The 1,125,698-nt window shown below is 41.8% G+C and overlaps 3 protein-coding genes, 1 non-coding gene and 1 pseudogene across 9 annotated transcripts; 4 read left to right on the top strand and 1 right to left on the bottom strand.

The window, feature by feature from the left end:
* Positions 1-192,664: 192,664 nt before the first annotated feature.
* Positions 192,665-192,780, top strand: LOC149865902 (U6atac minor spliceosomal RNA). Its single transcript, XR_016442177.1, has one exon. It is a non-coding gene; the product is annotated as a U6atac minor spliceosomal RNA (small nuclear RNA).
* Positions 192,781-271,395: 78,615 nt separating this feature from the next.
* On the top strand, positions 271,396-970,394 carry MGAT4C (MGAT4 family member C). Of its 4 annotated transcripts, XM_090042645.1 has the most exons (10): positions 271,396-271,687; positions 399,789-399,852; positions 619,999-620,076; positions 840,832-840,868; positions 842,396-842,490; positions 844,519-844,565; positions 925,011-925,057; positions 955,403-955,555; positions 962,654-962,801; positions 966,954-970,394. In XM_090042645.1, the coding sequence occupies exons 8-10, from the start codon at positions 955,427-955,429 to the stop codon at positions 968,108-968,110; spliced, it is 1,434 nt and encodes a 477-aa protein (XP_089898771.1). In that variant the 5' UTR covers positions 271,396-271,687; positions 399,789-399,852; positions 619,999-620,076; positions 840,832-840,868; positions 842,396-842,490; positions 844,519-844,565; positions 925,011-925,057; positions 955,403-955,426; the 3' UTR covers positions 968,111-970,394. The 4 variants fall into 4 exon arrangements, with proteins under 4 accessions (XP_089898771.1, XP_089898768.1, XP_089898769.1 ...); XM_090042642.1 differs by lacking the exon at positions 925,011-925,057; XM_090042643.1 differs by lacking the exons at positions 271,396-271,687; positions 399,789-399,852; positions 619,999-620,076; positions 925,011-925,057 and adding exons at positions 721,158-721,275; positions 723,511-723,596.
* LOC149865901 (transmembrane protein 45B pseudogene) lies at positions 916,972-917,630 on the top strand (annotated as a pseudogene).
* Positions 970,395-1,041,876: 71,482 nt separating the features above from the next.
* NTS (neurotensin) lies at positions 1,041,877-1,060,308 on the bottom strand. Its single transcript, XM_090041016.1, has 4 exons — positions 1,059,999-1,060,308; positions 1,054,875-1,054,936; positions 1,046,110-1,046,331; positions 1,041,877-1,042,249 (listed from the first exon to the last, which is right to left on the bottom strand). Exons 1-4 carry the CDS (start codon positions 1,060,066-1,060,068, stop codon positions 1,042,103-1,042,105), a joined length of 501 nt encoding a protein of 166 aa, XP_089897142.1. The 5' UTR covers positions 1,060,069-1,060,308; the 3' UTR covers positions 1,041,877-1,042,102.
* Positions 1,060,309-1,085,832: 25,524 nt separating this feature from the next.
* Positions 1,085,833-1,124,520, top strand: RASSF9 (Ras association domain family member 9). Of its 3 annotated transcripts, none has more exons than XM_090042639.1 (2): positions 1,085,833-1,086,021; positions 1,117,370-1,124,520. In XM_090042639.1, exons 1-2 carry the CDS (start codon positions 1,085,975-1,085,977, stop codon positions 1,118,643-1,118,645), a joined length of 1,323 nt encoding a protein of 440 aa, XP_089898765.1. In that variant the 5' UTR covers positions 1,085,833-1,085,974; the 3' UTR covers positions 1,118,646-1,124,520. The 3 variants fall into 3 exon arrangements, with proteins under 3 accessions (XP_089898765.1, XP_089898766.1, XP_089898767.1); XM_090042640.1 differs by lacking the exon at positions 1,085,833-1,086,021 and adding an exon at positions 1,086,034-1,086,254; XM_090042641.1 differs by lacking the exon at positions 1,085,833-1,086,021 and adding an exon at positions 1,086,262-1,086,515.
* Positions 1,124,521-1,125,698: the final 1,178 nt, after the last annotated feature.

Genomic DNA, 1,125,698 nt, shown 5'->3' with positions numbered 1-1,125,698 from the left:
TCATGCAGAATCTCCTACTTATTTAGCTCTGTGTTCATCACACCTGACAAAATAGTAAGCTATTGACAGATGATATTCTGGTAGCAATGATAGATGTACTATATGAATGTAAATTGGAACGCCAGCATCTTGAAAAACTTGAATTTCTGAAGCACATAAGTCAAATCTATTCCTTTCTCTTTTACCTGCCCCCAAAGACTTTACTAAAGTGCTATTGGATGCTAACAACTAGGTTTTAAATAAATTTTAGGGGACCTGCCTTATATTTGGATCAGGTGTGTTGGTCAGACTTTATTTTTCAAAAAAAGGATGATGAGAGCCAGTTAAACAGACTGAGCTGGAAGAAATGGCTGAATCAGAGATTGATATAAACTAAAATGTGATTTGAATTCTTGTTTAATCTCTTCTTCACCACAGGGCTAGTCAGTTAATTGACAATTTCATGGATGGCTTCTATTCTTTGTTATTTCAGCAATTTAATGTCATGTTTATTATTTGTTTATTAAATATAAATATTGCTGCTTGGATCTCCACTCACTGAAATATTACTTTCATGGCATATTTAGTCACATTTTTGTGGTTATTTCAGATTCCAGTGTGAGGTTTATTATGGATATCTTACATCCTCAGAAGCTAGTTTCTGAGAGGGCAGGGTTAGAGGTGGAAGCTAATAGAAAGGTGCCTTTTATAAGAGGAAGCTATTTCCACCAGCAATACTTCAGGTATAATTCTACCATTCTCTTACTATTTCAGAATGTTTATTCACTTTATAGGAGATGAGTCTATCCAATAGTTTAATCCAAGATACCTTTCTGCATCACTGCACTCTTTGTACATAAATTACATTTTAAAATGTGGATTTGCAAGGCTGGGCTTCCTAATCCAGATTCAAAGGTGTAAGAAAGAATGGCTTAATTTTCAAAGGTTCAGGCAGTAGTTTCTGCTTGACTTGTGTTTCTCAGCTGTAGGCTTTCTCAGAAGAGGTCACTGTTATTTGTACACCTCTAAATATATAGTAGCAGTGAAAGGTGAAAGTGTTACAGCCATGGTGTCCTGCACCTGCTATCTAGGTCTGGTTTAATTAATTTTGGATAGAGTGTGGCGGACTATTTGAGAGCTTCTGGGAATTGATCTTCATTCTGAAAACTGAAAACTGATGTCTGGAAACTGATAAAGATGCTGTTTGTTCTTTAGGCATTCAAAAAGGTCATTCCTTTGTACTTAATAAACCATAAAAAATTCCGATTGTCCCGATGGATGCTTCTAAAAGTACAGTTCGATTTCTCAATCTGATTCTTTTTAATGAAATTGTATTAATTTAATCTTAATACAATAAAATATATAGATAGTACAAGTTATATAATAATGGGTTCTAGGACAAAAAGTAAATAAACTCATCCAAAACTTGTTAAACCAGTTGAAAGATTTGTGTGGACATGGATGGCTTTGGATTAGGCCCAATGGGCGTTAGTGTAAACATGCTATTTTTTACTTTAGAACATTTAGATATTAATACTGCAAGTTACTATAGCATATATCTTGCAAAAATCCTCAAAATGAATTTTCACTTTCTTCACTGACTATAACTGATTCAGTCAACACTATAATATGGTAATAAATTAAACACAGAGCATTACCTTCTGAGAGAGGTGATTTTGCAAATGTATTTTGACATGTAATATTTAAATGAAAAGAATAGACAGTAGTGTTTCATTATGGCCAATTTCTCCCCTCTCAGTAGTGGACCCGGATTCCAGGTGTTTCCAACTTCCCAAGCTCAGTCTGAGTTTCTCAGACATACTTACACATACTTTATGCATCCCTACAGTCTAACCTTAAATCTCAGAACCAGTCCTTCATTGTCCTGAACTTCTACTTGTTCCATCTCAGACTCATCTAGCTTTGTGTGTTTTGGTTTTTTGATTAACTTTTTCATGAACAATGCTGTATGCAAGCAAGAAATGCAAGCTTAATAAAAGGAATTCTTGACCTTTCCCTTTAAACATCACTAGAGATATAGATCTTTGGAATATACCAAATGAATATGATTTACACTGTCCTTGGATATGTATAAATATTTGGTGCTCCCAGCCTATGATCACGTGGCTTGCTGTAAGCTGTGTGATCATCATATATAAAGATGTTCACAGGGACTGGCAGTCATTCTAGGAACCCAGTATAAGTAACTTAGAGAGGTGGGATATTGCAGGATGCGTGGGGAGTTAGGGGAGATGGGTCGGGTGGCATTGGTAAGAGCATGCTGTGGCTGGTAGGTTTGCAGAGTGGTTGGTGAATCTGTGGGTAGGGGTAGGTAGTGTTATTTATCCAGGCATGTAGAGGCAAGGGGCTATAAATAGCCTGATCAGGGTGGGGGTGGGATAGAAAGAATGCAGCCCCAGGGCTGCAACAAGTAGTTGAGCTTCCCCAGTCCTGGGGTTGCACTTTGAACATGTGCAGATGTTCACTGGACTGGGTTAATACATTCTTGATCAAATGAGTTCACCTACTCAGGTGAACTAACCTAAGTTAGGCCCACCATTTTTAGACTGATTTAAACACCCTGAATGTTTAAATTCCATATGCACAGATGGCCATTTGGACATTGGGATTGACCAAACTCTAGTATGTTTAGAGAAACAGCCATTTTTTAAATCAGTCTGACTTTTGTATATCTCTTGCGCGTCCATCAGGGAAATAAGTTACAGGCTCTAGCTTCTCTTGTCCCTTGAGGCTGCTTAGAAATGTTTTGAACTCTGTTATTCTCTTTTGGTAGAAGACCCATTGTTCAAGCAGGCAAAAGTTGTAGTCACTCAAAACTGATGGTCCTAGGGACAGCTTCTCAGCCATGAAGTGTGAATAAATGTCAGGTCTTCATTGAATATCACATGGTAATAAAGGAAAGGACGAAGATGGGACATAAGACCAGTAGGGATCTCCTGAGTTAGGGAATCCACACATATGAAATCGCATACCAGACAAGAAATGATATTCATAAACAAAACTGAAGACAGGAAAAAATGCACAGCATTTGATAGACGTATCTCAATCTGCCACAAATAGAAACACATAATGAATAAGAAAGTTGGTGGGCAATTTGAAGGGAAAAGGGAAAGAAGATCCATCTAGCTCATAAGTAAAACATGGTGCCTAAAAGTTATTGCAAATAGAGTATGTCAGTTCCTAACATTATATTAAAATGGCCTACATTTATCCTGGAGTAAATCAATATCCCTTCATTGCTTCTATTTAGCATCAACAATATTCAGTCAGGTGTAGGTAGAATTTAGATATTTTTAGATCTGATAAAACTAGTTTTAGAAGATATTTTTATTACATAATTTTATAAGTTATTTTTATAATGTATTTTAGATATTTTTAGATCTTATGAAAACCCTTCTGATTTTGCTACACCCAGTAGAGACTTAATCAGTTGTTTCTATAAGTCTATTACCTTGGCTTTCTATAATCGTGAGAAGATTCAAACTAGCTTAGTGTTGTTTAGGTTTAATGATTGTTCAGCATAAATCCTTTGCTTCTCAATTAAGTATTAATAAATTAGAGTATGGTTTTGAGAGTAAAGGTTGAGTAATCACTAACTATATACTGTTAATTACAATAATACAAATTGCTAGAGTATATTATGCTACACGGTATTTTGCATTCCTATAGTTCTTGTTATTTATGTTTTTAATTAAACAATAATAAAAAGTTGATAAACACTGCTTGATGTAACAAATAATCTTTGGCATTTGCACATACTGGATTATTTTACATTGGGCCATATTAAAAGCTGAGAGATTACCTCATGAAAGTTAACTGGGTGATAGCAGTGGTAACAGAAATTACGTGAATCATGTATTAGCTGCTCATTTACAAAAGCTTGTAAACCAATAGCAAACCATCCTTTACAAAAATCGTACATTTGGTATCCTGTTAACTGTCTTAAATGGAAACAAAATATGGATAAAACTTTAAAATGTGTCAGGTTTATCCATCAAAATATTACTTGTCTGAAAATTAGTGCTCTTAAACAGATGAGTAAGGACAGCTGGCAATAATATGGTTTGCAGAAGCAGTCTGCATAATAACAAAATGTTGCCATCATCATCATCATCATTACTATTATACTGCTATTATAATATTACATATTAATATGTATAATCATATCTTCTGAGAAGCCATTTGATTTGCAGAATGCATCATTATCATCTATTATTACTTTAAGAAAAAAACAAAATTGATCTCATTTTAGTTGGACTAGAAATGCTCATAAGCATTCTGATCCAGAAAAGGATTGAAATGAGTAGAATGAACAATCTGTTACATTTAAAGTGCTTTAGATCATTGTCCACATTTACATTTTTTTCTAAAATGCAAAAACCACATTCAAGCAACTATTTATACTGTGGGTAATGAGAGAGCATGCTGGTACAAAAGCAAAGGAAGTTATTTTTTGAGGTTTTTTGGAACTACTCAAATTTTATTCAATTTTCTGTACCGTTTAAAATAATATAATAATATATATTATTGGAGTACCTAGAATCTACAACTTAGATCAATGCCTTTCTAAAGGGATATCTTACACATGCACTAAGAAATACAGACTCATTACCTGAAGACCTGGCAGTCCAAAAAGACAGAGGAGTGGTAGGAGGAATTAAGTATTATTCTTATTTCACAGGTGAAGAACTAGTAAAGTTATAAAGAGTGGCATCCAAGTGTCATTGGGGTTGATAGCAAGACTTCTCTTGACTTTAATGGGGTCTTGATTATCCCTATATATTTTGTCTATTGTGAAGCAAGAAGTTTGTAGCAGAGCCAGTAGTTTTTGACTCCATCCAGTTTAAGTGCAATACCATCTCATTTTTTTCAGAACTTGCAGAGTATTGTTCCCTAGATTCCAGGGGGCAATATCATCACTTGTCAAGCATTCATTATTGGCTGAAACCCTTCAACAGATTAGTCTTTTAAAAAATATGGAATTAAAGACATATTTAATGCCTCTACTGGCTGTGCAGTCCCCATCTGGATCTGGCAGGTGGGCTGCAGGTCAAAGCCAGGCAGCAGCCCCCACTGCCAGACTACTGAAGTGGATAAAGGGTGCAGGGAACTCTTGGGGCTGCTTCAGCAGTCCAGCTGGCAAAAGAGGTAGTGTCCCCAGGTACCAATTGACGGGGCCCCAGAAGCTCCTGAGAGCTAGTAGTCTGGAGCTACTTGCCAGGGTGGCTTTTTATACTGCTGAGGACAGGACAGAGCAGCTTTTTATACTGCTGGAGACAGCACAGGTGCTAGCCCCAGGCTCTAGCTCCCCCTGGTTGCAGATCCAGGAGGAGCCAGCCAGGCAGTAGTTTGCCCCAAGTGGCACAATTTGCTCCACACCAAAGTGCATGTCCAAGCACGTGTGATGAAGCAAAAAGCAAAAAGTCCTGGCTCAAATTTGAACTGCTTCTATTTAAGCTGCGGAAAGTGCATGTGCTTGCATGTGTGGACACGCCCTACAAATGCATTTAAGTGCGACTAAATTTCATGCTCATTAAGTGATTATCTACATGTTCAGGGACTTGGCACTGATGTTAGGGCACTTGGAACTAAAATCAGTGCCAAGTCCCTGCAGCCCTGCCATGTGCTCTTAGTGGCTGGGCAGATCCTAACTAAAGTTAGTGCTAGGTCATGTCTAAATATGCATTAATGTGCTTTAACTAATCACACCTAAATTTAATACTTATATTTGCAGGTATTAAATGTAGGCATAATTAGCCTAATTTTGCTTTTTTAAATGTGCATTCAGGGTGTGCATGTATTGATGTGCACCCAAAATGCACATTAAATTAAGCTAAAACACATTAATGCATCTCGTGCAGATGTGCCATAAAGTCTTAAAGGACAGAGCTCTACAACCTCTATAGGTAACAGAATTGCCCTCCATAAATTCACAGATATTTTCCTCTTTCCATAATAGGGGCATTTATATGTTCATAAAAGGTTGAATCACTTCTACACAATAGTTGGACAAGTCAGAGTTAGTATCAATATAGACTGGTCATTCACTAGATATAGCAGAATTCTATCCTGTGTGTCCAGTTAAGTACTAAGGTTTGACAAAAGTGTGGGTAGAAGGGAAAGAGAAAAATAATGTGAGAAGCTATTTGTGACAAACTAGTAATGACACAAATATAATTAAGACCTTTCTAAAGGGAAAAATTCTCTTAATACTGTAACTAATACTATGGTTCAAAACCAATCTAAATTATCATATGACAATATTTAGCATTAGGCAAGTTGCTTGAACTTTCAATGCATTAGTTTCCTGACTTCCAGAATAGGGCTGGAGATACTTAAATATACTTGCAAAGATGTATGAATTGGAGCTACATATTTTGTCAGTATTAATATTAAGGAAGAAGCCAAAGAGGCAAATTTCTCAGTCTTTTAGTTTCTGATCTCATTAATGTAATGCAAGTAAAACTCCTACTTATTTCAGTTAATGTTATGCACACAATAAAGATTAGAGGTTCAGACAGAGTAGGATAAAAGGGGCAGGGGTGTAGCTCTCTATGTTAAGGAAAGCTACACATCCGTGCAAGCTGATCTTGGCAACCAGGGTGGATGACTGGAGACCCTCTGGGTTAAAATTCATGGAGAACATGGCACAAGGGGACACAATGGTGGGAGTCTACTACAGACCTCCCACCCAAAATCCTGAGCTTGACCAGGAGTTCGCCCAGGAACTGGCTGAGGCTGCATGCTCTAGGACCATGGTTGTCATGGGTGACTTCAATTACCCGGACAACTTGTGGGAGGATCACTCAGCAAAAAATGAGCAGTCGCAAAGCTTCCTCTCATGCATGGATGACCTCTACCTGACTCAAGAATTCTATGGGCCAATGAGAGGCAAAGTGCTGCTCGACCTGGTACTGGCTACTGGGGATGACCTAATTGGCGACCTAGTGATCGATGGGAAGCTAGGTGACAGCGACCATGAGCTGATCACCTTCACCATTCGCCGTAAAGCTGGCAAGTCAGTCAGCAACACAGAAGCCCTTGACTTCAGAAAAGCTGATTTTAATAAGTTCAGGAGGCTGGTCAGTGAGGCCCTAAGGGACCATGACTCCAGGGAGAGGGGAATTCAAGAAGAGTGGTTGCTCCTCAAGGGAGCAATCCTCAATGTGCAAGCTAAGTCTATTCCATCTCAGAGGAAAGGCAGCAAGAGGACACAGCAAGACCCCTGGCTCTCCAGGGACCTAGCAGACCTCCTGAGGCTAAAAAGAAAGGCCTACAAAGGATGGAGGATGAGATGGTAAGGAGGAGGATGGTAAGGAATCCAAGGAGGATTATTCTGCACTGGTCTGCTCCTGCAGGAAGCAAACCAGGAAAGCCAAGGCTGCAACTGAACTCCAACTAGCTTTGAGCATCAAGGACTATAAAAAGTCCTTTTTCAGATATTTCATAGATTTCATAGACATTAGGGCTGGAAGGGACCTCGGGAGATGATCGAGTCCAGCCCCCTGCCCAAAGGGCAGGAAGTCAGCTGGGGTCATAGGATCCCAGCAAGATAAGCATCCAATTTACTCTTGAAGGTGTTCAATGTAGGTGCTTGAACCACCTCCACTGGCAGACTGTTCCAGACCTTGGGGGCTCGGACAGTAAAGAAATTCTTCCTTATGTCCAGCCTGAAGCGGTCTTGCAGAAGTTTGTGACCGTTCGACCTCGTCATCCCTTGGGGTGCTCTGGTGAACAAACGTTCCCCCAGATCCTGGTGGTCACCCTTGATAAATTTATAGGTGGCCATCAGATCACCCCTGAGCCTACGCTTTTCCAGGCTAAAGAGTCCCATGGCTCTCAGCCTGTCATCGTAAGATCTGTTTTCCTGACCTCTGATCATGTGCGTGGCTCTCCTCTGGACTCTCTCAAGCTTCTCCACATCCTTTTTGAATTGTGGAGCCCAAAACTGGACGCAGTACTCCAGCTGCGGCCTCACCAAGGCCGAGTACAAGGGGAGAATGACGTCCCGGGATTTGCTCGAGAAGCATCTATGGATGCAAGCCAGTGTTTTGGTCGCTTTACTAGCCGCAGCATCGCATTGCAGGCTCATGTTCATCTTGTGGTCAATGATGACCCACAAGTCTCTTTCTTCTATAGTGCTAACCAACGTAGCACTGCCTAGCCTATAAGGGTGCTGCAGGTTTTTCCTCCCAAGGTGGAGAACCTTGCATTTTTTGGGGTTAAACACCATGATGCTTTGCCCCAAAGTTTGGTGTCATCGGTGAACTTAGCCAGTCCACTCCTGACTCCAATGTCCACATCGTTAATGAAGATATTGAACAGTATGGGTCCCAGGACAGAGCCTTGAGGAACCCCACTGGTCACAGGGCACCACAATGAGTGACTGCCATCAATCACAATCCTCTGGGTCCGACCACGTAGCCAATTTCCCAGCCAGCGGATTGTGGTGGAGCCAAGGCCACAACTGGGCAGTTTGGCCAAGAGGTGATCATGGGATACCAGATCAAAAGCTTTTTTGAAATCAAGATATATGACATCAACCTCTTCTCCCTTGTCCAGGTGATAGGTCACCTGGTCATAGAAGGAAATGAGATTGGTCAAACAAGACCTACCCGCAACAAACCCGTGCTGGCTGTCCCTTAGAATGTTAGCCTGGGCCAGTCCCTCAAGGATGGCCTCCTTAATAAACTTTTCTAGGATCTTCCCCAGGATAGAAGTCAGGCTAATGGGCCTGTACTTAGCCGAATCCACTCTCCTCCCTTTTTTGAAGATCGGCACCACATTGGCCTTCTTCCAGTCTTCAGGCACTACACCAGAGTAGTGGGGAGCTGGAGGAAAAGCAAGGGCAACGTTGGACCCCTGCTGAACCAGATGGGGCAACTGACAACTGACGCCTAGGAAAAAGCCAACCTATTAAATGGGTACTTTGCATCAGTCTTTCATCAGTCCCATGGGACGCCTATGCCCACTACAGGACAGGGAGGTCTGGGTGAGGGAGATCCCTTGCCCTCCATTAATGCTGACCTTGTGAAGGAACACCTTGAGAAGCTGGATACCTTCAAGTCAGCCTGCCCTGACAATCTACACTCCAGGGTACTCAGGGAGCTGGCGAGCATCATAGCCCAGCCGCTGGCTTGGATCTTTGAAAACTCCTGGCACTCTGGTGTAGTGCCCAAAGAGTGGAAGAAGGCCAATGTGGTGCCAATCTTCAAGAAAGGGAGGAAAGTGAATCCAACTAACTATAGGCCCATTAGCCTGACTTCTATCCTGGGGAAGATCTTGGAAAAGTTTATTAAAGAGGCCATCTTTAATGGACTGGCTGATGCCCACATCCTAAGGGATAGCAAGCACAGGTTTGTTGTGGGTAGGTCTTGCTTGACCAATCTCATTTCCTTCTATGACCAGGTGACCTATCACCTGGACAAGGGAGAAGAGATTGATGTCATATACCTTGACTTCAAAAAAGCCTTCGATCTGGTATCCCATGATCACCTCTTGGTGAAACTGGCCAATTGTGGCCTTGGGTCCACCACGATCCACTGGCTGGAGAATTGGCTCTCTGGTCAGACCCAAAGGGTAGTAATAGATGGAAGTCACTCATCGTGGTGCCCTGTGACCAGTGGGGTCCTCCAAGGCTCTGTCCTTGGACCCATATTGTTCAACATCTTCATTAATGATGTGGACATTGGAGTCAGAAGCAGACTGGCCAAGTCTGCCAATGACCCAAAACTTTGGGGCCACACCAGAAGATAGGCTGATGATTCAGGCTGACCTGGACAAGCTCAGCAAATGGGCAGATGAAAACCTGATGGTGTTTAACACTAAGAAATGCAAGATTCTCCACTTTGGGAAGAAAAACCTGCAGCATCCTTATAGGCTCAGCAGTGCTACACTGTCTAGCACTATTGAAGAAAGAGACTTGGGGGTCATCATTGACCACAAGATGAACACGAGCCTGCAGTGCGATGCTGCAGCTATTAAAGCGACCAAAATGCTGGCTTACATCCATAGATGCTTCTCAAGCAAATCCTGGGATGTCATTCTCCCTTTGTAATTGGCCTTGGTGAGGCCGCAGCTGGAGTACTGTGTCCAGTTTTGGGCTCCACAATTCAAAAAGGAAGTAGAGAAGCTTGAGAGAGTCCTGAGAAGAGCCACATGTTTGATCAAAGGTCAGGAAAACAGACCTTACGATGACAGGCTGAGAGGCATGGGGCTCTTTAGCCTAAAAAAGTGCAGGCTCGGGGTGATCTGATGGCCACGTATAAGTTTATCAGGGGTGACCACCAGTATCTGGGGGAATGTTTGTTCACCAGAGCACCCCAAGGGATGACAAGGTAGAGTGGTCATAAAATACTACAAGACCATTTTCAGGCTGGACATAAGGAAGAATTTCTTTACTGTCTGAGTCCCCAAGGTCTGGAATAGCCTGCCATCGGAGGTGGTTCAAGCACCTACATTGAACACCTTCAAGAGCAAATTGGATGCTTATCTTGCTGGGATCCTATGACCCCAGCTGACCACCTGCCCTTTGGGCGGGGGGCTGGACTCAATGATCTTCTGAGGTCCCTTCCAGCCCTAATGTCTATGAAAGCTATTAAATCTATACCTAAATGAGGAAACCTTTTTAAGTATATCCTTTTGAAAGACTTGTTTATGAAATATTTCAGAGACTTTTTGATAATTTTTGATTGTGTTGTTGCCTTTGGAAAAATACAAATAATGAAAGGAAAGTTTGTATCTTTGACTTAGCACTTCAGATGCAGTGTTTACTGTCTCTAAACAAGAGACAAACTAAAAGGATTGTAGTACTGCAGCAATAATATATTTTTAGCCATGAAAGCATCTCCTTAAGGAGATAGCTTCTATCTTCTAACAGTATTTTTTTTCAGGACATGATACACTGTCTAAGCAAATATGCTACAGATTCCCTGCATCAGAAGTAAAATAATACAATAATTTTACACAGTGTTTTCAAATATTTTCATATTTAAGGAGTAGATGGTGAACTTTTCAAGCCTTTACTGCTGAAACAAATAGAAATGGTCCAATTAACTTTAGTGAGGTTAGGTTAGTCCTGTAATTCTCCTGCTAGAAGTACTTACAAATTCAGATGATAGCACCAGCAGAATTTCTATGTACAATATGCTTTGGGCTAGTTTTCTTTTTTATCTGTAGTCTATAGGCAAGCTCACTAGAATTCAGATACAATAGCCAAAGTGACATCTATTCTTAGGACTGAATTGTCCAGATACATTTGGCATAGAAATTCTTAGCATACAAGGAACAGGCACTTGAATAAATGCTATCTCCAATAATACAGACACATTCACAGGCATTGGTTATACCAATGCTTTGGTACTTGATCCACATCATCTCCCTTCCCATTCAGCTACAACCAGATTCTATAGCTATTTTCACATATAGCTGAAAGATGGTTTGGATTGCAATTATGTGATTAGTACCAGTGACCATGGCTGAATTTCTTCAGGGTTTTTTTTTTAATGATATGTCATTGTTTTATGTCTGATTCCTCTAACAGTTTGTTCAGTGCAAGATATTGGGTTGATTACAAAAAATCACCATTAGTGGTGTCAGTAGCTAAACTGTTGTTGGAACCTCTGCTTGGCAGGCAATTAAATGATCCTTTCTACTGGTCTTGGAGAAGCATCTGTCCAGAGAGGTCTTGCTCCCCCTCTATGCGGCGCTGGTCAGGTCGCAGCTGGAGTACTGTGTCCAGTTCTGGGTGCCGCACTTCAAGAGGGACATGCAGGACCTGGAGAGGGTCCAGAGGAGGGCCACTCATATGGTTGAGGGCCTCTGTGGCCAGCCTTATGAGGAGAGGCTGAGGGACCTGAATCTCTTCAGTCTCCGCAAGAGGAGACTGAGGGGGGGATCTTGTGGCTGCCTACAACTTTATCAGAGGCCACCAGCAGGGACTCGGTGAAAGTCTGTTCACCAGATCCCCCCTTGGAGTCACCAGGAATAATGGCCACAAGCTGAGGGAGGATAGGTTTAGGTTGGATATTAGGAAGAACTACTTCACTGTAAGGGTGGCCAGAGCCTGGAATAGGCTTCCCAGAGAGGTGGTGCTCTCACCTTCCCTGGAAATCTTTAAGAGGAGACTGGATGGGCACCTGTCTGGGGTCTTATGACCCCTGCTACCCCCAGTGCTCTTTTCTGCCCATGGCAGGGGGTCAGACTAGATGATCTGTCTAGGTCCCTTCCGACTCATTGATTCTATGATTGTATGAAAGGTACCATTTACTTTTCATTCAGGGATGGTTGATTAACCAGAATAACTATCATAACTTGTGTAATGGGGACTTCTATCAGTACCTTGTGCCAACCTTCTGATCGCTACTTTTTTATTATACATGACATTTAGATTTGTTACAGACTATTAGCTTACAGCTGTGGGCTGATTAGATGAAATTTCACCAAAATATAAACCTCAAAAGATAAAAATCTGAAAATCTGAAATGACAAGGTTGTCACAATAACTTTATATTAATTAAAATACACCAGTGGAGGAAACTCATTGTGTAGCAGTGAAATGAAATCAGTAGCGACCGCCCAGTGGTAACACTCAGCATTACAGAAACTACAAAAATGATCTTCCTGTCTCATTGGTTTTGAAGCCCTGCTCCCTTTATCAAATTGCTGCCCAGCATAGTGTAAATGAGGTATGGAATGAAAACTGGTTGACTCAGTGTGTTCTGCTGTCACAGTTGTCAGTAGCAGACCATGACAAGAGCCACCAAGCCTAGAGGCCTTGATTCTAGAGGCCTAGAGGCAATAGATTAGAAAGGCATTGATTTATGAAGCGCATTTTGTGTTTCTGCATTCTCAGGATACTAATTTAGGCTGGTGGGATGCAGTTCTTCTCATTAACTACAGGCTTCAAGTATTGCTGATCAGTTTCTCAAAAGTTGAATATTGGCATTGTTTGCAAAATCTTCACCATCTTTTAACCAGCTGTAGACAATAGCAACTTTAACCACCACCGTTATTACACTCTATTGATTCTCTTCTTTTTCTTTCATTTTCTCTTGCCTATGGTTCTGTGTCAGAGCCACCACAAGCAGCCCAGGAACTATTGTGATAGGTACAAAACCTAACTGGAATCAAATAACTTAAGAAAATTTTCTCAGAATGTATTAGCAAACTAGAGAAATGCTGAAAACAATTTAGAGAGGGAGTTTCATAAAGGGGCATCTGGAGGTCTCTGAGCAAGAGCAAATGGACACACCTAACGAAATTAGAATGTCCTTGTTCATCTTTAAGAATAGTTTCAAAGCTATCAGGTCAAGAACTTCCTATCAACCTGCTTGAAGACATTCCAACTTTTCCCTATAAGATAACCTTGACTTACTTTCAAAGTGACTGCTCATACTGCAGTCACTTACTTTCAAGTGACTGCTCAAGTGGTGCTTGAACTTTCTGTGTTATTTCAAAGTCTTTTATTTTAGTGGGTCAAGCCCATGTAGGATTGAAAGGGTTTCATAATAATTTACACACAGAGCCCAGTTCCTGGAAGACTATTATTATTTATTATAAAGAGATCAATAAAAACAGATTTTCCTATGTAATGCCCTAATTAGTACTCTCTGCTGATATTGTTCTTTCTTGGGCAGTCTCTTTTGCACTTGCTGCAATGCTAAGGATCTCAATATTGCGCTGTTAGACGGGAGGGCATGGTATACAATTGCACATGCACACATAAAATCAATTAAGCACACATTCACCTACTAGGTGCTTACACCCCTACTAAGCATACACACTCACACTAGCAACTCAAATACATAAACATTCAAAATAACCAGTCTAGGTTCATGCACACCTATCACCAGTTTAAGCCCATACTCCCTACACACACCAAATTTAGACAGAATCCATTACTAACACCTGCACATCCAATACATATATGTGCATTACTATTTCATATACCACACACACACAATGATATCTATATATGTATATATATGTGTGTATTCACTAATGCACACACATCCACCCACCTATGCATACACACAGGTGATTTCCTAAGTTGGGTGTTGTGATGTGTGTGTATGTATGTATGTATGTATATGCTTGGTGTACTTGGGATACCTGGGGAAAGGTTAAGGTAAGACAGTAGAAGTATAGGGAGTGAAAGTTGCAGGGAGTGAAAGTCACCAGGACCCAGATTACAGCCAGTAGACTAGAGGGGCCTGAGCTGAAGAACTGAAGCTCGGGGGTATCTTTATGTTAATTGATCTTAATTGATTAAAAGACAATGCCCAAAGCCTACAGAACAGGGGAGCAATGCTGGCACAGAGGCTGGGACTGGAGCCAGAGCTACGGGAGAGGTGAAAAGGTAGGTGGGGGGAGGGAAACTGGGCCTAAGGGAAAGTGTGGGTGTTAAAGAAGGGATCTGGGTGTGAGAAGCCAGAGGATGGCTTTGGGGCAGCTTGAGAAGTTGCAAGGGGCGGCATTAGGTGCTCCAGCTGCTGGAGAAAACTGCAGAACAGCCACAAGGAGCTGGGAAGCTGTGGGGGAAGAGGTGGGGGATGACTACAGAAGGTGTTGGGGAAGCCTGAAAACAGAGAGACGGGCAGCAGAAAGTCACAGGAAAAGCAGCAGGAGAGACTGAAAGGTGGCAGGGTAGTGGGCAAGCAGAAAAAGGCAGCAGAAAGTCACAGGGAAAAGGGAGTAGGAGTAGGGGGAGAGCAGAAAATCACAAGAAAAGCAGCAGGAGAGACTGAAAGGAAGCAGGGCAGTGGGAAAGCAGAGAAAGGCAGCAGAAAGTCACAGGGAAAAAAACAGTAGAGGGCACAGGAGGCTGAAAGGCAGCAGGAACAGCATGAAAGCAAGGAGAGGCTGAAAGATGGCAGAAAAGGGGTAATGGAATTGGGAGAAGATCGGGAAACTAGTGGGGGGGGCTGGAGCTGAGAGAGAGAGGGAACAAGGCTGGAATTTAAAATAAGGAAGGGTCTGGGATTCAGTAAGACATGACACAACTTGGTTGCAAATGGCAGTGGTTTTATTGAACAGGGGAGATGGTGACACAATGTCTTATTGGTTCCCTTGCACCCATACACACCCACACCCACAATAGCAGCAGAGGTTAGAGAGGCTTGGTGCAGGGGCTGAACTCCACTGAAGTCTAGGAGGAGAGGGAGAGAGAGAGAGAGTCCAAATTGTAAAAGGAGGTGTGCAGGTAATATCTACCTATCCCAGGCTGGAAAGGGGTCCTTGTCCAGTAGATATTGTCCAGAGGAAGGTTGCCACCAGGGCCTCTGGGTGGATAGGTGGTGTGGCATGGTGTTGGTCCAGATAGAGAGGGTGTCCCACTGGGTCTGTCTTCACTGCCCCTTTTTATAGAGGCAGATCTTGTGTGACCCTAATGACAGGAGAAATGCCCAGGCAAGGGTCAGCCCCTGATGTACTGAGCATGTGTGCTCTATGCAGGGATGTGCAGTTCTGGGGGCTGTAATGGTGGGGTACAATGGTAGAGTTGCTGGTTCTGCAGGGTCTTTTGTCTTTCAAATGCTGGGTTCTTGTCTCTGTTCCTGGGTGAGGTCCATGGTTCCTGGATGAATCAATGCGAGATGATGGCCCAGTTGTGACAGGCCATTCAGTAGAGGCCTGCTACCATTTTATTTCAATCATTCCCAATCATTCTCATTCATCTGGGAACCAATTTACATGGGAGGGGTATGTGACTCATACAGTTGCAACATGGGATGCCCAGGCAGAGGATACAAGATGGAGGCTTGACATATAAAATGGAAACGTGACATGACTTTGGTTCACTTACAAAACAGGTCTAAACCATAAAATATCCATATAAAACAATAAAAATCAATATGAAAATAATAATACAATATACAACAGTAAAAATCAATACAAACCTAATAATTATACAAACTAAAAAAGTGGATATCCAAAACCAAAAACTTGCTACCAAAATAAAAATGTTAAAGCTTATCCTAAACTCGCTTATCTGAACTCGCTTATACTTATCATTAGGGAATAGAAAGGGAGAGAAAAAGTCAGAAATGGCTGGGGAAGGGAAGGGAATGCATTTTAAAATAAAAAAAGAAAAAGAAAAATTGGGGGTTTTGCTACACACTCAAGTACTGGAGTCATACAAAGTAGCTCAGACACCATAGTAATGGGCATAAATTACAAAACCAAAATTGGACTGTCAAATTCCCCTTTCCACACAAATTTGATTTCTCTCTAAGACCCAACTCTGTAGAAAATACAAAAATAGATGTGTCCTATAGCTGTTGCCTAAAAGAAAAGGGACTTGGGCTGTCTTTGAAGGAAGTTACAAAGCTGTGAAACCCTTCACAGACCACTAGCTTCTTCACTCCTACATTAAGGGAGAGTGAGCTGAAGTGACTCTGCTGGTCACAACTGTGATAGTTTAACATTGAGAGAGAAGTGGCCTTTCAAACAGCAAGATCCCAGATGGCTTAGGATAGGAAAGAAAGAAAGAAGCCCTTCATTTTAGCCTAGAAATTAACTGATAGCTGGTACAGATCACAGAGTACAAATAATGAATGCTGCCATTGGCAGCCCATGGACTGATAAGTGCGCAGGGCATTTTGAGATGAAATATAGCCTGATGTATAGTGTATAGCAATAATCATATACTGAGGTGGCAAAGACATGGATCATGGTAGTGATTAATATTCTTTTTGAGAATGTTATCATCTATGAATTAGTGTAGATAAAGTAGAAGCAAACAATATTATATTTACCCTTTGATCTATTATCAGACAGTAAGAGATGGAAAATTTGTGCTGGACCAGAGATAACTTTGCACAATCACATGAAGGTACTATAAAGTAGACTATCAGACTTACTTGGCTATATTATTATGTTTTCTATCTGATCCTGTGTGACTCTGTATGGCTATACAAGGTATTTTGGAAAGAACATTGATAAATCCTCTGTTGGTACACTGATGCATACCACGCTTCCTAACACCATTTCTTTCTTTGGATAAAAAAGTATTTTTTTGTAATTTGTTCACTTATGAAAGTTTTATTTGTTCTGAGTGTCATATATTGTGTGTGTAGCATTTCTCATCCGTGCTGGTACAGATCATCTACAGGAGCACTGCCATGAGAAAGGGTCATATGTCTACATTAAAAAGTGAAATAAATAAATAAATATAATGAATAATTAATCTCGGTTTGCGCCTGGCCTGGCATGACCTTTATAAATCTTTTTTTATATCGTTATTTTTCATGATCTTCAACAATTTGGTACAAACTGAGAATTTATCTTCATAATACCCTTTTAAACTGGGGAGGCATTGTTATTCCCATTTAATATTTGGTATCAGAGGAATTAAATATGCCTACACATGATGTTCCTTATCTGGAGGGTCCAGTCTGGGATGCATTCTCACATAATTCTTATTGGACTGAGCCTCACACAAAACACAGCTGGGGTGAAATAGAGTGTGTGTGAGAGAGAAATAGAGAGGGCATATGTTTCCATCACTTGGAATGTAGAAGTCGTATTTTCAAATGCTTACGCTAACTGATTTGGAGTACAGGTTTGAACCTTAGTATCCCATATCCTAAACAAACATCCTTCCTACCAGTCTACTGAGTATACTGGGATGACTTTCTCAAGGTCTCTTATTGGAGCTGCTATTATTTGTATAAATAGTTAAACATTCATTGGGTCAGGGACTTGAATCTGACTCTGCCAAGTCTTAGACAAATGTCCTGACCATGTTCCATCTCCCATTTTCTCTTTCCCAAGCCCCAGGAGTGCCTGTCCAGCCTTCTGGGTGCATCTCTGTAAGTGAGGAATATATCGCCCATTCCCCTACATGAACAATGATCAGGACAACAGGTGATATATGTTTTACCCAATGAAGTAACATATCATGGCACATCATATCATTTGGCAATGTCTGTTTATACTTATAGAGATATTTCCAAGTCATGCTTTTTTTCCCTGCCTTATTTTTTTAGGGGTAGTTATTACTTCTTTTAAATAAGCAATAAATTATTACTTACTTCCTAGACTTTCTCAACTAATCTGCCCAGTACACATAGGAGTGTAAATATTGCTTTGCCTCCCATTTATATTCACTGAGGAATAGGAAAACTGACTCTATATAATCCTATGAACTTACCCCCAAGACCTAGGTAACCAATGTTAGTGGGAGTTATTACTTTCCTTCTGTGGGTGAATAGTTTGAAATGAATTCTCTACTAGATTAGATGCCATCCTTCTGTGAGTGGAGAGTATAGCCTCCTGATAAATCATGCATGTAATAACACACCTCATCCTTACTATAATGTTAAGAAAAAATATTTCCTATGCAATGCATTTTTCCCAAGTAATACTTTTTTCATGCACGTAATGCTGAAGTGAAAAGAAATCCCCTATAATAGAGAACTGCACCTGAAAATGAACCAAAATAATGGCTCAATTCCAAATGATTTTAAATTATCTTCTATTTAATTCCAAAGATTTTTTTAGGTCCTCATGGTATAGAGATAGCAAAAGAATGGTGGATAGCTTTAGATTTAGTAAATCAACTTTGAAAATTCACCAACAGATCGAAAACTATCTGGAATTGTTTTTAAATGTCAGAAATGTATGTACACACACACAAACACACACTCTTCAAAGGAACAAGTTGTGCTTTTGTATTCCTGGTTTCCAACCTAGACACAAATATTAGTACGTTACTAGCACTTCAAACGCACATAAAACCAAAAGTTGTGGAAATATCATGAGAGAAATTATGCTGATAACCTTTCCAGCCCACTTACTTTTTAATTTCATTTTGCTGTGCTAGCTCAGCAAGGAGGAAGACAGGACAGAGTACTATGTAGACGGTGTTAATTTGCTTTACTTTATCTAGCAAAACAGCTACTTCAGCCTTTTAACTATAAGACTCCTTGAAATATGGTACCAGCTGACTGCATAATAGCTATTTTGTTCATTGGACAATAAGAACCATCTTGATGAAGACTGCCACTTTTCATGTCACCGATTAATGTGGGAATATAGGCATTAGAATAAATAGATCACTTTGGTGACCTTTCAGTTTTAAAAGGTCCATATACATTCACATGTCAGATTATGCTTTGAAAGCATGAAGCTTGAGGTTGTTTAAGTTTTTTGTGGTGGGGTACGTAGGCAGAAGGGTGTGGAGATTTGCATAGGCTGCACCTTTATTTATATTTTAATGCCTGATCCAAGGTCACATGACCTGATAAAAATTGTCTACATTACTTTGATTTTGACAGGTGTAAGAATGTCACTTACTACTTAATCAGTTACATAGCAGCTCATTTATGCATTTTTTTCATGAGAGATCCCAGTATTGCTTATAGAGCTGGTCAGAGGCATGGGGGGAGAGGCAACAACAAAAAACCCTTTAATGGAACAATTTGTCACTCGAGAATGCAGTTCTGTTAGGATGTAAATGTTGCATAAGGTCATGCTGGCTTTCTCAACCATTTATTTTGGAGAAAAATGAAAAGAAGTTCCTACAATGTTGGAACCTCCCATTTTGACATTTGCTAAATAAAAAGTCTTTAGAATACATATGCGTTATTATGAAAAGTCATCATTGTAAAGAAAAAAAAACACAAAACTTTGATTGACTCATTTCCTCCCTCCCCTCCCAAATTTACTTTCAGGATGAATTTTTAAATATTAAGGTTGTATTGGAGAACTATATAAGGAGACAGTCCAAGTGAACAGGGAGAAGAAAATAGGACAATTTGCAAGCAGTTTGTTAGTCAGTTCACAGGTCAGTTTGCTGCCCTTCTCTTTGAAGGAGAGCCAGAAAGGTAAGATTTTTTTCTTGTTATGTAATTAGGACTGACTATCTTACATAGGTTTTTTTTAGGTGCTAAAATGTAACAGGTAGGCCAAGACTTAAGCCCTTTATGTAACTAGAGTCCAGGGTGAGGGGGAGTTTGCTAAGGATTTTTCTTGGAAACTCTTTTACATTCCTTGACTGTAATCTTGCTGAGAGGAAAGAGGTTGCAGGCAAAGCCTTCAGATCAAGGAACAGCAAACAGACAGGGTACAAAGGAAGTTGCTAAGGAATTCTGTTTGGAAAGAGAGGAAATAAGTGAGAAGCAGCAAATTGCAAGACCTAGAGAAATGGCTGGAGGATGTCACAATCCTAGAGCCTACTGCTACTTCCAGCTGTTCCTCTGCTTTCACTTGTGAGATCTCTATCCAGGCCCACACACCATTGAGGCTTCCACCCAGGTCCTGGTTTGGTGCTGTGCAGATTGCAGCTTGAAGATTCCTTCCAGTGTCAGCCAGGTGGAGGAGTGCCTGCAATGTGAGTGGTGTCTTCTGGTGGTGTCTCTCAGGGAAAAGGCAAGAGAGCTACAGAAGGAAGTAACAAGGTGCCAAAACATCCTATGCCACGAGGACTTGATCAACTCCATGCTGGAGAAAACCTCTAGGACTGTGGAGAAAGGCCCACCAGAGGTGGTGCTAGAAAAAGAAAAGGGCTTGGACTCCCAGGTAGGTGGAAGCTGGAAGCTTGTATCTTCTGGCAGCAAGAAGAAGTCATTATTCCCATGTGCAGTGGTTTGCCTGGAGAACAGGTACGGAGTCCTAGCAACAGAGGAGGCGTGCATTCCATTGGTGGAACAGGTCAACCCAGGAATCCCCAAGGTGGGGGGGGGTGGGATTGGGGACCAAGACCACTGCCATGAAGAGGAAGCAATGGGTAGTGGTGGTTGGAGATTCCCTTCTGTGGGCAACAGAGGGATCCATCTGTCAGCCTAACCTTTTGTCCCAGGGGGTCTGACATTTGCCTGGAATCTGAATCTGAGGTGTCACAAAAGAATGGCTAAGACTCATCGGACCCTTTGACTACATTCTGCTCATCCATGTGGTCACCAGTAATAATGATGCAGTGAGCCTGAGCAGATCAAGAGTGACTACAGGGCTTGGTACAAGAGTAAAGGGGACAGGGCATAGGTGGTGTTCTCCTAAATCCTTCCAGTCAAGTGAAAGGGCCCTGGCAGGAGCAGATGCATCCTGCAGATGAATACATGGCTGCACAGGTGGTGTCTCCAGCAGGGATTCAGCTTCTTCTACCATGGGATTTTGTTCCAAGAAGGATCGCTAGGAAGAGGTGGGATCCACCCAATGAAGAAAATCTTTGCAGACATTCTCACTAACCTAGTGAAGTGGGCTTTCAACTAGGTTTGCAGTGAGATGGAGAACAAAGCACTGATGTAAGTGGGGAGATGGGGAATCCTGGAGGAAGCAGAAGCAGAAGGGATCAACATTCTTCCTGAGAAAGAAGGGCAATTGGCTAGTTACCTCAGATTCCTGTACATAAATGCACAAAACCTGGGAAACAAGCAGGATGAATTGGAAGTCCTCACACAGTCAAGGAATGATGATGTGATTGGAACAACAGAGACTTGGTGGCATAACTCATATAACTGGAGTATTGTCATGGTTGGATACAAACTGTTCAAGAAGGACAGGAAGGGGAGAAGAGGAGTTGCCCTTAATGTAAAAGAGCTCTATGATTACTTAGAGCTCCAGTGTGAAACCGGAGATAGGCCTGTTGAAAATCTCTGGGTTAAGGTTAAAGGGGAGAGCAACATGGGTGAAGTCTTGGTGGGTGTCTGCTGTAGACCACCAGGAGGATGAGGTAGATGAGGCTTTCTTCAGACAACTAGCAGAAGTTTCCAGATCACAGGCCCTAGTTCTCATGGGGGGACTTCAATCACCCTGATGTGCTGGGAGGGCAACATGGCAGGAAATTAAGGGAGTTTTTGGAGAGCATTGGAGACAATTCCTTGGAGTTGGTGGAAGTGTTGGAGAGACCCACTAGGGGCCATGCTCTTCTTGACCTGCTGCTCACAAATAGGAAAGAATTGGTGTGGGATGAAGAAGTGGGTAAGTTGGGCAGCAGTCACCATGAGATGATCAAGTTCAGGATCCTGACAGAAGGAAGAGAGTGGAAGAGCAAAGTATTGTCACTAGACTTCAGAAAAACAGACTTTGACTCTCTCAGGGAACTGATGGGCAGGATCCCCTGGGTAGCAATCTGAGGAAAAAGGAGTCCAGGAGAGCTGGTTGTATTTTTAACAAACCTTGCTGAGGTCACAAGAACAAACCATCCTGATGTGCAGGAAGAATAGCAAATGTGGCAATCGACCAGCTTGGTTTAGCAGAGAACTCTGGAGTGAAATAACTGGCTCTGTGGATGTGGATAAAGCAGTGAATGTAATATACCTGAACTTTAGCAAGGCTTTTGATAACATCTTCCACAGCATTCTTTCAAGCAAGCTGAGGAAGTATAGCTTGGATAAATGAACTGTAAGGTGGATAAAAAGCTGGCTGCATTGTCGGGATCAACAGGTAGTAATCAGTGGCTCAATGTCTAGTTGGCAGCTGATAGCAAGTGAAGTCTCCCTGGGGTCATTCCTGAAGCATTTTGTTCAATGTCTTCACTAACAATCTTGAAGATGGGATGGATTGCACCTCCAGCAAATTTGCAGATGACACCAAGCTGGGGAATGTAGTAGATAGCCTGGAGAGAAGGGGTAGGATTTAGAGTGACCTAGACAAATTGGAGGATTAAGCCAAAAGAAATCTTATTAGATTCAATAAGGACGAATACAAAGTCCTGCATATAGGACAGAACAATCCCATACACCAGTACAGCTTGGGGACAGACTGGCTAAGCAGCAGCTCTGCAGAAAAGGACCTGGGGGTTACAGTGGACAATAAGATGGATATGAGTTCACAGTGTGCCCTTGTTGCCAAGATGGCTAATGGCATATTGTAAGAACATTGCCAGCAAATTGAGGGAAGTAATTATTCTGCTCTATTCTGCACTAGTGAGGCTGCACCTGGAGTACTGTATCCAGCTTTGGGTCCCCCACTGTAGAATGGATGTGACAAGTTGGAGAGCATCCAGCAGAGGGAAACCAATGGTTTGGAGGGTGAGGCACATGACTGAGGGAACTGGGTTTAGTTAGTCTGCAGAAAAGAAGACTGAGAGGGTGCTAAAGCAGCCTTTAACTATCTGAAGGGTGATTCCAAAGAGGATGGAGCTAGGCTGTTTTCAGTGGTGACAGATGACAGAACAAGGAGCAATGTTCTCAAGTTGCAGCAAGGGATGTTTAGGTTAGATATTAGGACAAACTTTCTCACTAGTAATTCTTGCTTACAGAGGAAGGTGAAACCAAAGTGATCAAAAGCTCATACTGAAGCTCTTTGTGGGCATGTCTACATGTGCATTTACTGTGCAGTAGCTTACAGTCTTTTAAGCCAGAGTCTACATGTGCAGGCAGTAACACTGTGCGTAGAGTGACTTGGGAGTAAAGTCAGTCCCAAGTCAGCTCATACAGTGTTACTGCAGAGTAACGTGCCTAAACATGCATACCTGTGCAGTAACTACTCGAGTATATATGTACTACCTGCATCATGCAGGTAGCAAATTTATGCCCAAATCGGTATAAGTCACCATAGTTACTGGGCAGTATGGGCGTGCCTGTGTAGATGTGCACCCATACTGTGCAGTAATTTTTGGTTAAATTACTGCATAGTAAGTGTGCACATCTAGACGTGCCCAGTGACAACAAAATCATGTGTGGCAATCATAGCCAAGTATTTATTCATGGAACTTGCATCTTTCTAGGTATGTGCTTATGGTCTTCATCACTATAACCCCTATATTAAATTATGATAAAAATTATCATCTAAATATTGCAAGTTTGATTTCTAACTTTATAAAAATGGCCTTGTATTGATGTTAAGAAAGGAAGGCAATGACATTCCTCCTATTTTCCTTAGGGATTAGCATAGGTGTACCTTAGCCTCTTCTCCCAGATGTACAAGAAAAAAAAAGTCCTAAAAATAGTGTCTATGTTGGAATCTGGGAGCACATTATCTATTTCCAAAGCAAATTAAAGGAACATAAACATCTATGACCCAAGTTGGCCATCTCTTACTGCAGTACCCTATTCTGATAGGGTGACTCACCCAAGTGCAGAGGGCCAGCACTATTTAATTTCCAGTTAAGCCCTGAAAACAGGACTGTAGTAATTCATAGTCCTTCTGCATTGGACAATATTTCATCCTGAGTAAGTAGATCCTTTATCAATGCTCTAGATATAGCAGTGAATGTATTTTTTTCCGAAACAGTCCTGCCTTCTGGGTGAGTAAGGACTTCAGTTAGCCTTTCATTGAATAATGAGCATTGGCTAGGTATGATGACAAGACTGACAGTTATAAATGTGGCACATTCGGCGATGAGGTCTGCACTGACAGCAGTATCATAATAACAAACCTGTATCACAGCAATAAAGTTTTAATAAACAAATATATGTATTTTTTATAGTTTGTATGCTCTAATACTGAAAGAAAACTCCCCACCCCCCCTTATGATGCAGATGTTCCTTTCTCTCAAGAACAGCTTTTAGGGGTGGAGTGTGAGGTAAAAAAAAAGAGGGCAAATAATGTATCTGAGTGGAAATAGTACCTAAGTTTTTAAATGCATAGTATTTATGAGAAGCAAGATGCAATGTTTTTTCCAAGCACTGATTTTACATTTGTCACCTTTATTTTACCTTTGCCACCAATACTAGATTTTGAGATGGCCTTTCTACAAGGGTAGTCATTTTCACCTCAGCAGAAAAGACAAGTTTATGTCCATTTTGGAAAGAGGGACAATTGACCAGATTAGCGCAGGGGGTTAGCTTCAGTGAATAAAATGTCACACTGAGAACATGCTGAGGCTACAAAGAAAGGCAGTATTCAGGTTAACAGTAGATGGGCAGCATAGTTTGCTGGTTGCTCTAGAGTTTAGCAAACCTATATTCTTTCACTGTCATTGTTTAATACTGACATTTATCGGTTGACAGATAAGCTCAGAAGTGTTCAGCTGATAATCATTCATCTTTGAGGCCATTAATAGGCTAATGATGTTACTTTGGATCAACCTGGGTAGGGTGACCAGTAAGGGAATCTGGGATAGGGGGCACAAGCACATGCGGGCACACCCCCTCCACCTCACATGCAAGCCTCCCCAATCCAATGCATACACGTGTGCAGACACACACCCTGCCTCACAGACACACATACCCCACTGACCACATGCATATGCACACACTGATCCTCTCCTGCAGGCAGGAGGAATGGTGCCCAGCACAGCACAGCCCTCCTCCCACATCCAGCTGCTGCTCAGCAGCAGCCAGCCTGGGCACCGTGGGGTGGCAGCAGCCTCTGTCTATGTGTGTAGTATGTTGCTTCAATTTACACCAACTGTCTGGGATGCTGAGATAGCCTGTGAAATCTGGGACTGTCCCAGCCAATCTGGGATATATGGTAACCCTAAATCTGGGTGGGTAACTGCAACTTATACTTGATCTATTTACACTGGAAGCAGCACCCGTTGTTCTGGCTATAAATCCAAATACAAAAAAAGTCCTTGGAAATAACTGTTAAGCACCATTTTACTCTGTATTCCAGCATTTAAAAAGTATTTGTCTCTTGTAATAGGTTATTGAACAGGCAGCATCTTTTCAATCCCTGGTTAATGTCATAAACAGTGCTGGAAGATATTTGAAATATATGAACATTCAGCAGCTGCTACCACCATGTTTTGGGCCTTTCAATGACCTTTTCAGGATAGTATGTCATCATCAGCCTTATTATGAAATATAAGACATAAGCTTTATTATACAGCAAAGAAATATGGATGCAGAGGAAGACTCAAGAAAGAATGACATTCTCAGAGCTCTTGTTTCTACGGGCTCTGATATGCTCAGTAATGAGCATGGATCCTAGTTTTCTCTGGTTAAAAATTGCAAATACTCTGATTTTTAAAAAATCACAAATTCTCTGATTTAAAACCCCCAAATCCATGTTTTTTCCTATGATTAAAATGAAATGCCACTATACATATATGGTATCAGTTGAACACAATGTTTTATTTATATATTTAAAATTTGCAATTTGACGGCCTACCAGGGCCTCATCATTATAGTAAAATAAATTTTAAATAAAATTTGGCATTTGATTTTTGTGATTTTTATTATTGAAAATCAGGGCTCCTCTTCCTGCTTCACTTACCATGACATGGGTCCAGCCATGGCTGTCCTTCCCCCCAAGCCCTGCCAGAGGGGGTCTCCATCTGCTGGGAATATGGGGTCAGGGACCTGTGCCCATAGCCCCCAGCCCCCCCAGCAGTGCCAAACCCCATGCACCACCACCACTGCTACAACTTGCACCAAGCTTCCCTGCATTGCTCTGCCCTGCCTTGGTAGGTGTCATCTTCTGGGCCTCAGAGGTACTGAGGGGAGGGCAGCTGGGTGGGAAGCCTGAGCCCCCACCAGGCAGCCCATCCTGTGCAAAAATCTGGGGGACATGTGCCTCCCCGATCCTCCATGAGTACATACAGTGCCCCCCCCAGCCACCTCCCCCGGGTGAGGAACTCTTGGCCTTATTCCACTCCCTCCCTGGGCCCTGGGCCCCAAGCCCCGGTCCTGCCCAAGTCCCTAATTCCTTCACTATGTGATCTCACTTCCCCCTCCCCCGCAACACTTACCTGCAGGGACCTGCTCTCCAGTTTGCCTGGTGGCCGTGTGTGTGTGTGTGTGTGTGTGTGTGTGTATGTGTATGCGCATGGCACCCCCTGACTCTCCCCAGTCCTCCCACTCCCCCCAGTCCCTTGCAGCCAGCAAGCAAGGGCAACCTACCATTTCCTGCATTTTTCTCCTTTAAAGGGGAAAATCTGGGGTTTTCTCAATAAAATGAGAAAGTCTGGCTTTTATCATGTTTTTCTGTGGTGAACGGAAAACCCAGATCCCTGGGAATGAGGATAATAATAACTGAACTCAGCAACTGTACTCATCAGCATTGATTTTGGTCAGGGAGCTTCCATGGTTCAGGCATATTACTAGGATGGAAAAGCAATGAGTTACACAATGTATTTACCAAGGAATGCCAGTACAGCTTTGGTAGTCATGTGTTACCCACTCTGTTGATGCTCTAATCAGTTTTCCAGTGTCATATATTAATAAACATATAGCCTAACCATATTAAGATCACACTAGATACTAATCCAACTGGCATTCAATATACAAGGAAGTTGTTTCTTTGGGATCTGATGCTGAGAAAGATGATGGCGATGATTTACAGTTGGGGAGGCTACTATTCTTTTTTAATTTGTTTGTATTGCTCTAATACAGGGGCGGGCAATTATTTCGAGCAGATGGTCGCTTACTGATTTTCAGCAAGCCATTGAGGGCTACGTAACAGGCAGCTCAGAGCAGATTAATATGAATTTTCTAATTTTTTTAGGGGCCCTGCGGGGCAGATAGAATGGCCTGGCAGGCTGCATCTGGTCCCCAGGCTGCATTTTGCCCACCCCTGCTCTAATACAAAGTTGTATTTGCCATACCATTTTATTTCCTCCTTATATGTTTTTGTCTTATCAAATATGTTGCTTACCTTTTTGGTGTATGAGGAATGTTAATTTCATAATTTATGGGCATAATAGGAAAAAAAACCCTGTAATTTTCTCCTTTAAATTATGTATGAAAAATTATGCTAAAAATTAAAAGCCCCAAATAAACAAAGTCATTAACCTTCCACTATTCCTCATTGTTGTATTAATACATCAAGTCATTATATCTTAGAAACAGTGACCTCATATATAGCTCAACTTGGCCCTGCAAGTTTGAGATAATTGCAGCTTGCAGTATCTCAGACTGCAGAGTTTTTAGAAGAGATAATTTTGATTCAACAACTCAGTATTGTGTTAACGAGTAGTACACTTGTATATCAAATATGAACTGGCATACCATATATTTTTTCCTCCAGGCTTATGGAGTTTAGGCACACAGTTTTCTGTAGCCATGTACACACAAGGATGATATAGGTAGTATCACCTTTGGCCATTTTTAGACCCACAACCTGAATAAACAGGTACCAATTTACAGATGGGCCGCAGGGTGGAAAGGAAAAGGAGAGTGGTAGCTTTTGGCACAGGACTCAAACTTATGCTGCTGGATGTATAGCAAGATGACCTAACCACTCTGCCAACATACCTCTTCCTCCAAATAGAAACAATCCAAATTAACTATGTCCAATGAATCATTATGTTGTTGATTATTTTTAAAAGTATGTTTATGCTACTTATGTACTGAAAATCTTAATGTGGTGTTTATTGACCAGTGGTAGACATTTATTACAGGCAAAATTGGTGTTATTTATTATTTTCTAATTAGTTTTAGTACACTGACAGAACAATAGATCTGTGCAGATTTTTTTTCCAGCTTTGTGAAACACTGATGCACTCTTAATTAGGTGAATGGAATGCTGTATAGTAAATTATTCTTCGGAAACTGTTCTTTAAAAATGAATTTATTTTCATATTGTGAAGAGATGAAAGAGTACTTGAAAGTGCTACAGGCAATGGAGCTTTTAAAATATCATTGTTTCATGTAAATAATAATCCTTGCAACAACTTTTTTGGTTTATCATTTTAGAGTGGAAGTTTACACATTATTTTAAGAACAAAAAGGGAAGACAATCTATCTTTTTGAGTATTGCAATGAAACCAAATCTTATGGTCATATAGGTAATGTAAAGTTTAGAATTTTTTAAAGTATTGTAATGCAGACGATAAATAATAAATGAGATTTTTTTCTGGAAAACAGTGGTTTTTTTCAACTTATGCCACAAACAGACCTTCAAAAAGTCAGGAGAAGAATTGGTTTAAGTTGCACCGTTTTCTGTAAATGACTTAGTTTAGATTAGGAGTGAACAGTATACTTGTTCACCCTTGTGGGGGTAGGGGTTTGGGCACAGGCAGATGCTACCTGCTTTACCTGTGCTAACTAAGGCTGGCAGGTTGGAGGATGCTTCTGCATACCTCTCACCATGCCCTCAGGCCTCCCCAGGCTGCCAAAGATTGCTGAGTGCAGCCAAGCACCCAGGCCACCCCTGATTGGCTGCTAGGCATAGGCAACCATGCCCCCAAAGCCTGCCACCTCACATGCCTCCCCCCCCATGCCCCACCTACAGGCTTCTAGATGAGCCCCAGAAAAGGTGTCTTCCCTTGTTTATTGCACATGCCTCCGTGTCCTAGCCTGCCCACACCCTGTCATGGTGCTTCACCACCCATGCCCTAATATGTAGACCCAGGAGTTGTGGCATATCCTGCTTGTCACCCTGCATGACACTCACTGGTGACTGCAGGACATAAGGAACAGCCATCTGGACATAATCCAACACCTGGCCACCATTGGGACATGGCTTTCTCACCCTGAACCAGCAGCTGGATGTCCCAAGCAGGAGCACTTACCACACCCACCAAGCATCTTGGACTGGGCCACTGACTTCGAAGTGGCAGATGATGATGATGATGAGGCCTCCCACGATGCCATGAATGCTGGGTGCTCTGGCACCACCTCCAGATCATCGAGAATCATCATGGATCTTTTGTTTTACCAAGATGCCAATGAAATCCCATATCTGCCCGTGGTCCCAATTGTGTGACTGGGGTTGGATACTGGAGGAGGACAGAACAGTATCTTCCATAGTCTGTAGCAGTGCCCTTTGTTCCTTAATATCTGCACGTGGGTAAGTGTTCAACTTCCAGGACCACGGGGAGATATGGGATCTCATTGCCATCTTGGGAGGGACATGAGAAGATCATCAAGTCTGACCCCCTGCCATGGGAAGGAAAGAATGCTGCGGTCAAACAACCCCAGCTAGGTGATTGTCTAGCCTCCTTTTGAAGACCCCCAGGGTAGAAGCAAGCACCACTTCCCTTGGAAGTTGGTTCCAGCTCCTAGCTGCCCTAACTGTGAAGTAGTGCCTCCTGATATCTAGCCTGAATCTACCCTTAGTCAACTTATGGCCCTTATTCCTTGTTACTCCTGGTACTGCTTGGGGGAACAGGGACATTCTCATTGCCTGCTGGTCCTCCTTGGCCAGTTTATAGACAGCCACCATATCCTCTCTCAGCCTTCTCTTGTGGAAGCTGAACAGTTTCAGGTCCCATGGCCTCCTCTCATAAGGCCTGATTTGCTGCCCCAGATCATGCGAGTGGACCTCCGCTGGACCCTCTCAATGCTGGTCACATCCCTCCTGAAGTGTGGCACCCAGAACTAGACACAATACTCCAACTGTAGCCTGACCAGTGTCTTACAGAGGGGGAGGATCACCTCTTTGAGATGCATCTGTGGATGCATGACAAGGTGTGGTTAGCCTTCCTGACCCCGTCCTCACATTGGCCCATGTTCATCTTGGAATCAATAGTGACTCCAAGATCCTTTTCTGCCTCTGTGCTGGTGAGAAGAGAGTTCCTCAACCTGCAGGTATGCTGCTGGTTCTTCCTCCCCAGGTGCACTTGTCAGTATAAAAACCCATTCTGTTTTCATCCACCCACCCCTATAACCTCTCCAGATCTAGTTGCAGCCTGTCCCTCTCCTCTAGTGTACCCACCTCTCCTCACATCTTAGTGTCATCGGAAAATTAGAACAAGGTGCTTTTCACCCCGTCATGTAAGTCACTGATGAAGATGTTGAACAGTGCGGGCCTAAGGACTGAGCCCTGGGGAACCCCGCTACCAACATCCCTCCAGGTTGAAAATGACCCATCCACCACCACTCTCTGGGTGCAGCCCTCCAGCCAATTTGCAACCCATCTGACTGTCTAGACATCTATACCACAGTCACCTAATTTTTTAATATCAACTGAGTGTACCTCACACAAAGTCTTTCTTAGGTCACTTGCACCCTTTTTAGACTGGTCTATGTTCACTGAACTTCTGTACAGTCCCCCAGTTTAGATCAATCTATGTTTACTTAGTTTAGTCTAAGTGTAATGTCTGTACATGCCCTTTGATTTAAGTAATTACTACTGAATGAGTCCCAGATGGAACCACTGCAACAAAGCTATTAAAATTCAATGTAAACTTACTTTTAAATTGTGTGTGTATTAGCAAATATCTAACCAAGTGAGGAAACCTGAGTAAACGCTCTAATGAAGACATTAAAAATGCAGTTAATTCCTAGATATCTTGAATTTTACCTTGTTTGTTTACTAGATGACCCAACATAATTTATGGTTTCAAATTGAGTATTCTGAAATGCAATAGTATGTCAGCATGGTATAACCATGTATGGTAGACTGTTGCTTCAAAAAAATTTATCTTTAGAAAGTAAGCTGAGAATTTTTTTCTTGAATGTTCAGTCCAAGGATCTAAGCTAGATGCTTGAGATACCTATGAAAGTAAGATGGAAAGAATAGCCACTGGATAAATATAAACCTGAGTTCTTGTCTCAGTTTCTTTGTAAATGCCACCAAATTGAACAATATTTTAGAGATGGCACTTATATGATGTTTACATTTTTCCCAAAATGTGTTATGAAATCAACAAAAACTGACAGGAGTTGAGAAAGTATTCCATAAATTAGAAAGGAAAGGATGTGAGTCACATTTTCTTGCCTTTTAAAAGTGTTCACAATGGAGCAGAGAGACCATTTTGGTTTTTGTTCTTAGTCAGATATATTGGTCAGTTAACAAAGCCAGGATTTTTATGGAATCAACTGTATGCAAGTTAAATTTTATTGTTTTGGACTTCATTATTTACTTTTTTATGAAGCTTGACTATACTTCCTAGCCTAAAGCACTTACAGATTCTTATATACAAGAAGGGAGCTTTGACTAAAAGGATATTCATAGAAATAGCAACATACTAAAGACTCTTTTACAGGAGACAGACAATTAGGAAGAGTTGAGATTCATTGGTAGTTTCAATGGAGTAAAATATATCACAGGAACCATGATTTGCAACTTTTTCCCCTTCCTTTTCCATTTTTCACCTTTTTCATTTTTAATATAATAGTATTGTACATCACCATCTTAGATAATTCTACCAGTTTCAAAATTATAGAGAGTATAATATAAAGTATGTATTATACTCAAAATTATAGTGTATGGAGAGTTGGATCAGCAGTATGTTTTGCTAGATCTTTGTGTTTTTTTAAAAGAAGTTGTGCATATTTTTGTCTCTCTAGTCCTGAATGGATTAATATTTTTACATGCAAAGTTACTTCCTAAGGAGGAATATATTAATATTTTATGTGTCAAAGCACAAAAATCAGTAGCTTACCTTTTTTTTATTTATTCCTTATTCTTTATTCCTTCATTAAGATATATAAGAATATTTAACGGTTCTGCCATTCTTGCTATGACAACAGGATTTTTGTAAACATTGTCTGTAATAGTGTTTGTTTAATTCTAGATACAATAGGAGGAAAAGGATAATGGAAGTTAAGTATCTTATGAGAAAATTAGCTTGACTTCAGTGCTGTACTTTTAAGAAGCAAAAATGAAAATTAAGTTTCCAAGTCCTACAGTTTCCAGAGCATAAACTCCTTTACCTATACAAAGCTCTCAACATTGCATGAGTGTAGCAGTCCACCCTTATCCTAGAAACTCATTTTAGTCATGCTCTTTGATATTTGCACACCATTCTTTATTGAATGCAGTATATCTAACTAATAGCAGATCCATATGCCTAAGTTGGGGCTTTCAGTTTTATAAGAAACTCTGAAAATTACTAGGGGAAGATGTTTTTGTTATTTTTTTTTACAAAATGTATATACAAATTCTTCAAGATAATATTTAGCTTGGTGCCCTCAGTCCAAAATAGAAAAGAAAGTCTGATAACGTTGTATTTTAACACACAAAAGTTGGAAGTAACTTCTTCCTCTCAGGCTTTCTGTCTAGTATGGATCCTGGATCATTACTATTTGAGATACTACCAGTACCTCCCTCCTTTAGTACCAGGATGGGTGAGAGTTCAGCTACTAAGTGCTGTTTAGATGTGCAGTTTATTTTACATCAAGTGTGGAGACCAGGGATGGGAAGGTAGTAATAACCTAAGCTCCTGTCAGTTAAAGGGCCTTAGGAGTCCAATTCAATTATTCTAAGTTGGACTTTTTTTTATAACTACCTGATTTATAACTTGCTGCCTTTGGCCCTTCTGGGTCTTCTAGAAACCAGAGAATAGCTAGGGATCCAGAAACAATACTCTTGCTGCTTGTTTGTTGAATACTGGAACAATTTTCAATTAATTCTCTATTAAAATGCTTTACATTTCAATTTTTGCATAACGCTATATTTGAATAAAAATGTAACTACTCCCTTTCGGATACTGCAGTAGTCAAAATCATGGCCCTGAATTTTAATTTCAGATGAATATACATGGATATTGATAAAAAGAATGGTGCCAATAACAACTATGGTATTTCATTCTCATACATTAAAATTACACTTCATATGACCGCTCTGTTGTCTTAGAAAAATTTCCCTAACAAACAGAGGGTATCTCACTCTAGAAGTCTAAAACAGTTGCAATAAATTGAGTTTATATAGCCTATTATGTGGAAAGGTGCCTGCAGGATATTTTCAAGAAAAAAAAAATTATTAGATCTTGATCTATTGCTCGAAGCAGAATAGAAGAGGGTGGGTGAGTACAAATTTATTAAGAACAATCAGAGAACAAACTGGTAAACAAAAAAAAGTCATGCTCAGGTTTAGGCTATGTGTATACATTCATATCATCCAAGACAACTCTCCCAGGCTTATTTTCCTGAGAGAAAAACTGACCTGTACAAAAGTTCAGACTGAGAAGCAATGAGCCTGCAGTGTGGATGCTGAGCTGCCAGGAGTCAATGGAGCAGGCAACCCACAGAGCTTTGCAGGCTTTTTAAAAAATGGATCTAGGCAGGGATCATCAGGGTCAGCGAAGGTTGGGGCAGAGTCTGTGCCATGCACAGAAGCATCCTCCAAGTTTTTCCCTCCCCTATTCTTTGTTGGTGCTCAACTAAGGCTGGGCAGAGTGTATGATTGTATGGTTCCCTGCACCCAAGTGTTGCAGTTTCATAGATTTCATAGACATTAGGCTTGGAAGGGACCTCGGAAGGTCATCGGGTCCAGCTCCATGCCTAAGGGTCAGGAAGTCAGCTTGGGTCAAAGGATCCCAGCAAGACAAGCATCCAAACATTTCTTAAAAGAGTCCAGAGTAGGTGCTTGCACCACCTCTGGGGGGAGTCTATTCCAGGCCTTGGGGGCTCAGTAAAAAAGTTTTTCCTCATGTCCAGCCTTAAATGGTCTTGGAGGAGTTTGTGACCACTGGACTTTGTCATCCCTTCAGGTGCTTTGGTGAACAGATGTTCCTCCAGATGCTGATGCACACCCCTTATGTACTTATAGGCAGCCACCAGGTCTCCCCTGAGCCTGCGCTTCTTCAGGCTGAAGAGTCCTATTGCTTGCAGACTGTCTTCGTAAGGCCTGTCCTCTTGCCCTCTGATCATGCACATAGCTCTCCTCTGGACTCTTTCAAGTTTTTCCACGTCCTTTTTGAATTGTGGAGCCCAGAATTGGATGCAGTACTCCAGCTGCAGCCTCACCAAGGCTGAGTGCAATGGGAAGATGACATCCTAGGACTCTTCTGAGAAGCATCGGTGGATACAAGCTGGAGATTTGTTCGCTTTGCTGGCTGCAGTATTGCATTGGTGGCTCATGTTCATCTTGTGGTCAATCATGACCCCCAAGTCTCTTTCAGTCATGCTGCTAGCTAGCGTAGCACTTGTAAGCCTATGAGTGTGGTATGGGTTTTTCCCCCTGAGGTGGAGCACCTTGCATTTCTCCGTGTTGAATACCATAAGTTGTTCATCCACCCACCTTACAAGCCTATTGAGGTCAGCCTGGATCACCAGCCTAACTTCAAGTGTGGATGCTTTTCCCTAAAGTTTGATGTCATCTGTGAACTCGGCCAGTTTGATTCAGGCTGGGATAAGCTGGGAGCAGAATGTGCCCCATAACTGCTTTAGTACTGGGCTTTTCCAGGCTGAAGCACTCAGGGGCATGTTCTGCTCCCTGCTTGGGTGAGTCTGACATAGATCTCACTTCCCCTGTTGGAGAAGGGAGGGAGGAGAAACTCAAAGCACACCGGGATTGCAGAGGTCGGCTGTGCATCTGCTGCCTGTACAAAAGTTCTAGTTCCTGGGAGATATTCTCTGTGGATCCACTTTACTCAGATTGTTCCTGGGTTATTTTTTTCCCTGAGTGCCCACTTTTACTCTGGGAGAAAAATTATGAACTTCTGTATACTTGTGGTTTCTCCGTATAGAGCACGGGCTCTCCCTGGAGAAACTGAATGCCTGTCCAAGGCCTTAGCTGGACCGTCTCAGCTCAAAGTTCTGAGCAGCTCAAAACTTTTTTCCTTTAAGCTCATGCTTTGCATTATGGATTCTGGATCATTGCTACTTGAGGCACTACCTTCTGCCTCTATCTCAGTCCAGGATGAGTGAATTGAGCTACCAAGAGCTGCTTAGATGTCCAGCTTTACTTGGAGGATGGGAATGCCATCTGGTACTACCTTCCTCTAGGAACAATAATGCTCTCCCTTTTTGCTGTGGGAGGTAATTATAATCCCAAAATAAAAATCAATATATATTTAATGTTAACTATATAATCTAATATAAGAAATCTACCATTATAAAATATGAAGCTTTGTGATGAATATGATGGGAAAATGGTGATTTTATTCAATATATGGCCACACTTAAGCTTCTGACACAGCCAGTTCCCTGTTAGCTCTTGTAAGACTTTTTTTTTTTGCCATCAACAGACACACTGATATTATATTTTCTAAGAATAGAAATAATTTGTGATGAATATTTTCAGAAAAGAGACTATTACTTACTTGTAATTGTTCTCTGAGGAAATAAATTCCCACAGTACATTAACAAAGTATAAAAGTATATGCATAATTGTGTTTATATATGCATATATTCAAAATATGCAGGTAGGTATAATTAATTATATAGAAGTGTAGGTATGTGAGTCTTCTGTATTTATTTTCTGTAGGTGGCATTTTGAAAAGCTTCCTACAGATGTGAGGAGGAGCAGCAATAGGAGAATGCAGCTTTTTGGGGAAATGCTATACTCTATGACTGCTTACAGAAGTAAAAAAACCAACCCTCCCCCAACACTTTAAGCTTGGTAAGCCTCCACCAAACACAGCACATACCCAGAAGAGGCATTGCATTAGTTTGACCCAGCTCACCCAACATCTGTATAAATTGGGCACTTCAGTGGCGCTTTTTGACACTTTTATTTAATAGCTGATTGAATCAACTGCACCAGGCACCCTGAGGGTGGGAGCCATCAGCTGATCCAGTGCACCAGGATCACCTGATAGCTCCCAGCACCCAGTCTCAGGGGCACATGGTGTTCTTTCACATCTGAGAACCTGGATCAGCTGATGGAGCTCCCATGCTTGGGAGCTTGCTACTTGCCAGTGCAGGGGGAGCCCCAAATCAAGATTCTGGGTTCCTTCTGCACCGGCTAACATGATGGGATCTGATTCTCAGTCCCACAATCACACCTCCTGGCATGCATGTCTATGAGGGATCTAAAGTGTATCTCTACCCTGCCTTCTGCCTGACTTCAGACTGACATGGTTAACTCTCTCTCTCTGCAATTAAATATAAAGGCTCACATAAAACAGTGGGCAAATGAAAAAGATCAGAGACCTAACCAAACTGGAAATACTGGTGTATGAGAGTCTGGGCATTTTTCCAGTGAAAGGAAGTTCTCTACGGTTGCAGATCAAGTATAAAGACAACAAGAACCTAAAATGTGTTAACTTCAACGAGACCTACATTCCAAAGAAACAGCCATATCTGCCCAAAAACAATAATACTGTATCTGCCCAAATATTTTAAATTTAAGATGATCCTTCCAATAATTAGATTCTATATACAGAAGGTATAGAATTAATGAAGGGTCATCTTAAATTCATCCCGCTCCCCCTACTACAATGGGAAAAGGAAGGTCAGATGGCTTCTGGAGCAAGTGTCCTTCCCCTCAGCCTCTACCCCCTTACTCCTTCCTCTTCAGTCTGCTTTCCCACCCCTTGACACCTTTCCTGCACTGCTCCCCACAGCCTCTGGCCTTTCCCCATGCTCCCCTTATTGTCAAAGACAGCTCTGGTTTGATTCCTTCAGAACATGGAAGTGTGGCCCCTGCAGTGTCCATGTGCTCTATGCTCTGGAGGAAATCTAGCCATAGCTAGAGCCAGAGCCATGCCTGGCAGTAAGAGGGGGAGGTGGCAGAAGCTGAAAAAGTTTGACTGTAACCCCAACCAGCAGCTGCCTGCCTTTCCCCTCCATTTTGTACTCAAATCCAAGAGGAGGTGCTTTTATCTCCATGCTGAATGGGGAGAACATCCTCATCTTGAATTTGAGTAAATACAGCATGTGTGTTTTGATATAGGACTTAGTCACGTTAGAAGCTTTTGATAATGTTACTAGAAATCCTGGTTTTAGTCTAGATACTAAATCTAAGCAGAAGTAATGATGAGATGTTTATGGATTGTTGGCTGCTATACTACCCTCAGCAGGGGTAGAATTACTACCTTCTGGTGCAAGAAGCATTAGTACCACAGAAGGCTAAAGCTATAATTTCTTCTCATGGTAACAGACTAACTTGCCCCTGCATCCAAAACTGCATCCTTCAATTTTTTAATTGGCAAACTTAGTAATTTGTAATAATTAATCTATTCTTCATATACTACATACCTCTTTGCCAATTCATAAAAAGGGATAGGTCATAAAAAAAGTAGGCACCCAGGGAGTAGCTTCTATGTAAGGAGCTAGTGGAATTGGTTGGTATATGCAGTATCTTAATCATATATTACTGTGGTTAAGATACTGCATGAAGACTTTGGAGAAATGGATTCTGTTCCCAGCCATCAAAAACACCGTGAGAAACAAAAATTGCTTAATTTCTCTGTGCTTCACTAACCCACATGTAAGTTGGGGTAATAATACTTTTTATCATACCCTGGTATTGTTACTTTAGATCCAATCTTGGTTTGGTCCTTAAAAATATAAATTGATATAGTAAACAAATAGGATGTACATGCATTGAAGGGTACAGACAGAAGTGATAATTCTAGCCTGATATGGCCACAGAAAGTGGTCTGTAGCCATGACCAAACACAAGTGCACAGCTGCAGGCAGCTTAAAAAATGGCTGATCAGGTGAAAATCTGAACCCTCATTGCATTAGGGGTCAGATGAAGATGTTTCAAGACAGAGCATCTTGTGTAACTCATGTCTGTGCTGCCTCCAGGAGATGGTTGTAACTCAGAAGGCTTCCTGCAAAGTGTTCTCAGTTACACCAGGGAGCTGTACTTCTGTCAGTGCCCTAAGAGCCTTATCAAGGCAACATTGTACCTGCTAGTCTAATTTTTTTAATGAGCTAGGCTTTAGGGAGATGCGTGACTTTTATCCTGGAGGCAGTAGGAAGCTAGCAAAAATGTTTTTAATCTATGTTCATTTTCAGGGATTATATTATAAAGCATGTAACCCATATTGAGTGGCGTATATTTTGCAAATAACAGGTAGCATCCAACAGGAGGTGATATTCTTGTATATTACTTCAGTCCATTTACAGCACTTTAGCCAGGTGGCCTAGGGCCGCATTTCTGTTCCCCGTGACAACACTAGCCAAAATAGCATTCGGCACATCTAACATGAGCTTTAGCTAACAGTAGTCTATAAAACAAAGCCTCCATTTCTTTAGATGGTATATTATTTCATTTTCAGCTTTCTTATTCTGACAACAAGTTAGAATGGCTCATTTTTAACTTTGTAAAATCTGAATATGTTCTAAGGCATTATTATATTTTCATTAAGAGTGACTTAATAAGTGCATATGAGTAATTAGAAAACTAGAATTTGATATTGTGTTCTTTATTTGACATTTTTATATATTTTTCTTTTTATATATGTATAATAAAACTTTTCTTTAAATTCTGAAATACCTTAACAGTGAAAAACTGGAAGAAACTGATGAAAACACAATGTACCAGGCCTGCTTATAAATAATTAGGATTAACTGGATGTGAGCGAAAGTATACTACAGGCTTATTAAAAGTGGAATTTATGTATTGAGTGTAAATGGGAAGTGTTCTAAGTTCACCTCTCATAATTGAGACTTTTTATTTCTTGATAATCTTCCCACACCTCACTATTAAATCAGCAAATTAGGAGGAAGATTCTATGACCTACCACAGGGATGCACAGCTTTTTCCTGACTCCGAGTTGCACAATTCAGTATGAAGAAGATTTCTTTCTGCTGTCTCCAGCTGGCAGTTTCTTACTATTTTACAGGGGTTAGAGTCTATTCTCCAAGAAAATGGAAGTAGGAGACAGGGGTGGAAATAGGAAGAGGATTGCAATTTCTAGGTCTACTTTACAAGTAGGATTTAAAGCATAACACAAGAAAAGAATGTGTTCCTAACAAAGCTGCTAGATGTTAAGAATTGAAGACCCTTTCTTAAAGGTGATCCACAATTTTTTGTATAGCCTAAGGTAAAGTATTTGTCTCCATTTGTGGATTCCTGGGATTGTAAGTATAACACTTTATCTCTTTGTGTGACTGCCAGGCTAATCGTTTATTGAAAATATTTAATGAAATCAATTGGATTTTTGTTACTTTCAAGAATCTTTTGTTCTAAATCTGAAGAAATATTTGTGGCAATGTCCTGCACAATAGTTTGTGTCATAGTTCAGGCTATAAAGCAATGTGTTCAGCAATCAGCAGAGTAGAAAATAGGGCTCATCCTTTATTTTGAGGATAATATACCTATGAGGCAGGAAAGCCACTGGGCAACATCACAGCAACAGATGAGACCTTTCAATTTGACTCTATCTCCTTATTTATTCCCTTCTGCTGCTTAGTGAAAGGTTTTCATTGATGCATCTTCGTACTCTGAATCAGTCTTTATGTTGTAGGCCTGGACCTATTTGAGTCCTGGAAATGTCTAGGGAGCAAACCATTGTATAATTACATTTATGCTAAAGCAGAAGAATTCTTCAAGAAGTCTCATAAGCTGTTTTATCTTCAATGTCTGTCTACACACTAAGAAATATTTCTTTCTCTTGCAATAATCAAATTGCAATTCTCCTGCTTCCTAATTGTAAAATTAGATGAGACAGCTTAGGGCCATAGTTCCCTCTAAATGCGCATGTGCGCGGCTGTGCACAATAAAAAATGTTGCTGCGCAGCAACTGCACTGTGGGGATTGTTCCCACAGCTGGAGGAACCGGGCCTCCCCCAGGGCTGCAGAGGAGCTCCACTGTCTGCTGTAGCTGTGGGATGGCGGCCCCTGGTGCCGAAATCTTTCCCAAAGAGGAGCAGGGCTGCGGCTTCCCAGAAACTTTGGGCACTGCCTCTGGAGTGTGGCACACTTACCACTCTGCTGCGTGGGGGTCACTCCACTCCTCACCATGCAGGCATCCCTGCAGGGAGGGAGAGTGCAGCCCCAGCTGAAGCAGCCTAGCCAGAGCAGCCCCCCAAGGTGAGGCAGGGTAGGGAACAGGGCTGGGGCAGAGCTGGGCATGGCGCAGGATCCATTGGCTCTGGGGAACTGCTCGGCTCCCCAGCCCCTTTGGTAAAGCTTTGCTTTGAGCCCTGCTGGCTTCACCGTCAGGCAAAGGGGATTTGGCTGTTCTTCCCATTAATAAACAGCTGAGAAGTACTTTGCAGGCCAAGAAGGTCTCAGAGAGCATGGGCTTGCAGAGCAGGGCTCAAGCTCAGGATTTACAGGAGAGATTGAGATTTAAGATTAAGAAGAGGAATCTCATTCTCAGGGGAAGAACTGGAGCCACTGAGCAGAAAAGTTTCCATTCAGGGCAAGGGGAAGGTTTCTCAGCTTTGATGTGGAAACTACTGAGCAGAAAAGTTTCCATTCAGGGCAAGAGGAAGGTTTCTCAGCTTTGATGTGGAAACGGGAGGATTAGTGGGTTTGAGATGCTCACCAGTAATGTTCCCTCTAAGGTGTAGCGATCAAGGTTCCCTCTAAGAGGTGGGACAGAAGCGGCATGCTCATGGATTGAAGTGGCGTGCTCATGGACTGAAGTAGCGTGTTCATGGATCGCTACACCTTTGAGGGAACATTGCTTTGGGCTACAACTAGCATAGGGGCTTAAGCACTATGATACTTGGTATCTCAAAACCTACATTTTAGGTGCCTGATTCTTAGATTGGAATGGACAGTCTTGAGTTTGGGACTTTAGTGTATTTTAATCATCAGCTCTTTAATGTAAAAATCCCAAAACTATACTGGAATTCTAGGCTCTTAGGTGGGTATTCTAGTCACTGGACTACAGAGTTATGTTCCTCTCTCTTTCTATAGAATCTGGACATCAAATGGCCCATGTGACCTTTCTAGCTACTGAATTATTTTCAAGAAGTGAGGGAAGCAATACTTTTACTAGTGGTATTTTATGAGATCTACCCTTTTACTGGGTGTTTAGGCATGCTGTGATGGCAACAGTTTTGAAAATGTTCAGAAGCAAAACTCAAGGCAATTCAAAACATTTCTGACTTCATTGATTCCATAGACATTAAGGCTGGAAGGGACCTTGTAAGATCATCGGGTCCAGCCCCCTGCCCAAGGGGCAGGAAGTCAGCTAGGGTCAAAGGGTCCCAGCAAGATAAACGTCCAAATGTTTCTTGAAAGTGTCTAGAGTAGGTGCTTGCACCACCTCTGGGGGGAGTTTGTTTCAGGCCTTGGGGTCTCAGACAGTAAAGAAGTTTTTTCTCATGTCTAGCCTAAAACAGTCTTGCAGGAGTTTGTGACAATTAGACCTTTTCATCCCCTGGGTTGCTCTAGTGAACAGCTGTTCCCCCAGATCCTGATGCACACCCCTTATGTACTTATAGGCTGCCACCATGTCACCCAGGAACCTGTGCTACTCCAGGCTGAAGAGTCCCATAGCTCACAGCCTTTCTTCATAAGGCCTGTTTTTTTGCCCTCTGATTATATGTGTGGCTCTCTTTTGGACTCTCTAAAGCTTCTCCATGTCCTTTTTTAATTGTGGAGCCCAGAATTGGATGCAGTACTCCAGCTGCAGCCTCACCAAGGCCAAGTACAGCAGGAGGATGACATCTTGGGTCTTGCTCGAGATGCACCGGTAGATGCAACCCAGAGTTTTGTTCACTTTACCAGCTGCTGTATCACATTGGTGGCTCATATTAATCTTGTGGTCAATCATGACTCCCAAGTCTCTTTTGGTCATGGTGGTAGTGAGTGTAACATTGCTAAGCCTATAGGCGTGATGCAGCTTTTTATTCCTGATGTGGAGCACCTTGCATTTCTCCCTATTGAATGCCATCAGGTTTTCATCTGCTCACCTTGCAAGCCTATCAAGGTTGGCCTGGATCACCAATCTTTCCTCAGGTGTGGACACTTTTCCCCAAAGTTTGGTGTCATAGAATCATAGGGCTGGAAGGGACACAGAAGGATCATCAGATCCAGCCCCCTGCATGGGCAGGAAAGACATCTGGGGTCAAGTGACCCCAGCCAGTTGACCGTCCAGTCTTTTCTTGAAGACTTCTAGGGTAGATGATTGCACCACCTCTGGGGGAAGCTTATTCCTTAGCCTGGACACCCTAATTGTTCAGCCTGAAGCTGTCTTCTACAAGTTTGTGGCCATCGTTTCTAGTTTTTCCCCAGGGTGCCCTGGTGAACAATTGTTCACCGAGCCCCTGATGTATGCCTCTGATATAGCGGTAAGCTGCAATCAGGTCCCCTCTCAGCCTCCTTTTCTTTAGGCTGAAGAGTCTGAGATCCCTCAGCCTCTCCTCATATGGCTTGCCATGCAAGTCCCTGATCACGTGGATGGCCCTTCTCTGGACCCTCTCAATCTTTAGCATAGTTCCATAGTTTCATAGATGTTAGGATTGGAAGGGACCTATTAGATCATCGAGTCTGATCCCCTGCCCTGGGCAGGAATGAGTGCTGGGGTCAGATGACCCCAGTCTGGTGTCTGTCCAATCTCCTTTTGAATACCTCCAAGGAAGGGGACAGCACCACCTCCCTTGGAAATTTATTCCATATTTTGGTGACCCTCACTGTAAAGAATTTTTTCTTGATGTCCAATCTGAATTTGCTGTCTTTCAGTGTGTGGCCATTATTTCTAGTTACCCGGACAGGTGCCTTGTTAAACATTGTATCTCTTATTTCTTGCTGGCCCACCCGATGAGTTTGTAGGCAGCCACGAGATCACCTCTCAGCCTTCTCTTGCGGATGTTGAAGAGGTTCAGGTCTCCTAGTCAGTCCACATAGGGTTTTTTCTGTAGGCCTTTAACCAGACAAGTGGCCCTCCTCTGAGCCCTCTTCAGGACATTCACATCCCGAAGTGCAGTGCCCAAAACTGGCAGTACTCGAGCTGCGGCCTGACCAATGCTGCATAGAGGGAAATATCACTTCCCTAGATGTGTTTGTGATGCACCTATTTATGCAAGAAAGGGTGCAGTTAGCTTTACTTATTACCTCACTGCACTGGTGACTCATGTTCATTTTGGAGTTGACTGTGACTCCAAGATCCCTTTCTGCAGTTGTGCTACTTAGAGTGATACCTCCCAGGCTGTAGGAGTGTTGATGATTCTTCCTCCCCAGGTGCAGCACATGACACTTATCCTTGTTAAACTGCATCCTGTTCTGTTCCCATTTCTCCAACCTGTCCAGATCAGCTTGGATTTGCCCCCTGCCATCTAGTTTGTGTACCTCCCCCCAGAGCACCCCAAGGGATGACGAGGTCGAACAGTCACAAATTCCTCCATGACCATTTCAGGCTGGACATAAGGAAGAACTTCGTTACTGTTCAGGCCCCAAGGTTTGGAATAGACTGCTGCCAGAGGTGGTTCAAGCACCTACTTTGAATGCCTTCAAAAGACATTTGGATGTTTATCTTGCTGGGATTCTATGATCCCCGCTAACTTCCTGCCCCTGGGGCAGAGGACTGGACACAATGATCTTCCAAGGTCCCTTCCAGCCCTAAAGTCTATGAAATCTATAGTTTGGTGTCATCAGGAAACTTGGACAGGGTGCTTTCTACTCCTTCATCCAAGTCACTAATGAAGATATTGAATAGTACCGGTCCCAGAACAGAGCCTTTGGGGACTCTGCTGCCCACATTCCTCCAGGTAGAAACCAACCTGTCTACCATCACTCTCTGGGTATGTCCCATAAACCAATTTTGTTCCCACTGGACTGTGTAATAATCTACATTGCAACTGTTTAGTTCATGTATAAGAACTGGGTGTGACACTGTGTCAAAGGCCATCTTAAAATCTAAGTAAACAACATCTACCTCTATTCGTTCATCCAAGCATTTTGTGACCCGGTCGTAAAATGAAACCAGGTTAGTTAGGCAGGATCTGGCTGCTATGAACCCATGTTGATTGCCCCTTACCATCATTTTACCTGCTGGCCCCCACAAATGTGATTCTTAACAATTTTCTCAAAGGTCTTGTCAAGGATAGAGGTGAGACTAACCAGCCTATAGTTACCTGGTTCCTCCTTCCTCCCCTTCTTGAAAATAGGAACCATTGGCCCTTTTTCATCCTTTGGGACCTGTCCTGAGCACCACGAGTACTCAAACAGTTGTACCAGTGGCTCTGCTATAACTCCAGCTAATTCCCTAAGCACCCTAGGATGAAGATCATCAGGACCTGTTGACTTAAATACATTCAACCCCTCCAGATGCCTCTTTACTAGGTCAGCATAAACAGTTTGTTGTTCTTGAAGTGCGGTACCCAGAACTGGAACTCAAAACTTAAGCTGTTGAATAAAGTGGGAGAATCACTTATTTGGATTTACTGGAGATGCATCAATTAATGTATGCCAGAGTTTTATTGACCCTAGCAGCTACTGTATCACATTGCCAACTCATATTCATGCTAGGGTCTATTGTTACCCCCAGATCCCTTTCATGTGTAGTGCTGGTCAGGTGAATGATGCCCAGCCTGTAGGTGTGCTGGGGGTTCTTCCTTCCCAGATGCAGCACTTTGCATTTCTTTATATTGAACCTCAACTGGTTCTGTTCTGACCAACATGCCAGCCTGTATAGGTCTGTTTGTATCTGCATCCTATCTGTGGGTGTGTCTGTACAACCCCATATCTTGGTGTCGTCCACAAACTTGGTGAATGGGCTTTTCACCCCCTCATCCAGATCATTTATGAAGATGTTGAACAACACTGGGCCAAGTACCAACCCCTGGGGTATGTTGCTGCCCACATCTCACCAGGATGACACCGATCCATTCATTTGGACTCTCTGCATCCTACCCAGCAACCAGTTTCACACCCACTTGATGGTCCTACAGTTGAGCCTGATATGTTCCAGTTTTCTGATCAGTACCTTGTGGGATACCAGGTCAAAGACTTTCTGGAAGTTGAGGTATATGATATCAACTGCTTTTCTTTCATCCAGGTGACAAGACATCTGATCATAGAAAGAAATGAGGTTGGTCGGACAAAATCTGCCCGTGATGGAGCCATGCTGGCTGTCATTCAGTATCGTGCTTTTTGCAAGTTTGTCATACATAACCTCTTTGATGAATGTTTCTAGGATTTTCCCTGGAATAGAAGCTACTTGGTCTGTAGTTTCCTGGTTCCTCATGGTTCCCCTTCTTGAATATGGGCACAACACTGGCCTTCTTCCAGTACTCTGGGATTTCTCGAGGCCCATGATTTTTGAAAGACCTCTGCCAGGGGCTCTGAAATTACTTTTGCAGCACCTTTGGGTGGAGTTCATCTCATCCTGTTGATTTATACGTCTAATTTCTTTAACTGGTTGTACACCAGTTCTGTGGCAGTGATGGGAATGGTCAGTCCACTTTTGACACCAGTGTCCAGATCATTTGTGAAGACATTAAAGAGTACAGGTCCAAAAATGGATACTTGGAGGACTTGAACTTTAATGTCTCTGGGGTTAGGTTGTAGTTCAATGAACTCACTAGCAGATGTAGGCACATAAGTTCTGCTCAAGTTCCACTTCAGCTTCTAAAATCTTTTTACAGGCTCAGACCTTAATGTTTTACAGTCCAAAAAGTGGGAAAGGGTGATTAATGTCTCTATAATGCTCTGCTTCACACCTGACCAGATGATAGATTTGAATACCAACAGCAAAAAATATGCTACAGGTCACACAGGGGGGGAACCATCCTTTTTTAACAGGCTGTAACAGGGTGGCCTGGCCCCATAAAAGGAAGCAGATGGCCTAGCTAAGGGGCTGCAGATTGGTGAAAGCCAATAAGGGAGTAGATTACTGGGAATCAAAAATGGCAGCAGGCAGAATTGGAGGAAGTTGGGGAGGGTAAGAACCAGAGTAGGGATGTAAATATCATCTAAAAAATTACCCCTTAACCTCTTTTAATTAGAATCAATAGTATATACCAGGTCCTGGCTGAGGGATGCAGAGCCCCAGGCCAGTGCTTGCCTCACCCCACCCCACCCCACTGCGTGGGAGGTACTGCAGCAGCCTGCCTGGAGCAACGCGAGGAGCTGGGGGCCATGCACAGACCCACTTAGTCACAGCTGCTGCTACTCTCTGAGGCCTTTGACAGAGGGGGAGGATGTGGCAGCAAGCCTTGCTTGACAAAATAGCCCACATGCTGTGGGTGGCAGCAGCAGGCAAGGGGCTTTGCCAGCCCACTGCAGCTGCCAGTGTACTGGGAGACAGGGGGAAGGCAACATGAGTTTGGGACAGACTTAAACTTCAAGTGACCTCTTATCTCCGTCCAACTGGCTTCCCAGTGACTGCATGAGCAGCTAATTGCTTAATTGATAAGTCATTAGGCCACCCACTGTTTTCCTCTTTAATCTCATAGGCTATGTTTACTAGTCCCACCTCACCACTCCTCTCATTCTTCATAGATTCATAGATATTCAGGCTGAAAGGGACCCTGGAGGATCATCGAGTCCAGCCCCCTGCCCCAGGGGCAGGAAGTCAGAAGGGATCATAGGATCCCAGCAAGATACGCATCCAAATGTGTCTTGAAGGCATTCAAAGTGGGTGCTCGAACCACCTCCGGCAGCAGTCTATTCCAAACCTTGGGGGCTTGGACAGTAAAGAAGTTTTTTCTTATGTCCAGCCTGAATAGTTTGCGATGGATTTTGTGACCATTGGATCCTGTCATCCCTTGGGGCGCTCTGGTGAACAGATGCCCCCCCAGATCCTGATGAACACCCCGATAAACTTATAGGTGGCCACCAGATCACCCCTGATCAGCACTTTTTCAGGCTGAAGAGTCCCATGGCTCTCAGCCTCTCATCATAAGGTCTGTTTTCCTGACCTCTGATAATGCACGTGGCTCTCCTCTGTGCTTTCTCAAGCTTCTCCACATCCCTTTTGAATTGTGGAGCCCAAAACCGGATGCAGTAATCCAGCTGTGGCCTCACCAAGGCCAAGTACAATGGGAGAATGACGTCCCGGGACTTGCTTGAGAAGCATCTATGGATGCAAGCCAGCGTTTTGCTCGCTTTACTAGCTGCAGCATCACACTGAAGGCTCATGTTCATCATATGGTCAGTCATGATCCCCAAGTCCCTTTCATCTGTAGGGACTGCCAAGCCTATAAGCATGCTGCAGGTTTTTCCTGCCAAGGTGGAGAACCTTGCATTTTTCAGTGTTAAACACCATCAGGTTCTCATCCACCCACTTCATGAGCCTATCAAGATCTGCCTGGATTCTTACTCCTCCCTCCCTCCTGTCTACACTGCCACCTTCCTGTTCCTGAGGCACCCCACCACTTCCCATCCCCCCAGACTGTGCCCCATGCTGAACACTAACCTGTAATGCATTATCAGTATAAATATACAAATAATTAAATATTTAAATGTTTAATTTTTCACATCCCTACACCAGACATGGGAGATTTCTCGGCTACGGGAAGTGGGAAGGCTGGAGACACTGTGGACTACTCCCAGTATCCAGGACAATAAGATTTTTTTGTTTTGTTTACTTGCTGTATATTACTGGAGCATGCTGAGAGATGCTTCAGGGAGTAAAGGCCAGTTGGTTGAAATGTGCACTTGTATGCATGGTAAAAATGTCACTTTGTGGCTTAATGGCATCACAGTGTACACATGCAAGACTTTAGGGAGTTTTAAATGACTTTGCATTGTTGCAAACTAAACTGAAAATTGCAATGATGAAGCTATTAGCTCACCTCCTGGCCATGGGAAAGGCAGGCAAGCCCCGGCAAAAGAACGACTCAGGCCTCTTGCTGCTTCTGCCTTCAGCAATCCTTTTTTTTTTTTTTGGCAGAGTTCGCCCACGGCCACAAGGTGAGCTGTTGGTGGACTGAGTGGCCCCTGAGCTGCAGGGCTCCTGCTTCTTCCTTCCACTGTGGCAGCACCCTTTGGTCGTCCCCATGTGTACTGCTAGTGATCCAGGTGCTGCCTCAGCTCAGAGGCAGCATCCAGTTTGATCCAAGTGTTCCTCAAGGCCACTCAGTGGAAGCCCACCAGGCGCTGCTCCCCAGGTGGACTCAGGGAACAGTTGGATCAGGGTGGGTGCTACCTCTGAGCTGGGGCAGCCCCTGACCCACTAACAACCCACCCTTGTGGTCCCAGGGGGCACCACCACTGTGGAGGAAAGATCAGGACTCCCCGCAGCACAGGGATCACTTAGTCCACCGGCAGCTCACCTCCTGTCAGTGGGCAGGTTCTGCCTCTGGCAAAAAAAAATAAAAAAAGAGAGAGCCACTCACCATAACATGATGGAAAAAAATGAAATGGTGGTTTTCAATTAAAAACTCACCATTTCAATTTAGGGGGCATAGAATAAAACCTTGGGGATTAAACTCCCATCACATGTACAAGCACCTAAAGACTGTAATTACTGAGACTTGTTGACAGGGAGCATCTATCTGGTTGAAGAGGCCCTGAGGTGTAAATCTGCTACATAGGGGCCGCATCTACACAAGACACTGACTGCGTACTAGCTCATTGCTACTGAACAGTACAGTCATGTGGCAGGAACCGTGATGTGATGCTACTGCACAATAGTAATAAGCTAATGCAGTTGGCATCACTTAAAAGCCTTCCAGTTGTCCAGGCATCCAGCTCTGGTTACTGTGCATTTAGTACTTGTTTATACAAATACCAAAGTACCCTTGTTAAGTATAAGCAAGTAACAACTGCATAGTCAGTGTCTCATGTGGATGTGGCCAGGAGTGCCACAAAATAGGCCCCACACCCTCCCTGAGTGACACTCAGATACCATTTACCGACCTGATCTCCTACTTTCCGCTTCCTGCTTTATCTGCCCTGTATTGCCTGCCCCTCCTTGATCTGCCATGTGCCACACCCAGAGGCTGCCTGTTGCCCAAACTAGGTAAATTTACTTCATCTCTACTATTTAGAAGAGGAAAATTAATTAAAATCCTATGGGCCAGAGTATCTATTTGAATGAACCGGTGCTATAGTGGTATGACTTTACTAGGATAATTATTGCTTCCTTTATGTGATATATACTCTCATGGTCACCTTTTTTCATGATTCCTCCATTAACTAGCCCTATCATCTAACAAAAGGCTATGATAACACATCTCTGTAAATGAATGATTTTTTTTTTCATTAAGAAGGTTAATATTGATTTTTTTTAATATTTGTATGGGTAGGTATTATGCAGACTTAGACATATTAATATACATGTGAAAGATTGTTTCCTTTGTAAAATGTATGAGTATACAAAAACACTGAATTCCATTTAAGAAGAATCTATTAATTTTAATAACATACTCAGAAAACAGACCTATTTTAAAAAAAGAAAATGCAACAAAAGTTACATTAGCCGATGCTTATTTTTTCATATAACCAGAATGTATAATGCAATAACAGCAAAGTTTAGATTTTTTTTTTTACTTTTTCACCAGAGACTGGTTCGAGGGTAATTAGAAAACTTTAATTTTAATGGATTCTAACTAGAGCTATAGCAAGCTGATCATCTGATCACAAGCTCTGGTAAACACAAATGATGCTGGTTGCATGAAAACTACAGCTTTTCAGCTATCTTTTTAGCTCCTATTAGGCTCAAAGAAGGCTAGCCTCAAATGGAAATGCTTATTCTCAGATAATTGTCTTTTCTAATCAGCTTTGCATATTAACATGAAGAGGATGTTATATACCTATAGCTAAGCAGGAGGCAGTTTTACAGAGAAAGACCCAGATTATCAAAGATGTTTAGATACCTAGATAGGAATTAGCTACCTAAATATCTGCAAAGAGTTGGACCAAAACCAAGTATATTTTATAATATGGTGGAGCTGGAGTGGGATTGGGTATTTTGGCTGAGCTAGTCTGGGGTAACGAGGGACATGTAATTAAAATAACAACAACAAAAAAATAGCATTATGCGTAGAATTATAACCAGCTGAGAAAATGTGATGCAGAATGGAAATATGTATTTTTTTCATTTAGGATGAACCAATTGTATGCACAAATACAGACTGGGAAATGACTGGCTAGGCTGCATTAGTGAAGAAAAGGACATGGAAGTTATGATGGACCATGACCAAACAGTATGCTTTTGTAGCGGAAAAAGCCAGTAGTATATTGTGTATTATAAAAAGGAGTAGTGCTTGTAAATCAAGAGAGGTGATTCCTCTACTCTGTTTGTCACTGGTGAGAGGCCTCATCTAGAATACTGTGTCCATTTTTGGACCTCACACTTCAAGAAAGTATGGAAAAATTGGGAAGAGTCCAGCAGAGAGACACAAAAATGATTAGACTTCTGGAAACTTATGAGGGGCTTATGAGGAAAGGTTAAATTCATTGGAACAATATAGTCTGGAGAAAAAATGACTGAGGGAGGATTTGATAACAATCTTTAAATACCTGAAGGGTGGTTATAAAGGATATGGAGATATGTAATATAGACTAGCCTTCAGAAAGATCTCTTTGTTTCTTCATTTTAGCTTGGAAGAACAAAAGTAGATGGCACACTCTTAGGATATCTTCCTCAGAGTCATGTGCCTCCTTTTCTTCACTAATGCAGTGAAGTTTGGCACAAAAAACCACCAGTCTATACCCATAACAGAATGGCAGTTCAGTATACACAGACTGGTTTAAAAATAGTGGAATCTGGTCTGATTTGCCCCCTTCCACCTCCCAAGGGGCACACGTGTGTTCTGTTTGCTACCGATCTAAACCAGTGTTACCCAACCAGTATGCCGTCAGACATTACCAGGTACACCGTGGAATCGTGGGGAGGCTTGGCTCCTGGTGGAGCATGGCTCCTGTCAGTGCTACTACCGCGGCCCTGTGCCGCCACCGTGCTCTGGCCGGCCCCATGCCATCCCTTGCCCTGCCCTCCCCATCTAGCCAGTGTGCTGTGGGATGGAAAAGGCCATATAAGTGTTCCAGGGGATGAAAAAGGTTGGGAAACACTGATCTAAACTATGCTGCTTACAAAAAACCATGTGACTGATTCTGCCTTGGACTTTTTGAATGTCTGTACCGTGCCTATTTGTTTAAACTTGTTATGTGTAGGTGTTAACTCAGATTGAATGAGCTCAATACAAGCATTTATGGTGATACTGCAAGTGTTGCTTAAATTGAAATGGGCCTTTAAGATGAGAGAGGCTCTGCACAAAATGTGTTGCTGCTGAAGGGATCTGGGGGCCAAGTCACAGCTGTTTCAAATCAGAAAATCCCTAAGGAATCATGAAGGATTCAGAATTTGCCTGCTTGTAGAGCTAAAACACGAACCCCTTTTAAAGTTTCATGCCTTACTGATTAAAGAACGTTTTTGCCTTTTCTTTTTTCAGTTTGACTTTTGGATTTATCTTTTGTATTTTTCATTCTCTGAAACCAAATGTGACGTGCTGATACTAGATAAGTGTTTTAATTACTTTTTAATTTAGAATTAGAAACATAAGTCCCTGTAGCAATAGGGTAACAGAAATAATTTAAAGGCAATTAAACGAAAGTAAGCTTTGGACTCTTGGATGATAATACCTTTTTTTTTTTTTTAAACTGTCTGTAATTAGACTTTGTTTGGTCCTTCTGTTTAATCAAAATTCACTTACAGGTCCTTGAGGATAATTGATATTTTGCACCAAGTTTTGTTCAGAAAAAAAAATGGAATAACTGAATGAATGAATGAATGATTTGAAGAAGACATTGTTTTAGTAATGCAAGTTTAAATTTAAAAAGAAAGAAATTGAAAGGCATAGCTTTTTCAGTAAATAAGTACAAGACTTTTACTACAATATCTGTTCATTACAGAAGTTGTATGGATCAGGTAGAAATGGGATTCTTTTCACTGGGTCACTATACATTAGAATTGATAAGCTTCTATTTTCTTTGCTTTTTAAAAAAAACAAACCTTAAAGTCCCTCTTTCTGAACAGATCATTTTCCACCAAATAACATTCAGTGCAGTTGTCCTGGTTCATACTGATTCATGCCAAGTTGGTGCCAATGAATTTTCCATTATCTGTGACTGATTTTACCAAAGAGGAGTCCTTCGGCTTTGTACCTTCTGATCCTACAATACTTAAAAAACAGATTTGCCACAGCTGGTCCTGGTGGAATAATTTATTCAGCAGGAATCAAAAGAAAAGGGCTCAGTAGACTTTTACTCAATACTTACAGTAGGTATGTCTGTCCCAAAATTGAGTGTGTAGTCCAAAATATAATGTACACTACTTAAGCTACAAGCTTTGAAAGCAATAAATAAGTAACATTGTAGCTCATTGAAGGAAGACCTCAGTAAGGAGATATTGTACATTTAAAAAATATAAACTTTTAGCTCTTTTCAGTGTTGATCCTTTTTTAGTATCTTTGCAACTCTTTTTCTTGGTCCAGCACAGTTGTCAATGTTGAACTGCACAGCAAAACTGACAGCAGGACTGCCTTTCCCTTGTCAGACCTAAATCTGCACCTTTTAATAGTAAATCCAGAGAATGTGGGATAAAAACAAAGAATGAAAAAAAGTCTATACTGTAGACTTAGAGTGTGGATAGATGTTCAGTTTCTCCAGGGAGAATCCCTGCTCTCTATGGGGAAACCACATGTGTACAGAAGTTCATCCTTTTTCTCCCAGACTAAAAGTGGCCACTCGGGGAGAAAATTAATTTGAGAACAAATTAAGTGAAGTGGCTCCCTGGAGAATCTCCCTCAGGAGACAGAATTTCTATACAAGCAGCGTAGGAAGAGCTGACCTCTGCAATCCCAGTCCTTTGTTTTCCCCCTTCCTCCAGGAGATTTGTTAGTCTCAGCCAAGCAGGAAGCAGTATGTGCCCTTTGAATGCTTCAGGATTAAAAAGCCCAGCACTGAAGCATGGGCATGATCTGCTCCCATGTTGTTCCCAGCCTTAATCACATTGCAACACTTGGGTGCATGGAAGCATACAAGCATACACCCTACCCAGCCTTAGCTGAACTCCAATGCAGCTCAGGGGAGGAGAAAGGCTGACGGACTCTTCTGTGCATGTCACAGACCCCATCCGCACCTTCACTGACCCGGATGATCCCTGCCTACGTTCACTTAAAAAAAAGCCTGCAAAGCTCTGTGGGTTGCATGCTATATGGACCCCTGGCAGCCCAGCATCTGCACTGCAGGCTCATTGCTTCTCTTTCTGACCTTTTATACAGGTCAGTTTTTCTCTAAGGCAAAAAACCTGGGTGAGTTGTCCCAGATGATTTGAATGTGTATATGCAGTATTAGTATAGCAAGGGAAGAAAAGTAAAGTATAAAAATCAGTGTTGTCTGAAGCACAGCAATTTCTATTTTTTCTGAAGAAAATATTTTTCTACAATAATATATATATATTATTTGTGTTATAGTAAGACTGTAGAGACCCAGACTACTTCTATGTGCTGAGCACTTGAAAAATACCTAAAAAGAAACATACCCAGGTCTGGGGAAAATTCACTTGCCTTGTGGGCAATTGAACATGGGTTTTTTTTTTAAATTTTTTAAATATATCTTTTTAATATATCTTTAGGTTCCTAAGCATATCTTCTTCATTTTTTTTTCTTTGCTTACTTTAATGGTCTGACATTCATAAGCATAGGATCCTTTACAGGCACTGCTTCATTTTCTCTTTGTATATTTACATCTAACAAAGATATTAATGTGTTACATATACATATACATCTACATGTGTGTACACACACATGCATTTTTCATACGGCCTCTTGTTTATAGACTTACAGTCTATAACCTAAATTTAGGAAGTACCAACGCTTTCAACTTTTATTGTCTTTATTTGCAGCTCTTGACATTCAGTACAACAAACAGGTCCTAAATAGATGTATACTGTATGCTGATATGCAGTTCTCCATTGGTAGAGTTTCACCAGCCACAGGAATAGTGGAAGCTGTATTATATACAGGACTGTGGGGTTAGTGCCACCATGTTGCTTTGTTCTCTTCAGAACAAACCTGTCTTAGAGCACTGTGCTGAGATACCCGAGTCCTGACTTTGCTGAAGTTACTTCTGGCGGTCCTAATTTTGTTTATGGAGAAAGGTATCCTGCACAGTCATTAAACAACTTATTTGAACAGGGTTTTTTTTCCCTGGAAATCCTTTTCTTATTTACTCTTGAGCTCTTGCCCTTTGCTTTCAGAGATTTAGGGATGGGAAATAAGACAAAGTTAATGTGTGGTTATGTACATGGCAGTTTGTACCTTGAAATGTATATTTACAACTATAAGAGAAAGTTCAGGCAGGACTAAGCATTAAGATAAACTCTTTTATAAATATTTGAATTCCTCCCTTAATTCTGTTACAAAAGGATTGTATCATTCATCATATCTATAAAGCATTTCAGGCATTGCCTTTTGCAGGCTCTTATTTTTGCAGAATATTGTACACTGAAGGCTAAATTATGCCTCTTATACAGAGGAGGAAGAAGTGCACCACCCACATATGCTGTGATTTGGAACATTATCTTGTCTTTAGCTTCTCCCCAGAGTCTTCTTTCTGATGCATAGTTAAATGGGAGCATAGCACCTCCCCCAGAATATTCACTCTCAGGCTATCAGCTTTGATCTCAGTGCCAATCAACACCTCCTCCGAGAGCTCTTTAACTTATGACTACCTACCTTGATCTGGCCTACACCAGGTAGATTGCCAGCAGAACTCACATTCTGCTCACAAAACTGTGAGTGAGCGCACATTCACAGTTCCACCATGGTGATAAAACTCCTTTCTTTCTGCCCACGAAGTATTACTATCACCAACACCAAAAGAAAGTTTGTTCAGTTATCCAGCAACTGACATAAGTCATATGTAGCTATGCTTGTACTGTCAGCTACATTTTTTCAGAAGCTGGGTCCTTCCCAAGGTGTACTCCATATCTGCTAATACAGGTGCTTTAGTTGAAGTTGTGTGCAGCTGTCAGAAACAACAGAGTTTTGAACATGCTAGTTGCTTCCATGTGGCAGACAGTTAAGTGCCAAATAATGGGATTCACAACAAACAGGATGAAAGGTCAGCAATCAAATGAAGACACTGAAACACACTGCCCAAAAGATTTTGTCTTAAATTTCACCCTTTTCTGAGGCTGAGGCAATGTTCTACACTCTGGAGGGATGTCCCAAACCATTTTTTATGTATTTTTTTAAATTAGGCACCTAAATCTTTTATTTACAAAACCATACTATAATATAGTTACTTCTTTCTTTCAAAGTACAGCTTAAGGAAGAAGTGTCCCTCTTCCCTTTATCTGAGGTCTAAGTAGTAAGAGCATCCATGGAGAATGTGAGAGAACCTGGTTCAGTTCCTTCTTCTGTCTGAGACGGTCCCGCCCAACATCTCTCACATCTGAAGAGAGGACCGTGCCCATGATAAAAAGAAAGAGTGTTTTGACCCCTCAATCTTTCTTTTCTGAGGGTGTTTCAGAAAGTAGCAGCAGTTCAAAATAAAACCATTCGCTGTGGGAAACAATACAGGAGCAGGGAACACTGATGGTGGCACTGTTGAACACACCCATCGTTTATGACTACATAGAGATTGGGCTGTGTGAAACAGCATTATTTCATTTCAACATCTGTTTTGCCATTTCAACGGGACAGTGTTTTGTTTTGAATTTCCTTTAATTTTGAAGCACTGTTCTATTTAGTTTCGTCAAAACTGTTTCGTTGTTTTGACGTTTTGCCCATAGGCTACAATGGGGAAGCACAAAACTGTCTATAACTTTGTAATTTTTTGGCAGATTTGGATGAAAACAGCTGGCTTGATAGCCCCTTCTGAGGGCATGAAGCCTGCTATGTTTCAAGGAGACAGATGCAGGGGATTCTGGGAAACTGCACCTCAAGCTGCTAAGAAGCAAAACTCATGCCGAGTGACTGTGTGTTTGTTAAGGTATGCTCTCACTGATGCTGAGGCCTCTACATGACACAGTCATGTGCCCCAATGAGACCTTCTCTTCTCCTACAGCCTCATTCCAGTCCACCACTTTAAATAACAATAGGTAATAACTTAGTAAGCAGCACAGTAGCACTAGCAGCATCTTAGGCAGCTAAACTGTCATAGTCAATATCAGAGCAGTCCTTTCTTCCTCGTCCTCCTCCTTCTCCTTACTTTCTGTTTCCCTGCAGACAAGCCCAGCTTCAGCTTTAAAATTCAAAATACTCTGAAATATTTTGACTGCCCTTGTTTCATTTTGAGGCTGTTTTAAAGCCCTTCATTTCATTTTGATTTCGCTGATTTGAGCTCAAAATGAGTCGAAACAGCGTCAAAATGAAACAGCCCGTGAAATTTTGCACAGCCCTAATAGAGAAGTAATGTGGTTCAGTAAGTGATCATTGTAAACAAAATGGTTTTATTTTAAAATTGCTGTTACTTTCTGAAACATCTGTGCACATTGCACAAATCATTAAAACCTTATTGGGGCAGCAAAAGAATGGAAAAGAGAATGATTTTGTAACCCTGTAGTTAGGGTGTTTGCATGGTTGGAGGCAAAGAGAGGTTCCAGTCTCTGTTTCAATTATTAGGTCAACATTTTATCCAATAACTTTTTAATATAAAATATTGGATATTATCTGAATGATCCATGGCTCTAAGCCCAAATTAATGCATAATCAGATGGAAGCATTTTTTTTGTGTATCTCTGCAAAATGAACAATTCAAACATCTTAGATCTGCCAGTCTGGGCTGACAGTAGGTTTACTACAAGTCTTCCCGTCCCAGCCCTGGCCCCCAATTTACTTTACTTCATGTTAGGTTGGACACAGTTGAGAGTGATAGAGTTCCCAGGCAGATGGAAATAATCTGAATTGGATTCCTGCCTTAATTTATAAGTTTTCTGGTGCAGACATTTAAAGAAAAGGGGAAAAAAATAGGGTGGCTAACAAAGATTATTACATTTCTTTCAGGTAGCCAATAAATCTTTAAATACCATGAGAAACAGAGCAGTTACTGTTTGTAAGAACTTTCTTTGTTTGTGTTCTTTGATGGCTTCTTTTGAAGACTCTGCATATGTTTTGATTCAGCTGTAGTTAATTAGTAGAGAATCAGGAAAAAGCCCTAGGCTGGTCCCAGCTTAGGGAGGCACTTCCATGATGCAAATCAGAAACTCTGCTCTGGGATTTAAACCTATACCAGTAGCCTAGGAAGATGTTTTCTAGCTCTAGCTGAAGGAAGAGTAGGGTATGTATGCGATATCTGCTTGGAACTTGGCATTCAGGACCAAAGAATATGAGAAGTGTATTTTAAAAAAATAAAATCTCCCTCTGACTTTAATGCTTAATTACTTTTGCTTTGATTCATTTCAGTATTAGGAAATGAACCAAATTTAGTTAGTTCAAAGTATGTTTTTTTTTTCAATTGTGAAATGTTGTGGTTTTTATTTTCTTCTCTCTGGTTTTGAATTGTTCTTTATATGATATATTAATTGTTACCTTTAAAGTGTTCTATATAGTTCTATTGGGGGCATCCTCACAAGTGGGAATGTGCATATGTGCTGCTGCTTGTTCCCAGGAAACTACCACCCAGGTGTGGTAGGAGAGGCTGGGCCCAACACCTGGGCTGGCCCCAGCAGACTTACCTGGGGTCCTGCAGGCCTCTGCAGCAATCTGGCAGCACACAGCCTGGCTGGCAGCCAGATCATGGCTCCAGCCCGCTAGGCTCCAGTTCCCAGTGGCACATGCTGCCACAATGTGCACCACCCCAGTTTTTAAGGCACAAGAGGTTTTTGTGACACTGGGATCTCCCAGTGTTAACCTCCCCACCCGCCATGCTGCAAATAAGTGAGGGAATGCCTGCACGTGTACAGCACTTCAGACGGGTCTGTGATGCTGTATACTGCACCACTGCACTCATCTGGCTGTGCCCACTATGTTTAACTATTGTAGATGGATTTTTTTTCCCTCTAAAAAAAGCTAATGAAAGGATGGAAAACATGACAAGAAGCAGAACTATTGGTACTGGTATAGTCTTTTACATTTTCAAAGAAATGTACAAAAACTAACCAATCCTAATTAAAAGCAAGAGTTTAAATATGCCAGTTTGATTAAGTTGACAATTTTAGTAGATAACTAACATTAGCATAGACCTCAAGATTAAAAGAAAAGGTAGTTTAAAGTGCAAGAATAGGTAAAAACCAGTATATTCAACGTCTATCTTTATTATACAAATTTAGGAATTTAGTTTTAGCATATTTTAACCTCACAACCTGTGTTTTTACCCTCATAAAGGCTGTGCAAGTCTTACCTTGAAATTAATATGTATTTTGGTTAAATAAGGAATACAAACCCTAGACACTATTTCATAGGACTAAATATCTTTTCTACTGAAAGTCTACCTTACAAATGGGAAATTGTTTCGTTAAAAATAAGACTTGCTTAAATTGAAAGATTTTGTCAACAAGCTTTTGGTAAATTGAATTAATTATTGGGAATATATGCAAGATATTCAGTTAGAAAGTAATTACATTACTTTTCCTATTAAACTACCAAGATTTTCTTAGAAATTATAGTTAGCGATGTGCCTATTGCATAATTAATGTTTTTATTAAACTGATTTAATTACTCAGTGATTTAATTATCTAAATTCATAAAGCAATCAAATGTTTAACCCCTACAGATTAATATATTACTTTCAAATGTGGGGGAAAGAAGCATGACTGAGAGTCACCACCTTACATTGTATTTAGGCTTGGTGGTGTTAACAGAGTCAAGCCATTTGGTTTTCTTATCCCTGCTTCTGCTAAGCACCTTGCTGCAAGCTAACTCCCTACATGGGAGGGAGAACTTTCTGAAGGAACAATAATTCAGGACCAAAAATTCCATCTAAAGCCAGTACTTACAGCTGTTAAAAAATCCCCTCCAAAACAAACAACCCCCGCCACTTTAAACTTGATATAGTCCCATGCTGAATCCAGTGCATGTCCAGAAGAGTCATCGCATTAGTTGTTCCTGGTTTGCCCAACGTCTATATAGATTGTGCACTTTGGTAGGGCATTATTTGCACTTTTATCTAATAGCTGATTAAATCATCTTTTAGATAAAAGCTCCAAAACACCCCAATGAAGCACGTGATCCATACAGATGCTGCAGAGTCATGTTGAACTAAGGTGCAGCTTCTTCTGGTAAAGCACTTTTTTTTTTAAACAGCTGTAAGACACCAAGACCAGGCCAGAACTATCACTGAACGCTAGAGGGAAGCAGTTGGGATCTAGCAGGTGGCTCCCTTTCCTTTAGGGCAGTAGTCTCCAACATTTTAAAGTAGGAGATCACCTTTGCGTTTAAAAGCAACACAGCATCTACCATGCATTACCCCCCACTCCCACCTAGCAGGTAAGTCTGTGGGGAGGGAAGGGGGGGAGCAGATCGAGCCAGAAGGAGAAAGCAGGTATGCCACTCAGCAGGTAAGTCTGTTGGGGAAGGGCATGGGGAGGGGAAAGGGTTTTGAGGGGACAGGACAGATTGAGGCCCCAGTCTTAGCCTCACTTTGTCCCTCATTGCTGAAGCCTTGATCTGCCCCCCTCCCAATGGTGGTGAGGGAGGGAGTGAGGCTGGGGAAAGAGCAGGCCCTGCACAGCCGGGGCATGAGATGGGGCTGTAAGTGGCTCATCCAGAGGGTATGGGGGGGCATGCACCCCAGGAGGGCCTGGGGGGGGGGCTGTGCCCTTGGATTTGCACACCAGCCAGACCAGCTACCACTGTGGGCTAGGGCCAGGGTTGTGCCTGGCTGGGCTCGGACCAGGCGGTAATGGCACTGGGAGGGCACTACAAGGGGGCTGCAGGCACTTCAAAATTCACCATGTCCCCTTCATAGCCCCCTCCCACTGCTGCTCCCACTGCCTGGCCCAAGCACAGCAGGCCCAGCTCCCTGCTATGAAGAGGAATAAAACAAGGGGCAGATTCATAGGTATTTTTTGTGTGTGCCAATTGATCTATTCGACACTACACTCTAAAGCATGTGCTATGTTTTGTTAAGTTGTCTTTTTATCATCACACACAACAAAATGAGGCACTGATCCTGATTAGGACCTTCAAGTGATGAAGTAATCTATGATTTAAACAGCCATGTTTTTATATGAACATAACCTGACAGGCTGTAGAAATTTTTGCTGCTAGTATGTGTGCATAGGAATGCCCCAAAAACATCTGATGATATTTATCTGGTGGATAGATTTTGATGAATAGTGTAATTTATTTTGAATTTCACTTTCTGTCCCTTTGCAAAAGTAAGTGTTGATGCAAATTTGCTTCAGCCAGAAGATGGGGGGAAGGGAAACAGAGTCTCTATGCCATGCAAACCCAGCCTGGGGCTCAACAAGACCCGACTCAGCAAGTTTAGGAAAGTAGCCTCATGGCAGAGAGGCTCCATTTCTTTACCCCACCTGGCCTGGAGCAGATGAGCATCAGACGAGGCTAACAAACCATCCAGTGAGGAGTAAGGGGTAGTAGAATGTGACATACTTCCACTGAAGCCTGATGGATGTGGTACAGATGTTCAAAAAAGTGCCCTAACCTGAAGCACTTTAGTATAAGATCCATCAATGGTTAAATTAAAGTGGGATCTGCTATTTTTAAAGTGCTTTAAGTACAACAACAGTCTGTTCTGTTATGGATTTAAAGTGTATTCTGTGTGTTTAATGCACATTAAGAATGTTTGACTTCATGGGGAGTCTTAGAACATACAACCTATTTTCAAGGTTTTTTTTTTCCAATATAGAAAAAAATGGAATAATTTCTAACAGGAAAGAATATATATGAAGGTGATGCCTCTAGTGACCCTTAATATTCATATTTCTTCATCTCAAGTGACATGCATTATGGTCCATTTTAAAAATTCAACTGTTTAAAAAAAGAAAGAAAAACAGGCTTGCCTCTAACTCTTAAGTAATAAATAAAGAAAATCTGTTCTCTCTCCATTTTATCAACCTATTTAAACTAGTATGTAGCTAGTGAACAAATTTAATTAGCCTGACCTGCTTTTCCTGGGTACAATCCAGTTTTGCTACATTTTCTAAAGCCTTCTGGCTAGCTTTTTCCAAATAACACAAATTAGCAATTCTTGTCAATCTACCAAAACTGCAACTTGAAGAGCATACCACAGCACAATTAACGTTTTGCATGGCAGTAGCTTGCCATGTTTTCAAATTTTTGTCAAAAACATGTCTGTCTTCTGGTGTATTTAGGCTGCTAGGTAAAAGTTACTAGTTAAAGCGTGCTTGTAAGGTGCCCCTGTTTTGAAATGCTAATGGTACTTATATGTGAGTAAGATAGTGGAGAAATAGTCATCCAGGGTATCTGGAGTAAGGCTGAGTTTCTATTAATCCCAGAGGCTGGTACAATGGAGAACCTTGGTGTGTAAGCAGGGAAAGGGCTACTGGTTGCATGTTTACAGAATATAAATTTGAAACCCCTGACACAGATGAATAAGAAGCATGATGGATTTTATGGCATGTATTCCTCAACCAAATGTTTCACATAAGCTTGGATTTCTCCCTTAAAATGGTTTACACACTTCATCTATGAGATTGAAGGGCTAATTCACTCTTAGTTCTGGTTACTAATAAACCTTTTGTTCTTTGAGAGATAGGGTTAGATTGTGGTGTTTTTATGTAACTTTAGGATCAGAACCTGAAAAGATACTTTCTAAGGCATTGAAACATCACATCCTTAGGTGCCTGCTGTCTTTAGTGAAACCCACATCCCCTGAGTTAGGCAACAGTGAATTGGGAAAGTTAAGTGCCTCAGTGGATTAATAATAACCAGTAGCCTGAGCTTCCTAAAATAATCACTCAGAAGTGCTGAAGACAGTGCCCTCAGTCCTAATCATCTTCATGGTTTAAGTGCTGGGAGGTGCATCCCTGCATTTAGGATTAACAGCACTGATCCATTTCTTGGAGATAGAAGTTTAAGCCCTTTCAAAACCTGAAAAGGGGTTACTACTTTCTCTTGAAAGGCAGCTGCTGTCAGTGATGGTTCCTTTAACCTATAACTGAGTGGTTAGAGAATGCATGTAGCAAGATAGAATTCTGGATTCAACTTCTATCATTGTATGAGAGTGTTTCAGAAAGTAATGGAAATTTCAAAATTATTTCGTATGCAGTGATTAGGAAATTACAAAGTAGCGGGGGACACTGATGTCAACATTGTGTATGTGAGGTGATGTCGTCCCGTATATAATCATTGCACTCAAAATGGTTTTATTTCAAAATTGCCATTATTTTCTGAAACACCCTGATATTAGAAGGTTCTAATCAATATCTCCCTTCTCCTAGGAGAATATCAGAACAATCAAGCTAGAGAGGATTCTGCTATGGGGGCTTGCTCCTTCCTGTTGAAACTGTTTCACTTTGTGTGGATAAACAAATATTCATTTGGACAGAGAGACAGTCATATTTAAAACTAATGGATAGTAGGGCTGTGCAAAGCTTAGGTCTCTGATTCAATTCCACAGAGATTCGGGCTGATTCGGTGGCTGAATCTCCAAATCTGAATCAAATCAGGAGACCCTTTAATCTATTCAAATCAAATTGGAACCCTCTGAATTGATTCAGAGAGATTAGGAAAGATTCAATGATTTGGACATTCACAGCTTTAAATGTTTTTTCTACATGCCTCTGTCAAAGCAAAATATTATGGGTGCTGTCAACACAGAGAATTGGCTTTGACAAGGACTGACAGCCTAGGCAAATGGAACAGTCCATGGCCTGGCCTGTGTGTGTCCCTCGCACGACCTTTGAGCTTGTCAATCAACCATGACCCAGTTTTCTATGTTGCTTATGCGCAGTAATAACCACGCCCTGATCTGACACATGCTCAGTCCTTCTGCAGCATGAGGTAATCTGGTTAGAACTTTCTATTTGGAGAATGATTTGATTGGCTATTAAATTCATATTTAAGGTGAATGAGCCCCTCCTCTGGGGGGAGATCCGCTGAAACTGAGAGCAGAGGCTGCAGCTGCAGGGACTGCTCCTCAGCAAGGCTTCCTAGCCTGTTGGTCTCCTCCTGTCTGCAATCCTTTGCAGAGCGATTTGAATCATTTTCAGCTCTAATCTTTATTGGCTTCTTTGGTTATGGGACTGGTTTTTGCAAATGACTTCTGACCACGGTTTGGACAACTCCAACTCAACTTAACCACGATTTTGGCTCAACTTACCTGGCATTCGACTTCGGCATCATCCTCCGGTTATCCCATCTTGTTGTCCATTTGGACTGGCGTCACGCGTTCACCGAGTTACAGTTTCTGTTCTTTGTTTGAACCTATTAATGAGCTGTTGACCAGCCCTGGGACTAAGGAGTGGGCAGCCACACCTAGCTCTGGCTAGAAAGCAAGGGCCCACTCTGGAACCCTGTGGGCCAACAGACCCCTCCGTTGTTTGTATTCATTTACATTACTGTAACTGAAGAAAGCATCTCGGCCTCCACTTCCAAAGCGTGAGTAATAAAACCACCTGTTTGAAACCATTCACTTTCGTGCCACTCAGACTCCACCACCACAAATCCCACCTGTTCGTGTTCCAATCGCCACCCTGGCCCACTGTGACCTTGGGGCCCAATTCATTTGGTTTTACCCCGACAACCTCAAGGTACCAGATGGCTCGTGAATGCTGAGATGCTGGGATGGATGGAGCATCCCACAGAAGCGTGGCGAGGGGAGACCCAGCACACTCGGCAGAGGACCTGGAAGTGGACCAGAAGTACTTCCGGTCCACTTCCGGGTCTGCCAGGGAGCATGCAGGGGACCCCCCTGGCCCCCGGCATAGCGACTGGTGCTAATCGCTGGACTGGGGGACAGTCCCCTGCGTGCTCAGCAGGAGACCCAGAAGTGGACCAGAAGTACTTTTGGTCCACTTCTGGGGTCACCGCTGAGCACATGGGGGGGACCTGCACACTCCTGTGAGATGCTCCATCTGCTCACTATTGCAGCATTCACAAGTCATGTGTGGTATACCTCAAGGTACATATAAAAAACATTTAAAGCAGTGTCTATGGCCAAATTGCTGATTCTTTAAATCAGCATTGAATCTTCAAATTCTGATTTGGCTGAATCAAATCAGGACAGCGATCCAAATCCATTAATTGAATCACTGTCCCTGTTTCAGGCCGAATCTGAATCCAAATCAAATATGGCCCATTTTGTATGCCCCTAATGGATAGCATATTTATGTAAGAAGGGGGAATTCTGTATTACATTCTGTGCCCCAAAGAATAATTTTTGCAAAATACCTACAGAAACTACAAACAAAACAGCTCAACCTTCCTACATGAGTGCCAGAAGATTAGAAAGACATATTTATTTTTGTTCTTTTTTCCAGTGAATATATAAGATTGAAAGCTTGAGATTGCTTTTCATTTTGGAATACCCTTTTTCCTTATGGTGAGAGTACTTAAATATTCAGTAGAAGATTCAGATTTGAATCTCATCAGGCAGAGGAAATGGAACCTCAATCTGAAATATCCTAGAATAATGTTCTAGCTTCTGTAGTACTGGGTTAGAAATGAAGTCATTCTTTTTCTCTGTTTTGTATGGAAAATTATCTGTTGAGTGTGCTCAGAGAACACCTATGGAACTGAGGTTCTCAGCTGACAAAGGGAAAGAGTTTTGCTTTTAGGGGTCCTATGTGCTGAACTGCTCAGCACTGTCATGACTCAAGTGCTTGTGCCTAGAAATAGCTTTGGCTACCTGAGGGACTTAACTCTTGAAAATGGAATTTTGGTAAGCAAGAGTTCCTTATGTAACTCCACTGAAATCAAGAAAATTACAAGAGATATACTTGAGTTCCTAGTGTCAAGCTATCATTAACATGCAATATATTGGGACAGATATTGATTTAAGAAGTCAATACACCTATAAATCCATATAATCGAACATGCAATTATGTCTCTGCATAAAACCATGTCTAAAGTAAGGTTTGGGTAAGGTATAATATGAAAAAAAACACCAAAACCTATAACATTTGTTATTATGAGGATTTCTATCTCATACAGTATCACTTGGGCTTTAAACATGAATGCACAATTCTGCAATTATTCTCTACAGATTTCTGTAATGTTGATTTCAGGATAACACACTTTGTCTTTCCAGCTTCTATGGAAATTAAATGTGCAACTCTTTGGGTATGTCTACAAGTGCCCCTGACTGTGCAGCTGGTACTGGACAGTCATTCTGTACTAAGTTTAGCAAGTACTAAAGGACTGCACAGTACTCATGAATACTGTGCCATCCTGGTGGCGCACGGGCCATTTTCAACCCCACTGTGCAGTAGAAATGAGCATAATAGGTTGTTGCTACTGTGCAGTAGCTGTGGCATCACAGTTAGTGCCTGCTGGTGCTACGTCACTGTAGCTCATTGCTATAGTGATGTAGCATCTCATGTAGGCATGCCTTTTTATATAGTTGTTCACAGCTACCAAGCCTATGGGCAAGTCTATGGGCCAAGTAAGGGCATCCTAACACACACACACACACATTATTTGCCACAATTCAACTTCCATGTTTATTAATATGACAGAAATAAATGCTGACACAGCTTAACAATATTCCTCAGAAAAAAGCTGCAATTAGGTCTTTCATTCTATAAAACTAATACAGACTTTTCAAAATGGAAAAATCATTTGGATTGGCACTCAAATACTGCATAATAGTGAAAAATCACATTATATTTAAAAATTATCAGAAAGATGAATAGAAGGCAACAATCAGATATTTAATTATTTAATTCTCCTAATTGTTGATCTAAGCTTCTTGGTTTTTACAGTAGTTTGCATCTCCTGTTCGGTCTTGAACGTTAGTGCTACTAGAGTGGTTGCTATGGAAACAAAGATTCCTAGATTACATTAGGATCTGGTAGGTAAGGTTTTTAAAGTAAAATATATATCCTAAAATCAGATAAATACATTTCAAAATGATACATTTGTAAATCAGTCCACATATGCCATGACATGGGATCTTAAGTAGATTTTTGAAAATCTTAGCAGCTTAACAAGTAATCCATTTTGTTAAAAAAGGAAAAGGAGCCATCATTAGTACGTTTATTATTTTCTTTTTGTTCTTTTTAGAATAGGAGGGGAAGGGGTATAGTATAGAGCCAGAATGGAGAAAAAATACAGAACCAAAACAGGCACTTTTCACGTATTTTCTAGGATTATCTGGATTTTCATGAGATGATCTGATATCCTACAATTTGGTCCTAGAATTAAATTTAAGCAAATCTAAAATTACATTTGGGTCCCACATAATGTCCTTGTATGTCACAACATATATCAAAATGTAAAACAATATTTGCTTAAAACTTAATATTATGCCAATGTTTTGACATTTCCCTCATAACTTAGATGCCAAGATTTTATGATGCATGAGTTTGTCCTGTTGAACAAACTCTCCACGGTAACCATGTAGCAGCAAAATAATCATATCTATTGTTGCATCTAGTCCTTTTTGTCCAAGACATTTTGATAAATATGGAAGTGCAGGGTTTTTTAATATACCCTAGGGGTATGTAAAGATACACTCAGGGAGGCTGGCAGGGAGGAGAGTGCTTTAATAAGAACAGCTCCAGGAGCCACTCTAAAGTGCCCAGAGTATCATGTATATCAGTGCCCCCATACTGAAAAATCATGGTGGGGGTACTTTAACTAAAGCTGATCAAACCAGCTTTAGTTAAAGTGCCCCTGCCACCATTTTTCAGCATGGGGTCACTGATATGCATGACGTTGGAGTCTGCTGGAGTGCAGGAATTACCATGATCCAGCAGACTTGATTAATTGAGTTTGCTTCAACCAGAACAGCCAATCTGCACATGTATAGGCACCCTAGGTATCTGAGGAAGTGGTTGTTGACAGCTATTTTGTAAAGTCCAGTGGAAAAAAAAAACACAGCTAGGAAGTTATGTACCACCAGGACAAAGAATTTTTTGAGGAAAGGAAAAAGGAAACAGTTGTAAAAGAAAGAAGCTGAAGAGCATGGAGGATTTTCCATCTGAAATATAGGAGTACAGCTTAGAAATACCTCAGGTAAAACTTAAACATGGATATCAGTCTTCAATTATTTTAATATTGTATCTTTTCCTTTTGACACCATATATTTACCTCAAATTTCTTTCCTTTTTACTGTGCTGTCTGACTGCTGAAATACCTGTATCTATACCTGATATTTTCTAGTGCCATACAGCTTTCTTTTTCCTCTGGTGTCCTGATTCTGTCATTCTCCTGTCTTTATTCCCCAGAATTTGTATGTGTGCTCAGGGCTGGAGCACACTGAGGCAGGGTGGAGCAGCCCTGGGCTGGCAGGGGACCCATGGGGGTCAGCCTGCCAGCCTGGGTTGCTCCACCCTGCTCAATGTGCTGTGGAGGGGCTGGCTGGGTCATGAGGGTGGTACAGTGTACGGCTAGCTGGCACCTTCCTGCATTTTGGTACATGTAAGTACTGTACTATAGGATAATACTTGTCCTGGACAGTACTGTCTGACAGCAGAGTTAGTTAATTTAAGGCAGACTAATACAGGCACATGTGTAGACGGTAATGCTTTACTGTGGAGTGAACTAGTCAACTCTACAGTAAAGTGCACCTGTAGATGCACTCAGTGAGGCATCTGAGTCCTTGATTAAAAGAATTACTGCTGGAACTGACTGCACAGCTCAGAAAAGGGAGAAAGTGTTCCTGTATTTATAAAGGTAAGTGGTACAAAGTGGAGGATTGGCCTGTTTGAAAGCAGTCCAGCACATTCTTGGAGTGTGGTGGGGATAACGTTTTTGATACAGATGGTAGACAGACCAACTAGGGAAAATATAGTGCCCATCTTTGAGAAAGGGAAGAAGGAGGATCTGGGGAACAGCAGACCAATCAGCAAGGTCTTGATAACTGGAAATATCATGGAGTAGGTCCTCAACGAATTTACTATGAAGCACCTAGAGGAGAAAAGATGATCAGAAACAGCCAGCAGGGATTCACCAAGAACAAGTCATTCCTGACCAATCTGATTTACTTCTATAAGATGAAGGGCTAACTCTTCAGTAACCTAAATCACAAAAAGAAAGCTTATAAGAAGTGTAAACTTGGACAAATAACTAGGGAAAAATATAAGGTCATTGCACAGGCATGCAGGGATGAAGTCAGGAAGGCCAAAATGGAATTGGAGTTGCAGCTATCAAGGCATGTGAAGGGTAACAAGAAGAGTTTCTACAAGTATGTCTGCAGCAAGAGGAGGATCAGGGAAAGTGTGGGTCTCTTACTGAGCTGGGGAGAAGAGTGAGGAGGATGTGATGGAGGATTCAGGGAAAAAAAAAAAAGGTGGAGTGTTCAATGCCTCTTTTGCCTCCACCTTCACAGGCATGGTCAGCTCCCAGACTACAGACAGCACAGTGTGGGGAGGAAGTGAGCAGCTCTCAGAGATGAAAGAACAAGATAGAAACTACTTAGAAAAGCTGGATGTGAACAAGTCCATGGGTCCTGAGGGAGTTGGCTGATCTGATTGCAGAGTCATTGGCCATCATCTTTGAAAACTTGTGGTGATCAGGAGAGGTCCCAGATGATTGGAAAAGGACAAACATTGCACCCATATTTAAACAAGGGAACAACGAGGACCCAGGGAACTACAGACCAGTCAGCTTCACCTCAGTCCCTGGAAAAATCATAAAGCAGATCCTCACAGACTCCATTTCTAAGCACTTGGAGGAAAAAAAGGTGATTAGGAACTGTCAGCATAGATTCACCAAGGGTAAGTCATGTCTGAATAACCTGAGTGCCTTTATGATGAGGTGACTTGCTGTGTGAATGCAGGGAAACAAGTGGATGTGATGCACATTGTTTTAGCAAGGCTTTTGATATGGTCTCCTACAGCATTCTTGCAGACAAGCTAAGGAAGTATGGGTTGGATGAACGGACTGTAAGGTGGATAGAAAACTGGCTGGAGCATTTGTCTCAGAGAGTAGTAATCAATGGCTTGATGTCTAGTTGGCAGCTGGTATCAAGCAGAGTTCCCCCAGGGTCTATCCTGGGGCCACTTTTGTTCAAAGTTTTCATCAACAACCTGGAAGATGGCATAGAACGCACCCTCAGCAAATTTGAAGATGACATCAAGCTGGGGGGAACAGTAGATACACTGGAGGGTAGGGCTAAGATTCAGAGTAACCTTGACAAATTGGAGTATTGGGCCAAAAGGAATCCCATAAGGTTCAACGAGGACAAATGCAAAGTCCTGCACTTAGGACAGAACAAACTCATGCACCAGTACAGGTGGGGGGTGGACTGGCTGGGCTGCAGCTCTGCAGAAAAAGCCCTGGGGGTTACCGTGTACAATAAGATGAATATAAGCCAGCAGTGTGCCTTTGTTTACAAGAAGGTTAACAGCATACTGGGCTGCATTGGTAGGTGTGTTGCCAGTAGGTCAAGGGAAGTGATTGTTCCTCTCTATTCTGTGCTGGTGATGCCACATCTGGAGTAGTGTGTTCAGTTTTGGGCTCCCCACTACAGAAAGGATGTGTAGATATTGGAGTGAGTCCAGGGGAGGGCAACAAAAATAGGAAGGGCCTGGGGGACATGACTTTTGAGGAAAGACTGTGAGAACTGGGCTTATTTAGTCTAGAGAAGAGGAGACTGAGAGGGGATTTAATAAGCCTTCAACTACCTGAAGGGGGTTTCAAAGTGGATGGAGCTGGATTGTTCTCAGTGGTGGCATGACACCATGATAGATGACAGGACAAGGAACAAGGAAAGTTTAGGTTAAATATCAGGAAGAATTTTCTCAGGAGGGTAAAAACACTGGAACAAGTTACCTAGAGAGGTGATGGAAGCTCCATCCTTGGTTTAATCAATTACTCAAATGACTTACATGGTGCATCTACATGTGCATTTTACTGTAGAGTTGACTTGTTCATTCCACAATAAAGTGTCTGCAGTAAATTAAATAACTCTGCTATAGGATAGTAGTGTCTGGGACAAGACACTGGCTGGAATAATCTAGTTGGGGGTGGTCCTGTTTTGAGCAGGGGGTTGGATTAGATGACCTCCTGAAGTCTACCCTAACTTTCTATGATTATATGAAAGGCTCTGTGGAGGCAGGGAGAACAGTGAATGTGATAGACCTTGACTTTAGTAGGTTTTGGCATGGTTTCGTATAACAATCTCACTACAAATTAAGTTATGGATAGATACCTTGTGGATACCTACATGGTTAGACCTTCATGCTCAAAACGTAGTCATCTCTTAGGACCGATGGAAAACAATGGAAGATAGGTGCCTAAGTACTACCCGTTTTACTATGATGCTTATTGTGATTGACCATAACCATTAAAAATTCACTGAATTAGATGACTGACAATAAATCCATAGCATTTCACTTGTAAGAAACTGTAAGTAGACCACTTAATCTGCTAGCTTTCTGCAGAACTCATTTCCTTCTGGGGTCCACAGCCAGTTCTTCTAAACCAGGTACAATCTTTAAGCAAACAAACAAACAAAACATCATCTTTGTCCTCTCCAAGACACTTGGAGGGGGTTTCTTTTGCTGTGGTCTCAGCACAGCTGCTTGGCCTCATTCTCTTCACAGCTTGCTTCTTCCCTTCCCTTTTCTTACTCTTCTGGGAGTTTTTAAAGCCCCCAGTTGGACACTCCCTGCTTACCCAAATGTCCCACTGGTGGGCTTTCTCAATGGGGCTGACTGCCTCATAAAAGGACAGACTGGCTTTTAAAAAGTTACCATAACTTTTTAAAAAAATTATTAAAAGTCAATTAATTAACTGTACACATTAATGTGTATAATATTGCCCTTTTTTAAAATTAAAATGACTACTTATTTGATGGTTATTTGCCATTCCTAATTTTAATATATATGGCTTGGTAATATGGGCATTTTCCTTATCCCTTTTATTGCTGTCTGGGAATATATAAAGCTATGCGGCCTCATGATCCTGGAATACATTTCCTTTTAAATAAAGCACTTGAAAGGAGTGGTCTGTGACAAATGGATATTTAGGAGTAATCTGTCTAAGCAGTGCTGAGTACCACCTGCCAGAGTGCTGAAGTTGTAGATATGTCAGAAAAATACACCAAAATCCTTTAAAGCACCAACAGAACCTAGTAAAAATATTACAAGAATTGTGACATATTTTTTAAAGTGACAGATTTCAATTGGTATTTTTTTGGAATATATTTTATAAATGAAAAGATATAATATAATATAATGAACATTTGGTATATATGAATATTTTCTCTGTCTCGGGGGAGATATTTTTGCTGAATTTCAAAAGAATAAGTTTGTATGTTTGTTAAATTTAATATAAAATATATGTGAATGTGGCAGGCTTGCTGGGCTTCACCTGGCTCTCCAGCCTTAGGAGTCCATGAATGCAATTGGTGGGGCAAAACCCACCAATCAGAGCCAGGCAGGGGAAGAGCCACAAGGAGAGTCTTCTCCCCCTCTATTCCACAGGAGGGATCAGGACCAGATTTAATTGGGAACTGTAGTTGAAACCCCCCTAATTGGTTCATTTTTAAGTTGGGGTGGAGCCCCAAAAGGGGATATAAGCAGCTGTGTGCCGAGCATGCGGCGTAGTCTGTGAGGGATGAAGAAGGAAGGGGTCCTGGGGCCAAAAAGAGCTGGGAGAGCTGCCCAGTGCACATATTCAGCTGCCCAGAAGAACCTGAAAGATTCTGCTGCTGGATGGAAACAGTAGCCATCGCGGCACAGAGGGTCCACGAGGCACCAAGACCCTGGGAGCCATGGCAGGGTGGCTCAGGCCTCCAACCCTGGCATGATTTTGGGCTGCGGTGCAGGTGTCACTGCATGGAGGGTCTGTGAAGAACTGAGAACCTGGGAGCCACAGCGAGGTAGCTCAGGTCTCCAACCATGGCATGAGGCTGGGCATGGGAGTCAGCGCTACAATGGGGTGAGTCTTTTCAGGGTTTAAGACCCAGGAAAAAGAGGGGCCAGGTGGTCTGGGTCCCATTCCCTGCAGTGGATTTGCAAGGTCCCCAGGAATGGGGTGGTTCCCAAGTGTGGGAAGCAGCATTCAGAGCAGCACGGCCCTTGGTATGTGTCGCGATGAACCCGGCAGAGCTGGCAAGCCAAGCTCGGGGTCGCGGTCACGGTGGATTGGCCGGGTGGTGGCTATTGGCACGGACAGGTGGGATTAGTGGCTTTGGAGTCTGAGAAGTACCCAGGCGTATTGGTTTAACAAAGATGGTTTATTTTACTCACGCTTTGAAGCGGAGGCACACAGTTGCTTTCTTCAGTCACAGTAATAATGCACAGACAACAAAGGGGGTCGGTTGGCCCACGAGGTTCAGTCCGAAGACCTAGTCCCAGGGCTGGTCAACAGCTCATTAATGGATGTAACATAAAATGAACTGTAACGCGTAGGTAACGAGTCGCGTGACGCCAGTCCACAGCAATGGACAAATCGGGTGGTCGAATACGAAAAGCCGTGGTCGGTAGCCAGAAGATGAAGCCGCGAAGGTGTCAGGTTAGAGGGATTGAGCCGGTCATAGTCGAAAAAGGAAGCCAAGGTCGATGGTCCGGAGCCGGGTTAAACAAAGTCCAGTCGTAAGCCGTTAGTTCGTTCAAGGGTAAGTCAGAAGCCAGGTGAGTATAAAAGCAAGTATCAACAGAGTCGAAGGAGGAGATCAATAGGCCCTGAAGCCTGACTCAGAGAACAGTCCCTGCAGCAGCAGCCTCTGTCTCCAGTCCACGCGATCTCCCCCCGAGGGAGGGGCTCACAGAACTTTTATATCAATTTAGCAGCCAATCAGAGTGCTCTCTGCAGAGAAATTTCTAGCCTGATTACCTCATGTCAGGTTCTGACTGAGCATGCTCTCAGTCAGAAGCTGACACAGTCTGAGCATGCGTCTGTGGGGAAAGTAGGTCAACAATGATTGACAGGTCCGCAGCTCACCCAGGGGGCAAGAGCTGGGTGAGCCTTGGAAATTTCCACTCACAGCTTCAAACCGCGCGTGTCAGTTTAACCTCTTCTGTGCTGGCAGCATATACTCAAAGTTTTTTCCATGACAGTATGCATGAAGTAGCCTAGGTCCGCAACTCCCCCTAAGAAGGATCGAGCCACTGGGCAGCATGAGTGAGTCACGCCACTTCCCTGAGGCCTGGACTGAATCATCCCTGGAGAAACATTAGCCAGGCCAGGGAGCTTATGAACACTGCCCCACCCGGCCCCTTGAGACACTTGTGTTAGTGAGGAAACAGGTCTTCCACCAGGGACTGACACTCAGGGGAGGTAACCTCAATAAAGAGGCAGGAGGAAGAAATCCCTTAAAGGAGGAGAACCACTAGAGAACTCTTGCATCTTATATTTTAGAGTGTTTGTTGACTGTCTGATACATGCTGTGCATTTGGGGGTGTTTATTAACTGTTAACTGTACACCTTGTATTTTAGAGTGCCATTTATTGTTGTATTTATTTGTTCATAATGGTTGGGACCATCATGCTTACCATTTGTATTTGGGTGTGTATATAGCTGTTGTTATATGTATTTATATCCTGTAAATACTAACTTTAGTTCACTACTTTTATATGTATGTCTATATTAAATTTTGTAGCCTGGTTAAGACATCACTTTCTGTCCCTCCTCTCCTGAGATATAATAGGTGGGAGGGAACAGCAAGCGACTGCAGTTTTCACCCCAGCATATGTACCCTGATGGCTCTCCCTTTCTATTGGTGAGGGGGAACACTCATTTTAGGGGTACCTGGGTTATGTAAAAAATGAAGTCTCTTAAACCACTTCTGTGCATAACAGCAATCCCCCCCATGCACTTTTTTTCACCTACTACTCCCCAGAAATCCATTAATATTTTCTAATCAATCTAAAATAAATCTTATAGTTTGTAACACAAATGATTTGAAGTGTCTGACTTACCTTGCACATTTACAGAGTCAATTAAATTCATGCAGAAATCAAGTACCCTTTTCTCTTTGAGACGGGAAAAGGATTATAATTTGAAATGTAACATAATGTGGTTAAGAGATGTCACACTGCTTTGATTAAAAGTCTACACATCAAGTCAGCTGTCCTGTGGATGTAAAGCACTGGCACAGTAAAAGGTGCTGTTTTATATATGGAATAACTTTACAAAGATTTGTACATTTTTTATATGCTTGCTGTTCACAGGGTGTCAGCATGTAATATGTCTTCTGTTTAATAATTTGTACTGTGGTACAAGTGGAAAGAAACATTATCTGCCCATTATAAGTAACTACTTGTCCAGAGATCAGGGATCAAGATACATGCAGATATTTCAATCCCAGCTACTCTTTATCAGAGATGGACTGCTCCATATATCTTTCAGAAGGCAAGTTTATGAGGTTCTTTAATAACTTCTCCAGTAGTGCAACACCTTATCATGTAAATTATTGTGTAACTCTTCATTCTAGATATACAGCATATTTCTGCTTGCTGAATGTGAGAAGAGTCTATGAGATAGAGCAGGTATAATCAAATCCTTTCTCTGTTTCTGTTAAGGGCAATAATTAGCTGTGTGGTATCCTTGACCCTTTGTGTTTGTTAATTCTTCAACATTACATGACCAAAGTAATTTTTTTTTGCAGTGAACTCATAGCTTAATCATACTCTTGTGTTGTCAGGCAAAACCTGCTCTGCCAGTTTTGAGGACTCTATAACGCAAATTAACAGAATTTATCTAAAATATTTCAGTAATTTGAAGACTACACAATTCATCTTCTTCTGCAATCAAAACTGGGTAGCCTTATCATAATACATCTAACGCAAAGAATTAAAATACTCATTATTCATGTGCATACCTACACATTTATGAATATAAAACATACTTGTATGAAATTGTATTTATTAAAATGTATAAACAAAATAACTCATTTTGCATGCATGTTAAGTGATAAGGAAATGTCACTGTCTTGTATTTCTTCTATTATTTAGATCAGTCAACGCAGACATTACCTTAACTGAATATATTATTTATGTAGAGAGGTATGATCATAAATAATACATAGTAAACAGCATGAAGCATTTAGTGGGGATTTGGCTTTTTGTCTGTTATTTTTACTTTTCTTTCAGACCCTTAATGTTTAAGACTTCAAATGTTGGATGTAGTGGCATTTCACACTCTTGGCTTCACTACATAAAATTAATAATATATTCTAATTCCCAGAATAAATAGGAATTTGAAGTAAATGGCATCATAGTCCCTAGGAGAAAGGCTTCTAGCTGCTAGACTCAGTAACTGGACCTTGAAAGTTAGGAGAAAACTAAGGGTAATCTATAAGAGTTGAAGAGAGAAGAAAATATTGATTGATATGAAGAACCATGCAAAGGTGTGGCTGAGTGAGGTGAGTAAAAGTGTAACATTCATGGTACACTCATTTTGCTTTAGGACATCTTACTGTGAAAAGCAGCATAGACTTAGACTCACAGTTTTTCTTGAATAATGTCTTTGAAGTCTATAGTGTCATACCAGGGTAAGCAGGTAAAAATAAATGGAGCATCAGGGTATCAAGTTCATTGTACAATCAGGCCTCCATTTACATGGTGGTTACATTCTTGAAAAAACACCATGAAAATATACATCATGTAAAAAGATACCAAGGGTGTATGGGAAATAAGGGATTAGGTTCCAGATTCAGTCAATAATTTGGCTGATAAATACTAGTGCATGCACACAGCTGTAGCACAGCATGCAGACAGCGATGGGCAGAGCCTGGCAGCTTGGAGAGCTGTGTGCAGCTAGTAAATCTGATGTGGTAGAAGGGGAGGGGGAAGGAAAGAAGCATGTGGGGGGACAGTTCAGTGTCCCCTGTGGTTAGGGAAGAGTAGAGCAGGGGCAGATGCTGCCCAACCAGGGTGGGTTGGGTGTGGGACAGAGCCGTGGCTCATCCAGGGGTGTGTGCAGGGTGGTTTTCCCACTGCTGCGCACACCCCAGGAGGGCACGGGGTTAGGGAGGAGTCTCCTGGATCTGCATGGGGCACGGTGCACAGGCTGCAGCTGCAGGCTGAAGCCAGGGCTGCACCAGGCTTCTCTCAGCAGGGGCTGGGCTCAGGGCAGACAGTGGTGGCACTGAGAGGGGGCTACAGGGGAGGCTGCAGCCACCCCAAATTTCACTGTAGCCCCCACCATATCCCTCTTCCAGTGCTGCGTCCACCTGCCCCAAGCCCACCCCTTGCTGAGAAGAGCCCTGTGCAGCCCCTGCCCCACTCCCACTCCCACACTTACCACAGGGAGCATTGATCTGCCCCCCACCACACTCCTTCCCTCCCCTTTACCCTTCCACTACAACACAACGTACTTCCTGGCTACACTGAGAGCAGCGTGGTGGAGGGGGGGGCAGGAAGTGACCAGCTGCACCATGTAAAAGTGAATCCACACCGTGTACAAAAACAAAGGGTCGCAATTAATTGACAGTGCATAACTGAAACAACGCAAAAAATTCCGTGTAAATCAAGGCCCAACTGTATTCAGCCAAAGAACTGATCAGGAATTTTTTATGAAAGCTTTTGTGTGGCTTTTTATTATTATTATTATTATTATTATAATAAATAACTGATTCTTCAAGACTGACACTTTCAAAAATGCAGAATGACTAGCTTTAATCCAGACAGATTTTTTTCAAGTCTGCGATGAAATTTCTTCTCAAGACAAGAAACCTCAGAGTAGTCAATAACATTTACTTTTGGTTGTGGGAAACCCAGGGTCAAGTCACTGCTCTGCTTGAATCTCTTTTAGTTTTTACCCATTGAAAGCTCTTGGTTTCTTGATCATGCAGAACAGAGAAAGACTGGAAAATGATTTCCTAACTGGCACATTAAAGTGAGTATAGATTGGAAATCTCTTTTTATAAAAATAACTCTCCTGGCTAGTACAGGGAACAGAGAGAATATCACAATTTAATTTCTTGTAATATCTCAGATTGCAGGTACCAACCCTTGGTTGTCTCTTTCTGTAGTTAATCTGAGGGTAGTTTATCTACATGTGCACAAGGTTTAGAAAGATGCCCAATTTTTGCTTCACTCATTTTTCTTTTAAAATGCCTACCTACCATATATTGGCAAAGATAACATAACGATTTTTTAGGAAGATTACCATCAAATAGTTGGAAATTTGTTTTTCATTCATAAAGTAATAACATTAAATCAAAATCCCTCTGCTGAAACAGGGGAAAAAATGCAGCGCTAATGAAAACGTGTTTATACATCGATTTGGCTTGGACTTGCTTTTGTTTTTGCACAGTACAATATATATTCATTTTCATAATTCTGTATCAATAAAATCTTAAAAAACACAGTATAGGAATTCATGAATAAGAACAAAGTGATTATACATGAATCAATTTTGTACATAATATATTGTATATGCAGAAAGACTTCTTATTGTAGATTATTTTACATAAAAGAAGCAAAGGGAAAAGATTATGATTTTAGGAAAATAATCAATGTCCTAGAAGCAATGTTTGTGAAACAAGATTATAAAAGTTTAATCTGCCTGTTAGATGGAGAAACAAAACATTCTGAGTATTTCTGCTTACCTAAAAGCTGTGGAACAGAAATACCAGAGGTATTATCACTATTTTCTCATTTTGGAAAGCATTTACTTTTGTTGTCCATAGAAAATTAGTAGTTGAATATAGATAAAAAAAAGAAGTGTTGCAATTATTTCATGCATACAACTCTCAGCTAATGAGTTAATATAATGTCCTGCTTTGAATATATGTATATTCACTACTTTTCAGTGAAAATTGTCTATGATGGTGGTGAATAACTGTATGTATTTCTCTTGCACTATTTCAATATTTATAAATAAAAGTTATAGATTTATCTGTTTCCTTTCAGAATCATATAGACCTGAAAATGCTGTTGTCATACTTTGCTGTATCTTGTGTACCATATTTAAAAGCATAGGTGTGGTGTTAATTATTAAATCCATATAATACCCATGTTTAAGCTTTTGGGAGTGTGCACATGAGTAAGAATAATTCAGGTTTATACATTAAAAAAGGAGAAAAAAACAACAAAAATAAACAATTTGCTTCCTATATTTTCAAACTAAAAATTCTACCTTTTGAGCTGTTGAATGTCAAAAAGATGCTAATTCCTGCCTTATAGTATGAAAGTTTCTAAAGTCAGAGATTAATCTTTGTTAGAGACTACAGGTTTATCCTTATAAAACACTTGTAATATTCAAATATTTCTTCTCTTTTTTTCCCTGAAAAAAGGTTTCAAATACTATTGGTTTTTTGCTTCACATTCTGCTTCATTACACTTTATTTTGCTGTCGAGACAGCTATTACTAAAATCAACCAAGCCATGTTCCTCCCTTTTGATGTTTTACAGGACAGCTCCTTAGGAATGATATTACCAATTAATAAAATTTACAGAAACGATTAACATTTTTGTTTAAATATGATTCTTACATCTATAACTGCAGTTACCTATTTGCTACCTGTGACTATCTCGTTATTATCCTTCCCTTTCTTCATTTTCTAATAAAAGAACATAAGTATCAATACAATCTTTCTGCATCATACTCACCGCCTGCCCTCTTTCATCCTTCTTACCTATCATGGCACTAAGGTTTACTGGCTGGTCTCCTTTTTTATCTGTCTCACAGATATTCTGACCTCCCTTCTCCCAATTTTTACTTACATTTTCCCTTTAAACACTAACTTCTCCCTTTCAAACTGTGCATTCTGTGTCTTATTGTCCTCCACCTTTTTCGAATAAACTTTTATTGCATCCCATCTATATCTCTTTACAGGGATTTCTCTTCTCCATCAGCATCCCATACTGCTTTCTCTGTTTTTTGTCTTCATCACTGAAATAATTCTCACCAGATTCTGTAATGACCACTTCTTAACCAAAGTTCATGGACTGTAAAGTGATTTTGTATTCCTTGATTTCTCAAATGTATTTGAATCAGTGAATCATATCTTATTTCCTTAAACCTTGATGTTCACTTCTTTGATGCTTAGGAATCTATACTTTTTAGATCTCATCCTATCAAACATATTGTGTTCATTCCTTCAGTTCTCCAACTCTTCCATTCCTTCATAGCTGTTGACAAAACAACTGTAAGTTGTGCTAGGAAATGAATCATCACAGAAGTATCCTGCCCTGACTAGTGCAACCTCAGCTTATCTAAAAGGAGATATTCCATGATTCTTGCATGAACAAAAAGCTAAAAATTCTTCTGTTCCTTCAATGTGTTCATAAACCACAATAACTACCCATGTATATTTCAGTAATCCACAACTAGAGATTTTAGAATACCTCTAAGGAATGGTGGAACTTAGAATTAAATATATGGCCGTAGTTGAATGTAACATTGGGTCAAGGATGGTAGAAGGATAGATGGCATGGGGAAAGCTTTCAGTTCTTGGCAAAAATTGCCCAAGTCCTCCCAACTCTATCTTAGACTTGAAAATACTGGAGTGCCCTCCATTTGGTTCCTGCCAATTTTTTTATAACATTACTGACTTTGCCATATATATTACTGATTGAGAGATCTGCCATGACATCTCCAAACTGAGAGGGGTCAGCAGTCATTGATAGTTGCTTAGACATATAACAACTAGTGAATGCAGCACTTAAGCTACTTTCCAGTGGAAACATTGTCACCTGAAGAAGATGTTCATCACTTCTTCTGCACCATTAGCCCTCCTTTTACACGTGCATGTCTTCTTAAATCCTTTTCTGAGGCTGTATCTCTTTATTCTCTCTCTTCATAGCATATAACAGGGGTTCTCAATACCCGGGCTGTGGCCTGGTGCCAGGCCATGGTAGGCTGGCTGCCAGTTCACAGCATAGTTGGGTTCCGGACTGGAAGTGGCCATGGATCAGCAATCTGCAGCCCCCCAGAGCTGGGCAGAGAGGCCATTGGCTCCTTCTACAGGGCCCACAGCAGCACAGGACTCCCCTCCCCCACACCCAGTGGGTGAGGGTATCCTTACTTGTATTCTGGCCAGCAATTCTAGCTGCAGTTGGCTGTGTCTGCTGGGCCATGGTTTGCCAAGCTGTGGCCACTTCCGGTCCATGGTTTGCTGGGCCATAAAAACTTTGGGAACCCATGGCATAGAAGAAATTGTCTCCATAGGACCATAATTTATCAGCTGTTTTCAGGGACTCCAATATTAGTTCATTAATCAAAACAAAATTGTGTGAAAGTGATAATCCTTACAACAAACTCTCAGATGTAACATTTATAAACAGAAGAAGAAGTTGGCACTTAATGGTAGATGCTGGATAGGAGCTGGCATTGAAGTGGATTTACAAACTATGGCATGCCAAAGCCTTGACATGAAAACTAGTTATACCCCGGGCTGGTAATTCATTTTCTGTCACTTTTAATGTAGAGTTTTGTAGAGATGGCATCCATCCATACTGGCACTTGAAGGCATAAAATGGACAATATTATCATACAGTGTATTATGAAAATACAATAAATTACATAAGACATTATAGTGGATAATTAGTATACAACAGGCACTGTAGGATGGTCACATACACACAGCAAAGCAAATCTTTTATCCTATTATAAACTCACTGTACAGAGGAGAAATTAAATTATTGGCCAATTGAAAATTTCCTGTAATATAGATAACAAAATGTCACCTTACTATTATCATATTTCCAGAGTATGGAGCATGTAAGGGCAGGAGAGTGCCAGTGTCCTTTTTTTTACTGCATTAGTTCTTGGCTGTAATGATGGATTCTTGTGATCTTCTACCTGCTGGTACAATTCCAGATCAGCCCTGAAGACAGAAATTGGGATAAGGAGCTGAGACTTTGGGATAAGTAGAGTCAAATTAGGACTTTGGGAGAGAATGAGAGAGTTGGGAGGAAGGCATTTGAAGAAAATAATAAAAGAATCAATGATTTATTGAAGAGAGGGAAGCATCAGAAAAAGAGCAGAAAAAGGCATCATGCTGGAAGAGAAGAGAATAAAGACAAAAGAAACTCAAGCAATTTAGAGGATAAAAAGAATATAAAGTTGAAGAGGTAATGGTAGGAGATGAGAAACACATAATGCTTTTTAGAAGAGGAATGTTTAGCAGTTGAGGGAAGAGTTCATGACTGAGAGGAAGAAAAAAACATAGAGCAAAGAGATGTTTGGCTAGATTACAAATTGCATAGAAGAGACAAGAGACTATAGAGGATGTCTGTTGACAAAAATAAGGGGTGACTGGGATGTTTCTGAAGGTATTAGTAGACAGTATGAGAAATTTAGTGTAGGGGAGAGGTAGGAGAGGAACATCTTTCAGAGATAATGAGTGCTGACCGATCTGTGCTCCCTGCTGTAACTCATGGTGCTTCACAGGAAGCACCATGAGTTACAGTGATCCCTCCAGAGCCAACAACTGTTTTCTGTTGGGTCAGGAGATTGAGCGATTAAGCTGCAGTTTGGAGCAACTGCATGTCTGCAGCCATTTCCCCCTAGTACCAGAGCTGGGGGGAAGGGGTTGTTATCTTCAGAATGGGAGTGGGGAAGGGAGCTGAGGGAGTTCAGCCTGGGGTTTTCCTGACCTGTGCTGGAGGGTGGGGCAGGTGGATTGGTTGGAATCCACCCGCACCCACCCCACCATCCAGTGCATGTTGAGCAACCACCAGATGGAACTGTCTCCCATCCCTCCCCCCCTCCCCATTTCTGAAGACAACACTGGGGGCAGGGATGGGATACATCACCCCAGTCCTGCACCTTGCATGCACTGACACAAGTTAATGAAGAGTCACCCTCATTGTCACATGAGCAGGTACTTTTCAAGTGTTCTGCAGCTGTGCTCTTCTCTCAGGACACAGCTGTAGAGCACGTCAGGTTGTGGTCATGTGACAAACCACCACTTCTGTCAGCACCCAATATGGAGCTCTTTGTCCTTTCTCCTCTCAAAGAATAGATGGATTTCTAAGAGGGAAAGTGAGCTATTTAGAAACTAAAATATAAGTCAAATCCAGCTTCTGGGCCAGTCTGGAGAAGCATAGGGGAGGGCATTGTTTAACTCTTTCAAAGAACAGAGAAGAATGACTAACCCCAAAGTAAATGCTGGGCAACTAATAATATTGGGCTTATTGAGGTGGGCCCAGGTAATACAATGTGAGAGAGACTGACTTGGTTTTATTCCTACTCTCTTCCTGTTTCAGAAAACTAGTGGCATTGCTAAGCTTATACCATTGTCTGTAACAAATAATGTGGAGAAAATTAAATAAAACACAAATAGAGCTAGGTTGAAATGAATTTGAGCTCAAACATTTGAACGTTCCTATGCACCATGACCAATTTTACAAACCTATTTTGATCTCAGCATTGAAAACCTTTCATTTGAGAGAGAGAGAGGAATGACCAGAGATATACCATTAGCTATGTGCTTGGTAGACTAACTGCTCAGACAGTGCTGGAACTTTTGCTAGGCATTTAAGGTATGCCTTAGAAAGATGTACTTCCAGGAGAGTAAACTACCAAGCAAAGTGTTAGCCAGACAATCCCATTCTTTTCAGCCTTCTGCTCAGAAAAATCTGGGGAGTCCATATCATAAAAATATTCAGTAACTTAATGTGACCAGTAAATGAGTAGGAATCATAATCAGATTTTTGTTTTCATTATGATGAAGCAGCATTGATACAATCTACCTGAGTGTTTTTGTTCTGACTTGTTGAAAGCCTGGTTAATCTGATCCCTACATGAGGTACCAGATTTGGGCACATCCCACTATCCTAGTACATTACTAGTATAATCACTATTAGTTACCCAAAGTATTTATATCATGGTAGTTCCCCTATTTGTTTGGTGTACAAAAACATAAAAAATGGGCAAATCTGCATGGCAAATGTATCATGTCAGGCAGAGGTACCCTCAGAGCATGTAGAACAGTGCGTCTTGGAAGTGAAACAATTTAGCTGCATTCCTGAAGTGCCACTGGTAAGTGAATTAATGTGGTATCTTCTTTCATGTTGGGAGCTAGCATGTACAGAGAGAATAATACAGTATGTCTGAGTGTGCACTTAATTGTACATTATATTTGTGGTATAGACATGGTCATATATTACTATCAAAACAGGTGACAATATATTTGCAAAGGATAATTGAGCTGATTTAGAGTTTATGCAAATGTTGCTCACAAATTTATGGAGGACACTTTTATGACACAACTTCTAACTTGGGCTCACACCTTCTTTTGCACATGAAGGCCAGTGGAAAACAGTTGTGACTATTCTTGGTGGAGAGTATGGTACTGTTTCCCTCATTAAGAAATGACAAATCTTCTGCTCAGGCAACTATCACTCCAAATTGGCAGATTGGACAATTTTCACCTTGGGTATAATTTGATACCTTGAGCAAAATCATATTACTGGCTGGAGAACCTTGCAGCATCTAGAGGTCTTCAATTTTCTTCACTTTTGTTTATCTTAGTACAAAATTGATTATGATGCAGAGAATAGTCAAATTAGACATTGGCATAATAATGATATGTGAAGATTGGTTGTCCATGGTAATATTTTAAATATTTCAGACACCTTTAATAATTTGGATTATGTGATACTCTTATGTAATGACATTTCTCTGTTTATTTAAGATTTTATAGACAAATCCCAAGTTCAGAGTTCCATCTTCCCACTTACATGTGCAAAATAATATGCCCCTATTTTCCAATTTTTAAGAATAAATTGTTCACAATACTAAGAAAAGAGAGCCAGTGTTGGGTGTGACATTTGCCCCCCACAGTTCCTTGCTAATTGATGTATATTTTATCAGTCTTGTTTTTTTTCCAGTTAGTTGTTTGACCAAAGACATGTAAAGGGTAAGTATTTACATAGTGGGGTAATGTTTTAACACATTCAGTGTCTTCTCTAATAGTTTTTTTCAAGCCTAAATATTCATTTACATAATGATTTTCTCCTGTTGATGCAATGCACAGGATTTTTTTTTTATTCAGAACACAATCACATTTTAGAGTTGTTTTCTGTTGAAAAATCTGTAATTTTTAAATTATTTTTTTAAAAAAACCCTCAAAATCAATTGTATTTAAAAGTTATGTAAGAATGAATATGTGGGTTACAGAACATTAAATTCCCCAGCCTACATATTCTAGTAGGATTAGAAATTATGTATCACTTTTGCTGTTGCCAAAAAATGTTCACCATTACCTCTCCACCCCCTACTATCCCCACCTCCTGAAACTTCTGAAAATTAGATCTGTTCATTTTAAAATAAGCACCATGTATAAAACTACATGTTGAATAATATACTGTAGTGTGCCAATTTTTAGGAATAGGGGAATCCTCTAGTCTGCTAATGCCATTTACTTCCTTATAGACCGTGAAGATGGTCATTAACTAGCCTAAGATAGGCTAGTTAGCTTTAATAGGTAATTCTCCACTTCTAGAAAACTGGAAGAGACATCTCACATGGCATCTTTTCAAACTGGTCTTTCTATCCTAGAATGAGGTGGAAGAAGAGATGTTTTGGGATGGAACAGGTTTATGTCAAAATGCCATATGTGATCCTTTTCTGGTGAAGATTCTCCTAATGGCTCTTATGCAGGTGCTATAAATCAGGATACACACTAGGTAACACTACACTAGGTACACTAGGTAACTGAGTATTATGGAACCAGAAGCAGTTCCGAAGATATCCCAGTCTTGCTCTCCAGCTTAGTTTGAATAGTGAAGAAACAGGGTAAAAAGCTAGACCTTGCTCAAGATTTAGATTTAAATTACTTAAGATGCAGCCAGAGCCTATAAAGGAAAGCCTGGCTTTTGTTGTTTAGTCTTAGGGAACTTTAGTGCTGAAATGCAAGAGAGGAGAGGAGAAATTAAAGATATTTATCATCTCTATAAAAAAGCCTTCATTGAAATGGGTTAAACTCAAATGCCTGCTAAATTTATAAGGTTAACCATTAACCTGTCCTACTTATGTAGCTTTCATATTTCCGTAACAAACAAACAAACCTAGAACCAAAAGAAACAAACACCTTAGTCATGTTGTACCAATGGAATTTTATATTTTAAAGCCAATGGTTGTCTATAAAAACAGTTTTTAAATCAAAGAATTTATTTTAATGGATAGTTTAATGGATATTATTGATTTACAATTTTTTTTTTAGATGTTTCAGAGGCTTCAATATACTATCATGTTTAACAAAGGAATACTCCAAGGATAAAGAGGTCCTGCCCCACTTCACGTACTGAAGGGGATATTGGATACTAATCATGTTGTTTATACTATGTGTTTAGACTTCATGTGGAGGTGTTTTGGCTAACTGGAACTAAGAGAAGCTACAAATAAATCCAAAACAGGCTATATACGAATTTTGAGTGAAGTACACCTGTTATGCTGGGCTTAACCTATTCTTCCACTGGAAGGTGTTGTTACCATAAAACATTTGACAGACAGATGTGGTTGGATAAATGGTCTTATTTACAAAACACCTTGGCCTGGTTCATCAAGACACCCTCCCATACACTGGAGATAAGTATACACTGAAATCCAAAGAGGTAATTACAACTTGGAAAATATACTCAGGCTAGCTTTAAACTTGCTAGATTTGGATACTAATAGCAGTGTATTCACAGTAGAACATTTCAGTGTATGTTGGCCAGCTGAAAGTTTTTCCAACATGCTGTGTGGCTTTTGCATCCCCAAAACAACCTATGCTGCAGGGATTACACTCGAATTTACTACATAAGCAAATTAGCTAATTGGAGTGCATACAAATGAGCTATTGTTAGATCTCTAGAAGGTACAGAAGACACTGCCTGGAATAATGGCCCCAATGAAATTTTCATCATTGCAGTTAAATTTCTCTGTAATGAAGGCTATTTGGTTTAAGACCAAGACCTAGCTCACTTACCAAATATATTTTTACTGTTATATAAAATTTTAAAATATTGTCTATTTAATATATATGTAGTATAATTTGTGTGTGTGTGCATGTGCACGCATGTGTTGTTATTTAAAGATATCTGATGAACTCCCAGAGATGCTAAATTTTCTGTGTTTCCTGTAACTAGCTTGAGTGGAAAAGAATGAAAAAAGTGTTTTTTGGCAATAAAAGTAGGATTTATTATTGTGTTAAAGTTGGTATGTATTTATGATTCTTATTACTGCTCAAAGAACACCCAAAGATTTGGAGAAAGCCTTGGGTCAGATAAACACTCAATATTTGCTGCTTATCTATAACCATATCTTTTGGAGGTGCAAAATTCAGTTTAAATTAGTATGCATTTCTTATATACTATGTATTTCTCCATAATCTCTCGCATTACTTTTTAAATGTTATCCTGGCTAGTGTTGAAGAGCCATACAAACAGTGGAATATATTGTTCTTTTCAGAATTAAAATTTAGGTTCAATAGGGAGTTCAGTTGCAAGACAGTTACCATTTCTAAATTGTTTTTGTATATTTTAATGGTTTTTGCATATATATATATATAGGCAATACAGATTAGACAAAAGTATTTTAAGGTGGGTACCTAACTGGTTGGATCATCATACTCAACAAGAAGTCATCAATGGCTCAAGTTCTAGTTGGTTTTGAGTGGTGTTCCACAGAGGTCTGTCCTGGGTCCAGTATTTTTCAATATCTTTATTAATAATTTGGATGATGGAATTGAGTGCACCCTTCAGATATTTGCAGATCACACCAAGTAGGATAAAGTTGCAGATACTCTGGAGAATAGGGCTATGATCCAGAATGACCTGGAAAGATAGAATAAATGATCTGCAAATCAGTTATGTGAGATTCAACCAAGACAAGTTCTAAGTTCCGCACTTAGGATTGTATTTGTGCATGCAATTATTCTGATTGTGGAATGAGTGACTAGGTTGCAGTACAGAACAAAAGGAGCTGAGAGTTAGTAGGATAAACTGAATATAAGCCAATAGTCTGCTCTTGTGAAAAAGAAAAAAGAGCAAACTGGGTGGTATTAACAGGAATGCCACTTACAAATCAAAGGAAGTGATTCTTCTGCTCTATTCACAGCTGGAGAGGCCTCACCTGGAACAATGTGTCCAGTTTTGGGCCCCAGTCTTCAAAAAGGATGTTTAGATTTTGGAAAGATACCAGTGCAGAGTCACAAAAATGACTAGGAGCCTGGGAAGTAAGACTTATAAAGACAAACTGAAAGAACTAGAATTATTTAGTTTGGAGAATAGAAGACTGAGGTGGGGGGAGGGCTTGGTAGCAGTCTTCAAATACCTGAAGTATGATTATAGCAAGGATTGAGATGGTTCTGTGTGGCTGCAGGGGACAGGACTAGGAACAATGGTGTCAAGCTGCAGCAAAAGAAATGTAAATTGGAGATTAGGAGGTGCTTTCTATGTATAAGAGTGGTCAAGTATGATAATCCTGCCTTGAGCATGGGGCTAGGCCAAACGACCTTGGAAAGTCCCTTCCAGTCCTAATAGCCTATGATGCTAACTTTTTATGTAGGAAGAATGTGAATAAAATTTATTAGGATTTTGGTCTTCAAATAAGACACTGAGCAATGGGATAGCTAAGGAGTTTGAATTTCACTTTGTTCCAAATCTGAAGTTGGTTCCATCATGCGGGTTTTGGCTTCCTGCACCATGATCTGTACTTCTGTGCAAGGGACCTCCTGGGACATGATGGGCTTCATCTCTCCGCAAAAGGTAACGGTCTCTTTTCTTACAGGTTGGCTGACCTCCTACATCCAACTAAATATGATGGGAGACAGGGAGGCAGGAGATGGAGAGAGACTAGAAACTACAAACTGTGAGACATGCAGCAGTACACCTCAGGTAAGTACCAAGGAGCCCTTTGGGCAACAGAATGGGGGGGGCACCAAAGGCACCATTCAGAGGGCTCGAGTGCCTTTATACTAATGCTAGGAGCATGGGGAACAAGCTGGAAGAACATGCACTTCTGCTTGCAGGTAATAACTTTGATTTAGTGGGGCTAATGGAAACCTGGTGGGACCCTACTCATGACTGGGCAGTACACATTGAGGGCTACAGGTTGTACAGAATGGACAGAGTAGGGAGGAAAGGGGGCAGGATCACTCTCTATGTAAAGGAGCATTATACATCCACCCTAATCAAAAGGGAATTTTTCTCCATAGAAGGAGAAAATTGAGGCATTGTGGGTTAGGATACATAGAGGTGAAGGGGAAATGGACTTGGTGGTAGGGATCTACTACAGACCTCCACACCAAGAGGAAAAGCTAGACTTGGAATTCTTGAGGCAGCTTTCAGAGGCCATATAGTCTAGGGATGTGGTTGTCCTGGGGGACCTAAACTACCCTGACATCTCCTGGGAGGAGCAGTCAGCCAAATTCAATCGTTCATGTGGGTTCTTAACCTGCATGCAGGATCTTCACCTAATGCAGGAGCTATATGGTACCACTAGGGGACTGGATGTTGGCTATGGGGGAGAACCTGGTAGGGTGGAAGTGCTTGACTTTAGGAAGGCTAACTTCAATGTGCTCAGGAGTGTAGTCAGTACTACAGGATAGGAGTATTGGTGAGATGGGAGTCCAGGAAGGATGGTTGTTCCTAAAGGAGGCAATCTTTGGGCACAGAGGGAGACGATCCCAGTACAAGAGAAAAGGAGGAAAGGAGCCAAAAAACTTCCTTGGCTAAACAGGGAAATCCAGGGAAACCTAAGGCAGGGGTGGGCAAAATGCAGCCCACCAGGCCATTCTATCTGGTTTGCAGGGCCCCCCCAAAATTAAAACATAAATACTTATCTGCCCCTGGCTGCCTGTCATGTGACCCTCGATGGCTTGGCAAAAAACTCAATAAGCAGCCCTCTGCCCAAAATAATTGCCCGGCCCTGGCGTAAGGGCAAAAAAGAAGGCATACAAGCAGTGGAAGCATGGGGGAGCTACCAAGGAGAAGTATACCCTGTGTCATAGCTGTTTGACCACTAGTGTTGCTCGGGTCAGGTCCCAGAGGACTGAAAAAGTGTCAATGTAGTCTCTATTTTCAAGAAGGGGAGGAAGGAGTATCTGTGTAATTACAGGCCAGTCAGCCTCACCTCCATCCTTGGAAAGTTCTTTGAAAAGATTATGAAGGATCATATCTGTGGGAATCCAGTGGGAAAAATAATGCAGCAGGGAAACCAGCATAGATTCATAGCAGGTAGATCATGCCTGACCAATCTGGTTTGATTTTATATGGCGGGGTCACAAAAGGCTTAGACATAGGAGTAGAGGTGAATGTTGTTTTCTTGGATTTTAGCAAGGCCTCATCCTTTATCATAAATAATTTAAGAGGTTGTGATATAGATGTTTACGTGGTCTGGGGGGCGGCAAATTGGCTTAGTGGTCGTAGATGAGTGCTAGTAGCTGTGCCACCAGAGAGTGGTAGTAGATGGGTTGGTATTGACCTAGAAGGATGTGGGTAGTTGGGTCCTGCAGGGTTCAGTCCTTGGACCTGTGCTCTTCAATATGTTCATCAGTGACTTGGATGTAAGTGTGAAGTGTACTGTGTCCAAGTTTGTGGATGATACTAAATTGTGGGGTGAAGTGCACACTCCAGAGAGTAGGGAATTATTGCAGGGAGACCTGGACAGGTTAGAGAAGTGGGCAGTACACAATATGATGCAGTAGAACAAAGACAAGTGCAGAGTGCTGCACCTAGGGTGCAAAAATATCCAGCACATCTACTGGCTGGGAAGTGACCCTCTCAGCAGCACAGAATTGGAAAGGGATCTCATAATGGACTCCAAGATGAACATGAGTCATCAGTGTGATGAAAACATCAGCAAAGCTAACTGCACTTTATCATGCAGAAGCAAATGCATAACAAATAGAACCAAGGAGGTGATACTTCCCCTGTGTGTGGTATTGGTCAGACCACAGTTGGAGTACTGCATCCAGTTTTGGGTGCCGTCCTTCAAGAAGGATGTTGATAGACTCAGGAGGGTCCAGAGGAGAGCAACTCATATGTTCAGGGGCTTACAGGACAAGCCCTATGAGAAGAGACTGAGGAACCTGGACCTCTTCAGCCTCTCAAGACAAGGCTGAGAGGTGATCTTGTGACTACCTACAAATTCCTTAGGAGGACACAGCAAGAGATCAGAGATGCTCTGTTCACCAGGACACCTCTTCGGGTAACAAGGAACAATGGTCACAAACTGATAGGAAGCAGATTTAGGCTAGATATCAGGAAAAACTGCATGGTAAGGGTGGCCAAAATTTGAAATAGGATTCCAAGGGAGGTGGTGCTCTTCCCTACTTTGCAGGTCTTTCAGAGAAGGCTGGATAGGCATCTGGCTGGAGTCATCTGACTCCAGCACTCTTTCCTGTCGAGGCAGTGGGTCGGACACAATGATTTGTTGAGGTCCCTTCTGATCCCAACTTCTATGAATCTATGAACAAAAAACTAAATTAAATTCTCCAAAAAGGATATTACACCCCCCCATTTTGAAAAAAAATCATGCTCCCCCCCCAAAGTGGATTGAAATAATTTGGGAAAAGGTGCTCATTCCCAAATAAGAGATTTCATTGAGGATTTTAATCAGGGAAAGTTAATTTAGAATAGCTTTCTGGAAAGCTCCCTGTTTTTACAGAAGACTCACAGAAGTTTAGGCCTGGAAAAAAACTCATGAGATCATTGGGTCCAGCCCCCCTGCTCTGGAAAAACTGCTGGGGTCTAATAACCCCAGCTAGGTATGCATCCTTCAAAAGGAGACTGATTTCAAGGGTAGGTGCCTGCATCACCCCTGCTGGAGTCTATTCCAGAGTCTGGTCACACAAACTATTTAGACAATTCCTAACAAAGCCTCTACATCAACTCCAGCAAGCAACACTGATCATAAAAATATAGAAAACAAGATGGAAAAGGACCAGAATGCCCTAAAATAAAAATGTCTAATGAATAAATATCAGATTTTTGGAACAGTGTCTAAAAGAGTGCTGCTGTACTGTATAGTAACAAGATTGGCTTTCAATTTATGAAGTATCAGATTTACTTAAATTACTTCAGCAAGGAAATTAATGTTTCAGCCTACATATATTATCCATACTGGGCATGTCTACATGAGATGCTAAAAGCTCAGTAGGCTAATTCTACTCTGCATTAGCACATCACGATGAAAGCCAATGTTCTGATGTGTAGAATTAGTCTACTGTGCATTAGCATCACATAAAAGAGGTGCAGTAGCACTACTGTGCAGAAGCACCAATTAAGGTTGTCACAGGACAGGGTCCTTAAGGATGGCGGTGAACTCCCAAGGCCCATTGACTGTGCCAATTCAGACTGATAGGCACCCTTAGTTCTCGCCCGCCATGTCTTTGATGGAAATATAAAAATAGGGACGCTGCCTTTAAGTCTTCTTGGACATGGTTTGTTTGGACTCTCTGAACCCCATGGGTTCCTGGGCCCTTTGTGGGTCCCATTTCACTATGGGTGTTGGCAGGGGCACCCTAGCCTTATGGACTATATGTGTGGCTCCAACTGCCCCTTTACCATGCCCCAAGCCTCGCAGATGGTATTGGCATTGTCTTGCCTAGGTCTCATTACCTTGTCCTCGCTGGGCTCTCTGCAGTTCTGTCTCTGTGACCTCTCTGGCAACGGGGTCTGCGCCCCCAAATGCTGCACCCTCTCTGGCACCAGGGTCCCCAAGCTGCAGTGGGCCCCTAATGAGGCCTCCTCCTTCCCCAGATAGCCTCACCTAAACCACTGGTGTTGTGGAACAACAAACAAAACACAAGCCTCTGGGCCATAACATAATACAAAAGACAAGGGTATGCTCTGCCCCTTTAAAAGCATCGAACTGCAGCCACAGCCCTAAGTCTCTAGTGAGCAAGGGTACCTGTGGAGCTCATGGAGCCCCATTAGCCCTGGGTGCAGCATATTAGGTGGTTTCTGTGTCACTGGGCACTTCCTCCCTGGAGGCTCCTTCACCTCTAGCTGCCAGCAGGGAATTGAACGGCCTGGTCCCAGCCCTAGGGTTTATATAGGACTAGGGCCCTGCCTCTTCTGGCCAGATGACCAGGTGCAGGTGTGGCCAATTCCCTCATTAGTCAGTTACCATGGCAACCTGCACCTGGGCTCTTATCTGGCCCTTTGTGTTTCATCCCCAGGCAATCTCTACTCTAATAGGAGCAGGCACCTTAGTGCCCTGTAAGTTAGTACCTGTTATTAGAGGTTCTAAACTTAATGTGTTGTAATTTCAGTGTATTAACACACATGTAGATGTGCCCACTGACATCTAGACAAGGTATGGCAGGAAATGTGAAAAGTACAATAATGGATAGATTAATACATTTCCACTTGGTAACATCATAAGAATATTTTTAGATCCACAATTTAAATGCTTAAGGAGAACCATTAAATGACAATGGTGACTTTAACAAAAGGTAATGGAAACCTGAAATCTGGTTTAAATTATCATAGAATCATAGAAATTTAGGGTTGGAAGGAACATGAGGCGGTCATGCAGTTCAACCCCCTGGTCAAAACAGGACTACCCCCGACTAGATCATCCCACCCAAGGCTTTGTCTAGCTACATCTTAAAAACCTCCAAGGACGGAGATTCTACAACCTCTCTGGGTAGTCTGTCCCACTGCTTTACTAGGTGAGAAAGTAGAACAAGGAGCAATGGTTTCCAGTTGCAGCAAGGGAAGCTTCAATTAAGTATTAGGAAAAACTATCTGCCACCACTGAGAACTGCCTAGTTCCATTCTCCTTGTAATCACCCTTCAGGTAGTTGAAGACTGCTATTAAATCCCCCCTCAGCCTTCTCTTCTGCAGGCTAAATAAACCAGTTCCCTCAGCCTCTCCTCAGAAGTCATGTGCCCCAACTCCCTAACCATTTTGATTGCCTTCTGCTGGAGTCTCTCCAAATTGTTCACAGCTTTCCTGTAGTGGAGGGCCCCCAAAACTGGACACAGTATTCCAGATGTGAACTCACCAGTGCTGAATAGATGGGAATAATCACTTCCCTTTATCTCCTAGCAATCTTCCTACTGAATCAGCCCAGTATCCTGTTAGCCTCCTTCACAACAAGAGCACACTTTTGGCTCATATTCAGTTTATTGTCCACTGTAACCCACCCAGTTAGTTGCCAGTTTGTACCACTTCATGGGATTGTTCCAGCTAAAGTACAGGACTTTGCACTTGTCCTTTTGAACCTTATGAAATTTGTTTTGGGCCGATCCTCCAATTTTTCTAGCTCTCTGTGAATCCTAGCCCTCCTCTGCAGTGAATCTACTACTGCTTCATCTTGCAGTCATACATAAACTTGCATGAACAATCCCATTTCCCAGATTTTGATGAGGATATTGACCAAAACTGTCCCTAGGATTGACTCCTGGGGCACACCACTTGATACTGGCTGTCAGCGAGATATTGAGCCATTAACTATTACCCTTTGAGTATGACAATCCAGCCAGTTTTCTATCCACCTTACAGGCTATTCACCCAACCCATATTTCCTTAGCCTGCTTATAGTTTCATAGTTAGTAGGGTTGGAAGGGACCTAAGCAGGTCATCAAGCCCAAGCTCCTGCCATGGGCAGGAAAGAATGCTGGCTAGCTGATTGTCTAGCCTCCTTTTGAAGATCCCTAGGGTAGGAGGTAAGCACCACTTCCCTACAAAGTTGGTTCCAGCTCCTAGCCACCCTGACTGTGAAGTAGTGCCTAAACATACTCTCAGTCAGCTTATGGCTGTTATTCCTTGTAACTCCCAGTAATGCTTGGGGGAACAGGAATTCTCCCATTGCCTGTTGGTCCCCCTTGGCAAGTTTGTAGTTGGCCACCAGATCCCATCTCAGCCTTCTTTTGTGTAGGCTGAACAGGTTGAGGTCCCGTAGTCTCTCCTCATAGGGCCTACCCTGCTGCCTCCTGATCATACAAGCGGCCCTCCTCTGGACCATCTCTATGCTATCCACATCCTTCCTGAAGTGTGGCATCCAGAAATGGATGCAGTACTCCAACTGTGGCCTGACTAATGTCGCATAGAGGGGGAGGATCACCTCCTTGGACCTGCTTGTGATGCATCTATGGATGCATGACAAGGTGCGTTTAGCCTTCCTGACTGCGTCCCATGTTGGTGGCCCATGTTCATCTTGGAATCAGTAGTGACTCCAAGATCCTTTTCTGCCTCCATGCTGATAAGAAGGGAGTTTCCCAGCCTATAGGTATGCTGCTGCTTTTTTCTCCCTAGGTGCAATAACTTGCACTTGTCTGTATTGAAACCCATCCTATTCTCATCTGCCTACCTCTGTAACCTGTCCAGATCTAGTTGCAGCCTGTTCCTGTCCTCTAGTGTGCCTACTTCTCCCCATATCTTAGTGTCATCTGTGAACTTGAACAAGGTACTTTTTACCCCCTTGTCCAAGTCGCCAATGAAGATATTGAACAATGGGGCCCAAGGACCGCACATGTCCCTCCAGGTGAAAAATGACCCATCCACCACCACTTTCTGAGTGTGGCCCTCCAGCCAGTTTGTGACCCATCTGACTGTGTAGGCCACAACACCACAGTTGCCTAATTTTTTCATGAGGATAGGGTGAGAGGCAGTGTCGAAGGCCTTCCTAAAGTCCAGAAAAACTATGTCCACCATGACACCTGCATCCAGGGCTCTTGTGACCTGGTCATAGAAAGCAACCAGGTTGGTCTGACAGGACCTGCCTCTAATGAACCCATGTTGATTGCCTCTAAGCATGATCTCCCCTGCTGGTCCCTTGCAGATGTGCTCCTGGATAATTTTCTCAAAGAGCTTCCCCAAAACCAAGGTAAGACTAATGGGCCTATAGTTTCCTGGGTCCTCTTTCCTCCCTTTTTTGAAAATGGGGACCACATTGGCTTTTTACCAGTCCTCTGGCACCTCACCAGAGCACCATGAGTGCTCGTAAAGCTGTGCAAGGGGTCCTGCAATGACCTCTGCCAGTTCCCTCAGAGCTCTGGGGTGGAGATCATCAGGACCTGCTGATTTGAACACATCAAGTCCATCCAGAAGTTTCCTGACTAGGTCCTCGCTGACCCTGCACCTGGCTGCCTCTCCCTTGGGTCTGTCCGGATTCCCAGTGGGGGAATGTCCCTGCCCCTGCTCAGAAAAATGGAAGAAAAAAACTGTTAAAGAAATTAGCTTTGTTGCCTGGTGATACCAGCAGATTACCAAGCATGTTCTGCAGACCCCCCACATTACTTGGTACCTTCTTTTTATCCCATATGTATTTAAAAAAGGATTTCTTTTTATCCTGGGTCGCTAGCCCCAGTTCCATATCTGTCTTAGCCTTCCTAACAGCCCCCCTACAATCTCAAGCAATGGAGTATACTCCTTCTTGGTGAGGGCCCCTCCCTTCCATTGCCCCCTTCCTTCCATTTTACACCTCCTTTTTGGCTTTGAGACATTCCTGGATGCTGTTGGTGAGCCATGGGGGCTTTTGAGCACTCTTGCCCCCTTTGACCCATGTGGGGATTGTCACCCTTTGGGCTTGGAGGATTGTCTCTTTAAGAAACAACCAGTCCTCTTGGACTCCCAACTCCCTTCCCCTCCGCGACATCAGTGCCTCCCTGACTAGTCTCCTTACCTCATTGAAATCTGCCCTCCTGAAGTCCAGGACTGCTGCCTTGCTGCAGGTCTTTGAAAGCCTGCTTGCATCAATGTTATGGGATACTATATCAAAAACTTTGCTAAAGTCAAGGTATGTCATGTCCACTGCTCTCCCTGCATCCACAGAACCACTCTTCTTATCATAGAAGGCAATTGGGTTGGCCAGGCATGACTTGCCCTTGGTGAATCCATGCTGACTGTTCCTAATCACCATTTCCTTCAAGTGCTTAGAAATAGATTTCTTGAGGATCTGTTCCATGATTTTACCAGGGACGGAGGTCAGGCTGACTCATTTGTAGTTCCCCATATCCTTGTTCTTCTCTTTCATAAAGCTGGGCACTAACTATATTTGCCTTTTTCCAGTTGTCCAGGACCTCTTCTGATTGACATGAGCTTTCAAAGATAATGGCCAAAGATAATGGTACTGCAATCACATTGGCCATCTCCTTTACCACCACTTCCTGGGCACTGCTACATGTGAAATTAATGAGGCTGAATAAACTCCAACCTTTATTCCTCCAGGGTGCAGCATTTGCACATGTACCTAGGACCACAGCATCTTGAGCTGGGATAGTACAGTCTCAGCTGGCAGGGGGCTCTCGGGGTGTGCCTGCCATCCTTGTGCTGCTCTGACCTGGCTCAATGTGTTGCTGAGGGGTGGGTTAGAGCACTAGGGTGCTCCAGTGTGTGGCTAGCTGGAAGGAAGCCCAAACTGTAGCATCCTCATGCCCCAGCCAGCCTCAGCCAGTATCTACTGGTTCATTGCAGCAGAGTAAATAACTCCGTCATATAATTGTATTGGTATTGAGCAATACTAACTTACATCAGAGTTAATTAGTTTACTTCAGCCTAATAGCTCTGAATGTGTAGACAGAGATGCTTTCTTGAAGGATTTTGAATTTGGCTTTGGTCCAAATCTGAACAAATGCTTTACTGAGGAGCTAATTAGGCAACTGCAGTAAGCAGCTCATGTAGATGTACCTGTCACTACTGTTGGCTTCTCACCTCCTCCCCAAATTATGCTACCCAGTGTAGTAGTCTGAGAGGTGACCTTGCCTGTGAAGACAGAGATAAAAAAAGGCATTGAGTGCTTTAGCCTTTTCTGCATCATCTGTCACTAGGTTACCTCCCCTGTTCAGTAAGGGACCCACACTTTCTCTGATCTTCCTTTTATTGCTCCCATACTTGTAGAAGCCCTTCTAGTTACACTTCATGTATTTTGCTAGCTTTCACTGCAATTGTGCTTTGGCATTCATGACTTCATCACTACATGCCTGAACAATATCCTTATACTCTTCCCTAGTCATTTGTCAATATTTCCACTTCTTCTAAACTTGCTTTTCATGTCTTAGCTCATTAAAGAGTTCTTTGCTAAGCCAAGCTGGTCTTCTGCCATGCTTGCTAGTTTTTCTGTCCATCAGGATAGTTCATTCCTGTGCCCTCAGTAAAGTTTCTTTCTTTAAATACAACCTGGACTCCTTTGCTTATTAAAGACTGGCATTCCATGGGATTATGCCTATCACTACCCTGAGCAAGCTGAAGTCTGCTTTTCTGAAGTCCAGGGTCCTTACTGTGCTGCTCACCTTCCTTCTTTTCCTCATGATCCTCATGAACTCAATCATCTCATTTTCACTGCTGCCTAAGTCTACTTTTATGTTCCCCATGAGTTCTTAGCTGTTTGTGAGCTGCTGCAAGTGGAGAAGAAGACATCTTCTTACTGCCAGAGGTCACAAATTTCCAGCTTCCACCTTTCTGGAGTCCATGTCCTCTTTCCTCTCAGCACCACCTCTGACAGTCTTTCCTCTACAGTTCTAGAGGTCTCTGCCAGAATTGACTTGTTGAATGCCTCATTGCAGAGGATACTACAGAGGCTTACCATGTCCTCCTCCTGTAGTTCTCTCTCCTGATCCCTGAGGGACACCACCAGGAGGCACTGCTCATATCACAGGCATTTCCCTATCTGGCCATCACAGCACTAAACCAGGACCAAACCAGGTAGTAGCCTCAATGGTGAGTGGTCCTGCCTAGACAAGCACCTCACTACTGCAAGCAGAGGAAGAGCTGACAGTGGCAGTGCTTCTGGCATTGCAATGTCCTCCAACTTTTTATCTGGGTCTCTTAATCAGCTGCCTCCCTCTTCCTGCCCCTCTCTTCAAGCAAACTTCCCTAGCAAACTTCACTGTAAGCTGGTCTGTTTTGTGCTTCTTGGTCCTAAAACATTCCTTTCCACCAAGCTTGAATGAAGTCGAGAGAGTTTCCAGGAAAAAAACTCCCTAGCAAACTCCTTGCTCACTCATCTAACAGCTGATTTTTAATTACTTATGCTAAATATATGTAGGTTAGTTACCCTTAATTAGAAGAAAAACTTACCTTAAAGTCTCCCCTTCAAAGCGAGGGCCAGGGTGGCAAACTGACCTGTGAACTCACTAGCAAACTGCTTGCCAAGTTCCCTGTTTATTGTCCTACTTGTGTGTATAAAATACAACAAATTTATATATGTTTGGAGGCAAACAACTGAGAATTGTAATTAGACTAGGAAAGAGTTTTATTATAATCCATTGCTTATGAGTGTGACTCTGAGCCACATTCTTAGTTGGTGTAAATAAACATAACAGTATTAATTTAAATGGAGCTTTGCCAGTACATAGCTGTTGTATGTCTCTCCCAATAAGAAATGCTTAATGTCTTTTCCTATAATTATGAAAACTATAGGTTTTCCCAAGAGACTGTAAATAGATCCCATTGTGTCCCATTACACTTTGGGCTCTAGGGATTCAGAAAGAACATCGTTATCATAACAAAATCTATAGACTAGATGAATATCAATGAGCTGATGTTCATAGGATCATGGGAAAGTAGGGCTGGAAGGGATCTCAAAAGGTCATCTAGTTCAGTCCCCTGCTCAAGGCAGGTTCATCCCAATTAAACCATCCCAGCCAAATACCTGTCCAACCTGTTCTTGAAAATTCCCAAGGATTGAAATTCCACAGCTTCTCTAGGTAGTCTGTTTCTATGCTTGGCCACTCTCTTTCCTCCTAATATCCAACCTAAATTTCCTTTGCTGCAGCCTGAGGCCATTGCTCCTAGTCCTGTCTCCTATGGACACAGAGAAAAGGCCATCTCAATCTCCATCTTTATCTTTATAAAGATCTTTCAGGTATTTGAAGACTGTTACCAAATCACCCGTCAGTCTTCTCTTCTCCAGACTAAATAACTGGAGTTCTTTCAGCCTTTTCTCGTAAATTTTGCTTCAAAGGCTCTGAAGCATGTTTGTTACTCTGCACTGGCCTCTTTCCAAAATGTCCACATCCTTCTTGAAGTGTGGGGCCCGAACCACACAGATCACTCCAGGTGAGGCCTATTCACAATTCTTAAAATCACAAAGCATTTTTTGACATTCTTGCTTGTTTCTTTCTGAGAATACATTTACTTCAATTCACAATAAAGCAAAAGACTTCATCAGGCGCTTATCTTTAATTATATGACGAGTCCTATTGATGTCATGGGCTTCCTTAGAAGTTTAAATTAGTCTGGGCTTAAATACTGAGCTGGTCTGAGACCACGAAGGATACAAATACAGGATACGAAGAAGTTTTCTGCGCTCATCTCTTGTCTAAATTATTTCTGTTACACATACATCTTTTAGTAGCTTTTCTTCATGATTTAGTATTGTGACTCCTTAGATTCTGATCTTATCTTTCTTAATATTCCCAGAGCCAGATACTGTTTTGCCCCTGAGGGGCCTAAATGTTATCCTATTTCACTGTATTTGAGTCCATAGAAAGAAGTTAACAATAAATGGTTCTCCTACTCCCTGCTTTTTCTGACTCAGGATGAAGCTAAGATAATGGCATATAAGGAAAGTAGCTGTGTTACCAATATTTTAGGGACTCAAGCAAACAGGTTAGGATTGGATCACACTAAGATGGGACCAAAGTTTTTCTTAGGCACCTAACATCTGGAATAGGACCTGGCCTCAAATGTCTTTGGTAACAAGAATTTCTTCATAGGTCACCCATTTCAATATATAAATAAGAAGTCTATCTCAGTCAGTATTACAAAATTTAAGTTGCTTGCTAAATGATCTGTATTTTAATTACTTTTATGAATCATTAGTCTTACTAAAATATACAAATTAGAGGTTACATATTTTGCAATGTATAAGTCAAGGTTTGAACCCAAAATAATTATCCTTAAATTTCCACTTTGACTTATACACTGTATCCAGACTCCAGGGAAGTTGGTTTGGGGTCCTGGGAGCTCAGGCAGCAGCCAATCAGCTAGCAGCCCACCCAGCCAAACCTGAGGACTGTCTCCCTCCCCCACCCCAGCTCAGGAGCTTCCTAGCCCACTGGCATTTCACCCCCTCACTGCAGGCCAGAGGGGAGGGGTGGGCAGGCCCTGCCAAAAGCAGGATTGGGCCCCTCACCACTCCTGCCTGTGGCTGGCAGGATATCTGGCACTGCCTGGGAAAGGGCTACCTCACTCCCTGGGCAGCATGGTGGGGGGAGACTAAGGATGTCAGGCAAATCTGGCCTCCCCCCTCCCCAAGACCACACACTGCCCATGGGGCGATGCAGCCTCTCGCTGGGCAGCACCAGCCATCCTGCTGAATGCAGGAACCTACTGAAGTCAGAATATGTGAGGGTCCTGATCCTGCTTTCAGCAGAGCCTGCTTGCCCCCATTCTGCTCCCCATGGCTGGGGGGTGAGCTGCTGGTGAGCTGGGCAGCCCCTGAGCTGCAGGGCACCCCAGTCCTTCCCTCCTTTGTGGGGGATGGTGGGTAGCTGCCAGCAGGCTGCATGCTCCTGACTTCCCAGGGGCCCAATACAACTTCCTCAGAGCCCGCCAACATGCATGCGCCTGATCCTTTTTTTGTGATGAAGATCGAAGCAAAGATTTACTTATACTCCATATATATGAAAATCCTAACTTTTTTGATAAACAATTTTGGGTTGACTTATACACTGTGTTGACTTATACACTGTGAATAGGGTAATTCAATTTGGTTGTGATGGCCTCAAGGATTTAAAAAAAAAAATGCATACAATTCTGCACAATGAAAGACTGCCATGTTGATAAATGTTTACACTACTACATTAAGAGCAAATTACCTACTTTTGTAAGAGGTCACATTCTTCACTCACAGTGACAGAATAGGTAAATTTCTCCTAGATGTATTCTGACTGACTTTGGGCAGCTACAGAAATTGAAAAGAAGGATATAAATCTTTATCACTGACTCCAGAGATTATTGCTTGATTTCATTTTCATCACATTTTTTATGATGATTTAGTTATAGGCTAGAATACTCTGATGAAGTTTATGTAGACAGAAGCATAGACATTTCTGCATAGAGAAATGTGCTGAATTCAAAAATTACTTTTAACATAATTTCAACATTTTTAATCTAGAAAATTTTAATTTTAATCTGTAAATATAATGGTGAAAAATTTTCTTCATTAGATTTTCTTAAGACTCAGGAAAAACCACGTATTTTATATCTGCTAAGCTCTGTCATATCTGTAGACCACAACAGTGGAATATTGTACTGCAAATGGATACAGTTCATTTTCTACTTCTGCATATTAGGTTTTTTTATTTTCATGATGGAAAAAAAAAACATTTCAGGGGTGAGAGAAACAACATTTTAAAATTATAAATATTTTATAAAGTAAACATTTTAAAGTATGTAGTTTGAGAGAATTATTTTTGAACGACAGGAATCTCGGGTGTTTATTTCAGTTTTAAGAAGTATTTCAGTTTAAAAATTGATAAAGGAAAAAACACAATAATGAGTTTCTGTGTGAATACAGGGTTTTATCCACACATATTCACTGATACTTTTTGTGTCAGGAATCATCTTTTCATGCACAGTTTTATAGTGCCTAACAAATGTAAATAATAAATAGTAACAAAGCATAAATGAAAGGGTTGGAGGACTTTTTTTCAGGGTGGGGAGCAGGGGCTGGAGGGATCAAAGCGGCTTGTGGGCTAATGGGGGAGGTTGGCAGGTCCACTGGAGCTGGCAAATCTGTAAGTGGGGTTGTTTGGTTCTGTAGGGAGCAGGGTAGTTAGTGGGCCCTAGGCAAACAAACCTGTGAGCCACTACATTTTTCACTCATTAATTATAGTATGTAAAATGAGCACAGCAGGGCTTCTCCTTCACTTAGGGCCCTAGGCATGTGCTGTGTTTGCCTAAGCATTACTCCAGCCCTGCAGAAGGGTAAGAACAATGCAGCCCCAGGGTTTTGGTGGGTGGCTGGATTTCTCAGCTCTGGAGCTGTGCTGTGAACACATGTAGCCATTCAGTAGGTCAGGTTAACCCTTGCTAGATTAGGTTAACCCTTCATTGATCTCAAGTTTAAATTTTAAATTAGGTGCACCATTTTTTAGGGTGACCTAAGCCCTGTGAATGCTTGTACACCTGGGCAGTTAGATTAAGTTAAGCTTGGTTAGGTCAATGAAAATGTAACACTTGTACATACTCAGGTGTCCTGTGGTAATTGACCATGTAAACTATTGCAATGGGACAATATGGCAGTTTTTATGTTTTTTGAGAACATTCATATTTTTAATTCCATTGCCAAATTATCATTCAAATTGGTTACCCATCTCCATAATACAAAACTTCTCTTTCATTTCCAGTCTCTCACTTTTCTGCCACTGTCCAACCGGAATAATTTTTGTATATATCTTGTACAAAATTGGTCTAATTTCAAACCATAGCAAATGTGTGCTCTACATTGTATAACCATTAGTATCTTCAGCAAAGATCTGGAAAAGAGGATCTTCTTGAACCTCCTACCTACCTACTCTTGTCTAATTTTTTGGACTGTTTGGAATGGTCTTAGATGGTATGGAGATTTTTCTTTCCTAAATAGTTGGTCAAATGACATGTTTGTATCCAATTATGAGATTCTTTGCAATATCTTGCTGTACATTATAGCCTTATGGCACAGAACAGCATCATTTCTTACTTACTGTACTTTTCAGAACTTTGTACAGCTTTGGGTATAATTGTATCATTAAGAACAATTATTCTGTCATTCAGGGCACATCCGTACTAGTCTCAAGAAAATCAAGCCAAATTGTTGAAAGGTATGGATTAGGGTATGAATTTTACTGAAGTATATTAGTCAAAAGATGTTCAATCTTTTTTATAGGTACCCTTCCCCACCTTAAAATGGGAGTAAGCTACAGCTACAGAAGGAAATGCCACATTCCTTCTGAATGATATGGGGATTAACACATTTTATATTATTCATTAATCCTGCATAATTCTCCTGAATGTCTCTGTTTAGAGATATTTGGACTATAGGACATGGAATAAGAAAACAGTATAGTTTGAATTAAAAGTTTTTAATTACGCTATGACTTTGGGGAGTTACTACACATTTTACCATAACTTCCTTCATTAATTTTCCTTTGTCCATTTCAACTCTTTTGTCCTCATAACATCTAATGAATGACATGCTCTTCTATACTTCCTTTACTCATTTCCTTGTGCCTAAAATGGATTATGTCAAATAGGAGATAGAATACAGACAGTTATGAGATTGCAATAATGCTGATGAGCACCATAATAGAATCATGCAAAGAAAAATTCCATCAAACTCAAACACTGAATGGAACAGGATAGATACATGAAAATGGAATAGAAATAGTGACATTGAAAGTCTAAAAGGAAAAAAAGTGAAGAAAAGTTAACTAATTTAAATTGAAATGTGAAATACAGATGATAGCAACAAAGGAATTAAAATGCAATCATAATGTTTATTATGTAGCCCTTGGTACATAGTGTAACAAAATGATTCTAAAGTCAGTGGCCAACTAAATAGAGAAAAAAATGTAGTTTCTTCAGGCTTCGGATTAATGCCATTGGAAATATTTACAAAAAAGGCTAAAGAATCTAACCCTGATTAAATAAGTTGAGGAGAAGTATGGCTATCTGTGGAAGGAGACAGAACATGGGGCATAACTGAAGATTGAATATATGAAAGGGGCAATAGCATTAATACCTTGCAATGCTGGTAGATTCTGCATGGAAAACGCTAGAGTAATGCAGCTATGAAGAGAATTTGGAAGTGAATAGAAGGTGAAGAAATGAGGAGTGAAATGGGGAAATATTTTTTAACTGAATTTGGAAATGTAAAGGACAGAGAGTCATTTTGGGTTAAAATAAAAGGTCTGAGGAGATCCTGGGAACTGTTTGCATGGATGACCTCTGCACTAAATTCTCTGCTCTTACTTTTACCTTTTTTCTTTCCCTTCTTCTCCCTGCCCAGTCCCCATGTCTCTTTTCTGTCCCATATTAGCAGCTGATGAAGCAAGCTGCTGGTTAGGAAAGTGTATGTATCTTTGATTTAGTTGCTCTATAGGGTGCCAATCTATCCTGCCTTCTATCTCTTTCTTATTGGTATTCTTTCTCCCAGTGGGAGTTTAATTCACCTCAGAATTATGCAGAAATTTATAGATTTTTCAGGAAACTGAGCTCTCCAGAGTGCACTTGCCTCCCCACACTTGGCAAGAAACTTCTGTGTACAACCTTAATAAATATATTCTGTAGAGTTTCAGAGGGAGAGGCAGTAATATAGCTTCTCTACCACTAAGAAGGAGGGATCAACCTAATAGAAAATGTCCGAGGACCATTTTATTTCCTGATGCTAGTAGAGTTTTGTCCTTCTACATGCAGTTTTACATAACTAGCTAGTGAAAATATATGGCGAACAAATAATAGTCTGAAGATTTCTGTTAATCTAATGTGGCTGAAAACACAGAACATTTGACTTTAAATAGAACCACTAACATTTGATGAAAAATTCATCTATTGCTTTTTAGCTCCTGGGTTTATTGGTGCAACATTTGTGCTCAGTGCTGTACAGACAAAGAAGCAATACCACCAAAACAATTTTTAATTCATTGCTTAGGTTAGATCTTTAAACATGGAAAAAAAACCACCCTTGAATATCTCTGCATTATTCATGAAGGTTTAAAACTGGCCCTCTATGCTTGTGTAGGCTATTTTTTTTAATTTAAATTTAATCCCACTCTTATGTGCCAACATGTTTCCAAAACTGACAATAATGAACGTAGGAATTTTAAAGGAAGACAACCCTTAATGATCAACACTGTAGTTTATTGGATAAATTCAATAGCAACTCATTTCTACAGAAAATATTCTCTTGATGTTCAGTTGATGTCCTGCTGTTGTATTTCAATGAACTGAATTTTAATTCCTTTTTACTTTAAAAAGTGTCTAATCTTTTTTCTGAATTTCTAATGGGAAATAAAAAATTAGGATATTGTGATTAAGAATTCTACAATTTTAAAATCCAAAAAGTAGGTTGGATTGGGTGTTATGAGAGGTAAAAACAAAATGGAATTAATTACACTTTGAGAAATGAGAGAGAATTTTAAATTAGATAATTTATTTTGTCAGAGAAAAATGTCATGATTAGCCTTATTCACTTACGATTATGCTTGTTGAATAAAGTTAGTGAGCTAAATTATTAATGGGAACAGATCAGAATATTTTTACTGAAACAGTTCTCTATGGGAAACAAGCATTTGAATTACAATATTTTGAGAAATTATATTAATTACAATTCTATTTGGTTTGAAAACACTGTCAAACATAAGTGTCCAAATAAAAAACAAATATTTTAAAAGTGTGTGATCTATAAGTTGGAATGACATTTCTTTTTTCAGAATCATGCTTTGTGAAAAACATCAAAATGTTGGTGCTTGATCTGATTTATGATGAAAAATATTTACAAGAATTTATCATCTGGAACACTGTGTGCAGTTCTGATCCCCACATCTCAAAAAGATCCCCACCTCTACCTGCAGCCAGGAACCACATGTTGCAGCACAGAACCAGCCCAGCCTGGCCCATCTGGGCAGCACACAGTTCACTACTGCAAGACCAGAACCCACGGGACACAACATGGAGGGAATAGGCTGGCCTGCGCTGGCTCCATAATGTGCCATATGGTCCCTGGCCTTGCAGCTGGAACTGCATTCTGAAGCCAGGATGGGACAAGCGGGAATGGCTCCCCAACTCCCACCATACCCCCTAAACACACCCACACCCTTCCACAGCCCTCCACACACTCCCATCCCTCCACCCCTACCATACCCACACCCATGTCCTTCCATATACTTCCACCCCAACCACATAACCCACACCCACATCCCTCTACATACTCCCCACCATCCCCCACACACCCCACTCACCATACCCATACCCCACATACACAACCACACACTCCATCACACCCTCACACCCACTTCCCAACCACAGAGCCCCCACATACAACACTTTACCCCCCCACACACAGTATATTTTGAGCTGTTATGCAAACACATATAAATCAGGACAAACATTTAAAAAAATAAAATTAAAATAAGTTATAGTAGATGTTTGGTTTTTTTAGTATATGATTTGTTTTTGTTTTTTTCCAGTTTCAAGATGGCAACCCCTCCTTCCCCCCCCCCCCAGAAAAGGAGTACTTCTGGGACAAGGGGAGGGACTTCTGGTGGCAAAGTTCAGGGATTAGGGGCAGGACTTCTAGTCCTAAGATGACAACCAGGGTGTAGGGCAACTTTCAGGGGGCAGGGCTATGTGGCCCTTAACTGCTCACCAAAACTCATTAAGTGGCCCTCCAGCTGAAAGAATTGTCTGCTCTGCTATAAAAGATGTATTGAACTGGATATATTTAGAGCAGCAGTTCCCAAAATCTGACAGATTGTGCACCACCAGTTTAAAATGATACAAACCCCAGGTGGGGTTTGGGTAGTGTGTGTGTATGGTAGGGTGTGTGGGAGATTTGTGAGAGGGTATGGCTGTATGTGGGGGTGACCATAGGGCATGTTGGGGGGTTGTGTATACATGGGAGGTTGGAGGGGCAGGGTGTGGGTTTGTGGGGTGTGAGGGAGGGTTGTGAGCTGTGGGGACCCCCCCCCACACTCCCTTGATGGTACAGCAGTAGATGGGGGCGCTCAGGGTGCTGCGCAGAATGCAGCTCCAGCTAGCTCTGAACATTGCAGTGAGAGGTATATCCTTGGCCAGGCAGTCTGTATCACCGGAGTTCCCCTCACTCACCGGGCATAGGAGGAAAGCTCTGCATTCTGGAGCTAGTTGCCTTCCCTGCCCTGCAGGGGAAAGTTCCTTCTCTCTCATGCTGTACAGCCCCAGTGGGGAAGACAGCAAGCTCTAGAACATGGGGCTTCCCTCCCATACCTGGAGAGTGCAAGAGCTGCACATGTGCATGGGCAGCACTAACAACCCAGACAGCCCAGCAGAGGCTGTGTCCCTTGCTACAATGTGCAGCACTGGCCAGAACCATATCCCACCAGGTGTCTGTGCCAGGAAGGTGCCCTTGTTCCCCTGCCTACTGCTGCTACATAACACTAACAGGTTGCCTGTGTACCACTGGTGGCACACATACAACAGATTGGGAACCGCTGATCCAGAGTAATCTATCCCCTATTGACTACCTGTGATTCACCACTATAGGTTTAGAGATTACAGAGAAACATTTCCAACCTTTCTGTTCAGTAGGTATTACTAGATGTATCATCCATGAATTTATCTAGCCCTACTTTGAAACTGGCTAATAATCTGGCTAACAACATCTACCTCTGCCATCTCCTGTGGCAAAGAATTTCACTATTTAACTATACATTGCATAAAAAATTACTTTCTCTTGTTAGTATTAGATCTGTCATCTACTAATTTCAGTGGGTGCCCCCTAGTTCCGGTATTCTAGTTTACTTGGTCCACACCTTTATTGCCTTTATACATCTCTAACATATCCTCCTCAGCCTTCTCCTTTCCAAACTGAAAAGCCCTAGACTTTTTAATCTCTTTTCCTATAGTAACTGCTCCATGCCCCTGATCTTGCCCTTCTCTGTACCTTTTCTGATTCTACATCGGGTTATACTGGCTTCTGTCTGACTTCAAGGCCAGGATCTGTATTGTGTGGCACAGAGCCAGCCCAGCCCAGCTCATCCCCACTGCGGCGTGCACCTCCCAGCTGCAGACTGGAACCCATGTGGCATGACATGGAGCCAACCTGGCTCAGCCCAGCCTAGCCTAGCACAACCCCTCTGAGTCACACCATGGGGGTCCCAGCCTTGTAGCTGGGAACTGTGCTTTGCAGCATGGAACCAGTCTGCTCCAGTCCATCCTGGCAGCATGAGGTTCCCTGCTGCACACCAGGATCCACATGGTGCTGCATGGAGAGGATGGGATGGGCCAGGATGGCTCTGTGCCACACCCTGCAGTCCCTGGCCTTGCAGCTAGAACCATGTTGTGCTGAGCTGGGCTGGGCTGGACTTGCCCCGTGCCTTGCTATATGGGTCCTGGCCCTGCAGCCAGGAATTGCATGCTGCAGCTGGGGTGGGATGGACAGGGCTGGCTCCCTACCTCCCATCATACCACCATTTCACATCTGCACCCTCCCACAGCCTCCACACACATTTCTATCCCCCACAGTAACCACACACCCTACCATAGCCAACACACACAGTCCCACCCCCCCCCCCACCATAATCCCACGCACACTGCTGGAAATCTCCCTGCCCATTCTTACCTGAATTTCCTAGATGAGGGAGGGCTGGGGAAGAGCCACAGGGTCACCAGGGCAGAAGCCTCTGCTAGCCAGAAGCTTTCAGTCTCCAGAAGCTTCTGGAGGGTGGGGGCGGACTGGGATGGGGTGGGGCAGGTCAAGTTCGGGTTGGGTTGGTTGCATCTTGGTGCCTTGTTGGCTTTTGGACAGGCAGCCACTGGCAGGTAATAGTTGTTTACATTTTATAGGGGCTCTGCTGGCCAGACAGAATGGTCTGGCAGGCTAGATTCAACCCACAGGCCATATTTTGCCCTCCTCTGTTGGATAGCATCAACATCTGCCACTACTGGAGACAGAATACTGGGATAGATAGATCATTGATCTGACCTGGTACAGCACTTATGTTCTTAATCTAGAGAAACACCACTGAGGCTAAAAAGAGATGTTGCCAAATGAAGTGGATCAGTTGTGCAGGGATGTGTCCTAGCATAGATGATCTACTCCATTAGGCAAAACACACATTTCCCATTGTCCTGCCCATTGATGCTGCAAAACAATGGGTGATATGCTTTCCCAGGGCTTGAGGGTCTTGGTCTTGTGCACCTTGGGACTTCCAATTCAGTGTTGAGGCTTTGAAACTGTGGGAGTGTGGGACCAGTTTTCCTCATTCACGGTGACGTGCCTCAGGAGGAATTCCCTGGGTGTGCAGGACCAGATCCCTCAGCCCCTAGAGAAGCTGCCCAAGGTAGCTGGCAAGTGTGGGCAGCTCTGGGCTTCCTGTGCTTTCACAACATAAAGTAAGTAGGCTGCCATCACTAAATGGTACAAATTGATACCACCTTCATCATGGTTTAAGATTTTTGGCACTTGTGGAATGACAAGGAATATGGAGATCTGTTTGCTTGGCCTTTGCACTGCCATAACATTTTTTTGGTGGCATAAAAGTGATGAAAGGTAACATCTGTTTCCACCTGACTTCTATGAGATGTATAATTAACTAGTATAATTAAGTGCAAACACTTGTCTTGTATCTCCCTCTAACATTTTTAAAAGCTAGTTAATTTTTACAAAGTATATAATTTTTCCATCTCAACAATTTTTTATCCCCCAAACATTTTTACTAGTTACAGTGGTCTCTAAACTGGATATTTGTCCCCTCATGATTCTGCCTTCTACTTTCTTTTATCAGTATTGATTTCTTTGTGTCTTTACATTTTTTTCTTGTTGTTAAGGTATAATTCAGCCAAAAGACACATCTATATCTGCTGGCTTAGAGAACCAGGCAGTCTTCTTGAGGTAAGGGCAATAACCATAAACTGCTGACTCCTATAGGGTAGGCTCCTCTGTTTATATAATTTAAATCCCATAGTAGGCATTCCTTTCTAGCAAAGGAACCTGATATTTTAGTCATCATGCCTGAAGGTTACAGTTCATCAAGTAACAAACAATGACATTAGACATACCAGTTTTACTCTGTACTTAGAAACAGAAATAAGAATAGCATATATCAAATTTTCTGAAATTGACCATTACAGAGTAGTTCTGGAGTAAGATTGTCAGCTGGTGGAAGTCAACATAGCCCCATTTAAGAAAATAGATATATGCTGAGTTACCCATGCTGAAGATCTTTCCTGTCTTCTTGAGAATGACAACTGCACTCACTTACATCACTAATCTCCTGCTTTCTGTACAATATGATTTACTGGCTCTTTCCAACGTATTTTCCATTAAATTGATTGACCTTCTCTTGACCCCATGGAGTTTTTTAATCATTCTACTGCTAGATAAAATCAGACTTGTTATGAAGTATGCCTGCTGTAGGTTCTTGCAAGTAAGGACCTTGGTATCAGATAATGAGAAGTTTAATATTCCTCTAGAGGACAGTGGCTCCTGGGGTGGTGGCAATTATAGTACACAATTTCCAGAGGAAAAGACAGGAAACAAAAAGTGGAAGGGAGAGTAAACTGCTTACCTGAACTGGAAGTAAAAATACACAAAATGTATAAAACAACAACAACAAATCACATCCAAAGCTGTACTTCAATATTTCATTTATAGAATGTTAAAATAGGTACCATTAGTTGGAAGCTATAATTGATAAATGCCTGGTGTGCATGTGTGTGTGTGTGTTTCTATGTCTGCAAGCACACAATTTGATTCCCCCTCAAAAGTTCTTTCAAACAAGAAAAGACCAGGGATCCTGGTTTTCCCTGATAAAAAAATTAAAATTTTCTGATAAAAAACACAAAGTCTGTGATTAAAATGAAAAACCATTATATGCGTGTGTGTATAAATATATGTATATATGTATGTTTATATATATATATGTATATATATGTATGTATGCATGAATGTATCAATTGGACACAGTGTTTTATTGATATATTTACAATTTTAAAGAAGTTTGGAAGCCTACCAGTGCCTCAATCACTATAGTAAAATAAATTGTAAGTACTTATACATTTTGGTATTTGATGCTGGGATTTTATCATGAAAAATTAGAGCTTCCCCTATACCCTTAGCTCACCAGGATGCAGGTCCAGGCCCCTCACTCCCAAGACACTAACTCCTAGCCCTGCTAATGCCCCTCACTCCCAACCCAGAGCTCCCCTGGCACTGGCCCATCTCTCCCTGCCTACAGCCCTCTGGCCCCACCGGTGCCCCTTGTTCCCCACCTACAGCCCCCTGCTCTTTCAGGTCTACCAGGAGGGACCTCCAGCTGCCAGGGCTATGGGGCTAGGGACCCAGGTCTGGAGCCCCCTGACCCCTGCAGCATCACCTGAGCCCCAGCTGCTGCCTGCAGGAGGCTGCTGCAGCCTGAGCAAGGAGCCCAGCTCCTGCTCCCCCTCCCCCATGTGCAGCAGAGCCAAAGCAGAGCCTGTGGTGGGGGCAGGTGTAGCTGCCTGTTCTGGGCTTGGGCAGAGGGTTGGGCTGACTCCCTGGCACTGCACACACCTTTCAGGGCATGTGCCACCCTAATTTGTGTGCAGGGCAGGGGCAGATGTGGGTTGCCCACTATGGGCTTGTGCTACTTGCCCAGCTGCCCTCCTCCAGGGCCTCCATGGCCCAGCGGGTGTGAACTGGTGCAGCCAGGCCAGGCAGGGAAACCACTGTAATCTACGCACTACCCTGGTGATGGTCTCCCTGCCTGCCTTGGACAGCAGGAGTGGCAGTGCAGGATTGTGCCCCTTGCTACTGTAGGGTAAGCAGGGCATGTGTCACCAGAGTAGTGGGGGGCTTGCAGCAGCAAGAAGCATCTTTAACTGGCCCCACTCTGCCCTGCCCTGCTGGGTTCTTCTCACAAGGCCAAGGAGGTGCTGGAGGGGCAGCAGGGCAGGAAGCCTGAGCAGGCAGCCTCCCTTCACCCCCCACACACAAAGATCTGGGGAGCACATGCCTCTCCTTCTCCCTTGAGTGCACACATTGGCAGGGAGCCAGCCACCCCCACCCACCCCAAACCAGCCACCTGTGGTCCCATCCTGTTCCCCATGGGATCAGCCCCCAGGCTCCAAGCCCCATGCATTGCTTGGCTGGGTAGCAACCCCAGCCCTGCTATGCCCTGGCCATCTCCCTCCCTCCCTCCCTCCTTCCCTCCCTTCCTCCTTATGGGGGTCACAAAACCCCCCTACACAAGGCTGATTTGTGGGAGCTGCTCTCCAAGCTACCTGGCATTCCCATTCCCAGCCCCTTGCAGACTGAAACTCTGCAAAAGAGTAAAATCCATGTGTTCCTCTGATAAAATGAAAAATCCATGTTTCTCTCAGGTACAAGGAAAAATCCATGAGTTCTTTTTTCCATTTTCCCATGGGAAATGGAAAACCTGGATCCCTGGTGAGGGCATATGAAGAATCTTCTGGCCACATCTACATGAGACACTGACCACACAGTTGTTACTGTGCAGTCATTTAGTACTTCCATAGCCAAGTACTAAATGATTGCACAGTAACCAGCATTACTGAGCATTAGCATCCCGGCACAGTTGCCTAGTGGCACTTACTGTGCAGTAGCTTATTACTATGAGCAGTTGCATCGTGTCACGGTTCATGCCCGGTGACATTACTGTGCAGTAGTAATAAGCTACTTTGTAGTAGTAATGAGTTACTGTATGGTAAGTATCCTATGTAGACATGACCACTGTGTACCTACTAAATACTGTTAAATAAGCTGGGGGAACCAGGAATGTAAATCATAGAACAAGAAATGCAAAACACCACCAGTTTTAAAAAAAACTTTCTCCAGTTAACAATACTAACTCTACCTTTAATTCTTTCATTTATTTCAGGTTCTTACAACTTTTTAATTTCCTCAGTCCTGTCTTCCTTTTCTCTTTTTTGCCTATATTTTTCCATTTGTTCCCTTTCCATAGCACCAATTGTTCTCCATGATTCTTCCAACTACCCATATTTTCTTTTTTCCTATATTCCAAGAAGTACATTTTCTTCATTTATTCTCATGTATAATATTTACTTTAATCCTTTTTTCATGTTTCACACTATTGCTACCTTAGTTCTTCCCTTATTCTTTTTCCCATGCTGTTTTTCCACCTCTATTTCCATGCCCTTCTGCTCCCTTTTACTTTGTTTTCCTTTATTTTTATCTATCCACTTTTTTCCTTTTATCTTTCTCTTCAGTTCTACTCTCAATTTCCCTTGAGCCCTTTCTTTAGGTTTTCCTCCTGTTCTTGATGTCAGATTGAAGTTAATAAATACACTATGGCCAGGTACAGACCATACTCTTTTACCAGTATAAGTGATCAGAAACTGGTCAATACCCATGACAAAACAGAAATTTGACACAAAAACGGTCTAAACTCATAACAGAACAAAAGTTTGGTACACACACAAGTTCAGAGTAGTTTAAAAATGGCAGAACCTGTTTAAGATTTGCCTCCCACCCCACCAAAGGGTGAATGTGTATTCTGTTTGCTACTGATCTATACAGAAAATCATGTAACTTAGATCGATTCTGCCTCAGACTTTTTGAATGTTTGTACCTAACCTATGAGAACATGCATCCAGCACAGTATTTTCACTGCTGTAACTCTTTTCATTCATGCATATGCTCAAGCTTAAATTGAAATCAAGCTTAATTTTATGAGTTTCAGAAGGAACTGATCTATAGAAAAGAGAGCAAAAATAGATGAACAAAGGAGATGAGTTAAAACATAAGGAGGTAGATGGTCCAATTTAATACACATTGTGAAATTTGTCTTTGATTTTGAAATATACAGTATGGCCATCAAGGGCATACAAGTTAGTATCTCGATATAGTGAAAGAGAAAAACATAGAGGATAGCCAAGTCTGTATTACCTTGTTAAAGGTACTCCTTTAAAAAGATAAATGTCTGAACTCTGTGCAAGTCTGGTTTCAGTTTTACTTTTAAAACTTAAGATCAAGCATCTGCCAAAATGCATTATTCACAATGAAACATTTCACTGATTCTGCACTGTAGATACCTGGAGGCCTATATCTTCCGGCAGTATTACTGCAATAGCAGAACTGCCAAGATGTAAGGGTTATTTACAGTCAATGTGAACAACTCTTCCCTAATGATGGGTAGTTTTTTTAAACTTAACTTCTTCATGGGAAGAAGGAGAGGGTTCTCTTTGTATGTCTTATCTCTAAGGGCAATAGGGAAGCTGTGTAAATTTTTTCCTCTAATTTTGCTTTCTGGGTGTGGCCCATTTCTTTCATCCCATTTTATAGACTCCTTTTGTAGACTCTTTTTAAAGTCTAGGCCTATTTTATAGACGCTTTTTAGAAAAAAAGTAAATTTATAGATTTAACTTCATTTACCTTTTCTGTATTTACCATCCACTTAACTAGCATACAATTTCTGTTCTCATTTTAGTCAAGCGAAAGCAGTAATAATGCAATGGGAACTAACGGAACCGTAGCCCAGTCACCCACACGTACCTTCATCTAAACCAAGCCTGCGCTATAAGCTCTTGTGAATTAGAATGCAGGATATTTATTAACGTTCAAAAGATTCCTGTTGATTTAAAAAAAAAAATGTTTTACCCAGCTGTAGTGAGTACACTCTCACCTACTCTGAAATGTAATCCACACAGCCTCTGAGAATTCATAACTCAGCCCCTTTAATATGGACAAACAAGTGAGCGATAAGCAAAACAATAACAGCTAATGCTTTCTAAAGTGATAACTGATGCTACACATCTCATTGTTTTGTTTATCCAAATATATATTATCAGGCTATGGTTTTTATGAGTGGGAAGTTCCTGAAAATCAGGCCTCAGTTAGGTACTTCATGTTGGAAACTTAGTCTCAAGCAAGTCTTCTAAACACTGTGGAAAAACATGGTCTTTGAGTCCAGTCCTGGTGTTATCCCAAGGCTTGGTTAATTGAATTTTAAATTTAGCATTACTCAAAGGAAACCCATGATCTCTCTATATCCCTGACCAATGGAGCCTAAAATCTGTTTTCTCTTTTTTCTTAGCATCAAATTATATTCTCTCTATGTGGCAAGATATTAAGGCACTTGAAGTTTCAGCATTACCCTCAGAGGACCTAACCAGCATAATATGCAGAAGCACTAGTGATAGTTAGTGTGGAAGTGGGAGGCTCTAGGGATCTGGACTAGCTTTCTTATAAATAGATTTTTTTCTGCATTTTAAAATTTACTCAAGGAGCTGTGTCAGAGTGAAAATGAGACTAAAGCAATTCAAATGAGCTAGATGAGTTAATAAAATGCCAATTGCTTCTCACTAATTAACAAAATCTATTTACAGCTAGAGATTTTCATTAAATATGTTTAATATATATATGTATCATTTGCAACCCTTGCCTGTGTATGTGACAAAAAGTCATAGAATAGTCAGAAAAAAGACACACATACTAGTAGACAGAAATGCCAGATAAAGGATAAAGTTTAATCACAACATAGAGTATTTTTACCATAGTGAATATTTTTAAATATAGTAGGTTTAGCATAAAACTCTTATGATTAAATGCCTACTTAAATATATAATAAATAGAAAAAAATTAAAGTATCTTTCCTGGTGCTTTTGCTAAAAATAAATATAATCATGTCAGAAGTAAAGGCATCAGTTGCTTTTTGCTTGCAAATGCAAAAATAACTAACAATGATAAAAACTATGCTCAAGCAGAAAAAGAGAGAAAAAGAGAAAGAGATGAAGAAAGAGTGAATATATGTATGTGCATGTATGTATGTATCCAAGGCAAATCAGTTTAAAGAAAAGGACCTAATGCCACAACTAGAGAAACCTGATCCTCATTATCATGGGGCTTTTAATCGTGTAATATTTTAAACATTAAAAATCAAAATAAAACCAAAAATCTTTGGCTCCTATGCAGAAACAGCATATTGGGCTACTAAAGATGAGAAATCAGTGATTGTTTCATTCTTTTCAGATAATGACCTCATAATACAAATTGCCATTTTGCTGAAGAGATGTAGAACAAGGGGGCTGACTAGGGAAGTATTAAAATAAAACTCATTCCGATGCATGGGGAAGCATGGACCTTTAGAGCACTAAATCTGTTATTTAAATTAAATGTTAATTTATATTTAATGTTCTTAATTTAAAAGTGGGTTCTAGTTAATTTACTAGAGTTAAAAGCATAAGAAAAGTGTAGAGTAGAGTTTCCTTTACAACAACTTAAAACAGTTTGAATTTCCATATGAGTGAATTCTTTATTCCCTAGCCTTCAATATCAGGCTGGCAAAATGTCAGTTTCCCAGTTAATTGTAAATGATTACATGCATGTTCTGTTTAGTTGCTTGTTTGGACTTACATAGTTTCATAGTTGGTAGGGTTGGAAGGGACCTAAGCGGGTCATCAAGTCCGACCCCCTGCCATGGGCAGGAAAGAATGCTGGCTAGCTGATTGTCTAGCCTCCTTTTGAAGATCCCTAGGGTAGGAGGTAAGCACCACTTCCCTACAAAGTTGGTTCCAGCTCCTAGCCACCCTGACTGTGAAGTAGTGCCTGAACCTACTCTCAGTCAGCTTATGGGCATTATTCCTTGTAAGCGAACTTTCTAGAAAACAGAATTTTTTCTCTATTATAATGACAAATTCCTTTTTTTTACTTTGAGAAAAAGAAAACTACATTTTAACAGTTAAGCTTTCTGATAATTATGTTAGCAAGTGAACAGAAATCTAACCTGAACCAGGCTTCATTGCTAAAATATCTTTTACTGCCTTTGACTCAGTACCTGATGAGCCAAATCTCTTTTCAGTTCTATAAAGAGTGATTATTGCTTTTTGCATGAACTAACTCAGAAAAAAACATGACTTCTGCTGCTTAATAAATTTTTTCTACTCTACCCCTTATGAAGAATGATAATTGTCTGAGGTAAATTTTACTCACTGAGGGTGTCTTTAGGTATAGAATAAAGGATGCAGAACACAGTATACATTAGAACTAACTTAGAAAGCCTTGAAAAATGATTTTTTTAAAAGGAAGAAAGAGAAGTGTTAAGCACAAGTTTTGGAACTTGAAAAACAGATTTAGATTCCCATTTCCTGTCCATGCAATACTCTAAGAAATAGTGTTTTTAAAAGTAAGATTTTTTTAACAACCCCTAATGGATATCCAGCCACAGGTTACAGAGCAGTTCAGGAACTATTCAGATATCTATTGGATTAATTTAAGTTCCAAATTATTGTATCACTTGGCAAGGGTGAGTTTTCTTCTGAACTTCTCAATTGGATAACATGAGAGGCTAAAAGAATTCATTTCATACTGGGCAAATCTACATGAGATATTTACTCTAAAGTAGACTAATTAGCTTGCAGTAAACATTGCGCATCTACATATCTGCCCCTATCAGGAGGGAGTAAATTAATTTACTCTGCTGCAGCACATGCATAGTTACTGCCCGAGCTGGCTGGGGCACAGGAGTGCTTCAGTGCAGTGGGCTACCTGTCGGCTAGCCCCACACTGAAGCACCCTTGTGCCCCAGCCAGCCCCTTCACAGCACATTGAGCAGGTTGGAGCACCCCTGGGTTGGAAGGATAGCACCCCTAATCCCCTTGCTAGCCAGGGCTGCTCTTACTTGGCTGAATGTACTGAGGTTCCAGGCACACATCCAAATGGCAAGCCTGGGAGCAATAAGCTCCAGAGCAATAAGCGCCAGAGTTTATTCATGCACATTAATTGCACATGTAGACACGCCGACTATTTCTCTACATATTGTAGAAATGTATATTATGCACATAATGTGAATGTACATATTGTAGAAATACTTACTTAAATATTTCCATTAGTTGACTTGATTTTGGGATGTAGCCAGCAACACTTCTGCCGTACCTTTATCAAAATGTCTGCTCATGATTTTTGCGTATTTTTAGGGGCATAGGAAATTTCTGTCTAAATTTATTTTTAGTTTTTTATTGAAGGAAGGAAGGAAGGAAGGAATTGTTGCCCTGTGGGGTCAAGCCAACTTTCAGGATCTCAATATTGTGCTGTTAGACACGGGGGTGTGGCACAATTGTACATATACAAACACACAAATCAATTAGGTGCATACACACACACACTACCAGCTCAGGCACATACACTACACTATATACCTCAAAAGTCAGACACCAATTACTAATTCATATATCATGCACATAATGACATATATATAGCTATATGCACACACATTCTCACCAGTTCACACACATACAACTCACCTACACATGCACACAAGTAAGTTCCTAACTCGGATGGTACAGCATGTATGTTTGTGCTTGGGGTACCTGGGATGCTTGGGGGAAGGTGGCAAAGCAACAGGGGGTTTGGAGGTAGAGAGGAGGTCAGGACAGCTGTTGGAGGTGGGAGTGAGCTAGAAGCAGGAAAGGGAGAAATGAGATAAAGTTAGAGGGGTGAGGAGTAGAGACTGGAGCAGGGCCAAACCATAGTAAAGCAAAACCCAATTTAGGGGTCCAGATAACAGTTTTATTAAACAGACAACATGTTTGTTATTGGTTCACGCATGCACTCACACACACACTCACTCACAATGGCAGCAGGAGAAAGAGACTCAGTGGGAGGGTTGGAGTCCAAGTAGGGAAGAGAAGCAGAGTCCAAGTCTTTGGTTGAAGAGGGGTTGGAGGGTGATAGCTACCTGTCCAGGCTGGAAAGTGGTCCTTGTCCAGTAGATGTTGTCCAGAGGGGGGTTGCCAGCAGGGCCTCTGGGTGGATAGGTGGTGTGGCAGGTGCTGGTCCAGATGGAGAGGGCATCCCAAGGAGTCAGTCTTCACTACCCCTTTTATGGGGCAGACTACCTGTGATCTCCTATGGGGAGGGCCTGTCTAGGCAAGGTCAGTCCTGTTCCAGAGGGCTCCAGGTGTTCTTACTGAGCATGTGCAGCCATGGCACAATGGTGGGTTGCCTCATCTTTTGTTACTTGAATGCTGATGGGTGGTTCCAAGGGCTGGGTCATTGGTCCAGGTATTGGTGTTGATCATTTGGTCATTCAGAGGGAGCTATTTTTAGACTTACTGCCATTGTCTCTCAAGCATTCTCATTCATTCCCATTCATTCAGGAACCAAGTTACATAGGTGGGTAGTTGTGAGTCATGGGTTACACAACAAGGCCTGGAGACAGGATGGAGACTTGACAAACAAAATGGAAACTTGACATGACTTATGCTAACTTACATATGTAGGCCTAAATCATATAGTACCAGTAAAATAGTAATATAGAAGAGTAAAAATCAATATAAACATAACAATTATACAATATAAAGGAGAAAAAACAAAACAAATACAACTTGCCACCAAAATAGAATGCTGAAGCTTATCCTATGTCTTGGCTCACTTATACTTATCTATAGGGAATAGCAAGGGAAATAAAAAGTCAGAAATGGTTGGGGAAGGGGACGGAATAAATTTTAAAAGCAACCCCCCCCCCAAAAAAAACTGGGGATTTTGCTACAGAACAATACAGTGTATTAACTTTGTAAAAACAGCCATTTTGCAAGACCCTTGCAAAGCACCTAGTAAGTCTACTCTTACCCAGCAGTGTTTATAATTACCTTGATAAAAACATATTTTCTTCTTCATTGCTTTAGTGCATATAATTTATTATGAAAGAACAATATTTATTTCAAGATGAGTAGTAATTCAACATTAATAATGACTTCAGCTTATTCTCCCTCATGTGTAATAATGTGGCTACTTATAATTAAAACATTTTTAATTGTCTCTCTTTTTCAGATCTCTCTTTGCTTGTTTTGTACAACAAATTAAATTGTGTTTTAAGTTGAAATTTATACAGATAGAAAAGCATTCTATGATATTACATTTAGTTTGCAGAAGCAACACTGTACCTTACTACACTTTATAGGTGTTTTAGAATCCTGTATTATTCTGTAGATTGCATTTTAGGAATATAATTTTCCTCTTATGAAAATTCGTTGGCAAGAGATTTCAAAATATTTTTGCTGACCACAAACATAGCTCTGTGTGGTCTCAGAAAGAAGACTATTTCAATCGTCGTCTTCAATCGTATGTCTTAATAATAGGCAAATATTAACTTTAATTCAATTTTATTGGAAACGGAAGTAATAACTCAAAAGAAAATTGGCCGATATTTTATTAAGTTAATTTTATCTGCAAATCTGCACCACTTTTTTTCAGTAGCATACTAGAGGATGAACATTAACATGGGAATGGTCTGGTGTAAGTAAAATGCCTTATAAATTAGTGATCACCAATTCCTTATAAGACTTTTGAATTTTCTGTACATTTTATTCCTTTTTTAATGTTTAAGATGTTTAGGGAAAGAGAAGAAAAAAAACCCCATTAGACTGCAATAAGAAATCTTTAGCCTTTCAATAAACATAGCAATGTTTCAAAATGATTTACTATTTTAATGATCTATGTAAACAGCACAGCAAACTGACACAATTCCATTTAATTTGATTGCATTTATAGATACCCTATAAGTCAGAGCTCTCGCATTCCAAAAAATTCAGACCAAATTAAAAAAACCAATTCTGATTTAGTTGAGGGACGTCAATGAAAGAACTACTATGGTCCCCTGATTAGAGATTAGGCTCTGGATTAGTCTTACCTATTGACCTAAATTTTCAATAACCTCACATTGCTGTGTACCTGTAGCTGGATGATGACTATTTCCAAAGCCAGAGCTGACCCAAGCAGGGTGCAGAGCCCACGGCAAATAAGCCTCTGTGGGGACCCACCCCAAACCCACATGCCCTGGACCCAAAGAAGCTGCTGCTGCCATTGGCAGCATTGGCAGGGGTAGTGAATGGCAAGATACAAAGACAGTGGCAGCAGTGCAGAGTTGCTGCAGCCACTCCGCCCAGCTCTGAGGCACCCCCAAAAGTATGGGGCCCCGGCTGGTTGCCCTGATTTGCACCCCTTCCAGGGACGGCCCTGTCCAAAGCATATCCATTCCTAACTGTAATGCTTTTACAAGACATATTACTAAATAACTAAGGTCTATTGTATTTTAACCTCTGCAATATTTTGAATAATAGTTTTCTTAGAAATATGTGAAGGGTTATTTTCTTATAGGTACCAGATGATTACTTCAAGGTTAAAATGACACATCCTTAAAATTTTGGTTAATTTTTAAATATAAACTAGTCCATGAGGATTCAAAAGGATCCATTAGAATTTGTAGCTTTAAGTGCAGATACTTGGTTGAGGGGGGAAGTGTTAGGGGGAGGTTAGATAGGGTTCAGTCAGGATTGGGACAGGGATAAGCAGAGTTTTACAGGGGTAGGCAGAGCAGTAAGGCTCAGGAAGGGGACTGGGGTCCATGGGGGAGATCATGGGGGAAGAGGGTTCCATGAGAGTGGTCAGGGCTATGGGGGCAGGCAGTGTCTGCAGGAGTGATTGGTGGGATTGGGGATGCAGGCAGCATCTATGGAGGAATGGGGGGCATTCAAGGTGCAGGCGGCTTCTGTGGGAGGGATGGGAGGAGAAGGCATCCACAGGAGGGGCTGGGGGCAGGTGATGTTGGTGGGAGGTTGCTGGGGTCTCAGAGGGTCTGGTGGGACTTTCAGGGTCTACAAGAGAGTTTAGGGGGAACCAAGGACTACTTTTAGCCCCCTGAGTCCTATAGTGAGCCTGCACCCCCCACTCCCAGCTTTCTCCTCCCACTGTTACTTACTTGCTTGACTTCTGGCAGCAGTGAATGCTAATAAAACTGGTGGCACCTGGAGTGCCATTTAGGATAGAGAATTGGGGGAGTGGGGGGCAGTACTGGCTGGTCTGCAGTAGGCAGTGAGGGACTGGGGGCTGAAAATAGCTTGATGGTGGGCAGAAGGGATGTGAAAAGAGCCTGTGGCTGGGCTTTCCCAGCCCTGGATATGCATAGGTAACTGCACAGATGTTCTATGCACCATTCTCACCTAGATCAAGTGACATTGATCTTACATTGATACAGGGTCTATCTTAGACCAGGTTCCATAATTTTTAAGCCAGTCTGTGTGCACAGAAATCCTGTACCATTATAAGTTTAGATTGATTTATGATCACTGGCACTGGAGATGGATGAACTAAGTTAGATCAGGTGGCTGTTTTGAATCCAATATAAATGTCCCTTAGCCCCCACAAATGTCTTCACTTAGCTGTGGGTTACCATACATGGGATTTGCACATTGGAGGACTTGCATATGAGTGCAATATAAATGTGCTGGTGGTGACTGGAATAGTTTGAAATTATAATGTAAAGGCAAAGGGCAATGTGTATATCCTAAGTTACAGAACAGTTCATGTAAAGCAAAACTTACCTTTGTGTGTTGCTGTCATTAAAAATGCAAGAATAATTTTGCTGTATGTTAGCTCAATTCTAGCTGTGCATTTCACATACGTTACCTTCTGAAACAAATATCTGTTTAATATTAGAAAAACAGTTGTAGAAATTCTAACTTAATGCAAATTAAATCTCTCCCTGTTCAATTGAGTGCTTAAAATATATGTCTAGTTCCTTAAATTTCGCACATACACAAAGGCTATGGAGCTATGGTGCCTTAATGAAATTCTGCTAAAAAAAGTATTTGTGAATGTACTGTGAAAAACAGTTGATGAGGCAAACACTGAACTTTATTTGCATGTCCTGGCAAACTAAACTTTTTCTCTGCTTTCTTTCAAGGCTTACGTTCAATATATTGTTGAGTGAGGAGGTAGTTTTAAAAGTCTTCTGAAAAAGATTGTTTTGATTAAAGACATAAGAAGAATAAAACAGAATTTTTATGCATATGTGAAATGTGACATTCTTAAAACCTTCTAAATGTTTAATGGAGATTATATATTTAATGTGTGTTTGAAACTAGAGATGAAAGGAAAGCAGTTTGAAAGGGAAAATACCTAAATAGCAAATTTTTGCATCTGCTTAGATAAAAATAATTCTTAATGCATTAACACCACAAATGACTTGCAAGAGTAAATTTTGCATTTTTGTATGGATACTTCAAAGGTTGCATGAAATGAAGTTCTTCCTCTGATCCATATCAATTTGTAAAGGTAGGCAATTCAGCTTGCTTTATGAAATATATTCTTATGAAGCATAACAAAATCCAATTTACCAGTAAAATACATTTACATTAAAATCAAGGAGTAATCTTCATATGATTCAGTACTTGTACCATAATGATGAAATGAGATCAGATACCTATGCTATACACTTTTGTATCCTGATTAGTTTCAGCCTTATTCAGCAGAAATTATCCACAGTGTGAAAGCTACAGAAAGGTCACACGTCTTGCTTTTTTGCTCTGCCAAACTCTTCAAGCAAGAAACTATGCTGCAGGCTGGAGGGCAATGTTGGCAGAATTCTGCTTTGTTTCTAGACCTAGGTGGAGAGTTCCCTGTGTGAAACATTTTCTCTCTCTCCTAAAAGCATCAATTTTAACATAATATGCCGTATATGGCACCTATTATTGAACAGGTATTTTAAAACAAGTCTATGGAAAGTGACAAGTTTTATGTAAAAGGATCACATTTGTGGAAAGACCTGGAAAGCCTGGGGCCAGAGTTCAACAAGGTATTTTAGAACATGCTTAACTATATGTGTCTGTCATCAGTGGGACTATTTGCAGGCTTAGAGTAATTTAAATGCTAAAATAACTTTCTGTATTATGGTCAGTATGATTCCTGATGCCACCTCAAAATAAATTATATAGAGAATATAATCTGTAGCAGTCATACATAAATATGAATAGACAACTGTGATCCATTAGAGCAAAAGAGATTCATTCTTGCCTAGGCAATAATCACAATTTCACCATTTACTGCTATACAAGTCAAAACTTTGTTTCACAACTATATTACCAAACTTATTAATGCCCATTAGAGACTTATTGTTAATCATATTCCATCACAAAGCAGAAGTGTTGGTGACTACCTGTAATAGAAGCATGCTTGAAGCCAAGCTGAGGAAACAAAAGTTCTCAGAAAAAGCTATCTGAAACGCATTCTGTGTTGCCAGGCTCAAGATGGTACATGATATTTTAAAGGATTTGGCTCTATAGTTTGGTAGCAGGAACAGGGTGTAGAGAATATGGATTATGTAATGCTTAATGGTATTCAAAACTAAGCTATGTTAGCTGTACAAATGATTTTCTTGACCATAAATGCTTTGTATTTAGTCTATGTTTTTCAAAATTGTTTTTTTGGTGATCACAACTTGCTACCTTTAAATATTAAATGTTTTAATGTTTAAAATATTTTTGTACAACATGCAAGCAAAAGACATTAAAAGGTAGTCTTCCTATGATACCTAAAAATGTAAACAATAGTTAGTGTATTACTTTAATAGTTGTATAGTATTTCAGCTACATTACTGAATGGATGGTAAACTGTTTAATCTTAGCTGACACTGAGCCAAAACCAAAACCAAAAACACCCCAACCACAATCATTGAGCTCCAGTACACTGATGATACTGCAGTGTATGCTCGTTGAGAAACAGACCTTCAGGCAATTGTCTATGTCTTTATCGAGGCACACAAGAAAATAGGACTGACGTTTAACACTCAGAAGACTAAGGTCCTCCATCAACAAGCTCTTAATGTGAAGATCCCCAGCTCTGGTAATTCAGATTTATGGTGAGACTTTGGAGAACATTGAGTATTTCCCATACCTCAGAAGCCATCTCTCACAGAAGGCTGACTTTGATGAAGAAATGAAACATTACCTCAAATGTACAAGTGCAGCCTTTGAACATGCCCAAATGCAACATTGATTTCAGCTCATGGGAAACTATTACCCAGGACTGCCCTAAACGGAGGAAGAGCCTGCTGCAAGGATCTCAGTACTTTGAAACCTTACAGTGACAACAGGTGGAAAGGTGGGAATGGCAGAAACAGCTTTTTTATAGACTGAATCAAGAACCCAGAGCCACCCGCCTCACGTGGAAATGTGCTCGAGCTGCAACAGAGTCTGTCAGTCTTAGATAAGCCTCATCAGCCATTTTTGGATAAACAGATAATACACTCATGGAAGACAATCATCCTCAACTATGAAGGATTGCTGATGATAAGTATTTCAGCTATAGGTCAACTCTGGAGTCTTACTCTGCACATTATTCTGGGCATATCTGCACATGCATTTACTCTGGCCTAAGTTTACACCAGTTTAAACTTTCTTGATAGGTCAAAACCTGGCCGGGGGATTTTAGGGTCACTAACAATGTATTTCTGTGGCAAGCTGGTATTGGCCCAGGCTTCCATCCATTGTTCTTCAATGCTCTTGTTATCACCATAGAGCTACTTGGTGTATTTCCAGAGACTATTAGTGAAGACTACGTTCATTATAAGATTTCAGTAGTTAGTGACAAACCACACATAGGCAAATTCTTCAGTGGATTTGGGGAATCTTCCTCTCTTAGCTGGTGCAATACTAAAGATTTTATATGGATTTTGGCAATCTTTCTTATAATTGCTGCTGGACTGAAGAAGAGCAAAGACTTATGGAAGTGAAAAATAATGAAAAAGGAGAAAGGGAAAGTTATGGTAACTTTGCTGATTCAGACAAAAAGAAAAACAAGTTTTGTTTCAGTGGCTGTGTCCAGATGAGCGCAGCCATGCAGTATGTGGCACCATAGATCCATCTGCAACACCACGCACTATATATTCAGGCATTCTCTGCACTGCTACCTTGCAGTGCAGGGTTGGGGATTTTTGACCCCAGGAGATCCCAGGGTAAAAAAAAAACCCCTGTGGAAAAAAAGTGGACAACAGACATGGCAGAACACACTGCCTAAAACTGGAGCCTGGCTGGCTAAAGATACACTCCAGCTGCTGGCCAGGATCCCAAGTGCCAGAGTACTGAGGCTGCAGCTTCCCTGGCCCCCAGGACCCTGGGTAAAGCTCCTGGGACCAGCACAGTTGCTGGCCATAGCTTTCCTTACCCCACCTGAGGTAACCTGCTGCATGCCAGAGCATGCATGGCACAGGCATTCCCTGTAGCCAGGTAGCAGTGGTACAAGGTATGCCATTGCTACTTGTCCCCAGGGAACCAAACGTCCACATTCATCTGCACACGGTCAGTGGATGCATCTACAGATGCACTTTACTGCATGGTTCTACACATGCTCCCATATTAGGGCACAGTAAATTAATTAACTCCACCATAGATTAGTACCTTCTGGGACAATTACTATTCTACAGCAGAGTAATTTACACCACTGCAATGAGCATGTAGACAGTGACTGGGGCTGGCTGGGGCACCAGCGTATTACAATGTGGGGGCTACCTGCTGGTTACCCCATATTGTAGCACCCTTGTGCCCAGCCAGCTCCTCTGCTCCCCAATGCCACTACCTGAAGACCTGGGCTGACCTCCCAGGGCCGCTGCCAGCCCAGGGCTGCTCTGTGCTGACTCAAATTACTGTGATGTCAGGCACATGTGTAAATGCTGTGCCTGGGAGCAGCTACTAGCACAAACTGTATCAGAGTTTATTGCACCAGGGTAATCAAACATGTAGATGCACCCAGTTTGGGGTAAAGTAAAGGGATGAGTTCTTATCTGATCACAGAAACTTTAACTATATTTAAGAGAAAGCTGGAAAAAATAAGATGAATTATAACTTTATAATCTGGTTGAAAGTTAGAAATTGTTCTATGTAAAATTCTGAAAAATTGAAAAATGAAAGTATTCCATGTGTGAACAAAAAGTAGGAATGTTTTCAAAATTTCTTGAGAAAAGGAAACCCTCTCACTTCTCCACCCATACCCCTTGACAATCATTTTGGAAATAAAACATTTGTTTGGTTAATATTGAAATGAAAATCCACTTGATAACCTGACTACTGAGATTCCTAGACCTCTGGGCTCCTTGCGGTTCTGGGCGATCTAAGATATAATCATGAGTCTATACCCTGAGAGCTCTTGATGGAATTGTTGGATAGAGAGCATGGAAACTGGAGTGTTCTGGTGAGAGTCAAGTTTCTGGCTCAGTGTCAGCAACTTGGAAATCCTTTTACCACTGGCTATAGAATGGCCTGCATTGTGGACTGCAAGATACCAGACAGTCACGGTTCTATTTAAAGATTTATCAAAACATTCTAAGCAATATTTCAGTTTTCCTGAATCATAATTTGACAATGAAAAACTGGTCTGTCAAAAAATTGCTGATCTGCTCTAATAACAATTAAAACCCACCCAAAGTAATAGCTCTACACTTAATAATTTTATGTGAATTATGCCCAAATCCATGGCTGCAAGGCATTCGGATCACTAATATCTTATTTTAATGCTACGGCTGCTTTCTAAATATGTTGCTGAAATAGGAGAAATAAATGCTCATACTTTTTCTGCAAATTAAACAAAATTGATCAGATGATATATTAACTGTTGACTATTTGAATACATAACTGGAATAATCTAAAATATCTTCTCTCAACCTTTCTTTACAAAATACTTTAGTAAAGTATCTTTTGTGACACAAGATCAATGAACTAAATCTTAGCTGATTCCAGTTTCAGATGAATATTCATATACCTATCAAGGAGGTGTCAGAACATTTAGAATAATATCTGCTGTTTTTAGTGTCAGCTACATCTTCTAGTTAGTGGCAACTAGGACATCATTTTTAGTATGATTATGAGACTAACTCAATGCATTTTATTTTGTATCAAAATAAAAATGAAAGCATCACTATTATTGCTGTTTTAACTCTCCATATAAAAATCAGGGAAGGATTTTGAAAGGTTGCCTATGTGAATTTAAAGACGTATAAGTGTATGCATTAAGTGCTTCTAATTGTCTGGGCACAAAGTGGCTTAAGCTCAACTTTATTGCCTTGGTCTATACTGTGATGATGAGCTGTGAATGATGTATCTTGTCTGTTCCAAATTTTCAGGGAATATTTGTGCCATAACAAATAGAGGTCTTGGCACCTGTTTAGAAGACCTACCTGCTTCAACTACCTCTATGAGTTTCTTTAGCAATTTATGATGATCATGAAACCTCTTTTAGCATAATAATACTCCCAATCTCAGCTCAAAGGAGCTGAGGACTTTTACTTTGCTGTGCCCCAAGTCATTTAAGGTGCACTATACTGCCAAATTTCCTACAGTGACTGGAATTAATGCACAATACACCACCAAGGTATGCAAACACCACCTTAAACAGTCATGCACACATGACCCTTATTTTGTCTACACATGGCCTGAGTGAATAGAACTTATATTGCTGGTGGTGGACCTCAGAGTCAGGAAGGAAAGTATATAGACATGGAAGTAACACATGTTTAACTGCTGTCCTGAAAATAAAATAGGCCATATCTCCATGAGGAGGGGCATATTGTTACTGTGGGGGAAAAAAGCAGTAGCTCAAATTTGTGCTGCTGCTTTTTGTCTCAACACATGCCCCTGAATGTAGGGTTAGTGTGGTGAAAAATACTCCAAGTGGTGGGTAGAGGAGGCTGGGACCAGCATCTGGGCTGGCTCCAGAAGACTTATGTGGGGTTGTGGGGGCTTACCAGGGCTCCAGTGGCAGTGATCCAGCATGTGGCGCCTGTCCAGAAGCTGAAGTGTGGCTCTGTCTGGCCAGGCTCTAATTTCAGGTGGTGCATGCTCGGCGGTAAACTTGGAAGTGGTCTGGAAGTACTTCTGGTCCACTTCTGGGTCTGAGGGGGAGCATGTGGGGGGACCCCCCACTCCCCTCCTGGCTTGGCAATCAGTCGTGGGCAGACCTCAGGTGCTCCCCCAGACCTAGGAGGCCCCAGTCACTGAGCCTGGGGGTGCAACCCCCCCGCCTTCCCCTGCGGAACTGGAAGGGGACTGGAAGTGTTTCTGGTCCACTTCCAGGTCTACTGCTGAGCACACTGGGGAGCCCCCTGTGCTCCTGTGGGATGCTGCATCCACTCCACCATCTCAGCATTTATGAGCAACCTGCTACCTTGAGGTATGGGGAAAAAAAAACATTTAAAGCTGTGTTTATATCTGAATTGCTGAAACTTTCCAAATCTTTCTGAATCAATTTAGAGGATTCTGATTCAATCTGGAGATTTAAAGGGACTCCTGACTCAATTTGGATTCAGAGATTTGGCCATTGAATTGGGCCGAATCTCCACAGAATCAAATCAGCAACTGAAGCTTCACACAGCCCTAATAGCTACTTCAAGGAATTCAGCCAATGGTATGGGAATTTCAGTACAGTACACTTTATTCATGTGTAAAAACCTTTCAAGTTCTACAGTGTTAGCAGTATACTTACTAGGCTAGAATAAAAAGGAAGGAAAGCAATATCTCATGTTGGTAGTGATAATACTATTAGCAGCAATTCGTATGCTGTACTAATCTTAGGGTCATGCCGTAAGTTCATAATTGCCAGCTAGCAGCTTTAAGGCCTTTGCTGGTTCAGGCAACATCTAGAATGTCACTATAGCTAGTAAAAGGGTTCATAATGAACTCCCTAATGGCTTGTAGAGAAAAAAATATATTCATGGAATTTAAAATAAGGGCTGTTTTAATTGCTTGGCATTGCACAGTAAAAAATGGCAGGAAAATAAATGCCTATTAACAATAAACAGTCTTTTATTGGAGAAGGAAATTTAACTCCATTTTTAGCTGTTCCAAGCACCATAAAAAATGAATTATGAAGGAACATTTAGAATAGGTCTTAGCCTGCTATTGTTAGAGGGTGGCCAAGAGTGAAATTGTTCTCCCCCCCACCTGTTTCATGAACATTTTATAAACACTCAGTTAATACAATCCATATGTTTCTAAGATTATACGAAAGTTCACTATTCAGAACAGTGCCCCCCCCCACCAAAACAATTAAAATTTCATTTTTGAGGTATATGGAAGTATGTGGAGGTGCTGGATGCAGTTCTTCAAACCTGAAAGATCAGACTTCAATTTTTTATCAAATATTAATATGTGATAATAAGAACTAGTACCTTCTATCTCAGCTGTCAGATTTTGCTTATATTGAACTCAATGGAAGTTCTGAAATTGATGTTGATGACAGACTTTTTTTTCCAAAAGTGCTTTATAGATTTTCCTTATATAGGGACCATCTTCCTCAGAACTAATATTAATCTAGGGAGGAATGTAACCGCTATTTAATATCATATCACTTTAATAGTTTATGTCATTATTTGCTGTACAAAATGAAGACAGAAGAAGACAGCTGTAGTAAGTATTTAAGTAAGCAAAATTATATTTTCAAAAATGGGATTTTGCTTGGATACTAGCTAGTGCTATTAAACTTTCAAAGTATAATGCTATTTTCACTGAGCTTACGTCAATCCCTTCTCAGAATCTTTTCTCAGGTAACCTAACAGAAATCTTTTCACATCCAAGCATACTTGTCTTAAGTGGAGCTCCCTTTCTTAATGGGTACAACTTAAACAGGCTGAGATTTGTCTCTCAACATCTTCCAAACTGACATACAGTTCTCAATAATGAAGCTAAATAACAAGAAGTTATTAGACTGTTTCCCTGAAAGATGTGAAAGATATGATTTTTAAGTTTCCCATCAAGGACATGGAGTAACAGTGAGTTTGGACGTACAAGGAATGAAAATCAGCAGGTACTAAATTTCCTTTTTATTTCTTGTCCAGGATCCTTATTCCTGTAATGGGATTTAATTGACAGGCTTAATCCATTTCTACTATGTTTCATAGAAGAAGCTTGAGTCAAAGCCCAGTAAAATCAGTAGAAAAACTCCCATTGATTTGAGAGGCCTTTGGATCAGACTGATAGCTGTAAAGATGCTATGAGACTCTGCGGCTTGTAGGCCCCTTCTGCCAACATCCACATCCATCAATATGGGAAGAGCTTATGATGTTCTCCTAATTAATCCATTTGACTCTTTGCAGCCAATAAAGGGAATTCTTATCATAGATGTCCTGCATAAATGCTCTAAGTGCAAAATTAAGGACCACAACTATTTCATCCCACTCCAAGAATTTGCATTCTGTGGGTGCTTGCACACATGTGGGAAGGCTGTTTCGATTGCAATGTAATTACAACACTTTGGAGAGGACTCAATGAATTGAGTCTGCTGGAACATGCTAATTACTGCACTCCAGCCAGTCTCCACAACTCATATATCAGCCCCCCCCATGCTTCAAAATGAAGGCAGGGGTGCTCATTCAACAAGTTTTGATACCCCTCCCCCCCCATTTTGGAGCACAGTGACGTTGATACACAAGACACTGAGGGCGCTTTAATTAGAGCAGCTCTTGGAGCCACTCTGATTTAAAGTATTCCCCACCCCCAGAGCACATGTAAAAATGTCCAATGTCTAAATGTCAAAAAACTGATGTGTTTTGCCTGAGTGAGTGTGTTGCGTTTGTCCCATCTTCACCCCCAGATACCAGATGAAATTCACTGAAATAAAATCTCAGAATCTACTGATGTTTGTGTGGCGTACCACTTCTGTGTGCTTTAAAGAAAGTGTTCCAGAGGAAACTTTCTGTGTAGAGTTTTCTGGCAACACAACTTCCCTGGAACTTAATTGCCAAGGAACTGAAGGGCAGTTTGGACCTGAGTCCAAATATTCTTATGCCTTCAGCTGAACCTCAAGATCTGTGGTGCAATCCCTGCCCTAAATAGGAAAATTTAGAGGAAACTAAGAGCAAGGGGAAAAAAATCTTGGAATTTACCTTTTTTTAAGGTTGCCTCCTCCAGCTTTACATCTTATCCAAAACAACATGTAAACAACAAAACGCTGCAACATTTTTTTCAGAATTGATTAAGAAGGAATAATGACATCTGCTCAACTTCCAACACAACACAGTTTCCCTCAGGGCAGGACCCTTTATAGTTAGACATTGGACCCTGTTCTGTCTAGCCCAGTGATAAGTCGTACAGCTCATCTACTGTTTGCAGTTAAGATGCAGAATGAAATGAATGAAACAAATGAAAGTTCAGAAGCTTTAACAATACTTGGTTCAGAAAAACAAAAAAGGAAAAGAAAGAGATTCAGGACCTACGTACCTGAATTACTTAACTGATTCCTTCATCATACTGATCATGAACCTAGAATAGTATACAACCTTTCATCCACAGCAACTGAAAGAAAATCCTACTTTGTATGGTAACATAAACTGGCTGAACATTTCTCCCTTTTTACGTAACACTTTTTAGTACTTCCTTGCCTGGCTTGCCTTGTGACTTGCCTCTTTTGCTGCTGTTGTTCAAAGTCTGAGTAAAAGTAATATTCAAACCAAATGAAGCAGTACAATGTATTTGAATATTTGTCATGCTGCTTCACAACCATAGCCACCCACTCTGTGGTAAAAATTGTTTGGAATTACAATGAAATTGGCAAACATGCACTGGATAAATTTTGAATCATTCTGGTGTGATATCAGAAAAAAAAAATCCACCAATGTTGCTGGGTTTGCATTGTGCGAATAGACTCATGCAACTGTAATAGCTACATAAATAGCTAGGTATTAGTTCAATGAAGGAACCATTCAGTTTCCTTCAAAATGCAAACTGGGACACTGAAAAGTATTTTGAAGCTTCTAACATTAATAAACTAATTTAAACCATTCTAGGTTGTTTATATCTGAAGACGAACAACAGAGACATGCTTTTTCAATGACTGATAGATCTGAGGATTTGGTAAGACACTCACTTTTATTTAATGTCCCAACCAATTCTAGTTTGCATTAGTCATCTAAGAATAAATGCACTTTTCCCAGTTATTATTACTTAAAATTAAATAAACTTTTAATTTTCCTTAGTAAAGAGTGACAACCTTTTGGCTTCATACAGATATTCAAGGAGGCGAGGGAGAGGTTAGATGATATTAAAAATGGCCACCCAATCTAACTTAATTAGCCCCGGTGCAGACCTTATACTACTGAGGTAGATCTACATGTGAACTGTACAGAAATTCAGGACAATTAGATTGGTCTAAAAATGGCTGACCCAGTCTAAATTAAGTGTACCTCCAAGATAGTCTAACTTAGCTTGGGTCCAGCAAGATCAATCTAACTGAACATCTGTACAGTTTCCAGTACATCCCCAGGGCTTGGAAAGCCCAGCCACTGGCCCTGGCACCAAGCTATGCTTCACTCCCCCCTTGTCCCACCCACAAATGGATGACCCCCCATCCCATAGACCAGGCAGTCTCACCCCCTTCTAGCACACCAAACCTGCACATCCAAGAAGGCTCTCCTGCTGCCAGTTTTAGTAGTGTTCACCAATGTCAGGAGCTGAGGAAGTAAGTCAGGGTGTGGGGAGGGGTCTTGGGATGAGTGGTTGGATCACTGGGGAGGTGTTTGTCTGGTGGTTAGGGGTTGGGATGCTAAAAAGAGTCCTTAGTCCTGGGGGGAGAGGGAGCTATTCCCCTGCCTCCCTGCAGACCCCAGAAGACCCCCCTGATCCCACCAAACCCTCCAAGACCCCAGCACCCCCTCCCACCAACTCTGTATACACCCAATCCTCCCCAGACCCTATCTGCCTACCTGATCTCTCCACAGACCCCCCCAATTCTCCCTGGAGCCTGTTTGCCCTCCTGATTCCCCCAAACCCCAGCCTGATCTCCCCATCCAGACTTACCTTATATCAGGTGGCTATTTTTTACTTGATCTACCCTCACCCTAGCCTCTCCTAATGTCTGTATGCTGACTTTGAAAGGAAAGAAAAGAATATACAGGTTGCTCTGAGTTCTTTTTTATTCCAAACATTTTACATTTCTTTGTAAGGCTAGACATTTGTAGGGACAGAAATTACTCAGAAATCAGTTTAAGTGATCAGAAACCACTTCAAATCTGTAACACAACAGAACAACTGCCTCTCCCCATGGACACCTGGCTAGCCTTTGTCATGTTGAATCTGCCCACATGCACCAGCCTCTGCAAAATGGGCAACCTCTTTGGCATGGGCAAGGCCACCACTGGGAATGCTGTTCTGGATTTATACAGTGCATAGGATACCGTACTCCGTGTGCATAACCTTTGGTGGTGGTGGTGGGGTTCTATGCCCTGGGATTCCCATAGTGTATTGGGGGCCTCAATGGGACTCACATCCCCATCATCTGCCCACCCCCTGGTGAATGCCTCTACTACAGCTGGAGGGGCTTTCACTCTATTTTGCTCTAGGCTGCTGTCAACCACTGCAGCACCTTCACCAATGTGAGTTCAGGCTGGGCAGACAGTGCTCATAATGCCTGCAGTTTTTGGAACTCTGCCCTGCCAGCCCTGACACAGAGCAGACACTTTGTGCCAGGGGTACTGGGTTTGCAACTGGGCACTGTGGTGGTCCTGCCCCTCCTCATTGGAGACTCCACCTACCCCTACCTACTCCTCTCCTGGGTAATGCAACCCTGTGCTGGACAGCTGGACTCACACCAGGCCCATTTCAACTGGTGCCTGGGCCAGACTCATGCCCTGGTGGACTGTGCCTTTGTCTGCCTCAAGGGATGCTGGCACACCCACACCACACACCTCACTTTCTCTGAGGACAACATCCCCTGGGTCATCATCACAGATAGTGTGCTGCATAATATCTTTGAGGCCTCAGTAGAGCTATTTCGTGAGTCCTGGGTGGAGGACCCCTGGCAGCAGGAGAACCCAGCTATGATAACAGTGACAGCAGTGCTCCCTGCCCCTGTTCCTCCACAAAGCCCTGGGAAAGCTGCACACCTAGCCTGAAGGGCAGACCATGAGGTGAAGAGGTGCTGGCTGACCACCTCCTCCTGCACTCCCTGCTGTAGCCTGCCTGGGCAGCAGCCATTGACCCCTGCCCCACTGCCTGCCCCAGCACCACATTTATTGTGGACAGTTCTCATAAAAACACTTTGTTGCCCTCACAACAAACAGAATCCCCCTCTCCTCTCCCTCTGCAACACTAGGGCGTCTCCACCACACACCCCATCCATGAACAATAAAACACCCTCTTCCCTGTGCAAACTATTTAAAATGTGATTTGTCTGTGTGCCCTCTCAGGGTTGACATCCACGGGGTCTGCTTCCACAAGGGGGTCTGCTGTCAGGGGACAGGTGGGGCTAGGGTTTGAGGCAGGGCAGTGGATAGCATGCAGGTGACCTAGAATGGTGTCCAGCATCAGGTGGTTCTCCTTTGTGGCCTGCAGTGCCCTGAACATGACTACAACCTGCTCCCACAGGGTCTCCATGTGCTTGTGCTCCAGGACCAGGAGCTGCACCATGAACTCCAACTCTGTTTAGTCCCACACCCCTTTTTGCCAGTACTGTGCATCCTTCTGGGCAACATCCACCATCTGCCACCTGTCCTGGCGGGCAACATCCTCCACCCACCATGTCCACATGTCCACATGCTGGTAGTCTGTGGCCATCACCATTCAATCCTGGGTCCTCCTCCTGCAGAACTGGTTCATCCCCAGGGCTCTGGCTATGGGTGGCAGTGACCCCCAGGACACATTCTGGCTGCCAATAGTAACCTCTCCCCTTCATGCAGCTGCAGGACCTGCAGAGCTATGAGAAAGAAATGGTGAGAATTTGCAACATTTCTGAGATAAGATGCTTTGTACCAAGGGCCATGTAGTGTCAGGCATCAGATGGTTGTCCAGGCTGCAGGGCAGCCAAGACTTGCCCCAACACCATCAAATCTCAGTGTCCCAATACAGTTTTGCACTGTCTCCTGCATACTTGTGTGCTGTGTGGGGGAGAACCTTGGGGCCAGAGGAGTATGGCTGGCCCAGGAGGGGAGTGGTGCAGCAAGTGGGGGGGCAGGGGCAGAAGCAGGGAGGTCCCTCCCCACAGTGCAGGGCTCACCATGTATGTAGGACAAGCTTAAAAGATAGAAATGACCAAAAAGGACCTGAGAAGCCAAAGCTTGAGCATAAAGGACCTGATCCTCCTTTCATTAAAATAAATTGGAATTTTGCCAGTGCTTCCTTTTGGAGCAGAATTACAACTTGAATAAGGAGTCTAATTTATATGATATTACTGAATACACTTTTGCAATTGAAGAACAAGATCCCACAGGTCTTGCTGAGTAGCTAATCTCATTCTTTTATGACTTGATAATTTGTAATTTGTAAGACTAGGCATATCTTAGAGATGAAACATGAGGATAGCTTTGACTTTTTGAGTGTTTTCATGGATAAAGTTTATTAGATCAGAGAGTTAGCCTAGAGGAAAGTAGCTTTTGACCTTAGGTAAAGAAATTATTGGAGTATATGAGAAGAAAACACAGATGAATGTAAACCTAAAAATGTTCCAAGAGGACATTCCATTTCTATAGGTATATAAATTATATTTTCCTGCTGCCATGGGTAAGTCTGCATGCACTTCTCTATTCCTTAATCATGAAGTCCTTTAAAATGTACTAGAAATGATGTATGTTTCCTCTACAGGAGTCCATGAGTATGAGAACTGGAAATTTACTGAAGAGAATGATTACTTACTGCAGTGCATTGAAAAAAAGAGACTATGAAATGGAAAATGTGAACTGACAAACTGGGAAAAAAGATCCTTGTCCTTACTGGAAAGATTGTTTCTGAGATGCTAATTTACTTTGAACACAATGAAATGTACTTGCCACTGAGTTAAAGAAAGTTCTACAAAAGCCTTTCCCTGGAAAATCACTGTATGGTGACACCTGTGGATCATCAAACTTCCTTTAACATGATTAAAAAGATGTAATAGTTTATCTTTTGTACATGTTTGAGAGAATATAAGTCTGCAGTAGAGAATAATAGCTTGAAAATTGTAGAGATAAAACTAGCAAGTTAGAAAGTACATACAGACAATAATGAGAAATGGTTTCTATTAATATTTGTTAACTTGCTTCTCTTCAGTGAGTTTAAATGCTTATATTTTGCAGTGCCTTTGGCAGCCCACTGAGGATAAAGATCTTAGCTATATTTTTTCTAACAATAATATTGTTTTGTTCCTACTGCAACTACCTACCTTAAAATTATATATTATTTACAATACATATGCAGGGAAATTTTTATGCCATTGGCTGACTAAGTTATTTGAAAGTCTTACTTGTCCCTCTATAGTATTTTGTCCTCCTAGTGAATGCATGAATACTTGCAAAGCTTTTGTTACACACTCTACTGTAAAATATAGTCCTCATCAACTGAAATCTTTTTTTAAATCTAAAGGCATGGTACAGAGTTGCATTTCAAATCATAATCTGTTTCAACTTATTCTTTATAACACTTCCACAAATGGAAAAGAAAAATGTATAATTATTACCCCATGTGTGATTATCTCTTATAATTTTTGGATGATTGTTATCTACCTTGAAGTTTCAAAGCTTTGAGTTTGCATGTCCCATTTACTGATGGTTTCTCAACATAGTTTTGAATTTTGTTTTGTTCTGGTTTTTTTAAACAAATAAAAGAAGGTGTTAGACCTTTAAAATATTTTATCAGGGAGTGGAATAAAATGACTGTGATGTTTGGGCTTTAATATTATTTTGCTAGTAGAGTTCATGCTATTATTGTTAAGAAAGCAAAAGTGGAATGGGTAATGATTGTAGTCACTCGGCGTATCTACATGTGCTGTTAAAGATATAAAGACATATTGTGCAATAACATGCTGATCAGTAAGCCTTCCCTGGGAGCATAACATGTGTTCATTATTGAAAGAAAATCTGCTCCCAAAGGGGACAGCTCACCACAAGGCTGCTTCTACCCTGCTCTGATCCCCTGTAGCAGCCAGGGTGAGTTGCAGGCTTCCCTGGGTTGTTAGTGCATGAACTGGCAGAGAACAATGGGCGAGTCCCCATGTGTACAGAGCCAGGAGAGCTCTGCCAGCTGCAGTGGCAGCTGTCTTCTTGCCCCATACACTTCAGGAGTGATCCTGATGTGCAGAGGGCTGGGAGACAGCAGCCACTGAAGAGCTTTCCTGGCCCCCTGTACATGAAGACAAGTCCCATGCCTAGTGGGGCTTCCCTGTGGAGCCAGGGGCTGGCTGGGAGCTATCCCACTTCTGGGGCAGCTCTCAGCCTGGTCTGGGCTGAGCAAGGATATCTCTGAGCAGCCTGGGGCTGGCAGAGAGCTGTCCAGGACAATGGCACAACTCCTGGCCAGCCCCAGGCTGCTCGGGGATATCCCTGCTCAGAGGTGTGTTGGCTGGGATCTAGTTCAGAAGTGGGACAGCTCTGGGCCAGCCCCAGAATGTTTGGGGAAATCTGCACCCAGCCAAGGGCTGGTTGGAAGCTTCCCCAGAAATGGATCAGCTCTTGGCCAGTCCCCAGATGTTTGGAAGCTGCCCCAGAAGTGGGATATCTCCTTTTGAGCCCTTGGCTATGCAAGGAAACAGAAAGCTCCCCAATCCCTGTGCTGCTTGCCTTCCAGTTCCTGTAGGGAGCTGGAAGCTGAGCAGCACCAAGACAGGGGGCGGGGGAGAGAGGGGGGCAGAGATCTACCCTGTCCCAGTGCTATTCAGCTCCCAACTCCTGGGAAGAGACAGGAACTAAGCAGCACTAGAACCAGAGGAGTTCCCCATCCTATCTGCCCCCTTAGTGTTGAAGCTGACCTGGATCAAATTTGCTCCCAGTTAGTGTCTACATATGTGCTACTGCACAGTATCTGCTGCACAGTTAACTACATGTATTTACAGGTATTAGAGTAATTTACTGCACAGTAAATGGTGCATACATGTAGACAGTGATGCTTTACTGTGGAATATATTAGTCTACAGTGCAGTAAAGTGTCTCGTAGATAAACCCATTCTGTGCTATATATGGACTTAGAATGGTCTCTGAGAGGTATCCTGGAGATTAAACCAGAGACATTTTTTCTGTTAGGTTCTTGTATATTTTTCAGGAGACAGGAGTTCTCAAAAGTGATTTCATATTTTTTAGTTCTTTGAGGATAGTATGTCAACCTTTAGAGTATAGCTCTGGAAGCTCTATAGGAGGGTTACAGATATTTCCTAGTTAAATTGGTGGCAAAGGTGGAAACAACTAATGGTTGTGTCAAGACTGTGAAAAAAATAACAATAGGTCTTTTCAGTCTCAAGGTGAAATCTCCGAGGTCCTCACACATATTCATCAATTATAATGCTACTCTACACTGAAGAATATTTTAACAGCAGGATATTTCTCTTGTTTAAGGAAAGGGACAGAGAATAATAATGCTTGTCACTCAACATGAAGTCTCTCTGGAGCACACACACAACATTTCCAACTCCTTAATATTTCAGGGTATCCAGAATTTCAAGTACTTCAAAAGCAGTGGAAGGTTCACTGTACTAAAAAGTGTGCTTTTAAGATATGCAAATAATGTACTTTTTCATGAGAATACTTAGTAAAGTCTCCTTTTTTTCCCCTTGCTCCCCAGCTTTTGTCATGAAACTGAAAAGAAAGAAGACAATATTGGGGAAATCCCTGTAGTTCTAAATCAAAATTGTTCTACGTACCCTGCTAAAAATATCTCCAGAAAATACTTACAAATGGATATATCAGAAAGCATCCCTTTACATAGTTCCTCTCTTTTTTCTCTTTTGCAGTGTTTGGCTATTGTGGTGAACATAAGGCTTTCTTGGGGATTCACAGAATGCCAGATATATCAATATGCCATTTATATATAATGCTTTTCAGCTCTGTAGCAGGAAACCGGGCAACAGGGAGACTTAGGAAAGATTTAGGCAGGATCTTAACAGTGAAGAATATCAGAAAGGGAAACAGTGAAATTGAGGAAAATGTTTAATATCTCTTTTTCTAAACAAATGCCATACTGAGAGTATGAAGCAAGCAACCCTTCCTTTGGGACAGTTGTGTCTTTGCTCACTCTACATATGACTCAGTCCTTTCAGAGGATGGAGGGGAAAAGGGTCATATTGGAGGCTGATTCCCCTCCTACTTTTCATACTTCTACATGAAGAAGATAGAGCAGGATGGCACATTAAGCAGTGGTTGCCAAACTTTTTAGTTGAAGGCATTGTCTGTTAGATTCAAGACATCCTTTGGAAAAGGTCAGTTTTTAGCTTTTACTTGTTTTTGACTTCAGAAAAATAATAGAACAATTCTTTTATTGCAAACAACTCAGAAAGACCACAACGGGTCAGAAAGTTTTCGACAATATAGATTCCTAGTTGAAATCTCTAGGCATATCTAGACATGCATGGGTGTTTGATTCCCTGGGGATAAGTAGTAGCCGTACACCTTGTGCTGCCACTTGTCCTCAGGGAACTCCTGTGCCATGTGTGCTTTGGTGTACAGAAAGTTGCCCCAGGTGGCATAGGGGAGGCTGGGGCCAGAACTGTGTAGGGCAGCACACTGTGCAGCACCTGGTCAGGCCAGGCCCAACCAGGCCATATCCATTCAGGGTGTCATGGCTGGCTGAAGGTTTTTCTGTCACTTTGGCTGCAATACTAGTCACATAGCAGCTCCCTGGGAGGGAGGGGAAGGAGGAAGGAGAGGCCAGAATCAGGGTATGCTAGGATGCCAGAAGGCACCCCTGTATCCCCAATCAATTAGTGTTGTGTACAAGTGTTGAATCAAATAAGCGTACCCCAATCGATTAGCACTTGAACCTTTTCCACTGCATCAGCTGTTTTCTTAAATGGTTGAAGTGTTGTGAATACCTGTTCACAGAGAATTTCAACTGATGGAACTGCAATTCCATCATGTACCCTAAGGCACCACTCTGTCCTGCCTTCTGCATAACTTCAGACTAACATGGCTAACTATCTCTCTATATGTCTAGATGATAGAGAAGTTGACCTACCTGTGGAAGTGCCTCTAACTTCAAGTCTTACGGATATGTGCAAAAGGACCTGTGGCACAGTCCCTCAGCAAGCAAAATTCCTATTGAAGGTAATAGTCATTTTACCTCAGTAATGATAATTAAAAACTGTTTAAAAACTTCTGTTGAAGAACTGCATTGTTCTTCAATAGAAGTATTTGCTTTATATAGAATGGATAGCATTGCTTCCTCATCCAGTTAAGCTCCATTTGGAAAATGATAAACAAATATCTATCACATTGAATATGATGTTGTTTACTTGTTGTTTGGCATGTTCTAAGAAAACTAAATATAAGGGGAAAGGAAGTGTGTATTGTCTGGATGACTAATGGTTACATAAATCTCTGACTTCTGATTTTAAATAATTTCTATCTCTCAAGAAAAAAATGTTGATTTATTTTTAATACTGCATTAATCAGTTCTCTTTCTCTTTGGGTTCTCCTGTCATAGAGTAGTAATTTTATGATATTAAGTAGTGAGTAACATACCCAGATTTCAGAGTTTTTAGTTTCTTTAACAATTTATCTAGATTGATCTAGATATTAACTGTCTATCTTGTTTGACTTGTCTCACTTTTACAAATCTAGCAGTTTTAGGCCTTTTTGGAGAATGAAGATTTTCAGTAAAAGAGTTTTTTAAATGTTAAGATATTTTCTATTACTTAGCTATTTTTAGGGTCTGAACCTCTAATCCCATTAATTTCAGTGTAGCTAATCTTGTGGGTAACAAATTCACAACCAATACCATAGTTTGGTCTGCATGGATATAGGTGGAGATAAAAGAAAATAGTCTGTGATCATAAAATTAAAGCCTGGAAAAAACCTGTTGCAACAGAAAGCTTAATACAACTATTTCTCTACTTAAAAGCTTAACTTTTCAACCTAGAAGTTCTTTTAACTTTTTGCTTATAGCAATAATGACATACATTGAAAGGTCACCAGTGTATAAGAAATGGGACTGCAAAAATCTCCTTATGAGCTTACCAAAATCCAATAAGTTGAATTATAGGGCTGTTGGCTGAAGTTGTGTCAAAATCTGAGCCTAATTTTCAACACCCAGTAGATCATTGGAAGTTGCTCATTTTAGCATCTGGTAAAAAGTGCTTCATATTTTGAAGAAGTATTAAGTGCCTTTCCCTATTCTAATGAGCTGGATTGCAAGGCAACCTGTGTTCAGATATCTAGCTAGCTCCTGTACCTCATCTAAGGGACTGCCATAACACTTGATCTTAACTCTTGATCATAACTCTTGCCAGCACGGAGACGGAAAAGGATCTTGGAGTCGTCATTGACTCCACGATGAACATGGGCCGGCAGTGTGGGGAGGCAGTCAAGAAGGCCAATCGTACCCTGTCATGCATCCACAGATGCATCTCGAGCAGGTCCAGGGAGGTGATCCTCCCCCTCTATGCGGCACTGGTCAGGCCGCAGCTGGAGTACTGCGTCCAGTTCTGGGCGCCACACTTCAAGAGGGACGTGGACGATATGGAAAGAGTTCAGAGGAGGGCCACTCGTATGATCAGGGGTCAGCAGGGCAGGCCTTATGAGGAGAGGCTACGGGACCTGAACCTGTTTAGCCTCCACAAGAGAAGGTTAAGGGGGGACCTTGTGGCCTGCTACAAACTGGTCAGGGGGGATCAGCAGGTATTGGGGGAGTCCCTGTTCCCCCGTGCGCTGCCAGGAGTGACCAGGAATAACGGTCACAAACTGGCGGAGGGTAAGTTTAGATTAGATATTAGGAGGCGCTACTTCACAGTCAGGGCGGCTAGGGCCTGGAACCAGCTTCCAGGGGAAGTGGTGCAGGCTCCTAGCCTGGGGATTTTTAAAAGGAAGTTAGATGAGCACCTTGCCGGGGTCATCTGACCCCGGTGCTCTTTCCTGCTAAGGCAGGGGGTCGGACTAGATGATCTACCTAGGTCCCTTCCGACTCTAGCTACTATGAAACTATGAAACTATGAAACTATCTTTGTATGATATACAGAGCTGACTGTCCACAAGCAGCAATTCACCTTTGTACATCTTCTAGTTTTGTCTATTCTTCATTTGTTGTCCTTGATATGTGCCATCTGGTTCTTAGTTCTAGCTTCTTGAATTCTTAATTCTAGCTCATGACCTTGCATTGACTTTTCACTTTTTGGTTTCTGTCTCCTAACAACCTTTCCTGGCTATAGACTTAAAAGACAGCTGACTGCCTCTTGGTATATTGGTTCTCCTTCTTCCTTGGAATGGCATTTCTGACTGCTGATCCCTAGCTTTTGACATCTGCCTGGTTTCTCACCATCCAGCATGCTTCTTGGCTCTAGTCACTTGATGAAGGTATTCTTTCCCTGACACCTGGTAGGTTTGAACCCCCAAAAAGGAGTTGTTCTATATGTAAGTTACCTTGCTGCATGGCTTGAAGCTTACTTTTTTGTGTAATTAAATAGTAGATTCTTTGAAACAGTATAATAATATGTGGAATGATTTATCTGATGCATTGTATGAATGGTAGATATAGACTAGAGTTCATATTAGGTATTCATAAAGAAACAGTTATGACTTTAGAATCAACATTAGTGCTTTTAAGCTTATATTGATCATCTTACATTTTCCCCTGACATTTTTTTATCTCACTATATTACTTGAAAAGAGGTGTCTAAATCAGTCAAAACAGGTAGTGTTCTGGCCCGTTATTTTGGGGGGAAAAATAACAGAACTAGTACTGCTAGAAGGCATATGGAAATTAGAAATTACAAAGACAAAGTTTTATTTTACAATGACAGTAATCAAGCCATGCTTTTTAATGGAGAAGTCTGAATTTTCTGTGATTGCAATTAGCACATATGGGCCACATGCTATAGTAGAGTACATATAGGGGAAGGTTAGAGGGAAGTTAGGTTGAGTTAAAAATGGCCACCTGATCTAAAGCAAGTAAGGATAGGGGGCTAGCATTGGGGCTTTGGGAGATTGGGGGCATGTGCAATCCATGAGGGGGCAAGCAGGATCCCTGGGGAAGGGTTGCGGGGATCGAGAGAGCTAGAATGGTCTGCAGGGGGGATAGTGGGGATAGAGGGTACTAGCAGGGGCTTTTGTGGGGTGGGGTTCTGGGGTCTGAGAGTGTTTGGCAGATTGGGAGGTTGGTAGGGTCTATGGGAGGGGAGGTTGTGGGAATGGGGAGTTGGTAGGATTAGAGAGGCTCTCTGATCTCATCCAACTCCCAGGACCCCCCTCTCCAATGCCACCAAACTGCTCCTGATCCTGCAACCTGTTTCTAGGGCTGGTTTTACTAATACTCACCAGTCCCAGAAGCCTGATCAAAGGAAGTCAGGGTGCAGGAAGTGGGTTGGCAGATCAGGGAGGGTCATGGTTCTGCAGAAGGCAGGGCATTGGTGGGATGGGGTCTCTCCGCACAGGACCAGGGGCTGTTCTAAGCTCCCTGATGTCCCCTACCCAAAAAATGAAACAACTTCCCCCCATAAACCAACGTATCCCATCCTACCTGCCTTTCCGCCTACCCCAACTTGTTTGGTTTTTGGGACCAGAAAATACCTGTAAAACCAGTGCCAACAGCAGCTTGCAGGACTGGGGTCAGTTCACTGGAATCAAGGAGTGGTTTGCAGGGGCTGGCTAGTCCACGGGGTGGGGTGTTTTGTGCCTGGGGATGGGGGTAAGGCAAAGGGTCAGGGGGCTAAAAATTGCCCAGTGCTGAGGGAGGGAGGCGGATAGGAAAAACACATTGACCCAAAGTTGGGTCAATACTGAGTTTTCACAGTCCCAGAGCTGCACTGGGAGAAACACAGAAGTTATGTCAGTCTCACTGAACATGATCTAAGTTAGACTACTTGCAAGGTACAGTTAACTTATATCAGGTCAGCCATTTTTAAACTGATCTAACTTTCCTCTACTTCAGTACAGCTTGCACTTAGATCAACCTAACTAGGGATCTAAGAAAAAGGTCCACACCTGGATGAAGTTTGAGAGGGTGGCCATTTTCAACACAGTCTAACTGTCCCCTAACCTCCCAAATGTCTGTATATAGGATAACAGGATAACAATGCATGTACACTGTATTATCATAAACAATGTCTAGATCTGTTTTTAAAATGAATTGGCCAACTTATAGAACTCTAGGTACAAATTCATAAGAATGAGAATGTCTTTATTTTTACCAGTAAAGGGGAAATTGATAGAATTTCTGAGGGAAAAAATGCATATGATGCTTATTTTTTTCCTTTCACTTAAGCGTTGCAAATTTAAATGTCTGTCCCAAGCCTAATGATTCATAAGGCTAGCATTGTTACAATAGCACACAAGAGAGGGATACAGAAACCACACAACATTGATTCTATGAGCTGAATGACCAGGTACACCTAAACAGATGGGTACACCTAAATATGTCAATTATTTTTCAATAGAATTAAAGGACTTATATTTTTCTAGGTTTATTTGCTATTTACTTCAGCAAACACTCCCTGATTTAAGTATGAGATATAAGTATTACCGTACAAGAAGTTTTTTCTGTTCCTTATTATTAGTTAGCTATTTATCTCGGTACATGTGTGTGCCTAGAGATGCATAAATATTTGGGATTTTTTGATACTGAGGAGTTTGGAGTATGTCCCAATTTGATATAGCCTAGCCATCACAGTTCTCAATTTTTTTATTGAAGCAGTGCATAAGAATATTCTCCAAGAAGAAGAAAGGGTTTTTTTCAGCTTTGTCCTTTCTACATAACATTGTGGGCATTCTGACTTCCCTGAGTAGTCATATCAACCATAACTAGGCATATATTCCAAGACATCTCAATGTCTGTACTTCTAGCATTCTTGCCTCTCCATTTTCTGCTCCTTCCAGTATTACCTGAGTTCCTGAATTGCATCATGTCCTAGCTGCTTGCTAGTCACTAACTTCATGGACATGCCACAAGCCCACGGCAGGAGAAGGGTAATCATACCCTTGGTGGCAGGCCAAAATATTCAGATAGGTTACTGAAGAGGGCATATGTGAGAGGCAAGGATTTTTGTAGGTGATATCTTTAATTGAATCAATGCATGTTTTATGTTGGCTGTCATTAGGTATTTTTTGCAGTATGTTTGGGTCTAAAAAGGACATACACATTTAACCCTATTCAAATCTGGCATTCATTTTAATCCACACTAGAAACCCACCCCAACACTTCCATTTGCCCCCTCATGAAAATAGAGATCTGGGATTATACAAATAATAGCCATTTTAGAATAATCTATATTTAAATGTTAATTTAAGGAATGAAAGTAAAATCATTCTTTTTTTGCCCATCCATTGGCTGTGACAAACTGGAGAGCTATTTTATGGAGTCTGGCCTTTACTTTATACTTCAGGAAAATAAATTATATTTTCTTTGTGGCTACATTTGAGGACATGAAAAGCTCCAAGCTGAGGGGGGTGGGGGGAGCAAAAGAAAAAAAATAACTTACAGTTCAATTTAGCATACTCATTGCTACTTAAAGAATTTTCAAATAACTCATGCGTAATTCTGAAACAGTTTCCTACTATCCCTGGAAAAAACAGATTGGGGAATCTTCTATAATTACATGATAAGATCAATATTGATATAGTATTAAAAGAAGCTCATAAAAGCCATAATACTTTTATATAGCCTTAAAGGTGTCTTGGAGATTAAAACCAGTATATTTTGCCATGCTTACTCAGGACTTGTTCCACATTAGAAAGCCTTAAATAGATGACAGTCCCTGAGGCTAAAATTGAAAGATGTTTCTCTTCTGCTCTGCAGTATCTGTACTGGGAGGAAAGCTTTGGATATATGTGTGTTCTCAGACTGATTTACAGCTCTCTGGACAGAAATTTCAAATACATATAGTTTTTTTGGCAGTTATCTTAGAATATATATTTACCAAAAGGCGAACACAGAAATCATTTGGTTTTGCTGTGGGGCAAAAGTATTTGTTAGATCTAAAATATACAATACAACAACTTGGACAAACAAGTCATGTATTACACACTCTTCACAGTGGTCATTATTTAAAAAGTCATCATTTAACAGCAGAATCCATGAACTAATATCTCAGAGGCACAGTTTCCTTCTAGATTTAGAAAAAGAAGGAATCATATAAAAGCAATTGATAAATCCATTTTTTAAAAGATATCATCTTATTTGAAAGCTTGGTAAAGGCCTCAGAACCCCATTATCTCATAGACTACCTGAAGCATTTGAGTGTTTGTAATCATCTAAACATAGCTAGTGGAGAACGGTCTATTTGAAAAGGTACAATTGTATCTTGATATTAGCCCATTCAGGTTGGTATCTTGCCAGTTTTGGGGGTTGATCTAGATCATGCTCTATTTAATAAAAAGACTCTAATTAACTTCACCGTGAGAAGAATCAATCCATAGGACCTGATTTTGTATAGTTTTGAGAATGCTAAGCACCTTGCAGGAGCATGTCTAGAGTTTTAGACTGAAACAACTTCATGGAATAAACTCTCCACAGTATACACTTTGAATTATTTAAAGGATATCATGAAAATTCTTAAACTTATGAATACAGCTTCACTAGAGAAGTTAAAGCTCATCTTCATTAGCCATCTCATGATGACGATGAAGTCACTGTGTGACAGGGGGCAAGCTCAAGGCCAAGTCTTAAGTTGGCCTGCCCACCTGTCTATGTAGAGCAGACCACCCAGTGTGGCAGGGCAGCAGTGGTGTCTGCCACTTTAAGGGCTAGATCAAGCACTCAGCAGGTGTTTGATTATAGTGGCCATTTTAGAATTCTGGCCACCTATATAAACAAAAGCAGTTTGTTGCTGGGAGCCAGGCAAGAAACATCACCTGGCTGAGCTGCTGCATGGGAACATGTTGCAGGTAGGAGCAGGAGGCTCTGGTCCTTGGCATGACCTAAAACTGCACCCTGCCAGGAATGGGTGGTTTGGTGGGGCTCCCAGTGGTGTAGGAACTCCAGGAAAAAGCCAGGCCAGCTACCACCCCACTGAAAGGTGGGTAGAGGCACCTTAACCCCAGCTCTCACCTTCTGGTGGGTTATATGATTCATCTAATCCAGGGAAGACCAGGTAAGCTTCTTGAAGTGCTTGAGCCTAATGGGGGTTAGTGACCCTGTGGGGCCAGGCATGCTTTGTGAAGCACCTGAGCCAGGAACGGGAAATTCCAATCCCTGAGTGCAGGCAGGTGGCTTAGACCTAACCAAGGGACCCAACTGATCAATGCTGGGGCCAGGAGCCAGATAGAGGTCAAAAGGGCCAGGGGCCCACCACAAGGGATCCTAATATAGAGCAATGAAGCTTGGGGTCCTGACTGGCCTGAGATGAGGCCAGGGCTTAAAGGGAAACTGAAGGTCCAAGGGAAGGGGCCACAGCTAATGTGGAAAGGGGACAGTTGAGTTGGCTGACTGAGATGACACCTGCAAGGCTTGGGCCACAGTGTAGGGGTTGAACAGAGCTGCAGCTAGCCCCCTCAATAGCGGGTGTATAATGGGCAGCATCCTTCCTAATTATCACATCAATACTATTACATCAAGGCATGGTAGGAGAGTGAGGCGGGTGGCTGACCTGTAGATAGGGGGCAGGCCAGTGCTTGCACTGGGTATAAAAGCTGACCCCTGTCATGCTCAGTCTCACCTGGCACAACTTTGCTGTTACAATAAACTGGTGGTAAATGCAGGAGACTGCCCATTATGCTCCAATGGCAGGAGTGCTATTCACAGCTCTGTATTTTCCCTACACGGTGGCCCATGCCTCACAGATGACATCCCAGGTAGCTAAGCTATGGTCCCCTCTCTTAGACCTTTGGCTCCCCCTTAGGTCCAGGATCCTCCCTCAGGCCAGTTGGAATCCTAAGCCTCTTGCTCTGGGCATCCCTTGTGGTGGGCTTTAGTCTCCCATGCCTTTCCCCTGCACATTGCAGGTGTGGGTTCTTATCAAGCCTTGCCGTGACTCCTAGGACTGCATAGCCTGACTATTAGGATGACTTTGAGTCAGTCCCCCAGGGGTCTCACCTGCAATGTCTCTGATGATGGTGATTGTGGCACTGTACAGCTATGTGTAGGCATACCCCATGTGAAGGACATACATAGGCTGACCCAGAGAAATGACTTATATTGATTAGCCATCCTCAGTAATGGCATGCTATATTTTGCCTCAGATTCGATGAGCAACTTCTAACTTTATTTATAATGTTCTCCCTGTTTTTTCTGACTGACTAATTCAGGGAGAAGTAGTTAGTAGGCATGTATGAGCTGGTCCATGCTAGAGCCAGGACCCAAGGGGCATCAAAAAGACCAGGGGCCCATGTGAAAGCTTACCTGGAGAGACAGGGAGGTGGCAGGATGCCGTGCCAGAAGCTGATTGTGGCAAAAGCAAAAGTACGGTGGCCAGAGCTGCCACCTAAAAAGATCAAAGAAAAAAAAGCAGCAGAGTCAGGAGGAGGCAGGAGCAGCTCCTGCGTTGCCCTGGGTATGTTTTATTATGGCATGCCGGGGCCAATTGGTCAGGCAAATGCCCAATGCCAGCATAAAAAACCCAGCAGAAGAGAAGCCAGGAGAACCAGAAGCAGAGTCCTCAACCGGCCCAGACGGGCCAGAGCACTCAGGCAGTTCCAGTGAGGGGACCTGGTGGATTCTCCAGATGGGGGCTTTGATAGAGGCACAGGGCCAGGGAGGGCCCAAAGAGATAGCTACAGGGTTGACATTAAAGGAGCAACAGTAGCAACTGGAGTATGGCCAGACCCAGCAGGGCCAGGATCCAGACACCATGGATGGATGGCAGGTACCAAAACCAGGGAAAAGGCAACATGCCAGAGGATGGAATCCTGCAAAAGCTGGGCACTGTGTAGACATGGAAGGAGGAGCTGCAGGGGGCACTCGGCAAAGAAACATCACTGTTATCCTGAGGCCAAAGACTCTGAGAGACTGAGCATAAATAAGGTTCATATCATCGACCTCGACGATGCAGGTAATAACATTGTGGTTGGCGGTAGGCAGGGTGTAGGGGAAGTGGAGCCCCAAGAAGAAGGAACAATGGAAATGACTGAGTGAAGACACCAGAGGAGGCAGAACCAAACATCGTTCTCCCAGTGCCATTGTTACGACTGTCATTTACTACCTCCTTTTGGAGGTACTAACAGATGATGCAGTAACAGTCCATACTGCGCCCTGCCGGTGGCACATGGTTATTTTTGACCGCTATGTTGCTGTAACAACGTGCTATAGCAAGGGAGCACATTACTACAGTGGTATAATGGCGGTGTCAGGTTTCTGCGAATGGATGCTATGGTGCTGTAACTCATTGCTATGGCACTGTAGCATCTTGTGTAAATGCATCCAGGCAGAATTCATTAGACTTTCGTAGGAGCCCTGTGCATGAAGGGCTTCATGAATTAGTCTCTCTGTAACAATGGAACTTTGTTGCTGAGTTAAACTCCACTGAAATTCAGGCAACAAGAGGCTAACACGGGGGAAATGCAGTTAAGAAAGTGTTCTGTCTCCCCTTTAGGTTTGGATACAATTTTTAAAAATACCTGTGTGTGATAAAATGCTTTGGAGAATTTTTGACAATATCTGCATCCTAGTTTGTATTAATCAGGTTTTATTTTTAAATGTGAAAATACCCTAGATAGTCCACCTTCAGATTCTTTTCTTCCAGCACTCCCAGTTTTAAAGTGTATCAACTCTAAGTTTAAAAATCTTGTTATTATACATTTGGCTCTAATTAGGCATTTAGCTATTACTTTAAGTGATATAACTTGTTTAAATCATATAGTTTGAATTATATAGTTTTTTTGGATGGTTAATCAAATGATAAATCTGCAGAGATTCATGTATTAATAAGCATTATTATTTTCCCATATATTTCATGGATTATATGTGCTAGCTCTGCATCAAGAGGTTTTCTGCTGACATAAGTTTAATGTGTCTGCTGACTAGGGCATTGATTTTACAAGATACTTAAGTAAGTTTTTACATTTAAGCCTGTATTTAAGTGCTTTACTTAATCAGCGTGCTAGGGAATGCAGATGTTCCATGTTGCCCACACAGTAAAAAAAAAAAAATGCCTGTGTATCATGATGTTCCCAGGTGAAGTCATAGCTTAGCCGTAGTAATAAGGACTGGATGCTTCTCTGTGCCCACAATTCTTTCTCTCTCTTTCTCTCTCTCTCTTCACATTCACTAGACATAAAATATAACTAGTTAATTGTATGAGGTTAAATGAGCTCTAACATGTAGTCACATTTAATTCCACCTATAATATCTTGTAATTTCATGTTATGTAAAAACATCAACATGATGTACATAGTGCCCTGTATTCCTACATATGTCCATTGCCACTCAAATCTAAACAGAAAAAAAAGAAACCTATTTATCTTCACTATCATTACTAGGAAAAACAATTACTGTGAAACACTCTGGATAACTATTTCATAATTATTATTTAAGCTGTTTTTGCACTATAAAAGCAGTCTATATTTAAAGCAGCAATTCATTAACATAATTTTGATATTTTGAGCAAATTTTTCTTTTCTGAATATAAATCAAGTTCAGTAATTTTGCTTTGCCTATTTCTTGTGGCATTACAAGGGAATTGTGAAGTTAAAAAATTAACCTGGATTTTGAAAGAAGTCAAATGGCTTATTATACTGTAACAGGATGGTTTTCCATATCATACATAGGTACAGAGTATTTCATCTATAAATGAAAGGTAAAAGGACATGGAGCATAAGATTAATCTTGCAGCAGTGGGAGAGAGAGCAAGACCGAGGGGATCTTTGGCTTTATTTGTAGGGGTCAGCAAAATTAATCCTACTATCTATGTGTTCTCCAGTTCTGCCTCTCCCTTTGCTTTTGGTTCTGTTATGTTTGTTATTCTCTGTCTATCAGCAAATTAAAGTGCAGGATCTTGAAACATAATACTTCCCACTGAAAGGGAGTAAAATTACTGCTGATATATACTTGCTTTCCTGCACAGCTTCCATTTGCACTCTCACTGGAGTACAAGAAGATTGTGCATCCAGCTATATACTGCAGAAGAATCTAAAGACCACTGATGCACATAGAGTATAATAAGTTCTATTCATGGTGCACTAACTAATTAATTTTTAAATGAAAATGCCCATGGAGACAGATTCCAATGAAATTTTCATCAGAATCTTCTCCTTTAAAAAAAAAAGTAGTTTCAAAGGACACATTACATCTTTAAATTAGTCAGTTAATTTCTTCTTTAATCCTATTATGCTAGGAGAAGCAGGGGGAAACGAAATGAAAGCTTCTAACAAGCCTGACAATAGTTCTCCAGTTTCATGCTGTCCTGTTTATTGTAATGCTGCAATGGAATTTAAGAATCAGAGAATTTATTGGAATATTGGCCATATTACAATTGCTGAATAAAGTGAAACCTGCCATGAAGTGCATGAAATCCTCTGGGAATTAATAACGCCAAAGACAAGACATTGCCGATCTTTGTTTAAAACATTAACTGCTGAATCTTGTATGCTGATACACACTATAAGGTGTTAAGTGATCAAAGAACTAATTCTTTTTTAAGGATTACTGTTATCATCACTAAAAAAATGGGTTGTTGGTTTTGGACTCAAATACACATACATTTTTTCTGTATAATCTAATGCATGTTGTGGTTAGAAATAAAGTTTTTGAGTTAAATACTTTGTTGAATCTGAGGCCCCCTCTACACATTACAGGTATTGTAATTACAATAAAAACTCTAAAGTTAGCTCTCAAAAATGTAATTAACTTTATAGCAGGTTTCTATCCAACTTTATTCTGCAGGTATAGTAGGGTTTCCAAGCTCAGCAGATGGAGCTTCCAGCCACAGGGAGGCGCCATGCCCAGAGTCAAACTCAAAAGTCCTAGGGATCCTGGAATGGAATCCCCTGGGCTCGGGAGTGTGGGAAAACCCCAGACCCTGGGGATCATGGTTCCCATGAGACCTGGGGGCAGAGTATTGTGGTTGCTGCAATCCCTATGGCTTTGGCATGAAGGAAGCCCCCAGGGTCAGAGGATCATAGTGATCCTCTGGCCCCAGGGCCTTCCCACATCCCCAGGGTGGAGGTATCACCCTGTGGTGATCTTATGGCCCTGGGACTTTCCAACACCCCCAGGGCAGGATATTGCTGCAGTGGTGATCCTCCAGCACTGCAGCAATTTCTAGGAGACCTTCAACTGGGGTGCATGGGACTCCCAGCTGTGGAAGCTTGCCAGTGCATGTGGAGCCATGGGTTGGGCTTCTCCTGCACTGGAAATAAGGTGCAATGGGATCTAATGCATGATCCCACAATCACACCCCCTGCCATGCACATGTGGCCCCGCAGGAGGCACAACTGTGTGAATTGTGCATGAGATCCCATTGCACCTTTAGCTTCATGTGTTGAGGGGGCCTAGTAGATTTAAAAGCCATGTGGGACCATTATAACAAACCAATCTGATGTTCCAGATAACAAAGGAAGTAGAATTTCATCCAATCATTTCTGAACAAAGGCCAAAATTCCTGGTTGAAATTCAGAACAGCTTTTAAGAAGCCATTCAAAATAGTCTTGTTTTGAAAGCTCACAGATCTCAGGAAGAGCCCAAGTTCAGATGGAACCTCCATTTTGAACTGCGAAGCTCTCCAGGTGGCTTCTAAACAGTTTCAGAAATTATTCAGTTTTGTCACATAAATGTCTAAACAATAGCATCTCCAGCAACATTTTGGATTGCAACAGACTAATTTAATCCTTTAAGCAGCTGGCAGCATGCCTACCTGATGCCGACAGCACTGAGTTTAGTTAAAAAAACAGCATACATATATCATAGCAGTTAATCAGTTGCCCAGAAAAAGGGGAGACCTGGATTTTAGCTCCACTTCAGCCAAAGGGGCTTCAAAACCACATCTCATACCTTCCAGGAAAGTGCCCTAGCCTCTAGGCCAACGTTTTTCAACCTGTGTGTTATGTCCCAAAAGTGGATTGCAAGAATATATGAAAGTCATGAACAGACTTTAAAATGGTCTCTTTTAAAGGAGAAAAGCATGAGAAATGGTGGGTTTTCCCTTGCAGGTTGGTAGAAATCCAGCCTGAGAGGAGTTGCTTGGTGATGGGGGGAGCAAAAGGAGGGTCCCCCAGATTTGTGTGCACACATCAGGCATAGGGCTGAAGCATGACAGTGGCAACAGGAGCTGAGCCATGGCACAGGGTAGAACCATAGCCCAGTGTACATGCGGCTGGTGGTAGGAAGTGAGGGCACCACAACCCCCACACTGTCTGTTTCTTCTCATTCTGCTGGCATGGGGGTCATAGTGGCATTGATGATAGCAATGAGCCTCACTGCCCCACTCCACTCTCCCATGCTGGTTCCTGGCCTCTGGAACACGGAAGCTGCCCATGCTGGTCCAGCCAGGTTACAACCTCATGCCTGCTGGATGCACAAATCTGGAAGAGTACATTCCCCCCATGACCTATACACCCATTCTCTGCCTCACACACTGGGGGGGGAGTGTCATGAGGGCAGGGGGACAGCGGGTTGGGAGTGAGGGACACCAGCAGGGCCAGGGGGATGTTTTCTACCTAAACTATTTACTGGGTCAGGACTGCTCATCAATGCTTACAAATGGTCCTGGTCCCAAAAAAGGTTGAGAACCAGTGATCTAAGCTAGACTAGTTTGTCCTATATTAGGTTATCATACTGTTAATTTTATCTGCCTATCTTATAAATTCTCTCCTAAAGTTATGTTGGCACAAATAGGCAGCTACGCTTATACTTACTGAGTCCATTTGGAAAAACAGTGCCTGATTTAGTATTGTATAAGTCCAAGTAATGTTTTTCTTTCATCTTTACAGGCCAGCCTTCTGTTTGTCACTAAAAATATCACTAAGATGATCTACCCCCCAACATTCTAATCTCACAACAGTATGTAGATGATTTGCTTTTAGCATCTACCTCCCTTAAAGCCTACAAAGCTGATTCCTTAACTCTCCTCACTTCTCTTTCCCTAAAAGGCCATAAGGCATCTAAAGAAAAGCTACAAGTTTGTTTTCCCTGTGTCCACTATTTAGGTCATGATATTTCTGCTGGAGAGCAACTGCTTTATTCCTCCAGAATAGAAGCCATTCTTAAAGTCCCTAAGCCAACCACTGTGTCCCAAATGCGTACCTTTCTAGGTATGGCTGGCTACTGCCGTCAGCAGATACTGGGCTATGTTTCTATAGGCAAGCCACTACAAAACCTGACTCTTGTTAATACCCCTGAACCTTTACCCTGGACCTCAGAGGCTGAAGCCGCTTTTGTTTCTGTTAAACAAGCCTTATCACAAGCTCCTGCCTTAGGCCTTCTTGATTACATTAAGCCCTTTTTCCTTTTTTGTCATGAAGAAGATAGATTTGTACTTGCTGTGTTCACTCAAAAGCATAGAGACAAGCATCATCCCATTGCTTATTATAGTTCTGCTCTTGACCCAGTTGCTGCTGGTTTTCCTCCCTGCGTTCATACTGTAGCAGCAACAGCTATCACTGTTGAACTTTCCTGTACCCTTGTATTAGGCTCTCCACTCACTGTTGCTGTCCCACATGCTGTGGCAACCCTTTTGCTAAAGACTAAAACCCAACACCTTTCAAATGCTAGACTGACTAAATACAACATCTTGCTCCTCTCTGCTGAAAATGTCACGATAACTAGATGCCCTGTTTTAAATCCTGCTTCTTTGTTACCTACCCCTTCAGATGGTGAACACCACGATTGCATTACTGTCACTGCTCACTTAACCATACCCCGCACTGATCTAAAAGATACCCCCTTGCAAAACCCAGAGCTAGTATTCTATCTTGATGAATCATGTCACAGAAGCCCAAAAGGTTTCCTTGCTGCAGAATGTGAAATACGTTCCCAATATGATGTCATAGAAAGTCATCCCCTGCCTGATGTGCATTCAGCTGAAGTTGCCGAGCTTATGGCCCTCATGAGGCCTTGTACCTTAGCCTCTAATGCCTCTTTTAATATGTTTACTGATTCTCACTGTGCTTTTGGTATTGTACATGATTATAGTCAACTTTGAAAGCAAAGAGTCTTCCTCACGTTGAGAGGTACCAAAAGCAGTAATCGTCCATATGTAGAAGCCTTGCTAAGTGCATTACAATTGCCTTCTGCTATTACTATTATTAATTGCCAAGCCCACCAGAACCCTTATGATGATGCTGCACATGGGAATGCTCTGGCAGACTCCACTGCCAAAGCTGCGGCTATTTCCACTCCTCAGGCCATGCCTGAGTTTTTGTCTATTACAACTGCCCAGTCTCCATTGGCAAGTCTTCATGACATTGCCCTCCTCCAAGATCAAGCTCCAGAACCAGAAAAATGTTCATGGAGACTGGCTGAGTGTTTGTTACACCCTGACCATTTGTGGCGCTCCCCGGATGGCTGCCTGGTTGCCCCAATGGTCCTTGTTCCCTACCTTGCTCGCCTGCACCATAGCATGGCACATGTGAGCAAAGGGGGGATGAAAGACGCTGTTAAGCTTGATTAGTTTGCTCCAGCCTTTCTATCTGTAGCTCAGCAGTACTGTTATGCCTGCCCTATTTGTCAAGCACATAATGTGGGAAAATCTGTAAAGACTAAACAGACAGCGTATCCCCCACCTTGGAGACCATTTGTGAATTTACAAATAGATTTTATTCAAATGCAGAAATGTTGCTCTTATGAATATGTTCTTGTTATTGTATGTATGTTCTCTAGATGGGTAGAAGCCTACCCATGTGCAAAAGCTGACACCACCGCTATAAGCAAAAGATTGTATAGAGATTTATTCCAAAGTTTAGTATTCCCTTATCCATAAACTCTGATAGAACAACCCTTTTTACTAGGCAAAGAATGAAAGAAATCTGCAAAGTCCTGCAGATTCAACAAAACTTTCATTGTCCATACCATCCACAAACCTCAGGCCAAGTGGAATGCCAAAAAGGCATTCTGAAAAATAAACTAGCCATAATTTGTTTTAAAACTCACCTGAAATGGCCAGATGCACTTCCCATAGCTCTAATGAGTATGAGATCTACTGCTAACCAAAAGACTGAAATCTTGATGGGAAGGCCCATGAGGCTCCCCACCTCCCCACCTGTTGCCTCTCACCTTTGTGATGTACATTTACTTGATGATACTATTCTGGACTATTGTAAGGCGCTAATAAAGTGTGTTAAAATTTTCCATTCACCGGTACGTGCAGCTATCCCCAAAGAACCTGATGAGCCATGCCATTCTATCCTGCCTAGAGATTGGGTCCATATAAAAGTCCATTAATGAAAATCATCACTGGAACCTCGCTGGAAAGGCGCATTCCAGGTACTCTTGACCACCAACACTGCAATAAAGTGTCAAAGACTCCCCATGTAGATTCACATTTCACACAGTAACAAAATATCAGCCCCGTTAAACCCAGAGCCTCCTCTGTTTCAATTTTGTAATGAGCCTCCACAGACTGGTAGTAAGCCTAGTGTCTGCCAGCAGAAGAGCACAAGACCAGTAGTGAGCCAAGCGCCTACTGGCGAAGAGGATTTACCACTACAGAGCAAAGAGGATGTGCTCCAACGACACCACTATGCCCTTCGGGACAGGAAAAAGGCCTCTACCTAGTTCCTGGTTCCTGAAGTGGGGTTGGTTAGTTGCGACTTGGGTTATTCTCAGTTTTTCCAGTTGGATCATCTTATATGAACTTAAAGACTCACCAGCTAAAAAGAACTTTATAAATCAGACTAGGCTTCAAAACAGGTGAAGAAGATCACTCCCTCCACGGTTTTATCAAAATGTTTTTCTCCAACTATCGTACCAATTGATTTAAATGTTTCTCATTGCTAGATATGTAACTATGTCCCTCTCCATTCCATCAGAGAGATACCTGTGATACCAGTACCTTTAAATGCAACCCAAATGCTAAACCATTGCTATTCAGATCTATATGGAAACAAAACTTAGCAAGATGTAAATTGTAATCGATCTGACTATATACAATTAGCATATGCCACCCCAGGAAAATTTTACTAGACCTGTAATAAATCCTGTGTTGCAGTAAGAATCAATAAATGTGAAATAGAATTTAAGGTAAATAGTGCATAGCTCTCTAATAATTCCAAGATACCTAATTATTCTCCCCGAAGTGAAATTTGAGGTTATTAGTCACAATAGATGATGGCCCTACACTGTAATATAGGGGGGTTTACTGCACTAGCTGGTCACTATTTTGTAGGTGAAGATAAAGCCTATAAAATTCTTCCTTCCAGTTGAGAAGGAACATGCTATGTCTCTGCAACGCATTCTGCCTTTGCTATAAAATCTCACTTGCCTAAAGGAAAGATTTGCAATGTGTGAGAGATTACAGAAACTCAAAAGTTCTGGGGTATAATGTTCCCCAACAATGGCACAGGCTTAGCTATGTCCAAAATCAAGAAATTTGCAGCGTCCCTAGAGAAAATAGCAAATACCACTGCCCTTGGGTTTCACAACATAAGTAATGAAATAAAGGAAATAAGACGTGTGACTCTACAAAACAGGCTTGCCTTAGATTATATGCTAGCTAGCAAAGGAGGAGTCTGTACTTTAATCGATACAAAATGTTGCGCTTATATCCCTAATAACTCAGAAGAAATCCAGGATTTAGCTCAGCATATTCTAAGGGAAGTAGCCAAACTACATAAGTCAGACAGTTGGAATTTACGTAGTTTAGCTCCATTTTTAGTTCCTTAAGCTCTATTATTATTCATAGTTTGTTAATATTATTTGTTATTTTTATTGGAATAAGTCTAGTGCTTATGCTCATATGTTACTGCTTAAATTGTGCCACTAAGCAAATGCAAGATAGCTTGTCAACCTCTATGCAAAGAAACGAAGTGTATAACGTGTATGTTGAAATAGCTAACAGTAAAGAAGAAGAGTCAGAAGTCAAAAGATTAATAGCTACAAATATCTAGTATGTTGGGCCTTCCATACCAAAAAAAAAAAAGAGGGAATGTTGAAGTAGATCAATCTAGGCCTCTAACCTGACTAAGAAAAAAAAGTGAAGAAAAAAATGGTCTTGCTTCATATTTTAAAATGTTAAGATAAGAAAAACTCTTCTGCTTATTATGAATCCAGGCACAGTTCTTTAAAAACAAAAATGTGATAACAGTTTTCAAAACGAAACGTGTTGCTGAGCAAACAACTGTTATGATTTACCCCTGACTTTCTTTTCAAGGACGCTTTGTTTAAATCATGTCTGTTTTCACAATATGAAATATAAAAAGGTATGTTAACTTGTAGAGGGGGGGAGTTCTATTAGCTCTCCTCCCTACAATCGTATAATATAGTCGCCAATAAACTCAAACTGAGTCTGTGAATTCTAATACCAAATACAATGCAAAGTTTGATTTCTTCCTATATATATATATACACACACACACAATATCTATGTATATATATACTGTCTCTCTCTCTCACTCTCTCGCTCTTTCTCTATATATATACACATATATATAAATTCCATTTAAAACACAGAAAAACTTATAAATAAGCAAGACCGTGTTTCAAACCAAATTTAGGAAGTAGGGCCTGTGGCGACTGAAAACTCAAACCATTCACCTTTAAAATGGAAACTATGAATTCTTCCTATTTCTCCAGCAAAATATTTCTTCTACATCTCAAAGATTCCCTCACTTTATTAAACTCTTTGTTGCATCAGTTTTAAAAAAAAGAGAGCAAAAGGTATCTGTCATGAGTGTGGTCATGGATGTAATGTAATCAATGGCATAATTCCCATTTACTTCAAAGGGGTTGAGAACATATGAACATAAGAACTGTCATTTAGTGTGTCAGACTGGAGGTCTAGCTTGCCTAGTATCCTGTGGCACAGTGGCAGAAGTTCCTCCACAGAGCCATCTCCACAGATGTGTGTCTGGTGCATTTTATGGACACCCCAAACTTCTGCTTCTTTTGCAACAGAGGGAGATCCTGGCACATGCCTACCTTGAGTGTGCCAGGTTGGAGCCTCTGTTCTGCTTCCTCTAGAACCTCCTGTTGAACTTCTGGCTGCACTTCTCCCCACATCTTTTTTGTTATGCACTCACCATCTGTGGCCTCACCAAGCCCGAAGACCTCCTGGTCAACCTCCTCTTGGCACTGGCCAAGCTGGCTGTATACAAGACTAAGAAGGAGGCTTTAGGCAGGTAGAAAATGGGGGTGTGTGGAGCTGCCTATCTGTCACTCCTACACTCACATCTCTGGGCAGAGGTTCACTGGTTGGCATCCACAGACTCCCTTGACTCACTGAGGGGGCAGTAGGCACTGTCCAGTGTGTTTGAATTGGTGTCCCCTTCTGAATCCCTTGTTATTAACCTATGACCTCACTCCTCTTTCTGTTTTCTCTTTATTTGTCCTTTGAAATTAGTTCATGTGTCCTCAGTAGTCTCAGTATTACAGGATGCTTATAGTCTTTTGTGATGTGCTGAGCCCAGGATCTTAAAGGCCTGTGCCACAGTGGCAGAAAGTGGATGCTGAAAGGGAGAGTGAACTGAGTGTGACAGGGTTTTTGCCAGTGTTCCTCTCTCGCTTGCAGTCTCCATCATTTAGGGCATTTTTACATGTGTTTTGGGATGTGGTGCCGTGTGGTTTAATTAGCAAGCCATGCTAATTAAAAGCACCTGGACATCATGTATATCAGCATCCCTGTGCATTTGCATGCTGAAAAAATGTCAGCAGGGCACTTTGAACTAAAACTCATTGAGTGTGTTTTATTTCAAAGCACCCTGACACAATTTTTTCAAGGTGGACACTCATGGGGATGCTGATACACGTGACAGGGAAGGCTACCAGAGCACATCTATTTCCATGCTCCGGCAGACTCAATTAATCGAGTGTACTCTGATCTGCTGGATTTCCAGTGTGTTGGAGCAGGCTCCCCCATGCATGTAAGAGCCCTTAAGGTCTAGAAACCTAGACCTTAACAGTCATGCAATCCCTTTTTGAACCTGGCTAAACTATCAGTGGGTGTTCCCTGCTGTGATGCCAGATGGACTCGAGGGGAACCGGGTTAGAGAGCTTCTGGAGGGGCTGGACGTCTTCGAGTCAGCGGGTCCAGATGCTCTCCACCCCAAGGTGTTGAGGGAGCTAGCTGGGGTTATTGCAGGGCCCTTGGCATGACTTTACAAGCACTCGTGGTGCTCAGGCCAGGTGCCAGATGACTGGAAGATAGCTAACATGGTCCACATCTTCAAAAAAAGGAAGAGAGAGGACCCAGGCAACTATAGGCCCGTCAGTCTTACCTCTATCCCTGGGAAACTCTTTGAGAAGATCCTCAAGGAGCACATTTGTGATGGACCGACTTCAGGGATGATGCTCAAGGGCAACCAGCATGGTTTCATTAGGGGTCATGTCAGACCAACCTGATTGCCTTTTATGATCAGGTCACAAAGGCAATGGATGCAGGTGTTGCCATGGATGTAGTCTTTCTAGGCTTCAGCAAGGCTTTTGGCACCGTCTCCCACCCCATCCTCATTAAAAAACTAGGCGGCTGTGGCATTGATGCCTACACAGTCAGATGGATTGCAGATTGGCTCAAAGGTTGTACTCAGAGGGTAGTGGTGGACAGGTCATATTCAACCTGGGGGGAAAGTGGGCAGCGGAGTCCCCCAGGGCTTGGTCCTGGGGCCTGCTGTTCAATTTCTTCATCACCGATTTGGACGATGGGGTGAAATGCAACCTGTTTAAATTTGCTGATGATACCAAAATTTGGGGTGAGGTGAGCACGCTAGTAGCGAGGGAAAGATTGCAGCAAGATCTGGATAGGTTACAGGAGTGGGCTAACATAAACAGGATGCGTTTCAGTAGAAACCAGCAGCACACTTATAGAATGGGAAACTCCCTTCTTGAGAGCATGGAGGCAGAAAGGGATCTTGGAGTCATTATTGACTCCAAGATGAACATGGGCCGACAATGCAAGGTCACAGTTGGCACGGCTAACCAGACCTTGTCATGCATCCACAGGTGCATCTCAAGTAGAGCCAGGGAGGTGATCCTCCCCCTCTATGCGATGCTGGTCAGGCCACAGCTGGAGTACTGCGTCCAGTTCTGTGCGCCCCATTTCAGGAGGGATGTGGACAACATTGAGAGGGTCCAGAGGAGGGCCACCCACATGATCCGGGGACTACAGGGCAAACCCTACATTGAAAGACTGCGGAACCTAAACCTGTTCAGCCTTCACAAGAGAAGGCTGATGGGGGACCTGGTGACTGTCTATAAACTCACTAGAGGGGACCAGAAGGGTTTAGGGGAGACACTGTTTCCCCTAGCGTCCCCTGGCATGACAAGGAACAGTGGACACAAATTATTATAGAGTAGGTTTAGATTAGACATCCACAAGAACTACTTCACAGCTAGGGCGGCTAGGAGCTGGAACCAACTTCTTAGGGAAGTGGTGCTGGCTCCTACCCTGGGGATCTTTAAGAAGAGGCTTGATGACTACCTGGCTGGACTCATCTGAGTCCAGTCTTTTCTCCCGCCCAGGCAGGGGGTTGGACTTGAAGATCTACAAGGTCCCTTCCGACCCTACTTCTATGATTCTATGATCAGCCTCCCCAGCATCTTATGGCAATGAGTTCCACACTGTAATTATATACTGTATGAAAAATAACTATTTTTGTTAATTTTAAACTTACTACCTACCTGTTTACTTTTATGATCCCTAGTTCTTACAGTGTGAAAGATAGTAAATAAGAAATCCCTAATTCTCTTTAGCATTTAATATTTTGTAAACCCTTTTCATGTCCCCTTCTTCAGCCTCTCTTTTCTATAGAGCGTAGCCTCTATAGAGTCTCTTCATATGAAAGCCACTCCATGCCATTAATCGTCTATGTAATGATTCACTCTTGAACTCTAAATTTAATTTTTTTGGTAACTAAGTACTGTGGAAGACATCTGCGATAGGTACAGACATTAAAAAAGCCTGAGACAGAATCAGTCTAAGTTACACAGGCTACATCTACACAAGCCGCTGACTGTGCTCGTTATTACTGTGCAGTAGTATATTGTGGCATGAAGCATGACACAATGCTACTGTGTAGTAGTAACAAGCTACTGCAGTCAGCATCACCTAAAAACTATTTGGTGATGCTACTGCACAGTAACTCCAGATGCTGAGCAGTCATGTAGTGTATGCAAGTACTAAATAACTATTCAGCCAGCATCTCATGTAGACATGGCCACCGATTTCTGTAACAGGTGTAGTTTAGATTGGTAGTGAACAGAATGCATGTTCTTTGTTGGGAGGTGGGGTAGGGGGAACAAATCTTAGACCCAGTTCTGCCATTTTTAAGCAAATCTATATGTGTCAATCTTCTGAGTATAGACCAGTTATGAGTATAGACCATTTTTGTGTGGTGAACTTCCATTCCATTACAGGTATAGACCAGTTTCCAATCACTTGTACTGGTAAAAGTGTAATGGCTGTACCTGGCACTGGTAAACCTGTGTCCCTGGGCTGTGCTGGCTGATAGCTGAGGTGAGGAAGGGATTTTTCTCCTTACTGTAAATGTTTCTGACTTTTGGGGATGAGTAGGCATGGGGGCTACCTGAAGCATTTAGACATTGGTTTCAGCTAATCTGAAGACTTTTGAATGAGGTGTCCTCATGCTCTTGACAGTACTAAGAACTGCAAGCTTTCTGGCTAAAAAATCTTGGAATTTTTGTTCAGGATAATATTGATTGACATTAATTACAGTTGAGAAGAACTCTCTCCCTGTGTCAGATTGGGATGTACCATGAGGGTTTTGCCTTCTTGTGCAGTGTGGGGCTTGGTCCTTTTCCTGCAACCTTCTAAGGATATATGTACTACTTCCCTGTCACTGCAGTGGCAGGGCATTGGCAGTACCTTTATCACCCCAGCCTTTACCTGTGGCATATTATATGGTGCTTTTAGTGTTACTTATAATTCTTTGTGAGGATTTGAAGTGATGATTTTAGAGATTCATTTGCTTAATGTTATCCTAAGAATTCAGGGGCTGGATTTGATTATTTAGGCAGCCTCTTTGAGTTGTGCATTCCTATTTGCTTCTCAATGGTTTCAGCTTTTTAAGAGTGTATATTGTAACATGGGAGTTCTGTGGACCTGAAACTACTTAAAGGGAAGAAATGGGGAATACCGTCATACTATGAGTTTGAGTGAATTGGCTGGTTTAGTAATAGAAAGGGACAGTGGGAAGCTGGAGCTGTGTGAAAGTATCTACTTAATGAAACTTTTACTCTCCCCAAATAACAGAGTCATAAAAAGCCTTAAGGTTAATTTCTGACAGTAGGGAAAGTAGAGGTTGAGGCATTTTGAAATCCCTAAAGCTAATTTCTATTTCATTAGATTCTGTTTTTAATTGAAACAAGTGCTGAGCTTTCAAAGCAATCCAACAAAAGGTATTTTATTTGTCTGCCATCTGAGAACCCATCACCAGATGAAGGGTAATTGACACATTATGTGGCATTTGTGGCTGTTCTGCATCTCAAGTCATATTTGTACAGTTGAGTGTTCAGATTGTGAGAGTGTTTGTGTGTTGTTGTACATTTCTACCTCCTCAGGGTCCATTTTAAATGATACTCTCAGGTCAAAGTAATGGAAAGAAAATCAAATCCCATCTGTTTCTGCCAAAAGAAGGCAATTAATTCAGGGAATCAACAGAAAACTCTACGTGTTGTTAACCACTTGCAGTTCATCAATTGGGGCAGGACAGCTGGTAGTTTAAACTCAGCCCAGTTGGAGTCAGGTGTGGAAATAGGACAGCCCTGGAGGATGAGTAGTTGGGCTTATCCTGCCTTAGGGATGCACTGAAAACAAGTGCAAACATTTGAGAGATCAGATTAACCCTTGCCTAGACGAAGTTAACCTTTTCTTGATCTAAGTTAGTGCATCTCCTGAAATTGAGTGCACATTTTTTGGCCGAATTAATTCCTATGAATTCCTTCATGATTGATGACTTAGACCCTGGTTAGCTTGATCTAAATTTAATACCTGTATGTACCCATAGACAGGATGATGGTTCAGGTTGTGTTTTAGTGAACTCCAGCCATCTGCATTTCACCTTTTTTAATGTTGGTTATTCAGCATGATGTAGTTGCCAGTCTGACAACTACAAATCTGGGCTTGGGCTCCACACAACATTGGTCTTTGACATTTTTTAGGCATAGCCTTGCATAGTCCCAGTGAATAAAGTCAGGGCTAACACTTATTAAAGCTGGCAGATCTCTTGATTTTGCAGATAATCTCCTTGGAGAGTAATTAGTGAATACCACACAAAGACTTTCATGGTGCTATAAACCAAGAACACTAATGTGTTCCAGTGTGGCAGTCATGGCAACAAAAGAAACAGGAAGTGTTATTAGCAAAGTGGTTTTCTTTTATAACACTATCCATGTACCCAGGTATATCGCTAATACCATAGCAGTTATTTGTAGATCCAATATGCTTGTTCTCTTTCTTCTGAAAATGTATTCCTTTGTCTCTATATGCATATTATTTTTAAATTTTGCATATCACTTTCCCTTTGCCTGTTCTGTTTCCACTTTCCCCTTTTGACCACATCCAGACAAGCACAGTCTTGTATGTGGCACTGCAGAAGTCTGCAGTACCACATACTGCACATCCCACTCTTCTCCACACTGCAAGGGAGAAGCACAGGGGTTTTTGTTATTTTGTCAACAAAAATAAATGGTACACATTGGGACAACAAGTGCTGTTCAAAACTGGATCCTGGACTCCAGACTCCAAACTCCAAACTCCAGCTTCCAGCCCGGCTCTGAGCAAAAGGATTGCCACTGCTGCAGCCTCAGGAGGCCCCCAGGACCCCAGATAAGGCTGCTGGCCCCGGCCTCCCCTACCCCAGCTAGGGTAACCTCCCATCCTGCTGCTAGTTGTCCCTGGGGAACCAAACATCCACGTTCACGTTGATGTCACCTTTGAGTCCATGCTTACCTGTGACTATTTCAGCCTGTTCACATTTTCATCATTCAGCTAGGACCCTCCAATTCATATTTGCTCACAAGTTTTCACTTTCTAGGACACATTTTCAGACCTATGCTAAAATTCTTTTTCCATGTTATTTTGTGCCTAAGGAAGCCTTGAAAAAAACTATGGAGATGTTGTGAGGAGTTCTGTAACTATATTTCTTTGCACACTATTATGTGCTGAAATAGCTAGTCTTGCACACCAATTAGCTGCACATAAACAATTAATTGGAGTTATTTTGATTTATAATTCAGTGCCTTAAATGATGTCTGAAGACAGGGGTTACATACAAGTGTTACATTTAAATCAATCTAATCTCAATGGAGGTTAGGTCAATCTAAATGCCTTGTCATGTAGGTATTCATAGGGCTTAATATTACCTTTAAAATGGTGTACTTAATATAACATTCTAAGGTGAACTAATTTCAGATGCGCCTTTGGTTAACTCAATCTAAAATGGGTTAACCCAGCCTAATAAACACGTGAACATATTCACAATAAATTCTTAGGGCTGGGAAAGCCCAGCTGCTCACCTCCAACCCTGTTTTTATCCTCACTAAGAAGCTCCCCAGACCCTCCCTCTCTCACACCCCTTTTCTCCTTCTGACTTTTTGACCTCTGGCTGTCCAGCTGAACACCTGCAGGCAGCAAAACCCAATGCAGGTTTTGGTGAAAGTAAGCTTCCTAGCATGAGTCAGGTTGTTGGAATACTTGTTTCAACCCATGGAAAGGAATCTGATTCATATTGGAAATATATAGTTCTGTGTTGGAAAAGCCATTTCCATGGAAGATACCTGAATGTGATTTCTTTCATCATGGAGAAGCTCCTTCACATCTGCTTCTACATGGTTCTTAACAGAATGGGACCTTGATCTATTAGCAACAAGGCCAAGACAATTGGAGATCTCCCACTGAAAAATTCAGCTGCCTTTGCAGCTGTTGAGATGCTACCATTTTCTTCTGCATCTTCTAACATTTTCTTCATGTTGCATTTTTAGTGAAAAAAGGGCTAAGTATGTGATCCCCAATTTACTGTACAGAGCTGAGAAATGGACAATATACAGGAAACTTCCCACCTGCTGGAGAAGTACCATTAATGCTGCCTGTGGAACATCCTTTGGATCCAGTGGGAAGCCAGACACACCAACATTAGTGTGTTATTCTAAGCAAAAACCACGAGTGTTGAGGAAATGATGATCTGATGTCAACTTTGCTGGGTTGGCCATATCATCTGGATGTCCAACTTCAGATTTCAAAAGTTTTATTCTCCCAGCTCAGTCAAGACATAAACTCAACACGAAGAGAGAGAAGGCACTTCAAGGAGGTCCTCAAGGTCAACTTGAAAGAATGCAACATCAACATCTACTCAGGGGAGACTATTGTCCAGGACTGCCCCAAATGGAGGAAGAGTCTGCTGCAGGGAACTCAGGACTTTGAAACCTTACTAAGACAACAGGAGATGGAAAAACGAGAGAGTCAGAAACAGCCTATCATGGACCAAATTAAGAATTCAGAGCCACCTGCCTCACACAGAAACATGTACCTGAGTCTCAAAACAGTCTGTTGATCCCAGATAGGCCTTGGAAGCCATCTTGGACCCATAGATAAGACAATCAAGGAAGACAATCATTCTCACCTGTGAGGGATTGCAGCTGATGATGCTAAAGCTCTGCTGGCTTTAAAACAGTAATTCATAGTATGTGCCATTATACATCATACCCAAAATCCAACTAGTCCCATGCCCTGTTTCTGACAGCAGCCACTACCAAATGTTTCAAAAGGAAGTGTATGAACACCACAGTAGTCAAATAATGTGTCTCCCTCACAGTAGAGCAGGAGGCAGCATAAAGATCTTATTGATTATGTCATAAAGATTCATATCCCTTCAAACATTTATAGTTAATAATTATGATAATGATGAACTATATATCCAATTCCTATATCCAATTCCTTTACCTTTTTGCCAGTTTCCTAGTGTTTACAACCTCTTGTGGCAATGTGTTCCATGTATTTGTGGGGAAATTTTTTATCTTACCAGCATCTCATGTAGATGCAGCCATTGAGAACATATTTTTTCCTGCATGTCATTTGTTATTTTATATACTTGTATCATGTCCTAACTTCTTTCTAATCTGTCTGAATCTGAGATCTTTTCCATTCCTGTAAGACAAAAAAACCCTCATGTCTCTTACTTCCATTGAGTATCCTCTTGCTTGTATGTTCTCAGACAAATCAGTTCAAGTCAGTTCCAAGGCCACTGTAACTGTTGGCCTTAGATGCTCCTCAAGGCTTTTTTTCTTCATTGTTTATAACAGGGCTTCACTCCCTGTTACAGTGACATAAATGTTAGCCATTCAGTATTTTTTTTCTCATCCTTGCATAATCATAGTTGTTTTGTTTTATTTAAACTTATTTCACAGATGTGGATCAGGATGTTCTATTTACTGACAAGCTCTCTATTGCTGTAATAACCACTGCAAGCTAAAATGTAATTGGCATTACCAACTTGATTATGGATTAGGCTACATGATAAAAAAACTCCTTTTCTGATATAAGTCATATCTCCTCTATGAGACTTTTGCTATTTCAGCAAAATCTTTATAGTGTATACAATAGACCTTAGTCACTAAAAGACCTTTTCCTTTTTGCAGCAACTGGAATGATTAAGATTGCTACTGGCATGTGATATTGTTATGTAAAGCTCATAGACATGATTAAACTATAACTATAGCTTAGGGTTTAAATAAAAAAACCAAACAAACATTAATTTAAAAATCTACTGCCAGCACCAGTCTCCAGGCACCTACTCTCCTTCCAGACGCCAAAAGATCATTAAAATGTGTTGAAGGTGCAAATATATGTGTTAAGACATGCTAACTAGTTCAAACTAAACTGATTTTTAGGAACTGTTATTTTTTTCTTCTAAAAAGAATGTGTTTCCCATGTTTTGAGTGAATTGCTCCAAAAACCAATTTGGCAATATCCAAAGTTGGCAAACCTGCCTACTTCAGTAGGTTTGTAGCTTTCAGTCCCAAAGTGATCATTTATATCATACTGAATAAAAAGAAGATAGAGTTTCACTAGTATGAAGTGTCTATGCTTTACACAAAACTTTTTTTTTCTCCTGCTTATCATCTTCCTTCTTCTCCAAGGGAAATTTATGGCATGATAACAAATGTTTGTAATTTATTCCTTTTCATTTATGGTGCTATATACATTTTGCTGCTTTGTGTGAATGATACATTATGCTAAAGAGAGGGAGTCACATATGGAGGTAAGGGAAACGATATATATTGGAAGTGCGGAAATTGATTAACATTATTTCTTTCCTTTCAGGAATACAAAGCAGACTATATTTCTTTAAATAATTGAACTTTCAATGAAATAAAAAGAAGAACCTCCATTAGCTTCAGATTTCAGTTGTCCTGAAATAGTTGTAGGCTGAGTTTTCCTTGAGCTAATATTGTCTCCACATTTAACTTGTATGTTATACAAATGAGCTGATTATAAGCTATTTTGGGGACAGGTTGGGTGTCTGTATTTATTTTGTACAGTACTTAGCATAATGGAGGTCTGACCCTCATTAGGACTTCTAAAATAAAAATGTTTAATAATTTTAAGCAATATAGGGGTTGGGATAGGAATGGTACCAGTATGGACTTGGGTAAAGAACAGAGGAATTCCAAGCACATGCTTTCTTACATGGCTCTACCACTGTATCTGTACTGACCTGGAACCTTACTTTTCATTCTTGGCCCGGCCTTCTGTTCAGAGTATGAGCCATGTGGCACTCTGCCAGACTACCTGGAGGATTTGTGTTCTGCACAAATGGGTACTAAAAAGCAGGCTATAAACTAATTTTCCCTTTTGACCTATTTGAACTTAGACCTATAGCCAAATTGGTTAGCCACTGTAGTTCTTAGTTCTTCACCTTACCCTGTTCTCCATCTTTACTTTTAATTGAACCTGTGTGTATATGCTTTGCATTATTTTTAAAAAAAAAAAACAGCTTACATAAGATGAATTTGTTTAATATTAAGAGATATTGCCAAGACCCTTATAAACCTGCACTGGGCTTGTTTACATGAGATGCCTTTATGCACAATGGACTGTGCATTAGCACATCACAGCAAAAAAACCCTGCTAATGCACAATTAGTCTACTGCATATTAAGTATCACAAAAAAGTTGCCTTTTCTACTGCAGATTAGCACATCACCTTTAGCACATTAGCACATTAGCACTGCACCTTTATCTAGCACCTCATGTTAGAGGTACTAAACTTAATGCTCAGTAGCAAAGGCATTAATGAACATGTAGATGCACACACTGAGTACTTGACACAGAATTTTGCATACATATAATAGAAGACATACAATAAGGCAGTGGCCTTTGTGCCAAAATGCTACTCCAGAAACTTAATTTGCTGAAAATCAGACTAAATTAGAGCTTAAAATGAGAACATTGCTACCTTGCAATTCATGTAGCAATCCTGCATCCTAACAGCATGTAAGCCATCACAAGATTTAGAGCTCAGCTCAATCAAAGGCAACAAAATTAGAAATAAATAGAGAAGAATCAATACAAAGTGTTGTCTGGAATAATGAAACAGGCCTTAGCTGGAAAATCTATTTTATTTCTCTCTCACCAGCTGTACTCTGACAATTTCTGCCCCAGTCCAGTACACAATAGACCTATTTATATTATTGAGAAAAAATGTGAAGTTACATACCTTATATTCCAGAAATACTATATTGTTAATCAATAAGGTTGTTAAACAATTTAGTTTGTATTGTTAAAGATACTTTTATTAATGCTGTATTCTGTTATTTAACATAGCATAAAAACTACCTTGCATTTGATGCTACTATTTTGTCAAGCAGTATCTGAAGCTACTTTTATACAGCATTGGAATTTTTGCCAGAAACCAGAGGATAACACTAGTAAACAAAGAAAATTATGCCTGGTAGCAACACAGTTCATAAAACTCAGTGAACTCAGCTCAGTGGCTCACACTGGTTCCAAAGTATAGTATATGACTTTTATTTCTGTAGGTAAACATTCTGGGAGTATTTCATACCGAATAATCAAATGAGCCTTACTTGTTCTGGAATCTCAACTGCCCAAGCAATATAAGTATCTCTATATGTGCCATAAGAAATGAAAAGAATATCCAAAAAAAAAAAAAAAATTACAGAAAGCTCAAAGATAAGACTTAACTCTTAAGACTTAACTCAGCCTTAGCCACCGAGTTTTGTGGCTGTTTTGAGTGAACCACCTGCTGTTCAACCCTAAAGTTGATGCTCCAATACTTTCCCAGTCCTTAAAGTTCCTGTGGACTATCCTTTATGGACTATCCTCCAGTGATCTGGCTCCCTGCTGAAGTTCGTCACCATGCTAAGACTCCTGCATGATGATATGACCACCACTGTCTTGAGTGGAAGATCTGAAACTGACACCTTCTATATCCAGGCCAGGGTCAAACAAGATTGTGTGATTGCCATCACCTTGTTCACCATCTACCTGACTGTCATCATCACATCATCTGAAATGAACTACCATCTGGCGTCAGTATCCAGTATTAACTGGATGGGAAGCTTTTTAATCTTCAGTGCTTCTGGGCAAAAATGAAACTCACCACCAAGGGCATCTGTGACCTTCAGTTTGTAGTTGATTGCTGTGTGATGGCTCACTCTGCACAGGATGTGCAAGCAACCACAGATCTCAACGCTTCATATAAGAATCTCGGCCTGTCCCTAAACATCACCAAGATGAAAGTTCTCCACCACCCCTCCCCAGGCCAGCTGAACGTCCCTCATGCTGTCTACATAAATAGAGAGGGTCTGGAGTATGTGGAGCACTTTCCGTACCTCAGCAGCCGTCTCTTTCAATGGGCTATTGTCAATGAAGAAGTCTAGGTCATCTGTGCCAGTGCCACCTTCTTCAAGCTGTAAAACATGTCTTCAAAAATAGAGACCTTTGGAAATTGATGAAGGTCCTGGTTTATAAAGCTGTTGTGCTGACCACCCTCCTCTACCACAGTGAAACCTGACCATCTATCAATGCCACATTAAGACCCTCAAGAACTTTCACCAGATTTTCTTTTTCCAGGTCTCTGTTGGCCAATGCTCAAAGGGCAGCCAAAGGAAATGGTAGAAAGACATGCTCAAGTTTGCTCTCAAGCATGGAGGCATCAACACCAATGGCTTGGAGGAGCAAGTTGCTGGCCATTCAGCATGGTGCCACCTGGTCCACCAAGGTGTGTGCCACTTTGAGGCCCAAGAACTCAATATTGAGGCAGAATGGTGGAGAAGGAAAGCAACCTGGGACTGCGAATCCCCTCCCCTTTGCATCAATATGCCCCCATTGCTGAAGAATGTGTGCATCTAGAATTGGGCTCCTCACCCACCTGAGGACCCATCAAGCCTGAAGGACATCATCCTCAACTTCAAGGGTCTGCAAAAGAATGCTCCAAAACTTTCCCAGGCCCTAAACTTCCATTTTTGCACATGCACAGAAATGCCACAGTCTTTGTAATATTGAGTAGCTCAGGACCCTTGTTTTATCTAACGTTGGCTGAAAAGCATTCCACTGTCTGAATCCACCAATAGGGGTTTATTAAGTGTTCTTAAAGGACATTTAAGGTGTTTATACATGTGCTCCATGAGGTGTTTAGGGGCACCTTAATTAGCATGGTTCTGAGAACCACGCTAATTAAAAGTGCTGGGAGCATCACATGTATCAGCATCCCTATGATGAGAAATGGTGGTGGAGTACTTTGAACTAAAGCTTATCAGATGAGCTTTAGTTTAAAATGCCCCACCACTATTTTTCAGCACAGGGACACTGATACATGTGACACTGGAAGCTTCTGTAGCACATTAATTCCATGTGCTGGAATTACAGTGCATTGGAGCAGACTCCCTGCATGTGCATAGGAGTCCTTAATGCCCATCTATTCTGGTAGTCTCCTCACAAATGAAGTGGTGACCATTGCTTTATTTTAAAAATAAATACACTTGTACAGGTGGTGGTTCCCTCTTTAATAGTTAGTGGTCAGTGTACTTATCCAGGATGTAGGATTTAGTTCCTCCTCAGAGGATATGAACCTGCAGCTGACTTAATGACCAGATGATAGGCTGTTCTGGAATGGGGGTGGGGAGGAGCCTCTATACTCCTCCTGTTGGAATTGGTCCACTGTGCAGAGAGTAATTCAAAATCAATTAGGGCAGAAAGAGGAAGAGCAAGAGAGAGGATCCAAAACATGAAAATGAATTTCTAGCCTAGTGATTATGGAATTTTCCTTGGGGAGAGATTCCTACATTCAGGAGTCATTGGATAAAATCTTGTGTGGAGTGAGGACTAGAATCCAAGACTCCCCATCTCAGGGAGTGCTCTAACCATTATAGCTGGTGATAAGACACTATATTGAGAGGTAGGAGATGTGAATTTTAGTAGTATTGTGTAAAACAAGAGTCTGAACTGGGTTTTATACATTCAGGAAAGAGAAAGGATAGAGTATAAACACCCCTTTGTGCTCAGCAATTGCATTGGGTTGTTAGAGATGGCTCCTTTAACAGGGAGGTCTGTCCCTTTAAGAGAGAATTGCCAACTCTTTTGAGAGATCTCAGTCTCAGAGATCTTAGGGCATTTGGATAATGTGAGAGTGTCCCACTGAGAGCTTCAAACCCCAGGAGAGAGAGCAGAAGAGCAAGCAAGTTGTGAGCTCAACTGCTTGCTGCTAGGAAGGATTAGGGGCCAGAGACAAAGGGGTTCTCCCAATTTGGGATAGAACAGGAGGATGTTGGGGGCTTTTTTGTTTAAAAAACAGTTTTATTGGAGAGGACTGGATGAGGAGCTTCTCAGGAAGCAAATCCTTCCTGCAGAAGCCATCAGACTAGGCTATCCATTTTACAGTTTCCTTCCATGTGCACTGATTTATAGGCAACTTCCTGCTTAGGATGTATTAAGAAATGTTTCACTCTTCCCATGCAAAGTCTCTTCTGGATTTAACCCACAGGCCAAGCACAGACCATCAAAAGCCTAAGGCTGAATCAATTCCATCTTCACAGAGATTAAACCAACAAGCAAGTAAACAGACATTCACTTTTCAATCGGAAATGCAGCTACATGCCTCCAGTGGCCTAAGCCAGAAGCTGAGAAGCACTAGAGCATACCTTCCTCTTCAGCTGGAGGAGACAACTTGGGCTAGGGCTAGCCTGCCCACTTTGTAAGGGGGCACTTGTGGGGGAGGTGCAAAGCATCCTGAGATGCTGAGGGACTGTGAGTAACCTTGAATCTGGAGGGGATCTGGGATAGAAGTTCAATATACTGATTTAATCTAAATCAATTAAATCTGATACTACATTCATCCAGGTTCATCTTAATCTAGTTTTGGCCATTTTGAAAGTGGTTTGTGTGCCATGAACTTCTGTTACGTTACATATTTGAACTGGTTTCTGATCACTTATATCAGTTCATATGTAATTTCTGTCCCTATCCATAGAGGACCCTTTTTAATTTTTTTAAAAATTTTTAGCTTTTGTTGTTACAGTAACCCACTAAATAGGGTAGTGATTCCTAACATTTTCAGATTCCAGGCACCCCTTGAAAAATACTCAGCTTTGAGATTTCACTTGATTTTGATTATAGAAAAATAATAGATCGATTCTTTTCTTCCAAATAACTCACAATAACAACAGGTCAGAATGCTTTTGATACCATAAATTCTTAGTTGAAATCTTTGAGTTTAACTTGTCAATCATGTTTAGATGTTTGCACATGTAACAGTGCTAACATTATGTGGCATTCTGCAGCATGGCACTCTTAAAAGGATCTCACCACACCCAAGTTGAGAATCACTGGTATACGTTTTATATCTGCAACCAACATCTGTAGGCCAAGATTCACCTGACAAATGCCTTTTCAACAAAGAAGCCTTTTTAAAGTGTTCATGTGGACCCTCTCCACTGTAATTTCTCTTCATGTTTCTAGCACTACTGTCAGGCACGCCTTGGGCAAGCTTGATGCCACACCAATCAACAAAAGGAAATTAAAGTCTTTGAAATGAAATAAGACACAGTAGTTTGCCCTGAAACTGTCTGTCATTTTCATCAGTAACATTTTTTTCAGTGCTTGGAGCAATTTGAATTTCCAATTAGTTCGATAATAAAGTTTCCATATTCAGTTTACTATTGATGGTAAATCAAGGAATTTTAATATGTGATGAAGAAGTTAGTTAATTATGCTTTTAGGTTGTGGGGGGTAAGGCTATAGGGAGATGAGTTTGAGTGTATTCTTGTTATTGCACTACAACTTTCTATTATACAAAACCATGTGCATCTCAGGAAAAAAAAGTTTATTGCACTCTAAAGCTAATGTAGTTGCCCATTTTCAAAGTCCTGTTCAAAAAATCTTATTAATCATTCTGAACAGTCCCACTGGTTTCACGGTCAGGACTGTAGGACCAGCTTCTTAGCCTTGTTATATGACTTTTTTTTAACATGGGAGCTGAAATTCAGACCACCCACCCAAACTAATATTTAAGCATCTAAATATGTGGCCTAATTGTCAAGAGTACTGATTATTTTGCCTCTCCCAGAGAAATCTTGAACTTTGTAATTGAGGTAATTTAGGCTATTAAGGCCCCAAACTCAATGGATATAAAAAGTTCACATGGAAGACACTAAAATCAGCACTTCTGCCATTATTTGGACCCATTTGGTTGTATGTATAGTAGTTAACTGATCATGGATTGTGCATGTACTCTAATGGAATACAAGACAAGGATAATTCTTTCAATAAAAATAATTAAAATATTTGTTTTAAAGGAGTAGTGTGATCCTGTTGTCAAAAATTGGAATTTTTTGTGCTATATACAGTGAATTGACTAACTCTTACTTAATCTAGCAAAGCCAGATGCATACTTAATCCTTTACAGCAAATAAACAGTTTTTCAGTATTAATAGCTGAAAGTAAATGTTGCCAGCAAAATGTATTCATCTTATCTTTTACTGCTGCAAAGTCCATTAGAAAAAGAAGAAACAGTGCCTAATTACTCTTTTGACTATAGTTTGGTAGCACCTCAACTGTGGGTGATAATGGAAAACATCTGCCTAATTTTCATTCTCTTTGCAACAGCCTCCTGGGATATCACCTCTTCCACAGATACACAGAACCAGGTCATTATATTCTCAGATTTCTAAAGCACCATCTGTTAAGAAATAATTTTTAGGGGTAGAGGATTTACCAGAAACTGATGTTCTTCAAAGCTATCTGCCAAACCTGTCACAGGGAATCAGAAATCTAAAATGTCAAAATGTTATCTTTTTTACCTACAGACTTAGATCTTAATGTTTAAGCTTCTGAACAATCTCCAGACTTAATAAGAATCAGAAGCAATTAAAATGTGTTAGAGCCGCACAGGATACTTTCATCCTGTGGTGCTTTTTCTCCTTTCCCTCATGGTTCATTGTTTCTCTTTCACATCTCAGGAAACAAGTGTTCTGTTATCTCACAATGACAAGGCTTTGGGTATATTTAATAGTGCTCTCTCTCTAACTTTTACCTTTGGATAACTTTTTCAGTTGCCTTCTGCTGACATTGATGGTTAGTTTTTCATAATTATACAATGAACAGAGATTTTGCCTCCAGAGATATTGTCTTGCAATCAACTCAACTTTCTTAAAAAAAAAAAAAATAATGGTAGTTGTACATAGAACATGCAGGAAAGACACTCATGTTACTTAAAACATGATATCTCAGGGGTTTATGTCCCAGTTTCATAAGGAGTACGGGGGTAAACCTAAGCATCTAAGAGGTCCAATTAAGCAGATGGCAAGGCTTTGCAAAATCTGGGCATCAATATGCAAGAAATCCATTAATAACAGTGGTAGATGTGTCCACAGAGCGTTTCTAGATCTTGGCCCATGTTTTGTTCATCTTCATGTATATAAGTAGTTGCCCTGAGTACATATTCTAACTAAAATCACTTCTAATGAAAGGTCATTTCACTATCTGTTCTTGGGCAGTGGAAATAATGGCAATTTGGTATTAGTGTACATTTAATGTTATGTGGGGTGAACGCTAGATGAGTAAAGTCAATTTAATTTTCCTGTGTAAAGTTTGAAACAAAATGTTTTACTTTATGCTGTGATGTTGGGATAACCAGGAATAGAAAAAAAATGCACTCTAATTACATTTGTATAGCCATCATTGTGGTATTCTTGTAGAAATATTTTCCCCAAAGCTAATTTTATCTGCTGTTTATTTCTGTGAATAAATGCATCTCTCTCTCTCTCTCTTTATTAAACTGATTGTGCTTCACAGTATCATAAAAATTTTAGGACTAATATTCATTTTTTGCATACAATTCTATTTAAGAGTCTAAAATATTTTGGCAGTATCATATCTATATCACTTAGGGGGTTGCTTTCATCTTTACTGTTTTGTGAAGAAAAAAACCATATAAATTAGGAGAAAAAGAGAGGGAGAGAATATGAGGCCTTATATTGAAAATAATAGCTAGGAATAGATTTTAAAAAGCTCTTCATTCTTGGCTTTCTTACTTTAATTTTAAAAGGTGAATGAAATTTCAGTGATACAACTGCCATCAATATTAACGAGAGTTTATGTGGCCAACTCATTCAGCATTGCTGTGGGAAGTTTCTCACTATTTTTGTTCATTGTTATTTACAATGAAACAATATTTAAACCTGGAGATGTCAAAGACATCTTTTTATCATTTTGGCTGACAGCATCATTTTTATTCTGTTTTAATACTGAAATTCGCCATACGCAGAGCCAAGTATTCCTGCTATACATCAGTAGATCAAATAGGATTACACTGACTATGATGAGACCTGGTCCAGTTACATCAGTAGGAGCTTTTCCTGAGTAAGTACCAAACAAATCTGTAATTTTCTTTTAATTTTTCAATGTATTTTTATATAAGGCTCTCAAAATGATTTAACAGAAATAGAATGAATTCAGAGACAGATGATGCAAATGTTCAAATTCATGGGAGGAGTGGGAGAGAAAAAAAGCCTTTATGTCATGAAACCTTTAAAATATTGGTACTGTTAAGTATACATAGTGGATAGGGAAAATATACTGCGAAATGAGAATTGACCTATACAGCAATAAACATATAGACAGTCAATAACATTGAAAATTGGCAAATGTAGAATGAAAAAATGAAATTAGTTTTTCATGAAAGTCAGTTATTCTGTGGAATCATTATCGCAAGTGTGATAGGCTAGCTGGCAGTGACCTAGCCCAGGGGTTTTGAAAGGGCAAAAGATGATTGGAGGACTTGGGATTCCCTTTCTGCACCAATCAGGCCCCAGAGACTCACCCCCGTGTCTTGATTGGCCCCTTTGGGTGACCTGGAGGGAGATAAAAGGGGCAGCGTTGGACTGACTCAGGGGAGAGACCAGTGAGGGACAACAAGAAGGGGGTGTCACAGACCTGGCAAGAGCTGAGCCAGCGGGGTGGGAGCAGTGCCCTGGAAGAGCCTGAAAGAGCAGGACCTGCAGGCAGCAGTGGGACCCTCAGCAGTGCTCTGTGCAGCCAGCAGGAGAGGCTCCGCACTGGGCTCCAGGATCCCCAAGGAGAGGCTGCAGCCAGCAGGAAAGGCTCCCCAGCTCCAGGAAGGATCTGAGCAGTGACCTGAGGGGTTCCCAGCTCTGCTTCCAGCTCCTCCGATTAGATGTCAGGCAGCCTGAGGTGAGGCCAGGGCTCCAGGGAGATCAAGACCCCTAGCAGGCTGGAGCATTGGTGCAAGTGGTGGCTCTGTGGTAGTGTTCTTGCCTATGATGATGGATATCTGGGTTCAAGTCTCAGCAGAAGTGACTTGGGGTGAGTGAGATAACAAGAAGCAAATCTCCTTGCAAGGGAAAGGAGCCATTGTGTTTTCCCCCTCCAGGTACCAAGGCCCTATGTTTCCTTATCATTTGACATTTTGCATCTTGTGCCATTTTATGTTTCACCAACCCATATTGTTTGTTCTGCTGTTTGTGTTTTAATAGTAGACCATCCAGACTGTATAGAAGAATGTATGGTTAAACAAAAATAGTCAATATTGAAAGAAAATTGTTTAGGGATAAATATAAATCCCTATTTTTAATTATATAGGTAATCCTTTACCAATAAGCACCTTCCATGGGTTATTTTGTGAATTCTTCTACAGCAGCTAGTACAAGACATTGTTAAAGACAAATAACTGAACTAAACAGATCTCTGATCTAATTCCACGAGACAAATCCTACATAACAAACCAAAGTAATCTTTTCATATTAGCAATTACTCTAACTTTATGCCTTTTATGCAAACCTCCCCCATGTTTTATGACACATAGACTTGCCTTCTGGATTCTTTTATTGCTTTTTACCATTTTACTTATTTTAAGATTGCAGCATGTTACACCGTGTCATTATTTTAACCTTCAGCGTGTCAGAAATACTGTCAGAAAACAATGTTGTGTTCACAAAGGCTTCTGTAACCTTCCAGTAATTCCTTATTTTATTTTCAAGGTGAACACACATCTGTCTAATCAAACCTCTTGAATTAAAGGTAATGACTAAATAAAATGAGTTCTTCCTGACAACACTGACATCATCTTTCTTTTTCAAGCAATTCTCCTGGGAAACAAACACCTGGCATGAATTCTTTCAAGGTAAAGTATATTTTAGCTCTTACCCAACTTGTTAATAGCTATAGGCCCTAGTTCAGCAAAGCACATAAACCATGTGTTTATCCATTGGAATGATTTATGAAGGGATGTGTTGGCTTGTCCATCATCTTGAGTTATTCAGATCAATACCAGATGTCTTCCTAACTGTAGCTTAAATAGAAGTTCTGGGTTTGCTACAAGAAATGTTATGAGGTTATGTTACTCTTTCTTTCCAGTGCAATATGGAATTATCATAATGTTCCTTTCTGACTTAAAGAATCTGTTGTTGTTGTGGCTAAAAATGTGTGTTAATAATGTATGGTTTAACATTATGCAGTTGCTTAAGTATTCTTTGTGGATAGACATACTTTTTGAATTAGGGCCATACTTTGCCTATTGATTCTTTTTCTTCTCCTTTGGCTCCAGGAATCTTTTATAAGGATTGCACTGATGTCCAAAATTCTGTTAAAGCAAAACATTTTACTTTTTAACAAGTTTACATTATATCAAGAAATAGAAAATCCTTGATTTTACCCAAACAACAAACATAAATTGTGAACTGAATGAAAGGTAATTATTGCTGTTGAACCAGATGCTAAATATTGTGGATGTGCATGTGTTTACTGAAATACATCTGTTGTAAGCAAAACCATTCCAGAAATTTTACCCAAAAGCTTCATGGGAGAAGATTTTGCAAATGATCAGAATAAATTAAAGTTTACATTTGTTGAAGAGCAGACTCGTTTGCTGTAAATAGTTTACAATTAGTTTGTACATAAATATGTTCAGGGACAAAATTGCTAACTGAGTGAGAACAATACTTTTTGGAGTGCAAAGGCAGAACTGACTTGAAGGATAAAATTGCATCACTTATCAAAAGTAGAAGAAATCTTCTCTCACTCATCGTATGTTATTGTAAATGGTGGTAGTAACATATTGACTCTTGGCTTGCATGAAAATATCTTATAGGATTTTAAAGTTGCTAGAAAATGAATATTTATATTATCTAATCTAATCTAGTATCTGTCTACTTTAGGCAGAGTATTTTCGTTATCTAGTAAGCAAGGAGATGTATTAGTACATGTTTCCCTCGCTTTATGTGGGTTCTGTATATGCGAACTCGCTCTTATGTGATAACCCTTCTTATACCAAAAATTCTTTAAATGCAAGGTAAATTCATTCTTATGTGATTGGTGTGGTGGAAGCCTGCAGTCAGCTGCTCTGTGTAGTGCATTGTGGGAGTGATGCTCACCAAAATTATAGTCTTCTGTGTGGATCTGTGCTCCTCAGTCATTGTCTGTGATGTTTCAGTAGTTGCCATCCCCACTATGATAATGCTCTGTGTTTATGTGTACTGTCTGCTGTTGGTGAGTACCAAAATTGTCTTGTAAAAGTGGTAGAAATGGGTCTGGGGGTCAGTACAGTCAAGGTCTTGGAACATATCCCTATTTGTTACGTTGTAAAGTGGGTTCCCTTTATGTGAATTCCAGGAACACATGTACAGCATAAAGCAAGGGAAACCTGTATTGTATCAAATATATTAATAAAAGAAGTACCGTTCTAATGAGAGTATTCCCACCTTCAAGCATTCACATTCAGCAACCTTGTAGTTTACAAATGTTATGAACAGAAAAGGTTTTAACAACTACACGGGGATTCAGCTACCCAGTAGTAGTGGACTGTAGGAGAAGCCACATCCTTGGGTAGCATTTGTTTATAACAAACCAAATGGGTATTACAAAATAGATTCTTACACCAGTGGTCTCCAAACTTTTTGATAGTGCACCTCTATCAGTAAAGAATTTTTTGAGCACGCACCCCCAATATATGTATATTTATATAAATATAAATAGAAGTTCTAATATTTTCTTCCCGCACCCCAATGGATTGTCTTGTGCACCCCACTTTGAAAACCGCTGTCTTACACTTACACCAGGACGGTAGGATGATGCAAAAAGTCTGGACCACAGGTTGTATATTGGGCTCAAAAGTTATTGTTAGTTTCTTGGAGTTCCTAGGACTTCACTGAGGTCAAGTTGCAATTTTTGTGATTTTGCTTTTGGAATATTAATTGACACTAGGTAATACTTAAGATTTATAGGTCAGGAGGCACATCTACATGAGATGTTACCTCAACATAGCTCGTGTCTACAGCAACATAACACCGGTGGGCACTAACTGTGACTGCTGCTACTATGAAGTAGCAACAAGCTACTGTGCAATAGGGTCAGAAATGATCCATGTGCCACCAGGACTGTGCAGTACCAACTGCGCAGTGGGGTGCACATGTAAATGCACCCAGTATGATATATCATAATAGACAGGGCAATAGCAGACATTCTTTTTATAGCTAGCCTTGATACTGATAGTGAAAAGACTAGAAATGGGCAATGGTGCCTACTTGCCACCTATAGCCAAATAGTTGGTGCATTCATTTGTGGTCCAAGAGAGATGGTCTCAAATTCTTTCTTTCTTTGATTAGGAGTAGGGACTTGAATTTGTGTCTCCTATCTCAAAACAGAACACCCTAACCACTCATTATAGAGTATTCTAGATTCATTTCTTGTGTTGACATCTTTCCACTTGGTATAAATAATTATACATTTACTGAAACAGGGACTGCCATGAAATGGTACATTTGTTATCACTTGAATGTAAGATGACCCCCACCCCTCACCATCAACATAGGGAAAAAAGCACCTCGTATTAGATTCACAGAACGGGGCATGGTGGGTCTGGCAGCACTTTGAGCAGCACCTTGAGCCCAGGTCAGGGCCAGAGTCAAACCCACAGCAGCTGCCTTCCCCCTTCCACTTGCCCTCTGTAGCTTCTTCACTTCTGGCCCCTTCTCCCCACTTGTTGTCAGATGTAGCTTGAATCTAGTTGATCCTGGATTTCCCCCCAGGTGTGAAGCACATGGAAACTCTCTCCCCTGCCCAGGGAGTCAGTAGTGCTGATGCTGTTGCTTAGTCCAGTAGGAGATGTGCTTCTACATGCTGTGTACCATGATCCAAGAGAGACAAGAGCCTAATCAGTGTCTGACAGTAAGGGGAGGGAGGAGAGAGGGGTAGAGACTGGTGGGAGTGGGGCAGATTTTGGGGTTTGGGTGGGAAGGGTAGAGGCTGTAGGAGGCGGGGAAAGGCTGTGGGAAGCTGGTGCAGGTGGAGGGGTGGAGGTGTCAGGGAGAAGGAAGGCTGCAAGGAATAGCAGTGGGGGTGGGGGAAGATGGCAAGGAACTGCCTGACTCCCCACCAAAACCAGACTGGACTAGAGGCAGGAGATGACTTGGGCAGGAAACGAAGGGGTAACCAAAGATGCTGGAGGACATGTGTCACGGAGTCACGCAGGTGCCCCGTGACTGTGAGGGTGATTGGCAGAGCTGCCAATCACCCAGGCAGCTCAGGTGCCGGTTGCCAGGGTGACCAGCTGGGTCACGTGGCCAGAAGGGGGCAGGGCCCGGCCTTTATAAACAGCTTAGGCCAGAGCCTGTCTCACAGTTCCCTTCTGGCTGCCGCAGGAGCAGGAGCTCTGCGGCTGAGCTGAGCAGCCCGAGGCAAGTGGGGCAGCCTTACCAATCTTACCGGCTGCGATGATGCAGGGAACAAGATCACCTTCAAGGGCAGGTAGATTCGGAGGACCGGGCGAGGCTGTTGGGGAGTGAGGAGGCCTCAGCAGGGCCCCCCCCAACAGCTTGGGGGGTTCCGGAAGATCGTGCCAGGGAGGCACAGGCCCCAGAGGGGGCGAGGCCCCAGAGGGGCGAGGCGCAAGGTGCGCGGTATTGGGCCCCAGAGGGGGCGAGGCCCCAGAGGGGGCGAGGCACAAGGTGCGCGGTATTGGGCCCCAGAGGGGGCGAGGCCCCAGAGGGGGCGAGGCGCAAGGTGCGCGGTATTGGGCCCCAGAGGGGGCGAGGCCCCAGAGGGGGCGAGGCGCAAGGTGCGCGGTATTGGGCCCCAGAGGGGGCGAGGCCCCAGAGGGGGCGAGGTACAGAGGCGATAGCGCCGGCCCAATGGCGCCGAGACTAGGGCGGTGGTAAGGCCGGCCCAAGGGTGCCGAGAGTTGGGTGGCGGGGGCGCCATAGGCCCCGTGGGGCGCCAGGTGGCCGAGAGGCACCCGCAGTGATAGCGCCGGCCCAATGGCGCCGAGACAAGGGCGGCGGTAATGCCGGCCCGATGGCACCGAGAGTGGGGCGGCGGTGGCGCTATAGACCCTGTGGGGCGCCAGGTGGCCGAGAGGCACCCGACGGGCAAGGGACAAGACAAACGTCCCCTAGAACAGTTGCGAGGCTTGGGGCGTGCTAAAGGGGAGGTTTGGAGGCACGCGTAGCCCTTCAGGCAGGGCACAGATAGACACCCCATTGGGGAGCAGAGACAGGAACAACGATACCGTTCACCAGGGAAACAGGCAGCCTCCATACTATATATATTAGACATCAAAGTCGTGGCGGGCGAGATTCTGAGGGTGCTACGTTCACCCTAACGTGACGGTGAGTGGCGCTAGGGAGTTTCACGGCCGCCCTTAGCACCCGCTCCCTCACAACATGGAACTTTTGGGGCAGGTGAGCAAAGTAGGAAAGGTTTTCAGATGTTCATTATTTGTCTGTAGACTTGTGCATCTCTTATAGAATTCCTATCTCCACTTAAGTGAGGACCAAAAACTGGCAACTTGATGACCAGGGAGGACTAAAATGCTAGCCTAACTGGTATAGGAATTCCCTCTGTCCCTTGCAACTGTGACGAAGTAATCACAGAGTTAAATGGAAAGTCAGATTATCCTGCAAAATGGAGTTTGGGTAGGATAGGATGGGGAGACACTACTGGTCTTGCAATTACGGTAGCTGAACCATGGGTCCCAAGAAGGGACGCTGGTGTTGCTGCACGTATGGTAGGACTTTGCCTGAAAGGTAAGACTTCTAGAGATAGTGGCTAACTGTTAAATCTGGGGCTCTAAAAGTTGGATCCTACACCACAGTCTCATGAATGTCCACAAGGGGAATCTGTATTCCAAATTAACAAATTAGGCACCAAACACACCCTTTTGGATGTGTCATCACAAAAATGGCCTGTGCTTCTCCTGTGAGGATTGGTGTTTGCTTGTAAAGGAAGTCCTGCAGGTTTTGGCACCGTGCTTCTGGATTTCAGGTTTAAGCAGGTTAGTGAAACATTGGATGGTCAAGCTACTTGAAATCTGATCAGCACAATGGAAGCAGCCTGTGACAGATGAGAGTGGTTGCTGTCTTGCCTTCTTTCATAGCTGCCAGGACAGGCTCCCTTTAGGAGTTATTTTCTTGGCAAATTTTCATAATCTTGTGTCACTTAGCCAAAAGCTAATGCCGGTGTCCATATTAATTAGGATGTACCATTTACAAAAAATAATCATTTTTCATTTTAGATATACTTTGGAATATGTTACTGTAATTTTTACCCATAAACGGACTGTGTATTTTTTGACCAACATTCACATTTTTAGATGTTCTGCAGAAAGAAGGAACAATGAAAGCCATCAAATTAATGATGTGTTATCATCTGGTAACATGAGAAAGGTGTTACATTTTTAACAGGAAAGACTAGATTAATGTCATTTCAGCCACAAGGAGCTCAGAATCAATTTCAATGCTAATCAGTGGTTTAAAGAATAGATTAGTAGTGCAATGAATGCCATTAACCTTTCAAGCACTGCCATTATATGAAGCTTCCTGCAGAGGCATACAGTAGTGTGGAGGTGTGATATAACCAAGAAAATACTATAGTAAAAAATAATGCCTAAGAAATTTTAGAGATGACATTAAAATAAACTCATGCTCTGAATAATTCCTATTTTTCAGGTAGAAATACCCTCATTTTTCAGAATAAGCGAATATAATTTTCTAATGTACAGCATTTTGGATCACAGGAAAGTAGGGCTAGAAGGGACCTCATGAGGTCATTTAGTATAGCCCCCTGCTCAAAGCAAGAACAACCCTGATAAAATCATCCTAACAAAGTGTCTAAGAAACATTGGCATGTTCAAACATAAACTACTACTGAATCTTAAAAAATTGGTTTTAAATTGTATACATTCTAAGACTTCGTAAATTATTTTTAAATAAATAATTTAATTATTATTTGGATATATTAAATTATTTTTCACAGGACATATATGTATACAGATGTCATTTAAGATACATTTTAACATGATAGTAATGTATTTTCTCTCCTTTATTAATGAAGGCATTCTGATATTTTTTTTCAGGTAATACTAGTCACAGTCAGAGTTTCCAACTGTTCATAAATTTATGGGGAGTCTGTGAAAAAGACATTAAACCCCCCTGCTAGTAAATTCCAATAAAAGATATGTTCTTAAAAAAACACAAAAACAGTGAGCATCACTTGTTTAGAGAGCCATCGTCTTGTTACAATTAAACTGAAATGCAAGCATCCATAGACAGAGCAGGGCAATGCTGGGATGAGGGAGCAGGGATGGAGATAGAGTGTGGCATGGGGTGCAGCTGGGGGTGTCAGGATGCAGGGGAAATAGCAGCAAAGTGTAAAACCATCAATGCAGTCGCACAGGATTACCAAGCCAAGAACTATTTTTTCTGACAGTAGAAATGTGTCAGTAAAAAAGGTTAGTCATAGATAAAAAGTTTGAAAATTCCCAGTCAAAATATGTATCTTGGGGTGGCAATCCTGAGGTATTCCTCTCAATGGTATTCAATAGGAAACATTACCGCTGCAAAGCTAAAATCAGATCATGTAGTGTGGGATCCTTGAACATCATTGGTTTAATCAGTAGTAAGGTTAAAATTGGTTATATTGTAACTTTAAAGGGATAAACAGTTCTTTCTACCACTTCATACAGCACAAACTCAAAAGTTATTTGACCTTAAAGGGCCTATCCAGATGAGCATGCACATGCCTGTTGCAGAGCCTCAAAGCAATTTGAGCATATTTGCAGCACAAGCTCTAAATTTGATATTGGCAAATTCCTGTACAAAAAAGAAAACATGTTGGAAAAAAGTGGTACAGGGCATGCTCCTGGCATATGCCTTGAAGCAACCAATGTCTGGGTCCTCTAGAGAGATGCTCTAGCATGGAGCCAGAGTGTCTCTATGACTGCCCCATACCCTGCTGCTCCAACATGCTGCCTCTGTGCTGGGGAAAATAGGACCAGAGCAATGCTGCAGTGGTGGATTGACCCAGGTGCTATCCCAGGTATGTAGGGATGTTGGGGTGGAAGGGAGTGTGTGTGTGGGTTTGGGGGGATTGTGGGGGTGGGGAGGACATCTGGGGAGGGGTGCGTTCCACATCTGCCCCCCTGCACAGCCCACAGCCCCCTGCAGCAACAGCAGTAGCTGTCTAGGCATTGATGTCTGCTTCTTGGGCTCAGGGACTGGTCTGGGCAGTCCCCTTCCCTTCCAAGTCATCCTCCCCCTGCACAGGCTGCTCAAGGAGGGCAGGGAAGTCTCTAAGCCTGGCTCTGGTGGCCTCTCCTACATGGAGCTCTCCCCCATCCCTGACGCCCATCGCTCTCTCTCTTACACCCCTGCTGCTGCCTCCACCTGTCCCCCCAGCCCATCACACCCCCTAAATAGTTCCTGGTGCAAGGATCCCCACTAGACTGGTTCCACATGTCCCAGCACTGGTGTAGGCAGGGGAAGGACTACTGTGTAACAGTTGCCCCTGCAGCCATGGCTCCTGCCAGCAGGTCCTGTGTAATTAGTGGCTGGGCATGCAAGGTTTTAAATTTGTGGGGGGAGGGTTGTGGAGGGGTTTGTGGGGGTTAGGCTTCTGGGGGTGGGGCTTGTGTGGAGGTTTGAAGGGGTGTGGGGTTTGTTGCTGGATTATAGTGGGGGTTGTGGGTGTGGGGTTTGTGAGTGGATATGTGGGTGGAGAGGCTATGGAGGTGGTTTGGGGGTGTGGGGTTTGTGGGTGAGGATGTGGTGTTTGTGGGTGTCATGTAGGGGGCTTCTGGTTGTGAAAGGACTATGCAGGTGTGGGGGGAGTGTGGGGCTTGGGGGACTGCTTGGAAGGGGTGGGTCCTCCACCCAGCCTCCACATGGCACACAGCCCCCCCACAGCAGCAGCAGGGGACGTCAGAGTACTTGTGGCCCGCTATTGGCAAAAAACTCCGGCACCACCTCAGACCCAGCAGCTGCACATGGCTCTGGCCTGGCCACTGGCCTGTGTCCTCAGACAGGACTGGGTCTGTTCTTGCTGTCACCCGCAGCTCCTGACACTGCATGCAGGGGCCATGCTCCCTCAGGCTGGGCCGGGTTCTGCCTCCATGTGCCCTTCATGCTGTTGGGCTGGGTCAGCTCCATGGATACAAGACCCAGATTGGCCCAAAGGCACACAGCAAGAGCAGCCCAGTCCTGGTTGAGGGCATGCACCAGCGACTGGGCCAGCACTATGTGCAGCCACCAGGTCTGAGGCAGTGACACGCTGCCAGGGGTCCCCACCAACAGCAGGCTACAAGCTCCCCAATGGCTGCTGCTACTGCTGTGAGAAGGCTATGAGCCATGCTGGGGGAGGGCAGGGCACCCACCCCTCCAGAGCAGTCCTCCCCCCACCCTGACATCCCTGCTTACCTTGTACAAAGCCTGGGTCTGAGCTGTCGCTGCAGCCTTTGCCTGCTCCTATTTTCCCCAGCACTTTGAGGCAGTGTACTGGATCAGCAGGTGCACCCAGAAACCATAGAGATGCACTGTCTGGGTCCCAGAGCATCTGCTTGGAGGACCCAGCCTCCAGTTGCCTGTGCCACATTTTCCTGGCATGCTTTTTTTATTGATACCAGGATTTCTGGCTGTAGCATGGGGAATACTTTTTTTCACTTCTAGCAAGCCTCTTGTGGCATCTCAAACTGCTTTGAGGCGCCCCAACAGGCATGTGCTCGCTCATCTGGATGCAGCCAAATTGTAAAAACTTTAAGAACAGAAAAAATATTTTAACTGCAAACTGCCCAGTGTGGTTTTTAAAAAATATATTATAGTTCTTCCTGGATAGGCATGGGTATTTTGAGGCTGCTGTTTACTCTTGACTTTGAGTTCAACATGTGCATTCTAAGACAATACACATGAAATAGCTTGCAAGGTCTTTACCATTATGGTCATTAAACTGTTCCTATTATAACTAAGTCTTTAGAAACATGCACAAAGCTTCGAAATCTCAGTTTTACCTCTGCATTCAAAACAAGATTCTTCTTAGGAAAACCAAGTTCTGTCTCAATACAGAAAAATATTGATGTAAAAGCATAATAGGCTAACATCCCCTCTTGAATTATTTTTCTGAAAAGGGGCCTTTGACACTAACTGAACCTCTTATGTATCTATGTGTTTATATCAGAATCTGAAACTCTTCTAATCTAATTATGATACTCATAAAATCTAAAGCAAACCTAGAAATATTTGTGCGTACTGAGAGTCAGGAATGCTTCCACTGATTGAAATTGATTCAAACTTTACTAATTTCATTAGAGTTATATCTTCTTGAATTATTTGTGGATTGAACAAACAGTTTTAGATTTATTTAAAACTTGAATCTTATAAGTATTACTTCTTAAAATTTATCACTGGTCTTAAGTTTGAAAGTGTTTAAAGGAATTAATAATTTCAATATCATTAACTAAGAAAGCATCTTATTCTAATCAGCAATATGTACATGTTCATATATATGTCTATGGGATTGAAAGCTTTGCACGTGTTTTTTATAGATTTTGTTATAATAGGAACTCTGTTTAATTAACATAATGGTAAAAACCCTGCAAGCTGTCTCATGTACATTTGCTCAGAATACACAATTTGAACTCAAAGTTGACAGTAAACATCAGCCTCACGATATCCATGCCCATACAAGCAGAACATAAATATTAAAAAATAAAGAACTACATCAGACAGTTTGCACACACACACACACACACGCAAATACACATACACGTATGTAGTTATGAAAGTTTTTTTTGCAAAAACGTACACTTTGTAAGCGAAAAACATACCGTGACCTTGTTCAAAACATTTGGGAATAAAAACTTTAATTGCTGCTATCTTTTATTCATTTTTAATGTTCAATCAAAATGGGAAGATGATGATACATGATCCCCAAGCTGTTTTATTCCTGGTATTCCATCATTTTGAAAACGTTGTTGATACAATCAATGATGATAAATGATTCATCTCACTTAATTAGGCTGAGGAGGAAATAAAATATTTCAAACAAAACTGTTAAAACTATTTTTCTTATGTATAGAGCATTTGGGTTTCATATGTATTTGAACACATTTGCATTTTTTTCATCTTGCTCTCTATTAAGGTAGACATATTAATAGTAGGTAAACCTAAAGAAAAAAAGACTTGGGTTCCAAATTACAAAGTTATATACAATAGAATGGAATGGTGTAGCATTTAAACGCCCATATACTACCTCTTTTCACCATCTGCAGACAGAAATAAAAACATAGATTTGGTGAATCTTCAAATATTATATTCAGATCTCATTTGTAAACACTTTTATTCATATTAGATCTCATATATATTCAAGAAATCATGTTCTAATTAGCAAGGTTTCTATTGCCCCATACCACAGCATCAGACTTGATAATTAATTTGTATTTGTGGGTGTTTGCATTTAAAGAAAATAATTGTTATTATAAAATATTTATTTTTACAAGGTCCTTTATTAAGAATGTGTATGCATCTACAAACAGATCGCATGTTAGCTTTTAACAGTGAAATAGAAATATGTTATAACATTCCAAGTATAGTACTAAAGCAGAAGATATAAAAATGGATCTCTAATTGAGTTGCAATATTATCATGCATTGCATATTAATGCCATTGCATGTATACTGGACTCTATTAATAGGAACATCACTTGAAATTCAAGGGAAGGGTTCCTTCATTCCCATTTAGCACTTGTGAGGACTTACCTGTACTACTGTATCCTGTTTTGAAAGCTGCACTTGTAGAAAGATCTGGATAAAGATGTCTACCAAAAAGCAACAAAAATCATTAGAGGTCTGGGAAAGTTGACGTATGATGAGGGATTGAAAGATTTGGTATTATTTAGTCTGGAAAATACAAGATAGGGGAGGAGGGAAGGTTGATGAGTCTTCAGATATCAAGGGAATGAAGGGATTTATTTACAGATGGTGTTAGACCCATTGTGCTTAACCTTTTGTCCTTGTGGGGCACCGTGAACCAGAATCAGGCCTGCGTTTGGTCCTGTGCAGTCTCAGCTGCCCCCCCACATTCTGGGATCAGGGTCCCAGCTGCCCTGATGTGTCCAAATCAGGACTCCAGGGCACTGTTCTGCTCGTGGCCCCCTGTACTGTCCCTGCTTGGTTCTATGCATCAGGGTCAGGGTTGCAGAGGCCTGTCCTGCCTCTGCCTAGGCCCACATGCCAGGATTGGGTCCCAGGGGCCCTGCACTGCCCTTGCTAAGTCCCATGTGCTGGAATCAGAACATCAGGGCCCAGTACCATCCCCACCCAGTCCTGTGTGCCAGGCCATGGGGTACCACACAAGTTCTGTCCTACTCTGTGTGTCAGGATTGGACACTGCACTGCCCTGTATGCCTGATTTTAGTGCACTGGCTATGGCCCATGGAGCTCTCCATGGACTCCTGGAAAGCCTTTCAGTCCAGATGACATGGTGCCAGGGGCAGGATCTGGTCACTGTGTTGGGATTTGAGTACCCCTATTCTCTATGGCTGTAGAGGACAGGACAAAGAGCAAGTGGTCATTAGAAAACCCACCTACACTAAACATCTTAGGTACGTGTACACATGGAAGTCACCGATTGATGACTGGGAAACAAAACAATTATGTCAAAATAAAGCAATACTGGAGATTAAGACATTCAGTGGACAAAGACTTTCCTGTTGCTATCCTCTGAGATAAAACTGAAAGAAATTGAGACATTTGGATGGTCTACTGGAACTGAACTTTCTCAGAATAAACAAAAATAATATGACTTTTATCCATAATAGGTTCGATGCATTGTCAGAAGTGAAAGAGAACCATCTGAATGAATTTTCAAATAAAATGAAAATTATCGTGTCCAAGCCTCCAATGCACACAAACTGCTAACTCATTACCTGTTATTATCACCACAAAGCTGCCTGAGCAACAATAAAGAGTGAAAGAGAATAGCTTGAAATCTGAAGAGCCTGAGAACCTGGTGAACTCCAAAGGCAGACAAGATCAAACAAGACAAGAAGGAATACATACAGTTAAGTATGTGGAAGCTGATGATAGAGGTATTGTCATTTGTAGCAGTCCCTCGATACAAGAATAACAGCATTACAGCAAACAGGGAAGCCATTGGTGAGTCCACAGATGACAGATATGAGATTGGCATGTTTGATTTCAGACATGGCAAATAATTCTGGGAGAAAGGAACAGATCCTGTTGATGTTGGGTCCCAGCTCTTTCCTTTTGGTTCTCTCATCTATCCACCATAGTAAGATGAGTTTTCTCAAAATGGTCAATGCCTTGTAGTACATCATGAAGTCATTCAGGATGATTAGTGCTTGAGACCCCCAAGTATGGATGTTAATATCACATTTCTTCAAATTGGCCTTCAAGATGCCTTTGAATCTCTTCTTTTGTCCACATCCTTAGTGGTGATCATCCTCAAGTCGGAAGTATAGGACCTGTTTTGGGAGTCACTTTTGATGCATCCCCATGAGATGTCCTGCCCAATGAAGCTGATGCTCTACAAATATGGCTTCGGTGCTGATGGTATTTGCTTGATCCAGAGTGCCAGTGCTTGTTTTTCTGTGCTTCCAATTGATATGCAGGATTTTTCAAAGACGTTGCAGATGGTAAAATTCTAAAGCATTTAGGTGTTTCTGATATGTCATCTAAATTTCACACCCATACAGCAGGGTAGGCATCACAACAGCCTGGTAGACAAGATGTTTGGTTTCGGTTCATTTGCCATGATCATCAAAAACATGATTTCAGAGATGTCCAAAGGCAAAACTGACATATTTTATCTAATGTTGAATATTACCATCTGTGGTCGCATCTATAAGACATGCTTACTGCGCAGTAGCACACATCACACAGTCATCAATGTATTGAAGATCAGTAATAGAAGTGTTGGTTATCCTGGATTTGGAATGTAACCACCTGATGGTAAAGAGATTCCTATCCATGTGATACTGGATGCTGACTCCAGATAGAAGCCTGTCAGCAATGATATGTAGAATATATATGGAAAAGTGTTGGTGCAGTCACATATCCTTACTTGATTCTTGTTCTAATAATGAAGGGGACCATTTCTGAGCCATTGCTTAGGACAGTTGCTGTCACCTCATGAAGGACTCTGATGGAAGTAGTAAATTTTAACAGGCATCAAAATCTCATTAGGATTTTCCATAGAGCCTCTCTCTGAATCAAAGGCCTTAGGTCAATGAAGGCCATATAAAGAATTCAGTGTTGCTCATGGCACTTCTTCTGCAGCTGCCTAGCAACAAAATCATATCTGTTGTACCTCTCAGTAGTCTGAACCACACTGGGACTTGGGTAGAATGAGGAAGGGGAGTTTATTGAAGAGAGTGCAGGTGAGGATTTTCCCAGCTATGGACAGGAGTGCAAGACCACAACAATTGCTGCAAGCTGTTCAGTCTCCTTTCCTGAATATGGTAACAATTTTGGCATCTCTTGGGTCACTGGGAGTCTGTTTGTCTCTCCATATTTTCAAAATAAAAATGTGCAGCTGGTGAGAGATTTTCTTTCCCCCTTGCTTATAAATTTCAGCTTGACTCTAGCTGGACCACATGCTTTGTGGTTTTTCATCTGCTTAATGCCTTTCAAAGTCTCTTGATAAGTTGATGGATTTTCAAGGTAGTCCTCAATGAGGTGTTATAGAATGGTTTTGATAGTGTTATCTTCAGCGTTAGAATCTTGGTTCAGGAGCTCTTTCAAGTGTTCTTTCCACCATGCGTTGATGATAGAGGTGTCTTTGTAGAGTGTTATTCCATCCTTAGACTTCAGAGTGATGGGTCCTTCTGTTTGTCTCATATGTAATTTTGTTTACATTGAAGAATTATGCGTGTCATGGCTGTCAGCAAACTTGAATCACTTTTGCTTTGTCCTTCCACCACTTGTTCTTTTATTCTCAAATATTCCTCTGTGTCTCAGCTTTAATGTGGCAATAAGTGTCTTGCTTCTATTCAGAGTTGATGTCATTCTTTCAAGCTTTGAAGACTTTCCTTTTTCTGTCAATGAGAACTTCAATTTCCCTATTGTTCTCATTGAATCAGTCCCAATGTTTCTTTGTGGAGAAGTCTAGGGTTCTTTGCACACCTCATGGATGCCTTTCTTGAGGCTCTCCCAGTGATCAATGATGTCAGGATTATCAGGGAAGTCAGAGAGTTTCTCACTAAGGCACTACTAGAAATGGTCATTTTAGCAAGATCTTCCAAGCACTTGATATTGAACCTCTTCCTTGATCAATTCTTTTGTTTATATCATTTTGTGGCAATGCAAATGGATATGATAGACCATATCAGAGGATGATCTGGCCAGCAATCACCTGAGGTGGTTATTCCTCTAATGACATAGATATTGCAGTGGTCCTGGGCACACATGATGATATAGTCAATCAGGACTGTGTTCTGAACTGGGGTGAATCCATGATGTCTTCCATTTGTCGCTGGCAGAATAAGGAGTTTTTGGTGATGGGATCATGTTCTGAACAACTGCTTAGGAGAAAAAGCCATTGGAATTGACTTCCCCACCCCTTCCTTTCCATAGTTCAGAATCCCTGCCCACTCTAATAGTAGAATATCCAAGGATTATCTTAACTTCTTTGAGAACAGATGACAGCATTTGGTTGAGTTTAGAATAGTATTGTTCTTTTGGTTCATTTGCATCAAGGGTTGGGGCATATGCACTGATGACTGTTGCATGTTGTCTGTTGGTCAGTTGGAGACAAAAGCTCATGAGCCCTATGCAGTTTTCTAGTCGAGATAAATGAGAGACTATATTTAAGGCACCTTTTCTAGCCCTCTCTCCATACAAATATAACAGAGTGGATTCAAATTAAGCCTGTTCAGTTATTATTGCTGCTGCCAAAATGCGTGCCGTCCTCATTTCCAAGTACAAAATGACCATCATAGAACTATTGCCTCCAGGTAGGTCTGTGAATAGAGGCTTCTGGTAATCAGTAGTATGTGCTTTCATCACTGCTCACCAGTTCCCACAGGACTTGTTATCAAAGGAAGACACCTGTGTGTGTCTTCTTTTAATGTGGGGTGCCATTGTTCATCAGCAACCACAAAGTGCTTCACAGGAACAAATATTTAAGCCAGTGGCAAGGACAGCCTAGACAATTGGAGGTTTCTATCCCACAGCAGCTTTTATTCAGCTTTGTAGCCATTGAGAAATATTCTTGCTTTATCCTCCTACTTTACCATTAAGGACCTGGGTGGGGATTGATCAGAAGAGGGACCCCCAGTGATGGTCTGTTTTCACTTGTCACTGGCATGTTGTAGAAGGACACCAAGGTGCCTGCTACTTGGAGAGCCGGGATAACCCCTCAGGTGCCGGTTGCTGGGGCACCTAGAGAAAGCCAGTGACCCACACCTGCTAGCAGTCAGGTGACCAGAAGGGGCATGGCTTGGCTCCCATTTAAACCCCAGGGCTGAAGCCAGGCAGGCAGTTCCCTGCTGGCAACCAAGAGGGAAAGATCTCTGCCTGAGTGAGGAAAAGGAAGAGGCTTGAATGCCTGAACAATGCGATACTGGTGAGAGATGGAGAAATCTTGGAGTGGCTCAGATGTTGTTATAGCCAGATTGCTTAGATTTATGTTATAGCCAAGGAGCTTGTGCTTTATTTACTGTTAGACAGGAGGTTTGGAGGAGGGTATTAGGGGTTAGAGAAGGCCTCATACGGGACCCACGGGTGCATGGCAATCCCAGCCCCAGAGAGTGGGCAGCGAGAAAAGCCCCAGAGAGTGGACCGTGATTGGGAAGTCCCAGAGAGTGGGCCGTGATTGAGAAGCCCTGGAAGAGGGGGCAGCATCTGACGAAAGCCAAAAGGGAAACATTGGGAGTGTGCCAAACCCGAACACCAGAAAGGATGCAGTATAGGGAGAGTGCCAACTCCGAGCGTCAGAAGGGCATGGTACTGGAAGTGTGCCAACCCCATAGTCAGGAAGGGTGTAGTATTGGGAGAGTGCTGACTCCAAGGGCCCAGTAAGTCCGAGTGAGACAAGGTTGCAGAGAACCTGAGCGCCCAGTGAGGCACAGCGAGAGAGAGACGGGGCTGCAGAGAGCCTGAGCACCCAGTGAGGCGCAGCAAAAGACTGGGGCCATGGAGAATCTGAGTGCCCAGTTAGGTGGAGTGAGAGAGACAGGGTTGCGGAGAGACCAAGTGATAGAGAAGTGTCAAGTAAAACCAAAGAACTTCCAGTACATCTGCGAGGCTTGGGGCGTGGTACAGGGGTGGCTGGAGCCATGCATAGCCCATAAGGCCGGGATGCACAGAACACCCATTAGAAGAACAATGCAAGTGATAGCAGGAGAACCATGGCCAAGAGGATGAAAGACAGCCTCTCTTTAACAGATATAAGACCAAGACATGATGGGTAAAATAGAGGGTGCTTGTACACAGCTTGGTGCAGTACAGAGGGCAAGTAGGGGAAAGCAGGGTGCGCCTTAGGATGCCCCTCCTGCTACAGATGTGTACTGGATCTAGTGCAAAAAGCAGCGCAAAGCACAGTTTTCCTGTACTAGATCTGAACTATATCCATCTTTTGGCTGTCTAGCCAATAGGCAAGACAATCCACGTACCATTTTCTAATTTTCAGTTTCTCACAAGCTTCCAGAGCTAAAATTGATGTCACTTTGGTAGGTAACACAATGGATGCACATTTTATTTTTATACTAGATGCAAGTGATGCATCTCTGTTTCACTGGTTTATTTATTTTTTCCTGAAGAGCTAGCTATTTGGACATTTATTGGGCTCGCTTTTGGTCTCAATTTTAAATTTATATTTTCATGCTCTTGTCAAATATTACATTGAGCTGCAGTGTCCAATTTAAATTAAACAATTGTTCCTTGAACGTCCACTGGTGAAATCCAATCCCTCATTGGTACTATAGCTATAAAAATATTTTGGTATACCCCAACCTATGAACACTGGAGGCTTTTATGTTTGGGATATGCAGCACCCAGCAAAATGGTTTATCTTGTTACAGTTAGAACATAGCTTTCCAAATGCCACAGAGCATCCGGGGCCATGCTGCCTTTCACACTTGCTGCATAACTTGCTGTTCAGTCTGTCTCTCTGAGCAGTCTCCTTGCTGGTGGAAAATTCCACCATGTGAAGTCACTTCTTGCTAGTGAATAATACCACCCTGTGAGGTGGCTTTTTCTGGCCCCTTTTTTCATGTCTACTGTATAGATGATCCCTTTTGGTGTATCTAGCTCTGTAGCCTGAGCCTTCACATGCCTTGCACATTTGGACACCCTTTATTTTTAGAGACAAATCTCCCTCACACAATAGCCTGTCAAGTTCCCAGAAGCACAGTTCTTATTCAGTCCCTTTAGTTCAGTAACATACCACACTATCCGTTGCTCTGTTTTTTTGCACATAGAAAACCTGTATCTCTCAAGAGTCTCATTCTTTTTTAGCATGCAGTACTCCTCAAAGTCGGACAACATTTTATTTAATTTCATATTCTGACCTTTTGAAAAAGTAAAGGTGCTATAAACAACCCAGGTTTTCTCCCTCATAATAGGTAAGAAGATTGAGGATTTGATTTTTTTTCTCATTTTTTCTCTCCTGCCTCTATGGCTGTTAGGTACCACTCAGACCTTTGTTTGAACACCCTCCTATACTGACAGCAGATGAGCAGGTGGAAGTTGTAACATTTCCATGACTAACTGTCCATTTCCCTTGACAGGAGCAAGTGGATGGGGTTTGTTTCTCAGAGGTGATCTCAGGATTGCTATGAAAGCTAGCATAGGCATACCCTGGGAAATAAAGCAGAATTGTAAGGAAGCTAATACAGGAGCCAAAAATATGTGTGCAATGGTTATAATTCTAACAGTTATTTTCCCTGTGATGGAATATAGTAAAAGATCATAGTAGCAGAATATGAAGGTGAAACAAAGGAGAGCATGGATTTACAAATATCTGGAGGAATAACTGATGAATGTTAGCAGTCAATATAATTTTGTTAACTGCAAATCACGCCAAACAAATTTGTTGTTGTTATTTGGAAACAAAATAGGAGTTGGGTACATGAAGGGCATGCAGTTGCTATCTTATATTTGGACTTTAGTAAGGCTTTTGAAATGTGGCTAGGTAAAATAATTATAGAGTGGATACAGAACTGACTCAATAACTGTAACCATAGGGTAATTATAAATGGATCCATGTCAGAATGCAGAAGGTTTCAACTCGAGTCCCCAGGTTGTTCATTCAGGGTTTGGTACTGTTTATAAATTATATGGATGCCAGAAAAGAGAGTTCCCAATTTTGTACAGGACTCAAAATTGGCAAGAAGTGCAAACACTCTGGAGGATAAGAGTAGAATACAAACGAATCTTGATAGATTGGAGAGCTGGGGCAGAGGCCAGAGAATGAAGCTCAGTACAAACAAATGTAAGGTTCTGCAGCTGTGGAAGAATAACCACATTTACAAATACAGAATGGGAGATTAGGTGTAAAAAATGGGAGGTATCAACTCTGCTTGGAACTGTTTAGGCCTCATTTGGGGTATTGTGTGAAATTCTGGGCTTTACATTTTTAAGAAGGATGTGATAAGTTTGAGAGGTTCCAGATGCAAGTGACAGAAATGGTAAAGACACCAGCTTTATCTTGACCTTGTTCTGCCTGTGTTACCAACCCTGGCTCTGTTATGTGACCGTCATGCATGCATACATCATACCCACTTATTGTGGCTTTCTGCCTAGCAACATTGTCTTTAACATTTTATGTATATAGAACAGGGATTGGCAACATCTGACCCATAGAGCCATTGGCTCAGGCCCACGAAGTTAGGGGACTTTAGCTATGATATGGCTGGGTGGTAGGGGGATTTGCTACTGTCACAGCTGGGTGCTAGGGAGAAATGACAGCAGTTGGCTCCTAGTAGAGCCCACCTCAGACCTGAGCTGGGTTATTCGGCCTGTTGCCAGAAAACATTACCGATTTGCTGATATAAAACAACTGCCTAAAACTAGTGTAGGTAACGACTAAATGTGCCTTCCAAACATGCTGGTAACTTTCTATTATGGTGTTTCATCTGGTGCTACTAGAGCATCTATTGGATACAGTCTACTCAGGTCCCTTAGCCCTGCTATTGCATGCATCTCATTAATATTCATCACCTATTGAAAATACCATTCAACTCATCACTAGTCTCTACTGTCAACAATAGACAGTGTTAATAACAGTAGACAACAGCAAATAGTTTTTCACTGGGTGAGGAAAGGGTATATTCTGTCCCTAGACTCATCAATGTGTATAAAAAAAAAAAATGGTATTATGCTTTCCAATCTCCTGCCCCACACTGCTACCAGATCCCCCATGCACACTCCCAGCTCCACCACCCTAAGTGCTCCTGTTTGGTAGCAGTATAGGTCACAGGATCAAGCAGAAGCATGGGCTGGGGGATATGGGAGCAGCCATAGAGGAGTCAGGTATGAGGAAGGCAGCAGGGTCACAGGCAGGAGGGTATGTAGCAGGATGAAAAGAGAAGAGGTGGCAGGGGTACAAGCAGCCAGCAGGCAAGTATGGAGGAGCAAATGGGGGGTGGGTCATGCTGCTTGCTGCCCCCCATCCTCTGTGTTTGCGGACAAACCTAAGATGACCCAATAAAATTTTTTATTTTTTTATTTTTTTAAAAAAGTATAACAAATTTATTAGTTGCACATATAAAATATAATTAAAGGGGAGGGTCATCTTAAATTTGAAGTCATCTTGGATTTGGGTTAATACAGTAACATGTTGAGTTCTAAAAGATAACATTTTCTTTTGAATAGACACATATGTTGTGGTAACAGAATCCCCTTGGGCACGTTTTATGGACAGCAGAGAAAGACGCCTTACATTAAGCTTAAATTGAATCTGACTGGTATATTAGTAGTTACCTATAATGAACATAAATTGAGAAATGATGATATAATTGCTGGCTCACATACAATAGAAGCAGTAGTAGAAATGACCAATCCACAATATATATCAACTCTTTAGAGATTTAAAATGATGAGAAACTATTTGACAAAACTCATTCTAAATCTAACTACGGCCATTGCCGTCTTCAGTGGATTGTTGCAAAATAACGTTGCCTGACATTAAAAGAAGGATGATCTTGTTGATCTTGTTGTTAAGGCAATGAACTGGATCTCAGGGGATTTAGCTTCAACTTACAGTTGTACCTCAAAATGTCTTGTGTATTCTTGGCTATGTCACACAACCTCATTGTGCCTCAGTTGCTAATCTGTAAAACTGCAACACATTTCACTACCTCTTTAAGTGAAATTGGGGTTTGATCTATAGTCTGTTGTACACTAATAGTAGTTTTTACATAGACTTCAATAGGCATTTAATCTTGTGAGAGCTGCTTGTCCTCTGCCAGGAATACCATCCATATATATCCATATTTGATATCCCTGAATATGGCAAAAAGAAGCTGTAATGCTGGCAACTGTATTAAGCTATCTTAAAAGCTACAAATAGATGGTGCTTTTGTCCTGGGATAAAGTGCAGTCATTTAGAAGTCCATGCTTGTTGTCCTGGGATAAATCCTGAAAAGGTTATGGAATAAGAAGTACTAACAGTTTATCCAGAGTCATCACAAATGTGTCTGAATGGTTTTCCTGGGATTGTGTCATTGAATCAATGCCAGAAAAGTAACAATACATTCAGTTACTCACTAAACGCTGACTGGAAATATGCCTGTTCTAGGACAAGCATAGGCACAACTTGTCCAGAAACAAAAGCAGTGTCTGTTCATAGCTTTAAATACCACCAGCATCGAGGCAAGAAAGAAAAAAAATACACGCAGGGAGCATTTACACAAGATGCTTACTGTGCATTAGCCTAATAACAGTGAACAGTAGCACATCACATCACAAACTGTGCTAAGAGCCTACTGCACAACGTTAATAGGCTAATGCGCAGTAAGTGTCACTAAATAACCATGCACCAGGACTACTGATCAGTAACTCTAGGTACTGTGCATTTAGATAATACATATATAGTTTAGTACTTTCTAAATAAAGTACTATCTAAGGCACCTTAATGAACATGCAGACATACCCACATAAAGTTTTCCCAAACCACAGAGAAGTTATTGTTTTCAACTGAAGAGAGCTATGCTATTTTACACCTGCTGAAGATCTGCCCTCAGATCCTCACAAGTGCTAAACATTATGTTTTGTGTAATGCTGTATGCATAAAATCTAAGTTTTGTATTAACTTTTAATAGAACTAGCATTAGCTACTTATTAAACTGAGGACAGCATTAGGACACTTACATTAATTATCTGAGCATCCTTTTAACAGTGTCTGTTCTAGGTCTATCTAGGATTTTGAAGATTTCCATATCTCTGGTACTGCCCAGAAATATTTAATCTTTTGTCTTGAAAGTGTTGCGTTTTTGAGGTTTTTTTTTTTTAATTTCAGAACCAGCTAAGTCCTTGTGCTATACTATATATTTTTTAAAGTATAAAGTTTTATAACAAAGTCTGTTATTTTACTGTTAACTGAAAATTGGGTTTTTAGTTCCACTGGCAGAATTTTCCCTGTGTTAGTTATACATCAAGCAAAAAACTATTCATACCTTGGTAATCACCAGCAGAACATTACATACTCATGTGCAAAGAAGAAAATATTTGTAGCACATATGGTTAGATCATCTGCCCTTAGTCTTACTTTTGTCCCAAATAAATATTATAGGGCAGTGGTGCTCAAACTTCTTCCCCTGTGGGCTTAATGGATAGTGTCCAGTCTGCCTGCAGCACTATCTGGAAGGCTCAGCGGGTCCTGAGCTGGCCACACACAGAGGGATGGGGGTGGAGAGCAACTCAGTCCTGAGCCAGCTCTATGTGGGGGAAGAGGGGTGGGACCCAGCCCCAATCTGGCCACAGCCAAGCAGGATTTGGAAATTAACTGGGAAGAGTTAATTGCCACTGCTCCCCCACCACCAAATTTCCTGGCTTGTGGGGAGCCTGGATGTCATGGATCCATGAGCTGGGGTTGAACACTCCTGTTTTAGAGTAGTATAAAGAGACTTTAAAAGCCTTGTATCTAATGCTGGAAGAATTCCATAGTGATATGTTATGAATTTAAAATTTCTAACGTTTGTTAAATTCCTTTGGGCAAACTGCCCCCCCCATGCCATATAACAAGTGCTAAAATAATAAAATGTGATGGGATAATGTTTTTATTTTGTTCATACTTTCCTAGGTTGTAGGAAGAGGTGTTGGGGAAGTTTTAATTTTTTATTTGTTTACTGGACAACTGTCATGCTTGAGATCTTCATCCCTAGCAGTTTTAAGAGGGATTAAAAAAAAAAAAACTTAACCAGAATGTTTGCTATCATTTGCTTGTTGCTTGTTATCCCTTTCCCACATACCCCTTTAATAAAAATGCATTTTCAAGATCCTTGTATGAACATTTTTCGAAGACAAAAGCTAGTCTTGTTCATTACCATACTGTTTATTTGTTTCATAGATTTAATCTATTTCATAGACATTATGGCTGGAAGGGACCTCGGATCATTGAGTCCAGCCCCCTGCCCCAGGGGCAGGAAGTGAGCTGGGGTCATAGGACCCCAGCAAGATAAACATCCAAATTTCTTTGAAGGTGTTCAAAGTAGGTGCTTGAACCACCTCCAGCAGCAGTCTATTCCAGACCTTGGGATCTCAGACAGTAAAGAAGTTCTTCCTTATGTCCAGTCTGAAACAATCATGAAGGAGTTTATGACCCTTTGACCTTGTTATCCCCTGGGGCACTCTGGTAAACAGATATTCCCCCAGATCCTGGTGAGCACCCCGATAAACGTATAGATGGCCACCAGATCACCTGTGAGCCTGCACTTTTCCAGGCTGAAGAGACCCATGGCTCTCAGCCTCTCATCATAAAGTCTGTTTTCCTGACCTCTGATCATGCACATGGCTCTTCTCTGGACTCTCTCAAGCTTCTCTACATCCTTTTTGAATTGTGGAGCCCAAAACTGGACACAGTACTCCAGCTGCGACCTCACCAAGGCTGAGTACAGCGGGAGAATGAAATCCTGGGATTTGCTGAAGAAGCATCTATGGATGCAAGCCAGCGTTTTGCTAACTTTACTAGCCACAGCATCACACTGAAGGCGCATGTTCATCTTATAGTCAGTTATGACCCCCAAGTCCTTTTCATCTGTAGTGCTAGCCAGTGTAGCACTGCCGAGCCTATAAGAATGCTGCAGGATTTTCTTCCCAAGGTGCAGAACCTTGCATTTTACAGTGTTGAACACCATCAGGTTCTCATCCTCCCATTTTCTGAGCCAGTCAAGGTCAGCCTGGATCACCCTCCTCTCCTCAGGTGTGGACACTTTACCCCAAAGTTTGGTGTCATTGGCGAACTTGGCCAATCCGCTTCTGATACGAATGTCTACATCATTAATGAAGATGTTGAATAGTATTGGCCCAAGGACAGAACTATCCTGTACAGGGTATAGCCATCTATACCTGTGGTCCAGTCATGGGTGGAGTTCCACCAGGTCTCCGTTATCCCTATGACATCATCATTAAATGTTTTAAGCAGGAGAACAAGTTCCTCCTGTTTATTTCCCAAGCTCCTGGCATTTGTGTACAGGCAGGCACAACTCATTCCAGTGTTGGGGCAGGAGTGGGCTCCCCTAAATGCCTTGACCTGCTGGCTTTGCAAGGTTTGCTCAGTGGGCCAGCAGTGGTGGTGGGCTAAGTTTAAAGCCCAGTGGAACAGGTCAGCCAGTCTGGCTGAGAGGAGCCTCCTCCCCAGAAGGGAGAGGTGGAGGCCATCCCTTCCCAGCAGCTCACTGTCTATCTCACCAAAGAGTGGACTGTGGTCATGGAAGCTGAAGCCTTCCCAATGACACTAGCGCTGCAGTCTTTGGTTAACTACCTCAATCCTCCTCTCCCTCCTCAGCCCATAGCCCAAGACTGGGAGGATCGAAGAAAACATCACCTGCACCTCCAACCCTGCTCCCAAATCCTTGTAGTGCTTCATGACCCAGCTGGGAGCACTCCAAGCTGTGTCATTCATGGACATGTGGATAAGGAGCATAGGGCAGTGGTCAATGGGCCAGAGGAGCTCAGGGATCTTCTCTGCAATGTCTCAATATGAGCTCCTGGGAAGTAGCAGACTTCTCAAGCTAAGAAGTTGGGGCAGCAGATTGCCTCCTCAGTCCTCCTCAGGATGGAATCTCCCACAACAAACACTTTGCATTTTGTCTTAGGAAGAGTGGGGATGGTAGCTACAGGTAAGCTTGTGCTGTCTACTGGAGCTGGCAGCTTAGCAGGCTCTGCTGGGGCCGCAAAAGGTTCATACCTGTTGCAAAGCTCCAGCGGGGTAGGGACCTTGGTGCGGTGGGCCTTGGGGCCCTTGACCTTGGTCCAACCCCTTGGCTGGACAGCATGGGAGGTCCCTGAGTCCTCCCTTGTCTTGGAAGGAGACTGTGGTATACCCTCTGCCTTCAGGGGATGAAGGGCCTGATAGTAGGAGTTGATCTCCTGCTCACCATCCCTGACGGCACACAGTCTCTGGACTGAGGCCTGGAGCTTCTCCAGGTGGTGTGCCAGAGACCCAAAAAGGGAGAAGACCTCACAAGGGGAAGTGGCCACACTCCCAGTCCCTAGAGCCTGAAAAAGTGTCTGGCAGCCCCTGCAGCCAAGAGCCAGGGCCTCCGTCTGTGTGAAGCCTGGAACCATGGGCTCTGTCTGGGTAGAGGTCTCTGAGGAGCCAGATGGGGGGAACTTTGGGTTGCGGCCTGTGCCCATTTGCATTTTATTGGTGGTAGTCTGGCTAACTGTGACTACCAACCCTAGGGGCTCAAAGGCAGGGCCTCAGGCCCTCCCACTCACCCTCTTGCCTTAACACTCCTGCACTAACTCACACACCGGGCAGACAAATGTGCCTGTTTGTGTGGCCTGTTTGTGAGGCTCCGGTCACGTGGCTTCCTGTGGGCTGGGCCAAGTAAGAGCTGGGGGGAGGCATGTTCCTCCTTGGCTCCAACTCAGCTGCCCCGCAGCTGTCTGGGGTTGGGGTCCCTCCCTCCCTGCCACAGGCCCCACCTACCTCTGGCTGTGCTGGAGGTCTGGGTTGGGGGTCCCACTGGAGGGTTCTTGGCGTACCTAGGCTCTTTGGGGGTTCAACAGGCTTCTGTGTGTGCATCTCTCACCAGAGCCAGGACAAACTGCTCTTGTTTGTTTGTTAATTTAAGGTTATCACTATCTTGTCATTAAGATCCTTTCCAGAGCTTTTAGGTCATGGGAGGACAGTGTGCATGGAGCTGTTGCTTAGTATGCTGAGATCTATGTGTAAAAATGTTTTATATTTTTGGTTTAGTTTTCTCCTCATCTATTCTGTAGCCATCCTTGCCAACCAATATACTACAGCTAGTTATATAACAAATACTTTAGGTTCTTTACACAGCTGTCCTGGTTTAAACTAGAGAAGGGTTGTGACAAATTATTCTTGGTAAAAGGCTATTCACTTGGAAACTCAGTTTTCTCTTCAGTCTGTTCCAACCTTTTTTTCTCTAGATTTTTAAATCTGGTTTATTTGGGGTTTAAAGGAATCTTTAAATGGTCTAAGCTGTATAAATTACTATATTTTAGAATTCTAATTTAATCAATATTGAAATAAAAATTGGTATGTTTTTATATATTCTGAAGCACTTAATTTAGAAATGCTGCATTTTTTTAGGTTAAGCAATTATATATGGCCATAAAAGATTCAGTGTTCTTTATATTCTGGCTTCTGACTCGTGCACATTTAATTCAGAATAAACTCTACAATAATTCAGAATTTAATCTCTATAAAGGATTTCAAAATACTGAAATCAAATATGCCTATGGTTTTGTAGATGGTTAAAATTGTGATACAGATGCTTTCATTTCAAATATTAGACTTATAATTATCCTACCCTGATAATAGTAGTTTTACAAGATTAGAGTATGATCTACTTAGTTTAATAATGGAAATTTAAATATAAAACAGATTACTTAATGGAATGTTGTATATATTAGTTATGCCCCTAATCTCTTCTGTGAATAAGCAGCCAGTAAAACAATTTCATTGTTCATTGTGAATATTAGCATTCATTAAAAGCAGTGACTCCCTTTTTCCTTAGATAAATTTGATGCTCAAAGAAACAAGAAATGCAGGTTTCCTCTGCTGTGTGCTCTATTTTGCACTGTTGACTATCTTGGGTTTCCTTCAGCCTATGTTTGTTGGAAGGGCTAAGTGTGAGAAAAAGAAGACAATGCCTATTTCTAGGACCTGCATCTTTCAGATAATGGAGTGGATAGAAAGACATCCCTTACCCAAAAGCGGAATAGAAGTGGCCTGTGATGATATCACCTGCTGATATGAATGAAAAGGAGAGTAGGTACATCCTGCTCCCTTTTGTCTCAGTCTCTTTCATATATAATCAAAAATGACAACCAACACTTTACCATTTATCAACAATGAGTGCCCCCAGATGAATTACTAGAGTCTGAATGTACTTAAAATGTATCCCCCATACCTCATCTCTCTAGGACAATGCATTTTTAAACAAAGACTACAGTCATTTCTAGTTTTTAAGGCTCTTTAAAGCATTCTTGGCTGAATGTTCAGAGAAAATGCAGGTGGAGGGAGTGGGCAGTTCATTTGAAAACAGCAACATAGATTCAGAAGAATCCAAGAGCTTTACTTACTATCCCTTGAGCAGGATGAAGAAATTCCTGATTACTTGCTGGACAAATGCCAGAAAAATCAAACTTCTTCCAAATGTTGACTCTTACTCACTCAAATTGTGTAGAGGCAGCTCAGGACATACGAAAGACTTTTAAACCAAATTAATTATTCAGGTAAGGACCTCAATATCAGAGCATGGGGAAATGGGAAACTGCAAATAGGACCGTAAGTGAGGCAGAAAAATACCTGAGCTACCTCCTGAATCTTTGAGACACCTATACATAAACCCAAAGAGAATAGAGAGCAAAAGACCCAGAATCCTCGGTATACAATGAAACCTATGGCATGAGTAAAGATTTGACAAAACAAAGTGCACAACTAGAATATTAGTAAAGTAAGGAATAGCTTGTTCAGAAAGGACAGGCAGATAAAAAGAGAGGGAGCGTTATGTTTTTGTTGAACATCAAGGATATACATACTTGCTACACAGTTCAAGAAGAAACAATAGGCAGATTTGTTTAAGCTCTGTGCAAAGGGGAAAATGACAGGTTTTACATTATGGATCTGTTATAGAACACCTAATTGGAGAAGGTTTTGGATGAGACCTTTTTTTTAATAACAAGGAAGAATATGTTAACAGCAGCACCTCATGGTAATGGGGTGGGAGGTGAGTGGGGGAGGGGAATGGGGGGGGCTTTAATTACCTAAGTATCTGTTGGGAAAAGTGTGACAGGATGCAGGCAGTCTATTAGATTCTTGGAATATATTGAGGACATTTTTTTTGTTGTTTCAGAAGAAATAAGGAAGCCACTAAGGGAGCAGCTATTTCAGATGTTGTTTTAATGAGGTAACTGGTTAAGGATGTGAAAATGGAAGAACTGAAATACATGTACAACATGTTTTGGGAAACAGGTAAGAAGAGGTAGGTAACATCCCTTTTGCACCATAAGCTTCATGAGCCAAGTGTCAGCTGAGCAATCTGCATTGCTATGAGTTTCAGAAGGAATGAGAAATCTTGTTCTGCATGCTCTAAATTCATTTTTTGACATATGCCTATTAGAGAAATACAATAATGTATCTCTGCTGAATAAGCCTCCTTTTTCACACCTCAAGACACCAGGAATGGGAAGCCTAATTACAATACTGTCTCTTTTCTATTTGAATGTGTCAGACTTTATATTATGACTTTCACACTTAAACCAGCTAACACTAAATAGTCATGTCATCTAAGACAATCGAGCACTGAAGCTGAGAAAATTAATTTGTGATTCACCTAAGTCTAACTTCCCACTGTTTCTCTTTACCCCCAGGAAGAGATATTATTTTACCTTACCAACCAAATTGTTCGTAATATAAAAGCACACAATCCTGAATTGTTGCAGTAAATACATTTTCAGCGTTATAGGCCAATGAAGACTAATAAAGAAGTCTCAAATATATTCATCTGCCTGGTTATATAGAAAAAAAAAAAGATTAAAAAATGAGACTCTTTTTATTTCAATTGGTATTTTAAATATTTGCAATGGGAAATAAAATTTCTTTGTTTCACATTTTTCTTTAAAACCAAGTGAGTTTTGTCTAGATCAAGTATAGAAATGTCTAGCACTTCTCCTAAGTGAACAAACTTTGTCACGTGTATAATAGGTTTCTAGTTGCTTACAATCAAAATTCTGTTGTGTATTAAAGAGCTAGACAGCACCCACTTGTTTTACTAATTTATGCACTTTCTTCCATAAAAAATCCAGCTGCATAATCATAGCACCCACACAAGTACTCAGTGATACTAATGACTGGGGTCCATTCCTTTATCTTAATTAATTACAGAAAGCAGGTCTCCAAGGAGACAGATCAAAACACCAGTCTAATCAACTAAAAGAAATGTTCTGCTCAGCAACACAAAAATGATTGGGTCTTTAATAGATAGACATGCACCATTATATACTTTTTATTTTTTTGGTAGCTTTTTTCCCTTCAAAATTTGTGGTACACAACACTGATACGGTAGAACATGCAACATTTTCATTAGAATACACAACATTATGATAGGCTTCTTTCATGCCAAATTACATGCTTTTGAAATTTTCAAGAGAAATGTGAATCAGTTGGTCTGGTTGTTACTTGCAAGAGATCAGAGAATGCACTAAAATCTTGCCATAACAATTTTATTAAAATGAGCTTGCAAAGCTCATTGACTGAGAAGAGGTGACATCCCAAAAACGCTCTCTCACCACAAGAAGGCTAAAATGCTGTTCTGTCCTCGCAGACTGCATTTGTTGTTCATAATTAACCCAATTGTTTGGTACCTGAATCTGATCACTTAGGCTAGCCTAGGCCATATAAGTGTCCTCACTGCAAAGCTTTACCTGTGTCATCATCCCTTGACTGTTTATAAACCTTCCTATATATATTTGGAATTTATCCTATGGCAGGGCTGTCTGGCTGGTGGTCCCTGGTCTGCACATAGGCCATCAGATGCCTCTCGTTCTGTCATGCAGTGGGGAAATGTCCAGGGCATCATGCAGGAGAGGTATGTGATGTTTCTGTAGACCACATAACAGGGAGTTGGGGTCTACACAGCATGCACAGTGCTGGGAATCCACCACACACAGCCAACTGCACCAAAATTAGCCCTGTCCTATGATTATTTGTGCTGAAATCCCTTTTCTCAGTAAAAGGAGACAAGTTATGCCTATTAGGAGGAAATCTGGGAAGTGATTGAAGTCTGCAAAAGATTTAGCTTGATAGAGCAGGTTTCAAACACAGTTAAAGCAGAAACGAATCGTACCACCTGGGCTTAAAATGCCTCCAAATCTGCCTGAGGGGTTCTCACTCTGGATGGCAGGGACGTTACGGCAAAAACCTGAGTAAGCAAATACGATGCCTGTATAGTGTAGATATGTCCTTAAAGTAATTTATAATCTAGGAAAAAAGAATGCAAAATTGGCTCTGAGAGAGTATCCTGGCCCCTCATGACCTTACAAAGTGACAGTCCTTGCAAACCAGCTAATGGTTGTTTTTTGGGAGAGCTTCTCAGCCCCTTTTTATATACTTAGGACTTCTATCTTCCCTAACAAAACTGCAGAGGTAAGAACTGAATCTGAGTTGTCTAGATTATCAGAAGCTTGAATGTTCAGGGATAAAAAAAAAGAGTCAGAAAAGCCAGTTATAGGCTTGGATGGGGGCACCTCCTTCTCTTGAGGTCTCCAGCTGAGTATTTAAGACACTGTCATTATGAAAGATAGGGAATGTGGGCTTTAAAATTCTTCAGATTGAGGAAGGACTATAATCAGATCTCTGCCTCCATGGGTAATATTTTTTTTAACCATTAGGCTATGTACATAAAAATGCAAACTTGCTGTCACCATCCCCACCCTGGCTACATTTTAAAGGTAAATAGGAAACATTCCTCATTTCTTTGAAAAAAAATAGTTCTAGCCACCAACACTCAAAAGAAGGTTCTAAACACTGGACTTGGGTGGACAAAGGCACTAAACATGAAGTTAAACATCAGAATTTTAAAAATGCCTTTTTAAATGTTTCTTATTAACTATGTCTAGAAAGCCCTTATTCAACATGTGGGTCTTTTGGATCTTTTTCTGAGACACATAACTCTCCATACCATTGCACTTACTCTGGATCTGTCCTTGATTTCCAGTGTAGACAGTGTACACTACAGATGGGAACATCTGTACCCCATCAAGGTTAGGAAGGGGTACAGAACCTAAAAATCCAGAAGTCCTGCATTACCATCTCCACCATTGGGAGATATTTGTTGCCAGTTCTGGTTGAGCAAAACATCTCTGATGATAACTCTGTGATATTATCTGTATTGCATGGCTTTAAATAAATATTAGAGACTTCTACAGTCTGCCTGTATTTTGGGCCTCAGAGAACCTAGCTTTAAAGCACAACAACAACATTGAGAGAGTCTGAGACTTGACAAAGTTTCTAAAATTAGTTTTTTCTATAAAATGTCATATATGGAGCACATGGTTGTATATCATGATGTAAGAGATTTTGAGAGGTGTTTTGATTACTGCAGGCAGAAAGCTCTTACTCCACATCTCTGGATCTGAGTTGCAATCCACCTTCTTATATTTGGCCACCACGCCTTGATGGAAATGGCAAGGGAAGCTAGTAGTTGTTAAAAAGATGAGAAGGACTACAAACTTTTCTCACAGCTAGAGTCTCTTCATAGGGCTCCAACCTGCCTTACACCCTATCCTCACCACTCCATGTAGTGAACCTGGGATTTTAAACACCCTGGCCTTGGAAGAGGGTCCTCAGAGCTGGTCCCAGCCATCAGGCTGTATGCGCTCCTGGGCTTCATGCTGTTTCCTCAGTTACTATTACGGTTCATTATTTGAGTGCAGCCCTCCCACCAGTGCCTTACCTTTTCCTTAATTGGCCCTGGGAACTCCCCTCTTTGCACCTTCCTAAGTCAGATCCCAGAAACAGTCTGACGCCAGGGTCAAACCCAGTTCTAAGGATTGATATCCCTTATACCAGCCGTCTTCCGTCATGTGGTTGAGCTTCCCATTACGATACCTCTTCAGCCTGATATCTTTCTTAGTCAAGCTCCAATCAGCAAGCTGCATAGGTCAGCAGCCACAACACCCTGCTGTCAACCCTTTATCCACACCTCTGCTTGGGTCTTCACCACTCCAGGCTAGGAGACAGTGCTCACATTCCCAGCTCCAGGCAATTACTGGGCTTCTGCCCTCTTACTTTTAAACTGGCTGGCTCCAGTGAGATCCACTCGCTGGTGGCTCCTTTCTCCCATGACCCCTGCAGCTGGAGGATCTTCAGAACAGGGAGTTCTAATCACTTCCAGGTTCGGCCCGGTCGCTGGCATGGCAGCTGGCCACAGCCGCGAGCCCCTCCAGGTCATTAGGGGGCTCAGCTGGCTCTGGGTAACCTGCTTGTCCCTAAGAAAGGGACTCATTTCCCACAGCCCACTGATAAGTCTCCTGGTGGGGAAGTAGGTCTTCGGCAGGATTCTCCACTCTGTGCCCACCTGGTTATCACCAGGATCCTGAACATAATGGGCCAGGATTCAGCTCCCTGTTACAATTATATAACACATGATAGATTTATATGACACATTTATACCATGATGCATCACCTTATAACTTAGGCCAGGTACAGACATTCAAAAAGCCCAAGCTGGAATTTATCTAAATTGCACAGTTTTCTGTAAACAGTGTAGTTTAGATCAGTAGCAAACAGAACACACATTTGCCCTTTGGTGGGAGAAAGCAAATCTAAGACTAGGTTCTGCCATTTTTAAACCTATGTGCCAAACTTCTGTTCTTTTATGGGTATAGACTGGTTTCTGATCACTTATATCAGAAAAAGTGCAATGTTTGTACCTGGCCTAAGTATTTTCAATATTTCTCTCCCTTCATTCAGTTAAATAAAATGGTATTTATAATGTATAGTTCAGCGCTGCATTGTGCCTGGTAGGGGTACACACACAAGAATGGAGTAATCCACTGTAGAGCCCCCTGATGAATTTGCAAAGTGCTCAGGAAACATCATGGTTTAAGATGTGCTACAGGAAATTTCCTCATCCTCTATGAAATGATTTGAGCATACAGAGAAAACTGGCCTAGTTTGTCTCTGAGCCTGAGACCCAACTGTTCTCATCACTAGTCTTTTAACCTTATATATATTATTTAGATCTAAAGCTACCAAAATTATGGGAGACTCAGCCACCAAAATATCTCTCAACTACAGCACCAAGCAGTGCTATGCTGAGATATAATTTGTCCTCCATTGCTTCTGCCACCTGCACACCTCCCTTAAAGCAGCACTGTACATATGCCAATAAGTTCTGTCTCTCAACAGACTTTATTGACACCCTGTGCCAGGTTGAACACTGCTTCCAGAACACTGCTCTCCATACAGAGTTTCAGTATGGAGTTCACTAGTACTGTATTAGGGTGATATGAATTTTTCCAAGGGGAAAAACAAAATCTTGGAACAAAACTCCAGTTGAAAATCCTTTGGGACTATTCCAATGAGACTGGGATGCATGTAGCTTTATTTAGACCTTTTGACCCATCAAAAGAAATTTGTCAAGCACAGTAAAGAATTGTATTTATTATTTTTAGACTTACTATTAATTTATATCTAAGGAAGTAAAATTAACTAGAGCTAGTATGGGTCTTACCACTGAAAATTTGTCAATCCAACTTACTTCACAGCATTATAATTCAATAAATTCTTGCTCACTGTTAGATGTGAAAGCAGAACAGGCTAGAAATTCATAGCAAAGAAAATTAATTAAAAATATGCAAAGATTTAATAGAAAAACATATTACTATCTCAAGTTGTATGTACAGAGGTCACCATTTGGAAGAAATATCAGGATTACTAATATGCATTTTGGGTGGTGGAGTTCTAAGTTCAGCTTGCAAATCTGTCTTCCAAAAAACTCAATGTACTTAATTTGATGATCTTATTTCTACTCTGAAAACCCTAGTTTATTCTTAAAGAATGATCTATTCTCATTAAAAATTCTGAATAAGTTCTTTCTTGATTTTCTTAATTTTCTTTTTAAAATATAAATGACTAACTGAACTATAACGTGTGTTTGACAGAAATAATTTGAAAGTAATTATACAGAGCCAAGCTTTTGGACTCATGGGTAATTTGAATGCAACTCCTTTCACCCTTTATAATTATGTACTTCTGGTGCTGTGCTATTGAATGAATATTATCCTTTAAAAAAATGGAGAAAAAATGTGACTATTCAGTATTCACCCTACAGTACAAAACTTCAAGTTGTCATTGTACTGAAGAACAGTGTGGCACAAAGAAAGCCCTTCAACAAAGTCCAGTTTCATCTCCATCAGGGGCCTATAAACCTTGCATACATTATGAAAAGATACTTTTGCTTCCTTTTCTCGTATGAATATACTTCAGCCTTTGGGTAGAGAATCAGAAGTGGAAGGGAAAAAAACCTTGAAAACAATTATCAAATAGTAAGACAGCTATCCCTGTTTGTATGTAAGTCAATCTTCTTAATGTTATTCCACCAGCCCAGGAAGCTCTGGCTGGCATTGGACTAAATTTTGACTCTAGTTGTATTGTTTAAAAATCAGAAGGGATCTACAGAGTTCAGTAGAATTAATTTGGTTACTATGGATATCCGACTGCCAACTAATAGTTCAGTTCTTAGAATTCTGCTAAAACCTTGAAGTTAAGCATATCTTGAGCTAATTCATTCCACAGACTAGTTAAAACTTGATATTTCAGTTATTACCATTGGCAAATCTAGGATTTTGAAAAAGAGAGGTGTAGATGGCATGATGTGTCATCGCATATAACGCAACACATTTCTCTTTTGGTCAAAAAGAAGCCAGAAACTTTAGTAATACCGTAGGGGTATATTATTCAGTTTAAGATTAAAGTAAAAAACAAATATAACTTTATTGGAATGTGTAGTAATTTGCTGTGGAATACATTATTTATAAAAAATGCAACAAATTAGGCAAAAATAATTTTAAAATGTTGTTTCTTTAGTTCTGTAGTTATTAGAATTGAATGTATATCTCCTTCAGATTCATAAACCAAAATCCAACCTCCTTGAGCATCTTGACAAGGCATCTAGTGCCTTGAAAATTATTTCTACGCCTGAATTAAAGTTCACATGAGTTAATGTTTTTAGTTAGAATTTCACAGCCCTGAAAATTGTTTTAATAGGAACTACATTATCAGGAGCAGTGAACAAATAGCAAAATTGCAGAGAAAGAATAACTTGATTAGTGGAACATTAAGACCATTTAAGAAGGAAAGGGTCATTAACACCTGTGGAATGGAGAATTGAGGTAGATTAAAAGCCATGAAGTCAAGTGTCTCCTTTAAAGTTGTCTGAATAGAAATACTGCTGCCATTGTCAGACAGTTGTTTTTAAAACTTGGGTGGATCAGGAATCAAAAAGGGATACAACTGCAACCTTTCCCAAACCCTTCCCTGGATCTGCCCCTGGTTATGACTTAAAACTGGGAAGTTTGAATTCTACTCCTGACTCCACTAAGGCATGTTTGTGTTTTCATGCAGTTTTAACCTCTTCAGAACTCATTTTCTCCAGCCAAAAACAGTTTGTATGTATGTATGTTTGTCTGATCATATTTTTGAAGGGTGTTCTAGTATTTGTGTATTGGTTTTATGTGTTTTCAGGATCTCAGAGTACTGTTACTAGTGTATTGTGCAGTTCATAACCACATAGATTCATAGATATTAGGGTCAGAAGAGACCTTAGCAGATCATCGAATTCGACCTCCTGCCCTGGGGAGGAAAGAGGTCAGACAACCCCAGCCAGCTGCCGTTTAGTCTCCTCTTAAACACCCCCAAGATAGGGAAAGCACCAACCCCCTTGGGACCCCATTCCAGATTTTGGCAACCCTTACCATAAAGAAGTTCTTTCTGATGTCTAACCTAAATCTGCTGCCCATCAGTTTGTGGCCATTGTTACTAGTTACTCCAAGGGGTACCCTGATAAACATAGAATCTCCTATTCCTTTCTGCCCCCCTCCCCCGATGAATTTGTAGGTGGCCACAAGATCACCTCTCAGCCTTCTCTTGTGGAGGCTGAAGAGATCCAGGGCCCTCAATCTCTCCTCGCAGGGCTTTGCCTGCAGGTCCCTAACCGTATGAGTGGCCCTCCTCTGAACCCTCTCGAGGTTGTCCACATCCCTCTTGAAGTACGACTCCCAAAACTGGAGGCAGTACTCTGACTGCAGCCTGATAAATGCCACATCAAGGGGAAATGCCGCATAAAGGGGAAAAAGTATACCGACAAGTATATCAACAGGTTAGAAGAGCTGGAGCAATGGTACACTGGAGGATCATTGTAACATTTAGTTGTCAAGAAACAAGTATCTACTTCAATCTACTTCAATGGTAGGACTCATAATCATTCTTTTAATGGTATCATCACATCTATCTCCACTGCCACTGAAGGCAGATGGTCTTTTAGTCAAAACTATTTAGAGAAATTAAGCAAATGTGATGTTATAGCTCAGCTCAGTCACAAACTTACTCTCTCACATTGGGAAACAATTTTGTGCCTCATCTTCCCTTCTGTTAATAATCATTCTTTTTTCCTGCCTTGCCTCATTACATTTTTAATTCCAAGTTCAATTTTTTAGCATGGCACCTAGAAAAATAGCCCCCAGTTTCAAAGATACTTAGGTGCCCTTGGAGTACAAATAACAACCATAGAACAGCTGGGGAATTGTCACGTGTCCTGAAGAGAAATCTGGGTAAAAGTGACAAACGGGCAAGTGGAGAGGATGAACAGCGGCAGCAAACAGGGCAGTTTGCAAGTCAATTTGTAGGTCAGCTTGCTGCCTCCTTCTTTGTAGAGGAGCCTCTAGGGAAAACTCTTTCTTAAATTTTCAGGACCAAGGAGCAGTGAACAGGTGAGCTTTAAGGGGATTTTCCTAGGGAAAGTCTGTTTGGAAAGAGGGAAGGAACAGAGAGGTGGTAGATTGAGAGACAGAGAAAAGTCTGGAAGATGTCACAATGCTAGAGTCACTGTCACTGCTACTGCCATCTTTTGTTCTGCTTGCACCTGTGAAGTATCTGTCTGACCAAGACAGCTCACCATTGAGGCTTCCATCCAGGTCTTGGTTTGGCATTGTGGGGGCTGTGGCTTGCAGGTTCCTTTCAGTGATAGCCAGGTGGGGTAGTGCATGTGATGTGAGCAGTGCCTCCTGGACATGTCCTTCAGGTAGCAAGTAAGAGAGCTACAGGAGGAGGTGGCCAAGCTCTGAACTGTCATTTGCCATGAGGACTCATCAGTTTGATGCTGGAGGAGACATCTAGGACTATGAAGGAAGGACTTTCAGAGGCAGCGCTAGAGGAAGAAAAGGAGATGAAATCACAGGAAGCTTGTGACCTCTGTCAGAAGGCAAAAGTCTTCATCTCCACCTGCAGTGGTTTGCCTATGGAACAAACACAGAGCCCTAGCAACAGTGGAGGAGGAATGTGTTCCACTAATGAAAGAGGCCAGGCCAGGCATCCCCAAGCCTGGGAGGATTGAGACCACTGCCACCAAAAGGAAGCAATGGGTGGTGGTGGGTGGAGATTCCCTTCTGTGGGGGATGGAGCCATACATCTGCTGGTCTGACCTGTTGTCTCAGGAGCTCTGCTGCTTCCCCAGAGCCTGGATCTGTGATTACTACCCCATGCTGCTCATCCATGTGAGCACCAGTGATGCTGCCAAGGGTAATCCTGAGCAGATCAAAAGTTTACCCTGAGCAAGGCTCAAGGGTGAAGGGTGATGTTCTCTTCCATCCTTCCAATCAAGGGGTGGACGCATCCTGCAGATCAATGCATGTCTACACAGAAGATATCACCAGCAGGGCTTTGGCTTCTTCAACCATGGGGTGTTGTTCCAAGGAAAAGAATTGTTAGGAAGAGATCCACCTGGTGAAGAGAGGGAAGAGCATCTTTGTTGACAGGCTCGCTAACCTAATGAGGAGGGTTTTCAACTACATTCATTGGGGGGATGGAAACCACAGCCTCGAGGTAAGTAAGGAGACATGGACAAAGAGCAAGCAGTAGGGTGCAACAGTGGAGAACTTCTCATTCTTTCTGAGAAAGTAGGGGAATTGGCCAGTTACCTTAGGTGTCTGTGCAGGAATGCATGGGGCCTGGGAAATAAGCAGGAAGAATTGGAAGTCCTTGCACAGTCATGGAACTGTGACATGATTGGAATAACAGAGACTTGGTAGGATAGCTTCCATAACTAGATCATTGTCATGGATGAGTATAAACTGTTTAGGAAAGACAGGCAGGGGAGAAGAGGAGGAGTTGCACTTTATGTGGTTGCTCAGAGCTCCAGTATGTAACTGGAGATTAGCCCAGAGATGGTCAGCAGGCCTATGTTAGAGGGATGTTACCTAGAGCAATAAGGGTGACATTGTGCGACCAAGAGGATCTGGTGAATGAGGCTTTCTTTAAATAGCTAGGGGAAATTTCCCAATCATGGGCCCTGGTTCTCATGGGTGATTTCTGTCAGCCTGACTGCAGAGGTCAATACAGCAGTGCACAGGCAATTCAGGAAGTTTTTTAAGAGTGTTTGGGACTACTGCCTGGTACAAGTGTTATTGGAGCCAACTAGGGGAATGTAGTAATGGGTGGCAACTTGGGCAGCAGTGACCACAAGGTGATCACTTTTAGGATTTTGAAGAAAGGAAGGAAGGAGAGCAGCAGAGTAAGGACCCTAGACTTCAGAAAACAGACTTTGACTCACTTGGGAAACTAATGGGAAGAATCCCTTGGGAGCCCAGTCTGAGGAGGGGAAAGGAGTCCAGGACAGTTCACTGTATTTTAAAGAAATCTTACTGAGGGCACGGGAATAAACCATCCCAATGGACAGGAAGACTGGCAAGTATGGCAGAAGTCCAGTTTGGCTTTGCACATAACTCTTTAGTGAGCTAAAACACAAAAGGAAGCTTACAAAAAGTGGAAACTTGGACAAACAACTAGGGAGGACTATAAGATCTGGCATCCAGGAATGAAGTCAGGAAGGCCAAAGCACACCTGGACTTGCAGCTAGCAAGGGAGATGAAGGGTAACAAGAAAGGTTTCTATAAGTATGTCAGCAACAAGAGGAAGATCAGGGAAAGTGTAGGTTCCTAACTGAATGAGGTTGGCAACCTAGTGACAGGTGATGTGGGAAAGGCTGAAGTACTCAATGCCATTTTTACCTCAACATTGCGTGTGAAGGCTAGCTCCCAGGCTACTGCACCTTGAAGTACTGTTGGGGAGAAGAAGTGCAGCCAGCAATGGTGAAAGAACAGGGTAGGGACTATTTAGAAAAGCTGAATGTGTACAACTCTATGGGGTTAAATGTAATGCACTCAAGGGTGCAGATGGAGTTGACCCATGTGATTGTAGAGCCACTGGCCATTATCTTTGAAAACTAATGGCAATCAGGACAGGTCCCAGCTGATTGGAAAAGGTTAAATATAATACTGATCTTTAAGAAAGGGAAGAAGGTGAATCCAGGAATTAAAGATTTGTCAGTCTCCCCTCATTCTTTGGAAAGATCATAGATGCATTTCCAAAGAATGCATTTCAGGGAACCTGTTTCTAAGCACTTGGAGGAGAAGCTGGTTAGGAACAGTCTCCATGGATACGCCAAGGGCAAGTCATGCTTGACCAGCCTGATTGCCTACTTTGATGAGCTAACTGGCACTGTGGATAAGGGAAGGCCAGTGGATGTGATATACCTTGACTTTATCTAGGCTTTTGATACAGTCTTTCACAACTTTCTTGCAAACAAAGGAAATATGGGTTGGTTGAATGGACTTTAAGGTGGATGGAAAACTGGCTGGGTTGTCAAGCTTAAAGGATAGTATTCAATGGCTCAACGTCTAGGTAGCAGCCAGTATCAAGTGGAGTGCCCAGGAGTCAGTCAGTCCTGGGGCCAGTTTTGTTCACTATCTTCACCAATGACTTGGAAGATGGGATGGAGTGTGCCCTCAGCAAGTTTGCAGATGACACCAAGCTGGGTAGAGGAGTAGATAAGCTGCAAGGTAGGGCTAGGATTCAGACACACCTAGACAAATTGGAGGATTGTACCAAAAGAAATCTCATGAGGTTTGATAAGGACAAGTGCAAAGTCCTACGCTTAGGATAGAATAATCCCATGCATTTGTACAGACTGGGGACTGACTGGCTAAGCGCAGGTGTGCAGAAAAGGATCCGAGGATTACAGTGGACAATAAGCTGAATATGAACCAGTAGTATGCCTTTGTTGTGAAGAAGGCTAATGCTATACAAAGCTGCATTAGTAGGAGCGTTGCCAGCAGATTGTAAGAAGTGAGTCTTTCCCTGTATTCAGCACAGGTGAGGCCACATCTGGAGTTCTGTGTCCCATTTTGGGACCCCCACTACAAAAAGAATGTGAATAAATTGGAGAGTTCAGCAGAGGGCAACGGAAATGGTCAGGAGGCTGGGGCACGTGGCTTCTGAGAAGAGGCTGAGGGAACTGGGCTTATTTAGTTTGGAGAAGAGAAGACTGAGGGTGGATTTAATAACAGTTTCCAACTACCTGAAGGTTGGTTCCGAAGAGGATGGTGCTAGACTGTTCTAGTGGTGGAGTCTCCATCCTTGGAGGTTTTTAAGATCCAACTAGACAAAGTCTTGGCTGGGGACTGTCCTGCTTTGAGCAGGAGGTTGGGCTAGATGACCTCTTGAGGTCCCTTCCAACCCTAATTTTCTATGATTCTAAAGACTTTATGGGATGGATAAACATGGAAAAGAGGAGAGGAAATCTTTCTTAACATGCAATAGTTTTTGAATGAATGGGGCCTACAGATATTTGCCTGATTTTCATTTCCCTAAAATAAATATGTCCTCCCCAGTTCAGGGTTACAGATAGTAGTTGTTTAACAAAGTAGTTGCCCTTTCCTTTTATATTTTTTGTAGTAGACTGAACAATTTATATTAACAAGAACTGCGAAGTTCCCGTTATTTTTTTCTTGAGTATGTGTTTATAGCTAGATTACCGATGGACAGACAAGGATTTTAATCAGATATAAGGAAAATGAACAACAGTTTTGATTCTAAAGCCAGTATTATTACTGGAAACATTAGGGTTTGCTCCTTTGAATTTTGATAGTCAGATGAGGTTTCTTTCCCTTCAAGTTACAGCTTATGATTCCAGACATTCTGTACCATATTGTCTATGCTGTCTAACAAGCTATACTCTCATAGCTTCAACAGCATGAAGTAGAAAACATTTTTTTATAGTTATCTATTTTAATAAAACTGGATGAGTTTAGAAATGTAAGGAAAGCAGCCCAGAGATGTAAATCCTGTTTCATTTTGTTCCTGTAGACTGCCCTAGCAATGTGTGCATACTAGGGGTGTGCAAAACGGGCAGTATTTGATTTGGATTTAGATTTGGCCTGAACTGGGGATAGTGATTTGATTTGTTGATTCAGATCACTGTCCCCGATTCGATTCAGCAGAATCTGATTCTGAAGATTTGATGCTGATTTGGAGAATCAGCAATTTGGCCATAGACACAGCGTTAAATGGTTTTTCTACATGCCTCGAGGTACCAGGTGTGGCTTGTGAATGCTGCGATGCTGGGGCAGATGAAGCATCCCAGAGGAGTGCAGGGGCCCTCCATGAGCTCAGTGGTGAATCCTGAAGTGGACCGGAGGTACTTCTGGTCCACCAGGGAGTGTGCCAGGCCCCCTGCCCTCAAGTCCCCCTGGTTCAGAAATCAGCTGTGGGGGAACCCCATGTGCCCCCCCAGCCCCAGGAGGCACCAATTGCCAAGTCGGGGAGCACAGAAGGGGGGCACAGTGTGCTCCCTGGTGGACCTGGTGCTTCTGGTCCACTTCTAAGTCTGCTGCCGAGCATGCTGGGGAGCCCCTGCACTCCTGTAGGATGCTCCATCTGCTCCACCATCACTGCATTCACAAGCTGCCGGGTACCCTGAGGTATGTAGAAAAAGGATTTAAAGTTGTGTCTATGTCCAAATTGCTGAACCTTTCTGAATCTCTCTGAATTGATTTGTAGGGTTCCAATTTGACTCAGAGAGATTAAAGAGTCTCTTGATTGGATCTGTATGAGAAGTTGAGGCAGTTTATTTACAGTTGGTATTCTCATTGGAACTCCCCCAAATCAAATGACTTGCCAAAGGTTGTATAAAAGCCAGTGGAAATACTGATTCTTAATCTCATGCTCTCACAAATAAAACTGACTGCTACCCTAAGGAGACTGCTAAATGTTACTTAAATGTGTATCTGTACTGAAAATTAACTGCTTACCAGGACGGGATTTTGTATTTATTTGTTCTATGTTTCCTGTTATGAAATGTGCACAGGATATGAAACGAAGCAGATGTCTGAACTGGAACTTAATTTCACTGATGCTGCAGAAGATTTGTCAGCATTACAGGGTACTCAAAGCTAGCTGCTAGAAAAGACAAGAGGTGAAAGCCTCTCTTTCCCCCAAGAGAAATGTTACCACTCCTGGTTCAACTCAGGAGTTTGAGCAAATAAAATCTTTTCATTTGTAATGTGTCTAAATCTGTTAAAATTGGTGAGAAAATTTGCCGTTTGATTTCAGTTGGAGCAAGACTGAGCTCAAACCGAGCAAGTTTTCGCTAGAAATACTGACAGAAAAACATCAAAATCCATCATCTCATTTTTAGTCACTCTTCAACTGTTATAAACAAAGGTATTTTTCTGCTGCCATAACACATGACCTAAACAATTCTCTATATGCATTTCTGTGGTTGAAAGATTTTCAGTTTCCAGAGAGGTTCTCAGATAACATGGGTTTCCAACAAAGGTAAGTACTATTTTTGAAGTGTAAATGTGTACACCCCCATAGTGTCTCTAATTCCAATTCATAGGAACAAATTCAGTGGTATATGTAGTCCAGTAAAGCTTTTATTGTCAAAATAATGATTACAGCCAATATCTGTCAAAAATAGTAGTTGCAATGATAATTTCTTTTTCCATTCCCAGTGTTTCTTTAAGGCTATCTTTCTATTCCTTCTCTTTTTTTCTTTCCTTACTCCTAATCACTTGTATTTATTTTTCATTTTATTGACAGTTATGATAAAGTGACATCTGTAAAAGTAGTAATCAGTTTATCAATAACTTTAGAGGCTGGGCAAATCATGTTCACAGGTTAGAATGTTCTGTTTTATAACTCCATTGGTTTTGGGCTAGAATCTCACAATTTTTCCACTCAGAATGAGATATGGCAGTGCTACCCCATGCATAATAGTCTCTTTTTCATCTTGTGATCAGTGTTTCCTCCCTGCATGAACTTGTTTCCTCCCTTCATGCTCCATGCTAGTGACCAACAGCCTTCTTAAAATAATTGTATTTAGCAGTTCAGGCAAAGCCCTTGATTTTAGAAAGGGGAATTTTATAACAACACATATGTGATGTGCATACTGAGGCTTATATCATCTTATACTTCAGTAAGTTAGAACAGAATAGAATCAGTTTACAGTGTTTTAGCAAGCTCAAATGCTCTTGTGGATCTTTGGATATGTCTTCACTGTGTTGTTAGCCTGGCCTCTTCCTTTCATTCACACACAAAAACCTCTCACTTCAGTAATAGTTTTAGGTCAGCCTAGATGGCACAGATTGAGGGATGTTAGACCTCAGGTTTATCTTTCCACACAGGGTGACACTTTGACTTAGGTACCCATTCGCTTTGGGTAAGTACAGGCAGTCAAAAAGGCCAAGGCATAATCTATTTAAATTACACGTTTTTCTGTAAGAAGCATAATTTTGATTGGTAGGAAACAGGGCAAACACATTTGCCCTTGCGGGGAAGGGGGGAGGGGATTTTGGACCAGGTTCTGCCAGTTTTAAACCAATCTATGTGTGCCAAAATACGATCTGCTGTGAGTATAGACTGGTTTCCAATCATGTATATCAGTAAAAAGTGTAATGTCTGTACCTGGCTTTTGAAGATGCAGACTAAATCAATGAAGTGTTCTTAGTACTTCATTGCCTTTACGCAGTTCTTGTCCATGTGCTCAGGAGCATAGAGAAGTTGTACAGTTCATTTGAAAAGGAAACGTAGAGACATTCATCTTACAGCAAAAAAAGAACCACGGAACCAGAAGTCATAGTGACACACAAAGAGCAAAATATTGGGGCAGGACACAAATTTGGGTAGGGGTTTGCATATGATTTAGGCTCCCACAGGTGCGCAGGACTATTTTGCCAATCACCAAGGATCCTTGTTTTCCCTGTTTAAAAATCCAAAATTCTTTGACAAAAAATCCAAAATTTTCTAATGAAAAAAACCAAAATCTGTGTTTTTTCACAGTTAAAATGAAACCATTATATATATGTTTGCGTTGAACACAATGTTTTATTCATCTATTTACAATTTTAAAGCAATTTGGAAGCCTACCAGTGCCTCAATCATTAATAAATTATAAATACCTATATATTTTGATGTTTCAATTGCCTTTTTTTCTCATACAACATCAGAGCTGCTCCTGCCTGCTTTGCTTACCAGGATGTGGGTCCAGCTGGCGCTGTTCCCCCACTGCTTTGTGTGGCTGACCAGCACAGATATGCTGGTGACCCTACTTCCAAGCCACAGTCCCCCCAGCCTTGCCAGATCCCCTCACTTCTGACCCACATCCCCCATCCTTACCAGTCCCCTTCACTCGGAACCTGTAGCCCCCCACGTCTGCAGGTGCCCCTCTCCCAAACTATTGGCCCCTGTTCCCAGGTCCCAGCCTCCCAGTGTGTGGTGCAGGGTGGGAGTGTGTGGGATGGGGGGTGCTCAAGCATAGTTGATACCATAGGAGATAGATCAGGGGGGCATAGGGTGCTTGTGCCCCCCAGAACTGTGCACCTACAGGGAGGCATAGGGCTGCAGCCTGGCCAGACCTGCATGGGCAGGGGCTGTCTCAAGCTCCACTGGAACAGGACCCAGTTCAGGAAGGTGAGCAGGGCAGTGAGACTTGTCGCCACTGCCATCAGGACCCCCATGCCAGCCATGCCACCAGCAGCACAAGGAGTAACATACTGCAGTGGTAGGCTGTACTTCCTTGACCTCCTCTTGCTGCCAGCTGCTTGTGTTCCAGGCTGTTTGTGTGCCTGCCTGCCTGCCACCATGGCCCGATCACTGGCATCACTGCTGCTTCCCTTAGGCCATGCACACTGTCATCCACCCTACCTTCATTCAGGGGCAGAGCTGTAGCCTGGTGTATAAGCAGCTGGCAGCAGAAGGAGGTTTGTCCCCCTCACAGTCCATTACTCATCATGCTGCTGACAGTGCAGCTGGCACAGGGGTCCTGGCAATAGCAACAGTGGCCACTAGTCTTGCTACCCTGCTCCACCCTCCTGCACTGGGTCCCACCTGCTGAGCCTAGGAGGTGGCTCCTGGCTCTTCTGGTCCAGCCAGACTGCAGCCCTATGCCCTATTGTGGGGAAAAAAATCTGGGGGCAAGGGGCAAAAGCCCCTTGATGCCTCTGCAATGCATCACCTATGGCACCCATCCTCTCCTCGGCAGTGTGCTTAGCAATGGGGAGCTGCCCCCTCCCCACCACCAGCCCCACCTGGACAAAGTGCCCATCACTCTGTCCCACTCCCTGGCTGAGCCCTGTAGCTGCACATTCCTGCCCTTGCCCTGGGTCCTAGATTCCATACGCCACCAACCCTTCTTTTCTCCCTCCCTCACCATGTGGGCTCAGTGTGAACACTGCTGTTGCCTCAATCTGTTGTCCTGCTCCCCACCTCCCACCCCCTGCATCACCTAGGCCTTCTTCATAGACTTACCCCATAGATGCTCTCCACTATGCTGCTTGCCTGCCACATACATGCATGTGGTGCCTCCTGGCTGTGATTAGTCTTCTCCCACTCCCCCAGCCCCAAGCAGCCCCTTTGAGGATGGAACGCTTCCCATGTTTTTCATCTTTAAAGAAGAAAAATCCATGTTTTTCTGAGTTTTTCTGTGGCAAATGGAAAACCCGGATCCCTGTTGATCACTCAAGCTAATGCTGATCTGAAGACACATCTTTAAGGTTTTTTCAGCACAGGTTTCCTTCTGTTCATCCTTTTAAATTCTGGCATTCCTTAAAGATTGGAGCCATAAAGGATTTTTATTTTGGCATTGTCTCTTAACAACTTTTAAGTGTAAGATTTTTGTTACTAATGGAAAGGGTATCCTTCCCTGGGTTGGACACTCCCACTTTTCCTCCCCCTTTCCCTCCACGGAGATAAGTTGCACATTGCATTAATAGTACCGAAACAGCTAAATGGGTAACAGGTGCAGGTACAGTGTCAGTTATTACCCCCAAGATGCTTTGTTCTCCCTCTTTCTATTTTATCTACTACACTTGTTTTCAACCTTTTTTTTCATTTGTGGACCCCTTTGGAAATATTGTAAAGGAGCGTGTATCCCTCTGGAGATTTTGAATGGAGGTGTGAATCCCTTTGGATTGTAAGTGGGTATTCACATACATTTGATTGATCATAGTCATTTTTTGCAGCGCCCTTAGACAGCCCGCGGACCTCCCCGAGGGCCCTGGATGGCAGGTTGAAAACCATTGATAGGCAAAGCAAACCATGCCAAAAATACTGTGCCAATTTTTAACTCAATTAGTTTATAAAAATTGGGGTTTAGAGGATTGTTTCTACTAGGGAGAGCTATTGATAAAGAATTCAAGTGTTCCTTTGAAACAATGCTTTTTGTTTACTAAGAATCTACACAGTGTTATTTCTGTGAACACAGGCATCAAACAAGAGCCTATGTGTTTTGTCACAGCACTACATCTCTCTTCAGTCAGCACTTATCCCAAACGCACTCTTTCCTAGGCATCTCAGGCACACATTCCCAGTGCCTGTTCTGAATGCATCTGTGGCTTTTCTACTCTCAGTTTCTGTGTTCTTTTCTGTTTCTCTCCCAGACACACAAAGCTTCAGAAAAAAATTTGCCAATGAATTCACCTTTGGTCTCGTGTATCTAACACATGTATCTGTTTTGGGAATGGGAAGGAATGACATACCAGTGATGGAGGTTGTAATTGTTTCAGTTATTTGGTTTCTTAGTAGAATTTAACTATTTCTAATAATCCCCTTCAATACAGGATGGTAGTTAAGCCCAGCTCTTGAACAACAACTTTATATTTGCCTTCCAAATGAACACCTTTAAAGGGAAGGATTCCAACAGTAGCTTTTTCAAAAGATTACAGAGTACACACAGTATAGAAATAAAGATGAACTGAAAAATTGACTGGAATTCTGTAATAATGGCTTCAGTCTATCTCTAAATGGTCAATAGTAACAAAGTCTAAAGGACCTTCAGCTAAAGGCTGAATTTCCATGAGTATGGCAGCTTTAAAAAAACTACTGCATTAGGAAATGTAATTCTGTAAAGACTCAAATGTAATTGCATTTACTTACAAGTTACAGTCTAATTAGTGTCACTTAATCTTGCATTATTGACAGTTTTTGGTTATGTGCCTTATTAACAAAGGCAGTATAATTTAGCAGCTACAGCACTACTCATGGTACAGTAAGTTATTTTTCTCTTTGTTTTGAATCTAGCTTCAAAAATGTATTCTGGTGGCTGATACATAATTTAGCAGGATTAATATGTGACTTAATGTCACTGGACATATCTGCTATCATACAACATGACCTTATAGGTTGCAAGTAATTACTAGTTGAATGTTAATGTGTTGATTGTGTTGGTGAAATAATGACACAGGGTGATAAGAAAGGCATCAAATTCTGATTTCAATTATTTTTTTCAAGCTTTGAGGAAAAGTGCCATTACATAAGAGTACAGTATGTTTCACACCAAGATTTTCACTGAATCAAAGAAAGGAACAGGAGGAGGAGGGAGCAGTGGAAGATACCAGGGAGGAGACTGCGCACACAATGTCCTGTGCGGGCGGCGGGAGTCAAGAGGCCTAAGAGGAGGAAGCGTCGCGTCATCGTGATTGGTGACTCCATCCTGAGAGGTACGGAGGGCCCCATCTGTCGCCAGGATCCCTCAGCACGTGAGGTCTACTGCCTGCCCGGAGCGAAGATTCAGGATGTGAAGGGGATGCTCCAGTCCATCATCCAGCCCACCGATTATTACCCCATGGTCCTTGTCCATGTGGGTACAAACGATGCGGCCAGGAGAGCCCCTGATCGCCTAATGGAGGACTACCATGCTCTGGGAGGCGTGCTGAGGGAGATGGGCGCACAGGCGGTCTTCTCTTCCATCCTGCCAGTGAGCGGTCGAGGCAGACGCCACGAAATGTGCATAGCAGAGACCAACTGGAGGCTACAGGAATGGTGCTTCGAGGCGGGCTTTGGCTTCCTCAGCCATGACCGGCACATCGTGATGAGAGACATGCTGGGATGGGATGGGCTCCACCTTACCCCTAAAGGTAAGCGTGTGTTCTCTTCCAGGTTGGTGAACCTCCTTCAGCGGGCTTTAAACTAGGCTCGTCGGGGGAGGGGGAAGATGAGGGCGGAGGAGACGATGAACTACCAGGCCCAGCAACAGCCAGTGAGCCCAGACCAATGGTCAAAAGGGAGAAACAGGTAAGTGATGGGGGACGGGGCATTGCTGAGACTAGGGGGTCAGTGGGCACAACCGTTGGAGGCCTCAAATGCCTCTACACGAATGCTCGAAGTATGGGGAGCATATGTCACCAGCCCTGACATAGTGGGGATCACAGAAACGTGGTGGGACTCATCGCATGACTGGGCGGTGAGTGTCAAGGGCTATAGGCTATACAGGAGGGACAGGATAGGAAGGAAAGGTGGAGGAGTAGCACTCTACATCAAGGAGGAATATACGTCAATTAGCAAGGGGGTAGAGGGGGGGCACTCTGAGGTGCTCTGGGTTAGAGTAAAAGGCAGTCCAGGGGATAGAGACTTAACGGTGGGAGTCTACTATAGACCTCCCAACCAGGGAGAAGAGCTCGACCAGGAATTCTTAGGTCAGCTCACAGAGGCAGTGAGGGCTAAGGATGTGGTCATCATGGGGGACCTGAACTTCCCAGACATCTGCTGGGAAGAGCAGTCAGCCAAGTCTGATCGCTCACGTCGGTTCTTAGCCAGAGTGCAGGACCTCCATCTAACCCAGGAGGTGCACAGCCCCACCAGGGGAGACGCCTTGTTGGACCTGGTGCTGGCCACGGGTGACGACCTGGTGAGGGGGCTGCGGGTGATGGGCCACCTGGGAGACAGTGATCATCGCTTGCTGGAATTCACCATCCAGCGTAAGGTGGCAAAGGGCTGCAGCAAGGCAACAGCCCTAGACTTTAGGAGGGCTGACTTCAACAAGCTAAGGAGGATCGTTGGGGAAGCGCTGAGGACCCAGAGGGGAAGGGAGCCAGATGTCCAAGGTGAGTGGTTGCTCCTTAAGGAGATGATCCTCCATGCCCAAAGGGAGGTAATCCCAACAAGGGTCAAAGGGAGCAGGAGGGCACATAAACCCCCATGGCTCACTAGGAGCATCCGGGAATGTCTCCTTGCTAAAAGGGAGGCATACAGCCAATGGAGGGATGGGGTCATCACCAAGAAGGACTATGTTACAGTCGCCCGAGGATGTAGGGGGGCAGTCAGGAAGGCCAAGGCAGAGATGGAGATAGGACTAGCCTCCCGGATTAAGGACAATAAGAAGTCCTTCTTCAAATACATAGGGGGTAAAAAGAGGGTCCCGGGTAATGTGGGGCCCCTGCAGGACACGATGGGCAACTTAGTCGTCATGCCAGATGACAAAGCTAACATATTTAATGATTTCTTTGCCTCTGTCTTCCTAAGTAGGGACCAGTTCAGCCACCTCCCTGCTGGGCCCCCCTCGGGCCCCGGGAGAGACACGCCTGGGCCAGGGGTTAGCGAGGAGTTAGTTAGGGTACTTCTGGAGAGGCTGGACATGTTCAAGTCTGCTGGTCTGGACGATCTTCACCCTAGGGTTCTACAGGAACTGGCCGAGGTCATTGCGGGACCCCTGGCGCGGCTCTATGAGCACTCGTGGTGCTCTGGTGAGGTGCCAGAGGACTGGAAGAGGGCCAATGTGGTCCCTATCTTCAAAAAGGGAAATTACAGGCCAGTTAGTCTTACCTCAATCCCGGGTAAGCTGTTTGAAAAAATTATCCTGGCACACATCCAGGAGGGCCTTGCGGGGGAATGCCTGCTCAGGGGCAACCAACATGGGTTCATCAGTGGCAGGTCTTGTCAGACCAACCTGGTGGCCTTTTACGATCAGGTCACCAAATCATTAGACGCAGGGGTTGCTGTGGATGTAGTCTTTCTGGACTTCCGGAAGGCTTTCGACACTGTCTCTCACCCTGTCCTCATCAAAAAGCTGGGAGACTGTGGTGTCGATGCCCACACAGTCAAATGGGTCGCTAACTGGTTGGAGGGCTGCACCCAGAGGGTGGTAGTGGATGAGTTCTTCTCCACCTGGAAGGACGTGGGCAGTGGGGTTCCGCAGGGCTCGGTCCTCGGGCCCGCACTGTTCAACATCTTCATCAGTGACTTGGATGAGGGGGTAGAAAGCACCCTGTTCAAGTTTGCTGATGACACTAAGATGTGGGGGGATGTGGGTGCACTAGAAGGGTGCAATAGGCTACAAGCTGACCTTGACAGGTTGCAACGGTGGGCGGATGAGAATAGGATGGGGTTTAACACTGATAACTGCAAGGTGTTGCACATGGGGAGGAAGAACCGGCACCACACTTACAGGTTGGGGAACTCCCCTCTTGCCAGCATGGAGACGGAAAAGGATCTTGGAGTCGTCATTGACTCCACGATGAACATGGGCCAGCAGTGTGGGGAGGCAGTCAAGAAGGCCAACCGTACCCTGTCATGCATCCACAGATGCATCTCGAGCAGGTCCAGGGAGGTGATCCTCCCCCTCTATGCGGCACTGGTCAGGCCGCAGCTGGAGTACTGCGTCCAGTTCTGGGCGCCACACTTCAAGAGGGATGTGGACGATATGGAAAGAGTCCAGAGGAGGGCCACTCGTATGATCAGGGGTCAGCAGGGCAGGCCTTATGAGGAGAGGCTACGGGACCTGAACCTGTTTAGCCTCCACAAGAGAAGGTTAAGGGGGGACCTTGTGGCCTGCTACAAACTGGTCAGGGGGGATCAGCAGGTATTGGGGGAGTCCCTGTTCCCCCGTGCGCTGCCAGGAGTGACCAGGAATAACGGTCACAAGCTGGCGGAGGGTAGGTTTAGATTAGGAGGCGCTACTTCACAGTCAGGGCGGCTAGGGCCTGGAACCGGCTTCCAGGGGAAGTGGTGCAGGCTCCTAGCCTGGGGATTTTTAAAAGGAAGTTAGATGAGCACCTTGCCGGGGTCATCTGACCCCGGTGCTCTTTCCTGCCAAGGCAGGGGTCGGACTAGATGATCTACCTATGTCCCTTCCAACTCTAGCTACTATGAAACTATGAAACAAATTCTTTTGAATACACCTGCTGGTGCACAAAGGAAAAAACTTGATTTAAAAGACAGAAGAAAAGTCCAGTGGCACACAGAAGTTCTTGATTTGTAAAAATGGCATATATCATCCTCATAAAACTGAAATCTAAATTTTCTATGTTTCCCCTTATGCCAATGTGGTGGTGTATCTTAGAGAAGAGAGTAGGGCTGAAGACTCCAATTGAAGACATATGTAAAGTGCTGGCAGAGGGTAAACTGTTTGGCATTAATTCATTAGCTGGTTGAGCAGAAGAAATCTGGCAAGTGAAATATATAGAAACAGATTTTAAATTGCTCATCACCCACACTTTGGGCCCAGCGCCAATTTAAGCATCTAAAATAGTTTTCAGGATGAAATGCTTAGCCCAATGCCTGGGATTTTTGCCATTGACTTGAGAGAGCCCAAGATTTCACCCCCTACATTTCAGAATGCATGAAACTTATTGTGAACCTGACAAACAGCTGAGCTCTTTTGAAAATCTGGTGCATGTTGAGTAGCAAATCCTTGAAGTGTCATGTGTTATGAGATCTCCTCGCCTCACTCTCAAAAGATAGGTGATTTAACAAATTAAACGATGGCATAACCCCATAATGTGGTACTGATGATAAGAAAAAAAACAGTATCATGCTCAATTTTGGAGGAATGATGCCAGATAGGCAACAAAAAAGTAAGTCCTTAGAACATACACATACATAAAATCTCTGTGTCTGCATAAGTTTATGGAACAGTTCTCCCAAAATATAATCTCATGGTATGGACACATGCATTCTTGGAGCCTTTTCAGAAGAGGAACATTTCAAAAAGGGCAACAGCTGGTATGTTTTAACTGTTATTTGTGAACCAGTAGAGAATGATTCAAGTACAGGGAAACCAGTTCTCCTTCAAGCCTGGATGAAGGAGTGTTTAAATTGGAGCAGTTTCACTGCATTTGAATTGTTCTTAGCTCATTCACATGTAACAATTAGAACATACCAGCTGCTACCCTTTTTGAAACATTCTCATTTTGAAAGGGCGTTAAGCTTTCCTGTGTCAGCACCCTCAGGGTAAAAGAAGTGCAATCAAACAGTCAATAATGTAAAAGACTACAAATACTAAACATAAGTAAAATGTGTTTGCCCACTCATTCAAGGAGAAACTACTTCTGCTCTATATGTGTTTGTAGAAAACTTTACCACTAGAGTAGTATAGCTTTTTTCCCTGGATCGTTCTGGTTTTTCTGAATTTGTAAGTTTTCTTCTCCATCAGATTCTCTGGAATTGGCCACAAAGGCCAGGTAAAGACATAGTGACCGATAACCAGTCTAGACCTGTAACAGAAGAGCAGTTCAGTGCACATAGACTGGTTTAAAAATGGCAGAACCCAGGTTAAGATAGACCTGGATGGATGTAGTATCAGATTTAATGTTTAGGTTATATTGGACTGTCAAACTTCTGTACCAGATCCTCTCCCAACTCAACTTAGGTCACTGTCTGTTGGCATTGCAGTGGCTTTTGCAGCTCTCCCTCACAGGGAGACATGTTAGCAGTCACCAGGTGACTATGAGAAACCTGCATAGATTGGATCATTTTTGCCTAAGGCTTTTTGAATATCTATACTTAGCCAAAGAGTCACCAAAGTATTCTTTCTTTATAGGGTCTCTGCTGTCCTTCCCACTTCCTAATTCTAACTCTTCCTAACCTCCCTCCTGTTTTGATATAGTTAATCATGCTCAAAATACTCTTCCCTTAGGGCATCCATCATTTTGTCCTTTAACATTCTTTTCACCTCAGTTGCTGATCATCCATTTACTATTTTTGATACTGCTGCTGCTTCCTCTCATTCCTGCTCTGTCATTGTTTTCTAGGGTGTTCTTGGTCCCTTCTTCAATAACCACTTGTGTTAAATGACCTGTAGAATTTCTCTTTTTTAAACAGTGTTGATATTTTGAAATGGGTTTTCATTACAAACTTAAATAAAAACAAATATTTTCAAAATTTCCTCTGAAACAAATTCCAAAAAAAAGAATTCATTCCAAAATGATAATTTCATTGTGTGTGTGTGTGTGTGTGTGTGTGTGTGTGTTGTCAAAGCAGTATTTTTAAAATGGAAACTTGTCCCAATATGAATTTTCTAATCAGTCCTAATAATCCTCTGAGTGACCTTATCCTGTTTTGGTGTCTATTAACCCTCTGTTTACTTTCATTTACTTTTTGCATTCTTGCTTCTCTAGTAAAATTTGAACTCATCAAAATTAGAAGTGGGTTCTCTATTTCCTATTAACCATTAAATCCATCTTCCTGACAGTATAGCATTAGGCACACTTTTTAAACACATATTTTTAATTCTTTTCTTGCCAAATAAATTTCATTTTTGCAATACAGGTTATTCTTCATTGCTTTTCTTCTTTGCTATCAAAATTCTGAAACGTAACCAAATTTCAGGTGCTTAGGACAATAAAGATACTGTATTTTTTCACATACCATACATCCACAAATAACCCTAAAGAAATATACTTTGTTTTTTAAAGGTAGAGTGTAAGGGGGAGGGGGATTTTTCCAGAATCATGCCCTAGAACTGGCTTTTTCATAAAGACACTGCTTCAAAACAGCTGCCAGCATCTTTCTTCTTGCCAGCAAGCAGGAGGAGCACAATCCAGTACTAACTCTTCATGGCCACTCTCAGATTGGAAATAGTTTTTTGGCTGCTTTCAATTTGAGAGCAACTATTAAGTATATATGACAATTGATTCATAAGTCACTTGGGTAATCACCTTAGGATGAGTACTGTTGTTTGCCACATCTAGTCTAGGTTCACATGCTTTATTTTAAGCCACCTGAACATGGACCAGGAATAGTGTGCACATTCATTCACTACTCACAAAATCCATATGGGAGCCTCGTATAAATAGCTCAGGTAAGGGGAAAGCAGAGCAGGATTGGTGGGGGCTGGTGGGAACTGGTGGGGTAGGTTTGCAGGGTGGCAGGGTTGGGGAGAAGAAATAGCCAAGTCCGGATCAGGGGGTAGGAATAATGGAGCCCCAGGGTTGGAGTGAGACTCTGGACTTTCTCAATCCTGGGGCTATGCTATGAATGCATGCCGGTATCTGTGAGATTGTGTTAACCCCTTGGTAGATCAGGTTAACCCGATCTTGATCTAAGTTAGTGTAGTTGGTGCACCTACTCATGTGAATTAAAATAGATTGGGCATGCCTTTTTGGGCGTGATTTACATCCTGAGTAAGCCTGCACAATTGGGCATGTAGATCGACATAACCTTGGTTAGGTCAATCTTATTGTAATGCCTGTGCATACCCTTACTGTCCTAAGAATCTTGGTAAAGACTAACACTTATATTATTTGGATATATGGGCATACAAATAAGTTACTATAGTAAATAAAAGTTCAATTGCTGTAATTAACCCCTGGAGGGCTAACTGGCTGCTGTTTGATTTCTATTTTCTGATGTAAGAGTTTGTGCCTGGGCAGTTACCAGAAAGCTGATGGTGCATAGTAAAGCCTTGTTTCTCCTAGTACACTGTTCACATGTCTGTACCCTTCATACACATTAGTGCAGGGGTAGCCAACCTGTGGCACAGATGCTAAAAGTGGCACAGACTGCCTGTGTGTGTGGCACACAGCAGACTTGGGAAGGGAGAGCCAGCACAGTGGCAGGTAAGGAAGAAATCGGAAAATAGAGCATCAGACCAAGCAGGGAGCACAAGGTAAGAAGCAGAAAGTCCTTCAGCAGATCAGGCAAGGAAAAACAATTAAATTGCAACTCGGGGAGGGTGTGGAGCTAATTTATGCCACCTCTGCCAATAAGGTTGGTCCCTACTGCATTTGTGAGTGTTAAACTATTTTGTTAGCTGGAGTGAAGGGTTAAAATTCTTTAATGTAGTAGCTGAGGAGTAAAACATAAAACTCATCATTACTATTTAGAGTATAAATTGTCTTTGAAAACGATTTTGCATAATTTTTCAGTACCACATTTAAATCGCAAAGTGAAATATGTACCAATTTTTACTTCCTATTAGAGTATAGCATATTTTCAAGAACTTTCAGGAACATTTGATTGTCAGATATGACTACATTACTAATCATTGGCTTGCTCTTTCTAAATGGTTTTACTTATTTGTTCTGTGAAGGTGAAATTCTGGCCCATTGACTTTAATGTCTCCAGTTTAGTTCTTATGGATCTTATCAAAATGCTATGATTAAGGGCTTTAGCATTATTCTAAGTGGATGATATATTTAATCCATATTGCTGAATAGTTTCATTTTCCAGCTGCGATTATAAGATGCCTAGATGGCTGGAGGTGGGAGGACAGGAATTGGTAATGCTAGTACTGAATTGTTCAAGTCGATATGTCTATAATGATAAAACAAAATCTCATATTTCTTGTGCTAAGATATTATTATATGGCTCATTATGGTGTAGCTTTCTTTTTTAAGAAAACACATTGGAAAGTTTTGCATTATGAACACATAATTACTCCATTTCATACCATGTTTCCATCTTATATTTAACAGAGTTAGCCATCAGAATCAGCCATTGATTTGATTTCATGCTATTCTTTGTGAAGTTCTACAATGATCATACCATTGTAAATGAGATTGATAGTTAGTTATTTCACAAAAGTTATGTAGTGGTAAAGTTAGTAAGGAACTGGGAGTACTTCAGGCCCTATTGGCCACAATGGATTTCACTCTTTTGTGTAAACCTGAAAGCATGTATGGAAGACATTTATTTTACATTGCTTTTAGACCATATCATAACCATGCCATAGAAACATAATATTTATTATACATGCTTCAACAAGCGTTCCTCTCAGTTGAGTATACTGTTATACACTGGTATTGGTCTATACCAGATAGACTAGAGAATGAGACAATCCTCCCCAAACAGGTGTGGAAGTATGGATAACATGTCCACAGGGCAGCTTCTTCCTAACACCTGTTTCAGCTTACTCTTAACTCTTATGCACCAGCTTGTGACCCAGGCTAAGTACAGACAGTCAAAAAGCCTGAGGCTGAATTGATTCCATCTTTGCCATATCGTCTTAACTGCATAGATTGAATCGTCTTATCTACATAGATTGAGCCGATAAGCAAGTGAACAGACAATCACTTTTGATTCCAGAAATGAAGCCATATGCCTGCAGGGGCTAAAGCCATAAACTGGGGAGCACTAGACCACCCTTTCCTGCTCAGCTGGAACAGACAGCTTGGGCCAACCCTAGCCTGCCCACCCGGCGGGGGGGAGGAGTTTGCAGGGGAGGTGCAAAACATCCTGGGATGATGGGGGACTTTGAATTAATTTGAATCTGGAGGGGATTTGGAACACAATTTCAATAAACCAATTTAACTTACGGCAAGTCTGATACTACATCCATCCATTTTTACCTTAAACCAGTTTTGGCCATTTTGAAAATGGTTAATATATATTGAATTTCTGTTGCGTTATAGATTTGAACTGGTTTCCAAGCACTTATACTAATTTGTGTGTAATTTCTGTCCCTAGCCCTAAAGTATGATGTTTTGTATCTTTTGCAATTCCAAGTCTTAAAATTACTAATTAATATTCTCATTAGCCATACAAAGTTCCATATGATAAACTTCGTACCGTTATATTCTTCACCTCAGAGGTGCCTTGTAGAACAGTGTCTCATAGCTTAACTCTATCTTGTCTAAAAATATTTCCTATTATCGGTTTTAAATTTGCTACCTTCTAATTCAATGTCCACTTGTTTTTGTATTCTAAGAACATATGAATAGAATTTCCTAATTGGTCTTCAATTTAATTCTAGCAGCTGCATAAAACAATGAAAGAAAGAAAGAAAAGAAGAGTCACAATATTTTTTTATTTTAGTTCTTCACATACAGAGTTCATTTTTATGCTACTTTGTTTCTAAAGATAAATATGGGAATCTATCAGAGATCTAAAATGGTTACAAATATTAATATACCTTTTGTCAATTCCACCTAGTGAGAAAACTGAAACCCTTTCTTTGAGATGTACATCTAGCCAGCATCATCCATGCTCTGTAACTTTGAGACTAAACTGCTGCAAGGCACACTGTGGATTTACCATTGAGGACCATGAAGAACATAGTGGCCTGGCTTCTGATGTGGGTGGGTTTCTAGGAGCACATTACTCCAGCCACTCTATAGTGGCTTTCAGTTACTTTCTGGGGTGGAGGGGAAGGAGTAGGGGGGCGTGCAAGTCAAAGTACTGGTATTGATCTATATAGTCCTAAATAGTCTGGGTCCTATATACCTTATGAACTACCTTTTGCCTTATGTTTCACCATGACCTCTAAAGTCAACTGAGGAACCTCCTGCAGGTACCATCTGAGTGACAAGTTTGCTTGGTGAAAACATAAGGGTAGTTGATCTTGGTAATAACTCCTTTGCCCCTGTGCTTCCTTCCCTCAAGGGCCATCAGATCCTGAGCCTAGACATCATCCAGAAAACATTAAGACTTTTTGTGGGGGACAGGTTTTTAGTAGGAGAGGTTAAATGTTGGGGAAGTTCTTGGTGAGTTTGTCAGTATTGTAGCTATTATTTTGTGGGGAGGGTGGCGTATACACCTAAAAATAACTAATCGAAATACATAGCTTTAAAAGATGTCATAATTGATATTAGATTTCCAGATTATCTGATTAATACATTTCCAAGATGCACGGTTAAGATCTAGTTCAATGTTATGGAAGGGAAGAAAATTATATAAATCTAAATCTTGGACTGTTCTCAAATCACAAATGTTAGTTGGGGTAGGAGTTCTGAGTAGTGAAGACATTTTTGGAGACTGTGTACTACAGATGTCCTAATATATTTTACAGTACAGTATCTTTTGGCAGTTTTCAGTTCCAAAAAGGTCTTTTCTAGTGATACTCTATAACAGCACATGACAAGAGGAAACCTTTGTATGTATTTGACTTGAAAATAATTCAGACCATTGTTTAAGCTGGAGCTATTTAATCAGTTCTGTATGGTAGCAGGTAGCCTTCCACATTGCTTGTCTGTATTGTGACAGAAGTGCACTCCTGTACTGCCAAGCCCACTGTGCTGCCTCTATATGGCACTGAAGCACTATCTTTTTGCTGCCATGCAGTCTGTGCTCTGTGATAAAGTGCAGTTCTCTACTGGCTTGCTGATTATCAATTCCGCTATAGAAAGTGCTCCCTTGTGCTGCAGTATTCCATTTTAAAGTGCTCTTCTCTGCTGCTTGTCTCCCTTCTGAAATGCCCATCACAATCAAATCCTATTTTACAGCTTTCAGTTGGTTTCATTCTACTGCATATTCTGTTCTTAGCACTCTTCCTGTTTTTGTGTTTCATTTTTTTGTTTGATTTGTTTTCTTTTGGGGTTTTTTTGTTTTGTTTTTTCCCTCCACTTGAAAAACAGGGCATCTATAGACTGGGAATTGGAAGAGAACATTTTAATTATTCAAAAAAATCTAAACAGTCACATTCTCTTGAACCGTGTACTCCTCAGAGATGCTAACAAGAGAAAAAGTACAGTGTGCTGAATCATCCCAGCACACACAGGATATTCAAGCTTCCAGTGAAAACAATGCATGCATTAAAACAATTTTATACATTGATGAATAAAAAAAGTATTTGCAACACTTTACTGAATCAATTTATATTAAGTGAAATCAACCTTCATCCAAAAGGAAAACAACATCTGCTAAATCTATAGAGAAGACCTGGTCAGTGCAAAGACTAACTCATTGGCTCTTTACCTCTGTAATGGACTCCACGGTCCCCCGCTTCCACGACAATGTATGGAAAAATTAAACACTTCCTTCCAAAAATCACGCAGGGCACAGTCCTTTCTTTTAAATTTTGGTGATGCCTTTCTTTCCACTGGTTACTAATCACTGGAGCAGGGATGCAAATCCTGGGTCTCCACCTACTAGGCAAGAGAATAAGGGCCCCTCTATATGTGCATGTAAAGGGAAAATGGGATTTGGGATCTAATGTGCAGTCCACGTAATCACACCTCCTGCCATTCCACACATTTATATATATAGTGCAAATATAGATCAAAATGAAACACCACTACATATACGTATGTGTCTATCTATCTACATATGTGTGTATGTGTATGTATTAGCGGCATTTCATTTTAATCATGGAAAAATGTGGATTTTGGGTTACTTTTCTTAAACTGGATTGGGTTTGTTTTTTTAATCAAAGAAAACCAGGATCCCTAGTTATTACATACTTTTTGTGGAAAAACTTTGAAGCTTAATGTGGTTTGCTAATAAAACAAGCAATAATTAAAAATTCCCGCACATCACGTATCAGATCTCCCATGCGGCTGTGCTCTGAAAAAGTGGTGATGGGGAACTTTGAACTAAAGCTCATCAACTGTGTTTTATTCAAAAGCACCTGCCACATTTTTTTCAGCTCAGGGACACTGATATATGTGATGTGGAAGGCTGCTGGAGAGTGTCCATTTCTGTGCTCCAGCAGACTCACATCTGCTCCAATGCTCTGGATTTCCAGCACGTCAGAGGAGGCTCCCCACATGTTTATAAGAGCCTACTCCAAAATTAAGAAGCTACAGGTCAAATCAGTAAGAGGAGTACCACAGCCTTCACCATTTCAATTGACCTGGTTGAGGATAAAATAATCTTGGTTAATAATGGGGTTTATATTATAATATCATGAGCTTGGGAAAATATGTTTTGGTTTATCTCCATGACAACTCAGATCAGTTTTTAGGTTTGGTGTCCCATTTACTTCTTTTTTCAATAATCTGGGAATTTCATTTGAGCATGAGTGATTATTCATCATCTATTTTTGCTGTGTGCAAAACTGCTAAATATCATCCTTAATAAACAGTTGAAATATGCCTAATTTTAAAGGGGCATTATGTTTATGTAGCATTATTTTATGTATCGACAATAATAATAGCATATCTGCACTGGAAATTTATAATACCAGGATGTGTATTGTTGTACACTGCACACAGTTTATGTTCATGAGGCTCACTGTAAGCCATGTGAATATAGATAGGGAGTAGCATATGTAGGCATTTGCCAGTCCCAGGATCAGCACAGAAAAACTGAAGTAGCTCAGGGTGGGGGAAGGTATGGGCAGGATTGAGGAGGCCTGGTACATCTGTGGGGTGGGAGTGCAGGCTTTTCACCCATGTGTGAGGGGGGTCAGGAGTTTAAAAATAGCCTAGGTTCACAGGAGTAGAAAGATCAAAGCCCCAAAGCTGGCATGCAAACAGGTGCAGGAATCTGATAAATTGGGCCAACCCTACCTAGGTGTATCTAAATGTAATGCTAGGCAATGGCGATAGCATATTTGAAAACACTGAGTTGGTGTGCTACCTCCTGAAGAGGAAGCAGTTTAACTGGTCTTCTACAGCACCCTATACAGGCTAATTATCATTTTGAGAGGCCTGCAATAGGTAATACTACACCGTTTCTAGTCTGGGAGGTAGCACTCTGGAATTGTGCAGCATGTTTGACTTTGCTGCCTGATATTGTAAATTTGCAGTACTGAAATGCTTTAGGTGAAACTTAAATCTGACCTGTAAACACATACAGCTAAACCACCTGCTAGATGTGGAAGTTCACCATTGTCCTTCTGATATCTTTTAGGGTAATCTGGGATGAGCTTGTTCAATCTATCCCTTCAAAGCTATCCCACCTTGTGTAGCATATTTTAATATTCATTGCAACAGTGACTATAACCTATTAACTCTAACAACAGTGCGGGCAGAATGTGGCAGACATAGTTGGCAGCCTGTTCACCCAACCCAGGAAGAGAGGCCAAGCAGCCCAGTTCTGGCGGGATCTGGCCCTTGGCTCCCATGAATAGCAGGAATGGAAGAGGAATCAATGGGGGTGCAGTTACACCCCTTAGATATGCCCCTGGCTATACAGACATTCTTGCACTGGCAATCACCTAAGAGATGAGAACCTACACTGAATTCAGTCAAGAGCATATTTAAATGCAAGTCTTAAAAATCCCAAAGGAGTGTCCTAATCACTGAACTATAGCAGTGGCACCACCTCCATTATGTGATATGTCACTTTCCACATGCATTACTTAGGAAGTTTATGTGACACACTGTGGTGTTAGTAATATTGTAAGGCTAAATGTATTTATGTTCAACTGATATTGTATGCTTCAGTTTTCCTGGCTAGTATGCGCTTGGGGGAAGAAGGGGACAATTGTGTTTTGGAGGAGACCTACCTAAGTATTCCATTAGTGGAGACTGAGCCATCAAGAAACAATGAACCGATTTACCTATGTTAACACAAGTGGACTTCAGTTGTGTGGACTTCAGCTGAACATCCGGGACACGTATACATATACCTTTTATCTTGTGACAAGCCGGAGATTTGCCGCTTGGGAGCAGACTTGATTAATTGAGTCTGCTTCTCACGTGAGCTGATATAAACTGTGCTACTCTGCATGTAGTTGTATAAGCAGGAAAATGCACGTGAGTGTGCAGAAAATGCAGCAGTGAGCTTTTGAACTAAAGCATCTGCTATGTGTTTTAGTTCAGAAGCGTGCTACTGCCATTTTCTCAGCGCTGCTGCACATTTCACCTCTTATACAACTGCAAGCAATGTAGTGTCGGGTGTTTTTCAAAGCTCTGAGCACTGTGGCACTTGCATGTGTAAATATGCCCCTTGAGACTCCCTAATATTCCTGGTGGAACCAACTCCAAAGTTGGAAAGACATGGTTTTGAAACAAGGAGGTTCCCAACAGAGACCATGGGAGAGAGAGAGGCAGAATGAAAGGAGGCTGAGAGAACAGTAAGGATTGTTATCTGACAAAGTTAACATCGGCTTTGCCTGCTGTTGATCAGTAAAGGTTGTTTTTGTTTAAGAAGCCCTGCCTGCTTTACTTCATGTCCCTTTGGATGCACTTTGTCCCCTTGAAAAGGTAAAGCCTTTAGCTAGGAACTGCCAGGCCCTGCAACTGGAAGGCAGGCAGGGGTAGAGGCTGGTGGGGTGGGGAGGGGGCAAGAAGCTGCCAGGCAGCTGTGGGGCCCAGTGGATGATGGATCCATGGGTGGCATGGGCTGCAGGAGGCCCAGGAGTAGGCAGGGAGGGAAAACCACCTCCCCACCCTCTCCCACTGCTATTCAGAAGCAGGGCAGCCACCTGGGGATGGAGTGGCCAATTCAGGGGTGGGGGGCCATGACATGGAGGGGGAATCTGGGGGCTGATGGGGGCATCAGGGTGATTAGAAGAGCAAGGGGGAGAAATCCAAATGGCACAAAGGAGCTCTTCTCCCCTTTCTCCCTCGCCTATACTCTGGCTAGAAACCTGGAGAGCATGGAGCAGACTTGCAGCCCCTAGCCAAGTTTGGGCAGTGCATGTTAGAGAGGGTATTAACCCCAAGCATGTGACTGATCACTAGCACTAATTAATCTTAACACAGACTAACTTTACTTAAAGTTAGTGCTTGCTAATTCAAAAATGTAAGCTCATCCTAATTCCTTGTTTGGATCAAGCCAAAGGCCAAGAAGTAATTAAAGGTGGAAAGTTGCAAGGAGCAGAGGAGGATCTATAGGAGATCCTGGTTCAGCAAAAAGACCTGAAATGCAGGCAAGTTGTAGATGCAGTTGGTATAGGCAGGTTCAAAAAGGCACTAAACAAATTAATGGATGATAGATCCATTAATAGCTGTTAAACACAACAGCTAGGAATGTATCCTCTGGCCTCTCTAAACTGATACCAGGATGTGTATGACAGGGGTTAGATCATTCATTACCTCTGAGGCTCTCTCTTTCTCTCTGTGAAGCATCCAGTCCTACCACAGTCAGAAACAGGACTATTTACAACACAGGGGGCACATCTACACAAGATACTTAATGTGCAATAGACTAGTTCTACTATGCATTATTAGCATGCACAGCAAAAACCATGCTAATATATTAATAAACAGTAGTATTAGTCTACTGCTCATTAAGCATCACACAAAAAGCATGCTATTGCGCTAATATGCAGTACAGCAGCTTGCTGTGTACTTACTTAGTACTTGATTCTACAAGTACTAAATTTAATGCACTGTACGTACTGCACATTAATGACTGTGTAGAGATGCCCATTGACAGTGGGTCTGGGCCCTTTGGCTGTTTGCAGATGTTAAAAAAAAAAGAAAAGGTGTGTGTGATAGGGTAGGTGTGGTGATTAAACTTGGCATGTTCTGGCACTGAGCCCCACAAATGACCAGAATATGAAGCATCTTAGTTGGACCCAGCTCTCCTGACATCTGTAAAGATCAGGTGTTTCAGGGCTTTTTTTTTTTTGGTGCTTTTGTCTAATAGCTGATTGAATCTGCTTTAGCTAAAAGCACCAAAAAGCCCCGCTGAAGCACCTAATCTATACAGATTCTGCAGAGCCAGATATAAGTAATGAGCTGCTGCTTCTGGTAAAACATGGTTTTGTTTGCATTTGTTTGTTTTTAACATCTGAAAGCAACCATGATAACAAAAAAAGATAAACAAGAAGTTTAAACTGGAACAGAATAATGCATTTTTCAGTCAAAATCGTCTTTTCCCCCAAACAGGATCATTTTTTGTTGAAAAGTATTTCTGCCTGTTAAACCGCAACTGACTTTGTTTTAAAAAGTAGAAGAAATAAGGACTGACTTGGCATTACAAAACCATACCTAGTCTTGACAGAAGATGAAGGGACGGAGAAGAGTTTTCTATATGAACCATAAACCTAGGGTATATAGGCTGAAACCCTCTGCTTCAAAAAAATCAGATATGCCTCATAGATGTTTTCCTGTGCAAAGGCCTTGCACAAAGACCATGTATTATTTAGGCTCCAGATTTCTGCCAGGATGATTTAGGCCTCAGTTCACAAACGTGTAAGCATGTGAATAACTTGCATGTGAAGGCTTATAGCGAACTCATTTGGATTGATTTCATGCTGAGTCAAGCACATGTATTATTATCATTGTTTGCAGTGTAAAGGCCTAACAGAATAATAATAGTCACCCTGCTTGCCAGACTAATTCCTTCAGTGTGTTTCATTGTGGGCTGCACAATGCTGAGAGGAAATATGTATGTCTGCACCTGGTTTGCTACCTCTTTTGGCTCTTGCTTGGTGAACTACAAATATGATGCTTATTATTCTGGCTATTGTCCAAATGTTGTAGGAGAAATGGATATTTTTACTCCCTTACATTGACCATCATTTGGAACTCCTCCTTCTCTTGCCTTTTCTCTGATATATTTTGCTGCCTTCTTTCAGTTGCTATTGGTTTTTCTAAGCTGCTGAGGATTTTGGATAATGATCTATTAGGTTCAGAAAACAATTTTCCCTACAATAAAAAGTGTCTACTTTGAAGTATTTTTTATGTTTCCTCCTGGCAATCACTCCATATGTAATTAGTATATTTTTGGCAACAATTTTGCAGGAGTCCAGGGTCAATTCTTGTGCAGTTGGCACAATTCATAAGATGGTCATTCTTTACATTAAATTCACCTGACTTGTGGAAGACTAGGAAGCCTTACCTTCATTTACAACTTTTTGCTCACGTGAGGAAGGGGATGGTGCAGGAATTAGGTTTTAGGATTTAATGCCCTGTGATGTTTCAAAAGTGTTTAAAAAGCTTGTTTAAGTTTTACTATTACAGTACATAAATGCCATTCTCTACCAAATTAGCATTGAGAGTCTGCATTGGATGATCACCTGCAGATGGAGGTGGGGAGATTAATGCATTCTTCTCTGGCTGATCCATTATTTAACTAAAATTGTGGCATCATATGGCTGTTCTGTAGCTTATCTTTGAAGGTGATAACAAATAAATGATGTTAGAAATATTAGCTCTGAAACAAGTATCAAATATTTTGCAGAATTGTATTTTAAATCTTCATTTTGTTTGAAAAGTGTCTAGACACAATCCCACAATCTGAAAATCATCCAAATCTCTGATGTACGAATTCCCTTGAAATACTTTAAAAAGAGTATCCACAGTCTGCATGTTTACTGTTCTCTTGCCCTTCTGGCAAGTCTTCAAGGCAAGATTTTTGTTTTTGATGTCTTTTCCTTGTCAACTGCCTCTTTCAACCTCTGTATATGTACTCCAGTGTTTAGTTTCTATTTATCAGTAGACATAATCCTCCATAGGGGTTGCTCACTACATTGTCTTCAGAATTTAATTAAAGATTATTTTATGTATACATCCAGCTGCTGAAGCCAATCAATGCAAGATCCATGTAATCCAGCCTCCACATTCAGGTAAAATTTCAAACTAAAGGGTTTTTTTGTTTGTTTGGGGATGTTGCACAATTCAAGCATAGGATCAGGGACTTTGGCCCTACTTTTCAAAATGACCTGAAACTATGTGGTCTTCTCTAATCATTCTTGATGCTTATGAATTGTAGGTTCAGTTATGGATCCATACTTACTAATTGAGCTATTTGCTTTCAGATAAATTTAGCTGCTTAGAAATGAGCACTCAAAGTGGCTATTCTCTCAAACCAATATCTCCCATGCAGTAATAACATTAATATCAATTTTATCATCAGTTTATTGTTCAGGATCCACACAAAGGAAACGTTAAATATAAAAATAAAGTGCTACAGATCTTAACAGCTCGGTTCACTTTTACTTCACCCCAGGTGCAAACTGCTGCCAGTCAGAGCAGTATCACAGATGCATACATTTAGTACTCCCTGAACTGCAAGAACTCCAGAATCAACACACAGTGAATCACAACAGCTGGGCTTTATAGCTGAGGCAGATTTCCCATGAGCTTTGGTAGTGCAAACAAATCAATATTTTTATTTGTACATTATACTCTAATTAGTTTACCCTCTTAAGTTAGGCTTTTAAGAATGTCTACCTGAATCCCTCTGAAATGAGAAAATATGAAATCTAAAATGATTCTAACAATGCTGCAAAATTGCCCCTCCCCCTCATTGAAAACCCCCTGCATTTGGGTCAGTTTGCACTGGTAGTAAAACATTAGGGCACCTGTGTGCAGGAGTGAAAATACTGAAGCAGTTTCCTCTACTCAGGTAATTCCTTGTCTTATGGCTTGCAGAGGCACACAAGAAATAGTAACACTTAAAAAGAAAAGGAAAAGAGTTTATGCTAGCAAAGTAAAAACCGTAAGTATAATGTTATTTAAAGAATGTATTTTCTTTATTATTTTTATTGTATTGCTAGCCATTGCTATCTTCACAGTGGATAAAGGAAAAGAAATCAGTTCTGGAATACAGACATTACTTGTAAATCTTAAATAATTCCAGTTATAACTCAAAGCTTAAATAACATGCAGAATGCATGGTTTGGTTTAGTTTGGCTTGGCTTAGTGGCTGCCCTTCTTTCATCTTCTTTCCCTGGCATTTGACTGTTTCTTACTAATAATTGTTTGTAACTTAACAAAAGAGAAGCGATAGTGCCTATTTTACTGTGGTTAATTAAATATTCTGTAATCCAGGGGATATTTTAGGTTGGTTACATGTATATCGGTTGAATACAGGTTGCTAGCCCAAACAGATGAACAACAGAAGTGGAGAGGGTTTTTTGTTTAGGGTTTTTTTTTTTCTCCTTCCATGTAAATTTTATTCAGAAAAAACGCAAGAGTCAATTTTGCAAAAACTTGTTTGCATGTTTAATATAAATGAAGAATATCACTGGATTCCCTGAGGGTATTGAAAGCTGTAAAGTTAAATGAATATCTAAGGTATGTGAAGGCTCATGGTTTCAGTTTGTGTGAGATGGTCTACTTCTACAACTTCCTTTAGTAATGACATGTCATTACTGTCTTTCACAACAGAATCCATAAAACTAAGAAGAAATCTGCATTTGGTTGCAGGCTGCCAATTGATTTCAGTGTATTAACAATCCAGGGGTACACATTCCCCCACTAACATGTACTTCTTTTACCGCATCTTACTTGAACATGATTGGGAAATGCAGACACTGAAGAAATATCCCCATACACTGTATTATCTGCTGCTGTCAGTGGCTCCTAGCAGGCTATCATTCTAAACTAAAAGGAGAGGACAAAAAAATAGAACAAGAGAGGGTAAGGTACGGCTGGCTATGATACCTGCTTTTATAGTTAATGCAAAATAAATAAGTCCTTGCCACTTATGGTAATATTAATTCTTTCTGATAGGCTTTTCCTTCTCTATGAGGTAAGGTAATGGGAAATGCACAGCTATGGGAGAAACTTCTGTCAGGATTTTGCCTGAAATATTTCTGGTGATATGGAGCCACTTGTAGCATCTTGTCTTTTGCCTGAAAATGTGTATAGTGTATACGTGGGCTGAATTAAGTCTTGTAAGTGTATGGTGAGGGAGATGCTGCTCCTTTGTTTTTAATGGTGAGAAAAGTATTCTAAATGTAAAAAAAAATAAATAAAAAAAAAAAGATCCAGTAGCACTGCTTTCAGCTGGTCAGTTAACACGTTTTTATTTAGTATCTGCACCAGTGAAGCTTTATATTATTTAGTAATCAGTCATTTAACCAGAACAAAGATTTAGTTTGATTAAACAAAATATCCCTAGAAACTTTTCTGTCTTTTACTTTTTTCTTTCTTTCAACTTTTCTTAATAAATCAAGCTTAATTTATTTATGTTTACCTAATGTCTCAGATGGAGTTTAATTGTGTAATGTTGCTTGATTTCTGTGTATAGCGTCTGCTATCATGTTGGATGATAGTTGTCTTATTCACTGGTGTGATTTCAGTGCCAAAACTAAAATATTCTCTGATTTTATGTTCTTCTCAAATGTGCAAAAAGACTTTTCAAGGCAGACTGTGTTGGACCACTACCAGAATGGCCTCTATAGACCTTAGTAATTTTGATAAATGTAGGCAGTGCCTAAAGTTAAATGAACACTTGTACACTTTCTGTGGGAATGTCCACTTGTACATGTGATTTTATGGTCTGCAGCTTAGAGAGAGAGGTTGTTATTATTATTATTAGATTCTAGTCTTCCTCATAAGCTATTTAGCATAAAGATACATGGGTGATATACAAAATGACAATTAACTCTTCCCTAGGGAAGGCAATTACTTGCAACCATCCTAATTGCATATATGTAATAAGCTAGCAACAGACACTATGGTAGCCTTGGAAAGCATGGGACTAGTTAAATGTTACCTGCCAAAACAGGGAAATGTAGGAGAAACTTTTGGCAAAATGTCATAGTCTAGCTTCTTGGAGATAACACAACACATCTCTAGCCAACGCCAGTGAGTGTACAAGGGAATAAAAACGTTAATGCACACTTGTGTTCCCTCTATTATAGATCATGGAGGACTAATTGCTTTATATTATGGAGAATCCAGCCTTGGGACTGCTGGAAATAATTCCATAGGGGCTGCCATACTGACTGGAATCATTATAATGTGTTTTGTCAAGATTCCTACTGTACCAGTATACTGGATTAATTGGGTGAGGGGTAGTAGAGAGCCAGCTGCAGCAGTCTATGCCAACTGGATCTCTTCCACACTAGAGTTCAGCCCCTGCCCAGTACGATTAGCTTTATGGCTCTAGTTGCTCTGGCAGTATAGACTGAGGATCTGGCCCACTGACGAATATATATGTTAAAATAAAACATTTTTTTTTCTTGGAGATAGTCTCAGCTCCTTTCTTAAACTAATATTATAATGTATCATTCTAAAATAATTGTATTACTCTGTAGCTATGTTTTAGCTGCACATTTTCAAATCTTGAGTCTATTTTTGCCAATACATTTGTTCAATACTGTGTATTTTTCTTCTGTGTTTTCCTTCTGGGCAAATTGGCTATCTATAATAAAGTATTGCATGATTTTAAATGAACCACTGGCACCACCATATGAAGAAGACCTTTCACACATTTGTAAGACGTTTCACATATTCGTATTCATAAATTCATATGTACTTTCGTTAGTCTATAAGGAGCAAATCTACCCTGCCTTCTACATGCCCTTTTAGGCTAGGGACAGACATTACACACAAACTGGTTTAAGTGATCAGGAACTGATTTAAACCTCTAACAGAACAGATGGTCAGGGCACATAAACCAGATTGAAAATGGCTGAAACCGGTTTGAGAGAAACCTGGTTGAATGTAGTAGTATCAGATTTAACTGATTTGGGTCATACCAAATGCAATGTCTGAACTAGACCTTAAGCACCATAGTTCACCCTGCAGTGTCGGGGAGGTAAGATGTTACTTCATTTATCCACAGCAACTCTCTAACTTCACTGGTTCACATTATGCCCTTAAGAATTGTTGCACAGGGAATGGATGGAATATCAAGTTTATGTACTAGAGGCTAGGAAGCCTTGGAGTGCAAAGTATCTAGTGGTCATATTCACATTTTTTTCCTCATTTTCCCATCTTGTCTCCTGTTTCATCCCCCAAGCCTCTAAATAAGTGACAAAACTTCTGTGCATGCCCCATCATATTGGGAACAAATCCAAGGTAGCTGAGCAAGGAAAGGAGCTGTTATAGACATTGTACTGGAAATCTCATGCTGTCTACCTAATTGTTCTAGCAGAGCATAAACACATCCATATGCCATCAGAATGCACGCCTTAATTTCAACTTGTATGAAAGTGAACTGTTGTTAACTTGTAATCCTTTTCAAAGAGCTTTCTTATGGTGGCCCCTATTTAAGTGGGAAAACAAATGTTACCAAATTGATAGCAGAATTTGCTAAACACCCTTTCATACCTGTTTTGAGGAGAATACTATAGGTGTAATATAGTTTGAATATCCTGTACATATCTCTAATAAAGTTACAGTAAAATCAAGCGTGTGTCTGTGTGTGTGTGTGTGTGTGAGAGAGAGAGAGAGAAAGAGAGAGAGAGAGAGAACTGGCATAAGACTGATACAATGTGAAATTCAGTGACAGCTGGGTGTCTAATTCCTTTAAGTTTCTTAGAAAATTCCAGCTGTAAACTTAATGACTTACATATATCAGCTTCTAATGAAAATTCACAAAGGACTGTGGGATTTAGAGGCCAGCCAGACAAAGCCTGAGAATCAGTGTTTTAAAGAATTATTTTATTAGATTAGATTTTGCTGAGTGACAGAAAGGAAGGCAAAGAGTTTAGGAAAAAAAGAGGACATTAAGACTAAGAAAGTACCTGACTTAATAAAGCACTATCAGGATGAATTTAATAACCCTGTATGGTTTGGTATTAAGATGAGCCTGCTAAAACTTTGTGTTTGGTACTTGCAGTAGTATAGGATATCTTCTTTTTAGTTTTGGATCCCAAAGTACTTGCCTAATTGGAAGTGTGCTCCTAAATACCACAGCATTGATGGTGTCCTTCCATCTAATGATGTATGCACAAAATAAAATATTTTGAAGGTAATTCTGTTAATTTGGCAAAGTTTTAACGTGTCAGTAGAGAGGAGGGTCATGAGAGGAAGTTGTAGCAACATCATGTCTTTTTTCTGTGATTGCAAATCACTGTAATTAGGCATGCCTGAACTTGTGCACTTAAGTTGGAATATTTAACCCTTAATATTAATTACTGTCCATCAGTCACTTGTATACCTTCCAATGTGTATATGTGCTGCATCTGCAAGAAGTGAGTATTTAGCCCAGAACCCTGCACTCTGTTTTTGCAGGAGAAATATTTCTGAGTAAATTTTAAGTCAAGAAGTCTGATATGGATTGGAAAGAGATTAGCAGGTTTGAAGGCATTGATAAATTGGATATATTAACACTCAGGTGGAAGAAGTTGATGCGTCTCCCACACAAAACATACTATGCTAGATGGTAGTAAGTATGGGTGGAGGATAGGGGGAGGGAAATGTGATTGTACATGCATGTCCACACAAGCATGGACATGTTTCCCCAGGGACAAGTAGCAGCAGCACACCCTGGGGAACACTGTGACACACACCCTCTGGCGCATGGCAAGCTACCTGAGGTGAGGTAGAAGAGTCTCGGGCCAGCAACTGGGTCTGTAGTTCCACAGAATGCATGTCCTGCTCATTTTGGACACATCCTGTCTCCTGTTCTCCAGACTAAATAAACCCAGTTCCCTCAGCCTCTTCTCAGAAGTCATGTCCTCTTTCACCATGTTTGTTACCCTCTGCTGGATGCCCTCCAATTTGTCTGCATCCTTTCTATATTGGAGGGCCCAAAATTGGACATGGTACTCCAGGTGTGGCCTCACCAATTCTGAATAGAGGAGAGGATTCAATTCCCTTGATTTGATGGTAACACTTCTACCAATGCAGCCTAGTATGCCATTAGCCTTCTTCACACAAGGGCATATGGTTGGCTTATGCAGCTGTAACCCCCAGGTCCTTTTCTGCAGAGCTGCTGCCCATCCAGCCAGCCCTGTCACAGGCTGGCTAGGTGCTGTGAGCATCAGCCATGAGGCTGCTGGGTTCGGGATTGAGGAGGCGAGTCAGGAGCGAAGTAAAGGCAAACTTACTTATAGCTTAGCAACAGTTAACAAAAAGGTTAATGTGTCAGACAGATAGTACAGTAATAAAGAACTAATAGTGAATGATAACAACAGATAGACAGAATGACAAAGAGTTCCCACATGGGGCTGGCAATTTATCAGCAATCCCTCTATGCCAGGTGCATGCCAAGTTGTTCCAGCGTAGTCAGGTGTCACTGATCAACACTGTCCGAGGAGCCATGGGGAAGATCCCTTGGTCAGGATCTGGTCCTCCCTCACACTGGGAGTCTGGGATCCAGGCTTGGTACAGCGATGGTCCTTCTGTCCCATCCTTCTAACTGGTCACTTGACATGAGCATTCCTTTATGCCTTACCTTATGCTAATCTGGTTTTAGATCCACTCACAATCTTGCCCTATAGCTGTTACCCTATGAGATCAAAAGATGTTAGAAATTATCATGAAAGGTTACCGCCCGAACTCGGGTTCACCCAATAAGCAAATTACACCATGCTACTTTGAGGTTTGAAATTAGCATTACCTGCCTAAGCTCAACTCCTTAGTTTTTTATTCCTGGATTCCTTGGAATGTACTGATTATATTAGGTGGTCAGATCTTGTTATGGCTTGACCTTTAATAATTCTGTTAGATCAGCTAATCTTGTAGCTCTGCTTATCTTTGGGGCTCAGTGGTCCCATGATCAGTGCAAACAGTTGGATTCAACATTTTGGTTAAATTGTGACAGACGAATTCCATTTGCTTGCAAGTTTTTCAACCTGCTTTGTATTAGCTAGTCTTAACTGCTTACACAACTGGTGAATGCCTCCAAAAGCTTATATTTATTGCACATGATAGTAACCCCTCTTGTTCTGGCCACCACACAGCCCCCAGCCTGTAATGGTGCATGGGATTGTTCCATCCTATGTGTAGGACTTTGCATTTGTCCTTGTTGAACCTCATGAAATTTCTTTTGGCTCAGTCCTCCAATTTGTCTAGAATAGGTCACTCTAAATCCTAGCCCTACTCTCCAGGCTATCTACTACAGTGCAGGACTTGTCCTTATTACACCTTATGAGATTTCTTTTGGTCCAATCCTCCAATCTGTCTAGATCTCTCTGAATCCTAACTCTACCCTCCATTGTATTCACTACCCCCCCCCAATGACAACTTGCTGAGGATGCACTCTATGTCATTTTCCAGGTCACTGATGAAGATATTGAACAAAATGGACCTCAGAACTCACACCTGGGGCACTCCACTTAATACCAGCTGCCAACTAGAAATCAAGCCATTAACTACTACCTTCTGAGCAGGATGATCCAGTCAATTTTCTGTCTATTTTGTAGTCCATTCATCCAGCCTGTACTCCCTTAGCTTGGCTGCAGGAATGTTGTGGGAGACTATATCAAAGCCTTGCTAAAGTCAAGGTATACTTTGTCCATCAATCATTCATCTCAGCATGGAAAGCAATCAGGTTGGTCAGGTATAACTTGTCCTAATCACCTTCTCCTCCAAATACTTAGAAATGCATTCCTTGAGGACCTGCTCCATGATCTTTGCCAGCAAGTGAAGAGAGGGTGACTGGTCTGTAGTTACTTAGATCCTCTTTTTGCCCTTTCTTAAATATGGGCACTACATTTGCTCTTTTTTGCAATTGTCCAGGACCTTTCCCAATTGCCATGAGTTTTTAAAAATGATGGCCAGTGGCTCTGCAATCATGTCAGCCAATTCCCTCAGCACCCTCAGGTGCATTGCATCTGGCCCCATGGATTTGTATATGTCCAGCCTTTCTAAATAGTCTGTAACCTGTTCTTTAGCCACTGTTGGCTGCTCATCTCCTCAAACTGCTGCCAGATGCATTAGTCTGGGACCTGACCTTGCTTGTGAAAACTGGAGTGAAAAAGGCATTGAGTACTTCAACTTTTTCTACCTCATCTGTCATAAGGTTGCCTCTCCATTCAGTAAGGGGCCCAAATTTTCCCTGATTCTTTTCTTTTTACTTCTTAAAAATGGTGTCCATATCTTTATCTTTGCACACTTTGGTGTTTTTGTTGATTCAGGAGCTCTTGGTCATCAGGGATCTCGACATGAAAGTGGCTCTTGCTGATCCCCCTCTTGTTGCTGACATACTTGGAGAAACCCTTCTTGTTATCCTTCATGCCTCTTGCTAGCTGCAACTCCAGTTGTGCTTTGGCCTTTCTGACTTCATCCCTGCATGCCTAAGAAATATTCTTATACTCCTCCCTAGTTGTTTGTCCAAGTTTCCACTTCTTATAAACATCTTTTTTGTGATTTAGTTTAGTAAAGAGTTCCCTGCTAAACCAAGCTGGTCTTCTGCCATACTTGCTAGTGTTCCTGTGCATCAGGAGGATTTGTTCCTGCACTCTCAGTAAGGCTTCTTTAAAGTACAGGCAGATCTCCAGGACTCTTGTCTCCCTCAGACTGGATTCTAAGGGGATCCCACCCATCAGTTCCCTAAGGGACTCAAAGTCTGCTTTTCTGAAGTCCACAGTCCTTACTCTATTGCTTTCCTTCCATGCTTTCCTCCAGGTCCTGAACTCAATCATCTCATGGTCAAGTTGCCATCCACTACTACATTTCCCCACCAATTCTTTCCTGTTTGTGAGCAGCAGGTCAAGAGCATGACCCCTAGTTGGTTGCTCCAGGACTTGCACCAGGAACTTGTCCCCAACACTCTCCAAAAACTTGCTGGCTTCCTGTGCACTGTTGTATTGTCCTCCCAGCAGATGTCAGGTTGATTGAAGTCCCCCATGAGAAACAGGGCCTGTGATCAGGAAACATCCACTACCTGTTTGAAGAAATCCTGTCTTCCTTCTCCAATGGAACATGCGCCACCTCCCCTGTTGATAGGCCTCAATATTGGTTCTCTAGGCAAACTGCTGCAGGTGGAGATCATGAGTTTCTGCTTGCTGCCAGAGGTCAAAAACTTCCATCTTCCTCCTTCTTGGGAGTCTATGCTCTCTTCCTTTTCTAGCACTGTCTGTGACAGTCCTTCCACCACAATCCTGGAAGTCTCTTCCAGCACTGAATCAATTGAAGAATCCTCCAGCATGAGGAGTTCAGAACCTCATCACCATCTTCTTTTGCAGTCTTGCTTGTTCCCTGAGGGGAACCCCCAGGAGGTACCACTCATATCGCAGGCAGTCCCCCACCTGGTCTTCATCAGAAGGAACCTGCAATCTGCACTGTGCCAATCCGAGACCTAGGTGGGAAGCCTTAATCATAAGCAGTTTGCTTGCACTTGTGAGGTGTCCATCCTGGCCAGAGGCAGTGGTAGTGTCTCATGCATTGTGACATCCACCAGCCACTTCCCTGTGTCTCTTACTCTGCCTCCTCTTACTTGGTCCCCCCTTTTTAAGTGCACCTTCCCTAACAAACTCAATTGTGAGCTGGCCTGTTTACTGTTTTTTGGTCCCAACAGGGTCCTTTTTTTCCCCTGCTTCCTCTCACTAAGTTTAACGTTACCCCTCAAAGATGGGGGGGGGGGAGTGGAAGGGGATGCAAATGAACCAGTGAACTACTTCCAAATGGCTGCCTCTGTTTTTCTCATTCCCTGGTTGCTCAGGGAGTCTCCTTTTATGCCTTGCTGGGCTTCGACTTGCTCCTTCCTTCCTCTCATTACAGCTTTTGTCAGGCACAGGCAGTAATTGCTCAGCTATCAACTCTCCCAGCTTCTTGGAGTACATGCCCAGAATGCATACAGTCCACCAAACAAACACTCAGCAAGCCAAACACAGACAACCCAGGATCATTTAGCTTCCCAGGGCAGCATCTGGTGCCTGGGTTCTCTTCCTCTTCCTTTTCCTCTTCCTTGCTTACAATGAATTGCTGCAAACTGCTTCCCCTGCCTGCAAACTTAAAAAAGATATAAATTTATCATTTGATTTTCCCCGAGCCTTGTTTTCCTTGTTCAAGTAGCAGATGCATCTTTTGGCTTAACTTGTACAGTTGATAACTTGTAATCAACTGTAATCATTGTCCAACTAAGACTTCCTGTTGGTTCTCACACACATGTATTCATCATATATTCAGCACATACCTTTTTATGTACATTTAAAAATTGCTTGCTTCCAGAAAATTATGCTCAAGCTTGCTTTGAAAATGCAGACAAAAAAGATAAAGGGGAGAGAGTAAAATCAGCTTACAAATAATGGCACAATAAAGACACCTGCTCCAGAAGCAAAAGCACTGGCTCCAGAATCAATTTTGCATATTTGTGGGGACCCCCCCCACTGCATGGACCTGGTCTGGCTCCCTCCAGGAACCCAGCAGGGGGTAGCTAGGGGGAGGGAGGAGGCACATGGCAGGGGGGTTCCATCCCCCCTCATCTAGCTGCTGCTAATTCATAAATTTCATAGACATTAGGGCTGGAAGGGACCCCAGAGGATCATCGAGTCCAACCCCTTGCCCCAGGGGCAGGAAGTCAGCAGCGATCATAGGATTCCAGCAAGGTAAGCATCCAAATGTGCCTTGAAGGCATTCAAAGTAAGTGCTTGAACAGCCTCTGGTGGCAGTCTATTCCAAACCTTGGGGGCTCAGACAGTGAAGAAGTTTGTTCCTATGTCCAGCCTGAAACTATGAGCCAGTTTAGCCAAGAGGTGATCATAGGATACCAGATTAAAGGCTGTTTTGAAGTCAAGATATACAACATCAATCTCTTCCCCGTTGTCCAGGTAATAGGCCACCTGGTCATAAAAAGAAATGAGATTGGTCAAACAAGACCTACTTGCAGCAAACCCATGCTAGGTATCCCTCAGGATATTGCTTTCAACTAGTCTGTTAAGGATGGCCTCCTTGATAATCTTTTCCAAGACCTTCCCCAGGATAGAGGTCAGGCTGATGGGCCTCTGGTTTGTCAGATCTACTTTTCTCCCTTTCTTGAAGATAGGTATGACATTGGCCCTCTTCCAATCTTTGAGCACTTCACCAGAGTGCCAGGAGCTCTCAAAGATCCATGCTAGGGGCTGAGCTATGATGCTTGGCAGCTCCTTGAGTACCCTTGGGTGTAATCTGTCAGGGCCAGCTAACTTGAAGGTATCCAGCCTGTTCCTTCATGAAGTCAGCTTCAATGGAGGGCAAGGCATCTCCCTCACCCGGGCCTCCCTGACCCACAGTGAGCAGGGGCATCTCATGGGACTGGTGAAAAACTGACACAAAGTACCCATTTAGCAAGTTCCCTTTTTCCTGGGCATCAGTTGTCAGTTGCCCCATCTGGTTTAGCAGGTGTCCAAATGTTGCCCTTGCTCTTCCTTTGGCTCCCCACATATCTAAAAAGGACTTTTTTATTGTCCTTGATATTTGTAGCTATCTAGAGTTCCATTGCAACCTTGGCTTTCCTGGTTTGCTGTCTGCAGGTCCGGACCAGAGCAGAGTATTCCTCCTTGGTGGTGGTTACAGTCCTTCATCCTTTGTAGGTCTTCCTTTTTAAGATGCAGGAGGTCCACCAGTTATCTGGAGAGCCAAGAGGGCTGCTGTGCCCTTTTGCTGACTTTCCTCTGAAATGGGATGGACTTTGCTTGCGCATCCAGGATTGACAAGATAAGGAGCAAAGTCAGCTTTCCTAAAGTTGAGGACTTCTGTATTACTGACTGACTTGCCAGTTTTATTGGAGATGGGGAAGGTGATCAGCTGATTGTCACTGTCACCCAGCTTCCCTACAAACATTAGGTCACTGATTTAGGTCATTCCTGGTTGCCAGTATGAGGTCAGGCAGCACTTTACCTCTCGCCAGCCTGTAGACTTCCTGCATCAGGTAGAGGTCATCCGCCCACGAGAGAAAGCTTTGCGACCACTTGGATTTGACTGAGCGCTCCTTCAACAAGATGTCTGGGTAGTTAAAGTCTCCCATAACAACCAGACACTGGGGGCATGTGGTCTCAGCCAATTTCCTGGTGAACTCCTGGGCAAGGTCTTGACCCTGGGTAGGGGGTCTATTGTAGACTCCCACCATAGTATCCCCTGTGCTGTGTTCCCCATGGATTTTAACCCAGAGGGTCTCAAGTCATCCACCATGGGTGCCAATGTTGGCTTGCAAGAATGCGTAGCTTTTCTTGATTATAGAGAGCTATGCCCCCACCCCTTTTGTCCACTCAATCCCTCCCGTACAGGGAATAGCTGTTTATACCTGTGGCCAGTCAAGGGTAGAGTCTCCATTATCCCTATGACATCATAATTATTTGCATTAAGCAGGAGGACAAGCTCTTCCTGCTTGTTCCCCAGGCTCCTGGCATTTGTGTATAGGCAGGCAAGGGTCCCCTTGGGGGCACTTGCTTTGCCCACAGATTTTACCAGGGCTGGGGCAGGGGTGGGCTCCCTTAAGTGCCTTGGCCTCCTGGCTTTGCAAGTGTTACTCAGAGGGTCAGCAGTGGCAGTAGTCCCCCCATCCCTCAGCAGACTTAGTTTAAAGCCCGGTGGAGAAGGTCAGTGAGTCTGGCTGAGAAGAGCCTCCTCCCCAGGGGAGAGAGGTGGAGGCTATCTCTTCCCAGCAGCTCAGTGCCTCTCTCTCCAAAGAGCAGACTATGGTCATGGAAACCAATGACACCAGCTCCACAGTCTTTGGTTAACTAATGTATTCCAGCTGGTGAGGTGGGAAGCATGCATGGGCCTGGTGAGATGGGCAGTCCAACAGCCTTCTGGGAAGCTGCTGGAACGTCACTGCCTGCTGGACAAGGCCAGTGCAGGCAGGCTTCAAATTCTTCTAGTTTACCCAACAAGTGAAAAATGGATTCAATGGGGTTCTAACTGGCACTTCTGTGTAAAGCACCATAAATACAGCACCTCCCCCAACAGGTTACCTAATAATCTGTATGCACTCTTACTCTCTCCTCTTCCCTACTCTCCCCTCCCCCCCATGTCAACTGACTTCAGCGGCAGGAGAAAAGAGAGGACAAATGGTGATAGCACTCAGCTCCTGAGCTCTGGAGCTGTGTGAAAGCAGGTACTAAACACAGCTACCACTTGTCCCTTTTCTTCTCCCTGCTGCTGTTCTGTGATAAAGAAGGAAAGGGAAGAAGAAGGAAGGGGGAATTAATAGTGGAACTCCCTTGCTATGATCTTGGATTTATCCATTATTGTATAATACCAAGTCAGTTGTTTTTCAGAGGTTAAACTTACTATAGTTTGGGGAGAGTAGTAATTTTATTTTAATAAGAATTTTGTGATGTCAGCAATCTTTTTTTTAATAATGAGTCAGAATTAAAATGTAAAAAGATTGTAATCTCTTAAAATGAAAAGCAGTAATATTAGAACCCCTAATTTTTCCCCCCCCTAAATTGTTAATTTGGGGAAACCTTGGGGCTGAGAGATACCAGGAGCTCAGGCTCCTAAGAAGCCATAGGTTTAGGAGACACAGATAACATAGTTCACTCCTGTGAGGAAGCTTGAGCTGCAAAAGGGATGAATAAATAAATTGCCAGGAAAACAAAGATTTCTGATGGAAATTAGGCTGGTTTATATGGAATTTCCACAAAACTGACCTATTTTCAAGAAATGTCTTGACTGAAGTAAATAATCACACTTTTTGTTCCTCAGGGACTTAGCTGTGAAATGTCTGTTAATTTGTTTTATTTTGGTCAGGAGACTGAACCCACAGCAATTGTGCAAAATCATTTGAATATGTATATGCAGCTATAATATCCTCCTTGGCTACAATGACGGACTTGCAGATGTAACTTGTTCATTTCCTTTCTGGGAGGTCTACTAAATTAGGCAAATATGTTTCCTTTTTTTTCAGTGAAGTGGCTACACTTTACCTTTTTTTAAATTTCCAAGACATAAGTTCATCCAGTACATTAAATGTACAGGCTTGTCTAAATGAAGAAAATGAACACCATTCGACCTACATGTAGTTTACTTGCTCCAGTGCATCATGACTATATTAAGACTTTGCAGCAGAGTAATGTTATGTAATTAAGCTATGTTGATGTAAATATTGACTCTTTTCCCTCTCTTTCTCTTCCTGTGACATGTATATTAAAGGTATGCACCTATGTGGCTACATAAGGAGTGCATTTCTTAATCAAGAAAATTGTAGTAAAATATTCTCTGTCATTTTAATTTTGGAAATGAATGCACCTAATTTAGTAGGTGATAGAACGCACCTAATTTAGTAGGTGATAGTACTGTGGTCATCTCATACGTATGCTTGCTGCTTTGTAAATAACAAAAAAAATCCAGATGTCATATTTAAAAAATGCAAATGCTGTTATTTGTGTGATATGTTATTCCCTTGAATTACATATCCAAAGCAAATTTATTTCCAGGTAAGACATGCAGACTATATTAAATGTTATGTGGAAAGGGGAAAGGGGATGACCTATCCAGGCCATTGGCCAGATGCAGTTTGGAAGATCAAGCAAACCCTCCCCCTGACTCTACCCCCCCCCCCCCAAAAAAAAACAACCCCCCAAAAAACAACATGGGGCTTAAAGTCAATTAATGAAAAATACAAATGTGCTAGGGAAAGAAGTTGTATACAAACCAGTTTACATGATCGGAAACTAGTTTCAACCTTATAAAAACAGAAGTTCAGTGCACATAAACCAGTTTCAAAATGGCTGAAGCTGGTTTGAGATGAGTTGAGTTGAATGTAGTATCAGACTTAACTGATTTAGGTCAAACTGCTTTATAAAATGTCTGTCCCAGACCTCTTTCTGGCTCAAGTTAAACCACAGTCCCCCAGCATCCCAGGATGCTTTGCAGCTTTGGGCTGGGCTGTGCCATCTGCTCCAGAGAGCAGGGTTGGCCCACCTAGTTGGGGCAGTCAGGGCTGGTTGACAAGCGGGTGGGGGTAGGAAACCTAGCTGGGGACCACAGCCAGGTCTGCTTGGGGGTGTGAGGCAGCCACTGCCAGACTTTTTTCCCCACTGGAGGGGTCAGGGCATGGCGTGGGGGATAAATCCTGAGAGGGAATGACCCCCACCCCCCAGCAAACTCTGGCTGGGATCTGGGGCAAGGGAGGGGGATTACACCCTTTCCCCAGCTCAGTGCACTGGCCCCAAGCTGGGGTGTGGCTACATCTCCTGATCTCTACTTGAGTGGAGCACAGGGTAGTGGGGTACAGCCTAGGAGGGACTCCCCCCCACCCCCCGGAAACCCCAGCCGATAGCCTTACTGTTCTGAGGGAAAAGCTATGTCCGCCAGCTTGTCCAGCCAGGCAGGGGGATGTATATGCGTTCCTGGCTGGGGGCAGTCATGACCTGAGAGCAGGAGTGAACCCTGCACCCAGCTGGCAGCATGAGGAACCTGCAGTGGGGGGGCAGTGACTCAGCTATATTAAATAGCTCTGTGGCATCAGGAGGCTGAAGAAGAATGGGTGAAATGGGTCGCCAACTGGCTGGAGGGCTGCACCCAGAGAGTGGTGGTGGATGGGTCATTTTTGACCTGGAGGGATGTGGGCAGCGGGGTTTTGCAGGGCTCAGTCCTCGGGCCTGCACTGTTCAACATCTTCATCAGTGACTTGGACAAGGGGGTAAAAAGCACCCTGTTCAAATTTGCTGATGACACTAAGATGTGGAGGGATGTGGGCCTGCTAGAAGGGAGAAATAGACTGCAATCAGACCTAGACAGATTACAGGGGTGGGTGGATGAGAATAGGATGGGTTTCAACACCGACAAGTGTAAGGTGATGCATCTGGGGAGGAAGAACCAGCAGCATACCTACAGGCTGGGGAACTCCCTTCTCATCAGTGTGTCATGGAAATTTTTTGAGTATGTGCTGCCAGTACAGAAGAGGTTAAACTGACATGCGCGGTTTGAAGCTGTGAGTGGAAATTTCCAAGGCTCACCCAGCCCTTGCCCCCTGGGTGACCTGCGGAGCTGTCAGTCATTGTTGACCTACTTTCCCCACAGACGCATGCTCAGATTGTGTCAGCTCCTGACTGGAAGCATGCTCAGTCAGAACCTGACATGAGGTAATCGGACTAGAAATTTCTCTGCGGAGAGCACGCTGATTGGCTACCAAATTGATATAAAAGTTCTGTGAGCCCCTCCCTCGGGGGGAGATCGCGTGGACTGGAGACAGAGGCTGCTGCTGCAGGGACTGTCTCTGAGTCAGGCTTCAAGGCCTATTGATCTCCTCCTTTGACTCCGTGGCTTAGTTCTTCGTATTGCGGTTTTTGACTACGTTCATCTGGCTCCTGACTTACCTTTTGGACTGATTAACGGCTTACGATTTTGGATCACCCCCTGGACTTTGTTTAACCCGGTTCCGGATCATCGACCTCGGCTTTCTTCACCCACTACGACCCAGCTCAACCCTCTAACCTGATATCTTCAGGGCTTCATCTTCTGGCTACCGACCTCGGCTTTTCGTATTCGACCACCTGATTTGTCCATTGCTGTGGACTGGCGTCATGTGGTTCATCATCAACGTGTTACAGTTCATTTCATTGTTTGTGATCCCCATTTATGAGCTGTTGACCAGCCCTGGGACTAGGTCTTCGGACTGAACCTCGTGGGCCAACAGACCCCTTTGTTGTTAATTGTTTGTTTGTGTTCCAAACTGTAACTGAAGACCTCTCTGCCTACGCCTGAAGCGTAAGTCAAATAAATTCACCTGTTCTTTCTCAATCCACTCCGAGTCCCTATCTCCAGACTCTATGCCGCTAATCCCACCTGTCCATATCTAATTGCCACCCCGGCCCACCGTGACCTTGGAGCCCGATCCATTCGGTTCGGTTCTTTTCCCCGACACAGTGCAGAGGCAGAAAAGGATCTTGGAGTCGTCATTGATGCCAAGATGAACATGGGCCAGCAGTGTGGGGATGCAGTTAGGAAGGTCAACCACACCTTGTTATGTATCCACAGATGCATCTCAGGCAGGTCCAAGGAGGTGATCCTCCCCTTCTATGCAGCACTGGTCAGGCCACAGCTGGAATACTGCATCCACTTCTGGGCACCACACTTCAAGAGGGATGTGGACAACATGGAGAGGGTCCAGAGGAGGGCCACTCGCATGATCAGGGGTCAGCAGGGCAGGCCCTATGAGGAAAGGCTAAGGGACCTGAACCTCTTCAGCCGCCACAAGAGAAGGCTGAGGGGGGATCTAGTGGCCTGTTACAAACTAGTCAGAGGGACCAGCAGGAATTGGGGGAATCCCTGTTCCCCCAAGCACTTTCTGGAGTGACTAGGAATAACGGTCACAAGCTGGCAGAGGGTAGATTCAGGCTAGATGTCAGAGTGGCTAGGATCTGGAACCAAATTCCAAGAGAAGTAGTGCTGGCTCCTACCCTGGGGGTTTTTAAGAGGAGGTTAGATGAACACCTTGCTGGGGTCGTTTGACCCCAGTACTCTTTCCTGCCATGGCTGGGGGTTGGACTCGATGATCTGCTCAGGTCCCTTCTGACCCTACAAATTATGAAACTATGAAATTATAAGAAAAGCAAGGCACATGCCCCAGGGGCCCCAGCATGCACATGCAGTGGCTTGTTAGGCAGCAGGGCAGAGGCAATGCTGATGCAGCTGCGGGCAGACAGCTTGGCAGCTGGACTGGCTATGTTTGATGAGCCCTTTGTGCCTGTGACTATCTGGGATGGCTGAGAGCTGCTGACAGGCCCAGGGCCTGGCAGCTGCCTGCTGTGGGGGCTCATGCATGCATCCACTCCTGTTGTACCTCCTGCATGGTGCCTGCTCATCCATCTCAGGTGGTAGCTACAGCACCTCCCCTGTGGCCACCCCGTTGCCTAAGACATGGTCAATGGATCCCACCTCCGTGCTGCTGCCTGGCCAGCCATTGCCCATGTGCACTGGGACCCCAAACATCTTTGGAGCATGTGCCTTGCTCTTCCTGCTTAGGCTCCTGATGCAGCAGAGCTGCTTCATGAACAGGTTGCCCCAAACCACCTCCCCTGCCAGCTGCAGTTTCTTCATGCTTCTGGCCTCACTCCCACTCTGCCATTCTCAGGCTGCTGCTGCCATTCCTGCCCCCAGCCAGGCACATGCACATTACACCCCCTCCCCACACTTGTCTGGACACAGCTCTTTCCCCCAAAGCTGTCAGCTGGGGTTTTCCCAGGGAGGCGGGAGGGGCAGCAGTCCTGCCCAGGCTGCTGCCTGCCCCACTCAAGCTCTACAGTAGACTTGGCAGCTGCTGGCCAGAGCTCAAGAGTGCAACTAGTACACACACGCGTGCACACTTCAGCACTGTTTTCAAAGTGCTTAGGAAGCGGGTATAGCACCTGTGCACCTAGCCATGCATGCACAGACAAACATGCACTGACACACATGAGTGCGCACACACACATGCACGCCTCGCCCCCCCCCCCACACCCGATGCTTCACTTCAAAGGAGAAAGTGAAGCGGGTCTGAACAGCTGCAAGTCCCCTTCTCAGGGAGGTAGGCAGCCCAGGTTTTGCCAACTGCCCCTGCAGGAGTTCTGCACACTCCTCCCTCTCATCTTTGCCAGCCTTAAGCCTCCCCAGGCCTAGACAAGGCTGACTAAAGCAGTGCTGATGGAACAGAAGCTGAGTGTGGCTGACTTGGGGCACCTAAGGGCAGACTGAAAATGACCATCTTTACACTTCCCCTTTCAGCCAAAAGGTTGCCAGAGAGTTTGGGTGCATGTATTATCTTTCAAGTGGCTAGCATCAGACATTCACTTGGGGGAAGAAAGGGGAAAATTAGGTGGTGGGGTGGTGGATTGTTGAGGGGCTGCTAGTACCTTGACAGCTGATGCTTTGGGACCTGGGCTGGGGCTCATGTGGGCTATGGTGGGGGGCAGGAGGTTTAAAGTACCCCTCCCCCTGGCCTCAGCATGTTAACCCTGGGCTGGGGCCTGGTTATGCCCCTTCTGCTCAAGCAGGAAGGGCAGGGGAAAGCCTTGGACCTTCAGTCTTTTCCCTTTGGCAGACACTGGGAGGCATGCTCTTGCTCCCCGCTGGCTTCTGGCCTGAACTACTGCAGGCATGTGGTTGCATTGCCTGAATCAAAAGTGAATGTCTATTCACTTGCTTCTCAGTTTAATCTCTGCATCTTAGACTAACTTGCAAAGACTGGATCTATTCAGCCCCAGGCTTTTTTTTTTAAGGAAGAATTTCTTTACGAAGGAAGAATTTCTTTACTTTCTGAAACCCCAAGGTCTGGAACAGCCTACCATCAGAGGTGGTTCAAGCACCTACACTGAACACCTTCAAGAGGTGGTTCAAGCACCTACATTGAACACCTTCAATGCTTATCTTGCTGGGATCCTATGACCCCAGCTGACTTCCTGCCCTTCGGGCAGGGGGCTGGACTCGATCTTCTGAGGTCCCTTCCAGCTCTAATGTCTATGAAATCTTTTTGACTGTAGATACCCATGGAGAGAGACATCTAGGATGGAAGCTTGGCCATCTAATTAAGACAGCATTTGATGTATAGAAGAATTAGGTGGCTCTGAATGTCTGCTATATCTCAGGAAGAGAGGTTTGTTATTAACTTCTCCACTTTATTTGTTAAAGAATATAAACTGGTCACATAACTGCTATTTCTCTTTGAAACTTACTATAAATCACAGATTAGAGAAGTTTCACCAATATGTATTTTTCTGAGAAACTGGTTAGACAGATCCATCTCAGTCCATTTCCTATATATAATAAAAATGGAAAATAGTATTTCAAAAGTTATATACCCAAGTATGAATGTGGCTTTGTTTTGATGTGTAATGTATGTTTCTCATCCTTTTATTTTATTATAAATGTGTAATGTGAACCTGTCTCTCCTCTTCTTTCCCACCTGCCTTTGTTCTGTGTTCATTCCCTGCTTAACACCTTGTCAGGAGATTTATCTCTATCTTATCCTTAGGGTGATCTTGAAATTATATTAAATACAAATTAAACAAACTGCAGTTAAAATATTATATGCTGTAACGTACAGTGAAAACCCACTCACCACTACCACATAGCTCTGCTGATGCTTGTTTGTGCTTTCTGAACAAACTAAAAGGTTTGGACATGCTTGTATGTGCTCTGAATTCCTCAGTGTGTCCTTATATCATGCTTGATAATCTATTGTATTCTTTCTCCCCTTCTTTCTCTTCTTTTTTTTAATATACTTTCTTCAGTTAACTTTTTATTTGTATTCTGATAGTGCCTAGAAATCCTGAGTTGGAACAAATTCATGGAGTTGGTACATATGGTCCCTATTTCTCTGGAGGTCCCTCCCCCTTACTGTTTTTGTATTCAGTATAATCTAAATCCATACATCACAACTCAGGATTCAGTCTAGATAAAAAAATAAAAAAAAAAAAAAGTTTAATGGCTTCTAAAATAGACACATTATACTTGTCTTGAGCTCTTGAGATGAAAGGGGCTATATGAGTTCAAAGTAAGACCTTATTCTATATGAGAGAAACAAAAATTGCAGGAAACAAATATATAGCTAAAAGGTTAATGGCAGGAAGCCTGAAGACTCTTTCAACACTGATTGTGGGAACTTTAGGAGAGCATGCACCTCCTTGTAGTCCATTTAGGGGAAGAAAGAAGCTGTTCAGTGCCATAATGAGTAAAGCCTTGCTACTGGCCCTAGTCTGTAGGGAGCCTACTTGCTAAATAATTCCTCAGCAACTCCTTTCCAGCTCCTAACAACTATGAAACTTATGAATGGACCGAGGTGCTCATCTGTGAAATGGGTAATCCTCATTTAATTGGCTGTTAGATCAAAGCAGTTTAGTTGTTGTTGTTTCTTTTAATTCTGAAAGTGGAAAAATAGAAATCAATACATTTTAATCTTTAGAACTGATATTGTACATAAGAGTATGGAAGCAACCCCTCTCCCCCCACCTAGAAATATTAAATATTTCAGCTGTACTTCAAAACCTAAGATGCCAAGAAGCCTGGAAGTACTAGCTACTATACCAAGACTGGGTTTTTTGCCTTTTTCCTACCTCCTGATCTCTCCATTTTCTTGATGCTGGAAGAGCTCTACCTGCAATCACACTGGAAGAATATGTATGAAGTAGCCAATTGCCCGTCAAAATGACAGGGGGCGGAGGGGGCTGGGATGGAGTGCTGCCCTCTAATGCCCTATGCTGCCACCATTCTGCCTTTTGCAGGGAGTGGGGTGGGGGATCCCAGGCCAATGCTGCTGGCCTGGGCTCCCCCACCCTGTCTGGTCCTCAGCACCGCTTGCAGGGAGTGGCGTAGGAGAGCCAAGGCCAGCTCCTACCTTCTGTCTGGTCCCTGGTGTGGCTTCGGAATCATAGCAGTGCTCCCCCATGCTTGGAGCACTCTGATTGGCTGTTTTCATCAGCTAATCAGAGTGCAAATAAAACATTACAGACAGACTTAGGCTCTTATAATATTAGAATTGTAATAAGATGTCCTACCTTAACTATCTGGCCTGCATTAGATAAAAGGAAACTAGGGTGGTTTTTGCAAACATGCACTTGTGAATAATGGGTTGGATATCTGTCATTCATTTCCAGGATGGATGTGGGGATTGTGAACAATAACCTGAATCTTGGGTATTGAGGTCCTGACCATGGAGAAATGAAACCTACACCCATAGTTGAAATGTAGATGGTGATTGATAAGTGGGTAAAAGGGAGAGGGGAAGAAGGTATTGGAGGTTGTATTTTCAGTTGCAGAACATGTGTTCTGAAACCAAGTTGGATTGGAAGACTTACCACCCCACATTAGAGTTCCGACTGTCTTGACTGTCTTGAAATACTTCAGTTGCATTTGAGGAATGATTTTTAATTGTGTTGTTTTGAATTTAGCAAGTGAATCAAGTAGGAGAGCATTTACCATCTGGGAAACATTTTCAAAATGATTGTCATTTGATGCAGTCTGCTTCAGTCTAAAGACAACTGCTTCCTCAGAAATTTTAATTGATTTGGTCAATGGGAAAAAGACAGGATAGTTTAGCCCTGTCAAGAATGGACATTAATGTGTACAAACAGCATCTTATTTCCTCTGTCTCCCTACTTCCCACTCTTTCCCCCCCACCACCTTTAGTTACTATTCAACATTGTCCACAAGAGCTTTGAGGCTTCAAAAATGCTAAGATCTATAAGCATGAGTTTTCCTCTCCCTCCAGATGTTTTTCTGCTTTGTCCTTGGTTATCTTATTTTCCATTGTACAAATCACCAGGGTAGCAGGGCTATTGGTGTACCTTGTGCAGGAGTCTGTAACTTGCTGCCACTAAATATATCAGATACTTAAAAATTGTAATATAGTATTTATTTTAAATTGGAGGAGTTCTTAGTTTGAAACAGACTTTGCCTTTAGGGGATCTGTTGGAGAGACAAACCAGGGTCAGGAAATGAATTTAAAAATTCTCACAGATCAATAACAAAATATATCTAACAAGTGACTACATACTTGTGTGTGGAGTATAATCTGAAAAGATATGGCACAGCCTCGATTATGTAAGAGTGCCAATTCATGCTCTTTGTGCATACAAATCAGTAAATTTTATGTCAGTCTATTACTCCATTGCACTCTTCTATAGTAGTAGTTAACGTACCACAGTAACTTGTGGGGGGGAAAGGACCTTTGTCCATTTTGCCTGAAGCTGCTTCTGAGTTTTTTTCATCTTTGTATTAACTGGTATATCCTTTAAAATAAATGCTTCCACTTCCAAGTGTAGCCCTAAATAGATAGGTTTTCTTTCTTTATGAAAACCGAAGACAAGATAGGCAAGGTAAAGCAATGCAAATTCATACCCTACATCTTTTTAACCTCTGTCTTACCATTTTTGACAAAGTACGAGAAGTAGGGCAAAGAAAAAAACTTTTATTTCATATAAAAGATTTTAATCCACAACTATAGGATCAGCTGAAAAAGTTCCAGTTCTGAGATCTTAGTTGTAGGTGGATCTTCTAAAATATGTAATCAAAACTGTGCAATGGAGCACTAGGTGAGTAGCTGCTAAGGTAATTTTGTAACTGCTGCTTTATTCAAGTTTCAAACAGATGGGCCCAATATGCAAAGCTTGTTTCTGGGCCTGAACTTGAGTTGTTTTGATTTTGTAACTAATTTAGGTCCATATATAAAAATGTTGCTACTTATATGAGAGTTGCTTCTTCCAGTTCTATGTACGAGGAGTTCTTCAGGCACAGGCCAAATGTCAATACTTCTATTTTGTGTCTACATCATTCCACTTTTATGTTCCTTGTTGGTGGGTTCCAGTACCATAGAGCTATTTACAGTAAATTGTAGTGTCATCTCATTTGTATCAAGGCACTCTTGTCTGCTACATGGCTTAAATGTTCACTTCCAGTGATTCTTGACTGCATTCCTGAGCCTGATTTCCTAATTAACGTATAGTTATTCTTACTGATGTCAATTTTTTTAAATATATGCCCCAAATTCTATCTGAGTAGAGATAGAGGAGTTGGGTACTTTAAGAGTACCCAACTGCTTCCTATGGTAGGAGTTGATTTCCACCCCCCCCCCAAGGACTTCTTTGGTCATTGGAAGCCCTATGCCCTACCTGAGCATGCCCAATTTTCAATATTTAAAAAAGAAAATTCTGAATTGGATTTTCCCAAATCAAGTCCATTTTTATCTCCCCCCCTCGCCCCCCCTCCCAAACAAGCAAAGAAATGAACAAAAATTGGCAGGCTCTTTTTCTTTTGCCTCTTGGTTTTTCTCTATTTCTGTCACAACTCACAAGGGCTAGAAACTTTTATTTTTGAATGAAAACTGAAATACTTATTTTGTCACTTGACTCGGGCTTTCAACAGTCGTTCATTTCTAGCACTGGAAACTTCCTGAAATTTTCTGCTAGAAAAATTTCTGGGAGAGGGAACAGAACAGACTGTAGTTGCCTCTTCTCTGCTGTCCGTGTCTCCCAGCTTGGGGAACAGACACTGCTCTACTTCCTAGTCCTATGGGGACTGAAGCAGTGCAAGGCCGCTGCTATTCCCCAGGTCTGGGTTCCTTGATCTGGGGAATGGGTAGGAAGCTGTAAGCATTCAAGCTCAGTGCCTGTTTAAAGCTGGGACTCACAGTCCTGTGTGAGCAATATCTCTAAGTGCTGCAGCAGAGGGAGGGGGAAGATCATCTGAGTAGCTCAGGCAGCAAAGGGAAGCTGGTGGGGCTGGGAACCAGGCTGGAGGAGACCCTCCTTAAATTTGGTTCACAGTCCTGACATCACTGCCCCAGCTGGCAGTTCCTGGTTTGGGGAAGAGGCAGGGAGCAGCAGCTCCTGCTCCCCTCCCAAACTAGTCTGGAAGGGGTGGGAAGCAGCATGCCTCTTCCCCAGATGTTTGCAGTGGGGAAGAGACAAAAAAGAATGCTGGTCTCTCTCCTTGCAGCCTAGATGGAGAGAACCATATAGGTGTGCGTCCTTCAGAGAGAGAGTTTCTCTCGGATGGGAGATCTTCCAGGTTGACACAGGGAATATCTTTCTCCTGCGGAGGACTTGTTGCTCCTCTTTGCAGTTTCTACCGAGAGAGTGGTAGAGATTTTTTTGCTGGTAGAAATCTAACACCTGTACATAACCTAGGAGCTGAAGCCTAGGGGAAAATATCAAGTATTATAAGCCTTTTTCAGACTACTAACTTGAAGTAGTAACTCCTGGGAAATGCTAGCTGTGGAGCTGGTTTTCAGACTTACCATCACCGATGTTCCAATATCTTCTTGTAGTTGCAGCTGCAAGCTCTCAGTTCCAAACAAAATTCCATGAAGTCCTTTGTTGCTTTGTGTAGGGGTGAGTCCTTGAACTCTTCAGCCACATGCTTGCATGTTAATAATAATATTCATGCATTGGCATTCTCAATCTTACAGCTTGCTGCTTAAGGTGTCAGCAGGTGCAATGACCTGGACAGAAATATGAAGAGATTAGTATAATAATCTGGTTTAGAAATGTGAGGGCTTTTTTTTAAGTGGCTGCCATTATGGAGCTAACTTGTAGATCCAAAGCAAAAATGCAAATGAGAAATGTTAACACTAGTAAGCATCACCTTTTTCAACCTGTTTCTATGTACTGCTTAGGTAGGTAGAAGCTCTATGGGGAACGTACAAGAGGACATTCTGCATGATGGGTTCTTGGTGTTTTGTGCTTTTAGGGAATAACTGGAATGGACTTAGTGGGCGTATCTACACAAGACACAGATGGCATCATAAACTAATTCTCCTGCACATTAGCACAGCACAAAAAAATTGTAACACACAGAATTAGTGTACCATGCATTAGTGTTACTTAAAAAGCATGCATCTGTACTAATGTGAAGTAGTACTGATTACAGTGCATTAAGCTAGTACCTGTGATTACAGATACTAAACTTTAATGCTCCTTAAATGTGTAGACATGTCCAGTGATGGTTAGGTTTGGTTAACTGGTATTCAGATTTTTTGCATACCTTTTTATGGACTGCAGAACTGCCAGAAATGTTACAGTGAAAACTTCCTTTTCAGGCTGTCAGCACTTCATGCTTCTGCTTCTCCAAGCAGTGTGGCAAGAACTGCCTGCTGGTAGAGAGCAGCACTTCCAGACTTACCTGTGGTGGGGTGCAGAAAGAACTGCAAAAGTCATAAACGCTCAAATACTATTGTATGGAGGGGGATAAGAAGGAAATAAATCCCTCCAAAAAGTAGTTTCAGTTGTTTTAGCCAAAGATTTATTTGCGTTAAGCAAAAACCTCTCAGAGACGTTATGTTATTAACAGTAAGTACTGCAATGCATCAGTCAGTTGGGAGGGGGAGACAAAGAGCCTTTGCTGTCTGCTATTGCAAAGATGCAATAGCATCTTTGATGCTTTTGCAATAGGCTTGCTTTTGGTCCTTCAGTGTGCAAAATCTCTATAGGGCTCGTAAATGTGGTGACCCTAACTGTTCAATTGAGAGAGGTCAGTGTGTCATCGTGGGATTAGCTGACAGAGCAGGATTCACATGAGAGCATGCTTTGTATCCCACGAAAGGTAGTATAGCAGCCATGTTCCTTCTGAGCTCCTCGAGATTCATGATACATTTTGCCTACTTCATGCATAGCACAGCCCAGATTAGATGGCATTCCTCTGTACTGTCACCAAGAGGGCTCTAGTTAAAAGCCACACTCAAATTTATTACTGATTACAGTAATTCTCTTCTTATTCCCAAGTCTAGGGCTGAGGCCTGACTTTCTGTAGTACTTAGCATGCAAAGTCCTACTAAAGGCAATGGGAATTGTGGATGCTCAATACCTCAGAAAATCTGGTAATTGGGGGATTAAAGCAGGATTCTCAAGAGTGTACTTCTAATAACTTTAGAGGTATAAGGATTTTCCTAAGTCACTTAAAATATGATTTTCAAAAGTATCTACAGTTTGGGAGCTAAAGATAAATCTTACTACCGCTATAGTTAGTGATACCTCCCGAACCTAGGCTAGTCATATAATAGCTTCTGACATAACTGGTTTAAATTCATCACGCTTTCTGTCACAAACCTGGGCAACAAAACTGATTGTCTGAAGAATTTCACCTTTTTGTACAGTTTTCCCAACTAGAATAATAATATTTAAAAAATGACTCTTAGTCACAGTTTGACAGTGCCACACGGGTGTGTGTATGGGTTTTTTTGGGTTTAAAAAAACCTAAACCTTCTGTTGGTATAGCAAACTGGCAATTGCTTTATCAATTCTTACATTTAAAAAATGCTAAATACCCTGATTTTTTTCAGGTGTCATTTCAACTTTCCTCAACTAGGAGAAAACACTGCCAAATCTTTTCTGAGGCACTCTGAAATGAAGATAATTACAATGAAATGATGACCAGTAAGACCAAGAAAGCAGAAACGTGAAATGGAAAATAATTCAGGTAACACTGGGAAGTATTTTGGTTAATGTATAACTTGCCTAGCAGTCTAAGTTTAACAAGAATCATGATATCATTTAACTCAGAAGTTGTTTCAGATAGAAATGTATGGCCTGATATTTTTTGACTTGTAGCTTGAAAAAAAGCAACAATGAAAATGAATTTCATGCTAGTAGACACTGTTAAAACTAGATTTAGCTGCAGTCACATTAGCTTAGATAATGGGAGAATTTTTCTTCATTGAAAATGCTCCCTGTCGCTTAAGAAGAACTCACTGAGGCAGCCTGCCATCTAGCTTTTTCACAGCAAAACAGACTTGCAGACTGCAGATGAGAGACTCAGGAGCAGAGACAATTTTAACTTAGCCATCCCTAATTTATTTCAAGCTTTTTCAATTCATTTTCACTGCTGTATGCACACTGGAACACCAGATTGTCATCCCTTGGGAACAGAATGCAAACAGGGATCTAGAGAGCTGTCACATCCCGAAAAATATTTAAATTGTGCTGATTTTCTTCTGGAGTACTGAGCAGAGGGAATGAAACTCTCCATCAAGTCATAGCTTTGCGGGCAATAGATCAGAGGATACTGCCAGTTTTCTAATGGATTATTGTCATCGGGCAGGTTCTTCCTGAAGGTATGTAGTTACTCTCTCAATTCATTACCCACACTATTTACCAGGCAATGATCTAATGAACTAGAGATCCAAATATATTAGGAAGAATGTTAACTAAGTAATCTGTATCAATTGGATGACGGCACTTTATTGCAGCATGTTTGCAGGTAAAATACTCTGATCCACTTACTGTATGTCTAGCACCTACTGTTAAGTGCTCTGTCAGCAGAAAAACAAAACAAAACCACTGCTGCAGACAACATTATCATAAGTTAATATTGACTGCCCTGAGGTTTTTGTTTTTGTGAACTGATGAATACTGAAAGGAAAAATCATACTTCTGAAACACACTTAACCATTTATGTTAATGGTAGTTAACAATGTAGTTAACAAAAGAGACTGTCTTCATAAGGATGTTTTGTGAGAGAACTTCCTTTAAAGTATCCTAAATCAAATTTGGAGTTGGGCATTTTCTCTCCTTGCTATAATTTTACACTTCTTCATGTAAAGAATTTAAGGTATTTCATTTTGAAAAAGCTTCAGTGTGAAATGTGATAGGATCCTGTTGTTGCATTTATATTTCTTACTTTAGGGACATATTGATAAAACATAAGGATTATCAAGCACAAATAGGGGTTGTAAAAATAAAATCTATGAGAAGAGATTTATAGTTCTTAAAGTTCTGTGTGTTTGAGAGTTTCAGTATGTCTCCCCTAAGCTGATACATTTACTGTCTGTCATGAAGAGTGAGCTAAAATAAGATTTCACTAAATTGTGGAGCAATCAGAAATCTTCAAACTGTTCCTAGCACAGGAATCATGGGAAATGTAGAACTTAATGCCCTATGTACACACTAATACAGTTTGGATTGTTTAGTTTGGACTGCCCCAGTATACATTAACTTCATTCAATGAGGGCTAGTTCATTGGGACTAGAGCCAGCTTTAATTTGGACTACAGACATCCACATGTATATAGTGATGGGCTGTCATTTGGATTAAACATAGAAAAAAAACCTTCTATAAATGCTTTCAAGTGCCACATCCAGGGTTTGTCTTTGCCTCATATCTAGCATGTGTTTCAGTTCAGAGACTAATTCATGCTTTACCTTTCAACTTGTATAGATGCTTAACCTGAAAGTCTTGCAAAACTTGCTCTCTTATTTTCATGGTACTCTACTGAATTGTATATTAAGTCATACCTGGAGTGCCTGATAATACAGTGTATGTATTTTGGATGCATTTTCACAAAGGGTAGCTACTAGTCATACTACTTAAAGTCATTCAAATACCCATGGTGAATACATGGGTGTTTTGGTTGCACTTAAAGAGTTAAAATAAGACTGAGACAGGGTAAAGCCATTAGCTCAAACTTTTTTTATTTTTTTAAGAACAGCAATGAAGGGAGATCATGTACTAGGCTTTCCTGTACAACCTTCTTGAAACTTCCTTTTCTCTTGATGCTCAGATAGATGAAAGGAAGAATCCTTCCAACTTGTTTCCCCCATATACCCGCCCTTCAAAAAACAAACTGTTTTTAGTGTTGCTTTCCTTGCTGGATATCATGAAGGACTTGAGGCAGAAAAGCTTTAATTTAAACTCTCCCTTTGGGCTCCTACCTTTACCAAGGTTTGTTTTTTTTTAAAGGGAGTTAGCATGCTAGGCTGGCTTTTCCAATCTTTCATGCCTCTTGTTTAAATATACAGAGCACTTTTAAAATTCTGGCACTCCTGGGTGTTTCAGAGTTTTAAAATTCATTCACTTATGAATTGTGTTTCAGAGTTTTAAAATTCATTCGCTTATGAATCGTGGAGGATCAGACAAGATGTCGTACATTTCTTATATGTTTCTCTTGAGAGTGTTTAAAAAAAATCCTACTTTTTTTCCCCCACTTGGGGACCAGTTTTGTGTGTTTGCTTTTAATGGTGAGAATAACAATATTAAGCGATTAACTGCCTACAAAATTCAGCTTTGGGGAAGATCTAACAGTAACTTAACAACGTGTTTGAATTTCCTTGGAATAAAGTGAGGTGAAACAACAGACCTTCAAATGGGATGGAGATATTAAATGGTTGGAAACATCTGAAGGTTATTGTATTGGATGTCTATCCTAACATTAGCATAATTGTTCTTACCTGTACCTGTCCCATTATCTAGGCAGGGCCTCAGATCTCCTTCCTGTAGAGAGAAATGTTATTGCTCATTTATTATGGTCTGTATATCAGGAACTTTCTTCTGCCTTCTGAAACCATTTTTTTGCTATCTTGTGTGAATGACTGTCATCTCAAAGTAAAACAAGGCAATGATATGTACTTGTCAGGATTCTTAAATGAGTAAGCAGTTTGGGCATGTAAATAGCTTTACAGATTGAGACGGATGAAATACCCGTCCTTTTTTTTCTTCTTCTTCTGTTTTAAAAATGTATCCTGGCCCCTATGCTGTTCTGTGTGATGCACATTTATTTAGGAATTCTTTCCTGCCACTTTTGACTTTTGCAAACTTTTGGTTTTCCCTAGACGTTTTCTAATAATTTATTTTGTGGTAGTCTGGTTGCCCTTGCCTTGTTCAAGTGTTTAGTCAACCGCATTGAATGCTACCTCAGTCTTTTTTCTCAACCTTTCCCTATCTTCCAATAGAAGGAAACAATTTAAAGGCTGGTATATCTGTAAGAAATTTCTTGGATGTTAACCGAGTTTCTGACTTGGTAGTTACTCAAGTTTTGTGTGTGTGCACCGGGATTTATTGGTTAGACCAGTCTAGGTTATCTCTAATTTGATATGCCATTTGATTCAGACTGAGCATTTGATATTCCATAATGGAAAATTCAGTAAAAACAAAAATGAAGAATTTAAAATTAAGGGGTCCTGATCCTTAGAAAAGGCTGAACACTTAGAGTTGGATCTGATAAATGACTGGGGAAGTTGTTTGTAAGTGACGGGTTACACCATACTTCTCTCATTCCTTGGAGTCTCAGAACAGCAAAGACTCCCTATGCCTGAAGAAGGGCGATTGCCCCCCAACCTTTTTTCCAACTACCGAGTTGGTCTACTAAAAGATATCGCATCTACTCAAGGAACCTTACCTGCCTAGGTTACAATGTTAAGCTTTTTAGGAAGCTATCCCTACAGTGAAATTCAAAATGCAATTTGAATGGTTTCAAATTCAAGTGGAAATAGTACTGCATAGGAAACCTAGGTGCTTAGGCTCCTTCTGTAGTACCTGAAGAGAGTTGGTTTCAAAATTATGTTTTTGTTGCAGCATCAGCTATGCTGAGATGTATCCTGGCCCACCTGATTGGCTTCATTTGGTGACAAAGACCTCACAGGTGTGGCCCTCTGCCACTTCAGATGCCTAATCCTATGGCATAACTGCAAAAGGGGGAACCTTCATAGAATCACAGAAGTCGGGTCAGAAGGGACCTTGTAGATCTTCAAGTCCGATGCCCTGCCCGAGCAGGAGAAAAAACTGGACTCAAATCCCAGCTAGGTAGGCATCAAGCCTCCTCTTAAAGACCTCAAGAAACCTTGAGCTTCCTGCTTACAGATTCATGTCCTGGAATCCCCCAGCAGAGGATTGTCCAGGTTGTCTGTATTGCACTGAGGCACACTGACTCCGTGTGCCTCTGCAAACACGGGAACCCTATATTACCAGATTTGTCCCTTACTTCAGGGGTGTGCTCATTTCTTAGGGATACGTTTCTGGGGTCTCTGTAATTCTATCAATGTGCTGCTTATGTTACTTGTGTTTCTATATGGAGCTGTATCTCTCCCTTCTGCAAGCCCTCACCCCCTAAGGAGCTATCTTGCAGGACTCGGTTTCAATGGGGCTGGGTTCCTCCAGCCACCGAATCAGTCAAACACATGTATACACATACAGACACAGATTAACAGGACATGTCTGAGCCAGGCAGGGTTATTTAGCACTGACAGGCTAACAGCCTCATATGCCTTGAACTCAGTTCATCAGGGCAACAATAAAATACAGTCAGACAGAAGCACAAGGGTTAACAAAGCACATGAGTCAGGCTGGACTATTCAGTATTGATAGGCTGACACCCTCATGTGCCTTGAACTCAGTTCATCCCTTATTTCAGCAGAACAATAATAAATGTAGTTAGACACACATGCTAACAGAGTACATCTGAGCAGGCTAGGTCTGATCAGCACTTTCAGCTGATACCCTCGTGAGCCTCAAAACTCAGCACGTCACAATCTCATGTCACAATGGTCCATGTAGTAACCCCCTTGATAAGCAGACCGCACCGTAGTTTTGGGCATTACAGGGATCTTTGGCATGGGTAAAAAAAGCACTGCTGGAGAGCAAATGGAGAGATCAAGGGGACGAAAGAGTAGGTGAAGTTCAGAGAGAGAGACAGAGAGTATAGCAACCAGCTTGACCATAAAAGTTATTTATTGCCAGGTATATAAACTTATGATGATACCAGTAATAATAGCCATACAAGAGAGAGAGACAAATAAAGAGTTACAACATTACATAATTTCAATTAGGCTTTTGGGGAAGTCTAGCTTGAGTTTGATTAGCAAAAGTCAGGTTTAGAAAGCTGTGGCTGGAGTAAGAGAATTAAAGTTAGGTTCCTGGAGTCAGAGAGAGAGAGTTCGGGTCTCATCACTCAGTGAAGCCTGAACCAGTTGAGGTTCCCAGGTGGTGTTGGAGCTGGCAGAGCCCTGATCATGATCAATGGAGAGATTCCAGGCAGAAAAGGAGGGGAACTGGTGCAGCTTTTGGATCCAAGCACCGGGACAGAACTTGAGCTTGGGTAGGGGTTTTTGTAGGGAACTAACAATGGCTCAAGGGAGAACAGTAGGTTTGTTTATGGGTAAACGATAGCTTATATGCTGGATAATAGGAACTTATCGCTCCTGGCTATGGGTGGCATTACTCTGAGGGAGTTCACAATACAGACAGGAAGATTCAACGTTTTGGATACCAATAGAGGAGTCATGACTAGAATTGGTCTGATAAATGCTGAGTTTGGGTGTGTGTAGATGTGGGTTGATTTAGCATTTGGAGCAAGGATTCCCATCATGCAGTGTTCCCCTGCTTTTCTGATCCCAGAGTTCAGTGCAGTGCTTGCCTTAATCTCTGTTCTCCATCCTGAATGCTAATGAAGGTGCATGCCTGTTCCATCTCCCATTTAAATGAGTTGTCATCTGGTTCAAATTCAGATGCAAATGAGACCAGGGGAGTTGTTTCACTCTTATCACCCTTGTCTGGAGGGCTTTAGGTGCATCTTCCACTGCATCTTCATTGCCTTTTGTAAGTCCTTCCTCTAATCAGTTCTGGTTCAGGCTGAAGTGGGGAGGGAGAGAGTTCTTTGTGAGCCAGACGGGCTGCGTACTGTGTGCCAGGTTCCCCAAGAGCACAGAGCTGAGAGGTAAAATCTGGGTTGCCACTTGTAGGTGAGCACCCAAGCAAGAGATTCCCTGGACATGGGTATCGTACTGCTGTGCTCTGACTCGGAGTACATATCTGCAGGACATGTGTTCCTTGCTTGCAGACATACCCGCTGGACACCCCCTAGCAGGAATCCCAGACATCTCTGCAAATGGGGGAACTCATGCAGATGCTTCCGGGGCTTCAGGAGGCCAATCTCATGTACCCCAAGAATGGGGATTCCTAGAGTGCCACAGATAAGGCCCCTGAATCTCTGAGAACACATGGGTTGCCCACACTCTCTAACCATAAAGCAAACAGATGTCCACCACAAGAAAGAAGCATGAACTTAAGTCTGCTAATGTTTTGTGCATTGTAATTTGGCACTACAAGGGACGTGGACATCTGTTTGCTTGGCTTTGTGCCATTTCCATATATATAATCCTCCCTACATGGAGGAGAGAGATTAGATATTATGGTGACACAATGGTAACATCCATTCCCAGGCTTACTTGAATTAAAAAAAGAATTAACCCCCACCCCCACTTCGCATCCTGAATGGAGAGTCTCCTACAGCTAGCCGATAGGAAATGCTAACAGAGGTGTGTCTGACCTCCTGCTCTTTTCAAATTCTAGGTGTCTGAATTGGGGCTAAAAGTTGGTGCTTCCATCTACTTGGGATCCAGAGCACTAATATTTAGCCTTTGAAAGAGTTGACCTAGAGAATGACACTTTTCACAGGAAGTGAAAGATGCAGATTCAGTCTCTGTCTTAGGCAGAGGGGATTTAAAAATCAGATCTACATTTCAGGAGCAGGCCTTGCACTATAACGGGGCATGGGGGGTGTCTTTTCTACCCTCCTGTTCACGTGTTGCTATTGTGTAGAAGGCAATGAAAGATCCATAGAATAAAAAACAAACAAAAAAAGAGAATGCAAGAATACAGCTCTGTGCATGTGTGGAAGAGGTGGGATATCCTGGTCTCCAGTCTTCTCTTTGAGGTTTGTTTATCATTTAATAGCTAATAGGCTTCAGATTAAAAAAAAAAAACCCTCAAAATAACCCTGGGAACAAATTCCAGGAGGCAATTCAGGGCATGCAAAGAAACAGGACTGAAGTTGCATGGGGGTTTTTATGTGAAATATGGAAGTGCCTAGTGAGTTTAAGCAGCTTCCAAGTGAGGGAGAAAACAGGTCAAGTCATAATCTTGGATACAAGCAGCTAAATAGGACTTGACAGAGTTTAGATACCTGTGTCACTTTTATGAATTTGCCATTTATCCTGTGAAAAGCAGACTTCTTGAAAGTTAAAATTTGTAACCACTAATTATATATTTTTAATTGATATAATAAAAACAAAATGTATCCACAAATCTCCCATCTCGCTGTATGGTATATTCATAAATATGATTTGAATAAAGGATGTGTACTTATTTAAGTCTACGTGTGTATATGTATGTATATATTTTTCATTGCATTTGTAAGTGTGGGCTGTTTTAGTCATTTCAAACTGAGTTCACAGGAACTCAGAGAAAAATGCCTTATTTTGTAAAGAAAACAGAGGGAGTTAAGATGGTGAGCAATCAAGAGGAGCAGAGGGGAGGACTTGCACTGCATAACCTCTAGTAGAGCAAAAAGCACAACCCTGTCAATTTTTGCTAACAATGCACTTTATTAAAGTAAACAAAGCACTTTAAGAAAGGACTTTAATGTATACCACTGCAAGGATTTGAGCATCCTTAGCACTGTTGGACAGAATTTTAGCCAACTTTACAGTTGAAGGAGAGGTGTGATTTTTGGTTTTTTGCATTTGATATTTTGGAGATAGCAAGTAGTCCCAGCTTATACTGACAAGAAGCTGGCTTCTTTTGAGGTATCTGCTTTTGCAGGTGAAAAGAGTGAACCCAGAGTCCATGAACCAACCTCTGGGGATATGATAAGCAGTGTGAGTTCAGGGAGGATTTCTAAGGTTCAGGGGTTGTATATAAGGTACTCTACACAGAGAAACCTGCCTCTAACATGCAGGGCTTAAGCCTAGGTAGTGTAGGCCTGCAGAGTGTAGAAGCTACTAAGCAAGTCAGCTAAAGGCCAACCTTTTAACAGCGGCAGAAATAAGAACTTTTTACTGAGGTTTCTGACTGAGATGGGAAGGGGTTCTTCAGTTACTTTAGGTATGCTACTTGTCTTATGAAAGATGATACCAAAGTTACTAGAAAAGAAGAAAGAGAAATGAAGAGAACATGTGAGCTCAAAGCAAAGTTAGACATGTTCCTTCTAGGATTCTACTACAAACATCAAAAAAAAAAAATAAAGCTATTGAAAGTTTTTATGTTTTGGACCATTCTTTAGGATGCTTCATTAAATAGGCATAACACAAAAAATGAAGGTAAACTGGCTTGTGCAACCACTAATAACATGAAGGGTGTGGCAGAGAACAAAGTTTTTTGAGATGCAAGGCCCAAGGGATGAGGACTTCAAGATGACTGCACCAAGAAGGAAAAGAAAGGTGGTAGTAGTTGGCTCCCTTCTGCAGGGCACAGAAGCCCTAATTTGTCATAGGCAGACAAGGTTCTTTAGGTGAATCTGGTAACTTTTATAAGGCCAACTTAAATAAAAGCTCTGTTACCGGCCATCCCTGGGAATGGAGGGCTTGGAGAAACCAGAAGTACCACAGTGGGCACTTCTGGTTTCACTTTACCTTACAAGCCAGCATGCTAGTTAAAAAGAGTGTGCCATTTTGTAAGTTGGCCAGTTAATGGAGCTTTTACTGTAGTTGGGGGGAGAGGGGGAATTATTATTATTATTTATTTTATTTTTTTTGCCTACATTTTTTCTCCAACTATTTAAGTTGGTCTAATAAAAGATATTAGATTCACCCAAAGAACCTTGTCTGCCTATGTCCTTGGACCAACTCGGCTACAACCTACACACCTAATTTGTCATATGGATTTAGGGTCTTAGGAAGTGTGCTGCCTGCCTGCAGCCCAAAAAACAAGAAGTCATGAAGACTGTTGGAGCTTATCTCTCAGACCACTACCTTTCCCTGCTTGCCCATATAGGCACCAATGACACTTCCAAGAATGACATGGAACAGCTCAGAGGAGACTACAAGGCTCTTGGCAGGAGCATTAAGGAGCTTGGAGTGCAATCGTGTTCTCATCAATCCTCCCCGTGAAAGGCAAGATCCTGGGCATGACCATTGTAACATGCAAGCAAATGTTCGACTAAGATGGTGTTATTGACTTTAAAGGTTTTGCATTCTTCAACAATAGATGGGAGGCTCTTGGGAGGATGACTGCCATTATTATTAAGAAGGTGTTTACCTGAGTTTCTCCAAGGGATAGTGAACAGAGAAAGCAATCCAGAAGGGAAGGGCCAGGAGAAGCTCAGCTCTCAGAAAGCTCTAGAGAGCCACAGGACAACAAGAAGTGATGCAAAAGGCAAACAAGTAGGTTGGAACATAGATTGTGTCTCATGTATGTATATAAATTTGAGCGCAAACAAGGTTAATGGGAAGTTGCAGTCTGTGAAACGAATTAGAACCTGGTGGGACAGCTTTTATGACTGAAAAGTCAGCATTGAGAGGTACGCTCTGTTTCAGATGGACCAGATTGGGAGAAAAGGCAATGGTGTTGCCTTACACCAAACATCCCTCCCCCGCATTTTTTTTTTTTAATTGGTCCAGGAGGAAGAAGTAAAAAATTGGAATGCATTTGGGTGAAGATGAAAGGTGAAATATGTAGTACGCCTGTAACGGGGATTTATTATAAGCCTACAAGTCAGGAAATAAAGGTCAATAAAATACTCTTCGAGGAGGTGACAAAATCATTCCAAAGTTCTGAGATGGTACCAATAGAAGACTTAATTTTCTAAAGGTCTGCTGGAAAAACAATACAGCCATACAAGAACTGGCTTTTATAACTAGTGTAGAGGACACCTTTCTCTTCCAGAAGGTTTAGGATACAAATAGGGCATTATTTATCTTGAATCTTGTCCTCACAAATGGGCAAGAATTGGTGGAGAATGTGAAGCCGATGGGCAACTTGGGTGGAAGCAATCAGAATATGATAGAAGTGATCATGAGACAGAACTAGCTTGGGGTCAGAAGAACTAAGATACTAGATTTCAAGAAGGAATATTTCAGCTGATTCAACACGTTAATAGGCATGCTGCCATGAGAATACAAACTGGGAACATCTACATAATAAGTTAACTCAACACAAACTCCAATGCAGTTTGCACCAAAGTTTACGTGCAGCATTCACACGTGCCTGGAACTGTAGCATGGTGAGCCAGAGCTAGGGCCCTAGGGATCAGCCTGCAGCTGCTCTGACCCAGCCCAATGCCCTCTGGAAGGTTGGCTGGGACACAAGGATTTTACAGTGAAGGGATAGCTGGTAGGCAGCCATGCACTGTAGCACCCTCATGCCCCAGCCTGCGTTAGTTACCATGTACATGTGTGTTGTGGTGGAGTAAATAACTTTGCTATAGGGTAGTATTATCCTATGGCGGAATGAGTTTACTCCAGCCTAATAGCATCACATGCGTAGACTATGATGTTTGACTGAAGAGCTAATTGGTCAACTCTGCAGTAAATGTGTTGCATAGACACACCCATTGAAGGCTTCCAGGAGGGCTGAAAGCTTCTAAAGGGCACAACATTTGAAGCCCAACAAGAAACAGGGTTGATGTGATGGTAGCAACAGAAGTGTGGTAGGAGGCCAATGTGGTTGCACAAGGAGCTTCTAGGATGCCTAAAAAAGAAAAAAAAAAGCATATAGGCAATGGAAAAAACACGTGGGTCACCAAATAATTTTACCAGGGAATTGAAGGAACCTGCAGGTATCAAAATCAGGAAGGCAAAGATAAAGAATGAGCTATACCTGGTAAAGGAGGTTAAGGACAGCAAGAAAAGTTTCTATAACTATGTTAGCCAGAAAAAAAAAAGACCAAGGAAGCTTTGGGTAGCCAAGGAAAATTCTTAATGAAGATTTAAAGAAGGTACAGCTACTCAACTGCTACCTTGCCTTAGTCTGCACACTAGACAGCCAATAATTTGGCTAAGGAATGGGACAAAATGAGGGGTGAGAAGTCTGATCCAAAGCTGACTCAAAAGAGTCAAATTTTTCCCTTATATTACTTCCATTACCCCTGCAATGGGAGGCAATTGGCACTAGTCAATGGGTGATGAAGGATGCTTTTTGCTTTGTATTTTTGGATTCTTCCCATTCTTGCTCTCTAGGAGAATGCAAATGCAGTATCTTTGATATCATACTTGAACTTCTGGCGTTCCAATAAAATACCAGATAGAATAAGTTTACTTCTCTGAAAATACCTGGCATTTCTATTTTAAGGGTAAAGGGGCAATACCTTGCAGGAATACATACTTGGGAGTAGGCCAACATTATGTACTTATGCACTTGGATGTAGGTTTGTATAATGAGTTTTGCAAATACAATAAACTTTAATTCACCACTTAAGCATTATTTGTAGTCCCCTTGAATGTATTCGGTAGTGGCCAGTTAGCAAGAATTTTAATGGTGGAAGCACTGGCAAGGAAATGGATCAGTGGTAAATTACCATAATTCAATTAACCAGAGTCCACTGTAGGTTTTAACTATGTAGTTGTTGATGTTACTATGGCTTGAAATTGAAATATTTGAACATTAAATTTGAAATAGAATCATGTAAATATTTAGACATGAATATTGTTTCTTTTTTAATTAAAAAAAAAAAAAAGTGAAATGGAAACATACTGTACTCTGGTGCCCAGCTGTCTTGGTTTTGACAAGTTTGAACCAAAATATTTTTCTCTTGCAAAATGTCCACAGGATTTTGACTTTATCCCAGTTGGGATGAAACCAAATTTTTAAACATTAGAATATGGCTCTTTCATATGTGTGACTTGAGTCTTATTTTATTAACATGTTTTATTGTGTGCTTTTATTTTCTCCTTTTTCATAGGAGCTATTCTTCAAAGCGAGAAGAAATAAACCTTTACTTTTTCTGCTGCTGCTTTTCCTTTTATTCTTTTCCCTATTGTTGATGAGGTAAAATGCAAAGGGTTGTTTTGAGAAATCAGTCTTCATTTTTACTCTCTCCATTTCTTGGTCACTCTTAAAGTCATAGGGGGCAGAGATAATATACACCTCCTGTCTTTCTATACCAATGTAAGTCAGTCTCTGCAGGATTTCTTTGTCTGTACAATTAGAGAACATGTTTGTTCTGGGAGCTTCTAGTCTACCCTTCAATCTCTTGGTGCACTCGCTATGGGTTCTCTTTCTCTCAAACATATGCAAAGATCAATAGCTTTCTAAAATGGGGTGAAATATGGCATATGACATTCAAGTAAAAGATCACATCTTATTTGCACCACTGAAAGCTAGAAGTAGCTCCACTCAAATCAGTGGAATTATGCACAGGTGTGAATGAAAAGAATCGAGTTCTACATATTTTAGCAGCTTTGGCTTTTGTGAGTTGATCAGCCTGATGCTCCTATAGCAGTAAAACTGTGAATATATATACATTTTTACTGCATAGAAAAATAGCTTATTTATTTGAACTTTAAGACTATTTTTTTGCAAGTTCCACGTGAAGAATAAATGAAGTTTGTAAACATTCATAGATATTTGGGTTGGAAGGGACCTCAGTAGGTCATCAAGTCTGACACCCTGCCCTGACCAGGAAAGATCATTGGGGTCTGATGACCCCAGCTAGGTGCTTGTCAAGTCTCCTTTTAAAGACCCCCAGATAGGGGAGAGCACCACCTCCCTTGGAAGCCCATTCCAGATTCTGGCTACCCTTACCGTGAAGAATTTCTTTCTAACATCCAGCCTAAATCTGCTCTTCATCACTTTGTGGCCATTGTTCCTAGTTACTCCAGGGGGTGCCCTAGTAAATAGAGCATCTCCTATTCCTTGCCTCCCTTGATTAATTTATAGGCAGCCACAAGATCACTTCTAAGCCTTCTCTTGAGAAGGCTGAAGGGATCTAGGTCCCTCCATCTCTCTTTGTAGGGCCTTGCCTGCAGGCTTCTAGCCATATAAGTGGCCCTCCCCTGAACCCTCCCTAGGTTGTCCACATCCCTCTTGAAGTGCAGCACCCAAAACTGGAAGCAATACTTCAACTGTGGCTTGACCAGTGTCAATAGAGAAGAAACATCGTCTCCCTAGACCTGTTCACCATGCATCTGCTAATGCATGATAAAGTGTGGTTAGCCTTGTTAATCACTTTGTCACATTGACGACTCAAGTTCATCTTAGGGTTCACTATGACTCCACGATTCCTTTCTGCTGCTGTGCTTCTGAGGTCATCCCCCAGCCTGTAAGTGTGTTGGTGGTTCCTTTTGCTCAGGTGCAGCACTTTGCACTTGTCTTTGTTAAACTGCATCCTATTTCATTCTGCCTACTTTTTCCAACCTGTCCAGATCTGCCTGAATCCATTTTCTACCCTCTGGTGTGTTAACTTTGCCCCATAATTTGGTATCTTCTGCAAACTCAGACAGGGTACTCTCCATGCCCTTGTCCACGTCACTGATGAAGACACTGAATAACACCAGTTCAAGAACCGAGCCCTGTGGGACTCCACAGCCCAGATCTTTACAGGTCGATATCAACCCATTCACCACCACCACCACCACCCTCTGGGTGCGACCCCCTAAGCAAATATGCCACCTACCTGACTGTGTAATCATCTCCATCACAGCCTGTCAGTTTATTTACAAGGACAAAATGAGATTGAAGGCCTTCTTAAAGTCTAGGTAGATGACATCTACCTTGACTCCTGCATCTAAGCATTTTGCTACCTGGTCATAAAAAGAAACAAGGTTAGTCAGGCAGGATCTACCTGTAATAAATCCCTACTAATTTCTTTTCAGCATTATTTCCCCTCCTGGGCTCCCGCAAATGTGATCCTTAATGATTTTTTCCATAGGTTTCCCAAGAATAGAGGTGAGACTAACTGGCCTATAGTTTACCAGTTCCTCTGTCCTCCCCTTCTTGAAAATAGGGACCACATTGACCCATTTAAAAGCTTGTGGATGCTAAGTTCTCCTTATCCTCTGCTTCTCTGTCCCCCGATGAACCTAGTTTAAAGCCCTTTGGAGGATATCAGCCAACCTGTAAAAGAACAGACTCTTACCTTCAGAAGAGAAATGAAAACCATCTCATCCCAGGATGCCTCTCTCATGGAAGTGTGGATTGTGGTTGTAGAAGCCAAAACCTGCATGATGGCACCAACTCCAGAGCTGTAGGTTGACTTCCCTGATGAAGGCGTGCTGATGCTGATGGCAACTGCTGACTGAAAGGATGGGCGAGAATACCACCTATGCCCCTGACTTCCTAAGCTTGACACAGTCCAGACTGCTCCTGGCCTAATCATTCATGCCCATGTGGACAAGGACCGTGTGATAGTAATCAGAGGGCCGGATGAGGTCAGGAATCCTTGCGTGATGCAGTGATGTCCCAGATCCTGGATCTGGATAGGAAGCAAACCCCGATAAGCATTGATAAACTCTCAAATTTTAAAAAGCTTCCTCACTTGGAGTTTTAGTTTTAGAACTCTAGCAAATGGTGTGCTGCTCTGTTTTGTTTTTGTTTTTTAAATGGTGTGCAGTTGGGTTGTTTTAGGTTTTTTTTGTATTGACCTCCAAAAATCATTATTTGTAGGACATGCAAACTTGTTTAGGGTGATGGTTTTCTTTAGATGAAATTCTAACTAAGTAAGTATAGCTCATTTGTTTCCATTTGAGGGAAAAGGAAGTTATAAATCAAATCCTTAGTGAGCAGTAGTTTATGCTGTAAATGTATTTCACATGATACATCATTTAATCGTCTCTAATCAGCAGAGACTAAAAAATAGTGTCCCAGTTCATGTCCTTGGGCAATACATAAATTTTGCACAAGAGTCAGGGAGCATATATAATAGTTTTTCAGACTTATAATGTACTTTCCTGTTAGTAAGGGCCATATGTTGGAAAAGGTTTGTGTAAAATAAAAATAGGTTATATTACCTATAGTTGAGAGTGACAATATGTCTTATCATAGGAAGAGGCGGGCAACCTAAGAACTCAAAATAAGTTCACCACTAACAATAAAGGGAATTTAGTGGTGACCCTTTATTGAGGTCACCACAAATTCCCTTTCTTGGGAAAAGAATACAATTTTACTGTAGCATATGACAAGAACCAAATGTCTTTCTGGTATTTGCAGACTGCCTCAGGGCAGGGAAGGGAGGAAGGAGGAGTACTCATGTGATTATATTCAACAATCCTCCATGGCAAAAGTATAAAATATTAATGAGAAATTACAGAACAGTGGTCCTTTGATGCTTGAATGAGAGTTTCTTTCTTTTTCTTCCTTGCTAGCTGCCAAAACTTCCTTCTGAGTTGGTTTGGATTACCTTTTCTTTTTCTAGGCCCCTTAAGAACTGGAGCTTATTTTCTGTAATACATTAGTGACAAAACTCTTGATAAATGCCTTTCCTAAAGCCCGCAACAAAGAAAGGGGGAATGCAGTCATCTGAACTACTAATTTAGGTGTGTATCAACTCCAGCAGTCTCACAGTGTTACCTGGTGAGAATAGTGATTTAACTTTATTGGCATTGGTCGCAGACAGCAGAGCATACCACCCTATAGAAAGAAAGCTGCTCAGATGTTGTCCCTGGTCTTGTCAGGGCATGACAGGATGATGATCCTTACCTAGCAGTACTGTTTTAAAAGGTCACCTGGCTTTTTATTAACCTTGCACATCAATGTTAAAAAATAAGACATTAAATCTTTTAGTACCAGAAGAAATGTTTATGACCATACCTTCTGATCACCAAAGTAATGGGCTAAGTTTCTACCTGAAACTTTTACCTGAGCTGTGGCTCATGGATTTTTTCATATACGAAATCCATGTTTGAATGGCAACTGCAAGTGAAGGGGAAGCAATCCATCTTATTCCTAAGTAAGTTATTTCAGCAACAATTGTACTTACTTATGGTGCAGTTTGGAGGTTCCAGTATGTTTGTAATGTGACTTTTTTTTTTCTTGTCCGGCTTCTACTTCCAATTCTTGGACTTTTTGTGTTTTTTTTCCCCCTCTCATAGATTAAAGAACATCTGCTCTTAGCTTAAAAAACAAATCACAAATGTCTTCATCATGTTTGTATTTGCTTTTTCTTACCACTTACATTTTTGAACTCTTCTTTTGTATTGGATAAATAGATTTAGCTGCTTTTTCTCAATACTTTGACGCATTCCATGTGATCTGTTTTATATTTAATGAATTCCTCCTTTAATTCTCCTAGCCAAATTTTTTAAAAAACCTTTCAACGTTATTAGCTGCTGTATTTCCTAATTTTTATAGTCCATGTTCATTCCTACCAACTTCTCTATTTGTCCACAGATGTGTGCGACCATATATATGAAAGTGTTTAATTCTTACTTTTTCTGTTATAGAAAACAGACGTTTTCAGTGATTGTAGAATTACTTTGTTATTTTGGAGCAAATGATAAGCTTTCTTAAACCCGCTTACTTTCAGCCTTGAGGAGTAGCAGCAGAAGAGGTGCAAAAATGAAATGGAGTTATGATCAATTGTACCTAGCCACTAATACGTATTTAGCTGCATTATCAATCCCTCTTTATCTACCAGAATAAGACCTTATGCAGAATTCCTTTTTTCTATTTGAGCTTCCTTATCATTGTAGACTACCATGTAATTATTTCTAAAGCTTTAACCAACCTAGTTGTGTGATGAAACTTCAGTCTTGCTTATGGACCTTTATCATAGTTAATAGACTTTTTCTGATGGTCTCCAATTTTTAATATTTACTTTCTTGCACGATTGAGATCCTTAGTGTTGAGTCACTTTTAAAAAATGTTTCTTAAACACTTGTGAAAAGTTTCTCTGTGCTCTCACTAGGGACAGAGATCATCCCCTCATTTGCTGTTCAGTGAACAATATATGTATGTAGTCTACTAACTTGGTTTTGTTTTTGATGACATATTGCAAGTTCACAGTCTTTATTTCCTATTGATTAATACCTATTGTAATTTTTTGACAGTTGTTTCCAAAGAAGGGTATCATTTTCCAAGCGTCTTAAAAGGATCTGAAGAAAATGTGTACTGATTTCAGCCAGATATCATGTTATCTCCCTTTCTCTATTTCTAGTACCTGTACTTGTTTATATTATTTCTGTGATCTCTAGTTTTTAAAATACTTCTCATTTTATTATTTGTGAATGCAGTCTATCTGCTTGCTATCCTACACTTCATGCAAAGTACATTGAAAACGTTAAACAAAACCTGATTTAACACTAATGTGTCATTACACTCATCACGCTATCCATCGCACTTACCATTATTATAGCTGGCAGCATACTGGAAAAGATATTTGGATACCTCCTGTAATCTGAAATTCCCTGGCCAAGTTTTACAAGTATGTGGTGGCTTTTTCATAAGCATTTGTGAATGACACTTGGTTAATGGAAATCTTTGTGGAACTAGTCCACATGACCACCTTAAAACTATAGTATGTAAGCTGGAGGAGGGGGATAAATATATGAGCAGGAGTGGTGAAGTAAATGTGGTTGATATGGGGACCTTGGCAGTGTTTGCTTCAAGGACAGCAAGTAGTTAGTTGGTACCCCCATATTTAGCTCATTTAATTTCTATCTATTAGTCATCCAATAAAGCCAGTCTTGCAGAAAGGGTGAGAGAAATTTAATCTCAGTAGACATAAATTATACACCCAGTAAACCAGAATGGTGTATGCGGCTAAACTAACCAAATGAAAGTGCCCAAATCCTTTCCATATATCATCAGACACTTTCAAGTGCTTAACTGTGATTCATCGATTTTTGGCTTGAAAAATTTGTATGACAGGTATTGGTTTGTTTTGTGGGCAAAGTCATTGTTTCTGGGAACTAGAATAAATCTCCCAAAAGCTTTCCAGTCTGACTTCTACAAGGCTTCCTTATTATAAAACAAAAGTTCCAATCAAAGCAAGTAAGTTCATATTACACACTAATCACCTGAGGCTTTCTCAGTTGTTATTAGCTGAGGTGTAATAAGACATGCTCCTTTAATAATAGTACGCCTCCTGGCTATATGGAGAAGCCAACTGTTGGCTCTGGATTTAGGATCCAGATTCATTGTTCGAGGCAGGCAGGCAGACCCACCCTCAGACTGACTATGACCTTTCTATTCAATAACAGGCACATTTATTGATGCACAATGATAAGAAAAAATATATAAAAACAATCACACAGTTCTATATATCTACCAAATCCTAGGGTTGTCATCAGAGTCAAAATACATCTGGCCAGGACAAAATCTTTACTTGAAGTTTCTTTCTCTTAAGTCTCAGATGTCAGCAGTCTGGAGATGCAGGCCCACACTCCACCTTCCCCAGTGGGGTGCATGAGATGGGCTGGCTGTATGCCTCAGTCCATGGTGGCATTTCCAGGGGACAGGGACAGGAACCCTTCTCAGGGGAGCGACAAAGGGGGGGGAGACTAAAGAGAAGAGAAGGAGAGACCCTTTGTTACACTCAAGTCTCTGATTCTCCTTCCCTCCCGATGACTTGTTGGTTGTGTCTCTGAGGTCACATGTCCACATAGCCTTCCAGGGCTTCTCCTAATTTGGTCTCTTCCCTCAGAAACAGGACTTGGGGTGGGGGGAGAGAGGAGGCCTGCTTTGAGGTCTTGTAGCTGGTGCCACTTATCACTTATCTCATGCTATGGGCAGTATGGTACATACTCCCTTGCTTCCCAGGCTTTGTGTCCTTGTTGTGTTAAACAACCCATCTGCCTTGAAGGCTATGGCATGCCCCCTCAATTTGTAGGCTATGTGTGTATCCATTGGCCTTATTATGTTAGACAGCCTGTCTACTTCCAGGGCCATGAGACACTTTGTGTGTGACACCTAGACTGTTTAGAAATCAATTAACCCTTGCTGTCCATCTTGAACCCTTCTAATGTGTGTGTGTATATATATATATACACCTGTAAGCCAATTCCCCCAAAAAGCAAACCTTTAATGCCATTTCTAAGGCAACACCAAGAAGGCATTTTTTAAGCTGGGGTCTCCTTTGTGTTATTTTTGTCTTAATGTAATACAAATAAGTATAATTCATATTCTGTTGGAAGGGATAAATCTAGGGAGAGAGGGTTGTTAGGAGCATAGTGCTGCCCTCCCTGAGGGGCTCCCAGTAAAGTGAAGTCTTTCAGCAGTGAACAAACCAACCAACCACCATCAGCAGCAAGAACCCTTCTGAGAGCTCAGAGGGTAGCTCCACTGCATTGGGGTCAGACCCAAGACCAGATTGTTTAAAGCTAACTTGGACACCTCTTTATTTTTACTGCAGCCTGCAATATAGACATACCTAGAAAATCCTGGTATTGCATTGTTGTTTGGACACTTAAGCTTCATTACAGTTTAGGGGTCATTCAAGCTCTTAAGCAGGCAATGGGTGGAAAAAAGCAATAGGACTTCTCCAACTATGGTAGATCCAGGAAAGGAAGAGGATACTGGATTTTGAAGAAACTGGAGTTCCTGAGGAGGCAGAGTATAAGAAGTTGTATTTCAGGAAAGCTCTAGCTTTTGAAAGGGGGAGAGTTTGATACCCTATACCTTGATGGGCGAAGAAATCTCCTGTAATGGATCTTTCACTTTGTCTACCCCAAATGATTCATTCTGCTGAAATCCTATAGATAGTACAGCCTTAGAAGAAAAAACTGTCCTTACATTAATACTTTTATGTCCAGATCAGGATGGTGATAATATTGAACACTCACTTGCTTGTCTTGATCTCAGATGAGTTGATGATTTCACTATAGTTCTTTGAACAGAATCTGCATGTTGAAAAACATTAGTCCTATTGTTGAAATTGGTGTATACAGTAAGTAACCTTAAAGAAAAGAAAAAAGTAGGGACTGTGATAATAGAGTCAAAATACCCTTTTCATTTGAGTGGTCTTTGCTGGACAGGATTTATGGGGTAGTGTCAAATAGTATGCACTCTTCCAGGAGCTAACTTTTTTGAGGGTAATGAGGAGACAATTGTGTCTCTTCTTTTGTGCAAAACCTATTTGCTAGGGAAATGCTTTAATTAATAAAACAAGCTTATGTTTCAACATCTTAAAACACTTGTTCACTTCAAAAATATTGAATGAAGTCCTCTTTTAAATTATAGTGCTTGGATAACAGTGATAAACTCACTTATGGAATTAACTAATTAATATTTGCTTAAATGTTAAATATTACATTTTTAATATGTGGATGTACATCAACAGTGTATATAACAAGATCTATCAGTGGAATTCTAGAACTCTGGAGGCATGTGTCTTGGTGTATTGTGGAAAGCCTGCTAGCCTGTCTCTGTTTACCTTGCAAATTTTATTTCCTTCCTGAAAAATACTTAACCTAAATGTGAATTACATCAAATGCTCTCTGTTGGAGTATAGAGTTGATATTCACTCCCAAACAAACATGGTTTTGTATGCTTAAATATGGAATCATTACTTAAAACATGTTTTAGAGTTTTTTTGATGTATTGCATTACTTGGTCATATTGTGTCACTTTGTATTGATTTAGTGTGAACTATGAAACATAATATGACATCATATAATCTGCCAAAAAATGACATAATAACAATTTAGCAGGTCAGAAATGTGAAGCAAAAACCCCCAACATTGCATTTTGGGTGAAATTCATGCTGCGTATATAAGCAAAATATAAGGAGAAATCTTGTCTGAGAAACTGAATGACTTTCAGTTTCTGGGTATTCATTAATACTATGGGTGGACTCAGGATCACAATGAAGGGGCATGGCTGCACCTGCTTCAGCTGTGTGGTGCATGTGCCATGAGCAATTTAAGCTCAATGGCTGATTAGTGCAGGATCTAGCTGCTGCCCTTGCTTTTGCATGGCTCCAGAGTCCAGGGGTTGAGCACCACTTTTGTTCACCTTCCTCTTCTCTCTTTCTGCTGAATTCAGCAGCAGGAGAAGAGAGGGGTTGAATGGTGGTGGTGATGCTAACCCCCTGCAGGGGTTCAAGCCAGAGCCCATTCTAAATGGTAAGTGAGCTTAGAACTCACAGTAGCACCAGGAGCTGCATTGACATGTCAGTGACCTCAGAATTCATCTGATGCACCACACAGCTCAAGGGAGGTGGGAATGCACCGCTGCATTCCCTAGATCTGCCTCAGTTAGTAATACTATTGGTTCTGCTGTCCCCCTCCAATATTGCCCCCACCTTTCAGTTGAGTTACTATGTCTAGCTTTCAGTTCAGTTGGCATGTCTAGCATTCCACAGTGTAGGATGAAGATATTGCATTTGCACACCATCTTTGGTCACATTTTAAAGTAATGAAGTGAGTTCAAGTCACTACTTTTTGATAAAAGTCTTTAATTTAAAATATGTCTTTCCTATAAAGACTTGGGATCGGTCTTCCTGGTACAACTGAACTGTGTTCAATGCATGGCTAATCCTGACACTTGGTGCATCCCTGTTTATAATTTGGAGCTACTTCAGGAGTGGGTGAGAACCCACAGATTGCAACCATGATATTATGGAGAGGCTTGTGTGCAACAGTGACCTTCAGAGTGGTGCCATCTGGAGTTTTAGGGCATGTGTAGCTGAAACAGGGGCCCTAAATTGAAGCAGTGGGTTGTTAAAAACACCACTTCAATTTATTTCATAGATTTCATAGATTTCCTAGACATTAGGGCTGGAAGGGACCTCGGGAGATCATTGAGTCCAGCCCCCTGCCCAAAGGGCAGGAAGTCAGCTGGGGTCATAGGATCCCAGCAAGATAAGCATCCAATTTGCTCTTGAAGGTGTTCAGTGTAGGTGCTTGAACCACCTCCGCTGGCAGACTGTTCCAGACCTTGGGGGCTCGGACAGTAAAGAAATTCTTCCTTATGTCCAGCCTGAAACGGTCTTGCAGGAGTTTGTGACCATTCGACCTCGTCATCCCTTGGGGCGCTCTGGTGAACAGACGTTCCCCCAGATCCTGGTGGTCACCCCTGATAAACTTATAGGTGGCCATCAGATCACCCCTGAGCCTGCGCTTTTCCAGGCTAAAGAGTCCCATGGCTCTCAGCCTGTCATCGTAAGATCTGTTTTCCTGACCTCTGATCATGTGCGTGGCTCTCCTCTGGACTCTCTCAAGCTTCTCCACATCCTTTTTGAATTGTGGAGCCCAAAACTGGACGCAGTACTCCAGCTGCGGCCTCACCAAGGCCGAGTACAAGGGGAGAATGACGTCCCGGGATTTGCTCAAGAAGCATCTATGGATGCACGCCAGCATTTTGGTCGCTTTACTAGCCGCAGCATCGCATTGCAGGCTCATGCTCGTCTTGTGGTCAATGATGACCCCCAAGTCTTTTTCTTCTGTAGTGCTAACCAACGTAGCACTGCCGAGCCTATAAGGATGATGCAGGTTTTTCCTCCCAAGGTGGAGAACCTTGCATTTATCGGTGTTAAACACCATCAGGTTCTCTTCTGCCCATTTGCTGAGCTTGTCCAGGTCAGCCTGGATCACCCGCCTATCTTCTGGCGTGGATGCTTTGCCCCAAAGTTTGGTGTCATCGGCGAACTTGGCCAGTCCACTCCTGACTCCAATGTGCACATCGTTAATGAAGATGTTGAACAGGATGGGTCCCAGGACAGAGCCTTGAGGGACCCCACTGGTCACAGGGCACCATGATGAGTGACTGCCATCAATCACAACCCTCTGGGTCCGACCACAAAGCCAATTTCCCAGCCAGCGGATCGTGGTGGAGCCAAGGCCACAACTGGGCAGTTTGGCCAAGAGGTGATCATGGGATACCAAATCAAAAGCTTTTTTGAAGTCAAGATATATGACATCCATCTCTTCTCCCTTGTCCAGGTGATAGGTCACCTGGTCATAGAAGGAAATGAGATTGGTCAAACAAGACCTACCCGCAACAAACCCATGCTGGCTGTCCCTTAGAATGTTAGCCTGGGCCAGTCCCTCAAGGATGGCCTCCTTAATAAACTTTTCTAAGATCTTCCCCAGGATAGAAGTCAGGCTAATGGGCCTGTAGTTAGCCGGATCCACTCTCCTCCCTTTCTTGAAGATTGGCACCACATTGGCCTTCTTCCAGTCTTCGGGCACTACACCAGAGCGCCAGGAGTTTTCAAAGATCCGTGCCAGGGGCTGGGCTATGATGCTTGCCAGCTCCTTGAGTACCCTGGGGTGCAGATTGTCAGGGCCGGCTGACTTGAAGGTATCCAGCTTCTCAAGGTGTTCCTTCACGAGGTCAGCATTGATGGAGGGTAGGGGATCCCCCTCACCCAGATTTCCCTGTCCCATAGCAGGCATGGGCATCCCGTGTGACTGATGAAAGACTGACGCAAAGTACCTATTTAATAGGTTGGCTTTTTCCTGGGCGTCAGTTGTCAGTTGCCCCATCTGGTTTAGCAGGGGTCCAACACTGCCCTTGCTTTTCCTCCGGCTCCCCTCATATCTGAAAAAGGACTTTTTGTTGTCATTGATGCCTGAAGCTAGTTGGAGTTCAGTTGCAGCCTTGGCTTTCCTGGTTTGCTCCCTGCAGGACCGGACCAGCGCGGAGTAATCCTCCTTGGAGGTGAATCCTGTCCTCCATCCTTTGTAGGCTTTCCTTTTTAGCCACAGTAGGTCCACTAGGTCTCTGGAGAGCCAGCGGGGCTGCTGTGCCTTCTTGCTGCCTTTCCTCCGTGTTGGAATAGATTTAGCTTGTGCACTGAGGATCGCTTCCTTGAGAAGCAACCACTCTTCTTGAACTCCCATCTCCCTGGGGTCATGGTCCCTGAGAGCCTGACTGACTAGCCTCTTGAGCTTATCAAAGTTGGCTTTTCTGAAGTCAAGGACTTCTGTGTTGCTGACTGACTTGCCAGCTTTACAGCGGATGGTGAAGGTGATCAGCTCGTGGTCTCTGTCACCCAACTTCTCATCAATCACTAGGTCACCGATTAGGTCGTCCCCCTTAGCCAATACCAGGTCAAGCAGCGCTTTGCCTCTTGTTGGCCCATAGACTTCTTGAGTCAGGTAGAGGTCATCCTTTAGGGCCCTTTTAACCCCCATGTCATGCATATACCTAAACTTACCTGCCTCTCCAGCAGCAGGGAGGAGAGGGCAAGCTGCCAGCAGGCAGAGCAGTCCCTGGGCTGTGGGGGAGGCTGCTGCTTCCCTCCACGGCAGCAGTGCCCTGACACTCCCTCCCCCCCCCCCGGTGGCACCCACCTGCAGACACCCAGATCAGGCAGTCCTGGTGGGCACTGTAGCCACAGAAGGAAGCACTGTGCTCCCATGCAGCTCAGATAAGCAGGCTCAGGGGTGGTGGGGGGAATATCAGGCCTACTGCTTTTCTCGGGCAGAGCTGCCTTCCTGGGCTGCTGCCAGGCTGCCTGCACAGGCTTTCTGCAGAGCCCCTGAGCTGCACAGAACCCAGTGCTTCACCCCACAAGTGCAGGGCAGCAAGTCATTTAAAGTGCATTATGCCACTGGATTTTCTATAGTGGCTGGAGTTACTGTGCAATATTCCACTGACGTGCAAACACTGACACCATTAAAATGGTGCAAAAGCATTTAACCCATTTTTAGGTATCATGCGCATATGCCCCTTGTTTCATTTATATATGACCTTATAGTCCTAGTAGGGCAGGGATTCTGAAGGACCTAGTGGGGATTCAGAGCTATGGCAGGGAACATTCAGAAAGGAAGAATGGGGGAAAGTCAATTCAAATGGAATTCATCCCCTGTGCAAGTATTTGGAACATGATCTCATCACAAATTCTTTATTCTGTTAAAGCAAAAAATGGAAGATAACATAGATGAATTCCCCCTACTCAAGACACTGGCACCTGATTGACTGTCATAGTACATGCCCAGGACAGTCATGATGTCCACATTAGCAGATCAATGACCAGTGCAGAGAACTGCTGGATGGATTAGCATTTGAAGTATTCCACTGTGTCCATTTGTATGGCCCCAGAATGATGTAAACAGAAGAAGCATCCAAGGAAAAAGGGCTCTCAAGCACTCAGTGTTGACACTCCTAGAGCTGATCATTCCAGCAGTGCCTCAGTGAGTGTGTCTATATGAGATGCTTAATGCCCATTGGACTAATTTTACTGCAGTAGTAAGGCTGGCAAAAACTGTACTAATGTGCAGTAGTTTAGCCCAATAGGTATTAAGCATCACACACAAAGTGTTCATCTGCACTAATCCACAGTAGCTCATATTTGCAGGGCATTAAGTCAGTACCTGTTGTTACAGGTACTAAACGTAATGCACCATAATTACAGCACATTAATGAATGGATAGACAGACCCAGTGAGAAACACTCCAACCTTCCTGATGATATGAACACTAGGTGCATCTATGCATGCAATTAATTCAAAGCGATACATCCTAGACCAGTTTGAGCTGGAGTAAATTATTTCTAAGTGCAGTGTTTACACATGTGCCTAGGCCATCAGCAATTTGAGATGGGGTGGAGTAGTTTACATTACGGCCAGGGACATGGGGAGTCGGCCCCTGGCTCAGGGTGGCAGCAGAGGAGATGGCTGGGGCACAAGGGTACTGAAAGTGAAGAGCCATGTGGTTAAGCAGGAGGTAGGAGTCTGACCCCTTGCTTGCTGGGCTGACCTGTCACAATTTACATCCACAGTCAGTGTCTACACATATGTTTATTCAAAGTAACTTATCCTGGGGTAAGATGGTACTGTCCCCGAGGAAAGGAAATTTTTGAGAGTTAAAAAATAAGGAAAGGGAAGATGAAACAAAAGATTCAAAAGTTCGCCAACAACCATGACAGTTTCTTCAGTGCAACCAAAACTATACATGGGCCAGCACTAAAGAAGCCATCTCTGAGGTTTAGGGGTGGAAAAACACTACTCTAAAGAAAGCTTTGCCATCCGTACATGGTGGAAGGAGCACTTTCAAGAGTTCCTCATCAAGAATCTGATACTGAAGACAACATCATTTGAGCCATTCCCTAACACCCTAATAACAAGGTGACAAGACCTTGCTGTTCTACCAACTTTATCAAGAGGCCTTGAAAGCCATTAAGCAGATGAAGAACAACAAAGCATGTGGTCCTGATGGAATACAAACTGAAATATATCGGTGAGATGGGTGGTGGGGAGTTCTCACCAACTACTTAACTTGATTTATAAAAAATTGGAAACAGGTTGTCAGCATCTCATTGCTGATGGACTTCCAGCTGCAGTCAGCATCCAGTATTGTGTGGACAGAAATATCTAACATCAACTTGTTATCATAGGTAGTTTAACACATGGGTCAGTAGGACTTGGTCTCAATGGGCCCTGAGATGCCTAGCATGTTTCCCCCCTCCTCCCATTGTCTGTGTTCATTGTTACCAGGCATGCAATAATTATTGTTCAGTTTTGACCCAGTTCTTATTCACTCACTGGCCAGTTAGCATAAGCAATATAAATCAAATAAGAAGGTGATATACTTATTTGCATATTGTACACTACAGTTTCATAGTTGTTAGGGGCTGGAAGGGACCTGACACCTCATTGGGTCCAGCCCCCAGGGCACTTGGGCAGGAAAGACTGCTGGGATCAGATGACCCCAGCAAGACGGGCATCAAGATGCTTTTTGAAGATCACCAGGGTGGATGATTTTGCCACCTCTGGGGGAAGCTTGTTCTAAACCTGCAACACTTGACTTGTAAAAAAAAGTTTTTCTTTGTACCTAGTTTGAAGCGATCTTCAATCAGTTTGTGCCCATTCTTTCTTGTCCTCACCAGGGGCACCTTGGTGAATAGATGCTCCCTGAGGCTGTGATGTATGCCCCTGATATACTTAAGCTGCCACCAAGCCCCCTCTGAGTCTTCTCTTCTCCAGGCTGAACAGTCTCAAGTCTTTCAACCTCTCCTCATATGACCTCATCTCTAGGTCTCTAATCATGCATGTGGCCCTCCTTTGGACTCTCTTGACCTTCTCCACATCCTTTTTAAAATGTGGCACCCAGAATTGGATGCAGTACTCCAGTTGCAGACATATAAGAATGAGAAAGCAAGGGAGATAGCACAGGAAAGACTATATGCCATTTTTCATATACCAACCAGTATTTTTATAGTATTTGAATAAGCAATCTTTGAATAAATTGCTTTGCTGAGGTACACACATGAAACAATCCAGAGCTGAAGCTCATGCTGAGCTTTCAGATACATTAATCTTTATAGCCCCAGTACAATACAAATCTACATAATGGCCAATCAAACAGGAACTTAAGAAACAATAACAGATACTGACAAGGTACCATGAGTTTGTATTTTTAAATCTGATTTTAGTATCACTAAAAGTTATTTCTTATTTGCCAACATAAATAAAATTCTACATATATTACCTTTACATTATAAACATCTAGTTTAAAAGGAGGGAGGGTAGCTATAATAAACTATTGTAAAATGTTACAGAATTTTATCTGTTGCTTTTGATCTTTTTGAAACTGTTTGTGAAGGGAGCAAAACTGTTAGAATGCACCTGCAGATTTGCTGGAAATAAGACTCAGAAGCATCTATCTTTTTATTGTGAGAGTGGATAGGGATGGATTTTGTTCTCCCCTTTCATCTCTTACTGGTTGCTAGTTTTTATGTTGGAGGGGTTTTTTTGTTTGTTTTTTGGTGGGGTGGGGAGTTGCTTTTACTTAAAATTCAGAACTGTATGCTTTCAGGTCAAAATCAGCTTTGTAAGAATAATAGTGTTCTGAAATTCAATTGTAAAACTCTGATAAGTGTACAGGACATAGTAAAATAATAAAGTATAATTAGAAAATAAATTACTTGATCCTTCATATGAAGGTGTTTAATTCTAAAAGTACAACCAGGAACAATGAAGAACAGAACATACGTGATTTTTTTTTTCTTGGACTAATTTGACACAGGTGAATATTTATTCCAAATCCTTTTGGGAATGAAGGCTTTTCATATTATAAAGGAATGATGGGTGTAAGAATGAAAGAGCATATGAAATGGCACTAGATTTCAGAGACAAGTTCTATGTATAAACTGTATATCATCCTACCCTCTGTCTCCATCAGTCAGTGACTGCCCTTATTAGGAAAAAAATAAAATATACTACAACATACTTAATGGTGCCCAAGCAACTAAAGGTACATGCAGATGTTTGGTGGCAGCAATCCCTCAATTTGAGGATGATCTCTACCATGGTTCATTGCAGGGTCTTGAGATGATGACTTAAAAGTCCAATTATTGAGCCCTAGTACTGTCCACAAAAGTTGCAGATCTTTCTCCTGCTAGAGCAGGTCATAGGATGGGATTCTTTCCCTTTCCTTCCTCTGCTCTATTTTCTCTGCTTCATAGGCAAAACACTTTACCTTGAAAAAAGCTGCCACTTGATTTGAGGTGGCTGGCACCATTGGAATCAGTTAGCAGCCAGCTCTTCCCAGTTCTTGGGCTCAAAAGCTCAAGGTAGAATCAATCCAGCCTCTAACTATGAAAATGAGATCATGAGCAAACATAACACATTTCCTCCTCCTGGGGGGAGGGGGAGGGAGGCAGGAAAATGCATGTATTTACATGGGCGAAAGGTGGTGGGCAGTGTTCCTGCACACTGCTTAGTCTGGCAGTACAGCCCAGTCAAGCAAGGCCATACCTGACTGGCTGTCAGGTATACAACCAAACTCCCTGCTGGCATCGCAGGCCCTCCACTGTGCCCTGCCCTAGTATTCCAGTGCTGGTAGCCATAGTGGCTCATTGCGGGGAGAAGTGGAGGGAGGGCTAACAGAGTTATCCCACCCCAGCTCTAGCCATGGCCACAGCTCTTCCAGCTGGGGTCTGTACAATGTGTGTGTGTGTGGGGGGGGGTGTTGCAGTGGGGGCGCTTCCCTGGGAAAGCCCAACTTTCTACCCCACAGTCCTGCTGGGTGATCACCCCAGCCTTATCACCATGCTGGATCCTATCCTCTTAGCTGCGGGGGGCAGGGGAGAACAGAACCAAACTGCCTTGACCATAACACCCCACAGCTGGGGTCTGCTCAGTGTAGGTGGGCCTTGCAGACAGGGGCAGGCTCAGAGGCAGGGCTAGAGCAATCATCCAACCAGGGGAGGAAAGCCAGGCTACTGGGAAAAAGCTCCCCTCACATGCCTCTCCCCTTCCCCCTGCTGTACTGCGTAGACTCCAGCTGGGGAAGCTGCGGCTGCAGTAGTGGGACTGGTTCCCCCCACCATGGTTGAGGTTGGGTCTGGCATCGGACCAGGGATGAGGCAATTGCCTAGCCAGGCTATGGGGTGGTGAAAAACCCCTTGACACAGCCCCGCCCTGCCAAATGTGAGAGGTGGCCAGGGTGGGGGTCCCCATTTGATACTGCATCCATCCTGCTATTTTCAACTGGTTTTGACCATTTGGAAACTGGTCTCTTTCCATTAAATTTCTGTTCTATTACAGGTTTAAACTGGTTTCTGATCACTTACACCCATTTATGTTATTTCTGCTCCTAGTCTTGATGTTGTACCTGAACTAGGTTTAGGTCAGTCTACATAAGTGCCGATCTGTACATAGATTTGGAGGGGTTAGATCCCAAAAAAAAACACCTGGACCAATCTTTCTTAGTTCACCTGAGAGATGCATTAATTTTAGATAAGGCACAGGGTAGCCTGAGCTACTGAATATGTATACATGTTGGGAGTGCATGCTTGGGGCTGGGAAAGATCAGCTGCTCATGTGAGCCCCAGGTCTGTGCTTTTTCTAACCTCCCCTGTCTTTCCCCCACCCCCAACCAGGGTCTTTTCAGCCCCCTAAGCATTAGCAATGCATGAGATTGGCTGTGTGCCCCCCTGGAAGCACCAGCTGCAAAACCTGAAGTGCTGGCGGATGTCCATTTCCTGTTTTGTTGGTTTCACCGCTGGTGGTCCCAGGCTCAGTGATAGGCCGTAAGGGGACTCTGCCCCCCATTGGCAATTCAGTGCCCCCCCCCAGATTTGGGAGGCACCAGTCATCCCTGTCCCTAACCACCCTACAAATTCACCAGCCTCCTGCCCTGCATGCTTGCTAGTCTCCTGATCCCAACAATACCCTGCAGACATATTACCGCCCCCCCACTCTCTCCCAACCCTGCTATACATAGACGAAGTTCCTGGCATGGCCCCTGGCAAATGTGCGCACAGGTTTTGGGAATGCCTGAATATGGTTCACTAAAAATGTGTAGATGACTGGAGTGCTGTCACAGGGCTGGGAAAGCCTAGCCACTCATCCATTCTCAAGGCTGCACTTTTTGTTACCCTTTTCCCACCCTGATCAGGCTATTTTTAGCCCTCCCCAACCCACTGATTTCCAGACAGATGACCCGTTCTGTGGACCTGTTGCCCCCATCCCCTGATCCTACTTACCCCACTCCTCCCAACCTGACCAACTTTAGATCGTGTTCCTAATGTGGCTCCCAGCACTAGTGAATGTGTATACAAGCAGGAACCTGATCTACAGTCACACAGCTTAAATTAAGCTTCATGGTTGTAGTTCGACTCCCAGGAATACCTGTGCATGGTCTAAGTATAATATTTTAAACTTGTCAGCTTTATCCTCAGATAGATAGTTAGTTAATTACAACAAAGTCAACATGGTAGCCCCTATCTAATCTGAATGCACAACAGTTTGACACAGGCTGTCATTATCAACTATAGACGATATCTGAAAACATAAGACTGGTGAACAGAAAAAAATAATGGTAACAAATTGGAAATATGAAAAGAGCTTAGTTATAAAACCTATCTCCTGACCATGCAAAATTACCATTCACTTAACATATACAGGTCTGCTGTTAGAATTCCATACAAATTGTTTGGTTCTGGGTAGAAAATTAAGTTTTTTTAAGATGAAAGAAAGTGCTTGAGTAAACAGAGAACTCTTTAGTAATGAAAAACGAGTCGTCATTTGGCTAATAACCCTGGATTTTTCTGTTTAATGTATGCCCCAGCTAATGGCTAGACAATAACATTTCCCCTTCCTGTGTTTGTGCTATTTATGGGAAGTATTGAACAGGAAGAGACATTTCACATCCTAAGGGGACATGGTGATGTCATTACATCTACACTGAGCTGTACACTTCCTAGTAATTCTAAAGAGAGTTGTGGTTTCCATAGGTTCTCCAGGTAACTCAGGGAGAGAAATCTGTCTGTCACACAGACTGAATTTCTTTGGCAACTGTCATTTTGGCCGTGTAAATTATAAGTTGCTTACAACACATAATTCAGGTGTTGACACCCCTAAGCATACTCCAAATTTGTTGGTAGAGCCTACTGGGTACACTTATGTAATGATTCCCAGTGAGGCAAAATTGGGATATGTTCACGTTTGCTACATGCTATTTTACCTGACCAAATTAATCTATGAAAATGAATCAAAATTCACTGGAGAAAAAATACATCTCTAGTATTTTTACTTTCTTTTTATGCTAAAAATTTTACTTGATTCCCCTCTCCACCCCTCCACCCCCTCTCCCCACTCTCTTGTTCTAGCATTCTCCTCCTAGTCAGTGTTCAGTCTACATCTGAATTTTACTTTGGAAATTGAATTTGACATTTCTAGACTAATGTTCTTGTGATTTTTTTTCTACCCTTCCCTTTTTCTATAATTGTATCAATTTAAAAGAAATATTGAATGATATTGCCTCATTCATTGATATTTTTATGTATTCTACTGACTGCTTAATATGTGGTATTGTCCTTAAAGGTGCTAGGTACCCTGTCTTATGGTTTAGTAGCTATTTCAGATTACATACATATTTAGCATCTGTAGGGTCGACATGTCCAATGCTTGCTCCAATGCATTCTAATGCATTGGACCAGACTTAATCAATCCATTTTTATGGACACATTGGAGCAAGTCCCATCAGATGGCAATGAAAATGGTTAGGGGGCTGGGGCACACAGCTTCTAAGGAAAGGCTGAGGGAACTAGGCTTATTTAGTTTGCAGGAGAGGGGGTTCCGATAGCAGCCTTCAGATACCTGAAGGGGGATTCCAAAGATAAAGCTAGACTGTTCCCAGTGGTGATAGATAACAGAACAAGGAGCAGTGGTCTCAAGTTACGGCAAAGAAAGGGTAGGTTGGATATTACGAAAAACTTTCTCACCAAGAGGGTGGTGAAGAACTGGAACAGGTTACCCAGAGAGGTGGTGAAAGCTCCATCCTTGGAGGTTTTTCAGGCTAGGGTCACCAGAGCTTTGGGTGGAATGATTTAGTTGGGGATAGTCCTGCTTTGAGCAAGGGGTTGGACTAGATGACCTCCTGAGGTCCCTTCCAACCCTAACTTTTTAGAGTTTTGAAAATGTTCTATTACAATCCTCCAGCAACCATGGTGTCGCATGTATTCTGCATTCCCATTTTTCAAAATGGTGGTGAAGACACTTTAACTGAAGTTTGTTGAACGAACTTTAGTTAAAATGCCTCCAGCACCATTTTGAAGTGCATGATGCCTGAATACATGAGGCATTGTGGGTGTTTTAGTTAGAGTGGAGCCCACCCTGGATCATGCCCCTAGCTGCTTAGTTTCTTATGAAAAAATGCACATTTGTTTCATCTGATTTTATTTTCACTAATGCATATGCTGTTGAATTTGAAAAATAGTTTTCTTTCAATAATTATTTCAGTAAACTTTGCTTTAGGTTAAGAACCAGCTAGGTTTAGGTTTTCATTACAAACTCTGTTCTCCTGCACCTGTTTTTATTATTTCAGCTTTTCACAAAATACAGATCCAACTTTAGCACTATATAAATGAAACCATTAGTTTCACAGAACTTGTCACATTTTTCGTTCCTTAATAATAGGAAGCTCATTATTTTTAAGCAACAATTTTCCTTTTAAGAGAGATTAAATCAGTAAGGCTATCATTTATGGTAATGGGCATCTTCTCTCTCTGTCTCTCTCTCTCTCTCTGTCTCTCTCTTTGTCTCCATTCTCTTAAGACACTTTCAGTGCCTCATTAAATGTTAACATGGGGTCACGGTCTCAATTTTTCTAGGCTAAGTATATGGCATTTTACTTGATACTTGACAGTGAATCAAGATTGAATGGGAAAAGCAGAATTATAAAAATGTTTCAACGTGAAATAAATTTACCAACATTGGAGTGATTTGTTACATTTTTATGGTTCAATTAACTTTTACAAGTAATTCTTAAAGATGCAATTATGTCTAAGGTCTATATTCTTATCTAGCTTTCAGAATCATATTATCTGTAAACAGGACTCTGAAATTCAATCCAAGTGTTTCTGCTCATTTATTTATATATAAAATGCAATTGTATAACATTCTTTTTTTTTTTCCTAGTTACCAATTTTTGTATGATACACAAAAGGTCAACATGTGAATCTCTTTGCTTTGAATGTCTGAGCAAGAGGTTCTTCCTGGCCTTCAAAAATGTTATAGAATCAAATGATTTTCCTATTCCATGTTCAGTTGAAACAAAGCCCTGCTGAAGATCACAAAAATGAGGGGTGGAGGAGGACAAAAAAGCACCTCTGAGGAGAAGCAGTTATGATGCCTGATGATCAGGGTGGTCCCATGGGATGTAGGACACCGAGCTTCATTTTCTCCATACTTCAGGTTAAAGGTTTTGGAGTTCAACATGGATGTCTTGGGTGAATCTTCAGACTGCTGAGCTCTTGAGAATTTTGAATCCAGATATCTTTTGTCAGAAATTCCATCCTGGAAGTTAGTGGTTTTGACTAAACTGGAGCATTCTATCAAAGAAAATATTGGTATTTTCTGATGGAAAAGCTGTCAAAAAATGTTCTAAAACATCTTCAATGACTTCTCAATTCATTCCATTCTATTACTGAATGAAGACCATACTCAACATGACCAACAGATCAATGGTTTGGCCCTAAACATATTTTATCTGCATCTTCTCCCAAATGGCTTTTATTAATTTCTCATAGAAATGTCCATAGTACCACAGTTTTATGTAACTTTATTTATATAAATGTAGCTGCTACTTCTTTGCCAGGCTGTGAATATATAAATTAAGCAGCATATTCTCACATACTTCCTTACGTTGTGCACTGCATACATCTGAGTTGTTTTATTAATATCAGTCAGAGAGAGGTTCTAGTCAACATGCATAAAAGTATCCAAACATTACTCTTAAGCACAGAATCATTGAAAATTAGGGTTGGAAAGGATCTTGGGAGGTCATCTCATCCAACCCTTACTTATTTCAGTGCTTATATTATATTTATTTATAATTACAGTTCCTTTATTTTGCTCCTGATCTGATATAGTATGTAGCTTGTAATTAAACTGAAATGAATTATAAAACTTCTCATGACTTTAATGGGGTCAGGATTTTGCTCCAGAGATCATGTCTAAAGGATTAAGGACCAGGCTTGGAGAATGCCATCTGGACATATAATTACAATCAGCCCATCCTTTTGTTTAATCTCCCAAGTGATGGGAGTAACTGAATTTAGCCAAAATATATTTGACCTCATAACACCTTTCTTTAAGTCTATCAATGCAGTCATTGAGGTTTTCCCTTGTGGTAATATTTTCTTTAATTTACAAATGAATGATTCCAGAAAATAAATGTTTTTTTGGAAGATGAGGATATGTGGTTCCCATGCAAACTATAAAATCTAGACAGGATTCTTGCCTTGGTATAGTTTTCTTAAAGAATGACTTAACATTACAACTGAAGGTGAAGATGGAACAATGGGCAGCAGTATGTTCATCAGAGTGTATAAAAACTGATGTTACTGATGCATTTAGACCTAGTGTATCTTGCTATTTTCTTTTACTTATCTAAGTGAACCCTTTGAGGACTCTGGTCTTATAAATAGCAAACTTATTTACTCTTAAAGCCTCTGGAACTTGGAGATGATGGCTCCTCATTGGAAACATATAGTGGATTTAGCTGTACACTAAATTTGCACATAGCATAAAAGACACCCTTTTACTTTGGGTGTTGAATCAGGCCCCAGTGAAATGCACTGTGCACATATATGCATGGAAACTCAAGCAAATGTTTAATAATAAAAGTACATTTACAAAAAGGGTTGTAAGCATGATCTGATGGATGATTTTAGTTTGTTTAAACTAGAACTTGATTTTTTCCCACTTTCTAGGACTGCTGTAGATTGCCAATCCTAGTCATCCTAGAAAGTTATCACATTGATTTTTCCATGCCTTGGTTGGGACAAAGGCCCAGAAAAGAGTATTAGTTTGCATTTAATAGTGGTGGGATTTCATATCTAGGAATGTCTTAGAACTCAGGTTTCATGTTTGTTATTGAAGCTTAATACTCTAGAAAATCTCTTGGAAAATATGGCTGCAATCTGCTTGATGCATGAAAGTTTTTGGTAACTTGCATGTTGAAGGTGAAAGTCAGGTGTTATGTAGAGATTTGGAAATATATTATGTATATATTTAGTTAGAGAAATATGAGTAAATATACAATGTGCTCCTGCTTAGACCCTCAAGTGATATGGTGGGAGGAAAAGTAGATTTATACTTGTACTATTTGTAAGGGGTTGAAAAAAATAGTGAAAAATTATGACATTTTGGACATTTGGAAATGCCATTTCTTCCCCCTGCCCCACTACCTCCAAATTTTTTTTTTAACGTGTGCACCAGAAACTTGGTTATGCAGATTAAAAATCAGACTACACTTTCATCTCATTTCTTTGGAGATTGCACCCTAGTCTTGCACTTCTATTGTGTGTGCCAACTAGAAAATAATATGACAAGCCACATACACCTTCAGGCTCTGGAATCCCCAGTTAATTTAAAGATATCAGATACCCTACTGTAGACAATTGTATATTTGCTAATTCATTGGTCAGAGTTTCTTGCTAACATTTCTTTAGGAAGCATCTTAATATACACTTGTGGAATTATTATGGTTATTTCAGTTGTTCAGCAATGAATTATGTGGTGTTTGAATGTATGTTGTGGGAAAGGGTTTGGGTAAAAAAATTGTAGTGTTTCTTGTAAGTAACTGAGCTCCCCTGGAAACTAAAAACAAAACAAAACAACCGTTCATCTACATCCCCATCTCTAAATCCAAGGTAGTTCTCATCATTGCTGAAAGTCAAGCTATCGTAATTGCTAAATAGCAGCTTTCAGTCATTTTCATCTTTTGAAATCTAGGGAGTTGTCATGAGAACCGTAGAAAAGTAAATGTTTTTCTAAACATTTGCAGTGCCAGATAATTGAAACATGTCTAAATTGCACAGATTTTACAGTTAACTTTCATATAAACATGAAACATATATTCTCTCCACACTTTTTCATCACACATAATGATAAAATGTTTATTGTGTGGTATACCCCAATGCTATTATATTTCCTAGGAATGTTTCCAATTAATAGCTGTTGAGTTAGTGGATTATTAGTTTTATGCTAATTTTCTTTCCTCCTCTTTCTCACTAATATGCAACTATCTAATTCTGTGTTGTAATGGTAATACAATGTAGAGGGGTGTAGGTTGTAGCTGTGTTGGTCTAAGGACATAGACAGACAAGGTTATTTGGGTGAATCTGATATCTTTTATTTGACCAACTTAAATAATTGTTTTTTGTTTTTGTTTTTTTAAAGCAAGCTTTCAGGTTTAAAAACCTTTATCAGGCTGAGGAAGCATCTGCAGTTGGTGTGCACTCTTCCTGGATGGAATGAATAGTAAAGAGGCCAGAGGCTGGTATACATGCAAGAAGGACAATCAGTGAAGATGTAAATTGAGGAGTCAGTGTGGGAAAGACAGGTTGTGGGAAGGAGGGGAATAAATGTAATTGGTAAATAGTGGAGAAGTACCTGAGGAGTCAAATGTTAGGCAGGTTATAATGTGCCATAAATCCAATGTTTATATTATATCTCAATGTCTCTCAATTCAATGTAGATTTACTTTTAAAGGCAAAACTTGAAACAAGTCAAACTCATACTTTCTTTGTAACACACAAGCTAATATGCTTCTACATTTAGTAGATGGTAGTCTGATAAAGTAATATGCTGTCTTTTTATTCTGAAGAGGAATGCAACTTCAGGTTTGAGTTGGCTGGTATACATACAAAATTAGCTATGTAGATGTGCAGTGCCAGGCAGATTTCAAAAGCTATGATTTCATGGCTTTTGTAGCAGGTCAGTAAAAAGTGGTTCTTCAGAAATTAGTCTGTGCAAAATAGTTGGAAATATTGAGATTCATAAAACTAGCAGTGTTTTTATAACCAGGATGTGTCAGGAATTATGTGAGAAGCAAGTCTTTTGTTTTCTGGTATTACCTTTTATTGAATTAATAGACTAGTTGGGTGAGATGTCAGACAAACTTTGGGGTACAAAGTACCCTGCCTCAGGTCTGGGAAAGAAAGAGGCAGCCTAACCAAATACCAAATAAAAAGGACTTTTGTTAAACTGTCTTTTATGCATAAAAATAGTCACTCCAAAAAGGGGGAAGAAAGCTGTAAAAATCTTACATAGAGAACTTTTCATGAGTAGCTACAAAAACAAGTGAAGAATAATTGAATTAGATAGCCTAATTATGTAAATGAATAAAACTGTTAAAAGAAATGGTTATTATTACTATGGACTACACAGAAGTTAACCAAGTGAGCATGAGCCATGGGGTATTAAGTCCATGGTTCTTCATGCTTAGTGAAAGTTTCACATTTCCCCACCCTCCAAGTCTGTTTTCTGAGGGTGTGATGTATAGGTTTCTCTTGAGGAGTACGCGGTTCTTGTTCTCCTTGACTTCAAAGTCCTTCCTTGTTTTTCTGTCAGAGATCATTTGTTCATTTGTCAGAGCTCATTTCTTTAGTTTCCTCTACATACTTTCCATGGAGGCAGTTGATGCATTGGATACAGTATATCATATTGTTAGGCATGTGTAGGATCTATGAAGTCTGATGCTTTTGTTCTGAGTTGTGTTGTCAGATTTTGCATTTGTAGTTTACAAAAGTCACGTTCAGTTTGGTGGTCAGAAAATTTTGCTTCTGAAAATTGTTATGGTGAGGTTTGTGGTTAGGAATATTTCTTTCAAAGGATGATCCTTTTCAAATATACAGTATAACTAATTAATGATCTTTCTTATAAATTGTAGGATTGGATAGTATATGACAATCAGTGGCATGGGGGTCAATGGGAAGGTTTCCTTTTGTATTTCAGTGGCTTTGTGTGGGGCATGTAGGTAGCTTGTTGAAAAGTATGATCAGTTCTTTACCAGAACATTTCTGGAGTGTCTTGCTTTTCTTGAAAAAGAAGAGTTTTAGGGCTTAGATGGTAAGGGGAAGGATCATTTGAGCAAGATTAAACTTAAGGTTGGAAAATAGGTTAAACTCGTGTAATGAAAGACCAGGCTGTCATTCTTACAGGAAAGAAAACCATTTTCTACTAAGCTCTGAGCAATACTGTTTTTTATTTAAAGTACCTATCCCCATCATATTTACAGTGCTATGTTGGATGGATGTAAATATGACTTGGTACTTCTGCCTACAATCTAGGAGTTATTTCTATCACTTCTGCTATACCAACAATTCCATATACATTATCAGCAATAAAATGAAAATGCAAGATAACTCTGTAACCATCCCCTGAGGAATGTTGATGAATCAAATGGAAGCACCTTGCTTTACCAACTCCTTCCTTATTGTTTTCATTATTAAAATGTGTCAAGCTAAATCTTCTTACCCTTTATACCCATATAAAAATAGGCTGTTACCAGTATACTTAGAGGACCAACTAAAAATATATGCACCCTGTGAGTGTTATTTTGACATTTTCAGGTGGTATAGTGTTAAGGTGTGCATTATCTGATGTTCTCCTCCTTAATCTTTCACCTAGGGTGATTTTCAGAATTCTTCCAGTACAGGCTATCAGGATACCTTCAGTTTTGACCAGAAAGGGAGTTAGGCAGCTGCCTAGTTTATGTACCCAAAATGTACCTGACAAAGGATGAGCATTCCAATTTCTCCCCTTGTTCCCTATTGTCTTTTGTTTAATTGACTCTTCTATAAATGAATAATTGAAAATATAGCCCTTCTGACATTCAATTAAGATTCAGATACCAGAAATGTAACATAGTTTTTTTGCAACTTCATTTGCTTTGCTATCATCCACTCTTTCCAGCAACTGCATGCACTTGTTTCATTTTCAATGAGTCCTACTGCTTGATAGCTTTTGTGTTTGATGTACCTGTGTGTGTTCTTTAAATGGCTAGACATATGAGATGAAATCCCAATCCCATTTAAATGATTGGAAAATATTCTCTGACCTCATTGTGGGCAGGGTTTCATCCTCAGTGTTTAAAACTTCCTACTAGCCCTGAATCCTATAAACATATGTGGCATGTCTTACCTTCACTTGAGTAGTCCTATTGGACTCTCTGCCTCAGGTTAATAAAGACAAAAATATGTGCACTGATGTGTTCAGGTCTGGAGTTTAAACTGGTATAAGTAAGCCAATTCTTAATAATTATATTAATGTTTTGGTTTTATCAGTGAAATACTTCTCTCGTCTGGCTTTTTTATGACTCCCTTAAATTACAATAACAACAACAACAAATATTTGGGGGGAGGCAGGGAATGTGTAATCTTTCATAGGTAAATGTGTGGTTAATTCATTATATTTTTATATTAATATTTCAAAATACTGGATTACTTGCCTTCTTCAACCCACAAGCATTTATTAGTCAACCATTTTGTGTGGATGCACAAGAAAAATGTATGGAAAAGAAAATTATTATTTTTTTCTTGGAGGCAGTGTAATATTACACCTCATTATTTTATAGTTGGTACAACTCTTTGCATTTCTAAGAAGTGTAATAGTTTTTACTATAGTTTATAGCTTTGTCATATCTGACTGACATACTTCACAAAATGGTTGTATAATTCACCCTCTTCATTTATAAACTTGTCACTGGCAGTATTTCATTCTTCATATTTAAGAACATCCAAGGCGAATTTTTTTTTTTTCCCTAAGAGGAACAGCTGAAAGCAACTGAGCTTCTGGCAATATGTTTCTATGAAGTTTCAGAAAGTTTGATGAAATTTGCTATGGAATAATTTATCATTGCCTCGTTAATACGAAATAAATCTTCTAGGATTGATATAATAACTAAAATGCTGCAGACACTTAAGACCTTCATAAAAAGTTGGGCATCTGACAACCAGAATTGAAGGGACTGGATTTTCAGACCTACACTTCTGAGGTCTCTTCTGTTACTCTTTTTAAATGCTGTCTCTCTTGAAATGGCACAGTGCCAGTTCACCAGGGATGTATCATTTCTGACAGAAAAGAGCAAGGAGGGTCAGGAGAAACTGCTTTGGAGAAGCATTTGAGCCTTGGGTATTTTTGTCATACCAGCATAGACAATGAAAGTTTAATTTTAATTTAAAAGTATATCACTAAATTGGCAATGGAAGTCTGAAATTAAAGGCCTATTACTTAATTTTTACTTGTACAAAAAAGCTTCAAATCAACAAGTGACTTAAGCTTTCTTCTTTCAGAAACAATTATTTGAAGTTATAGTATAATTCCCTATCAAAAGTGGGGACAATTATCAATTATGTAAACTGAGAGTGAGAGTTTGCTTTTGTTGCAGTCTTTCTGAGAATTTTTGCTGCAGTTAAGAACAATGCAGATCAGACCGACTACAAATCTGGATGTGAGAAACCTGACACCTGTCCTAGTTTAGCAAATATCTGAATCGTCATCTATTGTTGTCCCATTGCCACTGCAATATTCCTTTGTGTTGGAGGATGGCAGTAAGAACTGGGAGATAGGGCACTGGTTTGGGTCTCAGAAGTCCTGCCAGACCACATCCCTACTTAGCTGGAGCTGCCTATGCTGCCTGCAGTTTAGGGTTAGGCAGCTTAAAGTAAGCCACCTAAATTGGGCCTTGTGAATGCTTGTTTGCACCCTTCAATACCATATTTTTAAAGCTACTCAGTTTGGCTATATATGATATTGAATCTTTGCTTGAGCTGTGCATGTATTCTATACTCTAACTGTCCAAAAAGGACATGGATATTTTAGTAAGAATCAGAAACTGGAGATGTAGCTGGTCTGCAACAATATAGAGATGTGTTCATGCATGCACCTGAGCCCTGAGCTGGCAGGTGGACTCTGGTCCAACACAAGTTGTATAGACTTCTCCATCCTTGGGATTCCCAGTATTGGAAGAGAATATGGTGCATATAATAAGGCAGGGATTGGGTATTGACCCTCAGCTTCCTCTTAGCTAGATATCTGAGGTAATCAGTGACCTGCCACAATAGGTAACACCCAAAAAGAAGGAAAAAATTAGGAATACAATATCAGGCTTTGCAGTAAGTGTCCTAAGAGGAACTGATGTTATTGAGAGAGGGCCAGGTTGGGAGGGGAAGGACTGCTATGATGGTTGGTTTCTGGGGTACTGAGGGTGAGACTTAGACCTTGTCTTTAGTATGCGAGGGGGAAGCAGACACTCTTGTTCAGCCCACTGTTCTGTTCATATGTTTGCATGCACCAAACATTTTCAGGAGTGAAACCTCTCTGGAGGTATCTCTGTCCCTAAACATGCCAAAAATAGTTTCATAGTGGCCATAGACAGGGCCCCTAGAACTATTGTCTGAAGGTTGAGAACTACTGTCCTAAAGTGGCTTCACATTTTCAGTGTGTACAAGCAAGAACAGGTGGGTAGGCAGAGTATGCTCCCTTTCTGTGAGTGGTGATGTTGCAGCATATGTATAGCCTGTGTTTTGGTGCAGTAGCTTTGCCATATGAGGAGTTAATGGGTGCATGATATAATGGTAGGAAATGGAAAGCAAAGAATAAGATGAGAAGAGAAGAGAAAGTAGACCTGCTTGGTGCTGGTATTTTTAAAGTCCAGGGCTATCTCTTTTTTTTTTCTGAGTTCCAAAAGGGTTCCAAAACAGTTTTGGCACACAACTAGAACTCTCAACAACTATGGTAACGCAGATGAGTAACAATGAGAAAAAAAGTGAATGCTTGGAAAGAAAGTAAGTGGCAATGCTTTTAAGAATAGAGACATTTGTGACAAGTACCAGAGTAAAGAGAGAAACAATGAAGATATGGGATACGAAGAAAGAAATATATGGAGTTCTGTGAAGGAGGAAGAGAAGGAAAACTGGAATAAGCAGAAATGGACATGGCAATGAACAGTAAAGAATAGATACTTTGCTTCTGGAAGACATAGTGAAATTAGAAATGTAAAGTGGGAAAAGAAAAGGAGAATGAAAGTAACACATAAGTTGGGGTGGATCCTACCCTGTTAGAAAGTGGGATGGCTCTATTGACCTCACGGCTAGCAGAATGATGCTAAAATACAGTATACTCTCTTAAAGTGTAGTTTAATATTTAGCTATACAAATCCTGTCTATTACTCTTCATCTCCACCCAAATACCATCCTAAAATGGCCACCTTTACATCTTGCAATTAGACCTTTTGCCTATGCAGTTCTCCTCTTCTATAAATTGCAGCCCATTACCAATTTAATGTACTTAAGTCGCTAGATTTGTGTTCCTTTTTAAGCTTCAGTCTTAAAAATGGGGGAGGGAGGGAATCTTCCAGGAAAATGTTTAAACTGTTCTAGCATAGCAAATGAGGATGGGCTTTAATGGTTTTGTGTGTGTATGCTTGTGTGTGTGTGTGTGTGTGTGTGAATTGTATATGAAATTTCTTAAAGGGAAAGCAAGAAGCTAATTGGATTTAAATTGATATGTGTAGTCAGTATGTTATGCATAAGCCGAAATTGTATCAACATTTCTTTTAAAAAGAGAGAAAATTATGAGAGGAGCATAATTATAATCCTCAGAGAATCCAGCCCCAGCCCTGCTGTGTGAGATAAATCACTTTTTGAAACAAAATATCAAATTCTTCCTTGTTAGATAGCTCTATGTAATGTGTGTACAGTAGTAAAGTGTATCATTTAAGTAAAAATCTGTTTCTGGCAGAATGACAAAAGTAATTTAGAAGCTGTCTTGGTAATTATCTCAGCCATAGTAAAGAGAAATATTTCATCCAAACAGTTTAGAAGATCGGATGTGAACACTATTGTATAGTATTAGAAAGCTCTATTAATATTCATTAATATCAATGATAATAAAAAGATAGTAATATTGACAATTACAGGTATTCAGTTCAGTATTAAATGCCTCAAAAGGCTCTCTGATAACTTTTTGCATCACCGTCTTTAGAGGGGAGCTCTTGTCGTTAAGTGTCAGTAAGGTTTTAAGTACATGGGGAAGACCAGTCTACCAGAGAGACAGGCAAGTTCTTTGAGCAGATGTGATATCTTTTATTAGACCAACTGTGTAGCTGGAAAAAAGTTCTTAGCAAGCTTTTGGGCACAATCACCCTTCTTCAAGCATAAGGAGTCTCTGCTGTTCTGCGATTCCAAGGAATGAGAGAACCTAAAAGTGTGACAGGATGTCACATCCCAAAAACTTGCTAAGAACTTTTTTTATTCAGTTTATTAGACCTACTCAGGTGGTCTAATAAAAGATATCACATCTACTCAAAAATCTTGCCTGCCTATGTCCTTAGACCAACATGGCTACAACCAAAAATCCAGTCTACCACAGAGTGATTCATGCACTGAGGAGGCATGTTCCCCGTTTTCTGCATATGTAGTTTTGCTGGCTAGCGTAGGAAAGACCGATGGGAAACATGGCCCTAGGATACACTAGGAAAGAACATTTCCTTTCTTGTGATGACTTCTGAGAAGAAAACTTAAGTGAGATGGGGAGAGGGTGGGAAATGCAAATGCAGACCAAGTAGGTATACTCCTTGGTAGCTTCCCCCTGCTTCCACTACCTACATTCTTCTCTTTTTTGCCCGTAGGCTTCCCTAGATTTCTCTGTTTAGTCACAGATGTGTTTGGCCCCTTTCTCCCCTTTTCCTTGGAATGGGATTGTCTCCCTCTGCATCTGAAGGATGACTTCCTTCAGGAACAACCACCCTTCCTGGACTCCCATCTTGCCAATACACCTATTGTGCAGTGCATCATTAACTAAACTCCTGGGCACACTGAAGTTACCTTCTTAAAGTCAAGCACTTCCACCCTACTAGTTATCTTTCCCACCCTACATCATATGATGAAATCGATTGATTGATGGTCACTGTCCCCAAGGTGACCATAAATCTGCAGCTTCCCTACCAGGTCATCCCCTGTAACCAGCACCAAGTCGGGTAAAGCATTTCCCTTATACTTCCTGCATTAGGTGAAGGTCTTATATGCAGGTAAAGAACCTATGTGAACAGTTGGATTTGGCTGACTGCTCCTCCCAGCAGATGTCAGGGTAGTTTATGTCCCCCATGACAAACATGTCACTAGACCATGCAGCTTCTGAGAGCTGCCTCGAGAACTCCAAGTCTAGCTCTTCCTCTTGATGTGGTGGTCTGTAACAGGGACCATCAAGTCCCTTTCCCCCCGACCTTCATGTATCCTAACCCACAATACCTCAACTTTCTTCTTCTCTGATCCCATTTTGATTAGGGTAGATGTATAATGCTCCTTAACATAGAGAGCAATCCCCCCCACCACTACCTTTCCTCCCTACTGTGTTCTGTCTGTACAACCTATAGCCCTCAATCTGTACTGCTCAATCATGGGTAGGGTCCCACCAGCTTTCTATTAGCCCCACTAAATTGAAGTTATTGTTTGCAAGCAGGACTGTGAGCTTCTCCTGCTTGTTCCCCATGCTGCTGGCATTGGTACAGAGGTATTTGAGTCCTCCAAATGGTGCCTTTGGTGCATTCCCTTTCTGATGCCCAGTGTACTTACCCGGGATATTTTGTTGCATGTCTCATAGATTGTAGGTCCTAGATTCTCTCCATCTCCTGCCTCTCCATCCTCTGGTTTGCAGGGCAGGGGGGAGGGAAGACCCATGACATAGGCTAACCTCAGCTATGGCCAGCCTTAGCTACATCTTGTAGAGGGGATTTTACCAGCTAAAAGAAACACACCCTTCTCTGGTCATATGCTCAGAAAAAATGGATCCCTCAGAGAAAAGGCCTGCCTATACGGTCAAGTACTTTGGAAATTGGACTTACCGTGACCAAAACTAAGTAAAAAAGATTTATTATAAAACAAAAGCAAGCCTAAGGAATTAGTAACTGTTTATTGTTCTTCAGACAGAGGTATAAGAATAAACAAGGAAAAGAAAATATCCAAACAATAATCTAATTTTACTCTGCAAATTAAACCCAAGAATGTAGCTTTTTACATGGTGCAACAGGTTAGAAAGAGGTCCCTGCCTCTGATCTTTCTTCCAAGGCCTCCTGCAAAGCTGATGGCCTAAAACTTTTTCTTGTTCCTGGGAAAACTATAAGACAAAGACAAAGCATAAGTATTGTTTCTTATCTGGCTATTTACACGTGTCACAGATTCACAGAAGTTTAGGGTGGGAAGGGACCTTGTGAGATCGTGTCATCCGTTCAGTAGTATGGGGGACCCCATACTATGCATATAACTTCCTGCTTCCCTCAGTATGTGTATTTGTTTACCAGAGGCCTATGCCTTTCCTGATTAAATTTAGATCAGGAGAATATTTTGTTTCCTATTGGACATGAAGATTACTCATCTGGTATCCTAAAGATACTGTCTCTGGCTCAATTTCCACAGTGTGAGAAATGTCCTTACCCCAATGGCCTGAATAACCAAACCAGCTATTTTTCCAGGAGTGGGCAATTATTTGGTCCTCCATGCCAGAAAAGGAGTTTTAGTGAGCTGTCATGGGCCAGGTCAAAACACCCCCTCCCCCAATGCAACAGTTCACCAAAACTCCCTATGGGGCTCTGATCTGCACTCAGCTGTGTGGCTGGAATGGGGGCATGAGCAGACAGGGAGTGGTATCCTGGAGCAGGAAAGGTGGTCAGGGCCACCTGCAGTCCCATTCCATCTGCCTGGCCACACACCCTGCCTGTGTGAGTCCCACCCCTGTTGGCAGGTGTGGGGTGGACTCACTGAGGTGCCTGGGCAATGGGGATGGGTCAAGCAGCAATGTCTGCTGGATGGAGCCACTGCTGCTGGGGCTGCCAGAAAGTGAGTCTGGGTGCTGTGCTGCCCCAGCCCTGCTGTGTCTGGGCATGGTGGGACCACTCATATGTGTCATGGCCTGGGCTGGGTGGAACCAAAGGACTCCCTGAGGGCTGGACAAAATTCCTCAGTGGGCCAGATTGGTCCATCAGGCCATGTTTTGTCTGCCCCATGCCATTCCTTTAACTCCTTCTTTTATGTAAAATGTAAATCCTTCCTTGCGTGGAAGGACCTGGCTATTTAGTATATTCATGTTGCACGATGATTATCAGTAATTATCTTCAGCCAATCTTGGGCTTTGAGCCTCTCCCAGAAGTAAAATGCATTATGCAATACTGGCCCTATTGGGTGGGTGGGGAACTTTTATATCAAATACCACAATTCATATAAACATAGGGGTTATAAGGCTGAATACTAGGGGTGTGCAAAATGGGCCGTATACCTTTCAGATTCAGATCTGGCCTGAATTGGGGACAGTGATTCAATTTGTTGATTTGGATCACTGTTCCCAATTTGATTTGGCTGAATACAAATCTGAAGATTCAATGCTGATTCAGAGAATCAGTAATCTGGCCATAAACACCATTTTAATTGGGTTTTTTTCTACATACCTCAAGGTACAAAGCATGACTCGTAAGCTGGGGCATATGGAGCATCCCACAGGAGTGCAGGGGCACCATCTGCATGCTTGGTGGTGAACCCAGTAGTGGACCAGAAGTACAATCCCTGGTGCCCCCCCCTCCCCCCCAACCCAGTAGTCACCAAGTCAGGGGGATGCAGGGGGATCCCCCAGCACACTCCCCAGTAAATCCTGAAGTGGACCAGAAATGCTTCTGGTCCACTTCCTGGGTCTGTGGCTGAGCACACTGGGGGACCACCCCCCCCATGCTCCTGTGGGATGCTCCATGTACCCCAGCATCTCAGCATTCACGAGGAACCACCTGGTACCTTGAGGTATGTAGAAAAAAGATTTAAAGCTGTGTCTATGTCCAAATTGCCAAATCTTTCCGAATCTCTCTGAATCAATTCAGAGGGTTCCAATTCAAATCGGAGAGATTAAGGGGTCTCCTGATTCAATTTGGATTCAGAGATTTGGCCACCAAATTGAGCTGAATATCCACTGAATCAAATCAGGGACCAAAGCTTCACACAGCCCTACTGAACACAGATTGGTGCAACCTATATGCAGAGAGTACCCATGCCATATCAGTAAAACAACCTTAAGAAAACTTGCATGACACCCTATGAATACCTCAGAACATATGCCACAGATTGTAAAGCACTTATATAAGCTATTAAAATTAATCAGTAAGGATTTCTATCCCCCCATATCAATGGGTTGGTGAAGGGTTCTATTAAACTGCTTAAAGAAATGTTAAGAGAGCAGTTGTGGTCTCTTAGGTACAGATACTCCCCACTGCAACAAGTTGCTCCCAGCCCTGCTGTTTGTGATGAAGGGGGGTTGCCCCAGGCATCAGAAGCTTTCTTCCTTTTGAGCTGCTCTATAGTTGCCAACAATGGAGAATCTTGGACCTCATATGGGAGATGTGGGATGAGCAACCCCAGTGTCATACCAATTCTAGATTATGCCCTTGGGTTGCAGGGGGCCCCAAGTATGTTCCAGAGGCTGATGTACTGAATCCTGCAGCCCCATCAGGGGCATGAAGCAACCTATCTGGATGACAAAGTGGTCTACAGCCAGACATGGGAAGATCACCTGGACCACGTCGCCAAGGTGTTGTGGTTACTCTGGGAAGTGGGTCTAACTACAGACCCAGCCAAATGCCACATGGGGAAGATGGAAACCACATAACTGGTGTATGCCCTAACAATGGTTAAATATGGTCACAAGGTCCAGGCCTTGCAGAGGTTTCCACAACCAAACACCAAATCCCAGGTACACCAGTTTCTAGGATGGCCCGGTACTACTGATGGTTTATACAGCATTATCTTCAATTGCCAACCCCAGAAGCCTGCAACAGAAGGAGGAAGTCAGGCTCAGAATGAGAGGACTCTGTGCTGACTGACTCTGGCTCATGATCAGATGTCTTCTGAGAAGTGAACCCTGTGGATTCCCAGGTCAGTGCAGGTGCCTGAGTAGATCATTGTTCAAAGACCAGCGAGGTGTCCCATTACATGTTCCCATTCTACACTTAGTGAAAAACTTTCATCATATACAGCTGTAGTGCAGTGAACTAGGCATTATAAAAACATAAAGATTTGCTTATATAGTACTCAAAGCAGAAAGAGATTCAATTGTACTTTGTGCATTATATTTCTGATGCTGCTATATAACACAAATTTTTAGGAGGTAATGATTTCAGAGAGTAGAAAGAATGAAACAACAGGGGTTGTGTGACCCCCAAACCATTAATATCTGAAGCTATCACGTTCACTGACAACTATTTTTAAATATGCCATATTTCTGTCAGACTGATGGCTTTCACCTACTTCTTCATTTTAAAGAACGGCAACCATTGTAAATAATAAGTGTTTTTAGTGTTATCCTTCCCAATGGTCTTTGTGTTTATCATATAATTTATCTAGACACATGCCTACACACCATGACCAGAACATTATGTTTTCTGCTTCTGTGTATTTTTCTTTCATATGTTATTTCTTATTGTTTTCATCATCTTCTCTTCTTACTTGTCTTGTTGTTTGATTAATTAAATAACAACCTTTTGACTCAGTGACCTCTTTCTGCTATTAGTTCATGAATTGCTCATGTGTAGTATGAATGGTCTGTTCCAGAGACACCAGCATTGTAGCTTCTATGAGTCTCTCCACATTGCTCTCCTCTCTCTGAAGTACCAATTAGACATAGTTCAAGTTTAGCCATAGTTGACTTCATTTCTTTAGGAGGCTTTATAACAATCAATTCTGCAAAGCAGTTATTACATCAGAACTTAGTGGGATGTAGTACATAGCATATGTCCTGAGAAACAGGACAAGGAGTTGATGAATAAACATTTAATCATTAAATTTAATCATTGCTAGGGAAAACTATGCAGCATAAATAGAAGTAAATTAAGATGTATAACATTTGCCTTGTAGTTCATTTATGTATAAGAATTACCATATAATACCCTGTACAGAACATACACATAAAGAGATTAAGTGTATAGTTCACTTCCTGTGTATTAACTGATCAGAAAGTAGTGTTACCATAAGTCCGGGTTTTCTCAGACATGTCCTCTTTTTGGGTCTTCTAATCTTCGTCTGGGCATTTTTTTGAAATATGTACAAATGTCTCGGATTTTGCTCTGCTAGTCCTTTTACAATATTGATGCTGGTAGAACTGCAGTTCCCAGCTTGCCCTAGCAGTGTGCATGTTCTGCTTGCTGTGGAAAAACATGGATTTTCCTCTTTAAAGGAGGAAACCACAGGTTTCCTCTTGCAGGCTGGCAGCCTTCCAGCCTCCAAGGAGCTGCTTGGGCCAATTAGAGGCAGGGGGTGCCATGTGCATACAGCTAGGGAGGGTGGTGGGAGCAATCCCAGCAGCTGGATGCAGATAAGTCTATGGGGAGTGTGGCTTGGCAGGCCAGGACTTGGGGACTTTCTGGGGGGTGTGTGTGTGTGGCAGGGGTGTGTGGAGGGGGATGGGTGCGTGACAGGGGGCAGGTGCCTGTTGGCACTGGGGAAAGGTGGCAGGGCACTGGGACTGTGGTAGGAAAGAAGGGATGGGAGGGAGGTGCTTGCCCCTCCAGTGGGGGAAGGAGGCAGCACAGGTGTGTGACCTGCCTGCTGGCACCAAGGCTGGTGTTCATGCGCTCATGGGGGGGCAGCTGGGAGACTCTACCTTGGACTGTTGGATTGTAGTCAGGTTTCCTGATGCAGTGAAGGAGCCCCAGGCAAGGGCCAGGAGTGCCACAGGCCTTTTCTCTTCCTCCTCCCTCCAGCCCACACTGGGGCTAGACTTGCTCTGTCACCACCTGTCTGAGCCAGAGCCACTGCAGCTGACATGCTCCAGCCCATTTGAGATGGGGGCAGTTGGGGCCCCCTCCAGCGGGGCTGGGGGGAGCAAGGGGCTGCAGGTGAGGAGTGAGGGAACCAGTAGGGCTGGGGGTGGGGAGCTGAGGCTTGGGAGTAAAGGACACTGTCAGTGCCAGGGAACTGTGGGTTGGGAATGAGGGGCACTGGCAGGGCCAGGGGTCTGCAGGCTGGGTGTGAGGTGCAGCAGCTGGGACGGGGGACTGCGGGTTGGAAGCGAGGGGTACCAGCAGAGTCTGTGGGGGCATGGAACTGTGGGTTGGGAATGAGGGGCATCATCATGCCCAGGGGGTTGTGCATCGGCAGTGAGGGGCACTGGCAGGGCCGGGGTAGGGGGCTGTGGTTTTATTTTTGTTTGACATTTAGTTTCTGAGGCAATAACACTTGTTATTTTCTGAAATAGTTAGAAACTGCCCCCCTTCCCACCTCTCCAATCATCCTCCTCCCTCAACACGTGCCCTCTTTTTTTGGAACTGGAAATATGGTAACCCTATAAAAAAGTAGCTTTAATACAGATGAAAAAAAAATATCCTTCTATCTAGAAATGAAAAGATCTGAGGGCATATTTACATGGTAAGTTATTAGGCCTGAAGCTGTGCCTTCAGCCATGTCATGGAAACTCATAAACCAAGGGTGACTGTACATCCAGGACCTTCCAGGATTCCTGGCCAGCTGGTCAAAAGTCCCAGGCCAGAGTCCAGAGGAGAGGCAGAGTGGTATGGTGCACCAGGCAGGCGGTCAGGCAGGCACTGCTTTTCCTGTGTGGGAGTAAGGATGTGCCAAATGCAGGTGGAGTAGCACCTGCTCCAGTCCATCTGCCTTGTTCCTGTATAGGATCAGTGTTTCTTGCCCAACAACCTGCCTGGTGCACCATGCTGCTCTACTTTAATATTAGTTTACTTCCACTTAAAATTAAATGCAAGTCCTATGTACATACAACATTTTAGAGATACACTACACAATTCAATACTAGGAAATAATTTCCTGCTCTGCTTCCTGCCCTGCTTCCCTACCAGACTCCAGCATAGGATTTCTGACCAACTGGCTGGTATCGGGCTCCAGAATCGTGGAGTATCCCAGACAAACTGAGACAGGGGCAGCTGCTGGCACTGGGGAAAGTGGCAGGGCCCAGGGGCTGTAACAGGGAAGGGAGGTGCCTGCTCCTTCAGTGGGGGAAGGAGGTGGCGGGGGAAAGGGCTTTTGGGGCAGTGGAGAACTGTGAGAGCCACCAATGCTATGCTGTAGCCAGGAAAGCAAACCAAACTCTGGCATGCATCCACCGACTGATCTCAAGCAAAATCAGGAATGCCGTCCTCCTGCTTTACTCGGCCTTAGTGAGGCCACAGCTTGAAGTACTCTGTCCAGTTTTGGGCCCCTCACCTCAGTATAGATGTGGATAAGTTTGAGAATCCAAAGGAGAGCCACCTGCATGATTAAACGCCAAGAGAGCAAGCCTTATGAAGAGAGGTTAAGGAACGTGGGACTCTTCAGCCTGGAGAAAAGAAGGCTCGGGGGGACTTGGTGGTAGCCTGTAGGTATATACAGGGGGTGCACCAGGATCTGGGAGAACAGTTGATCACCAGAGCTCCCCAAGGGATAACAAGGTCTAACAGCCACAAACTTCACTTCCTTTTGTGCAAACATGCACATTGTAAAAGTATCCTGTAGTATAAACTGATAGCATCACTTAAAAAAATATTATGGTTAGGTATGTAAATACTTAAAGAATGAAGGGAAAAAAACAAAATAAAATCGATCTGTTAACATGCTTCTTGCAAAGTGTGTGTGATTAATTTATGTAAATTTTAGTTTAAAAAAAAAAAAAAGGAAAAGTAAACCTGATACACACCCTTAATTTTGCTCCCTTGAAACAGATGACAGCATCACAGCTTTCCTTAGGGACTTGCACAGTAAAATGAGAGGTGATAATTCAGAAATGTGTTTAATATTTATTTAACTAATGACATGAGTAATTCTGTTGACTTCGTAGACAATAGACTATCCTTGTACCATTCCTGTATAGAGATCTTCTATCTCCAGGTTGTCTAAAAAGTCCTTTCTATTCTGTTTTCTTTTACCTTTTGCACTGTCACCCAATTTAGAGTTAAAAAGCATGTTAACATTTTAGAATTAAAACAGGTTGTTCTAAAATGACTTGAAAGTTTCTAGAAATGCTTCTGTTTTAGTAAATTATGGGTTTACACAGTTTAATCTTCTGCTCCACCTGTGGTTTCTTTGCTGTCTAGGAGGAATACACTGTACATTCAAAAGACCCCTGCGGACACCAGCAATGTTCTATGCAACATTTTCTAAATATCTGAAAATACATAAAATGACTTCTAAATTGAATAAGCTGCCCAACAAATTTGTCAAGAAAGGCTGATGCATAATTAAAGAATGCCTGAAGGAAGGTCCAATTTGTGCTGCCACAATTTCTTCATGTTCTTCTGACTCTATGAATCACAAATCAAATCACAAAATTAAATGACTTTGTTTTAGTGTAGCAAGTCTGTATATTTATTGTTAGAGGTGCAGAGCTGATTTTGCAGCAGCCCTGCCCCTTGGCACTGATTGGTGGAGAGGTCCAGAGCAGGGAAAGGGATGATGGGGGGAGGCCACCCTCTTGATTGCTGACTGAGGCCCTGGTGGGGGGACGGGGAAGGGATGAGGCGGCAGCCACCCCCTTACCTGCTGCCCTTCTTGTTGCCCCGCCATCCGGTGCCTTCTCCTCCCAGCAGCAAGGACAGCTAGCTTCACTGGGAAGGCAGCATTTTACATTTATTAAATTTTCTTTTGTTGTTCATTTTATGGGCAATCCCAGTTTTTGCAGGAACCACTGTTTATTGTGGAAATAATATGGAAAATGGAGCTGGTAAAATGTCTAACGTAGTTGTATCATGAAAGCTTAGCACGTCTTTGCAGTATGGAACATGCCATAAATACATTAGTTACATGTGGTAATTAGACTTATTAAAAGTGTGATTATGGAGGGAAAAACATCTCCTAAATACAGAAATCTTACTTCACAGATTAAAAATATGGTAAGGAAATCTTCCAAGGGTTTCTGTAAAGCTCAGCAAGTGGCATAAGTTAAACTCTCTTCCAGGCTTAAGCAACAATCTCTGGGGAAAAAACTTTTGAGTTAGTGACCAAAAGCATTCACATCTTCAAATTGAGAATTCAGAAGATATTCGGTAGGTGTACAGGAAAACTGTGTGATCAACTATCAATACTTGACTGTAAACTTCAGATATCAGCCACTTGGCTTTATTATCCTACATAAAGTAAGGACCAGGGTAAGCCCTAACAAAACTTTGCAGGGTCATTTCAGTAGGCCGCTACATAACTAGAAGAAGAGGGACGGTTTGATATGCAACTATGGAGAAGACATTCAAACCATGGCATATCTAGTCAACTGATATCCTTTTAATAATGTTCTTTGGAAGAACAGTTTGACTTATTCTGCAACAATTGAAGCCGTACAGTAGATGAGAAATTCAGACATTGACCTTTTGATGTCCTTCTTAAATTGCCATATGAAAGTGTAAGTGTGTATGTGGTTCAGAAGTTAGCTAGCATGCTAAGCCATTATACATGGTTTATGTTCACAAGCAGTACTAAAAGAACAACTTTTAGTATGATGATAAAATTTGAGCTACTTAGATAAGACTAACAGTTTGCTCTAAAGATAAAGGTACAAAATTACTTAGCCTGGGGACAAAATGTATCTGTCCTTAAGATAGTACTACTTATATTGATTTATAAAAGTTTCTGTGATAAATGTTTCTTAGAGTAGTTATCTACTGTTGTTGAATTGGGATATGCCTGCAATACACCATATAGGAGATATCTCAATTGGCTCTGCATACACTAAGTTGTAAACTAGAAGCCATATATCTTTGTACCCAGGTCAACAAAGCTAGCTAGCTAGCTTAGGTTCTAGTAACATGAGACTTTTAAAAACATGCTTTATTTAAATTGTAGAAGATATTACCATACCATATTAAAAGTTAGAATGTGTTCTGAGCAGTTGCACAGTAATGTTTACTGGAATTTCTAGCTCTCTGATTGTTTCTGTCCCAGGGCTGGGACCAACAGAGCCTTGAACCAGCTCTGGTGTGGTGCAAATGTGGTTTTAGAAGCTGTCCCCATTGGAAGGGGGGCAGAGTCTTGACCTGGTTCTGGTGTGGTGCCACCCTGGGAAAGACTGGCTCTGCACCAGGGGCAGTTGAGACTCTGGTGCAGTTTCAGGGCTGGGACTCACAATCACCTGATTGTGGGTCCCAACCCTCAGACTGTGAATTGCTCATATTACCTTCATAGAGCAGTCAGACGATAGCAGAATATAGGCTACTTTATATAATCTGGAGATACTCTTCCCACCAAAATAATTTTACTACAATTTTACTACTTAATTTTGCTACAATATGATCACACTTATCTTTTGTTTTACAGCTGGAAAGTGCAGACACTCGCATCTCAGTTAGCACAGACTAAGTGTATAGTGTGACATGGCCCTTAGTGTAAATGTCAGGAGAACACAGCCATACTGCTTCCAGTTAAAATGTTTGTGGATACACAGCCCCTGCAATGTGTTGTGTAGATGTATCTTATTATTTGGCTCCACCAAATGAGTGATCATGAACAATGAAGAAGTAAGAGTACACTGAGTGTATAGCATTACTGGAAGCAGATACTATGTAGCCTTTTTGTGCATCTTTACTGATATATTTAAGTCCAGTCCTGCATGGCATCTCTTCCAGTCCATTGCAGAACTTACTTAGAACCAATGGCCAATTGTGCTAACTATAGAGGATCATTCTAATTCATCGTTATGTGTTCATTGAAATGGCTGCCCAAAGCATTTTGACATGTATCCAAACATGGCCCGTTGCATTAATTCAAGGAACCACATAATCTCCCCCTCCTCACTGTTGATAAAGGAGAAAGAGAAAAATGTCATAACCAACAGAAATTTGAATGAGATAAAGAATCTCAGAAAGTCAACAGAAAAAAGTGAGTTGTCTCTGAATTTAAATTGGAACGCTGGTAAGCATGAGAGAGGTTTTTTCTTCGTTTGTTTGTTTGTTAGTTTAATGTTATGTATTCATTTTTATTGTAAACATAGTCACCAAAAAACCCCAAATTCTTTAGCTTTGCTCATGGGCTTGAACCCAATTCCTGCCTACATTATTTAAATAGGCTATATACTCAGCCATTCTTCCTATAGAAAATGTACTATTAGAAGAATCGCTAATCTGATCTGTATTCCTATGTTCTTCTGATCTTCTCTATACTTGAACAATTTTGTAACTTGATTCGATTTTGACTCTTATTCTATTTCAAATAGATTCTATATTGTTGTTCCTTTAAATATTTAGAACTATTTTATTTCCATCTGTTTAGGTTCAATTTTTATGAGCTTGAGTGCTATAAACATTGTCAAGATGCTACCACAAGTTGAAATTTGATAGCTCCATTACTTCTGGGAAACATTATTTTTTTAGGTGTTTGGCTCAATATGCATACGGATGCTCAGGAAATGTATAGTAAACATAAAATAGAAACTATTCTCTCAGCACTTACTAGCTGTATGACTTAAGCTCCTAGATTGCATACATGTTTGGGAAAATGTTATCTTTATAGCTCTAAATAGGCACTTCTGTGTGTATAATTTGGATGTTGGTAAAACTATTAAAATTCCTACCCAAAGGTACATCTCATCTAGTTTCTATGGAATTAGTATAAAAATAAAGTTCAAAGTAATTTTCTACTTCTCTGTTAATGTTGGAGAAAGACAGTAGAATTGATATTCCCCCCTCAGACCAGAAGTTATTACTTTTTTTCCTAAATCTTTGGCTCAGATTTGAAAACCACTGAAGGTATCTACTGAGACAACCTGTAATTTTTTTTTCCTAATTACAAAAAGAAGTAAATAATACAATGCACAATGCACATTTCATTTCTTTCATTACTTTTCATCTAGGTAAATTAAAAGAAGGGAATATGTTTATATTATTCATCTACTTAACATGAGTTGGTAAGACTGAGGACTAAAGGGAAGAACATTTTAGTCAATTTGTTTGCATAGTTTAAATTAGCAAAAAGGAGAGAGAGTTAATTTTAACAAATAGTTTGCTGCCTTATTCAGTCTTGTGTGACCTGGTAATAAAGATCCAATGTTCCATCATATTTGTTCTGAAGGGATGGTATCAAAATTTCTCCTGAACGCTACCCCAGTTCCTTTGGTATTATAATGGACATAGGTAGGCTTTTTTTGTTTTCTTTTACATAATTGGTAGTTTGCTCACAAAATTCAGTTATTTCAACCAATTAAATTTTAAGCTAACTGGAATCCACAATTTCCTAGAATTCTCTTTATCTTGCTCATTCTGCTTTCTTTCCAACACATTTCTGCTTCCTTTTCCCTATGTATTTTAAGATCTGTTAGGCCCCCTCTACACATTGCAGGTCATGCAATTAACTGATTAATTGCAGATTTACTTTAAGACCAGCTATGTGTGTAAAATAGTTATTGCACAAGATAAAGCTACAACCAACTATCAAGTTAGACCTAAAAAATGTGTGCTAACTTTATAACTAGTTGCTATCAAGCTTTAATTTGCATGTGTAGCAGGGTTTTCCCTGCAGCTAGGAGCCCTACCTGCTAGTGGGCTCCCCTCTGCAGGGGTGCACCTTGCCCACCTATAGCTGAGAGTCCTGTCAGTGCTGGGGACTAAAGGGACTCTCAGCTGCAAGAACCAGCAATAAGGCATGATAGGATCTAAAGCCTGGATCCCACAGTCACACCTTCTGCCATGCACATGTGGAGGTGTTATTGTGTGAATCCCTCATTAGATCCTGTTGTATCTTTACCTGCACATGTAGACGAAGTCTTAGCCTCCTATCCTGCCACTCCCTTCAAAAAAAGTCTCTTGGATAGATTCTCCCAGGTATATTAGTTTATGTGACTGTAAAATGTTGCCATTCCAATTTGATGATGTTTTATATACAATTTTCTTTTTACAACCTGTAAATGACTCTGCTGGGCAAAGACTAAGGTTCCATATTTAAACTCTTTGTGCACACTTGAATATGGCTTTTTTGTTATACTTTTTTGTTAAGGATTCGGGTCTTGAACTTATTTTTGCCCCCCAAGATGTGCCTTACACAAGTCAGTCTATGTAAAGGATTGACTTATTCATGAATCAACTCCTTAGTATACTGCCATTATAACTGCATAAATATTACATGTGAGAATGATATATTACACTTCATTATTCATATAAGTAACTAACAGCAAATCTCTTGAATGTGCTTATGTTTGCTGCATTCTATGATTTAATCAAAAAGGCATCACTGAAGACTTATGCTAAGTTTGTATTGTGTCCCAGAACTGTTGAAAAAGCCACTAAAACCCTATGGGGATTTGGAAATGGCTCTTATTTCTAGCTGATTTGTATTGAGCTGCTACAAATCAATTTTTGTTCTATTTTGGCATTGAAATAAAGTGCATGGGTCCTTATCTGATTGCTCTATCTCTCATTTTGATCCTTAAAGCTCCAAAGTGCTTTGACGTAATAATGCTAAGCTTCAGAAAACAGTAAATACCCATATTTTCTTGTTGTAGGTGAATAAAAAGAGCAAATTACTTGTATATTCCATTCAAAGGAATTGGAGCCCTTAAGCATCAACAAATCTCAATAGTAGTGGTTGGTATAGTAAGCTACAAAAACATTTGAAGTCTTCATACAGCATAGTCCAGCATCTGTGGTGTGTGAATGGCTATAAAATACTCCAGGTTTTTCAAAGCCATTCTGAGTAACAACTCTGTCTGCCACATGCAGGGAGGTGGAAATTTGCTACCAGTGCTTCTGTGATTTTTTTTGTGTGTGCGTTAAATTCTCCCCAGGTAATCAAACTTCAGTTTGTGGAAGGCAGCTGGGACTGTGCGAGTCAGACCTTGATAAATGGTAAGTCAACCTTTACAGGAAAATGAAAGAGAGGTTGTGGGTGAGGGGGTACGTGTGGGTATACATACACCCACACACATGTTAATGCTTCAGAACACAGCATATGACTTGGTACTCTTGGGGTTGCTATAAAAATTCATCTGAAAAGGAAGTTTCAACCTTTCAGCTCTTCAGTTCACTTTGGGGTGCCTGCCTGTGGGTATCTGTCTGCCTGTGTGATGTACTAGGTAATAGTAGGAAAAAATGGCTTTAATGTTACAATTTCTGGGTCATTTGGATATACAGTACCCATTTCAGCTTAAAATAATAAAGTGAGGAGAAGATCAGCCTTTAGCGTTTAGACACTCTAAAAGAACTCCTTTAACAAAATCAGTAGGAAGCTGGAGTCTGGAAACTTTCATCACAGCTTCCTATTAATGTGATGCACAAGCAGAAGAGCTGCATGAGAAAGCATTGAATAAGTGCGGCCACTTGCTTTGAATTATTTCTGAGGCCAGGTAAGGTCCCAAACCTCCTAGATAATTGAAGTGGCCTTTTGGATCTACTCTATTGTGTTTTCAGAAATAGCTGTACATATTTGTGTCTAATATGCCATATCTTTGCTCTTCAGATAAGAAAAGGCAGATAATTTAGACTGCAGGTCCACTTTCCCTTGTTACCTTCAACTGGACCATTCCACTATTCCCTGAGGAGGTTTAAGGTCCCCCCTTTTGCCCCAGGTCACTTTATAAAGAGAGCTGGTATGCCTCCTAGGGCTGAAGAAGTGCTACTATTACACTTTCCTATCTGAGGGTGGGCCAGGACCCAGATTAGGCACCATCTTGATTGCCTGAACTGAGGGAGAAGGATCCAGCCATCCTCTACACAGCCGTCCCTCCGTCTGGGTAGGCAGCCAGGCAGGCACTGCTGAAGGGGCGCACCAAATGGGGGTGCCCTTTAGCATTGCTGTTTGGCAAGGATGGAGGCAAGAATGGGGGATGTTTCTGTTTCTTCCTGCATTATGGTTCTTTTCAATGTAATATAGCATTGTTGGGAGGAGGGGCTTGGATTATGCATTTTGGTGGCTAGTCACAGACCCCAAGCAAGGGATGGGTGGGTGAATGTGAGAGGGACTTTGGGTGAAGGCATAGGGATCTCCTTTGGGTGTGAGGTGGAGATAGTGGGTGAGCATGGGTTAAAGGAGAGGTTTTGCATACCTTGATGTGGATGGGGGTTGAAATGGGCTAAGGAGTTTGCTGTCTTGGCTAACAGGAAGGGAAGCAGAAGTGTGTAGGGTGAGGCAGAGTCTAAAAGCGTTAGGTTGTTAATTAGGGAAACTGTTGTTGTTTCTCAACATTGTAAGCTGCTCTGAGCTTTTCTAGTTGGGGGGGATATACATGTAAATATTATCATAAGTATTATTATAATGATAATTAATAATAAAGAAACTAAGGAAGTATCATGTTACCCCTGATTTGGTGCTGTCCTCGATGTGAGTCCCTATATTGACTCGCATCTGCTTAGCATCTCACATGGTACTATCCAAAGTAATAGGCTGCTCTGGTTTTCAGTAATTGTCAGTTACTGCTGTTGCTCTGCAAATGTTCTCAATGCCCTGACTTTCAGCATCAGTTGAAATGAGGAGTAAAATCATGTTTCCAGATGTCTTCATTGGGTCACAGGAAAAAGGAAGAAGAGAATTTTGATTTGCAAAAGGAGCCTATTCATGGGAAAAATAAAAGACAGGCAGCATCCCCCCTGGCCATGGGCAGGCTCTGGCTCCAAAAAATACAAAAAAGTAGAAAATTAATTGCATCCCTCACTGTAACATGAAAGAAAAATTGAAATGGTGGATTTCAATTTAGGGAGCATAGAATAAGACCCTGAGAACTAAACCCCTGTCACATGTGCAATCTCCCAAAGACAATGGAACTTAAGAAAGGTGGGGGAAGCTATAACTTTATCTCTACGTTTTTCCAAATTCTCCCCTCTTCAGAGGAAATCATCTTATAGATATATTATATGACCTTTCAAAGAAGATAGTCTTGTAGTAGGAGCAGAAGGTTGCAATAAAGAAGCAGTGTCTTTCACTACATTTTTTCTCACCTGTCAGCGGCTAAACAGGAATTGGGAAGGAATTAAGGGCTACGTTATCTTCTGTATTAAAAATACATTTCTCATTCTTCTATCATTTGGTGCAAGATTATGTCATATTACTGGATTCTACATGCCATTGGAGGTGGTTGATCCAGTTTCATGCCAGATTGCCATGATGGCTCTTCATGTTTTATGCTGGACTTTTTTCACATAGTTAAGCCAAATTCTTAGTCCAAATTTTACAAATTTGTGAGATTGGACATAAACTTTTCATCCATTCTTCTCTTCTCTTCCCTTCATATAGTCTTCACAATTAAGCAGAATCCTACAAATAACCATTATAATATCAGCTGTGCACAAAGTTCCATTTCTTTAACATGAGTCATCCATACAATTGGAATGTAAATAGTTAAAATGATTATAACAAAAAATCCTGGATTTCTGATGAACAACGTGTTGCTATAATTTTACTGCACATCTTTGTCTTAATGTTAATTTTATGAGCTACTAAGTAGTTTGAATGGCATCTGTCTACTCTGTCTTTTTAAGCAGGATAAGGTTATCATTTTAATATTTGTTGCAATGCTTTATGGGTTAGGGGATAAAAAGAGGACACCAGATCTGTGGATCTGTGATCTTTTAAATTGAATGTATCAGTCATTTATTACCAGCTCTATTTTAATTTCCTCTGCAGCTAACACTACAAATAAGACTTCTAGCTGTTTTAATTTTCTCTTCTGACAGCAAAAGACATATCTGCATGATTAAAGTGCCAGATATCTTTACAACTGTTATCAATTACATTAATTAATAGACAATAGCAGTAGAATTTGCACAGGAAAAAAGATTACTCTAAATCTTTGTTCATTCATGTCTGTCTATATATTACTGTTCTCACCCCTATTTTTTACCCATCAGTTTATAAATAATTAATACATTCTTTCTAACAAGTGTGATATGTAGTTGAAATGTGCATCAGTATGAAGTACAGTCCCACTGGTTTTTCATCTTTCTGGCTGAGAAATTTGCCTTGCCCACAGACTCCCAATATAGCTAATTGAGCAAATTGTATTTATTAATTGGCTGAATTATAGGAATGCCAAGTTTACTCCTTCCTATGATATATTTTCCTTAAACTGTTGACTGTTCAGACTGTATTACAAAATCAATCAATAAATCACCATTGCCCAAAGAGGTGCAAAGAGGCAATGGTGATTTATTGATTGATTTTGTAATAGGATGTTAAGGATGTTTAATAGAGACTAAAGACAACTCAATCTAAGTATGGAATGCATACAGATAATCCTGAATTGGGGTGTGTTTTTGCATAATGCAATGCCTAATTCAATTAAATAGGATTTCACAACAAGCAGGTCCTAGGGTAGATTCTAAAGCTGAATAAGGAGTCTTCAGATTTTGCTTTAAATTTAAATTCTCAATCTTCTGCTTATACTAGCCCTTGTCTCTGGCTCTTCTTTGGCTTTCCTAGCCAAGTCCCGTATCCCCTACTTCCTCCATTGCCTGCCAGATGCAGATTCTGCAGGTCATTTTATTGGCCTTTCTGAGAGTACTTCAGGGCTGTCAGATACTTGCACATTTTCTTGTTCCTATTTTGTTGAGGTCCTTTTGACCTTCTCTTCTGTTTCTGTATTATTCAACTCTGAAATGACCACCAATATGTGAAAAAATGGAAACACACACTTAGAACCTTCAAGGATTTTAAATGTACCTATTTAATAAAAATCCTTTCATTTCTCTTTTGAAGATTTAAGACACAGAAATTGGCAATCTATGTATGTGTAATTGTTTTTATGAAACACTTGCATACTTTCCATTTGTATTTTGTTTACAACCTCCTGCCTAATCTTATACTTTATTTTTACCATTACCTAGATTCAATTCTTCTTTTACCTCAGTCTTTTATTACATATTTGCCAGCTTGCTGAAAGAGGGATGAGAACAATTTTTATTTCTCTTTTTAAAAGTTATAAATAAACAATACAGGCTTATATCCACAATTACTGTACCAAACCCCGCAGCCCCAGGAATTGGCACAAAGTCGACAAGGGATGTTCCCACTTTTTATATAGGAACTAACCAACTGCCTGTCAAGAATAATGGAGGGGGTGGGGAGGCAGGCAGGGATGGAGTACCGCCACCCACCAGCCCACTGCTGCCGTTCTGCCTTCAGCTTCGTCTGGCTCTGTGCACTTCCCTCTGTGGCACCATCACCTCCCAGGCACAGGGGAAGTGGGGGAGCTTGCATGCAGTGGCTGCAGCCACCACGCAGTACCATGTGCTGCCACCACTGCACAGCCAGCCACATGCAACCCCCTCCCACCGGCTGTTGTCAGGGCCTACCAGTGGCAGTGGGGTGCTGCCACTTTGCTCCCCTCTCCTCTTCTCTCCCCCCATCCTCTCTGATGGCTTTTGGTGAGGCCGGAGCGGGAGGGCAAGGCCAGTGCTGTGCTACCAGCACCCCATGCTGCTGCCTTCCAGGAACACAAGGGAGGGAATTTTGCTCTGCTGTCCCCCTCAGCCAGCACCCCATGCCACTGCTGCATCCAGGGAGCAGGGCCAGAGGTAGGGGAGGTGAGGTCAATGCTGCTAGGGAGAAAGGGACAGGCACAGGTGAATAAACATTAACATTAAGGTACATATAGTTAAGATCCAGGTAATAATCAAGGACTCTGAGGTGAAATCACCCAAGAACAGGTAACATGTAGGGAACACTAATATTGTGGTATATACACTTGAGAAATTTTAAACCCTCCCATGACTCTGGAGGGACTCCCACCTAGCCTCTGGTCCCAGAAATGCTTAATTGCCATTTGCTAGGGCCTCACATCTGAGCCCCTCTACTACAGCTCACAGTCTTGGCTCTGCCACTCATTCTGTGTCTCCAGCTATGCATCTCTCAGCTGTATGCATCCTGCAGCCCTAGTGCCTTGTTGCTGCTTTCCCATTTTCTCCTTGCAGATATTTCAGGAAGGGAGGCTGTTTCTCTTCCCTTCCTCCCCATTTTCACAGAATGGTATAATGTTTCTGTCTTAAACCAGCAGATCCCCAGTGGAACTGTCCTATCACAGCAGAGCTGTGACCCAAGCAGCCCTTATTCCTTGCCTTTGGCAGAGCAGTACATGATCTTCCTCTCCTCTTGGGATGATCTTCCTTCTCACAGCACACAGGTGTAATGTAGTGGAATCACTCTGTCCATCCTGGGTGACCCTGGCATAACAAAAACTACCTAGGTTACAGTCCCTGTCTCCTTCATGGATCTTAATGTAACCCTTCTGCTGAGCACCTGTCAACAGCAAAAAGGGACTGGGTTCAATTTTGGGGGTACTAAATATATTTTATCTTGGCTTGAGCCCCCACCCAATGAACTTGGGAAACACAAAATGAATTACTAGGGTGTCCAATAATATCAACAACTCTTTTCTCGCAAGCAGTGCAAACAAAACCCAAATTTATTACAAATCATAAAGCAAAAACACTAGTAAACACTAGCTATAGTTTTAAAACAGTACAAACTACAAAACAAAGTCTATAGGTGGCACCCTCTTAGGGGGTCTCTACCTGTACCCAGGCAGTCTGGGACTTGGGACTCCCCAAAGGGTATCTCAGAGGGGCCAGCACCCCTACACCTGCCTTTCAGTAATGGGCTAGTTAGAGGCGCCCACACCGAAGAGTCCAATGAGCTGCTCCAGGGATCCACTTTGCCACAGGGAGCTTCTAGAAAGTGTAGGTCGTTCTGCATTGCAAAGGACCCCTTGTTGCTCCCTGAGAAACTGTGGCACTGATCCTCACTTCTGCATGGTGGATTTGAGGGGTTAACTGCCATTTCCACCAGTATATTGCACCCCAACATTTTTAGCTCTAATCCAAGCTCTGCTGGGGTGGGAAACTGCAAGAAAACTCAGAGAAAAGCTGGCCAAACAGCAAAAGAGCCTGAACTGCAACCAACTGCCATTGGTCAGGACACAGAGCCACAAAAGCAACATGTGTCAGGCCCAGACATACAGCAAACAAATATGCAGAGGGGCCTAGTAATACAGCTATGCTGAGACACAACTGCTGTAAAACAATAAAAGGGGGACTCAGGCTGGTCCTGCACCAGGGCCCAAACATACGAGAAAAAAGCACCAGGCCTATTTGGCTGTGATTTAGACATGTTGTCTTGGCTACACTGCTAGGCTGAAACCTAACATCTATGAAACAACAAAAGCAGGGGGATGGGGGCAGGCCTATTTTGGCTTGGGCTTGAACTACAATTAGCACCCAACCATGGCACTAGGTTGGGGCATAAACTGCAAAAGTGACAAAAGAAGGACAGGCCTATTTCCCTGGGCTTGGACTAGGCAGCAAAAGGCTGGTCAGGCTATACACCACTGAGGCCTGGATAAACAATAAGAATTGTCAGGGCTTCACCCTGGCCCAACCTATGGCTGAGGTTCATCCCCACACTGATGGGCTGAAATGTAACAGGTGTAAAACAGCAAAAGAGGCCCAGGCTTATGGCTGCAGCCTGGACATGTGGTCTCAGCTGTACCACCATGCTGAGATACTACAGTCCCCAGCACAGGGGCCATTGAACTGCCAGGATCCTGTTTCCTGCTCAGTCATGCTAGGGCAGGGGTCGGCAACCCCCAGCACATGAGGCCATTTTGTTTGCCATGCCACAGCCAGCACCAGCTGTGGGTAGCTGCTGCCAGTGACGGAGCCTGGGCTGCTCCCAGCAGGGCTTGCAGCATCCCAGCTGCCTGCTGGGAGTAGTCCAGGGTCCCAGGTTCCAACAGGTACCCAGAGCCAAGACTGGCTTTTGCTGGGAGGCTGCAAAAAGCTGTGCTGGGCTCCACAGCTCCAGCACCAGATCCATGCTGGCAGCCCCAGCTCTGGGTAGCTGCTGCCAGCAGGGAGCCCAGGATGCTCCCAGCAGGCATCTGGGATCCTGCAAGCCCTGCTGGGAGCAGCCCAAGCTCTAGCAGCTACCCAGAGCTGGGGTAGCTGCTGACAGCCACAGAGCCCGGGGTGGGAGGCGCAGGGCTAGGGAGGCAGGGGCTTTGGATGGGTGTCAAGGGGCAGCAGGGCTAGCGGGCAGAAGTTCTGGGTGGGGAGCATGAGGCACAATCAGGGCATCCTGCCATGAACCCCCTGCCCTCATTTTGTTTTTTTGGCATGCCAGCACTCCGGTACCTTCCAAGGTAGGCATTGTGGTGTTTTTCAGCACTCTGGCCAAAAAAATTGCCTACCCCTGTGGTAGGGAATGATACTCTCATGGCATCATCCTATTCAAAGCCTGTGTGACCAAAAACAGCCAGCAAGATGCGCAGCTGGGGATCAGCGACACAGCTATGCTGAACCCAAAAGAAGTTGCAACAGCAACTCAAACATGCCAGGCTCTCAGCCCTGGGCCAGAGTGCCCCGGCAAAACTGCCAGGCTCCAACCTTGGCCAGTTTGCTGCAGGGATTGATGCCACCCACATGGCATCATCCCACTTAAACCCCGGAAAACAAAAGGGAAAGAAAGAGGGAGAGAGCAGAGGTCTCAGACCTTGAGACAGACTTTCTTGCCCTGTACTTGAGGCTTTCCCTTCACACAGCTTTTGTTTGCTTCTTCAGTGAACAGCGAGAGGGGGACCCCTGGCATAGAAAGCAGGTTTTTCTGGCTCTAGTGCAGTGTTCGGGCTTCTGCAGCCCCAGGAGGAAGAAGAGACCTAGCCTAGGTAGCTTGACCCTTAAGTAACTCTTCTGACCTCATCACTTGTCCCAGCTGGAAGCAGGCATTATTTGAACACTGCTAATGCAGACCAATCATTTCAAAAGTGGCCAGCCAACCCTGTTGAAGTGGCCAGAGTCACCAAACTGGTTCCCCAGGTTCCCCAGAGGGAAGCTTAGGACAAAGGTCTGGACACAATAAGGGAGATGGGAGATGGTTCTCTCCAGTCCTAGAGGAGGCAGAATTCACAGGACAAACAAAATGCACAGCAGAATAAAACCAGAACACCTTTACCACACACAACTTCAAGTGTGTGTGGGTGTTATATTAATTTTTGGAGGATTCAAACATGAAGGCTTGTGAATAGTGAGTGGGTAGTGCTTTGGTTTGCCTGAATTTAAGGCAAGACAAAAAGTCGATCAGAATGGTGCTAGCAGGTATTCACTACATGTAGGGATTTAACAATGAAATATCTTATGTTTTGACCTTGGAGAAATTAAGCTCTGGACTTCATAAAAAATAAAAATCTGGGCACCAGAGATATCAGTCATGTACAGTATGGTGCTTTTCTGTATTGTTATCAGGACCTAAATTTATTTTAAAACAGTAACCTAGCTAAATTAATCCTAAAATCAACATTCTGAATGTTTAACAGTTTAACTGCTAATATCTCAATGAACCTTTAAAGACAATGGATTTCAGTGACCCCAAAAGTATTTACATTTCATGGTTCCTTTGAAAGGTATTTGCAATTAAACAACTAAATCAATAGTTAAATGATTCAATATCAGACTGTGCCTTTCAATAATGATTATTTGAACAAATATCTTGGAATCCCCCCCCTCCGCTTGAATGGATTCTTTGTTACATTTCCATAAAACATTTGTTCAAGTAGTATTTTATTTTTGTTTGGGCAATTTAAAAAAATAACTTATGAATTTAAATGTTAAAATTACAACAATTCATACATCAAAGTTTTAAATTGAACAATAAGAGAACTCTCAGACTGGAAGTTGAAAATCTATCCTTAAGCTGTTCTTCATTTATCAACTAAATGGAACAAGTAGCATTTGGGATGCATATAGCATCTTGTTGTTGTACCTTTAATTGGTCTCTACTATTTTTTTTTTTTAATTTCTTTGGTAAAATCAGTTGATATCTTGGATTATTTTTCAGAACATACTGCTGAAATATTCCTGTTAGACAGTGTGTACATACTTATTGTGGCCAGTAACTTTGCAAAAGGACAGGGATTACAGTTGTCCAGAGTTTACATAAACTAAGTATGTCTGGATATTTTGGAATAAACTTTTTTTGCATTTTTTTAATATCACAATTGCTGATTTTTCCCTCTAGATGCTTAACTCTTAGTAGATGAAAACTTGTGTTATTCTTGGTGTATTGTTTCTTTAAAATGCTTGTTACCTTAAAATACAGAATAATCCATCGCTTTCAGACAATATATTAACACTTTTTTTCTTTCGAAAGACCATCTTGACATTTGTTTTATTAAATGCAAAGTGGTTATTTGATATGGATTTTTCAAGCTGTTACTATACCTCATGAATTATATATGCACAAATTAATGTGTGTGCTGCTCATCTTAATTAAGAGGTGGACACACCATATTTTGGTTGGTGGTGGTTTTTAATTGTTTTGTATAATAGATTCCTTGAGCCTTGCAATGCTTTGTTGTAGCTACCGTTAAATCACATGGAGCTTTGAACTGTCATGACAATTGACTAATAATTTAGGAAAAAGCATAGGAATGATGGCTTTAAAATTAATTTAATCCATTTAAAACTTGAATTGTGGTATGTAAAATGCAATAATTTATGTTAAAATATGGCAAAATATATGCTTAATTTTTCTGTATCAGAAAAACCATGATGATATCAGCATTCACTTACCATGAATGCAGTAGCTTCTAAAACACCGAAGTTTAACCTTAATGCAGTATAGGAAATAACTGGTACCTTTGAAATAAGGACTATCCCTGTAGTCCTAGAAATTAATTTCTAGGTAGTTATGAAATATGCATCTTTCATATGCCTGAGAAATTGCATGCTTGGAGGTATGACTTCTGCCAAATAGCAACTTTTCAGTCCTCAAAGAAAGCTGCTGGGTGCTCCGGCCTTTTAAAAATCAGGCCACTTATTGCATTTATATTTACTGTATTGTATTTATACACATATATACTTGTAGGTATATATATGGCAGTAAGATAAAATGGGTTGTTTGTAGAAATAATAATATTTTTTGTACTTGGTACCTTTCACTATTCTTAGCTAAACAACCTTAAGACAACTTATAACCAGCATCTCTAAAGTTTTGTGTTAGTGCAGCCTACAAAGAAGCACAAATGGCATGTCTGCATTCTTTTTCTTTAAAACCCCAGCAGACACCTAATAAGCTCTTAGCAGAAAGGTTGAGAGAGCTATTACATAAAGAATTACAAAATGTAAGTGGCTAGAGCAGAAAACAAGTGAATTCAATGTTAACACAATTGTTCTGTCTAATTGGAAGCTTTTTTAAGGAAGACATTCTGCAGTAAATAGTGGTTTATCTGGTGTCGTACCCTGGTAGCAAATACCTGCACCATTTAGATCTTGTTTAAGATGCTGCAAGGGACCAAAGAATTACAATTAAAATGAGTACTTGCTATTAGAAAGAAAAAATAGATAATTCAGCAGCAATTATGGCTGATTGTACATTAAATGGTGGAATAGTACATACTGAAAAGTATATACATAGTTTAAGCTTGGAATTAATCTTCTTCTTGCAGTTCATAGATGCAATGAACTGAAATATCAGAATAAATTGGACCAGAACAGAATAATCAGTCTTTTGCCTTAAATTTTTTGAGTAAAATCCTAGTTCCCATTGGCCCCATCGATGTTAAAGGTAGAACTCCAATTGAAATAGAGTGGGGACATGATTTCAACAAAATTATGATTTGATTTCATTTTTTGCAAATAATAATATAGTAGGATAGTATTTATGGGAAAGACAACAATAGAATTTGGCCTTGAAGATTTTACAGAATCAAAATCCTTTGTATTTATATGCGTGTTTCATCTTTGTTGGCATAATTTTACTTATGAACCAAGTATGGCAAAACAAACCACATAAGCATGATGGGACGTGACCAAATGAAGCACTTGAGTGCTTTTGGATGCAGTGCATTGCCTGACATTCACATTTTGGAATCTCAGAGGAAAGAATGATACTACTGCATCCAGCTCAACAGAATGTTGTATTGAATAACAAAGCGTACTCTTCATTTTCCCCTCTCCGTTCCTGTAAGTCTAAGACTAGAAATTTATGGAAATGGGAGTCTCCTCCCTTGCTTGCTCCAAAGGTCTGATGGCTAAGGGCAAGCAAAAGTTGGGGACATTCAAACCCCAAGCCTCCAGGCTTGTGCCACTTATGGTTCTGGACACTTGAATTTGGAATTAGTTTTGGCTAATTTGGTCGCGGATACAAATTTAAAAAATAAATAAATAAAAGTCTAAGACTAGAAGTAGGCCACCAAATAAAGCAGATCTAGCATCCCAGAACAGCTGATCCACTTCATTGGCTGAAACACTCATTGCCTGTTGTCACACTCATTGATTTTGCAGGACAACTGCTGACATATTTTCTTCTTCCAGAGATGCTGCCCAGAGATTACTGGAAGTGTGTCTCTAGAATTAAGGAACCCCAACTTTTCCCCACTTCCAGAGATGTGCACCAGAGATTGCTAGGGGCCTTTCTAATAGAGGCAGGGAAATCTGAGCAGGTGTGCACAGGGCTTGAAGGGCCTGATCCTATGCGGAAATGCCCAGGGTGAGTGCCTCAAGTCCCAAAAGCACCTTTTGAGGGTGTCTGGGAATGTAGGCAGCTTTGGGTGCCCTCATTCTCCCACCATAAAGGAAATAGATGACTGCTGCAATAAAGTGGCACCAGTCATTAATACCTTTTGGTGTGGCCAAAGTTTGGGTATTTGTAGTTCAACCAAAAAAGCTGTAGAGATCTATTTCCTTCAGCTTTGTGCCACCATAAAAAATGACGGTGGCACAAAGATGATGAAAAGTGCTCTCCGTTTCCACCCTTCATTGCCTATGTAGCAAAGGAACATATTTTCCAAGCTTAAAGCTCTGGAGAAGCATAGGTATGCAAGTATTCTGATTATTCTACTTTGTTTACTTTAGTTCCATTTGAATTAAGGACTACTCAATCTGATGTTGGGTATTTTGTAAATGTAGTCCAAATCCTACCGTTCTACAAAATAAAACAAAATAAAACCTTCAAACTTTGTACAAATATGTTTGTGGTCTGAAAACATCTGGAAACACTTTATCATATTTTTTTCTGTTACATCTACCAAAAATACTTCAGATTCTGTTTTTTTCTGTGCATCTTGTACTGTATTCCAGTGAAAGCAGGCTGAATGGCTGTACTATAATACCACCAAGTGTCGTTCTTTGAACACAGAGATCAATCCAGATTATATTTTGGATTTTGCCAAGGTCTTAAGATTGCTAGTAGAGAATCTAATGGTTCTTCAGCCTCTCCAGTCAATATATTTGATAAGCTAAATATTTCCAAGCTTTTGTGCATTCATTTTGTGCTTGCAAAGATTTTTCTGGTTTTACTTTTATTTTCAATAGAATTCTACAATTGGATGTCCTTCATAAAACTTGAGATGTGTTTGTTTGTTTTCATGTCTTTGTTACCGTTTTCCCCCTTTCTCTCCTTAAACATTGCTGGCCACCACTAACTTATGACAAATATGCCAGGACTAATGATTGTTTTCTATTGATCTAGAGACTCCTCAAAATGTTCTTATTAATTCTATTTATTCTATTCAGAGGATGTTCTAGAATTAAGTGTTTAGAAGATAAACTTTTGGTTAAGGTACAGGGTTAGATGTTATAGGTTATCAACTTTATCCTATGAGGCCCTAGTGGTCATGATTTCCCATGTTCCATTTTACCAATATAATTGGGCAACATGTCACTGAGAGACAGAAAGCTGGGACTCAGAAAACTTTCTTTAGAAGCTTAGTGTCAAAAGACACTGAAATAACAGCTTCAGCTGTTCCTATGGGGCACTTCTCCATGTTATCAGGTTTCTGTAGCTAAAGATATTTCCTAGGTTTATTTCACTCCTGTGCTGTACCATGATGACTGAGTTACATTTATGTTAGGTAATGCCTTTAAGACTCCTAAATGGTTAATGTACCATTATTACTAAAAGATGCTAGAGGGCATGTCATCATATTTTGATCCTTCTGACCTCCTACTACTAAATTGCAGCAAGGGGCAGTTTAGGAACATATTTTGTTATTGGTTTATTTCTTAATTAGTCTTTTGCTTCCCTGCAGCTGAGAGCGGGGCAGGGCTGGGGCTGGGCCAGCCAGGAGTGCAGTGCTGCATGGTGGGGCTGGGCCAGGAGCAGGTTGGGTGTGAAGGGCAGGGGGCAGGGACTGCAGGTTGGAAGTGTGGGGCACTGGTATGGCTGGGGTGGGGAGAGGTCTGTGGGTTGGGAGTGCGGGGAATTGGGGTGGCAGGGGGCTTCAGATCAGGAGTGTGGGGCACTGGCAGGGCTGGGGGGAGGGGGCTGGGAGGGCAGGGGGCTGCAGATTGGGAGTGAGGCGTACCAGCAGAACTGGGGAGCAGGGACCGTGGATCAGGAGCTCAAGGCACTGGCAGGGCTGGGGGGGACAGGGTCTGTGACATGAGCAGTCCCCCAGGGTACCAGCAAGGCTGGGGGATGCAGGGTCTGTGATATAGGCAGTCCCCCAGGATTTTAAACTTGGCATGGTTTTTGTCTCTCAGCAGGAGTATGGGCCATCAACAGTGTTTGAGGGGCAGGAGGCTGTGGATCAGGAGTGCGGGGCACTGGTAGGGCTGGGGGGCAGAGATTGCGGGGCAGAGGCAGGGCATGGGCATATCTCTGCCCCCCCATCATATACTCCTCCCCCTTCTTCTGCCCCCAGGGGCATGGCAGGGGGAAGCTTATAGCCACAGACCTCCTTGAGGTTCTTGTAGCAGAGGAAAAGTATGGGGTGTGCTGCCTGCTCTGGCTACCAGCCCCCCCCCATCTTTGTGCCACAACCTGCAGGCCACTGTGGGGAGAGGAGAGTCACAAGCTCTCTGGGGGGGCTTGGGTGCTGCAATGAGCCCAGCTCTGGGGTGTAATGCTCATGTATAACAGTGTATAGTGAGAGCTGTGCTATGTGGCTGTTGTACCCAGCTCTGGGGTGTATCTCAGCCCTCCCCATGCACTGTAATATGCAGTCATAACACCCAAGAGTTATGGGCGCATTTCCACCTTCCCAATGCACTGTTATATGTGGCTTTTATACCCCACACCATGCCTCTGTGGCACTGGGGGACTCTCCTGGATACCCCTGACCATGTGGGCTGGCCCAGGAAAAATTTCTAACTGTAATCCCAGCCCAAAAACCAGCTCAGTTCCAGAAAAAACAGAAAAAACAGTTCCAGAAGACAAGGCCCTCACCCCACCCTGCTTCTAGGCATGTGGTAATTTATGCAGGGTGTCCTGCCCTGCCTTTCTCAAGGAGTAATGGCTGGTGATCAGTGACCATTCATTAAAGTTCTCTGAGTTGAGAAATGCACCGAGCCAAAGGCAGAAAACGTTGATGGAATTCTTCCTGAGAAGATCCCCCAAGGTGGATGTTACCCTCAGTAACACCCAGGCTGGTCATGCCAATTAAGGGTTCCCTTCCTGGTTCCTCCACCCCAGCCTAATAGTACATGCTCCCACAGTGCTCCCATAGTTACCGCTGGGGTCCATGAAACTGTACCTTCTAGGAAGGAGAGTGAAACCCAGGGTCTTGCCTTCTTCCTGTGTTCATCCTCCCCATGTTGCTGGCTGGGGCTTCATTTTCCCAGAACCCCACATCAGGCTTTTCTCTCTTGGACCTTGGGGCTCCCCTGGCCACCCACACAATCCCCGAGATGTTGAAGGCACAACTTGGTACACTTGTGAGTGCACCTGGCTATGACAACCCAGCAAAAATTTGCCAGCACTTTAAGTCAGTTCTTATTGCCTTTCAGTGCTAAACAATTTCTCCCTCACCCATGTAGGGTGTCCCATGGGGTCCCTGCAGTGTTGGCTGCTTGGCAGTGCTGGCCCTGCACACTTTGCCCCCCCTCAGCAATACTTTTCGCACCCTGGATACCTGACAGTGCTCCACACTCTTTAACAGTCTTCAAATTCAGGGGTTGCTGGGGTCCACTCCAAACTGCAGGTGAGGGCTAGCCAAGCCAGCAGCCTTTCACATTTCCCCAACAGTTCCCCGAGTGATGGAAGGCAAAGGTGGGCACCCAGAGGGGTACACCCTGACCTGGCTAGCCACCAAACCATTGCCAAGCCTGGTCTTTTTCTGGTCTTTCTGCCCCCACCCCCTTCACTCCTGTTTGACTATACCTATTTTAAAACCCCAAATAGGGTTCTAGCTGAACTGGGCACTCTTGCTCCCTCATAGACTTTGGGGATTGATGGGATCACCAAAATTGCTTGGTGGCAGGGAAACTACCCATACCAGCACTGCCCCTGCACCCTTTGGCACCACACAGCCCACTGGGCTTTCCAATGGGGGTGTGCACCAGGGGCTTCATGCCTCGCCTGTCAGTTTTGCTGCAGTGCTGGTTTTAGGGGGATCCTGCTGGTCACCCAGACAGGTCCCTCATTGCCAGGAGAGCCCCTGCTGACACTGAGCACAGTAGCAGGCCACAGGACTGCCTCCTCATTTTTCTATCGACTCAGGATTGACGCAAGTGCTCCCGGCTCTGGAGTGTAAGAACCATGTATAACTGTACACTAAGGGCCGTGATAAAATGTTATATGTAGCCATTGCACCTATCTCTGGGGTATATCCCAGCCTTCCTCAAACACTGTTATATGCAGCCATTACACCCCAGAGCTGGGGTGTCCAGGAGAATCCCCCAGTGCCACAGAGGCATGGTCTGGGGTGGTCCTAGCTCTGGGATGTAATGGTCACATATAACAGTGCATGGGGAGGGCTGCAATACACCCCAGAGCTGTTTGCAACGGCCACATATAACAGTTTAGGGCTGCCCTCACCATACAGTTATACATGGGCATTACACCCTAAAACTGGGCATATCACAGCACCCATGCCCCGCAGAGAGCACCCAACTCTCCTCTCCCTGCAGTAGCCTGGGGATTGTGGCACAAGCATGGGGTGGGGCTGGGGGCTGACACAAGTGGTGCACTGCATACTCTTCCTCTACTATGAGGACCTCCAGGAGGTCCATGGCTGTGAGCTTCCCCCTGCTGTGCCCTAGAGGGTAGAAGAAGGGGGAGCAGTATATGATGACGGGCAGTGATATGCCCATGCCCTGTCAGTGCCCCGCACTCCCAATCCACAGCCCTGCCAGTACCCAGCACTCCTGGGTAAAACCTAGTCCTACAAAAAGTAATTTTAATTAACCTGAGTCTTGAACTGCCTGATCTGTAATAATTTTAATCCTTTCCACTGGATGTCTAGGGACCACATTGCAACAGAAACTGCATGGATTTCTTAGAATCCTGTTGGCATCATTTCCAACACTAAAAAAAAAACAAAACATATCAGAGGTAGTTTAATTTACAATGATAATTGGTAATCTACTATGATAAAACCAGGTCAACATGTATCTTCAGGCAGGACTAAGTTAGTGAAATGGTGTTTTTTGTCACCATTTTGTGAGGTTAATCTAGGTAACATGTTACGTGGACAAGGGCCCAGGGTTTGAATTTAAAGAGGGCAGACTGGGAAGGACAGCTGTGTAACATGCTCCTCCCCATTCACTGTGACTGTATTATTATAAATATAGTACTTTGCCTTATTTTTTGTGGCAAATACTCTGTTGAATTTAGGTGAGATGAGAGACATTCTTTTATGTTTTTGTTCTTGTGTACTTAATGATTCTTATATACAAAAAACATGTTCTGAAATATATCCTGTTGATTGTTTAACTACGTTGTTTGGTCTATTTCATTCTTTTTTTAGGCACTGCAGTTTAGTGATAGGGCACTACATTTAGACTCATTTCCAAGCTTTACCAGAGGCCTACATGATGACTTTGGTGGTGTAGGGGAGGCGGATCACTTTCCCTATATATATGTTCTGTCTTTATTAAATTAGGATAATGATGCTGACTTCATTTGTAAAGGCCTTTGAAATCTATGGATGATGACATAAGCATCTCTTATACAGATTCCTTGCATGATCACTGAATTTTCTTTAAACTCAGTGTTCCATATAGAAGGTGGGATACTGATAATTCCCTACCTAATATAAGTATTGATTTAAAGACAAAAATATTTTCTCAGAGAGGCTGGTATAGATTTAATTTAATTGATTTTCTGTTTTCTAGAAAGAGAGAGAACTTCTCCTGTTTGTTTTATGGTTGTAGTATACACATCCTTGATGTTCCAAAGCAGACACCCTGCCTCCTAGTGAATAGGGATGACTAAGGGACATTTTAAAATGTATCCTTAATTGAGATGATATGCAACTAAGGAGGACCAAAGAGTTCTACTTTTAAGATTTATATTTAGGATTTGCTTCTACAATTCAGTTCAGTTCTATATGAAACCAGCCAGCCAAAAACTAAACTTAACTGAATGTTAAAATGAGGTGAGCTAATTTTGGTTTCACTTTTAGTTGTAATGTTCTGTTTGGCAGGTCTTTTTTTCCCTTTAGCTTGATTCGTTTTAATAATGCTATGGTGTTGCAGCTCTTCTCTGTATCACAGCTCTCTTATAAACTAAGGGGAAATCTTTAATATCATATCAGAGAATGAATATCATTATATCAACTGAAACATCTAATATTTTTAAGAGTGGATGATGACCGGGGGCTGGACCTGATGATCTGCAAGGTTCCTTCCAGCCCCTAACAATCTATGAATCTATGAATGTTGTAATATCCATTCGTTGGTTTGAAACTGGCTGTAAGGACTCAATGCATTTCACTACAGTTCAGGATTAAATGAGTAGTATCCTGTTGTAAACTACTAAAATGAGATAGCCCTATATTTGTTTACAAAATGAAAAAGAACAAAGAGAGAAACTATACTGTACACTGTATTAACATTAATCAGTGGATGAGGCACTAAATAATATCTTAGTGCTGTGCCAGTTAATAAACATTTACACAATCATTTATACACAAAGTGTTTTAATTGTTGATGCATCAGAATATATCAGAGCTTCCTTTTAGGTTTACATCCCCATCTGCTATGTTTATCTGGACTGGTGATATAAAGCTTGGATGTATCTTATCTCTTCATGAGGATATTCTTCTCCAGTATGTTCTAAATGGTGGTACTCTCACAGGAGTCTAGCTATAGAGAAATAAAATACATCCCAGAGATTCCAGCCAAACAGTTATATCGGTTGTCTACAGCCGTGGAAACCCACCAAGATAATTTCCTTGCAATAGTAGAATTGTTGTTGTTGTTGTTGTTTGGATGAAATAATACCCACAAACCTAATTTCCATGACAACTGGAGATAATTAAATACAACAAACATGAGCATGAAACAGATGTACAAGCTGGTTAAAACACAGCTATATAAATATGCACACTTAAAATGAGTGAATGGATCTATAAATCTGTGCCACAGCAAGCCTATACCTGTGTATTTAGTCTTTGGGATAGCATATAAAACTGAGGCTCTGATTCCTTATAATAAAAGGGTTGAGAAGACAGAGAAAAATGGTCAGTGAAGAAGAAAATCTGTGTGAAAAGCTACTTTCGATCATGTTTCCAATGAAGTCAATAAGAGAATTACCATTGACTTCATTAAATCCAGGACTCAGTGCAGCATTTCTTTAATCACACAATAACTTGTGAAAGATGCTTACCTTCTGGCACCTCCAGCTGGGTTTTCTTTCATTTATTGTTGACTAACTTACTTGTTTTGGTTAGGTAGCATCTCTTAACAGCAGAAGTAGAAGCTGTGGCATTTAGCTAATCAAATAACAAGTAAAAGGGCAAGGACATATCTGGGATTATGTGTGTATATGCAGAGTGGACAGGTAGAGAAGTAAATAGCTTGAGTGGAACCACTTTATAATTCATTTACTATAAGCTTGTCAAATGCTTGCTGGGGGCAGCAGACTTCCTATATTCACTGGTGATCAAATGGCACAAAACCTAATATATCCACCATAAGTAGCTTTCTTATATTCTTTTGTTTCTTTTTACTTTTTTTTTTTTATATATTCCCATGGGAGCAATCATTTTATAAAGTAATCGCTCTTGTTCTGGAATGGTAAGAGAAAGCAAAATTGCCACTAATTATCGTGGTTCCATTTTTTTCAATTTATTCTGCAATACCAGGAACTAATCTCATATGAAATCTGATCTGCAGACAGGTCCCTTAGCTTGTTAAGTTCCTGCTCCAATAAATAAGTATTTTGTTTTACTCTTGATGCTTGAATAGATTCATCCTATTCTTGGCTTCAACAAAAGCTGGGTTGAACTATGTCCTACTAACCTGTCAGAATGAAAAATCAATAATGTAATGCCACTTTTGCAGATCTAGTAGTTCAAGTGATATTTACATGCTTTGATTTATATATGAGTCACTGTTAATTTAATATAGATATTGTGTTTGCTGAAGATGATTAATTATGAAGCAAATTATGAATATCTGCTTTAGGCATTGAATTAATCAATATTAACATAAAAATGAATGAGGCTTCATAAAAACCTTATGGAATTCACTAATGTGTTTAAAAAAAAATCAAAAAACCAAAAAAAGGTGGTCTTCTGATGCAAACTCCCATTGAACACAATGGCTCTACATTAATTTACAGGATCTGATGTTCTGGCTCAGAAAATAAATTGACTGTATTAGCAACCATAGGTATACAGAGATTTAATGAATACCTTTATTAAAGGCTGTTAAACTAAGCTTATATTTTGTTATGCTTAAAGACTTTCGTCCAAGAATATGAATTATTTTAGTCAGCACTTTTGACATTTATGTGAAATATTGTAACTGTATAATTCCTTTTTCAACCCAGTAACTTTAATAAAGCAAGAGTTTAAATAACAAACTTAAGCCTCAGGAGAACTAGAATTTTGACCAGAAATTTGTAATGCAGTGACCCCAAAATTTTCAAGATGACTTCATAAGCAATTGAATCTTATAAAATATGGTTCTAGCAAAATCTGCTTAAAAATTAATCACCCAGCATAACTTTTTTTGAACTGCTGTATGTTCTGTAGACCAACCACTTTTAAACTACCTTCTACTGAATAAGGGCTATGCTTCCTTTCTCTCACAATTTATTTTCTTAATACCAACATCTATCATTGTAACTTGTAGCTGTGACATACATGCTTTGTAAAGGCTTTTCCTTTTGTTTCTGTGTAAGCCTCATTTTAAAACCCGCATATTTCTAACTGTGAGAACTGACCCAAACTTTGTCATATTTTATAAGTCAAATAATTAATACAATTTGAGGAAGAACAGTGTGCATGCAGTGAATTATTTCAATTTATTGTATAGTTTGCAAATGCAAGTCAGAGGTTGATACCTGATCTTAAATGGTTAATATGCTATTTAAGTGTTGAAATTTAAAAGCTGCTAAAATGCACAATAGTTTCACACTATGCTCATTTAAAAGTGTGGTAATAAATAGTTGGGCTAGTTGGCAAAGGTTTGCCAATATTTTTTAACAAGCCTGTGAGATTTAATTAAATTATAAGTAAGTAGCAAAGATGTGTAACAGACTGCCAATGTAGGCTTACCAGATTGGCTTGAGATACTTACCCTGGGCTAGAAACAGTGCCGGTAAACTCTGAGCAACCCCAAGGGTGGAGCAGGGCAGCCCTGGCCTGTGGAAAAGGAGAAGCCAATTGAAAGAAGGGGTTTTCAATCCCCTCATTCACATGGAAGGGGGATGGCTGGAGCTGGGGGCCCACCACCCGGAGTCCTGGTTGACCGGTTTGCAAGCCAGGGAGGGACTGCCAGAGGGGATAAAAGCAGCAGCTGAACTGGTATGGGGCTGCTGACAGTGACTCTGGGGACTGACGCAGGAGGTCTAAGAAGAGCTGGGATGAGCTGACCCAGCAGAGGGAGCAGAAGGACCCCTCTGAAGGTCCTGGGAGCAGAAGGCAGCGGCAGTCGGCCGTGCCTCCAGCCCTGCAGCAGGAGGGAGCAGCAGCAGCTGGGGCAGAGAGCTGGTGCCCTAAGGCCCCATTGCAGTGTTCTGGACATGCCAGACATCTCAGAAGCTAGGGGTGGCAGTCGGCCCCCCACTCCACTGCGGAAAAGAAGCAGCAGCCAGGAGTACAGGCAGCATCATTATTTGGAGCAAGGAGCTGTTCTGGTGAGTTGAGGAAACCCCTTACCTTCCCTGGGGAAGTGGGACATCAGCATGTAAGGCATTGGGATCCTGAGGAGCAGCAAAGCATCAAGACAAGGGTCCCTGTGAGCTCAGGAAGCAGGCCGGTGCTTGGAGCCGGATTGGCGAGTCGCGAGGCGTGTGGGGCACCCGGCCAGTCATCTGGAGCAAGGGTTTAGAGCAGCGACCCCTGGGAGCTGACTGTGCTGACTCTGCTACTGACTGCCTCAGAAGGGGACTCAGTCCTTTCCCTTATTCTACAACTGATTGTCATCGGATGGAGTCCCTGAGTGTTGTGGTTGGGCCATGCTGATTGCTGCAGGAGCCTACTTTGTGGCTTGCCTTTTTGGTTGCCATAGAGAGTCACCCTTCAGCCTCTTTGTGGGGTTGGGGTTTGATACAGTTTGATTGCTGCAAATCAGAAGAGCTTAACCTGTTGCAGTCTGTCGCTTATTGGGAAGCCTGTTGGAGCTGCAGGGAGTGACCACCTTACTTCCTAGTGGTAGCATCTCAGCAGTGGCTGAAAGCTGCCAGTTACCTGACCTGTGGTTCTTGAGTCAAGGGTTGCATTCTGGTTTGTTTTGTGATTCTGGTTATACCATTTAAGTTTACTTGTAAATAACCTTTCCTATTATTCTTGTTTTGTAAATAAAGAGTAAATAGTTCAATCAGTTAAGTGTTAGACCTTCTTGGGACCACAGGCTGCTCTGTGGGGAGCAGAGGCTGGCTGGAAAGTAAATTAGTGCTGGCCAGAAGCCCTGCCCCACTCTCACCACACCATCCCTGATATTGGGCAGCGGTGGCAACTATTGGGCTGCCACCTGGGTTACAGATGTATGTTACTTTAAATTGTCAATAGCTCAAATCAAGAGTGAGACCTTATAAAGTGGGGTAAGGCAAAATGCCATGTTTATTGATTACATGAAGCAGATGTATAAGCTTGGACACACCAGTCATACAAGCAGACATACACAGGCATACAGACAAAACCACTCCAGTAAGGTGTTATAGTTACCAGCATAGGTTATTCAATGTTAGCACTGGGTGGCCAGCCCAGGCTCATTGAGGGTGATGGGAGCTGGGGTGAATAGACTCGCCTGTGCTCCAGGAGGTTGCAGAGAGTGGATTCCCCCATCATGGCTTGTCTGCATCTAACTTCTATAGGAATTGCATTGGGTGTTTTCAGCATTGTTTATCATTGGGGGTTTTCCATGCTCAGTTTTTAATTAGAGGTTGTTTCTTATCCATCTTCTAGTTATTTCAACTTGAGATCATTCCAGTAAAGTTGGTATCTCAGAGTTGGTGTTTCAGTCTTGAACCATTGTGTAGGTGATATCTCTGCCTTGAAGCATTATGTAGCTGAAATGGGAGGATTTTCAAAATTCCTTCTTCTCACTATCTTCTTTGTACCTGATCACAGATGAGTTCTTCAGCCATCCATTAATTAGCTTAATTAGTTTAATGTCTGGTAACATACATTGGTATCTTGTTGCTTACACAATCAGTTAAATCTTCTTCTGTTTTCATGCAAATAGTTACCATTCTTTCACCATTCACCCTCTCACACAGGACATACAAAGTTCATTTACTTATGTCAATCAGGGAACAAGCACAAAATGGAGTTTTAGTTGTTCATAAAAGACAAAATAAAGCTAATACAATCATCAATTTATCACGTCAATACAATTTCATTTAAGCATAATAACTAATATTCAAAAATTCATACTACATATACATTGCCTAGTGTAAAACCCTATCTCTAACTGTGTCTCCATGACTAGGGACAAACATGCAAAAAGCCAGAGCCTGAATTGGTTCAATCTTTGCTGGTTAGTCTAACCTGCAAAGATTGAACTGATTTGCAAGTGAACAGGCATTCTTGTTTAATTCTGGAAATGCAGGAAATGCCTGCAGTGGCTCAGGCTAGAAGCCAGGGGCTCTAGAGCAGCCCTACCTTCCCTTTGCATCAACCACAAAGTTGGAAGAAAGCTGACCTGGGCATGTGGCCAGGCCCGCACAGGGGCTAAGTATGATTGTGGAGGGTTTCAACCCCCCCTGTAGGGACCCCAGCCAGGCTGTGCCTGGAGAGGTAGGAGGAAGCAGCCCTTGCCACACTTGGTGTCATCTGCAAATTTGCTGAGGGTGCAAGCTATGCCATCTTCCAGGTTGCTGATGAAGATATTGAACAAAACCGGTGCCGGGTCCAATCCCTGGGGCGCTCCACATGATACCAGTTGCCAACTAGACATTGAGCCTTGGAGTACAACCTTCTGAGCCTGTTGGTTCAACTAGTTTTCTATCCATCTTATAGTGCATTCATTCAGCCTGTACTTCCTTATCTTGTCTGCAAAAAAGTTGTGGGAAATGTATCAAAAGCCTTGCTAAATTAAAGTAATGTATCTACTAATTTCCCTGCATCCACAGCACCAGTCATCTCATTATAGAAGGCAATCAGGTTGGTTAGGCATGACTTGCCTTTGTTGAATCTGTGCTGACTTTTCCTAATCAACTTCTTCTCCAAGGGCTTAGAAATGGATTCCTTGAGAATCTGTTCCATGATATTTCCAGGGACTGAGGTGAAGCTGGCTGCTTTGTAGTTCCCTGGATCTTCCTTTTTTTGTTTTCTTAAATATGGGCACTGTTTGCCCTCTACTTTCTAATCATCTGGGACCTCTAACTGATAGCAATCACATCAGTCAACTCCTTCAGCACCCCTGGGTGCATCCCTTCTGGCCCATATGTCCAGCTTTTATAAATAGTCTCTAAATTGTTCTTTCATCACTGTTGGCTGCTCATGTTCTCCCCAAACTGTGCTGCCAGGTGCCAGTCTGGGAGCTGACCTTACCTGTGGAGACTGAGGTGAAATAGGCATTGAGCACTTCAGCCTTTTGTGTATCCTCTGTTACTACATTGCTTCTTTCATTCATTAAGGGACCCACACTTTCCTTGATTTTTCTCTTGTTACTGACATACTTGTAGGAACCCTTCTTGTTACCCTTCATGTCCCTTGCTAGCTGCAACTCCAGTTGTGCTTTGGCCTTTCTGACGTCATCCCTGCATGCCCAAGCAATACTCTTATACTCCTCCCTAGTTGTTTATCTAAGTTTCCACTTCTGATAGACTTCCTTTATGTGATTTTTAGCTCATTGAAGAACTTCCTGCTAAGTCAAGCTGGTCTTCTGCCACACTTGCTAGTCTACCTGCATATTGGGATGGTTACTTACTGCATTCTCAGTAAGGCTTTTTGAAAGTACAGTCAGCTGTCCTGAACACCTCTCTCCCTCTCTACCCATAGGATCCTGCCCATGAGTTCCCTGAGCAAGTCAAAGTCTTCTTTTCTGAAGTCCAGGGTCTGTACTCTGCTGCTTTCTTTCCTTCCTTTCCTCAGGATCCTGAACTCAATCATCTTGTGGTCACTACTTCCCAAGTTGCCATGCACTACTACATTCTCCACCAATTTTTCCTTGTTTGTGAGCAGCAGGTCAAGAAGAGCATGGCCCCTAGTTGGCTGCTCCAGCATTTGCACCAGGAAATTGTTCCCAACATTCTCCAAAAATTTCCTGGATTACCTGTGTACTGCTGTATTGTTCTCCCAGCAGGTGGCAGGGTGATTAAAGTTCCCCATGAGAATCAGGGCCTGTAATCGGGAAATTTTCCACTAGCTGCTTGAAGAAAGCCTCATCTACCACTACCTCCTGGCCTGGTGGTCTATAGCAGATCCCCACTACAACATCACCCTTGTTGCTATTCTTTTGAATTGTGAATAACTGAGATCCTTACTTGTTTTCTACTTGATTTTTTGGTGGTGGTCCAAAAAGGTCAAAGTCAAATCCTGACAGATGGTGTGCATCTTATGTGATAAGTACATTTATGCCTGCCCTTATTTTCACTCTCATTTTCTTCCCCTCCTCCACCCCTCTAAGATGCAGAAAGAGTTGAGAGCATTCAGCCCCCGCAACTAGCAGATCTTGACTAAAAATTATCTTTCGAGGATTTTGGAATGTAGCTTTATTTTATTTCTTGTTTGCCTCATACCATTCCTTCCCTCTTATTTTCATCAAGTCCAGATCACTTTGCATTTTTCCCCATGATATCTCATGTTATATATATACATATTTTCAGTCTAATTTTAATTTATCCATACAATTAAACTTCTTAATAATGAGACATCTTTCTTCTGTGGAAGCTATTAAACAGTTAAATGTATTTTCATGAGAAATGTTCCCCTGATAAGCAGCTGAAATGTTAGTTGATTTGATTTAATTTATTCTTCTTCTTCTAAGTTTTGTCATATCTGGGTATGTATTCTTTCTTGCCTCTTGAACTTAAGTATCTGTAAATATCACTAGAAACTTCACAAGAAGGGGCAGTTTATCTCAGTAATGTAAGGCACCAGCAGGGGAAAAATGAGTTGAAAAGGAATCCTATAGGAGCAAAGCATGTACCCTTCACAGATGGTGATATTTAAATTAGTTTGTATCAAAGGTGCGGAAAGTATTTAATCCCTGATTAGGTGCCCCCACTTCTTTTTCCCTCCCAAATCATCCAGCCATTAACTTGATATTTTTTGTTTTTCTTTCCTCAATCTATCTCAAGTGGTAGGTGAATTTCCTGATTCTCTTAACCTTATCAATTATCATGGAATATGATTACAGGAATGCAAAAGTAGAAAAAAGGTTATCTTGAAAAAGCAAAGAGGTCATTGACCATTAATGAACCTTAATTTTATTTTTATTTTCATATTAATCCATCAAAGACCAGACAAAAAGAAAAACAAAAAAATAGTGAAAGTTGCAAACAAAATGGCATAAGTTTTCCTGAGGGTGAGACAGTGACAGACAGATACTGTGGATCAGAAGAATCTGGATATTCCCCATCTTGACTGTATCTCAATCACTTCCTTAAAATGCAGCACAAAATGAGCTGATTAATCTATTCATCATTGATTCTTGACTTCCTGCATTTACTTAAATCCAAGACAAGTTTTATCCCTCTATACAATATGGTTGGGGGGAAGCTTTATCTTGGATTTTGGTACTAGCCCAAGGCAGGCAGCAGTTCAACTCTAGCTTCAGCCTCAGGCTCAGAACTAAAGCTGGAGATGAACTACTCCCTGCCCTGGGCCGGGTGGCTTGTGTGGCAGGGGAGACAGTTTGTGGCTGAGGGAGCATAGGGGAGACCACATAGCGGTGGGCACAATGTGCAGGGGAGATATTCATGTTCAGCTCAGAGGGAGTCTGGGGAAGACTGTGCCACCTGCCCTCCCATCTTTTCTCCCCACAGTTGCCCCATCCAGTCTTAAGGTCTGCTCCAGCTCTGGTCCCAGAGCTGCCAGCACCTGCCTCTACAAGGAGGGCCAAGAAGGGGCCACCACTGCTGACTGCTCTAGCTCTGGGGCAGGGTGGAGTACAGTAGCAAAAGGTAAGTGGTGGTGGAGGGGAGTTTGGGTCAGGCACAAAGGACAAGGGACAGGGAGTTGTTCAGGAGGGAGTCATAAGCACCGGGGGTAAGAGGCAAGGGGATGGGCACAGGGGGCAGAGTAAAGGGGGCAACATGGCAGGGACAAGTGACATAAAGGGAGGGACAAGCACAGGAGAGGCAAGAGGCACACGTCTGGCTCTCCTTTCCCCACCACCACTGCTTGGAGGGGTGGGGGATGAATTAACCATATAAAGCCTTCACTGAGGAATAAACACTTAATATTACTCATGAAATGGTCAGCGATAATAACATCAGGTCAGCTCACCTCAGCTGCTTTTGCAAAAATCATCTAAGGGAGCAAGGGAAACAAAGCAAGATTTCAAAATTGCCAGTCAAGAGGAATAGAAACACATTAACATTGAACAAGGCCTACTGTTACAGGCTCTAGCAGACAACTGTAATAACAGTTGCATACCATCCAAATTGGCTCATTTGCCATGCATGCAATCTTCTTAGTCGAGGCATCTGGCTTCTCAGAATGAGCTCCAGCTAAAGTACTAGATTTGTCTACAAATCCTACAGACCCTGTTTCTCTTCCTTAGCAGCTGTCATCATTATCCATGCAGTATGTTTCCACAGAGAGGGCACATGAGCCAGCAACTAATCATATTTCATTGCACAAAGTTGTAGTTTAAAAAAGAATTGCCATGTCTTTCTCCCTGGTAACTTATGTCACTAATATATCAGCTGAAAATGGAAAAAATTGGATATTTATCTCTTATTTCTAAAGGGCTGATTAGAGCTGTTCTGCCCTGTCTTAAAGACCTGTTTTCCATTCACATTTTTTGCCTAAAGTTTTCATTGCATCGTGGTTATAATTCTACCAGCTTATTCAGAGAGAGGGCACAGGTATGGATATGAAAGACATGCCACTGAAACAGTGTCAAGGAATATTATTTCTTTTTCAGCAAGTAGAGACTTCATTACGTTCTTAGCTTTACATGATTGTACAGAACAGAATAAGTAGATGCGACTAGAGACTGAAGCCCTAATCTAGGTCTTGTTAAGAAAGGTGCAGAGAGAACTCAAAAGCAGCTCTGGACTACTAAAAGAGAGAAATGCCTTGCAGAAGGTTGAACTCCACACTCATTAAAGGATTCTTTTGGGACGAACCTAGATTGTAGTTTTAACTTTCTACAACATAAGAATTTTTTCCCCCTTCTACATTGTAACCAATGAACATCAAATCCATATGGATAAAGCCTTGGAGTGAATAACTTGCTGACTAAAAGACTTTTCTCTTCTGTTGCTGAACTAAATTATCTACTCCACTCGCCCTTAAGCATACCAGTCCTTTTACCACTGCAACTACTTTTGTTACTATTTTGTTGCAAGGATATATTACTAAAATTAATTAATTACTTTGTTCCATCTTTATCATTCATAATAATGTACTAATGTGAACATAAACGCAATCTATAAAAATGTTCTCAAGTTCCATCCAACGAAGAGATAAAACTTTGTATAAGAAATGGAGTCTTGAATATGTTTTATCAATACTATTTAAGTTACGTTGCATGTTGGTGATTTAACTTTGCACAAATTGCCCTATTAAATATTGGTGTGTAATTCCGTTAGCAGATTGTTGATTTGTTTTTAAAGTTAATAGGCAATTAGTGCCAGCTTTCTTTGTTCTTTCAGAAGTTGAAAATATATTTCTTCATATAGACTAAAACGCTGGAGCTTTTTAGTACATTAAAAGTTATTTGAACATGCTGTGTCTAAACTGTATTTTCTGATGTAGAGCATTCCCCCAAATAAAACAAGCACTGTGTTCTTTGGAAGGCCAAATATAGAAGGGAGTGGGGAGAGGAACTGTACAAAAACACTTTATCTCAGTCGTGGCCAAATATGTGGCCTAAAATTAAGGTATCCTAAGAACACCTAGGCTAGGGACAGAAATTACACACAAACTGGGGAAAGTGATCGGAAACTGGTTCAAATCTGTAACCCAACAGAAGTTCTGTGCACATAAACCACTTGCATAATGGCCAAAGCCAGTTTAAGATGAACTTGGATGTAATATCAGACTTAACTGATTTAGGTTAATTAAGTTTATTGAACTCCTGCACCAGATCCCCTCCAGATTTAGGTGAACTCAGTCCCCCAGCATCCCAGGGTGCTTTGCACCTCCCTCACAACCCCCACCCCCACCTTGTATTGTGGGTAGGCTAGCTTTGGGCCAAACTGTCCACCTGAGCAGGGAAGCATGCTCTAGCATCCCCTGGCTTCTGGCCTGGCCACTGCAGGCATGTGGCTACATTTCCAGAATCAAAAGTAAATGTGTGTTCACTTGCTTATTGGTTCAATCTATGCAGCTTAGTTTAACCTGTGAAGATTGAATCAATTTAGCCTTGGGCTTTCTGGCTGTCTGTACTTAGCCAGAATGCACAGGAAGTGTGACACCAGGAAGTTCTGCTGCCCAACTGTCTCTTCAGAGGCCGTGCATCCTGGGCACACTGTATTTCTAAAAGGACTCTGTCAAATGTGGTCAGATCCCAAACCTTTGCACGGGTAATAGCTAGATAATTAGTTCTTTACTGTAAGTAGTTCTTTATATAAGTTTCTATAAAGTGCTGTTTCCATATCATATACCTTATCAAGGTACTACCAGGAGCATACTTGCTACTTCAGAAGCAAACTACACTGCTCAGCCAGTACCTATTGCTGTGAGAGAGTTAACACAGGACTCTCCCTTTCTGTTTGTCAGGCTCAGAAAGCTGAAGGTGTCATGGCAGCTCTGTGGCATGCACGGTGTCTACAGGCTCATTCCTTTTTCAGTGAAGAAAATCACAGCTCTCTTTAAGACATGTGCCCCAGTAGTGGGTGGGGGAATGATTTGGAGGGAAACAATGCAAATTATATGCAGGGAAAATGAAGTCATTTTTGGTGATGAATCAAAAGAAGTTGTGATAAATTTCAAAGAGTCTGTTTTTATATTCTGATGTAGAATGCAAAGAAGTGTTAAACCCTTCAGAGTTTGTGCAAAACAATTTTTTTGTCTTCTAACCATATACTGTATATAGAAATGTGGCGCTTATACTATAATCATGATGCAGTAAGCATTCTAATGGTAGTCTAAAGGCAAAAGTTGAAAACAGTTTTGCTTGCTTATCTAGAAAATTATATATAACCTTCTAAAAGCATTATATATCTATAGATGCACACATTTCTGTAATTTTACTATACTGTTCTACAGGGTCTTAACTATAATTCTGTCATAGAGAAGATGGATTTTAAAAGTATAGTGGAGGAAATAGGACTGGCATTGCTTGTTTGGTGATTCCAGGTGTGTGTATAGGTATCAACAGAGAACAAACTAATAGGTAGGCAAAACAGTTTTTGAAAGAGAAGTTTGAGCATAACATAGAGAGTGAGGAAGAGAAGACGAAAGATGAAAGGGTGAAGGAGCAGTAAGTGGTTAAGGGAGAAACCTGAATTTTATACAGAATATAGATATGCCAATGCAGGGCCTTAAGAAAAGGGAAATGTGGTCTAACCTACATTGAAAACAAACAAAAAAACCCCCCAAACAAATGAAAAATCAGTTTTAGGTTGGCTAACATTTTCAGGAAAATGTACTCACATTTGTGCACCCAGTTTCCACATGTGATTACTGTAATCATGGTAAATGGTGAAATTTGGTGTGAAATGGGTTGCTAACATTCATATTTTCAAAGGAGTCAAATTACCTTGACAAAATTATAACCATCTGCTGTCTATTATTCATGGTTCTTTTAACTTCTAAATTTGATCTGAGCTTTTCCCGCTCACACAGGAGTTAGCCTTAATGTACAGTAAATGCAAGAACCTTCCATCCTTTTTATAGGGGAAAAAAAAAAAGATGTTGTATTGGTTTTCCTGGGGGGTCTTCAACTCTTTTCTTACTTGTCTGTGTTTTATGAAAAAAATAACCGTGATACATTTATTTTCTGCTGTGTTATTTTTTTTCTATTTCTGTTTTATAATGCATGTAATGTGGGCCATATGATATGTGTATGTTAAAATGGTTCAAACTTTCTCTTACCCTCTGTTAACAAATAGTTAATTTTAAATTCTTTGAATTTTAGTTCTGAACAGTTACTAGAAACAATGTTGGAAACTTTTTTTTAAGTTAAGCCTCAGCTATTCTTTAATAATCACTCTTCTATCTGTATTTTGTTTGCATATGATATTATTTTGTTTGACATTTTCACAGTCTCATTGTCTTTGACATTTTATCTTTTTAATTCTTTTTTCTTGTAGTTTTTCATGCCATTTATTTTTCCCTGTGAGCATCTGTTCATTTGCTCTCCTTGTATTTTATGATCTTGGCAGCAACTGCAAGTTGCCATTTCCACTTCCTCCTGGGCACCCTGGCCACATCCGTACAATACTGCCTTTTCCTACTCTGTCTCTACTTTCTGCCTCCATTATCCCCTTGATCTGTAGCATCCAATTAGGAGATTACTTAAAAGAGCAGCTTATGTGCACTTGCGTGATTCCCTTGATGTCATTGGGACTACTTGCAGGCTTGAATTTGGCCATCCATGACTCTCTTCCCCCCACCCTGCCCTGAAATGTTCAAGTTCTGTGCTTTCTGACTCATTCTTTGTTAAGAAGAATATGAACACTTTGTAGGTTTTCATTCTCATTTCTGCTCAGATTCCTTTAACAGGTGAGAGCTGGAAGAGGATGATTACAGACTGACAAACTAGGAAGTAATCCCTGGTTGTAAGACATGTATATTACTTAGGATCAACTGATTTCGGTGAGAGTTAGGTAACAAAGTCCTTTTTGAGGATCTGGAGCATAACATCTCATGTTGCTTGTCTGATTGTGTTTATAGAACAGATACGTGAATATTTAAAATATTGTATGAGAAAACTCGTTCATTGTTTTATGGAGTACCAGAAGATTTAACCTGGCATTTTGAGCTGAATATTCCTAGATACTTCCTGGTTCTTTCTATCTCTTAATTTTCTGAATAATCTTACTCAGAAATATGTTTGTTTTTTAAACTAAATGGTATGCATGTTTGATCTCTCTTTTTAAAATGTAACAATGTACTTTAAGATTCAGTCAACCTACAGACCCTGTATGTCTTTTTTTAACTCTAATTATCTACATTATTTATTCTGGATGTCATGGCCTCAGATTTCCCTTCCAGGGAAGTCATCAAATCCTGAAGCATGTTACTTCAGGCAACTGGCTTTCTCTAATATTTCTTTGCCTTTTCCCTCAAAAGGAGAATTGAAATGTGACCTATGGTGTTCAAAGATGCTTCTTGGTCAGAGTATAAAGCAAAAATTTCTACCTTGGAAAAAGAGGGAAATATATGTTTCACTTCCCTTGAAATCTTGTTTCAAGTTAAGTACCAGATTGTACCTCTGTCTTAATCACATTATGGATGGTGCCTGATGAAGAGCTCAGTACATATTGGACAATTTTTGTTTTATTAACACTTGCAGCAGTCCTCCGGCATAGTTACCCAAGTTACTTCCCCGTCAGTAACTACCCTGTTCAAGGTAATTCAACACAATATTGAACCCTACTGTTGGTGTGTTTGTGGACAAGTCTTTCTCAAGAGAGTTTGTATTGTAGGACATTGGACAAATTATTTGGTATGGTTTAACAGATGTGGGTAAATAAGATTCCTCTCCTCCCACTAAACATTTTAAAAACTTCAAAACTGTTACTAAACATGTGAGGTCAATATTTTCCAAAGCAAATACATGTCTTGGGAGCCAAAGACCCTAATGACTTTTAAAATCACTTCAGCTCCTAAGTTACATACACTGGTATTTTTTTTAAATTACCATTTCTCATTTTAATTTCCAAAACTAAAAGACCTGTTTTGAAAGTGCCAACTTTAGAAAAATCCTGAAAAAAAGCTTGAGTCATGCAGGGTAAACGTTCTGAACTTCCAAGCAGATATTTGAGATAAGCCTATGAGAAGAAACAGAAGCTTGTTAACAAAATGTGTTGTTGATAAAAAGCCAATTAGGAAAAGAATTAAGAGAGAATAATTCTGATCCAATATAAATTAATTGCCAATCTAATATAGGTTCAGTCCTAAAAAGGTGCTAAGCTGTGGATCCAATCCAATAAAGTCCTAAGAGTATGCTTTATTTTTGAGTGTATGATCTTTGTGTTCATCAGAACATGTAACAATCTAATAACCTATAAATGATTTCAGTGAGATTATTTTTAGTATAAGTTTTCTATATTAGCTACATAATGCTTAGTACATTTTAGAATGGGTCTTGATGTTAGAAAGTGAGAGGGCAAAAAAGACAACTCTGTTCTAAATATTGGGAACGGTGGCAGGGGAGAGAACCTGTTACTAAAACTGTTTTAGTTAATAGTTGTAGTTGTCAATTGGAGTCTATTTGCCACATAAGTTATTTTCACTTGAGGATACTGGAGATGGGCAAAATCTTCCTTTTGAAAATCTTACATGGGGAAAGTAATTGTTTAAAGAAGTCAAGCTATAAGGACACTTCCATAATATATTAATATATAAGGAGGGGAATAGAGTGTAGTGCCTGACTTATTTTCCCATCTGATGTCATGTTTATTAGCCTAGAGGAAGCATTTGTCATTTGAAACATATTTTTGATGGCGAAGTCTTCAAGCAGGATCTTCATCTTCAAACATGATGAAGACTTGGCAAAGCATTGCTGATAATATAGTGGTGAATTGTTAAATTATAGATAAATATTTATGAAGGATAGCATGAAGAGACAAATTAGAAGGTAGGAAAGGGAACCACAGTTAGCAGGGGGGTGTTTCTTATTACATACCTTGCATCAAATATACTTCAATAAGCTTCGTTGCTGGGTGACTGGTCAACAACTCAATCAGCGGGCATTCAGATTTTTCAGCATATTTGTTTGTTCTATGTGTTTCTCCTGTTACAGTACATTTACATAATGCTTGGAATATACAGACAAATGAAAGGCTTAAATTCCGTATTGTAATTGACTGACAACCAGCTACCCTACCATGTAGTTAATTAGCAGTAACATATAATTTGGCACTTAGCTTCAGGTGAGTTAATACATCAACAGAAATAACAAGTAAACAGATCAATAGTCCCACCACACTATAAATGCCAGCAACTACAGAATTGGAAATTGAGGTGTTTTCTTTAGTCTCTAGCACCTGTTTCATTTCCATAAGCCATTTCCCCCCATCTCATAAAGTTCATTGATCCAGTTGAGGGGAGGAGGGGAAAAATAAAACAAACAAACAAAATCTCTGGTAGAGCTTGGTTTGTGGGAAGCTATAGGATGAGGAAATGCCACTTTGCAATTTCTTTTTCCTATGGATTTAGAGTCATGAGGATTGGTCTCCTTAGAAGAAGAATATCTTAGGTAGGAGTAAGAATGGGTAGAGTTCTGATTAATGTCTCAACAATCCTGCACATTAATCTCTGCAATCATTTTCCTCCATATAATAATGCCAGATAAGGAGGCGTTGTTTACACTAGGATCTTTGGTACCATGAAGCGAAGAGAAGATGGATTTTTAAAAGTTGGTGTAGAGATTGTATACCCTGCTGCCATCAGATACTAGTCTTTGTGGTACCTCTTCTTTTTTTTTTTTTTTTTTTTGCTTTGAAGGGCTAAATCCTTCTCTTGTTCCAGGGCAGGAGGGGAGAAACCCATACTCATTTCACTGAGAAAACTTGTACATTTGCCAAACTCCAATGACCCCGTTGACTTTGCTTTCTTGCACTTTTTTTTTGCGAGACCTGTGCTCAAATGCACAATGTAAGCATCTTCCTCCAAGCACCCATTCCAGTTTCTCATCTACAGTTCATCAGATTTCACTCTACCTATTATACCCATATCTCCCTTTTCACTTCATTTCTGCTCATCTCCCTGTGCCTGGCTGATAAGCAGATCTGACTGGAACAGAGTCAATTAAATTGATTTTTTGCCACCACATAGTGTTTTGTTTTAGGGCTGGGTATTTGACTGGTCAAATAAAGTTCTGTCAGTTGATCAGTCAATATCGGACAAAAATTGTAAAAAAAAAAATTCCAGTAGATCCAAATACTACACAGGAAAAGCACAAATTGCCCATTAAGAAATGTCAAAAAAACAATGCAAAATTATATTCTTGTCAAGAAAGCTACAAAAAAAGTACTTTTTTGAGGGGGGGAGGGGGTTGTAAAATTTGGTCAAATATTCAGTCAAAAAATATGCAGTCAATTGACCAGCCAATTGCCAATATTTGACTGGTCAATTAACTGGCTTGCCAACCCTACTTTCTTTAATGCTGGACATTTTTGGTTTCAACTATGTCCTGTCCACAAGTGAATATTTCCTCCATGGTACAGGAAAGCTGGCTTGAAGTGTTTTTCCTTCCTGCTTTTGACTGAAATAGGATGGCAAGAAACAAACAAAATGAAAACCAAAACCTCTGAATCCATTAGAGCAGTGACTTGAATGTGAGTCACCAACACCATGAACGAATCTTTAAATGCATGTGCACTTTTATCCAATGTGAAATATAGCTTTCTGAAACTGTGAAGTTGAAATAAAATGGAGTGTAGATCAACTGTGACAGTGTTTTCGTTTCCCCTCCCTGCTTCCAGAGGTAATGATGATTGATTCCTCCAATATCTTTCTTCTACTACTGTATCTCCAAAACTTTTAAACTATTTTTGTGGTGGTGTTTGTTAACATGAAAGTGAAAGATCCAAATGGGAACTCCTTGGTTTCAGTAAAATGGAGGTTAACCAGATGACTAGACAAGTAGATTAAAGCCCTATATCTTGGACAAATTGTGATTAGACTTTATATAGACAGAAAATGTTAGAAGTAGAAATATGGGTTTTTCAAGCATGGCTGTGTTCTTCATGCCTTTCAGACAGAAAGTGTTTTCATGTGGCATAGAGTATGTTAACTTCAGTTTGAATATGGGCTATTAATAGATCAGTTTATAGGAAGCCTTCTGTAAAAACAAACAAAAACCCCCTGATATAGAAGCTAGAAAAATGGCTATGTCTAGGATAAGAGGTACCCAATTCAGTAGGTGAAGAAAAGAGAAGAAATTTAAAATGGTGGGCTAATTAGTTTAGAGAGAATTAATAAATTACCGGCCGTATTTTAAAGTAACATGCTAAATTATTAATATTTTTCTAGAAACTATTTTACCTGGCATTGTGTGTATGTTAATTAGCACAGCTGCAAGTTCTGTCATTAATATTCTTTTTGAAGTTGACATGCGTCAAAGTGTGGAATCATTCACGAACATTTTTGTGAAGAAACAAATGGGCTCCTTAAGGATCATGAGTTGAAAAAGCTAACTGGTTCTCTGCCATTGGAGTATGATTAATAACTGAGACTAAGGACAGCCTCTTGAAACAAAACATTATACTTCATACAGCTGTGACACATTAAAACACAACAGTATGAAGTTTTGAGATGGAATTTGGCATAGCACACTTTTTTGTGTAAACTTTGAGACTTCTTTGTCTTAATGAGGCTGGTTGAGATCTTAAGTAGAAATGTCAGACAGCTGGTTGGGCATATTGTCAGGTGAAAAACAAGAATTAAGTGACAGTTGATCAAAGTTATTGTAGTTCACAGAGACAGTTGCATATTCTCATTCAGTTGCTACCTTACATGTAGGAAATAGTTTGGTGGAAGACCTAGTGTTTATGCAATTTACTGTATTACCTGATAGAACTGGTTATACCAACATTATACACCACAGGATTAGCAGATGGCTCACGGATGGCTATTTTGCCATTAGCTGAGTAGAAGAAACAATGATGTACATATACTTAAAACTGTTCCTGCTAAGATTTGTTTGAATTAAGTAATTGAATTTGTTCTAATGAAACCTTGCTCTTTTGGTGGATACGCAGTCGAGGTGACATTTCCAAATGGACCAAACTGCTGCTGCTAATCCTTAAAAGATCTTGCATTTTCTAAACACTTTTATCTAAAATCAAAGTTATACCTTAAATAGGAACATACTTTTTGTTATTAATGAAGTGCGCTTAATACTTACTAAGCTGCTGAAATTTGGCAGAGTTGGAATTTTATTTTTGCTGGTTTCTTTGGTTTTCTTTCAGTTCAGTATTTGATTGTACAGGGGGATAGATAGGAGTCCCTCTTTTCTTCGTAAAGCAAGGTAAAATGAATAGTATATATAGAATGATGTGACAGTATGATGTAAAGATTTTTATTAGCACTTATGACCTCCATATACCCATCCCAAACTGATTCCAACAATCTTTTATACCACAGAATTGTACTATCGGTGTATATGATAATATAGTTTAGCTCAAAAATATATTGTTTTCACACTTCTGTTATAACAGAAGTTATTTGTTTCATTTTTGTTTGCTACACCTATTTTTTATCAGAACACTAAACCCCATTTTCTATCCCATTTTTCTTTCTTCCTTTCAGTTAAGCATCAAACAAAAGCAGCCTTTACAATTTTACACAGGTTTGCTTTATTGTTTACCATATTTTCTTGAGTATAACACAGTTCCCCGCTCCCCCCTCCCATACAGCATCACAAAAATTAGGCTGTGTATTAAGTGGGGAAGCTGATTTATGCCCAGGGTTGCAAGCACCCTGGTTTGATTTTTGTTCAGTGCAACAGCTGTGCTATTAACATTCAGGCAGCTAAGGGAGTCAGTTGATTTAATTTCTCCTTGTTCCTCATTGCAGATGTTAATGATTGCTTCTCCTTTTTAGTGGTCTTTATGTTCCAGCAATCAAACTAACATTTCCCAGGGCTATTTTGTTGTTTTGCTAGCTGCTCCTTCTGCCTATTTCACTGCCTCTTTTAGCTCAGGACCTTGTTGCAAGTTACCCATAGACCATATTAAAGACACTTGAAATACAAGCCTCTACAAGAGGGAAAACTCTATTCTAAGAGCACTTTGCAGGACATGTTATATGCAAGAAAATATGGTATCTTCTCTGTCTGGTCTCCTTTCTTCCCTTCTGCTTCTCATCTCTAATCACCCCCTCTCTGTCTTTCTCTAGCCTTCTTTCCAAGCTGCCCCTTATTTCTAGAACTTCATTTTTATCCTGAATTTATTTACTATTTTCTTTTTTTTAATTACAATCTCCAACTGAATATTTTCTCTGAAGTGTGGCAATATCAGTCTGCTACCTAACCATTTTTGACATCATGCTTTACCCTCCATTTCGAAAATGATATAAAACGTGTATTCCTGAAGCAATTTATGTGCACGCACGCATGCATATTAAAAAAACCTTTAAAGAAATAGCAAAACTGGCCATGAAACTGAAGTCTAAGAAACAGCATTTACATACACAGCAATTCAACTGCTAAATGAATTTGGAACTGCTTTATGGAGATGATGTCAAAACAGTAGTTCTAATTAGTTTAGAGTATCCACTGATAGGTTGGTTTTCTTCTTAGGTGGGCTAGGCACTGAAAATAATATATAGAGACTTTTCCTCATTTCTACTAATTGTACATAGTAAATGTTTGCCAACATCCCTTAAAATATATTTAAACAATATCATAAAAGAGAGAGAATTGCCATATACAATGTTGTGACTTTACATAGTCCTATTTCTGCAGTCATTAAGATTTGCATTACTAATCATTTTTAATTTAAATTTATAACCCATCATGTTCATTTGGAATTCTTTGAGAGCTGCAACAGCTGTGCTAATGAATTTTGTGTTGCATCTTGTGAATAAATAATTTCCTTTTTAGTTTTTGTGAAAAAAACCAGCCCTATAATTGCTGTTGTTTCATTGAAAGGAAATAGGATTGGACCAGTTAAAATGTCCAAATGTAAGCAATTACACCGAAGAAAGATTATGTAACCTAGTAGCCTTAGAATAAATACAAATAGTGACCCTTTCACAAAATAAGGCATATTAGTGCTTCATATCAAGTAATTTATTTTCTAGAAAATATTAGGACTAAGAAGATCCTAAGCCTTTAACATATTCTGTTCTTGAATAATTATTCAGTAGAAATGGAAAAATGTTTGGGTATATCCTGGTACTAACTGTCGTTTGCTTTTGCTACTTCATTCTGCAGAATTAGTCTGAAAAAAATTTGTGAAAATTTCCTTGGAGTATCTGATATTTCTGATCTCAGTTTAAAATAGTAATGAATAGTTACCTTAAAGGCTTGTTTTTACTCTATGGAAACCAATTTCTGCAACACAGATTGTCATTTTCCAATGCTATGAACATACAATATAGGTTGTAAGTTGGGCCTATTGTAGTTTTATTATTTTTATTTGTAGGTTTGTATGTTTTGTATTTGTGGATGGGAAATGTGTTTTGGTAAAAGTGAAGAGAGTTTAGTGAGGACTAGGACTGATCTACCCAATACAGCCTCTCAATGTAGATGTATATTGATTTTCTTCCATGTGTCTGTAGTCAATGTATAAGTTCTTAAATTCATATTAGAAGGGACGCGTTCTTAAGTCATTACATCAATACTTAAGCATTAAGTCATTACTTAATACAAAATTCCTACAAATGCTCAAGGTGTTCTTAGCTATGTCAGTGTAATGTCCAAGATTAGCTCTACTTAATATAAGCCTAAATGTAGGTAAATGTAAGTGAAAACAGAAATGTATTGATTTTATTCGGTCATTATTGTGACAGAGTAGAGGCTATAACATCTAGACAGGCTTCCTCTAGAACTATATGATTCTCTGCTTATAGAAAATGTGTTAAATACTTTCTTCACTTATTTTTTGCTTTTAAAATTAGATACATTATATTAAGCAAAAATTCCAGTTTAAAAATTTGTGGATAGGAAATTGATTATGTTAATATTGGCTTATTCTGTGTACTATTCCTGAATGCATACTATGCATACTCTAATCAGAATGCTCCAGCATGCTGCAGCATCTTACGTATTCAGCATCCTGCATTTCAAAATGGCAGTGGAGGTGCTTTAACTAAAGTCGTCAAACAAGCTTTAGTTAAAGTACCCCCACCACCATTTTCAAATGCAGGAAGTTGAATACATAGGATGCTGTGGCTCCTCAGAGCTGCTCTAATTAAAATGCCCACAACTCCCTTGTCCCAGAGCACATGTATAGGTACCCTAATGTACATCAAGATTGGGCCCTGAAGTTTTGATTTTAAAAGTACATTTTCATTGAATTATTTCTAATTTAAAATTATGATTAAACATGTATAATTAAAATTGTGTGTGTGCATATGTGTAATTGCCATTCTCACACATCCTAATTTTGTATTTCAGAAATCCAGTTGTCACACCATTTAGTATATTCAGAATTAGAAATTTATGGTGAAAAATCTAATTGATTAACTATGGGGTGAAACTACAATGCAAAGAGATTGTGCTGATTTTTTTTTTTTTTTTTTGCACTTCTAATAGTATCCTTAATATAAGCTTTTATCTGCAGGTAAAATTGCTTCTTTTTGCAGAGATTCCAAAAGCAATGCCTTACAGAGTTAAATTACTTGTCAGATTCCTAAGGATAGCAAAAAAATCCACACCCAATGTGAATGGAGCCAAAAGCAAAATGCCAAAAATAAGACCATTTTAAACTGAAGCCCCAGAGGCTGTGTTAAACCCAATATGCCTTGTATGGCAGAGCAAGATCATTTTCAAGACTATAACCTTTCAAATGCTAGCTTATGATCTTATAACGTAAGAGCGAATGGCGTTTATGAGTAGCCCGTTCTAATAAGGGGTCTTGTTGGGGTTATAACGGCAATTTAACTGGAACCAAGTGATATAGAGGTTAAACCATTATTGCAGCTGTTTGGATGTAGTTCTAATGTTTTATCTTGCTGTTGCATATCTAAATTGTTTAGTGACTGGAGATATTTTGACCAGAGTCTGCTTGCAAAGATGAAATAATACAGAATGACGGGTAATTTTAGCTTGTTTCTATGGATTTATTTATATAACTCTTTTCATCTTAGAAATGATTTAGCATGGATAGTAGACTTGGATCAGAAGTCAGAAATACCGACGTAAACGTGAAATCAAATCCTTGCTTTGCTCTTTTCAGTGATGTCCTTAAAAATGACTCAGCTCAAAAAAAATGCTGGGAAGAAAAGGCTTGTATTTTCCACAACTATTACCATACATACCCAAATGCAACATAATCCTAAATTTAAGATGACCTCCCAATAATTAGCTAATATACAAAGAAATTATTTGTAAATTATAAATGTACATATATAAAATCTAATTTCGGGAAGGGAGGGGTCATCTTAAATTCATCCTCACCACTTCACTGAGGAAAACCAGCTGTAGCAAGGTAGGTAGTAGGGGGAGGGTGTAAGCAGCTTGCTCCCTATGACTAGTCCCCCTCCATCATATAACTCCATCTGTGCTTGCCCACTTCAGCCTCAGATGCCCTTCTACCCCATCTTCCCTTACCCACATTCTCTACCCTTGTATCCCTCCTTAACCTTGTGATGGCACCAGCACCCTCTGTCCCTTCTACAGCCGAAGCCATGGAGCATAGCCCTAGCTTGGCACCATAGCAGCAGTGCAGTCCTGGCACCGCTCATACAGGACTGGGCCGGGGCCACTCTGTTGTTGGATGGGGCCTGTCAGTGCTATAGCGAGGGTAAGGGGAGAGGGGACAGCAGAGGCTGTGGAGACAGGGAAGCAAGGTGAAATGAGAGATGGGGGTTTGAGATGATGGGACAGAAGCAGCATAGGAGGGAGATGGGAATGGGGGGAAGGAGATAGGGAGGGGGAGAAAGGCAGGGGGAACAGGCATCAGCTGAGGCCTGGGTTGGGACCAAAGCTGGAGATGTAGAAGTTACTTTCCCCCTTGCCACCTTATACCCTGTTCCAGAATAAGACCCTCCTACAACATTAAATGAAAGAAAATATTGTATCTTGAAATCAAGTAAATACAATATTTCCAGAAATGATGTGCTTGTTGTATTAGAAGACCATTATCAAATCCCTTCTCAGTTTTCTTCAGACTAAATAACCTTTCAATCTTTCAGTAGAAGAATTACTTCCCTTGATTTTTAACTGACACTTGCTAATACAACCTGGTATTCTGTTGGTCTTTTTTACAACAAAAACCAACTGGCTCATATTTGGCTTATGGTCTTCTGTAACCTCCAGGTCTTCCTGTGTAGCACTGGAGCCTAGCCAGTCAATCCCAGTCTGTATTTGTTCATGCAATGATTTCATTCCAAATGCAGGACTTGGCAGGTGTCCTTGTTGAATTTCATCTGTTTGATTGTGGGCCTTTTCTCCACACTTGCTCTTGGTGAATCCATGTTGGCTCTTCTTGATTTACCTTGTTTTCCTCTAGATGCCTTGCAGTGTATTTCTTGAGGACCTGCTTCATGGTCTCTTCAGGAAACTGAGGTTAAGCCGACTGGTCTCCAGATCCTGCTTTTTCCCTTTCTTAATTTGCTGTTTTCTAATCATCTGGGACTTCACCTGATCCCCTAACTTCTCAAAGAGATTAGCCAGTGGCTCTGAAATTACCTCAGCCAATTTCTTCAGTACTCTAGATTGCATCCCATCCAGCCCTCTCAACATGAAACCATCTAGCTTCTCTAACTAATCCCTAACCTGCTACTATGCTGGACTGTTTGTCTCTTTCCCTGTTATTGATACCAACTTAGCTATGCCCTTAATTGTGATGATGGAAGTGGGAAAAAAAGTATTAAATGCTTCATAACCATAATTAAAATGCGTGGGTCTTTCTGTTATGCCAAATTACCAATAGGTTATCTTGATAGACTTTCATTTTCTGTTGTTTAAAAAAAAAAAGGCTTTAGATAGATCTTTTATTTTTGAATGCTATAAGGCCACATGCTTTATGATAGGACCTCACGCGCAATCAATGGAAGTAATTAGCGAAGAAGAGTACTGAGTGTGAATAATTGCTTTTAGTGTGGTAGTCTAGCTGAGAAGTCGAAAAAGTTTTGGTTTGTGTCAAACTTCCTGTTTATTTTTTTTTCAGTTTTTCTTGCTGTGCTTAAACCACTACAGAAAATTTCAGGCCATAGAAAACTATTAGTTTTAGCCAAACAGAATGTTTGATTTTCAGGAACATTGCTTCATTTATTTTTATTATACAATGTTTCATTTTCAGGAATGTTGCTTCATTTATTTTTATTATAAAATGCTAATTTCACAAAATTGGAGGAGGAAAGACATGATGCTTCCTTCCCTCAACTAGTTCAGTGTTATAAGACTCATCCAGGATGAAGGGAGATCCAGGCTCAATCCCGTTTTTTGTAGCACTGGAGCCTAGCCAGTGTTGGATGATTTGAACATGCACCTACTCCTTCAGTGTAATACTTCATACTCAAGGCTATGTTATGTTCTGATGTAGATCTTCCTCAGTCTGTCTTCCTGTTAACACTATTACATTTTGTGTTGAATACTTAAATAACGTGGCTGGGGCTGACTGACTTTAACTAACTTACTGATTAGGGCTATCACCTGGAAGTGGGGAGATCTGGTTTCCAGTTTTTGCTGAAAATAAAGTTTACCCTGTCCATGGGTAAAAAGATGGTAGCATTACCAGCATTTTCTATAAATCCAGTCCTTCATTCACTTTGCTTTTAACATTCAGAGCTGTTTGGAAACAGTTAACTTACTGTCATTTTTGTTTTGGATGAAACGGGTCAACTTTGCAAATAGTTTTGACTTCCCTTTAAATATTTTTTTCTGCAAATATACTGATCATCCAAAAAAATCACCCATTTGTACTCTCTTCTTTTACCCAGTTTTTCAGGCTGCTAAGCAACTTCCTCTCCCACTGAAGGATGCCTTTTATGCATAACAATTGAAGCAGGCAGCTATTTCTTAAGAAAATGCAAACATCTTTCATTAAAACTCTTTCTGTGAACAGGTATGTCTCTGTAAACTCACCAAATTGTTCTAATTTCTGAGTGTAATGTTTTCAAGTGACAAAACAAATTGCCTACTGCATTGGAAAAAAAGATTCAAGAACTTAGGAAGAAATTCTCCCTTCCCCCCCATTCTCCACCCACAGTTTAGCAATGATTTATCAATTATATTGAATGTGGTATGTTAAAGTCATTAGGGACAATTGCAAAAAGGCCTTTTTGATAAGAATGTACTAGACTTTGGATGTCTGTTTCAGTATTTAGTTTTCTGTGTGTCTATATAAAACGGAAGAGAGAAACATATATTAGATAGTTGTTCAGAAGATAAAATTAAATAAATATATATTACCGTAGTTAAATCTTACTGTAGTGTACAGACTAGCTGATGCTAGTACAATGTTGAAGACCTTTTTGTAAATATCACTGACTGGCCAAAAGCCTAGAAGAATATTTGCTCTTCTTACTCCAGCTAAAATCCAACATTCAAATATTGAGAGACTTGGTACAAATCCAGACTCCCAAATGTAATTTCACCCCTTGCCACTGTTTCTGGCATTTACCTTCAAGTTAATGTGTAAATAATGGTTAAGCAAGATGTAACCACAAATGAAAAAGTGTATTCCTTCACTCAGGCTAAAACAATTAATCTCTTTGATGCATTACAAACCATCAAACTATTCTTGTTGTTGCAGCATATTGCATTTCTAGCTATAGGATCTCTCAGCATTAAACTATCCTGTTTAATTTGCTATTGAGCTGTCAGAAGTATGTAATTTAGTAAGCTTTGAGGAATGAATAGAAGTTTCTCAGATCTGTTTGTTTTAACAGAAGTTCATTTTGAATTAAAACTATATACCTTTCTGTTGCAAGAAGATTTGTAGCACCAAGTAATGATTTATAATATTTCTTTGGAATAAAAATTAATATGCTAGTTAGTAAAAAAAACAAAACAAAAAAGGGGGGAGAATGCCTTGTTGAGCTAAACCATTTAACAGAGAAAGCCATCATACCCATTAACTATAAGCACGCTACCTCCTTTTTCTGCTTGTTTTTCTAATCAAGGACATACTTTGTCCCCTGAGGCATGTGGGAGTTTAACAATTACTTGCAGCTCTAACGCCAGGCAATTTCTTCTGGGACTGCAATCTGTTAGAGTTCAATTTTCTCAGCCACAAACGAAATGATCAGAATGAATCCGTTCCTTCAGAATGAAACTGAGTGAATAAACTAAATGTGATTGAAATAAAGTTACGTGCCACTTGTACATAAATCAGCAGGCTTTTTGTACATGTATGGACTGTCACATACAGTTACAACGGTGATGTTCCATACTGTCCCTAATTCTACCTTCAAATTTAGCCGCTAAGCAACAGGTGCCCTTTTACCTAAAATCAGGGGTAATTAGTAATATTAATAGGAAATGAAATTTTAACATCCTTATGAATATTCATAATACATAGTGCTCAGATTTTGGACATTTGTGCTGTAGCTTATCTTTGCAAAGCACTGAGAGTAGAATCAGTTACAACAAAAAGTGCAGCAATAAATACTTTTAAAATAACCATAATCGGGAAATGACTAAGAAAAGTTTAAAACGAAATCCCTACTTCATACATACTTGAAACCCATACATAGCTTTGTGTGCTTTGAAAAATCAAGTCTAATGAGAAAATGCTGCAAACAAAGCATAAGAATAAATTGAACAAACTGATTGATCACGTGAGTAGTGTATTGCATTTTGAGATGGGATTGGGGAAGGCAGGGTAGATAAGCACTTCAGACTGACTAAATCAGAGATGCATAGCATAAACTTTCATGAGCTGGAGCTCATTTCATCAGATGCTGTGTTGACAGCTAACTACTTCTCTGCTGCTGGGAGGGCAGCTCATGCTGGAGCTTCACGTAGCAAGGTGGCTCTCCTTTGCTCCTGCTTCGAGTCCCTTGAAGTGAAAAACTAAAGTGACACTGTGTTTTGCGGGTGGGAGAAAGTTGAGTGCTACTTTACTATGAGAATGTGTGGGAAAGGGAAAAGTGGGGAGGTCACTCTCTCCCACCGTCTTTCAGAATGGAAAAGCTTGGGTGCTTTATGGGAAAAGGTAGATTTGTAAAGAAGAGCATGTATTCAGTAGTGTAACTAGAGCCAGCAACCAGTCCCAGACACTGATTTCAAGGGGCCATCAGAATAGCAGTCCTGAGGAGCCTGTGCTGCTGCTTCCTGCACCTGGTTTGGGAAGCTAGTGCCATGACAAGTGGCCCCTTGGAAGTAAGCCTTTGGAAAGCCTCCTCTCACCACATCAAAATCCCCCCTTTGTATCTATTCCTCTGTGACTTCTTTATCATCCCCTGAAACCTGAGTCTTCTCTGCCAACACTCCTTAGCTTGAAAGCTACCCGTTCTCTCAAAGCACTGACTTCCAGAGGTCCATATTTTAGGCTCCAAGCAGTCCCCCCTCCTATTTTTCACTACAGTGCACAGTCCAACTTTCCTGGCTCCAGAATACTGAAACATTGCACACCCCAGCACTGTGCTTGTTTCCGGTACCAGAAAATCAGGAATAGAGGCACCGGAGGAAAAATTGTAGCTGTTCACTCTCTGCCTTTGTGATGGAAGGGGAATTAATTTCTGAGAAATCCATGTTCCCTGCCTTGGATCACCTGCTGCTGCTAGGAACATGCCTGCTGCAGGGGCTCCAAGAACTAGTTGCTGCACAGAGGGAATCAATCCTCGCAGAAACCAGTATGTTACCTGCTGCCTGCTTTTTCCCTCTGCTCCATGAAATCTGTGCTGCAGGGCCCCGCAAGGCTTGAGTTACAGCCAGATATATTGCACCTCAAGTGCATCTTCCAGACCATTCAGTGTCCAGGGTGGTGGTAGGTGATGCTGAATCCTGTTGTGCATAGAACATATTAGGCAATGTATATAGGGTGTCTGAAACTTGTCATGTTATTGGTGGCACTTAGCCTCTAATGACCACATTTTTTTTAATTTTAAGTGATTTAGATATAGGGAGTTACTCTGGTTATGTAACTGTGGGGAAAAAGGGGTGAAACAAGTAACTTATTTTGAAATGTTTTATAAAAGTATGAATAGTGTGAATTACTCCAGCTTCTGTCTTTGACTAAGTGCTAAGGAAAGTTCATGTAGGAAACTATTTAGACTTGTTCATGATGTGCATATGAATCACTAGTAAGTGAAGATCCTTTAAATTCAGATTTCTGATGCTTTTTAGCACTTGTCAATAGTGATGGGAAGGATGTGTTGGGGAACAAGCTAATAAAATTATATATTGGTAATTGCAAAGAATTTAACTGTAATTTGCACAAGCATTTAGATGCACTTTTCCTGTAAAAGATCTTGTACCTTTTTAATTTAAAAAGCAGTCTGTTCAATTTTGAGGTAAAGGATTATTTAATGCATTTCTAAAATATTGTATAGTCAGAATTATAATTTGCAATATTTTCCTAATTTGTCAGACAGATTAAAGTCTGCTTTATCTTGTCCTCCTCCTCCTCCCCATTTGGAAGGGCACCAATAAGAACCACTGCATCCTCTAATACTAAGACTTCAGAAAATAACCGGTGGCCAGAATCTCTCTGCTCTCAATAATAAAGTAGTCTGCTATTCTCTGATGCGATACTGTCTCTCAGAAGTGGAACCCAATGTGTATGCATTGTCAGCTAATAGAGAGTGATGTCCCAGTATATTAAGTAAAACTATTTGCTATTTGTCAGCTTCGGGAAAAACAGCCAAGACAGTACATGCCTGCTTTTATGCTTGCGTGATCCTAGTCATTACATCTAAGGCATATATAATTACTTATACACCTATTTAAAATCCCAAACTAACAGAAGGGCCCTCCATCCTTTTTCCAGGAAATAAATGCTTGGATGCATTTGAAATATTTTCTATTTTAATTCTTTTTAGGTGGCTCTGTAGAATAATTTCAGTAGTGATGAATTGAAATGTCTTTTCCCTCCATGGGGCTTGAAGTGACTGCAGGAAGCCTGAAGCTCACAGCATTTAATTCGTATTCATAAAATGATACAAAAGCCAACACAATATAAAAATACTTAAAAAAAAGAAAAGTCATAAATTATGTTTTCTGTTAGGCATTATGAAATACCAGTTTTCTTCAGTTTTTTTAAGTGGTTGGTCTTGATTCTGCCGTTAATGCAGCTAAACGCTAGACTCTCCTACCTCGCTTATTTTAGTTACATTACTGCTAATAATTCTCTCTCCTATGCATGAAGAAAGAGACTGACTGACTTTTAAAGTGGCTGTGGTAATCAACTGTACTAATACTTCATAAATTCCATTCAGCACTTCTACCTTATGACAGTGTACAGCTAATAACTCCAAATGAATGAAACTCAAGTAGAGAAGAAATCTGTGAAGGGTTCCTTCACTGCTTGGTAAATGTATTCTTTTCTGGTTGATTATTTCAAGAGGTAACACTTAAAACTATTTCATTGTTCTATTATATTGGTGCATGGGGAGTATATTCTCTGTGAACCTTCTGAGGAGTGTTTGATGCACTTTGTGAAGAAAACAAATCAGGATTTGTAAATCTTTAGGAGAATAAATTCCCAGTGTATCCCACAGACTACAATGTCACTTGGGGAAAAAGATAAGGTGACCTAAGTGGTATGGCCTCTTGTGAGTTGGTGGTATTGGCCTTTCACTACTAAATAGATGAATTTATAACTACATAATGGATGGTGGTTCACTGCCTGGCACAGCATCTGAATGAGACCTGGGGGTCACGACTGACCAGAAGATGAATGTGGGCCAACAGTACGATAAGGTTACCAGAAGGGCAAATAGAAATCTGGCTTGCATCAGCCAGTGTGTGGCCAATAGATCCAGGATCCCTTTCTATTTGGCATTGGTGAGGTCACAGCTGGAGTAGTGTCCAGTTCTGGCCACCACACTTCAAGAAGGATGTGGATAAGCTTGAGAGGGAACAAAGAAGGGCCACCCCTGTGATTAGGGGCATGGATGATAGACCCTAGGAGGAGAGACTCTGGAAACGGGGCCTGTTCAGCCTGAGTGAGAGAAGGCTGAGAGTTGGTTTGATAGCCTCCTACAAGTACATAAGGGGTGAGCATCAAGATCTAGGGCAGGCTTGTCCAACATATGGCCTGTGGGCCACCATGAGTCCCTCCAAGCTGTTTTCTGACACCCAAGGTGCTGCAACGGGAAACAAAAGTAAACACTGTACTTTTGTTTTTGGGGGGTGAAGTGATACCGCTTCCTGTGAGGTCTTTAAATGTGGCTTGTCGGCCCACTGGGTGATAAAAAATTCATGATCGAGCCTCACATTCAAAAAGGTTGGACATCCCTGGTCTAGGGGAACAACCCTTCAGGAAGGCACCTCAAAGGAGGACGAGGACCAATGGGCCAATTGAGAGTAAATTCAGGCTGGACATAAGAAAGAACCTTTTCTCTGTAAGGGTCACCAGAATCTGGAAAACACTCCCTGAAGAGGTGGTGCAGTCACCATCCTTGGAGGTGTTCGAGAAGAGACTAGACAAGCTCCTTGGTGAGCTCGCCTGAACCCAATTATTTCCTGGCCATGGCAGGGGACCGAACTTCATGATCTGGAAGATCCCTTCCGGTCCTTTGATTCTATGATTTCTCTAATAGAGAAGAAAGACTAAGAATAAGTAGAATTGTAAGCAGAAACAGGTAAGTATGAACCTTCAATTTCTAGAAAATATATATGCATAGAAAAGAGCATAATTTCAAGGCTTTTCAGTTTGCTGAAATGCTTTTCTTTAAAAAACAAAAAAAATTAATGTAAAAATGTTGTTTAAGGATGCTGACCCAATTTTCTATTTCTTTGTATCTCAATTTTTATATTGTATCCCTTCCTAACCCTTTTTTTTAGTTTGTTGGCAAGATGATTCCTTTAAATGTAAGCCATAAAGGTTTTGTGGGAAAAAAACAAACAAAATCCATAAAGCAAACAAATTGGGGAGCAGGTCAAAGAGAGTGTATAGCTCAAATACAGTACTTAGATCATTAAAAAATAATGTTTACAATTCATCTCCTTTTATTTTAGGGAAGAAGCTGCACAACTTTTAAATCTTTTGGAGTTGATATTTACTCTCCTTAGCTGAAAACGCCATATGCACATAGCATTACAATTAAATCTAGTAGTTTGTAAGAGAGACATTCTCACATACTTGTAATTTTCTTCCCCCACCCCAATAAATTGAATTTAAAGCTGGACATAGATGCTGCCATGAAGCAGGTCAGCTATAGCAGGATGTGTCCCAACATAGCTGACCTGCTTCATTGGGCAGACACATGTTGCCCATTGTCCTGTCCACTGATCTTGTGGGAGAATAAGCAGGGTTTTCTTCCAGGGCTTGAGGTACCCAGTCCAGCATGCCTTAGGAATTCCCATGCAGGATCAGGCTCCTTAAGTCCAAGGAGTGCCTGCCTGGCTTTCCTGTCTTACAGGGATGTTTCCCAGGAAATCACCAGTGGGGAAAGCCCAGAGGCTGAGATGGCCAATCAGCTGATTAGCATCTTATATCCAGAATCATGTCAGAGTGTTGAACTCATTTGGATGCAGTCCCAAGCCTGTGACTGTCAGCTCTGGGACCACACTGAAGAGAGTCTGGCATTCTAGCATGGTCCTGGGACTGGACCACCAAACAGCTGATTTGCACTCTAGCCCTAGGACCATACCAGAGCAAATCTGACATCCTAGTGCAGTCCCAGGGCTGGGGCTGCCAATTATCTGATTGGTGGCCTCAGCCCAAGGTCTTCACCAGAGTGTCTAAAAACTTAAAATGAATGTGTTCTTGCATATTATGAGCGCTAAATAACAATTCAGTTTTGAAGAGGAAAAACTGAAAAAAGTTCCATTGAATCTCATTTTTCTTTTTAATTCAGCTTGAATGAATTCAGATACTAAGGAGTGCCCCTGTCCTGTGGATAAGTGGAAATTATTCATTTCTTTCATGCGGCACCAAATCCTATGAAGCTGATGGGTCACGATATCTTACCTTCAGACTGATCAGCCAGTGATTTGCTGGGAATAGCCATAATGAAGGATTCTGTGGAATGTTATGCGGTATTAAAGTTAAAACATGCTCTGAGCATTGCACGTTAAAGCTTTATACCACCTCTGACCTGCAGAGCTCTGACTTGCAGCCAGAAGACTAGAGAACAGGGGCATGGGTAGGAGCCAGGATGCCATGGTTCTACACCTACACTGGGTGGGGGAAGTAAAGAAGAGCTGGGCTGTGGGGATTGTCTGGCTTGATTGGGCAGCCAAGGTACTCAGTGGCCTATTCAAGTGTTAATCACTTAATGTGACTGTCCATTCCCCTTCCACACCCCACCTAACAGCCCTCAGCCTTCCCCAGGGTGTGCTGTGTCTTTTGCCCAGAGCCAGGCAAAATTCCCAGGTTACCAGCAGTTCACTGAAATTTTCCCATGCCACTTGACACCATTTCCCCAAAGCACCACCATCTCTCTCCTAGCCAAGCAGGGGTTGTAGCATTTCCCTAACACCCAATGCCTTCCCATCAGGAAAGAGAAACTGAGGCACAAGCAACTGCAGTAGGGGATGGCAAGAGCTGGTTGGGATAGGGAAGCTGAAGCATGGAGCCCAGCAGTAGGGAAGGCCAAAGGCTGGCTGAGACAGGGAAACCAAAGCATGGAATCATGTGGTGGGGCAAGCAGAGGGTGGTCTGGGTTGGCTGGGATGGTGAAATCAAGACACGGGAGTGCAGTGGGAGAAGCTGAAGGATAGCTTGGATAGGGAAACAAACACATGGAGTCCTGCTATGGGGGAAGCCAAGGGCTGCCTGGACTGGCTGAGATAAACTGATGCACCAAGGACCTTGATGGGGTAGGGAAGGGCTGTCTGGACTGGCTGAGATAGGGAAACTAGGGCAGGGAGGACTCAATAGGAAGCACACAAGAAGCTCATTTCATAACAGTGCAGACTTTATTTGTTCAAATAAACCCACACTTATGCAAACTAGGGTGCAAATGGTTGTGGTATAATTTTGGATATGATGCCAATCCTTGTCTATTGGTGGCTGGAAGAGTGACTGGGAGTGTTGTGGGATGAAAGCATCGCCTTCCAGGCTGAGCTGAATGGTTCTAAGGAATTTGCTAGCCAACTAGGCAGGTGTGGTGCTACACTTCTGGGGAGGTGACTTGGGGCAAATAGCACCATGATTCACCCTCTTGCCTCATCATTGAAAATTAGGTACCTTTTTATGTCACTGAGTCTCTGCTGCTAGCCACTGTTTGGCATCTAGCCACTTGTGGAGGAAGTGTGAGGGGGGTGGGTGCTGGGCTTCATGCAGACAGATCTTCTGGAATATGGGGAGGCATGCACATGGTGCATCTGGGCAGCCTCCATGTATTTCCATCTCTTGTGTACGTGCTAGTCAGGGAGGGGCAGGGGAGGGTATGTGAGAAGTGACTAGTTTCCAAGGTAATCCATGTGCCATGAAACCGGACAGGTGGCTAGAGGTTGCCCCATTACTATGGTGCAGATGTACTCCTCCACAGCAGTAGCCATCCTGGCTAGGAAGGACTTTGACAAATCTCCAGAAGTAGCCATCAAGGATGTTAACTCACAGTCCTGACCCACAGAAGTGAGCTGGAGATTTCTACCTTGCTCCTCTGTCCAATCCTGCCTGCGCCCACAGGCAGAGAGCCAGCTGTCAGTGGAGTCTGCTCAGTGTGCAGGCGACTGCAAGGTCCTCCAGGATTTGATAAGGCTATGGGATGTTTTCTGAATGGCAATATACCTTCATGGCCCTGGCCAGTATCTGTGGTGGAGCTTCCTAAGCTCCCCTAGTGCGTGCAATTTCTGGGGACTAAAATGAGCAGAAATGGCCTTGAGATTGTTGCCAAGGAATGAAGTTTATGTAGATTCTGCATTCATTCCCAGAATGCTGATAGGTGCACAGAGTAATGCACTGACAGCTGACCTTGAAATTGTAATAAACTTTAAAGAAGGTTATGAGAGGAAACTTGGTTTGTCTCACTCTGCCTGGACATTTTCACAGAATAATGAGGCCAACATGAAACATCATCATCACCGTAAGTGCTCTCTAGGCTACCTACTCTCAGCTACTTGCTGCCCTCCCTCATTTCCTCCCCAATAGAAGAAGTTTCATTTGGACTAATCAGCCTTTGAACAGGCCACTGATTGCTATGATTGGCCATTGAGGCATTCACAGTTTCCACAGCCGAAGCATAGTGGTTCTTCTCCCCTGCATTGTGAGAACACACTGTCCTCTCCTCCTGGTAAATCATCCCCATGCCTAGCCACTTCACAACACTTTGGGCACAAAAGCAACCCAAAACCTTGAGACACCTCAGATCCCCAAATCACCCTGAATCCATGAGACACTGCCATATCCCTAGGTCCCTGAACACAGCACTCCTGGAGTTGCTGCTTGATGCTGGGTTGGTGTGGGATTGTCCATGGCAGTCTGCTTGATGAGGATGTCATTCAGGCATCCCCCATCTTCTGCATCATCCTGGGTCTGATTCTGGGACAAGATTTGAGGATCAGAGCTTGGCTGGGGAACAAGTCCGCAGAGAAGCCATTCTTATGTTTTTCAATGGCCATTTCAGTAGCAGGTTGTGGCAGAGAGCTGACTTCATTCTTGCCATCTTCACTGTCATTGTTGTGCTGCACTGGGCCCATGACTGTACTGTGCATGGTGTGGCAGGAAGTGACTTCATGTTCCTCCTTGAGGATCCAAGACAGCTCCTCAGGGTAGGGGATCATGTTTCTCATTGAGAACTTGCTGGCCTTCCTGCCTCATGGTGATTTGTGGGCCAGGGTCACACCTGACTTCCAAAAGCCCAGCCCTAGAGCACAGGGCTCCACTCGCTGAATGGTGGAGTTGGGCAGGGGCAGAGAGGGACGCTGGGAGAGGTGCTTTCTAGGATAATGGACAACACTTTGTGCTGCTGCTACTTGTCCTCGGGGAATACCTGTGCCACGTGTGCTCTGGCACATGGCAGGTTATCTTGGATGGGGTAGAGGAGGCTTCCCCATCCCCCAGGATCCCAGGTAAGCTGCAGCTATGGTGGTCCTGGGACCCGAGATCTCCCAAGGTAAAAAAACCAAACCCTGTGCTGCAAGGTAGCAACAGGGAGACACCTGAATGTGAGGTGGGTGGCACTGCAGACAGGTTTGTGGTGTTACATACCGCATGGCCACACTCATCAGGATATGGCCTCAGAGAGCACTTACTATGGGTTTTTCTTCTCTACCACTTGAACACATGCTTTAAGTGCCTTTAGCACCTTATCAAGATAACATGAATCAAAGTCCTATAATACTTGTGACTGCAAAACTTCTTAACATACGAGGAACTTACTAGTTGTTGGGCTTAACCAGGAAATTCTCGGTGAAGTTTTTCAAACGTAGATTATAAACTTATTAGGAAATGTAGGTGACACTATGTTCAGGTCTTTTTTTAAATCAATGGTAAAACTCCTAACTTCAGTTATTTTTGTCTTTGTAGCACCCTTGTTGGTGCTAAATTATATCAGCAGCAACTTATAGCTACCACGAATGAATACCCAAAAAACTGTGAGAATTTTCAATCTACAAACTTTCAGTTTCATAATAGTCCTTTTCATTACTAGTCAATGATGGTGGAGTAGATACTCAGAAAGCATGCACCTTGTATAGACAAACTGAGACAGCGAGTGCGCAAATAGGCTTTTGTGGACCCAAATTCACTTTATCAGATGCTGTGAAAGGATATGCAAAAAGCAGAGTATGAGGAGAAGGGAGAAATTAGGATACAAAAGATAAGGATGGGGGAGGGAGAGAGGTGGGAGAGTAGAAGTGGGTAGTGCTGGAAGAGAAAAACGAATGAGCAGTAAACCCATAGGAGCAAAGGGGTCACAAAAGCTAATACAGATATTGATATCAAGAATCCACAGTCCCTGTGTAAACCATACCTAATTGTCCAGTTTGTGGATGATTTCTTGTTCTGCAATTTCCTGTTTAAACTGGTTTATCATTCTTATTTATTTATTTATTTGCTTGAAAACAGTAATGATCATTTCACCTACATTCCTTCTAAAGTAAAGGATGGAAGGCTAGGAGATTTTCTTTTCCTGTGCTGGACACAGGCTTTCTGTGTGGCCTTCAGTAAACCTCTGTGCTTAAAAATTCATAAGCAGCTTGTGATTTTCTTTTTTTTCGTGTGACCTCTAAGTAAAACTGAATGGGAAATAGTTTTCCTTTTTTCAAGATTTCAATTTTTTTCCTCTTCTGCCTCAGGATTAATTCAAGAATTTTTGAACTTTATCATGAAAAACAGAATAAGAAAGACTGAGGCCACAATACTCTGTACCTCAATGTTTAAGGCAATTGCATCAGATGTGGGAAACTCAGGCTCAAAACACACTTGTATTCTGCAGGTGTAAAATGTATAGTCTTATCTACAGTTGAAATGAACTCTCTTCTACATTCAAATGTAAATGTGGATTGTAGGGTATATACAATAGTATGTTTTGGAATTCAGTGTTCAACTTGTACATCATCATAGGTTTTATAAGTAGCACTTGGACAAGTCATATTTTAAAACACATTTTAAATGCCCTCAGGAATCTGAAAACACTTATTGTTATTATGTCATCTCTGAAAGAATGTGGATGAAAGAAATGGTGCTGCCTGAGAAAAAATGCATCATTGATTCAAAGGAGACCAAAACAGTTCAGGTTTTGTTGTTCTTTTCTTTTTTTTTTAAGGCTCTTGCTTATACTGCTAATGATGAAACATGCCTGTGATTGCCTTAGGATTTGCCTCTTCTGTTTCTACATAAAAAATCCAGTACTTATCCATCAGGCTTCACCAAACACATTCACATTTTCTTTGGTTTAAGTTGACCCTTGCTGTTTGTACCTCCTATGTTCTCATGCAAGTAACACAGTTTAGCCCTTCTCAGTGACCACTGTTTGTGAATGTGCTCGTCATCTGAACTTCTTCCAAAGTCATGTTCTCATGCACGCTTTTTTTTAACAGAGCTATCAAAACATAACTGTAGTTGGTTGGCCAACTGGCTGCCTTATAGCTTGACATTGTGAGGTGTTTTTATCTGTCCAGATGCCAAAAGTTCTGAGGTTGTCTGTGGACATATGATAGAAAATGAGGATGTGCATGAAATACAGGAATAGGACTTAACTTTTTATCAGAAGGGTAAACCAAGGAGGACTGCTGATGGACTTGTGATGGTGTTCTTTACTAAATGACTTCTTCCTATACAGTAGGTCCTGAAGGGTCTAGAGCAGAGGCACTCTTGGGCTCTAACCTCTGGGTAAACCTTTGAGTATAACCTTTCTGATAGGGGTTGAAGTAAAGTATTGGTAATAAAATAGATGGACAGCAAGTCTAGGATCAGTTGCTTTCAGGTTTGCTAAAAATAGTGTTATAGACATAGCCTTAGAAAATTTCCCCTGTGTAAACCCACTAGCATCTAAAATGTTTGACTATACTTTTTTTCTTTATCCATGTGAAGCAATATGTGGTGATAACTTGAGAAATGAACTAGTATATACAAAAATGGAATACTGAAAGTGCACATACATTTTAAATAAATAGTGTTATAGTGCAAACATCCTGTGTTCTACTTTCAATGAAAGTGTTAAGGTGATCCGGTATAACAGGACTGAAAGTAATGTCTCCTAAGGTCTGTATACAAACATATGAAAAAATCAATGTAAACTTAATCCTTCTCTGATTTTTGTCCTGTTTAAATTGAAGATTCCTTAAAGTATTTTCATATTAAGTTAAAGAAGTATTTTAACATTAGGTTATCATCTGAGAACCAAAGAAACATGTTACAAAATGAGTACCAATTGAAATTGTGTGTCTGTCATTGGAAATAAACGTCAAATTAAGACCTCCAGTTGTAGGTAAAACACTTTAAGTACATAGGTATAGGCCTGTGTTTTCTTCAGTCTTTTCCAGTATCTACAGAGATGTACATCAAGACCGGAAAAGACTGTCTTGTCACAGTCTAGAAAAGGGATAGGCAACGTTTTTTGGTCAGAGTGCCAAAAAAATTACAATGTCTATCTTGGAAAATGCCGGAGTGCCGACATGCCGGAGCCTGGAGCAGCTGTTTGCAGCCTTCCAGCTGCAGCCGGAACATGGAACCCGGTCTGCTTGCAGCAGGGCTTGCAGCCTCCCAGCTTCCTGCTGGCAGCAGCCTGGGCTCCGCGGCTGGCAGCAGCTGCTTAGAGCCTGGGCTGGCAGTGGTGTGCTGAGCAAAATGGTCCTGCGTGCCATGTTTGGCACATGTGTTGGTGGTTGCTGACCCCTGGTCTAGAATAAACATTTTCTATTATTATTGTTTTCCGCTAACAAACTATTTTGGCTCAACCTTGTTCTGTGGAAAATGAAAGTCTTCCGTGCTCATACAGCTAAATCTTCAGCCAAGTTTAATTTGAAAATGTGCATAAATGCTGATGACAAAGCTTACATTTAGATTTGTTTAAAAAATGTAGTGGTAGTGCTTCCTTACTGATTCAATGGTTTGATTTTACCAGTTTGACATTTAAGAAGTCTGTAGGCTGATAGCAAGTTGGATGCTTGGAGAATAAGTGAGGTTCACGTGTCCTAAAATGTTGCCTAGTTTTGCTGAGAATTACGGTGGATTGCAGTCTTGCTTTGTGTAACTGTGCTGATATTTTAATATGGCGCAAACTAAAGCCTTTCTTCTGAACACTTGAAATAATTTTTTCTCTCAATTATTATATATCCTAGCAACTTAAGTGCTTCCAAGTAAATGATACATAAAAGGTATACCCTGAAAAACTAGGTTTTGTTGTGTAGTCTAAGAATTATTTTGGATCCAGTTGGCAATAGTATGCCTATCTGGATACCAAAATATATCTCCCTAACTAGAAATTGCCTCTATTGAAAATATGGTGGGTTTGCATTTGGAATATAATGTGGTTAGATACCCTACTGATGAGTTCATACATTTCAGCAAAGAAATTAGCGTGTGTTATTCTATAGAGTTTCATGCCTTTTTTGTTTTGCTTTGGAATTTTTTGTTCTAAACATTGAAGGATAGAACTAAATAATGTGAAGAGGGAAAATGCTATTAATTGCCTATGTCCCAATGATCAAAGATGGAGTAATAGGCAGGAGGAATTAGAATTACATATTGATGAGCAAAAATTCAACACACTTATTACTGGAATCTGCTGGGAAGATTTGACTGATAGAGGGAAACACAATAATTGGAACCTATCACTTGAATAGAGAAAAAGGTTGGTTGTGTAGTGTTTTTGGTTTTGTTTTGTTTTTCTCTCTTCTTTTTAAAGGCATTACCTGTTTCTGAGCTGCTGACAACCTGGAAGCAAATGATTATGAAATGCTTCTAGAGCAACGTTCTAAAACAAAATGCAATACTATATAATGTCTGTTATATAGACTACCAAAACACTAGAGAACAGGATGATAAAATAATTATCTGTTTATAATGTGTAGGAAATGCTGCTTCAGTATGAACGACAGCCTGAGGACTCATGTTACCAATACTAAAGCAACCTAGAAATTTCTAAATTTTATATCAGACTCTTTTCCAAGACAAAAAAGTTGCATTCAAAAAGGAAGACATCAGTATTAAGCTATTTAAACTGATAAAAGGAACTTGACCAGAGTGCTAGATATACATGGTAGCTTTTAGTAAAAGTGATCATGATTTTGTTTTATTTATCATGTGCAAACAGAATGCTGACAAGTAATACCTATAGTCTGTACTTTTAAAGGCACAATTTTACAAATAGAATGATTGAGAACGCAAATCAGTCATGAGAAGCTCATTTAAATGGGAAAATATGAATGGTAATTGGAAACGGTTCTAGAATCTTTGTCTACACATCCAAAAGTCCAAAGTGGGAGCCAGTATCTGGTAACTGATTCTTGGTTGTAAGGTTAAACTAGGAGCAAGGCTTAAATGCTTAACAGTGAGGGTAGTTTAAACATTGGGACAATCTACAACAATTCTGGTGGCTTCTTTATTGTTGGAAAGTGTTTAAGTCAGTATTGTGACTTTTGTTTTGTTTTGGTTCTTTTTCCTCCTAAGAGATCGATTTTAGTTCAAAAAGTAATTGATTCAATCAAGTTCTGTGGCCTGTGTTCAACAGGAGGTCAGATGAGATGATCACAAATGCCTCTCTGGGCCTGAATTTCATCAGAACCAGTGTAAGCAAAGTTGTGAACTCTTTTAATGCAACGTAGCAGCTGAAAATGAGAATTAGAGAGAGTTATGTGGTCAGTTAGCTGTCAACTCACCTCTGGCATCCTATTTGGGTTACTTGAGCCTTCTGGGATAATTAATTTCAATAACTAACCCAAATCATAAAGATATATCTGACTAGTTAAATTTTACATGAGTATAGTTCAGGAATGTATTAGTCGGTTGATACTCTCCTTTACTCCCAACTCCCTGTTCCATAGTAGGGCTGTAGCTTCCCACAACCAATTCTGAGTACAGGCAGTCTTTGGCCTACAAAGTTTTGAGTTACAACGTTTATGCCCTGTTTCAACTTTCTGACGTCAGTTTTCACTTTACAATGCTTGATCTGAGGTTCACTGGCATAACAGCACAAGTTTTCTGTTCAACCCATCTGCCTGGAAAACATGTGTCCAAACTTCCTTGGACGCTTTCTTTAAGAAAGCAGGCAAGACTCCAGAAAAACCTGCAGCCAAGACTCCTGAGAAGACTCTCGCCAAGACTCAAAAAGTCCAGCATCAAAGAAGTCCTTCCAAATCAGTATGATTGTTATTTGCAATATAAATACATCAATGTAGCTATATTACTGATCTCTAATTGATTGAGTACAACATTTTGGGGTATTTTTAGTGAAAATAGGGTATCAGGCCACAATTTGGGAACCAATCCCTTATTTATAACATTGTTTGATGTTAGACCCCAACTCTATGCGGTGCCCAAAGACTAGGGAGATGATGATCCAATAGCCCATGGATCCAGTTTCTCAGGGAGCAAGCAGAGAGCAAACAGCAGAGCACATTGCTCACAACAGCTTTTTTCAGAAAGAAGACAGTTTCAGGCCAGGTCCCAAAAAACACCAAACTGGGGACCTGCAGTGAACATTATTTTTTTTCCACATTTATACACCTTGGTTCATACTCATTAACATTTACTCCACCTTTGCCCCTCCTTTGTTCCACCCATCTCTCCTCCTATTCCAAGCTCAGCCTGTGTTTATTGTTTACTTCATTAGGATGGAATTGCCTATGCATTTTACTCATTTACATGCATTTTTGCTATGAGTGCATGAGTAAGACCATGAACATGGTTTCTTTCGGTCAATTGCTGTTTCTTGCTGATTTCAGCATCATCTCCAAGGTCTTACTTCTGCTTTATCTTCTGACAACAGCTAGCAGGCTGCATCTTGTTCTTCTTACACAGTAAACTATATATCTTTACAACACTACTCCATCGTTAGGAAAATGCTTGCTTAAGGATCCTGTAATGTTACTTTTACTATATTATTCTTCCTTGTGGTCATCAGCTTTGCTGAAGCCACAGAATAAAGCCTTTATTCAGCTGCAAGTCCAGTGCTCCTCAAGATCCAAATATTGTCACCCTAACATTTCTTATGGTAAAATTGGTTCTGAGTTGCAAACTTTTGACTTAAGATGCAGTTTTCAGGAACCAATTTTGTCATAAGTCTGAGGACTGCCTATATACTTCTGGGATGTATTTGGTAGCTATGTTGGTCTGAGACAAAACGAAGTGCAGAAATCTACAACTCTTCATTCAGAAATGATGCCTTTTTATTAGACCAACTAGGAAATCACAAAAAAAAAATCTCATTTTCAGCAAGCTTTCAGGCTCAAAGACCCTTCATCAGACTCTGAAAGATGGTAAAAAGTTCCCATAGTTAGGAAATAAACTTCATTTTTGCACAGAGAGAGCTGGAGATGGATAATCTGTCCCTTTGGGCCAATGAGAGTGTCCCTGTGAGAATGTCTCTGTCTCTGAGTTGCTCTGAGTAGTCTTCTGTGAACTCAAGAGTGGCTGAGACATCTTCAATCTCCAAAGGAACCCCATGCTTACTATTAATAATTGTATTAAAAAGATTTTGATGCCTTAATTTTCCTCATCCTTACCATGGAACAGCAGTCTAATATAGTTAGGATATTTCCCGAGGTAGCAATGATTTCTTCTTTTTGACACTAGATTCTAGAAGAACAATATTCTGATCTGGTTCTGTAAATGTGGGCTGGGGGGGGCATACTTAGAGAGGAATGGGGGAATAATTTTGTCAAAGTAGTGGTCTAAAAATTGTCCTTGCAACAGTATACTTGATGGATACTGGGAGCTAGTGGGGAAAGGGAGAGGGGCAAAGACGGACTGCATCTTTTCAGTCTGAGGCAATAATGTTTCTATAATAATAACAAGTAATAATAAGGTCCTGGACAAGAACTTTACTTAGATAGATAGATTAGAAAGGCTGTCTGCAGAGTATGTTATAAAGAAGGTAAGTGCAAGATTTATGCATAGCCTATATGTGAGAATCAAGAGACAACTGAGGATACCTGTATGAGTTAAAGGTCTGAGTGTCAGGCAGGGTGGGTATGTTGGCCCTAATGATAGTGAAATAAGTGATAGAGAGGGCTCAGAGGGCAGAATGATTAAAAGCTGCTTTAGCTATATTAAGCTTAAGGTGAAGATTAGTTAACTACAAGGAAATGCCAGAGAAGTTGAGGTCTTAGTGGAGTCAGAAGGTGACATGTCTTGAGGTACAAATGCATAGAGATGATCAAATCCATGCTTTCAAAAGAGGTTATCAAGATATAAGGTGTGGAAGGGGAAGAGATAAGGGATCAAAAACAGAGCCCTGGGGGATAGCTTTCAAAAGCTGGGATAAGGCAGAACCTATCAGATGTGCCAAAGGAATGATTAGATAAATAAATGAAGAACCAGGAGAAAAGTGAGTCAAAAGCCAAAAAGGACAAGATTTCAAGAAAGCCATGATTAATTATAAAAGTCATCTAACTGATGATAGTGAACTAAAGTAACATCTATCTGGAGCTACAATTTTGGTAATGATGTGAATAGTGATGGATGAACTGGTTTGCTTAAAAATTGATGTGCTTCTCAGAATCTCTGAAACCTGAGCCAAACTTGAAACCCTGTAAAGACTCAACAGATCTGTCCAAGTACTCTTAATTTAACATTCTACCCAGGTCTTCTCTGTCCTCTGTTTTTGAGGCTAGATGTTTCTCCCCTTTTGGCCTCTCTTTTAAAAGCCATTGAAACATGGTCTTGTAGCTAAGTCCTATATGTCAGTATTTAACCGCAAAATATACAGGAGATGCTAGAACATTCTTAATGTTGATGTATATAATACCACTACAGCTTCCTTATATTTCTCTATTAGACAAAGCATTTATCACTCTTCTGTTAGAATATTTAGTCAGTAACTTGCCCAGTTCTTTGGTGATCTTTTTGTCCACCTCCTGATCTTGCACTTCTCAGGCAGCAATCAATGTGTGTAAAACTAATTCTTCCTGTTGATGCACAATGGAAATATTACTGTTTCATTTTTAGATAGATTATAAAGGTTTTCTTTAAAATCTTTGAATGCATTGGAGTATATGGTCAAGAAATTGTTTTTATGAAGCAAACTGTATATTGTGAAGCTAGGGTTTTGTATTGATTGGCATGTTAACTGATTTGGCTTTTCTGTTTCACTCTCTACTGCTTAACTTCTGTTACATATAAAATAATGAGCTTTATTTTTGACAAGTCCCTTTAAGTACAAATATTGAGCTTTCAAGTTCAACCTTTCATTCTGAACTTTGAAGACAAATTTTAGTGTAAAAGACACACCAAAAGAAAACAGGTGTTTTATTTATTTTTTTTTTTGTGAAACTCATGAATTAGCCAAGAGGGCATAACTGGAAGATAAACACTACACTATTTAAACAAATTCATTTAGTAATCCTCAAATGTCAAGTCAAACAGGTAACAAAGTAGCATTGATTAATGACAGCTACACAAACTAAATCTTAGATTAAATATAAATAAATAAAACATTAGGACTTAAAATTTGCTTGGCAGGAGCCCAGTAGCTCATTGCTAACCACACAGAACCATGGCAGCATTAAACAATACAGTGACATTGATAGTGAAAAAATGAAAATTCAAAAATATCCTGCTAACATAAAGAAACTTTTTTTACAAAGAAGCAATCTTTTTTATTATAGGCAAGAAGTTATGACTTAAGTTAATAAAATAACCAGATATAATCTGGTCAGGCTTTCTATTGGAAGCATAACATTCCCCTTATTCCTTCCCTATGCAACATGAAAGCCTAGAAAAATAGAAATAGTAAAATAAACAGCTATATATCCTCGAGGTATAAAGTGACAAAGACCAGATTCTAAATGTGCTCTGGTAGGGGATGGTGCTTTAATTAGAGTGGCTCTGACAGCTGCTCTTATAAAAGAGCCTGCAGCTTCGTGTGTATTCAGCATTCCATGCTTCAAAATGGTGGCAGGGGTGCTTTAACTAACGCTTGTTTGAACTTAGTTAAAGTGTCCCCACTATCATTTTGAAATGTGGGAACACTGAATACATGTGGCACGGAAGCTGCTGGAGCACATTAATTTTCATGCTCCAGCAGATTCACAGCAGACTTGATTAATCAAGTCTGCTATGACCTGAGCTAATTAGCACAGATCAGAGCAGACGTCCATCATGTGTATAAGTGCCCACAGTTTCTTCAGTATATAATTGAACTTGGGGGGAGCTCCATGGGACAGATGACACGGCCCTATGGGCTGCAGGTTGAGCACCACTACGATACAGCATAAAATAGCTATTTATTTTACTGGGTCCTAGAATCAGCTGTAGCAGTACAAAGCTTGTCTCAGGCTACTTTTTCCATGATGAGAAACATAGTAAAATGTCCTGGGTTACTGTCTATGCAACTGGACTGTTTCCACTGCTCAAATTAGCTTGTGTACAGCTACCTTGGGTAGCTATACAATACATTGTATTCTGTAAACATACCTAAGTTAATTGGAGTATCTGTACTTTAGGCTAATCATGTTCTTAAGTACTTAAATCTGTTCTTTCTATTTAAATTTCCCCATCTATATAATAAAGATAAAAATATTTACTATAGATGAAATCCCAAGTCTTATAGAATATTAAAGTACTAGGTGAGTGTTTTCCCAGGTCTATTGGTTAAGTAACCTGTCCCTAAGTTTCTCTCAAATATAGTCATCATTGTGTTAGGTTCTGAGGTACTTTCCAAATCCAATTTTTGTCTTGCAGCATCTAGATAGGATACAGGGATTACCAATTCTTTGTTCCATTAGTCAGTTTTGCATCAGTGCTTACTATATGTCACTCTGGCTAGTATTTGAGAAGACTGATGTTTAACCAGGCATGTCAAACACAGGAATGAAGTTCATGAAAATTTATAGGTAGTTTTCCCTGCATTTGTAATGGAATAAGATCAAAGATTTCTACTGTTAGACCCCAACTCCATGTGATGCCCAGCAACTAGGGAGATAATAGATCAATGTCATCATGCATTACTCATCAACAGCTCTATTCAAAATGGAGACAGCTTCAGGCCGGCTCCAACAAACCAGGGAGCTGTCATGAACATTAGTTCTTGCACCTTGGTTTATGCTCATTAACATTTACTCCACCTTTGTCCCTCCTTTGTTCCACCCATATTCCCTCCTATCTTAAGCTCTGTCTCTGTTTACTGTTTGCTTCATTAGCATAGAGTTACCATTTCACTTTTTTACATGTCTTTTTGCTATGAGCACATGCCTAAAACTATGATCCAGGCTTCTTTCAGTCATTTGCAGTTTCTTGCTCATTTCTTCACCGTCTCCAAGGTCTTGCTTCTGCTTTATCTCTAATGATAGCCAGCGGTCTGCATCCTGTTCTCCTTATACAATGAGCTATATAGCTTACAACAGTACTATGTTGTTAGGAAAATGCTTGCCTAAGCATCTTGCAATGTTACTTTTAATATATCATTCTGTCTTGTGGTTAGCAGCTTTGCTAGGCCACAGGTTATAGCCTTGTATTCAGCTGCAAATTCAATGTTCCCCAAGATCCCACCCTAACATCTACAACTATTTTTTTCCATTTATTTAAGCCTCTTGAGGTAATATCCCTGTTTCTTTTTAGTTTGAAGATAGGTGGCTGAGTACTAACTTTTTTCAACTACCATAAAGTTGACACTGGGGAACGAACTGACCTGAATGGACCAATAGGAACCACAAGGCCCTGATTGAAGGGCTATAAACCCTCCCCGCTTTCCTCAGAGCCTAATCCCAGCCACAGCATTGTTGGGTGTCACCGCCTTTGAACATCCTGCTTGACCCTAATTACTCTTCTTCTTGCTTTGGACCTCCTGCCCTTGATCAAGTGCTTGCTCTGACCACAATTTTATCTTGATCCTCATTCCAGTTTCCAGGTGTCCCTAGGAAACTGGACTAATACTTGACTTTGACCTTGGATACTTGCATTCTGGTAAACCTCTGAGTCTGGTCCTACTGTGAACCAATAGGTCTGACTTGCTATACCTTGTCAACCCTGTTATTCATAGAACTAAAAAAAAAAGTTATTCTTTCCTAATTTTCGTAATTGTAGCTAAATGACAGGATCAAACTGAACAACACTGAGTTGTGCCAGTGCAGTACATATGGTACATAATCATTAGCCCTTCTTTTAATACAGAACTGTTTATGTCTAGGTACATGTTATAAAGTTACTTAGAGTAAAGGAATTTCATATGGCTTTGAGAATATAGATCCAAATCCAGCAGAACACTTAAGCACATACTTTAACTAAATGTGACTTAGGGCATAGGTATGTGTTGTCCTCTGGACTGAGCAAATGATGATTAGTATTAGTGCTAGCTCAAATTTGAAGCAGTCACACCTAAAGGTTAAAGACTTTTTATGACTGTCCCAAATCTGCACAGTTGTGACTTGTCAGTAGAGGGTTGATAAGCAGGAACTAGACTGAGCTGTTACCAGATTTGCCCGTCTGCTCATTTATTACAGTTACGTTTCTGGGATCTCAGTAAGTCTATCAATGTACTGCTTGTGTCACTTGTGTTTCTATACGGAGCTTATCTCTCCCTTCTGCAAGTCTTCATCCCCAATGGAGCTACCTTGCAGGGTTTAGTTTCAATGGGACTGGGTTCCAACAGCCACTGAATCAATCAAACACTCACACATTCGCACAGAGATTAACAGGGCACATCTGAGCGGACAGGGTTACTCAGCAGATCCAGGCTAACACCCTCATATGCCACAGACTCGGCGCAGGAACAGAACGTGTCTGAGCTGGCCGGGTCAATCAGCATTTGCAAGTTGGCACCGTCATATGCTAGACTCGGCACAGAACTTAGTTCAGCAGGGCAACATTAAAATGAAGTCAGATACATGCACACTAGTTAACAGAGCAAGTCTGAGCAGGCAGAGTTACTCAGCATTTATAGGCTGACACTCTCATATGCCTCGGACTTTGCACTTCCCAATCTCTTGTCACAACTGTCCTCATAGTAACTCCCTTGATAAACAGACTCTACAGGATTTGGGGGCTTTATAGGGATCTTTGGCTTAGGTAAAAGAAATGTTGCTGCAGAGCAAATGGGGAAGTTGAGGAGAGTAAATGGTGTTCAGAAAGAGTATGGCAACCAACTTGACAATAAAAGTTATTTTATTGCCAAGCATGCAAAACCTATAATGACACTAGTAGTAATAGCCATACAAGGTAAAACAAACAAAAAAGTTACAATATTACACAGTTTCAATTGGTTATTTTGGGAAATCTAGCTCCAGTCTGGCTGATAAGCAAAAGTCGGGTGTAGAAAACTGTGCTTGGAGTAAGAGAGAGAGGGATTAAACCAGGCCTGAGGTTCAGAAAGTGGGCACAGAGAGAGAGAGAGACTCACCACTCAGCAAAGCTTGAACCAGTCGAGATTCCCAAGTGTTTGCTTCTCAGCTTATGGTTCAGTGTGCTTGAGACGGGCAGAGCCCCCCAGTACGATCAGTGAAGGTATTCCAAGCAGAAAAAGAGAAGGTCAAATCCCAGTGGAACCAGTGCAGCTTTTGGGTCCAAGCACCAGGACAGAAGCTTGAGCTTGGGTAGGGGATTTGTAGGGAAAAAAGAATGGTTCAAGTGACAGCACTATGTTTGTTTCTGGGTAAATAATGGCTGAAGGGAGTATACCAGGGTTGTTTGGTTATGGTGGACAATAGCAGCTGATTGTCCCTGGCTATGGGCAGCATTACCCTGAGGGATCTCACAGTGCAAACAGGCAAATTCATTGTTTTAGGTAACAATAAAGGAGTCATCACTAGAACTGAGCTGATAAATCCTGAGCTCGGTGTGTGCAGATGTGGGTTATTAGCATTTGGATGTGGGATCTCCCATCATGCAATGCTCCCCTGCTTTTCTGGTCCCAGAGTTCCATGTGGTCCTTGCTTTGGAATCTCTGTTTTCCATTCTGATGGTAATGGAAATGCCTCCCTTTCCCTTCTCTGATGCAAATGGGACTAGAACAATTGCCAACCTGTCTCATCTCTGAAGCAAATGAGACTAGGGAAGTTGCCTTAATCCTGCCACCCGTATCTGGAGGGGTTTAGGTGAGTCTCTCACTCTATCTTCATTGCCTTTTGTAAGTCCTTCTTCTAATCAGTTCTGGTTCAGGCAGAAAGGGAGGCGGGGGGGGGGGGAAGAGAGCCCTTCGTGAGTCAGACAGGCTGAGTACTGTACCAGGGTTCCCCAGAGCACATTACTAACAGGTAACAGCTATGAGTTGCCACTAGGCTGGTGAGGAAGGCCAGGCTTCTATCTGTGTCCTAGGTGGGGTGAGTGGGGTGTGAGAGATGGGTTTGAAGGGATGGAAGGTTAATGGCATGGGGGTAATGAAATGGGATGTGGAAAAGAAACAGGGATGGGAGATGGGTGGTGAAATAAAGGAAGTCGGCCACCGAAGGATGAAATAAAAAGAAATAAAATAAATAAAGAGGTAAATTCAAGACGGTATCATGTTTTAATAAATTGGGATTGGTGTATTGGGGCTGCTGGTTATGCTTCTCAGGGTGGCTGAAAGATAGAAGCAATGAGAGAAGTTACTTTTGAGAGAACTACTGCATGTGCCGCAGCTCATAGAGACCCAGTCTTGCTCCTTATCTTGCTCCCACCCCCTGTCTTTCCTAGACCCCATTTCCAGACCTGGTTGTGTGACCTGGCTAACTGGCTCTGCAAGCTGTTTGCACAGGGTTGCACTCTAAGATGGGAAAGGTCATACCCCTGGGAGCAGAGGAGGGAGTTTGCTTGGTGCATGAACCCCCCTAGGCAGTAGAGTACAGGGGGTAGAAAGTTTATACACACAGAAAACAGGGGTGGGGAAGGGAACACTGAATCCCGGGAGGCTGGAGGACTGCAATTTGGGTGACTAATCTGTGAGGAGTGGCCACACATTAATGGAACAATAGCTAGGTAAAAAGAATCAGAGATAAACCTACCCTGGAATGGCATAATTTTAAGCCACATAAAATGTGCTTAAAACTGGTTCCAGGTCTGGGCAGTCTAGGGATTTAGAGCTCGAGGAGCCACCTAAAATTAATGTGTAATAAGGCCGTTAGTACTCTGCTAGACCAACACCAAAGATGTGTAGCCCCTTTTTAATCCAGGATAAAAATTCAGTGGTTTCTGATCTTGGCATTCCAAGCATAATTTCTAGTTTCCCCCCCATCATGGAAAATAAGATACAGTTATTCTAAACCTAAGCAATACTAAGTCATTACTATGTTGTGCTAAGAAGCAAAACATACTTGATCTTACCAATAAGGTCCTTGTGCAGACATATCAATGTTGTATGATGAAATTGGCTCTTACATAATTTTGATTTTCTTATGGTTACACAGATTCATTAATGAAGTAGAAGAAATGAGGAAAAAATGCTTTCTCCAAGAGAAAGTCAGACAGGCTGATACTCCAGACACTGATTTCATGCAATTTAACTGTCAGTATGATTTACTTTAAATTTTGCAGCTGGGTGGTTTAAAAACAAAACAAAAAAATCTGTTATAGATTTTTTTTGTTTATTGTCATTCTCCCTGCCCCTCTTGTAAAATGTTTAATAATTAACACTGACTTAGAATACCATATTTTCTTGCATTCACCATGCACGTTTTACATTTTCCACCCAGATCAGCCCCCCACCCCCCACCAATTTGAGTATATGCATGAAGCAGGAAAGCTTGTTCTGGCTAGAATAGGGGCACCCTGCTTTAATTCCTGCTCTATAGTGCAGCAGCTGTTGTATTAGTATTCAGGCAGCTCAGAGGGACAGTTGTCTTATTGGCTCGTTGTTCTTTACTCCAGAGGTGTTAATAATCATTTCTCTTTTTAAATGTTCTTGATGTTTCCCTAATTGAGCTAACCTTTCTTAGAGCAATATTGTTGTCTGCTAGCAGCTCTTAGTCTATGTCCTCCTATTTTGCAAACTTGTAAACTCTAGCTTTTTGAAAAATCATAGATCCACCCATGAAGGCCAATATTCAGCAGTAACTAGGGTTTCAGGGAGGGTGAGTGATATAAAGATTATAATCTATGCAGTCATAACTGAAACAATCTTTTTTTTCTTCAGTCTGCCATTCAAAAACAAGGTGTGAATTATATTCAGGGGTGTGTTGTATGTGAGAAAATATAGTAGTAATCACTCAAATCCCCAATAAACTGAAAAAAATAAGTGATTTCCACATATATAGCAAATTCATACTGTAAATATCCACATGTATTATACTTTGTGTACAATTTGTAGATTTTTACTTTTCAGCTTTAGGTTTACTGAAAAATGATAGCAATAAGGAAAAACAATGAGCTAAGTGAAATATAGAAATTATAGTCACACAGCAATGATAGAGATCTCCCAGCTAACCGCTCTCCTGTCTGCTGTATTTATGTCCTACCATGCTGGTTTAAGGGTTCTTAAGCTTCCTTTGGTCTGATTAGCTTGCAATAGTAATTTCTGCTCTACTTGACTATTCTGGCATGTCACTTGGGGACACAGTCACTTACCCTTTCATGGAAATGGGACCCCATGGTCCAGGTTTTTTTAGGCTATACAATGAATATGGCTGATCTCTTGATTCTGGTAAGTTAAATGCACCCTTTTCCAGACCTGCAACCTTGTAGGTACTCTGAATTTACAGTTTGGCTTTTCTGCGACATGGGATAATGGAAACAAATAGCCACTTTATCTCTACATTGCACCCAAGATTGTACTAAAGCCAATGTCCAGCAACTATGTATAGTATAAACCTATTAGCCTAACTCTTGACAACAGGCCAGTGCAACCCTGGATGCTCTGCTGAATTTTCAGTTATGAGAGGGGTAGTTAGCTGTGTTAGTCTGAAGTCAGTCAGAAATCAAGATGCATATGCACGTTTAAAGATTAGCTAAATAAGACTTCTAAAAAGAGCATACATTTTTGTGAATCCTTTCAGTTATGTATGACACTGCTAGCATATTAAACTGCCCCTTTTTTTGCATAATCTCGGGAATGCACCCAGACATACAAATCTAAGCACTCTAACACAAGGATTCCCACAGTTCTGCAATTCCCTTCTGGTTTCTGGGACTTTTTATGCCAGGTTCTCTGTTTGCTGTCTACATGGAGATAAATTCAGTCTACAAGCTGACTCTCAAAAGGTCTGCCAGATGCAGGCAAAATTCTTCTTTGTCACAGGCTATAAGATAAATTGATTTGAGGGTGAGGGATGAGCATAGGTCATAGGACTATGGCTAGTAGAAGTCACCCTAACCATGAGTGTAGACGTACCCACAGACTTCATAAAGATGCAAAACCACTTTTTATTCAAACACACTTTTATTAGACATTACAAGGCAAATAAATCTAAATATACATGCCACATACTTTTTATACTTAATTTAGTCACTATTCTTGAACGTTATGCCTCCAAGAAAACCCTCAAAGTAGTTCAGGATTCTTCTTTCTTCTTTCTCCTCTGAACCAAGGAGTGTATCTTTCTTTTCTGTATCCATTTTCCATTAGTCTTGGCTAGTCTCAAAGTTGAAAAGGATGCCTCTGGTGTAAAAGCATGCCCAGTGTTCCTTCCTTGTACCATTCTCATGTGGTTTCTCTTCTGGAACATGGGATTTCTCTGATCTCTACTTTATTTCAAACAGATGGTGAGGAGTGCAGACCTTCGATCCCTTTGTCAATGACCCTCTGATCAGCAGCCCTCATCAGGTAATCAAAGTCTTCTGCCACGTGAACTCTACTATTTAACCTGTCTTACCCGAAGTTGAATTGAAAAGCTATTTCCTGGGAGAAGTAGTGAGCTCTTTGTCAAGTGTGTTTCAGTTAAATGGGCTATCATCAGTTTAACAGGCCTCCATTGTGTCCCCTCTGTGAGTTTCAAATATATATATTTTATGTTTTGTGGATTTCAGCTCAGTATAAAGGTAAAAGGCAGCAAAGATCCAACATTCAGAATGGAGTTTGCTGTCTGATACAAAATTACATGGTTGCTTCTTAGAACAAAAAAGAATGTGCAAGTTGCTCAGACATCAATTTCCTAAAACACAAACTGAACTTCTAAAAAAAAATTATTAATTAAAATATTTTAGGGTCTAATTCCAAATAATGTTAATAACAGACATATGTTTACTAATAAATTAAATGACTACCTTGAAACACTCATTTTTAAAACAATGTTTTAAACAGTTATCTGGGGGGTAGTAATATCCATAATAAAATTTGCAGGCGTGATTATTATTTGATATTATTTTTGGCATATAATAAACCTGGTGCATGAAGAGATTTTGAAATATGTTCTTTTGCATTTTGCATATATCTAGTTTTAAAATAGCTTAGGGGAGAAGGTGAAGCTGTAATATAGTATGGGGAATACATATATGCATTGCAGATATAACTAGCATCCACATGTAACTTTGAAAATCCATGACAATTAGAAAGGATTGTTGGTTGGACATGAGATTCTAGTTTATAGGAGACCGTGTTGAAAGAAATGCATTTAACCTTAAAGATACTCTTCCAAATGACGTGGCTAAGTGAACTGTTTCAAGAAAGAATTGAAACAATGACTTACAGTTCAGGTGTATACATTCATACAGAAAGAGCCCAGGAGTTACCTCATCAACAGTAGGATTACAGCACAAATTTAATTCAGCAATGAATGTGTTGAAGCATTTTGGCACACTTTGTCTAGGTAATAGGTCTAGTCCCTTTTTGGACTGGCAGGACCAGTTGCATTTTAGAAACCTGTGACTTATGATATTGGTTAACAGCCTACTTAAGACAAAATATCTTTGTTCTTTACTTGGAACTAAGCATTTTAAATATCCTACATATGTATGCACACACAGATACTTTTCAGTCTGGTCTAATCATTCATTTCACTACAAGTGAGTTAAGATTATCCTTTAAGTTACAGGAACAAAAGCAGCTTAGTCTCCCAACCAAGCCTGGGTCCTCCTGTGTGTCTTTGGGTCAACTGTTCTCTTTAGCCTCTGTTCAGAATTGTTTCTCCACTCTCAACAGGTTGGAGTCATGAAATTACTGGTTTTGTGTTCTAGCTTAAATATATATCAAGGAAACAGGTGATTGTTAGGATTCAACTTTCTTTTCTTAAGATACGTTCTGTTGTTCAGACAAATCCCTTGGCAAAAGAGCCACCTTATATATGGTACAGAATCATCCAGTTATAATATTACTAATTGTTAAAGAGTAACCTCATATTTATCTCACACAGTCAGGAAAGTTACTGTGAGTTCTTTAAGATGAATGGGATTTTTATATGTTGATCACCGGAAATGAGACTGCCAACTTACTTCACACAAATGATCTGACTCCTGTCAAATAGGATTTACACTTCAGTCACTACTCTTCTACATAAGATGGTGCCTATGCTTTTGTATTTGAATCTGAATGTATATGCATGTATATGTTATGAAACATTTGCACAGAGGATTTATTCAGTTTACCACATTCTTGTATGTAAGTATAGAAAATATGTGTTTTTTTTCATAAAACATTGTTTTCTAAAATAACTGGCAAGGAAATATTTTCAAATTTCACCCTACCTTTTCAGTAAACTAGAAGAAAATAAGGATCCTCTCTGTCTTTGAAGACCTCACTTAGTCATCAGCCTATATTTCCTTTGCTATAGAGTTCTACAGGCTGGTTATAAAGTGCTTACTTAAGGATGCATTTCTCCCTAATTTCATAAGTTTGTGGAGTAAGCCGTGTAAACCTACTACAAGTTAATTTTTCTCTTACATTTTCTAGAATTCTTATCAGTCCTTAAAACAGAGTTCTGTTGCTAACAGGAACTGAGAGAATTACAATGTGAAAATTTAATGTTTGGTCTCTTGAAAGCCTATGCTCAACTATGGATATTTCCCATGCTTATGCGTTTTAGTTACCTCATTGGAGGGAGTTTCCTCCCAACCCTCACACCCCCAACCCAATACTGCTACCTGTCAAGGTGTTTTTTAATCTTCTCTCAGAGACATTGGGTGTTGGCTGGAGCCAAGACTGGAGTTGCAACTGGGATGTTCCAATGTCTCTGCTGGAACTTAAACCTGGATATTCCTACTTAGAAAGTCTTGCTCTACTCAGGGTCAGACTGATTGTCTAATTTGGGGTCACAAAAGAATTTTACCCCATGGTCAGATTGGTATGGAGTGGGTTTGGTTTGGTTTGGGTTTTTTTGCTTTCCTCTGTAGCAGGGATTGTGGCTGTGTTCCTGGGATCTCTTGAGCATATAACAACCTTTACAGCAGCAAGACATTGACTGCTGTGGTCTTCCTGCTTTGTGTGGCAGGATAAGGTATTCTGCCTTGTGGTTGTGTCAGGGTTAACTGTGTAGTTGTACTAAGAGGTTAAACAATGGATTTGTCTGGGGTGGTTTTGATAGGGATGATCATGCCTCAGTCAGGGATTGGACTATTATAAGAATCCCTTCCAGCCCTACATCTGTATGATTTTTATATTTGCTATAACTTGAAAACTCAAGCTTCCAGGTGAGGTTATGTGTGTCCTTCCCTCCCTATTGAAAACATTATGGTGCTGGAAACAACAACAGCAAAAACACAAAATCAACAGCACCCCGCCCCCCCCCCCCCAAAAAAAGCAGTAAGCTCTTTGAAAACAGTTTTATAAATCTAAATATTATACAAGAGCATGATGTGAACTGCCAGAAAGGGAAGATAAGGTTTAAATGCATCTTACAGTTCTTTTTAGTATGCTATGTTCACCACTGTGGTGTTTCTTGTCAGTAGTGGTCACACTCATTTAAAAGAATTGTTTTTAAATGTCATTTTTTATATCTGAGTATAGGTGTTGCTTGGTCTGTGATTTAAATTTTCTGACTTCTGTTAATATTTTTCTAAGAGAGTGCTTTTGAATGAATTTAGTATTAAATAGTATTAAAACAAAATATTTTTGTGTTAATCTTACCAGTAGAATTGCTAGTGGTCCGAGCCCTGTTGATAAGTAGATATTGGTAATATTTTAGGTTGACGTATAGATTGGGTGTACTCTTATCTAATATTATTCAAAAACATTTTGTGTTAAATAATCTGATCTTAATATACAAATAGGGAATGTTTTGAAGAATCATTTTAAAGATTTATTTTTATTTTTTAATATACATTTTACATATTGTTGTGTTTTTGTTTGTTTGTTTTCTTCTCCAGGACGTAGCTGTTTAAATACATTCATAGATTGTAAAAAGGGACAGTTGTAATCATTTGGTTTGATCTCGTCAGTCAGGGTGAGTGGGGGCGCTGAGCTGTGACTGGGCTGGGGACAGCACCTCATCCCCTAGGCACATTCAGCAGAGCAAGCGCTGCAGGTCTGCTGCCCAGTCTGGCTCATTGCTTGAGCCCTGAGGTGCCCAATCCTTTTTTTCTCTGGAGCCCACCCCTCCCAGGTTGTCAGCTACCCAGGTGCCGTCTGAGCTCCAAGAAACCCAATTCTTTTTAAAGCTCAGATGGAGAGTCACCAGACAGCAGTCCAAGAATGGGGGTGGGCTCTGGAGGAAAATAGGATTGGACCCCTCAGCTCAAGCACTGAGCTAGTCGGAGCAGCAGTGGGAGGCATGGCGGCCACGAGGCATTTCAGGGCTGAAGCACTCACTCTGCCCAGTGGGAGCAGCGAGCTGGTCCTGCCTCTAGCTCTTAGTCCTGCCCCTGCTCACCAAGCCTCTAGTGTCAAGTCACAGCTGTACATATGAAGGACGTCCAGATGGCTTTTTGTCTTAAGGTGTGACCGCCCCACTAAGCAGAACAATACCTAAGGTGATTAACATTTGTTCAGCTTACAGCATAATGTGCAACAAGGCTCCTACACAAAAATGTCAAGAGATGTGCCTGAAAACAAAACATATCATTTAACAGAACACTAAAAACCATAGGCTGAACAGAGACAATGGTTTTATAGCCCATTACAGATTGCCTGCATCCTCTACCTCTCTGCGTGCCACAGATAACAGTGACTTTCCCCTCTTTTGAATGATTTTATTCTTTAACATAATAAGGTCTATCTATTTTAACTTAGTTACTTGGTCTATACCTACCTCTGTTAACTTCTCTTTTCTCTACAAGTTACTGACCACTTACTTTAAGTGACCAATGTCATTTGTAGAGCTGTCTCTAGGGGTGTGCAAGGCCCAGGGCATATCAATTCATGCGGAGCCGGGGGGGTGGTGAGCAGCCAGAGAGTGAGGGGAAGGAGGAGGGTGGCACGTGGCTGGAGTGCAGAGCCAGTGGCACATAGCAGTATGGTACTGTCTGTGGAGCCCCCCAAAGTATGAATCACCCTGATTTGCACCCCCCTAGGAATGGCCCTGGTCACTTGCATAAAGGTATTAAACAAAAGTAAATGTTCATCTTAATATTTAGCTTAGGCTGTATCTTTTTCCCAGAACTGAGGAAAGGCATTTTGTACCTCCGAATTTTCCCAGAATCTCTCTCAAATGTATAGTTGGTCCAATAAATGATGCTACCCAGACAGGGAGTGATAAACTTAATATATATTACTCCTTAACTTTCATTAAATTAAGAGATCAAACATCTTTAGACTTTTATGGTAAAATACGTTTTCCAATACTTTCCTGTGAGACTTCCTGAATCTTTTTCAGTACTTTTTCAATACTTCAGTCCTTTTTGAATCTGGACACCTGAATTGGATACAACACTCTGAGGACACTTTTACCTATCATACAGTGTCTAGATATGACTGAGTGTGTGACCTTATTATATATAGGTTATTTACTCACACATAGCCTGTTAAGAGATCCAGATGTCTTCATATCAGTAATCTGTCCCTAACAATATATATTAATCCCCAAATCTGACATCTGTAATTTTTAAGTCACTTAAAAAAAAATTAAAACAGATTCTTGAAAGCCATTAAAATACATCTACTGAATGATGGCTTTCTATTTAGGATATTTTTATATCGATCTGTTAGCCCAGTTTGAAGTATGTTTGTCATGTTTGCTTGGGTTTAGATTTTTAATTAAAATGTTGCGAGAGACTAATTGAAATGCCTGACCAGAAATTATAAATCACATTTTTATAAAAAAAAATTAAATCAACTCCATTAGCTTTTATTCACTTTTAAAATTTGTAATGCAATTAAAAAGTTACTTAAGATCTACTTTACAGAAACCCACATTGATTGTCATTAATTATATTTCCTTTCTTTTCACTCTTTGTTAATCAAGTCCTATTTCATCCACTCCATTATTTTACACAAGATTCATGTTAGCCAGACAAGTTTACAGTTACTAAGGTCTGCACATTGACCCTCTTAAAACACTGGTCATGTATTAACTTTCAGTCAGCCCATTGGAATTACTTCATCTTTTCAAGATATTAAAAGTCAGCATAAGTTTGTGGAGAGGCCCACAGAAAGTTATTTTAGAACTCTTGGACACAAGTAAACCAGAGCTATTGATTTTAAAAGTCTTGTTTCAGTAGCCTTTAAAAAGCAAAACAATCGAGGGTTAATTTTATAAATTAAGGTATTTCTTCTCCTCATCATATGATACAAATAAGCCATACAATTATTTACCAGGTATTTATTTAATAGTTTGCATTCCCTGCATTATTTTTAAATTTCTATAGTTTCTAACTAACAATAGAAAAATCCTGACTTCTTTATTTTATATTCATTTTTAAACATTTCTCCTTTTTCCATTTAATATTCTATATTTAAAAACAACTTTCTATTGATCTTCTAGATTTTCACTCTTTCACAGTATTCTTTCCTTGGAGTGAGTCTGTGGCTTTTACGGCACATTCTTAAACCGTTACCAATTATTATTCATATTTTAGTGTTTTAAATGGCTTCTTCTAGCTGATTTGACTAGCAAATTTAGTCCTTTTAAGCCAACAAATTAAGCCAGCAATTATATTGACTGTACTTTATTTGCACATAACAAATGTAATGCAGTCATAATCATTGGTACTTAAGCAACCACTACATTCTTGTTCTCTGATCATTTTTTTCTCCCCATCTTTTCTTCTCAAGATGAGATCTAATATAGATTTCTGGCATTGTTTGAGTTAGGAAATAGTTATCTATATTTTTTCATTTCAAGGATGTTTGCATAGTAGTAGCACAAGGCGTTTAGAATGTGATAATTCAGTTCCCTCTACCCCTGCACAATATACATGGGTGCCAATGGAGAGCAACAATCTAATTGCTAGTGTGATTAGTTGGACTATAGTAAAACTACAAATGTCTTTATTTGTCAGAACTTTAATTAATTGCCTTATGGTACAGAACAGATAAATAGGTACATTGTGTCCTTTGAATTTGAGATTCATGTACATAACTGGGATGCATTGAAAGTTATAACATAAAATGTGTCACATACTAGGTTTTATTTATAATGCATATTCAAGATGTTACTGGGGCCTTAATGGTCTGTGCCCTTTGGGTAACAGAAAAACACTTCAGAATAAAACGAATGCATTCTACTGAAAAAGACTCCAGGAATGATAACAATATGACTCATTCAATTGACCTTTAGACACAATATGCCAATGAACACACACACACAAAAATAAATGTTTTTTCATATAATTTTCTAACCAAAAAAGAAAAGGCAAACTGAATAAATGGAAATCCCATTTTGTGATGCCATATTGAGTCCCAACTTGGATATTTTGTAATGCATTAAGCCTTATTTTCAGTATGACAGCCCTCTATCTCTGAGCAAGTGATCTACTATACTTACTCAAATTCAAGATGACCCCCCCCACACATGCATTCAACATGGGGGGAGGGGAAGCCCTCGTCTTGGATTTGAGTACAAAGGGCAGGTAGCTACTGAGTCTCTGGCTGTGGCTGTGACCTGGACTTAGTCAGAGCCAAAGCCACAGACCTGTCCCCACCACCTCTCTCTGAAATCTTGCCTCTCTCTCCCTGCATCTTGCCACTTACCCTGAGTTTCAGCTTCAGCACCAGGTCCACTATGTCCCAGGGCATGAAGCACATGCTGGCTCTGGTTCTTGCACAGTCCCACAATAACAGCTCCTACAGCAGCAGCAGCTCTGATTGGGGCCACCACCACTGCAGCCATTGTTGCTTGGCCAGGTGGGGGCCAGAATTAGTATAGGCACTGTGGCTTGGGTTGAGTCAGAGCCAGACCAAGAGCCGCTAAGCAGGGTAAGCAGCATGGTGGTGAGGGTGAAGCAAGTGGAGTGAGGGGACCAAGGGACTGTGGTGGTGGTCAAGTTCTATAGGGGTCCAAAAACAGTTGAGTAGGCAGCAGGGGTGGAGCAACTGGTGAGGGAAATGGACATTGAGGGGCAAGAAGAGTGTAGGCAAGGTGTGGAGGTCAGACTTCACTGCCGCTTGCCATATTACACTGGTGAGTGGGATGAATTTAATACAACCCTCCAAAAATTAGATTTTATACATGGAAAATAATAATGCATTTATAAATTTTCCATATATAGATTCTAATTACTAGGATGTTGTCTTAAGTTCAGAATTGTCTTGGATTTTACTGGTGGCAATATTAGGCTGTCATCCTCTCTGTGAACCCAGCCATAACATGAGGATGAGATGCATACTTTGCCATATTTCCTGACAGTACAGTAACTCTAGAGTGAAGCTTTCTATTTGTTATAAATATTTCTGCTTCCTTCGTCCTATTTTGCTTGTCTCGGTCATCCTGCTCAGAATCATGTTCCCCTTGACTTCTCTGTTCTTACCTTCTCTAATTTATGAATATGATAATCCTCATTCCCCCATGTGCTCAGTTAGATATGAAAATAATTCATAGCAGCTGCCAATTACTAAGGGAAGAATGGGACTGGCCCAACCTCTTGAGCATGTAAGTGCCGTCCAATGGTTTAAATGAAGTAGAATGTACATTGCCCAAGAAGTCTGAGAAAAACATTCCTTCCTTTCTGTTTCAACATTAAAATAAGTTAGTTAACAAATATGTTACATTTGGAATATGCAGAAGAATTAAGTATTAGAGCTGGGCACTGTATTGGTAGAAAGAGATACAAAATGTATCTGCATGTTTTTGGCATTCTGTTTAGTTTTGGCATTCTGTTTGGTTTAAAATAGCATGCTTATAAGTGATCCTCTTCCCACGTGAAGGTTGAAGAAAGATAGTTTTTTGTGTAGTTGCTTGTATTAATTCAAGAATACCGGTATCTAATTGTGCTAGACATACTTGCTTCTGTTTCTTCAGGTTTCAGTTCTACATTCAGAGGAGTATAATACTTCTGTGTTAGTGAGGTGTCCAATAACAAGTTAAAAAAAAGAAAAAGAATAACAAGTAGGCATAGGTCTTGGTTAAAGCATGGATACTTAAACTTCCAATCCTGGTGGCATACAATTTTGGAACATATACAAATATTGAATTAATTTAACAATTTTAAATATTTTCATTAATAAGTTGGAATTAGGGGAAAAACCAAAACTCATGAATTGTATGTGGTTTTTGTGAATTGCTTTCCTAGTTCTAATAAGTACAAAAGGTTCCTTTTGTCATTTTCTTCAAAGGTAAATTGCTTGTAGATCAGTTTTCTAGTTCAGGCTTAACACGTTCAAATATTGCACATTCTGCTAAGGATAAACAAAGAACATCGAGAATAGACAACAAAGTACTCGAATTTGCCCTCCACCATCAAAGGTTTTTTGTTTCTGGTTAATTATTAAAAATTCTTAGCTCTTAGTGTTGTACATTTTCAAAGCACTGAACCAATGTTAATTAACCTATTCAATTAAAACAAAGTAACATATTAAGCTGCATCTTAAGACTTCCAAGAATATGTCTGACACTAATTAGTGAAGCTTTGTTTAGTAAAAAGCTCCCTGCCTCTTAAAAGGTTATATTCCAACTGAATTTTCACATCACGGAGATAAAAATATTCCTAATGGTTGAAACCAGTACCTTTCTCACTCATCCACCAATCCTATAGCAGTTTAATCTTCTGGTATACAGCTTTGGAGGTAGGATCATTTGAGTCATCCACTGCTTAGATTCAGCTCCAATTGCTTTTGCCATCCAGAATTGTTTTGCTGCCAGGTTGAAAAAATTCCAGACTCTGGACTAACTCTGGGCTTTTAGAACTTCAGTTACTAGGAAACAAGGGTTCTTTTTTCCTTGTATACTGCAAATCTTTTTTTCTTAAATGATTTTTTTGGTTCATCATCATAGTAGTAATTCTACTCTACAGCAGGCATGTGAAATAGTAGAGCCATCAAAAAAAGATGTAATAGTCCAGGATATGACTCTCTTGCTCAAAGTTCCTCAAGCCCTGCTTCAAACATTTTTTGGAATATTTTTTTGCCAGCAAGAAGGCCCACAAATGATCTGCTGTAATCAAATAAAGAAGTCATGCTGAGAGCAGACTTCTGTCAGTAGTGTTTCCATCCCTAAAAATAATTCTTGATTGCAAAGCCACCCATAAAAGGTACATGGTCACATGCACAGTTCCCAAATGAACCATTTTCTCCTTCCCCAAAGCAATTGATTATTTGTCATTATGATTTGGGACCAAAGTTCCAGAAACCAATTTGACCTAAATCAGTTAAGTCTGATACTATAGCCAACCAGGTTCATCTTAAATCAATTTTGGCCATTTGGAAAATAGTTTATGTGCACTGAACTTTTGTTTTATGTTTAAATCAGTTTTGGATTACTTAAACTGGTTTCTGTGCAGCTTGCACCCTAGTCTATTAGCTCAAGGTCCACTTGAGAACTGAAAAAAAGCAGAAATCTGGACGATGATGATCAGTTTGATTAGTATTTGGGTACACAGCACCACTGACTGCAACACTAGCTACATAATGATTCCCAAGCATAGTTTCATAGTGCTTAGGGTCAGAAGGGACCTAAACAGATCATCAGGTCTGACCCCTTGCCCCAGGCAGGAACAAGTGCCAGTCTTATATCACCTCAGCCAAATATCTGTCCAGCCTCCTCTTGAAGACCCCCAAGATGGGAGAGAGTACCACCTCATTCCAGAGCCTGGCAGCCCTAACTGTAAAGTAATGTCTCCTGATGTCCAACCTGAACCTTCTGTCTAACAATTTGTGGCCATTATTCCTAGTAACCCCGGGTGGTGCCCAGGGGAACAGAGTCTCCCCCAGTTCCCACTGGTCCCCCCTGGTGAGTTTGTAAACAGCCACTAAATCCCCTCAGCCTTCTCTTGTGAAGGCTGAATAGGTTCAGGCCCTTTAGTGTTTCTTTGTAGGGCCTGCCCTGCTGCCCCTTGACTATGTGAATGGCCCTCCTCTGGACCCTCTCAATGCTAGCCACTTCCCTCTTGAAGTGTGGCACCCAGAACTAGATGCAGTACTCCAACTGTGGCCTGATCAATGCTGCATTGAGGGGAAGGATCACCTCCCTGGACCTGCTTGTGATGCAGCTGTAAATGCACAACAAAGTGCAGTTAGCCTTACTGACTGTTTCCTCACATTGGCAGCTCATGTTCATCCTGGAGTCAACAATGACTCCAAGATACCTTCCTGCCACTGTGTTGACAAGAAGGGTGTTCCCCAGCCTATAGGTATGTTGTTGGTTCCTTCTCCTTAAATGCAGTACTTTGCACATGTCTGCATTGAATTCTATCCTATTCTCATCCACCCACCTCTGTAACCTGTCTAGATCTAGCTGGATTCTGTCCCTCCCCTCCAGCATGCCCACCTTGCCCCACAACTTGGTGTCATCAGTGAACTTGGACAGCGGGCATTCCACACCCACATCCAGATTGCTGATTAAAGATGTTGAACAGTACAGGCCTCAGGACTGAGCCCTGGGGGACTCCACTGCCCACATCCCTGCAAGTCAAAAATGACCTGTCCACCACCACTCTTTAGGTGTGACCATCTAGCCAATTTTCCACCCATCTGACTGTGTAGGCATCAATGCCACAGTCACCTAGTTTTTTTTTAAGAGAACGTGGTGGTAAACCATGTCAAAGGCCTTCTTAAAGTTGAGGAAGATGACATCCACCCCAACACCCTCGTCCAGGGACTTTGTGACATGATTATAAAAAGAAAACAGGTCATTCAGGCAGGACCTGCCCTCAATGAACCCATGTTGGTTGCTCCTGAGCATTACCTCCTCTGATAGGCCCTTGCAGATGTGCTCCTTGATAATTTTCTCAAAGATCTTCCCAAGGACTGAGGTAAGACAAACTGGCCTATAATTTCCAGGGTCCTCCTTTCTCCCTTTCTTGTAAATGGGGACCACATTCGCCCTTTTCCAATCCTCTGCTACCTGGCGAGTGCCCCACGAGCGCTCATAGAGCCGTTCCAGGGGCCCCACTATGACCTCTGCCAATTCCCTCAATGCTCTCAGGTGAAGAGCATCTGGACCTATGGATTTAAACACATCCAGCCCATCCAAAAGTTCCCTAACTAGGTTATCCCTGATTCTAGGCATGGCAGTGCCTCCCCTGGGTATGTTCACAATTCTAGTGGGGGAGATGTCCCAGACTCTGTTCAGGAATGTGGAGGCAAAGAATTTGTTAAAGAGGTCAGCTTTTTCATTTGCTGCAATCACCAGATTGCCATGTCTATCCTGTAGGGGCCCCATGTTACCTGGTGCCTTTTTCTTACTTCTTATGTATTGAAACAGGACTTTTTATTATCCGTAATTCTGGTTGCTAGCCCTAGCTCCATCCCTGCCTTGGCCTTCCTATTGAAGACTTAGGATAGGGACGGAAGTTACACATACACCTATTTAAGTCATCAGAAACTGATTTAAACCTGTAACATAATAGAAGATCAGTGTATATAAACAGTTTCAAAATGGCTGAAAGTGGTTCAAGATAAACCTGGTTGAATGTAGTATCAACTTAAATGATTTGGGTCAAACTGGTTTATGAAACTTCTGTCCAAAATCCCTTCCTAGTTCAAGTTAAATCACAGTCCCCCAGCATCCCAGCATGCTTTCCAGTTGTGGGATAGGCACTACCGTCTGCTACAGCAGAAAAGAATTGGGGACTGGGGGAAAGAGAGAGAGGTAGGGACTGCCTCACCCCCATGCAAACCCTGCCTGGGACCTGGGGGGGGTTAAACCCCACTTACCCCGGTTAATCCTCCATTCCCCCAACTACACATCTGCCCTGGTGCTAAACTTACTGCTGGCTGAAACTGTAGACTACAAATCCCACAGGCACCTGGACGCAGGAAGAGGAAGTAATGAGCAACCCTGCAGAGTCCTGCTGCTATGATTCTGGACTGCAAATCCCAGAGGCTTCAGGGGCAGCAGGAAAAGGAAGTGCCAGAGATCTGTGGTCTAGCCCCCCCCACCCCAGCATCTGGCCTGAGCCACTGCAGGCATGTGGCTGCATTCCTGAATCAATGTCCAGTTGTGTCTCAGTTTAATCTTTGCAGCTTAGACTAACCTGTAAAATCTAAATTGATTCAGCCACAGGCTTTTTGACTGTCTGTACTTATCCCTAGAAATGCATCTAAAAGTTCATCACCTTCCAGTGTAACTTATGACAGCATCGCAAACTTCTATGCAAGCATGTGGGACAGAGAAGGAAGGAGATGCAAAATAATTTTCTTTGTACAAAGAAGCAGCGTATTCCCTTTATAGGACTGAAACAGATGCAGCTTCCATTTTTAGCACTACTTATAACTGACATGAATGGCAGGTTAGTTCTAACAACCATATTTGTGCTAAGAATAATAAAAGCAGAATTTTAGATAATACTGTCTGATGTGAAATATGAAAGTAATACCTTTTGCTGAAATTAAAAACTAAGGAAACTATGAATCAATTTTAACCAAATAAAAAAAAAATTATGAACTCTATCAAGAAAATATATGAGGTGGGTCATACACTATACTGTTTTAAAGACCTTCTTTACCATCATAGCCAGTAAATATTCACCTTTTGTTGCTATTTGTTCTGTGTGTGTAGTTTTATATACACACAAATTACAGAAGCAGTATTTTATTCCATGTTTAATAATTCTTATAAAACTGAACAATTTCTGTAAGATATAAACTTGATCAAATAATTTATAAATATACTGTTAAATATATCTATCTTTGTGCTCACTCTTCTACAGCTAATATCACTAGGCCAATGTAATACAGTAAGCTATGCTGAAAAGGGAAAATATTTGATAACTGTCTTAGCTCTGCATTCACACTGTGATCTTGCGTTTCAACCTCTTCCAGTCCCTTGCATATTCCTATACACTTAAAAGACAAGCTAGATTGATGTAGTTGCCCACTTCAAATCATATATAGTTCACCCCCATAAAAAACTACAAATACTGACTTGGTTTGTTAATAAAATTGTAAAGGCACCACACTTCTTGAAGTCCCCAAAAGGACTTACACATCCCTAAGCAACACACTGGCAATCCACATGAAAAAAAATGAGAGTTCCCTTGCGCATGCTAGAAGCCTATAGTGGTATTAAATCAGTCTCTTTAAGTGTCATTAAATTCTGAAGGTTTTGCTGGCATTTGAACTTTGTTTGAAATGAAGTCTTAGCGGGACTTTGAGCTAAAGGAAAAATCCTGTTGCAATGACTAGTATTATTATCAATTTATCCTCTTTCAAGGCCTTCAGCTATTATGGTAGATTTTAATTCCATGGAAAGTATCAATTTAAAGTTGAGCAGTACTGTTTTGATCAACTAGATGTTTTGGGTCCTGTTTCAGTGTTCTTGAGGAACTGTATGTTTCAAGCCTTGTTAATACAGGATTTTATTAGAACATGCTCCAGAACATATTCAAAGTAGATTCATGAAAGTACTACAAATGTTATTTGAAGTATTTTTTTCTACCCCTCTACACCTTTTGTTATAACAAGATCTCTCTTGTGTTTCATTTCATAGCAGCCTATAGCATCATCTTTCTTATTTAGAAGAAAATATGGGGTTTAATTAACCTTTTTTACTTTAGTGCTCTAAAGTAGGGGGGTGTAATATGATTGTGCTCATCCTATGAAATGCTCACAACTGTCTGTATTGAAGAGGTACTTTACAAGATTTGGTTCTGAAAGTCTGAATACATATCTGATCACAGAAATTTATTTTTTTAAATGGAGAAAACTGGAAATATATTATAAAATGTAAAGATCTTGAGCTGTAGTTTAATTTATATATATATATATTGTTATCAGCTTTGCCCTTCTCTGTTTTCTAGGCTGATGACTGAGGATGAGGAAAAGATTGGCAAACTTTGTGTTACTGACTAAAAATTAGGGATGTCAATTAATTGCTGTTAATGAGTGCGATCAATGTGTTAATTGGTTCTTGCATTAATTTTTTTAAAGGTGTTAATCACATGTGGTTTTGGAGCCTGTGCCCAGGCTGTGCTCCAACACCATCATCACCACCCCTGGGCTGCCCAGTGGGGCAGTGGTGGAATTTCAGAGGACTGCAAGGCATCCCAGGTGTGAGCTCCAGGCTGCTGTAGCCTTAAGGGGTGGGTGAGGGTGGGCACAGAGACACAGATGGACTCAATGAGCAGCCACAGCATGCACATGACTAGAAATGCAGCCTGGTAGCATGTACAGCAGTGCCCATCAGGGAAGTCTGTCGAGGTGAAGGTGCAGGAGGAAAGGGAAGGGATAGAGGTGGCAGATGGAGGCCCCCACAGTGAGGGAGGGAGTGGAGCAGGGGCAGGGGTTTAGGTGAATGGGGCCCCAGGGCAGGTGCAGGTCATGGGGCAGAGCCATAGGCAGCCCATCCAGGGGCACAGGGGGGTTCAGCTTCCTGCCACTGTGTGCACTCCGGGAGGAGGCATGGGGGGCATGTGCCCCTGGATTTCTGTGCAGGGCAGATGCAGGCTGCCTTCTGTGGGCTGGGGCTCTGCACCATGCTACTTTTGCCCTGGGAGCCACATGCTGGCCATGCTGTGCATCCCCTGCCTGCCTGGTGGTGGGGGGCATAACATGGCATTGCATGGCTCACGAGTGAAAGACACCATAGTACAGAGCCCCAGCCTGCAGTGGGAAACCTGCCTTTGCCCTGTGCACAAATTCAGGGGGTCACATGCCCCCACATGCCTCTCCTGGGTGTGTGCACAGCAGCAAGGAGCTGTGTCCCCCTGCACCCCCGGATAAGCCACCTGTGGCTTCATCCCGTGACCCACCCCAGCCCTGGGACCCCATTCACTTCATGCTCTGCCCCTGCCTCTTCCCCACTCAATGTGGGTGCCTCAATCCACAAACTTATCTGCTGGGCACTGCTCTGCACACAGAGCTATGTTTTCTGTAGGGTTACCATATTTCCAGTGTGTGTGTGTGTGGGGGGGTGGTAATATGATTGTGAGGGGACAGTGATATGCCTGTGTCCTGTATCTGCCCCTGGCCCTCACTCCCAAGCCACAGCCCGGCTGCTGCCCCTCACTCCTGACCCGCAGTATCCAACATCCTGGCAGGGCGTGCAAGGACCCCTCCTCCTCAGGCTCCAAACCCCACATACACACCCACAGCCCCTCACACATTCACAATTTCCTCCTCCACACACACACCCAACACCCACCCCCCAGCCATGCAAAGTATCTTCATAATTTTGAGTTTTTAGCTGTGCAATTAAAATCGTGATTAATTGTGACTAATTTTTTTTTAATCGTGCAACTAATTACAATCAAATTTTTCAGTCATTTGACAACCCTATTTAAAATGCGTTTACAAAGATATTTTAACTGGTTTTCAAAAGTCTCAGGGACCTGTCTTCTACAGTATGGTGCCTTTGTAAACTAAATTAGGGCTGCCTCTTTAAAGTACTCAGAGTGATTGGTTCCTTTCAGGATCAAGCTCATATAACTTTCAGGTAACATTGATATAGAGCAGGGCCAAGAAATATAAAAAAAACTAAAACCAGAATAGATTCATATATGATTTATAAAAAGTTTGACTAGCAGAATTGCATCATTTTTATTTGTAAAGTGGATTGTAACCACAATTTTGAGGAAAATACAAAGATTATTTTATCCATTTGTCCTGTTTGCCACAACGTGTTCCAGTTCTGTTTCTAGAGAGATTTTTTCTAGTCTATTGTTACTAAGCTGTCTGGATCTGGATCACTATTCCTAACTGTGACATCCCACACGCATGATATTTAGCTTAATATCTCATTCTTGACACCTGTTTTTGGAAGTGGGATTGATTGCACAGTCTTTATCATGGCATTGATTTGATCTTCTACTCCCTCCCTCTGCAGTTACTTAGAAAAGTTCCTTTTAGAGTCTATTTGCCTCTGTGTACTCTATTCTCCTCCTTCCCCCCAGTTTAATCTATCAGAATCTCATGAAAGAAAGCAGGGAGACAGACTTAACACTTCACTTTTTTAGAGAACACAAAAGAGTGAACGAGCTAAGGAATTCAGTATGCTGAATGAAATCCCCTCCTCCATCTGAATCTGATCTCACCCTATCATATAAGTACCTGAATTTTGCCCTAGTCCTTTAAGGGGATAAAGATGCTTTCTGCCTCCCCTTCACTTTTCAGTGGCTTTCAGTAATACCTAAAGGAGCTGTGCTCCCTTTTTAAGGAGGAGATGTGTGGTTGATCAGGTGATCAGCTGAAAATTTTAGAAGAAGACTGCATCAAAGTCAGTAGAGCAATTGAGATGCCTCAGGATGCAGACAGAAATGGCATTTGTCGCATGACCAGCCACTTAAAAGAGCTCTACAGCTACGCTCTAATAAAAGTGCATGGCTGCAGAGCACTTTAAAAGTCTCCAATTGCACAACAAATTAACCCTCATTATATGAGAGTTCAGATGAAGGCACTACAAATAGAGTGCCTTCGTTAACTTGTGTGTGATCAGGCAGCTGCGCTGAGGAAGCCCAGCCTGCCCCCAGTGCTGTCTGCATGATGGTGGGTGTGCGCAAGAGGGAGGGGAGGGAGACCAGGCTGAGCTTTGTCCAGCCTGTGCTAGAGGGGGTTGGATTGGAGTCCTCTGCCTTGGGGGGAGGAGGGGACTCTGATTCTCCTGCCCCCACTCCATTGCAGTTTGGGCAAAGCCCAGCCTAAGCTCCCTTCTCTGCGTTCTCCCCCACTATCATCATGCAGGCAGCACTGGAGCTAGGAGGGACAGGACAGGGGTAGGGGAAATAAGCTGTGTGCCTGCAGCTCCTCGATCTCCAACCCTCATAACCCAACAGCGAATGTCTGTTGGGTCAAGAGGGTTGATCTAATTCATGGCACTTTCTGTGAAACAACAAGAGTTAGACCATGGAGCTGCATGTCTGTCAGCACCCTCAGTTTTAAACAGTTAATTACTTTGCCCTCATTTTCCAGACAAGATTCTTACTATATACTATGTTCCTTATGGGCTTTTTAGCTTAAAGAAGAGATGACTGAAGGGGGATATGACAGTAGTCTATAAAATCATGAATAGCATGGGGAAAGTAAAGGGAAATACTCTTCACCATCACTCACAATACCAGAACTAAGAGCAATACAAGAAAATTTTGAAGAAAAGAGTTTAAACATAACAAAGAGAGTCTTTTTACATGTGCAGTTAACTTAGAGCTGTTTGACACAAGATATTATAGATGGTGTTTTAATCAGATCCAAAAGAGGATTATTCAAATGTGTGTAGGATAGGTCCATGTATGGGTATTAAACATGATAGTTATTTTAGGTCTCTAAATGCTGCAAGTTATAAGGGAAGAGCACAGGGATCCAATTAGTCTGGATAGCCACTGCAAAATATTTTTCCCCTTAGCATCTGTTTTCCTTCCCTGTGAGATGCAGAATACTTGGCTAGATTGACTTGTGGACTGACCTGATACGGCATCTTGCATGTTTTTGTTTCTTACAATGCACAATGAATGATTTAATTTGCAACAGTGGTTACAAATAATGCATATAAAAACAAGTAATATTCATAACCAGATACAGACTTATTCATTGAATGGTCAGAAAATTGAACCAATCAGATTGATTACAGCTATTAAAAAATATATCAGTTTTACTTTGCATTATTTCAGAATATATATTATTTGTGAAATGCCCACTTGGTTCAAAATATAATTTCAAACAGAAAATTCTGTATCAATTTACTCAAACCATAGAGAGCAAAATGAATAGTCTCCAGAACTCATATGTTCCATTCTTCCTAAATGATTCAGATTTCCCATCCTTCTTTTAACTTCTTCCCTCTGATTGATATCCAAAATATGAAGAGAAATAAATAAAAATGTGCTCTAGCAGGGATCGCTTTCATCCCCATTACAAGGAAGAATAAGTAGAAGGGGAAGGGATTTTTAAGAGGGTGACTACAGACTGGGAGGCTCTGTCCTTACAGGAATATAAGACCCTAGCAATAAAGGGTAGAAGGCACTGCCAGGCTCAGGGTCAGTGAGGACCTAATCAGGGAACTTCTGGTGGGACTAGATGTGTTAAAATCAGCAGGTCCTGATGATCTCCACTCTAGAGTGCTGAGGGAATTAGCAGAGGTCATTGTGGGATGCCTGGCACAGCTTTATGAGCACTCACAGTGCTCTGGCGACATGCCGGAGGACTGGAAAAGGGCCAATGTGGTCTCCATTTTCAAAAAAGGGTGGAAGGAGGACCCAGGAAACTACAGGACCGTTAGTCTTACTTCGGTCCTAGAGAAGCTATTTGAGAAAATTATCCAGGATCACATCTGCAAGGGACCAGCAGGGGGGATCATGCTTAGGGGCAACCAACATGGGTTCATTCAAGGCAGGTCCTGTCAGACCAACCTGGTGGCCTTCTACAACCAGGTCACAAAATGCTTGGATGCAGGTGTTACGGTGAATATAGTCTTTCTGGACTTTAGGAAGGCCTTCAACACTGTCTCTCACCCCATTCTCATTAAGAAATTAGGTGACTGTGGCATCGATGCCTACACAGTCAGATGGGTCTCAAATTGGCTGGAGGACCACACCCAGAGAGTCATGGTGGATGGGTCTTTTTTGACTTGGAGGGCTGTGGGCAGTGGGGTCCCCCAGGGCTCAGTCCTCAGGCCCACATTGTTCAACATCTTCATCAGTGACTTGGACAAGGGGGTGAAAAGCACCTTGTTCAAATTTGTGGATGAAACTAAGATATGGATAGAAGTGGGTATGCTGGAGGAGAGGGACAGGTTGCAACTAGATCTAGACAGGTTACAGGGGTGGGCGGATGAGAACAGGATGGTATTCAATACTGACAGGTACAAGGTAATGCACCGAGGGAGGAAGAACCAGCAGCATACCTACAAGCTGGGGAATTGCCTTCTAGTCAGCACAGAGGCAGAAAAGGATCTTGGTGTCATTACTGATTCCAAGATGAACATGGGCTGTCAATGAGGGGATGTGGTCAAGAAGGCTAACTGCACCTTGTCATGCATCCACACATGCACCGCGAGCAGGTCCAAGGACGTGATCCTCTGCCTCTGTGGAACACTGGTTAGGCTGCAGTTGGAGTACTGTGTCCAGTTCTGGGTGCTACACTTCAATAAGAATGTGGACAGTATCAAGAGGGTCCAGAGGAGGGCCACTTGCATGATCGGGGGCAGCAAAGCAGGCCCTACGAGCAGAGGCCATAGGAGCTGAACCTGTTCATCCTCCACAAGAGAAGGCTGAGAGGGGATCTGGTGGCCATCTACAAACTGGCCAAGGGGGAGAATTTCTGTTCCCCCAAGCACTACCGGGAGTAATGACTACCAGGAGACACTACTTCACAGTCAGGGTGGCTATGATCTGGAATCAACTTCTAAGGGAAGTGGTACTTGCTCCTACCCTGGGGGTCTTCAAAAGGAGCCTAGATAACCACCTAGCCAGGCTTGTTTGACCCCAGCATTCTTTCCTGCCTATGGCAGGGGTTTTCACTTGATGATCTGCTCAGGTCCCTTCTGACCCTACCGACTATGGAACTATGAAACTCCAGCAGCAGAGGAAAGCAAAGCTCCTGGAGGAGAAGGCTAGACCCAGGAAATTGATGCTGTGAGTAGGTTTGGGGATACACTAGTTGAATAAAACCAGGTAGACCTTAAGAGAGACCAGTATACTATAGGCTCATTAAAAGAACCATGAAGGGGTTAAAGGAAAAGTTTGTGCTGAAAAGGACTCAGGAGAGACTGATTAACAATCCAAAGGGAGAAGTCTGTCTATTAAGAAGCCACCCAAAAGGAGGCTCAATCAGGAAAGTCCTGTCACCTCTGCAACCAGTGAACTAGTCCTTTGGTGACCAGTTCACTGAATTAGCATCAAGATATCAGGTGAGTCGAGCAGGAAAGCTGAGAAGGATAGAGAGACCTAGTTGGAGTGGGAACTGTAGGGCACCTATACAAGTGCTCCAACACATTCTCCAAACAAACTTGATTAATTAAGTCTGCTGGAGCGTTCTAATCAGAATGCTTCAGGGTGTTGCAGCATCTCAAGTATTCAGCATCCCCACATTTCAAATGGTGACGGGTGTCTTTTTAACTAAAACTCAACAACTGAGCTTTAGTTAAAGTGCCCTTGCTGCCATTTTGAAATGTGGAATGCTGAATACGTGAGACACTGTGGGCATTTAATTAGAGTGGCTCCCAAAAGCCTCCTGTTCCCACCCCGCCCTGGAGCACATGTAAAAATGTGCATAAATACTATGCTCTGGAAATGAGGACATTGGTGACTGGGCAGAGTATACACACATCCTATGCTTCCCCTTATTTCCCTTAACTCCAAGCAGGTTACTGATTCCTTAGTCCCACTAGATTCATCTGAGTGGTGAATCAACTCTCACACATTGACTCTCTGCTTCTGGAAACTTACTATTCTGTTCAAATGCTGCATTCTTCTACACTCCCCCAACCTTCCCTCCCCCTAGATGTCCAGTATGACCCATAATATATTTTCTTAGGCTTTTGGAAACTCATGATTTAGGGAAGTAAAGGTCAGGACAGCAGAAATGGCAAGAGCTGCTAAGATTCTAAGATGAATTTCAGAAAAGTGAGGTCAGTTCAGTTTATGTTCAGGGTTGATTTTTGAGCCACTTTTTCAGAACTAGTTGATTCGTTCCTGGCTCAAATTAACACACCAAGGAAATGGAGTGTCTAAAAGGTCAGCAGAAGACACAGAATAAGCCTTTCTATGAGGTATAAGCCATATTGGTAAAGGTATTTTATTTTTAAAGTAATTCTTTGGGCTTGGCACTATTTGGATTGAAAATCATGTATCATCACCATATAGTGCTGGTGGTGATGTTTTTCCTTGATCAATTAAGGAAAAGAGTTAAATGGATATCCATTATGGAAAATTCAAAATGTGAATTTGGTAACAATGTAAGTTGCTTCTCCTAGTCTTTAATTTGACAATCCATGATATAAATTGGGGTTAATTTCTAAAATTAATTTTTCTACTGTGATTGAACTTTTAATCCAACTTGGGCTGTATGTATTATGGAAAATTCTCTCTCAACGTCTTGATTTTTTTTTTTCCCCTCAGTTACTTCTGACCAGATTTCAAATGTTTTCAGATACCAAGTATTCTAATCTACTCCTAGAGCAAAACATGAACTGCAGAAAGAAACCGAGTTGTAATTTTGCAAACTTCCATTAAACCTACAGAAACATACTTTTATGAGCAGAATCGGTCTTTATAAAAATATGGTCTAGGATATATTATTACCCTTTTTTTTTTAAGTATTATCTGGAGAATTAATTGCTTTGACTTCTTGTATTAATATATTTTTTCAAGACTGGTCTGTATTTGTTTTGATTTGTATCAAATAATAATGATGATGATGTTGATAATAATAATCTTCTTCCCATGCACTGCTATTTGTCACAATTTACTGGAAACCAGGAAACAAGACCCTTTAAGAGGAAATGTAGTCATGACTGGAATGTTAAAACTAGTAAGTATAAGCTATTTTGGAAAGGTCAAGTGGCAGAAAGGAGAGGGAGTGATGCAGTGCATGTCATCCCTTGCATTACTGGGCACTTTTATACGTGCTTCTGGTGTTGAGGGTGTGTGTGCTTTAATTAGAGTTACAAGATCAAACACCAAATAGCTTTGATGAGATGCAAAAGTTGCTATTCAAGTATGAAGCAGCTATGAAAGTCAAGAAAAGTATAGTTGATGAGTGAAAGAGAGGGGCAACTGACTATTTTATATTATATATTCATTGAAACGGAGACTGGAATCTTGACCCACTTCCTTGGGTGAATGTCCTAACTGCTGGACTATTCTTGGTCTCAGTATTTAAATAGTCCATGAAATATAGATCAGCTTCAAGAAGAGAAACTAAAAATCTCATCCTCAACCTTCCCACTTCCAACACTTTGTAGCCTGATGTTTGGGAGGCAGATGTGTGTTTGAATCTTCCTCATCAATAGAGAGTGTTGAATAACTTTTTCCCAGAGCCTGGTAAATACGCTGATGCACAACATGGCCCTTTCTGTCAAGAATTTTTGCAGAGCCCATTCTGTTAGGCATGCTTTGAAAACATGCATGAGATTAGGTCCAGTGGTAAGAACACCTGCTTTGCAACCTGATGGGGTTTGGGCCTGAAACAGATGCTTAACTATTCAACATGATAAACATGAAGCTGTTCCTGCAGAGAGATCTACAAGTAGAACTGTACATAACCAGAAACACCTTTCTGTGGCATAACAAAGCACCTAAGAATGTTATGAACCTTCAGGTTTAGGCATCAGCCAAGGGAGAGTTTGAAGGATTTCAGTTATGAAGTTCAAAATCTAAAGTAGGAGTTACACCTCTTGTGGACCTCTAAGTCTTTGCCTTTAGGAACAAATTTTGCAGGTCATACTTCAATTATAGGCAAACCTATCCCAGGAGACAGTAGATCTGGCAAAGACAAGAGAAGTTATGCTGACTAACCCATGTGAGCTCCCAGTGCAATGTTTTTATTAGAAAGAACTAATATGATCTTTGGAACATTCAGTTGAAGTAGGGAGGTTGCAATAAAGCTATATTTCATACTGTTGAAACCATTCCTGGAGTATCTTGTCCTGTTCAAGAAGTCATAGAGCAAATTTTAGGAGAAGGTTTAGAAACAGCTATGAGAATGAATATGACTTAAAGGTTTGAAATAATGCCTTTTTGAAGTTAGAGGAAGGTAAATTTCAAACATTTTAGCTTATTAAAGAGAAAGCTAATGGGCATGGGGAGGGACTCGATCACTGTTTATAAATTCAAGTAGGGGAGCATATCTTTAAGTCTTACCAGATCAAGTTATAACAATATCCAATAGATGGAGTGGAAATTAGATTAGTTCAAACAAGAAAAAGTCAAATTTTTAATAATAAGGGTTTTAAATCATTAAAGAACACTTAAGTGCTGTTTGAGATTCTTCAGTACAGGAAACCCTCACTATCTGTGGGTTCAGCATTCATGGTTTCAAATATTCATGAATGCCAAACCTGCATCTTAACTACACTTAAAGGAGCTCCTCTGGAGCTCTGTGCTTGCCACTGCTGGGCTTCCGCCACTGCCGCCGCGCTCCCACTGCCACACTTAATTGCTAGTGAACTATGCCCCCACCCCCCCAAGCCACTGGAGGCACTGAGTTCATGAATACAGACTGTTCATGGACTTAGTGCCTTATTTGCGGATTTCACCATTCGCAGGAGATATAAGAATGCATCCTCCACAAATGGTGAGGGTCTCCTGTACTGGTAATTTTAAATCAATATTATACTTTTCCTCTAAAAGACAAAGTTTGGTGTTCAGTTTAGACTTAATTCAGGGAAGTCCTTGGGTCTGCTGTATACAGGAGGACAAACTACAGAATAGACATGATGTTCCTTCTCTGCTTCTTAATGAATGAACCTTTAAACATAATATATTTTTCTCAAGTATTGTGGCTGATCTGATCATTTCACGTATATATTGATTAAAATACATTGTGTGTGTCCTAGTTAGCATGTCTCAAAGGGCAACTGCAGCAGACTAAATAACAAAACAAATAAAAGAGAAATTTATATAAAAAGCTCCATAGTAAGTGCGTCTTTTGATAGTCTTAACCAATTCAAATGTCTCCAAAACTGAACAGAGCAATAATGCATAGCATTATAAATGTGCACCACATGAGAGGGAGACGACAGATTATTCTAGCTACATATAGTGGTAGATTCAGGATTTGGCAAAGAGTGGGGTGGGAGCAGCAACCAGAACCACAGGGGTGGCTGTACCCTGCTCCCAGCCACCTCCCCCTCTCCCATCCATTGGTGCAGGTAGACCACACTGTGGGAGTCTCCAGGCACTTTATAAAGTCTCCAGAGCAAGCAAGAAGTCTCCACTTCTCTTCAGTGCTCAGTCATGCCCTTTCCCCTCCTCTTTCCCATTTTCCATCTCATCATTGCTGATTTTCCTAGGGTGGTGCAGACCTTCAGATCCACTGCTGCTCCAGCTTGGATGTGTGGGGTCTAGACTCAGTTAGGACAGTGACCGCAACAGTGGCAGGACAGCAGCAACAGGAAACCCACCTTCCTGTCCATCACTGCTTCCACTATCCAGCTGAGCTCAAAATCCAAGCAGCCTTGCTGGAGTGGGCAGGAGTGGCACATAGGTTTCCTCTGCTCCTGGACAGCAGGGGAAAGCAGCAGTGGCAGGTGGTAGGGGACTGGAAGTGATATGACTTGGAACATGGAAAGCCATAGGGGGAGGGATTCTTGCTTACTCTGGGGACTTTTTAGTCACCAGAGGCTCCTGGTATGTGGTTCAGTCCAAAAGTGGAGTACAGCCACATCGCTATCCACCCTCTGGATCTGCCTTGGCTTCACAAATTAAATTCATCCCCTGTACTGTAAACTTACAAAAAGCCTTTTTTCTTTTTTGGAGGCAGGAGTCAAGATTGTTGCTGAAGGTGCATGCTGTGATGAACATTTGGCATTTTCTTTTTTTTTTCTCATTCCTTATCTCTATTCTGAATTTTTTATAGATTTTTATAGATTTTTTTTTTAAATGGCATTTTCAAGTGTGTATAAAGCACAGTTAATTTTCCAATAAATGCATGCCTACGAGCTTCAAAGTCCCTTATTTCTTCATGTTTCTGAACCTCTATATTGGAGCAGTTGGGAAGTATGTTTATTATTTACTTATTTTTGATTTTATATCTAGATCTAGATCTAAATATCTAAATAGATTATAGATAGATCTATAATCAAATCAAATCTAAACTAAATAGACTACTAATAATAGACAAATAATAAACATCATCTCTCTCTATATATCTCTATATCTTTAGAGATATAGAGATATATATGTAACCAAATCTAAACTAATAATAAACATTACATTTATCTATCTCTATAGATAGATATAGAGATATCTCTATATATTATAGATATATTGATTCTAGATGTATAGATATCTCTATCTACCTATTTATAGAGATAGATATATATCTTTCGCTTGTACTAAGCAAATCACTGATCCTGTCTGCTTTTGAGAAACTATTTTTCTCACAGTCTACTCCTTCCATAATTTAATCTCAAAATATTCTTGTCTACATGGGATTCTTTGTATGCTAAAATTCTTTCCTTTTTTCTCTGTTTTATTTTATTCTATAAAATCATATGTTGTCTATAAATAATTTTACAAAAATAGCAGCTTTTCTGAGTATTTTTTGTTTTTGCACGTGTTTGTTTAATGTGTTTTCAGATCTCTGCCTTCATTATATGCTATTGTATATGCATAAAAAAGTCTGAGAAACTCTGCTTTTGGATAGCAAGCAAAATACCAAGTGTTTAATTGAATTTATTTTGAGGACATTTCAAATCCCCCCCCAAAATGTATTTGGAGACACTTTTATAATATGACCCATTTAAATAACCCATGTGTGACAAACATTTTACAATGTGTTGACCACCTTGACAGCAATAATGTTAATGATTTGATTTCTTTGCATGTGTTTTTCATAGATATTTTAGCTGTTCTTCTAGTAGTAACTAGTCACATAAATCATTTAGTCTTGTTTCTGTGCCTTGATTGGTGAAGTATAATTCCTGTAATCAAGACACAGTCTTAGGGAAAAAAAAAAAAACCCTACTAAGGGGAGATTTCAGTATCTCTGAGACAAATAACAGACAAAACTGAGTTAAAGCAATGTAAACCTTCCAGGCTGCAAAGATCTTCCCTCAGGCTTCATACTTTATATAGAAAAAAATCAATCTGCTGTAGAATTTGTTGCATTGGTGCACAATTTAAATACAATAGAGCTATTCTCCACATGCTATCCTAGTTATAAAAATAGTTGTATAATTGTCTACAAGGCACTATCTCTGTTGTACTGTTGCATGGCACAGATACTTCTCCTCTGCCCACACTGCACTGAAGCATGCACCAGCACCGGCACACCTCACTACACACTACTGCACTGCACAGGTACAATCACCTCGTATATACATCTCCTATATCCCCTCTGGTGTGGCACTGAACATACCTGCCACTCCTGGTGTGAAGGCAGGAACAGTGGCCAAAGGAGGGAGTGGAATCCTATTGCAGCCAGAGCAGTGGGGAGAATGGAAGCTACGTGAGAGCCTGGAGGACTTACAAATTTATCTTTTTGTGGCTCCCCAGTTAGACTGCCCTGACCTATTAATACATATTCGGTGTACTGCAAAATAATCTGGCATATATATATTTAATTTGCTATTTGCGAGTGAACTTGCAAACATAACTTTCTGACAACAAACAAAACTCAGGTACTGGAAACATTTCAAATGCTAAACAAGCATGTGTTATTGGCTGAAGGAAACTTTAATTTATAGATTTGAACAAGCATGGACATTTATTTTATATATTTGCCTTTACTTATGAAGAGATGTATGGAAGAAATAGAGAAATCCTTCAGTGGCTATTAAATATAATGGTTCAGCCCAAACCTCAACCTCAGGACATCCCTAAATCTATGACTGTGGGTGCTAGGAGGGTATAACAGAGAATTGATCACTCTATACCTGCCTTGTTTCTTATACCCTTCCTCTGTATCATCTGCTACTTGCAACTCTTGGAGCTAGGATTTTGGATTAGATCAGAGGTTTTCAATGTTTTAAAATAAGTGTAGCCCTGGCAGCTCCCTTTTTAGGAAGTGTATGCCGGGGGGGGGACATCAGCTGGACGCCAAGTGGGGGCGTGGAGAGTGGCGGCAGTGCAGGGTCTGTGCAGCCCTGCTCTCACCCCACCCCAGCCTTGCTCCTGTGAGGCAGTGGCATGCGGTGGCAGTGCTCCATCCTCGCCTGCCCCCACATGCCCCCCATTGACAACCCCTGGATTAGCTGGATCTCTGGTCTGACATAGGATGGCAACTTTTCTATTATGCTTTCAAAAAAAAAACAACCCCCCCTCCCCCACAGATGCTGAGAGGGTAGTATAACTAACGCCCTGTACAGATGTTCCAGGGATTAAATCTGCAATCAGGGTGCTTACTTTAAGTGGCATAATCGAAGATTGGGTGATGATTGTACAGATGTTCACTGGTATTGGGAGCCTAATCTAAGTCAGTCATGGGGGGGACTGAGGGACATCCAGGCTTATGAGGGCTAACCAGTCCACAGAAGGGGATTATTCCTCTGGGGGTGGGAGGGAATGGTCAGAGGGCTAAAGATATGTGGGACGGGGGTAAGAACAGCAAAACTTTGGGGTGGGGTTGCTTTGCAAATACATACACCGGTTTCCAGGACGTGATCTAAAACCATGCACTTTAAGCCATGTGACTGTAGATCAGGTCTTGTGTGCATACATTCACCGCTGCTGGGAGCCATGCTTGGAATGTGACCCTGTTTGTCCAGTGCTGCAGTGGTATGCACATTCAGGTTAGATCAGGCATGGGTTAGCCTTTACTATGTAATTTGCCTTCTAGGTGAATTAAAGTTAGATTCGGTTGACCATTTTTTGCATATTCTAACCGCCCCGGACATAGGTACATATTTGTGTAAAATGTTGATGCATAGAAAACAAATAAGATAAGGCTAAATAAGGTGTAAATTAATTAATTTTCCCCCTAAAATGAGTGTGTTATGTGCCATACAATTGCTGCCTGAGTAGACTAGACCTATGTGATTACGGTTTGTAGGAGGAAATACCGTTTTCCAGTATGTGAATGTAGGTGAAATTCTGTTCCCACTGAGGTGAATGAATGTCATTTCCCCAATTCAGCGGAGTAAAAAAAATAACTCCCCTTTGTTTACCTAATATCTTAAGTGGGGCACTTTTAATTTTCTGATTTATATTTGAGATTTTTATCTTAATTACCATATTTATTTGTTTTTGTTTTCCAAAGATTCTTTCACAGTGTTGGCTGCTTGCTTTTCTCCACAACTGTGTTGAACCCAGTGACCAAGGTCTACAGTTAATCTAATTACTACTTGACTTAACTCCATGTATTGCTAACACTTAATGGCTTTTTCTATTCTGTGTTCTCAAAATAGATATGTAAGTCAAATTTTTATGAGCATTTAATTTATCTGTTGTTTGATTTACTTATAGTGCACTTGAATGCTTAAAACATCATCCTTATCTGTCTTCTCTCAACTTTTTTTCTCAGCGACTTTTGAAAGAAGTGGTAATAAAGGTTGAGATTCAGAGAGGCCCATTAGGCATATAAAATAGTGGAATGTAGATGCCAATGTCTAAAAGTATGTTCCAAATATCCCTACTTCCTGCAGCAACCTCAATTAATTCAATGCCTCTATTTTGTGTTGTGAAGTTTCACAGGTACCAATGTGTGTGTGTGTGTGTGTGTGTTTTAATAACTAGAGAAGACCTTTGGCCTAAGCAGCTTTGTGCATCACTCCTTTCCTAAGTTTCATTGAAATTCTAAACATGAGGAAGTGGTAGCAAAACTAAAAAAACCAAAAAGAAAGTTCAGCTTTATCTTTTCTATATTATTGGCTAATTATAGATGACCCTTTGCTCATCATCTGGACTACTTGAATTGCCCTTCAGAAGCATCTCTCTCCATTGGCTGTGAAGAGCATAGGGCCAGGTATTGCAATGTTAAGCATTGCAATGCCTGAAGATCTCAAAAAAAAAAAATTATTAGTCCTCAACACTACACTGAATTGTTGGCCCTTTTTTTGTACAGCTTTTCGTTTGGTGTTGGAAGAATGCATTATTATAGAATATAATTTATAATACAATTTACATTTACATTTGTTAAATGAATATTTATCAAGTGACTTTTTAAGCTCACAAATGTTGACTGCAATATCAGTGGGTCAGTATTAATAATTGTGCCATATGTCAGTACATTTCTGAACCAGGTGGTTGGCAATCATTTATAGTGGTTTCCAAATGGGCACCGGTTTAGTGACAAGATTTATCTCTCCAGTAATGTGTATATATTTTACGAGCATTCCCTGTTCTTGTTCGACTTTGTTTTTTGGTTCTAAATACCAATTAAAGCGTAACTAAATCACCATTCTGAAATGTGCATTCAGTATTAAACATCTAGATCTTTTTAAACAAAGAGGAAGGCTGGCGGTACTGAATCTAGTGATGGCATCAGTATTAGAACCATTTATTCTACAAGAATACAGGTAAGGACTGTGCATAAGGTTGGACTGGGACCTTTCACCTCAGATTATATTACAAATAGTAATTTGAGTCCATGACCCTCTACTTACTACCATTATTTTTAAATACAGTGGATTAGAAATCTTCCACAGAAACAGTATTTGATCCAAAAAAATGCAAGCTCTTTGAATTCCAAAAAACTTTCAGTTTATAACAAGATGGCCATCCTGTAGTACACACCACGAGCGGCACAGGCAGATCAGTAGATTCCTGTCCAGGAGCACTGGACAGGAAGCAGGAAGCAGACAGGCAGATCAGGCAGAGGAAGGAGATTGGGATTGTAGTCAAGGAGATTGTGGGGCTAATTTGTGGCATGCCTGCCAAACAGCCCCCACTGGTTTAAAACTTCTTGGTTTTGGTTGAATTGCATGAACTCCAGAGCAGTTTGCCAAAGGAACCCTAGCTTCATTTGGTCCTGCTCTGGGGACACTGAAAACTGGGATGCCCAACCCCACGAAAGTCTCCTGGAAGTGAACCAGGGATACTGAGAATCCCCTTCAGCTGCAAGAGTGATTTTTTTTTTTTTAAACAAAAAAATAAAAGGCCACTTCAGGGAATCTGGTGTTACCTGTTTTTCACCCAGGCAAACAAAATATCTTCAGTGAATTGGTTTTGGGGGGGAAAAATCATTTTCACTTCAAGAAATATAAAACCTTTCCATTAGAATTAACTGTTTTAGCATAATATCCATTTTCCACTGAAAAACTTCAGTAGGAGAAATATGAACAGCCATACTCCAGAACCATCTTTCAGGCTTTACATGACGCGGATTGAACATTTTAGTGTGTATTATCACTAGTCTCAGAATATTATTCAGGAAAATTGGTTTATCCTTCTTATTTTTTTTAATACTGCTAAGTTTGTAGTATTGCTAATCAAATAATTTATTATAGAGACAAAAGGCACCCAGCTTGAACTCTCATGTATAAACAAATCACTTTCTTAGTACCTTCCTGCTAGCTCTCTTTTCTATGGGGATATTCAAGGTAGAGTCTGAGCCAAACCTGTCTAATATGTCAGTAGTAATTAATCAGCATTTCCCTATTGGATTCTAACATCTGTTTAACTGGCCAGGACAACATGTCATTCTGTTACACACACATCACAATATTGTGAACTCTGACCGGTCCGTCTTTGGTATGGTTTTCAGAAAGTTGTGTGTTTATGCATATGAAAATCATACGTATTTTAGATGTTTCCAAAGAAACTGGTGGTGTCTTGGAAGCAAGGGGGGATTTGTTGTGAGAGCTTTGTATTAAAATTATGAATGTAAGAAAATGGATTTAAAATGGAGATTATTTTTATGTTAAACTGAACATGAATGTTGTAGTTACTTATTAGTGATTATGACAAAATAGTACACAGTGTTTCAGAGCATATATGCATTAAAGCATAGCTTTTTATTTGTAATAGTTTCAGTATGACATGCAGAAATCTACATGGAAACTGGATTTTGCCTTTTGTGGGCAAGTTAATATTTTTATACAAACATTTTCAAAGATTTCCATTCTGATATTGAAAAGAAACCAAAATACAAAATCCTCCTGAGGAGCCAGGTGGAGAAGACTCCATTAAACAATTGTTTACAGTTAAAAGAACTATCCTGTTCTGTTTGACCTGATTTTATATACCAAATTTTCTCACATACAACATGGCCACAAATAAGACATTCATCTTGGTTTTGGGAAGGCAGAATATAGAAAAACAGATTTTTTAAATTTTTTTTTACGTCTATGGCTATATAGAGCAGGGACAAAGCCTAATCTCAGCTCATTTATCCTCCTTTTGTATAACTCTATCTGTGGCTGAAGATAATTCTTCATGGGTGGGTCTACATATCTGAAAAGAACTAAAAATGTGTGTTGGGGAGTGTTAAATAGAAGAGGAGAGATCATGGATACCTAGTAGACAGTAAAACTGCCAGAAAACAAGTTAACTTGATTAGTGGAACATCAAGACCATTAAGGAGGAAAGATGGTCATTAACACCTGTGGAGTGAAGAGCAACAAGCAATTAAGTCAATTGACTCCCTCAGCTGCCTAAATACAAATGCATGAAGTTACTGATGTGTGCAGGTATTTGGTTAGAGCCCTAAACTGCTTTTCTGTAAAAATGAAGGGGAGCATGTGGTACTTAAGCATGATGTAATCTTTCAAATTTGGCTGGTGATGTAGTTACATTAGTTATTTTGTTTCACTTTTTGACTTCTTTACCTAGTACATAGCATTGTTGGTCAGCAGCAAGATCATAATTAGGGACTTCAAATTCTAAAGTCCCCTTCTCCCTGCTTATTCTTTCCATTTTATTTTTTTTTAAGATTTGCCATAGGAGTTATTGGCTTATAATCAACATCTGAGGCATTTTCTGGCAGCACTGGAAAGAGTGCACACATACCAGAAAATATGAACTAAAAGAATAATGGCAATATAAAAGATAAGTGATATGTGTTGAATGCCCTCTGTGTGTGTTTGTGTGCATGTGCGTACACACACACATACACACACACACACACACACACTTTTTCATGTATTTTCCCCAGTCTTGGTCCAGTGGAACAACTTTTGCTTGGGTTTCTGTCTAACGCTTTGACATGATGTTTCATCTGTACCAAAATGCTGCTGAAATCTGCAAAATAAGGAAGTGAGTATAAGAATGTAACTTCAAATACAAAATACAAGCTTTTGGAAAAAGGTAGGTAGGGGGATAAGAATGGAAACAAAAACCTAAATTTTTAGAACTTGCAGTATTCAAACATTTACTTAAACCAACTAAATGGTTATTTTGGAGGATAGTTTGTTTTTTTTTTAAACTTTGTTTCTATGTATGGTAGTTTGAAAAACTCCACAAAGGGGTAAGGAGGCTAAAATTGAAATATGTCTAATGTATGTATCAAATGCACCCAACACATTAGCTCAGACGGAGACAGGGAAATGTTGGGAGAGAGTACATACCGAGATATTTGTTTAGCACATTTAAAACGGTTGTGCTTTGGTGATAAACTTTTCTGCATTTGAGGTCATATGCCCTGATCATTTTAATCAACATGTTAGACAGATTTAACAGAAACTGCCCATACACTGTGCACACAGGCGTGCACACAAACGCATATATGCACACTTTTAATTATAGAAATTCTTTGGAATTAAATGAATGTCATATTATTCTGTCTATATTTTAACTTGGTAAGGAAATCACTCTTTGAGCCTTGGCAGATTTGCTGGTCAGATATTGCATCAAGGAAAAAGTTGATGAATAATTACAAATTCATGTTTTTTTCCTCTTACGAAGATACTAGGATAGCCTCTCAGGACACAAGCTAATTTATGTGGAATATGTTGCAGAATCCTGTTCAGTTTATGGATACCTCTTCCTGTTGTGTGTTTGTAAAGGAAGTATGCGCATGTGTCTGTGTTTAAAAATGTTTTTAAAAAATCATCTTTCTGATAGAATCTATTGTTTTATTGTGCAGAAATTGTTGAAGTAACTGAATATAAATTGAATTTAAAAATACATTCTATAAATGCTAGGCTGTTGTGCTGGACATTCATTTAGAAGATTTTATTACATTGTTTTGAAAGAGGCATATTTTTTCTGATATGCCGTATCAACATTATGCACATTCTCCATCTGTTTTCTTTTTTCATTGACTTGACTATTCTGTTAATATGAAAATCTGTTTGAATTACTTTTTCCACTGTCATGTAGATATCAGATATGTTTTAACCTTTTTGCTTTGCTATCTACTTCTCTTCCTAGCATTGCTGTTAATGCATATCTGAGTAAATCTTTCCTGCCAATTCTTTCCCTTATCAACATAGAAAAAAATCCAATTTCATATCATATTGATGGTAAAATCAACTATTGGAAACTACTCTTTTCAGTGAAAGAAGTATATCTGTTTTCATGAATTAATGCTATAAATTGTTCTCAGGTGTGTTCCCTGTTCCTTTTGTCAGTATGCTGCTAACATACCTCACATGACTTACGTCACAGGTTAATACATAAGAAAAAGACTTATGAAATGCCCTGCTTATGAAAATGTGAAAAGCTGTCAAATACAAAACTAAATGTATTCTGTATTTACTCTGACCATATATAATGTTAATGGAAAAATGGTATCACTACTATTTCTGGAAAACTAAAATAGAACCTTGCAGAGTATCTGTTGATGAACTAGCACCTGATGATGCAGCACCTGATTATGCAAACATGCAGTAGAGAAAAGGAGTGGAGGTGATTTTTAAAATGGCCATAGGCAAAAATCAGTGAATGCAGCAGGGTAGCACTTAATTAAGTAAAATAATATGTCTATATTCTTTCAATTCACACAAAGACTCTCACTATATATTAGTATCAACAATAATGTATTTCTCTTTGTCAAAACATAGAAAAATTGGTGTTAAATCATTTGGGTTATAAGGGAACTGAAACCAATAAAGCTCCTATCTGCATCACAAAACCACAGTGTATTTCATTGCAAGGAATTATCCAGGGCCGGAATAGTAGAAATAGTGGTAATCCGAAATGCTTATTATTATTATAGCAGAGCATTTTTGAATTAGTGTCAATCAATAAATCAAAACAAAATACAGCATTCCTCCTTTAATTATAAAGGCTGCAGCCAAAAGTTAGGTTTGTCACATGATCAGCTCCATGAAATTGCTCTACAGCCATGCCATAATACAAATGCATGGGTGCAGAGTGCTTTCAAAGTGGCCAATCATATTAAAAATTAATCCTCATCAAATGAGGGATCAGGTGAAAGAACTCCACTTTGGAGCACACCTTTTAGGTTAGGGACAGACATTCAAAAAGCCAAGGCCTAAATGATTCAATTTTTGCAGCTTAGTCTACCTAGCTAGGCTAAATCAGTTTTATAACCAGACAGACGTCCCAGAAATGCAGGCACCTGCCTTCAGTATCTGAGGCTAGGTGCCAGGGGGTGCTAGCGCAGCCCTCCCTTGCCTTGTACATTGTTGAGCTGAGTTCCTGGCACTAGGCTTTGATTAGGGAGGGGTCCCCCCCTCTTCTAACCAGCCCAGCAGGGAATTGATTACAGTATTTATCAGCCCTACTTCAGTGTTTATCAACGCATTAAAAAAACAACAGAGGGGCATTACCAGCTACCTGTTGATTCTCCCTTTGTTCTGTCTGCCACAGCACAGACTGTAATCAGCATGTGGTCTGCTAGCTAATGCTGAGAGGCATCTGTGTAAGACAGAAGGGATGGTGGAATCCCTACTTAGCAGGGAGTGGTGAGGAGAAAGCCAAGCAGATGTCTGCAGTCTGTCCTGCGCTCCAGCCAGGAAACAGAGGGGAGGGCCAGCTCTGCTGTGGAGCAGAGAACTCTGCCCAGCCCGGAGAGCATGCCAGGATGCTGGGAGTGTCTGATTTAACTTAAGCCAAGAACAGGTCTGGGACAGACATTGCATAAATTGGTTTGAGTCAAATCAGTTAAGTCTGTTACTACATTCAACTAGATTTATCTCAGACCAGTTTCAGCCATTTTCAAACTGATTTATGTGCACTGAGCATGTGTTCTGTTACAGGTTTAAACCAATTTCTGATCACTTAAACGGGTTCATGTGTAATGTCTGCCCCTAGCCCCACAGGTTGAAAAGATTCCATTTTTCACATTTGGGCCATTGGATCATTGGACACAGATAGCATTTCCGTTTACACAGTCTCTGGTCACAAGAAGAAGTATGCTATAAACAGTAAACCAGTTCTGTTATCTACAAATCATGCAGTTGGTCTGTTCTCTGACTATATGAGCTATCAACTGGTATTGTATTGCATTTTGAATAAAATGGCCTTATCTGATGAGACCCACACATTCATCTTTTTGTTGAGCAGAAGCTAAATCCCTAATAAGATGGATTTAGGGTGTGAAATTACCTTCTGGTCCCTGTTTTGATAGGATTATATATAGCTTCTAATAAAATCACTGACACCTATATCCATGTAATATTGCATACTCTAGGGAGAAAGATATACAAAGTGAAAATGTGCAACATATTTTACTTGATTGGCTGTAAACTCTCTGATGCATTTCCAGGTGGTGAAAATAGTCTTTCTTGATGTATTTCATGAATAAATCCTTTATATCTGATTAAATTGCAGATAAGCATCATAAACTATTGTAATATGAAAGGGCTGAGCTCCTGATGCAATCCCCTTCCATCTGCTTTTGGTGTAAAGCTGGAGGGAGTTTGCTGCAATACAACTGAATTCAATTTTAGTTCAGGTTTAATTCCCCCAAGCTGATTTTGAACTGAATGCCCTAATGTGAATCAAAGCTTTTTATTCTTCATATGATGTTCTTTCCAAAAAACCAAAATGGCAGATCATTATGAAGAGGTTGCAGCTAATTGTAATAAATTATAGCTCCTGTTTGTGAGAATTGTAAAGTAGCTACTGAAAAACAGGAATTGCTTACAAAGAGCTGACATTTTTATCACATTATAAACAAAAGGGTAAATTCATTTTCATAAATAAAAAGGGTGTTAAGTAAGGCTTTACTTTTTATGGTAAGTTCACTTACCTCTTCATGTGTATTATAATAAGTATAAAGACATAATCATGCTCATGATTTTACTGGTTGCTGAGTAAGATATTTGTACCATGGCTATTGTTCATTGGACTGTCTCAGGTAGAAGTTGTTTCCTGAAGGTTTGTAGCAGCTTCTCCACACCCAGAATGGTGTTATTAAACCTGAGCAGGGTCACTTCTTAGAGCTAGATTTAAAGAGAGAGAAGTGAAGATTGGGTTTAATGTATCATCTTTACATTTGACCTATATGTGTATGAGACAGACAAAGTAGCAAGAATAAAAAGGCAATCCTCCACTTAACTGATGTTGAATAAATACAGTAGCAACCACTTGTATTCTAATTGTCTTTTCATATTGAAAAAATGCAGGCAGGAAATAAAAGGAAAAATGTTGCATTTCATATATAACCTTTTTAGTAAAATAGTTAACTTGTTCCTTGAAAAACAAATAAAGCCTGCTTTGAAAGCTGGCAAGGAATGTAGGGATTAGCAGCATGTTGACATTGAAAAATTAAGTTCAGTTACTGAATTGCAGGGGACTATATTTGATGAAGAGAGGAAAGAGTTGTAAGGCTCAGCTTGCAGAGTTCAGTATTACCTTTTAAGGTGTGTGACTGTCAACAATAGCTTTCTTTATTACTTTTGTTATTGAGAGAAGTCATTGAATATTCCATTCACTCTTCTTTCAGTTGATGTTTTGATAGCCTGAATGCTGCTGTGTGGTGAACTCATTTCCTGAAAATGTAATTTTAAAGAATGTTTGAATGCCTCCAAGTTTACCAGGTTCTTCTTGCTATTCTCCATAGAGATTCACCAGGTTTTCCTTAAGGGTTATGCCTTGAATAGAAATATATAGAGTGGAACACTCTAATCTTGAGTGCTAGAATCTTATTACAAAGATACCATTTACCAAATATTTGGACTGAAGAGCTAATTAGCATTGAAGAACTGGAGGTAACTGATGGATATTAATGCAAACATTTGTGATAGAGAATGGAATGGGGAGCTGACAAGGATTAGAGAAACTTGAAATTTTTGGAGTGTGTAGTTTAATTGTCAAGCATGTTTGCGACAGAAAGACACTTGAACCAGACAGAAATGATATTTGAAAATTAATGCCTTGTCACAAAAAGGAGAGGATTTTATGCCAAGTAACTAGACAGAACATCTCTGCATTTTAAATGTATGTAATATAATAATTAAGAGATTCAGGGGCTTGTATGTAGGAGATCAAGTATACAAATACATGCATACATTTTGTGAATAGCTGACAGAGCACATGTAAACAGTAGGAAAACTGTCTAGAGGGGAAAAAAGGGATTTTTTGGTTGTAGAAATGTTTTATGGTAGTATATTGCTGCTGTAGCACTTGTTTGGGCAGGTTTTTGTATTTCTCGTTTACTTTGTTTCACACCATTTCTATAAAATTGCTAACAATCTTCTGTTCAATATGAGCAGAATTGCACTTGATGCCAGACACACTGTTCAAATTTCACTGGCTTCTCAGTGTGCATGTTAACATATACAAAATATAAATCTGTATTCCTTTGCATAGTAATAGCTGCATATGAGTGATATTTTAGCCACAATGGTCCAGAAATTATACAATTATCCTTGGGCAAGAATTTATTAAGGTGATATCTTTTATTGGACCAACTGTGTAGCTGGGATATTGTTTGACAAGCTTTTGAATGCAAAACATACTTCATCAGGTCTGATCAAAACAAGCCAGGCTTAGAATAGTAAATAGCTGTTCAAAAGATTGTCTGTTTGTATCCTAACTACACAGTTGGTTCAACTATTACCCTAAGAAATCCTTGCTTCTTGCATAGTAATAGTGGTATTTCAAGGTCTGCAATTGTGGGGTAATAGGGGGTGAGGGGGAGGACACTGATAAAAGAAGATTACAAGAATCCTGTCATCATAGCTCATAAAAAAATTAATACAAGAAAGTAACAAAAAGAAACTAAAGCAAAAATATTGGTCTTTGTTAAAAAGAAATGTCAAAGTCAGTTAGGGTAATGATGATGCATTTTAGTAGTTGTTTTATTTATGGTCAACATTTACCAACGGTAAGCCCATTTCTTCCCTCTGAAATACTGTAGCTTTTTCTGAGGGTGTATACAGTGTAATCGTATAGTATTGGAAATTACTGGTTGGCACTACTTAACGTCGGTCATGTTTTATTAACATTTCAACATTTTGATGAAATTTTTAAAAATGAATGTGAACACTGGCAATAAAACCTTGTGTGTGTTTCTCTTTCTCATTAAATATCAAACTAGTTGAAATTTTCCACTTTGGGAATATGGAGATTTTTTTTTTAAAGAACAAAATAGGAACTGTTTCATTAAACATTTTTGTAACTGGGTTTTAAAGTAGGTCTAATACTATTAACCCTATAAGCTATGATTAATTGATTGCATTGAATCCATGATGTAGCCCTAACTGTGATCCAAACCTTATAAAAACTGTTGCTTTCAGTAGAAACGTTTGGGATGCCGACAAGTTCTGTTTGTCGCAGGATCGGCCCTCTGAAAGTGCTCTACAACCCTTCTCTGACATGTGCATGGCTGCAGTATTCTTTTAAAGTGGCTGTTCATGCTACAAATTAACCCTCATCAAATGTGGGATCAGATGAAGGCTCTCCAAAAGTAACTTGTGTTCCATAGAGTTAATCTGTACAATCAGGACTGGGCTGACGCAGCCCAGCCCCACCAGAGTGGGGAGAAGGACGGGGGAGTGAGGTACGGGCTAGGGTTTGCCTTACCTCAGCTGGAAGGGGGGAGCAGGTGCATTGGAGCGCCCCCAACTCCCATGCTTCCAGATCAGGCCAGGTAAATGCCGGCCCACAGCTTCCTCCTCCTCCCATCTTCCCCCTCCCTTCCTGCAGTCTGTACTGGAGCTGGGATGGGGGAGGGCCTAGGAAGGGAAGGCTGGGCTGGGGGAAAGGAGTGGCTTCTTTGTTCCAGGCAGGCTCCTGCAAGCAGGTTCAATTTCCCCATCCTGGCCCAACATGTGAACATCTGTTGGGTCGGAGGTGAGGCGGAGGTCTTTAACTCCATGGTGCTTTATGTAAAGATCAATGATGGTGTGAGGGTCTGCACATCTGTCAGAACCCTTATTTTCTGCCAGAAAGATTTCATTTAGCAAAGCTGTCTTTCCTGCAGTCTCAAAGGTAATGGGGCATTTGCCAGTGCCAGGGAAAGAAAGAAAGCCCTTTGCTGCTTCTAGGACTGATCCACTGAAGCTTTCTTGGACCTAAAAATGGTTCTCTTGACTGGATAAAAGTTTGAAGTATATGTCTCATTGGCTGCATCCACATGTGCTCTTAACTGCAGAGTAGACTAATTAGCTGCACATTAAGGCAGCACCGTCTACATGTGTAACAGTATTAGGCTGCAGTAAACCAATGAATGCTGTTGTAAGACAGTACTGAAATTATGGTATAGTAATTAACTGTGATTAAATGCACCTGTAGATGCTGACTGCGGGTTGCGCTTGGTCAGCCCAGGAAGCAAGGGGCCGACTCCTAGTTGCTGCCTTGGCACAGAGCTCCACACTTTCAGCACTCAGTTGTCCCAGCCAGCCCCTCCATCACCAAACACCATCACCCAGGGAAGAACAGGGCAGGAGCAACCCTGGTGTAAACTGCTCCTCCTCAACTCAAACTGCTGCTGTCCCAGGTGCATGTGTAAAGGCTGCACCCAGGAATAATTTACTCTAACCCATACTGCTCCAGAGTTTGTTGCTTTGAATTAATTGTACATGTATGTGCACCCATTAGGCCCCGTCTAAATAACATGGAGGTTTCATGGTTTGGTAGTGTTGAAGCAATGCTGTTGCTGTTGCTGTGCTAGACCAGGATATTTGAGAGGCAAGAATTGCTACAGGTAACATCTTTTATTTGATCAGCTGCATAGTTGGGACAGATATGGGCAAGTTTCTGGGTATCACAGTTCCCTTCCTTAGGCCTCAGGCAGAAAAGCAGACACAACAGAACTAAATATCAGACCTGTTTAGCTCTGTTGTATCTGTTTCTCTGCTTCAGACCTGAGGAAGGGCATTGTGATACACAAAAGCTTGCCTACGTCTATCCCAACTCCACTGCTGTTCAAATAAAAGATATCACACACAAGGATTCTTAAGTCTCAAAGGTTTATGTTTATAATTCCATTGCATGGGGCACCCTTCTGTACAGTGAAGAAAAGTTTCAAAATGGTAGTTTCCAAATTCCAAGTTCCAAGAATATCTGGCTGCTATGTGGCTGCCAACATGGGTCTCTCTGGAGTCTCAATTGAATTGAACTAAAATTCACACTGAGAGCAAAGTGAAAGGCAGGGTGACACTGGAAGCCATAGGCCAAGGCTGTCAACCTGGTATCAGCAGTATCTCACAGCCACACACCTGAAGTCACAGTGGGATCTAGAACTGCATGAATTACTTAGGAGGGTCACACAAACCTAACTGAATGCATGTTTCCTCCTCAGCCTGGTAGGCAAACATACTAGACAGATAGTCAGACGAAATCTGAGTCTTGTTAAAATTAGCTAATTAATCAGTTTGGCTCACAGTAGAAACATGGCATGGGTCCATGTGGAAAAGTTACAACTGGCTGCAATACACACAGGCATGAAGAACTGGGGTGATATTTCAATACAGTTAGAATGAAGAATTGGCTTGCCTGATGTTACTCTTTGTACTGAGGATAGTTTACAGGTTCTACAATAGTCAAGTCTTAGATCAGATGTTAGCAAGCCACTGTATTGAGACTTCGTTAAATATAAAAGCTGTTGGAACTTGGGCAAATACTAATGAGCAAGTTTAAATAAAAAATATGTATGTGTGTGTCCATACTGTATAAGTAACAGGCAATTGGATTTGGGATTTCCTTATTTCTGTGGACTTACTCAATTCTGAACAATTTCTCATTCTTTTTTAAAACGGTGGTATTTTTAAGGAAAAGATCTTCCTGGGTATAATAGGTAGGTACAACCTCCCCAAGGTTGATTGGAAATACTGAATGCCAGTTTCAAACACTGGGTAAGTAGATGAAAGATAATCTTCCCCATTCACAGACTCTGTGGGAAGCAGAATATTTGGGAAATGCTTGAGGACAGTTTAAGTGATAGTGATGCCTTGTTTGTTTGTAATCAGATATTTATAATGGCACTTTATAACTGAAATACGTAACAAATTAAAACTTGCCCTTACATAGATTACATATTTTTTGAAAAAATATTATAAGGATGTAATTGTTTTTCAGGGAAATGATGCATAATTTGTCTTTCAAGAAGCAATAAATTATTTTTGTTTTGCACTGGGAGACAAGGATTTCTGAGGGCGATTATATTTTATTAGACCAACTATGTAGTAGGGAAAAAAATCAGATATGCCTTCAAATGCAAGACATTCTTGCTTAGGCGAATTATAGATTTCTGAGAAGTTTAATGAATCATACTTCTTTTATCTTGTGTATTGCTAAAATTCTAGTTTTTAGCCATTTAAAAAAATCTTTGTTAAAATTGCTCTGATAAAACTTCATGTATAAACTTTTTTTAGTGAATCTAGTTATTTGAGCTTGTCTCTAAAAGCTGAATACCAGTTAAAACATGTTACAGTTCCCATGGAAATGCTTAACAAAAAATTGTCTAGATACAAGTAAAGCATATTGAATCACACCATTCTTTAGGTATCCTGACAATTAAAATTAATAGATTCTTTTGAAATGCATACATGTTATTCTGCTGTTTTGGTTCACCAGAAAGCTCACCGCAAGGAAGATAGAAAGTGTTAAATTGTCTTTAAATCATATACTTGACATTTGCCTGCTAGTCTGCAGGTAATTTCATGATGATACTTAATTATTATGGTGATTAATAAGGACTTAGTATCATAACTAGGGTGCAGGTAACAGGGCACCAGCCACAGGTTTGGATTTAGAGGATTTAGAGGGGAGTCAATATGATCCTCTCCCCCCTAGTATTTTTTGTTTCAACAGGGGCAGCCCAGTCATTGAAGATAGGCAGTCACACCCCCTTGCCTAGGAATGTATCTGGAAGGGTGGAGAAGGGATGTTAAGGCTTTGCCACAGGATGCACAGCCTTGTCCCAGGGGTGGGTGTGGGTGAAAAGAAGCAATCCCTGGAGAGCCACGCCTGTGCTGCTGCTCAAGTGAGGAGAGCCCAAGCATTGTATGACTGCACCCTCTTCCCACCACCTTCCCTAATCTTCTCTTCCTCCTCCCCCCCCAGCTCTCTAGTAGTCAACATAATTCCCCTCCATTTCCTACCCTGGGCACTATTGGGTGCTTGCTATTAGGCCTTGTGCAAAGTGGCTAGTATTCGCTTTGGATTTGGGCAACAGTGATTAGATTTGGTGATTCGAATCACTGTCCCAAATCAATTTGGCTGAATCTGATTAGAAATTCGGCTGCCACCACATCAGCCGAATCTCCAAATCAAACGGGCCACATCCCCCGTCCACTGTCCCAGCCCTGTCAATGGCTGCCCCACTCAACCCCAGTGTCCCAGCTCTTTAAAAAAAACAACAGATATCAAACCCCACACTCACCAGCTCCTGTCAAGCAGGGGGCATGATCCCCACTGCCCCACGTTGCATGGGAGGCTCTGTTATGAGTCCCAAGAAGCCTCAACAGCTGTTTCAGCAGCCAGTGAGTGTGAGACTTTTTTTTTTAAAGAGCCAGGACACTGGGGCTGGGCAGGGCAGCCATTGGTGGGGCTGGCAGAGTGGGTGGAGGGATGGGGGGATGCTCAGCAGGGCTGGGGGAGTAAGCATAGGATGGGGCCTGCTGGGGGTCCCCCCAGGATCCCCTTCACCCTCCTGCAGTCCCTCCCCCACCCTTTACTTACCAGCATGGAGTCCGGGTCCAGCTCTCTGCAGCAGCAAGTGGGGACTGCTCAAATCTCTGCGAAGCTCTCTGAATCTTTTCCAAATTGATTTGGAAAGCTTTGAATCTATTCAGATCTTTTTATTGGTCTCCTTATTTCCTTCAGCTTTGGAGATTCAGCTGATGAATCAGGCCCAATCTCTGAATTGAATCAGCACCTGAAGCTTTGCACAGCCCTACCTGCTATATACCTCTGAGAGAACCTGTAAGTTATCCTTTAGCAAGGAACTGTGCAGTGAATTAAAAAGCTCAAATAGTTACTAAACTGTATTCAGAATTTCGTTTGACTGATTAAGCATGAAGTCATAATCCTGCAATGAGCTCCATGTGTCCTCTTTGACATACATTAATTCTCCATACAGGTTCCAGGAGCGGATCACTTGAAGCAGCAGCAACACAGAAAGTTGTTTCTTTTTCTATTTCATGGTAGTACTCATTTAGTGAAAGCATTAGAGGCTAGCTAATAAGACATCTGATTTTTAACCTACTTCTATAGTTATTCATTTAGTCTTGAATAGACAGTTTCTTTTTGTTCAGTCTGATGCAGTATCTAATTGTTCAATTGTGTTATTCTTAAACATTAACAGGACAAAGAGATACCATGTAAGAAACAAATCACCAACAGCTACATGACCTTTTCTAGCTTGATAAAACTGGACTCCAATTACCAATCACTAATTTAATTTTATAGGATAGCTTGTAAATGTGTTCTATCTGTGCAATGTTAAGAGAAGATTGTAATTTAAAAAGTAGCATTAGACTGTTTTAGCCTGTGTTAGTTATCTACACATTTTGGTGTTAATATACATAGTGCTACATATATACATTGTCTCTTCAGTAACTTGCTAGGATGAAAAAATCCTGTAAGAATGGTAGAAGTCTTTAACTTCAAAATGTCACTTTACACTTCAAACAACAAAACTATACATTGTAACGTGAAAATGGTGTTCCCAAGTGACCTGACATTTTTGATATAAAACAATTTGTTTGACTTGGAGCATGGATTCAAGCTTGTAAACAAGCCAAGAAAAGAATACGAAATGTGTAATATGAATTTCAGTTTATATTCCAGAGCTCAAATACCCTAACATTTGAAGTGTGTGTCAAGCAACCTAATTATGACGGACAAATTGAGCTCTCTTAAAAGCAAACATAGGCATTCTTTCATCTTTCTTTTTTTCTTATTGCATTGAGAAGATTGCTTTACTCCATGAAGATTGCTTCACTCTCTCCATGGTTGTTGATTGTTTTTAATTTCTTCCTTTTCTTTCTTTAGTAGGAGTTAGTGCTTGTTCCCTTCAGATTAGATTATTTTCTTTGCAAATTGCCTATACAACAATTTGGTATATAGGTGACACAACCAGAATTCTACAAGGTATTTTGCCAGGCAGGCTCTGATATTATCAGAGTACTAAAAACTATGCGGCAACTCCAGGAGGGGAGTCTGTGTTCTCTTCTGCCTACCCCTGGGGCTGCATGTCTCTGTTAAGTCAAATCTATCGATCTGTCTATCTGCACATATACAATATTAACTGGATAGTTTAATACTGATACACACTTATAACATATTTACATAACTTGGTTTTATTAGAGACCACATATTTACTACTGACCATTTTTGCACTAATGCAAAAGTTTAAGGAAAATAAAAACAACCACCCCCTTCAACTTTTTCTGGTCTTATCTTGCAAACACGTAGTGCAATGAGTACTCTATTGAAGCTAACTGATTAATTTAATTCATGAAGTAACATTAATGGATGATGCTCCTGGTACTAAATTTTAGTTGGATCAGGCACTTAGTGAAACAAATATTATCTTCAAGAATGCTGTGTTTAAAATAGAAAGCGAAGAAAGATGGAAAGGGTAGAAATTTTAGACCTGAATTAGTATTGTTATAGCATTAATTAATTTTGAAACTTAACTTTTACTGCACCTATTTATGTTTTCCACTGTTTAACTGTTTTAAAATGAAATTAACTTGATTGCATATGTTCACTTGTCTTTTGTGTACTTTAGGAAGCAATTGCAGAGGAGGCTTATTGAACTGATTCCTCTGTAAGAGTAGTTCTGTTTATTGAAATGCTGCTTAAAAAGGGCAAATTTAAAAAAAAAAATCTTAAAAAGGTACATGTTTTGACCTTTTGAAGTGGTAGGAATACAAAAATAAGGTGTTTTGGTGATGATCAGGCTTCTCTCTCTCTCAAGGAGATTTTGATAATGAAGATGATACAGTTCATTAGCTTACAATTTGGAACTTTCTATTTCTTTCTCCACATGAAAACAGGACACATTTAGGCATCCAACTTGCATGTACAATACAATTTTAATATATTTTTGTAAATGTATACAATAGCCCTTTTAAAGTGCATGCTGTTACCACATGACTAATAAATGTCTTGTGTTTTAAGAACTAATAACAATAATATTACACCACAGATAAAGCAGAGGCTATGAGCAGCCAACATCAATGAAGACACCCAATTATTTAGCCTATTTGCAGTTACAAATATGGCTTCAAATAAAAGGTATGCATTAAAATTATGAGCAGAAATCTCTCTCTCTTCCCTCCCCTCCCTTCCCCACAGATAGCTGAACAACATGCATTTGCATAGTTCCATAACTGCTATTTCTATGTCCATTAAAAAGAAATCCTGAAAAATGGCTGACAAGTATTGGATCAGTATATAACATTTAGGAGTTGTGGGCTTATTCTATGACAGTCTGTTCTGCAGGGGGCAACTTGCCTATAACTTTACAGCAGTCAGAGGCCACCAAGAAGAGAGGATACTTTACCAGGAGAAGAAGTTTATGACTAAATTTTATTTAGCCTTCCTTGAAGGCTAGACTTAAACCTTCAAAAGCAAGAAAGTTTAAATAGAAGCTTAGGCTTACTAAAGCATCCTTTTCAATGTATTGTGTAACATCACATACTGGTTTGTGATATCTGTAACACTTTGCCCTGCAGAGTAAGAGCCTCTACATCTGTGTTCTTTCTTTGGGTTAATGTTGCATTATTTAAATTAAAGTGAATTTAGATCTTGTACAAGATGCTGGACTGAAAGAACTGGGACTGAAGACCAACACTGAGGATATGGAAATATAAATATTTTCCTGAGAAAGATGAGGAGGAAAAGTTTATCAGCTGAATCAGGATAATGACTGTGCATACACTTTTAGTCTGTGGTAAGTGGAAATGCATAAGTCACTGTAGTTTATCTTCTAGTTACGACGGGGCAATTATCTTCTATTTGCCTGTGGGCAATTACTGTGAAACAGCTGATGAGTGGTAAACCCCATAGCTAGTAGGAGAGTGTGAAATGGGCCATATTAGATTCAGATTTGGCCCAAATCAGGGACAGTGATTCAATTTGTTGATTCAGATGACTGTCCCCGATTCAGTTCAGCTGAACCTGAAGATTCAATGCTGACCTGGAGAATCAGCGATTTGGCCACAGACAGAGCTTAAATGTTTTTTCTACATACCTCGAGGTATGAGGCATGGCTCATAAACACTGCAATGCTGGGGCAGATGGAGAGTCCCACAGAAGTGTCGGGGGCGGGGAGGGCCCGCATGTTTGGCGGCAAACCCAGAAATGGACCGGAAGTACTTCTGGTCCATTTCTGGGTGTGCCAAGGAGCAGGCTCTGGCTCAGTGATCAGCAGTAGGGGAACCCCAGGTGTCCCCCCAGACATAGGAGGCAGCAGTTACAGAGCCAGGGGAGTGCAGGGGGGCCCCCGCACACTCCCCGGCAGACCAAGAAGTGGACCGGAAATGCTTCTGTGTCTGCTGCTGAGCGCGCTGGGGAGCCCCCTGCATTCTTGTGGGATGCTCCATCCGCCCCAGCATCTCAGTGTTCATGAGCTACCTGGTATATTACGGTATGTAGAAAAAATATTTAAAGCTGTGTTTATGTCTAAATCTTTGAATCTTTCTGAATCTCTCCCAATCAATTCAGCAGGTTCCAATTTGATTCAGAGAAATTAAAGGGTCTCCTCAGTTGATTCAGCTTCCGTGATTCAGCCACCAAACTGAGCCGAATCTCCGCCAGATTGAATCAGGGGCCGAAGCTTCATACAGTCCTAATACCTAGCAGTAAATTGTTTGTATGTTATTCATAGAACAACAGTGCAGACAGACTTCTCAAACCTATCCTGTTAACATGCTTCAAGCTCTAGATAGAAAGATCATGTGCAGAAGTATAAGGCTAGCTATATTCTTTATATCCCTTCAGTCTTTGGTGCTTCTGTAAGCCTGACATCTAATGTGAACACCTCTCCTCTAGGGATTTTACAATGAGATAATATATTTCACTTGCAATAGCCTACAGATCATCTGATTAATACATCACACCAGATATGAGTTCATTTAATATGGATGCATTGTATTTAATGAAGACTTCTGTGGATCACAAAATAGTGCTTGAGGTCAGCTAAATAAATTAACCTAACTTTTACATTTAGGAAATTGTTGGCCTTTCATTGACAAATGTAGGTTTTCCAGTGTGTGTTCGTTTTTAAAAGGGCAATGTAAAGACTTCCTTTTTCTTAAGTTATTTGTGAGCTACTGATACAAAGGTGACTTCGAGAAAAGGAGTGGGAAGATTAGCTGTTAAAGGTCAGTCTTTAAGACATGAAAGGTGTTGACAAAATAAGTAAGTAAAATAGTATTTATCTGCACTATTTATTCTGAGAAAATCTACCTTTTTTCTGAGAAGGGTGTTTGTAGCATAAAAACCCTGTGGCTTACAAATTGGTAGGGCATATTGTAACTCATTTTTCATGAGTTCATCTGTCTTGATTTCTTTTTTTTTTAAATGATTTTGAATGCTGCTTTATCAGCTTATGCTATTTTTAAAGAAGAATTTCATTTCTAGTCATTCTTTATATCATTAAATAAGCTATGGCATTGATTTAAGAAAAGGTTGTGTTGATCATGACCTAACAATTACAACTAACCTTCTCTAATTTGGTCTTGCTCTGAATTACCTAACTAGAGTGTGCCATTTCAAGTCTGGGGAGAAAGGATTATCCAAAGTAAGGCATTTGGCTACATTTAGAAGTTTGGCACAGGTTTTTTTACATGGGGAAAAATCTTAGTTTTTCTGTACCTTTGCCTTGTTTGTAAAATGGAAGACCATACAACTTCTCTACTACATGGTAGCACGTATGAGGATACATTTCATATATGAGGCTCCAATTTTCTATAATGTAGGCCAGTCCACTCCAGTCCACTTCTTTCACCATCTGGAACATAAGGCAGGAGTGCAATCTCTGAGAACTAATACTGGCTGTATCTTCAGCCAGTTGTAAAGTCTTCATTACAATGTTTGTCTGGAGAGGGTACTTGTGGATCAGCCCCTTTTACTTTCAGCTTCCCAAAACAATGCCTTCTTTCTCATCTGTATGCTAATTGTTCAATTGTTGGTAGCTGTCCCTGCTCCAAAATCTCATTCTTTAGATTTTCTAAAGTGATAGAGCTCTCTGAATACCTAATATAATTTATGTTACTTCTCAGCAAGTGATGATTTTTTTTTGAAACCCTTGTACTAAAAGAGAACCAGATTCTGATGATGGATTTTACATTTACTATTGTTGTTTGATTCTGAGTTTGAAATGCACATACCATGACCTAATTTAAATTCACACCTTTATTCATGAGCTGGACTTGGACCATTATTTAACATCTGTTATTTTCTGGAAGTATTACATATTCAGTGAAAATCCTTGTGCCGAGGGATATGATTGGAGAACATTCACTACATATAATGTAGATGCAGGATAATTGAATGCACATTTAATTATCAAAACAGTGAATAAATATAGTACATTCTTCCTTCAAGTTTATTCAGAAAGAAATATTATTCATGTTTCTTACAGGATGCAATACACAGAACAAAATTCTGATTCCATTAAGCCTGTAAATAATCTTAAACAATTTATCCTTTTTTAAAGTAGGAAACTGTGATGGTCTGGTTTAATCTCTTATTCATATATTTTCCACTAATTTTCATTAAAGAGTTACTGTAGGAGAGGGAAACCAGAATGGCCAACTTTGATATTCAGTGCTACAAACATTAAGCAAAAACAAAACGAACATCTAGCTTCAAATACAATCATAGAGAAATACAGTTTGAAGGGGCTGAGAGAGGTTATCTAGTTCAACTGTCTGCCCAAGGCAGGATCATCACTGTCCAAACCATCCTATATAAATCCACTGTCTTATCTCTTAGCAAAATGACACAGTCAATCCAAACAGAATATAAGACATAACAGCTTAAACTGCCATATGTAAAGCACAGGGACCATGGCAGCAAATGTCCTGCTGCTGGAAATAGGCAGACAAGGTTTTTGGGTAGATGTGATATCTTTTATTAGATCAACTAAGTAGTTAGAAAAATTGTTCTTCGTAAGCTTTCAGGCACAAACACCCTTCTTCAGGTATAGGAAGGGTCTGCTGGTGTGTTGTGTTTTCTTGGATGGAAGAGAAGGTAATATGTAATTCCCTTTGATGATTAGAACTGAGAGATTGGAGACAGAGTAGTTGTCTTGTGAGAAGTGTGCACACACAGGTAACGGTTATTTTTGTTGTTGATAGATTTTCAGTGTGTGTTCATTCTGGTAGGCAGTTGTTTGGTTTCTCCTACATATTTTCCATCAGAGCATTCAGAGCACTAGATAAGATGCCTCCTACATTTCTGGAGGTGCTGTTGTAAGATCCAGGAATGGTGATAGTTCTTTTGTGGGATGTAGTTATTGTGGGAGTGGGAGATCTGTGTTAGCAGATTTTACATTTCTTGTCCCTCATGATCTAGATCCATTCAGTGTGCTGCAGGCCATAGGAAGCTTGCTTCTGGTGATAAGATTGGTGAGGTTCGTTGCTTGTTTAAAAGGTAAGATCTGTGGTTTTGGGAAAACCTCCTTAATAACTGGGTTGTCTTCTAGTGTGGGTTGCATTTGCTTGAGGATTTTCCATGTAGGTTCCAGGGAAGGATGGTATGTCATAACTAATGGTGTGCATGTCATGGGGATTATCTGTTTGTACTGTAGGAATTACTTCACATGGTATCTGGGTGGCTCTTTCAAAAGTGTGATTTAGCTCTCTGAAAGAGTGTCCTTGTTGAGAAAGCCCTTTTGAGATTGGTGATGTGATGATCACAGGTGGTCTGAGTGCCAATTTGGTGATATTGGATGGGTTGGCTGTATATTACAGCTTTCTTGGTATGTTTCGGGTGACTGCTTGTTCTGTGCAGATGTGTATGTTGGTCTGTGGGTTTCTTGTATATGGTGGTTTGTAGGCCTCTGCAAAGCAGCTAGTATTTGCTTTGGATTCAGATTTGGCTGATTCAGGAGATAGTGATTCGATTTGGGTGATTCAAATCACTGTCCCAAGTCGATTTGACCAAATCTGATTCAGAGATTTGACTGCTGCTGAATTTCTGAATCAGCCAGCCCCATCCCCCACCCACACTCCCAGCGTGGCAATGGCTGCCCCACCTGCCCCAGCTCCTAGCACTTTGGGGAAAAAAAAAAAGCCCCAACTCAGTGGGTACTTCCAAGCAGGGGGTGATTCTTACTGCCCCCCACTTCCCCACACTGTGTGGGGGCTCTGCAGGAGCCCCCTGACCTCCCCCTGCTCCCCCACCCCCTCTCATGGCTGCCCCACTTGCAGTGGCTCCAGCCCTTTAAGAAAAAAAATCGCGAAAAAACCCAGGATTCACAGTTCTTGCCAGTGGGGTGTGATCCCTGCTGCCCCATTCCATGTGGGGGGGCTCTGCATGAGCCCCCTGAAGCCCCAAGGCTCCTGCAGAAGAAGTGAGTCCCAGGGTTTTTCTCTATTTTTTTTTTAAAGGGCCAGAGATGGCCCAGGTGGGGCACCTGTGGGGGGGCTAGGGGAGTGAGGGGGGTTAGGGGACTCATACAGAGCCCCCACATGGTGTAGAGAAGTGGGAGGCAGCAAGGATCATCCCCCCCACCTGGCAGAACCTGTGAGTGGGGCTTTTTTTTAAAGCACTGGGAGCTATGGTGTACGGGGAAGCCATGGAGGGGCTGGGAGAGCGGGTAGGGGTTGGGGGGGCCGAGGGAGCAGGCAGGGGATGGGGCCTGGCAGGTCCCCTCCCCCCCTTCCAGGCCCCCACCCCTACCTCCTACTTACCAGTTCCGAGTCCAGCTCTAGCTCCCTGCTGAAGACCCCGGGGGCTGTCCAAATCATCAAAGCTCTCTGAATCTCTTCTAAAGATTTGGAGAGCTTTGAATTGATTCAGACCTTTTAATTATTCCCCTGATTTGATTCAGATTTGGAGATTTGGCTACTGAAGTATGCTGAATCTTCTCTGAAGTGAATCACCACCTGAAGCTTCACATAGCCCTAGTGGTTTGCATTTTACCATTGTAGGTATTAATCATAGTGTCTGAAAAGGAAATGTTAGTGCTGGAGTATTCAAGAGAGTATGATGGAGGAGTGATGATTATTGAATTTGTAATGGAAAACAAACATAGATCATAGGTTTTCTGTCCAAATGATGAAAATGTCATCGATATATCTTAAGTATAGAAGGGGTTTGATGGTGCAGTTCTTGAGGAATTCTTCCAGGTGACCCATAAAAAAGTTGGCACATTGTAGGGCCATTTTGGTACCCATATCAGTGTCTGTTGTCCGGACAAAGTGTTGGTTATTGAATGTGAAGTTGTTGTTTGTGAGGATGAAGTATGTAAGTTCAGTAACATCTTTAGGTCTGTATTCTGAGTTGTAATCTTCCTCTTATATATATGTAAGGCAGACTTGGATGCCATCCTGGCACAGGATGTTGGTATATAAGTTGGTAATATCCATAGTGGATAGGAGGGTATTGCTGGGAAGATGGTCTATGTTTTTAAGTTTTTGTAGAAAGTCTATTGTATCTTGAACAAAACTCATTCATTGGGTGACAAGAGGTTTAGGATGAAGTCAATGAAAGCTGGTATTTCCAGTTAGGATTCCATGGTTGCATATTATAGGGTTCCCTTGTTTGTTGATTTTTCAGAGCATGTAAAAAGTCCCTGGGTTTCATAGTGTGGGGATCAAGTTCTGTAGGGTTTTTTTGAGTTCACATGGAAATGACTTGATGGTAGTTTTGAGTTTTAAGGTGGAAAGGGGAGTTGGATCTTCCTCTAGTTCTTCTTAGTAGGTGGTGTCTGTTGGCTTAATTTAAATAGTCATCATGCTGAAAGATCAGTATAGCTCCTCCTTTGTCGGTTTTACTACTATTTGATGGTTGGATCTTAGAGATTCTATGGCCCTTCTCTTTGAGGGGGAGAGGTTATTATGGTGGTGTTTGTTGATTATTTCATTGTTCATTCTTTCCCTGAAGCAATCAATATAGCAGTCAAGTTTTGAATTTTGTTTACTGTGAGGTTTGCAATCTGACTTTTTGTGCGGTCTTGGGTGGTTAATCAGAGATCCCAGGAAAAAGACAACACCCACCACTACAGAGGAAGGCAAAAACTCCCACAGTCCACACCAGTCTTCCCATGGACAAATCCTTTCTGACCCCAAATATGGGGATTGGTCTGACCCTCAGCAGAGGTGCAAGACCCTCTACCTATGACCCTCTAGGTTTAAGTCCCACCAGGAGCACTGGTACACCACAAGAGCATTGATACAGCTCTAGTCACAATCCCCAACTTTGGCTGCAGCCAACACTCTATGCCTTTGAGGAAGGTTTTTTTAAAGAACCTAACACATGTAGCAGCAGGGGAAGATTTTTTTTTCCTGTCAGCCCTATGCAGCAACTAGTAAAGCCCAGAAGCATGGGGAATACCCATAGGAGATTATCCCTGACCAGTGGCTATCTGAACTTTCCTTGGACACTTCCAGAGGTGCGAATTCCACAACTGCCCTAGGCATAGAAGTAGGCCTAGATGCTAGGCATAGGTATTCCACTGCCTTACTCTTTTAGAAGTGAAGAAGTTTTTCCTGGTAAAAAGTTTTTCCCAGTCTAGGCCTACTTTGCTGCAACTTCAAGCCATCAGTTCATGTCCTATTCTCTGAAGCAAGAGACAAACTCCCCCTTCTTTATGGCAACCCTTCAAATATTTAAAAAATGCTATCAGTTCCCTTCTTAAGAACCTTTTCCACAAGTTAAACATGCCTAGTTCCTTTAACTTGTCCTTGCATGACTTGCCTTCCAAGCCTGTTACCATTCCTTGTTGCCCACCTATGGACCTTCTCTAACTTCTCCATGTCCTTTTTAAAATCTGGAGACTCAGATTGCACAGAGTACTCCAGGTGAGACCTAACCAGTGCTGAGTAGAAAGGAACCATCACCTTTTGTTCCTTGCACCTAGTACTTCTATTGATGCATCTCAAAACCATATTTGCCTTTTGTGCAGCTGCATCACATTGCAGCCTTCTATTGTCTGTAATCTACCAAGACTCCCAGATACTTCTCCAAAGTGCTGGCATCCAGCCAGGTGTCACTCACTTTGCATTTGTATTTATGAACATCCCTTCTGAGATGTAGGACCTTACCTTTGTCAGCATCAGATTTCATCCTTAACTCCTTTACAGCTTTACAATCTGTTGAGATCCCCCTGAATTGCAGTCCCATTCTTCACTTTGTTTGCAGTTCTTCCCAGTTTTCTCATCTGTGAATTTGCTCAAGAAGATTTCTATGCCAGGATCCAAATCATTAATGCAAATGTTGCACAGTACTGGGCCCAGGACAGATGCCTGTGAGACCCTACTCAAAAACTGCTGTCATTCTGACATAGATCCATTTTTAATTATCCTTTGCTGGCAGCTATTCAGCCAGTTATCTAGTTGCCTTATAATAATTTTGTACACCTTATAGTATTTTTCTCTAGTTTGTTTATGAGAAGCAATGCTGAAGTACACTGTAGATACACTATATCTATCTACAGTGTTCCCCTCATCCACCCAAGCAGTTACTTTCTTAAAGAAAATCAAAATTGTTTGATACTACAGTAAAAGCTCTGTTAACTGACACCTTACAAGCCGGCATGTTCTATTAACTGGCATGTCGGCTTGTAAGTTAAAGTGAAACTGGAAGTGCCCACCACGGCACTTCCGGTTTCGCCGAGCCCTCACGGCCCGGGGCAAAGCAGCCTGTGCTGCCGAGCCCCCAAGGCCCAGGGCATAGCAGACTGTGTATTCCTTTTCCTCATTATCTTCTTTGTGCCCTAGGCCTAAAAGGGATTCTTCAGCTATTCATTAATTAATTTACTGACTGGTAACTTATATTTAGTACCTTCTTACTTACATAAACAGTTAAATCTTCTCCTGTCTCTGTGCCATTCACTCACCAGTCACCCTTTTACACACACACATAAAGGCTATGCAGAGTTCATTTTCTTATGTCAAGCAGAATGATACAAAATGGAGTTTTCAGGTTGCTTATAGGACAAGACTAACATGGTTATATTTCACTATTATTACACTCTATGTTAACATCAGCTGCATTAGTTCAGTTCATGCTACACCATCAGTAGCATCCTGGAGCTTTTGGATAGTTTTGTTACCTCTTTGATAAGTGCTTTTCCTGACTTGGTGGCCTACAATAAACCCCCAGTATAATATTGGTGCTGCATCTGTCATCTTTCATCTTTACCCACTGTATTATATTCTGCTATTTTCTTCCTCCTGAACCAGGTAACAAATTGAATGTGTTTTTGACCTGCAAGGTGACACCTTTTCTCCCCAACAGGTTTTTCCAAAATTTAGCATAACCCTCAGTGTTGGCATTCCGGTCCTAAGACTGTCTAACCATGTCTCTGTGATATCAATCAGATCATACTGTATTTCATATGCTGCAGTTTCCAGCACATCTTGTTCACTCCCCTACTCCTTGCATTATGGCTCTTAAATTCCGCCCTCTAGACCTCCCCAGCCCCCCACGCCAGCAACCGAACCTCCCTGAATTGTGCTCTCAAAGCTGGTTTTACCAGTGTTCACTGGTCCTAAGAGCCTGAATAAAATAAGCTTGGGTAGGGGTAGGGGTGGGCAGGTCAGTGTGGATGGAAGCTCTGCGGCGGGGCGGAGGGGGCTTGGGAGATAAAAGGGGCTGAGCTGGAAGGGGCCTGAACCTGGGTCTCCAGCCCTCCAGGCCAGTGTTCTAAACACTTGTCTGTGGAGTTACTGCTTTCCTGTCTCCTGTGCCAAATAAAATAAAATTGTGCCAAAAAACTGCATATACAATCCTTCAGTGAGAGATGATTACCAAGGCAATCAGCTGACTAATTTTTAGTTCTTTTTTTTTTCCCTGGTTATTAAATAATTCAGCAAAGTTGTGGCCAGCAGTTTTTAAGGCAGTGTTTGAGATTGTTATAGACAGCACACGCAGCAATTACTGAATCCCTTTGGAAAATTTATGCCTCCAGACAAATAAGTTCATTTTCCTATTCATTACAGTTGGAAGCATACAATGGCACAAATGATTCCTATGATCCAGAATACTATGATATGCGAGTGAAAGGAAACAATTGCCCATTGTATCACTAGACATAACAAATGCTTTTCTTTAGATAGTATTTCCTTTCATTTGTATTAAGACTGTGGTATTGTAAATGCTACATGTAATGTCCTTTATTATTTAAATTCTTCAGGTTAATGTTAGGCACTGACTTCCCAAACACTGTAGTTAACGGAGAGTGTGATGGATCTTGGAGCAATAAATAATTTTTACAGAGCTGTAACATGGAGGGGACTAGAGTGTACTTCACTGGATTTTATGCAACTTAAAAAAATGAAAACACAATGGTTTCCATTATGTTTAATGACATCTATATTTACAAGAACTCTAATACAGCAGGCAAAAATGATGAATAAATCTTAAGTAGTAGTTAATAGTAATAAAAAAAAGTTTTTGCCTTGGTGTTACCACAGTTCAAGGACTATCAAAACTACACTGATAAAGAACAACTGTAAATACTTTGATAACAGCCACTGCATAGATTCCCTAAAGAAGAGTGAAAATCAAATGTTCATTGTTAAAGTAATTAGAAAACAAAGAAAGCAACAGGAGTACAGAACATGACAAACATGTTGGCTCTACAGAAATATGAGAAACAGTGGAGGCAGTAGTGCTGTTCATGCTGTAAAGCAGATGCAGTCATATGAAAAGTGAATGGATTTTAATTTAAAGAGGGAGCAGAGGGTCACAACTATACGAAGTAGATATGAAAACTGATGCGATATATGGATATCACTTCGTAATGAAATACCTTGAAAGGATCTATAGATTTTATTTTTTCTCATCTCTCTTTGTTTCTATGTTAAAATAACTTTGAAGTTATACAGTTGTTCTAATTTTACATCGATAAAAGTGCCATCAGGTTGCCCAGTATTGTTAGTTAGTCCAGGATTCTCAAGTTTCGTGTACCTGAAGTGATTAGAATACTTCGATTATTGGAAGACTAGGTTTAAGAGATGATTAGAAATACTTTTTAGATGTGTTTAGTAATAGATATGTTTAATCAGATATGTTAAAATGACATCTAATCATTCTCTTTGTTCTTCATCAGTGACATTCATTTAAAATGGGTAAATTCTGAAAGTCAAAATTTCTTTTCCTATTCCCAATACCAGTGGGTTTGTATGGTGCTTGTAAATTAAGCTGTGGATTTCACTATCACTGCAAAGAGAAATGCACTGGAATCTAGTTGAGGCCAAATACAATCCTTTTATTTGCAAGTATGGTTTTCTCAGATATTGGAACAAGGACACTTTTCTCGTTGCACAAGAGAACACTATTATTATGAGTTGTTTTGGAATAGTTCAGTGTAGTGCCTCATTACAGAAAACTGATTATAGTTAGGGCATAATGAGAAAGTGTAGTCTAATCTGGAGCATAGCTTACACTGTAGTCACATTAGTGTAGTGGAGACAAACTGTGCTAACTTGGGTACGGTAGCAGTCTAAATGCAGCAGTATAAAAACTGTGATAACTGCAAAATCTACCCAAAAAGGAATGCAAATTGGACAGACTGAGCTGTCTTGCCACAGATAGATTGCTGCTAGTACCCTACCAAGGTAGTTGTAGATAATTTAGACATCTCTACATTGCATTGAAGTATGTCCTTTCCTTTATATGTATATTCTGTGATCCCATAGGCTTATCCATAGGGCTGTGTCAACAGAAGACGCGAGGGACTTGAACATCAGCCCTATGAGTCCTGTTGTGCAGAGTATTTGAAAATGAGATTCATGTACATTTTTTACAAACCCTTCCCTGGTACTGCTAGACCACCATCACCATGAACTTTTTCCTTTTTCTTGAGGCACTTACAAACAAATAGATGAAATATACAAATATATATATTGCTCTACTTGGCCAAGCTACTGTCTGGAATAAAATGCAGGGCCCTTGTGTTTGAATCACTGAACCTTGAGTGATATTTTATTCAAGAGTCGTATATGGATAGTGTTTTGAATCTATGCTTTCTTAAATTGTTAGGTGAACAATTTGTATAGAATATATATTGTATGAATAAGAAAACAGACATATAAGCAAACGATACATATAGGATTTGTACAGACATTAAATGTAGAAACTTGGGAGTTAATTGGGTTAAATATGGTACCTGATCTTAAGTACGTCAGTGTAGGGGGAGGGGTGGGCAGGATGGGGGTACTGGCAGGGGGAATTGTGGAGAAGGGTGGGGTAGCAGGGTCCACAGGATGGTTGGTGAGATCTGGGAGCAATGTTCCCTCTAAGGTTTAGCAATCCATGAGCAATCCTGGCTGGGACTGCGCCTGCCTCTCCCCACTCCTGCAGCAGCCTGTGACTGGGTTGGTGCAGGTGGCAAGCAGCTGGATGCAAAGCTGGCAGTGGAGATGGTGGTGGAAGTGTCAGCACCCCCTTGCTACGGCACTGAGTGCCTCCCTGGGCTGATGCCCAGGAGCCATGGCCCTTTACTGCCCCGCCCCTGCCGGTACACAACTTTGTGCACAGCATTAAAAAGTTATTGTGCGGCATGATTTTTTTTATTGTGTGCAGCTCAGAGGGGACGCTGTCTGGGAGGTTTGGTGGGATTGAGGGAAAGGGGGTGTAGCAGTGGGGTCTACAGGAGAGCTTGGGGGGAATCAGGAGGTTAGCAGAGTACATGGGGGGGTAGTGGGACTGGAGGATGGAAGAATCAGAAAGGCTCTTAAATTCTACCCTCTAGCCCTCCCCAGCCCCCCACTCCAGCAACGAAACATCCCTGAATCGTGCTCCGAGAGCTGGTTTTACCAATGTTCTCTGGTCCTAAGAGCCTGATTAAAATAAGCTTGGGTGGGGGGAGGGGTGGGCAGGTCAGGGTGGATGGAAGCTCTGCGGGGGGGGCGCAGCTTGGGAGATAAAGGGGGCTGCCCTCCCTTCTCGGACCAGAGGCTATTTCTACCCACCTGAACTCCCCCACCCCCAGACAAACAACCCCCCACAGGAAACCAAACCCCCTGATCATGCCTGCCCCTTCCTTCCCTCCTAATCTGCCACATGCTACCCACAAAGGCTGTTTTTGCTACTTGTAGCACTTGTGCTGTAGGTTGGCCCCCTGTTTAATGTATGCCTGTTCACTATAGTGTAGTGTTATGAAAGATATCCAAACATATGGACATATGGAGGCAAAGGCCAATGGAAATGTAGTTGTCCAAGCATAGGAAAGCCACACAAGGGAAGTAAGTTACTGGTGGGACATCATCAACAACTTTTAAAATAACCTGACTGAACAGATGCTCTAATATCTATTATGATATATCTGGAGACATCAATAGGTGGAAAATCTCAATACTGTGTGACCCAGGATCTGAAATAAGTATGAAACTTGGAAAAATGCTGTGTACTGCAGGAGTTATACTAGTGATTTCTAATCATTGTTCCTATCTGTAAGTCAAGCTTTCACTGAACTCGAGGTCTCTGCTCATTAAATGGGCTCTTGTTTTGGTGACCTCTATTTCTAGTGCTGTCATATTGAGACTGGATTTAATCAAGGACATCGCAAGAACTCCTAGAGCAGCTTGTTAGTACGCAGTGCTCAAAGATCCTATCCAGAGGTGGGTAGGAGGAATTGTCAATCCCAAGAAAGCAACTGATAGAGTTTTAAAGGCACTGAGTCAAATCAAAGTTGTACCTGAGCATCAAGAAAAAATGTTGTTATGTTGTGGATTATTTTAATTCTGCAGAATGTCTTTTGGACTCGCTGATGAATGAAAGCCAGTTCTGAGGGTAATGAATATCTAACCCAAAATTAAGAACATAAGAACACAAGAATTATCATTTACTGGGTGAGAGCATAGGTTCATCTTGCCCGGTCTACGTGCACTAGGGGGTCCCCCTTGTGCTGCTGGACCTCCTCATAGCCTGGAGGCTGGTCTCTGCCTTTAGGCCCCAAAGGTGCTGACTTGCTTTCACCAAGTCCGTGCCAAAAAATCTGCATCTGGTGGTTCTGGCAACTAGCGTGCCCTGGAAGGACTGGAGGATGGTCCTGGCCAGTATCACTTGTATCAGGGACTTCCTAGACTGTCAGGCAGGGCTGGGCAGATCCCTTTGTGGTGGCCCAGTCCATGGAGCTGCCCATGCTACATATTCCTTGCTGCTTTTCCCTAGAGGTAAAGGCTTCCCTTACACCTAGTTCCCTCACCTATATCAACCAGGTCCTGTGTGAGGACATTCCCAGTCCAGTGGTATCCCTCAGACCTCTGGAGCTAGTCATGAGGCCACTGCCACAGAAGGCTCTGCAGCACTGCCATCCCCACAGTCTTTTCAGGCAGGGGGATACCGAGCTGGTCTACTTCTGAACAGTCCATCACCACCAGATCTACATGCTCGTGTTCTGGACACTTCATCATCCTGTCCTTCCAACCCGCCCTGACAACAAATGCAGGGCTGCCCTAGACAATAGCAGAAGTGAGAGTCTATGAAGAATAGGGCTAGCTTACACCTTCATCCCATGAGCAACTGAGGACCTCAGCTGGCAGCTCCTTCAGGGATCAGTCTCCACAATCAGTCTATATGGCATGCTTTAGGGACACCCCCATACTTGGCCATTTTGCCAACAGAGGGAGACCCTGGTGCATGCCTACCTCCAGTGCACCAGGTTGAAGCTTCCTCCAGAACCTCCTGCTGAGGTTCTGGCTGCATTTATCGCCTCACATTTTTTGTTATGCACTCCCTGGCCCTGGCCCCACCAAGCCCTGGAATCTATGGGTCAACATCCTCCTGGTTTTGCCAAGCTAGTGTCATACCTGACTAGGAAGGAGCCTCTGAACAGGTTCTCTCTGAATCCTAGTGCTAGTATCCAGCATATCTACTACTCTCCCCAGCTTGGTGTCATCTGCAAACTTGCTGAGGGTGCACTCCATCCCATCGTTCAGGTCGTTGATGAAGATATTGAACAAAACTGACCCCAGGACTGAACCCTGGGGCACTCCACTTGATACCAGCTACCAACTAGCCATTGTGCCATTGACAACTACCCTCTGATCCCAATGATCTTGCCAGTTTTCTATCCACCTTACAGTGCATTAATCCAGCCCATACTTCCTTAGCTTGCCTGTGAGATTGTTGTGTGACACTATATCAAAAGCCTTGCTAAAATCAAGGCCACCACATCTACTGGTCTCCCTGCATCCACAAAGCCAGTCATCTTATGCTAGAAGGCAAATCAGGTTGGCCAGGCATGACTTGCCCTTGGTGAATCCATGCTGGCTGTTCCTTCAAGTGATTAGAAATCAATGCAATCCCATCAGCCCACTCCTTCAACACCTCCAGGTTCATCCTGTCCAGCTCCATGGACTTGTACATATCCAGCTTTTCTAAATAGTCCCTAACCTGTTCCTTCACCACTGAGGGCTGTTCACTTCCTTCCCAAATTGTGCTACCCAGTGCAGTAGCCTGGGAGCTGACCTTGTCTTTGAAAACTGAGGTTAAAAGGCATTAAGTACACCAGTCTTTTCTGCATCATCTGTCACTAAGTTGCCTCCTCCATTCAGTAGGGGACCCCTACTTTCCCAGATCTTCTTCCTGTTACTGACATACTTGTAGAAAACTTTGTTACCTTTCACATCCCTTGCTAGCTGTAACCCCATTTGCACTTTGGCTTTCCTGACTTCATCCCTGAATGCCAGAGCAATACCCTTATACTCTTAGTAGCCAGTTGACCATCATGAATGATGCAGCATTTCAAGGAGAGCTTACATGCCCCACCCCCACTCACGTTTTGGGGCCAGCCACATAAACCAGGGGCAGGCAATTATTTTGGGTGGAGGGCCACTTACCAAGTTTTGGCGAGCTGTTGAGGGATGCATGGGTAGCTTTGCCCATTGGCAGGTGCCCCACCTACTGCTGCCAGCTTGTGGCTGGAAGTCCCACCCCCTAACCCCTGAGCTTTGCCACCAGAAGTCTCTCCCCTTGCCCCCAGAAGTATTCTTTTCAGCAAGGGGCTTTGCCATCTCAGAACCAGAAAAATACCAAATTATATTCTAAAAGGAAACATCAACAGCTTTCTTTAATTTGATTTCAAAAAATATTTTTGTCCCAATTTACATGCGTTTGTGTACTGAACATAGAGGTGATTGCACAACTGCTTAAAATAAAGTCTTACTCTTGTATATTCTGAGGGGTGGATATAGGTTGGGGGGGGTTGTGGTATGTGGGGTGAGGGAGCATATTGGTGTGTGTGTGTGCATATGTGGGGTGTGTGTGGGTATGGGGTTTCTGGCCATCTGTGTATACGGTGGTGCAAGGGGAGTGTGGGTGCATGTGTATGGTGGGGTGTGTATGTGGGATTCGCCCTATGAACACGCACATACCCCACACACTCTGCCCATGCCTACACACACACACACACACACACACACTCTGCCCCAGGTTGCATACCCACCCAGACCCACACACTTTACCCCTGGCTGCACACCCATACCCACTCTGCCATACCCACCCACCCACTGTCCCTGGCTGAACATCAATTCCCACCCACCCACTCCCCCTCAGTTGCACAACCACACCCAGCCATCCATTCAGCCCTTGGCTCTGCAACCACACCCACCTGCCCAGCCAGCCCCTGGCTGCACAACCACATCTAGCCACCCAGCCTCTGGCTCCATACCCACCCACCCACTCGGCCCATGGCTGCTCATTATCTCTCTCTCTCTCCCTCCCTCCCTCCCTGGCTGCACACCCACAACCACCCACCCACTTTGCCCCAGGCTGCACCCCCCCACACACAACCACACATACATCCACACACACCTACTAGGGCAGCTCTGTGCTCCCTCCTCTGGCAATGCAGCCAGGCCATGTGGTGCTGACAGTGGCAGCAGGCAGGGAGTGCAGTGGCTGGGGGTGGGCTGGAGTGGGCTGCTTAGTCCTGCTGAGGCTCCTGCTGGGTCCTTGTTCCCCTGCCTCCTGTCAGCTTTGACAGGAACCAGGGGCAAGTCAATATAGTAGTAAAGCCTAAGAGCTCCCTCCACCTCTGGCTCTCAACCTGAGGGGAAGGGCCTGTGCAGCCAATTGCCAGCTGCCCTCTCCGGGGCACATGCGCAGCTGGCCCCCAGCATTACAGACAGATAGAAGGAAGTACTAAGCCTTTTTATTATATTAGAATCCTCTTCCCCTGTTATTTGTTAAAGTTTCTACTTATAAACTTCCTTTTTGTGATTTAGTTCACTGAAGAGTTCCCTGCTAAGCCAAGCTGGTCTTCTGCCATAGTTGCTGGTCTTTCTGCACATCACAATAGTTTGTTCCTGCACTCTCAGTAAGACTTCTTTAAAGTGCAGCCAGATCTCCTGGACTCCTCTGTTGTTCCAAGCAATCAGTTGCATCTGTGGCCCCTTCTTTTTAAGGGCACTGTTCATGGTAAGCCTAGGTTCATATTCCCTAAATGCAACAAATAAGCCTGTGGCACGCAGTGACAGAGTGGATACTGAAAGGGAGACAATACTGGGTATAACCATATTTTTCCCCTGTTATCTCTCAGTTGCAACCTCCAGCATTTAATGTCTAGGGAGTTCTAATTTAGAGACTATATCCTAACACCCATGTTTCATAGCTACTGATGCACCTTTCTGCCAAGAATTTGTCCAGTCTCTTTTTGAATCTGGCTAAATTGTCAGCTTCCACAACATCTGACGACAGTGATTTCCACATTTTATTATACACTGTGTGAAAAAGAACTTCCTTTTGTTAGTTCTAAGCTTACTACCTACTTGTTTCTGACCCCTAGTTCTTGTATTGTAAGAGATAGTAAATAATAAATACCTATTTACTTTCTCTTTACCATGCGGAAGACCTTCCATGCCACTAGTCATCCTTGTTGCTCTTCTCTGTACCTCCTCTAGTTCTTCTATATCCTTTCTGAGGTATGGGGAGTAGATCTGGGCACAGTTTTTTAAGGTGTGAATGCATTATGGATTTATAAAGGGACAGTATAATACTTTGCATTTTGTTTTACAATTTCCTCCTTAAGAATCCCTAATATTTTGTTTGCCTTCTGATGGTGACTGAGCACTGAGCTGATATTTTTAGTGAACATTCCACAGTGAGTCGCAGACCTTTCCTGTGTGGTAACAGGTATTGTAGAACCCATTATAGTTTGGATTAGTTGTGTTTATATACATGACTTCACACTTATCTACACTGAATTTCATTTTCCATGTTGTTACCTGTTCACTCAATAGTGCTGGATCCTTCTGTAGCTCCTCACAGTCTGCCTTTCTCTTTACCACTTTGAACTGAAGATGCTTTCATGAACTTAGGTGATTATATATGTGTTCATAATATTTTAGGGATAAACCTGTTTGAGAAAAATGGATTGTCAAGCTTTTAAAGCACCACAGTATAAAAATGAAACAAATATTCATTTGTAGATGTTACATAATCTTCCTGGGGCACATAGTCAGTGAAGACTCTACCCCATAAAGTGTAAGTAGCATGGAGTGGAAAGATACCATAAACTCTGAAGTACTACAGAGATTTGTAGATCTATGTGGCTTCTACAGAAGATTTTGCACTGACATTTCAACTATTTGAGTCTACTCCTTAAAAATGCACATTTTTATTATTATATTGTCTAGAAATAGTAATGGTGTAAAGATGACAAGTTTAACAAAACTTGTAAATACTGATTTCCTTGGGCATTGTTTTTATTCCAAATTGTCTATGTAGCCAAAGGTTTTCTGCATTTTACAAGTATATCTAGAACTGCTGTATATTTTGACTCGTCTATAGCAAAAACACAATTTTATTTTGTCCTTTAATAAGAGCTCTAAAAATTCTACCTTCTTTTCCCATTACCATTTACCTCACTGAATAATTATTATGTAGTTATTTCAAGACCACCTTACTGGTCAAAATACTAAGATTTCTTTCCATTAGGTTTGCATCAACTGCTTTGATTTTATTCTGATAAGTCTGTATTTATACTTTTAGACTAATATATCATAAAGATTTATCCTTCCTGAAATCTTAAGGAAATTTCATTGTGTTGTATGCTTAATTCTAAAGCAAGCATTTTGCACATCTGGTAATTGCAAAAACATCATCTGGCACTAGAATAACAGATTGTACTATCTGTGAGCTTTTACTGTGGTTTGAAGGGTTGTCATCTAATCTGGCAGCTAGTCATATGCAGTGATGAATCTTGGTTCTCTGAAAAATTATTCTTTTCTATTGTACATAAGAACCTGCAACAATTAGAAGATGTAGTTTTGCATGAGGCGATTCATTTTTGGGTGAAGCTTCTCCTCATTGCCCTAATCTACCCAAGGACATCAATGACTTTTTTATTATGGGAAGAATCTCTAGAGAAATTTCACTAGGATTTTAACAATTTCCACTCCTTTATCAAATTAACTCTTGAATACTCCACCCAGCAAATTCATTTCTTAGACACTACACTGAAGGCTTGCAGTGACCAGATCACCATCATACTGTGTTGGAAGCTGAATGACCACTGAAGCTACCTTCGTGCTTCCAGCTTTCATTCTAAGCATGTTTCTAGGTCAATCTATCATCTATAGCCAAAGTCTGCATTAGAAATTTGTCTGCTCTGATCTGTAGTGACCTGGGATGAGCACCTTAAGGATCTGGAGCAGAGGTTCCTACAGTTATAATACAATCCACAAATTATAGCCACTCATATCAACTAGATCCAGATTCAGACATGGCAGCAACCTGCTACAATGCTAACCCCAGGTCAAGGACAATACTGTCCCTTTGGTTGTTACCTACACCCCCTGGCTTGAAACACTTTAGACACATCATTAATCCTCCAATCCCTTCTGGAAGACAATGACTGTCTCAAAGTAATCATGGGGGGCAAACCTATCCTAGCTTATAGGAAGCCCTTCAGCCTCAAGTGGCATTTCTCAAGCAACAGGCTACCTGATTCTCAGCCTCACTGAAGCACCAGACTTTATCCCAACATTAGTACAGACCACATCAGCACTGGACCAAATCATGCAGATTATAATCTCCAAGTTTCATTCACTTCCAGCTCTGCTAATGTCATTTATGCCATCACCTCTTTGCAGTGCCTCTCTGCTGTCTACATTAGACATATGGGATGATCTGTATATGAAAGAATGAATGAACAATGATTTGACATCAGCTGCAGAACACGACTCAGACTTGTAGCAGAATATTTTAACCCAGGGCAGGCAAAATATGGCATGCAGGCTGAATCTGGCCCACCAGGTGATTTCATCTCGCCCACTGGCACCCACAGATTAACTCTACCCTACCCAACCCACACACTTCACTCTCACCCTTGTGTGTGGGAGGGCCCTGGCTCCAGCTGCAGCTGATGAGGGACTTGCTCAGCTTTCCCACTCTCCAGCAACTCCTTGAGTCCCTGCTGCATTGATCACTCTGGGCAGCAGGTAGGGAAGCTGCATCTGCATGGGAGTACAGAGCGTGGGGCTGATACTGGCAGAAGCATGGAGTCTGGGCCCCACACCCAGCAGGGTGGTAGGAGCGTGGAGCTTAGTGAAAAGGGTGTGGGGGCTTTGAGGTATGTGGGCCCCCCTTATACCCACTCATACCCCCTCATACCTCCCCAATGTTCCCTTATGGTGCACAGCCCCTGCCACTGTTGGCAGCAGGTGGCAGGCCCTCTGAGTGTCCATGACCTGCACAGGCAAAGCCACCTGGTGACATGCAACTCCAACCAGTTCCAGGAGCTGCAGGTAGTGGCAAGGAGTGGAGCCAAGTTCGTCCACTTCTATCATGTAGGGTTTATGCATCTCCCAGGACTCCAGTGGAAGTGATGGGGAGCCCTGCTACCTGCTGCCCACTGAAGACCCAGGAACTGTCTTGTGGCAGGGAGTGGGGAAGGCATCCAGCTCCATCACTTGGGGCTTCCCCAGGAGTGGCACACAAGTCATGGGAGCTGCACAAGATCCCTGCATGATACAAGCAGGCTGGTCTGGCTCTACTCCTTGCCACCATGTGCAGCTCCTGGAACTGGCTGGGGCTGTGAACAGGTGGATAGCTGTGCCAGCAAGGGCAATGAACACCCCAAGGGCCTGCCACCTACTGCTGCAGCTGCTGGTGATGGGGGCTGTGCACCATGGGGAGGGCATGTGGGGGGAATCCTAAGACCCTCCTCTTACATTCCACAAGAAATAACACACCCATACGCTGCCCACATCCCCCATAACTTCCTCACCTATACACACATTCTGAGCCCCAGCCTACCTTACAACTGCCACACACAGAGCCATACTCCCTTCACACCCCACCAAATACCGCCCACTCCGCAACCACACGCCACTTACTCCCCCACACCCCCCACATACAATGTACAAGAGTAAGATTTTATTTTTTAGTTATTTTGCAATCATTTCTATATACACTACAAAAACACACATAAATCGGGACAAAAATATTTTTTGAAACAAAATTAAAACATGTTGTAGTAGAAGTTTGAATTTTAGTATATGATTTGGTTTTTGCTGGTTCCAAGATGGCAACTCCCCACCCCCAAAAGAGTACTTTTGGGGGCAAGGGGAAAGACTTCTGGTGGCAAAGGTCATGTGTTAGGGGTTTGGAACTTCTGGTCCCAAGATGGCAATCAGGGGCAGGGCACCTGTTAAGGTGGGGGGCCACTGTTGACAGCTCACCAAAACTCATTACACAGCCCTCCAGCCAAAATATTGCCCACCCCTGCTTTAACCTCACTGGAAACTCCATCACTGTCCTGAGTGGCTGTTCTTAGGCAGCAAACCTTTAAAAACTGATTTGTATGAGAAACTATGAAACAAGAAATATAAATAGACTGGACTCTCAAGTTTGTTTTAAAAAGAGGCTGTGGAGTCTCACTTCATTGTCTAGATTAGCCTTTTGTTCCTATGGTTTTATTGCTTGCTTGGTTGCACTGCTCAAGATGCCTCCCCCAAACCCCGCCACCTGCCAAAACCAGCAAACGAAAAACCCCCAAAAAACTCTCCACCCATTTTACTTTGTTCATAAATAATTAGCACTAAAACTTCTTGTGCTAATAATCTATACTATTTAAATATTTTCCAGGCCTATATACGAACAAAAGAATTTAAAAAGCTCACTTAAATCAAGCCCCAAAAGTTTTTGTTTTTTACATGGTGAAACTGAGAACCTGAGATTTTTCAAAGGATTTGGCTGGAAGTGCTGCTATTTTGAGGTTGTCAAATTTGAGCTAAAAATAAATATATATTCATTCATAAATCACCTTTACTTTCATTTATATGACTTTTCTTTTCTCATTGTCTTTATTACCTGTGACTGTTGTTTTTCAAAGGCTATCCTAGCTTGACAAGCACAAATTGAATATTTTTCTTGGTGGTTGCCTGCTCCTGAGTTCAATACTTTGGCGGATTTGTGCTTAGGTTGCCATCGTGAATATTTCAGATTGTCTACAGCCAAGAAACTGATTTAACATTTGAAACTAACTCATTTCTTTCCAGATGCTATTTAATTATGGCAAATCAGCCCAGATCTTCAAGATGTAGTTTAAGGAAAGGAGTAACGGGTGGGGAGGGAAAGCGGTATGAATGCAAAAAACAAACAAACAAACAAAAATCCCATATGGAATTTAGCTGTTTTGGTAAATTTTGCAATTCAATTTTATTTTTGTATAAATGATAAATATATTTTACAATCAGTACAGTTTAATTTTAGTTTTCCAGATGCCTATTTTGCATGGAAATTGCAAATTTGGCACTGTTTACAGATGGGTTGTTTTAGGTTAAATCAATAGTCTTATGATCAATTAATATCTTCAGAAAAATGTTCTGAACTTTTAATTGTTTTTTTGGCATTAATTAAATTAATGTAATCTCTTATGTAGACCTCATCAGTGTACTTGATAATGTGGGTAGTTGAAGTAATGTTTGGACCTGCAGTTGTTTGATTAATATTGTCTAGCTTTCCATGTAATAGCCATTTCCATGTAATAATCCATGCTGTGATTTGCTTTAAAGTATTTATGCTTGGTTTGATGTTTTCAGTGTTTGTTAAGGTAAGTGTTCTGGATGCAAATGAGGATTTTATGTAAGATCCTCTCATTCTGTGCTGAAAAATTCCTAGGTATTTTCATCTTTTATCTAAGGCACCTGTCTCTTATGATCTCTGTCAGTGGTTATTACTGGTCTGAGGCCTCTTACCAGGATCCTGCCCTGGCACTCTGTTGCCAAAACTGCTTTTAATTCAACTTTGAACTGTACACATATCATTACTTTACCTTAAATTCCATTTTCCTATCAGACTATAATCTCCCAGTCCAAATTGTCCACTTTTCCCCCATCATGCACTTTGCTGTGTTCTAGCCGATCAACATCAGGTATTTAATTTCCATTTCCCTATTATTTCCTCCATCTTTATTGAATCTTTCTATGCCCTACCCTCCACCCTGGGTTCTTTTGCTACTGATCCCACCACAGTTTGTTCCATTGCTTATGTCATTATCCAAGTATTTCCCTCCTGCATCTGTGAGTATTTTTGGAGAACGACTACTGACCATCCTGACTTCCTCCTTTGAAAAAAAAAGTGTTCACTCTGACTCTTTTTTTCAGCCTTATGTTTTTACCGAGCAGAACTATTTCACCCTCTACCTGACTCAAAAACAGGCAGTCTTTCTTTGGAACTAAAAAGATTGGTTAATGGTATTGGTCTGTAAAGGGTGAATGATTGATATGATTAAGTAAGATTAGCTTATTTTGCCTCAGGATTTGGCAAGAAACTTTGTAGGCTACTGGAGCGGGTGAATAAGTTAACTAAACAGGAAAACATTAGAGGGAATTTGGAAAAAAAAGAGTAGGTAGGGCTTGCTTTCTTGGTATAATTAAAAGCTTTGCCATTTATCTGAAGCCAAAGTTATGTTCATGTATATCGTACAAGTTAGTGGAAATTCTGAAATAAAAATGTAGGTTAGAAGGACAAATACAGCAATTCTGGGTCATCTCTATGCCCCTTTCAGTTGTTTTTGGACAGCTAGGTTTTAGAAACATCACTACCAGAGACTGAAGGTATAAGGGACCTGGTCACCATAAATCCAAAAAGGAAACAAAGGAGAAGGTTTGGCAGTTTGAGAATAACAGAGGCAAGAGGACAAATTACTATTCAGATAAGCAGGCTGGGCTAGCAGTGAGTACCATGGAGAAGAGGACCAAGAAAATTTCATATGGCTACAATTTTCCAGGACCTCAATGTGGAAATGTGGATGAGATCTTTGTGTTACCAAGTTGAACAGAAAGCAGAGGTATTGCAGGGCGCAGCTGTGCATAGCTGTTCATCTAAGGTATTGGCCCAACAAGTCATCTCACACTGCCCAAAGAAGATGGATTATTATTGTTTGGAAATTCATACTAAGACAGTTAGTAAGAGTATTCTGTAGAGGACAGACAGACAGCAGTACAAGCCTTCCTAGACCCAAGAAATGAACAATGACCAAGGGCCTTGACACACATTACACTTCAAGCTGCTCAAATGCTGATCAGTGTTAGTGCTAATTTGAATTTGGAGCAGTCGCACCTAAAGGTTAAAGCTTTCTCTGCCTGTTCCCCACCTATATAGCTGTGCCTTGCCACTAGAGGGCTGATGAGCAGCGACCTGATTATGAGCTATAGTTGTGAGTTGCTATAGAGCTGGTGAGCCAGGACATGCTTCTATAACTGGTCTAGGTTGTGCGTGTATGAGAGAGGAGTTGGAGATGGGCACTATAGGAATATGAAGTTGGGAAGCAGAGAGTTGATAGGATGAAGGTGGGTAATGAAATGGGAGATAAAAAGGAAATGGGGGTGGGGAAAGGGCGGTGAAATGAAGCAAGTCAGACACTGAAGGATAAAGTAAAAAAAGAAAAAGAAAGAGGAAGTAAATTAAAGAAGGTCTTATGTTTTAATAAATTGGTATTTAGGACAGGGGAGTATAGAGAGTTCTGGTGACACTTGCCATGGTGGCTGGGTGGTAGGAGTGGTGAGGGAAGACGCTTCTTGTGGGGAAGCCACTGTCTCTGCCCTAGGAGGGAAGCTCCAGCTCTGTGGGGACCCCATCTTTCTCCCTACCTTGTTCCCCCACTTCTTAAACCCCACTCCTGGACCCATCCGTGCTTTGCAACTTGGATAGCTGGCATATTCTCTGCAGATTGTTTGTGTGGGTTGTCACTCCTGAGGGTAGGGAAAGTCATACCCATGGGGGCAATAGGGGGAGTTGGCTTAGTGTCAGAACCCTCTACCAAGCAATTGAGTTCAGGGTGTGGAAAGTTTGTCTACACAGAGCAGGAGAGTGGAGGAGGGGACACTGGGTTGCTGGAGGACTGCAACTTGGGCAACTCATCTGTGAGGAGTTGTCACACAGCTGGGTAATGTGGATCAGAGAGAAACCTGCTTTCTACCTGGAGTGGTATAGGTGTAAGCAGCCTAAAGTGTGCTCAAAACTAGTTTCAGATGCTAATGTGCAGACAATCCGGGGGTTAAGGGCTTCAGGAGTCACCTAAAATTAATGTGCAACAAGGCCTGGAGAATGGACAGAGTTCTGAAGGATTCAAGTGAGTTTCTGTTTTTACAAAGGAAAACTAAAGACAAAAACGTTCTGAAAATGAACTCTTGGCTTGGCAAATGATATAAGATGCATAATTCTGTTTTTGTGGAGATTGGTCTACATCCAAAGAGAGAGGGGAGAACAGAGCTTAACAGTTCAAATGACCTCTATCTCAGTAAAAGGGAAACCAGCCAATAGTTTACAAAGAAAGTTAAATTACTAACCAAAGGGGAGATTGAAAAGGAAAAACAAATTTACACACTGTTAGCACAAAATCAAGATCCTGAAAACAGTTAAACAAGTTATTGCAGGGCATGAAGAAGAAAAATTCTTTAATTACCTGTTTACCAGAGCTATAGGCCTGGGTGATAAACCAGAAAAATGGGAATTGATCAAATGCAACCAAAAGTTTCACCTAATTGCACCTAGTAGCAATATTTTAATGGTCAAAAAAGCATTTGAATGGTTAAAGAAATGCTTATAAGCTATCTTGGAAGAACTGCATGAGAGAAAAGAGGAGAATGCTCACACCATGTCAAAAAACATTATCATTGCTGATAACTTGAAAACAAATGTACTATGCTCTAAGCCTCAAAAATGAAATATTATTTGAATTCCTAAAAATGAGAAATGACGCTATCCTTCGTCAAATCTTGCATCAAATTGGGAATTCTATGTTAGACTTGCTCTTGACACTTGAAAAAGAATTGCTCAAGGATCTAAAAGTTAATAATCACTGTAATCCCAATTTAGTTGTATTAATTCATTATGTGCATTATATAAAGTCCAAATCTGTATGCCAGAAGTGGTACCCAGGAGCGAAGAATTATTGAAAAGTGATAAGGGAAGCAAAAGAATAAAAGGAGGAATCTGTGGCAACAAAGAGAGGTAAACTTGTTAATAATAGCAAAGAAAAAGCAGAAGCATTCAGTAACTGTTCCAAGTGATCCACTCATAAATGAAAATTATATACTAACTATTCCAAAAATACTCCAAAATGTTAAATAATAGGTTCTAACATTAGACGCTTTTAAACTATCACCTCTGGATAACTTGCATTGAAGAGTTTCAAAAGACTGGTAATTGAATTCCTTTGGACTGTGAATGTTGATTTTTTCAATAAGCCCTGGAACACTGGAAATTCCAGAGGAGTGAAAGGAAACTAACCTTTTGCCACTATTTAATAAGGGTAAATTGAACAACTTGGATTTCAGCCTGGTATCAGTCCTATATAGCATAATGGAAAAGATGATAAACTCAGTTTATAAGGAATTGAAGGTGGCATTATACAATTAATATTAATCAAGTCAGATTTATGAGGTTTTGTCAAATTAGCATAATAATGATCAACTTTGGTGGGATTACAAGCTTAGGTCAATAAAGGTATTTGTGTTGGTTTAGTATACTTAGACTTCTGTAAGGTTTTGACTTCATGCTATGCAGCATTTTGATTAGAAAATATGAAATTAATATGGCAAACATTAAATGCATTTTAAAAGGCTAACTGATAGGTCCCAAGATGTTATTGGAGAGTCATAATCAAGCAGGTGTTTTTCTCAGTCAGTGATCCTCAACAAAGGTGCCATGGCACCCTGGGGTGTATTGAGATGCTCTCTAGGGTGCTGCAGAGTGCCACACAATGTTAGCACTGTTAGGTTTGCAAACATTATTCACAAGATAAGCTTACAATTTCAAACAAAACATCATAGCTTTGGTCTTTCTGGGTTCTTTACAGCAGAAAAAAATGATCTGATTATTTTTCTATAGGCAAAAAAGAGTCAAAACTAAGAAATGGTATTTTCCAAGGGGCACCACTAGTCTTTCCAGGGGTGCCTTGAGTCTAAAAAGGTTGAGAACCTCTATTTCAAAGACTGGAGAAGTGAATAATATGACATCGAGATAGACCTCGGTAAACTGGAAATAAACAATACTTATTTCAATATAGCCAATTTAATTTTGGAATCTTAAGTACTAAGAATGTATGTAATAAGAATATGATAGTGAACTCTATCCTTGGAAGAAATTACTCTGCTGGGGAAGAAATGAATGCTTGGGTAGATAATCAGCTGACCATGCGGTCTCAGAGTGGTGTCATAGCTAGATAGCTAATACAATTCTTGAAGGAAAGGATTTTTGAATGGGGACATTATTTTACTTCTATATTGTTCACTGATGTAATTCTGTTGCAATATTTGCCCAATTTGATGTCCAGTTTTCAAAATGGATAATAAAGTGAAGATAATTCAGAGAACCCTTTAGGCTTCTTCTGCTTTTTTACAATGTTGTTATCTGATGCTTTATGGATTCTTGAAGCCTCTCCCTGTCTTTTCTTCCCCTTTTTATTGATATCTTCTCCTCCATTCATTTTTAAGTTAACTCTGTTTGCTCACTTGGTATCTTTACTCTTTCACAATCTACCTATTGTAACTTTCAGCTTAATACTTAGTTCTTTGTCTACCTCTTGACCTTCTCCTCTCTTGCTATCAGCTAAAACTTAACATGGTTGAAAGTGATTGGCATCAAGGAATTTATTTATTTAAAATCCATAAATATAACAGCTGCACCTCCAAGTATGTCATTGCCCTTCTTTGCAGAAGATTCTTTTATGTCATTGCATTATACTATATTACTTAGAATTCTTCTACAAAGCATCCTCCTACAGTTTATTTATTTGAGTATCTAATATGGTATGGTCCAGAAAATTGGAGATGATTTAGTTTGGTATTCTCTTACCTTAAATCAGAAGTTGTCAACCTCTAAGAGGGGGCTGGAAGTGGCATCTGAGTCCTAAGATATGTGGGTTGTTGGGTATTCCACCAGGAGATGGGGCAATTTCACTTCACCCTGCCTGCACTAAATCCCTGTTTTGCACTTTTCTACTTGAAGGAACAATAATTAGAGCTGCTTCAGTCCTTAATAACTTTCCACTGATTTATATCTAACGCACCTTTCATGTTTCCCATGATAGTCTGTTGCAGTTACACCAAGTAATACCCATCTGAAAAATATATATGCATGTTAGGGTTGCCAACCCTCCAGGATTGTCCTGGTATCTCCAGGAATTAGATATCAATCTCCAGGAGACAACTGACAGGCCCTGAGAGATAAATGAAAGGACATTCATTAAAATAAATATTAAATGTTGAATCCAATTTCTACAGTAGTCCAGCAGGTTTTTAAAATGTAATAGTCACTTGAGTTTGCCTTCCTGACATAAAGTCTATGCACTGTGATCCGTAACTGATATATGCAAGCATGTAGGCACGTTGGTGTTGTGTGTCACGGGCAAGTTGGCATTCTGGAAACAGAGTTGGCAGCCCTAATGTGTGTGAGTCAGCTAATCTTGGCTATGACCCAGAAAGATACCAAGTTTGAATTGAGTTTGGGATGAAGCAATATCAGCAGCGAACCTCCAGGTACTTTGGTCCTACCTAGCCTTTCCCACTGGCTCTCAGTTCTCTTTACTTGTTTTATGCAGTGTACATTGAAAGCAAAAGAAACAGGAAACCTACTACTTCTAAGCTAATAAAGTAGGACAGTGGTCAGCAACCCATAACGCAAGGGCTGTGGACATGAGGCTTCAGTGGCAGGAACTTTTCCTGTGCTGAAATGGAAAAAAAACAGCAATGGCACTAGGTGCAGGGAGAGTAATAGAAACAGCAGAAACTTAGTCCTAGTGCCCAGCCACCAGCCCAACTTTGAACTGACCTGGGTCAATCTGGCCTACAAATTCAAGAAGCCTAAGCCTGAATTGATTCAATCTTTGCAGGTTACTCTAACCTACAAAGCTTGAAGTGATTTGGAGGTGGATGCACATTCCCTTTTCATTCCAGAAATGCAGGCACATGTCTGCAGTGATTCAGGCTGGAAGCCGGGAGGGCACTAGAGCAGTCCTCCCTCCCTTCCCTTCCACAATGCTGAGCTGGGCGGTGGGGGGAGTACAGCCCTGGCAGGATTCTCCGATCAGGGAGAGGTATAAACACTCACCCTGGCCTGCACTGCCTCAGGCTGCTCAAGGGGTGGGATTATTGCCAGACCCCAGGCTAGTACTCTGAGGCAGGAGGGTATGTGCAGTGCATCTGTTAGTGATACTGAGCTTTTAAATCAAACCTGACAGGGATGCAGACCAGCCAGGGGGATGATAAAACCACAGTGTTAACAGTCCATCAGCAAACCACTGTGGTATGAGCCCATCAGCAAAGCAAAAGGCTCTGTCATTAGTTCAAGCTCACAAGGAAAAGCTATAAGAACTGTTTCACTTGGGGGAGAAGACTGAGGGGGAATTTATTAACAGTCTCCAAATATCTGAAGCATGGGTGACTGGTGCCGCCCAAGTCTTGTGGGGGGGGGCACCAGATCCCCAATAGGGGGAAGGGTTCCCCAATGGCCAGTCACCAAATGCAGAACCACCACCAGAGAAACCCAAAGTACACTTCTGGTTTCACAGCTGGAGCTTCCAGGGGGTGCACATCCAATCTCAGGAGGTGCATGTGCACCCCCTACACGTGACCAGTGACCTGAAGGACTATTAAAAGAGGCTAGAAAGAACTTTTTCTCTGTGACTGTAAGGGACAGGCCTAGGAGCACTGGCCTCAAATTGCAACAGAGGAAATTGTAGTGGGCAATCTCTAACTAGCCTGGTCACCTCTTTTGGCTATAAGGATGGTCAGACATTAGGACAGGCTGCTCAGAGAAATTGTAGAATTTCCATTTCTGAAATTTTTAAAAATAGGTTGGACAGACACTTGGCTGGGATAGTTTAGTCGAGGATGATTCTACTCTGGGGTGGGCAAAATATGTCCTGTGGGCCATATCTGGCTCACCAGGCCATTCTATCAGGCCCATGGGGCTCATAGAAAATTAAGAAAATTAATATGCATCTGCCCCTCTTTGCCTGTCAAAGATGACAGTATACAGGAGCACTAGGATCCAGGGGAGCTGGCGGCATGACCCAGCAGTTGCAGCTAGAAGGCCAGGTCAGCTCTGCCTCAACCTCACCCCTACTGCCAGCCGGTATACCCACAGCTAAGAAGCCTGTTTGTAGCAGACACTTCTGACCTGGGATCATAGGGCTGTTCCTGCCTCCCTGCACCAGAGGGAAACTCAGATAAGGAGGAAGGTGGGGAAGGGAGGTAGGTAAGGACTGCAGCTCATCGCCCCAGTCTTCAGGTCCAGGCTTGCCAGCTCCTGCGGTCCTGGCACTGCAGCCAGAAACCACATGGGGCAGGAGCAGCCAGCAAGAGGGTGAAAGAGCATGGAAATGGCTGGAAAAGACAGGAGAGGCAGTGACTGGGCACACAGAGTGCAGCAACAGCTGGACAGGAGTGCCAGGCCCATGCCACTGTCCCACGGCCAGCACTAACAGGGTTACCCCCCCCAACTCCATAGAACCCCTCCTCCACCCTGGATCCCCGCCAGTGCTGGTCCAAGAGCACAAGCATGGGCCCCATGCTCCTGTTCAGCTGTTGCTGCACTCCGCACACCTGCTCACGGCCACTCTCCCACCACCTGCTAAAGCCATTTCCCTGTTTTCCTGTCTACAGCTGTCACAGCTCTGACACCAGGTGGTTTCCAGCTCCAGCACTGAGCAACAGGACTCGGCAGGAACCAGTCCAGGTCGGCCCAGCCCCTGTAATTCTCAGCTGGCTCCATGCAGTGCCAGGTGGGCTGGTCTGGTTCCTGCTGTGTCCTGTAGTCTTGGCCATGCAGCTTGGACATGGTGCCGGAGTGGTGAGTGGTGGTGGTGGTGGGGGGAGACAGAGAAGTGGCATGAGAAGGGCAGTAGTGGGGGAAAGTGGTGGTGAGTGGGAGCACGGGACCCATGACAGTGCTCCAGGGTCAGAAGTAGCAGGAGTGTGGAGCCCAGGCTTGGAGGAGAACTTGTAGGGCTCTGCCTGCCACATGTGGGGCAGGCTGTGGAAAAACCCTCCCCCTCCATGCATTCCACAACCCTCCCCAGCCACCCTCCCCCAAGACAGTCACAGCTCCCCACAAAACACCTACCCACCCACACCTCACACATAGACACACAAACTCACATGATCCCCCACCTCACATAGGCACCCCCCCACACCTATCCACTGACCAAAAAACACACACCCACACCTTCCCCACATATCCCACACCCACAAACCTATATCCATTTATACCCTCCCACAATATACAAAAGTAAGACTTCATTTTAAGCTATCATACTATCACCTCTATGTATGCTACACAAACGCATGTAAATCAGGACAAAAATGCTTTTTGAAATGAAATTAATTAATGGTATAGTACATGTTTAATTTTTAGAATATAATTTGGTATTTTTCTGGTTCTGAGATGGCAAACCCCCTTGCTGAAAGGAGTACTTCTGGGGGTGAGGGGCTGGGACTTCTTGTGGAGAAGGTCAGGGGTTAGGGGCTGGGACTTGCACCCCAAGATGGCAGCCAGGGGGTGGGGCTCCTGTCAAGGGGTGGGGCCACCCTTGTGGCCCCTTGATGGGTTGCCAAAACTTGGTAAGTGGCTCTCCACCCAAAATAATTGCCTGCCTCTGTCCTACCCTGAGCAGGAGCCTGTAGTCAATGACCTCATAAGTTCCCAACCAGTTCTGTTTTCCTGTGGTCCTAAAACAACTTCTTTCATGGCTCAGCAAAATCAAAAGGTACTGAAAACCTCTTGCTTTTTATATTGAAATAATTGATCTGCTTGGCTGCCTACATATTGAGAAATTGTTTTACCAGATTGTAACTCAAAATACTGTTTGTAGGGATAATTTTTCCATAACCCTTTGGCACTGCACATTTTTACATGCTGAAACACACTTTTTTGCTTACAATTCTCCTTCATTTTCAGATGCATTATTAATACCACAATCTTATAGTCAACACTCTCCCTGTGGTATAAACAAAAAGATACTATAGCTTCATAATTGAAAATTCCATAAACTCCCCTGAAAATAAAATGGAATTTCATTGAATATTTAATGAATTCTCAAACAAAATGATGTATTTTTATTTTTTCTGATGCTTGCCCAGATGAATGAATCTTTTTTGGTATGTTTATCAAAATAAAGAAAACATTTTAGTGGAAAATAAGTGGCATAGAAGTTAACGACTGATGAGGTTAGCTATGTTCATTGCAAGAAAATACATTAATCTAAAGCAGCATATTCACAAAGGGTTTGTTTATGTATGTATTTGCATTTCTTGATGCCTTATTAGTGACTTGAGTGGAAAGCTTCCAAAGGATTAATTGCTTGGTTTTGCACAAGTTCTTTATTTATCATCATTAACAGGCCTGTTTGAAAGATCTTTTTCATGGTATAATGTATCATTTACTGAAATTCTCTTTCTGGCAAGCTGACAGAAAGAGTATATTAGATGTTATGCTGTCTAATTACATGGCTTGATTCTAGCAATCATTTCCAATTTGTTGGTCTCAAGACACAGGAGGACAGAAAAGCAAAGTACTGTAGATCAAATCTTACAGTTTATCCCACCAAAGCTATACCAAGGTATGATAAAATGGCTGGAAGATCTTATCCTGCAGAGTTCAGTGAAGTAAGCAAGCCTATGGAATAATTTGCTAGCTACCACAGAATGTTTATAAATACTACAATGTCATGAATTCCAATAAATTACAATGTATGATCCCACAGGAAGTTTTATTGATCAAAAACATGATGTTTTGATTTTTTTTTATATAAGAAAATCATTTTGTTTCAATTGAATCCTAATGTTATTGAATTCCGTGTATACAATAAAAACAGTAACTTCCTTACAGGTAACTTGTCCATGTAATTGCTAAAGTGAGTTCCTACAAACGATCTGATTATGTAGCATATTAATGGATATTCTTTTTTACCACAAATAACATACTTCTTATGAACTAAACCAGCATATCATGGTCATTTGTTTATATTAACCCATTAGACATGAGAGAGACTCTTTACAACCTAAATGCTCTAATGCTGTAACACACTTGAAATACCAACATTAACAAACAGATTTATACTTAAGATAGCAATTTTAAAAATATGTTCAGTCTTCAGACTGAAGTTTTGTAGGTGAAGTCAGCTTGAATAATGGGAAGATATTTACTATTGTTAAATTATATAACAAATTTAGCCTAGAAATCTATAATGTTTGAAAAGTCATCAATGGAATAGAGTATAAATTAATAGTATTAAAAGTTAGTAGAATATCACACTATTTTTGTTTTGTATGAAGATGTACTTTTAACCACGGAATTCATATTTCTACCTAGTATTACATTTCAAAATATTTGAATAATATTCTTCAAGTTTTCTTTTTTGTTTAAACTGTTCTGTAATTATCAAGTTTCACGTAGATGGCCATTCAATGAGCTCTCTTGTTAAGAAATGTCATTTTTTAAATCAACATTCATTGTTAGGTACAATACCACAGTGTTCTTCCTTGCCTTTTGAAATCCTTAAATCCTGGTCTTATGTCTTCCTGTGTCATGTGGCCTGGAATTCTTGTCCAAATGAGCAACTAGTGAAGTCAGTTTCTGATCAGTCTATTTCTATTTCCACAGAAGTGAATTCATCACAAATTTCAGATTCTTTTCCTCCTCTGGATCTTTCCCCTTCCCTATAATTTGTCATATGTAAACAGAATAGAAATTATTGGAAAAGTGTGCTTGAATCTGAGGGATTTGCCAGGCATATTTCTGAAGTGTACTCTTAGTTTCAGAAATTAAACCTATTGTCTTACATTGCTGCTGATAAAAAATATTATCAATACTGTAATGAATATTGGTCAGCAAACTACTTCAATCAAATATAAATGGAACCTTCCTTACTCAAAGAACTTATATCAAAGACTGCGTGTATAAGGGGCCTGTTTCTGTTCCACCTACTAAGCGCATAAATGGATTTAGGTATCTAAGGCTCCCAGTAAAAATTACAGGGATTATGCAATTAACTGCTTAATTGCACTATTACTTTAAGACCAGCTACACGTGCAAGGTACTTATTAAATGATAAAAAGCTGCAACCAGCTATGAAGTTAGACCTTGAAAATGTGTACTAACTTTATAGCTGGTTGCTATCCAGCTTTCATTCGCACTTATAGCAGATTCTCCCCTGTGGCTGGGAGCCTTGTCAGCTTGAAAGGTGGACACTCCAGGTTTCGTGGACACTGACCACCTCTGAGAAATCTGAGGGGCAGAGAGTTGTTAGGCCTCCTCAGACAGCCAGGGCCTTTCATGTGTTATCTTTGTTAGGGGTGGATTTGGGGGTCAGAAATATACATAGAGCTACAGCCTACCCTCATATACCATATAAATACACCGAGGCTCCAGTAAAGTTCAAAAGTATTTTATAAATTCACAATCACAGCAAAAACAAGATTAACAGTAGGAAATGTACATAACATCAAGCATTAACTATATACACTGGTTTACTGCAGTGCACCATAACCAGACCTGCCAGGGGGCAAAGAAGGCAGTGTCGGGGCCTTCTTAGGCTCCCTGAGCCAGAGTGACAGTCAGGCTCTCAGTCTTTTCCTTCAGAGGGACTAACAAAGAGTGAGGGAATAGTGATGCTTACTAAGCCAATGGATGATCGAGGTCCTGATCCAATAACGCTTTTACAGGTAAGTATCCTATTATAATCCAATCTGATAGGTCTCCCCTCTCTTTCTTACTGCTACAGTCACTGCTCATAAACCTAAGACACACAGGTATGATCACCAACCAGGTCACCTTGCACACTGTTCAAACCTCAAGTACTCTCAAGCCTTCATATTCCATTCATATGCCGAATCATGCCTCACGATTCCTTATTCACCAAAATCACACCATGCATTAGTCATGCTTCTCACCAATCATACTCATGCACATGACACCTTACTGTTGTGCTCTCGGCACTCAGGTGCAGCATATGGCACTGTACTGGACTACACAACCTACTGGACAGGCCCCCCATATGCAAGTGGGTCACTGACATCATCATGGTGGAAAGTTGAACTATCTGAAAACCTTCCCACCTCTAATCAGTGTGAGTGTGCTCAGGAGGGATCTCGTGTTATGGACCACATTCAACAAGCTAACAGGGCTCCAGTTGCAGGAGTTTACCATGACTAGTATGAAATCCCTGAGCTTAGGGGATCACAGTTGTCTCAATTCCCAAGGCTTGGGGATTCTTGAAATCTTCAGGCCAGGGGGACTGTGTTCAGGCAGGGCCCACATGTGTAGCCAGGACTGAAGAGTCCCACACTTGCTGGGGCTCTCTGTCCTGGCTGCATATGTGGTATAGTTGGGACCAAGAGCCCCATCCAATATGGGACTCTTGGTCCCAGCTACATGTGGCCCCCATGGCAGGGAGCCTGCTTCTTCTTGATGAAGGGGGAGCCCAGAATCTTGTCTCTTGCCATGCATGTGATTCAATTGCACCTTCACCTGTGTGTGTAGTGTGGGGCCTATATGTACTCTTATTCCAATCTGTACAAGTCCCTAGAAAAACTGTAAAGACAACAGTTGGATGGGCCCTCCTCCTTCACCAGGGACTTGACAGGGTAGACTAGAATCATACTTACATGACTAATAATGTCCTGTATGTGAATTATGGTGTCTTCATTAATTACATTGTCCCGGGGAGACAGCTAGTAAACAGGGCTGACCTGTAGGACCTGAGGAGAAACACACGATGCTGCCAAAAGGATCCGCATGGCGCATCAGCCGTGTATTTATGCAGGTGCGTCCAATCAGTGACATCAGGGAAGGAAGCCAGCTGGGAAAGTTAAAAGAGGCAGCTACAGCGGCGGAGGGGGCGGAGAGCCCCAGGACCGGGCAACTGGGAGCTCCACTGGCGGAAGGGGCGGAGACCCCCCAGGTAGGAGCAGCTGCCGGCTTCTCAAAGAAAAAAAGCAGCGGCATCAGCTGACGGTGTGGCTCCCAGCGAACAGAGGCTGACAGCGTGGCTGGAGACTGCACCGGACCAAAGACCAGCAGGGAGCACGGCCATGGAGGGACCGATGGAGCACGAACCCAAAGATAGCGTGACCCACAAATGGAGTGCTGGGGCGGTGGTGCAGGCATGCAGTGACCCCAAGGGGGAAGAAGACACAGGAGGGCTCAGAGAGAGAGTAATCGGGGTAGGATCGCCGCCAAACCACAGGGGTAGGAAATTGGAGGGGTCCAAGGGAGACTAGGGGCCAGGGGCTACCCAGAAGGACTGGAGAGGTCCAGATAGGATCCTCAGCTAACGAAGGTGCCGGGTAACAAGGCCTTAGTTTGGTTACGGTATTTTGTTTGGTTTTATGTCAGATGCCCTAGCTGGGATAGCTGAGGGAGTGTTTCGTACAAATAGGGCCTAGGGGCTGAGAGTAGTCCGAGCCTGTGCTGCGACCCTATTTTGGGTCAAACAGGGAAAAGGAAAGTGGGAATAGCACCCCCACCACCAAGGAATCAGATCCATAGAAGAAGGATACACTTGAGGGGGTGTGAGGCCGGGGTGCAGGGGTGGCAGAGCCCCGGTATGTGACTGCCGAGGGACCTGGGCCACAGAGCGCGCCTCAACCCGGCCTTGGCACTGAAAAACATCAAGTTGTGGCGGGCGAGAACAAGGTCAGGGCCCCGAGCGAAAGAGAGCTGCTCCGATACCGCAGTGGTCCCAAGAGGATAGTGACATCTTTCTACAGGACTAGAACTACCCGAGAAAGGGGGATTGCAACCCGGCGGTCACATACATGATAATATCTTAATACTTACATCTTCTTATTTCCCTGTACCATTTAGTCTTCAGGATAAATGCACAAAGGGGCAGAATTAAAAATCTTGAATTTTCACCGTTTGAGAACTTAATTAAAACATTTAAATAATGTACATACTATTACTACTACTCTGGAAGTCATCCATAAAAGCATTCAAATTTCTGGGCTTAGTTTAGATGAGACTAAAATATAGTCTTTTCAAGTTTTCTCATGGCTTCAACCAAAACTGATCATTTATTTAACTTGTGTTAACACAGCAGTGATTCTACTGATACTTCTTTGGAGGAATGGGGGAAAAGAGAAAATGCTTTTGAAAATGTTTCTAAAATGTCTTGTACTTTTTTGCAATTGAACTACACACAATCCTGAGAGATGCAAAATTTTGGGATTGGGAACTTATTAAGAAAATGTAGCCTTTTATGAAAGATGTGGGAATACATAGAAAATATACAGGTTGCAAAGGATGAAGTCACTATTTATATGTGATTTTATGGAATTATACATACAGCTGCAGAATTTAGTAATTATAGTGCATAAAATTAAATTTATTGATATACTTTAGATGGCTTTGGAACTAAAATAAAACAAAAACATTCAGGTAATTCCAGCTGTTGTGCTTCAAAAGCTATATTGAGACAATTCAATTTTTAGAATCCATTAGTTCCTTCTGCATTTAATGAAGTGGGTATCTAAATATGGTTTCAACCTGGATTTTTACACTAGTGTTATGCACATATACATAGTTTAAGCATTTTTATGTGTAGTCAGTGTGCATTCATTTTCTTTTAATATTGTTTTGTCATTAAAAGGAAAAGTGCACCTATTTTTCTTAGGCCAGTGCACTAAGATGACAAATGAGAATAGTTGCCTTATTAGTGAAATTCTAGATATAATTTTGGTAGTACAGTTGAAAACTCATTTGGTTCTCATTCATTTTCTGGGGTGATAATGAGTGAAGGTTCTATTTTAAATTGTTCTACGGTGGCAGGTGTTGAGCAAAACTCAATGGATCTTACTTGTCTAACATGTGGAATGGGTGCTTGCAAACTTTGGTACAATGTATCATATGTAACCATTAAATTAGAGGTAATGCTTTTAAAGTGTCATCCAGATTATGATATGCCAGGCATATCTGAGCACACCAATAAGAAAATCTATCACAGCTCAAGTCATTTCAGTGATACTTGCCCCTTAAAATGCTATTGCCCCTATTGCATAACTTTGCAGTTCATTGTAATTAGGTATAATGCTGTACCATACTTTTCTCATGTCTGTTAGTATGCTATTTTATTTTAAATATATGGAAAATATGATATGGTGAGTTAATCTCTTACAAACCTGCAATTGTGCACTATCTCACCTAATACACTAACGCTCTGTGGGTAGCCTTCCATTTGTGTACTTTTGTCTTCTTAGTTATCTCTGACACTTCTGGTAAGAGTTGTCTGGAATAATCTCAGGCTACCATTTCAGTGGCATTCAAGTCATTCTTAACATTATTCACCAGGACTCTTGAATTTTAGCCCAAACTTGAATAAAAGAGATTAATGTAATATTTCAGTAGGTGATCTTTGTTCTTTCAGTTAAGAGAACAACAACATCAAAAGGTCCTGTCTACTTTGAAACCAGATATACATACCTTTTTCTGGAAAAAAGTATGTTGAGTGTAAATGTGGATTAAAATACAGTTCTTTTTCTGAAGTGCACCTCTGAACACCTTCCCACAAAAGTAGGTGTGAAAGTAGCTTTCTGACGAGTACAGGTACCATCTTCTTTAAATAATTTGATGGCATCTTTTATCAGGGCAGTTTAGTCTTTTAACAGTCTGTAGGAAAATCAGTCAACTACAAGACCCAAAGCCATGCCTATCTTGATAGTTCAGATTAATTTAGTCACTTTCAAGTTTATACACATTGTCCATCTATATGGTCAACCCCTTACAATAATACCCAGCAGCAATTCATCTTCACCCTGGAATCTCTGTTGAATTGCTGTGAATGAGTCTGACCCTGCTCTCCTTTGCATCTGCCTTCCTGCAATGTGTTTGGAATTGATCTGTCTCGTGCAGGCCTATAGAGTCAGCCAGAAGTAGTCCTACAGTTCTGTAGTTCTGTCTTGTCCTTTTGCACAGCACTTCCTCTCTCTGCTGCCCATAAGTAGACATAAACCAGGCAGAAGAGGGAAGACTGATCTCTGGAAAGACTCTTTTTCACATGTAAGCAGCCCAAGGTTTATGATTATGGAGTAATCCTACAAAGTGTGGCCTAGAATTGATAGGGCAGCTCACATGGCTCAGCCTGGTTAAGGGTAACCCACAAAATGGATTCTAAAAATTAGTGTAGATATATCTTGTATGCATTGGTTTTTCCGTAGAAGCTTTTCTCATTTGTTCTGTCCAAACAGAGGCCAGTTGCTTTTGATCATCCCTAACAGGGTCTAACCAATTCCCCAGAAGTAGAACACTGACAGTAGCTCAAACACCACTCAAGCTGGCAAGGGAGGGAACTGGCAAACACTATCCCCAATCTAGAAGGTCAGGTAAAAGGTTGAATGAGAGCAAGAAGCTTCCTAGCTGGTGGAATGTTAATCTTAGTAAAATATTTGTTCTAATAATTTAGGCACATTAGTCTGCTTGAACGTTTTTAGTGATCACTTTAGGAAAGAAAGGGTTTGCACTGTTCTCTTTAAAATGTGCCAAGAACCAAGGCAGGAAGGGTGCTGAGAAGTGTTTTGTAAGCAGGAATTGTATGATAAACAAGGTGAAAATTTAAGGCTAATATGTTTAGTTTAATGTATTCTCTTTAATCTCCTTATTTAGTGTTAGAAGAGAGCAAATGCTTTTTGTGATTCATTGTCATCATCACATGCCCACTGGGATACTTGTCATGGTAATGTTTTTCACTGAGAATATGAGTAGTCAGAATGCCACATTTCTATTTTCTGCCTCCCTTCAAATGAATACTTCCTGCCTACTAAAAGAACAGGTTAAAGATTACTTGAGCAAGGTGGAAGTTTTCATATCAGCAGAATGGGTGACATTCATCCTATAATTCTCCAGGAATTGAGTGAAGCAGTTGCAGACCCATTGCCTATTATCTTTGAGAACTCATGGAGGTCAGGTGAGATTCCAGAAGACTGGGGAAGGGTAGTCCATTGCATTTAATCAGCTTCATAGTTGGATGTACTTTCTTTTCTTAACATATATTGTGGTGGGTTCCCATCAGCATGTTTACCTCATATGGGCCATATGGTCTGTAGTCCATTGCATTTAATCAGCTTCATAGTTGGCTTCTATTACTGAGTCCATGCTGCTTTTAGCTGCAGTTCAAAGATAGACAATGTATTTAATGTGGTTTCCTTGTATGCAAGTATAAGATGAGGGGTTCCCCCCTCCCCATGTTACCTGGGAGGGGATGGACCTCATCTTGTATTTGAGTAAATATTGCTTTTAAGGTAGGTACATAAAGAATTGTATCATTTTGCTTAAAGAGTAGTTCACAATTATGTCAAACAGGGCTCAAGAGATGTTTTTATGTCTAGTTTGGTTCAGTGTTTTCATTAATGACTAAAGGATGGAATTGCGTGCATACTCACTAAAATTGTATATAACACTGAGATGGGTGGGGTAATAGACATTTTAGAGGGTCAGGCTAGTCTTCAAAATGACCTTGATAAATTGTAGTAGGGACTAAATAATAGACTATGGTTTCATGACTCATTTCATGATATCTCTCCTAGCTTCTCTCTGCTCCACAGGTAATAATGTTTCTTTATTTTCTTCCTGAATGATCTTGTACTTTTTACATAATTGGGTTCTTTATTCAGTCAAAGTTCTCTTGCTTTGAAGCTCCTTCTCATAATTTCTTTCTGCTCATAATTTGCAACCTCACTCCATTCCCTTAAGTGCCTGTTTTCTTTTGCATATGGAGTTAACATATGCCATTATTGAGTGTAGGATGTACTTTCTTTTCCCACAGACCTCCTTCTGCAAAGGGCACTTTGTGTCCAGAAGCTTGTGCAACATCTCTCCCAACTATACAATTAGTTGGTCCAATAAAAGATATCATAGTAAACAAAACTGCACTTTGAAAAAGTCATAGACAAATTTGAAAGAGTCTAGAGGAGAGTAACACAGATGATTAGAGATCTAGAAAGCATCACTTGACACATTTGACATAGGAGAGGTTGGAAAAACTGGGACTATTGAGTCTAAAGGAGAGAAGACTGAGGATTTGATCACAGTCTTCTCATCTGTCTGTCTCTCTGTCTATATCTTTGTTAAAAAGAGAATGTTGGTCAACTGCTTTCTGTGTCCACAGGGAGTAATAGCCTTAAGACAAGAAGTACTACACTTGCATTACAACAAGGAAGTTCAGTATTAAGAAGGTCTTCCTAATGGGCTGTTAAGCATTAGAACAGACTGCGTAAATAAACTGAGAAAATCCATCACCTCAGTGCAGTCTGAAAAACTCTTTGGCTCAGATGATTTACACAGGGATATTCTGTCCTTTAGTATTGACTACACCGGTAACCCACCTGAGGCTCCTTCAAGCTGCTGCTGCTGTTGCTACTATTATTGTTGTGGTTGTTATCATCTGTGTTTGTTGCAGTTAAACTCACATTTAACAAATCTAGCTTGCTTATACTTACTTAAGTTACAGTGATTCTGTGACACCTGAATAAAATAACTTCTCTAACAGAACCTAAACCCTGGCCTTCTATGACAGACTTCTGGTAAGGGTAGAGATCAAAACTAGAAACTGCCAAAAACCTTCTGATATCCTCTGAAAGCAGCTGGCATGTTCCAAGAAAATGGTCAAGGGGTTTCTTTTGAGGAAGGCTAGAAAAACTAGTCAAAATGAGCTGATTCAGTGTTAGATCCCCTGGGACTCAATGCTGTTCTCTAGAACTGTGCGTTATAGATTATATTTTTGCTGATTTTTTTCTGTCAGTTATGTTTATCAAGGCCAGAGATGGGGCACTATAGAAAAATTCTAAAATGGGTAGAAAGCCATTGAGGGCATTGAATTTGGACAAGTACTATTGAGGGTATAATTTGGAACCACGACAACATGAGCGAGCTATTTTTTAATGGGGATGGTGAATATAAGACATAATAGAGCCTGATTCTTAGAATCCAAGCTGAGTTTGTAGGGCTTGTTTGGTGGCATCAGGGAAAACTTTTTATTTCTTCTTAATTCAATCACATTTAGTAATGCAATTATTACAGTCTAATGACTATGAAAGTGTAGGGAACCATTCTTGAACAGTAACTTTAAAGTTGTATAGATTTATTTTTCCATGTTCTGGCTATAATAACCAAAAAGGGTAAAGTACAGTCTTTGCATTTACCACACCATGAAAACAGCCATCAGTGAAGCCAGCTGAACAGAACAAATATGAAGCTTTGAGGTGAAGAGCTGTTAAAAATGTTAAAATAGTTTGTTTTTCAAATGACTTTTCTAATCTTACCTTTAAACAAGCGTATAGTCTTAGCATTAGCAGTCTTCAAGTATTAGCAGAGTCCTCAAGTTACCTTTTTGTTTAGGACTTCCCCTCCTCCCACTAAGGGCCAGAATTTATTATATTCAAAACCTCTGAACTTTGACAAATTAAATGCTGAAGGTAGTGCCCTACATGTATGAAGCATGCAGGGAGTAATTGAGGGAGGATCTGTGCAAGGCAGGTCCGCAGGTGGCCTTACACTTCACCTTGGACATCTGGAGCAGCCAGGGTGGAGATTGCGCATACCTCTCCGTCACAGGGCACTGATGAGACCAGTCAGGCCACCAATAGCCTCTCCTTCAAGCTGAGGTGATGGATGAGTCCCACATGGCAACAGAGATCATGGGGGCCATGAACCATTTGGTGCAGGGGTGGCTTGTTGGACAGGGCAAGCTCACCTCCGGGTTCATGGTCACTGACAATGAGGCCACTATGGTCAAGGCAATCCATGATGCCAACTTTGTTGGCATCTCCTGTGTGGCACACAAGTTTCACCTCATAGTCAGGGATGCCTTGGGGGAGACAGGACTGCCGGTGACAGCGCCAGCATCCCCAGCAAGCTCATTTCAAAATGCAGGAAGGTGGCAGGCTACTTCCACAGGAGCATCAAGTGGGGCAATACACTGCAGGACAAACAAGCAGAGCTGAACATCCTGCAGCACAAAATCATGCAGTATGTGGAGACTCGGTGGAACTCCACATACCTGATGCTCAAGAGGGTAGTGGAGCAACAGCAGGCCATCTATGAGATGGCTTTGGTTGGGGAGATTGGGATCAGCCTTAACAGTGCTGAATAGGATACCATCTCCAAGATCTTGGTGGTCCTCAAGCCCCTTTTCAAGGCCACTGAGACCCTCAGTGCTGGTGATGCTTCCTTAGCCAGGGGATCCCTGTAGTGAAGGAACTTCAGAGCCAACTGGAGAGCTTCCAGGGGATCAATGTTCCTGACTGGGGCAAGCCACTATTACCATATGTGCAGGCACTGATGAAGTGGCTGAAGGAGGGCATCAGGAAATGGCCCGATCCTTTCCATTCCAGTATGGTCCATGTGCTGGCTGACATGTGTGACCTGAGGGTGAAAGGCAGAGTGGGCAGAGTATTCAGCAGCCAAAGCCTGAATCAATGGACAAAGGTGCTGATAAAGAGAGTCAAGGAGGCAGAACAGTGGAAGCAAGAGGATGTAGAAGAGGGGGATCCACCATCCTATGCTAGTATGCCATCCACCAGCTAGTCTTGTCCTCCACTACAGGTGCTACCAATGTGGGCCAAGGGTATGGCTTCCATGGTGGGGTCCAGAGGCACCAGACCCCACCATCAGGCAGTAGTGCTCTGGCCTTGGTGGCTGCCTATCTTGCCTAGGATGTGGAGCTCCTGCTGTGCGACCCCTTGGCCTACTGGGCAAGCTGCAGCCAGATGTGGCCAGATCTGATCACAGTTGCCCAGGACCGCCTGTCCCGTCCACCAAACCGTGCTCCATGAAAAGGGTGTTCAGCACTGCTGGAGATGCAGTGATACCCCACTGCACCTGCTTGGATCCTGGTTTGGTGGAGTAGCTGGTGTTCCTCAAGGGGAACCTCCTGCTTCTGAGCTTCCCCAAGCTCTAGGTGAAGATGGAATGAATGCCGCCTTCCTCAGTCCACATCTATTTTCTTTTTTCATTTGCTGCCCCACTTTCAGAGCTGGAAGAGGGATTCGCTGTATAACCAGCCAGCAGGGGAAGAACATATGCCTGCTGAGCTTCTGTGCCAGGATGAACTTGAAGGCATGGGCTGGAACTATGGAGAAGGAGGAGGCATCAGGTCCTGGGCAAGACCACTAAAACTGTACTCTGCCAGGGTCAGAAGGCTTGGTGGGACTACTGGTGGTGTGGCAGCCCCAGGAAATGTCAGAACAGAGGATCCCCATGGTGAAAGGCGGGTAGTAGTTGCCGTAACCTCCAGCCATCACACATGCACAGTCCTGGCTTGGGAAAGCCCAGACCCGTCATGTCTTTGATAGACCTGAGGCTTGCTGATTTTAGTGGAGTTGTGGGGCTCCAGGTGAGCTCAGTTTCGCAGCCTGGGATGCCATGCTTTTGGGTTGAAAAAGCTTTTATCATGCTAAGGAAGCACGTGCCGTTAGTGTGTGTGCTGTTCCTGGATGGAAGGAATAGTAAAGAAGTCAGAGGCTGGCATGCAATGCAGGAAAGAAAGACAGCCAGTGAAAATGGAAATGGAGACATCAGGGGGTGAGAGACAGGCTGGGGTAACAGGAGAAGGGGGATGTAGCAGTGGAGATAAAATTGGAGAGGTACGTGGGGAATCAGATGCCTGGCAGGTTATTGTGTGTCAGAATTCCAACGTTTATATTAAGTCCATGAGTTTTGGTACCTAGGAGGGTGATATGGTGCAGTTCACAAGCTTGTCTGTGAAAAGCAGTTTGTAAATTCCCTTTAAGGATCAGGCCTGAGAGACTGCAGACAGGTGATGTTCTGTTGCTGTCTTGAATAGATTTTTGGTGTGTGCTCATTCTGGTGTGCAGTTACTGATGGTGTATTCTCCATGTGTTTTTCATCAGGACCCTTGGTGCCCTGATGGAGATGCATATTGTATTGTGAAGCTATCTCCATACTGGAGATATTGTTGGCAGGTTTTGCATGTCTTGTCATGGCATGGCCTAGATCCATTCAGCGTGTATTGGGCTGTAGGAAGTTGGCTTCTGGTGATGAGGTTAGTGAGGTTCAGTATTTGTTTGGGTTTACAAACCACTTTTCACAGACAAGCCTATGAACTACACTTCCTCAACCTTCTAGGTACAGAAACTAGGAAGTTTCATACTTTCCCATTATAGCCTATAAGTGAAACGTTGAAACGGCATAGAGACAGTGGAACTGTTTCGATGAAACCAAACAGAACAGTAGCTTTGAAACTAAGCAAAATTCAAAACGAAACACTGTTCCATTGAAATGTCAAAATGCAAGTCAGAGCATGCTCATGGACATCAGGGCATTCTAAGGGCAGCCTCCCACCTATTTAATATCTGGAATGATTTACAACAAGGCTTGGCAGGAGAATGAGGTGAGTGGTTTGGCCGTAGACAAAATGGGCAGGCCGGTACTGAGACTGGACCTTGGGAGTTTGCTCTTTTTTTGTCACAGGATATTTGTAGTTAAGTTGGATATATTTAGGAGGACAAAAATGTCATGAGCAAAGTACTAAATTTTATTCCAGTCAACAACATAATGTCTTTAAAACTAAGTTAGATTTTGATTATTTAAAACCACAACTGATTTTCATTTCCTTTCCCTTTTAATGGTTGTTTTAATTTGGCATCCATTACCTCTATCAATTTTCATAGCCTGGCAACTGTTCACATTATAACAAGTTGTTCTGGGGGGAAAAAAATACTTTCAGATATGTAATGCTAGCAGACTGAAAGTGATTAGGTACTGATTATACAGAAATCAGCAACGATTTTTCTTGCACAGACAAAAAATTGACAAATGATTACATTAAAATAGTCAACAGATTTTTGTTTCTGCGTTGTCAATAATCAGTTGGTCCCAAAAGAAAAGGCTAGCATCAGACAAAAGAACATTAGGTTTATCGTAATATCTGTCTTCGGGGATTAAAGGACATACATATCATATTTTCTTGCATACCATACACTTCCAAATACGGTGCATGCTTTGTTTTTGGCAAGCCAAAGAATTTCCAGAATGTTCTTGAAGTGAGGAATCCCAGGAGACAGTTTGAATGAGGTAGCAGGAACTTCCTGGTATAGAAGAACAGCAACAAGACTGGGCTCCAGACTCTTCCAAGGTAGTGAAAAGACTTACTTCTTTACTGTAAATAGTTCTTTATATAACTTCCTGTAAATAATCTAATGTTGTTTTCACACAACAAGCCTTAAAAAGATATTATGGAGTGCATGCAGAAGCTTTCTTCTTTTGAGTGAGCTTAGTTGTTCTTTCAGATACAAGCTACAGTGCTCAGCTAATAGCTATCATTGTAAGGAGGTTAATGTAGGACCCTGCCACTTCTGCTAGTTGTGGCCAGAGATAAGCAGCAGCCATCTTGGCAGCCATTCCGTTAAATCACAGAGTTTACTTCCTCCTCTTCTCCCCATTTCTATTCCAGCAAAGAAAAGTTAGCTTTCCTACTTAAGATATGCACCCACATTTTGAAGGGCTTGTTTTGGGAAGAAAAGGTGTATGTACTATGCAAGTAAATACAGTATTCTTTGATACTTAAGCTCTATTGGTACCTTGAACATCAGTGAAAGTAGTACTATTTGGGTATGCTTTATGTATACATATTTTGGTTTAAGACTGCCATGTCATAATTTGATCAGAAAGCATATTTTAAAAATCAGGCACATTTAAATCAGAGAAAACCCAGTCTGCAGCAACTGAAGATGCAAAAAACTCAACTTACTGTTTTTGTTTATGATGTTGTTATTTAGACTTTGTATCCCTCTCTGCCCATCAATTTCTGGACACTTTAAATCCCCCAGCATTTCTCATGTTTAACTTTTAATACATCATTTTATGCATCCAAATTATTTTATTTTTTTCTTTACCAGCATACACTAGTATAATGGTAATTGTTTCTCTCTATTCTGGCAAGCAATTTTTGTTTATTCACATGTTATTTGTCTGCTGCTCAAAATTCCTAGTATCTTTCAGATCTACTACATATTCTGAACTCTGGCTCTGGCCACATTTAGTAATGGTTTTGGAGCTATTTACTTTAGAATCATAGATAATTAGGGTTGGAAGGGACATCATCTAGTACAACCCCCTGCTCAAACCAGGACCATTCGCAACTAGATCATCCCTGCCAAGGCATTGTCAAAGTAGGTCTTAAAAAACTCCAAGGATGGAAATACAACAATGTCTTCGTCTAACCTCTTTCAGTGTTTTACTACCCTTCTATTGAGAAATGTCTTCCTAATATCCAACCTAAACTTCCCTTGCTGCAACTTGAGACCATAATGCCTCATTCTGTTATCTTCCACCACTGAGAACAGCCTATCTCCATCCTCTTTGGATCTACCATTCAAGTAACTGAAGGCTGCATTTAAATCCTCCCTTAGACTTCTTTTCTCCAGACTAAATAAACCAAGTTTCCTCAGCCTCTCCTTAGAAGTCAAGTGCCCCATCCCACTAACTATTTTTATTATCCTCTGTTGGACTCTCTCCAACTTGTCCACATCCTTTATGCAGTATGGGGCCCAAAACTTGTCACAGTACTCTAGATTTGGCCTCATCAGTGCTGAACAGAGGGGAATAATCACTTCCCTCAATCCACTGTCAACACTTCTACTAATACAGCCTAGTATGTTGTTATTCTTCTTCACAACAAAGGCACACTGGCTCATATTCAGCACATTGTCCACTGTAATCCCCAAGTCCTTTTCTGTTGAGCTGCTGCTTAGCCAGTAGTCCTAAATCCTGTAGCAGTGCATGGGATTGTTCCATCCTAAGTGCAGGACTTTGCACTTGTTTTATTGAACCTCATGATATTCATCAGGATCCTGAGGAAAGGAAGGATGGAAAGCAGCAGAGTGAGGACTCTGGACTTCAGAAAAAGCAGACTTCACTCACTCTGCAAACTCATGGGCAGGATCCTGATGGGAAGCCAGTCTGAGGGGGGAGGATCTGCTTCCTTGAGGATCTGCTCCATGATTTTTCCAGAGACTGAGGTGAGGCTGACCAGTCTGTAGTTCCCTGGATCTTCCCTTTTCTTAAATATGGGCACTATGTTTGCCCTTCTCCAATCACCTGGGACCTCTCTTGATCTCCATGCATTTTCAAAGATGACAGCCAATGAATCTGCAATCACATCAGCCAACTCCTTCAGTACCTTCAGGTGCATCCCATCTAGCCCTATGGACTTGTACATGTCCAGCTTTTCTGTGTAGTTCCTAACCTGTTATTTCACCACTGAGGGCTGCTTACCTCCTCCCCAAAGTGTGCTACCCAGTGGAGTACTTTGGGAGCTGACCTTGCCTGTGAAGGCTGAGGCAAAGAAGGCATTAAGCACTTCAGCCTTTTCTGCATACTCTGTCACTAGGTTGGCTCCCCCATTCAGCACTTTCCCTGATCTTCCTCTTGTTACTGATATACTTGTAGAGACCATTCTTGTTACCCATCATGTCCCTTGGTAGCTGCAACTCCAATTGCACTTTGGCCTTCCTGATTTCATCCCTGCATGCCTGAGCAATGCTCTTATATTCTTCCCTAGTTATTTTGTCCAAGTTTCCACTTCTTATAAGCTTCCTTTTTGTAATTTAGTTTACTAAAACAGTCCCCAGGTAAGCCAAGCTGATCTTCTGCCATACTTGCTAAACTTCCTGCACATCAGGATGGTTTGCTCCTGCACTCTCAGTAAGGCTTCTTACAGTCAGCTCTCCTGGACTTCCCTCCCCCTCAGACTGGCTTCCCATCAGGATCCTGCCCATGAGTTTGCTGAGTGAGTGAAGTCTGCTTTTTCTGAAGTCCAGAGTCCTCACTCTGCTGCTTTCCATCCTTCTTTTCTTCAGGATCCTGAATTCAATCTTTTCATAGTCTCTGCTGCCCAAGTTGCCATCCACCACTATATTCCTAACCATTATCCTATTGGTTGGCTCTTTTGCTAGTGTCATGGCCTGCATCTTCCCAAAGCATCAAAAAAATTCAAATCATCTAGTATGTGAGCCACAGACTGGCTGCTGCACTCTAGCTAGATAATTTTTGCAACTCCTGGCCCCTGTAGTATAAAACAATAGAATAATTGCTATATGCTTATCTGTTTGAATCATTCTGTGCATTTCTTCTTTCCAACCTCCATATCCAATTTCACCCTTCCTCCTTGACAACAATCCAAGTCTTGTTCTCCAGATCTTGAGTCATTTCAGCTCTTGAGTCATTTAAACCTATATTGCCTTCTGCTACCTGTCTGTGTATTCTGATACCAGGCTGAGATATGAAGAAGAAGAGAAGTGCTTCCAACTGGCAATCTTTCATGGCTAATTCCAGTGGGGTTGGGCAGTTAAATTGGAGGAAAGGGAGAAAGGTACATTTCTTTTATGGGATTTGGCATAAGTGAGTCTTCAAAGGTGTTTTGAAGGAAGAGAGGATAGTTGTTGCACAAATGTAACAATAGTATGATAAAAGCTAACTTGGAAGAAAGTACTATGAAGTATATAGGAGAAGATAAGGCTGAGACCTGCTGCATTAACAAATCCCTCTGTTTTGCCAATGTGATATGACATGAGTAGTCACAGTAATGTATGCTGCATGCTCTATATGGCATGGACAAAGTACTAAGTGCATTTATGGAACTATATACAAATATCTCATAATGAAAGCACTGTAATTACAGATCTCTTTTAAAAGTAAATGAGGAAGATAATGGGAAAAGGGAATAAAAAAGAGTTTCCTATTTAGAGAGCCTTTATGGTAATTAGGACAATTTTGATGTTTCTATTTGCCCTATATAAATGACTCTTTCTCTTTTTGATTTTTATTGTGTGTAGTTGCCTTTGCCTGGTGCAAAGGTGCACAACCTCTAAAATGCAGAAGGCCACTCTGGCAACTTTTCAGGAGCCAGAAGGCTCCAGCTGATTTACATATGCATTTACATAAATTACTTTAAATTTGTGTTAGTTGTGTTACTTTGCCTTCTCTCCAACTTTGTGTTTAGAAAAAAAAAAAGTGTTTAACTAAGGAGACTTTTTTCACTTTTAAAGCTTTGTTCTGATTGGTTCTCTCTCTTATTATTGTAGTCTGCCTTTTCTCTTTTTTCCATTTTTGTCTTTTTGCCCAAGATGATTGTGCTGGTTAGCTGCGGAAGTAGATATTTCATGGCATGTTAGTGACAAAACAAAAATGTAACAATTACGATATGTCAAAATATTGCAATATATCTATCTGCTTTGTCAAAGTAGCATGGAATGAAGAGTATTTCTTTTTAAATATTTTGAATATTAAAACATTTGGAAATAATACTTGATAGGACTCCTGACCTACTTCCCTCCATGTAGTGGTGGTGTGGCCAGGCACTGCCATTTTAAGGGCCTGGAGCTGGCAGCTGCCAGGTGCCTGATGAGGGTAGCCATTTTGAATCTGGGGCTGCTCATATAAACAGGGCAGTTTTGCTGCTGGAGGCCAGGCAACCACATTGCCTGGCCAGAGGGCTGCTGGTATCATCTGGAGGTAAGGGAGGAGCTGTAGGAGGTGATCAGGAGGCTCCTGATCCTGGGTATGACCTAAAACTGCACCCCGCCAGGAGTGGGTGGCCTGGTGGGGCTCCTAGTGGTGCGGGAGCCCCCAGGAAATGCCAGGCCAGTTACCACCCAGTGAAAGGATGGTCGGGACACTTTAACCCCTAGCTCCCACAACTGGGTGGGTTACCCCTTGTTTGGAGGGCCTGGAGGGTGGATCCCTGGAGAGAGAGAAAAGGGCCATAGACTTAGGCCTGTCTGAACTTCACCTGACTGGTCAATGCTGGGGCCAGGACTGGAAGAGTTGAAGGGCCAGGGGACCACCATGAGGAATGCCCAAGAGCTGAGGGCCTGGGGTTCTGACTGGCCTGGAGGTTGGCCAGGGCTAGTGATCCAAAGGTCCTAGGGGGACCACACCCGAAGGGGAAGTGGTTCAGGGGGCTATGCTGCCTAGTATGAAGGCAGATGAGACTGCCTGAGGAGAGGAATCCAGGCTGGTTTCAATTAGAAGAATTCTGGGACCCAGTGTGGGGGGTCAGTAATTATGATAATATCTAGATACCATCTGTGAGGCTTGGGCTGTGGTGTAGGAGGGGAAAGGAGCCACAGATAGCGTCACCTGGCATCAGGGCAGGAAATGGGCAGCCTCTCACTTAATTACATCATTAACTAATTCATTCCAACAAGGTATGGAAGGAAAGAATGCAGGTGGTTAGGTCAGAAACAAGTGGGTGGGCCACTGGGAAGTTGGCACCGAGAAGGCCTCTGTTACAGGTGGCAAACAGAACACGAAGGGGCAAATGTTCCTTCTTCCATTTCAGTAGAATGCAGTCCTACTGAGTCAATCTGTCTCTTCAAATAGAAGAACGGAGACTCACTGTATAGTTTAGCATCCTCTGTTCTTCTGCAAGACAGTCTTAAAACTCTGAAACAGATTATTTTCAGAGTTGAGTTCAATTAGTTTGAAATCTAATTGACAATGTGCATAATATTTATCATCAGATGTGCAGATGATAGACAAATATTCCAGTACTGTTACTAATACTTTTGGAACATAGTATATATAGAAACAGAGTTTTTTAAATACAAAGTGCAGCACTGTAAGACAGCAAGCTTAACACATTTTTTTCAAGGAATCTTTCGTTGTTATCTTAAATCATGTTGTCTATAATTCACTTTTAGTTAGGATGTCTGAAACCAGTGGCAGATGCTGAGGTAATGTTGAGAACATCAACATTTTTTATTATAGGAAGCTTTTGATTTACAAATAGCTTTTGCTTAAAGCATAGAAAAATGTTTGTTCATCTGTGCCTTTCCACCTGTAAGATAACATTTAAAAAAATTCATACATGTTTAATGTGAGGACTATATTTCTTAATAAGAGCTCTGTTTTTGTTAGAACCACATAAATAATGTATTAAATGAATTAAGTAATTTAAACGCAATTAGAAGGAAGCATGCGTATGGAATCCTGAAGTGTACTAATTAATTGGCTCTAGTTTTACAAGCCAGAATAGTTTTGATTAGTGAGGTACCCTCCAGAATATATAACACATTTTAAAACCTTTTCTTCGTCTCATTGTGGAATGTTTAAATTGACAATCCAGTGGATTGAACAATAAAATTTAGACATAAATATAACTTGCTACAAATAGATGTTTAAAAAATTGCAGTCCTTTTTTCCCAGTACAAACAAGATAAAGGATCCATTTATTTTAAAGTAAAAAGCCTAAATTTTCTTCCACACAATTGCAGGAGGATTGCCAAGAAGAAACTTTGTTCAATTGTGGGCTATTTATAATGCTTATATACTTTATAAATAAACTAATATCCGTTTTTCAGCACTGAAAACAGTCTTGTAGATGGTTAAATGTTTATATACATTGTTTAAAGTAGTGAGAGGAAGGTGTTTTCTAGAATCGGCTGTAAATTAGAGCTTTGCCATAAATATTACTTTTGGTTTCAGAATGTTAAGTATCTACGTCAAGAATTTGACAGGGGTTGATAAGTATTGAATATTGATAAATTTGACCAAAAATGTCATGTTGCTATTTTTTTTTTAGTAAACTGTTCTGTTACAGCAAAAAAAATCATGAATTTCTAAATCTGTATTCAGGGATACATCTGAAACATTCTTAAACAGACTTTGTCTCAGGCAGAGATTTGCCATTGTGTTTGGATACAAAATGCTTGGGGAGAGGTGAGAGGGGGGAGTTTGGTCATGTTTTAAATCTTGTGAAAATGCTCTCTCTTGCCATACCCTATTCATTTTCTTGGTTACTTTTTTTGAACACTAAAATGAAAATACAATAAGAAGAGGCTAGTTATGTTTAATGGACATAAAGTAAAACAGGAGGGAAATAGGCTTAGTTCATAATTATGCTTGGCCCAAGATATTTAAAATTGGACATTAATTTTTGTTTTCACCACTAAAATAATCTAAAGGAGACTAAAGTAGTTGCACTTCTTAAACAAAACTATTTCTTAATGGCCACTTGCCCATTTCAAAATGCATTTGGTATTGGAAGTTCTATGTATGTACTAGAGGTGTGTGAAACAGGCTTTACTTTATTTGGATTTGACCTGAATCAGGGACACTGATTTGATTAGTTGATTCAGATCACTGTCCCAAATCTATTTGCCTAAATCCGATCTTAAGATTGAATGTTGATTTGGAGAATCAGCAATTAAGCCTTAAACATAGCTTTAAATGTTTTTTCTACATACCTCGAGGTACTAGGCATGGCTCATGAATATTACAATGCTGGGGCAGATGGAGTGTCCCACAGCAGCACAGGGGAGCCCCCCCCTCCACATGCTTGGTGGTGAACCCAGAAGTAGACTAGATGTACTTCTGGTCCACTTCCGGGTCTGCTGGGGAGCATGCTGGGGGCCCTCCCATACACACCCCTCAGCTTGGCAGTCAGCTGTGGGGAGACCTGAGGTGCCTCCCCCAGACGCAGGAGGCATCAGTTGCTGAGATGGAGGTGCAGGGGAGGAGGGTGCCTTGCATACCCCATGGTAGACCGGGAAGTGAACCAGAAGTACTTCTGGTCCACTTTCAGGTCTGTTGCCAAGTGCACTGGGGAGCCCCCCACAGTCCCATGAGACACTTCACTCACCCCAGCATCGCAGCATTCGCAAGCCACCTGGTACCTCAAGATATGTAGAAAAAACATTTAAAGCTGTGTCTACATCCGAATCTCTGTATCTTTCCAAATCTCTCCAAATGAAGTCAGAGGGTTCCAATTTGATTTGGAGAGATATAAAGGTCTTCTGATTTGATTTGGATTCAGAGATTCAGCCACTCCTCCGCTGAATCAAATCAGGGACCAAAGCTTCGCACAGCCCTAATATGTACACATATAAACAAAAATATTTTCTATCTACTGATAGAATGATTGATCTACTGATCAGAGTATGACTGATGCAATCAAAGAAAACTGAAAAAGTCAAAGAACAGTTTAAAACAAGCAAACAAAAAACAGTTAATTCCTTCATAAAACTTAAACTTTGACCAATGGAAGACTTAAACAGAGAGAAGATTTCTAGTTTCCAATTTTGAATGTATTATAGATAATAAAATCCCATGTCATTATTGGCTAGAGTAAGTTGAATCTTATTTTATTTATTAAATTGACACATGACAACCTTCCCAAAAGAGGCTGAGGGTGGCTCACAATAAAAGTGAGATAAATGGTACAAGCAGATAAAAGTATTAAAATAATAAGTAATAGACCAAATTGCTAAAAAATGCCTCAAAATTTAACTTTGCTTGCTGAAGGCCTTCCAAAATAAACAGGTCTAAGACTACTTCTGGAAAGTGACCATGCTCAGTTTCTGACAGACCACAATGGGAGGAGAGTTATAGAACTAAGGATTGACTACCCTGAGCATCCTTTCATGTATTTTTGCTGAATGAAGTTGATGCAATGGTGGTGTGATGGACTAAAGATTCTAGTATATTTTTGTGGTAGCGTTATTCACATTGTTATAATCTTGTTCAGCTTATTAGGCTGTACACAGAAAAGGACGGGTTAAGTGCCAGGACTGGCTACATGCAGAACAAGACCAGATGTACCTTTAGCATCAGCAAAGCTTTGAATGGCTTTGTTGACATATCAACGAAGGTGAGATGCCCAACATCCAGGACGTGTCCAGAAATGATAACCATGACAATGGGAGAGCACACTGGAAAACAGGAGCTTGACAGTTCTGGGCCAGAAGAGTCTGGAAACTGAAAGAAGTATGGGAGCTGGAAAGGGAGAAGCTGAATATTGTGGGTGCTCAGGACTGGGGTCAGAGGGATTGCTCAACCCTTTGGAAGGGGAAAGATAATTTCTGTCTGGGTGGCCTTTGCCCCAGTACATGCCTTTACAGAAGAGACTGTCTACTATACTATTTAGAACTCTGGGTTTTGCTGGGTCATCCCAAAAGGAAGTAAAGTCCTTTTCTTAAGAGTGGAACTGGATACTAACTGCTTGACTTGAGAGCACAGAGAATGAGGGAAGATGAGAAACCAAAAGCCAGTGCTCTCAGAATTGGAAGGAGCACTCCTCACCCTGTCCACCTCCTCCCACCTGCTTACTCCAAAAGTGAATCCTGGGCTGGCTCCCAGGGGTACTTTCAGAGACCAGCCAAGGCTGAAGTGATGTTGTGCAAACACCCCTTAGAAAGCACTTCATGATGGATAGTGTTTCTAGGCTCTCAGGTTTGCAGTGGAACACCATGAAGAAGGCAGGCCCTTTAAATATATATGACCCAGACTGATTAGAGCTTTATAAGTCAAAACCATAACCTTGAATTGCATCCAGAAAACTACTGGAAGCCAGTTCAAACTCCAGAATACTGGAGTAATGTGCTTCTGGCAACCCATCCCCATCAGGTGTCTTGCTGTGTTCGGCTCCAGCTGCAGCTTCCAGAAAGTGTTCAAGGGCACCACCATATGAAATTCATTGCAGCAGTCTAGATGTGAGATAATGAAAGCATGAATGATAATAAACAGATCAGAATCTGACATAGTTGGTGAAAGGTGCCTAGATGCTGCTGCAACCTGAATATCTAGGTGCAGCAAAAGATCCAGGAGTAGACCATGGCTGTGAACCTGAATGACAGTGGGAGACTGAAATCTATTAGTGACAGAGGTGTCAATTCCCTGCAAATCATTAGGTCTGCTTGCTAACCACTACCACTAAGTATAGTATTGGGTAAGGAGTAAGACTACAGGGTCTGGAGAAAAAGCACACTGGTAATACCTCACTCCATATCTCAACACAGTCTTATACAGTAGCCTCAGATAAACATTGAACAGGAGGGACAAGAAGATGGAATTCTTGGGAACCCCAGAGGAAATGACCGGGGGAGGGGGAAGGAGAACAAGCACTACTCTGGGACCTTGTGCTAGAAAAGAGCAGAAGCCAATTTAGAACAGTCCCATGAATACCTACCACATTGTATAAACATGTTGTCAATACCTCATTGCTAACAGGTTCAAAGGCCATTAAAAAAATTACTCGGGTCAAGAGGGAAAATTTCCCTTTTCAATCTCCAGGCCAAGGCCACAAGCACCATCTCCATACTACACCCATATTAACAGGGGTCAGGAATCCAATCACATTCAAAGGCACCTGGATATGTTGGGTGATGACCCATTCAGTGCCCTTCCCCAGAAAGAGGAGATTGGATACCATCAGTGGATTTACTAGGTATTCTGATGGTTGATACTAGACAGTGCTTTTGAAGCATGAAAGAAAGAAAGAAAAGTCAGACTGTCGGGTCTCCACCAATTGATTTTAGTTGGAAGAAAATCAAAACACTTGCTACACAGGATCAGAGCTGGAAAAGTACAATGCAGTGACATTGGGAGAATTTATATCTTTAAAGTGGTGAAAAGAAATAACAGGTTCTTTTTTTAGTAGGGTTGAAGTGATGCAGTTGCCATGATGGTCCAGGAAACCTGCAATAATTCTTGTAGGTGTTATCTTTTGTTGGAACAACTGCATGGGATATATACAAGCTTTCAGGTATCACAGAACTTTTCCTGATGTCTCTGGGAGAGATAGACACAGCATAGCCAAGTAATGGAATAAAAGCTTGTGTAAAGCCCCATGTTTAAATACAAATGGGATATAAGATCAGGTACCCAAGACACAAAAAAGATGCATGGAAAACCTGATAATGGAAAAGCAGAATTTTTCAGGATGGTCATGATCTCCTGTGAAGTGCAGAGATTAGTGAATATCAGGTAGATTATAATGGGCCATGAAGTCATTTTTTATGGGTGCAGACAGAAGTTTGTTGCATGATCAGCCCCTTGAAAGTGCTCTACAGGTGTGCCCTTGCAGAAGTATATGGCTGCAGATCACTTTAAAAGAGGTGAATCCTGCAACCATCTGAACTCATTACTTGAGGGTTCAGAAGAAAGTGCTGAAAAATGGAGTACTTTCATAAACTTGTGTCAGCACACACCAGGAGCAGGATTGGGCTGATGCAGCCCAGCCCTGCCCCCAGGGCTGTCTTTATAATGGGAGGGGGAGAAGGGAGTGGAGGGAGCTCAGTTTTTGTTTTTTTTCAGCTGGTGCTGGAGGGCAGGGCAGAAGGATAGGAACATTCCCACCTTGGCAGGGGGGCGGGGAAGGAGAGATGAAAAAAACCCTACAGACTAAGCTACTTTCCCCGACTCCCATTCTGAAGACAGCACCAGGGCTGGGAGTAGGGAGGGGTAGGGCTAGGGGAGATCAACTTCAGACTCTCACCTGCTCCAAATTGCAACTGGATCCCCCAACACCCAACAGCAAATGTCTGTTGGACCTGGGGGATCACTGTAACCTGAGAAGCATCATGAATTACAGAAGGGAGCTGCACATCTGTCTGCCCCCTATGTTAAGTTCAGCACCCAGGGCAAAATGGAAGTGGCAACTTCTGGTTTGTGACGGAGCACACAGCTGCCAGCAGCTGTGCCTTTTTTTGCCCCCTTGCTACAGATGCAAGCCAGGACCTGAGCAGTTAGAATCATAGAACATTAGGGTTGGAAAGGAGCTCAGGAGGTCATCTAGTCCAACCTCTTGCTCAGAGCAGGACCATCACCAAATAGATCATTCCAGCCAGAGTTTTGTCAAGCCAGGCCTTAAAAATCCCCAAGGATGGAGATTTCACCACCTCTCTAGATAACTTGTTGCAGTGTTTCACAACCCTCCTAGTGAAATAGATTTTCCTAATATCCAAAGTCAATTCCCTTGCTGAAACTTTAAATTGCTCCTTGTTCTGTTATCTGCCACCACTGAGAACAGTTTAGCTCCATCCTCTTTGAAACCACCCTTCAGGTATTTGAAGGCTGCTATCAAATCCCCTCTCAGTCTTCTCTCCTTCAGACTAAATACACCCAGTTCCCTCAGCCTATCCTCAGAAGTCATGTGTCCCAGCCCCCTAACCACTTTTTTTGGTCTCCACTCAACTCTTTCAACTTGTCCACATCCTTTCTATAGTGGGGAGCCCAAAACTGGGAACACTGCTACAGAAGTGTGGCCTCACCAGTGTAGAATAGAGCAGAATAAGTACTTACCTCCATCTGCTGGCATTGCTCCTACCAATGCAGCCCAGTATGCTGTTAGCCTTTTTGGCAACAAGGGCACATTGATGACTTCTATCCAGCTTACTGTCCACTGTAACCCCTAGATCCTTTTCTGAAGAGCTAATGCTTAGCCAGTCAGTTGCCAGCCTGTACTTGTGCATGGGATTGTTCTGTACTAAGCGCAGGACTTTACACTTGTCCTTGTTGAACCTCATGAGATTTCTTTTGGCCCAATCCTCCAATTTGTTTAGATCACACTGAATCCTCACCCTACCCTCCTGCATATCTACTACTTCCCCCAGCTTGGTGTCATCCGCATACTTGCTGAGGGTGCAATCCATCCCATCTTCCAGATTGTTAATGAACATATTGTACAAAACTGACTCCTGGAGCACTCCACTCGATACTGCCTGCCAACTAGACAATAATCCATTGACTATTACCCCTTCATCCAGCTTTCTATCCACCCTACAGTTCCTTCATACAACCCATACTTCCTCAGCTTGCTTGAAAAAATGCTGTGGGAGATGGTATCAAAAGCCTGACTAAAGTCAAGGCATATTATATCTGCTGCTTTCCCCATATCCATAGATCCTGTCATCTCCTGATAGAAGGCAATCAGGTTGGTTAGGTATGACTTGAACTTGGTGAATCCGTGCTGACTATTCCTAACCACCTTCTCCAAGTGCTTAGAAATGGATTCTTTCAGGATCTGCTTCCTGATTTTTCTGGGGACTGAGATGAGGCTGACTGGTCTGTAGTTCCCTGGATCCTCCTTTTTCTCGTTGTTAAAGATGAGCACTATATTTCCCTTTTCCAGTTGTCCTTGATCACCACACGTTTTCAAAGATAATGGCCAACAGTTCTGCAGTCTCATCAGCCACTTCCCTCAGATACATTGCATCTGGCCCTACGGACTTGTACATGTCCAGCTTTTCTAAATAGTCCCTAACCTGTTCTTTCATCACTGAGGGCTGCTAACTTCCTCCCCAAACTGTGCAGCCTGGTGCAGTAGTTGTCCCTGCCACTGCCCTGCATCCCCTCAGTTACACCACTGGTTAAATCCCTGGTACTTAGTGTCCAATAGGATGATGATTTTTTACTCCCAAGCTTATTTTTCTAAGGTGTTTGGTAGATGCATCTATCTATACCTCATACAGCTGTATGGGATGTACCATATTAACTTGCACTCTACTATATTGCAATAAAGCTTGGTTTCTCTCAGCTTAGATCTACTGTATTAAGTAAAAGTGATGTGAACACCTGAGATGTATTATGATTATGGGTGGTTTAAAATGTTATCCCATAAGGATGAATTCCTTTTTTCCTTGAATCTGTTCTTTGTTTAGAGAGTTGCTTATCCCCATGCTGTGACAATAATTAGCTCACTACCTGTGAGTTTTCCTTTCTGAAACCTAACTTTTTTAATGACTGACTAATTATGCATCTAAATGCTTAAGGTATGCAAATAAAGACATTTTGTAACTTTAAGTTGCAACATAATTGAAAACCTCATCAAAGGACATTGCACAATTACAATTTTTTCTCTAGAAAAGGAAAAATGACAGTGCAATTTATTAATTTGTAGTCTGACTTTAAATGTGTGCACCACTTTTACAATAGAAATGAAAAGATCATTGCTTTTTTATTTAAACATTCTCACAAACTTCTAAAGGAGCTTGAGTCTACATGTTCAGAGTAGAGCTGAATAGAGTAGATAGTTTATGGATATTTTTAGTTTAAGTAGGATATGAGTAACTTCAGAATTAGACATTGCTTGTGTGCAGTTCACATGCATTTTACAGAGTAAAGGTATTATCACTGAAAATGACCGTCAAAGTTTAATAAATATGGGGCTTGGAGGAGCACGTTCTATCGTTGTGTACTGTCAGTTTCTCTGAAAAATCCCTCCAACAGTCCATCATGCAGACATACCCCTGCACATAAAACAACTTGGAAATGATCATGTCTAGTAAAATTCTTCCTGAATCTTTCCAAGATACTGCCTTTCCACATAATCACCATAGTTAATCAAAGAAGAGGCTCCTATAGGTATCTGTTTCCATTACAAATAGGAATGTATATCTGTGCAAACAGAAATATATGTCGGTGCAAACAGTTAATTTCTGTGAATGTTCTGAGAGCATTAAAAACATCTGCTAAACAGTCAAGCATAAAGAAGGTGTTTCTCTTTTTCCTCAATTGTGAAGAAAATTCAGGTATTTCTTAAATACGAAGTCCATTGAACTGAATTGTAATAATAATGTAAATTGAAAAGGAATCGCTTAAAAAACGTTATTTTGAATTCTTGTGCTTAAAGTGCAGGGAACTGCTAATGCACTTCATTTTTTATATGCTTGGGGCACTTGTGTCCATTAAAAGCATGATTGACTCAATCAAATAAATAAATAAGCAACCTACACTAGAATAGTCCAGAAGACATTCAGAAGGATACAGCTTGTTTTACAAACAGTGAAAATTAAATCTGAGACATCTTGTCCTATTCTCTTCCTAAATTAGTCTTGAATATACTGAGGCCAATTAAATCCATTATTACTGGCTGTCAAAAGTCAGGTAATACAGCAAGTCTGCTTGTTTGTTATTAGTGCTTCTTTCCTAGACCACTTCAAAATCTAAACCTCAGTAGCTTTTTTGGGTATTTCTATTTTTACATGTCAAGTTGCATCAGTCATGTGATGAAAAATGAATCAAATCATTAAATAGTTGTAGTTTTTTGCGCAATTGTTTTCATACAAGTATGTTGCAAATAATTTAGTAAAATTGCAGTTTGACCACAAATTTTAAAGGAAGAAAACAGTCTCATGTATGTTGACTACGTTATGCATCACACATTAGTTAGCCACTCCATCTCTAGCATTTACATTTCTAAGTCCAGTTCATTGCATTTCAGAAAATTACTAATAATGCATTGCTTAATTTTTGGCTATGAATTAGACTCTACATTCCTTTTAAATGTATGGAAAGTCTGAGGTTTATAACAGTGAGTTTATGCTACGATACTTCTTCATGTAATATTAAGACTAAGCAGATTGCAGGTTAATAGTCTAATTCTTATTACTACTTTATTGCTATTCTAATTTTACTTCATTTTCATTCAGCTTTTAATTCACTATAGCACAGATTTTGAAAATAATAATAAATCTAATTGTCTCTCCAATTACCTCATGTAAGAAAAATCACGACAATTTTAATCATACTAAGTCTCTTTGGATATATTGTACATCTGCTGAGTTGTATTTAGTACATTAAATTCAAATGATTTTCTTCATGATAACTCTTTGACTTAATCCTATTATATTAATGGTGACAAACATTTGTCCACAGTATGATATCTCTATATTGTTAATTAATATCCATCTTGCTAATGTAAGTTTAGTAACAGGGAAAAACTTTATTTTAAAGAACAAAACGTTCCCCCCCTCGGATATTAAACCAGGACAAACATGATGTTTCCATTCCTTGAATAGTAAGTTTAAGAATTGCATGTTCTTTGGATGTCGCAAAAGATGACACTTTGCAATAAGAGGCTTAAGGTTAAAAATTTTAACTAAAAACAGGATATAGCTAAACATGAACATCTAGACTCCTCATTAAAAAGAATAATGCCTGTAAAAATAACCTTATATTTATTCTCACAGTACTACAGTAAAGTAAGCTTGTAAGTGTCACACTTGTTTAATGGAGACATTGAAACAAACGCCAAGAACCCTTTGCATCATGCCACCAATGAAATGGGAATCTAAACATAATTTATGCTTATTTTTGGATCTCTCAACTGCCAAGGAGTTCTGACTTGATAATACACATCAGCCCCAGGGCATTCAATTTTTTTCCCAATGAGAGAGTGAGCTGTTGTTTGGTTTGGTTTTTAAGAATGACTTTAAGACCTTTGTTTAAATCAATGTCCCATGAGTAGTCACTAAAGTGACTTAGCAGTCTTAAACCTATTTTCAAAATGTACTTGGGAACTTCATTTTCATTAAAAGTCAACTAACAGTACATGAAGATGTTCTCTGCAACTAATCTACAATCACACATGATTGTGGTTTGTTAATGGCTTATGTCACTCTGGTGCTAAGCTGGGGTAAGTAATGTGGGGTAAAGAGATGGGTGGGAAGGATGGGGGGGGCCTGACAGGTCTACAGAGGGTGTGGCAGGATTGGGGGGCTGGAAGGGCCATGGAGGTGGGAATTTGGGGGAGGGAAGATTATCCATTCAGAGGTAGGGGAACTGGAGGGTTAAAAATAGCCCAGCCAGATTTGGGGTGGGGTGGGGTGGGGTAAGAAGAGCTCAGGGCTGGGGCTGGGCAGTGTCATAGCAGGTGGGGGAGGGCAAGCAGGGTGGCTGCCCCAGGTGCTGAAGCAAAGGGGCACCAAGAGGCACTTGCCCAGCCAGGTTGGCATATGGGACAGATGTGAGTGGCTCATTTGGGAGGTGCAGGGAGGGGAGAAGTGTGGCAAGCATGGGGCGGGGGTGTGCCCCCCAGATCTGTGTGAGGGGCAAGGGCGGGATGCCACTGCAGGCATTGCCCTGTGCTCCAAACTTCATTGCTACAGCACAGGGGCTGGGGCAAGCAGCTGGGCTTTACTTGCCCCAGGGCTGCACTCCAGATGTTCACTAACTGGGTTAACCCATTTCTAATCTTAGTTCACCTCCACAGGTGAGCTAATTTACATCAGGCCTGCCATTTTTTTGCCCAGTTTAACCTCCTCAAATATGTGCACAGATCAGCACTTATATTGACTTAACCCTAGTTTGCAAGTAAACTATGTACCGGAGCAACTTTTGAGCAATAATTTGAACTTCCATCGCATTCTTTTTTGATATAAACTTCTTCTTTACTGGTCTTTAAAAGTGGGTGTGGTGTTTTAATGCCACTGTTCAAGATAAAACACCTTACTGATTCACTGTTTTAATGAATATAGAATCACTTTCTCACTCTCACAGCAAAGTTGCCTATCAAGTACTGAAATTACTAATTCAATTTTATTTTCATAATTATGTTCATGTCAATTTTCAGTGTTTCATAGCAGAAAGATTTCAAAGACAGAGTTGACAAACTTTTTTTGTTTAGGTACATGGAGTTCTATATGCCATGCGTAGGTCAAGTGTTTTGGCTAATCCACTTGTCTCTGACCTCTAGGTCCTATGTTTAATCATAGGAATTATATTCCTGAATTCCCTTATATCCAGGAATTGTATTGGTGGTGGCCTATAAGTATATTAGGGGTGTGCACCAGTAACTGGGAGAATGTCTGTTCACCAGGGCATCCCAAGGGAAGACAAGTTTTAACAGTCATAATCTCCAGGAAGACCATTTTAAGCTGGACATTAGAAACAACTTTTTTACCAGCCAAGTCCCCAGAGTCTGGAATAGACTCCCCCCAGAAGTGGTGCAAGCACCTACTCTGGACACCTTTAAGAAATACTTGGATGTTTATCTTGCTTGAGTGATCTGACCCCAACTGACTTCCTGACCCTTGGGCATGGGGCTGGACCTGATGATCTTGTGAGGTCCTTTCCAGCCCTAATGTCTATGAAATTTATTAAAATAATTATATCTGAGTCAGCAGCTCTACTTGGTAAAATCACTATAAGAGATCTCAGGATTTAGAGGTGATACAGTGGAAAATTGTCACTATGAAGTGGGATTATTGATGGATCTGAATTGCGGCCCCATACATATAAGAGTTTAAAAATGCCTAATGAATTATATGCACATCAGAATTTCCACCATCCCCAACTAATTCATTGTGATATTTTGTTGCATCAAAACCAAAGCATTTCAGTAATTCCAGGAAGAGGCAACAGCCTTCTCTGGGTGCCGCACTTTAGGACAGATGTGGCCAGCATCAAGAGGGTCCAAAGGAGGGCCACTCCCATGATCTGGGACCATCAGGGCACGCCCTATGAGGAGAGGCTACAGGACCTGAACCTGTCAGGCCTTCACAAGAGAAGGCTGAGAGGAGACCTGGTGGCCATCTCTAAACTTACCAGGGGGACCAGTGGGGAATGGGAGAGTCCCTGTTCACCGAACACCTCCCAGAGTAACAAGGAATAATGAGCATAAGTTGTTTGAGAGTAGGTTCAGGCTGGACATTAGAGGGCACTACTTCACAGTCAGGGTGGCTAGGATCTGGAACTAGCTTCCAAGGGAAGTGGTACTGGCTCCTTCCCTGGGGGTCTTTAAGAGGAGGCTGGACAATTACCTAGCTGGGGTCATATGAGGCCAGTATTCTCTCCTACTCGGGGCAGGGGGTTGGACTTGAAGATCTACTTAGGTCCCTTCTGACCCTACATTTATGAATCTATGAATCTGTTCCAGTACATAGACAGTTATTTCACATTTTTGCACTTTCTGAAATAAGGGTACTTCTTTTGGAAAATATCGACATAAAAATAGCCCAAAAAGTGGCATGAAATAATCCAGTTATGTGTATTAAACAAGAAAGGCATTTAGAGGCAAATTAGAGATCTGAGAGAAAAACATACAAAATGATGGGCAGAATGTATCTGAGCTGAGATCTTTTAACTGGATCTAGCATTTAAAGTACAGAGTCTTTAGAGACAATGAAGTCTACAGCATTTTAGAAATTTAGCTAGTCTCTCCATGCTTGTGAGAATGACAGCAGCATAACAAGCTCTTAAGAACATATTTCTGTTTTACAAAAGCCTCCTTAGTTACAGTCAATGGAAGTGTTTGATCTTCTCAGTTACAATGGGTGACACAGTGCATATTACTGTTTGATGAGGTCATCTTTTGAACAAAGTACAGCTACATGCCCCTTTTATAAATGTATTTCACTAAGCTCCATCCTCTAGAAATGCTCAGTTCTAAATACATGAAAAAAATCTATTCTCCTTCCTGATACTGAATATATATCAGCACATTAATTTGCCATTTTTAGGGATAATATATTTTTCTATCTACTTCATTAAATTTGGACAGGTCAAAGATTCTTGTCAATTTTAAACTGTTTAGTCATATTTCAGGAAATCATCCCTTTGAGAGAGGAGAAGAGGGGAAGTAAAACATTTTCAAATATTTCTCCTAGCCCATTTGATGACTCTTCCTTCCATCCGCTATGCCCATATTCTTAGCTGGTTTAAACCAAAGGAGTTCCACTGATTTCAGTGAAGCTGTACTGAGTTATGCCACCTCTGGCCATGGCTCAATGCAGTTTTTTATTTTCTCTGAGTGTTCCTATCTTATATAAAGTACCACTGCAATTTTCAGTGATTGAATATTAAATGAACAGCTTTGTTTTGTCCATTTTTCTTGTACCTTAAATTTACTTAGGCATCAAAGCTTCTTCCTCCTGCACCTCAACACTGTCTCTTTTAAGTGACCTTCAGTTCCACCTGTGTGCTGATGCGTTTTACATCTTGCATTTCACCTGTATCTTTTTTATCATCAAAGCTCCTTTCACTGCTTTTACTTTCAGGCTCTTTCATGTATGACTTGGACACTTTCCCAAACTAACCTTTTTAAAAAGATAAATCTCCTATTGTAACTCTTCAACTATTTGTTATCATATCTTTCTCTGTCTGTTGAAATGCGAGTAAGTCATTTTGCATTTCTTCTTCTAAGGTTCTCATATTAATACTCCTCCAATGTGGCTATTTTCCCCTGTAGAATCTTTAAAACTACTCTGACTTATGCCTTTTCCATCTTGTGAGGAAAATTACTTACTCAGAAGGCAAGTTCCCTGGTCGAACTTTCTCTTTAGTATCTCATATAGAACTTTTATAAGAATAAAAATGACTAAAGACTTGAGTATAAAAGATAGGTTTTGGGGGGGGTTGGTTGGGAGTTGGTTTGTTTTTTTTCTCTCCAGATTTTGGCCTTTACGCTTATTAGTTTTAAGCTCTAAAAGGTGGCTAACATGACTGGCAGAATATACAATGCATTGTATGCATTGGTTAAGATATTGTAGACCTATGTTTGGAGCATCTGTATGGACTACTTCTGTGTGTTTAAATATAAAATTTTAAGGTATATTAAGCAAAACAGTATGTTTCATTTTGCATTAACTAAGCTTCAATATATGTCAATATCTGAAGGAGAAAAGTAAGCACAAGGCAATTTTTTTCTAAGTCAGAGATGTAATTCCGGTATGTGACATCTGTGTAACTAAGCTTAATCTGAAAAAGAGCCAATTTTAAGTTACTATAAGGAGCAGACTCAGAAATTAGGACATTAGGAGGAACTTCTTCACAGTTAGAGTGGCCAAGGTCTGGAATGGGCTCCCAAAGGAAGTGGTGCTCTACTCCCCTGAGGGTCTTCAAGAGGAGGTTAGACAGGCATCTGGTTGGGGTCATCTGAACCCAGCACTCTTTCCTGTCTATGCAGGGGGTTGGACTCGATGATCTATTGAGGTCCCTTCCGACCTTAACATATATGAATCTATGAAATGAAGAGTTAAAAACGGAGTGAGACAGAGAGAGAAGACGGATAAGCAAAGGCCTGTGTTTGACACACAGATGTTAATCCATAAAACTTAAGAACTCTGGAATAAAATGCAGAAGAAAAAAATACAAAATGCATTTTGTTCTAAAGGTCTTGACATTTATGGCTTATCAAAATCATGGTGTTTGCTTATGTTTTTTTCTCCTTTTAACACTTAACTTCTGACTCTGGTCATTACTGTTACTCACTTTCATGTTAAGCTTTTGGAATCTAACTTTCCCAGTATAATAACTGGGAATAACAAAATAAACATACAGTTTACTCCTTTCAGGCCATCGGACATAGAGATAAATATATCTTAATACCTTTTGGTCTGTGTGATGTATAAACCTATGAAGGTACATAGAACTACTGATTTGCCCATATAACAAAAGCAGAACATTTTTATCTACAGATTCTATAGATATCTTAGGTTATTTTTAGATACAGTGGACGCATCTAAATGAACACTTTACTGCACAATAAAACTAATCTACTGCACAATAAGGTGTCACCATATAATTGTGCACAGTAGCTACTGCATAGTAAATTAGGCTAATGTAGTTTTCTACGACATGTAAACACAGGTAGTAGATTAACTGCACATTAGCTACTGCAACACAGTGCATTTGTAGATGCTGACTGGGAGCAATTTGCTCCTGGTCAGCCCAGGAAGCAGGGGGGCCACTACTGCATGACAAGCCCTGATGTGAGGGGGAACTATTGTGGTTGCAGAGGGGCAACTGTCTCCTGTCCATGTGGAAATCAGGACCAATCTGTTCCCCACATGGCCAGGAATGCTGTCCCAGCAGCCAGGACTGCTGAGTTGCAGCACTGTGAAGATTGGGTCAGGACCCAGGAGAGACCTTCCCACCTGGTGAGATGCTGCCTGGAAGCCACATGACTTCTGGGCAGCATCCCCATCAGATGTGGAGGCCTCTTTCAGGTCCTGACCCAATCCCCACATGGCTGGGACACAGCAGTCCCAGCTGCCAGGGCAGCACTCCTGGCCACATGGGGGCCAGTATGGTCCCAATCCCTGTGTCGCTGGGAGAAAGCTGTCCCTGCAACCAGCACAGCTCCCTCTCAATTGGGTCTTAGCCAGGCAGCAGCAGGCCCCCTGGTGGCTGGGCTGACCAAGAGCAAATTGCTTCTGGTCAACACCTACACATTTACTAATGAGCATTGCCCGTAGATTTTGTCTGGCAGCCATATGAGATTCAGGACTCTTTGGATCCCCGCATGGCTGCCAATCAGTGATCCCACTGGGTCCTGATCCCCACATGGCTGGGAGAGATATCTCCTGACCATGTGGGAATCTGGAAGGTCCTGAATCTCATGTGGCTGCCAAGCAGTATCCCTGCTGGGCAGGGTCACCTCCCCTGGCTACATAGGGATTGGCTGACATCTCTTCTGGCCCCATAGCAATCGGCTCTGGACACAGTTCCTACTGGCTGGGATGCAGCAGTCCCAGCTGCCAAGACAGCTCTTTCCCTCTGCCCACCCATCCCCCCCAACTGGTGATCAGAACCAGCCCTTTGCTGGCACCTGGGAGAGCCTGTAGTTCCCTCTGGCTGCTGCAGTGGAGCAGAGTAGGGAAGGGGTAGGAGCATCCCTAGTCTCAACGGCTTCCATTGGGAACAAATTTGTTTCCAAGCTGGTGCATGTGTAGATGCCTTCCTGAGTTCAGTTTACTGTGCCTTACTTTAATGCTCAGTAACCTTACTGCCCGTTAATAACATATGTAGATGCGCCCACATTCTCTTGTATATCTATCTTATTTTTCAGGCTGCAGTGCTGTATAATGTTTGGTAACATTACTGCTTTCTAAATAAGAAATTTCAAGGAAACTTCAAGGAAATTTGCTAATCTCAATACTTTTCTGTTTCTCATCCTCTATTATTATTTTTTTGTCCAATGTCTAAAATGGAAGAAACCAGTTGTTGACTCCAGTCATTTGCTAATGATTTCAATAGCAAGCAACATTCCGAACATCAAAATTCCAAACTAACAAATGCAAGCTAAGGTTAATTCCCTAGGCTGTCACTAATAATCTGTTTTTGACCAAAATGATTGGTTGGTTGTGTCTAGTTCTTTACATTCTTATGTATCAGTTCTTATTTATCTACTCATCTAGCATTATCATTTGTAGCTGCTGATTTACCCATCTCATTATGAAGGATGGGAAGGGGTTTTATTAAGTTTATAGATTTGTTGACTGGCATTAGTCAAAGAACTAAAGGACTTTCTCAGGAGCACTGCTTTATTCAGTTGGGTTGTCTCACATGGCTTAGGGCTTTACTTGAAGCAGGCATATGTCCTACCTAGACCTTCTGTTATTATTGTTTACTTCATTTATTGAATAATACTAAAGCAGTAATCATGATGACATCTAGCACAACATGTGAGGAACTAGCTCAGACAGTTCCTGTATACTTAATTCTTGTGGGAGTCAGAGTCTGGATGCAGAGATTCTGATCCAAACTTTCTGTTCTGACTAAGGTCGAGAATCTCATACCTGTATTTACAGCTTTGTCCTGCTGCAGTGTTAGCATCCTGCATTGAAAAATACCTAAGCAGTAGTCAACTGTCAAATGAAACAACATTTGTGTCAATGTGGAGATTACTGGCCTACCTAAGGAGGGGATTTATTAAATTTTCTGTTTATCTTGACACAAACCAATCAACATTTCCTAGTACTTTAAACCAAATAGTTTGGGTGACTGGAGTTTCTGTTCCTACACATGGGGCATATCTACACATAGCTGTGTGGCAACATTGATACAGTGCCATGCTTTAGTACTTCTTTTGGAAGTACTAAAGCATGGTGCAGTACAGGCAGTTACTGTTGCATGCATGCGGCGCATGGGTTTTTGCAGTTGCATCACCCTAGCGGCATTCTATATGTGGGGAATGCACTGCTATGGCAACATAGCTGGCAATCACGTCTAGACACATGTGATTGCTGTATCACCGTAGTGCACCTTACGGCAATGTACAGCACCGCTAAGTCACCATAAGGTGATGCAGTCACACCCATGTTGACACAGCACACTAACACCAGCTACAAGTATGGATTCATTCCTGAAGAAACACAAGGGCTGCTTTGTGGATACAGGGTAAATGCCACTGTATCTATGGAAACTGTGACAACAATTTCAGGGTTCTGAGTAGTAAAATGTATCACTGTAAAGATTATATATATAATATTTATTTTACAGCTAGTCTTAAATATTGGTCCCCCGATATGAATAGCTACTTTAAAATACAGGTAGTCCTCGACTTATAATATTCTGAGTTATAGTGTTTTGCACTTACAAAGTTTATAAATTGACACCCTGTTTCAACTTTATGATGTCAGTTTCGACTTTACAACACTTGATCCAACATGACACCAAGCCAGCAAACAAGTCTGCTGCATTGCTCATCTCCCTGAAGAACATCTGTCCAAACTTCCTTGGACATTTTCTTTAAGAAAGCAGACAAAACTCCAGAAAACCTGCAGCCAAGACTTCTGAAAAGACTCCAGCCAAGAACCCTACAAAAAGTCCAGAGGCTTTCAAAAAGTCCAGCAAATTCACCTCAAAGAAGTCCTTCCCAATCAATATGATTGCTATTTACAATATAAATACATTAATGTAGCTATATTACTCGTCTATAATTGATCAAGTACAAAATTCTGGGATATTTTTGGTAAAAATAGGGTATTGGGCCTCAGTTTAGGAATCAATCCCCCATTAATAACCTTGTTTCTTATGATAAAATTGGTTCCGATTTACAACCTTTTGACTTAAGACATGGTTTTCAGGAACCAATTGTGTCATAAGTCCGAGGACTGCCTGTACATCCTTAATTTCAGGTAGATGTATGGTTTAAATTTAATATTATCATAGGCTTTCATGTTATGTATTATTTAAAAATGCTTTAAAAAAGTGGGCAAGTAGAAGCTATTGAACACTCTGGTCTGATCGATTTCCCTGTGACACATGAAGGGACTATCATGGGATATTTTACAAGGCTTTGCCTTTATTTTTCATGAGAATTTCAAGCTGTTTTTTGACCATAGCACAGTTCTTTATAAGAAGGCCATTCTATATATAGATTTTTACTCAAAATCACCTGCTCCACACAGCTCAAAGGCCTCCCTTGAATTTTAGAGACTCTCCAAATGTAACATGGTCAGTGAAAACCTGTAGGTATTCTAAGAAATTGTTTTTTGTGATGCCATTTGGATTCTGAAATTGTTTATAGGATTAATCGTGATAGATGCAGATCACCTTTAACTGAAGATCACAGTTATCAGTTGCCTGAGTGTATTGACTTTTAGGATGATAGTAGGAACAACACATGTATTTTGCTATATCCTGGCATTAGTAATTGCTTATGTACACATTTGGTAGTTAATATGCTTTCTATTATTGCTTTTAGAAAGGAAGTAAATAATTAGTCTGCACCACGATTGAAATCTTTGGAGTTACAAAGGACAAAAATACAGCTATTCAAAGCTATGGTTGTGCTGAAAACTAATGAGATCTATAAGTATAATGAAAGATCTCATCCCTTAAACTGCATACCACATAGGTTTCCCAGAGCTAGCAGCCATCAAGAAAGGCCAGGCTCTACTTGCTGGACCTGATGACTATAAAATTAGTGATGACCTTACTTTTATTATGTTTCTTTAATCAAGCAGTTACCACTGATAAAGGGCTTTCCTAGAGGAAGGAAATTTCCTCCACTGTAAATTGTGCAGGTAGACACTTTAAGTGCACAAGTTCTAGTCAGAAGTTCTTAGTGGTATGGCTAGATCAATATAGTGCCCACTTAATCTAGACATACATTTATGGTTTGGATCTATATTGGCTATCTTTTGTATAAGATTACCATAAGATCTCCATGAGAGTTCAATGGGTTCCTTCATGGAGTAAGGTATTATTTGTTATAAGTAAAGGTGATGGAATTGGGACCTTTTGTAAGCACAGAGATTCCCCCCTTAATTTTTAAGTAGGAGAAGTATGTTTTCCTCTGCATCATCTACTTCTCTCTATATATCAACAATTATTAATAATATCAGCATAGCCTTGGGACTAGAATCTGTTAATTAACTTGCTCTCCCTCTAGTGACTAACTATATATGTGCAACACAGACTATTGCAGATCCTATATACATCCTGGTTAGCATTGCTCTGGGTGGTATCTTGGTTTGTTTTTAAATTAGAAATAATTGTTTTAACAATTTAAAGTTTGCATCAAAGCTATTTATTGGTAACTTTTTCAGCTTTCTACCCCTTCCTCAAAATAGAAAAAAAATGAGTTTATTGGTCTCTGTTCTTTGTACAAACTTGTTTAAAATGTAATCAAGCAGCAGTATTACCTTTTTATGTTAGTACTGCAGTAAATCATAAAAGATAGTTTTAAAAAGAAATAAATATTGTTTTCTCTCAAAATAATTCAATAATGACTGCTGCATGAGTTGCCTTTGTAATGAAAATGCAGTCTAAGAGAACTTTTCCAGGGAAAATAGATGTATAAGGCTTCCCCAAGGAGGAAATTTTGTGAAGATTTTTATACAGTTTTCTTTCATAATATTCTGAGGGTTAATATTTGGTGGGTTGGTTCAGTCCATAAAGAAGTAGAATATTATTTTTGAATGTTGGTAATGGAGCACAGTTTTAAGTTAGTATAGGATAGATACATCATAAATGCTTTGACTCACAGATTTCCTTTGCCATCTATAGATACATACAGCCATTGTATATTTAGCTTGACCCAATAAATGCTCAATTTCCTGGGCATTCAGAGAGGTTAAACTGAGCAAAATCAATCAATCAATCAATAAATTAAAAACGTGCAATCAATCTAAGTTCATTCACCTGAGCAGGTTCACTAACTTCAATCAAAGTGAGGTTAACTTGACCTAAGAAAGGGTTAACCCAATTTTGCAAGCATCTGTACATAGTCACAGTATATCCCTAGAGCTGGGAAACCCCAGCTGCTCAGCCCAGCTCTGGGGCTTCACTATTCCCATCACTGCCTTCCCCCTGGACCTTCTAAACCCCATCCCACAAACCCACTTTCCCCTCATCCCACATGCCCTGCCCCCTACCCAGAGTTAGTTCCATTTCCCTGCATGGCTCCTGGAAGTGGCAAATGGATGTACAAGCTGCTTCTGGGAACAGCAGGCTGTTGTATGCATCTGCTCCCAGTCCAGGTGTAGGACACCTGCATGTGAACTGGGTACAGTGAATGATTTTTTGCACCCTAGAGTTAGGTTCTTTTTGAGGCTCATCAATTTAACCTAGCATAAATCATGGATGCAGGCTGCTTACATCTTTTAGGGAAGAATTTCATCAGCATTCATTGATTCTGAGATCTCTCTGTTCCTGTAGAGCTGTCTGCCTCCAGTTCCCCTTTAAAAAATGATTCCCCACTTTGGAAATGCTCTGTTTGAAAATTAAGACAGCCTGGAACTATATTATCTCTTCTTTGTAACCCCCATGAAGCTGATAAGATGAAGTTATTTTCAGCTCTCATTCTGAACCTTTATAGAACCCCATATGCATCTTAAATGCACAGGAGACCTTTCATGAGATTCCAGGAAAGGAAGGGTAGAGTACTGCCAATGACTCACCTGATTCTGGTGTAGAAAGTGTATGTCATTGTGATGAGAATCCAATCTGATCTTCTGTTTTAGAGATCTAGAACTCCAAATGGATTTTTTTATACTTGAACATGAATTTTCAGGTGGCAAGGATATAAACTGAGGTAGTATATAAAGTGTGTGTGTACATATAAACCTTCAGTCTGATGTTTGTGGCTTATAGTCCTATAAAAATGAAATGTTCCTATAATACAATTCATTCTTCTTTCACTGAAAAGGTCACATGGGGATTGATAACAGCTTCCTAAGAACTTAAATTTTAGAAGCAATCATATTTGTGATTTCCTTGGGGGAAAAATTATATATATATTTTACCTACCTGGTTTTGTGTTTTCATTTTGACAAAGGGTAATTATATTTTCTCCTTCTGCACTTTGCTGAAACTAGAGTTCACGTGAAGGTGACAGTTGTATGTAATTCTTTATGATAAAGATCATTTGTAATGATAAGTTTTGGGAGCTAGATTACTTTTTCTCCTACTGCTGTCTTGGTTGTCTCTGCAGCAGAAGGGTCAATTGTTGTTCTATATGCATTAGCAGTGGCCTGTAAATGTTTAATTTAAGAGATTAATTTGAAAATATATACTGGTATTAAAGAGTGCCAAATTTCACATCTTTACTTAATAGTTTTTCCTTTGAAGTCCAGAACACCTAATAGCATCCAAATAGTTTTGCTCTAATAATTTAGAGATACATCTTTTAAAATTGCACACTCTCAGGCTTGTAATAATTTTCAAATTCAAAGAACTGTTATAAACATTTAAAATTGCTAATAGCATAAAATTACCTTATATATCTAAAACACAATTCCTGCTAATGTTTTAGTTTCTAAAAATGTACATGACTTGATGTCTCAAGTAGTGTGATGTAGAGCTTTTGATCTGTAGGCTACTGAAAACTCCTTTCTGGTTTAGAGTGATAACTGAATGTTAAAATGCTATCTAATAGTTTGTTTATAGTACTGGAGGATTTTCCTTTATCTTCTGAGCAGCAAGTACTGTCCCTTCTTTGCCCAAGAAGAAATTTCCCACAGCAGAACCGATATGGTTACCTTTTTTATCCTCTTGCTGATCTTTCTGTCACATCCCTACCAATCAGTACTTTACGTTACTTAATTTTTCCATTTGACATATGCAAATTTAACAACCTGTATTTACATTTTATGAAATGGGCCCATCATGTCAAACAATATCTGTAATACTGTGGTCAAGTTACTGCAGTTTAAAATAACCAAAATTAAGCCTTTGGTAGTCATAACAAGAGAGTACTGTGAACATTCTTGAGCAGTCAGACAGCATATAAATAACTCAAACAGCTTTATTAAAATTTTGCAAAGCAAAAACAGTTATTACAGGATATTTTAGTCCATCTGACAGTACTTCTGTCACACTCGTGATTCTGCTTGTCTTTAGGGTTGGGTATTTGACCAAAGTTGGGTCAACTGACCAGTCAAATATCACTAAAAAAAACCTGCAAATGAGTCAAAATAATGCACCTGAAAAGCCCAAATTTCTATTAAGCAATGTGTCAAAAACAATTTAAAAATTATGTTTCTGTCAAGAAACCTGCAATTTTTTTTTGGGGGGGGGGGCGGTAAAATTCCTATATTCTTTGTCTGGTCAAAAATATACAGTCGATTGACCAATCAATTGACAATATTTGACTGTTCAATTGTAAATTGACTTTCTTGCCAACCCTACTTTGTCAAGGATTTTTAATTTAAAAGCCTAGCTTGACTAGACTAACTGTACTTTACATTAAAATATGTAATTATTGTATGTCTCATCTATTTAATGTGTATAGCCATTTTAAAGTGAAGCAAGCAGTCCAAATATTGTTTAATGTTAATATTAAAGCTTTGATTCTTCAGCTTTTAAAGGAAATTTACCTTCCTGCATGACGATAAAGTCTTGCTCTTTCTTTCCGCAACACTGCTTTTCTCCCAATCCCAAATTCAGATCTTAATGAATTCCACTTGCAACCTGCCAGAAATGTTTTATGATGCTAAAATGTACTTCAGCAAAAAATAAGCTTCTGAGTTAGAAAGACTTAAAATACTTCCAAAACTCGTTATCATTCATCATCTTCCAATGCTTTATTGTATGTATGTCTTTAGCATCCATTCAGTATGAACTTCTTATCTTTTTTACCATTTTAATTCAGTGCATTGCTTGCTTGCTTTCTAATTCCCTGAGGAATGGGTGCGCAGAAGCAGCATTTGATTTTTATGTTCCATGTGTCTGCCTATATTTATGCTATGTTCTCTCAGAGACAAGAGAAGAACAGCAACTGTTGCCTTACAAAGCATATCTGTATAGCAATTACTGATAGAGTCATGCCCTAGCAAACTAGAATATGAATTACATCTTCTGAAAAACCATGCCTCTTTCAGTGTTTTGCTGTTATGATAGCAAATATAGAATGTTTTATTTCTCTCAATCTTATTGTTCTGAAAAAAATAGCATCAAAGAATTGTTATCTATAAGTTAATTAACTAGCTTAATTTGAAAACATCTTGAATACCATGGTTTGGCTTTTATTAGTCATTCGATATTCAAAAAAGAGCTTCTCATTCAAACATGGTGCAGTGATTTGGGCAATAGCCCAGGATTTGAAATGCTTAGGGCCAAATCAAAAAGGTCCTTTATGTGTCCATAACTACTTAAATACATAGTACAGTAGCTGGATTTAGGACTGAAAAGAGGGGGGCAATCCCACCATGCTCTTTGATGAAGAAGGGAAGCAGCTCCCTGAAATGGGGTTTGAGCCCTTTGCCCTGGGCAAGGCAGATCCTCAGGGCTGAATTCCCTGTGGTGCTCAGAAACAGGGGCAATAGATAAAGAGGCCCCTCCTCCCCTCCCCTCCCTACCACAATGGGATGTTGGGGAGGCCCCTGATTCCTTGGTTCCTTGTTCCCTCCAGTTCCCCCTTCTGTCTCACCTGGATTTAATGGGCTACAGTGCCCTGGGCAGAGTGGGGTGAGGGTAAAAGGCCAACCACTGCAAAGTGACTGAAGCAGTGGCAGTATTACTTGCCACAGCTTGGGCTCTCCATGCTCCAGCTGCTGTGGCATGGTTGCAGACATAGCTGTGGGCACAGGCAGTAGTACATTTGGGGGGAAGGCAATTGGGGCATAAGCCCTGGACACCAGGCTAGCTGCCTCTGGGGAGTCCAGACTAGCAGCCCCCATGCCATGCTGGAGCCTGCACCTGCAGAAAGCAGCAGGTAGAATGTAAGGAGTCCAAGCTGTGGCAGGTAACACTGTTGTCACCACCACTGCTGCTTGGATTAATCTTTTCTCCCTTCCTCCACCCCACTTTTCCCAGGGAACCAGATACCTCTGTCCTGAATGCCTGCCCCCCATTGCCACCATTACTGCTGCCATCACAGAAGATCTAGCTGATAGAGCCTGCAGGAGCTGTGACAGTTTTCTCATAGCTGCCCCCCTCCCCCTGCCCCATATGAGGAGCCATGTCCGTCCTCCTTATACCCGTGTCAGAAATTGAAGGGAAGTTTGTCTGCACCACCATCTCTGCCCCCACCCATCCTTTGATCCACTCTTTCCCAAATGCAAAATTGAGTTAAAAATACAAGCTGCCTAGTTTTGGCCGTGTCTGAATACATCAAGCACTCCCTTTTTGAGAAGGAAATTGCCTAGAACACACCTATTAGGAATTGATCTACACAATTTCTGAATCCCTAAGTCCTCTAAGGGACCTTATCTGACATTTGGGCTCCTAGCATGCCTGACACATGCTAAGAGATCCAGGCCCCTCTGAAAACCTAGTCATAATTTAAAAAAAAAACTAAATACATAAAACATGGCTGGAGGAAGAGCTGCAGGTAGAGAAACTGCTGGTGGTGATCTGCTTTAATGTAGTAGTCTTCTGTTTCGAACATCCACTGGAGGAAGTGGTAAATTTCTTGTGTTCAAGTCCTTCCCCAGGCTGAGGGAATTCAATCTTACTTATTAGGAGAGTGATTACCAGAGGGTGTATCTACATGTGCACTTAATTATGATTGAATATACTCTGGCTCAATTGGAACCAGAGTAAACCATATGTGACACCACTGTCTATATATATGTTTAAGCACAGTAATTTACTGTGCTGCTGGATACCACTTGTATCTGATGAGACTATCCAGCATTCCAGTAAATAAGTCTACTCTACTCTAATTGCCATGCACATGTAGATGGTGACACTTTACTGCACAGCAGATTAGTCTGCCATGCAGTAAAGCATCTTGTGTAGAAGTGCTCAGATTGTTCAAGACTGTAGTACACTGCCACTCCTCCTATAGAATCCAAATCACTATGCAAAAAAAAATAGAAGATTTGTTAGTTCAGAGAGGAGCCCCTATGCTCATTGTTTCAGACTGGCTTGCAGTGGACAGCTCCCTGCCCCTCATTCATGTTGGGTTTTGAGGTGATACATTTGAGGATATCTCTCTCTCAGGTTTGAGTTGCACTTTAGGAACCAGGTACCTAAAATGTAGGTCTTGCAGCAAAAAACTTAGAGGTATATGTCTATTTTATTGGTTCTACCCCATATGTTCAAATCTGAGCTCATTTACAACTTTTCTGTAAGACCTCTGGTTAAGTTATCCATATTTAATTGAAATTGGAGTTGTGGGTCCAACTGTGTTTGAGGATCAGGCCTCTAGTCTGTTTGTGTTTCAATCTCCATCTGTAAAATATGAATAATAGTATGTTCCTTCTTTGTCAAGGTACTTGGAAGATAATTACACTAAAGATTATGAGACATTCAAATACCACGGTAATGGGGGACATACGCGTACTTAAAAACACATAAGATAGAAAGAAATCTGCTATAAAAAGTCTTACATTTTCTAGACTTGATGATAGCTTTTACCCATCGTAAAAGATTTCATTGGACTTCAGTTTTTCAGCTTTATGTCAGTGTATGACAGGCAAGCCATGCTGAAATCGAATATAGGGGCAGTTTTACTGACTGATTGCTACAGATTGATGAGGTTTAATCATTCCATAAGATGCAGATAGACGCTGACATTTTGGAAGTGATGTGATATTAATCTGGCCATTTTATAAAGTCTTCATTTTAACAAAGATGAGCACTACTGATTGCATGAGACAGGTGCTACATGAATTTCATATCAGTGTTCTCATTCATTAATCTTCCTTTTTATCTTTTAAATCAGACCTCATGGGCAGTTTTTGTGATTAGCCAAAGGATGCTAAATGCACAAAGGATGTTTAAGGTTGATCTGCTAAAAGATCATTTTAATATGTGCTATTTCTGGATATACTGCATTTCCTGGTGTCCTGCACTCTTCTGCAGGTAGTGGGGGATATATTAATTGAATGAATCTAAAGGAAGAACTTAAAAATATAAATATAACATTTCAACAATAATTCAAGTATTCTTCAAATAGGGGCTCTACTTTTAGCAGATTTATTACAACTCTGTCACAAATGGTGTTTTAGTTTTGTTTTAGAAATAGTGATATAAAATGACTTTTCATCTAATTAAAAATAAGAGTTTAACTAGTATCAATAAATGTTTTGTAACATAAAATTTTATTAATTAGTTCCTTTCAGTGACTTTCTTTTCTTTGATCATTTTTTACCACTATAAGGCAAGATTCGAGGCAAGATGGACTATAGTTGTAGTTGAGAATGTTCAGTTTTCAAGGGAAGTTCCTTGAGACACTCTGGGTTAAGATACAAAGGGACTTGGGAGAAGGGGACCTGATGGTTGGAGTCTACTATAGACTTCCCTATCAAAAAGAGGAGAGTTATCAGGCATTCTACAAGGAACTGACTGAAGCAGCCAGCACTAAGGACTTGATTTTCATGGGTGATTTCAACTACCCTGACATCTTTTGGGAAGACCATTCAGCTAGCTCCAGCAGGTCAACCAACTTCTTGTCAACTATAGACAACTTGTTCTTGACACAGGCTGTGGAGGAGCCAACTAGGAGTAAAGCCACTGTGGACTTGGTACTGAACAAAGGGGAAGATGTGGTAGGCGTACTGAACAAAGGGGAAGATTGCAGGGTGACAGTAATCACAATTTGATTAGATTAACCATCCACCACAAGGCTGGAATTCTACCACTAGAACAGATGTCTTAGACTTCAGGTGAGAAGGCTTTAGTGAACTCGGGAGTCTAGTTGGTAAGGCCCTTCGCAACCAGTGATTGTATGACTTTGGAGCTCATGAAGGATGGCACTTCCTTAAGAAGACTATTCTCAGTGCTCAAAAAGAGGCCATCCCCATGTGGTCAAAAAGAGGGAAAAGGGCCAGTAGATCCACCTGGCTCAACAGACACATTAGGAAACATCTCTGAAAGAAAAAAAAAGAATACATGTAATGGAAAAATGGTTCAGCATCCAGAGAAGAGTACACTCATGCAGCCAGGGTCTGCAGACATGAGACAAGGAAAGCCAAAGATGCATGGAAATCAAGCTGGCAACAAAAATTAAAGACAACAAAAAGTCCTCCTATACGTACATAGGGAGCAAGAAAAAATCAAGCTCCACTGTGGCATCTCTACTGAATACGGAGGGAAAGCCCACAGTTGACCCTGGTGAAAAGGCAGAGCCCCTTAATACTTACTTTGTATCAGTATTCCTGAAACCAGGCAAGAGCTCATCACTTGTCCAGAAGTACAAAGAATATGGTGATGACAGCAGTTCATATAAAATCAGTCCCAAACAGGTGACAATACTCTTAGATGATATGGACATTTTCAGGTTGGCTGGGCCAAATGACCTGCATCCAAGAATGCTAAAGGAATTGGCTGAGCTCATAGTGGTGCCTCTTGTGAAGCTGTTTGAAGAGTCATGGAACTCAGGAGTGGTCCCAAATGACTGGAAGAGGGTTAATGTGTTACCCACATTTAAGAAAGAAAAGAGGGATGACGCTGCTAACTATAGGCTGGTCAATCTGACTTTGGTCCTGGGAAAAGCTTTGAAAAATTGTCAAGGAGGCCATCAACCACAAACTTGTAACTAGAGGGTACTGAGAAACAACCAGCATGGCTTTGTTGAGGGCAGGTCATGCCTAACAAATCTGGTTTCCTTTTATGACCAGGTAACTAACTAGCTGGACATGGGACAGGAGGTGGACATCATCTACCAAGATTTCAGCAAGGCTTTTGATACTGTTTCCCATGAAATCCTCTCAATTAAGTTGGAGAGTATAGGCCTTGACCAGGCTACAGTGAGCTGGGTTGGCAAGTGGCTCAGTGGCCAATCCCAGTGAGTGGTAGATGATGGGTGGCCTCATCCTGGACAGCTGTCTCCAGTGGTGTCCCCTAGGGATCAGTGCTTGAGCCTGTGCTCTTTAACATTCATCAGTGACCTGGTTGAAGGAGTGAAAAACCCAATGATTATGTTTGTAGATGATACCAAGCTGTGGGGACAAGTGGGCACATCTGAGGACAGGACAAAGATCCATCAAATGACGTTCAACAGGGACAAGTTCTGGGTCCTTCATTTGGGTAGGAAGAACCCTCACCATATCTATATGATGAGTGATGGTCCACTGGCTGGCACTGCATCTGAAAGTGACCTGGGGGTGACAATCGACCAGAAGATGAATATGAGCCACCAGTGTGGTGAAGTCACCAACAGAGGAAATAGAACTCTGGCATGCAACAGCAGATGTGTCACCAGTAGATCCAAAGAGGTGCTCCTCCCCCTCTATTTGATATTGGTGAGGCCACAGCTGGAGTGAAAGTGTGCAGAGAAGGGCCACCCACATGATCAAGGGCCTGGGGGATAGGACTTATGAGGAGAGACTTTGGAAGCTGATTTTCTTCAGTCTGAGTAAAAGAAGGCTGAGGGTAGGGCTGTGCAAAGCTTTAGATTGTGATTCAGATTTGGAGATGATTTGGACAATTCATAGGGCAAATCTACAAATCCAAATTGAATTGCTAGAAGCTTCCAAATCAATTGGGAAAAGATTTGGTGATTCAGAGATCAGCCATAGGGTATAATGGGAAATCGATGAAATATCTATAACTTTGGTTTTTTTGGCTGATTTGGATGAAACTTGCAGGGGTGGTAGCCTCTGCTGAGAGCATAAAGCCTGTAAAGTGTCAAGGTGATAGGTACAGGGGTTTCTGGGAAACTTCACCTCAAAATCCTGAAAGCAAAACTCATGTCACATATGTGTTAAGCCAAAGTGGAGTGAAAACTGCAGGAGTGGTAGCGCCTGCTGAGACCACAAAGCCTGCCAAGTTTCGAGGAGATAGGTGCAGGGATTTCTGGGAGACTGCACCTCAGACTGCTGAAAAGTGAAACTCATGACATAGGTGACACTGTGTGTGTGTTAATTTTATGTATTCCAAGCCAAATTAGCCAAAACAAATTGCAAATCCAAGAGTCAGTCCGGAACCATAAGTGGCAAAGCTGTGCCAAGCTTCAGTAGCTGATTCAATTTGGCAGAGATTCAGCCCAATTTGGTAGCTGAATCTCCAAATCTGAATTGAATCAGGAGACCCTTTAATCTCTCTGAATTGAATTGGAACCTTCTGAATCGATTCAAAGAGATTCAATGATTTGGACATTGACACAGCTTTATATGTTTTTCTACATACCTCAAGGTACCAGGCGGCTCATGAATGCTGAGATGCTGGGGCGAATGGAGCATCCAACTGGATATCGGGGGGAGGTCCCCCACGCTCCTGTGGGATGCTCCATCTGCCCCAGCATTGCAGCATTCATGAGCCATGCCTGGTACCTCAGTGTGTGTAGAAAAAATGTTTAAAGTTGTGTCTATGGCCAAATCGCTGATTCTCTGAATCAGCATCAAATCTTCAAATTCCACTGGGTTGAATCAGGGCAGTGATCCGAAAAATTAATTGAATCACTGTCCCTGATTCAGGCTGAATCCAAATCAAATACAGCCCATTTCACACACCTCTAATAAGTAGCCCTACTACCAACAAATATCGGGCTTCAGACGTTTCCACAACCTTTGGTGGGCATCCTACTTTCAGGCCCAAGCCTGGAGTCTTTGAGTTCAGATGCCCTTGAGTTTTGCTTGTCCTCAGCCATAAGGCCACTGGAGTAAGCTAGGGAGGTGTCTCCCCTTTCCATAAAATGGGCATAAAGCCAAGACATTCCCACTGCAGCAGCTAAGTGGGAGGTTTACTATATATTACTTTGGCAGGTACTATCCCTATGCCAGGAGAGCAGTCTTCCCCAGGTGCAACTAGAACAATCGCCTCAGTGGTGACAGTGTTTCCTTTGCCAGGCAAGCATAGGACTATGCTTGATCTGAGCCCACAAGAGGCCAAGAAGCAATAAAACTTCTATTTAACATTTGACAAGAAGCCTTCAGATATGAGGTAGTCTGAGCAATCAGTGTATTCATCCTCTAAGCCAAGACAGAGAACTTTTGTCTTTTAAGTGACTTAGAAATCAATTTAATCTCCCTAGATAGAAGTATGTATATCTGTAATTTAAGTACTTAATTACTTCTAACCAAGAGGGGAATGTCTCCATCTCTGTCCTGTTTTCTGTGTACTGAAGAAACAGATATAATTATTTCAATGTACCCTACAGTGCACTGGAAGCATGGTAAGGTTGGCGGGCTGTTATAAGATCTTTGCTCAAATACATAAACAGAAATAGAGATGTGATAATTTAATTCAATCAGTTTTAATAGGTTAAAAATAGTGTCAATCTCCCTCAAATTTTCTTTAATGTTTTCACAAGTTGTTAATGTTTATATGTTTCAAAAGAAAGGCCCAAATCTCAAAGCAATAATCATATCTAGCCCAAAATATTTACTTTTTTGTGATAAAATCATGAGGTTTGGAGGGAATTTGAGGGGGTCATCTAGTCCAATCCTGTTGTCTTTTTATTTCAATATCATTCTCATCTACTTTACATTTGCTGGGTTTTGTGATTGCTGTTTTGTTTTATTTTGTTTTGTTTTCTGGTCATGGAATGGAAAACTGGTGGGCTTGGAGCTAGGTTACAAACAGTCTTTGTCAGAGATGGTTTATATTTTCACAGTTTCTTACAAATAGTGTTCACCAGTTCAGAGCTGCCATCAACCTCACAGTGTGTCATTAATATGTGAAGTTTAAACTGTATATAACTGTTATGATCATGCATATAATATCCTTATTCAGAGTCCAGATTTATAGTCAGGTTGGTGAGCAAGAAGATATTCCAGGTTTTGCCATTGCCTTTGCTATTTGGTCCCTTAGTTGTATGCTGTGATTGTATTGAAGTGTCTCTGCCTTTGACAATCTTATGAAGGCTACAGGGTCATGGCTGGATGCAGCAGTGCAGACGTGCCCTTGTTCTATTGCTGCACTCCCATCCCTGGATGATCCAGGCACAGGGGAAGCCCCACAGATGCTTCTGCCAGAGTTTTCTCCCACCCCACCCCACTGCTGCCACTCTCTCTCTGGTTTATGCAGTCACAGGGGGAGCCCAAGAACCCTGCTCCACTCCAGCCCTGGGTTGCAGGGAGCAGCTGGATAGAGATCCAGGATTGACCAGCAACAGTAGTGGTGGCATGGAGATGCTTCCTTCCAGCACCTGCAACACTGTGGAGGAAGGGGTGGCCAGGCAGGAAGCAGGGCTGGAAAGAGAAACCTCCAAGCTGCTGTTGCTTGGACAGAGGCTAGCACCTTGCACAGCTGTTCCTTGGAGCCTGAAGCTGAAGCAGGGCAGGGAGTGGGGCTCTACAGGATCAACCTATGCCTGGGCCAGCTAGGGACAATGGTACCAATATGGATTCTCTACTCTTCAAGCAATTGATTCCTATTTGATTCCCTTGTGTTCCCTGCCAGCCTCTTTGCCTCCATCTTGCCATGGCCTGAGAGACAGTGTGAGGCACCACCAGTTAGGAGGGATGCTCTGTTTGGCTCATCTTACATAAAAGTGCATCTTGCCTCTTGTGACATTTGAGGTGTTTAACAGAGAATAGAAAAGAGAATGTTTTGAATGGGATTACACTGTTAACCTTCCCATATAAAGATACCTCTGTCATGGACATGGAACTCCAAGAAGATGGTATAAAAGAGATCAAGAAGGCGTGGGGGAGCATTGTTATTGTTTGAGCAGGTAACTAAAAGTTAGAAGTCTCTCTGTCTCTAACAGCAATTCCTTTTTGACACTTGATACTTCTCTTTCTCATTTTCTTTGTGTTAAAAGGATGAGCAGAGATAATAAGAGAGAGAGAAATAATGGTTTTTACCTAACTTTGCAAAGCGTTTCTTTTGCATTTGTATAGCACAATTCTGAAAATCTGAATTAAACTGGAGTTGCAATCTTTTGTATAGGTATATGTATTAAACATAATTCCCTTTATTATTATATCAGTGATAGTTGTGGAAATATGCACTGAAGTTTCAAAGTTGAAAGAAGCTTAGTGAGAGCCTGGTGAAAGCAACATACAAGCATGAAGAGGTCAGGGGATCTGGGAAGAGTCAAAGGATAACTGATAAATGCAAAATAGTTCTGAAATATGAGCAACTTGCTCTTATCTTGCTCTTTTAAATTTTGCATTCCTACCTACTCCTCAAAACCAATGTTATTCCAGAAAAGATACTTGTTTGTAAATAATTTTGCATCACATATAGAGTCATAGATTCATAGGGTCAGAAAGGACCTTAGCAGATCATCGAGTCCAACCCTGAGCTGGAAAGAGCACTGGGTCAGACCACCCCAGCCAGGTGTATTTCTAGCCTCATCCTAAAGACCCTCAAGGTAGGGGCGAGTACTATCTCCCTTGGAAGCCCCTTCCAGAGGATTTTGCAAAATTTAACTATCAGTATCAAGGGTTTTGCAAAATATAGTTGAGATGTGAAAATTCAGAGTCATGCTCATACCTCCACACAGTTTTAAGTACAAGGTACTTTTCTTTTATTTCCCTATTCCAGTATTAAGTAATAACATTCTCTACATATAACATTTAACCTGCTGATTATAAAAAACAGGGTGGAGAAAACACCATGTTTTTCAGCATTGATTTGGGGAGTAGAATGGTAAATATTTAAAATATGTTTCTTACTTTGCTGATTAGGCTCCTGATGGGACTCTGTGCACAGTGCCCCATGACCTAGATTTTCAAAGGTGATTTCTTGCTTCTAATGTAAAACACATTCAATGGCCATGTTTCAATGGTGCAGTAAAGCTCTCTTTCTGTTTGTAAGGCCACTGACAGATATTAAAAAGAAGGCACAATGGAACCTGATGCATGATTCCAGCAACTGCTTTTCCTGTCATGCCACACATGCATGGCAGGAGGCATGATTGTGGGATTGAGCATCAGATCCAATCACACCATACTGCTAGTGCAGGAAGACCCAGGGATCATGATCTCAGGCTCCCCCTGAACTTGGCAGTCTTTTGTTTCGTGGGCCTGGGAGCCCCATCAACTGACTGAGCTCCTAGCCATGAGAGTGCATGGTACATCCCCGTGGCTGATCGCTCCAGTCACTGTCGGGGCTCCCAACAGAGAAGTCACATGGTGCTACCCCACAGTTGGGACCTCTGATCATTGACAGGGCTCCCAGCTGCAGGGATGAAGATTACAATACAGGGAGATTCTGGGATCATGATCGCAGGCACCCCCTTCACTACCAAGATGGTATGATGGGATCTGATCCTCAGTCCCACAGTCATTACTCCTACCATATATGTGTGGTAGGACAGGAGGTGTGATAGTTGGGATTATGCATCAGATACCATCACTCATTCTTTTTAACATCTTGCCTTTTCATCTGTGTAGCTTGAGTGACTGTGCACAGAATTACTACTCCCATTGGTCCGACTATCGGGGACATACATAAGAACTTGCTCACTGTGTCAGAGGGGCACAGGGTATACTCTTTGTCTGTGCTTATTTTCATGAGATTCTCACATCCTTCCAGTAAAACTAATTGCAGTCACTGGAATACACTTGAAAGATTTCTTCACAGTTCATTCCAAACTTGTGATCTGGTTGCATATCTGTCTTCCTCTTAAAAGCTGGTTAAACCATTTCACTTCAAAGAGCTCTGATGATGATGATTCCAACTGCATACTAGTATATCACTATCCCAAATCTGTCAGTCCACTCCTGTAGTGGCTACAATAATAATAGGCTTTCCGCTATCTGCATTCAGTGTCTCCTTTCATTTGATGGCATGGGAATTTCCTTGCTGATTTTGTTTTTGTTTGTTTTTTCTTTTCCTTTTCTTTCTTTTTCCAAACGCATTGTTTTAGAAGTTTGTGTGTGGAGGGCAGGATGTCTAGCTGGAACTCAGATGTAAGAAGTGTCCAAAGTGGCAAGTGAGTTTAGGGGCGTTCAGGCTAAGGTGCCCATCCTGAGACATTTTAATGAATCTTTATTTCCAGACAGATCTTCAGCACTCTGAAAAATATGTTTACTGACTGTGTTTCAAGTTAGAAGTAAGAAATCACTTTTGAAAATCGAGGCTGTAATTTTCTGCCTCTCAGCTTTCTGAATTCCATTCAATATTCCACGCATGGCATAAGTCTCAAAGATGTTGCAATTTCATAGTTTCATCCTCAACTTTCCATAACAAGCAGGTTGTCATCCTCTATGAACTTGATTCCTGGAAGTCTGTCTAGTTCATTGTTTAGTATGTTCTGGAACACCTCAAGTTTTAAGCTGATTCCCATAAACATTCGCAGACATCAGCAGTACATGGTGAAAAATGTATTAAACATCATCATGTATATTCTCCCAGGTGCATGTGTCAGAATACATTCTTAGTATCTTAGACTGTGAACACTTATTTCTTGAATGTGCTCTACATTATTTTATCATTGGTAGGGATAAGTTTTCTGTGCTCTGTGAAATAATTAGGGAGCAACATACATTTTTTTTAGATAATTTCCTTACCTCCACCAGACTTCTAATCACTGCAGATTATATATGGTATATCCTTGTGATAATTGGTTCATAATCTTCTTGTTCCCTACATCATTCCAGCATTTCTTTTAAGATACACTAGATGAGGGACACTTTAACTTTGTATGAAGGTGCATCAACACTAGTACATTTCTGTTGCCATAGTTATGTTGGTAGAGCTCCTAGTGTTGATAGATCATATTGTGACAGAGTGAGTTTTTCTTTTGGAATAGCTACTCTACCTCCCCAAGCACTGTAAGTTAACTGAACAAAGCACTCTTCTGCTGATATAGCTGTGCCCATACTAAAGATGTTGCAAGCATAGCCATGATAGCCAGGGTGTTTGATTTCTTTTCTTCTTCTTGTATAGCTTCTAACATAGCTATAGTGGGAAAATGTTTTTTCTGTAGCCCTGGCTTGAAAGCAGTCGTTAATCATATTGATTTATTCTCAATACAGAAAACCGTTGTTAAAATGTACATATTTACTGATGAATCCCAGTGAAGCACAAAAACCTTTTTAGTGAAGTAAACTATTGTTACACTGAAGAATGTAGAGAATATAGGTTATTTTAAAACCTTTATTAGATTAAACTAAGCCTTTTACCATCTGTTCCAACTCTTAATTGTGAATGCAAAACAACATTTCCTTATTACATCCATAAAAAAGTTAAATAATGCTGTATATTCATGGTGCACTGCCACATCCAGCTGATACTCTTCTTTTGTGTTGAATGTACAAGTCAAGGTGAAAGTTAGTACATTCTTGATTAAAGGACTTTATCTGAAATCAGTAAAAAGATTCCTGTTTACTTCAATGCCTTTCCATCAGACCTGATATGAATCTTTCTATATAGTATCTTCTTTAATGGTAATCAGATGTCAAAAGCTTACTGTGAAAGAGCTGGGTTTTGTCTGTAATTAATGTGTCACATTAATGAGTTGTACTTCTGGCCTAAAAAGGTCTCAGTGTCTCATGACTCTCACTACTGCTCTTTGGAATGAGGGCACCCATGTTTCTTTTCCTCTGTATCAATGTTTTAGGCTTTACTCACCTTGGAATTCCTTGTAATACCCTCCTCAGGTCTAAAATTAGCTATGTACCTCCAAGCAGAGCATCCCAAGGCAACAACAGCATTAATGAGCTAGCTTTCACAAGGCATAGTGTTTTATTTAAGATGAAAGTATTAGAGAAGATGCATCCTAAACTGTAAATGGCTTTACACACATGGTAAGCCCACTTTAGCAGATGCAATCTCACATTTGTTTGCTCTTCATGCCAGCTTGGGGCTCCTCCATATTACAACAATTTTGCTGGCAGATAGTGGCTGCCAAAAGAAAGCCACATCATGTCTACACCCATGCAGCTGCACTACAGTTGTACCAGCAGGGTGTGCAATGAATCCTCAGAGGCACCAGCTGTTAAAGGGTCCATGGCTGCTGGCAGAAACTGTAGGAATATCTATATGTGCTTTTCGGTAGCTTCCCTATGGTAAGAGAAGCTTTCTGTTACATATACAATATCATACCACCAACAAAGGAGAGTATTGAGTGTAAATGTTCTTAGAATTTTTCTGGCAGATCTTTGTAATTTTGTTTCAGGACTTGGTTCATAAATCATGGCTTATCAATTTGCCTTCCTGGTTTGTGAGGTCTCTTCAAACCAGATGCACCAGTAAATGTTGTCACTGCATCTTCAGGGTGAGACTTACAAACTTGTCGCTAATGATTTGCATTAATAACTTCCCAAAGATGTCAGTATCTAGAGGATGCCCAGGAACACAACAGGACACTGTTTGACCTGCTTGTCATGGAACACATATATACAGATAAGATTTTTGGCACAGTGGCATATTGAATATTTGATACATCTGTCATTTCTGTCATTGCTGTCATTTGATACATCTGTCATTTCTGTCTTGATACAATGGTCTTTGAAACTTCTATGGTCCTAAAGCATTATCTCTGTCACATGTTGTATCACACCTTTCCTTTAAAATTGAACTTTATTAACCTTTCTACATCTTGTAGAATATAGTTATAGAACATATAGTTAGGTATTCAGAAAATGTTCTATGAATTCTTTGCCCTATTAAGCATCATCTTGTGTCACCCCCTTATTGCATCCAATGAACATTTTAAAGCCATGCAAGTGCCATTTTATTGGTGGTACAATATAAATAATTTCAATTTCACATTATGTTTAGGTCATCTTTTTTGTGCAATATTCAGAATGTATAGAAAATTATTACAAATTGTAATAACATAATCCATAGATTTCATAGATTTCATAGACATCAGGGCTGGAAGGGACCTCGGAAGATCATCAAGTCCAGCCCCCCACCCAAAGGGCAGGAAGTCAGCTGGGGTCACAGGATCCCAGCAAGATAAGCATCCAATTTGCTCTTGAAGGTGTTCAGTGTAGGTGCTTGAACCACCTCCGATGGCAGGCTGTTCCAGACCTTGGCGGCTCGGACAGTAAAGAAATTCTTCCTTATGTCCAGCCTGAAACGGCCTCACAGTAGTTTATGACCGTTCGACTTCGTCATCCCTTGGGGCATTCTGGTGAACAAACGTTCCCCCAGATACTGGTGGTCACCCATGATAAACTTATAGGTGGCCATCAGATCACCCCTGAGCCTGCACTTTTCCAGGCTAAAGAGCCCCATGGCTCTCAGCCTACCGTCGTAAGGTCTGTTTTCCTGACCTCTGATCATCTACGTGGCTCTTCTCTGGACTCTCTCAAGCTTCTCCACATCCTTTCTGAATTTTGGAGCCCAAACCTGGACCCAGTGCTCCAGCTGCAGCCTCACTGAGGCCGAGTACAAGGGGAGAATGATGTCCCGGGACTTACTTGAGAAGCAACTACGGATGCACGCCAGCATTTTGGTTGCTTTAGCAGCTGCAGAATTGCACTGCAGGCTCATGTTCATCCTGTGGTCAATGATGACCCCCAAGTCTCTTTCTTCCATAGTGCTAGCCAGTATAGCACTGCCGAGCCTATACAGATGCTGCAGGTTTTTCTTCCCAAGGTGGAAGCGCTTTCCCTCTCATTGGCCCATAGACTTCTTGAGTCAGGTAGAGGTCATCCACGCACAAGAGGAAGCTTTGCAACCGCTCGGATTTTGCTGAGCGGTCCTCCCACGAGATGTCCAGGTAATTGAAGTCACCCATGACAACCATGGTCCTGGAGCATGTGGCCTCAGCCAGTTCCCGGGTGAACTTCTGGTCAAGTTCAGGACTTTTGGTGGGAGGTCTGTAGTAGACTCCCACCATTGTGTCCCCTGTGCTGTGTTCCCCATGACTTTTAACCCAGAGGGTCTCCAGTCATCCACCCTGGTCGCTAGTATCAGCTTGCAGGGACATGTAGCTTTCCTTAACATATAGAGAGCTACACTCCCGCCACTTTTATCTACTTGATCCCTCCTGTACATGGTATAGCCTTCTATACCCAAGGTCCAGTCATGGGTGGAGTCCAACCAGGTCTCCATTATCCCAATGATGTCATAATTATCTGCTTTGAGCAGGAGGACGAACTCCTCCTGCTTATTCCCCAAGCTTCTGGCATTTATGTACAGGCAGGGAAGTGTCCCCTTGGGGGCTCTTGCCTTGCCCACAGATTGTACCAGGGCTGGGGCAAGGGTGGGCTCCCTTAAGTGCCTTGGCCCACTGGCTTTGCAAGGGTTGCTCAGCGGGCCAGCAGTGGCAGTAGTCTCCCTGTCCCCCAGTGGGCTTAGTTTAAAGCCCAGTGGAGCAAGTCAGCCAATCTGGCTGAGAAGATCCTCCTCCCCAGGGGAGAGAGAGGTTGAGGCCATCTCTTCCCAGCAGCTTGCTGCCTCTCTTGCCAAAGAGCGGAAGCCAAAGCCTTCCTGATGACACCAGTGCCACAGTCTTTGCTCCATCTGGTTCAGCAGGGGTCCAATGTTGATCCTCCTTTCCCTTCTCAGCCCATAGCCTGGACTGGGAGGATCAATGAGAACACCACCTGTGCCTCCAGACCCTTTAGCCCCACTCCCAAATCCCTGTAGTGCCTCATGACCCAGCTGGGAGCACTCTGAGCCATGTCATTGGTGCCCACATGAATAAGGAGCATAGGATAGTAGTCTGTGGGCTGGAGGAGCTTTGGGATCTTCTCCACAATGTCCTGGATATGGGCCCCTGGGAAGCAGTAGAGCTCCCGGGCTAAGGGGTCAGGGTGGCAGATTGCCCCCCTCAGTCCCCCTCAGGATGGAGTCTCCCACAACAAACACCTTACATTTTGTCTTAGGGAGAGGGAGGACGGTAGCTGCAATTGAGCCTGTGTTGCCTGTGGGAGCTGGCAACTCAGCAGGCTCTGCTGGAGCAGCAAGAGGTGAGTACCTGTTGCTAAGCTCCGGTGGGACAGGGGCCTTGGTGCGACAGGCCTTAGGGCCCTTGACCACTTTGGTCCATGCCCTGACTGGACAGAGTGGGAGATCCTGGAGTCCTCCTTTGTCCTGGAGGGAGACGGTGGTCTACCCTCCGGCTCCCAGGGAAGAAGGGCCTGGCAGTAGGAGTCAATCTCCTGCTCACAGTCCCTGATGACATGCAGTCTCTAAACTGTGGCCTGGAGCTCCTCCAGCTGGTGCACCGGAGACCTCAAAAGGGATCCAGCAGAATTAAAAACAAGAAAATGTATCTTCCTACTTAAACTCCTTCAACTCAGGCTTCATTGGACCATTGTTTTAAAATCAAATACTTGGTTTAAGAAGTGTAAAGTAGGTAAGCAGTTTGATAAACCCATGTAATCATGATCCCAGGGAAGCTCTTCACAAAGTCATAATGGAATAATTTTAGCTTTTTTTGGCACATGTCTAACAAAGCAAATGAAGGGTAATAAAATATGTTTATTTCTTCATTTACTTTTTTTACACATACTGATAGACTTGGGTCTCAGCTCCCTTGTGAGACACATGGGTGAAAGCCCATTGCACCTCAGTGATCCCAGAGACCCCCCCAAAGAGAACACAGGACCCCCAATGAGCCCCGGTCTGCCTGCAAGTAAGCAGGGACCCATGGTGGGAGGGACATAGCCCACCAGGCAGGCAGCTAAGTGGAGCTGAGAGGGTCATGCCCCCCCCCAGCTCCTACTTTGCCCAGCCCCCTAGGGAGCCACATGACCAGGACACATAAACAGGTGCTCTTCTGGGTCCAGTGCATGAGTTAGCATGGGATTTTGTGTAGGAGGTTGAGTGGGAGGGCCCGAGGCCCTGCCAGTGATCCCCAGGGAAGGTAGTCCCATCAGTAGCTGGACCACCAGCGGCACAATGTGGATGGGCACATGCTGCACCCAGAGGATCCCCTTGGAGTCTGTGGCCTCTGCCTCTGGCACCTCAGAGGCCCCCACCCAGGTGGAACCCATGGTTCCAGGCTCCACACAGACAGAGCCTCTGGCTCTCGGCTGTGGGGGCTGCCTGGCACGTTTCCAGTCTCATAGGACTGGGAGCATAGCTACCTTCCCTTGTGAGGTTTTCTCCACTTTCGAGTTTCTGGGGTGCCTGTGACAGATAGAGGAGCTCCAGGGCACAGTTCAGAGACTGCATATCATCAGGGATGATGAGCAGGAGATAGACTCCTACTGCCAGGCCCTTCACCCCCTGGAGGTGGAGGGTAGACCAAGATCACCTTCAAGGACAAAGGAGGACTTGGGGATCTCCCATACTGTCCAGCCAGGGGGTTGGACCAAGGTGGTCAAGGGCCCCAAGGCCTGCCACACCAAGGTCCCCTTCCCTCTGGGGCTTTGCAACAGGTACTAACCTCTTGCAGCCCCAGTAGAGCCTTCAGAGATGTCAGCTCCTGCAGGCAAGGGAGGATTACCCATCCCCACTCTCCCTAAGACAAAATACAGAGTGGTCATCATGGGAGACTTCCTTCTGAGGGGGCAATCTGCCATCCTGACCCCCTAGCTTGGGAAGTCTGCTACTTCCTGGGGTCCTGCACCCAGGACATAGCAGAGATCCCAAAGATTATCCAGCCCTCTGACCACTACCCTATGCGACTTATCCATGTGGGCACAAATGACATGGCTCAGAGCAATCCCAGCTGGGTCATGAGAGACTACAGGGCTCTGGGAGTGGGGCTTCGGAGGGACTCAGGTGGGGACTCAGGTGGTCTTTTCCTCACTCCTCCCATTTCTGGGTCATGGGCTGATGAGGGAGAGATGGGTCGAGGTAGTGAACCAAAGACTGTGATGCTGGGATCATTGTGAAGGCTTCAGTGAGAGAGGCAGTGGGCTGCTGGGAAGAGATGGCCTCCACTTCACTCTGCTGGGGAGAAGTCTCTTCTCAGCCAGACTTGCTGACCTGGTTGATGGGCTTTAAACTGAGCCTGCCAGGAGATGGGGGGGACTCCTGCCACTGCAAGCCCACTGGGCAGCTTTTGTAAACCCAGTAGGCTAAGGTACTCAAAGGAACCCCCCCTACCCCACCCCAGCAAGAGCCCCCAGTGGGACACTTGCCTGCCTGTACACCAATGCCAGGAGTGTACAGGACTTTAAGAACTTATGGTGCTCAGGTGAAGTGCCTGAAGATTGGAAGAAGGCCAATGTGTTGCCTATCTTCAAGAAAGGGAGAAAAGTAGATCTGGGGAACTACAGGCCCATTAGCCTGACCTCTATCCCAGGGAAGATCTTGGAAAAAATCATCAAAAAAATCATTCTTGACAAACTGGCTGAAGGCAACTTCTTAAGAGATAGCCAGCACAAGTATGTTGTGGGTAGGTCTTGGCTGACCAGTCTCATCTCCTTCTACAATCAGGTAACATATCACCTGGACAAGGGAGAAGAGATTGACATTGTATAATTTGATTTTAAAAAAGCTTTTGATCTGGTATCCCACGATCATCTCATAGAAAAACTAGCCAACTGTGGCCTTGGCTATATCACAATCCACTGGCTGGGGAACTGGATCCAAGGTCAGACCCAGAGAGTGATAGTTGATGGAAGTCAATCATTGTGGTGCGCTGTGACCAGTGGGGTCCCCCAAGGCTCTGTCCTTGGACCTGTTCTTTTCAACATCTTCATTAATGATATGGACATCAGTATCAGAAATGGACTGGCCAAGTTTGCTGATGACACCAAACTTTGGGGTAAAGCGTCCACACCCGAGGACAGGATAGTGATCCAGGCTGACCTTGACAGGCTCAAAAAATGGGCAGATGAAGACCTGATGGCCTTCAACACTGAAAAATGCAAGGTATTCCACCTTGGGAAGAAAAACATGCAGCATGCTTATAGGCTCGGCAGTGCTATGCTTGCTAGCACCATGGTCCAAAGGGACTTGGGGGTCATGATTGACCACAAAATGGACATGAGCCACCAATGTGATGTTGCAGCCAGAAAAGTGAGCAAAACTCTGGCTTGCATCCATAGATGCTACTCTAGCAAATCCCAGGATGTTATCTTCTTGCTGTACTTAGCCTTGGTGAGGAGTACTGCATCCAATTCTGGGCTCCAAAATTAAAAAGGATGTGGAGAAGCTTGAAAGAGTCCATAGGAGAGCCAGGTACATGATCAGAGGGCAGGAAAACAGGCCTTATGATGAGAGGCCTGGAACTCTTCAGCCTGGCAAAGCGCAGGCTCAGGGGGCACCTGGTGGCTGCCCATATGTACATAAGGGGTGTGCATCCGGATCTGGGGGAACACCTGTTCACCAGAGCACCCCATGGGATGACAAGGTCAAATGGTCACAAACTCTTCCAAGACCTTTTCAGGCAGGACATAAGGAAGAACTTCTTTACTGTCCGAGCCCCTAAGACCTGGAACAGACTGCTGCCAGAGGTGATCCAAGCACCTACTCCGGACTCCTTTAAGAGTCATTTGGATGCTTATCTTGCTGGAATCCTGTGACTCCAGCTAACTTCCTGCCCCTGGGGCAGGGGGCTGGACTCGATGATCTTTCAAGGTCTCTTTCAGCCCTAATGTCTATGAAATCTGTGAATTTTTCTTGGAGTATAATGACCATGAAAACTGAAAAACAATATTTGTAGCTAACACAAATTAAGGCCATGACTTCCTGTTTTTTTTTCCAATGCTATCTTCTAATAAAGTACTTGTTCATGTAAATTGATTGGCAGCCTTTGAGATTTCTGACTTTTTAAAGGCTTATTTAATGGGCATTTTTTACACACTTTCAATTATTTTGAAGCCTCATAAATATTCAGAATAATTATTGCACACTTACTCACAAAGAATGACAGGATGGGCAAGAAAAAACTGTGAATTCTCTATTTTCTTAACAAGGTTTCTGTGGCAGCAATATGTTTTGATTTTACTAGAGACATCATCATTCCTTTAGGGGGTGGAGAAACTGTAGCAATTTTTGACAGCTTCATCACCAGCCATAGCCTCCAGAGTCTGAAAATTCTGTCCAGAATTCTTTGTTATAGAATAAATTACCATATTATTTTCCCCTCTGAAGCTGAGGCAGCTAAATATGATTGAGAAGAACGTAAGTGCTACAAAATAACTAGACATCTATATTCTCCAGAGTATGATCAAATGGTGTATTGGACAGCAATTAGCTAGAAATAATTTTATCCTCATGTCAGATATTTTAAATTCTGTTTAGATAAAGTAAAAGGTAAATAAGATTATTTAATTGCTAAACAATACTGAAGGAAAACTTCAGCAGTAAAGGGTATATCTATATTGTTCAAAGTAGGGCTCTGTTGAGATGTTCATCAGCAGCCCAGCTTGGTAAACTCCAGAACTAGAAGTATAGTCATGTTAGCTACTGTACCTAGGTGAACAGTTTAGTGATGCACTAATTAAGCTAAACTGATTAGAGTTCTGAAAGTAGTATGCACAGGGGTAGCTTGTATCTCTGCATAGCCTTTCACTATATAGACATGCCCATAATGTTAAATATTAATACAATTATTGTTTAAATCTTTTAGTTTATAATGTTTTCCATAGTATTTAGAAGACTACTTTAACATAACTGTAAAATCAAACATATAATCAAGTGACAATACATTACCATGAATATATATTGAAAAGAATGTTAGGTGGGAAGTTTAGTCTTACCAAATCTTCTCATCTTTAGAGACAAGTTTCTATAGCTGACACAAATTGAGGTTTCAGTGGATGAGGTTGTGGAGGAAACTGATAAACTAAACAGTAGCAAATCACCAGGACCTGATAGCATTCACCCTAGGGTCCTGAAGGAGCTCAGACTGGAAGTTACTGAACTCCTATCTGTAGTAGGCAAATACCTAAAATCAGCTTTGGTACTAGAGGATAGGAGGGTTGCCAATGTGACTCCAGTGTTTAAAAATTGATCTAGAAGGCACCAAGAGAAACTATAGGCTGGTGAGCCTAAATTCTGTTCCTGGAAAACTGCTAGAAACAACACTACTATCACCACCATCAACAACAAAAAGTGACCATAAATGACCATAGCTTGCTGAAGGGGAATCACCCTGGCTAAATCAAAGGAAAATCATGCCTCATTAACCTGCTAGAGTTGTTTGAGGGTGTCAATAAGCAGGTGGATCCAGTTGACATAGCCTATCTAGCCTTCCAAAAGGCCTTTAACAAGGCTTTGGACCAACTGTATTTCTCTGTATTTGGATCACTTTGGGGTAGCTCCAGCTGTTCAGCTGAACCACATGGCTTGCAGAGTTTAGGGAAGGCTAAGTGGGTGGGACACTGCTAGTAAGGCAACTCTGGTCCCTGCAAGTGATGGTAGCTTGTTATTTTTACTGGGTACTTCCCTCTTCCCACTCCTTGTGGGGTAGGAGGAGGATGAGGAGCCCTTGCTTTTTCCCCTGGCCTGTTTGGGTTTGTGAGATCCTGTATACCCTCTGGGAGAGACTGGCCAGGGGGAGCCTCCTGGCCTGTAAGGTTTCCCCTGATTATTAGCTCTTGCCCTGCCATAGGAGGCTATTTGGGAAGGGGTAGGGTGCAGGAAGGAGAGCTGTGTGTGCAAATCCCTCTCTGCCTGGGTAAAAGGGGGTGGTTTGCTGTGGGGTGGAGGGTGCACATGGGTACACCAGTGTCCTGTGTACTTTCTCTGGCTATACTAGGTGGGGAGGCTGTGTAGGGGGATGGTGTACATATGAGGGGCTGGGGCTGGAGCTGAGTGGTAAAACACACACAGACAAAAAACACCAAGGACAGACATGAGGGAGCAGGGAATGCACATTGCTGGCATACTCAGCTGTACACAAAATGCCAGGAGAGGGGGAGTATGTCACAGCACTCACTGCAGGAAGGTAAACACAGGTTCTGCTGGTACAGCTAGCAGTAAAGTAGAGATGTTGTATGTTGGTGCAGGATCCCCATTCACAGTGTAGGGTCTCATCTCACTGCAAGTGGTCATGGCAGCAAAAGGTGGCTGGTGAGTGATACAGGAGGCCAGAAAATATTTTGGAATCCCACGTTGGTTTAGTTTATTTAGAAAATGGTAATATACTGTGTTGGTAATGTAAAACTGCTTCCAGACAATCAGTGGTTATATAGAGGACAGAAATTATTCCAGCAAAAGTGCCTCTAACTGAAGGTTCATTCCCCACCCCACCCGCCAGCACCGTCTTTTTCTGTTGCTATAATGTGGTGCCTGTTTCACCTTTGGTTCTTTTCCATGAGTTTCCATCAGCTTGAAAAACAAATGTGAAGCTTCCTTTTTTGAAACTACAAGTATGTTAGCTCACGTTCAATCAGCTGCAGAAATGGTTGTCATCCTTTTCAGTACAAATAAAACCAAATTCTGGTAGTGTGTGTTTGTTGGGGCAGCACTGAAAATGCTATCTGAAAAGGTAGAGGGGCAATATGAGGGAAGGTCATTTGTATTTCTAAAATGTGCTTTGCTATAATTTATATTTGCTTGACAGGGCTGTCATTGTCTGCTAGTGTTCTTGGGTATTGTATAGTCTTAGTATTCATTTTTAGACTCACCTGGTATAAGATCATCACATTTATAACTTTTTAACAGAGTTGTGGGTCTATATATTTACAGAAAGTATGTTACTGTAGAAAAAAAATCTTGGCTTTGGTTGATCTACCTCTTCCAAAAAGAGAATGTGAAAAGTGGAGTTGTAATTACTTTATTCCCATGACTAGTTCTGAGGAGACAATGGCTGCATACAGACATATGGAGAGGTTAGGGGGAGGTTAGATGGCATTAAAATGGCCACTCAATCTAACTTGATTTGCTGAGATGTGGACTTTATGCTAGTTAGGTGGATCTATGTGCAAACTGTACAGAAGTTCCGGACAGTTAGTCTAAAAATGGCCAACCAGATCTAAGTTAAGTCTTTCTCTGAGGTAGTTTAACTTAGCTCAAGTCTGGAAAGACTCATCTAACTTCTCATGCTTAACCTCTTCTCTACAGAAAGTTATGGCAAGTTCTAGTCAGTGTGGGCATTGTATAGATGAAATTACCTGATGAGTTTTCCTTGGATTTGGGTGGAGTCTTCAATATACAAAATATTATTCTAGTAACTTAAAGTCTTTGCAGAGATCTGTCTGAACTTCAGCCTAGGGCCTTCTTTGAGTAGCAAGCACCAGGTCATTGGTATAGCCAAATTTTTGGCTGGTAGTGACAGGAAGATCACTTATATATATGTTAAAAAGTGCTAGTGCAAGTGCTACTGCAAGCACTGATCCTTGTGTGAGACCATTATTTAGTAGATAGGTTCTGCTGACAGTGTTCCCTATATGGACAGGATATCACAAGTTAGACAGGAGCATTGATAAGAGGTGGAGGGTCTGCTCACACCTGATAATCCTTGGCACCTTCAGCAGAAGGCCATCTTGCCATACAATATCATAAGCTGTTGATAAATTGATGAAAGCAGCTCCTATGATCTCTTTGTGTTGGTACCTGGCTTTGATATACATAGTGAACGCCAGCACTTGGAAAAAGCCAGCCTGTTCAACTGGTATAACCTTCTCTACCTGCCTACTAAAAATGGCTGATGTGATCTAAGTTAATCCTACCTCTGAGGTGCACTCAGTTTAGATTGGACAGGCTACTTTTAGACCAATCTAACTGTCCTGAATTTTTGTATAGTTCCCAGCACAGCCCCAGGACTGGCAAAGCACAGCCACTGGCTCCAGCCCCAGGGTTGCACTTTTCCTAACCAGCCCCCCAGCCCCTCGCTGTATCCCGATGGACAACCCCCCCACCCTGAGCCCACCAAACCCTTATCCCACAAGCTGCACCTAGTACCAGTTTTACCAGCATTCACCATTGCAGGGAGCTGAGCAAGTAACTAGGGGAGGGGGCAGAGATAGGCAGAATGGTGGGCGCTAGTTCATCCAGAATTACCTTAGTAAGTGGTCATTTTTAACTCAATCCCAGCTCCCTCTATCCTCTCTGAATGTCTATGTGTAGCCTTAATTAAGAAACTAAATGGATCAAGCCATGAACAGATTTGCTTCCTTGGCCTCTTTCACTCAGCTTTCCCTTAGAGGAGAGGCAGAAGGTTTGAATACACACAGATTAATCATAGATTTCATAGATTTTCATAGATTTCATAGACATGAGGGCTGGAAGGGACCTCGGGAGATCATCGAGTCCAGCCCCCTGCCCAAAGGGCAGGAAGTCAGCTGGGGTCATAGGATCCCAGCAAGATAAGCACCCAATTTACTCTTGAAGGTGTTCAATGTAGGTGCTTGAACCACCTCCGCTGGCAGACTGTTCCAGACCTTGGGGGCTCAGACAGTAAAGAAATTCTTCCTTATGTCCAGCCTGAAGCGGTCTTGCAGGAGTTTGTGACCGTTCGACCTAGTCATCCCTTGGGGCACTCTGGTGAACCAACGTTCCCCCAGATCCTGGTGGTCACCCCAGATCCTGGTGGTCACCCCTGATGCTGCAACATCTCGTACTCAATGTCCCCACATTTCAAAATGGTGGTGGTGGTGCTTTAATAAAGCTTGTTTGCCTTTTTGGAATGTGGGAGGCTGAATACATGAGATGCAGAGGTCATTTTAATTAAAGCTACTCTAATTAACTGCCACCCCCCCCATGTCCGCTATGAATCTATGTATGTTTGTATTATAGTTTCATTGTACTTTAGTACAGTGACTAGCAAAATGGGGCCTTGGTTCTGTATACAATAAGAAATCATAATAATATATGTAATTTACCTAGAAGTTATGGTAAAAAGTCATTTTATATAATGAAGCAAGAGTCAGCTGCATATACACGAACACTATCAGCCAGAAAAATCGTCACCATAGTACAGAGCCAACAATCAGCATAGTACCTATGCAGTGCTTCAAGTTCTCCAAGTGCTTCAAGGATAGTGTGAAGAAAGATTTTAATTAAATTTCATATTTTGACTATTTAGTTTTAAAATATCTTTTAATAACTGCCTGTTTCTATACAGTTAATTTCAATATTGGTATAAAGAAAATTCAGAAAAGAATCAAGGAAAGGCATAAACATTAGTTAGAATAAGGGAAGGGAATCAAGGGAAGGCATAAACACGCGATCAAGGGACGGCATAAACATTAGTTAGAATAACATGCTAGAGAAGTAGTTAACACTACCTGGTTTAGTGATATATCTATGTTTGGCATGATCATATACATCTGGAAGGAAAAAGGAAAAGTACTATTTAGTTTGCTTCCCAATTTAATCCATTAATGTTACTAATTTCACGATTTTCCTGGGAGTTATCACTCTGTTTATTTCCATAAAATGTTGTGAAATTTTTGGTACACGTTATGATATTTTTTGGGAAAGTTTAAAATTAAAAGAAGAGGTAGTAGTAATCAAGTTCCTCCATATTTATACCATTGTGATTGAGAATGGCATGGTGTCACCTGATACTGTGTTAAGACATCATTTCTTGCCTCTGCACAAAAGAATGTTTAATGGGGATGTGTTGTTCAATTCACTTTTATTGAATCTGTACATGTATGAATATGAGAAAAAATGTGATTTATTCTAGTTAAAGGTAAAAATGCTATGAAAGTTGCTTTATCAGGTTAAAATCTTTTATATGCATGTATATAGCCATCATCTAGTTTTTATAATTAGATATATTTTCCTAGATTGTCATTGTGCTTTTTTATCCTTGTCCTTATTTTCTTGGTACTGGTAAAATAGATCCCATAGTTACAATCTTTCAGTGATTTTTATAGGTAACGAATTAAAAAAATATATGTATACTAACAGTCAAGCGCATGTATCTCGTCTCTTTCTCTTGCTTAAATTAAACTGACAGTTTCTTGTGTCAGATAGGATTTTTTTGTTGGAATAGGGAATGGAAACTGTAAAATACTAAATTGGCTGAGAATTCTAAAATGCTACAGCTCTGAGATTCAGGGTGTCTTTGAGATCCATTATTGCCTTTATACAAAGCACAGCACTACCATGTTATTTTTTTTTTCTTGAAAGAAAGCTGAAGCTAGTCAGGAGAAGCAAAAATACATAAATAAATAAATAAATAAATCTCACTCATGGAAAATATATATACACAATGATATATTACTATCCTAAAGAAAGAGAGAGAAAAATAAACCCCAAAACACTTTTTGAACGAATTTACCACATTAGACTTTTGTTGCATAGCCTTGTGGTTTTATAGCTTTTCCTGAACTATAATTATTCATGAAACCAAAAACATCTTGACATTGAAGGTGTTCAGAGAACTTGGGATCATTGTTTCTTTAAAGATATTAATCTAGGCAGCTGATTAGAGAATGCCAACCAGACTGTGGTAGGGGTAAAAGGTGATTGATGCATATGAAAAGACTCAACTGGGGTAGCAGCAGCTAACTTCAACATGAAAGTGCCATTGTGATGAATGTTTACAACACTTTTTTTGAGAGCCAATTATACTGCTGTTATGCAAAGCCTGGAAAACAGCCAGATCAGTAGTATTCACAAAGCCTCCTTGAACCTTTCTCATTTTAAAAAAAGAGCTACAGAAAATATAATGGCAATGTTGAAGCTCTTTATTCCACTTTAAGGAAACATAAAGACATTATTATTTTTTCAGTTTAGGTGGTTGGGACCCGGCCTATATCTGTAACAAAACAGAAGTTCACAGCACATAAACTGTTTCAAAATGGTAGATGCCTGTCTAAGACAGGTTTGGATCCATGTACTATCAGACCTACTCAAGATAGTTTGGACTACTGTATCGAACGCCGGTGCCAGATCTGATTGCAAATCAAGGTAGGTCTCTATTTGCCGATATGCCAGTTGCCTTTGTGGCCCCTGCAAGCTCTGCCTCCCCTGACCCCATTTGCAGGAAGCCATGGCTTGGCTTCTTCAGTCCAGTGCTTATCTGGCCCCACCCCCCCAAGCTGGATAGCTGTCGACCAGGCAGGGCAGAGGGACAGGAAGTGGGGCTTGCAAGTTGCTGGGGAGAGGCAGTGCCAGAGGCACACCCTGCATTCCTGGGCAGATCAGGGGCACAGAGTATCCCTCCCCCATCCTAAGCCCTGGGACCCTGCACTACAGCAGCTCCAGGAATAGCTCGGAAGATTACCCCCACCCAACCAGCACCACCTCCTGTGCAGCCATGGGACTCTGGCCCATGGGGAGGGGGACTAGCCATGTCCCTGTGGCTGCAGCATCAGTGTGGGGAGGGGAAGCAGTGGGTTGCTGTTCAGGGCTGAGCTGTCAGCTGCAGCTGGTCCCATCCCCTGCAATAGAATCACCCCCCAGCAGGTGTTGTAGCCGTGGGGGCATTGCTTCCCTTCCCTACGGACTGGAGCCTTGAGGCTGCATGGGAATTGGCACTGGCTGGGGGGGGAAAGGAAATCATCTGAGCCCTTTCTGGAACTACTGCAGCTCAGGGTCTTGGGGCTTGGGACAGGGCACAGAAGCTCTGTGCCTCCCAACCTAGCTGGGAATGCAGAGAGCACTGCTAGCATTGCCTCCCCACAGCAGCTCGCAAACCCTAGTTCCCTGTACCACTGTCCTGCCTGGGGTAGACCCTCACCCTGAACAAAGCCCAGAGACCCCCATGCTTTTGAGTGGAGGTGAGCACATCTCCCTCCGTTGCCTTCAGGTAACTGCCAGCTGCCCATCATGACAAGGCAGTGGGAGAAACATGTATCTGACAGCCAGTCAGAAATGTCATAGCTACTTGGGTGCCCTCTCTAATGTCTGTCACACTGGGAGGCATGCAAGAGCACTCCCCACCTTCTGGCCTCAGCCAATGCAGGCATCTACCTGCATTCTGAAGCCAAAGAGTGAACGTGAGCTCTGTTCAATAACAGTCCAATCTATGGAGCTTAGAGAAACCTGCACAGATTGGATCCATTCTGCCACACACTTTTTGACTGCATATGCCTAGCCTAAGAGGCATCTCTTTCTTTCTGTATCATAAATTGGGATGCAAGTTGTGTTTACAAAAATCCTTTGTAGTAAGAACATGGTAGGGAAGCAGGAGGAAAAGAAGGGGCAAACAGCTACATAACTCTTAAGTGTTTAATTTTATTTCTTTCTGTTTGAGTAAAATTGATACCTATATTTTATATGCTGCTAGGATTAACTCACGTTAGATAACTTGGGTTTGGTTTGCAGCAAAAGGCAGTTTGACTATTTTCTTGTTAAATGTGACCCCTTGCACTGTTTCTCAGTGGCACCATCACAACATCTGATTAATCTTACTGTCTTCTCTCTCTCAAAAAAAAATCAGCATTTTAATGTAGTGTATAGTGCATGGATGGTGATATAATCAACAACTGGAAACAGTACTGTTCCTTTGGTAGCACATCACCTCAAGCCTCTAGGTAAAAAACAAAAAAGAAAACCACATATGTTAGTCCTCTGGGTCTTGTACATATCTTGGCACCTTGTCACCCCACCACCAGCTTTTTCTAGGAGGATAACTGAGTTAGTTCCTTTGATGCGAGTTTGTTGAAATGCATCATGCTGTTTTCCCCATGAACCCTGATACCACAATAATAATATAGGACAAAGAAAGAAATATGTTGGGGTTTGTATATTCCCACAGATCTATTATTTAATGAATAATAGACTTCCACAGAGAAACCTAGCTAATTTAGAAGGTGATCTTGGTAATAATTTGATATGAGTACTGCAGTACTGGACATGCAAATGTTGGAAAGGCTATGCTTCCCCCCCAAAAAACCTAGCTTAAATATTAAGACATTAATTAAAAAGGCACATGAATAGTTACTTAGATCTTAAGTACATACATGAAGTTAAGCATATGTTTAATTGATTTATTGATGCTTTTAGGTAGTATTTTGAAGAGTAGTGTGTCTGTTATGTAACTTTAACATGTTTCCCCGTCTTCAAATGTGGATAATTATATTGACTTCCTTGTGAAACACTTAAAGATGTAAGGATATAAAATATTATACAAAAGCCATGAGGATGATGAAATGTTTGTAAAAACAATACCCAATACCTTTCTAAAATTTTGTTTCTTCTTATTTATATACGTGATATTGTCTTCATTTTGTTCTTTCATACTTTCATAAGGAATTTTTTTCTCCTAGAGACAGTGCCACTTTAATGGAAATTAATGTGTACAGCACAACTCTGTACAATGTTTCAATGTTTGTTTTATTGTACCTTGTAAACCAGTACTGTAAACTAATCATTCATATACTGATTTTTTTTTAGATCACCTTTTATCATTATACAGGTGCTGTCTTTGTCCATTTTTCAAAAATCTTGTTGATTGATCAAAAGCACTGCAATCTTGTTTTCTTTTCAGCCATTTTAAAAAAATTCTTTGTTTTGTTAACTATTTTTACTTGACTGTGTTAATTGACATTGATTTGATCTGTTATAATATAAGCAATGGAAACAAACACATTTTGATAAAGAAGAAGAAACAGCAATATTATCATTTAATCTACTGGGCAATCACATGTACATATCTGAGTGTTGATACTTGGGTGATAAGCAAAAGTTTTATTAGTATTTAAAAATGAGCATGTTATGCATATGTATTCAATTAAGTAAATATATGCCCAAAAGAAGACACTAAGAATAAATATGTAATTTTATGCAGTGTCCTATTGAACCATCGAATTTGTGGGAGCAACTAGACTTCAGTGGGTTAGTTGCTTCAGAAGACAGCACTCAAAAACTTTCTTTCCAAGACCACACTTTGTCACCCAGCCCATTCACTGTCTACCTGAAGCCATATAAAATATTAAATATTTTGAGTTGTATTGCCATCGCTATGTTACTAAGAGCTGAATACAGTTATTCAAATACACAATTTAGCAAATTTTTCTATCATTATTCATAAATTTAGCATTCAACCAGCTCTGTTGACAATATGAACTCATACTTGTATCTTCAGATTTTACAATCTCAATTTTCTTGTCAATACCTTATCAGAAGAAAGGCTGAAAACTGGCTACTAGCTACGTAGCATTGGTTCTCAATCCCTTCAGCATTCAGCTGAAAGAAAGGCATGTCTGTGAATTCCCTATGATGTACTTGTCTCTAAAACTCCTTTTTCTGCATGCCTCAACACTGGATGTTGCATTTCACTGCAAAACCTTTTGTTTCTTGTTGCTTGACTTAAACTACTCTGGAGCTTCGAAGGCAGTCAGAATTACAGAGTACTCCACTGAGACAAACCTTTCCATGTGGTTTGCCAAATTTAGCAGTGTTTTTAAAGCCCATTGCAAGTTGCTTTGGTTTCTTTTTCATACAGCCTCTAGGTACTGGGAGGAGGAAAACAGAAGTAAAGACAGTGTTTATTTGAACCACTAGTGAATACATGAGGTTAGTGGCTGGGGAGGAAGCTAATGCTTGTAAAATGCAGAGAGAAAAAAAATATTTTAAGAACACAATTTTGGAGCTATTATATATAAAAGTGCTATAAATTTCAGGGATTTAAAAACATTTATAAAACTTGCAGCTGTTTCACAAAATACTGTAACATACAAAATATCATAGAATTCAGTAAAGGTATATTAGTCTGAACCTCTTTTCCTTGCTAGCAAGAAATTATAACTTGCTTTGCTATCTGTGACAAAGTGCTGGTATTTTTAAATTGGCTCTTTCTGCCATAGGTCCAATAATTCTTAAATGAAGTGTAAAATCTGTGTATACCATCTCCTTGATGCAGTACTTCTAGTTCATGGAAAATGTCATTTTGGAGATAGTTGCAAACCCAAAAATATGGACTGTAAACTAATTGGAAATTTAGGTGGGTAGGTGACTTAGTTCTTTTTCAGTGTAATTTAAAGACCATTAGTATTTCTTCAAAGTGCTGTAAACAGCTCTTTGGCTGAAGGTGATGCAAGAGACTTTTTATAGTGGATCCCTCTAGCAAAAACTTAATATATATGATTTGTCAAAGTCAACAGCACTGCTAATCTTTCTAGCCAGTGTCAAAACCTGAATACCATCATCTATTCATTTTGCACTGCATGGTAGGGAAGATCTACAGTCTGAGAGGGGCAATCTACAAAACATCAGATTATTATTGTTTTTTTCTGGGCATAGTACAGGAGGAGGAGGAGGAAGAGAAGATGAGAAAAAAGGGAAGTGGAGGGGGGTGGCTGCGGCTCTAAGAGCCGCTCTTAGTTAAGTGCCCTGAATGTCTCATGTATCAATGTCCCCACACTGAAAAATGGTGGCAGGAGTGTTTTAACTAAAGGTCATTGAACAAGCTTTAGTTAAAGTGTCCCCACCACTGTTTTTCAGCATGGAAACGCTGATACATGAGATGCTCTGGGAACTTTAGTTAGAGCGGCTCTTGGAGCCACTCTAAAGTGCCCCCCCATTCCTGTAGCATGTGTATAAACACCCCAGATGTAGAGTAACCATGTACATGGATTTCTATATATGGATTTATATATAACAAATCTAATCCCCATGGGGGTTGGGAGGTTTATCTGTTTTGGGGATGGGGCATAGGGGAGCTAAAATGGCTCAGTCAGGATGAGTGACCCCAAGATTAGGGTGAGTAGCTGGGCTTTTCCAGCACTGGGGCTTCACACTGAAGTTGTGCAGGCATTCACTAGATTGGGCCAACCCATCCCCAACCTAACTTAATTCACACTATCAGGTGAACTAATTTAGACCAAACCTGCCATTTTTTCCCCTATTTAACACCCCCAAACAGCTGCGCAGACTGGCATTTAAACTGACCTAACCCTAGTTAGGTCTATGTAAATGTAATGTCTGCATATACCCAAGGGCATAATTTAAAGTCACTGTCCATTTATTAAATTGTGATAAAATTCTCTTAACAATTACAACTGTTTCACATGGGATTTCACAAACATTTCATGCCAATATGATGCAGCGGAACCATGACTTGCCCTATAATTTGCCTGGATGCTGTATCCTGAAGTTTCAAGTAATCAGTTACACGACTGATATATGTACAGGAAACCCTCACTATTTGGAGGTTCGGCATTCATGGTTTTAAATATTTGCAAATGCCGAACCCACACCTTAAATGCACTTAAATGAGCTCCTTAGGAGCTCTGTGCTTGCTGTTGCTGGGCTCTTGCCACTGCTGCTGTGCTCCCGCTGCCACCAGTGCAGCCATGCCCCGCGCCAGCAGCCACCAGGGCCACAGCGTTCACGAACGCAGACAGCGTTCATGAACGCAGTGCCTTATTTGTTAATTTCACCATTCGCAGGGGATATGAGAATGTATCCACAGGAAATGGCGAGGGTCTCCTGTATTGTTTAAAACAAATGCTAGTCCAATGAAGGCAGAACAGGATTATATTAAGTTGGGATAGATCCTTGCTTCTCATTGAATTCATGTATTGCAATTAAATACAGTAACAGTGGGAATAAAGACAGTAAAAATGTATCAGAGTAAAGGAAAACTCCTTTTACTATAGTCTTGTGTGCTATACAGTAGTATTATTTAATATTGGTCTGTTTGCCTTCATCAGTGGAAATTGTCAGTGCTTTTCTCTTGCTTTGTCTTTTCTTCCTGAGAATGTTATTTTGGTAAATGAGACGTGCATATAGCACTTTCTTAAGGAGGGAAATTAATATAGCATGGAAAATTGATTGAAAGTATGATATAAATATATAAAGAAAATATGTTCATTTTAATTATATTTCTCCTTTGTAGCAGTGAAAAGAGAACTGCCAGGTTATTTAATTCTCTTTGCTTGGGGTTAAAATGTACAAAAGAAAGACATCTTGAGATGAAAATAGGCAAAATAACATATTTTCATTGGATAGTTTTCAGTGAATGATTGGATAGGAATTAGCTTCCTCCTGTCCTCTGGGATATGCCTTTTAGGACCTTGTAGAAAAAAAAACAGATTGTGGGTAGATTTACTAAAAGCATTTCACAATTTAGACTGAGAAATTAGCTTAAATTTCATATAAGGATGTGATGCCATCACAGATCTCACATTTGAAGAAAGAATGTAGCCCCAAATATGAAGCCTATTAGAAATTCAGTTTAAGATCTAAAGGTGAAACCCAGAAGTTCTGGTGTTTTTTGGGAGACTTTAATGCTGACAATCCCATTTAAAGCAAAATGGTAATATGAAGTAAGTTCCTAAAGTTGGAGTAAAACTTGGAGAAAAGCCTAGATTAATCTAAATTGGTGTAAATGACCTCCATTTCCAGCTGCCATAATGTATGTGAAGTATTATGCTTAAATCCATTTACCAAAATGTAATTTACTGTGCTACCTTCACATTACTTGTGATTTTTGCCTACTGAATCTAACTGAATAGAAAGGACCCTGGAATGATATAACTTGTTAGTTTTGAAGAAAGGAATGTGGCAAGAACAGAAACTGTAAGTGGATAAAAAACATATGAATTAAGAGGCCACACTCTTACAGGCCAGAGTGAGTGAAGAAATTTAATTTGACAGCATCTTCAAGTTCCTTGGCATGCACATTACACCATTATGGACTCCTTCATACCTTGATGAGAGGTTTCAAGTAGATTTAAAATATGCTTAACGAAGTAAGATAAACTTGTATTAATTTATGTAATCTCTGAATCTGGCCTCAGACTTTATATCCTCAGTTGCAGCCTAGGGTGTTTTGTTTTGCAAATATCTAAATCTGCCCCTCTTTGCTTCAAAAAGGAGTGATAATGAGGCAGCAACTGCATTAACATATTTTTTCTACTCAGTGGTGCACAAAAGAAACCAGACAGTAAATATAAACATAATCAGAAGATAGTTAGATGCCAGTTGATAAATAATTAAGAAACATATTAATCCATTTAAAGGTTGGAGGAAAGTCATTTAAAAAAATAAATTAGCACTGCAACAATGATGAATAGGTGGGGTTGTTGATGTTGTTGGGAGGGTTGTGTTTTGGAATATACTTACAGGCTGGCAAGACAGGCTCCTGATTAATAATAGATTAGGTAGAACACAGAAACATTTCTAGGAAGTGCTAACAGAAACTAGAAATTGCATTTATGATAAATATATTAAAATTCATATTCCACTGATTCTGATCTACAATCATTAACATTATTTGGTCTCTGAGAATATTGCCTAGTTTATGTGAGTACATATACAATAAACAGAACCCTGCCTTTCAGAGGTTAATTTACATTTAGAAATCTAATATTAAAGTTGATTCCCTATTAGTTTTTTCCTTGGTATGAATTTAAATATTTCATATCTCATTGTGTCCTTTGGAGGTTACACAAAACAGGAAAAATAAAATATTATAGCTATTAGAGGGGAAAAAAAGTATTTGTTTACCTGTACTTCTCCTGATTTTGTTTAAGCTATATTAGCCTTTGGAAAGAGCAATAAGAACGGATTATTGAAAATACATTTTGGTCAACAGCAAGTCGGAATATTGTTTTTTGTATTTATCTTACCATTTCACAGAGTTCTTAATTTTTCTATTAAATAAACAGCCATTTGTATTTAACTGTGAAGAAAGCCTGTCTATTGTGAAGTGCATTTAATGCTGCCTTAGTCAAACTTGTTGATGGGCCCAATTTTATCCCAGGTATTTTTTGTATGTGCTTCAATCATGCTGCTAGTTAGCCATATTAGTCTAAAGTAAGGCAAAGCAGAGTGGCACCTTAGAGACTAACTTGGGGCAGGCAAAATAAGCTGTGTGGGCTGGATCTGACCTTCCAGGAAATTCCATCTGACCCACAGGGCCCCTCTGTAAGTCCTGGCCCTCACTGCCTTTCTGTAAGCCAGCACCGCCATGCACCTCGGTTTGCTAAGCTACCACTTGACCTGCCCTCAGGCCTGAGCCAGCAGGCTGTAGAGGCACCACCTGGTGGGGTGCACTATGGGGCCAGGCTAAGCTAGCCCCACACATTGTAGGAGGTGCATGCTATGGAGCCAGGTAGGGCTGACCCCACAAGCTGCTACCATGTGCAGCTGGGAACTAGAGTGGAAGTGTGGGAGCTGCATGCTATGGAACCAGGTTGGCCCTGCACACTGCCACCATGTACAGCTGGGGACTTGGGTGGGAGTGCTGTTGGACCAGGTGGGGCTAGCCCTGCACACTGCTGACACCTGCATCCAGGGACTTGGGTGGCAGCTGTGTGTTACGGGGCCTGGTGGAACTGGCCCTGTACCCTGCTACCACGTGCAGCTAGGGACTTGGGTGGGAGTGGTATTGTCCCTATTAAGCCAGGTGGGGCTAGCCCCAAATGCTGCTGCCACCTGCAGCCAGGAACTAGGGTGGGAGTGCAGGGAAATGAGTGCTGTGGAGCCAGGTGGGGCTGGACCTGCTCACTGCTACCACATGCAGCTTCAGGGACTTGCACACTCCAGGGAGTCTGAGGACTCTGCCCCCCCCCACACACATGCACACACCCTCCCATACACCCCACACTCTGCCATACCCTAACACACACCCACATCCTCCCACAGCCCCCATACACACACACTCCCCACTGTAACCCCACAGCCCCCTCACACTCTCCCAAATCCCTGAACCCCACATTATACCCACCCCCTCCCATACTAATAGTTTCATACTTTCTAGGGTCTGAAGGGACCTGAGTAGATCATCTAGTCCAACCCCCTACCATGGCAGGAAAGAGTACTGGGGTCAAAAGTCCGCAGCAAAGTGTTCATCTAACCTCCTCTTAAAAACCCCCAGGGTAGGAGCCTGCACCACTTCTCTTGGAAGTTGGTTCCAGATCCTAGCTGCCCTGACAGTGAAATAGCGCCTTCTGATATCCAGCCTAAATCTACCCTCTACCAGCTTGTGACCGTTATTCCTAGTCACTCCTGGCAGTGCTCGGGGGGATAGGGACTCCCCCAGTGCCTGCTGGTCCCCCCTGACTAGTTTATAACAGACCACTAGATTCCCCCTCAGCCTTCTCTTTTGGAGGCTGAACAGGTTCAGGTCCCACAGCCTCCCCTCATAGGGCCTGCCCTGCTGTCCCCGATCATGCAAGTGGCCCTCCTCTGGACCCTCTCCATGTTTTCCACATCCCTCTTGAAGTGTGGTGCCCAGAACTGGACGCAGTACTCCAATTGCGGCCTGACCAGTGCTGCATAGAGGGGGAGAATCACCTCCTTGGACCTGCTCGAGATGCATCTGTGGATGCATACCAAGGTGCGGTTGGCCTTCCTTACTGCCTCTCCACACTGCCGGCCCATGTTCATCTTGGAGTCAATGATGACCCCAAGATCCTTTTCCGCCTCCGTGCTGACAAGAGGGTAGTTCCCTAACCTGTAGGTATGGTGCCGGTTGTTCCTCCCCAGGTGCATCACTTTGCACTTGTCTGTGTTGAATCCCATCCTATTCTCATCCGCCCACCCTTGTAACCTCTCTAGGTACAATTTTAGTCTGTTGCTTCCTTATAGCGTGCCCACATCTTAGTGTCATCAGCAAATTTGAACAGGGTGCTTTTCACCCCTTCGTCCAAGTCACTGATGAAGATGTTGAACAGTGCAGGCCCAAGGACCAAGCCCTGTGGAACCCTACTGCCCACGTCCTTCCAGGTTGAGAAGGACCCATCCACAACCACCCTCTGGGTGTGGCCCTCCAGCCAGTTGGCAACCCATTTGACTGTGTGGCTGTCAACATCGCAGTCCCCCAGTTTTTTGATGAGAACGGGGTGAGAGACAGTGTCAAAAGCCTTCCAGAATTCCAGGAAGACTATGTCCACTGCTACCCCTGCCTCTAATGATTTGGTGATCTGATCATAAAAGGCCACCAGGTTGGTCTGACAGGACCTGCCACTGATGAACCTGTGTTGGTTGCCCCTAAGCATGCAGTCCCCAGCTGGCTTCTTGTGGATATGTGCCAGAATAATTTTCTGAATCAGCTTGCCTAGGATTGAGGTAAGACTAACTGGCCTATAATTTCCCGGGTCCTCCTCCTTCCCCTTTTTGAAGATGGGAACCACTTTGGCCCTCTTCCAGTCCTCCAGCACCACAGCAGAGCACCACGAGTGCTCATAAAGCCGTGCCAGGGGTCCTGCAATGACCTCGGCCAATTCCTTTAGAACTCTAGTGTGGAGATCATCCGGAGTGGCTGACTTGAATACGTCCAGTCCCTCCAGAAGTTCCCTAACTAGTTCCTCACTAACCCTTGGCCCAGGTGTGCCTCCCCTGGGGCCCAAGGGGGGCCCAGCAGGGAGGTGACTGTTCTGGTCCCTACTTAGGATGACGGAGGCAAAGAAATAGTTAAACATGTTAGCTTTGTCATCTGGTGTAACGACCAAATTTCCCAACGTGTCCTACAGGGGTCCCACATTACCCGGAACCTTCTTTTTACCCCCTATGTATTTAAAGAAGGACTTCTTATTGTCCTTAATCTGGGAAGCTAGCCCTAATTCCATCTCTGCCTTGGCCTTCCTGACTGCCCCCCTACATCCCCGAGCGACTGCAGTATAGTCATCCCTGGTGATGTCCCCTTTTTTCCATTGGGTGTACGCCACCCTTTTAGCAAGGAGATATTCCCGGATACTTTTGGTGAGCCATGGAGGCTTGTGTGCCCTTGTGCTCCCTTTGTTCCTCGTTGGGCTTGGAGGATCGTCTCCTTAAGGAGCGACCACTCTCCTTGGACACCTGGCTCCCCTCCCCTCTGGGACTTCAGCGCTTCTGCAACTATCCTCCTTAGCTTGTTGAAGTTTGCCCTCCTGAAATCTAGGGCTGCTGCTTTACTGCAGGCCTTTGCCACCTTGCGCTGGATGGTGAATTCCAGTAGGCGATGATCACTGTCGCCCAGGTGGTCAAGCACCCGCAGCCCCCTCACCAGGTCATCACCCATGGCCAGCACTAGGTCCAACAAGGCATCTCCCCTGGTGGGGCTGTGTGGGGCTCCCCACCATACCTCCAAACATACCCACACACTCCCACAGCTACCCCCACGCACTTTCACACCCCACCCCACCATACCCACACCACACACACACATATCCCTCTACCCCACCACACATAATATACAAGTATAAGACTGTATTTTGAGCTATTATGCAATCATCTCTAGATACGCTAGGTAAATCCACATATATCAGAACAATTTTTTTAAAAATAAAATTGAAGTAAGTTATCATATATGTTACTTGGTTTTTTTTTAGTATGATTCTTATTTTTTTTCCAGGTTCAAGAGCACCCCCGCCCAAGTAGTACTTCCAGGGCAAGAGGAGGGGCTTATGGTGGCAAAGTTCAGGGTTTGGGGTGGGACTTCTGGTCCCACAAGGGTGACCAGGGAACAGGGCACTTGTCAAGGGGTGCAGCTACCCTTGCAGCCCTCAACAGCTCACAAAAACTTGTTAAGCAGCTCGCCAGCCAAATAATTGCCTCCCCCTGGACTAAATGGTGATAGGGTGACACCTTAGAGACTAACAACATACTTTGCCAGATGTCTCTGATAAATGTCTTCTGATGAAGCCGTTGCTTATAAAAGCTCATGCCTCTTTGAACAGATTAGTCTTCAAAGTGCTATCTAGATATATCTTCTGCCTTCATTTAGGATCAGGATTAGAGTTAAGAGCTGTAAACTGTCTGCATTCATTTTAGTGGGCTCTTAATTCCCAATCCAAATGATAACAGTTTAAAAAGTAGACTTTCAAATAATGATTTATTTGTAAGTATGGATCTTTTTAATACTATGGTGTGTCACAGTTTTCTGTTGTCTGTATTTTAGAGAGACTGTCTCTGATCCTCAGTTGTTTAGTATCCAAGCTGAAGGAGAGGAGAAGCAGCTCTGCCCTCAGCCCATATTAGGTCAACATTTTGGGTTGCTCCAATGAATGTTGTGCTCTTAAGGACACCTGAAGCAAAATGATGTTTTCATGAAGTCCCTTTCCTAGCTATGGCTAGGTATATTCTAATATCAAGAGCTAAAAGAGAAGTGGCTGAAGAATACCCTTACATTATTTCAGTCTATTTATTTGACCTTCACTTCAAAATTAAGGGCAAAAACTCTAAGTTTTTGGACTGGCTACTGTCTGACTAAGTAATGACTTAATTCCTTATTATAACATACCAATTGTCCCAAGAATATGAGTGTATTATAGAGTGAGTGAAATTAATTTCTTATTTTTTTAAGTTCTATAAAAACTTCATAAAAATCAGTGTCACACACAGATATGCCATAGTACTGTATATAATAAAAATATATATTTTTTAATATTTTTATATTTTATACTAAATAAAACCAATTTTTAAATAGGTAGTAATAAACATTAGAAGCAATCAAATACATTCTAACAATCTGGTAGCATAACAAAATGACAAATTATTTCCCAAAGCTTTATTTCCATGTCGCAGAATAGTGCTCAAGAAGTAATAAGGAAGATGATAGGCTTCTATAGTGCACATTAAAGTTAAAGACCTGAATACACTTTAAAATTCCTCACTGAATTGGATATGTTTACTTGTATCTTTAAGGATTACATTTGTACTCAAATATTTAAATATGCATGAAAATCTTTAAATGAATCTCTAACCACTTCATTTCTGAAGTAGCTCTTCCTAATGTACATTTGGCCAATAAATTAACTGAAAAAGAAAGCAGGTTGTAAAGTAAAGTGGTAACTTTACATTGAAAAGTTGATCTTGGAAAAAATACTGGTTTTATTCAACTGAATTGCACTGAAAATCAAAGGTCCAATTTTTTTTTTTTTGGTGTCATTAAGAGATCAAACCCTCCTGGCAACTGAAACTGTTACTAAAACATTTCTACAAGGCAAAATATCCTTCACTTTGGATATGCCTGTTCCAAGCTTTTTGTATTATTTGGATATCTGTAAAAGTTGTACTTACAGGCAGAATATAAAGATCTGCAGCTCAGCTAGTATTCTTGTTAAACAAAGTAGGTTGTTTCCTTTGAAAGCCCCTCAGACACCTAGCATCTGTATGTTCAACCACAAATATACTTTATATTCAATTCCTTCTGCCTTACAACAAGCCTTAGCCCCAACACCCCGGTGACCTGACTCCAGTTTTGTCTCCCACAATGAGCACAGTCTTAATACTCCTCCTTCCTTCTTTCTATTAAAATATATCTAGTCTGTCAATATCTGTTTTAGGATATATAATGTCCAATGGGAGTAAGCTGTTTTTTTCTCATTGTCCTATTCAATTCCTTCAATCTACTATATGAGTAGTACAACATACATCTGAAACTGTATTTGTGTTAATTACCACAAAGAAACTGTTTCCACTGAGCTGGTGGTTCAGGAGATAATGGAGCATCTTTGTGCACTCTTAACATTTTGTGTAAGCATCAGTGTTGCTGATGAAGTTGTATTCTAAAATGCTGAAGTATTTGTAGCTTTCTTTAAGAGATAATTGATCAACAGCTTCCTCTCACATTAAATTCAGACCATCTGTTTTTACAATTTGGCCTGCAGTTGATGGTCATATTGATACATTTCTTTAGTCCAAACTGCATAAAAATAGTATCTGGAAAATGTTTAATTTTCTTCAGGGATGAGACTTTTGTATACAGTTTAAGATTTCCATGTAAAGATTTCCATGATAATAACCTTTGCCTAGTGAAACACTTCCTTTTCTCTCAAAGTGGTGTATATTGGCAAAAGACAAATAATGAAGATCAAGGGCAACAGAGTCCACTTGGAAGATTCCCTGTACATATTCGTAGTGGCTAAGTTGCAAGCATGGCTGATGAGACAATGACTTCTATGTAATAATAGCTAAAGCTATAAAAACAGTGGTGATGTTTGCAAGGATATAGATCACCCAGAGAGATAACTGGAGCTAGCCAGTAGGAAATACTAAGCATTCCTATCTTCCTTGGGGCATAGGTTTCTGATTCAGTGCTGCCCATCTCTGACCAGAAGGTTGGTTCCAGCAAGAGTGAGCATAACTTTAGTCCAGATGTTAGAGTCCTACGCTGGAAAGATGGCAGAGGAGAACCCTGCTCCCACAGATTGTTTGAACTAAGTGAGGCTTCCCATTTTTCCCCATTAGAAAAAAAATAACCAAGTTATAAACAGAACATGACAGAAGGGTTTATTGACAGTTTGGGCCAAAGAATAGGGTTAATTAGCTGGTGCTAAACCCATTCTGCTGTGGCTAGTGTATTACTACCAAAACTAGCTAGTTTAATATGATATCAAAGATGGCTTGGGTATTGGTACCCTGTAGTCTCTTCATTCCTTGCAGACTTCAGGTATAGACTTCATTTGTAGTTCTCTTCATCTCATCTTTCTATCTCTGGCATTGAAGAATAAGCCCTCTGTGTTATACCTCTGTAGGATGAATCTATAGTGCATAGTACACAGTGCCACTGGTGTTAGTAGAGATCTCCACTGTAGTGACCATTATGTTAGGGTAGTTACAGGTGCCACATATAGTTGCAGCTGCTGCATTTAACTATTATGTTGTCTATGTTCTAGTGTTTCCACATCCATATCAATCATAGTTGTTCTGGGAATGCTCTGTATCTTTTGCAAACAGTTGTTTATGCTTTCCCCAGATAGAAGAGAAACACACACATGAATACATATACATTAAGGACTGAAAAACAATCTAATTCTGGGTTGATTAGGAGAGGCTGCTGTTAGACTTCCCTGAACCATCAGTAAATTATGGAAGCTTTCCCAGATTGCTCTCTGGGCTGATTTGCTGATTAGAATTTTTATAGTTTTGGGTGCCGTGGCTCCACCCCAAAAATGCCTGTCTTACCCTCAGAAAACCTCCTATACAACAAGGGCTTGTGAAGCAATACAGTAAATCAAATAAAGCCAAGCACTGAAACTGAACATGAATCCAGAATAAATGTTTCTTTTAAAGTTGGATCTCAGTTTTGAATTGAAACAACCTGGAAACAAAACTGCTATGTGATAGTATTGCACGGTCAATAGACAAGTTATAATTTATCCCCCAAAGTAAGCAGTGAATACATCAGTGTATGTGTGTTTGGGTTGGGTGGGACTTGGAAATGAGCCCATCTTATGCACACTGAATATCTATTATTGTTACTGCCTTCCAGGTGGAAGAGAATCTACTATGATAGAATTGTAGTAGCTTGCTTTCTTGAATGGCATATACTATTAAATTAATTGTGTATTAACTGAGTTCACTACAGTATAATAGATGTATTCAGGCATTCCCTTGACCTCATATTTACAATGAATTGCCTGTGTTAGGATAAAGAGGTAAAATACAGAAGAGTAATTCACAATACAAAGAAACAGCCATGCATGCAACAGGAAAACAACCTATGCTTGTATGGTAAATATTCTTTTCATGCTTCTTAAAGTGTGATATTAGTCATAAATATTGTAACACAGTGGGAACCAACCTTTTGTATAGGCATGCCAAAATTAGCCTTTAGCCCTCCCCAAGTACTACACTGATCTCTTTTGCCTGCCCAATCTGCTGTTCTACTTTCTGCTTCCTGCCTTGTGATCTCTGCCTCATCTGATGCTCTTTTTCTTTTTCTTTTTGCCCTGTGCTTCCTGCCTGATTTGCTGCTCAGCTTTCTGCTTCCTTCCCTATTTGCTGCTGTCTTGCCTGTCCCTCCCCTGATCTGCCATGTTAGAAATCATAGGAATTTAGGGTTGGAAGGGACCTCAGGAGGCCATCTAGTCCAACACACTGCTCAGAACAGGACCATTCCCAACTATATCATCTTACCTATCATGCTAGACCAAGGCCTGGTCTAGCAAGGTCTTAAAAACCATCAAGGATGGAGATTGTATAACCTCTTTGGGTAACCTGTGCCAGTGCTTTACTGCTACCCTCCTCATTAGAAAGTTCTTTCTAGTATCTAATCTAAACTTGCCACACTGCAACTTGAGACCACTGCTCCTTGTTCTGTCATCTGCTACCACTGAGAAAAGTGTAGCTCCATCCTTTTTGGAACCACCTGTCAGGTAGCTGAAGGCTGCTATTAAATCCACCCTCAGTCTTCTCTTCTGCAGACTAAATAAGAGTCTTCTGCATCCTTTCTGCAGAAGTTGTGTACCCCAACCCCTAACCATTTTCATTGCCCTCTGCTGGACTCTTTCCAACTTGTCCACATCCTTTCTGTAGTGGGGGGCCCAAAACTGGACACAGTACTCCTGACGTGGCCTCACCAGTGCAGAATAGAGGGAAATAATTACTTCCCTTGATCTACTGGCAACACTCATATTCATGAAGCCCACTACGCTGTTAGCCAAGAAGGCAAAAAGGCCACACTGTTGACTCGTATCCAGCTTATTGTCCACTGCAACCCCTAAGTCCTTTTCTGCAGACCTAGTGCTTAGCCAGTCGATTCCCAGCCTGTACTTGTGCATGGGATTGTTCTGTACTAAATGCAGGACTTTGCACTTGTCCTGCATGTATGTATTTTAAAAATGTATCTTAATTATCACGCTTGTATGGTACATGGGAAAAGCCTATATAAAGGAAACAATCAAGCACAGCCAACCACACCTTGTCCTGTATCCACGGTTGCATCACAAGCAGGTCCAAGGAGATGATCCTCCCCCTCTATGTGACATTGGTCAGGCCACAGTTGGAGTATTGTGTCCAATTCTGGATGCCGCACTTCAAGAGGGATGTGGACAACATGGAGAGGGTCCAGAGGAGGGCCACTCGCATAATCTGGGAACAGCAGGGCAGGCCCTACGAGGAGAGGCTAAGGACCTGTACCTGTTTGGCCTTCACAGGAGAAGGCTGAGAGGGGACCTAGTGGCCATCTATAAACTTACCAGGGGGGACCAGAGGGGAATCAGTGAGACCCTGTTCCCCTGAGCACCTCCTGGAGTAACAAGGAATAATGGCCACAAGTTGATTGAGGGTAGGTTCAGGCTAGACATCAGGAGGCACTACTTCACAGTCAGGTTGGCAAGAATCTGGAACCAGCTTCCAAAGGAAGTGGTGCTGGCTCCTATCTTAGGGATCTTTAAAAAGAGGCTAGATTGGGATAGACCTAAATTGGGTCATATGAGTTTAACTTAGTGGGGGTCATATGAGCTCAGTATTCATTCCTGCCCAGGGCAGGGGGTTGGACTTGATGATCTGATCAGGTCCCCTCCAACCTTATATATATGAATCTATGAAGAGATCTATAGCAACAGAAACAGAATAAAAAAAAGGAATAAAACTGGCCATGAAGTGGGTGTGTATCAGAAAATGGAGATACTATTGCATCTATTATACTGACTATATGAGCTGGAGAAGACAAAGTGCTGTTTCAACTAGTTGTAGATAATGATTGGCAGTGCATCAAGAAATTACACAGATTGTAGCAGAACTCCCTAAAGAAAGTGCAGTTCCTCTGTGAAAATGAACAGTTTCACTTCTTGAAACAAGCTGTAAGTGATTGAAAGACTATGCTCTCTGATCACATTGTAAATTTAAGGCCCATGCACTGAGAATGTGGATCTTCAGTTCAAGAACAAAAATATAGTTTTATATTACCTTGGTGAACACACAGATGGGTTTTCAGCTCTCTTATCACAGAATAACAAAGGAAGGATAAATCTATGCCCCTATTTTTTGTATGTGCACTGAAACAATCAAAATCACAGGAAGTATATGTTTTATACGCGAGCAGGGGTTGCCTGGCAACAACATCAGTGTCAATTTCTCTTCAGGGTACAATATGTGTCCATGTCTAGAATGCTATTTATCTTCATTATAACTAAGTAATTTAAGTTGTCAACTCTCTTGTGACCACTGGGTATCCAATAACCATATATTTAATGCTTGACTAGACTGCACTCAAGAAAAAAAGGCATAATTTTTGTGTTATGTTCCTGACTTATAACATCATTAAAAGTGGTTTTCCTCCCTATCTTCACCCCTTGTTATATGTGCATTGAGCTTACATTTATTGGAAGGTGAAGGCCAAAGCTTATGCATTAAACCACATTTACATTAAAGATTTTTATGAAATTAGTGAAAAATATTTGAAATATAGTGGATAGACTGACAGTATCATTATACATATCATCAAAAGCTGAGCTGCTTGCTCTGGAAATAGGCTCCCATGCTTTAAAAAGTCCATTTTCAACTGACATCTGATTTCCAAACTTGTGCTTAAAATGCTTTATTATATTAGTGCAGCAAGCACCCAGAGGCTCTTCTTCAAGTGTAAAAGATCTTGAGTGTTTTTTTAATATGCCCAAGAATTATGCACCAAGGCCAGATAATAATCTCTAAATGCATCTGATGAATAGGTAATGTTTGGCCATGCTTTTTGTATCACTCTATCAATCAGTTCTAAATAGCTAACACTGACAGATAATATGCAGTGATGGTAGATAATCAACGCTGTCCTCATTGACACTTCCTATGCTTAAAGTGGTAATGCTTCTAACTACAACGTATTGCAAAGTCCATGAATCACTATAGGATGAAATCTAGTGGGGGTTGTTTGTTTATTTTTGTTTTTTTTAAGAAAGACTTTGAGTAAGAGGTTTAGCTCTTATCAATTTTAAGGGGGGGAAAAATGAATCCCTTCCATTAGTTTTTAAATATGCGACGTGAATTACAATAATACATGAAAGGGCAGAAGTTTGGAAGTCAATCTGGTTCTTTTACACAAGAGAAGTTCAGCAGTTTTATATAAATTCTTTCAAGCAGAAAATTTAGTTTGGAAGTTTTGTACATGGAGCATACTACTTTGCCAGATATAAGACTTTGGCCAGGATTCTTTCCTTTTTCTTTTGTCCTTCCTTCTTCCTTTTGCTCTTGTAATGGCACTTAAAGTTAGCTCCTATGTTTGTTTTTTAGGCTCTTGACACTCATTCATTTAATCCCAACAATCATACCTCCTGCCATGCCATATATACATGGCAGAAGGCACAATTTTAAGATGGGGAATGAGATCCCAATAGTGCCATACTTGCCAGTTCAGGATAGCCTGGGTTCCTGCACCTCAGTTGGGTGCCTGAACATCAGCTGATTGTTGGCCCTACTGGACAATCCTAGATCCTTTTTGAGACTTAGGGATTTCCAGGGACTAGGACTGACAATCAGCTCCAACCCCAGAGAGTCCCAGATTCAGTTCGCCTGGTTCATCCAGTTAAGCTGATTGTCAAAACCTTGTGCCTGGAAGTTCTGGGCAGGGTTGCCCACTGCAAGGTTTTAAGTGTAAGGTTTTAAGAGGGGGAAGCCATTGAGCTTCTCTTTGTTCTCTGCCTCACAGCCTCTGTCCAGTCCAGTGATCAGCTAATTCTCAGCCCCTGGCCTCATGTTAAATTTGGGGTATCGCACAAATGAGCCATAAAAATGTTCTATAGTCTATGTGGAACATCTGAATGATATGTTTCCTATGTTATGGTCCATTCTATTGGGTACAGGTGTAGTACCCTTCATATTTATGCTGCAATTACATATTAATTGCAACATGTAGAGGGTATAAGGATTATATATATATATATATATATAAAAACAAGTTATCACAGGATAAAAGGTATTGTGCTTTATTATGCATCTACTCTGCACCAGCTGTTTAAGTGAACATCTTTCCTTTGCACTAGATAAAAGCTAACCCATGGTAACTTTCTTGTCTCTCATTTATGGCTAAATGTCTATGATTTAGCTGCCTTCAACAATGGGATTACATTGCCCACATGAGCAGTTATAGTGAAGCAGCTGACTGAGCGTTTCTACTGTGGTGGTACATTGGTCATATGTCTGTATCCTAAATACCAGTGTCCTGTTTGGGTTTGTTTCAAAAGTTTTGGTAGCTCCAATTGATCACTAAAAAGTGGAAGGAACACCCAGATTGGCAACCTTTTCTTATGCTTAAATGTATTATTTCAGTAGTTTTAAAACATAATATGTAAATATGGGTGGAAAGAGAATATGATAGAAGTGATGATAAATTAAAAATTAACAAATATTGAACTCTATTAATACAGAGCTAATAAAGAATATTAGTTTTAATGCCAACTGACATAGTTTATGGGAAATAGGACTTGTCTAAATAACTTTATGACTTTTGTTGAGAATTTGAATTTGATTAGAAAACATAACAGAATTGATGTGATATATTTAGAGTTCTGTATGCCATTTGACTTGGTACAGCATAGAATTTGATCAAGGAATTGCAGTGATACAAAATTAACATGGCATATGCTAAGTGAATAAATGGAGAGGTCTTCAAGTGTCATTATAAATCAGGAATCACTATCAAATATGTATGTTTCCAATGAAGCCTTTTTATTAATAGAATCCTGTATTGGCCAGTCTACTGTTTTCCAAGGATAAATGTCAAGCTGCTAGATTTATAATAACCTTGGTCTTCCTGTTTACCCATTTTAAATACGTGTACAACATTGCTGAAGATATTTCAGGACCAATGTCTTCAATAATCCTTTTAATCTCTTTAGCCTTCTAAAAATATCCACTGAATTTCTATTTTTCTTCATTTCTTGTTAATGCATTGATAATTTTGATGCATTTTTCTCAAATACAAGTAACCTGTGACTACAACTTTAAGCTGTCAACATGTTAATAATGTGTCATATGGGCTCCAGAGTTGGTGCCTGAGCAAGTGTGAGCTGCTATTTTGGGGTCCAACTTTTTCTGTTCCTTTTTCTAATTAACACAAACCAAATCAAAACAATGAAAGGACAACCTTGGAATTTGGCATGATTTTTCTGATTCATTTCTCTTGAGGCATGGACAGGTTGTTTTCTGTTCTGTCAGTGATCATCTATCTGTTAACTTTATCAGTTGCATACAAATATTTTGTAATACTGTTCATTGCAGAAGGATGTGCATATGTTTTGCCTTCCTCAGTTTCATGAGTCGTGCTCCTAATACACATTTTGTTTCCATTTGCGATGAAATACAGTTATAAATGGCCATGAAGTAAATTCTGTGACAGGGGCTGGCAAGGAGAATAAATACTTGCAGATGAGGTGTGCCGGAGGCCTGTGTAACCTGGCTTTGTCATGGAAAGGAGATATCTCTATGTTTAACCCCACAGTATGGAAGACAGCATTGTGGGCTGGGGTAGATGAAAGACGTGGAATCCAGTGGCGCTGCAGCATAGTATAAAATATGCTGTTTCAGCCCTTGTACTGAAACTCTGGCTTGCCGCGGAGCAGTTTAACTCAGTTAAGGGAACCAGGGCTGCAGCTTCTGGCACCAACTCGAGCTGGAGGTTGCAGAGAACTGTGGAAAAATAACAGATGTTACTGCTGCTGATGGGCTGTAACACTGGCACCGGCACCCAGGAGCCTTTGCTGCCCTGGGTGTCGAGCTGTCCTGTTACAACTCTTTGTGGGGGATTGTGGAGGTTCCACATATTGTGGTGGATTTCACTTCTTATTACTTAAATACATTTCTTTGTTAGAATTACTTGAGCAATCCCTGTGAGCAAAGTGAATATTACTCTCAGGTGCCAAGTAACAATGCCTTCTTTTTCCAGACATTTTTTGAGTACTTATAAAAAAGCATCAAGAACCAGCCAATTATTTTTTCCAACAAATCTGCAGTATGAGGTGTATTAACACTACTGCAATTGCTATTAAACAACATAAGAGGGCAGCAATATTTGGAGAAAAGGAGAAGGCCTAACAGTTTTCTTGACAAAATCATTAGACTAATCTTTGCCATCAGTCTCCCAGAGAAGTAAATTTCAAAGTTGCTATGTGCAGCTTTATTCTTGTCACAGTTTGACCAGGTTCATGAATGTACTTTTTATAGAGTCATAGATGCTAGGGTTGGAAGGGACCTCAACAGGTCATTGAGTCTGACCCCCTGCCTGGGCAGGAAAGAGTGCTGGGGTCAGATGACCCCAGCCAGATGCTTATTTATTGTAATGAATCAAGGCATGAATTTGCGAGAGAGAAAATATGTGTTTAAAGTCTAATTTGGAATGACTAATTTCTGCCCTTTGAGTTTTACTTGTCTTATTCGTGCTTTGTCAATAGCTCCTTTTTTCTTCCTCAGTGTGCTAAATATATACAGACAATGCTTTAAGGCTTTTTTCTTTCCTTTTAATTACAAGGGCAGATACATCTCCATAGCAGGAAGCATAAAAAGATGATTACATATAATCTTGCTTATACATGTGTTAACGAGAAATAATTGTTTCAATCAAAAATAATTATCTCCCAAAGTATTAACTCCATGATAGATCTTTCATTGTCACTGTGAATCTGTGTGTAACTTGGGTCATTATAGTGACCCAATTATATATTATTAATAATTATATATTATTATCCCCAGCAAAAACATAAATACTGAATCTCTGTGTATCTGAATTCTCATATTAGCTATGAAGGGACCCTATTAAAATTATTGTACATTTCAAGGGGAAACTATTCAATTTACTGAGTTAAGCAAAAAAAAAGGCAGTGAACTTTAAAAATGCTGACAGTTCAGTGTTACACATCTGAACCTGTCTTTGACTGACACTTCTGTATAATGGTTATTACATTCTCTACACTTCCCAATAGCAGCAAGGGTTTCCTGCTGCAGAAGAACCAATATAAATTTGATACAAATGTAAGCAGGGAAGGATCCTAGACGTCCATACAAGAGTTTCTGAATGCTAGCATGCAGAGACCTTGTTCTGCAGGGCTTTCTGGAGTGGCCTCCTGCAGCAACATAGACGAGCCTAGTTCAGCACAGTGTTGGGTTAGTTTACAAGGTGCAAATCTACCCTGCCTTCTACTTGTCTGCAAGCTAACATAACTAACAACTCATTTCCAACACATATGCTAATATCTGTGGGTATGTTCTCCACCTCATCTTCTATGCAAGGGCTTACAAGGGTGAAGTTGCATGTTATATTTAGACCATACTAAATCTTTGGGATGTTAAGCAACATTAAAGTTAAAACATACTGCAAACAGTTGCACATGAAGGATTAATAATGTTGCAGGCCTGCGCAGTGCACAGCTCTTACTTGCCACTAGAGGGCTTGTAAGCCAGGACTCCTGGGCTCTATCCCTGATCTGGGTTGGAAGAAGGATGTTGGGAGTGATGCATCCTGGGATGCTAGAGAACTGCAAATTGCTCATTTTATCTCTATGGAGCAGGCTGAAGCTACATAAACATGGCCTAGGTTGCATAGCCCAGAGTTAACCCTTGTTGGTTATGGAGTAACTTTGATATGCCCAGACACTTAGCACAAGTTAAGAAACTTTAACATGTAGATGTTCAAGTTTTAAGGGTCCTTAGTTTGGTCTTAAGTATAACATGACACTTCATCCTGGTAGTAATTCCTTAGGCTGAAGCAATGGTCACAGAGTTTTACCTGCTGGGGGACTGGAGAGAGATCTCCTTCTCTTCTGCTCTCATGGAATTTCCCAGTACCAGAGTGAATGGTTTGAGTTGGATTATCGGATAAGATATGGAATACTGCAGATGTATTGTATTTTACTGGTAGTTTTTTACACCACATTCAGATTGTTCAGACTTGTTCATATTAAGTATTATTACAAATATATATTTTTAATTTTTAAGAGACTGAAATCTTGGCTAACTGAATTTTAAAATTAATGGGATTTTTGTTTGGTTAAGTTTTTTGTTATACATTGAGAATCTTAAACACAATTTATAAATACCATATTCACTTGAATACAAAATTAAGTTATTTTTCCCCAGTAAGTATGGCAGGTGGAGGAAAGCCCCTTATTTTATAATGGCATACAAGGAAATCTCACTAAATGCATTGTCTACCATTAAACAGGGGGAAAGGAGCTGTGCTCAGCAACAGAAACCAAATATAAAGTTGATAAAATATAGCCAACACTGAGTATAATTATAAAACGTGTGGTCCACAGGCCAATAGGAACCTTTGTGCTTACCTGACTTCCCTCCTCCTGGGGGAGGGGTGCCTTTGGGGCAGGGGGGTTGTCTTCTTTTGCCCTTATCTGATTGATCAGGGCCACATCTATAGCACTGAATTCCTCTGCTTGCAGACAGCACTCTTCCCCATTCCCGGGGTTTCTCCTTTTGGTCTTTTTCCCTTTCTGTCCCCATTGGGGTATGTTTTCTGCCCCAGAGGGTCCCACAGCCACCTCCATTTTGCCCTCCTCCTCACTCTTCCCTCCAGTCCCCATTTCCTCTGTTGGGGTCAAGGCTGGAGATGGGGCTGGGGATGAGGTGCTGTCCTTGCTCAGCTGCTCTAGCAGTTTTCAAGTCTCTCTCACTACCTGGTCCACTTGGGAGGGTTCTGGGTCTGGGGATCCCCCTTTCCCTTCTCCCTCCTCCTGCTCCCGGCCCTCCAGGTCCATTTTGTTCTTGGTTTCTGGGCCTGCTTTTTCTTGGGCCTCCAGAACTGGGGCCATGGACGGCACTTCCTCCTCCTCTTCTCTGGCCACATAGGCTTGTGCCTCTGAGCATTTTCTGAAGAGTTGTCCCTCTTTCCCACACAAATTACAGTGCTTGCCTTTTGTGCAGCTCTGCGAGCTGTGCCCAGTCTGGTTGCAGACTGCACAGAATTCCGCTTTGCACTCCTTTCTCAGGTGCCCTTCCTCTCTGCAGCAGTGGCATATCCTGGGCTGCCCCTGGTAGGAGATCAGCCCCTTGTGGCATCCCAGGATCAGGGAGGCTGGCAGATGCACCATGGCTCCTGCCTTCTCTGGGTCCTGCTTCAAAATGACTGCAGTAAGCCAGGCCCCAGTTCAAATGTCTTCCCCATCTTTCTCTTTCTCTATGGCTCCGACAGCTTCACAATTCCTGCTTAGCCAAAATTTCAAATCCTGCTCCCCCACCTCTGTTGTGCAGAGCTGAATTCTCACTTTTTTTGTCTTCCCAGCCTGTTCTGGGCATCACTTCCCATAGAAAACAAAGTCCTTTAGCCTGGGGTCATTAGCCACCCCCTGGAGCTGCTGCCAGAAGTCCTGCTTAGCAACAGGGCTCCTGAACCCCACCTCTCAATCAGCAGGGGACTCACATTTCCATATGTAGATGAGGTCCTCCTTCTTCACCTTCAGAGTCTCTCTCAGGACCAGCCAACAGAAATCTTCCCTCTTCATCCCATTTGGCAGGTACTGCTCCCTCTTATCTATTCCTCTCATGCAACAGGCTACCAGATAGGCCCTTACCACCATCCCTGGTGTCCTTAGTGGCAGTTGGGATCCCCTGCTGGCAGAGCCCTCCTTGCCATCTTGGCCTATGTTGCCATGACCTGGTTTGTTTGGAGTCCTCGGATGCCCAGAGTCCAGGCAAAGAGATCACCCTCCCCACCACTTGGGCATGGAGGGAGACTTCATGGGTCCCTGGCTCGGTGGAGAACAGACCCTTGAGTAACTTTTATTAGTAGATGTTTAGGATTGTGAATCCAAAAAGATGACAAAGACTGTAGGGAAATACAAATTGCCTTAGTGAAGAACTAACATTAGAGGGATGAGGGTGAGGAGGGAAATGCAACTAGGTTACAGAAAATACAATGTTAGCCAGCTAAGCCTGGGTTGGGGCGGGGGGTAGGGGAAGGGGAAGGAAGGGGCTTGTGACTCTGAGACAGACAGAAGATAGATGCACACAAACATGTACAATGGTCTGCAGTGGCGGAGAAAGTAGTTCAAAGAAAGTGACTCTATATGTACTGAGACTCTTTATAGGGGTCCTCTTCGGGTGGAGTGGGGTCGTCTGTTGCACTCCTCTCAAAGTGAAGTCTATTTGGTGCGGGGGGGGGGGTTCAGGCGCTCCCCTTTGGGTCCATTACACTTGATCTGAGCCTTCAAGAGGCTGAGGCCTATAGGAACCTACTCTAAAAAGAAATTAGTGCAGCTTATCTGAATAAGATGGTAGTGCCCTTTAAATGCAGCCCCCCTCACTGCTGACTCTTTCAAAGCATAGTGAGTCACAACTTTACATCCATTTTTTATTTCTTCTTCATTTCCACAGCTGAGCCGTACCTTTCTTTCCCATTTCCAATTATTCCTGTTTATTCATCAACCTTAAGTGTCTGGCCAATGTCATTAAATGGGGCCCCAAACTGTTCACCCAAAATCACTTTGTTGCTCCATCTCTCAGCCTGTTGCATGTGATTAGTGTGGCTCCACCCCCTCATGAAGTGAAGCCAGACCAGGTTGCCCTGTGCTTCATTTGTATATAAATTTTTGGAGGGCCCCAGGACTCATGATAAGAACACCTCATTCCAGTCATGAGTGGGAGCTAATTAGCACATGGCTCCTTTGTTGGGGCATCTGGAATACACAAAAAAGATACTTTACCCCTCTGATTTATTTTCCTCTGCTGTGGCAGTCAGGGGGACAAATTCAAGGCAAACCTCCAATAATTAGATTCTATACCATAAAAACTATAAGATATTAATAAATTTGCCAGATATAGAATTTAATAATTGGGGGGGTCATCCTATATCAGGGTTGTCTTCTATTTGAATAGATATGTTACATCTCCAAGAGAACTGAAAATTGGTGTCTCCTTTGCATATGGGTAGATCTGAAGTTAAATTGCATATTTATGCAGTACCTGAATTTTTTTTCTGATATATATATATATATATATATATATATATATATATATATTTATGTGGCATTTAAAATATTCTGTATTATTGGAGAGAAAAAGCATAATCTTGGTTATGCAACTACAAGCCAGTCAGTCTCACCTCCATCCTTGGTGAAGTCTTTGAAAAGATTATTAAGGCTTATACATGTGGGAGCCCAGCAGGAAAAATTATGTTGAGGGGAAACCAGCATGGGTTCATAGCAGGTAAATCATGCCTGACTAATCTAGTCTCTTTTTATGACCAGGCTACAAAACACCTGGGCGCAGGAGTAGGGGTAGATATCGTTTACTTAGACTTCAGGAAGGCTTTCAATATGGTATCCCACCCCATATTGGTGAACAAATTAAGAGGCTGTGACTTGAATGATTACACAGTCTGTTGGGTGGCAAATTGGCTAGAGGGTTGTACCCAGACAGTGGTTGTGGATGGGTCAGTATTGACCTGGAAGGACGTAGGCAGTGGGGTCCTGCAGGGCTTAGTCCTTGGACCGATACTCTTCAATGTCTTCATCAGTGACTTGGATGAGGGAGTGAAGTATACTCTGTCCAAGTTTGTGGATGATACAAAACTATGGGGAGAAGTGGACTCACTGGAGGGCAGGGAACAACTACAAGCAGACCTGAACAGGTTGGACAAATGGGCAGAAAACAATAGAATGCGATTTAACAAGGAGAAATACCAAGTGCTGCACCTAGGGAAAAAAAATGTCCAGCCCACCTACTGCCTAGGAAATGACCTGCTCAGCAGCATGGAAGTGGAAAGGGATCTTGGAGTCCTAGTGGACTCCAAGATGAACATGAGTCATTGGTGTGACAAAGTCTTCAGCAAAGCTAACTGCACTTTATCAAGCATCAACAGATGCATGACAAACGGAACCAAGGAGGTGATACTTCCCTTCTATCGGGCACTGGTCAGACCGCAGTTGGAATACTGCGTCCAGTTTTGGGCACTACGCTTTAAGAGGGATGTGGATAACCTAGAGAGGGTCCAGAAAAGGGCCACTCATGGTTAAGGGCTTGCAGGCCAAACTCTATGAGGAGAGACTAGGGCACCTGGACCTCTTCAGCCTCTGCAAGAGAAGGTTGAGAGGCGACCTTGTGGCTGCCTATAAATTCATCATGGGGGTACAGAAGGGAATTGGTGAGGCTCTACTCACCAAGGCGCCCCTGGGGGTTACAAGAAATAATGGCCATAAGCTAGCAGAGAGCAGATTTAGACTGGACATTAGGAATAACTTCTTCACAGTTAGAGTGGCCAAAATCTGGAATGGGCTCCCAAGAGAGGTGGTGCTCTCCCCTACCTGGGGGTCTTCAAGAGGAGGTTAGACAGGCATCTGGCTGGGGTCATCTGAACCCAGCACACTTTCCTGCCTATGCATGGGGTTGGACTCAATGATATATTGAGGTCCCTTCTGACCCTAACATCTATGAATCTATGGTTAGTATCTTCCTTTCAGAGGAAATTATGACTTGCCATAAAATGCAGATCTATACAATGAAAGAAACTACAACACTTAACCACTCTTTTCCAGTTCTTCTGCCCTGAGTCTTGATTCAGTGAGGGACTTGACATGTGTTTGCTGAATCAGAGTTAAAGAACTGGACATTTTTTCTGTGTAGTTCTCTTGCTTCAAACCTTTTATGAACAGGGCTCACTGTTATTATAGGTCTCTTCTCCCTTCATATTTAAGTTAATTCTTAAAACATATTCTTCCACTGTAATTCTTATTGCAGTTCCACTACTTATTGTAGTTTTCATTACTAAGAACATTTTGCAAATGAGACAAGTAAGTAATCTTATCATAAAGAAATAACTGCAAATTGTAATTTTAACAGGGTCCCTACTAAATGTAATGTTCTGTCACAGTTTTGCTTTGTTTTTTGTTTTTGTTTTTTTAATAAAACATGTACCTCGGAAGGAACTTTCCATCAACATTTTGTCCTTTGGAAAAGTCCAGTTGATAAAAAGTAAAACTATTAATCAGGAGAACAGGTCAGAGTTAATAAATCTTTTGATTTAAAAATGGAAAAAAGTGAAATGTTCAAACTATCTTATTCTGATTTTTTTTAGAATGAAAAGCAGGGTTTTCTGTTTCAATATGAATTTCCATTTTGCAGTTTAATTCAATTAATAGTAAACATGCTGAAAAGTTGCTTAGTAGCAAAATTAAATATTTCATAATTATTGAGATATGTTGATATAATTGTTTTTTTCCCACAGCATTTTTCAATATTTTATTAATTAAAGTCCCTTTTCCTATTTAGATTCACTTTGCACATTACTGGTTCTAAATAGATGTTTACTTTATAAAATAGTCTGACCTTTACCTTGAAGATCAAACACATCAGGAGACATAGACCCCTTTCTCACAGAGAACAAGCTTTCAGTCTAAAAATTCAAATAATTTTTTTTGCTTTTTCTAAATTCTGTTATATGCCAGTAAATATAAGAAGATGACTATTTATCCCATGACTACCATTTGACCATTATTTTTTGCCATTCTGCTGATTTGTGATATAAGGAACATTTATTATAGAAGGATATTATTATTTTTAATGTAACATGATTATGACTGGCTAAGGTCAGACTTAAGGTTCAAGGAATAGCTCTGAATTTGTAATTCTTCATACACAGGTAGACCACTACATGCCTGCTGGTTCCCAGTGAACTTAACTCCATATTTATTTATCAGTCAGCCTATATTTATAGCTTTTGATGAACTTGGATAGTATTTAAATGATTAACTCTCTTTAACACTGCGATGGATGTTTCCTTTTTATCTCATCTTTTCATCTGCATCCTTCACTGCTAGAGAATTCAGAGTGCTGACTGGTAATACCACTTGGTTTCAAAGTCTAAATACTTTCCCACCCATTTTATTTTGTATCTCAGATAATCAACTGATGACTTCTATTACGAACACCAAAAGTGTTGACGGACTAGTTAAATGGATTTTTACAGCATGGTTCATTATAGTATTCTAATAAGTATTCATGGTTATATATAAATACAGATCAGAGAATTTTCTTTCAAATTCTCATGTATTGAAAAGGCCCAGTTAATAGGCTTACAGAGTAGCTATTGTCCCTGTGATTTTTTTTATTCATATCCCAGATGGAATGTACAAATAATACAGTCAGTTCAGGTTCTAGCAGCCTGGCATTATCATAGATAATAAGAGGTCATCGTCTGGCACTGAAGCTTGTGGGCACTTAACAAGGGAAAGTTCCTGGTTATTAGACTCACATTATCTATGACTAGGTCAAGAATAGACTTGATAAATCTAAAATCTTTGCTGTAAGAAAAGCCAAAGAAGGACTATAACGTTCTCATCACTGGCTTTCATAGAATTTGGAAACATGTCAAGGTATAAAAGGATTAAAAGAGAGAATTATTTACAGTCTTTATTTGGAAGCAGGATTTAAAGTGAGAGTAGCTAATTGCAGTGTAGGAAGACTCTCCAGTGTTTATATTTCACATGTATTATTCATTAAACTGTATCTAATATTTAAGCCAGTATACTTAGAAAAAGAGTGAATTATAGAAGCTTATGTAGATATTATTGTCTAAAACAGTAAACAGAGGATTAAATTAGTACAGTAAATTTTAACAGCATTGTGACCAACAAAAATAATATTTATCATAACTCGTTACACATTTTTGCCAAAAATATTTAATATGCATGAATCTGAGGTTGTATGCAATTATTGGGTACATAAATATTGTACACATTATACGTGTCAGGTGTGTGTTTCAGCTAATGTATTTTTAAAATAGGATTTGCACATTAATTAAAAACAGAAATTAATATGCAGAATAAAAGAAGAAAATAATATTCTGCCCCTCTTAAAGTTTTTTTGGGTCTGACTTCAGCTTTGGGTCAGTTTCAAAATAAAGCCAGGTCATTTCTCAGATAAGTTTGGCTATGTGTTTATTTAATTTTTTCTTAATCTCTTCTACTTAAGTGCCTCCCTCCTCCATAATCATTACTGGCTGGATCCTCACAACCTTTTATGTATTTATTTATTCCTGCCTCTCTCAACACTCTGGTGAAGTAAGAAACTCGTATTGTCAGCAATTTACAAATGGGAAATGAAGGCACAGAAAAATAGTTGCCCAAGGTCTAACAGCAAATATGCAGAAAAGCAGAAGACTGTTCTTGTGAATTCTTAGTCCCAGGCCAGATTCCCTAACTCTGGACTACCTTATAATGTATTAGATTCCTTAGCCACTCTTACTTGTATGGGATCTGCTAGATGCCTTATATTAAATGGGAAAAATCTGTTTGTCCTCCTTCCACTTGCATTTGACAAGTATACATTGCTTTAATATATATAATGGATGCTGCTTTTTTATTTAACAAATTGTCTAGTTACCATCTTTGCTTTTTGAAAGGTATCCATGTGAAGAATTAATGTAGTTCTTTATAAAAAACTTACTGGAAATTCACAGCAGCATTCAGATTATTACCAGCAAGATCTGGGTTTTAAAAAATAAATACATAAACAGAGAATTTCAAGAAAATAGTTCTCCTGTTGGCTAATCTTGCAGTGGAAAGACTTTGTGTGATGTCATAACCAATTGCAATTTTTGTAATGGCTTAAGAGAAACACCACAACAACATCAGCAATTCTCTTCAACATTCTAACGCCGCACACTTAAAAGGGTGCCGTGTGTATTCCTTACCCCTTGGATGGCTTTAGGGCATCAGTTATTGAAGAACAGGATGCTTCACACGCTCACCCAATCTTTCAGATTTTCAGAATTGCTGGCAGTTCTGTGACTCTGTCTGTCCCCACTTCCAGGCCAGGTACAGACATTGAATTTTTTCTGTTTAGGTTGTCGGAAACCAGTCTAAAATAGAAGTATGGGGCACATAGATTGCTTTAAAAATAGTGGATCCTAGTCTATGATAGACCTGGATTGATGTAGGATCAGACTTACTTGATCTAGGTTAGACCAGTGCCAGGTCTGCTCATGAACCAAGGGGGTGGGGGGACAAGGGGCAATCCTGCATACCCTTCCTGGAACCACTCTAACACATGGTCCAGAGTGTTTTCCCCCATCCCGGTTCCACCTGAGCCCCAGGACCATGTACTGGAGTGACTAGAAAAGGCTGGAAGGTTCCCTTCCCCCTTCCTTCCCTGCAGCCAGCACAGAGTTTGCAGCTGAAGCCACTTCTTCTGCAGCCACAAAGGCATGGTTGCTCACCCCTCCCCAGGGACTGTAGCCCTGTGGCTGCACAGAAGTTGCTTCAGCTGGGAACTTGGCGGGGGGCAGAAATTCTGTGAGTTGTTCCCGGAGCCACTCCAGTACATGGTCCCAGGAGCAGGGCAGAACTGGAACAGGGAAGGGATACTCTGTGCCCTGCTGACCTGGGCCAGAAATGTGAGATGTGCCCCTGGCACTGCCTCCCCAACAACAGCTAGTGAGCCCCACTTCCCCTTATCTCTGTCTTGCCTGGGGTAGATCTCTGTGTCCCCACCATAGACAAAGCGCAGGGACACCAATGCCATTAAGTGGAAGCAAGCATATCCCCCTTCATTGGCCTGATAGCCAGTCATGGATGGTGAAGCCATTTGGCTGTCCTTGGCACTGTCTGGGAAGCTGGGAGTCATGGGGGAGCATCCCCCACCTTCTGGCCTCAGACAGTGCAGGCATTTGTGTGCTCCCCTCAATACATGGTGAACATGAGTTCTATTCACTCTTGATCCAATCTATACAACATAGAGATGCCTGTATAGATTGGATCTATTCAATCTTGGGCTTTTTAAATGTCTGTACTTTGCAGCTGTGAACAAAAAGCTCAAAATATATTTGGTTTCCAGCATCTCTCTGGGCCACTTCCTTCCTTTACTCTGTGTACTCACATAAAACAAACTAGGTTGGGGCCATAAGAGTCAATTTAAATACAATAACCCTAATGGGAATTGACACATTTTTTCCTATAAGAGTGTAAGCTATGAGTCAGGGTGACAGGTGATCCTGTAGATGATCCAAGGTTGTATCTTGATCAGTTTGCTCAAAGGAAAATGTCTACCCATCTTCTCTAGGATTTTAGAATGAGTTAGTAGTTTCATATTGACTATTTTGTCATTAAATGAAAATGAAACAAAAAGCCAGTGAATATGCCTATCCTTCCAAGTGTAAACTTGGCCCCAGGGCTTATCTGCACAAGGATGTAACTTCCTAGTACTACAGTGTAAATTAACAATGAACTATCTATCCTTTACTCACTAGCTGTGTGGGACTTTTTGTTTGCACACAGTGGTGGACTGCAATTTCATAGAAATGTAAGCTAATGTCACATATGGGTAACTAACCTATAGCATACATGCCACAAATAGCATGGACAGATGCTCTCCATTTATTCACTTAGTATGTGCCATGTTAATTTTGTATGATTGCAATTCCTTAATCAAATTCTGTGCTGTACCAAGTCAAATGGCATACAGAATTCTAAATATATCATATCAATTCTATTATGTTTTCTAATCAAATTCAAATTCTCAACAAAAAGTCATAAAGTTATTTAGACAAATCCTATTTCCCATAAACTATGTCAGTTGGCATTAAAACTAACATTCTTTTTTAGCTCTGTATTAATAGAGTTCACTATTTGCCAGTTCATTATTTTCTGAGGATGGTCATGAGGCTGATAGGGTTATAATAACCCTAACGTTCCTGTCTACTCCTTTTAAATACTTGTACAACATGAATTTCCTTGAAGCCTTTTAGAATTTTCCCAGTGTTTCAAACTTACTGAAATTCCAAGATAACAATTTAGACAACTCGTCCCCAACTCTTAGAAAATTTCTGGATGCAGTTATCCAGACTTGTTGATTTTAAAAGGCTTAACTTTAGTAGTTAGTATGTAACCACAACTTGAGCAGCTCTTGGAATAGAAAGTGTTTTGTATTCATTATAAAAGGCTTAACTTTAGTAGCTGGTATGTAACTACTACCTGAGCAGCTCTTGGAATAGAAAGTATTTTGTATTGATTATCTTATGATCTGAATAAACCATTTGGCTATTTCCCAAATACCAAACAGAAATACTGAACATTTTCTTCATTTCTGCATTAGTACTGAGAATTTCACATCTGTCTCTACTCTATGCCCATTTGTATAAAGGCTAAAGTTCCCTCTGAATCCTTATACCTATTCATGACTATAAATCAAGGCAATTCAGCTTTAAAAGGAGCTATCCTTCCTATCTGTTTATGACACTTATGTGTTCTCCATACCTGTAGTATCTAAGGACCTTGCAATCTTTAATGTATTTCTCTGTGTAACACTCCTGTGAGGTATGCATATTCTTTTCTCTCAAATCTTTATTTCGTCTTTCCTGTTTATTCCCTCTTTCCAGTGAGAATAATTTTCCATAGTTCAAAGATTTGTGCTAAAACAGATCTTTGTGTTTTAAAAGGGGCTTATAATATAAAATATTTTAAAGTTATATTATAGCATTGAGATGTACTATGGCTTCTTTGTATTGATCATTACAAGTGCTATAGGAGGTTTTTAAAGATTCCATTTTTAGCCTTGTGCTTTTCAGTACACTCAAGGCAGGTATTAATGAATCAATAAAACACAACTTGATGTGTCTAAATCCCATATTGGAAATGTTCAGTCTGTGTGAGATGATGCCCCAAGCAAAGCAAAGCAAATTCTGTAATGCTCCTTGTGCACCCATGTGAAAATACTTGGGCAACTCTATTCAAATATATTTCTGCATGTCTGAAGCTTTGGGAATTAAAGTCTCTACCTCCTCTTCCTTTTTGGCAGGGAGGGAACTGAAAGGATAGAAATACTGGATTCATATATTTTTAAAATGTAAAGTATTTATTGTTCCAACAGAATAGATTTTTTGACAATGAAAGGAATTAACTAGTAAAAAGCAGCTATATTTCAGCAAGACCTTTACAACAACAACTTGGCCACCATAGCCACAACACGCAACTTTACTGCATTTTAGTGAGTTAAGTGGCACTTAAAAAAAATATGTCTGTATGCTGCAGACTAAAAAGTAGTGTATGGACCTCTAGGGCGCTTTGAATAAATTATATTAGTTATAATAAGCAGTCTAGCCTCAGAGGTAGGCACTTAGAATACATTAATTCAGAGGCATAACTACAAGCTATTTCAGCACCCTGGGCAGATACCACAGGGTGCCTCAGAGTAAGAAGGGGGCAAGGGGAAGGAGGGTGGCAGGCCTGTACCATCTCCTACATCTCCCAGTGCCTTCAGGGCTTCCTGCCTGTACCCCCATTCTGCAACCTGGAGGGGCACAGCACCCACCTCCCTGTTTCCCCCACCATACAGTCCCACCCTGGAACACAGGAAGAGGCCCACTTGCTCAACCCAGCTCTGAAGCAGACAATGGCTGGGATGGAATGGACACTCAACTGGTTGTTGGAAATGCTGCACAGCCATTGAATGAATCATAGAAAAGTAGTAGGGAAGGGATCTTTGGAGGTCATCTAGTCCAGCTCCTCCCTGAAGCAGGATTATCCCTATCCAAACCATCCCATAGAAACCATTGTCAAAACTATTAAAACTACACAGACTAACCTGTCACACAGCCATGAGGCATAGCACCCTAACCTGCCACGAGTAAAGTGGGTGAACAATGGCAGCCAGTGCCCTGCTGCTGTGAGGGTTGTTAAAATGTAATTGAGAGATCTGAGGAAGAGGGCTACCCTGCCCCCACTAGAGAAGAATACAAACCCCCCTACAGTCTGTACCAGTTTGAATCTGGAATAAAATTCTTTCCTGACCTCATATATGGCAATTGGTATGACGCACAGTGGAGAGGCAAGACCTCTAGCCAAGAATCTCTAGCTTCACTCCAGCAGGAGCAGGAGCACTGGCACACCCCTTTTAAAGATGGGGGACAGCATGGCAGCAACAGCCCTGAGCTAAACTGCTCCTCCCCAGCTCAGGGCTGTGCACATATAGACACCACACCCTGGAGTAGTTTACTGTGGTTCAAATTGCTCCACAGTTTATTCAGACACATTAATTGCACATGTAGATGTTCCAACTAGGCTTTAGGCACCTAAAGAGCTTTCTGAATCTGGGCCTAAATGGCTTCTCCACAATCACACAAGTCTGTGGTTAACCTGAAAAATTGAAGCTGGGTCCATTCTTCCTTAAAGAAAGCACTTAGTGTCATCTGACTGGAAACAATCTCTCTCAGATAGTACATTGATTTAAATATTATTTGTTTATCATGAGGTTACTTGCTTTGTTTTTTCCAACAGCATCTGAAAGCAAAGGTTTTTATTTTGGGGATTGCTTGCTGTGTTACATGTAAAGGTTCTAGCATGTTGTAATATTTATTTATGACTTTATTCTGCCAGATCATTAATATTAATAGAAGTACTAGGTTTGAACAAGGTTGGCAAAGTTTGACTTCCTTCATGAAGGGAAAACAGATACTTGGAAGAAATACACATGTCTTTTAAGTATTTTAAGCCTTGTCTCTTGCTGTTGTATTGCTACAAAAGTTCTTTCATTTAGTTTACAATAAACAGTTTGTTCAGCTTGCCAGAAAGAAAAACATTTGAACCTTTTCAACATTTTTAATGAATGAAGTACAGAAAAAAATCACTTGGATTGAAAAAAAGAAAAATGTTTTATTTTGAAAAGGCTGAAATGAAATACAGTATTTTTTCTATTTTTTTATTTTTTTATTTCTATCTGGAAAAAAAGGGTAAAGCTTGGCAAAAAAACCTTGTGTTTCAGTCTTGTGAAATGCATTTGTGTTGATGAACCTATATTTTCATTATTTAAAAAATGCTTTTGGGCTGAGAAAAATGTATGGCTCTCAACTGGGTCCTTGCAGCTCTTTTTGACAAGAAAAAAATATTTGATTTTTGCTTACATATTAAAATAACCTTGGAGAAGAACCAACAAAGCTCAAGGCACCTCATGAGAATAACAGTACCTGTAAAACATAAGAATGACAGAAACAACTTAAAAGGAAATTATAGTATTGTTGGCACTGTACCTATTACCCAGATGCCCTGTTCCAGGGGGGCCCAAAACCTTCAGACCAACTATGACCTTTCCATTTGATAATAGGCTAATTTATTGATATACAGTGATAACAGAAAAGCAAGCAATTCTATAGCTAGCAATCTTAGGGCTGTCATCAGAGTCAGGATACATCTGGCCAGGACATGAACTTCACTCAGTGGTTCTTTCTTAGATGTCAGATGTCAGCAGCCTGGTGGTCAAAGGCCGAGGCCCAGCTCCCTCCCCTCCTTTCCCCTCCCTTCTGCAGTGGGGTGGATGAGATGGGCTGGTGGTATGCCATGGTGCTTCAGGTTCCCCTCTCAGGGACCCTTCTGTCCATGTAGTCTTGGTCCTTCTCAGGGACCCTTTATTGCTCTAACATCCCTTCTTTTTTATTATTTTACCTTTCTGATGACCCTATCCATGGCTTTTGCTGATTGGTCTCTCTGTGGTCATTATACTACCCAAGTTCTGTCCTGTCAGTATATTCCTTTGTTTCACAAACCCATCACATGCAAACATCTTAATTTGGTATTTCTGGGTCTTTTTCTAATTTGGTCTCTTCCCCCAAAACTGGAACTCTCAGGGACCCACTCTTGGCCCTTGTGAGCTGGTGCCACCTTATCTCATGTTATGGAACAGTGTGGTATATGCCTACAATTTTCCAGGTAATGTGTATATCCAGTGGCCTTGTGTTAGATACCCTGTCTGCCTTAAAGGCAGTGAGGACTGTGTGACCAGGTCTCTAGAAATCAATTAACTCTTGTTGCCACTATGGACTATTGTTCTAATGCATATATATAACTTTTTGTGTGTTGGGAAGAGGGGTGGGGGTTCAACTCTCTACATCAAGGAGCAGTACATTTCCCTTCAAACTGAGTTCATTAACCATGAAGGGCATCATGAAAAACTCTGGGTTAAAATGTGGGGGAGCATGGAAAGACTGGAAAAGAGCCAATGTGGTCCCAATCTTCAAGAAAGGGAGGAAAGAAGATCTAGGGAATTACAGACCTATTAGTCTGATATCCATCCCTGTAAATAGCTTGGAGAAAATTATCAAGGAAACCATCTGCAACAGGCTAACAGAAGGCAACCATACTGAATGGCAGCCAGCATGTTTTTATTCCTGGAAAGTCTTGCCACACCAACCTCATTTCCTTCTAGGACCAGGTGACGCATTGCCTGGACAAGGGAGATGTGGTCTATGTCATTTATCTGGATTTTGAGGAGGCTTTTGACTTGACCTCACATGATGTCTTCATAACGAAGCTGGGCAACTATGGCCTTGACCATCTAATGGTCCGATGGCTGGGGAACTGGCTTCAGGGTTGGACTGAAAGGGTACTAGTTAATGGGAACAAATCAACGTGGCCCAAGGTTACCAGTGGAGTCTCTTAGGGCTCAGTGCTCAGGATGGTACTCTTCAATATCTTTATTAATGATATAGATTTGGGCCTTAGATGTTGACTGGCAAAATTTGCAAACAACACTAAACTGTGGGGGAAGGTAGTCACACTGGAGGACAGGCTGGGGATCCAGGCTGACCTGTACATGTAATGTAGAGAAATGCAGGGTACTCCACCATGGGAGAAAAAAGAAGCATCATACTTACAGGCTCAGCAGTGCTACGTTCGCTAGCACCATGACCAAAAGAGACTTGGGGGTCTTGATCAACCACAAGATTAACATGAGCCACCAATGTGATGCCTTGTCCAGCAAACCAAACCAAACTCTGGAATGCATCCACTGATGCATCTCAAGCAAAACCAAGGATGTCATCCTTCTGCTTTACTCGGCCTTAGTGAGGCCGCAGCTGGAGTACTGCATCCAGTTTTGGGCCCCCGGCTTCAGGAGGGATGTGGATAAGCATGAGAGACTTCAGAGGAAAGCCTTCTATATGATCAAAGGTCAAGAGAGTAAGCCTTATGAGGAGAGGCTGAGGGACATGGAAGTGAAGGCTCTGGGGGAACTCGGTGGCTGCCTATAAGTATATAAGGCAGGTGCATCAGGATCTGGGAGGACACTTGTTCACCAGGGATCCCCAAGGGATAACTAGGTCTAACAGCCACAAACTTCCAGAAGGCCAATTCAGACTCAATATAAGGAAAAGCTTCTTTACAATCTAACTGTCCAAGCTCTGGAACAGACTCCCCCCCAGAGGTCGTACAGGCACCTACTCTGGACTCAAACGCAAATTCAGCACCTTGAATTGCATCCACAGAGCTACTGAAAACCAAAAAAGTTTCTGGAGCCCTGAAGTTATGTGCTTCTGGTAACCCTGACCCTTTGTTAGGCAGCAGGCCACTGTGTTCTATACCAGCTGCAACTTCCTGAGTGTATTCAGGAACAACCCAATTTACAGCAGAGTAGTCTAGCCTTAGCATTATGAAGGGATGGATGGTGGCCAGATCTGAATCTTAAAGAAAGGGTCACAGTTTTCTCACCAGGTGAATGGATGAAAGGCATGCCTAGCCAAATCTAGATGAGCAGTGAATCCAGAACCACACCAAGGCTGCAAACCTGAGTGACAAAGGGAGGTAAAACCCAATCAATGACAGGTGTTTCAACCCCCTCCTCCCCGCCCCCGCAACCACAAATTGAGCAGTCTGCCTACCACCATTACCTCTGTCTTGCCTGGATTCAGTTTAAATTTGTTCATTTGCATTCAGTTCCCAACTGCAATCAGGCACTGGAAAAGTACTAAGACTGTGGGGCCTGGGTCAGATGAGAAAGTGGGTGTCATCATCAAACTGATAACCCATCACTTCAAATTTCTGCACAATATTGCCCAATGGCTTCATAAGCATGACTGGACCATGGATATAGAGGGCTATACCCTGTACAGGAGGGATCATGTTGACAAAAGGGGCGGGGGTGTAGCTCTCTATGTGAAGGAACGCTACATGTCCCTGCAAGCTGATGTTGGCGACCAGCATGGACACCTAGAGACCCTCTGGGTAAAAATTTGTGGGGAATACGGCACAGGGGACACAACAGTGGGAGTCTACTACAGACCTCCCACTCAAAGTCCTGAGCTTGACCAGGAGTTTGCCTGGGAACTGACTGAGGCCGCTTGCTCCAGGACCTTGGTTGTCATGGGTGACTTCAATTACCCGGACATCTCGTGGGAAGATCACTCAGAAAAATCTAAGCGGTCGCAAAGCTTTCTCTTGTGCATGGATGACCTCTATCTGATTCAAGAAGTCTATGGGCCGACGAGAGGCAAAGCGCTGCTCACCATGGTACTGGCTATGGAGGACAACCTAATCGGCGACCTAGTGATCGATGGGAAGCTGGGTGACAGCGACCATGAGCTGATCACCTTCACCATCCGCTGTAAAGCTGGCAAGTCAGTCAGCAACACAGAAGTCCTTGACTTCAGAAAAGCCAACTCTGACAAGCTCAAGAGGCTTGTTGGTCAGGCCCTTAGGGACCATGACCCCAGGGAAATGGGAGTTCAAGAAGAGTGGTTGCTTCTCAAGGAAGTGATCCTCAATGCACAAGCTAAATCTATTCCAACACGGAGGAAAGGCAGCAAGAAGGCACAGCAGCCCTCCTGGCTCTCCAGGGACTTAGTGGACCTCCTGCGGCTAAAAAGGAAAGCCTACAAAGGATGGAGGACGGGATTCACCTCCAAGGAGGATTATTCTGCACTGGTCCGGTCCTGCAGGGAGCAAACCAGGAAAGCCAAGGCTTCAACAAAACTCCAACTAGCTTCAAGCATCAAGGACAGCAAAAAGTCCTTTTTCAGATATGTGGGGAGCCGGAGGAAAAGCAAGGGCAACGTTGGACCCCTGCTAAACCAGATGGGGCAACTGACAACTGACGCCCAGGAAAAAGCCAACCTATTAAATAGGTACTTTGCGTCAGTCTTTCATCAGTCCCATGGGACGCCCATGCCTGCTATGGGACAGGGAGATCTGGGTGATGGGGATCCCCTACCCTCCATCAATGCTGACCTCGTGAAGGAACACCTTGAGAAGCTGGATACCTTCAAGTCAGCCGGCCCTGACAATCTGCACCCCAGGGTACTCAAGGAGCTGGCGAGCGTCAAAGCGCAGCCCCTGGCATGGATCTTTGAAAACTCCTGTTGCTCTGGTGTAGTGCCCGAAGACTGAAAGAAGGCCAACGTGGTGCCGATGTTCAAGAAAGGGAGGAGAGTGGATCCGGCTAACTACAGTCCCATTAGCCTGACTTCTATCCTGGGGAAGATCTTAGAAAAGTTTATTAAGGAGGCCATCCTCGATGGACTGGCCCAGGCTAACATTCTAAGGGATAGCCAGCACGGGTTTGTTGCGGGTAGGTCTTGTTTGACTAATCTCATTTCCTTCTATGACCCGGTGACCTATCACCTGGACAAGGGAGAAGAGATTGATGTCATATATCTTGACTTCAAAAAAGCTTTTGATCTGGTATCCCACGATCACCTCTTGGCCAAACTGGCCAGTTGTGGCCTTGGCTCCACCATGATCCGCTGGCTGGGAAATTGGCTCCGTGATCGGACCCAGAGGGTTGTAATTGATGGCAGTCACTCATCATGGTGCCCTGTGACCAGTGGGGTCCCTCAAGGCTCTGTCCTGGGACCCATCCTGTTCAACATCTTCATTAATGATGTGGACATTGGAGTCAGGAGTGGACTGGCCAAGTTCGCCGATGACACCAAACTTTGGGGCAAACCATCCACGCCAGAAGGATAGGCGGACGATCCAGGCTGACCTGGACAAGCTCAGAAAATGAGCGGACGAGAACCTGATGGTGTTTAACACCAAAAAATGCAAGGTTCTCCACCTTGGGAGGAAAAACCTGCAGCTTCCTTATAGGCTCGGAAGTGCTACGTTGGATAGCACTACAGAAGAAAGAGACTTGGGGGTCATCATTGACCACAAGATGAACATGAGCCTGCAATGTGATGCTGCGGCTAGTAAAGCGACCAAAACACTGGCTTGCATCCATAGATGCTTCTCGAGCAAATCCCGGGACGTCATTCTCCCCTTGTACTCGGCCTTGGTGAGGCTGCAGCTGGAGTACTGTGTCCAGTTTTGGGCTCCAGAAGTCAAAAAGGATGTGGAGAAGCTTGAGAGAGTCCAGAGGAGAGCCACGCGCATGATCAGAGGTCAGGAAAACAGATCTTACGATGATAGGCTGAGAGCCATGGGACTCTTTAGCCTGGAAAAGCGTAGGCTCAGGGGTGATCTGATGGCCACCTATAAGTTTATCGGGGTGACCACCAGGATCTGGGGGAACGTTTGTTCACCAGAGTGCCCCAAGGGATGACTATGTCAAACGGTCACAAAGTCCTGCAAGACCGTTTCAGGCTGGACATAAGGAAGAATTTCTTTACTGTCCGAGCCCCCAAAGTCTGGAACAGTCTGCCAGCGGAGGTGGTTCAAGCACCTACATTGAACACCTTCAAGAGTAAATTGGATGCTTATCTTGCTGGGATCCTATGACCCCAGCTGACTCTCTGCCCTTTGGGCAGGGGGCTAGACTCGATGATTTCCCAAGGTCCCTTCCAGCCCTGATATCTATGAAATCTATGAAAAACGAGAGGTAACAAGATTGAGGCCTGGGTGATCCCAGAAACAAGATCCTGAGGGGACAACAGCCACTTATATATCACCATCCTCTAGGATGTCCCTGCAAAGAAAAAGCAGAACCAATTTCAGCCATCCCAATAATACCCACCAGAACATGTAAATACTATCAGAACCTCATGAACAATTGCATTAAAGGCTGATAAAAGATTTAATGATATCATCAGGGCACAATTTTCCCTTCAATCTCCAGATGAAGATTGTTGACCAAGGCCACTTCTATAGATAAAGTAAACAGTTCAGTTTTCCTCTAGAGGGCCATTAAGAAACACAGTGGTATTTCTGGCAACAGCAGCTATTTAAAGGTATTGCTAGTACTATAGTATATGGTACAGGTTTTTCCTGCCATTGTTAATATTAATGGTAATGATAATGGTAATAAAAAAACACAGGACAATTCATGATGAAGGGCAATTGTAAGAAGGTTTGGGAAGGCAAATAATATGAAACATTTCTTGCAAGTCTCATCTGAGATGGTTGACTTTCCTTTCATCAGTCATGTATATGATTTTATATTTTTGGAGCTTCTTGCATTGGAAACAGCTCACCAACTAGAGATTTTGATATGGTGCTATATATCACTGAACTCACCTCTGAAGTGAAGCCATTTATAAGGTGAAACCCTGTGACAGTTCAGAGGACCATTACACAGCAATTGAAGTCAGGAAATGAAGAATAACAAATGCAATGATAGAGAAATTAAATAGGCAGATTCATACTGTAATTTCTCCAGAACACCTGGGCTAAGGACCCAAGTTACACATAAATTGGTTTAAGTGATCAGAAACAAATTTAAACCTAAACAGAACAAAAGCTCAATGCACATAAACCAGTTTCAAAACCACTGAAACTGGTTTAAGATGAACCTGGTTCAGTGTAGTATCAGACTTAACTGATTTAGGTCAAACCCATTTATGAAACTTCTGTCCCAAACCCCTTCCTGGTTCAAGTTAAATCACAGTCCCCCAGCACCCCAGCACCCCTTCCAGCCCTGGGCTGGGCTGTGTTATTAACTCCAGAGGGCAGAGCTCTGAGGGCTGGATGACACAGGGCTGGGGATGCAGCCCAGTCTATACGGGGAGGGGACTGTCCCCCAGGCAAACCACAGCTGTGGTCTGGGGCCAGGGACGGGGGTTAAACACCCCCTCCCCTCCTCAAACTTACTGCTGGCTGCAACTATGGACTACAAATCCCAAGAGGAAGTAAACACAGAGCCAGAGCGCTGTGCTCTAGTGCCCCCTAGCTTTTGGCATGAGCCACTGCAGGCATTTTCTGAATCAAAGGTAAATGTCTGTTCACATGTGTTTCAATTTAATCTGTGCAGTTTAGACTGAATCAATTCAGCCTCAGGCTTTTTGACTGTCTGTACTTGGCCCTAGGGAAGCTTAATTTCAAAAGGTGTTACGTGTGTCTTTGTGTCTCAAAGTAGCATAGGTTGTGGCTGTGTTGATCTAAGGACATAGGCAGACAAGGTTTTTTGGGTGAATCTGATATCTTTTATTAGACCAACTAAAATAGTTGGAAAAAAATTTCTTAGCAAGCTTTTGGGTTTAAAAACCCTTAGTCAGACTGAGGAAGCATCTGCAGTTGGTGTGTGCTCTTCCTAGATGGAATGAATAATAAAGAGACCAGAGGCCTTGTATGCAACAAGAAAGGCTGTCAGTGAAGATGTAAAATGAGTTAAACCCCACTGACTCCTCAATTTACAATTTACTGACTGCCTTGCTTGCATGCATACCAGCCTCTGGCTTCTTAACTATTTGTGACTTTTTTGTGACTTTTTTTTTGATGGATGCTAAACTTGTGCCTTTCAACTGAACAAAAGCAAGAGGGCAAAGTATTTCCTATCACTCAATTTTGGTTAATAAAACAGAAAAACCTGCCAAGATGGGCAAATTCTCATGATGATATTTCTTTTCATGTCATTCCACTGTTCTAATGTTGATGAACTAAGGGTCAGAAACTTTCACAATATTCCTTCTTCATAATAATCTTACTTTAAATTATTCTGTATGAGTCATTTTCTTTTTGTTTGCATTTAAAATAGTTAGATTCATTATTAATATTCAAACTATTTCCTTTTTTATGACAATGCTGAAGAATAATGAATGAAATCTCTCCTTTCCATTTGCAGAAGACTTTCTGGTTCAGAGACTAGGAACCTGGAGAATTTCTTCTGAACTTAATTGAGTTACTTAGGTTTAAAAATGAGGTAGGCAAGTCCAGAATCAGATCCCAGATACTTAAGCAAAACACCAATAAAAGGAAATTTGATTTTATCAGTTAATGTGATATTACTCAAATAGATGGATGTGTATCTGTGATACCTTTGACAAATCATGATAGTGCTAGGTTGCCCAAGCCATAATTCTGTCATGACAGGTGTGCAGCTGTGCATAGTACTTGATGCAGAAATAAAATCTTTTCATTTTGAAGCTGTTGCATTTGCTGCTTGCGGTCATTTTTCCTTCTAAAATACAAACTGGGGATGATAACAGATATTCTTGTACATCTCAGTTTGCACATAATTTCTGTATGATGTGAATGGCAAATTATTTCTCTGTCAATACAGTTGAGGTATTATTTACTATTTTTGTATTCTGTTCAGACTGGACTTCAGCCACCTAGTTTTGAAAATGGTTGGTAGACCAATATCTGGTACATAAACATTTGTGCATTTTTTTGTATTACTTTTGGAATGGATTTGTTTATACTTTCAGGATTTCATCTGTTTGCAGCTAGGAGGGGTTGCCAGTGTTGGAATGAATGTTTGGAGGTGATATCTTATTAGAAGGAGATTTAGACTTTATTGCCTGTCTAGGGACTGATCTGCTACTGAAAAGAAAAGTCATACTAATTATAGCAGTTTTCTGGCAGTCTGCTCACTACTTTAAGTTACTCTAGCCACATATATTAACTGTTGTCTGATAGAAAAGAGTCCTACCAAATTTTCAGTGAACACCACTGACTGATACGTGTTTAGGAAAACAAACCCTTATTGTGAAGAATATGCAAAAATTCATTGTGCAACAAAACCTATTAGGTACAGAGTATCATTTAGGTATTATACCTGTGGAGAAATAATTGCCTTGCTACTGAATAGCTATGCAAATGTTGTCAATAGAGAGCTTTCCTGAAGCTTATTTGAAATGATTAATGTAACTGTTAATATTTATTAACTGTTATTAAATCATAGTGTCATAGATTCTTCTATATTTCCTAAGTTGGCATAAGATAGAACTGTAATGTCATGATATACTAACTATTGGGGAATGGACATTAGCATGGTGACCCCTGTGTTACTTTCTTAAATCACTGAATATCAGGACTAATGCATTAAGTCATTGTATACCTTATTCATAGGGCCTATGAAAAACTGCTGGGCTAGGTAACTACTTAACTAACATTTACTTCTGTCTCAGTTACCTTAACAAGGTAGCTGACTTGTCCTTCTATCTAGCACCATAGCCAAAGTTCCAGTATTTTTATGAGATTATTCTAATCATTGTTGGTTAGTGACATTAACAGAAAATGAAAGTCCTATCAAAAAGGCAGAAATTGCAAAATAAAATAAAATAATATTAAATATATTTAAAATTTTTGTGAATGAAAAATTTTCTGGCCCTGGCTGCTTTTGAGGATCAGGAAAAGGTGCAGAAAAAATATTCTGGTGACCAATGGATATATGCAGTGTATAGGTACTTATAATTTGAATCTTCAAACTTTGATTCTGGTAGTGGCTGCAGCAGTTTCATTGTGATAGTCATCGATTTTAAGGCCAAAAGGAACTATTATGATCATCTGTTCTCACCTCCACCATATATAATCCATGAAATTTGATTCCTATATCAAACCAAGAAAGAGGAGGCCAAATAGGAACTCTTAATAACTTTGTAAGAGGCTAGTCATCTAAAATGTTTTCATGATAACACAGAAAGTATGGGGAAATAAGTAGGGAAAAGTCCTAGAATATTCCAAAAAATTAAATATAATTGGAATAACTGACACTTAGTGAGACAGTATTCTATTCATGTAAACTGTCATAGAATCATAGAATCAGGGTCAGAAGGGACCTTGTAGATCTTCAAGTCTGACCCCCTGCCTGGGCGGGAGAAAAGACTGGGCTCAAATGACTCTAGCCAGGTAGGCATCAAGCCTCTTCTTAAAGACCCCCAGGGTAGGAGCCAGCACCACTTCCCTTGGAAGTTGGTTCCAGATCATAACCGCTCTAACTGTGAAGTAGTTCTTACGGATGTCTAATCTAAACCTACTCTCCAACAACTTGTGGCCATTATTCCTTGTTATGTCAGGGACCGCTAGGGGAAACAAGGTCTCTCACAAACCCTTCTGGTCCCACCTAGTGAGTTCATAGATGGTCACCAGGTCCCCCCTCAGCCTTCTCTTGTGAAGGCTGAACAGGTTTAGGTCCCACAGTCTTTCAATGTAGGGTCTGCCCTGTAGTCCCCGGATCATGTGGGTGGCCTTCTTCTGGACCCTGTCAATGTTGTTCACATCCCTCCTGAAATGGGGTGCACAGAACTGGACACAGTACTCCAGCTGTGGCCTGACCAGTGTTGCATAGAGGGGGAGGATCACCTCCTTGGCCCTACTTGAGATGCACCTACTGATGCATGACAAGGTCTGGTTAGCCCTGCCAACCGTGACCTCACATTGTTGGCCCATGTTCATCTTGGAGTCAATAATGACTCCAAGCTCCCTTTCTGCCTCCATGCTCTCAAGAAGGGAGTTTACCATCTTATAAGTGTGCTGCTGTTACTACTGCCCAAGTGCAGCACCCTGCACTTGTCAGTATTGAAACGCATCCTGTTTTTGTTAGCCTACCCCTGTAACCTATCCAGGTCTTGCTGCAGTCTTTCCCTCCCTACTAGCGTGCTCACCTCACCCCAAATTTTGCTGTCATCAGCAAATTTAAACAGGTTGCTTTTCACCCTGTCGTCCAAATCACTGATAAAGAAATTGAACAGCGTGGGCCCAAGGACTGAGGCCTGGGGGACTCCACTGCCCACTTCCCCCCAGGTTGAATATGACCCGTCCACCACCTTCCTCTGAGTATGACCCTTCAGCCAATCTGCAATCCATCTGGCTGTGTAGGCATCAGTGCCACAGTCACCTAGTTTTTTAAAGAGGATGGGGTGGGAGACGGTATCAAACGCCTTGCTGAAGTCCAGAAAGACTACATCCATGGCAACGCCTGCATCCACTGCTTTTGTGACCTGATCATAAAAGGCCATCAGGTTGGTCTGACATGACCTGCCCCTAATGAAACCATGCTGGTTGCCCTTTAGCATCATCCCTGAAGCCAAACCATTGCAGATGTGCTCCATGATGATCTTCTCAAAGAGTTTCCCTAGGATTGAGGTAAGACTGATGGGCCTATAGTTGCCTGGGTCCTCCCTCCTCCCTTTTTTAAAGATGGGGACCACATTGGCTATCTTCCAATCATCTGGCACCTGGCCCGAACACCATGAGTGCTCGTAAAGCTGTGCCAAGGGCCCTGCAATAACCCTTGCTAGCTCCCTCAACACCCTGGGGTGGAGAGGATCTGGATTCGCTTATTTGAACACATCCAACCTCTCCAGGAGCTCTCTAACCCAGTCCTCCCCAACCTGAGGTCTGGAAGTGTTCCCCTCAAGTCTGTCTTGCATCACGGTGGGGAAGTCCCAGTCCCTGCACAAGAAAATGGAGGTGAAGAATTGGTTAAAGAGGTCTGCTTTCTCCTCTGGCGCAACCACCAGATTGCCCAGCGTATCTTGCAGGGGCCCCACATTTCCCGGTGCTTTCTTCATCCTCCCTATATATTTGAAAAAGGACTTTTTATTATCTTTGATCTTGGATGCTAGTCCTAGCTCTATGCCCACCTTAGCTTTCCTGACAGCCCCTCTACAGGCCCAAGCAGAGGACGTATACTCCTCTTTAGAGATTGCACCCCCCTTCCACAGGTTGTACATCTCCTTTTTGGCAGTCAGGCATTCCCGGATGCCCTTGGTGAGCCAGGGGGCTTCGGGCACTCTTGCTCCCCTTGCTTCTTGTTGGGATGGTCACCCCTTGGGCCCTGAGTATTGTCTCCTTAAAAAGAAACGACCATTCATCTTGGGCACTGAGTTCCCCTGCTCTTGAGAACCCCAGTGCCTCTCCCACTAATCTCCTCAACTCATTGAAGTTGGCCCTCTTAAAGTCTAGGGCTACCACCTTGCTGCAGGCCCTTGACACCCTGTGCTGGATGGTGAATTCCAGCAAGCGATGATTGCTGTTACCCAGGTGGTCAAGAACCTGGAGACCCCTTACCAAGTCGTCACCTGTGGCCAGGACCAGGTCCAACAAGTCATTTCTCTGGCGGGACTGTGCACCTCCTGAATTAAGTGGAGGTCCTGAATCTCAGCCAGGAATCTCCTAAAACGGTCCAACCTGGCTGACTGTTCCTCCCAGCAGATGTCTGGGTAATTTAAATCAGCCATGACAACTATATCTCTTGCCTTAAGTGCCTCTGCAAGCTGACCTGAAAATTCCTGGTCCAGCTCCTCCCCTTGGTTGGGGGGTCTGTAGTAGTCTGTTAGATCCCTCTCCCCACAGTCCCCTTGTATCTTGACCCAGAGCACTTCAGCTTGCCCCTCCTCTGACCCCATTCAGAGGATGTATATTGCTTCTTAACATAGAGCGCCACACCCCCACCTTTCCTTCCTTCTCTATCCCACCTGTAAAGCCTATAGCCCCTAATGCTAACTGCCCAGTTGTGGGATGAATCCCAGCATATTTCTGTAAGCCCAGGTCTGAATTGGCTATTCTGAGAGCAAGTTCCTCCTGTTTGTTCCCCATACTATGAGCATTTGTATATAGGCATTTAAGGCCTTGCCTAGCTGCGTGTGCCACCCCCAATTTGGGAGACTGTCTGGACCCCTGTTTCTTACCTGGGCACTCCTTGCACTTGTCATCTGTCTTGCTCGGGTGATGGCTCCTCATCTTCCCGTAGCCCCCTCCCCCGGTGAGGCTAGTTTAAAGCTCGCTGTGCGAGATCAGCCAGCCTGGAAGGGAAGACACACTTGCTTTTAGGAGAGAAGTGAAACCCATCCCACCCCAGCAAGTCCTCCACCCAAAAGCATGGGTCATTATCTAGGAACCCCAGGCCTTCCTGTCAGTATCAACTGTGTAAGTGCCAGTTGACCTCGCCAATGCAGGCCTCGTGTTGCTGTCCCCACCTACTTACTGGAAGAAGAGAGCAGAATACCACCTGCGCTCCCATCTCCTTAAGCTTGTCCAGCAGAGCTTTGAATTACTTCATAATGTGGTCAGGGTTGCCCCTGACTGTGTCATTCATCCCCACGTGGATGACAACCATGGGGTACTGGTCTGCAGATCGAATATAGGCTGGGATCCTCTCCATGATGTCCCTAACCCAAGTCCCAGGCATGAAGCAGACCTCTCGTGTCATGTGGTCAGGCCGGCAGATGAGACCTTCCAGTCCTCGTAGGATGGAGTCTCTGATGACGAGGACCCAGTGTTTCTTCCTGCGGTTGTTCACTCTCTGCCCATTCTTTGTCATGTGGGGAGTGGCATCATCCCCGCCAGAAGCAATTTCTCTGTCTTTCTGTCACAGCTGCCAGGGCATCACACCCATTCCCCAGGTGAACCTGGGGAGCTTCCACCCATCTAGGCCTAGCAGGTCTGGATTTGGACACCTTCTGCCACTCCTACGTTGGATGCATCTCCTGTGGGGCTGTATAGTGGGTGACCGGGCCTGCAGAGAACAGAGATAGGCATCAATTTCATCCTCTGCATCCCTGATTCCCCTCAGCCTGCTCACCTCAGCCTGGAGCTCCCTCACCTGCTCCTCCAGAGCCCTAAGTCGTGCATAGGAGGGACAGGCAAGGGGACCACCAGGGCCCACCCCCCCAAGGACCTCACTGAGTCCCCCCCACAGGCAGGGGGGCAAGGGGCCACCAACCCTGCCATGAGCTCCATCTGGGTGGAGGCCGCAGAAGAGCCCATAGCAGGCAGCAGCGCCAAGGCGGGGCCTCTGGCAGCAGCGCTCCACACCTGCACCATGTCTACAGATCTGCACCTACAGCTTATGCTCATTGGAGGTGTCGCTCTTGGCAGCTACCTCACGCCCGCCTTATGTAAACACCGGCACGCCCTTACAGAGCACGCCTGTTTGCGCACACTGTTCACGTGCGCAGCTCGGGAGCATGGCTCCATAGAGGGTGAACTAAGAGGGTCCAAAGGGCTTCCCCTCCAGATCCGCCTCATCTACGCTGTACCCTCTGCCCCACTTACCTTAGGGGAATCAGCTGTTGCTGCCCCCCCACTGTCTCCTCCGCAGCTGCTGCCTTTGCCACCAAGGTAAGGGGGTACATGTGTGGCACACGTGCACCCTGCTCCCTCTGCTCCTGCTCCCCAACTGCTGGGGGAATTTAAAACCATGGGCTTTTTAAAGCCCACAGTTTGAAATTCCCATGGTTGACTCCTCAGCCAATCAGGCCTTGTGGCAAAGCCAGAAGTGCATGCCAGAGGCCCCGCCCCCTACCGACCGTCCCACTGGGATCCCAGGCTGGAAGGCATACCACCCCAAGGGACTAGCTGGAGCTGCCCCCCCCACTTAGGGGAAGGTCTCCCTGCTTGAGGAAAAGGCCCCCGCCAGTTCCTCCCCCCCCGTGGTCTGCCTGCCCGTGTGCGGCTCGGGAGCACGGCTCCCTGTTGGATGAGCTAAGAGGGCTCTGAAGGGCTTCCCCTCCAGATCCACCTCAGCTGTGCTGTACCTTCTTTCCCCTTACTTTAGGGGGAATCAGCTGTTGCTGCCCCCCTGTCTCCTCTGCAACTGCTGCCTTTGCCACTGAGGTAAGGGGGTACATGTGTGGCACATGTGTGCCCTGCTCCCTCTGCTCCTGCTCCCCAACTGCCCTGGTATAGCCTGTATAAGAAGGAGGTGGTATTGCCTTAGATAGATATACTTCTTTTGAGTTACAGAAAGAAGCAGACCAATTAAAAATATCTGTGTTAAGGTAAAGGGGGAAAATAGCAAAGATGATGTCATAGACAAGGTGCGGGCGAAATGTGGCCCACAGGACAGATTTGGGCTTCCAGCCTATTCTATCTGACCCGCAGGGCTCCTAAAAAATGTAGAAAATTCATATTTATCTGCCCCTGGCTGCCTGTCATGATGCCCTCAATGGTTTGCCAAAACTCAGTAAGCAGCCCTCTGCCCAAAATAATTGCTTGCCCCTGTCATAGACTGTCAAAGATGGGGTAAGAGAGAGGTGTACAAGGCTTTCTTCATTTTTTTTTAAACAACTAACAAATGTAGCCAAATTGCAAGACCTTATGGAGGACTGTGGTTTCTGTGTTGTTGGCTGGAAAGGTAACACAAATGCACAGACGCTGCAGTAAGTTTTTGGATTTTCTTGGGGGTAGTAGAGATGGTGAAAAAAACAGCTAGGCAAGAAGATCATCTTCATTTACTGCTTACTAATATGGAGAAATTGGTTGAGAATCTGCTGTTGAAGGTAACTTCAATGGCAATGTTCCTGCTTCTAAAGAAAGGAAGGAAGGAAAGAAGCAGAATAAATACATTGCACTTCAAGACAGAAAACTTTAACAGACTCAAGGGATTTGTAGGCAGGATCCCATCAGAAGCAAATCTAAGGAGAGGAGTCCAGGAGAGCTGGTTTTACCATAAAGAGCTAACATAAGAGCATAAAAGCATGCAATAAAGCAGGATAAGAAGGGCAGCGAGATATTGGTTTTGCTAAGCAATGATCTGTTTAAGACTTTAAAATTGAAAAAGAGAAATCACAAAAAATGGAGTGATGATTATAAGAGCACTGTGGCAGAAAGCCACCTTGGTTTCTCCCCAAAATCTCTGCCCTGTGACAATGTGATTAGATGGGCCAGCACAGAGGAGTCACACCTCAACCTGTCTCTTTAGGTAACCTGAGCTGGCTGCATTTCTGAGGGAGGGGAGAACCTGCTCCCTCTGCCTAAGTGACTGGCATCAGCCACCTGGGTGAGGGGCATCTACCTGGGGAGCTGGAATCTGCCCAGTAACAGATGATGTATTTCAAATTGGTTGGCTGACCTCCACTGGACCAGGTGAATGAGGTCACAGGGGCTATATAGGTTAGGGGGGGAGGAGGTTGTCTTTCTTTGGCCATGAGGTGAAGCAGCAGCAAAGCAGGGGAGACAGAGAAGCCTTACCATCTGAACCTAGCTCTCTCTCTCACCCCAAGACTCCAGAGGGGAAACTCAACCAACCTCTGGAAGATGCTTGTGAGTAAGCTACTCAATCTGTTTAGATATTTAGCTGGCAGTAACACAGATGTGTGATCAAAAGGCTACCTCAGCCCCACTGTTTGCTCTTTAGGATTCCTAAGATATTGCTCAGTCCTGTACCCTAGTTTACCCTACCCCTTGTAATCAATAAAGTTCTCCTTTTTGACTGGTGTGGGAGACTTAATTGAGGGATGGGTCTAAATTATGCCTAAGTGACCCCTTAGGTCTGCGGACTAAAGGAGACTTTACTTTTTGCCCCCTGACTTGGGGAAGTGCCCCAAGTCCCTGTACCGGGTCGAGTACCTGTTGGACTATTAAGCCTGTGTTTCCCCGAGGACACAGGGCTGAGACAGTCCCTTCTCAGGGTGGCAGCAGTGGTAGGCTATGTTACCCCCAGACTAGCGAGTGTGCTCCAGGAGAGGGGTCGGCCAAGCATAAGGCGCCCCTAGGGAGGCATTCAGAGCCTGGAAGGTGGTCGGGCACATGGAGGTGGGTGGCTCAACGCAGGAGCGCCCCCTACTGGCCCGCCACAAGCACAGTGTCTTCTGTGGGAAAAATAAGGCAGATATGTTTTTTATGGGAAAGAAAAGATAACAAAATATGTTAGAAATAAGAGGAAAATTAAGGACGGGGTAGCTTTCTTATGGGGGATAAAAATCAAATAATGGATGATGAAGAGAAAGTTTAGGTGTTTAATGCCTTTTTTACTTCAGATTTAACAGAATAAGCCAGCTATCAGATGACAAGATAGTTAGCAGTAAAGGGAAGATAATCATCCTAGAGTATAGAAAGAATAAACTAGAGATTATGTAGACAAACTAGCAGGGTCAGATGAGATTCATCCTAGACTACTTAAGGAATTGACTGAGGTAATTTTGGAGTCATTGGCTAATATCTCTGAGAATGCAGGGAGATTAGATTAGACCTCAGACAATTGGGAAAGAGCCTCTACACAAACACTCATAGTATGGGAAACAAGCAAGAGGAACTTACCCTCCTGCTAGCTGACACCAACCCAGACATAGTGAGGCTCACTGAAATGTGGTGGGACCCAATGCGTGACTGGGCGGGGAACATCAAGGGCTATAGGCTGTACAGGAGGGATAGGACAGGGAGGAAAGGTGGGGGCGTGGTGTTCTACATTAAGGAGGAATACACATCCTCGTCAATTAGCAAAGAATCAGACGATTGTTGGACCTGATGCTGGCTACGGGTGACAACCTGGTGAGGGGGCTGAGGGGGCTTGACTACCTGGGTGACAGCGATCATTGCCTGCTGAAATTCACCATCCAGCGCAAGGTGGCAAAGGCTTACAGCAAGGCAGCATCCCTAGATTTCAGAAGGGCTGACTTCAATGAGCTAAGGAGAATGGTCAGGGAAGCACTGTGGTCCCGGAGGGGAGGGGAGCCAGGTGTCCAAGGACAGTGGTCGCTCCTTAAGGAGACGATCCTCCAAGCCCAACACGGATCAAAGGGAGCAGGAGGGTGCAAAATCCCACATGGGTCACCAAAAGCATCCGGAAATGTCTGCTAGCTAAAAGGGAGGCGCACACCCAATGGAAGAGAGGGGCCATCACCAGGGAGGATTATACTGTGGTAGCTAGGGTATGCAGGGGGGGCAGTGAGGAAGCGAAGGCAGAGATGGAACTGGGACTAGCTTCCCGGATCAAGGACAACAAGAAGTCCTTTTTTAAATACATAGGGGACAAAAAGAAGATTCTGGGTAATGTGAGGCCCCTGCAGGACACACTAGGAAATTTGGTTGTTACACCAGACGACAAAGCCAACATATTTAAAGATTTCTTTGTCTCCATTTTCCTGAGCAGGGACTGGAACAGTCACGCCCCTTCTGGGTCCCCCTTAAATCCCAGGGGAGGTGCACCTAGGCCAAGGGTTAGTGAGGAACTAGTTAGGGAACTTCTGGAGGGACTGGATGTATTCATATCAGCTGGTCTGGACAATCTCCACCCTAGAGTACTGAGGGAATTGGCTGAGGTCATTACGGGATCCCTGGCATGGCTTTACAAGCACTCGTGGTGCTCTGGTGTGGTGCCAGAGGACTGGAAGAGGGCCAATGTGGTTCCCATCTTCAAAAAGGGGAGGAAAAAGGACCCAGAAAACTATAGGCCAGTTAGTCTTACCTCAATCCTGGGCAAGCTCTTTGAGAAAATTATTCTGGAGCATGTCCACGAGGGGCCAGCAGGGGAGATTATGCTTAGAGGCAACCAACATGGGTTCGTTAGAGCCAGGTCCTGTCAGACCAACCTGGTGACCTTCTACAACCAGGTCACCAAATCCTTAGACGCAGGTGTAGCAGTGGACATAGTCTTCCTGGACTTTCGGAAGGCCTTCGGCACTGTCTCTCACCCCGTTCTCATTAAGAAACTGGAGGACTGTGGTGTTGACACCCACACAGTCAAATGGGTTGCCAACTGGTTGGAGGGCTGCACCCACAGAGTGGTGGTGGCTGGGTCATTTTCGACTTGGAGGGATGTGAACAGTGGGGTCCCGCAGGGCTCGGTCCTTGGGCCAGCACTGTTCAATATCTTCATCAGTGACTTGGATGAGGGGGTAAATAGCACCCTGTTCAAATTTGCTGATGACACTAAGATGCAGGGGGATGTGGGCATGCTAGAAAGGAGGAATAGGCTGCAATCAGACCTAGACAGGTTACAGGGGTGGGCAGATGAGAATAGCATGGGATTCAACACCGACAAGTGCAAGGTGATGTACCTGGGGAGGAACAACCGGCACCATACCTATAGGCTGGGGAACTCCCTTCTCATCAGTGCAGAGGCAGAAAAGGATCTTGGAGTCATCATTGATACCAAGATGAACGTGGGCCAGCAGCATGGGGACACAGTCAGGAAGGCCAACTGCACCTTGTCATGCATCCACAGATGCATCTCGAGCAAGTCCAAGGAGGTGATACTCCCCCTCTATGTGGCACTTTTCAGACTGCAGCTGGAGTACTGCATCCACTTCTGGGCACCACAATTCAAGAGGGATGTGGACAGCATGGAGAGGGTCCAGGCATGATCAGGGGGCAGCAGGGCAGGCCCTACGAGGAGCGGCTATGGGAACTGAACCCATTCAGCCTTCACAAGAGAAGGCTGAAGGGAGATCTAGTAGCCTGTTACAAATTAGTCAGAGGGGACCAGCAGGCACTGGGAAAGTCCCTGTCCCCCCGTGCACTACCAGGAGTGACCAGGAATAATGGTCACAAGCTGGCAGAGAGTAGATTCAGACTAGATATCAGGAGGTGCTACTTCACGGTCAGGGCAGCTAGGATATGGAACCAAGTCCCAAGGGAAGTGGTGCTGGCTCCTACCCTGGGGGTCTTTAAGAGGAGGCTAGATGTACACCTTGCTGGGGTCATTTGACCCCAGTACTCTTTCCTGCCATGGGACGGGGTTGGACTCGATGATCTGCTCAGGTCCCTTCTGACCCTAGAAACTATGAATCTATGAAATATAGTGCCCATCTTTATAAAAAGGGAACAAGGAGGATCCAAAGAAATATAGTCCGGCCATCTTAACTTTTATACCTAATAATATACTGAAACATCATCTAAGCACCTTAAGTACAATAATGTTAGAATTCAATAAAGTTACTGCTGGAGCATGCAAAACAGGCCCTATTCAATTCAGATTTGGATTTGGCCTGAATTGGGGACAGTGGTTCAGTTTGTTGATTCAGATCACTGTCCCCAATTCGATTCAGCCAAATCTGAAGATTCAGTGCTGATTTGGAGAATCAGAGATTTGGCCATAGACACATCTTTAAATGTTTTTTCCATATACCTCAAGATACCAGGCATAGCTCATGAATACTGTGGTGCTGGGACAGATGAAGGGTCCCACAGAAGCATGGGGGCAGGGGCAGCTCCTCACATGCTTGGCAGTGAACCTGGAGGTGGACTGGAAGTACTTCTGGTCCACTTCCAGGTCTGCCAGCAAGCACATACTGGGGTGGAGGGCTGCACTCCCCTTGCTTGGTGACTGGCTTTGGGGGGCTTCCAGGTGCCCCCCAGACCCAGGAGGCACCAGACACTGAGCTGGGGGGAACCCCCAGCAAGCTCTGTGGTAGACTCAGAAGTGGACCAGAAGTGCTTCTGGTCCACCTTCAGGTCTTCTGCTAAGCGTGCTGGGGAGCCCCCCATACTCCTGTGGGATGCTCCATCTGCCCCAGTATCGCAGCATTTATAAGCCCCCTGGTACCTTGAGGTATGTAGAAAAAACATTTAAAGCTGTGTCTATCTTCAAATTGCCGAATTTTTCTGACTCTCTCCAAATTGATTTCCAATTCCTTTCAAGAGATTAAAGGGTCTCCTGATTCAATTCAGATTCAGTGATTTGGCCACTGAACTGGGCCAAATCTCCACCAAATTGAATCGGAGACAAAAGCTTCACTACTAACAGCCAACATCTATTTGTTAAGAGTTAGTCAAGCTTAATCAACCTGATTTCTTTCCATGACAAGGTAATATGACATGGACTTTAGTGAGGCTTCTAGCACTTTCTTCCATGGCCTTTTCATAAGTAAATTTTGAAAACAGTTTACCTTGGGGTAGGGGAGTGTCAAACATATGGCCCATGGGCTGAATCAGGCCAGTGGAACTGCTCTCTTTAAGCCCCTGGGCTAACAGCATACCACCAAAAGTTAGGGGGCATGGCTAAGAGAGCATTTTCTGGGCTCCAGTAGATGTGATGATTGGTAGCAGGAGGGCGAACAATGGCTGGCACCCCGATTACCCTCTGGTCACTGCCAGAGCATGGGGACACTGCAGTGATATGGGGCACATGGCAATAGCAACTCCAGCTCTGGGAGGACATACAGAGGCATCTCAAGTGACTTCTGCATGCTCTGGTTCAGAACCAGAGTTGCTGCCATTGTGTGCTCCAGGTTGGAGCCAGAGCTGCTGCTGCCACCACTTCTGCCTACCCTGGGCTGGATCTAGCCATCAAGGAAACCTACAGTCTGGATCCACCCTGGACCATAAGGAGATTTTGACATCCCTGGTCTGCATGAAAGATAGGTGCACAACTGAGCACAGTGATCTAACGACAGAGTGATCATCAATAATTTGATGTCTAGTGGGCAGGAGGTATCAAGCAGGGTTCCTCAAGTTCCATCCTGGTCTGGTTCTCTTTTGTATCCTCATAAAGGCGTTGAAGGATGGCATTGAAAGTATACTTCATTAATTTATGACTGGAACTAAGCTTGGTGGGGTGGCATGTACTCTGAAGGAGAGTATTTTAGGATTCAAAATGACCTTGATAAATTGCAGAGATGGTCTGAAATTAATTGGATAAAATTCAGTAAGAACAAGTGCAAAATACTGCACTTAGGATAGAATAATCAGATGTGTTAATAAGACTGGCTAAGATGCAGTACTACAAAGAAAGTACTTTTGTAAGAAAAAAAAAAAAGCCAGCATCCTTCATTTCAGGCAGCAAGGAATGCATTTATGTTCATACATGGATGATTAGCTTAGGCAGACTCTTTGCAAAAGAACTTCGTGGAAAAGTTGCTCGGCCTGATTTGCACAGTTTCACTCCCTTTACTGTGTTTAAAATGGGATACATCTGCATAGTGAGACAGAAAATTTCTATTGCAGAAGCTATCTTGGACTCTGTTCCAGCTATGTGGAGTCTACTTTCTGGCTCTTTCCAACCTCCACAATCTACTTTTATTGACATATAATTTTTAACAATATCTTTGGACAGAAAAAGACTAATTTATTTTAAAATGAAAATTAAGATTGTTTTCCCTGAGGGTGAAGTTCTGTTCTGTTCTGTTAACAAGGGACGTATGTGACTGCTACAATCCCCTCCAGCTCATCTGTGCTACACTGCATATTAGTTTATATATCACTATGAATGCTTCAGCTATGAACGGCGAAATTAATTTTTACAGTTCACAATCAATGAAAAATAAGTGTCATAGAATATGCTAATTCACTTGCATGAACACCAGATTGAATCCTTATGATTGATACTGGATACTTAATCAGTTAATAAAGATTTGGCAATCAGTATAAAATATTGCTGATTTTTGACAAAGGACTACAATCTATAGCTAAGTAGAAGTGTTCAAGAAGACTGAGGTGCTCTGACTACCAAGTTTTCATCTAAGCACCCAAGGTGAGGCTGGGGGCAAACCCAGCATGCACCAGGCTGCCAAAGACTCCCAAGCAGAGCTGAAAGGCCAAATCACCCCTGATTGGCTGGTGGAGTGGCCAGCCCACCTGTACCTGATGCAGCAGTGGCTCATTATGGCATATGCCCTCATGGCCATGAGCCACCAGCTGACCATCCTGTACATGGCATCCCAGTGCATCCTGCAACCACCAAGTTGTGTGTGTTGGACTCCTGGGTTCTGTGTGTGTGTGTTTGTGTGTGTATCCCAGATGCCTGTATTCCATGTGTGTGTCCACATGTGTCCTGGGTACCTGTAGCCTCCCCCACCAATGTTGGCAGCCCTGGCCATACACAGAGGTAGACTGTCTGGATCTGTGAAGCCTTGGCTGAGTAGCTTCTCATCTGCATGGACCAGAAGTCCTCCCCAGATTAGTATGGCCAGAGGGCTTCAGGTGCCCATTGTCATGTCTGAATTTCATCTGTCAAGTTAGAGTGCCGATGCCAGCAAACCAAAAGGCCATTATAATCTGGTAGGGTTGCAGATCATAAAGAGCCCTCAGTATTAGTGGCCTTTATTTCTTTGCTGAAGGTAGCATTACAATTGGAGTTTGTTAAAAGTTGTTCTCCACACTTAGAAGCTTGTTGTCTGCAATGATAAGTATTGCAGGTGCCAATCACAAGGTTGACCTTTTGAACCCACTGAGGGCAGCCAGATGAATAATGTATCTGGGTCAAATGAATAAGTGTCACTTGAATATGTATCTAGGTCACTGGTGTAAAAATGTACTGGCGGTCAATAATTATTCATAATTGGCATGAGGTGATTGGTCATTGCTGACTATAAATAAGAGGAGATTCCTGCCATTAAGCGGAGAACTCCACGCACACGCCTTGGAGATATCATCAGCAGATTGGCCACCTGCAGACACCTTCTCCCCACCAGCCGTTCTTCATTTGGCATATCTCATTCACCGGTTCGTCTGATCATTTCGTCAAAGAGCTCTCAGAAGGTTGTTGGTCTATCAAAAGTGCATTTCCTTACATGAGCTGTTGACCAGTTCTGGAACTATTGAGTCGGGCAGCCGCACCTATCCTGGGCTTCGGCATCAGGGGTAGAAAGCAAGGGCTCAGCTCAAGAACCCTGTGAACCAACAGACCCCCTTTAGTTTGTTTTAAGTTCATGCACTGATTTCATAGACATTAGGACTGGAAGGGACCTCTGGAGATCATCGAGTCCAGCCCCCTGCCCAAAGGGCAGGAAGTCAGCTGGGGTCATAGGATCCCAGCAAGATAAGCATCCAATTTACTCTTGAAGGTGTTCAGTGTAGGTGCTTGAACCACCTCTGCTGGCAGACTGTACCAGACCTTGGGAGCTTGGACAGTAAAGAAATTCTTCCTTATGTCCAGCCTGAAACGGTCTTGCAGGACTTTGTGACCGTTCGACCTCGTCATCCCTTGGGGCGCTCTGGTGAACAGACGTTCCCCCAGATCCTGGTGGTCTCCCCTGATAAACTTATAGGTGGCCATCAGATCACCCCTGAGCCTGCGCTTTTCCAGGCTAAAGAGTCCCATGGCACTCAGCCTGTCATCGTAAGATCTGTTTTCTGAACAAAGCCAACTATTCTGTCTATGCTACAACCATCGGTAGCGTAAGTACAATAAATATTTTTGTAACTAATACGCTAAAGTAGCCTGACTCCTCCTCATCATTAATCCTCACCTGTCCGGTTATCGATCCCTTCTGTGCCAAGCTGGTCGTGCCGACCCAGGCTCGCAGGTCAAGGGTACGCCGGTTACGTGGTGCAACACCCATGACCTGGCACCAGGCCATGGGTCTCCAGCCCCAGGCTCCTTTTGCTCTACATTAGGGGCACCACTTCTCACAGCCCACAACCCAGGCTGGCCAGGCACCATCCCCCTTCCCTTCTCCCTGTCCAACCTCCTCCAGAGATGCATGCAAGGGCAGCAGGAAGATGAGGCCTAAAGAAGACACTTGCTTCATTTTAATCAAATGCTGAAGCTGCCAAATGTTACTGTGTTTATTTAACAAAAACTGCTGAATGCTGCCCACTCTGGATCTTGGCACCTTTTTCTTAGTTAACATTGAGAGAGCTGCACCAAGCAGTTATGGTTTTGAGGGAGAGGGTTGGAAGCTGTGGGGGCTCAATTTAACAAACCTTGGGCAGCAGGGAGAATGCCACATATAAAACTGACACTCCTCAATTTACAGATTCACAGAAGTTTAGTGCTGGAAGAGACCTTGTGAGATCAACATGTCCAGCCCCCCTGCTCTGAGCAGAAAAGACTGCTGGCATCAAATAACCCCAGCAAGGTGTGCATCCAGTCTCCTTTTGAAGATCTCCAGGGTAGGTACCGGTACCACCCCTGATGGGAGTCTATTCCAGAGTCTGGTCATATAAACTTCGAAGAAGTTTTGTCTTATATCCAGTCTGAAACGTTCTTCTAGGAGTTTATGACCGTTGCTCCTGGTTTTCCCCTGGGGCACTTTGGTGAATAGTTGTTCGCCTAGCCCCTAATGCTCTCCCCTGATATATTTGTAAGCTTCTACCAAATCCCCCCAAAGTTCTATTTCTAGGCTGAACAATCCCATATCTGTCAGCCTTTCTTTGTACAGCTTGCTCTTCAGGCTTCTAATCATATGAGTGGCTCTTCTCTGGTCTCTCTCAAGCTTCTCCACATACTTCTTGAAGTGTGACACCCAGAACTGGATGCAGTAGAGCAGCTGCAGCCTCACCGATGCCAAGTAGAGCGGGAGAATAATTTCTTTAATTTTGCTTGAGATGCATCAGTTGATGCATGCCAACATATTGTTTGTTCTGCTAACTGTAGCATCACACTGGTGGCTCATATTCATTTTATGGTCAATTATGACCCCCAAGTCCCTTTTGGACATGACGCTAGCTAGCACTCTACCACCAAGTCTGTAAGTTTGTTGTGGATTTTTCCTCCCCAGGTGGAGCACTTTATACTTCTCATTGTTGAACAGTATCTGGTTCTGGTCCACCCATCTAACTCATCTGTGTAGGTCCACCTGGATTGTCAACATTTAATTAAGTGTTGCAGCTACCAAACTTTTCATGTGCATAATAAAGAAAAACAAGGAAGCTGCTCACTCCAGAACCTGGACCCAAGCCCAGAGGGCTTCTTATCCTTGCAGAGGCTGCACCAGCCCCACACAGTGGGACCCAGGCTTGGAGTGGCTTGGCCAGGTGAGCTGATGGTCTTCATCCTATACCCCATTCTGACCACTTCTGCACCTTTCCAGGACTGGCCTTGAAACTTTATATGGCCTGGTGTCTATGCTGGCAACTGCTGGGGGTAGTCACTGCCAGCCCTTGCATTGGGCCTCAGGTAGCCTGGTCCTCCTCTAATCCCACACTGCTTCTCCCTGGAGTGGGCCCCAACAGACACCATCCTGGCTCTTTGAACCATAGGTCAGCATCTTCCATGTACCATATCTCATGTTCTGGGGTCCACCATCCCTTAGCATCTCCTGATTAATATGCAGTGTGGAGCTTTCCCCCTTGGCCACCATCCAGGGCCAGACCTTGTGGGAACCCTGTTCCTGTCACCCCAGGCAAGAGTCCAAGGAGTGCAGCTCTCCATGCTGGAAGAGGGCTGGACAGAAACCTGTTCCACCACTCCTGCCTAGGAGGGCTACAGTCTCTCCACAGGAGGTGGTGCTGATGTCACTTAGAAGTGTTATAGCTGGATCCCAAACAGTCTTTGACACTGTGCATGAACTCCTTATCCTGGCACCGCAACTGTCTCTGCTCTGTGGTGGCATGGATGTCCTACCTCAGACAACAGGTGATCATCTGTAGACCTCATTCTTGAACCTTCGCAGTGCACTCCTGGCCCTGGGCAGCTCCATTCAAGTGCTGTGGAGGTACAGGTGCAAGCAGTCTCCAACCTGTCCGTTCCAACTCCCTACAATGAGCATCCCATTTAGTCCACATTTCACTAGCACCATCTAAACACATGTCTCCAATACTCTGTAGGTGTCTTGGTGACTACCCTGGATTCAGCATCTCAGGCTCCACAACTGGGCCTCCCATGTACCAGTGTAGACTCTGAAGACAAGGGAAACATGGAGGGACCTGTGGTGAGTCTCCATTGTGGACTCTTTCCCCTGATCAGGGCTGGAAGCAATGCAGCTGTTCACAACCCAATACTGACCACACCATGGAATTCCTATGTTCCATCTCTCAGCTGGTAGACCCAGATGCCTGGGCTTCACCTCCCTGCTGTAGGAGCTGGGAGGACTGGGAACCCAAGTGTCTGGGCCTGGGGGGATGAGTCCTCTTTAGGTCTCCAGGAGGAGGAGGAGGGAGAGAGTGTGGGGGAGGTTTGCTAGGGGGAATTTTTCCTGTTCCCCTGTGCCTTTCCTGCAGGGGTGCTCATACATAGGTGCTCTGCCAAACGGTGAATGGAGACATACCAGTTGCAACTGTTGATTATACCTCAGATGTGGGGCTGAAAAAAAGCTTTCAGTGTCTTTTGGGGTGTGTTCTGGTGCTGGTTTGCGTTAGGTGGATCAATGTCAACATGATGGCCTTTCTCAGGAAAGCAATGTGACCTCGAGGGATGGGGTGGCCAGTTGTCATTTAACCAGATTTATGGTCTCATTCAGTGTAACAAACTGATAAAACCCAACAACAGTAAGGGGTAACAATCCTGATGCCTCAGCTTCATTCCATGCTGGTTGCACAGGGGTTGGGGTGAGGAAGGGTGGTGGTTAAAACCATGGGTTCAGTGGGGAGTATCAATAAATCAATATCATCGCTCTTCCATCTGGGCAATCATGGAGCCAGGAGTACACTGAATATCAGAGTAGGCAACTACATGAGCATACCCCAGCCTAACAAGGAGTCATATTAAACTGTTCGCTCACCTATAAACATCACATTCAGAAGACCAGCAGTAAAATCTTTGCATGGGTAGGTGCTTTAAGATATCTAGTCAGCATGACATGGTGTGCCAACTTCAAAGTGCTCAGAATCACCACACTCGAAATGGTATAAGCCCCAGCAGATTATTGTGCTTCTATATGGTCCAGAAGTTGCTGCACTAAGGAGCTTGACACTGTACTTAACAGTGCATGGAGACTCATAACAGGTTGTACAACTTACACACAGATGTATTCCCTGTGCTGTACGGCATTAAATCAAGTGACATAAGAAGACTGACTCTAAACTTACTGCTAGGTTTCTGGGCCCATGGAGAGCCCAGCAGACTGGGGACTGGCCAGTACAGGATGGGCAACAAGCTTTAGTTCAAAGCACCCCGCCACCATTTTTAAGCATAGGGACGCTGATACACAAGATGCTGGAGTCTGCTGGAGCATGGCCATTACCACATTCCAGCAGACTTGATTAATTGAGCCGGCTCCAATGCGCCATAATTACAGCATGTCAGAGGAGCCTCACTGTGTATAGGTGTCCTATATGTTCTGTTATTTTGTAACTAGAAAAAAATCACCATGTATTGAAGCAGAATTCTTACATGTAGTGACCAAATGGTCTGGGAGAAACTATTTTTTGAGATGGAGTAAATTAAAATAGTTGAGCTGTATTTTCTTGCTAAATGCCTAACAATGCCTGACTAAATGTTTCCATGTTTCCTGTTTAAAACACCTTGCAGCAATGAAACATTTCGTATGAATACAGCAGTATGACAGCCAAAAGCCAAGTGACTCACAAAAAGAAAAAAAAGCCTAACAGGTAGCACTTTTAACATTATGCTTTTATGCTGATAGCATTTATAGCATTATGCTTTCATGCTGATAGGCTAACTACTAGTAATGTAATAAATGGAAAATGATTAATGCTAACTTCAAATTTACTTCTTATAGAATTGGTGCTTATATCCAAATGAACACTTGAATAATAAGTCATGACTGAAGTTACAATGAATAAAAAATTAAGCAACAGTAATTCATCAGGTTATCAGAAATGTGGTTGTAAAACATGGAAAAAGACTGGGGAAAAAATATATTTTTGCAAAGCTACCTAAAGGATTATTCACAATCTTAGCATCCACAATGAAATTTTCCCAACTAGAGCAACCTATCACACCAACACGGGTTAATTAGAGGCAGGTCCTGTCAGACCAACCTGGTGGTCTTCTACGACCAGGTCACCAAATCCTTAGATGCAGGGGTAGCAGTGGACATAGTCTTTCTGGACTTTCGGAAGGCCTTCAACACTGTCTCTCACCCTGTTCTCATTAAGAAACTGGGGGACTGTGGTGTTGACACCTACACAGTCAAATGGGTCACCAACTGGCTGGAGGGCTGCACCCAGAGAGTGATAGTGGATGGGTCATTTTCCACCTGGAGGGATGTGGGCAGTGGGGTTCCACAGGGCTCGGTCCTTGGGTCTGCACTGTTCAACATCTTCATCAGTGACTTGGACGAGGGGGTAAAAAGCACCCTGTTCAAATTTGCTGATGGCACTAAGATGTGGGGGATGTGGGCACGTTAGAAGGAAGGAATAGGCTACAATCAGAGCTAGAGAGGTTACAGGGGTGGGCGGATGAGAGCAGGATGGGATTCAACACTGACAAGTGGAAGGTGCTGCACCTGGGGAGGAAGAACCAGCACCAAACCTACCAGCTGGGAAACTCCCTTCTTGTCAGTGCAGAGGCAGAAAAGGATCTTGCAGTCATCATTGATGCCAAGATGAATGTGGGCTGGCAGCGTGGGGATGCAGTCAGGAAGGCCAACCGCACCTTGTCATGCATCCACAGATGAATCTCGAGCAGGTCCAAGGAGGTGATCCTCCCCCTCTATGTGGCACTGGTCAGGCCACAGCTGGAGTACTGAATCCAGTTCTGGGCGCCGCACTTCAAGAGGAATGTGGACAACATGGAGAGGGTCCAGAGGAGGGCCACTCGCATGATTGGGGGCAGCAGGACAGGGCCTTACGAGAACAGGCTATGGGACCTGAACCTGTTCAGCCTCCATAAGAGAAGGCTGAGGGGGGATCTAGTGGCTTGTTACAAACTAGTCAGAGGGAACCAGCAGGCACTGGGGAAGTCCCTGTTCCCCCGACACTACCAAGAGTGACTAGAAATAACGGTCACAAGCTGGCAGAGGGTAAATTCAGATTAGACATCAGGAGGCGCTACTTCACTGTCAGGGTTGCTAGGACCTGGAGCCAACTTCCAAGAGAAATGGTGCTGGCCCCTGGGGGTCTTTAAGACAAGGCTTGACAATCACCTTGCTGGGGTCATTTGACCCCAGTACTCTTTCCTGCCATGGCAGGGGGTCGGACTTGATAATCTGCTTGGGTCCCTTCTGACCCTACTAACTATGATTTGTGGGACAGATTAAAGATGACAGAAGCAGACAATGCATAGGTGAGGTACAGCAGTTACACTTATCACACAGTAAGTGCACAGAAAGTGTTCTACAGTCATGACTGAACAGACAGTCAGGGCACATAGAGTGCTGTAAAAATGGCAGATCCCACTCTAAGATAACATGGGATGAATGTGGTATCAGACTTCAGCACTGTAGGTTAGTGCAGCAATGAACATCTGTACCAGATCCTATCACAATTCATGTTAGGTCACATTTTGCTGGCAACTCATGGGGCTTTGTGGCATCCTGCTGAACCCCCCTCCCAAGGTGGTGCTCTAGCTTCGGCCAGAGCTTATGTGGTCTGCTCAAGCACTGGGCTGGCTCCACCCATGGGCTGTCAGTGACGTGAAGCAGCAAAGCCCCTGTTTCCAACCCTTCCCTGTTCCTTCTAGCCAGCTATCAGCCACTGTCTTGTATTTTCACTCAGTGTACAGATGCCATTTACCCCACTTGAATATTTGTAAAGATTGCAACTTTTGATTAAGTGCTGTTCAGTTTGTTCATCTTGTACAGTGTTGTTTTGAAGCGTCCATATCCTGATCTCAGGCTGTTCAGTTTGATCCATGCTTCTCTGTCGAGGTCATCCCCAATGGGGGACTTGTTTGGCATTGGTATAAAACAGTGTAGGAATAAATTTCTGACCAAATTACTCTAAATGATGATTTAATTCTGTTCATTTTGGTTTTTCTCAGAAGTGATAAAAAACACATCTGAAAGTTGCCTTTTCAAATGCAAACTCTTGCTTTGCCATGTTATCTCATCATATCGAAAGCTTATTTGTGTCTTGATTATATTATAACTATATTTATTATAGTACTTGCATAAAGCTTGATCCTTCAAAGAAGTATAACTTTACTTCTGTGCACAGTCACATAAAAATCAAACATTAAATCATAAGGGCAAGTTCACATTAACTGAGAATCTGATCCAAAGTGAATTTCCAAATTCAGGCCCTTATACAAGGAAGGAAGAATAAGACTATAAGAGGTATTCTTTAGTAATAATTAGCATAATGTGTTCTTTTAAATGGCCATAGATGTGATCTTTATGTAAGTATTCACTGGCAAAGAATATTCCCAGACTTCCATATTTTTTCTTCCTCTCATATGCCAGCCTTGTCCTGATATAATGGAGCAGTTGACTTCTGACTGACAGAAGTGACTCCTAAAATCAATGAGAGGGTGGAGGAAGCAAAACTCTGCGGGATACTGTAAGGCCAACTAATTTCTTACTGTGCTCTGCTGGAAGATGAAAGTGTAACATGAACTGTTTCATAGTGAAGTACTTAAGAATTGTGCTTGATTTTTCGAGGGTCATTTTTGAGATGCAACAGCTGGATACATTTGATTTAAACAGCTTCATACGCCTCTATCCTTTGGGGCCATTTTAAATACAATTCAGTTTACAGAGGTTACACATAACAAACCAATTTAGATCTGTGATAGAAGTTCAATCCACATAAACTGCTTTCTAAAACCTGGATGGATGTAGTTTCAGACTTAACAGATTTAGGTTAAACCAGTTAACTGAACTTTTGTCCCAGATACCCTCCAGATTCAAGTTAACTCACAGTCCCCCACCATCCCAGGATGCTTTGCACCTCCCCCACAAACTCCCAAGCTTAGCCCAAACTCCAGCTAAGCATGGAGGTGTGTTCACAGCAGGTATGTGGCTGCATTTCCAGAATCAAAATGACTGTTTGTTCACTTGCTTATCAGTTCAATCTATATGGCTTAGACTAACCTACAAAGACTGAATCAATTCAGCCTCAGGTTTTTTGACTGTCTATATGTAGCTTTCAAGTGTTAGGACATTCCATATCCAACAAGTTGACTTCTTAGTCCATAATTACAATAACATATTTCTCTTTGTGCTATACCATAGCAGACCTTTATTGTGGTATACAGGTTATAACTGTGGCATCACTTTTTCAAAGTGTCTTTTGTATTTAGAAACAAAAATATGCTGAGTAACAGATCTGACTATGTGCAGTGCTAATTTGTTAGCATATAGGGAAAGTTACCTTAGTCTTTTCTTAAATAATTAACCAAGGATGCATATAAGCATTCAAGTGAAGCAGTGAAAATTTAGCAGTTTCATTTTAGCAGATGGAAAGCCTACAGAAAAAGTACTATACAAGCATTACAGGGCCCATCTGGGTTCTCCGCAGACAGTGCATGCTGCCAACATCATCCAGCCAGGGGATCCCAGTGCACACATCCAAGTATTCTTTGCAGGCTCCCCTGTGTGCCTAGAGACAGCTGATAGCACAAATCAGGACTGACTGGCTGGCTGCTCCATGGGGCCAGGCATTCCTGCCTACAACACTCTGCTTCTCCATTCCAGCTGTCATGCTTTCAGGCAGCAGACACAGACCATGCCTGCTGTTTTCTCAAGACTGTTGATTTCCCCTGCAAGAGATCACACTGGATCCTTACCCTTCTGACACCAGGTGATGGACCTAGTTCTAGTGTAAGGTGGGTGAGTCTGGTTGGGGTTGGGTGCTGGTGGGTTGAGGTTATGTACTGGCATTGACTGCTGCCATTGGGATGGGGGTATAGGTGGACTTCACTCCAGGTGGGAGCTGTGTCTATCCTGTTTGGCTATGGGAGTTAATGGCATCTGGCAAATATGGGTCCTGCATGATTGGACCTAGATCCTCCAAACCCTCTGCTTTGCTGTACCAAAACAGCAGAGACAGGCCCCTACCAGGAATGAAACCGCCTCTCTCCCTCCATAACATGGACAACCTTTTCAGGTAGGTTCTGGATCTGGATCCAGTGCAGCAGAGTTGGGGGCACCAGAAACAGTGGGGACAGGCCGGGACAGGTCCAGGGGACTCCTGGTGGGTCAGGGGTCCAGTCAAAATCTGGTGCTAGCAGGTCAGTTTCAGACTGTATAGAAGTGCTGGCTTTCCCAGCTCTGAAGCTGATAGAAGGAGGTATTTGCTCTGTGCTCAGCCAGAATAGTGGAGTCCAGCCAAGTCACAGACTTTCCCTCTCTGGAGGGAAGGTAGGGGGGGCAGAGCAATGTATGCTGGGATACTGAAGGGCAGCTTCATTAAACAACTAAGTATAGAAGCATTCATTTCTCCAGTAGAAACTCTTCTGGAAGTTGCTTATACCGCAACCTCAATGGCAGTAGTAGACTTTTCTACCAAATCCACCATTTTTGGTCAAATAGAAACTGTTTGAATGCTTGTACACATACATCTGCACTGCTGGAAGTAGAAATTCACCAGTAGAAATGTAGCGCTTGTACTTAAACTTACTATTACATAATTCCACATATTACAACATAATACAACTTATCTCAAAAAATATTTTTAAATTTATGTTTTCTTAATTCTTCTGGAAGGATTAACTACTCCAAATTAATGTCACCTCTTCTATATTTATTTTGATAAGAATCAAGGTCTGCTATATTGTTTTTAAAATGAATTTTAAGCTGAACGCAGAATTCTTTTTTGGGTGAAGGGAGTAGAGGGGTTGGCAATTTATTTGCTTTACACTTCTAATAAAGGATTTATGAGAGAGCCTTCTTTAAATCAACTTTCCATTTTGTGTTCAGAATTACAATCTTCCATTCACTTTTGTAAGTCATTCTACTGTTGTCCCTTCACTGTGTCTCCTGCTCCTTCCACTACATTCAGTCCATCAATCTTTCTGACTTCTGATGCTTTCAACCATTTCTTTTCCCAATGTGCCTCCTTTTTTCATCTCCATGGTTCTTGCCCTCAGCTTCCTTTTTTTCCCTGGCAGGACTCTAAAAACAAACCTTAGTTGCTTTGTTTGGATGTTATGATCCCTATTCATATTGCTATTCCCATATCACTGAATGCTCTGAAAAAGATTTTACCAATTTCTTTTCTTTTCCCATCCAGTGATGACCCAAGTCTAATATATATATGTACACACACACACACACACGCACACATACATATATATATATATATATATATGAAAGTAGCTCTGTCAGTGATGAGGTATACAGTATTGGTTCACTGTATGTCAGCTTTGGTGACCTTCATGCTTGACATATGAAGCAGTTGTTCCCTAAGTGCTTGCTTTTTAATAGGAACCACACCTAATGGCTGGTGAGATATAGATAGACCTTCTAATGGGTAGAGAGAGGCCAATTTGAGGTCTGTCTCTAGTTTTATAGTCTAGGAATGCTTGTGTGGTTTTGACCATTCAGTTGGTCTTTTTGTTAGTTTTTATATATAAGGCCCAAAATACCTCATTAATACTTTATAAAGTGAACTCTATGAAAAATGTTGGGAGCAGAGTGATAAAAAAGGGACCAGAAATATGAAAGAACTCTCCCCCTCCCACCCTGGAAATCTTTGGATATAGTTGAGACTAGCAATATCTTACGTGTGGGATGGTTTAGAACTAGATCTGTCTGAAACAGAGCATGAGACTTTGTGCAGACATTCAGTTTCTTTTGGGGGAGCTGCTGCTATTCCAGGAGAAACCACAAGTATAGATGTTCAGCTTTTTTCTACCAGAGGAGAAATGCCACTCCAGGAGACAAATATCTAGGGAATAACCAATATTAAATCTGTTCTCTGAGAGAGCAAATGTCTGTACATACTTTTAGAAAGCCATGGTAAATGGTCACCATATGTCTTGTATTACTAAAAGGTATACTCTGAACTGTCTTTGCAGCAGATTAGTATTACCTTAATTACTGCTGCCAGTGAGAATTATCCATTCCCTAGTTAAATTGGCATAATTTCAAACTGTTTTTACTCTACATTTAGGAAAAGTGGTCAAATAAGAACAGGTGTGTATGTGGACATTTGCATTAGAGACTGTGAATATATGTAATAGAGTATAAATTTCTATTCACCAATCATGAAACAAAACGTTACCCCACCTAGGTCTGTTTTTTTCCTCTAAATAATCAATTAATGGCTATTTTAAATGTAATATTTTTTCAGTTCATTACAATCACTTTTGTATAGCACTTAACAGAGAAAAGAATGACAGATTGATAGCTACAAGAAAAATACAAAATCTGCTTGCTAGGCACTGTCTTAAAACTCAGTGATAACAGCAAAGAACAGATTTATATTGTTCCCTATTATTTTAATTCACCACTTTAAATACATTGATTTGGTTTGCTATATTATTTATATGGAACTAAAAGTGTACTAAACACTTTTCAAGCAAAAAGTAACACACATCCCTGCCCCAAACAATTGTCCTCTGAACAAACAACACATAACAGAATTGCAGATAAAGGAAAAGGGACTGAATGCAAAAACTAACTGCTTGCAAACTGGTTAAAAACAATTTTAAAGATAAAGAGAAGTAACATTTAACCTGTTGCTCTAAAGTAAGACATTTATATTTATAGATGCATCTATGTTGGGGAAAAAATAGTGGAGTGCATGTGTATGTGTACATACATACACCCCCCCACACACCACTGTGGAGACATACAAACATAAATGCACACAACCTTTATGGCTTTGCATACCATCTTCTAATGGGATATTTTGTGTTGTTTTTTAATGTGCATTCATTCTATTTATATAATATGCTGTTAAAAGACACAAACAGATACAAAATCAAAATCTGAAATGTCCATGGTCCAATCCAAAGGTGTACTCCTGATGTTTCATTTTTTTAGTCCTTTTGGAGTGAATATATATGTGTCTAACAATTAAAGGTATGAAAACCCAAAAAAGCTAAGATTTGTCTGTCTGCTTTGGTTTAGCAGAGTTGAACTGTGATCTTCTTAATCAGACAACCAACACTCACTTTGATGTGGCAGGATTGTCATTGGAAGGAGTGAAAGGTAATTGAGCTTTGCCTTTTTTCAAAATGTTTATTGTGCAGTAATCTAACGTCTGATTGCTAGAGTCTGAACTGCCTACGCAAAGACCATATCTTTCATTTTAAGACCTATGGCACCATGAACTTCAACTAGAATAAAAGTAAATGGATGTGTTGTCTGTTGTATGTGATTCAACATTAATCAAGCATTATATCAATGTTATTCAAGTAAGAGCATGACTCTTTGATTTCTGTTATACAGAATGTCTATTTGAAATATTTCACACTGAGTTTATAGCTTAATGGTGCTGGAAAAGATGTAATACATATGTGGCCTGTGTGTTTTCAGTGTTTTCTGATACTGAAAAAAAACACCCAACAAAATTCCAGTGTTTATGCTCTGCCTTTTCTGTGAAAGCATTTGATGATTATATTAAGTTCTAGATCAACGTTCCATATACTTCTTAAAATACAAAATATTATCTTGAAACCATCAGCAGCTCCTGATATACAATTTCTATAACACTGATTTTCACTTTGTTGCCTTGTGCATGGTATATTTCCTAATATCTGGCAGCCGTCCTCCCACCAGCCTCATTTTAAAGCCCTGCTGTTATGTTCTTGAACTTTGCCATAGCTATAACCCAGGGGCATCTGAACTGTCAGATATAAAAGAGGGAAGAAAGAAACAGCCTGTGAAAGTTGTAGAAGGCAAAAAGCTTAGTAACATGGTGATGAATTTCTTACCAGCAGATAGTTTTCACTTTGCCTTCATTGCTGTCACATTTTCTTAAATAATAGGGGGACTTTTCCACTAATGGACAATGGAGGCTGTTTGCCTGATGAGAACTTGCAGAGGCAGCCTGCCATGTGCCTTTATCTTTTAAACTGAGGTGAAACAAGCTTGCCTGGCTGCAGATAAGCAGCTTAGAAGCAGTCCTATTCAGATGTACCTGTCACTAATTTATCTGGGGTTTTTGTATTCATATATACTGTTCTGCGTGCAATGGAGCATTAAATTGCTTTCCACTGGGAGCAGGTCATATTCAGGGGTCGACAGAACCATGCTACTGGATGGAGCATCCTTGATTCATACAGGCTGTTTCTGTCGAGCTCTTGGCAGCTGAATTCTCAGTCTAATTAGAGATTTTACACTAGCTTTTTACTGTAAAAGCTCAAAAGGTTTTAATGTAATGTAGATGACCATTAAGAACATTTTTCTGATGCATTGCATTTTTTTTTTTTAAAGCAAAAGGAGTGGCTGAGGAATATTAGAATGCCAGGATAAAGACAATTACTCATGTTCAGTTTCCTTTAGTAAAATCTTTTTGTGACAATTATTGTATACTTAAATATAGATTTCACTTCCTGTTGAACCATAGTAAGAGCCTTTCTTACAGTTCTTCAGGTATGATAAGTGTGTTTTCATGCATATTTTTAGCTAAGTCAAGAGGAACAGGACTCATGTACTTTCTATAATATCAAAATATGGATCATACCAAAATCTCCATGAAAACTTTTCTCTCTCTATTTTATAATGATGTGTTTGTTGGGTTTTTTTAAATCCCTGTATGTACGATCTGTTTTGCACGAAACAAATTGAAATTTCTATCAGCATGTGGAGTGGGTAAAGGGCACATTTATTCAAAGTACTTATATTTTTAGTGCAATACTTTTTAAGTATTGGGCATTGCTAAAAAAGTGAGAAATGTGAAACTGTTTCTTCTCAGCTTGTAAACAATGCACAATTAACACAACAGAAGACAAAAGTGATTAATAACTGAAAACTATAAGAGCAATGATTCTGGCATGCTAGTATTTTGATACATGCTTTAATTTAGGCACAAGTATTATATACTAAGATACAATGCAAGACAAATTTGATCATTTCTTCTGGTAGCTCAGGGAGAGTGTAATATTAAGTAAAAGGAAGATTTTACTCTGCAACAGATTCTTTTTTTTTTCTTGGAAGGATTTTTTAAAAACTTCCATAGAGAATTTTTTTTTAAAGGATTAATTCTAGACAGGGCATCCCAAACAGGGACACTGTTAGATCAGTGGAGTTGGATTCTCAGTATTTAAATGAGATTCTTCACATTTTCTATTCTGTAAGTTAAACGGTGACCTTAAAAATAGTGGTTCCAAATACAACATGTACATTTCACAACACTAATTGGAGACATAACACTTCCTCATATATATATATATATATATTCCTCCATAGAACACTTTCTCAGTTAGAGCATCGTACTAGTGAAGAGTGAGAGGTTTAACCACTAAGCAGAAAATAGCTCCAGAGAAAGTCTAAAAGGCTTTTCTGTTAAAGAAGGTAAATGTCTCATGAAATGTAGTCAAGTTTTGCACATTCCGTGTAAATGAATTTTTTTCATGCATGTTGGAGTCACCTTATTCACAAGAAGTTAATCTTCAGGAGTTGAAACTCAAACCTTAAAATGAATTATCTATGTCACACGCATCATTTTTCATATGTTGTTTGGATAAGCTTACCTTAGAACCTAATTTCTAGTGCATGTTCAAGGGAAAGAAATTAAAAGAAATAATGTTAGGGGCAAGGATGTTTGTGGGTGGTATTTTTTATTGGAAAAACTGTATGGTTGGGATAAGCTTAGGCAAGCTTTTGAATGTGAAGCATTTTTCTTCAGGTTTGAGGAAAAAAGCAGCTTTACATTCAAAAGCTGGTCTAAGTCTGTTCCAATGATGCTGCTGGTCCAGTAAAAGATATCATCTGCAACCATCCTTGCCTCTTACATATACAACATCACTATGGCACTATTAAAAAAATAAGTAATTCCTTAAATTAAAAAGTATACATAGGGTGTGTCTACACATGTATTAAGATGCTTTTCCTAACGCACATTAAATTTAGTACCTCCCATATGAGGTACTAAACAAATGTGCATTAGGCTGCCTTAATGTGCAGTAATGATTATGCATGGTTTTTAGGTGATGCTTACTGCTCAGTAGCCTATTTTACTGTACACTAGCATAATGTCAGATTTTTTTTATGTGGTGCTTGGATGCGCAGTAAAATCTTTGATAATCCCTTGATGTTGAGGGTGATTGTTTTCCATGATTGCCTTATCTATATGCCTGAAGATGGCTGATGAGGCCTATCTGAGATCAACAGACTGTACTCCAGCTTGGACATGTGATTCCAGGTGGGGTGGGTGGTGCTGGATTTTTTATTTCATTTGTGATGTGTTGTTTCTGCCACTCCTGCTTTTCCATCACCTATTGTTGTCATAAGGTTTCAAAATACTGAAATCTCTGCAGCAGCATCTTCCTCCATTCAGGGCTGTCCTAGGCAATAGTCTCCTATGAATTGACATCAATATTGCATTTTTTAAAATTAGCCTTGAGAGCATCTCTGAAGCACTTTCTCTGTTCTCCTCCTCCTCCTCTTGAGTGTACACCTTGGCTGAACTGGGAGAATAAACCTTGCTTTAGGAGCCTGGTGTCGGACACCAATATGTCTTGGCCGGCTTAACAAATTTGGTTCCAGATGACCATTACCTCAGTACTCATGGTGTTTGCTTGCAGAAGGATGCTAACATTGGTGCATTTCTCTTCCCACTGGATTCAGAGGATCTTCCACAGGCAGCATTGATGGTACTTCTCCAAAAACTTTAGAGGTCTCCTGTATGTTGTCCAGGTCTCAGCTCTGTACTGCAAGGTGGGAATCACAACTGCTTGATAAATCATGAGCTTGGCTTTGAATCTGATGCCACGATCGTCAAACACCTGTTTCTTCAGGCATCCAAAGGCTGCACTTGAACATTTGAGGCAATGTTGGATTTCTTCATTGATGTCAGCATTCTGCAAGAGATGGCTTCTGAGGTATATTCAACATTCTTCAGAGCCTCACCGTGGATCTGGATTACCAGATCTGGGGACTGTTCATTAGGAATTTGTTGGTGGAAGACCTTGGTCTTCCGAATATTAAGCGTCAGTCCTGTTTTTTTGTATGCTTCGGTAAGGACATTGACGATTACCTGAAGGTTTGGAGAAGTGCAAGCTCAGGGGTGACTTGGTGGCAGCCTGTAAGTACATAAGGGGTGTGCATCAGGATCTGGGAGAATGCCTGTTCACCAGAGCACCCCCAGGGATGACAAGGTCCAGTGGTCATAAACTCCTGTGAGACTGTTTTAGGCTGGACATAAGGAAAAACTTCTTTACTGTCCTAGGCCCCAAGGCCTGGAATAGACTCCTTCCAGAGGTGGTGCAAACACGTACTCTGAACACTTTTAAGAAACATTTAGATGCTTATCTTGCTGGGATCCTTTGACTATAGCTGACTTCCTGCCCTTTGGGCAGCGGGGCTGGACCTGATGATCTTATGAGGTCCCTTCCAGCCCTAATGTCTGTGAATCTCTGAATCTTAGTCTTCTGAATATTAAGCATCGGTCCCATTTTCTTGTATGTCTCAGTAAAGACGTTGACAATTATCTGAAGGTTTGCTTCCAAGTAAGCGCACCATCAGCATACTGAAGCTCAGTGGTTATGATCAGGGTGCTCTTGGTTTTGACTTGGAGTCAGCTAAGGTTAAACAACTTGCCATCCATTCAGTAGCTTAGCTCCACTCTGGCTGGAAGCTTGTTGGTGGTCAGATGTAGCATTGCAGCAGAATGTTGGAGTGATGACACAGCCTTACTTAACTCCCATTTTAACCTCAAAGGGATCTCTGATAGATCCATTACTAAAAATCACCACTCGCATACCATCATGGAGTAGGCAGAGAATAGTGACAAATTTCAGTGGGCATCCATACTTCAGAAGGATCCTCCACAATGTATCTCGGCTGACGGAGTTGAAAGCTTTTGTGAGGTCAAAGAAGGCCATGTAGAGAGGCTTATGTTGTTCCCAGCATTTCTCCAGCAGCCAGCAAGCTGTGAAGATCATGTCAGTTGTGTCTCTGGATGCCCTAAACTCACACTGAGATTCTAGGAGGAGCTCTTAGGCAAGTGGAAGATGGTTCAGAAGGGATCTCACAACAATCTTTCCTGTGGTGGACAGCAAGACAATCCCTCTGTAGTTTCCAAAGTCCGAATTGTCTCCTTTCTTGAGATTGTCTGCATAAGTCCTTTAGTCACTACAGTTAATGTAATGTAAATCTCTTGTTCAGATCTATAAAATAAAACTTAGCCACTGTCAATCATTTCTAGACCTGGATTAACTTTATCATAGCTACATTATGGTTTTTAGCCAAAACTCAAAACAGCCTGCAGGATTATGAAACAGAAGAGAAACATTACCAGGGATGGCTTACAGACAGTTAAATTGCAGAACAAAGGATAGAATGAATAGTGGAACATTAAAATGATTAAAAAGAATAGAAAGTCATTAACTTGTATGGAGTGGAGAGAAATTAGCAGGAATCAGGGAGATGATAATGAGCTATCAGTTGACTCTTAGCACTGCTTAAATAGAAATACTGCCAACCTTCCCAGGCTGTTGGTTTTAAAGTTTGGGTGGAACAGGAATAAAAGGGGGTGCAACTGCACTAGTGCACCCCCCTAATCCACCTCTGCTACATGGGCACCAGGCTGCTGCTTGCTCCTTGCTGTGGTCCATGGTGCAAGGAGTCCTCTGTGTGAGAAGGCCTCACCTGGAATGGGAGTCCACACACTTTCCCCAGACAGGGTCTGAGGAAGGTGTGAGGAGCAGGGGAGACAAGCCAATTGTTGCTCTCTCTCCTGGAAACAATTCTAGTGGTGGAAAATTTCCATTACTACTAATAAATGCCTGTTTGTGGCTTTAGGGGATTTGTACACAACACTGGGGTTTAATTCTCCCTAAATTCAATTTAAGGTGAAATAAACTCCTGTGTTGTGTACTACCATGTCTGTCTGATCCTTACCAGCCTCTCCAGCAGTGGAGAGAGGAGACCAAGCTGCTGGTGGGCAGAGCAGGCCTTGAGCTGCAGGACAGGGGCTGGTGCTTCCCCCCATGGCAGTGGCAGCCCCACCCAAGGTGGCACCCATCTTACGCTGTCCCAGGGAGCACCACAGTTGCAGAGGGAAGCACTGGGGCTCCACACAGCTTAGGCAGGCTCCAAGGTGGGATGGGGGTCAGGCTCGCCACTTTTTTTTTCTTTTCCTTCTGTGGAGCGTGCCTTCCCAGGCCACTGCTTGGCTGCCTGCACATCTCCTGAGCTGCCCTGAGCCTGGTACTTCCCTCTGCAACTGCAGGGTAGGAAACTAAAACTCCTCTGAGGTGTTTTACTTTGCAGCGCCCCAAAATCATTTGATGCATCCCAAAGTCATTTAAGGTGCCTTATGCTGCTGAATGTGCTATAGCGGCTGGAATTAACATGCAATACACCACCTAATGTGCAAACAGCAATGCCATTAAAGCGGTGCAGAAGGCATTTAAGCCACTTTAAACCCACTTTAAAGTGTCATCTACAAACAGCCTTAGTGTCAATTAAATGAAACGCACACTGAAATGTTGTATTGCATGAGACTTTTAAGGCTGATCATTTGATATTTACCATGAGATACATTTTCTAAAGCTGTGACCCAAACCTCTTCACATATCGTGACATTTGTGCATCCAGGTGAAATAATTAAAACACAAATGTTAAATCTGAGCACACACATTTTGACTTTGAACATGCATTTTAAAAGATCTCTTCTGAAAATGCATGTGCAAAGTCAAAATTTGTTTGTTAAAATGTGGAGTACTTAGCATCTAAGACCAATTTATTTCATCATATTGTTTGTGATCTGCCTAAATCTGTGTAGTAAGCATGCAAGTCCAGACAATGGTTAAATCTGTGGGAACTGTTTTTGCCTGAACTTTTTTATTATTAATTATTATATATGTTTTTATGCAAATACATCCATTAAGCCAGCTAAGAGACAATGCATAATAGACACAATCCTGGCAGAGCAAAAATAATGTGGGGCTATTAATTGGGGACCAATGGAAATGGATCCACGACAAAAATTGTATGGTGAATAATAGGCTTACACACAAATTATGTGGGAATGTCACACATGAATCCTCTTTTTGGAAGATGGTGTTCCAGTAATCGTTTTAAAAAGCATGGTGTGAAACTGGTCTATGCTCTGTTTGTGATAAGGCCATAAGAGCTGCCAAAAAGCAGACCGTACCTATTCCCGGTCAGCATTGGCCAAAACTGGAAATTAGGCAATAAGATTGATTAAGCAGAGCCTTCAGCACATGCTCACAAAGGTTCTTTAGCCAGCTTTTTTACTTGTCTTCAGGGTCACTTTCAGCTACTTGCTCTGTCTACATTCTTGGTAATGTTGTATGCTTCTCAATGACACACCTAGGCTTGCCACTAACACTGTGTGGACATACCCATAGGGACAGTTACCATTTATATCTGTGTTAACCTAATTTCTGTTGGAGAGCTACGACATGGTAAATTGGTAAATCTCTTATATTTTAATGGGGATTATAGTAATTTGGAGATTACATCTTTTCTGTATGTTTGATCTTTTTTTTTTTTGCAGTTAAAGTATCTACTCTTTGGGCATATCATAATGATTCTGTATAAAAGTGACTGATTGTGATGGCTCAGCAGAAGATCCATTCTAAATTAAAGGTTTGGCTTCTTCCTTCCCTATATACAATCCAAATCAAATCCACCTCTAGAAGCTAAAGGTTTCTAAATTTTAAAAGATTACGTGGGACCAGGATTTGGTCTTTGAATGTTAAACACAAATATGGGAAACAGAAGTTTGAAGCTGCTTTATATTACAGCAAACCAGACAAAATCAAAAGAAAATTGCATGTATCTGAGGCAAATTTAAGTAGGAGAGATTTCCTTCTGTAACCTGCACCTAGGGCAAATTCTTATTTAGAAATAGGGTGTAAACTGAGAGATGTTTTGAATGGTGTAACAGTGTTCTTTCCATGTCCTTTACAGTGTCCTATTCTTTGACAATACAACTGTTTATGGGTATATGTATGTGTATATATAAGATACACAACCAACCCTACCTACATCTACATCTGTAATGAAGGACATGGCACATGAATCAAAACATTAAGTGAATTATCTACTTAAAAACCATACACTTGTAGCTTCCATAGGTAGACTAGCATCCTTAAAAACATGCCATTAAGCAATTCTTGGTTATGAATGCAATCTCAAAAAGTGGCATATCCCTTTTTGCCCAGGTCTGCAATCTGTTCTCTTATCAATAAAGATGTGATTTGGGGTTGTGCTTCAGAAAATCACATTTTTCACTCTCTGAAGTAAACATCTAAAAATACATCCATTGTGAATCTAGTTCTTGTATGCTACCTTTTAAATTTACAAAGTGCATCAGTATATCAATGAGCATGGGAGGAAACATTTTTTTTTAATCTTCTCCCCATACTTAAGGCTAGTCTGTCTCTCAGTTGTAGTAGCAGAAGTAGTAGTAGAAACAATTCCGTGAAAAGCAGTATGTGATAAATCATTTTCACCTTGTTTCTTTTTAATCTTAAGGCCCAATGTAGAGCTTTCCACATTTTCTGCTTTTATTGATTCTGAGCAAGAAAAATGAGAAACAGAATTATTTTGGACAATGTTAGCTGTGACACATTCTACTGAGAATATATGACAATACTGATGCAGTGTATCACATATGCAGTGATCACTTGCATAATATTATTTATATAGTCTGCGATTGAGATGACTCCCTTTTCCTTTTTACTGTAGTTTGCTTCCTGAATTCCTGTACTTTTGTAGTTCTACCACAATAACTGCAACCTACTTGCTGTTTTTTTTTTCTTTTAAGTTGCATTTAAACTATAGCCTCATAAATGAAGAACATTACCTAAACACTTTTTTTAAAAAGAGGGTTATGTGTTTCTTCTCAGTCTGGTAGTCTGGTCTGCCATTTATGATTGTAATTGATACTTAGGGTGCATAAATATGGACTAAGTCAATTTAAAATAAGGTGACTCAACTAAGTCAACTTAAGCCACACTGGTGCATGCACACATATCTCCTGGATATGGTGTCAGCCATTTTATGAGATTAGCTGGCTTAACTAATGTGACTACAGATAATACACCTCAGAGGTGTATTATCTTGCACCATATTTAAGTTGACTGCTCCGCATACATGTGTATGCTCTGACAGTTAAGTCAACTTTAAAAAGTTAAGTTGGCTTAACTTTCAGAAAGTTAGTATATGTGTACACACCCTATTATGTTATCTCTAGTGCTCCAGTCAATTCTTATCTTTTTTTTTTTCCTCCCATGCACTCAAACAAATACATGTGCAAATGTCTAATATATGTCCTGCTGGGAAGGTTACCATAGAATGTCATCCTTTTCTCAGGATTGTGTTGAGCAAATGCCTAATTCTGAATTGATGTGAATATTACACATCCAGATTTATTACACATCAAATATTTCTTCCTTTGCTTTGTTTGGATGTTTCCATCTACTTGCAGAAGACAAAGATGATAGAACTGGCTACCTATTATAGTTTGTTCCAATTCCTCTCATATCTCAGTCCTTATAAGATTTCTTCTGTGTGTTTGACACTTTTCTTAACTGAAAAAGACTCAGCATTGGAGATATGTTAGCATCACCATGTTTAGTTTCTTCTCTATTCTTTTTAGACTCTTGCAATACATTTACCTTTTCTGTTTCTCCTATGGCATTTCTCTGACCTTTAGAACACACTAGGGAACAGATGCATGATATATATTCACTTAATGCTATGGATTTAATTTGTAGGCTTCTTTACTTATCTGTAATTTACTCTCACTTGCCATCAATACAGTTGCTTCTCTTAGTCAATTGAAAGGGTCAAGTTGCATTGTGCCAATGCTGCAGCCCCATAAACTGGAACAATAAACAAGGGGGAGTTCCCACTTCTATAGAACGTCATAGAGGTTAGGGTCACAAGGCAACAGGCCAAGGTAATCGGCAACTTGATTTTTCCCCCCGTACCTCTGTAGGTATCCCTAAGCAAACCTTTGGTCCCAGAGTGCTCAAACAGCAGCCTGTAGCTGCCCCTAAGTCTGAGTCCAGCTCCTTCAGTCCACAGTCCTGGCTGACCAAGCCAGTGAGACCTCCAGCTCCACTGTACACTCCCCTTGTATAGGCCTGACCAAGTTCCATGTGCGTTCTGTTCCCTCTTTTCCTTATTCTATCCTCAAGCTGCCTTTTTTTTTTTCCCCTGCCCCCCCCCCCCCCCCCCCCCCCCCCCCCCCCCCCAGCCCCTGACAGTTTCTGGGACTTGTAGTCTAAATTAGCAGTCATCACAGTTTTGCAGACTGCCCCATGGTTCCACCTGCCGTTACACACGTTATGTTCATATTACAGCATGGCATAATATACCCTTGGGCCATACTACATCTGTGGAATGCTAAACAGTATTAAAGGTAGAATGTGCTGTGAGCAGTTGCACTTTAAGGGTTAAAACCTGCACAGCTCTCACTTGCCACTAGAGGGCTGGCAAGCAGGGGCTCAAATAGGACCCAGGACACCTGGGCTCTATCTCTGCTCTGGGTTTGGGGTGGGAGGGAGCTAGGAGTATGCATCTTGGCAAGCTGGAGGACTGGAAATTGCTCATTTTCTTTCCATGGTGCAGGCTGAAGTTACCTTAACACATTCTAGGTAGCCCAGAGTTAACCCTTGCCTGAAGTGGCATAACTTTGAGATGCTCAGAGGGCACTTAGCATGAGTTAACGAGGTTTAACTTGTGCACACTTGCATTTTATGCGCTTTTATTGTGGTCTAACATGTAACTGCACCCTAAGCCTTACCAGGAGTATTAACAAAGTATTTTTCAGACAAAAAAACTGCAGATAAAAACTGCTGAAAATGAGGAAAATCTGAGAATCAACTCTATGCTTACAGTCTTTGCTTTTCATAGACTAACCCCTTAAAACCAGGAAGTTTTTTTTTCTCAGCTGAAAATGCTTGTAAAACAAAATGATGAAAGTAATTCTATTGGGTACGTCATTCTTGTTTCTTTGTGTTTGTGAACGATTTAGTGTTTGTGAAAGATTTAGTATTGTGTGGGCATAAAAAGAAAAATGAGACATTACTGTGAAATAAAATAAAAGATCAATGCTAGAAAGAAGGGGAACACAACGAATATATTTTAGGATTATAAAGCCCCAGATAGAATGCAGAAGAAGCCATAAATCAGTGTGGGTATCAAAGAGCTATATCTACTACTTTAAAATTCTGATTTGATAAGTCCTGGCTAAGCAGAACTTTTCTAATAGGCCTGAGTAATCAGTGAGTAGATGGAAGAGCACATATGAATTTGCTCAATAGGTTAAAAATAGACACCACTGAACTTCTGAAGTTTCTGCAAATCGAGCTTCCAAACTCTTGTGGGTTCATTGATGCTTTAACATGTATACTTCAGTCAAATACAACCCATTGCTTCATTCTTATCATAATTTTTACCCACAAGATGAGAGAGGCAAATTGCTTGGAAGATTGTACCTGTGTGTATATTTAATTTTGGCAAATTCTATTTTTTTCTCTTTTAGAGAAGAGCTCAAACCCCATATATAATAAAATGGGGAATACTAATAATGAAGGACCAGTATCAGGTTGTATTGTATAAAATATTGTATACAATATGACAAATATTGTATAAACAAGTACTAAATGACTTCACAGTAACTTGAGTTGCTGCTCAGTAGCACCAATGAATGGCTTTTTAGTGATGCTGAGTTTGCAGTAGCCTGAAACAACTGAGACACATCATGGTTGCTGCTGCATGATGCTACTGCAGAGGAGTCTCCTGCTACTGCACAGTCAGTGTCTCATAAAGACATGGCCTGGAAGACTGCAATGGGAAAGTGGTAACTCACTTTGAAATAGTATATATTGACTTTTTAACACAGAGAGAATGAGTGAGTGAGTGAGTGTTCCAGGTGTTTTTAGCAGTTTGAAGCAAACTGATACCAACATTAACATGAATAACATAAAATGCAATTATTATAAGTATGATTATTGTGTTATAATTGGTTCATATAATTATGACTTTAAGAATGTAATGGCATTACATCAGTATTAATGGCTGCTATGTCACAATTTCTTACAGTGTCTGGGTGGGATTTGTCCTCTTTAGTCTCAGAATATTAGTCTCAGAATATTATTTCCTGTTGACTTTGTGGTATATATAGTAAGTTATTACTTACCATTGACATTTTACTGTAATTAAAGATGAATTTCTGTATATACTCCCATGACAGTAATACAGATCAGAGCATTTGAGAACTCAATAATTGGTAGGGGGGAGGGAAGGTTCAACATCAGTTTAAAAAAATAGTTTCTTCGTAAACAGTTGACAGTATAATATTTGAAATAGTTTCTAGGTTTCATATGAAATAAATGCCAGTAAATAAATTAAAAGATAGATAAAGGTGTTTGTGTGTGTTTAGCATAATATAGTTCAAATGTGGGCAATTCTCCTTCTCCATCTTCACTTTTTAATAAGATTTACAATTTTAAATAGTCTCTATCCGAAACCGTAAGAGTATTTTCCAGTCATCAAAAATAACACTATACCACAGTAAAATAAATATTATTTTGCAACTTAATATGGTGCAAAAATGTTTGCGTAAAAAGTACTTTTAATGGAATTTTGCATTTCATGAAATATGTATTTCAAGATCTGAATGAGAAATTCATAAGACTTTTACAAAGCAATGCACTCTGAATGTAAAGGAAAAATAGGTATCTCATTCCATTTCATTTTGAACCAAGCTTGGGCTAATAAGATGGTTTAGAATATTTATGTTCTTGGATTGTTATCATCATTATTATTATCAATACATTGCTGCAGGGAAACATTCTTTGGGTGGAAAGCCCACAACTATCAGTATTGCAAAAAAATCCTGAAATATGGGAATGATGGAGCGTGGTTATTGGTTACCCACTATGAGTGTTATAACTTCAGTAGCTATGAGAGTCTTTACCATTCCAGCCTTCTTTTCTCTAGCATTTCTGTTATGACCATGATCAGTCTGATCAGAGGTGAGGTGCTGCCTGTGGCAAGAAGCTTTCACATGGGCACTGACATAATTATGTGAAACTAATATGTGGATAACTAGAAAATTCCTCACAAAAATTGCTTAATGAGCTAAATCCTGGTGTTTACATGCTACAGCAGATTCTTGCAAGAATGACAGATGCAATGGGTTCATGTAGATATTAAGTTTAGACCAACCTAACTAGAATTAGGTCAGTTTAACCGCTGATCTGTGAAGTTGCTCAGGAAGATTAAGCTGAGCAAAAAATGGCAAGACCTATCTAAATTAGTTCATCTGAGGGGGTGAACTAACTTGGATGAGGAACAGGTTAGTTTAATCTGCACATGTTCAGAGCACAGCCCTAGGGCTGAGAAAGACCAGCCAGTTGTCCCAGCCCTGAGGCTTCACTCCTCCTACCCCACCCTCCCTGCTACACTCCCCTGACTGGACTACTTTTAGCACCCTGACCTACTCACCCCTGGATGGACAACCCCTTTTTTCCCCCCAGACCCACCAGCCTCCCTCCAATCCCACCCACCACTTCCGTCAATCCAAAGTACTTATTCCCAGTATGGCTCCTTACACTAGCAAATGTCTGCACACACCACACCTTAGCTATGCTTACATGGTGTAAACAGTGTAACCATGGACAGGATGCAGCAAATGTTTGCATATAACCTTCATAGTTATATGATATATTGCTGCAAAAAATGTAGCAAGCTATTCTGGACTCCCATGAACAGCTCAGCCTGGTTTGTTTGCATGTAGTTAGTGACTGGGTGAATATTGGGCCAGCCACTTGGCTCTATCACCAAGCAATACTTGTATCAATCAAATTCTCAGTTTTCACAAGCTATACTGGGGCTTTCCTATCTACTTTAATACGGGTACTTATTGGTGCTAATGTGGATGCCCAGGTTCTGCACATTTTTCCTGCCTTTCTGCTTGATGCATAATAGAAATTAAACAGATTTCAACAGTGTTTGTCCTGAAGATCACTTCTGCACTTCAGGTTCTGCAACTATGTCTGGCCCATTACCTTGCTTGACCTGGTTGAGTTCTCTGCAATACTTCTGGAGTCAAAGTCCATAGGTGGCACATTTTTCCCACTATGCTGCAGGAAGTTCATAGCTTCTTTTTTTTCTGACATATGTTGTCTTTGTGACTGCTCACGAAAATGGAAATCCACATAGGATAGGCAAAGCAAGTTTTTTTTTATTTTTTTTATTAGCAATGCTTTTCAAATACACGTCCTGCTTGCTGACAGTAAGGTCAGCATGCATAGAACAAGGGAGTGGACAGGCAGTCATTTCTACAGTTCCAGTCTTCTGGGGAATTTGCATCACTTGAAATCTTTGTTAGAGAAGGAATGTGTAGGAAATTCAGCCTGCAACCATTCTGCCTCCACTGCTCTCTGCAACCTCCCAAAAAGGGGATGATTTCTGATTTCTTCAAGTCCTGTGTTTATGTTAATACAAACTATGGAGTTCTGGTTTATGGTGTTACTTAATCATTTCAATTTTGCTGTTGCCTTGTTCAGCATATTTATTATTACTTTCTCTCAACGGACAATTGACATGATGAATGGAATGAAAACAGAAGTGGCGGGGATACATTTGTCTTTACTTATATTGAGAGAGACTGTTTCTTTAGTATATTACTGAATGTTCATGGCTACAAGAATAATTAATGCAGGGATTAAAAAGTATTAGTAGTTCACACTATCTACACATTGGTGTAATGCAGGCTGCCTGCATTGTTTGGATTATTCCTTGTGGCATTTTGCATTGTTAATCAGTATGTTTTCATGTCAGAAAAGTTGCTAATTTTAGTAATCCAGATAGATAGTTGTAATGCCTGTACTGTAAATGACTCCCTAGAGGAGTGCACAATGGTATCAGCGATGATAACAGTTATAACAGATAACTATATATTATAGTTGAAAGCACTGTTTGGTGCAGGGTTTCTATGCAGATGATTCTTGCTAATATTGTTTATTCTTTATAAAAAAATCATACTAGCAAATAATTTTATTTTTTTTAACAATGTTATTTATGTACAGTTTATCTTCCCCTCCCTCCCCCTGCACCTCAAATGGACATTTCTGTCATATAGGTAGAAAATAAACACCACCAATTTGGTACATTCTTGAGAACCAAGGGAAGTGTAAACCTGGATTAACTTTCATTTGAAATTGATTTCCAGTCACCCGAGAACTTTAATTCTGTAAATAATTGAAAATGTATTTTGAGACTGCTGTATTTTGAAACTTCACACACTTTAAGAGAGATCCCTGCCTTTATAGCACAGCTGCCTTAAATGGCAAAATGAAGTTCATATCTACTGGCTATAAAGATTCTAGGTACTTATGTGAAATATCCAGTTTTGCAAAGTAGTGTGTATGCATACTACAATTGGGTGAGTAAATGGAATATTTTATTAAAGATGTACAAAAAAATCACATTTGTTAATCTATAAAGGTACACAAGTTAAGGCTGAACATAGCTGTAGAAACACTGCTCTGTTAATGTATTTAGGACTAAGAGTGAAACCCCAAAGAAAGGCTAAATTTTTCAAGAACTTTTCTTATTTATTTACTCAGGTACCTAAGTGAAATAGCCATTTTTAAAGGGACTCATGGCATGCTGAATACTTGAAAGTTTGGCCGCTTCAATTAGAGACACATTCAACTGAGCACGGTTCAGTTTGAATTACACCTTCTATGCATCACTTAGCAGGATATAGGCCTTCTCCATGTTCAGATATTCATTAAATTATCTGTATTATGATGCTCTCCGCCGTGCAAGGTTGGGGTTATTTACTCTTCAATACTTCAAGTGATGAGTCTCATGAACCATTTGTTATGAAAATCCATTGCATGCTTTGGATATAGACAAATGTACATTTGTAGCTGCTTCAAAGGGGTTGGGGGAAGAACTGTTATAACTACTGCAAGAGATGGTACCAAAACAAATGAGCTAAATTGTCCTAATAATGACTGTGTATGAAACAGTTGAACTGGTTTTGTTGCACTTGACTCCAGGATACTACTGCTTCTTGGGGTATGGACTTCTGGTAGAATAAGGCAACCTGGGAGTTTACAGGCATTAATTCAGTTTCTCCTGCAGAAAAAAATGCCAGATACAAGAGAAAGCCTTCCTTTTTCAGAAAGGAAGATCTTGCTTGCTTGAGAGTATTCTCCATTGGGTAACCCCAGACTGGGAAAGATGAATGGAGTCTTTTCCTACTGCTCCACTCTTCTGAGGGACCTGGAAGAGTTAAGCAGCTGCTCCTCCCCATACCTCTCCAAGACTGAGGTGACCACGTTCCCGGAAAAGTGTGGGGGACCTTTTTCCACCACTCCATCCCTCCCAGAACCTAAAAGAAATTGAGCAACAACTGCAAGACTTTATTTTAAAAATAATACAAAATGGTAAGACTTTATTTTTAAAATAATACAAACAATCAGAACAGCATGAGGTCTGAACAATTAACACCACCTATTTATTACTCACTCCTGACTACCAGGGTATCAGTGATTAGTTAGGACATTCACCAACACACCGTGTTGGGGAAAGTCAATCTGCATGACTTGGAAAGAACTGAGGAATGCCATAGAGTTAGGAGGTTTAGGGGAGTTGTTGTAATTGGTCTAGTAATCAAGGTACATCTTTTCTTCCCAACTATTACTGGTAGATAGAGGGTACTGGTTTTTTAATTTTTTTTTAAGTCGAGCAAATATATTCAATAAAAATGCAATGATAATCAATCAATATGTCCTGCATACTGTTAATATTTCTAGTGCACTAGCAGGAGCTTAGATTGTTTTTGACAGTTTAGGATGTAAGCAAGCATGCTGCATTTGTTTAAAAGTGATATCTTAAGACCAGAAAAATGTGTAACTTCTCTTCTAATATCCAATTTTATAACAATTTTAATGCTGGATTTTCCAGATGCTATGGATACTGAATATTTTTATTATACAATAACACAGGGTACACTTGAAAAATCGTACTTAGAATATTAAAGTGTCATGGAAGCAAAATAGCAAAATACATGTAATGTTTTCATTTTATAATAGTCCTGTAGCATCTTTATGCACCTATATGCATGTAGCATAGATGTAGCATCTATGTGCAGGTTAATTACAATAAATTATGCAACTTGATTAGAAAGAAGTTTAAAAGAACAGTTAAAAGATAAGCTTCCTGCAGGCAGCTTGGAAGCTGTTTAAAAATACTGTATTTGAGGCTCAGGAAAAATGTACAACACAGATCAAAAAAGTAACTAACAAACCAGTAAAACCTCTGTGTGGTTTAATAGCAGAGTTCAAGAGGCCATTCAAGGCAATAAGACACCCTTCAAAATTTGGAAGGGATGTCCAAATGAAAAAAACAGGAAATCCCACAAACTCTGGCAGGTGATGTGTAAAAGTGAAATAAGGCAAGCTAAAAAAGAATTTGAGGAACATATAGCAAAAGATGCTAAAGTTAATAAAAACTTTTTTTAATACATCAAAGCAGAAAGCCAGTTAGAGAATCAGTGAGAACATTAGATGAACAAGGTGTAAAAAGTGCACTCTGGGATGGTAAGCCCATAGCAAAGGAGAAATTCTTTGCATCAGATTTTACCATAAAAAAAGGGGGGAAAATTCCTATGGCAGAACATTTTTTTTTCTAGTAGATGGTTCTGTAGAGATGGACCACACTGAAGTGACAAAAAAATAAGTTTTAGAACAAGTCACTGAATTAAATACTAATATGTTACTCGTTACTAGGACCAGATGGCATTCACCCAAGTTTTCTGAAGGAACTCAAAAATGAAATTGCAGAACTGCTGGCAATAATCATATGTAACCTACCATTACAGATAGTCCTCTGCTAAAAAAGCTATCAGGCTGGCAACATAACTCCCATCTTCAGAAAGAGCTCCAGAGTGGGTCTAGACCATTGACTCTCACTTCCATCACTGGCAAGTTGGTAAAATCTATAATAAAAAAAAAATGAGCAGTCACATGGACAGACCTGTTCTGCTGGGGAAGAGCCAATGTAGTCGTTGTAAAAAAAAATCCTGGCTCACAAATCTGCTGGAGTTTCTTGAGGGTGATAACAAGCACATGATCATGGGGGACCTAATTCATATAATATATGTGGGCTTTTGAAACTCATTAAAAAATGTCCGTTACCAATGGCTTTTAAAAAAAACTGTTGCCATATGATTGGAGCAAAGATTCTTTTGTGGACTGAGAGTTGGTTAAAAAACAGGAAACAAAGGGTAGGGATAAATAGTCATTTTTCAGAATAGAGGGAAATAAAAAATGGGGTCCCTCAAGGCTCTGTACTAGGCTCAGTTTGTTCAAGATTTTCTTTGATGACTTGGGAATTGGGTGCTCAGTGAAATCTCCAAGTCAGTAAACAATACCATATCATTCTGGGTAGTAGTCTCAAGTTGAAATAGAGGAGCTGGAGAAAAAAATTCAACAAGCTGAGTGGGTAAAAAAAAAAAAGGTAGATGAATTTCATTGTCAAAAAGTGCAAGGTAATGAACTTGGGGAAAAATAACCTCACATCTAAGGCTAGGGACAGACATTCAAAAAACTGAACCTTGAATTGATTCAACCTTTGCAGGTTAGTCTAACCTGCTTAGGCTGAACTGGCTTGTAACTGCACAGACATTCTCTCTGGACTGAGGCAATGTGGACACATGCCTGCAGTCACTCAGGACAGGTGCTGGGGGGTGGTAGAGCTCACCCTCAGCTGCGGGGAAGCTGTGCTGGGGGGGCATGGCCAACCCAGGCTAAACTGGCCAGAGAGGGGTTTAATTCCCCCCTCCCTGTGCCACCAGCAGGGACCAGAGCCAAGTCTGCTCCATGCTTCTCCCTCCCCACCCCACTGCTGCAGCACCAGGCACCACCACCCCTGAAGCAGAGGGGGAGAGGGAGGAGAGTTAATTTCCCCTGTACTCCTACTGAGCCAGGTTTGCCAGCTGTCACTGCAGCACTTGCTCCCTGCCCAGAATAGGCCCCTGGCTGTCCCCTCGTTGGAGGCCAGAGGGAGGAGGAATAACCCCTGCCTCCCTCCCCAGGGGCCCTGCCTGGCCATGCCCCCACAGCACCACTGTGCTCCCCAGCACTTCTGCCAGTCCAACAACATGGCCCCCTGACCAGCGCGGGGCTCACTTTCTGGGAAGCTGTGAGGGGTGCTGTCTGTCACCTCACTCACCGCTCCAGGTGCCAGGCGGGGGCAGAGCAGCCACCAGCAGGGAGCCAAGGGACTGCAAGTTAACCCCGTCAGAACTTGCCCTGCATAGAACAAGCAGCAGCGGCTGGGCCCTGCTCCCGCCTGGCAGCTGAAGCGGCAAGCAGTGAGTGAGGTGATGGGCACCAGCCTGTCATGGGCTGAGTGAGCCCCTTCCCAGAGTGAAAGTGAGCCCTTTCCTGGTGGGGTAACCATACTGTGGGGCCGACAAAGCTACTGTGAAGCACAGCGGTGCTGCAGGGGCATGACCAGGCAGGGGCCCTGTGGGAGGAGGGCAGGGATTTATTCCTCCTTCTGGCCTCCAGTGAGGAGACAGCCAGGGCCTATTCCAGGCAGGGAGCGAGTGCTGTGGCAACAGCTGTAGGGAAAATTAACTTTCCTTCCTGCCCCCCTCTGGCTCAAGGGCCATGGTGCCCGGTGGTGCTGCAGAAGGAGGAGGGAGCAACAAGCAAACCCCACTCAGGTCCCTGCCAGTGGCACAAGGAGAGAATTAAACCTTTCTCTGGACAGACCTATGCCCCTGCCTGTCTATGCTCGGGCTGGGGAGCAGACAGGTGGAGCCAGCCCAACCGGGCTGAAGTAGAGAGCCCCTCCCAGCCCAGAGAGCATGCCAAAATGCTGGGGGTCTTTGCAAGGGGTCTGGTACAGACATTGTATAAACTGTTTTGAGCCAAACCAGTTAAAACTAATACATTCAACCAGGTTTACCTCGAACTGGTTTCAGCCATTTTCAAACTGGTTTATGTGCACTGAATGTCTGTTCTGTTACAGGTTTAAACCAGTTTCTGATCACTTAAACTGGCTTATATGCAATGTCTATCCCTAGCCTAATTACTCAGTGCTGGGTGCTGAACTAGCTGTTGTAACTCAGGAAAGAGACCTTGGCAGAGGCTGATTAGCATAGCCAGGTTAAAATAGGAACTACCTTAGATAAATTCATAAATCATAGATCTATTAAAAGCTATTGAAAAGAATGGTTGGAGATGTTTCCTCTTCCATCTCTAAACTAAAAATGGTGGATATAAGGAATGGTATTGAATAGGAGGTAAATCACTCTATAGATATTTGACTTAGTGTTCTCCCTCTATAGTATCCACTAATGCCTCTGTTGGAGATAGCATACTGGGCTAGATGGACCATTGGTCTGATACAGTATGGAACTTCTTATATTCTTATGTAAATTACTGTACTATAAGTCTGAGATCTTAGATTGACTATTGAGTAGCTGCCTGATAACTGAATCTATATTATCTCATGTTAAATGTTCACTGTGAACCAAGTCTCAAAGTTCATGTTTAGATCTTACTCAGTCCTACTGTAGTTTCACAATACAATTAGACACAATAGTTTCAAATGTTTTTGTGTTTTAATATCAGTAAATACCTTGCACAACAGAATATATCCCACTAGGTGCTGAAAAAAAATTCAGTGTGATCAATACTGATGTTAGAACTTACTTCCTCTGTGTATTCCTTACTACCTAAGAGTGGTATTGTGAAGGGAAGTGAGCAAGTTTCTGCATAGTCGCACAACATGCATGGTCACAATATCCATCAAGTAACAGTTGTTTTGCTTTAAGTACTATTTCTGCAAGAGCTTGTAGTGAAATAGTGATTCTCCATCTGTATCTCTCCCTAGAGTTTTCCCTCAAATTTAAGCCTCCTCAGACAAATCATAATTTACCTCCCTCACCTGCATCGCTGTTCCCAGCAACACTTCTTGATCACACAAAGGCAAAGAACTATCTTGGCCAGATTAAAATGGAGAGGTAGGGCTGTTTCTCATACACATATTTGATGACACCATGATCCACTTAAAGTGTCTCTCCTCCTCTTGCCCTATGTATGTATTGATGAATAGGGGAGTCAAAATAAAATGTCACACGAAAGGGGTCTCAGTGTAAGTTAACAGTTGCTTTAACCATGTTTTGTACCTTTCAGAGAGGGAAGAATGAAATCAGTTGAGCTATGCATTCTACTAAGTTCTACTCAACCACTACATATTGCAGAAAAATGGTCTGGTTACAGGGGCAGCAAATACAAAGAGACATTTATTGTTTCCTCATCAATGCACAGTAGTAGTATACACTGATTACCAAACAGGTAGAAACCTGAGTAGGTAGGATAAAAGAAACCTCTGGTGATTCCATATAAAATCTACTCACCAACAGGGTCTTTATTGTTTTCCCTTTAGAAAAGAAAGATCATTGGTGAGGTTGATGAAACTTAGAGAGAGGCCACCTTTAAGTGGTGCTTACACACATTTTTAGATTATACTTAATCATTAATTCACATGGAGTGCATCTATCAAAGTAACAAATTCTGGAGCAGTTTGAGCCACAGTAAACTACTCCCAAACACAGCCTCTACATGTGAGCCAGGAGCAATTTGAGCCAGGGTGGAGCAGCTTATGCCAGAGCTGTTCCTGCCCTGCTCTGCCCCAGGTTCAGGTGGTGATGTTTGGGAGAGGAGGGACTGGCTGGGGCATGAGGGTGCGGAAAATGCAGAGCCACGTGACATGCAGGAGCAGTGGTGTACAGCAGGTCTCTGGCACCTGGAGGCCAATGCTTGCATTTGCGTCATTCCTCCCCCCCACCTCATATGCAGCCAATTGCTGAGCAGGGGTGGGGGGACTCCCGTGGCCAATTGCCAAGCCTGAAAGTGCTGGCAGTGAAACCAGAAGTGCCGCTGGGGGACTGAGTAGCCCCTGGAGGACTTGACCAGTGCCCTGGGGCATGCCCTTCTCCCCCACATTGATATGCCACTTGGCAGGAGTCTGGACTCTGGCTGTCTGGGCTGACTCAGTATAATTTAAACCCATGGTCAGTGTCTATATGTGTGTTTAATTGTAGTTACTCCACTGTAAGATAGTAGTCTCTGACAGCATTATTTTATGGAGGTGCTAATTAGTTTACTGTGGCCTAATACTGTCATGTGTAGATGGTAACACTTTACAGCTAATTAGTCTACTTCACAGCAAAGCACACATGTAGATATAGCTTTTTCATCAATGATGAATGAGTTCACCCATCCACTGAATACATCCAGTTTTTACAGTAGGACTGCCTATATAGCCATGGTCATTTTCTTCTATTCATAATACTTTAATACAAAGTAAATGCTCAAATGAGTAGGTTGTTAACAATATGGGTTAGAGGTAGGTACAACCAACCTATAAGAAAAATATTGGTGTACTGCAATGGGTAGAATAGGCCACAGAGTGTTATTTAAAAAACTTTTTTCTAGAAGGAATTAATGTACTCATTGTGGATTATGATTTTGATGTCATGTATGGGATTAACAATGCATTTAACGGTTCAAAATCTATTAAAAGTTTGCTTTTTACATTCATTTTATTTTCTCTCAACAAGTATATTGCTCCCTTCTTAAAAAGAAAATCAGTTAAGTGGCATATTTTTTCCCCATCATTGCTTTCAAGAAGTGTATACTATTAATTTTAGGTGATAGCATTAACTGGTGATGACACCTGGACAGCATTCTAGTCTTGGTTGATAATGAAACACTCCTTTTATGAGCATTATAGAACAGAAGCATGCAGCTTAACCTAGACAGAGAAGTAATGCTTTTGCATACAAAATATTCAAGTGTACACTCTTCTCTAAACTTCTATCTGCAGCAACTTGATTTTTTTAAAAAGGGCTACCAGTGGAATACTTTAGTTAGGTTACTAAGATGCCATTATTTGCAATTTAATGTTCTCTGTTTTGAAACATTATGAATTGGAAAACTAAATGTCATTCAGTGAAATGAAACACATTTTTATGCATCACTTTATATTTACTTGCCTGTCTGTAGATCTAATATATATTTGTCTTTTTTGTGCAACTTAATAGCATATTGGTGAAAACCATTTCTTTATACATTTGCTAGAAGCATTGACCTTTAAAATACATTCTTTACCTGCGCTTTAAAATTTCCACTGTATAAATATGTAGTGGACAATCAAAACAGTATTTTTTTGCTACCCGTAGTTATGTTTGAATTTTGCAATACAGACAACAGAAGTCTTTTCAAAGGCCTAAGTTTAACAAATTTCAACCTAATGCACTTACTCATATATAAGATAACCTTGAATACAAGATGACTCCCAAATAAGTAGATACTATATATGAAGAGTTCCTAATTTGTTATACTTTTCCAGGTATAGAATCTAATTATTGTAGGTTTACTTTGAATTTGTTCCCCTGCCACTGCTACATTAAGGAAAATAAATCTGGAGGGTGAGGTAGCCCCCTAACTTCTTCCCACAGCAGCCCCTTTCCCTCCTCCCACTATCAGACCCATGGCAGTGAGGGTCAAATGGCACATGGCAGTGAGGGCCAAATTCAAAAACACTGACCTTGAAATAACCATGCCTATAGTAATTTGCATATACCAAACTATTACAGGTACCCATAGACTTTGTGTTCATCCAGAATTAATGCATTTCCCTGCCTTTTTTGAAACTGCTACAGGTTTTTAGCACAGGTACTCCATAAACACCCTTCTTAGCAGCACTTTTGTACTTATATATAGTACTATAGTATATATAGTACAAATGATGCATGCTATCAGTCCAAAACCAAAGGCACGTGATTTACCATATAGTTCATTGAGCTGGGCCCCAGCAGAGTCAACAGCATTTTGAGCCACACTGATCCAACAGCTCAGCACCTCTCAGTATGTGTGTATACTCTAGATACCCCTGACAAAGGATCCATGCTTTGTCATAACTGGAACCAGGTATGCTTCTATTGAGTCCTGGAATTGTCCAAAAATAAATGCAGATGAGGTCTAGGGCGACCTGGTCTGGCTCAACCTGGTGAAGCATGAAGCCACAGCCATAATATGTGCCAAGATGAGAGAGAAGGGTTGACAGAAGGGTTACTCCCTACCCCAATCAGCCCTTCAAATCTGGGCAGGGAAGTTGATTTTTTGCTTGTGCTTGGAACAACCCAGGCATGACTACATGTGCAGTTATGGAACCTGAACAAAATGTGGAGTTTATTGCTCCATAGTTAATTGCTTCTGGGTGTGGTGTTTGAATGTGTGCCCAGGAATAATCAACTCCAGCTCTGTACTTTATTTAGGCAAAGCACATGGAGCCTAAGTGAAGCAGCCCCAGCTGGCAGGGGACCCAGAGGGTCATCCTGGGGATGCTCTAACTCGGCTCACTGTGCTGTGGAGGAGCTGGCTGTGGCGTGAGGCTGGTTCAGTGTGGGGCTAAGCCAGCAGGCAGCCTGTGCCAAAGCACCTTTGTGCCCAAACCAGCTGGGTCAGCATCTACACATGTACTGCTGCACATGGAAAAGCTCTGCAGCAGGGTAGTACTTTTGCTACTGAGACATTTATTGCAGAGCTAATTAGTCAGCTGCACAGTAAATATCTCATGTAGACCCTCCTCCCTGCTTCCCAGTGCAGCAGTTGTGATTACTGTTTTGGCACCTGAAGGAGTCAGTTGACTTAATAGCAGATTGTTCTTCACTATAGAACTGTTAACAATCATCTCTCCTTTTTTAATAGTCTTGATATTCCACTAGTTCAACTACTGTTTCATGGAACAAATTTGTTGTCTGTTGGTTGTTTGTGGTCTCACTGCCTCTTCAGCTAAAACTCTTAGATCTTTTCAAAATCTTAGGTCCACCTATGGAAGCCACAGCAATAGGTAAGTATGCAGGAAAGGGAGGCTAAGTCACCTGAAGATTAGGCTTTGTCCTTGCTCTAGAAACATTATTTTTCCTTCATCATTCCTTTTAAAAATAAAATATGCATTATATGCAAGAAAATGTGGTATATTTTACTTCTTTCTCTCCTAATTTCAGTTTGTCAATAGATGTCAGTCAAGCCAATAATTTCTGCAGGAAGCTAACATTTATATGCTATTGTATTAAAAAAGCAAACAGAATGGCTTTTGTTGTCCCAAATTCTCTCTCAAACTATTGCATGATTTTAGTGCAATGGAATCAGGACTCTGCTTTTGTATACTTCTGAGTATTTAAGATTTTTTTTCTCACTTCGTTGAACAAGATTAAGTTTTTATATGTTTACTAACCAGGGTTGCCAGGTCTTAAATCTGAAATTATCATATTGGAAGCTAAATTACTGTATTTTCTGCAAAACTATATATAGTACACTGAAAAAAGTATGCAAAGAAGTCATCTTCTTTTTTAAGTAACATTATGTTGCTTTTTACTTTATACTGTTATCATCCCATCCTGCATTACTGTGATTGACACTGCCCACTCTGATGTTTTATTTAACTCTTTCTCAAACTGGTTACACTGAATTTATTACTATGATTATAAATTTCTTTGTTTTGTGGTTCAGGTATGTATTATAAATCTTCTACACTTTATTTTGCAACTTACATATATGCCTGGAATTTACACAAGGTAAGCACAAAACCTCTTTGACTTTCTGTCGATTTAAAACAGTATATAGCATTTAAAATAAAGATCTTAGTATTATTACATGAGATTTAGTTATGTGGTCATTATGTAGTTACTTTATAATGCTCACTGTAAATCTCCAGTTAAAGATAAATGGAAAATATTATTCATCCTCATTTTATTCCCTGTCAAATTCCAGTTCAGTGTAAGTGAGAACTGGGTCAAATGACACAAAAAATATTGTACATTTTGAACACTTAGTATTATTTATCGTACAAGGGTTGAAATTATTGTGCACCTGGCAGCACTGTTACTAACACTTGGGCAGTTTGCTATAAAAATTATACATGTGCAAAAATGCTTTTATTTTTCTTTTAGTTCTTTGAATAGTTAGTACTTTTCTTTACAAATAATATACTTTGCCATCAGTAGTGAAATCAGGATATCTCCAATCTGGACCAACACTGAAATATGATCCACTCCTAGTTTATTTTGTCATTATTAAAATGAATGAATAATAGTGGAGTGGTGATTTTACTGATCAGGCTCAGGGCAAGGAGTTAACCATCCACATACTTCTCTTGGAAACACTGAGTCTCTGCACCCAAGACATCTAGAATTTGTCTGCTTTCTATTTAAAGTCTATTTGCAGCCAAGTTGTTAATTTCTGTATCTGAGAGGCAGTGGTCTTTCTTTATCCTTTGAATAAGTTCCTTAGCAGCCAAGACACTGAAGTGCTAAATGTGTGTCCATTAGTTAAATTAAGGCAGTCTATCATGGCCTAAATACCAATTTCTTAATGGAAGGTAGGAGATCCACTTTTGTGTCTGGTGATCACTTTCAACCAAACTAAATATACTTTTTGGAATAAGGCCACAAGAGTTAACGTTTTCTGTTTGGAAACCCTACTATTTTTTTAAATGGTGGCTAGATATGATCTATGGGTACCAGGTGGCGGGTCATGCCGCCTAACAATATGACTTTATGGAACTGGAAATTATTTTTCCCACTAAATATTTTAATAGTAAGTTTCTCACGTTCTGCAGATAAATATTAGCTGAGGCATGAAATACAATTAATATCATATACATTTCAGCACATATTGCCTCATAGTGAGGGGTGGGGCCTCAGCTGGTAGAAGTCCCTCCATCAACGTTAACTTAGAATCAGCCTCATCATCAGTCCCAGCTGGGAGACTGTCCATGTGCCCAGTGCACAATGCTGTGCTTGCAAATCTTCATGGCATTTCACATGACCTGTTTTCTTGGTTCTGAAAATTGGATAGAATAACTAACTATCCACACATTTGGAGTCTAATTTGAAGTCTTGCATAGACATTTGAAGTCAGAGGCCCAATTGGCTGTACTTTTCTTTCCAGTTATGCTAGTGCTGTTGTTGCCCTAATCCCAGAAGTCAGGACCAAATCACTATCAGGGAATCTTTTTTAGGACTGGTACAAAGTGCCATGTTTCAGGTATGTCCTCCCTTCATGATAAAAATGAGTCTTCCCTAACATATATTTGTCCTATAAGTTCTGTAAAACCATGATTGGGCAAAACATTACCTTTCCACCCTGGTATAGTTATCTAACCATACCTCGCTTTGCTTAAACATTCTCAGGGTTGAGATGACCTGTTTGCATACCCCATCTTAAGCTCCTAAATGCCAAAGTCCTAAATGAAGTACTAGTTTCCTACAAAAGTCCCAGTTCTTTGATCCCAAATGCTCAACAAACTGCTACCAATAATATAAGCTTAAAGAACATGAACTCCTGGCCACAAAAATATAATTCCTGAAAAGCAATGAGTTGGCCCTTGTCTTCACATACAGAAATACTTCAAAAGTAGGCCAAACTCTTATCTAAAGTAGATAAAGTCCCCTAGGATCTCTATCATACACTTTGAATGCTCCTAGTGTTAATGACCTTTGCACTAATTGGAGAGTAGCCAAGGCTTGTTGTTAGGTGCCAGTGCAAACTCCCAAAATCTTTCCACCTCTTAAGTAAATAAAGCACTGGGATGAAGCCCTGGGTATGCCATATTAATCATTTGTTTAGCAGCAAAACAAATGTTATAGGTTAGGTTAAATACTTCAGGATAAGTGCCTGAACCAACCTCATCATTCTGAATGATCTAAAGGACTAGTGTTGAAGGTCTGTACCATTGCCAAATTGTCACTCAAAAAACATGCATTTTTCTTTGTAAAAACTTTCTGCTCCTGCATTGCAACTGAAATTAGAAATAATTCCAGGGATATTATGTATATTTATTATGTATATTAATCTTTTAATTTGTTTATTCATTTTGATAAAATAGTTGATCCCCATTTCCTAAGACATAGCAGCTGTCAGCTATGTAGAGTCTTGGAACAATTACCTGGCATATAAAAATGATGTTACCAATAATACCCTGGATTGCACTAACATACCCTTCTTGGGTGGCTTAGGTCTTTTGATCAGTTCCAAAATTTCTAGTGTTTTATTCCCAGGGTGCATCTACACAAACACTTAGCTGCACAGTGAACTAATTTACAGTGATGTAAAGTGTTACATTCTACATGCACAACACTATTAGACTGCAGCAAACTAATTTTCACCACCATATGGTGAAAATAACTGCACCCTATGCACTTGTGAATGCTGACCAGGTGTACATTCTGCCTGGTCTGCCCAGGCAGCAAGGGGCCAGATTCCTGTCTGCCACCTAGCCACATCCGCTGCTCAATCCCACCTCCTCAAGTCTGGGGCTGCCCCCCGAGCCTGCTGCCAGCCCATGGCTGCTCTGCACTGGCTCAAATTGCTGCTGCCCCAAGTGCATGTGCGGTGAGAGACAGGCTCTGGAGTGGTGAGACATGCGCAGGTGAAGCTCACTGTGCCCCTGCTCCCCTGAAGCCCCCCAGACACCCCCTCAGCAGCTGCAGAGCCCCCTGCCAACCCCCAGCACAGCCGGAGGTAAGCGGGCTCATGGTGGGAAGGGGTTAACTCCTCGCTCCCTGGGAGGAGGCGGCTGCGTGGAGCCAGGCTGGGTCAAGCCCCCGCACAGGCCCCTACTTGGCCCAGCCCCCCAGGGAGCCAAGCGGCTGGAGCCGTGCGAACAGGCTGCATAAACAGGTGCTCGAGTTAGCGTGGAGTTCACGCAAGGGAGGGCATAGGAGGGCACGAGGCCCTGACTGTGACCCCCACAGAGTAGTCAGCCCCAGCCGTAGCCAGCCTACCAGAGGCATGACACGGATGCGCACGCGCCGCACCCCGAGGGTCCCCTCGGGCTCTGCAGCCCCCCCATTGGCCACCTCAGAGACAGCCACCCAGACGGAGCCCATGGTTCCGGGCTCCACGCAGATGGAGCCCCTGGCTCTTGGCTGCGGGGGCTGCCTGTCCCTTTTTCAGGCTCTGGGGCCTGGGAGCATGGCCACCTCCCCTTGCGGGGTCTGCTCCCTACTGGGGTCTCTGGTGCACCAGCTGGAGGAGCTCCAGGCCACAGTCCAGAGACTGCGTGCCATCAGGGACTGCGAGCAGGCGATAGACTCCTACTGCCAGGCCCTTCTCCCCCGGGAGCCACAGGGGAGAGCACCGTCTCCCTCCAGGACTAAGGAGGACTCTGGGACCTCCCGCTCTGCCCAGTCAGGGGCATGGAACAAGGTGGTCAAGGGCCCGAAGGCCCACCGCACCAAGGCCCCTCCCTCGCCGGAGCTTAGCAACAGGTTCGCACCTCTTGCAGCCCCAGCAGAGCCTGCTCAGTTGCCAGCTCCTGCAAGCAACCCAGGCTCTACCGCAGCTACTGCCCCCGCTCTCCCCAAGTCAAAGCAAAAGGTGTTTGTTGTGGGAGACTCCATCCTGCGGGGCACTGAGGGGGCAATCTGCCGCCCCGACCCCTTAGCCCGGGAAGTCTGCTGCTTCCTGGGGGCCCACATTCGAGACATTGCGGAGAGCATCCCACAGCTCCTCCAGCATACAGACCACTACCCCATGCTCCTTATTCACGTGGGCACCAATGACATGGCTCGGAGCACCCCCAGCCAGGTCATGAGGTGCTACAGGGATTTGGGAGTGGGGCTTAGAGGTCTGGGAGCTCAGGTGCTGTTTTCGTCAATCCTCCCAGTCTCGGGCTATGGGCTGAGGAGGGAGAGGAGGATCCACGCAGTGAACCAAAGACTGCGGAGCTCGTGTCATCGGGAAGGCTTTGGCTTCCATGACCACAGCCCGCTCTTTGGCGAGAGAGGCAGTGAGCTGCTGGGAAGAGATGGCCTCCACCTCTCTCCCCTGGGGAGGAGGCTCTTCTCAGCCAGGCTGACTGACCTGCTCCACCGGGCTTTAAACTAAGCCTGCTGGGGGATGGGGGAACTACTGCCACTGCTGGCCCACTGAGCGGCCCTTCCAAAGCCAGCAGACCAAGGCACTTAAGGGAGCCCACCCCTGCCCCAGCCCTGGCACAATCTGTGGGCAAGGCAAGAGCCCCCAAGGGTACACTTGCCTGCCTGTACACTAATGCCAGGAGCCTGGGTAACAAGCAGGACGAGCTTGTCCTCCTGCTCAGTGCAAAGAATTATGATGTCATTGGGATAATGGAGACCTGGTGGGACTCCATCCATGACTGGACCACGGGTATAGAGGGCTATACCCTGTACAGGAGGGATCGTGTTGACAAAAGGGGCGGAGGTGTAGCTCTCTATGTGAAGGAAAGCTACATGTCCCTGCAAGCTGATGTTGGTGACCGGCATGGACAGCTAGAGACTCTCTGGGTAAAAATTCATGGGGAATATGGCACAGGGGACTCAACAGTGGGAGTCTACTACAGACCTCCCACTCAAAGTCCTGAGCTTGACCAGGAGTTCGCCTGGGAACTGACTGAGGCCGCTTGCTCCAGGACCTTGGTTGTCATGGGTGACTTCAATTACCCGGACATCTCGTGGGAAGATCACTCAGCAAAATCCGAGCGGTCACAAAGCTTTCTCTCGTGCATGGATGACCTCTACCTGACTCAAGAAGTCTATGGGCCAATGAGAGGCAAAGCGCTGCTCGACCTGGTACTGGCTACGGGGGCTGACCTAATCGGTGACCTAGTGATCAATAGGAAGCTGGGTGACAGTGACCACGAGCTGATCACCTTCACCATCTGCCGTAAAGCTGGCAAGTCAGTCAGCAACACAGAAGTCCTTGACTTCAGAAAAGCCAACTTTGACAAGCTCAAGAGGCTTGTAGGTCAGGCCCTCAGGGTCCGTGACCCCAGGGAGATGGGAGTTCAAGAAGAGTGGTTACTTCTCAAGGACGCGATCCTCAATGCACAAGCTAAATCTATTCCAACATGGAGGAAAGGCATCAAGAAGGCACAGCACCCCTCCTGGCTCTCCAGTGACCTAGCAGACCTCCTGTGGCTAAAAAGGAAAGCCTACAAAGGATGGAGGATGGGATTCACCTCCAAGGAGGATTATTCTGCGCTGGTCCAGTCCTGCAGGGAGCAAACCAGGAAAGCCAAGGCTGCAACTGAACTCCAACTAGCTTCAAGCATCAAGGACAACAAAAAGTCCTTTTCAGATATGTGGGGAGCCGGAGGAAAAGCAAGGGCAACGTTGGACCCCTGCTAAACCAGATGGGGCAACTGACAACTGATGCCCAGGAAAAAGCCAACCTATTAAATAGGTACTTTGCGTCAGTCTTTCATCAGTCCCATGGGACGCCCATGCCTGCTATGGCACAGGGAGATCCGGGTGATGGGGATCCCCTACCCTCCATAAATGCTGGCCTCATGAAGGAACACCTTGAGAAGCTGGATACCTTCAAGTCAGCCGGCCCCGACAATCTGCCGAGCTGGCGAGCGTCATAACCCAGCCCCTGGCACGGATCTTTGAAAACTCCTGGAGCTCTGGTGTAGTGCCCGAAGACTGGAAAAAGGCCAATGTGGTCCTGATCTTCAAGAAAGGGAGGAGAGTGGATCCGGCTAACTACAGACCCATTAGCCTGACTTCTATCCTGGGGAAGATCTTAGAAAAGTTTATTAAGGAGGCCATCCTCGATGGACTGGCCCAGGCTAACATTCTAAGGGATAGCCAGCATGGGTTTGTTGCGGGTAGGTCTTGTTTGACCAATCTCATTTCCTTCTATGACCCGGTGACCTATCACCTGGACCAGGGAGAAGAGATTGATGTCATATATCTTGACTTCAAAAAAGCTTTTGATCTGGTATCCCATGATCACCTCTTGGCCAAACTGGCCAGTTGTGGCCTTGGCTCCACCATGATCCGCTGGCTGGGAAACTGGCTCCATGGTCGGACCCAGAGGGTTGTAATTGATGGCAGTCACTCATCATGGTGCCCTGTGACCAGTGGGGTCACTCAAGGCTCTGTCCTGGGACCCATCCTGTTCAACATCTTCATTAACGATGTGCACATTGGAGTCAGGAGTGGACTGGCCAAGTTCGCCGATGACACCAAACTTTGGGGCAAACCATCCATGCCAGAAGATAGGCGGGTGATCCAGGCTGACCTGGACAAGCTCAGCAAATGGGCAGATGAGAACCTCATGGTGTTTAACACCAAAAAATTCAAGGTTCTCCACCTTGGGAGGAAAAACCTGCAGCTTCCTTATAGGCTTGGCAGTGCTACGTTGGATAGCATTACAGAAGAAAGAGACTTGGGGGTCATCATTGACCACAAGATGAACATGAGCCTGCAATGCGATGCTGCGGCTAGTAAAGCGACCAAAATGCTGGCTTGCATCCATAGATGCTTCTCAAGCAAATCCCGGGACGTCATTCTCCCCTTGTACTCGGCCTTGGTGAGGCCGCAGCTGGAGTACTGCGTCCAGTTTTGGGCTCCACAATTCAAAAAGGATGTGGAGAAGCTTGAGAGAGTCCAGAGGAGAGACACGAGCATGATCAGAGGTCAGGAAAAGAGATCTTACTGTGACAGTCTGAGAGCCATGGGACTCTTTAGCCTGGAAAAGCGTAGGCTCAGGGGTGATCTGATGGCCACCTACAAGTTTATCAGGGGTGACCTCCAGGATCTGGGGGAACATTTGTTCACCAGAGCGCCCCAAGGGATGACAAGGTCGAACGGTCACAAACTCCTGCAAGACCGTTTCAGGCTGGACATAAGGAAGAATTTCTTTACTGTCCGAGCCCCCAAGGTCTGGAACAGTCTGCCAGCGGAGGTGGTTCAAGCACCTACATTGAACACCTTCAAGAGTAAATTGGATGCTTATCTTGCTGGGATCCTATGACCCCAGCTGACTCTCTGCCCTTTGGGCAGGGGGCTGGACTCGATGAACTCCCAAGGTCCCTTCCAGCCCTAATGTCTATGAAATCTATGAAATTTATAATTCCAGCGTGAACTGCACTGGTGTTTATCATATCACCTTAGTGGAACATGTAGATGCAACCAGGGAGTGAAGAAATATACGGCTGTGTATCTATATTGAACCTTAGCTAGGTCAGAGTACTGGAGGACACTTCTGTCTTTTCATTCTGGTAAAGATGCTCCCACCCTACCACCGAAGTGCCAAAGAGTGAGATCAGGAGGCTGACTTTTCAGAGTCTGCACAGCAGCAAATAAGCCATCCTAGTAGTTTATTGTTTTTGTAGCCAAGATTGCACTGCCTATTTCAGCACTATGCCAAACTTTCAAAATACTAGTAATATTACTGTTAATACAGGCATACATGTAAAGTGTAGAGGGAATCTCAATGTCACATTTTGTTAACAGGACCTTGAGATCACAGGTCCTAAACATATTAACGGTCATTTCAGAGATAAGAAACTTGGTGAACGTGATTGGAAATGTGTTGCATCATTCTGTGAGCTGCCTCAGAGGTGTAAGTGATGTTGAGTCAAGCAATACTTCCAAAGCAACTGTGTAGGAACCAATTTAAAAGACAAGCCAAAACAAAACCAGCAAACAAAAAACCTTTGAGGTCTTTAAGAGACAAGTGCCAGTGTGGTTCTGCTTGTGATGAATTTTTATGAGATATTTCTTTTTGCTATTTGCATTATGCTTTGATGTTTTTTTTTAAAAGATGGAATTACTATTATTTCCATTTTTCTGTATGTTTGGGAATAATGTAAATGGCATGTGTATATAGCTGTATATTATCTGTTAAAATGGTAGACACCACCCATAAAGTTAGTAATTTTACAGCAAAATATCTTAGTACACCAAGATGGATGCTTCTGAGAAATATTATGACAGGTTAAAGATGATGATGTGATTTGTGTAGGGAGCAGAGATCTATATAAAGTATGGCATAAAAGTTATATTTCATGAAAATGTCTTATCTAGTATATATGTCATGACAGATAGACATACACCAGCCAAAGTATTTTCATGCATTCTGCATTTATTTTTCTAGTTTTCCTCCTTACTCTTCTTGGTCCTTCAGTAGTCCTTTGACAAACTCCAAAAATATATTTTATCACCTTTCTTCCTCATACTTCAAGTCATATTAAACACTTATTTTCTTTACATAAGATTACATGTATTTAAAAACCAAAAGGAATTTAAAGCAATTGGAAATCTCAATTCCCTTGTGAATATTTGGTCAATCTTCATATCTTTACAATTTATTTATTAAGCAATTGATAATATAATAAAAATGAAAATAAATTAAAAATGTAATAGAAGTCAGAATATCTGATGCAACCCTAGATATAACAAACTGCATGTAATGATTTTAGACTTTCACAAACTTGTATTAAATATCATTGATAATAATATTTATATTTTTTAAAATTTTGTGTCTATTGTAAGGAACAGTGACATTGTAATAAGAATTTAGTTTAGAAATATGAAATGGACATAATCTAAGAGTTAGTGTTGTACATAATAGTACCACATGTATTCTGTGTTAAATAAGATGCAGTCAGCAGTGGATCCTTGGGAGAAACATAAAATGCTTTTTGCTTTTTGGAAAATTCTCACTGAAGTGGCACTAACAAAGCAAGTCTCTTGAGAATGATGAGGAACAAGTAAATGTTGAAACATGAATTTGGAGCATGGGGTATGTATTACTTGGAAATAACCATTGATTATTTTGCTACCAAACATACAGAAGAATAAAAATATCACTGATGATTTACCATAAAATAGCATCACCTCTTTCCTGTGCAAATTGTAAACCAGTATTTTCTAATAAACATGAGAATGTCTTTATTCTAAAATGCTCAGCAGCAAACCCAGAAGTGAACCAGAAGCACTTCTGGTCCACTTCCGAGTCTGCCGGGAAGTGTGCTGGAGGGCCTCCCTGCACCCCTTCGGCTTGGTGACTGATGCCTCCTGGGTCTGGTGAAGGCACCCAAAGTCCCCCTGTGGCTGATCACTGAGCCAGGGAGGTGCGGGGAGGGGGTCCCTGTGTGCTCAGTGGCAGAACCAGAAGTGGACTGGAAGTGCTCTTCTGGACCGCTTCCGGGTTTGCTGCCAAGCACACGGGGGGGCGGGAACTGCTGCACTCCTGTGAGATGCTCCATGTGCCCCACCATCACAGCACTTAAAAGCTGCACTGGTACCTCAAGGTATATAGAAAAAACATTTAAAGCTGTGTCTATGGCCGAATCGCTGATTCTCTGAATCAGCATTGAATCTTCAGATTGGGATTAGGCCAAATTGAATCAGGGACAGTGATCTGAATCAACAAATCAAATTACTGTCTCTGATTTGGGCAAATCCAAACTGAATATGGCCTGTTTTGCACACCCTTAATAGACAGAAGTTACGGACTGTTATTAAACTATGTACCAATAAACTTTGCTCCTCAACACTCTCCTCGTAAATCTTCCCGATAGCACTGAGAAAAGTGATCTTTTGATCCTGATTTTGAAACTTGCTTTTCCACTCATTCTGAACTGAAAGTAAGTAATTCTAAGGAGATGGAGCATGGAGATAGGCAGTCCTCTGTGAATGCAGGGGATAAGGCAAGAAGCAATGGTCTTAAATGTCAGCAAAAGAAACTTAACTTACATATTTGGAAGACATTTTTCACTAGGAGGATGATTAAGTGTTGGAGTAGGCTACTGAGAGAGATTATGGCATCTCCATTCTTGGAATTTGTTAAGAGCAGGTTAGACAGACACTTAGCTGCAATGGGTTAGTCAGGGATAATCCTGCCTACCTTGAGTAAGGGATTGGACTAGGTGACCTCCTAAGGTCCCCAACCCTACTATTCTATGATTCTATGTAAGGGTGAATAAACTACATAGATAAGATGCACAAATGCTATGCTGATACAGAGAAGCAAAGGATTTAAAGAATTTTGTGGGGGGTGATATCTTTTATTGGTCCAACAGTATAGTTGGGAGAGATGATAGAAATACTTTCAAATATAAAGTGCCCTTGGTCAGGTGTCTGAAATGTTTCTCTCAACTATAGAGTTGATTTAAAAAAGGATATCACCCAAGCGTCATATGCTTCTTGCACATTTCCATGGCTAAAACACACCAACCATACTGTGGTGATAAAGATCACATGCATGTCTAAATAAGAAAACAAATACTGAGCTTTGGTGTCCACCTGAAATTTCATTTCAGCTTGACTATCTTAAGTTAAATTAGAAAAAGGTTTTGTAATATAAAATGTATATCTTTATATAAATACATTTTTGTATGTCTTCTCTTGCTCCTACCAGGGTAGGATGTTGAAATGGAGAGGGAAGAAAATCAGAACAACATATGAAGAACAAGTTTACAGGAAGTATTAGAAATCTCACAGGAATATATTCACTCAAGAAGTTTTTTAGAATATATTCACTCAAATCCTTTTTTCTATAGCCAAGGTCTTCAGATAAATGCTTGCATCCTGTATTAGTTGTTGTTTCATCAATATGAAGCAAGACCAGATTGTGTGTGTATTCTCCTGTGGTTAGAGTCTAACTCCACCTACTCACAGTAGAGTATATTAATGTAGCCCAGATTTTATGGGCAGTAAGGGCTAGATTTTCCCTTTAAGCAAGCATATGAGTAACGGATGTTGTATAAATTCCAAAACAATGAGGGCCCAGGATACTGCTTCTCTATTCTGTTCTGTTACTTCATTGAACAGGATATAGGATGAATGAAGAGTCATTGCAGACTTATACCACTAGTTAACTTCAATGTAAACTTTACTGTCTACTGCCTTGAGAATGGTGACACCAAAGCCATACCTATTTCTTTCTGTTCTTCCACCTTATGTTTTGACACACTTCCTCTGGTGCGGGTGTGGGAGGAAGGGGAAGGGGAAGGGGAATGGGAATGGGAATGGGAATGGGAAGAAATAAACACAGTGTCTGATAATCATATGTGCTTAATCCAGGTGCCCTATGCAGAGGTGGTGCAAGGGAAGTTACTTATTGAACTATAATGAGCATATAAATTCAAACACCAATCTAGTCTTGAGTACTGTGGTATCAGGTACTGAAATTGTGGCACATAACTTATTTTAGTCAATTTTATATGTTGTCTGTGACTACATTATTGAGCTTCCATGAACAACTATATCTACAACTATTCTTCAAGTCTAGAATTTCTAATCATTGTTTCTTTCATTCAGTGACTCCTCTTTGTATTCTACTAATGAAGAAAAATGATGTAACAGCACTTAAAATACGCATCAATAATGAAAAACAAGTGTCAAACAGATGTTAATGAGAGACTATGGCAATCTATTTACAGTTTCAATTTATAGTTCAAGAAATTTTAGTGGAGGAGAAAAACTTGCATTAACTCATGGGTCATTTACAATTGATTTTTGAGTTGTCTATGCACTGATCCACAACTATACAGACAGTGGAACTTAGTTCCACATTGTGATTTCTATAAAGCCCTTGAGCCTTTCTTTGGAGCCTTGCCAAGTTGACACTAAGGGAGTTTGTGTTTAAAACGTCTGATAGTTTTGTTTTCAAACATAAATACTTTCCAACTTTTAAAACTTTCCAGTTGATCAGTGTATTTTAACTTTACATGTTTACAACTATTTGTATATAGAAACACTGTTTCACTAGCAGAGGGTCTATTGGTACTACTGGGGGGAATTGAGAACTATCCCTGCAGAACTATAGAACCAAACAAATATTCTAGTCATTCTGGTATACTTGAATGTCCTTTGTAACAAAGGGAGACCTCAACGAATTGGAGAAATGGACTAAAATAAATCTTATGAAGTTCAATAAGGACAAATATAAAGTCCTACATTTAGGATGGAACAATTCCATACACCAATATAGGCTTGGGACCAATTAGCTAAACAGCAGCTCTGCAGAAAAGGACCTGGGTGTTAAAATGGACAATAAGCTGAATATGAGCCAACAGTGTGCCCTTGTTGCAAAGACTAACAACATACTGAACTGCATTAGTAGGAACATTGCCAGCAGATTGAGGAAAGTAATTTTTCTCTTCTATTCAGCACTGCTGAGGCCACATCTGGAGCACTGTGTCCAGTTTTGAGTGCCCGCCTTTTGGAAAGCATGTAGACAAATTGGAGAGATTCCTGAAGGGGAAAGAAAATGGTTACTGATCTGGGGCACATGCCTTTTGAGAAGAGGCTGAGGGAGCTGGACTTATTTAAGTTGGAGGGCTAAGTATAAACAGTCAGAAAGTCTGAGGCTGAATCAATTCAATGTTTGCAGGTTTCTGTAAACTGCATAGGTTGAACCAGTAAGCAAGTGAATGAATGTTAACTTTTCAAACAGGAAAGGCAGCCAGACCCTTGCAGTGGCCCATACCTATAAGTGGGGGGCACAAAAGAACACCTCCCAGCCTGCTGGCCACTGCAGAAAGCCCTCTGATTCCCCAAGCCACACCCCCTCCTCAGCCTACTGGCTGGTTGAGCAAAGGGTAGGGGGAAAAACCCACCCCTACATCCCAGCACTAGACCCTAGCTGGAAACAGCCTGGTGGGGAGGGAGCTGAAACTGTGGGCTTTACTCTGTCTGCACTCCAGCTACGAGTAGGGCTGGAGTCTCTTAGTCGCATTCTTTCTCAGCCTCCCAGCCAGCTGAGGCAGTGGCAGAGGAAAGCCTGCACCTGGGCTTGGCTCCACCCCAAGAGCCAGGAGCAATGCCCCCCACCTCAGCCTATGTCTGGCCGAGGGTAGGGGGGAAGGGAAGCCACAGCAAGGGTCTTGGCTCTGTCTCCCAAAGCTGGGAGCATGGCTGGAGTCCCCTAGTCATGCCCCCTTCTCAGCCTAGGTCAGGCTGAGGGGAGAGAAGCAGAGAAGTGTGTGTTGGGGGAAGGGTTGGCTTTGATCCACCAGAGCTAGGAGCTAGTAATCATGCCCTCTCAGCCTCTGGGCTTGCCTGAAGGCGGGGGTGGAGAAGCGCACAATGGGGCTTGGCTTGGCTCCAAACCAGGAGCCATGCCCATTCTCAGCCTGCAGGCCAGCTGAGGGGTGAGGGATGGAGAAGACTGCATTGGGGCCTTAGCTGTGCTTCCCAGAGCTAGGAGCCATACCCCCATCTCAGCCAGCCTGCAGACTAAAAATAGGACGTGGCTAGGGGACTTCTGCCCCAGTCCCAGCTCTGGGGGGGGTGGAACCAAGCCCTGGTGCATGCTTCTCCCTCTTCTCAGATAGCCAGGAGGCTGAGAAGGGGGTGTGGCTCCTGGTTCTCAGCTCTGGGGGTTGAGCCAATCCCCCATGAAGGTTCTTTTCCCCCTCTCATCCCTGCCCCCCAACCAGCCTGAAAGCTGAGAAGGGGCTTGGCTCCAGCTTCAGGGACTGAGCCAAGCCCCAGTGCTGGCTTCCCTTGCCCCCACCTCCATCCCACCCCACCCTGCCCCATTCATTCCGGAGGATGAGAAAGTGGCATGGCTCCTGGTTCTGGTGGTGGAGCCAAGCCCCAGTGCGGGTTCCCTTTCCCCTTCCCAGCTGGCTGGAAGGCTGAGAGGTGATTTAATAGAAACCCTTAACTACCTGAAGGGTAGCCCCACAGAGGATGGAGCTAGATTATTCTCAGTGGTGGCAGATGACAGAACAAGGAGCAATGGTTTCAAGTTGCAGCAGGGGAAGTTTAGGCTAGATATTGGGAAAAAACCTTCTTGTGAGGGTAGTAACGGGTTACCCAGAGAGGTGGTAGAATCTCCATCCTTTAAGGTTTTTAAAGACCAGCTTAGTCAAAGCCTTGGATGGGATGATACAGTTGGGGGTGGTTCTGTTTTGAGCAGGGGGTTGGACTAGATGACCTGTTGAGGTCCCATCCAATTCTAATTTTCTATGATTCTATATATTAGCAGCTGCAGCATTCTCTTAGTTGCCAAGAACAACATTTTTAGCTTAATATTTGGATTGTATTAATGCTTATCTAATTATCTATTCATTTAATCATTTCCTTAACACAGCAAATGATAACCCTGTATTCCAAACATGCACTTCAGTAGAGCTTATGAATAAAAAACCATTGCAGAACTCTATAAATATTGCTGCTGTTATTGACAGTCTCAGTTTAAGCTGAATCTTGTTCCCGGTGAAGCTTTGAATCTCCTCCATGGAAAGAGAATAAAACATTTTGAAATAAATGCCCCCCCCACCTTTTTTTATAGAACCAAAGAATTCTTTGGCCATTTTGATGTGGTTGCATTTCTCCTATAACAAAGAAATATTAACAATAAATTTAAGGTTAGTACTAAGAAGTAAAAGTTTCCATGCCTCGGTATTATTAATTTCAGGAACTATAAAAATTATACTACTTTATCTTTTCTGTCTGGTTTAGAGATATCACAGACTCTTATCGAAAATATGAGTCAAAATGGCTTTCTCTGTGCCCAAGGTGAAGGATCTGTTAACAGAAGAACCAGGAGAAATGCTATGCGACTAACTTTGAGATTAAATCCAGCCAACCCTCATCAAATTATGTACCTTGAAAATAAAATGCATCATTTTTTTTAGCAACGTCTTTGTGCAGAAGCATATCTGAGGTGTGGCAGGGAGGGTAGGGGAAACCAGTGTCATAGCCCTTAGTCCTGCTTTGTGGGGGGACACAAGAAGAGCCAACATTGTAGGAGTGGCTGAACACACTTCAACAATTGGCATGGCAGCAACCAACACTGCTCCATGGGGTATGGATGCTCTGGACATATTGCTGCCCTGCAACTCATTTGGAAAGAACAACCAAAATCATCTTCATCTTCACTGATGAAAATAATTTGCAGGAAAATGCAATGGTTTTGCATAAATATCTGAAATAGAAAAGGGGCAAATGCAATGTCCTGTTTAAACCAAGTGTTTTATTTTTTCATTTCTATTTGGTATACAACATGTAAAATTAATGTGTATATTAAAAATTGTCTCTTCAAGGCAGTTGATATACAGTGCTATGCAAAAATGGTACTAAATTTTTAGGAAAAATCTTTTCAACCCTAGCTCACTGAACACTTTAGCTCAGTGGTGCTCAACCTCTGGCTGTGGAGATTCAGAAATTTGGCAGTGGCAGCATTACTTACTCTGACTTCCGCAACTATGGGGAGCCCTGCAGATGAGATGAAATGGCTCTATGTGGTATGAGGAGTCAGACCAGTGCACGGGAGTGGACCTAGTGCAAACTGACCCTGTGTGTGAGCCTCATGCTGGATTAAGCCCATGGACTGATTTTGCTTGCAGATTAGCCCAGTGAGCTGGAAGTTTAAGCACCACTGCCTTAGACACTGAAAAAAGAGGAATTGTATTGTCTTGAAATTACTTTATGTTAAGAAAGTATATTGCCTCATTTACATGTTGGCATTGGATGATATGGTGCATATAATTCTGTTCTACTGATGTGTCCATGCTAATGGGGTAGTTTTCCCAGTATAGATGAATCGAGTTTCAAATTTACTGGCATTTTCAAAGAGTGGGACATAATGGATTGCACTTGATTCTAATTTCAGATGCATGGTAGTACATCACAGCATACTTTGAAAAATCCTCTTAGAGTACTATATTTAATAACATTTTCATAAGATACAAAGTGATATGGACATTTATGTATCCAAAATTAGAACAGATCTCTTAAGCTATTTCTATCATTTGCTACTATAGATTAGAGTTTGCCATACTTGATTCTCAACAGAAGAAACCTCAGAAATTGTCTAAATACATATCTGTCTTGCCATTTTAATTTTTTTTTATTTCAAGAATTTTTAAAAATCTTATCCTTTTTTCTTGCCTATAATATTCCTAGGGAATTATAGGCAAGATATTATCTTTTCTAGGGAGAAGTCTATCTTTTCTATTTTTCTGGAACAAAGGCTAACATAGATGTGAAGTAAGTCAAATAAAAGGGAAAAATTATTTTCTAATGAAAATAAATACTATCAATGCTACTCTAGTACATCAGGACTGTACTCACAGAGAATGTAACTAGTTTTTAAAAATATAGATAAATATAATCCAAGTTCAAGTTTGTTTTTTTAAGTTTAGGTTTGAAAGGAAATGAATTACATTCAGGAAGAAATGAAAACTTGAAAATCTTACACCAATGCAATGGTAAATGCAGAGGATAAATCTAGAAAATGTAAGAGTTATGTTGCTCGTTTTATAAGTATAAAGAGAAAAATGTAAATTCCTTTCATTAATTCACATTATTAACCCAAGACAAGTAAAATAATCCCTACTTCCCATTACCCCACCCTTCAAATAAACCACTTTGTGGTCTAGTTACTAGAGAGGGACAGAAAACCATACATTATAAATACAGTAGCAACAATGAAAAATGCATTTGGCAAGACAATGTGTTCAACTGCTTATTTCACTAATGAACGCCTCCCTCAATGTTACAGTGTTTTCAATGTGTAGTAAGAAGATGTATGGGCTCCATACAAAGTATTACTTTTTATCAAATTTATTTTACATGTTTTTAGTTGGTTTCAGGAACAAAAAAATATATAGTGTAAGTGACAGATGGATCAAGGAAACATGCTCAATAATTTAAGTGATGAACAAATGCAAAACAATACTTTTTCAGCTTGGCTGCTTGCAAAGGTTGTTCTAACAAGACAACAAAATTACAAAGTAATTTACAGTGTATATTCTTTTCCTTTGTATACTTCAAAAATAAAGCGTATTTCTTATATTTTCTAAATCTAGCATCTGTATTTACCAGTGTTTTGATATGGGCCAGTTTTTCAAGTTTTGATTTCTTCTTTGATTTCACAATTGGATTTAAAATAAGAAAAGAACAGATCTCACTTTCTGAGCACAGATTCAAACTTGTTACAAACCCTAATTTCAGATGGGAGTAGGCAAGCTTATTCAGATGTTTATGCTAGATAAACTAATATATTTGGTCATTGCATCAGCACTAAGCTTATGGCTATCCATTATGGTTAGAAAGTGCAAGTTTGTAATGCATATATTTTAAAACATTTATTTTTATAGTGCTTAGATACTAGGTAAGAGAGTTTTAAGAACAAATTCTGCACAAAAAATATTAAGCAAATGAGTGTAACCTGTCTTTTTTCTCAGGGCACCATGGCAGAGTGATCAAGTCTTCTTGCTAAAGGGTCTTCAAGCCCTGGCCCTAGTCAGTCCAGTGATAAATAGGTATCTGCTCAGTAGAATAAAGTGAGTTCAGATAAATGGACCACGTGGCCCAACCGCCAAGTAAAGGTAGGGGCACCAGAAAGATGGGGATGGGGTGGGGAGGTCTCATCCTCCTGTCCCATGCTTCACCTGCACAGAGGGTTGCAGGAAGCAGTCATCATAGGCAGTGTGTGCCATGGAGTACAACACATTTTTGGGAATCATAGATTTGTAAAGAAGTAGTAGAGTTTACTGCTGCTGGAGAACGCACCGTGTTTTTTGCTGCCAAAATCAGCACTTTTTCTCTCTCTTGATGTGGTGGGAAAAAATGGGATGAAACTGCCTCCCCAGCAGAAACTCCTCTGCTGCTCCAGAGAACTGCAGTTTCCAGAACCCCTTGTACTCCATAACTCATGCTGCCTTGCCATGCTCTTGCATGCTGCCTTATAATGAAGCCAAGGGGAGCTCAGGAAATTGTGAGAAAAGACTGCTCTGGTCTCATTCTTCAGATGTCACACCTCAGTGCCTGCTTATTCATTCAAAGGCACTTAGACATGCCTTTGGATAGGTAGCATCATGTTTTTATGATGTATCATCTATAGCAGATCTCTAAGCTTTTTAACAAGATCACCTTGTGCATTTAAAAGCAACCCAAGATCTATTGTGAGCCGTTGCCATTCCTTCTGCCTAGCTGGTAAGTCTGTGGGGAGGGAGGGGGGGTGCAGATCGAGGTTGAGGGGAAAAAAAAAGTATTTGGGGGCATGGATGACTAGTGCCTCCTGAGTTTGGGGGGGCACCAGTGGGGCATGACTGGGGGGGTAATGACCAGCCAGCAATGGGGAGGGGGGTCCCCCAGTGGCCAGTCACCAACTGTGGCAGTGGAAATGACAGCACTGAACACTGAAAAGTTAGGTCTTGTTATCCAGCCAGCAAAAGAAATTAAGCATATAGAGCCACATGGAACGGCCTCCGAAATGTAGGCTGTTAACTTCTAAACAGTAAGAGATCAGAATGTATGAAAGTGATATCTAAACAGTAAGTGATATCTAAACAGTAAGTGATCAGAATGTATGAAAGAGATATGTATTACTAAAATTATGCAAAACAGGAAATCCTCTATCCACTAATTATCTTTTAAAATATATATAATAACATATAACTCCAAAATGGATTACTATTATCTGCTTGCCACCATGAGTTTTTAGCCCATAAAAACATATTTAAGCTAGAACTCTAAGCCTCTCAAAGTACAGTTAAACTGCTGTTATGGGCTCGGTTGATTTCATCATAAATTTCCTGCACATTAAGTTAAATAATTTTGGAATTACTGCATATCTGTGTAGTTTACAGGAGCAAAGTCTAGATAATACAATTAAAGTTTATGGATGCCATTGTTATCAACAAAAATTGGTACAGCTGTCAACTCAATCAGAATTGTCTTTGGTCAATACATTTGATATTAATAGTCTAAAAGATGTGTAGTATGTGGTCTATATGATAGAGCATTTTTTATGGTTGATGAGAGAAGTGATAGGATATGTTCCTAGCTAAAATGTTTAGTTAGCTCCCAAGAAGCCTATCATCAAAGCAATTCAATCTGCATTCTTGTTGTGTTGTGAGTGGTCATTTCCCCAGTGCTATCAACTAAGTGTCAGTAGTGATAGCTTTACAAACCATGAGCTCCTGAGGAAAAGAGCAGTTATTTACTTAGCTTCATCACTGTGCATTTAAGAGTGGTAAATCATGGTTTTCAAAATTGTCCATGTTCACGCAGATGAATCTAAGAGAATCTTGCTGCTCTTCTTCTCCTGTTTCTCTCTCCCTCCCCTCACACACACAATGCATTGTCCCTTTTGAGTGCAGATCCCTCACATATTTACACCAATTTGCAAACTAGTTTGTATACTGACGTATACTAGTGTCTAGACTGGATGAAAGACCATCTTTCTGGAGATAGATGCCTACAGTATTCATTTTTTTTTAGTATAGGTATGAAGAGTTGTTTATTTCTAGTGGTGGAATTTTTTGAGAGATTTTTACTGGTAGAAATATTTCCAGGCATAGAGGTGTTCAGCCTGCAGCTGCTCCTCTTCCCTGCCTGTGGCACCTTCCCCAGCCCAGAATGGTCCTGGTCTGGAGAAAGGATAGGAAGTAGTGGCTGTTGCACTTTTCTTGATCCCTGGGGGGGTGGGGGGGGAGGCAGGGGGAGGGAGTAGAATGAAAGTAAATGTATCCTGTATCTTATCTAAACCAAGGGACCTCCAATCAGAGAACAGGCACTCCCACCCCCACATCTGGTCTCTGGAGCAGAACGGAGGGAGCAGTAGGTCAAGGCCCCCCACTTGTTCTACAGAATAGTCAGTCTGTGATCTGAGAAAGAGACAGGAGCTGCAGTTGCTGCACCACTGCTCTCCCAAACGAGTCCAGGAGGGGAGTAGAGCAGTAGGGCAAATCTCCCAGCCCATTTCTTAGACCAGACAGTCCTTTGGTCTGGAAAGGGTGATGAACAGCAGTAGCACCCCATCCCAAACCCGTCCTAGAAGGGACTGGAGCAGCAAGGCAAATCCCATCCTGTCTGTTCCTCAGATTAAGCAGTCCCCCATCCAGGGAAGAGATAGGGGAGCAGCTGGTAGTTACTCCAGTCGCCTCCCAGGCCAGACCCCTGGACATGCATATGTTCATTTTTGTGAAAGAAACTCTCTCTCAAGAGATATCTTCCAGGAGTTAACTGATGCCTTGGGGTAGGGGCATGTTTCCTTTGGGAGAAATTGAGTGAATTTTTATACTCTCCTACTTTCTACTGGGTGCATGTCAGTTATGTTTCTAGTATAAACATAACACCTTTGTGGCATATGACATCTCCATGATCTCACTTTGAGCCTTTCACAAGCTCTGTTGACTTTTGAAATCATAGGAGACTGGTAGGGGGTTCATGTGCCCCCCCCAAAGGGCCAGTTCCCCCTCCCTGATGACTGACACTGATGATGTTGGTAGGGTGGGTGCCCCTCCTGACAGGGATGCCACCATTGGTGGCTTCGTGGGTGCCTCACCAGATTCAGGAGATACCAGTCACTCATGTTTGAAAGTGTGTAGTTTATTTCATCATCTAAGAGGACATCATATGACATGATTTGTTCTCAATATTCCTGAAATTACCTGGTGGTAAAAAAAAAAAGTATCAGTAATTCCTCTGCCTTTTCTAAACCCACATTAATTATCAAGCAAAGGATTTAAAGCTGTACTGGCAATATCAAGCACAGAAATTCCTCTGTGATTATCTGCCTGCTCTCTTTCTATTTAGATAGAAAAACCAAAACTCCAAATGAAGCTGAGAACTAAGCAGAAGTGGTGGTATGGTAAACAAAGGAAATCCAGGTTTATGTTGATAAGCATGATATGAAAGCTGGCACTCTTTATTGCCTCCTATTCTGGTAGAAGTACTCCAATAAGGAGTAGTGGTGGTTCTGCATTACTGACTAATGATCAGAATCCTGGATAGGGTAGTTAATTATATTAGGAATCTTCTGAATCTCAGGTTCTGCATAGGAAATAATATCATATTCCAGTTATCACAAACCACAACTGAGAGTCTCTTGACGAAGAATATTTGTTGCCAGAGACTTTTAAGGTTACGAATTTTGTCCCCAGTAGCAGAGTGCCAGTATGGTTTCTTAGTGTGATAAACCAACTAGATGACTTGGCTTTAATCCCCCTGATGCGGCAGAAAGAAATCATCCAATATGCTAGTGCAAGTTTCCAGATTGCATGGGGGACTTCACTCACCTTGGCATCTGCTCAGCATGCAATATAGCAGTGCACCGGCAGTCAAGGAAGTTTTTGGAGAGTGTTGGGGATGAATTCCTGGTGCAGGTCAACTAGGGGCCATACTATTTTGATCGTCTGCTCACAAATAGGGAAGAAATGGTGGGAAATGTAAAAATGGATGGCATCTTGGGCAGCAGAGACCACAAGATGATTGAGTTCAGGATCCTGAGGGAAGGAAGGAGTGCATTACAGTAAGGACCCTGGACTTCAGAAAAGCAGACTTGGACTCGATCAGGGCAGGATCCCCTGGGATGCCAGTCTGAGGGGGATGGGAGTCGAGGAGAGCTGGCTGTATTTAAAGAAACCTTACTGTGGGTACAGGAATTAACCATCCTAATGTTCATGAAGACAAGCAAGTATGGCAGAAGACCAGTGTAGTTTAGCAGGGAGCTCTTCAGTGAATTAAAACACAAAAAGGAAGCTTGCAAGAAATGAAAACTTGGAAAAATGACTAGAGAGGAGCCTACGGGTATTGCTTAGACATGCAGGGATGACATCAGGAAGGCCAAAGTGCAATTGGAGTTGCAGCTAGCAAGGGACATGAAGGGTAACAAGAAGGATTTCTACAGATATATCAGCAACAACAGGAAGATCAGGAGAAGTGTGGGTCCCTTAGTGAATGGGGAAGGCAACTTAGTGACAGATGATGTGGAAAAGGCTGAAGTAGTCAGTGCCTTTTTAACCTCAGCCTTCATAAGCAAGGTCAGTTCTCAAACTACTGCACTTGGAAGCACAGCTTGGGGAGAAGAAAAGCAGCCAACAGTGGCAAAAGAACAGGTTAGGAACCATTTAGAAAAGCTGGATGTGTACAAGTCTATGCAGCCAGATGCAATGCCTCTGAGGGTTCTGAGGGAGATGGCCAATGTGATTGCAGAGCCACTGGCCATTATCTTTGAAAACTTCTGGGATTTGGGAGAGTTTCTGGATGATTGAGAAAGGGCACATATAGTGCCCATCTTTAAGAAAGGGAAGAAAGAGAATCTGGGGAACTACACCTCAGACCCCAGAAAGATCATGGATCAGGTCCTCAGGGAATCCATTCTAAGCACTTGCAGGAGAAAAAGGTGGTTAGGAACAGTCAGCATGGATTCACCAAGGGCAAGTCATGCCTGACCAACCTGATTCCTTTCTATGATGAGATCACTCGCTTTGTGGATGCAAGGGGAGCAGTGGACATGATATACCTTGACTTTGGCAAGGATACAGTCTCCCACAACATTCTCTCAAGCAAGCTAAGAAAGTATGGGTTAAATGAATGGACTGTAAAGTGGATAGAAAACTGCCTGGATGGTCATCTCAAAGGGTAGTAATCAATGGCGCAAAGTCTACATGGCAGCCAGTACCAAGTGGAGTGCCCCTGAAGTCAGTCCTGGGCCCAGTTTTTTCAATATCTTTAGCAATGATCTGAAAAATAGGATGGAGTATACCTGCAACAAGTTTGCAGATGATACCAAAGTGTGGGGAGTAGTAGATATACAGGAGGGTAAGATTCAGAGCAGGGGTGGCCAAAGTCTGACCCATGAACCAAATCCAGCCGGCAGTGGACTCCATTTCCCAGCAGCCCCTGCCTAGCTCAGGACCTGGCTGGCGCTGCTGCAAGTAGCCAGGGTAGAGGTGTGATCTGCAACCTGCACACCCCAGATAGGGGCACACAGGCAGCAGCACACAGACATGGCTGTGTCCCTGTTCAGGACTAGGCTGCCACTGCTGCAAGGAGCTGGGGCATAGCCATGATCTGCTGCCTGTGTGCCACTGCCTGGAGCATGCATGCTGCAGATCTCAGCTCTGCCCTGGCCCCAGACCAAGCTGCCTCTGTTGCAAGATCCCAGTGGCTCCAGAGCGGCTCCCTGCCCTGCTTTGCCCTGGCACATGCCCTGCCAGTGTGGCTGGAACCAGTCTTCATGGCAACCCCAGCCTTGTGCTGTCAAAGCATAGCTGTAGCTCGGGTTTCTGTGGAGACTGACCCCAGTCATATGGGCAGGGGCTGCTGGGAAATGGAGTCCAGCTACCAGCCACATCTGCCATTTTGCCTACCCCTGTTTCAGAGAGATCTTGACAAATTGGAGGATTGGTTCAGATGCAATATCATGCAGTTCAATAAGGACAAAAGCAAAGTCCTTCACTTAGGATGGAACAGTCCCATGCACTGGGAGCTAACTAGGTAAGAAGCAGGTCTGCAGAAAAGGACCTGGGTGTTACAGTGGATAATAAGCTGAATATGAGCCAACAGTATGTCCTTGTAAAGAGGGCTAACAGTATACTGGGCTGAATTAGTAGGAGTGTTGCCAGCAGATCAAGAGAAGTGATTTTCCCATTCTATTTGGCCTGGTGAGATCACATTTGGAGTACTGTTTCCAGTTTTGGGCCTCCCAAGTATACAAAGAATGCCATTGAAGGACAACAAAAATGATTAGGGGACTGGAGCATATGACTTCTGAGGAGAGGCTGAGGGAGCTGATCTGAAGGAGAGAAGACTGAGGGAGGATTTAATAGTAGCCTTCAACTACCTGAAGTGGGGGTTGAAAGGTGATGAAGCTAGACTGTTCTCAGTGGTGGTGACAAAACAAGAAGCAATGGTCTCAAGTTGCAGCAAGAAAAGTTTAGGTTAGGTATTAGGAAGAATTCTCTCACTGGGAGGATAGTAAAACTCTTGAAAAGGTTACCCAGAAAGGTGATAGAGGCTCTATCCTTGGATATTTTCAAAACACAGATAGACAAAACTTTGGCTGGGATGATCTAGTTGGGGCTGGTCCTGCTTTGAGCTGGGGGTTGGACTAGATGACTTCCTGGGGTCCCTTCCAACTCTAATTTTCTATGATTCTATGATGTAGTTTGGGATGGTCCTGATTTGAACAGCGGGTTGGACTAGATGATCTCCTGAGGTTCCTTCTGACCCTAATTTCTATGTTTCTGTGAATTCAGACAGTCATAGTAAATGCAGTTACCTCATGAGGTCATCTAGTTTAACTCCCTGCTCAAAGCAGGAGCCTGATCTTGATAATGGAATCACTTACACAGATGCAGGGGTCTGTATCATGTGTCCACTCTTTTGGCTTAGAAATGGTATTTAAGGGTTTGTTTTGGGGGAATTGGTTTATAGGTATATGTATATACATTAGAATGGTTAAGGATGGGCAGCAGCAGTTAATTGATTTCTTAAGAGCTCTGGTCTCAAGTCGCACAAGATCAAAGCTTTCAAGGCAGACAGGCTGTCCAACACAACAAGGCCAATGGATGGACACATAGCCTGAGAATTGAGGGGGAATCTACCCTACTGTTCTATAATACAGGATAGAGTGACACTAGCTAACCAGGCCCCAGAGCAGGGGGGCACTGAGTCCCAGTTTGGGGGGAACAGACTAAATTAGGAAAAGGCCCAGAAAGACCAAATTAGTATGTGTGCATGTGATAAGCTACATGGACTGTGACAACCACAGAGAGACAACCAACCAGTGATAGCCACAGATGAAGAGTCATCAGGAGGGAAGGAGAATACAAAATCATAGACTTGAGAGTAGCAAAGGCTTGCTCCCTTTGTCCCATCACATCCTAGCCCCTCCTTCTCTTCATTCCTCCCTCATCCATCCTTCTTATCCTGGCTGAGTCCCTCCTCCTCATTGTCCTCCTCCTTGGAAGGGTCCCCATTCCCATTCCCATCCGCCAGAAAGGGTCCCCAAGGCCTCCATGGAGAGAAGGCATATCACCAGCCCATCTCATCCACCCCACTGCAGGAGTGTGGGTCTCAACACCCCACCTCCAGACTGCTGACATCTGACATCTAATACTCAGAGTGAAGCCTATGTCCTGGCCAAATGTATTTTGACTGATGACAGATCCAGGATTTGGTAGATATATATAATTGCTTGATTATTTGTATTGCTTCTTTTCTGTTATCACTGTGTATCAACCAATTTGTCTATCATCGAATGGAGAGGTCATGGTCTGTCTGAAGGATAATCTGGATCCTAAATCCAGAGCCAACATACTCCACAGTTGTGCTGCTGTAAATGTGTCATCTTCCTGTTCCCTAAGGTTTCTAGACTGTAGTCAGATGGTAAAACTCAAATTTTTTTATATATACTTCAAAATAGTAGTGAGTTGAAGGGGTTAGCATTTAAGTGTTTTTCTTTTTGTTTGCTTGCTTTTTTTTTAGCAAAAATGAACTGGTTGAAAAAGATAATGCAATGGCTACACTTTACAAAAATTAAATAAAACAAGATTAAATTCCAAGATACAAAAACCAGGGATTTCAGTGTCACAGTTTGGAACACAGACCATGTGCAGTTTCAAGCTTTAAAAAGGGAGCATCTTTTGTTACTGTAACTGTAGTTTATACAAATTGCTCAATTTTCAGTTAATTATTTGATTGCATACAAACTGCGAATAACAAATGGTTATGATCTACAGTTACAATCACACAATGTTTTGATTTTCAATAAGAGTAGGCAGTTGCAATTCACATTCTAAGCCAATGGCACAAACAATAAGCCATAAAGATATAAATAAGCATGTGGATATTTGATTATGATGGGTGCAGCAATGTTTTTATCATCTTCATGTGTTTGTTTCAAGATTGCATTTATTTCAAATTGTACAGTTTTTATATGACTCTTTTCCCTTAGTTACAACAAAATTAAAAAAACAAGTCATGGCCCAGGAATTTTATAAGTGGCTAAAAAAAATATTGCATGCCTCAAGTTTATGTAATCTGCTACATAACATTGGCCATAGAAACTCAGCCAGTGATTCCTGTATCAGTCATAACTTCTAATTTGAGAATGTATATACCTTTAATTAAGGCAAATGGAAGAACTATTATGTATTGCTCTTGACAAGTATTTCCACGCATACAGGATAATTAATTTTTTTTCTTTTCAATTGTGTTCTAATTGTTTTCCCTCTGGAGGAGTATTTCAACAAAATCAGAATATTCTACACTATTCTTAAATGTCTTAGAATGTATATATATATTCATTCAATTTCATTACAGATGACAGGTGTACCCACCGGGCTTTGCTCCCTCCTGAGGGCAAAATGGATGTTCTTTCACCTCGTCACCGCCCTGCTCTCGCCTGCCACGTCTTGATGGATCAACAATGGGGGGGAGTCGTCTGACGGGTTCTTTTTGCCCAGGTCTATCCAACGGTCATACACAGGGCTCCAACCACCCCTGCGCCCCGGCCTTATGCCACCTTCTGGAGCTGACCCTGCGGGAGTGGCACATGGCTCCTCTTGCCCCGCTGCTGCCTTCCTTTGCCCCTTTTCCCTATCCTCAGAGGGTCGAGCCTCTATAGTTATGGATCTGGCTCCAGACTCTCAGTCCCTAGGATCTATGTTTCTCAATGGGCTTGGGCATCCGCAGTCCCCGCAACGGCCCCGCCCCAATCTGGCTTCTCCTTATGGGCTCTTGCTGCCCTACCATGCCCTGAGTGCACCTGGCTCCAGCGGGTCCTCTCCGGTGACTTTCTTTCGCCGTGCTCCAGTCCCGCCACCTCCTGTCTGATGCCGGCTCCTTCCCTCCGGCTCCTCCAGCTCTGGCTCCTCGTTCCTCCTCAGATGCCACAGGGTCTCCCCTTCCTCTTCCTCAGTTGGCGAACTTCCCTCTTCAGGGCCATCTGCCCCGATCTTCGCAGCTGCCGCCACTTTTATCTTCGCCGGCCGGCGTTCTCCGCTGATGTCACCGGCTGGCCACAGCTGTATAAAGAGCCGGCTCACAAGCCACGCGGCTTTCCCCAGCGCGTCGATTCCTGCTGCTGGTAAGTTTTCGGGGTCACCTCGGCCCCCGGGACAACAGGTATTTACACAGTTTGTCAAATCTAGTTTGTTCTTAGATATTTTTATGAGTCTTGTCAAGGTCTGCATCAATTAAGGGTAAATGGAACATCTGAAAAAGATAATTGTCTACACTAAGGCCTTCTACAGATATTCAGTTTCTCCTGGGAGAGTCACCTGTCTCCCAGGAGAAATCATAAGTGTACAGAAGTTCAAACTTTTTTCTGTCAAAGTAAAAATGGCTGGTCCAGGAGAAAAATAGCCTTGGAACAACCAGGTTAACTCATTCTTATAAATTTTTTTCTTGGGAAAGAAAATGTCTATACATGCTGTGGCTTCTCCCAGAAAAGAATGCTCCCACCCCCTCCCCCGGCTTCTTTCCTTCCCCAACAGGGAGGCACTATGTCACTCGTTGTACTCTGCTTCTCCAGTATGGAGCAGAACATGCCCCTTCACAGTCTCCACATTGTTCTGCAGGGAAACACAGGTTGACCATGGGAGTCTGGATTAGCCAGTTAGGATTGCCCCATGCACTACTGCCATATGTCACCAGGCAGACTAACAGTGATGGCAGAGCAGTTTGTGGATACTGGTCCCTCATCGTTGGCTGAACAGTTTCAGCACTGCAAGTTCTCCACTCTTCAGGAACTCAGAAGTTCAATGTCTGTACACGTCCTTTTGGGTAAGATTTTCTACTGGGAGAACAAACCTAGGAGAACTCTCACAAAGTATTTGGCAATGTGTGCATAGCTTTAGTTTAATGGAGCTATTCAGTTAAGCAATATCAGAAAAGATACATTCCATGAAATCTGTTACACGTGTCGAGGGGTGGCAGCGGGGAGGAAAGATGCATTCTGTGAAATCTGTTACACATGAGGTCGGGAGAAAGAAAGGGGTATTGTAGACAGGACTCATTTTAAAAAATCATTATTTTTTCTGTTGAGAATCCTCTGACTCTCCACTTATTTTAATGCAGCCATTTTTTGAGTTTTCCATTACTGTTAAGTTTAATGCTTGCAGATCAACTTTAGTCTACTTTAGATAACAGGATCTGTTTCAAACCTACAAAAGTATATTTGTATAATCATTAACCCTTAAATAGAATGCATTGCAATTAAGTCCATGTAACTGGAAAAGAAAGAGGGAGGGGAAGAAACTCATCATGTTAACTCAGCAGAGATATTTTTCAGTCTTGAAATGTGTCACAGGTGCTAAAAATGGGTTATACCAAATATATCCAACCTCAAATAATTCTTTGAAGATGATTTGCTAAAAATTGTATTAATATATGCATTTAAAGCAAAATTTTGTTGGGTGTGTTTTAAGCCAGAAACCTAACTAAACTGATCAATTTGCTCTTTATTTACAAAACTGAGACACTTTTACTTTGTAATAGTCAATACTGAATGTACTAGGGAAGGAAAGACTTTCACATTCAGCAAGTTTGAAACTCATCTATAGAATGAAACCTTCTAATATGCATTCCCTTTAAACTGATTTCATTTGGATGCATCTATCATCCTATACTTTCACTGTTAGGGATTCTGTTTCCCATCTTCCTCCTCTTCCTAGCTCTTTCAAGTTTTTTTCTTACTAATCTTCTTAGCATTGTTGTACCTTGTTTTGGATCATCTACCTGTTTGTGTCTGATTTTGGGCTGGTTTATTCAGACTTCTGTTGTAGATCATCTGACTACTGAGGTACCATGAAAACTTCCCTCTTGTTTATCTCAGCAAATGTGGCACTGAGTCAGAGGGCACATCTACAAGAGATTCCTTAATATGCCTTAGCCTAGTTTACTGTGCAGTCCCGGCACATGTCTACACATGCATGCCCTTACGGCACAGTAAAAATGGCTAATCATGCAAGTGCAGGTATCAAATTTAGGAACACGTAATGTAATTAGTTAATGCTTAGTAATGCACATGTAGATGTGACCTGGCACTAATTTTAGTGGTTGTCTGCCACTCTTGCTCCAGGGCTGCTCTGCTTTCTGGCAGTACCTTACTGCAGGGTATAAAAGCCTGCATCCATTTAGTGCTGTGGGGCACTTAGACCAGGAAGCCTGAGGGAGCCTGTTCTGTGTCCAAGAGTTTGGCAGGCCACATTTGCCCCCCTCAACAGGCCACAGGCTGCCTCTTCCTGGCTGTTCCCCTGTGCAGAACTGCTGCTTGGCCACAACAGAGTGTTGCAAAGGGTTGCAGCTTGCTCCATCCCTTGCCCAGCCTTGAGATCCCCCCAGGGCTGCTGGCTGGCTTTTTCTGGCAGCAGAGGTAGCACTTGCCCCTTAATGCTATTCACCCACAGTACTGTCTCTTCACAGATGCTGTGGTAAAGTGCCTCTGCTGTATGGCTCCCAGTCCTTGGCTGTGCTCCTCTACTGAGTGCTCCTGAGTACTGTCCAGGGCCAACCACACAGGGACAGGGGCTTAGAGAACTGGATGAGTGTCATCCTCATCATCCTCTTCCTCAAGCCCCAGCCCCACCCATGTTTGCACACCCATGCAGACTACCCAGTTCCCCAACTGGACCTGGGAGGAGGTTGGTGACCTTGTGGCACTCTGGGGCTGTGCCAACATGAAAAGGCAATTTGTACAGGGTGTGTACTCAAACACTCACTTTTCTGAGGCTCTGTCAGGTGGGATGCTGGAGCAAGGGCACTCCTGGTCAGCACAGCAGAGCCATATTAAGGTCAAGACCTTGTGGGCATACTGGATGGCCATGAATGACTACAGCCATCAGTCTGGTCATGCCTTCAAGACCATGGCCTTTATGTGGAAGCTGACCCATATTTTTGCACCTCAGGACCTAGGCCACACACCTGTGAGTGGCATCAACAGAGACAGCCTGCCCAAGTCCCCACTCTGCCCTGACCTCTCTCATGGTGACACCTCCCCAGAGGAGGGGCCTTCAGCACCTCTCCCCACCCTCCTCCCTGGCTGCCGCACCCAGTGACAGCTTGAGGAGCCCTGGATAGCAGCTTCCTTGCCCTTGGCACAGCCCCAGATCCTGCCATGAGGAGCAGCCAGCAACATCACTACCAGCTGACAGCAGCATCAGCTTTTCCCTTGGGGAGGCCTCTGGCCAAGTGCCAGCCCACTGCACACTGGAGTCCACAGATACCAGGCTCAGCCAATCATCCATAATAACAGGGAGGCCTGTGCCAAGCCAACCAGCCTCAGCAGCCCTGAACACATGGTAAGTCCAGCACTGGGGCGAGGACCTTCCTGGTCCTCACCCCTGCCCCGTCCGCAGCCCTAGCTCCTGCCCCCACTCCCTGCCTGGCATGTCCACAGTCCCCTGGCCCTGGGTTCCTCCCTCCACAGCATGCAGAGAGGCAGGACACAGTTCAGAACTTTACTGAGTAGCCTGTGTCCCTGCAGCTGGGTGGGTACAAGCCTCTTACACCCTGAGGATGGCATTGATGCTGGCGGAGATGTCCTTCTTGGCAGCAAGTGGCAGGGGCATGTAGCACTGCCACAAGTAGCTTTTCAGGTGGTGGCAGAGGTTGCGGGGCAGAGCTTGCCCCCCATGCCATCATAGTTCAAGGTCCCAAACTAGGAGTGCAGATATGTACAGGTTGACCAGAAGGATAAGCAGCAGCAGGGCACAGTGGCTTGTACACCTCTTTGCCTGCACAAACAGCTTATCATGTGCCTTCAAGAACACATGCAGCTTGAGCACCCCTGGGGAACAGTGGTGGCATGGGTTGAGGGCTGGCCCCAGTTGTCCAGGACCTCTGCGTGCCCCAAACCTAGATGTCATTGTCTGGGTGGCAGTTCAGCAGAGCAGGTGGCCTGCAGGAAGAGAGAGGGTGGAGCAGGGTCTGGGGACCCTGGCCTATCCCACCCTAGGAAGTAGGTGGGGGAGGCAGGCTGCCTGCAATCAGCTCTTATCAACCCGCCGGCCCCAGGGGAGCAAGACAGGATGGGTGACCCACCTGGAAGCCACCTGGGCCCAGGCCTGCCTGGTCTATTTACCATGGTCTGCAGGAACACATGCATGGCCAATCCTCAGTCTAAAGCTGGGCAGCACACAGCCCCCTCATACAAAGAAATTTGTTTTTGAAATGTTCCAAACTCTCACAAAAGGCTTCAGTCTCTGGCCTCTGCAGGGCTAACATCTGGGCACAGGGGTGAGCCCCCCATCCCCAGTGGAGATGTAGGCTCAAGGTCAACACCACCCACTGCTGGAGCCATCCAGATGTCACCTGTGCCAACAGCATACCATGGACTGGATCTTCTTGCTCCAGTGGCTGGTGGCAGTGGCAGAGAAATGAGAGGTGTGGGAGCAGGCCTGGTGGGCAGAGTATGTCACCCAGGTGGAAGCGTAGGACCCAGCACAGTAGAACTGTTGGGCCCAAATGGAGGCCCTGGAGTGGGAGCACCTAGAGCTGCTCTAGCAGCAGGGAGATGCCAACTTCCAAGCCTTGGACACCCTCCTGGACCTGGTGGCTGTGTCCATGACCCTAATGCCTAACCCTTACCCATGGCTCTGCAGGGCCCCTGGGTCCCACCTGTCACCCCACAGAAGGCCCGTGCCCCAGCCTAGGAGGAGGTCCTCAGGTACCTCATGCTCACCAGACCTTCTGGCTTGGCCTTTTCCCTGGACCTGTTGCCACCTGCCTGGCCCTGGCCCTGGCCCCACCACTTCCCTTGCACCATGTACCTGAAGACCCACCTGTGCTTGTGGCTACCACCTTCTGGTGTCACCATGGCCCCTAGGCCCACAGTCAAACATCCCAAAACTGGGGTGCTGGATATCTGTCCCAGGTCTCTGCCCCCTAGTCATCCTCCCCACAGTCTCCCATACTTGGCTCAAATTCCAGAAATATTGTAAACGGTTTTCCATTTGTAAATACTTTTCCAGTTGTAAGTGGGTTTTTTAATTGTTGTTGAATGGGGAGGGTGGGGGAGGGGCTCTGGCTCTCTTGATTGAGGAGGAAGGGATGGGGTGGGTGTTGTTAGGGAAATAAAGGGGGAGGGGTTGATTCAACCATGTGTGTGTCCTAAGAGTAGCTCTGGGGGTGGGCAGAGGGTAGGGAGTGTTTGGGCAGCAGGGCAAGTGGGCTGGAGCAGGGAATGCAGGAGAAGGGGGTTGGCCAGGGCTTTCCACAGCTGGTGCCTTGGCCCCTGTTGGTGGATGCACAGCTCTCCTGGGGCCTGGGCAGAGGGGCACCTTCTGGGGCCAGCAGGAGTACAGGGTGCTGGTCATCGCTGGCAGGAACAGAGCTGGAGCAGCAGGGTGCTGCGTATCACTGGCAGGAGCACAGGATGGAGCAGCCATGATGTGGGGAGGCAGGGGAGGCAAGGAGGGAGCAGCTGTGTACTGCCTCTGTAGTAGGCATATGGCTCCTGGGCAGGGAAGGGCTTGCCAGGGATCAAAGTTTCCAAGATCACTGCCAAGTGCTGACAGCTGTCTCTGGCTTCAGGGTGGCTGCCAAGTGCTGGAAGCCATGTGGCTGGAAGCTGGAGCTCCCCCTAGTGGCCACAGGTGCAAATGGCAGGGCTGGAGGGACTTTGGACTAGATTTAGCATTAGATTTCATGCCAATTTATATGTAGATCTGTAGACACCTGCCAAAAATTGCTTTTTGCACAGTAGCTTAATGCACAGTAAATTTAGATGCATTTAACAGCATGTGTAGACGTGCCCCGAAAAAGCTAATAAACAGTAGACTCAATTTAGAATATATTTATAGACTATACTGATGGGAAGCTGGTTTTTGAGGCATAAAGGATACCACTCCGAGGGGTGACATTGGGGGAGGGGTGCAATAGCGGGGTCAGAATTAGTTATTTTAAGAAACAAGTCAATAGCATATTTAGAGCAAATACATGTCTGCCTTAGCCTATGTAATGTATATTTGCAGCAGAAATTAGGTTTCAGATGAAGCATAATTGGAAAAGGTACTACATGATAAAAAGTCCAAAGACATTTGTAAGGCAATGATATGCTACTGTACCTAGGGTGGCATTATTAGAATGAAGAGTAATGGACCTCAATGGTGTATTACCATTGGAAAGTTTTTTTTTGCTTCAGCAGCTTAAAGGGGCTGTAATTAGAAGAGACCTGTCCAATGAAGGTCTCTTCTAGTGAAGAGGGTGTTCTTGAACTATGACTATAGTGCTGCCATATACTGGCTGTTCTCATCTAGAGCAAAGTCTAGCTACAATAGAGCTATTGTAATTTAAGGTAAATGAGGGGCTCAATTATTGTTTCATAAATGGTTCAAAATTACAAATATTTTTGTGTATGTGTCCCATTGCAGTTGGCAGAGTCAGAAAGAATGTTTCTTTAAGACATAGGGGAATAAAATAGTTTAACTTTTTGGCACAAAGAACTCTGTCTTCACCTGTCATTGTCTTAAAGGGCCTGTGATTACTTGCGGGTAGCAAACATTTCCCCTCACATAAACTTAATTACCTGTTTGAAAAAAACCCACAAAGTGTATTTATACTTGTCACCACTGGAACTCAGAAAAGAATGGAAGGTAAACCACATTATGCATCTACATAATTTTATGGCGGTGGAAGAATAGCAGAGAAAAAGAATGTATACTGATATGAGTGCAGCATTAAGATGTATGGGAAAAAAATACCTTAACAAACTGTTGCATGGAAAAGTATAGTTTGAAGATGCATCATTTGCTGAAAATATTTATTGTAGGGTTCTTTCTTTTTTCAAAGGACTGCCAGATTTCTGTTATGTTTGCATTTAGATGTGGTTCTGTAATTCAGTTGGGAGATTGCTGGCAGATTTATCTATCAATTTAAAGTCTTCTTTGGTCATGTGCATCATTCCAGACTAGTCCAGTTCCATATGGGTGCCCAATGGGCTCTTAATGATCTTTTCTGCCATTAATTAAGTCAAATTTTAACCCTTTATTCCATTAGAGAAGAGTTGGGAAAAAATAAAACTCTAGTGACATTGAAAAGCCTTCATTATGAAAATCTGTATGAGAATCGGTGTTACAGCTTTGTGGTTTGGGCAGGGTAAGGTTATTTATTTATTCTCTCCTGAAACATTTAAATAGGTGCCTAGAGCACAGTACCTACACTGGTGATTGCAGTAGTTAAATTCTTTGTTGTCCCTTTAGCATGATATTTACTTGCCCCGGTAAGAAATCTTTGATGTGAAAACCCTGACACATTCATTTATAAGGCAATTCTACATCCTCTTCCTCTGAAATTACAGTAGCTCAAACAGCTAATAAAAAAGTGCTTGAAACTAACACCCTGTACTTCAAGGAGATGATAATTCTAGTAATCCTAGTAATGCATCTCATTTTTGAAGCTGCCTGCCTTCTGGTTTTTTAGTAAATCACATTTTTTTCCTTTTAATTCCTGTCCATATATGTATGTATATGTGTGTAATTTGAAGAATTTTGTAGCAAATCTACAATTTATTATTATCTATGTATTATTCGTTACATATTACTGGTTATTTTTGAAAAGAGATACTAATCTCTTTCTTTCCAGATTATTTATAAATCATATAATCACTCATTCTTTCATTCATTGTGCCCTTGGATTCAAATTCAGTAGCAACACTGGCACATGTCCCTCTTTTCATATTTAATTGAGAATACTTTTTATTGAAGTCAATTTTTTCATGGTTTGTATTCCTAAATTTTATATAGTGTTTCTGAGGACAGGAGTGAATGGTTGGGGTTTTTTTAAGAATGTAAAAATTGGGCCTCAGAGAGTGATTTTTTTTTTAAGTACTAATCAATGGTCCATCATTATATACCATGGTATAGAACTATTTGAAATCTAGATTAATGTTAGTCATTAGATCATAATACACACATTTCAACCCTATGTATTATGTCTTATGTACTTCTTAAGACCAGACCAAGAATACCATCTCTTCATGGAAGCTGTTCAACGTGCTGTGTTTATAAAAGCCATGCTGTTGTACCTTTAGAAACACCTTTAAATTGAACAGTTATGCATATTTATATGAGAATAGCTGTAACTCAGGCTGTGATCTCCTGCAGGCCTCTTTTACTTATATGGCTTGATTTATGTTTCTGTAGCTGTCAGAGATTTTTTTTTAAATATTCAGGACTACTCTGCTACCTACTGTTTGCAATTCCTTTGTAAACTTCACTTTTTTCTGAATTGCCAGCTACAGATATATAAAGCTCCTCAACATTTTTCACAACAGACTCTAATTGACTGAGCGGCCAGTTTTGGGATTAGCTGTTGAAATATGTTTTTTATATGAAGAACAAATACTATCTTTATGCCAAGTCTTGACCCTTACAACTCACACAGTACTGAGGGTCTTGTTTGAGTTGCTGAAGCTGTGCAAGGAAAATATTTTGTTTCTATAAACTAGTGTTTGTCCTGTGTGATTGACCTGTAGAAGAAGAGGGAGGCAAGGCAGGTGACTGAGGGGTGAGTAAATGAGCTATGTTATCATAAAAATCTGTTAAAAACTTTTCCCTGTGTGGCAAAAAGTGCTTGGAGGTGTTTGGGTATGGGGAAAGCTACCTATGAAGTGGCCCAGCCCCATCATACATCTGCTTGTTGTAGGCCTCCAGTTCTGAAAGTATTCACTTAAATTGTTGGCCACAGCAGAACTACATGTTATGATAGCATGTGTTGCATGAACAACTGGAAAAGAGCAGCTGATAATCAATTGAAGCCAGGAGTCAAGGCTGGGGCCATGGCAAGCCAAGAGGCGAGACCCAGGTTCCAGGTAAGCTGGGATTTAAAATCAAAGTTTTAGGTAAGCAAGTCAAGGAATAGCAGAGGGGTCAGAAGCACCCACCAGATTATTTTCCCAGACATTGTAATGATGTCTGGGACTAGCTTTTTAAGGTTGGAGTAGGTAGGGCCTGCTTCTTGAGACCTGAGTAGATTGGTTGTTCTGTTTGCTTTGTTCAGACTAGCTGAGCCCAAGGCACTGATTTGAGCTTGTTCTAGGTGGGGCTTGTTTCCATGAACCTCAGGGCATTGATTGCCCTGATTATTCATTCATTTGGGACTAGCTGGGCCCTGATCTGAACTCATTATAGCATATTGATTATAGTAATGTTTAGAGGTCCCCTTGTGCTAGGCACTGTACAAAAATGACTGCAAGACAAGGTAAGAGACATGGTAAGTACCCATTTCAAACATCTACAGTTTTAATCCCCTTTCTCCCTGTGTGAATTACTACAAATATTAATTAAATGTTGTTCTTGGCAGAATCTACAATGTGCTTGACAGTTTCCAAACATGAAAAGAAATGTGACCCCTTGCAGAAAAATTTACATTGTGAAAAATGTAAAATGTGCTTTCTATTCATTGTGCTCATTTACTGAAATATAAATTTAAAAAAATCCAATAGTAGAATATTTTGTAGTGAGCACCAGAAAGTGTCCAATGGCTAGATTTTTAGTCAAGTGAGCAACATGCCTGATGTTGGGGCTTTCTTTACTATAAATAAGTAAAAAAAATAGTGGGATTTTGCAAAATAGACTGAACCAAAGTAAAAGCTTTGAGGTTAAAACACTGATTGTCCTCTTTATATCACTTGTATTTCGTGATTTCAGTTAACTACTTTTGTTCTTATTAGCTTCATTCATTCAGCCTGCATTTATAGTCATGTGAAGCAGGGAGACTATGGTGAAGTGTAGGTAGAGCTGAACAAAAAAATACTACTCAGTCTCCACATCCATTTTCATTCAAACCTAAAATGAGTGCTTTCCAATTAGGTAGAAAGTAATATTCCTTTTTCTTCATATTTTAAAAAACTGATCTTCTCTGACTGAGTAATACCTCTCACACTGTAATGAGTTGTGATTCTGTCTGACTTCCAGATTCAAACACACAAGGTCTCCTCAGAAATCCATTACCAACAAATAGCCATATAATTTCCTTCTACAAAGCTCTTTCAGTCCCAATTCAGCAAAGTGTTGAAACTTAAATTTGTGAGCTGTTGAGCAGAGGTCAAAGGTCCTATGGAAAAAAAACCCAGTATGTTATCTTGTAGTTAAAGATTGAACTATAATACATATACAGTGAGGCTGTGTCCAGACGAGCATGGCTGTGTGGTATGTGGCGCCACAGACCCATCTACAGTGCCACACATCACATATTCAGGTGTTCTCTGCACTGCAAAGTAGCAGTAGCGGAGTGGTTTTGACCTGGGAGATCCTAGGCTCAAAAAAACCCATGCAAACAAAGTAGGTCAGTGCATGTGGGTGCAGTATGCACTGCCAAAAACTTAAGCTTGGCTGGCTGGAGCCATGCCCTGCTGCCAGCCAGGCTCTGAGAAGCAGGATCATCATGGCTGCAGCCCCAGGAGACCCCCCCAGGACCCCAGGTAAGACTGCTGGGGCCAGCACAGTTGCTGGCCCCAGGCTCCCGTACCCCACCTGGGGTAACCTGCCACATGCCAGAGGGCTCATGGCACAGGCATTCCCCAGGGAAAAGTAGCAGCAGGACAAAGTGTGTCACTGCTTCTTGTCCCCACAGAAAAAAAAAATCTACATTCATGTGGATGTAGTCAGAGGGTCCAAAATTGAGTTGCACGGGCAGCTTTTGAGTTCTGTGCTTGACTTTACAACCTTAAGAGTATTATTTTAATGTAGTTTTGTGCATGTACATGTGCTCATGTGCACATGCATGTGTGCATCATTACTTTATGGATCACCAGGGGAAATATAAAGAGTAATTTAAGGAGGTCAATTGGTCTGAAAACAAAATGTATATAATGAAATAATTAGAAAGCCCTTGAATCTGAGAATGCAGATTTCAAATTGACATGAAAAATTAAATGTGACTTAGGATATTTTAGCTTGTTCTCCAGAAATAAACAAGCACTGCATATGGCTACAGGCAAAATCGGAAATATTGTCTTCAGCTTAACAAGCAACTAGATTGGAGACTGGTCAACCCAGTTCATTTAAGATCTTGTTAATTTTGGCTAGAAAGAGACATAGCCAAATGCAGTGGATTAGATGTGTCAAGATGTGTGCCAGGACATCTGATCTGCTTCTCTGGCAAACCACATGCTGCCTATTGTCCTCTCAGCTGATGCTGTGGGACAGGAGCCAATGTGTTATTTTGGTGTCTGAAGGGCCTGGTCCTTTGCATCCCAGGAATTCCCATGCAGGATCAGGCCCCTCAAGTCCTGGCAACAGCTGTCTGGCTTTCCCCACATACAGAAATGTGCTGCCAGGATATCTGCATGGGAACACTACATGAGATTCACAAGTTATGCAGGATCAGGCCTCTCAAACCTTCAGAACACCTGCTCAGGGCAGCTGGGCAGTGTGGGCTGCTCCGAACTGCTGGTTCTCTTATGCTACAATGTAAAGAGATGTCTCTTATATAGTGGCACAAATATATACCACTTTCATTGCAACCATAAATGTGCAGTATTTGTGGCTTGACACAGGGTATTGATGCCTGTTTTCTTGGCTTTTGTGCTGCCATAACTTTTTTTTTATGGCGGCACAAGAGTGACAAAAGACAATGTCTATTTCCCTCCTTTGTTAACGAGTAAAATCAAGCTCAACTTTTTTGTGAATCTTTGTTGCTGTTCTACATGAAATCTATTCTTTTTTCAAGACAGAGCAATTGTAAAAATGATTTAGAACCAATGACATTATGAACCTTATGAATAACAAAGTTCACAAAGAAGATATGAAGCTGTTCTTCTATAAAAGGACCATCCAAGTAACTACATATTAATGATCCTTTGAGATTGAATGCCTTTTGGACTGTACCAGAAATAAAAAAGGATCATGTATATCTGAAGTATAAAAATTCTGTTGTTTAAGGGTAGCATGTGAACACCAGTCTAATACTATTCAGTGCATGCCTCGGGTTCATATAGCGATATATTTTTAATTGCATGAAAGGTGAACATATCAGAGCTAGCAGTGTCACGTTTGCAGGGGTCTGTTGCAAGCAATACATGGCAAGAACAGAGGTATAAGGCTGTGAGGAGCTCAGCAACATCAGGACTAGAGCTTAGGAACAGCTTCATTTGAACCCTCATACAATGAAGGATAATTTGTCATGCAGTCAAAGCACTCTGCAGCTGTTCTTCTGTTTGGGCATGGCTTTAGAGCTTTTTAAGGGGCCCGACTGCCTGACAAATGTCAAATTGAGGAGGAAATCATAAAAGTAAAAAAGAAAAATTAAAATAATACTTTCTAGACTTTCATAATGGAAAAAAATCTTACATTAGGAATACAGTTTTTTTCTTTTTTAATAAAAAGATAAAACCATCACCACCACCAACCAACATGAAAATGAATGTTTCTTTTGATCCAAATAAAGCCTTTCCCTCCCTCCCTTCCCTCTCTCTCTCTCTCTCTCTCTTTCTCTCTCTCTCAGTTTCCCCCACTCCCTCCCCGACACTTTGGCAAGGAAAACATATTGACTTTGAGCATTTATAGGTGTGCTCCAGAAGGTGGGTTGGCACTTTAATTAGTGCAGCTCTGAGAACCACATTAATGAAAGCACTTGGAGCATCATGTGTATCAGCGTACCTGCACTAAAAAATGGTGGCAGGTGGCGGGGTGGTATGAACAAGCTTTAAAGTGCCCCACTGCCATTTTTCTGCAAGAGGGCACTGATATATGTGACGCTGGACTCTGATGAAGCATGGTAATTACCATTCTCTAGCAGGCCCAATTAACTGAGTCTTCTCTGACACACTAATTACAATGTGTCAGAGCAGCCTCCTTCCACGTGTATAGGAGCCCATTGAGTCTCTTTTAGTTAAGGTGAAAACCAAGCAAGAGAATACTTATAGAGAACTTTGGTAGTTTTTTGTAAGTCCACTGCTGGAAGCATTGCAATTAGAGTTTAGGCACTGGCGGTGACAGTTTATACATGAACAGACTAAGAATGTTAATGGCATTTATATGTTGGATGTAGATGCCTACTATGACATTTAGACAGTATGATCATTCTTAGAGTTCAGCAATATTCATTTGATTCACTTTATATTCACTTTACACTCTATTACAAAATATATAGGGTAAGTAATCTATCCAGCAGCCCCCAAAGAGATTGGAAATGGGTGAGGCATGTGTGCCTTCCTTGAAGATAACAACAGTAAAAAAAAGCTGTAGCAGAATAGAATGTGTTCAGAAAGGACAGAGTAGGGAAAGGCTGCCTTTTATGCTTTTTCACTTGTAGAGTAATGGACTTTTCCTAATTTCTAAATCACTTAAATTAGGTTTTCTGGAACTAATGACCCCATAGAAATATGAAGCAAAACATTCTTTATTATTTCAGGTAGATCTTGTCTCTCAAAATAATACAGATGCTCAAAATAGCCATCTTGCTTCTTTCCTTCCCCGTCTACAGAATATGTGCCAGTAGGTACAATAAAATAAACAATAATGTCAGAGAAAAAGAAAAGAAATCCATCAGAGGAGTATGACAGAAAAGGAGACAAAAGCCTGAGTCTTGTTTTTTTCTATAGAAAGTAAAAAAAGTCATGTTGAAATGGGGTGGTACCCGTAGGAGTTATATATCCTTATAAATAAAATGAATACAGATAGTTACAAAAAATAAATTGTATCACTCTAGACAGTGTAAATTGTAATTAAGGTTAATGTTTCAGCAAAGCAAAAACAAAGTGTCAAGCCATACTCACCATTTCAGAACGGAAAGAAAGATAGGTTGATTTATGCAACCTCATTCAACGATGTTTCAATTATTAGCCTTATTTTCTCAAGCTAACAGAAGTATATTAACAAACAGAAAAAACAAATGCAGAGAAAATTTTACATGATAAATATTAGAATTCTGAGCACTGGTAGTAGCAGACTAACATTGTACTGATGTACATATCCTACATCCAAAGACTTAAAAACTTTGTATATATTTTGGTTTTCATTCTGTGTTTAACAGTGGTAGGGAGGAGGATACTTGTTCTCTGAAACTACTTTCTCCACAATAGTAAATTGAAAAAGTTTTCTTTCCATTTCAAATGGCTTATCTTCCCTCTAAGATGTTAAATTACAACTCTAGAAATTTTCTACCTCTCTTTCTGAAAATACGTTCATGTTCTCTCTCCTGTTTTCTTCTCTGTTTTTTTTTTTCTTTTGTCAAAATAGCAATTTGGAATGGCTCAGCAGAATTTTGGTAGTTTACATGTGTAATGCTAAAGTAAAATTCAATCTTCACATTAAACAAATGAACATTGATTTAATTTGCTTTCTACCAGTGTTAAGTGACATGCAAAAATGGAGAATCTCACAAATGCTTCCAGTTTTGCAAACCTGCAAGACTACAGTGGAATGCAAGAATGGAGGAACTGGCAAATGCTGCCCATTTGCAAGCCCATGATACATGAGTGGGTCAAACTGAAGCAAAATTAATAGAATAAATTAATTCATGTTTAACATATTTAGACATAGAGGTCTCAAGCATCAAGAATGTGAAGGTTTGTTAAAATGATGAGTAGCTTTCATGCAAAGTCTATTTGAAGAAGGGAGATAGATACTTCTTCAAAAGATTTATGTGGAAACTGAGTTTAGGCTATAATAACTTGGAAAGGAATGATTAGATATCTTTTGCCAAAACATAAGCTGCACTTGAGGGTGAAAACCTTATAGAGACCAACCATGGATAGGTTTCATGGATACTGAATGTAAGGACAAAATTAATTACTTTAAAGCACTTTGCTTAATACAACTAAATGGTATGTTAAATCCAAAATAGATCTTAGTACTAGTTTTGAAAAGTCTTAAGGATCAAGAAGATATTTTGTCTAACCTTAGTACCTATGAGGTATTTTAAAACAGAACTATTTCAAAGAATAGTAAGCCTAATCTTCTGTTAAAGTGCCCACTCAAGCATCCAAGGGTATTTGTATAGAATCAAAGGACCAGAAGGGACCTGTAAGATCATCAAGTCTGGTCCCCTGCCATGGGCAGCAGGTTATTGGGCTCAAAAGCTCAATGAAGTGCTTGTCCAGCCTCCTCCTGAACACTTCCAAGGATGGTGATTTGCACCACCCCTGCTGGGAGTATGTTCTAGGTTCTAGATACCCTTATGGAAAATAAGTTTTACCTAATGTCCAACCAAAATCTTTCCTCAGTTAGCTTGTGCCTGTTGGTCCTGGTCCTCCCTGGTCCTTGGCTTTCTGAAGAGTTGCTCCCCTAGATCTTAGTGTTCACACTTGACATATTTGTAGGTGGCTAGCAAGTCACCTCTGTTTTCTCTTGCTCAGACTGAACAAACCCAGTTCCCAGAGTCTCTACTTATAGGGCCCTGGTCATCTGGGTGGCCCTTCTCTGCACTCTTGAGCTTATCCACATCCTTCCTGAAGTGCGGTGCCCAGATCTGGACACAGTACTCTGGCTGTGCCCTCATCAACACTGAACAGAGGGGGAGGAGCATCTCTGGATTTGTTCACAACACATCGGCTGATACATGCCAGAGTCCTATTTGCCCTGCTAGTGACTTCATCGCATTGTTGGCTCACACTTATCTTATGGTCGATTTGACACCCCCAGGTCCATCAGATATAGTGCCAGCCAGTGGACCACCAACCATAGTATAGCTATGCTGAAGGTTCTTTCTACCTAGATGAAGTACCTGGTACTTGTCCCTGTTGAACCTCATGTGATTGTGTTCAGCCCATAGGACCAGTCTGTTAAGGTCATCTCGGATCCTTACCCTATCCTCAGTTGTGTGTGCATTTCCCCACAACTTGGTGTTGTCTGCAAACTTAATCATTGTGCTTTCCACCCTCTCATCCAAGTCATTGATAAAGATGTTGAAGAGCATGGGCCCAAGCACTGATACCTGGAGGACACCACTGGAGATGGCCCTCCAGGATGAGGCCATCCCATTGATTACAACTCTCTGGGATTGGTCTCTGAGCCAGTTGCCAACCCACCTCACTGTAAACTGGTCTAGTCCAGTAACCTCCAGCTTAATTGATAGGTTCTCATGGAAAATGTTATTGACAGCCTTGCTGAAGTCTAGGTAAATTATATCAACCTCATGTAACCTGATTAGTTACCTGGCCATAAAAGGACACCAGGTTTGTTAGGTGTGACCTGCCCTTGACAAATCTGTGGTGGTTGCTTCTTAATACCCTACCAGTTACAAGCTTGTGCTTGATGGCCTCCTTGACAATTTTTTCCAAATTTTTTCCCAGGACTGAGGTTAGACTGACTAGTCTGTAGTTTGCAGGCTCGTCCCTTTTCCCATTCTTGAAGATGGGTATCATGTTAGCCCTCTTCCAGTTCTTCAGGACCACTCCCGAGTTCCACAACTCTTCGAACAGCTTTGCCAGAGGCTCTCCTATGAGCTCAGCCAGTTCTTTCAGGACTGTCAAATGCAAGTCATCTGGCCCAGCAGACTTGAACATGTTCAGATGATCTAAGAGTAGCTTTACCTGTTCAGGACTGATTTTATGTGGGCAGTTGTCTTCCACGTAATCCCTGGGCTTCTGGACAGGTGAACAGCCCCATCTGATTTCAGGAACACCGGTGTGAAGTAAGCATATAGGAGTTCTGCCTTTTTGTGGGGATCAACTGTGGGCTGCCCCCCTCCCTCTGAATTCAGTATGGGTCCCTATGTACTTATAAAAGGACTTTTTGTTGTCCTTTATTTTGGATGCCAGCTTGATCTCCGTGTCTGCCTTGGCTTTCTGTGTCTCATACCTACAGACCCTTGCCATATGATTGTACTCCTCTCTGGATGCTGAACTGTTTTTCCATTGTGTATATGCTTCTTTTTAATTTTTCAAAAGTTCCCTGATGACTCTTGGCCCCTTTCCTGCTTTTTGACCATGTGGGAATGGCCTCTTTTTGGGCAGTGAGAATTGCCTCATTAAGGAAGCTCCACTGATCCTGAACTCTGAAGTCATCCAGCTGATGGTTGCAGATGGCCTTTCTAATTAGACTCGTGAGCTTACCAAAGTCTTCCATTCTGAAGTCTAGGACTTCTGTTCTACTGACTGAGTTCCCTGTCTTTCAGTGGATGGTGAACCTAATCTGGTTGTGGTTGCTGTTGCCCAGAGCACCTCCAATCTTCAGGCCACGTACCATGTCTTCCCCTTTGGTTATCACTAAGTCCAGAGTGGGTTTACCCCAGTTGGTCCTTCCACAGCCTGTGTCAAGAACGGGTTGTTGATAGCTGCCAGGAAGTTGGTTGACCCGTTGGAGCTGGCTGAATGGTCTTCCCAACAGATGCTGGTAGTTGAAATCACCCATGGCAATCGGGTCTTTGGTGTAGGCTGCCTCCATCAGTTCCCTGGAGAATGCCTGATCGCTCTCCTATCTTGGTAGGGAGGGCTATAGTATACTCCTACCATCAGGTCCCCCTTTCCTGAGCCCCGTTGTATCTTGACACAGCGGGTTTCGAGGGACCTCTCCCTACAATCAAATGTGACCTGCAGGGAGAGGTACTCCTCTTTCATATAGAGGGCCGTACCACCTCCCTTCTTCCCAACCCAATCCTTCCTATAGAGCCTATATCCTTTAATGTCCACTGCCTAGTTATATGTATCATCAGCCTAATGAGGTCAAATTCCTTGTCTACCAGAAGGAGTGCCAGTTCATCCTGTTTGTTGCCCATGATTCTGGTGTTCCCATAAAGACATCTGAGTTCACCCCTAATCATGTCAGGTTTTCTGTGTCACTTCATGCCTCAGGGCGTTAGTATTCCTCTGAATGTCGCCTACTTGGAAGTCCTCCCTTGGGTCATCTTGGCTAGAGGATTTGTGTACAGAAGTGAAATCTACCCTCCTTCCCCTGGACATGCCTAGTTTAAAGCCCTGCAACATCTCTGAAGACGGTTGACTTTGTCGATGCACTTCTCCATTGAACAGCCACGGCCTCTAACTGGGAAGATTACAGAAGACCACTTGTCTCCTACTTCCTTAAGTTTTGCCCCCATTGACTTGTAGTCTCTCATGATTCTCCAAGGGTTGTTTCTCACCATGTTTTTGGTGCCCAGGTGGACAAGGAGCATGGGGTAGTAGTCTGTAGGATGGACGAGCTTTGGGATCCTCTCTGTTACATCTTGGATCCTGACTCCTGGAAAGCAGCAGACCTCTCAATCAAAGGGGTCTGGTTGACAAACGGCACCTTCTGTTCCCTGCAGCAAGGAGTCTCCCACCACAATCACTTCTTGTTGCTTCCTTGGTGGGGGCAGCTGTTCCTGTCCTGTCTTTGGTGCAGAGGATGTGGTTGCCTCATCCCTCAGTGGTGTGAGGGATGCGTAGTTGTTGTGCAGGGCTATTGGTCGAGCAACTGATGGACATTGTGGTTTTGGGCCTGATGTGACCAATTTCCACGTGCCATCAGTTGGGGCAACTTGCTCAAGTCTGCTCTTCTGCCTGGTCTCCAGCATCCTTGAGCAGACTTGACTCTATTGGAACATTCACAGTGTTCTCCTCACTGTTCAAGCACCATTCAAAATTTCGTCTTGGTGACACCTTAACAATAATAAAATATATTCTTATTTTATATCATGTATTACTAAAATCCCTACATTAAAAGCTGTCCCTACATTCATAGTTTAACTTTATTTTCAAGATCTTCGAATGGTCATAAACTCCTGCAAGACCGTTTCAGGCTGGACATAAGGAAGAATTTCTTTACTGTCCGAGCCCCCAAGGTGTGGAACAGTCTGCCAGCGGAGGTGGTTCAAGCACCTACATTGAACACCTTCAAGAGTAAATTGGATGCTTATCTTGCTGGGATCCTATGACCCCAGCTGACTTCCTGCCCTTTGGGCAGGGGGCTGGACTCGACGATCGCCCGAGGTCCCTTCCAGCCCTGATGTCTCTATGAAATCTATGAAATCTTCAGCTTCAGTCAAAAAAATCATCTTCTATTATATTCCAAATAAATTCCTTTTCCTGAGACTTAAGCATATTTTAAATATGTTGTTTGAACCAAGGAGATTAGTACCCCTTCTTTATATGCAGTCCAGGAGCGATGGTTTACTTTCTCATTTAAATTTATGAGACTATGGGGAAGGGCAGTACTCTGCAATATTGTACTGATGAACCAAAGACAAAGGATTTGTATTTAACTGAAGTGAGTTAGAACTAAGAAAAAGTTGAAGAGTAATCCAAGAGAAGTAACCATAATGTTTTGTAAATTTTTCTACATAAAAGATTTATTCAAGTGAAGAAAGCAAGTAATGACAACTGTTTGACTCTATTATAATGAATGCAGCAAAGAATTGTAGCTATTGGTAGTTACTAATTACAACTTTAATTCAGGTAAAAAAAAATTTTGGGGTGGGGGGAAGAGTGAGAACAAGAAATACAACTCGTATGGCTAATTGTCAAGTGAAACAGGCTAAGTCAAACTTTATGATTTGGGTGTCTGACTTAAAGGTCTGAAAGGAAACAATACATTCCTTAAGTAGATCAGAGCTGTGATGCTTCATTGGGGTGAAAGAAAAATATTAAAGAAGATAGAGATACTGATGAACACCTGTAAGATTTTTTGCAGCAGTTTTAATTACTGAAGAAGTTTCAGAGATACTTACTTCAAACCAACCTCATATAATAAAGATGAGATTGTTTCTTCTAATAAAACTTAATCTCTGAAGCTGTCTGGAATTAATTGGTAGTTTAAAAAACCTAGTAAGCCACCAGTGCAGATGGTCTACATCCAAGAGTCAAAAGGCATTTAAGTATTAAGGTATCCTCAATGATTAAGCTGTTAATAATATATATATAATCTCTTATTATAATCAGCTACTGATCCAGAGGGATTTCTTATTATTATACATAGAAGATTTTTATTATATATAAAATAAGCCTCTATGGTTATTTTATATATAATAAACCATATGACCATATTATGATTAAAGGAATCCAGGATGGTGCATAGGAATTCGGGATGGGGGGTACCCACAGATGCATTCATGTACGCATGTGCACACACCCACACACGCACATGGTGGGATGGCAGGATGGTGGGGCAGGGCTGGGGAGCATGGTGGCCCACAGTTGGACTTCCTCCCCTGCATGCAGAAGCTGGATCTGGCTGGGAGTGGCCCCTCCTCCTCACCACTGGCAGCCCCCCAGGGCTGCCACGCACAGCCTGGGCCTTGGTAGTGGCTACAGCAACAGGGCATGAGGCTGCCAGTGTGGGGCAGCCATCCTGGGTCACTCACCCTGGCTGATCCCCACCCCAGGCAGGAGAAGCAGTGCCCAGCCCAGCTAACACCCCCTTCCAGCCACTGCTCAGCAGAAGCCTCTGCCTACACTAGTTGAATCCAGGATTTTTGCCTCAATTCACACCAACTGGCCAGGATGCTAGGACAGCCTATGAAATCCAGGACTCTCCCAGCCAATGCAAGACATATGGTCACCCTATCTATGGCTAATCACGGGAAGCAGGCACCAGTAAACCTTACATCTCTGCAAGGCAAATCATTTAATATGTGATAACTAGAAACAGAGTAACAACACCTGGAATACAGTTCTGTAATGGGATTTAATCAGCACAGTGTCTGCAGACGACTTTTTTTTCCTCACTCAGTTCTTCACATTTACAGCAACATAGTGAATAAAGGAAAACTGGCTGATATAATTTATTTAGGCTCCAAACAGCTCTTTGAAAAGGTCCTGAAGAAGAGGCTACAAAGGAAACTAAGCAGTCATAGAATGAGAGACAACATAGAGTTGTATGACCTTGCAGGCTCCTTCTTGACGCTTTAGCACAAGCAGGCGGACTTCTTAGAATTTTGGCCAGGCTTGAGCACAGTAAAAAAAGAACATATTTATTATGAAAAGGGTACTAAGGCAGCTCTTCTCAGCTGCTAGTACTGCTGAATCCAAAATATGTTTGCCTTCCTCTCAAAATTGCACGAGTTAGGTCCTTTGCATGTACAAGTGGCTATGAAATCCTTATAAAATTTCTGTGAATGAGACCCAGGAAGGGACTTAGTTGGCATAGGAACTTTGCCACATTTTTGTCAAGGATTGAAAACTAGGAGATGAAGAACAAAGAATACAATGACATGGTCAGTTTTCATTTTGGCAACAAGTTAAGAGTGGGGTGCCTCAGTGGTCTCTGTGCTGTTTAATAATTTGTATGAGTGACCAGAAAAGGTCGGTGAATAGGAAGGGAACAAAATTAGCAGAGCACACAAAAACTTACTTAGGCTACGACCAGAAATGAATTTAAGAAACTTTAAGAAAATATCTAAATTAGCTGTATCAATTTAGAAAAGTGAGCCTATTCATTACTCAGCCCAAGATTCATCTATTTCTTCCTTAGACCTGAAGAAGAGTACTTTGGGCTAAAATGTTTTTTCTAAAAATCTGTTCCCACCATGTGTGTGTTTGTCCAATAAAAGATATCACCCCTCACCATATGCTTGCCTCTTGCATATTTCCTGGATGATCACAGCTACAAGATATCTCCAGTAGTACCACATTCTAGACAAGTGGCAGGCAAAGTCCAGCCAGCAGACTGTATTTGGCCCATGGAAGACTCCATTTTCTAGCAGCTGCTGCCCATGTCACTGTAGCCAGTTTCCATGTAGATCCCAGGAGCGGGGCTGTAACAACACGGAGTCAGGGTTTCCATGGAGATGGTCTCAAGCAGTGCTGGCAGAGCACATGGCTGGTCAGGGGGCTGCTCTGGGGCCAGGTCCAGTGTCCTGTGGCAGTGACAGCATGGGCCAGAGCCAGGGCAGAGCTGCAATCCACTGCCTGTACACCACAGGCAGGGGCATAGAGGAAATGGATCATGGTTCTGGCCCAGCAGAGTGTGCAGGCAGTGCCTCGCCCCAGCTCTGGATCATGCTAGCACCACCGCAAAATCCCAGTCCAAAGCAGCTCTTTGCCCAGCTACACTCCCTGCCAGTACTGCTTGGGCCAGCTGTCATGGAAACCCTGGCCCTGCACTGTCATGGTCCCGCTGCTCCTGGGGCCTCCCTGGAAACTAGCCACAGCAACACAAGCAGGAGCTGCTGGGAAATGGACTTCAGCCACCAGCCAGATCTACCATTTTGCCCACTCCTGTTCCAGACCAAGTATCATGTGGATTCAATAGGGACACAAAATTAAAAGAAAGAATCAATGTTTCTAATGGATTATTTAATCTCAGCATCTTTCTTGCCTTCTCTTGCGTTGTTTTATGGTTTTTGACAATGAGAAACTGCTGCCACATCTGAAGGAAGGTTCACAGATCTAAGTCTAGGATGATACTGAAAGTTGGTTTGAGTGTTTTCTGGTGGATTGCATCTCTGAGTGGTGAGAAGAAACTGCACCACGACTATTTGGCCACTCACCCGAGGAGTCTATGAAGAGCCTCTCTCACTCTATTTTTCATCCAGTTCAACATCTATATGTAATGGTAGGTACAGAGCAGAGTGCAAGAAGCATGCAAATGATAGAGAGCTCTGTTCTTCACCACATATAATCATTCTACTCTCAAGGCAGTGGCTCAGTACTTGGATAGGATAATCCCATGGATGAAGATCAGGTGTCCTAGGTTGAACCTAAGAAAAGCAGAGGCGATGCTGATGGGCCAAGGAAAACATTTTGAAGAGTCAGTAATCACAGCAATCTCTTTTTTTTGAACATACACATCCATAACTGTTTGTGGAGATTTAAAAGCTGAGCTCCATTTTCTTTCTGAAAGTTTCCAACTTGTCAAAATGCACTGGAGTCATGAACTTGAAAATACAGTCATAAAGAGAATAAGCTTTCCTGTTAAAGAAAATATGTTTTGGGTCCCACACTCCAAGAAGGACAGGGACAATTTGAAGAGAATCCAGCACAGGGCAACAATAATGATGAGGGGTCTGGGAGATGAGATTAAGAGGAACTATTGAAAGAACTAGGGTTATTTAGCCTAGAGAAGAGAAGACTGAGTGGGGATTTGATAACCATCTTCAAATACCTGAAGGACAATTATAGAAAGGATGGAGATTAGCTTTTCTCTGTGGCTGCAGGGGAAAGGACTAGCAGCAATGGGCTTAAATTGCAGCAGGGGAAATTTAGGTGGGAAATTAGGAGAAACTTTCTGACTGTGAGGATGGTCAGGCATTGGAAAAACCTACTTGGAGGAGCTGTGGTATCTCCATCCTTGGAAACTTTCAAAAGCAGGTTTAGTCAGGGGTGATGCCTTGGCAGGGATATCTTAGTCAGGGATGATCCTACCTTGAGAATGGGTCTGTGCCAGATGACCCTGTGAAGTCTGTTCTCGCCCTATTTCCTATGATCCTATATAAAGAAATTTCCCTGTAATACCCCATATCATAGTTCATGTTTCTGTAAATCATTGTACAAAAACAGGAAAGTGAATTGAAAAACATAAAGCAATGAAAGTCAAGAGCTGCATGCTTTGTTTACACCTAAGGGTTTTAACATTCATATTGCCAATATGAAGGTACTGTAAGTATTTTAAAGATATACTTGAAAATATTAATTTCCTGAAAGCTTTCTTCCCCGTCCCATATTTATTGCCATTGTTGGTATGGCTTTTTCCTTGAAGAAAAGCCTCTGAAAATGTTTGATTCAGAAATGTTGAAAAATTTCATTTTGTTCAGTTCAGCAAAAAAGTATTCTTTAACTGAATATTTTAATATGGCTTGCTCCAACATTGAATTGTATTAAGATAACACTGTGCCTCAAAGGAGTTGTAATCTGGGTGCTTCCCATCCTTGTTCTCCTCTAAAATTTGGACTACAATCCCAAAGATGTACCTTAGGACTCCTATGATGTAATGCAGTCACAAGAGAGCCTGAAGTGCATCCTCAGAGATGTAGTCTGACCAAAGAAGCTGGGTCATAGAAGACTGAGAATTTTCGTGCTCCGTTATTATTTCAGTGAGATACTGGGGAAGTTAAGGCACAAATTAATACTTACTTGAAGTAAGACACATTTTAACAAGACAAATCAATTTTTTCCACAAAACATATTTTAATAGGAATTCTTTGGGAACTCTGTATTTGTATGGCATTAATGGTATACTTTCTAATCATCATGTAGTCCCTACTGTGCTAAGCAAATTGCTTGCCTTGAAATTTAGTGTTTCAACCAATGTGTCTATTAGAAACAAGAACAGGGAAGTGGGAGAACAGGAATGTTGATCATCAATATACACTTGCTAGAATATAAGCATTGAATTGGGCTCTGTGGACTAAATCATATTTCACAGTATGTGCTGAAGTGATGTATACATAGCTGAATAACTGCAGTTTTTGGTGCTTCCACACAGCTTGCTATTAAGAATTGCTCATGCTAGCCTACTGAGCATGCTTATTGGTGCATAGGGAAACAGAGTGCGTGTGCAAGGCTAGGCGAGGTTCTAAAATTTTAGTTGGGCAAAAAACATGCTATAGCAGGGGTGGAGGAAGGTGAGAAGAGGATCAGGCCCTCCCATCATTTAACCCAATAACTTAGTGGTAAGCATATTTACCTAGTGGGTGGGAGAATCAGGTTCTAGGATTCCCTGACCCAAAGGAGGTTTGGATTTTTATCTTCTGCTTCCCAACCACTAGTCTTTGTCCAGGCCCCTTTCCAATCCTCCTGTTGAAATTAATTCACTTAGCAGCAAGAGCAGGTGATACATATGTGACAGAAGCACATATATAAACCAGAGATTATGTTGTTAAGTGAAATGGATAATGTCCTAGAAGGGAAGGGACCTTAGGTTCTAGCTTGGGCCCCTGTTCACAATGGGGCAAGAATTTGCCTACTGTTGTTTATCCAGCAAACATTAAATGAAAGGTGCTCCCAGCTAGTTTAAAGAGTAGGGCTACAAAGGAGTGTGGAATTTCTAAAATATTCACAGGTGAACATAGGAAGTGAATGATCTCCTGTGCAACAGAGGAAAACAGGCAACCAAACCACACAAAATGGTAATCCTTAACAACCTGACTTAGACAATTCCTTCCTAATCAGGCAATTGGTTTGACTATGAGTGCATGAAAAAATTCAAGAGCTAGATACCTGAAAGTTTTCTTAATATCTAATTGTAGAATTTTGCCTGCATTGGACCTACAGACCATAGAACGGTCACTAAGATTAGTTCCTGGCTGCATCTTTATAATTCTAAAAGGAAAACTGGAAATTCAGGATTACTTAGAGATTCTGTATCCTAGAGCTATCTGCTATCCCTCTAAGTAAAGTAACAGAAATTAGGTCTATCTGATTACTTTTGTTTGGGAAGCTCCATAAAGCCCCTGTGCTACTTCTCATGCTAAAAACCTTCCAACACAGTTCTGCCCTTTGCAAATCTTATACAAGAGACAACATCCGTTATTCTACTATGCAAGGCAAAGGAGATCATTACATAATGATCTAATATGAGTCTCAGGGGCACAATTTGGGCCTCATGGTAACATTTTTAAAGGTCTCAAATTCACCTTTGAAAATAATGTAGGCATTTAGAGATGTAAGTTTGAATGTAAGTCAATAAGATTTAACTTCTAAGCCATAAAAGTGCTTTTGAAAAAATTAACATAAATCAGTAAGTATATAAATAGACTAAAATGACAATGCAAGTAGAGTACATATAAAAAATCTAAAACAAGTAGTAGAATATTAATAGAAACATAGTATTGTGGAATCAATTCTACGTAATCACAGAAGTAGGTCTGGAAGGGACCTCCAGAAGTGATCTAGAGCAATTCCCTGCCTGAGGCAGGATCACCCCTATCCAAACCATCCCATTCAAGTAATAATCTAAACTCTGCATAAGACTACAACTAATCCTGACATAATACTGACCTAACACCCTAACCTGCCACAAAACAGGGGAGCCACAGCAGCCAATGCCCTCGTTCTATGAAATGTCTGTATACGCTCAAGAGAACCCAGATAGAAGGCCACACCCCACTACAAAGGAAAGCAACCCCCCCGCCTCCAATCTGTACTAGTTCTTTCCTGATCCCAAACATGGTGATTGGTCTGATCCTGAGGGGAGGGACACGAAGGGCAAGACCTTCTAGCCAGAAACCTCCATCTTAGGTCCCAGAAGCAGCATTGGCACACCCCAGTCAAAGTCCCCAGCCTTGGCTGTAGCCAACACCCAGTGCCTCTGAGGAAGGCTTAAAAAAACACCCTGCCACATCTCACAGAATGGGGTGAAGGGGGTGCAACCAGCAAATCCCAGAAGCATGGGAAATACTCGTAGTAGATCATACCTGACCAGAGGCTGCCCAGACTCTTCTTGAATACCTCCCTCCAGTCATGGAGAGTCCACAACTCCCTTCATCAGTGTATTCCACTGACTCAGTATTTTACAAGTGAGTTTTTTTCTAGATATCCAGTCTAAACTTACCTTGCTGCAACTTCAAACCTTTGGTCTACATCCCTCCTCTCTGCAGCAAAAAAGGCAGCCTTACTTTATGGTAGCCCTTCAAGTACTTAAAGACTGTTATCATGTCCTTTCTTAAGCACCTTTTCCACAATCTGAACATGTCTAGCTCCTTCAGCATCTTTTCATATGACTTGCCTTCTGTCGGGGAAAACCGAACTGAATGGATCGGGCCCCAAGGTCATGGTGGGCCGGGGTGGCAATCAGATACGGACAGGTGGGATTATTGGCGTAGAGTCAGGAGATACGGACCCGGAGCAGATTGAAAGGCAAGAGGATTTATTTCACTTACGCTTTTGGTGTAGGTACTGAAGTCTTCAGTTACAGTTTGGAATGTGCAAACAACAAGAACAACAAAAGGGTCTGTTGGCCCACGAGGTTCAGTCCGAAGACCTAGTTCCAGGGCTGGTCAACAGCTCATTAATGGGGAACACACACAACAGGACAAAAACTGTAACATGTAAACTGAAGAACCGCGTGACGCCAGTCCAAGGTAATGGACAATCGGGTGGTCAAAGGAGAAAGCCGAGGTTGGAAGCCAGGAGGTGATGCAGTGGAGATGTCAGGTCAGTGGAGTGAGCAGAGTCGTGGTCAGTGAAGGAAGCCAAGGTCGATGATCCGGAACTGGGTTACAACAAAGTCCAGAGGGTGATCCTAAATCGTAGCCATTAATCAGTACCGAGGTGAATCAGAAGCCAGGCAAGCATAGTCAGAACCATATGGTAACGAGTGATACGAAAACCAACCAGCAACGGAGGCAAAGGAGGAGATCTATAGGCCCTAAAGCCTGACTGAGAGACAGTCCCTGCAGCAGCAGCCTCTGTCCTCAGCTAACACGATCTCCCCCCGAGGGAGGGACTCACTGAACTTTTATATGAATTTAGTGGCCAATCAAAACGCTCTCCGCAGAGAAATTTCTAGTCAGATTACCTCATGTCAGGTTCTGACTGAGCATGCTCTCAGTCAGAAGCTGACACAATCTGAGCATGCGTCTGTGGGGAAAATAGGTCAACAATGATTGACAGCTCCGCAGGTCACCCAGGGGGCAAGGGCTGGGTGAGCCTTGGAACTTTCCACTCACAGAGTCAAACCCTGCATGTCAGTCCAGCTCTTCTGTGTTGGCAGCATATACTCAAAATTTTGCTCTGACATCTTCCATGCCCTTTATCTTCTTTATTGCCTGCTTCTGGACTCGCTCTAACTTCTCCACATCCTTTTTAAAATGTGCAGCCCAGAACTGCAAAGTACTCCAGATGAGGTACAACCAATGCTGAATAGAGAGGCAATATCACCTCCTGTGTCTTGCACCTAATTCTTCTATTGTTGCAATCTCTAATTTGTTTCTGAATAGGTCATGTGAGACTGTAGCAAGGCACTGGGTTGCACCTACTCCTTTAAAGGAACAAGCAGCCAGAGAAGGCAGCTTGCAGGTGGTGAAGGGGGATTAATTAGGGACTCATCTGACCAGCAGCAGGCCAGGCTGGAGCTATATAACTCCTGTACCTAAGCTGGTCAGGTAGACTAGCCCTGGGAGCCACAAAGTGAGGAGCTCCTAGCAGCAAGGTTCCCAAAAGCTGAAAGAAAGCAATTCTGCAATGCAGGAAACAAGGGAAAGTAACTGGGGGCAGAGAGGGGCTTGTTTATATGGGCAGCTGGCCCTAGTTTCTGTTAAGTCCAGAGAAGGCTTGAGGGTCTCTGCCAGAGGGTGCAGGTGCTTGTTATTAAGTTGTAGTGACTGTTTAGGATTGAGCCTTGTTGAGGGCAAGCTCAAGGCCCACTTAAAGAACTAGTAGCACAAGATGGGCTGAGACTTGGGGCCGGCAGCGAGTGCAGGAGTCCAGGGAGTGGGGATCAGAAGATCTATGAGCCAAGATCCCCAGTAGAGCCTGGGAGGGGGATCAGAGGACACAGTAACCCAGAGAAGGGCTGAGACAGAGTGGGACCAAAGGGCCAAAGCCAGAGATTTCTCTAAAATTGATTATCCAGGCATCAAAAAACCTATACAAAAAAAAAAAAAAAAAAGCCGAATGTGGGCTGCTAGCCAGGCTCTGCATGGTAGGATCACCACTGCTGTAGACCCAGTAAGTACCCCAGGATCCCAGGTAATGCTACTGGGCCCAGCCCAGTGCTGACCCCAGACTTTGCAACCCCACCTGGGGTAACCTGCTGCTCGCCAGAGCATGCGTGGTTCCCTGGTGACACCTAGTGGTGGCACAAGGTGTCCTGCTGCTAGTTGTCCCCGGGAAACCAAACATTCATGCTTATGTGAACACAGCCTGACTGTCCACTTTGTTATCTCTTCCCTCTCGTACCTTTCCTTATCTGGATAATCCTTACTGGGGGCCTGGCTGCAGATTAATATTTTGTGAAGACTGTGGTAAACTTGCTGTTAAGTAGCAATGCCTTCTTCGTATCTTTGATTAGGCATTCCCCCTGTTATGTTAACAAAGGACCCACAGCTTCCTTGGTCATTCTTTTCTGTTCAGCATACTTATAGAACCTCTTGTTGCCCTTGGCCTTCTTTCCCAGGTGCAGCTCATTCTTTATCTTTGCCTTCCTGCTTGTGTTCCTGCGTGTTCTTGATATTTCCTGGGACATGCCCTTGGTGACTTGCCCATTCTTCCATTGTCTGTGTTTTCCTTTTGGATATGAGGCATTTTAAAAGTTCCCTTTTTAGCCACATTAGTCTCTTGCCATTCTTCTCATGCTTCCATCATGTTGGGACAGTTTCTTGTTGGGCTTCCAACACTATGCCCCTTAGAAGCTTCCTGCCCTCCTGGACATCTTTATCCTTCAGTCTATCCTCCCATGACACTATGCCTATTAGCTCCTTGTGTTGGATGAAATATGTCCTTTTGAAATCTAGTGTTCTAATTTTGCTGACCTCATACTTCCCCTGTCTCAGGAACTAGAATTCTGTTGTTGCCCTGAAGGGTCAGGCTCAGGATCTCAATATTGCGCTGTTAGACAGGAGGGTGTGGTGTACAATTGCATATGCACAGATAAAAATCAATTAAGCACACATACACATACTAGGTGCATACACACTCACACTACCAGCTCAGGCACATACACAATACACCCCAAAACTTGGACACAGATAACTAATTCATATATCATGTACACAAAGCCACACACACACACACACACTCACACTAGCAACTCAGATACACACTCATTCAAAATAATTAGTCTGGGTTCACACACACAACACACACCATACACACAATATCTATATATGTATATATGTGTGTGTGTGTGTGTGTGTGTGTGTGTGCATTCACTAATTTACACATACCACCCACCTACATGTACACACAAATGAGTTCCTAAGTTGAGTATTGTGATATGTATGTATGTATGTATGTATGTATGTGCTTAGTGTACTTGGGATACCTGGGGAAAAATTAAAAAAGTAGAAGTTTAGGGGTTAAAGTTACCAGGACTGGGATTAAAACGAGTAGACTACAGGGGCCTGGGCTGAAGAACTAAGGCTCGGGAGTAATCTTAGGTTAATTGATCTTAATTGATTAAAAGACAATGCCCAAAGTCTGCAGAACAGAGAAGCATGCCAGCACAGAGTCTGGGACTGGAGCCAGAGCTCCAAGGGAGCTGAAAATGTAGATGGGGAGTGGGGGGGAAATGAGACTAAGGGAAAGTGTGGGTGTTAAAGAGGGGTTCTGGGTTTGGGGATCCACAGGATGGCTCCAGGGCAGCTAGAGAAGTTCCAGAGAGCAGCAGTAGGTGTTCGATGCTAGAGAGAACTGCAGGACAGCTAATAGGAGCTGGGAAGCTGGTGGAGGGGAGCCTGAAAACAGAGAGACAGGCAGCAGAAAAATCACAGGAAAAGCAGCAAGTACAGCAGGAAAGCAAGGAGAGGCTGAGAGGTGGCAGAAAAGGGGAGATGGGATTGGGAGGAGATCAGGAAACTAGCAGAGAGGGTAGGACCTGGAGCTGAGAGAGAGAGAATGAGGCTGGAATTTAAGATAGGGAAGGGATTGAGATTCGGTAAAACATGTCCCAACTCAGGGTTGCAAATGACAGTGGTTTTATTGAACAGGGGAGATGGTGACACAATGCCAAATTGGCTCCCTTGCACCCACACCCACACACACACACACACAATGGCAGCAGAGGTTAGAGAGGCTGGGTGCAGGGACTGAAGTCCACTGAAGTCCAGGAGGAGAGAGAGTCCAAATTGTAGGAGGAGGTGTGCAGGTAATATCTACCTATCCAGGCTGGAATGGGGTCCTTGTCCAGTAGATGTCCAGAGGGGGGTCGCTGGCAGGGCCTCTGGCCAGGTGGTGTGGCATGGTGCTGGTCCAGATGGAGAGGGCGTCCCACTGGGTCTGTCTTCACTGCCCCTTTTAATAGGAGCAGACATTGTGTGAACCTAGTGACAGGAGGTATGCCCAGGCAAGGGTCAGCCCCTGGCATACTGAGCATGTGTTCTCCATGCAGGGATGTGCAGTTTCGGGTGTCTGTAATGGTGAGAGTTGCTGGTTCTGCAGGGTCTTTTGTCTTTCAAATGCTGGGTTCTTGTCTCTGTTCCTGGGTGAGGTCCATGGTTCCTGGATGAATCAATGCGAGGTGATGGTCCAGTTGTTACAGGCCATTCAGTAGAGGCATACTACCATTGTATTTCAGTCATTTCCAATCACACTCATTCATTGGGGAACCAATTTACATGGGAGGGGTACAATGAATCATATTATTGCAACATGGGATGCCCAGAAGATGGAGGTTTGACATATAAAATGGAAACTTGACATGTCTTTGGTTCACTTACAAACACAGGCCTAAACCATACAATAAAAAAAAAAAGCAATATAAAAATGATAATAATACAATATACAATTGTAAAAATTAATACAAACCTAATAATTATAGAATATAAAACAATGGATATCCAAAACCAAAAACTTGCTACCAAAATAAAAATGTTATCCTAAGTCTCAGCTCACTTATACTTATCTATAGGGAATAGAGAGGGAGAGAAAAAGTCAGAAATGGTTGGGGAAGGAGAGGGAATGCAATAAAAAAAAAAAAGAAAGGAACTGGGGGTTTTGCTACACTGTCATATTGTGATTGCTTCCTCCCAAGTTACACATCACTTTCCCAGCCTCAACCAATTCTTGCTGTTGGTCAGGACAAGATCCAAGATAGATTATCCCCTAGGTGTAAATATTCCAAATATGTATAGTTAACGTTCAAATATTCAAGGGGTAGCATTCTGTAATTATTTTTAATTTGCTATCCTTACTTCTGACTGACTTTTCATGCAACCTTAATATGCCATTCACATTTTTTCTGCATTTTTTTTTTTTTGTGGCAAGATACTATGTAAAACATGACTTTCCAGCACTGATTAGTTTAAATAATACATCTGGCTCTGTCTTAAAGCCAGAACACATTGTTAACTGGAAGAGCAAAAGATTTAATTATTATTCATTGTATAAATACTTGGAGGCTGAACACATTTTTACTTTGTTAAGGCAGTAAAAGTCCTAGAATCCCTACTGTTTAAAGATCATTTCTTTGTATTATATAGCAAAGTAGAAGGTTTAACCTCCTGCCTCCCCTCCCCCCAAAATAACCCACACTATTCTGTGAATCCAGGTTTAAAACTGAGTGAAAACTTATTTTAAATGTGTTTTAAATACCTTTCTGTTCTGCCATAGTGCTTATGCGAATAAGTGTAATCACAATTTGTTTGATGGTGAATATTTTTAAATATCTTTGTACATGGAATCTATGTAGACAAAAAAAAAAAAAAGAAATCCTAGAAATGACATAAAAAGCAAAACCATATAAACAGAATGAAACGTCTATGCCATCTTAAGAACAGCTATGCAGAAATATATATACTTAAACTATGCTCTTCTCTTTGAGAATTAAATGACCTAATCTGTCATCCTAAAATATCCATCTGTTTTTATACTTCAGTAATCCTAACTGTAATTTAGAAATGTGTACAATTGAGAATTTGTGTGCACCATAAAATAACATCCACTAGCATTTACTAGGTAGTCTGGTAGATGGCATTATTTTGCATGTATGGCATTATGTGTTTAAAGGGTTGTCCTACAGTAAAGTACTCATAAGTGATTAGAGTATGTGAAATATGAAATATACTTTAATTATCATTTGTTTTTCAGTAAATGTAACTATATTTCAATTGTATGATAAACTCAGATGGACCTAACTGTGGTGCCAGAAAGGAATGGCAATATAACGGAATATATTTACCCAGAACTAGCAGGTAGCTTGATACGTTTCTTTGTCCCAGTATGACATGAGGTATGTGCTATTAACAGTCATTTACTAGATCCGAAGGAGAAGGCTAAAGCAGCTATGCTGAATAAACTTTCTTTCTCTTGTAAACATTCCTTAACCTCATACGCCTGAGAGCATTTCATTAAAGAAAAATGAATAAACCTCCAAGAAAAAGAAAAAACCCATATTACACAGACTTATGAAATTAACCATGTTTCTTTCCTAGATTTGCGAAGTACTTCACTAGGTAGTTTCCTTTTGTCCCCTGGCTTACCTCTCACGTCCATCATATGATCTCCAAGAGAGTATACACATATTAGTGGCCTCTTCAACTACCTTGTCATCCTGACTCTCTAAAGCCTGACTGGTAGTGGATTATAAGTAGACTGTTTCATTTTCCAAGGGAACTTTAAAAAAAAAAAAAAAAAAGTCATGTATGTCCGAGTTTGAATCCTTGTTAGAAAAAATTTGCAGGTCTCCATCTTTGACATTCATATATACTTCTAGCCATGCCCATTTGCACAAACTTGTAGTCATGCATCTTCCTAATGATATCAGATTTCCACCTTGCATTGATCCTAGCTTCTGCTGTCCTTCATTATATCCTTGGAGATCATTGTGCTTCTCTTTAGAGTGCATTAGTCATTCATTACTAACGCTATAAAAGCTCTGAAGTCCTAGAAAAGAAGTCTTTACTTTTACCTTTCTCTTCTTTCACTATTAATAGATAACTCCCAGCTGCCATTTCATTTTTCTTCTGTCAGGAAAGCTGTAACTACATGATTAAAATGGCATGCAGCTCTAAAACTATTATCAATTATACTAATTAAGGTCAAATAGAATGGAACAGCAGTCTTTGTGGAAAACAATGTAAACCACTATTAATTTAAGGGCATTATATGTACGTATGACAGCTTTTGCAGACCTTATTAATTATTTCTAGGCAGTCTCTTATAATCACATCTCTAAGACCTCATCTGTTACATGGCTTACTTTCAGCTGGGAACAAAAAAAGCATTGATAGAAATCAATGTTTTTTTGAATAGTGTGCACTGGGTAGCTATAATGACCCTTTCTCAATGGAAAATGTATCATTTCATTTTTTGCTTTTGCCAGAAGAGATTTCACTAGAAATTCTGAGTGTTTTGCTTCCTTGCAGCTATATACATAGTGAACAAGTAAAAAAAGGTCGTATCATTGGAAAGAATAAGCAAGTATTATCCAGGTCTAAATTCATATTTTTCTTCACAGAATAAATCTATAATCTCACATCATGCGCTATAACTCCATGTTGTATACTGCGAAACATTGATGATGAGAAAATGCTATATACTTTCCAAGAATAATTTTGTATAAAGTTAAATTCATATCTATAGTATGTTTTGGTCCCTGCCCCTTTCCAGTTTTTCAGTGAAACAGATGCTGAGACCAAATGTTTGTCATCACTTACATTTGGAAGGGAGAAGAAAGAAAAAAAAACCCTGGAAAAGAGAATAATAATAATAATAATAATAAAACAAAGTCTATAATGCCCTTTAAGTCTTAGAAAAATGTAATAATCAGCGCTAATGAGAGATTCCTCTAACGATTTGGGTTCTGGTTAATTTAATAACTCTTCAAAGGATACAATTGCATTCATAGTAATATAAAACCCTCAATTCAAGAAGCCCCAAATTTACTTAGTGTGCTACTGTTGACAAGGTATTTTTCACTGAAGGGTCCTAAAATCTGGAACTTGCTTCCCTTGATTATTTTAACAGAGGCCAAGACTGACATTCATGTTGCTGTTTTCCCAAGCTGCTGAGGAGTGAGGTGTGGCTGAAGAAAATAATACTATATTGATTTGTTGTGGGGTTGGTCACGTGAAAAGGATATTGCTGCTTGTGTTGATCAAATATAAAGTTGGTGTGTGCTTTCTTAGGACATGAGAGCAAAATCCAAAATAAAGTGCATGACTTAACATAAAGGGAAAAATACTATACGAGAATACTACCTTTTCAGGTTTTTGGAACAGCATAATCTCTGTATAATGAGTGGTTTAAACTGTTACCACAAGATGTTGAATAATCAATTCAGAAAAGGAACAGCAGGGTTTTGGAAAGGATTGCTTGAGAGAACAAGGGAGTTTAAACAGTGTCTGTGACCCATTATGCCAATCACAGCATGCACAATACTTTTTTAGCTAAATTATTCAGATTAGATAGGTGTTGTAATTAAATGCACTTTCTATTAGTCCCTGATTAAACTACCTCATAAAGATGTTGTTAGCTTAATAAACAAGATCACATTCCCAAAATATTTTTTCACTAGTACACATTTATAAATACAGCATCCATAATCATCTATTTTTTTTTAAATAAATCATCTAGGATCCAGCATCAAAATTATCTTAAGAACATGTTCAGATAAGTAGTACATTTTCTAAAATATAGTAGGATGCATCCTCATTTGGAGTAGATTAGAATAGTTGCATTTAAGTCAGTGGAGCTGCACTAATTTATGTCAGAAAATGATTTGACCCAAAATAACGTTTAGGTAGCATTTTGAAGTCTCCCATTAATTATGGTTAGGTACAGACATTGCACTTTTACAAGTGTAAGTGCTTGGAAACCTATCTAAACCCATAATGCTATAGACATTCAGTGCACATAAACTGGTTTAAAAATGGCAGAACCTTGTCTAAGATAGACCTGGATTGATGTGCACTCAGACTTCATCAATTTAGCTTAGACCCGGGAATTTAACTACTATACCAAATCTCCTAGAGTTGCATGTTGGGTCACTGTCTGCCAGCATCCCAGGTGCTTTTGCAGCTCTCCATTAGGCTTCCCCCCTCCCCCCCTCCAATCACAGGGAAGCATGCTACTACCCTACCCATCCAATGCTTGTCTGCTCTGGCTGAGCACTAAGCTGGCCCCACCCCCAGGCTTGGCACAGAGTGGAGCCAGCACAGTTGCTGATGACAGGGGAATGGGGAGAAGGGGTGCTTGGCCATACCTTGCAGCCTGATTGGGTTACTATGGGTTCTGCCCACTTGCAAACGGCATGGGAGTCCCTGGGTGGAGGAGGAGAGTGCATGCTTCCCAGTGCCCAGCAGATAGTCAGGGGTGGCCCAGTTACTTGGATGTGCTCAGTTGTGCTCAGCAGTCTCCAGCAGCCTGGGGAGCCTGCTGGGAGTCATGCAGGAGCATCTCCAACTGGCTAGCTTTGGCCAGTGTAGGCAGCCTCCATGCCCCCACCCCACAAAGGGTGATCATGTGTTCTCCTTACTTCCAAACTAACCTACATAACTTACAGAAAGTCGTATAAGTTTGATCAGTTCTTCCTTAGGCTTTTAGAATGTCTGTACTTAACCTATGTGTTCTTTGTTACCTTCATCCAAAGCTTTTGGGTATTTAAACAGGTCCTTAATTCTGTCTTCCTTTTCCTGTCTCCCTTTTTCAACACTTATAAAACATAAAGGAATGTCTGTGTCCACTAGTTGAGGATAAGCATTCTAAGAAAATATTTTCTGATAGTGCTTCCATAACCATCTGTTACGGTTAAGGAAGCACCAATGCTAAAGATGTAAAACTCAGTCAGAGTTTAGATTTTCAGCGGCATGCCAGCAGTGGTATTTTCTATGAATCTACGTATCATAAAAGTGTGCCCTACAGAAAGGCATTGCACAGCATCTGCCAAAAAGATAGACAGTATAGTTTTAAGAGTGGTGCTCCATCAACAGAACCTATGGTCTCCAAGAGGAAAACTGTCAAACTTGAGGTAAGCAAATTGTGTCACCTGCTCAGAGAAATAAAGAATTAACCATCATTTACCTATGGCTCCTTTGGCAGTTTTTTCACAGCATGATGAACTAAAATGCTCTGGGTATGAAGTTCTGTATAACTTCAGAAATTCTTTATGAAAATGTAACATTCAGAAAACCACACCAAGCTAGCAATGTCTTCATGAACTATGCAAAGTAAACATGTAGACGCTGATACATTTCATTTTTTAAAATTAAATGAAGTTGAAGTTCACAAAGGCTAGATACCAGACTCTTGGAATAAAAGAATATGTGAACTCCCTTTAAATAGTTAGGAAAGAGTATAAGGTTGATATATAATGTTTTGTACAGTGCCGACACAAAGCCTGTTTAAGTGCTTAAGTGGAACTTTGGTGATTCATGGACATTGTGCTAGTTCTCTACACAGGGAGGTATTCCAGTCATTGACAAGGCTGATTGTACACACCAGGAGTCCAGATACGGAGTCGGGAAAGTTAGTGGAGCTGGAGATGCAGGTACACTTGGTATTTTCTCAGGAAAATTGAAATATAACCTGATTTAAAAAAAAAGTTCAAAAACAAATGTGTTAACAGAAAATGTCCAGGAGTGTCATTTAAGAAAAAAAAAAGCACTATATAGAGAACATGTTCTAATGGGATTTAAATTGCAAAGCTAATTGTTTAAATAAATTAGTTTCTTTAAAGTTCATTTTGTTGGCTTTGATTCAAGCCAAGAAATGCTGAAAATGAATATCAGCTCAGCATTCCTTCAGTTAAAGAAAAAGGAAGATGGATTGGTTTAAAGAAACTGTTCATTTTATTGTAGGATAAAGATCTGCTGGGTTTAGCAACTCCAGATACCAAAAACAAAAGAAAAGAAAAAGGGAAAAAGGGAAGTGAAGATTACTGCTTTAAGTTAAAGGAAGGTAGCAGGGGTCATATAGGTTATTAATTTTAGGAAAAGAAAGATGAAATGGGATTCAAACTTTATTAATTTCATCCAAGGAATGATAGTATGATTCATTAATTTCAACAAGGAAACTCATAAGGGGAAATATCAGTTTATTTAATTTATAATTTAAATCAAGCCAAAGTAGAAAACAATATAATTAGCATTAACTGAAACCAAAGTAAGATTATAATATAATGTGGAATTAAGAACATACTGAAGAATCATTTAATTTAAATTAATGTGAGGAAGAAAAAACAGCCCCTGTGTGAGAAAGTAACTAGTGTCTCTTCCAAATACTGGGCACTCTGCATTTGCCCTGTGCATCCTGTGAACAAGTGGTACCCTTGATCTCACTCCCCACAGCCCTTCCCATCAGCTCCAGGAGGGAAGGAGCTGACCTAGAAAATTCAGCCTTTTGCCCACTCTCCCCCAGAAGCCTTTACACTGACCCTACTCCATGCTTCACACAGCATACATTGCTACAAATGCTGGGGTGTATTTCTGAGCCCAGCTCATTCCTGCACTGCCACCAGCTCCAGAAGTGAGGGAGGAGAGGCCACAAGGAATGGTGGCTCTGCTTGCCATCATTCAGGTCCCTGGAGAAGTAGCTGTTAGTGGCAGGAGCCACACTCACCTCTTCAGGTATACACTGGGAGCAGGGAGAGGGGAGACTATGAAAAGAGCAGGGTGCAGCAGTATCTTGCCTCCTCCATGTTCACCTGGAACGAGTTTCTATACCAGCAGCCATTGTCATCCCCTTCTGCCTTGTGCATGGAGAGTTGCTTCCTCCAGGGGTCTTCTAACCCACCCCCAAGCTCCCCAGTCTTCCCTGATGAGCAGCATGCTCTTAGACATGTCCTGCCCACCATTGCTCATCTTGTCTACTCCATGAGATGCTTCTAAGGATGTTATGGGGTGCAAGAAGATAAGCACTGCAAAAATAAATTTGTTTTAAATGGATTTCTGCTAAGTTCCAAAATACCATGGAGGGCTGCCTTGGGATCTAAGAAGGTTGAGGACCACTGACATAATATTGTAAAGTGATACAGGAAATTATCTGGGATTGGGAAATATTCAATTTTGACTTCTCTGTTTTTAAACCATCCATTGGTCCTGTATTTGAATAAATTAATTGTGTGCATGTTTAAGCCCAAACACTTATTATACATATCCATATGTAATTTTATGCTGTTTCAATAAAACTGGAAATAGATCTAAAATGATAGGAATACAATTAAGTGAGGACATTGAAAGTACAAATCGAACAAAACATTAAAGATAAGAATGCAATGTTTCAAAAATAGTAAAAGAGCTTAAAATGCATTTAAAATATAGGTAGGGTGAGAGGATTCTCTCTCTTGTTAAGCATGCAGACAGTGGCAAAATATGGCATGGTTTACCATATTGTCAGGACTTAGAGTGTTGTTTTTCTAAGAACAAGCACAATATTATATTTAATCATGTATGTGCTCATAAATTAACCCCTTTTATAAGAGCTTGGTAAAATATCATATAATACCTTGAAAAATATGTATATTCCTTTGTAAATTCAGTTCAATCTGAGCCTTTTACATACCAGAAATATTGGTTAGTCAATCATACAAAGCTACGTATTGATTGCCAGTCATCCCTCCTTTTTGGCAAAACCTGATTTTGCAGTGTCATTGCAATTAAAATCCACCTCGTCTTACATTATCTCAGAATCCCTTGATATAAGTGACACAATTTTTGCTGAACATCCCTCCTTCTGAGGAACCCTTTTTTAAATATGAAAATAGGATTGACTGAATTCATGATAGCATTTCTAAAAATTTAACGGGAATTGAGTCAGCAAAGTTGGAAGCATTCAGGTGACCTTTTCTGATGAAATTTGGTCATGCTGAAGTTCTAACAGTACTTGCAAAATTCACCCATGCCCACTGTGCTTACTTAAAATGAAGGGAAAGCATCTTAATCTACTGCTGCCTAAATGTATTGATACCTCTTATGGAATAGAAATCACCCTTAAATACACAGAAGTCCATCTAATACTGAAAATAAATCTTTGGACAGACTCTTTTATTGCCAAATCCCAACTCTTGTGCAAGGCTACTGACTTCTGGGGACAGACATTGAAAAAGCCTGAGCCTGAATTCATTCCATCTTCTCACGTTAATCCAACCTGGCTAGGATAAACCAGTTTGTAACTGACATACATCTGGACTAGGGACAAACATTAATCAGAAACTGGTTTAAACCTGTAAAAGAACAGATGTTCAGTGCATATAAATATCTGCAGGTGTGTACCTGCATTTCCTCAATCCACAGGGGATGTCTGTATGGTTACAAACTGGTTCAGCCTAGCCAGGTTAAATTAACCTGTAAAGATTGAATCAATTCAGGCTTAGGCTTTTTGAACGTCTGTCCCTAGCCCCGCTCTGGACTGAAAAAATGCAGGCACATGCCTAAAGTGGTTCGGGCTAGAAGCTGGGGGGAGCTCCCTTTCTTTCCACAGTGCTTAGCTGGCAGGAGTGGGCGGGGGGGGGGTGTCCAGGCCCTGGCAGGACACACTCATTAGGGTGCGGTTCTCCCCCGCCTGCCCAACCAGCCCAGCAGGGAATTGATAACACAGTGTTTATCACCCGATTAAGAAAACAACAGATGGACATTGCCAGTTACCTGTTGACTCTGTCTTTGTCCCATCTCCCACAGCACTGGACCATAGCCAGCATGTGGTCTGCTAGATACTGCTGTGTGTAAAGGAGAAGGGATAGTGGAATCACTTCTTAGAGGGGAGATGGAGGGGGAGCAGAAGCCAGGCAGATGCTTGCAGTCTGATTTAACTTAAATCAGCAAGGAATCTGGGACAGACTTTGCATAAAGTGGTTTGATCCAAATCACTTAAGTCTGATACTACATTCAACCAGGTTTTTCTCAAACCAGTTTCAGCCATTCTCAGACTGGTCTAGGTGCACTGAAGGTCTGTTCTGTTACAGGTTTAAATCAGTTTCTGATCAATTAAACCAGTTTGTGTGTAATGTCTCTCCCCAGGGATATTTTAGTCCTACTCAAACTTCATGCTAGGCATAGTACAGGGATGGCACTTATTATTAGAATGGATATTTTACCTTACATTACCTATTGACAGAGCTCTAGTGAAGTTGTTAGTTTTGTTAAAGTCCTAGTAAAAATGTTCAGTTTTATTAAAAAACTGATTTTTTCCCAAAATTAACATGTATATATAACACTGAGATACATGATCAAGCTATATCCAAAATTTGTCATTTTCCAATTTTTTTTTTTATATTATGTTCTGAATTGATTATCAAATGTTATAATTCTATAAAAAGTAGCAATGTTTTAATTCTATGCTTATATGTTTAGGTTTGAAGGTTGAACTTTCAGCTGCAGCTCTGAATTTTCCATCTTTAATGGAAGTACTATAGCTTAAGAAAAGCAGCAGTGTAAATAAGCTATTGATAATATAGGTCTATATTTTCATCTGAGAATGATATGCATGCAGGGTGGATGCGGGGGGCGTGGTAAGGATGTGGTCCCCACCTTTGACTTCTGGTCTATCTAAAGTTTAAAATCAACAGTCTGTCTGGCAGTGGCAGTAGAATTTTTATACAGGCAACAGTGAGGGGGGTCAATTAACTCTATGTTTTATTATACTCTGACTTCCAATTCCTTATAAACTTTATTCCTCAGGTGTTAACAACCCTCTGTCCTTTTTAATGGTCTGGATGTAACACTAATCAAGCTATCCTTGCTTTTCTTTCAATTCTCCTGGTAATACAGCCCTTATTTCACAGTCCTGTAGACTATTTTTAATTCTAATGTTTGGAAACATTAACTGACAGGTATGCAAATAACTTTCAGTGAAGCGCTGGATGCACTCTCAAGATATTCGAGAAAGCTCAATTTTGTTTGATATATATCAAAAAGAGATATGCATTTAATTCTAATAACTTCAAAACTAATGAAATATTATCTTTTGATGACTTTTTGCCTTGATCTGTTTTATGCATAATATGTTATTATAGCAAATTAATGCACATTGCAATAAAATTATATTTGTTTTTGCTTCCATCTTAAACTTAATAATATGGTCTTAGGTCCCTAGCTTCTAGTTTCTTTTTAACTGGAGAAAAAATATGTTTTGCTTATATGTAATGACACATACTAGGGCTATGGGAAGCTTCAGGTGGTGATACAATTCGGAGGAGATTTGGCCAAATTCAGTGGTCAAATCTCTGAATCCAAATTGAATCAGGGGACCAATTCAAAACTCTCCAAATCTTTGGAAAAGACTTGGAGCACTTGATGATTTGGGAAGTCCCTGGTGGCTGCATCAGGGAACTGCAGCCACTCCGAACTGGTAAGTACTAGGGGCAGGAGAGGGGGTACTGGGAGAGGGAACAATGGGAGACCCCTGCCAGCCCCCCCAACCTCCCAGCTCCTGACTCTTTAAAGAAAAGCTCCAGTGCTCAACGGGTGCTGCTGGGTGAGGTATGATTCCCTGCTGCCCCCCACTGCCCCATGCTGCATGGGGGACACTGCACAATCCCCTTGATCCCCTCTCCCAGCCCCCCCATGGGTGCCCTGCCAGCCAGCTCCGGCCCCTTAAGAAAAAACAAAACAAGGAAAGTCCCAGAACTCGCCACTCTTACAGCAGCCTTGGAGCTTTGGGGGCTCATGCAGAGCCCCCCATGTGGTGTGGGGCAGTGGGGGGGGCAGCAGGGATCACCCCCTGCTGGCAGAAGCAGTGAGTCTGCGGGGTTTTCATTTTTTTCTGGCCCAGGCAGAGCACCTGTGAGGGAGCTGAGGGAGTGGGGGAGGGTTGGGGGGTTCATTCAGAACCCCCCATGTAGTATGGGGCAGCGGGGGAAGCAGGGATTGGCCCCCTTCCCAGCAGCACCTGCTTAGTCAGGGCTTTTTTTTAAACAAGTGCCAGGAGCTGGGACAGGTGGGGCGGCCATGCAGGGGCTGGGAGAAGAGCAGGGGATAGGCCTGGGTGATTCTGAGATTCAACAGCAGCTGTATCTCTGAATCAGATTTGGCTGAATCGAATCGGGACAGCGATTCGAATCACTGAATCGAATCACTGTCTCCTGAATCAGCCTAATCCGAATCTGAAGGGAATACTAGCTGCTTCACACAGGCCTAACACATACCATACCACCTCTTTTCAAAATCCTACATCCTTCCATGGATGTTTGTATCCCAATTACAGTTAGGGTATGAAAGAAAACATCTTAAAATAATCATTCAAGGTTGCCCCTGGCTACCAGGGAACACAAGAGCTTAATAATACTCTAACTATGCTCTTCCCCTTTTTACAATTCCCCTACACTAATAAAGGGCTAAAGTAGACCCAGGTATGTTGCCTTCATGTCCATTCCACCATGTAAAATAAATTCTTACTTAGACAGTCATCAAATTTTAAGGTTCATTTTGATGGAAAAGCAACAACACCAACAACAAAAGGGATGATGTTCTGATTCATAATCTGGAACACATACAAATCAAGCTGTCACATGATCAAGATTTTTTATAAAAAGTATTTTCATTGATATTCTTTACTAGTGAAAATCAATTGAACACATCTAGGAGATAGATCCACAAAGAGACTTGTATGCAGGAACACCTGGGTACTCCCAGACCTAACTTTTAGGCATTTGGCTTCCCGCAGTAAAACAAAAGCTCTTAGTTAGCTGATATTTCCACTGTACCAATGATTTTCACCCAGTGTGCCACAGCATCCTGGGGTGCCACCAGATCCTTTGAAGGATGCCATAAGGTGTGACGAGTTAAGCACAGGCTCAGGTTTGTCCCGGCCTTGCAAATCCTCCACGCCCAATACCGAACCCCTTTCCAAGAAGGTAAGCACTGTAAAATATATTTTTTTTTTTTTAATTGGGTGCTACTCAATGCACAAAAGCTATGGAGGGGTGTCTCAGGCCTGAAAAGGTTGAGGACCACTGCCCTATATAAAGTGGGAAGAGTTATGTCTATAAGAATGGGATTTACAAGCAAGTAAATAAGTCATTTAAAATAGCCATTAGGATATACCAAGGAAAGTGTCACCTTAAATCCTATCTTCAGCAGTGTTTAACCCAGGGCTTCGGGCTTGTTGAAAGGAATTATACTTGAAATTCACTTGCAACTGATATTCTCAGCCTCTCTCAACATTGTACATTTTCTCTGATGGTGATTTAATACAAACTACAAAAGGAATCATGGGAACAGGGACCAGAACCCATGCCTCCTCTATTCCAGTGAAATGCACTCATTAGATTTCAGTATCATGCTCCCTTTTGCCTACACTCTGCTCTCTCTGGCCCCATGAATCTTGTATTTTTGGCTGCATGGTAGTTCAGTAACAAAAGCATCTGAGACATGTGTAGACTAGTATTTTACGGAATCAGGCCCTAAAAGTCTATGTCATTTTTTAAAATGAGACTTAGCTTCCTGTATTGTTCATACCAACTCTGGTTGTGTGCTGCTAATACTTAATGCTTTATAGGTAAAGAATATTGAATATTTCCCAATCCAATGTTTTTTGTCACTTTATATAACACATTCTGTTACTGCAATTACAACCCTGTGCTAACAATGCCTTTTGAAGAATATTTGTACTCTAGGTAATATTATATTGTTTCAAAAGCTTTAAAATAATATAGCCTTGTTTTCTTGGTTATATGGACATTTGCCTATTGGCAAATAATGTTATATAATGTAAATAATAATGTAATTTAGGAGTACTCCACCTCTGGCCTGTAGGCCAATCCAGCTAACGGAGCCATGGCACCCAGACCTCAGGACTCTTCACAGGTCAGGAAATTGGCAGTAAGGGAGCAGTGGCAATGAATATTGCCACCCTGCCCTGTTCCTAAACTCCAAGCCCTGCACAGCAGCTCAGAGCTGGGTCATACCCACTTTGCCACTACTACAACCAGATCAGGACCAGGCCATACCCCCTTTCCTCTGTAGACCTGGGTTGGGACTAAGCCATGCCTCCTTCTCCCCACAGGGCTGCACCATGCCTCTGCCTCTGCATGCCTGGATCAGGGCTAGGCCATGCCCTCTTTCCATCTCTGAAGTTCAGATTGAGCCAGGCCATGCCTCCTCTCTCTGGCCCGATTGGGGCAAGACAGCGTCCACCCCCATGCAGTTGGATTAGGGCCAGACCATGCCCCTTATCCCCAGACCTGTCCAGTTGGATCATGATTCAGCAGCCTCCCACCCCTTTCACACAGCTGGATGAGGCCCCACTGTGCCTACCTTAGGCACCAGATCAAGACCACTGGAAAGATCCAGCCTTCAAATAAACTGGGCATCCCCTATTCAGACTGCGAGGCAAAAAGGGTGAGAACTACTAGTGTAAAAGAAGCTAGGAGGCATGCTAATTTTAGCAGTGAGTTTATAAAAGAAGGAAAAGATGTAGACACGTCTCCAGAAATTTTCATTAACACATGTTTAGGTATATGAGTTATCTCATTATGGTCAATGGGATTATTTACATACTTTGAACTAAGCCTTCTATGGGATTTGCTGGTTTGGGGATCTAGAACTTGAAATATTGAAAGCATATGTTTGTGAGCAATGATTTAAAAAAAAAAACCTCTTCAAGTTTCTGTTCTCTATAAAAGCATCTTTTGTTCTTCTGCCATTGGTCAACAGTTCTGCAAGATCTGGCTAACTTACTCAGCCTCATCAACATGGCTGGTCAATGCTTAATTGTCAGGATGCATTTTAACAATCTGGGAGATAAATACATCCACTATAAAATGAACGTTGAACATTGTTGTTCAGACTGGATATTGCAAGAGTTAGTGACCATATAAACAGATGCCACCTTGTGGATAACAAGGTAGCAAGCCAGTTGCTGATACTGCCAGAATGTGATAGAAAAAAATATTTATAATTGTTAACGGCTATTCCTGACTTGGCATTCTCTTCTAAAATACAATTCTTAGAACAGTGATTTTGAATCCTTACATCTAATCTTTAAACCTTTTATCAACTGACTTGCATTCTAATTTCCCCACCAAATTTTTAGACCTAACCCCAGCCATGTTATAACATGTAGGTTAAGCTACACTGAAGGATTGTTTGGATTTTTCAATTAGTCTCTGGTGCAGAGTTGTGTTTTTGTAATATAAATAATTGGTTTAACCATTAAATTGATGTGACAGAAATAATTGTCAGGCAATTAAATGCAGTAATGATTTCAACTCGTGGGAAATATGTACTAATAAAACTGAGTATGAGTTTGCTTGATTTCAAAAATATTATCCTCTGTTTGATTCATTGGTGTTATTTATATTTTGATGAATACTATACGCTGGAAGGAAGGAGTACTGAGAGTCAGACATCAGTTATTTTTCTTGTTTTACTCCTAAAACAACTATGTGTTTTGTCTTCTACATTAGGATGCTGAAAACACATTCAAGAATATGTTATTATCTTTGTCATGAATGGCACTGTGCATATTCTAACTGAAGGAGGCTAACTGACCAACCTAATCCCAGAAGCATACTCTGGGGAAGCAGTACTGAATACTCATTTTTATAGTATATGGGTATGCTTTTTTGCTTTGGTTTTATGGAAAATAGATGTATGTAAATGCTGAGATATGAGTAAATAATTTAAAGCTACATTTGTGTGTGGGGGGGGTTACATTTGCTTTTCAGTCAAATGGCTACTTGAATAATTAACTGACAACCATTTCTGAAATATTAGTTTGCTATTACCATATTCATAGGAAGCACCTTCAGTGGTGCATTATTATCATGATTGTTGTTGTTGTCTTCCTATTTGCCCAACCTTTGGAAATTATGTTTTAATATGCCAAATTGCATGACAACTATTTTCATATTGATAAGATCTGAGCATATTTTTTATGATTAGAGGCTGCACTTTTACTTACGGCTATTACCTTTGCTGGGTCAGACCATTCCCTATAGCCATGAACATTTTGCTCGTATTGATTATATGTCAATATTGATTTTAACATCAAATGCATGTATAAACAGATTATTTAGTATTGTTTAGATAATGCATGAGCATTCAAGTTAAGGATGCTAGCTAACCATTCATTTACAATAAAAAATAAGGCATTCTAACACATATGTGTTAGAGCATAAGTGCCATTTTCTTCTTGTGGACAGCTTTGGGACAATGTTCTTCTCTCAGACACACAGAGGGTTTCTGTTCCCTGTTCTGTGTCATGAACGAAACTCAGGTACACGATTGTTAAGCGGGAAAAATATATATATTGGACTTATGATACGGACAGTGATTTCTCAGTGGGGCATGGAGGCTTTTGTCAAAATACTGTGCTTTATCCACCTAGAGTAGCTAGCGGTTCACACATGAATTAATTACTCTATTAAGGGAATCAAGGGTTGTATATATAAGAATAATAAACATACAAAACATGAAGTCATCATGGTAAGATTAATTAGGTGAGGGAATTCAATACATTTAGCAGACCAAATCAGCACACACAATCAGATTTTATCACTGGTGCCACTCAGTTTGATCTTGGCTATTTCTAGCATTAAATTTTCAGAGGAACATAACTTATACATGTGATATGTCTTAGCATATTTTACCTCATAAATAATTCTTTTACTCATGACTCATATCTTCTTAGCAATTACTATGTCTTACCTTTATCATTAATCATACAAAAGCAAAGCTGGCATTCGTATTGTCCAAATTCATCTTTCTGATCTGTAATTCAGTTTTATGTCACTTTGCATGGCAATGAATCTTTTTTTATATACATTTCCATCTAAACTCCCATGTTTTCTAGGCAGAAATAAATGAACAGGGGCTTTCACTTTGGCCTAAAGTACATTTTGACTAATAGGCTAGCCTCCAGATCCCCACACACAGCTGCTGTTTATTAAGTCCCCAGAATTTAATCTCCTGAGTCTCTACAACTTTCTGAGAGGACCACAAGGCAATGGCAAAGCTGTTTATCAGGTTTATTCCAGAAATCTTATGATAGGTTTCACATATTCTGTATTAAGCTAAAGCATATCAATGTATTTTTTTCTGGGGAATTAACTAAGCATCAAGAATTTTTTAAACTCAACACTTTTGTTCAGTGTTAGGGATACTGAATCGTAAAGTGATGTGCTATATAATTTTCTCTAAATAAATATCACATTATATTCTTATCCATTCAGATAAGAAAATGGTAGTATTGGTAGTGAATGGGAAAAAAAGTTAAGGTAGAACACTAGACCTGTGTAGTAAGTGTGACCTTTTATCCTTTGTATTTTTTAATAGAGCAATAGGATTTTCTGTCAAATAAAACTAGACCATTTTTTGTTATCCCTATCTGTTTCACAAAAGGCAAATCTTTGAATATGTCATTTGGGGCTTAATTTAAAGTTCAAATGATTTGTGGTATACTGCCATAACAAAATATTTAGTGTCACTATATTTGGGACATTACACTTTTGACAGTGTTTCATGCCTCATTTACCACAGAATGCCTGAGATCCTACTTAAAATTCAAAGAGTAAGTGCACATGTACATTTGTGCATCTCCTTACCTGTTGTTTTTTTTTAGTTTTAAATACTTAAAATGCCAGAGCTTTCCTGTAGCTTACTTGATTATAGCAATATATCTAATGTTCTCAAATGTAAATCCTCTTTTTATGTATATCTTTGCAAAGTCTCGTGGCTTAATAGGAGGCAATGTAAAATCATTAAAAAAGTAAATTCTCCAGATGCTGTATGCATTAACCTTTCCTATAATATCCCTTCTGTACAATATTTTGATGATTACTGTCATTTAGTAAGCAGATTATGAAAATGCAATTCCCCAGGGCTCTTATTTAATAATTTAGACAAATTAGTCTGGATTTTTTTTTGTAGTGTTTAGATAGCATGCACCTGCCATTTCTATCCCTCAGAGTGAGATCTTTTTGTATGTTCCACTCCCCTCCCCAAAATATTGTTACAGACACACATTTCAATTTGCAGCTGACAGTTTAGGGTTAAGATATGATTCCAGGTAACAGAAGCCAATGAGAGTACACCCAGTTGATGTTTGTGACATCATCTTACAGTCAGAGTATATAGAATAGCTGAGGTAGCTTTCAGCTTCAGCACCAGTGCCATTATGATGGATGTTTACATCTCTTCATTGAGAGCCAATTATCTCGCTTTTGTGTGAGGCCCAAGGATCACTCATGCTGCCTGCTTGCACCGAGCACTGTTGGATCTAGGTGAACGAATTGTTTTCTCTGTTTCTGGTAAGAGTCTCTCCTGTTTTACCTTCTCTTTCAGAATAAAGGTGATATGTCTAACCTGGATAAGGAATTGCTTTCATAGTAGAGAGGCTCACAAAGCTATATACTATAAAGAAGAGCTTTGCTTAAAAGCAAAATGGTTTAAAAGGAAATGCATTTTAAAGGGAAAGAGGGTCTAGAGCTGGAAAACTGTACTTTGTAATGTAACATGGATGTTTATTTTACACTTCAGATTAATTGAAGAGTTATTAGATTGACAAGGCTGTTACTCAGAACAGTAATATATTGCATGCAATTTTCCTATTGAAATCAAGCATTTGGCAATGAACAGAAGATGGAGAGGCTTAGGAACAGAGATTTTTAAATTAGATCCAACTTTTAAAAATGTTTTGGAATACTTTTGGAAAGATGATTTCCAAAGTCATGCAGATTGATACCACGGTATTTAAGTTTCAGAATGTGGAATAAGTTGTTGGTCACTTTTTTTCCCCTGGTTATCTTTGTTCAAAGGGACAATGAAATAGATAATACAATTTGGAAAAAATAATTCACTGTTATCAGCAACACCAATTTTCCTTCAAGTACTTATCAGTGTGCAATATAAACTTGTCCCATGTGTATGCAACATCTAAGGGATGAGGAGGAGGTTGTTATCAGTATTGTAGTTCTCAGTGGGAGGTTCTATTTGTGCATCCTCTGAGTTTTGCAACAGAATAAGTACATTTGAAGCTCTTGAACTAATGTGGATTTAGGAGATTAGAAGTGACACTGATGTTGACAAATCAGATACAATCAAGGATTTAATTAACTGAAGGAGTTCAGGGGCTACTGTAAGAAGAATCCAATAGCAGCTGACTAGTCAAGAAGTGTACATAATAGGAGATAATAAATAACCGGCTGTAGTTAATTTAAAAGCCGATGACACTTATTTGAGAATAATTGAAATTCACTAAATACCTACTATTTAATAGCTTTCTGCACTTATTTCTGTAATCTATTATTGTACAACAAAAGTTTTCAATGATGGTATGCATAGCAAACATTACGAGCCCTTGCAATTTTGAGATTTATTGTTATTCAGTTTTGTTACGAACAGTTGTCTAGGTCTCTGCTAATTAGTTGGGGGTTTTTTGACAAATAATAGTTTCATTTCAAGCATCACTTAAGGAGAGCAGGGCTTCTCAGCTGTGTTGTGCTTTTGCACTTTCTAGTAGCTCGATCCCGTCTTTGAAGTTCTTAATATTTACCATGCTTATTCATCTCTCTCCATCCATGTGTCTAAACAATCCCAACTTTGAACCAGTTATCGGCCATATATTATGGATGGACGTAAAGTAACATTTTGTCCATTGGAGCAAATGCTATATCTTTTCTTGTAAATGGCAAGATCCAAAAGTACTTTGTTAAAGTTTAGAATTCATAGCCTAGAGGGGAAAAGAATATTTTCCTTTTTATCCTAATTGCTTTGTGTCATCATGCTAAACTAATTATGTTCTTTTGTCCCTTTTAAAAACATTACGTAGCTTCCTGAGACCAACAGAAAAAAACAAAACAGAAGAAGTGTAGAACTCTGGCTCACCTACATAAATCCACATATGAGATAGATCCACATATTTCACCAGTTCTTTGTTCCTTCCTAGAATTCATATCAGAGCACAAAGAAAACCCCCTTAACTCATAATTGTACATAATTTCAATTAGCAAGCTCTTAGCGTTACCACAATGTATACTCAAGAACCTTACAAATATTCTACAAAAAGTAGTCCCCCACATACAAACACATGTTGCCAGGGATATTCATGTTTCAGGAGTCTTGTTTATTAAGGATTTTTTTTTAATGAACATGAATGTTCTTATTTAAATGGAAAGCCATATGACTATAATGAAGATTAGTGATCATATGGTCAAATAACCAACTATCCAGTACTGTTACTCTCAGGCAGGAAATAAAGCATGAATTTCAAATTTTATTTTTCAGAGGAAGTTAAATTCACTCTGGTAAATCATAGAAAGCCCTCTTTCCTCAGAACTTCATGCTGTGATGTTTTTTGGTTGTTGTTTTTTTTAATTTAAAGGTAGCCCCATAGTTAATCTGCCATTAGCTCACCATTATTCTGGGAAACAGCCTTAAGCATTTCAAACAGAACTTATCTATTGAGCACGTTGGATGACTTCCATATACCTGCTCTTACTTTTGAAGTGCAAGAGGAACTAAAACAAATTATTTTTTAATTTAAGAATAGGTAATTTGCTTGTCTGAGGAGAATAAGGCCATGTGATCTATCATGAATGGATCTACACCTACATCTTCACTATGGCATCAGGTAAGAGAGAGCACCACAACAACAAAGATGTGAGTCATGCCTCCTACACAAAGAGTTTAGTTTAATTGCTCATTTTGAACCAAATGCTAAGGTGAAATATGGGGGAAAATTCTTGCTAATGCTCAACACATGTAATATTCTGGATAGTAAATGTAGCCAATCAATATCACAGAAAATTGCTAAATGCACTCCTTGTTGTAAATAGAGGATAATCATTATGACTAGTAGCATCATGAAGGAAGAAAAAATTCTTCTTTGTTTCATAACATGCAGAGAGAAGTCCCTTAGAAATTACAGACTCAAAAGGCCAAATTCTATTCTGTATGCAGTTTACACTGGTTGTAACTAAGAAGAGTTCACTTAATCTGATTAATTTCTGGTCCTAAGGGCATGCTACAGCAGATCTTCCATATATCACCTGACAAATCATCCTAAGAATACAATCCAGAAACCACTGATAATCAGAAAACCTTTCACTTCAGCCATTCTCCCTCTCCATCTTGGTTGTACTTTGTGCATAAGAACTGCAGAGAAAGTGGCGTGGGAGCTGGCTGATATTTCCCCACGAATCCAACAGAATCCTGAGATGTTATTTTTGGAAGAAATTATTTTATCTTTTGCTACTTAGACAGTTCACAGAACATGAGATATGGGTTAAACCCTTGTACCAAAGTTTGTGAAATAAATTATTAAATGAAATACAGTGACGCTTATGGCACTTACAATACAATAATACCTACTATTTAATTAGGGAGGTTACCATATGTCTGGGTTTTCCCAGACATGCCCTCTTCTTGAGCCCTCTGATCTCTGTCCAGGTGGGTTTTTTTAAAGCTGCCCAAATGTCCAGGATTTTGTTCTACTCTATGGGTGGGAGCAGGGGGAGGGTAATTGGAGGCAGCAGGAAACACAGACATACCTGCCTGCAGCTGTCGAGGTGCACACAGACCCATGTAGTGCCCCTGCTGCCTCCAATCACCCTCCCCCTGCTCCCACCCCCAAAGCAAAGCAAAATCCAGGCGGGGGGGGTTGGGGGCTGGGGATGTGACAGGGCAGAGGGGGAAGAAGGGGTTTCCTGCCCCTCCAGTGGGGGAAAGGGGCAGGGGGGCAGCGGGAAACTGCTATTGTACTGCAGAAGATTTCAGTAAAGGCACATGTGGCAAGTATTACCATGGGTGACTGGTTCATCCTGAGTCTGAGGGGATGCCAAATCACAGACCGGGGGGATCCTCCCACAGCCGATCCCTCTGCAGCTGATTTCCAAGCACAGAACCACCAGCAACAAAACCGGAAGTGCATTTCTGATGGTGCACAGCCAATCTGAGGAGGTGTAGTGGCTGGTGCTTCCAGTAGGTGCACGGCCAATCTCAGGGGGTGTATGCATGCATGTGCCCCCCCTACACATCGCCAACGAGTATTACCAGTCCTTGCAATTTGCAAAATGTTTAAGACTTGTTCCACACAAAAGGCAACTTTTAAACAGGAGAGCTTGCAAAGTCAAGTACTCAGATCTGAAGAAATGCCAGAGCTAAGGTTGGCCTAAGGTTGGCTTTGCAATGGCTGTCTTGTGCACATGTATTATGAGATACTTATTAACTGTGTGATCACATAATGTCTTTTTTAAGATAACTGTTCCCTTATTGCAGAGAATGGACATCTGTTTTTTAAAGGGTAGATATCATTTTTTTCTTTCATATGCCTTTGTTCTGTTTGTGGACCCATGCCATATTTATTGCATACTATTCAAAGTAAAGTTTTGAGGAAAGACTTGTTTTTCCTTGAGCTTTCCTATGATATGCATCACTATCATATCTTAATGCTTCACAAGAGGGTAAAGGATCATTTTGCCTGTGGATTACAAAGATACTTGCTGACAGAAGGGGAATTATGAGATTCGTGATGAAACGAATGAGGAGCCTTGGGTTTGTTCTAGATGGATGTGCATTTTACAGGCATTAGCTCTTTTTCCACTTTTCCCCCAACCTTGACCCCACTTCTATATTCCATCCTTTCTTTGTCCTATCCCTACTCCTTCACTCTAGCTCTTTGTTAACTAAATCCTAGTCCAGTCCAATTTTCATCCTTGTCCCAGGTTCCCTTTCTAGCCATCTTAATCCCTGCTCTCACTCCCCACCTCACTTTCACTCTCTCTCTCTCCTTCCATAACTTCACTCTCAACTTTGGAATCCAGCCTATCCAAGTTAAGCACCCCAACCCTTATCACATATCTCCCTCTATCCCTATTCCCATTTTCTTTCTCATTCTTCCTTCACTATTTCACAACTGTCATCTCCTTGCCTAGGCAGTTCCAGTACTCTCCACCCCTGAGTATTTCTTGTTTAATTGAAGTCTCCCATACTAATTTTTTTCACAGTTGCACTCAGATTTTCATAACTGACTCCCCTTTACCATTATTCAGCTACTTCCAGCATCCCATCCTACCATTTCGCTCCAGTACTAATCTCCTGTAGTGTAACTAAGAATGGACAAGCAGGGCACCAACCCCAGGTGCCAACTTAGAGTTTGTGCCAGAAGGGGTGGGGGGAAGCGGATCCATCCCATAGCAGCAACAGCCAGCATAGAAAGAAGTACAGCAGCAGCTCATGTAGAGGGATGCCCTGTGGCATCAGTAAACAGTGTCTTCCACCACCTCCTACTTAGTTTCTCAACTTTCCATAATCCAAGTCTTACTGGCGATGTTATCAATCACCCTATGCCTTTACCTCCCTCTGTCCTGGCTTGTCTCTCTTCTGCATTTAAATTAAATCAATACTTTCTCCTTTCTTTGCCATTAAGGAGGTCACTGAAGCTATGAACAGGTGCTGAATTTGTCCCAAGACAAGTTGTACCAGTGTTGTCCCAAAACAGAAATGTCCTGGGATTGGTGTGTACATACATTACCCATGCAAATAGAAGTTAGTAAGTAGCTGAATGCCCTGCTACTTTTTTGCCATTGATTCAGTGATGTAATCTAGAACAACCATTTGGATGAACTTCAAGACATTCTGGGACAAACTGCTAGCACTTCTTATCTCATGAACCTTTTTAGGGTTTATCCCAGGGCAATAGACGCAGACATATGAATGACTCAACTTTGCCCTGGAATAATATTGTTTACCCTGGGAAAAATGTTGTGACATTCTTTGTAGCCAAAGGATATATAGGAAGTATAGGATCTATGCTTTCATTTCCAGTATCTACCATGGAAGCAGCAATTTATGTTCAATTTCTCTCTTAGGATGGCTCATGCTCTGTCACTAGCCATGGCACATACAGTCTGTTTAGCACTAGCTACTGTAAGAGGCAGGAACAGGCTCAGTGAAGAAGAATCTTTGAAGACTTTAGCAGCTAAAATCTCCAGAGACAAACCTGTGATGTTTTTAAAGACTTGTGACTTAGGGAGATTTGGGTGCATTTTCACAGACATGATAAATTCAACAAACCATAGTTTTCATGCCTTTTGGGACCCTGACATACATCATTTTCTCTGGTGTGATTAAGGTGTTAATCATGCCAGAAATAGCAATTGGCTAGATGGTCAAGAATTCTTGGTGTCATAAAATTACAATGCAGCCAAGTACAGAAATTGTATTTGAAAAATGTGTAATATCTTTGTGGCTGGTTTGTATGGTGTCATAACTTGTGGCATGCCATGCAGGGACTGCCCCACAGCTGGACCACCCTGGGGCCTGAGTTGGTCCCAATCAGCTATCAGCCAGTAGGGATAGCCTGGGAGTTCACACCCCAGGGCAGTCCTTGGTAGATAATGGTTGATCAGGATGGCCCCAGGTTTCCAATCCAGTCCTGGAGCTGATAGGAGCTTGGGATGACCCCAGGCTGGAGCTCCAGTGTGATCACTTGAGCCCTGGGGCAGTCCCATTTTGCTGATGATCAGCTGATCATTAGGGCTCTGCAAAATGACATCATTTCGTTTTGACTTCTGTTTCAACATTTCGCTGGGACAGTATTTTGTGTTGTTTCATTTCATTTCAGTGTTCCATTTTGTCAAACTGTTTCGAGGTTTTTCCCATAGGCTATAATGGGGAAGCACGAAACTGCCTATACCTTTGTCATTTCTTGGCATATTTGAATGAAAACTGCAAGAATGGTATCTGCTTCTGGGAGCATAAAGCCTGCCAAGTTTCAAGGAGATAGGTGCAGGAGTTTCTTGGAAATTGTACCTCAAACTGTTGACAAGGAAAACTCATGACATGTCTGACTGTTTGTGTGTGTATTGAGGCACAGCTGTTTTTCCCTCCCTCCCCCAGAGCACTGGGATTGGAAGGGACCTCAGGGAAGGATCACAGTCACTGGCCAGCTACACAGTCAGTATCAGAGCAGTCCTTCTGTACTCTTCCTCCTCCAATTGAAATGGGGATTTCTAACTGAAACTGTAAAATATTTTTAATAGAGGGTGATATGAGCCTGCTCATTGGCACAAGCAGGCAAACACAAGCCCATTTTGAACATGTAGTGTGATTTCCTGAATGATACAGGCCATCAGTTTTATTTCATAAATTCTGTGCCAAGTTCTTAAACCATTTGAAATTGTTTGAGATACAGCAAAAGCTGTGTTAACCGGCACTTTATTAGCCAGAAAACTCTACTAATCGGCATCCAAGGGACATGGCAAAAGTGAAACTGGAAGTATCACTTCCAGGGGACTTCCGGTTTCACCACAGCGAGCCAAGATTTTCTTTGTCACTTCTTCAGCCCACGGCCTGGGGCAAAGCAACCTGTGCAGGGCCCTCCTCCCTGCCCCCCGGCACACTGACACCAGGGAGTGCACCAGATGGTGCATATTTGATTAACCGGCATATTTGATTAACCAGCATCCCCCCATTCACGGGGGATGCCGAATAACAGAGCTTTTACTGTAGTTTATCTTTCTGAAGGGCCCCGCTTCATACGAAAGAGATACGTACAAGAAGCTTTCCCTCTGGCTATAATTCTTGATATTTTGTGGACTGAAATTTAGCCTTGCTTTCCTGAAAAAAAACAGTGGAAATGGAACAAGAGAAGGTAAAGGAAAATATATGGACACATTTCCTACCCATGTCTGTGGCTATAAGTAGTTTACGGTGACTACTGAAAATTTATTCCTACCAAAAAACCAAAATTATTTTTCTTCTTAACGTGAAAGATAATCTAGATATTCTGATGTCATCTATCATGGAATAATAATATCATATTATTATTCACAATTGGGAAATGTGGCTTTGTAGTACCTAGCATACACAACTTCTGACCTGTACTTATCCACATTGGATAGTGTCCATTATTTTTTACCAATTGCCCTGTCACCAGACCAGTGAGCTGTAAAAATATTGTGGAGATGTCACTTCCCTTGCTGACTGTAGCTAATGCAGCTGTCCCTCAGAATAAGCATGAATTTAGACACTTCTGTGATAGGATCTTCAATTTTAGACTTGATCAGGCCCTTCATTGTAATAGCCTGCAGCATTGACAAGGGACATGTATGTACCATTCTTTCAATCACTGTTTTTTTCCAGGTTTAGACAGAGGCCAGTTACAAACATTACACTTGTACTGATATAAATGATCAGAAACTGGCCTATAACTGCAACAGAATAGAAGCTTGGCATACAAAGCTGGTGTATTAAACATAAGAGATCAGAAGTTCAGCACACATACACTGATATAAAAATGGCAGAACCTGGTCTAAAATGTGCACCCCCTCCCAAAGGGTGACTGTTTATTCTGTTCACTGCTGATCTAAACTATGCCACTTACAGAAAAGCATGTAACTTAGATTGATTCTGCCTTGGGCTGTTTGAATGCCTGTACCTAGCCAGAGGCAGCACAGATCCTGTCTTCATGTAACTAAATAAATGAATAACCCTATATTATTATAAACAAGTCATGACTTCCACTAACTAGGGAAAAAAATAGAATTTTGTTATCCAGTGTTTTGGGGGTTTTTTTATTTTGTTTTGTTTTTAGAAATAATTTCCAACAACATAGCAGTTTAACAGAAAGTAAGCCCATCAGGTATGAGATTCTCAGTTCCAACTGAACGTGGTCCCCAACAACAACAAAGTGGGCTGCTAGCCATGGGAGCCTGCTTCATGCTGATGCTGGGGGAGCCCAGGTTCAGGCTTCTCCTACACCCAGCAATGAGGCATGCTGCATGGCAGGAGACACAACTGTGTGAATTGTGCATTAGATCCAACCATACCTTTATCTATACATGTAGAGACATACCAATATAGCAGCCAACAACTTAATATTGCAAAAGAAGTTGTCTGAGAAGTTAAGTAATTTAACATTGATATTTCCAAAAGAGTCAGATTTGGCCCATTTTGGTTGAGCTGGTAACATGGCATCCCTGTCATAATACCTGACCGAAGGAGAAAAGGATATGCATATGTTTGAACAATAGTAATGGATTTTTCTTCTATTATTTTTCCCAAATGGTAGGAAATATGTCTCATCTCCTCAAAATGATTTTTTTACTCCTTGGATTTAACTTTCCTCCTGAAACAAAATTTCTAAAAAGCATATTGCTGAAATCGTTTGAATTTCTCCTCCTGGAAACAAGAGTTTCTTTATGAAATACAATAATTTGCAAGCAATATTTAACAGTTATCATAATACAGATTACAAAATCATTCTCTTGATAGTTTCCTCTAATTCCCATCCCACCAATAACACCATCACCACCATAAACATTTGTATAGGTGGCTCTCACAGTGTCTAGTATATTTCTTTAAAAATAGAAAATCAATGTATTTGTAAATGGGATGTGTTCAGAAATCACCATTATTGCTGATTTCTCTTTTATCATCTGTCCATACTTCATGGAAAGCGTGAAGGGAAAAATAGTAGAATTGAGCACAATTGTATATCAAAGGAGCCATAACAATTTACACCACTTGAAGTACTGTCATTAAAGATGCATCTCTGCTCTTGGAATACGTCTATAAGAATATTGGAAAGACTTTGAATATTGTAATTTTTAGGGTTACCGGATAAATCCAGTTAGGATCCCCTAGGATAACACTTTTTGTTGCCTTAGCTATAGCCTTCCCCTAGGGCTAGCATTGTCCACGTCCGTTACATGCTTCCGAGTCTCTTCCGGCTTCAGGGTGTCTAAATCACTAAAATTTATCCTACACCACCCAATGCAAGAATCAAAATTCTGTTAAGATACCTAGGTTCCTTATGTAGCTTCATCTGGTCCAGAAAAGTTGCCTAAGAAACTAGACTTAGCCTACTGCCTGTACTTAAAAGTTGTCCAATATGGCCATCTAGGTATCCGTCTCTGCTGGAGTTCCGTTCAATCTGGGAATAAGCATGTATTCAATGTAAATTCCCAATTACTTGGTAGAAGAAAAAAAATGTTTGCAGTGACTGTTTGATATTAACAGGAGATGGTGCCAACTTTCTGCCCAAAAGCCTTGCATTAAGGCATTTTCTTGGAAAGTGTAAAACTTAGATCCTAGGTCAAGCTGACCCTACAGGGATCTAAACTTGTGTCTCCTACAGGAATTTGAACTCGCGTTTCCAGGAGAATGTCTTAACCATCAGCTAAACTATTCAGCGGTACATTTAAAACTGAGAAGAAGTAGTTCACACAGTTCACTATATTTTTCACACGGTGGGTGAAACTTGTAGAACTCATTGCCACAAGATGTTGTGGAGGCTAGTTGCATAATCCAGTTCTAAAGGGAATTGGATCAATTCTTGGCAGAAAGATGCATCAATAGGTATTCAGTGGCAGATAGAAGCAGCCTCTGAATGAGAATTTATTAAACCCGTGAATGCTGAAAGCTGCAGTGGGGAAGAAGCATGGCATAGAACATGTTCTGCTCACTATCCCCATCAGCATCAATTCCTGCCACGATGTGAGAGAGAATACTGGACTGGATGTACCTACGGTATGACCCAGAAAGTGATATTTCTTATGTTTTTATGACACCACCTTCTGTTGAAGCTGGGCCACTGTGTGGAAAAGAATTGAGCAGTTATGGGAGAGAAAGACAGCAAATATCTAGCTGCGCCACAGAGCAAATTTTCCTGTTGGTTGCTGTCATTCTGGGACATGCTTCTTTTATTCTTGGCTTTCCAGTGAACCATCTTTTTGTAGAAGAGATAAAAGCTTCTTTCCTGTTAGAGCACACTCTTGGGAAATAGCTGATGTGGGATTCACATCTCCTGATGTAGGTATGGAAACGAGGCCTTCTGCTTCCTGAAAAAGTGCCTTAAGTGGAGGGGTACCGGGCAAAGGGTAGACACCACCAACACTGGTCTGTCCATCCTCTCTAAACTGAAGTCAGTACTGCTGTTTTTCATACTGACAGAGAGCTCCTCTGAGTAAGATGGATCACATTTCTTAGTGATGTGGCTCAAGCTGGATCTCAACATGACAACAGTGTTTTAGGCAGTCTGTAACTTTGGATGGAGTGAGAGAAAGACATATCCCTGGGTAGAATAGAATTGGCCCCTATAGAATAAGGGTATTCCCTGGAGACACATTAGACTGGTGGTTCTCAAACTTTTTTCATGGACCACTTGAAAATTGCTGAGGGTCTCAGTGGACCACTTAATAAACTTTTTTTTTTGTTCTATAAATCAAAGCGCACAACTCATATTTTAATATCAGTACTCTTACCTTGCAAGTACAGATATTCTCAATTGTTCCGCAATCTTTCTGCAGACCACCTGAAAGAAGCTCATGGACAAATGGTGGTCCATGGACCACAGCTTGAGAACCTCTGCATTGAACTATGAAGAGATACTTGATCTAACTCTGCATGTGCTAGCTTCAGAACCAGATGCAGTATAGGCAAATCAGAGAAGTGCTGAACGAATTCACATAGACATAATTAACTAGTGTTGTCTGAATGAGATAACTTGGTTTTGCCCTGTGAGGAACAGGATGACCCTTTGTTTTATTAGCCTTTTTATTGAAAGAACGTGCCCCTTTCTAGGCACCTTACAGGTAGGAAAAAAAATCCCTATTTTCACATGTAAGTTTGAATAATTTAACAGTCCTAGTTGCCTTAGAAGCAAGATAGGATCTGCCCCCTTGTCTGTACTTTCTGCTCTGACATAACTGCCACATTTCTATAACTATTTCAACATATTTTTCTGATCTGGTATGTCTGGATTTGATATGGTGTGCTACTACAGTATTCTGATAGAAATTATCTTTTGTTATTAGCAAATTATTGGGATTTTTTTCCAGAATAATTATTCTATGGTAAGAATAGTAGCATTCTTTTTTTTCTTTTTGGTTTAACCAAGGATCCCTGAAAGACAATTGTTTCATTCCCTGTTGGTAAAACTTTTCCTAGCATCTGACAGACACCTTTAGGTTCCCTTTAAATTAGAAGTAGAAAATAGGATAAGCAGAAAGAGTTCCTAGTGGGCTTGTTAAGTTTCTTATAGTGATGGAATAAGGAGGCATCAGCTTCTGGCGTACTTCTAGTGAATTCCCTGTTGTACCTGGAAATGTTTAGCATCAGCACTGCACTGTGAACTCTAGGAAAACTACAGTAGGAGAACGGATTAGAACAGACTTAGCTAACTGTAACAGAGACTCCAGAGCCCCAAAGTATCGTGATCAGAATTTGCTTCAACTGAATTACCACTCTTCTAAATAAGCATTCTTAACTATAAAGATGTTAGTAGATAATCCTTCCTGTCAAAGATTTCTGAAGGAATACAGAGACTGAAACCTTTGCTTTCAGTTGTATAATGCTGTCTTTCAGGAAAGTGGTGTCAATTTTCCTCTGCACTGAAAGGCCGAAAAAAACTCTGAGATTTTTGCTCAGGTATTAGTTATATTGTTCGCTGTCTCCAGATCAGGGTTCATCCTTTGCAAAGAGGTTTAAACAGTTAGAAAACTTAAGAGTAGAGGAAACCTAATGGACAGAGAGATTATCAGATACAAAGTAAAATTTTCACAGGCACCTACAGTTTTTAAGACATGCAAGTTAGAAGGATTTGGGTGCAAAGCTACTCTGGAACCAGAGCAAGTGTATCCGTGTAAGCAAAGCACTGTGGATTGGTTAATTAGCTCCATGTGACCTGGGTGCAGCACTGTTTAAATTTGGCTATCCTGATTCTGGTTCTAAAGTTAGTACATGCAGAGATATTTAATTATCTCTTCATAGTGCTACCATTCACTGTGAGGGCATTGATAACACACGTTACAGTGTCCACAACTAGCTCAGGGTATATTTACAATGCCCACTGCATTATGTCTTTGTTTTAAAGTAGGTCTTCATATGAATGTCCTTGAATCATGCTGATCTGGCAGTGAAGAGTAGGCTTCATCCCAATGTCCAGCTGTTTTTTGTACGTGTCCCTGATCTTCAGATCCTTTAAGAAGATGAAGAAATGAAGAAATGCTATCAGAGAGGGCAGGTAATGAAAGAAGTCGGCTGTGAGTTTTTGAAGATGTGTGGTGTTATCTACCTTCTCCATGATAAATCAATGCTTTGGCACAGAGGAGAAACCATATAGTTCCCACACTCCTCCATAACTGATTGAACATCCAAGACAACTGCAGTTTAATGTTCAACTTAAAGAAGCACCAGAGGTTGTTTGTCTCCTCAAGTAGTTGAAGCTGAATGCCAACGTTATTAATGAGGAAATGTTCTTGAAAAACCCAACTTTGTGAAAACAGGCATTCAGGTTCCAGTTACAATAAATTAGCAGCTAATATCAAATCTATGGATTTGAAATCTGTGAATGAAAGCATTTTCTTTCCCTCTTCACCCAACATCTCCTGTTCAAGGTGAGGGAGGTGATAACCCATTTATGAAAGGAAACACTGGCTGGCAATTGATGTTGTTGCATGATGGTCCAGGAAATACATAAGAAGTATGGGGTTTATTGTATTCTCTTTCAATGCACCAACTGTATGTTTGGGAGAAATTTTAGAAACATTTTGGGACACAATTGCCCTTCTTCAGAAGATAAAATAAATCACAAAAAAACTTTGCTTCCCTGTTTAACAGAGATTTTTTTTTTTTCTGAATTATGCTGGCCTGGCCAATGCAAATAGACAGAAGTGCAGAGCGAAGTTATGGCCCTGTACTCATGTTGACAAATTTCTGTTGTTTGGAGTCCCAGATGCTTAGGAACAGTTGGCCTGAAATTGACTTTTGATTTAATTTTTTAAATTTTTTTTGCTATGCACCAGTCTCTCGCACAGATTTTCTGTTGACTAACAGCCTATTGAGTTTCTGCCTTGATCAATGAAAATGCATCTAAATTAATAAGAAATAATCAGAGATTAACAGTTTTAAGATATCTTTTCATAAGCCAGACAAATTCCATCACAGCTACATGTATAAATTTTAAAATAATTAATGGTTGCTTCCACTCATTCATAAATGAGTTATGTATATTTTTTGAAGATATGAAATTTATCATATTGGGAGGGATCAAGTGCTGCTTTTTAAGAAGTTGAAATAAACATCTAAATAAAATATCTACATTTTCAAACTTGTAACAATATTGGGGTTTTATTAGAAACACTCACAGAGCTTGCTGTTATCTAACTAGAAAAAAAATACAAAGTTACTGCATCTTTATTGTTGCTGTGAAACACTAGCAGTAAATCTTCAATCCTTTTTGAAGACCATGCTAAATCTGTCCTTTCTTTCTCATTTTCTGAGTAAAATAGATTTATAATTATTAAATTATTTTATGGACTTTGCTAGATGGTGCTTCTGATTCTGATATTGGTCAATCAAGGAACAATCTATGCAGCTGTGCAGAGCAACTACGGAAGTTCCCACCGGCAGGGGGCGGGTACTAGGGAGGGAGCTTGGGAAAGCTAGAGCCACCCCAAAATTTGCCTTAGCACCCCCTCCTAGTGCCACCCCTTTCCAAGCCCCCCACTTCCTTTCTGGGCTGCTACCATCTGCCCCACACAGCTGAGTTCACCTTGCTCCTGCCTGTGGCACTCCTAGGGCTCCCATCCCAACCCATTCTGGCTGGCTGCGGGTTGGGAGAAGACGTAGCGCTCCCAGCCTAGCCTGGCCCAGCCATCAGGGCCCATGTCCTGCCATTATCTGTGCAGTGCCCCCAATTTTCTGTCTAGCCCACCTCAGCCCCCCCACTAGAAAGAGGCTGGTGCTGCCCTGCCCTACAGGTCCCACAGAGCTGTGTAGGAGGAGAGAGAAGTTATCAGGAGAGTTGCTTCAAAACAAGAGAGGTTTAGTAAAATAGACAACTGAATTAAGTGGAAGAGCAAGACCATTCAAAAAGTGAAAAGGTTATTATGTGTGGATGGTGGGAGGTTGGTAGAGGTAGCAGCTAGATTGTAATGAGCTTTAAAGCCTTAAATGTCTGTGTTTAGTCCATGGTTTTCAGTGTTCAGTAGGTTTATGATTTGTGTTATTAGGCCTGTCTTCTGAAGATGTTTTGTAGTTTTTTTCCTTAAGTACAAAGATTGTGAGGTCAGAAAGGGAGCGATTGTTCTGTAAAAAAGGCACTCCAGTGAGTGATTATGTGTCTCTGGCCTTTTATCTTTTTTTCTGCAAGTTCTTTCTGGTTCATTCATTTTGTTAGTTTCCCTCGTATAGCTTCCATGAGGGCATTTGGTCCATTGGATGTGTGATATACCACATTCTGTGCTGAACACATGTAGGATCGGTGGATTCTGATGGCTTTCTTGTAGAGGGCGTTGATTTGTGGTAGCAATAGAGATGTGTTGACACATTTTGCATTTATTGTTAAGGCAAAGTTGTGTCTCACTTGGCATCCATTGATCAGTGGGGAGTTCATGTATAATGAGTTGGGTGAGATTTGGGGGCTTGAAAGCCAGGAGCAGTGAGTTGTGTGCTGCTGCCAATATGGTGGCAGAGACTAACATTACTGCCATGGCAGCAGCAGTGACAGCTGCTTCTGCTGCTGGGGCAGCGAGGACAGTTGCTGCTGCCGGGACAAGTATAGCTCCCTTGGTTGGAAGTGTGGGTTGTCAGACTGTTATCCTCTTAACACTTTTTGACAGCTTTTTGACCCTTCATGGAAGGCAGACAGCTCTGCCTGGCTCCCTTGGGGGAGGAGGAGCGGGAACAAAGGAGCAGCTCCCTATTGCCTTAGCATGGACTAATGAAAAAAGGCCAGGATAGTGCATATTGGAAAAAAGTGTATTCATTTATTTTCTCAGTTGCACCTTAGCTTCAACTACTTGAGAATATGTGGTGGTTAATACAATACAGTATGTTTTACAATAATTATCTGTAAGTGACTACAGTATAACGGCTTCTATTTAATCTCTGCTGAAAGAAAGAGATGCCACTTTTTAATGTTTATTTGTGTCCCTTAATTGTATGAAGCTTAGCGAGATAGCTCAAGCAGTTCTTGCAGGAAGTTATTTATTTTCTTTAGATCAAGGACTTTCCCTTTCAAAGCAGTATTTGTCTTGTGCTGTGATAGATGGCAAACATAAGTGGCAATATTAATAATGACCAATTAATAAGCACTAGATGTATTTTTAATACTGCATAGTGTCCAACTGGGGTAGTAAGGCTCAGAAGAATAAATATGAAATCAAGTGAGATCTCATGATATGCTAGCAATTTAATGTATAGCTTCAAGTTTTACAAAAAGAAATTGTTCATCTGAAATTAATTCCCATATCATTCCAAGTCTGGTGCTGGCACAGACTACCAACTCTGTAAGGCAAAAGTGCAGGTAAATTCAATGTAATATGCCTAGAGGCACAGGTATACATAGTCTTTTTCTGAAATTAATCAATTATTTATTTCATGTACCTCCTTTTTTATCAGTATTCTTTTTCTGTACTCTTTTGTCCTTTTTATACTTTATACTGTCTCATCCCTCCAAAAATCAACATTTAGTTAAATGCTGTCAAAAAATATTCAATTTAAGCCTTGTAAATGCTTAAAAACAGCCTGTCTGAGTGTGAACTGTTTTTTTTATACCAGCAGTGGATAGCTTATTTTTCCTTTAAGTCCTTCAACTGAGAATAGAAGCTTTTTCTATATCTTTGTGCTCTGTTTGGACATCTGCAAACTTTCCAAAACTATTTTTTGTAGTGTGTATTGCTCTTGGGGCTGATGATAACAATGAACAGCTGCATGAAATATAACGGATAAAGTTTATTTTATAGGAACATCACCCAGTGAAGTTTTCTACAGTTTACAAAACCATGTACCAATAGCACAATACACAATTCATTTCATTATTTTTGTTTGAAACTATACAGTAGCTTTCTGGTAAGTAAGGGATGTATCTTAAACTAACAGGCACCCCAGCAACACTAGTTCATTGGGACAGGTGCTGTTTCTTCTCTTTCAATAACTGGCTGACTTTCTCCATTGTATCTAATGGAATTGGTCCTTCTCAGTGAGAACAGTTTTAATTTGTTTCTCTAATAAAAGTATTGAATTAGCCTCTTCAATCCATCTGGAAACCAACTAAAATATTTTCTTGCAGTTCTTATCAGACTGTAACAGGCAGGCACTAGCCTACTGCATGGCAACTTCAATTCTTCTTCCTGTTATTTGGAACAGTTTTGGATGTGCATAATGTTGGAGTGTTGTTTCCATGCCTGAAAGAGGCCAATTCTGTTTCTAACTCCTTCACAGTTAATGAGAACTATCTCAGTGTTACTTATAATTTGGCATATGTAGTTATTTTCCTTGGCAAACATTGGGTATTATTTGTTTCCTGTAGATCTGCAGTGTTCTCTTTTAGTATCAGAAGTAAAGAGAAACTTGATTCTGCTTCCGATAAACTAGTGTAAACAATTACAAACTTGGAAAAGACAGCACAACCAGCAAGGAAACTTTAATAGTAATGGGAGTTCTATTTTAAAGGCTAGTCATGCCCCCTGTGATGCCTTCTCCTTTCTTCAAACTTGTGAACACTTTTCAAACTGTGAATATGTCTACTATTGAACAATCTTTAGTTATATATTTTGTGCCCATCAGAAACCTAGGAGCTGACCCTGAACTTGCTTGTCAGTGACAGAACTCTCATCCACATCAGATCAGGGGCAGGTTAATACTATCACACCTTTCTATTTCTTATTAATATATCATTAATATATATAATAAATATATAATTATTTATTAGCAATAGTTTAATTAGAAATCAAGAATAATGAAACTGACATAATATAAATTAATAATGCTTCTTTAAAAAATGATTTTTGTAGCCCATTTCTAAATGTACATTATAACCCACAAGAATGAGCGTCTGTTTGTCCATGGACAGGCATTACATTTGTAATGAGAAATATTCTCTTTTAGTGCTTCAAAATCCAAGTGAACAGCCATTCATTGGGGAAAAAAATGACAATTGTATGAAGAAATGTTAGCTTTTTCAGCAGTAATTTCTAGGCATGATGATATCCACATCCAGTTATATGTAGCACCACAAGAATCCTCCAGCATCTGTGGAGGCTGTGTTCTCCCTCTCACCCCCTGTCCATGGCTCCAAGGAGCCTGCCTGTTGCACCAAACTGTACTGCCCCAGGGAGGCCAAGGCAGTCTCACAGGTCACTACTGGTCTGCTCTGTGGACATGATAAAATCCTTCCTACTCAAAGAGCTCAGCAGGAATCCATGTCCCAGATCCTCTTGCAATGGGGAAAAAAAAAAAAATCTTATGTCAGCATCTCTGGCATTCTCTAGAAGCCAGAGCAGGAACTCTTGAATGGCTGAGCTCAAGTCTGAGTACTTCCAAAGTCATCTTTCCAGTCTTAAATGTGGCAAATTCCAAGGCCCAGGTAAAGGGGGCACTATTTAATGCCTCTCCTGAAGTGGAGGCAACTTCAGAGGCGTGCAGGGCATTACTGTGGCCAGGAGATTCCCGTGTACTTGGTGCAGACTTACTGATGCAATTTCTAAAGGCCACAGCTAGGTCCGAGGGCAGCCCCTTCCTCCACTTATGAAGTGGGGCTGGCATTGGAGTCTTCCTCCTGCCACTGTTGTCCTATGTGTTGACGAGGCAGGTGAATCGCATTGCCAGCACCCACTGGTTGGCAAGGACACCTCCTGTACTGCCTCTTCCACTGCAGATTTGCCTACACCAAACTGATTTGTGAACCACAAACCATATAGCCAGGGCCTTGGGCACGTCTACATGGCCATACATGACATTCAACAGTGCCTTCACAGGAGCTCTCTGAAGAAGCAGTAGCCAGCCTTGGCTCTGTGCTGGCAGAAGTAAAGCATGCACTGGACCTTAAGAAATTCCAGGTCATCTGTGAATATATTTTCCTGAACTCTTCATTCCAGATCACTTCACTTCACTTCAAAATTTGTCCTTTGGAAATAAATACATTGATTAAGAACCTTAATTATACACCTACTTTGTTTATCCCTACATTTCTTTGTAAGTGAATCAACTTAAGATTCAGGTTATTTTCTATGGTGTCCTTATAACTTTCCCAAGTCACAAGAGAATCAGTGGATCCAGAGCTGCATGGCTTCCTGGCAGCAGGGATCAAGTTCAGGTTGGATCCTTTGGCAGTGGAAACTGTGAATAGATGCACTCCTGGCATGAAACGGGTAGGAGTCTTTGGGAGGGTGATTCCCCAGGGGCTCAGCCAGTCTGCACTCAGCTATCCTGATGAACCTCTAGAGAGGGGGGGGGCCCTGTAAGGCATTCTGGGATCACTACACACTATTCTGTGGTTGAAGAGCCCCAGCAGTACAAACTTTTGCCCTGTTTTGCATCACTACAGGTAAATGGACACTGGAACAGCTATTTGTGCTTGTCCCACCATGTTTTTGGGGTGCTACAAATTTCCTGGGAAAATTTTTTATGCTTCAAATGAATCTCTGTCCATGCCCTCAGTCTCAGATAAAGAGGCTAATCCTTTATATAAAGCATTGAAGCTTATTTTACGAACTCTGGCTTCAGTGCATTAGACGGGATGGAGTTTATCACTTAACTGAGAACTGGTCTGTATTCGGACTTTTCTGGTCTCTTGATGTTCAGGTTGAGCTTCGTCCATTCAGAATTTATTTAAAAAAAAGAGCTACCAGATGATTAGTGGGTGCTTATATCCATTTCTGTGGACAGTCCAGAGAAGTTCTATATCCACTATATCCTCAGCTATGGAAACTGACTCTTGGGCTCAGACCACTTAGATTCATACTTGTAGGACTGGAGGGTTGTAGTTCTAGTTCAATCTCTGGCATCCATCAAACTGGTATTTGTCATACCTGGCCCCAGACTTTTTCATGTTTTTTGGCATTTTTTTCTGCTTTCCACAACTGGGTTTTGGCTGGCTGAAATAGAAGTAATGTCATATATGTGTATATATGTATGTGTTTGTATGTATCTGTAATGGCACTACTTCACAACAAGTCAATATTATAATTCTTCAGAGGAAAACGTGTGTGTGTGCGTGTGTTTTTCCCCCCAAGGATTATAAATATTGACTTGCTATCTGGAAGGTAGTGCCAATGAATAAGCTTTGTGTAAATCATGCAAAGGGACATGGCACCATTTTTCTATGTGTGTGCATGTGTGCTCACACATGGGTAAATTTATATAGTTCTTGGTTATGTGATGCCATAGCTTAGTCATTTTATCTCTTAACTCATATTTTCCAAGGTGATACATAGCCTCTCTAAAGACTGTTTAGGAAATAAAATCAGAGACTGTGCATGTACTATTATAACTCACACTTGTTTAAAATAAATTCATAATGGATCTCTGGTAGCACTGTTAAGCCAGAATTGACTATAAGTTTTGAAGAAATAATTACTATGATAAACAGTATGGGAAAAATCTTGATTCAGGAAAAACTCTCACTGAAGTCAGTTCTGTGTGTGGTGGTTATGCATTGTCAAGTTGCTGTGTGTAGAGTTTTTTAAAGATATATTTAAAAGAACAAAATGTCAAACCTAAACTATAGACCTAGGCATACATAGTGAATAACAAGCTGTCATTGGATTTCACTTAAATATGGGTGCAGTGTTCCTTCACAGAGTGAGCTATGCAAGATTACTCTGCAGGCTGGATTAGCTCTGAAAGTTTTGGACTGGAAAAGGGATAAGATGATTCAAGAAGCCAAAGTTAGTGAGGCCTGGATGTTGAATTAGTTTGGCTGCAGGGAAGATCTCCTAACACAGAGCTCATTCTCACTGAAGTAAACGATTCAGCTTCTGTAAGTTTTCTTTTGTTTTACTTGACCATGTTTGTAGGGTTTTGTTTTTATTTTTGTTTTGTTTACCTTAAATTGATAGCTGTCTTACCTTACTTTTAGTTTACATCCATACTCACAGAGTATAATACCTCCTTCCATTGTAGCTTGGTCACTAAGGGACAAATTGGCTTCCTCTGTGGGGAAAATATAGAAAGCATAAAGGTACTGGCAAATTCAGAATTTCTATTTATTAAATTGTCAGTACATTATAAAGGATCTAAGGATCCTTTAGATGTGTTGTGTATATTACTGCATTGTCCAGTCATGGAGCAGGTCCCCAGTGTGCTAAATGTACAGAAGAAAACTATAGGGTTGTTGCTGTAATGACTTTACTATCTAAATATGAGATATAGCAAGTAGGTACAGCAGGTAAATCAAAAGCAATATGCATATAGGAACTACATGGTAACTCTAAGCTACAAGGAGAGAGAGATTTACCAATGAGTGGTAAGATGCCACACAACATAATATAGTATGAATGTGGAATATGAAAGTGTTCAGTGAAGAGGTGAAATGTTCAGCCAGTAAGTTCCTAGGTCTCTAGACTTACTCTTTATTCTGTGTCTTAGCAGTGCATCCTCCATGTAAAAAGTTTTGTGAAGTCTTCAATGGAGACACTATGGCCTTGTCACTGCTGTGGTAGTGTCTCCGGAAGGATGAGGTTAAACATGCTCCATCCATCAGAGTCCACAGATACACTCCAGATCCAAGAGTTTGCAGTGAGGCCGTTCTGAACTTATCCCTAGTGCCCACTCTTGAGGCCTCGGTCTCCAGTGGCCCTGAACAATGACTGGGCATGAGCAGTCATGATCCAGAAAATGACTGACAAATTTCTGGGGCTGAGGCATGTTGGGTGTGTCTGGAGGGTGGTATGGTCACAGCTCCATCCTTCCTGGGAGTGACTACTGAGCAGTATAGCCAGTGTAACCCCTTGAAGGAGGTTGGCAGTGGAGACAATATGCATTGTTGCTGATGCACAAGGGGGACAGGTTAGTACAGGGAGTTGTTTACACTCCTGTTTCCTGTGCCAGCTGATGTGAATTTAGCCTATGCTATATGTATGCACTGTTTAATGCTCTGAAGGGATTTTCTGATTAAATTCTTAGTTCTTAAATTGCAGTATTACCTAGGAGTTTCCAACATTAAATTAAATTTTCTGTGAGTTTTAATAAATGCCATAACAATATGGCAAATCTAGAATGTGTTTTATTATGAGAAATTACTTTTATTGGCTGTATACTGCCAACCTTTTAAACATTTTAGGTATATGATTATACAAAACTATTTTTAAAAGGTCTAAGATCCATTTATGATTTTCTATATTAATGTGTGTTTTATTAAATGTTTTTGATCTAGATTGTGGGTATCATGAACTCCAGTAAATTTTGGGCTGTTAGGTAGGTTTTCATGCGTTTGTTTCATTGATATGGTGTGAGTGGTCTCATTGAAAAAACAACATTATGCTGTACCCATTAAGGTTGATGTTATCATTATTTGGATAATTTTATGCTTTCAGTATATATCTTTATGCTTTTAGTCATGATTTAATCAGGAACTGAGGGACCTGTCCCAGTCAGGGGCAGGTCTCAGCCCCACAGATTTTTTCCATTCCAATGCCCTGATTGGGGATCAAGGCATGGGCTTGGAGAGAACTGCAGGGGAAGGGCATGTCCCAGCCCCCTGCCCCAATTTGTTAGTGGGCAGCTAGCAGTGAGCCCCCAGCTAGGCAGGTTTGAGGTGTGGGGGGCAAAAGGTATGCCCCTTAACTCCCATACCGCCTGAGCCCCTACTGCCTGATCCCTTGTCACTGCTTGCCCTGCTGTGGTGCTAGGAGGGATGCATTTAAGACAGTTCTGTAATAATTTTCCTTGTATAGAGTCTAATTATAACAAAATTATACATATTTTTCATGGATATAATCGAATTTTTGAGGGGGTGGGGGCATCTTAAATTCAGACCTGTCTTCAATCTAGGGAAATATGAGATATATGCTATTGGATGTTTAAAAAGGTATTATAGTAAAGGTACTACATTCAAAAGTCAAAGTCCAATTGAATCGAAGTATTTTTACTGGGATTTCGCTTTCCCACCCAGCTGAGGGCTCACTGCTAGCTGCCCCATGGGCAGATTGGGACAGGTGGCTGGCACATGTCTCTCCCCTACAGCTCTTTCCAAGCCCCCTGGACCCAATCAGGGACCCAGGGCTAGGAGCTCCATGCTGTGGGTGCAGGAGGACATTGTCCCTGCCTGGGCTTCAACACAGGAGGCCATCCTGGCAGCAGGCAGCTTCTAGGAGCAATCTCCCAGCTCCTACCAGGAGACAGCTGTCTCCTGGCCCTACACTCCCTGCTAGCCCATGGACTAGCACCCAGAGACAATAAATTTGCTTCCAAATGTGTGCATGTGTAGACACCTACCAAGGGTGGGTTTACTCTCAAATTACTCTGGAGTAAATCCATCCAGCATTTACACATACAGATGCGTCCAGTTTCTTATTGAATATGTTAAATATATAAATAAGTGTATAAACGCATAGTTAAAAAAGGAATAATATTTTAAATGACCAGCATCATATTATAGTATTCTATTTCTATGTAGATATAATGCCCAGACTCTTTTAACAAGTAACATCTTAAAAACTTTCAAATTCCATTGGATCTGGTTTTTGTTTTGAGCTTTGTTTGAAAGCACTTCCCCCTATCTATTTTTGCTGTAGGCAGTTAAGATAAAAATGCTAATAATTAATATGCTGTTTCTGGAAACAAATGGTTGAAGCAAAGTTTTTATTTTTTTAATTGTTAAGAAATGATGACACAATTTAAAAATGCAAAATTTACTGAACAACATGGCCTGATAGAATAAGTCAATAGAGAACTAAATTCTTTGTCATTCTAAAGTTGCATAAAGTGACTTTTGGCTTTACAGTATTTTCCTGTTGTAAAAATATAAATCCAGAGTTCGGTGTGTATGTTATGTATCCCCTATGATTGGTTAGTATACTGTAACTAGCAGCAAGAAATGGTATGCCTTAACTGCAGTGATGAAAGCTCTTCCTTTGCAAAGTCAAGATTTGGAGTTCTGTTAGCACATATGACCTATGATGTCAGTCACAATAAAAGGAAGATGTAAATGTAATAATGTTGGACATGATGAAAAATGTCATCATGAAATCTAATAATCCAGGGTACTCTTTTTGAAACCTTGCATACACTTGCAAACAGTAAATGCAATTAACTATTATTAATCTTAAATCAGGAATACCAGATAGAAAGTAATGCACTTAACCTTTCAGAACTATGCTTGAGAATATATCTGAATAAAATCTCCATTGGACTTAGTTATATTTTAGCGGATATATCTGAAAGAAATGAAATGCTATAGAAATAAGTGAATTGGATGTGTTAATAACTAAAAGAATTATTGTTAGATGCTAGAAGGGTGAGGATGACCTGTCTGTGGCATAAAGTTTTACAGAAAATGATCCACAGAGCTCTGTATGGAACAGCTTTCTTGGGAATGGAGGACAGTTTAGATAATATCTTAAAAGGATGGAACCGTTTCTGTAACATGTAGAAGAAACACAACTGAGAATCCTCTAACAAGTTATATTACAAAAGTAGTTAATTAAGTAGTGACCTGGTCATAAATTAATTCAACGGATGGTATGGTAGACTGGTTAATAAGCAGCAAAGTTATTACAAGATTCCTGTGTGCTTCAAAGGGTGCTGGTCAGCTGATTAGGGCTCTTAGCCAGGAAAGTGAATGGACACCTTGAAAGTGGAGCCCCTGGAGTGCCAAAGTCTTCATGAACTCCTCCAGCTGGGAGTATCAATCAACTTGATCAGGGCTCCTAGGCACAGGAACACACAAAGCATTCCCATGGCTGGGAGCCCCAGTCAGCTGAAAGGCGCTTCCAGCAGGAGAGCATACTGGAACCAAGGGTTCTATTGACTTCCCTGTCTGGGAGCTCCAATCAGCTGCTCAAGGATCCCAACCACCGGAGCACATCAAGCACCAGTGCAGCTGGGAGCCCATATCAGCTGATGGGCACTTCTAGCTCAAAACTCCAGTCAGCCACAAGAATGATCTGAGCTAAATGTTTCCTTGTGCTCCCAGCTAGGTGAGCACAGGGATCCTAGCTGACTACTTGCCAGTTCAGGGAGAGCCCAGGAACATGATCCCAAGTTTGTCCTGCACCAGCAATATGGTGTGATAGGATCTGATGCTCAGTCCAACAATTACACCTCTTATCATGCACATGTGACATGGCAGAAAGAGTGATTGTTGGGATCATGAATTGGATCCCATCACACCTTTAATCTAACATCTCTCAGAGGTCTTGTATGTGCAGCCCAGTCTCTTTTATATTCTGACTTTTAAATACTGCAGCATTGCCAGTCTTAACACATTCAGAAACCTCAAAAACCCTGATAGCAGCACTAAAATTCATAAAATGAGGTTATAAATCATACTATGAGAAAAAAATGTGGGATATTTTTGTATCTGTTTTTAAGCGGGGTGGGGTTAGGCGTATTCATGTGATGTTTTCTAGCTCGTCTCTAGGATAGTAACTACAGTATATGTTTAATAAGGACTGGGATTCTAGTTACTTATTATCCCAGTAGTCAGAACTTTCAGGATAACCCTGAATGTTACAAGATACATGACAAAATGATAAGAACTAGCAATGCTGACACATTATGATGCTATTTTTAGCTTAATAAAAGTTTTCTTGAAACAAATCTAATTATCCATATTTTGTAATGGGGTTACAACTTCTTCCAGGTTTTAGGAAAGGATAATCTATGTATGAGACAGAAATGGCACCTCAAGTTGTCCCTTTACATTTATGATGGATGAAGTAGAACAAAGACATCTTAGGATACCAATTAAGATTTTTTTCCTTGAGGATTAAACTAAATAAAGCCATAGGAAAAAGCAAATTCAGAATGAAGTAGCTACAGCTTCTCAAGTGGGAAGGAGCTGCTAGTGTGGTAGAGAAGACTTTATCAGAAAGATGTCTAAATGTATAGATTGACATTAAGGTCATCCTTAATCCCATACCCACCAGCTGTCTATACTATAAACCCTTAAGCTCAGTGGTGGGTGAGAGGCAATACCAACTTTGGAAGCTCAGTTGAACTTCTAAAATCAGGTTGTACTTGTCCCCTGCTCATCACCTAAACTGCCCCATTTCAGCTGAAATTTATGCAAGCAAAAGCATAAACAACTCTCCACCAGTACTCCCCCTATTCCCTGCTCTGTTCTTTACTATTCCATCAAGGAAGAGCACCAACTACAGACACTTCCTCAGCCTTTCAAAGGGTCCTTGTACCCAAAAGCTTGCAGAGACAATTTTTGCCACCTATTTGAGTTGGTCTAATAAAAGATGCCAGATTTATCCAAAGGACCTTGTCTGCCTAAGTCCTTAGATCAACATGGCTACAACTTATATCCCTGCTCTGTTTGGTCACTTATGCACTCCAGTTCTCTCTATATCCTTCAGCTAGAAACAGAGGCAGAAGGACTTCACTTCACTGATTGCAAAGAAATCTAAGGTAGATCTCAGTTCTGTGCTCAAGAAATAAGCACCACAAGGTAGGTGGCTTTGAGACAAGTTTCAAGATATGATAAAGACAAAGAAAGGGAGGCTCACCTGACTTAGGGCAGTCAAGGATGACCTGAGTATTGAACCTAATTATCAAAATGAAAAGGGAAGGAAACAAAGATGCCCAGAGCAGATGAGGCTACCCTGAGTGAGACAAGTAAATGACTGGATTGTCCAACCCCAAAGTATTGCTCTTAGGGCTGAAGGGACCCAAGGTAATTGCAGTCAGTAGTTATGCTGCTGCTGCAGGAAAGGCACCAAACTAATCTGACTTTGAAGGAAGGAGAGGGCAAATATCAGCTTGCTGAAGGTGGTGGAGTTTGGTGCAGTGTCTGTAACTTTACTGTGAGGCTTTTTCTTTAACTACTGCTGCATCTGGTTAATGCAAACAGAAATGATTAATCACTGCCATTTTATTGTTCATGTCCGATTACACTTAAAATGTTCATTTTTATTATAACATTCAGTAATTTATATTCTTTTGTTATTGCCCTGAAATAAGGGGAGAGATGCACTTACTAATTTGTATACAAAACAGGATGCAATCCTATAAGATTGCATATTGGAGCAATAGGCTCCTTTCGTTAATTTTATAAAATATTCTGTCATTCATTTACTTGCAAAACGTGTTGCATTACTCAGGGGAAAAAATGAAACATTAATTGTAGATTAAAGCAGTCTGAAATCTTGTTAATTTCTTTGAACTGAAATGTAGTAGGACAGAGATTGTCCTTTTTGCTGTGTTTTATAGTGCTTAGCACATTAGAGTCCTTAACAATAATTGAGGCACCACAGGCTCTACTGCAATATAAATACTAAATTATAGAACAAGTTCCATATCTCAATTTTCTTGTAATGTTGAGTGTTGTAAATGAATATGGCATAGTGCTTAAACAACACTTCTCCCCAGCATATTTATCTTATTCATGTTGTCTTCTCCTTTTTTTACTTTTTTCTCCTCTTCTGCATGCTGTTATCATCTAATTCTAAATTTAAACCTAAGAAATATAAGTTGAAGTACATTTGTCATGAATGTATTTCAGTTAACCAAGTTGCATATTCCAGTTATTCACGGTGGGTTTCTCAGACATGAGAATGAATGAGAGGCTACCATAATAATATAACTAGGACATGGGCTGCTAGTCAGGGAATAGGACACAATGAAGTGGCGCTCCACTATCTCTTAATATTATTAAAACTCAAACAGGCTGTAAGAATTCCTTTGTGACACAGTCTCTGAAGGCCTAGAAGCAGTAGCTTTCAATATGACAAATGGCAAAGAAAAGCTGATGAAATCAAGAAGTAAAAAATGTGCATTTCTGTGCAAGAATTGATGTTCCCCAAAATGTCTGAATTTAGTAAAGCCCCAGTTGAGAATCACTGAGCTACAACCTTAATTCAGAAATGTTATGGAGGGGTGCATTGAGGCTAAAAAGGTTGAGAGCCACTGATCTAACTGGTGGCAAGTGAGGGCAGCAAGGGCAAAACCTCAGCCCACTAAACACTACTCTCTCTACTATCTGCTTTTTCCCTGCACCCAGTCTGTACTTGAGGGGGCAAGATCCTCCCTACCCTCACCACCAAAGTTGTTCCTCCAAAATTTCACACTGGAACCACCTGCCCCACAGCCCCTGGAAGCATGGGAGGACCTGGGGGGAGGATGAGGTTTCAGGATGAAACACACAGCTTCAGTGTCACATCCCATTGTCTGTGTGTGTATATGTATATATGTATCTTTTTAGCCTCAATGCCACCCCTCCATATCATTTCTGAATTAAGGGTGTAGCTCAGTGATTCTCAAATGGGGTATTTCTAAATTCAGACATTTTGGGGATGTGTATATATGTATGTGTATGTGCTTTTATATGTAGATATATGTATTTAGTTTCAGATTGTCTATTCTTGTATGACCACCTTTTTCTTCAAAAACATTAAAGTTTGCAGTTCACTGGGACAAGTACTTATATCCTGTTGTCACTTACACGCTTTTTAGCTGTGTTAATTTTAACATTGGGTTTAAAGAGACCAAAATTTCCCCCCCCCAGTAATTAAGATGTGATACAGAACTCTAACAGTTCAGTCGTGCTGGGATACTTATGAATTCTGAGTGGTCTGAAATTTCTTTAAACAGGTTCTTCTGTCCCTTGTGGATGATAGGCAGAGTTTAAAAGCACAGTATCAAATGTAGGCAGCAGTATATTAGTGCTAAGTACAGTTGGTTAAGCTTATAGAATCAAAGATTTCTATCTTATCTTATCAATGAAAATACATTTTTGCTCCTGGAATGGCTGCGGTTATAGTAATAACATAACTTGTTTTCAATGCTGTCCCAAGATAACAGTAGCATTATCATGTGCTAATGCAAGATAACACTTTGTCATCATCTTGTGCAGTGCCAAAAAACAATTATAGCTGAACTTCCAGACATCATTTTGCACAGACTTGCAAAATAATATAATTCACCACTATTCATGATTAAGATATTGAATTTACCTTAACTCATATTTCATTAATGGTAACAAAAAGAAATGGTGATATAATGTTGAAACAGAAAATGTCAGATTTTCTTCTTCAAATACACTGCCACTTTCTGCAATATCTGTCACAACTTGGGTGAAAATAGACCTTTGCTTTGCTAAAGGTGGAGGTTTACTAGAAATAAGAAAAAAGGGTAAAAAATACTAAATACTTTATGGAAATATATCTCCAACAATAGAATACCTGCCACAAACTATTAGAGTGATTGCACGAATGCATATAATGTGTCTGATTTTTTTCCTTGTACTGACTTCTGGTAGAGTACACACTACAGGAAAAATTCAACCCACATGTAAAGTGCATACAAAATACTCTGTGCCATGTTGGCCCATGAAGGAACTAGTGTAGGAAAGGTTTCAGGTATAGCAGCCATATGCAGTTCTGATCTATAACCCTAGTCCACATATACACATGAACTCTGAACCGTCCTAAGTAGCTGACTGAGAAAGAATATATTCTTTTTCGGATCTGGGAAGTGGCCAGAAAGCTCAATAGGAAAAAAACCCCAAAACATGTGTGAGCTATGGTAAACTTACTGGAACCCCAGATGTAGAGTGCCTGTATGACCTGCTCACAGAATTTTTGGGGTGATAAATTCTGCTTTTTCCAGCCTTTGAAATACGTACAAAATGTTTAGTTGCTGAGGCCTTCTGTCGGGGTTAGGGAAGGGGAGACTTTTGTTACTATGGATTGCAGATTTTTTATCTGGTAAGAAACTGAATTATCTAAATTCTGGATATCTAGTTTTGAAAGCTGAAGTCTAACAGGATCCCAAATGAGCTGACTTGAGCCCAGTAGGGCCCCAAAATGTCCACATTACCTCTTTTTAAATTGTTTTGCATTTCTGTTTTCCATACTCCAAGAAGCAAATGACCCAAAAGACATGGTAGGCATTTATCTGTATTCCTTACTTGGCTTAGATTTCACCCCTACCACTCCCTCCAAAAAAAAAAATCCATATCCAAAATATGTTTGAGGATTCCTGCCTCTGGATATTTATCAAAACTAGACTGACTGCTTTTCCTCTACTACTTTGCTGTCTGCCTTACTCCCCAAACACATTTCTCATCACTAAGCAACAGAATATGTGTTAATGGAGTAGCAACTCTGACACTTCTGGTAAGTGGTTCTTACACAGAGTGTTTTGTTTTTGTTTTAACTGAAAAGATTATGCATTTATATTGAGAAACACCTTTCACCATCTCTATCCATTTCAGACTAGTGTTACCAACAGATACTCAGCTCATCACAGAGAAATAGTGAAATGATGTATCTCATACCTTTTCTACATGTAGTATATAAGAATTCTGAAGAAGTAGGTCATAATGTTTTTAATGAATCTCTTCCTTGGTTACAAACTTTTATATTTAATTGTCCTTGCTGCTGGAAAACTGTCTTATTAACACGTTGTATCAGAAGTATAATTCCTTCCTGTCTCTTGCACAAATTATTTACCAATGGGACTGAATTAAAATGTTTCCAGGGGAAAAAAATCTGCTTTATAAGCTGCCCAGATATCTAATGTATTGCACATGATTAATAAAGCTATCTATTAAACTGAAAACTTTAGGTTACATTGTTAGATAGGTTTTGTTTCATTTTTAGCAGGCCATTCTCCCATTATCCCTGGTGATTGTACTGACCCTGTAAAAATACAATGGTTACCATCCAAAGGAAGAGATGACCTGTTCATAATCTAATGGAAATGCCTTTTCCAAGCTTCCTACATAAATTAAAAAGAAAGTCAAAATAAAGGTGGCTGAAACAGACAGTCATTTGATAAAGGTCAAATGTCCAGCTCTGTCTTTTACTACAAATCTGGTGAAAGCAATTACTACCTATCTTTTTATTTCATCTCTTGATGACAGGTATTGAGACTTCCTCTATTTGGCCCAAGTGTCTCTTCTAATGAAATTATTATTTGAAGGTGTTATAGGACAATGAATAATGGGACACGCTAGGTCACTCTTCATGTTTCTATTATGAATATAAAGTTAATGTATTCATGGTCCAAGAAGCAGAGGTTTTTTTCATTGGGTCATATTTCTTTGACCCAATGTAGAATTTATTAATAGTCTGCAAATGGATTCAAATCAGGATTTTCAGAGCAGTGGAGGGTACTTGGATATCCTTTCCAAATCTTTTACAGGTGTTATCCAATAGAAATAATTCAGAAAAAAACAGACTTCCTATTAAATTGATAAGCTGTATTTTTATTTTTTTATTTAATTTTATTTATTTTATTTATGTAGTTACTTTGCAAACTGAAATTTTATTTTGTTTTGAATGGTTTGAGCTTAATTGAATGTTTTATTTTGATAAAGTGGAAACAATTTGTTTTTATTTTATCATATGGAGTACAGTTAGGATATTATAAGTAAAAGAAAGGAAAACATTCAGGTTGTATTATAGATTCATAGATTTTAGGGTCGGAAGAGACCTCAGTAGGTCAGCAAGTCCGACCCCCTGACCTGGGCAGGAAAGAGTGCTGGGGTCAGAAAACCACAGCTGGGTGCTTTTCCAGTCTCCTCTTGAAGACCCCCAGGGTAGCGGAGAGCACCACCTCCCTTGGAAGCCCATTCCAGATTCTGGCAACCTTGCTGTGAAGAAGTCCTTTCTAACATCTAACCTAAATCTGCTCTCTGCCAATTTGTGGCCATTGTTCCTAGTTACTCCAGGGGTGCCCTAGCAAATAGAGCATCTCCTATTCCCTGGTGCCCTCCCTGATGAATTTATAGGCAGCCACAAGATCACCTCTCAGCCTTCTCTTGCAAAGGCTGAAGAGATCTAGGTCCCTCAGTCTCTCTTTGTAGGGCCTTGCCCGCAGGCCTCTGACCACAGGAGTGGCCTCTCTGAACCCTCTCAAGATTCTCCTCATCCCTCTTGAAGTGTGGCACCCAAAACCAGACACAGTACTCCAACTGTAGCCTGACCAGTGCCGAATAGAGGGGAAGCATCACCTCCCTGGACCTGCTTGCCATGCATCTGCTAATGCATGATAAAGTGTAGTTAGCCTTGTTGATCACTTCATCACATTGACGATTCATGTTCATCTTAGGGTTAACTATGACTCCAAGATCCCTTTCTGCTGCTGTGCTGCTGAGAAGGTAATCCCCCAGCCTGTAAGTGTATTGGTGGTTCTTTTGCCCAGGTGCTATACTTTGCACTCGTCTTTGTTGAACTGCATCCTATTTTGTTCTGCCTATTTTTCCAGCCTGTCCAGATCTAACTGGATGCATTCCCTACCCTCTTGTGTGTTAACTCTGCCCCATAGTTTGGTATCATCTGTGAACCTGGATGGGGCACTCTCCATGCCCTCACCCAAGTCACTGATGAAGACATTGAATAGCACTGGCCCAAGAACTGAGCCATGTGGGACCCCACATCTTTCCAGGTCAATATTGACCCATTCACCACCACTCTCTGGGTGCCTCCCCTAAGACAATTTGCCACCCACCTGACCATGTAATCCTCTACATCACAGCCTGTCAGTTTATTTAAAAGAACATAATGCGATACCATATCAAAGGCCTTCTTAAAGTCTAGATAGAAGGCATCTACCTCAACTCCTGCATCTAAGCATTTGGTGACCTAGTCATAAAAAGAAACAAGGTTAGTCATTCAGGATCTACCTGCAGTGAATCTGTGCTGATTTCCTTTCAACATTATTTCCCCTGCTGGACTCCCACAAATGTGATCCTTAATGATTTTTTTCCAGAATTTTCCCAAGGATAGAGGTGAGACTAACTGACCTATAGTTTCCCAGTTCCTCCCTCCTCCCCTTCTCGAAAATAGGGACAACATTGGCCCTTTTCCAGTCCTCTGGGACCTGACCAGAGCACCATGAGTGCTCAAACAGCCATGTCAGTGGTTCTGCTCTGACACTGGCCAATCCTTTCAGCACCCTTGGATGAAGTTCATCTGGGCCCACTGATCTGAATATATCCAGCACCTCCAAGTGCCCTTTCACTAAGTCTGTGCTAACAGTTGGTGGGCTGCTGTCCCTGCTGCATCTATCTATGATCCAATTGGGAGATTTGTCTTGGTCTGTGCCTAGGAATACAGATGCAAAGAACTCATGGAAGAGCTCAAGTTTGTTCCCCCTCTCTGTCACCAATTGCCTTAGTTAGTCCTGTAGAGGTCCTATGCTACCCTGATCCTTCCTTTTGCTCCCTATATACCTGACTTTTTGTTGTCCTTAATTTTTGTCATTAGCACAAGTCCTAATCCTGCTTTGGCTTTCCTAACTGATTCCCTGCAAGTATAAGCCAGGAAGGTATATTCCTCCTTGGTAGCTACCCCCTGTTTCCACAGCTTGTATACATTTGGCGCTCTGATATAGTGCCCAAAGACTGGAAGAAGGCCAATGTGGTGCCGATCTTCAAGAAAGGGAGGACAGTGGATCCGGCTAACTACAGGCCCATTAGCCTGACTTCTATCCTGGGGAAGATCTTAGAAAAGTTTATTAAGGAGGCCATCCTTGATGGACTGGCCCAGGCTAACATCCTAAGGGATAGCCAGCACAGGTTTGTTGCGGATAGGTCTTGTTTGACCAATCTCATTTCCTTCTATGACCAGGTGACCTATCACCTGGACAAGGGAGAAGTGATTGATGTCATATATCTTGACTTCAAAAAAGCCTTTGATCTGGTATCCTACGATGACCTCTTGGCCAAACTGTCCGGTTGTGGCCTTGGCTCCACCACGATCTGCTGGCTGGGAAACTGGCTCCGTGGTCGGACCCAGAGGGTTGTAATCGATGGCAGTCACTCATCGTGGTGCCCTGTGACCAGTGGGGTCCCTCAAGGCTCTGTCCTGGGACACATCCTGTTCAACATCTTCATTAATGATGTGGACATTGGAGTCAGGAGTGGACTGCCCAAGTTTGCCGATGACACCAAACTTTGGGGTAAAGCATCCACGCCAGAAGATAGGCGGGTGATCCAGGCTGACCTGGACAAGCTCAGAAAATGAGCGGACGAGAACCTGATGGTGTTTAACACCAAAAAATGCAAGGTTCTCCACCTTGGGAGGAAAAACCTGCAGTGTCCTTATAGGCTCGGCAGTGCTACGTTGGATAGCACTACAGAAGAAAGAGACTTGGGGGTCATCATTGACCACAAGATGAACATGAGCCTGCAATGCGATGCTACGGCTAGTAAAGCGACCAAAACACTGGCTTGCATCCATAGACGCTTCTCGAGCAAATCCCGGGACGTCATTCTCCCCTCGTACTAGGCCTTGGTGAGGCCACAGCTGGAGTACTGCGTCCAGTTTTGGGCTCCACAATTCAAAAAGGATGTGGAGAAGCTTGAGAGATTCCAGAGGAGAGCCACGCGCATGATCAGAGGTCAGGAAAACAGATCTTATGATGACAGGCTGAGAGCCATGGGACACTTTAGCCTGGAAAAGCGTAGGCTCAGGGGTGGTCTGATGGCCACCTATAAGTTTATCAGGGGTGACCACCAGGATCTGGGGGAACGTCTGTTCACCAGAGCGCCCCAAAGGATGACGAGGTCGAACGGTCACAAACTCCTGCAAGACCGTTTCAGGCTGGACATAAGGAAGAATTTCTTTACTGTCCGAGCCCCCAAGGTCTGGAACAGTCTGCCAGCGGAGGTGGTTCAAGCACCTACATTGAACGCCTTCAGGAGTAAATTGGATGCTTATCTTGCTGGGATCCTATGACCCCAGCTGACTTCCTGCCCTTTGGGCAGGAGGCTGGACTCGATGATCTCCCGAGGTCCCTTCCAGCCCTAATGTCTATGAAATCTATGAAAATCTTTCTTTGCCCTTAGGCTTTCCTGGACTTCCCTGCTCAGCCAAGAGGGCTTCTTGGCCCCTTTGTTGCCTTTTATGCACAATGGGATTGTCTCCTTCTGCTCCAATGGGATCGCTCCCTTGAGGAATGACCACCCTTCCTGGACCCCCATTTTGCCAATGCTCTTGAGCTTTAGTGCCTCACTAACTAATCTCCTGAGTACACTAAAGTTATCCCTTCTGAAATCTAGTGCTTCAGCCCTGCTGGATAGTTTACCCACCCTTCACAGAATAGTGAATTCAGTCAATCGATGATCACTAACCCCTAAGTTATCGTGTACCTTCAGATTCCCCACCAGGTCATCCCCTGTAGCTAACACCAAATCCAGCAAGGTGTTTCCCCTAATGGGACTGTATATATCCTGCGTTAGGTGGAGGTCTTATATGCAGGTTAAAAACCTACACGAGCAGTTAGATTTGGCTGACTCTTCCTCCCAGCAGATGTCAGGGTAGTTTAGGTCACCCATGACAACCATATCTCTCAACCATATGGCCTCTGACAGCTGTCTGGAGAATTCCAGGTCTAGCTCATCCTCCTAGTGTGGCAATCTATAGTATGCCTCCACTACCCAGTCCCTTTCCCTGTGGCCCCCTTGTATCCTGACTCGCACTACCTCAGTTTGGCCTTCCTCTGATCCCATCTAGATTATAAAGATGTCTACTCTTTATAAAGGCAGAATATTCAGAGGAAAGGAGGCATATTCAGAGAGAGAGATAAAAAAATAGCGGGGACCAGAAGGGTTTGGGGGAGACCTTGTTTTCCCTTGCGCCCCCTAGCATAACAAGAAATAGCAACCACAAGTTGTTGGAGAGTAGGTTTAGATCAGACATTCGTAAGAATTATTTCACAGTTAGGGTGGCTAGCATCTGCAACCAACTTCCAAGGGAAGTGGTGCTGGCTCCTACCCTAGGGGTCTTTAAGAAGAGGCTTGATGCCTACCTAGCTAGAGTCATTTAAGCCCAGTTTTCTCCTGCCTAGGCAGGGGGTCGGACTTGAAGATCTACAAGGTACCTTCCGAGCTGACTTCTATGATTCTATGTTATTATTCCTTAACATAGAGATCAACCCCCCTCCCCGTTTCCCCCCACTCTATCTCATCTGTACAACCTGTAATCCTCAATGCCTATTGCCCAATCATGAGTAGGGTCCCACCAGGTTTCAGTTAGTCCAACTAGGTCAAAGTTGTTGCTTGCAAGCAGGAGTGCAAGTTCCTCCTGCTTTTTCCCCATTCTATTTCAATAAAATAAAACTGAAATAATTTGGTCTTATTGGAGGGGCAAAATTAAATAGTGTTCTATCAAATTAATATGAAATAAGTACATTTGTATGAGATTGCAATTGTATTAAATGAGCATTTGCTGACATCGAATATTCTCTTGGAAGATTTCCAGCTACCTTTATTAAAATGTAACTGTGGATTGTGGACAGGACATGATTTTTATTTTACAAGGTTACTGTACAATGATGCTGCCAATCTGTGATATCTAAATGCTCTTGGTTTTATTTGAAACAGTGAAAAATGCCAATGGAAAAAGGTAACTGCTTGGTGTTGCAGTGTTCAGGAAGGTAATATATGCACTATGTTTTACTGTAATATTCTGAAGAAGTGGGAGTAGTAGACCCTGGATTGCCCCATTAGATGCAAAAAGGCCAGAATGTGATCTGCCTTTGTGTAGATGTAGGATAGAACAACATGAAACTCCACTGTCCTTTTGTGTAGGCCACACTGGTGGAGATCACAGTAGAAATCCCTTTAAGCAACACTAGCTTATAACACACTTCTAAGATTATGGAGAGAGCTGATAAACAACTACAGTTCTAAACAGCATTTTTCAAATTATACAATTCAGTCCTTTAAGTTTTTATTTTAATAACTTCTGTGCATTATCTAGAAGACACTGGTTGGGCCAACATTAGAAGTTTAACAGAATTAATTCCATTTGTTCTGTTTTGCTGAAGAAAGAAAAAAGCTTCATATTTTGCATGGTGTGAAGACTGAACTAATTCAGCTGAAATATGACTTTAGATTCTCAACATACAGGGTTACCTCAGTCCTTGCTCTCCAAAACCAAATATGATTTAACAATAGCCAGTCCTTAATGTTGGCTAGGTACAGCCATTACACTTGTACTGGTATAAGTGCTCAGAAGCCAGTCTACACCCATAACTGAATAGAAGTTCAGTGTACATAGACTGGTTTAAAAGTGGCAGATCGCAGTCTAAGAAAGACCTGGATTGATGTGGTATCAGACTTAAGTAATTAAGGTTAGACCCATCTATTGACCTTCTGTACCAGACCCCCTCCTGACTCAAGTTAGATTGCAGTCTGTCAACATCCCAGATTGCTTTGCAGGCCTCCTTTTCCTCCTCCCCCCCACCACCACTTCCAACCACAGCTGATAGCTACATGGTTCCCAGCACTGCCTCCTGCCTGCTGCCATCAGCCAAGCCAAGCCAGGCATCAGGAGGATGGGGAAGCAAAGGCCCCTGCCATGCAGGCCTGGCCCCAGCCCCCACCAGACATTGGGGGGGGCATATGGCAGGGTCTCAGCTCCCCTACCTGCTCCCCACTGCCTGGCTGACCACCCCGGAGCCTTCACTACTCCACTTCTCCCTGCTTCCCATCCTTGCTGATGGCCACATGGCTCCCAGCGCTACCTCCTGCCTGCCCCTGTCAGCCTGGTTGGATGGGAGGGGCAGGGGGTAAAGTTTCATATTTTCATAGTTTGTAGGGTCAGAAGGGACCTGAGCAGATCATCAAGTCTGACCCCCTGCCATGGCAGGAAAGAGTACTGGGGTCAAACAACCCCAGCAAGGTGTTTGTCTAGCCTTGTCTTAAAGACCCCCAAGGTAGGAGCCAGCGCCACTTCACTTGGAAGTTGGTTCCAGATCCTAGCCGCCCTGACAGTGAAGTAGCACCTCAGATATCTAGCCTGAATCTACCCTCTGCCAGCTTGTGACCATTATTCCTAGTCACTCCTGGTAGTGCTTGGGGGAACAGGGACTCCCCCAATGCCTGCTTGTCCCCTCTGACTAGTTTGTAACAGGCCACTAGATCCCCCCTCAGCCTCCTCTGGACCCTCTCCATGTTGTCCACATCCCTCTTGAAGTGCGGCACCCAGAACTGGACGCAGTACCCCAGCTGTGGCCTGACCAATGTCGCATAGAGGGGGAGGAACACCTCCTTGGACCTGCTCGAGATGCATTTGTGGATGCATGACAAGGTGTGGTTGGTCTTCCTGACTGCATCCCCACACTGCCTGCCCATGTTCATCTTGACATCAATGATGACTCCAAGATCCTTTTCTGTCTCTGCACTGACAAGAAGGGAGTCCCCCAGCCTGTAGGTATGGTGCTGGTTCTTCCTCCCCGGGTGCATCACCTTGCACTTGTCAGTGTTGAATCCCATCCTATTCTCATCCACCCATCCCTGTAACCTGTCTAGGTCTGATTATAGTGTATTCCTCCCTTCTAGTGTGCCCACATCCCCCCACATCTTAGTGTCGTCAGCAAATTTGAACAGGCTGCTTTTTACCCCCTCATCAAGTCACTGATGAAGATGTTGAATGGTGCATGCCCAAGGACTGATCCCTGTGGAACCCCACGGCTCACATCCCTCCAAATCGAAAATGACCCAGCCACCACCACTCTCTGGGTGCGGCCCTCCAGGCAGTTGGCAACCCAATTGACTGTGTAGGTGTCGACACCACAGTACCCCGGTTTTTTAATGAGAATGGGGTGAGAGACAGCATTGAAGGCCTTCTGAAAGTCCAGAAAGACTATGTCCACTGCTACCCCTGCATCTAAAGATTTGGTGACCTGTTCATAGAAGGCCACCAGGTTGGTCTGACAGGACCTGCCGCTGATGAACCAGTGTTGGCTGTCCCTAAGCATAAGCTCCCCCGCTGGCCCCTCGTGGACATGTGCCAGGATAATTCTCTCAAAAAGCATACCCAGGATTAAGGTAAGACTAACTGGCCTATAGTTTCCTCTTCAGAAGTGGAGGCCTCTGCTGCACTGATTGGCCTTGACCCTGCCCCCCAGACCCAAACCAGCACAGCTGGGGGGGCTGCCCCCTGCCTCACTGCCACTGACAGTCAGGTACTTGTGGGGAGGTGGGGCTGGGGAGAGGGACCACACTGGCCAATCAGGGTGGCCTGGTTGCTCAGCTGGGCTCCGCACTCTCCAGGAGCCAGCTGGGAAGTGTGAAAAGTGCCCCAACCTACTGGCCGTGGCCAGTTCAGACACCCTGCATGCTTCCCCATCAAAGGGTGAACATCTGTTGTGCTTGTTCCTGACCTTACCTAGGGTGCTTAGAGTAAGGCATAAAACAGACTGCTTCTGCTTCAGGCTTTCTGAACATCTGTACTTAGCCACTGTGTCTCAAAGTGAAAACAACTGGTGTTCATTTGAACACAAATTTGAAACTTGTTTGAATTCAGTGTTTTACAGTGTCAGTTAATATTAAACATTTTAAATAGTTTCTCCTTTTTCCATCTTCAGACATGCAGAATCTTGATATAACCAGAATCCAGAATTGAAAAAGGAGAAATGATTGGTTGTGCTTTGCCTGTGGTGATGGCTAGGATTTAGAAGAAGGATTAGATGGTTAGGGATTAGAAGATGTAAAGAAGAGCCTTATGGTGTCCTATTCTCCCCAGGCCTGGACATCAAAAACAAACAAATTCTGCATCTGCTGATTGTTGTTACCCACAGAGTGAAACTGGAGAAAAAAACAAAAACCAAAGCTGGGATAAGATATGATTGTGCTCTATGAATTAACCAGGGAGGGCAAAAAGCTATTTAAATTAAAAGACAATGCTGGCACTAAAAAAATGAGTGTACACTATCATGAATAGATTTAGGCTGGAAATTAGAAGGGTTTTTGTTTTTGTTTTTTTTTAATCAGAGTAGAGAGATTCTAGAGGAGCCTTTCAATAAAGGACCTGGGACCACAAACACCTATCTCATTTTGTGCTGAAGTTTGAGAAAGTTAAGAATGAATTTACATAATGTGATTATCTGTGACAGCAAGATACTGGGTACATCTACACAAGCTGTTTATTGTGGAGCTGCCCAATTAGCTCTGAAGTAAAGTCTTTGTTTCTACATGTGCAGTCCTATTAGGCTGCAGTAAACTACTTAACTCTGCCATAGGTTAGTACTTGTAAACACAAGTACTATTCTGTGGCAACATTTCTTTAATGTGCAGTAGCACGTGTGTAGATGCTGACAGGGCTGGCTGGGGAATGAGGGTGCTTCATTGCTAGGGCTGCCTACTGGCTAGCCCCACACTGGAGCACCTTTGTGTTGCACCAACCCCTCCACAGCACGTTGAGCTAGGTTGGAGCAGCCTTGGGCTGATGGGCCAACTCTCTGGGCTCCTGCCAGCCAGGGCTGTTCCATCTACTGCAGTCCTGGCTCAATATACTGCTGTCCTGGGTGCACGTGTAAGTGGGGCACTGGGGAGAAATAAACTCCAGTGGGATGTGAACCAGAGCTTATCTCATCACATTAATTTCATGTACAGATGCACCCACTGGATTCAAGGATCCAGAAAGTCCCTTCCAGTTCTATGTTCTATAAAATCAAAGAATTTTGATGTGTCTTGTGGTAAATTGCCATAAATCCATTCAATCTATATTGAAATACATTGCCCTACTGCAGCAGATCATTGCTACTCTCCATTTGAACTAGAAACTTTTGAGTGATCCACACAGTACAGCATTCTACATTGTGCAGATTTACGTTTTATTGCTGAAGAAGCAGCAAAGTTAGAGTTTGCAAATGGAGTAATGCTGTATTTGTTCCTCTGGGTCCAATGGTTTTACATGGATTAATGTATACTGCTGTTTCTTTGAATTGAAGGCCAGACAGCTACATCTGTCCTGCTAAACTTAGTGCACATACACACATAACTTTACTCCAGTTCCAACCAGAAGCAAGGCAAAAAAAAAAAGAAAACTCCCAAACCCTTTGAAAAAGCTGAAAGGTAAGATTTTTAATCACTAGAATAAACGTCATTCCAAAGGCCCTCCCTTAATTTTTTTTCATTACTTAAAATTATACTTTCAGTTAATTTCTTCCATGTTGCAGCTTATTGTTAAATATTTTTTCTCAATGTATACATATATACACATACATATGAAATTTCAATGATTATATATATAACATGGTATATATAATTGTTGAAAACCTTGAAGTCTGACTGTTTAGGGGTGTATATCAATTTATAGATAATACTAGTTGTTTGGAGAGCAACAATCAAGAAAGGCTTTTGGCTAATTAGTTTTCTTACCAAATCTACATGCATTTCATGATTGCTCCAGACATAAGAAGCCATGAGTTCACATTTTCTTGACAGTGGCTTTGATAATCACTAATAACATTCACAACCTAGCTGGAGATGGTTCCCTGAGGAATCACTCAGTCCACAGACTCTGTTTGTCTATTTTGACTTTGCTGATCCAAACAAGAATTAATTCCTTTAGCACCAGTGAATATATAAATATTGATGCCTATCTAACTGGGACCTGTATGCCAGAGTGCACCAAGATAATTTTTACACAGCACAATTATGTATGTTAAAAAAATCATAATCCATTATATGGTAAGTTATGATGAGATCTCATGAGTATAAATTTTAGTTCCTTTCATCATAGAAGTCTAAACACAGGAGAATTGATCCCATAATTATAGCTTGTAGCTCAGCTGTATCAGATACATTCTTATACAGTTCAGCTGCAGCTTGTAGCAAGCCTCAATCCATACTCTTTCAGTAATACATTTCAATTTAAATGACAGAAGTTTTGACTCAGAATTATAGTGTAGTAGAGTTCAGCTTGTAGCTCAATGTAAGTAATATTTATAGAGGGGAGGGAGTAGAAATCTGTCCTTCTTATTAGCAAAATCTTGCTGACACCGCAGCTCAAGCTAACTTTGCAATACCTCAGTGCCTATGAAAATATCAAGTTATCTTTTTGTTTTACATTTCAAATTTGGAAGTAAGTGACCAGGACCCATCATCTGTCTAAAACCATTATAATAGTAGGGAAGAGAGTCCTATATATGGAGAGCTTGTGAGTTACCGTTGTTTCAGAGTTTTGTTTGTTTATTATTTGCATAGGTTAGAAAAGAGCTATGTTCTCAGATGGCATAAAGCTAACTGTTCAGACAGACAAGAAAAGTTATTATTTGTGTTTGTTTTTTTAATATTAAACTAGTGGCAAACAGCAGTAATCATGCAGGATAAGACCAATGAAGTCCCGTATCATATTTCCAACACATGCTGGCAAGTGATACTGTAAATACATGTTGTGTTTTTACAAGCTGTTAATAAGATGTTACAAGGGCTAGTGCCAGAAGTTACACACAAACTGGTTTAAGTGATCAGAAACTGTTTTAAACCTGTAACAGACCATAAGTTCAGTGCACATAAACCAGTTTTAAAATGGCCCAAGCTGGTTTAAGATAAACCTGATTGAATGTAGTATCACAGTTTCACAGAAGTTCAGGACTGGAAGGGACTTCATGAGATCATCAAGTCCAGCCCTCCTGCTCTGAGCAGGAATGACTGCAGGGGTCAAATAACCCCACAGCTGTGCATCCAGGTGGTGCGCGTCCAGTCTCCTTGTGAAGATCTCAAGGGTCGGTGCCTGCACCACCCCCACTGGGAGTCTATTCTAGAGTCTGGTCACATGAACTGCAAAGAAGTTTTTACCTATGTCCAGTCTGGAACCTTCTAGGAGTTTATGAGCATTGTTCCTGGTTTTTCCCTGGGGTGCTTTTGGTGAATAGCTGTTTGTCTAGCCCTGATGCTCTCTCCTGATATATTTGAAAGCTCCCACCAAATCCCCCAAAGTCTTCTCTTTTCTAGGTTGAACAGTCCTGTATCTGTCAGCTTTTCCTGCATGGCTTGCTCTTCAGGTCTCTAATCATATGACTGGCTCTTCTCTGGACTCTCTCAAGCTTCTCTGCATCCTTCTTGAAATGTGGTGCCCAGAACCAGACGCAGTTCTTCATTCATGGCCAGGGCTTGGCAGCAAAGGCTGCTGGCAGATACTGGGGCAAGGGACTCTGTTCATTCTTGCAGCGGTGCTGGGTGGCCTTGGCACCATTCAGGCTAGGAAGGCACTGAGTCATGGCTCATTACCAGACTGAATATTAGATTTTAGGCGGTGGCACCTAGTTCATAAACACTTGAATCAGAACCATCTGTTCCTGTGGACAGCACTTATTGAGCATAGCATTTGGCAACTTCAAGCACGCAGCAAAGAACAACAGAGAAACTTCACCTATGCTCCAATACAGCCCAGTAACACCCAATGCGAGTATGCACACCAGAGCCAAACTGAAAATCAGACTTCACTGATTTAGGTTAAACCAGTTGGTGGAACTTCTGTCCCAGGCCCCTTCCTTGTTTAAGTTAAAGCACAGTCCCCCAGCATCCCAAGATGCTTTGCAGCCCAGGACTGGGCTGTTCTATCTGTTCAAGCAGAGCAAATTTGGTCCCACCCCTCTGTTCCCTACCCAGAGCAGTGATGGCTGGCTTAAAAAGGGGGTGGCAGTGGGAAAATGGGATGGGGACACATCCCAGTCTGTCTGATGGAAATGGAGCAAACCCTGCCATACGTTTCCTCCACTGGAATGGAGGAGGTGGAGGCATTGGCCAGCAGGCTCAGGCGGAGGGGAGAGAATGGGTTTTAAACCTCCTCCATGGCCCACAAGACCCCCAGCAACCCAGGCTGCCACCCTTCTGCCCCTCCCCACCCCATTCCATCCTCCAGTGTAGAGCAGGGGGCATAGCTGCACCCTAGCTGGGACTAGTAGAATGAGTTGGGGAAGTGGGATTTAATCTCCCCACCTCTCCCCCCAGCACAGGACCTCAGTCAGGGTTTGTTTGGCTTTCCCCCTCACTGGAGTAGCAGGGGGGTGTGGCCAGATGCCAGCTCTGAGGCAACAGGGGGAGGAGAGGGAGGGGAATTAAACCCTCTTCCACTGGCACAGGAACCCAGCTGGGGTCTGCCTAGCCTGGCTGGGTTCCTGTACCATTGAGAGAGAGAAGGAAATTAGTGGGTGGGGGAAGCCAGGCAGCCTCCAGCTGGGGTCCCATGTTGGTGGGAGAGGGAAGGAAAGGGGAGATTTATTCCCCCTCCACCTTTGCCTCAGGCCAATGTCTGGCCACACACCCTGATCACTCAAGCATGAGCAGGGGGGAAAAGCCAGGCAGAAACTGGTTTTGGTTTGTGCCAGTGGGAGAGGAAGGGTAAGGGGGTTTAATCCCCCCACCCCACTTCATCTCATGCTGCTGCCCAGGGATCCAGCATCTGGCCACACACCCCACCGCTTCAGGGATAAGCCTAGCAAAGGCTGCTTCCCCCTTTCCCTTCCAGGCACATCCTGGCTGGGGACTGTGCATGCCAGGGTGGGAGTTTAAACCCCTCCCCAATCATAGCAAGACCTGGCCATGCCCTCCCCTCCTCCCCCACTTAACTTCCCTTCAGTTTTCTGGCCACTGTTGAAGGAAAGTGGCTTTCTCTGGCATCCCCCCCAGCTTCCAGCCTGAACCACTTCAGGCATGTGGCTGCATTTCCAGAGTCAAAAGTAAATGTCTGTTCACTTGCTTCTTGATTCAATCTATGCAGATTAGACTAACCTACAAAGATGGAAGCAAATCAGGCTTAGGCTTTTTAAATGCCTATACTTAACCAAGGTACTATAAATGAAACAGTGGTGGCACCAGAAAACAAAATAATATACAATAGAAGAATAGGCATATGAGGTGTTGTTGTGAATGTTTCACATACGTTACAAAAAATTGTGCTTGTTTTACATATGCTAGGGAGATAAGAGTCTTTGTATATAGGAAATATGGACAACATTAGATTTGCCCTGTCAACAATTTTCTGAGTCTCTGAAATCCATACAGAATATAACATTAATGTTTAAATGTGATTTCAGGGTTAACTTCCTCATATACGGCAGTAGCAGTCACATGAGTTTATGCTTCAGAAAGAAAAGTTTGATCTTAGCTTGATATGATTTATTCTATCTCCAACTATAGTTCCAGAGGGATTCTCTCTGCAAATTGAAAATCACATTTGAAATTAACAAGTTCCAATTTGTCACAAAGAGTCTCGAGACAGCCTTAATACAAAGAGAGAATGTTAATGTGAATTAGGTTTTAAATTTGAATAAAACAATGTTATTGATAAAAGAAAAATAAATGTAATGCGGAAAAAGCTCCTTTGGGTCAGGTGATAATACTGGAAAGTGTGGACGATTCAGTTATTTAAAATTAGACTTTACAATTAGTATGCCTGTTATTCTGAATAGTATTTCAAATAAATGAAGGAAATAAACTACAGCCATAATTTTCAAAGCTAACTTTCCATTTATTTATTCATAGTTCAGAAAGCAAAGTAAAATCTATTACACAAAACACCATTACAGCTCAGCATGATAGCAGCAGCCACTTCTGCTTACCATGTCACTTTTAATATGGTTTGATTTGACATAAAGACACATATTTATTATCTTCCCTCCTTGTACCAGTCTAAATTTCTGTCTTAATGGATTCATCTGCAGCAGTTGTTTTGCCCAAAATGCAAGAACCAATCAATCTATTCTACAAATTCCCAGTGGGAGTGACCTTTGCTAAGCTTAGCAGTAGTAGTTCCATGGAGGCAAGGCAGGGCTAGGTTTTACTGCCAGTCAGACCTATACAATTGCCTGTTTCTGTAACCTGATTGATCTGTCAATTTAGATCAGTAATGCCAGATACCAGAAGGGCAAGGCTATCAGGAAATCTCAAGTAAATTACAAACATATCCTCCAGCCACAAATTTATCTTCCCATCGAGCACAAATGGCTAATGGTCTGGTAGTTCAGCTATTGAGGAGGAAAGAAGATGTCATACTGCAAGGCATCACTATCCACAGAGAATTATTTGCAACTTGTTCTTGAATTAAATGAACCCTTTCCCTGTTTTGTTAAAAACAAAGATCTCAGACCTCTTCTGAGATGGGGAGTCTGGGGAGGCCCTTCACCCCTGACGGACTTCATCATAGATGATTGAATAACATTTTCAAAATTCACTAAGTGACTTAAGAACCTGTCTTTCAAAAATGGCTTAAATGTGTAACAGTCTATACTCTGAAGAAAGTTGATGCAAAAAAGTAATCTTCTCTGTTACTTAAGCTCTTAAAATATGTTATTCATGCCTAGTTTACCTCAGTTTAATGTGATACAGATTTGACTGCAATAAAAAAGTTGTGTGCATTAAGAAGTATTTGACTAACAGTCTCTTATTTAAACTACTGCTGACTTCTGTGAGGCTAGGATTTCATGCCATTTATGAAGTTAGCTTGTTATATTTTGAGCGAGTAGATTCTGTTATTACCTCAGCACCATCGTTATTTTAAATTGCATTTCATTTTACTTCTTTTATCAGCTGGAATATTAAAATGTGGTCAGTATAGGGATTCTGCAACTTGGCAGTCCATTAGTATCATACTCACACTCCATTATGTTGCTATACATTTATCAATATAATAGCGTTAATAATTTAGTGTGTCTCACTGGGCACATTTACATGTGCGTTTATACCGGCTTAAATTTACCACCCAGAAAGTTACTTGGCTGTAAGTGGAAATAGGCTGATGTGTCTACATGTGCAGACATTAAAGTGCATTAACACTGTGAGTGGACTGACACAGTCCCAAGTCAGTCCACACACACAGGACATGTCCAGACCATGGGGGGGACCCCCACCAGCTCCACCCACTGCCCAGGCCCCCTGCTCTCTGCCCCACCCAGCCACACCCCCCAACCCCCAAATTCCTGCCCTGCTTGGCCCCATCCCCCCCAGTACCCAGAGCCCCCCCAACCCTGTCCTGCCCGGCCCTATCCTCCTCAAGCCCCCCCAGCTCCCAATTCAGTCCCCCAGGTCCCGGTTTGATTCCACCAGTTCCCAGTCATTCCTGCCAGCCCCTGCAGCTCTCCTGGGACTGCCAGCACTGACTGCCTCACCCCAACAGGAGGGAACAGCTGGGGGAGCAGCCAGATGATCCATAGCTTCTGCCAGGGCTGCCCGCTCAAGATGGGACTCGTCTGGCTGTTCCCTCAGCTGCTCCCACTGGCACTGCCTATGCCTGCCTTGTACGGTCTATGGCCAAATCTCTGAATTTTTCTGATTCAATTCAGAGATTCCTGATTTGTTTCAGAGAGATTAATGGGTCTCTTGATTCAATTCAGAGATTTGGCCGCCGAATCCGGCCAAATCTCCTCCAAATCAAGTTAGCTACTAAAGTTTCTCACAGCCCTACTGTGCAGTAAATAGTCAGGCATAAATTTGATACCTGCATGATACAAGCATCACACTTACTCTCAAGTCAGCATAAGTCACCATATTTTCTGCATGGTCTGGGCGTACATTTGTAGATGCACACCCATACTGCACAGTGATTTCAGTTACTATGTAGTACATGCATGTATGTAGATGTGCCCACTCAGTAGTGTTACCTCAGTATCTCACTTTATAAAGGTAAATAAGATTTATCTTTGAGTTACAAAAGGAGAAACTATGGGAAATGGAGAAGCTTAGTAAACTTAATTCTGTACAAGAAGTCCCAGAAGGGGCTAATATCTCTCCAATATCCCCAGTTTATATGCTGTTTTATTCATTGCCATTTTGCAAACCAGTGCAATATTTATTAATATGGCTATCGGTTTAGGGCAGATTAATTGTTACACTAAAAATAGGTAGGTTAGAAGTCCCCTGCCAATCTATATCTCCTATGTAAGAACTCAAAACTTTTAGAGCATCTCATAAATATTCATCAGATTATTTCAGTTAAGTTATTAATGGAAGTTCACAATGTTCAATTTTCTATATTATCCTTCTTCCAAACTTGTTCGTGAGATAGTAGTGTCAGTATCTGTTCTCTTTCTTTTTTTTTCACTTTTAATGTTTAACTTACCTTTACATTATACCAGCATAATTTCAATTAAAAGCAAAATTCCCATATTAAGAAGAATTATTGTAAAAGCTATTACTTTTTAACAATAATGGTATTATAAAATCTGAGGCATGCCAACTATATTATGTGCTGCATTTAATTAATTCTTTAATATTTCTTGTAACTGTAGATATCCTGTCTTAGCTGAAAAAAGGGCAAATGATATCTTCACTGCATATCTGGTCTTTGCTTTCAATGGAAAAGTCTTTGGTTCCAAGAAGCAAAATATAATGCATTTAAGCTCATTGTTAGGGAAGGCAGTATGACAGCTGCTGTACTTAACCACACTGCCTCCTTAAAGCCCTGATTCAGCTGGGTGGCTAATCTTGTTCTTACTTTAATCATGAAAGTTCTTCTATTGAGTATTAACTGCCGCACAAGATGGCATTGCCATGCTCTCTGCCAGACATCATTGTTTTTCCACTCTGCTCCGCTGGCTGCTACAGCCAGTAGCTTTTAGACCTTTCTTTTCCTCCTGTTTTCTCTTTCAAAGAAGGCTTAAAGTGAATTTTAAGCACAGGCATTAGAAGGAGTTTCATAAGTAAATGACAGAAACACCTAGTAGGGAAGATACAGCCAACAATGGCTGTAATAAAGATTGAGGTATAAGCTAAGTACATATATACAAAATAGTAACACAACCAAGACAGAGTGACTGGGGCAACTACCCTGGCACTCACTTCAGCAGGGATGGGTAAGAGAGGAACAGAAAAAGTTACCACTGCAGCCACATAATTACAGCAGCTGGAATTCTCCCCTATGTATCACAGCTGCCCTGGGCACCCAGCTGTGTTCTTATGCTTGTGATGCAAAATCTTGGTGAATTTGAACATATAGAGAATGAATGCAGAGGAGGGTTGGAGCATGTGCCTTTGAGTATGGGATACGAAAATTCTTGGTTCCTGAATTAAATGTTAGCATATTGTCATTAAAAAAAAAAAAAAAAAAAAAGACTGCAACATGACCAAGAAATTCATCATCTCTGTTTGTGGTAGCTGCTACTTTCTTTGATGGATTTTTTTGGTTTTTTATGTTATTAATGACTGCTGTTTTAACAAAATTACTATATGTTTCTGTGGTTATCTACTGAGAAAGATAAGAGCATATTGGTAACTTGATGATTTTGCTGGACCTTTACTGATTTTTTTTTTAATTAAATCTATTGGACACAGTACTCTACACCAAATAATTATCAAGTAGGCATTTTCCATCTCATATCTTTTGAAAGAAAAGCAGCATCTTGCATGTCAAAACTTTTTGCTAAAGAGCCTTACAGTTTTGCAGAAGAAAAATATAATATTTTTAATTATTCTTTTTTCTATGTCATTGTGGTTATAACTTGCTCTGGTGAAGCATTTAATTTTTCTTCATTTAGTAATTCTAGGGTTTATTTCCAGTTGTACAATGGACAATACAAGTTATTAGCACTGGATTTAAGATCCCGTCCTGATACCTTGTTCTGGGCAGACCCAAACCCTCAGACTGACCACAACTTCTTCCCTTCAATAATAGCCATTTTTGATATACAGTGATATCAGATAACAGTAACGCCGGGAAACAAACAAAATAACTCCCCCTTCACCCCTTGATCCTACTTATCTACCATTTTCAGAGTTCTCACAGAGGGTTGGTGTGTCTGGCCAGTACACAAGTGCTACCCTGTGGTTCTTTGCTTGAATGTTGAGGGCTGATGCCCACCAGGGCCAGATTAACTCTTTAATGGACCCTAGGCAAACTCATGGGCCCCTACTTTTTTCACTCAATAATTATATGTAAAATAAGCAAAACTGGGACCTTTCTTCACCTAGGGACCTAGGCATGTGCCTAGTTTGCCAGTGTGTTAATCTGGCCCTGATGCCCACCTCCCTCCAGTGGGGTGGGTGAGACAGGCCAGCAATGTACCCTTTGCTCATGGTGGCCTTGGGATCCTCCCACTGCTCAGAAAATCCCTCCTTTTATATTATTTTTCTTCTGATGACTCATTTCCAGGTACCATTGAGTGCTTTCTCTGTGGTCATCATGCTGCCCACATTCAGCATCTCCCTTTGTCAAACATATCACATGCATACATCTTAATGTGGTCATTTACCAGGGTCTTAATTTAGGCATCCTCAGCCTCTTAATTTGGCTTTTGCAGCTGATCACCATGACACAATGCCAGTTCTGCCTATCTTTTGTTATGGTGCACTGTTTCCATGTTTCAGTTTCCCACAAAGTATGTGCTTGCTTGTTAGCTAGCTCTGAAATAGTGTCTGCCTTGAAGGATGAGTATGTGAAACTTTGTCACAAACTTTTAGAAACTAATTAACCCTTGCCATTCCCCCATTATTATTATTTTAATGCAACATTTACTCTAACCTACAAAACAATTTCTAAAAGCAAATCTCTAAATATCATTTTCTAGGCATCATAAGTAACAGATTTTGATGTGGGTAAATTTAATTGCTGAAAAAAAAACCTGTGTTCATATGATATTAACAAATAAAAAAAGAAACTGTGTCTTCAGAGAAGTTGCAGCCACAGAAATCCACAGGATTTATCTGAAACAGAAAAAAATATTACTGTTATACATTTGAGAAATGATATTTTCAGATGGAAAAATACTGATATGGATTAGGTCATTCTTTAACTTGATGGCAACTGTTTAGCATTCCCTCAATAACAGAAGAACATAATTATTTAAGAACAGAAGCTAAAATAGGTTAAAATGCCTAAAATGGACATCAGCAGACAAGAAAATACTGTGCACTGTATAGTATCTAATGAAACTGTAAGTTAAGACCAAACCACATTATTGCTGACCCTGGCTGCATACACACCTTCACGTCTTCTAGGAGAATTCTCCCAGGTTGTTTTCATGAGAGAAAAACTTACTTGGAAAGATCTGTATAGATGTTTAAGCAGAGGAGCAAAGAGTCTGCAATGCTGATGCTGAGTTCCCAAGGACCCCCCAAAGCACGCATCCTGAGGAGCTTTGCAAGCTCCTTTCTCTGCCCAGAGAAATTGAAACAAGTGAGGGCACAGGTCAGCATGGATTGGTTCACCACCTAAGAGGAACATGCCTGAGGAACTCCAGCTCCGAATCTCTCCTCCCTCTCTCCCTCCAGTGAGGCTTTGACAGAGGAGATCATGGAAGATGGCGAGCAGCCAACAATGGCAAAAGAGCAGATTAGGGTTACATCAAAATAGATGTGGTCTATGTAAAAAATCTGGATGTGTACAAGTCCATGGGGCCAGATGGGATGCACCCAAGGGTGCTGAGGGAGTTGGCTGATGTGATTGCAGAGCTGCAAGCCATTGTCTTTGAAAACTTGTGGTGATTGAGAGAAGCCCCAGATGACTGAAAAAAGGTAAACACAGTGCCCTTCTTTAAGAAATGGAAGAAGGAGGAACCAAGGAGCTACAGACTTGTCAACCAGTCCCTGGAAAGGTCATGGAGCAGGTCCTTAAGGAATCCATTTCTAAACACTTGGAGGTGAAGAAAGTGATTAGGAACAGTTAGCGTGTATTCACTAAGGGCAAGTCATGCCTGACCAAACTGCTTGCCTTCTATCATGAGATGGCTGGCTCTGTGGATGCAAGGAGACCAGTGGATCTGATATACCTTGACTTCAGCAAGGCTTTTGATAGTCTCCCACAACATTCATGCAAGCAACCTATGGAAGTATGGTTTGTAAGGTGGATGAAAAATTGGCTGTATCATCGGGCTCAGAGGGTAGTAGTCAAGAGCTCAATGTCTATTTGGAAGCTGGTATCAGGTGGAGTGCTCTAGGGGTTGGTCCTGGTGTTGGCTACAAAAGACCAACTCACAGGATCATAGTGAATTCTAGTTTATTGGATGGGATGTGAAGTTTCCAATAAAATCATAAATGCAAACTTTGAGTTATGGGTGGTGCTGGTTGCCTTGGCACATACATACACACATGTACTCACTCATTCAAACCCATATCATTCAAACCCATGTAGTATACTGTATAGTAGCTGTTGTAGTGATTGTGAGAGCACTGGTGTCAGTATATCTACCTATCTGAGGCCCTGGAGTCTGCTGTTGATGGTCAGCTTCCTTCAAGGCGAAATCTTCTCCAGAAGGGAGTCGCCTGCTTGTCCTTCTGTCTCAGTAGGTCAGGTGCTGGATGAAAGGGCGCCACTAAGGGTCACACTTCACTGCCTTTTATCCCTTTCTGGCTGACTTGTGTGATTCCCCAGCATCATCTTGGCTACCCATTCTGGAGGTCACTGTCCCACATGGGTCCTGAGTAGTACCTGACAGCTGTTAGTCACTGAGGTCTTGCCTCCTGGTAGTGCAGTTTCTGGAGTCAGTTTGTGATTTTGATAAATTAACAATGGTATTGTTAAGGGTTGCAGGAATAGTCAATAGGATATGTGCTGAGTGCCAGGAATCAGTTCTTTAGTTTGAGTAGCTTAAAATGGAGTTCCTTTGGCTAAGCTATTGTCACTTAGTTACCTACTGATGATCACCATTCACTTGCATTAATTCAAGGGACAACCCAATATAACAGATTTTATCATTTTACAATTACAGTTTCAATGCAGTTTTTAACAATGGTCCAGGGTGTATCTTCATTCTATAGGGAGTATGTTCCTTAAGGGTTTAAAAGTATAAAATACTAAATGCCATGGTGAAGATGAGACAGACGAAATCTAAAAATGCACTGTGAGAAATATATTAAAATGCAGTGTGAGATAGTGAGGATCAAAGGCTATTGGGTGCAGTAAGTGAGTTAGGTTAGCACAGGATATATTTACAGTCTTTGCAGTGGATATTTTAGTTAATTTGGTTTCTTTAGTAACACTGAGCTTAACTAATATGTAAATATAGCTTCTCGATTTCTTCTACAAAAAACCATTTCAGCTTTCTAGCTTGCTCTGAGCCTTGCCACACCCATGCAATGAGTATGCTAGGTCTTTGCCAGTACTTAGAAGGAAAAGAAATGCACAAAATGGCAGGGAGCAGGGTTGCAGGGAAGAAGGGGCTTCTGTTATATCAGTGTCCAGAAGGGAAATGTACAAGGGGCGACTTTCTGCTATGCTGGGCCCGGTTTTGTTCAGTATCTTCATCACTCTCCTGGATGAGGGGATAGAGTGCATCCTCAGCAAGTTTTCAGATGTTACTAAGCTGTGGGGAGTTGTAGGTATGCTGGAGGATAGGATTCAAAGAGACCTCAACAAATTGGAGGACTGGACCAAAAGAAATCCCATGAGGTTCAATAAGGAGAAGCCCAAAGTCATGCACTTAGGATGGAACAATCCCATTCACAGCTACAGGCTTGGGACCAACTAGATAAGCAGCAGCTTTGCAGAAAAGGACCTGGGGGTTATAGTGGAAAATAAGCTGATTATGATTCAATAGCATGCCCTTCTTGCAAAGAAGGCTAATGGCTGCATTAGTAGAAGCATTGCTAGCAGATCAAGGGAAGTGAATCTTCCCCTCTATTTGGCGCTGGTGGCCACGTCTGGAGTAGTGTGTCCAGTTTCAAGCCCTCACTACAGAAATGATATGGACTAATTGCAGAGAGTCTAGTGGAGGGCAATGAAAATGGTTAGAGGGCTGGGGCATATGAATTCAGAGGAGAGGCTGAGGAAACTTGTTTTATGTAATTTGGAGAAGAAAAGACTGACAGGGGATTTAATAGCAGCCTTCAACTACCTGAAGGGAGGTTCCAAAGTGGATGGAGCTAGACTGTTCTGAGTGGTGGCAGATGACAAAACATGGAGCAGTGGCCTCAAGTTGCAGCAAGGGAAGTTTAGGTTAGATATTAGGAAAACTTTGTCACTAGAAGGGTTTTAAAGCACTAAAACAGGCTACCCCAAGAGGTCGTGGGCTCTCCGTCCTTGAAAGTTTTTAATAACCTGCTAAACGAATCCTTGGCTGGGATGATCTAGTTGGGGCTGGTCTTACTTTCACCAGGGGGTTGGACTAGATCATTATTTCTCAACCCATGGGTTATGACCCAAAGGATCGCGAGCTGCAGTAGGGCAGAGGGATGGCAGGAAGGTGCTCTTCCCCTTCCAGTGGGGGAAGGGAACAACAGTGAGCTGTGTGGCCAGGCTGGTGGCACCAGGGCCTGTGCCTATGCTCACAGGGGCAGGGCAACCAGGATATGTAGCTTAGGGGGTGGGAGGGGCCATGACCAGTCTGTCTAGTGCAGCGTGGCAGCCCCAGCCCAGGGCAAGTGGGTGCCACAAGCCTCTCCAAACCCCTGGAAACACTGAGTTGCACCTCCATGTCCTAATTTACAGATACGTTTTATTATATCACTTTTATCCTGGTATTATGTGCCTTTCAAAAGCTTTATATTTGGTGGGAATATCACAGAGGACTTAACAGACCATACAGTTACACCCCACAGGCTGCTAATAGGACTTTAGGTTTGGATTGAGGGTTGAAACTCCTCTTCTTAGGGTTTGTTTCCTTCCTACTAACTCAATCTTTGCCTCAAATGCTGGTCACAGCTACACATGCACTTAACTGCAGAATAGACTAATTAGCTGTGAAGTGAAGTGTCACCATCTACATGTGCAGTAGGTCTCAGTAAACTAATTAAAACAGTAAGATAGTACTATTCCCAACAGTACTACCTTAGGCTGGGGTAATTAACTGTGATTAAATGCATGTGTAGATACTAAAGGGTATACATTGCACTCAGTCAGTACAGCCAGCTGGGGTCCAGCTTCCTGCTTAGTCACACAGTTCCACACTTTCATCAACCTCATGCCCCCAGCCAGCTGCAATGCTGGAGCCTGGGGCTTATCCCCATGTCCCTTGTAAGCCCAGGTCTTCTCTGCCCTAGCTTAAATTACTGCTGTCCTGGGTGCATGTGTGGATACTGTATCCAGGAGTATTTTACTCCAGCTCAAACTGCTCCAGAGTTTATTGCTTTGCATTAATTGCACATGTAGATGCAGCCACTGATCAACAGTTTGCAGGTAGACATCAAATTCTTTACTGAAGTCAGTTTCAGTCAAATAGTTCGAGTATTTTAGGTTTTCTTTTTTACATTAGTTTGAGGAGTTGTGAGTGGAGTCATCTTTTCATCCTTCTCTTTCCCCATTCTTAATGTCTGCTTTTTGGTGGATGGTGGTACTATAGTTGTAGCCATACTTATTTCTGTAGAAGTATTGGTGAAGAAAAAGGGTCCTTGTAGACCTAACTACTAATGAAAGTTTTTAGGAGGTATTTTTCTTTTCCTCACCACCCCCACATTCCTAGCTACTTTAAAAGTAGAATTGTATTTGGATTGCATCAAGTTGGATATTGATTCTATTAATTTTACAGTGCTTAGAATTTTACGGTGTTTTGAATGTTACGCTTCCTTGCCAATTTCTGTTACAAACTTTCTCATTTTGATTTATATCTCAATAAGTTATTTGATAATAGAACAGGCTTAGTAAGCATAATGGAATATGAATATGGATTAGAATTTTCTTTTGTGCATATGTTTTTAGATAACTTATTTTATTCTATTGTTTTGCTTCTGATCTATTATGTCAGATACATAATGTATGAATTCCTTCAGAAATGCATTTATTCTTTCTGTGAATGCAGACTTGTGCTTTATGGTCTAATTTGTCCATTAATAAAATGCATAGGGATGGCATTTTTTCTAAAGCTCCTTATAGTTCAGCTCACACTTTGCATGCTGTGGAATGTTAAATACTGCTGCCCTTATTTTTGGCGCATACTATTAATAGTAATTATTATTTCTATAGCATGAGCTCTATATGAGTGTTGTTGTAATCACCTAGCCACTCTACTTCTTAATATAAAAGACTGTACTTTTTCAAATTCAAACAAAAATATATATTAAATAGATGCATTTTTATTTAGAAGATGGAAGATTGTCTTACAAAATGGTCACAATCACAAAGCAATCACAAAATATTTTTCTATAAAGAAAAATGGAAGCATTTCTTTTCAGTAAGAAACATGATCCATGTTTGTATTTATACCTCACCTACCACAATTCTGATCACAGGAATGTTGGGTTGCTAGTGATTTATTAATAATAACATGTAAAATGGATGGTGATGAAAAAAGATTGCCGATGGTAGAAATTGGATGGGGACATGTTCTTGTTAAATTATATCTTCAGTATTGAAGAACTGTAGAGTCCAATAATTATGTCATAGTAACAAAAAACGTGCAGGATAGACCATATATGCATATATTTAAATTTTAAACAACATTATTTTAAGTTTGCAGCCACTCTGAAACATCATAGATGTTACTATAGCTAAAGTTTGAAAAAATTTCACAAATGCTGATTTGTTGAAAAATAAATGTTCTGTGAGTTTGGTTTGAGTGCTTTCTTGGACATGGGCCATGCTCCAAATCAGGCTTCAACTTGGATTCTCCACATCTGACCAGACTTCAGGGGGTGTTTAGGTCTCATTTTGCCATAAATATATTTGGAAAAGTTTCTTTTCAGTCTGCATCCAAGAAGCGTCTATGTTTTTACATAACAAAAACATTGGCGCCAATCTTTCCTCTAACTGTACTTCGTGCAGTTGTTACTTAGAACTTCTGAGTAATGATAAGAACAGATTTTAGAGATTCCTCCCCTAACAAGTTCCAGTCTCAGACACTCCAGCATCCCTTTCCAATATAGAGATGAAACAATTTCATTGTTATAGTTCCAACCAAATTATAGTAGTAGTACCATTTACAATAGTCTAGTTATTAAATAAATGAATAATCAAAAGTAATTGTCATCATTATTGTATTTATATGGTCATAACATTAAGGTAAGCAAGTCAAATAATGAAATCGTGACGTGATCAAGCACATGAGCATGTGTATGCTGATATTTGGGGTCAACCTTGAAGTCACCACAGCCATATGACTTGCCCTTCCTTGTTTGTATCATAACTTGTACCATAGAGCAAAGACGCTCCCTTGTATTTCTTATTTGTAAAGCGAAGGCATTCTGGGAATCTGTGTGTGGTTTACTGGTTTCATGTTCAATGTTTCTTCATGTTTATAGACAATAGATAAAAGTAATCCAGTGTAGAAGGGCCAGAAGACAGGAATGGGGAACCATGTAACTGCTGTTACAGAACATCCTGGCTGATGTGGAGATGTGCAGGCACATGCAAATCGTGATTCTGCAGATCTCTTTGTGGCACCACAAACCACATGTGTTGCACATTAAACTTTGTGTGGCACTGCTAATTTGTAATGCTGGGGAGAAATTTGCTACTGGAATTTCCCAGTAGCAAAAAACGAGCAAACAAACAAAACCAGAAAAAAGAACAGAGCAAAGCACACCAAAGTGCCATGTCTTGGGGCAAAGGGGAGACAGGGGAGCAGGCAGCTGAGGACTGCCTGCTTTCCCACCTTCACCTGCTGCAGAGCCCCTGCACTGAGGCACCCTGTGCCCCAGGCAGATGGGAAGTGGTCCATGGAGACAGGGGAGCAGGTGGCCCTAGCTCATGTCCATGCGCTGTGGAGATCCCAAGCTGAAGCATCCTGCGCTGCAGCCAGCTGCTCCCCAGCTGGCTGGGATGCAGTTTGCCTCGACCAGGGAGCAGACAGCCCTAGGTTAGCTTCCTACCTGCCCCCACATGCCTCAGTGCAAGGCCTCGCTGCAGAGCTCCTGCAGTGAGGCACATGGAGCCCTCATCTTGAGGCATGCTTCACCCCAGCCAGCTTGGGAGCAGCTGGCTTGGGCACAGTTTGCCTCAGTGTGGGGCTCCACAGTGCACCCTGAGCTGCCTGCTCCCCTGTCTCCACGTCCTGCTCCCCAGCTGGCTGGACCATAGGATGCCTCAGCATGGGGGCTGCCTGCTGGCTAGCCCCACACCGACACCCTGTGCCCCAGCCACCCCCCCTTGCAACACATAGAGCAGCTGGATGATATGTCCCCCTGCAAACTGCATGAGCGAGGGTGTGCACTGCGGCACAAAGTACACACCCCTGCCTGTGTGGATGTTGCCCTTGTGCTCAAGAAGAAAATCCAGGTAACATATGCCCTTTGGTTCTGAAGGAATGACTGGTAAATACCGTGCTATTTGTCCAATTTGTATCACTTTTAACAAAGGACTATATATTTTAAGGGTGGGAAAGTTGCTACCAATTTATTAAATATGTATTGGGTAATGAAACCATAAATATCATAAGTGCCTTTTAAATATAGAAATTAAAATGTTAGGGTATATCACTAAAGCTATTTATATGCCTAACGATACATGTAACTTCGTAGTTTAATTTTTCTTTTTAAATCTTAAAAGTTCCAAACTTACATGGATTTCAATGAGAGTTTAAGTGCAGAAAATGTCTGTACCTTCAGGTTCCTATCTGCATCTTTAGGCATCTTAATGCCCCAATCCTGTATAAAACACTTGGCTCAGGAAATGTTTTTTTCAATATTCATATCAGCTTGGTTAGGAGTACTGCCAAATGGAATGAAAACTGGCCATAGAACTGTACTCAGAGGGTATTATGCTGCAATGTATCCAGCTGGTAGGAAGCGTTCAGTAAGGAAAAAAAAAATCAAGTTCAGGGATGAACTTATTTTACACCTTTATTGTAATGTAGAAGAGAAAGTAAGTTTAAAGTGTAATGAAATCTGCAGATGTTACTCTGCTTGGAGGTGGAGTCAGTAAAATTGAATGCAGAGAAATTATACAGAGAGGCGTTGAGGAACAGATCCATCAGTAGCTTCCAGCTGTTTTGTGCTGCTCTGTTGATACAATAAGCTCATAATAAAGGATCAATTAATCTAGATTTAAAGCAACACAGAGAGGGTTGTGGAGTCTTCATTCTTAGAGGTTTTTGATACCTGGACAAAGACTTGGCTGAGGATGGTCCTGCTTTGAGCAGGAGTTGAACTAGATGACCTCTGGGGTCCCATTCAACCATCATTTTCTATGATTTTGTGATTCTAACCTACTGTTAGAGCTCCATAAAAGGGCCAAAGTGTGAATGATTATAACAGGGACAGGAAATGATAATATGAGATTCATCTGGGAAAATTAGAAATGCACCTGAAGAAAATAATTCATAATCTACAAGGATGAAATCTGAGAAGGAGCAAGGGTATCAGGAGTCAGAGCCAGTGAAGGGTGGTGGTGAGTTAGGCAAGATATTATAGTGGAATACAGAAGAATAAAAAGGGTCCTTACTGTTAACTGAACCACTTCTTCATGGAGCAGTGAGGTTAGTCTGTCCCTATACTGTGGTAGCATGAGCACAACTAGCAAACTAAATTCACTAATAGGAAATTTTTCCCTGAAAAACATTGGCAGACTGAAGACAACACCACTAATTAGGAGCAGGATGCTTATAGGATAAAATCACCACTTCATTGCCACACATCTTGGCAGGGCAACTGTATTTACCTAAAACCTTGCTCTTCTAGACACCTAAGAACGTAAGAAATGTCATACTGGGTCGTGCCACAGGTCCCTCCAGTCCAGCACCCTGTATCCCAGAAGGGCAGAGTGAGAATGCTAAGAGAGAGATTATTTATGATGTTAGGCCTATGAAAGATATTAGAGTTGTGATGGGATCTGATGCTGGATCCCAACAACTGTGATCCCTGCTGTTCTACACATACATGACAGGAGGTGTAGTTGTGGGGATCAAGCATCAGATCCCATCATGCCATGTTGCTGGTTCAAGGGAAGGCCTTCTCTGGGAGCCCTGGGAGCTTCTATCAAGGCTCCCTTCACTCTCTAGCCTTCATTTACATTCTGCAACTGTGGTGTATAATGGATAGTATATATAGTCTGTATATATATTCCAAGCAATATGTTCATTCAGTTTGATCTTTCCCTTTGTGAACTGCTTATGAACTGATCATGATTGTAAAGATCCGCAAACCACTGGGGCTTTCTCTGTTTGGACTTTCACAAATTATAGTGGCATTTTATTGTGTGCAGCATTCATAATTAAGTATTGTAGGTACTCAGATCCAAAATAAACCCCTTCCCCACCCCCCTCCACCCCCCATTTAACATGAATAAAGAATCTCCATGGATTTGAGTATGAAGCAGTGGGGAGCAGGTGGCTGCTTCAGCTGTGGATCCAACCCCAACCCGCCATTAGGGTCAGTGCCTCAGCTGCTGCCTACCCCATCCCCCTGCATCCTCTGTACCCCTGCCTGCCCCTCTTCCATTTATCCTCTGGTTCTAGCAGGGCTTCAGCCCCACTTCAGCTTGGAGCATGGAGCATGTACTTGCTCTGGCCCCAGCCCGCTCAGTAATCGCTGGTGCAGTGGTAATAGCTCCACTTGAGTTTGAGCCCCAGCCAAAGCTGCCACTGCTGCTACTGCTACTGCAGGGGCACATGGAGTGGCATGGGCATTGGGGGTGCAGAGGCTATAGGGGCAGAGCTGGTGGGCAGAGGAAGGCAGTAGGGAGTCCAGGCATGGAGGAGGTGCATATCAGGGAGCAAGGTGGGGCAGGTGCCAAGGGGGTAGGCATGGGAGAGACACCAGCAGAAAGAGAAATATTGGGGGAGCAGACAGCAAGGGGGCAAGATGTGGGGAGGACAGGCAGCTGGGGTCAGGCTGCTTAACTCCTTCAACACCTCCTCCTGCTGCCTCCCTACTGCCCCCTCCACCACCTGCCCATCCCACTATCTCCCTCCACCCCCTGCTCCCTCACTGCTTCCCCTACAGCAATTTAAGAAGACCTTCTAATTATTAGATTCTGTACATGGAAAAATTATAAATTTGTTATAAATGTATACATTTTCCATGTATAGAATCTCATTATTGCATGGTCATATTAAATTCAAGGTCATATTGGATTTGGATAAATATGGTATTTGTTGTATTAGGAAGCTTAAGTCGCATGCTATGAGTTCAGTTCCATACTTGAATGATCTTTGCAGACCTGACAGGAAAAGTTTTAGTAGAAGAGTTTTCTGTTAGAAAATGCTATTGAGATCAGAACATTTTGTAGGATTGGATTAATTTCATGGAATAAAAAATATTTTAAAAGATCTGAAAGCATCAATATAACTTATTTTCACTATGGTTCCCCCTCCCTCCCCTTTAGAATATATATATATTTATTTAAAAAATGTTCTATCATACATATCTAGATTCTGTTTAAGAAACCATACTGGAAAACGTGCGTGCTGAATATCAGAACAAAAATATCCCAAGAGAAGGAAGCTGTAGGCTGGTTATTCGTCTCCAAAGGGAAATGTTGTCTTCTGCTACTAGAGGCTTTTGAAACAAGATTTGTGCTGTCATTAGAAAATGTATCATAAAGGAAGATTTTCCTTTGAGCAGGAGAGTGGTGGAATTATATGCTAGAAGTTTCCTATGTCTTGTTTATGGGGAAATTATTCAAGTGGTGTTATCTGATGGTTAAAGCAGGCCCTGGAAGTTAAAATTCTATTCTGTTTCCAATTCAGTGTGTTACTTTAGGAAAAAGTTACTTTAGATTTCTTTATCATGCCCCAGTTTCTTCATCCTTAAATCATGAATATTGCCACCTGTCTTTGCAAAGATCTTTTACAATTCTGTAATGCAGGTCTTGTCAACTGGGGAGTATGCGTACCCCCAGGGGTACTTAGAAAGGTTGTAGAAGGTATGCATGGGCAGGTGGATGGGTGGGGACGGAGTGCACCCTGGCACTTTCGCCTCTTACCTGTGTGTCACAGAGCAGGGTCCTAGGAGCGGCTGTGATCTCCCCTAGCGCTCCCTACTGTGCCAAGTTTACTTCAAGCACCCTCAAAATCTTGCCCACCATGTCTTGATCTTAAATATTAAAGGGTGGCTGCCCTTCGTCCTCTTGGACACGGTTTTCTCCTGCTGGCACTTGTCTTGTTCTTACAATGGGGTTTCCGTGCACCCTGGCCTTATGGGCAATGCATGGCTTCAACCACCCCTGTACCACACCCCAAGCCTTGCTGATATCTCGGACGTTGTTCGGTCCATCTCACGGCCCCCTTGGCTCTGGGGCTTGCTCTCATGGCCCCCTTGGAAACCCATCTAAACCTTTAACAGAACACACATTCAGTGCACATAGACTGGTCTAAAAATGGCGGGCAGTGGTCTAATATAAACCTGAATCAATTTAGGTTAGACCCATGCCTTGAACTTCACTACCAGTTCCCCTATCGATTCAAGTTAGGTTTCTGTCTGCCAGCATCCCAGGCTCCTTTGCAGCCCCCTCCAGCTGCCCCTCTCAAGGAGATGCACTAGCATTCACCCTCCTCTTGGCTCCTTCAGCCAGGGACCCAACGGACCTCTTCTCCAAGCTGTCATGGAGCTGAGTCAGTACGCACCCTTTTCAGAACAGATCCCTTCCGCAACCCTGCCTCCTGCCTCTGGCCAGCTGTCGGCTGCAGGCAGGCAGTGCGGGAGGGAAGGGAGAGGCCCGTGTCCCTGCATGAAACCCATCACATAGCACCCTATGATGTACACACAGAGCTGACACTGGGTCCAGGAGAACTGCTACTAGTGGGATCATTGCATGGAGCCCAACCCAGCTGCCAAGCATGCACAAGCATTCCTCCCTCCCCCTGCCATATCATCTGTTAACCATAGGCATCAGTCAGCTGCAGGCAGGCAGCACAGGGGTGGGAGGGGGGAGTCGAGCTCTATGGGACTCTGCCTGCTCACAGGAGTTCTCCTGGGCTGTGTCTGATCTGAGTATACATCATGGGGTGCTTCATGATGGGGTTCATCCTGGGACTCCCCACTCCTCCTCTTCCTGCCTGCCTGCAGGTGACAGATACCTGTGGCTCACAGACAATGTAGCAGGGGTAGGAAGGAATGCTCATCCTTGCTCAGCAGCCAATCAGGGATGGCCTGCCTGCTGGGCTGTGCTCAGCAGTCTCTGGCAGCCTGTGGGGTCTGCTGGGAGACGTATAGGAATGCCTCAACCTGCTGGCTTCAGCCAGTGCAGGCAGCCTTATGTCCTTGGCACCAAAGGGTGAGCATGTGTTCTGTTAGCTACAGATCTAACCTATGCCACTTACAGAAAACTTTGCAACTTAGATTGATTCTAACTTTGCAACTTAGATTGATTCTACCTCAGGTTTTTTAAATGTCTATTCTTAGCCTGGATATCAATGGAAAGCTGCAGTAGGCATAAACATTGACAGTCCTCTACTTCAATCATGGTGAACCACACAAAAAGCATCTAAGTATTGTTCAGGTTTTTTTCTTTCATTGACTTCTAGGGCACCTATACACGTGGAGCAAGTCTTCTCCCGCGTGCTGTAATTACAGCGCGTCACAGCATGGTAATTACCAGGTGCCAGCAGACTCCAGTGTCACATATATCAGTATCTCCATGCTGAAAAATGGTGGCGGGGATGCCTTTTTTCAGTGGGAGATGCTAATATACATGACCTTCCAAGTGCCTTAATTAGAGTGGCTCTCAGAAAGGTCCTAATTAAAGCACTGCCCCGACCCCCCCCCACACTAAGAGCATAAGTGTCCCTAATGATTAACATATTAATATTGTTTGTGAATGACTCTTTCTTCAAGATGGTCGTCTAAAACCTTATAGCAGTTCAAAGAAACTCTGTATAGATTGTTCACATTCCATGGATATTGTATCTATTTTACCTGTCTTTCAAGGTAGTGAAGAGGTAATGTTTTAATTCCTGAAGTTATTTTAAACACTGTGGCCCAAACCTTCTAGCACCACCAAATTCTAGCACCTCAACATATTCAATTTTGATTTCTCCCATCCTACCTCCATTGCCCCCACCCCCACCGCCCCAAAATCTATCATCATTGAATGCATAGGTTATATTTTATTCTAGAAACTACTGAAATTTGCAACCACTTCACCATCATTCTATTAAATGGCTTCAGCTTTCATGAAGTGCGCTTCTCTTAGGGAAATCCTCCCACTTCCTCTCTTGATGCAGCAGAAGAGCAAAGCTATATATCTTGTATACTAGAAAATCTATACATCTAAGTATTTTAAAGGGGTATATAAAAATGCTTGAGAGCATAAAAGAATAAGATTACATAAGTCATTTGTGACAGATGCCTATTTCTCAATTCTCAGTAATATGCCAGGAGACTCGTGATTTTTAAATCCTAGAGATTGGAAATGACAGAATCCTCCGAGGTCCAGTTCCTGCCAGTCAGGGGTTACTCTCTATTACACATTTACTAAAGTTTACTCTACTCTAGTTTAAACATCCCAAGTCTTGTGGGTTCCTTTGCTTTCCTTACAAGATTTTTTTCATAGACTTTCAGTTTAGGAGGGGTTTGTGCTTTTCTAAATGTTCTTTACTTATATTTTACTCTTTTTATTTTCCTCTGGTACCTCTATCTTAATATTTCCCTTAACTTATTGGAAATAAATGTAGCCAATTCTCCTCTGAGCTATATGTGATTACACCAAAGGGTTTTGTGTTCTTTTTTTTTTTCTGTTTGTTCCATTTGTTTAAATTTATAGCTTTATTTTGGTTACCTAAGTCCATGTGACTCCACATAAAAGATTACCTGTGGTTTAGGACTATTTCTAATGTAGTGTTCAACTGAATGCAGAAGTTCTCAAAAAGTGTCAAACACAAGGAATTTTGGTGTTTTCTCTGCATCCTTTTATTCTGAAAGTGAAAACCCCATTCACATTTCTTCATTTAAGTAGGTAGTTTTATCTGCCACCATGGAGTTAATACTGTACCACACACTGGGGAGACTCCCTTATACAAGTGAATTATAATGGCCAATGGCCATAACTACAGCCTTACAATAATATTTCAGCTTCCATTCTTGAAGTGTTTTAAAAAGACACTCAGTTTATTGTCACATGCATGCCAGACACGTTTTTTCAGTGATGCAATTGAAACCAAACATCACAGTGCATGTGCCTGTTGGGATTAGCAGTAGGGAAATAAATTTGCTACCATTAGAGGCTTTCCCCTAGGTAGTAAGAAGAATGGAAATTTAGGTGAGTATCTCTAGAGAAAAGCTCAGAGAAATAAATTGGAAAACAAATTCACTGTTTGGAAGCAGAAATTGCCATCTGCAGTTTAGCTGCTGGCATTTTACTTGTTCCAGGACTTAGTAAAATACTGTAGCTAAGCATTTTTAAAATATTTTGTTTCTTGTTGACAGGGAATTTTCCAGGCAATAAGGAGAAAGATGGGTTTAGAGCAGGGGTAGGCAATTATTTTGGGTGGAGGGCCACTTACCGAATTTTGGCAAGCTGTTGAGTGCCACATTTCCCTCTCTGTTGCAGGGAAGCAGGAAAAGCCCCATTGGTCCCAGGCTGGAAGCCTCTGCTAAGCCGGGTTTTCTGGTTGAGGAGGGCAGGGACAGAGCTGGGCAGGCCTTGCTGCTGGGTTCTGCCACCAGTTTCTTCCAGGTCCTACTGCACCAGCTCCTGTCATCTTTGACAGGCATCTAAGAGCAAATTAATATTTATTTTCTAAATTTTTTACGGGCTTCGCAGGCTGGATAGGATAGCTTGGCAGTCTGGATCTGCCCCCCTCCCCCCAGTATTTTGTGCACCCCAGTTTAGAAACTAGGAGTGTGACATAGAAAAGAGAAAAACAAAACACCAGTAGAAAGAAGGCTGAAGGGTGAGACAGAACAGTTTTTCCTCTCATCCCTATACCAGTACCTCAAAGATTCCTGATTTTCATTCTCCATGAAATTTGACTGTTTCAGAAAAGTTTACTTCTGATTAGATTTGAAAACTAGAATTTTCAAAATTCCTTCTGAACAGAGGAGCCAGTACATAGGATAAATCTTGACTACTAAAGTGTGCTTGTTGGACCCTGAAAGACAGAGAACTATTAAGAAAGTGTCCAGGTAAAGGAACACAAATAAAGTGCTACAATATATATGAAAGCCAACTTTCTTTTCATATTCTGCTGTAAACTTTTGAGATGATTTTTGCACAATGATATGGCATTGGAAGTGTCACAGCTCAACATAAGAATTTAATAACATTAATAAAATCATGATTGATTGCAAGCTGATATTGGTGACCAAGATGGATGACTGGAGACCCTCTGTGTTAAAATCTGTGGGGAACACAGCACAGGGGGCACAATGGTGGGAATCTACTACAGACCTTCCTCCCAAAGTCCTTAGCTTGACCAGGAGTTTGCCCGGGAACTGGCTGAGACTGCATGCTCCAGGACCATGGTTGTCATGGGTGACTTCAATTACCCGGACATCTCGTGGAAGGATCACTCAGCAAAATCTGAGAGGTGACAAAGCTTCCTCTCATGCGTGGATGACCTCTACCTGACTCAAGAAGTCTGTGGGCCAACAAGACGTAAAGTGCTGCTTGACCTCGTACTGGCTACTGGGGATGACCTAATCAGTGACCTAGTAATTGCTGGGAAGCTGGGTGACAGCAACCACAAGCTGATCACCTTCACGATCTGCCATAAAGCTAGCAAGTCAGTCAGCAACACAGAAGTCCTTGACTTCAGGAAAGCCGACTTTGACAAGCTCAGGAGGCTTGTCACTGAGGCCCTAAGGGACTGTGACCCTAGGAAGAGGGGAGTTCAAGTAAAGTGGTTGCTCCTCAAGGGAGAGATCCTCAATGCACAAGCTAAGTCTATTCCATCTCAGAGGAAAGGCAGCAAGAGGACACAGCAGCCCCCCTGGCCCTCCAGGGACTTAGCAGACCTCCTGAGACTAAAAAGAAAGGCCTACAAAGGATGGAGGATGGGATTCACCTCCAAGGAGGATTATCCTGCACTGGTCCAGTCCTGCAGGGAGCAAACCAGGAAAGCCAAGACTGCAACTGAACTCCAACTAGCTCCGAGCACCAAGGACAATAAAAAGTCCTTTTTCAGATATGTGGGCAGCCGGAGGAAAAGCAAGGGCAACACTGGCCCCCTGCTGAACCAGATGGAGCAACTGATGCCCAGGAAAAAGCCAACCTATTAAATGGGTACTTTGCATCAGTCTTTCATCAGTCCCATGGGACGCCCATGCCCGCTACGGGACAGGGAGGTCTGGGTGAGGGAGATCCCTGCCCTCCATTAATGCTGACCTCTTAAAGGAACACCTTGAGAAGCTGGATACCTTCAAGTCAGCTGGCCCTGACAATCTACACCCCAGGGTTCTCAAGGAGCTGACGAGCATTATAGCCCAGCCTCTGGCACAGATCTTTGAAAACTCCTGGTGCTCTGGTGTAGTGCCTGAAGACTGGAAGAAGGCCAATGTGGCACCTATCTTCAAGAAAGGGAGGAAAGTGGATCCGGCTAACTATAGGCCCATCAGCCTGACTTCTATCCTGGGGAAGATCTTAGAAAAGTTTATTAAAGAGGCCAACCTTAGTGGACTGGCCGATGCTAACATCCTAAGGGATAGCCAGCACAGGTTTGTTGTGGGTAGGTCTTGCTTGGCCAATCTCATTTCCTTCTATGACCAGGTGACCTATCACCAGGACAAGGGAGAAGAGATTGATGTCATATATCTTGACTTCAAAAAAGCCTTCCATCTGGTATCCTATAATCACCTCTTGGCAAAACTGGCCAATTGTGGCCTTGGGTCCACCACAATCTGCTGGCTGGGAAATTGGCTCCGAGGTCAGACCCAGAGGGTGGTGGTTGATAGAAGTCAATTGTCATGGTGTCCAGTGCGGTCCCCCAAGGCTGTGTCCTTGGACCCATATTGTTCAACATCTTCATTAATGATGTGGACATTGGAGTCAGAAGCGGACTGGCCAAGTTTGCCGATGACACCAAACTTTGGGGCAAAGCATCCTCACCAAAAGACAGGCGGGTGATCCAGGTTGACCTGGACAGGCTCAGCAAATGGGCAGATGAGAACTTTATGGTGTTTAACACTGAAAAATGCAAGGTTCTCTACTTTGGGAAGAAAAACCTGCGGCATCCTTACAGGCTTGGCAGTGCTACTCTGGCTAGCACTACAGAAGAAAGAGACTTGGGGGTCATCATTGACCAGAAATGAACATGAGCCTGCAACGCAATGCTGCAGCTAGTAAAGTGACCAAAACACTGGCTTGCATCCATAGATGCTTCTCAAGCAAATCCTGGGATGTCATTCTCCCCTTGTACTCGGCCTTGGTGAGGACACAGCTGGAGTACTGCATCTAGTTTTGGGCTCCACAATTCAAAAAGGATGTGGAAAATCTTGAGACAGTCCAGAGAAGAGACACGCACATGATCTGAGGTTAGAAAAACAGACCTTATGATGACAGGCTGAGAGCCATGGGGCTCTTTAGCCTGGAAAAGCACAGGCTCAGGGGTGAACTGATGGCCACTTATAAGTTTATCGGGGTGACCACCAGGATCTGGGGGAACGTTGGTTCACCAGAGCTCCCCAAGGGATGACGAGGTTGAACGGTCATAAACTACTACAAGAACGTTTCAGGCTGGACATAAGGAAGAATTTCTTTACTGTCCGAGCCCCCAAGGTCTGGAACAGCCTGCCATCGGAGGTGGTTCAAGCACCTACAATGAACACTTTCAAGAGCAAATTGGATGCTTATGTTGCTGGGATCCTATGACCCCAGCTGACTTCCTGCCTTTTGGGTGGGGGGCTGGACTCAATGGTCCTCCGTGGTCCCTTCCAGCCCTAATGTCTATGAAATCCATGAACAAGGCACCAGTGTCAAAATGCTAAAGTTCTGTGAAATAGCTAGTGCAACAAAGTGATGAGACCTAACAGCAATATGGATTCCAAAACCAGAAGGGCAGACCATTTGCTAGTAAAATCTTAACAAACACAGAAAGAGGATGTACTAAAAAGAAAAAGTAGTAAATTTGATCTTTGGAATGGTACAATTCTGTCAGCTTACTTTTGGGTACAAAATAGATAGATGTGAGGTCTAATCAAACTGTTAAAAAGTATCATTAAGCCAGAACAGAGTAGGACCGTGTAAATAGTTACTCCTTTTAATTTGGCAGCCAACCTGTGAAAAGATAAATTGGGTTGTTTTGCTTTTCTTGCCCAAATGAGTAGCTGAAAGAAAAATAAAAATTGTTTAGGGTCAACCATAACATTCTAGAACTGTCTACTTTGTTTAGGCATTTTTGGAAATGTTCTGTATTGAAGCACTTGAAATAAAAGCTAAGGAAAAAAATGTTACCTTTGAAACAATGTGGGAACATGGTTTTGGTTCCCCTTTCATGCAATAGCTCAGCAGTTAGAGCAATTTATATTCAGTTCTGTACTCTGCATGAGGCAATTTGAAGCTAACCCTTTCACATGTCAGCCAAGTCCCCTAACCACCAGGTTATGGGTATTCTGAGGTGAGATTATCTTAATTTCCCCTGTTGACACTTTCACTTAGTCTAAAATATGTGTATATTAAATAAAGCACCTGGAGAGAAAAATAAAGAAAACATTACTATCTTTGATGGTTAAGACCTTCAGCTGGGAAGTGGGACACATCTGTGTTCCAATGTGTGGTTTATACAGTGTGCAATAGTATCATAGATTCATAGATGTATGGTCAGAAGGGACCTTGTAGATCTTCTAGTCCAACCCCCTGCCCTGGGCAGGAGAGAAAACTGGGCTTAAATGACCCTAGCCAGGTAAACGTCAAGCCTCCTCTTAAAGACCCCCAAGATAGGAGCCCTTGGAAGTTGGTTTGAGATCCTAGCCACCCTGACTGTGAAGTAGTGCTTTCTAATGACTAGTCTAAACCTACTCTCTAACAACCTATTATTCCTTGTTACTCTGGGAGGCACTCGGGGGAACAAGGTCTCTCCCAATCCCCCCAGGTCCCCCCTCAGTCTTCTCTTGCGAAGGCTGAACAGGTTAAGGTCCCATAGCCTCTCCTCATAGGGTCTGCCCTGCTGTCCCTGGATCATACAAGTGGCCCTCCTTTAGATCCTCTCAATGCTGTCCACATCCCTCCTGAAGTGCGGTGCCCAGAACTGGATGCAGTATTCCAGCTGCGGCCTGACCAGTGTTCCATAGAGGGGGAGGATCACCTCCTTGGCCCTGTTTGTGATGCATCTGTGGATGCACGACAAGGTACGGTTAGCTCTACTGACCGTGTTCTCACATTGTCACCCCATGTTCATCCTGGAGTCAATAGTGACTCCAAGATTTCTTTCTGCCACCGTGCTTTTGAGGAGGGAGTTCCCCAGCCTATAAGTATACTGCTGGTTACTACTGCATATCATCATGAAAGACAGACAGAGAACCTTTTCAAAATACCCCACTGCATAGGTGAGATGGAAATAGAACTCTGTTCAAATACCCATAAGTAAAAAAAGGGAATAAAGCCTGTGCCCCTCATATCCTGACCACATCCTTTAATGGCTTGTCTACTGGGAAAGAAGAGAACCACAGAAATATTTTGTGGGTCTAGCTCAGGGGTAGGCAAAATATAGCCTGGAGGCCAGATCTGGCCCACCAATTGATTGTATCTGGCTCGCAGCTACCCCCATGGCACTCAGCATGGGGTTGAGCTTCTCCCACTCCTACCCCATTCCTCCTGATGGTACTTCTCTGGCCCCAGCTAGTGCTCGCAACTTCCCAGCACTGCTCCTCCCAGTGCTGCTGCAGTTGCCTGGGTACTGCTTGGCTCCCCCTACCTCCAGTGGCTCCTCCTCTTCCTCCTCCTGCCCTTTCTGCACTACTCCAGGAAGCAGGTAGCTTGTGGAAGCAGTGGTAGTCAGGAGGATGTGTCCTGGGCACGACATGTCCAACCAGGCAGGGGGGAGGCTGCCACTAAGTGGCTCCGCCCAAGTGCACTGAGGTCCATCACCATCTACTGGCCAGCTTCCACCTATTTCACCCACCTGGTGCAATGAGCAGCAATCTGCAGGCAGCTGAGTGGAAGGCAGCCAGGAGCTGGAACTGGAGCCCAGGCACTGGGGCAAGAGCTGCCTAGCATGGGGTGGGTGCAAGCAGGAGCATAGTGTGGGCTGCCCTGGACAAGAGTGGTTGGTGCTTTCCCCATGTGGAGTGTTGCAGGGGCAGCTGCATGGATTGTACCTGCACTGTACCAGCCAGGTGAGCTCTACTGCATGCATGCACACCGTGCCCTTCCCTCATCCATGGCCAGCTCCCTAGACCTAATATGTGGGCAGCATCCCCTGCATGCACACATATGTGCACACCATGCCCATCCCCCACACACCCCACCCACACCCCATACCAACCCAGCATATACACACTCACATACCTCACCCCACATACAATATATACAAGAGCAAGACTATTCTGAGACATTATGCAATCACCTCTCTCTACACTACTCAAAACATCATAAATCAGGACAAAAATTATGTTTTTAAATAAAGTTAAAATATGTTATAGTATATGATTTATTTTTTATCTATAACTTGTTAAAATGATATCTTCTGAAACATTTTATATATACGGTCCTCAACAGCTCACCAAAATTCGTTAAGTGGCCTGCCAACCAAAATAACTGTTCACCCCTGGTGTAGCTCTTATTTTCCTTTTAATAGTAGTCCAAAACTTAAATATCTTGGAAAATTTAATATAATTGAAACTATTTAGTTAAATTGATGCAGATTTGTGAATTTATGTGCCAGTTGGCTAACCTGGGTGCAGACAAACATGCAGGTCCCCACTCTAACACATGGCACTGTGAAGGGGCCTGTGAGGCCTCCAGCTCAGACCAAGCAAAGCCTAGCCAGCAGTCAGCATTCCCTCTAAAGTGCATGTGTGTGGGGCCATGCGCAAAAAAAAAATCATCCTGTGCAATAACTTTTAAATGCTGTGCACACAGTGGGGTACTGGGGAGGGTTGGGGTGCGATAGGGTGCCATGGCCCCTGGGTGCCGACTTGGGGGGGATGCCCAGTGCCAAAGAAAGGAGACCCTGATGCTTCCCCCACCAACGCTCATGCTGGCTTTGCCTCCAGCTGCTCGTCATCAGCCCCAATCCAGCCACAGGCTGCTGCAGGAAATGGGAGGGGTGGGCACACTGAGATACCCACGCAGTCCCATCCAGGATTGCTCTTGTATCACTAAACCTTAGAGGGAATGTTACCAGCAGTGTGCTGCTGCTTGCTTGCTTCCCCCTCTTTCCCCCACAGTTTCCTCCCTGCTGGAAGCATGAAAAATTAACCCTAGGGAGACGAGTTCCATAAGGTGCTGTAAAGTAGAGCACTTTCATCTGATACCTTGTTTGAGAAGGGTTAATTTTTCACACAATTAGCCACTTTAAAAGGGCTTGGAACTTATGTACCTGTGTCATGGCATGGCTGTAGAGTACTTTCAGGGCCAAATTGCATGAAAAATGGAACTTTTGTCTGTGCACCCAGTATCACTGGACTGAGACCATTGCACTGTTATCAGTCAGGGTGGTAATGCATGTAGAGCAGAGCAAGGTCTCTGAGGGCACTACTGCCAGACACTGTAAGTTTATCACATAGACATGGCCTGAGTCTTTTATAATAATTTATAGTTTTCAGTGTTTTTTAATTCATCTGCCCAACCTAATATACAGTGAAGAAATGGATTCTTATTTAGTGTAAAATCTTCCATAAGCATTGCTCATTTCCCAGAATTGTTATTCCAGCTCAGCTTTGCAGAAATGGATATTGGTGTTTGCAAGGATTCAGTCACAGTAAATGTATCTTATTTTTTTCCTGGCTGTTTCACAAACAGAGAATGAAATTCAGAGATTGACATCTTGTGGAGATTTTCTTCCGATTAATGTTGCTTAATTCATTAAGTCATTTTTCTATGTAAAAATAGACTGAGGTACAAGAAGAATATTTTTTTTCAGATATAGTGATTCAGATGAGGCATGAAATTAGCCATTCTAACACCTACTTGTGCTTATATCTATTATGTAAAAATCTTAGTATTTTAATACAGATCACATTAAAATGACCTGTATACAAGTGACTATTCAGCAAAGCCACAAGTGATTGTTTTCAAGACCTACACATTTTCAGTCCATTTAAATATGCATACACATATATATGCAGAACATGAATAACAGTAAATAATTATCTGGTATAAAGTGTTACCACTAAAAAGATGTAGGATGGTTGCAAAATATATTTTTGAGTAAAGCAGAAATAACTGCAGGTTATCTAGACATTTACTCAGGAAACATATATTTTCGCTATATTATCAGGATGCATGTATGTGCCTTCCAAGGAAATGGAGGGGGAGTAAAAGAAATGACACTACTGCATTTGGCTTCTGTTTTGGAGTCATGGATTATTATAGTATTTTACCATATTTTATGTTTCCAAGTTTGCCCTGGTTGCCTGTGCCAGAATAATGCTACATTCATAGTCTTTCTTCATGAAAAAAAAATTGCATCCCAGTTTTTATTTAACAACAATAATAAAAAAAATTATCATTATAAAATATACCAGCTTTATCTTCAGAATTGACCAAATGCACAATAGACAGACATGAAAACATAGGAGTATTCCAGCAAACCCTGATTAACAAAATTAGCCAATTTCTAGCATTATCATTGCAAAATCCGCAAATCAGCCTCAACTGGTTAATATTACTTTTATCTTTAATCATGGGGTCTATTACCTGCAGCTTTGTTATGATTAGTTATGTCAGCAAAAATACCTGAAATAGCTATAAATCACACTCATGATTTAGGAATTTTTCTTCCAAACCAAATTAATTTCTCTTCCAAACATTTCTCATTCTATGCTACTTACTTAATACTAACACCAGGAAGAGGAAGGTAGAGAAATATATTAATTACATCCTGTACAGGTTGTGGCAGTTTATGTGCACTCCTGCTATATTAGTTTGAGAATCTGTTCTGTTAGATAGTTCTTCACTCCAATTTAATTCTGTCTTAATCCAGTGTACAATCAGCCACTGAACAAGTGAGGAATAATAGTGATAACCTGATAAATTATCTCTCTGAAATGTAATAACTGATTAGGAAAAGTCTTCATTATTAATAATTGACCGTATAAGTAATTTGAGTGTGAAATAAGCCATTTAATTTGACATGCAACAAGGGGGTTGGCCCAGCCCACAATGGATTCTTCTTCTCCTGTGATCTTTGTAATTTCTTAGAAGTCATAAAAATGTAGCTACAGAATTCTGAAATTGTCAAAAAATGTTGTCAGTGAAGGAACTGTCTACTAAACAAACATCTACAGGATGAAGTCAGTGTCAGCTAAAAAGAATTATTAGAGACATTGCTGATTCCATTCACTAAAGTGGCAGGTGACTCCTTAAAAGTTTCATAGATATATTTCACTTTAGCAAAATAAAGAATAAAGTCAAAGGATTTTTTTTTTTAAGTGCCATATAAATTTTGAAGAACAAATTAAGGTAAGAATTTATAAAGCAGTCAGAGTACATGAGGTATGGAGCAATTTGAGTCCTCAAATCATTAATGAATAAGTTTACATGACCTTTCAGAAGAATATTTATTCAGGGTATTAAGTCACAGAGACCAGAATGTGTTGGTGATTGTAGTATTTGAGTTCTTCAGTTGATGGTATGCTGTTATATCTGAATATCAGAAAATAACTCTACAACTTCAGCTGTTTTAATTTTGAAATACTCAGTTCTTTTTTCACGTGTAAATCTTTCAAGAGGTGAACCATAGCCCCTTAAGTGTAAGCAAGGTGTATACCTTTAAAACTACTCAGACAGCTACTTCTGCTTAAAATCACCTTTGAAGTAGAACTGGGAGTTTTACTGTTGACTTTAGAGGGACAAGAATTTTACCTGTATGTACTTAGTTTAATCTGATATACGTTAATAGAATGGTTAGGAAATACTGTGAGGCTGCTTTGTTTCACAGATACAGGAAATGATTTCAACTTCAAGACACAGAGAAACATAAGCAGGGTCCTGCTATATCAAGATTTGGAAGTTTGAATTAATAACTGCAACTCAAAGCAGTTACATGAGATGTTGTTACAAAAAGACCCTCACCATTTCTGGATGGGTATTCCCTGGGAATACCCAATTGTTTATGTCCAATCCTGCATTCTTTGAATTTTTTAAAATGTATTTATTGTGTTTAATGCTATGTACCCTTAGCACTAGTTAAAAGTCCAGCCCAAAATCCAGTGATTTAAGTAAGCTTTGAATTAGGCTGTTTATGTTCCTAAGAGCAGAAGTGGTGTGTTCAGCTGATGTGACCAGTGTTGTGTTCAGCTCATGTTCAAACATGCGAAGGGTTCAGAACTGTCACCATGAGCCAAGAAAGTACTTGGCTATCAGCTTAATGCTAAGCACCTGAACAACCCCATTGACTTTGCACCTTGCTGAAGACAGCTCTTTTCTTTTTATTCTGCTTTGCTTTTCCTTTGCTAAATTCGCTTCTTATGCCTTTAAAGCACTTTGAATCAGATTATAAATTAATATGAATTAGCCACATAGAGATGCAGCTTCAGTGCAGTTTCCTATTCATTAAAATTACATTTATAAAAAACAAGGTTGCAAGAGAGTGGAGGGAGAGATTTTTTACAACCTACTGAGTAATGTAACCAACTTGTGTCCTATTTTTATGGTAAGCAATAGAATTATTAATAATAAACAACACCTTACCTTTCATGAATATTTCAGCTAGAGTTCAATGATCCCCAGGGGGTTGCATCTGCTTTTCCATACAGAAGGAATTTAATGACATGAATCTCTTTTATCCAGTAGATAGCTCAGAGCATCACACTCAACTAAACTTTTGTCAATGTACCATTCCCAAAATGTATTTGTTTTCTCTCTTTTTTTCCCCCCAGCCCTCTGTTTTTGAACCTACCCCTTAGGCCTAAGATGCTTACCTTCTGTGATTTAATAATGTACTTCTAATTTTACATTAGGATTTGGACTGTGAGATGTTGGGCCTCCGTAATTAAAGAAAAACCCGTAGTAATTTTGATGACTTTATATATCAGAAGGCTAGGATTTCTTTTTCATATACTGTTCTGTTGTCTGTCTTTTAAAATGGTGTCTTACATCACAATTATTTTAGTGCATCTGTATTGTGGAGGATTTGAGCATCCTCAAGAATCAAAGATATATTTCTAGATTGATATTGTTAAGCTTACAGCATACAGAAAAAAAGCAGTTTATGAAGTGTAACAGGAGAGTAGGAGTGATATTTTCATTGTTGATGTTATTATATAAATATATTTATTATAATTAAAGATAGACTGAAAGAGATACAAGTGTTGATTGGTGCACTGAATATTTATACATCCTCAAAGATATAGGCTGGACTTGTCGCCTATGGGACTGTCAAGTCAAATTACTTTGAGTCAGATTTTTCAAAAATCTCTAGGTGATTTAGGTCTTTAACTCCCAATGTGTTATGGAAATTTTAAAAATGTTTTGGGTTTACCCAAAATAATTGTATTTCTTTTATAAATTGAAAAAATATATATTGTAATAGAGTGGTGGGGGGTTGTTGTGGCTGTGTATGAGAGGCTAGCATTTTTTAAGATCTATTTTACTGGTATCTTCGGGAGAGAAGTTTTAACAAACTTTCAGAGACATACTGCCCTTCCTAAAGTTTGACCTGACCTTAGTGAGAGCAGTACATGCCCAAATGCTTGTCAAACTTCTTTTTCAACTATACATTTAGTCCAATAAAAGATAAAACTATTCCAAGTGAGCAAACTGTTTCATTTACTTTAAATTATTACTATTCTTTTAAAATAAAAGGATAAGGAATTTGGAATGAAGGCTGCCTATATATGTGGTCAGGGGTGGGAGGGGGTGTTTTAATTAGAGCAGTTCCTAAACAGCTACTCTAATGAAGGTGGCTCACCATCACATGTATTATGCCCCTGCATGTTTCAAAATGGCTGTAGGACATTTTAGCTAAAGCTTATTCAACAAGGTTTAGCTAAAGTATTTCCGTGGCCATTTTGAAATTTTGGGGGTCTTAATACACATGACATTGAGGCTACACTGGAGTGTTCCAATTAGAATGTGAACAAACACATCTATAAGCACCCTAAAGGACTAGATTTGGAAAGGACTTACGCACCATTCAAAATAGCGAATGAACTTTTCTAATTCCCAGTGATCAAAGTACTCTCTAGAGGACGGGGAAACTCTGTTTCTATTCTCTGCTCCGAATCAGATACAGAGGGGATGTGAACCTGTTGTTTTACTTTCAACCATAGTGCCTTACTCCTGATTAGGAGAGTGTCCACTGTGAGTACCTTTTTCTCCTCCTCAATTTTGAGAGTACTACCTACAAGTTCTCATGTCAATCTATTGCCTATAGAGAAATGTTTCATTTCAGCATTTTTGCAGATAAATATTTTTTCATTTCCTACATTTACTTTTATAGATGAAACTTCATTTTTATCAAATTTTTCGCCAAATATTTTTCCTACCTCTAATTATATTATCTCTATTTTTGAACTGTGTTAAAAGGGGAAATAGAATTATTATACAGGAAAAAGTAAAATGAGATATGCCATTTTCAAGTTTTCTCTGAGGAAAATCTTCTACCTTATTAGAAGCAATATAAGAAAATCTAGAGTTTTCTGTATATGTAACTGTCACCAGGGAAGATTGTTAGCTAACAGAATCTGCACAAATGTCATCATTAACATACTGAGAAAGCCCTATAGTTAAGACAAGAATAAAATCCCATTAGTGTATTAAACTGTTTGAATTAGACAAAAGAATAACTTGAACTGGAATACCATTCTTCTTTGAAAATAATTCCTGAATCAGTTGAATTTTAATAGTGATCTTTATTCCTCGTAACTCTCACTTAAGTATAGTATTAGCATCTTTCAATAGCATAAACTAGATTCATTATGAGACCTTAAATTGCATTTGGAAAATCTCTAAAGCACTATGACTGCTCTGTCAAATGAGCCACACAAGAGCAGTATAAACTAGGCTAACTCCATTCATTCAGTTGTCTTTCTCTACTAAGCATTAGTATTGATAATTGCTTATAAATAGGGATCTACTTAAATCATGGTTTTGCAGTTTTTGCGGAAACCAAAAAAACAGTACTTTCTGTGATCACAGTAAAAAGAAGGGTTTCTTGTGATGTTGTGAGGTGGAGCTAGTGATGTAGATTCTGTGAGAGCACTACTCAGGAAAGGGAAAGGGTTTCAGTGCCATCTTTTGAGAAACCAGCTGCAATCTGCAGCAATGCTGCAGTCTGAAGATAAATGATTGGCCTCTCAGCCAATCAGCATTGTGGGGCTGTCCCCAGATGACCACAAAATCAGTTCTGTAGTGTGAGTGGCCCGTGAAAATCCCTTTGTCTCATTGTGATTTAGGTAGGTCCCTACTTATAAACTGGATTTTTACATAATGGTGAGCGAACTAGTTTAGATAATAATAAAAAAAAAAAATACAGCCTAATGCTACTGTTTTCTTTTTTTCCCAATTTGTAATAGGATTTTCTTTTAAGATGTAAAATGGGGAAAGCTTCTGTTGACTTCACAGGACTTGGACCAAGTCCTAAGTGGTTTTTCATTTCAATTTCTAACTACAACTCGAACCAGCAGTGCCAAAATATTTCTTTCAGGGGAGCTCCAAATATGTGCAGTTGTTTTTCCAAGATATTTCCAGTTCAGTTTTATAGTAACAGTGCTTTTAAGATGAATGAAGTCTGAATATTTTATACTTAACCTATGGCTAATTTAATAATTTGAAGATAGCAAAGGTGGTGATATGTAATACTGTGTGAAACACCATTGTTTCGTTTCAACATCCATTTTGAAGGGACAGTGTTTTATTTCATCATTTTATTTCATTTCAAAGCACTGTCCCATTTCATTTAGTCAAAACTGTTTCACTGTTTTGATGCATTTCAATGTTTCACCCTTAGGCTATAATGGGGAATCAGGAAAATGCCTAAAACCTTGTCATTTCTTGCATGATTTGGATGACATTTGCAGGGATGGTAGCCCCTTCTGAGGGCATGAAGCCTGCCACATTTCAAGGAGATAGGTACAGAAGTTTATGGGGAAAATGCACCTTCAACTGTTTCAAGCACGACTCCTGACACTTGCTGATGGCAGCAGCAGCCTCGTCTCATCCAGGGTGCAGATCTGGGGGCCTGCACCCCTGGGAGGGCTGCGGGGCTGTGCCAGACCCCTCCCAGGGGTGTGGGCCTCTGGATCTGCATGCCAGATGAGAGGAGGCTGCCGCTGCTAGCTGGGACTGGCACTGGGCACAGCCTGGGACTGACACTGGACGCAGCCTGAGCCCAGCACCGGAAAAGTTTGCTGCTTCTGCCTGCTTCTTCTACCTGGGACTGGCTCTGGGCATAGGCTACACTCAGCACTGCAGAAGATTGCTGCTCTCACCTGTCCCAGGTGGCAGTGGCAGTCTGAGCCTTCTATCATCTGGCACACAGATCCGGGGCTGGAACCCATGGGACGAGTCCGGACCAGCCCAGCAGCCCTCCCAGGAGTGCAAGCCCTGGGATCTGCACCCCAGATGAGAGGAGGCTCAGGCTGCTTCTGCCACCTGGGACAGGCAGCAGCAGCAATCTTCTCTGGTGCTGGGTGCAGCCCACATCCAGCACCATTTCCAGGTAGAAGAGGCAGCCTCCTATCATCCAGGGCACAGATATGGGGGCTCACACCCTTGGGAGGGCTGCTGAGCTATATTGGACTTCTCCCAAGGGTGCGAGCCCCTGGATCTGTGCACCAGATGAGTGGAGGCTGCCTCTGCTGCCTAGGACCAGCGCTGAAGCCAAGAAAGCCCAGCTTCAAAACTTGAAACTTTCAAAGCGTTTTGAATGCCCTTGTGTCATTCTGAAGCTGTTTCAAAGCCTTTTGTTTCATTCCGATTTCACTGTTTTGAAGTCAAAACGCATAGAAACATCTTTGAAACAAAACACCTGGAAAAATTTCACACAGCCCTAATGATATGCATCTTTCCCCTTTCCTCCTCTAAAGTGCAAACTGTTAGTTATGGGAAACCTGGAATTAATATCTAATAATTTTCCATGGGAGGTGGCTTTCACTGTGCCACACTGAGTTATAGCATATGATACTACAAACAGAACACTAATGATGTTTCATTTGTTGCCTGATCCTGGCAGTCCCATTGCACTGTTCCATAACAAAGCAATAAGTAAAATAAGCACCCATTTTCAGTAGCCTCATAGCTACCGTTGCAAAGAGTTGTGCATAGTAAATACAAGTTGAAAGGGGAACCTTTGAAGATCCAGCCATCATATGCAAAATAAATAATCCTTTGAAGAACCTGCCAGCATATACAAAATAAATACTATAGAGCCATTACCTGAGCCACTGATTTCATGCTACCTACAGTTTTTCAACTGTCCTACATAGTCTCTGCTTTGCACCTCTCTATGATGTCACTGTGGCATTTAAATTCAGTTATACACTGCTGAAAGAGTGTCATGCCACTGTGGATAATCTAGAACAGAGCAGCTTACTCTATCAATAGTGAAGTATGATAGACAGAGTCTTTTGGTTCAAGTTGATATCTTTTATTAGACCGTCTTGGAAGTTGATGTTTCTAGCAAGCTTTAGGATAATACAGTAATCTGTCAGTAGTTGTATACTAGACCAACAGTAGATTACTGATGGATTCCCCAGTATACACAGGGCAGTCACCCCCTTCTGCACTCCCCTTAGCTTGAAAAAGGATAATGTGTTATCTGAAAGCTCGCTAAAAACAGCAACCCACTTCCAAGTTGGCTTATTAAAAGATAACAACTCAAACCAAAGACTCTGTCTATCATATAACCCCAAACCAATATGGCTGACCCCACCAAAAACTCCCAAATAGTGAAGTATGAGATTTTAATTTTTTTCTACATTGATGTTAAAAACTGACATGGGAGGTCACTACCTCCATAGATTCTGTTTTTCATCTAATGTCTAGTCACTCAGCATCTTAAGGTTTAGGTACAGTGGACACTTATTTATTCAAGATAAAATGTGATCAGATTAACAATGCTGCACTTAATTTTCAGCTTTTTGTGATCACAAAATTTTGAAATCTTCTCCACCTTGACTTTCTTTCAGGCATTGGGTATTTTATCATGCCTAAGATGAAGAGCATGATCCCTGAAGTTAGTTCCAGGAATTGGATTGTCAGCCAGATTTGAACATGAGGAAGAAATATGCATGTCTGAAGAGAGAGATTTAATCACTGAATAGGCAAGTTAAATCAGACACAATGCAGCTATTTTGACTTACACACCAGGTTCATAAACTCACACATGAAAGCTCTGAATTGAGAAAAAGGAACAAATTAGGCCTGGTTAAATTAACCCGTCCCTTGTTAAATTAACCATTTACACAGTTACATTATTACATTCCTCATGAATTTTTTTTCTTTATTTCATATTGGCTGAATTCCCCCACACCCATATCCCACTGATTTAACTTATTTCACATGTGAGGTAGTCTGAGGTAATATACGTTTTACTGTTTGGAAAACTGCTAAAAATATTCTTTAGGACTAAACTTCAGTCCTGTATGGAGAACCTGTTCAAGGTTGTCTGTACCAATTAAGTCTCACATATACTCTGGTGTTTGTACCCTGACTCAATATATAGCACATTATTCCATGTGATTTCTCTATGTACCCTTAACTACCTGGATACACAGGAAAGTAAGTGTAAAAAGTAGTTCACAGATCTAGCTCAGCACCTCTCACAAATTCCTATAGCTGAAAGAGTTCTGAGCATCATTACATTCAGAAAAATACATTAGGAGGTTACAGTGTTATTAGAAGCATAAGAAGAGAATAAAAAAAAAATGAAGTAAACTTCATTTTAAAACTGTTTTAAAGGGGAAAAAAAGCCACGCATACTTACTGCCTGAAGTTCACTACTGGTGCAGTCTATAAACAAAGTCTGTTCCCTAGATGTAACCAAAATCTACAGTGTGTGATGGAAATTGTTGAATTTAATTTATGATATTTTGTATCATCACAAGCACTGAGAACAAGACCATTCCTATTAGGTGCATCTACACATGCAATTAATGCACAGCAATAAACACTAGTGTACATCATGACAGAGTTTATTTCTCCTGGGCACCATGTTAAAATATGTGCCCAGGGCTGTAGCACGTGGAGCTGGTTCAGAGTAGAACCAACTGGTAGGGAGCCCAGGGGGTCAGCCTGCCAACTGGGGCTGGTCCAACCCATCTCAACATGCTGCAGAAGGGCTGTCTTGGGCACAAGGGTGCTAGCCAGCAGGCAGCACCCACACTGAAGCACCTTCATGCTCAAAACAGTCCTGTCAGTGTCTACACACATGTTGCTGCGCACTAAAGAATACTGCCATAGGTTAGTACTTATGTTTACAAGTACTAACCTACAGTGGAGTTAATAAGCTTACTCTTTCCTAATAGCACTGCATGTGTAGATGCTGGGATGTTTACTATGGAGCTAATTAGGTGAGTCTGCAATACACATCTTGGGTAAAAGCACCCATACTTTAGCTGCATATATGGGGGGGGAAGTTATTAAAACAATTGTTTACTGAAGATTTAATGACTGAATATGTATCAAAGCACACAACATCCCCAGGAATCAGGTAGATAATATACGTAAATAGCCAGATAAGAAGCCATACTTAAACCTTGCCAGACAAGATATTTTTTGTCTTTAGTTTCCTTGGGCATAGGGAAACCTTTTAGGCCTCAGTTAGTGGGCTGAGTAGAAGTTACGTTCTTGGCCCTAAGATGAAGAGTAAGGTCAGATTGTGATTATGATATTTTCTGTTGTTTGTTTGTTCTTATATGTCTTCCTATATCTAAAATATGGTTAGTGATTTCTTACATCCCTTGTTGCATCTTTTTGTTATCTTTTATCACATACTTATTGCCAGTTATAACTATGATTTCAGAGTATTGGATTGTACAAGCAGGGGGGATCTAAAATTTCTGAGCTCATAATTGGACAAGGGTCTTCTAGCTAGCAAAATCCCTTCAAGAGCTAGGTGAGACAGGAGGTGACCTTTAGAGCATCTCAGTCTGTTCTTGGGTGTAAATAGTTGTCTAAGAGTCAGAGGGGTGTGGGACTGGAGGTGTGAAAGGTCCTTCAAGTGTGTGTCTTAAGGACACTTGACCACATCGGGGTCAGGGTGTGTCACGGGGTTTATGAGGAAGCAGAGGATATAAGAAAGTCATAATGTCCTAGACGGGGCTATCTAACTTTTGACACTCTCTCACAACATTCTCATTAATGAGCTAAGTAACTACTACTAGACAAAAGTAAGGTAAGGCAGATACATAACTGATTGATTCATCTTGCTTAATGTATAGTCATAAATGGCCTACTGTCAAGCTGGGAGGAAGTATCAAGTAGGATCCCCCAGGGGTCTGTCCTGGTATTGTTTAATATCATCAATAGTCTGCACTACTGGCTAATAGGGTCTGGGAGTAGGCTAAACACATCAGGCTGCAGAATAGAAGACTGCAGGCTTGCAGAGACTATAGCTTAGCTGTGAGCAGTGAAGCCTGATTACATCTCTTCCAGGTCGACTGGGCCAGCTGATGTGAATAATTGGATGTTCAATGGAAGATAGATACCCACAGAGGAAGAGAGGAAAAAGAGGAGAGGGAAGACTGCAGAAGATGGAGAGAGATAGGAAAGGTGCTCAGTTAGCAATTGCAACACCAGACTAGGGCACTCTCACAGGGTCTAAGAGAAGATTTGGGGACTGCAAGACCAGAAGCAGCAACACCACATCAGGAAACCGAGTCAGAGACAGACTGAGAAGGAAAACTGTAATGTGGAGAAAGCAAAAGGGAGGCAACTTCTCAGGAGCTGGAGAAGACTCAGGACTTTGAATGCTACCTGTACTATCTACCCGAAGTCTGAGGAGTTGAGTACTGATTTATGTCTGTGATGGTCCATGAAAGGCTGTGATGGTCCATGAGGAAATAAAGAGCTGAATGAAGTTTATGGACTGTTTGAACTAATCAAGTCCCCAACCCACTACGTGACGATTTTGATGATGGAACTGAGGGTACCATTAGCAAAATTGTGGACCATGCCAAGTTGGATGGAGTGGCAGATACCGCAGAGGACAGAGCTAGCATCCAGAATGACTTGAATAGAGAAATGGTCTGCAATCAACCAACTGGGAATCAACACATGCAAGTGCAAATTCCTGCATTTAGGATAGAAAAATTACATTCATAAATACAGACTGGTGAATGGGTGGTTATACTGCAGTACTACGGAGAAGGACTTGGAGGACCAGTGGACACTAACTGAATATGAGCCAAGAGTGTGCTCTTCTTGCACAAAAAAAAGCCAACAATATCCTGCGTTCTATTATCAGAGGGGTCGCTTGCAAACCAGGGGAAGTAATTCTTCTCTATTGGCCAACAGTGAAGCTTCACTTAGAGTCCTTTGTCCACTTTTGGGTCTCACACTTCAGGAAAGGAGTAGGCAATTTGGAAAGAGTCTTGTGTAGAGCAACAAAAATGATTAGGAGCCTGGAAGGAAAGAGTTGTGAAGAAAACCTGAAAGAGCTGGGAACTTTAGTCTGGTGAAAAGAAGACTGAAGGTGGATTTCATAAGTCTTCAAATACACGAAGAGCAATCATAGGATGGAAATGGACTTCTCTCTGTGGCCACAGGGTACAGGACTAGGAACAATAGTGTCAAACTACAGCAGGAGGAGTTCTAGGAAGAGTTTGGAGATTAGGAGGACTTTCTGACTATGAGTGTGGTCAGGCATTGGAACAGGCAACGTAGAGAAACTATGGAAGCTTTCAAGAGTAGGTTAGATGCTGAGGTGGGATGGTTTAGTCAGTGATAAACCTGCCTTGAGCAGGGGCCTGGGCTACATGACTTTGTGGGGTCTGTTCCAGCCTGACTTTCCTATGATAGTGCTGGAACACTTGAGGATTATACAAAATGGAAACAAATTTTATTCACCGCTGCCCCATAAAAAGCCAGCATTAATCATCAGTTACAACAAAATGGCACCAGAAATATCACAGCCTTCCTCCACTCTTAAACATGTAAATAGTGTTGCATTTGTTGCTAAAATATGTACCTTTTAAATTCCATCAGAGTATCTGATTAGACACTGATGCAGGAGAAGGCAAAATTGTATAAGAGAGCATTCTGGCAAAGTTCAATAAAAGCTTAGTGAACATGTCAAGACATTTATTTTCCCAAATGCTTTTTGCCCCACTCTGTTGCAAAACACATGTTTCTGTTTTAAATTTTGGTCATAATCATAAATCTTTGTGTGTGTTGGGCCAACAAAATAAATGGTCATAATATCTGGGTCATTTTAATGCAAGGTTTTCTTTATGCTTAATGAAAAGCATTAGCTTGCCTGGTCAACCACTTTTATGCCCTCATTTACTTAGTATTATCAGTGACTTTTATCCTGGAATTGCCATATAAAGTTATTAATTCTCTGCAAGTCTGTCTTTATCATTACCATTATAAAAGGCAAACACATTACCACTTTATTACTGCATTCTTAATGATACAGTTGTTAAAGTTTTCTATTATTGTGGCATTAACATTGGTTTCTACAAGTTATCCATCCTAGTTTGCATTGGTTCAGTTTACTACCATTACTGAAATGTAAAAGCTGTTTACTACCATTACTGAAACATAAAAGAATTTTATAATACACAAATTTATATAAATCACCATTCTGCAATTTAGAGCACTATACCAAAAATGTCTAAAAAAGTAATTGCCAAAATTTGAATAGCCTACATCAGATAAACTAAGAATAAACTCATCTATCATGTTACAAAAGACCTGGCACCCACCTGAGGGGGTATTAGCTTCTCTGTTCACCCAGTTCAAGGTGGAAGCACTGCCATTTCCTTCTCAAATCCTTGTGGGTTATTATATTTACTCACATATCACATGTACCCTTTTCCCCAAAAAACAGGCCTACAAAATCAGGGTATCTGTTTTAAACTGACTTTCTTTTCTGGAAAAGAAGCATGGAGACACTGTACTTTTCTCTAGGCCAGCATGGAAGTAATGGTGGAATCCATCTTTAACCCTGTCATAGTCACTGATGAATCGATATCAGTTTTGGCTGAACTGCTGAAACTTTTTCCTGAGGCAGCCCATTAACTCACTGACGGTGAGTTACTGCATTCTGTACTCTCTCTGCTGTGACTCTAGAAAAAAAATTCTACATTCTTCCATCCAAAAATAAGCTGCATGTTGTTCTTGAGGGTTTGTGGTATATGAAGAAATATAATACTTTTTGCATTGTTTGTTCCCTTGGGTACTTACAACTTGATTGCTAGACTATCTGCTTCTGTATCTTTTCTTGAATTAAAGTTTGACTGACAGGCCTGTAAATCTCCAACTTGTCCTTTTTTCCTTCTATTAAAGATGGGCACCTTATTCATCCTTTTGTAGTCTTTTGTGATCTCACCACCCTCCATGAGTTCTCCAGTATAACAGCCAATGGCTCTGTGGTTACTTCAGCCAATTAATTGCTGGAGCATTCTAGGAGGAATCTTGGATCCTGCTGATTACCTTACCTACGTAATCGCTAACTTTTTTTTTCTTATTATAGGCTGAGTACTGACCCTCCCTGCACCCCTTTGATGCTAACTGTGCTTGTCATCTGACAATTGACCTTTTTTGTGAAGACTGAAATAAAAAAAGACATTGAACATGTCAGCCTTCTCCACAGTGTTCATTATTAGCTTCACCTCCACATTCAGTAAGGTATCTACAATTTCTTTGGCCCATTTTCTTTCTTTTAACATATTTTTAGAATGCTTTTTTGTTACCTTTTTTGTCTCCTGTTATAGATGTATCTTAATTTGACATTGATGTTTCTAATTTTGTTTCCACATGCTTTACTCTTATACTCATCTTTAGTAACATGGCCAGGTTTTCAGTTTTTGTAAGATTCTTTTAAGATTCATCACTAAAGAACTGGTATAGCCAAGCAGCTGTCTAGTCCAAAAATGATACATTTTTGGTCAGATCTATAAAAAATCCTCAAATGACATTTTTTTGAGTGGGGAATATCAAAATGCTCCATTTCAATGGAAATATAATCCAACTTTTTATTTTCTTTAAAATTTCAGTATTTTAAATGGATGTCCTGAATCACCATTTTAAAAAACCCCAAAACAACAACCTGGAATTGAAATTGTTTTTCACTCAATCAAATTCTGTTCTTTATATAATCCTATAAAAATCATCAATATATTAATCCAAATGAATAAAGCTGGCAGGTTTGAATCTACCATTTATTTCTCTCCATTCTACATTCCTCAGGTGGAAAACAACATCTTTACTTCCTAAGTTAGGCAGAAGGTAGGACAGGGTAGAGCAGCACCTTAGGGTCCCTATACACATGCATTAAGGCTGCTTCAATGTGCTGTAATTAGTGTGTTGAAGTGCAAAATTAATTGAGTCTCTTGGAGAGTGGTAATTACTGTGCTCCAGCAGACTCCAGCATCATGTGTATCAGCATCCCCGCACTGAAAAATGGTGGTGGGGGCACTTTAACTAAAGCTCATTCAATAAGCACATGTGTCTCCAGCACATGTATAAATGCCCTTATAGACCAACTTGTTCAGAGGCCTGAGCCTTTGTAAGCTACAGCTTATTTCATTTGATTTCATAGATTTCATACACATTAGGACTGTAAGGAACCTGGTGAGATCATCAGGTCCATCCCCTGCCCAAGGGGTAAGAAGTCAGCTGGGGTCAGACCACCCCAGCAAAATAAGCATCAAAGTATTTATTAAAGGTATCCAGAATAGGTGCTTGCAACACTTCTGCGGTGAGTCTATTCCAGACTCTGGAGGCTTGGATGGTAAGGAGGTTTTTCCTTATGTCCAATCTAAAACAGTCTTCCAGCAGTTTGTGACCTTTAGAATCTGTCTTCCCTTGGAGTGCCTGAGTGAACAGGGATTCTCCCAGTTCATGATGCACACCCCTTATATACTTACAGGCTGCCAACAAGTCACCCCTGAGCCCTTACTTCTCCAAAGTAAAGAGTCCCATGTCTCTCAGCCTCTCCTCATAAGGCTTGTTCTCTTGACCTCTAATCATGCATGTAGCTTTCCTCTGGACTCTCTTGAGCTTCTCCACATCCTTTTTAATGTGTGGAGCCCAGAATTGGATGCAGTACTCCAGCTGCGGCCTCACGAAAGCTGAGTAAAGCAGGAAAATGATTTCTTGGGTCTTGAGATGGATCAGTAGATGCAAACCAGAGTTTTATTTTCTTTGCCACCATCACATAGGTGGTTCATGTTCATCTTGTGGTCAATCTTGACCCCCAAGTCTTTTTCAGTCATGGTGCTAGTAAGTGTAACACTGCCAAGCCTTTAAGTATGATGTGGGGGTTTTTTTCTCACTTTGCATTTCTCCATGTTGAATGTCATCAGGTTTTGATCCACCCACCTTGTGAGCCTGTCCAGGTTGTCCTGAATTGCCAATCTATCCTGTAGTGTGAGAGCACTGCCCCATAATTTAGTGTCATTTGCAAACTTAGCTAGTCCACTTTTGACACTTAAATGAAGATCACTTATGAATATATTAAAGAGTACTACTCTGAGTACTTAGCCCTGGAGAATGCCACTGGTCACCATGCACCATGTTGACTTGGTTACATTGACTATCATGCTCTGGGTCTGACCACAGAGCCAGTTCCCCTGCCATCAGATCCTAAGATTGTTGAGGCCACGGTTCCCCAATTTTACCATGAGGACATCATGGGAGACCAAGTCAAAGGCTATTTTGAAATCTAAATATATGACAGCCTCTTCTCCCTTGTTCAGGTGATGCATCACCTGGTCATAGAAGGAAATGAGGTTGGTCAGGCAAGGCCTACCCACAATGAAGACATGTTGGCTGTCTCTTGGAATGTTGCCTTCCATTAACGTGTGGTTGATGGTTTCTTTGATGACTTTTTCCAAGATTTTTCCAGGGACTGAGGTCAAACTGATTGGCTTGTAGTTCCCGATCTTCCTTCCTTCCTTTCTTGAAGACAGGCACCACATTGGCCCTCTTCCAATCTTCAGGAACCTCTCCCGGGTGCCACAAGTTCTCAAATTTCCTTGCCATTGGCCTTGCTATGATGTTGGCTAACTCTTTTAGCACTCTTAGGTGCATTCCATCCAAGCCAGCTGACTTGTGGATGTCCAGCCTCTCAAGCTGTTTCCTCACAAGATCTTCACCCTTACCCTGGTAGTCCTGTGTCTTGTCAGGCAGGGTGGCAGGGTCTCAAGTTGCCCTCCTTGGGTGCCAATCTGTGATGAAGTTTCACATAAGTTTTACTGACATCCCAGTGCACAGGGCTCTGGGACCACACCAGAGTCTCAAACTGGCTCCAGTATGCTAAAGCTGGTCCTGAGGCTGATAGTCAGTGCCAGGACCATACAAGATTCTCACACCAGCTCCAGTTCTGGGGCTGAGACTCACAACCAGCTAATGGTTGGTCCCAGCCCTGGGACAGTACCAGTTCAAGCTAGGCTGTGGGCACCCAGCTTTCAATTTACCAGAGCAGGATTATGATCCCAGGCTCCCCTTCCATTGGCTAGTAATACTGGCATGATTAGGATGATCTGATTCCTAACTCCAAAATGGTGTGTCCTGCCATGCATTTTGTGTCATGGCAGAAGATGTGATTGTTGAGATCTGGGGATCAGATCTCATTGCACCATTAAATGAACATGTTCCAGGGACCTAAGGAGCCACCCTGCCTTCTCCCAACTTCAGACTTACATGGCTAACTACTTTTTTCTTTAGTTATGTGAATGTAAGTGATGAATGCTCTATCACCTAGTCTGTGTGTATCTTACTGTGTGTTTACGTATTTTTAAAATACTTTATCTTTAAAATATCATGGAGTTTACTTCTGCAAATAAATAACATTATCTTTGCATTTCTCTGCAGGTAGTTCAAATTATTGTTAGTACTGTGAACAAAATTATGTAGTTCCCTAATCAATGAGACATTTTTCAGGTCAACTGCTGTAGCTTTGATTGGTTTTCAACCATAATTCAGTAACAGTGAGGAGAGGGTATATCTAAATACTTCACTAAGAGTAAAAAATGAAATTAAAATGCTTTATGATGTTAGGAGCTTCAAGTTTTGACATTTATGAACTATTTATGAGGTTTTTTATCACTGTAATGTCTTTTGTAAATAGACTACATTATGGTATTAATTATATTCTTCCTTACTGAAAGCAAATATATCCTCTCTATAATGTACAAGTGTACATTAGTGATTCTTATTCCTCTGTCTTTCTTCAATACATAGGGCTTATTTCATGCCATACTAAAGAATATATGATGAATGGGTATAGAGTTTGGAAATGGGAAAGCCTTATCTTGCCTACAATTTTCTGCCAAGGCCCAGAGAGAATGGAGACAATATGAGCCCACTTAATTCAAAACATCTTTGAATCAATTACTGTGGCTTCTTGTGCAGGCTACTCAGTTGATGTCAGACAATGGACCTCTGACTTTGGTGGCCCTCTACCAAATCATTCCATCCAAGGATTTTGGCTCCTGGCCCTATTCACCAGTAACGGAATGCAGAGGTCAGACCCAACATCAGATTTGATGGTACAGGATATAACAGATATGGACCTTTTTTAAACCAACTCTCTTTTTTTCAGTTGTGCATGTAACTACAGTTTTACATATAAAATCCTCTTAGGATATAATAGAGGTTCTCTATTAAGAACAAGATTTTATAGATGAGAGTGCCACTTTAAGAAGACAGGCAGTCTGCTGAGCTACTGGCAGGTGGGTTCAAGCCTAATTAGAGAGTCAGCTGACTCAGGGGCCAGCAGGTGAGGCTAGGCCTGATCAAGGGAGTCACCTGATTGACACATGTACATCTGACTGGGGGAGGGCTAGGTATGAGCCCAAAGCCCGAGAGCAAGGCTGGCAGTAACATCTTGGGAGCTGATGAAGGAACATCACCCAGCAGGAAGGCTGCCACTTCTGACTGCCAGCAAGGAGAGTGATATTTGGATGTTTGGGTAAGAACTAAGGAGGTAGAATAGGTTCCTGGGTGCCCAGTGTGGGGTCCAGAATCCTGAGAAGGGGGCTGAGTGCCTGGGGCCTGCTGAGAGGCCAGATGAGCCCTAGGAAGCAGGCTGTGTGTACGGAGCCAAGAGAGGCAGGCCAGCCCAGAGAAATGGATTGTGTTGACAGGGGCCTATTGAGGAGCCAGACAAGCCTTGGAAGAGTAGCTGAGGGTTAGAGGCCCTGTTGAGGATCTAGGAGAGCCCTGATAGAATGGGTCAGATGTGTGAGAGACCTAGGAAAGGGCCTGGATGAACCCAGTGAGTGTGGCAGAGCACAGGAACCTATTGAGGGTTCTGGATGAACCCCGAGAAGGAAAGGAGGCTGTGGTAAGAAGATCTATTGGGAGCTCTGGGTAAGCCCAGAGACAGAGGGAATGATCTATGGAGGGACCTGAGAAGGTGAACCCACAGAGAGGAGAGGGCTGGCAGCTTGGGGATTGACCCTGGGAACTTCACCTGGTCCAAGCTGGGGCCAAAGACCAGGAAGGGCCAAAGAGTGAAAGTGTGCACCATGAGAGACTGCTGGAACTATGAGCATGGAGTCTCAACTTGCCTGGAGGTGAGCCAGGGCCTAGGAGAGGCCAAAGGCTCCTGTGGGGGGGAGCACAGCTGAGGGGGAGTGATCAGGCAGTACGTAGCTCAGGATAATGATGGCTGATGCTAGGCTTTCTGAAGAGGGATCAAAGACTGGGATCTGTGAGTGATCTGGGGGCCAGAGAATGGAGGATTTAGAGTGGACATGGAGCCAGGGCCAGGGTCATCAGCGGTTAGCAGCTTAGCAAGGGTGTAGGACATCAAGGGGGATCCCAGAGAGAAACCTGTAAGATCAGGAAGGCCTGAAGATCAGTTCTGGGTAAGGCCTGAAACTGTACCCAACTGGAACTGGTTAGCATGGTGGAGCTGCCTTTGGCAGGGCAGCCTCCATGAAATGCCATGCATGGACCACTCCAGGGAAAAGTGAGGATGGGGCACCAGAAGGCCTCAGCTCTGATTGCCTTGTGGGAAGGCTAGGGGAATACACCCCAATGGAAAAGTACTTGTCAAGGAAGACCATGTGGACCATGAGGGTCTACAAACCCAGTGATGGGCCAGGAGAGATCAGGTACAGAATACCAGTGAGGGGCTAGGAAGAGCCAGGACTGCCTGGTTCCAGAGACCCAGTGAGAGGCTAAACAAGACCAGAACCATGTGGGCCTAGATGCCCAGTGAGCTGGATTGATCAGAGGGGCCTGAGCTACATAGTGAAGCCCAGTGAGTATAGTAGGAGAAGAGGGGTCCAGCAGTCTAGCAGCTGTCCAGAAATGGAGTGCAAGACCAGACGGGTCCAAGGGCTGGATAGTGAGACCCAGTGAAGGGTCTGTGGCACATAGTGGGGCCCAGCAAGCATAGTGAGACCAGAAGAGTCCAGCAGCCCAGAGTGAAGCTGGGAGAAATACCTAGGGGCCTGGTAGCTTAGAGAGTGGTTGTGAGTGAGTGAGGGGTCTCGGGGATCAGAGAGGCACCAGAGGAGAGACTAAGGGGTCTGGCAACCTGAGTGGGGCTGAAAGAGACCACGGGGTCACAAGGCCCAGTGAGGGGCTTTATCAGTAATAAGTAAAGCATATGTAAGGATGCCATCTGCAAGGCATGGGACATGGTGTAGTGGAGGTGTGGAGTCATGTGACTGGCCCATAAGGCCATGACCACAATTCAGGTGGTCATTATAGTAAGATCAGGGAAGCTTCCTGCAATATATATCTATTAACATCAAGGCCTGGCAGGTGAGAGCAGGGCAGACTGCCCTTAGAGCAGGGTAATTCCAAAATTTTGGGCGGTACCCTGTGACAGCGAGGTTGAAATAACTGATGATTAAGGAAAAATATTGATTGTAATGCTTACTTCAGGAACAGTTATTGTGAAAATAAATTCATTTCAGTTTTATCAAACCTGCATGAATGCTAATCCTTAGTGTGCATCTTCTGTATTGCAATTTGTAGCACTAAGCAGGTGCTTTGGGGCATAGCCTTTGCTGCAGTTGGCCTTATTTTCTTTACAGCTAAAGATTCTCTTTGGGAGATCTAGTTCTTTTACTTTAAGGTGCAAGATATGAAGAATCCAGGTACACGTTCATCATAAACGTTTAACACAGTGGTGCTCAATCTTTTTGTGTCCAGTCCCTCCATAGGCTGGTTCTGGATGGTGGACCTAATCTGGCACCCATGACGTGTGCAGTGGAGCCATATCTGGCCATACAGAGGGGACCTGGTGGTACAGCCCAGCCCCAATCCAGCCATGTGGGAAAATGGGACTTGGCCTGCCCTCAGCCTGGCCTGGTGGTGGGGTGGGGACATGGCCTCAACCCAGTCAAACCCCATGGAGGAAGTGAACATGGCCCAATCCCACAAGAAGAAGGTATGGCCCAGCCCCAACCTGGATGTGAAGAGGGCATGGCCTGGCTCTGCTGAGAGGGAAGGGGCATGGCTTGGCCCCGAATCAGCCACACTGGGGAGAGGGCTTGCCCTGGCCACAATCCAACTACTTGGGGAAAAGGGGCTCATCCCAGCCCTGATCTAGCCATGTAGGGGAGGCGTTGTGGCCCAACACTAAGCCACCACACCAGGCTTGGGATTTGGAAGCAGGGAGGGATGGCAGTATTAACTGCCACTTGTCCCCTGCTGTCCCCCTCCCAAGTCATGAGGGAGCCCTGTGAGAGAGTTTCCAAGGCTACATAGGCCTTTCACCCATTGACCAGAGGTTCAACACTCCTGGCTTAGCATCTTCATAGCAATAACACAGTGGAAGGGCTAAAGTAGTAACACTTACTTTCTTCCCAGGACTAAGTTTGCCTTGCTGGCATGGGAAGATCTCTACATGTGCATCTGACCTACTATGCCAAAGACTTAAAATGCCACATGTAGAAAATGTTTTTTTCTTATCCAGGATATTATCTCCCTCTGTATATATTGGCTTATATACAGAGTAGATGTGTATATACCTGTAGATGTGTGGGACGTAATTACAGCACATCAGAGCAAATTCGATTAATCATTTCAGCAACCTCAGTGTCTTGTGTATTCAGTGTCCCCACACTTCAAAACAGTGGGTAGAAACTGATTTGATACTAACAAACTATGATGGGGGAGGGTTTCTTGGCAATCAGAAAAGGAAAATAAATTAACACTTGTAAACACTTGATTAGTAAATTATTTATCAACAACACAAGTAGATCTCTTTAGAAGAAAAATTTTTTATAGAAGAAACAGTGTCTATATAACTTATTTTAAAAATATGTAAGTTGTAATCAGTATTTTACAGTTATGATTTAAAGCACCCACAGATTTTTGTTGTCAATATTTGAATGCCCAACCCATGTCATGTTTCAAAAGTTCTGAGTACTTGTCGATCCCACTGACCTCAAATGGATTTTTTCAGGCTCCTCTTCTTTGAAAATTAGGTTCTAGGTATATCAGTCAGGCTTCCATAAAATTAAGCTTCCCAAAATCAGTTTCCACATTTGCAAAACTGAGTTTAAACTGATGGCAAGTGTGCCATTATTTTTCTTTTTTCAGATACCTCTTTAATCACTGCGTTCTTTGCCTTATGTCATCCCATCAAGACCAATTTGTTCCAGTTGTCTGATATCTTTCAGCATTATATGACTTGAAGAAACCCAAAATAGCTTTTTTACCACCTTCCTGAGTGATACTTTCTGCTTATGCCCAGCTCCATCTGTCCTCACACAGCTACTGCATCTGTGTTGTTTCTCTATCCACTGATAGAATTTCAAACTGAAGCAAGGCCAAGGCTGAGTCATTCAGATCAAATAAAATTAAGCAATTATTTGAACAGAACAATGAATGAGATGAGCAAAACCCTTTTCAAAATTCCAATGTTCAGTCATGACTTTATTTTTCGATGAAACACATTTAAAATTTTGAATTATCACAGCATACCAATCGTTAAAATGAAAATATATATATATATAACTATTTACATTCTGATTTCCAAATGGGTTGGGCAGGGGATTTATTCCCTTTCCTTAAACAAGATTTTGCAAGACATGAAGTCCCTGATCTTACACTGATATCAGTGCATTTCATTTATACTTCTTTTAGGGGGCGGTTTCTTTGTTTTGGGGTTTTGTTTGTTTAACAAAGTTTGTACGTTTTATCAAATTTGTACTCCAGTGACTATTTGCTTTGGAATTTTTACATGGGATACCTAAGACGTGAACAGCACTAGAGATGTGAGTAGTGGGCTGGATTTGATTCAGATTCAGCCCAATTCAGGAGACAGTGATTCGATTTGCTGAGTCGGATCACTGCACTGATTCAATTCAGCCAAATTTGAATCTGAAAATTCAATTCTGATTTGGAGAATCAGCGATTTGGCCATAGACATAGCTATATATATATATTCAGCCATAGACATATATATATATATATATATATATAGACATATATATATATATATTTTTTTTTTTTTACAAACCTCAAGGTACCAGGCACATATCATGAATGCTGAGATGGTGGGGTGGATGGAATATCCCACAGGAGCGAGGGGGGTCCCCCACGTGCTTGGTAGCAGACCCAGAAGTGGACTTTCAGCCCCCTTTGTACTCCCCCAGCTCAGCGATTGGCTGCAGGGGGACCCTGGGTGCCCCCAAAACCCAGGAGGTGCCAGTTGCTGAGTTGGGGGGCGGGGGTAGTAGTGCACGCTTGGTGGCAGACCCTGCCCTGCGCTTCTCTGGGACGCTTCATCTGCCCCACTATCTCAGCATTCACGAGCCGCCTGATACCTTGAGGTATGTAGAAAAAGCATGTAAAGCTGTTCCTATGGCTGAATCATCGAATCTCTCTGAATTGAATAGGAGGTTAATGGGTCTCCTGATTCAGTTTGGATTTGGAGATTCGGCTGCTGAATTGGGCCGAATCGCCTCCGAATCAAATCGGCAACTGAAGCTTTGCACAGCCCTACTTTCCTTCTAGGTCACCTTTACAGTTTAGCATTCTTAATTGGATTGTACCTATTCAAAGGACTAAGTAGCCATTCATTTATCAGTCTTCTCACCTCTGCTGTGAGGACCAGAAGATTGAAACAGAAAGATGCAAAGACATAGAGTTTTCATAGGGTCAGGCTTAGAACTGTGAGTTTTTGATCCTCCCCATCCACAATTTTCCAGACCATGCTTCCTTACAACTTTAAATTACATTAAATTATTCATGCTGAATTATATTACATAACACATTGTTTATGATTGCTGAGTTACTTTTTTTATGAGGGAAGTAAGGATTTATGTTTCTATTTTACATTATCTAGAACCTGTTTATTGAGGTCTATATTTGCTCTTGACATTTTATGTATCATCATTTCCTTTATCTGTATATCTCTTGCACATGCTACTTTTCCCCCCCTACTGATCAGAGAAGAGAGTAAGGGCTTTCAGCATAGTTAAAACAGATAAATCAACAGGGTCTTCCTCTTCATATTTGCTTGACACCATATCTATCTTTTAGGGTTACAGTTAATATACAAGGCTCTCTTGACTTTTGTTTATGCTGAAAGGTTAGATGAAAGCTATGTCACAACTGCTGAATTATTTATTGACTTCATAATATTCTTTGCTCCTTATTACCCATCCTATTAATCTCTGAGACTGCTGTATTATTTTGCTTAACTTAACAATGAAGTTATTTAAAAACAAAATATGTTTCATTTACTTTTATCAATGCAATTTGCTGTTTATATACTAAGTCTTACAAAAATATTATTTAAATCCTAGTTTGTGTTCATGGCTTTTCTCTGTTGAGAGGCAGAGGATTGGAGATAGTGGAGCACTAAAACATAAACAATATGTCTCTGAATATTGCTATCTGTGTAGGGTGTTGTGTGTGGCAAACCCTGGCCCCAGATGCAGCCAGGTGTGCCTTTTAGACACATTTCCAAAGTGTACTCACACTTTCAGGGGCACTTTCAGCCTCAAACTCATCTTCTCATTTGCTTCTTGACCACTGAGATTAGACTGAGTACTAGGGCTGTGCGAAGCTTTGGGTGCTGATTTGATTCGGAGGAGATTCAGCCCAATTCAGTGGCCAAATCTCCAAATCTGAAACAAATCAGGGGACCAATTAAAAGGTCTGAATTGATTTGAAGCTCTCTGAATCAATTTGGAAAGATTTAGTGATTCAGGCAGTCCCCACGCACTGCAGCAGGGAGCTGGACCCAGACTCTGAGGTGGTAAGTAGGGGGCAGGGGAGGGGACCATGGGGGGTACCCCCACCAGGCCCCATTTCCTGTCTGCTCTTTCAACCCCCCTGATCACCCCCAACTTCCACCAACTCCTCCAGCCCCCTCCCATGGCTTCCCTGCCCACCCCAGCTCCTGGCCCTTTAAAAAAAAAGAAAAAAAGCCCCTACTCACGGGATGCTGCATATGGGAGGCAATCCTCACTGCCCCTCCACTTCTCCACACTCTATTGGGAACTTTGCCATGAGCCCCTCTGACCAACGCCTGCTCTCTGAGCCCCCCCCCCCCCGTGGCTGCCCTGCCTGCCCCAGCTCCTGGCCCTTTAGGGGAAAAACCCCCCCAAAATCCTGAACTCACCAGCTGCTGCAGTGGTGTTGAGGCTTCTGGGGGCTCATGCTGAGCCTCCTATGTGGTGTGGGGCAGTGGGGCAGTGGGGATCACCCCCCACTGGGCAGCAGCTGGTGAGTGGGGGATTTTTTCATTTTTTGTTTTTAAAGGGCTGGGAGCTGGGGCAGGCAGGGCAGCCATGGTGGGTGGGAAAGCAGGGGGGGTGATGGCAGAGTCCCCCATGCAGTGGGGGGCAGAGGGAATCACCCACCGCCTAGCAGGATCCCGTGAGTGCGGGCTTTTTTTTTTTTAGAGAGCTGGGAGCTGGGGTGGGCTAGGCAGTCATTGCTGGGGCTGGGAGAGCAGGCAGGAGGTGGAGCCTGTGTGATTTGGCAATTTGGATAATTCGGCAGCGGCCAAATCTCTGAATCGGATCCAACTGTATCGATTTGGGACAGTGATTCAAATCACCGAATCAAATCGCTGTCTCCCAAATCGGCCGAATCCAAATCTGAAGCAAATACTAGCCACTTCACACAGGCCTACTGAGTACTTCAAAGGTCATCTGCCTGACCAGTGATGCCTCAACTTTACCTGCCTCACCTAGGTGTTGCCAGAGTTTAGCAGAAGGGATGTTGTCAGCTAAAAGAATCAGATCCTTGTCTGATCACATGCTCAGAGATTTTTAGATCTCCCTTTCCATAGAAAAGGCCTGCCTAGTCAAATGCTCCAAAATCATAGTTGTAACTGACAGGTATATTTAAAAAGATTACAAAAAGATTTGTTATAATAATAGTAAACGTAAGAAATCTGGAACAGCACTTGAGAAGTAGAGATACAAGAACAAAGAAAGAAAATTGGAACCACAATCTGATTTTACCCTGCATCTTAAACCCAAGAATGCAGCTTCTATTCAGACCACCAGCTGAGGGACCAAAGTACCTTGGATGCCTCTACACAAGCCAGGAAGCTGCTTTGATGCGCTGTTATTACAGCGCACCAGAGCAGAATCGATTAAGTCTGCTGGAGTGTGGTAATCATGCTCTAGCCAGCCTCTGCATCCTGTGTATCAGTGTCACTATGCTTCAAAATAGCAGTGAAGGCACTTGAACCAAAGCTCATTCAACGAGCTTTAGTTCAAGTCCCCTTGCCACTGTTTTGAAGCATGGAGGTGCTGATACATGAGACACACACAGCACTTTCATTAGAGCAGCTCTTGGAGCCCAGCAAATTAAAGTGTCCCCCCTGCCCCCCCACACACACACACGCACACACTCTCCTGGAGCACATATAAAAATGTCCTTTGTGCCCAGGAAGTTTTGGACAAACCCTTGCTCTCCTGCCAAGGCCTAAGCATGGTTTCTTATCTGTCCATTTATATATATTATCCATTGGGTTCTTGGTGATTCCATACTATGCACATAAGTTCCTGCTCTTATGGTATGTTTGTTTTTCAGAGAGAAATCTTTCCTGATCTAATTTTGAACACGCAAATATTTGCATACTTTCAGATATATACAAATGATACAGTCTCTAACTTCAGTTCCACACTGAAATGTCTTTATTTGGATAGCCTGTTCCTTGGTGACATCCCTGCCATGGCAGGGATTTTTTAAGATGTGAATTCATTGTCATGTAGAGGGCCTGATTCATATACTTCAGAGGGCATCCTTGAAAGTCTGTTTGCCTGGTTATTGATCATATCCATGTTGGATGCTAATTTTTAGTGATTACTTCTCTTTAGCCACTTAGGTTTCAAGTCTCTCCCAGGTTTGAAAGAAATTCATTGTTTAGGGAATGTCACCTCAAAATCCTTATCATATTATGCAATTCTGGCTCTATTATAACATATAAAAGCTATCATTGATATGAAATGCCACAATGTATAGAAACAGAAAGATGATATGGCTGAAAGCAGCTTAATGCTACCTATCTGTAGAGAATACACATGCCAGTGTTCTGTAAAAAACACTCCAGAAAACAGTATGACATCCCCCAAAACATCTCAAAATATTGCAGGGTTTGTAACATGTAGGGTTCCCTGGGATTCCTTAATGTTGCTTCCAAAAAATGGAGCTTCAGGTATTCCTGCCCTTCGCTCTAGCAGCTACTCTCAGAACATTACCTTTGTACAACCCTAGAAGCATGGCCACAATATTACATCCTTTAAGAATGTGAAACATGAGGCACTTGAGATACTTGGAAGGCCTATGAGAGAGAGGTTAAAGGTACAATTGAACAAGGCTGCAAAGTTATACATCACTCTGTCATTCCTGTCTCTAAAATAGGAGGTGTGGGGCCTTCTTATCAGTAGGTACCAAGCCCTCAAATTTCTATTGCAGGTCCTTAGTTCTAGATCTTATGCTTTTGTGCTTCTCTGCAGAAAGAATAGCTCTTTTCCCCACTTTCACCAAATCCATGCAGTACAAGTTGGATTGCCCTTGTTTTATGTCAGAAAAGTTCAATTTTTGTGACCTTAGCTTGCTTAAAAAACAGAGCATGGTGATGATCTATTATGATTTTTTTTATTTCTATATTTTAAGAATTTTATGAATAACTGAGTTTAATTGCATAACCTAATTTCTTAGATCAAATTACTATAGAAGGCATACAAAGAAAATTGTCAAAAGACAATATTGCTTTGTTGAGTTGGGTGGGAAAAGACCAGGTATTGAAATCATCATATCTTCACTAATGTTGCATTGGATACAAGACAAAAATATATATAAATACTTCCTCAAAGTGTTTATTAACTCTTAATAGTGGTGATAGATTTGATATATGTATAATACCCATCAAAGTTAAACCATAGAAGGTACATCTACATGTGTGCTTTACTGTGGAGCTGACTAGTTCTGTAGTAGAGTGTTACTGTCTACACAAGTGCCAGTATGAGGGGGTGCTGAGGACAGTACTATCTTACAGTGGAGTAAATAACTTCACCAAAACGCTCGTGTAGATAGTGACAGGAGCTGGCTGGGGCAGGAGGGTACAAGAGTGCGGGGGCTGCCTGCTGCCCAGCTCCACAATTTAGTAACCTTGTGCCCCAGCCAGCCCCTCCCAAACCTGACACTGCAACCTGGAGCCCAGAGCTGATCCCCTGGACCTTATTCCAGCCTGGGGATCACAGAAACGTGGTGGGACTCATCGCATGACTGGGCGGTGAGTGTCAAGGGCTATAGGCTATACAGGAAGGACAGGATAGGAAGGAAAGGTGGAGGAGTAGCACTCTACATCAAGGAGGAATATACTTCCTCGTTAATTAGCATGGGGGTAGAGGGGGGGCACTCTGAGGTGCTCTGGGTTAGAGTAAAAGGCAGTCCAGGGGAGAGAGACTTAACGGTGGGAGTCTACTATAGACCTCCCAACCAGGGAGAAGAGCTCGACCTGGAATTCTTAGGTCAGCTTACAGAGGCAGTGAGGGCTAAGGATGTGGTCATCATGGGGGACCTGAACTTCCCAGACATCTGCTGGGAGGAGCAGTCAGCCAAGTCTGATCGCTCACGTCGGTTCTTAGCCAGACTGCAGGACCTCCATCTAACCCAGGAGGTGCACAGTCCCACCAGGGGAGACGCCTTGTTGGACCTAGTGCTGGCCACGGGTGATGACCTGGTGAGGGGGCTGCGGGTGATGGGCCACCTGGGAGACAGTGATCATCGCTTGCTGGAATTCACCATCCAGCGTAAGGTGGCAAAGGGCTGCAGCAAGGCAACAGCCCTAGACTTTAGGAGGGCTGACTTCAACAAGCTAAGGAGGATAGTTGGGGAAGCGCTGAGGACCCAGAGGGGAAGGGAATCAGATGTCGAAGGTGAGTGGTTGCTCCTTAAGGAGACGATCCTCCATGCCCAAAGGGAGGTAATCCCAACAAGGGTCAAAGGGAGCAGGAGGGCACATAAACCCCCATGGCTCACTAAGAGCATCCGGGAATGTCTCCTTGCTAAAAGGGAGGCATATACCCAATGGAGAGATGGGGTCATCGCCAAGAAGGACTATGTTATAGTCGCCCGAGGATGTAGGGGGGCAGTCAGGAGGGCCAAGGCAGAGTTGGAGATAGGACTAGCTTCCCGGATTAAGGACAATAAGAAGTCCTTCTTCAAATACATAGGGGGTAAAAAGAGGGTCCCGGGTAATGTGGGGCCCCTGCAGGACACGATGGGCAACTTAGTCATCACGCCAGATGACAAAGCTAACATATTTAACGATTTCTTTGCCTCTGTCTTCCTAAGTAGGGACCAGTTCAGCCACCTCCCTGCTGGGCCCCCCTCGGGCCCCGAGAGAGACACGCCTGGGCCAAGGGTTAGCGAGGAGTTAGTTAGGGTACTTCTGGAGAAGCTGGACGTGTTCAAGTCCGCTGGTCCAGACGATCTTCACCCTAGGGTTCTACAGGAACTGGCTGAGGTCATTGCGGGACCCCTGGCACGGCTCTATGAGCACTCGTGGTGCTCTGGCGAGGTGCCGGAGGACTGGAAGAGGGCCAATGTGGTCCCTATCTTCAAAAAGGGAAAAAAAGAGGACCCGGGAAATTACAGGCCAGTTAGTCTGACCTCAATCCCGGGTAAGCTCTTTGAAAAAATTATCCTGGCACACATCCAGGAGGGCCTTGCGGGGGAATGCATGCTCAGGGGCAAGCAACATGGGTTTATCAGTGGCAGGTCTTGTCAGACCAACCTGGTGGCCTTTTACGATCAGGTCACCAAATCATTAGACGCAGGGGTTGCTGTGGATGTAGTCTTTTTGGACTTCCGGAAGGCTTTCGACACTGTCTCTCACCCTGTCCTCATCAAAAAGCTGGGAGACTGTGGTGTCGATGCCCACACGGTCAAATGGGTCGCCAACTGGTTGGAGGGCCGCACCCAGAGGGTGGTAGTGGATGGGTTCTTCTCGACCTGGAAGGATGTGGGCAGTGGGGTTCCGCAGGGCTCGGTCCTCGGGCCTGCACTGTTCAACATCTTCATCAGTGACTTGGATGAGGGGGTAGAAAGCACCCTGTTCAAGTTTGCTGATGACACTAAGATGTGGGGGGATGTGGGTGCACTAGAAGGGTGCAATAGGCTACAAGCTGACCTTGACAGGTTGCAACGGTGGGCGGATGAGAATAGGATGGGGTTTAACACTGATAAGTGCAAGGTGTTGCACATGGGGAGGAAGAACCGGCACCACACTTACAGGTTGGGGAACTCTCCTCTTGCCAGCACGGAGACGGAAAAGGATCTTGGAGTCGTCATTGACTCCACGATGAACATGGGCCGGCAGTGTGGGGAGGCAGTCAAGAAGGCCAATCGTACCCTATCATGCATCCACAGATGCATCTCGAGCAGGTCCAGGGAGGTGATCCTCCCCCTCTATGCGGCACTGGTCAGGCCGCAGCTGGAGTACTGCGTCCAGTTCTGGGCGCCACACTTCAAGAGGGACGTGGACAATATGGAAAGAGTTCAGAGGAGGGCCACTCGTATGATCAGGGGTCAGCAGGGCAGGCCTTATGAGGATAGGCTACGGGACCTGAACCTGTTTAGCCTCCACAAGAGAAGGCTAAGGGGGGACCTTGTGGCCTGCTACAAACTGGTCAGGGGGGATCAGCAGGTATTGGGGGAGTCCCTGTTCCCCCGTGCGCTGCCGGGAGTGACCAGGAATAACGGTCACAAACTGGCGGAGGGTAAGTTTAGATTAGATATTAGGAGGCGCTACTTCACAGTCAGGGTGGCTAGGGCCTGGAACCAGCTTCCAGGGGAAGTGGTGCAGGCTCCTAGCCTGGGGATTTTTAAAAGGAAGTTAGATGAGCACCTTGCCGGGGTCATCTGACCCCGGTGCTCTTTCCTGCTAAGGCAGGGGGTCGGACTAGATGATCTACCTAGGTCCCTTCCGACTCTAGCTACTATGAAACTATGAAACTATGGGGCTGCTGCACCCCAGCTTTAACTGCTGTGGTCCCACTGCACAGTCCGGTGGGTGGAGAATTGGCTGGAGGGTCGCACCCAGAGAGTTGTGGTGGATGGGTCGGTTTCGACCTGGAAGAGTGTGGGCAGTGGGGTCCCGCAGGGCTCGGTGCTTGGACCGATACTCTTTAATGTCTTCATCAGCGACTTGGACGAGGGGGTGAAATGTACTCTGTCCAAGTTTGCAGATGACACTAAGCTATGGGGCGAAGTGGACACGCCGGAGGGCAGGGAACAGCTGCAAGCAGACCTGGACAGGTTAGACAAGTGGGCAGAAAACAACAGAATGCAGTTCAACAAGGAGAAATGCAAAGTGCTGCATCTAGGGAGGAAAAATGTCCAGCACACCTACAGCCTAGGAAATGACCTGCTGGGTGGCACGGAAGTGGAAAGGGATCTTGGAGTCCTAGTAGACTCCAAGATGAACATGAGTCGGCAGTGTGACGAAACCATCAGAAAAGCCAATGGCACTTTATCGTGCATCAGCAGATGCATGACAAATAGGTCCAAGGAGGTGATGCTTCCCCTCTATCGGGCGCTGGTCAGACCGCAGCTGGAGTACTGCGTGCAGTTCTGGGCGCCGCACTTCAAGAAAGATGCGGATAACCTGGAGAGGGTCCAGAGAAGGGCCACTCGTATGGTTAAGGGCCTGCAGGCCAAGCCCTATGAGGAGAGATTAGAGGAACTGGACCTTTTCAGCCTCCGCAAGAGAAGGTTGAGAGGCGACCTGGTGGCTGCCTATAAGTTCGTCAGGGGGGCACAGAAGGGAATTGGTGAGTATTTATTCACCAAGGCGCCCCTGGGGGTTACAAGAAATAATGGCCACAAGCTGGAGGAGAGCAGATTTAGATTAGATATTAGGAGGAACTTCTTCACAGTTCGAGTGGCCAAGGTCTGGAACGGGCTCCCAAGGGAGGTGGTGCTCTCCCCTACCCTGGGTGTATTCAAGAGAAGGTTGGATGTGTATCTAGCTGGGGTAATGTAGGCCCGGCACTCTTTCCTGCTTATGCAGGGGGTCGGACTCGATGATCTATTGAGGTCCCTTCCGACCCTAGCATCTATGAATCTATGAATCTATGAATCTATGCTCCACCCAGGAGCAGCTGACTCCAGTACAAACTGCACCAGTTCATTCAGCTGCACAAATTGCACATGTAGATGTGCCCAGGATGTAGTCTTTTTGCACTGGAGTGAAACATACAATCCTCCATATTTTGTAAAAGAGCTTTTCCCTGGGGGTGAAGATTGGTAAGGGAGGGTAACTTTGGAGGCTTGTGAGGAAAAGGAGGGAATAACAAGATGTTGAGAGGGTATGAGTTTCCTTGATGCCAGTATATATGGATCACAATCTAAATGAATGGACAAGATTCAGTTTTTTAATTACATTTATTTGGAGTTCCTCTGGGACTCCATTCTGCAAGATGCCAACCCCAAGCCATTAAAATATTTTTATTATAGTCAAGAGTCAAGGATTTTTGTGGATGATGCATTTTATTGGACTAGCTGCATGATTATAATAGACTTGGGCTGCATACAGACATTTGAGGTGGTTACAGGGAGGTGAAATCTAGTTAAAAATAGCTACCCAATCTAATTTAGTACACTCATGTGTGGACCTTACACTAGTTAGGTGGATCTCTGTGCGAACTGTACAGAAGTTCTAAAAATGGCCAACCCAATCTAAGTTAATCCTACCTCTGAGGTGCACTCAATTTATATCAGATTGGCTATTTTCAGACTGATCTAACTGTCCTGGACTTCTGTGAGGTTCCCAAAGCAATCCTAAGCCTGGGTATGCCCTACTTCTGACCCCAGCCCTGGGGCTCTGCTTTCCCTACTCCTTCCCTGCCACCAGACTATTTTTTGCCCCTCTGACCTCCAGGTGGACAACACCCCCCCCTACAAGTTGAGCCTAGTGCCAATTTTACCAGGGTTAACTGGTGCCAGGAGCTAAGCAAGTAAGTCGGGGTGGGGAGATAAGTGAATGGGATGGGGTGTGGGTTGCTTCACTGGGGAAATGTTGTTCATTTGTGGGTTGTCAGACTAAAAAATAGTGCCTGTCCCAGGGGGTAGGGAAAAATTCCCCCCATCCCATCAACTCTCCCCCGCAGACCCTGCTAGCCTCCCTGATTCCCCCCATCTGATTTGCTGCCCCCAACACTGCTCTCCCCATTCTCCCCCCCCACAGGTGCCATCTGCTCCCCCAAACCCCCCTATTCCTCTTGCAGACCTTACTTGCAACCCCAGTACTCCCATGGACCCCTCCACCCCCCCCCCAGAGCCTGCTTATCCCCCCCATCACATGACTCCCCCTCCTCCCCACTTGCCCCTCATCTTGACTTAACTTAGATGAGGTAGCCCTTTTTAATACAATCTAACCCCTACCTTTCCAACCTCCCCGAATTTCTGTACACAGCCTTAGACAAGCTTTGGAATGTATTGCATTCTTCAGGTTTTGCTGTCAAGATAATCAAGTGCTAAAATGTTGTGATATATTATAGACACATTTCTTATCACACTACATTATTGACTATATAATAAAAAAATTACCTCATTGTCAGACTGACTTCTGGCAATATTAAGAAAAAGACTTTAAATTGATTCCTTGACTTTGTGTTAGATGTAAAAGCAGCTAGCACTTATTTCTGCTGAAGTGCCCACCAGCCAAACAAAGAAGGCATCTTTTAGGAAATAAACTATGTGAAAACTGAAAAGCACATATCATGTTTGCTAATGTGGTTCTTTCATTTTGAAATGCAGAAAAAGCATATCAAATTAAAATGATAGAAAATGGGTTTTAGTTTTATTTAAGTAATGTCATTAATATATTACTTAGCAGAATATGAAGCCTTGCCATCTCATTATTCTTTTGATATAAGTAGATTTCAAATCAAATGTGCATTTGTAATCAACTTTTAAACTATACTAAAGCTGCCAATATGACATAAATCATTTCAAGCAAATTCCTTTTTGATGGACTCTAGTGTGAGCCTGCATTCTGAAACTAAATGAGAATTTAAAATCTGATATACTGTAGGAGTGCACAGTGATATGTAACCTGCTGGCTAATATATTTTTTCTGTCTTACAAGAAAATTTTAAAAAGAAAGAAAAAAACCCAAAAAGACAGTGAAAATGGCAATGCTTTCAGGGTGTTATAAAAATGCAAACATTAACTTTATTCAGATGAGATCATTTGCATGCAACCTGATCAGACTCCAGGCTTATTTCATTACCATCTCAAGTCTGTGAGCTTGTCTTCATTTTACAGATGCCATTAAGTTTAATAATATAACTGCCTGCATTGTATATAAAAAATGTTTGGCTTCTGCGTAGTTTTGGCATGATAGTGAAATGTTAATACCTATTTATCTTATTATTTTCTAACACATTCTTTTTTAATTTGTTCTTGATAAAATAGCAGATACAGCACCATACCAAAGCCCTTCCCCTCCATTTTACCACATATATTTTCTTCTTTGTCAGTTACATTTGTTTTTCAAGCTGACATTTCGTTCATTATTAGCTTTATTCCTGCATGTCAGGAATATTTAATTAATTTAAATATTTCAAAGAAGCAAACACTCCTTTTCCTGGAGCATATCATTTATACAGTTAATTGTAAAACCTTAATGTTTAAAAATCTTTTTTTTTTTACCATGCCGCAGTTTTTTTTAAACTTATCACTCATTCAGATATATTATTTCCTAAGTTTTGTATCCCATAAATTCACGCTATGTTCTCCCTCACCCTCCCTCTCCTGCCTCCCCCCACAAGTTTTACTTGTTCACCAATAGATTCAGGGTTTATGAGTGGGGAGATATTGCCTACTGAATGTGACCTGGGAAGGTATTTAGTATACCGAGATTTCTAAATAGAAGATTGACTTTTTAATTGTTGTCAGATGTTCCTTTAAATATTTGCAATATCTTCTGTTATATAAACCATCTGTCAGAAAGGTTACAGGTCAAAAGGAAACCAAAAATTATATCTTAAACCCCTCTCAATTCTACAGGAGAAATCATAGTATAAATCAGTGGTCTCCAACCTTTTTAAGTAGGAGATCACTTTTTGAATTCAAAAGCAACCCAAGATCTACCATGTGCCACCCCCAAACCCCCTCCCCCCTGCAGGTCAATCTGTGGTGAGGGAAGTGGGGGCAGATTGAGGTGGAGGAGGAAAAATTATTTGCGGGCATGCCCCCACACCAGGTAAACCTGTTGAGGGAGGAGAAAGGCCCATGGGGAGGTGGGGCAGATCAAGGCCCCAGCTGTGAAGAAGAGAGCATGGGCTGGGGGGAGTGGGGCCGTGGCCACACCTGGGTGGTAGGGCAAGTGGAGGCCTGGGGGCATGTTCCCCCTGGGCCTATGCTTGTCCCCCATTCCTCCCAGACCCTGCTCCTGCCTGTGCCCAGCTCCCTCCCTCACTTCTGGGGCCTCAATCTGCGGGAGAGAGTAGGGCTGGTTGTTTATGATTGCTCAGTTAATTTGTTAGGCCCTGAACAGCCAGGGCAAGGTGTGGGGCAGAGCCACAAGAAGCCCATCTGTGGGACAAAGGAAGGGGAGGCACGCAGCTTAGGAGGGTATGGGGGGGACATGTGCCCCCAGATCTGCATCCAGGGCAGGGTGGCCTGGGCCCAGGACAGTGCCAGGCTCTTCCTGGAGGAGTTGCTTGGCTGGGCTGGGCTGGGCTGCATTCAGGCTGAGTGGTGGCAGTGATGGGAGCAGGGCTATCAAGGAGGGGGTTGCAGCCATGGAAAAATTCACCATAACCTCCCCAACCCACCCTTCCAGTGCCATCACAGCCTGCCTTGAGGACAGTGCAGTCCAATCCCCCTGCCAAAAAGATCCCAGTGCAACCTCCCATCCCCAGCCTGCAGCAGTAACCTCCCCCCACACAAATCCCAGGTACATGGCCCCTATGCCCTCAGTGGGGGAAGTGGTGCAGGGAGGGGAAGGCTACTCTGGGCTCTTCCCAGCAGGGGATTTGGGCTGCACTGCACTCAAGGTGGGTGCACTGGGATGGGGACTTGGCGGGGCACTGCAAATTTTCAGGTGCCTGCAGCCCACTTCCCCATAGCACCGCCACCTGGCCTGAGCACAGCCCAGCCCAACACCTCCCCCCAGAAGAGCCCAGTACTGCCCTGGCTCCAGCCTCAGCCTACCCCAGCCCACCCCACTCTGCCTCACATGTAGATCCAGAGGCACATGCTACCCCATCCTCTCCCAGGCTGTGTACCCCCTGTTGCCACATCCTCCAAATGAGCCACTTGTGGCTCCGTCCAATGCCCCATCCCATCTGTTCAGGGACAGTCCCTACTCCAGCCCTGCTCCCTCCCTCACTCTGCTGAAGCTGCCCATGCTGCCCTGCATTTGGTGGGGCATGTGCTCCCCATCTGCATGCAGCAGAGGCGGCTGCCATTGCAGGCTGAGTTTTGTGCCCCAAGCCCCACTGCAGCTGGCCTGGGAATGGCTTAATGCCATTTGCATCCCACTGCTGGGCTGAGCCTTGTCTGCTGCCCGCCCGGCAGTGGGTGCACATGGCATTGGGCCAATCCCAGGCCAGCTGCAGCAGGGCTCAGGGTGCAAAGCCCAACCTGAAATGGCAGCAACCTCCACTGCACACATATTTTGGGGCTCGTGCCCCACGGGGCCTGTGCTGGGATGCACAAAGCAGCAGGAGTCCGCTGCACCCCTGGACAAGCCACCCAGGCTTGATCCTCCCACCACCCACACAGCCAGGAGGATCACACCTTATCCTTGTTCCTGCCTCTACTGCACTCTGTCCCTCAGTGCAGAGGCCTTGATCTGGCCCACACCTCTTCCCTTCTCCACAGACTGACCTGCTGGGCTGGGAGCAGGGGGTGCACGTGCAGCCCCAGCCTCAGATTGACTGCAAGAGGCTCCATGATCAACTGGTCCATCACGATCAATCAGTTTGTAACCACTGGTATAAATTATGAGAATTGCAACAAGACTAGACTAGAGCAGAGGTGGGCAAAATATAGCCTGCAGGCTGGATCCAGCCCACCAGGCCATTCTATCCAGCCCACTGGGCCCCTAAAACATTTAGAAATATCTGCTCCTGACTACCTGTCAAAGATGACAGGAGCCAGGGGCAGTAGGACACAGGGGGAGCTGGCAGCAGGATGCAGCCACCCAGCTCCACCCCACCCCCAACTGTTTCTGTGCTTCCCTACCTGCACACTGCTGCAGCACCACGTGACTCCTGACTGCATGGCCAGACCATGGGATCATGGGGCTGTGTCAGTACCTGGTGTGTGTGTGTGTGTGTGTGTGTGTGTGTGTGTGTAGGGTGAGTCCCACACCCCCCCACTATACTCATGCACCCATGCCCCGCCTTGCACTGCCATACATGCAGCCCCACATACCCCCATACCCACCCACACCCCAAACATCCGCACCCACATGCTCCCTAACCCCACACCCACACCTATCCACCCCACCCTTCCCCACATACCCAGATACACCCACAACCCACCACAAACCTATACCTACCCCCCATAATATACAAGAGTAAGTCTTCATTTTAAGCTTTTGTATACAATCACCTCTATGTACACTATACAAACACATGTAAACCAGGTCAAAATATTTTTTTAAATCAAATTAATGAATGTTTTAGATGTTTGCTTTTTAGACTGTAATTTGGTATTTTTCTGGTTCTAAGATGGCAAACCCCTTTGCTAAAACCAGTACTTCTGAGGGCAAGGGGAGGGACTTCTGGTGGCAAAGATCAGGGGTTAGGGGGAAGGACTTCCAATCACAAGATAGTGACCAGGCGGCGAGGCACCTGTCAAGGAGCAGGGCTTCCCATGCAGCCCCCGACAGCTTGCCAAAACTCGGTAAGCAGCCCTCCAACCAAAAGAATTGCCCACCCTTGGACTAGAGGTTCAGCCACAGTTCATGAATAGGGACAGATTTGTAGGACACACACAACAAGTAAGTCTGAAGCTGGAATGGCAAGTTAGCATAGTTGTTAAATATAACAAGAGCTTTGTATATGCCTTTACTGGGATTAGCCAGTGAGTAGCTAATTATCCATGCTGCCTCTTGATAGTGTGGTCATTGGGGAAAAACACAGTGGGTAGCCTGAGATTTAGTTTGAAATAAGGCAGAAGGCAGGACAGTGTATGGCACTCTAGGGAACAGTCATTATCTGATGAAGGAGTTTACTTTAAATTGTGTGATTGTAGAATGAAGCAGTTTACTTTAAGTTGTGTGATTGTACAATGGGAGTGGCATATACAGGTAGGTGTTCACTCATCCCAGAACTGCATAGAGGAAGTGGAGTAATTAATTCAGGGTGCGGGAAGGAGCAGACAGAATTGGGGGGATTGGTGGATCCACAAAGTGGGAGGGAGAAGTTGTCCATCCAAGGTTGGAGGGAGTCAGGGGAATCTAAAAATAGCCCACTCAGGGTTGGGGGTGGTAGAGAGATTACAGTCCCAGGCTTGGGGCAAGCTGCGGGGCTTTTGCAGCCCCAGAGCTATGCTCCACATGCAGGCATTCAATAGATTGGGCTATAACCCATTCTTGATTTTAAATTAGTTTACCTAACCCCCAATGCCTGTACAATTAGGCAATTGGATTAACCTAACTGTAGTTGGGTCTATCTGAATGTAGCTTCTAAACATACCTCTTGAGACTAATGATGATTGGACAAGGGTAAATTCATACCTGAAATGTTAAAAAACACCGCTGAGGTACAATACAATACTTTTCCAATATACCAATGTAAGTTCTTTCCCCTCAAGACTTTATTCATTTGCTGACATATTGGTAACAGCAATATTCTGTAATTTTTTAACTAACATTTTTACTTCAGACATTATTATTTTGCAAGTATATTGTCAACTGGCATATTCTGTCATTTTTAAACTAATATTTTTCTTTAAAATTTCATAATTTTTTTGAGCAAGCATATTCTTTGTCTTGTTATTTAACTTTTCTAAGCTCCTTTTTGGGCACAAGTTGAAAGACTTACTTATGCTTAACTTAATGCATTGTGTATAGTTGCATTCACTAGAGAAAAGTATGCAGACAAGTGTCTCTAGTACTAGGCCTTATGTTGTCTAAATTCTAAACTGATTTGATACAGAGTTGTTGCTTGGATACTGCAATGATAGATGGTTTTAAATATAATTAAACAGATGTCAAAAATTTCTGAATCTGATTTCTTCTATTCTCAGTTCACACTTATCCTGTCCTTTACTCAGCATGCTATCCTAATTTATAGGTTGCCCAGCTGCCCTGTTACTCCTCAGCTTCAAAACATGGAAAATGTTTGTTGTCTTATTCAATACCAGCACATCTCTAAATACAACCGTCTTTTTTCAGAAAGTGATATCTGCAAACCAGTTTGGTGAACCACATAAAACAAGCCAAGTTATTTTATTTCTTCCACCTGCCATTGCAACTGCACTCCCTCAAACGGGGGGGGGGGCGGGGGCAAGCTGTGGTATGCATGCCACAAGTGCCACAGGCAGCCTGTGTATGTAGTATGTTGTGGCAGCTCAGGGAGGACACAGGCAGCACACCAGAAGATAAGACAGCAAGCAGAAAGAAGAGCAGCAGATCAATCAGGGAGCACAGAGCAGGGAGCAAAAACTAGAGCAGGCAGGGGAAGAAAGATCAGAGTTGCAGTCATGGAAAGGTCAGAGCTAATTTGTGGCATGCTGCATGCATGCCAAAAAAGTTGACCCCCTCTGCCCTGCAGTATATTTTCAAGTCTTTATAATATGGAGTTTAATGTTTTATCTTTTTTGCAAAATAATTTCTAAAGGGACTTTTGAAATTCTCTCAACACATTTCTACTGCATAATTCACAAATAAAAGATCAATTAGATTTTCCAAACCATCTCTTACCAAATTAGGATTGCATCTTATAGTGCATAAATTTTCAAACATCCCAAGAAAGGAGTTTTAGCTATTTTCTTTGGAAAACTATTTTACAGTCTACTACAACCTACTGACATTTTGTTCTGATAGCCTATATTTTCTCTTTCTCATGTTCAACCTATTGGTGTGCTTGTTATTCTGTATACCCAGATTTTTATTGTTAAATTAACCTATGCATATTTGTAATTTTATTTTTTCCCCACTCAAAATAGGGTTGTTCCCAATGGAACCTATCTAAGCCCCTTATTTCTTTGCAATTTTTCCCCCTGCTTCTTTTGCTCCTAAGAGATCACCATTTCCCAATAATGTACTCAATTTTGGTAGCAAACATTGCACTTCACCTAAATACACAGTGCATTCTCAAATCAACAAATAGCACAGTAGATTGAGTCCTATATTATTTTCAGATATTTCTATACTGTCCTACCAGACAAATTTGTTTTCTGACATTTCATTCCCTGATATAGTTCACTGGCTGCAGGGAATGCCCCCCTGCATATGCTCAATGTGTTTCTGAAACCAGTGATTATCAGAACAATTAAAACACTCATCTTTGTTTAAAGTGGACATGTGTTGCTCTTCCTGTTGATGAGGAGTTAATATTCCTAATAGCTACAGTATTCCAATTCTGAACCCTGATTAGCATAAATAGATCACTCTCCATTCAGACACTGAATAATATTTTGTATATTGAAAAGGGGTATCTTTTTTATCGTAAAAATCACAGGAAATTAGGGTTGGTAGGGACCTCAGGAGTCCAACCCCCTGCTCAAAGCAGGACCATCCCAGCCCAGACTTTGTCTAGTTGAGTCTTAAAAATATCCGAGGATGGAGATTCTACAACTTCTCTGGGTAACCTGTTCCAGTGCTTTAATATCCTCTTGGTTAGAGAGTTTTTCCTCATACCTAACCTAAATTACCTGGCTGCAACTTGAGCTCATTGTTTTCAACTCCACTTTCACAAGGTGTCTCACATAAGCCTGGCTGAGACTCAATGCTTTACAGTCCCATCCTGATGAGGGGTTATCAGTTTTATCCCCGAGCATAGTGGCTCATGCCAGAGCAGGGCCATGCATCTGCCATCCATATGAAGGAGTCTGGATCTCACAGCAAGAAGTGACTGAGTGACTGAGACATGGTAGGAGTCTTTCCACGTAGCTCCAGGACCAGCCAACAGGACATGAGGATCATCTGAAGTGAGGAGCCCTGCAGGAACCACACCACACAGCCGACTTCTCTCAGTGCTGCCAAGCACCACTCACCCCCACCCCTCAGCCCTGTCCAGGCCCAGGTAGCACCTTCCTATTTGTCAAAGCTGATGCAGTGGTGCATGCCAACCGTGTTGCCATGGCCCCCAAGATGCATCCAGTGCTTGCCAATGCAGTTAGCTATTCCGTGGCTGCCACTTCCCTAAGTACTTTTGAGAAACTGCTGGGAATCAGGAATATGCTCAGTGGATCAACCAATATACCCTTGTAGTCAATCAAGAGAATAGTTTAAGGGAATCTTGACTTTTGATGGCAGCTTCTTTTGCGAGTATGTCTATGCTGCTTCCAGTGTGTTCTTAAGTGCCATCAAAATCATACCTCACCTACCCACTCCCACTCTACTTATACCAGACCAAACTGAGGTGGTGAAGCTTCCCTGGGACTACCTTTCTATACTGCTGTTGAGCACAGTGCTTGAGAGCAGTGGTGGGGTTTCCCATAACATTCTTCTTGAAGATAGGCAGAAATTAAAACAAACAGGATCCGCATTTCCAACTCCTTCTACCCAATTTGAGGAAATTAGAAATCTAGACATGATACAGGTTGGGGGGAAAAACAATAACCCTTACAGCAGAATGATCTTGACTAAAAGTTTTCCCTCCCTCATAGGAGAAAGGTTAGATGACAGCCATCTCAAAACTGCTGAATTGTTTATTAATTTAATAATTTCCTTTGCTCCTCATTCTCTTGCCAGTTTGTCTTAGTGAGTTATTTTTCTTGCATCTTTTTTCTCAACTAGGAGGTTTCTTGTGCTTTTCTTTCATCCTTCCAAAATCTGCAATCCTCTACTTTTTAGAAAGCTTTGTCAGACCTGTCCTATCTTCTAGTGGATAACATGTCCTAGCAACCATATTAAAACTTCTATACTTACATGGTCCTGATGTCTAGTAGCTTTGTTGCCAGTAAAGTTTCTTTAAATCAGACAGGTCAAAAAACAGGGGCCAGAGTACGGACCAATCCACTGGCCCTCCTGTTTAAAAGCTGGATATAAAGTTAACGCTATTAATATCCCTATTCTGTAAAACAAACAACCCACACAAACAATAAATAAGAGTCCTTAAAAATGGTGAAGAATCACTTGCATAATAAGTCTCTCAAAGTTAACAAATTCCCACTGCTTTACAGTGGAGGAGGGACTACAAGGAATGAAATGGAGGCAGGAGTTATTCTGCTATGAACAGTTATTGGCTTTGAAGCTAGCACTGAACATAACTACTATCTAAAAATAAAAGGGACAAGGCATAATATTGACCTCACCAATGTATGTGCTCCTACTGAAAATACAGGAGGTGAAACATTAGATACATTTTATGAAGTGCATGAATGTATATACAGTAAGGAGGACCACCAGCATCTCTTAGAAGAGAGAAAGAAAGGATGGTTTGATGAAGATTATAGCAAATCAATTCAGAATACATGCTTGAAGAATCCAAATCAGTCTCATGCTGAGAAGCAGAGATGGGTAAGATGCCACAAGAGATAATACTGTAGAGAAGAGGGAGCAGGAGAGAATTATTAATGTCAGAGCATTTTACAGGGGCATTAAAGTACAGGGGAAAGGATATCAACTATGAACAAATCTCACAAAAGACAAATATAGGAATTTGTTAGTTACAAAGCATTACATTATAGAAGATGGAAGGAATATCTTAAGGGTATTTTAATTTGATACTTTAATGACCTCTGTAATGGCACATTGGATAAAGAAGAGGAGCACAGAGTCATGAATGACAGCTGAGTTATTTGCTTAGAATGGTCAAGAAAATCCCCCGGCAAAGTGGCAAGTATTACAGTATTCCTGTTAGATTATGAAACCATTAGATTGTTAAAAATAATAGGAGATAATTTATGGCAAGGACCATATACACTAATTTGCTTCTTTGGAGGCTTGAAAAATAATTCTATAGGGATGGAAGGAAGCATTCATCTGCTCTATGAAAATGGGGACAAAGTAAATGTTACAGCCCATATCTCCTCATTGCATAAAATTATATTTTGATACATTTATATAGACTTAGGGTGGCTTTCATAGCTTGGAGTGCAGTCCTGAAGATGGCCCTAAGCACTCGCACCTACTCTGTAGGAAATCTTTGACTTCAAACAATTACTGAAAAGGAACAAGCTTCAGATACAGAAGAGCATTATAATGCCTACTGTTTTATATGGATATGGATGAGACCTAGGTACCTCTTCAGAAGGAAGCAAGATGGCTTTTTTTTTAATTCAGAAATAGTGAAGGGAAAAGAAGAGGTAAAAGAGGAGTGGGTAGAAGGATAGATTTGCTGGCAGGGACCCTGGAATTTAGAGACTAAAGGAGCGGGGTAGAGTTGAGGATGGAAAAGAAGAGAGGGAAAAGACCTCCTACCAGATACTGACAATTATAATTAAAAAATAATAATAATAACAACAACTCAGGTAAAAGAGATGAGTTCAGGACGCAAGCAAATTTAAGTGTTAGAGGTTAGAGCATAAGGCCATTTCATTTTAGGCCTGTTTGCTGTCAAGAGCAAACGTTCATACCTCCACCCCCCAAAAGGAAAATAGAATCCTAATTAGAATAGCACATGAAATGATCCATCAGGGAACACATTATGGAGGGCTCTTGCTCTGAGGATATATTACATTTGCAACTGCTCTGATGATATATTTTAGTGTAGGTTCTATTGCCGTGACAAAATACATTACTGGAGTGATGGCAGTTGGTATAATACTTCATCAGAGCAATAGCTATTAGTGTTACACAGTACATCACCCACATGACAGCCCTGTGAGGATGTGTAATACATAACCACCTTAATCCCATTCTGGTCATAAGTGCATGTGTTCACTGATATAAATAATGATTGTTAGTTTATATACTATGCAGACATAATACCTGCACTTCTGACTCTAACAATCAGCGCTGCTTTTGTAAATAGTACTGTTAGGGCTTCTGCCATGCAGGGACTTTTCTGGTACAGGAAATAAATGATATACTGAGTGTAAATATACTGATTATCATCTTTTCCTCCAGTATGTGACAGAGGTTAGCTGACAAAAAAACCCCCCTTAACATAGTCAGTCATGCTGACTATCAGCAGGCCTGTACTGTAATAAATCATACATTATTTTTAAGTACAAATTCTCAGACAATCCAAATGCACAGATCTACTAGCACAATGACAGCTCAGAAAAAAGGGACATTGATGAGTAATAATTTGCACTCTGTCTATTAACAATTTCTAAATCGTGAGATTATGATGTTGATATATTAGTGTATGCCTCCATACATATGTATATGTGTGTGTGTGTGTATATATATATATATGTATATATATATATATGTGTGTGTATATATATATATATATATATATGTATAGATGTGTATATATATGGAGACTCTCTCCATATGTTTATTTATTTTTTGAGTCTGTGCATACGTTGTCAGAAATCTGTGTTTTATATCTGGGATTGGGGACCACGGGGATCCAAGACATCTTCTAACATACATTCAAGCAGTGGTGAAGAAAATAAGGCAAGGGAATGCATGCGGGATGGTGGTTGTTGTTATATTTCTTCTATTAACTAAAGTTAACCAGACTGGGTTTTATAACCACAATAAAGCCAGTGCATTTCCTTCAATTATCACATGTACTGATATTTCCAAAGAAGGATGATGTGTTTTCTGGGGGAAAAAAACATTGTGCTTACACACTGCTGGGGTTCTGAACTGTTAGCACTGGTCCTGGCGGCCTGTTGCCCCATGCTAGTTCCCCTGCTGGTCTTTGCCCAGATTTAAAAAAGGCAATGGAAGTGTTTTTGAAAACAACTATGAAGGCAACTCTTTTACTATATTTGGAAACTCAATCTATAATGACATCTTCCCTGTCATATTTCATTAATGATAACTTTGGGTATATGCAGACATTATACTTAAATCAGCCTAACTTCAGTTAGGTTGATCTAAGTGCTGATCTGTATATATGTTTGGGGAGGTTAGACTGGGCAAAAAATGGCTAGCCCAATCTGATTTAGGACACCATAGAAAGTGCACTAAGTTAGATCAGGCATGGGTTAGCCTGATCTACCGAATATACGTACATACTTGGAGTGCAGCCCTGGGGCTGGGAAAGCCCTGCTGCTCACCCCAGCTGTGCTGCCCACCCAGGGGTGTGCTTTTCCTACACTTCCATCCTCCCCCCCCACACACACACACACACCCTGACTGGACTATTTTAAGCCCTCTGGCTCCCTCTACTCCCAGACAAATAATACCTGCTGTGGACTTGCTAACTTCTTCCCCACCACAACCAGCCCTTCATGGACCTTCTAGCCCCATGATGCTGCCCACTCCTGCCCCTACTCCATCTTACTTAGATTATGTTCCCAGTACAGTTCCCAGCATCAGGAAAGGTTTGTAAAAGCAAGACCCAATCAATGATTGTGTAGCCTAAAGTACGATCTTTGTTATACAATTTACTGCTTATTGCTTAACAACATTTTTTTTCTATCCAGTTAATTAAAGAAGATCACTTAAAAAAGAAACAGATCATGTTAAGTGTTCATTCAAATAATCTGATTGAGTTCATGGTAGCCATAGTATAGATAGATAGAGAACATTAATTAGCTGAACTGAGTATTAAAATGTCTGAAAAAAAATCTATTTTGGTTGTTTGGGTCTGTGGTTAAGTCTAGCTTTTATTTCTAACTATTTCAAGACATGAAACACAATAGTTATTGCATGATTTTATTTCTAAACATTCTAATTGTTTCAAGACATTGATCCAAATATACCACATGCCATTTTAAATTCATGATTAGCTTTCTGATTAAAGATAGAAAACTACAGATATATCATTTCAGAGTGCATGTTCTCCCATGAATAACTTCATCAATTGTATTAATCTGTACTTCTAATATATAGGCTTAGTTTTTCAAACTGATGCATCCTATAATTTTGTTCATAACTCTAAATGAACCATTTTGAAAAGATATCCCTGGAGAGACGTTAACTTAGACACTCTTTGAATCAAGCACTCCTGGGTGTTTTCTATTTGTCACATTTCTATAAATATATATGTGTAAAGAGCGTTGTGGAAGGAAATAAACAGTCCAAATGGGTTGGTAGTAGACAGATCATTTTGGAGTGAACGTGCACTTTAGAGTTCCAATTACTGTTTAATATTTCAGCAAAAATAGAGACAGGAAAAATAGCCTCTAATTTAATTTTTAAAAGGCTAGAAAACTAGTATTAGTATTTAACAACTGATGATATATAATAATCATTTATTCCAAAACAGAGGTCTGATAACACAAGAAACAGGTTATCAAAGCAACATACATGCAGCCTTTTAAATTTCAGCTGCATGAATGCTTTCTATATTCCTTGCATATAATGCCCAGTTTCCTTACGAAATAAAAAAGGACATGATCACTTGAAAGACGGCAATTTAATTTAAGAGATGAATAGATACTGCATTTTCCTCAGTACTGTTACTGTAGAGTTACTCTATGAAACCATACATAATTCATTAATGTAAAAATGCCAGTACCCTTCTACCTTGTTAATATACATGGATAATATAGATATTTGACTCTGTATAATTTTAGTGCCCCCTTTTAGGAAATGCCAAAGATATGTTTTGCCCTAAAGATGTAGTTCATTCCATAAGGATGAAATTTTCCATGAATAGCTATCCAGGACAGGGCCTTTATCTTTAAATTCCACCTACACCCTGAAATTTAGCATGTGGTACATGTCCTCTAAGAATATTAATACTAATTCATTAATTAATTTAAAATATTAATTGTATTAATACTATTAAGGATTTTTGTGGATGATATCTTTTCTCCTAACCATGCAGTTGGTCCAGTAAAAGATATTACTTATAAAAATATTTGCCCCTTCCACATTTCCTGGACCATCAGAGCTACAGCGTCATTCAAAGTGTACTTAACACTATTTAATTTTTCTATGACAGCTCAGGGTGGAGCAGATGCTGCCCACCCTTTTGAAGTGACACCCTGTAGACACATATAAACTAATTCAAAATCTCTTTGTAGTCAATAAAAAGATGCCCATTGACTTTAATAGGCATTGGCTCAATCCCTACCTCAGTTAGGACAAACAGACAAGTTTAGAAGTTATAGCAAATAAATCAAGCAAACAAACAAAAATGGAATGATCTGCTCAGGTCCCTTCCGACTCTAGAAACTATAAAACTATGAAAATCATTGGTGTTTTTTGTACTTATTTGAATATAATATTATTACAGAATTTCCACAGTAGTTGCTAATTGTTGCATAGTAATAAAAGTGGGGGGGTTCAATTTTCAGTGTAATGTATTTAATGACCTAGTACTTAAGCAAATGCAAAAACACAAAGCATAGATAATCACAAAAAGTACATTATCTGTTTGGATCATCTCCATTTTGGACCATCTCAGTTTGTTTTTCATTACTGATACTAGAATTCCCTACAAGGGAAGACGCTAATAGGTTAGCATGGGTATACCTGCACTTCATTGTCTTTTTGTTTTATCTTTTTTTTTTCAGGATTGCCCAGCAACCTCTTCAACCTTACGGATTTGAGGTATCTCCCTTCCAGAGTGACAAGCTTCCTGATCACATTCAAGAGAATTTTTCACTTTCACTTCAGTTGAAGCCATTCATTACACACAGCCCTGGTATTAGGGCCCTACATGACAAACTGCTTCCTTTCAGTCCTTCTGTCTTGCTGCTCATCACTGCTTCCTTGGAGATCAGCACTGTTCTCCTTTGAATCCATTAGTCATTCTTGAATAATGACATAAAAGCTTAGCAGTGCTTTAGAAAAAAAGCCTTTTATTATACTTTTTTAGCAACCATTAATATCTATAACACTCAGCAGTCTTCTAATTTTCTTTTGTGAAAGGACAAGCTGTAACTACATGGCAAAATGGCATGGGGTCCTAAACTATTACCAGTTTCATTAACGTAGGTGAAATAGGAAGAAAAAGAACAATACGTTTCATTCATGTCAGTTACTGGAAATTTCTAGGTTTTCAAAAACCTCTTCTCTGCCTTCAGCTGAATTTATAAACACTAATTAAAGTAAAAATCCAGTATGACAGGCACATTGTTTTTCTTTATCCAAGTACCTTAAAGAAAGCGGTCCAAAACTGAGCATGAAAGGATTCAGGCACTACACCAGATTAATGACAGCATATCAAAATATCATTTAAAATACTCTATTCATGGTAAAAAACTGTAGTTTTCCTGGTCTTATCTGATCATATAGGAGCCCCTACCTGAGAGCAGGATTGTAAAAAGGAAAATTGATAAGCTTTACCTATGTTCCTCTCCAGTCACCTACTGAGTAAGGATGGCATTTTGTGGCAACTAATGGCTAATTCAAAATGAGTCCACATTGCCTATGCAGAATGAGCATAATAAGAAAAACTATGCACAGGGAGCCTGAGTAACTTGTTAAGGGGTGAGACAAAATGAGACAAATTAAACTGAAAGGTAATTCTGTGCTCTGAGTATACCAAACTATGCGCCATGGTACATGCTCTGACTATACTATAATTACTTTTCAGGGACATGTATTTAATAATAATTTAATATTTCTGATTATATTCTAATTCTATGGGAGTCTCTACCCAAACTGCTGTTTTTCATGCGGGTTATCACTAAATATTTCTGTTGTGCTGGGTTAGCTTAGATCTTCTGATTTTATGATTGTGATTTCTGAAATTCAAGTCTTAGGGTGGCTAAGTAGTCATAATTTTCTAAATAAAAATGTTTAGATCAATACCTGCATGCCTGATTTTTTTCCCCCAAAAATGATATTTCATTAGGATTGTATCAAAAATCTGGATGTGCATCAAGATGTAAGCCACAGCTTGCAAGATCTATACAAACAAGTAGTATCTTGTAATAGCGTATTTTTGATGGAGAAATTTCTGATGAATAAATATTTGCATAATATGTTTGTGATGCAGTGCTGCTTAGATATAGCATTTGATTTATATCAAAATTGTGTTTTAGGTGTTATTACGACACCAAATTTGTTTCATAACCTGTTTTCTGAGAGCTTGCTTACTACTGAAATTACTCTAAAATCACCTTTTTATAGGAACTATGATGATTGTCTTATAGCTGGACCTTTCAACTGGCAAAGACAAGTGGCTGTTGTCTTGTATTGCCCCTTTGAAACCTGATTTCCAGGTGGTAAGTGTTCTTAGCATGCTTTTTCCCCTTCCCTTTAACTTATCATTGAGAGAAGAGGATCTCTTCTCAATAGAGAAAAATAGTTAAATTGGTAACCCAAGGGTCTCTCAAAGACTTACAAAAATCAGTGAAAATAATTTCTAAATTTTTATACAGAATTGTCCTCTTTGAAGAAAGAAGTATATTCATGATAAGATGGTGATAATATTAATTCACAGCCAAGGGTGTGCTTTGAACGTTAGTGAAAGCTGCTTAATGCTACTAATATTATACAGTACATTTGTAACGCCTTCTGATATACATGCACCTTCTGAAACTTTCTTCCTACTTTATGCCAATTCTGCAGAAAAAGCAGAATTAATAGGTTTCAGTAGTATCCTTGGTTCATGTAGAATATAAATGACTTTATAAGGAGGAATGTAATCTCCAAAGGAGTGAAACATTTTTTTCCTATTATTCTTCTTTTAATTCTTTCCCATTTGATGGTGGGAGGACAAGGGAACTATGTTACCCTGCTTTTATTTACAGTAACTTGCAGGGTAGAGGATTGTTGAAGCAGAAGAAACTTCATTCTTTCAACAAGTTTACAGTTTCTGTCACAATAGATGGCTTCACGGGGTAAAGGGTTATCTGTTGGGCAGTTATTTATATCTTTGTTGCAATGGCAGAGATGGGACAAAAGTAAGTTTATGCAAGTATTAAGGAGGTTTGGGGGACAAGAGCATTCTGCCTAGCCTGGTCTCAGCTACACAGAAATGTAAGCTTGTGCTTGATAGATAATAAGGCTGGCAATACATTCCTACTATATTAATAGACACAAGCATTATTTTTATTAAAAACACATTTGCATGTGTTTCCTGATAGAAGAACAAAATATACCAGAACTCCTGCTGAGTTTATTTTTCAGATTGATTGAAGTTTAAGTGTTGTGAATTTACCTTTCTCTAATTCTGAAAAATGGATATTGCTGTGTTTTCTTTCCTTTGGGACTCTCAGAGTAGGCTCAGTACAATCTGTAGCACAGACCCTGTGAAGTTAATGGGAACTCACCATTAAGTTCACTGGATCCAATATTTCACTCAAACAATGCACAAAAAGACAAAGAGACAGGGGTTGAGGCTTTCAATGTGGTCCAGAGGAGATACATTAATGCTGTGAGGCTATTTGAAAAGAAATTATATGAGTAAATCCCCTAGAAAGGTTGGAATATCTCTGAAATTCACTGAATACGTCATTCTTCACTACACCAGATTTTGATGGTAGCATTAAGCTTTAGGAACAAAATGCAGAGATTTTTTTTTCCCTTTTAGTGTGGAATTTCTGCTACCCTGTAGGAAGTGGTTTCATATATGCATTAGAAGTATACATACCTCTAATCCAGAAAGCTTGTCTTGTGTCATAATATCTCTTGACCTTATAACAATAGTGGAAACTTTAAAAAAACAACCTCTCAGAGACAATCCAATGATCTGTGAAACAGTTTAACCTTATGTCTCATAGTTAGTTAAAAGCCAATTACCAACCAATGAAAATCTATTTTAATTCTTCTTTTCCTGGGTACTTAAAGAAAGGTTAAACTATATTCATTTCTGCACAGAAAGCAGGTCAATGTTTAGGTACCTTCCAGGCAGATAATTGTATAAACCAGTCCTGGAGGCAAGTTATCAATAAGGATGGCCCTTGGAATCATATAAAATACACTCTTTGACTTCCCAAAGAATCAGTAGTCAACATGTCTGCCTTCCAGGCAAGATATTATACTGACATGCCTAGAAGGCAGGTCAGCATACGCAGATACCTCAGCAGCTATATTGCTATAAAAGTCCTAAATTTAAATCAGTCTATCCTAGCAAGAATCAAATTCAGACTTCTCTATTGTATTGAGAGAGTGAGCACATCTAAAAGAAATCCTCTTAGCAAATAGCTGCTCATAGGAGACCAACAGAATGGCCTCTGCTCTGAGGCATACAAGGACATCAGGGTCTTCCTGTAATGTTGAATAGTAGTCTAGTTTTCTTTTCTTTTCAGATACCAAAATGGCATCAAAACGATTGGGACACTGGATGATTATCAAAGTAAGATTAACACTTCTTACCTTTTTTATTTTTTTGATCCTTTGGTATAAATTCTGTTAAATAAATCCTGGAAGGGTCAGCTACTGAATCCTTTTAGCATGTGTTCTTACACTTTTTTTTCTTCTTTGTCTTTTTTTTTTTAGTATATCAGAAGTAGTACATCAGGTTATTCTCCTAGAAAGAGAAAACATTTGAATGAGGGTTCAGTTGTGTCTTCACTGTAAATACAGATAGAAAGTCCATTGGGTGGCCCCAGGAATACCTTTCCCTCCTACTTCTCCCATTTCTCTGGGAATAGCGTCTATATGGAACCAATAGTGCAACATCTATGCTGACTTTGTCTTTTTAGAGGATGGGGCTAGGGATGCAGCAGAAGCTCATATTCTTGTCACAGACCCATCTATGGAAGATTGGAGAGACGGTCACACTTTAGAAATTATTTCCATTCTTTCACTGTTGCTTTAACTGGTACCTAGCACAAATGCAAAAAGTAATCCCTTTGTGGCACTATTTTTAAAAAATGGATAATTTCCAATATGCCCAAGATTTATAGCTGCAAGTATCTTACACAATGTTTTTTTAATATGTTAAAATATGTTTCAGTCTGCAATATTTCATTTCATGTTGCGGGGAGGGGGGTTCTCTGTGACTAAGTGGTATACATTGATATTCTCTGTCAGACATCTCTCCTTGAAAAAACACAATGTAATTTAAAATGAGTCAGTTAAGAAGCCATGGGGGAGACAAAGTCAAATGCAAGTATTCTCTTCAAGTAGTGAGAGTGCAGTGGGTTTGTAGCATCTCTAATTTTGCCATTCCAACCTATTTGTTGACCATTTTAAAAAATCATATGCATTAGTACCTGGAACATGCTTGAGGGTTGGCCCTAAGAAGAGTCTATTAATGAAAGAGAGATGCACAATTTGTTTCATAAAACCAGATTTCTTGTTTTAATATTTTTCTCAGTAATATAAATGTGTATAAAGTACAACGTTGAAGTGTACAAGCTTAAAAAAGTTACAACCAACCGTGGAGCTCTGACACTGTTTCCTCCAATGGCATATCGTTTTGGTTCAAGTATAGCTGTTCAGTTTTGCCACTGAAAAAAAAAGCTGGTGATAGGTCAAACAATATGATTGAAAGAGCAGTTCTAGTGGCTTAGGGAGAAAAATTATTAACTTCCAAAAAAAATAAATTGAGGGTGGATTTGCAAGGGGTTTGTCACCTTCTTCTTTCTCTACTGGAGAATCCAGATATCTTCAGAAAAAAATAGTTAATTTGATTTCAGCATTATAATATGTTTTAGGCTTTGCTTTACTCATTCAGGAAAGTATAATATGCTGCTTGGTCTACCCATATTGCACATTGAGCTATGGCACTTATTGTCACCCCCTCAATATTCCGTCCTGGACAAAGTAGACTGGAGTGAGACAAACGAGCAAACCTTTTTCTTCCTTCTCCTACCTCATCACCTAATGGATAGAAAAGCTAGTCAGAGGTGACTGTGGAAATAATTTCCATCCTGCAGTAAGTTATTACCACCCCAAAGCAAAAGGAAAACATGGTAAAGGTTGTGAATCTATCACAATTCCTTCCTGCCAGCTGTACACTGTATCTTACCCAAGGCTGAGTCTTAAGGGGCAGTCTAGCTCATAGGGACTCTCTGGGTATTCATGTTGATAATATGCCTCTGTAGGGGCTGACAGCTTCCTGCTGTAACTCATGGTGCTTCACAGGAAGAGCCATGAGTTACAGCATTCCCCCAGACCCAACAGAAGTTCACTGTTTAGTCCAGCAGATTGGGGGTTGAACTCCAGTTTGGAGTGGCTGCATGTGTGCATCTACTCTCCCCTAGCCCCTTCCACCCTTCCAGATTCACTGCTGTATTCAGAATGGGAGGGGGACAAGGGAGGGAGCTCAGTCTGGGGTTTGTCTAGACTGTTCTGAAGGATGGGCAGGTGGATTGGAGCCCTCCCACACCCCAGGGGGGCTCCAATCTACCCACTCCACCCTCTAGCACAAGGTGGGCAAACCCCAGACAGAACTCCCTTCCTTCCCATGTCACTCTCCCATTCTAAAATGACCCCAGGAGCAGGGCTGGGCTGCATCAACCCAGACCTGCTCCCAGCATGTGCTGACAGAAGTTCATGAAGGCACTCCACTTTGGAGCACCTTTGTCTGAACCCTCATGAAATGAGGGTTCAGATTGTCATGCTACTGGGCACTCTTTAAGTGCTTTGCAGATGTCACCTTCTGTAAGGATATACTGGTATAATATATTTAATGTACTTCATGTTTAAATTTTTTTAAATAATTTGCAAGCTATAAAATGATTTGCTATAACAATAGACCTTTGGTCATCACCTGTCTGCCATAAATTTGGGCCTATCCAAATTTCTGTTGCAACTTATAACATTGACACTGTTTCCCCACCACTGAGGTAATCACCTTATGATTCATTAACAAATTACGTCATGTTTCTACAGTATGCTTAAGGCTATAGATAAATGTTATGTAGAATTATTTGGGGAAACTGAGAAAATCATTCTGTTAACAATTATGCCTTTTTTTCATTATAGAGTGTCTCTTGCCAACAGGATATTCTTTTGTTTAGCTTTCATCTTTATTTTGGGGGATTTTTACAAGACTTCTTTTGTTCCCACTGTTTATGGTTTATTGGACATTATAACTCTTTATGACATCATGGAGCTCTTACGGATACAGTTTTCTCTATTAATCAAAGATTGGAGAATTAGATTGCTAACAGCAATGGAACACAGCTAAAAGCCTAATGCCAACGGTTTCCTTACTTGCATAGTAGTTTTAATATATAGGCCATAATTATCAAAAAAAGATGCCTAAAAGTTAGGCTGCTGTATCCATATTTACCAATCTAAGTGGCTCAGTTTCAAGTGTTGTGCAGCAATCATTTCCCAGTGGGAGATCAAATATGTAGCACTTCAGTGTAACAGTTTAAGCTTGTGCAGTTATGGAAAAACTGTAAACTGTGAAATGACCTGAATCACCTTTGCATTACTGCAGCTTTTCACTTGTGTAATTCCATTACTAAGTGTTGAAATAGTGAATCATGCCCCTATTTTAGATGAGTATATACACTGGTTCAAATAATGTACTTGATTCATTTTCCATTTAAATAAGCATGTATATTTTGAGTCCTTACTGGTATTTTTGAGATGTAGCCATCTACATCCATTTTGCTGATCCAAAAAAGGTATAATTTGATACATTTCAAAAACAATGTGAGATTAAATAGGTGGCAGCAAAATGTTATGAAGGTACTGATCCCTCAGTTTCTACATCTCTAGAATCAAGTAAACAGGTTCAGTATGGGTTATATTTCCCATGGCAAAATCCCTGAACTTGTTTGATTCCCTTCGTTCTGGTATTTTACTGTGGAAGAAAATGGAATGTATTTTTGTAATATTGTGCCTCTTGAATGACTTTATGGTATATTATTCTGCAGGCTTTGAAAAATTAAATAAAAGGAAAAAATGCATAAATATTATTTTAAGTTTCATTTTACCATGATGTACAGTAGATTTGAATGAGTTTTTGTGACCTGTGAATATTTCATGGAAGAAAAAAAATGTGTCTAGTATGGTGTCTCTAAAAACTGTGGCTGCCTGAGAAAGTAGGTTATTTTTTTTCTATTTTCTTAACCTTCTTAATATTTGGGAAATTCTCTACTGTTACATTTTATCTGAAGATGTTTTATATTGTATTCCATGTGGAATACAATATAAAATTCTGTTCCATTAGTGATGGGCTAAACCTAAAAGGCTTTTAGGATTTGTTTTGTTCCTAGAATAAATTTATATGAATATTTTGAACTGCTTTGGTCTAGATTAGGCTGAAAATAGTGCAAGAACAGATTTTCTTGTTCAATCGGGGTATTTGTTGTCCCTAACAATCCCAGGGATCACAGGCAGGGAATAGAATTAAGATTGATTTTTACAAAGCTCAGCATACTATGATTTGTTTAAGTTTTGTTAAAAGCTCAAGGGAGATTTTAAAATAAATAAATATTTATTTATTTGAAAAATGTTCCCCTACTCTGACTGTAACTACATTTGTATGTGCAATGGCAGAGGAATGTATCAGTCACAAGAGACATTTGATCGCAAAACCTGGCTATAAAGGTATTCAGAGGTAAAAAGGCAAAATGTCAGGATGGTGGTAGCTGATAGGAGTTTGTACCACGCTTTCCATTTGATCAGTAGCCTATTAATAGTCATCACCACTTGTCAGCACCACTACTGTACAGCAATCATTTCTGATACCACCACTCTCATACATGTTGTGAAAGGCTGAGGTCCTATTTGAACTCCTACCTTCCTAGGGATGAAGGTATTTTCCATCCCTTCTGCTGAAGCCATTTTACTGTGCAGAAAAGAATCTAAGTTTTCTTGTGTTAGAATCAGGATAAGAGCCAAAGGAAACATGATTGCAATGGAAAACAAGGTCATTATGGTACTTAACTCCTTGTTCCCATTACTATTCATACATTTTATATGAAAGTCATTGGATAAATAAAACAGTAATAATCCTAAACAAGGAGGACTGCTTTCAAATGGGGAAAAATCCTTTCAGAGTGAAAGCCAGCCTTCAAGCTGCAGAATCCCTCCATGATTACTCTCCTTCTGGCATGTTGGATCTTGGCTTTTTTGCTACAAAAAGGATACTCCTGCTCTTTCTAGCCTCTGTCCTAGTGATTAGGAACAAAGAGATCTGAATTTGAATCCCTGCACCTGAAAAGGGCCTACACCTCAGGTTACCTGCTTTTGAGGGAAGTGCTTTTAATACAAGTTTCTTACATGCAAGGCAGGCATCATCTTTTCCTCCTCTAGCTGTCTTTTTTTTTTAATTAAAGTGATTATGTCCATTTTGTTTTAGGCTAAACTCCGTGCTGTAGTATGTGTTAAGGATGCTGTGAGTCTGCCTACTGAACTGGGCCTTCTCGATGGATGTCTATACCAGTGGTTCTCATCTGGGGCATCATGAGAAGAAAAGCCTGATGGGGGATTTGATAACAGTCTTCAAAAACCTGAAGGCTGATTAAGAGAGGATGGAGATGGACTTTTCTCTGTGGCTGTAGGGAGTAGGAGAAATGGCCTCAAGCTACAGCAGGAGAAATTTAGGGTGAAGGTTAGGAGAAATTTTCTGACTATGCCAGTGGTCAAACGTTGGAACAGGCTACCTAGAGAAACTGTGGAATCTTTGGAAGTTTTCATAAGCAGGTTAGACAGGCACTTGGCTAGGTTTAGTGAGGGATGATTTGAGCAGGGGTCTGGACTAGATAACCTTGTGAGGTCCCTTCCAGCCCAACTTTCCTATGATCCTTTTTTGTGCTATGCATAAATGTCTTTAAGAATGTAGGTATTGTTCTGCCCAGGGTCTGTCTAGGGAACGTTCAGTAAAAGAAATTAGCTCAGATGTTTAGACACCTCCTTGGACAGGCACACACTGAATAAGGTTTTTTAGATTGCGGTTTTGGACTTAGGTGCCCAAAATCTACTTGCGTCCTATTTTATGCCCTAAGTCCAGTCTTAAACTTTCATAGAAAGTTAATAAAACTGATATATTGCTCAGATCTAGGATTTGGTGCTGGGTGTTTAAAGACCTACACAGGCATTCTTGGGAATTTATAAAAGCTTACTCAATGTGCTTAGGCATTTTTGGAAATCCCAGTGAGTGCCAATCTTTATCCTTCGGCAATTTAGTACCCCAGAAAATCTGGCCCTTAGGCACTTTGGCATATCTTGTTCAATATTCAAGGCTGGGGGAGGCCATGGATATTATTTCAGAGGACTCCTATAACCTACTAGCAAAATAGAAAGTGTTTACCGTCAGCAGAAGTCCAGACAACAGGTACCTGCATACTAACAATGCCTCGTTTTTCACTGGTCTACTTTAAAAGGCTCCAGATGGTGCAATGTATTGCTTATTTCCATCCTTTCTTTAGAGGAACTGAATCAAGGCCATTTTGTCTTGTGTGTTATGCTGAAGACTTCTGTATAGAGGTAGCTGTTGAAGTGGAATTAAAAGCTTACTTTGCATCCCATTAAAGAACAATGTATCCAGTGGGTTCATTAAAGTCTTTTTCTAAAATGCTATTCATTGATTTTTTTTTTCACTACAGCCATAGTTTGTCTGTTTTTTGTCTTTAGTAGATCAGAACTCCAATATTTACCCACTAGAGCTAAACTTTATGTCAAGGAAATTAATCCCTTGATAGGAGAATTGTAAGTAAACCTGATAGTTGGATGACGGTTGTTGATGAGGCAGCTTACAAGGTCTGAAAGCAACTGTTCTCTGTGCTGCACAAATAAAAAGTCTTCAGCGTAAGCTGAACAGCAAGCATTGTTACCCCCACACATTTTGCATACTCTTCAGTAGTTCATTGTTTAATACAGTTGCAACATATGCCAAGGAAGTGGGAGTAGTGTACGCTTTGCATCAGAGAGGAATTGTTTGTATCATTCACATTTTAACATTGCTAACCAGGACTTTATATGGTAATGTAAATGGAGGTTTACCAATTGTACAGTGATACTAATACTTCTGCTATGGTTTTTTTTCCTTTTTTCCTTTTAAAATAATTAAATTAATATACCCAAACTTGAATTAGTCTTTTTCACAAGTGCATCAACATGACCGTTCATGGACATCCTATAGTTGACCCTATCTGTTTTTCCATTGGTAGGGACCTATAGAATTTGTGGCAGAAGTGAGCTATACAGCAACTTCTTTAGTCTTGCAGGTTCCCCTGTGCCTTTCCCACTTGCCAACTGGTGGAGGGGCCCAGCCGCTCACTCCTGATTGACAGGAAGGTAAAAGAGACTGTTTTATTATATGGCACAATTTTTGCCTTCTGGCCAGTAAGAACCAAGCATCAGGGCCACCAGAGGCTCCCCTAAGCCAATCAACAATGGGAAGGGTGCGGGGTGGGGCAGGGAAGAGAAACTGGAGATTAAAGGAGCTGCCACACAGCCCACTTCCACCATTAATTCAGTAAGGCCCTATTCATTGGATCCAGTCTATGCCTCTTATAAAAAAAAATTCCTGATCTGTCAGTATATATTTTTGTACTTCGTACTGTTAAACTTTATACTATTTTATACTGATATACTCCACAAGGTGGTATAATATTTCCAGTACAACAGTCCAATACGCTTTCATTTCTGTAGCGTTCCCAGCTTTGTGACATTTGCAAATATCATAAGCATACAGCTAATTCTTGCATCTGGGTCTTAAATTAAACTGTTGGATATCATGGGTCTCCAATAGATATTTTAGGAGCACCATTAGTAATTTTTCCTTCCGTATCTGTTGTAAGACCTTGATTTTGTTGCAGCAAGCAAACTTAATTTTTTTTTTTATGGTAATTTCAATGGTTGTTTCTCTATTGACATTTGGCATCATAACATTATCCTTATTTACATCTTCATGCTTAGAGAATACTGAGGAAAATTGTTCAATCAGAATTGGGGACAGAATGTGATTATCCTTGATTTCCCTCCCATTTTTAGTGCATAGTATCTCTCCTTTTCTTCTAGTTCCCTTATTTTATGACCAAGGAACCTTTTATATAATTTGTTCTAATTTTCTTTGCAAGATCCAACTCATCTGAGGTATTTTGCTTTCTTGTTAATAAATAACCTCTGTAACATTTATACTTTTGTTAAATCTAAAGTTGATATTAATGTAGCTATTGTTACATTCAATGAGTTAAGTAGCATAAGGTAGAAAAACAGCTTATAGATATATTTTTTTTACAGAGAACAGTAGTCAATTAATAAAATAATAAGGAAGGAAAAAATCTAGTAATACTAAACTTTTAGACAACTAGTAAATCTCTTCTTTCCATATCCATGGCAGCATAAAATGTTTGGTTATTATTTTGATAATAGAAAGTAAGCAGTAATGGTTTATTACAACTACAGTGATACAATCTGTGGCAATTTATATTAAAAGAAGGTGGTTAAATTCTTCAAAATAGCATTCTTCAAAACCATTTACCATAGCTATTAGATATTATAGTTTTGTGTCCCTAGTTAGTAGAATTAGCCAATTGTTTTCTGTTGGAATTATTTACCAATGGAAAGCTGAAATTTTACATGGGAGAATTTAGGAGAAAAACTCATATTGAAATTTCTTATGAAAGAGATTTTGAATTTCAGTCAGATTTAATAATTGATAAATTGATATTGACAGGTTTTTCTTTTTCTGAGAAGTAGCTTCACAGGAATACCAATATTTGCAAATGAGCAAATAGATTAATTTATCTATGATTATTTACCATTTTGCATTCCTATTTGTTGCTGTAAATATAAATTTGTCACCCACTCAGACCGCATTGTCAATACTGTATGACTTAGGGGAACAGAGTACACATCTACAACTACTGAGCAGAGAACATTTTGCAAAAAAAAAAATGCCTAATGGTTAAAACATTTTGAACAATCTATCTGATCTACACTTATATTTCTACATTTATAGAAATTGGTATTGGTTTGTGAACAATATACCATATTTACTTAATTATAAGATGAGGTCCTGTCCCCCCCCCGCCATGGGGCAGGGGGTAGTTCCTGGTCTTAGAATCAAGTATGAGGCTTGGGGTGGCAAGCTGTTGCTGTGGCCCACACCCTAGCCCCTAACTGAGGTCAGGACCATAGCCACAGCTGCTACCTACCACCCACCACCTCTGTACCTTGCCATCTCTCCACTGCAGCATCTTCGCCATATCCTCCTGCTATACACCCCCTGCTCTCCTGTCTGCCCCTCTACCTCCCCCCTCACTGCCAACAGGCTGGTATACACTGCCGTTTGGGCACAGAACACAGCTCAGCCTTTTAGCAGAAGCATGCAACCTGCACAGCTCTTATGAGAGCTGGGCTGGGGCTGTGGTCCATGCCCTAGGCTACAACAGGGACAGAGCCTGCCAGCATGGAGCAAAAGTAAGGGTGGGAGGTGAGAAGCAGAGGCCAGGGATGAGTGGGATCCAAGACTTTGGTGGGGCAGGCACAAGCAGGGGACAAGCAAAAATGTATCAAAAAGGATAAAATTGTTTAAAAAAAAGAAGGAAATCCCTCTATCAAAACTGCTCACACTATCTGCTTCCCTACTGCCTGCCTCCTTGCAGTAGTGGAGGTAGGAGGGTGGGGGGATGGATTAAAAATGGCCCTCCAATAATTAGATTCTATACATGGAAAATTATAACAACTTTATAAATGTTCCATGTATAGAAACTAATTTTGGTAGGGTCATCTTAAATTCAGGGTTGTCTAAGATTTGAGTACATGCCATATTAACAGGAGAAGAAAAGGAGTAAAGTACTCAGGTAATTAAATAATTTTACGTTTTAATTTAAAACACTTGTTTGGGTGAATTCATGCTTTGGTCATAAAGTTCTATCAGGGTGATACTTCAAAAGCTATATGTTAAAGTGAGTAAATAATTCATATTTTTAATGAGGTTACCTTGTTTTATTTGTATTTATTTTTTGTTATTACACTCTCATGCACTTCCTTCAATAGAACTTATGTGCAAGCATTTCCCCAGCTGCTTCAAGAGTATGTTTACCAGTAACAATAGCTGCAAAGCTAAAATTGTAAAGCTAGCACATTCTTGTTTGTAGAGAAGAAAGCGGGGAGAGTTAGACCTGGATATTTTTGGTGATGATGTTCTCTGGGCCTCTAAAAAAAAAAAAAAAAAGAAGAAAGAAAAGAAAAGAAGTTTTGTAATTGGAGTGGAAAATCCCTTGAAAAATGATTGCAAATAAATTTTAGAATGTTAAAGGTGTCCAAAATCAGGATTGCCTGAAAATTTGTGAATTTATTAAATCAGTCATGTTGCCAGTCATGTTCTCTTTAGGCAAACAAATACATTTTAGTGTTTAAAATGCTTCAATTTCTCATTTCTTATTTAAACTGCAATGACCGGTTAAGTCTTGTAGGCTTATTCTAGGGTGCAGACTATTATGGTAATATGAAAAAATGCTGAGACACCTAAGTAGCTTCTGCTGATTGAATGTAAATAAGTACTTTCCAATCAATAGGCATTTAAAGACACACTTGTTATTCTGGAACAATGGTATGAAATCTGTCTTGTGATGTTATGTATTCACATCATATAGAGGAATTCTATTCCTTTATTACAATATGTGCTGCAACTACACATTGAGACTGAAATTACACTAAAGACCACCATCCTAAAAGGGCCACAACCCAGAATCTAATTTTTCACCTGCAGGCAGTTTTGTGGACACCAGTAAATGGAGCTCAGTGACTGGATGTACTTGACTAGCTACTGAATTTCAGGTTAAATTAGATGCTTAGGTATTTAAATGTTATTATTTACATCTATAGTTATTTTTGCCCATGTATTTACAGGCATATAATTTAGTCTGCTTTTTTAAAAAAAAATGGCCTAATCAACAAATTATAGTGGATTAATTTATGTGATATCAATAAAGGTAAATGGAGAGTGTAGAATGCCAGTGGAAAGTTTTATTCCATTAATTTGAAAAGATGCCCCAATTTACCGTATAATAAAAAGCTGTATTGATTATAGTACTATCTTAAATCTAGGGTTTCTGATCCATCAGAAATTTTAGGGTTTTGCTTTTTATTTTATTTTTTTGGTCCAAATTGGAAGCTCCCCAGATTGCAGAAGGCCAGACAAAATATTTTTGTCATTTTTCCCAGATAACAGCTGCAGTAAAATGCAGCTAAAGTGGCTTTGAAGCAAAGGCAGGAAAGTCAGGCCCAGCTGTTGTTGTTTTCATTTGTCCTTTGAATTTCAAGATGACCATGGCATCACTGATTGGTTTGCTTTCTGAGAAGATGTGAATGGCTGATCAGGCCCATTTGTGCTTTGAACTGTCTATGGCACACACTGAGCAAAATATGCCACTTGCCACTTTGGATTGCTTGATCAACAGCTGACGTGCTGCTGTTGCAAGATTTATACTGTTTGCACTTCTCTGTCTCAGCAGTTCTCTTCCACTGATAGATGGTAGTTCCAGTATGAGTGAGGTTTCGCAAAGTGGAAAAATCTTCCCAAGACTTCAGGTCAATGTTGAAATGTTTCAAGGATGACTTGAGGGAGTCCTTGAAGTGTTTCTTTTGACCTCCCTGATGAGAGTGCTTTCCTTCCTTTAGTTCACCATAAAAGATCTTCTTTGGCAGTCACTCATCTGACATCCTGGTGACATTGCCTGTCCCTCTCATCTGTGATTTCACCAACAGTGTGGATTCTTGAAATGCCTCTCCATGTACAAAGCTCAGTGTCTTAGACTTTGTCTTGCCATCTGATCCTCATGCATTTCCTTAGACAGCCCATTTGAAAGCGGTTCAGCTTCATAGGATGACATCTATACACCATCCAGGTTTTTCATGTGTACATCAGAATTAACAACACAATGGTTTTGTAGATCTTCAGTTTTGTATGCTGACTGATGCTTCTGCACTCCCGCACATTTGTACATAGCCTGCCAAAGGCCATGTTTGCTTTAGTAATTCTGTCATTGGTTTCATCATCAATGTGAACTGCACATGACAGTGTACTCCTGAGATAGGGGAACTTGTCCACTGCCTGGAGGGTACTTCCCATCTTCAAAAAAAGGTGTGGGGTCCTAAGAAGCATGATCCTAGAGACTAGCAATCTTATCCAGAGGTACCTGTGGGAGATTAAGATGCTCAGGAATCCTGAGGATCAAACTTAAGGGAAGGAATCTTCCAAAATAGTTCATTCTATGAGACTGTGTAGATACTGGACCCTGAAGACTCTGGCTTCTTTACTTTTCATGCCATTCAGGAAGAGCACACACCAACTGCTGAAACTTCCTCAGCCTGATGAAGGGTTTTTGAATCCAAAAGCTTGCTTAAATTTTTTTTCCAACTATTTAAGTTGGTCTAACAAAAGATATCAGATTCACCCAAAAAACCTTGTCTGCCTATATTTATGGCCCTGCATCCTTTCCTGAAACCACACTAACTCTTAGGCAAGAGCCCTTGTTCAATGTGTTGTATGAGGTGATTCAACAGAATACTGGTGAGGATTTTACTGGCTATTGACAGCAAGAAGATGTCCTTATGGTTGTCACAGGTTTGTCTATTGCCTTTCAACTTGTACAAGTGGATGATGGATGCATCCGTGTACTTATGGTACCTTGACTCCACATTGACTGGAACAGTTCAGTCAGTTTCAAAGCCTCATTCAAACGTCCAGGCTTGTAGATCTCTACTGGTATACCATCTGCTCCAGGTACTTTATCATTTGACAGCAGGTTAATTGCTTTCACAGTCTTCATCAGCACTGGAGGATCAATGAAAGATATTAATGCCTACCTGGGGCAGTCAATCAATTGCCTCCTCACTAACAGATGATTGTTGATTAAGGATATTGTTGAAGTGTTCTGCCCATCTCTACAGTATCTTTCCTTTATCCGTGAGCAGTGTGGTGCCATCAGCATTCAATATTAGAGATGTTCCTGATGACATGGCCTATAGATTGTCCTCAGAGTATCATAGAGATTCTTCATATCATTCCTGTCTGCATAGGACTGAATCTCATCTGCATTGCTGTTTAGCCATGGGTTTTGCATCTCTCTGAGTTTGCATTGGACAAACTTCTTGGTGTTATTGAAGGCTGGGTTCATTGATGTTGAAGTGCTGTCTTCTAAGCAGGCCTTATGGAGCTGATGTTTCCCATTCAGTAGTCTCCCTGTGTCAGTAATGTTTTCATCAAGCTAATCTTAATGTTTACATATCATGAGACTGACAGTATAGGATGTAACTGAGTAGACAGTCTCTCTAAAGGATGCCTAATTTTCCCCCAATGTTAGTGGAGTTTACATCAGTCTTTACTAGTTGGTTGCACAGTTCTTCAACAAATGCCTGTTTCTCCTGCCCAGTTTTAAAAAGAAAACTTACTCACTCTCCCACCTCTAGAAGGAGCACAGAATGGGAAAATCCTTAGCTTTGTATCTTCCCCAATGTACTGGCCAGTACTGGTAATTTTATGAAAAAAGAGCATGCATTTATTGTTTGTAGAGATCATCAACAAAGTACAATCAGAAACCAAGGGGTTGTACATGTTGATTATCTCAGAGGGAGCTGTGATATAGAGATGCTTCTTTTCTTGGCTACTCAGGTTGTGCTGCAGTAACCTAACCTTTCTTCAGGAAGAAGCCAAGGTAGAAGTGTACCTTATAGATAGGGCAACCATATGTCCACCTGCTTTGCTTGCACACAGCAGCAGCATTGCCTGCCTGGTGTACCATGCAACTCCATCTCCCCTCCAGAGTCCAGCCTGGGACTTTTAACCAACTGGCTGAGACCCACCTATGGAAACTTGGACTATCCTCACCAACCTAGAACATACGGTCACCCTACTTACAGACTAACTGAATCAGAGAGGCATACATTTTTGTGAGCCACAGCTCACTTTATCACATCCTATTAAAGGGCATGCAAAAAGCAGGTTATCAAATAGAAGTAATGATTTGAATATAAAATATACTGAAGGGAATAGAAAAATGGGGCGAGAGCATAGTGCTGAAGAGGCAAAAGGTGTTGGAGAGAACAATAAATGTGTATGTATGTAAAAAAAAAAAAAAATCCACGTAATGAAATTAAAATTTCTAATCCCCATTTAAAACTTGCTTAACATAATCCAGTCTGGGGATGATTTCATGTTGTGCAATTTTGCAATCAGGTCCGTTTTTAAAATTTCATTGTTTCAGAACAGCTACTCGGAGGTCAGTGATGCAATGTCTTGGGAGGCCAAAGTGTCCACTTCTGGGCTTGATGTCAGCTTAGTGTCCATTCATTCTTGGATCTTAAAATCTTGGATGTTTAAATCAGTCTTATTGGGTCCAGTGGTGATATGGTCTATGTTGACAAGGGTGTACAACTGGCATCTGGGTATAATGAAAGGCCTGCTACGTCAAGAAGAATAGGAATTAGGTAGCTTATGCCTGGAGAGATGCTGTTTGAGATTGGGAGCTTGTCTGTAAGAATAGTTTTGTCCCCCATGGTTACCTTGACCATCATTTTCCAGGAGGGGTTTGAGGTCATTAATGATGTGGCCAAGCTGGGACTGTAGGTGATGCTCAAGGGGATTATGTTGTCCTTGTTACAGGTTGGTACTATAGCAGGTCAGAGTGGGGTCTGACTCTACCTCTGATTTGCATGGCTACAGTTTGCAGTGTAAATGTAGGAATCCCTACCCCAGATCCCTAAGGTGTACATCCCAGTTAGTGGATCAGAGCAGAATAGGGTATAACATAAGGGTTAGCTGTTGACAAAGGATCTAGTGGTGTGCTTAGGATAAAAGCTAGTGGTGCTTAGGTAGCTGTACCTGCTGTCACATTCCAATACAATGCGATGGTGATGTGGCCACTGCAATCTTTCATTGTGGTGTCTAAGAACTTAATTTTGTGTGTGGAGTATTCTATAGTCAGTTTGATGGAAGTGGGGAAGTTCTGCAAGTAGAAGTTCTCTAGAGACTCTTTCCCATGTGTCTATATGATGAAGATGTCCTTGAATGCACCCTTAGGTATATCAGGGCGATAAAAAGGTAGCTGGAGAGGAAGCAGACTTCAAGGTCTTTCATACATTTGGGGGACCATACATGTGCCCATGGCAGTGCCTTTTGTTTGTAGGTATAGGTGGTAACCAAAGGCACAGTCTAGTGCTTAAATAGGAGTGTATGCGTGTGCATGCATGCCTACACATACACATTACTTTAAATAAGGATGACCAAAGGCATTGCATGTTGTAGGTATTATTTTACAATACTTAAAAGTTGTGTAAAACTGAGGTTCTTGTCCCAAATAATTTTCTGCCTCAAATCAAACATAATGGAGCAAGATTTATCTATGCATGCAGTGTTCGATTTGGATATAATTTTTCTTCCTTTTTTTCACTTTGAGGATTTTAACTGATTCCTTGCAACACAGATGCACAAAGGGATTTTTCATAGAGATCTGAAAGAAGAGGAAGTGAGAAGGGCTGCTTGAAGAATATAGAGGAAAACTTCTTCAGCAGATATAGATACATGCATCTCTGAGTTCAGTGAGCTAGATTGATTTACCTCAGCCTGGGATCTGGCCCATTGAACTCATTATTTTCTTGTGTCTGTATTCTCAGAAGCTGAAAAGGCAACCTGATTAGAGGATACCATCATTAATCCTAAGGACTCATGGGGGGGAAAAAAACATCCAACAGAAATTTGTCTTCACTGGGTTGCTCTAAAGATGCACCTCTATTTCTCTATAAAGTTAAAAAAAAAAGACTTGAGGGGTTTTTTTAGAATTTAGAACCAGCTATTTTAGTTTTCAGATTGTCAGCATTTATTTTGGAAAATGCATTGTTTATTTTTTCCATTTTTTGAAAAGGAAATTACCTGATTTTATAATTAGGTATCATTGATTTCCTTTTAACTGTGGACACTGATGTTGTACCCCGCTGCTTATAATTATAGCAAGATTTGTGAATTTAGCATGGTAGTTGATTTTGCTCACCTTTCAATTATTTAGTGAGCAACTTCAATAAAAATGAGTTCATAAAGATTTGGACTAAATCCATTTGCTTTTTGTGATGGTTTCTTTATGTGCCCCCAAATTAATTATTTACATGTTTCCTTTATGGAACTTTTATGAGAACAATGAAGACATGCATTTTTGCATTGATTACTATAGGTTTACTCTCTTTCCATATGCACTTGAATAATGGTGAAAATAAACCTCTGATGCGGATTCACTTTTTTTCCTCAAATCAAAATGCTATTCCTGCACTCCAGAAATGTTTGTATACTTGACAAAGCTGTTGTGTATAGTTCAGACAAGTGACCCAAATCATTAAATGCTGTCAAAAAGAGCAATATTGCACTGGTGACATCAATCAAATGGTAATGCCCTTTGACATTATTCCTAAAGGACTCTGGAAAGTAAAGTAGAGAGCTATGGGATTTTTTATTACTGTGCATGAGCTACCAAGCAGAAATTTTTATTGCAAAAAGGATTATATGATACAACCTCTACAAAGAACATGTATTCATAAGAAAATAACTCTTCATAGCAAGATGGTGGCTTAGAAATGAACTACTGCATTGATTTTGAGGATGACATGTCCTTAACATGAATTCCAGTTTGAATAGATATGTGCAATAAATAAACAAAGATCTTGCAGTCTTATCTCAGACCTTAAAGAAAGTAAAGACCACATGTTTCAGATTTCAGCCTAAAATAAGCACTCAGTAATTCAGACAATCTGTTTTCCACAGCAAAATGCTGTGTATGTACAGAAGCCAAGGAGTTTTAAGTGACCTTCATAACTTTCCTTATCTTTTGGCTTGCTGGCAGCTGAAACAGTTCTTGGCATATGCCATCTGGGCTAATCTTGCCTGCCTTCACCTCTATAGAAATATCAGTGTCATCTTTACACAGTATCAGAGATGAAGTCCCATTTGAGCAGTTTTCTAACTGTTCTTCATAAATTAGACAGCCCAAAACACCCAGACCAGGGGTTGAAAACAATACATTTTAATGGCAGGTTAACTCAGATACAGTAATTCAGTGCATTGAAATGGGCACTTTAAACTGGAATTCAGATCTCCCTCAAACATGTTTGGTCATCTTCAGAGTTCATTGGATTTTGTGTTGGTAATATCTTTCATATTGAGCCCTGTATTTGTTACTAGTTTAAATGACACATAAGTCACTTCATGGGCCATTTTTTATCTCAGAGATGCCCAGCTGTCAGTGCATGGGCCTCATTCAGACTTCCAGGGATTAATTTGTGGCCCCCAAGCACCCACCAAACCACTACTGCTCTGGCTGCAGCAGCATCTAGGTTCTCTAGGCTTCCCCTCCCCCCTCTGACTTCCGCTTCCTGCCCCAACTCCAGGGAGCAGCTTGATGTGATGCAATCCTTGGTGCAGCATGGGGGCCCACAGTGGGAGAACTGAGGATGAGACAGGGGTGCCTGTGTGTGCAGAACAGTGGGAGGGGGGAAGGTAGGGTAGTACACAGTTCAGTGAAGGAGCATGTGTGAGGTGTGCCATAGGGAGCCCATGGCTCGTGCTGGTGCAACCTATGTGTTGTGTGGCCTGCCACCACTTAGAAGGTGAGCAGCCTTGGCTTATCTTATTAATATTTTTATATAAAGGACACAGGCTCCATTTCACTCATTTGTAATTTAAATGAATTCTGAACAGCCTGAAAATCCAGGAGGTTGGCAATCTAAAACCCAATGGCAAAGATAAATAGGTACAGTCTGCATATACTCAACAAACTAAAAAAAAAAAAAAATCATAAAGGGAAACAGCCTCACTGTGCATTGTCTGGAGGTTTTACATTAAAAGGGCCAAACTATTTTTATCGCTGTTTCCTGCAGTTAATTCCACTGAATTCATTGGTAGCTTTTGTGAGTAAAACAAACAGGACATAGCCCTCAATGCTATATGAGATTTAAATCAAGTTTCAAGCTTGGTAGCATTTTACCCCCATGATTCATGCCTTTTGCATACATATAGTGGTTCTCAATCTTTTTAGATTCAAGGCACCTCTTGTTAGACTTGAGGCATCCCTCAGGAAATGCCGGCTCTTAACTTTTACTCTTATTTTTTCATGGAGCATTTTTTTTCTGTTGCAAAGAACTCAGAAATAACACAACAGGTCAGAATGGTTTTAACACTATGGATTCCTATTTGAAATCTCTGAGAATTTTTACATGTGCTCCAGGAATGGGGTGGTGGGATTGTAATTAAAGCAGTTCTCAGGAACTGCTCTAATTAAAATACCCACCGCATCTTGTGTATTTAGCATTCCACTCTTCAGAATGGTGGCAGGGCACTTTCGACTCATTCAACAAGCTTTAGTTAAAGTGCCCCACCACTATTTTGAAACATGCGGATGCTGCATACATGAGTCACTGCAGCATGCTGGACCATTCTGATTAGAATGATCCAGCAGACTCGATTAATCAGAACACATCAAAGCACATGTGTAGGTGACCATTGGGTTTATCTTGTAAATTATGTTTGCACACTTAACGGTGTTAATATTGTGTGCACCCCATGGCACCCTTGAAAGGATCTCAAGCTATCGCAGGGTGCTGTGACACCTTCATTGAGAGTTACAATTGTAACCAACACACAAGGTAAAAGACAAGACTCCAAGGACATTTATACACATACTTTTTTTTCCTGCAATGTGCTAGAGTTCCACCACTTCGGAGGAGACTGGACTAATCAAGTCTGCGCTGCATGCAAGCTGAGGTGAACCATGCCACATGCAGTTGTATAAGCAGTAAAATGTGCACCAGTGAGCAGAAAATGGCAGTGATGCGATTTTGAACTAAAGTACCTCTGAGGTGTTTTAGTTCAATAGTGTGCCACCACCATTTTCTCAGCACTGATGCACATTTCAGCGCTGTAGCTTTCCGTGCCTATCCACCTGAGTATCGTGCTTCTGGGTCTCCTTTAAGCCTCACTGTCACCTTTGGGGCTGTACGGTCGGGCTACAGGAAGTGGCCTTGGGTCAGCTCACCCTGGGGTCTTTCCTGCCACGCCTTTGCTGGTAATTAGTCTTCTAGCAGGAGGAAAGTGTTTGGTCCCGTCTCCCCTGGAACCTCCTCTCGGTCATCCTCATGGCCTTTGCTTTTCAGGGCTCCACCTCCCCTACACCCCGCCTAATGCCAACCATGATGTTAACGACCAGGGCTGGTGTTCTGGCCCTCACTGATGCCCAGTTTCTCAAGGGCTGTGGCTGGTGGACTACAGATGGCACTGGGACTGAGCATTAACCACCACCCTTTGGTGCTCCCAGTCCTGGTGTCCTGGTTCTGGCGGAGTCTGGCTCTGCTTGGGCTTTGGGTCCCCTTGGCAGGTTCCTCCCTCCCCAGGTTCAGTACCTGTTGCCTGCCATCCATGTCTAGATTCTGGTTTTGTTGTCTCCATAAGTGTCCCAGTCACTGCTACTGCTGGCCTCCATCCATGCTGGTCTTATAGGTGACTCCTTGGGCCCTCACTGGCCGGACTTGTCTTCCATGGCTCCCCCTCTGGGGTGCCACCACATCTCCTCCATTGCAGGACCTTTGTCCTCCCCAACCCCCGCAGGCAAGTTAGGGACTCCACTTCCTTTTCCGCTTCTGCTTCCTCCCCTCCTGGGTTCCTTCCTGCTGTGCTTTTTGTCCCAGTGCTAGGTGGCTGTCTGGCCAATCGCCCTCGACATGCTCTGACAAAGTTTGCCCACACACACATGGGAGCCATTCCCAGCTTGTCCCAGCTCCACCATGGGTTTTCTCTTTGATTTTTCCATAGGATGGAAGTTAGGCTGATTGGTCTACAGTCACTTTCACTGCTGCCAGCCACTGGTGTGGCATCCTACTGCTTTTCTCCTGCCACAGGTAAGTGTTCTCCACAAGCATTTATACAACTGCATGCATTACAGCTCTGGGTGCTTTTCAAAGCGCCCAGTGCTGCAGTGCTTACATATGTAAAAATTCCCCAAGTGTCTGAAGTTGGAGTTGATCTCTGTTAAATATACACTTACCTCTAAATCAAGTGTTTTTCATCATCAAAAAGCCTACCTACAGAGGTAAGTATATTTATAATAGCAGAAGCCTCCTCTTCATTCATTGTACTCCAAGGCATGTGCTACAAAGGGGAAACTGGTGTAGATTTTACTCCCCAGGAATATGTAAAATCAAAATGGATTTTAAAAAGGAATAATAAAAATAAAAAAAACCCTCCTTCATGTAATTATCTTGTCTTTTATCTATGGAATAATATGTATACGTGATTCATAAGTGAAGAGCTCTATAGAAGTTGTCATTCAGTGATGTTCAAGTTTTTTTTAATAATCAACTTTTGAGGGGGACTTGCATTTAAAAAAATAATAACTTCATACACAGGAATGAATGGCAGCATGCAGTTAGCCCCAGGTGACTATGATTACTATTCAAGGGTAATTATAGAAGTATTTAATAGATATTTTATATTCCATTTTTCTGTGAACCTTATTGAATATATTTACTCCAGCATTTTTCTATGATTTAAGGCTTTAAGTATAAATGCAATACCTTTGTAAAGGCTCAAGCAGAACCTTATGAAAAAAACAGTAGTTGTCAAAGCTGAACATTTTTTATCATACTTTTATAAGAGAATTGGGGTCTCAGACAATTGCAGTATTATGAATGAGAGGTGACTGTACATTCATGGAAGGCAAGACAGACGTTCTTTGTTCAATAGACTAGCTTTTTGACCAAGGAAATTCAAACAGATTATTAAGTGCTTGTAATCTTTTTGTAAAACTTCAGTGCCAAAATTGAGCCACCTTGAATAACAGCCATGTATATGCATATAGATTCATAGATTGTAAGGCTGGAGGGGACCTTGGAAAACCATTGGGTCCAGCCCCCTGCACCAAGCAGGAAAGGTAACTGGGGATCAAGTGACCCCAGAAAGATGACTGTTTAGTCTCTTCTTGAAGATTTCCAGGGTAGGTGATTGCACCACCTCTGAAGGAAGCTTATTCCACAATCTGGACACCCTGACTATGAAGAAGGTATTCCTAATGTTGAGCCTGAATCAGTCTTCCAGGAGTTTGTGGCCATTACTCCTGGTTTTCCCCTAAGGTGTCCTGGTGAACAGTTGCTCACTGAGCCCTTGATGTACTCCTCAAGTGTAGCAGTAAGCTGCTACCAAGTCCCCTCTCATCCTTCCTTTCTTCAGGCTGAAGAGTCCCAGATCCTTCAGCCTTTCCTTGTATGTCTTGTCGTGTAAGACTTTGATCATACGGGTGGCTCTTCTTTGGACTCTCTCAAGCTTGTTCACATCCTTGTTAGAGAGTGGTGCCACAAACTGGATGCAGTACTCCAGCTGTGGTCTCACCAGTGCTGAGTAGAGTAGAAGAATCACCCTCTTGATTTTGCTGGAGATGCATCAATTGATGCATGCCAGAGTATCATTTGCCTTACTGGCTACAGAATTGTACTGCCAGTTTATATTTATACTGTGGTCTAGTATTACCCCCAGGTTCCATTCATTTGTAGTGCTAGTCAGTTTGATGTCACCAAGCCTGTAGGTGTGTTGGGGGTTGTTTGGCCTGAGGTGGAGCACTTTACATTTCTCGACGTTGAACTTCATCAGATTTCGATCTGCCCAACTTGCTAGCCTAAGTCCACCTGTATCTGTAGCCTATCTTCAAGAGTAACCACATGTCCCCATAACTTGGTGTCATCCACAAAGTTGGCCAGTGAGCTCTTCACCCCCACATCCAAATTGTTAATAAAGATGTTGAAAAGTACTGGACCAAGCATCGAACCCTGCAGGATACTACTACCTACGTCTCACCAAGATGACACGGATTCATTCACTATGACTCTCTGAGTCCTATCCTGCAGCCAGTTTCTCACCCACTTGACTGTCTCAGAGTTATGTCCACAATCTTCCAATTTTCTCATGAGGACATTGTGGGATACTAGATCAAAGGCCTTTTGGAAGTCAAAGTATATACACTGTCAACCTGCTCTCTCATGTCCAGGTGGCAAGTTACCTGCTCATAGAAGGCAATGATGTTGGGAAGGCAAGACCTGCCCCTGACGAAGCCATACTGGCGGTCATTCAGAATCTTACCTTCTGCAAGCTTATTGCAGATAGACTCCTTGATGAACTTTTCTAGGATTTTCCATAGGATGGAAGTTAGGCTGATTGGCCTATAGTTCCCCAGTTCCTCCCTTCTCCCTTCTTGTGGATGGGCACAACATTGGCCCTTTTCCAGTCCTCAGGGACTTCTCCAGAGCACCACAAAGTTGTGGAAGAGTTTTGCCATGGGTTCTGCAATTACTTCAGCCAGCTCCTTCAGCATTCTCGGATGAAGATCATCTGGTCCCGCTGACTTGAATATGTCTAACTTTTTTAATTGGTCATATACCAATTCTACAGCAACAGTAGGAAGACGGTAATTCCTACCATGCTCATCCTGTTCTATACTTGGGGGGGGGGTGTGTGTGTGTGTATGAGATCATCTCTCCATATGTGATGAAATGATATATGTATATAGCATATATACGTACATCCACATAAACAACTGGAACAATATTAAATTTATGGACTTGCACACTTTTGAGCCATCACTATCAGACAATAACTATGCACTTTTGTGCCAATGTGATAGCAAGTTCTGCCTGATGTGGGTTTTTTTGATTGGTTTATTTCTAAAATTCATATCTGAGAGAAATATTTCACAAGTCATAATTAAAGAAGAATTTTATCTCTTCCAGGATTTCAAATAAAGTAAAATTACAATTGAGTGTAATATTTTTGGCAAATATTTTTTTTACTGGAAAATGGATTTGGGAGCTTAGAAAATATGTACATCTTTGGGTCAATTTTTTAAAATGTTTTTGGTCAAAGCAAACATGACACAATATTTAAAATGCAAATTCTAGCCCTTCTAAAAATAATTAATTGTGGATGCTTTACAAGCCTGCACATGAAGGGGTAGTTTCACAAAACATTGATATTGTGCTGATGGTCTTTTTCATTTTCACCTAATAGCTCAATGGGAGCACACTCAATGGAGAGTGTTGGGCTCTGAGTACAATGATCATCCTACATATGGGGATCACATATGGGGATAGTGATTTGAACCTACATATCCTAAGTACCATATAATGTGTTGCGGGGTGGACCTACATCATTCTCACTTTTTGGTACTTTCCACATTGTATTCACTATCCAGAGTGAGAATATATAGTTTAGTGGCTAAGGCACTCACTTGGTAAATAGGACATATTAGTTCCAATGCCAGTTCACTGAATCTTAAATACTTTTAAGGAAATGGAATTGTATCAACAGAAAGGATCCAAAGCAAAGTCACTCCCAAATACCCCATAGCATAGTGTTTAGCATAGCCTGAGAGCCTCTGTCTGTTTCATGAGACAATAGATTTGTGCTGAGGGAGGCATTATTATTAAACAACTGTGAATGTGAATATAGAGTGCAATTCTTGAATGACAGTCCCTTCCACATTTATCAAATGTGAAATTCGTATTGTACAGTCCTGAATGTGGTATGGAGTTCTTCCTGAGTTTTCTTATTCCCTCTGCAGTTTGGGTTCTTTCCTTTCAAACTCTTCATTCTAATAGATGATTGCAAACAACTTTGGAGATAAGGATGCCTGTGTGGTCTTCTTCCTGTAAGGAGTTCTTCATACAAAAGATCCTTGGGCATACAGCCATTGCCCATTCTCCCTACATGACCAAGCCATTGAAGATGACTCTGACTTTGAAGAGAATGGCTGTGCATAATGTTGGCATATTCCAAGACCTCAGCCTGAAATTCCTGGAATGAGGCAAAAGCAATGTAATTCAAAAATATTGAGGTACTTTACTTGAGGAGAGTGTGTGGTCCAGAATTTGCTGCTGTACAAAAGTGTCAATGATACAAGTATGATATCCTTAATCTTGATCTTAAGAATCAGTTTGTTTTTCTTCCATCCTCATGACACTTGATGCTTTGCCAATACAGGTATTCAGTTCAACCTCAAGTGACAGACTGTTAGTAACAGTGGAGCCAAGGTGCATATGTTTATTTATAACTTCCAATATGTTTTCATCTATTGTGATCACCAGTGGTGAATCATGTTCTGGCTCATAACACTGGTCTTTTTAGGCACCTAGACATGAGTACAAAGGCTGCTCTGATGTGCTGGAATTCCAGTGTGCCCGAGCACACTTGATTAAACAAGACTGGTGGAGCATGGCAATTGCTGTGCTCCAGCAGCCTTCTGCATTTTTTCCAATCATTTGAAGAAGCTTTTTTTGCTGACCGGGTTGAAGGCTTTGGTCACATCAATGGAGGCAATATAGAGGAGTCTCCTTTGTTCCTTACATTTTGTCTTGGATTTGTCAGAGGGAAAAGCTTGTATTCATTGACCTATGAGGTCTAAGGCTACACTGCAGGGTAAACACAATCAGTATGGATCTGAAGTCTTGTAAACACCATCCAAATGATAATACTAGTAGTGAAATATCGCAAAAGTTACAGTTGTTGTACCACAATAGCAGAAGTGCTCATGGTGCAGCCATGTCAGATTCCAATGAATCTGTGAATTCTGCTAAATACCTTGTCACAAGGACATGAAAAGGGAAGGAAGCTGCAGTAGCTCTTATTCTTGTACAGAGTAACTATATTGGCATCTTGCATATCTTGGAGGCATGTCCCTACTGACCAGCAGTGAGTAAGAAGATCGTATAAGTGGGGAAGAAGCACAGATTTCCTGTATTTTATCACTTCCATGGGGATGCCATCTTTTCATGTGCCTTTGCCAATGGCCAGATTGTCTATGGCCTTACTTAGGTCTTTAACAGTTGGAATATCACCAAGTTCTTCAAGGAGAGATAGACTATCAATAAAGTGAAGAGCTGTGTCAGTGACATCATTTCACTTGAATAGAGTTCAAGATAGTGTTCTACCCACCTTTCCATCTGTTGTTTTCCATCTGTTATGACTGCTTTGATGCTGTTTTTAATGGAACTGACTTCGTTTCAGTTGGATCTGTTGCCTTCTTGTTACCATCATATGTCTCTCTGATGTTTCCAGTATCAAATACAAATTGGATTTTCTCTAACAGTCACAGACAATGATCATTGGCTCAGTGTCTTGAGATCTGTTGGACAACACTCCTTGCTTTCCTCAGTTCCTTCAAAGTTCCATCTTAGTAATTCTTCTTGTGATTTAATACAATGCAGTACATATGATTTCAAATTCCCCTAGAAGAACCCAGGTTTTCAACATCCTGGGTGAATTAAAGAGAACTTCCTGGTTTTATTATTTCCTTTGCTTTCACTGCAAGTGCCCAAAATTAAAATGTTTTTGGAAGTTAAAAAAATTTCACTGGAATGCTGATATAGACTCTTTCAAGATTTTCCTAACTCATTTTATACCATATTTTTATGAGGAAAAAAGCTTTCAGTAAACCCAACATGAAGGAATAGCAATCTGTATTAAATGCAAACTATTCATTTCAAAACTAGCTGCTATCATAGTTCTTGCTGATAGGTTGTTATAGATTGAAATGTGATGAGTCTTTGACTCTTTTCCATGCAAGTATAGAATGTAAACATAAATAAATCTGCATGGGATTCCTGGAGTCTAGAGCTCGATATGCAGCAGCAAATTAGGCTAAATGTCTGTAAATTCCTAGCCTTGAGCTAGTGGGTGAAACTTGCATACGACAATAGAGGGAGCAGCTGGAACCTTGATCCACTTCCATGACTAACTAGCTAGAAACACTGAGAGAGCTGTTTAGTAAATTTTTTTTCTGGGATAGATCACCATCATTAATTTATTGATGTTCCTTTCTATTGACTATGAGCTTTTCAAGAAAATTGCCTAATTTGGCTTATTATGTAACATGCCTATATAATATTTAGGAGAGGTATATGATATTAAAATAAGATACTGATATAATCAAGGAACTGTGATGAAATTATATAATGAATTAGGTCATGTATTCCAATTAATCTCAGAATAAGTAGTAATAAGAAAGTGCTTTGTTTGTTTATATTCTACCTTTAAAGACATTCTCCCTGAAGACAGAAAAGATGAAGGAATCTCATAGTGCTAAACTCAGCTGCAGAAATTGAATCTATTGACACTATAGTTTTGGTATTACTTGGGGAAACTTTGCAGTTGTTCAGGAGATATGGAAATGGTGTAGGAATTTTAATTGAAAGAAACTTTGTTAGATCTACCTAACAGCAGGTCAGAATTTGCATATTTTGTGTCTGGAGAATAGGAAGTTCACATATGTGTTATTTTGAGCATAGTCAGAACTTGACAGGTGGTAAGCCATGAATTTCAGCTCTAATAAAAGAAAAAAATGTCCATCTAGAATTATGAGCTTTACAATGCAAATGTATTACTGTTTATGTATTAAGCTACTTCAGCTGATAACTCCAGCAAGAAGTTATATACTAAAAATTAAATCCTTCTTGCCTTATGCAGATAAAACTTCTAGTCACCCCAATGTGAGATGACAAAGTCAATAAACCCTTTAGATTTGGCCTTTTTCAGTTTTCTGTATTTTATCAAATTAAAACAGATATCTAATGGGTATTATCTTCTGATGCTCCTCAAAACCATTTCCCTAAGTTATATACCAAATAACATGGAAGTTAAATATTATGTCTTTTTATGACAAAAATGATAACTAGCATGTTGATACAAATCATAGATATAAAAAATGTGAAACTCTCTATGAAAATAATTAAATATGGAGAGTGTTTCCTTGATGTCAAAGGACCCAAATAAACCATCCACAACTGGAGCAGGAATTATTCTGATTAAACCCACTCTTTTTTCTTGATGATGACTGGGAGAGAGATTCAGTGGGTCAAACCTTTTTAAAAATGGGCACGTTGAAGGGTATCTTGGTAGTCTATTATAGTGGTTGGTCAGAAGTTTGCCAGTGATGCTGTGTTGGATTCATTCCTCTGCATCTGCTCTTGAAGTCTGTCTCGTGAGCCTGAGAATGTTGTTTGGGAGACATGAAACTAATAATTACTTGTGCATATCTCAGCCTGAGCATGCCTGTAGATTTGGTTGGGTACTACAAAGTCAGCTGCATACTCACCATGACCACTCACTGCATTAGTGCAGATAAGTCCTGTGAGTGTTTAGAAACTCTTTGTAGAGTGAAAGTAGACTATTCTTAAATTTGAAGTGGTATTGACAAACCTGCAGGTGCCTAGAAGCTTTAATTAAGGATATTGTCGCCACAGCAACTTAAAATTGCAGTGGTTCAAATGTAATCTGAGTACAAGAGGAAATAAGGTGAGAGCAGCCTTTCACCTTTTGTTTCTTTAAGGACCTGATCCTGGCAACTAATTCTCATAGAACAGAGTAAGTAAGGCCATCCTGTACAAATTGCTACATTATCCTCAATCAGGCTATTTGGGGTCTAGTAGAAGAAGAGCTTTTTCTTAGGAATCTATGCTTGCATTATTTCCCATTGGTACCCGTTCCTCATGCATGATACAGCATGGTATTATGGGTATTCTTACATGAAGCTATGAAACTAATATATAAGCTGGAGGTTCATTCAGATCAGTACAAAAAGCAAACCAAGTGCAGTGGTCTGGACCTATATTGATGAATAAAATATACATTCAAATAGATATTTAAATACAAGTAACAAGGTTAAAGAGACCACAAAGTCTCTGGAAAAGCTAACCTTGAAGAAATAATGTGAACTGAAAAGCTGAAGACTCTCTTTAAGGACATAATCATAAAGTCTGCAGGCACATTTTAATGTAAGATAACAAAAAACTAAATAAATGATGCCTGTTTTGGATCGTAAAAGTTAAAACTGAGATAAATAATGGGGGAAGGAAATGAAGGCATTTCAGGCTGATATGTGCTAGGCATTGCTTTAAAATCAACCAAGATCTCTCGGTGCTTTGAAAGAAATAGCTTTTTCTGTGGTAGTCTATGGGTCAATGCAAATATTGGGACTACAGTTAAAAAAAAAAAAAAAGAGGTAAGGATAAATAGTGGAGGAAAAATGGGAAGATTAGTAGTGGAGCCATAGAAGACCAAAATACTTTGCAGTTCTCCCATTCCTACCCCAGTATACACCCACTGCTTCTTTTCACTTTGTTTAAAATTAGTAAGACATTCATATTTCTCAAAGGCATATTTGTATATATTTGAAAACTGTATATATGTTCTCATTACACATATAACACACAAACAACACACAAACAACTCCAGTCTATGGATAACAAGGATATATGGAGCACAGAATCAGTGTCGGAAGGGACCACAAAGGTCATCTAGACCAAATCCTATAGAAGATTCAGGACACGCTATTCTTAAACCACCCCAGAAAAATTCTTATTGAATCTGTCTTTGAAAATCTCCATTGAAAAAGATTCCACAATCTCCCTGGGCATCTTTGTCCTGTGCTCTACTGTTCTAACATTAAGGACATTGTTTCTGAGGCTTATTTTAATCTGATTTTCTGCAGTTTACATTCCCAGCAGGATGATCTGGCCAGGATAGCACCACAACTTTATTATGCCTCCTCTTTCACCTTCAGATTCCAAGTGGGAGAGACAGAGGGACAGCCTGGAACATCCTGACTGAGATATTTCTTGGTTTGGAACATCCAAGTAGGACTATGTGGGCAGGGCATGTTTGGGAACACTCTGGTCATAATACCATTGCAATGTACCATCTGGATCAAAATACCATTTCAGTGTAGAAGGTCCATTAAATTTTCAAATTTAACTGATAAAGTTGTTCAAAGAGATATTAAATCTCATGATTAAGGTCTTAAGACAATAAATCAAGAGGAAAAATACTTTCTATATACTGCAAAGTTCATACCCCTAACTCTCAAACATTGGTTACCAGCCATTGTTGCACATAGGATACTAAGCAAGTTTGTTGTGGGGTCTGCTCCTATATGATAACTGCTTTGTTTTGTTTTTTTAACTTCTAAAATCTGATAGGTGAAGTTACACATTACACTTAGGCTATACTAAACTGTGGAATGTTAAGCTGTGTTAGAGTTAGAAAAAGTTGTAAGCACATTAAGGGTTAATACCATTTTTGTCTGCACAGTTCTTACTTGCCACTATAGGGCTGGTGATCAGGGGCATCGCTAGGAGACAGAAAACCTGGCCTCTATTTCTGGTCTGCAGTGGAGAGATTTGTAAATCGCTTGTTTTATCTCCATGGAACAGACTGAAGTTACCCTAATGTGAACTAGGTAACATGGTGCAAAGTTAACACTCACCTGAAGTCTCAGAAATTTGAGATGGCCATAAGGCGTTTACACCAAGTTAACAAGCTTTAATATGTGAGTGCTCACATTTTAAGTGCCCTTATTATAGTCTGAGTGTAATGCGATCCTCTCTGGGGATCGCCACCTTGTAGTAGTGGAGAGGCTTGCATGTTCCAATGATCCTGAAAGCAAGGCCGTTGGGAACTTCATGCTCCTGGTAGGATCATCCATGGTGAGAAAGGTCAAGGGGGAGGTTTCTGACTAAGAGCAATCCAAGAAGACCTCAACGGCAGACCAAGAGGAAGAAAAGTGTAACCCCCTTTTCAGCGGCTGAGAAGGCAGATGAAGGCTGCAGCAGATTAAGGGTCTCCAATAGTCTTGGATTCCGGGCCATTGGACTTGGATGTGTATCTGTCAAGGATCATGTGTTTGTTGGCATGTGACAGCATCCTCACGCTAAAAGAAGTCACGTGCAGGCATCTTCCTTACGGGAATTATACATCTCCTCTGCACAACAGGAAAGTCCTATGGTGATTAGCAAGTGGCAACTGGAACAGGACTGTGAGATCTGGAAGTTCATAGTCATGGATCAGCATGTAGGTGGTGGGTGTTTGCCTCAGTCATCTTGTTCGAGGACAGAGGCAGTAAGAACAGTTCGGCAGCTGCACCCGTGACTAAGCAGTCCTATTTTGGATCCAGCCTGCTCACCCCACATGGGGTGGGGGCTAGAAATCAGAACATCCAATGCAGCAACACAGTGCCCATCCCTCCTGGAAGCATCAATGCTTACTCTGACAAGACATATGGATCTAAAATTGGGCTATGGGGCCATTGGTGGACTCACTATTAAGATCCTTGGAAGACATCATCATCATAGTAATGTGTAGCTTTACCCTAAGGCTAAATCCAATATTCAGTTACAGGCCAAATATTTTCTAAGCTCACCCCACTGAAACTCTTGTTGATTTTGCAGAACTTCGGCAGGTTTTTATTCCAAATTTTATTTTAGTTGATTGTGCTGAATCTTGAAAGCCTCACTAATGCAGAGCTCCTACTAATTTTTTTCTACAACTTGTGAATTCAATAATATAAATAATTGATTTGTCAGTTTCCTGTTTGAAAATAAAAATCTTGCAAAGCCCAAAAGGAAACATTTTTTTTCGGTTTCTCCTGACATGAGAACTGTAAAGTTTTATCATCAGAGTAAAACCTGGAAAAACAAGTTATTTCAGGGGGAAAAAAAAGAATAATTAATTTGATTCACAACATAATGCTTATTTTTAAGGAAAATTTTGTTTATTTTTTATAAAATCTAGGAAAATTCTAAAGGCATCATTTTCAAATGAACATCAAAATGTTTCATTTAACAGGGGTCTAAAAGTTTCATTGTTTTTCTGTTTTAATTACTTACAGCCAAAACAATTCGGCAATTTCAATACATATTCATGAATAAATTTTCTCAGAGAATATAATATTTAAACAAAACAAATTAGCCAACTTAACTTTTGAATAAAAACAAGAGTAAAACCTTGTCCTATTAGTAATTCCATATATCAGAAATAGACTGAAGAGCTGATATATCTTGAAAAGTATTTTTTCTGCTCTGTACTTGAAATTGCAATATGCTAGACTGCATCCTTTTCGCATATAAATTAGTTTAGCTCCATTGAGTCTGATTTTTAAAGAGGTAAATGTGACGTCCAGTATTCCTTTTGTACACCCTATATAATAGGTATTTTTTCTGTTTAGAATTGTGTAGATTGCATCAGCTATTTCAAATTTGACGTTTTCCTAGAGCTATGGCTTGCAGCAGTCTGTATATTAAGAATGATGAAATATAGCCTAAGCTTAAGCTTTCTTTTGCTATTCTTGTACCATAAAATCAACTTCAATTAAGTTATATTTTTAGGTCTACCATACAGCAGGATATATAGCAGCATCCACTATTAGGTCAGAAGGAAAAGGCTTGAGGAAAGTTGCAGCTTTGAGTCTAAAGTGCATTTTCCACCTAAACAAACTCAAAAAGAGACTCCTTTCTTCTTGCAGATTTGACTTGATAGAAATCACACAGTGTAACTTGAGGTTTTACACACCGTTGGTTAGGCAATTTCCATCAACAAAGAGTATACTTTGAAAGAAAAGAGTAAGTTTTCCATAAGGCTAGATTCAGTTTGTGCAATGCATCACTTCTGGGGGATGGCTGCATTTCCCAGAACTATTTTCCCTCAGGTTTTTGCCAAAGGCTAATATCTTCAATCAGATGGTAAAATCTGTTCAGGAAAGGGTGCACTGAGGAAGAGTCTGAACTAATGCATCTTTACAAACTGTGTCCATTCCCGTCTTCATCTTATCCCCATCCACTTGAACAGGTTGTACAGGCTGTATGTGGGGACCTCCAGTTAAGTGATCCTGAATCCTAGTTTATGCCATTAGAATCCATCATTACAACGAAATCCAGTCCATAGTCTCTATTTGTTGCATATATTACTAAATTTAATGTTTATCTTTCAAAAATAGCCAACAGCAAAAGGTTAATCTGGCTACAAGATCACTGAAATTTTTTTAAAAGCTTGCATTACTTACATCACTATAATGCCTGATTAAAAATTGGAATACCATATTTATTCAAATCCAAGATGAGGCTTTTTATTGTGTGGAGTCAGGGCTTTTTACCTAGACTTGCCCAAGAGAGAGAACACTCACCTGTTTTTCAGAGGAGTGTTTTTACCTGCCACTCACTGTTCAGCCAACCCCTTCATAAAGCTCTCAAGGATCTCCAAGCCCTAAGACTTACCCTTGCTAGGTACTAGGGGTATGCAAAATGGGACATATTTGATTTGGATTCCACCTGAATCGAGGACAGTGATTTGATTAATGGGTTCAGATCGCTGTCCTGATTCTATTCGGCCGAATCTGAAGATTCAATGCTGATTCAGAGAATCAGCAATCTGGCCATAGACACAGCTTTAAATGTTTTTTCTACATACCTTGAAGTACCAGGTGTGGCTTGTGAATGTTGTGATGGTGGGGCAGATGGAATGTCCCACAGGAGCACAGGGGGACCCCCCACATGCTTGGCAGGGAAACCAGAAGTCGACCGGAAATGCTTCTGGTCCACTTCAAGATCCACTGCCAAGCTTGATGGCCCTCCCCACCCCCACCCCCTCATGCTACCATGGGATGCTCCATCCGCCCCACCATCTCAGCATGCACAAGCCCCCTGGTACCTTGAGGTATGTAAAAAAAAATCATTTAAAGCTGTGTCTATGTCCAAATCATCAAATCTTTCTGAATCTCTCCAAATCAACCCAGAGGGTTCCGATTCAGTTCGGAGAGATTAAAGGGTCTCCTGATTCAATTCAGATTCAGAGATTTGGCCACCGGATTGGGCCAAATCTCTGCCAAATTGAATCAGCACAGCGCTACTAGTCACCCTTTACCTACAACACTGATCTGGTGTGGATGTCTCTGCTCTGGCCCTCTTAGACACTGGAGCCTCTGGTAATTTCATGGACTTCATCTTTGTGAAATAACATCAGGTACTGGTCAGGCTAAAACAGAATCCTGAAGTAGTAGAAGCTATAGATTGATCCCCTCACTCCTCAGGTCCCGTTACTAGTAAGACATTTCTGCTAGAAGTATTCAGTTGCAGCTACCAGGAGTCTCCCTGTTTTGACCTTATCTATTCCTCTCAGTTTTCATTTATCCTGAGAACCCCTTGGCTATATCTCCATAATCTGGACATCGGTGGGATGTGGGGGTGGGAGGAGATTAAGGGAGTTCCATTTCAACTCACTTTACTGCTCAAACACTTGTTTAGAGGAGATTCCTCCCAGGCCAGAAACAGGGCCATAGATGCCAGGTTCCTCAATCTAACCATAGAAGATTTGTAGCTTGCTTTAGCAGGGAATGACTGTCCAATGGACCTTGACCCATCTCTCCCTGACAGATATCCAGACTTGGCAGATGTGTTCAACAAGGAAACAGAAGACCAGCATCCTTATGATTGCCCCCCATTGATCTTTTGCCAGGGACACAGATTCTATTCTGGTGTATTTATCCCCTTTCCTTACCAGAGCTCAAGGTTTTCAAGGAGTGCATTACAGAGAAGCTCCATAAGGGGTTCATCAACCCTTCTAAATCTCCAGCATTGTCTGAGGCTATGAAAGATGGCTCTCCCTGTTGACTACAGGGCCTTAAGCAAGGTAACAATTCATAACCATTACCCCTTACCTCTAATTAATGAATTATTGAGGGACATCAAGCCACAATCTTTTTAATTAGATCTGTGAGGGGCTACAATTTAGCTGGTATACATGAGGGTGGTGAGTGGAAGATCGCATTTTGGTCCTGTTATGGGCATTTTAAATATCTGGTCGTGTCCTTTGGACTCTTCAGTGTGTCAGCTACCTTCCAGCACATTGTTAATGATGTGTTTTGATATATGCTGGACCAATTGGGTATAAATTATCTGAATAATATTTTAATTTTTTCTATTATTCTGACCCAGCATTCAGAACATATGCATCAGGTTCTGCTCAGGTTTTGAGGGAAATGTCTGTGTATTAAGTTAGAAAAATGTGAGTTTGATAAGATCTCAACTGAATTCTTAGGTTATATAATTTCCCCCGAGGGCTTAACCATGAACCCATGTAAGGTAACCACCAGCACCAACTGGACCACTCCACAGGATATAAAGGGGATCAAGTGGTTACTGGGCTTTGCTAATTTTTTTATGTGTTTTATCAGAGGGCTCTCATACCTAGTAGCCCCACTGACTACCCTTATTAGCAAAGGGGTACTGTTTAAATGGTTTAAAGAAGCCCAAACATTTTTTGGGACATTAAAATGGGCTTTCATCTCTGAGCTTGTTCTGGTGCATCCCGGCCACACAAGACCTTTTATACTGGAAGCTGACTTAAATTGTTATAGGAGCTATTCTGTCCTAGGCTTCATATAACCTGAACAAGTTACACCCTTGTGCCTTTTATTCCCAGGCCCTGACTCCCTCCAAGAGGAATTATGACATTTGGGACTGGAAACGTCTCACTTCTCTGCTTCTCAAAGTAGCTTTCAAGGAGTGGCAGCCCTTTTTGGAAGGGGCTCACCACCCCATCCAGGTAATTACAGATCATAAGAACTTGAAGTAACTCCAAATGAGCAACAAACTGAATTCACCACAGGTCTGCTGGTCACTCTTCTTTTCCTGTTTTAATTTCATAATCACATATTGTCCAGGAGTCAAAAATTAGAAAGCAAGTGCCCTATCCTATAAGAAGGAACCCTCTACACTAGACTCATTGCTACCTTTCACCATTCTCTAGCCCAAGATCTTAATTTAGGGAACCAGAGCAGAATCTCCTCTCAGCCATCCAAACAGCCCCCATAGATAAGCCCCTTGCTAAAAAAAACCCTACACAGACCAGCAGAAACATGCCAACCTGCTTTTTATGGCTGGGGGGGTCTTTTTCTGACAGTGCCTGTACATCCTAGATGGTTCTGTAAGATCAAGACTATTAGGGCTGTGTTATGACTTGTTTCCTGTGGGTCACTTTTGGCATACTAAAGCCCAGCTCTTACTCCTCCTTCAGTTCGGGTGTCCCCATTGTCTGTCCCCACTACTAGTGAAACTGCCAATCTATTTCTGAGGCATGTATTTCACCTAAACAATTGTCCATCTCAAGTTCTTTATGATCATGGCCCCCAGTTTGCTTCACATTTCTGGCATGAGTTCTTTAAGGCCCTTGCCATGGAACCTCTTCTCTCATCTACATACCACCCTTAAACTCACAGACAAATCAGACAAATGAAGTATGCAAATCATAGAGTGTGGAAATGCAGTGCACAAGTGGTGGAGTTGGAGTACAACTAGAGGCCATGCTTGTCTTGACCTGCTGCTCACAAACAGCGATGAATTGGTGGGGAATGCAGTAGTGGATGGCAACTTGGCCAGCAGTGACCACGAAATGATTGAGTTCAGGATCCTGAGGAAAGGAAGGATGTAGAGTAGCAGAGTAAGACCCTGCAAGACTTCAGAAAAGCAGACTTTGGCTTGCTCAGGGAAATCATGGGCGGGATCCCCTGGGATGCCAGAATGAGGGGGAGAGGAGTCCAGGAGAGCTGGCTATACTGAGAAGCATTACTGAGAGTGTAGGAACAAACCATCCTGATGCACAGGAAGATTTGCAGGTATGGCAGAAGTCCAGCTTGGTTTAGCAGAAACCTCTTTAGTAAACTAAGGCACAAAAAGGAAGTTTATTAGAAGTGGCAACTTGGACAAATAACTAGGGAAGAGTATAAGAGCACTGCACGGGCATGCAGGAATAAAATCAGAAAGGCCAAAACACAATTGGAATTGTAGCGAGGAAGGGATGTGAAAGGTAAGAAGAAGGGTTTCTACAAGTATGTCAGTAGCAAGAAGAGGATCAGGGAAAGTGTGGGTCCTTTACTGAATGGGAGGTAACCTTGTGACAGGATACAGAAAAGGCTGCAGTGCTCAATGCCTTCTTTGCATCAGTCTTCACAGGTCAGGTCAGCTCTCAGACTACTGCACCAGGCAGCACAGTGCAGATTACCAGACTACCACACCCCACAGGAAGTGAACAGCCCTCACTGCTGAAAGAACGGGTTAGAGACAACTGAGAAAAGCTGGACATATACAAGTCCACAGGACTCAATGGGATGCACGTGAGGGTGCTAAGGGAGTTGACTGATGTGATTGCAGAGCCATCTTTGAAAATTCATGGTGATCAGGAGAAGTCCTGGATGATTGGAAAAGTGCAAATATAGTGCCCATATTTAAGAAAAGGAAAAAAGAGGATCCAGGGAACTACAGACCAGTCAGCCTCACCTCAGTCCCTGGAAAAAATCATGGAGCTCATCCTCAAGGTTTCCATTTCTAAGTGCTTGTAGGATGAAAAGTTGATTAGGAACAGTCAGCATGGATTCACCAAGGGCAAGTCATGCCTGACCAGCCTGATTGCCTTCTATGATGAGATAACTGGCCCTGTGGGTGTGGGAAGACTGGTGGATATGGTGTACCTTTATTTTAACAAGGCTTTTGATACGATCTCCCACAACATTCTCCCAGGCAAGCTAAGGAAGTATGGTCTGGATGAATGAACTGAGGGAACAGAGCTTATTTAGTCTAGAGTAGAGGATACTGAGAGGGAACTTAAGAGCAGCCTTCAACTACTTGAAGGGGGGTTCAAAAGAGGATGGAGCTGGACTGTTCTCAGTAGTGGCAGATGATAGAACAAGGAGCAATGGTTTCAAGTTGCAGCAAGGGAAGTTTAGAAAGAATTAGGAAAATTTTTCTCACTAGGATGATAGTAAAACACTGGAACAGTTTGCCCAGAGAGGTGGTGGAATCTGCATCCTTGGAGCTTTTCAAAATCCGGCTAGACAAAGCTTTGGCTGGGATGATCTAGTTAGGGGTGGTCTTTCTTTGAGCAAGGGGTTGGACTAGATGACCTAGTGAGGTCCCTTAAAACTCTAACTTTCTATGATTCTATGACCCTTGAACAATATCAGAAATGCTTTTTAAACATTCATCAGGATAACTGGGTGACCTTGCTTCCTCTCTCAGCATTCACATATAACAACTTTGTTTATATGCCCATAGGCCAGAGCCCCTTTTTCTCCAACTATGGATTCTATCCCCAGTTTCATCCTGTATCATCTACCTTCCCATGGGTCCTCGCTGTGAATCACCTTATGTCAGACCTCCAACAGGTTCATCAAAAACTAAAAGTTCATCTTGATGCAGCCAAGACCATACATAAAGAGTAGGATGACTGACACCAGCAGCTCAGCGCCATCATTTCAGTTGGCAACAAGGTCTGGTTCTCTTCAAAAAATATCAAGACCCTAAGACCATTAGACCCACCCTAATTCAAGTGCCCATGGTGTCATGTGTGTTCAGCATCCCATGCTTCAAAGTGGCAATAGGAGTACTTGAACTAGAGCTTGTTTGATGAGCTTTAGTTAAAGCACCCTTGCCACCATTTTGAAGTGTGGGGACACTGAATAGACATGACACAGAGAGCGCTGGAGCACATTACTTAACATGCTCCAGCAGACTCAATTAATCGCTAATTAGTGCTCATTGGAGCAGACAGCAGGCACGTATATAGGTGCCCTATGGTTCTAGGGTCTTATCTTTTGCTAACATAAACATTTACATTTAAAGATACCAAATGAACCCCACCCAAACAAAAAAAATATCAAACTTACACTGTTCTTTGCAAAGACCCCTCTTTGGAGAGGAGTAACAGAACACATTGCTTGTAATAAATGTAATTCATGTCATTTAATAGACTGCTGGTAAGGCTTCAGATATTACTGGAATGAGGTTAATAGAAGTACCTACAAGAACAGAATATTTGTTCCCTAGATAGATATAAGTATGTTCAATGGGTTACAAATTAGGATGATGTTTCTGGTGATGTGGATGCACTCAACAGTAAAGGAAAGCATACATTTATTTTTCACTTATGAGCAAAGATAATCAGATAATTTGTTTCTGCTACTAATCTGGGCTCTTTAGATTGGTTATTTAGAGGAGGTCTCCTCTGTGACAGCTGTGTCCAATTTCTCCAGAGATGGTAATCTTGTTCTCTTTCTTTGCTTTTTTCAAAAAGAACATGCTATGGTAAATAATAATAATAATAATAATAATACCTTGGGAAAGCAATGTGGTCTATGTTTTCCCAGTGTGGTAATTTACCTAATTTGATATTCTTATATGAACCCTGTTGTTGGTGCCATTCTAACATTTCAGATGAAAGTGTTTAGATAATCCAAGGTGCATAACTATCCCTGTGTGCTTTACTTAGTGCACATATAATAAAATGTTTCAATATTTAGGGCTCATTATGTGACTAGACAGATTGTGCCTGTAGACAAGATGCACGGAGTGAGCATGTTGTCACTAATCTTCCACTTCAGGGTCATTAGCTTGTGTAGTACAGTGTGATAACATCCATCAGAATAAATTAATGCTTTAAAATGTTTCTCTATACCTGTGGAGGACAAGAAAAAAAAATAATGTCACAGTGCACAATACTGCTCAGTCAGCAGGCCCGTTTATATGAGGAAACAAGTTAAACAGCAGAGCTGACTCTTTGTGGAGAGGCATTAAATTTATTGGTGTATCTAAAAATACTTGCTACACCCATGTTATGCTGTATAGGTGAACTACTGAGATCTTTGATAATCCCCCTATCACCCATGTGTAAATTACTGGCTTTACAATTCCCGTTATTGTCAGTCAAGGTTGAGGATATGTTCTGCCTCTCAGGGTCAGATCAAATGCCAGTGGCTTCCTATACCTTTTATCCTGTCAAGTAAAGAAATGACTTGCCAGTTTATTATAAATTTTCAAGATATGAACCCAATTAACCTGTCCATAGAAAGTTCTCATATTAATTTTCAAATTCCTTCAAGGAAACTTGTTAGTAGTTTAAAATATTGTCTCAACCCAAAATGTATTAAGTGCTTACAGTCGCTGTGTAATGCGTCTTAAATTCACATTAAAACGATGACTAAATGTCTTTCTCAGTTATTTCTTACATAAGGAGGGTTAGTTGAATTAACTGCAGGATGGGGAGGAGAAAAGGATAGATACTGTAATTTTTCTGAATCATTTTTTGTTCCTTCATTACCCCTGGACATTAATGGAGTTTTAATTTGTTGTTACACCAAAGTTTTACACTTCATTACATCTCTGTGCCAATAATTATGGCCCTTATTGATTTCCTGTCTTTTTAGGTATTCAAGAGCTCTTCAGAGCTTGTCTCCCACTGGATTGTTTTTCTCACATTGAGATGCCACTGTTAATTTTTCAAACAAGAGGTAGAAATCATTTAAGCTTTCTGTAATATGTTCTCATCTTCTTTAGTGTGTTACAACTAATTAGGCAGGCTGACAGCAGATTTTTTTCCCCCAACAAAAGAACAAATACAGAGTTCCCACTGGTGCCTCTTTTGCAAAAAAAATTTCAAAAGTCCTGATTGATTTTACAACATGCACTAGGGTATGTTTTTAGCATAAATCTTTAGCTACATGATTTCCATGAATGATAATGAAGTGCAAAAATGATGTTAATGTTTAAGTTCTGTAACTAAGGCCCAAAACTTAGCAAAACCCAAAGATAAACAAAGCATGAACCTTTAGTTCTTTTCTACCCTTCCTTGTCCAAATACCTAGTGAAGCTACTTGTAATTAGATGATCACCTGTTCTTTCTCAAATATGACAGTGCAACGCAGCTGGTGCTTTATCCTGCATACTTAGATACCGAAGTCTACCAATCAAAATTGTCCCATGTGGACCAAATTCTCCTGTCCTTTGTCCCGGGGGGATGAACCAGGCCCCAGTGTCACGGTGGGCCGGGGTGGCAGATGGAATACAAGACAGGCAGGATTCATGGCGAGGAGTTCTGAGTGGCGCGTAACTCGTTTTGGTTGAAACAAGAAGATTTATTAAACTTACGCTCTGAGGTGCAGGCAACGATGCTTTCTTCAGTTACAGTTAAATGATAAACAACAACAAAGGGGTCTGTTGGCCCACGGGGTTCACTAGTGGGCCCTTGCTTTCTACCCCCTGAGGGATAGGGGTGGCTGCCCACTCGCTAGTCCCAGGGCTGGTCAACAGCTCATAGGTGGGATAAACAAACACACAAAACTGTAACTCATAGAACAGAGGTTAAAGTTGTGACACCAGTCTAATTAGACACCAGGTGATCGAGAAGTAGTGCTGAGGTCGGATGCCGTGATGTGACGAAGCGGAGCTGTGATCGATGTAGGTAGGGATGATCCAAATCGTAGTCAGTAGCCAATGCCAAAAGTTAGTCAAAAGCCAAAAGACCAGTAAACGAAAGTCGAAAGGAAGTTGAAGAGAAATCTGCACGGGAGGAGACCAATAGGCCAAGAAGCCTCACTGAGGAACAGTCCCTGATGAACAGCCTCTGTTCTCAGTCAAGCGGGTCTCCCCCTTTGGGTGGGGCTCATTAGGCTTTTATATGAATGTAGTGGCCAATCAAATCGCTCGCCACATGGAAATTTCTGGTCAAATTATGTCATGCTATTACTGTACTGAGCATGAGTCTGGTTAGGTTCTGCGTACGACTGAGCATGTGCAGGCTGAAAACTAGGTCACAGCTGATTGACAGGCCTAGGGGTCGAGCAGGGGGCAGGCTCCGATCGTGCTTATGGAATTTTCCATTAACCTAGGCTTCTGGCCCATGTCAGAACCAACTCTCTGTATTGGCAGCACACATATCTAAAATCTTACTTTGACAGCTTCTAATCAAAATTGTCCCATGTGGACCAAATTCCCCTGTCCTTAATTAGGTGAAATGCCAGTGAAGTTACTGTAAATTTTGCCTACTACTGAATGATTCCTGATTGAACAGTATGGGTCAATGAGAGTTTTTAATTAACTACATCAGTAGTTGTTTTACTTTATTTGTAGTGATTTAATTGTTACCTCATTTATGGTAAATCATGGTTTACATTAAAATGTATAAGAATGTTTCCATTAGCTCCTGGCAGCATGAACAGGTTCAAATTCTGTTCACTATTTTGTTCTGCTATGCTTTATCTGTAGCATGATATATAAATGATTTTATTGTATACTTTTCCTAGACATTATTTTATGTATTCTTGTACCACATATACACAGATATGCAAGTTACTGCATAATTGTGAGACTGAAGACTTCTAAAGCCAGATATCCTTAACATAGGTCTCCACACCCAGCTACTCATAGTCAACACCTCTTGAACTATTATTTTCAGCTGAAGATTTATATACTTATCTAGTCTTCATCATGAGGTATCCTTAACCCTTAGCTATTGCATTATAGGTTATCGTTGTCTCTCTAATCTATTTGTTCTGTCTCATTTACTCTTAACTGTCTTTCTAGTTATACTATTTTAAGGTGCTTCCTACCTTTTCACCCTACAGCTGGCTTCATCTGAAAACTAGTCTCATAACCCTTTAATAATTCCCTTAATCTAAGTATTTCAGTTTAAATTTTTAAACAATATGCAATCCTTCAGAATGAAAAGCACTAAATCCTGAAAAATTACGCTATATATTTGTACACCATATATCGATATCAATATAGGTATAGATATGACACACACACACATTCACACAGATATATTTACTATAAGTAAATATTGGGAGATACTTTGTAATTCAATGCCTATTTTAAGTGTTAGTTTTTAAAACATTAGCCATGGTCTTGAGAAATATGGGCTTTGAATGAAGTCATGGGTGTTAAAACTATTTCTAGATCCTGTACTGAAGAAGAGGCTGTTTTTCTTTTTGACATAGTGAATTTTATTGAATTAAAATAATGTTACATTTTTAAAAAATGGGATTGAATGGCTCAGGAGATTGGTTATGGTGCACAAAGCTTTTTTCCTCTACCTTACTAGTTCTAATTCAGACGAGATTAAAAGTGACAGAAGATCAATAACATCCAACAGCTTGTTGTTGTCCCGTATTGACTTAGTTGGTGGTCTTAGTTCAGTTCCTAGTGGACAGGCGTACCCATTGCAATTGGCAATTCTATTGACAGTATTAAGAACTAGAGTTATTCAGCCTGGACAACAGAAAAGAGAGTGGGGATTTGATAACAGTCTTAAAATACCTGAAGGGTGTTTATAGAGAGGATGGAGATGGGCTTTTCTGTATGGCTGGGGGACAGGACTAGGAGCAATGTCCTCAAGATGCAGTATGGGAAATGTAGGCTGGAGATTAGGAGGACCTTTCTGACTATGAAAGTGGTCAGGTATTGGAAAAGCTAACTAGAGAAATTTTGGATTCTCCATGTTGAAAACTTTCAAAACCATGTTAGACTGACATATTGTTTAGTCAGGGATAATCCTGCCTTGAGCATCTTTCTTAGAAATCAAAAAAGCTTATATGTCTGTTATTCAAGTATTGTTGGATTTCTAATATAGCTCTAATTAGAAATTAAAATTGTGGAGAGCAGTATCCTTCTATCATTCAAAAGGAATAAGCATGCAACTAAATTAATTAGGCATCAGCTATGTTTCTTGCAGAAAATATTTATGTGCTTAAGCAAAGTCTTATTAAGATATATATTATTTTATCTGCCCGAGTGCTATATACAGCATAACTACATTCTTATGGCTCAGTGCAGATGTTATATCTATCTTTCTTTAAGCAGATAGACAGCACTCTACAGCTGTAACTGCATGGCTCTTAGAACAATCTAAAATGGCAGATTGCACTCTAAATTAACCCTAAAATGGATGAGGGATCAGATTAAAGTGCTTTCTGTTAGAGCGCTTTATCAAACATCTGTGCCAGAAGGCATCGAGAGTTAACTGAGAGCACAACTGCTGTCCTCCTGGTGGTGTGCTCTAGTCTTGGACAGAGCTTCTGTGCTTGTTGTTGGTACCCTTGTTCAGGGGGTGGACTTTGTTCATGGTTCTTTTGTCTGGGGGTTGGACTAGATGACCTCCTGATGTCCCTTCCAACCCTAACTTTCTATGAGTCAATGCTCTGCTCAAGCACCAAGCCAGCCCCACCCTTTTGACAGTCACCGACCTGAGTCAGTGATAACCTCTGATCCCAGCCCCATGTGGAGCCTGGCCAGGGGTGCAGGAAGAGGGTTTCTGTCCTCACAGTTCCCCTGGCTGGGGTGCTGCATGTTGCAGCCAAGCAGGGTTGGCTGCAGGGGAAGGAATTCTGGGTCTCTCTTTTGGCAGCTGCATAGGCTGAGTCCACGTGGCAGAGAGGCTCTGGTTCCCCAGGCTGCTGGCTGCAGCTGGAGCAATAGAGTCTCTCTGTCACATGGATCCCTCTCTACCCCCACAAAGCTTACAGGCATGGGCCAGGTCCACACAGCAGAGAGGCTTCATTTCTTCAACTGCAGCCAGGAACCTGGGGAAATGGAGCCTCTCTGCTGTGCAGATTTCTCCCCCCTGCCCAGACATGTGGTCATAGGTTTTGGTTGTGGACTGAGCTGGGTCCATGGGGCAGAAAGACTGTTCACCCCTTCCATTTTACACCCCCAACCCTAGATGACAGTGTTGACAGCAGCCAACAGGTGCTCAGCTGTTCCCAGAGCCCCCTGAAAGAGCACTCCCCAGGCTGCCAGCCACAGCTTGCAAACAAGCTCAGAGCCATCCCCCACCCCACCCAACCAAACAGCACACATGTCTTTGGTTCTGTCCTGACCTAATCTAGCACACTTTGAGTAAAGTGCTATACTTAAAGAACTTCTGCCTTGGGCTTTTTGAAAGTTTGTACTTAGTGTATATTAACAGTTTGTAAACTCCTGGAAACCTGGAGCCAGAGAAAAACCTTAGGATGATATTCTGAGTAGTCTTTTCAACCTAAATACAGCAATAATGTCTTTCCTTCCTAAGATGTACTATACATGCATTATGCTGAAACATCACTATATAGTAGAAAAGAGATTATCACTCATACCAGATGTATAGCTGTCTAGTGGACTGTGGGTTTTGAAGCTGTTCTCACATATAATATATTGTGGTACTACAGTTTTTAGAGCACACTTGGCTTTCCTGCTCATAAGTGTGCATACTATAACAAAAAGTTCATACTAAGCCAGTGGGGGCCAAACTTTTTGGCAAGTGTGCCACAAATTAAGCCCCACACCCTTCCCTTATTGAGTACCACTAGGATGCTTTTCCCTTGTCTGATCTGCCAGTGCTCTCCACTTCTTGCCCTATGCTCCCTACCCAGTCTGCTGCCCTGCTTTCTGTTCCCTGCCCTGTCTGCCACTGTATTGCCTGCCTCTCCCTGATCTGCCATGTGTCACTCAGAGGCTGACCATGCCACTTGTGGTGCATGTACTGCAAGCTGGCCAACACTATTCTAGGCATACTGATAGTACATGTATTTCCCTTCTCTTCCCTGAACATCTATAGTACCATCTTTGAATTGTTCATATGCAGCATTCATATTTTTCAGTACCAGTACTGCTAAATCCCTTGGTGCTGCAATGCAATTGTTCCAGCATCTAAAGGCACTGTTTTCATAAATGATATTTCAGCTTGTCAGGAAAGAAGCAGCTACATGTTTTATTATGCACATATATTTCCACTTTGAATATTCTTTCCTTTTTAAAGTAACATCATACTTCTTTAGCTTATGAGTAGCAATATACAAGAACACAACATACAATATACAAGGTTAAATGCATTAACCTTTGGTAATCTATTTGGTTTGTTCTATGTGTATAAGTATACATGCGTACTTTGTACAGGCTGGGAGACACCACATTTTCTATGTCCATTCATTTCATATAAAATTTTACTTTAAGTATCTCACAGTTTTCACAAAAAAAAAACAAATCGAATCCCAAAATTGTTGTGTACTGTGACTGAACATTACCTAGGGTATTTTTAAGGCACCCAGGAATATTTCATTCCCAAGAGCAATTGAAATTGCCTTTTTTATTTTTGTCTCTCTTTCTTGTCCTGTGACTATTTGTGAAATGAGGTGTTCTAGGTCCTTTGGGAATGAAAGAGCACCATATAAACATAGGTTCATTATTAATCCTTATACTCATTTAGTCCAAACTCCTTACTGGATGTGGAAATTGCCTTTTTTGCTTGTTAAAGTTGAGAACTATTAAAATTAAATGCAAGACGAGGAGATTCTGGCTACCTAGAACATCCTTTGACTTTATTGGTAATTGGGCGCGTGCAAGTTCAAGACCTAACATAAGGCTATTTTTAACTCAGTATATTTCATTTTGAATGTGTCTACTGAATTAAAGGTTTATTTAATGGTCTGTTGGTTATTAATTGGTTTAGTGGTTATTTAAAGGTTCATTTAATGTTTGGTGATCAAGATGGCTCAAGGGACTGATTATGCTGCGTAAGAACATTTCCTTCTATGCTTCTGGGTCTGATTCTGTCATTACTATGCAAGTAATGCCAGAACTTCAGACCTTCTCAAAATCCCTCTTTTTACCTGTATTAAAGGACTTGGTGTCTCAGTTCAGTTCCTAGTGGTTCCCATTATAACTGGCAAACTCAGAGGAGATGGTAAGGACTAAACTGGAGCTGCTGTCTAATTCCAGCAGTAGCCCCCATGTCAGCTGAGGCATGCATGCATTTAACTTTAGGAAAATGTTAGGGCTTTGCTCAACCCTTATTTTTTCCTGCACAATCTCCCAGGGTGTTGCAGTGAAATCAGTGGAACTTCTTGTAGAAAAGCAATAGGGCTTGGGCTTCATTCAACATTTCTCACATTTAAACTGATATTGGCTCATATTATCTTACACACAAGCAATTTGGGTTTTTTTTAAGTGTAATAACAAATACATTCCTGTCATACTAGGCTATCTTGGTCTGCTATCTGGTACCATGTAAACCACTACAGCCTGTTCCATATTCAGATTATCAGCAACTAAACCAACTCACCAACATGGGCCAGCCTGGATGAGGAGGGTGTATGAACACCCAGCAGAATTAAAAACAAAGGGCAGATGAGCTCCCTGTGAGCCAACAGCCATCCATACCTGGAGAGGAGATGGGTGCCATCAGGTCATTTTGCTCAAAGAATCACCAAAGGTGCACAGCATCTAAGGTGCCCCAATGGTCACAGAGGCCTCTGGACTGACTTGATGTAACGCTTTCCTTCTTCACAGACCTTGCCCGTGTCCTAAAGGAATGCAGCGGGAGAATTAGACAGCTTTTCTTCATTGCCCACCTCCCACCCAGGCACTGGTTCTTTGGCATTATGTTTCCTTTCCCACTTTATACTCATCTTCTACTGTAACACTGCAGTCACCTTTCTGTTTGATGCATGGCTTAGAACCTCACACCATTCTTGAAAGCATATTCAGAGACTGTCTTTAAATTCCCTTCAATCTGTTAACTGCCTAACTCCTTCCCCTTTTCACCTCAGAAGAAAAACGTCATACAGGATTCCTTCATTAGGACATTAAGTGCTTTCGAAGTGCCTTTCAATTTCTTTGCTAGCTCTGTGTCCATTGATAAAAATATGTGTTTTTTTTTTAAAGAACCTAAAACAACCTGTATTGCAATTCTTTAAGACCTTCTTCATGAATATTCACAACTTTTGGGAACCATAGTTTCCTAGTTTGTAGGGTCGGAAGGGACCTGAGCAGATCGTCAAGTCCGACCCCCTGCCATGACAGGAAAGAGTACTGGGGTCAAATGACCCCAGCAAGGTGTCCATCCAGCCTCGTCTTAAAGACCCCCAGGGTAGGAGCCAACACCACTTCTCTTGGAAGCTGGTTCCAGACCCTAGCCGCCCTGACCGTGAAGTAGCGCTTCCTGATATCTAACCTAAACCTATCCTCTGCCAGCTTGTGACCGTTATTCCTGGTCACTCCTGGCGGTGCTCGGGGGAACAGTAACTCCCCTAATGCCTGCTGATCCCCCCTGACTAGTTTATAACAGGCCACAAGCTCCCCCCGAGCCTTCTCTTGTGGAGGCTGAACAGGTTCAGGTCCCGTAGCCTCTCCTCATAGGGCCTGCCCTGTTGTCCCCTGATCATACGAGTGGCCCTCCTCTGGACCCTCTCCATGCTGTCGACATCCCTCTTGAAGTGTGGCGCCCAGAACCGGATGCAGTACTCCAGCTGCGGCCTGACCAGTGCCGCATAGAGGGGAGTATCACCTCTTTGGACCTGCTCAAGATGCATCTGTGGATGCATGACAAGGTGCGGTTGGCCTTCCTGACTGCATCCCCACACTGCCGGCCCATGTTCATCTTGGAGTCAATGATGACCCCAAGATCCTTTTCTGCCTCCGTGCTGACAAGAGGGGAGTTCCCCAACCTGTAGGTATGGTGCCGGTTGTTCCTCCCGAGGTGCATCACCTTGCACTTGTCTGTGTTGAAACCCATCCTATTCTCATCCGCCCACCCTTGTAACCGGTCTAGGTCTGATTGTAGCCTGTTGCATCCTTCCAGTGTGCCCACGTCCCCCCACATCTTAGTGTCATCAGCAAATTTGAACAGGGTGCTTTTTACCCCCTTGTCCAAATCACTGATGAAGATGTTGAACAGTGCGGACCCAAGGACCGAGCCCTGGGGAACCCCACTGCCCACGTCCTTCCAGGTTGAGAAGGACCCATCCACTACCACCCACCTCTGGGTGTGGCCCTCCAGCCAGGTGTCGACCCATTTGACTGTGTGGGTGTCTGCACCACAGCCCCCGAGTTTCTTAATGAGAATGGGGTGAGAGACAGTGTCAAAAGCCTTCCGGAAGTCCAGGAAGACTATATCCACTGCTACCCCTGCATCTAATGATCTGGTGATCTGATCGTAAAAGGCCACCAGGTTGGTCTGACAGGACCTGCCACTGATGAACCCATGCTGGTTGCCCCTAAGCATGCAGTCCCCTGCTGGCCCCTCCTGGATGTGTGCCAGCATAATTTTCTCAAACAGCTTGCCTAGGATTGAGGTAAGACTAACCGGCCTATAGTTTTCCGGGTCCTCCTTCCTGCCTTTTTTGAAGATGGGAGCCATGTTGGCCCTCTTCCAGTCCTCTGGCTTACTATAGCTTCCTGTAACCCCTAAAAGCCCCCATTTCTTTCACATTGAATGAAATTGTGGATAGTTCTTCTTCCTTGTAGTTTTTTAACACCGTAGAAGAGGATGAAATAATGCAAGTGTGCATGGAAGTTCATTTGTGTTGCGGTACATGAGAACTTCCTTAGTGAGCCATTATTAGGCTTAAAAACACTCCATGTCTCCTGAAAACAATTTGGAACAAATAATATGTAACCTGTACCTGAAAACTGTGTAATACATATGCACAAAGAAGATGTATTAAGGTGATATAAACAATCTTTATTTTGGCTTTTCCTGACTTTTGAGTGTTTATCTTTGCAACATTAATACTGTTATTTTTGCATGCATGTGGTTTGTGTGTGTGTTTTGCTGTTTCTACTTACTATACATTGTACTTGTCTGCTGATCTTCTTTTGTAGGGGAGCATCTAACCTGCACAATATATCTCCTATATATAGTTGCTACAATCCTCTTATTTCTTTTGGTGGTTTGCTAGTCATTACCTTGACTGTAAAGCTTGTTTTGCTGCATTTAAGTTCTGTTTGATCAGGTTTAAGGGCTCTTTCATTATAATTCTTCTACTGTTTGCTTTTCTTCTTGACCATGGGCTTTTATTATAAGGTGTATTAATATGTTTTTAGTTTCTTTCACTATGGCACAAGCTGTTGATCAAAAGTCACTGATTGAACTTTTACCAGAGAAAGAGTGGTGACTGGCTGAAGCTATGTTCTAGTTGATATTTCAGCTATCTATTTAGTTAATTTAGCATTTGATTTTGAAAATCTATTTGTGAAATTATCCCGGGGAGCAGTTTTCTTGCATTATCCTTCCACTTTGTTTATTACTATTAGAAAAATAAATTAAATCCAAACCCATGCAACTTTAAAACAAGATAAAACAAAAATTCTACAACAAATATATCATAGGTACAATTAAGGCAAGCTCAGTCACGTTCTTAGGTTTAGCTTGCCTAATGCTTTCCATTATGAAGGATTCTCACAATCGTTTTTGAATGGCACTCTCAGTTCTGTCTTTGATATTTATCAGGGGGAATCTCTGTCTACAGGGAATCTTTCTCCCATGAACTTCCATTCATATTCATGTGAATTCTACAGCTCTAAAAAACTCACACTTTTCCTTCTCCCATGAGTGTTCCTCGGAGAGATCTCGGCAGCCTTCAGAAAGCATTGTACCTTCCAAAACTAGCTAACACTGCTGCCTGAGCAAGACATGGACAGCAGCACATGGGACAAGAACTCCCAGGAAAGTGTAACACCAAATAGCAATTTCAGGTGTGCAAAAAGAAGGCGGGTAATAATATATTTGCCCATCAGTTTACTGATCGGTACTCCTTCAGTTTACTTATGTCCCATTTATTCTTCTTCACTTTTCGTGTGGAACTGTCCAAGAAGGTAAAATGAAGAGATTTAAGTGTAGGGTTTTGATTACACACTTCCCTTGTTCCAACAATACAGAAATGAGTTTTACCAGTCTTCAGAACAGAAAACCGCTGTACACTTAGCAGCTGAAATGCTCTCTTCCTCCATTGGGTTTTGTGTATGGGGATTCATTTCCCCATTTTGTCTGATTAATGAATAGGCAAACAAAGTAGTTCCTGCAAGGTCAAAAGGGAAGGGGATTTATCACACATCATCTGCTACATAGTAGCTGCCTATGTACATGCTTTTACCCTGCAGAAAATGAAAGCTAAACCACCGTTGCTTTGCCCTCAATATAAAAGCCCCCTTTTACATTCCAGTAACTAATCAGTAACTAATTCCAAAAGTTCATTATCTGGAGAACCTGATAGCTCTCACTATAGTACTGTTAGTACCCTATCATGGTCACCAATTTAGAACCTCATTTCCTGCTACCGTTAAGGTATTTTCCTATTCCTTCTTATTCTAAATCAAATTTATGCAAACAATCCAGATATGGGTACCTTTTCCTTTCATGACATACTAGCATCAGATTAAGAAGAATCGAAAAGAGCTTGACTCAGAGATAACAGTTCCCTTTTATGCTGAACAGCTGCTTGGTATTATCACTAAGCAAAGCACTTTGCTACAAGGCAAAGGAACAGCCAGTTCATTTTAAATGCTTCTATTAATAGTTTTACCTTAATGTCAGAAAACTCAGGTATGTGTACTGTTTTAATGGCTCATTTTTCAGTGAGATGAATAGGATTTGTAAGGTTCCTGGATAGAAGGCACAAAAACAGCACACTTCTCATTCAGACAAGGCTTCTCTGTATAGGAAATAGCCCAAAAGGGTAGAGAGAGAATGCCTTGGTCCATGTGAAACTTTGACAATCACCAATTCCTATGACTTTCTGAGATATAACCATGGAAAAGGGATAGTTCTAGATAACTGTAATTATTTCCTTACCTTTGCCCTTTATTATGTTCACAAGACCAGAGGGGTAGACAAGATGAGAGCTGAATATATCTGAAGTTTTCTTAGAAATCCAAGTTGTTGGTCCTCTTCTCTAATCTTGGGGAAACTAGATAAGCAGAATTTTCAGATAGAAGCACCACAGCAGGGTTTGTCTGAGAGAAAAAAACAAGAGCAATCTTATTTCCATATACAGACAGATTTTCATTTGCAGTTTTATGATGTAATTTTATAGTCCAGTTAGGATAATCTGAAGGAAACAACCTCAGTGTAAATGGATTACTATGCCCAATCCCAGATCACCCCAAAGACAAACTCTACTTAGTATTCTCCTGCTATCCTGCACAGTAATGCTTTGCTGAGCAGTCTTTGCCACTTTTACAAACCAGACTATATGGAGCATAATCAGCATATTTGCTATAAATGCTGATGACTGAATTATGTAGGATCTTCCTGCCTGATTGGTAGTTTCTGACTGAAATTTTTATAAAACTTTTATCGGAGTACTTCTCTTTGAATTACATTAATGCTTCATAAGAAAAGCAAAATGTACTGAGGATACTGATAGTAATGTAGTTATATAAAGCTACTGAGATGAAAATGGTTAACAATCCATTACCATGATCTTGATAAGAAGTTTGGACAATTATGTAGTAAGACTTTGTGTTCTGGCTCATTTACTTAACTCCTGTTATATGATAGTTGTTGTAGGCTCGGATTTGGGGAGGGGTTCCCTTCTTCCACTTAAACTTTCTTTGAGGAGATTTTGGGGCATCACTTTCCATATAAAAACGTTAACACTGATAATTAGAATGGTCCCCAAACCACAGACTTTTATTACCTGCTTTTTATCTCTAAATACAGACAGTCAAAAAGCCTGAAGCTGGATAGGTTCAAACTTTCCAGGCTAGTCTAAATTGTGTAGATTGTAATGATAAGCAAATGAACAGATATTCATTTTGATAGAAATGCAGCCACATGCCTGTTGTTGCTCTGGCCAGAAGCTGAAGGGAACTAGGGCACATCTTCCTGCTAGACTGGAGCAGACGGTTTGGGCTAAAGTTAACCTGCCCAACCTGTAAGAGGCAGGGGGAAGGTTTGCAGTGTAGGTGCAAAGCATCTTGGGACGCTGAGGGATTGTGAGTTGAATCTACATCTGGGACAGGAGTTAAATACAACAATTTAACCTAAATCAGTTAAGTGTGATACTACATACATCCAGATTTACCTTTAAATTGATTTCAGCCATTTTGAAAGTGGTTGGCATGCACTGAACTTGTTGTGTTACAGATTTGAACCAACTTCTGATCACTTATACCATTTTATGTATAATTTCTGTCCCTAGCTTTGTGTGTACACATGTGAGGCAGAGTACACATTAGAGATGTGTGAAGTGGACCCTATTCAATTCAGATTTGGATTTGGCCTGAATCAGGGACAGTGATTTGATTCATTGATTCAAATCACTGTCCCCTGATCCAGTTCAGCCAAATCTGAAGATTCGATGCTGCTTCAGAAAATCAGCAATTTGGACATAGACACAGCTTTAAAGCTTCTCCTGTCAGACTTAATCAACATGAGCTTCTGACTCTCATTTACTGGGAATTCCTCGTTCATGGGGAATAATTGCAATACCTGATCCCTATCACGAATGGGGTTTAATGGGTTACCCACACCTGTCAGCATAGGCTATAGACCTTCTGTCTATTATATAGGTTTTGATCCATCAAAGATGCCACAAAACCCATGGGATTTCACTGTGGATCTCAGGTTCTCTGCAGGGTTGGAGACAAGCATGGGGATTTGAGGCTGCAGAGCTTTAGACCTAACTTTGGTCAGTCCGTAGCCTTTTACACAGGAAATCATGATCTGACCTCTGCTGCTTCTCATTTGCTAGAAATAATCTATAGATGTTTTTTTATGCTTACCACTTTTCAAAGGAAGCAGAATGTGTCACTGAGCAATGGTGTCTTGCACTATTTTATTTTTAAAATTATGTAACCCCACCACTTGTAAAAATCCAAGCTAGCTTACACTGCCTCCAACCTTTCAAAATGCATAAGCACTAGAAAGACGCCATGATTCTATGGTAGGCCAGCCAGTCTAGAGGCAAACTGCTTCAGAAGGCACATGGACAAATGTTGTAGCCAGACAGAAGAAAAGAAACCATGTGAATCAAGTTCCTACTTTCCATGCTGCAATTCAATCATTTTTTTCAAGATTTTTGGTTGTACTGTAGCAGTTTTGCATCATTCTTCCATAACATTTATCCAAAATGCATTCGTATGGGAAACTAATCATCTTCTTAGCTGGCTTATAGATAAGGAAATTGTGGCAGAAAAAGGTGAAAGGATTTATCTAGGCTCAGATGCCAAGTCAGCAGTTGAGAAGGAAAGAGAATTTGGTTCCCATGATTCCTCACACCAATCTATATATCTCACTGATTCTTTCCTGAAAAGAATTTGCCTCTCCCCCCAAAATGTGAGTAGTTTTCAGAAGTCAAATATATTTCTCCTGTTCATCACTTACTGTTCAATTGAAATGAGAGATCAGTTTTTAGAAGCTATTTGAAAATGATATTCCCTTCCTTCCTTCCCAGAGATGATACAGATTAATGCAGAAGTAGTTGTATAGAATTTTTCTTACTTCAGGAATGTAGAATTGGAAGTCACATTAATTTCCCCTTCCTTACAATTTAATGTTTAAAATGTAATAGGAAGTAGACCAGTGAACATTTCTGAAATGAAGCTTAGTTTTGAAATGGTATTTCAACAATGCATATAAACACAATTGTCCAAGAAGAGATATTGCAAATGATAATGAAATGACATTTCTGACCAGAGTGTTTTGTCAACAATAACCCCTTGAAATAGTCTCCTGAATTTCACAATCAAAACATTTATAGAATTTTCCATAATATTCATACGCCATGTTATAGCTTTCCATTTTATAATCAATAAACACTTAGAATCTTTACTTTTGTATAACAATAGATTGGCCATATATTAACTTGAAGTTAGTGACACACTCCACTGTTTAATGGTTATGGTCTCCTATAAAAGTCATTTGTGGGCTATAATAGGACTTGAGAAGGGCCTCAAGCAAGTGAAATATTTCTTAAAACAATACTTATATTGTTGTACAGGCTGCTCTATAAATTTGCACAAAGCAGCACTTCAATATTAGAGCTAATGTATATACACATAGGAAAATCAATTATGTTCAAACAGTGTAAACAAAAAATAATGGATTTCCTGAGAATCAGCTGAGAATTATTAACAAATCTGCTTCAGAGAAAGGTAGGGAATTAGGACTACTTGACTTCAGTGACAGTCTTTCTTGGCCGCAAAATAAACTAAATCAATGAAGATTGTAAACAATTCATTTTCTCTGCAATCTGGGAGATATCATCTTCGCACCTCTGCAACTTCTGTTAGACTATGAAAGTCTCAAGATTATTTTCTCATCCATATCCAGATCAGGCAAGGTTCTTTGGGTAGATGTGATATCTTTTATTAGACCAACTGAGTAGCTGGAACAAAGTTATTTTCAAGCTTTCAGGCACAAGCACCTTTCTTCAAGTATAGGGAGATTCAGTAGTTGTTCTGAGATCTCCAAGGAATGAAAGAAGCTAAAATTGTGACATGATGTCAGTGAGAATGTAAATAAGTGGAAATCAGGAAAACTATCCAGATTCTTTTAGAGTTTTTAAAGTTATAAGGAAGTATTGTAATTATTTAGTCTGACCTCTTCATGGCATAGCACTTCATTTATCACACTCTATGCCTATTTGAGCAATATGTATAATTTAGAAACATTGTCTCAATATAAAGATTTCAGAAAATCCACCAGTTGTTCCATTGTTGAATTTCCCTCACCATTGGAAGAAAAAAAAAGGGCTTTATTTCATATCAGACTGTCTAGATTCAGGAATTTTTCTAGCTTCAGCCTTCAGCTACTGGAAACACTATGCCTTTATCTACTAGATAGAGCTCTCTATGGGCCTTGGTAGACTTTATGCTGTAAGGCAAACAAAGTTGATCAGCTAAGTGTTGTTCAGCTTAGTGGAGCACTCACATGGTAAAGCAAAAAACCTGCTCCAACTGTTCTTCACCTGCACAGCTGTGACCTGCCACCAGAGGCTTGGTGAGCAGTGCCAGGACTAGGAGCATGGCCCTCTCTGCTGAGCAGAGAGCAGGCCCACCACCATATCAGCTGCAGAGAGGCCAGAGAGACATGGGCAAGCAGCTTCCCTGGGGCTCATCCGTCTCACTGAAACTGGCACAGTGGCTCCCAGAGAGGCTCCTTGCACGTGTGTGTTTTCAGGGGGTGGGAGGGTCGGTTCTACCTCCACAACACTTGCTGCTCTTCAGGAGACGTAGGCCAGGCAGGTTGTCCCTGGCTCTATGTATTTTTTTCACTGCCCCCTGCCACGCTTGCTGAAGCCCATCTCCCTGGCAGGAGCCATGTTCTGGTCCTTCCTCACACAGGTACAGGGAGCCAGGGACACCCTGCCTGACTACAGGCAGCCCAGGTCTTCTGTGCAGCATCAAATGGAGATAGGAGGAGAATTTCCCCTGTGTTTCCTGCTTCCTGACAGACCAGGGCTGCACTGTGGCTAGGCAGGGTATTTGTGGCCCCCTGCGCTTGTGTGGAAAAGGACTAGCTCATTGCTCCTGCTGGGCAGAGCAAGTAACTCCAGGACTGCAGTAATCATGGAGGTGGGGGGTGAAATCCTCTCCACTCATGCATGGATCCAGGGATACCCTGCCGAGCAGAAGCACAGCTCAGGTCTCCCAGAAAGCAGCAAATTTAGGAGGAGAGGGGGGAATTCATCTCCACATGTGCAGAGGGATGGGGACACTCTGCCCAGCCACATACAGTAGCCAGCAGGGGGTGGAGGGAGAATGTCCCTAGTGCTTGCTGCTTCCCAGCACACTAGGGCTATGATGTGGCTGGGCAGAGTATCCCCAGCTCCTTGTACTGTGTGGGGAAGGATGGAGCAGGATCCCCTCACTGCCTAGTGTCTGGGGGCAGGCTCCAGAGGAAAAAAAAAAGGATCGAGTCCCTCAGAACTCAGGCGGTGTCTTGCTGGCTGGTTGGCAGCTCACTCCTAGCCAGCCAGGCACTGCCTGAGCTCTGAGGGGCTTGATCTCTATTTTCTCTGGATTTTGCCTCTTCCGCCATTGCTTGCAGCAGCAAAACCAGTCTAAGCAGGGGCGGGAGGCTCCGTGGCCACCTGGGCAGTCTGGAAATGCCTCTGCCTGATGCCCAAGGGTGTTGAGGCAAGGTGCTGTGCCCAGGCATCTCCACTTGCCCTGAGTCAGGAGGGCTTATTTCTGGGGCTATGGAGAACTTCAACTGGGATGGAATAGTGGCCGGAGGTGCCTACATGGTAGTGGAACAGGAACAAAATTAGGCAGATTAGAGATAATCCTGCCCTGGACTAGCATAACTTTAAGATAAATAACAAATTCTTTAAGCCACTTAACTGGACTGGCTGCATATTAATACCTTTAGGGATCTCCAGAAGCCACCTAAACTTACCATGTAACAAGGCCTTATCATGATGACGCTCTTCCCCATTCAAATACTTGTAAACTGTGATTTACTCATGCCTTAACTATCTCTTGGATTAATTAAATAAATCATGTGTAAATTTTGCATCACAAGGTATGTTTTCTAAACCTCAAATCAGTCTTGTAGTCTTTTCAGTTTTCAACATCCTTTTTTGAAGTAAAGAACAATAGAACTGGACCCTGCATTACACTAGTATAAGTAGATAAAACAGAAGATAAAACCACCCTCTTTGCACACAAGGATTGTGTTCACACTTATAATTACTGCATCACTATAGAAGCTCATGATCACCTGGTTATCTACCAGATGCCAAAGACCTTTTTAGTGTCATTGAATTCCAGGATACTCTCTCTCATCTTGCAAGTGTGATGTATATTCTGTGCTCCTAGATTTGAGCTGCATTTATCTATATTAAAATGTGTGACTATCTATGAACCATAATGTAAGCATCAACCTCATTCAAATTTTTGACTAACCATTGAACTGTTTAAGGAAAAGGGACAACTGAGAATTTTTTTTCCCCCACAGCAGTTTAATTTATATTTGCCTTATGCATATCTGACAGTTTTTTTCTTACTGCTTATATAAAAAGAACATGTACTGTCAGGTACTGTTCACTTAAAATAAAAATATTAACAAATAGAAGCAATTTTCATTTAGTTAAATATAGATTCTGTAATTTGAGCTGCTGTCAAAAATGTTTTACCTTATGATTTTTTTTCTAATAAAGAAATAATTCTGTTTGTTCCCCCAAAGTTAAGCATGCTTTAGCTCCCTGGTTAGGTAGTTATAAACAATTTGCATATGAAGTGTGAAGTGATCTACTAAATGAATTTGATTATTTATATGAGCCAGGTTCAACCTACTTCTTCTAATATGAAAAGTCTTTATGCATTAGATTTGTTGATTTCAGTGAGACTTTTGCTGTGAATTTGGACTAACTGAGCATGCCACCACATGTGGGAACATGCATTTTCCTGGGGACAACTAGCAACAGCACAAATGTGCTGTTGCTAGTTGTCCCTGGGCATGCCACTGCCTGTGCACTATGGTGCAGAGCAAATTGCCCTAGGTGGGGCAGAGAAGACTGGAGCCAGCACCTGCCTGGCCCCAGCAGCCTTACCTGGGGTTCTGGGGGCCTCCCACAGCTGCAGCAGTGGTGATCCAGGCATGTGGAGCATGGCTGGCAGCCAGAACATGACACTAGCCAGCCAACCTCGGGTTCTCGTGGTGCATGCTGCAGCCACATGCACCACCCCACTCTTTTTCTGGTGCGTTTTTTAGATACTAGGATTTCCTGGTGTTTAATTTTGCCACTGCACTGTAAATATGTAACACAATGAATGGAATCACAAGCACTGTGTGCATTTTGTGGTGCCTCAAAAGGCTTTAAGTTGCTGCAAACTGCACATTCCCATTCATGGGGATGTAGCAGATGTGTGTGAAAAGGTATAGGATCAGATTAAATGAGATTAGTGTCTCCAATTATATTCTAATGCATGTACCCAAGGGGCAAAATAAAAGTTACACAGGGAAATTGGAAATATATTTACTAGGGGTGCACTGACAGAGATTTTTGGGGCTGATACCGATAGCCAATTTTTAAGGGGGCTTATTGACCTATAATGATCCAATTTCTGATGCCAGCCCAGCAGCTTGAAGAGCAGTGAGGGAGGGAGTGGGGCTTGAAGCTGAGGAAAATGTAGTCTGGTCGGGGTGGGACAGAGCCGCAAGTGGCTCATCTGGGGGTTGAAGGGAAGGGCTCCCATAACTGAGCACACCCTGGCAGGACATGGGGAGGGGTGTGCCTCCTGGATCTGTGCAGGGTGGGGCAGACTGCTGCAGGCTGGGGCTGGAGCTGCACTGAGCTCTTTTCAGTGGGGGCTGGGCTGGGCTACACGCAGGGTGTGCAGTGGTGGTGCTGGGAGGGAGGCTACACGGGGGGCCTGCAACCACCACAAAATTTACTGTAGCCCCTCCACCCACCCTCCCAGTGCCACTGTTTGCCCATCCCCCACCAGGAACAGTCCGGCACAGCCCCAGCTGCAGCCCACCCCACCCTCCACAGATCCACAGGGCATACACCCCCATGCTCTTCCAGGGCATGCACAGAGACAGTAGCCACCCCCCTGCACCTCCCCATACATGTCATGGCTCCGTCCCATGCCCGTCCATCTCCGGCTGAGCAGTGCCTGACCCAGCCCCAGGCTTACTCCTTCCCTCACCACAGACACCTTGATCTGCCCCCCATGCCCTTTCTCTTCCCCCTCCCCTTCACTACAACAGACTTACCAGCTGGATGCAGCCCTCCAAGCTGCCAGGCTGTGCTCCTCACAGCCTACATGCTATGCTGCAGCTGGATGCATGCATGGGCCATTTATTGGCCAAATTATTGACCACATCAGACCAATTTCTGATACAGTTAATTGACTTAATATCAGTGCCAATCCAATATTGGACTGATGTATCAGTGCACCTCTAATATTTTTCTTAATATTTATTATTTTAACTAAGGTTTGTTGGCAAATATCTGATTTAGATAATATTTTACTTACAAATAAACAGTACTAATTACCAAACAAAATCATCCCATAACAAAATAGGAGGAAAGAGGTCTCAAAAGTTGTCACTTAAATATAAATATTGTAAGGGCAGTATTTAATGATGACCTAAAAGAATGATTCTCAACCAGTGTGCCAGTGCACCCAGGGCACCCTTTGAAAAGTCTGTGAAGTGTGAGTAGATAAGCAGATAAGTGCAGGCTCAGGCTTAGAACCTGCCTGGCCAATCCTTTGACCCCACTGCAGAGTCCCTCTGCAAGAGGTAAGCACTGTAATAAGTGAGTTTTTTATATGGGGTGCCTCTCAAAGCATAAAAATTATGGGGGTTTATTGAGGGGTGTCTTGAGTCTGAAAAGTTTGAGAACCACTAGCCTAGAAAGTGAGGAAAAATAAAATGTATCTATATTGCAAAGATAAACAATCTCCAGAGTCAACTGTGACATGCTCATGTGATAGCTTAGCAAAAAGGTCCATGTATGATGAATAACTTCACGGCAAAAGACTATTAATATTTATAGAGTCTGTATCATACTTTTTAATAATAAAATACTCTGATGCTATAGCAACTTCTACAACTGTATCCATTCTGATTGCCATGAGTCAGGATGTCAAACATATAGCTCGCAGCCCAAATCTGGCTCACAAACCTGGGTCATCTGGCCCATAGATTTTTGGCATGACTCTGGCTGTGCAAGGAGACATTACTGCAGTGACAGCCAAGAACCAGGGCAAGAGCCATTGTGCTGGAGCCCCACCAGCACCATATGAAGAAGTTTCTTTCTGAAGAAGCAGCCAAGTGCCCAGGAGACTAAGGACTGGCCAGAGCAGGTGTCACATGTGCTGGATTCAACTTGGGGTGGATGGTCTGTGAGCCTGATCTGGCCTATGAAGATGGCCCTGTGCCATTTACCAACCTGTAGACCAATCCTATTGGGGCCAAACAAGTTTGATAACCTTGGCATAAGTAATTGCCAGATCACTAAGGGCATGTATATATATTAGCTCCAACAGCTGTGCTAATTAAAACTGTCCAAAGCATCATGTATATTGGTATCCTCATGCTGAAAAATGGCGGCAGGGCACTTTGAACTAGAACTCAATGAACGAGCTTCAGTTTAAAGCACCCCACCACCATTTGTCAAGGTGAGGACATTGATACGTGTGATGCTGGAAGCTAATGGAGCACATTAATTTCCACGCTCTGGCAGACTTGATTAGTCGGGCATTACAACACATTGGAGCAGGCTCCCTGAACATGTACAGAAGCCTTAAAGTATTAAGGATCATGTGTCATATGCAAAAGGCATGACCATCGGCTGTATAGAAAAGAAGCAATTTTTCATCTACCTTTTTATCACTATTTTCCATTTTAAAATATTAGAGAACAGCCTGAGTATGAAATAGATTTTCCGCATATTCTAGAGAAGTTAATTGACTGAGCGTATTAACTAAATATCTAATGAATAAATAAAACACAAAATTATTACTTATGCTATTATTCAGAGACATCACTAACTGGCACTCTATAGGTGTAAATATCAATTATCCAATATCTAATGCAGGGCATTTCCTTAAGAAAAAGACTGCAAACCTAAAATACCTCTTTAAATGAGTTTGATGATAAAAGATTTTTGTGGCTTGCTTTATTTTTTCTTCTAAACTTTGGCTCAGTATAAAACTGCTTATTTTGCTCATATCACTACTTCTGTGACATCTTCCACTTGGTATTTTCTGACTTAATTCGCAATAGCAACAAAATTAACAATACTAACAATATTTATGTTGTTTTGGTTTTTCCACCTTTCCATTAATGTGCAAATAGGCATTTGGAACGTTTTGCCAAATTTTACTCAAAGATAGGTCTTCACATTAGTCCATTAAATATGCACTAATTTCCATAAATGCTGTATAATTGTGCTAATTTAACCAGTTCTCACTGAATACAAATAAGATATTTTGTTTCTATGTTTTTGTCACATTTGTGCCTGTGAAATTTGATGCTGGGCTTTTGCTAATATTAACAGCAGTTTTCAAACCAAATGATATCTTTCAAAATTGTGGAACACATTAGAAGTTTCAGGAGGGCATGCCAAAAATCTTTTGCTGGGAAAATTTTCACTGGTTTTTGACTAGTATTGACCTTTTTCCAGTACAGCCTGTGATGATGCAAGTCACTTTGGTAGATAGGTATATAGCACTAAAGTTATCTGTATAATTCACTGGAGTTTCTCTCCCATCCTTGGGGCGCAGCAGGACGCAATTCCTCTGCACAGAAAGGCAGGAAAAGGGTCCAAGAAACCTTCATGGCTGAGCGCAGATATCCAGGCTGAACTGAAGGCAAAGAAAAAAGCGTACTGGAGGTGGAAGCAGGGGGCAGGGACAAAGGAGGAGTACACCTCCTTGATCCGAGCTTGTAGGGATTTGGTGAGGAAGGCTAAAGCAGCACTGGAGCTTAGATTAGCTTCTCGGACTTGTCGCGATGAACCCGGCAGAGCTGGCAAGCCAAGCTCGGGGTTGCGGTCACGGTGGATTGGCCAGGTGGTGGCTATTGACACGGACAGGTGGGATTAGCGGCTTTGGAGTCTGAGAAGTACCCAGGCATAGTGGTTTAACAAAGATGGTTTATTTACTCACGCTTTGAAGCGGAGGCACACAGTTGCTTTTTTCGGTTACAGTAATAACGCACAGACAACAAAGGGGTCTGTTGGCCCACGAGGTTCAGTCCGAAGACCTAGTCCCAGGGCTGGTCAACAGCTCATTAATGGATGTAACATAAAACAAACTGTAACGCGTAGGTAACGAGTCGCGTGACGCCAGTCCACAGCAATGGACAAATCAGGTGGTTGAATACGAAAAGCCGAGGTTGGTAGCCAGAAGATGAAGCCGCGAAGATGTCAGGTTAGAGGGTTGAGCCGGTCGTAGTCGGAAAAGGAAGCCAAGGTCGATAGTCCGGAGCCGGGTTAAACAAAGTCCAAAGGGTGATCCAAAATCGTAAGCCGTTAGTTCGTTCAAGGGTAAGTCAGAAGCCAGAAGAGTACAAAAGCAAGTATCAACGGAGTCGAAGGAGGAGATCAATAGGCCCTGAAGCCTGACTCAGAGAACAGTCCCTGCAGCAGCAGCCTCTGTCTCTAGTCCACGCGATCTCCCCCCGAGGGAGGGGCTCACAGAACTTTTATATCAATTTGGTAGCCAATCAACGTGCTCTCCGCAGAGAAATTTCTAGTCCGATTACCTCATGTCAGGTTCTGACTGAGCATGCTCTCAGTCAGGAGCTGACACAGTCTGAGCATGCGTCTGTGGGGAAAGTAGGTCAACAATGATTGACAGCTCCGCAGGTCACCCAGGGGGCAAGGACTGGGTGAGCCTTGGAAATTTCCACTCACAGCTTCAAACCGCGCATGTCAGTTGAACCTCTTCTGTGCTGGCAGCATATACTCAAGGTTTTTCCATGACAGGACTAAGGATAATGAAAAGTCCTTTTTCAAGTATACAGGTAGCAAAAACAGTCTTGGGGTAACATTGGACCCCTATGAGACAGGGCAGGGCAGTTGGTGACAGAAGCACGAGAGAAGGCAGAACACTTCAACAAGTTTTTTGCCTCCATATTCCTGTCCGCTGACAATGGAGTGCTCTTGGGTGATAGCATAGAGAGGTCTGGGAAGGATGCGAGTCCCCCGACTGTTAGTTCAGACCTAGTTAAGGAATATCTGGAGGTCTTAGATGTGTCCAAGTCAGCGGACCCCAATGACCTTCATCCACGGATGCTGAGGGAATTGGCTGGTGTCATTGCGGAGCCATTGGCATGTGTGAGGGGGCGGCGGCTAGGGGCGGCCGTAAACCCCCTAGCACCCCCTACCGTCACGTTAGGGTGACGTAGCACCCTCAGAATCTCGCCCGCCACGACTTTGGTGACATATATATATTGTGGAGGCTGCCAGTTTCCCTAGTGGACGGTCTTGGTGTTCCTGTCCCTATTCCAGACTGGGGTATCTATGAGCGTCCCGCCTTAAGGGCCATGCATGCCTCCAAACCTCCCCCTTAGCACGCCCCAAGCCTCGCAGCTGTTCTGGGGGACGTTTGGATGGTCCCTCGCCCCTCGGGGCCCTCGTTCTCTCTCTTGGGCCCCGGGGCCCCTCGCCCACCTGGCGCCCCTTTGGGGTCGAGCTCCAATCTCTAGCCCGTTCCTCGCGCCCTGGGCCTGTCTCACTGGCGCCCAGCTACTCGCTGGCGCCTCCTGGGTCCGGCTTGCTGGCGCCGCTTAATATCGGCGCCCCCTGGGCCGGGTTCTAACCGGCGCCTGGCTAATCGCCAGCTCCGCCTTGGGTCTGGAGCGCTCTCGCCGCCCTAGTCTCGACGCCCTTGGGCCGGCTCGCTCTCGCCGCCCTAGTCTCGGCGCCCTTGGGCCGGCTCGCTCTCGCCGCCCTAGTCTCGGCGCCCTTGGGCCGGCTCACTATCCCTGGCTATTCTGCCCCTCTCTGGGGCCTCGCCCCTCTGGGGCCTCTACCACGCTCTCTGCGCTTCGCCCCTTGGGCTTCGACTCTGCCCCGCGCTGGGGCCTTGCCCTCTCTGGGCTGACGCCGCGCGCCTCGCGCCCTGGCTCTGCCCCGCTCTGGGGCCTTGCCCTCTCTGGGGCTGACACCGCGCGCCTCGCGCTAGGGGCACAGGCACTCGCAGCCGTCTGTCCCCTTGACCCTTCTCTGGGTCTGGTTGCCTCGCTAGGCCAAACACCGCCCTCCCTGGCGCAATACGGTGCCTCCCTGGCACCGACAATAGTGCCCCTGGCACTGTGCCCCTACTGGGCACTGGGAACCCCCAAGCTGCTGGGGAGCTCCCGTGAGGCCTCCTCGCTCCCCTACAGCCTCACCCGGTCCTCCGGAGCAAACTGTAACTTAAACTCCAGCCCTCTGGCTGCAACATAAATACAGAGGCTCCATATGCCTAACCATAACTCCAAGCCCTACCAGGGCTCTCAGTCCTACCTCCAGTCAGGGTGATCTTGTTCCCTGCATCATCGCGGCCAGTTAGTGTGGTAAGGCTGCGACCACCAACTCAGGCCACTCAGCTCGAGCCGCAGAGCTCCTGCTCCTGCGGCAGCCAGAAGGGAACTGGGAGGCAGGCTCCGGCCTAAGCTGTTTATAAAGGCCTGGCCCTGCCCCCTTCTGGCCATGTGACCACCTGGTTGCCCTGGTAACCGGCACCTGAGCTGCCTGGGTGATTGGCAGCTCTGCCAATCACCCTCACAATCACGGGGCACCTACGTGACTCCGTGACAGCATGGCTGTTGGAGGACTCCTGGTGCTCGGGCCAAGTCCCTGAGGACTGGAAAAGGGCCAATGTGGTCCCTATTTTCAAGAAGGGGAGGAAGGAAGAGCCTGGCAACTACAGGCCAGTCAGCCTCACTTCTATCCTGGGGGCGGTCTATGAAAAAATTATCAAGGGCCACATTTGTGAGAGCCCTGCAGGGGAAGTGATGTTGGGGGGTAACCAGCATGGGTTTGTGCAAGGCTGATCCTGCCTGACTAACCTAGTCTCTTTCTATGACCAGGTAACAAAGAGCTTAGATGTGAAGGAGGAATTCAATGTTAACTTCTTGGACTTCCAGAAGGCCTTTGACACGGTGTCCCACCCAATTCTGGCAGGCAAACTGAGGGACTGTGGCATTGACGAATGAACAGTCACATGGGTAGCAAACTGGCTCCAGGGGTGAACCCAGAGGGTGGTGGTGGACAGGTCGATACCGACCTGGGAGGCTGTAGGCAGCGGAGTCCCCCAGGGCTCGGTCCTTGAGCCGGTACTGTTCAACATCTTCATTCGCAACCTGGATGAGGGTGTGGAGAGCACCCTGTTCAAGTTCGCTGATGACACCAAGCTGTGGGGTAAAGTGAATACACCGGCAGGCAGGGATGACATCCAGGCAGACCTGAATCAGTTAGAGAAGTGGGTGGTTCTGAACAGGATGCGGTTCAACAAGGACAAGTGCAGGGTACCGCATGTGGGGAGAGGGAACCAGCATTATGGTTATAGGCTAGGGGCTGACCCTCTTGGCAGAGAGCAGAGAGGGATCTTGGAGTCAGGATTGACTCCAGGATGAATATGAGTCACCAATGCAATGACGCAATAGGCAGAGCCTACTGCACCCTGTCATACATCAACAGGAGCATCACTAACAGGTCCACAGAGGTCTTGCTCCCCCTCTATGTGGCACTGGTCAGGCCGCAGCTGGAGTACTGTGTCCAGTTCTGGGTGCTGCACTTCAAGAAGGATGTGGAGAACCTGGAGAGGGTCCAGAGGAAGGGCCACTCGTATGGTTGAGGGCTGCTGTGGCCAGCCCTATGAGGAGAGGCTGAGGGACCTGAATCTCTTCAGTCTCTGCAAGAGGAGACTGAGGGGAAATTTTGTGGTTGCCTACAACTTTATCAGGGGCCACCAGCAGGGACTCGGGGAAAGTCTGTTCACCAGGGCCCCCCCTTGGAGTCACCAGGAACAAGGGCCACAAGCTGAGGGAGGATAGGTTTAGGTTAGGTATTAGGAAGAACTACTTCACTGTAAGGGTGGCCAGAGCCTGGAATAGGCTTCCCAGAGAGGTGGTGCTCTCACCTTCCCTGGAAATCTTCAAGAGGAAACTGGATAGGCACCTGGCTGGGGTCTTATGACCCCTGCCACCTCCAGTGCTCCTTCCTGCCCATGGCAGGGGGTCGGACTAGGTGATCTGTCTAGGTCCCTTCCAACTCATTGATTCTGTGATTCTATATTACAAAATATAATGGCACTGTATCCAAGTATATTGTTGTAAGCATGATGCATCTGGAACTGTCAAATGACCGTATCTTATCAAGAATGTTTATATTCTTTGTAAGTTCCACACTAGCAAGTGTGACTGAGGCCCATAAGAGTCTTACCACTGGAATCTGTCCCTTAGCAGTATCCAGTGAAGTAAGCTCCAAAGGGCTTTGACATTTGCAAAGGTTTCTGTACAGCGGTGTAGTGACATGAGTGGATGCCTAGGGCACAGGGGTAGCAGCAACTTTCAGTTACCACCAAGCTACCAATGTGATAGTCATTGCAATTGTGCAGCTGCCAAAAGAAACAGTTTTTTTCAGCCTTCCTGCCGCAAGGTGATGCTCAAGACAGTTGCCCCAGTCACCCCTTCTTCCCTTCCCCCAAGTTATTCCCTTCCTTCTGAGTGTTTTGAAGATATCTAACTTTTGTGTAGTTTATTCAGTTCAATGTATTGGGGAGCAGTTTTTGTCTGCTCCATTCACTTAGCCATGATGAAAACAAAGCAACTTATTACCTTCAATAGAGTTAATGCTTATTTGCATCAGTATAAAGAAAACAGAGTCAGATACATGTTATTCTAAAAATAGAATCCTAGTCAAATGAACAGGACAATGTAGTAAAGTTTTAAACTTTTTATTTTTTCTGTTACAGAATGTGTAACATGAATGGTTTGACCAAAGGGTTAAAAATAGTTGTGTTAATTTGAAATCAGGTGGAAGGCAGGGTAGGATGACACTTTAGAGATCAACCAGTTTAGAGGGGCACATGTTTTCATAGCAGAATATCATCTGATGAAATAGGCTGTCACCTACAAAAATATATGCTTCTGAATAAGTCCCTAAGGTGTCAAACATCTCCTCTTGCCTTCTGCCTACTCTTTAGATACAGTACACACCGACAATTATTATAAACAATCTTTTCTAAGTGAATAGTGAAGATAGTTTTAAAAAATTAATGGCTTTTGGCAGACACTGGCCATTCAGAAAAAATGCTGCCCTTCTGGAGTATAAAAACAGAGAGCAGAGCTCTCAAACTTTATAATGCTGATGATATATGTTAATTACAAGAATCCAGCAGAAGAAATATTGCAGATGGATCTTAAAAGTAGAAAATGATCTTTGACTAAAAATGGAAAATACAATTAGCACCATTAAAAAGTCCAAGTTTATCTTTTATTGTCTCATTAAATTCTAATTGTAAAATGTGAATTTAGTTGCAGAAATTCCTGCAGTAGTTAGCATTCTTTTATTTGCAGACAAAAATGTAGTTAAAATAATATTATGGGTCAGTTTGAAAGTGGCTTTGAAGGCCAGGTAAATTAGAGTTCAGGTTAAAATTAGCACTTTAAATCACCCAATTGTGCCTATAAAATTTAAAGTGCATATTGTAGAATAGAAGACATCATTACTGCTGTGAGAACTCACTGCAGTAGCCAGACTTGAGCATCATTTTAAGTAAGCAGTGGAAAACTGAGCTCATACTATTCTAATATAAGCACTCAGGCCTCATCCACATGAGCTTGCATGTCTGTTGTGGCATCTTAAAACAGTTTGAGACCCAACAGAAGGGACCCCGTAAACAAAAAGAATTTCCCCATCTGGCATATTTGCAGTGTGGACTCTAAAGTTTGATATCGCATGTAATCCTAGTATCAAAAGAAAACACACCAGAAAAAAGTGGCATGGAGCATGCCCAGAAGTAACTGGAGGTTGGATCCTGGCCAGAGGCTCTCTATGCCTACTGCATGCCCCTGCTGCTCCAGCATGCTGCCTCATCATACTGGACAAAATAAAAGTGGGGCATGGCTGGCAGCAGTGACTCTGGAGTTGGCTGGGACTCAAGCTCTGTCCTGGGTTGCTCCAGAGTCTGTCTGGCACCCAGGGTCTGCCCTGGGCCCATGCACAGCAGCAGAACCAGGCAGACTGCCTTGCAGCCATGCATGGGGGCTACCTGTGCTCATATCCTGGAGGTGGAGGCACCCAGGTCTCAGCTCCAGGCCAGCAGCAGTCAGGAGGCACTGGAGGCTGCAGCAGGGACCATGGGCAATCTTGGTAAGCCAAGATATGAGTTTTCTATTTCCATGGGAAAATGTGAATTTTTCCCTTTTAAAGGGGAAACAGCAGGTTTCCCCAATTGCAAACAGCACTCTTCAGGCTGGCAGAGTTCCAGCCTGCAAGAGCTACTTGGAGATGGGGAGGAAACTGTACATCGGGTACAGCCATGGAGCCCACCCAGCCCAATGGAATATGGCGGGGGGGGTATTGGGACTGCAGGGGGAGGGGGACTGTATGGGGGGCTGGGGCCCTTCTGCCCTGCTGGTCCCCCATGGCATACAGACCCAACCACCTCCAGCAGCAGCCAGCAGCCAGCAGCAGGCCCTTGGAGTGCTCATGGCCCACTGCAGGCAGAGGTACTCTGTCTAAATCCTGGGTGCTACATGTGGCTCACAGATCCAGCCCAGCACGTTGGCATGCACCTTTGGACAACACCAAGCTGGCTCCTGCCTCCACATGGAGGTACTAGCACTCCAGTAGAAACCTGCACATGGAGGCACAGAGACCGCCTAGCCCAATGACATGTGAGTCCTGTGGTCCACATGCCATCAGACAAAGTGTGCTTCATGCCTTCATGTGCAGGTTCCCACTGAAGTGCCAGGAGCCCTACGTGGGGGCAGGAGCTGGTCCAGTTCTGCCCAAAGGTACAGGCCAGCTGGCTGGACCAGCACCATGCACCACATGTAGCCCCCAGGACTTGGGCAGCTCTCTGTGCCACCAGGGGGCTCTGCCTGCAATGGGCCATGAGAACTAGAGGGCCCACTGCCACATGTTGCTGCTGGTGGCACAGACTGTGCACCACTGGGGGGTGGTGCACCCTCTCACAAGCCTGCACACACTCCCCCAACCCCGCAAATTCCATGAACCCACCCACACCCACCACAAACTCCAAATCCCCCACACACCCTCCATACAGCCCCCACAAACCCCATCCACTCACACATCCACACACACCCACACTCCCTCCACAAACCCCATACACACCCACACAGCCATCCCATACTGACCCACCCACCCCACAAAGCCCACCCTCACCCCCATATCCCTTCCAATACACCAAAAACCCCATATCCTCCCCCCCCACAAATATCACACGCTATGTGTCCAGCTGCCAGATGGGACAGGACCTTCTGGTGGGAGATGCTGCCACACTACAGCCCTGCCCCACACCCTCACTAGTTGTGGGACAAGCAGCCCCAGCCTGGGGGACTTATGGTCCCAGGAACCACTTGGGGTTGGAGGGGAGGGGTGGAGGGAGCAGCTCGGGTGGGTGATGGGTGTAAGGGGATTGAGGTGGCAACAGGGTCTATGAGTGTATGTGATGGGCCAGGGTGGCAACAGGGGTGTGTCAGAGAGAGAAAGAGATGTGGGAGGGGGCCAGGGAATGCTCTGGATAGGAGCAACTGCCAGAGCTGGGCTTGAAGGCCCCTGCTCCCCCAGAGCAACTGGTGCAGGGGGAAGGCCAGACTGGAAGAGAAGAGGTTTGCCCAGCCCAGTCCCTGAGCCCCAGTTGAGGGCTTTCTCAGAAGGGCATGGGGATTGCTTGGGCCTAGGCACAGATTCAGGGAGCAGAACATCAAGGGCTGGCCCTGCTCAGAGCCACAAAGCAGTGGAGGGACCTGTGACCTGGTGCAGGGAGGGAGTTGTTACTGTCAGGAGGAAATGAGTGGGGGACAGGCAGGGGCTGTGGGTCAGGAGTGAGGGGCATTGACAGGGGCAGGGCACCAGCATATCAGTGCTGCTGAGCACCACAAAGCAGCTGTGAGGACAGCTGCTGCTCATCCCACATCTTGGGGAGCAGGGAGAGCTCTGATTTTCTGTGATTAAAAAAACAGAAGTAAAAGCCGAAGTCTTCAAAAGGAGGCTGGACAGATATTTGGCTGGGGTAATATGACCCCAGCACCCGTTTGTGCCTGGGGCAGGAGGTTAGACCTGCTGATCTGTTTAGGTCCCTTTCGACCCTAAGCACTATGATACTATGTGGACAAGGAAAACATAGTGTATCTGGAAGGCGCTATCCTAGGTTTCATAGGATTGTGGCACAGATTTGCAGCATATTATATAGGGGACAAACCCCTCCCATGGTGGTTCCTGAGGGCAAATCTCCTAGAATAAGAGAGAAACAATAAAACCTTTGGTTTGCTGCTACTATCAATAACATTTTATAATAACACACAAGAGAAAATGTGTTAAAACTTTCTTTTAATAAAAAGAAATATATAAACCATACAAGGTTTGTACCATTTATAGGTGAGCAACACATAAATGATCACAGTATTTTGAAAATGCTTACTGCCAGACACAGTAAATTTGCCATGTAGATGTGAGATCCGCAGTTTCATTTTGCAGATCTGACAACAGAGTATTAGCTAAAAACAGATTCTGATTTTCCAGAAAGTGTACATGCAAAATGAGAAATGTATTTATTTTATTACACATCAATATCTATTAAGCCCTTGCTTGTGTAAACAAAATGCACCTGGCTTAAGAGTCGCTCTTCTACAATAGGCCAAATGCATCAAAAGATAATCAGTAATTGCTTTTGATGTCATAATACTAGAAAATGAGAAAACATTGGTCATGATTTTATATTTTTATATTTTCTAATGTTAGCAGTTGTAGGAGATAAGAAGACTTATTAGTTAAAAATAACTTGAACTCAAGAACAGATCCTTAGCTGGAGTAAATAATTACAGCTCTGTCCCTTGTAATGGAGTTATGACAGTTATACCATCTGTGGCCTCTCTCTCAACCTTTTATTGCCTCTAACATAAACACCTGTTCTTAAAGGTCTGAATAATTTCAGGAAATTCATTCTCTTTGGAAGCTGACAACAAATTCTTCTTTTAGGCTTCTTGGCTCCCATTTCCCTTTCCACAATTGCCTTTACATTCTCCAAGAATCTCTAAGCTCCTTTACCTTTAAGATCACATTTTGGATCACTAATTGTTCACTGCAGAGCCTAAATCAAATCTCACCTTGTTTCCTGGGCATTTGTTCAGGGCTTGGTTGAAAGTAGTTGGAAGCAGAATTGTTACTGTTACAGTGGGCCAGACTTACTGTCACATTGTACAAGAAGTGCAGTATGCATTGTGAAGCCTTTAATCCTGTACTTTTTATTTTAATTATTCTATTGTGACTGAAGCTTAAGACTTCTAGTCAAGAAATCAGTAGGCTCATATATCACATGTATAGCCTTGTGACAATCTGGTGAGGCTATTCCTAGATGTCATTGCAAGACTCCTTACCACCCCAAAATGCATAGCTTTGAGCTTGTTTCTCTTTACTTCTGTTGCCAAAAACCTGAGGATGCATCTAATTCAGTGAAGAGTTTTTCATTTTCAAATTATGCTGTGATATTTTTTTCTCTCTCATTGGCAGTTTTACATGTTCTCCTTTTATTATCATTTTCTATAATTTAATGTTCTCTTTTTATAGCTACATTGAGGTGCCCAGGTCTAGGCAAATATGATAGTGACCATACTTTATGTCCACAATAACAAAAGAATTTTACAGTTCAGCCCCTTTCTTTGTTTTTTATGGGATTTTCTGTCTAAATCAACTGAGCCATCATTTTCTCCTAAACCTTAAATGACACCTTTCTTTGTTTTTTGCTATCACAAAGCAACCTGCATATCTGCAACAATTTTGTATTCACCAGGTAACATTAATTAGTAGGAAGGTTCTGGTTCACTTGTTACTGCTACTACTGACTTTCTAGACTGAAGACATGTCTATACTGGAAACTAATATTGGCCACATCTATACATTCATTAATGCTCAGGGGTTACTGTACATTTAATTTAGTACCTGTATAATCAAGTACTAAATAAATGTGGAGTAACTAGAATTAATGTGCAGTAGCACTGGCAAATGCCTTTTTAGTGACTCTACTTCACAGTAATCTGACAACACTACGTAGTAGCGTATTAGCACTGCCCATGCTGTGACACATAACTGCACAATGTTATAGGCGACTGTCCAGTTAGTAACTTGTGTGGATGCACCCATTGTTGCTTACGTTTAATGTTAAAATCTAGGTGGTGGCACAGAAGTCATGAAAATGACTTGGATAAGAAGGGTCTATTCTCTAAATACAGTGTTTCATGAGTACAGCAAGTTACAATTTAAGCTTAAGACAAAGAAACAACAGACACTTTTTATAAGTCAAGAAACATAAATCTATGCATAAGTCTTACCTAGTCCCAAGGACCAAATGTCCCCTGCAGCTGGCCAGGTGTTCAGGAGTCTCTGGGGTCTTCAGGTATCTTTGGCAGATGGAGCAAAGGTCCATAATTCTCATTTTTGCTTGCTCTTTCCTGCACTGCTCCTCCCACTTGGTTGCCTTGGCAATAGCATGTCAGCTCTTTGCCCCTCCTAGGCTGTTTATCCATTGGTTATCTGTTGTTTTTATAGTGCTTCTGGGTTTTTTTCCAAATGTTGTCACTTTTATCAATATGTGGTGCTGGTTACAAAGTGCTTACTCCAGCAGTTTAATTCTGTTGCAGCCGCTTCCTTTCTTACGCCACATACAAGTTACGTTCTTAGCTCACATACAGGTTATATACTCAGCGTTTATCCCTTCTGCTATGTGAAAATAGCTAAAGAGCTCAAAACTGTTTTTGACTATACCATACCATTTTCCAACAATATCAGTATAAGTTAAGTTACTTATTTAAGCCCCCATATTGTCCTATATTGACATTTGTGTTCTGGTATAAGAAATCATTTCTTTTAACTCAAGAGAGAGGTAGTTAGCTGTGTTAGTCAAGTTTGTTCCTTTAATATAATAATAAAAAACACCTTTTTTCACAGAACTTTATCTACTTTGGGTTGTACATCGGTCTACAGTCTATCACAAACTCTCAGTGGGCATGTCTACATGAGATGGTTACTGTGCATTCGACTAATTAGCTGAACAGTATACATTGCACATCTATACATGCACCACTTTTAGGCCACAGTAAACTAATTTACTCCACAGCAGGATAGTACGCATAAATACAAGGCCTTATCTACAGTAACACACACGTGTAGATACTGACCCAGCTGCTTGCTGGCTAGCCCCATGATGAAGCACCCTCATGTCCCAGCCAGCCCCCTCACAGCACATTGAGCCAGAAGGAGCAGCCCTGGACTGGCAGGCTAACCCGCCCCCAGGTCCCTGCTAGCCAGGGATGCTCTGACCTGGCTCAACGTGTTGCACATGAATAAACTCAGAATGTATTGCTCCTGGGCATACATTCAAATGGTGTGCACAGGAGCAATAAACTCCAAAGCAATAAGCCTGGATTTTATTCATACTCATATCAACAGTGATTCAGCAGTAGGGGCGCTGTGTGGCAATTCAGTTGTGGGGGGGTGGAATTCGTGCAGTGACAGCAAGAAGAAGCATAAGTGGTAGCAGCCGGGTCAGAAGCATGATCCCATCTTGGACTAAGCTGCATTATTTCAGCCTGACATTTTTAAAAGTGTGCCAACCCCTAGATTAAACCATTCATACTTTCTAACTACCACAGCATTTCTTAGTCTGTTTTCTGAAATTATATCCTTTTCAATTATAGGAATTTTGCAGATTTTTTCCAGGGCCTATTGGTGCAGCAAAATGTACACATCCCTGAAACAGGCCCATCTTCATGAAAGGAAATGTCTTGGTTTAGGGATTTTCCCAGGAAAAGAATTCTTGGTATGATTGCTGAGCAGTTTGTTCCTGATGGACTTCGTGTGAAGTTGTATAATTATAAAGAAAACCACTGGGATCACTTGATGAATTGGCAACATGTCACCATGTGTCTCTTCTATTCCATCTCAGGGCTGGTTGATATTGTAGCTCATGGAACTGATGCATTTCCAGTGGCCATAGGTAGGATGATGCTTTCATTAGCTGTTTTGGTAGAAGTTTCCTCTTTTATTACTACAAACATGGAAGAGCCACATTGGATCTTCATGTTCATCAGTTACTGTTAGGGGCTATCTTTGGTGTATCCATTTGCATATTTCTGGAAGTGTTTTTCCATGGCAGCATCGTAACAATAAGGCTCCGTACAAGCCTCTGCATACTGCAGGGCAGCTGGTTCTGGCAGATTGTCTTTGTATTGTATCCTCCAAACGGGATCCCAGAAGGAAACCAAATGGATCACAATAATATGTTGTTCTTGACAATGTGCTGTTGCTGGCATTATGCCTTTGCTTTTCTTATACTTGCAGTGAACTACACTGTTGTCAGCTGGGGAATCCATTCAGTATCAGGCCCTGATTGTTTTATTTGTGTTATCTGTAATTGCACTATCCATCGAAGGTGTTGAGAAAGAAAGATCACAAAGAAAAACCTCGTAAGCCCTTATGATGTACAGCCTTAGGGTTCAGATTTTCAAGGTCACCTGGAAATTTAGCATTTGAACATACAAGCCCCTTAGACAAGCTTGAAAATTTCATTCAGAGCCAATGTCTTGCTGAGAGTTTGATATTTCCTCAAGAGGCAATGAAGAATACAAAACACTAGTGTCTTATGATACCTGCAGACTTTCCCATTTTGGAGATATGGTGCTGTGTATGACAAACCAGTTGCAGGTCTCCTGCATCATTTGCTCATAGATCAAACAAACTGCATTGTCTCTTGAAGGGGATGAAAAACACAAATTGTGTATAGTAGATAATCTTTGCAAAGAAAAGGTTCAAATTCCTTGGTTAGCCAAAGAGTAAGAAAGTATTCCTGGACATGCTTGTTTAGTCACTCAAGAACAGAAGTGATTTTAGTCGAAATACTAAGGTTCTGGTATACCTTTAAGCAAAAAGGAAAACCAAGATGATGTTGGAAATTCAGAGGGCTTCTCAGTCTCTGATGCCACTTAACTAAGATTGAGGGGAAACTTGTGGTCAGCTTTGTATGACTTCTTTTGTTAATGAATTTGTAGATGATATGCTGGTATTTTTCCTTTAGAATTGCATTGTATCCTCCTTGCCACAGGCAATAACACGTTATTTCCAGTATACATCAACATAGCAAATATAGGTATAGTAAAACACAGCAGTAGCTAACTTCTGTTCTACATTTCCATGAATCACAAGTGCTATTTTTTAAATTACTTATCTTGTACAATATCTGGAAAAAAAAAAACCTTTGCCCAAGTAAATATTTCCTAGTACATTACTGAAATCAATCAGCAAAAATAAGAAAACAATTATTATATTTTTCTATACTGCAGATAATTGGATATCTGATATTCTGTAGACATCCAAAAAAGCAGGTAATTCAAGTGTGTTGTTAATAAGTTGAACTTGAAATAATAGTTATTTCCTGCCATAATCTAGAGCATAAAGAATGGACTTTACTGAAGGACACTGAGGTATGCAGTGTTTATATAGAGATTAAAAAAAAACACATAATAAATTGTAATCACTGTGTTTTTCATTTTAATACAATTTAAGCTGTACTTTTGTATGCTAATGGGTTCTTTGCTGTTTAGATAAGCACAACTTTCAAAGGTCTTTGTTTCAAATAACATAGAGGAAACTGAGTACTTTGCTGTATATCTCTTTTGTACTTTGCATTTTACCTCATTCTTCATAGGGATAAAATCTATTACTTTGCCCTGCTTGCTTAAATGAAAGATAAAATTTTCTTCAAGACTGGGCAGATCAGTGAGGGCCATAAAATATTAATGATGAAAGCTTGGGGAATTAAATGTATCTCTAACTATAGGATTGTCTCATCAGTACAGCATCTTCAGCTTAACCTAAGTCTTTTTGTGATCTCCATCAGAAATGATATAAAAAAAAATGTGTCAGTTCCGATTAAAATGGATATATATTTTCAAGTCAAGAAAGGATTTTTTTTTTTTTATGATTTGGGTTTCTTTAACAGCCTTACATGTTTTGAAGCACAGTTTTATTTTTAAAATGTGAGGTATGCTTGCCAGACTAGTATCTCTTCTTCCCCTCCCACAGTATTGTGCTACTCAGCAGACCCCTGTTCTTCACATGAGATCGGAAGCCTAGAAGTAAAAACAAGTAAAGTGACCTGTGACTTTATACCTCTTGTCTTCTAATTGAGTGGAGTGTTAGAATAGAGAAAAGAAGCTTTACAAGATAGTTGCATTGATAGAGAGGATGTGTGCTTTAGAGCAGAGGTTCCCACACTGGGACCCCAACTCGCCATCTCAGCAGATGGGGTCGCTTGAGGTTGCAGGGGGTGCCACAATATGGCCGGCATGGGGCTCCCTGCAGTGACACTGAGCCTTCCTTGACCTTCTGCACCAGATCCCATTCACTAGGTTGCAGAGGCCCCTGGGAGAAGGCAGCAGGGTGGGGAGCCCCAAGCCCACAGCAGACAGCCCTCATCCTCTCCACCATGGGCTCCACTCCAGCTGTGCTGCCTGTGGCAGAAGGAACTAGGCTCTGTGCTCCACTCCAGCCATAGGGGCTGCTGCTTCCCATAGATGGCAGCCCGGGCTTGGGTGTTACTGGGTGGGAAAGGAGACTCTGGACCGTGGCCCTGGGCCACCTGAGTGGATGTTGGAGACTGTAGGTTGGGACTAAGGTGCTCCAGCAGGGCCTGAGGGCTATGGATCAGGAGTGAGGGGCACCTGGGAGGGTGTGGGGATGTGGGTTGGGGGTGAGGGACCATGCTGAGAAATTGGGTCATAAATGAGGTCATGCTGAGGAAAAGGTTGGGACATACTTCTCTAGAGGCTGTAAAGCTTTGCTTGGTTTCTGATTGTGGGGGATGAAGTGGGTCATGCTTCCCTCTACTCCAGTCCTTTTTCTTCCCCCACCATGATTAGTGCATATATAGTGTAGGACTGATCTAGGACTGATCACTCTTATTTAGGACCAGGGAATGACAGACACTTGTATGCAATAATTTTTTTTTCACTTTCATTATTGAACTTGATGAATTTCTTGTGCAGCTGCTGGTTATGCTTTTGTATGTACTAAGAAGGATATCAAGGGCCAATGCTAAGATGTGTGAGTAGACCAAAGGAAATTGTATGAATAGACTGCTACAGTTCACAAGTAGTTGTTTCAGACTTATTGGCAATGATAAGGTAGCTGTGATGGATCAGTGGGAGTTTTCTAGATGGACACATCTGCAGGACTCGGTATTCTGATTTTATATCCTGACTGTACAGCTATGAAAGACAGTTGCAACTCACAGGTGATAGCCCAAAGTTATAAATATGCAGTATCAGTATTTGTATTACAGGGAAGAAAAGGTATTATTCAAAATGTTAAGTTTATCTTAAATTAAAACTATATCACTGTATGACTAATGCAATGCTCTATATGGCTTCAAATTCTGAACTTGATAGTCATTTCAAGACTGTTACAAGCTATCTGACCAAATAGCTAATAGTATACTCAGAGAAATTTGTTAAATATTTTAGTTTTTAATTGTTATGGAAAAAATTGTAGTATGTATTAAGAATTCAATATCTCAGTGTATACATTTTGCATCTTTCAGAAGTGTTGTTTCTTTTTTTTTTCATTCAGGTTATATTTTTCCAGTTAGATAAAACCTTAGTGAGATTTGATGCATGATGTGTATTACAGAACAGTCCTTTGTATCTTTCAGATACAATGATGAAACTTAAAATAATTAAACAATAACATTATTTTCCAACTGTTTCTAAATATTTAATTCAGGATCATTAATTTTGTTTCATTAATTTTGTTTCATTGTAATAGTTTGATTAATTTTGCTTTTGCTATTTCTATGTTCTTCTGTGCAATGGTATGATAGAACGTATAACAATCTGTTTATGTTTAAATCTGGAAACAAAGTATTGCTACACTCCAAGATTCTTCATAAATTACCCATTACTAATCCAACACAGTTAACTCACACAATTTAAGTACATAACTTGCAAAAAAGGTGTTGGCAAGAAAAACTAATTAGGAAATAAATACTATAAGTAAAGCAGCAGAAAGAAATTAGATGGTAAGTCCCCACATAAAATATTTGTTAAGAAAAATATAAAGCAATCCAAGCACTAGAAAATATATATAATCACTGGCACCCTACAGTACGGAGACAGTGTTCTTGTCTCTTATTCTCGCTCCTTACATATAACACACGCAAATGTATGTGTGGGCAATATGAGTGTTAGAGTGTTGTATCTGTGATGGTCCAGAAAAAAGCAAGAGCCAAGAATTTTTGTGGGAAATATCTTTTATTGGACCAGCTGTATAGCTTTCAGGCAAAGACAATTTTTTGGGAAGAAACTCAAGAAAGGTACAATGGTACCTGGAAGATTGTCTATGTCACTCCCAGCTGCTAGGGCTATGCAAAATTTCACCAGGTGCTTCATTTCAAATCTGTTTCGAAATGTTTTGAGCTTGAGACAATGAAATTGAAGCAAAACAAAAGGCTTTAAAACAGCTTCAGAGTGAAACAAGGGAACTCAAAACATTTAGAAAGTTTCAAAATTTTTCGAGTTTCAAAGCTGGGGTTGCTTGGCTTGCAACTAAACAGAAGCTAAGGAGAGGGAGGGGGAAGAGGGGAGAAGGACTGCTCTGATATTGACATCTAGCTCCTGGTTCAATTCCCCAGCTCTCTGATCACTTCCCCAGCTCCTCCCAGGAGGCGCAGGCCCCCAGTCTGTGCACAGGGTTTCAGCAGGCTGCTACTGAAACTGCAACGGCATCCTGCTGAAACCCAGCGTGCATATCCGGGGACCTGTGCACCCAGGAAGAGCTGAGGGAAATGATCAGAGAGCTGGGGAATTGAACAGGGGGCTGGGGAATCAAACCGGGAGCCTGGGAATCCGAATCCAGTTCCTGGTTGGTTTCCCAAGCTCCCCGATCTTTCCCCCAGCTCTCTGATCACTTCCCCCAGCTCTTTCCCACATGATGCAAGATGTTATCAGGCTGCCGCTGTCAGCTGGTGATAGTGGCGGCTCTGGGCTGTTTCCCCAACTGGCAGCAGCAGCAGCCTGCTGAAACCCTGAATGCAGTTCCAGGGGTCCGTACCCGCCCAGAGGGCTGCGGGGCTGTGCCAGACTCCTCCCAGGGGATGCAGGCCCCCAGATCTGCATGCAGGATGACAGCGGACTGCTGCTGCTGACTGAGACCGGTGCTCAGCACAGCAAGCGCTGAGTGCCACAAAGACTAGTGTTGCTACTTGCTCCAGATGGCAGTGGCATCATGCTGTCATCCTGACTGGGGCCAGTGGCAGCACCTGAGTCTGCCTGGCACTCGGCATAGGGTGCACTGGGAAGAACCCAGTGCTGACACTGGCCCCAACCAACAGTGGCAGCCTTCTGTCATCCCACATGCAGGTCTGGGGGCCTGCGCCACCCAGGTAGAGTCTGGCACAGCCCTGCAGCCCTCCTGGGAGGAGAGGACCTCCAGATCTGTGCATGGGATGACAGCAGGCTGCCACTGCTGTCTGGGGCCAGCAGCAGCACCTGAATCTGCCCGTCACTAGGTATGGGCTGCACTGGGAAGAACCCTGTGCTGGAGCTGGCCCCAGCTGGCAGCAATAGCCTGCTGTCATCCTACATGCAGATACAGAGGCCTGCAACCCCCGAAAGAGTCCAGCACAGCCCTGCAGCCCTCCCAGGGGGTGCAGGCTCCCAGCTCTGCATGTGGGATGACAGCATGCTGCCACTTCCGGCAAATGATAAGTTTTGCTTTGAACAGTTTGAGGTGCAGTTTCCCAGAACTCCATGCACCTATCTCCTTGTAACTTGGCAGATCTCACACTCTCAGAAGGGACTACCATTCCTGCAATTTTCATCTGAATCAGGTAAGAAATGACAGAGTTATAGACATTTTCATGATTCCTCATTATAGTCTATTGGCAAAATGTTGAAAAGTGTCAAAACAATGAAACAGGTTGAATTAAACAAAATGGAACAGTGCTTCAAAATGAAACACTGTCCCTTTGAAACAGCGAAATGGAAGTCAAAATGAAATGGTGATGTTTTGAACAGCCTTACCAGCTACCCAGTTGGTCCAGTAAAAAATCTCACCCACAAAAATCCTTGCCTCTATTTGTGGGTATGTATGTATGTATGAATAAATAATTGTGTGTATAAAAAAATTTACACACACATGGACACAGCCATGAAAATTATAATTTCAGAGTGAAATGCACTAATGTTGGGAAGTGACAGAATTAATGTTATCTTGGCAACCTTAATTAAGTCATGCTTATTATTTTCAATTGTGACCCATATCTCATTTAATTTATATCATCCTGACCACATTCTAAAGACAGATTAATTTCCCCAGGACATTTTTAGTGAACCTACCCATTCTACTATTGGAATATTTCAAAAACATTGTGTAATCTTCATATCCCAGTTTTATAGGTGGTAAATTGAAGTATAGAGAGATGTATCCACCAATTTGAGATATGTAGGACCTGATTTTTCAGTGTACTTAGCATGATATAGCAATTTACACATTCAAAATTCAGCTTCCATCAGCAGTTAGGAGTCCTGTACTCAGCATTTCAGCAAATCGTAGAATTATAGGATAGTACAGCTGGAAGGGACTTAATGAGATCATCTAGTGTAGCCCTCTGTTCAGTGCAGGATCATCCCTAACTAAACCATCCTAGTTGAGTGTCTGTCTAACCTGCCCCTGAACATTCCCAGGGATAGAGACTTCATAATTTCTCTAGGTAGCCTGTTTTAATGCTTGACCACCCTAAAAAGTAGAAAGGATTTAATCTCCATCCTATATTTCTTCTGGTGAGGTTTGAAGCCATTTTTCCTACAAAGAAAGAAAAGTCTGCTCATCTTCTTTGTAATTGTCTTTCAGGTATCTGATAGCTGCTATAAAATCCCCCCCAGTCTTCTTTTTTCATACAAAATGACCTTAGTTCTTTAAGCTTTTCATCATGAGTCATGTTCCCAAAGCTTATTATTTTTTGTTGCTTTATGCTGGATGCTTTCCAATCTGTCCACACCTTCCTTGATGTGTAGGGCCAAAAATTAGATGACCAATGCCTTACCAGTACCAAATAGAGCAAAAGAACTGTTTCCCTTAATTTGTAAGTGACATATCTGTTAATACAACCCAGTCTGATGTTGGCTTTTCTGGCAACAAGTGCACACTGTTGATTAATATTCAGCTTATGACTCACTGTAAACTCCAGCCCCTTCTTGTTGGTACTGCTACTTAGCTAGCCATTCCCCAGTCTATATTTATGCATGCAATTATTCCACCCTAAATGCGCTTTGTATTTGTTTTTATTGAATTCCATCTGATTAACTGTGGACCATTTCTCTAGATTACCATAGTGCTAGCCCTACATTCTTGAATGTCTGCAACTCCATCCAATTTCATGTCATCTGCAAATTTGCAAAGCAACCACTCAAATCCATCATTCGGATCATTAATGAAGATGTTACTCAATGACCCAAAACAGATCCCTGGGCAATCCTACTAGATACCTTCTCCTAACTAGGCATTGTGCCATTGATAACTATTTATTAAGCATGATGATCCAACCAGTTATGCATCCACCTTACCAGTGCTTTCATCTATTCTGCATTTTTTTTAGCTTTTTATTGAGAATTTTGCAAGAGATGTGGTAAAACCTTGCTGAAGTCAAGGTAAATCACATTCACAGTTCCTATCATTTTATTATAGAAGGAAATCAGGTTAGTCAGGCATGACATGCTCTTGATGAATCCATGTTGGCTGTTCCTGATCACCTGTTCTCCTTCCAGGTGCTTCAAAATATAAACCTTGAGGACATGCTTCATGATCTTTCCAGGTAACAAAGTCAGACTAACTGACCTTATTCTTTGGATCCAGACTCCTTGAATCCTTCTTTCCTTTCTTAAATATGGACATTATACTTCCCATTTTCTAATCATTCTAGACCTCACTTGACATCCAGAAGTTCTCAGAGACTAGGGACAGACATGCAAAAAGCCTGAGCCTGAATTAATTCAATCTTTTCAGGTTAGTCTAACCTGCAAAGCTTGAACTGATTTGGATGTGGATGCACATTCCCTTTTCATTCCAAAATGCATGCATATCCCTGTGCTGGGTCACATTAGAAGCCAGGGAGCACTAAAGCAACCCTCCCGTCCCTTCCACGGTGCTGAGCTGGGATGGGGGTGTGTGGCTAGGCTCTGGCAGGACACTTTGATTAGGGAGGAGTTCCCTCCCTGTTGCTGGTCCTCTGAGCCAGCAGGGAGTTGCACAGCATCTGTCAGCCCATTAGCCAAACAAAAGCTTCTCTCATTAGTTAACTAAATTTTTCCATGGAAAAACTGGAGGGACATTACCAGCTACATGTAGATTAGTTCCAAAAAGCCCTAAGCAGACACCATTCTGTCTGCCTTTGTCCTGTCTGCCCAACACAGACACCTCTCAGCATTAGCTAGCATACCACATGCTGGCTATGTCCATGCTGTGGAAGAGAGGAGGAAAGAATCCCTGTTTGACCGGTGAGTGGAGGTGGGGAGGGATGGGGCAAGGGGAAGCTAAGCAGGCCCTGCTCTGCCTGTAAGTTTCTGCCAGAGCTCCACCCAGGGAGCAGAGGGGCAGGGCCAGCCATGCTGTGGAGCACAGGACCTAGCCCAGAGAGCATGTCGGGATGCTGGGGGCTGGTTTAACTTAAGCCAGGAAGGGGTCTAGGGCAGAAATTGCATAAACCAGTTTGGCACAAATCAGTTAAGTCTGATACTATATTCAACCAGGTTTATCTCAAACTGATTTCAGCAATTTTCAAACTGGTTTATGTGCACTAAAGGTCTGTTCTGTTACAGGTTTAAACCAGTTTCTGATCACTTAAACCGGTTTATCTGTAATGTCTGTCCCTAGCCAAAGAGGATAGTCAATGGCTCTAAAATTATCTCTGTTAATTCACGTGTCCTTCAGACTATCTATATGTGCCAATTTCCATTGTGCTCTGCTAAGTAAGCCTTCAAACATCCATACAAAAGAACTAAATTATCTTCCAAATAATAAAATACATGCCCTATGTTTGAGGGCCACTTTGTATTCTTCTTTGTTTTCCCCTTTTTATTATTGCTTGTAGTTTGCTTTGTGCTCATTGCCTTGCTTTTTAAATAACAAATTCAGAGTGTTCTCTAATAATCATGTGGATAATCTCTGACTCTATAATGTAATAGCAGATACAGCAAAGTGAAGCTTTTTTTGATTTTTCATTATCTGAATTGAGACGTTACATTTACTATGGTAGAGAAAACATGGAGGGTGCCTCATTTTTTCTGACTAAAATCCCCTGCCTTCATATAGAGATACTGTGTTTTGCACTCAACCTCAAAGGTTAGCCATTCTGGAGCTTAGAATATTCCCTCACAAGGCATAATTATTCCTCAGACATACGTGAGAACTTGATCTGAGCAGAAATAGAATTAACATTTTATCTGTAAACATTCTCCTACCTTGACACGTCTCCCATGTGAAAACACACAATGCTTTCAAACTGCCATTCTTACAATACATTTCCTAGTCAGTGTCTTGTCATTTGCTAACAAAAATGTATAGACATTTTAAGCCACAAGATATAACGCAAAGAAGAGACTCACAAGATTGCTAGCTTTGTAAAAGTGGACAGGATTCAGTGGCCCAGGAAACATCTTCCAGTCTTATTTTCCTATTACAGGGAAAGTCTAATGAAAAAATAAGGGGTACCTATTTATTTTATAAAGTCACAGAAAACTGTAAATAATCTCAGGAGCACAATGGGTCCTCTGTGAACAGAGCTGTGTCTAAATGATATGACCTAAGCATCTAGTAAGGTAGGCATTAGGATATCCATTCTTTTCAGAGTGAAGAACATCAGCCTTATTGAAACAACGTAGTACATTTTTTTTTCCTTCTCTTCACTCCTAACAAATGCACAAATGGCAAACATCGGTAGCCAGATGCTTAGTCCAACATTATAGAACTAGTGAAAAATGCAGACTAACCCAGCAGGACCAGACTGATCAGTCAGTTAACTGAACTGAATAATATGTCCCTTTCGTATTCTCTCTCCTGGACTAATTACCAAATCTTAACTTTATCATCAGAATTGCCCTGGTAAAAGTTTGCTTCTGTCATTACAGTTCATGTAATTTCTTGCTCATATACACACACACACATACACACACACTATTTCTGACACTTCTACTGATGGATTGACCTTCACTATTGGCACATGTGTTTTCCCATCCAAACTAATTGTTTATGCTATTTAGACATTTTGGTTGAGAGACAGTTGAGAAACTTAATGAGAGACTCACAGTAAACAAACTGTTACAAAGAGTTCTCCCTGTCATAGCAAACTTTAAGTGTCACAGTGAGACACCTGTCTGCTGGTTTAGTTTTCATTAGTGGGAAATGTGGTTGCAGTTTGGTGTATATAAGAGGCAGCTAAATTCACAGAGCCAATCATCCTACTGCTGTGTTGGGAGTACTGAAACTACAAGATTATTCATTCACTTGCACTAAGAATATCACATAAGCAATTGTGAATTTACTTTGAGGAACCAGTGGTTGGTCTCATAAAGGTGAAAGCACCATACTAAAGGAATTTATAATGAGAGTGCAGAATGATTCAGCTTGAAAAGAAAGCCTCGGACTGAAATCCTGAAGGTAATTCAGACAACTCTTATTCTTGCGAATGTTTCCTATAGTCTTGTGACTAGAACTATAAAACTAATGTTAAGAAATGCTCCATAAATATCCTTTAAAAAAAAAGTCTTTAGCTATGGTCACACTCAGGTATTTGTTTTCTCAGAATATTAGTTACAGTCAATCTTAGCAAGTACAAATGTTTGCAAAATGTGGATTTTAATGTTCAAGAAGAGGTCCTTGTATATGCATACACTCAGAGGAAAAAATGACCTCACATGATGCACTTGACAAAGCACTAACAAATGCAACTTGGGTAGCAAATACATAATGGAGATTATTTGTCAGAGGTATAACAACCATGAGCTGTGGGAGGGGCAGCAGCATGGCATGGGCTAGCTGTGGCAGCTGAAGTGGCAATAGCAATGGATGCCTTTTTTGTGCCCTCTAAGTGAGCACCCAGAGCTGCTTACTCACTACTGAGTGAATAACATCACTGAAAATGATCCAGAATGACTCACTTCATAGTTTATCTAAGCAGAAAGATAAGATAAATTTGTTGGATTTTTATTTGTTGCCAATAATTTGTGCAGTAGCTCATTCCTTAGAGGAGCTACCACTCACCTCCTTAAAGCTGGAGTAGCATAGAAGAGCAGAGTTGTCCAGTTTCAGTGCCACTGGAGGCCACCTGCTGTGGGTCATATATTGTGCATGTGGATCCCTCCAATCCCTCCATCTCAACCACATGACCCCTCTTGAGTCCCCCTGCCATGTGGACTGCACAGGTAGTGCACAACCCCCTGCCCCTCAATGTGCAGATAGTGCATAGCCCCCTCCTGGGCTCTATCCCAGTTTGCAGCAGTGGCAGAGGCACCTACAGGGGCCTACCAGCCACGTTGGGCCCTTATATGTAACCAAATGCAAAGCCCTAAAGTAGAGAATCAGGCCACACTCAGTATCAGGGGTGGGCTTACACTATGCCACCGCTCTTTTATATATTTTCTTACTTTTGCACTATTCTTTCATTAGTGAGAATACTGCTGCTGCTAGACCAAGCCATAATCTCCAGTTTTGCAGTATTACTGACTGAGCTACAGAACTTGGTGAGAAAGAAGAGTATCCCTGGATGCTTGCAGACATTAAAAAAAAACAACCCAAAATGATGCTTTACTTTAAATCCCACGCAATCCCACACCAAACCCATCACATGCCCAGAAGAGGCAGGACATTAGTTGGACCCAGCTCAGTCAATGTCTATATAGATTGGGGCTTTTTGGGTACTTTTATCTAATAGCTGATTGAATCAGCTTGAGATAAAAGTGCCAAAAAGCCCCACTGAAGTGCCCAATTTATACACACACTGCAGAGCTGGGTCAAAGTAGTGCAATGCTTCTTCCAGTAAAGTGTATTTTGGGGTTTGTTTGTTTTTTAATGTCTTCAAGCAGCTCCTGAAATGATGTGTGTATTCAGGATGAAGTAGAGACAGCTAACATGATATACCGTTTCAAGCACCTTAACTTGTTCTGGGGTTTGGCAGGGCACTATTGCGTATAAAGATACCTGTCTTTTTTTTCCCCGATACCCTCCAATAATTTCTATTCATTTATTTCCAAAAGTTATCGTAGACAATTTTTCTCCTCAGTTTTTCCCTGGACATGGATAGTTTCTCCCTGGGTTTCATTTCTGGGGCCACACTGGACTGTTTCAATTTTTTAAGTTATTTGTTTCTGATTATGCTATAGGAAAAGCAGATGAAGTTAGAAAGATGAAATTGGCAGTGTGAAAGATGGAATTGGCATAGATAATAGTCCTTGTTGAGAGCCATGTTTGGGGGAAAATGTGTTTTAATGTTGACAAAGTAATGAGGATCTGAGAGCCCCCAGCTGACTGTGAATATATGTGTTTGTCAGAATTGATGGTTAGGTCCAGATAAATCCATCGGCTATAATGTGAGGGATGTTTTAGAGTGACTAGAAATGTAATGATAAACTTCACCTTTCATGCCAAAAATAAACATTGCTGGCCATTTCTTTTTCTAGTGAATATAGGCTCTACCCCTCTCACAGCACTTAAACCTTATGTTTAACTTTAAGCATATGAGTGAGATTCCCTTTGAAGCTTACAGGACTATTCATGTTCTAAAAGTGTAATGCTTGCTTAGTTGCTATGCTGGATCAGAGCCATACTCTTAAAAACTGGTATAAACCAAAGACAACTAAAATAAGGAACCAAGAATCTAGGCACCGCTTCAATGGGTGAGATGTTTTCTGTTGTTCCAGTTTTACACAAAATGGAAACCTACTGACAATGGTAGAATTTCAGAGGTTGTAACCCAAAGACTCATTTTACCAGCCACACCAAAGGATGTTTCTAACCCAGCCCTGTTCACACTTACATGGTCCTACAGGACAAAAATGAGTTTCATTTCTGTGGGGATGTTTTAACTGAAGGTAGTCTATATAATGCATAAATTATATAGACTCTGGCAGCAGGGACTGGAGAAAAAGAAGTCCTGCAGGGCTGTGCTCTCATCACAGAGCCTCAAAGTCACACTATTTTTTGCTTACTTTCCTTCTGATCACACCATTCCTGTTCTTGGGCCAAAGTCCCAACTTCAGCAGGAGGAATGAAAAGGTCCTTACCCAGCTTATTGCAGAGCCTTATGGTTGTAACACTCTTTTAGGAAATGGGAAATGTAGTTTTGGGTCCCATTATATAGAAGTAGAGTAAGAGTTTCCAGTGATATGTGATGATGTTGTTGCATTGAATTTAGTGGGACTACACTGACTGACAGTAGGAAAAAAAGCCTGGCCTATAGATTTTGTAATCAATATTTCCTCATTGAAAGGGTGGGGGAAAAGAAAGTTTTGTTTTGATTTCTATAATTGCCGTCCAGACACTAGATTATATTATAAATATGCACTAGCTGTACAGTATCTGTGCTAATTCCATGTCTCATTTATCTTAACCCAACTATTTGAAATTCAGTTTCTGTGCCAAATCTTGTGTTGTCAAATACCTGATTAAATAATGGGACAGATACCCCTTCTGAATGAAAATGATTTATTCAAGCAAAAGATTAATGAAATTTATTTATACGCTTTTATAAAGATATGACAGAGTGTATTTTCCCCCCATAACTTTTGGCAGAAATATATTTTGAATTTGATATACTAGCCTTATACTCTGAGGGTACTCTAAGGTCCTTTATCTCCATATTGTATATAAGACAAACTTGATTAGAATCCCATTTTTTTATTAAACATTTGAAATATGAGAACTGCACAAGTCCTTCTGTCTGTGATTTACTCTTCAGGCATTTTTTTCTGGATATTTCTGCAGAATAGGAATATGAAGTCTCTATTTTTCAGTGGTATAACTGTGAAAGGAAAGCAGGGTACCATTCCCAGGTCCTGACTTAGAGGGGATGGAGGCCCTATCCCTCTGGGTGTCTTTGCAATGCAAGGGAAGGCTGACAGTAAGAGACAAGCAGACTCAGCCCCTTCCTGCCCCACACCTACACAGAGGCTTTGTCCTGGGAGGTACAGCCTTGTGTTCAGAAGCATATCTGGGGAGCGGAGGGGAGAGGAGGGGGAGTCAATGGGGTACCATCTGCAGCCCCTGGGAAGCCCACTCTGCCAGGATGATGCACCAGCATGCATCAAGTCTGTCCCTTAGCTTTAGCAACACAAACCTATGCTGCTAGCTGTAGCAGCTGCCTCCTGAGTGCAGAGAGCAGGGTCAAGTAAGATGCTATTCCTCACCCCTCTACCATTTCCCCCACCCCCCACAACCAATCTGCCTGCAGCGGTCAGCATAATTTCTACCCACCACCACTACAACCATTTCTTCACTGGGAACTGAAAGAGCTCCCTACACCTGTGGTCAATATAAGATGTTCAATGGGGGTTTTTTGCTTTTCTAAATGTCAGTTTTGACACATCATAAAATCTGAAGACTTACACTTCTTTTTCTGCCACACTATCTATCTGAGGTCTGTGCAATGGACTATTTTTGCCTAGCTGATTAGTGAGGCAATCAATGTTCACAGTAACATCTTCCATCAAAATAATTTATCAGCAATATGACTGAGTTCTGTATGGTAACTGTGATTTTACTGTATCTCACGGAAGTTCTTCTTCCAAATTTGACTCCCTTAAAAAACAAAGAAAATGAGAACCTCAATGGATAAAGGATGAAAGATATAGAAGATTGATCATTACAATATGGTAATGTATAATTATATAAATTTTTGAATAATAGATATTTCTTTGCAATTCTTCAACAATTGTTGTGACTTCATATGGCCTAACAGATTCAGTAAATGGTAATCAAGTTCTCACCTTCATACTGAATGAATTTCAAGAGCTGACAATTTGAAATATTCATGGAGAACATAGAAATATAGGTCATGCACAATCTTCTAACTTATATGTAATCATCTGTCTTTCTGTAGACATGCCAATGAAATGTAACCAGGCTACTTACTGGAACATAAACTTGCCAGAATGTGCTCTACTGCCTGCAGGCAACAATCTACATAGCTTTTCAAGTAGCACTTCAAAATATTGTATTAACATGACTAAAATGAATCCCAGGAAGGATTCTTCTCCCACTGATGAATGTGAAGATTTTACCTTAGTGGGAACTGCACACAAAGACCTCACTCCTTAAGATAATATCTAACTGTAATCTAAATATTTTAGAAAGTGTCACATAAAATAGTAAATCATTCCATGTCAACGTTTCACAGCAGACATTACAGCTACTAAGTTATTGGTATAAAAAAAAATCAGCAGCTAACCCATGTCCATGTAACAAAGTCCATGTAACAGAGTAAACTGCACTGAACAATCGGTGATTATATTCTATATATTTTTTTAAGTTAGTTGTACCAATGGGAAGCAACATTTCCAGAGTATACATTTTCCTTTGATCAGATCTTGGGCAATTAAAGATGCACTATCGCCCCACTCCCACTGCACAGAAACAAATAATAATTTTAAAAAATCACAAACACAAGCTGAAAGAATAATGCTTGTTCCTTATCCCCCAAAAAAAAGCCCACCAAGGCTAATGCAGATAAACTGTGCTTGCTGCAATCAAACAATGGTGTTAGAAAACAGAGCAGAGGAGAAAAAAGGAGTTATGGCTTTATTCTTTGACTCCTTTGTACGAGAAGCAAATTTATAAGACAAAGAAATAGGAAGTAAAAGTGAAAGAAATCCCAATACCTGTGGCTTCTTCTACTTACAGGAAATTTAGCCTTTTCTTGTTAATTTGCTTTTCCATTCTACATAGCAACTGTTTCCTCCATTTTATGCCTGAAATGACAAATGACCAGAATTTATGACAGTACATATTTAAAGCATTTGGTAAAATTGTGGGTTGCTCATTGTTGATAAAATTGTGGAGATACGGAGCACAGGGAGTCCCATCTTCTCACCGTGACACTAGTGCATAGGAATCAGCCATAAGTTGAATGTATCCCATGGAGATCATGTCTGGGTCTGTTGGCAGTACAGCTATAGCAGCTGCTAAGTGTGTTTTCTGTAGTGCTCCAAGGAGCGTTATGTTTTTTCTTATACTTGATAGGTATAATGTTTCAAAACACTAGTCACTGTACTTTTACCATCCGAATACAGCTGTAGCTTTTAGAGCAATATTAGAGCTGTATGTATGTGTGCTTTACTGCTTATTCAAATAGGTGGGCACTGTGGATACACAGGCAGATATCTATTATTATGTTATTAGATTATGTTAGTTAATTCATAGAAAGTTGGTAAGGACATCCAAAAATATGTCATTGGCCTAAAGAATTGGCATGTTGAATTTTTAATATTGTTGTTATTGAGTGCCCGTTGGTTTACTGAGGAAGGAAACATTGATTACATTTCAAAGTAGTTAGTTTTGTTCATAGATGTTTGTGGCAGAGCACCTGTGTGCCTGCCACTTTAACGTTTGAAGTTGGCAGTGGAGCAGCTGGCAGGTGGGTGCTAGCCTCATCAAGCCTAGCACAGGACTCCAGGAGGCTGAGGGAGCAGAGCAGCCTCCATTTTAGCCCAGGTCCTCAAAGGAGAAAGCAGCAGTCTGTTGGGGGAGACAACACCGGCTGAGCGACTGCTCAGAAACACCTTGGAGGTAAGCACAGGAGCTGTGGGGGTTGGCTGGAGGCTTCTGGTCCTCGGTATGACCTAAAACTGCACCTGCTAGGGCAGGGTGGCCTGTTGGGACTCCCTGTGGTGAGGGAGTCTCCAAGAAATGCCAAGCCAGTTACCTCCCTGGTGAAAGGCGAGGAGGGGCACCTGAAAACCCCATCCCCCACCTACAGGCAGGTTACAACACAAAGGAAGCACAAAGGTTCAGAAAAGCCTGGTGAGGGACACCTGAGCCCACTTGAGCCCCACAGGGTGCAAGACTCTGAGCAAGTGAAGCGGCCCAGTGAAGGGCTAGAGTGTAGAGTGGCCTAGTGAGGTGGCCGGTGTGTGAAGTGGACCAGTTAAGGGGCTGTAGAAATAAGTGGCCCTGATGAGGAATTACTTAGAGATACTACAGAAATACAGAATGTGAGAGCGCAGAATTACTGGATGCGACACAGAGTTACCTAAATGAAAGAATGCAGAATAGTGAATGAGGTAATGCAGAATTACTGGATGTGACAATGTAAATTACTGGATATGTGAATATAGACATGTTAGATAGAACTTAGATGCCAACTGTGAGGCATGGGACATGTATAGGCAGAGGTTGGAGCATGTACTAAAGCCCTTGTCATCAGGAGGGCTAGCAATTTGAAGTCTCCCACCTTTGTAACATCATTCCTATTGTTTTATCATCAAGGCATGGCAGGAAAGCAAGGCAGGAGTTTAGTCCTGAACAGGCAGGCAACCAGCACTGAGGCCCAGCCCTGTGAGACTAGCCTGCTACAATGTTCCAATAATTTTTTTCACTAGTTTGCATATGCTAGTGAACTAGTTCCACGAACATGAGTTTCATGTTTGTTCAACCTCGAAGGGTACATACAGATGTTTGGGGAAGCTAGGGAGAGGTTAGATCACATAAAAAAAGTGGCCACCCAATCTAACTCAGGGTATTTTTACATATGCTCCAGGGGTGGGGGAAACACTTTAATTAGAGCAGATCCAAGAGCTGCTCTAATTAAAGTACCTGCAGAGCCTTGTGTATTAGCATCCTCACACTTCAAAATAGTGGCGGGGGTGCTTTAACTAAAGCTCATTTGATTCTGATACATGACATGTGGATGATGGCTGGAGTGTTCTAATTAGCATGCTCCAGCAGACTCGACTGAGTCCACTCTGGTGCACAGTAATTATAGTGCATCAGGGCAGCCTCCCAGCACGTTTACAGTCACCCTTAAGTTCACCCAGGTGCAGACCTTACATGTAGATCCCTAGTTAAGTCAATCTAAACGTGAACTGTACAAAAGTTCAGGACAGTTATACTAGTCTAGAAGGGGGATTGTTTGTCTGGGGGTGAGAGGGGTCAGGGGGCTAAACATAGCCACTGGTCCAAGGGCTGTGTGAATCTTCAGTAGCCGAATCAATTCAGAAAAGATTCTGAATCGAATCATTGTCCTCTGAATCCAATGTGAATACTTTGCACAGGCCTAGTAGCCATCCCCACAAGTCCCTCATGGACCCCATGAGTCTCTCTGATCCTTCCGAACCCTCCTGGATCATATCAACCTCCCCAATCCTCCTGTGGATCCTGCTAGCCTCCCAATCCCCACATTCCCTCCTGCATACCCCACATGCCCCCTCCCTGATTCCCTTGTTAATCCTGTTTCTCTCCTGATCCCTGATCTTCCCTGCAGATGCTGCCTGCCTCCTTGATCCCCTTGTGGACCCTCTACTCCCTCCCCCCACAGCACCTGCTTGCCCCCCTGATCCAGACAACCCCCCCTCCATCCCAATTTACCTTAGATCAAGTGGCCATTTTTAATTTCATATAACCTCCCCCTAACCCGCCTTGATGTCTGTATATAGCCTAAGTACAGCAAGTAAAACTTAACATGAAATTGCAAAATTTCATTGGAGTCGCAGGCTTTTAGGTTCTGAACAGTTTGAAGACTGAAGTAGGACAGAAGGTCATTGTGTGGTTCAATGCAATATGAAGAGAAGAAGTGGGGTTTTGGAAATAGATGATGAGTGAACAAACTCCTGCTTCCATGTAAACCTATTCACAGGCTTAACAAGGAACTTTGTGTTTTTGTTTAAATTTTAAGTATTATTTTAAAGACAGGTACTACTACAGGGATGTTTGTAGGTTTCACTTGATGGATTTTAGTGTTGATACAACAATAATAAACACTTTAAGAAAGTATGACACATAATGAAGATTGAACTAGGCACTATGTCACCAAACATAGAGCGATAAGGAGATAAAGGCAGATACTAGTACTTTAATCCATTTGTCATTATATCTAAGAAGAGGCAGAAACTAGTTGTGGAGGGAGACTGAACCTGACTGCATCCATCTCATTGTTGCTACAGAGTTTACCATGACTGACAAAAAGATACTGACAGAATTTGGTTCCCACTGAAACATGTATTTTTCATGTCACAAAGACAGGCTTTAGGTATTTGATATCCACTGGGCCTTTTCTGACTGGAGGGAGATGAAGATGTGCATCAGGGGTCACTAATCTCAAATTCTAGCAGCAAGCAAGGCTGACTATGAGGTTTAATTGCTAATGAGAGTGAATGTAGTACTTAGAACAATTCTGAGACAGCTTTTGTGCTGATTATCGTCCAAATTTGTGCCCACTTCTGCATACCCCGTTAGGTCCTTTAAGCACAGATCTGCTACAAGAGACAGGACATTGATTTTTTGCATTTTACTTCACTGGTATTCAGCATCAATGGAACTAGGAGGCGGGAGTATAGTTTCAATGGATACATTTGTGTAAAAAATTACAAAAATGATTTTTTTGAAAGATCTATAGATTTATTAATCAAGAAATTTTACATTGTCATAGTTATTGTGATCAGTTACCACAGGAACTGTTCTAAATACTGTGCAATAATTTCCAATTGAGTCGTTTTAAAATATTCCAGTAATGTAGCAAGAAACCTGTATCATCACTGTAGGAGAAATAATTGCTAATGCACAGACAGCATGGTCTACTACACACAGAACTTAATTAAAAGATGCAGTGGGCAAGTCAGACCCAAAATACGCAACCAAGTCTGAAAAATAATAAAATGACAGTTATGGGAATTGTTTTTATTTTGGAAAACATAGTTTAGATGAGATGACAGTATGTCATTCAGTGCTGGAGTCCATTTGGATCACAAATGTTATCTGTTTGAAACAGGTGTAAGCATCTGACTAATCCTCAATAAATGATTTACTCATTGTTGACTACAGTTTTTGTATGAAGCCTAAGATGTAAGATTAAAACTGAAACCAAAAAAAAAAATTACAGTTCCTTCCAGTATATCTGTCTTTTCATGTGAACAATTTTCTGAGACTTTCACAGACTTGGAGGCACTGTATCTTTTTTTTAAGTCAAGTAATTTATCAAGAGCATGGCAGAGGAAATGACACATGTTCAAGTTAAAATTTGTTTGCAAAGTTGGCTAGATAATTCAATAACTAACATTTTCTCCCTAATCCTGATAGTAGTCTGATAAGATCCATTTTGTGTAATGGTGAATTTACCCTTACCAAGTTATTACCATTAGAAAAAGTTAGCATAAGAAGTTTGTTAAGCTGACCCCTAAGTTATTAGAATAGCTGTGAAAGTCATTGTCTTATCCACAGATTATATGGGGATAATCATGAGCACAGTTGTACATTGTAAATAACATTGCGGTATAGCTGGTTTTTCAAACTAAAACATTTTCTATGTCATTTTCAACTGTCATTGAAAATATGAGAGAAAAGCTAAAAGAGGGATGTCACAAACAAAAAATGCCTATGCAATTATATTTTGGATTCTAAACTTTAGATTAAATTAGTATTTCTGAGTTACATATAACAAAATATATCCTTATATTACTGGCTGATTCACCCAAAAAATGGCTTTTCTGCTTCATTCAGAAGTCTATAAGAACTCATTCCCCCTCACCCAAACAGTCACTCAGTGTTTTCAGAAAATCAGTGCTGAGTATTTTCTAGTACACAATCACAATAATTGAACTATGCAACATCTGTACCAATTTAAGGACAGGATTAAAGCTTAAATACCTGTATTGGCATTTAGACATCCCAAAGCAGAATATTGCCATAGGCAGTTGCCATAGATCATTTTGTTAAACGAATGTAGTTAGCCAGATTCTTTGAATTTCTCCATTTTAAATAAATATGGGGTATTCAGAAGAGCAGTATTGTTAGCTATTCCATTGTAGGTATTTTCTAGTTCCAAATCTCACCTTCTCTCCCATTCAAAGTCTTGTTTAATCAGAACAAGAAGTGATGATTTATAAAATTGGCATGATAATTTTACATTATGGCCAAGGTTTTCTAAGGGATGATAGAGGTGTCCTTGAACAAGAGTTGCCATGTTCCTTTTGTGGCAGTGGTCTTTATTGAAAAATGAAAATAGAAAGTATAACAAGAAACCACATTCCTTATCAGACACAACCGTTTCTGGAAATAAAAGTATTTAGTCTATAAAGAAGCTATTTCCTCTTTTTGTTTGCAAAAATATTATGAGGGTAAAGTAGACAGAAGCCAATCACATGATACATTTCTGGTATCCTCTTAATACTAGACACCTGAAAGGCATTCTAGCTGCTATATTATCTTAACTTTTTTCATATTGGCCTCAGTTCAGCAAGTCTTTTCATACTAGCTTCAATTTGGCAAGATACTTGAGCAAAGGCTAGCCTCAAATGCTTGAGTAGTCTTATTGAAATCATTTGTACAACTTACATCACTTGCACAACTTATTCACATTACCTGTGGCACAAGCATAAGTGGGGGAAGGGGCTGCAGGGGGAAGAAGTTGGGAGATAGCAGGCAAGGGAGCCACCTGACCCACCCAGGTTTATTTTCTTTGCCGTAGCGGGGGGGGGGGAGGCAAATGCAAGGAAAATCTCCAAAAATTAGATTATATGCCTGGAAATTACAATAAATTTCCAATTTTTCCATGTATAGAATCTAATTATTGGGGGGGTCATCTGACATTCAGGGGCATCTTCTGTTTGAGTAAATGTGGTAAGTGGTCTGTTCAGTGCACAGTTGCTCTGTATCTCTCTTGAGAGGCACTTCCCATTCACTGTAAAGGATCATAGGCACTTGACCCAGTCAATTTGCATCACCCCTTTGGGGACATGGTGTCTAAATTTTAGGCCTTCAGTGAGTAAGGAGCCTACAATTTCATTGGGATCTGGCCCCATGTGTTTAAGAATAGGAAGCCCACGTACGCTACAAAATAGTTGTCTGGAACCTCAGCTTTCTGTACAGCTTTTTTTTTATTGAACAGACTCTGGACATTGCATAAGATTGTGAAGTAGGCATCTTCTCTATACAGGCTCAAGCATTTCAAGGCCTTCCGTTAGTGCTTTTAGAAGATAGTGCTGCACTGGAACACTTCCTGCTTTGAAGAAATACTCAGCATGCTCTTTGAAGAATACATAGATCAGTCCAGGTATAGTGCAGCATTCACATGTCAATAAAAAAGTCTCGTTTTCAAGGTGTTCTCTTTTGTTCTGTCAGCTCTTCTTCAAAAATGATTCAACCGAAGATGATTCTTCAAAGATGATTCAACCATGTGCAAGTTGGTCAGTCTATTCGCACACCCTCAGTTAGATGTTCAGTAATATCAGTGTTGTTGGGTTGCTCCCACTCCCATTAGAATTGATGTGCTTCTTCAGTATGTTGTTCCAGTTACTGATTTTACACGTTGTCTTCTCTACAAGATAGCCATGTTTGCACGTAGTTGGTTTCTGGTGTAGCGATCTGAAAGCACAAAAAGCTCTAATACTAATGTAACCTTTCACTTATGCAGTGTTGCATATGTTATTCACATTCTTGTGCCAGGATAGATTGCTTCATCATTTATGTAGACAACTTAAGAACATAAGACCATAAGAAGTGGCTGTCACAAACTCAACTGGGAGGTACATCTGAAGCCCAAATTTCTTCCTGCTATCCAGCTGCTTGTCTTAAGGAATAGACCAAGATTTGTTCCGGGATAACTCTTTGTCCCCATGAACCTCAGCTCCACTACCATTATACTGGATGCCACAGTGGCAGCAGGGAAATCTTTGCCAGCTCCATGGAGTTTCCCTTTGGGTTGTGAAAGAAATGTAGCTCCTTCTTTTAGAATGTTAACCTGGAATATCACTCGCTCTGAGATCAATCTTTACCACAGGCAGTCAACAAGGAGACAAAACAACAGAAGGATTTATTATATAGAAGATAAGAGTTATATAAGAAACCCCCTGACCATATAGTTTGAAGACAGAAGAAAAGGACAAGTTAAATTTCTTATTCTCTCATCTGACTACAGCCTAGTCCCTCTGAAAATCCTGCCAGTATTTCCAGAGATCAGCCTTCCTGCTGATCCTGCCAGCCCTGACTAGTGGGGACCAGGATTCTCCCTAGGCCCAGGATAATCTGAAAATCAGGACAGCTTCATAAGCAGCCCCTAACTACCTCCAAGTCAGACCTCCTGGGATAAGATGCTGTTCAAAACATAGTGATATGCAATGGCTTGCAATTGGTATCATTGGAAAGGATGATATAGTAAGGATATATGCCTCAAGTTCTTCAATTTTAAAGCATCCTTCCCATGTTTTTCATTATGCCTTAGAGATTTTTGTTTGTAGCTGAACAAGTATTGAACCAAAAAAGTAGCCAGGGCATGGTTGTTAGATTTTTGCCATGACTTCAGTCTTTCCTTTCTCAGGACAGAGGCCAGTTCTTTGCTAGCTACAATGCTTTCCTTGGTAAGTGAACCTGCTTTCTACATCTGCCTGTATTTTGCATGTCAATCGACTATTTGGGGTATTAATCCCAGCACACCATTCATTTGGCAGCTTGGATATGTGTTTCTTTGTACAACTTTGAAAATGGGTTATAATTTTCTAGTGTAGTTGATGTTTCCTATTAAAATATCCAGTAGGAGTGTGCAAAGTGGGCCGTATTTGATTCAGACTTGGATTTGGCCTGATTTGGGGGGCGGTGATTCGACTTGTTGATTCAGATCACTGTCCCAATTTGATTGGGCCAAATCCAAATCTGAAGATTCGATTCGGATTCAGGGAATCAGCAATTCAGCCATAGACACAGCTTGAAATGTTTTTTCTACATACCTTAAAGTACCAGGCACGGCTTATGAATGCTGAGATGGGGGACAGATGGAGCATCCCACAGGAGTGTAGAGGGTCCCCTGCATACTCGCCGGCAGACCTGGAAGTGCCCCAGAAGTATTTCTGGTCCACTTCCAGGTCTGCTGCCAAGCACGCAGGGGACTCCCCCTACCCCCCCAATTCCTCTGGCTCAGAGATTGGCCACAGGGGGACCGCAGGTGCCCCCCCCAGCCCCAGGAGGCACCAGTCAGTGAGCTGGGGGGGTCCCCTGAATGCTCCACAGCAGACCCGGAAGTGGACTGGAAAACTGGAAGTGCTTCTGGTCCACTTCCAGGTCTACCACAGAGCACACTGGGGACCCCCCTACCACATTCCTGTGGGATGCTCCATCCACCCCACCATCTCAGCATTCATGAACCACCTGGTACCCTGAGGTATATAGAAAAAACATATAAAGCTGTGTCTATGTCCAAATCATCAAATCTCTCTAAATCAATTTGGAGGATTCTGATTCAATTCAGAGAGATTAAGGGATCTCCTGATGCAATTCGGATCTAGAGATTCAGACACCAAATCAGGCTGAATCCCTGCCAGATCAAATCAGTGATGGAGGCTTTGCACAGCCGTACTATCCAAGTTTCTGGCAAAGCCATCCTAGTTTGCTTGGGGGGAGGGGGGAAGTTGTTTAGTTTTTTGTTTTTTTTAAATTAAAGTGGCAACAGATGGGAACTGAATCTAGTTTTGTGGCTGCTTTTATGTATATGGCAACTGGCCCAGTTTATACTAAAGCTGCTGAAGTCTCTAAGGACTTTAAAATCATGATTGAGATTGGGTGGGTTTGTAAAACTGAGCCTTTTGCATTATGGCTTTTAAATAGATATGGTAGAAAAGTTGCTGACATCTACTGTCCAGATTTTAGTGTTCCTACTAACATTCACAGATGTGTTGACAATGAGGTTGAGTTGACAAAAATTCCACTGCCATATTACTCGTATGGTGTGTCAATAGACAAGTTCCTGGTATCTGGGACCAGTTGTTTTATACTACTGTGTCTTTTGCAAATGTAGCAGTTGACAGTTACAATCAGCCCACAGTTTAGTGGTGATTTCTTGTTTGAAGGCTGAGAGCCTTTTGGCATTTGCCGATACTGTGCTCAGTGCTGGCCCTTTTATGTGAAACGGACAGCTCATTTGGCTTGGCATGTCTTTGGTTGGGGAGGTGGCATCCTCAGACACCATATCTGACAGGGACTGCACTGTGAATGCTGTGACTCCTGAAATTAAAATGAGAGAGTCCTGAAGGAGAATGTTAAAGCACAAGAACCCTTCAGGTTTGTTACTAGAATATTAACTTAAAGCAAATGGTTGCAACAAAAATGTGATGGGGAAGTTGCCTGTGACATGACCATGTATTAGGCCTGGACTGTCCAATGTTAGCACAGATGGAAACCACAAGTGAAACCTGCACAGTGCTCCAGCATGCATTGCGTGGGCTGCACACTGCAGGGGTGCCCAACTTGCAGGATCCCTTGCACACATTTCCCTTGCCCCACACTGTGCAGGCTGCGGTGGTAGCAACACATGCCCCCCCCCGCTGTGCAGCTAGCTGCAGCAGTTCCCCACTTCACTGACTGTGTAGGCAGCACACAGACTCCTGGGCCCTGGCTCACCACCTGGCAGCAGGAGAGGCAGCCACTGGGGAAGCTTGCCTTATATTGGCCTCTTGCATGCTGCCTCATTGGACAGCCTTGTGTTAAGCTAAAAGGCAGAAAGAGTGCTGATGTACATGTGAGTGGTGTGAGTGGAAGAGTCAGCAGAAAACATGAGGCAGTGATTACAAGACAAGAGGAGAGTTCAAAGAATCTCCAGGGGGCCCATAGGCAGGGCTGAAATCTGGCCCCTGAATATACACACCATTAATTTATTAACAAAGAAATAGACTAAAAGGGGCATCTAGTTCTTCAGGCCTCATGTAGCAACGTTACCCTTGTACACATCTGTTGGACTGACTCCTCTGAACCATACTTGCTACTGTTTCATAACTGATCAAGAAACCATTTTCCTGAACATTTTTTATCTTATTCTGCTAGCATGCAGGTCTTCTTCATGAAGGCTCATTAGGAAGGCCTCTTCTGAGGGTACACCTATGAATCCACCTGAAGATGCACCTAACCCGATAACAAATAACTACAAAGCCAATGCATGTGCAGTTAAGATTCCCCCCCACACACACACTGTGTAGCTTATTATAAAACATTGGTCAAAATAGTTACTTCTAAAGTAAAATGCCTTTTTTTTTCTCCTGGAGATTTTTTCTTTGTTCATTGTTTTTATAGGAAATAAACATTTTTTTTCCTTGTTTTTGTCTATGGAAAATTCCACGCCATCATTTAAGATGCATGACCAATTATAGGTGTACATTTCTACAATCAGTCCTTCTTAAACAAATCCTTAGTTGGAAAGAGATTTCTTTTCAGTAAACAGGCCCTTCCTGTGCTTCCTGTGGCAATCCTGGCTCCATTCCTTCACAGTCGAGAAAGAGCATGCTGTAATAATTGTAAACACTGGGGCGTCAGGGGTGGGTGAAAAAAGCATTTTATTCAGCCTTCTTGACCCGTGACTTATGTTCACATTCTGGAAGCTTCCTTTCTGCTTATTACATTTATAATATTCTGGCTTGTTGATGGCTCCTTCCCAAAAACCAAAATAATGATTTAACTTTTTGATACTGTCATTGTGATCTTGTCATATACCGGGTTTTATAACGCAAAGACATTTCAACCCAAAGAATGAAAAGCTCTGCTTCATTGCAAAGCAGCATTTTACATTGCCTTAAGGAAAGAGTAGTGTCAAAAAATTAAAATGAAACCTTTTAAAATGAACAAAATCCTTTTCTTAAGGTTTAGTAGGTCCCTAGACCAAGGGCACAGATGCAGGATTAAGAAACTGGAAATGCTTGGGGTTGAATCCAGGACCTCATACATACAAAGCATACACCCTGCCATTGAGCTAACTCCACATTTACAGCCTGCATTTGTCTACACCATTCAGATTATGTGAACTCTGAGCAGATTCACTATAAGAGCATCCATACAGGGGATTTAATCAGGAATATTCAGTCAGGATGATCTAGTCCAGAAAATCTTCCCATGTAGAAAATCTATAAACTATTGCTGTAGGTATTTTCAGTTGCCTGAGGTTCAGAGCATTGAGTCTTCTGACATATTTCTAATACATAAGCACAGGGGAATACTTTGAGTGCATAGTGCAAGATGCAATTTAAGCATTGTCTCAAAGTTTTGTGTCAAGTCCTCAATGCTATTTTAACATAATTGATGTGTTTAATAATACCTAGAATGTATGTAATAATACATATTTGTTTAATAATGCATGGACTTTATGTATAGTGAGCTAAGATAATGACCTGTGAATTTGTATGGGGTGAGTTTCAAATACAATTCAGTTTATGATTTTACAAATGGTATTTCTGGGTCTTTAACCACCGGTTATAGCTGGTATAGGTATTTTAGAGAAATAAAAAAATGTAGAATGCTGGGGGATAGGCATAGAGTAGCAACTACGTTCATGTGAATCTTCCACATTAATTGATTATTTGCTCAGAGCCATGTGTCTGTGAAGTCCAGGGTACCCCTGGGAAATAATGTAAAATAGATTAGGAGATTAAATATGAGAAAATTGGTTTTCTCTAGCCATATTATTAATCTTTTTCGGAAATGAGTTTTTCATTAAGACTTCCCATTGAGCACTCAGACAGTAGCTTCCTGATCAATAAAATAATTCATTCCAAAAAAAGGTTTAGAAAGTGATGTGCAGGGAGCTGGCAATAGGCTCTAGGTTACCATGCAGTTTTAAAAATTAGCTTATTCTCTGAAGAAAACCAATTGGCAGTGGGTTTTCATGAATGCACAACCTTAAAATGAAAAATAAAATGCTTACACAGTGCTGTATCTATTGTTTAGTTTCTTAGTGCTTCATGTATTGAACCTCTTATATAGTCATACATATGCTATATGCATTGCTATGGACTTTTTACCAGGATATGTCTACCAGAAACAATACACAACAGAATTTTATCATATGCCGCTTGTCCCTGCAGTCAAATTAGCTAGCAAAGAGCCCCACTGAGTATCATTTTTGTGTTGGCATCCACATTCATAAATCTGATTGTAGAAGATTTCGTTCTTAACAAGTAAAAACAAAACGTATCTTTACTTTTTAAGGGACTTTTGAAGAACTAATTCTGTTTGGATCTATTACTTTAATTGGTGTTGATTGTATAACTAATGGACCTAGTTTTGGAAGTCCCATAAAATCTGCAGCTTTGTGATCTTGCACTGTAATTCAAGACCACATAAGCTAAGAAGGATCAGTACTTGAATGGGTTAACTGCTGCTGTTACAAATACTATTGGTGATTCATTAAGTTGCACTCTGTCCTCTGAATCAATATTAAACTATTACTTTCATACTATGGGGAGTCTACAGGGCATCTCTCACTCCTGCAAAGGGGCCTGGTATGATGGTAATTAGCAACGTTAGGACATGAAGCTCTCATAGTGGATTCTGTAGACTAATAATGTTACTAACATTCAATTTCTATAGGATGCTGAGAAGGTTTGTCTACATTAAGCTACACAACTAGCTTTGCATGGGGCAAGGATCTTTCCAGGGCTGGTGCAGTAGCAATGCTTCTCTGTGGCTCTTGGAATCATTATCCTGAACCTTTCTGGAAGAAAGACAAGATAATAATGTGGTTTAACTGTGCTTTATTAACACATAGGGTAACTTCCTAGCAATAATTTGTCCGGTGGGCCTATTCTTTCTTTGTAATTTCTGCTCTGTGGTGGCAGTTTACGCTTTACTGTCTCCCCCCTGGTATGAAGCTGCCATCAGCCTCTGCATTTCATCAAGCTGCTGGGTCTCACTTCACACCCATTGAGCAAGCATTAGAAAAGTACATGAGAGGGAGTTGTCTCCTTGTATCAGCTATTAGGTTCCCTAAGCCTATTAACTAAATTCTTTAGGAAATGCCTCTTCTAATGGACTTCCAGTTCCAGTTGATCAGTGTCATACCTCTAAGTGAACAATTACTTTTGCTGGACAGTTTCCAACTTGCAACAAAATGTTTTATAATCTAACCAATCTGCTTGGAGGAAGGTAGCTCATATTTCTACTAGTCATCATTTTATTTATTATCTAGTATATCATATACAACTGGGTTTTCAGTTAAGTCAGTCTATTTTTGAGGGGAAGTGTCTGGTTTTTTGGATTTTTGTAATATTCATTGAATAATTAAATACCCTAAACTGAAAACATTTGGCTGAATCACATAATATTTTATTCTGGAAATGCTAATAGGATGTACCATGGAGGATGCAGTTTGGTTATCTCATACCTCCATTCTCATCAGTGGGTAGCTCCCTCTAATAATGTACCACAGGCAGTGATTCCCATAAAATTTGCCTCCATTTCCTAAAAAGGAAACCAGTCATATGAAATCATCTTAAATCATGGGATATGTAGCTTGACCAGGAAGTCTTGCCTGTCACTGCAGTGGAAGCATGAGGCATCCAAACCATTTCCATCTGCTGTTGGTAGAGAGAGGTAGTTAGCCATGTTAGTCTGAAGTCAGGCAAAGGCAAGTGAGGGTAGTATTGTGAAGGTTAATTAACAAAGAAGTCTAACTATTCTGTACAGTGCCATCCTGCCATGCCTTCCACCTGACATCTTCCATAGGGTACCATGGGGAACATATCAAAATTGAAAATTTACAATTTTTTTATTTGTGCCAAAAAATCAGTGTTGTCTATAGAGGAAAAGGGCTTTTTCAACCTGTTCTATTTTGTGAAAACATTGAAAAAAATTCCTGGAAAGCATAATTTATGATAGTACAGAGAGAGATACCAGTTTAAAAACAGTTGGCTTTTTATAAATCAGTTGTTAATCAAATCTCACGGTCAATATTTAACAGTGAAAGCATACAGAAAGTCAGATATTACTCAATGACTGAATTATGTAAGATTCATGTACAATCCTGTGCTCTGCATGATTTACAGTGAGGACTATGAGTAGGTTTCTCATATCCTAGAGAGAGTTCTAACATTTCAGCTATAAAGCCAGTCTTTCTCACTCATGCACGCACAATAATTTATTACTGCAAAGTCCAACAATTTTAGTAGGAGATCTTGATTCTGATTGCTAGGGTGCTCCCCTGGTCTGTTGGAGACCCAGGTTCAAGCCTGTTTTCGAGCAGGGGTGAGAATCTGAGTTTCTCACATCTTAGGGAAGTATTCTAGCCATTGCATTATTGGCTGTTCTTAGGTGAGGATCCCTGTTTTATAGAATATATTCTGGCCACCCCTAGCATAACACATTACCATAAATACCTCTCCTGTGGCATCAAATTAATAAGACTCTAACTGCAGGCAAAGATACACCTTGATTTTTTTCCTAAAATTAATTTTTTTAAATGTATATTTCCTCAAAAAATGAGTACACAAAGGTACTGTCCATGTGATGGAGCCCCCAAATCAAGTCCAAGGTGCTGCCTGCTCCTTTGGTGATATGCAGCAGCAGGAAAGGTATAAGTAGGTGCTGGTTTGGGGTTTTTTTAGTTTGGTTTGGAGGGTTTGGGGGTTTTTTTGTCTATTTGAGGGTAAGGAAGAAGAATTCAGCTCAAAGTGGAGGGGAGGCACAAAGTGGGGTAGTGAAAGTGCCAGCAGAATAAAGAATGCATAGAGCCTGCCGTAGCCCACAAAAAGTCTTTCCCTATTTCTCTGAAGTTAATGTAATCACCACTCCATGTTATTAGCTGACCCACCCTCAAAATGACCATTGGCAAAACATGAAGAGGTGGCATTGTTCTCCAGAACTCCTGTCAGTGTTGTCACAGAAGACTGGAAAGCAGACCATTGGACTTTCACTGGGGGCAAGGAGTGTCACTACCACAGAACTGAAATGATGTATTTGAATTTTACTGGGGGAGGCAATTGTAACTTCAAAATCAAGAATAGAAATTAGTTGGGGAATCACCTGAGTCACCTGGGTGACCTTGTCTAACTTGGGCCAAGCAGAAGGCTCTTAGGAAGAGGCTGGCAGGGAGTTTGGGGTTGCTGAAAGAGGGAGCAGAAAGTGACATGATTTAGTCAGGGGCTGTGGCAGAGGAGTTGGATCCAGAAAATTGATCTGCTGAGTTGGTAAATCTAGATTAATACAATAGTCATGGGAGGGATGGTCCATGCAGCAGAAAACAGAATCCAACCCTCAGTGATTTCTCAACACTTATGAGCATGAGCAAGATTGCAGCAGAAGCTTGGTTCTTACTCTGCAGGAGGAGAAGAACTATCAGGCAGCATCTATTGAAACTATCTATCTGGGCAGAGGGTTTTAATTAATATGTGCATGTTTGTGTGTTTGCATGCATGTATATAAAGTAAAGCTGTCTCCATATGTGTGTGTAAATTCCTATGTAGATCATATCCTGGAATTCCACATTGATATGAGCTGAGTGCTTGCTCTATATAGATAACTTGTTAGTTTACTATGGAAAATTTACCAGTGTGATGCTACAGTTAGCAGAGCAAACAGTATGCTGTTATGCATCAACGGATGCATATGAAGCAAAACTAAGGAAGTTATTCTCCTGCTCTGCTCAGCATTGGTGAGGCCACAGATGGAGTACTGTGTCCAGTTTTGGGTGCAACACTTTAAGAAGGATGTTGAGAAGCTTGAGAGAGTCCAGAGAAGTGCTACTTGTATGATTAGAGACCTGAAGAGCAAGCCATACAAGGAACGGCTGACAGATATGGGACTGTTCAGCCTAGAAAAGAGAAGACTTCGGGGGGGTTTGGTGGCAGCTTACAAATATACCAGGAGTGAGCATCAGGGCCTAGGTGAACAACTATTCACCAAAGTACCCCAGGGGAAAACCAGGATCAATGGACATACACAGCTATAAAAAGGTTTCAGACTGGATATAAGGAAAAACTTCATGGTTTGTGTAATAGACTCCCAGCAGCACCTTGCTGGGGATATTTGACCCCAGTAGTCTTTCCTGCCCAAATCAGGGAGGTTGGACCCAATGATCTCACAAGGTCCCTTCCAGACCTAAACTTCTGTGAGTCTGTAAAAATAATGCCCTTTCCTGGCATTAATACTTGTTGTCCAAAAGAGGTTGCCTATGGTCAGTGACAAGAAGGTTATCTCATCTATGTGGTATTTAGGATGTGAAATACCCTCCCCCCAAACCCAGGAGACCTCTTACCCACTGGTGACACATAAAGAGTGTACACAGCACCCCCTGAGGCACAGCACACCCAAAGGCACATGCACCCCTGAGCTTGGTGGTGCACCCCCTGCAAAAAGTGCCACCGATGCTGCCGGCGGTGCCTGTGGGCGCTTGCTATGTGCCAGCTCCCCACCACCACCACCGCCAGTGGCATCTGTGGTTGGTCCCTAATTGTTGCTGGTTGCTTGTGACACTGCCAACGGTGTCTGCGAGTGGTCGTTGACCATTGGTCAGCCCTCATCTCACCACCCCCCACCACCGCCAACAACGTTGTGGCCATCTGTGGGAGCTTGCTGCTTGCCACTGCCATGCCAGTGCTACTGCCACCTGCAGGAGCTCACCCCCCCCAGCCTCTGGGGACATGTGGGGTTCATGCTCTTACCCACTATTTAAAAGATAACAGTATAGCCTTTACAGTGCTATTTAGGACCAACCTTGAAAATGTCTTCCCCTAATGAGCTACCCTCCTCCTGCCCATATCAACCCATACCAAAGCTGAGTTGTGCTTTCTAGTGATGTGGACCTGGCCTGTGGACCAGCTCCATAGGAATAGATTTATGTACTTCTACTCTCTTTTTTTCTCTCTCTCTGGTCTTCTATCTCTTACAAGGAATAGAAAAAGAGTACAGGCAGATGTAATTATTGTATCAGTGTCATAGGCTACTGATACAAGGTGTTACAATGCAACCATTATGCCTGCATGATCCTATATTGATTCAATATAGAAAAACTGCTCTAATTTTAACCCTGCTTCATTCATGGTTAAAATTAGGGTGATTTAGTGAACCTGTATTGCTAGAAGATCCTGCAGACATAGCAGTGTATAACAGCTGCTGCAAACTCTCCATCAGTAAATCCACTTCCCCTTTAAAAGTGACTAGAATGTTTGTCCATGCCCAAAGAAAATTCAGTGCAGAAGGACAAGAAGACAGGCCTATGGAATCATGGGACTGATGTTAACAAACTTCATGTGCTAAAGACTTGTATGTCCAAGTAACTGCACCACTGAAAGTGCAGCCAACCATTCACGTTTAGACTGGGCTACCAGGGTTCAAGCTAGAGGGTTAGGGTACATGCAGACTTTTGCTGCACCCAGTCTACAATCATGCAGCATACTTTAAGCTGTGTGATTGTAGACTGGGAGCAGTGTGTGCATATGCTTGCCAGTGCTCGAAGCCATGCCAGGAACCCAGTGTCACTAACTTAGGGTGGGTGCGAGGAGGGGAGTTAGCACATCTGGTAGCTACTTCTCTTTCGGTAGCTACACATTGTTCCCCACCCCAAACCCCATGACTTTTGGATTCAATCTTCAGTCTGTGCCTTACTCCTCTGAACTCTTCCCTATTAATTTACTTACTTACTTTCCATTTGTATACTGATAGCTCACAAATCTTTCTCTGATCCTGACCTCTTCCTCACTTTCCCATTTTCTCCGTCTTCCTCTGTAATCTCTGACTCAGAATGTCCCAGCACCCTGTTTTCTCCCCTTTTTAATCCTTTACCGTGACAGACACTTCCTTTTTGGTGATGCTCAGGATGTCCAAGCAGTTCCAGTTTGCTCTGTGTCATTTACTTACCATCCAGGATCTTGCCTGTCACTTCATCATCTATTCTATATTTCTAAATCCTATCTTTTCCTCTAGGTTACCTCTGATAAAACATAACTAGTAGTACTGATGATTCATAAGGTGACTTTCTGCCATTTGAATCAATACCTTTTCTCAGTCATTAGTCATTTTTAATTGATTACCAGAACCTCCTGCACTTCATATCTCTATTTTATATCTCCTTTCTCTATTCTCCAGGATATACAGTTAAAATATCCCTTTTTCCACTGATCTAAGTCCATCTCTGAAGCCCTTCACTGACTTTGTCTTTACACATCACATTTAAGTTCTTCATCCTCGATTTTATAGTTCTGTATAGCTCTGTACATGTTTCTACTTCGATCCGCGTTTCTTCCTGTATGGTTCTCCTGAACCCACTGTGCTGCCCAATCTGCCTCCTGCCCTCCTTTTTTCTAATTCCCATCTCTGTACCTCATTTTACAGGTATCATCTTTGTTTAACAGTCTCCCATTCCCCATGTGACAAGTACAGTATCCAGGGCCCATTTCTTTTGCCTGGCCTTCCACCACTGCTAAGTATGATTAGGTTTGTACCCATCTACACTTCATGATTTTTAAGTGTCATCCCAGCATCTAGAATGTAAGTTTCTCAGAACATGAAGTTCTTTAAACCATATGCTTTGTATTATATTCTGTTATATGAATTAGAGCAGACAGTCCAAAGAGGAGGTTACTTACTCCAATTTAAATCCCCTGATTTTAACAGTTAGATTTCCTTGTCTCATCCTGAATTTAAACACTAGAATTTCCCTTCCCCATAACAATTTTTACTTTCCTGCTTCTAGTGACAGCAAACCTCCTGCCTGTCAGCTTTAAACATTTTATACGTACTTTCAAGCTTTCACTGAGACAGACAGCGAATCTTGTTGGGAGTCTATCTGAGCCCTATGGAATAGTCTATCCATTACAATTTTCCAGTTCACTACCAACCACAGCTGCAAATATATACAGTAACTTGTGGTTTCTTTGTTTCATCTTCTATGGAAAGAATGTGACAGATGCTAACACAAATATCACAGGCCTTCATGTAAAATTTAATGTTAACCATGTAAAAAATCCTTTATATTTTTACTGGACTTTTTCTTTTCTTTTCTGGAAGCCTTTTCCATGTCTGAATCTCGCACTTTTATAAGAAGAATTGAGCATAGCCCTCAGGGCATCATGTGCAGCCTTCCAAAAAGAAAAGCAGAAAAACAAATTGGACAAGCATTAAGAAATGCAAGCAAAGCAACTCAGCTACACAATGGTGGAACTGTACATCAGAAGGCTTGAAGGGTGAAGATCCTGCTTCAGAGAGTCTTAATCAATTCAGGGATTGTAAGTAAGGTTCACAAGGGGTTTGCTAATCCACTTTTAGTGTGTTATCTCTGGATTTTGTGGGGGTAATAAATGTGGCAGTGGATATACTTCTAGAATAGGGCCTTTGTGTTTTTGATAGAAAAAGCTGCATGACTGATATGGAAAGATTACAGTATAAAAATAATGCACCTGTCATTTCTGACAGCCATTAGTTTATCTGCAAATAAGCAACTTCTCTTGTGCTGGCTAGAGATAGTACTGAAATATACATACAGCGGAACACAAGGAGGACCAAAAATATACATTGTATATTCCATCTCTGTACAAAATGTATTTGTTATATTGATTAGATAAGACTAGTAAGTAGCTGGCTACACAGAGGAGTATGTGTTGACAGCAAGGGGAAGGGGAAAGCTGTCTGAATGGTCTCCTTGCATGTCAGCCATAACAGGCAAAAGGAGGAGGAGAGTAACAACTTATCTTTTCTGTTAGGCTGCAAGTACAAGGGGATGGAGAGTGGGCAGAAGCTTGAATCCATTTTCAACGTGATGGCCATTAGTAAGTGTAGTTGTGTATGTATTTATGGAGGGCCTGTATATGGTAAGGAGCTAAGGCAAATTACTATTGCTGTGGAACAAGAGAGAGGAAGGGAATGACTTCTTTGACTTGCACTTTTCCTTTAGGCAAAGCTACGCTGTCTCATACGTCAGGCCTTGTGTTCAGTTTAGCGAGCCATTAAGAATCATAGAACACACCATGCTATAACGGTGACTAAAATGGGCGTAAGACTTCCATTGCCTTCAGTGGGACTAAAGAAAAGATTGTAATTAAATGGTTGCTTTCTTATGAGTAATATTTAAAATTGTGTTCCTTTAGCTAGATGGTATAAGAAGGCAGTGCTGTCAGGTTAAAAGTTACTTTCGCGCTATTGCACGTTTCCAAAGCTTATAGATTCAATAAGAAGAAGTCTTCCCTTATGCTATTTTACTTCTTAGTTTTTTTACTATGCTCAGTTCTATATTGGTTAAAATTGTCAAAAGAAATATGACATAAACTTGGAGAAGTAAAGAAGGTATTCAGGTATAAACACTCACAGAGATATGGAGAACAGAAAGGAACTAAGCAAAAAACTTGTTTAGGATATGAATATGAATTTGACTTGGCAAATCACTATCTATTAAAATAGGGTATGTGTGGGCATTACATTTAGATCAACTTAATTAGTGTTACATCAATCTGAATGCTGATATGTACAGACGTTACGGGAGGTTAAAGCAATAAAAATGGTAGGCCCACTCTAAATCAGTTCACCTGAGGAGGTAAACTATTTTAGATAGGCAATGTGTTAGCCTGATTTAGTGAAAGTCTGAATACATTTGGAGCACAGTCCTGCGACTGGGAAAACTCAGCCACTCACTCCCACCCTCCCACACTTGAAAGAATAACGCTTCCCACCCATAGGCCACCAGCCCTCCTGATCCTAACAACCCTCCCCCCACCTGCCAACCCTCCCTACAGACCTGCTGCCCCCCAACCCCACCCATGTCCCCCCTCACCCCAAGTTACTTACACTGGTTTCTCAGCACAGCCCCCAGCACCTGCAAACATCTGCACACACCTCCCCTGATCTATGATCATGTGGCAGTCAGAGACTGGGTGCAGCAATATTGGCACATACACAACTTTTAAGACCTGTTTTTCAAAAACAGGTATATTTTTAACACTAAGGTGTCTATTTCATTTTATATGAAGCTACGCACTGAAATGTAGGCAAAAAAAGCACTGTGTTTGTAGACAAAAGTGTGGTTCCAGAATTAGTGCTAAGATGTAAAAATCAGGGCCTTAGCTTTGTTTGGCTGTAGTAAAACTGAATGGTTAATATGTTAAAATACTGTAATGAATGTCAGGTGTCTCACTATATAAAGAGTCAAATCTCTCTTGTAGAAGAGGCAGACTGAAATCACAAATACAGAAAACAAAGTTTATGTTTCTTCTCACAAATTTCACTTGCATAGCACTCTATAGTACTATGTTAGAAGCTAGAAATTGAAGTGTAACAAAGAAACCATTCTATGAAAAAAGCAAAGAAATGTTTTCTAAAACCTCACACTATAATTATGCTAAACAAAACAAGGCATTCAAGCAGGCTGGTTAGAAAAAATGCCACTTATAAGGCATGGCCATAGAAAGTCAGATGTGCCCATGCTGCCATCTAGTGCTTAAAAATCAAGTGTGTTAGTATGTTGTCTGGAGAAGGCTTTGTATACAGAAAGTTATACCATAAGCATAGCATCCTTCTCTTCTGTCTGCTTGGTATGACTGTACCTGTAATCTTATGTTCAGGGAAAAGTTATTGAAATTTTCTTCAGTTCCACCCTCCATATTGTTTTGAGAAGCCTATTTTCAAACAGTATTACAGTGATTTCCATCTCAAATGTACTGCACAAATTTAGCTTGTGCTCTGACAGCCAGGATGAGATCCTCTCTTATACATAATATCCAATAATAATGTTTTAGTAGGCCTTCATTTACAACCCCAATTTCTTCAGTTCCTAATAGTCCAATGACACAATCATTCAGTGCTACTTACTTAAAAAATCATGCTTATAAGACATGATATGGCATACAATCTACAGCCAACTTCTCATAGCCATGTGAGCTGTACAGAGCTAACTGAATTAAAAAGGGAAATATTTTGTATTGTTACTCAGCCCAGTAGATTGGATTGAACTTGTTTAGGGAGTAATTCTGTAAGTGAAAATTTGCCATTCTTAAAAACATTTTTCAGAAGAGATCTGTGGGTAAATGCATCCAGGTGAAGTACTCCAGATGAAATTTTGATCCAGGACTATCTAGTATTTGAGTTTCCCTACTTGAATTTTGGAGAATCAGACTAATACATGCCATATTGGAGTACATCTTGTGTTTAAATCCATTCAAGTGTGAACTTTTGATGATTCTCTAATTCCTATTCCAATTTTTAATAATTATATTGTGGTTTTCTCTTGTAGGAGACACCATATGTACTACTTCACATGAGACTCACATTGAAATATTTGGATAAAATGAGATGCTTGCGGAAGCGATCAGCAGTATCATTCTTAGGAGTCCTTGTTATTTGCCTGCTGTTCATGAACTTATACATTGAAGATGGTTATGTATTGGTAAGTTTTTTAGATGTTGGAAGCGGATCATGAAGCCAATTCAGAAAACAGGATATACCACACCTAGGCCACGTCCAGACAAGCGCAGCCATGTGGTACGTGGTGCCACAGACTGCATATTCAGCTATTCTCTACACTGCAAGGGAGCAGCGTGGGGGGGGCGGGGGGTTTGACCCCTGAATATCCAGGAGTCAAAACCCATACAAAAGAAGCATAGAGTGGTGCACATGGGGGCAGCATGCATTGCTCAAAACCGGAGCATGACCAGCTGAAGCTACACTCCGGCTGCCAGCCATGCTCTAAGGCAGGATCGCTGCTGCTAAAGCCCTGAGAGGCCCTCAGGACTCCAAGTAAGGCTGCTGGGGCCAGCCTCACCTGCCGCACTCCAGCGTACATGTGACACAGGTGTTCCCCAGGGACAACTAGTGACAGCACAAGGTGTCCCACTGCCAGTTGTCACCAGGGAACCAAACATCCACACTCATGTGGCCAAGTGGCCAAGTTAAAAATTGGGCCATAAGTGTAAAGAAGTATAAAGAACTGCTACAATTCCTTTGATTTAGGTGAAGCAGAAGATAGGGCAGTGTGGGACAGAAAAACTGATTTATAGAGGCATGAGCTTTTGTAGGCAACAACCCATTTTGTCAGATGCTATATGATGAAGTAGCTTGTTGCCTATGAAAGCTCATGCCTCTGTGAACCAGTTAGTCTTTAGGGTGCCAGCCTGCCTTACCTTCTGCCTGACTTCAGATTAGAATGACTATAAACCCCTCTCTGATTTAGTGAAGGACATTTATAATAGACTATTTTCAGGATGTGCTCTCTAGAGAAAATGCTACCTCCATTATTGAAATAGCACACCTACTAGAGGGCATCAGTAAAGTCATGATGTTTATCTCCTTCAGAATTAAACGACACCATAATATTTTGTTTTATGGCTGTATGACATTCTGCAGCTATTGCAAGTAAGGAGAATGTGTGGAGATATATAGATATCAAATAATCATTCTATTTGTTACCAAATTTTCTGAACTTCATCCATACGTTAACCTGTCATTTTTATTGTTGAAAACCATTTGCATCTGAATTAATCATGTGAACAAAAAGACTCAGGTTTGACACAGATCAACAGTAATTATCCTAATGACATGTGCAACTGAGATTATAGAAGGCATGCTTACACTACAAGAATTAATCCTATATCATTTAAAAGCTTCTTGCATGAATAATTTCTTTTTTGGATCTCATTTTGTGTCATAAGAGGCATCCCATATTTGTGTTGGTAGGTTGCAAGATAGGATGGTAACAGAAAGATTTTAATAAAGCCTCTTGAAGACTTGTGGCATAAGCATGGGATTTTCTAAAGGACCCGAGTTAGGTGTTTCAGTCATTAACTAGTGAAATTATGATGCAATTAAGGTAATTAAAATTGTGCAAATAGCACAATTCAAGACCAAATACAAATATGTAAACAAGCTATAAGACTGAGTAATGATTGTGTGGATATTAGGCCATGACAAAAGGGCATATAACTCCTCGAGACACAGATTCTGCAAACAATCATATAAGCAAAGTCAAGCATAGCACAGCAAGACAGCACAACAAAACATGATAGCACAGCATGATGAAATGAGAGTCAGGAGGTCTGTTCTTTTTTGTGGTTTTTTTTCTGTAGACATGTCTGCACTGTTTCTGTGGCAAGCCTGGAAGTGCTGCCAAGAAGGTTGTCACATTACTCGCACCAAAGCCTGTGCTTAAGCAGTATAACCAAGTTAGCATGCTCACGAATATCAGCAAAGACGCAGAGCTGAGGCAGAAGGCACGCGAGCAGTTTTGGGCATTTAGATCCACTTCTAGCAACCTCCTCTAGCAACACTGCATGCATTAAGATTTTGCATAGTATCTTATTTGTCATGGTTGTGATAAAATTTAACCTGGTTTGTACTGGATTTTCACACAACGACATTCTCTCCTGCTTTCACTCGTTTCTTTGAAGTCCCCCTATGTGCCTTCTAAAGTATCGCTTACAGTCTTTTTCATGGTTTCTTTTTCTGTTTTGTTTTGTTTTCTAAATAATTTCCAGTTCTGTTTGCCAACTCCCAAGAAAATTCAATGCTTTGTTCTTAGCCTTTTGAAAAAAAGGTTTACTTTATTTCATTGCTTTTTCTTATCACAGATCTGGCTGAGCCCACGTAACTAAAGCTAAACCTTTTACTTTCTCCTGACAGTTCTCCCAGATCTCCTGATACCTTTAAGTGACTGTACATCCCAGTTTGGCTGGGGAGGTCCCAGGTTTCATATGCTGCCCTGGCATCCCAGCAGGTTGGCTAAAATTGAAGCAAAAGTCCCAGATTTGTAGCAGCACTGCAACCACACTTCTCCTCCTTCCTGAGGCAGGGGGGGCCAGAGGAGGCAGCCAGGGCCACAGCTCAGGTACCTACATGGGAATAGCCAGGATGGCTGCCCACCACCAGCATGAGCTGCTGCCAAGCCTCAGGTGCACATGGTGGCTCTGGGCACTGCTGGCAATGGTGGGGCAGATGCTGTGTGGCCATGCAGCACAGACTAGTGGAGCCTGGAGGGCATTGCAGAGGGGCTGCTCCCAGCCAGGTCCAGCATCTGTGCACTGGGGATCGATCCTAGCATCAAGCCTCGTGCTGTCCTGCTCCACCCTGCCCCATCATCAAGACTCCTGGGAGCCACAGAGTCAGGGAGAGGAGGGGGCGTGTGATGTCCCCTGTCCCAGAATTCCCTGCCCCACCCTGGATTTCCTTCAAAATAATTTGGTCACCCTATTTATGGACCATCAACCATTGTTCAAATGTTAGCTGCTGGCATTTTTTTTTTCTTTTTTAGATTCTCTGGTCATATCTGACAGTTCCTTTAACCTGTCTGATATTTTGTTTGGTAAGGTATAAGATCATCAGTTTAAACATAGGGAATTCAAAAACAATTGTCTGTCTAGTTACTAGGGTTGTGCAAAATTTCACCGACTCTTTTGATTCGACACTGTTTCAACTCATTTTGAGCTTGAAACAGTGAAATCGAATCAAAACAAAAGGGCTTCAAAACAGCCTCAAAACAAAACGAAGCTAGTGAAACATTTTGAAAGTTTTGAAGCAGCCAGGTGGTGGGAGACAGAGGAGAACCAGGGCTGTGCTTCCAGCAGCTCTAAAGCCACATGTGGCTCAGCTGGGAGCACATCTCTGACTCTCCCCACCTCCTTAGGCCAGGCTGTGGGAAGCCAGTCACAGCACAGGGGAAGGGAACTGAGCCCGGGCTCAGTTCCCCTCCCCAGCGCTGTGATTGGGCTAAGCTGGGTTGAGTTTCTTTCCCCAGCCCAATCATAGCACTGGGGAGGGAAACTGAGTAATCGGGCTCAGTTTCCTTCCTCAGCTCCCCAGTCCCAGGTGGCAGCACCCGGCTTCCCTCCCTCATCTGGGAGGCAGATCAGGGGCTGCAGTCCCAGGAGCACTGGCACAGCCCCCGCAGCCTTCCCAGGGTTGCAGGCCTCCATCTGCATACTGGATGAGAGAGGCTATTTCTAGCTGCCCCATTATACTGAATGGGTGAAACGTTGAAACAGCGTCACTGTTTCGACAAAGCAAAACAGAACAGCTGTTGCAAATCAAAATGAAATTCAAAACGAAACACTATTCTGTCCAAATCTCAAAACTCAAGTCGAAATGGAACGGTGCTGTTTCGCACAGCTCTACTAGTTACCTTGTAAGACAAAGAAGGTGTAAGGATTGCATATGGACACACTGCAAGGTCCTCCTGGTTTCAGAGGTGGTTAGGTTTTTCTACCGTGATGCCTGTGGCAATACTCCTTCAGTTGATATAAGTCATGCGATCCCAGCTCTTCCCTCTCTATAGCCCAGCAGAGGAATATGGATGTGATATCCTCTTCCCTAGGCGAAAAGAAGAATGTAATGAAATAAAACCATTTCAAAAGGGGGGAATGTAATTTAACACTTTCAGATTTCAAATAGAATCCCTTGCATGTCCTTAGGAGATTCATTCACTACTTTTTCCAAGTGTAGTATTTAGAGAAGCATCAAGTAAAATCTCTATTTCAGTAACCATGCCGGCTATGGGATACTAGAGCAAAATTTCACATGAGCAGCCTTAGAATCACTCCAGGTCACATAAATACTGCGCAGTGTTGAGGACCACTGGCAGGGCGCTACACAGCTTGCAGCAGTGTGAGCTATATCTGATCAATAGATCATTTTTCATGAGCACTGCGTTCACTTAACTGAATCACAAAGTGTGCATAGTTCAATCATCGACTAATTGGATTCTAAGTGATTTGGGAAATGAACTATGCCTTTCTGTCTCAAATGTAAATATTTAAGCATCAGAGACTGTAACAATAATAGCAGATTTACAGTTCTCACTGAATCCTTAGAAGAGCGGAGCTTCTCTTGAGGGGCACCTAGCACACTCAGGTAATCAGAAGAATCTCACAAGTGCGGGCAAACAAGGCAGTATATGCTAGTGATTGCCTACTCCTTTCCTTGTCTTTTGGTGTACTCTATCTTGGATTTAAAAGTGAAAGCCAAAAACAACACAGAAAAATCAGAAGAGTCCCCAGCAGATCTAGCTGATCAGCTAAGTACTTCAAGGGTGACCAGCGCTGATGGGAACCCAGAGCTTTTCTATTTCATGGAATATTCCACAGTTCCAAAACATTTTCCAAGGAAAACAAAGTATTTGTAATTCCCCATAAAATTGTATTTACATGAAAATGTTGTTTCCAATGTGTTGAAATGTTTGGTTTTGATTATAAAATTCTGTTCTGATAATATCCTGTTAAAAGTTTTTTACAAATTTTTCTATGAAAAATAATTTTCTTGAAAAAAGTTGTTTGAAGTGAAAGCTTGTAATGTTATATGTAAAAATTCTATGATAAAAGCACTTCATTCTTCTAAAATTATTGTTTACCAAACATAGAATTTTAAAAATGGCCTGGGTTTCAATAAAAATGGCATTTTTCCTTGAAAAAAATACTCTGGCCAAAATATTCTGACCAACTCTAAAAGTAAATCCAGCGGAATCATGACATAATCTCTAGCTAATACATTTATTTATATTTTAATCTGAAAAGTGATACACGTAAAGCTTGGTGTCATAACTTATCAGTTAATGCAAGGTTGCATAACAGCCCTAGAAAGAAAATACCCAGGGAGACCTTGCAGATCAAGTGAGCATAGCAGTTCAGGTACATGCCCCTGGAAGTTAGCCAAAAGATTTTGGTTCAGCTGAGCAGTGTGTTATTTCTTCTATAAAAAAAAGTATTGAACTTAAAATGAACCTTAGAAGATAGATTTCTGGAAATGTTTCTTTCTATTGCAAAATAAGTATCTTGGCACATCCCAATTTTTGAAGAATAATACCATTAAAAATAAATATGCTTTATTACTAGACTGTCTGCTTATGTTAGCAATATGATTGATGACTATGGGTACAAACAAGCATTTGCTGCACCCGGTTTAGGTGTAAGCAGTTTACTTTAAATCTAAAACAGAAGCAGCACGTTCAAGTGTTTGCTGCTACCAGCAGTGGCTCAGGCAGTCTGAAGTAAGTAACTTGGGCAGAGGGTGAGCTGGAAGTGCTAGTGGGTTTGCAGGTCCATGGAGCGGTTGAAAGACCCAAGAGGAATGGCAGGTTCAGGGAAGGCTCACAGGTTTGCAGTGAGAGTTGGTTGGTCCACAAGGGGTTACCTGGTCTGGGAGGAGTCCAAAAATAGCATGGTCGGGGTCAAGGAAATAGGATCTAAAGTTAGTTCACTTCCTGAGGCACTAGTACACCACTTTGGGGGCAGTTTAAGCCCCTTGGTTAGGTCGATATAAAGGTAATGCTTGTACATATGCTCTATGATGCTCTCTCAATCAGTTTGGCTACTTTAGTTAAACAAAGAAGCAGAAACATGAAACTTCCTTATATCCTTTCTCTTCCAGAGGCCAAAAATACACAGTGGGCACATCTACATGATACATTATGATGACATGGCATTAGTGGGTACTAAAGGTGACACAGCTGCTACTGTGCAATAGCAGCAAGCTAATGTGCAGTAGCTGGTTGCTACGGTGCAGTAGGGTTGGAAATGACCCAATGCACCACCAGGACTGTGCAGTACCAGTGAGTACCATGCAGTCATCTAGGACTTGCTTTAGCAAGTACTAAATGGCTGTGCAGTACCAACTGTGCAGTCAGGGACACATGGAGATGCACCCGCTATAAACTAGATGAGCATTCCCACCTTTACCCTCAGTTTCATGATAACACAACTCAGATGAATAGTTTCTCCTTCAGTGTAAATGGCTAGGTTGTTCCCAATCCTTGTGAGTGTCCAGGGATGGTGAGCTGCTAGGTCGAGGCAGTTGTGCTTTCATTACATACTTAAGGCTTTGGCCTCACCTGTGTCTGGGGAAGTCTCAACTCAAAGGATGATGTGAAGGATGGGAAGGAGGCAGTGTCATAAATCTGAGCTCTTCAGTAATGTTGGCTGGGGATGAATTAAGAGTAGGCTTCATCATCCTTTAGCATGGCACAGCCTACTTATTTTTCCTGCAGATCAAGGGTCTAAGGAAATATTAAGGTATTAGAGAAATGGAAGTGTCTAACTTTAGATGTAAGAACATTATTTCATGTTTCATTTTTTCAACAGGTTTTTTTTTTACATCACAAGAAGCTTTTTTTAAAAATCTCCCCACTTCATTGCCCAAAAGGATCATTTCATCCATCACTGATATACACTATGTCATAAATTTAATGCTGCATCATTTCAATGGCAATCTTAAGTGTGCTGAACTCTCCAAGAAAAAATACATATCCAATATTTTTGTCCAAAAAAGACCTTTTTCCCTCTTACTCTGTTGCTATAATATGGAGGATATGGTAGATTTCCTGTAACCAAAGATGTCTGATATTCAGGTAGTGCATTTCTTAAAAATGAGTGTGATCTACATAGCTGAAGAAAAATAACTTTGAAAAAGTTGTATTTTGGGAAACGTTTTACCCCCAGTTTTCTTTCTAGATGGCATTAACAATTTCTGTCCCACTTCCCCTCCTATTCTTTCTTTTTTCTTATAGGAAGGGGACAAGCAATTCATCAGAGAAGCAGCCACACACCAGCTTAATTCAGAGCGTTATGTTCACACTTTTAAAGACTTATCTAATTTCTCAGGATCTATAAATGTTTCCTATCGCTACCTAGCCGGCACACCTTTGCCAAGGAAAAGTAAGTAATGAGAATCTGAATTTCATTAGATAAATTATTTTAGAAATCTGTGTGAAATCTTCAAAGTTTTCTGTTCAATGGAACCCTCAAGATATTTCTTCATAAGGTCGAAGTAGGGGAAGAAGGTAAGTTTTTGTGAGTTGCAAAGAGTGGGACCACTGAGTCCTCAGTGACAGTAGACTCCATAGCTGGGAAATAATTATACACTGAGTGTACTTGTTATTCAATTAGCTGGGCCAGTAGAGAGATCAAGTTGATATTTAGACAGCAAGAGAGTGGGGTAGGTTCTTTCCCACCCAATCTCAAGGTAGGAAAACTCTAAATATTCTGATTATTTCAACTTTAGGCAGGATTTGAGACTTTCAAACCTGCAAGTGAAATATGCCAGTATTTAGCTTTTATACTGATGTATTTAGATACCAAATCAACCATTTCACCCAAAATCAAAAGAAAGGAGGGTTGGAACTGAGAAGATTAATAAATCTAAATATTAATCAGAAAATAAAAAGTGCATTTGCTTCCACCGGGGAAAATTGTAAATGAAAGTTTTGTTTGAAACCCTGGTGGGCTGGCTGCTGGGATTTGTACTATACTCCACTCCAATGGTATTTTGAGTGGACCCCAACCAGTCAGTAGTTAGATCATTTGGGGGTATCACTGTCTTCACATTTTATTCAGGGTCATATTTGAAAAAATTATAAAATAGAACATTTACAGTGAGAGTGGGTCAAAAAAAATGAAGATGTATAGTTGTAAATGATTTTATGAGTACACATTGGAATGGACGGATTCTCTAAAGAGTGCTGTTATTGATACCCTGAGAAAGGTGGCATTCCACCGAAAGAGCTATGTTATAATCACAGAGGTGTAATCTCTCTCAACAAATAACTAAAAGAGTTGGCTTCTGCTGCAGGCACAAGTGCAGAGGTAGTTATTTCAAAGTACTACAGATGGTAATTCATGTCACGTATCTGCAATTTTCATCTCACTCAAAAAATGTAAATGCAGTGACATTACTTATAGAAACACACACATATTTAACATTCTATTACACTTTAATGTAAAGTCTGAGTTACTTGTCTCAAAGCAAAAGAAAAGGAGGAAAAAAAAATAAAAGAGGAATAGGGTTATTTAGTCTAGAGTACAGAGAACTATGAGGGGATTTGATAACACTCTTCAAATCCCTAAAAGGTGATTATAAAGGAGATTCATAGAGTCATAGATGTTAGGGACTAGAAGGGACCTCACAAGATCATCAGGTCCAGCCCCCCTGCGCTTGGACAGGAAAGACTGCTGAGGTTAGATGACCCCAGCACAGTGAGCATCCAAATGGTTTTTTGAAAATTTCCAGAGTAAGTGCTTATACCACCTCTGGGGAAAGTCTGTTCCAGACCCTGGACACTTGAACTGTAAAGAAGTTTTTCTTATGTCCAATCTAAAGTGATCCTCTAGCAATTTATGACTATTATTTCTTATCTTCTCCTGGGGTGCTTTGGTGGACAGATGCTCCCCCAGGCCCTGATGTGTGCCCGTTATATACTTATAGGCTGCCACCAAGTCCCCTCTGAGTCTTCTCTTCTCTAGGCTGAATAGTCCCATGTCTCTCAGCCTCTCCTCATATGGCCTGCTCTCCAGACCTCTAACTATATGTGTAGCCCTCCTTTGGACTCTCAGGCTTCTCCACATCCTTCCTGAAGTGCAGCACCCAGAACTGGACACGGTATTCCAGCTGCAGCCTCACCAAAGCCAAGCAGACAGCCTTTTCTCTGTGACCATAGGGGACAGGACTAAGAGCAAGCTGTGGCAGTGAAAATGTATGTTGGAGATTAGGAAATGTTTTTTGACTATCAGGTCCCCTCTACATGTTACATTTATATGACACAATTAATGTATTAATTGTGGCATAAATGGCAAGGGTGTTACACACACCCTTAGGATGCTTAAAATAACAAACAAGCCTTAAAATGTTGTGCATAGAATGTAGAATATTTTTGTGGCTGATTTGTATAGTGCCTTAAAAGTAGTGAGGGACTGGGGCTGATAATCATCTGATCATTGGTTCTGAGGCTAGGACTGCACCACTGTCCTGAACCAGCCACAGTGTAGTCCTAGCTTAATGACTGACAATTGCTAGCCTGGACATGGGAGTGTGGGTAGGGTGCAGAGGAGAGAGCCAAAAGACTTCCCTTGTTGGGGACTTTATACCCTGTGTCCAGCAGTTCTGCCCAGGCTGCCAGACACAGGAAATCAGAGGTTCCTGGTGCTGTTTAAAGTCCCCAGAGGGAAAAGCCCTTTGGATCCCCTGCTCAGGAGCCTCTCATCATCCATCCCTGGCAGACTGGACAGAGCTGCTAGGTGTGGGGCTTTGACATCATCCAGTTGTCAGCCCCAGCCCCAGATTACACCTAGGAATTTACCTCGGTATAAAACTCAGGACCTTGGTGCAATACCAGGGCTGAAGCTGACAATCAGCTTATTGGCAGCCCCAGCCCAACTTGCTAGTGCAGGAGAAGCCCAGGATCATCACCTATTGATCCCTAGAGAGGATTTGGGAGTCTGAGGGTTTTGTTTGACAGTCCCTGTTCTCATACAAATTGAGTCCTTCAATGGAGAGAAAGTATAAGAAAATTGGACTAGAATTTCCAATTATGAATATTGCAAACACATCTCAGAGCATGGAATCCCTTTTTATCTCCTTCCTCAAACAAAGGCTCACAACATTAGTTGATAGAAACTTTAACAAACATAGCAACAAGAAGATGCCATAATGTCACTCTGTTAGTCAAGATGCACTGACCTAATCTCTTTATCAAAAGTAGATGTCCTAAGACTGGCTAGTCTTCCAAGAAGTTTCTCTCACCTGTGACTCGGTTCCTTTTACACTACTTCCCTTAACCTCACTTATGCTAACATGGCCTAACTTAACATTAGCACTGCAAAAAGCCTACTAAACTTACCTTAATGCAAATTCAAAGGATCGCAGCTCAACACAAATGTCTACAAACACTAGATTCCCCCGGCACTGGCAAGTAGTAAAGATATAATTAGGATTGGATCCCAAAATCATGCCTCCTGCCATGCACATGTGGCATGTCCAAAAGCCCAGTTGTTGGGATAAGGGATCATACCCTGTTGCACCATTAAATGAATGTGCACCATTAAATGAATGCCACACATGCTCTGGCATATGGCAGGTTACCTCTGGCAGGGTAAGGAAGGCTGGGGCCAGCAACTGTGCTGGTGCCAGCAGCCTTACCAAGGAACCTACAGCTGTGGTGTTCCTGCAGCTAAGAGTCTGCTGGCATCCAGAGCATGGCTCCAGCCGTCTAGGCTCTCGTTTTGGGCAGTGTGCATTGCTGCCACATGTGTCACCCACTTTTTTTCTGCGCAGGTTTCTTTTTTTACTCTGGGATCTCCCAGCATGGAAAAAAATCAAACCCTGCGCTGCAAGATGGCAGTGCAGAGAATGCCTGAATATGCAGTGTGAGGCCTTGTGCTCGGCTGGACGTAGCCATGAGGTCCCTTTTAGCCCTGTTTTCCTATGAGCCTATTATCCTAAGTGTAACAACAAAAAATAGAAGTTCAGAAAATTCATTTAAAAATGAAAATACAAGAAAAAATTATCTCTGAAAAGTTCAGATGCTTTCAAAACTGTGCAATAAAAGTAATTAAGCTTGTACGGTACTGTAAAATGATAAAAGGTAATTAATCTTTAACTCATAGTTTTTGCTATATTTCATAAAGGTTTTAGTTAAAAACACTTTGTGAGCCCTAACTTTCAATTCCCCTTTCTTTTGCCAAATTTTATAGTTTTGACTCTGTATAAATGTATTTTTTTTTCCTAGCAGGCATATATGCACTTATCACTTTGGCTTTAGTCCATTTCACACCATTCCTTGAAGTTAACAAACTAATGTTTAATGCTATAGTCTCCATTTCTCAATGTTCTTGCAATATAGTTCTTTCATAAAATAGCATAAAATATCTTTTGTTGCATACAGTTTAATAAGTTCATGTATCTAATTGTTCCGAGTTTATCATTCAGAAGATTTAATGCAATAGTAGCCCTGGAGGGAAACTTTCTTGCTACATGATTTTCAAAGTCGTATTCACTTGCATTTAATCTTTCATTCTAAATTCTTTTTTGCATAGGATATCTTACAATTGGACTATCATCAGTGAAACGGAAAAAGGGAAATTATTTGCTTGAGACAATCAAGTCCATATTTGAGCAATCAAGTTATGAGGAACTTAAGGAAATTGCAGTGGTTGTGCAACTTGCAGACTTTGATTCCTCCTGGTGTGAAGGGATGGTCCAGGATATTTCACAGAAATTTGCCCATCACATCATTGCTGGTAGGTTAATAGTTATCCATGTCCCTGAGGAGTACTATCCAGTCCTGGATGGCCTTAAGAGAAATTACAATGACCCAGAAGACCGGGTGAAGTTTCGATCCAAACAAAATGTTGATTATGCTTTCCTGCTTAACTTCTGTGCTAATCTTTCTGATTATTATGTGATGCTTGAAGATGATGTTCGATGCTCAAAAAACTTCTTGACTGCTGTTAAGAAAGTAATTACCTCACGAGAAGGATCTTACTGGGTAACTTTGGAGTTTTCCAAATTGGGCTATATTGGAAAGCTGTACCACACCCATGACCTCCCACGCCTGGCCCATTTTTTGTTGATGTTTTACCAGGAAATGCCTTGTGATTGGCTGCTAATCCACTTCCGTGGGCTGCTAGCTCAAAAGGAAGTCATCCGCTTTAAGCCATCTCTGTTCCAGCACATGGGATATTATTCATCTTACAAAGGAGCTGAGAACAAGCTGAAGGATGATGATTTTGAAGAGGATTCATTTGACATCCCTGACAACCCACCTGCAAACCTGCATACCAACATGAATGTATTTGAAAACTATGAAGCAAGCAAAGCTTACAGTAGCATTGATGAGTACTTCTGGGGCAAAGCTCCTTCTACAGGAGATTTCTTTGTGATTGTGTTTGAAAAGCCTATTAAAATCAGCAAAATTAAAGTCGTCACTGGAACTGAAGACCGGCAAAATGACATTTTGCATCATGGAGCCCTAGAAGTAGGGGAAAAAATTGTAGGGAGCAAAAAGGGGAGGCAATGTACTACTTATCTGAGACTAGGAGAGTTCAAAAATGGAAACTTTGAAATGACAGATGTAGAGCACAAAGTACTGTTTAATATTAACTGCATGAGAATACTTGTTACCAAAAGTCAAAAGGAGTGGCTGATCATTAGGAGCATTAGCATTTGGACTTCTCAGGCACCAAATCAATAAGGCCAAGCTATTCAAGTAGGCCCTCCTTCTTTTCCTGGTGGAGATGCACCGTCAGCTGGGTCCCAGATGGTGCCATTCCCCAAGGGGAAAAACATACTTCCAATTCTTTACTACTGACACTGGAAATCTGGGAAAATCATAAAAACAAGCAAAAGCAATTTATTTTTTACTAGTTTGGCCAGGCAATATACTAACACAAGTTTGTTGGAATGTTCAAGTTTTATAGGAAATGTTGACAAGTTCTTGTTCATCTCTTAAGATCCAAAACCCCCTTTTCTTTTGTTTTAATTTCTCTGCTGTACTAAAAAAGAACAAATGTTATTCCTTTATTCCATTGTTATATAAAGGCTTTGACCAATATGTTGTCAAAAGAGACTTGATTCCTTCATATCCACAGATAAATTTAAAGTCTGATGGTAGTATCTGTATGTACAGTAGTTGGTGGCATGTTTGTTTTAAAGGCAGTTGTGATGAAGGAAGTCTGTTATTGAGTTATCAGTGTCTTTTGAGCACTGCAAGAGAACAATGTGTCTAAATATTTAAGTTATTTAAATGAATGTGTATACATATTTATACAATTACAATTAAGGCCTGACAATTCTGCAAAAATGGGTAATTGCATTCACCATCCTTTCTCAACAATTATGCTTTGTTCCGTTCCCACAATTGAGGTATTCAAAGAAGACACTGGCTGGATTTTTTGTGTAGGATCCCATCCTGCCATCCCCATTCAAACAGAATTCCATCCAATGAATCAGAGCTTCACTTGACTAAAGATTGCAGGATAAAGCTGGGGAGCACAAAGGACAAAATTCTTATGTTATATTTGCTTGGTAGCAATTCCCATTTTCAAGAGTTTTGTCCTCAGTGTTTGGATGTCCATTTCATGTAATACAATGCAAGAGAAAGCTCTACCAAGCTCAGCAGCTGGTATTGAAGATAACTAGTGTTTTCTGGTTGATGTTTCTATAATAGAGCTGTGTGAAATGCTCCCCACCATTTGCAAAATCAGGAATCTTGGGTTTGCTGGATTAGTGAAAAGTAAATATTTTTACATTATTTCAGAATTTTTTCAACATTTTCCTGTCCTGAATGAATTGTTTTAGGAACCATCAACCCTAGGTGTTGTGTCAGCCCATATATGTATACAAAACATGGGCCTGATCCCTTAATAGATTCAATATCTATTCCCAAGATTGTATATATTGCTATGTGCCCTTAAATTACTGGACAAAATTAGGTCATATATATGTTATGCGTGCACGCGCGCACACACACACACACACACACACTCAGACACGCACACAGAGAATATATTATAGAAATGAATCCGGATTGGCATATGTGAGTGTGTTTATATAAGTATACACACATATTTATATGCATATACACACCTATATGCATGCATGCACACACACGTGGTGGTGTTGTATGTGTATGTACATACATTTACACATACATACCCCCATATACAAACACACACTTGCATATATTTACATACATGCACACATATGCATACACACGCACACACGTGTGTGCACATGTATATGCATATATACAGAAATACATACATACATACACACATACATGTGTCTAGACACATGCATGGCTATATATATACCTATGTATACCACTATACCACATATACATGTGCACACATACATGTGCATGAGATGTTCCCAAAACTCTCTTAAAAGGTACTGGGATTATATAAATGTATCAATAGTGGCATTAAAGGGTACCTATTTCTAATCTTCTGAATCTTATTTCTAATCTTATTAATACTGCAGTAATCATTAAATTGTACATACTGGTTTTAGTTGAATCTAGAAGGTAAGGATTAAATTACAAAAATGTCTCACTTACCACAAGTAAAATAATGTTGTACACTTTACAATAAAAATCTAACATGGATACTTCACAAGAGCAAATTATTCACAGAGCTACAAGGAGCAGCAAGACAATAGGTTTTCCTTATTCATAAATATGCTAAATTCAAATGCAGGTTTGGCAAATCCCTGCTTACATCAACAATGTATATGTTAAAATAAATGATCTAGTATACACCTTTACATTGTTCACAAAAGCATCCCCTTCTCAAGGGATGCTTTTGTCAGAGAAGAAGCTTTGTTTCTGTTGTTCTTCAATATCCAACTAGCTCTCTAATTACTGTGAAAAGAAGATATTGGAAATACAGCTTTCAAGTTCAATTTGAATCATATCTGAGAATTCTTTAAATTACAAATATACATGAACCTTGAAGCAAGATTATAGTATAAGTGAAAGATATAATATTTTTTAAGACCAAGTTCCCTGGTAACTATTCATAATTTCATAGTTTGTAGGGTCAGAAGGGACCTGAGCAGATTGTCGAGTCCGACCCCCTGCCATGACAGGAAAGAGTACTGGGGTCAAATGACCCCAGCAAGGTGTTCATCTAGCCTCCTCTTAAAGACCCCCGGGTCTCTTGGAAGTTGGTTCCAGACCCTAGCCACCTTGACCGTGAAGTAGCGCCTCCTGATATTTTACCTAAACCTACCCTCTGCCAGCTTGTGACCGTTATTCCTATTCACTCCTGGTAGTGCTCGGGGGAACAGGGACTCCCCCAGTGCCTGCTGGTCCCCCCTGACTAGTTTGTAACAGGCCACTAGATCCCCCTCAGCCTTCTCTTGTGGAGGCTGAACAGGTTCAGGTCCCGTAGCCTCTCCTCATAAGGCCTGCCCTGCTGCCCCCTGATCATGCGAGTGGCCCTCCTCTGGACCCTCTCCATGCTGTCCACATCCCTCTTGAAGTGCAGCGCCCAGAACTGGATGCAGTACTCCAACTGCGGCCTGACCAGTGCCACATAGAGGGGGAGGATCACCTCTTTGGACCTGCTCGAGATGCATCTGTGGATGCATGACAAGGTGCGGTTGGCCTTCCTGACCGCATCCCCACACTGCCGGCCCATGTTCATCTTGACATCAATGATGACTCCAAGATCCTTTTCTGTCTCTGCACTGAGGAGAAGGGAGTTCCCCAGCCTGTAGGTATACTGCTGGTTATTCCTCCGCAGGTGCAGCACCTTGCACTTGTAAGTGTTGAAACCCATCCTATTCTCATCTGCCCACCCCTGTAACCTGTCTAGGTCCAATTGCAGCCTATTCCTACCTTCTAGTGAACCCAAATCCCCCCACATCTTAGTTTCATCAGCAAATTTGAACAGGATGCTTTTTACCCCCTCGTCCAATGGTGAAGGAAGACAATAGGTTTTCCTTATTTATAAGGAAGATGAAGATGTTGAACAGTGCGGGCCCGAGGACTGAGCCCTACGGAACCCCACTTCCCACATCCCTCCAGGTCGAAAATAACCCAGCCACCACCACTCTCTGGGTGCGGCCCTCCAGCCAGTTAGTGACCCATTTGACTGTGTAGGTGTTGACACCACAGTCCCCCAGTTTCTTAATGAGAACGGGGTGAGAGACAATGTTGAAGGCCTTCCTAAAGTCCAGGAAGACTATGTCCACTGCTACCCCTGCATCTAAGGATTTTGTGACCTGGTCATAGAAGGCCACCAGGTTGGTCTGACAGGACCTGCCTCTAACGAACCCATGTTGGTTGCCCCTAAGCATAATCTCCCCTGCTGGCCACTCATGGACAAGTGCCAGAATAATTCTCTCGAAAAGCTTGCCCAGGATTGAGGTAAGACTAACTGGCCTATAGTTTCCCAGGTGCTCCTTCTTCCCATTTTTGAAGATGGGAACCACATTAGCCCTCTTCCAGTCCTCTGGCACCACACCAGAGCACCACAAGTGTTTGGGATCCCGCAATGACCTCAGCTAATTCTCTCAGTACTCTAGGGTAGCGATCGTCTGAACCAACTGATTTGAATACATCCAGTCCCTCCAGAAGTTCCCTAACTAGTTCCTCACTAACTCTTGACCTAGGTGCACCTCCCCTGGGGTCTGAGGGGGGACCCGGAGGGGGGTGACTGTTCCGGTCCCTGTTCAGGAAAATGGAGACAAAGAAATCCTTAAATATGTTAGCTTTGTCATCTGGTGTGATGACCAAATTTCCTAGCATGTCCTGCAGGGGCCCCACATTACCCGGAACCTTCTTTTTGCTCCCTATGTATTTAAAAAAGGACTTCTTGTCCTTGATCTGGGAAGCTAGTCCCAGTTCCATCTCTGCCTTGGCCTTCCTGACTGCATCCCTGCATCCCTGAGCAACCGCAGTATAATCCTCCCTGGTGATGGCCCCTCCCTTCCATTGAGTGTACGCCTCTCTTTTAGCTAGGAGACACTCCCGGATGCTTTTGGTGAGCCATGGGGGCTTTTGCTCCCTCCTGGCCCCTTTGATCCATGTTGAGATTAACTCCCTTTGGGCTTGGAGGATCGTCTCCTTAAGGAGCAACCACTCTTTTTGGACACCAAGCTCCCCTCCCCTCTGGGACCTCAGCACTTCCCCAACTATTCTCCTTAGCTCATTGAAGTTCGCCATCCTGAAATCTAGGGCTGCTGCCTTGCTGTAGGCCTTTGCCACCTTGTGCTGGATGGTGAATTCCAGCAGGCGATGATCACTGTTGCCCAGGTGGTTGAGCACCCGCAGCCCCCTCACCAAGTCATCGCCGGTGGCCAGCACCAGGTCCAACAAGGCATCTCCCCTGGGGGGGCTGTGCGCCTCCTGAGTTAGATGGAGGTCCTATATTCTGGCTAGGAACCTACATGACTGGTCAGACCTGGCTGGCTGGTCTTCCCAGCAGATGTCTGGAAAGTTCAGGTCACTCACGATGACCACGTCCTTTGACCTCACTACCTCCATGAGCCGACTTAATAATTCCTGGTCTAGCTGTTCCCCTTGGTTGAGTGGTCTGTAGTAGACCCCCACCATTAAATCTCTTTCTCCTCAACTGCCTTGTATTCTAACCCAGAGCACTTCAGAGTGCCCCTCCTCTACATTAAGGAGGAATACACATCCTCGTGAATCAGAGTGCCACACCTCCACCTTTCTTCCCTGTCCTATCCCTCCTGTACAGCCTATAGCCCTTGATATTCACTGCCCAGTCATGTGTTGGGTCCCACCATGTTTTAGTGTGCCCCACTATGTCTGGATTGGTGTCAGCTAGTGGGAGGGTAAGTTCCTCTTGCTTGTTTCCCATACTACAAGCTTTGTGTAGAGGCATTTGAGGCCTCCTGAGGATGTGCGCACTGGCCCCCTACTTTCAGTATTACCCTGGCCCCTGTTGCTTACCTGTGTATATGTTCCACTTGTAGGTCTAGGCTGGGCTGTACTTGTGGGTGTTGCTTGGTTTGGCAGTCCAAGGCTTCCTCCACCCTCATCTTCCCCTTCCCCCAATAAGCCTAGTTTAAAGCCTGTTGGAGGAGATCTGCCAACCTAGAAGAAAACACACACTTACCTTTAGGAGAAAGGTGGAGCCCATCCCATCCAAGCATGTCTCTTGTCGTGATGTGCGGGTCATTGTCAAGGAAACCAAAGCCTGCCTCAAGACACCATTCCCGAAGCCACCAGTTGGTCTCTGTGATGCACGTCACATGCTGTCTGCCACGTCCGCTCACTGGTAGGACAGAAGAGAAAACCACCAGTGTGCCTATCTCCTTCAGCACCACCCCCCCACAGCATGGTAGTCCACCATCAGATGATCAGGGCTTCTCCTGGCCACATCATTAGTACCCACATGGATTAGGATCATGGGGTAGTAATCAGTGGGCTGGATCATGGCCTGGATCCTCCCCTTAACATCCTGAATCTTTGCTCCGGGTAGGCAGTAGACCTTGTGTGTCGAGGGGTCCTGGAGACAGATGGGGCCCTCTGTACCTCTCAGGATAGAGTCACCTATAACGATCACTTGGCTCTTTTTCCTCCAGGACTGCTTAGCTTCTTTGGCTTGCTGGGATCGTGGAGAGCATGGAGTTGCCTCCTCTCCAATTGACTCCTCTCCTTCCTTCTCCTCCAGAGTTGCTAGGGCCTCGTACCTGTTCTCCAGCTGGACTGGACAAACTGGTACTACTATGTTACAAGCAGCCCTAGTTCTGGGGGTAACCGTCTGCCACTCTGCAGTGGAGGGCACTTCCCAAGTTGCTTCTTCTTTGGGTGTGTGGCCCTGCAGGGAAAGGAAATAGCTGTCAATTTCATCCTCTGCCTCCCTAATTCTTCTCAGCCTGCTAACCTCCTCCTGGAGCTTCCTCACCTGTGTCTCCAGAGCCCTAAGGCGGGCACGCACAGGACAGGTGTGGGGGTCGCCAATACCTGCCCCCCCTGGGCCTTGCTGGGCAACTCTTGCAGGCCGGGGCAGGGGGAATGTCAGCCCCACCCCATGGGCTCTGTCTGAGTGGAGGCCTCAGACAAGACCTGGGTAGGCTGCGCCCCCTGGGCAGGGGCCCTGGCAGCACTCCGTGTCAACACCATGGTAGGAGTTGGTGCTTGTTTATAGCTCAGCGCAGTGATTCGCCCTGCCCTAGCAGGAGTCTCCCTCCTGGCCCTTCCTGCTCGTCCAGCAGTGCAAATACTGACAGAAACACCAGCACGCTCTTACAGAGCGCACCTGTTTGCGCGCTCTGTTCATGCGGCACGGCTCGGGAGCACGGCTCCCTACCAGCTCAGCTAAAAGGGATCCAGGGGTCTTCCCCTCTGGATCCAGCTCAGCTGCATCCAGTCCCTCTGCCCACTTACCTTTGGGGATCAGCCTCTGCTGTCTCTGCTGCTGGCTCTACTGCTGCTGCGTCCGCCTCCGCTTCGGGTCAGGTAAGGGGGTACACATGCATGCAGGATGCACATGTGCCTGGATCCTTCCTCTCTTCCCTGCTCCTGGCTCCTGACTTGTCAACTTTAATATACCTTTAAATATGCAGTGGATTTTTTTATTATTATTATTTATTGATCATTAACAATGAGGACGAATGGAATTTAATAAAGATCCCAAAACTCTAATTGTTTGGCTATATATGAATGTGTTATTTTCAAACCAAATGCATTCTGACTGAGCAGATAGAATTCCAAGTCTTAAATGCCCATATAATCACAACCATACAAAATTTGAATGGTTTAGAATAAACAAAATGTTCTAACGCAAACCTGAAATAATTTAGGTCATAATTTTAAGCTGTAAATACAAGTTTATTCAGTTGGACAAAAATGTTTCTTAACACTCATGAAAATAGCGAAAATCACTTAATATTTTTTGCTGTGTTTCCAAAAAGAAACTCTCTACACCCCACCTCCACCTTCCCTCATCCCCATTGCCACTATTCCCTAATTATTCCACCCACAATCATCTTTCTGGGAGAAATTCCAAGGTCTTAATTCTGGCAGGCCACATGATATCTAATATTTAAGTGTGTGATTCCATGGGTAGAATCCAGAACCTTGTGTTGGGTACGCAGGCTTGCTATTCAGGGTGTGGAGTAAGTTGCCTCAGAATGGGCATATCTACATGTGTGCTTTACTGCACAGCAGACTATTTTACTGTGTATTAAAGCATCATGTAAAAAATTTGATATTACACTAATATGCAGTAAAATAGTCTATTGCACATTAAGCATCACCATGCAAATGTGCTAATGTGCATTAGGGCAGCCTAATGTGCATGAATTTAGTACCTCACATTGGAGGTACTCAATTTAATGTGCTTTGGAAAACATGCATTAATACATGTGTAGATGCACTAAATGGGATACAAAACCTAAGTTAGGATCCTCCTAGAAATAGCATGAGAAATGCTGAGGACAGGGGTATGTCTTAAATCCTACTCCTCCTTTGGGTTTAGGTACATCCAGCCATTTAAAATCTACTGACTAGAATCCTCTTTTGAGGGTTTCATAGATTCATATATGCTAGAGTTGGAAGGGACCTCAATAGATCATCGAGTCCAACCCCCAGCCTAGGCAAGAAAGAGTGCTGGGGTCAGATGACCCTAGCCAGATGCCTATCCAGCCTTTTCTTAAAGACCCCCACGGTAGGGGAGAGCACCACCTCCCTTGGAAGCCCATTCCAAATTTTGGCCACCCTTACTGTGAAGAAGTTTTTTCCTGATATCTAGCCTACAACCATCTTTACACTGAGCTGAACAGGACTCATTCATTTCTGTTACAACTATAGTTGTTGTACTGCCCATAATTTATATAATAAGCTGATATTTAGAGCACTCACAAATAAATTAGGAAGTCTTTGTTCAGTCCTTCCCCAGCCCAAGTGGCGTTTAATAGGTATCATACACCTCCACCCAGAGTTTCCTAACTATCAGGCTATGGGGTTCTCTGGGCTTAGGGAAGACTCTTCATCTCTCCTTGAACAAGCTGGGATACTGAGCAAACAAATAATTTAAAAGTCATTGGGATAGATAAAGAGAACAAGAGGAAGCATAATTGTAGTTTAGTTATTAATGCATTTCCTGGAGAATGTGGAGACCTGTATTCCAATCCATGCTCCAGAAATTGTTCATGTATTCTGTGATGCTTATGATGGCTTTACAACCAGGCTTGGACTTGTTCTGTGCCCCTGAACAAGGATGAATTTCACAGTAGTGAGATGAAGAGCAGATTTTATACATGAAAAAATATTCATGCTGTGAAAATGTTTTCATGCTTTGGGACAAATTTACAAAGCTAATAATTTTGCAAGGTCAGCATTCTCCCACTAAGCTGTGAAAAGTTGTTTCTAGAAGAAAAAAGCAACATTTCAGTAAATTTGTGTGTTCTCACCAATTTTTGAACTATTGGATTTTGGTTTTTGCAAGTGATTTACAATGAAGCAAAAAAACCCCCAAGACAAACAGCACCCCTTCCCCTCTCTCACTGCCCTCCCCCCGCAACCAAACTGTAATTTCACACAGGTCTATTCTTTAAAGTTTACAAGTATTCCTACATTTTTGTTATTGTGTATTTTCTGTGTTCATTTGTGGGTCAGATGTAAGTTTCCTGAAAAACAGGTGTAGAACGATTTAGAAATATTATATTGTGGCCTGCCTACTACAGAAGAATAATATCTAACGAATGAGTCGATTCACTAAACATACGTATATCATTTCCATTGAAAATCTTCTGAACTCCCTAGTATGTAATAATTACAAGCTTCTGTATAAGGAGATATATTTTTCCATCCTTTCTCATGAAGTATAATTGCTTTGAGAGGGAACAATTGAAGAATAAAGTGTGACTCAATGCGAAAAAGAGAAAAAGAATATAGCCCTACTTTACTACAATTATCTTACAAACTCAAGTGAAAGTAGCTGGCTGGCTATACCATATCATTGTATATTCCTTGTAGTGTTTATACTGTGATGAAAAGACTTCAATAAGGTGCTATATGAATGTATTGTTTTCATATCAATCTGATCATATATGATGTTTTGGTTTACTAACCACACAGTATTCTGTCATGTTAGACACAATTTCCTTCTTTGAAAGAAACAAATTAGGATCTTGTTCTTTACTGAATTATTAAAAACGAAATCAAAATGAATGTAAAGGCTTTCTACAGTATTTCACCTCGGAAAATAGTAACAGGGCACACAGTCATCTTCGCATCTGCAGATACAACTGGACGTCATTTTGAAATATTTTACCAGTCATGATGGAATTGATACCACTGTGTAATTTTATTTGTTTTAAATTTCCAATTTTGAGCTCTGCACTATTTGAATGTGTTGCGTATTACTGCTCTTAATTTCTACTATGTAAAATGAGCTTATGTAAAATATTCCATCTTCCAATGGCAGGGTGTATTGCTTTGCAAGAACCAGGTGGGAAATACAAGTGGATTCACTGAAAACAAATAAAATGATTCATTTGTCATAATTAAAATGAGATATATAAGTTGAATCTTCACCACTGCTGTGTCAACTTTAAAAAATAAAAGAAAACAAGAGGCTTGATCCTGCTTTTTTGTTTTGTTTTGTTTTTAAGTAAGTAGCAAAATTTCCATTGTTTTCATTGAGAGCAGGATTAGGCAAATTAGGTATTCAGAGGTATGGATTTATGGATTTGTAAAGTACTTATTAATGCAAAAACAAAACTATACCTGTTCATAATTTTTCCTCTGAGCAGTAAAGATGGACATATATAGAAACAGAATTTCTTCTGGTGCCTCTTTATATCATGCCCCTTCTGAAGTGTGATGTTTTTCCCAAACTTCATTGCTCCATGTTTAAGAGGCCTAAAATACTGAATCGATTCCAGTGTCAATTAATCTGGAGGCTGGACACCCATAAATCAGATGATCCAGATAGATTGCACCCAAGAGTGCTGAAGGAACTGGCAGACATCATAGCACAGCCACTGGTGAGGATATTTAAGAACTCGTGGTGCTTGGGTGAAGTACCTGAAGACTGGAAGAGGGCCAATGTGGTGTCCATCTTTAAGAAAAGGAGGAAAAAAGACCCAGGAAACTACAGGCCAATCAGTTTGACCTCAATCCCTGGGAAGATTTTGGAAAAATGATCAATTAAACCATTCTTGACAGGCTAACAAAAGGCAACTTTCTGTGGGATAGCCAGCATGGGTTTGTTGCAGGTAGGTATTGTCTGACCAATCTCATTTCCTTCTATGACTAGGTGATGTATCACCTGGACAAAAGAGAAGAGGTTGATGTCATATATTTGGACTTTTAAAAAACCTTGGACCTGGTGTCCCATGATGTCCTTATGGAAAAATTGGACAGCTACTGCCTCAGCTACTCCATAGCCCAGTGGCTGGGGAACTGGCTCTGAGGTCGGACCCAGAAAATGGTAGTTGATGGAACTGAATCAACATGGCACTCAGTGACTAGTGGCATCTCCCAAGGCTCCATTCTCAGACCTGTACTCTTTAATGTCTTCATAAACAATCTGGATACTGGTATCAAAAGCAGACTGACCAAGTTTACTGACAACACCAAACTTTGGGGAAGAGTGTCCACACTTGAGGATAAGCTGGTAATCCAGGCCAACTTCAATAGGCTTGCAAGGTGGGCAGATGAAAACCTGATGGCATTCGATATGGAGAACTGCAAGGTGCTCCACCTTGGGAATAAAAACCCACATCACTTTTATAGGCTTGGTGATGCTACACTCACTAGCACCATGACTGAAAGAAACTTGGGGATCATGATTGACCACAAGATGAATATGAGCCACCAGTGTGATACCACAGTTGGCAAAGCAAACAAAACTCTGGCTTGCATCTACCAATACATCCTGAGCAAGACCCAGGATGTCATCCTTCTGCTGTACTAGGCCTTGATGAAGCTGCAGCTGGAGTACTGCATCCAATTCTGGGGTCCATAATTTAAGAAGGATATGCAGAAGCTTGAAAGAGTCCAGAGGAGAGCTATGTGCATGATCAGAGGGCAAAAGTATAGACCTTATAAAGAGAGGCTGTGAGCTATGGGACTCTTCAGCCTAGAAAACCGCAGGCTCGGGGTGACTTGGTAGCAACCTATAAGTACATATGGGGTGTGCATCAGGATCTTGGGGAACACCTGTTCACCATAGCACCCCAGTGGATGACAAGATCCAACAGTCACAAGCTCCTGCAAGACTGTTTTAGGTTAGACATAAGAAAAAACTTCTTTACTGCTGAGCCCCCAAGGCCTGGAAAAAACTCCCGGCAGAGGTGGTGCAGACACCTACTCTGGACACTTTCAAGACGCATTTGGACATTCATCTTACTGGGATCCTTTCACCCTAGCTGACTTCTTGCTCCTGGGGCAGGGGGCTGGACCTGATGATCTTCCAAGGTCCCTTCCAGCCCTAATGTCTATGAAATCTGTGCTATTATTTCTCACAAGCCAGTTTTGGAATCATACTTTGGAAAAGTATGCACTTTTTGTTAGCGTCAAGAATAACTCAGGTAAGAAAGGGTCCACCATAAAAATGAGCCACTAAAACTTAGAGAAAAACAATGAGTATTTGATTACATTTTATTCACTAGTGCATATTTGACAATTATCAAACTGTGTAGGAAGAGGATGAAATTCACCGCTGGATAGATGGCAAGTGTAAAATTCCAGTTAATTATTTTAAAATAGTTTAAGTGTCATATGCATTATTAATTAAGGATGTTATTGGCTCTCTCTGTGGTGGTATATGTAAATTTTGCTCTTCAAAAGCAAACTTTTGTTCCCTCAGTTCACTGACTTAAATACATCTGTGTCTTACCTACTGTTTTCCTGTTTTCCATTCATCCAGACACATTTGTTTTCTTCCTATGGCTTCAGAAAACCTGACTCCTGCAACATCAGTGTTCTCATCTTAACAGTGCGAACTCTTTGTATCTGGGAATTACTTCATTTCTCTTATCTGTATATAAAATGCTGCAATTTCTTAATATGCCCGCAACATATTGTGAAAACTATTACAAGGATATACCTTTATTGACCTTTCTTCTCTGGACATTTGTATGGGCAGGTTTGTCTGTTTCGGTAACTATATCAAGCAAAGAAATTTTAACAAAATGTCTCACAAGTAAAAAGTCTTACAAAGAAATCAATTAATTTTAATTATCCAAATGAAGATCCAAACGTGCTGTGTGGTCTTAGTGCATCTTTTCCAAGTAGTTTGAAAAGATGAGATTTGCTTGCAGTACAGCAGTAGCAAGGAAAGATTAAATAAAGGAACTAAATGCAGTTAATAAATAAAAGAAAATGTGTGTTGCTGGGTAACTGGATCAACAGGAACTTTTCTTTTGTGTGATTGCACTTAAGCTTTTAAACCTGTTATTAAGGGTAGATTTCTGTCAGCTGTCTCATTAATGCATTAGCCATTTTAAAGAAAGGATGCCCATACAGCACCAGTCTTTGCCCTTTTCTTGCTATCTCAATAAAAATAATTTGTTCCATTTGAAAATGTGTTGCCCTGGGCATGCACAGTGATGTGTTAAAGAAAGGATTATATTAGTCATCTCCTTAGGTCACTGTGCTATGTCACTGGAATACTCATGTCTACCTAGAGTATTGGTTAAGATACCTACCATGATAGGGCCAAAAATGTGACACACACTCCAGAATCCTAACTCTCCTTTCTATAGCACCTGTAATATATTTTGAAATAAATGTGAAACATTAAAATATTCTTTGGGTTTATGCCTTTGATCTCCATGGCAGCGGTTATACAGTTTTGTTTTAACTGTAGATACCACACTTCAGTATATTTAACTACTGCCAAAAAATCATGTCTCCAGTGCTGAAAGGTATAATTTTGAAGATATTGTGCACTTGCAGTTCTCAGAGGTTTGTTTGCCATGTTCTGATAACTCATTGTTAGAATTAATGCAGAAACTGAAATAAATGAACAAACTTTCGGGCTATTTCCCTCCATATGACTTGAATGAATGACAACTGAGAGTGGTAAGGCAAAAGTCATAGTCTGATTCTCTGTCTTTCTGCAACATGGCAACTATTCAGAGCCACTGAATATCTGCCATAGGATATATGCAATTACACTGTGTTTGTGCAATAATGTATTGTCAGTTATGAGTTACTTGGTCATCCTTAGATTTTCAATATATACTGTTTCTCCCATTGCACTTCCAGTATTTATCAATTTGCATGGTCTCCCTCATTAAAATTTCAGTATTAAATAAATACGTATTATTTATCATTATTTACTAAACCAACATCATAAAAATGGTGCTTAAACAGTGCAATTTGCCCTTCCTCTTTCAATCATATAGATCTGCTATTTTTGTTGGTTTCTCAGCATTGTTGTCTTCGTTTGTTCATTATGTTTAAATGCCTTGTCTTTGGAGTAGATATTAACATGCATCAAAGAATCAATAATTCACCTTTGAATACCTAGTCAGAAAAATGCCTATTACCCAACCACTCCTCACCCCCTCCACCACCACCTTTAATAATAGGGATACATGTTTTAATGGTAATAAACATATGTGCATTATCCTTGCTTCATGAAAATCTGGTGAGATAAATTTGTTTTGTTCCATGCAAAAGATTCCTGGTAGTAATTTGCTTCTGCATTTGAGAACAAAGGCAACATTTTTCCCTTTGTGGACCTGAATAGCCACCTTCAAAAAAACAAAGAAAGAAACCTCTTTTCAATGGCTGTATCATTAGCTTTCAAAGGTAGAATTTATTTTCCCATGAAAAATCATTTGTGAAAACCTACATGTGGTCTTCTTCATCTCATTGCCCCCAACCAAGGCAGAAACCAAAGTCAGGCTAGCTACAGGAATCAAGGATGACAAAAAGTCCTTCTTCAGATATGTGGGAAGTCAAAAAATGAACAAAGATAGCATGGGGCCCTGTGAGATCCAATGGGGCAACTGATATCCAATGCCCAAGAAAGGGTCAATCTCCTAAATGACTTTTTTCTTCCCCTCCCAGGAGGATCGCACTGTCAAAAAGGACACAAACCATTTCCAGAGCCAGTGATGGGCCCAAAATTGATGTGGATCAGATGAGGGAACACCTTGAGAAACTGGACTTTCACATGTCTGTGGGCCCAGACAGAATGCACCTGAGAGTCTTGAAGGAGCTGCCAGGCATTATTGCATCCACCTTGGCAGAGATATTTGAAAATTCATGGGGCTCGGGCAAGGTCCTAGAAGACTGGAAAAGAGACAATATGGCCCCTATCTTCAAGAAAAGGTGGGGGAATGACCCATGGAATTATAGACCAATCAGTGTGACATTCGTCCCTGGAAAAATCCTGGAAAAAATTGTCGAGGGATCCATCAACACCAGTATAACAAAAGGCAAGCATCTGAATACCAGCCAACATGGCTTTGTGACTGGCAGGTCTTGCCCTGGCCAACCTCATCTCCTTCTATGACCAGGTAACACCTACCCTAGACAAGGGAGATGACATGGATTTCATATATCTGGATTTCAAGAAAGTCTTGGACCTAGTTCTCCATGATGTCCTTATGGTTAAGCTGGGGAACTGTGGCCTTCATCATTTTACAGTCCAATGGCAGCCCTCCAGCCCAGCCAACTGGTTGTGGGGTTGGACCCAAAGAGTACTAGTTAACGGGAGCAAATCAACATGGCAAAGGGTGACCAGTGGAGTCCCTCAGGGCTCAGTACTTGGGCCGGTACTCTTTAATATCTTCATTAATGATCTGAGTTCAGGAGTCAGATGCAAACTGGCTAAATTCGTGGATAATATCAAATTATGGGGGATGGTGGTAACACTACAGGACAGTCTGAGGATACAGGGTGACTTGGACATGCTCTCTACATGGGCTGACCAAAACCTAATGGCCTTCATTGTAGAGAAGTGTTATGTTCTGCACCTTGGTAGAAAGAACCTTCAACACACTTATACTCATTAGCACCATGACTGAAAGGGATGGGGATCTTGATCGACCACAAAGTGAATATGAGTCACCAGTGCAATGCTGTGGCTAGGAAAGCAAACCATCTCTGGCATGCATCCACTGATGCATCTCAAGCACAACTGGGGAAGTGATCCTCCTGCTTTACTCAGCCCCAGTGAGACCGCAACTGGAGTACTGCATTCAGTATTGAGCCTCCCACTTCAGGAAGGACGTGGAGAAGCTCAAAAGATTCCAGAGGAGAGCCACTCATATGATCCAAGGCCTGGAGGGCAGTCTGTATGAGGAAAGGCTGAGGGACTTGGGACTCTTCAGTCTAGAAAAGAAAAGGCTCAGGGGGAACTTGGCTCAGGGGGAACTACAATTATCAGGACTTGGGAGAAGAGCTGTTCACCAGAACTCCCCAAGGGATAACAAGGTCTAACAGTCAGAAACTTCAGGAAGGCCAATTTAGACTAGACATAAGAAAAAGTTCTTTATGGTACAAGTGTCCATGGTCTGGAACAGATTCCCCTCCAGAAGTGGTGCAAGCACCTACTCTGGACTCTTTCAAAAAACATGTGGATGTATTTGTTGCTGGGGTTACTTGATCCCAGCTGACTTCCTGCCTATGTTGGGGGTGGAGGGTGGACTTGATCTCACAAGGTCCCTTCCAGCCCCTAATGTCTATGAAATCTATGAAACTCAACTTCTTATGCATGGTCTTACTTTCTTCTTCATTCAAGTAATGTCAGGCTCATTGGTTAAAGACAGATACAGAGTAGGTTTATTTTTTAATCAAATCAGTATGTCAAAAATAAATTTGGACATCACTTTTCCATAATAAATAGTTCTTTCTATTGCCATTCAGCCATATTCCAAGGAATATAACCTCCTGGGTAATTCTTCTTCGCAAGATGTGGCATGATCTTTATAAATATATCACATCTTATAAATATTAATTGCATTATAATTATATTGGCTCAACTGTAAACAAAAGTTGGGGTTTTTTGTTGTAAATAGATTTAAGACAAATACATAGCTTAGATGTTTCAATTCCATTCCAATTGTCAAGGTAGGTTTTACTTACGAAATACTGTAAGAGGATGTTTAAGAGAGAAATCTAATCCATAATGTTCTATTTAAACTTTTCCCTCAGCTAAAAAGTTGTATCATTCTTGCTTTCAGACTATAGGAAAAACAGCTTTTGCAAGCTGATTTGCTCCTTTTTCTTTATATTTTCATTATTTTTCCTATACCAAAACCAACCATTTCTCCATTTTGGTTCATGTAACTACTATATTTACTCAATTCCAACATGACTTTTTTCTTTATTTAACATGGTGGGGGAAAAGGCGCTTATCTTGGAAATTGAGAATGAGGTAGCAGGGGGAGAGTGCAGGCAAATTCTGTGGTTCCAGCTTTGTCCCTGGAGACAGAGCTGTAACTGCTGCCTGGCCCCATCCTCACAACCTCTGCAACCCCTGTCTCTCTTCCTCAGAGCCACAACTCTGCATCTCCTCCCCACACTCTTCCTGCCCCCTCCTTCCCCACCCCCATTTCCCATCACTTTGTTGCCAGCAGGCTCTATCCCCACTGCAGCTTGTAACGGGGAGCACAGCCTCAGCCTGGCCCAGCAGAAATGGTACCAGCTCCACACCATGGCTACAGGGCTGGCCCGATGCCATGCTCTGTGCCCAGTGCTATGAAGGGGACAGAGCCTGCCAGTGCCAGAGCAAAGGTAAGCAGTGATGGGAGAGGGGCAGGTGTGGGGACAGACGCTTTGGAGGAGGAGCTGGAGAGAAGGAGGGAAGAAGTGAGGCAGGGGGTAAAATGGGGGAAAGGGAGGACCTGAAGCTGTAGCAGGCAGGCACAAGGGATCTTAAGTGGGGGGCAGGGACCCCACCCACTTAACATCCCTGTGTCTATCCCCCAATCACCCAGTGCCTGTCCCCCAATCACCCTCCACTGCATTTCCCTTTATCACCCCTCTCTTTGTCCCTCCAACATCTGCAGTGTCTGGGGGGCAGGGGGAGGACAACTTTAAGATGATCCTCCAAAAGATTCCATACATTATTTTTTAAATTAAAATTTTTCCATGTATAGAATCTTATTATTGGGGGACCATCTTAAATTCAGAGTTGTCTTGGATTTAGGTAAATATGGGATGTTTCTTTGCATTGTACAATTCCTTCTGTTCAACCAAATGTAAAATTATTTGACCCAATTTGGAGTTATACAAGTTTACACTTTCCAACATTCTAAACAATTCTTTCTGCTAAATAAGGAAAGAGGAAGGCAAGGCAAGGTGGTCCCTGCGAGTATGAACAAGCATTCACTGCCCCTGGTTCTGCTTACTGGCTTACTTTTAGCCATCTAGGCCTAAAGCAAAAGCAATATGTACAGAAGTTCAGCACTGCTGGGAACAGTGCATGCAGCCATTCACTGCTTCCAGACACAGAATGGAGAGCCCAATGTAAGCGACTCAGGGGGAGGGGTGAACAGGATCTGTTGGGGATGGTGGGTCCATATTGCACAGGGTGGGTCCATGGGTGGGTTTGGTGGGTCCACCACAAGGGAAATTGTTCAGTGTTGGGGGCAGGGGAGGTTGGGGAGCTAAAAATGGGTCAGGGAGGTGGGAATACCACAGTCCCAGGGCTGAAACAAATGGTGGGGCTTTTCCAGTCCCAGAGCTGTGCTGCTGACATGTTCAAGCATTCACAAGCTTGGGTTTACCCTTTCCCAGATTGGGTTAACCCTCAGGAAGCCCAACATTTTTGGCCAAATTAAATCCTCTGAACGACTGCACAACTGAGCATTTAGACAGACTTAAACATAGTTCGGTCCATCAAATGTAATGTCTGTATGTACACCTAGGGACTAACTGATTCAGAGAGGCATAATAGCTCCTAAGTGACAGTCTACTTTGTTAAATTTTATGAAGTAAATGTTCACCTAGGAAAGGTTATGCTTCTCTGAACCACTTAGTCTCTAAGGATAGATACAGACATTCAAAAAGCCTGAGGTGGAATTGATCTAAGTTACATAATTTTCTGTAAGTGGCATAGTTTAGATCAGTAGCAAACAGAACACACATTTGCCCTTGTTTGAGGGGTGGGGTGTGGGGGGGTTCACAATTCTTAGACCAGGTTCTGCCATTTTTAAATCAGTCTGTGTGTGTGAAACTTCTGTTATGGGTATAAACCAGTTTTTGATGACTTAAGCCAGTAAAAGTGTAACGTCTGTACCTGGTCTAAGGGGCCATCCTGCCCTGTCTTCTGCCTGCTTTCACACTAATATGGCTAACTTCCTCTCTGTAACAAAAAAGTAGTATGCGTGTGTAACCTCCTTTGCCTCTCACTGGTACGTCACAGGTAGGCATGCTTCTCGGACTTTGCCGTGGCTTCTTGGGCCGGACGCTGTAGTCAGCAAGCGACTTTGGGGTGGTTCCCCAGGGGGCCTCGCCTGCCTTGTCTTTGATGATTAATTGGTTTAAATTGGGAGGATGCTGTTTGGTCCTCCCCCCTGAAGTTTTCCCTTGGTTGCTTCCTCCAGTCCCTTTCTGTGGGGCTCCGCCTCCCCTACACCCTGCCTACCACCAACCGCAATGTTACCACTCACGTCACCAAAGGTGATGTCCCTGGTAGTCTTCAAAGCTTGAGGTCGTAGGGTCTGATGGCCACAATCAAGCAACAGTGTTCCTTCCCCGAGCGTCTTCCGCAGCCCCCTTTTTCCTGTTTAGGCATCATCTGTCCTTGGCTCCGTCTTGTTCCCCATCGCGTCATCCCTTCCTTGGACGGGGCCCTTACCACCCACTGTATCAAGTTACTGTTGGGTCCCTGCAGACCCCAGTCTTCAGTGGCACTGTTCAGTGTCCACTCTGGCTCTGTGAGTGACTCCCCTGGCTCAAGCTGGTCGCAGATCCCTGGGGTTTCCCCCTCCTGGGGTGCCCACCAAGTCTCTTCCCTGGGACTGTGGGCATGCTTCTGCCCCTCTGGACTGGCTGCTGCTCTTCTGATGCCCTTTCTATTTTAGCCCCAGGTGTCCGGTCAGTCAATCAGCCCTGGCAGGCACGTAAAAAATGTGCCCATGCTGATGCAGGAGCCATCCCCGGCTCCTTCCAGTGCATCCATTTTTCTTTCCTTTGAACTTCCATCTGCCACGGTTTCACTTTTCCCACGTTCATTTTCTGGCGCAGCATCCTGCCGCCTCCCAGCTTCAGAGGGTAAGTCTTTTTCACATACCCCCCACATTTAAGTTGTCTCGGGGCATCTCTTCATTCATGTTTTGTCCCTTCTTGCTGGATTTCTCTGGTTGGTCTGTCTGTATCTTCCCTATGTCATCTCACCTTGACAAGAAATCAGCCACTTGGTTAACTGTGCCTGGCTGACACCTAACCCTAAATTTGAAGGGTTGCTGTGACAATGCCACCGCATCATCTGCACATTGTTGTGTTTGAATTTGCTCAACCACTGCAGGGGAGCATGATCAGTAACCAAGTAAAATTTGCACCACATCAAGTAATACTTAAAATAATTCACTGCCCATTTTATGGCCAGACACTTCTTTCAATCATTGAACACCTGGTTTTGGTGGCATTCAACTTTCAACTGGTAAAGGCGATCGGATGTTCTATGTCTTCCAGCTCCTGACAGAGGACTGTGCCTACAGCTGTCTCAGAAGCATCAGTCTGCAGGGCGAAAGTTTTGAAAAAGTCAGGTGTTAGGAATAGTACATCACTGCATAGGGCCCTTTTTACGCCCTCAAAATTCTTCCCCATTTCAGAGTCCAACAAATGGGATCCTGTGTTTTTCCTTTTATAGCATCTGTAAGTGTTGTTGCCTTCTCCGCAAAGCAGGGGATAAACCTCTTATAATAATTGTCTAGGCCAAGGAAGGCTCACATCTGCTGTTTTGTCTGAGGAGGTGGATATGTTTCTATTATCTCTACTTTACTGGCAAGAGAGCATATAATACCTTGTCCTGCTCCAAATCCAAGATAATTGGTCTCACATACTCCCTCAATGCATTTTTTGGGGTTGATTGTCATCCCTGTCTGGTGTGTTTTCTGTAAAATCATGCCTATGTGACATAGGTGTTTCTTCCTACAAATTCCTAGAAAATCATGACTTTGTCGATATATGTGGCAGCATACATGGTGTGTGGAGCAAGCATGCGGTCCATCAGTCATTGAAATGTGGCCACAGCCCCATGCAGGCCAAAAGGCATTCTTGTGTATTCAAATGAACCCAAGGGGGTGCCAAAGGCCGTTTTCTGCCAGTCGCCCTTTGCCATGGGAATTTGCCAATAGCCCTTCAACATGTCAATCATAGAGATATACCGGGCTCGCCCTATCTGTTCTAATAATTCTTCTGCATGAGGCATAGGAAAAGTGTCAAACCGGGCAATCTCTTTAACTTTTCTAAAGTCGATAGATATTCAAAGTGTTCCATCTCTTTAACTTTTCTAAAGTCGATAGATATTCAAAGTGTTCCATTGCCTTTCGGTACTATGACCATTGGTCTTTGCCAAGGGCTGTGCGAAGGCACAATGATCCTCTGTACCCATAACTTTTGTAGTTCCTGCCACACTTCCTCCTGCAGGTGGTGTGGAATGGGCCACCATCTTTCTCACACAATAACCCCCTTTGGCATATTAATTTCATGTTGTATCCCTCAAGCCCTTCCAGGCCTCTCATTGAATACTTCACTGAATCTGGCCAGTAGTTGCTGCAACTGCTGGCATTGCCTCTTATTGAGTTCTTATCCATGGGTCAATTAGTTATCTTCCTCCACTCTTTCCTGTGGCCCTCCTGCCTAGGGCCCCAATTCTTCTCAGGACTCCTCTGGGCTTAGCATCCACCCTTCAGGCTCCCACCAGGCCTTCAACAAATTCACATGGTAAATCTGCTGCTCTTTTTTATGCTCCGGATGGTGGACTTCATAATTTACAGGGTCAGCCTGTCAAACAATTTCAAATGCCCCTGACAACGTCAGCTATTTATCAGCCGTGGTGGGGAGTAAGACTAGCACTTTGTCCCCTACACAGAAACCGTGCGAGTGGGCTCCTTTGTCATACTCCCACCTTTGCCTCTGTTGGGCATCTGCCAGGTTGTCCTGAGTGATCCATCTTGCCTCTAGTCATTTGATCATCTCTTGTTGAAGTCATTGGACACCAACTCTTGGCCATCCTGAGCTCTCCCATTCCTCCCTCACCTCCTGCAACAGGCCTCTTGGCCTGTGACCAAATATCAATTCAAAGGGAGACAGCCTCAGGGATGACCGGGGAGTATTCCTCAGTGTGAAGAGGATCGGATATTAAGATCAAGTCCCACCTCTGTGGTTCATCCTGCATGCAACATCGTAGTAGGTGCTTAATTGTACCATTTAGGCATTCCACTAATCCATTAGTCTGTGGATGATACACCAAAGTTCACAGTTGACATATCTTCAGTACTTGGCACATGGCTCAGATAACTCTGGACATTAAATTTGTCCCCTAATCCATAATTATCTCTCTTGGGACCCGTACCCATGATATCCACTTTAATAACTCTTCTGCAATACACGGAGCAGTTGCCGACCTCAGCGGTACAGCATCTGAATACTGTGTAGCATAGTCAATTATCACCAAGATGTACTGGTGTCCAGCGCTACTCTTTGTCAAGGGCCCTGCATATCCAGGGCTATCCTATCAAAGGGGACTTCCACAATGGGCATGGTCTGTAATGGCGCTCATGGGGGTCATCACTCTTGGACCCTCTGGCACTCCAGATATGCCCTGCAGTGCCACATGATTTCTTCCCTCATGTCTGGCTAAAAGAACCACTGCTCAATTCTGGCCAGAGTCTTATCTGTTCCCAGGTGGCCCCTCATGGGTCTAGCTTTCACCAAACTCCATACCCAACTACGGAGCCTCTGGGGTACCACCAATTGTTGGGTACCTTACCCCCAAATGGGATATTTATTAACCTGGTACAACAGACCCCCATGTATCCAGAAATATGGAACACTTGTATCGATGTTGGGTCTCATGATTTCTTCCTCAGTGCAGGTGACCAGTGTCTCCCTGATTTTCTATAGCTCCTCATCCTCTTCTTGAGCAGTTCAGAACTGCAGACCCTTGGCATTTGTCTGGAAACTTATCCACTCTTCCTCCCCAGATAATGCTAAGTCTTCTTCTGCAATCCAAACTTCCCCTTGAGGCTGCCCTTTGCGTCGTAACTCATCCATTCATGTTTCCTCTAAGACTTCATAGAGTGGAGGCCAATCTCACCCTATGATCAACTGGAAGTCCAAATTGGATGCAAATCCTACCTGTAACCTGCCCTTTCAGTCTGCCATCTTCACCTCCATGAAGCCTCTGTTATACTGTTCTGCTTCTCCATGTGTGCAGTGCATTCAGACTGGGTGGTACCATTTGATCGCATCCCTGGGGACTATCTCCATCTGAATCCATGTCTGGGAGCAGCCGGTGTCTAAGGTAGCCTGCAGTGGCTTGTCTGCCACCCATGCCATCACCATGGGGAGATCCCATACTACTACTTCCTCAGTATGCCCAAAGCTACAATCCACTTCTTCAATTATCTCACCAGCATCACAGCGGTCTCTTCCTCTGGGGACTTCTCCCATGGGTTTCCATCTTTCAGGTGTCCCCATGGTGCACACTCTCTGGAGATGTGGCTGGTCTTGCCACATTTATAACACACCACCCCTTGGTGAGAGTACCCTAAGGGTTCTCACCGGGGTTCATCTTCCCTTTTGGCCGTCGTTGCTGAACGTCTGTATGTTTTTTTCTTCTGTGACTCTCCTTCTGAGGTAGCAAAAGTCTCCACAATCCTTAAGTCTTCCTTGGTTGTTTGTTGGAGGTGTCACCGCACCCATAGTTGGGTATCTTCTTCCAGGTCCTTCATAAACTGTTTGAGTAGAATTTGATCAACCAGGGTGGCCTGGTCTACTCTCCCTGTATGTACCCATTTGTCCAGGAGATCCCTCAATAGTTGTATCAAATTTAAGGGCCTGCAGTCCTCCTTGCTTTTTCATGCCTGGAATAGCTTCTGGTAATGCTCTGGAGTGAGTTCCAGATGATGCAATATGGCCGCCTTGACCTTGTCGTAGTCGTAGGCATCTTCCCTTGGCAAGGCTCGGTATGCAGCCTGTGCCTTGCCTACCACCAATGCTCTGAGCTGACTGGCCCACTGGGGCCAATCCAATTCTATCTGGATCTCCTTCCTTTCCTTTTAAGTTCTTCTGCGGCAGCTCTGCCCACTGCAGTTTCACTTTTCCCACTCTCGTCTTCCAGCGCGGTGTCCTGCCACCTTCCAGCTTCAGAGGGTAAGTCTTTTTCACAGTGTGTTTGCATATAGCTTGTTGTGGCCAAAATATTTTGGTAGTATCTGTCTATCTTGTCTTTCTTGTTCTTTTTTTTATCTTTTCCCAAAAAATCCTTCTGAATATTTTGAAAAATTCCTTACCAATATACTATTGCTAAAGGTAAATTGATATACCACAAAGTTCTCAGAACACAGTCACATCTTCCCAAAAAAGAAATCTACATGTCTTTCTTCATCTTTTATTCTTTTAGTCATTTTAGAAACTTTCTGATATTCTTACTACAAAAAACTCTTTTTGTTTTGGTAATAAGTAATAATTCATGTTGCCAATGATGACCTCTAACAATGCACCATTTCTTCTATTTCCTGCTCTTTGTGAGAGAGAGAAAGAGTTACAGGGCTAAAAAGTACAAGGGCTAAACAAAGGGTTAGTAGCCCCAGACTCACCACCCCAAAGATCCCGGCAGAAACCCTCCTTACCCAGGTGTTTCTGGAGGGGAGGGGCTGTGAGCGCCAATGCTGGTATAAAGAAGAGCCTGGAACAAACAAAGGGGGAGAGCGTAGAACCGGAAGGAGGAGGACCGAGCCGACGCACGCTGCAGGGAACATTCAGAGCAACATAGAGAGCCGGAGCTGGAACCCTAACCCCAGGACGGGAGTGCCTGGTTTTGGGTCTTTTTGTTGTTTTTCTTCTGCTTGGGATGGAAATTGCACTGAAGGACCAAGTGGCTGATCAGAACCTGGTGGAACAGGTGAGGGTGTAGGGGTGGCGGAGCCCTCGGGAACATAGGACCTTCGCAGGACGACTGTGGGACTACTAATGGGACTACACATCCAGGTACTGAACCAACTCCTTTAACAACAAGTTGTGGCAGGCAAAATGTGGGTGTGTAGATCTCCAATTAGAAACGGTCTCACAATAGTTGGCCGGCAGGCGGTGTCCTACAGGTCTGCAAGTGAAGGAGATACTTGACACTCTTCACTCCTAGTTGGATCCCAAGCAAATTATGCTTAGTGAAAGCCATTCTATTAACTTCAATCTGCATTGTATCCAAACCACCTTTATTTGGATGGCAGCTTCATTCTGAAATGATTTACTCACTGGTGTTTGGCAACATTAATCTCAAAGGGAAAGTATTTTCAGAAATCTCCAGCTAATTTTCATATGTGTATTTTAGTAAACAGAGTCAAAGGGCCAGATTTGTAAAAGTACTTGGGTGCCAAAAGATATAGATGGGCATCTGTAAGGTTTCCAAAAGTGTCTAACTCCCTTTGGGCACCCAGGCATATTTGAAAAGCCCTACCTGTCTGAGCCTGTACCTCTGAAAACCTGTTGTGAGTCCCTCATGTAGTAAACATGTTTTAAAAATTATGTGAGTAGTTCCATCAAAACAACCAAAGTTGATTTAAGTTTCAATTTTGCCCAGCTTCCATGATGCATATGTTACATTAACTTTGACTCTTCTAAATTTTTATAGACTTACTTCCTAGCTTCCTTCCATGAAAATATTGCTTGCTCTTATTTCTGAATCAGTGCTTTCTCTGAAGCAAGATTTTTTTAAATGACATAATTAATGGAAGATTATTAGTAGTAGTGCTAGTATTAGTAATACTAGAAGTACCATATTTACCTAAATCGAAAATAAGGGTGCAAGAGCATGGGGAACTAATCCATTTTTTTACAGCATGGGGAACTAATCCATTGTCTTTGTTTGCTGCTGTAACTCTGGACAAGGCCAGGATGGCTCATGCAAAATGTGGGGGGATGCATGGAGTGGGGGGAGTGGGAGGATGTGGGGGTGAATGAAATAGGGGGAGCACAGGACTGGGGGCCACAAAGTGCAGTGGGGAGTGTGGGGAAAAGGGTTTCACAGTGCATGGGGGAGAATGGGAGAAGGGAAATAGAGGGCAGAATGGAGCACAGGGAAAGGGGCGCGTGATGTGGGGGGGAAGCATGAGAAAGGGTGGCAGAGGAGCATGGGGTAGGGATACCCAGAGTGAGGGAAATGCAAGGAAAGGGTGTGGGGAAAGAGTACAGGGGAAGAGGAGTGTAAAGCAAGGAGAGTGTAGGGAAGGGGGAACACAGAACAGTGGAGAGTGTGGGGGAAAGTGTCCGTAGTGCGGAACACAAGGGAAGGGATGCACAGAGTGAGGTGAATAAAGGGAAAGGGCATGAGGAAAGGGACAAGTAAAGCACAAGGAAAGGGGATGGGGGAAGGGGAGCACAGATCAAGGGGAACTCAGTGGGGGGATGCAAGGAAAGGGTGCACAGTGCAGGAGGAGCATAAAGAAAAGGAACATACAGAGCAGTGGAGAATGTGGGGAATGGACCACAGGGTGGCAGAAGAAGCTGCACTGACCTTGAATGAAACCTAGGCTGAAGGTTGGAGCCTGGAGCCAGAGCCACCTTTACTTGTCTGGCCCAGCCAAGTCCCTGACGAAGACAGAGGCAGAGCAGTTGCAAAAGTAAGGTGGGGAGGGGAAAGGCACTGGAGAGGGAACAGGTGGCAGCAGGGCAGGTGTAGGGAAGTGACAAGAGGGCACAAGAGGCATGGGGCAAGCTGCCTTTCCCTTAGCCACTGTTTTCCCTTCCACTACTTTCCTTGTGGCAGTAGAAGAGTGTGTGTGTGTGTGTGTGTGTGTGTGTGTGTATGGAAGGGGGGCAGAACAGATAAATTTAATATGACCCTCCAGTAACTACGTTCTAGACATGGAAAATTAGAACACATTTTCTTAAATTCAGGGTCATCTTGGATTTGGGTAACTGTATTAATTAACAGTTTTAAAATCTCTAAAAAACCCTCTAACAATAGGTCAGTTCCAGCAATAACTTATTGCAGGGCTACATAATTTCTCCTGTCCTAGTTTATGTACACTTGGGACACTTGTATTTACCTACATAGGAAGAATTACCATATTTCCATATTGCTAAGTATACCTTGGCTGGACTTACTGCTGGAGCTGCTCATAGTAAGCAGCATGTTCTGGAAAAAGTCCTAGCTCTTATGAAAGAATGAGCAAATCCCCATTTGTTTTTAATATAATTTATGGGCCAAATTTTGAACTTATATACAATGGAGCAAATCTGAAGCAATCCCCATGTAGTTGAAAAGCAAAACCTGATCATGGATCTTTGTGGCATCTGAGATTTATTTTTAAAATATGTATATAATTGAATAGTTTGAACTGAGGTGATGACATCAAAGTAAATTCTCATGTTCATAAGAGAACATTTCCTTTTCTCCTCAACAAAACTCTTTATCGCAATATTTCTCGAATACAGTAAAAGCTTTGTTATTCAGCATCCCGGGGAATGAGGGATGCCAGATAACAAAATATGCTGGTTAACTGACCAACCGAAACAGGCGTCCTTGTCTGTTTGGGCTGCCACTTCTCCCGCCATGTCTGGGGCATCGCCGCCCCTTCCACGACATCACTGACCCTCCCACAGGCCCTCAAGGCCCCATGGGACAGGGAGGTGGGCCCTGCACAGCCTGTCGTCCCCTCAGACCATGGAGGCTCGGCAGTGCAGGCTGCTTTGCCCTGGGCCATGGGGGCTCAGAGAAACCAGAAGTGCCATAGTGGGCACTTCCAGTTTCACTTTACCTTACAAGCCAGCATGCTGGTTAATAAAGCATGCTGGCTTGTAAGGTGCCAGTTAACGAAACTTTTACTGTACTTTTAAACAGTTCTTCTTTTAGAGAAATAATTCATTGCTCTGTTCTCATTGAACCTTGATTCATGTATTGTGAAAAAAATGTTCTTGTTTCAGAGAAAAATCTTGACTCCACTGGACAAAGTAACTGTTGGGTAAAAGAAGACCAGGATTTCTGTCTTAAGGCATACATTTACAAGGGTACTCAAGGGGCATGGCCCACACTTAAAATTGCTTTCCATTGAGATAGCACAGGCACTTCCAGAATATCCTGATAAAGCCAAGTCCTCTTCATTTGACATGTGTTAACAATTCAATGAATTATTCTTTAGTAATAGGAAACAAACAGTCATGAAAAACCTGGGCCAAGAGAGTATACTGTATTCTTTGTGTGTGTGTGTGTGTGTGTGTGTGTGTGTGTGTGCGCGCACGCGTGTGTGTGTTTTGACCTACTTTACTAAAGTTTTCAAAGAAAAACATCAGAGGGACAAAAAAATAATTAGAAAAATGTTTATAGCCTACAGGAGCATGGTACATTTGTTATCCCTTTTGTTGAAAACAGAACTGTTCTCCCATATGACACCTCAGAACAGAGATCTAGCACAAGCACTGCTATTTGCAACAGCTTCCTAAGTGCTAGCACACCTTTTTTTTGCTCCTCTTCCCCCCAGTTTTTCTATTTTTGTGTTGTCTCTCAGGCAATAACTGTCTACAGTTCTATTTTTTGGCTGTCTCTGTTGGAGGCCAGGCATGGGGAACAGCTAGTATATCTCCTTAGTCATCTTGGCAGAGTTTGAATTGTTTGTAGCAAACAGTTCATCTGGTGAATTTAAATTGGTTTTCTCTGTTTACTAGTATGATGATTCTAAAAAAAAACTAGGGCCAGACTTGTGGCAATGTATAACTGCTACTAGATACCAAGAGGAATTGCTCTAATTAAACCAAAAGGGGAGTATTATAGCTGCTGTATAGAATAGCTTGCCCTCGGTCACCATTTATGCAGGATGAGGTCCATACACATTAAATATGGGAAGAGAAAAATTATCATTGAAACGTACTCATTTTGCCTTTTTGAGTACCATTTTTCAAAAGGAATGATGGTACATACAAGTACATTTGTATAAGAGAGAAATTCTGTGGCTATTAGGGAGAAATCAGGTCTCTGACAAATAAGGTACATTACACAAAGAAGCAGACACTCGAGCTCCTTCTGGTGCCATCAGAAAGATCTACAATTTCACTTAACACTGCTCCGATCTTTGGATCATTGAAGTCAATGGGACTCAGTGCATTCAGTTCAACAGCTCAGGGTCAGGTTTCAATGCATAAATTTGGTTCAGGCATGAAACTGGCTTTAGCTACATGTGTGAGTCTTTTGAGAGAAGTCATGCAATTAAGACATTGCTAACTCTGTGAAGCAAAGAAAGTTAGGATCCATGCTGTAATTGAAATTGTAATTGGCCAAGTTCGCCGATGACACCAAACTTTGGGGCAAAGCATCCACGCCAGAAGATAGGTGGATGATCCAGGCTGACCTGGACATGCTCAGCAAATGGGCAGATGAGAACCTGATGGTGTTTAACACCAAAAAATGCAAGGTTCTCCACCTTGGGAGGAAAAACCTGCAGCACCCTTATAGGCTCGGCAGTGCTACGTTGGATAGCACTACAGAAGAAAGAGACTTGGGGGTCATCATTGACAACAAGATGAACATGAGCCTGCAATGCGATGCTGTGGCTAGTAAAGCGACCAAAATGCTGGCTTGCATCCATAGATGCTTCTCGAGCAAATCCTGGGATGTCATTCTCCCCTTGTACTCGGCCTTGGTGAGGCCACAGCTGGAGTACTGCGTCCAGTTTTGGGCTCCACAATTCAAAAAGGATGTGGAGAAGCTTGAGAGAGTCCAGAGGAGAGCCACGCGCATGATCAGAGGTCAGGAAAACAGATCTTACGATGATAGGCTGAGAGCCATGGGACTCTTTAGCCTGGAAAAGCGTAGGCTCAGGGGTGACCTGATGGCCACCTATAAGTTTATTGGGGTGACCACCAGGATCTGGGGGAACGTTTGTTCACCAGAGCGCCCCAAGGGATGACAAGGTCGAACGGTCACAAACTCCTGCAAGACCGTTTCAGGCTGGACATAAGGAAGAATTTCTTTACTGTCCGAGCCCCCAAGGTCTGGAACAGTCTGCCAGCGGAGGTGGTTCAAGCACTTACATTGAACACCTTCAAGAGTAAATTGGATGCTTATCTTGCTGGGATCCTATGACCCCAGCTGACTTCCTGCCCTTTGGGCAGGGGGCTGGACTCGATGATCTCCTGAGGTCCCTTCCAGCCCTGATGTCTATGAAATCTATGAAATCCTATACAGAATCCTTCAATAGTTTCTGAAAGGCTGTTTCCTTTCCTTGACCCCTGTTGAAAGATGGGATTATTTTTTTCTAAAATCTCATGTGAATTAATTTTGCTCAATAAGATGCCAATATAATTCTTACTCTTATGCATAATATGATTAAAATGGTAGCCTATGTAAGTATCTGTGATTTTGCAGATTTCATGAAGATCACAAAATCCAGCATTGCCCATGAAATCCAGCAATACAGGTGAAACTTTACTGAAAATAAAATACTGTGTCCCCAGAGGGAGCCAGCTGTCCTCATCGCTGCTATGGCCCAGCTGTGCAGCCTGCCAGGGTAAAGTGGGGGAGGCAGGTTGCCGTCATAAAGGGGAGCCCAAGATGGCTGCCTTCCTCATCCCTCACTGCTGATTGGCTGAGAGGGCTGCCTGACATGCAGCCCCACTCCTCTCCAAAAATTGGCACTGAGAGTCAGGGACATATGATATACAGTCCTCGTAGCCAATCAGCAATGAGAGGTGAAGCCATTGTGACCCCCCCCCCAGCCAATCAGGGGCATGGGGGGGCCCCAGCTGCAATAAGCCCATGAACATGGCAGATAGCCCCATGATCTGCCCATTAAATTGGCTGGCTGTCTTCCTGAATTGGGAAGACCCCTAACTGTGAGCTGAATCTCAGGCAGCAGCATACCATGTTGTATCACCAGGAGTGCCACTTGCAAATCAAGGGAAGTGATTTTTCCACCCTATTAAACACAGTTGAGGCCTGAAGTACTTCATCTAGTGTTGGGCCTACGCTTCAAGTAAGATGTGGGCAGCCATCTTGGACTCTTCTTTATGCTGGCAACCCACCTCCCCACTTCCCTCCCCCAACAGCCTAGCAGGTTGTGTGGCTGGGCCACAGTAGTGATGAGGACTTTTGGCTCCCTCTGGGAATCTGGCATTTTATTTTTAGTAAAGTTGGGGTGGGGGGGGGGTGTTCAGATTTCACAGGCATTGCCCAATTTCATGGACAATACTAGATTTCACAATTTCCGTGAAATCAGCAAAATTGCAATTTGAGTAGCTCCCTACTTATCATCCACTGTAATCCCCAGGCCCTTCTTTGCAGTACTACAGCCTAACCAATCATTCCCCAGTCCATACTTGTACATGCAATTATTTCATCCCAAATGCAGGATTTTGCACTTGTCCTTGCTGAATTTTACCTGGTTCATTGAGCTGCTGTCCTCGCCCATGCCCCCATCTGCTCCATTGCCACTGTCATGGCGGTGCTCTGCTGTGCCACCACCTCCTGTTTGGAATGCTCTTGGATTACTCTGATTGGTTGTTTCAGCAACCAATCAGAGTAATCCAAGAGCATTCCAAACAGACAGACTGATGGACTAAGCCCTTTATTATATTAGAATAATTGTAATGCCTTCAGTAGGTTTACATCTAAATTCACTAAAATGGTTTATGACTAATATCTGCCTCTGAAGCTATGAAAGGCCCATTAGTAGTCACAGTTCTGGTAAATGGATGCTGCAAGATACTGGGAACCTAATCACAGCAGTCCACATACCTCTACTACAGTGAGACAGTGCTTCTTGGGGCTTCATCTATGGCAGTGCAGTAGAGTATTTTGGAAGCAAATTGGAAGCAAGTTCATAGCCATCCATGCTGGTGGGCCCAGGATACATCTATATATAATATACAAATGTCAATACATATGCCAAAGAATAAGATTTATTTTAAGCAAAATTTTGCATAAGATTAGCCTTAAATATTCAATGCTTCATGCAAGGAGTATTTATCATTTGTTGTTTTATTCTGGTTGAGTATATTCATCCAGCACACGATTTTCATGATGCACAAATCCAAGCGCAAGGTAAACTAGACAGAGTAATAGGTATGATAGTAAATTAATGGGGGAACATGTGAAGTGAGACTTGTGACATAGGAGAGAGAAGATTTATTTAGAAGTATGTGAAGAAAAGTTGGACAGAGCACTGTCCTTATCTGAAGCTAAAGAGAAAAGGTCCAGGTCAAATTGAGTTGAGTCTTGAACAATTTTGTGCTGTTGTGGACTGGTTCGCCGTCCTTTCTATGTTTTGAAGATTGAAAGGGGAATTCTGATTTGTGTCCAGTGGTTAATTTTGTAAAAGAACTACACTTGTCTGTTTGCCATGGTGAAGAAGCCCTTTTAGCTTTAAGGATATCTGAGTCTGGAGGCCTCTGTTGTGAGATGGGAAGGAATCAGGAAAGCTAGAAAGGATAAAGTTGCAGCAATTCTTTTAGTTTCATAGAGGTCCAGACACCAAAGTTATGACCTTTAGTAAAGCAATTTAAAAAATAACAAGGGGTGGGAGAGAAGCTCCAAGTGTGGTCAGCCCCATTGGGAGGCAGAGAGATTGAGCGATGTCAGAGTCACAATGTAAATCAATATCACACAGATTCAGGAAGGCAGGAATAGAAAAACAGAGATGAAGAACAAGAGCCAATAGGTTTGTTCCCACTCACACCCATATCTGTACATTTCTCTGAGATAAGAGCCTTGGTTGTCCCTGAGCTAAGCCAATATCTCAAACAAAAAAGTATCAACAATATATCCAGCTATTAATGTTTTGGGGTTTTTTTAAGACAGATACCATATCAACGCTAGAAGAGAAATGTTAAACGATAATGGGAGATTCAGTCTTAGGTCTGGAGATTGTGGAAAGTAAAGAATTAGGTGATAGAAGAAAAATCAGAGCATCTATTTACATAGTTCTTATTGCAGGATTGGGGACCTCATGAGGTATGTACCTCAAATGGTTGAAATGTAAGTATGGTCCAGGTGCTCATCTTAGAATACGCTAGATCTAGATTTTATGAACCTCCTAAATTTTCAGGTAATAAGTTTCTTTTATTAAACTAACTGTGCTTGTGGTATGCCTAAAGATACCAGAAAGTATTTTCCTATTGGAATTTTGACACTTCCAATTTTATTAAAAAATCAAGAGTGCAAGGGCAAGGGAAATTGAAAAAATAATGAGAAAAAAACTAACTGATCTTTTCAGAGTCTTCAAAGACATTTGGTCTGAGTTCTGTTCTAGACATATAAAAGGATTCTGTATAGCCTAGGTATTGTTTTTTATGAAAATTGAATGTGAAAAGTGTGTATATTTACAGGCGTTTTAATATTAAATACTGATGTTTGTATTGTTTTTCAGGCAAGAGAGAACTGCTTGTTGCTTGTTGTTTGTCATTCTACTGATCTTTTAGAAACTTTTTATTTATGTAGAAGCTGATCATCGTCCATTGAAGTGTTGCTCAGTTCGATAACAACATTAAGGTTTGATATTTTTCCCCCCTAAGTCCTAGGAAACATGAAGTAATGTCTTTGATGTTTTGCTATAAGGATTTGTAATGTGTTTATCTGCAAGGGCCAGCACATTGACTTGTAATACTGAAATGCTGTTAAAAAGCAATATTCATGAAAGATAATTTTTTCTTCAATCATATAGAAGCGGTGCAAAAGAGAAATGATGTTATCCTTATTTAAAACACTTTGGATAGCCTAAATACATTATGACAGCTTCAAAAATAAAATTCTGTCATTTCAAAAATGCATAATTGAATTAGCAAAACTTCCTAAGGATTTTTAAAAATGCATTAATTATAATAAAAGTTTTTTTTCTCAATGCCATTGCTTTTACCTTTTTAAATAATAATTTTAAAACTCTCTATTAGGTTCATTATACTTACCAAGAATACAGTTTCTAGACTAAATTCTAATGCCATTTCTTGTCTTGGGTATTACTTCCTCCATGAGTAAAAACCTGACGATTAGTGGAAAAATACTCACAGATTTGGATAGCGCCATGAGTTCACCCTACCAGGAAAAAAAATCAATCAAACAGACTAATATCAGGGTAAGGTGCTGTCAACATCAGTTAGGATCTCAGCAACTGACAATTCAAATAGCATTAGATTCATGTACAACCTTAATCACCCCAATATTCTTGTATAAACCTGAGCACTGGAGCCTGCAAACCTGATAAAATAAACAATGCTAGACAAAGGAAAAAAATATGAAAAAATACATGGTTAGAATTTAATCTATTGTTTTGGAAGTTGTTCCCATACTTGATATTTGGATACATAGTGACACCTACTGGCCACTCCCTTTCTTGTTTATAGTATGATTTACGTACAGGTTTATTTCGAGTGTCTTTTCCATTTCTGTTCTTCCTCTTCCATATATGGAAATGCAATCAGAAGTTTTAATATGTGCGTGTCTGTGTCCGGTACGAATGAATATTTACAAAACTGTACATAAAATTATCTCTAAAAGCCAGTGTTAACGGCTATTGCTGTACACTTGGAACTAAATCCTGTCCTTCCAACTTTAGCATATAGTCTTATTTACATGAATGGGAATAAACATGTGAACAAGGATTGCAAAAACTCCACAGAACCCTACACAAGTCACTGGGACATTTCACAGAAACAGTCGTATCCTGCCTGATCAGTATGAGATGCCTAATCAGAGCTATGTATATTTACTTACACCAAAGAAAAGGGTCTTTATAGGTCTAATCCAAAATCTATTTAAGACAAACTAACATCCTTAACATCGACAGGCCTTACAGAGGTTGAGTTCTTATAACCCAAACTTTACAATCCTTTTTTTGCTATTGTTGTTCAAGGTACCAAAAGTCATAGGCACATGAGTTTCTGTAGATATACTCTGAAAATCACCCTTGTGTGCTGTATTAAAGAAGTGATATGATTGCATATCAGTGTAGAGTAGGAACTGCAGAAAACTGTAAGGCGGTAAAATTTTCACATAACCCAACAATATTCAAACCATGCAAATCTAGAGACCACTAAGGATCTGAAGGAGCTAACCAAGCTAAATTAATGGAGAGCATGAGGTCAAACAGAAATCAGTGTTGACAAACATGCATCTAAGATGATTTAGGCAAGAAAAATCCTCCCTTGACTGGGAGCTTGGACTACACACTGGAAAAAATTTTATAGTGCAAGATTTAAAATACTTGCTCTGTTCAGCTTACAAACAAATAGATTAAGAGGTGTTTGATTATCATTTATGAGGCATTTACAGGAAGAAAATAGTGGGCATGAAATAAATCTTTAATTTAACAGAGGAAGGCATAACAAGAACCAGATGGTTGGAAATTAAAGCCTGAAAAATTCAAATTTATACCTTATTTCTAATTTTTAACAGAGGACGTGATTAACCATTGGAAAAAAAAAGGAAGGGAAGTGATGGATTCCCTGGCTTGTGAAGTCTTCAAATCAGACTAAAAAAGTATGCATTAGAAAATTAAATTCTCTGTCTTCTCTTATACAGGAAGTCAGGAGAGATGATGAAATGTTTCTTTCTGCTCCTAATCTCTATGATTCTGAACTATAATCAATTAAGAAAAAGGCCCAAGCGCAGTTGTGGATATATAAATCCATAAACTCAGCTTGGAGCATCAAAAGAAACCAGAAACAAAATATTAATCAGTGATGTTTTTGTATCCCTGATTCAAGTCCTCTGAATAGGAACAGAAAATTAAAAGCTGTTATCAGCTCTCCAAAGGAGGTTGGTAAGGTGCCAAGAAGAAAAAAAGAAAACCCTAATTTTTTGACAAAAACAAAACAAATAAAATTATAAAAATATATTTTTGTAATCTGGAGATGGACCTTGTTAAAACTGAGAGAAGTTATTTTTAGGACTTTCAAATTTTCCTGGAGACAAAACTGCTATTGAAAATGAAATCTCAGTGCTACATATACCTCAATGCCCAAACATTTCAGCGACCTGCAATAAATTCTAACAGAAGTATGAAAGGACCAACAAAACCATTCAAATGTTTCAAGGATAATGCAATCTATGCAAGAACCTTACTTCAGAGATCTGCATTTTGTCTACAAAGATGAAAGAGCTGCCAGGTGGGAGTACTGCACATTAATTACCAAAGTGATGTAAACCATTATAGTCTGAAGAGTTAAAGGACTAGTTAGGGTGTGGACACACTAATGCTTGGAGCCCTTTCAGAAGTGGAACTGTTTAAAAGAGCAACAGCTGCTATGTTCTAATTGTCATATGTGACTGAGCCGATAACAATTCAAACGTAGCCAAACCACTCTAACTTTAACCCTGGATGAAAGTGTGTTAAAGTTGGAGTGTGTTCGCTGCATTTGAATTGTTCTCAGCTCTTTTATACACAGCAATTAGAATCTTCCAGCTGATGCCCTTTGGAAGTGTTCCCCTTTGAAAGGACTCCAAGCATTCATTTGTGTATCCACATTCTTGGGGCCTTGTTACACATACTTTGAGCTGCTCAAATATTGATCAGTAACAGTTAGAATTGCCATCATAGGGGACAATCCGGTTGTCCTCTATTGATATGAAACCCTTGAAGAGAAAGATAGAGGACATAAGGGCGTTGGGTTTCATATCAATAGAGACAGAGGACAAAGTAGCAGAAAACTGGAATGTCTTCTATGATGGCCACCCTAGTAACAGTGCTAGCTCAAATTTCAGAGCAGTGACACCTTAAAGTTAAAAACCTTCTCTGACTGTCCCCACACAACTTTGATTGGCCACTAAAGGGCTGGCGAGCAGGGGCCTGACTAAGAGCTATAGCTGTGATTTGTCCCAACCATGGGTGCCTGCTTCCCGAGTCCAGGGAGGCACCAGATTGCCAATGGGGGATCCCCCTGCGGCCAATCGCCAACTGAGGGGGGGCCCACAGAGGCTAATCGCTGAGCCTGGAACTACCAGCGGTGAAACTGTAAGTGCACTTCTGCTGGTGCTTCCAATGTCACAGCTAGCACTTCCAGGGGGTGCACGTGCACCCGTGTACACCCCCTGAGCAATGCCAATGGCCTTGACAGAGCTGATAAGATGGGATAGGCTTCTATCCCTGCTTCAGCTGGGAGTGTGTGAGAGATGGGTTGGGAGGGGCAGGAACATGAAGCTAGGAGGCAGACAGTTAATGGGATGGGGGTGGATAATGAAATGGGAGGTGGAGAGGAAATGGAAGTAGGAGAAGGGTGAAGAAATGAAAGAAATCAGCCACTGAAGGATGTTCTCTGCAGGCTGTTTGCACACAGTTGCAACTCTAGGATAGAAGGTCACACCCACAGGGGTAGGAGGGGGGAGTTGTCTTGGTGCCAAAACCACCCCCTGGGCAGCATAATTCAGGGAATAGAAAGTTTGTCCACACAGAACAGGATGGTGGGACAGGGGAAAGTGCATCCTGGGATCCTGGGAAACTGCAATTTGGATGGCTCATTAGTGGAGAGTGGCCACATATTCATGGAACACAAACTGGGTAACATGAATCAGACATAAACCTGCCATGGAGTGGCATAACTTTAAGCAACCTAAAGTATGCTTAAAACTAGTTTCAGATGTTAATGTGTGGATAATCCAGAGGTTAAAAGTTCCAGAAGCCTCAGCTGATTGTTGGCATGGGGAGGGGTTATGCCACACATTCAGTTTAAAGCACCATACAAACCAGCCATAAAGATGTTGTACTTTATATATGGGACATCTTCATGGCTGTTTTGCCAGTTTATGGCACAATAACATGTGGCATTTTTCTATTTGTAATACTATTAATACATAAATTGTGCAATCAGTATAAAATATGCCAGGGTCCTGCACAGCCAGCCCAACAAATGGATTTCTCATTGTGAGTTATCAGGTATCCATCTTCAAATTATACATTCTGGGTGCATCTACATGTGCGCCTGACTGTGCAGTTGTTACTGTGCAGTCCCAGCACTGCACAGGTCATTTCTGACCCTACTGCACAGTAGCAATGAGCTTAATTGCTACTGCACAGTAGCAGTGGTATCATAGATCATAGATCTGCTGACACTACTCCACTAATGTCAACTCTCATAAAAAAGTCACAAGACTCCTGATTCCTAAGTCAAATTAACTCTGGCTTATGATCTCCTGATAGAGAGATCAAATCTCAGGATTTTTTCTTCTGGTGCATGTAGAGAGCACCAAGCTGGTAAGACTGTGGAGAGGGAGGGACACGGGGACACGGAAGGGGCAGCAGGGGAAGATTGAGGCCCCCACGGTGAGGAAGGGAGTGAGACAGCGGTGGGGTGAATGGGGCCCCAGGGCCCAGACAAGTCATGCAACAGAGCTGTCTGTGTGGGTGGGTGGGTGCCCTCACTCCCAAACCACAGCCCCCTCCTCCAGCCTGCCTGCTGCCCCTCATTCTTGATCCACAGTACACAGTATCCTGCCAGGGTGTGTGACCACCCACACCTTCCAGGGCTCCAAACCCCCCACACACACCCACAGCCCCCCACATATTCACAAATAACCTCCTCCCCCCACCACACACACACATACACTTCAAATATAGCATCTCATGATTTACATTCCAAATCTCTTGATTTTTTAAGGGTTTGTCTCATGATTTTTGACATGGTGGGCCTGGTAATACTGCTACCTCACCATAGTGATGTGGCATTTCATGTAGATGCATCCTCTGATGAGTCACTTCTCCTTACCAGATATGGACTCACCATCTTCTGGTGCAATACAACCTGAATCCTCTCATTATTGCATGTCTGCAAGCAACAGTTTAGAGGCCACAAGTATATATGATTAGGGCTGATATGAGAACAAAGTGCATTTTGTTTATGTTTTAAATATACTCTCTGCAGTATATTTAAAAAATACATTGATACATTGATTTAAATAATACATTTGAAATAACTTCAACACAGCTTCATTTGTTTATTCAAATGATGAATTATGCATCAAATAAATTTAAAAAACCCCCAAGATCTGAGCACTCCCACCCCCTCACCCCATCCATGAAGAAAGAAGTTAGGATCTGAATGAGGATCTTCCTGGCTGGGCTGGTGTTGGGGCAGGGTGAGGGTCAGGGCTAGAGTCACACTGCTACTGACTGCCCTGGAAAAGCAGAGTTGCTGCAGAAGGTAAGGTGGAGACAGGGAGTGGGAGGAGTTAGGCATGGGAGACCGGAAGCAGGGGTCAGGCCCAAGGAGATTTGGGGCAGGCTGCAGGGGAGGAGCAGGGGGTGGGAAGGTAGAGAGTAGGGAGATCGGGACAGGCACAGGGACAGACATGGAGACAGGGTCTTACCAGATTTGCCCGCTACTTTGGGGTGTGCTCATTTATTAGGGCTAGGGTCTTGGTAATTCTATCAATGTGCTGCTTGTGTTTCTATACGGAGCTGTATCTCTCCCTTCTGCAAGCCCTCACCCACAATGGAGCTATCTTGCAGGACTCAGTTCAGTGGGGCTGGGTTCCTCCAGTCCCCAAATCAGTCATACACACAAACACACACAGATTAACGTGACACGCCTGACTTGGCTGGGTTGATCAGCATGGACAGGCTGACATCCTCATATGCCAAGAATCAGTTCATCAGAGCAACAATAACCACAGTCAGACACAAGCACACAGTTAAACAGAAGACCTCTGAATCCAGCTGGGTGTCCAGATGACACCCTCATGGGCCAGCATTCAGTTCATTAGAGCACATCTGAGCCAAACTAGGTCAATCAGCCTGTACAAGCTGATCCCCTTATGTGTTTCAAACTCAGCACGTCCCAATCTTTTAGCCTCTTGATGAGCAGATCCCACAGTATTTTGGGCTACACAGGGATCTTTAGCTTAGGTAAAAGGAGCGTTGCTGCAGAGCAAGTGGGGGAAAGAGAAGTAAAGAAGGCAAAATATACCCAATTACCACCAGTTGACTATAAAAGTTATTTATTGCTAAGTAGATGAAATATGTAATGACAATAGTAGTAATAGACATAGGAAAAACAAACACAAACCGTCACAGTATACCCTGGTTTCACTAAGTATTTGGAGAAACTAATACAAGTCAAGCTTAACTAATACAGTTCAAGTTCGGAAATCTATGCTTAGAGAGAAAGAAGAGAAAAGAGAGAGAGAGCTGGGATCTCACAAGTCCAAGGCACTCGGGTTGCAAAGCTAACAGGTCAAAGTTCCCAGCATGATCCTTGAAAGGAGATGATCTGCCTCCTTCAGCCTCTCCAGAAGAAAGCACACACTGCTGCTCCTTTTACAGATTTTTATACCCCTAGTTCAGCTTCTTTCAAGCACTCTCAGTAGTGTAAATCAAATTGTCTTTTCTATTGACAAGGGGTTGTCTGATTGGAACATCTCGGGAACTTGATTGATACTCAGGAAACACCTACTAGGGAGCCAGCTTGACCTTCCTATGGATAGCAGATATACTTGATGGGATATCTCCTGGTGTCTTCAGAAACAATAGATTGCAGCATCAGGGTTTTGGATTTTTACTTGCTGTGAACAAGCGTCAGCTTAGCATGACTTTTCCAGATCTTACTATAGTCTTTTAACAGACTTAAGGCACTTATTGGAGTGTTCATAACCTGCTGCGGAGAGGACTTCCACCAGTCGTCTTGGGAAAAGTATGACAACACTTGTGGACAGGGCTCCAATGGGCTGGACGCTGTGATGAACCCTGTACCATTGTTCAAATGTTGCCCATACCCCCTCTGACTCAGTCTATTGCCTCAGCATTCCCTAACCCAGCAACCGAGTTTTAGCCAATTAAGTTTACATAGGCCTCCCATAGTGGGACCGGGGAATGTACGGCCCGAGATGCCTACTAAACTTACTTTTGCTTAGAGGTGTGGGGGGGGGGAGGGGAGAAAAAGTCCTTTGTAAATCCAGATTAGAACTGGTCTGATAAATGCTGAGCTGGGTGTGTGGGTTGATTAGCATTTGGAACGCAGCTTCCCCATCATGCAGTGCTCCCCTGCTTTGCTGATCCCAGAATTCACAGCAGTCTCAGCTTCAGGCTTTCTGTTCTCCATCTCTCATGTAAATGAATGGTCATCTGATTCCATCTCGGATGCAAATGAGACCTAGGGCAGTTGTTTCACTTTTGTCCCCTTTATCTGGAGGGTTTTAAGTGTGTCTCTCACTTCATCTTAATCAGTTTCTGTTTAGGTAGGGGGGGGCGCGATTCTTTGTGAGTCAGACACTCTGTGTCCTGTGTCAGGGTTCCCCAAGAACATGGAACTGACAGGTAACAAGGGAAGCATATGGCAGGGAGGCACATGAGAGAGGGTAGACATGGGGGGAACGCACATGCACAGAGGGACAAGCGGCAGGGGACCCAGGGGCAAGTTGTCTGGCCCCTCACCCCCTGCCACTGCTTTCCCCATCACAGCAGTGGGAGGAACAAATTTAAAACGACCTTCCACTAATTAGATTCTAGACATGGAACATTATAACAAATGTATAATTTTCCATATTTAGAATCTAATTATTGCTAGGGCCATCCTAACTTCAAAGTCATCTCAGATTCAGCTAAATATGGTCATTAAAACATGTCCAGCTATCTTGAGACTACTTTGCAGAGATAATACAAGTTCAAAACTTAGATGTGGTAGGGGGGCTAGGACCAAAAAACAGCTGATTGTTGGTCCCAGCCCCTGCACCAGGGCCACCTCAAGGCTCTAGTGTGGTGAGGTAGCTGGGATTGACAATCAGCTGATTGACAGTCCCAACTCTGGGACCACACCAGAGTCTCTAATTGGCCAAGACCAACAATCAGCTGCTTTTCAGTTCAATAGTAGCTGATTTCTAAATCTCTAACTGGCTCTGGTGTCTGGCAACTTAGACCAACAACTAGTTTTCAGCCCAGGCCCAGCACTGCACCAGAGTCTCAATTGTGGCAAACATTACAAGTGACTCAACACTGAGAAGTGCAAGGTGATGCACCTGGGGAGCAAGAACCAGCACCATACATACAGGCTGGGGAACTCCCTTCTCGTCAGTGCAGAGGCAGAAAAGGATCTTGGAGTCATCATTGATGCCAAGATGAACATGGGCCAGCAGTGTGGGGATGCAGTCAGGAAGGCCAACCATACCTTATCATGCATCCACAGATGCATCTCAAGCAGGTCCAAGAAGCTGATCCTCCCCCTCTATGCGGCACTGGTCAGGCCACAGTTGGAGTACTGTGTCCAGTTCTGGGCACCACACTTCAAGAGGGATGTGGACAACATGGAGAGGGTCCAGAGGAGGCCACTCGTATGATCAGGGGGCAGCAGGGCAGGCCCTACGAGGACAGGCTATGGGACCTGAACCTGTTCAGCCTCCACAAGAGAAGGCTGAGGGGGGATCTAGTGGCCATTTACAAACTGGTCAGAGGGGACCAGCAGGCATTGGGGGAGTCCCTGTTCCTCCAAGCACTACCAGGAATGGCAAGAAATAATGGTCACAAGCTGGCAGAGGGAAGGTTTAGGTTAGACATCAGGAGGCGCTACTTCATAGTCAGGGCGGCTAGGGCCTGGAACCAACTTCCAAGAGAAGTGGTGCTGGCTCCTACCCTGGGGGTCTTTAAGAGGAGGCTAGATGAAAACCTTGCTGGGGTCGTTTGACCCCCAGTACTCTTTCCTGCTATGGCAGGGGGTTGGACTCGATGATCTGCTCAGGTCCCTTCCAACCCTACAAACTATGAAACTATTACTATATAACTACTCAGAATACATTCTAAATTTTAATACACCACAATAATGCTTACTTTGATCTTAGATATACCACATGCTAAATGTCCTGTGCAACAAGGCCCACAGCCATCTTCAAGTGCCCTTGGATCTTCAGATATCCAATTCCCTATCTCCCTCAACACCAGCTCCTTAATAAGCTGCTTGTCTGCTCAGGCTTATGGCATGTCAGGGCATCTGGCCAAACAGTCTGTCAGGACAGCAGAAAATCTTACCAGGTAAACAAGGGACCAGCTACAGAATGTGTGTCATTCTGAATGGATTAATATATTACATCCTGAAACATTTCTATAGCAGAATCACTTCCACATACAAAAAGAAAAAAACGTATCTCTTCCTGACATGAAAAGTCTTCCCAAAACTCCATTTTTTTTTTTTTTTGCCTTCTGACAGGATGAAAATCCCATCTCTAAGCAGTTTTTTTTGGGTAATATTTAACATAAACTTTCTGATCAAAACTTAATACTCATAGCTTATATGAATCAACTAAAAAGGTCTTTCTATAAATTCAAATACTTTAAATGAGTGCATTTTCAAAAGGTTTCATAAAAGGATTTGTCTCCTGAACAGCTGTATAATCATTGCAAAAGTATGCAACTTAGGACAACTTACCACAATATTATTGGAGAAAATGCTAATAGGATAACAAAGCTGAAGTGCTAGTAAACCTTTGAAAAAGAAAGTGGTTGAGTCATGCTTGGGTAACTTGGTATCATACTCATATATTAGCGTCATGTTATAGTTTATGAAATATAAGTTCTTTTACTAGTAAAATTCTAAGAAACATCTTAAAGATCTTTGGCATCAGCTACTGGCTTCAGCACAGACTGTTGCTGTAACTGTTAGAGTTATTCATATATAAAAGTTTTTGACGAACTGATCTCCAAATACTTTGACTTTTATCAGTAGAGTCTTATCTGTTTACAGCTTCCTGTTGTTACAGGCAGGACAGTCCCTAGGTAGCTAATTTCTTGTTCTTTTTTCTTCCACCAGATGATGCTACAACTCAAAAAAAAAATTGCACTGAGGAAGACTGATCAGTGTCTCTACTATTACTTTCTAAGCAGGGAGTGAAAAAGAAAAGTGATGGCAGGTCCTTGTATTAGATAATTATACTGTTAGGTGTGATATAGTCATTTAGTTACAATTGTATATAAAGTTCCATAATTTTATATAAGAAATATGCACATCTCCTTGAATGTGCACCCATAGATACATTACAAGAAAGTTATATTATTTTATCAGAATGTATTACTCTAATATTCATGTGTATACACACAGATACACAGTTATATATACGTACAATCATATATACATACATTCATATATATATCTGGATGTATTATTTGAATCTTTTATGCTAACATATATAATTAAATATCTAATTTATCTGTATGTGTTATAACATTAGGTATTTAATATTATTGTACATTTTGATTATATTAATAACATTAATTATTGTATTAAATCCCTAATTTTGGGCAACCACGTGAGAAGTGTTCATGTAGATTATACACTGCATATCACATATCCATATTTGCCACACTGGATGTCTAAAATCAGTCTACTGGAGGCTTGCCCTTGAAAACTAATGAATTAATGGCCTCACTCCAAGGAAATATTTAACCATCTGCTTAACTTTAAGCACATGTGGGACACTACTAACATCAGTTATGTACTGAATGGCTTTGTCAAAAGAGTACCCAATTAGAACACTTATCATCAGTGTTCCCATTGGCCATAACCTTTCCATGTTAATGCAACCTACTTTTGGGGTAGTGCTAACAGGAAGTAGAGTGATTTCCGCTGTAGCCTTCTCGCCTTCTTGTAGCTGGACTTGTTACTGATACAGAGCCTGCCATGATACACTAGTCTAGGATACAAAGGCAGGATAGAGATGTTCCTTACAGACTAACTAAATCATAGATGTTCAGGCTCACAAAAACTTATGCATCTCTAATTTAGTTAGTCAAAAAGGTTTATCTATACCCTGCTTTCTTCAAGAGTATTCTAGGTCTAAATGAAGCATTTTTATTTATAACTGTATCTATTTTGGAAAATAGAGAATTTGAGATGCTCCACATACAAAAAGCTTCTTTTTTTTTCCTGAGAGGGTACACTTATTCTCTTCTGTTGGGAAACATCTGCCTAAAGCCACATCATTTTGCCTAAAACTGAAGCCATGTTTTATAGATTTCAAAAGAGGTGAAAGTTAACTACTAGAACTGAAATTGCCAAAAGTCTTTCACATGGAAGGAGAGCTAGGAAAGCCAACCAAGTTTTGAATTCTGTGGAAGCAATGAAATGCATAATTACCACTGGACAAAAGGTAATTGATACATACTCTGTAAAAGAACCCAAACCTAAGACCTTTCATTTTCTATTTTACTTTGAATTGTTTTGATCTGTCTTTTTTTAAAATGCACTTTCTACTTGTTTCCCATTGGAGCTCAGTTGGATCAGGGAGCTGTGAGGGTTAGTGCTGCTGTTGCTTATATATTATCACTGCTGAAAAATGTCCCCAGTGGGACTCTGTACCAGAAAATTTGGTAGCAGCATGAGTTATCCCATGCTGTGTCATGGTTCACCCCTCATCTGAATTCCTAGCCCCTCCAGGAGCCCTGTGCATTGAATACATTGATCCATGAGACAGAGCTAGTCCATGAGCCATATGTTTGATGCCCCAGTTTAGCTGATATAAAGATGATCCATTATACTGTGCCTTAATAGAGTTGTACATTTAGCTAGTGAAATTTTACTTTGGAGCTAATTAGTCAGTTCTGCAGTAAATGTCTTGTCTAGGTGTGTCCAGTAGGTGGATTGTTTCCAAAGTAATCATTCAGCATTCATTTACTTATTGAAATCAAAGGGAAAAGAGTCATAAAGGGAACTTTGTCTTGGAGGTAAGTATATGAAATAACATTTATAAAGCATTTGACCTACGAGTTTTGCCTTACATTGTCTAGTGTTCCTGTCAGATGTGAATGTAATGATGAACACTCATAGCTGTAACAGTACTAAATGGCTTGGGCATATTTGTACACAGTGCATAAGAGCATCACAAATATATTCTGAAAGACCTAAAACCTGGCATGTGTGACTCTTTGAAGCATCAGTCTTTTCTGTTAGGTGTTCACTGATTGCAAGAATGCCTGAGGCTACCACTGTGTGGAGGGAAAGGGCAGGAAGAAGACATGTGTTGTGTGTATGTTAGAGAACTGATCCAATGATTCACATTGAGGAAGTTGTCTGAAGGTTTCCCGGAGAAACAAAGAAGCATCTATTAGAGATAGTCACCAAAGCTCCACTATAATAAAACTTGTAAAAATAGAATGCAAATAAAGGTCTTTTAGCTTAACTTTTTTTGCTACTGATGAATACTACTAACAAACATGCTTCTATCCATTTCTGGGCTTTTACGTTTCATGTGTATGTCATGGTAGTAGGTCTGTGTTCATTTTTTAAGGAGGATGGGGATCGTGCAGTCTAGATAAACATACCTGACAAACAATCAAAATACAGTGACCACTGAATGCTCTGATGCATTGCAATCCCTCAACCCACTTTTGCAATCTGAGAACACACACTTTTGGCAATCAGTGGTGATGCCCTGTCAGCCAGTGTTCCTGGGCAGTGGGGGGCAGACAAGAGTTTGATACCCCCCTGAGAGCACTGGCTGGGAAGTGTGCCAGGAGAAGTGGTCCCCCCCGTGGCCAATCCCACCAACCTGGAAGTGCCAGTGATGCACCTGGAAGTGCCAGCAGCATGCTGCTGCCAGTTGCAGGTTGGCACGATTGGCCACCACGGAGGACACACCTCCCCCCTCCAGCTTGCAGGATCAGCCACAGGGGGACCCCCTCCCCCAATTGCTAACTCTTCAGTCAGGGAGGCACCAGTCACCCATGTTGGCAATTATAAATGGATCCAAACTCCAGATACGAACAGTTCCCCTCTGAACTGGAGATGGACTTAAATTTGGAATCAACATTCTGGTACACATTCTGCAAAGACTCTTGGTCTGTATTTTCAAGACCGATGATGAGTTACTTTGGCTCTGCCTCCCTTTGTGGGTGCCCAGACTGTGAGAGGTTATAGGACTTTAGAGAGCAGCTCTTTTTAAAGTAAAACCTAAAAAAACAATGTCTGAATAATCAGTTACCTCTTTTAATGAGGGGCCAAATTGCAGCCCAGATTCAAACACCTGTTCAGTTGCAACAATAAAGCAGTAGACAAGAGTGTTGGAAGGGACCATAAGGTGTTCATTAAACTATCCTGCACTCTGAGGCTTTCTTTAAAATCAGCTATAAACCAGTCCAGACTGATGCTTGCCTAGATTCATGCATTCTGATCAGGCAGAGAATTGTTTTCTTAAACATTAATAGAACAAGAAAACAGCATTTTCCTCAAAGCCTCCTGCTCTGTTTGCTTTACCATGTTAGCCCATTCCTGGCTGGCCTTCTGCTACTGATTTCAAGAAATAATCCTAACTCTATGTTTCCAAATTAAATCCAAATTTCACAGCTTGATCCCATATCTGGTTATAGTGTGAAAGAGTCATCTATATAAATCTCTATTTTTAATTGCTATAGTGTGGTGCTGTGTGTGTTATATAGGCTACGCTTTTTAATTAGGAAGCAACCTTCAGGTCCCAAATGATGTCTCAAATACTTTGATTCCAACTAGAACCACTTTTCAACAGTTTAATTTTTCTGTGGCAATGCCACTTTGACAGGACACAATTATTTTAAGCAAAAATATTTCCCAGTCTTTTCTGTACCCTACACAAAGTTTTCTCTTTGGTAGCTATTGATGGGGATAATTTATGGGGACATAACAAGCAAATAACCACAGACCATAGCATTTAAGAATTTACCTTTTGAATTCACACAACTCTTAAGCTATTAACATTACTTGTAATTTTATGCCAAAAGTCACAACTCCTACTTGATTTTTATTTCTAGAAATGTTTTCTCCATCATCATCATTGGTGAAGAACATGCCATAGAACAACAAGGAAATATCCCCTACAAACCTAGAGCATGTAAGACAATTCTGACCTGAGCTTCTGCAATTCTTTTACCACTGGGTTTACTATAACAGGTGTTCTCTGCTGATGCATTCTTCTACTGGCCACACTGTCTGTATGTGAGTTTTTCTATATTTTCATATTCTAAATTTACACTAGTTTTGCATTAGATCCAGTCAATGCTGTATTACTAGCCACATCATGCCCTGATATGTCATAGCTAGACATTCACCAGCCTACTAGCCATAGGTTCAACATGAACCTTTGACCACAGACCTTCAGTGTAGGGAGAGGGATATTTATTAGGAAGGTACAGGGAAGTTCTATTCTGTTCAGGAAGTACTGAAAAATTGTAATATAGAGTGGGTCAGTAGTGCAATGACTGAGGTCATTTTCATGTACTCTAAAAGTTCTGCTGGCTCAGTTGTTCTTTCTGTATCATGATTGGGAATTTCTTCAGTTGGAAATGTAGGATATGGATTCTTTGCAATGGGTGGGGAACCATTTGAGACTCTGAATGAAGGCATGGGTATCAGTCTGACATATGTAGCCCAGGAAGGAAGGTAGGCCAGGTCAGAACCTGATAGGTATTGTGGTTTGGTAGGTGCTGTATGAGAGGACAAGGACAGATAAAAGCTTGTCATCATCATTGGCAAAGGGAGAGAAGCTTCCAAGGCTTTAAGGTGACAAAATCATTTTAAAGAACATTATAAAACTGTGTCCTGGGCATGACATTAAACTGCATCCTTCACTGCCTTGTGGGCAAGAAAGGCTAAGGGACCTCAGCTCAACAGAAAAGGCGCTCATGCTGAAGCAACAGGCAGTTAGCAGCTCTATTCAGGTTGCTGTCTGGCAGAAGCTACAATCTCTGTGTCACTGACTTCTACACTTGTTCTGGCCTTTGGATTTTGACTCGGTGTTCTAAAGGGGGGACAACAGGTCTATAGAAACCTCTGCTCCTCCATAACTCTGCCTAGGCATATACACTGAAGGTCTTGCCAAGGTGTTCACAGGGATTCGAGAGAGGTATAAGGGCCCTCAGGCAGCTACCAACATTTCTAAGCAGCCCTGTTTAGGGATGGCCTACTTGTCTCACATGAGCTTGGCCCTAGAAAAGGTGAGTGAAACAAGCCTTGCCTCACTGATTACATCCTGGCTCAACTGATTTTATAAACAGAATTGCTTGCTGGAATATTTTGACATTGACCCCAGATATAACTTTGATCTGGATTTGGATCTGAGGAAAAATGGCTTTGCTGAGTAACAACCTTGCACATTTCAGAATTGATATTATCTTTCAGAAACTTGGCTCTCAGACACAGGTTTCATAAAGGAGAATGGCTACACAATTTAGTGGCATGAAAAACCTGAAGGAGTAAAGAGAGACTATGGTGTAGTCACCATCAGAAATGAACTTACGTCAGCATGTGAAGCTCCTATTGCAGTGTCCACACATACCATAACACTCTGAGTTAGGCTACAGAAAGGATTCAGCAACCTAATCAGTGTCTATGCTCCAACTCTGCAGGCTAGTGGTGAGGAGAAGGACTGCTTCTATCAACAGCTGCAGGAAATGATCAGCAGGGGTCCACGGAAGGAACCCAATTTAGTACTTGGAGACTTCAGTGCCACCGTTGGGTCCAATGCTGACAACTGGCCTGGCATTCTGGGTAGGCAGGGCATTGGACATATGAACAATAACAGTCAGAGAGTTCTTGATCTCTGTTCCAGTCAAGGCTTGTTGGTGAAGGAGTAAGGAGAGAGCCAACACCTTTTTTGCCAGTAACATCGGAAGAACTTTGTGGAGACACCCAAGGTCCAAGTACTGGCATCAGCTGGACTTAGTAGTTACAAGACATACACACTTGAAAGATATCCTGTATACTTGATTCTCTCAAAGTGCAGACTGTAACACAGACTGTTTCCTTGTCTGCTGCAAAGTGAAATTTCAAGCTAAGAAGATCCATCACATTGGACGACCTTGTATTGATTTGTGCCAAATCACTGATCCTGTCAAGAAATGGCTTTTTAGTGAAGAAGTAGCAAAGTCAATTGGAGTGAATGAAACTGCATCAGATGCATGCATACAAATATGTACTATGCTGCAATCAAGAGTTTTGGAAAGAGTACCAAGAAAAATGTTGACTGGTTTATAGACCATTTAGAGGTACTGTTGCCCTTCAGTGAGAGAAAAAGAACTGCCCTAATTACCTACAAATCTACTCCTACTACTGATTTGCTCAACAACCTAAGAAGCTCATAAGGCTGTTCAAACAGCTCCCAGGAGGTATGTTCAAGAATTTTGTATAGGTCTCTACAATAGCATCCAACAGGCAGCCGATGCCAAATGACAGTAAACAATTGTATGAGGGCATTAGAAAGCCCTGTGGGCTGATAAAGTACAAGACAGTTCCACTGAAAGACCCGGATAGTAAAATCATAACTGATAAGGGAAAGCAACAGGAGAGATGATTGAGCACTATGAAATGATATATTCAACGGAGTCTGTAGTAGACCAGCGTATGCTAGATGAATTGCCTGCGGTTAAAGTTATGACTTCTCTGGCTGCCAAAACTAAGCTTAAAGGAACTTAAACAATGCATCAAAACAATCCCAAGTAATAAAGCCTCAGGATCTGACTGTTTACCTGCTGAAATTTATAAATGCACAAAGACTTACTGCAAAGATTGCATGAGGTACTGCTACTCTGTTGGAAGGAAGAAACTGTTCTGCAGGATTTAAAGGACACTCGTTTCATCCAACTCTAAAAACAAAGGAGGTAATAACCACAGAGGTAATAACCACACAGGTATATCTCTTCTCAACATTGTGGGAAAAATTTTAAGCTGTATTGTTTTACCTAGACTTCCAATGTTAGATAAGAAAATCTATCTTGAGAGCCAGTTGGTCTCCACTCAGAAAGGTTCACCATAGATACGGTCTTCTCTGCAAGACAACTTCAAGAAAAGTGCAGAGAGAAGCATATCCCACTGTATATGGTTTTTATAGTTTTAACAAAAGCCTTTGACATGGTCAGTCAGGGCTTTACACTGCTCTGAAGAAACTTGGTTGTCCCTGTGACAGGGCAGTAAGATTACCCTGTCATGAGACCCCAGAAGAACAAAGAAGGAGCCGAAACGTGTCAGGGCAGTGAGCCAGGATGGAGGGAAGAGATGTAGCAAGCCTGGGCAGGGGCAAAGACACGTGGAAGATGCCCCAGATGTCAATTAAAGCAATCAGCTGTGAGAGCCGGCAAAGCTGCGAATGGAATGCTGCCACCGGAGTCATAGCTGATCAGGGTGGGAACCAAACAGGCAGTTGGCTCTCCTCCGGAGAAGGGAGTAGCACACAGGGGAGCTTCACAGAGCCAGAATCTGCTGAGACCAAGTGTGGCCCACAGACTTACTTGAAGGGCCAGGGAGATGAGGAAGGCCTCACAGCAGAACTGGCGATTGCAAATCCAGTGGGAGCAGGGCTTCATCCCAGGGACCTGGGGAAGGAAGGAGGGGAAGCAGACTTGAGCTGTGAGCTGGGGCCAGTGGCCTGAGATGACCCTTCCATGAAGCTAAAGGGAAAAGGGGTGGGAACTGTACAACCTTATCTTGTGACCCATGAGTTAGAACAGGATCAGAGACCAGTGGCCAGAGACCAGCGGTACAGATTCCATGCAAGGCAGCACAGATAAATTTGTTTCCCATGAGGGTGACTGAATGAGATTGATGCAAGAAGATCTGGTGTGGTAAGGACAGGGGAGGGGGATGGTGGAGCCCTTTGAAGAAGAGCCCTAAACCTAAGTTGCAGGACTTTATATCAGTTTTTTCCCTCAGGACAGTCTATGTGTTTGGATCCTTCTTTAACATCTAAGTTGTGGGGGGAGAGATAAAGAGATTCTCTGGTCCTTAGAGGGAGGGAGACTGCAATTTTTCTTTGGGGGCCAGACTAGGTCTTCCACATCCATGTATGCTGCTAAACCTTGTAAAAACATCACATGATGGCATGAAGGCAACTGTAATGTATGAAAACCAAGAATCTGACTTGTTCAACCTCAACAATAGAGTTAAAAAACTAGGAGACAGTAGTGTCGACACCTACACACTCAAATGGGTCCCTAACTGGCTGGAGGGCCACACCCAGAGAGTGGTGGTAGATGGGTCATTTTTGACCTGGAGGGATGTGGGCAGTGGGGTTCCCCAGGGCTTGGTCCTTGGGCCCGCACTGTTCAACATCTTCATCAGTGACTTGGACAAGGGGGTAAAAAGCACTCTGTTCAAATTTGCTGACGACACTAAGATGTCGGGGGATGTGGGCACACTAGAAGGAAGGAATAGGCTACAATTGGACCTAGACAGGTTACAGGGGCGGGTGGATGAGAATAGGATGGGTTTCAACGCTGACAAGTGCAAGGTGCTGCACCTGGGGAGGAATAACCAGCAGCATACCTACAGGCTGGGGAACTCCCTTCTCCTCAGTGCAGAGACAGAAAAGGATCTTGGAGTCATCATTGATGCCAAGATGAACATGGGCTGGCAGTGTGGGAATACAGTCAGGAAGGCCAACCATACCTTATCATGCATCCACAGATGCATCTCAAGCAGGTCGAAGGAGGTCTATGTGACACTGGTCAGGCCACAGTTGGAATACTGTGTCCAGTTCTGGGCATCGCACTTCAAGAGGGACACAGACAACATAGAGAGGGTCCAGAGGAGGGCCACTCGCATGATCAGGGGGCAGCAGGGCAGGCCCTATGAGGAGAGGCTTAGAGACCTGAACCTGTTCAGCCTCCACAAGAGAAGGCTGAGGGGGGATCTAGTGGCTGTTTACAAACTAGTCAGAGGGGGACCAGCAGGTTATGGGAGAGTCCCTATTCCCTCAAGCCCTACCAGGAGTAACTAGAAATAACAGTGACAACCTGGCAGGGGGTAAATTCAGACTAGGCATCAGGAGGTGCTACTTCACTGTGAGGGTGGCTAGGATCTGGAACCAACTTCCAAGTGAAGTGGTGCTGGCTCCTACTCTGGGCATCTTTAAGACAAGGCTAGACAAACACCTTGCTGGGGTCATTTGACCCCAGTACTTTTTCCTGCCAAGGCAGAGGGTCGGACTTGAAGATAAGCTCAGGTCCCTTCTAACCCTACAAACTATGAAATTATGAAACAGAGTGAAGCAGAGCTGCATACTGGCTCCCACATTGTTTAACATTTACTTCTCATTCCTGCTTCAAAATGCATTCTATGATGTTTGAGAGGGTGTCTATCTCAACACTAGGCATGATGAAGGACTGTTTAACATTGGAAGGTTCAGAACTTAGACAAAGGTGAAGGAGATCATCATAAGGGACTTTTTGTTTATAGATGATGCAGCCCTTGTTGTTCAGTGTTGACGCCCTACATCTCATTACCAAGTTCTCTGACTCATGCAAAATCTTTGGGCTAGCAATAAGCTTGAAGAAGACTGTTATCTTGTACCAAGGCTCTTCAGAACCAGTTCCAGATATCACCCTAGAAGGTACTCATCTGAATATTGTTGAACAATTTCTCTACCTTGGCTCAGCTGTTACCAGCACTGTAGATCTTGATGCTGAGCTCACTAGTAAAGTCCACAAAGCAGCCAGCAACTTCTGTTCTACATGGCTCAGAAACACAGATGACCTACACCAAACTTGCCAAACAAGTAAACAGCCTTCATATCAGCTGTCTGTGTAAAATTCTTTAACTAAGATGGAAAGACAGGGTGACAAATGTGAAAGTGTTCAATTGTGCTGGTACGTCATTCATGAAAACATTCATTAGTAAGAAAAGACGCAGGTGGCTTGGTCATGTCAAGCGAAAGCTAGATCACAGGATCCCAAAGAATGTGTTGTACTCTAGAGTACATGAAGTGTCTAGAGAAAGAGGAAGACTGCTGTGCAGATTCAGGATGCTTGCAAAGATGACTTAGCATCCCTTGGAATCTCTGTGGATGGTTGGGAAAGGAGTGCAGAATGCTGCTCTGGTTGGTGGAGTCAGTTTCAAGGTAAACTGTATCAAGTTTTGTGCTGTTCAGTGTCAGAGGAAAGAATCTGCTGCTTGGATTTAGAGCATTGCTAGTGTGTGGGTGTGCCCTGCTTGTGGGCAGAACTCTCACTCACATATCAGACTAAGCAGCCAACAGAGAACACATCAGTTCTTACACAATGCTTTGTAAAAAACAGCAGTGCCAACTGAATTGAGAACTGCATTGTGTAGGGACAAGAAGATAGAACAGGCAAGAGTGTACTCAACTTACTGTCTTTACAACTATTTGTAATGATAGCCACATGCTACATCTATTATTTACTCAGTGGCCACTCTCTCCCATATGCAGCCATGCCCCAATGCATTGCTACTCTCTACATGTGCGCTTTACTGCAGAGTTGATTAATTACCTCCACAGGAAAGCATCACTGTCTACATGTGTACCAGTATTAGGGCTCAATAAATTCATTAACTTCACCATCTGATAGTACTGTCCCCAACTTACAATGGGGTAATTAAGTGCAACATAATACATGTGTAGGCAGTGATGCGGGCTGGCTGGGCTGTAAGGGTGCTGAAGTACAGGGGCTGCCTGCTGCACTACTCCACATTTTAGCAGCCATGTGTCCCAGCCAGTGCTTCCACCACCCAGCACCTCCATTTGGAATCTGAGGCTGACCCCTCAAGCATGCTACCAGCTCAGGGCTGCTTCACCTCAGGTCAAATTGCTGCTGTCCCAGACACACATTTCATAGATTTCATAGACATTAGGGCTGGAAGGGACCTCAGAAGATCATTGAGTCCAGCCCCCCGCCCAAAGGGCAGGAAGTCAGCTGGGATCATAGGATCCCAGTGATATAAGCATCCAATTTGCTCTTGAAGGTGTTCATTGTAGGTGTTTGAATCACCTCTGATGGCAGGCTGTTCCAGACCTTGGGGGCTTGGACAGCAAAGAAATTCTTCCTTATGTCCAGCCTGAAATGGCCTTGCAGCAGTTTGTGACTGTTGGACCTCGTCACCCCTTGGGGCACTCTGGTGAACAAACATTCCCCCAGATCCTGGTGGTCACCCCGGTAAACTTATAGGTGGCCATCAGATCACCCCTGAGCCTGTGCTTTTCCAGACTAAAGAGCCCCGTAGCTCATGGGGATGTAGATGCTGCGACCAAGAGCACTTGACTCTGACTCAAACATCTCCAGAATTTATTGCATCACATTATTTGAACATGTAGATGCACTCTCTGTCTATAATTTATTTCCCTGCAACTTATTTCAGTTGTTGCCAACTCATCATTTTGCCATCATTCTCCTCTTGCAACATCTACTCTCATTGTTACATCTGGTATTTCCCAAACTGGGCCAGACCTGTCAGTCAGGAAATTATTTCCATATCAAAAAGTAAAACTAGCAAATACTTTTTTCCTTTCTTCTCCATATTCAGTTCATTTTGGAACGTGACAGTTAAGACTTATTGCTCTTCATAACCAAGTCAAAAATTGATTATGCATGTTCGTTAGTGGCAACACTACATGACAGCTTACTCTGTTTGGTCACTATAGTTAATTATGTGAAAAAGAGAAAGCTTAGTTAACAGGCGACTTGGTTAGTATATTTTACTAAAAACTACCATGGGCACTGATTTTTTTTTTTTCTTGAAAACAGGTGATCTTCCTTTGAGATAGTCTTTTTGTGATAAGATAGAAATGAAATCAAAGCAAATTTTACCCAAAGCCTTTCATTTTTAAAAAGTATATTAGCAAGGGTTGCAAAACTTGTCTATATTGCTCATTCCCTGCTCTCCCTTCCTCCCTACCCCGGCCCGCCAAAACAAACAAACAAACTTGTCAAGTCTAACACAAAATGTTTTTCCCTCTTTGGGTTTAGTTTTGCACATTATCAGCTTTTGCAAGTTACCCATAAAGCTCAGGCAAAGCAAGCAGTTCTCATTCATTGCTGTTTCCAGTTGCTTTTCCTTGATAAAAGTTTAACTAAGGAAGATGACTCACAGACAGACACTTTTTGTAACCAATAAGTGGCAGATGTATTTCTACTAGAACAACACTGAACTGCTTAAATGAATATAAATCAGTTTTACAAGTACTATGCTGTGGATACGTGAGCACTCTCTATATCTAAACAAAACACTTTCCTTTCATAGTAAATGTCAGATCTTTCTTTTACATTAAGATGTCTTGGTAAGTGGTGCAAATAGTACATTATGTTTCTTCACGCACTACTGAGAGTTCCTAATAAAAAGAGGCATTAGAAATGTTTTAACACAGCACTCTCTTTTCTGCCTATCTTATTGAGTGTTCATAAGAAATCTTGCTTGTAATCTGTGTGCATGAAGGTCCCAAAAGCTGGTGTACTGTGTGGCCATCATAGAGGACAGTCTGGTTGTCCTCTGTCCTCTAATGATATGAAACTGGATGCCTTTCTGTCCTCTGTTTTTCTCTTGAAGAGAAAAAATAGAGGATGTAAAGGTGCCAGGTTTCATATCAATAGATGACAGAGTAGCAGAAAATTGGAATGTCCTTTATGATGGCCACCCTAACTGTGGCCTGTAAGATGTTAAAGTAGCTTGGCTGGATTTCAGAGGTATCACCAGGACTCAGTGCTTGAATGAGTATTGCACCCATCTGTCTTCAAACGCCCGCTGATGTGCCACCTTGGTCTGGATGGTAGAGGGTATACGCTCTCTAGCATCGTGGGTTCCCCAAGGTGTGCATCGATTGTCCCTCTGGCCTTCCCCAAACTTTTCTGCCATGTCTTTGAATGTTATATCAGCTTGGGGTTCGGCCTCGAAGTTCCCCTCAGGGATGACCACTGCACTTGCGGGATGTTCGTGGGGCTCCACCTTCCCTACACCCCAGCCTTACACCAACCTCTGGTGGGGCATCAGATCTTGACATGGCTGCCTCTCCAATGTAGATGTTCCTTGTGCCCTATCTGTCGGGGATCCGCCTCTACCATCTCCCTACGTTGGGGCCGCCCACCGGTTGTCGAGTGTCTGCTTACCTTTGATTGGACGTGGCACACGCTCCTGCCTCGCTTGCCACAACTTTGATGTTAATGGAGTTAGTTCAGATGTGCGACACCTGCCATCCAGATATGAGACTCCTCGGCATCCCGTGGGTCCCGCATTTCTAAGGGCTCCTCTACCCCTACACCCTCGCCCATTCCACCGGGTGGTGGCTGCCTATCTGGCCCAGCCACGTATCCGTATGTCCTGCTGATGGTCCACAAAAGAAATATAAAAATCAACACAAATATTATTGCCAAAGGGTTCCCTGGATCAGGGCAGCTGCTTCAGCCTTCTGCAGACGTCCTCTGATCTCCCCTGGCAATCTGTAGGGGCAAATCCTCCTCCCTGGCTCTCGCCGAGCTCCTCTTGAGGGCTTGATCAACCCTCCTCTTTATAGTTAATGCTCACTGTTGCCGCTCGGCCCCTAGTCAATCAGTGCCCCTATATTAGGGCCTATATGGTGCCCGGCTCCAGCCGGGTCCCAGCCGCTCTGGCTGGTAAACATAACAGTCTGATGCCCTTCAAGGACCAGCCGATGGGGCCCAAAAACCACCCTGGGACTTATCCCTTCTCCAAAGGTTTCTACCGCGACTCAGAGGGGTTTGCGTCCTCTGCAACATCCTCTGGCTGGTTCCATCTCCTCCGCAGCTTACTTCCAGTTCCGCGTTGCTGCCGCATGTCAGCTCCGGCCTCTCTTTTATGCCGGCCCCGTGAGTACCGGTCTCTCCCTTCCTCACACACCTGGGGAAGGTGGATCCCTGCCTAGCGCCTTGGGCCTGCGGGCTCGTGACCAGCGGCCCTCCGTTCCGGCGGAGAGCCCTGGAGCCTGCTGGCTCCTTCTCTCCCTCACACTATCATATCTCTCTTTATCCTTGGGAAAGGATAATTAGCTGGCCTGGGCTCTAAGCCTGTGCTTCCCTTGAGCTGGTCGGCTCTCTTCTTGGGGTCCAAGCATGCCTCTGTCAAGCAGGGGTAAAGGAATGAAATGAAGAAAAGAATCCAAAAGAAGGGACCCAAAACAGTCTTCCTATCCAGTGTCCTACCGGTAGACTTTCCCAGCCCTCTTGCCTGAACTTGGCAGTGCTCCCCTGATGCTGGTCCTGTGGGTTTCCTCTCTCCTCTCCACCCCTAGCCCAGGTCCTCAACTTGGTACCTGGGAACGGTCAAGTGGGGGCATCTTTGTTTCCCCAAGATTGGCTTCAGTCTCTTCCTTGAGCTCATTGTCTTGGTTGCACCACTGCTCAGCATCTCCCTTGATGAACCTCCCTGGCAGCACTATGGGGAAGTCACTCCCAGCACTCCATCCCTCCTGGGGCTCAATCTTAGTGCCCCCACTGTGAGGAGCTCTCAGTGCTTCCCCAGCTGCCTGTCACCTGGGCATTCCAGAATTGCACCGGCTCCACCTACTACCAGCACGGAGAATCTCCACCTCCTCACTGGCTCCCCGCTCCCTACTGCCAGCAGCCACTTTTATCCCTGCTGGCTGGTGCGTCCTTGTGACGTTACCTGCCGGCCTTAATTGCATAAAGGCATGGCCTGTAAACCGTGCAGGCTTTTCTCTTAGATCTTCTAGCATTGCTCCTCCTGCAAGTGATTGTTTTGTATTTCTTTCTTTATTTTACTGTTCCTTCCCACATTCAGCACCATGCACAGGGCTTTCCAGCTCCTCCTCTCACTATCCCCAGGACAATTATCTTTCATTTACAGGCTGGTTTTAGCTGCCTCTAACAGAATAGGGGCTTCTGGATGTTGGTGGAAACAACAAAGATGACTAGAAACAGAAGCTGTAGGGTGTATATTATCTCCAAATTGTCATGAAGTGTCACCCAATAAAGCTCAGAGCTAAAGATCTGAGAAATAAAGATGCAACTGAAGACAGTAATAGAATTTATCAGGGATCTGAAACATGCTAGAGGAAAGGTGAGAGAAAGTAACATGGCCAAATCAAGATGAGAAAACAGCAAGCAACTCTTAAATAAGGAGGGAGACTGTTAGAAACAGAAAAGGAGATCAATTAGTGGGAAAAAAGAGAGTGAAATAATAGATTTGTTATACTGGGAGAATGAAGAGAAGATACAGCAGGTAGGTAGTATAACAAGGAAAAAGAAAAGAATATATAGTCAAGTAAAAAAAGTGAAAGAGAAGATGAATATAACTTGAGGTAAAGGCAATGAGATAGCTGTGTACTATAATAGTATGGTAGACTGGAAAGAAATAACAAATAATAGCACAGGTAAAACAGAATCTGAGTCAAAGATGGTAAAAGACTCTTTATTAGCATAGTGCTGTGAGTCTGCCATAGGCATGCTGGAATGTTTTTGGAGGTGGGAAAATTATTTAATATTAAGAGATAAATACTATTGGGAGTTGTGTAATTATAGGAGACTTAATTGTCAAGATACAAGCTGGAGAGAAAACACTACAAATATTGGTAGGAGCCTGAATGGGGTGAGCCTAGACCTGGTGAGCCCTGGTGGCCTAAAACAGGGAGGAGGCAGAAAGATATATTCTACACAGCCAAGAGCCTTCATGTGTGGTAAATTGATATGCCAGCCTGTGTCTGACAATGATAGTTGTCCTTAAATTACTCTTTAACAAATTCACACAATTACTCTTATTACATGAAAGTTCAATTCTAACTACATTTTCTAGGTGTATATAGATATAGATATATTCATGCCGTAGAGGATCTGATTTACCTTTGAATTATTTGAAATTTAACCTAATATTTAACCTAATTTTTTGTCAAAAAAATAATAGAATTAGACCATTATATAACTTTGTCCCGGGGAGACGGGGCGGGGCTCGCCCGCGGAGGCGGCGGAGCCCGAGTGGGACATCCGCCGCTTGTTTACGCCGGAAGCCGGCGCCCGTGCCGGTGGCCGGGAGCCGGCAATAAAAACAGCCGGCCGGGACGCACCCAGCGGGAGCCCGGAGGGGGGACTCTCTGCCACGGAGACAGGGAGTCCAGAAAGGGAGACAGCAAGGGGACCCGCACCCGGCGGGAGCGCGGACGCCGGCGGGGAGGGGCTACTTACCCCATTGGGGGGGAGGACAGCGGCGGCAGCTGGACCCCGAACCCGGAGCGGGGAGTGGCGGGCCGGCCCGGACGACGAGGGTTCCAGCGACGGGGAGTACTGGGACTGCGTCCCGACGGCGCCCGGAGTTTGCAGATCGGGAGTCAGCGCTGGGACCTGGGAGGGCACCGACGAGGCACCGTGAGCGCCGGGACCGGCGCCGGACACCAGCGGGCCAGAACCGGAAGGGGGGGGGACCCCCAGAAGGACCCAGGTCAGAAGCGGGGATGCCCGCCGGCTGGGTTTCTACCCCGGGCAAGGGACCCGGTGAGAAGCATCACCGGGGCACCCCAGGCGAGGGCCGGGGTCTCGCCCACAGGAAATGCAAGGGGGCGTAAGGCCGGGGTGTTAAGGGGTGGCGGAGCCCCGCAACGTGACCGTCGGGGACCCCGGGCTACGGAGAATCAGGAGCCGTCCCACTGAACCTTACAACAAGTCGTGGCGGGCGAGAACCAGGGCGGGGACCTGATTACCTTACATCTGCTCCGGACCTAGGGGGATAGCACCACCTTCCACCGTGACGCTGTTCCGAAGAGGGTGCTCCCTCCACCTCCGCTAGCCCGACGGTCACAAGTGGTGCATTGGCCGGGAAGGCCATTCCCCATCTTGGGGGAATTGTGGGATGCAGGCAGCCGAGATGACGGCAACAGACCTGGTGGCCCAGACGCTCCAGGCTGTGACCCAGTTATTGGGGGCACAGCAAAGGATGATGGCACAACAGGGCCCCCCGATCACCCGGATGCCGAAAAGGACGGCGGAAGACGATCCGGAGGCCTTCCTGGAGGCGTTCGAGCCGCAAGCTATCATGCTCGGGCTCGATAAGGCCTACTGGGCGAGCCAGCTAGGGGCGCTAGTGGTGGGTAAAGCCCAAGAGGCCTATAGAGCCTTATCGCGAGAAGAGGCCCGGGACTATGAGGCTGTTAAAGCCGCCATTTTATACCGCCTCGAAATCAACCCGGAGCATTATCGGCGGCTGTTTCGGGCCCGGAAGGGACCGGAGGAGAGGCGGCCCCGGGTACTATTGCAGCGCCTTAGGGATCTGTTTGGTAAGTGGGTCGGCCTGCCCACGTGCACGCTGGCCGCACTGGTGGATAAGATCGTGATGGAGCAATTTATCAATGACCTGGAGGAGCGGACGCAGAGGTGGGTCCGCCAACACTCTCCAGAGTCTTGCGAGGCCGCTGTAAAGTTGGCCGAGTCCTTCATGGCGGCCGAGTGGCACTACCCGCGTGAGAGGCGGGGACCGGTGCCCAGCAGGGAAAAGGAGCGACGTAAACCAGGTCCCAGAACCCCAAATAGGGATGTGGTGTGTTTCCATTGTGGAGAGATGGGGCACTTCGCCCGGGAATGTCCAGGGCGGAACACGGATAGGTGGCGGTCCCAGGGATACCCCCATAGGTTGGGAGAAAACCCCCGAGATCAAGCCCAGGGGGAGCCGATGGATTGTAGCTTTGGGACCGGGAAGGGTGAACCTCGGTGGGAGCGTCCCACGGTGAGAGCCCGCGTGGAGGGCCGCCCGCTCTCAGCCGTCCTGGATTCAGGGTGCGCCCAATCGTTGATTAAGGCAGAGCTCCTTCCACCCGGGCAACGGTGGCAAGGGGAGCCCATAAGGGTGGCGTGTCTCCATGGGGAGACACAGGCCCTCCATCGAGCCCGGGTGCAGGTGCACGTTATGGAATTCCGGGACAAGATATTAGTCGGGGTCGCCCCCAAACTGGCATGTGATATGCTGTTGGGTAGGGATTGGGCCCCTCTTTATGACATGTTAGAGAGGGTTCGGGACCTAGAGATGGCCCGGCGGGCTCAGTGGGTCCGGGACGAGTGGTTTGGCGAGGCCGAGGGAGAAGAACCCCTCGTGGACTGGCAGGACATCGCGAGTGGACCACAGTTCCGGCAAGGACAAGAGGAGGATCTTGAGCTGCACGAGCTGTGGACGAGGGCCCGAGAGGGGCGACGCCAACCGGAGACAGAGGCGGATGGGGGCAGCGAGTTCCAGGTGAGGCACAATCTCTTGTATCACGTCCCGCACGGGGAGGTTGGTACCGAGGCGGGGGGACAGCTGGTGGTGCCCAGCCGTTTCTGGCAGATGGTATGGCAGTTGGCCCATGCGAACCCCATGGGGGGGCACCTGGGCAGGGACCGGACCCTTGGGAAGATATCCCGATGGTTCTTTTGGCCCCGGATGAGGGAAGACGTGGCCCGGCGGTGTGCCGCATGCCCGGTGTGCCAGAGGGCTAGGGAGGACCGGCCCCTACGGGCCCCTTTAAGACCCTTGCCCGTCGTGGACGTGCCTTTCTCGCGGGTTGCTATGGATGTGGTGGGCCCGTTGCCCCGTAGCAGCAGTGGCCACCGGTACATCTTGGTGTTCGTGGACTATGCCACTCGATACCCAGATGCAGTCCCGCTGCGGTCGGTAACGGCGCCGCGTATTGCGGAGGAGTTGGTACGCTGGATCTCCCGAGTAGGGGTGCCCCGTGAGATCCTTACGGACCAAGGGCGGAACTTCATGTCAAGCGTCTTACGGGGGGTATGCCAAACCCTGCGAATCAAACAGCTCCGAACTTCGGTGTACCACCCACAGACCAACGGGTTGGTAGAACGGTTCAATGGTACCCTGAAAAGGGTGCTCCAGCGATGCGTTCAGGGCGACCCACAGCGTTGGGACCTGATGCTGCCGCCAGCATTATTTGTGCTGCGAGATGCCCCATCCGAATCCCTGGGCTATTCCCCTTTCGAACTAGTGCTGGGCCATCGCCCACGAGGCCTACTACAGATTCTTAGGGAGGAGTGGGAACAGGGACCCGCAGCTATCGGCAGCCCATCCAGGTATCAGAGGGAGTTCCAGCAACGAGTCCGAAGGGCTCGCGAGTTGGCGGCGGACAATCTACGGTACGCTCAGCTACGACAGAGAGAGAGGTATGACTCGCGCTCCAAGGTAGGGGAATTCCAGCCAGGGCAAAAGGTGTTAGTGTTACTACCCACTTCAACCAGTAAACTGTTAACCCAGTGGCAGGGACCGTTTGAGATCACGCGACGGGCGGGGCCTGTCGATTATGAGGTATATCGCCCGGGGCATCGGAACACCCGGCAAATCTATCATGTCAACCTCCTGCGAGAGTGGCACCAGCCGGAGGGCTGGGCCGCCTTTGGAGAGAGGGAGCAACAGAACGTAAGGAGCCCGGAAGCAGCGGGAGGAGGAAAGGCCCCGACACCCCTGGGGGAGATCAAAATAGGGATGGAGCTATCAGGGCCCCAGAAAGAAGAAGTAAGGAACCTCATAAGGGAATTCCAAGGGACCTTCTCTGAAGAACCAGGGTGGGCCAGAGCAGCGTATCATTCCATCCCAACCCCACCCGGCGTCGTGGTACGGGATCGTTGGCGGCCTATACCACATCACCTGACCAAGGAAGTACGCGAGGAAGTAAAGAAGATGCGGGCACTGGGGGTGATTAGGCCGTCAAGAAGCCCGTGGCGGAGCGCCCTGGTACCTGTACGCAAACCCGACGGGAGTCTGCGGCTATGCATCGACTTCCGGCGGTTAAATGAGGTGGCGACCTTCGATGCTTTCCCGATGCCTAGCGTAACAGAACTGATAGAACGCATCGGCGCCGCCAAGTTCATAACCACCCTGGACCTCGCGAAGGGGTATTGGCAAATACCGGTGCGGCCAGAGGATTGCCAAAAGACGGCCTTCGGGACCCCCTGGGGCCTATACGAGTTCGTCAGAATGCCTTTTGGCCTCCATGGGGCCACCGCCACGTTCCAGCGCCTCATGAATCGGCTGCTGGCGCCGCATGCAAAGTACGCTGCGGCTTACCTTGACGATATCGTTATATTCACGCGCTCCTGGGGCCGGCATGTGTGGGCCCTCAGGGAGATACTCCAGGAGCTACGACAAGCCGGCCTGACGGCGAACCCCCGCAAATGCGCGGTGGCACAAAAGTACACGAAATACCTAGGGTTTCGAGTGGGCCAGGGGACTATACGGCCGTTAGAAGACAAGGTGCAGGCCATTCGGGCCTTCCAACCCCCGCAAACGCTTAAGCAACTCCGTTCCTTCTTGGGGTTGGTAAATTACTATCGGAGATTTGTGCCCCGATTCTCCGAAGTAGCGGCCCCATTGTTCGAAGCTTTGAAAAGCAAACCCGGGAAAGGACTCGAATGGACCGGACCAAGGCTACAGAGTTTTCAGGCCTTAAAGAAGGCCTTATGCGAGGAAGTGGTGATACATACCCCTAACTTTATGAACCCTTTTACTTTGCAGACCGACGCCTCCGAGGTTGCTATAGGAGCCGTCTTAACACAACAGGACACTGGGGTGGACCAACCGGTGGCCTATGCCAGCCGGAAACTGCTCCCGGCCGAGACCAGGTACTCGACAATAGAGCGAGAGTGTCTGGCAATCCGGTGGGCGGTGGAACACTTTAGGTATTATTTATTGGGGACAAAGTTTACGTTGATCACCGACCACGCTCCCCTAAGATGGCTTAGCTCTACTAAGACCGATAACACGCGGATTATGCGATGGGCACTAGCCCTCCAACCCTTTAAATTTCAAATTAAGTACCGCCCGGGGAAGGATAATATAACAGCTGACTTCCTCTCCAGATGCCCCGAACTGACGACCTCCAGTGGGGGACCCGGAACGCGAGGCGAATATTCAAGGAGAATCAAACCCGAGGTGGAGAGATCCCTCAAACCGCCACAAGGCAACTGGCGGGGGGGGTTATGTCCCGGGGAGACGGGGCGGAGCTCGCCCGCGGAGGCGGCGGAGCCCGAGCGGGACATCCGCCGCTTGTTTACGCCGGAAGCCGGTGCCCGTGCCGGTGGCCGGGAGCTGGCAATAAAAACAGCCGGCCGGGACGCACCCGGCGGGAGCCCGGAGGGGGGACTCTCTGCCACGGAGACAGGGAGTCCAGAAAGGGAGACAGCAAGGGGACCCGCACCCGGCGGGAGCGCGGACGCCGGCGGGGAGGGGCTACTTACCCCATTGGGGGGGAGGACAGCGGCGGCAGCTGGACCCCGAACCCGGAGCGGGGAGTGGCGGGCCGGCCCGGACGACGAGGGTTCCAGCGACGGGGAGTACTGGGACTGCGTCCCGACGGCACCCGGAGTTTGCAGATCGGGAGTCAGCGCTGGGACCTGGGAGGGCACCGACGAGGCACCGTGAGCGCCGGGACCGGCGCCGGACACCAGCGGGCCAGAACCGGAAGGGGGGGACTCCCAGAAGGACCCAGGTCAGAAGCGGGGATGCCCGCCGGCTGGGTTTCTACCCCGGGCAAGGGACCCGGTGAGAAGCATCACCGGGGCACCCCAGGCGAGGGCCGGGGTCTCGCCCACAGGAAATGCAAGGGGGCGTAAGGCCGGGGTGTTAAGGGGTGGCGGAGCCCCGCAACGTGACCGTCGGGGACCCCGGGCTACGGAGAATCAGGAGCCGTCCCACTGAACCTTACAACAAGTCGTGGCGGGCGAGAACCAGGGCGGGGACCTGATTACCTTACATCTGCTCCGGACCTAGGGGGATAGCACCACCCTTCCACCGTGACGCTGTTCCGAAGAGGGTGCTCCCTCCACCTCCGCTAGGCCGACGGTCACAAACTTGATTATATTTACAGAAGGACTAAAGTCCAAATTCTGGCATTTTACCTCTGTGACCTTTATCACTGCTGCAAAAGGTCCACTGAGCTCATGTTCTTATTTTCTCTGTATAGCGATGCACAAAAGTGTAACATAGGAGGAAGCATAATACAGTTACTGCAGTTCTTAATAGGTAATCAAAAATCATACTTTTTAAAACTAATGTTTATTCTAAGAGCTTTGAAGCCGCTCTTAAAAACTCTCTAAAGAGATTTTTTGAAGGGGAAAATGTTTTTCAGTGGTAGTCATTCTATTTGCAAAAATGGTAGAGAGTCAATTATTTTCCTTTTTTTTTCCTGAAGGGTGAAAAGGTGAACTATTCCTTTAATATTGATCAGTGAAGAAAACTTAACCTAATAAGAGTTTGCTGTGCAGGTCATTAGATTTAATGCTTTGCAAGCTGTCACCTTATACACAGATAAATTGTGCCAGTATTTCAAAAATTGTGAGTCTGCACTTAGTGATCTTCAGAATGCAACATCTTGATATGTTGAGTGTCATCTGTGAAATTGTCTGACAATGTAACCTGCAGCTTAATAAAGACTAAGCCACCCAATTAAAGAAGTTAACAGACCACAGCAAAGTAAAATGTTTCTTTGAATGTATGAGTAAGACTAGGGTGACCATCCATCCTAGTTGGAATTTTGAGACATCCAGGATACTGCCCCTCTTGCCTCTTCAACCCCTTTCACCTCTCTCTCTCTCTTTTCCTCCCTCCCAAGTGAGCAGCCTGCTGCAGAGAGAGATGGAAATGGAGTGATATGCCACGACAGGCAACGTGTCCAGCTGCCTTCCTTGAGCACCATGCTTCCCTTCTGTACCAGACTGTGCCCCACACCCAGGATCAGCCTCCTAAATCCAGGACTGTCCCAGGAAAAATGGGACAGATGTTTACCCTAAGTAAAAATGATTTTCAGTTAAAATATCTGTAGATGTTTCCAGGGTTGTTTCAGTTTGTCAGTGTCCTGGGTACAGGGAAAGCTGCATTTAGAACTTGTCTAGTCCTTCTGGAGTGTGCCCTGTTTGAAAAAAGTTTTCACTGCCTTTACCCTTTACTGGACAGAGCCACAAACACTACCATGCTTAGATTGGATTTTTAGTTTGCCAAGTATGTTAACTGAAAAGGCCCCGCTATGTATAAACAGGTTTATATATGATTTTCCCCTACCCTTTTTTAAAGGCCTGTCTTTATAAGAACTGCCTTTCTCCCATCAGCATCTGGAAGCATACAGGTGTTTGTGTAGCTTCTCCTGGTGTGGGGAATGTGCAAAGAGCAGCAGCTGCCTCACTCCTCCTGGAAGTGTTTGGAATAGGCTGATAACTAGAATTTTAACTCTTGGAGTAATTACATGGTATCATTTTAAAAATTGCTTGCAGTGTGGTAGAAAATTTTGAGAAGAATGGCAACTAAATATTTATTAGGGACTTGCATTTGGTTGGAAATCACTTTTCAACTTGTTAGGTTATTGGATTAATATTAAAGGCAGAACATCTAAAAATCCATGACATCAATGACGATCTTTAGAGCAAGGTAAGAGTATATTATGGTATTGTAACATGCTACATGTTTAAGTTGCATACTTCTATAAATTGTTCTTGACTGTAAAATTTTATAGAACTAAAATAAACTTCCTCATTTGTATTTGGCAATGTGTATATATGCATGTACTGTGTTTAGAACTATTCTACCCCCTCTTTTCTGTTACTCTTGGCCATTGACTATGAAGAGAAAAGAAGGGATATTCTCCATCTCAAAGAATTCTTTGTCTAAAAAGATTTTCAAATCAAGGTAGTGTCCAAGTGGTAAAACAACAATGGCCTGAATGTTACGATATGTCTGAATGTTATGATAAGTTATCACATATAAGGCTAACTGCACCTTGTCATGCATCTACAGAAGCATCACAAGCAGGTCCAAGGAGGTGATCCACCCACTCTGTGCAACATTCGTCAGGCCACAGTTGAAGTACTGCATCCAGTTCAGGGCGCCGCACTTCAAGAGGGATGTGGACAGCATGGAGAGGGTCCAGAGGAGGGCCACTCACATGATCAAGGGGCAGCGAGGCAGGCCCTGTGAAGAGAGGCTAAAGGACCTGAACCTATTCAGTCTCCACAAGAGAAGGCTGAGAAGGGATCTGGTGGCCATTTACAAACTCACCAGGAGGGATCAGTGGGAATAGGGGGAGGCTCTGCTCCCCTGGGAACCACCTGGGGTTACTAGGACTAACTGCCACAAATTGATAGAAAGAAGGTTCAGGCTGTACATTAGGAGACATTACTTTACAGTTAGGGCTACCAGGTTCTAGAATGGGCTCCCAAATGAGGTGGTACTCTCTCCTACCTTGGGGGTCACATATGACACATCTGATGATTTGGCTTTTTTAAGTTTTAAGTTTTAAAAGTTTGTATGCATAATAGACAAAAGGGTTTTTTTTCCCCTTCTGACAAACATGGTATTCCTGTGACCTATAGGCAAACTTTGTAGACAAATCTGATTTATTGAAAAGTTCTCTAAACCTCTTTCAACCGAAGTGCCTTTATGATGTGCATGTGTGTGGCAAATAAAGTAGAAATTTAGTATATGGTGAGGGCAGTGTTAAGCTGTTTTGAGTTAGCTTTCCAGTCCCTAATAAAATGCCTAAGGGAGCCTACAATTTTTTTATTATAACAGCCTTGTTAAATACCTTGTATTTATTAATGGCAGATCAAAAAGATGCATGATAAATCAGATATTACTACTTGTCTTTCATGTGTAAAATTACAAGAAATAATTAAGAGATTTTAATCACTACAGAACAAGTTTCCTACAAGACACAACAGATTTCCTCAGCAAAATCCATGTTAACCACCACCCCCAGAATGCCATCTTTGTAATCAGGATTCACTAATATCCCACACCACGAAGTGTTACAACTTGCCTGAAATATGTATAAAATCAAGAAGGGTTGTCAGATTTCCAAGCACAATATATAGCGCAATTCATCCATTTTATCCTCACCCACTACAATTTACCTTCAACAATACACACGTCCATAAAAGTTGAGCAAAGATGATTCCCAATCTGCCATCCCCTTCATAAACTACCTTGAAGAAGAGGTTTTAGAAAAATACACCACTTTGGACTACACCTATGTTGCATAGATGATATTTTGATAATCTCTAGTCTGGATTCCCTTACAGACTTTTGCCACAACTTGAGCAACTACTATCTTTCTGTCAAATTTTCTCCTAAATACTGTTAAACTAACAAACTTTCTAGATTCCATATTTGGAATGGCACTGTACAAATAACTGTATACAAAAAAGCATGAACCACAACACTTAATTTCCAAATACCAGTAATCATCTCAAATGCACCAACAAATCTATACTCTATAGCTATGTCCTCAGAATCTACCACATCTACTTGTGACACCTACTTTACCAATATAAAAACTGCCAGCTCGCATCTCCACCAAAGATATTGTCTTCATCTTTGAATGTGCCACTCACATACCCTGCAAAAACCTACTTCAATACAAACAGGAAAAACCTGCAGTGACTAAGCAGCCATGGTTGTAACATCCTATCCTGCATACAAACTAAAAGATCAAGATAGCTTTTTATCTGAGAAGGTTCACAACTGGAAAGAAATGTTCCTCGAACCCTTCTTCCTTGCCTTCAAACAATGCCATAAGCATACCAAACTTATCATTAGAAACAGTCTCTCCATTGATAAACAAACACCAAGTAGAATAAAACCTGGAAAAATACAAGTGGAACCTGCCAAAACACATCTATTGTTCCAGCCCTTGGGTTTTTGGAGACAAGCTTGAAAATATGAAGCAAATCCACTCTCTAGGTACAGAAATCAGAAGACCAAAAAAAGATCATTAAAATTATAAGGTTCTTTTAATAGCATGTGAAGATTTTTGCAGTCTGGTTTGTGACTTTTGAATATTGGTGGCTGGCAAAATTGCCTCCCTCATCTTCTGACTTGATTGGGACAGGAGGCAATCATACTCCACAACCATACTGCAAGTCTTGAAACCTCTGCCTAAAGGGTGGGAATTACAGAGAGAGCCTGGTCTACAGTGCATTCTTGTTTATGAGTCCTTTGATGTTTCTGGTTCACTGTGTCTGCAGTTTTAGTAGCTGTATACAACTGGTACTGTATGCATGGATGTTTTTAGGTGAAAGAAGCACTGGTGAACTAGGGAACTTTTCAAATTTGTGTCAGTAGATCAAACTATGTAGCTGACATACAGGATCCTAGGCAAACTAGGCATGTGCCTAGGGTCCTAAGTGAAGAAGAGGCCCAATTGTGCTTATTTTACATATTGTAAACGAATGGAAAAAAGGTAATATAAAAGCTTCATCTTCAGCTAAGGGCCACAAGTTTGCTTGCCTAGGGCCCAATAAAGGGTTAATCCAGCCCTGTCTACACAAGTAAACAAGGGGGAAAGTCAGCCTAATGTGTGCCAGGTTATAGTACAGTCCCAAAGTGCACAAATAGTAGAAGACACAACATAAAGCCTCTTTATCATCATGCAATTGTGCACCATTCTGGCTGAAACCATCCCGGTGAATGCATTTTATTTCTCAGGTCTTTTCTGGTGTGTTGCTAAAGCTGTAACAACTTTTCATCTGACATTAAAAAGGCTTTTAAAGAATTTTTGTTAATGAGTTTCCATACCACCAGTCTTAAAAATTTCAGTTTAGAAAAGCCTGGCCTGTAAAACTATGGACTTACTTATTTGTTTTCTGTCAGTTTTCCATAATTGGAGAGATGTATTTTTCCATGTCAGTTTTTAACGATAAGCTGTCACTTTTTTGTATGTCATGTTACCTGTCTCACCCTGCCAAAAACGTATTCCAAATTATAGAGAACATTTTTCTCTCTTGCCACATGCTGACCTTAATAACATGTCAGAATAGAAAAAAAATAAATAGTATCTATTTATTATATGTAACTTTTGTGATTGTGATGGCAAAATGGCTAATTTCAACTCTCCTTATCATCCTTTTCACATTTGGGGGCCCAGAGGTTAGGAAGTTCATAGAATATAATGAGAAATAGAATTTAGAAAACAGAAAATATTCAGCTGAATTGTCAGAAAGGTCTGATATGGGTAGGCAGTTGCCTGAGGGTCTATTTGAAAAGTTTGAGTATGAGGACAAAATAAATATAAAGATATGAATAATGGATTGGACACATACCAACTACCTGAAATAAAGAGTAGATGTCTTTTTTCCATAGAGAAGTATACAGCAAAAAGCCACCAAATCTCTCACTAAGCACAAGTTTTTTAAACAAAAAATAAGTAAGAATAAATATTTCTAAGTGCTAGGCTGTCAGTATGAATTAATCACCTTAAAAGACATAAATAATAACCCAGTTCTGAGTTATAAAAAAGAAAAAAAGAATGAATGAACTATGCCTTAAGTATTCAGGAAGGTGGGTTAAGTATGACTTGCAAATGCCTTCATTCATTTAAACCACATTTGGTGATATTCAGCTGTTGATGTTGCAAGCTAATTTTTATTCCTGACTGAATTTGCATGGAAAAGCTCTAAGCTTTAAAAGGCATAGTTTATGACAGCTTTTGACAAACTTTTATCTGAGTGAATAGCATAATTGTAGTATATTTCCTGAGTTTATTTGCTGTATTTTCTTCACTTCCAGTTTATCTTTAAAATACCAAATATATTTGCTTCTGTATCCTCACTGACTAACTGAAATTATATTATATGATACCGTTTGTGTGGCTAGCTCAAAACTTTTTCCATTCACACTTCCTATTTTCTGTCTGGTCCATAAAAATCTTTCTTTTTTTTCCTCCTATCAATTATTCCTTCAAAGTCTTGTAGAACTGTTTAATGCTATTCCTTAATCACTTGCAAGTGTATGAGTTGAACCATGGGTGACTGGTGTGCATTGAGTCAGCAACTGCGGGGGATCCCCCTGCAGCTGATCTCACTCACCAAAGAGCAGCTGTACCGCTTCCAGAAGTCCTGCGGCCACTTCCAGAAGTGGTGTGACTGCTTTTGCTGGCGGCCCCACTTCCCGGCCAGCGCTCAGAGAGGTGCACTGGCACTCCTGCCTGGCCCCCTGCCCGTTGCCTAAACAGGGAGTGCAGCCTGACAGGGGTGCAGCAGCACCCTCGGGGGTGCACATACACCCCCATGCACCTACTACGCATTGCCACTGAGTTGACATAAATCAATTTGAAGTCCATATCCAAGACCAGAATGATATATTGTTACAGTACCACAAGCATCTGACAACTTATGGAAGAGAATATTGGTGTCAAAATTCAAAATAAGCCCCCTTTGAGGTAATAGAAGGTACTATGAGTACACACCTTCAAATACTCTGAGAGAATTCCCCAAATTTATTTTCCTAGTAGAAAAAGTTACCCAGAGATGCCTGAATGGACATTCGAATGCCAAGTCCTTAAAGAGCAGAAAGCTTGCAATGATGACATTGTGCAGCTAGGGGACCCCTGTGCACACATCTCAGCATGCTCTGCAGACTCTCTTAGTCTACCCAGAAATAGAATAGCAGCAGTGCACAGGGTAACACTGATTGGCTGACCCAGAACTATCAGAGCCAGTCTTTATCTCACTGCAACACAGTGTGGGACTATGAAGGGTGAGTTTTCTACTCTGCTAAACTGGAGCAGAGTCCAGTGAGCAACACTGTCTCCTTGGAGAGAATCAGGAGCAAAGTATCCTGCGGTGCTGGAAGACTGATATGACTTCCCTCAGAGGAAAACACAAACAGACATTCACTCTCCCAGGAGAATTTTTCCCAGGTCTGATTTAACCCTAGTTGTTCCCAGATAATTTTTTGTCCTAGAGTGGCCATTTTTGCTCTGGGGGAAAAATATTGAACATCTGCTCACTTGTGGCTTCTCCTGGGAGAGCAGTGACTATCTCAGAAAAAACTGTTTGTCTGTACATGGTCAATGTTAGCAACATTGTTTTTAATTCTTATGAATATTAGAGCTGGTTGATTTTTTTTAAATAAAAAATTGGCCACCTTTGCTGAAAGGGTCAGATCCACAAAAGCACATAAGTACCTAAATCCAGCTGAATGAACCACCCCCCTTTAGGTGCCTAATCACATGTAGGCATCTAAGTTTAAGTCAGAACAACTACTTAGCTATCTCATGGACAACATAGATGACTAAGTCTAGGAAAGAGTTTCAAGCTGTGAATTCTGCTTTTACATAAGCACCTTACCAAGAGTCTCAGGTAGTGTCTAAATTTGGGGAGAAACTTTAGCATTCCTACTAGCTAGGCTTGGCAGATGACCTAACCACCCAACCTTATCCCCACTCTGTATGTTAGCTGTTGTGATTCCCACTACTGGATGTCTTTCTCTCCCTGTGTCATGTTCAGGAAACTTTAGTATCTAACACAAGATTCTGAATTCCTCCGTGGATGGAAAAAGTGTAAAAGTTAGGTATGGATAAGCTGACTCCTATTAAACCTAAATGATCTAAGAACCTAAATCTCAATGAGTTTCAATGAAACTTGGGTTCCTGGCTTAGTCACTTTGTCACCTAAGTCACTTTGAAAATTGAACTTAAGTTCCTAAAATAGTAAGAAATTGTTTAAAATGTTAACTTATTTTGGGTGTATTGCCCATTGCTATTTAGAGGTTCCCCAATTCTTCCATGTATTAAATAAAGTGAACCTCTAAGACAATCTATTCTGCTGTGTTATTTCTGGTCAGAAGACATATTGGCTAAGTATAGACATTTAAAAAGCCTGAGGCAGAATTAATCTAAGTTACACAGTTTTCTGTAAGCAGTGTGGGTTAGATCAGTAGCAAACAGAACACATGTTCACCCTTTGGTGAGAAGTGGCATTCAGGATACCTGAGCTGGCTGAGGCCAGCAGGTTGGGTATGCTCCTGAATACCTCCCAGCATGCCCTGCAGGCTACTGAACTGCAGAAAATTGCTGAGCACAGCCAACCCCCAAGTCACCCCTTATTGACTGCTGGGCAGGAAGCACTAATAGAAAGCAAAACTGCCCATTAACACTATTTGTTACTTCACAGGTGATTGTTAACACCTATGAAGTCAAGAACAAAGGGTCATTAACAGGCCATTGATTCCCTGTGGGGAAGGGAAAATGGTGGGGAGAGGGGTGGCAATGTTCCAGATTTCACACTGGCCCATAAGGTCACCCTAGTCATGACTCAGAAGTAAGCCAACTTGAAATAGGAGACCATTGTGATTAGCTCAGGCTGTATCAGTGGCAGGAAGTGCTTAGGTTGTATAGCAATCCTAAGGCCTACTGGCACATACTGTGTGACTCTACCTGAACCTGTTTGTACTTTGCACTGAATAGTATACTCTGTCACTGTTTTCAGACATTAATAATCATAACCAAATGTATAATGACTGTCACTCTAAATGACACTCAGTAGCAAATTGTCTCATTTTTCCCCCAGTTGAATGGTAGGCTGCTGGGGAGTCTGTAGGGTCCCTACACCAGGGACTATTCTACCACTGACTGCCTTGGAAGCAGAGATAATAGGATCTGTCCAACCTCCTTCCATACAGTTAAGAATGTAGTGGGGACAGTCATGATCTAGCCCAATAGTGTTATGGCAGGAAGTTTAGAAGATATGAGAGACTCAGCTTGAGATGGAATTTACAGAGCTTATACGTTTCCTGTTACACAGCTAGGAAAAACATAGGAGGTTCAGCTGGATGCAAATCGCTGAGGCAACCTGGTGTTTGAGGTGCTTCATTAAGAAATGGTATGACTATCAGGCATCTTTATGGATAACTTACTTGATATAGGTAGGTGTGTTAAAAAACAGAAAAAATACTATACCAAATATTTTGAAATCTCAATTCTGTACAATACATCATGCTTAGAAACTAGATTTATTTGCAAATGTATTGATCGAATTAATCTGAAGTAGGAAAAATCACATTCAAGAAACAACAGTTGCAAAAAAGACACAGTTATGTTATCATCTTGATAATTTTTCATAGTATATTTTTCACACAAATATGATTTTAGATTTAAATAAGTTACCCATAACACACAGTTACTTATAAACTAAATATACATTGCTTTCTTTTGCTGCATCAGTAATATGAATTTCTCTTAAGTATGTATGGTCTTCTAGCTTTGTTCACATGTAGCTGCCGTTTCAGAATATAAGGGGTTTTCCTCTTCATGATATCTTTCTCTTGGTTTGAATTCTCTGGATCAAAAACTTCTTGCTGAAGTAACTGTAACATATGAATAGAGACATTATAAAATCTATTTTTCTTTAGAATAAAGAAAAGCAGCAAATACATAGACTAAAACAAGTACAGTAATTAATTTGGTAATTAATTAAACTAAAAGAAAAATAATGACTAGGTACATTTGTAAAAATACATTCTCTTGACATTCCCTCTGAGGAGAAAAAAATATCGCAATGCTTCCCACAAGTTAAAATAACATATCTTTAACCTATTTAAAGATATGTAAAGATGCTCCAACTGCCATAATGGCCATAGCAGGAGCATTCACGTTGTATCCCCTGTCAGATGCCAACAAATCTGCTAAATTCTACTAAATACCTTGTAATCAACAGATCAGTTTATGCCAAGAAACTAGACCCAGTTCTAAATGATAGTAGTCATGAAATAACAGGATGTCTAAAGCCAAAACAACGCCAAAGGATAGCCTGTACTTTCTAGTCAGTATTGCACCACCTGATATCAGAAGAAAGGTAGCAAGCCAAAAAGAAATATCAAGGCAGATGGAAGACCATAGGCATCCACTCTAGTCACACAGAATTAACTAAACAGCTTAAAGCATGAAAGAGTTTTGTGACCAGTTTTGCACTGTTGGACATGACAGCTGACAGGGCATGAATCAGGTTATGAAAACAAAGATTATGCACAATCAGGTTAGGTAGGGGTGTGTGAAATGGGCCATATTCGATTTGGATTCGACCTGAATTGGGGACAGTGATGTGATTCATTGATTCAGATCACTGTCCCCGATTCAATTCGGCTAAATCCAAATCTAAAGAGTTGATGCTGATTTGGTGAATCAGCAATTTAGCCATAGACACAGCTTTAAATGTTTATTCTACATACCTCAAGGTACCAGGCATGGCTCGTGAGCTCCGTGATGTGGGTGTGGATGGAGCACCCCACAAGAGCACAGGGGGCCCCCTGGCATGCTCCCCGGTAGACCCAAAAGTGGACCAGATGTGCTTCTGGTCCACTTCCAGGTCTGCTGCAGAGCATGCTGGGGAGCCCCCCGCACTCCTGTGAGATGCTTCATCCACCCCAATGTCTCAGCATTCACAAGCCGCCTGGTACCTTGAGGTATGTAGAAAAAACATTTAAAACTGTGTCTATGTCCAAATCGCTGAATCTCTCTGAATCAATTTGGAGGGTTCTGATTTGATTTGGAGGGATTAAAAGGTCTCTTGATTTGATGTGGATCCAGACAATCGGCTATCAAATTAGGCTAAATGTCCGCCAAATCAAATCAGGGACAGAAGCTTCACACAACCCTAAAATCAGGTACTCTGAAATGGACTTGGGACCCAGGTGGATGTTCCCAGTGGGGCTGATCTAGACTGGCCAACATGGCGATGCTTGATTACGTGCACACAAACTGGAAGATCAAAAACAAACATGATGGAGACTAGAAGGTTGCCTCGCTAGGGGTCACTTGACCCCAGGTATCTTTCCTGCATAGTGCAGGGGGGTTGGATCCAATGATCTTGTGAGGTCCCTTCCAGCCCCTTACATTCTATGAATCCATGGTCAAATGAGGCTATTCTCATTACATGAATATATGCGAGTCTGGTGAAGTGCAGACTATGGAGCACCTGCTCATTTGCCCACTCCTTGGTGGGCCCTGTATGAAGGAGAACTTTGTTATAGCAAAAGAAAGAGACATTGTTTGTGCATGATTCTGGAAAAAAAAGCATCTAGTTTATGGGAAGAACATAAGGAGAAGAAGAAGAACCTGTTTATTAAAACAGGTTGACTCTTTAATCCTATTAAAGAGTCAACCTCAACATTTTAGGACAGAAAAACTGGTTGAAGTCTGGGTTCTATCGAAATGCATAGGTTTTTACCATTGATTTCTATGTGGCAGGATTTCATTCTTACATTTTCAATATCTTGTTCATAAAGCTTCCTGCTGTTTTCATTCTCATATAAATTATTGTGATCTAAGATAAAAATCTGAAGAGATTCTGGATATCCTAGAAATATTTCTATATTCACACTTCAAATACCAAGTGAAATGGGAAATAGGTTAAAAGTCAAACAATATTCAAAATTATTTTTTCAGTTTTGCATGAAGGTTCAATTTTTATTACAACATCTTTCATCCATCAAATTATTCACATGACTAATACCTGAGACTACTGTTACTCTCAGGTAGTACTTCTCAATAACCTTGGTGTTATTGATTATTTGATTAAAAAGTCCTGATTTAAAGGACTTTGTAATCAATCAATAGACGGTCTCTAAATGATTTCAGTAGTCTTTAGAACAGGCTTGCAATAAATAGAATCACCAGAACTTGTCTCATTTACTCAAAGTACTATATTGTTCCTTCTCAACAATGAAGGTCACTCTCAAGCCTACTGCAGTCACCTTCCATTTCACTCCTCCCTTTCTTTTTTACAGCATATATAATATTTCTTTGAAATCCTTTACCTTAATACTAATCTACAACAAAAAATGCTCTTTAGCCATAGCTTCAAGCACCTTTGAAACTGCTGGGCTTCAGCTACTAGAAAATCTGCTTCTACCCCTTTGATAAAAGGACTATCATGGTGGAGAGTGTCAGTTCTACAAGTAAATCCTTTGCACAGCTAAATGTACAGATGAAAAAGAGTTTTGGGGGGGAAAACACCCAAAAATGCAGATTGTTCCAGTTATTTCTTAATATGGTCTCAGCTGCTGCAAAAGAAAACACGCTACTGAGGTTCAGTAGAATGTATGGGCTAAATTCTCACCAATTCTGCACGTAAGGGCAGAGTAGTTGAAAAGACTGGGGAGTGGAAAAAGAAAGTAGATCTAAGCCCATGATTTTCTGGCATAAGATCTTTCCAAGGTTGCATGGAGGTGCCACACAATAATAGCACTGTTAGATATGCAAACCTGATTCACAAGATAAATTCAGACTTCATATAAATGTGACCTGTTGTGGTCTTTCTGAGTTGTTTCCAATAGATAAAATGCTCTATTATTTTTCTGTAGTCAAAAATGAGTAAAAGCTAAGAGCTAGCATTTTCCAAGGGGTGCCTTGATTCTAAATGTTGAGAACCACTGTTCTATGCCATATTTATATGCTCCCCATCCAAGGGCATCTGGTCTTTAAAACAGCCATTGAAATAGCAGATAGTAGTTCTGGTGGAGAAGGCCTTCTGCTAGATGGTGCTCACCTTGGGAATACACTTTCCCTGAAACAAATACTGCAAATAGATTACAGAAGAACCATGAATTAGGCCCAATAATATTTCAAACACATATACATTACTAACTCCTGTTTTCAGTTATACCAGAATCAACTTGGAGTAACTCTTCTAAATGTTAAACAGGTTTTGACTCTACCATGATGCTCATCTTTTATGCGTATGCTTGTTTTTTTGGAATTGCTAGAAATCATGGAAAGGTTATGTAGTTAACATTTTACATTTGTATCTATGTCTTCATTCTTAATCAACCCCAACCCTTAAGAAATTATGCATATTCAAGAGTGGTTCAATGAAACCATCTTGGTGTGCGTGCTATGGTGCATGTTACCAGCCCAGAGATCACAAGTTCAAGGCCATAGCAGAAGCATCCATAGCATGGCTTATTAGATTCAATGAATCTGAGAATTCTGCTAAATGCCTTGCCAGAAGGACATGAAAAATAAAGGAGCCTTGTTGAAGAACACCAAAACAATGGGAGGGGAAATGGAACCACGTGTGTAAAAAGGAGCTGTTTGGAACAAAGTGCTCAAGTCTCTGGGAATGTTCATGTGAAACAGATGCGGGTCTCAGGTTTAAAAGTGTCACTTGGAATAAAAATAAAGGATGAATGCATGTCAAATGATGTGCATTTTCAACATTTTGCTTTACCTCCCAATGCTGAAAAACTCGACTGTGGCAAACTTTTTGGAGCTGGTATATTGTCAGCATTGCTTCCAAACTGAAGCCGTCCAGAGCAGCAGGAAACTGTCTTGTAATGAGATCATCTTCATCAACCTCTGAGGTTTCTTCTGCTTGGTTATTTATGTTGTTTATCATATTGCAAATATTTAGCAGGGTCATTTTCCAGTAAGGAAGTTTTGCCTTGTTAATCTGAAGATACAAATATAAACTAATCAAAAATGTAGAATTAAAAATGTAAAACACACTATTTTCATTAGCAAGAGAATATGACATTCTCAGGCATTTCAGTGATAATCTGGGTATCTGTCAATCAACCCAATATTAACTCAATAGTTAAGGTGTATTGTAATTAGGGAAACTTATTCATTAAATGTGCTAAATCTAATTCATCAATACCTTGCACCACGTATCATCACCTGCAATATTAAAGTAAAGAGCTATCAAACTGGAATGGTAATATAACACATTCACTTTTTACAGGTGTAAAAATGACTATGTGAAATGCAAACCGGTGGAAAATCAGGCCTATTCTCTCAGGACTTGGTGTAGGGAGCATGTTGCAACTTAATAGGGCTGGATTCCAAGCTACAAGATTTTAGGCATTAGAATCCAATCCCCCAGTTCAAAACAAATACCTAAAAATTCCCTATGAAAGGAAATGAAACTCCAGCTCCATGCCAATTTGGCTCATAGACTGCAGAGGAGCCATGGACCTGGTAACTCAGATCTGTAACACCAAGGCAATCCACGTGAAGGGATTCTCCAGAACTGTGAACTCTGGAAACCATGAAATATCAGGCTGCCAAGGACTCATGAGCTTGTGTGCCATAACTACAGAGGTTTCAAGGTGGTGAGGTTCTAGAATCATGGAAGAAGAGCTGTCCAAATAATGAACCCTTTTTCTTCTGGTGACTAAACTGAACATTCAGAAAAGAACTGATTTGGGTCAACATAACATGGATTTTATTTCAGGTTTTCTGCCTAAATCAGATTTTAACCTCCAAAGGAATATTGTGTCCATTTTTTATGGGGATGGAGGGTGAGGGAGGGAAGGATATGATTTAGGCCTTGATTATTTTTACACACATATTCAAAATTAAAAGTCTATTTATTTCTGTAAATGTGAATACAGAATAATTTTGAGAAATGTTGAAGTGAAATATTTGGACATTTTAAAAAAACAAAACAAAATCATTTTGGGCCAAAAATATTCACGGAATTTGACTCAAATTTGCAAATATCTTGCCAAAATGTTCTGAGAAGTTGGAGTATTAGCTTGCGTTTTGATTGCCAGTAGGTCATATCAAATAGGTGCTGCCTCCTCCATTATGTTTTTCCTTCTCTTCATTCATCTCTCCCCTCCCCACTTCTTCTTTAAAACTTTACCCCTACCATCCCACCCCCAGCGAAGAAAGCAGTATGTTGAAATAACAACTGGGGACATAGAAATTCACAAGCCGAGAGAAAGCACAGGATGAGCAGTAATTTTTTGTTCACTGAGTCAATGAAGCCACCAAATGTTGTACCCTGAAGGGTGTATAGAGTATTATAACTGCAAAATTTGTATACATGGATGGATGTATACATGAAAAGAAGGGTGTAGATGGTGTGGTGCATCATCCCATATAACACAACACACATTTTTCTCCATGTAATAAGAAACTAAGGCTATATTAATCCATTTAAGATTGAACCAAAAATAAATATAACTTTATTGGAATGTACATTAATTTACCATATGTAATTTGCTACATTATGTATTAAAACACAAATTAGGCCAAAAAAATTCAAAAGATGTTGTCTCTTTAGTCCTGTAGTCATTAGAATTAAATGTACATCCCTTTCACATTCAGTAAACACCTTGATAATATACTCAATACTTCACTGAAAGTTATTTCCACACTTGAGATAATGTTCATCTGAGGTAATAGTTCCATGCCTGAATTCATATTTTTAGTTAGAGTTAAAAACAACCTACAGGGCTGTGAAATAGGAGCTGCATGACCAAGAGCAGCTAGCAGACAGCAGAACTGCAGAAAGGATAGCTAAATTAGGGGAACATTAAGATAATTTGAAAAAGGAGAGAGGGTTCTTAACACATGTGGAATGAAGAGTTTAGAAGGAATCAGGAAGACTGTGAGCTACAAAGTCAAGTGACTCCCTCACTGCTGCCACTGAGCTTGTTTTAAACTTTGAGTGGACCAGGAATCAAAGGAGAGGGGAGGTACAAGTACACCACTGCAACCCCTTGGATTCACCCCTTATATTAAGCCATGGCATGGTTAGGTAAGTGCGTGGTACTGTATTTAGTTATGTGACTGCTAAACATCCCCATAACTTTCCGCTTCTTTGAGGCACCTTCTTGATGGAGATGAACTTCAGTACAGTCTGTTGATCCTGTGTTTCCAGGGGAAATAATTAAGATAGAAACTGACAAGGGGAGCTGTATAAACTAGCATCTCTGATGGAATTTGTTTTAAGACATTTCTTTTGGACTTTAGTCTTCTTTCAGCTATAAACATGTGTTTTTAAGTGAGCATAATTTAGACCTTTATTAAAAGTACCTTGCTTCTGCAAATTCCCCATAGCTCTTTTAGGTTCACTGATCAAAAGCAGTACTTTGTTTTTAATCTGAAATGTCAATTCATTGTAAATCACTTGAAACTTGTTTATGTTTTGTTTATTTAGGGCTCATCTGTTGCTCCATCCAGATGATATAATGAGGCTGTTAAATTATTTGGAAGGATGTGACAGGTTCAAAATAAGAACAACCTCTTTATTATATGTCTGACTTAATTAGGAGGATGTGGATTAAAATATGTGGAAAATGTCCATTTCATTTTCAAAATCCTCTTTGGTTTACTTTTAAATATTTTTCTATTAAGAATACTGAACATTTCAGCAAAATTATCAGCTTGCTATACATTGTCTTTCACAATATAACAAGAACTCTTAGTGTTTTTTATTAAACTAAATTGTAATAAAAAAAACAAATTATTAGGGAGGTGTGTTAATTTTCAAGTCACCGGTTGGTTTTGCTGGTTGCATCTTCCAAGCTTTTACACAAAGAATGATGATTTCAACATATGGGTGTGTCTTGGGAAAGTTGTGGTAGTCTCCTGTGCAGAGCTGTGGTATCTTTCGGGTCTAAAGTATGTAATCTATCCTAACTGGTTATTTCACCCTTTAAAGAAACATTTCTGATGGCATTGGTAGTATATGAATGTAAGAACTTCTGGCCAGCTCAAAGTTAAGTAGATTTCTTACTGGCTAGACCAGAGAAAGGCTACTTTTGTGCGGGTTCAAAAGTGATAGTCTTTGTAGTGTTATCTGTAACACACACCTAAAATATATTGGTACAATAGACCTGATTCCCACTTATACCACATGTGTCAATTTAACATCTTTGACTTTAGTTTAGTGATTCCTGGTTCATGATAGTGTCAGATCATGTAATGGGTTCATAGGTCTTTAAGAATTCACTGAATAAGTTTATTGTCAATTAAGGGCCAGGTATAGAGATTACACTTTTACTGGTATATGTTATTGGAAACTGGTCTATAGCCATAACCGAACATAAGTTTGGTACACATGGACTGGTTTAAAAAGGCAGAACCAATCTAAGATTTGCTCCCTCCTCCTCCACCCCATACCAAAGGGTGAATATGTGTTTGGTTCACTACTGATCTAAACTACACTGTTTACAGAAAACCGTGTAACTTAAATCAATTCTGCCTTTGGCTTTTTGAATGTCTCTACCTAAGCCAAGAATATGTATAATTTTTCATCAGGAAGTTCTCCAGACAAAGTCCAACCACTGCAGAGGGCAGGCCTCTTTCTCTACAGTAATAGCAAGTGTTAAACTCAGGTAAGATTGTTTATAAGTTATGTGAAATATTCAATAATACTGTGATATACAGACTTGCATTTTGGAGTTTAATAATTCTGGTTCAGTTGCAATGCATGGCATATTTTCCACAAAGTTCTAACAACAGTGGCTAAGTGTTCAAGATACAGTTTGGAAAAAGAAACCATGCAGGAGATGAAAGCACCAAAGGCTCAAAGAATGGAGTTAATAGACTGAAGGTTTTCTTTTTAAAAGACAGGAAGAGTCTGGTAGTGATTTGATATAACAATAGAAGTTTTTTCAGTATGGATCTGGATTTGCAATTTCTTGACGATGACTTAATGTAGTGAATCTGACATCCGGGTCTTCTAATAACAGTATTGAAAGTTGGTGAGTGCAGAAATGTTGGCCTTTTTTCTTACCTTTAATATATTTCAGAATACAAACCAGAAGCTAATATTCTTAAAAATATATGCTAAAATGGAATTTTCTTTGTTTGAGACTGATGACTATAGAGGACTGGAGAAGACCATTAGTTATACCCAAAAATTAGTTCCATGTTAGTTGCTTTCTTTCCATTTCTAGTTAAATAATATTGGTTGTGTACACATGTACTAAGGTGACTTAAAATAAGCCGCCTTGGAATGTATACACATACAGCTCCTTGACATGATGGCATCCATCTTGTGAGCTAAGTCAACTTTACTAATGTGACTTAAGATAATAATGTATCATCTTGTATGATATTTAAGTCAACTCTTCTGCACATACGTTTGTATACTGTAACAGTTAAGTCAACTTAACTTTAAGTTGGCTTAACTGTCAGAAAGTTAATGTGTGTGTATGCATACATTGTGCTGTATAAGTAATGCTACTAGCTGACACATGGATAAATCTTCAATACAAAAATTTGATATTACAAAAATACTTTCAGTTTCTTGCATCCTATACCCACTTCCTTAAGAAAGAAGATTTTTTTTAAAATAAAATAACAAATCATGACTATATTAAAAATCAGATGTCTTGTACCAGAAGCAGCTTATAATGCTGGTCAGGAAATTATAGAAGTAAAGTAGTATCTTAGAAGTTAAGCCATTTTGGTGGTTCCAGTTCATTTTGAACTTTACTTCTTTCTCCGCATCATGAGATTTTACTATTTAGGTGTTTCCTCTTTTGTTCAGTGGGATGCTGGGCTATACCCAAAATATTCAGCTGCAAAAGGTTTGAAAAATCTCTAGGTTAGTGCTTATATGTATCCCATTGATGTAGTATCAAGGTGCCTTCCAAATATTTAAAAAGGAAATACCAGTATAAGTATTTTCTGTTTCCAAAAAGACAGGTTGATGAATTTTGTATGAGCTGGTGTATTGTACAGAATGTATTACATAATGAATACATGTGCAAGTTTCAAATTTGGAGATCATGAGGTCATGAGGTTTTTGCTACCATAGATATTGGGCATCCTCTAGAGCAATGAGGAGTTCCAAAGAAGACCAAGACTGCTGACTAACTTAATAGTTTAAGAACTAGCACCTTGATAGCAGAGCAAAGTACAGAAAAAAAACATTTTCTTCAACCCTTATTCTAACAGCCCCACCTCAGTCTTGCCTGGGTTTGGGCTGTTCTTACTTTAAGTACCAGTTTTAGCTAGGCATTGAGAAAGCTATACATTGTTGTTGTTTATATATTATGTCAAAGAAATAATGGGCGCATCTATACATATCACTGTGACGATGTTGTTACTGCACCGTCTTTTAGTACAACTTTTTGGAAGTACTAAAAGGTGGCGCAGTAACACCCCATACTATGCCATGAGCACTAAACACAGTTATTTTTAGCCACTACATCTCCATAGCAAAATACTATCATGGAGGGAGTGCGTTGGTACAGCAATGTAGCTGTGGCACTGTTTGTGACCGCTAATGCTACGTTACCGTAGTGCTTTGCTAAGGCAATGTAGCATCGTATGTAAAGGCACCCAAAGAGTAGTGATTTTCTTGCATCCTGATGACACTGTATGCTTCTTTGTTTCACTACATCTCCCAAATTTTAAGTGAGATGGGAGAAAATATTGAACCTCAAGAGATTCCACAAATGTGAATTCCAGAGGCAGACAAACTGTTGTCCATTAGCAATCTTTAAGTTTGGTGTTAGAGGAAAGTCTTAAACCATTTCAGAGAACTCCTATTTGATCCCTTCATCTTCTTGGAAATGTGGCAGAAATGGTTATCTGTGGACACGTGTACACATGCACTTTAGTGCATGTTAAACTAACTTAATACACAGTAAAGCAGCACTGACTATACCTGCACTGAAATTAGTGCACAGTAGATTAATTTACTCTGGCGTAGGATACTCCTGTCAGACACAGGTACTATCCTATGCTGCAGTAAATAACTGCACTTAAACTTCTGTGTAGACAGTCATGTCAGGATTAGTTATACCAGTTCAAATTGAGCCAGCGTATATTCAGTTGCATTAATTGCAGGTGTAGGTGCACCCCACTCTATCAAATGGTGCATATGGGCATTTAACAGGCCTTGTTTAACTAAGAATGATCACCATATACTTGGCATGAAAGATCTGTTTTAACTTATTTAGTTTGGGGGCAGAACTCTCAGAAATCAATAACATAAGTGTTTTATATAAATTGGGAATGATACTGCATGTTTTAATGGTGTATTATTGTCTGGGAATATTAGGACTTGGGCTTGTTCTGGATAGGTCCAGGAATTCACAACATGTCTGTGATGAATTTTAATGGACATATCTGGAAGGCCAGATGGTATTAACTTGACTGATCAACTACTCTACTACATGTGTAAATCTAGCTTTAAAAATAAATATATTTACTTTTTCCTTTTAGCATTAAAAACAACCAAAATTCTGAGAACGTAGCTGGTTAGACTTCCAAATTCAACTGCCAACTCCATGACCATGTCAATTAGTGATATATAACAGTAAAATCCTCAGGTGTAATTAGATAGCAGGTGGCAGGCATCCAGTTTAGAAAGACTGGTTAGGCATGATATCCTCCATCCTGAAATGTGCTCACATTCCTTTACACATTTAAAACAGGCAATAGAATCAAAGTTGTGTTCTGATGAAGGCTACAGACAAGCATAACCTGCTTTAAAAAGGAATTTACCATTCCTATAATTGATTACCATGCTGATATTTCATGCGAAGTAGGGCTCTTGTAGAGTTTCATCAAATCTTAACTAGGATGTTGTTATTATGTCCAGGAGCTTGAGACTGCAACGTTGTCACTATACATTAAGTCAAGCATTTCTCTACAAGCAGTTAATTTAATATGGCAAGTATAGAGCGTATGAACTCCTGGACAGAGGAAGAGTTAAATAACAAGTTACATCATGCAGTACAATGCATGACTGTACATGAGAGTCATACTTATGTTGTCAGAGATATCTGTTTTGGCACATTTTAATCAACTGCAAAACAACTCTTTTAGCAATTATGTTGTGTAGTAAAGGGAGGAAGAAACACAGGGATGGATTCCAGCTCAGCTGAAGTCAGTAGCTCGCTTCTCAATCATTTCAATGGATTTAGGATTTTAGAGAGAGGCAGAAGTAAGCCACTGCTTATGGAAGTGTATGCATCTATTGTTTAGTCAGTCTACAAGGTCTACAGTGCCTTCTGCCTCTAGGACTTCAGCCAAAGTCTTATGGGGCTCAGAAACAGATTTCTTTTCAGAGCATTCCACATCCAAATGGGTCTCAGGAAAAGAATCTCCATTAATTCTTTATAACAGGAACAAAACTGGCTTCTGTGGCATCTGGGCCTTGTTATCTTGCCAGTTAGAAATATAACAGTTACATATGAATACATAGGAATTGCCAGACAAGGTCAAGTCAAAGGTTGCTTTAGTGTGATCTCGCCCCTGTTGGTGGCTGATAACAGAGGCTTCTAACAAGGGCTCAGAGCAAGGTGCAAGGATTCTTGACAAAAGCAAATATAGAATAAACCATCCACAATGAGATTTCTTCCTTAACCCAGCAATTAGAATTTCATATGGTTAATTTTTACTGAAACCTTTCATAAACATTTCATATTATTTTTCTGTTGAATCTAAAAAAGTATAGATAATCTCTAACACCTAAAGAATCTTATTTTTAATCCATTCTAGTTTAAAAACATATTTATCGTGGAAGTGTTAAACATGTAAATACTCCCCACATGACTTGTGGAAAACAGTGATACCACTAGTTTTTGGCTACTATCTTCTTGAATGCGTATGTTCAGCTGTGAAAAATTCACTTACGTGAAGCCAAGAAATGTATTACATCCTGTGTATTTGGGGAGATGTACGGGGTATGTGTGCGTGTGCATGCACAAGTGTCAGGTGCTTTAATCACTCACAAAGGAAACATTATTCACTGGATTACTATTTTTGTGGCTATTTGTCTCGTATTTTTCTCTTAAAACTATTATATTATTCTTAAACCAAAATTGACATCTGTTCGTAACAGCTTTTGTTTTCTGAATATGTTAATTTTATATATATATAAAAAGTGTGATAAAATTTCGTTCATGGATTGGACTCAAGGTTAATTTAGCTTTCACCAGACATAATTCTATTAGAAACACATTTTCCACATAAATTTGCATCACTATATATGAAACACAATCTTACTGCTTAATGAAAGTTTCAAAGTTACAAGTGAGAGACCCTTTATTTTTTCTGTGTCACATCAACACCTTTACATTTCCTTTGAACCAGAAGAAACTTTTGCTCCAAAGTAATGTCTTGCATTGAACTTTTAGGTCTAGACCATGGGTTATTACTTTGTGGAAAGACATCTATGTTTGTAATGAGAATTCATGTGCTCTCTACCAGTTATCTAAATGGGAAGAAAAGAATTACCTTTGATGTATACATATTGGTCAATAAATCTGCTTCTAACGCTTTCATTTCCTCCTCTGAATCTGGAAATAAATCAGAAACATATGTTTACTATTTCAGCACAAATCAGAGGCATTTGATTTCAGCATAAAGAATTTAGATGTATCATACTAGGAGTTTTTAGACTTAAATTACAGTAAAAAAAACACACAAGTATCTGGCTGTCTTAAATTATGATCTAGAAAGAATGAGTATAAAGATGCCTTAGGTAAATGCATCACGAAGTAATAAGAAATCTTAACTGAAGTCACTCAGCAGTTTTTTCAGAGCTTTATCCAAATCAATGGGATGACTGGCTTACAAATTTGTCTAGCTGTGAATCAGGTTCATAAACTGCAGTCATTTCAATATACCATTTCCCCCATCTCTTTTCATGTTATGCTACTATAACTTCTTCACTCGTTTCTGTGCCTGAACAAAATTATTTGTCACCTCTGTACACTTTGAAGGCTGGTTTTATAGTTGTACATCTTACAATATTTTTTTAAGATGACAAGAAACTTTAAGTAGAAGTTAAAACATCAGTTAATGGCAGTTATAGAACAGGAATCTGATTTCATAACAGTCATACTGACAGTAAATTTATATAGACAAGAATTTGGCATACTGGTTTTTAATAATATTTTTGTGTGATAATGTTTAATTGTAGTATAATCATTTTTCCACTAATCTGACCCTGGACAGATCACTACTTCTGTTATACTTGACCAGAAAAATATTTTAGATGAATAAAACAAAGTCAGAATAATTCTATTCTGGGCTGAATTACATGAGACATAGTTGTTCTTTTGAAAATATGATAGCCCTCCTAAATGAAAGATGAAGATGAGTACATAGAGTTCATTTAAGACATCTATGCATTTTTTCCCTAAAAATATCAGTAGTCCATAGCCAATAGATGAATTTATTTAGTTAGTTTTTGAAAATAATTGAAGAGACACTTAAATCACATTAACAATGCAATTTAAATATCTACAGTCCTAGCATGATCAATGTGTTCTCCTGTAGCTGTTCTTGACATCATCTGTTGACCAAGTTTGTTTGTTCAGATTCTCCTATGGGGAGGTAACAGCCAATATAATACTCCAAGGTAATTTTAAACTTTCCTATAGTAACATAAGGCTGAAAGAGACATTCTAAGTCATTGACCCCAGTCCACAACTATCAAAAGCAAGCACATCGGGTGATCCTTTTTGACAAGCTCCATTTTAAAAGCAGTAACGTGGTTTTTCTCCTGTGTGCAAATAGAACATGGTTGTTCTTATAACTAAAAACCTTTATGAATTTCCAAGTTAATTTTATTCATGGCCAGTTTATAACCAATTGTCCTCTGGTTGAAAAGCTGTTCTCTCTCCTGAATGTTAACAAGTGTCTGATGTATTTGTTAATAGCAGAATTTTCTCCTCTCGGCATTAGTTTTGTTAGGCTAAACAAGCCATGTTCTTTTTTCTCTTCTTATATGACTCTCTCCTTCCTCTTGATCCTGTTGCTCATGTCATCATTCAGTGTATTCTAGCCTGAATTAATCTATTGTGAATAGGAATTATCAGAATTATACTGACTATATCAGATGAGGTTACTAGTGCCTTCTACAATGGCATTAGTACTTCCCTATCTCCACTGGGTATACTTTAACAGATGTATTCTAGCGGAAGTGTAATGACATGGCAAGGTGCCCAGAGGCAGTGATGACTTCCAGTCACTGCTGCTTCTGCAAACACAACCATGAAGTTTCAGCAAAAGCTGGTTTTTCACACATCCCCATCCCAATCAGCACCTGGGGCAATTGCCCCTGTCACCCCACCCTAATATCCTAGGTTTGCATTAGCCCTTTTTAGAGGCACATTACATGGGTGATTCACAGTCCACTTTTGATCAATGATTACTCCTAAATTCTTCTTGTTTTCTATTGTTTTCAGTAGATGACTACAGCAAGAAACTCTTGTTAGTTGCTAAATGCAGGACCTTGCATTAAGTAGCTCTGAATTTCATCCCATTTCATAGAATCATAGAATCAATGAGTCAGAAGCGACCTAGACAGATCATGTAGTCCGACCCACTGCCATGGGCAGGAAGGAGCACTGGGGATGGCAGGGGTCATAAGACCCCAGCCAGGCGCCTATCCAGTCTCCTCTTGAAGATTTCCAGGGAAGGTGAGAGCACCACCTCTCGGGGAAGCCTATTCCAGGCTCTGGCCACCCTTACAGTGCAGTAGTTCTTCTTAATATCTAACCTAAACCTATCCTCCCTCAGCTTGTGGCCATTGTTCAGACAATGGTGAACAGACTTTCCCCAAGTCCCTGCTGGTGGCCCCTGATAAGGTTGTAGGCAGAATTTCTATTACGCTAGTCCTCAGGTCTTGCCATGCAATTTCCCAACTGCTGTTCATATTAATGTTGTCAGGCTTTGAATGAAAAAATCAAACAAAACCTGTCACAAGACCAGTCCTTGAGAAATTCAGCCAGTAACGTCCTTTCAGCCTTTTTTTCAGTACTATTCACTGTCATCTCGGTAGTTAAAAGCAGTTAGTTTCCTATCCAGCTTATCACCAACAACTATATAGACAGGCTCTTGTTTGGACAAGCATGGAGTTCATATTTATACCAAAATCTCAGACACTGCACAGAACACCTAAATCTTTCTTCAATGTGCCAAGCAAAGAGAATAAGGAAGCCTGGTATGTGTTACTTGGGAGACTATTCCTGGTTCAAAGTTTGCTAAGGTAGGCGACCTGGACTTACAAGCGAGTAAAAAAAAGAAGCAGAAGGAACTGATGCAGAGAGCACAAGCATTGGGAAGGGATGCTGGAGGAGCTCAAGGGAGATATATTAATGGAACGAAATTATGGAGAGCTTTGAACATACATTTTGACTATATCATACTGTATTTTTTCAGCAAAACGGAAATACAGAGTTTGTTTTTCCTTCTTATGATTAGCAACTTAGATGCAGTATGGTATTTGAATTGTACAAGAAGATATGTTTCACTTTAATGTAAACCATATTTTCAAAGGAAAATTAAAATAAATGATCTGTGTCTTAATACTGTAGTCATTAACTTTAGCAAAACCTGTATAATCATTTCCATTCTGAGCTTATTTATCCTCTCTCTCAAGTACAGATAGATTCTGTCTTATTTCCTGTATAGTAAATGACCATTTCAAGTACAGTATATCTAATTCTACTGAATTAAAGCTTACTTCCTCTTGTTACAAGCCTTTTCTGATATAGGGGTAAAAAGTGATATATAAAAACGAAGAATTGTTAACATTATTTTTGCTGTACTGTAAAAAAAAAAAAAAAAGCAAGGGGGATGAATTCTGCATATTGACATTAATCCAAAATTCTCTTCTCTTTAAATAGGAGCAAGGTCAGAGCCAAAGTTATGTAGTTGGCTGTGTTTTTCTTGCATTTTTAAGCATTTTCAAACATCAGTGCCCACTTTACTAATTATACTTTTCAAAAGGTTTCTTTAGCATTCCTTTAATATCTGGCTGGGCACAACACAGGGAAATGTTACTAATATGATACTGAGAATTTTGTTACCTGATATAAAAGTTCACAGGTGGGAAATGTTAAGCTATAAAATAGATCCCAGTATTCCTGAATACACTGTGAAGTGAAGCATTAAAAAGGTAAGTGTGAAAGTTATTTGCATGTGTACTCTTTTAAAGTTTGTCTCATGTTATTTTATTGTATAGATTACAGACTTATCAAAATGCTTTAATACTCGATTAACACCACTGAAAGTTAGCAAGGTTTTGAAATCATTTGTACTGCCTGTGTGTATGCATGTATAATAACCGTTACAGAGTGTTAGTTTTATGAATACACGCATCTGTACCATTTTGCAAAGGAAAATATAAAGCAAACAGCAATTATTGTGTTGCATACAATCTGTCATCCCCTAGCTATATCACATAATTACTCTTGGAAGAGAAAGAGGTGACTTTATCTCCCCATATTGTGAGCTGGGTTTGCACCGATGTAACCCTGCAGCTTTTCATCCCCCAGTCATTTGGCAGCTACTGATAGAGGTAATCTCAGTATACAGAACGCACATCATTGGTTTGGTGCGGGACATATTAAGGCTTCTCATGAGCCGTAGGATGCTTCAGAGATATAAACCAGGTATATTTTCAGCATTCATTAGCGAGTGAATGCCCCCTGGTATATGTTTCTAAATCATTGAATCATAGAAAGTAAGGGTTGGAAGGGACCTCAGGAGCTCATCTAGTCCAACCCCCTGCTCAAAGCAGGAACATCCCCAACTACATCATCCCAGCCAAAGCTTGGTCTAGCCAGGTCTTAAAAAGCTCCAAGGAGAGAGTCCACAACCTCTCTGGGTAACCTGTTCCCGTGTTTTACTATCTTCCTGGTGAGAAAATTCTTCCCTTGCAAACTTCCCTTGCTGCAACTTGAGACCATTGCTTCTTGTTCTGTCATCCTGGTATATGTTTCAAAATGACCCCAAAAGCCCCTTGATATTGCTGCTGTGTGAGACTGAGTGAATATAAAGAAAGAAACTAACAGCAATGACAGGAAAGCTATGCCCTTCAAAACTTATTATGAAGGATGGCTCCCCTGCAGATACAGAAGTATGAGTCTGGAGTTAACTGAGCCCCTTTCTATTGGTAAAATCTGAGGGGGAAATAGCCCTTACAGCCCCTATTACCTGAAAATGACTAGGTGCATTTTAAACCAACTCCCCTCTGAAATAACTACCAGAAAAGGAAGAATAACCCCCTGTCCACTAGGTTTGCCAACTCTGTTTGAAACTATTCGGGGAGGTTTCATCACATGATGCAATGACATCCATGACTTTGCCAGGAAGGCACATGCACATTGCCATGACATTTTAAAAACCCACCGGGCAACTGTATAAGTCAGATTCAACTTTTAATATGTGTTTTAATGAATGCCCTACCATTTATTTCCTGGGTGCCGCTCAGCAGTCTCCAGGAGATCTCTCTTTAAGCCCTAGGGACTCCGGGGCAATCTTGGGAGGGTTGGCAGCCCTAGCGCCCACCGGGGCAGCTGGGCGCAGACCCCACCCTGCCCCAGGAAGTTGCCCCGCACGGCTTACCTGAGCACAGGCTCCAGGAGGTGAAGGCCAGCAGCATCATGCACACCAGTTGGATTCTCATCCTTGCCATCTTCTGCCCTCTAGAAAGTCAAGTCCATAAATACTAAGAAGAGATGGGAGAGGGAGAGGGAGAGGGAGAGACAGACACAGAAAGACAGAGAGAGAGAGAGAGGCGAGTGCAGCTGCTGCTTTGCCTGGAGCTGACTCGGAGGTGTCTGAACCGTCGGGGGGACCCGGACCATTGCCTGACTATATAAGCAGGGCTGTGATGTCACAACAGGACAGCGGTTGTCTCTTAATGAAGCACCCTCCTCCGCCCCCGCCCCGCGCCCGCCCCCCGCCCCGCGCGCCTCAGTGCCGGGCGCAAGTGACGCGCGGCTCTAACTGCTCCGCGCCGCTTGACGCACTCGGCTCCCGGGCGTTTGGCAAACCCGAGGCCCGGGGTCACTCCCCCCCGCCCCTCGCGGCGCGGCCCGTGCGGGCTGCCCGCGGCCCTGGCCCGTCTCCCGGCCCGCGCCAGCGCCTCGTCACTGCCCGCTAGCGCAGCGAGGGCGGCGGGGCTAACATGCACCGACCGCTGGAAACTGACGGCGTGTATGCGGCTGGCCGGGGGTGTGCCGCCCGAGGTCCCTTACTTTTTAAACATCTTTTACATAGGTTTCGTCCCCGCCCCCCGGGTTAATTTGGGAGATACAGAAGAACCAAATTCCTGGGTATTTCTGGGTGTGGGGGCCCTGCGTGTGAAGTATTGTTTCACATCTGAAGTGTAGAACGGGGTGAATGGGTGTGTCTAGGCAGAGAGAGGGGAGAGAGAGGAAACATTCATACATTATATCTATACACACACCACAGCTCCTGGTGTTATATGTAATGTATACTATTAAACTCGTTTAACTTACTATTCAGTATAATAGTTAATATATTAGTATATTAAGCTTGAAGTGTAGGTTTAGGGCCCCCATACCCAGGAATGAATATATATGTGTGTGTGCATGTGTATACATCTCTCTATCTCTCTGTACACAGATAGATGTATACACAGATACACAGATGTATCTCGATAGATAGAGATGTAGATAGGTAGGTAAACTCATTTAATACAATATTCAATATAATAGTTAATATATTAGTATATTAAACTTGAAGTGTAGATATAGGGCCCTCATACCGAGGAATGAATATATGTGTGTGTGTGTACATCTATCTATCTATGTATTGATAGGTAGGTAGGTAGGTAGGTAGATATAAACACACACACATATACATATCTACCCATCTACAGCTCTATCCATCTGTACACGGATAGATGTATACACAGATACACAGATGTATCTAGATAGATTGAGATGTAGATAGGCATATATGTATATGTACATGTGTTTATATATACATATATACACACGTATACATATATATATGTATGTGTGTGTATATGTAGCTAGACACTCACACACACACATACATATCTTCATTCCAGAGTATGGGGGCCTATATAAAATATTTTAAAAATACCCTGTTCCACACTTCAAGTTCAATAATATAGTGATATTATACTAAATATTATATTAATCAAGTGTAATATGTATAACACTAATTACATAATTAATATATAATAATATATTCATCAAGTTTAATATATATAAAATACCGGGGTGGGGGGGAATCTACACAAAAAGTTCTGAAATAACCTTTATGCATATATGCATACGATTTACCCTGTTCTACATTTCAAGTTCAATGCAATAAGTTTTACATTTATGGTAAATTCTTACAGTCCTTGAAACACACACACGCACACCATGTATATAGGGAGTTGTTGTTAGGCTATGGGAGTTGAATTTTCATTAGTGTTGAGCAATCCTGACAGATAGTGTCCCAGTGATTTACTGAGAACAGACTCTAAGATGAGCAGAAACCTAAGGAAATGAATATGTAAAAAATGTAAAATTGAGAATGTAAAAGTAAATGTTTGTTCCCATACAATCATAGTTTGTGCAGATGCTTTCTTTAAACTGGATCAGACAAACTGTATTTTGTATTGGGTAGTGTCTTTGCCTCCATTAGGGGGAGCAATAGAGATATAAGAAAAAATAATTTTCTCCAGGCACTGGCATTAAAGCTTTAAGACCTCTGTAGAGCAATCAGAGCTGTGTTAACTTAACACAGATTCATATTTTATGTAGAGCAACTTCCTAGCTGTGTTTGTATTATTTCCTTGTAACTTTTTTATTCTCCCTTTGTTTCCAGTGTCTATGTTGTAAATGTAAAAAATATTCACAGCAGAAGAACGATAAGGTAATATTTGCATACAAGTACAGATGTACAATACTAAAGAATCACATTGACCCTGGATCAAGTTATTTCTTTGCATGGTGATTTTTTTCCCCTTTATTTAATGTTGATATTGTAATATAAAGCATTTTTATTCTCCTTTTATTTAAGGACTGGTACCCATACTATACATGCCAACAACAAACTCATCAAGTGACAGTTGCTCACATATTGACTGCTTTGTCCACCTCAACAAAGGGAAGTGTTTTCTCTAAAAGTAAAGAGCAAATATAGGCAATTGCAGCAATCCATTATATCTTTCTTCTATATTCTACACATTTATGCACAGTGTTGAAATATATGGCACAGAAGTAAGAGAAAACACGCAAGCACTTAAAAACTCTTTCCATAAAGGGCAACTGCTGGTAAAACCTGAACTAATGCTTCTTCTATCAATTCAAGTTTCACTTTACTCTAAAAATTAAACTTGGAAGCACTATAGACATAAATGCATACATACAAACAGTCCTTGAGTATATTTTTAAGTCTTTGGATTTTAACAGTCAAAAAGGTTGCATGTTATTGAAAGCTTTTCTTCTTATCTTACAACACAAGGATGAGTTCCTGAAATAATCTTCACACTGTACAGTCAGTGTTGTTCTTTCGCACTGTGGTTAAACAGTACATAGTGCATAAAGACCAGTCTTCAGCTGATTTTATCTGTGGGTGTGCTGCTTTTTCTCACAGATCTGTGAATGAGAATCATATTTCACAGATTCATATTTTCTAGTTCTTGCCTCCTGCCATGGATTTCTCCATTAGTGTAATTTCCCATATTCTTAACCTAACTGGAATCTATAGGTTTAGTGGCTTTTCTTTCCCTTGATGAATCAAGTATTGTCAGTTTCAGTGCCAATAAAAGTTATGATCACCTTGCAGGGGGGAGTTGTTGTTTGCTTTTTTTTTTATCCTGGTATTCCCTGGCTTATGAGTCTCTGAGGAATAATTTAAAGTTTTGTCTATATTATGAACTTTTTTATCTTGAAAGTAGTTCTGTTTTTCTCTAACTACTGGCAAATGGCAAGGCTTGAGCACCATGTGTCCAGCATTTCCTGTGCTTCCACATCCCCTTCGTTGCTCATCTGTGCTCTCTTGACATATTAATCTCAAGTGCACTTAGGTCAGTCACACTGATCCAGCACCATTGAGTACTTTCATTCTGTTCTAAGTGGGACTGAGCTGTCTTCTCTTTGTCTATTGCTCCTTTATTTCGTTACCACCCATTCCTTCCCTTGACTGCAGCTTTCCCCAACCACTGTTTCATGCTTATAATATGAGCCATCTTAATGGCTCATTCTCAAAATAAGTTCCTTTCATATCTAGGTCCCTTTCGTATTCTGAAGTGTTTATCTTGCAGGAAAACCTGTTCAATGACAGGCTTTCTAGAAGGTAATTAATTGATTTCTGAAAAGTTCACCTTCACTTTATCTCTGAAGTTCCCTCTTTTTAATTTTAATCATGGGAATGGAATGTATGTTTAGCCTCTTGTAAGCATCACTTAGAATGGGAGAGCTGTCACATCCTCGTGGCATTCAGCCTGCGGTTTGCTGAACATTTCCAGACCCATATGCTACCTTGTATCACAACAATGAAGCATCTGTAAGTAATTAAGGAATGTTGCTTTCTGTTAATGGGACAATAAGAGAACAACAACAACAACAACAAATCATTTGTTTTGGCCCTGTGCAGTCTGTTTGGCTTGTTGCCTATAATAAAGGTGTATAGGTGATACTCTGTATCTATAGGAGGAGAGAAACAACCAGCTAAATGCCCTGAAGTGCAAAAATGTTGAAGTATTGTAGCTCTGAGGGTCCAGCAAGCATGTGAGAAGGAAGGGGTTTTTTTGGTAATATGTTTAATCAGAAAACAGCTGAGACCAAACAAAAGTCACCCTGTGCCTGAAAGCTTGTCTAACATGTCTTCGCAACTGCTTATCCAATAAAAGATACTGCAATAAGACATCATTGTTTTAACTTGTTTTACAGCCAGTCTTCTGTGACATTTTTACATACCTAAGCACTACTTGTGCTTCAAGAAAAGTCTGGACTCATGAATCTTGTAGAGGTTGGTTTCTGAATATAAGTTCCTTAAAGCCAGAGATTTACCTATGCTGTTATATTTTCATAACATGAAAATATGGGTTGCTGTATGTTTTTATTACACTTTGCCTTTTTTAGTGTTCCACATATACTCGTAAATGGCAAAAAAAAAAAGGTCTTCTGAAAGCTGTAAATCACAACCTGGAGTCTGGGCTGATAGAAGAGAGGGGCCAGAAGGCAGCTGTATGACAGCAACATTGATCTGAACCTAAAGCTGCCAAGACAACCCTCACCAGATCTTTCTATTTACATGTGACTGCCAGTGGCCCCTGTTAGCCATTCAAGCAGATGGGGAGAAGGCACAGACTCGGCTCCTGTCCTTGCATACGTTTTCTTCAATATCCCCCAGGGATTCTCTTCATGCCAGAAAAAATTCAGGAAGTTGGTTAAGCCAGTTTTAAAGATCCTTTGTGTTGTAGAAGCAATGTAAAGCACCCAGACTATGACTAGTATGTGAGTCAGACATATTTCTTAATATTAATTAGGTCTATGTCTCCATAAAAGTTGTGGTTGAGTAGGGATTTTCTTAAGCCATATAGGTTGTTTTGGTATCTCAGATTCAATCAGAATGTCTCTATCTGACAAAGGTTTCTAAATGTGTATAGTCTGTTGGTGTAAGGAAGAGATGACAGATTGATGGAGCTGGTCTTCTAGGAAGGCTAAGTTCTTCACACTAGAGGAGCCTTTTCTTGGTTGTCAAATTGTCAGACAGCTTTATTCAGGATATCTAAATACCTTAACCACAGGATAGTTCTTCCCATTGTACAGTTGTTTTCTTTCACAGAGAATAGCAGGTGTTAGACTTGCAAAGACTTTGAGATTATTTTGCTCACCATTAGCAAGGCAGGTCCTCTCTCTGGAATATTATGATGGAATCAAAATGATATCATTACAGAAATCATCCAGGTTGTTAAGGAAAAACAGTGAATACACTATTGAATACCTCTTTTTTGCTTGGAAGTTTTTAATTAAAATGAAAAAAATAGTAATTTTAGTTAAACTTTTCAATTACAATTTCAAATTTGGAACCCCCTCTTACCTCCCAAAAACCCAGACCTCACTGCCAATATTAACTAAACTCTCTTTGGATTAAGAATATTTCAATTTTGAAATCTCCTTGCAAGCCAGGAGGGTGTTGTAGTTTTTGGGTACCTCATGCACATATTTTTATCCACAGAATGAGTTCCCTGGCCATACTAATATTTAATTAAAAAATTAGGTTTTGGCCCAAGAACTCTTCAGTTTTTAGGTGACTGATTGCAATTAAAAGTCATATTTTTCCACAAAAAATGAATACTATACATGAAGAATGCTTCAATGAAGAAATCAATTGATCAAAAGTGAGTTTGATAGAAAAAAAACAAATTGGCTTCAGCATATATTGCCATATAATATTGATTATCTAGAAGTCGATTGTCTGAAACAGCCATTCACTAAAACAGGGGCAGGCAATTATTTCGGGTGGAGGGCCACTTACTGAGTTTTGGCAAGTCATTGAGGGCCACATAACAGGCAGCCAGGGGCAGATAAATATTAATTTACTAATTTTTTTAGGGGCCCTGCAGGCTGGACAGAATGGCCTGGTGGGCTAAATCTAGCCCATGGGCCACATTTTGCCACCCCTGAACTAAAAGGTCCCCTGATCTTCCCTTTCACTCTCTGACTTGTGCAGAGAGTGGCTGGCGCCTTGATAGCTTGCCCAGTGGCAAGCTATCAGGGGGCCCTGTAGGGACTCTGCTACTACTGCCACAGGAGCAGCCATGGAACTTTTTGTGGCTTGTCAGGTAGCAACAGTTTCCATAAAAATTAATTATCCTGAAAAAATTAATTATCCAGAATGATGGCCACACTAATTATTATGGATAATCAATGTTCCACTGTATTTAGAAAACCCAGGTCATATAAAAGCAAGGAAATGAATAGTTAAGGACTTCATTACACTTTTTATTCTTGCAATAAGTGTAATGTTCTTCTGGAAAAGGGGATTTCTTCCCCTGAAGAAAACAAGGGAGAAAGATCTGCCTTCAAACCTGCTGGCATCTGATTTCAATGGAGTCATACCTTTTTAATCTTTTCAAGTTAGGTCAATGGGCTTGGACAAGCAATGATCCACATTCTCCCTCCTATTTACCTTAACCATGCCCTGCTGTCCTGCTCACGCTCTTCCTGTTGTCATGTCAAAGGCCCAAAACTGGAGCAAAAAGGCTGCCTCCCTCAGCCTGGGAATGGAGCCCAGTTGAACTGAGACATTCTGGATACAACAAGTTAGGATGCATACGGAAATGTTCTTTATGTATGACTTTATATAGATTAGCTTTGTAAATGAAGTATTGGATTGCCAGAAGAAAAGAGTTGGGGGGAAGGGGGAGACTGGCATCTTTGATTTAGTGATTGGAACAATTCACGTTTTTTTTCTTTCAGGTTGCCATCTTAGAGTTTCTCGGGGAACTATTCATTCAGGATTGTGTTTCTTCTATTTCCATGATTTTCATGTTTTCCAAAATAACCTACATTAATTAATCTTTCATTTACCTTCAGATGATGGCATCACCACAATATGCAGTTTAATTTTTAAAAAATGTTATAATGTATATGATGTGGAGAGATGCATATAAAGTATAAGGGAGGAAGGATCAATCCTTTCTGTATAGCATGGACTTGCTGCCTTAATTTTATTATTAAATTGTTGTAGGACAGATCAAATGGAAATAATCAGCTACAGTTCTTGAGACAGAAAAATGGAATCTGCCTGAATTAATGAGAACGACTTCCTCTCTCCCCTGTGGTATTTAGATTCGCATGTAGTTATACTTCAGTTTTTCCTGCCATATGATAATTGTAGGTAATATGCACTATATTATACAGTATTTGTTAAATTATATCACTTTAGTAGGAATTGGACTCCACGCTGTGAAACTTTTGAATACATTCTACTTTGTCTTTTTTACCACCTTCAAAAATGTCTGAAATAATCATGCTGTTATTTTCTTTGTATGTGAGCGACAATTTCACTTTAACTAGTTATTTAAAAATTACAGAGCTGTGGAAAGGCTTGAGCTAAAAATACGGAGGAATATTTCATCTGTGCACAAAAGAAATGCAACATGTCTCTGCCACTCTAAAAAAATAATCTGAAGATCACTGAGAGGATGCTGAGACCTTCATCCAGTACAGACTATGGATTCTCATCCAGGAGTTAGCAGCAGGTTTTGGTGGGTCACAAACCCCAGCTCCCCTTTCTAGATGAAAGAAGGGCTCAGAAACCTTCTTCTGTTGTAACAGGGGTCAGAGCATGGGAACACTTGAGAATCACTGATGTAATTCACTTAAGCTTTTCCTTTAATTAACCAGATATTTTTTCATACTCTTTTTTCCTTAACATCACTTTCCACAGCAGGCAGAAATATTAGTTTTATTTAAAATCTTACTGAATAATCAGTGAGATCAGTTTGAACACATGCTGGTAAGAATGAAAAGAGTTATGGCTTCATTGTTATGCAAACATGTCATGACTTTCCAAATAGGCCATACATCCAATCAGAAACATCCATATCTTTTGTCTAGAAAGGATGGGAAACAAGGCAAAAAGAGAAGATGTGTACCTCTGGGAGATGTACAGCATTTAGGAAAAACCTTAGAAATTAAAAAACAGACAGTACAATTAAGAAAGACAGTGTGATTATAAGAAGACATGTCACAGCAGCAAGCACAGAAAGCCAATCATTTGCAACATAGATCACAAGGAAAAACACCGTTGACAAAAAGTTACAATATCAGTCTTGTAAACGAATAATACTTTGCATAATAATAATAATTTCCAAGCGCCTTTCAATTTTGGTGCTTTATAAACATTAATTAGACTAAAGCTGTGTACTAGGGGTATTTTACTGATGTACTTGTATGGTTATACTGTATCAGCAGAGTGTTTCTAATGTAGACACAGATTATATCAGCAGATCCCTGCTTTTATGACCTTCTCACAGGCATGCTGGCAAAAGTCCAGTTTTGCTGGTATAATTGAGTCTACACCAAGGGAATTTCTTGGCACAGTTACCCTTGCTGGAGATCATGCATGATCATGTCATGCCTTGTATGTCTGTGTTACCAGAAGTTCCATTTTCATCCAGTTGTGAGGCACATCAGAGCCTAAATTGTCTCCAAGTCCCTGAGGATCCCACTCTGCTTGGTTTGCTCTGAGTATGCCTAATATACACCAATAGCACTGAGTTCTGCACAAAGAACAGCAGTCACAGCCATGCTCATGCAACATGAAGGTGATGGTGCTGGCATCCACCTAGTGATTAGTGCAGTCCTTGAGGAAGTGGGAAACCTGGGTTTGAAGCCCTCCTCAATCTAAGGAGATTTAAACCTGACTCCAACTCAGTGCTGAGAGCACTCAGCTGGTAAGATGACCTGGGCTCTGGTTTCTGTTCCCAGGATTATTTCTGAGCTTATTCATTGTTATTCTATGTAAAGCAGAATTTGGGGAAGGAGAACTGGAACCCAGGTATCTGATTGTGCTAAGAATTGCCTTACCCGCTAAACCAGAGGTCTAGCAGGGCAGCTGGGCACCTGGGACAGTGTTAATAGATGGGACCGTGGTGACTTCTAACTGTGTGACTATCACAGGAGCTGTAATTTTTTGCCCCCACCAAGTCAGAGCCCTGATTTAGTTATACGACTGCACTAAACTGAACTGTAAGATTTACTACACTGCACACTGTTCTTCTGACCTCACCACTCTTGTGTTCTTAGTAACTGGGGCAGCCAGTGTCAGCAACAAGGCTGGAAGGTCTCCACAAAACAGCAACAAAAACTATTTTTTAACATGGTGACATGGTGGCTAAGGCTGGGAAAAATCTGGGGAGTGGGGGAGTGCCATTGCTAAGAACTCCAGGTTCCCACTTCCTGCTGTCCTCTGGGCTGTTGTACAAAAGGCAAATGGCAGCCGCAGTGCCAACAATGTCTTAAGAAGTATAAGGTCTGATCAGTTAGGTACCTACCCAGGAAGGGGATTCCAGGCTCTGGGTCCTGAGTAGACACAAGCACTTAATAGGCAGCACTGAGCAAGGTTCATAAGGTCTGGAGAAGGGCAAGATTGTACATATGCCCTTTACTCGACACTTTTTTTAATTGCCTAATGCCAAGTGGTTCCTTCTGGAGCATGTGGATTTTTGTGGATTATGTTTCTGAGGTTGCGGACACACAAAGGCCTAGGGTGCAAGTACACATTACAGTTAGCACCTGCTAACTCTAAGGAATGGTAGTCGGTGTTAAAGTTAGCACATGCTATGAATGGTTTAAGGGTTAATACCCTCTCTACCATGTACAGTTCGGACCTGCCACTAGAGGGTTGGTGGGCAGGAGCTGCCACATCTGCTGTGCGCCTGCCCTGCTTGCTGACTCTCTAGGGGCAGTATGGGCCAGGGGACTAGGCAGAGGAAGAGGAGAGGGAGGCAGGGCCCCCCAGTGCTTGGAACACACCCCCTCCACCCTGATTGGCCCACATCACCCCACTTGGATCACCTGCTGCTTCCCCATGCTGTTTGGAACACCTCCCTGCTGCCCTGTGCTGCTCAGGTTGCATCCCACCCCCCATGGGGCTCCTCCTTGATTCCTAGTTTCTGACTCCCCTGCAGCTGCCTACTCAGTCCCCAGGGTGTGGAAACTCCTCTCCTGCTCCAAGGGCTATGCAGGAGCTGCACTCAGCCTGAGAGTAAGAGCGGGTGGGATTCCTCCTCTCTGCTTTCTCCTGGGCTCCATGCACCTTGTGCCACTCCTATGTGTCTAGAGGAAGAACATATGATTTGGCGGGGCTGAGTATCTGCATGCGCGAGTGCACACGTACCCCTGCCCAGCAAGTAAGTCTGTTGTGGGGAAGGGGCATGATGGGGAGGATCGAGGCCCCCGTGGTGAGAGAGGGAGTGGGGCAGAGGCAGGGACAGGGACAGAGCCAGGGGTGAATGGGGCCCCAGGGCTGGGTGGGTTGTGGGACACTCAGAGCCCGGGTGGTTCATCTAGGAGTACGGAGGGGACTCCTGCCACTGCACACACCCCTAGGACAGACAGGAAGCACATGCCACCCTGATCTGTGTACAGGGTGGAGGCAGCTGGTGCTGCAGGCTGCACTCTTTACCCTGCTGCCAGTGTCCCGGCAGTCACGTGACACCGCATGCCTCCTGCATGCTGGCTGCATCACCCGTCGGGTGGTGGGAGGCACGTGGCATCACACAGCTGCCAAGGCACTGGCAGCGGGGTGTGGAGCAAAGCCCACAGTGGCAGCCACCTCTACCCCGCATGCAGCACAGATGGGGGGGGCATATATTCCCTGTGCCAGTCCCTGAGACGCAGGCAGCAACAGGGTCCTCCTCCCCCCTCCTCACCCCTGAACAAGCCACCTAGGCAGTGAGTGTCCCATGACCTGCTCCTGGCTCCCATTCACCCACCCCCCTGCAGGGGCCTTGATCTGCCCCCCCCAGTCACCTTTTCTCCCCCACCTGCCTTCCCATCCACTCATTTCCCTGCTCAGTTTGGCATTGCTCCCGGAGCCCGCCTGCAGGCAGCCAGGAACTCAGCCTGGCCCGGCCATGGGTGGAGCGACGCTTCCAGCTGCTTTTCTCTGTCTTTGTGTGCCCCTCCCCCTGCTGCAGCCACCCAGGCTGCCTGCATTTGGGGGGGGCCTAAGCCCCTTTAGTCCTGGCCTTCTGCCACCTATGTCCTCTTCCCACTTTCCCCACTCCCCACTCACCCACAGCCACTTGACTATCCCAACTGTCTATCCAGGGCATAAAACTCTGGGAAGATAACTAACCCACCTAGGAGTGGTGCTGTTTGGATACTGGAAGACTGCAAATTGGTTCTTTTATCTCAGTGGAGTGGCCTGAATTAAGGTAAATCGAGCTGGGTAGCACAGATCAAAGATAATCCTCAATATTGCCCACAAGAATTATTGCCTTTTGCACATCTTCTGGACCATTATCACAGCAACAATGTCACTTCAACACTACCACTTACGTTGGAGACACCAAAGCCCCTCTCTAGATTTCACTTTAAGTAAATTGCCCAAGGTAATGCAACAAGTTAGCGGCACAGCTTGGAAAAGAAACCAAGAATCCTGACTCAGATTCCTTAGCTCTGATCACTAGACAGTCTCGGCTTGATCCTGCAAACACTTGCCTACATGTCTAAATTTAGGCATATTAGTAGGGCTACTCAAGCACTTAAAATTGATCCTGTCTGAATGTCTGATTTTTTTAGTGTTAGGGAAGAAAGCCCCAAACTTCTAAAGTACAAATACTGTTATTCAAAAAAGGAAATCTTATGAATGTTATGATGTTGACACTTTGTCTAAATTAGTCCTAGATTCATAATAAGCAATTTATATGAAGAATTTTGACCTTTCTTCTCTTTGCGACTGATTTATAAAGTGATCTTGATTTCTCTGATTGTGTTGTTTTTTAGTCATAAATATTCACTTAATTAGCTATATGAACAATTTTTCACGATTAATTTAACTATTTCAAAGATTTTTGGGGTCAGAAGGGACCTCTGTTCAGCCTGGGTGACTACTTAGCCTCTTGCTTACATGGTAATTTCCATCTTAGGCTGTTTTTGATCATTGCCATTTAATACTGTCATTTTTTTTAACAGAAAGCAAAAAAAAAACTGAACAGTTGCTGTATTTTCTCACATACCATGTGCCCTGGCATGAGACAGAAACCTTGTTTTTGAATGGCAGACTGAAGAAGAAAACAATCCGTCCTCGAAAATACTGGTAAGGAGCACACAGGAAGCTTCTGTAAGGGGAGAAACAGAAACCCGTGGGTTCTCTGTTAATCCCCTACCAGCAGGATGTGGAAGATGCTTCTGGCTGCCCACCCAGAGGGTCCAGGCTATTCCGTTCCAGAGAGACGGGGCTCTCTATTGACTCAGCAGGCACTCCTAGCTGAGCTAAACTGTTGGGCCCTTCTTTTTGAACTGGGTGGGCAGCCAGAGCCAGCCACACCTGCCTGGCCATCTGCGGTTCCAGTCTTGCTGGACAACTTGCAGCACCTACCCAGTCAGCACAGGGACCACAGTTTGGCTCAACCGGCAGTGCCTGTGGAGTCAGCCAATAGCCCTGTCCTGCATGAGACAAAGTGCCTAGCCCTTCTATTCAAGCAGAGTGCACCCTCAGCTGACTTGGTATGCTCTGTTAGTTGCCCATCAGGCTTGAAAAGGGGCTGGGTAGTTTGGGTCTTGCACAATCAGGTCCTCTGCTACCCCATTTCTAGTAACTAATTTTCAGGAAAAGGATGCATGTATATAAATGCAGTATTTGTGAGTCACAGGTAACATATTTTAGGAATAGATCTTCAGACAAATATATTATTCTTGCCAAAACTGGGAAAATGTTATGATTTTTAAACTTTTTCACAAACTGGTAGTTATCCAAATGCTTGCAAATAACTGAGCAAAATCTTGCTCAGTTGGGCTTTGGTTATTTTTGTGCCAACCAGAGAGTCAGACAGAAGATAAAAATGTTTTGCAATGTTTTAACCAAGTCTGCTTGTAAAAGAATGAAAAAATGACCCTATGCATAAAGGCAAGATTAATTCATCTGACTTTTTTGTTCAAATGCTTACATTTCCTTTTATTGTTACATCAACTGTTTGCAAGACAAGAATTGTACAAGACTATTGACACACTTCAAGGAAGGAGCAGAAATAGGTAATTCTATCCATAAACTAGAAATCATTCAAACAGTGAACTGTTGATTTAAACAATTCAGGTGGTTGATTGCAGTAAGATGCTTTTGATGGCCTTATCTGACAATGTGTTAAGAATTAATGGCAAAAAAGCTTTGTTGAAATAGTGTTAATGATGCCTAGTGGCACCTTCTGCCCTTCCAGAATGACTTTTTTATCAAAGCTCAATTCCCAAAATACAGAATAGAAGAAAGAATGAAGCCTAGGTAACCTTAATTTCTCCTTCTGGAGCTGGCAATAACCAGTAATGATCTGCAAGTCTAGCTGTACTGATTGTGTAAGGTATCCTGAATAGTGGAAGGGTTAATGGAAGGATTAGTTGATGCAACTTGGCAGAGCTGAGATTGAGGTGACTTGGAAAGTTTTCTCCCTATAAGGGTGGGTGAGCCCATTGGCCTGCCCCTATGCAAGTGAATAAGGGAAAAAGGTGCATATGTATCCTGAGATATCCAAAGCACCTTATCTCAGTGCTGCCCTCTGTCTGTGCATAGATATAGGAGCAACAGATATTGGCCTTGTGATGCCATAAACATTTGTATGGCAGCCCAAGTTGTAAGCAAACAGATGTCTTAGCTATTTGTCACACTCCAAACACCCAGAAATGTTGCCGTGACCAAAGGTAATCATAGTTTGTAACACCTTAAATGTGAGGACATCTGTTTGTTTATTGCACAATGCGTACATCCCCTGCAAGACATTCCTGTAGTTCATGTATTTCACTATCATGCCCCAACTCGGGGCACAGCACTCAGGGTCACTGTCCCTCAGGATCAGACAGCGGAAGCCCTGGGAGCAGCAGGAGCCCAACTGAGGCAACTGTGAGGTATGAGATAACTGTGGTTTATGGTTGAAACGAAATTGTTAGAAAATGGTTAAATGAAATTTGGTACATAAATGGGGAGGAACTGATAAAAGAGGTGAAGAGGTTCTAAAAATTATTAACATAGGTTTTTGTGGCAAAGGGTTTGACTAAAGGAGGTATTAGGCAAGTCCTGTTCAGTACAGTTGAAAGCAGAGTGAAAAAGCATATGTGGTATGGGCACACTGAAGCATCACTCAAAGAAGGCATTTTCTCCGTAATCAAAGTGGGACATTGTCTCCATAATCAAATTTGTGCAATTTCTCCACTATCAAAGTTGTGATTTTTTTTTGTGCCATACCTGAAGGAAAAGAAAAAGGTAGAGTGGGTTAATCTTAAGAAAAACCTGTTTTTTGTGGGGGAAGGGAGTTGCTGGGGTGATGATATCTTGGTAGGCTATGAATCACAACTGTAAATTTGGAACGCTGAGCCTACTCTGCACTTCCCTGAGATGCATTCAGTCTTACAGAATGAGAATTTGGGGACATGTAGGAAAGTCATCTTTGGAAGAGAAAGAACTTCTTAACCTTAACTATTTCAGAGATGATGAGGTTTAACAAGGATAAGTGCAAAGTCCTGCACTTAGGCTGAAACAATCCCATGCACCAGTACAGGCTGGGGGCTGACTGGCTGGGCAGCAGCTCTGCAGAAGAGGACCTGGGGGTTACAGTGGACAATACGCTGAATATGAGCCATCAGCATACCGTTGTTGCTAAGAAGGCTAATAGCATACTGGGCTGCATTGTTAGGTGTGTTGCCAGTAGGTCCAGGGAAGTGATTCTTCCCCTCTATTCAGCACTGGTGAGGCCACATCTGGAATACCATGTTCAGTTCTGGGTCCCCCACTACAGAAAGGATGGACAACTTGGAGAGAGTCCAATGGAGAGCAACAAAAATGGTGAGGGGGCTGGGGCACATAACTTAGAGGACAGGCTGAGGGAACTGGGCTTATTTTGCCTAGAAAAGAAAAGACTGAGGGAGCATTTAATAGTAGCCTTCAACCACCTGAAGGAGTTAGACTGTTCTCAGTGCTGGCAAATGACTGAACAAGGAGACAAAAGAGAACAGGTTACCCAGAGAAGTGGTGGGAGCTCCATCCTTGGAGGACTCCAAAAGCCAGCTAGACAAAACTTTGGCTGGGATGATTTAGTTGGAGATGGTCCGGCTTTGAGCAGGGAGTTGGACTAGATGATCTCCTGCGGTCCCATCCAACCCTAATTTTCTATGATTCTGTGATTCTTGCTCTGCTGTAATACTGGGTGCGGCTACATGAGATGTATACTGCTGAGTTGTCTAATTAGCTCTGCAGTAAATGTCTCAGCATCCACATGTGCACTAGGACTTTGCGAAGCTTCAGTTGCTGATTCAGTTCAGTGGAGATTTGGCTCAATCTGGCGTCCGAATCTTCAAATCCAAACTGAATCAGGAAACCCTTTACTGTCTCCAAATCGAATCAGAACCGTGCAAATTGATTCAGAGAGATTTGATGATTTGGACATAGACACAGCTTTAAATGTTTTTTCTACATACCTCAAGATATCAGGCAGCTCATGAATGCTGAGATGGTAAGGCAGATGAAGCATCCCATGTGGGTGCAGGGGGGTCTACCACTAAGCACCGGGGGGCCCTCCTTGTGCTCCTGTGGGACACTCCATGCAGCTCAGCATTGCAATGTTCACAAGCCACATTTGGTACCTCGAGATATCTAGAAAAAACATTTAAAGCCATGTCTATGGCTGAATTGCTTAGTCTCCAAATCAGCATCGAATTTTCAGATTCGGCTTCAGCTGAATTGAATTGGGACAGTGATCCAGACCAATGAATCAAATCACTGTCCCCGATTTGGGCTGAATCTGAATCAAATATGGCCCATTTCACACACCCTTAATGTGCACCCCTATTACGCCATATTACTATCCCATGACTAGCACTGCATGTGTAGATGCTGACATGGCTGGCTGGGGCATGAGGGTGCTTCAGTGAAGGGGCTGCCTATTGGCTAGCCCTCCATTGAAGCACCCTTGTGCCTTAGCCAGGCCCTCCACAGCACATTGAGCCAGGGCAGAGCAGGCCCAGGCTGGCAGACAAAGCCCCCCAGGCTCTCTGACAGCAGGGGCTGCTCCAACCTGGCTCAATGTGGTGTAGTACCAGGCACACATGTAAATACGGCACCCGGGAGCAATATGCTCCAGTGTGATATGCGCTGGTGTTTATTGCTGTGCATTAAATGCTGTGCATTTGGGATCCTACAACCCCAGCTGTGGGATTCTATAACCCCAGCTGACTTCCTGCCCTTTGGGCAGGGGGCTGGACTTGATGATCTCCAGAGGTCCCTTCCAGCCCTGATGTCTATGAAATCTATGAAATTAATATGCATGTGTAGATGTGCCCACACTAAACAAAACCGCGTCTAAAATTGCTCTGGCAATGGCTTGTATTATCATATAGGGAGCTATTCTGTTAAAGAAATTTAAGTATGTTATTGAAATTACCTGAGGCACAATTAACTTCTGTGATTGTATTTCATAGCCTGCAGTTGGCATATTGCCATTTCATTAATGAAATTTCTTTGTAAAAAGAGAATTAGCATTCCATAAGATACTTTATATCTTTAACTTCACAAAGTATTAAAAAAATCACATCAAGGAGCTTCGTCAGTCCATTTTGCATAAAAATAGAAGTCAAAAGGACATTAATTTGCATATGATATAATACCTGGACCATAAGAAATTCACATATGGTATACATTTACAAGTTTTGCACTGAAGTTAATGGGAGTTTTGTCTGAGCTAAGCATGCTGTTATACACAATGCAAATATGTTAGAGAATCTGACCTCCAGTAAAAGGAATCAGTATTGTTTTGACTCTGCAGATCTAAAAAACCTTGAGTTCAGCTGATTAGACATATTCTTTATTTTTCACAATAGTTGGAAAATAAATTGCTCATGTAGAACACCTGGCATTAAAATAAGAGTAATGCAAATTATGTAGCACTAAATTACGGTTCAAAAATGGAAATTAGAGAATGACACGACCAAAATTGCTATATCCAATTTATCTTCCTGCCAGTACAGGGTTATTTAATGCATTATATTTTCTTTTAGTATTTTTAAAAATGTCCAAGTCTTCTAGGAGCCTAAGACCCATTCAGTTTCAGTGAAACAGAACTAGATCCAATAAAGGGCTGAAGTACATAATTCCAAAATTATGATTTAAAATGTATGATCTAGCTCAGCTGCTGCCCGACACTAACAATATCTAAACAAACTAGAGTCCTAGAGTAAAGTTCTGTCATGTGCCTTGCAGGAACCAGAAAACCAGGCATTACTATGCTTAAATCTCCTAAGCACCCTGATCTTTAACCACTCTCAGATCACATCCAACGCAATGACAGACCTGTCACTAAATGAACTTTGCAGTTACTTCCTTTTAAAGCCACCTAGAGCAGGAGCCCACCTTATAGATATATCCAAATCAGAACATACAGCCTAAGAGTGTTCCTTCCATATTGCCTACACCACAGGAGACTGCCCTAACTGTCAGACTGCAAGTTAGTGGGGGCATTCTCTACAGCAGGGGTAGGCAACATTTTTTGGCCAGAGTGCCAAAAAACACCATAAGCCTACCTCGGAAGGTGCCAGAGTGCTAGCATGGCAGAAAAACAAAAGGAGGGCAAAGGGTATATGGCAGGATGCCCTGCTTGTGCCCCTTGTCCCCCCAACCAAAGTCTCTTCCCGCCAGCCCTACTCCCCCTTGCCCCCTACCCAAAGCCCCTGGCCCCCAGCCCTACTGCCCCTTGCCCCCCACCCAAAGCCTCTGCCTCCCAGCCCGAGCTCTGTGGCTGCCAGCAGCTACCCTGGCTCTGGGTAGCTGCTAGAGCCCAGGCTGCTCCAAGCAGGGCTTGCAGTGTCTCAGCTGCCTGCTGGGAGCAGCCCAGGATCCCAGCTGGCAGCAACTCCCCAGAGCCAGGGCAGCTGCAGCCGGGAGGCTCCAAACAGCTGCACCAGGCTCATCACCTCTGTGCCGGGAGCAGGGGTGAGACCAGGGCTGCGCTGCCTCGGGTCCTGTCCCCACTGCCCGCTCTGAGGTGCACCTGTACATGCCCGTGAGGAGCTGGTGCCAGAGCCTGTTTGGAGCCTCCTGGCTGCAGCCACCTGAGGGACTCGTGTCCCTTGTCAAGATCCTGCCCTAGCTCCTCATAGTGCATGCTTAAGCTGATGTTGTTGTCCCTTGCCATCTTGTAGGCCTACTTCAGGTCCTTTACCTTTGACTGGCACTTCAGACTATAATAGTGGTGCATCCTGACTGAGAAGATATGGTGTAGTCTGGTAAATTGTTCTTGTGATGCTTCATCATCACTTGCTCAATTTGCCTTGCTCCATAGTGACAGCAGGTCAAGAACTTTGCTACGGTGTAAGTGGCTGGAGTGGCCACCAGGCATTCTTGAAAGCATAAGGGTGGGCATTCACATATTAAAGTATTGTGGATGAGCTCAGTTTCTGAAATGAAAAGAGGGAATCTAGCCACCTGTCAGCATTTAAACTGAGAAGTACAACTGAGTTGCTGTGAACCTATGGCAACAGAGGCCATACAAGTCAATATGGGGCTTTTTTATAATGCGGTGGTGGCTGGCCTCAGACAGGACATGGCTGAGCATACTAAGCCCACCAAAGTCTGCTGGTTCAGGCCAGAGTGAAGGTTCATCAGTAAGACTGTTCCAGCAGCTGCTTTCAAAATCTGTGTCTCTGCTGGGCCTGGGAGCAAGCAATGGAGACAAGTGTTAAGCAGCTACACAAGTAAACTTCCAGCCCATCAGTGTACTTAGGTGGTTGGAGTGGGCTCTGCTGCCTGCTCCTCAGGGCACTCTCCTGCCAATGTATAAAGAAGCCCAGAGTATCTAAGTCAAGGAAAGGCAAGAGCAGAATAGAAATCCCATCAACAGGCTAAATCAGGGTGTGGTGGAGTAGACAATAGGGCTAATGCCCATCAGGACAATAATGCTGTCCTGAGAAACATGCCCCAAGGATAAACTCCCTAGGTTACAGCAGATTTACTCAAGGTTCAAGGGGAGGAGAAAAAGGGGGAGACTATAATAGCAACAGAAGGAGCAGTGTGGGGAGTGGGGGCAGTGGTTGAGTGGGAACCCAGGGGCTGTGAGCTAATCCCCTGTGGGCCACATGTGGCCTATGGACTACAAGTTGGACATTCCTGATGTGCAGAATGGAACTTCCTCTGCCATTGCGTTTGAAACACTAAATATATTTCCTACTGGGTACAGTTCTTATTACCATGTGTAGTGCCATGGCATTAAATAAGAGTTTACAATGAATAAGCTTTTCCTCATAATCATTTTATATTCTCTATTTCTTGATTTCATAAGATTAGTCCCCATTGTGTTTCTTTCCCTCCTAAGTGTTCACACTTTTCAGACCAGACAGCTCTATCTATTGCTTATGTATCATTTGTACTTTATTCTAACCTGTTGTAATTAATCAAATGCAAAGCTTCCAAGAATTGCTGCTTCTTCTCTTTGGACATGTTGGCTAGGTACAGACATTCAAAAAGCCAGAGGCAGAACTGATCTAAGTTGCATGGTTTTCTGTGCGAACAGAACACACATTTACCCTTTGTTGGTGGGGAGGGAGCAAATCTTAGACTGAGTTCCATCATTTTTAAACCAGTCCATATGTGCTGAACTTGTTCTGTAACGTCTGTAGCTCACCATTTAGCCAGGCACCAGAGACAACAGTTTCAGAATATCTGTATAGACGCAGGGTATTTTACAAAAGTTTAGTCTTATTGAGTAGAACAGGGCTGTTCAACTGGTGGCCCATTGGGCTGCATATGGCCTGCAGGGGGAAAATATGTAGCCCACAGGCTTCTGCCTGAAAACTGCTCCCCCTAATTTCTTTTGATGCAACAGCAATTGGGGGCTCTGAGCTTCCCTCCTTCCCTGACTTCTGTTTTCTGCCCACCCAGGGTGGTGGTGTTTGCTGTGTGCACAGCAGGACAAAGGGCTGGGCTACTGTGTACATGGCAGGGGGGGAGCAGCACTGTCTGTGCTATGTACACAGTGAGGAGGAAGCTGGGCTGCCCATACTGCATACGATGACAGAGGGGAAGAGCTGCCTTCATGGGTGACTGGTGCCACTTTAGTCGGGGGGGGGGCACGTGCCCCCCTCCCCAGTAACCAGTCAGCAACAGGGGGGAAGAAGGTCTCCCTGCAGCCAAGCTCACCGACCGGGGGGGAAGGGAAAAATCTAATGAGAAAATGTATATAAAACTGTCTCTTAGCCTATGTTCCTTATTAAAGCAACACCTTATTAAAGCAACCCTCTGTCTCTCTTGTCTATTCAGAGTGAAAATTGTGGGCAGGGAATGTTCTTTAATAGATTTGGTATGTTTATACACTACTGAGCACAATAGCATGCTAGTCTTAATTAGGGTTTCTAAGTACTATTGCAAAATACTTCAGCTACTGCTATGCATTCTAATTATTAAGTACTTTTCATCTGTGAATTTGAAAGCACTTTAAAAGGAAAGTGTCATGATCCCCAATTTACAAGTGGAAAAACAAGTAGAGGGTAGCCCTCCCTGACTTCTCCAATGTCACAGAGCAAGTGTGTGACAGACCTAGAAAAAGACTTCAAGTCTTCTACCTCTTTTTATTGTCATAAATAAACTGTTCCCAGCCACAGTTCTGTAAGTTTAATAAAGACTGAAAAAAATCTATATGAAGGAGGGAGGAATCTACAAGGACATTGAAGGAAAGACATAGGAGCTAAGGACCTGGCATAATACATCAGACCACACTGGTCTACTTAATCCATTACCTTTTCTCTCAAGGTATGTGTATATGCTCAATCCCTGCGGTTTAACGTAGAGGTACCCAAGATAACTTTACAGGAACTAGGTTTCCCTACCCATAGCAGCCTAGTCACAGCAGCATAGGACACAGTGCAGGTAATTTACCCTGCTTCTGTGGTTTGTGTTCATTAGGTGCATCTACATGAGATGCTATGTCGTGGTAGCAATGAGCTAGCACAACTTAAGTGTCAGCAGGCAGGAACTGTGATGTTGCAGCTACGTTGCAGTAGCAATGCACTCCCTCGCTATAGTATGTTGCTATGCAATGTAGTGGCTAAAAGTAACTGTGCTGCCAAAAAGAAGTACTGAATGATAGTGCAGTAACAACAGCACCATAGGGACATGTATAGATGCACCCATTGTGTATAAATCTTTCTGCTGCTTTTGCAGCCACAATAAGCACTGTGGCACTGCAGCTAGATTGCTACCAGTACCAGAGCTAGCTAGTTCAAATACTTTTCTTAACTGTACTGAAGCCACTGGGCCTGAGTGGCATGGCATCACGGTGACTGTAGTGTTGACATACCCTCTGCCAACATCCAACATCAGCTGCTTGAGAAGCAGGAACAAGAATTCTGCAGTCAACAGTTATTCGAAAACCTGGCCTCAGGAAACTGTTCTAGCTAACCTGAAATAGAGAATTTCCCCCAGAAACATGACGGTTTATGCCCCTTTTAAAACGCTTATAATTTTTCCCCTTTATATAATTCTAGGTATTCTTATTAATATATATGCCCAATCCATTTTTATATTTGATAATCTTGCTAAGAATTTGCTTCAGGTGACATCTGGTAACTGTCCCCCCATGGGTTAACTGTGCATTATGTAAAAAGGCGTGTCCTTTAATCCGATTTAATTTGTTTCCTTCCAGTATCATTGAATATTCTTTATTCATGTGTTATGCAAATAATCCATTTCTTTCATTATTTTGTAATATGGATAATATGTCCTTACTTACTTCTCTCTAAGGTAAGCTGTGCCAATCACTTTCATAGATTGATTCATAGATTGTAAGGGTGGAGGGGACCTTGGAAGATCATCGGGTCCAGCTCCCTGCACCAAGCAGGAAAGATAACTGGGAGTCAGGTGACCCCAGCAAGGTGACTGTGTAGTCTCCTCTTGAAAATTAAATTTCACTTTCAATTTAACTTCAGATAATGTTCACAGGGTAAGATTTATTTTTTAATCAAACTTTGATGAAAATGTGAAGATATTGTGGTCAATCTTTCAAAATCCTATGGCATAAATACATTAAAAGAAAGCATCCCCTGATGAATAATGTATATCTCTTGACCTTGCAGAATGTATTTTTTTAAATCTGCTTTGTAATTTATTTGCACGGTAGGATTCAGTTCCCAAAAACCTTCCATTTTATTAAGTTTATCTGGCATTTGCAGGTAAGAAAGGACCCATTAGCACTACTGTGCTTAATTAGTTACAATCAATTAATATTGGAAGATGGTAGTTAATTAATTTAAAAGTGTGGGAGCAGCTGCATACACTTGCCAATTCCCATTTATCTTTGTAATGAGGAGAAAAGTAAGTGAATAATAATATAATACTGGCTGTTGCAATATTCAGGAGATAATGCAATTCAATTTTATGTCTTTCACATAAATAAAATGCCTCTTGTACGCCGAGAAATTTTAGTCTGAAAAGTGGAGAGGGTTCTCTGTCAAAAGACCTCTCAGAGGACTGGAAATTATTTACCACCTTTTAAGTGTGAGGAAATCCCCTCTTACAGCAGGTAAGGCCTGATCCAAAGTCTATGGGAAGACTCCCTTTGATTTCAATGTGCTTAGGATCATGTCCATAATGCTCAAGGCAAGTTGTGCTTCCAGAAATCTCCTTTGGCAGCAGTCTGAGGAATTTTAAAGTTGTTTCTTCCCTACTTGTATTTTTTTTTTTCCAGTTTAATCGCCCAAACAAGTTGTAAGTGGCTCCAGTCCCTCTCTTTGTAGTCACAGCTGAGGGAGTTTAGAGGCATGGGAGTGATCTGAAAGTATGTGGGGTATTCCCAGAGCTGGCAGTAATAGGTAACCCATGGAATGATGACTAGCTCTGTGAGCTGCAGGCTGAGGTGTCTGGCTGGACTGTGGGAGGGGGGATATTTTATTTTCGGATCAGAATAGGGCCCCTGATCAGACTGCCACCCCTCCCATTTAATCATTCAAGAGTCTTGGTTCAGCACTGCCCTGCAGCTTTGCATAGTCACATGGGTCCGCATCAAAAACTGTTTTATACCTTTTTTCTAAATGACCGCATAAAGGCAAAGGGGAAGGCCCAAGGGCTTATCTTGCCCCAGACCAGTACCTTCAAACATTAGCTCCTTCCTTATGTTCTTTTCCGCTCTGTGATCCTCATCCAGTTCCACTGAGCTCACCAAGAATGTTTCCGCTTTCCAGTTTATTACTGAACCTTTTTGAATCCTTAGGGCCTGAGGTTTTGGAGAAAACAGGAACTTTGCTGTCAGCTTGCTTCCCCCTTTTGTAGAAGCTAGCTGAAAAGCCACACTTTTTTAATTATTATTTTGGTTTAAGGCCAAATTGGTTCCAAATTCTAAATTGACTGACCTGAACTCAATCCTTCAAGTCTGTGTGACTACCACTAGGCATGTCTTCTCCCTCCCAGACCCATCAGTCTGGGACTTCAGACACCCCTCCCCCCCAACCATGGAGGGCATCCTACATGCAGGCCCCAAGCCCAAAGGCATTGGATTCAGATGTCCCCTGGTCAAGCTTGCTGTTAGCCAAAAGGCTGAAGGAGCAAGCCAAGGGGAAAGCACAAATGTGGTTCCCCATTACCACAAAATTGTGCGGTCAAGTTTCCCACGTTTGGAAAACTCAGAGGAGGCAATCTGCCTATAGGCAGGCCTGGCCCTAGGAAGACCTGCTTATCATGGTATCCCCCCCTGACATGGACAGTGTGTCCTGGCTGATTCCGGTCTCTCCCTAGGGTTGCCAACTCTGTTTGAATCGATTCTGTTTGAATCGATGCCAATGTGCCTGGGTGCTGGTGTATATTAGTTATGGATTATGGTGCCTGGACTTTACATCAAGAAGGCAAATTACTATGACATTTTAAGAACCCATTGGACTACTCTTTATATCGGGTTCAGGAATACAGGTTGTAAAATAATTTGTTTGCAAATATTTTATTTGATCTAATAAAAGATGTCACTTATTCCACAAGTTTTGGTTCCTAAATTGGATTCAACATTTAATATTTATTTCAATGAGTACCCTTTCATTTATCTCCTGGGTAACTCTCAGCACCTGGTGATTTTTTCTATCTAATTCCTGGAGATTATATCTCCATATCTCTCCCCCATGTTCCCTATGTTAAGGGGCCATTTTCAGAGCCTGCTTCTCAGCAGGCTCCATCTCCAGCCATATCCAGCCCCCAAGGGTGCTTAGCACATTGAAATGGAGGCCTTTAGAGAGAGAGTGTCACACCGGGTCACAGATAGGGAAACAGAGAACTAGCTACTAAGTTGGATATTAGGAAAAACATTCTTGCTAGGAGGGCAGTGAAACACTGGTTACCTAGCAAGGAGGTGGAATCTCCATCCTTGCTTTGGGGGGCTGTATGGACAGTGCCGTACAGGCTTCACTGCAGCCACTGGCTCTGCCGTCCAGCTGCTCGCCCCCCTCTCTGTCCCACGCTCTGCAATCTGTCCACTTTCCACCTGCCCCCCGGCCCTGCACAGGCTGATATGTCCAGGGCCCCACATGCCCCTAGGGATGGCTCTGTGTGGCCATGTTGGTCTAAGGACATAGGCTGACAAGGTTCTTTAGGGAAAACTGAAATGCAACCCTGAATTTCTTTCAGGCACCCTATCCTACCTTATTATGACTCTAATAGTCTGCCCAGTTTCACCGAGTTGTTTGTGCTTAGGCCAGGAGGAGAAGTTAAGAGATGCACGTGTCAGCAGTTCCTCCTCCTTGCATTTTTTTTTTTGGATCCATTTTTAACATTTGTTCATGACCCTTTCATATATTCTTGCCATCCACATTTGGGTTGATGAACACTATCCTAGATGACCCCTGAGGTCCCTCCCAACCCTCATCTATTATGATCCAATGGTACTTCCAAGTCCAGGCTGGGCAGAGGACGAAGTGTGCTCCTCTGCCCCTGCAAAGGCAGGTCCTTGGGTGCCTGCCCTTCAGCAAATGCATCATCACAGTCTCACCAGAGCTGGGATTACCACCTAAGAACTGCTGTCCAGAGGGTTTTTCCATCTATTGACCCCTCTGTGCATTGCACATTCACCCCCTGAGCGTGGCGGTGTGCCCCCTGCAAAAAGGCACAAATGACACTAGTGGCAGTGCCTGCAGGCGGTCTGCAGGTAGTTGCTGACCACCCATCGGCGCTTGCCACCCACAGTGCTGCAGCCACCCATGGGAGCTCCCCGCTTGCCGCCACCACCACACTCCCGCCTGTGGGAGCTCCCTGTGCCCACCCGCACCCTTGGGGGCACACGGCACTCATGCCTCTGTGAAATCCTCTGAAATATGAACTTGCATTTCTACCCAGGAGAGCTTTTACAGTCTTTCCTCCCATGCCTAATGAAGGGTGTAAACTTGCAATTAAAGGGTTTGTGTTTTTTTGTTTGCAAAAATCTTGTCGGTCTAATAAAAGAGAGACGCTTGCTGGTCTAAGGAAAGATCCCACCACCGTCCACGAGCCCTGACTGCTTTTGCCCTTCAGCAAGGCCGGTGTCTGAGCTGAGCCACTTGACCCGAGTGCAAGCCTTAATCCTTCTGGCTGCGCTGCGGGAGGGAGCTGCTGCCTTGGGGGCGGGGGGGGAGGTTGGAAAGGGCTGAAAGTTTAGCAAGTTCTGCAAATAACTTCGCATCACAATAGCCCAGTAAGAGCCCCCCCGCGCTTTTCCTGCTCATAAACGCCTCCTTTCAAGCCTGCGGCTGGGCAGGGCTCCAAAGGTGCCGCCGCCGCCGCTCCAAGTTAGCTGTAAATTGCACAACTTCCAGCGCCGCGCTACGCTCCGGGACTAGCAAGGAGGTGGCAGGAGCCGGGGCCCTGCGTGGTGCGGCTCCGGCCCGGGGGCGACCATGGCTCCCTTCGGCAGGAGCGTGCTCAAAGCCCGGCACCCGGCCAGGTACAGCGGAGGAGGGGCCGGCGGGTGCTCATGCCCCCTGTTTGCTGGGGAACAGTTTGAAACTTGTTCCCCCCGCCCTTTGAAACTTCCCGAGCTGGATGAGCTGGAGGGAGGGTTTGCACCAGCGCCTCCGCTGCCCTCTGCAGCTGCCTGAAGGCTGCCCCCGGATAGAGACCCCCCCCGTGCTGGTGCACTGGACTTTCTCCCGCTCCAGTTCTTCGGCCGAAGCAGCGGTGGGTCTCCGGGCTTGATTCCCCCCTCCCGCGGCATATTTTTGGCGGAAGCTGTATCCGGTGCCCGAAGTTTTGGAGCCTGCCGGCTTGGCTAGCGCCCCCCGCGCTCCTGGCGGCGCGGGCGTTTCGGGGGGGTGGCTGCGCAAAGTTGGGGTGGAAAAGCGGAGTCGCCTTTCGGGGGGTGCATCCTCTCCCCTCCCGTCCTCCTACTTGCTTCTGCATGCCAGCTGCATGTGCTGCGAAGGGAGCGAAAACGGCCTGGTATGAAATTATGCGATTATTTTTAAGTGCTGGTATGGTACGGGGAAGTTTCCTTGGAGTTGAGCTGGTGTTTTAGCCCTTCTGGGACTTTGCGGTGACTCAAGAAGTCTAATACTGCTTTAGAGCTAGACGCTGATTATAGAAGGCACAAGGATCTGTTTGTGTTTGGCTTTTCTGCCCCCCCCCCTTTTATATGATCCTGCTATTGCCCTTTCGATTTTATTTGGGATGACTTGTTTTTATAGAGAACAGGATTGGGCCCCCACTTGTTGTGTTTGTGGTTCCTTCCCCCCACAAAGTGTAGCTTAGGGATGAATTCCCCCCCCCCATTTGTTCTATTAGATGGGGATTGTTTGGGAACTTGATCTAAACCACCCCAGTATTTGCAAGTGCACTTTTATAATGCTTAAGCGAGCCTATGCTTAGGGCTTCCAGCAATGCTGATGTGCTATCTTGAACATCAGATTAAAGTGACCTGAAACGAGCTTTTCCTACTATTTAAACAACTACGTTGCATTGCCATCAAGCTGGTTACAACTAACGCCAGAATTATGCTTCCTTTCCATTCAACCATAAGTTTTGTTTCCCTCTTGGAGACTTGAAACGTATCCTTTGCACTAATTGCATCAGTCTAACCAAGTCTGTTGCTGGGAAGTTCTAGGTAGAAGGAAGGTCAGTATGAAATTTTTTTTAAAGCAAATCAAAAGTTGCAAGGGACTTCTGAATGGTGAGGAAGTCTCTTTTTCTGTGTTATCCCTGTAATTGGACCATTCATTCCAAAATACCTTGTGAGCAGCAAAGAGAAGCAGTATTTTATGGTGGCGGGAATGAAGGGATGTCAGAGTCATGTAAATTAAGCAAAGAGACAAACAACTAAATATGCAATTTTTTTTCCCTCGAGTCTACTTTTATTCCATTCCCAAATCCCAGAAGTTAAGTGACTGTTTTTGCTTTTGGTATAAAATTTGTGATTGAGATTTTTAAGGTCTGTTCCCAGAGGTGATAAATGGATCTTGTAACTCAAGTATAATGTCATGGCCTCCAGATATTTGCTTTCTTACTGCAGTTACCTTTTTTGCAAGCTTATTTCAAAATTTGTCCCCAATAAAGCTTACTTAACTTTCTAAGTGAAGGTAGTCTGGGGGTTATAGCAGCAGATTGGGACTTCTGGCACATTATTGGTTGGCTGTGCCTTAGTTTGCCTATCTATTGTTCTACCTCGCTGTATTGTTGTGTGACTTATTCTCCGTACAGTTTTTTTTGCAAACCAAAATTGTTCTATAAGTGCAAATAATTGTTCATTGAGGACTTTTTTTCTATTTAGCATTTCACCTTTTAACTCTGCAGAGTTGGCAAGTGAGGAGGAGAATTAGTATGTCATAGATAAAGGAAAGGTGAAGGTGAGCAGTCAGGTGAGGAGACAAAAGGCGATCAATACAAGAACCAGAATTCAGCTGAAGAAGTAGGACTTTTGTGCTTGGAGTACAGAGCTTCTCATTTTAGTGGTGATTTAGTGTAGGTAGTAATTCCCTTTCTGTTTTGGTAGTGGTTGGGAGTAAGTACTGGAGCACTGCCTAGAGGCATCAGTCAAGAATTATAGTCTTATTTTGTGCTAGATACATGCATCCATGTAATAAAAAGACCATTTACAGTGCCATAGCAAGGAAGCTTGGTGCCTGGGGCAAGCCCGCAGTGGCAGTCTACCCTTACACTGTGCAGGGCGCAGACACCCCCATGCTTACCCCCGGGGTGCATGCAATGGTGGGAACCACCTCCCCTTCCCTGTGGCTCCTAGACAAGCTGCTTGTGGCTCCGTCCTGCACACCACCCCAGCTGGGTAGAGCCTGCCCCAGTCTCAGCCCCACTCTTCCCTCACTGGGGGGCCTTGATCTGCCCCCCTACATGCCCCTTCCCTTTCCCCACCGCCTCCCCCACAACAGATTCACCAGCTGGACGCTGCTCTCCAAGCTCCTGGGCTGGCCGTGTGCATGCTGCGGTCACGCACATGCACACGGCATTTGTTGGCGCAATTATCGGCCACTTCGGCCACATTTTTTGGAAATATTTATAACAAGATATTGACTTGCAGCTCACCTTTTGGCTCCCCTTTGCTTAAGCACCCAGGGCAGTTGCCCTGCTTGCCCTCCCCTTGCTATGGTATTGACCTTTTTATATTCCAGAGATTAAATTTACAGTTAAAAAAAGAATCTGTAGTCTGCAGAAATCTCTGGATGAGTGTTAAACTAAGAAGGAACCTGCCTCCTGTGCCACTGAGGTGTGTATGGGGCATGAGACTACTTCAGGACCATAAAGCCTCTCCTGAAGCAGCTGCCTTGGATAAAGAGAGGTACAGTCTGTTCCCTTCTCTTGGGCTACTGAAATGAATCCTGTTCAGAGCTTCTGGTTTAGCTGCCTCATAAATCCCCTTTCAGCATTATTCTGGCTGCAGAGGAACTACGGTAATTGTCACCAAAAGCTGTCCCTATTATACTTTCTTGGGAAATCCCTGGGCTCAAATGTGCCTGCATGCTCTCTGCTCTGTTTGTGGGGAGGTTAAAAGGAGCCGTCTACTCTGCTCGGGTTTCCTGTGTAGCAGTTGGGAGTAATTATTGTTCCTGGAACACATGAGCACTTGTTCCATTTGCCCTCTCTGGCACAAGACGCCTCAAAGATGGCAGAGCTGTGCCTTGCGCATGTCCTGGCTGGAACCGCGCAAAGAAAGTTTGATGCACTTTGTAAAAAAAGTAAAGCAGCAGACACTTTTCCTCCCCTCATTGCAGGAGCAAAACTGCAAAGTCAAGCCTAAATGGCATGGTTGAACCCAAAAGATTTATTTGCAGGCAACTCTTTTAAAGATGCTGACTTTGCGGGTACTGAAATGCAATGCTGTGAGGAGCTAGATTATATGCGTGTGGCAGGGAATATTCTAACTCTTTACGGATAATGTATAGCATCGACCTAACAAAGTTTGCAGAAGCAAAACATCTCCCTGTTCAGAAATTACCAATGTTTAACAAAACTAAGTCATGCAGGAACTTAGCCTCATTTATTTAATTTTTTTATTTTTACCAGGACTAAGGCTCCATGTTGCCTAGGGGCCAGATTTTTAAAGATAATTAGGTGCTTAAAGATGATAGGCAGACAAGGTTCTTTGGGTAAATCTGATTATTTACCTTGTCTGCCTATGCCCTTAGACCAACACGGCTACAACCTACACCCCTGAAATAAAGATAATGGGCAACTCCTGGCATTTTTCAAAACAACTCTTATTGAAATACTTTTTAATCTGTCCCTCCATTTTAAATATGGATCTTAAGCTCATGAATCACTTAACCTGTCCAGGGTGCCCTGGAGCATGCTCCACTTTGCCCGTTCCTGTTCATATGTTTAAACCTGAGAATGAGTCAGTGAGGCCACTTTGGGGACATCCCTGGTTGTTTTTCTTAAGATCTCTTGGGACCCCTCCCACTGAACTGTGGGAGGAGGCCCTTACATTAACCTCAATGGGACATTTCTGTGTTTGAAACCTATGGGAATGGATGGGCAGGGCATGCTCAAGGGCATCCTTACTGGCACACGCTGCCACTAATGGCATGAACATAGCCTTAGGTGCTTTTGAAACTTGCATTCATGGGCTTCAGTGGTCTCTCACTCCCGTAACTCTCCCTGCAATGCTGGGCCTATCCTGCTAGGCTCAAAGGGCATTTATACACATGTTTTTGTCCCACAATGTGTACAAATGCCCATCTTGTACTAAAATGCTAGACCGTTTGCTGTTCACTATCCTGGCCTTCTGTAATTATCTCAATCATAAAACAAAGATTCTCTCCTTTTAAATCTAATTCTTCTTTGGTGAATCCAGAACCTGGATTTTTTTCATGCACCCTATCCTAGTTTATTATGACTTCAGTAGTTTGCCTGGTTCCACTGAGTTGTTTGTGCTTAGGCGAGGAAAGGGGAAAGTTAAGAGGTGCAGGTGTCAGCAGTTATTCACCCTCACCTTTGCAGTTTTAGGCCTGCTAAGCTCAAATAGCAGAAGCAAAACATTTTTGAAACAGCCAGCACAACTCCTATCATTACAGTGGTACATTTACCATGATTATTTGCATGCTTTATGTACAGCACACAAGCAGGCATGATGTATAATGATCAAGTGTTATTATTGCAAATCTGGTTTTAGTTATACATATTAATATTTATTACTGTTGTTCTCCCCTTATGATCTCTTCCACTTCCATGACTCATTCTCAGCCCTGCATCCATATGATTGATTATGCAGGCAAAGCTAATTTTATCTTTGCCTTGATCCCTGATTAGCTCACTGATGGGCTCGGATGTGGAAATGGAAAGGGGCCAACCACTCGCCCTACTTGGAGTGGTTCTGCATTCAGCAAGACTATGGTTGATGAGTGATTTAAGCTGAAGATTTTGTCTAAGCCATACCTCTTTGATACTAATCCTAAATTTTTATATGGCTAGGAGCTAGGACATGGGTTCTTTTCCTACTCTGGGTGGGGGCAGAGGGCTGGAAGCAGTGCATCCTGGGATGGTTGAAGATTACAGTTTGCTTGTTTTATCTCTATGGAGCAGACTGAAGTTACCTTAACATGAACTAGGTAGCATAGCCCAGAGTTAACCTTTGCCCAAAGTGGTATAACACAAGTTGACAAGCTTGAGAGTGCACATGCTTGCATTTCAAGTGCCTTTAGTATGAGCTGACATGTAACTTCACCCTCAGAGGCTGTGTTCCCACATGCAGGCATGTGTGATTTGTGGCACTACAAACTGCTTCCATGAAACCTTAAAACATGCCCCATGCTGCAAATTTGCAGCACAGAGACCAAACTTGCTAGCAAAAAGCAGTTGGATAGTGTGCGCTAGAACAAATGGAGGCTTGGTCCTTCAGGGAGACACTTTGGTTGTCAGCGAGAGCATCACTCTGTCATTTGTACCCCAGCTGCTCCAGCACACCGGGAGTCGAGGTGAGCTGGGCAAGAGCAGTTTGCCAAAAGGGGAACACAGTGTCCTGCAACAAAGTGCATGCGCAGAAGCACACACTGCAGCACAAAATAGAGGCACAAACTTATGCCATTATTATTTGTTTTACTGCAGGTGTATGCCCCTGCACATCTGGATGTGGATGTGGTCACCAGCCTATGGGTGGTGTCACATGTTCAACTTAATACTTGATTAATTGATTCTGCTCCACATTCCAATTAGAAGGCTCCAGTGTCGCCTCAGTGTCGAATGAGCTTTAGATAAAGCATTTTGTGGCCGTTTTGAAATGCTGTGGGGCTTAATACATGTGACATTGAGCCATTTTAATTAGAGTGGCTCTGGGAACTGTTCTAAAATTGCCTCTCCCATCCCTGAGCATGTGTATAGGCAGTCACTGAGGGCAGTTAAAATGCAAGCAATCCCATATTCAGTCATTTTATCATGTGAGCTTCTGGCACTGCAAAGTAATTTTTTTTCAGGTGAGGGTTATTTCCTAACGGTATTCCAGTGATTTGCAGCTCTTGCAAATGAATGTGTGACAGGGCCCTACTGTATGCCGTTTTCCTACCACCTGTCCAATACATTTGGAAATTGGTGTGTGGTCAGGTAGAGAAGATGTAGCACTAAAGAGGAAGTTCAAGTTCACTTCTAGAAATGGAAAAATGTTCAGAGTCCTGGAGTGGTACGGTTTTTTGATTTATTTTTTGCCTACAACTAAGTGCAAGTTATAGTGTTCCAGTACCAAAGAAAGCCCCCTAAACTCATATAGTATAATTTATTTAGTGGTACAGCTTTTCGCTTTGTCCCGAGGATAGATGTGGTGGCAAACGTTTTGAGTAATCTCTGTACATATATGCTCATTTCACTTTCAGGAATAGGTATTTATCTGGTAAAACACTAACCTTATTTCTAAAGAGTTAATATTCTACTACTCTAAGAGGGCAGACAGCAATTTCATTCCTCTGCAGTAAATGAAATGACTAATAGACTTGCGTGTAATACTACACCATCTGGAGAAAGAGCAATACTTAAGTTAACTTGAAGCTAATATGAAACACTAATATCTTGTCCTTTCAGGCTGAGAAAATACACTTCAAATGAAGAAAAATGTTTTCAGTAAAAGGCAATTCCTGTTGGTAAATAATGACTTCACATGTATGGACAGGAAAAAGAGATCGAATATGTTACATGTATATGGCAACACATGTGATCCTATGCATTAAATATAGAACCCAATCCTATTTACCTTTATGTGCGTAAGTGGCACATAACAACATCAGGGCAGTTTTAGTCACTTTATTTATTTATATGATGCCTCCCCCAGAAAAGACTCGTGGTAGCTTACAATTAAAAACGAGCTAAATTGTAAAAATAAATCAAATATTAGATTTATATGTAATAAACAGCAGCTGTGTTGTTATGCTCACCTTGTGCTTCCCAAAATGATGTTTTATGGCCACATAGTCTCCAAGGCATCATAGGCGTGCAGAGTTATGTGTAACTCTGTGCACGTGTCCCAATTTATTATTTGGAAAAATTTTATGACTGAGCAGCCTCCTCCCTTTTACCCCAGTAGCCTAGTGATTATGGGCCTGGCTAGAGAGTGGGAAAACCCTGGTTTTGTGTCTTCGACAGGTTTTCTGCAACTTGAATCTAATTGAATATAGTAGGTAAAAAGCAGTGAGAGAATTTCTGTCTTTATGAGCAGGTTCTCTCTTCCAGGGCAGTTGGCTCAGTCACCACTCGTGCTGGCTTTTTTTTCCTCCTGGCCCCATGTATCTTCTCTTATTAACTGTCTTATGAGCTTACTTCAAGAGGAGACTAGAGCATGCTCTGGATCATAGTTTCTCAATCTGTGGTACGTGTACCCCTGGGGGTATGGGAGAACCAGGCAGGGGGTATGTGGGTACCCCAACACACTCTCTCGCCCTCTCGCAGTGCTTTAAATCCCCCAGTAATAATTTGGCATGCCATGCTTTGCTGCTCCTAGCTTTGGGCAACATCATCTCTAGCCCAGGTACATACTTGAGTTGTGTACCCTTGGTGTAAAAGGTGGCAACCCTATCCACACCACATCAGACATCTCTTGTATCACAGCCTTATATACGCCACCCTTCTACAATATAGGATGTGTTAGTCTGTAAATATAAAATCCCCTGGAAAATTGAGTGCTGGGGTACTTATTAAAATGCCCAGAAGTTAGGGGGTACTTAACAAGTTGAGAAACAGTGCTCTGGATGATGCCTAGGTCATGGCCTGGTGGGTGTTGCTGTTAGTATGCAGATGCATATTCAAATCCTTTCCCTGGGTAGGTGCCCTAACCACAAACCTGTCTGTCTGAAAAATAGAGTGCTACCCTCTTCCTTCTCAGCCTCACTTCCGACAGTTTTGCATGTACCTGGATGAGCCTATTTGGCCGCAGGTGGAAACAGAATCTAAAAGCCTCATTGCTGCCAGAAGTGGCACTTCAGTGGCTATGTAAGTGCCACTTAGGCCTGTAAAGGTAAAATAGAATTCGACCCATACTAATTTCAGTAAGGGCATTAGATTTTTTTCACTGGTGGGATGGATTTTTTGTTTTCTGGTCCCTGTAAAAGTCAGTGCTAATCATAATGCTAAAACCCATAGAACTTTCTGCACACGTGTACTTAGATCAGGGCTGGCAACCTATGGCCTACAGGCAGGATCCAGCCCACAAAGAGGTTGACTCTGGCTTGTGAATGTGTGGTTCTGTGGGCAAAAGGAACCAATTTAAAGGGGGTCACATTCAAGTGATAACTTAAAGCTTTCTGCCCTGTTCCCTCGCTGAATTTATCACTCCCTGTTGGCATTTGCCATGGTTTTTTGTCAACAGAGTGGATCACAGAGCAGGGAGGTAATCTGAGCAGCAGGAGTTTTTGGTCGTGGGTGGGTGACTAGCAGCACCTGAGTCTCAAACATACTCTGCTGCTCTAAAAGGCTGTCAACCCCTGATGTGGACTGGTTTATATTGTACCAGTGATTATCAACCTTTTGGGTGATGTTTCTTTTTTTATTTATACTGCTGTGGACTCTTAATTCCACATTATAGATCATGCAGAAAGTAGCATTTGTGTCACTGCAATCATGCTGTGCCCTGTCCAGTGACCGAAGCAGTATTGTAAAGTTCTTAATTTTTTTCTCTCCCCCTGCCCTCCCACCCCTCCCACCTGCCCTTTCCTTCTATTCGCCCTTTCTCTTCTGCTTTCCCAGTCCTTTCTCTCTGGTATCTGATAGAAGCTTGTAGCATATAGTACTGCACATAATGCCCATTTGACAAACACTATTTTGCTCGAACTCTTACTTTGTTTGTATCAGATCTACATGTTGAGTAATAATAGTTTACAAAATATATGTAGGTGTTTTATAGTTTTTGAACATTAGATTTGCAAACATCAAAATCATAAATCCTGTACAAACAGAGCATGTCTACATGTGCAATATGCAACTGAATAAACACTGGTGCAGTTTGTTCCAGGGTAAATTAATTCCAACGTCACTGTCTACATGTGCGCTTAAGCACAGTAATTTACTCTGTCACTGGATAGTACCTGTGTCTGATGGGAATATCTGACGGTGCTGTCAATTAGTCTACGCAGGCCCAATTGCTGTACATGTACAGACCGTGACACTGCTTAGTAAATTAGTCTGTTGCACAGTAAAGCGCACATGTAGATGCACCCACAGTAATTAATTCTTGCAAATTCTTTGAATGGTAAGTAGGTAAATATTGATTTAATGGTGGTATTTTCTGGAAACGGAGGCAAGAAGTTAAGTGATCTCTCCGAGACTACAAACCTAATTAGTTAGAACTAGAATTGGAAAGCAAGACTTTTTCCAAGTCCAGATGACTTGACTGAATTGTTTTTAACTATTCTTACTATTATTATGTGGTTTCTAGGAACCCTAATAAAATTTCAAGTCCCCATTGTAGTGTTAGGCATGATGCAACAGGTGAACCAAACAGGTTTTAGAAAAAGACATTGGCCAATAGACTAGCTTTGCAGCAAAATAGACATCTCAGCTTATTGCTTGCTCAATTAAGGCCAAGCCATGCTCTTTCGGAGCATCTGTATTTTAAAACCTACAGTTCAATGTAAGTCTCAAGTGAGGAAGTAGCCATAATATGGATAAATAATGTATTACTCTTCCTTTCTGCTTGCCCAGCTCATATCTGGCTTTATTTATCCTGGTGTTCCAGTTCCATGTCATTCTTTTTCAGCAATGACTATCAAAAGTTGAGTGAAATTTGTCACAAAAATTGACAAACAGAAGCAGTAACGTCCAATACAACCTGTGAAATGTCAGAATCACTGGCATTTGTAGCACAACTAATGAATTTTCCACTTTTTTTGTATGAGAGATGTAAAAGTTGTGGCCGAGAGGAATTCAGACCTGTAATCTTTGAAAGGTTTCAGTTTTACAGGTATTCCATTTAAAGGGGGAAAGGTAAAAGGTGCTTTGAACCTAATTCCTGTTAGAATGTTTCCAGTTAAGTGACCCAAATCACTAGACCCTTTTTTGAATATTTTTTTTTTGCTTATATAAAGGATGGGCAAGGGATCAGGAAACGTATTGAAGTCACGGTAATGAAGGTGATTTGGTTTGTGACTTTGGACAGTTGACAAGCAGGCTGACCTTCACTTTCCTGCTCTTAAAATTTGGTGGTGATAGTTAAATGTGTAACTAGGCAATGTTTGTGAAGTTGTGCAAAATATAAAAAGGCTTGGCAGTAAGAGAGGTGTGACTGGGATGTGGGAGTTCCTTGTTCCCCGTCTGGCTCAGTTCTGTAAATCACTCTCTTATGTGTATCCGCACATACAAGGGTGAAACCACAGCTGGCTGTTTTCATTTTCACATGCTTCATTGAGAATGTTTCAGACATCTGAAGGCTCACATCACAGTGTTCTCCACTATTAGCTTTAAATGTTAACTTGCTCAGAAGGAAAAAAGGTAAAATGGGCACATGGTTCTAATATTTTACGTGGCGGTTTTGTTAGGTGAGCGTATAGAGAAGAAATGAACTTAGGGCCAGCTGTGTTCAAATCAAAATGTGAGGTCTTCACTTTCAAGAACAAGTTCCTTCAATAATTACGTTAAGTAATAAAACTAACTACTAATGACACTGAAATTCTGGTGCTGTGTGGGCTAGGGACAGACAGTCAAAGCCAGAGCCTGAAATGAATGGAGCTTTGCAGGTTAGTCTAACCTGCCTAGGTTGAACCAGTTTGTAACAGGGCAGACATGCCTCAGTCCAGAGAGAAATGTGGGCACATGCCGGTAGTTGCTCAGGCCAGGAGCTGGGGGGTACTAGAGCACGCCCTTGGTTGCAGGAAAGTGTGCCGGGGGGGCATGGCCAATCTGGGCTGAACTGGCCAGAGAGGGTTTAATTCCCCCCTCCCTGTCCCACCGGCAGGGACCTAAGCTGGGTCTGCTGAGTGCTCCTGCCTTGCCGCTGCAGCAGCGGGGCACCATGGCCCCTGAGGCAGAGGGGGGCAAGGAGGAGGGTTAGTTTTCCCTCCTACCCTCACTGGCAGCCAAGTCTGGGCTGAAGCAGAGAGCCCAGCCCAGAGAGCATGCTGGGATGTTGGGGGTGTCTGGTTTAAACCAGCAAGGGGTCTGGAACAGATATTGCATAAACCGGTTTGAGCCAAATCAGTTGAAATCAGATACTACATTCAACCAGATTTATCTCAAACCAGTTTTGGCCATTTTGAAATGGGTTTATGTGCACTGAACTTCTGTTCCGTTAGAGGTTTAAACCAGTTTCTCATTGCTTAAACTGGTTTGTGTGTAATGTCTGTCCCTAGCCATGAAGAAAAGGAAGCACCCCAGGGTTTTTGACTTAACCTCCTGCCTGTGGCAGGGGACCGGACTTGATTTTTCCAGGTCCCTTCCAGTCCATTGATTGTATGATAACTTTTTACAGGGTGTTCTTTGGCATACGTTTGAAATGTTCCTTATTTCAACAGATCGGTCATTGGGTTCTTCCTAGTTACCTATGCAAAATAGAGATTTGGTGTCTACTGATTTTTATTGTTGAAAATTGTTTACATCAGAACTAAGGACGCATTTAACTGGGCTTAGACAGGCTCATTTATGCTAGAGGAATTCACTTCGTTGCATTTTAAGCTATCTACAGGAATACTTTAAGTTCTTGGCATACATCTGGACTCTAGATGATTGAAAGACCTAGTCTTTGGTGCTTAGTTATCTTAAATACAAAGGTGAGATACCAACTTGTTTAATGCTAAGGTACAAAAACAGTATTGAAATCCACACCAGTTTCATATGTTCAGCAATCAGTTATATTACTAATATTAGAATAGCATTAGAAAAAAGTTGTCTTCTTTCTAAGGTGTGAAATTTTGCTATGAATTAGTTATACTAGTTAGATTCATGTCTATTTTTTAGTTTCAAAATTGGGAATCTGATTTCCTTGCTGTCTGTGTTCTCTCCACCTTTATACTTCTGTTTATGCCTTCTTAAATTTATTGAGTTACAGATCACTATAGTGGAAAAAATGTACTCATCTTTCATGACAGGGATACTATATTTATTCTGCTACCTTTTTATTTTTTTAATAAAAGGAGAAAAGACTGGCAAAAGGGTTGTATTAAATGTGAGGGGAAAAATATTTTTTTGTGCAGGGATAAAAACGGCATTTTAAAAATATTATCATCAGTTGAGTAAATACAATTTTCTGATCGCTATAGATGTATCTACTCTTTCCAGCTTTAAGAGTCCAGTGACCTCCATGGAATTGAATCCTTAAATTAACTTTTTCTAGGGAGTCAAAGATTGAAGGGCTCTGCCCTCAGGCATTGAGTCTGCAATTTGTTCTTTGTTGAAAGATCCCTTTACCCATGTGGAATAAGTTGCAGGACAAGCCTTAATTTGCTTTTGCCAAACTTTTCCAGGGCCAACATAACCATATTTCTATATAGTGCTGATTTCCCCCATGAAAGTAATTGTATTCAAAACAGTGTGCAAGGCACTACTTTGACAATTCATTTTCATGGCTCATTTACCAAAGGAAATGATCAGATTCTGCTTACTGATCAAAGAGGGGTTAATACTATTTATAAGCTAATATAAATAGCAGTGAAAACCAAACATGATCATTTACTTATCAGCTTACCAGTGATAAAGCTAAGCTGCTGCTTTCTCGTTTCCAAAGGAATCCATTACTTCATGGGAAGATGTAGAATCCTGTAAAGGGGGGTGCAGATGGTGAGGTGCATCATATGAAAATGGTACACATTTTCTCAGTTTAGAATAAACTAGAAGCTTTACAAATAGACTAGTGGCCTGGGACTATATCAAAGCAAAATCTAATACAAGGTCATTGGAATGAGTTGGGGACAAGCTGAAGTCAATTGATTCCCTGGACATGTCTACACATGCAAGCTTGTGCACTTGCAGCAGCTTAAATAGAAGCAGTACAAATTTGAGCCAGGGCTTTTTGCCTCCGCACACGTGTTCAGACATGCACTTTGGTGTGGAGCAAATTGTGCCACTTGGGGGAAAACAACCCTGCCTGGCTTCTCCCAGATCTGCAGCCAGGGGGAGCTAGAGCCTGTCCTGGCCCCAGCAGTATAAAAAGCTGCCCTGTCCTGGCCCCAGCAGTATAAAAAGCTGCCCTGTCCTGGCCCCAGCAGTACAAAAAGCTGCCCTGGCAGGTAGCTCAGGGCTACTCACTTTCAGGAGCTTCTTGGACCCAGCCAGTTAGTACCTGGGGACACTACCCCTTGTGCCAGCTGAACTGCTGAAGCAGCCCTGAGAGTTCCCTGCACCCTTTCCTCACTGCAGCAGTCTGGCAGTGGGTGATGGTGCCTGGCTGTGACCTGCTTTGCACCTGCCAGACCTGGATGGGGACTGCACAGTCAGTAGAGGCATCTGCCCCTCTGGGCCAGCTGCCAGTGTGCTGTGGCTGCAGGGTTGGCCTCTGTGCAGCACTACTGCCGTGTGTGCCCCTGCCTGGCATCTGGGTAGCCTGAAAGGTGTTCTGGTGTGGTGGCCTGTTTTGAACTGCCAAAGCATGTTCTCCTGGCCCCAACTGGCCTCGAAGTCAGCTATCTTCAGTTGAATCCAAGGTGCCAGCTCTGAGCAGGCAGGGTCCTGCCACTGGCCTCTGTAGCAGGAATTCTGGTGTTCCCTATTGGAAAACTGAAAAATCCCTGATTTAAAAATAAATAAATAAAGAAAAATCCTAAAGTCACTTCGTAAAATACCCCCATGTTCCTCCACAATTAAATTAAAAGACTCTCTATCTATCTATCTGTCTAAAGAGAGAAACAGACATTGCCCAACTGATTGCTGTTTTATTAATATATTTACAGTGTTAAAGTGGGGGGGTGCTTGGGGCAGGCGGGAGGTGGGGCTGGGTGGGGAATGAATGGGGGGGGCTTGGGGGCCAGGCAGGAGGTGGGGTCAAGTGGGGCAGGGATCAGGTGGAGGCTCAGGGGGGCAGATAGGGATGGGTGGGGGTCGTCCCCCCCAACCCCTTACTTGCCTGCACTGGAGCCTGAGTCTAGCTCTCTCCTGCTGGCATGCTGCCTGCCCTTCATGCTTCCTGGTCTACAAAGTTGTGCTCATACATGTGTGAGTTCATAAATGTCTAGGTTTCTATGCCTATGGAAGGCTACTGCAAGACTAGGCAAGGAGTAGTTGCATACTTGACTTTGTTTCCTTTTTATTTTTAAATCTTAAGAAATTATAAAAAAAAAAAAAAAAAAAAAAAAAAAAAAAGTCCTATAGTACCAGGACTTTGAGGTTGTGAAATCTACTAATCAAGTTAGGAAATTACCACTGGTATAGAATGACTATAAGACATTCCTGTTTGGTTATCTGTCTATTCTTTCCCATTGAAGCTGCACCCACGTGTATAAATTAAATACTTCATATATTCAGTGTCCCTTAGAGACTTCAGTGTTTAGAAAATTCTCTGGGAGTGAGGATACCTGGCTTCCTGTCCTGTTCCACTGAAGTGTTTAAAACCTAACATCTGTTTTTACTTTATCTCCAGTCTGACTGTCCCAGGCTGTGACATTAAAAAAAATAAATAACTTGCAGTAGCTGTGATTGTCCTGGGGAAAAAGTGTCATCTCAGATACTTCATAGGTATTTAAAGTGGGAGGATGGCCTTATGTGTGTAGGATCCCAGGGAAAAAGGATCTGTTTGCCAAGAAATCTGAGGTCTGTTTTTAGCTGAAGTTTTGCATGTCAAGAACAGCCTGAGCCGTAGGGATTGAAGGAGACCACCCTGATATCGCTCTATTGCCTCATAGTTATGTCATCTTCTAAGAGATTAAAAATCTGGGTTCAGACCTGGAAGGGGGGGTGGGGAAACAAGGGCTTTGAACCTAGGTCTCTTATTTCCACACCCCCCCCCCCCAAAAAAAAAGGGGGCAGTAACTGCTTAATGTGTAAAAGGGAAGAGGGCATTATCTTCTCCTCTAGGTCTCTTGAACAGATTTGGATTTCCCCAAAACAAAGCCTTTCTTTCTGGGAACCTACAGAAGTGCAAACCTATTGTCCCACTTCAGGTACTGGTAGCTAAAAACAGATACTGTGTTTATCCTGGTTCTGATTGTATTGGGCTTTGATTTAAAATAAGCAGGGAAGGAAGGGGTGTGGAGGGAGGAGAGATGCACAGGCCTTTAAACAAACTGTTTGAATGTAGTCAACTCAAATTAGCCCCAATTGTGCCAGGGAAAAAGTGTTATCTTGGTACTTAAAAGTGAGATGGGAGGCTTGTGTATATCTATAGCACAACAAAAGGCTGTGTTGCAGATGAGGCACAAGCAGAAATCCAATGTCTGTTTTTAGCCTGTGAAGTACCCAGATAACTCAAATTAGACCTTGAGGAGGTGGGAGGAGGCTGTTAATTACCAGTCAACCTGCATGTGTAAATGACTGTCTCCTTTCTCATTTTGATGGTACTCAAGGCCTAGGACAACCTTTAAACCTTTAAACCTGGGATAAACCCACCTGACATCTGTTTTTAGCATAAGGTATTAATTAGTGTCTAACTCCAGAGGATGATTCGCTATTGTGACTCCTAAGTGGTGATACTCTCCTTATAGTCAGATGCACAATTCCTTGAAGGGGAAGCTATACTTTTAATCTTCTCTCTTCTCTTAACATCTCCTATTTGCTAGTTTTAAGTGACTTTTTAGGCATGACAGTGTATACTGTGTGTGATCATGTAACTAAAGACCATATCAAATTGCATATTCACAAGGGACTCAAGTTGGGCAACTTTAATATTGACATTTCCCAGCTTTTCAGTGCTTGACTTTGCAACCTTGACAACAGTCTTGCAGTGTGGCCTTTTTGTATAGTATATTTATATGCTCACCTTTACATTTATGTATATTTTATATCCTATATTCCAAATCAGTTAAAAATAGCAATAACCAAGTGTTCTTTTAAAGTCAGAGATTGTGGTTAGGTCTGGGTCATGACAGCTTGGTAGGGACCTCTAAATAAGTGTTTTCCTTCAAAAATCACAAGGCACTGTTCCCTTGAGGGAAAGGAAAATGTGTTCACTCAACTGTCACCACTTAATCCCTTCAACTGATAAATGTCTTGTTAAAGTAAACTTTCTCTTGGCTCTCCATCTGTGAGGTTGATGGCAAGTTAGAGGCACCTGAACTGCCTTCCTGTTAAGGATTCTCACCAGCAGTGCCTGCAAAGATATTTTTATATTCCATGTGCTGATATAACGTTGGATTTTGATGTTAATAAGGTTGACTATATTTTAAAGACATATTAATCAGCTTGCTGTCCACTCAGTGTCCAGCCACTTCTGAATCTTTCCCTGGATGCTCAGCTTGATTCCTAGCATGTGCAATCCATGTTTTCATAAGCCTTTCATTGTCTGAGTAGGTTGAAACACACTCTTCTCTTGACTTTTTATTTTTTCTGACACCTTCCCAGATGTGTAAACTTGGGCACAGGGCCTCAAACAGTGTGGACGCCCAGAGTTTGAAGGCCATTTCTTTAGGTGCATGTGATAGAGTACTTTACCTGATCAACACATCAAAGAGCTACTCAACACAGCTCACAAAGACGCTCTTATGGACCCAGAGGGACATCCGTCCATCTTCAGCTCTGTGCAAAAATGACATTTATTTCTTACCTATGGGGACTTTTTACCATCTTGTGCCATCTAAACTTTTCCCAGAGCCTGACGAAGGGAGTTTGATCCTGAAAGCTTGTGGGATAGGACAGTGGGTTTCTTTGCCATTTTCCATTTGGTCTAATAAAAGGTATCATTTTGGACCCAAGAGTTCTAGTTTCTTGTATGCGATAGAGTAAGTAAGCAGACACACATGGCTTGTAACAATTACAAAAAAATCTTTACTTTGTCTTACAGAAATAGTCAATAGAATTCTTTTAAATCTCCGAGTCCTTCAGGCTTTCTGTATTTTATGACCCAGCATTTTTGAGACCCAAAAGAGATCTTTGGTTTCCTTTTGGGGGAAGGGAGGGGGGAATTTCACACTCCAAACCCACATCTGTTCTAGCAATGAGTATGGCCTTTGTTGTGACAGGAATTTCATAAAATTAACCAGAATTCATAAATTATACATATGAAGATTCCCCAAATCATCCCAGGATGAAAAATGCTTCAGCTTTCTTTTTGAAAACGTGCCCACCCTTCTTGCTAAAATAATTGCGTCTAATACTCAATTTAGCTATTAAGTCTGAACAGATATATATGAGCACATTCCATTATCTCATTTTTCCTTCCGACTCTTTGAAGAGTAGTTACAACTAATGAAACACATTTGTCATTAAATTATCTTTTAGCAAGTTCCAAAGTGAAATCAAATATATTTGAATAAGGGAAAAAGGAATTTGATTGAAAATGAGGTTTTGATAAAATCCCTTTTTGAGATGACATCTTCAATACTCTCTAATGAAAGCAAGAGAAACAGAAAAGATTGTATGGCATAATTTCAAAAACTGGTGTTTCACAGGCTGTACAATTTGTTAAGATAATGAAATGCATAGACAGGAAAAAACCCATAGAGATCTCATTCTGCCATTTCTCCTTATTCTAAACTTGCTAAAACTGCATGGTCTAATTTTCAATGACACACAAATTTAAAAAAAAAAATGTTAAGGTTGAAAAGTCAAAAATGCTGAAGTTGGGAAATGTCAATTTTTTTTGTTGTTGTTTCTACAAGCAGAATTCATCCTCCCTATGATCCTGTGGAAAAAAACATAGTATGTAGTCCTGTAATTAGTTACAGAATTCATAGACACGGTCAGACAGATTTAAAATTGCAAGGGAAACTATGTATCTATTATTTCCTAAATTTTCAGTGCTTGACAGTGTAAAACAGGGGCAGACAAAATATGGCCTGCAGGCCGATTCCAGCCCACCAGGCCATTCTGTCTGACCCACAGGGTCCCTAAAAAATTTAGAAAATTAATATTAATCTGCTCCTGGCTGCCTGTCATAGATGACAAGAGCCAGGGGCAGTAGGACCCAGGGGGAGCTGGAGACAGAACTAAACAGCCACCTCAGCAAGTCTGGCATGGCCCCATCCCACCCCACCCCATGCTGTGCTGGTGGGGGAGTGGGGAATTGGCTACAGCAGGCAGGGGGAAGGGGGAGCGAGCGAGCATGTGGACTACGGTGACAGTCAGGCAGGAGCATGGAACCTGCACCGGTGCACTGGGGCCAGGGCTGGCAGGGCCCAGAGCAGGGCGGTTGGCACGTGGGGCTAGGCTGCCAGGGGCTCTGTAGAGCTGGGCTGGCTCCCTCCTCTCCTTGCTTGAGCAGTGCAGCCAGGCTCCGCTCCTGCTGCCCCCCCGGTGTTGGCCCTGGTGCACTGTTGCAGGCCCCGCGCTCCTGCCCGGCTGTTGCTGCACTCTTCATGCAGACTCACTGCCTCTTCCCCACATACCCCCAGTCTGCTGCACTCCAGCATCACATGGCTCCCAGCTGCAGTGCTGGGACTGCAGGAGCAGCTGGGACATGGTGTCAGAGTGGCTAGGGAGGAGGGTAGGGGGCAGGGAATTGGCAAGAGAATGGCAGCAGTGTCAGACGGGGGCAAGTGGCAGCAAGCAGGAGCAGGTGACCTGTGCCAGTGCCCCAGGGCCAGGCATGGCAGGACCACAGAGCCCAAGCTTGCAGGAGTGCTGCTGAGGGTTCTGCCTGCTGTAGGGGGGAAAAGTGGGAGGCTGTGGGCAAATCCTCCAGGCAAGCCACAACCATCCCCAGCCACCCTCCCCCTATACACTCAGCCTCCCACAAAACCCATATCTACCCACACCCCTAACACACACGCACTCTCATACCCACCCCCCACCCACAATATACAAGAGTAAGACTTAAAATGAAGTTATTATACTATCACCTCTATGTACACTACACAAATACACGTAACTCAGGACAAGAATATTTTTTAATGAAATTAATGAATGTTGTCGTACATGTTAAATTTTTGTAATATAATTTGGTATTTTTCTGGTTCAGAGATGGCAAAACCCCTTGCTGAAAGGAGTAAATTCTGGGAGCAAGGGGAGGGACTTCTGGTGGCAAAGGTCAGGGCTTGGGGACGGGACTGTGGTCCCAAGATGATCAGGAGGTGGGGCCTGCAATGGTTTGCCAAAACGTGGTAAGAAGCCCTCTGCCTGAAATAATTGCCCACCCCTAGTTTAAAATCTTGAGGATACTCCTATATGTTGTGCATATAATTTTCCTATCAAAGGGAAAAGAAAAACAATTTCTGTGTCTGTGTTGTTTTAACAATCATCATGCTCTGAAAATTCAACACACGGTGCTATAGCTGGGCTAAATACATTAAGCAGATGTTGCCGAATGCTGGTATGCCAGGGATAAGGTATAGCACAAAGATGTGAGAAGTTCTAACAAATTGTAAAAATCGCTTATAGTTAAAAGCAGAGGCATTCAACTCATTTGGCCCCACAAACTAGATTTGGACCATGGGCTTTCTACAGGGTAGATGACCTACCTCCCAGCAGCAGGTTGGTAGCTCGTCCAGTGTGGCTGCTACAGCTGCTCTGTTGATGTGGCTCCAGTAGCCAGGGGTGAATGCCACTGTTACTGGCCCCTGTTTTCCCTACCACCAATTTTAATTGCCAACGTTGACTGAAGACTCTAAATTTGGTAGCGGGCAGGAGGCTGGGGAACGAACAGCAGTGTTATTTGCCCTTTTCATTCTGGGGCCATGCCAATGCAATGACTTGGGCAGCTATGCCATCAAGCTTTGATGCTGCAATTTAACCACTTATGGGTCATACGTTGCCTGTAGGCTGCAAGTTAGACAACGCTGGTTGAAAGTATTTGACAACCTTAATACAGGGAGTAGCCAAAAAGATCAGTACTATGAAGACAGCTAACACTGTGGCTCCATCTTATCTGAAATATGCTCTTTGCCTCTGTTTTACATATACGAGAAGGCAGAGATTAAATAATTTCAGCCTTATTGCTAAGAAGCCACAACAGCAGACTACTGGCAGCAAGGCTTAAATGAGACTTAAGTCATGCATAGACAGTGTGTTAGTGAGTTTTTAGCACAGTATTACTTTGGTTGAAAAACTGGGTAGCATCTTAATTTTACATTTACTGGAAATAGGCGCCCCAGCCTATCTTTAGCCATGGTCCACTGAACTTATGCACCTAGACTTTTTGTATATTACAACCAAAGAAATAGAGATAAAAGGGATCTGAGAAAGTCAGGAAGTCTGTCCCAACCCTAAGAAAAGATCCAGTATACCTACACTATTTATGCCAGATGACTACGGTCTCATACAGACATTCACTTTCTCCTGGGAGAGTCGCTGTTCTCTCAGAAACCATAAGTTCAAGCTTTTTCTCCCAGATTAAAATTGGCCACTCCAGGAGAAACAACCTGGCAATAACCAGGGTTAAATCACTCCTGGGAGAGTTTCTTCTGGGAGAGCAAATGTCCGTACATGCTATGGCTTCTCTCAAAAGAAAACGGAGTCCTTCATCAGCACCTTCCCCCTCCCCCCCCCCCAGGAGACAGTGTGTCACTCATTGGACTCTGCTGCTCTAGCAGGGAGCAGAACACTTCCTCTTCGCTATCCCTACATTGTGCTGCAGGGAAATGGCTTGACCTGAGCAGTGTGAGTCAGTCAGTCGGAGCTACCTTTTATTCTTCTGCCATTTGTCACCAGGCAGATTATAGGAGCCTACAGAACAGTCTGAGATGCATGCATATGGCAACGTTGAGTGTCTTCACAGTCTTATCATTGCAAGATTTCCACTCTGCCGGGCTTTAGTATTTGAACATCTGTACATGCGGCTCTGGATCCGTTTCTCTACCAGGAGAACAAATCTGGGAAAATTCTCCTAGGGTATTTGAAAGTGTATATGCAAGTACCCCTTGTTGCATTGCCCTTACTATTTGTCCTATTGTAATCTACCTCTTTGCAGTAGCTTGTTACTGCACCATTTGAAGGCTGTTATCTTGTCTCCCATACAAGTAATGCTGTTGTAACCCATGGTGTCACTAAAAAAACACTTGATTCTCACATCTTCTTCTCTGTTTTTTCTTTAGGGTAAACAAAGCAAGTCCTTTCAAACTTTCCTCCTAGGTCATGTTTTCTAGGCCTCTGATCACTTTTTTTGGCTTTCCTCTAGACTCCCTCCGGTTGATCTGCATCTTTCATGAGGTATGGTATCCAAACTGGATTAAGTACTTCAGTACTGGGGCCTTACCAGTGCTGAGTAGAGTAGAATGATAAACATGGTCTTGATTATACACCCTAGTATACAGTTGGCTTTTTATTTTTTATAACAGCATGACCTTATTGAATCATATTTCATTTTGTAATGCACTATAACCTCCATATTTGTTTCTGCAGAACTAATGCTTACCCAGCCATTCCATTCCTCATCTTGTTTTTGTGCAGTTGATTAGTACTTAATATAGTACTTAGTGGAGTGCTTTGCACTTCTCCTTTATTTAATTTCATTCTGTACATTTCAGTTCATTTCTTCACTTTGTCAAGATCATTTTAATTTCAATCCTAGCCCCAAAGTGCTTGCAGTCTCTCCCAGGTGGGTCACATCTGCAGATGTAATAATAAGTGCACTCTCTCATGTATCATCCAAGTCATTAATAAAAATATTGAATAATACAGAAGAATCCTCCTTGATTCATTCCTTTTTAATTTTACAGTGAGCCACTGAAAACTGCTCTTTTTAACTATATTTTTTCCACCTAGTTGTGTACCCACCTTACTGTAATTTCCTCTAAACTGGGTGGACTACCTTTTCCCACAGTGGGCTGTCATTGAAACCTGGAATTCTGCTGCAGGCCCCAAATATCTTGTCCCTGGAGCATCCAAGCTGTCTGCACTTAACCTTGCCAGAAAATTAAAATCACTGAATGCTTTGCTGTTTGTTTCAATTATAAATCTACTCTTGGTTCTCTCGGTATCATATCTGTACTATAGCTGTTCTCCAGAATTGCATCTTCATTCAAAGATTCCAGCCCTCCCACCAGGGGAGCAAGTTCCTAATGTTACTGAAATGCAACTTGAAAAGCACTTCTAGAAATAAGGCATTTAGCTCCCTCTTTGCTTTTAAAACCGTTGCTCTGCCACTGTACCACAATAAAATGCAGGTACAATAGTTAAACCATCTGTCCTGGCACTGTGACTTCTCAACAGACTTGATGATGGTTAGTTTCAGAAATTCCTGGAATGTTTTGGACTAATATCCAACTACCATATATATGCCATTGATATATAATAGAGACAGAGTGTTTGTCTGACAGGAAAGCATATTTAAGGTGTGGATGTAAGTTATAGAGAATGTGTACCCTGAGGGTAATGGAAAGCATTCTGTAAATCATTTCAAGAGTCAAGGCTGAGAGGCAAAGTATCTCCATTAGCATTGGAGATTTGTAGAGCATTAGCCATATCTGAAGGGATGACATCCATTTAATTGCCAAGTCATCACTATGCTCTCAACAGATGCATTTTTAAAGAGAATCTCCATAAGGGACACGATAAGCATTTACAAAATATTAAATGGTGAAGAGAAAGTAAGTAGGGATTTATAACTTACTCTCTTGCAATACAAGAACTAAGGGGTCACAAAAATGAAACTTGTTGGTAGTAAGTTTAAAACTAACAAAGGGAAATTCTTTTTCCCACCATGCATAATTTAAAATATGGAACTCATTGCCCCCAGATGTTGTGGAAGCTGACAACTTAGCCAGGTTCAAAAAGGGACTGATTGAACAAATTCTTAGTGGAAAGGGGCATCAGTAATTATTAGCGTGGGAGTTAGGGCTACAGCTCTGAATTAGAACTTTCTATAACTTGGATGCTGCATGTGAAAGGAACAGGAGGAAAAAGCCCTTGTCATAACCAGTTCACTGTTCCTTTCAGTGTTGACTCTCACTGCCACTGTGACAGGTTGCCAGGCAAGATGGACTTAAGGTGTGACTCGGGAAACGGCAATTTTTACATTCTTATGTAATTCTTCCATGAATATTCCAATTATCTTGAACGGAGTGAAAAGTTCCAATTAGAGTAACTGTTACCTGTTTGTTCATATGTCTTTAATATGTCAACATACTTACAAATATAGCTCTTTAATACAGTTTTCATTATTCTGCAGTACCTCTGCCATCCATCTGCCTAGAAAATTGGCTAGTTAAGCCAAACTTACTCTGTTTTGCAGGTAGCATAAATCCCAGGGTGACTTTTATTAGTATTTAGCTTCTAATCAGCCACATGTCCATGATGGAAATAAGTGCAATGTCTAGATCTTTTTCTAGAACCCTTTTATTGATCCATGATATTTCTGTGGCATTAACCCATTTTATGATGCAATAACTTTGTTTTATTTGTTCATTAAAAAGTATTTTACTGGCTTTGTCTTAGTGCGACAATAGAGTTATAGGTGATAAAGTGACCAGAAGTTTAGATCTTGGAAAAATGTTGTTATACATACCATGCAAAATTTCATTACTTCATTATCAATATATTTTGCAATTAGCCTGAAATGATAGCAGTCTGCTCCAGTAGAAATGTAAAACTGGTTGTAAATTCAAGAAGGAAAATGATGATATAGAATGCAACTCCTGACAACTATTGCTAATTAAAATATATTTTATGAAAGTCTTTTTAACAATGTAGGGTTTGAAGAGAGACAAAGATCTATGTAGTTGAGACATAGAAAATGCAGCTAAAATGATAGCAAGAATATATTAAATGCTATCCAGCTAGCTAAATTAAATTGGTTTAATCTGGTTATTAAAAAGTCCCTGAAATACTCCAATATTTACAAACAGCAAAAAACAACCTTCCCCCACCTTCTTCTTTTCCTTGTGTAAATATCGTAAAGCTAGCAAGGTGCAAAAACTAAAACTATTCCATTTTTTAATAATTCATCTAAATATAAAAGAAGATGTCATTGTCTCTAACAGTACCAGATGATAACGATAAGTCTCTGTTCTGTTTTGATCTGGCTCCTACCCTGGGGATCTTTAAGAAGAGGCTTGATGACTACCTGGCTGGACTCATTTGAGTCCAGTCTTTTTCTCCTGCCCGGGCAGGGGGTCAGGCTTGAAGATCTGCAAGGTCCCTTCCGACCCTACTTCTGCGATTCTATGATTTCTCCTCAAACCAGTCTGAGTTCTGTAGTAGGTTTTTCTTAGAGTTGCTGCACTGGAAGGGTAATGCTGAACCACATGGTCCTTTGTGGTCTGCTTTGTTGATTTTTATGGTACTGATGTAAAAAGTCTTTTTCCCACTGAGTAGTGGTGAAATAGCCATACAAGAGTGTCATACGGAAAGGAAGAAAGCACAGGATTATAAGACCCGGTATTAGGTAGCTACATGCCTTATACTTGCTTCAGACAAAGAAACTGCCTCAGTGCCCATAGATTTTAGGGGCAGAGCAGGATTGGGATGGGGCCAGTGGCTCTGATTTCTATGTAGATTCAGCAGCATTTTCTACTAAGACGATGGTGGCTCCATTCTGATACCTTGCCACCCTGAGGCTATGGAATTACTGCTACTGTTACTATAACAGGCTGTGTACTGGGGAGACAGATCCTTCCGTTCTTCTGCCCTGAGGAAATCCACCCAGACATAACCCAGTTAAGTAGGTGTGGCTTCTGTTACTTGAAGGCATAGGCAGCCAGGGATTCATAGACAGTTTTGGCTAAGTAGAGACAGTCAGAAAGCCTGAGGTTGAATCAATCCAGTCTTTGCAGGTTAATCCAAGATGCAGAGATTAAACAGAGGAACAACTGGACATGCACTTAGCTTTTGATTCAGAAAATGCAGCCGTATGTCTGCAGCGGCTCAGGCCAGAAGCTGGGAGACAATTCTCTGGTGCACAGCCAGCATGGGCTGTGTTCACTTCCTCTTCTTGCTGCCTCCTAGGTCTCTAGGATTTGGAGTCCAGAATCACAGCAGCAAGATTACAGGGTTGCTCATCACTTCTTCCTGCTTCCAGGCACAGGCGGGGCTGCTTCCAGGCATCTCTGGGATTGTAGCCCACAGTCACAGCCAGCAGTAAGTTTGAGTGGGATCTGGGGCTTCCCCTCCCAAGCCCCAGACCCCAGCTGAGGTTGACCTGGGGTGGGGCAATCACTGCCCCCCCTTCCCCCGCCAACCCTTCTCTGATGGAGCAGACAGCGTGCTGGGATGTTGGGGAACTGTCATTTAACTTGAACAAGGAAAGGATCTGGGACCGAAGTTTCATAAACCAGTTTGACCCAAATCAGTTAAGTCTGATGCTACATTCAACCAGGTTTATCTTGAACCAGTTTCAGCCATTTTGAAACTGGTTTATGTGAACTGACCTTCTGTTCTATTACAGGTTTAAACCAGTTTCTGATCGCTTAAGCCAGTTTATGTATAATGTCTATCCCTAGTCTGAGTACGTATTGCAGAGTTAGCTACTCAACAGTACAGTAGGCTAGACCTTGCTTAAGCAGTAGGGACACTGCTAAGGCAGCAAGGGTAGCAGCCATAAGCTGCCTTGAAGGCATCCTGGCCATTGGGCTCAGAATGGAAACCTCTGTGGGTGGCAAGAGAGTTATTATCTGACAGGAAAGAGCCAGGCATAGGAGGCAAATAATTGGACTCGAAATAATTTTTGTTTTGTTTTTTCAGCTTGCTATCTGGGCAGTCGCTGCAAAAAAACAGTTTAGATACTTTCTCATAAAGTTTCCTAGTTCTAGTTAGATAATGAAAATGGCATAAATCCATTTCAGGACTCTTATTGCTTATCAGAAGGAATTACTCAGGAGTAGAATTGTTTAGAATGGGAAAAAATAACTGAGCCATAATAGTAGAACACACAGTATAAGAAGTTACTAAGCAAAACAAAAATGAAAATAAAATAAGCTATCAATTTGATATGGTTCCAACTTGTAAAATTCAGTTCCAGGTCAGAGCTTTAGAATTGTTTAGCATCAGGGATCTGGTTCAGGCTTGTTACAAAAAGGGACTAGAGCTATGCAGTTCAGTTTTGAACTTCCCCAAACATCTAGAGACATAATTTCCCACCCCCCCAAAACTTGGAGGATTTTTGCCCTTAATTTCCGGAAGAGACTTGTGTTCAAGTTTAAACAAATCCACAGCTGCTTAAGAAGCACACAGGAGTTGAGAAATAAACCAGCAGATGGTCCTAAATGTTCACTGGGTAGAAATCCATCTTCTGAGCAAGGCATAATATAATGAGAGATCTTTTTTTAAATATTAAACATATTTTGTATCCTGAAACTGAACCTCTATAATAATTATGTTATGCTATGACTGAGAAGCAGAATCCAGGTTAACAGCATTCTTGTTTGGTATTAGCTGGATTAATTTTAATTAAAGAATTATTTTTTTCTGAAAGGCTTTTATGATATGTTGGATCGTATTGGTTTACTGTAATGGAAAATGACAAAGCAAAATTGATTTTTTTTTTTTTTTTAAAGGTACTGTTGGTGTGTAGTAACATAGGATGAGATGAGATTAATTCACTTGATCAAAATTTGAAGGCAAAAATAGATTAATTTACCTAATGATCACAAATAAAAATGGGTATTCTGACTGAAATTATAAAAATAATTCATGGTGAAATCATTCTGTAAACAGTTTTGAGGCAAGAATTTATTAATTTTATGCTCCCCCCCCCTTCTCCCCCCACCACCCTTTCCAACATTTAACTAAAAGGTGGTGGTAGGCAGTGATGTAGTATGTCAGAACCTCAGTCATGGATCGGGACTTCCTAGGATGAAGTGCTCTACAAAGTGAACAAAACAGTTCCTGCTCCAAAAAGCATAAAATTTAAATGTTGGATATTGTTCGTCCTGAGAAGTAAAAATTATAAAGAAGATTGGAAATGATAAAATCCAAGAATTACGATGAGACATGATGTGACATCCTCACGTTTTTCTCTGTCATAATAGCTAGTCGTGATTTCTTGCAAGAATTCTGAAGGGAATTTCTATAATAAGCAATATCCTTCTGTCAACCTGCTTGTTAAACTCCTGGTGGATTTTGTATAAAAACTAATGGCAAGGTATAACAGCAACAGTGTCAGGCAAGTGTCAGTAACAGTAGCATCCTATCAATGGTGGTTAGATTTACTTGCAGATATAATGCACTTATAAATGCCCAAGACTGGCCAGACAAGTTTTAAAGTAGTTTCGGGGGGGATGGGTGGCGGGCTGGAGCAGAGGAGAGCTTTTGCTTAACTTGTGTAATCGGGCATGTACATTCAACATCCTGAGTAGGACTGAAGATGGAATTCCACCGAAACTCAGAATGAAGAATAGGAAGAGTATCAATATGCCGAGAGTATATATAAAATCCCAGAAAACAGGAGCAAGCAGGAACCACCTTGGGTAACTCCACAATAAATGTCTTGTGTAGATGTGCCCAATTAATATCATGTAACTAGCTCCACAGGAAATGATTACTTGTGCCTATTAGGCCACAGGAAACCAATAAATGCCACAGCAGTGCACATGTAGATGCTGGCATGGCTGGCTGGGGCAGGCAGGTACTTCAGTGTAGGGATTGCGTGCTGGCTAGCCCAAACTATAGCTCCCACTTAGCCCAATCAGCTCCTCCACAGCACATTGAACTGGGTTGGAGCAGCTCCAGGTGGCAGGCTGACCCCCAGGGCCCCTGCCAGCTGGGGCTGCTCTGACCCAGCACAATGTGCTGTGGTCTCAGGTGCACATGTAAATATGATGCCATGGGGCAGTAAACTCCAGCGTGATGTATGCTGAAATGTATTGCTGCGCCTTAATGTGCATGTGTAGATGTGCCCACTGATGGGTTGAGGCTTTAGTATGTGTTAATGAAAATTAACTTATTATTAAAAAGAGAAACAAAACCCCCTTAAGTATAAGGATATTGTTTCCCACACTAAAATGTTTTTGTAGTTTACATTTTAGTTTTCTCAGTCAGCTTTTTCCGCTTTCAAAATCATGGACTGCTAATTGATCTAGAAATTGAGTTTAACTTATTTCTTTATAAGTAGGTGTCGGGATTATTTGGAAATTTATCAGTTATGTTTAGTAACTGTTATATTCATTTGTATAATCTTAACTTTACACCTAGCACCTATAGTAACTATATTCTATTCTGGACTTTTCTTTTTACATACTACAGAATAAAGTGAACATTCAGCTTGTTGACCTTCATAGCTGTCTTCTGTTGTAATACTTTATTCATGTTCATTTCGTTTTACCTATTAATCTCTCAACAAGTAAAAACACTTCTGTGGCATCCTGTGCTGTGTAAACTTTGTAAAAATGATAAATATTGACTTTATGGCCTGCGATATGTTCAACACAGTTGAACATATCGTATTTCAGTGTTATTTGATCAGGTGATTTCTTGTTTTTGTGTGGTGTGATAACAGATCTGTAGCTTAGTGATTTCTTGCTGCTGTTATTTGGGATTTTGTTAATACGTATGATATGCTTCTTAAACCTGTTTACTAGGATTCATTTAAAAAAATAAATAAAGTGATTGCCTTTTAGTAACTGCCATTTTAAAAGAGGAAACAGACAAAAACCACAGAATTATTAAGTGGTCCCTAACATTTATGTAAACAATGTTTCAACAGACGAGTAAGAGTGCTCTCTTTCTCTAATATTAATGAGCTTTTTATAGGTTAGAACAGGGGTGGGCAATTACATTGGCTGGAGGGCCACTTAACAAGTTCTGGTGAGCTGTTGAGGGCCATAAATGTAACCTGCCTTTTGACAGGTGCCCTGCCCCCTGGTTACTATGTTGGGACCGGAAGTCCCACCCCTAACTCTTGACCTTTGCTGCCAGAAGCTCCTCCCCTTGTCCTGGGAATAGGCCTTTGGGGAGAGGGGGTTGCCATCTTAGAACCAGGAAAAAAACAAATGTACTAAAAATCAAACATCTGCTATAACATTTATTTTATTTTTGTCCTGATTTATGTGCAATTGCATAGTGTATATGAAGGTGATTGTATAATAGCTCACAATAAAGTTTTACTCTTGTATATTGAGGGGGGTGTTTGGGGTGGGGGTGGATATGTGAAGGGGGAGTATGGGGGCATGTGTGGGTACAGTAGGGATGTGGGGTGGGGAAGTGTAAGGTGTGTGGTTGGGATGTGGATGAGCTGGGTGTTCATATGTGGGGTGCTTCAATCCCCTGGCTTCTCCGCACACGCCTTTTCCAATGTGGCTGAGCCCAGCTCCTCCACAGGCTGGGTGGAGGGAGGTATCAGTGCTGCCTGCCTGGCTTACAGAATGCTGCAAAGGGGCAAGAAAGCATCTGCCACCAGCGGGCAACAAGGGAAGCTCCTAGGAGAAGAGGATGAGGGGAAAGGGGAATGAGCCTGGGGCCACCAGATCTGTTGGCCTCTATCCTATGATTGCCCGGTGGGGCTGCAGCTAAGCCCATACTGGATCCTTCTGTTGCTGCTTCCACCCCACCTGCCTGTCCTATGCCTTCCTGATGGTGCTTTGTGGGCAGCCAAACTCCTTCATATTCCCCCTCCATTCATGTGCTCGCCCACCCAGCCATACATGAGCAGGACCAAAGCAAGCTGCAGGCAGAGCTCGCTGCCTTCCTCATTTCCCCTCAATGCCTCAGCTTTCTCTCCCTACCTGCTGCTCAGAGCATTGCAGCAGGGACAAGAGGAGGAGCTGCTGGAGGCTGGGGGAGCCCATCAATTTCTTCTACTGCAGCCCTGCCTGGAACCTGTGCCCAGTGGCTGGGGCTGGGATCTTTTGGCAGGGGAGGCTGGGAGAACAGCATGTGCTATTCCAGGTGGGAGTGGGTGGGACTTGGCCTCATGCAGTGTGCAGCAGGGGCAGCTAAGGGCCAGACCAAGTGTAATTAATTGGTGGGTGTCTACCTGCAATCCGTATTCAATCAGCTGGTGGGCCAGATCCAGCCTGTGGGCCATATTTTGCCCACCCCTAGGTTAGAAGCATTGTAGCCCTGCAAATTGCTGAAGTAAAAATTTAATTTAGATCTTTGTGGTTTGTACAAGTTTTCCCAAGGTCACTGTAATAAATTTAATTATGAGGAATAAAAACCCAGTAGTTCATACTGAGATGATGGATAAATAGGATACAAAATTTTATTTAATATACATGCATTCATACAAATAATGTGACTGTGTAGAATAAACCAGATTCTCTCCTAAGAAAAAAGGACAGACTCACTAGGTTCTAGTGCATGCTACTCATTTTCCTAAGCAACAGGAAGAGTTGCCTGAAGATGTTTCATAGGGGGATCAAATAGCCATGTTCTTCCTTCACTTCTCCCAGTTCAATAGCACCTAGCTGCCTACCTAGAAAATCCCCTGTGAATCAGTAGTGTAGGGAACCAGCTCTTCCTGGTATTGATGAGGTGACCCAACCTTTTTGATCCACAGGCAGGATGGGCAGTGCCAGGTTCCTCCACAGGGCGGACTTGGCTGAGTCTGCTCTGGTGCATGGGGCTCAATTTTGTGATGGGGGAACCGTTGGAAGTGTTAATTGCCATAGTTCCTCCGCTGCCAAATTTCCCAAACCGTGGGGTGTCCCCCATGCTGGATGCTATGTTACAAGGGCTGAGAAACTCTGGTATTATTTCTGTTACCCTAGACCAATGTTGATTAACCTTTTTCCCCCTTGGGCCAGATGGACACTGCCGAGTCTGTCCATGGGCTGGATCCAGCCAGTAGGTTCAACCTGGTGCACAGGGCAGAGGCAGGGCCCAATCCAGCCTTATGGGGTGGGGAGGGAGGGTATAGCCCAGCCTTGATTGGCTCCCATGGGGGAAGGGACCATAGCCTGGTCCTAATCTAGTCAAGTCCCAATCCAAAAGGAGGTGTAGCCTAACCTCTATTTGACTGCGTGGGGTATGGCCTGGCCCAGCCCAGATGAAGCCATGTGGGAGGGCCCTGATGTGGCTGTATAGGGAGGAGGGAGGCATAGCCTGGCCCTGATCTGGTGGAATGGGTAGGAGACGGGAGGGGAGAGGTGGTTGTGTTTTAACCAGCCCCAATCCCGCCATGCAGGGGGGAGGGCGCGTGACCCAGCCCCTGTTTGCCTGTTAAGGGCATGGGAATATCCATGTGCATATTACAGAAATTAATATATTTCAATATATACTCATAGTAATATGATTTTTCTTATTCTAAAACAAATCTGGTATGATGCAGTCATATTGTTCCAACAGTGCCAACTTCCATAATTTTTATTTCCAGTCTTATGATATCTGGTGTTCTCTCTAGAGTCCCAGATCCTGTATTCCAGTCATTTATGAAAGAATCTCAGAGATTTGACTTACATTTGGTGTTCTGTTTTTGTTTTTTGCATTAGATCTGCAAGCAAGGACATGGCTTCAAATGAAAGGGAGATTGTTGTTTGGGTTTGCCAAGAAGAGAAAATTGTGTGTGGACTGACGAAGCGCACAACTTGTGTAGAAGTGATCCAAGCTCTTCTAGAGGAACATCAAGCTACATGTGGGGAAAAAAAGTTTCTTTTTGGAAAAGCTAATGATTATTGTATCATAGAAAAATGGAGAGGCTCAGAAAGGGTCCTCCCCCCTCTAACAAAAATCTTGAGGCTTTGGAAGGCATGGGGGGAAGAACAGACTAATTTGCACTTTGTCTTGGTGAAGTCAGATGCTTTTCTCCCATTTCCACTGTGGAGGACAGCTGAAGCTAAGGTAGTTCAAAATGTAGAAAGACAATGGGAGCTCAGCCCAGCAAATTACATGAAGACGTTGCCAGTGGACAAGCAAAAGAGAATTGTCAGAAAGACTTTCCGGAAACTGGCCAAACTTAAACAAGACAGTATTCAGCAAGAGAGGGACAGTATGGAGACCCTGATTCATCTGATCATTTCCCAAGACCATACCATTCATCAACAAGTCGTCAGAATGAAAGAGTTGGATATGGAGATTGAAGAATGTGAAGCCAAATCCCATCTAGATCGAGTAGCAAATGATGGAGAAAACTATGTGCAGAATTCCTATCTAATGACCAGTCCAAATGACGATGAACAACAATCAAATATACCATTTGCTCAAAATCAGATGCATGAATACTTAGACAAAAGTGATGGCATTTTGCAGTTGGAAGAGGGACTGAGACATCACAAATTACTAATAAAAAAACTCAGTGCTGAAATTGAAGAAGAGGTAAAAGGTATGTCCATTGGCACACAGGGAGATGAGTCTCCATCTAATGCGGCATCTACTGGTGAACCGGAAGACTCAGATTTAGAAAATGTCAAGCTTGAGCTGGAAAAAAGTATGAAAGATGGCTTGAGAATCAATTCTTATTTGAATGCCATTCAAAAAGAACTTGGTTACAGAGAGCTACTACTTCAAAAAAAGGAGAAAGAATATGAACTCCTTGCGGAAGAGTTTAATTTGCTGCACGTTAAAGACAATATTGAAACTACATTTTCACCCAGTGAAGAACAGGCCAACGGCAGTGAGAACTCCAGCAAAAGCACCGTGGTGTCTGACTTTGTTCGTCGAGTGACTAATTTAGATATCAATGATACTGACTCTGACACTGGAATCAGCTCTACTCACAGTCAAGACTCCGAGACAACATTAGGAGAGATGATTCTGTTGTCAACGTAATTGAAGACCGTTACAAACATGACTAAGAACAATTTAACAATCGCCTTTGGATATTTATTACCATTTAAAAACCTTGCTATTACAGAAGCTCAGTGCTGGGAGGTGGAGCACACCGACCTCAATCCAACAGCCATGTTCACATGCACATGACTTAGTACATGAGACTATTCACATACGCATACATGCACAAACATGCATGTAGTTAACCATGTTAATATCGTATATGCTTAAAATAACGTGCCTTGCTGGATCAAACTGCTCAGCACTTGAAAGTGGAGCCTCAGTAGGAGAGGAGGATTCTGGCTGCGAATGGGATGGAATCAAAGTACAGATTGTGAAATCCCTTGATCCCTGAGTCCACCTCTTCATCTGACTAATCTATTAGGAGCACGGATATAAAAAAAAAAAAAAATGCATCAAGTCAATTGGGCAGCTTGATTCTCTGTTCTGTTACATTGACTTTATTCATCTGAAGTTGAGTTGCACCGATCTAATACTGTAAGGGAATATAAGGTCAGGCACACAATCTAGGGAAACTTAGTTTTCATGATGTTGTAAAGACAAATAAAAAGCATATGCTTTTTATGCAGTATATTTAAACTTCATTGCCACAGATCACAAAGGTAACATTCCATAAGTATCTGAGTCATATTTTCGAAAGTGATCTCGTTTCCACACGCAGTTTCAGTATGTCTTAGGTTCTTAAAGGCTAATGCCATAAACAGAGGCACCTAACTGTTGCTATAGTTGCCTATTTTCAGCTATTCACTGCCATTGAGATCCTTAAAACCCCTGCTTAGCTGCTTTCTAACTTTTTATGTGCCTAGATTTTTGATCCAGTTCTTCTGGTACAGAACTATAGGCCCTGTTGCCCTCTTACTGAGTCCCAGTTCTCATCTAAACCCAAGAGTCACTCTCAGCCTAGCATTCCCCTGCTTATCTTTGCCTACAGCTATGGATCTACTACGTGTTCTCAGTGCATGCTTTCCAGATCAGGATTTGCCTAAAAATGAGGTAGGGATGGGACATTTTGGTGTGAGAGAGCTGGGTATACAAGTTAACTTCCCCTGCCCCCCAACCCCTCACTAGTTAGAGTATTGATATAGAAAGGCTGCTGTCAAAACCTTTCTTCATTTGAATGAAATGAGAGATTTAAACCTCTCTCTTACTTCCTAGGTGAGAGTTATTGGGTAGGCTGGGGTGAATCTCAGTCTTTCCTGTTGAAATGTTGCCACTTTCTATGACTATTCATTGAGGCAGAGAAGAAACAGAATGAGAAATGAATTATAGTGTGATGGTTAGGGCATTCATCTGGGATGTGGCCGAATCAGATTCAAGATAACTGATCAATAAGCCAGCTTGCTGGTTTCTGGGAGCTTTGGTTTTAGATGCCTAAATCCTACCTACACCTTTTCCTAAAAGTATTCTCTGTGTAATGAAATAAGATGTGTGCCTCACTTAGATTTGAGAATTCCATTATGAGAGAGACCCCTATAAGCCAAGCATTATAACTTTTGAGTGTCTTGGTGCCTAAATCTCTCTCTTTTTAAGCACTTTTGAATATATGCCTTAAAATCAAACTGCACATATTAATGGAATTCTAACGAGCGCTAACCAAACAAAAACGAAGTTCAGTTAAATCCTGAACTTAAATCTTGGACATTTATTAAAGGACTGTATTTAGATGGCATAAATGTAAAAGACTGGTAATTTTAGCTATGTTTTTTCCTTTGACTAGTTTGTGGAGTCCATTGGTTCGTTTCCCTGATGGTCATTTTGAAAACTACATTGGCAGACGCAAGCACTTAAGCTGTGCTTGTATAGTTGACTTGGAGAAAATCTTTCCTAAGTAATGTAAACAGTTCTTGTTTTGAAGACTTCTGAACCCTAGTTACATTATGAAGAAAAAAAATTGTTCTGTCTGTGTTGGCTGCCTTAAGGTATCTTGTTTCATAGTATAGCTTTATCAGTCAATATTACTTTGAGTGTTTTGAATGCCTTGGGTGTAATATGTCAAGTCCAGACCCATCAATTCTTGATGGAAACTAAATATATAACAAATATTATACCTTAACTTTGTAGTAATTTATTAACACAGATGAACATCATTTTAAAACTCTGTGTGTCACGTACCAGTGTGGCATGCATAGACTTTTTTGCGTGTTTAAATCTTGAGAGTAGGTTAATATATTTCATGAATTGCATTAGAAATAATTGTTAAGTATTGACAGGTTTTTTTTGTTTTTTTTAAATACTTATTTTTGTGTGTTTGGGGGGGGAGGGGTTGTACTTTGTCAATTCATTTCTGTATAGGAGACTACTTCAGGGCATATAAGTAACGTAATTTCTTCTTCAGCCTGGCATCAAAATTTGTTTGTCCATAGGCTTTGTGTTGGCCCTCTGCAAATAAGTGACTTTCATCCATGCTGCATGCCTGATTGTGTTTCCATCATGTGCAATGTATGTATATATTCAAAGTATTGCTTTCTTCTGAGAAGAAAATAGGCAATACACCTTTTGAGAAGTCCATAGCGGTCTGAAACTCAGCCCTATGATCTGGACTAAGCTTTATTCCTTTTAAGACTAACCTGAGTTAAATTCACTACAGCTCAAAGGGCATGTCTATACGAGCATTAATGTGCCATAATTACGACACATTAAGTTCAGTAACTGTAATAACAAGTACTGACTTAATGCACTGTAATCGGTGCACTGGCACATGTTTTTTAAGTAATGGTAATGTGCAGTAGACTAATTCTACTGTGCATTAGCACAGCTTTCACTGTGACACACTGATGCACAGTCTACTGTGCTTCTTTGGGCATTGCTACACAAGTTTCTAGTCTTTGAGCTCTCTCCCCACCCTAAATCCCTTTAGTCCATTTCAGCGAGTTAATATGTCATTCTCTGAACCAGTGCTCTACCAATGTAGTTTTACTCCTTCCTTTTCTACTCAAATGCCTTTCCTTCACTTAAACTGATAGATGTTTCTGTCCCCTGGGAACTGCAAAATGTCAGCTGCTTTTTGCTCTTTTCCTGTCTCTTTGTAAGTTACCTTTTTTCGAGTCCCTACACTCTTGTTTTATGTTGCATGCATTTCCATTGGGTGCACAATGCTTACTGATTAGAGGAACATGGAAGTACTGAATGACAGGGCAACAATTCTGAGAATGAAGAGTGTTGAGTAAGAATACAAGCACAGACATTGGGTTCAGCTGGGGTGAAGGCAGAAGTAATAATTTAATAGACCAGAGCTCTCTTTTGGGCATGGAGATAGTAACTGGGTGGTGAGTGGGTATCAGACTGGGCTTTTGCTACTGAAGTTCTGGGTTGAAATCACTTGGATCCAGGTGTAACAGCACTGAAGTCAAAGAAGATAAACTGATTTATACCAGCTGAGAATTTGGTCCTAAGGCTTCTGGGGACTTCTCTGAAGTGGTCAGATCTGACAAACCTAAAGAGCAGCATCTCTTGCCCACATACTATTATAAGCTCTGTAATTCTAATGTCATAGACTGTATATAGTAATTTCATGTTTCTACATGATTTATTGTGTAATTTTACAAATTTGATGAAGCCAGATGAGTCAAAATTTAATTACTTGTTTCAGGCTCAAGATGACTGTTTCTTTAGAAGACAAATATAAGAACATAATTATCATTTGATTATAAAGAAATTTACAGTATTTAACATGCTTTTATATACTTAATAATTACAGTATAATTAAAGAATTATTGCGTGGTTGTCTCTTCTGCAGAAACTTCACTTCAAAATGAATGATTGCATTTTATCTTCAGATGATGAGTGCATGGATTATAATATCTTGATATTGTATGTGTGGAACTTAATCAGCACGTGTAAGTCTATGAAAATGATAGAATGACAGAACTCTAAAAAGCAGAACTCTAACTGTACCCTTTCCAGTTCCATTTGGGCATATCTCTTTCTTCCTGCCTGGTTGACCTAATTAACCTAAAGGATGCCTTCAGGCTACACTTGATCTTAGTCCATGACAGCAGGATGGACATAGCTTCCAGCTTCCTGGCCTCAGCACAGCTCTTTGCTATGTAGCCCTATCATGGGCATGGGCACATGAAAAGCCTTGCAGCTTTGTGGACTGAATCCAATGGCTTCACAAACAAGACCCAGCTCACAGGTTTTGTAGCTGATGTTTGGCCTTGAGTAGTGGAAGAACAGGTTGGGGACTAGTTAGAAAAGTTGGATGCTATCATGTCAGCAGAGCTGAATGGGATGTGCCCAAGGCTACTGGAGGAATTGGCTGGGTAATTTTGGAGCCATTGGTTATCTTTGAGAACTCATGGAAGTTGGATTTTGTCCCAGATGACTGCAAAAGGGCAAATATAATAATCAATTTTAAGAAAGGGAAGGGGGAAAATACAGGGATTTATAGACTAGTCACCCTGACTATAATATTTGGAAAGATCATGGAGCAGGTCCTCAAGGACTCCACCTAGAGGAGAAAAAGATGATCAGAAACAGCCAGCATAGATTCACTAGGAGCAAGTCATGTCTGACCAACCTGATTTCCTTCTATAATAAGGTGACAAGTGTATCAGTGTTGATCCTCCCAGGACTGTTCTCTATTAGATCTGAGAGAGGTTTTTTTTTCTTCCAGAAAGCAAACTGGTTTGTTCTGGGAGAAACTGTGTGGATGCCTCTGCTCGTGGTTTCTACATGGAGAACTGCAATTCTCTCAGAACCACAACACCTGTACATGGTCAATAGGTGTAGACCAGAATTCTTGACTATTTTATCCTTTTTCCTGCATTCTAGAATATTTAGGCTGTAGGATCATACCCATCAGCTTTCTATTTCAGCATGAGGCTAATTTCCAGCCCTAATTGGGCCCATTTACATGTGTATTCAGGCACATTAAATTTAGTACCTCCAGTACGACGTACTAGACAAATGCACCTTAGGCTGCCTTAATGCACAGTAACAAATGTGCACAGTTTTTAAGTGATGCTTAATGCACAGTAACCTATTTTACTGCACATTAGCATACTCATGATATTTTACGGGGCACTTTAATAGGCAGGTGCCTACTGATGTGCAGTATTAAAGTGCACTTGTAGGCGTGCCAACTGAAAACTAAAATGAGTTGCTAAACAGTGATGTTAATGATCCTAATGGATGACCCATTTATCCCTCTGCCAAAGGAGGACGCACTTTCACTTGGAATCCTTAAATTGAAACCGGATGTCTTGGGATCTAGTCCAAGAACAGGTTATAGGTCTTGATGATGGTATTCACTTACATGAGAGAGAATGATATTGCAGTTACTGGGTGGAATTGTATGGCCTGTGTTATGCAACAGATCAAGCCAGAAGTCCTTTTTGACATTATAATCTGGAGCTGGTCAGGTCATTTCTAACATTAATAAATATTAGAGAAACATTTTTCCAAAATGTTTCTGGATTTAAGCCCTCACTGAATTCACTGCAAACTTCCTTTGGGAACCTTCCTGAATTCCTAGCAGACTTTTCCTGACGTAGGGAACTTATCTTCGCACAGTGACATTTTATCAGTTTCACTGTTGTTAGTCGATGTGAAGTTGAAAACAACATTATTTTTCACTAAGTAATCTGGGTTCAAAGTGGAACTCACAATGCTAATTACATTTCAAGACCCCTCTGTGTCAGTGTTTCTGGTTTGGAAGACTTTTTGGAAAGGTGGGGGTTTCAGTTTAAATGAAGACATTTTACACAAACTTAAAATCCTGCTTTGCAGCCAACTCTACTAAAATCTGTGAATGATTGCAAGGATAGTCAGGCCCAGTGTCTGCATCAGTCAGTGACTCTAAATTCACTCAATAGATTATGCAGGAGGTAGGGTAGGTGGTAGCAGTGATGTGTACGGGTGCATGGGGGTGCACAAGCACTCCCTGAGTGCTTGTGCACCCCCTCACAGCATTACCTGTGTAGGTGGTGGTTGGGGGGGGCTAGTGTCCCCCCCCCCCCCGAGAGCACCAGCTGGGGAGTGGGTGCCAAGACAAGTGCCGCTGGCACTTCTGGGTGCATTCCTGGCCCTTTCAGGTGTGCTGCTGGCACTTTTTTGGGCAGCCTTCCCTCTTAGAGCCAGCTTTGAAGGAATGCTGCTTCCAGATTGGTACATGCAACCAACCATGGGGGGACCCCTCCCCCGGGTTGTTGACTAGCTGCTGGGGAGGCAAGTATCCACCCTGACTCAGGAGACACCAGTCACCCATAGTAGGTGGCAGTGTGGCGTCTTTGGGTACATGCAGACCTCCACTGTACCCAGTCAGTCTATAATCATTCTGCTTGCTTTAAGCCACATGACCATAGATCAGGAGCAGCTTGTGCACACATTTGCTGGTGCCTCAAGCTATGCCAGGAACCCAATGTGAGTAATTTGGTGTGAGGGGTGGATAGGCAGCTTTGCTAGAGCTAGCAGGTCATGGAGGGAGGGGTTTGACATTTTTGGAGGGGCTTGGTAGGATCAGGGGGCTGGTGTGTCTGCATGGGAGGTCAGTATGTCCATGGGAGGGTATTATCCATTTGGGGATGGGAAGGGTTGTGGGGGCTAAAAATAGCTCAGTCAAGGTGGGGTGGAAGGGTAGGAAGCATGCATTTCCAGGGCTGGGGTGAGAATCTGGGATTTAACTGCCTCAGGGCTGCTTTTTGAGTATGTGCAGATGTTCGGTAAATCAGGCTAACCTGTTCTGGATCTAACTTAGTTCACTTCTTCAGGTGAGCTAATTTGGATCAGGCCAACCATTTTTTGCCTGATATAACCTCCTGAACACTTGTACCGAGCGGGACTTAAATTGATTTAACTCTTGTTAAGTCAATATAAGTGCAACATCTGCATGTACCTTTAGAAACTATTCAGAGCAGCATAAGCTTTTATAAGCTGTAGTCTACCCAGTCAGATGATATCAACGGATTTGCAGAGTGCAACCGTTCTAACTAGCTTCTGGGGAATGGCAGAAAGCTTATAACAAAAAGTCCTCCAATCTCTGGAACAAACAGAAGGACTGCTGTAGCCTTACAGAAAACCTACTGAGGTTCT

The sequence above is a fragment of the Crocodylus siamensis genome, chromosome 4, assembly GCF_052110815.1.
Source record: "Crocodylus siamensis isolate JL-2025a chromosome 4, ASM5211081v1, whole genome shotgun sequence".
Taxonomy (NCBI): domain Eukaryota; kingdom Metazoa; phylum Chordata; order Crocodylia; family Crocodylidae; genus Crocodylus; species Crocodylus siamensis.
This window is presented reverse-complemented; position numbering and strand designations above follow the sequence as displayed.

Bases quoted from the DNA above. Each gene is read 5' to 3' on its own strand.
- MGAT4C (XM_090042642.1), top strand. From the start codon at position 844,527: ATGGCATCAAAACGATTGGGACACTGGATGATTATCAAA. The intron at 955,556-962,653 runs GTAAGTTTTTTA...TTTTTCTTATAG, and splicing joins TTGAAGATGGTTATGTATTG to GAAGGGGACAAGCAATTCAT. The intron at 962,802-966,953 runs GTAAGTAATGAG...TTTTTTGCATAG, and splicing joins CACACCTTTGCCAAGGAAAA to GATATCTTACAATTGGACTA.
- NTS (XM_090041016.1), bottom strand. From the start codon at position 1,060,068: ATGGCAAGGATGAGAATCCAACTGGTGTGCATGATGCTGCTGGCCTTC. The intron at 1,054,937-1,059,998 runs GTAAGCCGTGCG...ATTTATTTCCAG, and splicing joins CTCCTGGAGCCTGTGCTCAG to ATTCAGAGGAGGAAATGAAA. The intron at 1,042,250-1,046,109 runs GTAAAGCAAAAT...CATATGTTACAG, and splicing joins GAGTTTTTCAGCATTGGGAG to TTACTTCAGCAAGAAGTTTT.
- RASSF9 (XM_090042639.1), top strand. From the start codon at position 1,085,975: ATGGCTCCCTTCGGCAGGAGCGTGCTCAAAGCCCGGCACCCGGCCAG. The intron at 1,086,022-1,117,369 runs GTACAGCGGAGG...TTTTTGCATTAG, and splicing joins AAAGCCCGGCACCCGGCCAG to ATCTGCAAGCAAGGACATGG.